Below are 1,153,433 nucleotides of genomic sequence, written 5' to 3'. Positions count from 1 at the left end.
ACAAAATAAACTTTTCATTTTGGATAGCTGTTGAAAATGAATCATAAACTGATAGAATCATAGAATGGTTTGGGTTAGAAGGTACCTTAAAGGTCATCTAGTTCCAACCCCCCTGCCATTGGCAGCGATACTTTCCACTAGACCAGCTAACTCAAGCACCCATCCATTCTGCCCTTGATGGGGCATCTACAACTTCTCTGGGCCATGCCTTCAGTGCCTCACCACTCACAATAAAGTATGTCTTCATAGGAGAGCTGCTCCAGTCCTCTGACCATTTTCGTGGCCCTCCCCTGGACTCATTCCAACTGGTCCATATCCTTCTTATATTGGGGCCTCTAGAGCTGTATGCAGTACTGCAGGTGGGGTGTCCTAAGAGCAGAGTAGAAAGGGAGAAGTCCCAGAAAATTCAGTAACTTATTTCTGAGAATTTCCTTCCATCTGAAGTTATTTGTAGCTAGAAAGTTTAGATTTGCCTAATCAGATAATAGCACCTGGAATCATGGAAACTATTGTATGATGACTGTACTTTTTCATTTTCAAGAGAAATATTCAGTATTAGAGAGACTATGTTAATGAACATACAAATGTATATCATCATCAAGGTCCAACAAGCTCTCTTTTGGATAGATTTTTTTTCAGTGTTGCGTGGGGTTTTTTTTGTTTGATGGTTTTTAAATTTTGTTTTGTTTTCCCATGCTAAATCTGGAAAATTCCTCACATTAATCAGGTTACTCTCACAGCACCTCATTGTTGTGGTTTTGTTTAGTGAGGGGAGGCCTAAGGTGGTAGCTTCTGTAGGAAACTGCTAGAAGTCACTCCCCTTTGTTCAGTGGACTCAGCCAGGCCTAGGGCGGACTCACTGCTGGCCAAGGCCTAGCCGATTGGTAGCAGAATGTTCTGTGATAACACCTCTGTGATAACATATTTAAGAAGGGAAAAACAGAAAAAAAAAAGGAGAAGAGAAGATGTGAAGAAGCTGAGCAGGGGGACAGGCGCAGAGCGGGAGGTGGAGGCCTCATGGGCCTTGCAAGCCTCACCCTCTGGCATCTCGCCAGGCAGCCAACAGGGCCCAAGTTCGCCCAGCCCGGCTGCAAGAAGTGGAGAGGAGATGAGATGGATGATGTGAAGAGATCCTGAGAGGCGTCTGCCAGCCTGTTGTGAAGAACTTTTCTTGTGAGAGGAACGGCTGCAGACACCAAGGTCAGTGAAGAAGGAGGGGGAGGAGTAATGTGGCTGGCTCCTGGCCAAGATTCCCCTGTAGCCTGTGGTGACAACCATGGTGGAGCAGGTTGTCCCCCTACAGCCCATGGAGATCCACGGAGGAGCAGAGATCCACTTGGAGCCCATGAAGGACCCCGTACCAGGGGAGGTGGATGCCTGAAGGCAGCTGTGGCCCGTGGAGGGCCCGCTGGGACAGCCGTTCTGGAGAGACAGCACCCCGTGGAAGAGATGACCCATGCCAGAGCAGTTTCAGGAAGAACTGTGGCATATGGGTGGGACCCCACAACGGAGCAGGGGAGGAATATGAGGAGTTCTTCCCCCGACCATGAAGCAGCAGCGTGAAACAACGTGTGATGAACTGACCGCAACCCCCATTCCCTCTTCCCCCCTTCCTTCAGTGGGGGGAATGTAGTAGAGATAATGTTAAGCTTGGGAAGAGGGAGGGGTGGAGGGAGATTATCTTGTTCTCTGTCTCATTATCCTGCTGTTTGTAGTAATAAATGAATAGTTTTCCCCAAGCCGAGTCTATTTCGCCCGTAACGGTAACTTTAAGGATTTTCTCCCTGTCCTTACCTCAAACCTCGAGCCATTTTTCCTTATATTATCTCTCCCTATTCTCTTGGAGGGTGGGGGAGTGAGAGAGACTGCGTAGTCTGGTCCTGATCGGGGCCGAGCTACGACACTCATATACTTGGATTTTTTAAACTGCATTCTGCACTGTCTTTATTACAGTTACTGATAAACTATATTTGAAGTTACATAAAATAGAAACAGCATCAAAAGAGAAATACTGCCTTTAAATATTACCAGACTACATCATAGAAATATTTGGATAATGTCATAGAGTTTTAGAGGAGTTTCATTTAATTTTTTTTTTTTACATTTTTGAAAGTTATTAAATTGATCTTATATTTTTTATAAAGTAATCTGCACAGTTAAATATTGTGATGGATACAAAGCATCTTTCAAGAAGTGATCTGTAAAACTGTACTGCTACTTTTGTAAGCTGTATTAGAAGACTATTTTTGCAGTCTGCATAGCTTCTCTGCATGTCAAATTATTACAGAGGTGACTGCATAAGATGAAATCGATGATATAATACATTTCATTCTTGCTCTAATAGTGGTACATGGCTAGCTTATGTCAATTCCTCTTTAAGAAGTAAATTGCTAGCTAGAGAGTCTTCTCAACATGTGATGATTAATAAAACTAGATAAGAGTATATATAGTTCAATAACAGTATTCAGTTTATTGCACCATAGATTGCATTCACTGGAGGAAGAAACATATATATTTAACAGATGCCCTGAGGTAGAATTTTTCATCTGAAATCTTGCACGTTTTAAAGTTTCAAGTATAGGAGTATTTACCACTACATAAATTATAATGTATTTATTGTATCCCCATAGCTTTCATGGCTGTTATAGTCCAAGATGAAAGCATGTTTCTGATGTATATGTCATAGTTTTCCTTCCTATTAATCTCCTCAAATATATTTTTTATTGTAAGCAATATTATTCTTACAGTTGTTATTCATGATAGACTCCAGCTTCCATGAGTTTATTTTATGTGCTGCTTATCCTTTCCTTGTTTTGGAAAAAGTTTAGTGCTACTATGTGCAGAGCTTCTAAATCTAAGGTATTGTTTTTCATATCTATCCTTTCATTAGCTGCATGAAAATAAGGAAATTTCTCAAACTAAATCATTAAACCCATTAAATACACCCTTATGGCTAGATTATGTCATTTCCTCTACCAAGAGTTGCTAATTTAAATGCATCTTTCCATTATACTAACATAACTGTACATTAATGAGAAATCTCTGACACACATACCTGATACTGCCACCCTTTTACTCTGAGGAAACAAGAATGAGGCTAAAGCAAGAGGAATTTCTTTCACCAAGCCCTATTCCTTCTCAGCGTGGAGTGCCAAGTGTGGAATCTCCACTCCCCCATAGAGTTTCATCAGGAACAAATAATCCTGAACATATTTTTCCCATTGTGTTTTAGCACAGAACTGTAGCTAGCATCTAAAAGAGGTTCTGTTTATGATTATACTTAAATGAATAACTGAAGAGAAAAAAATAAGGAGGTGAGAGGGTAAGTAAAAAAAAAAAAAAAAAAATCCACAAAACTAACAACCAAACAAAAGGACCAAACACTGAATCTTGAATATTTTTCAATTTAAACATAATGAAGTGCGTGTCTGACTTTAAGAACACGTGGACAGGCAGGCATAGCTTTTTCTTTTGAGGCTGTCTGCAGACCGCCCCATACATTATACATGACAGATTCTCTTTCTTGTCCATTCATCACAGTATGCTGCTGAGAAGGATAGTTGAATGCTTACTTTCAAAAGCATCTTTTTTTTTTCCTTTTCTTTCTATTTCTTTTTTTTTTTTATGGAATACCTCTTCTAGAAACATTTTCTTCTTAGGCCACTTGGCATCTCTTCTGAGGAAGAAAGTACCTTCAGGCAAATGGCACACAAACTCTGAGATGCGCATGTCCTGCAGAGCCCTGTGCTTTGGCTTTGACATTAGCAGACATGGTTTGTATACAAGAAGTCTTAGAGATGTATATGGCCTTGAAGAAAACTTGAGTTCTCAATTCTTGGTGAAGTAAGGAGGGGGTGGTGGTCAATAAAACCACTACCATGGACTTCCAGAGGACAGACTTTGGCCTATTCAAGATGCTGCTTGACAGAGCCCCATGGGAAAAAGTCCTGAAGTGCAAATAGTTCCAGGAAGGCTGGACATTCTTCAAGAAGGAAGTCTTAAAGGCGTAGGAGCAGGCTATCCCCATGTCCCATAAGATGAACTGGCAGGGAAGATTACTGGCCTGGCTAAACAGGGAGTGACCTAGGAAAAAAAAAAAAAAAAAAGGAGAGTTTAACACTTTTGGAAGAAGGGGCAGGCAACTCAAGAAGAGTACAGGGACCTCATTAGGTCATGCAAAGAGAAAATTAGAAAGGCAAAAGCCCAGGTAGAACTCAATCTGGCCACTGCTGTAAGAGATAACAAAAAATGTTTTTACAAATATATTAACAAGAAAAAGAGAACCAAGGAGAATCTCCATCCTTTATTGGATGTGGTGGGGGAACATTATCACCAGGAATGAGGAAAAGACTGAGGTATTTAATGTCTTCTTTGCCTCAGTCTTTTTCAGACCAGTTATCCCCAGGTTATTCAGCCCCCTGAGCTGGAAGACAGGGACAGAGAGCAGAATAAATCCCCCACAATCCAGGAGGAAGCAGCTGATGACCTGCCACACCATCTGGACACTCACAAGTCTATGGAGTCAGATGGGATCCACCCAAGAGTAGTGAGGGAGCGAGCGGAGGAGCTTGCCAAGCCACTCTTTATCATTTATCAGCAGTCCTGGTTAACAGGAGAAGTCCCAGATAACTGGAGGCTTGGCAATGTGACGCTCATCTACAAGAAGGGTTGGAAGGAGGATTTGTGGAACTACAGGCCTGTCAGCCTGAGCTCGGTGACAGAGAAGATTATGGAGCAATTCATCTTCAGTGTGCTCACCAAGCATGTGCAGGACAACCAGGGGATCAGGCCCAGCCAGCATGGGTTCATAAAGGGCAGATCCTGCTTGACCAACCCGATATCCTTCTATGATCAGGTAGGGATGAGGGAGAGACTGTGGATGTTATCTACCTGGACTTTAGTAAAGCCTTTGACACTGTCTCCCACAGCATTCTCCTAAAGAAGATGGTGGCTCATGGCTTAGACAGGTGTAGTCTTCACTGGGTAAAATACTGGCTGGAAGGCTGAGCCCAGAAAGTTATGGTGAATGGAGTTACATCCAGTTGGCGGTCGGTCACAAACAGTGTTCCCTAGGGCTCAGTTTTGGGGCCAGTCTTGTTTGAGATCTTTATCAATGATCTGGATGAGGGGATTGAGTGCTCCCTCAGTAAGTTTGCAGATGACACCAAACTGGGAAGGAATGTCGGTATGCTCGAGGGTAGGAAGGATCTGCAGAGGGATCTGGACAGGTTGGATTGATGGACCGAGGTCAATTGTATGAGGTGCAACAAGGCCAAGGGCCAGGTCTTGCACTTTGGTCACAACAACCTCATGCAACTCTACAGGCTTGGGGAAGAGTGGCTGGAAAGCTGCCTGATGGAAAGGGACCTGTGAGTAGTGGTTGACAGCTGGCTGAACACAAGCCAGCAGTGTGCCCAGGTGGCCAAGAAGGCCAGCAGCATCAGGAACAATGTGGCCATTAGGAGTAGGGAAGTGATCATGCCCGTTGGGGCTGTGCCTCAAGTACTCTGTGCAGTTTTGGGCTTCGAAGTACAAGGACATTGAGTTGCTGGAGCATGTCCAGAGAAGGGCAACAAAGCTGGTAAGGAGTCTGGAGAACAAGTCTTATGAGGAGTGGCTGAGGGAACTGGGATTGTTTAGTCTGTAGAAGAGGAGGCTGAGGGGAGACCTCATTGCTCTCTAAAACTGCCTGAAAGAAGACTGTAGGGATGTGGGTGTTGGTCTCTTTTCCCAAATAACTTGTCATAGGACAAGAGAAAATGGCCTCAAGTTGCAGCAAAGGAGGTCTAGATTAGATACTAGGAAAAACTTCTTTACTGAAAGAGTGGTCAAGCATTGGAACAGGCTGCCCAGGGAAGTGGTGGAGTCACCATCCCTGGAGGTGTTCAAAGAATGTGTAGACATGGCACTTTGGGACATGGTTTAGTAGGCATGATGGTCTTACCATTGATGGTTGGACTTGATGATCTTACAGGTCTTGTCCAGTCATAATGATTCTATGAAAACAAAGCACACTCCCCTCATGCACACCTTCTTTCTTACTTTTCATGAAACAGAAAATGTAAAGTCTTCCTCTCATTCTGTACTTGTTGATAACTTAGCTCAGAAAATCAAGAAGTCAAAAAGTGTAGTAGGGGTGAATGTATCAGGAGTAGGCAGAGGGTGAGCTGGGGTGATGGAGAGTGGTGATGATTTGAAAGGGAGGGAATGGTAGGGAAAAATACAAGCTCTGAGATCATGTTTACTGCTGCTTTTGGAGATCTCTATTGCTAGAAATGAAGAAGTGATGTATAATGAATTTACATAGATTTTGTTATTTTTGTAATCTACATACACATCAGAGTGATTTTTTTAACATACCATCTCTCTCACCACACTCAAAAAATGTTACATGGGACTGAAATTAATATCAGTTTATATGCCCTCTTGCTGGTGCAGCACACCAACTCCGGGTTCATCAGCCAACAGCAAGTAGCCAGTCAAAAGGCACACTGGCATATCACAATAAAACTGTTCAGAATAATGGGACATAAAAGTGCAGGACATGAACAGTCTGAGCCCATCCTTCCACTACTGGTGGATACATTAAGACTTAAGCCAAAGAAAACCTAATTTTTAGTATTTAAAGCAAAATTTTTAAAGGAGACAAAGGTTAGTCTTTGTGGTTGTTGTTATATTTTAGACTGTCTTCTGTCAGCAAAACTTATCCTGCAAAAAAAATTGTAATGACTTGTGACACCAATGTTTTGTATTGTCTGCAAAAAAGCATGTATGAAACACAACTGTCATTGTGCCAAATAATCAATAGCCTGATTTTATTTTTATTAGAGAAGTAAGAAAATTAAGTTTTATTCTGTTATTAGTTAAATAAAATTAGAAGCCCAGAAGGATACTATACCAGTCTTGTTAAGATGCTCTAATAGGAACTTCAGAGATTTCTAAGATGCTTTTTGTTAAATGAGTACATCTTTGAGGTGTATGTCCTGACATCTCAAAATACAACATTGTGCATGTATCACAGTTTATTTTAAAATGTACTGAAACTAAAATAATGCATTTTTTCTTTGTACTGGATCTCACATCAGTACTATGAGTTTGCACTAGTGCTATACATTGTATGTTACTATTAATATATAGATATTTGTAGATGTTGTTTACCCTTCTTAGGGGATCTTTAAGCATGGGATTTGCTGCTTTTTTTTTTTTTTTTGTGAGGGTATAATGCTTAGTACTAGGTCTTTTAAGTTCCACCACACTGCAAATTACAATGTCAACATCTAAGTATAAAAAAAGGTTATTCAAAGTTGCTGCAGAACAACTTTAGTTTCATTGCATCTAAAACTAACTGAAATTGTGCTACTCCAGACTGTTCATCAGTCCCCAAAATGCATTGTCTGGAACTCTCACCAAAAAGTTTTGTATCTATTTTTCCATATTCCCTTTATGTGAACTTTGATCTAAGACATCACAAAAAGACTAGATAAATGTGCCATCTCTGATATGTTATTCCCACTCAGAGAATTAAAGACTTAAACACAGTGACCTCACACCTGGCCACACCAGAATTATGACTATAGGCACAATGTATATGCCTAGATGTGTTGATTAACATCTTGGGTGGAGAAACTGGTTTGTCTGGAGACCAAGGCAGAACTGCTGCAGAACTGACCTAATTGAGTACAGGTAATGTCTGTGGAAATACTCAATAGAAACCACTGCTGCAGACACAGAAATGGTCACACAGGTCAGACATCTTTACAGTCAAGAGGCATGATGCATGTAGTTTCAAGACAATCAATAACGATGGATCATGTATATTCCAGGTGGCCCGAAGAAAACACAGGCCAAGTGGGCGTGGGAATTCAGCAAAACAGATGTTCACAGAGCTGGAGATGATCGCTTCAACAGACTCCTGTCATCGTCCAAGCAGGGACTGACCACTCTGTTCTAAATATTTGATTCCACAGGTGAACATCCCTAACAAAGAATCACAAAAAAATAATTTTTTTAAGCACCACTTCTGTGAGTGTCTAAGCAACACAATCCGAGAAGGCCCAGACCTCTCCAGGGCTAATGGTGCAAGGGGCTTTTTATCTGCTGAAGGTTAACATTTATGCAATACATTGTATATGACTGGCATTATCTATGTAGCATTGTTTAAGAAATTTATCACCGTACGTAAACTTTCTACTCCTTTTTTCTTTTTCTTTATTAAGTTTATCCACAGTTTATTCCAGTATGGTTTTTTTTTTTGGCTTGTACATGATGTTACTGTTTCTAATGCTTTGACCATGTTTAGATGTATTGTTTTACAAAATGGGGTGTACAGTACATATGTTTCTGTATCTGTTGAGTATTCTCCCATTATGTTTTTATGTCCTACTGAAATTGCACCCCTCAATTTTTAAACCATATGAGCTTAAGAATAAACATATTCATTTGAGGACTAAAGGTGCTCCAAGGGTCCAAAGTCTTGTCTGAGCATGAACCTAAATCTGTGTCTTCATAATAATAACCTCGCCTTCTTACAGTCAGAAGATGTGTGGTGTATTCAAAATACTATGCCCCATCCCTGGAAACATTCAAGGCCAGGTTGGATGAGGCTCTGAGCAACCTGATCTAGTCAGGGATGTCCCTGCTCCTTGCAGGGGGGTTGGACTAGATGACTTTTGAAGGTCCCTTCCAACCCTAATCATTCTATGATTGTATGATTCTACTGTCTCTGGTTTTTATTCTAAATATTCTTTTCTCACTGTTGATTGGTTATTAGATTTCTGGGTTGAGTAATCATTCTGTGCATGAGGTAAATGAGATAGATTATGCAGTGAGCAACTATTTTAGTTTAATAAAATCACAAGCATTTGCAGATCCACTCCAGACTTCCTGTATTTATAGCTATCACAATAATAAGGTACAGTTAAAGGTATAGCCCTGAATAATTCAGGCTGCAACTTCCTAGTGGTTTCTGCTTTCCTTTCTTTTTATTTCTTCTCTAAATAATTTCATGACTACTGTATTTTTTCTCATTTTCTCATTATCTCTCTCTCCTCTCCTCTGATTACTATCATTCCTGTTGTTCTAACTCACTGCCTAAGACTATTAAGAAAAAAGAGGGCATATTTTAATATATTTTTCTATTCAGTGTGTTTTTAGGTACTCAATAAAATAATTATCACGCAAAACAAGATACAGATTAATGTATTTTTTGCAGTGTCAAAAACTCATGCTGTATAAGTGTTATTAAGATTTTGACTATCCTTTGTTAGCTATCCTTTCTTAGTTCTAAGTTGAAGAATATTTAATTTATTTCTGTACTATTCCTCTTTAATCTATTCTTTTTTTCTCACAGAGTCATGGTGCTGCACACATACTTGAGAAATTCTGGTGTTAAAAGTAAATAATAATCCCTACTTAACAAGCCTTAGGAATAATAACCCTGTAACATAAATGGCATATGCAAATGTTAATGAAGGGCTATCAAATAGATCATTGAAAGTAACAGCAAGTAACAGCAAGTTTAGCTGGACACAAAATATGCAAAAGAAAAACATCCTTCTGCAGAACAAAAAACCTAAATAAACAGTTCTTTTAAGTATTGTAGAATCTCAGACATTCCATGGAAATCTCACTATCCGTTTATGTTTGATAAAAATCCTTTAAACATCTACATGTGGCATTTTAATTTAGAAAAAGATTAATATTTTGTATTTTAAAAATTGGCAGTGTTACTCAAACTTTATCTTCATCCATATTCTTGTCAATCTTCAGTTACTTAGAGACATTTATGACCTTGAAATAGTGTCTACTTTCTGTTACATATGGTGTACTCTTGCTTTTAGAGCCTGCCCTTGCAGATATTCAGTTTCTCTAGCTCTCTTACAACTTTATCAAGACTTCAGGTCTGAGAAATTGAAACATCCAAACTGGAACTGATAGAATTGCATAGCAATATAAAACGGCCTTCAAAATGTATCAGCACGACTTTTACCATAGGATTATCAATTTATTCTCTACTGGAAATAAAACTAGTGAAGAAAGGAATGTTTCTCAGCAAGTTACTCAAGTTTCCACTGATAACTCTGTTGGAGTAAAATGCTATAAAAATGTCATCATGTATGTTGTGACAAACACGCTTTTTTGATAATTTGACAGAAAACAAGAACAATCTTCATTATAGTTAGAATCCTAGCCCAAACCAGAACTGTATGTGAAAGATGTGTGCAAATGTTTAGTATTATAGTGTAAAAATATTCTCTAAGCAATGACTCTTTCAAATGAGTAAACACATAGCTTTGCTAGATTATTAAATTTATGTGCAAACAAATCAGTATGAGCTTTTTATTGTTTATTTTAGTCATTTGCAAGACTTAAATTATTACCACAGAGACAGAAACATTATAATAGAACGGTATGACTATTCCCATGCATTCCAGATACATCTTCTCCTGTCTTTAATTATCTAATCTGTGCGATGGACAAGTAGAAGACTAACATGGATGAGTAGTCTGTACTTATTTCAAGTAGATTTAATAACAGTCTATAAATACTTGATATGCAAATCACTGACCTTAAATCTTATATTGATGTAATTAACGAGCATAGTTCTACTGCAATTGTGACTGTTTCCAGGGAAATGGTTTGCCAGAAAGATGTCAGACACACACAGCTACCATCCCCCATGACTCTGAACCCATATTCTAGCATTAAAAAAAGTTGTCTGTCATTTGTCCTTACCTTTTTTAGACTTGTTCTTTTCAGTGTCCATAGTTATTAGAACTAACCTATGCTGTGCTTGTAACTGAGGGACAAAATGGGTAAACTCAGTTTTAACTGATCAATACCCAGCTAGTTGAGATAGATTTTTGAGATGTCTAACCTGCTGTTCCATTTTACCTCACTTGCATGTTGAAGCTCTTCTTGCTTCATTTGTCTATGAAAAGGCTTATTAACCTAGTATAGCCAAGGATTTTGTTATAGTAGGAAGCTGCATTATATTTCTAGTGAAACATGCTTCAGATAACACTTTTCTACCTGAAACAACATTAAATTAGATAGATACAAATATGCCAAGAAAAAGAGCATTCTCTGTCTCAGCTCTGAGGCACCAGCTGGTACATTTAACCATTTCAAGTCTATGCAGGGACTGAAGTCAGGCTCTCAAATGCAGTGTAACCACTAACGTCATTTTTCACACTGGCTATATGTGGCAGGTACACTCGTCCTAAGCCAAAAAGCTTCTAGAACCATGTGGCTAGGAAGCTTCCAGAACCATGTGGCTGTTTTAAACTGTAGTCTTCAGCCGATGAGAACTGACGTGACCATATATGACCATAGCTCAGATTCAACTAGAGTATAAATGGAGCTTGCCGGAAGGCAAGCTTAAGTCAGTCCTCCTTGGACTTGTGGGTCTGCAGTCAGGGACTCTCCCCTTAGGTTAGGATGCCACCTAAGGAAACTCCTTGATATGGAGAGCTCTCCCTTGTTACATGAGTGATTGCACATTTTCGACCATGGGAATTCCTGAGTGCAGTATTTATTCCCGAGTGATATTTTTAACCTGTGGATTGTTAAAGATATTGGAGTCTTAAAGTCATTTTGGTTAAAGTAGAGCTAAGTTTGGATTTGTTATCAGTTTGTTACAAACAAATCCCATTTAAGCTTATCACCTTGGTTAATTTAACTTTTGTGAGTTTCCATTACACTATAGACCTTTAATACTCAGACAGAAAAAGTCAAATTAATGAGTATACACCATTTCTCATCCTGGTGGCTGCAAGAATCAAAAAAGTGTAAAGATGCCTCTACCATACACTATTACAAAGTGTAGATGTGCCCTCAAAAGTAATTTCATCAAAGTACCTAAGCAAATGCTTAACTTTATCACTGTAACAAGCCCCACTAATTTGTACAGTGTACTTAATGTTAAAAACCTGCTTAAAAGATAAGTAATGAGTTAATGAATCAGTCCTGTAAAATGTATGAAGAACTAATAGTACTCCCCAAATAATTATAGAAATGTGGCATAATTTTGTCTCTGAAAAGTAAATTTGGAATTGCTTCAGTCTGTGTAGTTTTCATTATTACCATTTTTTTTTTAAGTGAGAGAGTTTGTACCCAAAAGAAAGGCCTATAAATTATAAATACATTAACCATTTGTTGTAGTTCAGCCCCGATCAGGACCAGACTACACAGTGTCTCTCTCACTCCCCCACCCTCTGAGAGAATAGGGAGAGATAATATAAGAAAAAACGGCTCGAGGTTTGAGATAAGGACAGGGAGAAATCCTTAAAGTTACCGTCACGGGCAAAACAGACTCGACTTGGGGAAAACTATTAATTTATTACTACAAACAGCAGGATAATGAGACAGAGAACAAGATAACTTCCCTCCACCCCTCCCTCTTCCCAAGCTTAACATTATCTCTACTACCTTCCCCTCCTGAGCGGCACAGGGGGGAAGAGGGAATGGGGGTTGCAGTCAGTTCATCACTCGTTGTTTCACGCTGCTGCTTCATGGTCGGGGGAAGAACTCCTCATATTCCTCCCCTGCTGCGTTGTGGGGTCCCACCCATACGCCACAGTTCTTCCTGAAACTGCTCCGGCGTGGGTCATCTCTTCCACGGAGTTCAGTCCCTCCAGAACGGCTGTCCCAGCGGGCCCTCCACGGGCCACAGCTGCCTTCAGGCATCCACCTCCCCCGGTACGGGGTTGTTCACGGGCTCCAGGTGGATCTCTGCTCCTCCGTGGACCTCCATGGGCTGCAGGGGGACAACCTGCTCCACCATGGTCGTCACCACAGGCTGCAGGGGAAACTTGGCCAGGAGCCGCATTACTCCTCCCCCTCCTTCTTCACTGACCTTGGCGTCTGCAGCCGTTCCTCACAACAGGCTGGCAGATGTCTCTCAGGATCTTTTTACATCTTATTCACTTCTCATCTCCTCTCCACTTCTTGCAGCCGGGCTGGACCGAGTCTGGCCCAGTCGGCGGCCTGGCGAGAGGCCAGAGGGTGAGGCCTGCAAGGCCCATGAGGCCTGCGCCTCCCCCTCTGCGCCTGTGCCCCCACTCAGCTTCTTCACATCTTCTCTTCTCTTTTTTTTTTCTTCTGTTTTCCCCTTCTTAAATACGTCATCACAGAGGCGTTATCATGGAACATTCTGCCACCAATCAGCTCATCCTTGGCCAGCAGTGGGTCCGCCCTAGGCCCGGCCGAATCCACTGAACAAAGGGGAGCGACTTTTAGCAGTTTCCTACAGAACCTACCACCTTAGGCCCTCCCTCACTAAACAAAACCACAACACCATTATATAATTGAATATAAGCATAGTAATGTAGTATAGAGTGATGTAAATAGCAATAGTATATAAGCATTCTGTAACAACATCATGGTACAGTTAAAGAAAACATATGAATATTTTGCATAAGTTATGATCTGCGTGACCACTAAAGAGGCAAAGAAAGTAATGTATTTGCACACAGGAAGCAGTCAAGCAACAGAATTTAATATAAGGACAGGATAATCAAAATAAGAGATTTCAAACAGGCAAGGCATTCTGTGTACATTCTGCATCCAAATACATAAGACAGAAGACTGGCAAAATAAAAAATGGTGAAAGCAGTATCAGGAGTAGAAAAGACCCCCTCACAGACCATATGTGAAGGGCACAACACTGCAGAAACACCAGGTATAAGCAAGGAAAATCAGCGAAGAGGACAGGCTGACTTCAGTTCTGACTTCTTGAGCTCCCTAGACCAATTTCCCGGGCCTCAGTGACTAACAGTCACCGAAGACTGCAGGTATCAATGATAACTAAAAAGCTTCAGCTGTCCACAGTGACAATATTATTTTGTCAGATTTGGCAAATATTATTATCTCTATTTTACAAATGAGATACAAAAAGATAAGGAAATTAAAGATTTGTTCCTAAAATTACTTATTAGTTAGAAAGATTGTTATTTTTACGAATCTGTGGAACTTGTGCCAGCGAAACAAATATATACTTTCTGAGCTGGCATGCTACAAACAAAATAGTCATTTACTAGCTAATAAATATCTGTAGTAGTCTCTATTGTAGACATTGAATCATAACTTTTAAAGTAAAACACTGCTCTCAGCTGCAGCCATTCAAATCCATAGTGGCTCCAGGTTTGTGATTTTAGTATTTTATAGAAACAGCTTACATCTATTTGCAGACTGGAGAAAAGATTTCAGAATGCACCCTAGAGCTTTATTAAATTTGCTTAGTGGAATATTATTCCAGGGCTCTTTTATTAAACAGCACACATTACAGTGTTTTACGAAAGAACTGAAGCAGTTACCAGAAGTCTTCAATTTTTATTAAAAAAAGCAAAAATACTCAACATTCAAAATTAATGTAGGAAATTATTTTTCTACTGAGATTACTTCCTGAAAACACTTTGGAAACTCGGTATCTAGCTTTGTTTTGTTTTGGTTTTGATTTTTTTTTCATTGATTTCTTGTTTTGGGTTTTTTTGTTTGTTTGTTTGTTTGTTTTTCTGTCTCCTTTCTCATGTATGTTATGATGGATGTTAACCAAGTCTGAATCCTGTTCACTTTCTGCAAGTACCTAAATCAGTTCTAAATGGCTGGAAATATTTTTCTCAGTATTTACTGTAATTACAAGGAAATAAGAGGATATGCTCAGAACCATGTAAATCCAATTTGAATAATACAGATATATAAAACCAAGCACATTTGTCAAGTGTTAGCCTTATGGTCAGTCTTAGAAAGGACTTTAAGGTCTACCTCTTTAAGGAAGAAGATAAAACCTCTTTATGTATGAAGTTCTTTAATGTTTATCCTTCACCACATGGAACTCAGGTCCCACATTGCCTGAGTGTTGTTTTTTATCTAAACTACACTTTGAACAGAAATGACTTCCAAGGAGGACTTTACACTTCCAGAGTTCTTAAAAAAAAAACCCATTACTGGTTCTAAAAGACCCTCTCTGAAATATTTTCCTTGCCAAAGAAGACTTCCCTAGTTATCCATGAAGTAGATAATGCCTCTGCTTTTTAAGATTTATGACCAGCATGCAAAATCCCTAGGCAAATTTTAATTTAATAGTGCTCTTTAGAGGTGTGAGATCTAAAAACCAAAAGTCTTAGACTTCTATTCTGATCCAAATTCATATTGCTGTTTCTCTTGACACTAAGTACTTCTGCTTAGTGAAAGTTATATGATGGGTACAGATACTCAACAGTGTTAGGTTCCTTGTATTAAGTATACCTATTTTCCAAAGACGGAATCCTTTTTATAAAATCTCTACATTATCTTTTCACAAAAAAAAAATCTTAAATGAAAATTAATCTGAGTATCAATACAGTGGATTTAAACAGGATTAAAATTATTTAAACATTGTTTGAAGTTCAGCTGTACTAATTTAAGCTTATATACACTTGAATTATAAAATAACAAAGCTGTCTAAAGGACTCAAAATGCCTTTCCCTTCAGGCATTTTTAGGAACATCAAATGTTATAAAAATTTCTACTTCCAGATATAACGGTGTGAATGGCACAGTCTACAGCTACTTAAATTCTGATTCTCTGCCATTAGTTATGTACCTTAAGTATTTCTTTTTTTCTTCCTCCAAAACAAAATCACGAGTCTGTTCACAGCTAGCAAGAAATTATGGACATTGTTTTATTATTTCTTGAGAATTTCAGTGCTCAAACTTCTGCATTAAGATCAGTTGGTTTTGTTATTGGTAGTGTAAATTGGAAATCATATTCAGCTTCAGGAAATAATTCAATTTTTACTCTCCACAGAAACATTTGGCCTGTAGGCCACTTTGCTTATTCTGGATTTATAAAAATAGCTGCTAGTGGCAAGAAGAGTGATAGTACTTGAGACGTTACTTTTAGCTCATTTCTGTAAAAAAGATTGTACATATAGTGAGACTCACTGTCACTTCCAATCTATTCTTATATTCATCTTCCAGCTGTCATTTCCATGCTTGTTGAGCATCACTGCCACACAATACTTCACTCACAGCCACTGAGGGCCAAATATCCCCTTTCCATACACAATTTCTATTGATTTTGGTGACAGTTGTACTCATGGAAAGATCAGAGGTTAGTTCACTGTCTCTTATGTTCTATAGTGCCATCAAAGAATGTTTATGTTGGTTTTTTTTTTTCATATACTGAAATCCAGTACTATCAAGACAAACAAAGCACTGTATTTCTTCTTTTATTTATGCTTACTGCATTTACCAAAACCTATCACATGCTCTACTACAATTCTTTTTTCTTCAGCTGTCACAAACATCTGAAATACTAAATATTTGAAATATGAAATATGACATTTGAAATATTACATATATAAAGAGAGAAGTACAAAAGTACTGAGTTATTTGTTTGTGTCTTCACATTTGAAAGTATTTTTCCAAGATTCTTATTTTCCTACCTTAAAAAATGTTACTGAATCAAGAGTCATATAAGTTTGGTCACACTCACCTAAAAATGCAATGGTCAAGTTGTTAATGTTGGTAGGAAATTTTTAAAACACTCTGTGTAAAATTAAATCAGAATGAAATAACTGTAAAAAGAAACCTAATTTATTGAATCAAATTCACTGGAAAGATACAATTCATCATAATTCTGTAAACGTAGGAATAATCTTATCCTCTTCATTATGAAACCAGGTAAAATCAGAAGAAAGGAGATTGTGAAAGGCATAGGTAATATGCATTGAAATGTCTATACTCTGATAACTATTCTGTTGAATATAGTGAAACTTATTTTTCTTTTGTTTGGGGAAACTGCTGTTGCACCAGAAAATACCATTTGATATCATCCTCTTTCTCAGTTGGTAAACTGGTAACATGATGTGTAAATTTGTAAAATAATCTAGTATGTACTTGTACAGTAATATACATGTTGTTATAATGGGAAGTACTATAGAAGTATTCTCTAGTATTTATATTCCAGCAGTACAAAGGAAGTGAAGATAAAGATTCTTCCATTTTGTGCAATCCTTAGTATGTTTCAACAATGAATTGCGATACATTTTAGATGGGGAAAAAAAAAGGAAATATAATGTATACAAATTAAACCAACATTCCAACATTGAAGACTTTCTCTTGGGAACTGGCAGCAGATAATAGTAGAGATGTCTCTAAAATATCCTACTCTTTGTCAGAACTAGAATAAGGGAAAGTAATTATGGAGTCCTAGATATCTACTTAACATAACAATCCAATTGTTCTGCTGGAGTCGCTGTAAACTGAAGAGAATAGAAAAGCAGATCCAATATTATTATTGTCTATAAATGTGAAAAAAAAACCCAAAAACAATTCCCTGAAAAATGTTAATAATTTAAGATTAAATTTTTGTTGAAATATATGTAGTTCTGGTTTTGTATTCTTTGGAAAGAATATAAATTAGTGAGTAAGTTTTATATTCTAAACCAACATAAATTTGGAATACAAAATATTGACAAGTGTTTTCCCTACTCTTTTGGGTCATATTTTTCTCACATTTTCGAACTTCCTAAATTAAGGTTCATTAAGCATTTCAAAAAAAGCCCAGAAAAATTAAAAAAGCTTGAATATACAGGCTAATTAACTTAAAGGTTAATTGTCTTAGACCAATAAGGCCACATTTCTGGAACTCTGCATGCTTAGATCTTGGATACCTGTACAGCTGAAAGTCATGTTCAGGCAGCTGTAGAAGCTCATCTCTGTAAAACTACTTTTTTTTTAATTTTTCTTTCTTTCCTTGGGAATAATTTTTATTCATCCCTGTCGAGAAAGATGTTCTAAATAACCTTTTCCTAGCCTTTCTCTTTGGATCTCATTGATTTGCATGCCGGTCTTTTTTCATTATACTGAGATAATATTAGTTGTCCCAGTTTTGTAATTTCAAAATTTATTCACTATAACTTGCAAGAGACAGAACATTCATAAAGTATTTTAAGATTTAGCATGAAGTGAAGCACCATATAGAGGTATTTTTTTCTACATTGACTTTGTACAGATGCTTAGGTATATAAGTTCCTAACTTTGTAAATTCTTTATGCACTCAAAATTAGATAGGATTCATATGAGCTGCTGTACTAATTTTCATTATCTTGCCTGTCTTACACTTCTTATCTATTTCAATTGTTTGGCTGTAAACTCCAAAATAAATGATAATTCTTCAATGACTCTTTTTTTTTTTAAGATTTGATTCTTGCCCTATTTTTTTTTTCATTCATCAAATACAGCATTAAAAACTTCACTGCATGTGAAAGGCTGTGCTTCCCTTGTTCTCAAAGGTAATAGTTTTCCGGACTCGTCAGCTATCCTTTGGACTTTATTTACTTTACTTTCTTGAAATAAATGTTTAGAACAGATAAATTGAAAAAAATTTCAGTTTTTTTTTAATCAAAATTGAACTATTTAATAAATGTCATACACAATCATATATTCTGTATGGAGTGACACAGTGGTCCCTTGATTTTTTTAACTTGCTATAATTGCTAAAGTTGAATAGATCCTTAACTAGAACCCTGACTAAAACCAAAGGTACCTTCTGTTAGGTTGTTTACACAGGCGACTTGAAATATAGACAATATCTAGTAGGAAAAACATACTTCAAATTGTTCATTCCATATCATCTGGCAGGTGACTCTCAACTAGTGTAGAAACACGGTGGTTTAGACCTAGACAAGCATGATATTATTCCATTTAGTTTTATTTCCTCCTTGTGGTTTTGTTTAGTGACGGGGGGCCTAAGGTGGTAGCTTCTGTAGGAAACTGCTAGATGTCGCTCCCCTTTGTTCAGTGGACTCAGCCAGGCCTAGGGCATCTCTGCTGCTGGCAAAGGCCAAGCCAATTGGTAGCAGAATGTCCCGTGATAACGCCTCTGTGATAACCTATTTAAGAAGGGGAAAACAGAAGAAAAAAAAAAAGAGAAGATGTGAAGAAGCTTAGCAGGGACAGAGGAGCAGAGGGGGAGGCATAGGCCTCATGGGTCTTGCAGGCCTCACCCTCTGGCCTCTTGCCAGGTGGCCAACTGGGTCCAACTTGGCCCAGCCCGGCTGCAAGAAATGGAGATGAGATGAGATGGATGATGTGAAGAGATTCCGAGAGGCGTCTGCAAGCCTGTTGTGAAGAACTTTTCTTGTGAGAGAAACAGCTGCAGACACCAAGGTCAGTGAAGAAGGAGGGGGAGGAGTAATGCAGCTCCTGGCCAAGATTCCCCTGCAGCCTGTGGTAACGACCATGGTGGAGCAGGTTGTCCCCCTGCAGCCCATGGAGGTCCACGGAGGAGCAGAGATCCACTTGGAGCCCATGAAGGACCCCACACCGGGGCAGGTGGATGCCTGAAGGCAGCTGTGGCCCATGGAGGGCCCGCTGGGCAGCCGTCTTGGAGAGAGAGCACCCCGTGGAAGAGATGATCCACACCAGAGAAGTTTCACGAAGGACTGTGGCGTATGGGTGGGACCTCACAACAGAGCAGGGGAGGAATGTCGCTGAGGCAACAGCTTCGGAGTCGGCACGATTCGCAGCGGCGCGGCACAGCGCAGCGCAGCCAGGGCATTCCCGAGGCAGGGAAGCTCAGGGGGGAGCAGAGCAAGGCGCCAGGAGCCCGCAGCTCGCGCGAGAGCGGCTGACGAGACGTGGGTGGAGCCAGGGGGCACCGGCGGTCCGGCCCCTCTCCCCGTATAAAGCAGGGCCTAGGGAGCGCCAGCCACCCGGAGCGCGGCGAACAGGACGGGCAAACAGGGCGTGGCACGGCAGTTCGCGTGGCTGTTCGTGCAGGGAGGGCACTGCCCCGGGGCACTTGGTGATTCACGCCTCTCAGGGCGACATGGCCAACACCCGCCTGAGAACAAAGGCTGCACCTCCGGCCGGGAGGTCTGCACCGGCACCCCCTGCGGCGGTCGATGCCTCCGTGCAGACGGAGCAGCCGAGGGGGGAGGCTGCGGTGCAGACCTCGGGCTGCAGGCAGTGCCTGGACCCTACTCCCGGGGCAGGAGCAGGGGGCAGCCCTGACTGCAGAAGGTGTGCCCCGGTGGAGCAGCTCCTGCGGCAGGTGGCTGAGCTGCAGGAGGCGGTCAGGAGGCTGTGGGACATCAGGGAGGCTGAGAGGGAGCTGGATACTTGGTTCCAGGCACAGGTTGCACCGGAACCGCAGCACCCAGTGAACCAATCAGTCCCCCCCCCGCAGTGACACACGACGTAAGCAAGCAGGCACAAGATGCCACTGAATGGAAAGCTGCAAGGGCAAGGCGCAGCAGGAAGAAGAAGCAGCTTCCCCAGAACCCCGAGGTGCCCCTGCAGAACCGCTTTACTGCTCTGCAAACTGAGGAAGTAAGACCCAGCACCTCAGGGGAGGCACGGGAGCCGTGCGAGGTAGCGTGCCAGGCTCATGTAATAACTAGCGCTACCAAGAAAAAGAGACGAGTGGTAGTAGTGGGTGACTCCCTCCTGAGGGGTATGGAGGCACCCATCTGCAGCCCCGATGCGGTCTCTCGGAAGGTATGCTGTGTCCCGGGGGTTCGTATTGGGGATGTCGCCGAGAGACTACCTAGCCTCATATGGCCCACAGACTATTATCCACTGCTGGTGTTTCATGTGGGGGCCAGCAACACAGCTGGCAGCCGTCTAAAAAACATCAAAAGGGATTTCAGGGCTCTGGGTTCAACAGTCTAAGGCTCTGGGGCGCAGGTGGTCTTCTCGTCAATCCTCCTGGTTGAAGGGCAGGGACCTGAAAGGGCCAGATGTATCTGGCAGGTTAACTCTTGGCTCAGGGAGTGGTGCTACAGCCAGGGCTTTGGGTATCTAGATCACGGGGCGTGCTTTGAGAAGCCTGGGCTGCTAGGGGCGGATGGCGTGCACCTAACCAAGAGGGGGAAGAGTGTGCTTGGACAAAGGCTTGCCAGGCTCGTCCGGAGGGCTTTAAACTAGTGTTGCTGGGGGAGGGGGAGCACAGTTCAGCCCACTGCTGTCAGCATGGCGCCAGTGCCAGCACCGAGGGTCCAGAAGCTGAGGAAGGATCACAGATAAGTGCAAATAAACCTAAACTGCGGTGCAATAGCACCCCTGTAGCTCCAGCCAGCAAGTCGGCTTTGTCAGGGGCCCAGCTGAAGTGTCTCTATATAAATGCACGCAGCATGGGGAATAAGCAGGAAGAGCTGGAGATGCTTGCACACAAGCAGGGCTACGACCTCATTGGCATCACGGAGACGTGGTGGGATGACACATACGACTGGAGCGTCAATATGGAAGGGTATAGGCTTTTTAGAAAAGACAGGAAGGGGAGACGAGGAGGGGGTGTCGCTCTGTACGTCAGCAACCGGCTGGAGTGTGTGGAGCTCCGCCTGGGGATGGAGGAGGAGCTGACAGAGAGCTTATGGGTCAAGATTAGCAGATGGGGACGGACAGGGGACGTCACGGTAGGGGTCTGTTACAGGCCGCCTGGCCAGGAGGATAGAGCGGACGAAGTGCTCTATAGGCAGATAGGAGCAGCCTCACGGTCACAGGCCCTGGTCCTCATGGGGGACTTCAACCACCCTGACATCTGTTGGAGAGACAACACGGCAGGGCACAGGCAGTCCAGGAGGTTCCTGGAATGCGTGGATGACAACTTCCTCCTGCAGGCGATAGAGGAGCCGACAAGGAGGGGTGCCATGCTCGACCTTGTGCTCACCAACAGGGAGGGACTGGTGGGGGATGTGAAACTAAAGGACAGCCTTGGCTGCAGCGACCATGACATGGTGGAGTTCAAGATCCACGGGGCAGCAAGGAAAATACATGGCAAGCTCTCTGCCCTAGACTTCAGGAAGGCGGACTTTGGCCTCTTCAGGGACCTGATGGGCCAAGTGCCATGGGAGGCGGCCCTGGAGGGAAGAGGGGCCCAGGAAAGTTGGTCCATATTCAAGGAGCACCTCCTCCAAGCTCAGCAGAGGTGCATCCCGATGAAAAACAAGTCAGGCAAAAAGGCCAGGAGGCCGGCGTGGATGAGCAAGGAGCTCCTGGACCAACTGAAAGTGAAAAAGGAAGCCTATAGAGGGTGGAAGAGGGGACAGGTAGCCTGGGAGGACTACAAAGAGGCTGCGCGAGTGGCCAGGGATAAGGTAAGGAAGGCCAAAGGCCTGGCAGAACTGAATCTGGCCAGGGATATAAAATGTAACAGGAAGAGCTTTTATAGGTACGTAGGGGACAAAAGAAAGTCCAGGGTAAATGTAGGCCCCCTTCAGAAGGGAACTGGTGTCCTGGTGTCGTAGTTCAGCCCTGATCAGGACCAGACTACGCAGTCTGTCTCTCGCTCCCCCCACCCTCCGAGAGAATAGGAGGAGATGATATAAGAAAAACGGCTCGAGGTTTGAGATAAGGATGGGGAGAAATCCTTAAAGTTACCGTCACGGGCAAAACAGACTCGACTTGGGGAAAACTATTCATTTATTTCTAAAATTAGCAGGATAATGAGACAGGGAACAAGATAACCTTCCCCCACCCCTCCCTCTTCCCGGGCTTAACATTATCTCTACTACCTTCCCCTCCCGAGCGGCACGGGGGGGGAAAAGGGAATGGGGGTCGCGGTCAGTTCATCACGCGTTGTTTTACGCCGCTGTATGATCGTCGGGGGAAGAACTCCTCGCATTCCTCCTCTGCTCCAGCATGGGGTCCCTCCCACGGGCCACAGTCCTCCGTGAAACTGCTCCGGCGTGGGTCATCTCTTCCACGGGGTGCAGTCCCTCTAGAACAGCTGTCCCAGCGGGCCCTCCATGGGCCACAGCCTCCTTCAGGCCTCCACCTGCTCTGGCGTGGGGTCCTCCATGGGCTGCAGGTGGATCTCTGCCCCTCCGTGGACCTCCATGGGCTGCAGGGGGACAACCCGCTCCACCATGGTCTTCACCACGAGTTGCAGAGGAATCTTGGCCAGGAGCCATATTACTCCTCCCCCTCCTTCACTGACCTTGGCGTCTGCAGCCGTTCCTCACAACAGGCTGGCAGACACCTCTCAGGATCCTTTTTACATCTTATTCACTTCTCATCTCCTCTCCACTTCTTGCAGCCGGGCCGGGCCGAGTTGGGCCCAGTCGGCTGCCCGGCGGGAGGCCAGAGGGTGAGGCCTGCAAGGCCCATGAGGCTCGCGCCTCCCCCTCTCTGCCCCCCGCTCAGCTGCGTCACATCTTCTCCTCCTCTTTTTCCTGTTTTCCCCTTCTTAAATACGTTATCGCAGAGGCGTTATCACGGGACATTCTGCTACCAATTGGCTCGGCCTTGGCCAGCAGCGGGTCCGCCCTAGGCCCGGCCGAGTCCACTGAACAAAGGGGAGCGACTTCTAGCAGTTTCCTACAGAAGCTACCACCTTAGGCCCCCCCTCACTAACAAAACCAGAACACCTGGTTACCCAGGACATGGAGAAGGCTGAGGTTCTCAATGACTTTTTTGCCTCAGTCTTCACCGACAAGAGTTCCTGTCCCACCGCCCAAGCTGTAGAAGGTGCAAGCAGGGACTGCGAGAATGAAGAACTGCCCATTGTACTCGAAGAGCAGGTTCGGGATCATCTGAGGAACCTGAAGGTGCACAAGTCCATGGTTCCTGATGAGATCTATCCGCGGGTCCTGAGGGAACTGGCGGATGAAGTTGCCAAGCCACTGGCTATCGTATTTGAGAAGTCGTGGCGGTCTGGTGAGGTCCCCGCTGACTGGAAGAGAGGGAACATAACCCCAATTTTTAAAAAAGGGGAATAAGGAGGACCCAGGTAACTACAGGCCGGTCAGCCTCACCTCTGTGCCTGGCAAGGTCATGGAGCAGATTCTCCTGGAAACCATGCTAAGGCACATGGAGAGCAAGGAGGTGGTTGGTGACAGCCAACATGGCTTCACCAAGGGCAGATCGTGCCTGACCAATTTGGTGGCCTTCTATGACGGGGTGACGGCATCAGTGGACAAGGGACGAGCAACTGACATCATCTACCTGGACTTGTGCAAAGCTTTTGACACTGTCCCGCACGACATCCTTCTCTCTAAACTAGAGGGACATGGGTTTGATGGACGGACCACTCGGTGGATAAGGAGTTGGCTGGATGGCCGCACTCAGAGAGTGGTGGTCAGCGGCTCAATGTCCATGTGGAGACCGGTCACGAGTGGCGTCCCTCAGGGGTCCGTGCTGGGCCCGGCCCTGTTCAACATCTTTGTCGGCGACATGGACAGTGGGATAGAGTGCACCCTCAGCAAGTTCGCCGACGACACCAAGTTGTGTGGTGCAATCAACACACTGGAAGGGAGGGATGCCATCCAGAGGGACCTTGACAGGCTGGAGAGGTGGGCCCGTGCCAACCTCATGAAGTTCAACCAGGCCAAGTGCAAGGTCCTGCACCTATGTCATGGCAATCCCAGGCACAAATACAGGCTGGGCAGGGAATGGATTGAGAGCAGCCCTGAGGAGAAGGACTTGGGAGTGCTGGTGGATGAGAAGCTTAACATGAGCAGGCAATGCGCCCTTGCGGCCCAGAAGGCCAACCGCATCCTGGGCTGCATCAAGAGAAGTGTGGCCAGCAGGTCGAGGGAGGTGATTCTCCCCCTCTACTCTGCCCTGGTGAGACCCCACCTGGAGTGCTGTGTCCAGTTCTGGAGCCCCCAGCACAAGAAGGACATGGACCACCTGGAGAAGGTCCAGAGGAGGGCCACGAAGATGATAAAAGGGCTGGAGCACCTCTCTTATGAGAACAGGCTGAGAGAGTTGGGGCTGTTCAGCCTGGAGAAGAGGAGGCTCCGGGGAGACCTTATAGTGGTCTTCCAGTACCTCAAGAGGGCCTATAAGAAAGATCGGGAAAGACTGTTCAGTAGGGCCTGTTGCGACAGGACAAGGGGTAATGGTTTTAAAATAGAGGGAGGTAGATTTAGATTAGATATTAGGAAAAAAAAATTTACAATGCGAGTTGTAGAGCACTGGAACAGGTTGCCCCGAGAGGTAGTGGATGTCTCATCCCTGGAAACATTCAAGGCCAGGCTGGATGAGTCTCTGAGCAACCTGGTCTGGTTGGGGATGTCCCTGCTCCTTGCATGGGGGTTGGATTAGATGACCTTTAAAGGTCACTTCCAACCCTAACCATTTTATGATTCTATGGTTATACACTAAGCAAAGTAATCCTAGTATTAATCTGGATGACCAAAGTCACGATTTTGCAACCAATAACAATTACCTGTGGACTAGTCTCCGAACTCATCATTGTATCCATTTGTCTCTTGATGACAAAGACATTCTTTCTCTCTTTGTTACATCATCTACAAATTTGATTCTTGTTTTGATACGATAATGCATTTTTCTGATCAGAACAAATTTTCTGCTTTCTTTGTGATCGGATGAAGTAGAATTAATCCAGGCCTGAATGTAACAGAAAATAGTAAAAATAAGTCAGAAGAAGGAAACAAGAATTCTATGTGCAAGAATAAGAACTGTTTTGTTTAATTCTTCTTACACAACCACTAAGAAAGGCATGGCACAAATCACAGGCATTTCAAGTTAATCAAGGGAATAATTCTGTTTATTGAAAGCACTTGCACCATATTCTATGCAATAATCAAGTAAAACAAGACCAGATTTAATAATTGCTACCAAACTAATCTCTAGAATTTGTATCCAGCAAGCAATATTGATAAGAAAAATATGTGGATGGAAACTGGAGCTGAATGAGGTATTCACACAGTAACAATTTAACCTTCATTTCCTCCTCCACTAATGTGTTTCAGTTATGATCAAAATTAGGAGAGCTCTATTTTGAAAAAAGAAAATAAGCATATTGTCAACTGTGAGCTGACAAGTATGAGTTATACTGAGAACTCACTTACACTGAATACCTTGCTAAAAAGTGTTAGTCATTTATTTTGTATATTACTGCAGTATGTTCTTTTGGAATAAATGTCTGATTTTAGCAGATACCAGTTTAATAATAGTTCAGTATTAGCTGAATATATTTTAGACTTTATATATAACTTTATATATATTTTTTCTTACTATAAAGTATAAAATATTCATCAGTTGCTTACTGTATAATATATGAGTAATTAAGTTCTTTGTGCAAATCTGTTGCTCACTTTAAGTGAGGTTAAGTTATTAGTGAAATTTAATTAAATATCAATACACTTCAACATTAAAAGCCAACTAGTCATCTGCTTTATTTTACTTACTTTTTAAATTTTGGTTTGTAATCCACTAAAGTAAAATTTAAAACAATTGCATAAGACTATAATAATGTGGAAAATGAATGTACTAGTGGCATTATTAAAGGCTTAATGGCTGACAAGTGTATTGATCAAGAGCATGCTGCATTAATTCAGTGCTGTTTGGCTCTTAGCTACTTTTGAGGGGTACATCAATGAGGACTTTTTATTAACCATCATGACAGTCCAATACTATTCTGACCTTGTAAATTCCATTAATATCTTGAAAGGTTTGCACAATATTTGCATCTCTCAGGAGATGACACCATAAACTGAATCTGATGTATGGTGTGAATTCATGCTGTATTCCTAAGAGACTTGCATATGTAACTTAAAAGATCTCTAAACTCTAGATTCATGGAAAAAAAATACACATCTCCTAAAACTAACAGAATCCACTATTTGAAATGGCAGTTATAGTTATAATCTCTAGTATTTTACAGACGGTGGGAATGTAAATGGTTATCTTATAAAACAATGAAGTAAAACTTAATTTACAATGTTTCTTATGTACATTTAGTTTAATATAGTCAAATTCCCTAGGGAGTCATGCCTTAAATTTGCTCTGCAGAATAAAAGATGTAGAAGATTTTATTCTTTTTCTTTTTCTGTTTTCCAAACAAAACTTATCAATAAATTATGTTTTAAATTGTATTTTTAAAGGAAGGCTTATGCTCAAGTACATGTTATTTGTTTCTCCCTAGAAAACATTTGTCTTATGTTAATCACAAAGGTTTAGATCCAGATTCTCAACTCATTTAAACAGGCTCCCTAACCTGAAATCAACAAAGCCCATGTACAACTAAGACAGCTGTGCTAGTGACAGCAAAGACTATGAGAACAAAAGAGATTTGTATAAAACAGCTGCTGCATAAGCAATGCAAATGGAGGAGATATTATGGTCAATATATAGAGCTATCAAGATTAAATGGGGGAGTGACAGCTCCAGGGGGAGAAGTACATATGAAAGATTGTCTTAAGAAAAGCTTTAAGTGATAACAGATCAACATCTGTGAATGCTGGAATGTATAAAAAACAAGCATCCAGGAATGTACAAGTACAAGGGCACCCATGGAAGGCAGAACACTGTGCTGTTAGTGAGGCAAAAATCTTTAGAAGACACAAAGCTAAAATGGGAGTGAGAGACCAGGAATGTATACAGTTTCTGGGTAGAATGCTGTTTCCCCTTTTCTATTCAGATTCTAATCATTTCCGGTAAAAGAGTATGCATTTGTAAAGTGTCCTGCTCAGTACCATCTCAATTTTGTCAGTGTGCTATTTTATTTCCACTAATTGTACTATTTATTATAGCTCAGTTGGTTCACAACTGACAACATAAAAAAAATCCTCCAGTGATGGACCTACTGAACAGAGTGCCCCATGCTTCCTTTAGTGCCTGTATCAGACATTAATAGAGAAACACTATTACTGAGATGTGCTGACATCATTGATTAGTCTTTTGAATGCACTAGAAAGTAAACAGAAACATTAATTTTAATTTTAAACTCCATTAGAAATTTGAGAGTAAAACAAAACTGGTGCCTGCAGAATACAAGTGGAGCTTTCTTAATGGAGCAGTAACCATTTATTTTGCAGTTTCCAAGGGAAACTTATAGAATAGATAGTAAAAGTATTTTAAAAATGAGAGCACTTTCCCTACAAATTGTCTATGTAATTTAAAGATACTTATTTTTGATTGGCCACAAATTATAGGAGAGAAAAAAAATCCATACTTTAATCAGACACTGTAAGGTATCACTGACAAGTATTATTATGTCACCCTCCAGTGATTTTTATACACAGAAATAATGTTGATAAGGGAAACTTTAAGAACTGTGACCAAACCCCTGTCTCTGTTAAGAACAGTGACAGTTTTGCTATTTAATAAAACAGGACAAGTTTCTACATCTTATGATATTCACCTATGCTGATTGTAGGCCAGCTGTAAAATGTTTGGGTCCAGACCCTTGGCTAGTGTAAATCTCAGCACAACTAAGCTGAGATCAATGAAGTCAAAGGAAGTGGAAGGAAATACAGAATATTCAATACAAATAAAGTAGTGGATGTGCACAGATTCTGCTGTGGCTTGTGTAGCAGGCTTATTTTAAAATTGAATATTTAAGTTCTAAGATTTCTGCAGCTTGTTTGTAGATATTGATAATGCCCAATGTTGATACAATTCTGTTGTTTGCCTCTCAGGTTCTGATAGCGATCTTGCACACTCCACTTTGTTCAAAGAGTTTTGCCAGACATTTATTTTGTCATCTAATATGGTTAAGGCAATAGCCTTCCATCTTACAGTATGTTGTGTTTTTTTTCTCTTATATTGTGTTTAAATCCATGTTAATTGATTAATTTTTTAAGTTGACAAGACAGGTCATGTTTGGAACAAGTTTCTTCTTTATTTCTCATTTTGTCATTTTTGTTTACACTGACTTTAATTCCTCTTTTCGCCTTCTGTTTATTTCTATTAAAAAAAATCACTTTTTTCCCCTTAGTGTTGTAAAAAAAGTATCTGAATTAAAGATATTCACATAGGAACTTTTAGATCTTTACATAATATATATTCCAATCTTGTGTTCCAGTTACTCATGTTTTCAGACACAGGAGGCATTCTGGCTATAGTTCAAAATAATTTATTAATTTCATTAATGTCAGTTGATTAGACAATAAATAACAAAGGAGGTTTCACATCTGTAAAGCAGAAGGTGATGTGGCAATGAGGACAGCAATGAAGTTTTTGGTATAATACATGTCTTTAAGGAGTAGCAGAGTGAAACACTGCCGTTTTGGCAGGGAGTGATATTGTGGACAATTATGATATATCATAAAGATTATCTGTATTGAATTATTTTTCATTTAAAATAGTTTTGTATTTTAGTCTGGTATTTCAGATTTTGGTTCTCCTTTGATGAGCAGAACAGAGAGATCAGAGATTGAGTACTTGAAACAGTAACTGTAATTGTCTTTTTCTGCCATACTTGTCATTCTGGTTGTTGAATGTTTTCTCCTTTTTTTTTTTTCAAAAGGTCATTGACAATAACTAGGAACTATATTGAAAAGAATTTATAGGATGCTGGAATTACGATCTGATAATTGTTATATATGCCAGTTATTGTGGGAGCCATGGAGATGTGAATGTGGATAGCCTTCTGGCCTTATGTGAATGATATGATCTCCTGACTACTAGTCTCATTCTTCTCTCCTTCTTTTTATCCTCCCAATAAGTTTTGTCATATTGAATGTGCTTTGTATATTTTCTCAGGAAGTATGTCCGCTTTGGAGTACTTACTACATTTGGTGTATTTGACAGAGTATGGTAGTATATTTTATCATACTATATTTTATCATACTAGGACTAGAAAGTATGACTTTTGCGGAGGAACTGAGGATACTAGGTTTGTTCAGAAGAGAAAAGGAGACTGAGGAGTGAATACTGATGTCTACAATTTTGTCTAGAGGGGAAGTGGAGAGGGACGTGCTTATCTCTTCTTTCTGATGTCTGATGATAAGACATGAAGGAATGGCTTAAAGTTGTCCCAGGGGATGTTCACACTGGAAATTAAGAAAAAGCTCTTAACTGAGAGGGTAGTCAAGCACTGGAAAAAGCTCTTCAGGGAAGAAGTAATGGTCCCAAGCCTGTCAGTGTTCAAAAAGTGTTTGGACAATGCTCTTAGATATATAGTTTAACTCCCTATGTGGAGTCTGGAGTTAGATTCTATGATCTTCATGGATCCCTTCCAACTCAGGATATTCTATGATTCTATGATAGCTGACCTGAACATCAAGCTTGAACCTGGAAAACTATCACTTCATGAAACTAGGTACTCTAAGAGTACTTTCCCCCACCCCATCTTGAGGTAAATGTTTATGCTGAAGTATCATCTGGCATTTCATGAAGCTGTAGTACAGGATCATGTATCTCTGCTTGACTGATAATGTCAAGGAACACCTCACTCAGATGAAAAATGGTGAATTATTCATTAGGATTCAGAAGAACTCTGATGGTTCAAAACAACTTCAATGACTTAGCAAATGAAAAGCAAACCATTAGAATTCTAGTTACATGCCTGGACCTTAGAGCCACAGGGTACCTATATGCTGTCAGTGAACCTAATGCTTATGGCAACATTTATGGTACTTTCTTAAAAAAATGCAGTTTAGTTTTATTGCTACAACACAGGCAAGATGCAATGCAAAGCATTTATTTTTTTTTTTACTGCAAAGGCCATAATGGGCTAGTGACTACTTATTATACAAAAAAAATTTTTGACCCATATTAATAGCTAAAAGCATGAAAAAGATTGAGGTAGCAGGGAAGAGTTCAAGAAAAAATATGACCGCTCTCAGACACCTTACAAATCTTTGTGTGCTTCATCTGCTACATGCATAGGATTCATGTAATGATTCACAGTTATTTTTAGAGAGTCATTATAAATATGCAAAAGCACTTTCCAATACAGGATTATGCTCATTGTCTTGTCTTCTCTGCTATAAAAATTTCCTCCAGTTATATTTCTGGTACAGTAGCCAGTATTTAATTATTAAAAATAATTAGTGTAACAAACTATGTACTTTAACTGTTGATGCTCAAATTATTTTAAAGTCAAAGTTGATGAAAATTTCTGAATTCACTTGAAGGCAAATAATGACATACACAGTTTTAATTCTTAATAAATACAGTACATTGAATTGTTATAAGGATTTCAAATATTAATGATTGAGATAGAGACAATTCCATCACAGAACCCTCTAGGCTCCCTTTCTTATCTTGCTCCATCACTAGATGTTTGTATTAATTTTCCAATGATTTTTCAATTTTAAGCAAGATGTATTCCAATTACAGTAAAACATTAAAATGCATAAGTATTTATAATAACACATGTGTAATTCCCCAAACAAACATTTAAGAAAAAAAAATATTGTATCTTTTCAACAATTACCAAAATGACATTTTTCTCCTGCAAATGGGTTAGATAACTACTGGTCGGTCATGAGATCCGGCATAGCTACTAGGGTAATAACCTTTGCAAATTAAACAGAGTATTTTCAAAATCATTCTGTGTGCTACACAATTTACATCCATCAGTTAATATCTAGTTAAGAAAAGAAGAATAACTGAGAATATTTTATAGAGTGTAACAAAAGCAGGATATCAGCTACTCTATCCACATTTGGGCATTGGGCAAAGGTTCTTCACTGAGAGGGTGGTTGATCACTGGAACAGGCTCCCCAGGGAAGTGGTCATGGCATCAAGTCTGTCAGAGTTCAAAGAGCATCTGGACAACATTCTTAGCCATATGGTTTAGTTTTAGGTAGTCCTGAGAGGAATAGGGAGTTGGACTTGATGATCCTTATGGGTCCCTTCCAACTTGAGATATTCTATGGTTATAGTACTCTGTGATTTCCAGAATAAAGAAAAATCCAGAGGGCTTTTTCTTTCTATTTCAAAAAATCAGTAATAATGTTTTTTCTTCCATTGTCTTCCAATATTTAAATACTATTACTCTTTCTCCTATCTAACAGTAGCTTTTTGTTAAATTGCTTTTGTTAAAGTTACCTTATTTGTACAGTCAAATGTACAAATGTATCATTTGATGACGTATGATCTCTAAGTCTATATTCTCTGTTTGTGGTAAATCTGATGCCTGAGGTTTTTTAGATTTTTGGGTTAGTTTGGGGGACTTGGGTTTGGGTGAGAGTTTTTTTGGTTGGCTTTTCTTTTTGGTACACAGATGATATAGTTTGTTGATAGCTTGAGTCTCAAGGGGAAAACACTTTTAGCAATGGAATATTTTCTAGAACATGATAATGGTGAACAACTAGCACTTTATCTATGTGGATAAAGGGCATTAGCTCTTTATGCTAGGTTATTAACTCTGTAAATGGAAAAAGAAAGCAGAATTATTTCTTTAAATAAGTGATTAAATGTATAATATTAATATAAAAGATTTAATGGATAGGAAAAAAGAACTAGAGCAATCCCTCAAGAAACTCTTTTTCTCTAAGATGGTAGTAGGAAAGAGTAGTTTCCATTTCACAGAGTATATTTAGAAAATTGAAGCATTTTTCAGCAAGCATTATCTTATAGATCATGTACTGACACAGTTGATTTAAAAGTAGGCGAAGATTAAACTATTTTTACTTGTCAAAGAGCCTGCATATTTCTTATGACTTAAGTCCTATTTCATGAAAACTGAACTAGTCAGAAGGAGAGTCAAGCCCATTGCTGTGCTAGCCTGTGTATGTGATGTGTTGGCAAGTGCTCATGGGAATAATTTGTTAAAACATCAGTGAAGTAGATTAGGGTAACTTCTCACCTCCTTTGGAACTCATGTAGATTCTGTCTGATAATAATTATCATTGTAGGTTGTTGGTTTTTTTTTTAAACTAGAAACCACTTTCTACTTTTAAAACCATGAAACTAGACTCAACTGCTGGTCATAAACAAGATTCAATCTCTTGATATGGAATAATAATTGTGAGCTGATAGAGGCAGTCTGAAAGATCCTTAACTGTGAAGACAAGAAGTTTATTTCTGTTCTGCTGTCAGAAAAGCAGCCAATAGAACAGTGAAGGAAGTTTATAAAGTAAAAGTGATAGACTAGGAAAAAAGCTTTGCTTTAGCTTTTTGACTGGCTATCAGAAAGGCACAATTGCATTTCATGAAGTTAAGGGGAAAGAATGTTTTAGGTAATCAAGATGAGAGACAATGCACAAGATTACTAGTGATGTGGACTCACAGAATATATAACTTTGAACCATTAAGCAAAAAAATCTGTCTAACTTCGAATAGGTTGGATGTGAGAATTTAGAGAAGAGCCTAAGCATGAGCTGATATCCCATTTAAAATTCATGATAATGCTGTGCAAAATGATTAATTAAAAATCAGGCTGATTTTAGCATAAAATTTGGTCCAAGAAATTAAAAAAAAAAAAAAAATCAACAAAGACAAGAAAGTTATGATAAAACATTTTAAAATGAAGCACATGGAAGATAGCAGGTAATTGAATTGAAAAAAAAAAGTAATTCTTTACTTACTGTTGTATTAATTTCTTCATAAAAATTAATTTCTTAATTTCTTTCTTCTTTAGAGAATCTTTTTACTCCAATATTTTTGATATTTTTTGTGGGGATTTTTTTGTTTGCTTGGTTGTTTTTATTTTTTGACAGAAATACAGGAGGGAAATGTCACCAAAGTGAAATGTCTTTGTTACCCTCCTGCTCTAACTCTAGGTATATTGTCTGCACATATAGCACCAGGATAGATCACTAGAATAGTGATTTCAGTGGCAGGTGTGATCTGTAACTGATATAAAAAAGACTTGTAATAGGGACATTTCAGACAGTGCAATTCTTGTAAATAAAAGGAAGACCAGGCACAAGCTGTAGCCTTACACTGTGTCACAGTACATTTTTTTGTTTTGTTTTGTTTTGTTTTTTTTTTTTAAATGAAAAGATTAAAGAACATGAGGCAAAAAAATGATGAAAGGTTCACAGGAAGAATATTTGAGTGAATGAGTGTGCGTAACAGCAAATCTTGAGATATGATACTATAAGTCTATTTTACTTGAGTATATTCTGTCTCTAGCACCCAAGGGATTAAACTGTAGATGCCTTGGTCCTCAAATAAAACAGTAAAGAGATTTTACATGGCACAAGAATATAAAATATTGTATTCCTCATCAGAATTTTTATTCATGTATGTAGATTTTTCTGTGGATTTTTGTTCTGAAGTAAAACATGTACTATTAACTTTTATAAAGGAATAATTTAAAAATATTTAAAATGCATTCTCTGTGGATTACTGCAAACTTGATATTCATTCAAAATGAGGTTTCACTGGGCTGGAAATTATGAAATAATTGAAAAGTCTGGTTAGTTCATTTGATTCAGGTGGGAAGAGATTACATAATCAGTCTCATCTGGCTATCAGAAAGAGTTCACTGATGAAGGATGGAGGTGAGAAACAGACTGACAAACATATTTGGTTTCCCTGAAGAGATCGCAGCTGTGGTATGACAGAACAGAAAGGGCAGGGATTTAAAAGTCTCATGTTTAATTTTTATATCTTGAGCAGTTTTCTCTCTCCATAAATGGCTTCTTCTGATGTTTTAAAGGTTACGTGTGTTAGTGAACAGAACAATGTAGGTGGACACTCTGTGCCCCCTAATCCTATAAAGTCCTCAAAGGGCTCAATTTTTTTGATACAAGTAATCCTACATCTGTGAATTTCATAAAGGAAGTAAAGGTGGGTATTGGTTTGGGGGTTTTGTGGGGTTTTTTTTGTGTTGGATTAACTTTGTTGGGCTGCCAGATGCCCGCCAAGCCGCTCTTTCACTCCCTCTCCTCAGCAGGACGGGGAGAAAATAAGATGAAAAACTTGTGGGTCAAGATAAAGACAGTTTAATGTAAGAAAGCAAAGGCAGCACATGGAAGCAAAACAAACAAAACAAAACAAAAAAACAAAAAAAAAGAAAAAAAAAGAAAATATTTGTTTTCTACTTCCTATCAGCAGGAGATGTTCAACCACTTTCTGGGAAGTAGGGCCTTGGTACACATAGCAGTTTCTTCAGAAGACAAGTACTTGAATAATGAAATCCTCTGTGCCTCTCTTCCCTCCTCCCCTTTCCCTTAGCTTTTGTTATTGACCATGCTGTCACATGGTATGGAATATCCCTTTGTTCAGTTTGAGTCAGCTCACCCAGTTATGTCTTTCTCTACTCTTTTGTCCCCCCACAGCCTACTGGCACGTGCATGTGTGTGTGCACGCCAGCCTAGGTGCTACACAAGCACTGCTCAGCAATTGCTGAAACATTGATGTGTTACAAACACCATTCTAGCTACAAATACAAAGCACAGCACTATATGGGCTGTTATGGGCAAAGTTAACTCCATCCCAGCCAGATCCTATACAACTGAGTATATGTATATTTGTGAATTCATGTTTGATTTGGCAGAGATATCCTACTAAAAGTTAATTTAAAGTACTGAGAGGAATAATAAATATGGAAGGAGGACTAAGCAAACATAGGACTCCTGAATACATTACACTAAATTCAATGATCATGGGATAGCAATAGCAATAGCCTTTCTACAGCAAACATTTCAACCTAAAATATGTTACTGTCTTTATAGTAAAAAAAAAAAAAACAAACATATTTAAAAATCAGTTGTTAACAATGCATATCCTAGAGCAGAGGTATAATTTTTCTCCCAGATTTCAAGAATTGTGTTCTTTTATTGTTAATTCCTAAAATATGTTTAATATTTTTTGGTTTTAATCAGAAGTAAATTATCACACAAGCCTGTCCAGGACTCCAAGCACCCTGACACAATTAATCATACAATCAATGCAATTAAATTCTCAGTAGGTTAAAACAGATTTCACAAGAACGATATTTATAAATCAATCAGATATCAAAACTTTCTGTTGGTTAGGAACAAAACTAGTACCATTCCATAGAGACCCTGTCACATGGATCTATGTTTTAGAATACCTGGAAAATAATTTAATTTGGTCTCTTTTTTTTCTGCATTTATACAGAGATGCCTCTATCATATTATCTCCCTTTCTTCTCTTTAGGTGATTTAGCATCATCTTAAGATACTCCCTGCTATATAAAGTACTTGGGTTTGCCACAAATTTAAGTTACACAATAATATTATCCAATTTAAAAGATAAATAATGATTTGTGATATTGCATTTGACAGACAGAAAAAAAAAAAACTCTCCAAATGAATTCCATATATGTATGCTTTCATTAAAAGAAAAGCTACAAAAAAAAACCAAACTCACCTTCTTCCCATGTAAATGAAGTCTTTTCAATCAGAAGAACCCTCTCCAGGGTTGTTTGTTAATGATTGTCCATGGAAAGAGAATATTTCTTCTAAAGTCTGATGGTTTTCTAAAACTGTGAACACAAAGGAAAATAGAAAGATCACTTTAGTTAATTTCTCCTCTCACTTTTCTGGGGGGAAATAACCATAATCTCTCTTTTGGTTATGTCCATATATCCCAGCATTACTCTGTACATTAAGAGCCTCATTTTGTCTGCATTGTAGGAATATGGGACAAGCAAGTGGTTTCTAAGGAAAGGAAAGGTGAGAAAAAAAAAAAGAATAGTAGAATATTGAAAGATTGCTGTGAAAGAAGCAGCAGAGCTGCAGTGTGCTGCAGACTCCTGAAGAAACACTTTCTAGAGCCCATCCAGAATTATGTAAGGACTCTAGGATAAACAGTTGCATGTTGGTGGAAACTACCTAATTTAGATGAACTGTTTTACCTGAGTCTACAGGTTTTAGTAGTGTTTGCTAGTACCTAAAATTAGCCTGGTCCATTAACAATGAAAGTCAGCAAAAAATAAAAAGAAGCAAGATAGATAGAAAACAGAGAGAGAGGCAAAATAATATTTTGTAAAATATCAATATTAGAAGTAATTGAAAATTGAAAACATGGTAAATATTTACCTGGAAGCTGAAATTCCTATCACTAATTAAGTATAACAAGTTAGACAATGGTATACTTAACTTTTAAATACACACAACAAGTTAGAATCCTTCAGAAAGTCCACTCAGGTTTAAAAAGGGCACAGGGAAAGTGGGACACAAAATATCATATGTTACTGTGACAAAAAGTATACATTCTAACATTTTGTGCCATGTTTTAGAATTTATTTATGTAAAATAAAATTTATAATTTCATACTCTACAGATGTTATTGGTTTATACAAAAAAAAAAACAAACCTTTTTTAAAGTTAGCATATGAGGATCTCCAGAGAATTACATTAGTGTCTTTAAAATAGTTGAATATACCTTTTATGTATTATTACATAAAATTTAGCAAAGTTCATTTCCATGTATGACATTAATATAAACCTATTTATCTATCCGCTAGGAGTTATGCATATGCAAAGTTAGTTTCCATAAAGCTGATAGCTGTTCATACATTAAATCATTATTATCATGCTAGAAAAAATTGAACTGTACCTTATACTAAAATTCTAACACGAACCTGCAGTATGGGCTGTGTGATACACTTCGTAAATGTGGCTTTGCAAATTTTTAGATGACAGCAGTGTATATGCAGCTGTGTATTTATTACGTAGCAAGACAGTCAAACTTGTTCACACAGTGCACATGATTCTGTGTATTGTCAGCTGATTTCTTTTTGCCTGCACTCTTTCTGATTTATCTTTAAACTGAATTTCCATTTAGAATAGCTTTGGAGTCTTTCTTGACTCTTTGACCATCACAGTTTAGCCCCACTCGGGACCAAGTTATGCAGTTGGTCATTCACTCTTCCCATTATCTGAGGGAATAGGGGAGAGATAATGTAACAAAAAGCTCGAGGTTTGAGATAAGCACAGGGAGAGATCATTCAAGTTACTGTTACAGGCAAAACAAATTTGTCTTGGAGAAAAAATTTCCAATTGTTATTAATAAAAAACCAAAGCAGGATAATGAGAGAGAGAATAAAAACAACTTTTCCCCACCTCTCCATCTTCCTGGGCTTGGTTTAACTTCAAATTTTCTCCACCTCCTTCCCTGGCTCGAGCAGCACAGGGAGGATAATCAGGGTTCTCTCATAAAATCATAGAATCATAGCATCTTTGTGGTTGGAAAAAAACCTCCAAGACCATCAAGTCTAACCATCAACCTAACACCACCATGCCTACTAAACCAAGTCCTGGAATGCCACATCTACACGTTCTTTGAATACCTCCAGGGATGGTGACTCCACCACTTCCCTGGGCAGCCTGTTCCAGTGCCTGATCACTTGTTCAGTAAAGAAGTGTTTCTTAATATCCAACCTAAACCTTCTCTTGTGCAACTTGAGGCCATTTCATCTTGTCCTATGACAAGTTATTTGGGAGAAGAGACCAACACCTGCCTCCATACAACCTCCTTTCAGGTAGCTGTAGAGAACAATAAGGTCTCCCTCTCAGCCTCCTTTTTCACACTAAACAATCCCAGTTCCCTCAGCCACTTCTCATGAGACTTCTGCTCCAGATGCCTCACCAGCTTCGTTGCCCTTCTCTGGATGTGCTCCCGCAACTCAATGTCCTTCTTGTACTGAGGGACCCAAAACTGTACACAGTATTCGAGGTGTAGCCTCTCCAGTGCCAAGTACAGGGGGCATAATCACTTCCTGCTGGCCACACTACTCCTGATGCAAGCCAGAATGCCACACTACTGGCTCCTGTTCAGCTGACTGTCAGCCACCACCTCCAGGTCCCTTTCCACTAGGCAGCTTTCCAGTCATTCTTCCCCAAGCCTGTAGTGTTGCATGGGGTTGTTGAGATCCAAGTGCAGGATCTGGCAAGTGGCCTTGCTGAACCTCATACAGTCATCAAAGCCTCCTTCAGTCATTCTTTCAGACACTGAAAACTTATTTTGAGTAGAAGTTCTTAATGACATTTACAGATTAGAATGATTACCTGAAATGATTCAGTCAATTACAAAGAAATTTAAAAAAAAAAGGGTAATCAGCCAATACCTGAGCAAAATTGTGTGTAGTTTAACAGTACCTCCCAATTATACAAATGATTAAGATGACCAAGGATGAAAGGAGGAGAGGCTAGTGATTGGAGAACATCAGCTGAGGTGAGTTCTGAATCCTCAAAGGCTTCTCCTTCTGCCTAAAACTTTTCCTGTGGGTACTGATTTTTATTGTCTTCTTTGAGGCAGTTATTTAACAACTATATGCTATTTCTACTAATCTTTGTCTTTGCCATTTTAACAAATATTTCACATATGTTAGAGTTTGAGGAGCATCTGGATGATGCTGTCAGACATATGATTCAGTTTTAGATAGTCCTGCAAGGAGCAAGGAGTTGAACTCAATGATCCTTATGGATCCCTTCCAAGGCGAGATATTCTGTGATTCTTTGATGTTATTCTATGAAACAATGTATTTATTTTCTTTTTATTTTTTTATTTTAGTGGAAAATACTTGTTTAGGTTTTCCTCATTTCATGGAAAATCCATGTTACATTTTTCTTCTTTTTCCCTGTCTTTTTTTTCCCTTCAGTCTGTATACTCTGCAGCAGATGAAGTTTTCTTCAATTTTTGTGCATTCATCTACTGTCACAAGGCACTATTCTACCACCAAAATGCAGATGCTTTATCCATGCTTTATTTCTCCCACCAGACACTTGTAAAGTGAGGATGATATTTTACTGTAAGGTAAGTCCTTATGTTCATTTTGTAGAGACATTATATTTGCCACCCTCCAGATCCGAAAGGCCAGTCTAAGTAAGATATCACTCACTACAGTTAAGAGAAATAATTTTATCTTTTGGAATTCATGGGCATGTATTATCTGGTCCTGATTATTTGATTTTCATTTTATAAATTTGCTTCCTGACATCTATTCTAGCATTTCACTTTCAGAAGCATTTCGTTTCCACACCTCCTCTAAGTTCCCTGTAAAGTTTTCCAATATGGGAACAACTTCTGTTTATTCCACATTTAACCGAGAAGCAAAGAACACATTAAATTATTATGATTTTGTCTTTTTTAACTGTTCCTTATTTTGCCCTCAATTTCTTAATGCCCCTTGGACTTCCTGGCAGAACACTTCTCATATATTTGAAGGAAGTTCTTATTTTCATGGGTTTTGTGTACAATAATTTGAATATTAGCAGAAGTGAATAGTCTGACACAAGGATGAAAGGGGATAGCTAAGATCAAAATCAGTAATTTATCCTTAAATTGCAAATATCAGTGCTTACCACCTTTTTTTTTTCACTTTTGTAGCTTTAACATCTCTATGGAGGCATTAAGCTGAGTTTTAAGTTTCTGTTCTTTTGTTTTGTTTTGTTTTGTTATTGTTGTTCTAAGAGATTGCCTCACAAAAGCATAAGAGAACATGAAAATAAGGAAAACATAATTCTTACAAGCAAATGGAATTTCTAATACTTTTAAACTGGTTTTCTAAATATTTTTTCTTTCACCAGGAAAATCTGGTTTTGGAATTTTTTTTTCTGCTGACATATTTAGATAATTTTGGTAATAATTTATCTTACTTTTTAATTACTTAAGTACTCTTTGAAAACTTTATTGTGCAGATAACAGACATTTAACTTGACAATAGAAGTTATATTTACATTTATGCTTTTAAATTATATTTATGCTTATTCTTCTGCTGTCTATGTGGATTTTCAATATTCACTTCCAGATTCTGCTGTATTTTTTTAAATTATCAGGTATATAAATATGAGACAATCTTTATTCTGACTGAGCACTTTTCTGAAAATTCACACTCCATAAAGAATGTTGTCACCGAGAATGCCTTGGGGAAACTATTTCTACCTTATTACCCTGCAAATGTTCCTTATCTCTGAGAGGGTGAGTGGGTTACTGTGAAAGGGAGAGGAATTTCTACTTAAAGATTTAATAAATTAAGGGATTTTTTGAAGACTTTCTTACTGCTCAAAATTATTTTAAATTTTGGCAATTTTCATGTTATGAAGGTGACCTCTTTTAACCACATTCCACTGCCAGGGGTTCCCTCAACAACCGGCTTGTTTATTTAAGGGAAGCTTTCTGGGAGCTTTCAGGTCAGGAAAGGCTTATTCTTTGAAGAGCTGGAAATCACTGAAAAAAAATACTCTGTCTGAAGCACTTCAGAATATAGAAGAATTTACTACTGTCATAGAGAACTTGCAAAAAACTATGTGAGACTCTACCTTCATATTTTAAGACAAGTAGCTATTAAAATAAATGTTACTTGAAACTTGCATGTTTGATTTAGATTCTGATCCTCTCACCCTTGGGAAATTAAGATGGTCTGTCTCAACTCTCATTACAAATTACAGTGCCACAAGAGTTTAATTAATTAAACATTAAAAGGGGTTTTTTTTCAATGAGTCTATATTGTGCTTTTTATTAATATTTTATGTGATGGTTATGGATTCGGATGAATGCTCTCTCAAACTATCATCTTATCTTAGTCAAAATGATTGATATTTATCTCCACTGTCCTTTGACTTGATAATACACTCCAAGCATTTACCTACATGTGTCATGTTAATATCTATACTTCTGTATCACAGGTATGTATTTAAAGGACCTTATATTCTCATGTTCTCTTCAGAAACAGATTTACAATAAGCTCAGTATTTAAATATTTGGATTATTATTTTTTCTTCTTTTTTTTTTCTTAACCTTCATATAATTTCCTATCTAAATTGAAATATTCTGAAAATGTTTTGTCCTGTGAAAGTATTTTTTCCTCTATTTTTGGTATCAATGTTATTTTTAAATTATAATTGCTTCATCTTTTTATTTCATTGCTATCCAGGTTCAGATCACTCAGCACTCTAGATTCAAGGACAGTTACAGACTAACTGTTCCCAAGAAGGGTCCTTAATGATGGTATATTTGCTCTTAGAAGTTAATGTGCAATACCTAATGATGATTTTAGAAGACACTAATCTACTAGATCAGAAAAAAATAAAAATCCTAGAAGAGTTTTTGAAATTTTGAATTTTTTTTTTCTTGAATAAATGAAGAACTTTCACAATTTATTTTCGTTGTCTGGAAAAGAGAAGGACAACAGTCAATGCCTATGTTAAGGAGGTAACTACTTTCAATGTATTACTAAGCAGTGAGGTTTGATTTGGCCATCCATTCTCTAGGTAAGCACCACAGTCTAACATCTGTTTCAGAGGATTATGCTCTCATTTTTATCTACAAATTCTATTATCCTTCTACCATGAAAATTGCATGTTTCCATGAAATTCTGCAGTTTTCACCCATATTTTCTTTTTATCTTGTTGAAAAAAAAAATTCTAGATAGCTGCAATTCCATTCAGATAGGTTCTTACATGATATGAAATGGTAAGGCATCTTCTAAGGAACTAGAAAAAGTGAATGAAGTGTTCAGAGAGATTACATGTATATAAATAAATGGACCTGGACCTGGGTATAGGCTTAATGACTGAAATGGAATTGATCATACAGTTCAATTGTTAAGTGTCCCTGGCACACCTTTGTTGCAGGTCAGTCAGCTCAGTCCAGACAATCTGTGCAAAGTATGGATATTAACATTAGCTATGAACATCTTCCAGGAGCCAACCTGGACATGTTTACTCTGCTCTCAGGAGTATAGAGGTACAGATGTGCTATGCCACAGGGGCTTCTTAGGCAAATAGTTGCTGGCCTGTTTTACTTAATAATGTAGATACAACAAAAAGAATACTGTTAAATGCAGTTTTTCTTGCAGTTGGAGTGTCCTCCCAGTGCAACAGTAGATGCGCTAGGAGAAAATGTAGCTATTCTGGGTTCTGTTACAGGTTCTGATTTTAAACTTACCTGGACTACCCAGCAATATTTCAGTGTTTTATCTTCCGAAGACTTCCAGAAGGTAAATAAATAGTTAACTGCATTTTGCAGGTAAGGAATTAAGGAACAATGTTTATAGTTTTGACAACTGAGCAAGTTACTGGAGAATAATAGGTAATCCTATGAAAGTTGTCCCTTAGTTTTGTGAGAGACTGTGTCGAATGTTTGTCTCAACATTGTCGAAGCGTCAAACCATCACCTAAACAATGGTACATCAGTCAAACCATAGGACTGGAGTCTTCCTGTTTTTTCCTGCAAGATGATTCCCTTATCTTGCAAGCCAGTCAAGTCACAGGACTGGAAGCTTCCTGGTTTTTTCCTCCTATTTTCCCACAAACCTGAATGCAGAGCTGATTCTGCAAAATTTAGCCTTACCCCTACGTATGCGCCCAGACCCAGGCCAGAAAAACAGAGGGGCCCAGAGACGGTATTGGGCATGCGTATCACCACCAGGTGAGGGGTGCGGCCAAGCAAACCCGCTCTTGGAATATGTGACGTGGATAAGACAAACGATAAAAGGACAGAAATGACCAACATTGGACGGAACGTTTCCCCCACCGAGTCAACTGGACTGTCGGGATGCCGCAGCTCCGTGGTGGCAGCTATTGCAACTGAAACTCTTTTCTCTCTTTCCTTTCTTTCTCTCCTTTCTCTTGCATTTGCGAACTTCTTGTCGGGTTAATAAAGTTACCTGGCGCTTGACTCCGTTTTGAGTCTTAATTCTGTTCCCGAGAAATACGAGCAAAACCACGCTCTGGTGTGTGTGAGGTTGGTCTAGCCACCCCTAGTCTCCCAGACTCATCTGAGGTCGGCTAGAACGCAAGGGGGCCTTCCTCCCACCCGAAATCGGAGCGTGACAAGTTTCTAGAGTAACTACGCATGTGCATGCTCTTGCTCAGCAGAGTTGAGGTAGTTTACAAGGAGATAGCACATCTTGCACTCTGAGCTTTCTTTCTGCACCCTCCAGCAGCAGGAGTAAGAGGAAAGCAAATAGTCTCCCCAGGTCTTGAACTTCTTAATTGCAATCTGGATGGTAGTTAAGAAACTCAGAACTAGGAAGCAGTAGCAAGCAAGCTTGATGCAGCAAACAAAGTTTCTTCAAATGTCAGCTGTAGCTGAAGAAGCAACAACCAAGTTTAGTGCAGCATCAGAGAAATTACCTATCACTGGATAGTGGTTTCGCTAAGAGCTCTGACCTTGGTTGGAAGATGTTTAAGCAAACTCATGAGGCAGAGATCAAGCCAGGCCTGATGGATGGTGTCTGATGGAGTCCAATTCTTTATTTGTGTTACTTTGTTTTTCTCATAATTATGTGCCAAGATTTTTATTTGGTCTGTACTAGATTTGAATTGTGTGGGTAAATAAGCCAGACTCGTTTCAGGGAAATAATTTCTGTCTCTCTACACTTTTCCAAGCAGGCTTTTCCTCCAGCTGATGCCTCTTACTCTGAGAATCAAAGCCTCCAAACCAGGTTTAGAAGTAAATCTCCACTCCTTGGCTGAAGAAATGCTTGACAGAAGTTTGTGTATTTGCAAGTATTCATTGTTCGTTTTAATTAACAAACACATTTCGGTCTACAATCACCTGAGCTCTGGTGAAGTGACTGTGACAGCTAAACCCACCCTAAGCTAGGAAGCTTCTAGAACCATATGGCGGTTGTAAAGTGGGGTATTCAGCTAATGAGAATTGACGTGACCACACATGAGCACAGATCAGATTCAACAAGGGTATAAAGAGAGCCTGCCAGAGGGTGAGCTTGAGCCAGTCCTTCTCAGAACAGTAGGTCTGTAGTTGGAGACTCTCCTCTTAGGCTGGGACACCATCTGAAGAAATTCCTTGAGGCTGAGAGCCCTCCCTTTGTTACACGAGTGATAATGCATTTTGGATCATAGGAATTCCCAAGTGTAGTACTAATTCTTGAGTAACATTTTGAACCTGTGGATTGTTAATTATATTTGAGTCTTAGAGCAATTTCAGTGAAAGTAGAGCTAACTTTGAATTCGCTATCAGTTTGTTACAAATAAATCCTGTTTGAATTTCTCACCTCCTCTAGTTCAATTTTTGTTTGTTTCCACAACAATTGATTTGGCATGGTCAGTGAGATCCTAAATTAATACTTGTGACAGTGACTCAAAGAACCAAGATCAAATACAATCGGCATCTGTCTAGTATACCTCTGGCTTTTATCACCTTTCTGAACAAGCCACTTCTTTGAGAGTCTTTCTGATCACATCCACTCTTCCATATCTAAAATAAATTACATTTGCATATGAATTTTGTGTGGATTCTGCTTTCAGTACTTCACACATTTATTTATTCCACTGAATTTTTTTCACCTCTGAAAAAAAAGAAATGTTCACATAAAAAAAGTAATTGCTGTTGTAAAGCCTAAATAATACATGTCTTAAGAGTTAATAACCTAAGCAATAACTTAGGGGTTTTTTAACAACTGAAAAATAAACTGCTATTCTATATTATAAACTGTGGAAAAACATTTGCATAAAATCTCTCTCTGGGTCTCGCTATCTCCGCTTTTGTTTGTGCAAGAAAAATATTATAAAATGTCCAGCTTTTCTTCAGAGATTCAAAGTAAGACTACAAGTATTCAAACTAAACTGAATGAATTAACAAATGACTAAAATCTCCAAACAGAAAAATGAATATATGAATTAATATTTTCTTAAAATTAATGGATATAAATTTAATTTTATATCATCATTATCACTATGATGCTACCTTTATATTAGACAGTATAATTGTGCTAATAATATTGTTATGAAATAAAAGAAACAGAGATTGTTTTGTATAGGATAGAAAAGAATAACACTTTAAATATTCTGAAAATATAAATTAAAAAGAATACATGGAACATTATTCTGGTTATTTGGATTTTACCTTTGTCTTATGTCAGTATGGTGATCTTAAATGCCACAAAAATTGTTTTGTTCTTGGGTAAAAGATGAATAGATATTTATAATGGTTCATATGATCCTATGTCTCTAGAAAGATTTTGTCAAATGCCTATTTAAATCTAACTTTTATTTCACATATAGTTTATTAGTTTAAACCTCTCTCTCATGCTTCTGGTGCTTTTCTTATCCTTTTCTGGACATTACTCAAAAATTTGAAAAATATAGCTTTATTTAGTAGTCAGAGAATGAAGAAATATCAATGAGTATAATAGTATTATAATGTTAATCCGTATTATTCTCTCTCTGCTTAGTAGAGTTTAACAGCTTATGTATTTTTGGCAGTCACTGGGTTGTATGATGTGCCTGCAATATTATATACATTTATTTTCCTAGCAAAAATTAGTCACCGCTAATTTTGAGAAAGATAAAGCAGGGTATGTCCTCACTAACTTTAGTATTTGCACGAGTAGTAGGATACTTTATGAGCAGAAAATAAGAAAACCTCCCTTCATTATTTTCATTCTTTCTGCTAACAAAAGAGAGTAAGTTATTCCCTTTAAAAAGGTTAAAAAAAAAAATCCTTAATGCTTTTTTCTTCCTGTTTTGTTATATCAGGCCCATTCATAGGGCTTGTTTCCAATTCCAGAGCATTATAATAGTAATAAGACAAATTTGAGATGAACTAGCCTTATCTGTAATCCTTTTAAAGAACCTGCAATACTTTTGCATGTGATCTTAACCAAGAGTTGATAATGGCTACATGCTTTCATCTAATGCATAGGCTTTCTGATGTTTGCAAATATAAAGGTTGAATACGATGTTCAATCATTGTAATATTTTACACTAAAGCACACATATCATTTGGAGGGAGTACGTTTTACATTTCTTGGAACGAGCTTGGAAATGGCGGGTGGGGGATGGCGCTTTATCTACTAGGCAGCACTGTCATATCCAAAGTAAGGAGGCAAAAGTCAAACTATGCTTCCTGTTTGGAGCTGTAGAGTGACAGGGCCCTGTGAACAGCTAATTACATTATTCTGTTTTTCATTGATATGTAAGACAATAATAAATGACAATACTAACATTGTAAAGTCTTTCAAATTCTCTTTTACACTATGCACTGTGACTTAACAATACCATGCCTGAAACGAATCAGATTAAAATTATTCATAATGCAATATTTTACATATCTGAGTAAAAGCTTTGAATAATTCTTTGTAACTCAGTGTTCAAACTGTCAAATTATTTCTGAGAAGAGTCATTTAATGTCACTTCCTATGACCTTAAAGCAAAGATGTGTTGAGGTATATTTATGCAATTAAGGGTATAAATAGAAAAGGAAATTTGATTATTAAAGACATTTATATTCTTTTGGAAGACTTTTTTTTTTCCTTTACTGCGTAGCAGTTTCCTCTAGCAACAGAAACATTTTTTTTCTTGATCAGTTAAAAAGAAAGACTTAAGAAATACTTTAATCACAATCCAGAATTTAAACTATGTGTAGTCAAAAAGTATTTTGGTGTTCTGCAGAATAGCCATTTCCATAATGTGTATATCCTTATGACAATAAATGCAATGAGATAATGTTAAGCTTTCATTTGCTTTTACAACTGCTTCACAGTTTATCTTTTTTTTTGCTTTACTAGCAAGTATGCTTACAAATAGAACTGTGCCAAACTTTGGACTTAAGTACATCCACAATCAACATAAATTCAATTTAAATTGAAAAAGTTATAACTTTTCTGTATTTGTTCATAGTTATAAATATTGGCTTAGGAATAAAATATATCATCTTTCTAGCAGAAAAGAAGCAAACATTTGAATTATCCAAACCGAAGTAATATTTGCTGAGAAGATATCATTACACAAGTAAAGTGATATTTCTCATGTGGTCTTCAATGCCAGGAGCCTAGACCAACTAATCTAAACTAATCTACACTATCTGTAAAAAAAAAAAAAAAAAAAAAAAAAAAAATTCTTTTTTTCTCTAGATACAATACTTGTTACTGCTTTTGTCTACTGGTTCTAATAAAACGTAAATAAATCCTCTTTATAGTAGTGTTTGTAAAACTGTTCTACTCATTTAAGGAACATAGCCTGGGTTTAACATTCTGATTTTTCCTTAACTATATATAGAGTATATATAAACACATATAGATAAAAATCAATATTTACACTCAAATTAGTATATTTTATGTATTTATTGCTACATATCTGGACTATATACTGATACTAAGTTTGTGCCTTTGGCTAACAGCCAAACTCCCACCCAGCTACTTGCTTATTCCCCCTCTTCAGTGAGATGGGAGAGAAAATAGCAAAAACAGGAAAGAGAAAGCTTGTGATTTGAGATGAAGACAGGAAGTAAAGACAGGAGACAAGTACCAGTTACTGTTGTGAACAAAACAGACTCGACTTTGGGAAATTAACTTCATTTATTGTTGATTAATATAAATGTTTAATTACTGATTTGAGCATCAGGTAACAAAAAACAAGGAAAAGAAAAAGCACTACACACTTGGAGAAAGCACCTTTCTTTCTCCTTTCTCAGGGTCTTCATCACTCCAGGTACCTCTTGTCTCCCCTTTTATATCACTGCAAGTTACACTCAGGCCCTTCATGAGGTGACCAGCATTGCAAGGGGCGTTGTGGTCAGGAAGCAGCAGTTTCTTTCTGCATCTCCATCCTTCTCCCTTCCTCTGCTCCAGTGCACTCCATCACTGAGTTGTTTTTCCTCTTCCTCCTTTCAACACCTTGCTGTTCACTCTGTTGTATCTCACTTTTTTTTTTGCTCCTCCCCACACCCCCATTGTCTCCCTGTGACATTTTCTGTGCTTTCTTGCACATGCATTCCCCAAGGCACCATCATGTGCCCAGCGGTGAGTTCCAGTGCCAGCGCTGGCCTAGTGCCAGCTGGATCCAGCTGTGTCCAGCACGGGGCAGCCCCAGCCTCTCCTCACAGATGCCTCTCTGCAGCCCCTACTGCCAGCACCTGCGCACAGACACCCAGTACTGCTCCAGAAAGAAAAACTTTAATTGCATCTGCACTCAACTGTCCAACAGTTATCACGGATATTTCCCATTCAGGCACATTCCATGACAAAGATTTGCAGCCATTTCTGAATGACATCTCTGTTCATAACTTGTTCATAATCTCTTTTGCCTCCATCTGCTGTGAGAGACCCTTCCACGGGACTTTTGGCTTACTTACATTGCAGTATATTGCAATTAGACTAAACAAACAAAAAAGGTAGACTACACTCAACAACCTTTCCAAACTTTGTGGCCCATGTGCTGGTTCTGATGAAACTATAGGTGAGTCTGAAGTTGAATTAGCTTAAAAACCATAACAATCACTGTGTAATGTGGTGTATTTTTCATTATATTCCTCACTTCTCTGTCTGTTTGTCTTCCACCAGTTCTTATTTGATGCTTATGTTGTGCTTGAAGACTAGATTAAATCAACTATTTTCTGTACTAAACGACAAAACAAAGGCTTTGTGTAGTTGCATCACAATTTAGGTGAGAAGACACATTTTTTCTAAGGGCAGTATTTCAGAACAAGACATACGTGGAAGAGGAAGTGGGTACTTTCTTAGCACATCTTCCACTGAGCTGCCAAGCTCGTGCAGGTTATGAATTAAATAAAAATAACAAAGGTGAAATTCCAAGTTAGGAGTACAGGCTCAGCAGTTAGACTCGTCAAGTAGAAGCAATAGGGATGCCATTGAGAGCAAGTGAATGTGAAGTACCACGTAGTGTTTCCACAGTTCCTTGTCTGATTGCAATCACACCTTAATGACTTCTATCCCTCACTGATGTGCCGTGCTCGCTGATCTATGTATCAGTTCTGGAAACAGCACAATAAATAAATGCTTGGCATGTGTTATTTTTTTCACTTCTTAGTGGATATTGGCACCAGGAATACAAACACAGTTGCATATATTTTCCTGATGAGTGTTCTGTGATACTCCTTCTTGTCCTCGCTGACTTTTATAACCATCAATTCTCCCAGCTGTAGGAGAATTAAGCCTCTTGGGAGAAGCAAACATGTTTTGCTTAGATCTTGGTTTAAAGAAAGGCACATTTATATTACACTGTCCTCTGTCTTACATCCTACCATTTCCCCTTCTCTGGAAAAGAGACTTTTAAGCACTGTCACAGTACTGTAAGATTCATTCTCACAATTCCTTTGACTTGCAGTTTAATGTCTTAACACCTACCTCACACATTGCACTTTGTTAGGACGCGGAGTTGTAGCAGCCTGTGGATCAAATGAAAGCAGAGCAGCAGCAGTGGCAGGTTTTTACAGATGAAAAGTCTTGGGGTTAAACTCAGATGGGATTTAATCAAGAAGAAACTTGTGTGTCCTTAGCAGAATTTAATCTGCTTAGAAGGTCCATCATTTTTACCACAGAAACACTCATTGTACCTACATTCATAGGTAGTCACTGAAGTTATATGTCAGGAAACACCAAAATTCTGCTAAACAGACAAACAAAAGTACAAACAAACTGGAAAGGAACAATTTAAATACTACCATCTGTAGGGAAGTTCAGCCATGCTTTCTCGTGCACACAACAATAAGCCAAAGAATGTTCATATCGTGCTGATCTTTTACTGTGTTTGAGCTAAATTGTCTACTATCCAACAAGATGAAAGCATTGTTCTTATCGGGGTTTTGTCTGTATTTTTTGTTCAGTGATGACACCTACTAAACTTAGTTACAAGAAATTAACAAAAGTAAGAATTACTAAAGGAATGAGTCCCTACTTTGATTCATTTTAGTGAGAGATTTTTCTTGAGTAAGACTTGCATGATGAACTCTGTATGAAAAGTCTTGAAGGCAGGAGTGAGAAGAAAGATTTTTCAGCCATCCAGATTATTAATAAAATATAGAAAGAAAAAAAATAGTTAAAATACAGTGAATTTCATAGTGGCTGTACATTTAGAAAATAAAAGTGTTATTTGAGGGAAAAAAAAAGATAATATTCTGATTTATATTAATGATCTGGTGAGTGTCCCAATACTTTTTGTTTTGTAATTTTAGGAACAAAAAAGAAAATCAAGTTAAATCATGCTCTGTCAGGTTATTAAAACACAACTTTTTCTGTGTTATCAATGCTAATTCTAACTACATTCTGGTCTTTAATTTTCATTAAAATCGAGAGGAAAAAAAAAAGGGTTTTATTATGACCATTCTACCTTAGTTTAGGTTTGTTTAGTTGGTTATTTTTATTAATTTACTTGAAATGTTACATTTTGCTTTTTTTTTGTTTTGGATCTGGGTTATTGTCTCCACTTTTCTGATATTATTTTAGTAAGATTTGAAAGCTTTTGCTTGAATATTTTGTTTCTGTGTCCATTACTAGAGGCAATGGTTTCAAGCTGCGCCAGGGGAGATTCAGGCTGGACATTAGGAAATATTACTTCTCGGAAAGGGTAGTCAGACACTGGAATGCACTGCCCAGGAAGGTGGTGGAGTCACCGACCATGGGGGTGTTCAAGAAATGTTTGGATGTTGTGTTGAGGGATATGATTTAGCTGAGAAGTATTGGTGATGGTTGGACTGGATGATCTTTTAGGTCTTTTCCAATCTTGATAATTCTGTGATTCTGTGATTCTGTGATTTAGGGATACACAGAAAAAGGAAGTAAAGAGTACGTTGCATGCACACATTATTTCAAAGCTAAAATGAAAGAACATTTGGGAACTGTCAGAGTTCAGCCCTGATCGGGACCAGACTACACAGTCTCTCTCTCACTCCCCCCACCCTCCAAGAGAACAGGGAGAGATAATATAAGGAAAACGGCTCGAGGTTTGAGATAACGACAGGGATAAATCCTTAAAGTTACCGTTACGGGCAAAACAGACTCAACTTGGGGAAAACTATTCATTTATTACTACAAACAGCAGGATAATGAGACAGAGAACAAGATAACCTCCCTCCACCCCTCCCTCTTCCCAAATTTAACATTATCTCTACTACCTTGCCCCCCCAAGCGGCACAGAGGGGAAAAGGGAATGGGGGTTGCGGTCAGTTCATCACTCGTTGTTTCACACTGCTGTTTCATGGTCGGGGGAAGAACTCCTCACATTCCTCCCCTGCTCCGTTGTGGGGTCCCACCCATATGCCACAGTCCTTCGTGAAACTTCTCTGGCATGGGTCATCTCTTCCACGGGGTGCAGTCTCTCCGGAATGGCTGTCCCAGCGGGCCCTCCACGGGCCACAGCTGCCTTCAGGCATCCACCTCCCCTGATGTAGGGTGCTTCACAGACTCCAAGTGGATCTCTGCTCCTCCATGGACCTCCATGGGCTGAAGAGGGACAACCTGCTCCACCATGGTCGTCACCACAGGCTACAGGGGAATCCTGGCCAGGAGCCGCATTACTCCTCCCCCTCCTTCTTCACTGACCTTGGTGTCTGCAGCCATTCCTCTCACAAGAAAAGTTCTTCACAACAGGCTGGCAGACGCCTCTCAGGATCTCTTCACATCATCCAGCTCATCTCCTCTCCACTTCTTGCAGCCGGGCTGGGCCAACTTGGGCCCAGTTGGCTGCCTGGCGAGAGGCCAGAGGGTGAGGCCTGCAAGGCCCATGAGGCCTGCGCCTCGCCCTCTGCGCCTCTGCCCCCACTAAGCTTCTTCACATCTTGTCTTCTCTCTTTTTTTCTGTTTTCCCCTTCTTAAATACATTATTGCAGAGGCATTATCACAGAGCATTCTGCTACAAATCGGCTCGGCCTTGGCCAGCAGCAGGTCCGCCCTAGGCCTGGCTGAGTCCACTGAACAAAGGGGAGCAACTTCTAGCAGTTTCCTACAGAAGCTACCACCTTAGGCCCCCTCTCACTAAACAAAACCAGAACAGGAACAATTGTTTTCCAAATAGATAGTTAGTAATTAAAGCTTTTATATTTTTAATTAGAAGTTTTTACAATCTTCTAAATATTTAAAGATATTTCATATAAACTCAACTAAATCGTTTTAGAAACAGAATGTTGGTGATTATATATTTCAGTGTATCAAATCTTGCATATTGCTGGCTTCAGCCAGCCTAGGTGGCTGTTTTTCCAAACTTTTATTCAGTTAATTTTTCTAGAATATTTTCATTTTATTTTACTGGGAAATTAAAATCTATTTCTATAGGTGTTTTAAGAATTACTATAATCTGAGAGGTAGAACAAAATCCTTCTTTTCTGTGTGTCTCACTACATTAGCAATGATCAGAGGGCCGGAACACCTCTCCTATGAGGACAGGCTGAGAGAGTTGGGGCTGTTCAGCCTGGAAAAGAGGAGGCTCTGGGGAGACTTTATAGTGGTCTTCCAGTACCTAAAGGGGGCCTACAGGAAAGACGGGGAAAAACTCTTCAGTAGGGCCCCTTGTGATACGACGAGGAGTAATGATTTTAAAATAGAAGGAAGCAGATTCAGACTTGATATAAAGAAGTATTTTTTTACAATGAGGGTGGTGAAATACTGGAACAGGTTGCCCAGAGAGGTGGTTGATGCCCCATCCCTGGAAACATTCAAGGCCAGGTTGGATGGGGCTCTGAGCAACCTGATCTGATTGGAGATATCCCTGCTCCTTGCAGAGGGGTTGGACCTGAAAACCTTTAAAGGTCCTTTTCAATCCTAACTGTTCTATGGTTATATGATTCTAATAATAGAACTATAGTAAAATAAATCACTGTATCCTTTTATCATCCCAAATTAGTTTAATCTGATCAAAGATTTCTACGGAGAGGGTAGACTCCCTATAATATATTGAGTATTTTAGTAAAATATAATTCAATCTGCCTTGATATGTATAAGTGTATATATGATTTTTATCTCCTAACCCTTTATACCAACAAACTATTCAGTCAAGCATAGTAAATGCACATCAAATTTACTTCTCACTCCAAAATATCTTCACCACTTGCTCAAGAATTTACTTCTGAATGTGCCCCACAGCTCTATCTTTTTATATTACTTCTGTGTCCAGGAAAATTTAAAGACCATGAGACCTGGTAACAGCCTTCCCATAAATAAGAAGCAATTGGAATGAGGAAGACAATTAACTGCTTTTAATTCCATTGGCCCAAACCTAATGGGCTTAATTTGCAAGGAGAGATATTTAAGTTAGATGTAAAAAAAGGTAAGGATCTATCTGTTGGTTAGGGTAATTAAGCTTTGTAATACATTGTCCAGGGAGCTTTTAGAATCCATACCATTGATTTTTTTTAAAAAAATAGGTAGAGCAAAAGTGTTAGGAATAGCTTGGCTACAGCTGACTCTGTCCTTGGGCAGAGAATTTGATTATATGATACCTCAACTTCCTTTCCACATCTATTTTCTGTGTTTTGTAATATTGCAAATACAGAGGTAATCATATCAACTTTTTAATGCAATACTAGAAAACAATTAAGAGGGATCAATGTACAGTAGGACACATAGCAGTATCAGTTACAGTGTCTGGCCTTCAGTTTAGTACATACTGGCATGGATTTCTGAAAAGCCTTTGCCTCCTCATTAGCCTGTTACCACCCTACTGTGTGACAGACCCATATGGCTGTGGGGCTGTGACAGTATCAGTAATGGCAACCAGAGCAAATCAAAGACTTTTTGCTATTTGTTGTAGTTGGAAGGAGTTTTAGAAAAAAAAAAAAATCATAAATTTCTAGCTTTTTTTTTCATATCTTTTGTTAATTGTGCCAACCATGCCATTATTTAGTCTCTCTGAGAAGCAAAGTAGGCTTGCGTTGGGTTTTTTTTTTCAGCCCAAGCAGATACACTGGTTAATCAGAGAAAGTTTCTAATATTGTAGCTTAAATGCTATGAATCTTGGACAGTTTGAGAGTTCATCATTACTTAAGCTAGAATTTCAGCTACTTTCACAAAAATTATGCCTACCTAAAAACTCTCTTTAGTGAGTTATACTACCATGAATCTTCATATTCCACCACATTCCAGATTTCATCAGGGAAATCCGATTTGAGATAGTAAATGTAGTTTCAAAATACTCCAAAATCAACTGAAAAGGGCATTTCAGAAGCAGAAGTGAAACAAACAGCTAGCACATATAACAAAATGAAGTCCATCATAAGATTTTATAGTCATCATGGTAGCCTACATTCACGAAATTACACCAGAGAAGAACTATAAGTATTGCTGACAGTATCTCCAGAAGTAATTTTTCATAGATGCTTACAAGTAATAACCTTAACAATCAAAAAATTTTGTTTATAGTCATCCAAACCTACACCAAAAAAAAAACCCAAGGCGACTACTAAATGTTGTATATTTTTTAACTGTCTGTAATTATTTAGCTATTAAAAAATAGTTATTTCCTGTCTCTGATTTTCAGTGGAATTATTTTTGACTCCAGACTGACAGGTATGCTTCCACATTATTTTAATTATGAAATTTGAGTCTATACATGACTATCACTTCCAGTGGAATAATATCCAATATGCACATTCTTTGAGTTCTTTTAGTAAAAAATCCAAATGCTCAGTCTCAGGGGAAAATTGGACAGAGCCTTGAATATCCAAACTGGCCATAACAAAAATCATAGGATGCTTTTGAAAATGATGCCTACAATATTTCTGGGACTCATTATTTTTCAGGAAAACATACGTCTTTGAGTACATAGTTTTATAGTTTTCTTATAGATAAAAAGCTTTCCTTCACATCACATGGGATAATTTTGCCTTAGAAAACACTATGCTCAAGATGGTACAATACCTCTCTAACAAAACAGTCCAGAAGGATCCTTGTACCTTTCTCCTTCCTCACTGAGGAGTGAGCATCCTCCATATTAATCAGTTATGCATCTTTTTGGAAAAAAACAAAAGAAAACAAAACACAACTTTCCTTCCTTTTTGGAAGGACTATTTTAAAATATACAATGAACTCTACATCTAAACCTACATCTAAATCTACATACCTGTTACCTGTGTACTACTTGCGTAGATTTGATCATATTTTAACTAATCTGGACTATAGTATTACAAAGTTATTCAAATGGGCATTTGTCGTAGTTCAGCCCTGATCGGGACCAGACTATGCAGTACCTCTCTCACTCCCCCCACTCTCCAAGAGAATAGGGAGAGATAATATATGAAAAAAAACGGCTCGAAGTTTGAGATAAGGACAGGGAGAAAATCCTTAAAGTTACCGTTACGGGCAAAACAGACTCAACTTGGGGAAAACTATTCATTTATTACTACAAACAGCAGGATAATGAGACAGAAAACAAGATAACCTCCCTCCACCCCTCCCGCTTCCCAAGCTTAACATTATCTCTACTACCTTCCCCTCCTGAGCGGCACAGAGGGGAGAAAAGGGAATGGGGGTTGCGGTCAGTTCATCACTCGTTGTTTCACACTGCTGTTTCATGGTCGGGGGAAGAACTCCTCACATTCCTCCCCTGCTCCATTGTGGGGTCCCACCCATATGCCACAGTTCTTCCTGAAACTTCTCTGGCGTGGGTCATCTCTTCCACGGGGTGCAGTCTCTCCGGAATGGCTGTCCCAGCGGGCCCTCCACGGGCCACAGCTGCCTTCAGGCATCCACCTCCCCCAGTGTGGGGTCCTTCATGGGCTCCAAGTGGATCTCTGCTCCTCCGTGGACCTCCATGGGCTGCAGGGGAACAACCTGCTCCACCATGGTCGTCACCACAGGCTGCAGGGGAATCTTGGCCAGGAGCCGCATTACTCCTCCCCCTCCTTCTTCACTGACCTTGGTGTCTGCAGCCGTTCCTCTCACAAGAAAAGTTCTTCTCAACAGGCTGGCAGACGCCTCTCAGAATCTCTTCACATCATCCAGCTCATCTCCTCTCTCCTTCTTGCAGCCGGGCTGGGCCGAGTCTGGCCCAGTCGGCTGCCTGTCAAGAGGCCAGAGGGTGAGGCCTGCAAGGCCCATGAGGCCTGCGCCTCCCTCTCTGTGCCTCTGCCCCCGCTCAGCTTCTTCACATCTTGTCTTCTCAGTTTTTTTTTTCTGTTTTCCCCTTCTTAAACACATTATTGCAGAGGCATTATCACAGAGCATTCTGCTACCAATCGGCTCGGCCTTGGCCGGCAGCAGGTCTGCCCTAGGCCTGGCCGAGTATTTTTTTTTCTTTTTCTTTCACTTCTTTATACATTCCTTTGAGGTATGCTTTGATTTCAGACCCCTCTTTTACTATCCCACAGGCAGAAGCAAAATCCTTGTTGTAACCTTGGGAGTATAGTTTGCCCGTATTCCTTAGAAAGGGAGCCTACTGTTGCACGGTTCATTGAACAGTTGTTGCTTCCAGTAATGGCACCATCCCTACTTAATGACTGAGGGTCTCTGTAAGAAAACATTTACATTTTAGATTCTACAGAATTTGCCACACTCACAATGACAAAAAAAAAGCCAACAGCCCTGCCAGTTGAAGTATTTTTCTCTGTACAGTAGTCTATACATAGAATTTTTACATCTGTATCTTGTTGCTATGAAATTTTTTAATTTGTAACAAATGCTTCAATTAATCACCCAATGTTTCAGTCTGTTACTGTTTTGCAATGCTATCATAGTGATTCATTACTGCATTGGTGCTTTTGATACAGCAATCCCCTGGAGGAGCTTCCTGATCTTCTGTCACTCTATTTTTATTTTTGTAAATACAGTAATCAGATCTTAAAAATTTGAAAAGCTAGTCCAATGTTTAGCTTTGTAATTGGTAGCATTTTCACCATGTCCAAGGCATTCTAAGTTGTTATGCTTGAAATATACTAGTTGATTTCTTAGATTCTGGTGCACAGTTCAGCAGCATGCCATCAATGTAAAATTTGTAATTCACTTTAAGGTATACTGATTCATCCTAGAGTGCATCTCTGCTGATATTGCAATCCATGGTGTGAATAACAGAATAGAAAGATAAATTTGACTGAATTAGACAAAAAAAAAAAATCCTGAAAATGCAAGTATTAAACTATTAATGACCTTTTTCACAAGGTAAGACAAGTCATTTTCTTAAATGTTTGAACTCAATGAAATTTAATTCTGATTCATTTATCTGAAGTATGGATGAGATGAAAATAATGTACTGTAAATTATAAATGTTTCCTGTTGCTAAAATAAATACTCTGGTAATTATATTTAAAGAGAGATTTAAATTGTGACAAAGTTTATTTCTCATAAAGATAAATGCATTAATATTTTCAGTTTTACATTTTATCAGGTACATAAAGCATTTCTTAAAACAGCCATGATTTAAAAAAAAAAAAAAAAGGAAAAAAAAAAGGGAAGAGAAAGAAAAAAAAATCACTTAAGAAAGTGATACAGTTTGAGGAAGCAATGAAAACACATGTTAGGATCATAGAATCATAGAATCATAGAATGGTTAGTGTTGGAAGGGACCTTCAAAGGTCATCTAGTCCAACCCCCCTGCAAGGAGCAGGGACATCTCCAACTAGATCAGGTTGCTCAGAGCCTCATCCAACCTGGCCTTGAATGTTTCCAGGGATGGGGCTTCCACCACCTCTCTGGGCAACCTGTTCCAGTGCTCTACAACCCTCATTGTAAATTTTTTTTTCCTAATATCCTATCTAAATCCACCTCCCTCTATTTTAAAACCATTACCCCTCGTCCTGTCACAACAGGCCCTACTAAACAGCCTCTTCTCATCTTTCTTGTAGGACCCCTTGAGGTACTGGAAGACCGCTTCAAGGTCTTCCCGGAGCCTCCTCTTCTCCAGGCTGAGCAGCCCCAAGTCTCTCAGCCTGTCCTCATAGGAAAGGTGCTCCAGCCCTCTGATCATCTTCGTGGCCCTTCTCTGGACCTTCTCCAACTGATCCATGTCCTTCTTATGTTGGGGGCTCCAGAACTGGACACAGTACTCCAGGTGGAGTCTCACCAGGGCAGAGTAGAGGGGGAGAATCACTTCCCTCGACCTGCTGGCCACACTTCTCTTTATGTAGCCCAGGATGCGGTTGGCCTTCTGGGCCGCAGGGGCACATTGCTGGCTCATGTTGAGCTTCTCATCCACCAGAAGATCGAAGTATTAGACATTCAAAATATAGAGTAAATTTGAGTACATCAATAGTAATAAACACAGTATTAAAAGCAAACAAAGTACTTCAGTTATATTTGAGTGCTTCTTTGTTCTTTCAAATAAGTAATTAACCATTACTAGTTAATTCTATAGTTGCGGTTAAATAACTATTTCTATTCTACTAAGCTATTTTTGCTTACTTGGAACTCTTCAGTGTGGAAACTCATAGGTTATCAGAATTGCAGCTGATGTACCTTTACATAAACTTATTGAAATACGAGCTATATTTCTCTATCCTTATAAACCAGCTTTTGGATCCAGATTGACACTGGAGACACTCCTATCCCAGTTTGGTTTCTGTAGTCTAAGCTATACTAAACCTGAGTCAATTATATAGTTTTTATATTATAATTTTATTTTAAGCAAGGAGTTAAAAAAAATAGGCAACATAACCATACTTAGCAACAAAACAGTAGGAAACTTTTTTGTTTGACTTTTCAAATGTTAGTCAGAAGCTGAATTGACCCTTCCATTGCATTTCACTTGATGGAAAGTCTTTAATTCCACCTTGACAGTGGAATATCCTTTTTAAAAATGAGGTTACATCAAACAATAGTTTAAATTATGGAGGACACTGGTTTTATGTTGTATGGAAGAAAAAAAAAAGCTGCATCCATGTTTATGCTTGAAGTATTTTTCCTTAATGGATTAACAATTCCTCAAATTATTTACTCTTTATACATTACGACTTCCATTTCACAGTTCAAAAATTAAGTCTTTTATTAATACATTGCTTTTACTGCCAGCATTGCAGGTTTAAGACTCGCATCCATATAAGAATATTACTGGATTTTGACAAACATGAATTTTAGTTAACCTCTGCAGCTGATCACAAATAATCCTGTATGTTCATATTTTGAATTTTGATGGCATGTATGTACACAAATGGTCTAGCTATCTGATGTGGTCTTCTTGCACAGTGTAGGTGAAATAAGAGACTGCAGAATGAAAATAAATAAGAAATGAAAAGCACCTGGAATTATTTATCATTTCATAGGAATGTGCTATACTGTGACAGTAAATTATTTAACTATGCTTTGCATTTTAATAAATCAGCTCTGTTTTGTAATAATAGCAGCTGTAGTAATAACAGTATTCTTAACAGTAGCAGTTACACTAAAATTCTTAAGAGTGCAGGGCTCAGAATCCAACTGGGCTTGTAGAAATATGCCTCAAGAGTCAAATACACAGAGAATCCATTTTCCAGCATCAAATTTCTTGAGCATATGGTGACTGGAGTGGGGTAATATGTCATATGAAGCAGATTAAACAAGGAGCTAACCATGTGTTATTTGCTGCGGGCATTCTGCCCGTGGGATGTTGATGCGGAGAGAATGCCTCCAGGAGCATCAGACAACTGTGGTCAGGAACAACTATTATTTTACACCTTTAAATGGAAGCAGTGTACACATCCCTTACACAAGCTTCAAAGCATAAAAAGGGCAAACGAGAAGCTATGCACCAGTTAACAACTATTTAAAAACACAACAAATTTCTGTGACAATATGTTTCCTAATTACTCATTTTTAAAGATTACAATAAAATCCAAATTGACTTAGAGGATACTTCAAGCTTAATATTACAGCTCTGTGAGATACTCCAAAATGAACTCATAAAACTCATTCAAACACAGAGCAAGTAGGAAGGTTTGAAGTATGCCAATACTTACTTCACATCAAAAAGTGCAAAATCATGTCTCATTTGGAAGACATCAAAATGCTTCCAGATCTGCTCCACTGCTGACACCTCTCCTCCCATGCCCATCCCTCTACCCCCACACCAGTATGTATGGAGGTTCAAACTACATAAGAATTTATCCTAGTTTAACTTAAGCAGTCCTGGAATTTATCATGTAACTGGCATTAGGTCCCATCATTGTCCTGTGTAGGCAGCCAGAGAGCAGGAATCTCTACGTGTCAGTTCACTAAGTAGCCAGAGTCATAAATCTGGAAACTGACGTCCACGTTTTGGGACTTAAAGCCATTCAAGAAGGCAAGGACCTCAGAGCTGCCAAAGGGAGAAACAGGGATGGAACTGGTTTCTTAGCCCAGCTAAGAAGACCATTTAAAAACTGGAAGTTCTTTTGCTTTGTCAGAATTTCACTGGAATTGGTATTTTTCATAGACTTCTGAAATTCTAACTTATTGTCACTTCTGCCTGAAAACAAGCAAACAAAAAAGATGTGCTGGAAACATCTGACCTCACTTAAAAATATTTCCATCAAAGAGCTCTTAGATAGCAAAATTTAAAGTTGAATTTCTATGCAATAGGTAGTCTAGACTTTTCTACATGGATGAAATGGCATGATTTGAAGATTTTTGATATCATAGAATCATAGAATCATTAGACTTGGAAGGGATTTTCAAAGGTCATCTAGTCCAACCCCCCTGCAAGAAGCAGGGACATCTCCAACTAGAGATATATACATCCCCTGATCTAGTCAGGGATGTCCCTGCTCCTTGCAGGAGGGTTGGACTAGATGACTAGGGACTTTTGAAGGTCCCTTCCAACCCTAACCATTCTATGATTCTATGATTCTAGATCAGGTTGCTCAGAGCCTCATCCAACCTGGCCTTGAATGTTTCCAGGGATGGGGCATCCACCACCTCTCTGGGCAACCTGTTCCAGTGTTCTACCACTGTCATTATTAAAATTTTTTTCTTAATATCTAATCTAAATCTACCTCCCACTAGTTTAAAACCATTACCCCTAGTCCTGTCACAACAGGCCCTACAGAAGTGTTTTTCCCCATTTTTCCTATTGGCCCCCTTTAGATACTGGAAGGCTGCTATATGGTGAAATGCATTCAGGAAGTAATTTTGTAAATCATACAAACTGTCATGTTCTTGCACAATATTATAAGGCTGCTACTGAAGATGTGACTACATGTCATATAGTAAAGAACTTCTTATCTCTGCAGTGGACTGTGTCCTATGTAACAATGCTTAGCATTTACAAAGTATTTTATATATTCTAAGAACTGTACAAACAATATCTAATTAGTCACAAATTTTGAGCAGTTCATTTGTTGCATCTACACAAGCTTGGAACAAGTTCAGATTTGTTTTATTAACACTGAAGAACAGTTATAAAGCACCCCAGAATACTTACCACATGTAAATAATTCTAGTATTGAGAACTGGTTACAAAAAAAAAAAAATGATAAAACAACCCCAGAATGTGTAGACTTTGGCCTTTTTACCCCTCAAGGCTTTTTTGGGGGAAAATTTCAACTCCAAATTTAGTAACTAATACCCAGAACTCAAGTAACTAAGCAGCTTGTCTTAAGAGACACAGCGAGAGAAGAGATTAAGCCCTTACTCTAGTTCAAAATAAGCAGGAAGCTGAATGCCAGTCTCTGGGATGAGGAAGGCATGAGCTTCTATGTAAGCGACTAGCTACTTTAAGACATAAGCACTCTTCTTTTCTATAAATAAAATTATGAAAGCAGTAGCTTTATTATACTATGAAAGAGGGATATTATTGAGATCCTGAGAAGTTATGCAGATGAAGAAAATGGTCAGCCCAATACTATTCAAAACTAATGAAAGAACTTCTGAAGAACATTTTAGTGTATTCCACTTACAGTTGCTTAAGATTGTGTTTCTTTAGCACTCTTCTGCATGAATATAATACTAAAATAATAAAAAATTACATCAGATAATGCTTCTTAGCCAGAGGGTAACAGCATGCATTCCAAATTGATATATGAAGCCCCTGCTGCATCTTATAGAGATCTTTTCACATATCCTTGAAATGCAGCCACTTTAAGTAAAACTCAGCACCTGTTTAACAATGCACAGCAAACCTCACATAATGTTTTACTAGAAGAAAAAGAAATGCAGTGTCCAAATAAAATGCAGGGGGATTTACTGGCACAGTGTAATTACTTGTGTTGGAATTTGTCCAGGACATTGGGGTTAATGCTCCTACTGTTACAGAAAATCCCTCTAGCTATTTAATGGCTTCAAATGGTAGAGGCTGGAGCATGATTTGATGTCTGATATAAAGTAGGTGATGAGAATCTTTGAAAGATCTTTGTCTTTGAGGTCTAACTCAGGTTTGAGGGTAGCATAGCACCTACTGTTCCGTGTAGTTGCCAATGATCTATACTACCAAGAAAAAAGAAATGTCAGGCCTTCAGAGAGCTTTGTGATCTGCTGAAGGCTGTAAGTTTTTTTTCTTGACATTAGGTATACATAATATTGAAAGTATAGGCAATTAAAGGTCACGACTCAAAGAACCACTATCAGCATATGATGTAAAATCATCAGGAAGACTAGGAAGCAAACAAGTCATTCAGGGCTGTATTTCTAATATAGTCACAGTTCCTGCATTATACAGAGCTGAAGTGATAGCTCTGTAAATAGGATCTCTCTACTTAAGATACAGTCCTAGAATCTTATTAGGGAAGAACCACATTATATACTGGAAAGAAGAGCTCATAAGCAACATATGAAAAATATATTAATCTGCAGTGAGAACCTTTCCACTGTCTATGAGAGAATTCACAAGTACACAGGTCGAGACCAAAAAAACCCCTCTCTCTGATGTTTCTACTGTAATGGTTTATATAATCAGAAAAGTAATATATTAAGGTAAATTATTTTGGAGAAATTGATCTGCTTTAAGTATTGAAAATTGATTGTATGTTAATACTGTTCATTTTGTAAAAAGGCAGCTTCCACTGAATGCAGGAACTGACAATACAAAAGCTCACATCCAATACACAGGTATGTTTTGTCAGCTGTTGAACAGAAGTAGTGTTAAGATTTCCATGTGTATGTGTGTGCATGAGAAGTTTTTTCTAGGATTTGAAAGGATTATTCATTGATTTCACAGGGTATGTGACAAAAGATTTTTTAAAAGTACTTTTTCCTCTACTTTACAGTCTATGCAGTTATAAACATATGCAAGTCAGAATGGGAAAGAAAAACCTGGCACATAGACTTTATTTTAAATTATTCTTACCCAGCTCATCATTGCCTCTATCTTAGCTGTTTCAAGGCATTTAATCTAATTGTGTTGTTCCGACGCCTGCTATTTTCAAAGTAAAGAAATAGAAACCCACTCCTTATTTTGCATCAAGGATAAATAGGTTGAACTGTCCTCTCTTTTCTAATGACTAGGGCAAGCATCAGGCAGCTAGTTTAGAAGAGATTAAATGTTCCAAAAATTTGGATGTCATGATCTCATGGCAGCAAATAAGTGTCTATGGAAATTAAAAATTATCCTTGAAAATCTACCTTAAATCCCATTTAATGGTAGTTATACTTCTAAGAAATATGCTTTCAAATTTGTCTTCTAAACTGTATAGAAATGCCTTTAAAATACACTTAAATTATGGCATGACCTCACTTTAAAAATGAAAAACATCAAACTCCTAATTTACTCTCATCCTTTTGAAATTTTTACCTTATGTTCTTTCCTATAGGGTGAACAAGAAGAATAGCTCTAGCACTTCAGCTATTAGGAAGCTGAGTTTTAAACATTATGTATAGATTTATAACCCAAGGCTCTTTTCCTCCTTTGCTTACTGATGGAGAAGATAAGAAACAGAAATCACAAGTCCTTTTTGCAATTTGATGTTGTTTTCCTTCATCTTTTCTTTCATAGGATTAGAATCAATTTTACACAATTGTTGTTCTTCTCTGACAAGCATTGCATTTTATAAAAGTCAATAATTTTGACCAAATTACTTATAATACAATTTCACAGCAGTTCTCAAACTATTATGACTAATAGTTCTAAATGTAAAAGAGCTTTAACACTATCTGTAGCTTTCTGATTTAAGCATTTTTTTAAGTCAAAACTCTGCAGTTAGGCACAAGAACTTCTAATCCACATTCAATAAAAGACTATACTACAGAAAAAGACTTTTCACTATTCCTTGGAAAAGTCAGGAGATGAACTTTTTTTTCCTTGCACTAAAGAATGAAACATAACTGCTTATCAAAATGTCTGGAAAAACTCTCACTACATTCAGTTATGAGGTATGTGGAGAGAAAGGTAGTGTAGTGATTAAAAAATTGAGAATAAGTCGAACAAATGCTGCAGGCATTGTTTACTACAGTTTTATGAAAATGAAGAGAAAGATTCAGTCTCTGGCTTGTATTTTTCTTTCAAAGAAAAGTCATAAAGTGTTATTATATTGAATTGTTCTATTTTAAAGAGTTATTAAAGTTGTTGCTGAGAACTTGTCTATTTACTTTTCACGAATTATATGTAATAATGAGGACTCATTAATTGTGTCAGAGTCAAACTACAAATTCCATTTCTAGTTCTGTCTTTTCCATTTGCAGTTTAAATTGAAAATCTACCACTCTATATTGCAGGAATTAATGCAGGCAAAGTCCTTGAGTTTTAATATTTTCTTATTTCAAGTGAAGTCCTTTTGTAGAAAAAAAACCTGGCACTTGTTTGTTTGCTTTTTTTTCCCTCCAAGTCTGAATGCCAAAAAGTGGCATTTTTCTTTGTCTACCTAACATGTTTGCTTACTGTGTTTTTTATATGGTTCTCTCAATTTGATAACAATATCTTGTTGGAGTGTGTTATACTCAGCCCCTCACAATCCCTTTGGTGAGGTGATGGGCAGCACAGGAGGTTGGAGTCTATGCATAGTGGTATCCTTCTGCTGTTCAGTGCTTCTTACTTATTTTCCTTCTGTGGCAAGTTGACCCTGGCTGAATGCTACGTGCCCACCAAAGCTTCTCTATCACTCCCCTCCTCAGCTGGAGAGGGGGGAGAAAATATAATGAAAGGCTCATGGGTCGAGAAAAGGACAGGAAGATCACTCACCAATTACCATCATGGTTGAAACAGACTCAACTCAGGGAAATTAATTTAATTTATTGCCAATCAAATCAGAGTAGAGTAATGAGAAATAAAAACAAATCACCACTGCCACTGTTGCTGATTGGCTCAGCTTTGGCCATCAGCAGGTCCATCTTTGAGCTGGCTGGCATTGGACACAGGGGAAGCTTCTAGCAGCTTCTCACAGAAGCTACCTTTGTAGCACCCCCTGCTACCAAAATCTTGCCATGCAAATGCAGTACACCTCCACTTCTCCTTGCTTTCTGCTGCTTCTCTGTACTGGTGTGGGTTCCCGTATGGGCTGCAGTCCTGTCAGGGTTGTCCCTGCTCTGGCATGGGTCATTCATAGTCGCAGTCTGTCAGGGACTGTTGCAGCATAGGTCACCCATGACTGCAGTCCCCTCAGAAGCATTTTTCCTCATGTGTTTCTTCTTCCAAGGATGTGTCTCCAGCTGTGTCTCCAACAGTGTTGTTTTCCACGTCTCCTCTGCTTCCTCCTCTATTTCCTCCAAAGCTGTGCCTCTTCACATTTCTTCTCTGGTATCCTCTTTTGTGTGTCTGCCTGTGTCTCCTCTCACATATCTCTTTCTTGTGTCTTCTCACTTCTTTCCTTTTCTGTAACCTTTCAATATGTTCCCACATATCTCCTCGGGTGGGTTCACACCTCCTCTTTGCAGCTTCCACTCTTTCTTAATTATGTCTGAGGAATGGTGCTGTGTGTTCCCCTCACCAGCTGCATAGTGGGGTGCTTTCAACCACTGCCAAGCCAAGAGTTCATGGCCTCTTCCCACACAGGTGTTAATCTGAGGGGCAAGGGCAGAGAGAGCTCCTAGTCTAATTTCTGAGAAGGGCTAACAGGTAGAAAGGTGACAGGAAGGAGCAGTGCTCCCGTCCATTCAAAACTCAGGAAACGGAGGAATACAGAGATGTAAAATGCTGAGATCCAAATACAGCAATATGTGAGAGTCGCACAGGTTGAGCTCTACCAGAGCTGCATGACATCTTCCAGTTATTATTGCTTATGATAAAAACCAGATACAGATAAACAGATAGTACTTGATTTAATTTTTATGAAAGGAAGGGTATGAAAATAGATGCCATTAAGATCATAAATCACATTATGAAGCAGATACACATAAAGAACTTATACACACTGTGTAATGAAATACATTTGTTAAAGCATGAAATACTTATATTTTACAGAGAAACCGCAACACATGTATTTTAAAATGCACACTACAAAACATCTCTTTATAATATAACAGATCCACCAAGTGGACGATTCTCAGATAAAATATACCGTTAGGCTCAAAGCATATTATGTTAAAAATTAATAGATATGTACCACTTTCTGTATTTTTTCATATCAAAACTGGCGATAGTAGAAATTAGGAAATTAATTCAATTTCATTGCTTACACTTAGCCTTCTTACATCTATCATAACTTCACCTTATAGGTCAGCAATACTTATTTGTTATGGCTGCTAGTGCCGAGCTGTTTTTGATCCTGACTTGCTAACAATAGTACACTATTAATTCTTCTGCTACATCTCAGCTACAAGATGCACTCTAGGTTGTGCTGGAAGACAGCTTGCATTTTGGAGGAAAGAAATTCAATAGTTATTTGGAAAATATAAATTAGTAAGGAAGTTGCATAAAATGAAATACTGCAGAGTAACAGCCCTATCATTATTTAACTACTGCAGGGAAAAAATAATTTAATTTAGACTTCCTATATTTATTACATACAAATGTGGCTTGAAACAGAGATTTCGTATATGTTATTTCCTCAACTGTGTCTCAACATTGTCTAGAAGAGTGTTATTTGACCTAAGGCAAAGCCACATCAGAGGTTGTGTTAACAAAAGAAATGGACAATCATGGGCAAGAACTCAACCTCATGCCCCTGTTTGTTAATTAGCATAAATGTATCAACAGACTTTATAGGCAAAAAAAACCTGTTATGATAATCCACTCTGTCATTTTGCTGAGTACTGGCCTTTAGGTAACAAGCAATTAATTCATTATTTATTTTTGCTAGTAGTCTGTTACATATTTCTTACAAAAACACTGAGACCTGCAAAAATGTATCAAGTGAATCTTTATTCTGGTTCTTTCCAGTACCTGCCAGGACTATAAAGCCTTGACTATTGAGTGCTTTATTGTTTTTGCTCTTAAAATGTGTCTGATATCAAGTTTACTTTTTCTCCAGATTCATTTTGCATACCTCGTATCTTGCTATTGCTCAAATATTCTGCACTGAAAAGACCTCTCTCAGATGCATTCTCCTCTTTAGGTATTTTCAGATAGGTTATGATTCTTTCATCGTCCCTCCTAAATGCCCAAGCAGATTGTGGGTGAAATCCAGCTCTAGACTCAGACATTTGCATTTAGCTCTCTATAGCATAGGTATCTACATGTAAAAGTAGGTGGACATTGAAGCTTTCATTACAGTCTATGGAGATCTAATCAACACAGTCAAAGGCTCCTAGCAAAGTCTTCAGGCAGATATGTCTGCTTTAGAATGAGTTAAGTGTCTCTCTGCATGCCATCAATTATATTGATTAAAATCACAGTCCAATTGCACAGTTATAAGTATTCTGTGCCATTTTAGACACCCTAGACCATCTGAGATATCCATGCTGGACTGGTAAATGTGACACAGGACGTGCAGGAGAGACATGACCACCTGGAACGATACCTAGAGGATAAGCATCATAAATGCACCAGACACCTCGGTAATTGAGTCAAGTCTAAGATAGATACCGAATATAAAGGAAACTTAATCATTTAGGCCACTTGTAGATATCAACACTACAGACACCTCAGTGTACATGACTGTATCCAACACAGCCCAACTTGCATGGGCTAAATCCAAACTTCTGTGAAACTATGCCTCAGGTCTTGTATAGTGTTTGCAAATCATCCACAAACTCAAGCAAGTTTTAAAGTCAAAAACTGACTGTGATATTCCAGCAGAGATCTTATTAATGCTGAGTACACATGTAATGTCACCCTTTTTTCCTGCTTAACAATCTTCTATTCACAACTATATAGATGGCTATAGCCCTTTATTATTGATGCATCACATTTTGTGTAGTTGGCCTTTCATAAACTTCTAAATCCTTTTTCAGAATGATGTCTTTTCACTGTCCGTTTTGGCTATATTGAAATTAAAATCAGTTGCAGAAGGTAAACCTGATATATATATTTTTACCGAAGTTTCATTGCACTTTTCTTTGCATACCAAGAAGAAGAATCTTCAATAAACCAAGAATTAAAAATTAGTCTAGTGTTCAGAGTCTAATGGACCTTCTGCTTCCAAGATCTTTACCAACTGGGTTAACCTACATTGGAGATTACTCTAGCACATAACATTTTAGAAGCTCTTAATACTTTTAGAATCTTTCTTCAAAATACATTACCACTAGAGTTTTTTTTCATCAAAAAATGAACCAGCAAGAAAACTAGCAGAACATCAGAGGTTCAAAGGAAGAAGAGACAGAAGTTTTGTCAGATATATTTAAATAAATGTATATATTCTAATAGTAGTTTAATTCCTCCAGAAAAGAATTCTATCATACAAGAGCATACTAACAGATTTTACTCTTTTGACCCTAAGGGTAAACCTCACTGTTTCAGTAGACTTCAATACAAGCACAAGTTATTTATATGAGGAAAAAGACAGTCAATAAAATAAAGCTGTAAAGCATCTTGTAAGAATGGAGGGTAATTTAAAAATCAATGAATTGTTCAGCTTCCAATGAATAGAAATAAAATGTTCTTTTTTCATTGGTGCCTTTGTAGAACTCTCTTATAAACATAACATGCAAAAAACACTTTCAGCAACTTCGTCTGCCTTTTGTTGTAATCATTATATGTCTAAATACTGCAATCAGTCTAGAAGGACCATAAGACTATCAGCCGCCTTGATGTCTGGAGATGTCTTTCCCTACCAAAACATGAAATAAACATTTCAGCTATCATTATTAATCTTTAATCTGGGTTGAGTAAAACCTGATGGCTTCAGTCTTGCTTTTTGTGAGTTAAAAATATTGTAGCAGACAAAAAATAAAGGAAGCCAATGTGTTGCAGCCTACAACCACAGAGCAAATGCATGCTTCTCAGAAATCATTGATGAAAAACATGTCAGTAAGAGTGTGATACTTCTGGTCATTTGCCAGACTTTGAGACCTAAAGTTCCTGAATGTGCCCAAATAATTTTCAATAAAAATTTCAAAGAAAAGACTATATTCCAGTATCATTACATGTTTGAAAAAAGATGATAGAGTACTTCAATCACTGGTTCATTAGATGTTAGCCTTTCATTTCAGAGGTTGTAAATCACCTCTTTTCAGATAGTGCCAGCAAGGTTTTATATATCACATAATCCCATTTAAATTCTGCAGTGAGCAGCTAATTGAGACTTAAGTGATGTGTCATCCCTGTGCAGGCCATCTGCACAGGCTGAATTGCATTCAGAGGAAGCCTATGAGAAACTACAGAGCACTCAGTTGCTGCTTATTGGAAAAATAAGGTAGAAATATTTCTCCATCTCAATTAATGTGTTGAAATTAATTACAGGCAGTTGTAAAATAGTTCAGACTTCTGTATTTCTATATTGATTGATCAAGTTCAGATCAGAACCTGTTTTCACCATCTCCAAAAAAGCTCTCATTCGACTGATTTTGGCTTTATAATTCATGCCACTGAGGAAACCAGTGACTGGACCAGAGTCCTTATCCTCTGTGTTTTGTATGTGTAGAAACAAAAAAAAAAAAAAAAGAAAAAAAAAGAAAAAAGCAATGTTCCTTGCGGTTTTCAAAGCATTACATAAAGAACCTTCATCCTCCTAACCCTTCCCCCTCCCCCACATCTATCTTTGTAAAGCTGCCATAGTCAAACGGATAGTGACAGTGGCAAAGAAGCAAAGAAGGAGAGGAGAAGTTGAATTATAGAGTACTATAAAATTATGGTTACATTAACAGAATTTTCAGGTAATATAGGACCATAGTTGTTTCTAGGCAACAAAATGAATACAATATCTTTTCAAATCCATAGAAGTCTTCCTCTGATATGTATATACTTATTTTTATAATATTTTATTTTGTCCATCTAAAGACATCTAATTTATTTCTTCAGTAAATAAGCATTCAGTCCAGTCTATACTTTGGACAGTAAATTATCTCAGTCTCTTTTTCTTCTTCCACTTCCTATCTATGCTGAAATGCATAAAAAGAGGGAAAATAATAGCCTGTGGGTGGCTTGTCATCTTGACTTGGAATATTAAAGTAAGTGGCTTGCTCTGATTATCACAGTCATTACTACTATGAAAGTATTGCCAGAAACAGAAGGACTAATTGGATATACATTCTATACTTGCATAGAAACTAAGCAATAAAATTAGTTATCATCAAGTGAGAGAAATCTTTTCTAACAGAGGATGTATACGGAAATTTAGCCAATGGCATTGTACTTTTTCCGGTTAGAGATATATATATGTGTGTGTGTTTATAGAAAGGGACAGGCAAAGAACACGGTCAAATAAACAATAACAAAACATGACAATAGTGGAGTTGCACAGACTGATAATAGACTGTGGGTGTGTGAAGAAATGCCTGCAGCACACCCAAGGCATGCATTAATCACATTTACTATACTTTCTGCGTTGTGGGGTTATGATTTTAAAATATGCCTGGAAAAGTAAATCTATTGAGGGTTGAAGTGATTTTAAGCACTTGATTGTAGCAAGCGAGATTCTTGTGGACTCTATTTGCCTTTTTATTACTAGAAATAACTTTTTGCCTTTGCATTTTTTCAGATCATTTGCAGGCTGACTAATTTCAGCAAAACTCCTTTCCCTACTTGAAAGTAGAAGCGATTCTCAAACTGAAAGACAGATGGCCAGATCCTAAGATGAAGGGTAAGAGCTTGTGTACAAAATTCTATGTGTTTGTGATAAAAGTCCCTTGTGCCTATTATCATCTTATCCTTCAAGGTAAAGACATGCATGTACATGGAGCTCAGAAAGGGCTTCTGTTTTAGGATTTACTTTCATTGATGCCTTCAAATATTGTTTTAATGTATTCCTTCCCCTCACAGCAAAAGCGCAAGATGATCAAATATGATCTGAATTCTGGGAGGTTGTATAAGAATAACAAACACTAAATTATTAGCTATATCGGTTAGAGATATTTTGTCTCATACTAGACTAGATACCTATGTGGTAAAAGGAAATGAGAGATGGAGAAGCCATCCCTCCTGTTGAGCATATACACAGTTTACTAGCTCTATCTTAATCTGTTTGTTACTGGACATATTAAACAAATAGATTATTGAACCCTCCTAGTACTTTGCAGATTGTTTCCTTTCAGATAATAATACTTTTTTTTTAAATAAAAAGAAAAATATGAGGATGACAGGTAATGATAAATTCATACTTAACACAACTTTTTTTTTTTTTTCAGCTAAGTATATTGGACCTTTCTTAGCTCCATAAAAGGATTATTTCCTTTGACTTACATGGACAGTGAATCAGATCATGTTAAATAGCAGCTCTCAAAACACTTTTTCCTGGTTCCAGCTAGGAGAGAATTAATTTTCCCTGGAGCCTGGAGAGGAGCTGGAGCTGGTGGCAGGTGTGGCTTGGGGACACAGCTGGGATAGTTTACTAATTAGCCAACAGCTGGGATAGCTTACCTAAATTAGCCAAAAGGCTATTCAATACCATGTGATGTCGTACTCGGTATATAAAGTGGGGACAGTGCTAAGGTGTAGATTTTTGCTACTTGGGAGTAGGCTGGGTGTCAGGATCCACTGTGAGCTATTGTAACACAAACAATGTGCTTATTATATTCTGTTGTTGCTATTGTTTTCCTTCTCTGATTTCTGTTCTTTTGCTGTTTTGTTTAAGTTTTTATCCCAGTCCGTGAGTTTTGCATTTCTTTTTCTGCTGTTTCTCCTCCCCATCCCACTGGTGGGGCAGGGAGAGAGTGGGTGGAGTGAGCAAACCACTGCATGGTATTTAATTGATGAGTGAAGCTAAACCACAAAACACTTCCATCAATAAAATGTGTACACAAATATCGTTCCTTTCATAGTGGAAAGGAATTGCAAACTGTGTGGAGAAAACCTGCAACAAATTTCTCTGCTAAAACAAAGCAACTTTTTTTTTTTTCTGAAAAAATGAAACTTGCCTCTCTTTAATCCAGTTAAATCTAGGAAAATAGTTAGGCTGGAGAACATCATCCATAGAGCAGAATGACAGTCTGATGCATTGAATTTACAATTCTCCTAAGGTATGACAGCAATACTACTTGAGGTATTTAAGGATTGCAGACAAAAATATTTCATTCTCGAGTTTCATTTCTGTTGTTTCTGAAATGAAAGTTCATTCTTCTTTTATGAAATATTTGATCAAAGGCTCAGATTTCCATAAAAAAAATAATTCAGAGGGAACATTTTCCAAAGCCAAAATTGTCTCTGTGGTAAAATGCATGGAAGGACTTTCTGAAGTTTTGAGCTTTTGAGGTTTAACAGTATTTATAGAGAATATTACTTATTATTCCAGACAAACACACGGGGTAAAATGTGAAGGATGGTTCCTGCCATCAGGTAGTATCCACTCAGCTGATGCTTCTAACAAAAATTGAGAGATAAAGCAAATGTAACAAACTAGATATTTATATTAAATCTCTTCACACTGATCAAAACCAGATATGAGAATGATTAGGAACTGCCTCTAGAAAATGTGTACAAGAATCAGGGCATGACCAAGTTGTGTATTTAAGTTTTGTCATAGCTACTTTTGCTTCATCTGTCACTAAAACTATGACAACTTTCCAAGTCTTCTTTAGTTATGTATTTATGTGCACTGCCAAATATTTAAAGCCACAACAAATATAATAATTTAGATATTTTTTTTTCTACTAGAATTTCTAAATACAGTTGAAATCAGGACCCTTTTTTTTCAGGAGCTGTATATGCATATATGAAAACAAGTAGGCAGAAGATGAGAAAGGAAGTAACTTCCACTAGCTAGCAGAGACCTTGAAAAATAATTTTAGTCTTCTGACGGTTATATGGATCTCTCAAATCCATACTATAGTGTGAAGTTCACTTAAATTTCAGATGAATGGACCATCAACCAGATATTTATATGCTCTGAATTTATAGAAATATATTCTAGAGAGAGAAATAAAAGATTTAGCTTATGTTCCTTGCTGGTTTCATAGATGCATTTACTATTAATGTTAATGAGACCAATGTAAACATATAAAGAGACTCTTCATTTATAGGACCTGATATGAAAGGAGAAGAACTGTGAAGCATTGGAAGAGGGGATTGAAGTCAAGTTTAAAAAGATATAAACCTTGTATCATGCCTGCTGCCTTTAAAAATAATAAGACTAAACAGAGGAGAATTAAAACTGCAACATGAAAGAATATCTTATGAATCTGAACTTTCAAAATTACAGACCACAGGTTTTACAAATGCTTTTTTTTTATGGTAGAAATTAAACTATATATATAGAAGCCATACATCAGGAAAAATTTGAAATAATATATTTGGTACTACTGGTTGTGTGAGAAAGCACATATAAAAGTTTTTTATTACTTTATTTTTAGTGTTCTACTACAGATTTGAAGATTAGCTATAAAAAAGAAAACCCTAGGGTCTGGTCTTGTAGTCAACAGTGACCTAATATCTCTTTATAAAGTAAATATCCGTAAGGTGAAATACTCTCTCCTCTGGGTTGAAAGCTAAATTAAAACCTGTAACTATTTTTATCACTTCATGAACTATATCTTTTGGGTTTTGAGCTTTAAATATGCCTGAATTTTCTGACATTTTATTGTATTTCACCATTCTTGGCATGTAGCTTATGACCAGTGGCCAGAGTAATGGTTCCAAGCGGGAAAAATGAAAAAGAGAAAATAAGGTAGAGATATTTGTCCTTCCAAAACAATGGAGAACTGTTCAAGGTTGAATCATTAATGGCAGTCACTCAAGTCCCCTCACAGTTGGAATAGAATCCAGAGGTTTGATCTGAAAAGACAGAATAATCCCCTGGATATCAGGGTCACTCTTTTTAAGTGCTATTTAAAGTGTTCTCTTACGTTGTTGCTCTCACATTTTCAAGTTATTCAAGCATAGATTGCTTGAAATTGTATTGCTGATATAGTACTTGAACAATGGTAACGGTCACATTTCACAATTTATTTTATTTTACATCTTTCTTTCATCCAGAAAATAACAGTATTTGCATTTTTTTCTTTTATTCTCTGTAAAGTCATAAACTAACTAGCTGTAAAGTCATAAATGAACTAGCAGAAAACAAAAAAAAAAGAAAAAAAGGAAAATATAAGAAAAAGGTTTTTTTCTTAATATGAAAGCCTTGACACACAAAATATAACTCTAACCAGAGGACATTCTATTATATGGCTGTTTTTTATATTGTAGAACTAGAGAAAGAACAAAGCAATAAAGAAGCCACTTAGAAAATAACATTTGCTCTTCTAGTGTTTTTTACTGTTTTGAAACGACTGTGGCTGAAGGGATTATCAACTAAATTTGTCCTGAGTGAAGCTGAGCTTAGATGAATGATAACACAGGAATGTAAATCGTAAGTTCGGCCTGAAACCTGCATTGACTCTTTAGTGGACCCCTTGCCTACTAGCGTTGGGTAAGATGAAAAACCATGTCTGAATAAGACTACTAAACTCCAGAGAAGATTTTAAATCTTTTCTCTGTGCTAAAAGTACAGAGAAGTCATCTAGAATAAGCTGTGTTTGTCCATCACCTAGAACAGATAAACATTTATTCTTTCTCAAAAAGAAAGAGGAGCAGTTCCTATGCATAAAATTGCTACATGAGGAGAACATTCTCCTGAATTAATAGGGATTTGAGTACACCATTCTCAAGCCTCTTAAACATTTTGTTAAAGTAAATATTTGAACACAGCCTCTGCCCTTTACAGATAAACAGTCTAGGTACAGCACATTCTGAGGTGCTAGGATGACTACTATGGGAAAGTATGAAAGAGAATGACATTTTGTCTGTTGCTGTCATGCTGTAATATAAAATACTTAAATGATCACTAAGCAATAGAACAAATGATAACGATAATGTTGGTATTTCATACCAAGTAGAAAATGTCAGTAAGAGTTTTTGTCTGAGAGTAGTCCAAATTTCAGTGAAAATTTCAGGAGCAGGAGGAGCTGAAATAACAGTTCCACAACATGGAACTGAATTCTTGGCTGCTGAATGGAAGCAGACATAATTGCCTGCTTAATGCAGAATGCATATTCTAAGCATACTCGTCAGACAAGATCTTCTAGGTAGGATAAGAAGGGGAACTAATTTTATCCAAATCATCATCCAAATTATATTGGATCTTAAGTGTAGTAAGGGCACAAACTAGTGACTGGTGTTTCTGACACAGGTGTTTTTGACCTTCTAACAGGAGAAATGGAAGAGGCATAGAGAACAAAAATCGTAAGTCCTCAGGATTAAATTGGTGGTATCCACACTTTTAGGTATACCTTTTATGCGTACACCTTAAAAACATTCTGAATCTATATTGGAATAACAGCCAGATATGCATCATGTCTCTGTGCAACCTTGTTTCCTAGGAAGGGAGGAAATCATAGTTTGGTTCAAAATATCTCTTCTGGAGAACAAGAGTGCCTGAGATTCATTATCCTGCAATTTAAACCTAGCACATAACATACACAGGAATCTAGGCCTATGTTATTTTTCATTTTCTGTGATTTTATTTGAAAATGTGCACTAGCATCCCACAGAGGAAGATAAACTATCCTGAACTCTTGTAGGTGAAATAAGGGAAGAGTTCATATACAGTCCCTTTCAGTATAATAATAGATTTTTTTTTAAATATTGAAGCACGCCAAACAAAAAATATAAACCTGTGCCACCATTTAGTATAAGAACCTATTTGTTAAAAAGCATCTGCAACTGAAAAAAAAAATCTGACAACCTAGATTCACTATGGGAATACTAATGGTGTTCACTTGTTTTTCCAACATCGTGCAAGGACTTTCAGAAAGTCACATTAGTATCTCTCTAAACATTTTGACATAGCATTCTTGATGCTTTAATATCAAAGACTTAACTGCTTATTATTCAGTAGAAAGAAGCCAAAATTAATAAATTTATCCATGTTTTGGACAATGATTCAAATATTTTACTCCAAGAAATCAAATTTAAAACTTCATTCATGTTTTTATAACAATCTGAAAAAGATTATTAATTAGTAGCTATAGTATTCCACTTCCAAGAAAGCCACAAGACGGCTTCAGGGAAATCATATACTTTGCTTTGATGAAGTGACACGAAGTTTCTTCTATATTAGTAAACTGAGCAATGGCAGATCCTGTTCCCTGGTCCTGAGGTCACACATCCAGACATGATGTGGCCACATCTGTGTTATTAAAACATCTCGCCCTGTAAAACCAGAATCCAGATTGTATACTGGAAAAGATAACTATGACTATGATGTAAGGAGGTAAATTTAGTCAGAACACTTGCTTTAGTGAAAATCTATAAACCTCATAATTTTCTTGATGAGATTTCAGACTCAATTTCTTTAGCTTTTGTTGGTGTAGCCAAGTAGATGTGTGAGCAATAACAACATTAAATCCTACTTTGTGCCATGCTGCATGTCTGGATAAGAATAATTCTATTTTCTTTCATGCTTACCCTAGTCCTATAAACTGAGATTGCAACAAAAAGCACTATGCTTCCATTAGTTTTCCACTCTGTCTCTTTAACCCAGTAGTACATTCCCCATTTTCTTCTACATCCCTGTCACAGCATACTCCTCTTTTTCCTATTCTCCTGCTCCCCGCTTTAGCCAAGATCTCAATCTGCCCTTGTGACAGCTTTTTTTATACTTCATTCTGCCTTGACATTGTCCCATGGATTCAGGGCCAGCGTGCAGTTGAGCGAACTGATCAGGTTCCTGCAGGATCTTCTGGGAATGTAGATCAGAAAATCTGGACCTACTTCTGCGTAAGCCAATATTCACCACCGATCTGCACATCAGTTTTAGCTGTTTGGATGGTGTGACATGGTTAAGAAGACGTGTATTTAGGTAGTTTCTTTCAACTAATAGTTTTTGGAGTTGAGATACTTAGATGAAGGCAATGTCAATAAATAAGTCAGGGAATGGAAAATAAAGGTATAATTTGAATGATAGAAATATGTGTCTTTGTGAAAAAAAAAAAAAAGAAAAAGCCTGTCCAGTGACAAAATACTTTTGTTTTTTTCAGCTCTTTTTTTCTAGGCTATACATAAAAAGGTACAACTGTACTGTAAAATGACTAAATTAATCTCTAGTTGTTAGATCTTCAGATTCATACCAAACAGAGTACAAAAATGCTAATCACTATGCCATATATATAAAATACTATATCTCTATGATATCTATATATCATACAATGTCTGAGTTATAGATGTGACAATATAGAATATGAAAACATGAACCAAGGTGCCTTGAAGTCCTTATTTTATTTATTAGGCGTCATATATATGTATATATAGTGAAGGGCAGAGATGAGGTGAAGTAATATCTATATAGATAAAGAGCTGTCTGCTATAAGCTACTACCAAACATAAATCTATGGCTAGTTCACTAATGGCTGTTCTCACTTTGCTTCCAATAATGTTTCCTTGAAATCTTGCCAGATTTAAGCTCTGGTAAGAGAGAGTTCTGAATTACTTTCTATTGTTCACTATTTAACATTTTTATGTATCTTCAAATGTATGCATTTAACAGTAGAGTGAGAAAATACATGGTCCTTGCCCAAAAGAGACCAGTTCTCACAAAGAAACAATGCACGTAGTTAAAGTGAGAATAGAATTACTTATAGGTCCAGGTTTAGTTGTTTGTTTTGTTTTGGTTTTTTAAATAATGAAATTTAAAGGGAGAGGGGAGTGTGGGACAAGGAATTAATCTGTTGCAAACCACAGGACGGACAACATGGACTGCAATATTGACATGCAGGGAGAATTTTTCAGTTTTTCTTGCCTCTTTGCATTGATGTTCTGTTAAAACTGGGCCCAGAACCAGAAGACTGAGGGTTTTTTTCATTTGATTTAGCAGAGTAGTAACTACAGGATAATTTATTCAGAGGTGTGCGTTATCCAGGATGGAAGATGATTATAGTATATTACCTGATGGTTCGTAAACGATGTTGGACTGGGTATTTCTGTTTTGCTGAAATACATGGTATACCAATAGGAAGTTAGAATGATAGTTTCCATTACTTAGAGTTCTGTGTGCTTGTCAGTGGTAGACCTGAAACATATCACTCATGCAGTGATCTTTGAGAGAACAGTAGTTTCCTTTGATGTATAAACAACCTGTAGAACTCATTGGCACTAGAGCGACTAAAAGACAGATGGTTTGCACACACATACACGTGGTAAAGAAAAGGCACGCTGTGCACATCATAGTCAAACTAGGATCCAGTGCAGGAGATGTCCAAAGGTAGGAGGATACATGGCTGAAAGTTTGGAAACACCAAAAACATCTATATACCAGTTTTATTACAATAAGGAGGCAGCTTAACAGACCTTTTGAAAAAATGGATATGCCTGTGAGAATATTTAGATCTTACATATCTCCCCACTTTAACCACAGGGTGCAAAAATCAACCAAAAGGAATTGATGTATCCTTAGTATATCCATGCATTAGACATAAGAATTACACCTGTAGATTTATAAAGGTTTATTTGTAATAGGTGTACATTTATCAATCTCCAGACCAAATATAAGTAGCATGTATACACACATACACACGTATATTTTAATATCTATGTCAGTGCCTGTAATGTCTATAACAGAATAAATGACCTGAACACTAGAGATAGCACTGGCTGTGAATTTCAGCACTAGAAAACTATTAATTTTAACTGTCTGCTATAATGCACTTTATGCATTTTTCTCTGCTCATGGAACTGAAACACATAAACCAAAATCAACTTAAATTTCTAGAGCAGAACATTTGTCTTATTCATCAACTACTGTTCATCTGCTGCTTCATATCCAAAGCTTGAAGTATCTGAGTTATCTTGCTTATCCTGGGAGTTTGACTATACCTTCATTAGTTTCATACTTTACATTAATCTATAGCTGGTATAACTGTGCTGTAGTACCTGTGAATTCCTTATAACACCTAAATGAGAAAATGATTGGGTTGACCAGAAATTTTTGAATTATAGTAATTCATGAGGTGATAGAGTTGAGAATCAATAGTGAAGTAATTTCCTAAAAGGACATTGTTGGTAGGATCCCCAGACAGCTTGGAATGCTAACTATCTTGGTAAATTGAGCTACCTGTAAGGAAAATTTGCTACAACTCTGATTTAACAAGATATGATTTTGATATTTCACATATATTTTCCTTCAGTTTGTATTCTGGTAGTACATTTTCATATAGTGTTATATAATACTTTAAAGAGAGAATAATTCTGTGATGCAGTGTAATTGATTGCTTATTCTGACCAAGCCAGTTCCACCTTTTCCAATATAAACTCAGCAATAGTCTGGGATTACTACTATCTGTCTCACAATCCCGCTTCATCTAAAATAAACAAGAGTATCTTTCTCAAAGCAGGAGAATTTACATTCCAGCCATGATATCCAACCATAATATCCAGCCACTACAAGAACCAAAATTTTTTAGTGTGCCTTTCATCATATCCTTTCCCACATATTATGTAATATCATACTTCTTGCTGTCCCACTATACCTATGTACAGCACAGCATCTTTAGAGTGGAAAAGTGTAATACATGGCTTAGATTCAGAAAAGTGTTATGGCATTCATTGCTAGTAAATTTTCTGAATACAAAGATCTTAATTTTGTCTAATAGGTACTTCAGATTTCTTCAGGCTTTGTTACTATTTTTAACTGTCTGCTAGACTAAATTTTAGAAAACAGAAGATTAAAAAGGCATAGAGTCAACATGTTTCAAACATACTTGTCATTTCTATTGCCCAATGACCTTCAGCCTACACACTGTTAGGAAAAAAGTGAGTAGTAGCCAATACTATCAGGCCTGGAAGGGTCACCAGCATTGTGATACCAAGATGCTTGATCCACCTGTCTGGCTCAAGCTGGCCAGCCAAGGAAATCACCCTACTTTATTCACACCTTGATCCTCCTGATGGCAGAAGCAGGTTCAACTTGTATGGTCAGAACAATGGGTCTGGCTTATTGTCCTGCCCCAGCTGCAGTAACTAAGCACCCTAGTTGTTTGTCAGTTGCCCTAACACTGAGTCTTTTAAAAGGAAGAATTTTATCAAAATGAAACTATTTCACACTTATCTGAAGAAAACACATATCATTATCGTTATATCTTAAGTCTAATCTGTTGTATTTTAATTTTTAAATCCCTTCCCTGGTGCTTGCCTTCTGGCACTGTTCAAGACTGAAAAAGTCTTTGTTTCACTCAAGACATGGATATGTTTCTTTTTCCTCTAGAATAAAAAAGAAAAATATTATTTTTCAGCTAAGAAATGCATGACGTTATTCAAAAGCCACTGATACAGTGAGTGTTTTGAATAAGAAACAAACAGTGTAAAAAACACAAAGATAATAGAAATTGAAAGGATTTATAAGCAGCTCTGCCCATTCTCATGCATGTCACCACTGGTAGTTCCTCTTCCCTAAGCTTAGTTTCAGCTGCTGAATGACATTTTGAGTTATAGTAACATCTGCATGACCTTTCTTTGGCCCATTTGTGGCCTATGAGGCCTGTGTGCCTCCCAATCTTCTCAGCAGTTTGTCAGTCTCTGCATAAAATCCAGACCTCCACCCTCTCCCTGTGATTCTTTTAGTTCATGTTCTTTTTGCAAAATGTTGTAGCCCTTGGGACTTTCTCTGTCTAAGTATGCCCAGTTGCTTTCCAGAAGGAGTTAGCGCTTGCTGTCTTTTCAGATATGATAAATTCATTCTTAACACTTTTTTATAACACACGCACCCTGAAAATCAGAAGAAACAGAAGAAAAAAAAAAACATACCATAGAAAAATACGTATACTTAAAAAAAAAAAAGATACCATAAGTCACAATGATTCAAAGTAAAAATTAATCTAAAATATTGTCAGCCTCTGTGTGATATGTGTTTTGCACATGATGGACTGAAAGCTTTTAAAAAACACGTGTATACTTTTGATGAAATGTCTCTAAAATGATTTTCTTTAGATTATAACATAGTCTTAATTGCTATTATGAATTGTTTTTCTTCTGTTTTGCTGTCTAGCATCTATTAATATTTTCCCATAATTCAAAAAACTTCAAAATAATTTTCCCTTATGTTTTCCTAAAAGTCACTGTTGGAGCCTTTTCAAGAGTCTTCTTTCTAACTCTAAGATAAAGCTGAATGTATATGCAGTACTTTCCATTCAAATATTGTATTGTCTTTTTAATATTATGTTCTCTAGTGGTACATTCTGAATTGCTCCTTCCAGTGCAGGAGCTGGCTGTCCCATGTGCTGTAAAACGAACTGGTGGGGGAGAGGACTGGCTTGGCTGAACAGGAAGCTTTTGCTAGGACTCAGGGAAAAAAGGAGAGTCTACTGCTCTTGGAAGAAGGGGCAGGCAACTCAAGAAGAGTACAGGGAGCACATAAGGTCATGTAGAGAGAAAATTAGAAAAGAAAAATCCCAGCTAGAACTCAATCTATCCATTGTTGTTAAGGATAACAATAAATGTTTCTACAAATACATCAACAAGAAGAGAGCCAAAGAGAATCTCCACCCTTTATAGGATGCAGGGGGAGACATTATCATCAAGGATGAAGAGAAGGCTGAAGTACTTAATGCCTTCTTTGCCTCAGTCTTTAATAGTAACATCAGTTATGTCCAAGGTGTTCAGCCCCCTGAGCTGGAAGATGGGGACAGAGAATGGAATAAGTCTCCCACAATCCAAGAGGAGGCAGTTGTTGACCTGCTACGACACCTGGACACGAACAAGTCTGTGGGGCCAGATGGGATCCAACCAAGGGTACTGTGGGAGGACCTTGCAAGACCACTCTCCATCATCTACCAGCACTCCTGGTTAACAGGGGAGGTCTCAGATGACTGGAGGCTTACCAGTATGACACCCATCTACAAGAAGGGCCAGAAGGAGGATCCAGGGACCTACAGGCCTGTCAGCCTGACCTCAGTGCTGGGGAAGATTATGGAGCAGTTAATCTTGAGTGTGCTCACCAATCATGTGCTGGACAACCAGGGGATCAGGCCCAGCCAGCATGGTTCATGAAGGGCAGGTCCTGCTTGACCAAACTGTTCTTCTACAGCCAGATGACCCACTCAGTGCACAACGGGAAGGCTGTGGATGTTACCTATGTGGACTTTACCAAAGCCTTTGACATTGTCTCCCACAGCATACTCCTAGAGAAGCTAGCAGCTCATGGCTTGGACAGGTGTACCCTGGGATGGGTTAAAAACAGGCTGGATGGCAAAGCCCAGAGAGTTGTGGTGAATGGAATTAAATCCAGTTGGTGGCCAGTCACAAGGGGTGTACCCCAGGGCTCAGTATTGGGGCCAGTCTTGTTTGAGATCTTTATCAATGATCTGGATGAGGGGATGGAGTGCTCCCTCAGTAAGTTTGCAGATGACACCAAACTGGGTGGGAGTGTCAATCTGCTAAAGGGTAAGAAGGCTCTGCAGAGGGATCTGGACAGGCTGGACCAATGGGCCGAGGAGAACTGTCCGAGGTTCAAAAAGGCCAGTTGCTAGGTCCTGCACTGCAGTCATAACAACACCATGCATCACTACAGGTTTGGGGAAGAGTAACTGCCTGGCAAAAAGGGACTTGGTGGTGCTGGTTGACAGCCGGCTGAACAAGAACCAGCAATGTGCCCAGGTGGCCAAGAAGGCTAACAGCATTCTGGCTTCTGTCAGGAATAGTGTGGCCAGTAGGAGTAGAGAAGTGATCGTGCCCCTGTACTTGGCACTGGTGAGGCCGCATCTTGAGTACTTTGTGCAGTTTTGGGCCCCTCAGTACAAGAAAGATGTTGAGTTGCTGGAGTGCATCCAGTCAAGGGCAATGAAGCTGGTGCAGGGTCTGGAGAACAAGTCTTATGAGGAGTGCCTGAGGGAACTGGGATTATCTAGTCTGAAAAAGAGGAGGCTGAGGGGACACCTCATGGCTCTCTACAACTACCTAAAAGGAGGTTGTAGGGAGGCGGCTGTTAGTCTCTTCTCCCAAATAACTTGTGACAGGACAAGAGGAAATGACCCAGGTTGTGGCAGGGGAGGTTTAGGTTGGATATTAGGAAACACTTCTTTACTGAAAGAGTGATCAGGCACTGGAACAGGCTGCCCAGGGAAGTGGTGGAGTCACCATCCCTGTAGGTGTTCAAAAAACATGTAGACGTGGCACTTCAGGACATAGTTGAGTAGGCATGGTGGTGTTAAGTTAACAGTTGGACTTTATGATCTTGGAGTTCTTTTCCAACCTTAAAGATTCTATGATTCTATGCTATACTACATGGTGTTTTTTAATTGGCTTTCACAAGTATTCTATTTGCCCAAAGAGGAACTGGGGAGAAGTTTTCTAGAACAAGAAATTAAGACTGAAATTGGTAAGCAGTTTGGGCTAAAATATGGGGGAATTTAAAAAAAAAAAAATCATAACATAATTAATTTGAGAAATGTCAACACATATTATTTTGACTATCCAAAAAGAAGTTATTTTCCATTCAATACATTATTCATTTGAAAGTAAATCTAAATTTTTCTGAAGACAGTTTTGAAATGTTTAATTAAATAGGGATCATAGAATTTTAGAATCATAGAATGGTCTGAATTGGAAGGGACCTAGGTCCAACCCTCATGCCTTGAATATGGACCGTTCCGCTAGGCCAGCTCACTCAAAGCCCCATATAACTTGGCCTTAAACGTCTTCAGGGATGGGGCATCCACAACTTCTCCAGGCAACCTGTTCCGGTGCCTCACCACCCTCATTGTAAAGAATTTCCTTAATCTAAATCTATCCTCTGTCAGTTTTAAGCCATTACCACTTGTCCTATCACTACATGCCCTTGTCAAAAGTCCCTCCCCAGTTTTCTTGTAGGCACCGTTTAGGTACTGGAAAGCTGCTATAAGGTCTCCCTGGAGTCTTCTCTTTTCCAGGCTAAATAACCCCAACTCTCTCAGCCTGTCCTCATAGTAGAGGTGCTCCAGCGGTCTGATCATCTTCATGGCCCTTCTCTGGACTCGCTCCAATTTAACCCAGGATTGCCTATATCCACTGCAAATTAATTTACTATTATTTTGTTGGTGGTGGTTTTTTTTTTTTTTTTGGTTGAAAACTACCTTACTCTTTATCCTAAACCTCCTATACTCTTATTCAAAAAAAACCTGAGTCAACCTGAACCATTTTTTAATGAAGTTTTAGTTTGAACATAGATCAATAATAAATATTATTTTCTAGTATTAGTTAAGATCCAAAGAGTGCATATTATAGGGAAGTTAATGAAATTTCCTTAAGCAAGCTACTCCTGGGTTGGTTGTTCGCTCTTTTTTTTTAAGGACAGTAAGTACATCTATTGCTTGGACCTACCATTGAGATAATCATAAATTCCCTTTGATGCTAATGGTGAGGTCTGTTGATGGTATTGTCTTCAGATTTTAAACATCCAACTATCCTAGAGACACAGGCTTAAACTCCAGTAGGACTGAATCATTCTTTAACCTTCAAAGGAAGGTAGATCAATTGCTCTTGTGTGATGTCTTGTTTGGAATTTTGAGACGGCAGACCTTTCTGCTCTGTTTGGAAAGTAAAGTTGCTGTAACCTTATTCTTGAAGGAAAGGAGTTGCTTTTGTGAATACAGTCAACAGAATTCCCACAATTATTTAGTGAGTTGGGACACATAATATGTTTATAAAATACTTGTGATGCAAAACCCCTAATCAAATAGAAAATAGAATTTCTGTGTATTTATATAAACTTCTGAATTAACTAATATCCTGGAGCTCAGATGTACTAACAAAAAATGAGATGTATTTGATATTGGAATCATGGTTTTTTTGTTTTCAGAAAATATTGTTATGACATTTATTCACATGATATCAATCAACAGATCAGCTGAAGGAAATGAAACTCAGAATGATTTGTGAAGTAGAAAAATATTTTATTTAAAAAAATTTTGAACTACGAAAGGCGTATATCAACCTGCATTCTGACAGGTGATACTTTGCTGTTCATGTAGGCTGTGTTCAGAAATACTATTTTTTACCTATAATAGTATTTTAAACTTCATATCACAAAATAAAAATATTTAAAAATCTAAACTAATGGCTGCACATGAAATAAATCCCTGAATTTTAATAGTTTCAGATGTCTACGAATCCATTGAATTTTTTTTCCTCTTTGGATCCTTTTTTTTTTAACAATAATTAATGAACTTAAACTCAAGAAATTAAAAAGTCTTCATTTTTATAATTTGTCATTTTAAAGACAAATGTTTTGCAGAAGCAAAATGTATCTTCTTCAGACTAAAAATTTGAAATACAGTATTAATTTTATAAACTTTACATATTGAATACAAGTTTTAGGAAGATTAGTTACCTGCCTAGAGAGCTTCCAGACAGATTAGGTTTCATTGGTATATATTTTTTGAACTTTAATCTAAATTCTTTGTATCGATTACCTAATTAATACGTTTGAGGCAATGAAAGGATTCTTCTGGTAAAGAAAATTGAAAACATTTGGAATTCATTCCTATTTCTTATCTGCAGGATTGCTGTCTAGTCCCTCAAGCAGACAATCGCCAGTACAATACCATCTGATGTTGTCATTAAATCCTCAGCGTCAGGTTTCCGTAGCAACAGAAGAGCTCTCCCTGCTTCACCGTCTGCACCTGAAATCCAGAACAAAACCAGTTAATCTTATGACATTTTTCTACGATTTTTTGACAGATGTAATCTGAGACCTTCTGTACCTGGAAAGAAGTGGTAAGTAGCAGTTAAAGTTTGTGATTATTAAATTATAGGGCGGTATTTTAGTTGTCGATGTACCTGCACGCCAGATGGTGGCCTGCTGTATTCATCACCAGATTAGAAAGATAAAGTCTGGGCTATATGTAGGTCTACACATGTGCTTATGAGTTTACTTTGTAAAGCATAAGAGGTTACAGGGCTTTTAGCACTTATTATCTTAAATAATAATAATTTGCTATCTTAAGCAAATCTTGAAAATCTTCGTTTCATTTGATTATAAATTTGACAGGATAAACATTTTCCCAAGGTGTTTAAAGTTAGTTTCAATGTTACTGTTTTCTCATAGCTGTCCCTCTTCAGGTTGACAACAGCAAGCAAGAAGCAAGTTACATAGTGTGTACCTGGTTTTAGAGTTACTGTTCACAGAACAGCCTACTGTATTTTACTCAAAATATATGACAATAATTAAAAACTGTGACCAGAACTCCCATATGATTTTCATACACAAAAACTGCAAAATGTTTCTGAATGAGATTTAGAGACTGAATGTTTGTACTTACTAACATATTATAAATAACAGCTTTTCTCTGTTCACTAAAACCAAAGAAACTGTCTTCTGAAAATAACTTTTTTTCATTTCTAAGATGGTCATTTTTTTCTTAAAGTCAGTGGAAAACCCATCCAGCTAGCATGGAGAACTCCCAGGTCAGTGGAGTTTTGAGTTTCATTTTAGTAATTATCCATTCTTTCTCATTATATTTTTATTTTATTATTGCAACTGATAACATGCATGATGTTTTTAAGAAATTTTACTTCGATACAGTATCCATTTTTTAAAATAATGTTGGTACATTTTTAAAAACACCATAAATAAGCCTGAATTACTGTAATTTCTTCATGTACAAAATTTGGCTATGTTAATCATGAAATCTATGATATAGATTGAATAAAGCAGTTGTGACTGTGGCTTTATTAATTAAATTAAGTCAGGAGATTGTGCCTTTATACTTCTGAAGATTTGAAGAAAAAAAGATAACACTTAGATATAATAAACATTTTTGTTTATACATTTCTAAGAATATGCTTTATTATTTTTCAATGAGATAAGACTTCACTAAGATGAAGAGATACCGCAGCAAGTGTCAAGAACTTTCACAGAATCAGTATGTTTGTCTTTTTGTGAGGCATCTTGAGAGATTACTTCTAGATATATTTATTTTGTACTAAAATCATAACATCGTGTGTCATACTAATCTTTATATAACTGTAAAGGTTATTTAAATGATAACTAAATTTCGTGTGTCATTTTAAAGTATTTTGCTAAACAATTCTACTGATTAGTAAGAAGTCTTTAAGTAATTTCATTAAAATACAATGTGCATCTAATTAAGAGTTAAACCTCTTTTCTGAAGTAAGCGGGACAACGATAGTCATTGTCCAGTGGTCTTTTTCATGTTACATCAGTGGTAGCAGGCCTTTGCTAAAGAATGATGTAACATGAGAGAGAGAGAGAGAGGATAATCATGTGAAAGGCATGTAAATGTTTACTGAGAATATGTTATAAAGATAGAATATAATTTTAACATTGCATATTTGAAATGTTTTAAATACAGGAAGACACATAGACCTTCTTTATACATTGTTGTATTTTAAATTCATAACATTGCACAACAAAAATGTCACTTGGTTTTTACATATCTCTGAAGAGGAGTTAAAAGAACCCACCAGAGGAGTTGTGCGTTTGAGGTATCTAGTTAGCACATTTTCCAGGAAAGGGACTAGGAAATCAGCAGACGCCTGACTACATAGCATTATGCTAGCATCAACATTGAACTGATTTGAAGATGAACAGGGAATCCATACTTGTCAGACCTTTGGCACAGATCTCACTTTTGCAATGATATGAAGATATTAATGGGAGAGTAGCAAAAACTCCATGCATCTTGACCACAAAGAGGTCACTACAAATGGCACACAATACCTCAACCTTATAAAGATTCCTATATGTCCTCACAGTGTAGGGCAGCACTCTGGACCCACCAATCTAACCAGAACCAGCTGTGGAACTCAGGCCACACTTTTACTGATTTTCAGCAAGTTTCTTAATCAACCTTTGCTTTTTAAATACATTTTCTTTCTTCAAAATGGAGTTGGTAGTTTTCTACTATCCCAATGATATTTCAATAAAGTGACCAATATTTTGATAATAACATTTTGAGATATTTCGATAATAAAATTACCAGAGCCGTGTAAGTGCCTAGCCAGACCTTGTGTCATTTTACTGTAAACACAAAGCAACAATCTTGTTTAAAAAAGTGTTTCTGCAGAAACAATTTAGTCATGGGAACATAGATGAATATTTAAGGCTAAATGGAGGCACAATTTTTTTGTGTAGTCATTAGTAAGCTACTTAGCCCAGAGAACCAAAAAAGGGAGTTTATCTGCATCTTCGTTTTCCCTGTCTCATTGGTATTCATAATAATGTTAACTATTTAATAATTTTTTCTTTAGACTATAGACAAGTAATTCAGCCAAAAAAAAAAAAATTGTGATTAAGTTTTAAAAAATCATGAACATATTTGCCAAATTTGGGACCAATTTTTTACTTCTTGAATGCACTTATGTTGCAGAAAATAATGTGGATTTCTGCATACAGGTTCATCCATGTTTTCCTCCAGTTCTCACTCTTTATACACATTCCCAAACAGTATCAGTGAGCTTTTACATGAATACAGAAAAAAAAAGGAAATATATAGACTTTAATATCTACCTTGTAAGAAATGTTAAAAATCAGATAATATGATATTCAGCAAACATAAACCTAGAAAATTTGTATTCCCAAAACCATTTAGGAGAGTTTATTTTCTTTCTGGTATCATACATTGTCTTGGTTTCTGAATATTTTTTTTTTCACAAACATTTAGTAGACACAGAGAAGAAGATTTATAAGAAAGTTAGATGTATTTTAGAGTGGACATGCTGACAGAAACTGACTGTGATTGATAGATGCAGCAAGATGATGATGTCCTGTCCATCTGATGCACTTTGTTACTATCTCCCCGTTCTGTCAATGTAGCATCCATTCTCTTGTGCCAGTCAAATTAGTCATATCTGAGCCTCAAATTCCTGAGGCTCATTTAGCTATGGAGAGTTGATAGAGAAAGAAAACTAATGTCATTTGTTCTACCAATCAAAACCATTTCTCTGGAGAAGATGCTTATGATGAAGTAAAATATAAAATAAAATAATTTTCTATACTAAGTTTCAAGCCTTTAGTCCTTTTGTAAAAAAAAAATCAACTTTTAATAAAGTTAACAAGTCAAATGGACACATGATCCATGTCAAATCTACTGAAAAACTGCCCGTGCAAAAGGAATGCTAGATTAGATCATAATCGGTCTCACTCAAAGTGCTGATGACCATGTGTATACTGCTTAGCATGCCTCAGACAAGAGTTGTAGTGAAAGTCACCTTCATGTTAAAATTTATTTAATGTAAATTTCTTACGAAAATGTGAAATGTGTTTAACATTAATAAAGATTTCCAAGATACGTGATGAAGAAGCTGTTATTAGCTATACATATATCTTAAACATTGACTTTCTGGATCATTCCAATTATTGCAGCAATTATAAATCATAATAATTATTTATTAAATCAAAAGTAACAAAAATTCTTTTTTTTCTATAAATTATATTAATTGATGAAGGCTGTAAAATATCTTGGCATACTTTGTTCAAATCCTGCTGTGTCTGTAGGTCCTTTCTGATCCCCTAATATTTTATTACCTTTTCTAATTTTATATGACTCACAGACAGTGTGTTCCTTTGCAAATCTTCCTTTGGAAGATAGTAGCTGTCATTCCTTTATGTATCAACACTGCAAAACTTGGTAAATACGCTATGCAGTGTGAAAGTAGTGGTTAGGTAAAGCTGCTCAAGTAAGTGGTTGCAAGTTAAATGCTCTATGGCCTCTTTTTGTCATTAGATGCTCATAGACTTTGTTCTCTTTTTATCTTCAAGGGCTTACAATTGTTGAACACTGGTTGCTTCACAGATTGAGTAGATGCTTCTTGCATGGCTAACAGCATATAGATAGGTCATTGATGGGATATACGCATTAAAATTTCCTAGGTAAAGGAATGAGTTACACAAAAAGCTTTCCCTTCTTTGGTGGGCGCACAAAGCACTGTACTATAAATAGAAGGAAATATATTAGGTGGGAAATAAAAGTTATGTAGCTCACCCTTCATAGGAAGAGGGAACCTAAGTTGTCTGGAAGATCTTAATGTGACAAAGAAAGGAAGGATATTAGGTTCTTACAGGATAGGTAGTAATTTTGACACTGTGGAGCAGTACATCTTCTTCTATAGTCAAGAGATTAACATGGATTTTCATTTAATTTTCCTCCTTCTTACAAGGTTTAAGTTGCCCTTAACCTGTAATTTATCTAGTTATCATTTTCTCTGCTTGCACTTTGAATCGTTATGTATTTTAAGTAGTCTGGGTTAGCTTCAATGAGATACTGAGAAAAACTTAAATCATGGTATTTAAAGAACTTTACAGGGATGCAGAACATCTAGAAAATACCTGAGCTAATTAGGCAAAAAGGTTGCTTTTCTTCCTAAATGGTAGTTTCATGAAATAGCATCTACCTTGCAACTGTTGAAGTAGAAATTATATATTCAGTTTTCAGATGGGCATAATTTGGGATTTGCCTTGGAGAGAAATAAATGCTTTGTTTCCTTTCATGTCAATGAAGAAAACCAAATAAATGGTCAGTGTGTGATTTCCTTTTCTTAGAATCATAGCATAATTTGGGTTGGAAGGGATCTTTAAAGGTCATCTAGTCCAATCCCCCTGCAAGGAGCAAGGACATCACCAACTAGATCAGGTTGCTCCATTCAAGAGCCCCGTTTCAGCCTGGCCTTGAACATTTCCAGGGATGGGATATCTGCCACCTCCCTGGGCAACCTGTTCCAGTGTTTCACCACTTTATTGTAAAAAAAAAATCATATTACATCTAGTCTAAATCCACTCTTTTTTTTTTTTTAGTTAAAAACCGTTACCCCTTGTCCTATTGCATTTTAATCTCTCCAAATTTATTTCTCCACTTGTTCCACATTTATGTTAAGCTATTGAACCACAAGTCTAATGCTCCTCCAATCCTATTCAACTACATATGTTAATAAGGAATTTAAAATCTTAATTAATACAATGCTTAAATCTCTTAAGTAATTTTATTTTTGCAGACTGTCAATGAAATAAATGTTGATGCTTATACGTTTATGATGTGCAAAAATTTATTGCCATATAATATGGAACAGAAGTGTAAAGATTACATCTATGTTAGTATTATGAAAATATGTCTTTCATTTAGATAATTTTGTTCACATAGTCTTAACTTGGAAAGTGCTTTTGACTATTTTACAATATGTCAAAATAAAGACATGATCATCATATAAATGCAATATTAAAAAAATGAAAAATTTCAAAAGACAATGTTTCTAAAGCAAATACATTTATTAAAAAAAAATCTTTCTTATGCAGAATTTAAAAAGAAGGAGATCAACTTCGTAAATAACAATAAAATAAAGAAAATATATTAGAGGCATGATAAGGCTCCTACATATGCTTCTGGTGAGATCAGTGATGTAATATAATTTATGCTGAACATTTGAAAGGGGGCTGATGAGAATTGCAAAAATCTTTGAGGGATTGTTGAACATAACTGCTTGTGACAGAATTCAAGAACACAACTTTTCAAATAAAAGACTGAAAGGTTGTATTAAAGTATCTTAAAAGGAATGTTTTGTATTACTGAAATATTTTTCAAATAATGTAAGAATAACATAGAAACTGGTATAGAGAAACTAAAGCTAGAAGACAGAAACTGGTAAAAAATAAATGGAAGCAATGGAGTTTCCGTTATGTCCTACTTTTCAATAGTGGAGGAGGGGATGAGGGCACTACAGGGGCAGTTTCTGCGAAAACCTACTAGAAGTTTCCCCTTTGTCTGGTGGACTTGGCTGGTCCTAGGGGAGACCCACCACTGGCAAGGGCCAAGCGAACTGGTGACAAAAATAACACCTCTATGATAATGTATTTAAGAATGGGAAAACAAAAAAAAAAAAGAAAGATGTGAAGAAGCAGAAGCAGCAGCAGAGCACAAGCCTTGTGGGCCTTGTGACCCTCTGGCCTTCAGCCTGGCAGCTGTCTTGGCTCAACTTAGCCCAGCCAAGAGAAGATAAGAGAGGTGATGTGAAGGGAACATGAGAGGCATCTGTCTGAGCCTGATTGTGAAGAATTTCTTGTGAGAGGAATGGCCACGGATGTCAAGTTCAGTGAAGAAGGAGGGGGGATGAATACAGTTTCTCCTGGCAAGATTCCCCTGCAGCCCATGGTGCAGACCATGGTGAAACAGGCTGTCCCCCTGCAGCCCATGGAGGACCCCAGGTTGGAGCAGGCAGATGCCCAAATGAGGCTGTGGCCCATGGAGGGCCTGCCCTGGGGCAGCCAGATCCTGAGGGACTGCACCCCATGGAAAAATGACTCACACTGGAGCAGTTCATAAAGGACTGTGGTCCATGGTAGGACCCCATGATGGAGCAGGGGAGGAATGTGAGGAGTTCTTCCCTCAAGGAGGAAGGAGAGTGGAAAATTACATGCAATGAACTGACTACAACCTCCATTCCCAATTCCCCCACTGTGCCATTCGATTTGGGGAAGGAGGTAGAGATAACTGAAATGAAGTTAATCCTGGGAAGAGGGACGGGTAGGAGGAAGTTGGTTTTGTTCTCTCTCTCATTATCCTAGTTTGGTCTTATTAATAATAATAAATAAACAGTCTTCCCCAAGGCAAGTCTGTTTTGCTTGTGGTAACTTTAAGGATCTCTCCTTGTCTTTATCTCAAACCTCGAGCCTTTTTGTTATACTATCTCATTCCTTTGCAGGGTGGAGAAAGTGAGCAAGAGACTGTGTAGCTTGGTTCTGAGTGGGGCTGAACTATGACACACTACCTAATGTCCACCACAAGACTGGATTTTTTTTTTTACAAAGCATGACTTTGTCAAATCTAGGTACACAGTGAAATGTAAGGACAAATAACATATGGGAGATTGGATAAGAATATCTGTTTTCCAGAAAAAAAAATTCACACATAAACCAAGAATTATTTCTATGGGTGTGGAAAGAAAGAATCAATGTAGCTTTTAATATCTTATGATTTTTTATATATTTGAAGTTTTGTTTTTTTTTTTTAATTTGAGAGTATTATTTTAGCCCACCATGAGTCTCCCAAGTAAGGTCATTTTCAGTGTAAACTGGTAACTATTAGGAGATAAATTAGCAAAATCTGGTTCATACTTTAAAAAGTACTGTACAGGCACAAAAAGGATGATTCATGGGAGAAGTACCACCAATAAATCTTTTCTGAAGTAGAGCTTTGAACACAGACACCCAAATTCTTTCTGATCCTCCTCAATAGCTCATAAGTGGGACACATATGTGGTTACAGTGAATATTTATTTCTCAGGTTGCAACACAACAGATGTTCAAAGGAAATTTGGAAGAGTACTGGGAATGGTCTGCAAAATCCCAGACATTCTCTGCCTTTTTTTTGTCTCTGATAGCATTGGCCAACAAGCTTCTGTCCAACCACCAACTAGCATTGTACAATTGGAGTGGATCTTGATAGCAAAACTATTCATGCAGAGGGCTTAGTATCCACATTATGTATTTCAGGATCTTTGCTTTGGTCAACCCTGGTTTCTGTCTGGGGACTTGAATGTCTGTTAGCAATTTGATTTATTATTACATATCAGGAATGCATGTTCTGGTTTAATTTCATTTGAAAGGAATTCTATTCATGTGCTGTGTGATATGAAGCACCCTAAGTGAGGACAATCAGGATTACTCAGTTAAAAAACACATTCCTGATCCTCCTGTTTAATCTATGTTCCTTTTCTTGTGTGTGTGAAATTTCATTTGCAGAGCTGTAGGGAGACATTCTGGAGCCTATTAGTTGTTCCCCTGCTTCTCCTCTTCCTGAGTCTGTTCACCTCACTGCCATGAACTTGTGACTAGATAACAGCTACAGAGAGCAGAACTCACATATTTGCTCTTATTTAGTGTATCACTCTCATCTTGTATTTGTTGCAGTGTTGTCCATGGGGATAAAGGTTTGGGAGAATGGTAAAGAAAGAGAGAAGTTAAAACTAGGAAGAGCAGATATATTACTATACCTTTGTGATTTCCTTCTTTTAGTGTCTCATTCTTTGCTATTCAGTTGTGTCCTACACACAACATGCTTGGAAAAGGTTATGAATACTTTAGGACAGAGGTGCCTGCACATCTTTGCAAATTTTGAGGGCAATATTTCCTAGAAAAATATTTATTGTAAAAGCAACGTCCCATGTCATTGCATAAGGACATCAGCTTTACCTTCTATAATGCCCTTTATATTTATTAGGCTAATCTCGGTTTATTATTTGTTGTTCATGGAAAGGGGGGTTAAACTCAGTGCAAAGGCAGATTTTCATGGGAGAGACTGCTTTTCTCATTAACTCTTTCTCTGTGGTGAGCAGTGCTACCCTCTGTTCACTTTAGGTAAAAATCTAATTGAACAGTTTCCTGACATTTTGCAAATCACATAGTAGCTCATACATGATGTTATTGATCAGAATTTCTTTTCTGTCCCTGCTGCTTTACAGTACATGTTTGTTATTTTACAGATAAATGATGCATTGCTGACAGAGTAGTAGTTATTTATACTCACATACAAATAAGAAAGACACCTTTAGGACATTGATCATTAAAAAGTCTATGTCCTTATCATTATACAACTACATGCATGAATCACTTTCTGTTAAAATGTGTCCATATTTTCCCCACTTGTCACTTAGGAAATAATTTATTTTCATTCATTGTCAGATTTTGCATCTGTACAAGCTGGATCTATGTAGTAAAAATTAAATGGTGACTTGTAACATAACAGGGAAAAGTATTAGGACATTATGACCTTGTCATAGTCTTGAATTGTTCTCTTGCTCTTAAAATAGATGATATTACTTTTTATCCTAAGAGACAACAGATGGTTCTAGAATTGGACCCTGAAACTCTGAGGTGCTTATCATGCTTCATTTGTACTGAATAGCCTTAAAGCAAAACTATGTTATTCTTTTTCTCTTAAACATTATCTTCCCCTCTATAACCACAAGTGCAACATAACAACATCTCACAGTCTTGAATATGTTGATTTTCAGATTATCTTAGCTTAAGTATTATGAAATATATTTTAAAACCATTAGCTGTAGGTAAAGATAAAGTACCTACATGCTGGTATCACAAAGGTTTTGATGTAGTGGAGAATTAGTCTAGCTTTCCTTAGTCCTGTGGGATGTGCATTCGTCTAAACAAGAAAAAAAGGATTTTCATGTTCAATTTTTGAAGGAATACTTGGATGATCATACAAATAATGGTTTATTTTTTAATGTTGTTCTTCAGTTCTGTATTTCAATTGCTTTATTTCAGACTAATGTCAGGCCGAGTTGTGAATGATCACGGACAAGTTTTGTAAACTTAGCCCATTGGTGCTAATGCATCCTAAATAGTCAGCACAGCAATATCACTGAACAAGTCAACAGTAATGCTCATTGATTAATATTACACAGCCTAAAAGCCCATGATTGCAACATAAACGGTGCTTGATATGCCAATTAATTTCTCTGAATTGCAGAACTTTTATCTTCCAGGTTGACAAAACACTGTGGTACATTATTCACGTAAAGTTAGTCACTGGAATAATTTGATATATTCTTTCTTTTTATTTTTATTTCAAGGAAATATTGTTGTCTATTACCCTAATTGCCAAAACACTTAATTAAAACAAACAAAAATGATTTTCAGGCTTTGAAGCACAGGCTTTATGTGTACTTCGTAACATAGTACAGTTAGCAGCCTTAACAACAAGTGAGAGAAGAGGGTGAAAAACAGTAACATGCCAGAAAAAGCAAAGCTTTTTAAAAAATGAGACTGGCAGGATGGACTAAGCATCCATCCTTTTGATCTATTACACAAATTTTAATCTCAACATGAAAAAATAGGAATTTTGCCAAACATGTCAATTTGGCAAAACTGCTTTTCATCCCTACTCCTCTTCTTGTTTAGCTAAATTAAAAGACTTGATTTCTTGCCTATTTATTAATTTACAGAAATAGCAGCCTTTATCACTTACAACACAATCTCTGCATGATGATTCACTGTGTTGAGGGAAGCAGAGATCTGCTTTCTATTTTTGTGACTGATAATGTCCAAGCAGTCACCTCCCTTATGGCATTTGAAGGGGACAGCAAATGACAATTTCAATATTATTAAGAGAGTGGGTTTAATTTTGTACCATGTCAAATCCTTGCAATAATCTTTATCACAAAAAAAAAAAAGATTCATGCTGTACAGTTTCCTTTTCTCATTACAATCATTATCATAAGACAGAGAATCACTATGTAATTGACCAGAGTTGTTATGCAGTATAAGAGACTACCAAACCACTGCACACTTAACAGCATTTTCTGAAAACTGCCATTAATCCACCCCTTTCTAAGAGCAGAGGTTGTGACTGATTAGCAGACCAAACTGTACACTGTTGAAAGGGTTGAGATAACACTTTTGGCTATTTCCCACAACAACTCCCCAAAGTCACAATGTACAATTGAAAGTGTTATGTGTTCTTAGCTTCCTGCCAAGAACAAATCATTTTAACCAAGTGCTGGCCCACAGCTGGATGGCTGCCTGAAGTAACAAAACATGCCATAGTAAAGTGCCTCACCCATTAAGTCAGACACAGTTTGATATGAGGATTGCACACAAAATTAATCTTATTGAAAACAAAGATACAAACAAGTCCTGTAATCAAGACAGGGCACTGAATTGCGTACTTATCTTTTATTGGATTTTCTTTTGTATATAAAATCTTTTTTACTCTATGGGATATTTATATGATACATTACTGGCAGCATCTCATGTTGATGTGAAAGATGAAAATAATATGTGAGTGGAAATTCATTCCTATACCAGGTGCAACTTCAACAGAGTGAATTAGAGGTGTTAGTACTATGTCCACATCATGACACTTGGGGTAGTATTCATTTTATGTCTCCTTGCTTTTATGAAATTTGCTTTTTGTTGTTGTGTACATCTTTTTATGAGACCGATTAAAAGAGGATATTTGTGCTTCTGGCGCTCTAAGACTGTTAGTATTTGAGCTCAGTGTGTAAACTTTATACTTGGCTCATCAGCAGGGAGGTAATAATTTTGTATGCTTGTACAAACTATATTCTTATACAGAGACTTCTTTAGACACTATATTGTACTAGGGGCTGCAAAAGATGCTGCTTTTCATCATCAGAAGGTCTGTTTTGTTTCTAACACTACTGCAGCTAAAGGTAAAGCAATTGTGAGATTCAGTAATGAAAACCAGGGCAGAGAGCAACTAACAATCTCTGAGATATTATTACCAGTGAAACAGGCTATAATTTGCTTGTCATTTTTACAAACAGTCTTTTCAGTAGTTGTTAAACAGACAGAAAGCATAGTTTTTTCCCTGTGGCAGACTCTGAAACAGTAATCTACGATATCCTCAAGTTAAATTAATTACCCAAATTGTGCTATAGCAAAGATGCATACCTTGCCATTCTTCCTCTTACTATGGAATATTGCTTTAACCTTTCAGGAAGGATATACTGCAGCAGTATTATGTAGACAGATTTTTTGCAGAGGAATTTCTGAAATAAATATATACATATATAGATATAAACTCATAGACAATTCAATAAACTTATAGAGCTACCAAAATGGTCAAGCATATGTGTAGATCACTATCACCTGAGTTTCCTTAGCATTCAGAATGTTTACACTGTTTCAGAATTCCAGATGAACAGAACTCTAATTTTTTTTTTTGCTTCCTTTTAAGCAATCTCTTTATTTTACACCTGTGACCAATTTCCATCACCTTCAGCAAGAGTGACAATGAAAAGTATTTCAAAAAGCAGCAAGTCGTTTTTCCTCTATTCTTGCATTTTTACATGTGCGTTTTTACAAGTGTTTAATCTAAACACACAGCTACTCCTTTCTCTTTCCTGCCTTGTTCCACTGAGGCAAAGCTTATTCAGTCTGATTCAGAGTGAGATACAAAACTAGCAGTTCCTCTCTTCCTTAGAAAAAAAAAAAGTGATCTAAGAAAACATGAATTACCAGAGTACAGGAAAACAATACAAAGAACTCATTACATCAGAGAGGGTTAATCACATGCACACATGCACCAACTAATTCCCTAAATTGTAAAAAGAAATGTCTGATATAGAAATTATTTTGTAATATCTGCTAAGGAAGAAACATTCCTGTGGGAAGTTATTAGTGTACTTTGTAATTCCATTTCAGTGAAACATAGTACCTTGCCTTTCATATTCTATGTAGAACACTATTTCTCTAGTTAGGATTAAGAGAGTTTGTGCTTCTGAATTAATCTAGTTTCTAGTTTTTGGAATCATGTATATATATGATTTGCTCTTTTTGATTTTGGAAGTGTCAGAACTCAGTCTATCTACTGCTAAATGCCTTACATTTAGTTACTTAGCTATTTTTAATTTTCTCTTCCAATCGTATCATCACAGCACTTGTAAGCCTGTATGTTTCCCGGTGAATTCTTTAGCTAGGAGCCATCACGTCTCCTGGCTACAAGCTGAGTGTTAAAATGCACAGTGAATACAGAAGAATGGTACTTTGTCAAGTAGTTGACACAGCAACTTTGTGAAGGACACTACAGGTTAATATAACATCTGTCCTTAGAAAAATTGTTGAACCTACACAAAGAAGTTCAGTCAAAGAATCTGGATGTTCAGCACCAATTTTCAGATGGTTCAGACCACTCAACTTTTGCTTGGTTCAAGTAGTTCTATTTTAACTATGCTGAGATTTGAGTGCTGTGATTCCCTGCTGTCTACACTGGCACAGCTCTCTTCAAAAACTGCCCTAGATACAACTTTCAAGAAACTATATATGTAATTTTACAACACTAACTCTTCATAAGAGCCTGGATCACCTTGAAGACAGTGTCTGATGTCACTGCCTGGAGAGATCGTTTTGTTCATTAGGAGAACTGTATCAGCTAGCTCCTATGAGGCAGCATCCTGACATCATTAAGCAGACAGCTAGCTAGACATGGCACAAAGACTCCATGGGTAGGAAAAGAGAGACAAAAGCCAACTTAGCTAGTATTTCAAGGCTCTTTTTGAATAAAAGTTTGAAATGGGCTTTATATAATCTATGTAGAATTTTAATCTTGCCTGATGCAGTCACTACAATTGAATGTGTAAACTACTTTTCAAGTGAAGATGGAGCAACTTTCCTTTGAAAAATAGATAATTGCTTGGATGATATAAAGCACTGAGCACGAGTGTTGCTTAATACCATTCTGGATCAATATACTTTATCTGCTTTCTTTTACTTTAAAACTTCAAAACTGTAGTAGAGGAAAAAAAAAAAAGAGTAATGATAACTAAGCTTTGAAGATAATGGGTCAGTTCTGAATGTTATTAGGATTCCAGGAGCAAAGGCACACTTAGTGTTGTAGGAAAAGGCATAGGGGACAAAGCAAGACTGTAAGATTAATTCAAAATTGCACTATGTTAATCTTTCAAAGATTTTTTACCCTTATTATACCTTTCAGAAATGAGTAGGTTAATGAGCTAGGTTTTATTTTCATTAAATTCTTTGTCATGAGAACTCTGCAGAATTTTATAGCAAATAAATAATGTGTAATCAGGTTGAGTTCTGTGTTTCTCCTGTTTTCCCATATATTATTTTGATGCAAATGTACCACACTAATAAAAAAATCAGAGTAATACATTGATCTATAACTCACAGAAATGATCACAAAGGAAAAAAAATCAGGCACACGAAAATACATGGACATATAATACAATGAATTATACTATTGTTACCTTTTAAGAATATATCTTGAAAAAAAAATGAATTAATATGTAGTATAGTTAAAATAAGAACGTGACTCTGGAGATTTCTTTTGAGTGATCTTTCTGAATATTAAGGCATATATTTTAAATCGCTCTGTGTTAACACATAAAACTTTAACAAAAATTTTAAACTTTATTTTTAGCAATTTTGTATATTGACTTGTTTCTTCCTAATCCACGCCAAGCAAACCTAGATATTGCAGTAATGAGAAAATATTTCTATGCTTAGTCAGAAAAAAAATGTAAAAATAATTTCATGTAAATAAAATTGGAAAGTTCACAGTGAAAAAGTAATCTTTTAGCTTATTCACAATTCTTCTAAATGTGATAGAAATTCTAGTGTTACTAAAAATGTCAACAATCTGAGTATCTGAAAAGACTTGGAATCCAAAAAATACATTTAATTTCAGTAGAATATTTTTTAAAACTTTCTAAAAAAGGAAAATCAGTTTAATCTGAGCACTTACAGTTTTATACAGGCCAGGTTGGATGGGGCTCTGAGCAACCTGATCTAGTTTGAGATGTCCCTGCGCCTTGCAGGACTAGATGACCTTTAAATATCCCTTCCAATTCTAACTCTTCCATGACTCTGATTCTGCATATTTACGTAATTTTATTACAAACAAAGGAGGTTCTACATTTTCTCTAATCAGGTCGTGCAATGCCAGTTTCTTCAGAGCTCCATGGCTTTACTTTCTATATACCATTTTTAAGGACCATTAATAAATGTGCTGTCAAATTTAGATACCTAGAACTGATCTAAAAGCTTTTTAAAACAATAATTCAAAGTATAGAATGAAAATATTTTTAATGGTAAGGAGATGCCCATCAAAGACATTTAAAATGTGGCTAAAATACTAATCTCTTCACTCAGCACACTATCCTAGAGCTACAATATTGCAATCATAACAGAGTAATGAAAATGGATTTAGTTGATGCCATTTCTCATTTTCATTACCATCATTTTCATGAGAATGGATTAATATTTTGCTATTTTGTATTCTCATGGCAATTTTTTGTCACAAAATGGATTCATGACACGCCATCTTCTGTTCCTGTTAATCGTTGTCAAGATGTCAGGACACCAGATTTTTCATTGAGTTCACAGGAATGTATAAAACTTTTGTATCCCTGCAGACATCAAACTTTTTTTGGTGGTTTGGATAGTCTAACCCTATGTGATGCCTACTGAAACAACACCAGTAAAGAACACAAAGCATAAGAAACATGACAAAACTTTGAGATATTTTTTTTCTTAATGTCATTTGAAGTAAGAACACCAGAAAATACAAAAATACAATACCAATAGAAATTAATTAATAGGTTACAAGTGACACAAGTAACTATTTAAAGTTTTACATATGCATGTAAATGTAGGGATATATAGCCAAAAAAAATTACAGCATACATAAGTGTGTTAAGCACTTAAATTATGACAATAAGTCATAACTTATGAATTGTAACCAAAATTAAAATCCAGTATGTTATCATTGTAGTAAAATATATAGGGTGGAACTTCAAGAAAGACTACTTCAATAAACATATACAATCTGTTCTGCATGTGCATACGTTTATGCATTTATGTGATAAATCACTGTGTAATTCAAATATAATTTTGAACTAGTGCATTTTAATAAGTTTAATTTTGGTTTTACTTTCTCTTCATAAAGTTGTTTTGGTACATATTAGACACCTAGATACGTATTTAGTAATAGTTTTGAACTAAAATAACTGCATACCAACATTACATGATCATTGACACTACATGTCCTACAACCTGAATATATTTTTGCTTTGAAAATTACATGCTGAAAGGAGAAGGAAGATAACATGGTAATTAAACCTTGGCAGTAGAGGTGTGTGAAGCTCTCCTTGTCCACATAAGGATATGTCCTTATTTCTGTATTGAGAAAGACTGAATGTGGTAGTTAACACGAGCCGGCAATACGCCCTTGCGGCCCAGAAGGCCAACTGCATCCTGGGCTGCATCAAGAGAAGCGTGACCAGCAGGTCGAGGGAGGTGATTCTCCACCTCTACTCTGCCCTGGTGAGACCCCACCTGGAGTACTGTGTCCAGTTCTGGAGCCCCCAACATAAGAAGGACATGGACCAGTTGGAGAAGGTCCAGAGGAGGGCCACGAAGATGATCAGAGGGCTGGAGCACCTCTCCTGTGAGGACAGGCTGAGAGAGTTGGGGCTGTTCAGCCTGGAGAAGAGGAGGCTCCGGGGAGACCTTGAAGCGGTCTTCCAGTACCTCAAGGGGTCCTACAGGAAAGATGGGGAGAGACTGTTCAGAAGGGCCTAAATTTTAAAGGAAAGTCCTTATTTTCCAATGAAAGTATCTGTAAGCATTTAGAAAGGACAGTTTATAAGATATCAAAATTCTTACTGTGTAATCCTCTTCTGAATGCCTTTCAAAATTAAGAAGCTCCAAGTTGTTTTCAAAGATGCTCACCAAAAGGTGGCATGTATACTTTAATTTCCCTGACTACATACTTTGGAGAATCTGTTTGACTAGTTCTAGGCTGTTTTGAAGGTATGTCAAGTCTTTTCAGTTTGCAAACCTTCCACAGCAATGTCTGAAATGTTTGTCAGACATTTTCCTACACGTGGCCTTCTGGATGTTGCTTTTCTTTCTGTGTTGAGTCCTGAGTACCATATTATATATTTTCCAAGGAACTAGATAGGTTTCAATTGAATATCACTGTGCATCTGGTTTTTAATACAAGGTTCATATAGAAGTATGGGGTTCCCTTCATCACACAGTATAGATTTCAGCTGTTTATTTTGCATATAAAGAACTTTAAAAGAAGAAATACTTCTTGTATAGTACCAGAGAAGTAGGAAATAAACAGCCTTGGAGCTTTTACCTCACTGATAAATCTTTCTGAGTATAGCCCCTCATATATCTGAGATCTAATTAACAGTGTGCATGCATTTATTCAGGATGTCTGCTTTCACTGGTTTCACACTTAGCGTCAGAAATCTTACCAATTATTAAGCATCTATAGCTGCTTTGGTGCTGGACTGTTTCATGACCAGTACATGAGTGTTTGAATAAGACCGTACTTTGACCAACAGTCTTTCCTTCACATGGTAATAGTTTGTAGACCAACAATTTCAGAATTTGGCTTCAAAACACTACAACTCTTTTTCTCTATCTCTAGGATATGGGGTTGGTATATTTCAGTATATTTTTAAAATAGAGGAATAATTATATTATTTAAAATAGCATCCTGTAAACTCATTGTCCACTTGTAGTCTCTGTTTTCCTTGTTTTAAATTACTTACCTGGAAATTTGTATTCCCTGCCCTTTCAAAATGTGAAAAAAATTCTCTGTTGATCACATCTGTAGTCAATGTCTTCAGGTTCATCTTCCAGCCAAAAATGTTAGATAGAAAACAAGGCTATATTTATAAGAAAAAAAAAAAAAGGAAGAAGAAGTATTAGGATAATATTAAATGTCTTATCTATTATCCCCAGGGCTGATGACTCATCAAGCAGTTTCAATTTAAAAGTCAGATTTGCAAACGAAACAGAAGTTCTTGCTCAAGGGACTGTTGATTAATTAGGCATCAGACATAAAATTCATATAACAGGTTTGGGAGCAAGAACCAGAAATTGAAGCTGCTTTGCTGACTCTGTAGGGCCTCACTTTCACAAGGAAGGAAAGAGAATTTCCCAGCCTCATGGTAGCCATAAGTGCAAAGTAATCTCTAGGAACATATATATTTGAGTGCCCTTAAAAAAAAGGAAGATACTGAACCTTGTTCTTGCACTTCTTGCGTGAATGCTTTAGTAAGGACAATATTACAACCTGAGTAGATAGGAACATCATTCCTGAACATTGCGTGACTCCTGTGAGACAAGGATTTTGAAGTCCATCAGATTCATTTTATGAATGTCCAGGCTTAGTACTGGTATGTCTAGTTTCCATATATTCATTTCCTTGGATTTGGACTTCCATTACTATGTAGTGTATGTTCCAACATTTTTAACTAAAAAATTGATATTCAAAGTTGTCCTGGTTTTGGTAGGGGGGGACTACAGTGGCAGCTTCCGCAAGAAGCTGCTAGACGTCTCCCCGTTGTCTGGTGGACTCGGCTGGCTGTAGGGCGGACACGCCAGTGGCCAGGGTCAAGGCAATTCGTTACAGTGATAGTGCCTCTGTGATAATGTATTTAAGAAGGGGAAAATAAAATAATAGTAAGAAGAAGTGAAGAAGAAGTAGGGGCATAGAGGGGGAGGTGGGAGCATTCTGAGCCTTACGGCCCTCACCTTCTGGCCTCCTGCCAGGCAGCTGTCTGGGCCCGAATTGGCCTGGCCTGGCCGAGAGAAGTGAAGAGAGATGTGAAAAGAACATGAGAGGCATCTGTCTGAACCTAATTGTGAAGAATTTCTTGTGAAAGGAATAGCTGCGGATGCCAAGGTCAGTGAAGAAGGTGAGGTAGGATTAAAGTTACTCCTGCCAGAGATTTCCCTACAGCCCATAGTGCAGACCATCGTGAAGCAGGCTGTTCCCCTGCAGCAGATGGAGATCCACAGAGGAGCAGAAATCCACCTGCATCCTGTGGAGGACCCCACGCCAGGGGAGGTGGATGCCTGAAGAAGGCTGTGGACTATGGAGGGCCTGCGCTAAGGTAGCTGGTTCCTGAGAGCCTGCACCCCATGGAAAAGGACACTACACTGGAGCAGTTCATGAGGGACTGTAGCTCGTGAGAGGGACCACACTTTGGAGAAGTGGAGGAATGTAAGTTCTTCTTCCCCAATGAGGAAGGAGCGATGGAAAATTACATATAATGAACTGACTGCAACGCCCATTCCCTATTCCCCCGCTGTGCCACTCATGGGGGGGAAGGAGGTAGAGATAATTTGAAAGCTGAGGAAGAGGGAAGGAATGGGGGGAAGTTGTTTTGTTCTCTCTCATTATCCTGGTTTGGTCTTATTAATAATAATAAATAAATAGTTTTCCCCAAGTCAAGTCTGTTTTGTTTGTAATGGTAACTTGAATGATCTCTCCCTGTCCTTACTTTAGACCTTGAGCTTTTTGTTATATTTTCTCTCCTCCATTCTCTCAGAGGATGGGGAGAATGAGTGAGAGATTGCGTAGTTTGGTCTTGAGCGGGGCTAAGCTATGACAAAACTAAACAAAGAGTTAGAGACAATGGTATACAGCTTCATTTACTGAACAGAATAAGCTCATCTTGCATTTTGCGTTCTTAAAAGACCTGTGAAACATTTCTATTAAGAGAATTCTGCTGTGAGATTGCAGCACTGCTCATATCACAACAAGCCTCTAAGTATCTCCAAATCCTCACTAGACAAAGGTTACACTGAGACACTTACAGTGTAAAAGGCACTGACGTGCTTATCTTCAAGTTTTTGTCACTTTTTATTATTTCTAAAACTCTCATTGATAAAATGTAATGACCCTGCCCAACTCATTTTTATCTCTGCATGTTCATCCTACCAGTCAGTCACCACCGCACAAAATGAGTAATTGTTTTGTCAGTCACTTTTCTATGACCGTAGTTATGTGTGAGCTAGAAGAAAATCTTCGGTCACTCATTTTAGATAGGAACATCTAAACACAATATAATTTGGCTTATATGTTAATAAAAGTAACCTATTTTTTTCTTGTTAACATTTATTTTTGCATCCATTTCAGAGGGTGCTAGAATTTCCCATAATAGTCAGCTGGATACAGAAAGAAACTAACATACTATACTATGGACAGACATTAATTCTAAAGGAAACACTTTAAATATTATTAGCTTTTAAAGAGAAGCTTGCAAATGTATTAGGAAAACAAATAAGTATAATTTCTGGGCATACATTACTCTTGGTGGTCATACAAAAACCTATGTTATTTCTTAGTCTAAACCTAAAAGCAGAATATAAGTGACACAGAAAATATTATTTTAAGAGTTAAGGAATGTAGCAGGTTGATACAGTTTGCCTATTTAGCATGGCAGCCATTGAAAGCTTCCTTTTCAGTTTTCATTTACACTAGTATCCAACTTGCTACTGATTCCAGAGAAAAGGTTGATCAGCAGTTTTTAGAGAGTAAGAAGTCTGTGTTTATTTCCCTGTAATGTGAAGGTGACTGTTTGCTTTGCAGGCCTTCTCATTTATTACTTTTTCATTCCAGAGGTCCTGATATGTAATCATCTAATCTATCGTACGCTGCCATTTTATCTAGGGTTAGGAAAGACTCTATAGCACTCCTTTTAGGTCAGTAGGCTTTTGCGCCTAGAATTCTACTGGTGGGAGAATCTAAATTCTCATCCACTGTGGTTTCAACTTCCTCTTAATATTTTCATCTTTGACATGATGAAAGAGACTTTATCAACATTTTAGCTCCCAAATGGTGACACTGACAACACATCAGACTTCCAGACAGCTGTTATTAGGGTGGTCTGGATTTAATTCTTTATTCTCAAGTCTGCAAATGAAACTACCTATGTCACATCAGATATCCATGTCTCTGACTAGCAGTGTGCATTGGCTTCTCCCAGCTAGGTAGTAATCCTTAATGATGTTGTTTCTTCTGTGTTTGTCTACATTATAGTATCCACATTCAATATTTTCATATCTGTACCAAAACTAATAATTTAAAGGTAAAATTAAACTTAAAAGATTATATTTAGCCTGTGAAGTTCCATTGTTTTTATTAATACTAGATGAAAGTTTATAAATTCTTTATTTATTCAAGTTACATTTTATAATTACTTATTTTAATTCATAAACAGTTGTTAATATTTATCATAGCATAGCTCCACTGAGATTTTTCTAAAGCAAGCAGTCCTGCTCTGTTTTGTCCATCTTTATATGGGAGCCTTTTTACAATTCTGAATGTTCCTAATGTACTTCTCTTCACTTTAGTCCTGATGACTCCACTTGAGAAATGTTACAAGAGAATTGCCACAGCATTTGAGACTGTATTAAATATTCAAATAGTGGCAAAATAATGATTTCTTTTTTGTTCTTAATTATTTTACTAATGCTTCCTAATTATTCCATTGACCTTGTGGACATCAGTGAACAATAGGCTGCTATTTTCAAAGAACTGTTCGAGATGATTCCACAAACCTTTTTCCCAGGTGGGAATATATAACTTATAGCCCATCTCTCTGTACATAGAGTTAGTATTATTTTGCCTATATAAAATAAATTGAAGCTACTGTCACAGTTTTATCTGACATTTTATTTCACAACAAGTCAGTGAACTTCTGCTCAAGTGCTCAAGATGTTTCTGTTTGGCTAAGAGTAACCCTTCTTCATCTTTTTCGAATACTTTTCATTAAAATATTATGAAGTGGTATTTAAAAAAGGAGTCTTTTCCCCCAAATACTCATTCGTCAATACCGATTCACTTTTCCATCTTCTTAATTTTTTCATGGATAAGATTATTGTACTGGATGCATAGAAAATTACATAGAAGACACTTGTGAGCCCTCTTATTTTCCAAACTAATGAAAATCAGCTAAAGACACTAGACTAACCAAAAGCCATTAACAGAGCAACTTTACAAATAAGACTAGCTCATATTCTTTCCCCAGTAAAGTGTAGTCATAAATCCACGCAGAATTATTGTTCTCAGTAAGGTCAATAGACAACTTCTATTCTCAAATGCTTGATACACACTTTTAGTTTAAAGCAGTATGCTTCAACTATAGATAAATCCAGTATAACATTGTGTAGCCCTTTTACTTTTGAAAATAAAAAGCTTTCTTTTTAACATAGAAACAAATAAATATTTGTATGTATGTTAATAAACAATTTTATCAGATTATATTAGTGATGTTTTATGCAGTATCTCGTTTATTTAATGTAGTAGTATGGTACTTTTGATTATTATTGACTGGTTATTTAAGTGAAAAACTCAGTAATGTTAGGAGATCTCATGTGTTGCACAAAAATGCTGGGAAACAGCTAAAAAACTTGAAAAGCCACTGATTAGAGAAGGTGTTGTCACACAGGCAAATAAAGAGGACACAAGTACTCTAATCACTGTGTATTGTATTAAAACATTGATCTCAATGCTTTAATAGACGTGAGCCAGCAATGTGCGCTTGTAGCCCAGAAAGCCAGCCGCATCCTGGATTGCATGAAATGAAGCATGGCCAGCAGGTTGAGGGAGGTGATTCTCCCCCTCTACTCTCCTCTGGTGAGACCCCACCTGGAGTACCATGTCCAACTCTAGGGCCTCCAACATAGGAAGGACATAGACCTGTTAGAGAGAGTCCAGTGGAGTGGCACAAATAAGATCAGAGGGCTGGAGCACCTCTCCTATGAAGACAGGCTGAGAGAGTTGGGGCTGTTCAGCCTGGAGAAGAGGAGGCTCCAGGGAGCCATTATAGGAACCTTCCACTACCTACAGGGGGCCTACAGGAAAGCCAGAGAGGGACTTTTGACATGGACATGTAGTGATTGGACAAGAGATAATGGCTTTAAACTGAAAGAGGGTAGACTTAGATTAGACATAAGGAGGAAATTCTTTATTATGAAGGTGGCAAGATACTGAAACAGGTTGCCCAGAGAAGCTGTGGATGCCCCATCCCTGGAAGTGTTCAAGGCCAGGTTGGATGGGACTTTGAGTGAGCTTTTCTAGCAGAAGGTGTCTGTGCCCATGGCAGGGGGGTTAGGACTCAATAATCTTTAATGTCTTTTCCAACCAAAACCATTCTATGATACTATGATAAAATTATCTTTCTTCCAGTTAATCTTGTGGCTTTCTTATTCAAAATATTGTATAGGAAATGCAATGTAAAAACTTAATTTACAAGAGTTACATCAGAATAGGGGAGTTTAGGTACAGAATACTTATTTGCACACTAGATATGTTGTCAGGAAGATAGATTTCACTTTGGTGATATATGAGGTTTATTAGCTAACATTTGTAGAGCAGATGGAGATGCTAAGATTTGAGCTACTGAATAACAGTCCATTGTTTTAGATATATTTCCTTTAAGAGTGAACATATTTTTTTCTTATACAAAAGCGATTACAATGGTACATTAGTATATCATTACATTTTGAAAGTAAACAAAAAAATCAAGCAATTAGTAACTCAGGTGACAATGAATGACACACCCATCTGTCAAAGTTGGGTTGATTAAATAAACTCAGAATGTCTACCATGGATTTTAGTACACAGTATCTGTAGATGTTACTCTTCTTTCAACTTTTGCTTCAGAAGTCCTTGTACAGTTGCAGCCTTCTTGATATACTTACTCTCTTGCCTAGCTCTTCCACCTTGACTTCACACCCCAAAATACTAAGGAACAACATAAGCCACATTTCTAAAAGTCTGAGAAATTTCTCCTTTTCTGGAATTTATGAAGAATCCTTAAGCAGAAGAGGTCTGACCTCAGAACCCAATGTAAAAAATTCCTGTCTGCAGCCTGCTCAGATTTCTTCTTTGCCGTGTAATCTGATTCAATGGAAAAAGATTGTGTCAGGTGATGAAGAGAAGTGAGAAAATGTTTCTGCGTTTCAGTCAGGAAGAAAAACCAAAGGTAGCAGAGCTGGAAAGGAAAGGTAATTTGGGTAAATACTGCTATCTACACATATGAGCTGCTTTGAATTACCATAGATTTTGTGACTGATTATAGTGATTAATTTTAGTAGTCAGCATGGATATTTTCGTCATTGTGAGTATCAGAAAAATATATTTTTGAAAATTAGAGTTTTTAGTAATTATTTGTATAAGTAACAACATTTACAAATTCTAAGTATAATTAGTGCACTGAGTTATAGATTGACCTGTGTGTTATGTTTTATTGTAATGATATTCTTCCGCAAAACACGCTATCACATTACTACTTCAAAGAGTTTCCACTGGGAGGTGGGAAAGCAGAAAGGAATGTAGTTAAATGAAATGTGCTTCCTTTTGCTTTCGTTTTTTTTAAATGTCAGGAAAAGGTGGGTTGAAGAAGCATAGGAACATCATTAATCTTGCATGCATTATAAACTGAAAGATGAAAAAAAAATACAAACTCAGATTAAAGACCATATCAGTGTGATTTCTTTGTATCAGAGCTTGCACAGTGAAATTCAAAATTTATTATTTTTGATATTTTGAGGTTGGCAATACAAGTAGTTCTTCACAAAGTATCTCACAGGTGTCATTCAATGGGACAGAAATAGGAAGGATGGAGGGGTACCTTCCCATGTCTTCATTATGAACACCTGCTACAGTGGTACAACAAATGCAATAGGACACTATGATATCTCCTTCCTTATCACTACTGGTTGACATGGACCTGAAAGGCATCTTCCAAATTGTTTTTTGCCTTCTGTATAAATGAGTACTCATAAAGCTGAAAATAGTGGCAGTAAACTTAGGCGTTTCTTCATCTTAATGTGACTTCTTCAAATGATCACTTGGTCATGAGCTCTTTGTGAAAAGGCCTATCTGGTTGGTTTTTTTTTTTAGTTTTGTCTGATACAATGGGACCTTGGTTAATGACTGGAAGCTTCAAGGCACAATTGTGACGGAAACCCCAAGCAATATTTTTCCTGTTAATTGTTACCTTCCTCCATCAGACCGGATCACTGTGAGACCTTGGACAACACAAAAAGCACAATATTGACTCTGTGACTACTGTTGCTTAAGAATTGAGCTAATAGCTTGAAAGACAAAAATAAGTGCTGGTGCCGTGTCCACAGAGTGCCGTAAGAACAGAGACATTTCATGCTTACTTATGCAAGGAGTGGCTGCCTCATTCTGTTTTAACCTGTCTGGAATCAGGTTGATTTGAAAAGGAAGTTCAATGCTTGCTTCTGTTACACTGAGTATGTTCTTCTCTCAAGGACTACAGAGGTGCAGCTGCTCTGAAGATAAATAGCTCTACGGAATAGAACAATTCTATTTATAACTCAGATGGCAGAATTTACTTTTAATATGAGAAAAATTGAGTCTTTAGAAACTACATCTGTTAAATATATTGTATTCATAATGTCTGTTAATTAAAAAGCATTCCATACACATAAAAATAGAAATGGAGAAGAACTCTAATGACTTCTCATTTAGGGTAAAAGACAGATTCATACTGTTTTGTTTTTTTTTTTTCTGTTGCGTATTGGAGTACTATTGTCTGTAGTCATTGGTTTTTTGATGGTTTTTTTTTTTTTCAATTTTTTTCAAACTCCCGGTTTCTTAATATAAAATAATTAGTAATTTCATAATAGAAATACTTAGACTTTCAGATATGTTGCTTGATTGTTAACTGGCATAGTGCAGAAGAAAACTGATGCCAACTCTTCCTGTATTAGAGTTTCCACACATTTTTACTTATATAGTGACTGATTGATACTTTTTTTTAATTACAACGGCTTTTATTTTCACAAAGATGTAACTTCTAAACAGATAAGAATGACTCTGATGCTACATGCAACGGTGTGCCATTTCACTGTAGATAATAATTATTTCAAAATAGATTTTCTCACTTGCTTTGAAATCAACCTTAGCTGTTCGAGCATTCAGTAGCCTCTAATCTTCCACAATGTAAACTTAAATTCCCTGAAGTCTAGAAATAGAAGCATGTTGTGCTAATTAATAGTGTATTGTCACTACTAAAGTCACTGTTGTTTGTGGGATATTAAACTCACAGCTGCCAAATGAGGTTGTTAGGGTTACACATATAACTATTTGATTTGACATATAGGCATATTGAGATCATAATATAAAGAATAATGTGATCTTGTAGTGTAGGTGTCTCTATTAAAAAAATGAAAACATAGCTTCACTGTCCAAGGCAGTGCTTGAAGAAAGTGTTCTATATTATATATATTTCGATAGTTTACCGTGAAAATCTCTGAAATAAACACAAAATGCAGGATATTTCTCCTTTTTTAATCTTCATTACCATCATAATGATTTCCAGAAAACAGTGCAATCATACAAGATGAGAGAATAGAAATTATCATAGTTTCTGATGATCTATAACAGAAGAATTTTACTAATTCTGAAGAAATAAAATGAGAGTTGTTCATGCAATTGTATTTCCAATGGATTTATAGATAAACTACATCATTTTGTTATAAACAATACAGTATACACAAGTATATGTTATATTACTAACACAACACATCCGCTGTTATTTTGAGAACTGAGATTTCAAAGAGCTTTTGCAAAGAAGGTCATAATAATTTTTTTCTTTGTACAAATAATGGTGAAACTTGGAAACTTCATTTTCATAATAATGAAATAATATAATTCTACTTTAAAGTAGATAAACCTACTTGAAAGTAGGCAATAGACAAAATAAATCCAATACCTTCAGCTTGTTAGAAGTGACAGAGAAATAAACAGTCACTTGTGACACACAATCCAGGACTTGTTAGAAAAGTTTAATACATAAAATGGCATTTTCTACTACTTCTGCACTGGTAAACAGATTTGCTGGATATTGCCAGTAGCATTTGCATTTATCTAAAGCACTCAGAAGAAAAGCATCCAAAGCTTTAAATGTTTCAGAAAAAAAAAATCAAATTTCTTGTATTTCTTAAGCAAAGTAGAGAATATTGCATATGAAATTCCCAAACACCTTTAATATCCACATACATCTGTATTATCTGGTATGAATATAGTGTTCATAAGCTTTCAGTATTTGTGTTAAATAACTGAAGATTAATTCATCATTTAATTAGTAATGTAATATGTTAGGATGACCACAAAGAAGTTGGATAATTCAATTATATTTGTAGATTAACAGATATATATATAGTGATATCTTGGGCAAGGAGTGGGGTTTTTTTTTTGTGTTGACTATTTTTTTCCATTTGAGGTGGAGTTTAGTTTAATAGAATTTAATTCCTGTTCTAAAAATAAAAGGTATAGACTAGAAAATAACAATAATTAAGAAGTCTGTGTATTGTGGAGGACTGTGTTTTGCAAAATCAAATCCACTTATTTCAACTTTTCCATATAATCAAACCATACCAATAACTTTGCCTAATCAGTATTAATCATGATTACAGAATTTACTTCAGGTTATTGAAAGTAATTACATAAGTGCATGAATGATTGCACTCATTTTTATTGTAAATGTATTACTCATAAAATATTTAATCCAATAAAACTGTTTGCTAAAAATCAGAGAACATACACTGAAAGCATAGCAACCTGTTAAATATCTGATTAAAGTCTTATTATAAGCAAAGAACTTTTGACATAAGCGAAGTATACTCTGAAATTATACTTGGTTATGTTTGTTTTATTTGCACCTACTAAAGGCATAAACTTTCCAAGTCTCCTATAAATTGGAACTATCCTATGCTAATGTACAATATAAAATAGTATTATCAGAAAAGATAGCATACTATAGAAATTAATGTTCATTTGAGCATAGAATTTTTAATATTTCAATATCTTCAAATAGTGACATTTCTTCCATATTTCAGTTCTTAATATTCTGTTCACAAGCATAAAATTTCTAATGAGGTCTATGGCCTAGTTAAGGTTATCTATACTCATAAACAAGATAAAGTACCTATTCAAACCTTTTTCTTCTGGAAGATGAGACCTTTTTGTGGGTTTTCAGTGTAATTCCTAGCATGAGTTAAAAGAGTTTAAGGTGTGTGTAGAAGAAAAAAACCTGAAAACTATTCATCTCCCCACAAAGAAGTAAAGTCTCATTATCCTTCACTGTTGTTAATAATTTAGTCCTCTTTTGAGAACATTGCTAAGATTCTTAATAACCAAATATATATTACAATCTGGAAAGGAGCTGTTATAGTTTAGACCCACTTGGCACTAAGCCCTAGACAGTGGCTCACTGACCCTCTCCACACTCCAAGGGAATAGAGGGGAGATAATATAACAAAAGGCTTGAGGGTTGAGATACAGACAGGGAGAGATCATTTGCCCGTTATGGGCAAAACAGACTCAACTTGAGGAAAAATAATTCAATTTCTTCATAATAAAACCAAAGTAGGATAACGAGAGAGAAAAAAATTAGATCACAAGAACAAATTCGCCCCACTCCTTTCCTCTTTCTGGGCTTATCTTCATTCCAGACTATCTCCACCTCCTCCCCCCACAAGCAGTACAGGAGGAATAGGGAATGGGGGTTACGGTCAGTTCAACACACATGGTTTTGTGCCACTCCTTGCTCCTTGGAGGAAGAACTCCTCTCATTCTTCCCCTGCTCCAGCATGTGGTCCCTCCCACAGGCTACAGCCCTTCACAAACTGCTCCAGTGCTGGTCCTTTTCCACCAGATGCAGTCCCTCAGGAACAGGCTGCCCCAGCACAGGTCCTCCATGCGTTACAGCCTCCTTTGGGCATCCACTTGCTCCAGCGCGGGGTCCTCCATGGGCTGCAGAGGGACAGCCTGCTTCAGCATGGTCTGCACCATGGTCTGCAAGGAAATTTTGCCAGGAGCAATTTTACCTCTCCCCCTCCTTCTTCACTGGCCTTGGTATCTGCAGCTGTTCCTCTCACAAGAAATTCTTTACAATCAGACTCAGGGAGACACCTCTCAGGTTCTCTTCACATATCCTCACTTCTCTGGCTAGGCCAGGCCGGGTGAGTCCCAGACTGCTGCCCCACATGAGGTCAGAGGGTGAGGCCTGCAAGGCCCACAAGGCTCGCGTCTTCCCCTCTGCCTGTGCTTCGGTTTTATTTTCCCATTCTTAAATATGTTACCACAGTGGTGTTATCATTGTCATCAATTGGTTCAGCCCTGGCCAGCGGTAGGTCCACCCTAGACCCAGCCAAGTCCACTGGACAAAGGAGAAACTTCTAGCAGCTTCTCACAGAAGCTGCCCCTGTTTGCTACACAAACCTTACCCAGGAGCATATAAAGTGCGGAAATTACAATAGAAAACTAATTTTTAGCCTGTCCAAAGGAATGTGTAATTTTAAGCAACTGGTATTTTTCTAATATAAGATATTATTATATTATTTAAAGTGAGTATGAACACTCTTTTCCTCCTTTAACCACTGTGTGTTTGTGGTTTATATACCCTTTTTATTAAAAAAAAAAAGTCATTTACAAAGTAAGACAACTCAGTAATGTCAGATATTCCCAAGGCTGACTATATATAAAATTAACATTAAATACTACTGGAATCACTGAAATGAATAATTTTATATCTTGGTAATTGCCTTGTAAAAGATCTACTTGATAACTAAGAGATTAAATATGCTGAATGACCTAAAGGGCACTATTATTTACTTGCTTGATGTGTATATGACACAAAATATTTTGTAATTCCAAATCAAAAGTATTATTTCCACATATGAAAATTTGAATATTTTGATAACTTTTAATCAAATGCCACTTGAAACTAGCAGGAAAAACAAAGAAAACCCTCCACATGAATGGATTCTTCAAATACTTCTTCTTCAACATGCAGATATTAACTTTCCCAGCTTAAAATTTATACAAGTTCAGAACCTATCTAAAAAGAGAAGGCTATTAAACTTTCAGTTTATACATGTATATACATAGACACATATGTATACATACCACTTTTATGTTGAAACACAGAACTATACCCCAAAAAAAGAAAGTAAGAGATGCAGTCCTTAATGTGTTTGTCTTATATTTTCATTATATAATTATATATAAATTCCTATGTTTGATCAGACCACATACTTGTACAGATGAATATCAGGGCAGACGAATCTTCCTATTCCAACATTACTTGCAAATAGCTATGTTTTCTTCACAACTGTATGGATCAGAGATATAATATTCTTCTTGCCAACAATTTAACTCATGCCCCAAAACATCCAACTACGCATGTTTTCCTTGTAATCATGGGAAAAGATTGAATCTGAAGTCTTCACATCCACATCTTCCTCATCAAAATACGTGGAAGCCTATAAGATGCCTAATAAATATAGGAGGAGTGAAGACTTCACCATTAGTTCCAAGATTTTGAAATACAGGAAAATTTGGAATATGTCATTCCAAGATAGCATGTAAGTGATTTTTTTTTTTCTTTTCTAGCAATATAGCTAGGAAGTAGCTATAATATTTTTATATATTCAATTGGATGTTAACATTCATCAGTTAAACTAAAAAATATTAGTTTCAATTTTAAGAATTGAAGGACACAAGGAAGTGTTCTCATTGCATTGTATGCTAAAAGTAAATAATGAAAGAGAAACACAAGAAAAATGTGCAATGCTTGCTAATGTTAGCAAGCTACAGAATGAAGAAAGTGTGTGGAGATGAAAACAGAGATATCTTAAATTGTATATCTAGAGCTATATTGCAATAAAGAGCAAGTTATATTTTGGAGAATTTTGCTTTCTGGAAGTTAGTACAGTGAGTAGCTCTGTAGTGCTAACTGGATGTTGTTTGTGGTAAGAAAATGATTCTGGCTTTTTCAGCCAAAACATCAAGAAGTAGTTTTTGAGGATTTTTTTTTCCTAGTTAAAATCATTCTGTTTTACTTAAATAAATATGCAGAAACATATAGAGATCAAATAGTCAGCAATGATTTTTATTAGTAATTAACAGTTTTTGTTCTATTAGCATATTAAGCCTTGTGCAAAAAAAAAATAATATTTTGCAGTAAGGTTATGAAATTTTTCAGGAAAAAGAGGCTCTTGGGCTAGACTTTTTCTTATTCTCACAGAACTCTGTTCAGTTTTCGCTGAGTTAGAAAATTGCCATTCCTAGAATAGAATAGAATACTATAGGAGAGAATAGAATATTTCAGTTGGAAGGGATCTACAATGATCATCTAGTCCAACAACCTGGCCACTTCACAGCTAACTGAAAGTTAAAGCATATTATTAAGGCATTGTCCAAATGCCTCTTAAACACTGACAGGCATGACACCTCTCTAGGAAGTCTATTCAAGTGTTTGAACACCCACTCATCAAAGAAATATTTCCTAATGTCCAGTCCAAACTTTCCTGATGCAACTTTGAACCATTGCCATGTGCCCTGTCACAGGATACCAGGGAGAAGAGGTCAGCATCTCCCTCCCCACTTCCTTCCTCAGGAAGCTGCAGAGGGCAATGAGGCAACCCCTCAGCCTCCTTTTCTCTAAGCTATAGAAGCCCAAAGTCCTTAGCCACTCCTCATAGGTCATTCTTTCCAGGCTTTCCACCAGCTTTATTTCCCTCCTCTGTATGCATTTAAGTACCTTCATATCCTTCTTAAACTCTAAGGCCCAGAACTGCACTGAAGGTGAGGCTGCACCAACACTAAACATAGCAGAACAATCACTCATTTAGACCAGCTGGTTATACTGTATTTGATGCACCCCAGGATGCAGTTTGCCCTCTTGGCTGCCAGGGCACAATAATGATTCATATTAAGCCTGCTGTTGACCAGCACCCCCAGATGCCTTTCTGCAGGGCTGCTCTAAAGCCTCTTCTCTCCCAGTTCATACTTGTGCCTCGTGTTACTCCATCCCAGGTGCAGAATCCAGCATTTGGTCTTGTTAAATTTTATCTCATTAATCGTTGCCTAATGTTCAAATCTGTTCAGATCCCTCTGCAAGGCCTCTTGTCCCTCAAAGGAGTCAACAGAACCTCCAAGTTTAATACCATCAGCAAATTTGTCAATGGTGCTTTCAAGTACTACATTTAGATCACTGATAAATATATTGCACAGAACTAGCCCTTGAATTGAACCCTGAGGAACACAGCTGGTGACAGATGTAGTCCCATTCACTATGACCCTTTGAGATCTGCTCTTCAGCCGGTTCTTCATTCCATGTACCTGCTCATCCCACAGCTGGACAGCTTGTTCAGAAGGATGGTGTGATGGACATGATCAAAAGCATTACTAAAATCCAGAAAAACTACATCCACCACCTTCCCTTCATCCACTAGACACATGACTTTATCACAGAAAGATATCAAATTAGTTAAATAGGACTTTCCCTCTGTGAACCCATCTTGACTGTGCCTGTTAATTGGATTGTTCTTTAAATAGCATTCAATAGTACCTAGTATAATCTTCTCTGTAATTTTTTCTGGGAACTGAGGTTAGACTAACAGGTCTGTAGTTTCCTGGGTCTTCCCTCACATCCTTCTTGTAGACTGGAGTAACATTGGCTAGCTTCCAGTCAGCAGGGACCTCCCCAGACTCCTAAAACCTTTGGTAGGTGAGCAAGAGGTGTCTTGCTGTAACACTCGCTAGCTCCTTCAGTACTTTGGGATGAATCCCATTAGGCCCCATGGATTTGTGAACACTCAGCTGATACAATTGCTCTCTTACCATTTCAGTGTCCGGAAATGGAAAGTCACTGTTCCCGCACTTTTGATCAAAATCTACTTAACATCTCAGCTAGGTTTTATGATAGGAACTAGAGGACTTAGAATCATAGAAAATGCCACTTCCACAAAGAGAAAAGTTGAGTGTATTACCTGGGCAATTAAGAACTTTTGTAAAAACAGATGTTGGTCAACAAACTTTCTTTTCAATTCCATACATAACACCACAGGAACATATTCCTTGGTTATTTTCAGTATGTAAGAATTAAAAAGTGACTTAGAAAAAAAAAATTACAACTTCTAGGTCAAATTCCAAATGTAATTTATTTTTTTTTTAAAATTGATGTGTTTGTAAAAGGGAAGAGGTTGCTAGATTTACTCTTATGGGCTATTATAGCAAATGTATAAAATAACATAATCTTTCAGGTTTCTTAAAAAGATTTGCATGAAGAAATGTAATTATACAGCATCAATGTCTAATCTGTCCCTGATGGAAGCACAAGGGAACTATTTTTTTTTTCAGTCTATCTATATTTTAAATAACCTGAATTGCTTCTTTTTTCCAATGTATTTATTTCATGCCTATTAACAGAAGCCAAGTATTTAATGTCTTTTATTGTTGTTCAAAAGTAAACTAGTTGTTTAAAAATGTGATTACTTACCTTATTTATTTATAAATTAGACACTATATCTACAATGAATAAAAAATTAATTCCGTTATGTACCTACAGAATAATTCATTATGCTGATTCTACTAGAAACTGGATATAACATAATTTTGAATAATTCATGATCTTAGTATTTATAGATTTCTCATTATTATATTGACTGACTGTTCAGTGTCCTATAATGAACTCTACATTCTCAAAAGCAACATTATGTTACTTTTCTGACTGGACAGTGAATACTAATTTTTTTTTAGTATACTCACTATTTAGACGAAGATCCGTAGCAACCTGAATATAATTTTGATGCTTTACTTTTCACTGACCATTGCAAAATAAATAATATTTTGTGCCACTAAAAATAAAACAGATACTGTATGTTCTTTTTCGCACACACTAAATTTTTTCAAGTTTTAACTAATATTCTTTTGTATTATTAATAAATAAAACTTTCAAATTTGTTTCTTACTACACATTCAAGTAACAGATTAGTATATAAATCTACACTTTCACAAAAATAATATTCATAGCCTACATGAGTTCTGGCTTTGATTTGTACCCAGATTTCCTAAATAAATTTTTTTTTTTAATGCACAAGATGTGTACCATGGAGGCAATCTCAACAATTTTCCTATTATTTCCTTGATGTGCTGCAGTTAAATACATGTATTGAACATTTCTGTATCATGAAAGTAGAGAGAGCAAAAACTAGACTTTTCTAAGTGCAAAAGCTCTATAGTTTTCCAAAATTCATCCACTAATCTCAGTTTTGTTGGGTTTTCTTTTATTTAAAATCTGTATAGATATTAGCGAAGTTTAAAGAAACCGTTTATTATAAAGAATGAGATTCCTTGAATGTTGTAAGCTGCCAATCACCTACTGCAGAAAAAAAAAAAAAAGACATTCAAGTGGAAAAGAAAGTAATCTTCACGAGCAACGTAACAGATAACACTATTTATAGATAAAAAGTAAAGCTAAAGCTATTTTATTATTCCCTAAATTAAATGCAGTTCATTGCTGTGGTGTCTAAACAAATAACAGCAAGTGTTTTTTGACTGAAAAATCTTTAACTTATGTGCAACATATTTCTTGGTTTTGTGTTAATAGTTAAGGCAAGAACTGTGAGTATCAAGTAGCTTTATCATGTTTACTCTTACTCAAGTGTATTTCCTTTCCTTTTAACTGTTAAAACTAAATCCAGATGATGAAAAACAAGCTAGAGGAAAGCAATTTCTGGTGTAATGATTTCTATATTAACTCCAGTGCTTTTATTGTTGGTATGAAGAGAGATGAATACACATTTTATTTGTAAATCTCACTCAGAGGTTTCATACATAAAATGTACCCAAGTAAGTCTTTAAGTTAGACCGAATTCTTACTGTGTAGTGATTGATTTTGTAAATAAAGGTTTCAAGATAGTTGTAAGTTGTAGCAAGACGTTTAACTAGGTTTGCTTTTGTAATTAAAAAGGCTACACATTCATTCACTTCAAGATTCTTTTAACCACTCCCGAGGTAGTTCAGAAAGGTCTGTGATCTAAGAAATCAATACTGAGTTTAATAGAGACAATACCAGTTGACTGAGGTGCTAGATTCCGTAGAAGTTAGATGACCAAGGCTTTTAGTCACAAGGTTAATTTTTAATCCTGTGTTACCTGTGTCTGTATAATCTAATGCAGTATACAAAGAACTTATAATCATTGGGCACTTCTGATTTACCAGCCAAAATAATTGTGAAGCAATAACTATCTGAAAAAGAGAGAAAGAAAAAGGAACTGAAGTTATAGTCAAAATCTTTGTATTGTATCACTGGTTTTAAGATCATGCCCCATTCTCTGATGTCATAAAATAAAGCTTCAACAATTCCTTTTGCAACCTCACATTCAGCATGGAAATATAACTATAATCACATTAATGTACTTACATAAGAGTAGATAAATTCAAGAGTAACTCTTTCAACTGAAATTCCTCTCAACTTCTGTGCCAAAGCACACTTAAAAACTTCCAGGTTTGTAGGGGAAAATAAAGTGTGGCTTTCTAGTTTTGGTTTACAATCTTTTTGATTCCTCTTTCTTCCGAAAATAAGTAAAATATTAAAAGTTCAAGAAGACCCATTCACTTACAATACTGCCACAAATTAATTGTTATGTAAGAATATTAGGGCGAGGCTTCTGCCTAAGCTAAGAAAATTAGTATATTTCTTCTATAACTGAAAACCAAACAGAGCTTGAAAGGTTGTTAAAAGCTGCCTCAGGTACAGTGGCCAATTTCAGAGGAGAATTACAGTACTGCATAGCCGTGATTCTAATTTTTCCCTCACTGTCAGTAATTCTCTGTAGCACAGTTCATCTTAATTCTGGAGAGGAAAGCTAAGCAAGCCAGGAAATAACACCAGTCCTGAGCCCTTATCTTTTCCTGGGTTGACCACCTGCGCTAAAAACTAGCCTGATAAACAGGGTAAAAATACTTCTAATTACCCAGAAAAACTTAAAAGGACCATTTTCAACTAATTCTGTCACAAAAGTATTTTAGCACCCACAATGAAACATCCTTGGTTTCTGGTATCCTTTTCTTCAGGTTTTACTACAGGAGTAGTGAAGATTTAATTTGTCAGCAGATTCTTCTTTTTTAGAAATTGTTACTTGATTTGATATTGAATATCCAGGGCTCACATAACTTATAGCAATCTAAAATATTAAATACACTTTTAGAATCATAGAATCACAGAATCATTAGGGTTGGAAGGGACCTTCAAAGGTCATCTACTCCAGCCCCCCTGCAAGAAGCAGGGACATTGTTGACTAGATCAGGTCGCTCAGAGACTTATCCAACCTGGCCTTGAATGTTCCAAGGGATGGGGCATCAACCATCTCTCTGGGCAACTGTGATGCATATATATGCAAAGTTAATTAATTAATGTAATAATGGATTAACTTTTGTGTTTATATGTGATCAAGCTGTGGACAATAGATGGTTTACAGCATAATGACTTCTATTTTTTTTCTGTTAGCTTTTCACTTATACAAACTACAGTGTAAACTTTTTCTTCATATCTTCAAAGCTCCTTGGAAAAATTTCCTTAAACATCACTGATGATAAGGCTAAGACTCTAGTCTATTCCTTGTCCTCAAGATACCACTACTGTTCTTTGTTTTGATTTGCTAATGCAGCAAATTTTTTTTCCAGATATCACTATGAGTTCTTCTGATGATACTATGAGTTTGAGTATTTATAAAAAGTCATAAACCCTTACTTTTGTAAGAAATTAAATTACAAAAATTCCCAGAGATACTTTGTGCTGATCAGAAAAGACTGAATGGTATCATCACTACTTCTAAAGAATATATTACTACAGATACCACAAGAATCAGTTTCTATGAGACCTCTAACATAGTTGAACACTATTCCAATGGCTAAACATTGCACAGCTACAAACTGCATTGTTTCCTTCTTCAGAGGAAGAACATTCCCTACTTTTGAGTTGCTGAGCAAGCACAAGACTTTCCCAGGCTGACCATTACAAAGCATCCCATAGTTTCTTTTTTCTCACTTTCTGAAGAAAACATTTATTCTAATCTTCATCTCTAGAAGTTTGTCCCTTATCCCCCACTACATTTTTTTTTTTTTTTGCCATTTATCTCTCAAGGACGATTACTCTGGTCTCCTCCCCAGAACTTGGTTTTCTTCATCTGTTATTTAATAGCACTTTCAGGTCAGGTCCATCTTTACTTACCTCCCAAGAGTCAAGGTTAGGTTTTCTGGATTTTCCTGTATGATTTGACAACCTTTCACACCTGAAATATGTTAGGAAGATTTATTCTTTATACAGATTTAGTTTTAACAGAATGCCATCTCTACAGGAGAAAAACTCTGAAAGACTGAATTCAGTCATGGTAGATAAAAGAATTGACTTTAAGAAAATTTTCTCAGAGCAATTTCCTCCCCCCCTCCGCCCCCCCAAAAAAAAAATAGAGCTCAGAAGTTTCAGGAAAATTTGTATCTAGTGGCTACTTAAAATTTAATGAATAGAAGTGACCATTCACCACAGCTATGCTATAATCTCTGTTTCAGCAAGTTCCACACAGCAAAATAGTTGGAATTAGGAGAATGTTCTGAAGATGCATTGCTATAAGCCTACTCTTTATTTTAATAATCTTTCCTAGACATCTGAATTTGGCCACTGTATATTTTTTATATTTTTACAGTGATTAATAAATGACTGGTGTTTCTGAACATTTTTAAAGGTAGTCGTACATTAAAATTGTTCTTTTTAACTGTATATCAAGCTTGTCTTATTGTTGCTAACTAAGCTCTTTGCTGTCAGTACATTGTCTTTTGTGTTTTTGGAACAAAATGGCGCTTGTTATATAAATAGTTAGATAGTTGTTCGTAATTCCTGTATGTTTAAGTACAGGCATTTTACTTTTTTAATAACTAAAAAATATTCCATATAGACTGAGATTAAAATTAGCAGACCATATAATAAAAGAAAAGAACAGTTCTTTTCTGTGATGCACTGAAAATGCATTCACCAGTCACCAAAACAGCTTTTCAGTTAGAATGGTCATAAAAAAAAAATGAATTCTTGGAGATTTGCCAAAAGGTTTCTTTTGGAAAAAAAAAAAAAAAAAAAAAGAGATAATGGAGATTAGCTGGGAACATTTTATTAGAACAAATAATAAGAATATCTGCAGCAGCAAAGAAATTAAATGTATCTAGCATGATATGGAAACATTAAATACAAGCAGATTTATGTTGTATAGAACTTTATATTCAGCAGTAGCATATTTCTGAATATTATTTTTCAAGGGGTTTTATATTATACGAAGCAAACAAGTAAAATTATTTTTATTTCCCATGTTCTTAACGTTGTGGTAAATATTTCTTTCAATAAGTTTTTGACGTTTTCAAGGCAATGAAATGTGACTTCTGGAGCAGGACTGGCCAACATTTAACACTGATTTCTGATAACTACCTCTTTATCACAGCCTGCTCTTCTACCACTTTTTGAATTAGTATTCTTCATGATTTCTCATTCTCATTGAGATGATGTATGTTCATCAAGCTATTGTATGATGAGTTGCTGGATTGTGTGATGAGACAGGTTGTGGACAGAACGTACAGACTGAAAAACCTACATTTTAAATCTAAATAAAGTATTTGAAAAGTTCTTTAGCTGCATAAAGCTATTATAACATGTACAGATTTTGGGACTTTCCCTTCAGCAAATATCTCTTTTCCTTCAGGTCTGTCTTTCTGTCTCAAAACTTTTCAAACAGTTTACATTTTTCCTTGCCCTATTTCTCTTCACTTAGATTACTGGGGCAAGAGACTTGCTTTATTTTATCTATAATGTATTTATTTTGGACATCATCCTTTTCATACACATTTTAAGAAGCAGAAAGGGAAAGGTCGAATCAGTTCTAATTATGTGGCATCTTCATATCTTTTTTTTAACTTTTTATTTTTCCTATGGCAGTGCCTTTCTCTGAATAGCTTCACTCTTCCATGAGTTACGTTTTCATCTCTTCTCTATGTCCTAAGCAGGGAAAAGCAGATCTATTTTAAGAGATATCCACTTTACACTGGGTTAATGATGCCAGAGGATCTTTGTAGGTTCCTTCTTATCTGTCCTGAGCACCCTACCATTTTCATTATCCTGCAGAAAGCCACATTCCAGATCCCAGGGACTATGGAAGCCTATCTGTGTAAGGACTCTGACATCTGGTTTTGCAACATTGCCTGTACACTGAATGGTCACACTTAATGGAAAAACTTTGCCCTAAGTATTGCTGCTATTCTGACTACAGCAGAAGAGGCTTGCTCTGACTGTATTTCTCACTGGGCACTAAGCCCCATTAAATCAGTGATGATGGTACAGCAGATCTTTTTGTTCCGTGACAGAGAATTTAGCTCAAATCTGGGAATGTTGTTATTTTTAAAAGCCAGAACTTTACAAGAAAAAAAGATGAAGAACTACAGTCTCTTTCTGTGAAGCCTGAGAAAATTGTCTTCCTGGAGTATCTGAGATCACACTTTTCTTCATTCCTACAAATTCTGTTACATTATGTGCTGTATCACTTAAAGACCCTTGCTTCAAAATTGCTTTCCTCTTTTTAGGAGTCTTATGTAACCATACTGGTTTCCAGAAGTCCAGAGACATTGTATTTAAGTGAGTAGTCATAAGAGAAATTTTCTTCAGAGTCTTCCAGTTATGTGTTCTGGCTTCTTATGAGAGATAGAATTTCATGCATCGAGGGTTTAGACTCCTTCTATGAAAGTGTAATTGATGTTGGCAGGGTTGGATGGGGCTTTTTTAGCCATTTGGTCTAGTGGAAGGTGCCCCTGCCCATGGCAAGGGGATTGGAGCTAGATTATCTTTAAGGTCTCTTCCAACCCAAACCATTGTATGATTCTATGTTTTGCTCTTCAGAGATTCTTCTTTCATCGAACTATAAAACCACCGATTATCATGTCCATGCTATACATGGTGTAAATATTTAAGTAAATTAAGTATAAGTAAATATGTACAAACTCTTGGTTAATAAGGCAAAGTTACTTCCCACTAAATTGAAGAATTTCAAGATGCATTTTCAAAATGCACAATATTTTTCTGCCCACCTTCCCCCTTTTAGAGATCTCTCTTATCTACTAAGAGTTCTGAGAGGAGCTGACAAGCAGAGAAAAGCACCGCAACAGCATAAGCACAAGGTAGGGTACTAATGTACTCTGTGAACATTTCTAATACAGATCTCCAGCGTAGGTGCTTGCAAAACATGCTGTAGAATAATGTATAAACAAACAAATCATTTCTAAAAACCACATGACTGGCAAACAGTCATTACTATATCTTGATTGAAAATTAATTAATTATGTTTTACTTTCCCAAACATTTCATGATTTCATGACATTTCAAGGCCAGGTTGGATGAGGCTCTGAGCAACCTGATCTAGTCAGGGATGTCCCTGCTCCTTGCAGGGGGGTTGGACTAGATGACCTTTGAAGGTCCATTCCAACCCTAATGATTCTATGATTCTATGATTTCAAAGCTTCATTAGCCTAACTTAAAAATATATATATACAATATATATATATACACAGTCTTCCATTTGTAGTCTATTTTCTTCTACATCCAGTACCAATAGCCTGTGACCTTTCTCGCTTTCTTCTAGTATCCCTTGGTTCCTCAAAATCCTGTGTGTTTAGACCACTAGCCTTTACTTATTTCTGACTTGCAGTAAATAACTAATAGGAACTCTTGCTTTGAAAAGAAACAAAAACACATTAGCAAAGACTGTTCAGTAGCTTAAGTTCATTTAATGATAAGCTTCTATATCAGGTTGTTTTTTTTTTTTTTGTAGGCCAATATTCTTCTCAGTGCCCAGGAACACAATTTTAGTACAATTCATTACAGTGGGCATATCTCAGCTTGCTGCAGCTGGAAATCTACCCTTAATTGGGCCTTTCTGACTGAAGCATCTAGATGTTGCTTTTAATTTCAGCAATAGCAGCTAGCAGTTCTCTGTTAATCAGAGGTTTCAGGTACTTTGTCTAGCACCTCATTTTAAAAACTAGGGTTATCTTCTGATTGCTTGTTGTTCTGTATTCCTTATATTCTCTTTCCATCTGATCTGATATTTTAAACAAATTATTTGCAGCTCTAGTTACCTAGGGTTATGGTTTAATGTTGTCAGGATGAATTGACAGAAGAAGCAAGCAGACAGTAGAATCCTATGCCTCAGATTCAAAAATGAATGGGTTTATACCTAGGGCTCCAAAACAGACAAAAGTAATTGAGTGCTGGTGGTTTAACAAGCTATTGCCCACCAGCTGAGCTTCTGCAAATGTGCATATGCATTCTATTAGTATGTCCCAGTTAGCTGAAACCCCTGCCACTGGAGTTAGTTCTAGTGAATAGTTAGTTCTGGGAAGTTTATAGGGGAGGTCTCATTATATTGTATTATTAGCAAAACCAATTTTTTGTTTATGAACTAAGCATCCAGAGTCTTAAGCAGTGAATATAGAAACAAAATCCTTAAAAAAAAATAAAAATATTTGGAAATTTATGCTATTTTCTCCCTTTTCTCTGAAATTATTTGCAATTACTTCTGAGTCTATAATTGGGAGCTGACTTGTGAAATGGGACCTAATTCTTATTATCAATGCTGTTAAGGTTGTGTAAAGAGAGCCCAAGTAACTTAGGATAATATGTTGTTCATATATATTCAGGTTTTTCTTCTTAAACTCAGCTCCTACATTTCACTTGTCTTATTTTATTTTCAAAGCATTTTTTACTTCCTAAACCAGAGAACATTTCCATATTGTTGTCAGGACAAGGAAATATAAAAATGGACAAAAATACTAATTGTCTTTTGAAATTTAATATCTGAATTTATCTTGTCTTTAAAAGGACATTTAATATTGGGCACTCTCTATATAAAATTAAACATGGCTTTAAATCTGTGTCAGGTGTTAAACAGAGTAATAGTTCTGTTAGTTCTGTTGGACTACAGTTGTTTAAGGCTTAACTCTGTCATTGAACTGAAATCATCATGACAGGAAATAACTATCCGTTTATTCTTTTAAATTATGCTACAATTTGTTTTAACTATTTTTCTTCCACTAAATAAGCTTTAGTTGCCTTTTAGTAGCAGAACACAGAACAAAGCAGGGCAAGTTCTCTCAAATCAGCGATATTGTCATTTTTTTTCAAACTAACCATGAAGAAAAATCATCAATGAGTGCAATCTAACAGTTTTGGAATCTGAGAGCTTTATGTAGCCTCAGCAGTTATATGATAAACATCTCGGTACTTCTGATATATATGTTAGTATGCACACACCATACAATAGAAAAACTGTCGTAAGACTGTTAGGTCAAGCACTGCAGAGTTAGAAAATTATTGAATTCCAGTTCTTTACAATCTTATTTCTATTGCTTCATGTTCACTCTGTGATAAGTTCTTCAGTAGCATGATCACTTACTATTTTTCTACAGTATAGACATGAACATACTTATAGCACAGAAGGTAACAATTCATTCTTTTGTTTTAATTTTGAGCGTATGTGGATATACAATTTATCATATGCCAATCAAAATCCCACTCTGCACACGAGGAGTAATAACAGTATCATATTTTAACAAGGTAGTCAAATATACCCAATGTTTGTAGTGAGTTAGTTTAAAACAGATGTCACAAAAAACAGTACTGTATGATTTTGAAGTCCTGAGTAAAGAAAATGGGATTAAAGGTAGCATTTTTGGCTATACTCTTCAGAATAGATCACATGAACTTTTGTTCTAAACTGAAAGTTCATCATTGAAACTAAAAAAAAAAATCATAAGAACTGACTGTGCTAGTCAATTATGATTCACTACTATGATATAACTTCACATAAAGGAAAACAATGTGATGATGTAGGAAATGAAGTGTTTCCTACTATCTGGAGGAAATTCAGACAAGGCCTTATATGATTTTATCATGGGGTAAATAAGGTTTCTTCTGTTATCTTATAATTTCTATATTTGAACTATGAATCTAAAAGAAAGATTCAACATTGTGTATTTTGGTGGTCAAGCACCTAGCGACCACCATTTTATGCAGAGAGAAGACTGTACATTTTGTGTTTGAGTTTTTTTTCCTTGTGGCAATATAGCCGCTGACTTTAATTACAGCAGAGCAAGAACAATAATTTCAAAAATTACTAATAAAGTGTATTAGAAAAGAAGCTGGAGACATTCTAGGAAGCAGAAAAACAGTGGTTCTTACCTTTACTTTTTACTACTGTGTTCATTTGATAAATTACTTATGGAAATGAAGATCTGATAAGCAAGAAAATCCAATTACAGAACAGAAACAGTAAGTTCTGAAAAATTGGCTTCATATTATGCAACAACTGTCAGTAGCACCTCACTTCTTGAGGGGCAGCTGTTTTATGTGTGTTTTTCTCTTGTGATCTACCAATGAAAAGCAGTTTTCAGGAAACACCTTGGTTTTTATCAAGAAAGAGTAACAACTGAGATATTTTATTCAGTTTTCTTTAAATGGTGTTTTGCATGCCAGCAGGCATTTAATATTATCTTTTTGTAGCTGGAATGTCAAGGGTTGTAGTTTTATCTACCCATATATGCTATTCAACACTGTTCTCATGAGGAGTTTCATGTGGGAGCAAAAGTACAACTCCATAATGTTTAGAGGCACAGATCACGCTCCAGGAGGTTCAATTGTTTAATATCTGTGCCATATTGCATGATGTTTTCAAAGGAAAGATAAAGACTTTGATGCTTTAAATAATCTGTGAACAAAACAAGATAAAGAATTTGAAACCTCTTATATTCTTATCTAAGAAATGTACCACAAATTTCAAACAGGTTACTATGCAAGAGGAAGAAAGTCATCTTAACACTTGCCAATGTATCCAAAATGAAAATGTTCAGCGTATGACTATATCTAAAATAGGCAAATTGTGAATGTATTTGTTCTTTCCATTATGTTTTAAATTACCACAAATCAGAGATTTGTTTCTACTGAAAATAAGTAGGTGAGCAGTCACTGCCATCCCTTACTTTTCTCTGATATTGTTAACAGACATGAAATGAAACTGAATATTTTTAAATACAAGTATCTAAACAAAACATTTTGACTAGTATATGTAGTGCATAGCATGGCTGTAAAACACACTCTGAAGTATAGAGGACCTCAAGTATCTGTGCAGAGTTCATGTTGGGTGGCTCAGTACACCCATCTTTCACAAACAGCAGAACTCTGGTTGCCCCAGATTCCAAAAACATAGGAAGAGACCACTGTTCCCAATCAAGAGACACAAAAAAAAAATATACAGTTTTAATTAGCATAGCTTGCAGCACTCATAATACAACAGCTTGTCAAGTTTTTTTAGATGACCCAGAAAAAAAATGACTATTCTTTGGAATAAGAAAGACAATAGCAATATAGAATATATACTTTATCATTGCAGTTCCTTTATGAAAAAGTAAGTCAAGCCATTTTTCTCCACAAACTTCCATTTCTTAACCAACAGAATAATCACTGTGGGTTACACTGTGCACCTGGATAAGTAACCTGTAAAAAGAATAAAACCATCAGATTGGTATAATCTACCAAAGCTATGACAGGAGATAGATAATGCTATTTAATTACGTATAAGTTCTTCCTGATAGACATTCTTGTGGTGAGGTACTTATTCTACCAGAATTACAAGCTCATACAATTGTTCATTATCAAAACATAAAAAAATACTGATGGTTTGCTTAACAAAATAGTTTCTCATGAAATGACTGTAATATCCTAGTCTTATGTCTGTTGTTTTCCTGTGAAACATTGGGCAAAAGTGTGATGTGGGAAAAAAGAACTCCATTCCAGACATAAAATGCTTTATATCTTTTTTTTATTATTATTTCAAAGGTAAAATAAATATACTTTCTAACAAGATTTATAAATATTGCTATCATCCAAAAGACAGTGTCTTGAAATATTTCAGTCAGTGCATAAAAAAAAATAATACATTTAAATATTTTCTTTATTCTCAAGGGGAGAATAAGGCAGAGAGATCTTCACACGCAATATAAAGGAAAATATATATACATATTAAATAACAACCTTTACCCTTTTACTCATGAATTTTACTGCATTAAATAAGACACTCTGAGAAAGCTTTTGTTGAGATTTTCAAAGGAGGAAAGAATTAGGCATCCTATGTTTAGTTTATTCAGCAGCTGCAACTTGTTCAACATCATCAAATGTTTCAGCTTTTCTGTTCAGCTGGATATTATTTTCTTATTTTTCCCGGAGTTTTTTATTCATGCTTTGAAAACATTTATAATTTAAAAAAAAACCCAAACAACTCAAATCCCACAAGAATTAACATGTGCATTAGACTTTCTTCAGTACTTTCTTTTGCTCTGGATATTTTCAGAGGTCTCTTATTATGTATTACCTAATAAATATTTACATCCTTACTTTAACACCACAAGTATCTGAGAGCAGGAAATATTTACATTTCTGCTTTTATAGTATATTTCAAAAATATTTGTTAGTCACTTGTATAGCTGGTGCTTATAAAAGGATAACACTAATTTATAGATAAGTTTTTTCTTTTCTAATTCCTTTTTCCAAAAGAAAATAGAACATAGGATTATTGGGGGGAGGGGGGAGAGAGCATATTTGTTTCAGGCAGAGTACAAGCCTTCTTTCATCAAAATCTCATTTACTTCAATGTGACTAAAACTCCAACCATCTGCATATCGTTTCATTGTTATTCATCTATTTTATTTGCTTTTAAAGAGTTGTAGCAAATCATTACAGCTATATATAAATCAATAATAATTACAGCACATTTCCAATATGAATCTACTACTTTCTTTCTGCATCATTACTTCACAACTGTATTACTTTACCTTTACCATGTCTTCCACCGTAAGACATATTTTTGGAATGTAAACTTTAACTTCAGCATAAATTGGGTAGACTACAAATGGTGGTCATCAGACACCAAAGGCAGATTTTTCAGACATGTTTTTTTCTGGTGTGTGAGACTGCATTGCAGCCTCTGACATGAAGAATAACTCATTATTTACAAGCATTATGTTCATGAAATGTGTGAATGAATGGCACAGAATTTCACCACCAAATGGGTACAAGGCAGGAGTTAACTGCCTTAGCCAAATAATGGATTTAATCTCTGTCTAATAATGTTGTTGATATTTGCCCAAGAAAGATCTGCTAGACACACAAATAACTAACAAAACCTCTCTAAATAGTGTAAGCTATTAGTTTTGGTAACACTTTGGCTATAAGTATTTAAAACTTATTTTTTATATTATCTCAGTTTTGGTCATGGAGTTACTAAGAAAGAATGCTGTAGGGAACTGTTTACAGAGACAAAACAGAGTCCCTGGGTTTAAGTTAATATTCACTGCAGTGTTGAGCTCCTGAACCGGATTTGTATGACCATTTTTGTTTGTCTTATGCAGCCCTTATTTTCATCACGGTATAGAGATCTTTCAAGTCTAGCATTTAAAAAACTAAGTGACATCAATACATATAATTTAATTTTAGGTTTGTCTGTTTCACAGTATTTTCCTTCTGAGCATCTTGAAAAGAGATCTTGCAGCAGATATTTCCATTTTCCTGCCACTATTTCCACACGTTACCCTTGAACAAAAGTTTTTACTGAACTTCTCCTGCTTTACAAGGTTGACCTTGATCTGGGTTGAAATAAACGACCTCCTGAGGCTATCCTTCAGCCTAAATTATTCTATGATTCTGTGGAATTGTCAAATAGCTGTTCAACAGGTAGCAGAACATCTCCACAAAGTTCTGAATATTTGATTTATTGTGCTCATTGTACTCAGAAAGTAATGGAACATTAGAGTCTTGACTAGACCAGAACCAAGAAAAATAATATATCAAAGACTTACAACAGTGAAAAATTATTAGCCATGAAAAAAAACAAAAACCAAACAACAACAAAAAAAACCACCCTGAAAACCTACTAACCCATTAAATTATTGTGCTTTTATGATTACCTTTAGCAATGTTAGACCAAAAATTCCCTCCCTGCCTTTTTGCAATGTCCAGACTGTTAATTTCCATTCTGTCCTCAGTTCTTTCTTCCCTCTCACTGCAGGCTCCAGAATCAGAAACCTTTTAAACTCAGTCAGCAAGCTCTCAACAGTGTAATTATTTGATCAAGAGGAATAGGTGACAAACAGCAGTTATTTAAAGGAGCTCTAACTTCTTTGAATCATAGGATAGGTTGGATTGGAAGGGATCTTTAAAGGTCATCTAGCCCAATTCCCCTGCAAGGAACAGGGATATCTTCAACTAGATCAGGTTGCTCAGAGTCTCGTCCAACCTGGCCTTGAATGTTTCCAGGGATCGGGCATCAACCACCTCTCTGGGCAACTTGTTCCAACTTTTTAGAAGGTATTTATGAATCAGGAGCAATAAACACAATTGTTTATCTCCATGCCTCTAATTTCTGGTTTGAATGTAGATGACCTTAGCTCCTAATGCTGTTTCAGACACAAAATTCAAATACCAGCTGACTCAAAACCAAGAACCCTAGGCTTTCTCTCTCTCTCTCTTAACCCTAACTCTAGACCTAGCCCTAACACTTTAAAAAGATCTGAAATCTTGAAAACAGTGGGAATTCTTGTGAAATAAGGATTTATGCTGTGTTAAACTGATTAGTAGAAGTTTATGTATGGAATACATTAAGTCTGGAGTCTTTGGCACAGAATGCTCACTGAGCAACACACATACAAGCCCTATTTGTCCACCTCAGACAAAGAGGAGGAACTGAGCTGATGCATAGGATCTGAAGATCCTTGCGAGAGAGATTCTATCTGAATGCCACATTGGCACCTCTGACTCCAAGCAATCTGTCCATAGGAGGATCTCCCTGGATCCCTGGACTCCCAGATTCAAGCAGGAAGTGGAACTCACAGCTACAAAGAGGAGCCCTCCAGGAGTTCCTGGTCTCCAGGAGCCTGCTAGTGAGCCTTGAAGAGCCAGCATGGGATAGATAATGCTTGTCATTCTTCAGCAGCCCAGTGAGATTCCTAGAAAACAAAAACTTTGAGTAAAAGATCACTCACTCTGTCTGAAATATTTTATGATAATAGTAGGAGAAGCCACTTTTCCATCAGAAAGTTTGGGACTAGTTCTAATCTGTCATTCAGGGTGACTTAGGTATCACTGGCACATGCTGCTTAAGCAGCACTTAGGTAGCATTTCTACAGAACTGACCGTGGTTCTGATCTTACTAAATGGAAATGTAAGCCCATCTGAGTTCAGCTTTAAACTAAGTTGTTTCCCTGTAGCAGTAAAAAAATACCTGCAGTATTGTATAAAACAATGAGGAATCTCTGCTAATCTTTAAATGAGACAATGAAAATATTTAATAGCTTTAGGACTGTTTTGTTGCCTTTTCACTTACATCTGTACATCATTTAGCTCTAAAATGCTGTTTTACACAATTCCAAGAGGATAAAAGATTATCAAGAGCAAATCACTTGCACTATCAAAACTATAACTCTTGAGCCATTCTCTCATTTCCTTGTAGCTCAGTGCTTATGAGGGTAAGTTATGCTCCTTTTCTTTTTCAAAATCTACTGCTTACTGTCTCCTTTGCCAAAAAAAAAAACCCCCATGTTATCTACTAACTAATTCTTGTATATTACCGGAAAAGTTTGAATGTCACTGTTCAAATGTATCCCTAACTACTGATATATTAGCAGTCAGTAACTATTCTTCTGCTGACACAGACTGAAACATTAAGGTCATAATTATTTTTTGTTTTAAGAAACTTTATGCTTTATAACTTACACACAAAATACTTATCAGTCATTGTGTTCCATAGAATAAAGTATCAGAAAAACCTGGAAAATATTGTCCTGTAGTAATTTTTTTAATGAACTTTGATTACTTTGAAATATCATCTCAAGATGTTTGAGGATCAAACAGGATGAAAAAATATCCAAAAACCTGAAAAGTGTGGCAAAATTTATTTCAGAAATGTTAACTCACTAACTAAAGGAGATCAATTACTGACTTAAACAGTATTTTTTTTTTCTTTGCTGATATTTATACTCTTGATGTGTTTGTAAAGAAGTATCATACTCCCCTGTCTTTCTTTTGCTAGATTGCATCTGATACAAACAGAGAATTTCACTGCCTAGCTTCTAGCAAAATAATAGTTCCTTGGCTAATGTAAATATTTATGGCAAGCTCATATATTTCACATCTATAGTAAGCTGCTTCTAACACTGTAATTCTAACTCCTGACAGTATATTAGAAATACTATGCTAGACCAAACAAGATGTTTTTTTTTTTTCTGTTTCCTCACCTAAGATCAGCTCCCTACTCACTTAATCATTGTCATTGCTCTTGTCAGCATCTTTTGTAGTTTGATACTATCAGTCTTGAACAAGAGGAAAAAGAATCGTGTTCAGCACTTCAGAATATAATGAAAGATGATTCCCTATTTTTTTTTTTCTGGAGAAAATTTTAGATAAAGTAGCTTGGAATTTATTTTGCTTCCAGTGATCCACACTGATAGCTCATTATCATTCCATGTTCAGTTTGTATACTCAGGCTTTTCTCCTTTTTAGCTACTTTTAGTGAATAAGCTTGTGAAAAAGTTGTCTAGCTAGGAGGCATCTCCAAAGAAAAATTCATTCCAATGTAAATGTGTAAGACAGAAGGTAGGCATCTTCTTGAGGTGTCTTCCTCACTCCCTCCTATCTTTCCTTCCTTCCCTACTATCTTTCCTTCCTTCTTTCCTTCCTTCCCTCCTATCTTTCTTTCCTTCCTTTGTTCCTTCTTTCCTTCCTTCCTTCCTTCCTTCCTTCCTTCCTTCCTTCTTTCCCTCCCTCCTTCCTTCCCTCCTTCCTTCCTTCCCTCCTTCCTTCCCTCTCTCCTTCCTTCCACTTCTGGAAATCTCTCCAGATGTTCCTAAAATTGTTAAGCCAGAAGTCTGACATAGAGTGATCTAATAAGTAGAATTTGTTCAATCGTATTTCAGAGAAACCATGTTAATTTTTTTTTATCTCTGAGACAGGTTTCCTGTGAGATTTCCACAGGTTACTTGGGTTCTCATTGCTTACTTCCCTCTGCATAAAACAGAGACAACAGTGGTTTTATACATGGGATCTGTGTGAAAGTAGACACAAAGGTTGAGAGTGTTCTTATAATACAAATGGGAGGACAAACAATTATCACCTCTTAATCAAGAGTTTGACAAATAAGTCCCATTCATATTCATGACTTTTCTAGACCTAGTGTTTTCTTCGGCCTCGTCTGAACTCAGTCATTAATGTTTTGCCCATAGAATGCCATCTATTTATCTTTCTCTTGCAATTTTGGAATCCGCTATTTTTAATTCTCTGCCAGTACTTACCTTTCAGTCCATGATGCTGGTGTCTTGACTTTGCAGCTTTCCCCCAAAAATATCCCGATGACATTATTTTTTAAATGGATCTTACAAATGCTCAGAGATTTATTCACTATTTTAATCTATTTGTTTAATTAATTTAATTTATACATTATCAGTAGATCCTCACAACTAAGATTCTAACTTATATTGCTAGCCTCCATTTCTATTTTCTAGTCCACAGTAAACTACTGCTTTTAGAAGACGTGTCAGGTAGATACTTTCTACAGCAGGAATCAGCATGATCAGATTAGGACAAAATGTGAATTGACTTTTTCATACAGTACTGTTAGGAAAGGACCATGCACATACAAAAGAAAAGTAAAACTTTTGTTGCTATTTTTTAAGAGAAATGCCAAATCAATGATGTAATAAGGGAATGGCTAGATGTACAGGACAATGTAGTTCAAGGTTTACATCTCTCTTCCTATGCAAAAAAAACCCCTACCTGAAGCATTTCTGGTTTGTTCTGTTCTACTCCATTTTACCCTATTTGACAGAGAATAGATAGCTTGACTTGTACACACTGTTACTTTCATTATTTCAAATTACATTCTCCAGAACTAATTATTCAAGGACACATATTGTTTTAATGCTATGGACACATAGGGATTAAGACAAGCTCAAGAAATAAAATTTAATTTGTGAACTAATCAGGATCTCCAGTGACAAAAAGGAGTATTTCTGGCACCCCATACTAATCTGTATGTTGGATAGCAGTATCTCATAAGTAACTTACTGTTAGGCGATGTTGTGATGCTTCATGTGGTATTTGCAGTGTTGGCTCTAAGGTATATCTAAAAACTAAAAAGATGAAAGTTCAAGTTTCAAGTTCTTGGAAAATTATTAATGTATCAAATGGATTTGACAATCACAATTAAAATGTAAGCGCTACTACAGATCAGTGTTATATTTTTGAGGTTGCCACTGACTGCACCATCATCTTCACCATTCATCATTAGATTTTTTTTTTTCCATAATATCTCTTGGCAATGACACCAAGAGTACAGTAGGATACACACTGTCATTCATAGATGCAAGTGATTCAGAGCAGGAGGTCATAGTGATGAATAAGGCATCCTTTTTTTTTCAATGACAAATTAAGTTACTAGGTCTCCTTATATAATGTCTATTGTTCCTGAAAAGTTTTTTAAATGATCTTTCCGTTTCTGGAAAAAAAATCTGATTTTCAAGAACTAGAAGTCATACTATATATTCCTTCATGTTTGGGGTATTTTTTTCTTCTTCGTTATGCAGCCTTGGTTATTTAATGCTGTAAAAGTCTCAGTCAATGCTGGAAGAAAACAGAACTGAACTACGACAAACCAATCATCTGATCTGTAACATATCTACATTTCATTTGTTCAGAAATTCAGTTGATATGGTTTTGGATAATTAAGGATATAGTGTCTTATTTAATTGCATTTCAAGCAGTTTGTGCTAGTAATAATTTTTTTTTTTCTGTTGACGTTTTTAGTTAACTGTACACATAGACTAATCAATGTCAGAATACTGAAAAAATACTAGTGACCTAAACAAATATACTTTAAAAATATGAATTATATTATTGAAAAACAGTATACGGCTTTAGTTTTTATATATTTCTTTATCATACCAATAGAAATGTAATACCATTGATTTTAATCTTAGAAAAATATTAAGTCCAGTAATATTTTTAATTGGAATTCTGGAATTATTTGAATTACTGGAATTCTATATTTTTACATAGAAAGTAATACCATCTTGTCAATTCAGTACAAAAAATACTAATATGTCTATATCACTTCAAATGACAGGGTAAAAGTCTGATGTTCTCCAAAATGCTTCTGATTGCAGTTTTCATAAAACCAGTGTTACTGGAAATTTCTTTAGCAATGATATCTTATTTTATGTTCTTGCTTATAATCAAAAGAAACTACTTAATTTCCATAAACTGTGAATACAAATTACATCATTCAAAAAGGTTCAAATAAAATCAAACTTTTGAACTAAAAATTATGTTGTCATATTTGAGTATTATAACTGAATACATAGACTAATATTTTTCTCTAGTTATGCCATATTCAACCATATAATCTGAATATTACTAATGTCCTCTATGCATTTTAGAAAATGAACTAATACATTTTGTTTAAAGGAGCCAATGAGGTAATGTTTATAGAGGATACAAGCTACATTTTACAGTGCAAAGAAAACAATAGTGCATTGGCAGGGATTAGGAGACAGCATTAAAGAAACCTCTATCTGGAGAGCCGCATTCACTTATCTGTCTATACTGTTTTCCAAATGGAAAAAATGGTACATTCTTATTTAGCAAGATGTGGTGAAAGGTTAAAAGTATTATAAAATATTATACATATGTACATAGTTATGGTTATGTAGTCTATACTTATAGTTGTGTACACATATATGGAACTGCAGAATATAGTTGTCTATGACAAAAAAAAAAAACTTTAAATAACATATCTAAAGACACTAAAATATCGAAGACACTAAAATAACATGATAATACAGGCCTGGAAAGTATGGCAGAGAGCCATACACTTTCAAAATAACTTTTACTGACACAAAAATAGCAAGCATTTTATTATTTCTCATATCCCATTCTATGTACATAAGCTTTAATTACTTCGTTCCCTGAGATTCCATTTTAAAATAATTTAAAAGTACTTTCCTTTAAAAGTACTGTGACAATAAAAAGCAATAAAATTCACATAGAACTTGATAGAATTCTGTTGTGTCATATGGTCTTACTGTCACAAGCCTTTTCAAAAGATACTTTAATCACATTTGTTGAAATATTAATTCCTTCCTATGCACCCTATAGCTCAAAGTAACTTGTCTGACAAGTAGTATATAATATTTCAGTGAGACAATATTATATACAATAATACATAAGCATATAAGCATATTTTATACAGCACACTCCCTATTTCATACATTACTACCTTTTTCTCTTTTTGAACTATAAACTCGATACAGTGAAACAAATTTATCCTTTGCATCTTTGAAATGATATTTTAATGTCATCAAATATGAAGAACATTTACCCTTTGTTGTCTAGATATTCAGTTCAGTTAGCTCTCTAAGAAGCATTTTTTTTTAGTGTAAGGAATAGGAAATCAGAACTACTGAGGATATGAGACTTCTGATTGCTTTTAATTCATGCATTCTCCTAGCACCATATGACCATTTTTTCAAGGACCTTCACCCTGACTCAAAGAAGTCAGTCCAAATGTATCACAGTCCCTGAATTATGTCATTTTAAAAACACTCTAATCACTTTTATTTTCAATAAAATGATCAGTCCCTAAATGTTCTAAAAATATAATGTCACAATTTTATGTATTTGTTAGCCTACTCCGTTAAGTTTCATATTCACTTTGACACTAAATTAAAAATTCATAGGATGTTCAAACATCCTTAACTGCAAAAGTCACAAGCATCTTTAGTTTGCTTCCTACAATGTTACTCCTATCCCTTATATTGTCTATAACAAGAAATATAAATGATATCTTTTAAACTAGAAGTATGTACTTTCTATGTAGGCTGAGTGAGGAATAGTCCTGAATAGTTTTAGGCTGATTGTAATGTTTCTTTCCATTAGTATAACATTGTGATGGGTTGACCTTGGCTGGGCTTCAGGTGCCCACCAAAGCCACTCTATCACTCCCTCTCCTCAGCTGGACAGAGAGGAAATATAATGAAAGGCTCATAGGTCGAGACAAGGACAGGGAGAAATGACTCACCAATTACCATCACAGGTAAAACAGACTCGACTTGGAGAAATTAACTTAATTTATTGCCAATCAAATCACAGTAGGGTAATGAGAAATAAAACTGAATCTTAAAACACCTTCCCCCCACTCCTCCCTTCTTCCCAGGCTCAACTTCACTCCTGATTTCTCTACCTCCTCCTCCCAAGCAGCACAGGGCGATGGAGAAGAGGACTTGCAGTGAGTTCATCACACATTGCCTCTGCCACTCCTTCCTCCTCACACTCTTTCCCCACTCCATTGTGAGGTCCCTCCCACAAGAAACAGTCCTTCATGAACATCTCCAGCATGAGTCCCTCCTACGGGCTGCAGTTCTTCATGAGCTGCTCCAGCATGGGTCCTTTCCACGTGTCCATCCAGGGGGTACAGTTCTTCAGAAACAGATTACTCTAGCATGGGTTCCCCACAGGGTCACAATTCTCGCCAGTAAACTTGCTCCAGCATGGGCTTCTCTCTCCATGGGGTCACTGGTCCTGCCAGGAGCCTGCTTCAGTAGAAGCTTCCCACAGGGTCACAGCCTTCTGTAGGTGTATCCATCTGTTTCAGCATGGGGTCCTCCATGGGCTGCAGGTGGATCTGTGCTCCACTGTGGACCTCTGTGGGCTGCAGGGGGAGAGCCTGCGTCACCATGGGCTGCACCATGTGCTGCAGGTGAATCTCTGCTCCAGCACCTGAGACACCTACTCCCCCTTCTTCTTCACTGACCTTAGTGTCCGCAGAGTTGTTTTTCTCACATGTTCTCACTCCTCTCTTCTAGCTGCTGTTGCATAGCAGTTTTTTTCCCTTCTTAAACATGTTATCACAAAGGCTCTACCACCATCACTGATGGGCTTGGCCTTGGCCAGCAGCAGGTCCATCTTGGAGCCAGCTGGCATTGGCTTTATCAGACATAGAGGAAGCTTTTAGGAGCTTCTTACAGAAGCTACCCCTGTAGCCACCCCTGCTACCAAAACCTTGCCATACAAAGTCAATATAAATATTATTTTTCACTTTAATTTTCTACTCTGAGGCCACTCAGTCAGATGACTCAATTTCTATGTATTCAAATTATTTTGTGTATTAAGCTTAGAATGTTGTGGGCTTTTTCCACTAAAATTCACTACGATGGCTACAAGAAATGGAATATACAGCATTTCTAAGGGCGTTCTGCTCCATTCTCACTTAAAATATAAAACCTTCCAAAAATTTGAATGTGCTTAGTTTCATTTCCAAACCAGTGACTTTCGATAAGGGAATAATGATGCTCTAGGGGCCCCTTCCCAAATCCATTTTTGCTGGCCACAGTTGTCTTCTGCAAAAAGAGCTCTCCACTAGTGGGAGAGCAGTACTGTTGCATTAGCCATTACTGTTGCAGTAGGCATTGCTGTTGTAGATCCTGCTCTAAACAATGTTTTATCTGGAAATCTGACCCAGATCCCATTCTTGTTTCCTAGTCCTTTTGACAAAGCTTCCTTTGCTTTATTTAATCCGTAAAGCCACTTGCCTGGCTGTCATGGTTTAACCTCGGTAGGCATCTCAGCCCCACACAGCCACTCACTCAATGTCTTGCAGGGTAATGGGGGAGAGACTTGGAAGGGTAAAAGTGCAAAAATTCATGTGTTGAGATAAAGACAGTTTAATAGATAAAGAAAAAGCTGTGAGTGCAAACAAAGCAAAATAATAAATTCATTCACCACTTCCATGGGAGGCAGGTGTTTAGCACCATCTTCAGGAGAGCAGGGCTTCATCACACGTAACAGTGACTTGGGAAGACAAACACCGTTCCTTCAAATTTCCCCCTCTTCCGCCTTCTTTCCCCAGCTTTCATTGCTGAGTGTGACACCATATGGTGTGGGATATCCCTTTGGTCAGTTGGAGTCAGCTGTCCTGGCTATGTCTGCTCTCAATTTCTTGTGCATTCAAGCCCTGGTGGGACACTGGTGGGACAGCATGAGAAGCACAAAAGGTCTTGATGCTGTGTAAGCACTGCTCAGCAGAAACTAAAATATCCCTGTGTTATCATCATTGTTTTCATTACAAATCCAAAACATAGCACCATTCAAGCTACTATTAAGAAAATTAACTCTATCTGAGCCAAAACCAGTATAAGTGGACAATATACAATTCTAACAACCAAAATGTCTATTATATCTTAAATAAATCTTCACATATTTGGTTATTTTACAGTACCACTTTTTTTTCCCCCCTAATTGTGCATGGTAGATAATTTCTAAAAATTGTTTCATTCACTAAGAGAAATAAGGAGAGGTTGTACTAAGATTTTAAAGACAAATTAAAAATCTTAGCTAACAACTGTCAATTAGATTACGATGATTTAAAAAAGAAGGGAAAGAAGAGTTAAGTTTTGTATGATGAAAGGCTTTAAAATATATTTAAATGAAATTTAAATTCTAAAAAGTTTTAAGAGCTTGTGCTCCTGCAGTAAGATTTTTTCCTAGTACAAAGGATTCTCACATAGTTTGCCAAGGTGGTCACCTATTCTGTTTATCTTAATGCCATTTTATTATTTCAGAAATTTCCACTTGTTTCCTTGAGATAAAAGAGCTAATGTGAACACCAGACTGGAGATGGAGGTTTTCACCATATACCTGACACTTTCCCTTTGAAATAATTTATCATTCTAAATTATAAAGAATTTTAAAAATACAACTAGATGTAGAGAGAAGGTCCTAACTTCACAGAAATAAAAAGGGGCTGCCAGAAGCAGAATGTTGTATTGGACCTGTGACAAGATATTTTTGTTCAGTGATGGTCAAAACTTGCTTTGCTTCTGTGAAACTTCCTCTGCTGTTGCAACCCTATCCAACTTCTTTCCGGTTACATAAAGTCTTCTCTCAGCAACTGGATTCATTAAAGTATTTAAAGTAAGTATTTAAATTACACTATTGATTGGCTTAGGATGGAGACAATTTAGCACAGTACAATTGCTGTTAAATGAGATCTTTTTTTAGTATTGTCTGCAATGCTGTCCTCCATGGACATGTCTTTCCCTTTTTCAGACTTTCCCTATTTGTCTTTGGGTTGATTTTAATTAAAAGAGGCATTGTTGTTTCATCATGGTTTTGGTACTGTGCATAATTTCAATGTTGATGGACAATATTAAAGTCAGAAAAGATTCACCTTGATAATTTTTTTTTTTTTTGCTGAATATATAGAAGTATTTTTAGAGGAAAACAATGAGGGCAATTAGTTCTCATAGAAAAGTGGCAAAATTTCCACTTGCTTTTTGAATCTAATCCAAACCTTTAATGTTGTTGAAATAATGAGAAATCTTTCCCTTTGTGATGAAGACTGTCATCTTTCCTAATGAATGCTTATCAAACTCTATAGGGTCTTAAATTTACAGGAAATGTAAAAACAAACAGTGCGATACAAGACACTATGAAAGATTCTGTTAAAAATGTTTAATAAAGATGACATACTATTCGTTCATTCTGAATATGACAGAGTTTTTATTTTCAAACAAGACTGTGCACAAAGTGACCTAAAAGACCATGGTGAGAACACTCCTTGCATATCAGAAACTGAGGACCAAAGATACTGTCATCATGTTTCCTCTTCTTACACCTCTCTGATATAGCTCCAACAGGAATAAGTTGTATAAGATGTGTAATGCAGGAATCCTAATGGGATAACAATACTGAGAAATACAAATCCAGGAGAAAGCCAATCCAACTTTGTGCTGTTGCATGCATCTTTTCATCTAATGAAAATATCAGCTCCATCCTAAAAATATTGAGTTTTCTCCTACTATGCTGCTAAGGCTGCCCCCTATTGTCTGTTATAAATATTTTTAAAGAAATTTGCTCCAGTATTTTCATGGTGCATGTATACCTTTTTCCCATATTAGCTTTTTCCTGACTAATATTTACCTTCATGCCTTATAAACATCAATCATATCCCCTTCAGACTTATTTTCCTAAGTAGAACAAGCTAACCTCTATTTTGCCACCATAGTTAAATTTTCTGTTTCCTTGATCATAGCTATGAGTTCTATATTAACTTTTCCTGTCTTATTTCTTCATTATTGAGGATATATGCCAGCTGATGTCTCGTTTAATGGCGTTATTACTTATCCATTTCTTCTGCAGATGCTACTTTGCAAAATAAGATATTTTTTTTTATACAGTCACATTGTACAGTTGGCTCATAAACATTCTGTAAGACACTAATCTACCTATGTCGTCTTCCTCTTCTGATATTTCATTTTTAAGAACTCCTGGTTTATAATAGAAATTCATATTAATAAATTCGTAGTTAAGTCCTAAGTTAATTCTACTTTATATCCCATCCAAGACAGAAGTTTAGTCATCAGAGGCAGAAAAGAAAGACAAAAGGAGTGACTCTGCTCATTTAAGATCAGAATAATCTTTCAGAAGTGCTTCTTTCTTTCTGTTAACTCTAGAAAGCATTTATGTGGTCCAAGATCCCATCGATCTTCACATAAGTATCTGAAGTGCCTACTGATTCTAGACTACATCTGCATAGATTTTATATGGAGAAGGCAATTGAATTCATTGTCCCAGAAATAAACTGTTGGCAGGCAGGTCAATAAAACCATTGGAAAAAAAAAAAAAGACATGAATCAGATATATCATATACTCTAGTGTTTTGTATACGTTGTATATTTAAAAGCAAAGACTGCAGAAGATGCCTGTAGAGGAGAGGAGCTGTCTACTGAACAGTGATGGTTTTGGAAAAAAAATGTTGCAGAAGATGATCCCCCCTATAAAAATGCTGCTGTAGTGGAAAAATGCAAAATTGGTAGATTTTCTCATTTTGGAGTCCATGGAACAAACCTCAGAATACTTCTTATTGTCATATCTGCTACTTAAAAAAAAAAAAAAAGAATTATCAAAATGCTAAAAAAGTGAAAACCTACAGAAAATATTTGAGAGGTGGCACAAATTTGTCATAAAAGCCTTAGGTAGCTATTATTTCAGGGAGAGGATTGAAAGATGATAGTATATAATATAAGTTAAGCAAAGATATTTTATAATCCAGAGATCAGTGTACTGTTTTTGTCTGGGATAGAGTTAATAGTAGCTTGAATGGTGCTATGTTTTGGATTTGTGATGAAAACAGTGATGATAACAATAGATGTTTTAGTTTCTGCTGAGCAGTGCTTACACAGCATGAAGGCCATTTGTGCTTCTCATGCTGTCCCACCAGTGAGTAGGCTGAGAGTGCACAAGAAATTGGGAAGGGAGATGCAATTGGGACCCCAACTGACCAAAGGGATATCCCATACTATATGGTGTCATGCTGAGCAATGAAAACTGAGAGAAGGACAAAGAGGGCACATTTGGAGTTTGTCTTCCTGAGTCACCATTAGGTGTGATGGAGCCCTGCTTTCCCGGGGATGGCTAAACAACTGCCTGCCAATGGGAAGTAGTGAAATAATTCCTTATTTTACTTTGCTTGCATGGAAAGCTTTGGTTTTACTTATTAAACGTCAATCCACAAGTTTTTGCACTTTTACCCATCTCAGTCTCTCCCCCATCCCACTGTGAGGAGAGTAAGCGAGTAGCTGCTTGAGGCTTAGCTGCCCACTGAGGTTAAACCGTGACACTATTTTGAAGTTTTGTGTTTCAGTTTGGTGAGTAGTGACATTTATTTGCCATATTAGTGGAATGGTCACAGAATTTTGACATTTTTATCACCTGATAAATATAGTCACATACTTGGTTTATAATACCCCCTATTTATTCAGCAACCTTTGAGTTTTCATAGTATGTCTGAAAATCTGCTGCTAAACATTGAAAATAAAGTCTCCAAGATGGCTACACATGTATTTACCTTTGTTTAGTGACAGCAATACTGCCAACTACGTTTGGGTGCTAGTACAGCCTGAAGCAGAACACTAATACTTCGCAAAAAAATATTTTTGAAATGTAAGATATTTATGATAGCACTGAGGATAAAAGTTCTATAATTAACTTATAGGACAAGATAAAACTTCAAAACATTATTTATGGATAATTTTCCTATTGTTTAGGTTTTGGTTTTGTTTTAAAATATATTTTATTTTTCTCTATTCTCCTTTCATAATTCCAAGCTTTTGAAATATTTTGATATTAAATAATATAGTTTAACTACTGAGACCCCTAGTGGCAAAGAGTGAGCCACCCTCACAGAGTTTGTAAAAAAAAAAGTCTTAATTGCATGAGTAGCTAGAATATAGAAACTGTTTCAGAGAGAAAGAGGATGGAAAGAGGGAATCCAGGAATGCCTTGGTTCCAGCCCATTTTCTGTTCTTGATAAAAATGTTGGAAGTGGAATAATGGTTCACAGAAATCAAACTTAATCCCTTTAAATATAGAAACCAAGGCTGAAAACTGTGAAGATATGGACTGCAAAAATAAAAATAGAGGTCACTAAGCCACAAACCTAAGAAAAATCGAACAAGACACAGTTCATAAGCACAAAAGCCTGAATAAAACCTCCACAATTTGAAGGCACTAACAGTTTTCAGGATTTTGAGTTTCCCAACAAATATTTCAGACAGTAGATTATTCTGTTTTCCCTTACCTTAACTAGGTTTTTCTAAGATATCGGTCCTTTTTTGTTCTCTATTCCTACAATTTGTAACAGTAGCTAAATATAATATTTAGGATAAAGCAAGATTTTCACCTTTGGATTAACAATGAATGTATTGATTTGGCTACATTACTTGAGATATGCTAGAAATATAGTTAGCACAACTATTGGGGGCCTGATATACTGCAGTTTAGTGTGTGTAAATACTAGGAAAATTAACTTGACTTTGTGCATTGACTTACTCTGGCATAAAAAAAAATACTTAATTTGGTTCCTGCTGGGTTTTATTTTGTCTTTTTATTGAGGAGTCTCGCTAACTGATCTGAATGACATTGTTGCTTAACTTCATTGCCATTTTATTTGCCTTAATATTAGCATTAGAATCACTGACAGTGATGACTTGTGTAACTCATTTGTTCTGTCAGTTTCTTCTCTCGGACTCTACTTCACAAGCTGACACCTTTTCTTATCTTCACTTCTGCCCACATTTTAGGTAGACATTAGTAAAAAGCTTTTTATATGAGCCTAAATAAAAAATGTAGAATTGGAACACTTAGGATAGGTTTTTTTTTCATTTCGTACTGGCTGACCTACAAGGAAAGGAGAAATTTTATGAAACTCAGAGGACAAAGCAGTGAGATTTTTGAAGACGAAAATATGAAGTTTCAAGCTTGCATTTCAAGAACTGTTACTGTTGTCTACAGCCTACACACTTAATACAGCACCTTTTGGGAAGAATTTAAGGCTTTGCTGACATAACATACTTGAGTTGCTATACATCCCTTGCAATTCAGTATTACCTGTGCTGAAGTAACAAATCTAATTTCCCTCATTGAAATCGTACAATATGGAATCACCTTACAAAACTTGAGCAAGATTTAAAAAGAGGAGCGCTAAGAGGCTGAACAAGAATCTCTCTTATATCTATCCAACCATATCTGCTTAGCTGAAGGCTCCCATTGTCTTCTACCCTTTATGCCTCTCCTTTTCTCCTGCCTCTAATTCCCTTCTGGCTTTTTAATGCAAGAAATGTAATAGTCTAGCAGCAGCTTTTCAAGACTACGTAAGCTGTTACAAATAAAGGTGAGGAAGGCTACCCTCCTATATATACCTCCTATATAAAGGTGCTCAGCTACCCTCCTAATTTCACCTCCAGGACAATAAAGGAAGTAGGGAAGAAATTGGTGGGTGATGGATAAAAATAATGTCCATTATTTTACAATATGGCATCTATCAAGCTAACAGTGCATAACTGTGTCTGATTGCTGTGGTGCAATGCAATGCTTAAAAAACATATTAAAATGCAAAAAAATATTTTACATTTAAACAATATATAAATGCACATAACATTCTACAGAGTAGAAGATGTAGAGACTTTCAAATAGATGTAGGCAAAGAAGGAAGGAAAGGGGAGAGGAGGAGTCTTTTCCTATTATGAAGATTTTATCTGGCTTTTTCCTTAGCCTTCCTATAGTTAAAGTGTAAGAAATTAATATGCTATAAATATAAGGGGGAAAGTGTTTCAGAAGAAGTCTCATACCTTCAGACTCTTTTTGCCCAACTCTTCTCTGTTGCTTTTATGTTTCTAGCCCAGTCTTTTTTCCTTAGCCAGAGAACATTTCATAGAAACACTTAATACAAGCTGGAAGCATGTCAGAAGCTGGAAGCATGTGAAAATGCAGATATCTATATCAATACAGATTTCCTTCCTTTTGGAGCTATAACTATCACCCAAAGCCTGGTTTGTTTTTACTCATCACTCTTATAGTCTGAATGCATTAAAAAAAAAAAAAAAAAAATCACATTATATCTTCTACCACAAATGATGGTGGAATGACTAACACGTTTTGGGGGGTAACAGCAAGACACTTAAGTGCTCCATCTAAATGCAGAAGGAAAAATTTGTCAGCGTTCTGAGCCTCCACGGTATTACTTAAGTATTGTCATTTTGTGTCTCTGAACAACAGCACAGCCTCTACTACTTACCTATTTTTTTGCACTGTACATTCAAATGCACAATGCATATTTCACAGGAAATAACTTTTGGAGTTTCATAAATAACTCTATTTGCAGTGATATTCTACATGTTTTGCTCCAAGAAGTAGAAAAACCCAGTCTGTTGTGAAAGAGCTTAAGATAAAATAAGATACGACAAGGTAAGATAAGACAAGACAAGACAAGACAAAACAAATACAGTAAAGATGAAAGGCTGAGTCTTTGTAAGGTGGTAGTCATAATCTAATCTTATAACACTGTAATTAAAAAAAAACATTGAAAAATAATAGATCTCAACCAAGAGAAAAAAACAATTTTATTGAAATCAAGTATTCTTAAATAGTAAAATTTTACGTGTTTAAATACAGATTGAGATGAAGGTTACGTTACACCTCTCTTAAACTGCTTCATAGGCAAAGCTGAACATAAAAATGATACTCCCTCTAAAGGTATGAATCACTGTGTACACAGAAGCCATCTAGAAGTTTAATGTCAGCCTTCTTGCTGAAGAAGGTGTTGATGTCAAGTGCAAAATAAGATTCACAGGAGTCTAAATATCGGATCCCAAACTACAGTCAGCAATAAGCAATCATGTCATTTCCCACCTTTCACATAAAACTATATAAAATCTAAAATGTAGCAACTACTTGGTGTTGAAAGGTTAGCTAAGTGTGGGGTAACCTTAGCAGGGCTGCATGTATGAAGGAGAGGCGGTCCGTGGCGATTCACGCACTGGACGTGGATGAGTCCACATCTGCAGGGGGCAGGTGCGTCCATGTACGTGGTGGGCACGGATAAGTCCATGGGCTCAGGGGCAGGTGCATTCCCGTGCGTAGCAGGTGTACGGGTATTTAATCCTGCGTTGCGCAGCATTAAATTGAAGGCTTAGCTTGACGGTATCAGTGTGATGCCCTGCTTTCCCCAGGGCAGGGCTCCAGTGCGTCCTGGGTTGGTTTGCTGGCAAGAGAACCGGCAGCTAAGAACTATAAACATTTGGAGAGCTGACAGTGATGTATTGATTCAAAACAATCAACCACAATCAAAGACGTTATAAAGTATCTCCTTTGTTGTAAATGAATATTTCTGTAATTGCATGTCTCCAATGGAATGAAACAATTAGAAATAAATGTTAAGATACGTATGACCATATTCTGGAATTTAACCTCTCTCATTATTACCTACATAAAGTGTATGCACTGAAATCATATAGTAAAATTTAGGACATAATAATAAAATAATGGTAACTAATAAACTGCTGTATCTTCTACCATGGTAAAAAGATTTAAAATATATTAAAAGGTGTGCAAGGAAGACAGTTGTTATATATGATTCAAGTAAAAAAGATGACAAGACTAAAAGACACCATAAGATAATAAAAGAAAATCTAAGTGACTAAGATCACTGTACAAAAGTTTCTTTTTGATCTAGGAATATTTTTTGTAGGAACAGTAAGTCACAGCATGAATCTAAATGAGATATTGTGCAAAAATTTTAAGGAAAATATAAAAGTTATTTTTTAGGTGGTGAAATTATTCATTTGATTAAATTCTGTTGGACTAAATCAAGAGATTCCTGCGTATGCATCTTTTCTAAAAATACAATGAGGGGAATTATATGGTATAAGACTGTGAGTGACAATTATACTCTGCCTGGAGAAGAGCAGGCTCCGGGAAGACCTTATAGAGGTCTTCCACTGCCTCAAGGGGGCCTACAAGAAAGATGAGGAGAAACTCTTCATTAGAGCCTCTTGTGACAGGACTAGGGGTAATGGTTTCAAAATAGAGGGAGGTAGATTTAGATTATATATTAGGAAAAAAAAAGTTTTTACAATGAGGGTGCTAGAACACTGGAACAGGTTGCCCAGAGAGGTGGCGGATGCCCCATCCCTGGAAACATTCAAGGCCAGGTTGAACGAGGCTCTGAGCAACCTGATGTAGTCGGGGATGTCCCTACTCCTTGCAGGGGGATTGGACTAGATAACCTCTGAAGATCCCTTCCAGCCCTAACCAATGATTCTATGATTCTTTCCCTTCATCATTTTAATAGTGAGCCTTTTCTTGTGTAGACAATCTGTGACAAATAAGAATTGGACTTCCTCTGGAGAACTGTGGGATGGCCACAAGGCTTTAAACTGTGGTGTTACACAAAGTGAAAATGCCAAAAATAACCTAAATGGCTTGTATCTCTCTTGGATTCCAAAGTTTGGCAAAATCAGTTAAAATCATCATAATAAAATGAACTATAAATCTTGGAATAATAAAAAAAAATGGATTCAGGAAATTTAAATATTCTTGATTTTTGCACAACAATTTGATTCCTACTTTTGGGTCTATAAAAGGGACAAAATTCCAACCTGAAGTTGGGACAATGGTAATTCTTAAAGGATATAATGTTTGAAGCAAAATCTTTCACTGTTATTACCTCTCAGCTGTAATGGGACTATTTGCAAAGAGCCCTGGACAGCATTAGTAGTACTACAAAAATTATATGCTCCAGTAAAATCAAGAACAATTCTTGTGCTTATTTTTGGATTGTTTCCTTACCAATAATACATCTGAAATACTTCTATTTGCTTTCCTGATAGTTGCATTGAGTAAGGTTCATTTACATCATAGGATCAAGTATAAAGCAGTATCTTCATGAATAAGATTGGTTTTATCCTAAAAATAGATAAAATATTCTCTATCAAATGCTTCCAGAACTTTGTAAAAGAATAATAATTACAAATTCATTTAACTTCTACACAAGCCTCACTAATCTATTGGACAGTCTACCAGAATCACTCTCTGGAAGGGACAGTTTCCAGTCAGTGGAAACCTCATCAGACTGCCATGACTTCTCAAATATGATGGATGGTGACTTAGCAACTTCATCTGCCAATTCCCTTTGACCCATAAACACATCTCATCAGGTCCCATGGACTTCTGCACCTCCTTAGATGGTCTTGAACCTGATCATATTGTACAGTGGGCAGTTCTTTATTCTGCCAGTCCCTGCTTTTGCCTTCTGCAGCTTGGGCAGCATGGCTGGAGCCCTTGCCTGGGAAGACTGAGGCAAAAATTCGTTGAGTACCTCAGCCTTCACCATGCCCCAGATAAACAGGTCTCTGAAGAGGATCTATAGTTTCCTTAGTCTTTTTATCCCAGGCGTACTTCTAGGAGCTTTTCTTTATGCCCTTGACATCTCATACTAGATTTAATTCTGTCAGGGCTATAGCTTTCCTAACCTGATCCCTGGCTGCATGCACAATTTCTCTGTACTCCTCCCAGGCTACCTGTCCTTGCTGGCACCCTCTGTAGGCATCCTTTTTGTATTTGAGTTTGTTCAGGAGCTTCTTCTTCATCCATGCAGGCCTCCTGGTGTTTTTCTCTGACTTCCTCTTTGTTGGGATGCATCACTCTTGAGCTTGGAGGAGGTGATCCTTGAACATTAACCAGCCTTCTTGGACCCTTCTTCCTTCCAGGGCTTTATCCTATGGTACTCTGCCAAATAGACCCCTGAAGAGGCCACAATCTGCTCTCCTGATGTGCAGGGTAGGGAGCTTGATGTATGCCCTCGTTGCTGCCCTAAGGATCTTGAACTCCACCATTTCATGGTCACTGCGGTCAAGGCTGCCCTTGAGCTCCACATTCCCCACCAGCCCCTCCTTGTTGGTGAGAACAAGGTCCAGCATAGTACCTCTTCTCATTGGCTCCTCTATCACTTGGAGAAGCAAGTTATTATTGATGCATTTCAGGAACCTCCTGGATTTCTTATGGTCTGATGTGCTGTCCTTCCAACACATATTGAGGTGGCTGAAGTTCCCCATGAGGACCAGGGCTTGTGACTGTGAGCCTGCTCCAGTTGTCTATAGAGGACCTCATATGCCTGGTCTTCCTTGTCAGGTGGCCTCTAGTAGATCCCCATTATAATGTCACCTGTCCCTGCACTCCCTTTAATCCTGACCCATAAACTCTTGGTTGGCTCCTCATCTGTCTCTAGGCAGAGCTCCATGCACTCTAGCTGGTTATTGACATAGAGGGCAACACCTACTCTTCATCTTCCCTGCCTGTCCTTCCTAAAGAGTCTGCGTTCTTCCATTCCAACACTTCAGTCACAGGAGCCATCCCACCATGTGTCCATGGTGCCAATAAGATCATAGCCCTGCAGCCCTGTGCATGTCTCTAACTCCTCTTGTTTGTTCCCCATTCTACATGGTTTTGCATAAAGGCATTTAAGTTGGGCCCTCGAGGAAGCTGACTTGCTGGCATTCCTTTGTACTGCTCTTCAGGTGCTCTCCTGCTGACTTGTGATCCTTCTCCAGGCTCTGGGGATTTGTTGCTGGCATTAGCATAAAACTAGTAGGAGTGGGATGGATTGAGATTCCTTTCCCCTGGCAACTTTAGTTTACAGCCCCCTTCACCATCTTGGCAAGCCTAAGACTGAAGATGGTCTTCCTCTTCTCTGATAGATGGGCCCCATCAGTCCTCAGTAGACCAGGTTTCTCGAAGTGAGTCCCATGTTGTAAGCTTCTGAATCTTTAGCTGTGTGTTATCATCCAATTTGGATGAGAGGAAGGCCCCTTTGCTTTCTAATCAACCCCAGACAAGTCTGAGACGCTAGGGGCGGCTATACCAACCTCTCACTGCAGGTTTGATCACAGAGATCAAGACACAAATGAGGTCAGATGTCATACTCTCACCCATTTATTCAACAATGCCTGAAAGGGTAACTAGCAATAGGAAAGATCAGAAAATAGGATGAGGAATTAAGCAAGAGTTCGGGATAGAGAAGAGCAAAAAGTCACCAGCATGGATCCTCGGTGTCCCAGAGGTCTGTGTTCCTGAAATCGACGGTGGGCAATTCTCTCCCCTTCCCCTCCACCCCAGGAAACCGAGGTCTGTCTAGGTGGCCTTTTATAGCCTGCTCCCCCAAGGAAACAACACCTGCACAGAGCTGTCCTGTGCCATTCTTCAGCCTCTGCCTGTTGTCCACAAGGCACTCACATGCTCGTCTACAAGCAAGCTTTGAGACAAAAGTCCCATAATTCTGTCTCTCACACTGTGGCACCAATTCTGTAAGGATTTGTTAATTCCCCAGATTCAACTGGCCCTTTCAAACTCCTTCCCTTTGACTGGGGAGACTGATGAAAAAACTAACTGAACTTCAAAGTCCTTTACTGCCACTCCCAGGGCTCTGTAATCCTTCTTGATACCCCTCAGACTGCTCCTTGCTATATCACTGGTGCCCACATGAAACAGCAGCAGTGGAGAATAGTCACTGGACTGTATGAGGCTTGGTAGTCTCTCAGTGACATCCCTAATATGTGCCCCTGATAAGCAGCATATCTGTCTAGAGTGTGTCAGGTCACCAAATGGGTGCCTCTGTATCTCTCGGAAGAGTCGCCTATTAGTACTACCTGTAGCCTTTTCTTAGTTGTACCAGTTGTTACACAGGGAGCAGGTACAGCTGCCTTACTCAGCTTCAACATCTCTCCTGATGTGACGAGTCTTTCGTCTTCAGTCTGTAGGGCAGTGAAGTGGTGAATTCTCCTTTTTCAGTTAGCCAGAAGGAGTTTTATTATTGCAACTTACTTACTTGGAACTGAGTTTTTCACTATGCTCCTTTGATTTCACTTTGGTCACTCAATACAAACTCTATGAAAATGGATTAACTTTTAGAACCATGGAAGAGGGATACACTTCTTTTTTTTAAAAAAAAAAAAGTTAAAGAAAATATGTTATTTTGTCAGAGTCCAGTTTTTGTAACCACTACACTCCTAGTCTTTAGGCACAGATAAGATGCTAGATTAAGCAGCACAGATTAACAGTGAATACATGAAAATACTACCCACTTCTTTATCCTTATGTACCATGTTGGCTGCAAAAGAAAGAAAAATTATTATGCTAAGTAGGTGGTTAATCACATCCAGAAAGAGATTCAAAGTACAAAGTAGTAATATGTAAATGACATTTGCATCAAAGGTCCGTGAGCTTTGTTTCATCCATCTAAGAAAAAAAAAAGAAAACTCTAAGATGTAGAAGAGTCTCTAGGATCTTTGCAATATATATACTTTTTAACTATTTTAAAATGAAAAATATTTCAACTCATTAGGTTTCTAGTGAGAGTCTTTTTATGTCTTAAAATATGTGTAACCTTAGTGATTTACAGTACAATTGATTCTATTGCTCAAAAAAATCAGACAACATGAAAATAGACACTTCTTTTTGGTCATTTTTGTTTCTGTCACAGTATACATTTCGGAATTAAAGGAGTTCAGATGTGATGCACAGCCTGGAGATGCAGATGTCAGAAGTCCACTGTCAATAAGGAAGCTGAAAGAGGAAAAATTAAGCTCTTGCATATATGTAATAGTTAATGAAAAGTCAAAAGATACTTTATTTGTCATATCGACCGATGTCTGATTTCACTTGATTATTTATACTGCTAATTTGGTAAAATGGTAGAACTTTGGAAGATAATAATGGTCCTGCCTAGCTAATAGTTTCTTCACTGAACCATCCTTTCTAAAATGGTGAATAGATTGGGTTACTTTTAAGTATGCAGGAGGAGTTAAATTGCTCATGTAAGAAGTGTTAGGATTTTTAAATGTGTTGATAAAGTGTCTGAAGCTGGAATCAATTATTTCACAGCACGCATCTAGACACAGTCAAAAACTTATAATACTAATTGCATATTTAAAATATGTTAACCAAAAAAGATACTCTGATACCACTGTAAACTCTGAGGAAAGAAAATAGTTTACTGAAGACACTCTACAGATATTGTTTTGATAAAATAAACATTTAAATAAGCTATACTCACAAAAAAAAAAAAAGTAGTTTCAACCAGCATGCAATAATTATGGTTCCAAGCATTGCATCAACACTTGTGTATTACCAGCAGAACAAATGCAATATATCTAAAAAATTTGTAAGTTTTTTTTAAACAGGACATTTTTCTGACAGTTACCTAAGTGGGCCTTCCCTTTTTCCCAGTCTCACAATTCGTAAAAATAAGATATTCACATATCTTGTATGTGTGTAATATATGGAGGGCCACAAAGATGATAAAAGGGCTGGAGAACCTCTCGTATGAGGACAGGCTGAGAGAGTTGGGGCTGTTCAGCCTGGAGAAGAGAAGGCTCTGGGGAGACCTGATAGAGGTCTTCCAGTACCTCAAGGGGACCTACAAGAAAGATGGGGAGAGGCTGTTTAGTAGGGCCTGTTGCGATAGGACAAGGAGTAATGGTTTTAAAATAGAGGGGGGTAGATTTAGATTGGATATTAGGAAAAATTTTTTCACAATGAGGGTTGTAGAACACTGGAACAGGTTGCCTAGAGAGGTGGTGGATGCCCCATCCCTGGAAACATTCAAGGCCAGGTTGGATGAGGCTCTGAGCAACCTGATCTAGTTGGGGATGTCCCTGCTCCTTGCAGGGGGGTTGGATTAGATGACCTTTGAAGGTCCCTTCCAACACTAACCATTCTATGATTCTATGATTCTATGATTCTATGTTTATATACATACATACATGCATGCAAGGGAGCTAGACAGACAATGCTACACATGCAATTTTTCATTTGCTTTAACTACATGAAAAGGTTTAGAGAAAGTTTTCTCACAAAATTCACATTTATCTTTCCCTTTCCAGCAGACATACAACATTCCTATAAATGACTAAGGGGACTCTTAAGTCAAAAAAAAAAAAAGAAACAACCCAAATAAATGACACTTCCTTCTCATATGTGGGAAGAGAGACTCAAGGGTCTTTCTAGCACAAAGCCTGTGACTGTCTGGCAAGAAACTGAGGAAGAATGAGAAATGAGCAGCAAGGCATCCTTGCATGCCAGTAAGATACATTAACAGTAGGAAAACTTGAAACAAAATGCAACATTAAGGCATATTATTATGAGAAACAATCAAGTGTATGTTTATGTATTGAGAACTCAGGTATGATCTCTTTCTAAGAGCATGGGGATAGCTTCTAAGACAGACGTGCAAAAAAAAAATCCATTAAACTGTAGAATGGAGGTAATACAAGCCAATTGTTGCTGGCTTTTGAGACTGTATTGGAGTTTTTATGGGTTTGGGGTTTTTTTTTTTTGTTTTTCCTTTAAGACTTCAGTGATAAGAAACAAGTTATTTCAGAGAATCTCTTCTTTCTACATATGTATTTTAGTCCATTTGTTCACAGAGAAAAAAATCGTTAATATTTGAAAAAATATAAAAACCTGTCATTTTATTTATTTATTTTTCTACCTCTTCTTTCTATTGTTTCAGTTTGGCAAGATTTTACAGTGTTTTACTTATGTAATTTTTGTAATAATTAGCATTTTGTTAATTCACTATTAATTAATTCTTAATTTCACATTAATTTGTTTAATTCTTGCAAGTGCCCTATGCAGACTTCATGCAACAATTCAATATCACTGTTAATCTCATCACTCTTGACTGCCTGCATTTGTTTACTATTCGCTTTTTATCATATCTGCATTTCAGTCCTCCTTACACAACATGGAATGTATGGATAAACTCAAAACACACACAGAAATACAAAGTTCTAAGTATTTGCACCTCCATGAAACTTCAGACCTTCTAATTTAAATCACAAAACTGTGGTCTTAGTCAACTGTTCCATTTGGTGGAAGTTGGATAGTGGTTTGAATTCTCGATCTTAACAGGAATTTCTGAGTTTACCATGCTGAACAGTATTATAAACCAATCCTTTATATCATATTGCTATACTGAAGCCTCTGATAAATTTTGTTGCTTGTTTGAAGATCATTCATTTTCATATTTCACTTTGTATGTTTCTGACTTGTGCATAGGTTTTTTGGTTTTATTTTTCTGTAATTTTTTTCTGTGACTAAATCATCTGTCACAGAAAGCATCGAGAGTAGAATTACAGACTTTTTTTTTAGGTTTATACAACTATTTGGTTTGGTTTTGTTTACTTTTTTAACTGTTTAACATCTTTGTCGATGACATGAAAAATGGGACAGAGTGTACCTTCAACAAGCTCACTAATGACACCAAGCTGTGTGGTGTGGTTGACACGCTACAGGGAAGGGCTGCCATCTACGGGGACCTTGACAGGCTGGAGAGGTGGGTCCATGCAAACCTCATGAAGTTCAACCAGGCCAAGTGCAAGGTCCTGCACATGGGTCAGGGCAATCCCTAGCACAAATACAGGCTGCATGGAGAGTGGATCGAGAGCAGCCTTGAGGAGAAGGACATGGGAGCGACGGTGGATGAGGAGCTCAACATGAGCCAGCAGTGTGTGCTTGCAGCCCAGAAAGCCAACTGCATCCTAGGCTGCAACAAAAGGAGCGCAGCCAACAGGTTGAGGGAGAGGATTCTACTCCTCTACTCCACTCTCATGAGACCCCACCTGGAGTACTGTGTCCAGTTCTGAAGCCCCCAACATAAGAAGAACATAGATCTTTCAGAGAGAGTTGAGAGGAGGGCCATAAAGATGATTAGAGGGCTGGAGCATCTCTCCTACGAGGACAGGCTGAGAGAGTTGGGGCTATTCAGCCTGGAGAAGAAAAGGCTCGGGGGAGACCTTATAGCAGTCTTCCAGTACCTGAAGGGGGCCTACAAGAAAGACAGGGGGAAACTCTTCAGCAGAGCCTGTTGTGATAGGACGAGGAGTAATGCTTTTAAAATAGAGGGAGGCAGATTCAGATTAGACATCAGGACAATTTTTTTTTTTTTACAATGAGAGTGGTGAAACACTGGAACAGGTTGCCCAGAGAGGTGTTTGATGCCCCATCCCTGGAAACATCCCTGGAAACATACCCAGAAACTGCCAGGTTGGATGAGGCTCTGAGCAACCTGATGTAGTTGAAGATGTCCCTGCTCCCTGCAGGGGTGTTGGACTAGATGATCTTTAAAGGTACCTTCCAACTCAAATGATTCTATGGTTCTGTGATTCTCAACCTAAACCATGCTTCAAAAACATGAATGATAAAATCTTGCTCTTGGTTTATTAGTTATCTAGAAGCACCAATATTTAAAATCGAGCAAATATAACGTGCTTCTTAAATAAAAAATGTTCATAAAAAGCAGCACTTATTTTCTTCCTTTTTCAAAATTGTATTTTAAAGTGAAAGTTTTCAAGTTTTCATCCTACGTCTAATGCCAGAAGCCAAAAAGTGTACAAAATTTAACACTCTTTTGACTCACATCATTGAAATCTTTTGAACAGAGGCTTTCTGAAATCTTCATCCTATGTGGGTGGTTCATTCAGGATCCACTCAGGCAAAATATGTCTGTAATTTTGTTAAGTTTGATGGGGCATCAATGATCTACATCATCCTCAAATCACCCACTGCTGATTTAATTGCTTTGGCAGGATTGTTAAGCCAATTAACATCAAGTCTCTATAGAATTAGTCTTCTAACTCTACTCCATGCAGTTTATTGTTATATGCATGTCAGAATTTATGTTTTACTGTTGACAAAGGAAAAAATTGCAGGATATTTCAAAGATGCAGAAGAATCAATTTTGCATATTTTCTTATTTCGATCTTCTCTTGCTCTAGTTCTATTCTGCTAACTTATCATATAATTTTATTGTGAATTATTTATGCACTTTTAACATTCATTCTATTAGTAAGCATGTTTAGAAAGCCAAGATTAACTGCATATTTTAAGAAAGAGTGGGGGCTATCAAACATCCTACAGAGAGTGTCAAGAGAAAATTACACCCCTAACTATTAATTAGTATTGTTGACAAATGTGGGGGAAAGCCAGCTGAATACTTTCATGTTCACCTAAACTAATGAAAATATTACATACTTTCATCTAAATGCCTTCTTCAGATGTTCGACTAATATTATTTGGATTTTTTTTTGTGAAATTTTGTCTTAAGTTTTTTGGGTGATCTATGCATAAATCAACATGTACTTGACCACATACAGAGTAGAAGCTGCTGTTAGTTTCTGAAGAAACTTTGACTTTTGCCTTTTAAGACATTTTCCTTCCCTGAAAAGTGATTTTAGATGACATAACAAATGCACCAAGAGTTAGAACTACATTGTTATCAAACATTTTGTATTTTTAAAGTCATTTATATTGTTAGGGTCAAAAGCTGTCCCCTAATACTAACATTAAATTCAACAGAATTAATTGGATGGAAAAAGTAAAAAGGCTTTTGTTCCTGATTTTTTCCACATTATTTCTGACCTCACTTCTGGCCACTTGTCACTTTAGTGCAGCATTTACTTCATGCTGCAGCTATGCTTTCTGTCTTTGATAATTCCTTGGAGAAGTGGTAAAGTTCTATAGGCAATATTTTGCATTTGTTTTCAGTAGTTGTTGATGCTTTTCCCTTTTCACATTACATCTCTCTCAACATACTCAGGCAAATAATAGAGATTAATACTCCAAAACATAAGCAAACGAATCCATCCCAGACTGGAACATCCAGTAAAAATGAAACAAAGACCCTTCATGTTCACTACAAAGGAATCATTTTACATCTTCAATATCTTATCCTTGAGATTCCTAGGGTACATAAGATATTGTCTTTTTCTTTCCTACAGTAGCAAAAGCAAAGTATACTCTATAATTGGATAGGTGAGGAAAAACATTTATCTGGATCTTCAATTCATAGAGTATTTGCATAGTACAGGTGAGATCTTCAGCCTTATTGTCTTTCTTCACTGAATATCACTTGCCATCTGCTGGCTGAAGCACCGTTCAAGTACTTTTCAATAAAATTTCATTATTCTTGTTTATCTTCCTAACTCTACTGTAGTTTAATTTGAAAGAAATCAGCATATCTTGCCTTTATCTATTTCTCAATTTTGCCTCTATGTATATCCTGAGTAACCATCAGGAGTCTGACTACTCATGTCAATAATCACGAAAGAGACAAACAACTTTTCACTCATTCCAGATATATCAAGCTTAGTAGTGCTTCACTGTCTTCTGATATGAAGGAAGAAATTGTCATAAATTTAGCAGGCTTTAGACAAACAGTCTGCAGGGAAGAAAAAAAAAAAAAAAGAAAGAAAGCTGAAACGAGAAAATGGGCTGAAATTAAATAATAGCTGTATAAACTGTGGAGGAAAATAGAAGTTTATAATGGTGCAGTGGACACAATTAGTGTAAAAATTTGACTACAGCAAAATAAAAAATTGGAAAGTAAATTCAAACCTTTGTGAAAAAGTAGACATCTGACAAAGAGTATGTAAGGAAATCGAAAATTAAATTGTCATGGAAAAGAAAATATAGATGCGAACCATTAAATAAGGAATGGTAGCCTGTGGTTATTTCATATATTTATGAAATGGTGAGTTCCATGATTGTTCTTTGACTAACCTCTGCCTTACCATAGTATGCAGATACTTTATCATCTATAATGGATTTGTTAACACAGCTCCCATTAAAAGCTGGAGGTCATTTGCCAGAAGAACAGACAAGTGATTCTCTGGTCATCTACAACAGAGCAGGAGACTAAACAGTAATCTCCTTGTCCATGTGCATTTTCCTAAACTACTTCTTACCGAAGTCAGCACGCTAAATTCAGTTGAAATCAAAGTGACTCAAGAGGATGGTAATTAACATAGACTCAGTCCATAAGAGAGTTCCAGTTACATTTTAAAGTGGAACTCAGGAAAGAAAGGCTAGTGAATTAAAAGCCAGGTGAATTGACCAGTGAGAGATACTAAGTCCAAAATACTGGTGAATAAAAAAATTTGTCCAATATAAATATTAGAAAAATAGGTTGCAACACTCTGTAGTTTGTGTACAGGTTGGTAATCTTTGGCATAGGATCATTAACAGCATGTTACTGATGAAAGAATATGCCCAGTAACAGTGTAATCAATCTAATGAAGAGTGCTTGTTCTTCTTAACTGAATCATATAGTTTGAAAAATTGTACGTATTACTTGAAAGTCAAGACTTTGACAAATGATAATAGGACAGGCCCAAATGGTATGCTTAGAAATACAGAATTAAATTCATGCCTTGTAAGAAATAATGATGGAGGAAAGCAGTACATTTAGTAATAAGAATCAATATGACTGCTGCTTCCATTATGGTACATTAAAATCTTCCAAAAATAACAAAAAAAAAAATTTACTTGTTTGAGTGCTTCTTACTTATAGAATCTCAGACAGATACAATCCCTTATTTTCCCAAAGGAATTACAAAGAAGGAATGGAAGCTGAGTAAAGGTTGAAGCCGCAAATGCAATTGATCCTTTCAAATGAAACTGGATTGAGCAGAAACAGTATTTGTTTTTTTTTTTTTTTAAGAGAAATTAAAATGTTTAAAAATCTTTTGTTCTAAAGGATATATTCTACTCAATCTAAGAAATTTTATTTTGCACAAGAAAAACAAAGGAAAATTGAGACTAGATTCAGAAACCTATCAGTGGTCTCTCTGCCGTTCAGTTATATGCATTTAAACACTCATCCAGAAAGTAGGATGCCTATATTTTTAAATTTTATTTTTTGTCTGTGATTTTAAAGTCACCTTGCTTTCCAGGAGTATTTTATACACCTGTGCTGGTTCTGGCTAGGATAGAGTTAATTTTCACCTGAGCTGGGAGAGGAACTGGAGGTGGTGGCACCTGTGGCTGGGGGACACATCTGGGATAGTTTATTAAGTAGCCAACAGCTGGAATACTTTCCCCAAATTGGCCAAAGGGCCTTTCAATATCATATATCATTCTCAGTATATAAGTGAGGAGGGTGATAAGGGGAGGTTCCTGCTACTTTGCAGGCAGCTGAGCATTATGATCCACCATGAGCTATGGTACTGTAGATTGTGTGCTTAAGTATTTTCTGTTGTTGGGGGATGTCTTTGTTTGCTATCCATCTTTGTTTTCTTTTTCTCTGTTGTTCTCTTAAACTTTTTTTTAAATTTCAACCCATGAGTTTTGCCTTTTTTTTTCATTTACCAATTTTCATCCCTGTTCCAGTGGAGGGTGAGGAGGGAGTGAGAAACTGTGGTTTTTTAGCTGTTGAGTAGGGCTAAACCCAGACAACACTTGTTTTAGATTATCTGGGGCGTAAAGTCTGGTGAGTTTAATTGCATATAGAAACTTAAACTTTTACTGGACCAGGTAAAATAGAGAGCCATTCAAACCTCTACCTTATTTTCTAGTTCAGTGGTTATTTAAGAATTACGTGTATAGCAGAACAGTGGCTCAAGGTTGGTACCCTTAACAAACACATGAACACATACACACACACACAAAATAACTCATATAGCTTATAAGCTATATATAAGCTTAGAGGCCAAATAATATTGGGCTACTGAGCTGCACACAGTTCTCAAGCACAGCTCCTGTGCTGGGGTGACATGCAATCAGTAGTGAAGCTTGTTTTGGCAGGGGAGTGTTAGACTGTCTGAGTACTTAGTTGTGGAAAACAGCAAATTAATGGGAGCAACAGAGGCTGGTACAGCTTTGATGCAGCAGGACTGAGCTGTATACCCACTCTGTCTGATGTTGTAGTGTCTGAAAACGATTCTCACTTTTATTTTTTGTAATTTTCCAAGATGTGTCATTTTCAGCTATGTAAAGATTTATACCTAGCTTAAAGAGAAAGGTTAGACAAGTCAGTAACAAAATTATGTTTTCATTTCCTAGAAATTTTTATTGTATAGCACCCTTCAACTATCATGACTGCAGTAATACTAATATTGGTATAGTTTACCTCATGCCTATTTAATGTGACTTTGATGAATGTTGATAATATGGGGAAACAGAGCGACAATATTATTTTACGTTTTATTTTATATATTTTATAATTTTAAAATTATGCATAACTACACTATTATGGGATCTATACCTTGTCAGTCTTTTATTTCACTTTGATTTCTTCTAGACTCTCCTAAGCAAACACTTTCTAGAGTAGTCAATGTAAAATAAGTCTTTCTTTAAAAGTATACCTTCAGGGCTCTCTTCTCAGAATGAGAAAATGAGAGATTTATGATATTGTAACAACAGTAAGATGGCATGCTGAGCTGTTTCTTCGTATATATCTGTGTTTTGACTGAAAGAATGAGGTTATTTCTGTCAACAAGTAGTAGTGATTGACTTCCAATAGCGCTAAAGGTAAATTAAAAACATTTAGTAACCATGAAGATTTTCACGATTATTGTTCGAAGGAAGAGGATTCAGTGATCCCAATTCCTAAGACTATTTTTACACATCTGAACCATTTATTAGCTGAAAGGAAGTACTTCCATTTCACCTCCTTGGAATGACAAAGGGTATCATGGAAGTTTATGCATATCACTAGGAAAGAAATCAGCCTTGTGCAAATTCATTTATCTTGAAATTCTGGAAATGGGAAATCCCCTCAGTTCTTAATAAAATAAATGTGAAAACTCTTTTGAGTCTTACAGATTAAGTGTGCCTTACTCCGGAAGGACTTATTCCAGAAGGACTTGAATGTTTCTATATATCACTGAATCCAGTCCCCTGATAATGTAAGCAACCATATTGTAAATTGATTCACCTTTTTAATAAAATTAGCAAGACATTTTTGACCCACTTACTCTACTGATTTACTACTCCACAACATTGGTAGTCTGAGGATTAGAAATATCTGGTTTTCCTCCTAAATTTTTCTGGTGCATTTATATTAATTTGTTCTTGTGCCAATATTACACTTTAGGTTGGAGGTGTATTTATGAGAAACTACATCTCTATATAGCCTTCATTTCATTACATTAAGTAAATAAATGTGGGTTAGTATTTTTGTCTAAATTAGGCTAATTTAGTGATCACTCCTTTTCTACCTCTGAATAAATCTATTAAAAACAACTCATACTATAAACAACAAAATCCCCATATTACTTGTCTGAAGAATCTAATATAGTTTATTTGAAAAAAAAAACTGTAAAGCAGGCTATTCAGAATGATAATTCAAAATATTGTTCATACACTCTGAAGTTTATTCCTTTCTATTAATTGCATAGGTAGACTTTCTTGTAATGAAGGTATTTCAATTAGGAGGCTAAAATTAGGTCATAGCTATTCTTCCCAATATTCCAGATTAAGCCTCACCTGTGTTTTGCACATTGGTTTATTGCAAGTACATGGCCTGATAGCCCTACAAAACTCAATGATTTTTTTTTCATGTCTCCTTTAGACTGCTAGTTGATGAATTAACGCAGACAGGATTTTGTCCTCCTTTGCCCTTTCCAACTCAGAATCTCCATGCATACAGACTTACTCCTAGCAATCTTATACTTTGTACTATTATACTTTGTTTCCATTTCACAGACTTCAGTTCTTCCTGTTCTGATTCTCTTTATTAGTGATACTTTCCAAGTCCTTGGGTTAGACAAATGTTATTAATACTTCGTTACCTTTTTGTTCTTATTAGTGAATCCCTAGGACAAGAATTTGCTTTTCAGCCTGGTGGTTTTCCTTTGAATACTACTATTTCTCAATCTGCAGTAAAACACCTTACAGCTGCAGCCCTCATTCTCCAACTTCAGAGTAATTCCATGTGGCTCTGCATTACATACTTTGCATCACATCTCTACAGTTTAAGAAAAAATCACCAGTGCATTACAACTCTTCTCAGAAAAGCAACGTTATAGAAATTAGCACTACACTCAGAAGTGGAGTGAGCACTTAACGTTTGAGAATGTTAGAGATGATGTATGTGAATTAGCTCTAAAAATTACTTCTGATATATATGTGCATTTTTATTCTTTGAATTGGGCTACTTTTGTTAACATGAATTGAAATACCATGTCCCATACAGTACTTTCTTTCCTAATCTCAATTTCACATAAATAGAATTAGTTAAATGTAATTCTTGATTAAATATGATATCTTGAAAAATGAGTGCAGTCACAAGGAATTTTTCAGGTTTCACTACAGAATATCTCCCAAATATACAGTAACTAAATTATGCTAGCTACTCTTTTTGCACTTGAGATAGATTATCCATGAGAATGTTCACATAAATGTTACAAGAGAGCCCATTTGTCACTTTTATGACCTGATCCACACTAATCTCACTGTAAGAACAGTTAATCCAGTTACTTGCCTTTTGAAGATTTTAAGATGCAAGAGCTTGTTACTTATTACTTAATTTAGGAGATGATAAAAGTTCTCCTCCATATGACAAAAGCTGCTGCTTTTATATTATTGACTCTGAGGTTATTATATAATTGAAAGAGCTTTAAAAAAACAACCTGCTAATTAGGGAGCAGTGCCAATTTTGCTGAGCTGCATATCGTGTTCAATGTGACAGTCTGTTAACTGGCACAATCTGTGAGTGACAGTTCTTCAGGAAGCGTAGGTTGAATTACTTGTTAAAAAAAAAATAAACCACAGGAAACAAGTTAATGAAGATTTTTACTTTTTAAAGTATTTTTATTTCTTTTTATAATAGTGAAAAGTATTATTATTTTAAGATATACTAAAAATTAGAATAATAACAAATATTGGTTTTAATTTTTATCCCTCGGGGGGGAGGGGGGGGCATTCTCATTTTACCCCATTCCCAACCCCTTCTCTGTTGTCCTATTATCAGAAAAATTATTTTTTTCATAAATGTGATGTTATGAAAATGTGATGTTATTTAGCAAGAGCAGCAAAACTATCTCTGAGAACAGATTTTACATACTCTTTTCCACAGAGACTTTTTTTTATTCAAATGTTAAGTGAACAATATGAATCTCAATGACAAAGGCCACAGGGAAGAAATAAAGTGTTCTAAAGATCTGAAGATCAGGCTTCTAAAGATTTTGAATGTATTTGTTCTACTCTTGCTAAATATATCTCAGATTGATTTTGTAGTGTTCCTAACATCCTCTGTGAGAATATCCTAGATGATAATTTGTGAAATAGTTTTGTAGACATTTTGACATCGCTCGTTAATACATTTGCAATCCTGCACAGACCACAGACTTTACTTTTGAGGTTAAAAGTACTAACTTATTATTATATTAATGTGCAGCCTATAAACATAGGTAATCCCCTTACAGATGTTTTTAGATTAGCAGAACGGGGTACTTTTTTTCCTATTCATGTTAAATATGTGGTGTGTCTTTGACATTTTGATGGTACATATACGTCTCATTTTATTTACTTGTAATTTGTATTGCTTGTATGTTTACATTTCATTCTTGGCTCGAACTGTGATACTGTGATTTAGCTTGGTGAATCTCTTGTCCTGATTTGGGTTTTTTTTTTTAGTGCAAATTCATTATGTTTGGCTTCACCCTCTTCAAGGAGCAGATCAAGCCCACCTAAGTCATGGATGGGAGCTGTCCCTCAAGTATGCCTCGAGTAAATGTGAGATTTTGGAAGAGGATTACACTGTGTAAGTGATCCTATACAGTCCAAAGTAAATTTACTCTGAAATCTTCAGTCTAGTGCAGGACCTACCTCAACAGACTGGACCATGCTTTGAACCTTCTTAGCTGTTAGCAATATCCAGCTGAGATAGTGACTGACTGGGACTGGATTCTGGATGTCATGATGTCCCTTACAACCTTTAAGCATATAGCAAAAAGCTTCTGATTTCTAAGATCAACACATGGGAAAAAGGTGATGCTTTAGATAGTGAAATATTCAGATCTATGAGTGAAATGGATTAAATACAAATCTGAAAAAAAATTTCCTCTTGCTCAATATGACCTTCAAACTTTCATCTAGTCTTGCTTTCCAGAGAGTAACTTCTAGAGGTTTAGAGGCTCTACATGTTAAAACAATGTGTAGTCATGGGTCCCTGTGAAAGCTGCCTTCTTTTCACTAATTTTGAGATATGCTTTGACTTTGTTTCCAGTTGTAAACGTATCCTTATCCTTTCTACTGCAGCTTTTCTCTTTAACTCCATTGTCCTGTTTATAGAAGGTTTTTGAAAACTAAGAACATTCCAATGAGCTCAGTGTCTGGAAGGTTTCCATGCAGGATATGAAGGCCAGGGCCAGATAAGTGGACAGCCTTCTTTCTTGCCTTCAGTCACACTTTCTTTAGCTGAAGATTATACCCATTAATGGTGTATGACGTTGATGAAATAAATAGTTAAGCCACTGTCAACAGCTCCCGGTTAATTCTGATATGAAGTCAGTCAAGTCCAGAATGCAGCGGATGTTAAGTATTTGATTTTGAACTGAGACATTCTAACTGTACTTGTGAACTTAATTAAATGGGAGAAACTTTGCTGTTTGGTTACTGTATGGGCTGTGTATGCACCAAGTATGCACTGTACTCTGCAGTCCAGTTGTCAGGGCATTATCCTTTGAAATGTAAGAGATGGGATTTGTAACCTGGATAGATAAGGTGGAAACTGAAGTTATGCCTTTAACTTCCTCACTCAGTACCTGAAATAGTTTCCTGAGCAACAGGTTATCTTTTCCAAAGGGATTATATGATCTACATGTATAATCTAAAAAAAAAAAAGGGACAAATGATGTGTTTAAAATCATAAAAGAATGGAGTACTGTTAGCTACTGCATTTTACAATTCATAACTGACAGTTAAAATAAACAGATGAAAGTGTTATTTAACAGCTGTGGAATACTTTGCCATAGCATATTCTGGAAGTAGAAAAAGAATGACATGAATGTAATGACAAGCCAATCAGCAACCACTATTGTAGTGAGTAATCAGTACTGAATAGTATGACCAATTCAGTTTACTCACACTTGCTTCATTTCTTCCCCTTGATTCCTAAGTGTGTATCACTGGCTACTGTCAGAGACAGAACAGTGGAAAACACAGCAGCTCCTGGTGGAGCTGAAAAAGCTTTTGTTTATCAGCCCTCATGTGAACATAAGCACATAAGCAGATGCTTAAGTATAGTAGATGGCAGAGTTTCTGATACTGATATTTCCTGGGTATTTTGTATTAATAAGTTAACATCCTTCTCACCTACTTTCTCTTTTTGTCTGTTCTGCATCCCATATCTAGATTTAAATTTGAAATTAATTTCTTACACAGTACAGAAACTTATGTGCTTAGTTATTTAGAATGAAGTTATTAAAATGCAGCGTATAAGGCCTGTAGATGGTATAGAAGAAAATTAAATATTTATGTCTTGTCATTTCTTCAGGAAATGCTCTATCTTTAGTTCAGGCTTATGAATTTCATAACTGAAACTGGGCATTTAAAAGGTGTGTAGTTTCTGAGTGTCTACCTTTCTGCCTTGGTAAAAACAGAATATTCACTTTTTCACAGCTCTTTATATTGACATGAAATTTTTGTGAACCCCAAAACCCACAATTTTATATACATAATGATACACTTCTTTCTGATGTTTTCCTGACATATTTAGTATAGAAAGTCATATTTGAATCTGAGGGGAAAAAAAAAAAAGAAATATTTTTAAAAATATTAATTCATGTCTATCCACATCTGCCTGTCTTTTTTAGGAAGGACTCAAAGACGATAAAATATTTTAATGAATTACGTTATCTATTGAAAACTGTGAAGTACAAAGTTTATCACCGTTGGCTCAGGCTGTTCCTTGGCTGCATGTCTCTTAAAGCTGGGATAACAAAAAGAGCCCTATTTCTGGAGTCTTTCCTAAGTATTAAAATTTGGCCGCTACCAGAGACAAGAAACAAGCTATATAGTACTTTGTTCTAGCCAAGGGCAGCTCATTGCTGTATTCTTAAATGAAAAGAATAATCATATAGCCAATGTGATGTGGTAAAAATGAAATTGTTATTGATGATCCACCAGTGTTTTTCTTTATCACAATTGTCTTGTGATTGGTATCATATTTGTTCACCTTTGCTTATCTCAAGACTTAAATAATCAGATTGGCATTTATAGCATACACTCAAATATTCATCATTATATCCAGTCCACTACCCACATAAAAGCCACAACATCTTGCTGAGAAGATGACAAGAGATATTTAAGATGACATAAACCAAAGCTCTCATTTCCATAACTTCAGCAAGAATCAGTTTATAGTTGAAATGTGAATGTGAAAAGTATGATAGCCATAGCCCAATTATCAGCTATGAGTAAATTTTATTTTGTCAATAGAAAGACTGATAATAGATGCCTTAGAGTAATGATTATAACCCAGTTCATCAACTCTTTCATGTTGTTGTTGTTTAGCCCTGCTTGGGACCAAGTTATGCAGTTTTTCACACTCTCTCCACCCTCTGAGAGAACAGAGGAGAGAAAATAAAACAAAAAGCTCAAGGTTTGAGATAAAGGCAGGGAGAGATCATTGAAGTTGCTGTTACTGGCAAAACAGACTTGACTTGAGGAAAACTATTTATTTATTTATTATTAATAAAACCAAAGCAAGATAATGAGGAAGAGAACAAAAAACAGCTTCCCCCTACTCCGAGTGGCACAAGGTGGGAGAATAGGGAATAAGGGTTATAGTCAGTTCATTGCATATTTTTTTCTGCTGCTCCTTCCTCCCTGGGGGGAAGAACTCCTCACATGCCTCCTCTGCTCCAGCATGGGGTCCCTCCCATGGGCTACAGTCCTTCATTAACTGCTCCAGTTTGGGTCATTTTTCCATGGAGTGCAGGCTCTCAGGAACAGGCTACCCCAGCATGGGCCCTCCATGGGCCACAGCCTCCTTCAGGCATCCACCTGCTCCAGCATGGGGTCCTCTGTGGGTGGCAGGCGGATACCTGGTCCTCCACAGATCTCCGTGGGGTGCACAGGGACAGTTTGCTTCACCATGGTCTGCATCACGGGCTGTAGAGGAATCTCTGCCAGGGATAACACTATTCCTCCTCCTCCTCTTTCTTTGTTGACCTTCGCTGTTCCTCTTTCAAAAAAAAATTCTTCACAATCAAGCTCAGGCAGATGCCTCTCAGGTTCTCTTCACATCTCCTGTTTTCATTTCTCTGAGCTGGGACAGGCTGAGTCAGGCCCAGACAGCCACCCAGTGGGAGGCCAGAGGCTGAGGGCCACAGGGCCCACACAGCTTGCACCTCCTCTCTCTGCCCCTGCTTCTGCTTCTTCACTCCTTTTCTTCTTTTGTTTTATTTTCAGCTTCTTAAATACGTAATCACAGAGGCATTGTAACTGTCACCAATGAGCTTGACCCTGGCCAGCGGCCAGGTCCACCAGACGAAAGGGAAACTTCTAGCAGCTTCTTACAGAGGCTACTACTGTAGGCTCCCCCCCCACCCCAGCTACACAATACCAGCACATATGTACACTGTAGAAAGAGGAGAATAACTTGCAAATTTAGTGGACTTTCCCATCCACTAGTTCCAGTGAGTATGGAGTAGATACATCTTCCTACTATGGCATTGTCTCCTAAACCCCATCAAACCCCAATGCAGAAGGATTCTGTTCATCAAACCCCAATGCAGAAGGAGCCCATTCAACAAACACTGAACTGGGATAACTTCCTGGCACTTGCTTGCTGAATTACTTTTATGAATTAACATAAAGTAGATCAGTAGTTCTGAAAAGTCAAGTTCAGAATCCAGAAAACAGCTGGAGCAGTTTCACAGAAAAAGTTCAAATCAACAGATGTGTTTCATGAAGGCAATTAAATGAAATTAAACTTCAAACATATCATATACCTTAAAGCTGATCTGGGTAAATACAGTTCACTTCTATTGTATGACATTCAGGTCATGGAGTTAATATTTTTTTTTTCTGATTAAAAATATGCATATTTAAACTCTTATTAGTGCAGCCTGAATTTTGAGTTGCCACTGTTTGTAGGGAGATTAATAGTCTTTAAAAAGCACACTGAATGCCATTGTCATTTCAACAACACTGATCAAATGTTGTAGGCTAGGCTTTCCACAGAAATCCAGATAACAATAAGTTCGATTTTTTTTTTTTTTTCTCCTAATACTTGAATGAACAAAAATCCTTGGTGTAAACAGATGTATATTTATTTTACAGTGAAATTATCCATATGGACAAGGGACAGAGGTTATATTTTGCTTTAAATGTGATAATTAAGAGATTAATGTACAGTGTAAAGTTACATAACAATGCTCAGAATTTCGTGGTTTTTTTCAGACTTTGTTGATCACACTTCAGTGAATGTTTTGGTTATATAGAGTGATATGTCTTTCCTTAATCAAATTTCTCCTAGGGAAACTACTGTCCTTGAGCAGCTGCTCTACCTGCCAGACTGAGCAAAGAAAATGTCTATTTTGAAGTCCAGAAGCAGCTGGGTTTGCTTAGAAAGTGCTAAAGAGAATCTCAGTCAGTGCCTAATGAGTTTACATCAGGTTCTGGTCCCTTGTGTCATTATTATTTAATCAATTCCTTTTTCAATCATAGTCTTTGTCAAAAATGAGCACTATTAACACATTAAATTTCAAATATTTCATCTGTTTTAGCTATCTGTGTGGAAAAGGTGTGACAGTAATTTTCACTGCTGGCTTTGGGGATTATTCTGTAAAAGACTTTTGTTTTCATTTTCATCTAGCTACAGAAAAAAAAAAGGATCAGCACACTTCCTCTAAAATGAAAGCCAGGAAGGAAAAAAAAACACCTGCAAAGCAAAACCAATATTGTTACATTCAAAGCAGTAGCAAGGAAAATAATCCTAACATTCAAATGCACACATTTTTAATATTTGTTTTTTTAAAAAAATTAATATAATTTTCAATTTCTTTGTGATAGATATAAATTGACAATTAATGACTTTGAAAAAAAATGAAACATAAATTGTCACTTTTGAAATAGAATTATAGAATTGTAAAATCACTTAGGTTGGAAAAGACCTTTAAGATCATTAAATCCAACCATAAACCTAACACTGCCAAGTCCACCACTATACCATGTCCCTAAGCTCCACATCTATACATCTTTTAAATATCTCCAGGGATGGTGACTGAACCACTTCCCTGGGCAGCCTGGTCCAGTGCTTGATAACCCTTTCAATGAAGAAATTTTTCCTAATATCCAATCTAAACCTCCCCTGGTGCAACTTGAGGCCATTTCTTCCCATCCTATCACTTGTTACTTGGGAAAAGGGACTGACAAACACAGTATAATCAACATCAGTTAACTGATGCTTGTATGTTCCACACACGATATTGAAGTGACAAAATTAGAAATTCTCTATGCTACATAAAACAGGTTTTCTGATCTCCCTCACACACCCCTTCTTCCCAAATCACAGTGAAGCTGAGTTGTATAACCTACCCCTCCTTTTGACTGAAAAGTATTTATATCACAAAGATCACCATGCAACCTATTTTCACTGTCAGTCTCTACTCAAAAGAGGTTCCGAATTTGAGGCTGAAGCTTTTTTTTAGAGGTCAGTAAGACTGCAGAAAGTTCAGTCAGAATATTCTCTTAATCTTTTCCTGCATTTGCTACATACATTAAAAGACTTGGTTCCTGCAAAGACTATTAGTATATTATTTCAGTGAGCACTCAATTGTCTTCCACTTTTAAAAGAAAAATGTTCTACCCTAAAATAGGTATTTATATCTAAGGTAAAAACAGGAGATAGTCAAAATACATGGTTTTCTTTGACATTTGTCATATGTTGGCCCTGGCTAGCAGCCAAGTACCCACACAGCTAATGAGGAGTAAGCCTCCGTGGGATAGAGGAAAAAAAAGAAGGAAAAGGAATAAGGAAACTCATTGGTTGAAATAAAGAAATAAAGACAGAGAAATCACTTATCACTTACTATCACAAACAAAACAGACTTTGTTTGGGGAATTTAACTTAATTTATTGCCAATTAACATAACCTAAACATTTAATTACTGATTGAAATATAGGGAAACAAAGAAGGTGAACATCTAAATGCTTAGGAGAATACTTTTCCTTTGCCTTTCTCAGACTCAACTTCACTCCAGACACCTCTCCTGCCCCCCTCCTGGTGCCCACTCCCCTTGTTATTGCCACAGGTTACATGCAGTTCCTTTGGTGAGGGTTGAGCAGGAGCAGGGTATTAACAGTTTCTGTCTGCTGCTTTCTTCCTTCTCACTCATCTCTTCTGCTCCAGCATAGGTTCTCCATGGGCTGCAATCCCTTCAGGGTGTCCCTGTGCCAGCATAAGCTTGTCCATGGCTCTCAGTCCCTTCAGGGATGTTACCAATTTCTACTGGTAGTAGCTTTTACTACCCTGACTTTGTTCCTTTATTCACTTTGTTCTTCTCCTGTCCCCCTGTTCAATTTTTCCCTCCTTCTCAATGTTTTCTCATCTTTCTTAAACATGTTTTCATTAAGGAGCCACCAAATTGGCAGATGGGATTAGCTGTGTCCTGTGGTGGGCCTGTTGTGGAGGAGACTGGAACAGGCTGTGTCCAGTGTGGGGGCGGCCTTGCAGGCCACCCCTGCAGCCTCCCTCCTCTGCCCCTGCTATGAAAACCTTGCCATTTATGACAAATAGCACTTACACTGATTTATTTATTTATTTATTTATTTCTGTGAGACACTGTCGGAACCTAGTATCTTGTGTGAAAATCATAAATTTTATCTTGACTGGCTGGTTCTTCATCATTGTTTATTTCAGCCAAGTTAGAAAGAGTGATGTGGCTGCTGGGTGTCTATCTTTAGATCAGTCAAATAAAACAAGCAGCTGAGTATAACTTGATTCAGGCATCTCAATGTAAGATACAAGGGTTTTTTTACTGTTCTGTCAGTGACAGAGAGTCAGCTAATAGGAGATAACTAGCCCTCTGCAAATCAGATGCTTAATTTATTTCTGAAGAAAGAAATACAGAGCTTAACAGACTAGAACAGGAAAATAAGATACCTTTTGTTATAAATGGATTCATTACTATATGCCTTTAAACTGTGCACCCTCCAGCAAGGTACTGTAAAAACATGAGGAAGCAGATGCTGCCTCAGGAGGCTTCAGCTGGTGCTCTTGGAAGGGGATCCATGAACCACCTAAAATCTGTTATGTACTATTACCTGATAATGACTTCTTATTCTTACCTTTGGCTAGATTTCAGTACAGGCAAATTAAGATAACAAGATTATACAATATTTAATACATAAGCTATTCTGATGGTGCTGCAGTTGTCAACATGGACAGGAAGTCCAGTCAAATAGTTCTATGAGAAAATGCCTTTTTAAATTAAAATTATATATTAAAAAAAGATAATCACAAAATGATAGTATGTGCCAAGTCTGTACATATGAAGTTTACCTTTCAAATAATTTATAAGATTGTATGAAGGTGTGAAAACGCATTTTCAAGCCTTGGTACTTAGATCCAAACAGTAATCCAAATTTTTTCCAAGCTCGTAAAAATAACTAAAATTTTCATATGATTATTCAAAGCAGAGTCTCCTATTGTAGATTTATTTTCAAATGCATAATAAATATTTAAAGTGTGGCAAATGCTTATCGAACAGCACGCTTTCTTTTAAATTGTTCTTTTTTTTTCCTTATCACGCTTATAAGGAAAATAAAGTTAGTACAGAAAAGTATTAGCAAATCAGATAAACAATATTACTATTAATAAAATAACAGTATTTCCTATTCCATTCCAGTTCAAGTAGGTAAAAGCTGTGAAAAAGAAAAATACACTTACGTTCCCCATACATTTTCCCCAATATTTATCTAATTAGGTAATTTTTCTTAACATTATTATTTATGAAAAACACACATAAAATGTTATAGATCCTGTCAGTTTATTTACTTTTGTTTCATAGCAAAGTTTATTCTTGCTCAGCCATGTGTAAAGATTCCTCATCTTCAGTTTTACGATTTCCACTCTTGGCTGCCTGTTTGTCAGTTTCTCTCAGAATCGCTCCCTGCCTTCACTCACATGGCTCCTTATGCGTTGCATCTGATCCCGTGGCTTGTATGCAAGGCCCCTACTCTGATCATATTTCAGGTCCTCTAAGGATCTATTTCTTTGATTCTGTAAACTTGTAGGCATCCAATCTAGTAAACTTATACTTCTTTATAATCCCATTCTTTCCTTTTTTTTTTTTTTTGGTAATTTTTCCCTTAATTTCTCCTTCTCTGTCTTTAGACACTGACCATCTTACAAGTGCAAAGATGTCTTGCACACTGAGAGTGCAACTATAAGAAATGTTACTGATATGTAATCGAATATGTGTATGAATAGAATATGCAACATTTTGAGGATGCTGCAGCTCCTCACTTTGGAGCAAACTGTGATTAGTTTAGGTAATCTGGCATCCCGTAAAAGTGAGAAATTTAGAAATAGGGGAAGAATAGAAGTATTTTCTAGACAAGATATAACTCAGCTGAAAGCATCCAATGCTAGCCAGGCACTCCAGCTCAGCATAATAGGAAAAGAAAAGAGGATTTGACCAGAAAAGCAGGAAATCAATACCTTTGGATTCTAGATAATATGGGAAAAAAAAGGTACCGCGTCCCTCAAGTTCCTTTAAGCTTCTTTGTATGTTAAGTAAGCCTTGGATAGCATTGCTAGTTGCTATGCTGCTTGGACTAAATGAGCCATTTTCCTTTCCATACACGAACTGAAAGAATTCATCTTTGGCAGAAAATCTCTTCAGCATCTGCATGCAGCTGCCTTGCTCCTTATCTCAATGTTAACCTTGTCAAGTAAACTCTCGAGTACATCTTCAAGTTTTGACTTTGCTTTTGCAGCAGTTTGCCAATTAAACTCTCAGAGGCAGCCATGTAGAAGGTGATGGTAGATAACTGTTATCATTCTTCTGTTATAGGTATTTTCTGATGCCATCTGCATCAGAACCGGTTACCACCTCTCGTTCCCCAAGCTGAGTATAGCTTGCGGAAGTTAAAGCTTGTAACTGTATGGACTAAATTGCAACAAATGATATGCATGCTTTGTAAAGGACTTACTCCAGTGAAGATTTCTCTGTTGTTTTCTGGCTTGGGTTTTGGTTGTGGTGGGTTTTTTTTTTGTTTTTTTTTTGGGGGGCAAGGAGGCGATGGAGTTTTTTTAGAAGGGGGCGGCACAGGGGCAGTGTTGGTATACAGGAAAGCTGCAGAACAATTTGCTTTACAATTATCAGATCTTGCACTCCTATTTTCAACATCAGACTTTCATCAGCTGCATAGTTATAGAAGTCAGGAAGCTTGTGACTGAAGAACAATAAAATGTTTGCTGAGGAGCCTCTTTACTCAGTTTAACTCCATAAACACAGACTACAAATGAACAGAGTTATTTTAGATCTGAATTAACTGTAAGTAATCAAAAGGATATGAGAATGTGTTGAAGTACCCTCAGGTGATTTCAGAATGAAAGTCTTCCCAGTTCATGAAGCATTGTTCTCTTCTAACTAGCATATATACACCTCTCAGCTGCATTATTACAAAGCAAAAATTATTTTAGACAAAAACACTTTCCAAAAGAGTTTTGGAAGTGATGTTGCCAAATAATACGTGAATCATTTGATTTCGGTTTTGGAATACTGTATTCACTTTTGTCAGGTTACTATATTTGTGGATAATGGCCAATTTATAAAAAATGAAACCATTTTAAACTTATGTTATGCAAGTGCAATAGCTTTATCCTTTCCAACTATGTAATACAAAATTTGTAGATAAAGGATAACTGATATGAATGGCTCTATAACGAATATAAAACTGAAATAACTGTGGATCAGGGTGCTGGCTCCTACCAATGGTAGTGTTTTTAACACTTCCCAGTTTTCTTATTTTCTGAAAATCCAAAGAACACCAGGTTTAGTGGATTTTTATTTTTCATCTAGTGATTTCTACTGTACTTGTGCTATGAGACAGATGATGATGTAAACTGACTAAAATTTTGGGTATTGTGTGTTATGGTTTGCCTGGACTGCTACTTTTAACAACGCACTTGGTTGTGCAACTAACATTACATAGATTATGCTTCTGGAGTCCATTGTTTTTATTTTTTAAAAAAGATAATTTCATGCCTAACAGGATTCTGATAAACATATTTTAAATCCTTATTAAAATTTGTGAAACTTTTGAAGAGCCTTACAAACATTTTCACAATTAATCTGGATTGCCTGAGAATTCAGCATTGTTCATAAAATCAAAAACTAGTTTGAAATCTATGTTCCATTAACAGAAATAATTAACCTCCTGCAAAGGTTGCTTTCTTGGATGGGAAACAATGAGATCTGTATTATTTTTTTCAGACTAGAAAATCTAAAACCTACATGTTGGTGGTTTTTTTTTGCTTTTTAAAATTTAAGTAATAGATTTTTGTATGTATAATATAGCAACATATAGTAACACTTCTGATAATTAGTTTAATTGACTCTCCTTTTGCTATGTCTTATTGCAATTGCTTCTGCAAATATGTGTCATTACCTCCCAGCAACTAGGAGATTGTCTCAGGAGAGTTAACACCTTTTTTCAAGTTCATTAACTGTTCTCATGATCATCACCTGAAATGCTTGAATGATCAAATCTCATTTTGCTAAAGCCTATAACTTACCTCTGTAAACTCATCTTTTACAGTGATCTCCTGTATGTATGAGGCATCATTAGCACTCCTTCATACATTAATGGGAAACTGATTTCTACCGTAAAGATTATGCTTTCTACCACGGGAGAAGTTCACTCACTTAAAGGCCAGAATAGACAGTTTTGAAGCAGAGTGTAAATCATCTCTCTCTCTTTCTCTCTCTTTTTCCAGTTATGTGCCCTGGACTTAAGCAATATTGAGATGATGACAGACATACACTGCTGGTACTAGATTTGTAACGAGAGCTCTGACCAGTAAACACATACTCCTAAATACAGCACAGTACAAAATGTATTAGGCTGAGCAAGATTTTTCTTTAAAGATCTATCTTTAAAAAATCTTTAAGATTTTTTCTTCCTATTAATTTTCTATGTATGCAAATTTTAAGTTCATAGCTTTCTCCTCCCTGCACTAAAATCTCCTACATTGCAAATCTCCATGTTTATTCTGAGAAAGTTTCGTTCACATATGGTTCATTTGCTGCTCTCTTTAGCAAAGGCAGGAAAGCCTAGCACATCAGTGATATATTTCAACAGAAAGTTACTAGGCATACAGCAAGTTCCTAACTCTTGGCATTTCATTTTAAGCTCAAGTACAGGAGGGATAGGGATTCTAAATGATAGCAAATGCCTCTAAGTAGCAATTGTGATTGTGTTTATGTAACGTCTGCCCCATACTACAAGGAAATAAATAAGAATTTAAAAATAGGTCATAAGTTTATGTTTTACTATTTCAGTCATAACAGCAATCTGTCAGTCAGAGTATAATATCCTGGGCTGTTCTATACGAGTGATTACTGTGAATTAGCTGAACAGATGTTGAGCCTAACTGCTTTATGAGAAATTATTACTATTTTAAAATGTTTAGTCTGACGGTCAGGTAGCAGCCCATTTTTTCTCTTATACTTGAAAATGTTCCATTGGTTGCCAATTACAATTCTGAAAGTATTTAAGCATTTGTTAGAGAGAAATAGAAATTTCTACTTTTTCCTAGTAACACTGAGGAGTATGTTGCCTGTATTACTTTAAAAACCATGGTTTTTAAAGCAAAAATATAATAGAATTTTAATAATAGGAAAAATCAAAATTGTATACGTTTATCTTGTCAAAAGAACATAACCCAGTTCTATACTTTTATGAACTAAGTTAAATCTTCTGCCTGGTATGACAATGTAGTATTACGTCTGTTCAGTAAGCTTAAATGAAAAGGTTGCAGAGATATTTCAGTGTGTTAAATATTCAGTCTGAAATAATTAGCATCAGTTTAAGATTATTTCCAAATAAAACATATGCCTACATATAATACTACAAAAAAAGATTTATTTTAGAGAAGCTGCGTGGCTTAGCTAAGGTGCTCCATAGATACCAAGATCTATTGTCACATCTTCGCATGATACTTTAAAGAAAAATCATCAAACAATTGAATATAAGAAGAATAGTGTGACTTGTACCTAATTAATTACTTTGTGATTTATAGATATGTGTAGTTTTGCCTATGGAAAACTTACAGTAGGTAGGAGGTTTCAAAACCAAAACCAGTGTTTGAAGGCACCGTACTGGGGCTGCTTTTACGCAATCTTATTTATCTGTTTACTCATACAGATTACAAAAGATGAGCAAGTAAAACTATCGAGTAAAGAAAAAAAAATTACTTTCAAAAATTTGTTATAGCTCCTCACAAGACTTTTCAAAAGTATTTGTTTATTGTTGAAATGGAGGAAAAGAAAAATTTAAAAAAACACACCAGGAAGAGGGAGAATGCAATAACTACTACAGAGGTCAGGGAGATATTTATGATATAGGAGATTTAGAGGATTCAAACTCTATTTGCTGTACTAGCAAACTGAATTATTCCTGAGGATTGTTGGGGGGGTGGGGTGTTGTTTGGGGTTTTATTGGTCATTTCTATATTAAATTACCTTACATCTGTTTCAAAGTAAGGATGGCTCATTTACTTCTGGAACACATGGCTGTTTTCTAATGTACAGAGATAGCATATTGTGCCAAGGCAAAGTACAGTAAACTCTTGCAAAAAGGGAATGGGAAGCCATATGAATTATTTCTATACTCAAATATGCAGAAAGCAAAAAAAAAATGAATAGGAATTTATGTCAGATAATAAAACAATTAGAAAAAAAATTCCAACACAAAAACTTTGGTAAAAATATTAAGTGACACAAAGAAAAATGTAGAAATACCACTCTTCTCAATTAATTCAGCGTCACATTGGTTCTGTGGAAGCAAGATGATTATTAGAAGCCGATGACAAAAGGGAGAATGCACTAGTAAAAAAGAGATGCATGCAGAGTACCAGCAGAAGTATTTCATTATTTGAAATTAACAAAAATAAAATTGTTTGAGGGGTTTTTTTTGTCATTTTATTTAAAGATTAAAGTAAAATATATAAAAAATTCAAAATATTTGAGTTTTTTTCAGATAACTTTCTGTTTTCTCACCTTTTAAAGGGATAAGAGGAGAAAGGGGCAAAGAAATGGAAAAAAAAAACCCAGCTCATTTTAAAATTGAAAATAATAAGAAATGGTAGATTTCTTATTTCTTTTTTTACACTTTTTATAAAAAGTTTCCTTTTTTATGCAAAAAAAAAATTAACACATTATAAAAAATTTTTGAAGAAGATTCTCCTCCAAGTGTCTTAAAATAATCAAAACAACTTATTGTTTGATCAGACTTGCTTATGAATCAGGGGAAGTATGTTACTAACCATAACTTAGAAAAAAAATATTGGGCTTTTGTCTCTAAGAAGTCTACTTACTTCCATTTCATTCTAGAGACTGTCAATTTGCTGCTCTAAGTATTTTACACTGTAATCAACCTATGACAAATAACTTGAGGTGGCTCTGCAGTTAATAATCAGGTGGTTTCTCTTGCCTCTCCTTTCCTGTGTCTATCTGTCTAATTTCAATATAAATTTGAAAGAATTGAATTTAATGTACTTCTACTGCTTAAAGGATTATAATAATTTTCTATTTGAACTACAAGTATGATCATGGAAAAAGGAACTAGTTAAGAGGATTACTTGTGGGACTGGATTTATACTAAGAGGCCAGTATTAGGCCAGAGTTTCAGCCTTAATTCTGACAGGTCTTGGTTTCATGGCTTAGAAGTCAAACCTTCAACAGTTTTAAATTTATCCTTTTGTAATGACATAGTATATCCACAAAAGAAAGTTGAAAGATGTATTCACAAGGCAAGGCCTCGGAACAGAGTAACAGCAAATGTACAACCCCCAGAAAATCCCACTCTCAGAAAGGCTATTACAGCTATAAATGGGAGAAATGAGTAAGATATAGTAAGGAAATTAAAAGAGGCTTTTAACCACTATATGGTGAGAATACAAAATTTGTTTGAAAAGTAACATGTGCCAAATGGAAAAGTATAAAGCAATAAAATTGGAGGTGGGGTGAAGGGGAGAAGGGAAGGACTGAAGTTCTGCAGAAAAATGCATTTCTAATTACTTTCTAGAAAAGTCAGTACATTTCTGACCCTGCTATAAATTTTTTCTCTAACATTTTTCAATTTGCAGACTGAGTCTGTGAAGATACATAGGAGTAGGTATTTTTCTTCTATGTGTGTGTAAGCCAACATGCCAGAATCTTGTTATACAATTAGCTATAGGAATATTATTCATCACAATCAATAAGTAATGATTAATAATGATAATGACACAGAGAAGACACATACTAAGAACAAAATAAAAAAAAAAGTAAGAATGAAAAGACAGCAGTGTACAATAGTTACAAGTGTTTTGCTGTCCTAAATTAAAATCTTAAATTAGTTATTTTCAAGCATTTTAGTGAAATCCATAGCATGCTTTTAATAAGACAGAGCAAAATGAGAAGTCTGCATGTAAATCATATTGAATGATATGATTGAATAGTTCTTCAAGTAAGCCGTCACAGTCCAATACTCTCTGAGCAGATTCTTTTAGATAGTCCAGACGTGGAAGGTGTAATGTTTGATATCAAAATTACTTATTTAAAGACAGTTGATGTTATATGAGATTTTTTATTCAGCAGAGTTATACAAAATATACTGCATAACACAATACAAATGTAAGTTAAACTTAGCAAAATATACCCAAAAATTGCAATATGCTGTTCAATCACCAATATGATCCCTGTTACTCATCTCTATAATATCCTCACTGACACACTGCTGGATGTCCCCAGTCGCCACAAAGGAAAATGTGAGTTGAAACTGGATCAAGCTCCTTGCTCTCTTCAAAATTCTTTTGTCAATTGTCTGATTTACATACTATTAGGTTTAGCCATGTATTCATACCCTCTATGCTGGTCTGTCTGACTCAGGGAGACATTCATACTTCTAAAGAACTCAGGAAGAAACTTTTACATCCACTCAACTGTTGATAGCTTTTTATCTAAAACAAAGCTCTCCCTCTGGCTCCCTTTGTTTTGAGATAAAACCAGCTTCTTTGCAACAGCTGTTGTCAGTCAGACCTTACGTTATTCTTTGACCTTAGTGGGCACATTACCTTTGCCCATCTCCTCTGAGCCTTCTTCCATTGTAGGGATCTTCCGACATGTACCCTCATGTAAAAACATTTCCTATGATTATTATTGTCTGCTTTTTAGATTTCTTTGGGAGGTGTTGCAAATAAAAAAAATAATAATGAAATGTACCATGTACTATTGCAACAGGCCCTCCTGAAGAGTTTCTCCCCATCTTTCCTGAAGGCCCCCTTGAGGTACTGGAAGACAGCTGTAAGATCTCCCCATAGCCTTCTCTTCTCCAGGCTGAACAGCCCCAGCTCTCTCAGCCTGTCCTCACAGGAGAGGTACTCCAGCCCTCTGATCATCTTTGTGACCTTCCTCTGGACTCTCTCCAACAGGTCCATGTCCTTCTTATGTTGTGGGCTCCAAAACTGGATGCAGTACTCCAGGTGAGGTCTCACCAGAGCAGAGTAGAGGGGCAGAATAATAATAAATAAATATTTTTCACCAAGTTGAGTCTGTTTTGCCCATAAAGGTAATTTCAACGATCTCTCCCTGTCCTTATCTCAAACCTTGAACTTTTTCTTATGTTTTCTTTCCCCTGTTCCCTCATAGGGTGGAGAAGTGAGTGAGAGACTGTGTAACTTGGACCCAAGCAGGGCTAAACCAAGACAGTATTCACAACCTGACTGAACACAGTCCTAGGCAACAAGCTGTATGTGATCCTGCTTGATCAGGAGGTTTGGACAAGGTGACCTCCAGAGACTCCTTCCAACCATTCTGTGATTCTGTGAAAGCCAAATACAGAACTTTAAATTCAAATGACACTTCTATATGTAGAACTGGATATTCTATTGCCAACAACCTACAACTGCAGATTGACATTAGTATCACATCCTTGACACTTCAGCCTTGATCTTTGATTCCCTGTCTCTAGTATAAATATTACAGCTGGTGTCTGCCAGAGAAGCCAAGCCCAGGCGTTACAGATCTTGATTTGCAATGAAATAATTTATCTGTTCTAACATTCCAATCTTCTAGATGACCTAAAAGCCAATTAAAATTCAGCTATCATTCCACAAAATAAAATTATCTAAATATTATTAGAAATTATGCCATAATTAGAAATTTAAGTTAAGTTTACTTCAGGATTTTTATATCTGTTTATGTACATGACACAAAACACTAAATTATGCAAAGAATGATCAATAAAAATAATAGGCAACTTCTAGACTGAGACTACTGAAAAGTCCCATTTTACAGATTTTAGAAATGTAGCTGTTTGCATTATTTTTATAATGCAGAAATACAGCTTTATTTTACATGAAATAACTTGTGAAATTAATGCTTTTTCTAGAGAACAGATTACAAACATTGTTCAGATATGCAGATTTTAAGAGCTAGTGATTTTTAATTCTGATAAAGGACCCTAAGAAACAAAACCAATTTGTGACAATTGAATATCACAGATGGAAAAGTAGAGTATTACTGTTGCAAAATGCAAGATCATGAATTAAATAATATATATTTTAAAAAGTAATTGTAAATGTCTCAAACGCATATTGAAATATCCAAGTATAGCTCATGTATTGCAATGTGTTATGGAAGTAAATAGATTAAATGTTTTAAACATACACTGCTTTTTGAATGAGAATGGTTATACATAAAACAAGGTGACAAAATGCTAGAAAACCTACAAGACCTAAAAGTGAAAATAAAACATCATTAGATTTTAAATCTTGATTATATGAGGTGAATTCCCTGATAAGTTAGTCAATATATATGAAATGAATCCCTTTTTCATTTAATATTTGTGGAAAAAAAACCCAAAACATAAAAAAAAATTCCCATGAACAGCCAAATAGGATCTTCTAATATTTAATGGCTGTATTTTTATCCACATATTTACAGAGCTTTATGTAATAAATTGCTATGAATTAAAAATATTGTATAGCTTCTAGAAGGTTGATACAACTTTCTGAAAAGCTTCAGAAGCCATTTTACCAACAGTAAGTTGAATTAATTTTCAGATATTTTTTACATAATAGTAAATATTCTAAATTAAGTTTATGTGAAAGATTGTCTTTAAGTCTTCTTAATTTTGAAGACTTCTTGATGTTAAAAATACTGCTATGACTGATGCTATTTGTAACTCAGGCTAAAAAAAATCTAGAATTTATGTTCAAAAGGTCCTGTGACTTCATTTCAAATGTTGCATAACATTTCTAATGTCAATATAAGAATAATAAAACTTGGAAACTCAGAAGCTTTTTCCTTAGTTCTTAAATGATCAAGTTTCTATGTTTCAATTAAGATTAAACATTTACTTTTAATCACTCTTATCAAGAGGTGTACTACATATCCTCTGGTTTGCTTTTAAAATTTCTTACGTACTTCTCAGCCTGACCAATTAATTTTATAGGTTTCTCTCTAAGATATCTCTGTTGGTATCAATTTTGTTTGCTTGTATTTTACTATGTTTTACATAATATGTTAAAATAAGTGTGGCTGAGCAGCACAGAAGAAGGGTATATATGTTCCCTGTCCTAACTGATGCATGTGGATACCTCTATGGAAAGAGTGAAAGAGCGTGCTTTGCTTGATTGCAGCTCAGTAGGAGCTTCTGAAGAAGCTCTTGCAATGCACATGGTAAGCAAGAACCTCAACAAGCAAAGATTGTCAAGCACGAACACAACCAGGGAGATTGTGAAAAGAACAGGGAGGAGGCTTCAGAGACTACAGGAAAAACAGACAGGTTGTTTTACTTTCCTAGAGAGAATAGTGTCTTTCTTTTCAATCCAGAAGAGCTCTGAAAATTGCTGAACCACAGGAAAGGTATATCATTCAATTACACAATGGGTATTAGTAACGCTATTTAAAAAATCCTTCTTTTCTTGTCTGATCAACTCCAACTTATAAGTATCTTGTTCTAGTAATCCTATAAAATAAAAACCATCTGGCCTCTGAAAAAAAATGAAAAGTGGTGTATCTATTTCAAAGCTGTAGGTGATTTGGCATCAGCAGCCACCAATCAATTTCTAGGTTTAGAAGTTCTGGAAAGATTTAACTTTTATTTTTCTTAATCTTTTTCAGATGTTCTAAGAGTTTGATTTTGTTTTGCTTTGGTTTTGGGTTTTTGTTTGTTTGTCGGTTTGTTCTGTTTTGTTCTGATTTTTTTTTTCCCCCTGAGCTCTGCTGAATTTTACCAAAGCCTACTGGAAAAAATGAAGTGCTCTCAGCAGGAAGCATTGCTCCAGTTTCTGCTTTGCTCTGACAATTAGTCTGCATGGTTCCATCAGAGCTGAAAACTACTCTGGCACACGCACCTTTTTCATAAATGATCAGGAGGAGAATAGCAAGCTCACAGTTTTGTCAGAAATTAATTTTCAGAGATGGTGATGACAGTCTGAGTAAAATATATACACTTTTACCCATTCAAAATCTGCCATTGGAGCAATATTATTTTAAGAAAAGAAAATTGAGGTTCAGATACTAATGTAAATTAATTTTGATGCATCAGTATCCTTTTTCCTCAGCCAGGAAGCATTGCTGCTTTGACTAGTAACACAAGTATAGCTGAATAAAATCACCATTTGAATAAAAGCAGCATGAGATCCAAACCAGATTTTTTCCGGTAATTAAATTCAAGCACAATCTTATCAGAGTTTTATAAAACTTTCTGAACTATAGTGTACTTCTGCAATTGAAACAGGTGACAAGATGCCTGCTTCCTCACATGTAGAGACTTTGCATACTGTTCCAGGAACACTAAGAGATTTATGTCAGCAAAAGATAACTCATTGTGATCATTATTTGTGATGAGAAACTGGAGAATAATGCTGATACACTTCTTTTTTTTTTTTGCTATCCACAGTTTTTTCTACACCATCAAAACAAAAAAATCTGCTTTTGAGGATTATTTGTAGAGTCTTGATTACTTCCTGAGCATCCGTTTCAGCTGAGGTTTTAGGAGAACTGCAAGTTCCTTTATAACATTAGACTTGTTTGCTCTTCATATCATTTTGACATCAAGACTGAAATTCTCTTATGCAATCGCATGATACCTTCTTCAAAATTTAGCTTAAAATTCTGTTCATCTGATCTTGACTAGTGGAAGGGTTGGCTTTAAAAACTGCCTTTTTTTTTTTTTTTTTTTTCTGTGTGTGAAAAAGATTTTCCCTGTGCACCTGCTGCAGTTTAACTCAATAGAACTCAGGTTATTGACAGTGACTTTTAAAGGCTTGGCTGATATTCAGAGCCTTAATAGTGACTTCTAAAGACCTAGGAGGATTTAATCACCTGCCTACTTACTCAGATTTATAAAAAGAAATATGGTGGGAATTGTGAGCTTTCCGATTTTTCGTTTTTATCTCTGAAACGTAGATGTCCCATATTCTTTATTCTGTGAATTCATAAAAGAATTATGATGGAGGCAACTAAAACCACAGAAAATGGTACATGATCATCATAGGCAGCATGACTTACTTTTTTATTATTATTATTTCAAGAATACAGCTAATAAGTTGGATTAAAAAAAAAATCTAAACTAAATTCCCTATAATTAGAAACAAGACCTTCAAGTCAATCTAGATGAGAATGCAGTTGGAGGAGCAGTGGGAAGGTGTTTTAATACTTATTGTCCTTGTAAAGTAATAATTTGCAAAATCCTAACAAAGATAAATCAGTTATTCAATTTCTGTTATTGCCTAGATCTATCATTGTACACTTGGTATCAAATACATTAAATCTTAACATTTTAAGTATTTTGTTAATTCTGTTATTAAACAGAAGCTTCTGTCATGTCTATCAGGAGTTTTCATAAAAGACCTATTAGTAATATACTTTATAAGCATTGTTACGTGTACCGAATATGCATTCCCCATGTGTATGCACTTCCCTCCCTCGGAAGTGGTTGACTTACCATCCCTGGAGGTATTTAAAAGATGTGTAGATGGAATGCTTAGTGACATGGTTTAGTGTTGGACTTTGCAGTGTTAGATTCACGGTTGGACTCTGTGATCTTAAAGGTCTATTCAGCCTAAATGATTCTATGATTCTATTATTCTATTTACACATTGTTTTAAGAATAAGATATCATCACTATGTTAACCTAAATATTTATCTGTGATTACATACTGTATGTGCTGTTAGTGCATGTTTGGCAGCTATGGAATATTTACAATAAAAATGTAGTTTCTGAATCTGAACTCATAATGTCTAGGATTAAGTAAAACACAATACTACTGAACTAATAATTATAATTCAGACCCTTTAATATTGTGAGTCATACAATTTAATTTATTGTCGTTATTCACAGGTACAATTATTTTGCTTTTATATTTCAAAATACTAGTTGTCATGGTTTAACCCCAACGCAATCAAGTACTCAACAGCTGCTCGCTCCTTCTCCCCCTCCCTAGGGGACGGATGAGAGGATAGGGAAGAAAAGAAAACTTGTGGGTTGAGATAAAGACAGTTTACTAGGATAGCACAGGAAAAGACAATTATATATGTATAAAAATAATGATAATAATAATAGGAATAATAAAATATACAAATGAATGATGCATAATTTCTCACCACGTGACAACCTGATGACTGATACAGCCCATCCTGAGCAGCAATCACAGAATGAAAAAAACGAAAACAGTCCTGGAACAATTCCAAACAGTAAGAGAAAAGCAAGACAGCTTACTGACCCTCCTCCACTTATATACTGAACATGATATTTATGGCATAGAATACGCTCTTTGGCTAGTTTGCGTCAACTAGCCATAGCCATCCCAGATTCCTGCACCTGCACGTTAGTGAAACTTTGGAAGCTGATGTGGACAAAGGACAAAGCTGATGTCAAATGACACTATACTGATTTGTTTTTCAGTTCTCCAGTCACCTTGTTCTTTCTTTCTGTCCTCAACTACAATTACAATAGACTACAATAGTCAAATAAACCTTGACTAATATGGTTCCTTAAGAAGTACAAATCAGGGTAATACTTTCTCTAACCATTGAGGCCAGTTCACTGGACATAAATTAGCTTCAGATGGCAAAATGAATTTTCTTTTCAAGATTTATGCTAGTTTTCAGGCAGATTGAACTTAAATTCTTTGTTCTAATTAGAGAACAATTCTGTTGAATACAACACAGTTTGACTCCTTGAATAGTTTCGGAAATGAGTTCTACTGTAGTTCACATTTAGTTCACAGATATGTCTATGTTTTCAAGCAACATGGAGCCATAGAGAGGATTTTTAAAGTGAAGCAGTGAAGCTACCTGATACCACTACCTGAAACCCATTCTATTCCTTGTTTAGGAGATTTACTACAAACTGGCCCTACACATATGCATCACCCATCCATTAGTTGCTGGAGTGCACTAGGTACATTCTTGAAGTGTTCACTTCAGGCTTGTTTCATCTGAAGGTTCACTTGTTCTGAGATTGCTACATTATGTAAACTGAAGTGTGCTAAGAGGGGATGATTTGAAGTTTCTGATCTAATGAAAAAGTTACTGTAAACTCATCTATAAAATACCTGCTATAGGGGCTGGAAAAAATCCCAAAGAAATGGAAACAAGGTGATACTAATGTATTTAAAATTGCTTTGTGGATCTAGGTGTCTAGTGCAGAAGATTAATTTGCTCTGCACTAGAGACTTGGATTTGAACAGTTAAGGTGTAAAAGATATAGAAGTATGAGATTCTTAAGAATACAGCTATACGGTAGTTAACATACAGTTAATCTTCCTTTAGTATGAGTTGTTTCAGTGACTACTTTCTAAATTTAGAAATACGCCACTTCTCCTACTAAAAAAGACAAGAAGTATTGAAAAATCCTATAAACAAGATCAAAAGACAAAACTGTTTGTGAAGTCTCTGTAACTATTTTTTATTTGTAAGAAACTGTATGCTATGTGAAATTGATCTTTTCTAAGTCTAGCAATTTGAATTACTACTAATTACTACTAATCTGTGTTGGGAATATATTAATGAATGTTTTAGACTTTTAAAGACAAGTTACAATCAACTATCCAACTGTATCTAGATTTTTTAGTCAGATTTTAACTATAGATGAAGAATGGAAAACATACTGAAAATATTTATTAATAACAGTAATTTTGTATAACTTTGAAAATGACTTCTTTGCAATCTGTAAAATAAAATGCTAAAAATACACCAAGACTCGGATTTAGTATAAAATTAGTCATTACTGGACCTATATAAATAGTTCTACATAAATAATTTTTCATGGTATAGTAATCTTCTATTCAACTTAAAAATGCTAACATTCAAGGTCTAACTATACTCACGGTATACTGCTCATTATTTCATTATTTCATTATCTTTTTTTTTTAAAGTTTTGTCTATCATTCACAGAGGTCTCAATTCAAATGCAATGAAACTAGTCTAAATATTCCAATCAACTGAGTGTTAGGTACTTCACATGTTTTGTGATTTGTTATATTACAAAATGGGCTGACATCACCATAGGTAATTTAATTATATTAGCAGTACTTTTATCTCAAACTGTTTAATTGTTCAGCCTTTTACAAGAAAAGAGTATCATTTCCCTAATAAAATCCAAATAACTTTTCTAAAAAATAAAATTAGCATATAATATTAAATTATTTTGGATAAACAAATTCTTCTAACACAGAAGAAGGAAAAAAGAACTATTGGCTGACCTTCTCACCTCTCTGATGAGGACTTATGGATTAAACTTTCATATTTGCACTTTTTTATATGTAGTAACAGTAATGAAGTAAAAAAAAAACCTCTCTAAAGTCCATGTCTTTGAGATTTCAAAGCAGTAACACCATTAATGAATTACAATGTATTAACAGTAAGTACAGCAAAAAAAATGTTTTAGAATACTTGAGTATTCAACATGAAAGAAGTAGAAAATCTAGTTGCAAATCTAGTGTGCCTTCCTAAGTATTGTTAAATAAAACAAACTGTTTCTGCATTGAACAATAAAATCAGCAACACAAGTGATATTATCTGGACAGTAGTGGAAATACATTATCACAGGAACTGCAGAGAAGCAGAAACCTCAAGGCAAATCTAGCAGTAAACATGGTGGTCAGTGGCAGAACACAAATATTGGTGGCTTTGGTTCCCAATCTACATATTAATTCTGTATATAATAAATAAGTAAACAAAGCTAAGATTTTCTTTTACATTTAGAATCCTCTTACAGTTTTACATTGCCCATCGTACTTTTCACGAATTCTCCTTGAAAATCATATTTCCATTTTTAAAAAGTTTGCATGTGCTTTACTGGCATGACTAAGTATTTTCAAAGTTTAAACAATAAAAGCAAAGTTAGCATGATGATGAGCAAGAGAAATATGTATTCTGTTTTAACTCAATCTGTTTTCATTTCATTCTTCATATAACAGTAATCAGGGAAGCTGCTTGAAGGAATGCAACTGAAGTAAACACTCAATACACCTTTCAATGAATGTCAACGCTCTTTATCTTCATCACTGATGGTCGCTCTCAGGACCTTGTTCTGTGATTGTGCTATAACTATTAAAGTGCTTGAAGCTTCTACTCCATTGTTCTGGACCTTGTGTTGTCAAGTATAGCACTGTGAAAGGACAAAACACATTTAATTACAGTGCTGCCTTCTCTCTTTTAATGCAGCTGTAATGCAATTAACTAAATATGACTTAAGTAAATTAGTATGTAGATTAAGGAATATTAGAAAGGAATGTTATCACAAGAACACAGAGTGTTCCTTAGCAATTTCCATTGTTAATATTTCTAGCAATGTTTTTTCCCCCAGGCACCATAAGCATCATCAGTGACTACAGCAAACTTGTGAAATTCAGCAGAGTGAAGTCAGTGGCACAAGAGGGAATGCCATTCTCAGTAGCTTTGTGAAACTGTCTTCAGGTTTGACTGAGATATACACTTCTGAATACGTCCTTTTCTTCTCTAGTTTGTATTGTGACCACAGTTTTCACCAAATGTGAACATGATCCACTGTGCCACTGTACCAGTAGCACAGCAGCATGCAGATTCTGGGGCAATACAAGTTCTTTGTTTAACCACTTCTGTAATTCTTTTTCTCAATATTAGAATCACTGAACAGAATTTTATGTTGGCTGGTGTGCTGGTTTTGGCTGAGATAGAGTTAATTTTCTTAATAGTAGCTTTTATGGGGCTATGTTTTGGATTTGTGCTGGAAACAGTGTTGATAACACAGGGATGTTTTTGTTATTGCTGAGCAGTGCTTACACAGAGTCAAGGCCTTTTCTGCTTCTCACACCATCCCACCAGAGACTAGGCTGGGGGTTCTCAAAAGCTGGGAAGAGACACAGCCAGAACAGCTGACCCCAACAGACCAAAAGGATCTCCCATAGCATATGATGCCATACTCAGCAATAAAAAGTAGCAGCAAGAAGAAGGAAGGAGAGACGTTTAGAGTTCAGAGTTACAGTGTTTGTTTTCCCAAGTAACCATATCCTGGAGATGGCTGAACACCTGCCTGATGGTGGGAAGTAGTTAATAAATTCCTTATTTTGCTTTGCTTGTGTAGATGGCTTTTGCTTTACCTATTAAATTGTCTTCATCTCAATCCATGAGATTTTCCCACTTTCACCCTTCTGATTCTGTCTCATATCCCACCAGGGGGGAGGGAGTGAGCAGCTGTGTGGGGCTTAGTTGTCAGCCAGGGTTAAACCATGACAGCTAGCAATAAATTAGAGTCAAGTAAAATTATCTGCTTTGATACTGTTATGCCTACAAAGATATTGTACAGATTGGTGAGTAAAAGGCAAGCCATCAGAAAGCCCTGACAACTTCAGAGCTGGCTGCATCACCACTCCTTCTGTCTGTATGTATAGTGTAAGTATAAAGTAGAAATAGGGATTCTGTATTTTAAGGTGGAGGTAAATTCACTGCCTAGAATATTCAATATTCTAGAAAATCATATTAGCAAATTAATAATTCAGCACCCACTGTACGTTTTGAATGGTATATAGTAAGTAAAGAAAGGATCATTTGCAAAGAATGAAGATTGGCATAAATAATGCATAATTTCCTAAGAATTATTAATTTTGTGATGAAAAAAAATGTAAAGTACAAAAGACAACTTAGTATGTCATCGAAACAGTGCATATTGTAAAACACATAGAGGGTGAAAGTGCAGGCACTATAATTTGTGGCATTTCATGTATTTTGTGTACATACCAAGTAATGCTTAAATTTTATGGTTTTAAATATGCATCAGAAATAAAGCTAGCATGATATCACAGCCCTAGGGAGCAGCAAGCGTGAGCCATCCTGCAAGGGAGGCATGCTGGGAGGGGAGAGTGATAGTGACCTCAGTGATAAGGGACACTGTCCCACAGCACCCATGCGAGTAGCACAGAGCAGGTCTCAGGATGGCACTCAGTCAGTCAACAGTCCAGTGGTTCCCAGGCACATCCACACTGAGGAGACAGGTTCTGAGATGAAGCTAGTAAGTAGCTTCAGGGTTAGGGTTTGGGTTCATATTTGGGTCAGGGTTGAGGTTCATGTAAGCAAGATGTAAGGTAAGATATACACCCGCCTGCAGCATAGCCCAGGTGAGGAATGAAGTTGAGAGCCTGAGCTTAAATGGAACTCCTGAGCCAGATGGGGAACACCCAGCAAGCCCTCCCACAGCACTCTCTCAGCTCTTTTCACAGCAGTTTGATTGAAGGTCGCAGCCCTATCCTACCAGAGCTGACCTCAAGCATAGGCAGGCAGGCAGCAAAGTGTGCGAAAGTTGGCAAGAGGAGGTTCATTCCTGGCCCCAACATGGTGACACGATGTTTTCTGGTTTATTCTTTTATTTGATAGATAGAGAGGTTGTTAGAGTCAGATATCTTCTGTGGGTATTTCTCTAGTCTTGCTTAAAATGTACTATATTTTTGTCATTAGTATTTAAAAACTGTTATTACCAGAAAGAAAGCATAATCTTTAATATACAGTACTGAAATGCAAATAACCTAGGATTCATTTTCACTTTAAAACGACCTCCCTAGGGTTCTGCACAAACCTTTCTGCTTCAGTTCTCCTTCAGTACAAAACAGAGCATTGTGCTGCTTTTCACTCAGCCTTGTCATAGAATCATAGAACGGTTAGGGTTGGAAGGGACCTTCAAAGGTCATCTAGTCCAACCCCCCTGCAAGGAGCAAGTAACTTTAAGAGTTAGATTTTCTTCAGGCATCTTACTGATTGTCCATACTTGCCCCAGTCTTGGACTTTTCTTAGCCTTCATCAATTATATAGATGCATCTGGGGTTACAGATGGGAAGATTTTTTCCTTGCCTAAAGCAGACCTAAAATATAACATTTATCATGATCACTTTCAAATTTCATCTTATGACATCATTTTGTCTTATGACATGGCATCAGCATTTTGCAGATATTTAATTTATTGGCTGATTTTTTAATTCATGTATGTTAAAATTGTAACTCGATTTCATGCACAGCTCTTTACTTTTCACACTCTTCACTATATATTTTTTTCCTCTTGGTTTTGTTCCTAAAATAACAATATTTGCTCTCTCTTTGTATTTCTATTCCATCTTCTCCTCTTTCTTTTTTTACAAACATCTGGTTTAGTAACCCTTCAGAAAATCTCATTATAAAAGAGACCTGTAAAGATAGGTTGCTGAATGTAGAAATTGTAAATATACAGTAATATAGAGCATAGACTTTTACACCTGATAATAGCGACAGACCTAATAGCAGCTATAATGGATATAATAGTTCAACACTGCTACCTTAAACAAAAAATGCTAAATGATCCAAATTACACATTTGATAACACATTATTTAATGCTGTTGTTGAACATCACGAGATTCTGAAGATAATGGAATGGTCTCAAAATAGAAAGGCTATGAGTATTCTGTAACAAGGCTTAAACAGTGCTGGTCACTCTGCTGCACAAAGGTCATTGGGTCAGGTTTGGATGCACAGCAATTTACTAATAAGACATGGCTAAATTGTAAATGTTCTCATCACAGTTAGGTGATGATAGGAGAGACTGAATACCACCCTTTGATATTATCCTATAATTTTCAGCTGCTCACTGAGTCATTTAATATTCTCCAGCTCAAGGTTCCACAAACAGTATCTTTCCTGTCCTGCTTTGGTCTTTCAGCATAGTCCAAAGTATGCAGCAAAATATTTCTGAAGTACATGGGGGAAAAGGAGGACATTTAATGAAATTATGTAATTAAAGTGGTATCATAATCCATGTGCACTTTAGAGGTAAACCAGGTGTATGTAGGTGTAGAAATGTACACATTCATGTCATTCCACATGCTGTGTAAAAATAAAAACACTGAAAATACATTTCAAAATGTAAATGTTATTGTTTATTTTTATTAAATTGTTTCCCTTGTAAGATACAGTTTACTTTTTACAATAATTTTATAATTTGTAAATGTCAGTTTAGAGGCCACTATCTTAAAGTGTAAGATAAATATACTAAGGAAAAAAAAAAAAAGCATTATAGAACTAAAAAGGAGAAAAAACATTATATTTAAGGCAAATTAAACTGTTACTAACTCAAAGTTATTCATGCTATCTAAGGTATTAAACTTCATATTGTGTCTTCATAATTTTCAGTATTACTCCAAGAACAAGCTTCTTAATCTCGTTTTGGTTTTCTTTCTGTCCTGCATCACCCATCTCCATGCAATAAAAGTTGCCAGATATATTGCAGGGCTACAAAAGGGTTTTCTATAAATTAAATAGTCCTGGAGGACTCTGTAGTCTGCTAGCTTTGACTGCAATACAGCAAAAACTTCAAGTGTATGCTTAAGGACCATTGGTTTTCAGATACATACTTTGAAAACTAAGGATTTAATTGTTTTGCTGAGTGTTTGTGAACACAAAGAGTTGAGTGCTTGTATGTTTTCTCCAATGAAGCCATAATTCACATGCCTTCATCTTCAGAACATCTACTTTTATCATAAATTAATGATAAATCATTATCAGGAAAACATCTATGGTTAAAGCTCATTATTAGAGCTTATGTGTTCTGGTTCACTTCTTAGTTTTGCCACAGATATGTTATTTTAACATTATTATCATTAGTTTTTGTCAATAGAGGGAGGGAATATAAAATTATGCTTTCAATCTCTTTCTCTTCCATACACAAGTATAAAGAAATGTACTAAATTAAAATCAAATATTTAGTTAGAGTGGTGCGGTTCTGGTCAATTAATTGGACTTATTCCAGTTTAACATGAGTGTAATTAGATAGAGACCTTGCTTTGTTGTGTATCTTCTATTTTTGTAATGAGGCTTTGATATTCAACTGTATTTGGTGTGAAAACAAATATTTTTCTCTGTTTGAATTCCTAGCCTACCATGGAAAACACAGACAAACCTTAAGAAACAAATGTTCTAAAGACAGCCTCAGTAATGAAGCAGGTGTGAAAGACAACTCCCATTTGCTAGGTGAAACAATGACTACAAAATCAGCAGTTCATGTGTTAGCATGCTTTCTTCAACTATGCATTGTAAATGGGCAGGTAATATGTGAGAGGCAAATGACTGCTGAATGGCGAGTGGAACCAAAACCTAGTGTAATAAAATGGACACCAAGGGAAAACATCTGCTCAGACTTCTACACCGAATGCTGGAATATGAATAAAAGTATTACTGGGGAAATCTCAGAAGAACAAAACCTCAGTATTCCTCAGATATGCCCCTTACAGCTTCAATTAGGTGATAGCCTCTTCATCTCCTCTGAGCCATCCTTTCAGTCCTACGGAATGAATTTGGTAAACGTCTCCAAAGAAGAATTTATTAACTGCCCTAAAGCTGATTTTCTCCAAGAACAGTTGATTTTTGTTTGCCAGGTAAGAGGACTGCACCAAGTTGACCCTAACTGGCTCGGTGTTGGAACTCATTACTTTGCAGAGCTTCATAAGAGAGGCCCACTATTGTGCAACATGGGCTTACGTCTAAATGTAACTGTGAAGCAGCAGTTTTGCCAACAGTCTCCAAACGCACCATTATGCTCTGGCCATGGGAAATGTCTAAGCCATGTCTGGGAAAAAGCATATAATTGCCATTGTTTCTCACAGTATTCTGGAAAATTCTGCCAGAAGTTTGATATGTGCTCTGCTAGGCCTTGCCACAACAATGCCTCCTGCACTGAGAAATCGGAACTTCCTGAAGATTCTTACGAATGCATGTGTCCTCCGGAATTTTCAGGTATTTTTTTTTTCCCCTCTAGCAATACGTGTTACATAAATAATACATTTTCCTTAATGGATAATAAAACAGTGAGAAGATCATTAGCAATGTTTTTGTACAATTTGATTGTCTGATGCCACTACCACACTTGCACTAGGTCTCTTTTACATGCAGTCACTTGTAGGAGACTTAGCAGTCATTTGCTTGCATTCATGTGCTCATTGTGGGAAAAACACTGTAAGTTTTTATCATGCTTCTTTCCCACTTAAGCTCGAGACATAGGTAAGTACTTGTGAACTTACAGAAATAACTGATGTTGTTTGGTTCTTTGTTCAGCAGTTCAAGTTCCTACATCAAATAACATAAATCATTTGGAGTAAGCTGCCAAAAAAAATAATTCTATTAACTGCTGAAAAACCGCAAAGAGTTTTGTTGAACACTTCATTCAATCTGCCACAAAACATCTCTTTTCAATTCAAAGACCTTTTAAATCACATTAGAGAAATTTTTAATTTTTTTTAATTGAAAAGTGAAACATGTAGTTAGAAGAGTACTTACTCTTTTCTTCCAGATTGTTTTGTGCTGTAAAGTTCCTTTCAAAAGAAGTTTGCTAAATATACTGTTATCACTAAATTAAATATTTCACAAATGAAAAGAAAAATCACCTAATTCTATCTAGGAAAGATTGCAGTACTTACTGAAAACTCATTTTAGAAACTGAGTCTCAGTTTGGGACTGACTACCAGAGAACGTAACATTATTAGATACATTCTTACCTAATCATTAGCTCAATTTCATTGAGGAAGAAGAAGGGATGAAGGAAACTATGTGTATATTGTTCCTGCATTCAGACCAAACGAGTTCAGGTCTCCTTTAGAATGTACCAGAAGTATTTATTCACATCACAAAAAGGATTGCTGTAGCCTTTTCTGTACTTGTGGAGCAGAATTCTAGCAATGTTCCTTTGATGGTCTGGCACTTCTGTGCTCTTGTAGTAGCAATGCTATGCTATGAAACACAGCTGATGAGTCAGGAATGAGTGAGGTTCATAGAACACAGAAATGAAGGTTATGTTGCATAAAGTTTGCTGTAATTTATTTTAAATTGCTTTTCAAATTGCATAATAATTTGGTTAATAATGCATTTACAAATAGAAGGTTATGCAGGTATGAATAAGTCAATGTTATGAGAAAAAATATTTTAATAATTATTCTAAGTTTAGTAGAATAGGGGAAAACATTGATGGTATGCAGCATGTTTTCTGTTTCTTTTATTATTTCTGTTAGCTGTGTAAAAAGCTTTGAAAATAATATCAAAAAGTGTCTGGTACTAGTTTAATTCAAATTAAGGGAGAGCTTCACAAGCAATTCTGTTAAAAGCAATCATCATGCTTAATGTTATCAACAAGCAATGCTTAAAATATTCTGTTAGTCTATATGAGGAAGTGTTAGCTAATGCTATAATTTTGTATGGGCACTACTAGTCCAGTAAATGCGCTGTATATAAAGAAGAACTACGAGATTAAACTATCATATATTATGGACGTGGCAACATGAGAGTAAGGGAGGAAAAAAGTGCTTTCCATAATGTAAAGTGTATTAGAAATGTGAAAAGTTATTGAAGCATGAATAATGTCACAGCAACAATTCAAGTGGCAAGCATAATTATAGGGTATTTAGACCCATATGCTGTAATAGCATAAACAATTATAACTGGAATTGTAATTTCCAGAAAGCTGCATATTAAGGAAAATTCAGTCAAATTGGGCTCCACATGAGAACATCTTTTGTTTGCAATGCTATAAGAAACTAAGCTAGATTCATATCAAAAAGAAATAAATACTACAGTACTAACAGCATTTCCGCATTTGAAGCTGTAAGTGAATTTGTAACTTTATGGCAGATGAGGTTGAGCACAGTAGCTCATATTACTGCAGCTGAATATCTTTCTGCCTTGCCTTAGAACTTCAGTAATTTTGGTGAAAACTAGCAGACAACTTCAGCACAAATATCTATCTATCCTCTATCCACCTATGTATTAAATATAATGTTTTATTTTACAAATAAATTTGCCATTTCAGGAAAAAAAATTACTAAATTTCAATGTTCCTATTATCCCTTTTAAATAGGTAAAAATTGTACAGAAATAGTTGGACAGTGCCAGCCACATACATGTTTCAATGGCAACTGCAGCAATACTACTCCAAACACTTTTCTTTGTGAATGTGACAAGGGTTTTACAGGTAAGAAACACCTTTGTTTCCTGTCTTATAATAATGGTCTCCCATGTTACAATAATGGTATGAACTTTTGCTTTATTGAAAGTTATTTTAGATGATTGTTACATCTAACATTTCCTCAGATTTTTTTTTAATATATTTTGTAAAATAAAGAAATCAGACTTCCATGTGACTATTCTAAAATACTCATGTACTAAAGTGAAAGCGTATAAATGATAGAGGCTTTTCATAATTGGATCCCATCCATGAGTACATTTCTTCTATTGGCAGTACGACAAAGGAAGACTCATAATCAGTAACTCGTTGCTTCTCAAATACAGAGTTTGCAAGAATAGGATCAGAAGCTCTTGCTGGATGATTTAGAATGATCATGACACCGGTATTCATAATTTCAGCATTCTCTTAATAGATGTGCTAAAAAAAAATAAGATGGAAATAATTTAAAGAGTGAATAATCTCATGATTTAGCGGTGTGTCTTTATTAAAAAACCACAGCTCTCTGAAGCTAATCGGTTTATTTATGATATATTGGACAAATAAGATGCTTTCCTGAGAAAAGCTTGAATAAGAAAATGTTTCTAAAACCATCCTATTGTAAACACATTTTACTGGAGGTCAGGAGAGCAGCCAAACTTAAAACATTGTTCATTCTTTTACTTTACAGCAGAGATTTACTGTGTTGATATAAGAGAAGTAGCAATACCCAGAAGAACGTTATTTAAGAATGAGCTAAGTATAAAGCTAGTACTTGAATATCCAAGGACAGTAAAACTTCTAAAAATGTCTCTTTCTCGGAAGCATGAGCTATCCCTGACAACCACAGAATACAAATAAACCATTACATTGAAAGTTAAAAGATAAAAAAAAAAAAACATAAAGGAGTAAGAAGGATCCAAGTGCCAATCTTCATTTTCATAGCGAAAGTCTGAACATTCTTGTTGATATTTTAGTTTAGTCTGTGTAGAACTATATTTCTAAAAACAGGATAGACATGCCTAATTCTAAATTCCTAGTAAATCTATTTTATATTACTCCTCTTTTCCTCCCTTTCCTCTACTGTAGAGGGCATCATGGTCAGGATCATTCATGCTTGGGCTTCAGCCACTGGGAAGACCAGAATGTTTATATTTTCCCCTAACCTAGTGTGTATGCACATGTGAGTGAGTAGGAGGCCCAGGATCTAGGCATCAATATCAGATGAGCTGAGGTCCCACACTAGTATTCAAAGGGTCCATCACTGTGTCTGTCCTTTTGAACTAGAGAGTAAGAGGCTGTGTATTTTCACTAGCAAGGTTCAACCCTAATTAGTCAGACAGAAGGACTGGGATTTGGCTGTTCATATGTATGTTTTGTGTGAGTTCTGGTGGTGGTATATGTGGGTTTTGTTAAAGGCAATGCCCTGTCTGTGGGCAGTCTATGTAGTTGGTTGTGTTAGTGTCCTCTGCATACGTGTGTCTCTGGCACACGAGTTAATCTTTGCTACTTGTTGAGTCTGCAAATGGGAAAACACCAGCTGCATCTGTTGGCCTAGGACAAAGGGTCTCCCAGGTCTCTGAGTGCACCAGGCTGGGCTCCAGGAGCTCAGAAGGAGAATTATCAGGCCCCGAAGTCCATGTGAAGATGCACCATTTATACATTCTGTTACAAAGAGGATATATCAGAAACTGAAATTCTCATGGATGTTGTGGTCCTGTTCTGAAGATGCACAAAAAATTTATGTGACTCATTCACAATCTACAGGGAATAACAGTATCTTAACTACTTCCGTAATGGTAATGCTTAGTGTGCTTATCCTAGACAGTGTTTGGTGGATTGAGACCAGCAGTTTTCCATTTGAATACATTTTGTTGGATCTGGAGGGCTTTCTGCTCCTTGGGTGGGAAGATGGGAGGTAAGAGAAGTGATTATAAAGCAATCCTCTGTAGAGCACTTGAGATTATTGGGTTTTTTCATATATTCCTGTAAGAGAGATCTACATTTCCTGCCTTCCCCAGTGGTACAATTAGCCTCTTTACAGGCCATAATGAGTTCCCACCTCACTTGTGGGACAGGAGATACTATAACAATGAGGTGGTTTTGCTTGGAGCCACTTTGCTAGTGCTTCCATCATCCAGGTGCAGTAGTTTAAAACGGTCTGTTCGCTTTAATTAGTGGATTACAGCCAGAGTAGTTTGAAAAAGGTCATAATTGTAAAAGGACTTTGCTATATATATATATGTATATAGAAAAAAGAATTTATTGTTTGTACAATTAATCTTTTAACAGCCTAATAGTTCAATTTGTCTAATACTAATACTCACAGCCCTAATTAATTAATATCCTTATTAATAATATCCTTTAAAATATTCTACAAAAAAAAAAAAAGGCCTTCCTAGTATCTATTTTTTTTACTTTGGTATTATGATCAGCTTTCCAGTACTCCTCTTGGTCCCAAGAGCAATACATTAATTTCCTTCAAGAAGAGGGATCAACATTTGCAGCAAGTCATCATCATTCTGAGGTCTTTGTATGTATGGAGCGTGACATCCATGCTGGAAGTTTCTCCCCTGTCAATCAACAGTCCATCTCAACCTACTTTTTACATGTTCTCCTATCATTATCTGCTTCCTTCTCCCAGGCTGCCAACTGCAGCCTGGCAGTGGTCCCCAGGTGCCCCAACAAAGGGTTATGGTTTGTCAGTGTCGTAGTTCAGCCCCGATCGGGACCAGACTACGCAGTCTCTCTCTCGCTCCCCCCACCCTCCGAGAGAATAAGAGGAGATGATATAAGGAAAATGGCTCAAGGTTTGAGATAAGGACAGGGAGAAAATCCTTAAAGTTACCGTTACGGGCAAAACAGACTTGACTTGGGGAAAACTATTCATTTATTACTAAAAACAGCAGGATAATGAGACAGAGAACAAGATAACCTCCCTCCACCCCTCCCTCTTCCCAAGCTTAACATTACCTCTACTACCTTCCCCTCCTGAGCGGCACAGGGGAGAAGAGGCAATGGGGGTCACGGTCAGTTCATCACGCGTTGTTTTACGCCGCTGTGTCATCATCAGGGGAAGAACTCCTCGCATTCCTCCTCTGCTCCAGCGTGGGGTCCTTCCCACGGGCCACAGTCCTTCGTGAAACTGCTCCGGCGTGGGTCATCTCTTCCACGGGGTGCAGTCCCTCCAAAACAGCTGTCCCAGCGGGCCCTCCACGGGCCACAGCCTCCTTCAGGCCTCCACCTGCTCCGGTGTGGGGTCCTCCATGGGCTGCAGGTGGATCTCTGCCCCTCCGTGGACATCCATGGGCTGCAGGGGGACAACCTGCTCCACCATGGTCTTCACCACGAGTTGCAGAGGAATCTTGGCCAGGAGCCGCGTTATTCCTCCCCCTCCATCTTCACTGACCTTGGCATCTGCAGCCGTTCCTTACAACAGGCAGGCAGATGCCTCTCAGGATCCTTTTTACATCTTGTTCACTTCTCATCTCCTCTCCACTTCTTGCAGTCAGGCTGGGCCGAGTTGGGCCCAGTCGGCTGCCTGGCGAGAGGCCAGAGGGTGAGGCCTGCAAGGCCCATGAGGCTCGCGCCTCCCCCTCTCTGACCCCCACTCAGCTGCTTCACATCTTCTTCTCCCTTTTTTTTTTTTCTGTTTTCCCCTACTTAAATACATTATCGCAGAGGCATTATCACGGGACATTCTGCTACCAATTGGCTTGGCCTTGGCCAGCAGCAGGTCCGCCCTAGGCCCGGCCGAGTCCACTAAACAAAGGGGAGCAACTTCTAGCAGTTTCCTACAGAGGCTACCACCTTAGGCCCCCCCTCACTAACAAAACCAGAACAGTCAGGCAGTGATTGAGGTGGTGATGGGATCACTCCCTCCCCAGAGGGGCCATTTCCAGAGCTGAAGCTGGAGCAAGGGAGGCAGCAATCACTGGGCCCAAGCACAGGGATTAAAACAAACCAGACAAGTCCTGAGCCCTTGCACTGCCAGGTCAGCACAAAGGTCAGCCTGAGATAATCCTCCTACATGGGATTCGTGTTTTAGTGTTTCTCTTTGAAATATTATTTTCTAGTTGTTTTTTTTTTTAAATAAAACACTTCCTTAAAATCAGAGGAACTGATTTAATAGTAGCTTTAAAAAAAAAAAATTACTATCTCAAAATTCATTAAATGCCAAGATCTAACAATACTTAAGTTATATATTAGTGTGCATAGAACACATCAGCCTGTACGAGATACTTTTTATGAAAGTAGATAACCACCATGTTATTTATAATAACTGATGTGACAGTTTGGTTTAGGATAAAGGAAATTCCTTGTGATTTTTGGTCTGGTTGATTGGGTTTTTTTCCTGCAAATGAATAATTTTCTGACATACCCACCTTCAGAGATGTTTTTTTTTTTCCCTACAAGATTATTACTATCATACTCCACAATTAATTTCTAACTGAATAACTTTTTCTGATTACTTCTATTAAATTAAATTAATTTATTTTTAAATAAGTGATTGTTGTTTTTTAGTAGTTGGAGAAGCAATGTAATTATCACTAAATCTTAACTAAATTAAATCACTAAACCAATCACAATACACACTTAAAACAGATGAGTTTGTTGCGAGGTCACAGAACTCCCACTATGTTAAAGTAATACAATTATTTATTCTAACCCATGAGCTCCCTTTATTTCCTTACTACATTAACATCCTGTACAGAAATTAGATGACAGAATATAATAAGGTATTATCAGCCTGCAAATCAGACTAAATCTTTTCCATCTCCTTACAGAGAGAAAGTCTCTTTGCTCTTTGGATACGTGTCCTTCACTAGAGATGTTCACTAGTAATTCTTAAATTACTTTATATTACTGTAATTTCTATTTTTTTTTTAAGAATTCATCAAGGAAAACAAAATACAGCCTGCACATGGCCTTGCAAAAGCAGTGTGTAAAAATGGTTTGTACTTGTAGATGTTATCAGCTAAGATATACCACCAAACACGGAATCAGAAATAATCTGTAAAAGATATTAAAGTGACTGAAACTCTAGTGTATGACTGTCCATAGCAGTGAAATACCAAAATTATTCTATCCTCTTTATAAGTTTTATGGTTTTCTCCAAACTCCTTCTGCTAGCTGAAAAAAACACAAGCTTCTTCCACTTGGTCAGTAGCCTGTTAGTAATTCACTTATTTGAATCACAGAATGCAGTGAATGCAACTAGTTGTCAGAAAAAAACAACTCCTTGTAATATATAGTTGCAACTCTTGTCCTTACACATCTCAAATGGTTTATGTTTGAAACAGGATGATATTTCATCCTCTAATGACATCTGGGAGAAGACACTTGGGTCAGGGGATTGAACTCGAGACCCAGGGCTTCGATGTCAAATGCTCACGTGTGTTCCCTGGTTATATGACACCAGCTGACTTAGTCTTACACAAGTACAGATGCCAATAGTTCATCCTTTGAAAACGGCTGGTGTTGATAGATCCTCAGTGAGCAAAGTGAGCTTGTTCACTCAGATACTATTCAGTCATCATTAACATGCACTTTTAGCAGAATGTCTAGGTCTGTAAACACGTATCATGGTCTTGCATGAAAAATGTTGTCATCAATATCAAGTTTGAACTTGCAAGACTCTGGAGAATCATCTAACCTAGCATTGGTTTGTGTCTCAGCTAGACATCCATAAAGTTAAAATTCTTACATTTAAGTGTTTACATGTAGCGATAAAAGCTAAGTGTCCAAGTTCCTATTGTATTCCATGAATATTAGGTTAACACAAAATGAAGCTAAAAGAGTTAGCCAAGAGAGTTAACCAAGTGCCCAAGTTTGGAGTTAGCTGAAACACTCTTCAAGCTCCACTGACTAGTATTAGCTACTTCACAACTGAAAACAGTGGAAACAAAAAGACTGTATGCGTGCATAGATCTACTTAACCACGTAACCACACTATTACGTAAATCTAGGTGTCCTAATCTGAGAGATGAACTTACTTATAACATTGCTCTACAGGCTAAAAATCTTAATTCCTTAGAGTAATTTTCTCAGAGTAATTGGTCTTAACCTAGATCTTACCCCTAATTATAAGAAGTTCCTATATATTTAACACTCATGTATTTTCTTGTGTCATAGATATCTAAACTTGGTAATACTCCTAAGTGTACTAATGAAAACAAGAACATTTTTGTTATGCTTGCACTCTTCTTAAAGACTGTATTTAAAATAACTAGAATTCTAAAACGAAATAAGCTTTCATTTCCTCCTTTTCCATATTGCAATATGGACATGATTAACATTATTTATTTTAAAAAATCCTCTTCATACATTGCTTTTTCATGGTTTTTGTTCAAGTGTCTACAAACAAGCACTGCAATATTCTGACATTACAACAACTGTGGCTAAAATAGTTCATAGTTGAATTTATAATTTTATAGAACTATAAATATACAATAGTACACTTTTTAAAGATTATAATCTTGGAAATGGAAATGCAATCTTCTAAAAGTATTTTCATTCTAAGAATTCTAATGATAAATTAACCATTTTACTTTATAAGAATGCGCATGCTCTGTGCAGTCAGACAAAATTCTGCTAAAAAATGGTAAAAAGCATTTTTAGGATTATAGGTTAAACTTTCATTTTGAGTTTCTCAGCTCTGTAGGATGTAAATCACATCCCCCAAACCCTTATATGCAGAACTACAAATGATACTTCTTACCAAATTTCCATAACCCACTCTGCCTCAAGGGATATAAAATGGCACTAATGACAGATGAGATATGACTTGCCCTCAAACATAAGTTTTCTTATATTAGCCTACCCTCATTAGAGACATCAGAGTCATGGATATATCAGTTTCAGAGTACAGGTATGAAACAGAAGGCTTGAGTTTATCTGCAGATCCAGCAACTTCCTCCCTCTCTGTCAGCCCTAAGATAACTAGTGATCATGAATAGCTTACAGCTGCTTCTGTCTGCAGCAGGAGTCATTGGGAAATGGATCATTACAGGCATACAAAACTAGGGGAAGAGCAGATTTGTGTCATGCCATGGGTCTAAAAGTTAATTTTTAGAGTGAAGACTAGAAGGAAATTAAGTACAGAGTAACAGATCAGGAAGAAGATGAAAATATATGTTCAGTGCTGACTTACAAGATATGCAGGAAAATATGAAAGATTGGTAAGAGACAGATGTAATGGGTTAGTAATACAGATTAGAAAGAAAACACAGGAGAGTTTGAGCTGTTACAGAGTAGTGAATGAAAGCAGGGCTGGAGAAGAAAAAAAAAAGGAAAAGTAACAAACTTTGGCTTGTTATGAATGATTGGTTTAGGGCTGGCCATAGATTAAAAGTTTATAAAGAATTCAAACAAACTAGTTTAATATCAGAGCCTTAAAGTGTCGATGTAGTATCAAAATATCCATTTCAATAGGTCTGTGAAAAAAAAAATTAGACCACCAAGCACACAACAAACACAGATCTTATTACAGTCAGCATGGCTTCTGTAAAAAGAAATGCTTCCTCACTTGTCTGCTGAAATTCTGTGAGGTCATCATTAAACATATGAGAAAAGGAAAGCTAGTGGACTTAGTACATCAGAATTTTGTTTGTTTGTTTGTTTGTTTGTTTTTTTAAAAAAAGCCTTTAATGGTTCTTAATGTTCTACTCAAACATTTAAAACAAAACATTAAAAAAAACAACCCCAAAAAACCCCCACCAAATAACAGCATAGTTCTATGGAACTTGAGGAAAGAATTAAAGGCCAGTTAAAAAACAGGAAGTAAAGGGCAGGAGTTAATGCTCATTATTTCAGGACAGAGAGAAGTCAGTCATGCATTTCCTGAAGACTAACACTGTGGCTGATTTTATTCAATGATGATCTGGAAAAGGGAATGAACAGTGATATCTCCAAGTCTGCAGATAAAAGTATGCTCTTTCAGGTAGCCATCTATCATGCCGAAAATGAAGGACCTCAGGAGGACTGCACAAAACCAAGCAGAAAAATTTTCTGTTGAGCTTCAGTGCAGATAAGTAAAAGATAGTAATTTTAGGCCAAAATTATTTCAAACAGCTCAAAATTAAGCTGATTTTTTCAGATACAACTCAGGAAAGAAGTCAAAGAATCAAGGTCAACGGCATCCTGGCTTGTATCAGAAATAGTGTGGTCGGCAAGACTAGGGAAGTGATTGTCTCCCTGTAATTGGCACTGGTGAGGTCTCAACTTGAATACTGTGTTCAGTTTTGGGCCCCTTGCTACAGCTCAGTAAGGTACTGGAGTGTGTGCAAAGAAGAGCAGTGAAGCTGGTGAAGGGTCTGGAGCACGTTTCTTACGAGGAGCGACTAAGGGAACTGGAGTTGTTTAGCCTGAAGAAAAGGAAATTGAGGGGAGATTTTATAACTTTCTACAACTGCCTGAAAGGAGGTTGTAGTGAGGTGAGCGTTGGTCTCTTTTCCCAAGTAACAAGCAATAGGACAAGAGGAAATGCCCTCAAGTTGCACCAGGGGAGGTTTAGATTGGATATCAGGAAAAATTTCTTCACTGAAAGGGTTACAAAGGACTTAAACAGGCAGTCCAGGGAAGTAGTTGAGTCACCATGCCTGGACATATTTAAAAGACATGTAGATGAGGCACTTAGGGACATGGTTTAGTGGTGGATTTGGCAGTATTGGGTTAATGGTTGGACTCGATGATCTTAAAGGTCTTTTCCAAGCTAAATGATTCTGTAATTCTATGATTCTATGATATGTTGAGGTTGGAAAAGAGCTCTTGAGATAATTTAGTTCAAACCCCTTCTCAAGCAGAGTCAGCTACAGAAGGTTGCCCAGGACCATGTCCAGTCAAGTTTTGAATATGTCCAGAGGAGGGGAATTCAAAACATCTCTGGGAAAATTGCCCAGTGTTTGGTCACTCTCACAGCAAAAAAAAAAAGTGTTTTCTAGTGTTCAAATGGAATTTCATGTGTGTCAATTTGTACCTATTGCCTCTTGTTCTGTCAGGACAGACTAGAATCATAGAATAGTTTGGGTTGGAAGGGACCTTCAAAGGTAATCTTGTCCAACACGGCTGCAAGGAGCAGAGACTTCTTCAACTAGATCAGGTTGCTCAGAGCCAAATCCAACCTGGCCTTGAATGTTTCCAGGGATGAGGCATCTATCATCTCTTTGTGTAACATGTTGCAATGTTTCTCCACCCTCATTGTAAAAAAAAAAATTTCTTTATTTCCAGCCTGAATCTACCCCTCTCTATTTTAAAACCATTACTTCTAATCCTATCACAACAGATGCTGCTAAAAAGTTTCTCCCTGTCTTTCTTATAAGCCCCCTTCAGGTACTGGAAGACAGCTGTAGGGTCTCCCCAGAGCCTTCTCTTCTCCAGGCTGAACAGCCCCAACTCTCTCAGCGTGTCCTCATAGCAGAGGTGCTCCAGCCCTCTGATCATCTTCGTGGCCCTCCTCTGGACTCGCTTCAACCGGTCTCTGTCCTTCTTATGTTGGGGGCCCCAGAGGTGGATGCAGTACTCCAGGCAGGATCTCACGAGAGCAGAGCAGAAATGGAGAATCACCTCCCTCAACCTGCTGGCCACGTTTCTTTTGATGTAGCCCAGGATGCAGTTGGCTTTCCGGGCTGCCAGCACACATTGCCAGCTCGTGTTGATCTTCTTGTCCACCAAATCCTTCTCCTCATGGCTGCTCTCCATCCATTCTCCGCCCAGCCTGTATTTGTGCTTGGGATTGCCCAGACCCACATGCAGGACCTTGCACTTGGCCTGGTTGGACTTCATGAGGTTTGCATAGGCCTAACACTCCAGCCTGTCAAGGTCCCTCTGGATGGCATCCCTTCCCTCCAATGTATTGATTGCACCACAGAGCTCAAAATTTTAGCTTTCCATGGAAAGAGAAAGTTAAAGTAACAGAACATTGGGATAAGTTAATCATTACAGGGAACAACAAATGAAACAAAGGGAGAAAGTGTGAAGAACAAAGGGAATAATTCCCCCTATATTGAGTAAGATGACTGAATTATAGTCATATTTGCATATCAGCAAGACATCTGGGCTATTTTTCCAGACAGCCGTCAGCTACCATGTTGCCATCCCTGCCCCAAAGTGCAGCTTCAGCTGCAGCTGCTGACTAGAGAAGCCAGGTGCTCCTATTATCAGCAAGAGGCATTATGAGGGAGCAGCCTAAGCTATAAACAGTTCCCAGATAGACAAACAGTGACCATAGTTTTAAAAGTCAAAGTATATGCTTTGAGAATGGACATGGTTTAATATGAGCATAGGATGAGTGCCACATGACGCAGATGTTATAAAAGGTAGCAGCATGTATGGACATGCCATGTAGGAACCCAGTTGTCTTGGTTTTTGAACCATACATCTCTGAGGTAAAATTCAGTACGTATGTTGTGAGTGTTATCAGCTGAAAGAAAGGAGGGAGAGAAAGGAGGAGGGAGGGAAGGAAAGTGAAGGAGGAAGGAAGAGGAAGGAGGGAAGGAAGAATGAAAGAGATGGAGAAAGGGAGGAAGAAGAGATTAGGCAATTTTTCAGAGGCCTCACTATGGCATCAAAGCTGACTACAAGCTAATGATACCAATCTGCTTATCAGAACATTTTGTTGTTGACTTTGTCATGCTGTAGCATGTCAAGATTTGTGTAATGAGGTACCTTTTGCAATCCTCAATACTCCTGGAAAGAAGTTGTGTTCCCAGTCAGACAAGTGGTTGCAGAATCTCAGCACACATAACAAATGGTCATGAATCCAGTATCTTAATTTAATTAATTATGACTTAATAGTATTGTATATCTGGTTAGTTAATTTCCCATCTGTATATTTCACTTTTGAATTACTCTGTAGCACATGCATTCAAGTGTGGAAAAAACGTCTTTTTTAATGAAAAGGATAAAATAGATTTAATGTATCTAATAAAGTCAGGCACATTTACTATTTTGTGCTTTAAATAATCTAAAAATCTCATGCCATTTTTCTTGTGTCTTCTTTTGCATCTTGGCAATGCAGGTATCTTTTTGTTTTTCAACTTAAAAAAATCGGCTATATTGAAAGAGCTATTTCATTTTATATTGATGATGCGCTTTGGACTAAACTACATATTTAAATTATATTTTTCAACAACTGATTGTAAATAGTTTTATTCATCTGATTTAAAAGAGGCACATGTTGATAAAGATTTTACTATATAAAATATTACTATGAGTTCTCAAAGGAAGAAGTAGAAGAATATGATTAATATCTCAATACTATTGATGGCTATACAAATAACTTATCAAAATGGTCCTCTGGAAATCAGATTTTCTTGAAGAAACCTTACATGATGTTTGTATGCTAAATTTAGACTTCGGAAAATAACAGCATCTGTAAAGTGCTAAAATATATAGCAGTATGTAAAAAGTTAAAGCAAAACTGACTGACATTTCAAATGTAGACATAAGACATTAACTTGTGTTATTATTGTTCCTAACCTGACCGGTATAAGTGGCCATGTGTGACAGAAAACATGAAATCAACATTTATAAATATTTTAGAATGAGAAGTGAATAATGGTGCTGCAGGTGATGCAAATACAAATTTTAATATAGACATATGCAATCTCTTATAACTAGAAAAAAATAAAATATAATCTTTAGAAGGAGCTTTCATACTTGAAAAAGAAGGGACTGTAACTTGATACCATCATCATTTTAAAAGATGTAAAATTATCATAGAAAAACAGATGAGGGTGAGATACCAGAAAGTAATCTAGAACCCATCCCTTTCCATCAGACTGATTAGCTATATTTATCATTGTAAGGGTTGTCTGCTGCAAGCTGTTGTCAGTGGGAGGCTGCAGGATGGCTGCTGTGAGGACACGCCGTGGCTGCCCTGTGCCAGACACAGTTGGAACACCTTATAGCAGTCTTCCAGCACTCAAAGGGGACTTTTAAGAAAGATGGGGAGAAACTTTTTAGCAGAGTCTGTTGTGGTAGGACGAGGGGTAATGGTTTTAAAGTAAAAGGAAGCAGATTCAGACTGGATATAAGGAAAAAAATTTTTTACAATTAGGGTGTTGGAACACTGGAACAGGTTGCCCAGAGAGGTGGTACCTATCCCACCCCTGGAAACATTCAAGGCCAGGTTGGACAGGGCTCTGAGCAACCTGATCTACTTGAAGATGTCCCTGCTTCTTGCAGGGAGGTTGGACTAGATGACCTTGGAAGGTCCCTTCCAACCCTAACTCTTCTGTGATTCTATAGTTTGCCCTTAGTGAAGCCATGTTGGCTGTTACCAATCACCCCCTTATTTTCCATGTGCCTGAGCATGGTTTTTCAGTAGAATCTGGTCCATGACCTTGCCAGGCAAAGAGGTGAGACTCACTGGCCTGTAGTTGCCCAGGTCTTCCTTGTTTCCCTTTTTAAAAATGGGGGTTATGATTCCCCTTTTCCAGTCAGTAGGAACCTCACCCAACTGCTGTGACTTCTCAGATATGATGGACAGCGTCTTGGCAACTTCATCCACCAGTTCCCTCAGGACCCGTGTATGCATCTCATCAGGTCCCATAGACTTGTGCGCCTTCACGTTTCTTAGATGGTCCCAAACTTGCTCAATGTGGGTAACCAGACCAATCAAACTGACAATAGAATAATATTTAGATATGTTACAATACATTGTAGGATACTTGAGTGATTAGGTCTGCATACTCAATTCTGAAGCATGGAATCTGCATAATTTGTTCTTTTTCATGTAGTTTTGTGTACACTATAAAGACACTTCCAGTCATGCTATAAGTTATGGACAGTTTCATTAACTTGTAACACGATTTTATATCAGTAATTGGCCATTTGTGTGCATTCCTCCACAGTCTTTAATATGTTGTTGTAGTTCAGGCCCGATCGGGACCAAACTACGCAGTTTCTCTCTCGCTCCCCCCACCCTCCGAGAGAATAGGAGGAGATGATATAAGGAAAAACGGCTCGAGGTTTGAGATAAGGACAGGGAGAAATCCTTAAAGTTACCATCACGGGCAAAACAGATTCAACTTGGGGAAAACTATTCATTTATTTCTAAAAGAAGCAGGAGAATGAGACAGAGAACAAGATAACCTCCCCCCACCCCTCCCTCTTCCCGGGCTTAACAGTATCTCTACTACCTTCTCCCCATCCGAGCGGCACAGGGGGGAGGAGGGAATGGGGGTCACGGTCACGTGTTGTTTCACGCTGCTACTTCATCATCGGGGGAAGAATTCCTTGCATTCCTCCTCTGCTCCAGCGTGGGGTCCCTCCCATGGGCCACAGTCCTTTATGAAACTGCTCTGGCATGGGTCATCTCTTCCACAGGGTGCAGTCCCTCCAGAACAGCTGCCCCAGTGGGCCCTCCATGGGCCACAGCCTCCTTCAGGCCTCCACCTGCTCTGGCATGGGGTCCTCCACAGGCTGCAGGTGGATCTCTGCCCCTCTGTGGCCCTCCATGGGCTGCAGGGGGACAACCTGCTCCACCATGGTTATCACCAGAGGCTGCAGGGGAATCTTGGCCAGGAGCCACATTACTCCTCCCCCTCCATCTTCACTGACCTTGGCATCCCCAGCCGTTCGTCATAGCAGGCTGGCAGACGCCTCTCAGGATCCTTTTTACATCTCATTCACTTCTCATCTCCTCTCCACTTCTTGCAGCCGGGCCAGGCCAAGTTGCTTGTGCCTCCCCCTCTCTGCCCCTGCTCAGCTGCTTCACATCTTCTCCTTTTTTCCTGTTTTCCCCTTCTTAAACACGTTATCACAGAGGCGTTTTCACGGGACATTCTGCTACCAATTCGCTCGGCCTTGGCCAGCAGCGGGTCCGCCCTAGGCCCGGCCGAGTCCACTGAACAAGGGGGAGTGACTTCTAGCAGTTTCTTACAGAAGCTACCACGTTAGGCCCCCCCTGCACTGAACAAAACCAGAACATCTCTCTGTACTTTCAAAGCCTCTGCTTTGAACTCTCAGGGACCTCTGCTGCGGTATTGTGATTATTCACTTTTACATATCTATCTCGTCTGCAATAGCTCACCATGCATAACACTGGTGTTTAAAAGCATATCACTGTATATATACATCACTTTCTGAACTAATTATTAGTAATATCTGACTAACTACTGTAATTTTTGGTACGATTTTGAATGTGATTCTTTTGAGATTGTAGCACAATAATGATATGCAATCAGTGGAGACATACATTTAACTTGATCTGTCTCTCCATTGACAATAAAGATGTCTACAGAAAGCAAACTACCAAGCAATCTCTGTTAAACGTATAAAATATGATGGAGAAATTCTTTGGTTTTTATTTCATAACAAAGAAAAAGAGGATGAGTCAAACTATCAAAAAATGGAGAAATAGAGAATGAGAAAAGATTTGGACATTAATCCTAGTTAATTGTTAATTTTAGTTCCTTCTTACGACTTTTGCTAGATGCAACATGAATGGGAATGTCATCAATAGTATTCACTTATTAAGTAGCCTGTTCTGTAAAATATTTTTTAAGGGAAAGATACATGCTACTTCTATTTACAGCTGCAAAGCATGCGGCTGTAATAATATTTATTTAATAAAATATGAAGTATGAGAAGCAGTAGAAAGCAGCAAGAGCATTTCCACTTCTTTCCATAGGACCAGAAGAGAGCATGTGTTTTCTTTTCCTTATAGCCCTGTATACTGTCGTGGTTAAGCCTGAGTTGGCAACTAAAAAGAACATAGTGGAGGAATGGCAGAAAAAGAAAAAAACAGGAAAAGGAGATTTTTTAGATAGAAAACTGAGTTGAGTGATTGTGAGACATCATGGAAAATATGCTCAAAAGGTGCTATCAGCTAAGAAACATTTTAAATTTAGTAATTAATATTTAAAGAAAAAAATTAACTGAAAACAAAAGAAGATAAAACAATGAAAAATAAGAGGAACGGAAGTGGTTGAAATAAAAACAGAGCCACACTTTGCAAATATACAAGAGTGTGAGGACTACCAGTTATGCATGGGAGCCTAGGGTAGCCAACGAGGCTGATGAATGAGAGGTAGCTCAGATGTGACATTCTTTGTTAACCATAAACCACAGCAAATACCAAGAACAAAAGAGCTCTACCTCAACACAATACTGAGCCTAAAATGGGAGACATGCCAAAGGCTCCATTAGGTCCACAAAATATATCACTATTCATTTTTATGGAAGTGGTTGGATACTGGGGTGATGGATGAATAGACAGATAGGTAGATAATACAACAAACAAAGATTGCTCATGGTTTCACTGTCATTATTCATATTTAGCAATCACAGTTGGATTGGTGAAGACAAAGCATACATTGCAATGTATTGGGTTAATATTGATGAAAACATAGAGATGTAATATTTCTTTTTAGTTCTGCCTGTGCTGCCATTTTACTTACAGAGTTATAAATTGCACTTACTAAGAGAAAAAAGCACAAGGTGATCTGAAAACTTAAGTACAGACAGCATACTAAAGTCTCACAAACTCTGACAAGGCAAATGTTAAAAATAATAGTAATTCTAGAAAGAGGACAAATATGGTATGAAATAATAAAAGTGACACAGTCAATAAAGATACTGCCACTTTGAACAGCAGACTGTTTAAAATTCTCAACATTAAGCAAATCACATTTTTTTTAAAAGAATAGTAGTTTGAAATCAAACCTATGGTTTACTAGAAAAATAAAAGTCAGATGTTACTATTTCACAATACTGTGATAATAATGGCTTATGAGGAGGAAGAAATGGCTTGTGGAATAAGTTATTTCCTCCTCCATACAGAGGAGGGAAAAAGAAAGAGAATAAAGTAGAATGCCATGAAATTTTAAAAATAGAAAATATTGTATATATTTTTCCCCTCATTTATTTATTTATTTTTTACATTTCAGTACCTTACATTAATTCTAGCTGTAATTCTAGTCCTTGTTGTACTAAGTATTGTGCAAACAAAAGTATCTCTTTTCCAAAGACTTCACAACTGAAATAATATGTCAGCCAAATTCAAGGAAACTAGAACTTGTGGCCAAAGCTCTGAAGTCACTCACCAGAACACTATAGGAAACAAGAAGACAGCTCAGGTGGCATACATAAATCCCTGCTTATTTACTGGATAACTGCAACCACAGTGGAATTTTGTGTACATAAATGACTTACATAGTATGTATAGCATTAATGTATCCTAGTACAATATGTAGGACATATCAACAGAAAGTGACTGATTAACCACAATCAGATTTCATGAAAAGGGAAATTTATTAATAACAACTACAATAGGAAAAAAAAATTATGCACAACAATAGAAGTCATAGTATCTCACTGCTTACCTGTTCATGAAAGTTAGTGTCACTTTGCTGACTGTTTTATATCCGCAATGATTTTACTGCAGCTTCTCATAGGTAAATGTATAATCTCCCTCTACTTAATATTGCAAACATCTGGTGAAAAAGATATAGTAATTAAATAACATAATAATCTGTAAACATTCAAAAGCATTTTGGTTTGCAAATCTGTATCAGACAACCATGTAGAAAGAATAGTAAACTTACAAAAACTGTTTCTTAAGGAAGTGAAGTGTGCAAATATGCATGAGAGATGATCAGCAGTGACTTAACAACCCATTAATGACTTGAGTACAGAAGCTAAAACTGTGATAATGAAGTTTGCTAAAAATACCAATTAGGACACTCTGTCAATAAAAAGGAGAATTAGAAAAGCCTTATGGGAAGATTTGGGTGGCCTTGAAGACTGGAGTAATAAAAGAATTGAGTGAAGAAAAAAAAAAATCTGTTAAAACTGTAAACTCTCAATAGATGGAGAAAAAAAAAACTATGTATTTTGACTGATCTCAAAGAAACCCACACAGAGCTACCAATACAGTACCATCACAAAAAAAAAAAAAGGCAATTGTGATCGTGTGAAATTTTACTCAAAGTATTTTTGACTGACATATGGAGGTATTCACACCTTACAAAGTACAGTAATGAAGTAGGAAACTCAGTTGGCATATATTCTGGTAAGTTCCATTTATCCTCATGCAAGAAAAACGAAGTTGTGCAAGTAAAGTGCAAAGGAGTGAAGACAAGACTGTGTGAACTTTTTTTTTGGTAGTCCAGAAAAATGTGATGTGAAAAGAAATAAAATATTTTATTTTCTAAGTGGAGTTTGAAAGACTTCTGTAATTGTGTTACTGTGAATATACTGTAGAATAAAAATCTAGCTTGTGAAACAAACACCCTGACTATTTGTAAAATGATTCACGGAATGGTTTATGTTGAAAGCGAGCTCTGGAGGTCATCAGGTCCAAACTCCCTGCTCAAGCAGAGATACCTAGAGCAAATTTCCCAGGACTATGTTCAGATGGATTTTTAATATCTCCAAGGATGGAGACTCCACTTCTCTGGGCAACTTCTGCCAGTGCTCAGTTACCCTCACAGTGTAAAATTTTTTCCTGACATTTAGGCAGAACCTCCTGTGTTTCAATTTGTGCCCTTTGCCTCTGGTCCTGTCACTAGGTGCACTGGACAACTCTGTGTTCTTTGCATCCTCCCTTCAGATCTTTTTAGACATTGATGAAATCCCTCTGAGCTTTCTCTTCTCTAGGCTCAGCTTCCTCAGTTATTCCTCATAGGAGAGATGCTCCAAACTGTTAATCATTTTAGTGGCCCTTTACTGGACTCTCTCCAGTATGTCCATGTCTCTCTTGTACTGCGGAACTCAGAATTGGACACAGTACTCCAAGGGTGGACTTAGTACCAGTGCTAAGTAAAGAGGGAGGATAACTTCCCTCAGCCTTCTGGCAACACTCCTCTGAATGTAGCCCAGGATAACATTAGCGTTTTTGGCAAAAGTAACATTGCTGATGCATGTTCAGCTTGGCTCACCAGGACCCCAGGATTCTTCTATGAAAACTTTTCCATGTCCAGTGTCATCAAGTCCTCCATCTCATTGAGTAATGGGTCCACATTTTCCCTACTCTTCCTTTTGTTACCTATGTACTTATAGAAGCCCTTCTTGTTGCCTTTGACATCCCTGGCCAGATTCAATTACATTTGGGCCTTGACTTTCCTAACTGTGTCTCTGTGTGGTCAGACAGTGTGTCTGTATTCCTCCCCGGTTAGCTGTCCCTGCTTCCACCCTCAGTATCCTTCTTTTTATGTTTGAATTTTGCCAGGAGCTCATTGTTCATCCATGCAGGTCTCCTGGCATTTTTTCCTGACTTTTGGCTGATTGGGATGGACTACTATTGAATGTGGAAGAAGTGATACTTGAATAGTAACTAGCTTTTCTGGGCCTTTCTTCCCTCCAGGGCTTTATCCAATGTGTCTCTTCCAAGCAGAGCCTTAAAGAGGGCAGAGTCTGCTCTCCTCAAGTCCAGTGTTTTGATCCTGTTTTTTTCCTTCCTCTCTCCTCTCATGATCCTGAACTACATAATTTCATGTATACTGCAGCCAACCCTGCCTTCAGCCTTCAAATCCCCAATGAATTTATCTTTTTTTGTGAGTATGAGGTTCACCAGAGCACCTCTCCTCATTAGCACCTCTATGTCAGGAAGTTGTCATTAATGCACCCCAAGAATCTCTTGGATTGCTTATGCCCTACTATGTTGTTCTTCCAGCAGATATCAGACTGGTTAAAGTTCCCCATAAGGACAAGGTCCTGGGAATGTGAGACTGCTTCTAGCTGTCTGGAGAAGGCACCATCCACTTGTTCTTCATGGTCAGGCAGCCTCTCGCAGACATACACTATAGTCACCTGTACCACTCTACTCTTTCACCCTCACCCATAAGCTCTCACTCAGCTCATCATCCATACCCAAGTAGAGCTCCATGCATTCCAGCTGACCATCGTGTATTCTGTTGACCATCTCTCCCAAAATGTAGCTTGTTCATTGTTATAAAAGTGAATATGATACATAGTGCTTTCAAGAGGGCATGGGACTCCACAATCCAAGAAGTCCTTTTAGTTTATGTATTCCCATGAAGAAACCCTAACCTGTATTTATCAACAGAAGGTTGTTAGTTGCCTGCATTTGTAGCAGCTAAACAACTAGAAAAGAACTACTCATTTTGGCTCAATTTTTTATTTAGTTTAGGACCTCAAATGGAAATTTGTGCCACCAGTAGCATTACATTTTCAGTATAACGTGCTCCTGTTAATACCATGTAATATTATCAATTCAGCTTACTCAGTATCTTTCTCATATGAGTCCTCAATGAATACTAATTGGAAAAAGGAAGTCTGAAAGGGCAGTTAAAGTGATTGGGGAGAAAGAAATACTAGAAGAGAAGACTGGATTATACAACTCAAGAAAACCATAATAGACTGCTGTGGAAGACACAAAGGATTATCTAAAAACTTATTGATGTTGTAGAATAAACTAAAGATTATTTAAGTTTATTAATCTTGATTAAGGAAGCTCGAAATAAATAAAGATCCTTAGTAAAATATAAAAGGAAGAAATGAATAGTAAGAGAAGGGTAGCATGATAATCTAGTTGCTATGGTAACCATAAGAAGTAAAAGGCAATGGTGTCACTGCTGACTTGTACTCAGTAGTAGAATAAATAAGTCAGTATTTCCTGACAGAAGAGAGTCTGTATCATATCCATAGGCTGTAATGAGGTTAGTTATCTTTCTAAAGGCCTTTACATCAAACTACCTGTTGTCTACTGTACACCAAAGAAAATAACATACCAGCAGCACAGACGATAACAAGGTAAATATTTTCTTAACATGAACATGTGTTATTTCACTTGGCTTCATTCCGACAAATTAATCTTGTGGTGGCTTTCTTCACATAGTAGGTCAGACTTACATCCCAACTTTAAGTCGCATCATCAACATCCAGGTGGAAATGATAGTCGTTGTATTTGCTTAGCTACTTTGACTGCAGCATATATATCACCAGGCTATTCCAGAAGAATTAAATATATATATATATATATTTAAAATAAAAATAGGATCAGTCCACAAACACTTTGTTCCACAAAAAATTAGATAGTTTGGTCTACATTTCACCACCATAACGCCTGTATATTTTATTCGTTCTGACTAAAATAAGCCTGTTTCTTCCCTACTCTCCCCCTCCCCCGAGCTCTGCAGTGCCAGGCTTCCATTGAAATATCCTAAATCTCAAAGTGTTTTCTGTGTTTCTTTAGACAGATGCGTTTTCCAGGAATGTCTTTACAGAGCCAATGCTAATTCAATATGGGAAGGTTCAGTTTTGTGGCTTCTTCATGAGAAATTCCTTTCATTTTTGTAGCCATCGTGATTTGTAGCCATAGTAATTTATGGTACTATTTTGTAGACAATTAGTATGATAAATGCCATTGAAATATTTTGTACTCTTCACTGCACTCACTTTGAATGGTGTCTTTTGTCCATGTGGTTTGAATTACTTTTGCTTGAAGGCCTTGGCAATATCAATATAGGTTCTCTGACTCAGCAAATTACAGTTAGCCTTTAGCTTTCCACATTGTGGTGGTATTGCCACCACTCCACTAGAGGTTTATCTTGAGCGTGTCTGTGTAATATTTCATCAGCCTTCTTTCCAGCCATTGGTGTATATATTATCTGGCCAGTGAAAATAGGTTTGAACAATATGTTATCTGACATACAGATGCCTGGAACAGCATATTTGTGCTTAAAGCAGCCTACAGCTGTGCTGATGATCTCAATATTCAAAACTATATTCTGTCACTTTATATCAGCAAAATCATTCATACAGGCTCATATGGAACACACTGAGATGTTTATTCTGATGATTGCAATTTTCTTAACTTCTACATGTTATAGAAAACTGGTTTTGAAAAATGAATAGAGCACGCGTTCATTCAAAATAATTTTTTAGTGTTTTTAATAGAGAGATGAGTTTTTAATGTCCCAAAACAGAACTTGAATTCATCTATATTGTAATCCATGTACATTTTATCAGTTAGATTGTCAACCTAGCTAGATTGTCCCACAGATTTTTCAGTTATTCAGTGGCAATACACAGATCTAACTGACTTTTCAGCATCTTTTGGCTTTTCAGTGTTGTGAAGCTGGATGAGGACCTTGATTTCCTTTATGTTGATATGCAGGCTTAACTGCTTGTTCTTCTGGTCAAAAGACTTGATGATATATGGCATACATCCTAATATTTGCATAATCGTTGTCAAAGAACAGCCTACAATACAGTAATTATATAAATTTTGATTTAGCACAAAATCTCTCTCATGAGAGAGAAAAATACAAATTCCTTTATGCCAACTAAGTACAACTGACAGGTTGTACTACAGAAAAAGCCTATTGCATTGTAACTTTTTCATCACTGAAAGACCCAAGCAGTCCACTCGAAACAAGGACTTGTGCCCTCACCCATTGTGAAATAAAAGAAAATATATTTGAAAACTTGTCTGAATAATGAAACTTTTCCTAAAGCCTTCAGAGAAACTGGTAGCTGATACTAGTGAAGTTTTTTGGTTGACTACAAAACATTTTTATAAATTTCCCTTATTGTACAAATCATATCATTTTGATCAGTGTCATGGTTTAACCCTAGCAGGCAGTCAAGGACCACAGTACTTCTCTCTTATTCCCCACTGATGGCATAAGGGAGAGAATCAGAAAAGTAAAAGTAAGAAAACTCATGGATTGAGCTAAAGACGGTTAAATAAACCATGCTAAGACACATGGAAAATAAGGAGGTATTGGTGACAAATTGTGCCGGACCAATTGGGTGGTCTTCCATGATGGGGTTACAACATCGGTGGACATGAGCAACTGATGTCATCTACCTCGACTTGTGCAAAGCATTTTACACTGTACTGCATGACATCCTTGTCTCTAAACTGGAGAGACATGGATTTGACAGATGGACCATTCGGTGGATAAGGAATTGGCTGGATGGCGGCACTGAGAGAGTGGTGGTCAACAACTCAATGAACAAGTGGAGACCAGTTACCAGTGGTGTTCCTCAGGGGTCAGTATTGGGACTAGACATGTTTAACATCTTTGTTGACATCATGGACAGTGGAATAGAGTGCACCCCCAGCAAGTTTGCCAACAATGCCAAGCTGTGTGGTGCAGCCGACACTCTGGAGGGAAGGGATGCCATCCAGAGGGTCCTGGACAGGCTGGAGAGGTGGGCCTGTGCAAACCTCATGAAGTTCAACCAGGCCAAGTGCAAGGTCCTGCACACAGGTCAGGGTGATCCCAGGCACAAATACAGGCTGGGTGGAGAATGGATGGAGAGCAGACGTGAGGAGAAGGACTTGAGGGTAGTGGTGGACAAGAAGATCCACATGAGCTGGCAATGTGTGCTGGCAGCACAGAAAGCCAACTGCATCCGGGGCTACATCAAAAGAAACATGGCCAGTAGGTTGAGGGAGGTGATTCTCCATTTCTGCTCTGCTCTCATGAGACCCCACCTGGAATACTGCATCCACCTCTGGAGCCCCCAACATAAGAAGGACATAAACTTGTTGGAGCAAGTCCAGAGGAGGGCCACGAAGATGATCAGAGGGCTGGAGCACCTCTGCTATGAGGACAGGTTGAGAGAGTTGAGGCTGTTCAGCCTGGAGAAGAGAAGGCTCTGGGGAGACCTTACAGCTGTCTTCTAGTACCTGAAGGAGACTTTTAAGAAAGATGGGGAGAAACTCTTTAGCAGCATCTGTTGTGATAGGATGAGGGGTAATGGTTTTAAAATAGAGGGAAGTAGATTCAGGCTGGAAATAAAGAAAAATGCTTTTACAATGAGGGTGGTGAAACACTGCAACGTGTTGCCCAGAGAGATGGTAGATGCCTCATCCCTGGAAACATTCAAGTCCAAGTTGGATGGGGCTCTGCACAACCTGATCTAGTTGAAGAAGTCTCTGCTCCTTGCAGCGGTGTTGGACAAGATTACCTTTGAAGGTCCCTTCCAACCCAAACTGTTCTATGATTCTATAAATAGGTGAAGCCAAAGCCACACATGCAAGCATAGTAAATAAAGAATTTATTCACTCCTTCCCACCGACAGGCAGGTGTGCAGCCGTATTCAGGAAAGCACAGGTCCGTCATGCATAATAGTCATGTAATAGTCACTTTGAAGACAAACACCACTCTGAACATGCCCCCTTCCTTTTTCCTCCAGCTTTTTGTTGCTGAGTATGACATCATATGGTATGAGACACTCTTTTCAACAGTTTGGGTCAGCTGTCCCCTCCCACTTTCTTGTGTATACGCAGCCTCCTTGCTGGTGAGACATTGTGAGAAGCAGAAAAGTCCTTGATGCTGTGTAAGCACCACCCAGGAATAACTAAAACATCCCTGTATTATCAGCATTGTTTTCAGCACAGATCCAAAACACAGCATGGTACAAGATACAATAAAGAAAATTAACTCTATCCCAGCCAAAACTAGTACAATCAGAAACTTAATAGATTTGCTAAAAGTTTATTAGCATCAACACTGTTAAACATAGTTCTCCTTATAATATTTTTATCACTGCGAGAATCAATATGGTTATTATCATGCCTGAGAGGTCATGTTTCTCTTTGTAGGGATGCACATTACTTTTTCATGTGAAAAAAAAATATTTTTTTTATATGAACATTGTCAAAAGCATAGTATTTCTGACTCACTAGTGTCTCCTATATTTCTGTATTTTGGTGGGAACACCATCAGTTTCTGTTGAATGGCTCTATTGAAGCTGTTCAGTAGTTTTAAGCATATCTGCATATCTGGTACTACTATTATCTGCTTCTTGATGGATAGCTTAAGTTTCATTTAGCATTTTGTCAGAAATGATAGATGAATGATTTAATGGTGTTGAATTGTTCACTTTGCTCCAGTGATTCAGGATTTCCCTTCCATCAGTTGACAGAATTTGATCATCTCCATTGAAATGTTGTGCAATAGCACCATTGTAGGAACATATATAATTTAAAGCCATTATGGTGTTTGATGTGATACCATTTTGCATTTTGTTGACATTTATACTTTTCTTCATTGGGATTTTAAAACTTTCATTTATTGTAAGTAGCTTTCTTGTTTGCAAGTTTTTACATTTTATTTAAGCTTTCTGCCATATTTACGCTTTAACAGTGTTCTGATTAAATTATTTTATTAAAAAGGACAACACATCTCACATTTGCCCTTGACAATGCAAAGAACCTCCTCTGAGTTAGTGCATGCTGCCTGACTTGCATCCTGACGGACAAGAATCAAAGAAATATAACAAGTTCATCCTATTGTAATCTACTCCATCCCTCTTCTTCAGTACAGGGTCAGCTATACTTGTAAGAAAAAAAAGAAATAAGAAAAAATATTTTATTTTTTTTAGGTTGCCACAAGATAACTACCATATAATTCCTAGTCAGTGTTCCTCTTGTCCTTTTTTTTAGCACTTCCCATCACAAAGGTTTTTTTTTTCTAGGAGGTGCTGGTCTATCATGACCCCAGTAAGAAAAACACTCAGATTCTGTAAAATATTGTGCTAAATTATATTTTAAAATTATGAAGGCTAAAAAAATAAAGAAAGAGAAAATAATATAGATGATCTTATATCGCTGTAGATTCTGGTAACCCTGAATTGCACAGTATTGAACAATCCTCCAAGAAGTGTGCATGCTGACCCTGTCCATGGAAAGGGTTACACGATTTTGGTCATTTGAAATGTTATAGGATTTTCTTAAAAAATAAATCTTGAAATCTTTCTTGTACTTGAAAATTTCTTTCATGTTATCCCTGAGCCTTTTTTTTTTCCTTAAGCTGAGCTCAAGTTCATTCAAATTGTCTTGTAAATCATGCTCATTAAAGTTTTGATCCATCTTATTCTTTAAGCAGGACTTTCCATAATGATTCGTTTTCTTTTTTTCCACTGTTTTTTTTTTTAAACTGAGACAGTAATCTCAGTGAGATAGAAATATATTATGTTTTCTTCAAGTATTTATAGAAAGCAATGTCAAATACACTATTAAATTTAATATAAATAGTGTTATAAGACTTGTTGTCGTTCATAAACCTAGACTGGTTTGACAAGATTTGTAGTTTACAACTCCATCTTGTCTTTTATATGTTTGGTATTGTATGCTATCTTTATTGTCTTCCAGGTGCTTGCAAATAGCTTGATTGTTTGACATTTTCCATTTGATCTTTTAAAAACCTAAACAGCATTAAGAATTACTTTCACTAATTTCTTCTTCTCTGCTGTTCTCAGTAATTGAATCTGAACTCTTTAATGTGTTAAAACTGGTATTTAAATTGCAATCGTCAGGCATCTTGTAACATATAGCACCCCACAGATTGATCATCTGCCAAACAAACTGCATCATACATAGGTAATTCTGACATCTGCTAATTCTAAATTGCCTCACAGTGACATAACCAGCAAATTGCTATGCTTAGACTATGTATGAATCTAGAATTTTTGCTTCTCAGCTTCTTGAAGTACTAATGATGACCACCTGAAACTCAGTAGGATACTATTTTTATTTTTTTTCTCTAAAACTATGCTTATCTAGGTCCTTTCTTTAAAGAGGAAGTCAGGGGTTTGTCATTTCGAGCTACCAACTTCATGGCATTGTAAAAATAATTTTCTGACCTCCTATGTCATTTCATCATAGTGAGTGTATTGCCTTAGTAGTAGCAAAATGACCAGCTGGCTCTTTGTAACACCAACAGCTGGCCTACCAGTTCCTTAGGCAGAGAATTCATTTGTTAATAATCATGTATTTTTCTTTTTCTTCCTCTGGTTTGCCACCCAAGCATCTTCAAAGTCTTCCAGTTGAGATTTCCTGGCAGAGCATTTCAGAGTTCCAACTATGACATCTGCCTATCACTTTTTCTGTTTTTCTACACTGCAGGGGTTAGTATAGTCAAGAATAAAAGGAATAGTGCAATATTGCTTTAGAAAACATCTTCAAATTATATGATCATAACAAGAAAAAATTGCATAATGCCATTTGAGTTTTCCTGTCTGTAGCTGTTGATTATCTACTGATACAGCTAATTGAAAAAAAAGTCGGTGGCAAAGTGCAAATTGTCTGAATATGGTCAGTTTGTATAATTTTCTCATGTTTGATAGTTTAAATTGCAGAAATCTCTACAAATTTGGGTTATTTCAAACCTGTCATATATGGCCATTGCTTAGAACTCCTTTGAACATTGCCACAAAGGGATAACGGCAGTTTCTGAGACTTTAGGACTTCACAAAGTATCACTGTTGCCTTAATTTCTATGCAAAATCCAGCAGGCACCTAGTATCTGTTGGAGTTGGTCCAGAGGAGGGCCACAAAGATGATCAGAGAGGTGGAACAACTCCTGTTCAAGGAAGGGTTGGGAGAGTTGTGGTTGTTCAGCATGGAGAAAAGGAGGCTCCCGGGACATCTTATTGTGGCCTTTCAATACTTTCAACACTGGAACAGGTTGCCCAGAGAGGTGGTAGATGTCCATCTCTGGAAATATTCAAGTTTAAATTCGATGGGGCTCTAAGCAACCTGATCTAACTGAAGATGTTCCTGCTCCTTGCAGGGAGGGTGGACTAGATGACACTTAAAGGTCCCTTCTAAGCTGAACTATTCTATAATTCTATGACCTCAAATTAGAAACTATCCCTAAAGAAAAAAGTAGAGGAGAAAACATTTCAGATGTTACAGAAAATACTTTTATTTATCTAGAAAATATTTCTATTTATACATGTAATTTCTTTTTGCAACAGCAGGAAACACTGATTCACATTTTTATTGCGGTTCTCTGAAAGCATGAATCTCTTTTCTAAATACTGTTATTTAGGCAGTTATTGCATAGATGAGTATTCTTATCTAATTGCAGGATTCTGCACGTTTCATAGGATTGCATCCTACTTTTCTGAAATATTCTGAAATCCATATTCCACAGTAAAAAACTGTCCCCAACACATTTTAATAATTTGTGATTATAAACTCTCATTTGTATCAATCACATTTTTCAGTGTGACCAACATGATTTTACAGATTTATTTCAGTGATCATTTAAAAAAAAAATTGAAAACCTCAAGTCAAACAGCATTCTGTAAGTGAATGCACATTTAGAATTGAAAAAAAAAAATGTTTTGAATGGACTGAATTCCAGTTTCAAGATAAACATGGCTTTATTGGCTGAAAGAACAAACAGCTTAACCTTATATTTAGTTTCGTGCAAAAAAGCTGCCAAACCGCATCTATTTCTGTATCTATTTTTAAATGCATTTTTGTACTTTATGATCGCATAATTTACAAAAAAAAAAAAACAACTTGATTTAATTATATTAATTTACTAATCATTAAATCTTTTTAAAACTTTCCTGAGTACAGTGATCTCGTATGTCTACCAGTAGTATTAGATCAATGTAATTGTATTTCTACATAAAGATATTTTCTGAATATTTGTGTTTTAAACACAAGATGAAATTTTGTGAACCAAACATACAAGTATTCACAACTTTTTGTGAAAGTAATATGGTCTCCTCCACAGTTAGTGGGTATAGATCAGTTTTATTAAAATTAACTATGATTGCCCATAACTGTTGCTTCTCATGATGTGGAGTGAATTCTTTCTGACTGATATGCAATAGTTTCTGTAATCGTGTATAGCTTGTTTAACTTTTGGGAGAATTTAGAGAGGCTCCTAATTCTTGGATCTTCACTGGACGTGCGTACAGTAGCATTAGAGTGTCAAAAAAACCAGATAAGCTGATATCCTTGGGGTATGTTATTTCAATTAGGAGTGAATAAATGTAATTTAGTTCTGTTATCTTAGTTACACCACTGAAGAGAGGCAGAGAGCACATGAAACTGCAGTAGCTCAAGCCTAAATATGACATCTGCATTAAACAAATAAAGAATACTGAAATCATGATGCCTACAGAGTGTGGATGCCTTGATGATTAGATGGCAGCTGTTTAGAGGGTATTTTATCGCACTTTTGGATAGAGAGAGAACTTAATTGCCAAAGTCCTGCCATCAGCACTGAAGCTTTCATGAACTCTAGGCTGCAGCCTTGCTTCCTTTACCTGTCCACAGTTTTCCATGATTAGATTTGTCACTTCTCTGAGTTGCCCATGAAAGATCTGACCACTGTACCTTGAGATGTTCCATTACTGTATGTTGATACAGAATGTAGGCGTACACTCATCATTTGATTTGTCCAAAAGAAATCTATTTCACTGCAGGAATAAAGAGCTTAATAAGTGTTCAGTACAAAAACCTACAGTTTCACAGTTTCTTACTGTTATTATTGGCCTTTAAAACCAGCAGGTACTCTCTACTCAATTAATTTTGTAGAAGATCACTTAGCAGACACCATTTTATCAACACTTGACAACTGAAGAATGCTTTGCTTAGATCAGTAGGGGTTTTTGTTGCTATCGCTCTATAAAAAGAAAACATAATCAGAACTATTGCTGAAACCAATTTTATTCAAAATACAGAAAGCCTTAATATACTGTGTTAAACTGTTGTACAATACAGATGCTTGTGTGGATGCATATTTCACAAGAAATCATACATTAAGTTCATCCTTGTAGAGAAATTATGTGCTATTTGAGGAATAATTCGATGCTATTTGAGGTTTTTAAATGATGGAAATCACTACAAACACAGAGAAGTTTGAAATGTAAAGCAAATTGTATATGTTTGCTGTTGAGACTTACTCATTCTAAATATTTTCCTTTTGTTCAATGGATATCCTTACAGAAGGTACACTTGCAATAGTTTTATTCTGGCAGTGCATTAAGTGGATTGAATAGTCTAGAGTCTGAAAAAAAAAATCTGTGCAAGTTTTATTGATTTAACATACATTGTACACATGCAAGTCTATTCAATACAGTTCAATTCCTATCCTTAAACTATGTTAATGGTGAAAAAATTTACTGCCATTAGTTTTCCTACAATTGAAATTTTCTTATTGTTTTTTTTTTTTTGTGAACTCACTCTAGAGAATCATTTCTTTAGTTTGCTGCTGGCATCTGTTATATTTCTCTTACTTAAGCCCGTAGTGCTTACTGGTCAACCTGTGGTAGTTTGTTGGAATGTAAAGCCAGAGTGTACACAAGGAGTAAGTTGAAATTCCTTTTGACACTAAGCATGGCTACAGGAGCATATCAATCAAGAGAACTGCATTGCTTCTTTGTCTCCTGTTGTTACTATGACTTATTTCTTCCCTCTGGCTTTTCAGCTTTCTCCCAAGTTAATGGGTTCTCAACTCTGAGATACCTGGTATCTTGTCTTGTCATTAATCACTCTGAAGTTAACAGATAGCACACCTTTCAGCACTATCTTGACTTTAACTTTGTCCACACAGTAATGAATCAAGGTCAAGAAAATACAGGATAGTGTCATTAGAAAGCAAAGCCTCTTTTTTTATATATGTATCAGGCAGTCTTTCATTTCAAGAAAAAAAATTTACATTGTTTCCAAAGAATGGCAGCCTGATTCAAGTTTATGTGTTAAAAAAGTGAATTGCACATACAATTGGAGAGACTAGCATTTCCTGTAAGTAAATTTGAATGAAAGCAATTCTATTTATTATTTCTAGAAATGCAAGGTGTTAAAGAAGCACTTTATAATTAAAGAATGTAATATATGCAGGTCTTTTGCCATGCCATTTCAATTTAGAATTTTTGTATTTTGTCCGTTACTATGTGGACAAATTATTGGTCTCTAAATTCATGGCTATACATTTCATTTATGTACAGTAGTTCTGTTCAAGAGCTCCAAATAAAGAAGTTTGAATAGTTTGCAAATTACTTTTAACACATGGTTCTTTTGGAATCCATTCTACACATTGGTGGTCTTCCCTGGAAAATAGGCAGAAAGTTCATTACAGTGCAGAGAATGATTGTTGATTGATTATTTAGCTTACTTTCAGAAAATAATTTTTCTAATTCTAAACAAACCATTAACAGAAGAGATCTTTTATCACTCTTCAGGGAGAGGGAGTTGGATTCTGGGAGTTTTGGTATATTACAAACAATTCAGTTCTTGTTTTAATTTTGACTCTCAGTGATTTATAAATTTAATAAGCCAGTGTTCTGGGAATGCAAATCCCTTCAAAACTTTCCAGCACACTGACCATAATATCACAAAAGCTACTATAGCTTTTGTGCATTGAACCCAGAGCCCACAAACCAAATCATACACTATGGGTTCCCATCAGAAGAGATGTTTCAAAATTTTATCTAACTAGTCCAAAACACTCAGAAATATCACGGTATAGTAAATATTCATAAGTATAAGCCTCCAATCACAATTACATGCCTCTGACAGCGTAAATAGCTTGTAGCACTGTATATACTTAGTTGTTGCACTGTGTCAATAACTATAGCCCTTTTACAGCTTTCCTTAAAGGGATGTCTTAAAAGCAAACTCAGGACACAAATACACACACATATTTCTTAGAGGCATAAGAGATTTAGAGAGATTAAGATAAAATCCTTTTAAAAAACATCTTCCATATGCTAATTAATAGTAATAGTAGTAATAGTAAACATGTATCATGACTCAAGATCAGCAGCACCTTCATAATTTTTGTAGGAATATTCAAAGTATTTAATGATACTGTGTGATAAGACAGTAAATTAAGGAGAATATAAGGCTGCACAATCACAGATCAGGTAGAAGAGAGAGGACTATAAATGAGTCAGAGCTAGACACCAGTAGCATCATTTTAAAATAAAATGAGCAGTATGCAATAATGGCATCCATCCATCAGAGCACTTAAAAAATGTAGGTAACTGAAAAAATCATGGTTGTCAGTCTCAGTTGATATATGATGTCCCTTTAAAAAAAAAGGAAAAGACGAAAGAAGGTTGTTTCTTCCCTAGTGAAAAACAGAGCAGACTTAGGGGAGAAACCTCCACACGACAGTGTAGCAAACAGAAGAAAAAGGCAGAGAGAAAACACACTGCAGCTTATGTAGAAGACTGCTGCAGAGGAGTAAGGATCAGACAGCCAGGAGTCAGTGACGTTGGAAAGAACTTCATCGGGACTAGGATGACTGTGTATTTAGCCAAGAAACCAAGCCCAGAAACAAGAACAAATCTGCAGGGAAACTTTAGAGGAGGAAAAAACTATGTATGAATACCTTTTATTCTAGGTGGCTGGATCACTTTGATTTTCTTTTGTTTAAAAACCTAATTGTTTTAGCTCATACACTAATAAAATCTGGCCTTTTCTTCTTTTAATTAAAAAACCTTTCAGGTGTTATTTAGGAACTCACTGTAAAGAAGATATCCAGCTCAAAGTGGTGGCTGTTTTGATGACCTGTTCCGGTATATTTATATGTCACTGAATAAAACAGAATTTAAATACATGCCTATGTACTTTGTATAAAGTCCATACTTTATAATTTTTGCCTACTTTTTGCATACTTTGATTGCTAGGTCAATTCTAAGGATAAATCTAAAAAATCCCAACTCATTACTATCTCCTTCAGCTTATCTCATAACTTTATCCATCCAGATGACTTTCAATTTCTTTGAGGAAATCTGAAGGAAATCAAGATTTAAACCAAGCAAAAAACAGCTACACCAAAATTGGAACAAAAATGGTAGGAAAACAACAAAGCAAACCAAACCAAATCAAACCAAACAAAACCAAATAAAAGTAAAACTGTAAATTATAGTATTTTAAAAACTCAATTTCCTTGAAGACCTGAGCATGTGATTTGTTCTTGAGGTCAAATTACCCAAAAGAAGGTACTGACACATTCTAAAGTTATTTCAAAACAAAGAAAACTTGGGGAAACTTGAACAATACAACTTCTACTGGAAACAATACTTTATGGAAAGATGAAAAAGGAATATGAGAAGTAAGTTTTCAGTCACATTGGAGAATAGTTCTACATAGTTCTCCAAATGGTTGTTGTGGGTTAATGCCAGTGGGCAACTAAGCCTGCCACAGCAACTCGCTTCATCCTCCTCACCAGCGGGATAGGGGAGAGAATTGGAAGAGTAAAAGTGAGAAAAATAATGGGTTGAGATAAAAGACAGTTTAACAGGGAAAGCAAAAGCCATGCACACAAGCAAAGCAAAACAAGGAATTTATTCAGTACTTCTCATTGGCACGCAGGCATTGCAATTACTTGGGAAGACAAACAATCTAAACCCAAACATCCTCCTACTTCCTCCTTCTTCCCCACAAATCTTCTTATTGAGTATAATTTTATGTGGTATAAGAGATCCCTTTGGTCAGTTGGGGTCAGCTATTCCAGCTGTGTCCCCTCTCAACTTCTCATACACTCTCAGCCTACTTGCTGGCAGGGCGTTGTGAGAAGCAGAAAAAGCCTTGACACTGTGTGAGCACTCCTCAGCAATAGCTAAAATACCGATGTATTATCAACACTGTTTTCAGCACAAACCCAAAACATAGCCTTATATGAGCTACTATGAAGAAAATTAACTCTATCCCAGGCAAAATCAGTACAAAAAAAAAAAAAAAAAAAGAAGCATGATATGTTTATAAGTGAGTGAAAATCAAGAATATGAAGGGAGAACAGAAGACAAAATTTGAAAATATGGCAGAATTAAGGGAAAGGATTAAAAACCCCAACTTTTTGGCTTCTTGAGTTAGGTGGGCTTTGAGGATGAATGAAACTTTACAAAGTGCTTTACTTTTTATCTTGTAAATCAGTGTTCTGAATAAAATGACAGCAGAACATTTTTCCATAGCAAAATGAGTAAAATCAACAAGATACAGATTTGGATAGCAAAGAAATAGATTGATGCATAATCTGAAGTGCTTTCCAAAGTGGGTATCATAAGTCCTTCAGTAAATACATACCAGATTGCGATTTTCTTTGACAGTTAGAGAGTAAACATGCTACTGATTAGCTGGCTGGCAGTACCTTGCACCTGTGAGAGAGTGTAATGCTGTGTAGTGCACTGAATATGTGATTTTTGCTGTTAAGAGTAGAAGCCTTCAGGCTGTGTGCTGACCTAGCAGTGCAGGTGCTCAGTCTCATCTTGGCCTGAGCCGGGTTTTGTGAGTTTGACACTTGTTTGGGGATGCTGTGATTGCTGCCTCCCTTGCTCTACCTACAGTTCTGGGGCTGGCCCCTCAGAAAAGCAGGGGACACTACCCATCCCACATCCTGCAGTTAGTGCCAGACAAACAGTAACCCTTTTTATACATGCAGCTAGTGGGGCTGGGGGCCAAGGCTTCAGTTTGCAGCCCAGGAGAAGGAAGTGGTCTGTGATTAGAAAATACAGTAAAAAAAAAAAAAACCTCAAAAAACACACACCCCAAAAAAACCTAGACTTGAGACAGAGGAAGGAGCCCCTTCCATGAACATCATACTTTCATCAACCTGATGATGACAGCCTGATCTAGTTGAAGATATCCCTGCTTCTTGCAGGGGGTTTGGACTAGATGACCTTTAAAGGTTCCTTCTAACCCAAACTATTCTATGATTCTATAAGATGCCCATAAGACTCATAGCTAAGGCTTGAACATCTACTGCCTTCTTATTGAGAAACACAGAAACTGTAAACCTTGTACACCAGAGAGACACTGGAAGGTTAAACGTAACTCCAGAGAAAAGGAATATTAGTAAATTTTATTCTATAGATATTTTAGGGCTTTTAGGTGTTTCTATATTGAGAGTATGGACTATCAGACACTTAAAAAAACAATTGAACTAACAGTAAATTATTGGATCATATGATGTGTTTCCTTTTGTCTATATTATTTTGTCCATAATAAGTAGCTCTAAGTTTCTACCAAATTCATATCACAGGTAAGCAGAAGCGATTTTTCTCCAGTCAAAATCTCCACCGTATTAACCTGTGTCCCCTATTCCATTTTGTCACTTCCTCTAGTTCTTGATCTAGTTAAATCAATCCTAGCTTTCCCATTTGATATCCCAGTTGATTTCCCATTGATTCCCCATTTCAGCCTCAGCGTAAACACCAGCAGAAAGGTAACATTGTTTTTTAAACAACAAATGAGACAAGACAGTAGACATTTTCTTGCTTTTTGGTTCCATCTTCAAGAACTATGATAGCTCTAGTCATCCAGCATCAGAAACAATTATATTAGTGTGTAACACTTAAATAATTCAATAAATAATTTAACTAATGTTTACAGTTCAGATTTAGTTTCTAAGAATTCATACATTAAAAAATAGCGTAGCAGACTGAATGGAGCTGTCTGGACAGATAACACTGTATACTGAATAAGACCGAAGTGCTCTCACTCTTGAATTAATTAATTGAGATTGCATTTGGTTTTGTTCCCTCTGAAACTCAAGTAGTTTTAAAATCAGTTAAGCAGCTATAAGCAAAGTATTTGTGAAGATATGTCCATTTCCTAGTGCTATCAGTATTTTTCTTTTGTCTTCATTTAATTTTACTTTGTTTAAAGATTTTTCAGACCCTCCTAGTCGAGAATAGGATAATTAGTACATTTTGTTAGTAGACCATCCAAAAATCTTCTTTTCTAGCTAATTTGTGCTAGAACAGAAATACAAATAAGTACACTACTGTGTGTGTATTTTAATAATACTCTACCATACTAGAATATACTACCTTTTTTTCCACTGTGGATTGAGAAGAATAAAGTTAGGAACTGTGACACAAACCTGACACAGATAAAGTTTTGATTTGAATATGCCAGCACTTTATCTTTAATACAGAAGGCCTTTGAATTGCTAAAGCTATGTTTTATAAAAACATAATGAGAACAATTAACTTTTAAAGAGAGACATTATGATAAAGACAAAATAAAAATGCCTTTGTTGTGTCTTTTCCCCTAATTCTGCTATCAATTCCCCCGCTTTTTTGTCAATCCAGTTCTCTGGGTTGAAACAATTTCTACACTTTACTTCCTGGGACCATACGAAAAATGTCTCTTTGCTCTTTACCATAGTGTTTTAGCTCCCTATCTATTTTCTTTCCTTCTTGCAAGTCCTTCGCTTTGGTCTCATGTTGCTCAGCCTGTTGCTCACAGCTCTGCTTGGATTTCTGCAGCTTCAGTTGGACACAAGAGTGATTTCACCCCTTCTCTCCAGCTACTTTCTTCTAATCCATAGTGCAGTAGACAGGAAAAGTTAAAGCAGACAGCATTTGTTTATGCTGTTCAGTCACATGATTTTTTAAGATTTAACATATACTAACTTATACAGTCATTTTATACATAGTAGAAAAAATGATCTAACAAGTACCTAACTTTTTCATTTGGAACTCGCTCCATTAGAAATGCAAACTTCCTAAAAGAATTAAAGTTAAGCTTCTTCCATAATGACATGCCACTATAAGTTTGTGCTCTAGGAAATATTTCCAGACACAAGGTCACAGGATTGATAACACCACTATTCAGTATACTAATCTTTCTCCCCAGGCTAATAATTAATTACCACTGATGGAGAAAGAATGCTAGAATTCATTGCACAGTTTTGTTCAGAGAAAGTATAGGATGTTTAAAATCTCCAAATATTTGTTTTAGTACAAGATATTAACTAAAGTAATGTAAAATAATTTTCCTAGAAGAGACAAATTAGTTTATTATTCACTGATACAATTTGATACAATTTTGATACAATTTACCATTACCATTTCCAAATTACACTTTTAAGATTCTCAGGATTTCTTGCAGTTTTATGTCTGAAATCTAACATCATAGGGTCCTGACTCAAGATCTGATCCTATGGCAGGACCTAATATCAGCCATCTACATGTACAAGGTAGGTTCTTGAGAAGATGGAGTCAGGCTTCCCGCAGTAATGCATGGTGGGAGAATGAGGTACAACAGGCATAAGTTGAGGGGGTCACTGGTCAAACTGGATGTCAGGAAAATCTTTTTCACTATGCAGGCAGTCGATGACTGGAACAGGTTGCCCAGAAAGATTATACAGTCTCCATCCCTGGTGTTTTAGAAGACTAGACTAAATAAAGTCCTGACTAACCTGGTCTGACCTCCTAGTTTATCTTGCTTTGACTAGGTGGTTGGACTATAGACTTCCTTATGTCCCGGCCCTTACACTGTATAGCAGTGGTAAAACAATCTTAAACCAAGTGTGAATAACAGCATTTAGAAACACTTTTCAAATTAGAAATAATCCCAGAAGAAAAACACATGCCAAGTCTATGTCATTAGGAGTAACCTATAGTTTGCATAAAGTAAGAATGTTTTTCCAGTGACGTTTTGAAATTCTTTCATTTTCCCTGGAATTCATTAGACCAGAGGGAGAGAGATATAAGTCTCATTCTGGACTTTGGACACCAGGACAGGACCCTCATCCTTGTCTGTGAAAGGGATACAAATCCTAAGCATATTATGCATTTCATAGTTGCTATGTAAGTTCCCTAACCTCTAGACAACAAAGTCATATTCAGTCACATCTTGTCCTTATTCTCTCTTGCTTAGTAAATATGTAAATACAGAATCTATACTTTTGCCGAATAGAGTTCCAAAAGTAAATACATTGAACACTTGTAGACTTAGTACTGAATACACATAGTAAGGCTTTTACATTTACATGCAGATAAATTAAGGCTTCTTGTAGTTTTGGTGGCTTTATTGAGAAAACATAGCCCATGCATTAAAGTGGAGTATGGTCCTGAAAGTAGGTGAAAATTTAGAGTCTCTGTGCTGCTGGCAGTCTTCTCAAAGTAATTCAAACTTTGTCATTCCATCAAAGATCTGCTGTTTGGTATTTTAATACTTTTCAGAGAGCAGCCCTCACTTGACTCGTCTTCCCACTCTAAGGAGTAGCTCAACTTCAAATTTCTCCTTCTCCATACTTCAGAATGCCTTCAGATCCATACCTACCCAGAGGCAACATTCAAGCAATTTGGTCACTAGATGACTAATGTTTGAGTTCAGATATGAGGCTGTTTTCTGGTAACATAGTGTACCCTTCATTCACTGTGATCTTAGTTCTGGTCTTCCATTGCTTGACTTGAATCAGTAGAAACAAAGCAAATATCTCTAGCATCCACATGCAAGAAGGTAAGAGAAGAGCTTTCTAAAAATATTTAATAAGCATGTTTGAATGAAGAAAATCTCTGTGGCAGGCAATCAATTAAATATTGTATGAATACAGTGGTGATTAGATTTTTCATAATTAATTAAAATACAAAGGACCATAGCAGGACTTACAGACTGTATTATTATCATTTTATTTTTTTCAGGATATGGAAGTCAATGGCTTGGCACAACATGTCTTGAAAGCAGCTGACTACTTATTGATATCTGTCTTGGTTTTGGTTGCAGGGGGCAGGGTGTGGGGCTACACTGGCAGCTTCTGCAAGAAGCTACTAGATGTTTCCCCTTTGGTGGACTTGGCCAGGTACAGAGTGGACCTGCCACTGGCCAGGGCCAAGCCAATTGGTGACAGAATGTTCAGTGATAACACCTCTGTGATAATGTATTTAAGAAGGGAAAAAAAATAATAATAATTTAAAAAAATTTTAAAAAAAAGAAGAAAAAAGTGAAGAAGCAGAAGCCGGGGACAGAGAAGGGAGGTATGAGTCTTGTGGGCCTTGCGGCCCTCACCTCTGGCCTCCTTCCAGGCAGCCGTCTGGGCCTGATTCGGCCCAAACGGAAACAGGATAATGAGAAAGAGAACAGAAAACCAGAGGCCCAGTAAACAAAGCCAACACACCATCATACCATGTGTCCATACCATAGTGAGTGAAATTTAAACACTAGAAAACACGAAAATATGTGCAGTTATATATTACTTTGAATATCTCTTCAAAGATACGATATTCAAAGATGATAACTATACACATTTCAAACTGAGTAAGACTCATTTACTTACTTTAGGGAATTAGCAACAAAGTTAGTTTTACAAACAACATCACTAACTCTGGGAGGGACACCAGGGAAACCAGTGCATAGAATCAATACTACCACTAACTTTTCAGTAAAATAATGTCTATCTTCTTTTAAAGGAAAATCTGCTCTGCATATCATAGACTCATCCATGATATACAGACTATTAAACAGACAAATGTAAATTTATCTTACAAGGAGATAATCACAACCTGTGAATTATGACAAAAAGTCACTATTTCAAAAGCTTTTCAAAGCTTTCAGAAAGCTTTAAGAATTACTCTGTTCATTTTGCTGATAATTTAAATCCTTTGAAAGTGAATTTAAGTCCTAAAACTTCTTATTTGCTGAACTATTCAAACATAATATCAATAAAAGCAAATTTGGATCAAAATAAATGAAGACTACAGATGAAAATAAAAATACTATATAAGAAAAATGAAAATATTACATTAACTACTGTCCATTTTAATTTATTAATTAGTATATGTGTGAATGAAATCCCAAATCTTATAGGTAGGAATATATAATATTTGAAGTTGCTTTTCTTCCAAGATGCAGGACATAATTTCATTGGCATTTTCCCAAACGGTAATCAATCATTTAAAAATATGTTTTACCACCTTGACAGTAAAATTAACAAACTAAAAAAGGTTATTTTTATCAAGTAAGCTTTCCAGCTTGCTGCAAAGTGAATGCTTCTGAAGATAAATCAGTGGTAAAACTATATTCTCTGATTAGACTTAAACCATTAATTTGGCAAACTTTCAGATATTCTTCATTGACTGGCTGCATGTTATTCAACACCAGCTGTCTAGAGTTTGGTATCTAACCTCAAATACTTCTTTAGTTTGCCCTGTTTAGTTAGAAGAAAAACAGATATCTCAGGATCAATTCATTGCATCTGTCCTAGATATCTTTTTTTGAATGGAGTGAACCATCTTCTAGAGGTGGTCAGTTTAAACTGTTGGTTCTAACAGGGCTAGAGTGACCATCTAGATTCTGTATGCATTTTATATCTTACAGAGGATAGACCTCTCAAATGGTGAGAGAAATGCTACTCAGCCCACTCTACTGCCTCTGTGTTACTGTGATCAGCCCATCTATTCCTCAGGGCTCTTTTTACTCTTACATTCTATACCACTCGTGCTCTCTTCCTCCTCCTCAATATACTCAATCACCACTGCTGCCTCGGGGTTCCCCTTATTTAGCACATGTCCCTGGTCTCTGCAGTTACCTAAGGTCGTATTTTCCCAGAATATATTCCTGTAATTTACATCTCTTCCTCAACTCTTACCCTGCTTATTGAATTTCAAGTGGATAAGTCTCTTGAAGATCTCTCTCCCAGGACTTCAGTAGTCACCTCAGTCATGTTTCTATACATTGTTAAATAATTTAGCAGGAATTAGTCTCAGCCAAAATCCTCTTTCACTATGATAGAACGATTTTGTTATTTAGACTTGTGATTTCTGAGGACTATGGGAAAAAAAAAAAGTATATATATCTTGAATAATCTCTAATATCTGTTCCCTCAGAAGGCAGTCTCCTACGACAATGACCCATCTTTTTTAATTTATGGAAGCAGTTTTGACGCAGGAAGTACTCTGATTTAACCTTGGCAATACCTCCAAGCTGTATGAACCATTGTCCTCATTATTGTTCAGTTCCACTTGCAGAGCCTCACACCTAATATGCAAGGGCACCTAGGAAGGTAGGTTAGTCACAGAGGAAACACACCTGCTGTGCTGGGCAAGAGCTTGTTGCCGTTGCCCTCTATCCCTTAAGTCACTCTGTTCAGCCAGATGGAGAAGGATAGGGAATTCTCCATATCATGTGTCCTTGTCTGCCTGTTGGGCCCATCTCAGGGAAGGTAGGGTGCAATTCCGGTAGTCTATCTCTCTCTCACAGTCCCTGATACTCCTCAACCTAATCACCTCCTCCTGGAGCTCTGTCACTAAATGGAGGAACTCCTCTACTTGGGTACACCTCCCACAGATGTGCTCACTACTACTGTCCAATACTGGCATAACAGTAGGGTACACGCTGCAGCCTGACACCAGGGTGGCAGCTTGTTCCCACTGGAGCCCTGCCTGGAAAGCTGCATCAGTTGCAGAGTTTAGAGAGAGCATGACTTTCTGCAAGGTAGATACTATTGCTCCCTGGTTGAGCCAGCACAGTCACAAAGCGCTTCCTGTGTGCATGAAATTCCATGCAAACTGCCACACTCTTGCTTACGTACCACGCCCTGCTTGTCCACCTTGTTTGTGGTGCTCCTGGTCACTAGTGCTCCCTAGAGGCTTATTTTATCTGTTAATAATAATAATAATAATAATAACAATAACAACTACTAACTAAAATTTCCTGAATAGTTTTACAGTTCTTAAATATTTACATTCATTATGTTGTAGTCATGATTGCTGAATATTAGGGTACAGGCATGTTAGAGCCAATTTTTAAAAGTCTCTTAGGGAACTTCCAGTTGCAGGCCAGTTTCTTTATTTGGATCTCATTTGGTATTAGCCTAAAGCTTTTGGTGTCCAAATATCTAAAATCTACTATTGATCTGATGACTTCTACTCTGTAGGAAAGAAAGCTGAGGAATTTGCTAAATCTATTTATTGTATCTACTGATGCATTTTATCAATATCTGTTGATCAGGTTTTATAGGATTTCTTCTGATTTATACCAGATTAGGTGAGACAATACTGAGATAGGTTAGCAAATAAACACAATCATGACTGCCCAAAAACTGGTAGGTGTGTCATTTTGCCTGTTTACATAACTGAACTAAAAATAACCCAAGAAATCAAACCTGTGTCACTTTACCAAAGAGAAGTGTGCCAAGAACGTGGTCAGAATAAATTATTATGTAGAGTAAGCCTGTTAGCACAGAGTTAAGAATCACTGCTTGACTTCTGTATATCACCTTCTAAAGTTGTCATTTATCAGCATATTTTACAGAGTCAGCAATAGAATTTCCATTCTAAAGGTGCCTAGATAATTTTTTGAAAACAGAACTTCGTAGGATATCAAAGTATCTAAACCACCTCAAAAATGACATATAAATATCAATATGGAGTTGCCAACACTACTTCTTACAACATATTTTAACATGTGAAATAATCTAACTATACTAGAAGAGATCTCTAAGTGACATATCTCACATATTTATTTTGAATGTTAAGTTATTTAGATGTTTTTAAAAATGTCACTCAGGCTCTTTATGTGTTCTTTAAAATCTCATCTAGTTTTACAGTCCTAGAAAAGGACAATCATAAATAACTAGGTTGTACATAATTTGGCTAAAATTGTTATTTGTGTTGTAAATATTTACAAAACAGAATATCCCAAAGTGTTTTGAGTGGTTCAGCGTAGTTCTGGCCCATGTACACATAATTTTATGCATCTTGTCAAGAACACTGTGCATTCAATGCCTTCTAAAGGGGTTTTGCTCTTTCTAGTCCTTTGTTAGTTTCCATTTAAAAGAAAAATAGAAAGTCTAGAATAAAATTAATTTATTTGTTTAATTTAATATAATTTAATAAATAGTGGGTTTTCATTTTGTAGTTATAGGGTTTTTAGCTGTGAGGAACAAATATAGAAAAATATATTTATTAATCTGACAGAAACAGTTGAGAAAAAAACCAAACAAATAAAAACCAAGTTTTGATCTACAAGAGCTGTTTTGTCCTTTTGCTTATGTTCTTTTGCTTACTAATATAGAGAATTTTTAATGTTCCTAGAGTCTACTGAAGAAGTAACTTCAGCAATAAATTACCAGGAATCTCAAACTGCTTTAATTTTTAAATAACTTCCATTACTGTCATATCTAAGTTTTCAACTAATCTTTGTGAGTAAGATGGAGTGTTCAGGATCTGGGAAAGTAATTTGTTCAGTTGCGCCATACATGTTACTTGTCAGGGTTGTACTGATCTTGTAAAATTAAACTTTCACATGATTTTGTGAATCTCAAGCAGCAGTACAGAGGTAAATAATGATGGTGACAAATGCAAATACATTTTCTTTTCCACTTTTCACTAATAAGAAGGTGTAGCCAAACTGGCAACTGTCTTTCATTACATTTTTTTTTATCCATGATGCTACTGTTTTTCAAGATAGTTGACAGTGAATTAAAAAAAAAAAAAAAAACCAAAAAAAACCAACATTAGTGTAGGAGCCAAAGTTACACTGTAAGTTAAGGCAAAAGCAGTATTCAGTCATTTAATACAGTCTTGAAAACATACACCAGTATGACTCTGCATGCTGTTGAAGGTGTGGTCTTTCTACATCTTTTTTTTTGTAAACTGCAAATGTTGCTACTAAATTTTTCCACTACAAATATCAAACATCTGAATCATACCTTTACAACCTTTATTTGACCTCATAACAGACCACAAATCATGTTCAAATGGTTAGAACCTAGTATTAAATTAGAAGAGATCTATTTCTAGGTTTCATGCTTTATAATTCATCTTTTACTTATTTTACCTGTGATGCAAGCAGGCTGGCTGTTTGAATAGAGTAAGTAGAGCTGCAATTATCTAGACACAAGTTTATATTGTGCTTGGTTTTTTGTTGTTGTTTTGTTTTGATTTGTTTTTTTTTACCTTTCCCTGCAGTAATCTCTCCATTATCATTTTTTCTTGATCTTAAAGTAATCTGTTTATTAATCACCATATTTTTCCTTTTTTTTTTCCTACTCAGTACATTTACACAAGCCTTTAAAATGTAGATTGCTCCATTTTGGGGTTCTATTGTTCTACATACATTGACATTCCCACTAAATTGTAGTTTCTTCTTTTTTTTCTTTTTTATTACATCACATTTCTCACTTCATGTACTTTTTGGATATAAAAGATCTAAATATTGATGTAGTCTTTTTGGTAATAAAATGTTAAAATAGAATCATAGAATCATAGAATGGTTAGGGTTGGAAAGGACCTTCAAAGGTCATCTAGTCCAACCCCCCTGCAAGGAGCAGGGACATCCCCGACTAGATCAGGTTGCTCAGAGCCTCATCCAGACTGGCCTTGAACGTTTCCAGGGATGGGGCTTCCACCATCTCTCTGTTCCAGTGCTCTACAACCCTAATTGTAAAAGTTTTTTCCTAATATCCAATCCAAATCTACCTCCCTCTATTTTGAAGCCATTACCCCTTGTCCTATCACAACAGGCCCTACTGAACAGCCTCTCCCCATCTTTCTTGTAGGCCCCCTTGAGGTACTGGAAGACCGCTATCAGGTCTCCCCGGAGCCTCCTCTTCTCCAGGCTGAACAGGCCCAACTCTCTCAGCCTGTCCTCATAGGAGAGGTGCTCCAGCCCTTTTATCATCTTCATGGCCCTCCTCTGGACCTGCTCCAATTGGTCAATGTCCTTCTTATGTTGGGGGCTCCAGAACTGGACACAGTACTCCAGGTGGAGTCTCACCAGGGCAGAGTAGAGGGGGAGAATCGCCTCCCTCGACCTGCTGGCCACACTTCTCTTGATGCAACCCAGGATGCGGTTGGCCTTCCAGGCCGCAAGGGCGTATTGCCTGCTCCTGTTGAGCTTCTTGTCCACCAGCACTCCCAAGTCCTTCTCCTCAGGGCTGCTCTCAATCTATTCCCCGCCCAGCCTGTATTTGTGCCTGGGATTGCCACGACCCAGGTGCAGGACTTTGCACAGAATCTCGATCTGATTGTTATCATGATTATATCAAAATATGTACAAACTGTTAATTTTTTTTAACTGCTATTCTACTTATTTTGTTGATCTACATGGAGTCGTTTCTGTTAATATAATGGTTAACTTCCTTGTAATCCTGCATTGGCTGACAAATGGGCAAATATGAACAAAAATGATAATTTTTTTTTTTACTTGGAGTGGTGTCTGAATATAGTTATGTGAAGACAAATTATCTTCTTCGATAAATATATAACAGAAATTTAAAATCTGGATCTTTATCTTACTAAGTTTTCAGTGTGTCCATTCTGGAATAAATTGAGAATCAATTTCTTTTCACAGTTAATAATTTTGATATAATTTCAAAACTAAAAGCTTTTGAAATACCCTGAATTACATATTAGACTGCTTTGGTATCTAATGAAGTATTTTGCCTAGTCTATGCAGGTGCCTATCATGCTTACTCTGGAGAGTATTAGAGAGTACCTCTGCCCCTCTAGGAAATTTCTACCTCCCACCCTTCCTCCATTCCTTCCTCCCTTAAATGAGTGAAATATCAGAAAAATATTATAAGCTTTAATTCTTATTTAAAGAACAAAGATCTAAGAACATTTTACTCTTCTTAAGCATAATGATCCAGTTACCTCCATTTCAGAAAAACATTTGTTCAAAATTTCAGCTAAAAATTGCTGTTCAGAGATTGAAGAGAGAAGACCTAAGTTCCAAACATACCGATGGGATATGAAACAACCTTATTTTAGTGTTTCCTTTGTTTTGAAATAGATATCTAAGCTAAAGAGCTTCCAAAGGGTTGACCTTTGGAAAAGAGGCTAGTTGAGAAAACAACTGAACAACTGAGACCCTAAGGAGAAACAGAAACCCTGAGATCTCCACCACAAAAAAAAACCAAACCAAACCAAAACAAACAAAAAAAAAAAGCAGTAGGATTTCAACACACAGCTAATCATTGCCACTAGGAAGTATTGAAGCTACCACTTGTTACTCCACTAAACAGAAGAGTAGGAAATATAGTTTGCTTGCTTCATAAAGAACAGAAAGATTCAGAACCTTTCAGTTTCCAGCGGGATTTTTGTAGACATCCATAGAAGTCTTAAGTAACACATTGCCCATTGAGAATTTAATAGGCTTACAGTGTTCCTCAAGGCATGTTCCCTTTCCCATATTATTAAGCTCTTCAGGAGGGATGTTGCTTTACAATTCTAGCTGGCCGTAAACACACAGGCAATAAAACAGAAAAAGCTGGATCATATTTCTTCTAAATATAAGTGTATTTTCTTCTTTAAGGATTTTGCACTAACATTTACTAATAAATGCATTTATTTTCTGCAACAGCTCTTGACAATCAGGAAATATACATCCTTGTATTAGTAATATTAGCTAAATATAGATGCCCTTTTGGTCATTTTACCCCTTCCTTTCTCTCTTCTGTGATTTTTTTTTCTGTTCAATTTATTCTTGCTGCTTTACCCAGAACAAACTTTTATAACTTAAATGTTTTCTATCTGTTTCCACACGAAACTTCTCAAATATCTCTAAATAACTTTTTCTGCCCAATGGCTCTACCTTAATTCCCATCCATTCTAGATTAATCAGTTGTTGTCTGTACATTGCAAACCCAGAGAGCTGCATCCTTAGGTTTCTCCCAGCCCAGCATGGTGTGCTCTTGCACAACCTGCCTACCTGCACTTGGGAGACACATTCTGCTATTGAATTTCCTTGAATAGTTTCTGTCATTTGCTCAGAATGGTATGAAGTATTTAATTTTAGTCTCACTAATGAGTTATGTAAAACAGCACTTTCAAATCTCTCACCAATTATTGTGATGTTTTCTTTCCTGTGAACAATGAGAAAGCATTTGATTCTCCACTGAAAAGTGAGCAAATAAAGCCTAGTTTTGCCACCCAATAGAGTTTCTTCTGGTTTGGTTCACAAAGCATTTGCCACTTTGTTGGTGTCTGGTATCCATTTATGAACAGTTATATACTTTATTTTTTTGCAGGTTTATTTTCATATTTTCTACTTCCGCAGTTTGAAATCATGCAGACTTTTGTAATAATAAAGAAAACGCCTATGCACTCAATATATTGACTTGATCTATTTTAGTTTAGGATTTTAATAAAAAGTGTATCTCCCATTCATACCTTTAGAAACTGTACTTAATAATGTTAGGCACAAGGCTAGCTCATGAATGCTAGGAGAGATGTCCTCATCTGTAAGAGGTGGAATACTTCAGAATTCAGAAGTATTGACCCTCTCATAGAAGTATATGAGCCATCAGGAAGATATCTTGCATTTGAGCATAGAAAAAGTCTTGTCACCTGAGGGGCAGCTGGGGAACTAAATTAATAGTAACTGAAGAAACTGTTGCCTTAGAGAAAGGAGTGATTAATAATTGCATTTTTAAAACTAACTTCCCAAAAGATGGATAAGTAATCATATCATTTTACTGTGGTAAAAACCATGGAATATTAGTGAATTTACTGTTAATGGATACACTTGCATTTTCTTCTGTACCTGGTGTGTGGTAAACACCAGCACTGGCTGCAGGGAGAAAGGCAATTTTAAAGCTGGACTTTCTGTGAGTGGGTAGCATTGGTGTTCTTGATAAAAGTCATAGCTGCCAATTTGAACATTATGGCTTTTCTTCCTGCTGCGCCTAGCAGCAATTTGAACACCCCTGTCTGCAACAAACTGAGGCACTAGGCAGTGATTTTAGGCTAAGAGTAATATATTGATCTGTTATAACTAGGGTGATGCCCTGCTCTTGCCCCGGGGAATAACAATCTTCCAGAAGCAGTGACAGCACATGCACACTGTCTTAGCAGTGGCCTGGGAAGCATCGTCTCAGAATCAGCCCAGCTCTCTTTGCTTCGGCTATATTAGAATTTCTGAACACTGTGGTTAGTCAAGATAAGAAGTAAAACTAAAAGTTTACAAGGACTCTTGATGAGTTTTTTCAGCAGTACTGTAATTTTCTCTCTAATAGGCTTTCCTCTGATGGAAGCTAATGTTCTTCTCATTCATTTACTTCCAAAATGTCTATTTTCAAGTGTGCTGATTGGAGCTTTTGTATAAAGCACATCAGTGAGCTTTGATACTGCCTATTTGGTCTAAAATTAAGATTGTAGCCCTTGTAATTTTTTCATGGAGATTTGCACTCACTCTCTTCTGAGACCTAGATTTACAGTGCCTTAAGTAGATTTCATTTTGAGTCAAACTTTATTGAAACTTCATATGCAGAAAAAAAGGTGTCATTCATTGGTTTTGATTACAAATTTATATGAAAATGCAAATACTGTATTCATATTTGAAAGAGTAATGCTTTTAGTGCACCAACATAAATATTGGTATATTTCAGGGTCTAGATATATAAGAAAAGAGCTTGTGAATCAGTGATGCTTTTAAACAGAAAAAAAACCCCATATTCTTTCTATAAAGAGAACTTTTAAAAATACTTTTCAGTTATATATATAAAAGGAAGGGCAGCTGATGAAACTCAAGAAAATAAAAACAAGAAGTTAACTGGATTGGACTATTTATAATGAATTTTTAACTGAGCTATGCAGATATAGTTTCATTTAATTGCAGAAATACTTTCACTTAATCAATAGAAATCAGATGTTCCTCAGATTAAAAGAGCCTCATTTTGAAATTAGTTTTAAAGTGAACAGCAGTGCTGAACATTAATAATGGCATGACATAAGAAGGACACGATGTAAGAGGTGGGTTTCTATAATTTCAGTTGTGAAACTGAGTATATTAAAATATTAACAATATTTTTAACCATTGAATTATCATGCTTCATTCGCAAGCTTTATTCTGTTTACTGCCTTCTGTGTATCTCGGTCCTTGATTGTAGCTCCTAGAAACCACTTGTTTCATTTAAATTGAAAATCTTTCCACCACTAGATAGTTCATTTTTTTATGATAACTTTGAAATATTATTGCTTCATTCTAACTAAAGTACAACTAAGTGAATGTATATGGCTATAACATTTGCAGTTTCATGAAGTAATCTACTGTGCCTTATGCATAACTGCTCTAGAAAATATTCATTTTTCATTAGAGGAATTAAAAAAAAAAACAAAAAAAAATGAAATAATATTGAAGTGTAGTATACTAAGATGATCTTTCACATATTTTAGTCTTTGGAAAAAGAAATGGTTGCATAAATATGAAGGCTAGAAAGACTATTAAATATTGTCGCAGTTTAGCCCCGCTTGGGACCCAGCTACACGATCTCTCACTCACTCACCCCATCCTCCGAGGGAATAGGGAGAGAAAATGTAAGAAAAAAGGCTCGAGGTTTGAGATAATGACAGGGAGAGATCATGGAAGTTACTGTTATGGGCAAAACAGACTCGACTTGGGGAAGACCATTCATTTATTTATTATTAATAAAACCAAAGCAATATAATGAGGAAGAGAACCCTGATCCCTCCTTCTTCCCAGGCTTAACTTCATTTCAATTATCTCTGCCACCTTCCCCTCACTGAGTGGCACAGGGGCAATAGGGAATGGGCGTTACAGTCAGTTCATCACATGTCACTTTAAGCCACTGCTTCGTTGTCGGGGAAAGAACTCCTCACATTCCTCCCCTGGCCTGGTGTGGGGTCTCTCCCACGGGCGACAGTCCTTTGTGAACTACTGCAGCACGGGTTGTTTTTCCATGGGGTGCAATCCCTCAGGAATGGCTGCTCCAGTGCAGCCTCCATGGGCCACAGCCTCCTTCAGGCATCCGCTTGCCCCAGTATGGGGTCCTCCACAGGCTGCACGTGGATCTCTGCTCCTCCATGGACTTCTACAGGCTGCAGGGTGACAGCCTGCCTCACCATGGCCTTCATCATGGGCTGCAGGGGAATCTTGGCCAGGAGCAGCATTACTCCTCCCCCTCCTTCTTCACTGACCTTGATGTCTGCAGCCATTCCTCTCACAATAAATTCTTCACAGCAGGCAGGCAGACGCCTCTCCAGTTCTCTTCACATCTCCCCTCTTCACTTCTTGCGGCTGGGCAGGGCTGAGTTGGGTCCAGACAGCCACTCAGTCAGAGGCCAGAGGGTGAGGGCCGCAAGGCCCACAAGGCTTGCGCCTCCCCCTCTCTGCCCCCAGCTTCTGCTTCTTCACTTTATCTTCTTTTTTTTTTCATTATTTTTCCCCTTCCTTAATATGTTATCACAGAAGCATTACCACTGAACATTTTGTCACCAATTGGCTTGGCCCTAGCCAGCGGTGGGTCTGCCCTACACCCGGTCGAGTCCACCAGACAAAGGGGAAATTTCGGGCAGCTTCTTGCAGAAGTTGCCACTGTAGGCCCCCCCTCGCTAAACAAAACCAACACAAATATAAAAATTATTTGTTGCAATCAGTAACCCCAGATATTTATGTAAATGGCACTTTGTGGTATCGTAACAAGCTGACTGCTGCTTATCAAAGGCCAGGAATGTCCTTTGACTTTTACTAGATTATCATTATAACATGGTAGTGAAACTAGTGAAAGACTAGAAAGGGATGCAGTTAAGTCAAACAAGGAAGAGATGAGGGGTTTTTTTTGTCATTTGTTTGGTGTGTTGAATGGTTTTATTCTCCTCACATAAAAAAAAAAGCACTAGAAAATGCTGGAAATAAGGTACAGTTCCTTAAACTAAAGTTCATTAGCTTTTATATCAGTCTATAGGATAATCTTTACTCACTCCTTCCTCCTGTTTAATCTTCCATATTTTTTTTTATTTTATTGAAGTAAACCAAACAAGAATTCACTCTATTGAAGGACCATGGTGAACTAATCCTACTGATGATGTCTTTAATTTACTGAATTTCCTCTTTAATCAGGATATTCAATCAAGATGATAACTATTTTTTTTCATACTGAATTTTCTTGAATCGGCTGTCTTCCATTAGAACATGGTTTCTGCATTTATTTTCCTGAGAATTTCAACATATATCATAGCTTTGAGTAGCTAATCCTTCATTAGTGAATGCTACAGGGACTTCAGTATTTTCAGTAAATATCTCTTTTTGGGTATCACAAAGGGAAGAAGTACTTCTGTTGAAATCGCTGGCACCAGAAATACACAGCATCTATGTCAAATACTATGTCTATAATATGTTGTTGTTTATATCAAAGTAAAATAGAAGGTTATGCATCGAATCTGTGCAGTTAAAAGACTTTGCTTTGCACTTTTTTTAGTCTAAGTCTCATGTCTCCAGAATTTGTACAAAAATTTTCAATATGCACTTACAAGTTGGACTGATGCGTTGTTCCCAGTTGCATTGTTCATTCCTTAAATATTGTCCTCCTTCAGGGGTTTACATCTTACTTCAGATTATACAGATATATTTTTATCCTTTTCCTTCTTTACCTTTCTTCTAACAACAGTATTCAAGAGGTCAGTAAATGTTAGCATGGCTATGAAGTTAATTATTTATTTAAACATACCTAAATAAGAGGCACTGATGATGACAAAAACATGTAATTTTTTTAATGGCAATTTGGAATGAATTCCAAATTTTTTATTAAGAGGTTTTGTATGTATTTTGAGTCAAAGTAAATATATGTATTTGCAAGTAGAGGACCAGCTGTTCATCTGTTCTGACCAAAGATTGTTATATTGCTTATCTGTATATTAAGGCTTCTATCTTGATATGGTTAAAGTAGTATCTTTCAAAAAGCATTAATGTGAAGACATCAGAAACTGTAGAATACAGTTCTTTGATGATAGCTCAGTACAGAGACCTCACTGGTAAAAATATGTGAGGTATTTCTAACTTTATTTTGTTTTGCTTCTCTCTTCAGTAATTTCTTTTGTTGCACTTTTCCACTTTTTCTCCACCTTTCTCCACACTCCTTTTAGTGCTTGATATTTTCCCCATCCAAGAGCTGTAATCAAGTCATCTTTCAATCTTCTTTAACAAATAGATTGAAAGTGACATTAGGTTTGGGAATGATAAAATAAAAAGCCCAAAACACCAGTTGTCCAGAATTCCTTTTATTGACTTAATTCATGAAACTCCTCAGGCATGGATGTTCAGGTGAAAGAGCACTGTTCTCACTTTTCATATAAGATGCTGAACGCAAGAAATTATAGAGGAATGTCAAAGACATAAGTTGCATCAATGATGAAGGAAACATTCCTGCTCAAGACTGAATTCTTCCTAAAAGATGTTAGGCAGTTGGTAGAGATTTTATTTAATTCATTCTAGATAGACCTATGAAAGATGTGACTTGTGTTTTAGACTACAAGTCTAGTTTCTGCTTCAGTATCTTCATTTAAAATGATCCTCCTTGACCTGGTTAGGTAATTGGCTCCCAATTAACACTAAATGCACTGTTTTTTCCAAATTAACAAATAATAAAAAATATATTCTTTTGCCCTTTGCAAGGAGATGCCAGGGAGAAAAGAAGTTAAATACCTGTTTTGACATCCTTGAACCATGCGTGTTTTCCTTGATATATCTCTTATGCTGTGATTAACAATACTTCCTTATCCACTCTCAGGCTTTTCTCTATTCCTCTTCTAGCTACTTTTAGTCTTCCCTAACAGAAAGTTGCACTATCTCTTTTTTTTTTTTTTTTTTTTTTAAGCAAAGCAACACCCTTTTCCTAGTTTTGCTACAAATGAGCATAGCATTACCAAAAAGGCACCTTTTTCTTCTTGTTTCCCCAACTGGCCTTCATTGTCATTGTTTTGTATTATTTTGTTCATTTAGTCTTTCCCTGTTCTAACAGACCCTTCCAGTGCCATTTTTTTAACAAAAAGCTAAGAATTTATTGGTAATGTTGGCAGAGAAAATGGGGAGGACTGCATGGATTCAAGAGTACAAACCATGGCAGGAGCAACTCATTAATCTATTTGGCTCATGGAATTATGGTTTCTAGCTTTCCTTTTGGTAGAGCTGTTGGACGAACAGGTTTGTTGATTGGCCTTCTGCTGTTTGGTAATATGGGTGGGTTAGGAGCACCCATTCTTGTCAAATGTGCCCAATCAAAGGAAGACAAAAATAGGATAAACATAGATATATAATCCCACCTATGAGTACTGTCATGGTACAATATTGTCCTGAAGTATAACAGGACGGCTAAGTACTAAATTGAATACTAAGAAACAATTGACCAATCGATGTCACTTCTTGTTGCATATATTCTCTTATATATGCACTAATACCAGTCAATGGCCTTGTCCTGAGGAATGACCTTCTTGGCTTTTCCTGTTAGCAAGCCTTAACATCTGCGAGTTACAATATACTTTTACTGTAATTTGGTTACTATGCTGATGAAGGATAGCAAAAAAAAATCATGAAAGTTTATTTGAATGTCCTCTGACACTAAAGAGAAGTGAATAATACATCCTAAAAGATAGATCCAATTCATTTTGCCTTATTAGAACAACCATTTCCAGTGAACAGAGTGCTAAAAAGGAAATTGTGTTTTGACCCTTTTTTTTTTGCTAATGGTATTTTCTTGTATAGTATTTTTTGCATCAGCTGTTCTGGCATGTAATAGAGACAGAGTGTGATATTTGGATCTCCTGGTAAATATTGTTCCATATAGTCACAGTTGCTCTATATAGATAGACTGTGTTGGTAAGGAAATTATTAGAGTCTCACATATGTATCTATTGATTGGTTTAGAATGAATTAGCTATGTTTACCTGACAGTTTACAATTCTGAGTTTCAATACCATTTCAAAGGTATACATCTTTTTGTAAAGTATAATTTATTGTTTTATGAATATCTTTTTTTAATTCAGTTGATTCAAGGGACTAACAAAATGTGGAATCAATACATACTACTACTTCAGAATAGATTTTTTATGAAGGTAATATTATTGCTACAGCAAATTATTGAGAAATGCTTCTGATGTAATCTGTAAGTATGTGTTAGTAAGGTGGTTTAAATCAGAGTGCCAAAGTATAGGATACATAAAAAGTGTATTTGCCACATAATATTTCAGAAGGAAATGGAAGTAAATTCTTAGCTGCTATAATTCTGCTGTATCTTTGGTATTGCACAATTTAAAATAGTTAATTCTCCAAAATAAATAGGCAGCGCATAACTGTTGAGGTATGCAGGCAGATTAGTAAACCCTTACCTAGGGTCACCATAACAGAACATGGAAAACTACTGGACATAACATGAGAAGTTGCTGATCTTACGAAATAACTGAGTGAGTGGCTGGCAAAAGTGACAGATAGCAGCATGAGCAATGACTGGATTCCACAGATGTTTAAGGAGGAATTTTGTGAGAGACAGGAAAATGTCACAGACAATTAATGGGGGGGAACTGAGGACTTTTCATGCATTATTTTCTTGCAAGGCCAACAGAGCCTGAGTAATCACTTATAGTAATCACTGAGTAATTACTTATAGTAATCCCACATAAAACCAAGATTATCTAGGTAACCAGAAATACTGGATTATCTGGTATGAGAAATACTGAATTTGTTTATGGAGGCAACAAAACTGCGGCCAATGGGGACAAACGCTTAGTAAGTGTTGTTTATCTGGGAGCAGAAAAGGGTTAAGAAAGGTAGGGATGAAGATGGACAGAAGTAAAATATGGGAAAATGTAGAGAAAAGGTGATAAAAGGGCTGTCTGAGTCGAAGTAGGCTGTGACTCATCGCACTTGTTCAGCTGAGCCCTATATCTGATCACTGCAGTCTCTTTTCTTCACTATTCTTATGTTACCACCTTGTCTAGTGGGCAGGGAGGGGTTAAGCTGTCCTAGCCAGCAATTAGAATGATACCCAGATCTGAAATGACTCGGAGTCTGAGCCAGCAAGTTGTCAAGAGGACCAGGGTCTGGGTATGGATATCAGACAAAGCTTAAAACCTGTGCTAATATTTGAGGGATTGTGCTGGTTTTGTGTAGCAGGGAGTCTACAGTGGTATCTTCTGTGAGAAGCTGCTAGAAGTTTCCCCTCTGTCCAGTGGACCTGGCCAGGTCTAGGGTGGATCTGCCACTGGCCATGGCCAAGCTCCTTGGTGACAATAATGCCTCTGTGATTACGTATTTAAGAAGGGGAAAAGTGTGAGAGAAATGAAGAGAGGAGATATGAAGAGAATCTGAGAGGCATCTCCCTGATCTTGATTGTGAAGAATTTATTATGAGAGGCACGGCTGCAGATGCCAAGGTCACTGAAGAAGGAGGGGGAGGAGTAAAGTTGTTCCTGGCAAGATTTTCCTGCTGCCTGTGATGAAGACCGTGGTGAGGCAGGCTGTCCCCTTGCAGCCTGTAGAGGTCCACGGAGGAGCAGAGATCCACCTGCAGCCCGTGGAGGACCCTACATCAGGGCAGGTGGATGCCCGAAGGAGGCTGTGGCCCGTGGAGGGCCCGTGCCTGGGCAGCCGGTTCCTGAGGGACTGCACACCATGGAAAAACGACCCACGCTGCAGCAGTTCATGAAGGACTGTAGCCCGTGGGTGGGACCCCACAACGGGGCAGGGGAGGAACGTGAGGAGTTCTTCCCCTAAGGAGGAAGGAGTGGTGGAAAATGACATGTGATGAACTGACCATAACCCCCATTCTCTATTCCTCTACCCTGTGCCGCTTGGGGTGAGGGGAAAGAGGTAGAGATAATAGAAATGGAGATAAGCCTGGGAAGAGGGAGAGGTGGGGGGGAAGTTATTTTTTGTTGTCTTTATCATTATCTTGCTTTGATTTTAAAAATAATAGAGAAATTGTTTTTCCCAAGTTGAGTCTGTTTTGCCTGTAACAGTAACTTGAATGATCTCTCCCTGACATTATGTCAAATCTTGAGATTTTTGTTATATTTTCTCTCCTCCATTCTCTTGGAGGGTGGGGGGAGTGAGTGAAAAACTGCATAGCTCGGTCCCAAACAGGGCTAAACTACAACTGGGATCCATTAATGTGGGTTTATTTGTGCATTTAGGAAGTGGAGGAGTTTGTATGTTTGCTGGTGAACTTCATTACTGATTGGTCAGAGAGGAGGAGAAATTTGAGCCATCATTGCTGTTCAGGCTCACGAGTGCTGTTTGCGTTTATGTGGTGCAAGGAAAGACACTGCTCTCCATGTTGATTCATGTGGTCACTATGTCTGTAGAGTGTGTGTATGTGCATGCACGCATGATTTTATGTGCACCTACTGAGAGTACATTCAGCTTCACTACTGGCTAGATCTATAAACAGGAAAGGGAACAACCTCCCTTAATAACAACGACTGAAAAACAGATGTTCAGTGACTCTTCAGTGTCGCCTGGGACTATGGTTCCAGTTCTCATCCTCTGTTTTCTACAGAGATGAGTTTACTCACTCCCACATATTTCACTCCCACATATTTCTACCATGTATTCACCAAAACAAATAAAATATACAGGAATATTTTAAGTTCTCTGCTTTTTAAATCGTGATAGTTTACAGGTGTCCCAGTCAGTAAATGGTGCTTCACAGTGTAGACAATTTAAGAAAAAACATAATGAATAAAAGCCTCTCAATCCCTTCTAAAATTAAAAAAAAAATAGAATTAATGAAAAATAATAGGGAAATGCAACATAGTGACAAGGTAATGGGTAGCATATCAAGAAGCATCATTCACTCAAATGCTTCCTAATATTTTATGCTTATTTCTTTTAGGTCCATTTTGTGAGGAACCTGGAGATCCGTGTGCATCTCAGCCATGCCTGAATGAAGGCATATGCCAATATAATCAGTCTGGATATGTTTGTGATTGTCCTGCTGGTTTTCTTGGTCATAATTGTGAAATTGATATCAATGAGTGTTCTTCAAGGCCATGTCAGAACAGAGGTACATGTATCGATTTGCCAAATGTAAGTATAAACTTCAGAGATCCCTATTTGAACATAGAATAATAGAATCACAGAATCATAGAATAGTTAGGGTTGGAAGGGACCTTTAAAGGTCATCTAGTCCAACCCCCCTGCAAGGAGCAGGAACATCTCCAACTAGATCAGGTTGCTCAGAGCCTCGTCCAACCTGGCCTTGAACACTTCCAATGATGGAGCAATCCACAACTGGGCAACCTGTTCCACTGTCTCACCACTCTCATGGTAAAAAAATTTCTTCCTTATGCCCAATATAAACTCAACCTCTCCCAGTTTAAAACCTTTACCCCTTGTCCTGTCACTAAACAGCTTCGTAGAAGGTCTTTCTCCAACTTTCCTGTAGGTCCCCTTTATATGTTGAAAGGCTGCAAGGAGATCTCCCCACAGCCTTCACTTCTCCAAACTGAACAATCACAATTCTCTCAGCCTTTCTCTATAGCCATTTTTATGGCATTCTTCTGGACTTGCTCTAACAGGTTCATGTCTTTTTTGTGCTGGGTTCCCAGAGCTGGACACAGTTGTCCAGGTGAAGCCTCATGAGAGCAGAGTAGAGAGGAAGAATCACCTCCCTTGGCCTACTGACCGCACTTCTCTTTATGCAGCCTAGGATACAATTGGCTTTCTGGGCTGCAAGCACACATTCCTGGCTCATGTCCAATTTTTCATACACTGGTATCACCAAGGCCTTCTCTACAGGGCTACTCTTAATCCATTCATCACCCAGTCTGTACTGATGCTGGTGACTACCCTGACTCAGGTGCAGGATGTTGCCGTTGGCCTTGTTGAACTTAATGGGATTCACATGTGTCCACAGCTCAAGTGTGTCAGGGTCCTTCTGGGTGGCATCCCTTCCCTTTAGTGAATGAACTGCACCACTCATCTTGGTGCAGTTCATTCACTAAAAGGAACATCTGCAGACTCATCCACAAACTTGCTGAGGGTGCATTCAATCCCACTATGTTATTAGTAAAGATATTGAACAGTACTAGTCCCAGTAGTTACTGATCTCCAGTTGGACATTGAGCTGTGGATTGTAATTCTTTGGACATGGCCATCCAGCCAATTCCTTATCCATCAAATAGCCCATCCATCAAACCCATATCTCTTCAATCTGGCAACAATGATGTTGTGTGGGATGATGTCAAAGGTGTTATAGAAGTCAAAGTATCACCTAGCTACCTTGGAAGCATCAGTTGCTCTTCCCTTATCTGTCAACATGGTCACTCCATCGTAGAAAACCACCGGATTAGTCAGGCATAACTTTCCCTTTGTGAAACCATGTTGACTGTTTATAATCACCTCCCTGTCATCCATATGCCTTGACATAGTTTCCGTGCAAGTGCCAAAACATTTAATTCTAATGTAACTTTTAAAATTAGATTTGCATGTTTCATGAAGAAACACAGCATTGTCTGAATGTGTAGTGTTTCTAATATATCTATGGTTAAAAACCCAAATTCTACATTTTCAGTTCAGTTGCTTGGAGGAAAGAAAATTTAAGAAACTACTGAGCAACTTGATCTAGTTCAAGATGTCCCTGCTCCTTGTAGGGGGGTTGGACCAAATGACCTTTAAAGGTCCCTTCCAACCCTAACTATTCTATGATTCTGTGATTCTGTTTCATCTTTTTTCTCTCTCTAATAAAATCCGATATAAAACATTATACATTAGTCATCTTTATTATCTAGAGATTGTTTCCTATTGTTGCTTTTCCTGTGGTATCTGTTTTTAATTACTTTTTTCTGTATTTCTTCGTTTTTGGGGTTTTTTTTGTAAAATAGAATAAACTAATGCAAACTCACAAAAGTTTTATAATAGAGTCATATCTGGTAGTATTTCACACTGCCCTGTCGATACTCATTTGTTAGCTTGACTATTGCAAAGAGCAGTGACTACACAGAACCAAAATAGTCAGAGTTCAAAAGCTCAGCTATCGTACACCAGTGATACATACTCAGTCAAAGAAAGAATAAAGAGAGATATCTAAATTGCCAAACAAGTTGATAGATTTCTAAATTATGCAATGTGTCTAAATATTTTGTCTAGTAGATAAACTAGCACATACTATTTTGTATGATCATTTCTGTAGACAAATAGATGCTATAGTTTGTTTTACACAGGTAGAAATCTTTCAGTAGGTGTTAAAATAAAGTTCCCTGATCATGGCTTTAAGACTGATTCTGAAGAAACACATGAACACTTCCAATTTCACTGTAGGAGTAAACCCCTATATATTTGTCCTTTACTTTCTGACATCAAAAGGCCTATCAAAAACATTACTTTATATAGAAAAATAAGGATTAGAGTGTCAGTTCTAATAAAATATTTTGTTTTGTAAAATAACTTACTGCTCTTACTGTGTAAATTACAGACTGCAGTAACTGACAGATGTCTTTCCCCATTATAGAGAAGTATAGTCTCTATGCCTCATACTGAAGGTGAAAAAGGATACAAACCATTTTCTTTCCTACTCTAGTTAGTGAATGCTGTTTGGTATCTGAGGTACCTTGTGTACTGTTACTGTTTGACAGATGCAAACATTATATTGGAACAAATTCAGAAATGAGGGAAAAACATAAATTAATTGTAAAGCTCCTTCTTGATTCACTTATGAAATCACAAAGCCAGCCAAATGTAGAGCTGGTATATTTCCCGCTAGCAAACTCAACTCTGGTATAATCTGTGCTGAAAGGCCTATTCTACTTGTCCTAAATTATGTTTGTAACCTATTTGGGGCTAGGACTGCTTTTTTTTTCTGTCTCTGTAAACTGTTTAATATGATGGGACCCTGTCCTAGTTAGAGTCTCTATAATAATGGAAGTAAACATGAATTTCCGTATTGCCTTGGTTACAATAAATAATTACTCCTGATTTCCTTCTCTTCTATAGGATGTGGCATGTATCTGTCTGCCAATATTCACTGGCAAGTTCTGCGAGAGAATACTGAATCAGTGTGAACTGTTGCCTTGCTTAAATAATGCAACTTGTGTAGCTCAACAGCAGAACTATAACTGCCGGTAAGATTAGAAATTAATTTATTTCAGTACTTTTTTGGATCACTTGGTGATATCGCACTGATGGCAGAAAGAAAAGACATCAGTCACAGAGAACACAGAAAACTATAAACTTCTATTTTAAGAATTTTTTATTTATTTTTAGTGCCCCACTCTGTTAGTCATCTTGAAAATTCTTGAAGTGCTACAAAAAGATTTAAAACATTTAAGGAGTTATAAATTGTTTCATCATTAATTCTGGAAGAAAAGAATACATAAATCCTGACATATTCATGACAAGTGGGACAAATGAACTACAGATGCCACTCCCATTCAGAGTGTATGATGTTTATGCTATGTTTCTGAAAGGATAATACAACTATGCTAGTTTCTAATTCACAGACATGCATTAGTAGGTCTTAGATTGATCTTTCAAGCAGCATATTAAGAAGTTTTTCATTCAGAAAGATCATGCTAAAAATTATCCATTTGAAAATAACAAAAGTGACTTAGTAAGTGTATACTTTAATTCTGCTTTAAATAGCTTTCTACATATTTTCTTACCCCACTAAGGAGTACAGTTTGTACTTTTCATATTTGCTTGGCTTTTATCTGGCTGCCTGAAGTAAGTTCTGCTAAGCATTACTGAAGTGCAGTAAACAACTTTCAAATTTTAGGATATTCATAAAAGCGGAAAATTGAGAGCTGTGGTACACAAAACCCTGAAACCACATTATGAATGAACTTAGAAACTGCAAGTACTTAACAGAAGTATAGAACATAAAGTTACAGTCCAGTGGAAGAGATTCAGTTGAGAAGTCTGGAAATGAAAATATAAGTGGAACTATGTTTACAATTTTCCCAAAGAAGAAAAAAAGACATAAAATTTTATTTACACTTACACCTAAATAAATACATACATACATACACACCCATACAAACACACAGAGTTAGATCGTCCCATATAGATATGTATAACACAGAACAACAGTCTTATCATTTATTTTCCAATAATTTAAACCAAGATGTAAGTTAATAATAATTTACACAGTCAGTCTTTTACACAGTATGTTGGTGCATGAATTAGGATGAAATGATGCCTGAAGCTTACATTTAAAAATATGCATTACATGAACAATTAATATCAAGATGTATATTCCCTTTCTTTAAAAAAAAATCCTAGCCTTGTGTGCAATGCAGATTAAATAATTTACAGTTCCAAAAAGCACTGGTGGAAATGGTCTGTACTATGAACCTCATTGTACGATGGAAATCGGTTAATAAAAATAGCTATGGAAAGGCATGGTGATTTAACAGTCTTTCCATTGATATACTATGTGAGAATAAGACTGATTATTTAGATCTATATAACAGAAAGTAAAAATGGGCAATTAACAACGCATTTATGTTGATTATCAAAAGAATCACTTAAATTATGTGGTACACCTAGATACTGCAGGTTTTAGTTTAGGTACAATCAGATGGTACAATCCTTTTACTACTAATATCAAGAATAAAGATCCTATTAATATAGTGGTGCTCAGATTTTATTTTAATATTTGTGTATTATTCACACATTTGTGGAGAGCTAGTTTAAGAAATGTGATAGTTTATAAGCTTATTATTTTTAACACTAAGAATGCTCTAAAAAAAGGGGAATAACATCCTAAAGAGAGTGCTGCAAATAGAGTAATGAAGAGTGCATCCTTCAACTTCATACAATATCAAGTGCTTGGCTCTGTACGTAGTTTAAGTAAAAACTTTGCATAGTGTTGAATTTATATATCTTTCCCTACTGTCTAAGCTGCACACCAGACTTTCTTGGTGAGGGAAGAAAAGAACAGCAGGTTTTACTAGTTTTAGGATTCAAAATTCTGTTTGCATTAGCTACTTGAATAACAGAGGTCGTAGGAACAGTGGTTTAATAGTTTCTGGTTTTTTAAGTCACAGACTCAGACACCTTCTGGCTCTGAGTTATGTTTTAATTAATTTTACACAGAGGAAATCTACCATTAGCAATGTTACTTTATTCAGGAGGTTTGGAGCTACTCATTCAAAGTTTTAAGTGGAGTGTTTGTTTCATTTTTTGTAATCACTGTCAAATACTGTAGGTTATAACTATGTCTAGTTACTCCACAAAAAAAACCTGCATGTGTTTCATTCACACTACTACCTGATTCACTTTTTCAGCATTTTAACATTATAAATAAAAGTAATGGTGTTTAGCTCACATTCATATGCATATTAAAACAATAGCTGAATTGATCTTTTAATCATTTTTTATATGTTTTGGTTGCCTCTATTTTTGCCTGTTTCTCCTCATGTCCAACCTGCATTCTGCTTATATCCATCACTATCTAAGCTGCTATCTACTTATCCTTTCTTCTTTGAGAAAGTAGTTGTTTTCCATTCTAAACATATAACCAAACAGACTCAATATAATTTTTGTCACTTCAGTTATGATGTATGACTATCTTGTATCCTAATTCCATCCTTTCAGTCTTGATCTCATATACAACTTTGTGCTAGGAATCTAATAGTAGCATTTTTTTCTTAAATGTCAAAATTTAAGGTGAATTCAAATAGGCAGTAAACAAGGATATCCATCACAATAAATTGTGATTGTTTACTTTGTATCTTCTTTTGTTGTCCTTCGTTTTTAGGAAAATAAAAAGTCACAAAAAATATGAAATGGTGTTCTGAGAAAGCTATTCTGTTAGTGTCACCTTTGGAACTTTACTATCAACTTTCTTGCTTTTAATTTAGACTTACCTTCTCTGACACTGGTATGTCTACTGCACAAAAAAAAAAAAAAAAGAACAAAAAGAGGAAAAACGAGCAAATATAAAAATTAGAAGGAGCAATATCTAAAATTCACTTACTAAATTATCTATTCTATGAAACAGTCATAGATTACCTAAATAAATTGAACAAAGAAAGCTAGGAGCTCTTTCACCTCATTTCAGATCATAGGTGAAAACAAACCAGTAAAACAAACATTTTAATTAAGTTGGTCTGATTTGGTTTTAAGTGTTATTTAAATACGGAATTATAACAAAAGATCCAAAATATTTTTTTTATTTTACATTCCCCTTATATATAGAATCACAGAATCATAGAATAGTTAGAGTTGGAAGTGACCTTTAAAGGTCATCTAGTCCAATGCCCCTGCTCTGGGGAGACCTTATAGCAGCCTTCCAATACCTAAAGAGGGCCTACAGGAAAGACAGGGAAAAACTCTTCAGTAGGGCTTGTTGTAATAGGATGAGGGGTAATGTTTTTAAAATAGAGGGAAGTAGATTCAGATTAGCCGTTAGGAAATAAATTTTTACAATGAGGGTTGTAGAACACTGGAACAGGTTGCCCAGAGAGGTGATGAAAGCCCCATCCCTGGAAACATTCAAGGCCAGGCTGAACAGGACTCTGAGCAACCTGATCTAGTTGGAGAAGTCCCTGATCTTTGCAAGGGAAGTTGGACTTTACAACATAAAAAATTCTAGGATTCTGTTATTTAGAAAACACAATTGACTTGGATACTGTCTGTTGAATGCTGTTGCCTGACCATTTGCTGTTGAAAAAATATCCTTTACTTTTATGTGCTACATAACTGTGAAAGGCTTCATGCATTCTGAAACCAGGGATGGCATTATTTTTTAAAATGCGGAAACATAAGCAACATGAGTCCTATCCATTAGAAGGAAGAGCATGGAATAACCAGAAGCAATTCTCTATCATGTTCCGGATTTCCAACTTCTGGGCAGAGTTAGACAAAGTACCCCTCAGAAAAAGCTGAAGAAACTTCCAATCTATTACTTTTAGATTCCTTCACAAAGACAAATTTTCAGCTAACTAGACATTTCCTTTTTCTACTACTTAAATATTTTCTTTCCATGCTACCAGAAAGAGCCTTTAGACTGAGGAACAGGCTAAGCATGTCTGTAAGAAAATACCAAGTTGACAGGCATTATGTATCTATCAAAACACAAAAGAGAGTTTTTGCAGTCTATGTTTAACTTTTTGCAGATTTTGAGCAAGATATAAATATTCAAATATTTTTCTACACTGTTCCATTATTGCTTTTGAATAAGACTTGTTTGCTGTCCATTTGAATCTCATATTTTTTGTGTATATAGGGGATTTTCTTAAACACTGGAGGGCTAGATAAGTAAAGGATTTTCTCCTACTGGTGACAAGCGGTGACCTGAAGCAGAAGAAATGTCAGTGGTTCCTTTCGCCATAGGAGAATTATCCATGGCTCCATTCGCATCACATGGAACTAACAAACTAACGTAAAACAGAATGCTAGTTTTCTCCTTTAGAGTAAATATTGAATTACAATTAAGCAAACACAAAAATAACCATGCATTGTCCTCTCCACAGGTTCCTTACGTTGTTCCTTACATTCTTGAGTATGTCATTATTGACTGTACTTTGTTAATCACTAGTAATGATTTATGCTAACTATTTTAAATCTTATTTATCATCATATTTCTGGTTTTCCTCTCTGATGGTTTAATTGACTTACCCTTTCTAACAGATTTCCAAAACCTCATTTATAACTTCTTATTATATTACCTCATTCAAGATTGTTGGTTTTTTTTTTTGGAAGATTATATGAAATATTGGTATGGAAATGCTTTAATCAATGGAAAAAAAAAATATGGAGAAGCAAATATATCCAGAATCATGCAACTGATTTGAAATTGTTTGAAAACAACTGCGTGAAAACATATTCTGTTTATTTTATATAACATACGAGGTCTGTTTTGTTACCATAAGAACATTATTTAATAGAATTATGGAACATAATTAAATACAATTAACTTTTAAAATGCAAGTCCTCTAAAATACACTGATATATTTGCAGCTGCATGCCAGGATTCACTGGAAAGAACTGTGAGGAAGTAATTGACTACTGCAGGCTGCGCAGTATCAACTGTCTGAATGAAGGATTATGTCTTAATATGATTGGAGGATTCACTGTAAGTAATTTAATACATGTTAAACTAATTCAGTACTCCAAAGTATAAAAGCTTCAGACAAGCAGAACTTGAAAAGCATTCATTACTGTAATAGAGACAAGAGGGACATACATTTATTTGTTTGTTATTTATTCAAATCAATAAGAGAAGAAGCATTCACTTGGGTAATATGGATTTTTTTATTACTTTTCTACTGAGACCATATTTTTAAATATATCAAGTAAGAGAACTGAAGAGTATTTTTATAGTAAAAAGAATATATAATTAATTGTAGTACAGTGCTATTATCCTCACAGATTATACTCACAGCTATGTTGCAGCCTTTAAAAATACATTGCTTGAATTGAGTACATCTGTTGCCATTGTTTTAACCAGAATCAAATTAGTAATTTAAACACAAGCACATTTAAACTTAATACAAACTTAGAATTTTGATGAAACTGCAGTGCAGTGAGGTTGATTCCAATTGACAGTTTGAGGAAACATAATTTTAATTGTTTTAATTCTCAAAATAACTCCTGAAAATTTTGATCAAGATCCATAATGTACCAAGATTCTTCTGGCCATAACTTGTCAAAAGAGAGGAAATCATTTCTCTAGCAGCAGCAACTGAGGAACACAGAAAATCCACAGATTCAGCCAAAAGTCTAGTGATCACCAGACAAGTCCTTACTGATGAAGCAGGTTTGCGGTCAAGCTGGGTAGTTAAGTCAACAGATCAGAATCGGAAAGATACAAAGCTGGATATAGGCATACTAACAAAATAGCTCAGAAAAGATCTAGTGCAATGCCTGAGCTTAAATGCAGCTCATGAGTAAATGAAAGAAAGTGTGGACATTTCAGAGAAGAGTTCTGTTTTCACAGCAGTGTGATCCAAGGTGACAGTGCTGGGTCACATCAGAGCTGACCTTGAACACAGGCAATTAAACTTGTGAAAGAAGGGAAAGAGGTCACCAAGGAAGACTACAGGGAAAGATTATTATAGGATGATCGGGCCAATGAGAGCCTGTTGATACGTTCAGGGTCCTGACATTCTCTGAGTATTCCTTGTGTGTAATTATTCATTCAGTCCAAATATAATGACATCGCCTTTCTTGTAGTCACAAAAGTTAAAAAGGCATTGATATTTTCCCCCCAACAATTTCTACCTGACTCCAATTTTTCACATGTCACTAAGAATTGAATTCATACCACTGTTGAGTGCATTACACTCTCCCAATTACTACATCTTGTCCTTTCCCTTAGTCTCTGATCTTAATTGCCAGGAGCACATGTTTACCTGTTACTCATTCAAATACTTGGACTTCCACAGATGTGTAATCAGATCTATAACAGATCTGTAACAAGAATTTTATTTAAGAGCATGACAAAGTTAGTGAAATAAACGTGTGTAAATGGTAATTTCAGAAATTAATGAATATTGTACTACTGACAGAAATAAATATGTTGTATCTGCTAAATTCTTAATTGTGATGAAAATTATTTTAAAATTTATGTTTTAAGAAGATTTATAATATTACCTATACATATGATTTAACTAGAGCAATGTTAATATCTCCCAGTTAATTTACCTGCATGATAGAAATATTAGATTCAAAAGAGAAACATTGGTTTTTGTTATTTTCAGCTACTTATGTCCACTTATATCAAGCAATTGCAAAAATTACAGTGTAACAATTAGAATACAAAAGTGATATAATAAATCAGTGAGTACAATGTGTACAACATATGCAGACATCAAAGTGAATACTAATCAAACACAAAAAGAAATTAAAATCCAGAAGTTTTAGGAAAGCAAACAAAAATTGGATACCAATTTTTTATGTAGTTAGTAAGCGTGCTAACATTTACTGTTAGACACAATCAAAATAGTTGTATAACAATAAATGTTTTCATAAAATAACCCTCAAAAATACACTGCCATGACCATAATAAGTTGTGATACTTCCTGAACAGACACTTAATTAACCTATAAAATGGACCTAAATGACCTGGCACAACAAATGTTGGATATTTTTTTTGTTTAAACTTTGATGCCTGCAGAAGTGAATTGTATGATGTGGTACCTGATAGATAACTAGTATGGCAGGCCTTTGAGATGGACAAATAAGATTGAGCAGACAAAGGGAGAAAAGTATGAAGAATACTAAAGAGACAGATGCAAATTACTGAAATTTTTGTTGAAAATATACATTATACTGAAACACTGTTGAAGATTATTACACTTTTCATTGACAGTCAGTTTGTGGTGTGGCATCTTTATTTGGAAAATAAGCAGTTGTACCTCAATCATAGGTCAACTTCTCTTTGAATACGAAACTATGGACTTAACCCAGCTGTTGTTTTCTTTTTTACCTCTCTTAGTAGTAACTTTTTTATAACAATTCATTTTTATCCCATAGAAAATATGTATTTTTCAGTATTATCAGAAAATCAAATACTCACGAGTAATCTGGGAATTCCAGCTGAGACAAATTTAGCTATTAGATTATTTTTACAAAAGCAGATTTTGAAGTACAGAAACATTCAATGCATTTGTATAAGTGGCACTAAGCAGTCCATTTTAGAAAAAAATAAACAAAACCAAAACTCCACAACAAAATAATTTTTAACACGTCAAGGTGTTGAATCTTGAAATCTAATTTAAAAATTAACATTTGTTTTGAAATTAATTTCTAGTTTAGTTTCAAAGAGTAGTAAATACTTAGAATTGAAATAATATACTTAATATTATACTAATTCAATATTTTTTCAGTATTGCTGTGAAAGTTATTGGCACAAGTCCTTGATCACTAATTAGTATTAATTATGAGTAATTGTAATATTAATAGTTACTCTGCTTATATTTATTATATTCAGTAATTTACTCTATGTTTATAAAATCATTTCTGCCTCTATTAAGAAATCCCTCTGACTAATGTATGTTAACTTTATGCTAGATAATAATGCTTAGTTATAGGAAGCATTTACTGATGATGCCATTGTGTTATATGAACATGGGAATTGTTACTTTTTTGGAAATGGAACTTCTCTTTGCATTTCATATTCTCATATTTCATATTTTTATATCTCAATTCTCATATCCCATATTTCAGAGTACAGCTGTAGTAGTAACAAATAATTTCCTTTTTTCTTTCCTTTGTTGCCTATCATCCTGGGAACCAAAGTCATGATATGTATATTGAGATAGGACTTATCAATAGAAAAATAGTGTGTAGTTGCATAATTAAATCCAGTTAACATAGCTTGATGAAAATAGATCACATCAGACAAAGAAGATTTAATGAGACAACCTAATAGATAGTGATGGAAAAATATTTTCTGCTGCAATTCACTCATTAAGCAAAATAAATCATTTAATGGAGCAAGTTCAATTCTAAGGAAAAAAGAAAAAAAGCAAACCTAGATCTTGATGACATTTTAATGGGTATAGCCAGCCAGATGTATTGACACAGAAGAGATGTTTTGTTTCCAAATAGTTGCATGTTCTGCTTTTTATAGCATATACACCACACATCCCTGCTCCCATCCAGATGCATCAGAAGATGCCATAGTTTATGTAACTAGATGAGCATGTTATGGCCAACTACCAATATGATTGTAAAAGAGCTAGACTTCTGTCTAAGATAAATTTTGGATTTTTTTTTTCAAAATCAGAAAAAGTACAAACTCATTAAGATATTATTTCTATATTATTGAGCTTATAGGCTTGGAGATCTGTGAAGTAGTTGTTATTCTAATTTTAAAATTTTATGCAGTTTTTTTTTGTAAACTGTATTGAATTAACTAAAAGTTGAGTGAATAGTCAAAAAGGAAAATAATTATAAATTGGGAATTATTGACCCCTGTAGTCATAAATAGAGCACTTGTATACAGGAGCATTTGTAAGTGGTCATACTTATGTGACTCTCAGTGGAGGGTACATCATAAGAGGGTATATAAAACATCTAAATTGTTTTAAAAAGGCTGAAAAACTAGAAAACTCTATTAATAATGAGTTTTATTGAAAAAAAAAAAAACATTTGAAAACTGCGTTCTCAAAAGTACATACAGATTCACAAAATTAAGCCAGTCCATGGGCTATCAATTTTCCCTGGAAGGTGAACAAAGGAATAGTTGTATTTAAAATATTCAACTCTGGGTACCAAAAAGTATTGAAGCCATATTAGCAAGGAAGTGCTTACAGTACTGCGCGTAGTTCTGTGCAGATGCTTCTTCTGTGCACCAGTAATTATACCAGAAGCATTTTCCAAAAATCTTTAGGTAATAAAATATATTGTAATGCAGTATATTAACAGTTTTCCATCAGATCAATGCCAGGTCACATCTGTTCTGTCCTAGTGAATAACTTCACCAGACACTAAATTTCATGAGGATCTACTACTGCGGGATCCAAAACCCAAAGAAGGCTGAAGTCTGGAAAACTTAGTGTGGATTGCTTCTAGTAGTCAATGCAACAGTCTAATTCCACTGATATTAAAAGGTTGGGAAAAGGATTATATTTCCCAGAGTTGCCATGAATAATAAAAACATAAAACCTCCCTACTTTATTTGGGCTCTATAGCAGGTTTATTTTTTTTAGCTACATTTTTTTTTTTAGCTAGTTTCTAAAACATGGAAAAATAAGATTGCAGCTTTGCCTCAGTTTAAGAAGTCTGGATATCATTTGGAGTTTTCATTTTAACAGGTGACAAATACAGTGCTTGAACATTACAGATCTTCCTTTTTTAAAAAAATACTGCTGTGTAAAATTATTTTATTATTGATTTGTCAATTATTTCAAGAACCCTGCTATTGAATTTCTCCTGTTTGAGAGCTGCAATGTTGGAATAACTTTTTAAAATTTGTGTAATCACTGTTAAACTTCTCAAGAAGATATAATATAGCTTGATTTTCTTTAATATCCATCATATATGAAAAAAAAAAATTAATACTATCCTGATTTGGCAACTTTATCCTAAACAATTCCACCTACTCAGCATGAGAAGACAGGGGCCAAAGTTTTAAGTAAAAATTTAAATTAAACCAGGTTTAACATAAACCATACATCTGCATTATTTTGACAATATGATCACCTGCTTCTTTGAAACATTTTTTTTTAATTGACTATTGAGACACATTTCAATAGACATTTCTATTCTTATGGCAACTTTTTTTTTTTCTTAAATGATTTTTATAAATGAAAAACCTGTGTTCTTAATTTGCACTTGATAGCATTTCCTCAGTGCTTTTAGTCTGAGTGTCTGAAAGAATTTATGGCTACAGGTATCTGTTAGCCTTATCTTTACATGATGGCAGGGAAAAGATTAACAATTCCCAAAAGACAGCTGACAGGCAAGAAAAAGCTGTTGTGTCTGTTATGCTAATCATACTGCTACCACATGATAAACACCTGGGCACACATAGTGGTTTGGGTAGAGTTCTCCTAGTGAATTAGAATGGCTCCAGCAAAACCTCTGTCACTAGGAGGCTGGGCACTAAAAGCGGGTAAAGAGGACATACAAACAAGGAATCATCTGGGGATGTAAATCTTTCCTCTAGGTCCCAAGGGGCAATCAGGTATCTAACTATCTCTTCATCCACAGCAAGTGGCTTAGATCAAGGTAAAAAAAAAATCCCCTGTTTTTTTCCTGAATCATTAGTATTAAAGTAAAAAAAAAGAAAAAAAATCAAGGACACTGAAAAAAAATATTACACCAATTTAGTGTAAATTATGAGGATAACAGGATTGTTATTTTGGAAGCCCAGAAAGCAAAGCAGTTTCTAAAACACAATAGTGGGAAATTCAAGGATATGAAGGTTGTCAAGTTTCTAGCATACCAGCTGCCCTTAATATCTAGAGAGAAGAGATTGTATTGTTTTATTTTAACCATTGACTTGCATAAAATTTACAGAATTCACAGGCCGGTTATTATTATCTACAGAAGTGTATTTGGGGGAGAAGTAGGTGCAGCCCTATAGCAGTTGCAAACAGGAGATTCAGAATAGCAACACACTTTTTCTGATTTCTTCCCTGCCATACACTTCTTATGGAAGGGCATGAAGACTGAAAAATGCATTCCACTTTGTGTAAGGGGAAAAAATGCTCATTCATAGCTTTTTTTTTTTTTTTTTTTTTTGGTTAACTTCTCCTTAGTATGTGTAGCAACTATCTTTCCACTTACATGGTCTGCATAGTGTATCCAAATCTATTTTGTCAATACGCCTTTCTCTCATCATCCTGACAAATCACTGATTCGTGCAAGGTTATGTGCTTACAGCTAGCAAAGGAATTGAGCTATGTAGACACAAAAACTGAAGCTAAAAGATGAAGTGAAAGCAATGCCATTTTAAGGTCCATTTCCATTTGCATGGACTACACTTGAGACAAGGACTAAGCAAATTATACGTATAGCCTCAATAGCAGGGCTGTGTTGGCAAGAAAATAAACACTAGAGCAGCATTAAAAAAAAAAGATACAATAATCTGTGTTATCATTTTGGGTTTTTCAATTACACCTGCTGTTGGACATTCAAAGTAAATATTTAAATTTTCTTTGAAAAGCTGTACTGACACTTGAACATAAAATTTTATGTTGGAATCATTGTCAATGGGTATTCTGATGCCTTCCAAAAGAGCAGCAGGAATTGCTGCCAATTTCTGGCTAGTGTTCATACAGTGCAGTGGAAGTATATTGTGCAGTTAAGTGGGAATGAAGCTAAGCAAAAAGAAGTAATCATTTTAACTTCTATAAATAATTTGCAGAATATATGTTCTGTAAACATCCGGTGTTTATGCCTGAGGAACACTGATTAATAGAAATATGTATCAACATGCATGCCTTTCAGAGAATTGACCCCTAGTCATTCAATTTTTGCTTTCTTATATGGACATATATTTAATAGTTTATGTCAAATAGTATGATCCACTGTAACAGGATTAAAAAATTAATATAATAGAAAAGATTGGTATCTAAAATCTTGCCTTGCAGATGGGTCTGTGGCTGTTCAGGTTGTATTATTTTGATCTTTTTCCTCACAACCATATATCAAAGCCATACCTGTTATATTTGGAGTTTTATGGTGAACCTGAGATATTTCAACAACGAAATGTGAACCAAGAGGATATATGGTTGATGAAGTAAAATTGTGAGTACAAATGAATCATCAGTAACACCATGGGTCACACAATTGTAGTTTAAGTTAAAAAAAAAACAGCAAATGTGTCCTGCCCAAAGATTATCGTGTTCTCTGGCAAAGCAGAAGAGGCTTGCATACTAATATAAGGGCATATCTTCACCAAAGGCAATAGGTTCCTTCTTGGGGGAATGAGGGAGGGAGGAGAGAGAAGAGAACCTCTCTTTCTCCTGTGTTTTTTCCCCATGTCAGAAAGCTGATACATGGTATGCACTCAACAGAACTTGCGCAAAAATTACAATCGGGCAGACAAAGCTCCAAATTTTCTCCCTAACGAGATAAGGTTTGCCCTTGTGGGTGCAGGACAAGACCCGTCAGCCAGCTGTCAGGCTGGGAATCAATCTGCTTCTTTCACAAGAACAGTGAGCAGTGCCGAGCCCTGCAGGCCTGCCTACACCCTACAGCCCGAACAACCTTTTTGGAAGCTCTGCTGCCACTGCTCCCCTTTGCCACTTTGTAATTTCTTCCCCGAGGAGCCACTCTCTGTCCTAATGCTCTTTAATAACACTTTATCCCCAGAACTCTGGCTGAATTTTTAACCCAGAAGTAAAGCATCTCTATGCAGAGTTATCAATAATCTCCAGAACTGAACTACATCAGTCACAGTGCTTAGATTTTGCAGCCCTAAGAAGGCCTCAGACTTATTGTTAGAGAAGCCATTTATATTTACTGCATGAGAGGCAAAATAAGTTCTAGATAACATATCCAGAATTAAGAGGAAGTATTGCTAAGAGAAAACATTATCTTGTTTAACAAATGCAGTTCTTGGAAAAAAAAAAAGCCACTAGGGCTCTTTTAAAGCCCTCTGCACTGTATCAATCAACATTTGTTTTCTGAGTATAAAAAAGCCGTAAGAAAACAAATATTTAATATGTTTGGCATACTATATATTAAAGCAGTTGGTTGGAGTGATAAAATTATTATGAATATTTATAACAGCTCTACTAGCAATGCTAGAAGCAATGAAAATTGGCACTGCAAAATCTGCTGCTCTCAGAAGCAATGTTTATACTTATGTATAACATATAAAATAGCTTAGTGTCATTTTCCTTTTTTAAAAAAATCTAAAGTCTCTCCTACTGTTTTCTCCCCATGGAATATCTGAGCAATATAGCCTCATCTCTGTGAAGCCACTTTGCCACCATCACTAATTCTACTGATATCTCTCCTGTATTTGTCCTTCCAACTGACTGTTCAAACAGCAGTAGTTCAAAGTCAGATACCTCCATTAGGGGCTAGTTTGACACAAGATAATTAGTCCATTTTCTTCCACACACTAGCAGTAATTTTACAGAACACTTTACATAAATTTTAAAATGTCCTCTACAGTTTTGCGCTTCTTCAGTATTTAATTTGAACTTTATCAGAACAATCTTTTCCTGCTTTTATTTTTCTGTTGAAATAAACAACGTCAAAGCATCCTAGGTATATTTCGTATGTGCTGTTAATGATCTCTAAGTAGTACAGAAGTTAATGAAGAGTCGAATTCTTCATGTAAAAAACTAAATCATAGAATCATAGAATCACAGAGTCATAGAATCACAGATTCATAGAATCATAGAATGGTTTAGGTTGAAAGGGACCTTAAAAATACCTAGTTTCAACTCCCCTGCCATAGGCAGGGACAATTTCCACTAGAACAGGTCGCTCAAAGCCCCATCCAACCTGGCCTTGAACACTTCCAGGGATGAGGCATCCACAACTTCTCTGGGCAACCTGTTCCAGTGCCTTACCAACTTCACAGTACATAATTTGTTCCTTATATCTAACATAAATCTACTCTATTTCAGTTTAAAGCCATTATCTGTTGTCCTATCACTACATCCCTTTGTCAAAAGTCCCTCTCCAGCCTTCTTGTAGGCTATCTTGCTTTCCAAGAATTAACCTAAATGAAAAATATTTAGTTAAAGCTCTGATCATGTAATATCTTTACATATCTTTATACAACGCGTCTTAATTGATTTACTAGAATAGTATATAATATAAATACACAATAAAACACACCAAAAATAACCAAGAAGAATGTTTTGTTTCATTTCTAAACAAAATTTCTGAGAAGATGACATAGTCTTTCCCACCTGAATAAGGTGTACAATCAAAATACCAAATAGTCATCACAATGATAGGTTGTAACCAGAATTCCCTTGTTTATTTTGACACTTCAGTGACTATATCTAAATTTATTAGGCAGCTGTGCAAAATTAAAAATAAAGTCTTATCTGGAATCTTCTGTTTTGTTAATGTTCTTTTCCAGTGTAGAAACTGGTGCGTCAGGATCACCAAACATTTTTCGTATCTTAACAGAATCACAAAAAGCCTCCACAAAACCGCAAAACCTTTACAAAAAGAATTATCTTTTTAATGAAGCAATGAATCACATGGCAACAGTTATCCCCAAAACAGATATAACAAGTAGAGTGAGAGCAGCATCTGATGTTTCTTTAATGTTGGTTGCATAAACCAACCAAAACAGTTACAGTATTTTGGAATATTTTTCAAATGGAAAAAGTAATTGCATTGATTTTCCAAATAAGATGTCCTGATGACTGAATGTTCTTCAGCCAACAGGAATTAACTGGCATCTGAGAGTAGCTAAGGATCATGATAATAGACATACTCACTGAAAATGAGAAAACTGCAGCTTTGATTATTCACAGTTAGGAGAAATTAAGCAAACAAAGAAGAAAAGCTTATGCAACATGACTTCGTAAGAAATATGAAAAGAAAGTAGTGGTTAAGTGTATCACAATTTCAACTTCTTTTACACTCTTGTGACTCAATGAATCTAAAAGATCAGTTTCTTTTGAGTAAAAATAAAAATAGACCTCTTGGCCCTACTAGTCTAAAAATAATCAGTAATCTAAGAAAGAAATCTGGGCTGAATTTTACTACCATACTACTTTACTTTTATAAGGCCATAGGCTAAATCTTCACTTAAATTAACCACTGGGTTAATATAAGAAGAGGTGAGCTCCCTCCCTGCCAGTCACCATATTTTATGATTTTTTTAACAAAATAGTACTGTGTAAGACGGTTGCACCTTCACACATTTGCACTGTATATGTGAAAGCTGTTTACTCAGCCCTACACTTTGCATAGTAAAGTATGAATTTAATAATATGGAACTGACAACTTTGTGTAATATTAAAATAAGTTCTTTTCCCACATCTCATGAAAAACTTCAAGGAATGGGCAAGCTGGATGAGTTTGAATTATTTTTTAACAAAATCAGTTAAAATCAAGCCTGTGCTCAAGTTTAAACCACTTTTCAAGGATACAGATATTCTCTAAATTTATTTTTTCTTAAAGGAGCAGCCTCTAGCCTTGTACTCAAAAACTTCACTAGGTAGCTTCAAACCTTCCCCTTTCCTCTGAATAAATTATTTCTGTTTATTTTAGTTAACAGATACAGTCAGTATGTGTAACAGAAACCCCATATTATATTTCCTCATTAATAGCTGGCCACTGTGCTTGTCTTGCAGGCTGTGTTAGTCTCACTGCCTGGTTTCTCCCTCACTTTCAGGCCTTTTAAATCCTTTTTGTGTATTCAGTTCTTCTGTTCCTGTGGGCAGCTTCATCCCTTCCAGCCAGTAATTATCTTTGCCATTTCCTCCTATTCATGTGTCCTCTTTCCCACACTTTTTCAACAGAAATGGAAGATGAGTTCTGCCTCCCTCAACTGTTTTATCGTCTGGAAATACAAGCATGATGAATAGTCTCAGTTGAATGTAACAATCTGCATTGTATTCTACTTTTGCTGAGTAATAAAATACAAGACCCAAAGAAATTTCTGCAAGTCCCTGTTTCCTGCAGGGGAGTTGAACTAGATGACCTCTAAAGGTCCCTTCTAACCCAAACCATTACATGATTTTATGTTTCTAAACTTTCACATTACATTTTAATTTTGTGTTTTCTTTATTATTGTTTTTCTTTATTTTGTTTCTTTGTTATATCTAGTGTCTCTGTGCACCTGGATGGACAGGACAATTTTGCCAATTTGCTGAAAACTCATGTTTAATTTACCCAAATAGTTGTTCTAATGGAGCAACTTGCATCGATATAAGCCAACTCAGAGAGCAACCTTTGTTTCAGTGTTTGTGTCCTCATGATTTCACAGGTAAGGCATACACAAATCATGTAGAAGTTCGTAGTTTCATTTCCTTTTAAATACTCAAATATAAGGATAATGAATTTTGAAAAATAAGGAATAGAGAAATGTTTGCATGTTCTTCCCTCTGCTCTCACACCTACAAAAATTTAAGTCAAACTTACAGGTTACTTCTGAAGCTTCCATGTGAAAGTTATAGTAAGAATAGACCTAGAGTAGGCTTCAGTTTAAGACATTAAGTGTGTGTCTACTACGTGTAGAAGTTCTGCATGTGAGCTAGATGTCTGCCTTTTTATTATAGTTCCTGGAGATCTAACTAATGAAAGCAATGGAGTCCAAAGAGTTTGTTAGTTTGTATTAGCCTATATTTGTTCAGATAACTTTAATTACCTTTCTGAGAGCTGAATCTCACCTCCTGTTTTAATTCTCTGGTGGGCCACCAATGACTTATGTCCAGGTTCTGGCTAGGATAGAGTTTATTTCCTCCATAGCTGGGAGAGGAGCTGGAGCTGGTGGCACCTGTGGCTGGGGGACACAGCTGGGATAGTTTACTAATTAGCCAACAGCTGGGATAGCTTACCAAAATTTGCCAAAGGGCCGTTCCATACCATGCGGTGTCATGCTCTGTATATAAAGTGGGGACAGAGCTGAGGGGCAGTAAGCTGGGTGTTAGGATTTACTGTGAGCTATTGTACTATGAATCATGAGATATGGATTTTTGGTTTGTTTGGTGTTTTTTTGTTTGTTTGTTTTTACTCTCTGTTTTCTCTTTCTTTACTGTTCTATTAAACCATTTTTATCCCAACCCATGAATTTTGTCTTCCTTTTTCTTCTAATTCTTCTCCTCATCCTTCTGGGGAGAGGGGAATGAGTGAGTGAGCATGTGGTATTTTAGCTGCTGAGTGGGGCTAAACCATGACAGCAACTTAATTTGGGGTGGGTTTAACTGGTTCACTTTACTTGACTTTAGAAGTCTAAAATAATATGAGACCTAGTAAACAAGTCTTTATGACTCTATGTAGCATTAGTGAATAAGCATTTCCAGAGAGGAATTAAGACCACCTGTGTTAGATTTATGTTAGTGGTAGAAACACTTTCTTCAGGAGTGTTTCTATTTGTATTCACTACAAAAGAAACCTAGAAAAATAACTTAAATTAATCACATTGTTTCTTAACTGGCAAGGAAAACAATGTCTATTTTTTTTCTCCAGCCTTATTCTTTAAATAGAAACTCATTTAAGTTGGATTCTACAGCCACTAATCTTTGGTTAGAGATGACATTGTAAGAGTAACATTAAATGTGATTCACTCCAGTTTTAGGTAATATTAAGGAAAAAGCTATTAGCCCTATGTATATCAATATAAAGATAAGTGCCAAAAAAAAAAATTAACAGAATTTTTAAAATAACCAATTGAGAAATAGAAACTTAATAATTATTACCTCAAGAATGAGAATTAAATTAAATTAATGTAAAGAAATGCTGGCCTTACACAGAGGAAACAGACTTTAAATCTACTGCCATTGAAAAAGAAATCACAGAGAACAGTAACAATCAGTCTCTCTCTTCACTTCCGTATTATCACCTGTATGATTTTCTTTTTTCAATCTGATCTTTGGCTTTTTTTTTTATATGACAACTAAAATTATGGATTTGTTAATAAAAGTAGTGTTTTACTACAGTACTTCAAGGCTTTTGAGATAATATTAAGGTCTCTACTGTACAGCATAATCATGAAACAAAAGTCTGACAGGCTACAGTAAATGGCAATAAATGTATGCAATTAATACAATTTAACCTTCTAAACACTGACTTATGACTGAGTTCAAGTGGAAATAACTTCAGTGTTCAGGGACATCTACCTATAAGGTCAAGATTCTTTTCTTTGTGAGATCGCATTGTAAGAGGTTCTTTATGTTGTAATAGATTTACTTATTTCTTTTTTACTTCTTTCTGTTTTCAAATAATCAGTTACTACTTCAATCTTGTTCCATGGCATTTTTCATTTATACTTGTTTATTGTTTCATTTATGTGTCTGGGAAGGGAAAGAGGGAAGGACAATGCAGTGGCAATTTTGACATGTTTAATTGACTCTGAATTAAATAACATCTGCAACCAGAAAGGCTATTGCAGTTTCACATCTAATTGTTCTTAATTATGTTTATAAATTATAAACACTACAGCTCCAGCCTTTGCATTAACATTTAAATCATATTTAGAGTATCTTATCTTAGGGAAAATAAAGTATGACATAATGTAACATTATCAGCTGTGAAAAGCAGAACTTTGATTTAAAAAGTAGTAAAAACATTTCATTTTTATTTCATACTCTTCAATGAAATCTTGCAGAAGCTTAGCATATACACACAAATGTAATTTTAAACTATACTTCTTATTTCTGTTTGTACCTAAAATACATTTCGTATCATTGACTCAGAAAAATATTAATGTGTTTGGTTTAAATGTTCAAAGGAGAGAACAAAAAGAACATAAAATAGTTATCTTTGTTGAACAGATGCAATGAATTTTGTGCTTTCGATTTCCTTTTACAGTTAGTTCCTTATTTTCCTTTTCCTTTTTCTCTTCTCTGAAAGTGGATAAAAACCTTTGTATCTACAACAGTACATGTAAGTAACATGGCTTATGACATTGAAATGAAACAATCCATGTCAGCAATTTCTCAGGTTTTGCACAGTAGACCAACTGTCCTTGAAGAATCTTCCTCTAATTAATTACTATCTTTCCTTATGTGTAGAGCAATCATATTGGCAAGAATTGATTGGGCATGTTAGATACTTCATGTAGCTGGTAGAAAAGTCATTTAATTAGAATAATCTTACTGATGCTAAAATGAACTGCACCCCAAGCAAACTCACACATCAGAATTTAAAGTGCTACTTGAATTACATACTTTTACCTCATTTTCAAACTTTCCTTTTAGAAGACTCATTAAGATCACTCACAGATTTATCCACAATTTATTTTTTTTCTCTTTCTCATTGTTTTATTGAGTTGAGATAGGTCTGTTAATTTCTGTAAGTATATGATAAATTAATATAAACAGACTTAGATGAAGCTTACAGTATTGAACTATGTAGGTGGTTTGAAACAGTCTTCTGTAGAAATAATCTTTGGTGCCATAATAGCTTATGTCCCAGGGAAGAAGATATGGGATATAAAAGTTCCTATGTCTTTCGCAATCTAGTTAAGACAATGTTTAGACTACTGAACAAAACAATGACATGGCCTAATTTAAACTCTTCTATCTGGTCAAATCCACATTTTAAAATTATTTTGTTCTCCAGAATACAGTAATGTCATGGTTTAACCCCAGTGGGCAGCTAAGCACCACACAGTCAGTCACTTACACCGCTCTGGTGGGACAGGGGAGAAAATCAGAAGGATAAAAGTAAGAAAACTTTAACAGGTAAAGCAAAAGCTGCGCACACAAGTTAAAAAAAAAAAGGAATTAATTGACTACTTCCTATAGGAGGCAGGTGTTCAGCCATCTCCAGAATATTTGGGAAAGGTCTCTATTTCATGATGAAGTACAGTGGAAGTTTTATAAATCTTAAAACTCAAATAGATAAAAAGAACAATAACTTTTCTTTCACAGCTTTTCCCTGTACTAAAGGTGAGCTAATAAAGGAATTTTCATAGCATCCTAGGAGGTCCCTATATCACAGGAGTGTCACTGAAATTGCACAGTGGTATATGTATCAGCAACAAATGCTGTCATTTTAAGTTTTGCTCATTGCCTTTTAGTTGTTTTTACCATTGTCACCTTTGAAAGAGAAATTGTTAGTGCACGCAGATTCCAAACATCAATGACTATGGACTGAAATAATGGAATAAAAGAAGTCACTTGCTAAGTATTACAAGAGGAATTCACTCAGAATACTTATCTTCATTAAATGAAGAAAAAAGGGAACAGCTTGTAGCTTTCAAGGATTTAATTTTCTGTTAAAGAAGAAATTTCAGTGATAACTGAAAGAAAGCAAAAATAACAACCAAAGTAATTCAATCTCTAATACTTTTCAGCAGATTTCTAGAAATGTTTCCTGCTATTTAAAATGTCTTTTAGAATAGGGAGTGGCTGAATAGCATTAGTTAGGAGTGAAAGGCAAATGGTTTTGGCTAGGGCACAGGTCCGTAGAAGGATCTCTCACCTAAGAAGAGAGGAAGCTGAATTACATAAAAGCACAATGTTTCCACTCCATCTGGAGCATTCCACTGTAGTAACTGAGATAAAAGGAGAGAGAAGTCAGCAGGCCAAAAATAAAAAGAACACATTAAACCACACTGGCATAATATTTTATTTGAAGCAGATAAACTCTAGAACGCTAAGAGAGGGCTAATGTCTGAAGTTGTGCCATGCTTGTGGTAACTCCAGGCACAGTGTGACCTACCACAGTTTAACTCAACAATTTTTCTCAGGTCTTATTTCCATGACAAATATTAAGACTACTGAAGTTTTCATGCTAGAAATACTTTTTTTTTTTTCCTTTGGCATGCAGCAATTGCATGAAAGGCCAAAAGACTGTAAAGATTTTCTACCTGGTAGTTCCAAGAGAAGTGTAATATCAGTATTGAAGTTCTGGCTGCTTGTGAAAAGGAACGACATGTTCCAAATGCATGGGGTTATTTATTAATATTTTCATATTTCTTAGTATTTCAGTTTCCAATTTAAGTCATTGTACAGTGAATATATTTGGCCTGTATGAATAAGAAAGTATTTTGAGAGAATTCTTGTCCGTCAAGAATTATATACTACATGGTTAACTTAAAGATGCTGTAGTTTAAGAAGCATATATAGTATCAAGTACAGTTCTCAACTGAAAGAGATGCTTCATAATGTGCCCTTGAACTTGACATATAAAATACTCTAGCTGGCTACATCTGCTCATGAACCTCTGTCAAACTTTTTTTTTTTTTTGAGCTAAGTACAAAAACCCTTGACCTTTTACTTTCTAGGGCTACTAGACCAGCACTCACACCAGAGTGGTGGTCTACATCACTGACTGAATATTTTAAAAGTAGCAAAGTTTTCAGAGACATTGTGAGAGTGTTTCCTGATCACAATATGTCCACATGAATATCTGAGCTCAAAGTCAGGTGCATGCAAAACAAACTACTCTACCACTTTCTTCTGCTTTACACTTCGTATCAGCCTACTACAGCTCTTTTTATTGAGGCACACAACTCCCAAATTTACTCTCTGAGTGTTTCCAAAACTCTGCTAATTTGCTTCAGCTTGTATGTCTCTTCTGGCTTTACATCTATCAATGTCTATTCTTTCCTTGTTTACTCCTTCAGAGTAAAACTTAAAAGGAATTTCAGGTATTTTCCTCATGGATAGTTTCATAAGTGTCCCATAGAGAACACCAGTGCATTAGTCATTCTCATTACCCAACATACAAGTCTGCTGTAAATGACAGGGGAAACTAGGAATTTGCAGCTTTATTTAAGCATTCAGAGAGGCAGATGGAGAGAGAGTGTACATTCAAATAGCTGTATTTCTCCCCCCAAAAATAATCAAATCATCAATAAGAAACAGGAGGGAAGTATGCATTTTATGTGAATTCAATCAAAAGCCTTCAGAACAAGTTGTCTGAAGTGGTTTAGAAAGGTGATGATCTATAATAACCATAGAGACATTTTTGTCTGCTTGTCAGCTGAGCCTATGTTGATTAGGGCAGCTGAATACAATATTTCAGATCTTACTTACTGTCAACAGCACTATAAAATCACCTATCACAACAATGGATTTAAAACATTATAAGGTATGTCGTATAGGTGTAAATATAGTGTGTTTTAAAATAAAAAAATGCATTGGAGACTAGAACAACACTATCATGTAGACCCAGTGACTGTTTTCATTATACAGTTGATCCTTGTAGCTCTGTTTTATTTCTTTAAAAAGTCTCAGTCTTACACCTTTTAGCTCCTGAAGTCTTTCCATATAGTAGAAGCATTCAAGCTGAGATTCAATGTTTCTGAACAAATTATCATGAATGAAACTATGCAGAAAATACGATTAAGAAAAAGTTACTTGTTCTACCATGTTCAATTAAACCAATTCACCACAGTATTCTTACACTAACCTGGACATCGACTTTCCTCTTTAAAGCATGGATAATCATGCTTAACCACATATTGCTTACTTTTTCTCAGACACAATTTGCCACATCGTTAGCTGACATAGTCCACTGTATCTGCATTGAAGCTAGAATTATGCTAACGTGAACTAAATCTTCAAGGCTTTCTTATGCTTTTTCTCAAACTTTGTGTTCAGTAGTTGTTCCATCTGAAAAAGGAAACAAAAACCCATTCTGTTGAAATACGGTATATAATCCTACAATGTGACAGACCTAAGGCACATTTTAATCTGTGTTACTGAAGTCTGTTATTGATGTATATTTCTTCTGTAACTATAAGTAGGCTTCATAGACACTGTAAGACTTATCCACTTTCTTTTTAACCTGTATTACATTGGAAATATACAATCAGCAAGAACGTCTATATTTTGGCCTTCGCTCTGGGACTCTCTTTGAGTACAGTGTTCAGGTTTACTTTTTTTTTCCTGAAATATACTTGCTTCCACTTCTGTGTCCTGAGACATATCTCACTTTTAAAACATGTTCCTTTAAAACTTCTAACTTGTTTAGATTTGTTGTATTACAGCTTTCTCCTCAGTATTTGCCACCAATTTAATATAAACTCTGTATATTATTAAAGTTTTGTTTAATTAACTTTCCAGATCATTAATAACAACATTAAATAACGTTAGAACTAACATCAATCTGTGTGGCACCCCTCAAATTTGGACTGCTACCCACCACTGACACTCATCTTTACTGCAGGTTTATAACTCATCTCATCCTGCTGTCTATCCAGAATTCTTGTATCTAAATAATTAGAGTCAATTTGCCAAGGAATTTTTATAAAACTTAAAAAAACCCGCCACCTTTCTGGAACTCCAAGTGTGACATCTGTGCCTCATATTGCAAAGTACTCTTCTTCTTGGCCAATGCATATCAAGACATAGAGTGCTTTAGGAGGAGAAAGTTTTGTTTTGCAACCAAGGTTGGCAGCTTTGGCCATTATCGTGGTTGTACTAAGGACTATGCATTCTTTAGGCAACCTCAAGCAGTCTTTCATCAGGAGGTATTCCTTACTGAACTGTATGATCTCTGGCACCTTAAGAGCAATGTATACAATTGTGCACAAGGAAGTGTAGACAAATATTTCAGTATAGCTTCAGTACAGTAAAATATTATTTCTAAAAAGAGTAAGCTTTATTTCACCTGGCTTGGTGAAGAAAGTATAACATATAGAGAGAAGTGTATCGAACACAGATTCTTTTTTATGAGAGGAGAATCTGTGAGGATGATACTGAGTTCAGAATTATACTAGAGCACAGAAAGTAAGGGAAGACTGGTAGATAGTATACAAGACTAAAAAGTGTAAGAATGTCTGGCATAGTGTGAAATCAACAGCAAATTTGTTCATCCTCTAGTACAGTTAGTCTATAATCTTTTGACATTCCTCTGAGTGAGGGAGTACCATTATTCTTTTATCTTAGAGGGGGAATTGATATGCAGAGAGATCAAAATCCTAATTAGCTTTGCCTAATTTTAGGTGGCCCCAGCTGCAGACTGAAAATGCCTAATGAAGTCAGGAACTGAACTTACTTGTATCCTAACATTAAAAAAAAAATCTATTCAAAAGATCTTTGACAAATACATCTGTGTGTGATCTATTTCAATTTCAAGAAAGCTAGATGCAAGTTCTAGTTTGATGGGGTTTTAAATGGAAAGTATAGAAGATCTCTCTGAGAACATAGCATGTTTTGATTACATTTTACCCTGACTTTTTATGTCAAGGTCTGCAGTAAGTGCACGGAAATGTGAATATATGTAAATGATCCATCAATATATTTATACTATAAATGAAACAAACAAACAAACCTGCTTCTAACTATTAAAGATATCAGTCTTTCAGATTCCCAAATGAGAGAAAAAAATCTTGACTAAAATAGAAGTTAATCAGTTTGTATAATGAACTTAAGTGGGATGACTGCATACATCATTGAGACAGGGGATGTATTCAATGAGGAATAAGCAATTTTACTTTTGTTCTAGGAATGAAAATCTGAATGTTTGGAGGTTTGACATACAGCTTGTTAAAAGATATTTTTCCTTTTAATATTTCACTTGACCTTTGCTGGAATTAATATTATTCAATCTCCCAAGCATGCTTGACGTTATTCAAGGAAATTTTTAAAAAGAGAGAGAGAGAAAGAGAAAAATGTTTGCATTGACAATGCAATCATCTGCATTTTTAAGATAAATAAAAATAAAAGCCAAGGTAAATTTTTTTTCTTGCTGATCTTAGTTGGATTGTTTCTTTGCTGATGACCTTCACGTAGAGGCTACCAGCCAGCCAGACGTATGAGTACTCTCCTTCTATTTCCATGTTTAGCAAACTAGGTTCACTCAAATTTGAGAGAACAGTAATCTCTCATAGCACTTTATCTTCCTTTGCAAACGCACATTTGTTTATGCCCTTTTTAAAAGATTAACATAATTGTTATGAATACCATTAAGAAATCCTCATTTCAACAATGGAAAAGTAAGCTAGGCAGAGTGCCTTCCTAAATAGATTTATCCTATAGCTGAGTTGAGGTAGCTAAATATGTTCTACTGAATTTCTTATAAAAACTCAAATGTAAGTGGAAAATTATTCTTTTGAGATATTTATAGTTAGACAAAAGAATTATAAAGCAGAGATAATTTTGACAAATGGGAAAATGAGAAAAACTGCAAAACTTTTTTTTTTTTTAACTGGAAATGTGTATAATTTTCCATCACCTGTGACAGTTTTTCTTGGGCTGATATGAAAGCTCATATGAACCACTCGTTACTTTAAAAACCTGAAGTTTTGATGAAGTACTCTACTACATTCTCTGTGCTCATAGCAAGGGTAGAGGAAGAATGATGACATCCAGAGCAGGTATCTGGCTGAAGAAGAGACCCAGCTAGGAGACTTACAGGTTTGAGATAGCTGTTGGTACAGCTGTGAATACACTGCCTTCCTGCAATACCTAATTCTTTGCTCCTATTGTCAATGCTGAAATTAATCCAATAAGCCTCCAGACAGAAATATCAGTGCTTTACTAATTGCACCCTTGCCGTCTGGCTCAGGCAGATGGAGTACCTTCATGTCTCTTGGAGAGTTTCCGTGGGACTGTTAGGGGATCTGTGGGATCCAGAGGGCACAAGAACATGCAAGAATGGTATTATTTATCCAGGCTGGCTAGGATGCTCATTCTGGAAAGTTTTCTTGCTCTGTGAGTGATCATTCTGGATTTCTTCATATTTCACATACAATGATTGACTGTTTCCCTTCAGACAAGGAAGAGTTTAAAAGAGAGTGAAAGGGGATTAAACTAGAGGAAATTTCTCTGTTCCAGGCATGAAAAATGTTTTTCTTATTCTTCTAGTGTCCTGGTTTTTTTTTATGAACAAGATTTTTTAATGAGATGTATGAAGGGCACTTTGACTGGCAACAAACACCCCTCCCCCTCGCCAAGAGAATAAGAGACTATTTGAGAGAGAGATCTACCAAAGACTTTGCCAAAGGCTGAATCTTTAAGGCCAAATTTCCAGCTAAATCCTGGAGGCAGCTAAGAAAAAGGACAGATAATCTATTCGATGGTCAAAAGTCAAATTGTATGTTCCAGAATAATGAGTTCATTTAAAAGCCAGGGTTAATAAAATACTTCTCAAACAAATTTAAAGACATTGTATAAGAAGTAGCTCAGCAGAAAGAGTTTATCCTAAGACAGCAGTTACAGAGCAACTTTCAGGAAGGATTATTCCTTAGAGTCCTTGAATGATTCATTTCTTTCTAAACCAGGAGAAGGTGAAATTTTAACTGCATATTTAACATTTGAGAACATGTGCCCATGTTTATAATAAATGCAACAGTAGATAACAGGGCTAAGTCATAAGCTGACTGTGGCCAGTGAAAGTATTTTTAATCTTTTCAAAAAGCTTTAAATCCGGTTCCATATAAATAAAAATATACTAGATGGTAAAATTTGAGAATAAGAATACTAAGATTATCTTGAAGTGGAAAATGTTTATATTAAGGTTTGGATGCCCTTAGTCTTTGAAGCTGAGACAGTAATTAGTGAACATACATGTTTGGCTTTGGCTGCTCTCAGATACTGGGACATGCGTCTCTATGTTAAAAAGCCTATGTTGCTTTCATAAGAGGAGAAATAGCTTTCTAGAACACTGGTCTACTGTATGTTGTAAATGTGCCTAATATCTTTCATCTAATCAGATTTAGTAAATGATGAGTTCCAATCACACAGTTGTTATCTCCAACCCTAACAAATTCTTGTTTTTCAGGAGCTAATGGAAAGTATACCCTTCAGATCTTAATTAGAAAAATTGTGCTGTTAGAAAATCATTAATATCCCATTTTTCTTAGGTTTACCTTCTATAATCCCTTCCTCTCAGAAGAATAACTCTCCTTCACAGAGATTTGTGAAATGTCATCCTAAAATAGAGATACAAGGAACTTAGGAAGTAAACTAAGTGAGAAATTATCACTAAAACTGCAAATTTTGACAAAAAAATAATTTTCATAGATTATTTTCCAAATATTACTGTAGATAACTATGTACCTTCTGAAGCAAACTGCCATTTCAAATGGTTGTATAATTTATTCATTGTTTTATTTATTAAATAATGGGATAGAGGTAGTGATAGTCAACGAATGAATTAATTCAGCATGATGTATCTTTAGCGATCTAAAAGTTAATAATTTAATCTAAACAGGTTGTCTAGATTCCATCTATAATCAGTAGAGAGTATTCAGTTGTAAGCATCCTCAACCCACCTATAGTAGAAATCTGTCTGCCAATTAGATGAATTTTATGTTCCTATTTTTCCAGTTTAGCTGTAGAGAGAGTCAAGACAACTTTTTTTTTATAATTATATTTTGTTCTAAGAAGACTGAAAAACTAGGTCTATTGATCTTAAATAAATCTTCATTTTAATATTTATGATAACTAGTTTATTAAGACAGATTTTTTTTTTGTGTAGCCTACATATAATAGAATTTTCAAATCAAATGTTAAAATCAAGTCATTTAAACTTCATTGTTCAACTGTCTGAGTTACAGTCAGGCAGACACTTTTGAAACCTACATATGTGAATTGTCAGACTGGTTTTTTATTTCTACTTTTTAAAATTCTTTTCTCATTCACTGAAACTACCTTGAAAAGCAGAAAGATTAATTACTGTACCTAGATTCCTCTAAGAAAACATTTACTGCACAGTTCTACACAACTCCAAATGAAAATGAAGGAATATTCAGAATCAGTGAAAATCTATTTTCCAACTTCTAGTGACTCCATTAAGGATTGCTGTATGTGGATTTATTGTCTTTAAAAATAATTAAATGTAAAGTTCCTCAGAGTGGAATAAATCATTGCTAATTTTTAAGTGCCTGTAACGTAAATGTCTGTACCAGGCTTGTCACTTCATGCTCTTTACGGGTTCTATGGAAAGAAATGAGAATTTTAAAGACTCAAATCGTCTTACCTATTTTGGAAGTAGACTTCAGAATGAAACAAATCGTGCTTCAGAAGTAAAGAGATTTTCGTGGCTTGTAATTGCCATAGCATGGATATAAAGGCTCACGTTTCAGAAGGTGAAACTGCCTGTGCCCTGCTGAAGAATATATTTTTTAATGTTCCTACTAGATTCTTGGTTTAAATGGTCAAAAAAGTAATGTATCTGTGTGTATATTTGTGTGTGCACAAATGGTTTTAAAACCATTACACCTCACTCTATCACAACAGGCCCTGCTAAAATGTTTCTCCTCATCTTCCTTAGAAGCCCCCTTTAGCTACTGGAAGACTGCTGTAAGATCTCCCCAGAGCCTCCTCTTCTCCAGGCTGAACAGCCTCAATTCTCTCAGCCTGTCCTTATAGGAGAGGTGCTCCAGCCCTCTGATCATCTTCGTGGGCCTCCTCTAAACTCGCTCCAACAGGTCCACGTCCTTCTTATATTGGGGACTCCAGAACTGGACACAGTACTCCTGGTGGGGTCTCATGAAGGACTGCAGCCTGTGGGAGGGACTCCAGGATGGAGCAGGGGAGGAATGTGAGGAGTTCTTCCCCCGATGACAAAGCACCAGCATGAAACGACGTGTGATGGACTGACCGTAACCCCCATTCCCTCTTCCCCCTGTGCCACTCGGGGGGGGGGAAAGCTGTTAGAGATAATGTTAAGCCCAGGAAAAGGGAGAGGTGGGGGGAGGTTATCTTGTTCTCTGTCTCATTATCCTGCTTTGTTTTTAGTAATAAATTAATAGTTTTCCCCAAATTGAGTCTGTTTTGCCCGTAACAGTAACTTTAAGGATTTTCTCCCTGTCCTTATCTCAAACCTTGAGCCTTTTTTCTTATATTATCTCCCCCTATTTTTTTGGAGGGTGGTGGGAGTGAGACAGAGACTGTGTAGTCTGGTTCCAATCTGGCTGAACTACAACAAGAGCTGTTTGGATCAGTTAAAAATGAAACATTTTTATTAGACATTCTAACTTTTCTGCACTCTGCAATATGGAAGGCAACTGTGAGTTATAAGGACCTTCAGGACGTTATTTGGTAAAATAAAACTTACTAGTACATATATCTCTAGCTGATTCTGTTATGCTCAAAATCTTATTTATGGACAAGGGAGAAGCACACCTTATATACATGTAAATGTAAAGCAAAAAATGTATTGGTAATGTATCTGAAATGTTAAAAATGTAATCATTATTTGTCCAGATCTAATCACTAGAGAAAATGAATAAACATGCAGTTTAAATTGAGACTCACACAACTTTTAGTTTCTGCCCCTTTTTGTGACATTACACTTTTTCCCTCCTCCTTTGGGTCTTAAGATCAGTGGTTTCATAGTGGTGGTGTTAGGGGCAGTGTTACGTAATCTATAGTCCTTCACTGAGAGGAATATGATGTTCATACTAGTGGTTTCTTCTTCATATCTTTAGGATCCACTTGGGGTCGTTTCTACAGATCTTCTAAAATGCTTTTACACTTTTTGTTCTTTGGGCTGCAGTTCTTTTTATCTTAATTTACTTTTTAGAATGGCTCTAACATCTATTAAATACTATTTCTTTGGTTTTTTTATTACCCTTAAGATCAATTTTTTCCAGTCTACATTCTTTAATTGACCACTGGTGAGTTATTTATAGCCATGACGTCTCAAATGCCAAACCTATGCCCCATCTCTTATCATCCCATGCCTGTGTGCCTCCCATTGCATCCTGTATCTCCCCTTCTTAAGGCCTCTGTTATGGTACCAGCCCTGTATTTCTTTACATTGCATTAGAGTTGTAAATCTCATTCTACATAGCATAACTACTTGCAACTGCTATGTATATAAAATTATGGTTATACCAAACAAAGATAAACAAAAGTGAGGCAAATTAGAATTAAAAAAAAATGCTGTCACAATTAAGCCAAGTAAAACATCACTGCAGGAAAGACTGATGAGCCTCAGTCCTGAGGCCTTGCAAATTCAGTGTGAAGCTTATAGCCTACTCCTAGCAGTGGCAGTATTGTATTGCAGGGCTACACAGCAAATCCCCTCATGTTTCTTTTCAGAATTCATATTGCATTTGCCACGTTTTTTTTCTCCTGGTTCCAAATTAAATTTAAATGATTGCTCACATACTGACAGTAATTCAGCAATGTCATATTTCAGTCCCTTTAGAATTCTTAGGTGAATATCACCTGGATTTGGTTATTTGTTATTGTTAATTTAAATGCACTTGTAAGTTTATAATCAGGTATGCTAGTTTATCTGTTTCCTAGCTGGCTGGTACCAACTCCAAAGCTACGTAGTTGCTTTAGTGTGTCATAGATTCCAAGCTAACAAACACAGATGAGAAGAAAGGTATATTCTTTCATGTTTAGTATGCTAATGTAGATAAATGTTTCATGCCATAGTACACAGAAAGTTGAAGTGAGGATGAGCTGCTTGAGAGGAATATAGAGACATTATATAAGTGTCTATGGATGCAGTTAGAAAAGCTAAAGCTTAGCTGGAAATTAAACTAGCAAATATCAGGGAGGACAAGAATTTTTTCTCTAAGTATATTGGTAGCAAAAGAAAAGACAAGGAAAATAAGGGCCCTCTCCTCATTGGGACAGTGGCTCCAATGCAAAGTAAATTACTTTTTATGCCTCCGTTTTCACAGGTGTGTGCTCAGGTGCCTTCCAGTTCCTTGAGCCTAGTAGCAGAAAACGCCTGGGAATGTAGCCTTAGCCACAGTAGAGGAAGATGCTGTTAGAAACTCACAACTACTTGGACATGTACAGGTCCGTGGGATCAGAAGAGACATACCAAAGGGTGCTGAAGAACCTGGCTGTGTTGATTCTGTTTAGTGTAGGAGGGAGGGCTTTGGTGGCAGCTTTTACAAGAAGCTGCTATAAGTTTCCCCTTTGTCCAATTAGCTCAGCTGTGTGGAGTCTAGGGCAGACTCGCCGCTGACCAGGGCTGAGCCAGTTGGTGATGGAATTCCCTGATAATGCCTCTGTGATCATGTTTTTAAGAAGGGGAAAAATAAAAATAAGTAGTGAAGAAGCAGAAGCAGGGTACGGAGAGAGGGAGGTGCGAGCCTTATGGGCCTTGTGGCCCTCACCTCTGGCCTCCTGCTGGGCAGCTCTCTGGGCCCGACCTGGCCCAGCTTGGTCACTAGAAGTGAAGAGAACTTGAGCTGATTGTGAAGAATGTTTTGTGAGAGGAACAGCTGCAGACCCCAAGGTCAGTGAAGAAGGAGAGGGAGGAGTAATGTTATTCCTGGCAGAGATTCCCCTGCAGCACATGGTGCAGACCATGGTGAAGCAGAATGGTTGAGGTTGGAAAGGGACCTCTGGAAGTCATCTTTTCCAACTTTCTTGCTCAAGCAGGGTCACTTAGAACAGGTTGCCCAGGATCATGTCCAGATGGCTTTTGAATATCCCCAAGGATGGGCACTCCGCCACCTCTCTGGGCAACCCGTTCTAGTGCTTGGTCACCTTTGCAGTAAAAAAATATTTCCTGATGTTCATACATAACCTCAGTATGTGCCTGTTTGTGGTCACACTTTATTTCACTGATTATCTTGGTTAATAATTAGTAATTAAACAATTTAACTTGTAAGAACACATTCTTAGGTAAAAATGCGTAAGTTTCTTTTTAAAAATAAACAGTACAACAGTAAATTCTTTAATCAAATTATTTTCCCTTCCTCTTATTTTCTATAATTTCTTTTTTTTTCCTTTGTTCCCTGTACCTGCTAAACTTATTCCTGATAGAAGAATAACATGCTTAATTGTGCACAAAAATCTTGTTTGAGTTCTCTAAGTATTGCATTTCTCAATTACTCAGCCCTCACTCACTATGAAGTGATAATTAAGCATTAAAAGCTAAGTGGATTACTGTGGAGATCTCTCCTGACATCCATTTAGCACTTAATCAGATCTTAATGCCATAAATTATGCATTTCTCAGCAGTATTCAGATTCTAATAAATTTTATAACAGTTTGGAGTTACCAGGTTTTCTTGGCCTCATTGTGGCAGGAAAAAGTTGTAAAGTTCACTTAAAGGATACAGCCATTATAAGGATTTCAGATTTATAGCAAAATAATTCTTTAAGCCAGATTGATTGTACTAATATTTATTCATAAGGATTTCTCAGACAAGACAATTTCATCCTCATGAATAAATATGAAAAAAATGGATCCAAAATACATACTGAGTTCAGGTTTATTCTCAGCTTTTTTTTCCCCCCAATTTTGCCTTCCAAATCTCATTAAGAAAAAAAAAATTTAAAACCCCCACATTTTCTAGGAGATAGGAACTTCTTCAATACATCCAATTTTGCAATTAAAATATCTATTTATTTTTTTAGAATGTCTTTTTTTCCAACCAATATCAGACAAAATTACATTTGATAACTCTTGTCCTGGCTTTGCTTTCTGAAAGTAGCATGGCATGGCTTTCTGAAAGTATCAGTCATAACAGTGTCTTCCCAGAGATGCAGATACGTACAGTTACCATTAATGTCAATTCAAAGTGAGCAAATGAGAGCCTTGTACATGCAAGGTAACTTTGTCCATAGTTACCCATGTAATATTGCATATTATATTACAATAAAAAACCAGGAAGAAGTAGCTAATTTCCTATTTTATCTATTTTTTAAATTATACAGTAATAATATACTTAGTAAATATTTCTAACTCAGTAAGCTTTATAACTTACAGTAAAATGTACTTTTGGCTGTTGAAAAGTTTGTCACACTGGACAAAATAAATAATAGAAGTCTTTATAGCATGCTGGTCAACTTCTCTGTAAACACATGAGTTTGTACATGTGGTTCAGCACCTCTTGGCCCAAGATAGAGATTTTTGGCCAACAAATCACAACATTAAGGCCTTAATAAGCATATGCTTGTTTACATTTATAGACATCCATTAAAAAGTAAAATTTAGGTCTCATTTTGACAATCCATTCCAGCTTGTTCAAAGATATAGTGTATGTTTCTCTAAGCTTAAATGTTTTATATTAGGAATGGACTAACGTGAATGAAATTTGTGGAAACACTTTGCTGAAACAGAGACATGGTAATTTCAAAATTTTATACTATTAGTTCATATTCTCCTGATTCCTTTGGCTTTAGAGCAAAAGGAGAGCTGAATAAAAAAAAAATAGTTTTACTTTTTTTTTGCCATATGAAGAATTTCAGCTAGGATACTAACTTTTGATACGTTTTACATAATATATTGTCTGATTAAAGAAATGATCCCAATTTCTTTTACATCCCAAACATTTTTCTCCTGTACAACTTTTCTTTTTTTTTTTCTGCTTAAGCCACTGAATACAATAACACTAATAACACACAAGTTGGTGGTAAAAACATCAGTATTCTTATTTTCTTTTCTGAAGCTTTCCTCTTTGAAACTTTTCAAAACTCTTTCACCTTCTAGTTTCCTCAGCAGTAAAGATTGTTTTACTTTTCATTTCTCTATTCTTTATCTTTTCTAAAATTAAAAAAAAAAAAAGAATTCCTGCTGTAGAAATAGGAAACTAAAAATACATTTTTAAAAATATAATGGAACAAAGAACAATAGCATATGAATAACAAGGAAAAAAAAATCTCAAGAACCTTTATACAGAATTCATTATATTGTTTTCAGTACCAAAAAGAATAAGGAGAAAATCATAATGTGTTTTCTTTTTTGTCAAATGTACTGGTTTTCCAAGACTAATAGTAAAGATGATGTTCTTCCTTATTGACTCTTGTCACATTGCCAGAGATATGTTTCTCTTCAGTATATATTTTTTTTAGAACTCTGTAGTTGCAAGTTCAATTATTTCTTCCTACTGAGCTAAAAAAAACCCATTCAGCTAAATGAGCAAGTAATTGTTCAGTGGAATGACATTAAAGGTTATCTCAAAGAAATGTAGACTAGCTTTTTCCTAGCCAAAATTGAGCCCAGAAAAGACATAATGAAATATATACATAATAGAATCAAAAGTCTTGAGTAGAGATCAGGGTTGATTCATGCAGCAGTAAAAATTGAGGTATTACCTCCATTTCAGATAATTATTTCCAGTGAAAATCCTCCCTCTTCAGTTCCATAGCTCTATTTGGATCCCATCTAAATTTCTTTTCAATGCTGAAAGAGTTTGTTCTGACATTTAAAAAAAAAAAAACCCTGAGATTTTTTTAATATAAATGGAGAGATAGGAGTCCAGAGATCGACCAAGGTCTTTAAATTCTAACCAGTACTCCAGAAAGATTAATTAAAGCACTAGTTATTTTACCAGTATTACTAATATGGTTCACAGGGTTTTTTTAAGAACATTATAATCCTTAACCTTTTTAGGTTTGTTTTTTTTTTCAACTCCAGGAGAATTCTGTGAGGTGCAAATTGGTAACTGTGTTTCCAGTTCGTGTGAAAATGGAGGAATATGTGTTGACTATGGAGATCATTTTAAGTGCTCTTGCCCTGTAGGTGAGTCACTGGAAATTTATTGTATTTTCTAAACAGAGCAAAGAAAATGTCATCCAAATATTTAAGTTTAAGAAACAGCAACATAAAACTAGCAATATATCTCAATGTATGCAATTAACATTTTTATGAAGAATCCCACTTTTCACTTTGTTTAGGAAATAAAATGGCAACATTACTGTAGCAGAGTAATGTTAACTGCTAACATCTTGAGCAGACATAATGTCAATATTCTGAATGAACTGTGGTTAAACATTTTCTTTGTGGTGCAGGTTTCGAAGGGGAAAGATGTGAACTGGATATTGACGCCTGCCTATTCTACAATATAAGCTGTGCCCCAGGAACACTGTGTATGGATAAATCTCATGGATTTAATTACACATGTTTATCACCATGTATTGGAAACACAGAGGTAGGATAAAGTGATATATTCCCCCCAGTGTTTTTGGGAAATTAAACAAGTTATTCTAAGAGCAGTAAGCTGATGAAGTCTCATTTCCTATGAGTTTCCTAAACACAGTACTCATTCTAGATATATTATCATCTTAACCTTCCTCTTTCCAGTGTGACACGCACATCCAAAAGTGCATGATGTGACTAGTCTGATAATTGTCTGACAAACCGTGTAATGTTTGAACTCTGCCTTTCTTGCTCTTTCTAGGTTTGCTCATTGATGCCTCCTTCTGTCCCCTACTTGCTGTTGCTGTGACGTGAAACTTGTAGGAACTTATGTCAAAATTTCAATGAAATGTTTGATGTATTTATAAGTACTAGAGAAGGCTGATGGTACATCAAGACACAGAAAAAATGACAAAAGTTTTATTTCCATTAAAAAAAAACCAAAAATAAAGACCATAATCAACCAAACAACAAAAAAAAAAACTAAAGCAAGACTAACTACACTGCAATGAGAGCTGAAAATGCAGTTAGAAAAAAAAAAAATCAAAATTCTCCTTGCAAGTTAGTCTGAAATTCTCACAAAATATAGTAATGGATTTGATTTTTGTACATTCAAATTATTCTAGAATTTTTTGAGTTAGGTATTGACAATGCTTAGACCAAAATAGCATCCATTTTGTACCCAGATGTCTTTAAGAAATATATTTGCTGTATCCTTCTCACTTACCTTTAGTGACCTTTTCAATTAAATTACAGGTTTGGGCAAGTTTCATCCACATCAGGGTGGACTACAGACCCAGGCCCTTGAGTTGCTGAGATTTCCATATAGGATAGAGTAAAATAATGTTGCATTTTTTTATTGTGATAGTTATTTTAAAAGCTATGTACACAATGCTATACAGCCTTTTCAAACAGCTGCTCAAACATGATAACCCGTGTTTCAAAAGCTTAACCAATTCTTTTATTGAAATATATTCATCATAAAAATATACTATGCAGAGCAGCCAATGTGTTTACAAAGAAGCAATCAACATTTATGTCACCTTGAAGTCCATGGGTACACACTCACCAATGAATATGAAATGTATCACTGAAATTCTCACTGACTCAAAGATTTATATTTAAATTGTTCAGCATCTGGTAAATTTTAACATTTTTATGATTTAAAGTGTCATACGGAGTGCAAATTTATTGTACATGGCATAATGCCATAATGATGTAATAATCATTATGGCTAGTTAGGATGGGAAGTGATGGTGTGCCAAGGATGCTGATGGGAGCTACTAAAACATTTTACTGTAATATTTGCTTAAAAGCCCTCAGACATATTTAATCTATTCATACAAACATTTCATAGACCATCATAAATGTCATGTGGGGAAAAAAAATTAATAATATATGTATGTATCTATACACAATCACTGCATGAGACACTTAATTTAGGCATAATGTGAACAATTAGTAGATTTTCTAATGGGAAAGGGAATAGAAACTAAAATAAAGGAGTGATATCTCCGAGTTTTACTTGTTTTCTTAGCCTACAGATCATTAAAGTAATATCATTTGCTTATTGGAAAAAAAATAAATGCCTTATTCAAATAAATGAATATTTGATTTTTTTGAAGTAATAATTTGAAATGAAAGATTTCTATTATTCAGTAAATTACATAATTTAGCATTTAATTCTTCATTTACTCTTTATGACTGGAAAGTAAATATATATTTTTGCATCTTTCGTTTCTTTTCCATTTCCAATGTTATCTTAGTTATGCTGAACTGCTTTACCTCTGTGTATTCAGCACAATGGACTGAAAGTAATGCTACTATTATTAATATTTTCTTAATAAAAGTAAAACCAGTAAATTTAAGTCATTGGGGTCTTTTATCTCTCTATAAATATATAATGATACTGATGTGGTGGGTTTTTTTTTTTCTTTCCCGGCACAGCACTTAAAACACTAAGGTTGTTTTTAATATTATTTTAATTATAATTTATTTTTTAAAAAAAGAAATGTGAACATATTGAAACAGGGGATATGTTCCTCTAAATTTCAAAATCTAATCTTAATTTTGTTACCAAGATAAATTCTGCCTGCCCTGTACCTAGAAATATGAAAGACCTCCAAATAAATCAAAATTTTGGCATCTTTAAATTGATAACTTCCAACAAGACCAAATTTAGCCACTTTGTATTATACTATCTTTTCTTCTCTCATCTACTCAGGAAGACATCCAAAGAAATAAAGAAAACACTGTTGTCTCATTTGAACATAGGATGTATGCTACAAAGCCCAACATTTTTCTTAACAGGAGTTCACAGAGAATTGATAAGAGCAATGGTAATAACAAATACCTGTAGTGCAACATACTAGGTGTAGATCATAGAACCATAGAATCACAGAGCAGCCCAGGTTGGAAGTGACCTCAAAAGACCATCTAGTCCAACCTTTAATGGGAAAGGGAGTCTAGGTGAGATTATCTAGCACCCTGTCCAATCACATCTTGAAAATCTCCAGTGATGTAAACTCCACCACATCCCTGGAGAGATTATTCATTTCAAAAGCCCCCCTGTGACCCAGACAATCATAAATGCATAGGCATCCTAAGATGTGTGATTATTTTTAGTGGCAGTAGCTAAGTTCTATCAAGCAGTTTTATTGCTTCCCTCAAAACATTCGTTTTTCAAAGTTCTGTCAGCAAGCTTACAAAATCATAGGTTCCACTAGCATTTCCTAAGAAAAGATTTGAAATTGTAGCAATAAGTATGGGAACTTGAAGATGTTTGGCCAATGGTTATTGTTTTTTAAAAGGAATCACAGGAGTTAAAAAGTACTTTTAAATTATTTTTTTTAATTCTGTCTTTGATTTAAAAGTGTAAACAGACACATTTAGAGGGTATCAACTTGGTTTATTAAAAATAATTCCCATACAAGTTAGGAACTGAATCATCTCTGGAAAGTCCTCTCAGTGTCTATCTACATCTTTAGGGTACTAAAGATGTGTCCAACTGGATTATTGTGTTCCACTTGCCTAATTTTCTTGGAAGTTGTTTCCTCTTTTTATGAGCCACATGATCCCAAGTTACCCTGTTATATTTGTAGTAAAGATCACAGTTCCAACCTTCTGAATTGAAATATCTCCATTCTGTGGAAGTTTATACAGTTTATTCACTTGTAAAAGTAAGGCAATCACATAAATTTGTGGTGTTTTCAAGTTATGCCTTCTTGGTTTAAGGTAAACTGTTGAACATTCAAATAAGAAAGAAAATACTTACATGCTTTAATAGAAGATTGCTCTGAGGAACTTCACAAAAAAAAAAAAAACTTTGAGGAGGTTGTCTTTGAATCACTAGTTGTTTATCTTTGACATTTACAGAATGTAAAAATAATGCTAAACTCTCAGGAGCCAAAGTAGCAGAATTTAATAAAAGGAAACAGAGTGGAAGTGAGTCTGCCTAAATTAGGAGAACTAAGTCATATTCTGGAGGCCAAGAAACAACAATGCATGTTTAAAGTTTAGAAAACCACGATGTAGAGGTCTTCAGTTTGACTTCCGTAATAGATTAATAAATGGATTTAACCTTAATTTCTTATAAAATCCTTAATAATTCTAACTCAAGATTTTCCAATATTTAATCTGATCAGGAATTCATTTACAGCAGAGACAAAAATCTGTATGATAGAGAACACTACTAACTAGATTTGATGTTAAAAATATCTTCCATAGCTTTAATTTGAATTTAAAGATGCCATAGATTGCACTAACATCTTAAAGGGTGACATCTTTCTTCACAGTATAAAATGTCAGAACAATGTAAGAATATAATGAATATTGTATTGTGGCAATACTGAAATATAACTCATGTCTTGATTGTCTAAGTTTTTTCTAGATGGTTTTATTGAGTGTAAGGTTATTTGGCTTATTTGAGTTCTGAGAAAATGGTAAGCCGCAGGAAAAAGTCTTGCAGAAATGTTTAAATAAAAAAAGTAAAAAGACACAAAAATCCAGAGAACAGTTCCAAAACTACACACATCAGAGATTTATTTGCATTTATGTTAAGCAGTGCTTTTCTTCAAGAATTTACCCTGTTGAAAAAGAATCCCAAGTTAAGTCTAAAATTCAGCACAGTGTAGAAAAAAAAAATCTCTCAATTTTAAGGTCAATTTAAAACTTAATCAAAGACAAATGAATATTAGAGGATTTCTGCCAAGAACTGTTATTATTACAAATCTTAATGACATTATAAAGAGATTCAGACTCAATCAAACTGAAGTACTAGTGCATTAGCTCATCTTCTAGACACCATTTTCTTTAGAAACCAATTGATCAGGAGAGGTCTTAATTGCTTTGAAACAAAAATGTAGTTATCTGTTTTTACACTGGTAAAATTTTCATGGAAATGTAATGGGACTCTAAAAGTAAAATGAAGAAAGGAGTGTTCATTGCAGCCTAGAACTTTCTGTAATTTTTGAATAATAGAGGAAACAATCTCGGAGGTTCCTGGAGCATGTGGAAGATAATTTCCTGACACAGTTGCTAAGTGAGCCTACCAGGGGAGGTGCCTCGCTTGACCTGCTGTTTACAAACAGAGAAGGGCTGGTAGGAGATGTGGTGGTCCAAGGCCATCTTGGGCTTAGTGACCATGAAATGTTACAGTTCTCAATTCTTGGTGAAGGGGCAGGAGGCGGGGGGGGTCAGCAAAATGACTACTGTTAACTTCTGGACAGCAGACTTTGGCCTGTTCAGGACACTGGTTGAGAGAGTCCCTCGGGGGACAAGGGCAAAGAGGTCCAGGAAGGCTGGACATTCCTCAAGAAGGAAATCTTAAATGCACAGGAGCAAGCTGTCCCCCTGACAACTGGCCTGGCCAAACAGGGAGATTTTGCTGGGACTCAGGAAAAAAAAAGTAGAGTTTACCATTTTGGAAGAAGGGCCAGGCAACTCAAGAAGAGTACAGTGATCTCATTAGGTCATGTAGAGAGAAAATTAGAAAGGCAAAAGTCAACTAGAATTCAATCTGGCCACTGTTGTAAGAGAGAACAAAAAAAAATGTTTTTACAAATACATTAACAACATAAAAAGAGCCAAGGAGAATCTCCATCCTTTATTGGATGCAGGACCTGTGTGGAGGCGTGGGGGCAGGTCAGGAATGGCACACATTGCCACCAGGGACGAGGAAAAGGCTGAGGTACTTAATGCCTTCTTTGACTCAGTCTTTAACATCCAGACCAGTTATCCCCAGGATATTCAGCCGTTGAGCTGAAAAACAGGGACAGAGAGTAGAATAAACCCCCCATAATATAGGAGGAAGCAGTTAAAAATCTGCTATGGCACCTGGACATTCACAGGTCTGTGGGGCCAGATATGGTGCACTCAGGAGTACTGAGGAAGCTGGCAGAGGAGCTTTCCAAGCCACTCTCAATAATTTATCAGCACTCCTGGTTAACAGGGGAGGTCCCAGATGACTGGAGGCTTGCCAGTGTGGTGCCAACTACAAGAAGGGCTGGAAGGAGGATTCAGGGAACTACAGGCTTATCAGCCTGATCTCATTACCGGGGAAAAGTATGAGTGCACTCTTCTTGAGTGCACTCAACAGACATGTGGAGAACAACCAGGAGATCAGGACCAGCTAGGATGGGTTCATGAAGGGCAGGTCCTGCTTGACCAAACTGATGTCCTTCTACGACCAGGTGACCCCCCTAGTGGATGAGGGAGAGGGTGTGTATGTTATCCTTGTTGAGTTTACCAAAGCCTTTGACACTGTTTCCCACAGCATTCTCCTGGAGAAACTGGCTGCTCATGGTTTGAGAGGTATACACTTTGCTGGGTAAAAAACTGGCTGGATGGCCGAGCTCAGAGAGTTGTGAAGAAGAGAGTTAAATCCAGTTGGCAGCTGGTTCCCCAGGCCTCAGTACTGGGGATAGTTCTGTTTAATATCTTTATCAATCATCTGGATAAGGGGATTGAGTGCTCCCTCAGTAAGTTTGCAGATGACTCCAGACTGGGTGGGAGTGTCGATCTGCTTGAGTATGAAAAGGCTCTGCAGAGGCACCTGGACAGGTTGGATTGGTGGGCCAAGGTCAGCTGTATGAGGTTCAACAAGGCCAAGTGCCAGGTCCTGCACTTGGATCACAACAACCCCATGCAACGCTACAGGCTTGAGGAAGAGTGGCTGGAAAGCTGGTTGGAGGAAAAGGACCTGAGGGTACTGGTTGACAGCCACCTCTGAACACGAGCCAGCAGTGTGCCCAGGTGGCCAAGAAGGCCAGCAGCATTCTGACTTGTATCAGGAACAGCGTGGCTAGCAGGAGTAGGGAAGCAATTGTGCCCCTGTACTTGGCACTGATGAGGCCATATCTCGAATATTGTGTTCACTTTTGAGCCCATCAGAACAAGGACACTGAGTTGCTGGAGCATGTCCAGAGAAGGGCAATGAAGCCAGTGAAGAGTCCAGAGAAAAAGTCTTCTTGAGAATGGCTGAGGGAACTGGGATTGTTTAGTCTGCAGAAGAAGAGGCTGAGGGAAGACTTCATTGCTCTCTACAACTGAAAGCTGAAAGGAGATTGTAATGAGCTGAGTATTGGTCTCTTCTCTCAAGTAAGTGATAGGATGAGCGGAAATGTCCTCAAGTTGCAGGAGGGTAGGCATAGATTGGATATTAGGAAAAAATTATTTTCTGAAAACGTGGTCAAGCATTGGAACAGGCTGTCTACGGAAGTGGTGGAGTCACCATCCCTGGAGGTGTTCAAAGGACGTGTAGACATGGCACTTTGGGACATGGTTTAGTAGGCGTGGTGGTGTTGGGTTGATGATTGGACTTTATGGTCTTAAAGGTCTTTTCCAACCTGAATAATTCTATGATTCTATGATTTCATGTTTTAGTAAGTAATATTAGTAATTAAATCTAAAAGAAAAAAAGCTGTCCCAGTCCAGGTTTATTGATTTTTAAATATCATCAGGGTAAAAAGAAAGAAGGTTCTGGTCTTCCCAGAGCACAGATGTAATAAATTGAAATAAATTGAAATAAATTACAATAGGTTGTAAATCAGAATAATGATTAAAATAAAAAAAAATCCAATTTTTCCTGATAAACACAAACACAACTATATTATACTTAGATTTTAAACACAGAAACAGTTGTTTTACTCTTACATTGGAAAAATAAAGGGCTAGTTCAATATCATCCCTCCTAAAATAAGTACATTTTAATGTCAGATATAAAAATGACACTCTTAAATTGAATCACAAAGGCCTATTTCCTATCAAACAATTAATTTATGCATTGATTTAATGACATTAAGTATTTTAGGTTCTTGGAGATTTGTCTTTTGTAATATTACAACATAAAAACATTAAATATCCATATTTTCCATATTTGTACTAATGGCTCAATCCATAAATTCTTTGGGGAAAAAATCCAACATGTAGAGAAAAACCTCTTTATGTATATGTACTTCTCTTATTCAGGTATGTGCAAATGGAGGTAGCTGCTTCTATGATGAAGAAAACCAGAGATCTCACTGTGCCTGTGCTCTTGGATGGACAGGACAAAGATGCCTGGAGAATATTAACGACTGTGAGGTAAACCAGTGCCAACATGGAGCCACATGTGAAGATGGAGTGAATAAATACAGGTACTAAAATGATGCTTTCCATACAAGCGTTCATACAGAAGTTTATGCAGTATTAAGATAGCACTGAAAATATTTTTCCTTTCAACAGGAATTACAAAGGGAGTTGCTATTGTAATATTTTTTCTCAGATTTTAAAATGTCATGGATACAAACATTCAATAAGCACGTGTATTCAATAAGATAGACTGTGTAGCCTGAAATGGCACAGAAAGGCTTCACAAATATTACTCTTTGTGGGACAAAAAAAAAGATAAATCAACAACACAAAATCTCAGATAAATAAAACGTCTTTTAGAATCCTGAAGTGCAACATGGAGTAACTTTTCTTATTAAAACTTAAATTAATATTTTCAAGTGAACAGTTGAAATGCTGATTTATTTGTGGCATTTTTTTTTTTAATATTGACAGAACTGTTGAGTATGTGCCTTCCTTAGTGAGCTGTAACATGCTGTAGACATTTGAAAATGAGACTCTATAAAAGCATGTGTGGAAAAAATAAATGCAAAAGGGGTCCTTGAATAAGCAGAGTTCGCTGTTCTTAACAGACTTTAATTATTTATTTATTTCCTGTAAAAGAAATAGAATAACTAAAAACTAATGTCTGTGAATGTATTTTGGATGGCTTTAATTATATGTTTTGTTCTGTACTAGGAAGCACTGTAATTAATACACTTTAGTCTTTCTATCTAAAAAAGGTTGTAAAAGGGGACAAAATCATTAAAATAGAAGTAATTAAAAATTTCTTCTGCTCCTTCTCTGTTTTTATAGGATCTTCTGTAAATAATAACTGAAATCTCCAAATAAGCATACAAATACCTATAAATATATGATTCTAAATATACCAGAGTCAAAAGGATTTTTTGCTACAAAGTCCTAACAAAATATACATCCTTTCTTTTTTGCCAGATTGCAATCAACTCTCACATCAAATCACTGGACTGTATTTTGACCTTTTATTTAACTGATAAATCTAGGATTTTCCTTTCTACATCAAGAAGAGAATTCTGTTAGAAGAACAAAGCCATATTTAACTTATAAAATCCAGTAGTGTGTACTGAGAAAAGAGTAGGTATGAAGACATCTGCTAAAACAAGTCCTTTTGAATTTAGATCAATAATCCAAAATCAGGCTACTGACAGAAAACACTTAATTCTTATTTTTTTCAGTCTTTGAAAGACAAATTAAGGTGACAGATCAGTCTATCTATTAAAGAAAAAAAGAAAACATACCATTGAGATTCCAATCCTAGATGTGTTAACTGATAGTTTTGTTATCAAATAACTTGACCCCACAGAAACACAATTGGTTATTTTTCAAAAAAAAAAAAAAAAAGTGCAGATAATTTACTAGATAATACCTGCTCTGTCGACAGAGGGTTTTTGTTTCTGAATGGCAGTGAAGCATTTTTTAAGAGAACTGAAATATTTATTCCTTAAAGAAATAATGGCATTTCCCAAGAGGTTTTATTGTCAGCAGAGAAACAATTCTCATTTCCCCTTTCCAATACACCATTAAAACCAAAAGAATATGAGAGGATATGCTGAATGTAATGACCGTAGTCACCCAACATTTTGAAACACTCTTGCAATTTACATTTCTATCCTAAAATGAGTATCACTTTTTATAAAGCAGTTATCAAGAGCTGTATTTAATGTAAAGTAGTTTCAGAAAGACGTAAAAAAACTGTCAACAGAATATGGAGAATTAGACTGTAAGTGCCATTAACAACCCTACTGACATCCATTTTTAAAGCTATTAGAATCATTCAAAACATCACGTACCTTTATCTCTTCTGCTTATTAAGTAAGCTTTTTATTTATTTGCTAACAGCCAAAATTCGATGGTTTTTTATTATTTACGGAAAAGTAGTTTAAAACTCCAGATTTTTCTCCTAGTTAAGAACTCTTAAATTCTAAACTAATTGTTAAACTTTGGTCATAATGTATTGTTCCAGTGGTGGCTCGTTATGGAAATACAAAGACCAGAAAAACTTGGAAAGTATCTAGTTTAGCTTCAAGAACATTCCTCTTCTTTCAAGCTCTCACCTTCTGCAAGCTGTCAGCTTTTTCCAGGTTGGAAATAAGCATTCAGCTGTATGTGTTTTTTTCTAACTTTCTATCTCCTTATCATGGCATACTCTGTTTCTACTCCCATTTTAAAATTACTGTTCCAGACAGTAGCATCACATAGGTGTATATTCAATACATGAAGAGAAATTCCTTCGAGTTCAGCATGGGAAATTGCTCTAGATGAAGGAGAGAGACTAGGATTTATTATTTAAAACTATGATATAGTGTAAAGCTCAGTGGGGCCACATAATATAAGCCATATAATTACAATAATATGTCTTAGGAGTCTTACTCTTGGTTTAGTGAGCCTTCTCTTACAACTAAAGTGGCCTCAATCATACTGACACAAAGCCTCTTCATTCAAATTAATTATTGCACTTCCAGCTGAGCCTATAATGTTTGAGATATGATGAGTTAATCAGCACATATTTAAAGTTATAACTTCTCCAAAGAAGCGATAACTTCTCCTCCCACTGGGTTGATGATGTAGCTGTCAATATGACGAATCTGGCAGATACTATGCAATAAACTGATTGCATCCTCATGCCAAATTAATCTCTTGACCTTTGGTCACATATAGCTGAGAGAAAAAACAGAGAAGATGCATTATCTCAGTAAACAGACAGCATTACTACATTAAAAAGTATTTGAACTTTCCTCTCAAAACAACTTCTATCTTTTCTTTGGGTTCTCTGTGGAAGAGGAGAAAGAACAGATTTAACATGGCCCAATAAGGAGCGTTTAATAAATAACTAAAGTGAAAGAACTCTTCAATGTGTTGTTCCTCCTGTTTTAAAATCCAAGGGAGATTTTGTTACTGTTTTCTTCACACTTGTAATTTTTTTCCTTACGAAGATTATATTTTGGACAACCAAGTTCCTAACAGAAATAAGTCCTAATATATGTTTTACTATAGTCCCTTTAGTAAAGAGGAAAAGTAGAGGGAAAAGATAGAATTTAAAATTCAATATAGTTTCTATTACCTCTCCTGTTTCTCCTGTTTCTTCAGTCCAGTCTATTTAAATGAAGTTCCACACTTAACATAGTCCAGCAAGAAGAACTCAGAACTATTAGATTAAAACATTTGAAGTAGTTGTATTGCAGGATTTATTGTTGTTTAAAAGGTCATGATAACTAACACAATTAAAAAAATTATTTTAGTCTATAGATATAGAATCATAGAATCATTTGGAAGGACAACATAAGGAAAAATTTTTTTCCAATGAGGGTGGTGGAACACTGGAACAGGTTGCCCAAAGAGGTAGTGGATGCCCCATCCCTGGAAACATTCAAGGCCAGGTTGGATGGGGCTCTGAGCAACCTGATCTGGTTGGAGATGTCCCTGGTCCTTGCAGGGGGGTTGGACTAGATGGCCTTTGAAGGTCCCTTCCAACCCTAATCATTCTATGATTCTATGATTCTGTGATTAAGTAACAAACTGTGTAAAATGCATGAATCTTTAAAATAACTGCAAAAACAAACAAACAAAAAAAGACCAGACTGAAGATCATAGAATCATAGAATGGTTAGGGTTGGAAGGGCACCTTTAAAGGTCATGTAGTCCAACCCCCCCGCATGAAGCAGGGACATCCCCGACTAGATCAGATTGCTCAGAGCCTCATCCAGCCTGGCCTTGAACGTTTCCAGGGATGGGGCATCCACCACCTCTCTGGGCAACCTGTTCCAGTGCTCTACAAGCCTCATTGTAAAAAATTTTTTCCTAATATCTAATCTAAATCTACCTCCCTCTATTTTAAAACCATTACCCCTTGTCCTATTGCAACAGGCCCTACTGAACAGCCTCTCCCCATCTTTCTTGCAGGCCCCCTTGAGGTACTGGAAGACCTCTATAAGGCCTACCTAATTCACTTTAGTTCAGGTAGTCTGTGGTGACGTTGTGAGAGCTGCCCTGCCTGGACTAACTAGTAATAACTTGCTTACCTGCACACCTGCTCTTCTACACCTTTGGTGATAAAAATTTACATCCTACTGCATATTGATACAAAAATATTGCAGCTATGCCATAACCATCTGCATTAGAGTAACATACTCCTTCTTAGACTAAATTCCATGTCTGACTTATCTACATCTCCATTTAACATTTATTTTACAGGCACATCAAGTTATTGTGCAACATTAACTAGATTTATGTAGTGAAGTAGAAACACACAGTCATCTGCATGATATATGTGGGAGCAAAGCAGTCCACAACAGTGTAACTGTGGTTTGAGTTTGATATTGAATACTAAAATCCACGTTTATAGCAAAAGCATTGAGGTATTTTTTTCCCTCCTAGGATCAGTTACACTAAAAATCTTGCTATGGACAAAAGAGGACATATATGAAGTTAAGAAATTATTATTATTCCCATTAATGGTAATACAAAACTTCTTCATATTTACCTTTTATTTCATGCCATGCTCATCCTTTCAACATTCCTGCAGTTTGTGAGGTTGACATTTGAGTCTTCCTTAAGAAAGCAGTTGGGTAGTGTCATTAGCATCTCCTGGTCTTTGCTGGGAGGTGTGTCCCCACCTCCACAGAGGGGTCATTCCCAGAGGTGAAGCTGAGCAGGGAAGGCAGCAGTCACTGGGCCCCAGAGCAGGGCTTATATCATTGAAACCAAGCTCAGGCTGCAGTGAGGCTGAGCCGCTGCACTGATGTGTCAGTGCACACCCAGGGTGTCCCTCTGATAAGGGCAAAAAATATGTTTCCTGAGCTAGAGACTCACCTACAAATACAAATTCTGGTATCATATATGTCTGTACACAAATTCTTTTTGAATTTATTGTAGAGAAGCATTTTAGCTTTACAGCAAATGAAAACTGCAAATCACTCCATGATTCAAAGCTTTTGATATCATGTTCAGTATTTTAGTGCTGCTGAAGTATTAATGCAAGGTCATATTCATTAAAATCTAATGTGATGATGGTATTTTTCATACTACAAGTGTAAAAGACTTAATTACTTAGAGATCATTGGTCTTGATATTATTTCTAAGACAGACAGGAAAAGTTATTTGAAGTTCAGCTATGTAAGTATTATACCAGCACAGAGTTTAACAAAAATGTGTTCAAGATCCATTTCATAGGCTGACTTAGAGATGGAATGATAACATCTATTAAATATCTAGGATAACTTATAATCTTTTAAAAATGTTAAAGCTACAAATAAATGCAGTCAGGTGCTGATATGTGAAGCTGACAGAACTGCACTTACATTATTATACATTAAATATAAGAAACATGCACAGTGTAATACATATCTGCTTTGCACATAGTATTGTTGAATGTATAATGCATTAATGTAAGTGGTAAGTATTATCAGTTAATGCTATTAAATTAACAAAAAATGCACCAAACTTAAAGACCTGACTAGTTTAGACTTTTACTGCATAAAAAAATGGCCTGATTTTCCTGAAGTATAGACACAATAAAAATTACAGATTTTGAAACAAAGACTATTACTAATATATTAATTTTAATATATTTTGGCCTTCCTTTGTAGAGTTTCTATATATGACGTTATATACTAAAGTTACTTGTAAACATGCCATTAGAATTTTATGTAGATTGTTGTAGATCATGTTTATAAGGAATTTACTTAACTTCTAGATCCTACCACCTTTAAACCCCAGTCTGGATTCTAACAAGTAAATGAATGATTCTTAGATGTTTTAATCCTCAAATAAATCAAATCATAACACATAGTAGGAAATTAAGTTGTTATTAATAGCACTGTAATACTCCTGTTCTCATTAATGTCTGTGTTTGACAAACACTAACAGAATAAAACCTGTTTCTGCACCATTAGTTTGTAGTTTTACACTGTTTTGGGCAACTGCCACAGATTTGGGCTTGACTAGCTGCATAAGTCAGCCACTTTGTTTCACACTACATGATCCAGTTTTAAAGTTATTTTCTAATCTTGTGTACACTGAAGGGAAAAAAAACGACAGCAGCTTCTGTATACTCAAGAAAGTAGTAACCTATCCTTAATAGCTAAACCAAGCAAAATTTTCATGTTGAAGTGACAAGAGAAAACTTCATGATTTTGTTTTATTTTTCCTGAGTAATAATATAAAATGAAGAGTCTAAACAAATGAGAGCTTAATTTATCTGCTGCAGGAGATGAGCTGTATTAAATGGAAAGGCATCCAGTTATGATATGTATTCCACCAGAAAAGAACAAAGGACATTCCATTCTCAGTTGCTTTAGATTTTTACAGACATTGAAGCACTGAAAAATACCATAGTCATAACATCATTGCTGGTAGTATGGAATTAGAAACATAAAACAAACTAGAAGATACTCTATTACATCTGTTTATGTGTAGTTCTGTGGTGTCTGAAGATGAGCCACAAAACTAGTAATAATAAGGAAATGATAGAAAATTGCTCCTCTTTATCCACTCTTTCTTGTTAAGGAGACCTGAATGTTAAATATTCTAGTCAATGTTGATGATAAGAGCCATATTTTCAAATGATTGAATAGTTGCATTTTTGTAATGCACACACTAATCATTACCGCAAAAAAAATATATATATTTTTGTCACTATATAATAGTTAACCAAGGAAATAAAGTGAGTAACTGCATCAGAAAAATCAGTATGACTAAGTGTTTGTTGTTTTCATACGGAAGTTTTACTGTTGGTGGATTCTGAAACTGTGCAGCTAAAGGTAACTAGAAGTGCACTTGCTTTGCATGTTTATGCATAAAGAATTTTTATGTAAATCAACATTTGCACTTAGCTGTAAAGCAACTGTGTGAGATGATTTTTGTGTACTCCATCCTTTAAAAAGTGAGAAAGAATCAGCTGGAGCTCTCAGGAGAAGGGGATGATTTCTCCTTTTCTAACGAATGACAGGTTGGAAGAGAGAATTCAGTAGCTGTACCTACTTGAGTAGATACTGCAGTGCAGTAGTAATGGATCTGTAAAGCAAAAATGATGGTGCTGAAGAACTCAGAACCACACAATAAATGATACGGAGGGCTTACTTCATGCAACCTGTATTTCGGTCCATGGACTAAAAGCCCATTATCCGTTGATACCCATTAGCTGTACTCCAAGGAACACATCTACTGATTTGGTTTCAACTGAAATAAATCAGTTTAACATGCTTTGATACTGTTCTGCAATGTGATAGAAAACATTGTTGTTTGGAACAGTCAGAAAATTAGTCATAAAAGTTTTCTCCTCATCTGAACTAAAATGGTTATACAGATGCACCTTCAAACACCAGGGAGCACAAAGCCAGGCCTCAGGTGTGATGAAAAAATCAAGATCAAGAAGCACAAAGATGACAAAAACCTGGCTAGGAAGCCTGGGCCTTCCTGCAAGGAGCCAGTAGAAATGAAAGCAGCTGATATTTGTTTACATATATATATTAAAAATAATAATTGTCACTCAATAACTTTGTGATTTTGCTGTTTAAACAATTAACCATTTTATTTTCTAACAGTACCTGGCTTTTCCATAGATTAAAGGCCTTTTAATTATAACAAAACATCTAAACCATCTCTAAACTCAGTCCAGTGTAGAGTTCCTTGTAAAAACCAGTAGTATCTTCTTAAGAAGATGTCTTCTTTACTGTAGGTTTCTTTTAGTCACAACACAAAAGACAAAAATCACCTAATTTTCTATGTGCTCTGAAGTTACTCTTGAACTCTTAGAGCTGCACTAATGTCCACAGAATACCTTGGGAGAAAAAAAAAAAAATTAGTTGGATTAAATACTAGGAGTTACTCATTTTGTACACATCCTTTTTCCCTCTTCCTTTTTCTTCAGAAGTGTTTCGTTATTACCATATGTGGAGCTCCCACAGCATTCTGCCCTTCTCAATCTCTAGTTAGTACATAGACAAAGTTCTTGGGTCTTTCAAATTCTCTCTTACCAAGAAGAATTGCAGGCAAAATTAGAGCCTAACTGAACAGACAAAAAAAAAGTATACCAGTAGTGAATATGGTTTTAACTTCCTTAGTCCAAAAGTTATATTGCAAAAAGCTTTTGTGAAGTAACATTCAAAACAGCTACTATCATGCTATCTTTTCTAAGATCCTTTCTGTAGGCAGAATCTTACATGGGGTCTTTTTCATACTGACTTATGATTATCCTCTAATTTCAACATTACAGCTGCAACTGTGTGCCTGGATATGAAGGACCCTTCTGTGAAGTCAAAATTAATGAATGTTCAAGTTCACCTTGCAAAAATGGAGCTACCTGTATGGATTTAGTTGGCCACTTTTCATGTCATTGTGCTGCTGGGTTCAAAGGTAAGTTTTATCTTTTGAAGTGCCTTGTACTACAGGAGTGGTTGTCTGAGTCTATGTAAGTGATGTTTCACAATAATTTTGTGTGTATATATATATATATAAATGTATATATTTGTGTGTTTGTATGACTTACAAGAGTTTCAACTGAATTAGTATGGAAACTCTTAGATTGTGTCTCTTAACTGACCTTCCCTCCACTAAATGTACAATTCTGAGCATGAGCTTTGATGCTCTTGGAAAAAAAAATAAAAATTCAAGTTCCAAACCACAATTTTAATTGTGTTATTTCAATTTCACTGCTATGCAGTCATAGGTGTCATGGATTTAGTCATATATAGGCTGATAACAACAAATGTTTTGGTAAAGAACAGGATAATCTAAGCATGAGGGAGAGTGAGATCGGCAGTATCATCTCTCTGTATGCATGTAATATAAACACCTGTATTTGAGTGAGTTATTCAGACTCCCCTTCTACACAGCAGACACAGGGCATCTGCCTGTCTTAGACATCTGTTCTAGGATGAGATGTGCTGTAGATTTCTGCATTGGGTTAGATGAATCCCACAGAAACTCATAATGTGATTACTTTTTGTCCTAATTTTCTGGTTTATGTGAATACTCTGATACTCAGACTGTGTGTGGGAGGCAGAAAATCATTTTGGGTTCAGCAATACTGAACAGTTGCATTCCTAGCCTTTAGTCTGTATCATCGAGCACAAGCATTAATGCTCTGAGTGTGTCTCTATCTTTATTGACAACCTGTGGTATACTACCACTAACAAAGGTAAAAATAAAGAGTATAGTGTGCACAGTGTCATGTGTACTAACTGATAATTAAAGGTTTTTATCATTAATTTACAACTTATTCTTCCCAGTTGCTGAGGGCTCCTGCTCCAACTCAGGGAGCCTGTGTAGTACCAGATTTGTAAGGCGCAGTTAAACCACTGAAATAACACATGTATTTGAATCTTTCTGGGTCACTGACAAAGTGTTGAGCTATTAAGTAATTATAACTTCAGTGGTAATTTTTCATTATAAATTCTGGCTAGCTGCACTTACTTTTAACATTTCAGCATTAACATTTTTAATTTCAAATATGTTTTTATTCATTTTTATGTATACAGACATTTATGTATATGAAATATATTTACAGATTTTACAGATTTTTTGTCTTCAATTTCAGTTGAGTATATAATTTCTTGGTCATTTGAACATAAATTTAATAAAAGATTATATTTCTTCTTCATGCTCATTAATTAATAAAAGTGTAACAAAACAGAGGATTGTCCTTGAAGTAATAATTCTATGATTATCTGAGCATGCAGTGATAAAGTCAGGAAAGCCAAAGCCTGAATGCAGTTGAATCTGACAAGGGATGTGAAAGGCAATATGAAGGGCTTCTACAAGTACATAGGTGACAAGAGGAAGAGTAGGGTAATTATGGGTCCATTGCTTAATGAGATGGGGGCCCTGATGACACTGGACATGGAAAAGTCTGAGTTAGTGGAAGAGGCTCAGGTCAGGGAATACTTAGGCAAAATAGATATATGCAAGTCCATGAGCCCTGATGGGAAGCACTTACAAATGCCGAGAGAGCTCACAGGTGTCCAGCAAGGTCACTGCTGATAATTTTAATTGATCATGGTGATTTGGAGAAGTGCCCAAGAACTGGAGAAAAGCAAATGTCACTCCTATCTTCAAGACAGGCAAAAAGGAAGACCTGGAGGACTACAGGATGGTTAGCCTCGCCTCGATCACTGGGAAGGTGATGAAACAGCTAGTCCTGGAACAAGAAAATCATCTGGAGTAGTCTGCATGGATTCACCAAGGGTTAATCATGCTTCACCAACTTGATAAACATCTACAATGACTTGACTGGCTTGATAGATGCGGGGAGAGCAGTGTATATTGTCTACCTTGACATCAACAAGGCTTTCAGCATGATGTCCCACAAGATCCTAATGAAAAAGCTGATGAAGCATAGGCCGAATGAGCAGACTGAGATAATTTGAAAACTGGATGAACAGCCTGGCCCAGAGGGTGGTGATCAGTGATACAAAGCCAGACTGAAGGCCAGTAACTAGAGTTGTACCCCAGGGGTCAATAGTGGATCCAGTCCTGTTCAACATCTTCATTAATGATCTGGTTGATGGGGCAAGAGTGTACCCTCAGCAAGTTTGCTGAGGACGTAAAACTGGGAGGAGTGGCTGATACACTAGAAGGCAGTGGCTGATACATTAGAAGGCAGAGGGACTTCAGCAGGCTGGGGAAATGGGCTGCCACTAACCCCATGAAATTCAAGAAGAAGTGCCAAGTCCTGCACTTGGGGAGGAATAACCCCAAGCACCAGTATGCACTGGGGGCTGACCAGCTGGAAAGCAGCTTCACAGAGAAGAACTTGGGGGTCCTGGTGAACATTAGGTTGAACATGAGCCAGTAATGTACCCTTATGGCAAAGATGACTGTTGTCGCATGACAATGAACCGGCCCCCCCTACCGGGATCCCATCCCAGGGAGAGAGAAACAGACACGGAGTGGAGTCAGCTCTCAATTTACTGCTGCGTCACATCTCAATATATGTCTGTACACTCGCTACGCAAGCCCGTACACCCGCTACGCATGCGAAAGCACCCCCCCCTACGCCCATGTACCTATCCGCGCCTAGCACAAGGCGTTGCATCAGCAAGCGCACGAATCGTTGCGGTCCGTTCTTCCTGTGTACGTGCAGCCCCGCTCGTAGCCTTGTTGCTGCCTTGCAGGGCCCCATAGATGACAAATACCTGAGCTGCACTAGGATGCATTTTGCCAGCAGATCAAGGGAGGTGATGCTTCACCTTTACTCAGCACTGGTACTGAGGCCACACCCAGAGCACTCTGTCCAGTTCTGAGCTCCTCAGTACAAGAGAGACACGAACATACTGGAGAGAGTTCAGTGAATGTCTATTAAGATGACCAACAGACTGGAGCATCTCTTGTATGATAAAAGGCTGTGGGAATTGAGACTCTTCAGCCTAGAGAAGAGAAAGCTTGAGAGCAATCTCATCAATGTATATAAATACAGTGGTGCCCAGTGAGAGGACCAGAGGCAACAGGCAAACTGAAACACAGGAGGTGTCATCTGAACATCAGGAAATACTTTTTTATTGTGAGAGTCACTGAATACTGGTACAGGGTGCCCAGAGAAGTTGTGGACTTTCCACCTGTAGCAATATTCAAAACTCAACTGGACGCAGTCCTGGGAAACTGACTTTAGGTGTTCCTGCTTGATGAGAGGGGTTGGACAAGACGACTTGCAGAGGTCACTTCCAACCTCAATCATTTTATGATTCTGTAAACATAAGGACTTGCTTAAATAAATAATATAATCATATATTACTAGAAAATACTCTTTATTTTATTACCCAGTGAGGTATTATATAATAGCATTCCCATAGAAACAAAATCAAAGAACGAAGAAATTTCACAATATTACTCAGTTAGTCTAACTCATTATCACACATACTGAATACACTGAATTCTGATTTTTCAGAGAGTATAAACCAAAAACAATTAATAAAAGGCTCTTTAAGCTTATAAAAATGTTATCACTACCCTAGCAATTCCATTTTCCATACAGTCTCTGAGGGTTTATGGTCCTGGGATATTTTCCAGCACAGTTTGGTCATAACTGCACATTGTGAATCAGTGAAGATTATCTCAGTGTAGTACTGGAAAAAAAAAACAACACATTTATTCTTATCTCATTTCTTTTTTGTCTGTGTTTGTTATTTATCTGTAATTCAACTTTTTAACATATTCAGATGTACTCCATTTTTCTTCATAAATAGTAAATTCACTTTCAGATGAAATATCAAAAGCAATAGTAAATAAATTAAGGAGTAAAACAGAAGGTTTTTTGTTGCTCAAGACTCTAAGACTTTGGGGAACTATTATACTTTGCGTACTAGGATTCATAGATTTGCAAATAAGCCATAAGTTCCCAGTCACCAACTTGGTTTCTCTCCTCCTAATAAATGAATCCCTGGGTGCTCTTTGATATACCATTAGAATCAGTTTTTATTTCAGAAGCAAAATTTTACATAGACAACTCATAGCTGTCTCCTCTGTCTAGATGATTGATCGATCTGATATCTATCAGCATTTCTCAAATGTTTTACATTTTATTACCTAGGGACCCCTTAGATACTGTAATGGGATTCGTCAACATGAAAAGCATGATCCAATTTGGTAAAAAACAAGTTCATAAAAAATACAAGGCTTGGGTATTTGCAGAGTAAAAACAAATACTTTGTAACATCGTGTACCACAGTCTTTCCTTTTGAATTGTAAGCTGTGCTTGTAGTGGAAACTCTATTATAGAGATATTTTGTAGATGTCTGGAGTACTCTCTCTCTACAAGAGAATTCAGCCTATGTCAAACTTGGAAGTTTGCAATATGACCTGTAAAAATGAGTAAAGAATGTTTAAAAAAAAAAAAATTCCATCATTTTGATCATGTGATGACTTTCTATATTGCCCTCTCCTGGCTCAGTTCTTCAAACTGAAGAACTGAGTTCCCTTCCATATCTTTGTGTTAACTCTATATCAAAATATCAGTGCTCAGCATCAAACGATTCCAACTTTCATGATGTCTGGTATTTCCAAAGAAGCACCATAGTGCTTAATTTCTGGTTTAAAATGAGCTCTTGAAAGTATTTGAAAAAGGTTTCTATTCAAACATATCCTTCATTAAAATTCTTGTTTGTTTAGATGCTTACAAAAATGTGAAGACAACTGCTGAGACCTCTAAGTAGATAGAAGATATCACCTCATTGATTTATCTTGAGGGTTTGTATCTATATGATATTGATTGTATAGTTAAGATTTGGAAAACCTTTTTATTTTGAATATATACTGCATCTCACATAGCAAGATACTGATCCATCGTTGCTTTACCTATGTGTAAGTGACAAAAAAAACAGTATTAAGAGCAATATAGGCCTTCCAGTGTTTTTTTTTTCAGTTTCACATGTACATATTCCACACATGCTGCTCTTCAGTTTTCTCTGTTTTTGTCCAAAAGAAGAAAATGACATGTGGGTGCTTTTAATATTATTCTATTACTTTTAATTTCTATGCTTTGCTTTTACTTGTTTACTCCATAAATACATCAGGTGAGCCTACTTAAATGCTTTCTCAGATAGACTTCAAATGTTAAGTGTTCATGCTTTTGGTAAGGTGAAAGGTTTTAAATAGTTTGCACGTTGTTTAAAAAGTTTCACCTTTCTATGATAGAAGTGAACAATATATCCTTGATGCTATTAAGAAAAACAAATCTCAAGGGAAAAAACATGAGATTGTGTGAAAACCAATCCTTTCAACACAGGTAAATTTAGGAGCACTTAACTCCTTGTACAAATAAAGTCTAAAGAGCTGACAGACAGACAAATACATAATGAAGATGATGTGCAGAAAACAGACTCCACAATCTATAGGACTGTAAAGTAGGTATGTTTATTCAACGCTGGGCAGCACGGGGAATCGCTCCTCCAAACGTGTGCAACATGTTAAGCAACAGGTACAGTATTTATGCATCATAGACATGCATATTCATAGAATTCCTGTGGACTTGGTTATATATTAATTAGGTTTCCGAGAAATCATTATGATAAGTTTCCTACCACAACAGGTTATTCCCCGGTCTCTGCGTGCATCTGGTGTCTGTACTCAGGAGTCACAGTCTCTCTGGTGGTTGTTCTCTCCTCCTTATCACTATGTCCAGCTGCATGGATTCAGATCTTTGTCCTGCTTTGTTCTTGCTGCCAGGGTGGTTTCTTGCTGACTTATCTTTGCTGGTTCCCAATTTCCTTGGTTATTACACCCTATCAGTTGGTTCTAAGCTTCTTAAGTTCCCTCATCTTGGTCTCAGCCAGTGTGTCTGTACCCCCTCAGGATGTTCCCATCTAACTTATCTTTGGTCTTGCTAGAGCATTCTGAAAGTATCTCGTTATGTTAAATTTATTACTCTACTGTTCTTTCTCTCAAGGTTAGTAAATCATTGATCACTATTTATCAGCTTGATTCCTTAGTATTAATCTCTTCTTTCAAAGACTGAGACTGTTAAAGAGGGAGCAGCAAGAGCAAGACTGCTCCAAAGGGGAGCCATGAACCGAGATCCAAAGGTAACCCCAGTGCAGGCAGTGCCATCACTAAGCAAGGCACAGTCCTGCAGCACTAAAAAAGGCAGGCAGAGCCAGGGGCTGGTAACAGGATCCCTCACGAGCCAGAGGCATCACAAGCAACTGACCAGGTTCAGGATTCTGGTTCAGGCTCAGCAGGAGCCAGAACCAGAACTGGAGACAATGCTACAGTGTACAAAAAAGTGGTCCATCCAAAGAGAAAAATTACTTACAGTATGGGCTGAGGTCCATTCATGAGACAGAGGCAGGACAGGAAACAGGCACATCTGACTCAGCCAGATCTAGGTGCCTGGAGCTGAGCCAAGCTGAGTTGAAACAGGGCTCATTGAACAATAGGCAGGGTGTGTGGCAAGGTCCCAGGTGGGCCTGCTCAGGGCAATTAGGGCCTATTAGTATTCTCAGGGCTCTGATATCTGCTTATCTTAGCAGGTTCACCTGAAATTATATTAATATTTCTGCTGCACAAAGGAAGGCAATTGGGTTTAGTTGGGTTGTTCACACATTCTCTACATTTGAAATACCTGTTTCCATTTCCATTCATATGTATCCTGTTTTAACAGGGCAAAGCCAGGCTTTGAGCACAGCTCATATCTGCTCCCACATCTCTGCCATCAAACAGGACTGGGCTGGGCTGGGTTGGGTTGGGTTGGGTTGGGTGTGCAGCCTCTGTGGGGGCCCTGGCTGCCTTTTTCTGCTAGGAGAGACTGATGATTCTTGCCACCTTGTGCCAGTGGAGCCTGCCTGTCAGAACTACAATGTAATCCCATGGCGAGAGGTGAGCTAGGCTCTTGGCAGTTTAGAGCTGAAGAGTCACAGACTTTCTCTGATTTAAAACTCTTTCAGAGAAGCTAAACTGCTGAAATGGTTTAAGATAACATCATATAAATCACTTTCAATCTGGAATAAGTGTTCACTGAAAGGTTTATGCCATATGAAAAAAGTAAATAAAAAATGAAATTGTTTTGGATTTTAACTATGCAACTTTTTACACAGAAAAGACCTTGAATAAAAGAAAGAAATTACCAAGTGTGCAGAACAACAAACTTGAGAAAGGTAAATTTCGGTTAAGGCCATGCCTGAACTGTCTTGCTTTTTCATAACTGCATTTTCTCCAAAGTCAGCAGAAATGGTACTTGGGCTGATACCTTTCTTATCTAATACAATAACTCATGTTGCTTAGTAGGCAATAAAATTACATCATTTGTTCTCAGGTATATGACTTGAATGCTTTATATTTATATACCTTTTACAGAATGATGGACAGTAAAGCAGGAATATTGTAAATACAACCTTCAAGTATATTGTTACTGTTTTGGATACCAGTTGAACTGTAAAATATATTCATTTTTTTCCGAAGTACTGCATTAAGATTACATTAATTAGAATTTTAAATCATTTGTTTTTCATCTGATCCAGGAACAGAAAAAAAATCATCTTATGTCTTGAAGTAGTATTTCCTTATGTAAGAAATTTTCATTAAAAAAAAAAATTCTTAGTCATACTTATTTAAATTACAACTGTTCTGTCTACCTTTGCATTGTCAAACTTTATATTCCATTATGCCTATAAAACAACAGTTGGTATAAACATTATGTAAATGAAACTTTGTATTTTTGCATGTGTTTTGTAATTCAGGCAGAGATGTTAATAGTAGCAGTGGCACTTAATAAGAGCTACATATAATGTGTATTACATTGAGAAAATACGCTCTCAAATGAACGCTAGTTTTATTCTAATATCTGAATATTATATTTGAGAATTATATGAAGTTTAACTTATTCTAATACAAAAAATAATTTTGTGGATATTCTGCAAAATCTAAAAATAGTTCAATTAGTTCAGATAAAGTGTGAAGTTAAGCTCTTTAAGTTAGTTAGAAATAAAATATCCAAAGTTTGAACCATTGAAAGATGCAAACTTTCAACTAATGATCTTGCAGGGTTACTCTTACTTTTGAAGTGAAGGAATATTCAACGAGGCTTCATCCATTATATTTATGAACAAGATTATTTCTTTGTTGTCTTTGATCTCCAGTTACATTTACCTGAGAACTTCAGAACAACTCCATTTGCTAAAATAGCATGATTTTTTAAAAACTTATTAAGTTACATCAGTAATGCTGGTAGAGGACTAAATATCTTTGCAACATTTTTTAGCATGCACTTACTTAGTTCCTTAGGCTTTTCTCTAGACTTTTGTGCTCCTGCAGAATAATGTCTCTCTTGTGTATCATCAATATGCTTGTAGAAAATGTTACCGTTAAATATCAGGTTGTGCAATTTTTAAGAGAGACATACTTTCCTAAGCAGCTGTAATTATCTGTTATATATTTTAAGAACACTGCAATGTCATACGAAATGAAACACACTATAGGGTTAATAGAAGTAGAATTGGCTCATAATCAGTTGTAACATATCCTTTGTACTTCAGAGTTTGGTGACACGATCCCTGTAAGTTATTTAGGAGTTCAGACTCTAATCTATGATTTATTAAGTAACTAATTAAATATTACATTTTATTACTAATTACATCTTGATGTGTTGTATTCATGTTAACCTTAAAAGTGTAAACCTAGAAAATATTTATATTAACATACTTTGATATTGAAAGTAATTTGTAGCCAATTAGTGATTTTTATCCGATGTTCAAAGAAGGTTCTCATCATCCATTCCAAATGTGTAGTTGAGATTAGCTGCATACTGAAAAAAAAAGATTTCTCTGTATGTGTCCAGCTTTTTTCATGTCTCGAATACTGAGAAAATATGGTTTCAGAGTAGCTTTGTATATTCTTTGATTCTCTCTGAAATATTTAAAAATATATTTTATATATATTGCCTATATACATATATATATAGTCCATATATTGCCTTTGTACTCTGAGGACATGAATTCTTAAATTTCCTTAGCAACTGCTTGCAAGAAGTTTTGGGACATGCCTTTTGTCAGGTTCAACTAACAATTCAGTGGCGCTCCGTGTTACGGCACATAACCAGAACAGTTAGTTGTCTACAGCACACAAAAAAGTAATTAGATTTTTTTCACTACCTGTGCAGAAATTGCACTAAAACATGAGTCTTTTCTGAGATGCAAAACTGCACTGTTAATTTTAGATTTAAAATAGTATCAGTTTTTCAGAAGGAAAACAAAAGTGATCTTGAAGGAATGGTAAAGCGGATGCATGGAAACTGAAGTCTTAGCTATGCAAGTCTATCAGGAAAAAAAACCAGCAAACTATCCGTATTTAATGTGTTAACAGCATTTTCAACTGAAATATTTCAGGAAGTTTGGTATCTTTTTAAATCATTCTGCAAGGACTGTTAGACAGCACAAGTTGTAAATCAGTTAGTTGCTTTTGCAAATATTTTCATCAGTTATGAGAAAAGTATTCTCAATGCTTGATAACTTAGATGAGGCTGAGAGGAATGTAATTGCTTCATCAACTGAAGTAACTGAACTAATTTAGCTGTAATAACAACCTCACGCATAAAATCAGCACCCTTGCTGTCAGAGCAGGGTTTTTTTTCCCTATTTCCTTGTTCCCCAAAATGAAGAATGGAATTCATACGCATCTAGCCTGGCCACAGGTAAACAAAAGTAAATACCTGAAACCAGATAGTTAAACAAGTAGAACATGTACAGCATTAGTTTGGACATTTGGGATTAATTGTCTAAATTGGAACTAAATCTTTTAATCTATAGAATGTTGCAATATAGAATAATGCATTAAGAAAAACTGTACTCATTGAAGTCTTAAAGTAATGGGGGTTAGTGGCATGATATCAGAAATGAAACTCAGTTTCTGATGCCACTGCTGAGAATTTTGTAGTTATACTTTATAGCAAATATTTTTTTTTCAAAATGAAGATAAAAATAAATTATCTTTTTCTTCATCCTTTCTTGTATTAACAGAATAATTATGCTTCCTGTCAGACTTGAAATGGGAGAATGGCTTTGACTCTTTTCTCACCTTTTCAAAACACAATTAGGTTTTGTCACTACTCCTCAACACAGCTACAGCTCCAACGTTCACCTCATGACCCAAATTCCTCTAGCCTTCATTATTTCATCATCCTCTCAGGACTCTCAGGTGTTGTATCATTTTGTATAGTTCTGTCAAAACATGGCCACAGAATTAACCTTTTGATCAGGTATCATTTTGCTTTTGAATTCCTCAAAGCGTTCACCTTGCCCAGTACATGCTATTTTTTGCCCCTTTTTGGAAACACTCCTCAGTTGACAGCTGCCATCTGTGTCTTTGTTCTTTTTTCTTGTTTCCTACCATCCCATCAGGATTTCCAGCCTGAATGACCAATTTATTGTACTGTTACAAAACTGCTGCAACTTTTTCTGTTTATTGTCCATTTCGTCCCCTCAGGACAATTTTCTTGAGACTGAATAGAGGATATCGTATATTAGATATTGACATTTAGGGAAGTGAATTTCACCCTAGATGCTCAGTTTTAAAGTATAGATCTGTAGTCAGAAGCCTACACGTAGCTGACTCATTTTCCTGCTGAATGCCACACTTAATTTCCTATCCCAAAAAGAAAAGAAAATCAAGAAGATGAATAAGAACAGTTCACAAGGAATTGTAGTTACACCTGTTAGAGCTATGTCTTAAAATTATGGTACTATCCAGTTCAGCAAGATACCTTTCCTGCCTCAGATTCAAGAGGAAAATAGAGCCATCTTCACAAAAAGGCAGTATGAGTTCCACAAATTTTATATATCATGAGTAAATTAGGATTATCTCATTCCATTGTTTCTGTTAGAGTTGTGTTTGCTTTATTTTAACCTTTCATCTATTAGGAGTACGCAGCAACTCAAAGAAGGTGAAAGAATCTCTTTCAGGGAGTTTTTCTTGTACCTGCTGCAGCTTACCTGTGGCTTGCGGCCAGGTTATTTACTTCTAGAGGAAACTTTGCACTACTCTTCACTTGTCTGTGTAGAAGAAGAGAACAGATGCCAATGCCTTTTGATTTATCTTCCTCAAAAGAGACCTGCCATCATCAGGAACTGAGCTGTGTAAATAGATCTGAACTAGAAAATATAAGGAAAGCAAAATATCAAAATTAGATCAGAAAGGTTGCACATAGTGCTGTTACCTTATCAGGATTTCAAATAAAATTTAAAAAATTAAAAGAACTTAGACCAGGATTTATGCTTTGGTCAGCCCTGGCTGTCTGTATTCCCCACTGGTGCCACAGCACATTCTAAGCAGCACTCAGCAGCTGCTGCTAGCAGATAGGTTTTTAGTTTACTGAGTTACCTGAACTCTCCCTGGACTCTGCTTGTGTGTCCCCCTTTTCATCCAGATATCTTGAAGTCTTATGGAAAACGAAGAGCATATTTAGAGGCAGAAAAAAAACCTTAATAGGAGTGACACTGTCATAAGTTTATATCTGGAAGAGGACCTTGGTGCTACTATGGGCTTCTCCAATGAAGGCCTTTTACATCTAGTAGATTCACAAAATACAGGTTTTGAGAGCTGATTCCTGGTTCATACGACTGTATGAGAGGGCACATATGTGTGTTGTGGATAAGAGCCGAAATATTTTGTGTGGTGCAAAGAATTCAGAGGAATTTCAGCATTCCTTCTGGTTTTATCTTCTTCTGTGAGGTTCACAGAAAGCCGAGCATGCTTTGTACACTGCTGACCTGTGATAAGTACTGAACATATGATTTGCCTCATATTCCTGTGACAGAAAATAGCTTTTCCTGTTACAAATCAAAGCAACCCCTATTGTAGATTACAAACCTACATTTCTTCATACTTTCTACCTTTGCTCTCAATTATTTCATTCCCTGTCATCTGTATTTTGCCTCATTAAATATTCTTCAGTGACTTGATCTTATTTGTATTACATGGAGAAAGAGAAATATCCAGTATCACAGGACTGACAACCTTCTGCAGAACATACGCTGAACTCTACTGTTACACATATCTGTCTGTAAGTTAGTGTTGGCCTGATTTTCATATGCAACGACACTTTGCCATTCTTTTCAAAGGAGATAGGGAGTGGAATAAAAGAAAATGATTGACACAACTGAACAAAAATTCCCTGAATATGGTAATTTTGTATAATGGAAAAAAGCTACAGGATTATGCATACCCTCAGTAGGAAAGCTTTCTATTTTCCTGATTGTCATACTTCCAACATTGCCTGTCAAAATTGACTGCCTTGTAACCAATGAAGCAGAAAAATTCATGACACACAAGGTGTCTATCAGTATCATTGTGTACTCAGTAAGTGCACCTTGGCCAGCAGAGTCAGCATTTAGAGTGTAACAACACAATAGTCCTTTTCCATTACAAATATCTCTCTATTATTTGAACAGGCCAGCATATTTATCTTTTTTTTAAATTTAAAATTTCAGGAGAAACATGTTCTGTTCGCATGAATGAGTGTCTAGACAGACCCTGTTGGAGTGGAGGAACCTGTGAAGAGGATATAAATGGCTTCAAATGCACTTGCCCCTTTGGTAAGCATTTATAAGTTTTATAGAGTTGCTAGTTTGGCATAGTATGCAAGTTCTACATTTGTTACTTGGGTGCTATAAAATCTTGTATGTTGAAAGCATTTTGCTTACATTTTGAAAGGTACAGAGCTAGTTATTTAGACTAATATAAAGGAAAATTTTCTCAGTGAGTGTCCATGGCAATTTGTAAATGACTAATTCTTATAAATCATAGATTTTTTTTTATTTGAAAAAGTACTTGTAGTTTGTAAAAAGCCACTGAAGTATGGGAACATACTGGTAAAGAAAGATGACAGAACTGGTGATTTACAATTATCTAGTGTCTTTTTGTATAGATACCTTATAGTAACACATTCCTTTAAAAAAGTGTAGGTTTTAGGCAGCAAAACATGTTGAAATTATGCAAATATCCAAAATCCCAGTCTTTGGAAACCTGTTCTGCTGGCTACATTACTCACACCTAAAAGAATTGAATAGTGGTCTAAAGTGTATATGACCTCAGCTAGGTTGCCAGAGTACGTGCAATTTATGCCATCTGAGGTGCCCTTAAGTGTCCAAGATATTGTATGAGGCTGGCAAACATGGTACAGGATATAAGGGACATCCAGGACAGATCAGGCCAGGCAGCAAATGAACTAAGCACACAGTGTAAAAATCCCCAGCAAAATAAAGGGAGAAATAAATATAATGTTGAAGATTTTGCTTAGCTAACTGTATATATACTGTATAATTTGGCATTTTACATGTTATTGTATGTTGAATAAGAAAACATTAAAAAGTATGGAGTAGAAATTCCTGAACTGAGAAATCCTTTGGCCAAGATCAGTAGGCTTCCTCCATTTTTTTATAAGTATTGTGGCCAAAGAAGACTGAAATAGAGATTTAGCAACTGCTAAGTTAATTTCTAAATATGGATAAGAAATTACTGACAAATTCTAGAAAAGTTGTGGTTTTGACATGTGCATTTATAAGCTCATCATTACTATGGAAAGCAAGGTCACAAAAAAATTATTTTATACAGTCATGGTTCATGGGCTGTAAGTCATGAGCTTACAGACTGGGTGTTTAGAAGAGAAACAGATAGTAAACAGTAAGACCTGGAAATGTCAGAGAACTGAAACACAAGTCTCCAACTATCCCTCTCAGTGGAAATTAATTGATTTTAAGAGGAATTTAATGTACTTAATATCAAAAGATCCTTAAATGCTTCAAGGGTGGTATCCTGTTGGATTGGAAACCAAAGACAACACTGAGTTGTATCTTCAAAGGTAAGATGATGCTTTCATGGTTGTTGTTTCACTGGGACAAATGTAAGCATGTGTTCAAGTGTTTTGCTGAATTGGGGCTGTAGCTAAACATTAATACAAACATAATCTCCCTTGTTCTTCTGAGATGGAGCTTCTGACATTCAATACACTGCTTTGCTATCCTATGTTTAACTCCCATTGCCGTTCGCTAACACTTTTACATGCTGTGGATTTTAGACAGGAGCATCCTGCACCTCCTTTCATCCCTTCCTCCTTCCGAAAGACCTCTTTTTCACACAGCAGGTTGTGTGTCATTGATAGGAAATAAAATTGTTCTGATGTCATTTTAGCAGATTGTTTGTGCCTCTTTCTTTAAAGGAAAATCAGTTACTCTGTAGACAGACCTTGGCCAATTATTTTTTTTAATATCATTCTCTCTGTGTGTGTGCATGTAGGGTTTGAGTGCCTGTAACTATTCATTCCTTTGTGCTGTGCCTCTGAGGTTAATCAAGGGATTCATCTGGAACAATAAGGTTTATGAAATGGACATACATTTACTACAAACTATGAGTTTAATTCTACTCACTCTACTAAAATGTTGTGCATAGCAGTGATTCTTCATAATCATCACTTAAAGGATCAAATAACTCACAGTGAACCAGAGGTTATCTGTAAAATTATCAGTTATTTTTGAAAAGAGTTAAGATTTCCTGGTATTATTAGTTGCAGCTATGTTATTAATACAATGGCAAGCTGAAATAGAGAGAGAGAAAATTGCGTAGAGATGTGCATATCTAACAATGAGCTGAAAAGAGAATTTTAATCTAAATATGACACAGACTCCCTTTGTGCCCTTGGGTATATTAATTAATATCCCAGTTCATATTCTCTAGGTGGAGGTGTAGATAAACAAATGTAACCATCTCACAAAGATATTGCAATGATTAAATAGATAATGTCTGTAAATTGCCTGAAAAAAAAAAGTCTCTATGTTACTGGATATTTTTACTACTAGCTTAGTTCTAAGAGCATCGCTTTAAAAGATAAGACAGCTAACTCTAGCTAATCCTTCAGTGAAAAATGACAATTTATGCCTCCATACTTTCATGGACAACCGGTGTCATACTGGATTTCTGAAAAAAAAAAAAAAATTTTGCTTATAAGAGGACCTGTACTTGCTGGCTTTTAACAAGTAAGTAGCAGTGAATAAATAAATAATAAAATCATTTAATAAATCACATTAATTCAATATTGAAATACAAGGGAGCACAGAGAATTTGGATATGCCCTAATGATCAAGTTCTTGTAAATGAAAATACTTGTATCTGCAACTGTCTGTCTGACTAAACCACTAATAACTTGTTTTTCATTGCCTGTTTTTCCTTGGAATACATTTTTATTCATTAGGTAGGTGGCTGTTACCTTTCCACTTTTCTGCTTTGCCTGCTGCTGTCTGAAGCAGTTTATAGCTGCATCTTATTTTTAGGTGCATCGTGATGTCTTCCCAAATTAGACCTTTCATTATTATCAAATATGCTAGAAATAATGAACATAAGGAGCCTTCCTCTATATTCAGTGATGTTTTATTTCTTTTTTTTAATTAAAATTATTATTTTACAAGGAATTCTAACTCAACTCTACTAGATACAGCTTAAGATACCTCTGCTGGGCAAGAAATATGTCAACAGCACCCCTGCTATCTCAAAAGTGAGCAGCCCTATTTTTTAACTTTGACTATAAAGTTTAAAGGCTATCATAATTAGGAGTTATACACATTAAAATTTAATGAATTTTTTCTTCAAATTATGCCATAACATTATCCCCATTTATTTGGGGATATGAGAGCATGTTATCCTGATGTACAATTTAGAAGGAAAAGAATGAATTTCCTTTTAGTTTTCCCTTCAAAAACTGCCAATGCTAAGCTAAGTTAAATCTGGAAGGTCTCCTGAAGAGTTTTGTATTAGCAGTGGGTGAAGATAGCTTAATGAATGATGTTGGCACAGCTTAATAGTGAAGAGATGCTGCATAAAGACTAAACCTGTTTGTTTTGAAGGAGTGTTTTGTATCTTCTTTTATCTTATACAATTTTTTTTTAATGCAAAGTGGAGGTAATAGTAGGAATTTTTATTATCAAGATATATATATATATAATATGAAAAGCTCATATTATTAAGATACATATATTTTGAAAACCTCATATAGTTACGCATTATATACAGTGTTGTATCTGGAAAGGCATAACTGCCCTAATGAAAATGTGAACATGATGGATGAAAGGGTGGATTCTTCACTATACTATGTGCTGTATGTTTGGTTGGATCTGAAGAAAGCAAGCTAATTAGCCTGATTAATAAGCAAGGTTCATTAACCCAACAAGAAAGCTATGCTAGTAGTTACACTGCTTCTGATCCTGAAGTAAGCTCTTTCAGATATTGTGTCTTATAAAGTACTATGTTTAGGAAGTGCAGAGCTACTAACACATTACAATTGGCTGAAGTTAAAAGAATTACATTGTCAGAGAAGACTTATAGACTAATTAAATTGCTTTTCATTGAGACTTGTGGTCTTCCATTTTTATTTTATTTAAATAAGAGTTTGAAGTGGGTAATGCATGTAGAATGAAGAATAGGACCTCTGCTTTACCAGGGCAATCCTCCGATAGACCAAGCTCCAGTCTGACATGTTTATGTCTGTATAAACTTTTCAAGACAGTTTGTATTTTTAGAAATTGTCATAAATCCAAATGTGAAGACCTCAGTAGGAGGTCCAAAGTTATTGGGTTTTTTTTTCCATCAATACAGACTGTTGGATACAGCCAAAATGTGAATTTTCTTACAATACTGATGTTCTGCAATGTATTAAATATGTTTATACTATACTTCAAAAGACAGAAGTATTTTAATTTAGCATAGCGTCTGCACTTTTCTGTAAGAGCAGAGATATTTTTTTTTTTTTAATTTTGAGAAAGGTCTGTCTAGAAAACTGAAGGGCAGATAGCTGATGAGGAAGCCCTAAAGGACACTATTTGAACTTATTTGAACTTATGTTGTGCTCCAAGATTTGTTAAGATTAAAGTGTCTGGAAAACAATTTTAGCTATCAATGAATCAGCATTTTTAACAGGAAAAAAAAAATGTCAGCAGGATGTTACAAGTCCTTTTGTCCCTCGTGCTTGTTGTCATTTTGATGATTTATATTGCTCATTGAGACACTTTTTTTTCCCTTTAATTTGTTTTATATTAATTTCTCCAGCTTGTTTTCTGAAGATGTGCCACTTGTTACCCTTTCCATTCCTCTCCCAATGATATTTATCACTTCTTTTGTTTGGTAATTATTAATATTTAGAAACTCTTATTTGTTACTTTTCTAGATGAGCTCTGTTAGTTGACCTTTTCAGTTCACATATTACATTCATATAGAATAAATCATTTAAGCATTTCAAATTTGGGGGACTGTTTATATATATTTTCTTCTTCTGTTAGTTCAGTCTAGGTAAAACACTGTCTAGAACGTCATGATAGCCTTTTATGGAGAGAGTGACTAACTCTTTTACTCACCTCTCTTCTTCAATCTTTCAGCTAGATGAGTGTAGGAGTAAAATGGAAGTTTTCAATTTTGTATGTTTCAGTATAGATGAATAAGCCATTAGCCATTGCCTTGCATCTGAAAAGTTCTTAACGTAGCATCTTGTTTTGAGAAAAATAATACAATGAATGAGTTGAGGAAGATTAATTTATTAAAATTAAACAAAGACTAAGCAGCAGCTAAATAAAATTGTAGCAACAGAAAGATTTCTAACCTGGTTGTTTCCATGACAACCTCCCTTCTTGGAGTTTCAAAAACTATTTCTGCACTACTCCAATGCTACTCATCACTTTCATTGTATATTATTGCAGTGGATAGATATTTCTATTTTATCCTTATTAAAAAGCCAGGTGAAATACATGACAGAAGATATTCCTTCTTTTTTTTTTTTTGTGTTATAATAGTATCCATGATGCTTGATTTATATTAGGAACAATTATACAATGTGCTTTTATGTATGTGCTTTTTATTTTACAGTAGCATAGGCATTAATCTGATCCAGAAAGTTCAGTAGGTTTTGTTTGTTTCCTTGTTTAAGTGCAATCATCATTGTTGTGAACAAAATAGGAAATGGTTGGATATATTAAGTATTATTGTCTCTGTTTTGTAGTTGTAGAGGCAACATGAATACAGGTGGGATGAACATTTTGCTAGAGGTACCAGTTTCTTGTCAGAGCTTAAATTTAGAAAACTAAGATTTAGACACTTGAAGGTAAATGAGATGAATGCTAGCTGAATTGTTTTTCTCTGTGACTAGAGACACTGCAGTAAAAGTGGACACTCCTTAACCTTATTCTGATGCCTTTCTTCCATCTCTACAACTGAATTTTGGGGATGCAGTTTTTTTTGGTTCGCACAGATTTCTTCTCTGTTATCCTCATTATACATTTAAGGCTTCAAAAAGGGTCTATCTACCTTAATAAAGCACAATTTTTTGCTTTAATCCACGGACTGGATCTGAAAAGGACAAGTAGAAAATACGTATGTGTAATAACTAAATGTGAATCATCAAAGAAATAATATGAGGGAAGTTATGTGCAGCAGGATAAGGGCAGAATTGCAGTCCCCATATAACAGTGAAAATAAGCCGTAATAAGGCACCATTAAAAAGTTCAATAAAATGAAACCTCACAAAAGCCACCACACAATTTTTTTTTAAGTTGAACATAATTGGCAGTTCTTTTTAAAGAGCAACTTAGGACTGAAATAGTAAAGCTACTGCCTGAAATGTTGAAGTATACTAACAATGTTTGAGGCAAATTGCACACTATCTGCATATGTTATGCATATAGTGTGCCTCCCACAATTGGAAATAAAAATTTAAACTAATTAATAGCATTGTTTTGCTGCAGCCAAATTGTCTAGGCTGCTCAAACACTTTAGGCTGCCCACATTAGGCAGTGTATTTTCCTTTTGTACTTTTTTTTTAATTTTAGAATTTGCAAATTATTTATGAATAATAATTCAACAATAACTATTTATGAATAATAATTGTGGTCTTACTAGGTGTTGACTGGCTAAGCCAAGTCTTCTAAAAGTCTTGGCTTAGGTGCTTCATATTGACCAGACTTTGCCATGGAATGACTGAGCATACACCTGTGCCACAAACATCCCTGTTTTAACGTAAATTCTTTTAAGTGTCTGTGGGGGAAAATAGACTGCATATAAATATACTCAAAAATACATTGAAATTATAAAATTTAAATTACAAGAAGTATATTAAAATATACTGAAATTATGTAGGTTCTTACACATTCACATGTAATATCAGCTGACAAAAATGAAAGTGGATTTGTTTGGTTCTCTGGCCTTTATATTCAGAAGCATTTTTTTTTTCTCTTTTAATTTTCAGTATTGATCTAATACAATCCTTCTTTAGGGGGCTGGGGAGAGAGGAACTCGTACTAGTTCAATGGCTGAGTACGGAAGACCAAATGGGGGTGTCTGTTATGGCAATACTTGAAATAATACGACATCTCTAATGGGCACACACTTCTAAAAAAATTAGCATAGTAGCAAATTAATATACTTCTCTGCTTTTCAGTGACATCCAGTTCAAAATCTGTCATTATTTTTTCTTAGTAGATGTGTTATAATTTATAAGTTATATTTTTTACTATGTCTTTGAGCATTAAAAAAAAAATTAAGCATAGCCTAGCTTAGGCAAATTGGACCTTAAGGAATGCTTCAACATATAGCTTTTTGTTAATTTCAAGCCTGAATTTAATTTCAAGCTTGTTAATTTATAAACCTGCATTTTCATCTTTAAAATTTAGATAAGATTTTGTCTGAATCTTCCTGAATTTAGATCAGATTAAACATAGCATCTCTATTACTTTCTCATCCTTTTCTCACAAGTTTTAATAATGTATCAAATCCAGTGCAACATTATTTCAACTAAATTAACTTTAATTTCAGTCATTGGAAGTATCAGAAATCAACTTTAAATTTCAGGGAATATATAGCAATAGAATTTTTAGATTTGTGAGGTTTTGGAATTTGAAATTAGTCAGTGAATTTAATGGGTTTTTTCATGCATACATGCAAAAAGCATAATTACATAATCTTTACTTCATAAAGAACATAATCACATAGATTTTATTTTATAAAGATTCTGGAAAAACAAAACAAACTCTTTAAATGCTTAAGATATTATTTATTAGTCTCCATTTTCTAATCTTAATTATCTGACAAATCCATAGCAAAGATAGAAAATAAGAAACTTTTTAATAAGTTATAAAGAACAAATTCCAGTATGCATTCTAGCATACAAAACAATCTTGCTTTGGAAGACAACACTTTCAAGAAATAACGAGACTTGACATTTCATGAAGAGCTTTACTAGAATTTAGAGAGAAAAATAGAATAATCTTACATTTCAGGGAGACATAGGCAGTACAAAAGACAGACTATCAGGACATGTAGTAAGTTGAATACACTAGCTATCTTGTTGTCTTTTATAAAGGCAGATGGTTTTCAGGACATCTGAAGGAATATCAGCAAGAAGTGACAACATCGATAATGTTGCTGTCATTTATGAAAGTGCATTGATCAGATAATCACAGTTGCTAGCAGTGCATGTGATGGATCAAATAATTATTTATTCTGCTTAATGAAATCCACATAAATCATTAGTTATACTAAATGTCTTCTAATTATTCATTTTCTGTGGAAGAATTAATGTCTTTCAAATCATCAAAAGACCAGTTATTACCAAGCAAACTTGATTACTCAGTGAAATGCATGTGAGATGCCTCCAGAATAACAATTATAAAAACAGTGGAAGGAATATTATGAGTGAGCTAATTAGGTTTCTTGAGGAAGTACCTTCTGTCATGTTGAATCTGGTATTTAGACTTTTTATTCTTTACATGTCAAATGGCATGTGGTTTAGATTATTTTCATATTAATATGACAATAGTCACAAAGGTCTTACCAGCTTTTCACTTTTATACTCTGAGACACTTGAAACTTATTTAAAAGTCTGTGTTTCTCAAAGTACTGCTCCAAAAGAATAGTCCATAGAAAATCATTATCAGTTCTTTGCGATACATGCTTCCCTCCTCCTTCTTGCCTCCCCAAAATGTCACCAGCCCTATAATATTAGAGGGAAGTCACTTGGTCACAAATGACCAAGTAACACAGTAATGCTCCAAAGTGTTGGGATTTTTTTGTATTGTAGGTAACTGGTTTTACTGTGTTATGTATTTACATGGGAAAAAAATAGAATAATAATGTTCAACAACTGCATGTAGCTACAGTAATGGGGTCTTATTAGGAAGTTTTCAGAAAGCCAAGGTAAAATCTTGACTCTGTTGAAACAATATGGACTTTGTCGGTTGTTTACAGTGAACCATGTATTTTGCAAGGTGAGTATAGCTTTGAAAAAGAGCACACTTTATGAACTGCTAGGTATGGAAGCACTGGAAAAAATACCAGAATGCTAGAATGTTGCCTTGGCTGTTAAGCTGCATTCAGTTTCTCTGTATTTCTTTTTCTTGGGGGGGAAAAAAAAAATTAATAGAAAAAATTGGTTTGGAAAAAAATGCCTTTTAGCCAAATCTAAAACAAAGGAAAATTGCTGTTGCCATGGTGCTTCATTTTCTTTATTTCATAAGCTACAATCTCTGATCATATTTCCATGATAAATCACAGTCTTCATGTTTTGGGAGATACATACTGCATCTCCTCAGTCTCACAACTACATCTTGGAAGCTGAAGCTAAGTGTTCTCAAAAATTTAGGCTTTCTTGACAAAAAAGATTGAAAGTTGAATTTTAGATGCTAGCCCTAAAAAAAATGATAGAAGTAAATGGTAACCATGTATCGTAGAAGGGTGGGTGTTTGTCTGGACAAATGGAACAAAACAATTGAGAAAAGAAATCTGGGAAAAGTGAAGAGATCCTGAGTACCACCTGTGTATTACCTGTGTAATACCACCAGCCCAAAGTGTGGAGCTGACTGAAGTGGTATAGAATTAGCTCTATAGACAGCAGAGAGTGGAATAAGAGAATGGATAGGAGATTGTGCACACATCAGCGGATAGACATGGCACAGCTGAAGCATGCTGACACTGGAAACACATTCATTTCAACTGGAAAAGCTGCTAGACCAACACAATAACTTCCCTCCTCAGGAAAAAAAAAAAAAAAAAGAGAAGAAATATGATACTCTGGCAAAAAATCAGGTGCACAGACTTCTGAAACTATGGAAAATAGCAATTTGTCAAATGCATTGTCTTGGTAGCTACGTATGAGTGTGAGAACTTGGTTACAGTTTATCTCAATCAGTCTAACACATCTAATTGGATTCCCATGTAGTCCTTTTACAGAGATCCTATTTCCTCTTCTCTGCAAGTAGTCTTCTCATTAATTTAAATATTTAAACCTTTTTTTTTAATTGGGAAAACATTGCCATTTAATAACACCTGAAATTCATTATTTAGGACATCTCTAGACACACACAATATGTTGTGTCACATAACTAGCTCTATATATCACCTAAGTTTCTTCCACTCTATTCTCTTAAATATTTTTTCAACTTTTTACGTTAAAAAAAAATTAGAATAATAGTAAAAATTGAGGGCAAAATATAAGACTATTAGTCAGACAATGTTGCTGTACTAGGATTCCTCTACATTAAAGTGAATGTAACAGGCTCACTGGATAAGTACTAGAAGCAGGTCAGAAGTTTCCATGTATTAACAGGAAACATCAACACATTATAACATTTCAAATCAGTTTAATTCTATATCATTTCCAGCTTGCAGATAGAATTGTTGCTATTTCTGTACTCATGTTGCCCTAGAACACGCTCTCTTATTTCCTCAGAAGGCTCTGTCTTTTGTTTTACTTGATAAATATACTGGAGGTCATTTCTTTTGTTTAAATGGTAGACTGAACAGCCTGACTATAAAAACTTTATTGTCATTCAAGTGATTCTTCCTCATATCTGTATCAATTCCATATACTTTATGTTAATAAATATGGCTAATAAACACAACAACATATTTAGAATGTGTTATCATATAACTCATGCATATAACTCATGCATATATCTCTGCAAAAATAAAATATCTGAAAATATAAATATAAATAAAATTAGAAAAACCATTACATTCCCCCAAAATTCTAATTTTTATCTTTTTTTAAATTTTTATATTTTGGTGCTTATCCTTATTAAGACCAGTTTAAAATAAATTTATTTCCATTCTGCTTTATAGTGTCCTGCACATTAACAGATTAACTGAGTTTTTAACTAGCCTTGATGAAAAAGCTAAAATAACCTACTGCTCCAGTATTTCCTTACAATTGGGTGCTACATACATTTTTTGAAAGCCATTTCATGTACTCTTAATGCTGAGGGCATCCATCAAAATGGATTTTATGCTATTACTGAGTTTTTTTCTTTTAGTTGAATTTCAATGATTACTTAATCTCAGTGTATAATTACCAGCCTGTTTAGTAGTCTATCACTCATGAATTATATTAATATTCATAGAATTCAAATACTATTTGAAAATACGGAAAGTAACCTCAAGATTTGGTATTCTTGCATACAGATAGGGACTTTAGGATCAATACTCTGACCCTTAATTATCATGTGAGATACCTTTATTGGAACACGATGAATTATATTTCAACAAAATTAAAAATCTAAGGATATACACATCAGAACAAAGAGTTGAATTCCCATGGAAGATGCAGGCTTGGACATGGAGTGATATAGGAATGTACTAAAATACTGTGCAAACATGGCATGACATTGCTTTAATAACCACTTTACAACTATATGAATCCTCTCTTTGTTTAAAATTTTAAGTTTATAGTAACTGCAATTACAATTAAATTAAGATTAAATTGTGATTATAGTGTTCAGCCATATTTGGAAATAAAAGTTAAAGCCTTGATTTCTGCCTCAAAAATGGCAGTTAATATGACAAGGCAAAAAAACTTCTGTAAAGCCCTAATATAATTGTCAGAAGTATGAGAGAAACTGAGATACAGGATAAGGCTAAAGTATTTCCTCACTGCAGCGGAAGTAGAGAGCTGTAACTTAGAGTTTAAAAAAAAAAAAGGTCATACTATGTGTAGGATTATATGGAGTTCTGAAAGGATCCTTGAGACCACTTCCAACACTTTCATTATATTTGTTGTACACACTGAGAACCAGAGCCTTTTAGCTTGCTGGAAGTACCAGTGCTGTTTGTAGACAGACTGACTAGTGGGATTTTGCATGATTTTGATTTTGCATTCTTATGTGGCAGATTCATTGGCAAAAACCAATATAGATTTACCAAAGATAAATCAGGTTTAACCAATCTGATTGCTTTCAGTGATGAAATAGTGTGCTCATGGGATAAGGGAGAGGTGTGGATGTCATCTACCTCAATTTCAGCAAAGTATTTGACACAGTCTCCCACAACATCCTCATTGACAAACTAGTTAAGATATGGACTGGACAGATAGACAGCAATTGGTGGAAAACAACCTATATCATTGAGCTCAAAGGGTGGTTGATAATGCCTTGAAGTTAAACTGGCACCTGTTCATGAGTGGGTTTGCTCAGGGTTCAATACTAGTCAATATCTTTCTAGATATATAGATGATGGGATTGGAATGGCACCAAAATGAGTGGAGAAGTAGGTAAGTCAGGAGGAAGAGCATCCATATAGAGAAACCTCAACAGGCTGGAAAACTGCACCAACAAGAATCATAAAAATTTCCACAAGGATAAATGTAAAGTTCTGTACTAGAGCAGCACAGTCTTTACCCCTACAAGAAGGTAGGGGTATATTTCTGCCAGGAAGGCCCTGGGGTCATGGTGAATAGCAAGCTGAACTGGAGCCCGTGGTATGTACCCCATTAGCAAGAAAGGCAAACCAAAGACTGCAATGTCTAGCGAACAGGAAGCAGATAAAGGAAGGTGGTTACTCAGTTCTACTTTGCACTTGTTAGGCAACACCTGGAATACTGTGTCCAGCTATGTTCCTTTCAGCTGCAGAGAGACAAAGAAAAGTTGAAGAGTGCTCCACAGAGGGCCCCAGAATTATCAGAGTTGGAAAACTGGACATCTGAACAAAGGCTGAAGGAACTGGATTCGTTCAGCCTGGAGAAGAGAAATCTGAAGAGGATCTAGTCATAGTTTTCCAATACCTAAAAGGTAGTTACAGAGAATCATAGATCATAGATTCATAGAATAGTTACAGTTAGAAGGGATCAATATGCATGACCTAAGTGCGGGACCTAAAAATAATAATTCCATGTTTTTATCACACTATATTTTATTTAAAGTTTACCAGAATTAATCTAAGTTGAAAATATAAGATTTCATCTCATAAGAGTGATAATGAAACTCTCAATCAGCTGTTCAGTTTTATTCTCTGTTTGAAAGAAATCTCTTTGTTTACAGAAGACAAAAGGTAGAAAAGGTAATTTTAGAAGTCAGCTAATGAAATTCAATCTATTAACTAAAACATTCATTTATTTAAAATAACATTCCAAACATTTTGCCTAGCCAAGCACTACAAATATTAGTCAGTAATTTGATACTACAAATAAAGGATGGAAGGGATGGACCAAGCAAAAAGGATAAGCATCATCAATGTGAATAAATAATGTGGTGCATTCTACACCAAGCCTTGTCCTAGGGAGGATCTGGTGGTCTGACTGTACATTTGATAAGAGTATATGAGTATGCACATTTCATACAAGTAATATATTGAATAAATAAGCTAATAGAGTAGCAATATTTTCCATTGCATTAGCTGGGAAATACGTTCCATATAAAAAGAAATGGTTAAGTTACAGAAGGTTTTATCTTTCTTAATCTTCCAGAGAGGCGAGACATTTACCCCCTTTCCCTCTGCCCCAGCCTTCTTTTTCCAAAGCACTAATAAAGGAAGGACCTGAAATAACTTCTCAGTTAAAAAGGCAAAGCAAAGTAGGTGCAATAGTTCTGCTGAAGTAGATTTAAGAAAAGAAGTAATCAAAGGAAAATAAAAGGGAATGCTATAACTGATTTGAAAAAAGAAGCAGGTAAGGTATTTGTTCCATGTACAAGATTGGCTTTTATAGTAGTTTACCAGATAGATTATATCTATTACCACTATTGCAATCCCAGTTGCTCAGCAGAAAGCCATCATGCACTGGCCAGGAATTCTCTGTGCAAGTAACAGTTTGGGTGTAGCCAGATCGGTATGTGCTCCCAGTTCTCTCTACACTGCCTCTCTTATTTCAGCATCTCAGCTTTGACCGTTGCCCCTCTGACCAGGAAAAGGCCTTTTCAGCTCTCGTAGCAAAACAGAAAACCAAAACCAATTAACTTCCTTGTTCATAGATGTGCAATAAACCTACAGCACAGAGGTGGGTTTTTGAGTGTATGTGAGGGGGGTGTTCTGGTTCATGGGGTGGGCTTTGGTTTTGTTTTTTTTTTTAATTGAATCTTGTGCTTCTAAGTTTTTCTTTCCATAGTCTCTGGTCATGAGAGTGTATGCAAAGAAGAATAGAAACCAATGTAGCCAAACCTGTACACTATCACCATATGTATAGGCTGCTGTGGTTATATTAGTGCATATGGCTTTTTTAATCTTGCCAAGACAAATAAAAACTATATGCATAAATCTATCAGTGTTTGGGCTCTTGCTCTTAATTTTATTTATAATTAATTATGCCAGGACAATTCAGAGGTACATCAAAATACTTGAACTGCTTACTGCAAATTTCATTCTCAGGCAACTTGACTGTAAAATAATTTTTTTTGTTTTGAGTTGGAGAAAGATACTTAGATCTTTCAAGTACTACACTGAAGAAAAAGAAGGTAATTAAGTACTTGGCTATGTCAATATTAACTTCAGTGTATTAACTTAAAGGTATTAAAGGTATGCATGAACTGTGTGCTCTTTCACTCAGTCTTTTTACATTATATAAAATAGGAGGGTTTTTTCATATTAAGAGTTTAAAAGTTTTGGGTTTTTTTTTAAATCAGATTCTGGGGAAGTTCTCATGTCAATGAGAACTGTATTAAGCTCTATGGCATCTTTTTTGCCTTGCAGTGTACTGGAAATGAAATTGTTTGTATTCCAGATTCACTCAAGAAAAAACAGGTGTTTTAGCTGCTACTGGAATTCTATGACATGGCAACAATAATATTGCAGACACTTTCAGTAAGATGAGGTGAATTCCACAGTGAAGCTTTCACTCCCGTAATAGCCCAACGAACACCAGACCTTGTAGATAATATTTCAGAAACTGGAACCACAAGCAGAGTCCACAATAGCAATCTTGTCAGTTCCCAATATTAAATTTTTAGCCAGAGATGGTATTAATTTCATTCAGGTTGTGCTATCTTTCTCTGAAATAGTCAAGGGTAAATGACATAGCTGCATAGTAAGCAAGGAAAAAGAGGTACTTTTAATGAATGATTCATTTTGTCGTTTTTAGATACTTATTTTGAATAAAATCAATCACATTCAAAAACTTCCTGAACAGATTCTTCTCAGAAAATGTAGAGGTCTACAAGCAAATAATTTTATCTCCTGGTATCTATCTGAACTCTCTCCTAAGCGTTTGTGTGTGTTTGTGTGTGTGTGTACACTTCACCTTGGACTGCTGTGGGTTCCTAGTGCACTCTGACAGGAATGTAAAGAGAGTGTGCAATTTAGCCAATTAATTCAGAGAGTTACAGGACTGGAGAACAGCTATTCTAAGGCATTTCAAAGGGTGTCCATTGAGCTATAAGTACAATTCCTTCATGAATGCAACTGTAACTTTAGCATCTCTGAGTAGTCAGAGAGGAATAAGAATTTATACACAAGTCTTTCGGTATGACTTTAAACTATCCTGTAAAGGAAAGTTTGACTTGAAAAGGTTGTTTTCACAATGAGAACACACAGGGAGGCTTAAAAACTCCTCTTATACTAGTGGCAGTTATATACAGGATATATTAATATTTTGGATCTACACAGGAAGAAATTGTAGGAATGGAATCTTGCTGACAGCAACATGTAAGTGCCGTGATTTGATTTACTGTATGTTGTTCATCCTTAGCATACAATGGAATTCCAGCAGGATTTGAAATATCTGGTGTTTCTCAAATGATTATAGAGTCTTACTTCTATACTATTAGCAAGCACTTACATTTTTTCTTGCAGATAAACAGGGATTTGCCAAGGCTTACATCTTTTAAATCACTTGTATATAAATACAACCAATCTGAAGTGTAATCAAGGCATTGTCAGAATGGGAAAAGTCGATATTTCTGGAAATAGTTAATTATTCCTTCTATAAGTAATGCTCTGATACGACTTAATACATTGAGAAAATGTAGACTTCCTCCTGTATTTTCTGATTGTACCAATAATTTAGGTTGGAAGGACCTCAAGAGGTCACCTGTCAGCCTCCTTCTAAAAGCATATCTAACTTGAAAGTTATATCAGGTTGCTGAGGGGTTTGTCCAGTCAAAATCTGAAAATCTCCACTGACAGAGATGCCACAGACTCTCTGAGTGACCTGTTCCAGTAACTCGTGGATCAATACAGCATCTGACTCCCTCAGCAGGTTCACAGATGACAACAAATTGGGGGAAACAGCTGATATGCTGGAGGGAAGGGTTGCCAGTCAGTGTGAGCTAACTGAGCTGGAGAAATGAGCCAATGGAGCTTCATGAAGTTCAACAAAGATAAATGGGAAGTTCAACCCCTGGGACAGAACAACCTCCTGTATCAGTGCTGGGACTGATGTGCTGGGGAAAAGGGCTGCAGCAAAGGTCCTGAGTGGGTGTCTTGATGAACAAATTAACATGAGCTAGGACTGCACTCTTGTGATGATAAAGACTAAATACACAGAAGGCTGCTGTGGTGGCTTGACCTCAGCTGGCTGTTAAGTCCCCACACATCTACTGACTCACTCCCCTGCAGGGCTATAGGAGAGATAGTCAGAAGGGCAAAAATGAGAAAAGCTTGCTTGACGCAAGCAAAGCAAAATAAGGAGTTGGTTCACTACATCCTGTCAGCAGGAAGATGTTTAGACACTTCCAGGAAAGCACACATAATGTTTAATTGGGAAGACAAACACCATGACCACAAACGTCATCCCCTTGCCTCTCCTTCTTTTCCCTTTTAATGTTGAGCACAGTGTTATATAGTACGGCATATCCCTTTGGTCAGTTGGGATCAGCTGTCCCAACTGTGTCCCCTCCCAGTTTCCTGTGCCCCCCCAGCCTACTCTCTGCAGAGGCAGAGTGGGAAAAAGAAAATGTCTTGACACGGTGAAGGCATTGCTGAGCAATAGCTAAAACACTGGTGTGTTATCAGCACTGTTTTGGTCAGAAAGTCAAAACAACACCATACTAGATGCTATGAAGAAAATTAAGTCCACCCCAGCCAGACCCAGTACAGCTGTGTTGGTAAGATTGTTGTCAGCTGGCCAGGGGGAAGCTATTGCTGCACTGAGGAGGCCATGTCTGAAGTAATAAGTCTTGTTCTGGGCCTCAGTACAAGAAATATGTTGATAAAGTAAAGCAAATCCAGCAGAATATCACTAAGGCAGTTAGAGAGCTTGAATATGTAACTTGGGAGGAGACGCACAGGGGCTTTGTTTAGTGCAGGGAAGAGAAGTCAAGCAGGGGAGGCTTTAATTCCATTCTAATAGGAGGTAGTGGAGAAGATGGAGTAGACTTTTCTCTGACGTCTACAACAAAAGGGCAGGGAGTGATGGTCAGAAGTCAGAGCAGAGCTTCCACAGAGGTTATGGAATCTCCATAACCTGGAGATTTTCAATATGTAACTGGACACAGTCCTTGAGAAACCTGATCTGCCTTTGAAGGTAGACTAGCTTTAAGCAGGAGGCTGACTCTTCTCATTCCAACCTAAATTGCTCCACAATTCAACACACTGGCTATTTCATCTCCCTGTTGCTCATTAAACCAGTTTGGAAGAAAAGACATTATTTATTTCTCTGTGTGATCCTACACAACATTTTTTTTTTTCTTCTTTACTTTAAAGACTATCTCCTCTGAATTATTTAGAATATGAAAGTAAATATATAAACTCAGAGTCTCTTGTGAAGCTTTCTGAACCCTTTCTGACACTATTTCCATAATGGATCTGCTTCTTACACTTAGTACAAAACTCAGTGGTCTCATGCAGTTTCCCAGATAGAGTTAATAAATAGTTGTTTGCTCTCTGATACAGAATTAATTTACCTGCATTGATACCTCCTCACAGAACATGTTTTTGTTAGTAGTCTTCAGGTGTTACATTTAAAGACAATTTTCTTTTTTTCAAGGGAAAAAAAGGAAGGTTCTTTAAGCTCCCTGAAAGGGAGCTAAGAGAAAAAAAAGAACACTCCTTGTCATTTCATCTGTAAAGTGAAACCTTTGTGTAAGTAAATAAGAGTCATTCAGGTTTGCTGCCTGCTGAAGTAAAGTTCTCGCATGCTGTAATACTTCAGATACATAATGTTTGAACTACAATTTCTGTAAAATTGAACTTCTGTAAAGGTTTGAACCAGCGAGAGGAATTGAAGATGTTTTAATGTGTCTTTTCCTGAGGCATCTTCTAAACGATTACAGATAGTGATAGGATGAAGCCTATTAGACTGCACTTCATAGGATATGAAGCTGTAGTTCAGGGACACTGCAAAAGAGTAATGCAAAATCATTAGGAACTTTAAAAGAGAATATGAGTTTTCTTTCATCTATCAAGAAGCTATTATGCACTATTGCTGTGTTCAAGTATCTTTCCATGGTTTCATTATTAACCTTCGTTTTCAAGAACTTTATAACTCAGCCATTTTAAATCATGTTACAAATGTGCCTTATCTGTCCAAATGCATACAGGCTAATTTTGTTTTAAAAAAAAATCAATATGCTTAGTGTAAATATATTGACATTATTGGCTGAGGGTCAGACAGTAGCAGCAGCCTGACAAGATGTTGCTATTAAAAGATCATGTGCTGAACTGGTGATACTACTTCAACTAAGGTCAAATTTGAACAAAGCTTAGTTAAAATAACAAGTTAGACTCTTCTGTCAGCCAATTCAGTCTGTGAAATAACCAGGAGTTCAAAAAACAACCTAGACAGAAGAGATACGAGAAGAAAAACTTTGGGAAAAATGAAATATCAAGGCCTGAAAATGAAAAGAAAGGTAGCTGTGAGCTCTGCAAGTATCCCAGAGACTGAAGTCAATTATGACTTCACTTAAAATTGTGCCAAGTAATTCAAGCCACTGATTAACTTTAAAACTGGACTACCTATGAGCCTGATCATTGCATATATAGGTCTACTTTTCAGAATAAATGTATTTTTTAAAATCTTACTTGAAACCAGTTTATTTTTGCCTACACACAACATGAAGTGGGGAACTTTTTTCTCAGCCTCCATTTTCTCATTCATTCCTCATCATGAATTAATCACTAACCAATATTCCTTTGAAAACCAGTAATGTAGGGAAGAGATATTTTTAAAAAGGTATAAAATTTTTTGAAATTTTCAGATATATTTTAATTTTTATTTTTTTTAAACTAGAAAAGCAATCACCATTACCAGTAAAATTCACTGTACATTCTCCTTCCGTCTTCATCCATCCAGTATCATCATTCACACTCAGACATAAACAATGACTGTGGAATTAAGTGGTCTTTCAGTTGCTGATTAGTACATTTGACCTCAAGATATTGTTAAAGCTAATTGCATGAATCACTAAATGACAAGCTACTGTGTTGGGAATCCTTTTAACAGTGTTTACGAGAAACCTATCAAAGAAATGTTAGTGTGTATACTTATTTATCAATGTGCTGCATTACCAAAAATTAATTTGAGAGTAACTGATTGTCAAAACCTGCAGATATCTTCTCATTCACATACAATTTTACTGGCTACTCTGTAACCATCTGTCTTAAACATTCTGTAAAAAACTAGTTCCTATGAAGTAAGACAAGTTCCTACGAAGTAATACAGTATCAGGAAGTGCCTTCTGGGTCTGAACTTGGTTTCCTGCTATTGCAGATGAGTTCATTTTATGATTCTTTTCACAAACCAATGAAGTTCCATTCAAAAGTAGTAAAGTTTTTCTTCCATAATTTGTGTAAAGTTATTCTGGAAACTCAGTTACTTTGATGGCTTGCAACCTTATTTCTATTCAATCACAACCCATCTATACAAGTTTATTTCTCTGCCAATATTATTCTTTTCATTAAATATATTTTAAGGAGAAAAGATAAGCATATTTATGCCTTTTTTTTTGTGCTATAAATACATGGTTAGGTCCTTCAATCCCTTTTTTTTTCTCCTGTCGTACTGATATACATGATCTTTTCATATATATGAAAAGTTTCATATATATATATGAGAAAAGGTTTTGTATATCAGTACAACAGGCAGAAAAATCACATGTATTTACTTTTTATGTATAATTTGTGTGGGTCACAAGGCATCATATGAAAAGGAGGATTGTTTGTAAACTGGATATAAATGAAGATATAATAATTCATAGGTAATGAAGGGATAAGATGTGTGCTGATTTAGGCCTCCTAAGCAAAATCCCAGTACGTAACTTTATTTGTAAAAGACCACTATCCTCGTTCCAGCCATAGCTATGCATCCTGACCAAAACCTGTCCAATTGTTCTGCTGATGTACAGACTCAGCCCTGGGCTTGTCAGGTCTCTAGGAGATGACCAGTTTCACCTGTGTTCCTGATTTTCTAGGCAGATTTTATTCATTCTATAATCTAACAACTGTAAGTGAATTGGAGTTACTTTGAATCCTTGTTTAAGCATGAACTATATATATATATATATATTCCTTGCATATGTTTAATATGTTAATCACTTGCTTATGCACTGCATAAATCTAAAGCTTACCAAATTCTTGGAAGCAAATAAGTATCATACTTAATGAACGTTCTGTTTTATTTATTTGCCATCAAACACTCAACTTCAGACTTTTCTGAGATACACAAATTTAAAAAAAAAAACTTGTTAAATGCACCTTATAGCTATTTTTTTTTCTGTAGAGTGCTGCCACTTTTATACTCTATAAATGTGTTATTTTGCATCTGATAAACACTAACTGAGCTGTAGTTCACAGCACTCAAAACATATTTATTGTGCTGTATATCAGAATAACTGCATATTGGGTGCTCCAACATTTTGTTTACAGTTTCCATTGACTTTGCATTTCAGCATGACATTTACTGTTGCCAGGTTTATCAGCACATTCAGAAATGAAAGTTTGGCCTTCTAGTCAGAATAAGAAAGTAGTATCTTGTAATATAAGTTGCACTGAAACATATTCCTATATTCATAAAAATACATTTTATCATCTTTTCCCACCTGTCTGTTTTGATAAATTTCACACAAATTACTATTTTTCACATAATCAGTTTCAAGGAGAATGTAAATATTCAGGAATTCATCTCATTAATATTAATTTGCTGGGGTTTTATTTATATAATAGGGACTCTCTGGTGCATCTATTATCATCTCACATACCTTTTCAACTTTACAGTAATAAATGAGATCCAGGAAACACATGCTTCTTCCATTCATAGAATTTAGAGAATGATAATATATTATCACAAGCAGTCATAATAAGTTTATAACTATATAAGAGAAAACAGTCCACAGAGGAAGGAGTCACAGATATATCCCTCTTTAATTCCTCTTTTTAGTATGTTCAGAACACATACATTAAAAGATTTGTGTATTCAGTTCTATGTCATTATGAATTCTGATATTTGTAATATTTGTTTAATTCTCAACCTTGTGTATATATCCATATATAGTAAAGATTAAGGCTAGACTTTTAAGTAGACTTTTAAGAGACTTTTAAGGGAAGGTGCGGGAGCGGAAGGTCCGGGAACAGAAGGGAAGGGAAGGGAAAAATCTTGTATTTCTCTTACATTCCAAATAAGCAGCAATGTTGAATTTTACTTTTACACACAGTGCTGCCAAACAAAGATTGGGAGCCTGAGGTAGTCAATGACAGTTCAGCAACATTATACAAGTGGATTGTGCAGTCTGGAAAAAAATCTGTACAGAAGAACAAGGCTTAGTGGAAAATGTTCCTCACAGGGAATGCTGTATATCTGTCTATAAGGCCTGTCCATGTTCAGTTACTATTGTAATATTGATATGCACTAGTTCACTAGTAATCTATTTTATTTCACTAAAGTTATTTTAGTAAACATACAGATAGAAGGTTTAGTAAAAATAGGCATAAAACTCCAATATTTATGTTCTGAAGTGAATGAATATACCACTTAAAAGTTCCCTGAACCTTGTTTCTTGCCAAATTCACAAGTATATCAGTCTTGTCAGGATCTGGAATCCACGAGCTACACATTGAGCAAACTATGGATTCATAGAGTTCTCATTCTTAAGACTATTTCTCAAGATGAATGTTGCCTCATACCTTTTACAAGGTGCCTATCACATGGAATTGCACACAAAATAAAATGGTAGGTTTTATTTTCTTTATAGTTTTCTAATATTATAATAATAATCTTTATTAATAGTGTAATGGTCAATATAGTTGCCCAGTTCTCTGCTGCAGCAGGAAAACATTGTGTATGCTTTAATCTCACTGCATACAGTAATTTTTCAGGAACTGGATATTTGTGTTCATACTTATAGTGCCTATTCTGCATACAGGAAAATTAAACTACAGAATATATCTTAGTGCTACACCTGTGGTTTTTTATAGAATGTACCTCCCTTGCCTCATCAAAAGGCATTCACTCCCAAGCACAGAATGGGGCAAGTGGTTCTGCCATCACACAGCCCCTTCAGCCTATACTTTATTCAGTCATATGATACTCAACTGATTTATTGAAATGTACATAAAATTAACCACAGTATGCCAGGTCTTTTCCTAGAAGTAAGTTCTATAAATTCCTTTATACAGTCTTGAGAATCTGGATCAGTATGTCCTAAATGAAGTTACAGTTATGTAAAAATCTTTGCTTTGAAAACTCCGTATAGCAAACTAGGTCAGGATGCATTCATCTTGTAATGGATGCTGAATCCTGTAATAAGAAGTACAATAATTTTGTGAACAGCCTCCATGAACCTATTAGCATTTTTTCACATTCAAATTCCAAACAATTACATAAGCATCTCTCTAGGCTCCCTGTAGAGAACCATTTCAAATCAGGCCTATGAGGGATGTTAGAAGAGAACAATATAAGTACAAAGATACTCTGCTTCTGTGCGTCTGGTGATAAGGAGCCATACTGTATAGTTGACCATTTGCTGGGTATAATTAAGACATAGTTAGGTAGCAGAAACTGAGAATGCAGTACTAGATGAATGATTGCAATTTAACACATTCTGTAGTAGAAAAGTAGCACAGTGCATCAGTTGAAGTAGAAGTAGTACAGAGTGTCTCTGACAGGAATGTGACACATCTAGAAGCAAAGCCTATAAACAAAGGCAAAAAGAATAAAGAAACAACAACTGCTGCCAGTTTTGGAATAGAATATGTCTAGTGATTTATTGAGGGAATCACTGTACTATATATCTCAGCATTTACTGTATAAAACCATAGCTCTGAGTGGTGAAAATATATTCTTTTAATGGAGTTTTTATGTGTTTGTGTACTTGGTATTGGTTGATGCAGAAATTAATAGCAAGAAATAAATTAATAAAAAACATGTTTCAGCAGTGCAGTCTTTATATTGGTAAAAATATTATTGTACAAATAGCCTTCTTATCATTCTATTAAGCAGATATATGTTCCACCAAACATTCTTGTTCCTATCAGAAAGACTAAGCCATAGATTTCTAAGTCAAGCCTAAGCTTAGCATTTCAGTTGCGTTAATGTCCATAGGCATTTATTAATTTGACAGCAGAGTTGGAGATATGCAAAGAAAGGATATAATTTTGATGAATGAGGACTGAAAATCTACATTGAACAAACAAAACTGGCATCTTCCATTGTCATTTAATAAAAAATAGAGCAATAGTACATTTTTCTTCTGTAACACTACTGTTTAGTAGAACAATCATACAGGAAGAAGCATACAAAGTTTTGTTTTCCTACTCAGCTTACGTCTCCCTCCACTGAGAACAATGCCAAGCCTTACTTATTGGACTAGCATATGATTTGGGCAAGACATATAAACCCTTTCTGAGGTAAGCAGACTACTGCACAGTGAGGGTTCAGGGTTTACAGGTGTGAGAAAAAAAATATGCAACAAAGTTTGTGCTCCTCAATAGCCTAACACTGTCATATTCCCACTGAGAGTATGAACTTGACTTCAGCCCTTGTTCCCATGACTGTTTCTGTACTCTACTTGAAACAGGTCTGAGCTAGAACAGGTATAGTCAAAACTCTGTGTGAACTGTCAGCCACAAGGCTGTAGTTTCCATTTTTCTTTCCCAAATATTGCATTTGTTGCTGCTTATTCCCAGAATGAAGCTGGGTACAGGGACCTCAGAATACAAACACCCTGTTGTATAGGACTTGCTACTGCAGCAGTGATGTTTACACATCTTTAGTAGAGAAGAGACGTGACACTAGATCTCCAACTTGCCCCATGAGTGCTCCATTACAGAACTGTATAATGCATACATATAATATATACTTCACTTTAAAAGAGGGGATGACTTCAGTATTTGTCTTGCACATTCTGGTCTGCACATCTCAGTTCAACACAGGTGCCTTTAAATCTGAAGAGAAATCACTTTCCTATTTCCTACTGACTTGTTTTCATAGTTTGCTGCATGATGCTCTGATAGCTACAGGCTTTCTGATTCTCGCTTACAGAGAAAGACAGAGCTTTGAGCAGTAGACATCGTTGTGTCACTCAGACAAGTCAGATATCCAACAACGAAACCCATTAAAACTCAACAATAACATAATTTTGTGGTTGTACCTGTAAAAAGAAAAACAAACTTGAGAAAATGATCATTGAACATTATATTTTGGAGAAAATAGGACACAGATAAACGACATTCAGCCCACATGTGCAGGCTTACTTATGTGGAAGTTTTAATCTGTAGTTATCGAAAGCTCTAATAAATACAATTAATATTGTAATTAATTAACTATGCTTACTGTAAAATACACATATTTATCACCACAAACAAGACGAACATATTTTGAGGAAAATTCTATGATTTTGTGTGTGTGTGTGCATATGTAAAATCGGGCGAGAAGAAGTTATATTGATTTTCTTTAAACCAATGTTGACTTATTTGAATTTTGCCATTTTTACACTATTTGGTCCCAGATTTTACAATAAAGTCTACTAGGAAAATGTATTAACACACAGGAATTGGAAGTCAGACAGAAGAATCTTTTTTTTGCTGTTATATTTCATAAGGCCATAATGAAACTGTGCTGTTTATTTGACCTTTTCAGTTCTGACATCACTAATATGGGATTACAAACATTTCAATCATCTGTAACTCATAAAATTTCTGCCTTTGTTATAAACTAAAACATATGTAAGACAAATGAGGAAAGCGAGAGACAGTCTTACATACACGAATTTATGGGTCTGCCCACTACCATCTCTTCTTCAAACTTTATGTAGTCTTTTTTTTGTAAATGAATTTCATAGCTGTCATTCTGATATATTGATTTGTGCAAAATATACCTCAGGGCTCTGTGGCACTCTTCCTCACCAAAAATAACAACACAGTGGGAGGAAAATATCCCAGCAAATTGACATTAAGGATAGCAAAAACGTGTCAGTAAAATGACAAATTTAGTTTGATTGGGCTTCTCATGCAGTCTCTGTAGGAAATTATGCATCTAATTATATTTCAAAATGGCTTGCATTATACCATGCAGTATTCAATGTAGCTTGAAATGATGTCCTTACCACTGCATCTTAGGTGGATGATTTGCTAGCTGATGTTGCTTAGAGCTAGTGTCTGTGTTTGGTAATTTTTATTTCACACTTCTCTATCTGCAGATATTCATATTGCATGATTTATAATTTCACAGGGAATTTTTTTTTTGAGAAATGGAGCACCTTTCTCCATAAATCTTTAATTTTTCCTATGCATTGAAAAAAGAAATTATTGCACTTATATGGCTGTGTATGCATGAATGGCAGATACAGATATATTTTGCTCTGCTCCTTGACTTGTGAGTACCTCATGCTTATCAGTGTATCAGCAAATACTAACACATCCACTGTTCTGAACCAAATACTTTATAAAAGCAGTGGCATTAGCACTCATGCTCTTTTTCTCACTTTCACTCTATCTGGCTTTGTAATGTATGTCTTCTCAGCTTTCTGTGAGTTTACTGGTACAGAGTTCTCAGATCATTATAGTTCACATATAAGTGCACAGAAAACAATTCAAAATCACTATATGGCATTAAGAACCTCCAAAAATTTATTGATACAGCTATACTGTAACCTGTTTTGAACTTTTTATACCATATACATGTAACGGCTGACCTGTTGGAAGAGGAGGCAATTTATACTGCATGTTAAAACAAGTATGTTTTTATTAACCTCTTACATTGAAGTACACAATGGCAGGTAGCATTTGGAATGCTCATTGTAGGTGCAAACTGGCAAGAGGCTTACCTAGAGGACTTCAAATGTCTTTAGCCAAGAGAAAACCTTTAAGCTCTGGTCTTAAAATTGATCCACCTTGAGTGTTTAGTAAGTGTGCAAAACAACCTTTTGCATTCATTATAATTCCAATCCTTTATTACTTAAAACTTATGACATCACTGGGAGATAGATGTCAAGTATTGTCCATATACGGAAATGGCTTAAGGCTTAAATTCTGTAATAAGCTTAGTGCAAGACTCAGCCAGAATAGGGGCACATGAAACTCAAAATACAGTTCCAAAGCCTTCTGCCTAGAGATTGCATAGCCTGAGAAACAAAGTGAAGATTGCTTTTGTAGCCTTGTGGTTAGATCACACACATCAGAGAGGTCCTCTTTCACAGATTTCCTGCAAAGATGCAAATCTTGTCAAAACTGTTAATGTTCTCTTTAATGAGTTTTTTAACCATTAGACTCAAAAGTCATACATTTTTATCTCTATCTCCACATTTTCTTTGCCCAGTTTATGTACGCTTTCTTCACTGATGGAGAGAAAAAGTGAAGGTTGAATCTTTCGCAAAGATATCTGATGACCTCAAGGCTAGGACACTCTCCTGGTAATAGAAGATGTCAGTGCAAATAATTTCAGGGTCTGAAACTCTCTGAATCAATTTTTTTTTCATATCATTGGTTAGGAATCAAGTCATAAAGCTGTAAAGTAACAGTAACACTCTGCCAGAGAGCAGTGAGGATGACCCCAGCAAAAACAGTGCTCCAGGAGTAGAGGCTGAACATGCCAGGCAGAGCAAGGGGCTGGTAGCAGGGAGCAACTCAGACACAGAGAGCAATGAATGAGGTCCAGGGTTCATCAACAAAGTTCAGCCAGGAGCAAAAGGAAACAGGGCCAGAGGCAAGACTGGAGACAAGGCTACAAAGTGAGTCTGAAGGGTCCATCTACCTTCAGAGTAGGGCTGAAGTCCAGCCAAAAGATAAGGCAGAGACACAGCTGGAGACCGACTCTCCTATAGCATCATTGCAACAGAGACTGGGATTAAATGGGGCTCTTGGGCCCATGGGAAGGGGACAGAGGAAGCTGTAGAGAGGCTGGGCAGTCCCACAAAGGTCTGTTGGCACCCTCCAGGTCCTGACACATACTTGTCAATCTCTTGGGTCTTATCACTTAAAACTGAAAGAAAATAAGTAGAGATATTGATTCTCAGTAAAAGATTCCAGGCTTTACTCTTGAAAAGAAGGGAGATAGATAGATAGCTAGAGATGAAGTGGATTCAAGGCATGGTTATCTGGGGATATTTCTTATCAGCCAGCTTCAGGTGATTCCCCATTCAGCATATGATTTTTGCTGTTTCACAGTACCAGTGTCACCCCAAATCCTGGTATGGGAACTCCAGTATTTCACTTTGGATGTTTAATGTCAAGGTCATCCATTGAACTGTGTGGCAGATGACTTTCCAAAGATCTGTAGTGCTTGGAGGAAAGCATCAACATTTTGAAGATAAACACAAATCGTCACACTGAATCAAGGATAGAATGGAAATAGTCAACAACATCCTGCAGTACCTCTGTTTCACAGTTGTCTTTAATTATAGTACAGAATATGACTTTTAAAAGCTAAAGATTCAAGAATAAAATATGCCAATTTGATTTCAGAAGAAATAGAGTGGTCTTTTAGTTTGGCTTGACTTTTCAGCTTCCAATAAGCCAGTGCAGTCTCCAGATATTAAAAAAAGCTCTTTGCCATTGAGGCATTGAAATTCTACAGTTCAGTAAGAGTTCAGTATCTTGCTAATTTAAATCATGATCATATGTCCCCATGTAACATTTACTCCGTTGTAAAGTATGAAAAGCATTTTTTTTAGTTTCAAATAAATATGGTAAAAAGAAAAAAGTAAAACTAAGATTTCCATTCACTTAAACAAAACAGTATTACTTTAGTTGATAAAGTAAATGTGCAGTGTTAGAGACAGCAGCAAACATTTTACTGAATTCTATATAATTTGAAGTATGAATTTCAAATATTGGAAAGGTTTTGTAAAGTTAAGTATATAAAATGTATTTTTAAAATGGATTCATAGCAACCTACAAAAGTTTAAAAGTTGCTTTTGTGCCAGTATTCAGAGGGGCCAATAGCATCCTGGCTTGTATCAGAAATAGTGTGGCCAGCAGGAGTAGGGGAGTGATTGTCCCCCTGTTCTCAGCACTGGTGAGGCCACACCTCCAATACTGTGTTCAGTTTTGGGCCTCTCACTACAAGAAGGACATTGAGTTGCTGGAGCGTATCCAGAGAAGGGCAATGTAGCTGGTGAAGGGTCTAGAGCACATGTCTTATGAGAAGTGACTTGATGGAAGTGGGGTTGTTTAGTCTGGAGAAAAAAAAGGCTGAGGGGAGACCTTATCGCTCTCTATAACTACATGAAAGGAAGTTGTAGCAAAGTAGGCGTCGATCTCTTCTCACAAGTAACAAGTGATAGGATGAGAGGAAACGGCCTCAAGTTGTGCCAGGGGAAGTTTAGATTGCATATTAGGAAAAATTTATTCACTGAAAGGGTTATCAGGTATTGGAACAGGCTGCCCAGCGATGTGGTTGAGTCACCATCCCTGGCGGTATTTAAAAGATGTGTAGATGTGGAGCTTAGGGACATGGTTTAGTGGTGGACTTGGCAGTGTTAGGTTAACAGTTGGACTTGATGATCTTCAAGGTCTTTTTCAACATAAACAATTCTATGATTCTATGATTCTAATTAGTAAGCTCATCTGATTGCATATGGATTGTGGAAGAATTGAGTTATGAGATAAAACAACAGATCATAAAAGATTTTTAATTACCACTGCCTCAAAAGTAGGAATTTAGATGATTTTTTTTTTATTGTATGCCAAACATAAATTTATTAAATGGATGTGGCATTTAGCTCTGTTTCATGCCTGGTCAGTCAAGAAAAGATAACTAATAAAGAAAAGGCTACGGTCAGATAAAATATCATAGTATTATGTGCAAAAGGACCAAAGTCTGCTTAAGAGGCAAAACTATCAAGTTTTTACAAATGTCAAATGCTCTTTTCAACATAATCTTTTTGCAACACTGCTTTGTCTCTTTTGCTCTCTCTGCTCAGTAGACATTTTATTTTCTTTTTAGTGTGAACCTATTATGTGGTTGTCATTATTCATCTCAGTTATAAGCTACCTCCATAATTAACCTTTTTTTGTTTTGGCAGGATGGTTTATATAGTAAAGAAGTCTTTTTAGTATGAGTAAAGCGTTATTAATAACAGTTCCTGGGATTTTTGCCTATAAGGGTAATTTTTAGTAATAAAACTCTTAATTTTATTAGCTGGCATGACTCACTGCATCTTTACATATTAAGATCTAGATGTTTCAGAACAAGGTCAAATATCCCAGGCTAAAAGTGATAAAATTAGATTTATGATTATGATTATGCCAAACATCAGTAAATCAACCTTTTATAGAAATGAGAGAGGTTCTTCCAAGATTTGTAAAAAACTACATTATCTACCTCTAAACATTTTCATCTCTTGTAGTGTCAAGTCTATATGATAGATTTGGTCTTGCTATATAATTTCCTGGAAAGTACCTTAAGCCTCTAAGCCTCTCTTCAATCATACCAGGGAGCTGAAATTGCATACAATGACCTCTATTATTTTGATTGTTATTAAATTAAATGGAATTTGACTTACCTTCCTTTTGTTCTAATGCAAGGGCTATGTTTTCAGAGGAGTTTAGATCAAGCCATAACTTATTTAAGAAAAGTAAATGTTTCAAGAAAATAAAATTACCGTACATCAAACAATGAAAAAGAAGAATAGGAAATTAAACTACCTTTTATTCTTTATTCTACTCATACCATCATTAACCAAAACCTTATTTCAGTAAAAAACAGATTATCCAAAGTCAACAGCAAGCTAGTCTGAGCTCTTAGAGCTCAGTAGAATTGGATCTCTAAAATGTAATGCAAAGATTCACTAGTTTCAATATACGTGACATTTGTAATTGAAAATAGAGAGTGAATACATCTCATGGCACATGAGGCTGACCTCCCTGTCACAACAGCCTTTTCCTCTTTTCTTTACTGCACTGTCAAAACTCATTTAAAAGAAAGTTGATTTTATAAAATTTGTTGGGTTTCTGTTTGGTTTTTTTTTTTTTTTTTTTACTGTGGATGCAATGTAGATTTCTCCTTATACAGTTTAATAAAGTCGTCCTAGAAAGAATAGCAAGAAGAATAGGAACAAAGAGCATTACAGAAGGACATTGATCTCATCCAGCAGTGATCTCATAACCTGTAGAGGTCGTGGTCAGAGCTGGAGGGCTGGGGTTACCTGTGAGAACACATGACTAGCTAAAAATATATATGAAAGAAACATTCTAAACAATTCAAAGTATTTCTGATAACTATTAGGCATTACAATCCAAAGTATAGAAAGCCGTACATCTAAATTTCCAATACTGCGGGTTTATTTTATGAATTGTAATTTACTTGAGAAGTATTACTTCATTGTTCTGTCAGAAACTAAACAGTAAAGATGTTTAGATCTTTACTGTTTAGTTTCCAGATGACCTTTGAAGGTCCCTTCCAACCCTAACCATTCTATGATTCTAAGATGTAAAATATCTGGTTTATCTTGAATTTGGTGCCTCAGGAGGGGCAGTTTTTCTCCTACTGTTCCTGTTGTTGCATGCACCTTTGGGAAGTTCCCCAATATTTAAAAGCTTCAAGTTAGATTTTAATAGAAAAGATAAAAAATAATCACTTCATCACATTAAAAATCTGCATATTCTAGTTTGAGTCAGAAGAGGGTATGTCTATAATTTCATATGGAGATACACAATAAATTAATGATGAGAGTATAGTCCGCTATCAGTGACACTTTTAAAAATAAAATTGTTAAAAATAAAACCTTTATATATTAGATGCCTGAAAGGAAACTGAAGTTTTACTGTCTATGAAATGGTCCTAGTCTTTACGTGCACAAACCAGGTTTGACCTGTATGTGAGGAAAATTTTAAGAAAAAGAAGCCCAGATTAAAGGGAGAAAGGAAAACAAAATTATTTCATTTAAGTAACCATTTTAAAATTTGACACTTGAAATGCTTTATGTTTTCATAAGACCTTTTAGCTTATTTATGAAGTCTCTGAATCCTAATTTTATATTAATTTCACTACCCTGTATTTCCCTTTGTTACTTGTATTCATTTACTCTTAGTACTTTGGGAAGAAACATCAGCATTAAACCTACACACATATTAAAAGCAGTACTAGAAAAGTACCAGAAACTCAAGATATCCATTTTCTCTTGTAAGAGAAATTTTCTTCAGAATTAATAAGATTTCTTATTTCTTCTCTTCCTATACAGATTATTTGGAAACTAGGTCTTTTTCCCTCTTTTTTTTTTTTTTTTTTTAGGAGGGGGAGAGTGACATTTGTGGAATTATGGTCTAAACACTTGTGGTAACAATAATTCCAATAGAGCAATCTATCCTCTCAGAGGTGAAGTTCTCTTTACCATGAGTACTTTATAAACAGATTAATCTCTAGATTTATGAAAAGGCCATTGTCAAAAGCATGTAAGTAATTAGAAGCCCAGTTCTCATAGTTCTATCCAGGCAAATATATTTGAGAAATTTAACTTTAGGATATATTTTTTTTATGTGTGATCCAATGATCTATTTTTAATTCTTAAAAAGAAACTGTAACTCATGTTACTGTTACAAATGTTGGTCCATCTGCTTGAAAACTTCAAATTTACAACAATGGTAACTTCTTTCACCTTATTTATTCTCTATAATTAAAGGAGACAGGCTAAAACTATGCAGTCATATAAAAACTTACATAATTCCAGTAGCCAATGCTAACGATGGATTTAGCACTGTTAAAGGAAGTTATTGAGACTGTGTCTACATTGCATAGCCATATTGTAATGAAGTTCTCCAGTCTACTGGAAATATGTCTACTAGCCTAGACAAGATAAGTCTTGCCTGTTTAGTATGGACATTCAGTTTCCCTCACCCTGGAGACACTGACAGGATAGCACACCGTCTAATTATTTTAAAAAGTCTGATGGAAAGTTGTAGACAATGCTGGATGTCTAAAATTGATTAAACAGTTTATAGTGCAAGATGGAAAAGTTCAGTATACCAGAAAAATTAATGGAAGGTTGTGTCATAGCTCCCAAGAAAACTTCTATGATGTAGAAAACAGGCGGCAATGGTCTCTTTAGTGATAAAGATATAAGAAAGTCCTCAATGAACCTGTGTATTCCTCAATGAACCTGTGTATTCTCTAGCTCTGTAGCTGTAAATCGGGCTACGTCTTTCTAGATGGACCAAGTGAACTGTAATACCCTTTTGTCTACAGAAAGTCAGACCAGGTTGAATTCCCTTCTGTCTCTAAACTCTACACATAACATACTTTACTCATAATTTTTAGAACTATTGTTCTAAAAAAAAACAATAATCAAACTGTTCTCCTCACATATGTAGTTTTGTATCAGTAATACACAGAAGTTCTTGATGTTGCTAAGTGGACACTAAATGTTTGCCAAATGGAAAATGGCCCAATTAGCAGGAAAATTATTTTCATTCTTCTGCTTCTTTGATTGTTGAGGAAGAAAAAAAAAGGAAAATTAAAATTTTTAAAGGTTCTTAGCTATTTTCCCTGTCAGGTATACCATCTGAGAGCTGTCATTACATTTTATGAAAATCTATGAAGACAATTGACATTTTTATTGTGGAAAAAAAAAAGAGTCTTCACTTTAAAAGTTCTAAGTATACAATTTTTAAGGAAGCTGCTATATGTTTAAAAAGCAGGCAAATGGAAGGTCTAACAAAACGAAATAAGTTAAAAAGAAAAAAAATCTAAGGTTAAGTGTAATGTTTTAAATTATAAGACTTGTTTTCTAACTGATACAGATAGGAAAACCATGAAATGACATGGTTAAGTGTAATAGTCTTCGGTGAGCTATCAAAACTCAGTTAAAATAGAAAGAACACAGTTCTGCAGATATGTGTGAATGAGTTAATATGTCATACGTCTGTGGTTTTCTGTTTGTGTGTGTTTACTTCTACTTTTTACAGTAGCATCTGTTAACTTTGCAAATTAAAGTATAGCATAATTATTGATTGACTTTTAAAAAATTCTGGGATTTATTCTCTCTTTGTAGTGAAAATTTTGATAGGTTATTTATTTAATATTTTGTAGATTGCAAATGTCCATGATGGAGGATTTTTATTAAAAATTGTTATGTAGTTGGGAGTTCAATATCTGAAGTGTAAACTAGTTATAAAAAATCACAGAAAGATTTGATCTGAAATGTCCTTCTGTAGATCATCTTCTCTAACTTATTCTAAAAACAGAGCTATATTCAAATTGTTCAAAAAGTTCTGCAGTAAATTCTTGAAGATCTCTAAAAACAGAACACCTTTAACTTCTCTGGGCAACCTTTCCTCTGTCTTTTCCATCTTAAACAGTCCTTCTAAAGTGCTATTTTAAGCTATTAAATTCAAATTGGTGCTTTAAATGAAGGCCTGTCCTCTTTTTAGAAGAACAGCTTTAATCAATTTTTTATTTGTTTCTGTTCTTCCTTAATGGGCAAAATCGTGGCATTTGCTTTTTAACTGCTGTGGCAATACGGCATAATATTGCTACTGAGCTTCCATGTTTTTTCCTAATTGAATACCTCAGTTTACTCATCTGTAAAATATCTATAATAAAGTACTTTCCTCCCTCACAGGGGTGTTGTAAGGTTTAATGAGATAATAACGTGCAGCACTCAAGATCTTTGGATAATAGATCATGTGTAAGTGCAAAGCATTAATTATTATTATTCCTGTCCCTCAGAGCATACTTTAAATTCAAAATCTATCAGTATGAGGATGTTTAGATTATTTTTTACCAACTTTGGTTTGCTAAGACTTTTGTTCAGCAGTGCACTATGGGTCTTATATATTTCTCACCTAGATTTAATTAGTTTTCTAGAGCTCATACTTCCCAAATCCATGGATTATAATAAATGAGAAAAAAAAAAGTGCCAAAATTTTCATTATATATTTACCACATTCATGTGTACTACTCAATTCAGGAGGTAGGAGAATTTCCATTTAATAAAAATAGAAAAATTGTCTCTTCCTATTTTAAAAGTGTAAGGATTGATTCAGAGAAAGGGTCTGTGAAAACAAGCTTGCTTTTATTAATTTGATGTTCTACTACCATAACAAAAGTACAGAACTAGGTTCCTAAGCTTACATGTAGGCATCTCTAACATTTTCAAAAAAGATGACTGTCTAAGATGATCATTCAGAATTCTAATTATAAAGATAAATTGAATGAAATTTCACCTGTCAATCAGTGGCAGGACACACCTCGTAGCCTAGTAAATATGATATCTGCCCTCAACAGGGGGATGCCCCACCTAAGCGCTAACCCAGAAGTGCAAGGGCTGATCTGGGTGTCACTGGTTTAACTCCGGTGCTGAGGCCTTCTGCCTCCTCTTCTCCAGCTCCAGCTCTGGGACTCTCATGTATACCATGGATTGGCTTGTATACACTCTGAGTGGGCCTAGATCCATGTAAAACAGACTGGCTGCTTCCACAGCACTTGGCTGTATTTTCTTGAACTCCATGTATAGGAGCTATTTTTCAGTTCAATGTGTCTAAAAGGAACAAAAGCTGAATTCTAGCTCAACAAAATATTGTAGTCCAAATGCAGCACAAGAGCTTGAAATCGGAAATATATATTACATACCTTAGAATACAATATGAAGCCATGTGGCAACGTTTGAGAGCACAGTCTTCTGGTACAGTCAGAGAAGACTATGTAGGGTTGAAAGAGTCAAAACTGGTTCAGTCTTATGAGTTTTGCTTCTTCGGAGCAGATTCTGGAATAAACTGCCCCAAGAATCAGTCCTGAGCCTTGATTTGGAGAGACTCTGCTGGAGACAGGCAACAAAGCAAGGACCTGCAGGTACTGAACTCTAGACATCCTCTAAGCCTCCCCTGCTTTCCCAATGACATATCCTAACAATCAGAGGAGCTGCAATGGGAACTTCCTTAGTTGTCACTGGGAAGAAGAGATCAAGGAAAGGGAAAAAAATGAGATTGGTGGAACTATGAATGCTGTTTAACGTCTGTCAGTGACATGGACAGTGGGATTGAATGCATCCTCAGCAAGTTATCCAACACCACCAAGCTGTGTGGTGCAGTCCATACACAGGAGGGAAGGGATGCCATCCAGAGGGACCTAGACAGGCTTGAAAGGTGGGCCCATGCAAAACTCATGAAGTTCAACCAGGCCAAGTGCAAGGTCCTGCACATGGGTCGGGGCAATTCCAAGCTGGCTGGGTGGAGAACGGATTGAGAGCAGCCTTGTGGAGAAGTACTTGGGTGTGCTGGTAGATGAGAAGCTCAACATGAGCCGGCAATGTGAACCTGTAGCCTTGAAAGCCAACTGCATCCTGGCCTGCATCAAAAGAAGCATGACTAGCAGGCTGAGGGAGATGATTCTTCCCCTCTACTTCGCTCTGGTGAGACCCCACCTGGAATGCTGTGTCCAGCTCTGGGATTCCCAGTACAAGAAGGAGATGGACCTGTTGGAGTGATCCAGAGGAGGGCCATGAAGATCAGAGGGCTGAGGCACCTCTCCTATGAGGACAGAGAGATTTGGGGCTGTGCAGCCTGGAGAAGAGAAGGCCCTGTGAAGGCCTTATAGCAGCCTTCTGTACCTAAATGAGGCCTACAGGAAACCCGTAGAGGGACTTTTGACAAAGGCATGTGGTGATAGGACAAGAGGTAATGGCTTTCAACTGCAAGAGGCTAGGTTTAGATTAGACATAAGAAAGAAATTCTTTATTGTGAGGGCGGTGAGGCACTGGAAAAACTTGCCCAGATAAGTTGTGGATGCCCCATCCCTGGAAGTGTTCAAGGCCAGGTTGGATGCATCTTGAGCATCATGGTCTAGTGGAAGGAGTCCGTGCCCATGGGAGGAGGGTTAGAACTAGATGATCTTTGAGGTCCCTTCCAAACCAAACTATGGGTTCTATGATTCTATGACTGTTAATATATATATTAGCGTATTTAATAGATATTTTGGGTCTTGTGCCCTTGTTTCTCATTAAATTATTTTTAAGTGAAAAACAAAGAAGCAAGAGGCATGATAATTAAAAATTCATATTGATAATGACAATGAAGTTCATCAGAATAACTCCTAAAAGTGTGTTAACTTTGAAGGCTGCTAAAAGTAGTTGAGTATGAAGGCGTTGCTGGCTTTTCAGTTTATATTCCTAATGTAGCTGAAGAATGTCAAACTCTTCAAAAGCTTTGTACAATTTACTTCTGAAAGAATACTGGGAGAGATCCAGGAGCATTCTGCAGGGGAAGGAGCTCAGGAAGTGACAGCAGTTTTATGTCAAACTGTTCAGAGTAAGCAGTGACACACATGTCCTGATCTCAAGACATTCATAGATAGGCAGAGCAGCAGGAAGGACACGTTTATTCACCTTGTTTAGACTCAGCTTGTAGGAAATAAATTGTAAAAACAGGGAGAACAGTGTGCCTTAAAGTATACTGTATTTTTTTTTCTAAATTACTTTTTATCTAGGCTTTATCTTTCCACTTCTCTTCATCTTTTTTGTTGTTTTTGTTTTTGTTTTGGTTTGGTTTTTTTTTTGTTTTGTTTTGTTTTGTTTTTCAAATTAGTATAGCCATCCTAACTGAGATATAAATCTGGAAACAAATTTTATTATGAGAAGAATATCAAATGCACTGCTACCCATTAATAAATGAAGTAAGTACCTGAAAGTAAATATCAAAGCATTAAAAAAGGAACACTTTGATGTCAAGCTGTCCTTACTGTTGCTATATATTGTCACTATTAAGAATCATGCTCTTGTGCTTTATTGCTTTCTCTTCCTCTCTTTCTCTCTCTCCCCCTTATCATTGTCAACCAAACTGTTACTTATACTGTATGACATATAGTGCTGTTGTCAAATGCAATCAAAGAATTAGTACTTAAAATAATTCTTTGTATTAAAAATATTATTTATTCCATTAAGAAGGTTGCATGCCTGTTATCAATCCCCAGGATTTCATTTCTGCTGAAGTTGCCTATAAAATATTTTTATATTAAATAATATTGAATGCATTTAATATATGCAAAACTAATTCTAACTCTTAAGGAATATATACCAATATGCAGCAGCGCATAGTATTTATGAGAAGAGCTTTTAGAAGACAGGACTATTCTTATGGGATTTATGTCCACTCTTGCTTTCGTTTTTGTAGTTTTTAAAGGGTTTTTTGTACTTAAACAGTGAAAAGTATTTCCATAATTTTCATTATCTTTCACATCTTCAAAGAAAAGTAAGAGACATTATTTAGAAAATGTTCCTTGTGAAGCAAAGAAAATTACAAGACTATTATATGGACCAAAAACCAAATTATGCAGTATAAGCAGTACCACATTTGGAGACTCGTTCACATGTTCACAGCATGAACAAGTCATGGTAATGAAGGCAGTTAACCATCTTTGTCTTCTTCTCAGAATCCATAGCTTAAATACAATTTTAAAACAAACTTTTGAGCAGTTCTCCTGAACTACCTGTCAACTTTATAATTAGAATATTAGAAATTCACTAGTCATTATAAATTATGTAAAAATCATGAAAATACACATATTTTTGCACATATTGTTGCATATATTTTGTACTAAAATGCTAAATTCCAAGACCTTTACGGTTCTTCTATTTCTGTAAAACTCTACTTAAGTATTTCTGCTTTCTCCCTGTCTCAGCTTCCCTAAATCTGCCTATCCACCAAATAAATCAAGCCTCTCCACCTGCTCGTATTTGTCACTCCAAGCACTTCAAAACAGTCTGATTAATTACACATATTGCTATGCAGGCCAGAATTATGCAGTCCTTCGGTAAGATACTGCCTTTATTTTTATGGATTGTCCAGGGACGAGTATCTTACCAATATTTCATATAGCAGAGTGAGTCAGTCAAATTGGACTCTTATGAACTGAAAAAAAAGCATCACTCTTCCCAAAGCAGGTCTTTATTTAATACCTTCGCCTTACCTACAGATTGAACAAAAAGCTGTGAGGTTAACACTATAGCAAATAAATTGATTTTCCATGTGGATGGAGAAGACTGTTCCCTGTCCTTGCCATACCCTAATGACACAGAACTTTAAAATTTAAAATTATTTTCCACATTTTTTTTATGAGAAAAACTGTAAGTCAGGATGAGCAAGTGGACTGTTTGATTTTATACTTGCATAGCTGGTTTTAGATACCAGGAATGTTTCCTACTGTGTTTTCTTTATTTAGATTCAATGACTCTAAACTGAATTGAATTTGCATGTGCACCCCACAAGTAAAGTAAGTATTCACTGGACTATTAAAATGTCTGTTGGCCTGGAGCTTTCCTCAAGTGGATATGAAGTCCAAATAGCAGCTGGAAAATACACAGGGAAACTAACTTTGAAACAAAGCTAGCTGCTACTTCTTTGAGTTTCTGGTCATGTTTAGAGCAGAGTGTGAAAAGTACACCTGAGAGCAAAATGAAATTGTTCATAGTTTCCGAGTGGCCCTTCTCTCATTTGTTCTCTTGTATATATATTACAAAATCCTCTCTCTGTTCTGAGAGTCTCAGCCTTTTGTACAGAGATTAAGCTGTTTGAGGATGATCTCTGGGCTTTCTGGAATGTTTGCAGCTGTCCTGGCCTTCCATATCTTGGATAAAGCATAAGCACTTTAGATGTGGAATCAATTTTCTAATTAAAACTGCTATAGAAGCATGTAATGAAGGCAATTTCAGTTTAGTGTATTTCAAGAAAATGTAGGACTAAATGTTTCTGACCTGCTCTGAATCAAAGGCAACTTCTATTTCACCTGGAATTTTAGACACTGTAGGCTAGATACTGCTGCTTTTATACACATATGTGTATATTTTCTGCAGCATCGCTTGAGTTTCCTGTGGCATTTGAAAGAGGAAGTTGTTTACTGTAGGTGTAGTAAAGTGTATAAGACATGAGTAAAAATGTAATCACTAATTTTCTTTTTTAAAAAAAAATCCTGTGGGTCTACTTTGTGAACTCTTTTTTCCAACTATGCAATTCACATGCTACAGCTTCTAATATTTCACCAGTAGACCAAACATCAAGGCTATTCAAAGTCAAAGCATAGATTTCTAAAGATATTAATTGATATTAATACTTATTGCTCTGGGGCAAATTAATATTATCCTCTGTCCCTGAAAAGTGACTGTGATTCATCATTGTTTGGTAAGCAGTCAGAGCTTCAGAATCTATACTTGTTTTTCTGTTATGAAGGAACTGCTTTCAGATTAATCTTATAAAAAATAGGAAACCTAATTAAGAAAAATCTACCTTGATTAACTTAATATTATCCTGAGCTAATTTGAAATATATTTATCTGCTTGTATCATTGTATAAGAAAAAATAATTTCATTTGTTTGGGCAGGGGGCACTTTAATGACCTTTCATGTCAGTGATACAATTTCTAAAATTTTCATATTGAATTTGCTTAATTTTTCTGCTTGTAATTCAATTCTTATTTTACTGTAGTTTTAATGTTTGAAAATAACCATACTTAATCAGATCTGTGCTGCTTTATACTCTGTGCTGTCTCTGACAGGATAAACTTCAGGATCAATTCTGACTGGAGAGAGGTTCCAGTAAAGAAAATTTAACTAATAATCTGATCAAGGTTTTAAAAAACGTAGAGACACAAATTATGTTTTTTACATTTCAATTATTAAACTATCAAGATTATCAGTTATCTTTCTTTTAGAATCTTCAACTGAATTTTGAAGTAAAAGGTACTACTTATCAGTAATATAGGTCCTCTCCAAGAAGTTCAATAATATCACTTAAAATGAAAAGGTTAATTTCAAACACAGTTTGCAGCATATGATGGCAAGTGCTTCTCACTGTGTGAGCTTTCAGAATGATGCACCTTGCAAATTGGATTAATTTTTTCTATAACTTTTTCACAGTAAGCAGTTCACAAGGTGAAAAGATTTCACACAAAAAAAAAAAAGGGAGTTGTGGTTATAAAGTAGGGATTAGATAGAAGGTATATGTAGAACTATATCCAAGAAATACTGAACTTTTCCTCTAGCATTTTCTTTTTTTCAATTTAATTCAAAGACATTGGAATACAGTCTTTATAATCAAGTGCTCTCAAGTTATGAGCCTAATTACCATAGTAACTATCTGGAAATTTCCTGGCAAGAGTCTATTTATGAATTCTGTTCTGATTTGTAGAAACCAAACACCTCATAGAAACATCTTGAATTGAAGACTTCTGTCCAATCACTGTGAAATACACCTGGGTTTCTATATACTCTGCTGAGGTGTTTCAAAACCTGTAACTTGAAGTGGACTTTTAGCACTTCCAGGAACCCTAACAAAGACAACAGGGTCTGGTAGCCCTGGATACCCTTGGAAAATCCCATCTGTCATCAGTATCCAGGCTCCTTTGTCTTTGCAGTGGAGTGGATAGCTATATCCTCTAATAATCTTTACTGCCTGGAACAAAAAAGAATATAAATTTCATTTGAAAATATTTACATATTTATTATCTGGTCAACATGGACAATTATTTCCAAAATTATTCTTTTTTAGGCTTTCTATTCCATAGGAGGTTTTAAAATTTCTTCATATTCCAAGATCATCTAAGATATAGTGTGACCTAATTCTCAGCTTATTGGCTCTCAACATGTGAAGTCCATATTAGCACGTTAGAATAGAATAGACTAGAATAGAGCAGACTATTTCAGTTGGAAGGGACCTACAATGACCATCTGGTCCAACTGTCTGACCAGTTCAGAGTTGACCAAGTTAAAGCATGGTATTAAGAGCATTGTCCAAATGCCTTTTACACATTAACAGGCTTGGAGCATCGACTACCTCTCTAGGAATCCTGTTCAAGTGTTTGACTACCCTCTTGGTAAAGAAATGTTTCCTAATATCCAGTCTAAACCTGCCCTGGTGCAGCTTTGAACCATTCCCACGAGTCTTATCACTGGATACCGGGGAGAAGACATCAGCATCTCCCTCTCCACTTCCCTTCCTCAGGAAGCTGTAGAGAACAAGCAAGTCACTCCTCAGCCTCCTTTTCTCCAAACTGTGCAAGTCCAAAGTCCTTAGCCACTCCTCATAGGACATTCCTTCCAACACTTCCACCAGTTTTGCTGCCCTGATCTGGATGCATTCAGGTACCTTCACATGCTTCTTAAATGGTGGCACCCAGAACTGCATATAATACTCCAGGTGAGGCTGCATCAACATTAAATACAGTGGGATGATCACCTCTTGTACATATGGTATAACCAGCTGGTTATACTGTGTTTGATGCACCACAGGATGCAGTTTTCCCCCTTGGCTGCCAGGGCACAATAATGACTCATATTAAGCCTGCTGTCGATCAGCACCCCCGGTTCCCTTTCTGCACAGCTGCTCTCCAGCCACTCCTCTCCCAGTTTATACTTGTGTCCAGCATTACGCCACCCTAGGGGCAGAATCTGGCACTTCAACTTGCTAAATTTTACCCCATTAATCATTGCCCAATGCTCCCATCTGTCTAGGTCTCTCTGCAAAGCCTCTTGTCTCTCAAGAGAGTCAACAGCACCTCCCAGTTTGGTATCGTCAGCAAACCTGCTAATGGTGCCTTCAACTCCTGCATGCAGATCATTGTTAAATATATTGAACAGAACTGGCCCTAGAATTGAACCCTGAGGAACATAGCTGGTGACTGTTCACCTGCCAGATGGAGCCCCATTCATTACAACACTTTGACCTCTGCTCTTCAGCCAGTTCTTCATCCAGCGCACTATGAACCTGCTCATCCCACAGCTGGCCAACTTATCCAGGAGGATGCTACGAGGGACAAGATCAAAAGCCTTACTAAAATCCAGAAAAACTACATCCATTGCCTCCCCTTCCTCCACTAGATCTATGACCTTATCACAGAAAGATATGAAATTAGTTAAACAGGACTTTCCCTTTGTGAACTCATGTTGTCTGTGCCTGATGATTGTTATTTTTTAAATGCCTTTCAACGGTACCCAGATAATCGTCTCCATAACTTTTCCAGGAACTGAGTTTAAACTAACAGGTCTAGTTCCCTGAGTCTTCCCTCACATCCTTTTTGTAGATTGGAATTATATTGACTAGCTTACAGTCAGCAGGGATCTCCCCAGGCTCCCATGACCTTTGGCAGATGATCAAGAGGGGTCCTGTCACAACATTTGCTAGCTCCTTCAGTACTCTGGAATGAATCCCATCAGGCCGCATGGACTTGTGAACTTTCATTTGATGTAACTGCTCCCTTACAATTTCACTGTCCACAAATGGAAAGTCATTATTCCCACACTTCTGGTCCTCTGACTCAGGGGACCAGCAGCCCAAGGTCTATCAGTATTATTAAAGACTGATGCAAAGAACACATTTAATGTCTGCTTTTTCTTCATCCCTATTAGTCAGATGACCATCTTCAGCAAGTATCAGTCTAATGTTTTCTTTAGACTCCTCTCACTATTAACGTACTTCAAAAAGCTCTTCTTGTTGTCTGATATAACACTGGGCAATTTCAACTCTAATTGAGCTTTGGCCTTTCATGTCTTCTCCTTGCATATATGAATCACAGCTCTGTAATCTTCCTGCAAAGCCTGACCTCACTTCCAGAGATCATACAATTTCTTTTTGCTCTTGAGCTCCACAAGGAGTTCCCTGCTCAGTCAAACCTGTTCAGTCAACCCTGTTCAGACTGAGACAGAAGTGGTTGTCAGGAAGTCATCCCGATGACTTCCTCAAGTCCTTGGCTCACTGCTCCCAGCTCATGTCTTCTGAACATTGCTCCCCACCAAATGGTGCCTGGAACTTCAGCTGCTTGTTCAGAACACCTCAGATATGCACAGGCAAATGGTCCCATTTCATTGACTAAGATCCTTATTATTATTTTCTAATAGAGCATAAATAATGTCTATGGCTGCTATTGTATTATGAAACATGTTTTTACAGCTTTCTTAGAGGCCTTGGTTGTATTTAGGAACTCACTGACTTAACATATGAGGGAAAACAAATAAAAATGAGAGAGAAAAAGAATGAGTAGGACTTTGCTAAGTCATGCAATAGCTCAGAAGTAGCATCTGTACAGTACTTAGCCCTGCTCCATGACTTGTCCTAGACTTGTGCGACTGTGCTTTCTGTAGTTCTCTTTCTCACATGAAACTCCAGTTTTGTAATTGTCCTGAACTAGAAATTTGACTAGCTAACCTACAGATTTTAGGGAATTCACCAGAACAAATGGCATCCAGCCTGGGCTTTTCAGTGTTGCTTGATTTTCACAACTATTACTAACTTGGCAAACTTGTGATTGTAACTATTGAAGTTGCCTTCAGTGACAGCTGATGTTTGTTCTCAGCGTGAATGACAAATAGACTTTCTCTGACATATTATTGACAAATTGTTCTTATTTAACTTCTTCCCTTTTTTGCAAGGCTCTTGCAAATTGAGCTTACTCAGATTCCACTAGATAAATTAAAATGGGTTCATGTATATTAATTTAAAAAATAGCCTGCATAACTACAACAGCAGTGGTATACTTAATTTTCAAATTTAGTGAGATGGATTAATTTTAAGCAAGAAAGTGTGTTTTCTCTTCAAGGCATGTGTCCTGTGTTCTGTTCAAAATTTGTTGTATGTGGTTTTGTTGAAATTTTTATGGACAAGAATAAATAATCCTACACATATCAACAAACATAAAATGTATTTACACATTTGTATATAAAAGAACATCTCCAATGTGAGTCTTTCCCATGGGCTGCAGTTCTTCATGAACTGCTGCAGCTTGGATCCCTTCCACAGAACGCAGTCCTTCAGGAAGAGACTGCTCCATAGTGGGTCCCCCATAGGATCACAAGTCATAGAATCACAGAATCATAGATAGTTTGGGTTGGAAAGGACCTTTAAAGGTCATCTAGTCCAGCCTCCCTGCAAGAAGAAGGGACATCTCCAACTAGATCAGGTCACTCAGAGCCCCATCCAACCTGGCCTTGAATGTTTCCAGGGATGGGGCATCCAGCACCTCTCTGGGCAACCTGTTCCAATGTTTCACCTTTCTCATTGTAAAACATGTCTTCCTTGCATCTAGTCTAAATCTACCTCCTTCTAGTTTAAAATAATTACCCCTTGTTCTATCACAACAGACCCTGCTAAAAAGTTTCTCCCTGTCTTTCTTATAAGCCCCCTTTAGGTACTGGAAGACCGCTATAAGGTCTCCCCGGAGCCTTCTCTTCTCCAGGCTGAACAGCCCCAACTCTCTCAGCCTGTCTTTGTAGTCCTCTGGACTTGCTCCAATAGGTCCATGTCCTTCACATGTTGAGGGTTCCAGAGCTAGACGCAGTGCTCCAGGTAGCATCTCACAAAAGTGGAACAGAGGAGGAGAACCACCTCCCTCAACCTGCTGGTCATGCTTCTTTTGATGCAGTCCAGGATGCATCAGGATTCATATTTACATGAAAATGTATTATTGATTGTCCATGTAAATGACAATAAGCTGTAACCAAACCTTTTTCCTGATCAAATATTCAACATATCTGGAACAACAGAGAGATCTTCAGACTTTCTATTTTTCAAACTGTTTTTTTTTTAATGTATTAATTCTTACAAAATGAAAGATAAAGGTTTCTGGTTTTATCAGTCTTGGGCTCATTGCAGCAGAAAAGGTCTGAATGAACTAGTTTTCTTTTTTAAAAAAACTACACAGATAATATTTGTAAGTGATTTAAGATAATTTTATATGGTTTCTATTTACACTGTAAGCTTTCATTTTTAGACCTATCTAGAGGGCAAAAAATAATCATTTTGATTTTTACACTGCACAAGGGCAAGACTAAAATGCTTTTGATTCTAAAGATTAGAGAAATAAACTAGTGAGTACTGAAATATATCTTGTTCAAGGTCAAGTATCTACTAGCAAAAATATTTTCCAAATATGTAGATTTCTTTAGAGACATAGGTTATTGTATTAGATCTGTATCAGTACAGTCTGGGTGATGAATAGATTGAGAGCAGCCTTGCATAGAAGGATTTGAGGATAATGGTGGATAAAAGATCAGACATGAATCAGCAATGTGCAGTTGCAGCCCAGAAATACAATCGTATCCTTGAAGGTGGTGTGTTCTGGTTTTGTTAGTGAGGGGGGGGCCTAAGGTGGTAGCTTCTGTAGGAAACTGCTAGAAGTCGCTCCCCTTTGTTCAGTGGACTCGGCCGGGCCTAGGGCGGACCCGCTGCTGGCCAAGGCCGAGCCAATTGGTAGCAGAATGTCCCGTGATAACGCCTCTGCGATAACATATTTAAGTAGGGGAAAACAGGAAAAAGAGGAGGGAAGATGTGAAGCAGCTGAGCGGGGGGCAGAGAGGGGGAGGCGCGAGCCTCATGGGCCTTGCAGGCCTCACCCTCTGGCCTCCCGCCGGGCAGCCGACTGGGCCCAACTCGGCCCGGCCCGGTTGCAAGAAGTGGAGAGGAGATGAGAAGTGAATAAGATGTAAAAAGGATCCTGAGAGGCGTCTGCCAGCCTGTTGTGAGGAACGGCTGCAGACGCCAAGGTCAGTTCAGAAGGAGGGGGAGGAGTAATATGGCTCCTGGCCAAGATTCCTCTGCAACTCGTGGTGAAGACCATGGTGGAGCGGGTTGTCCCCCTGCAGCCCATGGAGGTCCACGGAGGGGCAGAGATCCACCTGCAGCCCGTGGAGGACCCCACGCCAGAGCAGGTGGAGGCCTGAAGGAGGCTGTGGCCCGTGGAGGGCCCGCTGGGACAGCTGTTCTAGAGGGACTGCACCCCGTGGAAGAGATGACCCACGCCGGAGCAGTTTCACGGAGGACTGTGGCCCGTGGGAGGGACCCCACGCTGGAGCAGAGGAGGAATGCGAGGAGTTCTTCCCCTGACGATGATACAGCGGCGTAAAACAACGCGTGATGAACTGACCGCCACCCCCATTCCCTTTTCCCCCCCCGTGCCGCTCGGGAGGGGAAGGTAGTAGAGATAATGTTAAGCCCGGGAAGAGGGAGGGGTGGGGGGAGGTTATCTTGTTCCCTGTCTCATTCTCCTGCTAATTTTAGAAAATAAATGAATAGTTTTCCCCAAGTCAAGTCTGTTTTGCCTGTAACGGTAACTTTAAGGATTTCTCCCCGTCCTTATCTCAAACCTTGAGCTGTTTTTCTTATATCATCTCCTCCTATTCTCTCGGAGGGTGGGGGGAGCGAGAGACAGACTGCATAGTCTGGTCCTGATCAGGGCTGAACTACGACATGGTGAAACAGTGGAACAGGTTGCCCAGAGAGATGGTAGATGCCCCATCCCTGGGAGCATTCAAGGCCAGGTTGGAAGGGGCTCTGAGCAACTTGGTGAAGATGTCTCTGCTTTTTGCAGAGGGGAGTTTGATTAGATGACCCTTAAAGGTCCCTTCCAACCCTAAGTATTCTACGATTCTATGATCCTAGGGTGCATAACAAGAAGCATGGCATGCAGGTCACAGTAGGTGATTCTCCCCCTGTATTCTCCTCTTGTGGGACCCCACATGGAGTATTGCATCCAGCTTTGGGGTCCCCCACATAAGAAAGACAGAGCCTGTCAAAGCAGGTCCAGAGGAGGGCCATAAATATGATCAGAGGGCTGGAGCACCTCTCTCATGAAGACAGGCTGAGGGAGTTGGGGCTGTTTAGCATGGAGAAGTCTCCAAGGAGACCTTACTGTGGTCTTTCAATACCTAAAGGGAGCTTATAATAAAAATGGTAAAAGACTTTTTACCAAGGCCTGTGGTGATAGGAGCAATGGTTTTAAACTGCAAAAGGGAAAGTTTAGATTAGACATAAAGAAGAAATCTTTCATGATAAGGGTGGTGAGACATTAGAAGAGGTTTCCTGAATAAATTGTGGATGCCCCATCCCTGGAAGTGTTTGTGATCAGGTTGGATGGGGCTTTGAGCAAACTGATATAGTGGAAGGTGTTCCTGCTTGTGGCAGGAGCATTGAACTTACTTAATCTTCTTTAAGGTCCCTTCCAACTCAAACCATTCTATGATTCTGTGGTTCTATGATACTATCAATAGCTAGGTAATTTATTAATCATTTATTACTAACGATTATTAGAATATTGTTTTCTTCCACTCAATTTTTTCTTCTTTTTCTTTCTCTTCTAATGACATTGGAATTTTTAGTGCTTAGGATTTAAACACACAAATTTTCTACTGCATATTATAAAGGTACTGTATCTGTGATACAATCTCTTCTCTCTGTGAATATAGTCCCTGTAAAACTATGTAAAACAATTCAGGACATCACACACACTTTTCAAAGGTAGAAATTACTATAAAAGCTTTTAAGAAACAGATAATCCAGTTCCTTTTGTGCTGAATAACATTTTGCATGCAGAGACCTTGCCAAGGAGTGCACAAGCTTTGTTAGAGGAAAAAGCAAGATTATGCATAACAGTAATTGCTACATATCCTGGTATATGTGGCAGGAAACAAGTTTGCATGATTCTGAATTCAGGATAAAAAGGTAAAGAATGAAGATTAAACCTTATTGAAATTTTTCATTTCTGATAAAGGCCAATTTAAATGTTTCTAAAGAGTATTGATGCAGTTTAAGATATCTGTAACTACAGCTAAACTGAAAGAAATTAATTCAATTATTCTTTTCAAGATAAATTATAGACAGATTTTCAATTTTAAATTTTTGGCATTGCTGCCTTTGATAACTTGTGTCCTTTACAGTTAAAAAAAAAAATTCTTGTCAAAAGTATTGGTAGTAAGCCGTTGAGGCACAAAGCATATATATTAGGAACTGGGTTTACTTACACTTAGCCTAATTATTTCCAGATCAGAAATTTTATCATATGTGTATGATAAAGGATACTTCTCTTTAAGAGGTCATATAGGGCAAAATAATCCTTATTATAAATCTATGTTCATAATATTGAAGTAGATGGCTGGCTACTTTTTATGATGTTAATGGTACTCTAATTCTCACTGAAGCATAACATACATTTCCTTAAATACGTACACAGTATTACTTTGAATATGATTTTGATAGCATGGGAATATCCTGAACTAAATAAGTAACTTTTAAAAGATGGAATCTCTCTCAATGCATTTGCTATTTGTATAACAGAAATTATTTCACCCATACAGAGCAAAGCAGTGCCTGCTTCACATTTCCCCTTCTGTCATGCACCTCTGCATTTCCGTAAAGTTTTGAATGTCATAGGTAGCACAGTTTATGAGAACATTATTTTGTGTTAATTCTTGGAAGCATGGAGGATTTGTTGGCATTAGTGCTATAATTCCTTGCTTAAGAATGGATTAAGTCAAGGGGCTGAGAGTGTAGCTTGATCATGAGTACAGCCCAGTGGGCCATATGTTTCTACTTCATCTGACATTGGTAATGCTGAGCAGTGCTGTACTTCAGTCAGATGTCAGCTGTATCTCTTTTTACCATAAACACCTGTTTATGATCAGAGTACTATGTCCCATATCCTCAATAATTTTAAATATGGGATAAGATCCAATTTGATAAATTGCATACCTAAAGTTAGGTAAACAAATTGTCTTGATATATCCTTTCAAGAAGAAATACCTATTTTCAATGATCATTCTACAAATGTAGGCACTAACTTATAAGAACTGTTTCACTACAGACACTGAAAATTTAACTACAGTCTAGATTTCACTTTGTTTTATAACAGTCTCTTCTCAGTCACTCATGATTTAAATACTTCTTAATTAAGAAATTATTCCAAACAACATTGTGCAAAATTGATGTACTATGTGCTACATTCAGAACCAACAAACGTAATCTCAGCCTTCATTTTACTTTTTCTTATTGAAAAAGATTTTATCTTGTGATGAGATCTTGTGTTACTTCTCCCTGAGAAAGGAAAGCTTTCACAGAGTGTACACTGAGCTGACCTTTGTGTCACCCCAGCATTATTTCTGGTTGTGTGCTCTTTCTTAGCTTTCAATGCAGACTGCAGTGCAATTTGGCAACTCAGAGATTTTTTGAAAAAATGTGCTAATTTGGCTCCTCTTTTTACATATTTACACCTTTATAGACATAAAACTCAAAATATCAATGATCATCAATAAGGCAAAAGGCAAAAATCATAATGCAGATAACAGTACCTAGAACCCATATTTCAAGTAGAAAAAAATTTTCATTGCATTATTTATTTTTTTTTCTGATTAAAACATATTTATAAAATATTACAGATATCAGATATAAAAAAAAAAAGAAAAAATATTTCAGGAATGGTAAAATATATTGCCAGAGCAACTCCGAAAGCAAGTCAAACAACTTAAGCTTAAAGGAGTCTAGAAGATGTGCACATAGCCACACACATGAGAACTATTTAAATGAGAAGAACAAGCTTACCCAGAACAGCAGATTAGCATAAGTCAAGTGGGAGTGATGACAGAAGAAGAGACTAGTTTCTGCCAAATGTTCCTGATGGTATCTTGCTGTCTGTTAATAATCCCTAGAAATTTTTCATCATATATGAATATAAACTATACTTTCTATTTTATTCTATTTTTAATTGTGGGAGGAAGTGATGAAGAAGAAATGCAATACAGAGTTTTATGCCAGAAGGTATCATCAAAAGATCTGTTCCCACTTTCATATTACCGGCTCTTATCTTCCTCCCACCTCTCTATATTAATCACTAAGATTTAACGTATCAGTCCTCTGGCACTGTTATAGGGCACAGCTTATGAAGAAGAAATTTAATGATAAAAATGTTTTAGGCTCCTGCAGTGGTATAAACATGTTAAAAGGAATATATTAATTTGATGTCAGAAAAAAAAATACTAATATAGAAAAGAATTGCCAAAATTTGAGATCCCTGGCAAGCTAGCATAGAGCAAAATTCCTTCTCAAAGATAAATTCAGTGATCAACATGACGACTGGTATGTAAATAGGATATACCTCTTGGGTATAAAATAGAGGATTTGTATATAGAGGATTCTGTTCCATATCCTGTCCAGTCTGTACTGTATCTAGTTTCAGTTAACATAAATTTATTTGGCAGATGTTTTGATCATAGCTAGAGAACAGAAGCGTATGCATAAGCCCTTCGCAGGTGCTCAGCAAATGAGTGGGTTTGGGTGGATGGGTATTTTGATGCCACCCTTCTTTCCACCAGCTTGTGGAGCAATCTGTATCAGATAGGATGGCCAGTACCACTTTCCAAAACAAAGTCCATGGAAAACAATATTATCACAAAAGGTTTCCTGTCTCACTAATCAAAAACTTAAACATTTGAGTAAAGGAGCTATAAAGCATTCAGATATCAAGCTCCTTCAGAAGACAGACCGGAATGGTGTTGGAAGAGCTTGCATCTCACTTTGGTGATTACATGGAGTGAAGATTATGAGGCAGTAAGTTTTAGCCTTAGTTCTGATACTCCATCTTCCTAAAAGCTTCTCTCATTCCCAGTTTCAATTTCCCAAGTATAAAAATTGAGACTGTATGATTTCAAGACAGTGTATGCTAATTGTTAATTCTGACAAATAACAGGGAAGACTTGATCCAGAAACTTCTAGAAGACAATATCTGCCTATTCAAGTCTCTCCCTCAAACAAAAATCCTGAGAATACAAAGGAACTCTCATGCTAGTCAATACTTCTGACAGCTTATTCTGTGTCACTAACTAGTCCTTTATTATTTTTATCATTTCCTGCCCTCAATTTATAATTAATCTGAGTCAACCTGACTGGAGAATATCTGATTCATTGGAATGACTGTCTGTTCTCCAGACAGTCAAATGGTAGGAAAGATATCAAGCTATCTTTAACTATAGCTGAGATTTCATACATTAAGAGTGATGTCTGACGGTGACAGTTTATATGAGAAATGTATATATACAAAGTGCTCAGTGTTACTCTGGATTTCATGTTTTCAATTAGTTTGACATGGCTGTCCCTTACAAATATGGGCCTTATTTTCAGAAAGCTAAGGGTTTTTTGCTTTAATTTTTTAAAAATATTATGAAGTGGATTTCTCTTGCAAGGCTATGTAATGTAACCAAACATGAGTTGCCATACCTTTAACTCATTATCCATGGATTTATGGAAAATTCAGTAAGCTTATGGAGTAACAGTCTGTAAATAAGTATATTCTCTCTTTTGAACATAACCTAACTCTACTGAAATATTTATATAAATGAGGTTTGTCTATCAGAATACGCATCAAGAGAAAGTTGATTCATAGATACTGCTCTCACTAGGGCCATTTTAACTGACTTGACTTATAAAATTTTTCCTTAACATATTGTAACTCAGCAAGAAGAATAATTTCTCTCTAAATAACTCTTTACCTATAAAGAACTGTTTCACTATAAAGAAAAAAGTCTAGGGTTCCATTCTGCCCTTGCTCCTGATTACGTTCAGTCACTCCCTGCTTTGAAGAATATAGCAGAAACAATATCATGTTGGCTCCAAGACATCAGCTGTTCTATTTTGGGTTTATATTCAAGATTTCTGATGCTCAGTTTGTTCAATATTGTTGTGTGTCTTTTTCTGATGATGTAGAGGACATTCTGCCTAGTTCTGTAGACACTATCATTTTGTGCAGTTCTAGCGCACGAACAAATTCTGGAAAAAAAAATTCAAAAATAAATTATATAAATGTGCTCTATTCATTTAATGGTAAACAGAAGACTACAAGGCAGGTGAAAATGAAAATTCCAACTGAATTAGATAAAACTATGTAAGAGATTTAATGTATGCCCTACTGCCTTGATGATATCGTGCTCTGTAGACTTCCCTTCTTTATTACAATAATTTCGCCAAAGTCAAACAATGTGTATGTTAAAAATCCATATTACTTTCCCTTATGTATTCCAACTTCTCAAGCTCGTGGTGGGCTGACATTAATGGTGTCCAGCCCAAATCTCTCTCCTTTCTCCTAGACTTCCAGCAGAGGTTTCCTGCACTGCTTCACTGACTATAAAACATCTTTTGTGCCTCCTTTGAACATTTCCAGGGTCTTTATAGATATTATCCTCCCCAATGCCTGACCCTGCCCATTATATCTCCAATAATCCTTACAAAATCTCTTCTTCTCTTGTCCATAGGGAAGGATACTTGCTGTCTTAATCAGCACTAAATTAAGGTGGTCTGGACTCTGCCCATTATATCGCCTTTGCAGCAAGCTTTTCCCCACTCTGTTCTGTTCATCTCCTGGTATTAAAGAGGAAAGGAGGGGAGAAAGTGTAGATAGCCCTGATTAATTATACTTTTAATCACACATAGATTGTTTCAGCCCAAGCCATCACTTCTGGTGTGGTCTGACCTCAATGATAGGATTGAGAGAGACAGAAAGGTGAGGATTGAATGAAATTTGTGCATAGACTCTCATTTTTTTCATGACTTTTTTCTTTACTTTTCACCTCTACAGAAAAGGGGGAGGAATGTTAGGGTTCTGCCTTGCCTGCCCCCACCTTGATAGCTGTTGGTGATGATACAGTATGCTTTCTAATAGCCCTCTGTTCTTATCAAGAAGGTAGAACCAATTTGTAGCTATTTTCTATATGTAGGAAAAAACAGATCCAGGCTATCTGCAGAGAGATAACCTGTAAACAATGAGAATAATATTTCTCATTCACGATTGTACGTTGACATCTGTAAAATTCCATATAATTTATCCCGGCACAAGTGAGCACAGACCTCTTTTTTCAGCCCATCATGTCTGGAGCCATATCTTCCAATTAGATGCTCACAAGTTAATGTCCATTGCAGCTCTTGAAAAGTCACAGTGCTGCTTGTGTAGGGGAAGTGCATCAGGCAGCAGCACAAACTCATTTCCATCCTGTGACCTAGGTGCGAATTAATGTTGTCAGGGATAGAGGGACATTGGACCACTGTAAATTGCTTAGCCTGCCTAATTAATCTAACTTGCATAATTTGTAATTTGTCACATTAACTTATGCCACAGTACCTACTTAGCACAGTTTTGGCAATGTTGGAATCACCTCTCTTCTTGATTGCAGCAGATTAGTTCCTGTTTACACCAGGATGACCTTTGACAGCACTTTGCCCCAAAGCAGCCATTTGAAATCCGTGATGTTCCACACATATGCTCTTGGGATTTGTTCATGACTGATCTCTATTGTTAAACTCTGTTCTGTTGCACAGCCTACCCAGATGTACAAAGACATTTGACATTATATGGGAGCCCCCAGCCAACTTTAAATTCAAATCATGTCTGTTAATCAAATGTAGAATTTCTTTTTCAAACTGGTGAAAGGCATATAGACTTGTTTTTATAGTTGCCAGTTACAATAAGTGTCAAGATAAAATGCATTCTGGTAATTAGTAGAACACTAAATATTTGATCAAGATGATATGAAAATTTAAATGCAATAAGAATTTTTTAAAAATCAGAAGGTATCCATTTGAAACAAGCACAAGAACATTATTTATCAAAAAGAATACAGATATCCATTGAAATTAAGCAGTGCAGGGTTTTTTTAGAATATTTATGTCTTTCATAGATTGATAATGATGTTTGCTTTGATCGCCTATTAGATAAAGATTTCCAACCCTAAACATTAAAAGTTTGAAAGTTTGGTATCTGATGTGTTAAAGAATTGCAGCAGACAAGTCATTAGTCATATGGTTTACATAATTATCCACACAAATTTTAAAGTGCAGCATATTAGAAACATTTAGTGTATTGTAACTCTGGATTTACTGTTAGATCAACAAAATTCATAAATACTACTTCAGTGCATTTATGATTATATGTATTTTGCTTGAGGCAAATCTGACAGCCTGTGTATCCATACTGCAGTCATCTAGTCTCTCTCCTCGTATAAACAATTAAATGAAGACACATCCTCCTAGCACTCAGTCAAAGAGAGTAGTCATACATTTTTATTTTTTCTGTTTTCTTTCATTTTTATCTCAGCATGCACATACTTTAACTATCAGGTTTATACTCTCACTTGCACCTGATGCAGCCCACTTTTTAGTTAATTTGCTGGGTATTTTTGATTTCCTAATACAAAACTCTTCATGAAATGTTTTTCACCCTTGATTAAGCACATTCAGTGTAGAAATAAAATGAAATGAGGAAAAAAGAATTCCTGGCAAAGTACTTAATTACCTGTTTTTACAGTCATTATACAATGGGGACTTAAACTGACATGAATGTGAACGAGGAATGCAGAACAATGCCCTAAAACACAAAAAGTCGTGATTATTCTGGATACTTATCTGCTACTGGGCTGTCAGGAGGAATTAAGATTAATTTCTATAGTCTTAACATGCTGATACCAGTACAGAGGAGACTGAAATAATTGAACTGTTGTAACTGAAGAAGTTATTGGCTTAAACATAAAATATCAGATGAGATATATCATAATACAAAGACTTACACTGTTGCTATTTTAATTTTTAAGGCAATTATCTTATAAAATTGCTGTCAAAAATAGCATGCTGAAGTGTCATTTTCTTCACATAAATAATATTCTAAAACACACTAGTGAATTTATACCTGTGTAAATGTTCTTGAGTGTATCTTATTCAAATAGAAAGAAAACTACATGCAACAGAAAATATTGACCTTCCCAATAAGTTTTAAGAATGAAGAATAGACTAGTTCTTTCTATTACAAATCCTTTTACTTTGATGTCATTATTAATTTAATTGCTGACTTCCCTATATCTTCTGTATGTAATCTCCACTACATTCTGCCTAATGAGTCATGAGAAGTTATCACAGAAAGTGTCATAAATGTGAGAATGTGTGGAAAACATAAAAAGTCTAGCAGATGCGGTTGGATAAGCCATCTTCTAACATTTAATTACGGAAATATCTGATTGTCTGCCAGATGATTTTATGCACAGTTATAGCTATACTGATTATAACAGGGAGCAATTCGAATTGAAAACAGTCCTTATTATCCAAGGTTTAACAAATAACTCCCAACAAAGTACTGTGTCATCTTCCTGAGCTTTGGCTACGTATTGGACTAGCAGGTTAAATCCTCACTATGGAGGTCTTGGCTTGGGGATGTTAAGATCTGAGTCAAAGACAATTTAAATAAACAGAGAGAATCCTATTGACTTCAATGAGATCAAGCTGTTGGAGAGCAGCCTGGAGGATCCCAAAGCCAGTCAGCTTACCCAGAGCTATCCACTTCTCTCCAGGTTGGAGATGGTGTTTTCCTGCAGAACAAGCTAGTTGACTTTTGCAAGCCAGCTGGTATTGGAATTGCCTGACAATATTTTTTAATTCTTCTTGCATAGAAAATAAAAACAAACATATTAAAAATGTACTGGATTTCTTGTCTGACTTTTTATGCCTCAAGTTATGAAGATTTTTCAGTTACCTAAAACCTCCAGATTGTCAGACCTTAGTGTTTTTTGTCTTTGTTTACAAGATTTGTCCTGGTCATCTCAAATTGCTTAATGCTTAGATATAATATACAGATTAAAATGACTTATCAGCATACTTGGAAAAAGGTATGCTAGCCACAGGTAAAATATGTGGTAGCATAAATACTTTATTTGGGAATGTTCTTGGAATCAGGCTAAGATTAAGATTTCTGCCCTTATAAAACATGCTATCGAAAAGCAATAATCTTAATTTTATAGCTGTTCTGAAGAGTATGAGGAAAAGTGCCCTAAATCCAACACTACTGGGTAAGTAGCTTATGCCAGCTATTGGTGTGTGACTGGAACAAAAGTACAGAGGGCAAATTGCTCTGTAGATATTGTAAATTATCCTGTATGGATAATTATCTCAAACTGTACAGTATTATAGCAAGATAAAATTATAAATCTTTTTTTCTATAAAGAATTTACAGTCTTTAAGTATTTAAAACTTGAAGTTCTTCTCTTTGATATAGCCTGCATCTCCTTCTGTCTATACTCTGATTTTTAACATAATAAAATACAGTTACAAGGAATGCTAAAAGCAAAATTACAAATGGAAAGGGAGTAAACATAGTGACAGATCTTGCAAGAGCAATAGCTATATTCAGAATTTGCAATGTAAAATATGTTCAGAGTAAATATTTCAGTAGAAGCAGTAAGGCTCCATTGTAAAGCAATGCACAGAAAATATAAGCCATAGAAGTCCCTATAAATTTTCAGAAAACCCAATATGCCACTCATTTACAACATAAAAAGTAAAATGAAGAAAGATAATTGTATTGCAGTTAATTGGCATTAAGCAAGGATGTCGATAGAAGAGAAAGCACTGTAAAATAAAGCTGTGAAAGTCCTGGAATTAAGTAAATTACATACAGGTCAATGAACTGAATAAAGCTATCTTCAGTGTTTACTTCCATAATATTTACATTTTTAAGCTTTTTCTTGCTGTACAATTATTTGATACATTTGGTTCAGCTATACTACAGCTGCAGGAGTACATGCTGTAAACACTATGAAAAATCTAGCCCTGTACTCAATACATTCCTTTTTTAATAACACATAGCTGCAGTTCACACATGATGTATGTCCTACCTTTCTTCTTTTCTTCAAGTAAAAAATAAATTGTGGCATGTTATATATCTGAGTGTGTTATCTATTGATAAATGTTGATTTTTGTTGGACACTTTATATCGGCACTTGCATAAAGCTGTGAGCCACAATCCAGCTAGCCCAGAATCCAGCTGCAAATGGCTAGGTATTAAACACTGCCTGTCTGAAAAACTCAGAAATGGAAAGTAATATTTGAACTATTTCTCATTCATCTTCAGGATACAGCAATTGCAAACTGTTTCTGTTTCATCTTTGTTTATGCATCTTGCAGAGACATTGAGCTGTATCATTTTCATCAGTGGTTAATGAGCTGCCTACTGGCTTTTAGATTCCTCTTTTCTCTCTGAAGGCATTGTATGCATTTCTTATTTTCTTTTCTCGTTTGTAAAAATAAGAACTAACACAGTCAGAACTAGGAATGATGTAGGTGAAACCTGGATTGCCTTTTCAAATCTGCTCAAAGTTTGAGAAGTTAATTTTGTTGTTTGTGTTCTGTTTCCTTTTCTATACTTTGTCTGCCTTGTCTGTGTGGGTTCTAAGCTAATAGAACAGCCATAGTTGTCTGGGCCATATGTATGGCATTTAGGCCAATTAATTTAAACACCTGAACAAACTGGAATCTGCAACACATTTAATTAATAATGAAAAAGTAATAAGTGTAAGAGAAAGAAAGGTTAAATATGGACATAACTTAAGAAATCTCTTTTTAGCTGAAGGCCTATTTTGTTTTGATAGAATTTATTTACTGTTAGTTTTAAGTTGATATGAAAACTGCTTAGAAGAATTTAAAAAATACTTCTTCAGTTTTGACAGTTATAAAACAAAACCAGTAGAAATAAAAGAATCATAGTGCAAAATAGAAAAAAGAAAATGGAGAGATGAATGGACTGTAGTCAACCCTTGAGTGATGGTTGCACTTTGAACAGAACTTCACAAAAAGTATTTTAGATAACTATTCTAACACCAAAATATTCAATATTAAGATCTAAAAATTCAGGCAAAAATGAAATGGCTGAACTCCAAAAGTAAGTATAGATAGTTAAGTCCTGTAGTGAGTGACTGGTAGTAGACTCACAAGAGTCACATGTTGACAAGATGAGAGTAATTGCAGCCTAGTGCTGATGTGGTTCATATTTCTGCATTCCAAAGCCATAGATGTTTTAAATACTGGTTTAAAGGAGTAGTGCTGAGTAATTCTCTCATATGATTAATTATGTGGTTATGTAAATTAGTTGTAATAACAGGAATCAAAAATATCAGAACAATTTAATTACTACATTGTGAAGCATATCTTAACTTTAAATGAGTCTGTCTCATAAAACTGCTTCAGCAATTGTTTGGCTTTGTAAAGTATTGAGTGAGTGTTTCTGAAAAAAAAAAAAAGGCAGAGGCATTTGAGGTTGAATCAGATTGGATAAAAACCCAATACTTTAGATTTTCTGGTAATCTCAGAGAGAAGCTTGTTGGATAAATTCCACACACATATGCTGAAGTAATTTACTTATAAGTTGTATAAGCAGGCATGTGCTAAATACTATGGCATTCTAAATTAATACCACTAATAATGTTTATATAAACTCTTTGATCTGTTTTTAGCATACACTTTTGACACAGATCTTTAGAGATCTAGGACCCAGATGGTCTCTTGCCTGTTTTCATCAACGTCAAAAGACAGTAAAATGCTATGATATCTATGTTATAGCTCTGTCTCCCACTTTGAACCAGCATGAAAAACATTAGATCAGGAGAAATGATGAACTGGTTATGGTGATCAAAACTAGGATGGAGTAAGTCTCATATAGTGTGTGTGAGGTTTGCGTAACCAACTCCTGCCCCAAACTGCCCTGCTGCTAGTTCCGTGTCTTGCTTTTATGTATTGTGGTACGCCATGTCTTCCCTTCCACTCTGGGATGCCATGTAGGGATTTCTGGCCCCATTTCTAAGTGGCATACTGTCTCTTTTTGGTAGAAGTCTGCAGCACTGTGCTGCTGCCTAACTGAACCTCAGAGAAGCCCCAGTAGCACTTCCTAGAAGTAGGTGGATGCACCCAAGGGCACCTATCTGTGTACAGGTTTCCAGTCTGTGACCTACCTACTCACCCACTGACAGCCTCTTTGCAGCACACAACCCACAAAGTCTCCCACTTTGGAATATAGTAAGTCAGTTCCCTGCACTCAATCCATGCCTTCTGCAAGCTGATTATTCCCTGGGTTACATTGGGTATACCTGGAGTGGCCTGCTTGGTTTTGAAAAATGACTGTAGAGGAAACAATTGTTTCAAAAGAAAAATAGAGATGCTACTCAGACACATCATTCTTCAACCATGTGATTTGTTTTATAGGCAGGCTGGTGTTCTGTTTTCCAAACTGTAAAAGTTTGAGTGTAAACCCACACTGCAGTTCCTGTTTTGAAAGTTTTATGAGATTTTTTTCATTTTGCTAACTCTTCATTTCTGCATAAAGGTGAATTTAATGCCATGCCAATGGAGTCCAAGTCCAGTAGAGTATTTAATCACCTGAGCAACTCTAATTATGTAAGTGTCTCCACTGAAATCAATACAATTCCTCATATGCTTAAATTGTACCCCTACTTAAGTGCTTTCTTGGATTCAGTCCTAAAATACTGGCATTAGAAAATGTGTTTCTTTCTATTTCAGAGAAATGTAACAATAAAGGGATATTTCTGGAAAACTTTAATATCTCAGATACATGCTCATTTCATAAGGTCAGATTGATTTAATGGATCATATTAATAAAAATTATAAACAATGTAATTTAATATGTCTTTTGATTCTCCTTAAATAATTTGCAAAGCCTGTTTTCATTACAAATGTGAACATGTTTAATTAATATTTTTTCTACATAGTCCTGTATGAATTAAGATTAATTAGAATGGAGTTTTATAGATTTCATTCAGACCTGAACAGAAAGGTACAGTTTACCATTATTGCCATTTTTGTGAGCCCAAGGAAGAATGACTGTTTGGATAAAGGCAGCATTACAAATTTCTGTCTGAGAAGCAAGTATCTAAAAGTAAACAGAATCGGTAACAACGGCAAGCTATTCTGACTACTGGAATGGGCAAAAAAGTATACATGATACAAAGTCTGCTGAGAGAGGTTGTCTTCCACATGCAATATTGTGTATTTTTTTCAGACAAATTAGATTGACTGGGGTTCTTAAGATCGTCTATGCAAGATAAAGTTTTGAAGACCTGAAACTCTCTGAAATTGTTTTAAAAATGGCAAGCCAAGGACTAGGTAGAGGATTGCTGTAATGTTCTCACTGGTACTGTTTTTCCTATTCATATTTAAACTTTCTCATACACTTCATACATCAACATCTTACACACAACATCACATTTTTTTGCAACAGGTGAGATGTTACTGTGATCCATAAGCCCTTTGTAAGTACCTCCAACCTAGAGCTTAATCCCTACATGCAAGTGTGGCCCACTTTCTTAGTTCAACCATTTGATTTTGGAACAGTTTGTCCAAACACTTGACTTACAAAGCCATGTAATTTTTACAACTTGCATGTCTTCATCAATATTTATTACTCTGTCAGCCTTACTTCCAAGTGCAAACTTCACTAATTGTCATTTATATTCTTATTTCTGAACATGTTTAGACTAAGAACAGATCTCTTCCACAACTGACTAAAAAATTCCTGCTCTGCAGAGATTCCAGAATCAAAATTACTTATGACTCAATTAGCTAATTTTAATTTCAGTAAATCTGAGGACCTCTTATTTTGCATAGTATTGATGTGTTATTCAGAATATTTTATGATACTAAGCCAAAAAATATATAGCAATGTAATTTTTTTTTTGTGTCAGCATGCTTTATCTTAACTACACTTATGATCATGCCATAAATGACAATTTTATTTGATATTGCCTATTTTCCTAAAACAGGGATCATTGATGTCAATTGTATTATTATCCTTCAATTAATCTTTAAATTCTATCACAATCTTACTAAAATTGTTTTCTGGAAGTACTGTTAGGCTAATAAATCTAAATCTCTAAGAGCCCTCTTATTTGGACTTCTAATGTAGTAGTAAAATGTGTGCCTCTCCCTTCCAATTTTCTGAAGCTTTTCTGTTAATTCTTTTAATAATCTTGAATGAAAATCCTGTGCCCCCTTAGACTGAAAATGCAGTAAATTGAATACCCATCTTTTAGTGTTATCCATAACACTGATAAAATGGCAAGTATTTCATCATAACTGTAAAAATAGGAATAGTCCCTAAGTTAAAAGAAAAAACTGGACTTGTCTCTTTAGTTTAGCTCCAGAGTATTTTTAACAAATGCTTTATCAATGATAGGGAAATATAAGTTTGTATGTATTAATGAGAATTTTGTAACATATCTATGTAAAACATTTTTCTTTTCAGTATTTTACGAATTTCACTAAGTATTTTACTTATTACTAATTTAAATCTTAATCTTAGTTGTGCTTCTTTGCAATTGCCTTTAACCTAGGTGACATAAAATTGATATATTGGTAAATTCTAAAGTAAGGGCTTTTTAACATGATTTCCTTATATTTGCAGTGTCATAAGTAATACTGTTTTGTTTATGGTTTCAAGTTGTGACACTATATGGAAGAACAACCTTCAGTACTTAGAGTAAGATGCTCAGGTATTCTATGATAAAAATATCTGATGAGAAAGGATTATGTTGAGATTTTAACAGACTGACAACATCTTATCTTATAGCTGCACATATGTTTCTTGAAAGCAAGAAAGGCAATTCACCCTCCACTATGACTTTTTATTAGCTTTTTAATTGTCTTGGACTAGTTCTGTACAAGAAACCATTAAATCATTGTTGAAAAGAAAGGCTGTGCATGGTGGGCGAGAGCATCTGTGTTGTTAATTTACAAGTAAATAAATTGTACCTATTCAAACACTACTTCTAACACCTGTTCAAGAGCAATTTAAGCTAATATTATATTCTTGGTCAGTTACTTTTTAAGCAGTTTTGCTAGAATGTTGCTGGATTACTAAGAAGAACAAAGCAGCAATCCTTCAGTCACAACTTTCCTCAAGTTTGTGGTAGGAATACTCAGAAATGAACATTTAGATTTGATTCCCTATAAATAAATTTTATTTTTGAATGAAAAAAAAACCCCACATCTTTGGAGGAAAAGTTCATTAGAAGTAGTAGGTTCTCATATTTTCTTTTAGTAGGTGCAAGAAGACTTTATAACAAATCTGGTATCACAAGAAAAGGTTATTGAAATTTGTGTGCTATAAGTAGTTTGAAGTACACAGTCTTTGAATAAAAACTTAACATAAATATAAACTTTATGTCTGAATGAATGCTCATGGAAATCAGCACTCTGTAAGGGATTTGTTTTAAGTCCACATACAACAAAGCTGAATTCCTATATCCCATTAGACTAAGGAATTAAGAAGGAACTGTAGCAGATCTTTGTATGTCTCAGAGTGCTTTTCTCACTTTGTGCACCTATCAGACTGACTCTGGGTTTTGAGAAGAACAGTGACAGGAAGTGAAATTTAATATGGACCAAATCCTGTGTGAAAGCTGCAATATATAAATTGCCTGCCTGGGCATCTCCTGTGTTTCCATTTGGATGGGTTCTAGTTCCTGACAGTACCTGAGACTTTATTTGCCTTTTTAATGATTCATTTATTTTCAAATACACCATAGTGAACATTCTCAAAATAAAATTTGTTATCTAATATCTGTATATTAGGTAATATACATTAACTATATCCTGGGTAGCTGATCATTGCTGCTTCTTATGGTCTTAATTTTAAGTTTAATGGTGTGAATTTACCTTATTAAAAATGCTTTAATGAAATCTCAACTATTAGAAAGTTCAGAACCACTCTTTTCCCATTTTCTGTCTTCAAGGAGACAGTTTCCAAAGCATCATAAGCACATAGGTGCCTGATTTCCACTAACTGTTATTTGCAGTTAAACACTTGACTTCCTCTGACAAAGTAGGTGGGGAATAACTCCCACAGGTACTTTTCATTTAGTCTTACTGAAACTAACATCACAGGTCACATATCTAAGTACCTTAATCTATTGCACTCAAGATTTCTTCCCTGTCAGGTTCTTTTATAAATATTAATTTTTTTTTTTTAGCCTTCCTCTGTAGCACAGGCCAGTCACAGATCCTAAGATAATCAGGAAGCTTTATCTAACAAATTCTCTGCTGTTACTGTATCTAAGACTTTAGTCAATCTCTTGATCTTTAAATTCCCTCCTCCCATATAATTGATTTTTTTTTTGGCACAGGTCTTAATTTTATGATGGTGAACTGAAAAAGATTTCTGAAGGAGATGTGAAGAAAATGTTAACTGTTCTGAAATAAGAACTTATTTCATGATCAGCAGCTTCCAGGAGTGAGAAAGTAGGAGATGACTGATTCAATGACTTCAGTAGTTCCTGCCAGCTATATGTTCCTGTCACTTATCCTGCTTCTAAAATTAGCTGATTCCCACAACACTTCCCTGGAGAAATACTGTCTTTCTAAGATCTGCTATCACCTTTGATCTTTTTTAAATTTTTAAATCAAATACTATTAGTGTAATTGCATTAACAACCCGTTAAGCATATGCTCAAAAATTTTTAAGGAACTGATAGGAAGCTATGTTCAATTTGGAAAGGCCAAAATTGGTTACAGTTAGTAGACTTTTTAAAATTTCCATTATGGATTATGTATTTTATGAAGAATTCACCTAGAACGCTAAACCTAAAGTGAAAGCTGTTTGTAGGATGTGTGTGGACAGTAATATGCTGAGTTTCATCTGTCATATTCCAAAGCTATACTAGCAAGTGATTGTTTTTTCCCTGCTACTCAAATGATCTTAGAGCTATTTCTTTTGGTGTGCTTCTTAATTTACCACATCATGCTTTCCCACTAGGTAGTTTCACTAATAACGCATAAGAGATATTGGAAAATCAAATTAATTTTAACTCTTGAAGGAGGTCCTTCCAAAGCCTAAACAAGTCACATTGTTTAGGATACCTCTAGGATGTCATTGTACTTATTTTAAGTACCTGTATGTTGGGGGCAATGAATATCAGAAGCCCTGGGATTGAAAAATAAGGGACTTTCTAAGAGAAGCAAAATTGAGGGCACCTGGTGGTGGGAAGACAATAAGGAACACCTGGTGGTGGTTAGAGGAACTATGGGTATGAAAGCATGGAAACAGTAAGAATATGAGGCTCTCTGCCTAGCTTGCAATAGAATCTGAGATCATGACTGAGACTTTGCTCTAGCAACTGGACTACACTCTACATGACTGGACTACGCTCTAAACAGCTACGCACCGATACCTGTATTTAAGGACAGTACTTGTTCAATATTTTCACCAGCACTATGTTCACTTTTAAAATCAACATTTCTAACTTAATAGCTAAGAGAATACAGAAATTTTGGCTTTTCAAACTCCAGTGCTTTGTGCCATGAAACAACAAACTTGAGATACTCTTTAACTACTCCCATACCTATTGGGGAAACAAACATCCTTGCAGAAAATACCAGAAAATTCTTTTGTTACCTGGCACAAGAGACACGAAACAACGCTGCATAAGTTTTTAATGCTGTGTAAATTTATCTTGAACAGACAGACTTCTGACCATTTTCTTTGTAGTGGTTCAATCAACAAGGAAGTTCAGGCTAGTGTTTCTTTAAAAAAAGAAATAAAATTGGCTAAATATGAATTTTGCGAAGAGGAGAAATTAAATAAAATCTCTAGGAAAATGAAAAGGACAGAGGAGTGAACAAGAAAATTCACAATTTAGAAACAGAATGAAAAATTTTGAATTGGAAGTCGTAGAAAAGGTAGGTCTAGTAATAAATTGAGTAACAATAATGTTGACTAAAAAATACTTCAGGAAAGTGAGGCTTTTATGAAAAAAAAATAGCCTTTGAAGAGCGAGTAAGGAAATACTGCTTCTGTAAAGAAAATCACTGATCATGAAGGGCAAATAATGAAATATTGGGAAATATACACATAAATAGATGTGTTAGTACACCTGAAAGAGAAAGCTTAAATGATTTTGTTAACAGAAGATCTCAAAGTTGGCAAGTTCTAAGAATAATTGGATTGGAGAAAGCAAATGGAAATTTGAGTAACCAAGAACCAGATACTCTATTTTTTTAGATTGTGAGGGCACAGAAATTGATTTCTATTTATGTGGCTTTGTCTGTGTATTTTATCTGTAGAGGGTAAATTTCTGTTGAGGGCTAATTTGCAAAGAAACACCTTGATTTAGCCTAAAGGTAGAATTTTTACACTGAATAGAGAAGAATGCATGAATAACTGAATAATTCTGATAATTTACTTTTATACAAAGTTGTCTCACATAACATGTGAGTCAAAACTTTGTTATTAGGCAGAGTTCTATTCAGAATACAGGTTAAAAAAAAAAAGGCTTGCATTTCAGTTGCTATATATCATTAATTCTTGCTGGAACAACATTGTCATGCAAATTTGAATGATTTTTTTCCCATCATAATTTCACACTGTAATACCAGCATGATAGACTCATAATGGGCTCCCTATAGACACATACAGAAATCATTTTGTCATGGTTATCTCACCTTGTAACAGCATTGAAAGCAGTTGGTCTCCATGGTCTTGCATTAAACTGTCACATCATTGTTAAAATTCTCTGTTTCAGAAAATGATGATGGTACATCTTGAGTGCTGTGAAAAATAATCACTTCATTGCCCATACTCAGTGGTTCTGTAAAACCAGGTTACTCTCTTACTCATGAATGGGAGGGGAAAACATTTTTCAATAGTAAGTGATGACAGAGATTAACCATTTTTTTTTTTGCTTGTTTAGCTGACTCAAAACAATCACACCAACATTTTACCACCCTAGTACTAAATCTTGTGGCAATATTTATGTTTCTAGGTACCTGTACTTTGGCTTGCTTTGATTTAAATACACTCTAAACATGCAGTTTTTCCTTATGGTTATTTAATTTCTTATCCCAAATATAGCTCAACTACTCCCCTCAGAGGACACTTACTTGATTTTTTGAATTTCTGGGTATTCAGTGGCTTTTTCTGTTTGTATCCTGCCCATAGCTTCACACCAGTTCAATGAGATCCTAGATGGATGAGAAATTTGTTATCCTGTTACTGCAAGGGAAGAAATTAGACTGATTTGAATTGTTTGTCTCTAAGGTGAAATCTTTTTTATTTAATAAAAACTCCCATTTTAATCATACACCTAAAAAGTAGTATCTGTTTAGCTGTACCAGCAAGGTACATTAATGAGATGGACTACTCTTGGAGTACTTAGCAGATAAAATATATCTGGTATACCAAGAGCATAGCTAAGAGTGTTCCAGCAGTTGTCACAGCAGGAGAGGGGAATGGGCCAGGAGACACCTTTGCTGAAGCCTATTCAGCAATAGTGTTGAGGCATCATGTGGCATGGACTCCCATCTGAGATGGAGCACAATCCCCAGAACACCAGGAGCCTCAACCCAGGCAGAGCTCCAGGGCAAGATGCTGCCATCCAGGTCTCGATGCTGCCATCCAGGTCTCAATGCTGCCATCCAGGTCTCGATGCTGCCATCCAGGTCTCAATGCTGCCATCCAGGTCTCAGGTGCCAGGCAGTGGCTCCACTGGGGCTGGAGCAGGGGACAGCAGTGGGGGGTTGCCTCCATCCTGCAAGGGATGGAGGCACCTATTTGCTCACACGGTGTCCATGGAGGTGTGAGGTGTACTGCTGTCCAGACACTTGGATCCAGAATGTTGTGAAGAAACTGCTGAGGCTTGACTGGGCCTCAGGACATTGCATCTACAGCTCTTCCACATGGACACAAGCAACGTCAAAGAGACTTTGAGAGTATTAAGAGCAACTATGTGGCTCTGGAGGAGAGCATCTAGGGCATAGGGGTGCCAGTGGTGGTCTCCTTGATCCTGCTGGTGAAGGGGCAAGGCTTGAAGAGGAGCAGATGGAAGTAAGAGAGGTTCTGACTGGATATAAGGAAAAACTTTCCAACATGAGGACAGCCCAGAAGTAGAACAGGCTGTCCAGAGAGGTGGTGCATTCTCCATCCTTGGAGATTTTCAAGACAAGACTGGATAAAGCCCTGAGCAAACTTATCGGATTTCATAGTTGACCCTGATCTGAACAGGCAATTGAACTAGGTGATTGCCTGAAATCCATTCCCTCCTAATTTATTCTATGATTTTCTGATTCCATGATAATAAAGTTAAAGACAGATGATAATTCAATTTTCCTATTTTATTTCAATACAATTAGTTTGGTTTACAAACACTGAAAAATACATCTGAACTATAATCATATTTCTATATGTTCTAAATTTGTAGTACCTAAAATATTTCTGCCATTTATTAATTTATTGGATTTTGAACCATCACAGTATATGCCATCTCTTTTATTTTTTATATCCTCTATTTGGGATGCTGATGATATTTTAGCTTGCCAGTCTTCAGTCTAGTTAGTTGCAGGACTGGATATCAACTGGCATATAACTAGTAGAAGAAATTAAACATAATAAACTACATTTATCTCTGATAAATGCATTTCTGTCACTTCAAAACCACTCAACAAGAATGCTCTTCAACTACCTCCTTAATTCTCTGTAAAACCACAATGAATCATTGAGTTTACTTAAACTGTTAACCACTTTGATTTCTTAAGGATCCAAAAGAGAACAAATGATGAATTCAGTATTAGAGTACTCTCTTGGATAAAATAACTAATATATTATTGTTGTTGGTTTTGGACTTTATCAGCACACGTGTTTAATTAGAACTAATAATACAGCTGGAAATATAATCGTGTTTCTTTGACAACTTGTAAAACTAGTTATTGTGGTTGGCAAAACTCTATTCACAGTAAAAGTAGTAACGATGAATTTGAAAATATATAAATAATGTTTTTGTGATATTATTTTTGAAATCTTGTCATTTATATCACTTCTACTACACTATTTATTTGGGAATTTAGTGAAAGTCCCAATACAAAGGTGATCTTGCTAATGCCAATAACTCTTACAGTGATAGAGACATAAAACACAGAGCACAAGAAATTGGTTCAAAAACCAGATCTGCCCCTACAGTGAAATGTAGTGGAACTTACCTTTTTTAGTACACATCAGTCAATATTGTCACAAGGGTCTGTCTCTGTGGGTCCATCATCACTAATGAGTATGGCTTCCTACTTCTATTCTGAAGTAATACTGAGATTAGAGTGAGAAAAGAATTTCAAGAAGACTTTATTCTTATCATATGCTCAGGAGGACAATAAGAGAAGCACATCCATCAGGGACCTTATTGCCACCTTTCTATATCTAAAGGGAGTTTATAAGAAAGAAGATATTTTTTTTTCTAAGGCCTGTAGTGTCACGACAAGGGGCAGCAGTTTTAAACTGGAAGACAGTAGGTTTAGATCAAACAAAAGGAAGAAATTTTTTATGATGAGGTTGGAAAGACACTGGAACAGGTTACCCAGAGAATTTGTGGATGCTCTGTCATTGGAAGTGTTCAAGGTTAGTTGGGCTTTGAGCAACTCGGTCTAGTGAAAGATGTCTATCCATGATAGGGGGACTGGACTAGATGACCTTTAAGGGTCCTTTCCAACCCAAACCATTCTATGATTCTGTGATTCTTTGATTCTATGATCCAAACATGGGGTAATACACATCAAGGCCAATGATGACAGCAGTAAAAATAGCAAGAAAGTTTGTGACCAGTTTACATTGATAAATAGCTGTATTCTGGATGGTCTGTTTTATCAGTATGGAAATGAACACGTCTCATGTGACACAATCCTCAAAACATTGCAAAGAATACTTCTCTAGCTTTATATAGGTTTTGAGATACAAACTTGCCATTCAGTATATTCCTTGTTCATTGTAAGGAAAGTGACACTCTCTGTCAAGGAAAGTAATGTATTTTTAATCTTTTCAAAATTACATCTTTGGTGCCAGTCAAGTCACTGTCATGGCTGACAATGTAAATGATAGCCCATAGTGGATGTGGCTAATGGGATTTATTTAAGAACAAACCAGATTACAGTCCCTTACCATACTTGGTTATCCCACGCTCTCACCCACTTGCACCCCTTCAGCACGGAATGATCAAGCAGAAAGTCACATTGGTTCATGCTGAGCCACTGCCCAATGTTCTCGGTCTTGGGCATTACTGACCACGGTCCCTGTGCATCCCCTGGCATTTGTTTCCACATATCTTTCTGATTTCCAGGCTCTTCCCACCTTCCAGGATCTTTCCTCCAGCCAAGGTGTTAACCTCCTTCTTTACCAATCCTCTTCTCTACCATACCACTTCTTGCTTTCAAGAGCTCATATTTTCCAGCACGAGATCTCTCTGAAAGCCCAACTCCCTAGTTTTCCTAGTATAAACAGTCTGTGCAGAAGCACAACAAGTGATCAGATGGATGATGTTCTTTCATGTCTCTCCATTAACTGGAAGACTCAAGCTATGCAACATCTATTTGGTTCAAGTGTTATCAAAATTTACAATAAGGCCACATGACGGCTTCAGCTAACAAGTTACAGGCTTTTGCTTGAGATGTTTACCCACACCCACATCCACCATTATCTGCTGTCTGCTAGCATCTACAATTTAAGCTTTTTTTTTTTTTTTATCTGACAGTCACAGTAAGGATTTCTGTTGTCATGAATGGTTATCAAATCATTGTATGTCAATTCAGCCAGCTTCACCGGGAGTCATATTCAGCATCTTTGCCTCTAGAAACTATGGGAAATTAGCAAGCTTTCATTTTTTCTTTATATGATAGAATTTGTGCAAACTTTACCAGCAAGAAGCAAAAATTAACATTCAAGTCCTAGTTCAAATGCTGCATACTCTGAACTATTTATCATTTTGATTTAAGGTGAGTATCCAGACTATTTCTAAACTTATGTTTGAATTTTTCACAGGGTAAAATTTTGTCCTGAATACTTTTCTTATAAAGACAGCTAATTTAAACAGACTTATGAATCTAAGGACTTGTGGAATTATTAAAATTCTGTTGAATTATTTAAAAGAAATTAACAATGCTCCATGTACCCTTGGATATTTATCTGGAAAAAATGCCATGCATGTTGTGCATCTGCTGGGCAATAAACATATAACAGTTATATGCATAAGAATGTTAGTCTCTTGGATAGAAAAGTTCCCATCTGGTTATTAGAGTCCAGATGTGCAATTATTAAATCTAATACCATTTGTCTGTTGTATTTATTTTACAGTGAATTAATCAATAATATTTTTGTTTTATTTCCATTTAAATCTGTTAGAAAAATAAAAGTAGAATGAAATATCACTACAAAGAAATAGAGCAGCCTGAATAAGAAAGGAAGCAGAAATCTAAACAGAACAATACTAGTTCTTTAAATTCTTGTAAATATATTGCCTTTAACACATTTACACCAGGGAAAATTTTGGCTACATAGATTGCTGTATTTTCTTACAAGTGTGTGCACTTCATAAGTTATTCCTTTTATTTGAGCTGTAAATTCTGTTATGCTTTTCATTCAGGCTGTAAATCCTGAAAATCACAAATGCAGGAAGAGGTTCCTTAGGCCTAGAGATATAAATGAAATACCTGTCCCTGTGCTGACTGTGGTAACATTTATGTTCAGCATCTCACTTGGAATAGAGCTCTTTGTCCTGGCATCTGTACCTTTTTAGCAGTGGGAGGTACTCAGGTGCTGTTCATGCATCCTTAGTTTTGATGTGGCTTTATAAATTTGTCTGCAGTAATGACATCCTCTCAAAAAGACAGATACTAATGTTAAAAAGAAAAAAATACTGTTCTTACCAGGAATGGAAGAAATCACTCTGATGCTTTTCATCTTTAAACAAAAATTTCACGGGGCATTTGAAAACCAGAATGGGTTGAAAGACAAGCCTGGAAGATCTCCTGCTGTAGCACAAGTAAAATCAGTAAGCCTCAGCTTGCACAGCTTTTATACAATCATCTTGTCAGGGGGCATGGTTTTCTATTCAGGCTCATGTTATGGTTTGTACAACTAGCATTTCCCACATGCAAGACTGTCTGTATTTTTCTTTGCAAGGGCATATCATACAGGGATTTTTTAAAAATAATTGAATACATGTACTCTCTGCATATGTTTGTTCTTAATTCCTATTGAAATTTGTTCAGCAGTCTTGAACTGGCTGTCAAGAAAACTTTATCTCCTATTCAAATAATTCTAACCCTTGTACTAGACAACTCCAATGTGTCTGTTCTCTCCTTGTTCTGAAGTTTTCTGATAGTTTAGTATCCTACGCCGAGATTACTCAGTGCTTAAAAAATAAAAATATGACATGAAATCCCATGGGAAGCAGGGTGGTTTCCAGACAACAAGACAGCTAAGTTATGGATGTACTCCTTCCCCTTCTAACCCTCTGGAGTTAGTAATGGCTTAACCCTGAACAGCCAGAAATGTAAAACAAATCATCTGGATGCAGATTTAGAAAACTGAAACATCTGGGAGATGAGATTCTTTTCTTTAATGCCTCTAGATTAATCTCCAGCATTCAGTTCATTTGTTTTATATTAGTACTGTAACAGGAAAGTTAAGTATGTTTGTTGGGGACACTCTCAGCTGGAATAATTCATTCTATGGAGGTCAGTAGAATTTTGTAGAAGCAGAATAGTTTGCCCATACTGTATTCCTTGCGCAACTGGGGACTTTATTCTTTCCTTGTTAATACTTGAATGCACCTATTATGTATATATCCACAAACTGTTTTAAAAGTATGATTAAGGTTTCAAAATCTGGAAAAGCCAGAATTAATGTTGCCAGAGTGATTTCCTGGTACCCTCTCTCTTCCTCTCTATGCAAATGTATTATAATCTGAAGCTGCATAATTTCTTTTTGCTTACAGTATGTACAATACATTCAACCGAAGAGTAGATATTCCTACACATATACTCCAGTATTCTTAAGTGTCAATTAAATTCTAGATGGATGTCTTCTGTTTACAGGATTGTTTAAAATTTTAGATTAGGAGACAACATCTACTTTCTCTTTTTCCTGGATTCTAGCAGTTGAGGAGACCTCTTGATTATGAATAATATTTGGTGCAGTGCTAATTCAATCATAAATGTAATATTGAATTTTGGAAGAATATTTTCTTCTGTCACATTCAGGCCACTGATCTATGTCGTTAATACAAAGCTGGCACGTTATTATATGAAAATTGTCATGTAAGCAATTTTATATCCTCTCATTAATACTCAATACTATCATAATTCATTTATGTAGATTTAAGAAGCTCATGAGAGATGATGCATACTTCTGTGAAAAGATCTAATGAATATATAAGTATACAGCCAGTATCAGTAGCAAAGAAATTATATTATTTTAGGTAATTTAATAAGATTGGTGAACAAGAATATAATTCTTTCTTATATTTGGTTCTCAATACAAGAAAGAGAGGGACATGGTAGAATGAGTCCAACAGAAAGCCAGCAAGATGGTAAACAGACTCGTGCAGGTTGTACATGGAGATACTGGCAGAACTGGGTCTGTTCAACCTTAAGAGGAAAAGAGTAAGGGGGATTTTATTGCTGCCTACAAGTACCTACCCAAGGTCGATGACTGGAGAACAGGTAACAGACCTCTCCAACCTCCAAATTCTCATTAGATTTTTTTCTTTCTTTCTTTTTTTTTTTTTCCTTTACCATAAGGATGATTGAAAACTGGTCCAGGTTTCCCAAGGTAGTTGTGGGATCAATATGCTTGGATGTACTCAAAGCTTGACCGAGCCACGTCCTGAGTGAATTGATCTAATTGGATCTGCTTTGAGCACAGGGCTAGACATAGTGATCTCCAGAGGTTCCTTCCAAATGAAGTTACTTAATGATTCTGTGATGTTTGACTTTAAGATTGACAACATGTCAAATTTACATGCCTTTTTGACATGCTTTTTAATTATAGAATCATAGAACAGCCCATGTTGGAAGGGACCTCGAAATATCATTGGTCCAATCTTTTATGGGAAATGGAGCCTACATGAGATTATCTAGCATCCTGTCCAGCCTACATGAGATTATCTAGCATCCAGTCCAGTGATAAGACTCTGCCATGTCCCTGGAGAAGTTGTTCCAGTGAATGTTCTCACTGTAAAAAAAACTTCTTTCTTAGATCTTCTTGAAAAACAGTGCTTTCCTCCAATGAGACCCTTCCTTTATTTTGCCAATATGCATTTGAAGCAGAAAATACCGTGCCATTCCTCCATCTTTGTATTCAACAAATTCTGTGGATTGAATTGTTGTTCTTTTGTTCTCAGAGGAGGATTTTAATAAAATAATGATCTTGCTTTGGAATCAAGACATTAAAAAAATGTGATCTCAACAAGGAGAATTCACACATCATTGCTGGAGGTGTACATAGTTCAGTTTTCAAATGCACCTTATTTTTCAGTGTGTAACCTGTTTACAAGAGATTCATATACAACCTACTTTAGTATCTGGCTTAGTTTGACATTTTAAGAGCTGAGACTTTAAAGACTGTAACATAAAATATTTTTCACTTTTATGCTTTCATCCTTGGAAAATGTCTAGGAGTCTTATCACTTTATAAAACTATTACTTAGATGTAAAGTGTCTGAATTCACACTCCCATGAAGCTGATCCTGGACCACATTTATATTACTGTAATTTTATAGAAACTGATTGAGTTATACAAAAGACAGACATATATTGTTTCCTTTTTACAAGTAGGTGCACTATTAAAAATATAATTTAATAGCAAAGATTTCCTGCCTTTAGTGAGTAAGGATGTGATTTAACAGATTTAAGCATCCAGAGAGTTCTTGTTAAGCAAGATGTCTATGGGGCTCAGGAAGTCTCTCCCATTTCTTTAACATATTAATAATGCAGATTACTTTTTCTGTGGTTGTGGCCTTTCTGCTAAGAATGAGAAGGAATTATTTAGATTTATTTTTTTTAGGTGGAATCATAATTCTCAAATATGAACTATTAGAAACATATTTTCATTCAGTATTTTGTATGGAAACAACTGCATTTTTTAGATTTGACCCACATGTATGGGGGTTTCCTGCATGACATACTGAATATATTTTTTCCTTTTATGATTTATTCTTTAACATTAGTCTCTGAAAAACAAAATAATGCTGAGGCTTTGACATATCAAACATGATTATGGGTCAATTAACTGCATACATCTCTTCACAGAATATCTACAATTCTATAAAAATTACTCTACTTTTAAAGAACTTCAAATATGTAAGAGACTCTCACAAGCAATGTTGCTTTCATAAAATTGCTTCCCAATGAATCTTGTTCCTTTTCTTGACTTATTTTTCTTTTCCACTATCTGAGAAGACCATGGCTAGTACCAGTGGAAACAGTGATCTAACCCTCACCTTGAGGATGAAGTCTAAATGAAGAGTTACAAAGCCCAAGAGCCAAAATTAATTACCTTGATGTAAGAGTGTGTTGGCAAAAAAATTATGAAACTGTATCCTTAGTAAATAATTAAGCTATATTTTGTCAGTTACCAACTCCTTCCTTGCAATAATTGAAGTAAACTAATTCAATATTTTAAAGTAATCTTTCAGATGTATTTTACCCTTGAGTTTTCAGTCTAAAGAAAAGTTGTGTAGCAGCTGCATCACCTGTTATGTGCTCTGACGATAGCTATTTGCCACTCCATGAAGACAATGTCAAAATATTTATGCAGATCATAATTTGTTTACTTACATTTTATGCTAATACAAACCCACTACTTTATGATCAAGCTATGAATTACAGTATCTATATCTGTATATATATTACACTATATATCATATCATATATCATATCATATCATATCACATTATATTAATAATTGGGGTGGAATATTGTAAGTTAAGCCACAAATTACATCAGTACGTTTTTACATAAAGAATTCCCATAAATGTGCTCTCAACTGCACCGAAGTATTTACTTACAAGACACATTACTTTTTTTTTTTTTTATTAGTAGATGCCCCATCCCTGGAAAAGTTCAAGGCCAGGTTGGATGGGGCTCTGAGCAACTTGATCTAGTTGGAAATGTACCCTGCTCCTTGCAGGGAGGGGTTGGACTAGATGACCTTTAAAGGTCCCTTCCAACCCAAACTATTCTGTGATTCTATTATTCTATTTCCCCTCCCACAGTATTTTGTGTACTATCCCATTAGCAATAATTTTATATTCTATGTTAACATTCACATCGATTTCTTTATATATTTTCACATATATGGAACTAGTGAAACTTGTATGGTATCCCAGTTAAAATCATATCAAGCTGGTACAATTTCTAGCATGTAGATATATTTATACTTTAGTAGACTCAATTCTTCTATTTTCTTGTCTAACTTAATTTATTATACTAAAAGTAGGTAATTAAGTGTCAATATATGGATTGTAATGTAGTTAAAAACATCTTAACTCATTCTTGATTTTAAAATAATCATAGAATCATAGAATCATAGAATGGTTAGGGTTGGAAGGGACCTTCAAAGGTCATCTAGTCCAACCCCCCTGCAAGGAGCAGGGACATCCCTGACTAGGTCAGGTTGCTCAGAGCCTCATCCAGCCTGGCCTTGAAGGTTTCCAGAGATGGGGCCTCCACCACCTTTCTGGGCAACCTGTTCCAGTGTTCTATAACTCGCATCGTAAAAAATTTTTTCCTAATTTCCAATCTAAATCTACCCCCCTCTATTTTAAAAACATTACCTCTCGTCCTATCGCAACAGGCCCTACTAAACAGCCTTTCCCCATCTTTCTTGTAGGCCCCCTTGAGGTACTGGAAGGCTGCCATAAGGTCTCCCCAGAGCCTCCTCTTCTGCAGGCTGAACAGCCCCAACTCTCTCAGCCTGTCCTCATAAGAGAGGTGCTCCAGCCCTTTTATCATCTTCATGGCCCTCCTCTGGACCTTCTGCAACTGGTCCATGTCCTTCTTGTGCTGGGGGCTCCAGAACTGGACACAGTACTCCAGGTGGGGTCTCACCAGGGCAGAGTAGAGGGGGAGAATCACCTCCCTCGACCTGCTGGCCACGCTTCTCTTGATGCAGCCCAGGATGCGGTTGGCCTTCTGGGCCGCAAGGGCGCATTGCCTGCTCATGTTAAGCTTCTCATCCACCAGCACTCCCAAGTCCTTCTCCTCAGGGCTGCTCTCAATCCATTCCCCGCCCAGCCTGTATTTGTGCCTGGGATTGCCATGACCCAGGTGTAGGACCTTGCACTTGGCCTGGTTGAACCTCATGAGGTTGGCACGGGCCCACCTCTCCAGCCTGTCAAGGTCCCTCTGGATGGCATCCCTCCCTTTCAGCGTGTCGACAGCACCACACAACTTGGTGTCGTCGGCGAACTTGCTGAGGGTGCACTCTATCCCACTGTCCATGTCACCGACAAAGATGTTGAACAGGGCCGGGCCCAGCACGGACCCCTGAGGGACGCCACTCGTGACCGGTCTCCACATGGACATTGAGCCGTTGACCACCACTCTCTGAGTGCGGCCATCCAGCCAACTCCTTATCCACCGAGTGGTCCGTCCATCAAACCCATGTCTCTCTAGTTTAGAGAGAAGGATGTCGTGCGGGACAGTGTCAAAAGCTTTGCACAAGTCCAGGTAGATGATGTCAGTTGCTCGTCCCTTGTCCACCGATGCTGTCACCCCGTCATAGAAGGCCACCAAATTGGTCAGGCACGATCTGCCCTTGGTGAAGCCATGTTGGCTGTCACCAACCTTGCTCTCCATGTGCCTTAGCATGGTTTCCAGGAGAATCTGCTCCATGACCTTGCCAGGCACAGAGGTGAGGCTGACCAGCCTGTAGTTACCTGGGTCTTCCTTATTCCCCTTTTTAAAAATTGGGGTTATGTTCCCTCTCTTCCAGTCATCGGGGACCTCACCAGACTGCCACAACTTCTCAAATACGATAGCCAGTGGCTTGGCAACTTCATCCCGTTCCCTCAGGACCCGCGGATGGATCTCATCAGGACCCATGGACTTGTGCACCTTCATGTTCCTTAGATGATCCCGAACCTGCTCTTCGAGTACAATGGGCAGTTCTTCATTCTCGCAGTCCCTGCTTGCACCTTCTACAGCTTGGGCGGTGGGACAGGAACCTTTGTAGCGCAGCCTCTTTGTAGTCCTCCCAGGCTACCTGTCCCCTCTTCCACCCTCTATAGGCTTCCTTTCTCACTTTCAGTTGGTCCAGGAGCTCCTTGCTCATCCACGCCGGCCTCCTGGCCTTTTTGCCCGACTTGTTTTTCATCGGGATGCACCTCTGCTTGTAATGCAAATGAAGCTTAGTTTGCCTCATGTTCTTCCAGCGCATTAAGATAAATAACCAATGTTTATGAAAGAGGTGTCATTTGTCAGCTTTCTGATCAGCAAGAAATAAATATAATCAAAGTACATTATATTGAAAATTAATAATCTACTTCAGCAGAAAAAAAAATAAGATAAATACAAATTACATTTCAATTGTTTTCTGTCTGAATTCTCTTAAAGATGTGACAAGAAAGAGACAGAAATAAAAATTTATCGATATGTTTTCCTTTCAAATCTTTCAGAGTGGATAATTCACACTATATACACCAAACAATTCTATTAAATACAGATTTGACTTATGCCTTTAACTTTTCCCCTCCCAGTCCTTAGGTCTGTAATATACCAAAGGTAGCTCTGAACTGCACCAACACAACAAAGTTAATTACATAATTAAAACCTTTAAAAAATGGTCTCTCTATCTGCAGCTCTGTATTTGCCCCTATATTTCCCTTTGCGTACTAGTCCTCCTGTAACAAATATCCTCAGAATGTCAGAAACAGACACTGGATGTTTACATCCCTCCTGAGAAAGGATGTCCCTACCATGACTTGTCACAGGGAGTGTTTGCAATATCCCAATAAGACATGTTGAGGGCTGGGAGCTCTTGAGTCACTATAATTTTCTCAGATTTCAGACTGTCTCCAATAGTAGGACTGTTGCTGATGATAGGATCAAAATGTGTGAGGTTTTTTTTCTGATTCTGAAAGAGCAGCAGTAGTTCCTAAAACATTTTCACACTATTAGCAAAGACTATAGGAATATTAAATATTTATTTCAAAAATTACCTGAGTAATGCACTTCTTGGTAGCTCTGTTAAAAAGTTCTCTACAAATTGGTTGTTTTGGGAGATAATTTCTGTAATAGGGAGTGCTAACAAAGAGGAGAGTAGCATTGAAAATAATTTTTTCCGTTTTTAAGAGAGGTGCTTTTCTCTGTGCTTGTTAATTTTCTCTGCTGAAAGAAAAAAAAAAAAAAAAGTTGTTTGGGCAAGATTACAGATAACTAGGTTTTCAATCTGAATTAGTTTCCGCCTAGTTAGCTAGTTCTCAGTTAGCTTTAGAGAAGTGTCAGAAGCTAGCATTTTCAAAAGGATGGTGCTGCTAGGAGAAAACAATTTTAACTAGTTAAAAAAAAAATGACCTGTAACAGCTACATTAGAATAATAGAATCATTTAGGTTGGAAAAGACCTTTAAGATCATCAACTCTAACCATTAAAAGGCAGATTGGCAGCTATGCCTAACTACCTTTTTTTCCCTAAAGGTCAAAATGCTAAAAAGCTCAGGCAAAAAAAATTTCTCCTGTAGTTTAATACATTCACATGCAAACCAGCTTTTTATTTGTATTTTCTTCTCCTCTATATTTTACATTTTAAATGTATAAAGTATCAGTTCATTTCAGTGGGTTTAGTATTTTGCCCTTTTTTCTATGTTTCTTCAGTGTCATCATCCAAACAAATTAAAATATATAGGTCTTAGTTCACACTACAGAGCCTTTAGAACACTTCTTCATTACACTTCAGATTAAATCTCGCACCTTTAGTTCCTATGTATGAGAATATAAATTTATCTTGTCTACATCTGGCATATTATTGTTGTTTAGCCTGGCTTGGGATCAAGCTACACAGTCTCTCTTTCACTCCCCTGACCTTCCAAGGGAATGGGGAGAGATAACACAACAAAAAGGCTCAAGGTTTGAGATAAAGTCAGGGAGAGATAGTTGAAATTACTGTTACAAGCAAAACAGACTCAACTTGGGGAAAACTATTTATTTATTATTAAAACTAAAGCAGGATAATGAGAAAGAGAACAAAAACAACTTCCCCCCACCCCTCCCTCATCTCAGGCTTAACTTCATTTCAATTATCTCTCGCTCCCCTCCCCAAGTGGCACAGGGGGAACAGGGAATTGGGGTTATGGTCAGTTCACCACTTGTCGCTTTACTTCGCTCCTTCCTCCTCAGGAGAAGAACTCCTCACATTCCTCCCCTGCTCCAGCATGAGATCCCTCAGGCCTGGTCAGGCATAGGACATGGTCAGACACACACTGTTTGCAGGTCAGCAACACTTTTTATACCCTTATCCCTCTATTTTCCTGCAGTTTTTTCCCCTCTGAACATCACATCATCTCCAAATGCTCTTCCCCTGCACCCCACAATGAGCCCCGACCCCTGGGCAGTGACCCATGGGCAGTGACCCCTTGCAGTCTGTGAGATGCCCAGAGTGCTGCCTCTGCTGAGTCCTGGTGCTGCATGTCCTCTGGCCCCTGGGCCGGAGGCTCCACTGGAACTGATGGAGGTGGGGGAGCCGAGGTGGGGGTTGGTGTCCCTCAGTTGGGCATTGGGCTGCCCCCACCTGGCATCGTACTTCTATGCTCCTTCACATGTGCGGAGATGAGTCTCTAATCACATAACATAATCTGTAAAGCAATTTCTTGTGTTCAATAATTTTACCTGAAAGCAAAATTATTTTTTACATTCTGATGTAGTTCTGCAAAATTATTTCCATCTATTTATTCTCGTCTATAAGACAGTCTACTGAGGAAAGCTGTTACTAGCACAGACTTCAGTTATTTACTTTTATGGGCCACATAGAGAATTACTTAAAGAATAGTTAGAGATGGATTAAAGAGAGGTTGTTTAGAGGGAAAAAGCCATTGAACGGGTTATTTAAACATAACAGCTTAGTAAAAAAAAAGATAAATAAGCTAATAAGGAGGCTAACTGTGGTAGACAACTGGAGGAACCAGCTGTGGGGTACAGTAAAGAAAGCAAGAGAGAGTTTACATGAGAGTATTTGTCCTCATTCCTGTTGTCCTTTAACATTGCATCATACTAATCTCCTTACTGCCTTCTTTCCTCAAATTTCCTTGATAATTTGGCATATCTCTGCTGGTCAGCAGTACAGCTGCAGGTCTGAAAGAGCAAGGACTTAGAAGACAGTGGGCAGGGTCAGTGAGATAATTTTCTTATTTCCTCCTAATTTATAGCTCCTCTGTGATGCAAAGGAAATAAGGAAGAAAGTAACACTTGAAAGAAAAGGAGTGCTCAAACTCACTTTTCTCTCCTGCCCCACTATTTTTCTTAACCCTTCCCTGAAAAATTGTTTAGAAAAGTGTTATCACTATTTGCAACTGTTTCCTGCTCTGAAAATAAGGTGCTCAAACTCTCAGACTCTGTGTCTTAGAAGGATGGTGTTTTGTGATGTCCTGGGTGATGATGTTTCTATATTTGTCCCTTGATGTTTGGGCAAAATTGCGTCACTGATACAAGAACAAACAGCCACAGACTCAACTAGTATGGAGTTAACTGTAATACATTTGGGGAAATGGCATTCAAGCCTGTAAGGCAGTGGCCAAGTGTAGATAAATAGGGAAGTGGAAAAAAATATATCTCTCTCTCTACATATTTAAGTTTCAGAGGGATATTTTTTTCCTAAGAATTAATACACTATACTACTAAGAAATCTTCTGACTTAATACAAATGGAATTCTATTTAAAATAATTTTTTAGATATTAGACATATGCTGATGTGAGCAAATTAGCTATTAAAATCCATTTATCACATTCTAATACCCTATTATTTTTATAGGTTCCAAGGATAGCATTTTTAAGACTTTCTAAGAAAGAAAATATTGCCAAACTCTTGAATTTTTTGAACATTGTGTTTGACTCAGAGACACCATGCTGTCTGAAGAAACATAGGGCATGGTTTAGTACACATACACCAGTTTTACAGCAGCATTAGGAACCTGTGCTGAATTTCAGCTGTGTTGCTCTGATTTGCAGTGGAGTAATTGAGGGCAGAATCAATCTTACGGGTTTTTTCAGTGGTTTAATTTTTAGCAATGGGAGTTCTCTTATGATTCTGTAAATCATCGAAGTACCATGATCTATACACAACAAATCTGTCACATCCCATTATATCCAGAAGATAGTGAATTCATAAGTTATTACCCTATACAGTATACTTCTGTTTACTTTAAGTTTGCAGCAATACAAAGATTAACAGACAAATGCAGGGTCATCTAGGAGGCCGCAGGACCATGTGCTACAACCAGTGTTTGTGGAGATGACTATGACTAAGATCCATCCCTCCTTTTCTTTTTTCTCCCAGTATTCTCTAGGGAAATCCATAGTCGTATTAAGATTGCTAATAGAAATAAAGAAGTTTTACTTTTATTTGGCATGCTTTTAAGTTTTCATGCAAGCAAAGTCTTAGAAAAACTTTTGAACAGAGAATATAAAATTGAAAGTGTGTGGAGAAGGAATTTTCACCTTCACAGTTTATGTGATCAGTGCAACTCTGTTATTTATCCAAAATTAAAAATTAAAGAACCACATTTTTACTGTTGCAGTTTGGTCATTTGATTAATGCCTATTAACAGGTGAGGACACAGATCCACGTAATACATAAAGAAGACAATAAAATAAATAAAGGAGTTAAACAGTAAACTAAAACATAAGAGAAGTAAATGAGGACAACTTACGATATGAGAAGAATTATTCTCTTGTCACAAATAATTTTCTCTACCATAATATTTTGAAAAAATACACTTCCATAAATGCAATACTACAAATTCAATCAGCAGGTGAGTTGCACATTCAACTGAGGTGTGCTGAAGATTGTCTGCTTCTGTCAGCTTGGTAATGTTGCTCAAGACAGGCGGGCCTAGTGCAGTCTCCTGATAAATTAGAAACATGAGCAGACTCACTTCAGTTTATATTCTCAGTAGCTTAAAAGTTAAAGTTGGGCTAGTGTGCTGGTTTTGGCTGGGATAGAGTTAATTTTCTTCATAGTAGCTACTATAGGGCTACGTTTTGGATTTGTACTGAAAATAGTGTTGATAATGCAGGGATGTTTGAGTAATTGCTGAGCAGTGCTTACATCGTGTCAAGGCTTCTCACATCACCCTGGCAATGCGTAGGCTGGGAGCAGAAAATAAATTGGGAAGGGAGACAGCTGGGACAGATGACCCGAACTGACCAAAGAGCTATCCCATACCATATGGCATCATTCTCGGCAATAATAGCTGAGGGAATAAGAAAGAAGGGAGGACGTTTGGAGTTACAGTATTTGCTTTCCCAAGTAACTGTTATGGGTGATGGAGCCCTACTCTCAACTCATGGCTGAACACCTGCCTATCGCTGGGAAGCAATAAATGAATTCCTTCTTTTGCTTTGCTTGCACGTGCGGTTTTTGCTTTACCTATTAAAATGTCTTTATCTCAACTCACGAGTTTTTTCTCTTTTAACTTTCCAATTCTCCCCCCACTGTTGGGGACTGAGTGAGTGGCTGTGTGTGTCTTAGTTGCCAGCCAGGGTTAAACCATGACAGCTAGGTCTTCTAGTTTATTGATTTGAATCCATTGGTGAAGCAGAATTTTTGTTCTATTTCTTTCTTTTTTTAATGCTTATCTAGTCCAAGTACACATGGACCTTTTATAAAATTATGAGATTTCAATTTCATGTCTTCAAAATCAACTGCATTTTCAAGCTCTTTTCCCTTCTTCTCCTATAACTTAGGAGCTTCTCTAAGTGAGACATTTTTTCCCCTGTGATTTGTGTGGAGCTCTTGTTAGTCTGAAAAAACTCTTCTTTCTTCTTCTCAGATGTAATATCATGTTGTAGAAAAATGATGTGAGATTTTCAATACCTTTCCTTTTTTTCTTCCATCATTGAACACTTCTAATCAATTGGTATATATATTTTCTTTTAGTTGAGTGACCCTCCCTTTGTTGGACAGAGGACAAAAGATGGCTACTGCTTCTGCAAAAGATGAGAAATTATCAGAATAGTAGTGTTTTCTCATCTTTTCCATACAGAATTGTTCAAAGAAGTCAAATTGTTAAGATTCTTTATTATAAGAAATAAAAGTGATGGTAACTTGACATTTTGGTGGCTAACAACAGCAGTTAACATACTGGAGAATTTTCGTTATTTCTCATGTGTTAAGTGAATGTCTCTTTTCATTACAGCTGTATGTCCCATCCTGCCTCTTTTGCTCTACGACATCAGGAAATTCTTACCTTCCTCTTAGCAGGAAAGAAAGGCAGCAAGAAGTTGTGACAAGAACAATTGTTAGTTAACAATTTGTAATATTTAACTTAAAGAGAATAAGTAGCAAAAGATTTATTTCTCCTCATTTCAAGCATATTGTATGGAAAATAGCTAAGGTTTAGGCCAAACTTCATAGAAAATGCAGAAGGATATGCAAAAGATACTAAACATAAACTTGCTAAAGAAATAATGTCCCACAACAGAGCAGGGGAGGAATGTGAGGAGTTCTTTCCCCAACCATGAAGTAGCGGTGTAAAACAACGCATGATGAACTGACCGCAACCCCCATTCCCTCTTCCCCCCTGTGCTCCTCGGTGGGGGGAAGGTAGTAGAGATATTGTTAAGCTTGGGAAGAGGGAGGGGTGGAGGGAGGTTATCTTGTTCTCTGTCTCATTATCCTGCTGTTTTTAGTAATAAATGAACAGTTTTCCCCAAGTCGAGTCTGTTTTTCCCATGACGGCAACTTTAAGGATTTTCTCCCTGTCCTTATCTCAAACCTCGAACTGTTTTTCTTACATTATCTCCCCTTTTCTCTCGGAGGGTGGGGGGAGTGAGAGAGAGACCGCGTAGTCTGGTCCCAATCGGGACAAGGTCAACATCATAACACAGAGGGACAGCAAGCATGCCTGATTCCAGGTGATAGATCAAAGAGAGAGGCAGAAACAGCATATTGTATTGGTTCCTGGTTCTGCAGGAGATGTCACACACAGGGTTTTGTCTCCATGACCATAGGACACTGTTTGAGGAATGAGACTGCTGGGAAGAGACAGATTTATCTGAAAGAGCTGTTCAGGGATATCTTTGCCAACAGACATATTAGTGAGGAGGGCATTAAAAAGGTGACTAGCACTTTTCATGATGGAACTTTGAGTATTCACGTTACAAGTATGGACACTGGTAGCCAGTGCAGTTTGGCAGTCTATATTTCATAATACCTTTCTGTACATTTTTCATCTTCAAAAAAGACAACTAGGCTGGCAATTTTCATATCGAAACCATGCATGCAGGGTGGTCTCGGTGTGAGAACGCTCATCTACTCTCACCCGAAATGAACTGGACATAGATGTGTATTTGAGTCTGCATGAAGGATTACTGCAATATTTAGCTTGCTACCATGCTATGTTCTTCCTGGGAGCACAGTGCCATCCAGATATTTTGCATCTTAGTTTACTTTTGATCTTGAATATTGATTTAAAGGCAACATGTAAAATATCATATGAGAGAATCAACAGTAAAGGTATGTATGAATAAAGATGACCCATTAATGAGGAAACTTGATTAGTAGTGAAAGCTAAATTAGACAAATTTAGTTCAGGACTTGAATGCTTGTCGTAGTTCAACCCCGATCGGGACCAGACTACACAGTCTCTCTCCCGCTCCCCCCATCCTCCGACTTTTCCCCGAGTCTGTTTTGCCTGTAATGGTAAATTTAAGGATTTCTCCCTGTCCTTATCTCAAACCTTGAGCTGTTTTTCCTATATCATCTCCTTCTATTCTCTCGGAGGGTGGGGGGAGCGAGAGAGAGACTGCGTAGTCTGGTCCCGATCGGACTGAACTATGACAATGCTGTATAATAATTTTACAATACTTCCACTTTTTGGAAAATTTAGTCTGTTATCAAATATTCAAATGGTGGGAAAATAAAGCTCATTGGAACTCTGTTCAAGTGGGGACATCCAAGGTTATTGAGGCCAGTTCCACAATGCAAAAGAATTAAAAAAAAAACAAGCTAGAAGGGACAATGTGGAGTTCCCTGGTTTTACCTTAACAATACTTCAACCTGAACACCACTGCTTGTTTTCCTTTTATTACATCTGCAAGTGGAAACAATGTTTCACTTCAGGAAGAAAGTATTTGGAAAAATAATGTGTTCTTAACCAAAAATCTGCTCCCTGGATGAATCTTTTCTCATTATTGTTTACTAAAGTACTCTTTTCAAAAAGTAAGAATCATATTTCCAAATACAATAGCATGGCTAGCAATGCTGGTAAATCATAACATCTGTGAAATGGACCTCAGGAATTACGGTTTACCTCATATTAATCTGCATGATTTGTACCCTCTACCATTGATATATTAACTACTATGAATTATCTACATTTTTTTGATAGGTAGAATCATGGGAAATATATGATACCAAATAGTCCAGAATAATCCATATAGTGGTGATTGTTTGGGGCTTTCTAAAAAAGTTCAATCTAAGACAAGACTGAAAAGGAGATTCTTTGAAAGTATGTCTGATATCTGACTTCTGTTGTATTCTGTGCAGCTTGTGCTCTGTATCTTATGTGAGAACTCAACCATATATTAGAATTAACAACTTGATCTAGTTGAAGGTGTTCCTGCTCCTTGCAAGGGGGTTGGACTAGATGACTTTTAATGGTCCCTTCCAATTCAAGCTATTCTGTGATTCACAAATAATTTCTGCAAGAAAGAGGGAAAAGAACTCACACATGGATCGTGCTGGGACACTCCATTATTTATCTGCATCTATTCTTATTTTGCTGACACAAATGTCAACTCTATACAGATATTCACAAATACGTCATAGATTGACATTTCATGATGATTCTGAAGGCTTTTGAATGTATTTTCTAAATGAGATAAAGTTGAGGCACTTTAAAGATCATATAATCTGAGAAGGAAATATGTAAAATCATCTGTCTTTCTTAACATACGTAATTGGAGCACTTCCTCCTCTCCTTCTCAGACCTTGGTGCTCACAGGATTGGTTGTCACTCTTTTTTTCTCCCCTTATTCCTCACTCTCCCTGTGCTGTGCTTTACCTTTTCCTAAATATGCCCTGCCATGGGTCGGTTGGAGCTGGCTGGTACCGGCTGTATCCAGCACAAGGCAGCCCCAGCCTCTCCTCACAGAGGCTGCTCTGCTGCCAGGAGCAGGATGCCTCCACCCAGTATAGTGTGTCAAAATATCTGTAAGTAGTGAGAAAATTGAGGTATCCCTTCCTTTTTTAGGTTTCATTAGTCTTTGGATATGTGTTTCAACGATATCTATTTTCCTTCTTTTAGCAACATAGACAGCATCCTCATCTGTTGTAGTTAAGCTGTGCACTTTACACGTGCTGAAGACCTGACTTGTATGGCTTGTGTTTCTTACACCTCAATGTATTTGTACTCTATTTTTTTTACTGCTCCTCTCCACAGCAGAAAGCACCAGACAATGTGTGAGAGATAATTGATGTACTCTCTCTTATATTAACGTAGCAAATTTCAAAAAAGGTATCATAAAAATACTAAAGTGACTCTAATACAAGCAAAACATTTTAAAATCTGTATATTGTTTTCATACTGCTATGAATGTCTTCTTACTTTCTGGAAGTACTTCCTATTGCATTTATTGCTTTATTCCAGCAACAAAGACATATTTGTAATATTGAGTAAGAAATGAGTGAAAATTAATTCTTTGTAAATAAAATATAGAAGCTCTGGCTTTCAGCTTCTGTTCTCAGGGTAATATGTATCAAAACACCTCTTGGTTTTAATCACAGAACAATATTTGGAATAAAAGTTTCATGTTAATAGCATACATAAAGATGAAGAAAATCAAAGCTTATCTTGCTTCCTTTGCAGGTTTTTCAGGCCAATACTGTGAAATAGAAATGAATGAGTGTGATTCAGCTCCCTGCTTGAATGGTGCTGTCTGTCAGAATGATGTCAACAGCTATGATTGTTTTTGCCCTGAAGGTAAGTTGTTCAAAATAATTTATTTTTATTATCTTTGACAACTTTCAAAATAGCCTGCAGTCTGCAAAACATCTTCTTGACAGTCTTCAAAACCATTGTTAAAATTTCCTTTCTCTGAAAGTTATTAATTCTTTTCTGAATTCTCATTTGCATCTTTGTCTACCAAGGCATCCAATGAAAGAAGCATGCTTTTAAAGAATGGAGATAGATACACTTGTAAGTGCTATTTTTTTTCAGATAAAAGCTCTTGATTTTAGCAAAGTCTAAAGGAGTGGAGAAAACACAAATGTGCAGTATGTGAAATCCATGGAAAATGTAATCAATAAACTTACAAAGAAAATATTTTATCCTGATGTACTAACTTGCAGCTTTGCGACTGAGCATAGCAAGAAAATTATAATGGTCATAATAATGACTGTAATGTATCTTCAGTACAAAAATCTATTAAAACTTTCACAGACAAAAATAATGTGATTTTCAACACTTTTCATCTGTTTCTTTAAAAATGCATATTGCTCAGCATTAACAGAAGTGAATGAACAAATTAATGGTTTCAAGAAAAAAGCTGTTAAAGGAAAAACTAAAATGCTTTAAAGCATTTAAAATTACAGTGTCTTTCTGAGATACTTTAACAAATGTGTTTCTTCTGTATATTTGTATGGAGTTTTTTTAATTGGATTTTTAGGTAAAATTAAAGTCAAGGTTCTGATTTATAACCCTGTACTTTGTTTCTGTATTTTAAACTTTATTATACTTGTTTGATTTTAATCAACTACTATATTTGCAAATAGTACTATTTTTTAAGTACGAACTGATGGCAAGTTGATTTCATTGCTTATAATATTTCAGATATTTATATATTAATACCAGCATTCTAGTGGTGATGGTAAGTTCAGAAACTCATCACAGAAGATGAAATTTCTAACAGTAATTCTCATAAGTACAGCTTCCACCATTAGTTAGTTTAAATTAGAAGTCAAAACAGATATTGGAAGTCAGTTGAAAAATAAGCCTGGAAAAGATCATTCTGCTTTTTTGACTTCCTGACCGCCTTATAGAAAAAGAAATCTTGGCCTCCATATTGATAATTCTGTGGCTTACTTGTTACCTGTGAAACATGGGTCTGATTTAACTCCAAATGCAAATGAGAACTGTTACTCTATACATTATTAATGAACTAAGGGTAATTCTAAAGTTTTACGACTTAGGGATCAGTGGAAATTGGTTCCATGGTCAGTTTGAGAAATTACGGGAATATGCCTTGCACTGAGCGTGCTGATAGCTTAGCATTAGTCATGGTCTTCCTGCAGCCATGGCCTGTGACAGCACTAATGACAGTCATTTTGTAGCATGACCATGAATTAGAATACATTTACAAAAGCGTAAAATGTCAGATATTGGAGTGGAGATTCTCCAGCAGTTTCAAGTACAAAAAATCACTGTTGGACTTCTGAGTTTGCTGAAAGTCACTATGACTCAAGAAACAAATACAGGAAAAGTAGAGAAGTAACTATTTGACAGTTGATTTTAAAAACTATAATCAGATGTCCAGATCCCGGCATCACTTATCTTCATCTGCAATGCTCTCAAAATGGCAGAAGGTATATAAATTCTTAAGTCTCTGCTAAACAAGAAGTCCAACTAGATTAGTGAAAATACTGACATCTAAATTTATTCTTTCAATTATTGGCTCCTTTTAAAGTATATTTGATGGTCAGATGTATTTTTCTATTCATGACAGAGAAGAAAAAGCCTTTAGAAAGACCTTTCAATAAGACTTCAAGATAATTTTATTACAAGAATAAATTGAAAACAATCTATTTTTAGAAAAACACACCCAAAGACATGCTTTAGAAAAGAAGGCACAGATACAGCTGAATAATACAGCATTTTGGTTTTTTCCTGACCAAGGATTTGAAGGTCTGAACTGTGAAATCAACTTTGATGAGTGCACTTATGGCTTCTGCAAAAGTAATTCAACTTGTTTAGACCTAGTCGCAGACTACAGTTGTGTTTGTCCTCCAGGATTCACCGGTAAGATTTATCTTAACTCTGAAAAAGACATTAAATAGTTAATTTTTTAATTTCCTTTTCTGAAATTAAAACAAACTCTTTTTAATTGCATTTTGTTCAGTGTTTTAGCATTAGTAAAAATAAATTCAACTCAGTGTTCTGTGCTATTGATAATCTGCTCTAATTTCCCTACTAATATGATAAAACTGATATGATGAAAGCAGTGTGTATGCTGTTTGATTAATTGATGGAAAGCAAAATTGTATTTTGCTTAAAAAAGAATGTGTTCAAAAACCATCTAGTCTATGAAAAATAGGTGAGCAGTGACAGCTATAGCTGGTGCTGTTTGTCTTCAGAAGATTGTATCACAGCCATACTTAATTGAGATGGAAATGAAAATACAATTTTAGCTAGAGGACACTTTGTTCTCTTCAAGAAAGATACCATCAGATCCTTATAATAAATAGCTTGTAAATTGCACAATTATTTGTGTCTAACAGGTTTAAGAAAATAGCTCTCGCATCAGGAGCAGTCTTCGTGGCCTTACTTTCTGCTGGAAGCAGCTAACAGGATCATGGGGAAATCAATAAAACTGTCTCGAAAATATGTCATTTTAACAATTAATATGCTGTGATGTCAGGGACTGGACACACTGACTTGCAGCTGCTGATTTCAGGGAGGCAAATGGAGCAGCATTCGTCATAAGCTGTAACAGGAAGACAAGCAGTGGCAGTCTCAGAAATCATACACAGTTAGTGGGTGTTGTAATAAAAAGCCAAACAGATATGTACAGAGAGCTCAAAATCTGTGGTGACCAATGGAGTGGAAAGAAAAAAAATGAAAGAGATTTATTGTGGAGAAATGAAAGGTTAAAGAAGCAAGTAGAGCAGTGAAGGATGAGGAGGCAAAATTAAGTTAGAAGTTAATAGAGCATTTCAGTTTGATAGTAACACCAATGACATCCAGTTTAGGAGCACTTCATACATATTTTGCCAATGGTTAAAAATAGGCAGATGGAACATAAGGAATGTAAGATGATACACGGAGATTTAGAATCTGTGAAAGTGATACTAGTTGCAGTTCCCACAGATGTCTGTGATTTTTCTTGTTTTATGCCAACATATTCTAATATTATTCAGCATTACAAAACTGAGATGTGCTCTATTTCCTACAAGAACATATTCTCCTTTTCTTCTTTCTTTGATAACTGGCTTTGCTGAGTTTGCATAGTATATGCTTATTTTGTGTCAATTATGAAAATAATGGAGGTGATTACAAATTATTTGTTCATTTAAATAGAAGCATTTTTAATGGAATAATTTTAAAATAAGAAGCTTTAAAAACTTACTGCTATACTGTGGGGATCAAAATGGAAAACATCTCACTTTTCTGTAGTAGATTGAAAACAGTCAGTTTGAACTAAGGAAGGCAGGAGAAGCTGTTCCTTTGAAAGTACAGCTACACTACTTTGGGATATGATGGAGTCCACATTACAGAACCAGAACTATAAACTAATGTATGGATGTCACCAAGGCAGCCTGGAACAGGGAATGTTCTCCTTAGGAGGAATATTTTATCCTAGATTCATACTGATGATATCAGTTTGCCAGTAATGTGCCTGTTCATTCCAAGGCAAAAAGGAGTCAAGATCTGTCAACAGTAAAAGTTACCAGTCAGTTATAGTCAAATTTTAATGGGTACCTTGAAGCCTATGTTGAAGTCATAGAAGTTCACATGACTGCATAATAGGCCGTTATGAAAAGGCTTTATTTTCTCCTCCGTTTCCTATTTGAGAGACTTTTCATCGTGAATGTGCTATTCATCTCACTTCATATCGGCTCTTTTTATGAGACAGGACAGCTCCCACAAGAAAACAAATCAACCAGTCTACTGACTGGAATTGGAAGTGTGGATAAGGATCCTCCTGATTACACTGAATATTTTCATCTATGCTCATGCTATTTGTATAATAAATGCACAGTCAGCCATTGTGGATGTAATTAGGTCTGCTCTCTCCAGGCCTTCCAAGAACTGCTTCAGCCTCCCTAGAAAGAATCTTTGATGCAAAAAGCTGAATATTTGAACTTCTGTCTTCTAAGAAAAGCAAACAGTGGTAAAAGAATTTTCCATGTCCTGTATTCTAGGACTGATGTAAATTGCCCAAAAAGATACTGTCATGACAGTGATACACTCAAAACCTTTTTAGGGTAAAAGGAAACATAGTGTATATATGAGAATTTTTTGTTTATCTAGTTAATATTTAAGCAATGTCAAAATCTGTATCACATAATGAATGTAGAAAAGTATCATTAACAGCACAGTCAAAATTGTTATACTGGAAAACTTATTAATATCTACCCATTTTCTTTGGTGTTATGTTCAACTTTCCAGTGTCCCTCTGGGTCCTACAGATGACAGTCTCAGTCTTCTCAGGAAGAAATGGGGGAGTTTAGGCCTTAGTCACCAGCATCTTTAGCCTTTTCTCAAGAGAAAGATAGTGTTCATGGTAGGGATTTCTTCCTCCTTAGTCAGGGGTACAGTTGGGATACAGTTTCTCATCCAGCCTGTATCCTTCCCCTGCACTACCAGCTGCAGCCTGCCAGTGGCCCCTAGCCCCCCCCCCATCCCCAGGCACACAAAGGGCTATGGCTTGTCAGGCAGTGACAGGCAGGGAATGTCACCCAGTGCAGTGCAGGGCCTCCCCCTGCTGAGGGAAAAATCTTATTTACTGGGCTACAGCAGTAACTGACTATGTGGAGGCACAAGTTAGAAAGTTCATCAACAGATCTGCTAACTCCATGTCAGTGACATCTGAAATTTTTCTGATGAGTGATCAAGGAAGTGAAATTTGAAAAAATCTAGTAAATGTATAGGGCTGGTTTTTTCTTTTCAGTCCTTTCAAACGTATTTTTGTTTTCTTATCATACTGAAGGACATTTCCAAATAAAGTTTAGCTTTAACATCTGAGTGGACAGGGTACAAAAACTGTCTTAGGCCTAGCTGTTTGCTTGTCTTGCCATTTACTAGTGCCATGCCAGGTGGCATCAAGCCAGTTTGGTATCATGTGCCTTGTGCATGAATGCTCTGCTGGAAGGGCAGCATTGGACAGAAGGGAGAGAGCTGCCTGTCCGAATGGCCTTGGCTGTGGTGCTGCACAGGTGGCAGAGCCCTCTTCAGCCTGTGGAGCTTGTTCCTTCCTTGGGAGCAGAGCTGGGAAGAGGCAACACCGTACGGGCAGTAGGGAACAGGTCTGGATGGAGGGAGCAGCTCTCTCCTGCTGAGGAAAGCCAGGAGGACAGGAACAGCCAAAATAGCTGAGAGAGTCCTGAGAGGAGCAGAATCTTCTTGCAGCTTTTGCTCACAAGTGCATTTTATTGTTAAAAGGGTGAGCACCTGAGTGATGGCAGCTTTACAACCTGCTGCATGGAGTTTCTTTTACTCTGAGCTAGCCAGGCAGATAGAGAGAAGCAGCTCCTGGGCCAGCCCAAAGACAGACTTTCTCTTAAATCAAAGCTTGCTCTCAAATGCCCTCTTGTGGGCATCAGCATACACAGGATCACTGAATTATCCCATATTAAAGAGCTACTGGACAAATGGACAGATAGAGGCACTGCCACCTCCTTCCCTCACAGCATTTTGCTTTATTTTGTCAATTAGAGGGGTTTAATGAACATCTAGCAGTTGAGATAGGTAAAGCCAGTCCAGGTCTGTTAACCTGCCAAGCCTCAAAAATTAGAAAAAGACTTGATCAGCACATCCAGACTAGTTAATTCTGGGCATTATCAGAACCTGAAGATGGTGAAGCAGAGAATTTTAATATTAATCAGCAGGACACCTTTAGTACCTTAAGTAGTAAGATACCTTGAATCAAAGAATCAATCAGGTGGGCTGGTATGGAATCCACCAGTGATACAGAAGAAGGAGGTAATTTTAGGAAGTGTTGGTTACTGACGGTTTTCATTATTTGGATGCTTTTCCCTGGTAGTGTAAGTCTGCAAACCAACAATTTTGTAAGTCATTATTTGGGGATAAGAAGGCATGTTTTTTCATCTTGAATAAGTGATGGGATTGTACTTTGTCCATGGTAAACCCTTTACCTATTTTAAATCTTAAAAGAGATTATTAATTAAATGGATTTCAAAACTGTGTACATATGCCTGAGTGTAGAAGTGATCCCTATGCTAGTAAGGTGACATCGGTCACTGGGTAGAAAAACCATGATTCCAAAGTGATTTTTACTTTAACACTTAGCACTGAATTTTGTTGCAATTTATATGCATGAGGTTATTATTCTGACTTCCTCACTTACATCATGGCCCATATGAATTCTTTATGTGTAACACAATCCTTGTTTTAGATTTGTCTGTGTCCCAGTCGTGTTTGTCATTACCATGAGGCAGTATGAATCAACAGTCAAAATCTACCATCAGTCACATCTTGATTTAGTAAGTCTTTAAGCTTTACACAACAGACTAAATAAATTTGCATGGCTTTTAATATGCTTTCTGAAGATCAAATTGATATAATTTCCACTGACATATTTCATACTCTAAGCTCTTGGAATCCTGTACTAGCTATTGTAACTAAAAAAGTGGTCCCTGCAACACCAAACATTTAAAAAAAAATATAGAAGATGTATGGTGTCTTCTAGATCAACTCACTCCATCACAAGGCAAAAGATGACACCTTTTTTTGTGCTTTCAAAAATCTTTTCCTGTGCATTCTTTTTTCTGAGGCTTTATAAGCTTTGTTTTCAGTAAGCCTGCAAAACCTGTTCTATTTTAGGCGGCTTTTGGTTGACTCAGATGTTTTTAGTTAATGTCAGGACCACTGCACAGTTTAAAATAATTGAGTCACTCCATCCACCATTCCACTTTAATCATTGTGTCCTCAACAATTCAAAGGAAAGAACTGGGCTGAGAAATTTATTGCTGCTTACCCGTCTTTAGAGTTAGTCACAGATACTCAGTCTTGCTTGCATCTTATGCATCAGATTACTATACCACATCAATGGCCCTTACAGAAGAAGCCTGAAGGCCAGGTATTCTTTTCTCTGATGTCCCTTAATAACTGAGTTCATATAAACAACATGTTTATATCTGATCTCTAGTCAATGTGCTAAGGTTTTCAAACCAACCCAAATCCTGGAAGCTGAAGACTGAAGAGGGTGGGATGGTTCCCCTGACTCCTGGCCACCAGAGCTCTGACTCATAGCAGGCCCATAGCGGCATGAGGATGAAAGGCTGACTGCCTTTCCCCCTGCTTAGCTGGGACAGCGCCAATGGGCTGCTGGTTTTCAGAAACACTCCAGAAGGTGGGCTGCCAAGGGCAGGCTTCCCACCATTGGGCATGCAAAATTAACATGGTGGAAAAAAACCCCACTATTTATGCATACATGGAAATGTATTCAATATGTATTTTTGTAGTTATTAGAGAATGTTTATCATCATGTCTAATGTGTAAGTGTACCTGCTTCCCCTGAAAGGAATTCAGGTTAGAACACTAAGTGAAAAAAAGATCAGTAGAGTGAAGAAAAGTCTGTTTAAGTTTCATCATGCTGCAAATTACATTACATATTTTTTTTTATAAACTAATACATAAAAACTATTGAATTGCATGAAAGAAAAACAAATCAATTATAGTTCAGTAGCAATGTTTTTCCAGTCATCGAAAAAATAAATAAACTCTCTTTTTTGTTAGTGAGAAATCAAATGCACATTTCTCCAGTAGTCTTCCATCTGCAAATACCAAGCATGATTTGTTTAAATTAGATAGTGAAGAATAACAGTTGGAACTATCTGAAAAAAAGATAAATTAATTCTTCAATCAGAAATTTAATTAGGGATTTACTTTATCATTGCTCTACTGGAGGTGGTATAAGATTATTTTTGTATTTCAGTTTATCTCCTTTATTTTAGATAAAATGGGTTTTTTCAATAGTGATGCCAATTGTCATGCATAATATAATGTATGTAGAACATACATTAATATCTTTCCGGGTGTGACTGTGTATTTAATTAATTTTAGATAAATTGGAATCTAATCAATATAAATAGGCTTGTTTTTCAATAGAAAAAAATATTGTTGCTTGCTGGGAGGCCCTTATCAAATAAAAAATAAAAACCAATCATGTCTAGAAAAGCTTATACAGTGACTACATGCAGAAGACTGGAAAACATGGTTGAAATTCGTAGTCTTCCTGAGTTACTGTGGAAAATTAACCAAATTTAACTCCATACTTTTTCTATAAACTATTTATCTTTTCTCCTTTTCTTTCCATATGTTTTCTATTTATATTCTAAACAGTTAAGGTCATGGATGACATCATACTATGAACAGTAAGTAATATGCCAGCACAGTGAGCATAATTTTTACTTTTTACATCTGAGTGCACTGCAAAAATAAAATACAGATATCAAGAGAGAATTTTCTACTGCATCAAGATTTTTGTTATAACTGCCAAAGTTGACCTGTTAGAATTAAATTTTCTGTTATGATATGAGCTGTCAGTGAATGAACTCTGACATAAGAAAATCTACTTCCAGCCAGTTTCCTTGGTATACATTTTACATCCCTCCCAGATATTCTGTTAATGAACTTGAGAAACGGAAGGGGCATCTTACATAAGAATTATTTTCTCCTGGTTTTGTATAGCAGAGAGTTCCTGTTCTGAAAAAAAAAAAAAAAATCCACCAAATCACTGATGTTTTTCTTTCTTTTCTTTTCTTTTCTTTTCTTTTTTTTTTTTTGGCCACCTTTGTCTTCCTCAGTTCTGTAACTCCCTATAACTACTGGTTTTGCTATATTTGAGGTATTTTACATATAGTAGGCATTTGTTCTCTGTCCATTTTGTTATCCCAAAACCAGTTTTTGCCCAGCTCCTGTGTTTGCTTCACTACCAGTAACTGGCCACACATGAGCTGTTAATAGCCTTGGAGTCTCCAGTGCTGTCCTATAAGCACTCATCTTCAAGGCCACTCCTCTCTCTCCTGCACTTCTTCACACTATAGCCTTACCCTAGGGTCATAATTAGCTCATTCTGTACAGCATAACTCCTTGTTATTCCCATCTATGTCTTATTAACAATAAGCATAATATGATACAATTGTACAAAAATAAGGAAAACTAAAACAATGGAGGCAAGAACCACCTGACCACTAGTCAAGTCCAGAGGCCTCTGGTGTTGGCTTGACACCAAATCTGTGGCCTGATGCTAGCAATGGCAATGTTAGGGCCTACAGAGCTGCAGTGCTTGAAATGGGAACATTGCTCCACAGCTTAACTGACTTCACTTAAAAAACAGATTGACCAGACGCTATTGCCCGCCCATATCTGAGGAGTCTTGAGGCATGAGGGAAAAAGTATTAAATTCAGAGTAATATTTTTAAAGCTGTTTATACAACTTTTAAAAGAAGTTTTTTTCCCTTGGCACTTTTGCAGTCAGGCAAGAAACAGAATTGCATAGATTATTTGCTCTGGTAATAGCAGAGCAGCACCTGACAGCCAGTTTTCCTAGGAAATTCCAGAACCTCCAAGGACAGGACATACACATTTCATATGATGACAATGATGCCACAGAGCCCAGTTGCCTCTTGCTTTCATGGAAATATATCTGGCTTTCAGAGTTGTCTTGATGTTTTCCTAGGAAAAAGCCCATAGATGGCTACAGGATGAGTGCTTTTATTCTGTAAGTCTTCTAACAACCTGTAGATTGCTGGTTGTATGCTCTACGTTAGGTCTGTATACCAGAAGGTTGTTAATGTTGCCCATTAACCACCTTGTACTGAACCTAAGTAATTAGTTTTGATTAAAGCACACAATGAATCCAAAAGCATTCAATCCTGATTTGAAGGCATGAAGAGAAGTCAGAATTTCACTGGCGTTTTTTCTAGTAGTAATCACCATCAGATTTAGAAGTTTGCATTAAATATTTTATTTAAATTTTTATCTTCAACTTCAAGCTATTGCGTCTCATTGCCTTTTCTACCTAAAATGAAAAAGCCTCTTGCTACCCAAGTGTTTTCTCTTTGTAAAGACACTTATAGACTGTAATCAAGTCACTTCTTGTTTTCGTTTGTTCTAAATTAAACAGATGGAGCTCTTTAAGCCTTTGCCGACAGCATGATTTCCTCAGATGTTGAATAAATTCTGTAGCTTTTCCTGCATTCTCCTCACTTAAATATGGAACATTGTAGTCAATGTTTTATGCAGAGGTATTTTACACATAAATCTTCCTTCTTGTTCTTTTAAACACATCTGAGAATTCTTTTGTTCTCACAGCACTGCAATAGGGCTCATACACTGAGATCTTCAGCAATCCTTATCAGAGCTCCTTCGTTGTTTCCTCACACACGGTTCAGCAGCTCTAACCTACATATCTTTTACCTTGCTTGCATCTGGCAGCTGCAAGTGACCAGAAGTGACCTGCAGTACACTGAAGAATGTACTGTTTAACTAGACAAAAGTTATCACAAGATTTCCGTTAGTGCATATGCTTGCTCTCCTGCAGAAGGGAGATACAGGGAAGGAAGTGAGAGTGGAAATACAGTCTGTTTAAAAGTCAGTGTTGAAATAATAGAGTAAGTCCTTTTCACATTCACCTACAGAAAAAGAGGCATAGGGAAGTATGAAACGGCTCATTTGTCTCATTATGATTTTGTCACAAGGAAGACTTGAGGAGTGAATATGGGTTGAATGTACTAAAAGCTGTACTGCTCTCTTTATAAAAGTAGGACTTTCAATCTATCCATCTATATTTTTAACTATGTACATTTATGGTGTGCATGAAGAATGTGTTTGCCTGCTGGTGTTAATATTTTTATCCTCTGCTTCTTGCCTACTGCATGCCTGGACTCACTTCTGTCTTATCTGACTAATACAGAAATGTGTTTTAATGGAGAGACAGAGTGAAGACACAAATTTGGATAGAAGCACTAGGTTCCAAAGTGGGAGCTCTGCTGTCACACACCAAGTGACTGAAGACCTTTACTCTACCACAGAGCAAAGCAAATTTCCAGATAATCCAACTCACTACACAAACCTAAAAGGACCTTCGTCAGTGTAATAAACAGTGTGTGTACCCTGTAAATTACATAATCATGACACTAGAACAAAACACTAAAGGTCATCTATTCCATCCTCATCCTAGGAGAAAATATATACTATACTATGTCATTTCTCTCCTATGTTTGTCTCACCTTAAAGAAGTCCATCAGCATTCCTTATTTCCTCAGGCAATCTTTCCTGTGTGTTATTATACTAACCATTAGAAGGAGTTTCTTCTCATTTAATCTGACTTTCACTGCAGTTTAAATGCATTACTTCTTCCCTATCTGCTATGAACACAGAGAACTAAACACATTTGTAAAACTCTCTTCTTATTTTATGATTGCCACCACATTTCTATTCAAATCTTCCTTATTTAGGCTTTACAGACACCCATTCATTCTGTTTATCCTAAGAAGTCATTCTTGCAAGTTCTTTATCATTCCTGTGATGCTCATCTGCATTGTCTTCATTTGGTCCACATTTTTCTTTAATGCAGCTCACTGCACAGTGCAAAGCACTTCAAATGCAGCTTTACTCCAGCTAGATGAGAATGGAAGGATTACTTTATGTTTCTAACTGGTTATGTTCATGTTTGTATATCCCAGTACACTATTTGATTGAAACAAAATTCTGGGTTTTGTTGCTACTTGTGATTTGCTATATCTTCCACTTGTTCTGATTGGATAACATTTGTTATTTCACAAACTCTTTCTCCAATTTGTCAAAATTTACAAGGACTTCTAATCCTGTTATCCAATGTACCTTTTTGTGTTGCCATCAATAAATTTATTCTGTTGTCCACTATCTAGATGGTTGTTGAAAAAATTGAGTGGAACTAGATGGACAGTAGATCTTATTCCAAATCTGTGCAATTCATTCATCCATTTTGGTAGTAAAACCACTGATAACTAATGTCTGAATATGGCTTTCCAACAATTTTTACTCATATGATAAAATTCTCTTGTAGTTCATATTTAGTATTTCACAAGTGACAGCAGCAGAAATATTAGAGAAATCAAGGAGTATGACATATGCTACTTTTTATTTTTTTAACTACAAGCCTGTCACTCTAGTGTAGAAGGGAAATGGTTTGCTTATATAAGGCTATTTTTTTATAAATTATTTTATATTTATAGGTTCTTACAAGTAATGACTTTAGTTGCTTTTCTTATATTTCCTTCAGGAACTGAAATTACACAAATGGATCTATAATTTCAAAGCTCTGTCATTTACTCCTTTTTAAAGGCTGACTTTATTGAGTCTTCACCTGTCTTCCACAAGTTCACAAAGAAAACTACTGAAGTTTTATCAGCCAGTACCCAAGGGTGAAGTTCATCAGACCAGCCTATCTGAACATCTAACTCATCTGACAATTCTCCAGCCTGCCTCCTCTATTCAACACTGAAGTTTTGCCCTTTAATCATAGGTATCAATTATGGTAACAAACTGCTTGCAGCTGACCTTTTTACTGATGATTGAAGCAAAAGAAGCATTGAACAATTTGTCCTAATTACCATTATGAGTAGACATCCCTCTCCACTGAATGGCAAACCATACCTTTTCTTCAACACTGAAGTACCTACGGCATGATTACTTGTTACCCTGACCATCCATGACAGCTACATCTTATTAAGTGCCTTTGCTGGCCTGATTTCATGCTCACATACATATGCTGTACTTCCTAAGTTATCCAAAGTAACCTGACCTATTTTTTGTTAGTTTGGCATTTTCATCCTTTGAAAACCAGGAGCTGCCAAGCTGGTCTCGTAATACCCAGTGTCGTTCTCTCACAAAAAGATAGCTTATGCTAGTGTACTTAAAGAAAGAAGCAACTTTCTTAATTACCTTTTTTATTTAGTTCAGTCTCTTATCAGGTTTCACATCAGAAATTTTCTGTATTTTTTGCTATTTTTCTGATTTCGTCGTTATTATATTGTTCACTCCCCTGTCCCCTTCCCATGAATCTTGATTGCTCTCGTTTAAGTTCTTCACATTCCTTTCTTCATATTCAGAGACTATTTTTCCCTTTTACTTAGAGTCAAATTCCAGAAAATCTCTGCTTGTAGTTGCCTTTTCCACTATTGCATTAAAACATTGCCAATAGCATATTCAAAATTCTTTGAATTTTTGAATAATTATTCCTTTCCAAAATGGCAGTTAAGTACCCTATCACTCCAAGTCCTGTGTTCTTAGGGATTCTGCTAGTTCTCTTATTTATTTAAAATATAAAAAAACAAATAAACAAACAACCCCAAACCAAACTATAAAAACCTAAGCTTCTATTTAACTGGTTTTACCACATTTGTGATCTGTAGTGCATCATTAAATACAGCAGATTATCTGTAAGTGTGCAATATTTCCCACATACTTTTAAAGTCTTGTCTAGATTCTATCATCATCATTGTCTATGGGCTTCTGCTTCCTTCCCCTTGAAGCCTTTTCTAAATAATTATTTAGACAGTGGGACAGTGGAATTGAGTGCACCCTCAGCAAGCTTGCAGATGACACTAAGCTATGTGATGTGATCAACACGCTGGAGGGATGGGATGCCATCCAGAGGAACCTTGACAGGCTGGAGAGAGAGGTGGGCTCATGCCAACCTCATGAAGTTCAACCAGGTCAAGTACAAGGTCCTGCACGTGCGTCGGGACAATCCTAAGCATAAATACAGGCTGGGCGGAGAATGGATGGAGAGCAGCCCTGAGGAGAAGGACTTGGGAGTGCTGGTGGATAAGAAGCTCAACATGAGCTGGCAATGTGTGCTTGCAGCCCAAAAAGCCAACTTCATCCTGGCTGCATCAAAAGAAGCATAGCCAGCAGGTAAAGGGAGGTGACTCTCCCCCTCAACTCTGCTCTCATGAGACCCCACCTGGAGTACTGTGTCCAGCTCTGGAGCCTCCGACATAAGGACGTGGATGTGGAGCAAGTCCAGAGGAGGGTCACAGAGATGATAAAAGGGCTGGAGCACCTCTCCTATGAGGAAAGACTGAGAGAGTTGGGGCTGTTCAACCTGGAGAAGAGAAGGCTCCAAAAAGATCTTATTGCAGCCTTTCAATACTTAAATAGAGCTTATAAGAAAGATGATGACAAATGCTTTAGCAGGGCCTGATTTGATAGGATGAAGGATGATGGTTTTAAAATAGAGAGAGGTAGATTCAGATTGAATATTAGTAAGAAATTTTTTTCAATGAGGGTGGTGAAACACTAAACAGTTTGCCCAGAGAGGTGGTAGATGCCCCATCCCTGGAAACATTCAAGGCCAGGTTGGACGGGGCTCCGAGCAACCTGATATAGTTGAAGATGTCCCTGCTGCTTGCAGGGGGGTTGGACCAGATGACCTTTACAGTTCCCTTCCAACTCAAACTCAAACTATGATTCTATGACAGTATTTAGAGAAACAGTACAAAGAGAAGTTTGTTTTCCCTTCCTCTGTCTTCTCATCACTTTCTCTCCTGCCCATTCAGCTTGATTTTTTTGTAAATTATATTTTTACCTGTTAGCTCAAAAAACATCATATGGTTAAGGAAGACAAAACCATTGGGTGACACCATCTGGCAGCCATGCATTTATTGCTGGAATGAATCTATAATTATCTGAGCTCTGGTAATTCAAGGCGGAGCCCAGAAACCCAAGCTGATCCTTTAATTCAGTAACTGCTTAGATTGAGATTCCTTAGAGGCATTACAGATCTAATATTTGATTTGAGTGATACAAAGATCCTTCCATCACTTTCTAGGTAGAATACCAACGACCATTCTGCTCGCACACATCAGTGATAGCTACAGTTTTCCCTCTCTGTCACTATAGTACCTTCTGGTATTCATGGGAGCTCTTAATCTCTATGATTGTCCTTTGATTTTGTATAAATTTTGAATCACAAAGATCCCAGTATAATCAGGCTAGAGCTTACTCTAAATTAATGCAATGCACAATAGATATGAAGGACTGTGAATTTTCTTTGGTATGTCCAATAAGTTAATTGTTTTCATAAGCCACCTATTCTGTTGTCTTCTAAATATTCTCCTTTATATGTTTTCTGTATATTCTCCTATATTTTTTTTTCAGATTTGAATTAATTTGAATTACAGCTGAATTAAATCTTTTTAAAAGCAGAAAAATTAAGAAACAGTTGAGTTAATTTGTGGTTTCCTGTTGAGATGTGAGAAACTAAACTATTCATCTAAATATGGAAGCAAACTTGAGAAATATTTTTCTTATTGTTACTGAGGTTATTAAATCTCTAAAATAGTTTTTAAAATGCAGCATATAATCCTAGTAATTTTGGTGTTGAGATGTAATGTTAGAATACACAAAGAATGTATTTACAAATGTAGCTTATACTTATTCCTTTAAAATATTTCCTTTCTTAACTATCAGCTATGATCTATGAATATCTCTAGTTTTAAAGCTGTCAAGATGAAATAAAGTAGTGTTTCCAACCTGGAAAAGTTAAATTATGCAGTTTTCAGTTGAACTGTGAAGTAGCTTTTCTGTTTTCTCAAACCCAGCATGATTTATCGTTTTAATGTTTAATTTTCTTTTCTGTCAGACAAAAACTGTTCCACGAATATTGATGAATGCTCCTTCAAGCTCTGCAAAAATGGAGGCCATTGTCACGATTTGACTGGTGCATTCTACTGTAGCTGTTTGCCAGGTAAGAAGTCAGGTGATATGTAGGTGAGAAATGGTCTGAGACATTCAAGAAAGAAATATAGTTTTTCGTAGGCACATAACTAAGTAGTCATTTATTTTGCTTGAAAAGAGAGAAGAGCTGAGCAGGTATTCTTTAAGCATGCTCTACAATTGCTATGCAGCCAGTGTCCGCAGAATTTGTTTACAATATAACTCGTGTATCAGAAGCCCTGCCTTATAAACTGATGAATGAAGAGTCTTTGAAATAACCAGCATTGTCAGTGGTATTCACCCCAGAATCTTTGAGGAATTCTGAATTTTTAAATCTTTCCAAAGTTATTTTTATTAATTCCATTAATGTAGAATTATTTTATTTCCATCTTTTCTACTAGCAAAAGTTATTTTAAAAAATTTCTTGTGATACATTAAAGAAAAAAATGGGGAGATTTTATAGAGTAGTTGTCACAATGGTTGCTTGCAGTGACAAGAGAAGCTATTAATATCTGAGGTCTTCAATAATATTAGATCAACTTTTCTGTCTTCATATAGCATACATAATTTTTATCAAATATAGAGTATCTTACAGATAGATGAACTTGTATGCTTCAGTGTGGTTTTTTCTCTATAGAGCTAGATTGGTGCTACAGACCAGATTCTATACATTGGTATGTAACATCTTTTACTATAACCAGCTAATTTAAATATGTAATACTTGTACAGTATGACTAATTGTTAATTTTTTTTCCCTGCTTTCTTTATTGTGAGTCAAGTAGCATAATAGATGTAGTGATGCACTTCATTCCTAAGGGAGAAGCAACAATATGCTTTATTGATATAAAATAGTGAATTGACAAAGTTTGATAGTAAGTGGTAAATGCAACAGTAATTTAACAAGATTCAATGGCAAGGTACACAGAATTATTTACTGCATAGAGGACAGAGTAAGACAAAACTATCAGGGAGATCCTCCCATTGAGCCATGAGATTCAGAAAAGATCCCTTTGTTTCTAAGGTCCTTCTCAGAGAGGAGTCTCGGTGCAGCTGGATCCTAGATCCTAGTCTGTCGTCTTGGCCAATGGTTTATATGGTGCACATGTAATCTTTTATGTCTAAAAGATTACATGTGCACAATCAATCCTTTATATTACTGTCGTAGTTCAGCTCTCATCAGGACCAGACTACACAGTCTCTCTCTCACTCCCCCCACCCTCGGAGAGAACAGGGAGAGAAAATACAAGGAAAAACGGCTTGAGGTTTGAGATAAGGACAGGGAGAAATCCTTAAAGTTACCGTCACGGGCAAAACAGACTCGACCTGGGGAAAACTATTCATTTATTACTACAAACTACCTGCTTCACCATGGTTGTCACCACAGGCTGCAGGGGAATCTTGGCCAGCAGCCTGCAAGGCCCATGAGGCCTGCACCTCCCCCTTTGTGCCTCTGCCCCCGCTCAGCTTCTTCACATCTTTTCTTCTCTCTTTTTTTTTTTTTTTTTCTGTTTTCCCCTTCTTAAATACGTTATCGCAGAGGCGTTATCATGGAACATTCTGCTACAAATTGGCTTGGCCTTGGCCAGCAGCAGGTCCGCCCTAGGCCCGGATGAGTCCACTGAACAAAGGGGAGCGACTTCCAGCAGTTTCCTACAGAAGCTACCACCTTAGACACCTTAGGCCCCCCCTCACTAAACAAAACCACAACAATTACTTAGCTAAGATTTCAGAATTTCAGCGCTCTTATTCACTCACCGAATATCTGATGCAATAAGGATTCTCTCAACCTTCAGGAGTAACCTTGAGAGGCATCCCTGCCCCTCAAGATCCTGGTGTGCAGCCCACTGCTGTGTAGGAGACCTCAAGGGGCTTTTGGGCTGCTCTCTATTTATAGAGTAATATAACTGACTCATAGTCATATTTGCACACCGACTGTAGATGTTAGTTTCTTTCAAATTTGGTTTGCATCGGACATTGACTATCACTGTGGCTGGAGGGGTGCATCACCATCCCTTGGCTTTTGTGTTGTTATCTGTCTACCCTGAATCCACTTTGAGTGTGGTGTAGCCATGGTGAGCAGACACATCCATCACAACTGTCACTGACGGTTATCACCTGAGCAGGGTTAAGGGAAAAAGTGGTCAGGTTGGGGCAAGGAGCACACAGTCACAACTAATCATCATCTGATTGGAAAGTAGCAAGTAAAACATGAAACTACGGTACTTTTTCAGTTGCAGTTTTTTCTTACTCTTAGGTCACCTACATTGCATTAGACCTTGTTCCATCATGTCAAGTTAACAATATAGTGGTAAAAGGAACAAGCTTATATTTGGGCAGAAATATTTGCTTATAATGGATAGGCAAAAGAAGCGGTTAAAATTATTATGTCCCTGTAAGAATTACATATATTTTTATGCAAGAGATTTTAAAATGTATACAAGCTATTTAAAGTCTAACATATAAATAGCTTGTAATTTATCGAAGTGTGAAACACAAAAATAGCACTCACGCTAAATCATAGTGTATATGCATAAAAATAACTTGAATGTATAGAAAAATACACATGGGTATTAGTATATATAGAAGTGTGTATATATATGATACATGTGCATACACATACATGTGCATACAACTTCTTTTAATAAATGACAATCTCCCAACAGACTTTCAGGATGTGGAATATCTAAGTTTTGTCTTTTTAATTATTATTATTAATTATTATAGTTAATCTGTTAAGACTGGATTCTTATATGTTAATATAATAGGTTAGTTTTACTTTTTAACTTGCAAAGCCTGTGACTATATTTCACTACTCTTTCCATTGTGGATAAACCAAATGTCACACTTCATTTTGTCAAAGAGTATTTTGCTTTGTGTAATCAGAAACACAAGAATGAGTATGAAAATATCTGCCTGCTTTACAAGACTGAAAAAGTAAGATCATATGCATGAAATGATTTTGAAAATGCTGTAAGAGGTGCACATATGAATTCTCAGACTATATTCATTTTCCATTATATTTCTAAACACTTGTTAGATACAGTCTTTGTGAAGAATTAATGCATCTACAAAATACAGGATGAAAATGAATGATTTAGATGGCATTTAGTCTAGGAAGTTATGAGGTCATGCATGCATGTACTGGATCTGAAAGAAGAAAACAAGAGGGATTATAAATAAAAGAAGACAAATGATAATTATGTATCGTAAGGACTATAAGCACAGAAAATGGAACAGCTAACACAGACATACCAGTTGTCTTAGCAGTTTCCAGGCTTCAACAACGAACTGCAGGAAATACCTTCTAGCAGGCTGCTGCATTGGGTGAGGAACACCTTCTGGAGGGCTTTGCTTGTTAGCTGTTTCCATTTTAGGAAGTGCCTATACACACCATCTTCACTGGATTGTTAGTGAGGGAGAGTCAAGCAACTACTCAGCTGAAGCTTGGGGGGCAGATATGAATCTGGTAGAGAGAAGCACAGTTCCTGAAGAACAGAAAACAAAGGCCTGTCAGGTATTGCGTGATGGTTCTTGAAACTATGCTCAAGACTAACATCTATGCAATGATGGTGGTAATCTGCTATAGGACTGTCTCTGGCATCAGCTGAAGAAAATACTCCAAGTGAAACAAAAGCCTTGATGCAGGCAGTACTCCCAAAGCATGATGTTGTCATGCAGGCTTTGGGCTGCAGACAGTACTTATTTTTGGGGTGGAGGTGATGAGAATGAATGCAGGAGCTCAATAAGGTCTTTCCACATACCGTACAGAAGCAAAAGCCTGAGCCAGATGATGTAAGGAAGGATGGACAGCAATAGATTATGCTTAAAGTGGCTAGAGACTCCCAAGATGGGGGATGCTGGAAAATTATGACTCTGGCAACAGAAGGAATATTCCTTCTTTGCCTGCACACCTGCAATTACTGAAGAGGTACAGAACCCTGAGAATAGGTGAGGACAAAACATGTCTATCAGAGAAGGCACTGAGACAAGTGGAACCTGAACCAACTGCCTGCACCAAGCACAAGTGGTGTGTAATGGATTTCCTTCTACAGGGGGTGGAGGAACCCATCAGTCTACTTGTCTTCATTTCTTGGAGGATTTGCTACTTGTTGGGGGCTTTAATCTCAGATCCTTTGGAAAGACTGCTGATGTTCATCTTGCTCTCACTGCTACCTCTGGAGTTGCTGTAATGGTTTAGCCCTGTTCAGCAGCTAAAATACCACACAGCTGCTTGCTCACTCCTCCCATCCCCACCTTCCAGTGAGATGGGGAGGACAGTTAGGAGAAAAAGAAAGGCAAAACTCATGGGTTAGGATAAAAACAGTTTAACAGAAGAGAAAATGAAGAGACAAAAAAGAAAAAAAAGAGCACAATAGCAGAACATACTAAGCACATGATCCATAGTACAATAGCTCACAGTGGATGCTGATGCCTAACTTGCTTCTGAGTAGCAAAACGCTCCCTGGACACCATATCCACTTTATATACTGAGCATGACATCATATGGTATTGAATATAGCTTTGGCTAATTTGGGTAAGCTAGCCCAGCTGTTGGCTGATTGGTAAACTATCCCAGCTGTGTCCCCTCCCAGCTTCCTGTAAAAAATTAACTCTATCCCAGCTGGAATCAGAACAGTTGCTCACCCAAATCAGAACCAACAGGACTACCAAGGGAGATCTGGAACAAATTGAACAGCACTAGGAAAAGTGAAAAAGGGCTTGGGGGGGGGGGGAGATAGAGGGGTTTCATGCTATGCAAAGGAGAGCCTCAGATATATACTGAGCTTTGCTTTGGAATGAATGATGGGCCAGTCAAGAGTTTATGGGGAAGGATTAGTAGGCAAACCACACAGGTGGTATGGTGGCCATGTGCCACAGACCACCTGATTAAGAAGTAGTAAATTAAAATTAAAATTAAATTAAGCCTTCTTTAAACATCTTTAAGAAGTCTCACCATCACAGGCCGTTATACTCAACGGCCGCAGTATTTGCTGGTAGTTTAATAGGGCTGGGCACAAGCAAAGCAGGAGACACCTGTAGTGTTGAGAAAAAAAATTCTGATACAGGTGATCAGCCATATGATAGGGCATATGTTCTGCTGGACTTGTTGCTCGGAAACAAGGAAGAACTAGCGAGGGATGTAAAGCAGCATTTGCCCCAGTGACTGAGTTGAAAATCTTGTGAGAAGAAATAACCAGCAGAATCACAGCCCTGAATTTAAGGAAAGTTCATTTTGTTTGAGGAATCTGCTTGACTGGATCCCCACCCTTGAACAGTAAAGGAGGCCAGGACAACCTTCTCAAAAACAGTAACAGTCCATTCCAATGTGCAGGAAGCCGAGCAGTTGTGGCAGAAGGATGAAGAAAACATGGGCCTGTTGATGAATGATGTGCGTGTAGTGACAGAGAGTGTGGAAAAGAGAGAGCTTATTAATGGCTTCCCTGCTGCTCTTTAGTGATAAGTTCACCGTCAGGTGACTCCCAGATTGCTTTGCCTAGAGGCAGAATCTGTGGGAGCGAAGCACTATGCATGACAGAAGAAAAAATTAGGAAGGTAAGCAAATTAGGCATACATAAGTGAGATGCATCCACAGGTGCTGAAGGAATAGGCTGGTATAATTGTGAGACTGCTGTCTATTATCTTTGAATAGTCATACTGATTAGGCGAAGTTTCTGATGACTGGAGAAAGGCAAAAACAACCCCATCTTACAGAAGAAGATCCCTCAATCCCTGGGAAGATTATAGAACAAATGCTCCTGGAAGCTGTGTGCAAGAATATGAAGGACAGGAAGGTGAGTGGAAACAGTCATCATGGATTTACTGAGAGTGAATCATGCCTAACCAATCTGGTAACCTATTAGGAAAAAACCAGCTCTGTGGATAAATTGAGAGCAGTTGGTGCAATTGACTTTAGCAAGGCTTTTGACATGACCTCCCTGAGTAATGTTGTTGACAAAATTAGGTATATAGACTGGAGAAGTAGACAGTAAGATAGGCTCAAAATTGGCTGAACCATGATCGTTAAAGGATTTGTGGTAAACGACACAAAGCCTAGTTGGCAATTTGTAACTAATGGCATTCATCATTATTTGATACTGGAATCCATTCTATCTAGTGTTTTTATTAGTGACTTGGACAATGGGTTACATTCTCAGGAAATTCACAGGTAATATAAAACTGAGGTAAATGGTTGATAAACTGAAGGCTAGGATTTTTATTCAGAGGAGAAACAGGCTAACAGGAATCTCACAGAGTTCAACAAACAAAAATGCAAGTCCCACAGATTTGGAAGAATAATCTCATGCACAAGTAGAGCCTGGTGGACAACTGGGTGGAAAGTAGCTTTGCAAAACATAACCCAGACATCCTGGTATTCAACAGGAAGCAGAATATGAACCAGCTATGTGTCCTTGTAGCAAAGAAGCATCCTGGGCTGCATTAGGAAGACTGTAGCTAGCAACTCAGAGGATTATTCTTTTTCTACTTGTGACTTGTGAAACTGCATCTGAAGGACTGTCCTTAAGCTTTGCATTCTCCACTAAAAGGAGGAAATTAACATACTGGGACAAGTCCAGCAAAGGGCCATGAAGATGATGAGAGGCCTGGCAAACCTGCTGTACATAGAGAGGCTGAGGTAATTGGACCTGTTCAGCCTGAAGAAGAGGCTAAGAGAATATTTTATTGGGGTTTACAACTACTTCATGGGAGGATATAGGGGAGACAGAGCAAGACTATTCTCAGGGATGAAAACTGTGGCAGGGCAAGAGAAAATAGGCACAACTTGCAATGCCGGAGAATTCTGATTAGGTATTTGTCGTAGTTCAGCCCCGATCGGGACCAGACTATGCAGTCTCTCTCTCACTCCCCCCACCCTCCGAGAGAATAGGGGGAGATAATATAAGAAAAACAGTTTGAGGTTTGAGATAAGGACAGGGAGAAAATCCTTAAAGTTACCGTTATGGGCAAAACAGACTCGACTTGGGGAAAACTATTCATTTATTACTAAAACCATCAGGATAATGAGACAGGGAACAAGATAACCTCCCTCCACCCCTCCCTCTTCTCAAGCTTAACATTATCTCTACCAGCTTCCCCCCGAGTGGCACAGGGGGGAAGAGGGAATGGGGGTTGCAGTCAGTTCATCACGTGTTGTTTTACGCCGCTGCTTCGTCGTCGGGGAAAGAACTCCTCACATTCCTTCCCTGCTCTGTTGTGGGGTCCCACCCCTACGCCACAGTCCTTCGTGAAACTGCTCCGGCGTGGGTCATCTCTTCCACGGGGTGCAGTCTCTCCAGAACGGCTGCCCCAGCGACCCCTCCGTGGCCCACAGCCACCTTCAGGCATCCACCTCCCCCAGTGTGGAGTCCTTCACGGGCTCCAGGTGGATCTCTGCTCCTCCATGGACCTCCATGGGCTGCAGGGGGACAACCTGCTCCACCATGGTCATCACCAGAGGCTGCAGGGGAATCTTGGCCCGGAGCTGCATTACTCCTCCCCCTCCTTCTTCACTGACCTTGGCATCTGCAGCTGTTTTTCTCACAAGAAAAGTTCTTCACAACAGGCAGGCAGACGCCTCTCAGGATCTCTTCACATCATCCAGCTCAGCTCCTCTCCTCTCCACTTCTTGCAGCCAGGCTGGGCCAAATCGGGCCCAGTCAGCCGCCTGGCAAGAGGCCAGAGGGTGAGGCCTGCAAGGCCCATGAGGCCTGCTCCTCCCCCTCTGCGCCTCTGCCCCCGCTCAGCTTCTTCACATCTTCTCTTCTCTTTTTTTTTCTGTTTTCCCCTTCTTAAATACGTTATTGCAGAGGCGTTATCACGGAACATTCTGCTACCAATCAGCTCAGCCTTGGCCAGCAGCAGATCCGCTCTAGGCCCGTCCAAGTCCACTGAATAAAGGGGAGTGACTTCTAGCAGTTTCCTACAGAAGCTACCACCTTAGGCCCCCCCTCACTAAACAAAACCACAACAGTATTAGAGGAATAAAAAAACAGTATGAAGGTGGTTAACTATTGGAACAAGTCATCTGGAAAGCTTATGGAATCTCCATCCTTGGAGACATATTCAGATCTTGACAGGACAGTTCCCTGAACTACTTGATCTAGCTGGTCTTGCTCTCCTGTAGAGAATTTATTTAGAAGGTTTGTTAGGGGATTAGACAAATTCACAACCAAAAAGGCTGTAAATGGATACAAAAGGATCCTCTGACTTCTTTAATGCACCTGAATGCTTGGAGGTTTGACAGGGAACAGACTTCTGAAAGTGGCTAAGGTAATATGCTCCCCCTAAATAGCCTCTCTTCTTCTGCTCTCAGACAGTTCTACTCTAGATGCACCATTGCACTGACCAGAAGGGGTTTTTCTTAGGTTCTTACAAAACATTCTCATGTTTTTGTCTTTTACAAAACCTTACATCTACTACACAGCTTCTCTCCCATCCCCATTCATGCCTCAGTGATGTATTATTCCTGCTACACCTAACTGAATACATAAATATTTATTTTTTCAGTGGGATTAGTGGATGATTAGCATGGCTGCTAAAGTAGACTGATTTTGAAGCAGAAAAAATCCTGTCAGTTGAGATGCTTGGACTGATGGATTCAATCTAGAATCAATTTTTGTTCAACTTAATACACTGAATCAAAGGAGCAGTACTCCTGATTAAGACTAAACTCACAGACAGAAAAATTATAAATCAAATTCTTCCTTTTTGGGAGGTTTGATGTTATTAAAGTTTACTGTACCATGAAATAAGGCTTTCTTTCAAACCTTTCTGGTAACCCTTATTATGAAGTAGAAGCTTATACATGAAAGCTTTTACTGCAGGAAGAGGCCTCAGGAAAGGTGTTGCATGCTGTGACTCAAAAAATAAAGTGAATCATCAAGATTACAGATGGGAAATATTTAGGAAATCATTCATTCCTTCACGCTGTTATTGCACAATCACTTTTAACATAGAATTTGTAATGATTATTGTTTTGCTTTGATTTCAAAGTCGACTGTTAAGAAAGTCCATCAATTTTTACATGAAACTTGCTCAGCTTACCAAAACGATTAACTGATGCATAGTTTAAAATTCCTATTATCAATTTCTTGCTCCCAGTTAAAATTCATTTATACAATTTGTAATTCATATATCTTTCTACACCTCTAACATCTTAAATTATACTGGGATAGCATTCTTCCTAAATAAGTCCATCTAATCAGCTGTAGAAATGCTGTTCAGCAGTCTACCACTTACAGAAGATGCTTAGACTATTCATATAGCAAAAGACTACAGAAGTGCATGAAGGCAGTTGTTAGTGGACTCAGTATTTCAGGAAAATAGAGATTAATACATTCACATAATGTTAGTTCTTTTGGAAAGTCTTTATACTGAAATTTCTGTGGGTAGTCACAGCCAAAAGATATCAGCGTTGACTCCTTGTCCAGGAGGAGAGCTGAGGCCACTGACAGAGCTGTTGGAGAAGCAGAGGTTTTGCAGATGGCTCCTCAGGACCTACCGCATACCTGACTCTTGCAAAAGCAGCTCCTGAAAGCAACGACTGACAGGGGACATCATTAGGGGTCCTTCCCAGGAGTTCTTCCTTGCATTTATAGCTAATCCATACGCTAGTATTAATTTTTTTTTCTGGTATTTGTGAAATACTAAATGGATTTTTAGTAACTCTAGTAATTCTTCTGTGTTTTTGAGAATCCTGGTATATTTAGATATTTTTCTAATAGCGAGCTTCCTGAGAATATTCAGCCACCTGTTACCATAGAAGGTTCAAGTATTTGTTTAACTTTTTAATGGAAGCCTTTACAAAATTAGTTCAAGACTTCAGTTGTTTGTTACGTTATGTGTAATATTCCAGTCAAAAAACGCTTAGCAAAAAAAGGTGAAAATTCTAAAATTGGCACAAGTTATAAGAGCCCTCTGTAAAAGAAAAAAAATTCAGAAGTATTCTAAAGTATTTTCAAAATAAGGAAGTAGAAAAAATAATATTTGTAGGCCATTCTTTTTTTTTTCACTCTGCAGTATAATGGTTAACCTGTCCTTCCTCTCTCCTCCCCAGTAACATTTACATCACACTATTTAAGCCTGGTACAGGAAAGTGTGCCATTTAGTTTAGCTTTCTAAGATGTATGAAACAACGTATTTGTCTTGGTTTTGGCAGGGATGGAGTTAATTTTTCCTCTCAGTAGCTGGTGTGTTTTGGATTTCGTGTGTGAAGAATGTTGATAAACACCCTGATGATATGAGTTGTTGTGAATGAGACCAAGGACACCGTCCTGCTTTCCACGTCTCACTAATTTGCAGATGCAGGAAGCTGGGAGAAAGACAGACAGAATAATTGATCCAAACTGGCCAAAGAGAGTATTCCATGCCATGAATGTCATGCTCAATATATAAGTGGGGGCAGGCCAGGGTGGGTATCTGCCTTCCTGGCATCCATCTTTGCTCCTCATTTTGCTGGCATTGTTCCCTCTACCTCGCTGGCTCCCTTTTGCTCTTTTGCTTGCCGCTCAGTTTTGTTTCCGTGATCGCTGCTTGGGACGTGCTGTATCGGTCATTGGGACATCGGGTGGTGAGAAAACATATATTGTTCATTTTGTATATTTTAATATCCTTATATTCTGTTCCTATTGTAGTCTTCCCTTGTTATTTTAGTAAACCGTCTTCATCTCAACCCACGAGTTCTCCTTCCTTCCCAATTCTCTCCCCCATCCCCCTGGGGAGGGGGAGGGGGAGCGAGAAACTGTGTGGTAATTCGGGCTAAACCATCACAATATTGAACATATCATTATGTCCTCATGAAACTCATACATTACTATAGGAGGGTAGTTACTAGAGTCTTGTGACTGTATCAGCAAAAACTTCAGACAAAATTAAGTATGCTAATACAACAGAAGAATGCTGACCAGTCCTAACTTCAACCTAAGAGAATGACAGACGGCAGACAATAACAAGGCTAAGCAAAAAAATGCCCAATCTGGGGACCTAGGACAGAATCTAGAAAGCAAATGTGTAATCTGTCCTTTCTGCACAGAACATTACTCATACCATCCAGCAGCCTTGGATCCTGAAAATGTGAAAAAAAAATTGTCTTCAGCAAAGTCTATAGCTGCTGCTTTATGAGTTTGTCATGGTTTTGTTAGTGAGGGGGGGCCTAAGGTGGTAGCTTCTGTAGGAAACTGCTAGAAGTCGTTCCCCTTTGTTCAGGGGACTTGGCCAGGCCTAGGGCGGACCCACTGCTGGCCAAGGCCGAGCCGATTGGTAGCAGAATGTCCCATAATAACGCCTCTGCAATAACACATTTAAGAATGGGAAAACAGGAAAAAAAAAAGAGGAGAGAAGATGTGAAGAAGCTGAGCAGGGGCAGAGGCGCAGAGGGGGAGGCGCAGGCCTCATGGGCCTTGCAGGCCTCACCCTCTGGCCTCTCGCCAGGCAGCCGACTGGGCCCGACTTGGTCTGGCCCAGCTGCAAGAAGTGGAAAGGAGATGAGAAGTGAATAAGATGTAAAAAAGATCCTGAGAGACATCTGCCAGCCTGTTGTGAGGAACGGCTGCAGACATCAAGGTCAGTTCAGAAGTGAGGGGGAGGAGTAATGCGGCTCCTAGCCAAGATTCCCCTGCAGCCTGTGGTGACGACCATGGTGGAGCACGTTGTCCCCCTGCAGCCCGTGGAGGTCCACAGAGGAGCAGAGATCCACTTGGAGCCCGTGAAGGACCCCACACTGGGGGAGGTGGATGCCTGAAGGAGGCTGTGGCCCGTGGAGGGCCCGCTGGGACAGCTGTTCTGAAGGGACTGAACTCCGTGGAAGAGATGACCCACGCCGGAGCAGTTTCACGAAGGACTGTGGCGTAGGGGTGGGACCCCACAACAGAGCAGGGGAGGAATGCGAGGAGTTCTTCCTCCAACTATGAAGCAGCGGCGTGAAACAACATGTGATGAACTGACTGCAACCCCCATTCCCTCTTCCCCCCTGTGCCGCTCAGGGAGGGGAAGGTAGTAGAGATAATGTTAAGCTTGAGAAGAGGGAGGGGTGGAGGGAGGTTATCTTGTTCTCTGTCTCATTATCCTGCTGTTTGTAGTAATAAATGAATAGTTTTCCCCAAGTCGAGTCTGTTTTGCCCGTGATGATAACTTTAAGGATTTCTCCCTGTCCTTATCTCAAACCTCAAGCCATTTTTCCTTATATTTTCTCTCCCTGTTCTCTCAGAAGGTGGGGGGAGTGAGAGAGAGACTGCGTAGTCTGGTCCTGATCAGGGCTGAACTACGACAGGGTTTTAATCACCTACCCATTTTTTTTTTTTTCTAGTTGTCTGTTACTAGAAAAAATCTTGGGTTTTTTTCAGCTTTTTTTTATATCATATTGCATTCTAATCTGATAAGAACTGGAAGATCACATTGGGACCTTATATTATCTTTGAAAACTGCAAAAGATAAACTAGAAAATATATGACAGATGAAAGGGAATGCCTATGTGTTTTCTCTCTGTCCAACGGGGTGCTTATCAGCAAATTCTAAGAAATAGTTCAACCCCAAAATTTTGGTTGTGTATTATCTTCCAAACTTAACACCATGAATGACATGAATAGCAGGCTAATGTGTGTTTATTTTTATTTTCTTATTTATCTTTCCGAATTTGACTTGAAAAAACTTTTACACTCCTGAGGAAATGCATGCCCAACTTTATCTTGTACTTCAGAAACCATTCTCTCTTAAATAAAGTCATAGAACTTACTTTCCATAACAATTTACCTCTAAAATAAAAATATTTAACCGAAGAGCTCTTTATTTAATCTACTGTCAGATCACCCTATGGGGGGCAGCTCATCCTCTTATCTCCTTATTACTGTCACACAAATTCTGAAAGGGAGGCAATGGCTCTTAGATGTGACTGATGGAGGATTGCAACGCTGCCCACTGTTTGTGCTGATTTTACTGAGAGCCTGTATTTCACTGATCTTTTTTTCAAAGATGTTAAGCCGAGTTAAAATGTCTATAATTATCAGAAGTTATAAAATATATATTAATTATTACTATTGTTGTTCATATTATTATTACTTTTGTATAAAAACATAGTTCATCACATATATTAGGTTTCTATTAAAAGTCATAGGTATTTATTTCTAAGAAATATTAAATGTTTGGAAATTATATAAACCTGTCAAATAAATACAAGCTTTGAGAACACATTAAAAAAAAAAAAAAGTAAGTTTTATCCATCAGTCTCCATTACTGGTTTTAAGGTGGTGCTGTTTTGAATAAATTGTGTACTCTGTTGAGGGAATGAAAGAGCTATTTCTCCTCATTAAACCTTAATTCTTCTTCTACTAAAAAATCTTCCTGTTCTTTTTCAGAAAAAAATAGGTTAGCATGATAGACACAATAGAAAGTTTTTGATGGTGATATACATTAAGGTAAGGCCATCAATAATGAATGAGTATTGGATATATAAGATATATTACTAAAAGTAAGTAATAGCAGCAAGTAATTATGAATCAATTCATTTAAAAGGAAGCATCAAAGAAAAATATTAAAGCAGAAAAAAAAGTCAAAATATAAGCCAACCCCTATATATTCTATTAAAGCATGACTATGGCATATATTTTGAAAAAGGACACAAGGTGTAAGAGGTGATTGGTTTTTGTTTGAACTCTAGACAGGCAGAAATATTCCTGTGTGATCTACTTGTAAATTATAGTGAAAGAAAAAAAAAACGCCAAAAAAAAAGAAAGTCCTCTAAGAAATACACTTTTATAAAAGATGCATTCTGAAAATAACTTAAAAAAATTTTTTTCTTTCCTCATTTTGTTCTTTTTTAAGAAGAAATATAGCTCCACTTCTGCTTTCTCACTGGTGGAGCACCATCATTTTAATTTGAGTTATCTTGCCACTGGTGCTCTAAATCAGGTGAGAATCAAGGCATGCTATTTCTTTATTTTCTAACTAAACTAGCAACACTTGAGTGGTAAGATACTTTTTACTTCTAGAATACTAATCTATTCCTGTGAACTATTATGATTTTTTAGGTTGAAAAAATGCCATTGCCCTAGAAGCTGAAGAGAGCTATTACATACTGACCTGTTAGCAGCATTGCTTTTCCCCTGATTCTAGTTGGTTTTGCCTGCTTTGGAAACAAATATCTCAAATATTTATTTTGGTCTTGTTACACAGAATTTGTTTAAAACATGCCGAAGTAGCATTTACAGTCACTTCTTATAGAGGAAGGAGAGGACTATGTCAGTGGTACTTAGCTTTAATTATGTGCTGAACTTTTGCCATTTTTCAGGACCTATAGTTATGTTTCATTAAGTGATATTATATTAGATTGATCTATAAGATGATGCAACAACAACAACAAAAAACCCCAAAAAAAGCAAAACTATTTCTATTAGGCAATTTCTTACTCTCATTTTTCCATTATGCATAAGAGAATTTATAAATGCCATAGTTTTTGCATATAAATTACAAAAAGGGATTATATGGGAAAGAGTCATAAATTACCTATTGGTAATAAGAAACGAGGTTATTATATTATATTCTTACTACACATCACATTCTCAGCATGTCTTGACACCCTCCTGAAAGAAGCAACATACACTGAGCACTTTGCAGTCCTTTTGATGAAATGAAAATTGATAACTCTTATTATTTCATAAGGTTTTTCTTTTTCCTTTCTACTTTTGTGGCTATATCATTCTGCAGTTGTAAAAGAGCAGTAAGTACTATTCTAATGCATCATACGACAAAATGATAAGATAGTCTGACACATTCCAGCAAGCACAGTCAGAATAACAACTTACTCTGTGGCTTCTTGGTGTAAATAATAGAGAATCTGAAGTTACCTGCTGTGGTACAGTAATCAAACTTCTGTTGTAATAGCTGTAAGTCTTCTGATGTATTTGTGTAAGATGTATAGGTTATGCCTCTGTTCTTACTTAATCCTTTTTCTCCAGGTCTAATCCATCTTTTAGTGGAACTGACAAAAATGTTCCTACAGTACTGGAAGATGTATTTGGCCTTTGTGGCCCTTTTCCCTGGTTTGAGGGTTTAGAAAAACATTGCTGAACAATAGTTCTCTTCCATCTTCTCATTAAACTGTATGGCTTGAGGTCCAGCCTGTCTAAAGCAGTAGAAATGGTCATTCAAGTCAGGCTGCTAAGAGAGAAGTGATGCATTCATTAGCCCTCACTGGCAGAAAGAAATTCTAGACAAGGAGAGAATGAAGAGAAAGAAAGTGAGAGAAAGGTCAGAGATGTTACAGAATTTTGAAGATCACTAGCAGTAAAGTTTATGAAGTCATTCCTTTTAAAAGAACTTTCTAGATAATTAACTTCTGTTCTGCTGTTTTGCTCTATATTCCAGAAGACACAAAGTACCTGTTTTGTTTTGGTTTTTTGTTTGTTTTTTTTTTTAAAAAAAAGGGAGAGAAATGTACACCTGATATTTGGGTAATTCTTTAGAAGAGAGAAAGGAAAGTGTCGATCTCCTTCTTAACAAAGAGAGAAAGTTGTTGACATACAATGCCAAGACGTTTTCAACATCCTTTCTGCTTGACCTTAAGGAAAAAAAGTCAACTACATTAAACTGTCTAAAAATAAGCTCTTTGACAGTAAAAAAAATAAAAAAAGAATAATCTATAAAACACTTAGATGAAAATGTATACTTTAAAGTCTGTTTGGACATGACTTCAGCTGTGGTATTTCAAAATGATTCAGAGCAATTTCAGAGCTGTTGGCTTGTGGATAGGTCAAAAAACAGAAAGGTAGGAGAGAGCAGAGGTGAAGTATAGAACTGTCAAGTCTAACTTGAATTCTTGAGAAAAATACTAGAGAAAATGTAAAGATGAACTATTCATAAACATCTGAAACCAACAAAAGATGACAGTCAGTTACTAGGTAACATGGATTTCTCAAGATAAAAATGTGTGAAACCATTGCAATTTCTGTTCTCCGGTGGTAATAAACCTTCAGGATAAGGAAGAAGTAGGCGATATATATCTTGAGTGCATTAACATGCTTATAAGGAAACAAGGGAACACTGTCTCAGTGAAACTACTACTAAACGACATGTAACTCACTGGAAAAAAATAGTAAAGGACTACAGTGATTCAGTGTGGAAAAGAATTTCACTGGGAGTATTTTGGGTCTACTAATGTTCTTCATCAATGTTTTTATCAATGAGCTGTATGACGGAATTGGGAATATTGTGACTGAACTTGCAGATGGCACCAATCTGGGAGTGAGACAGGCAAAAACTCTAGTAATGGTCTGGAAAAGAAAGAAGATTCAGTTGAGTAAGATGCATCTTCTTTGGCAGTCATAAACAAATACATACACATTGGCAGTAATCTGCAAAAACAGGTCCAGAGAATTCAAACTGAATGGGATTCAGTAATGCACTGGTGTTGTGGAAGACAAAATTGCCAAGCTGAGATATTTGGTCAGGATTTCTGCTTGTGCAAGAAGTGATGTGGCTCCTTGACATACGTCAGAGTGTACGAGCAGGTTCCTGCTGATCTGACCTTGCCTTGCTAACTTTGACTTGCCAGCTTCATCTCAGACCTACCTTGTCACTGCAGGTTGTCTTGTCCTCATTGGGCTGTGGCAGATCCTAGTTACCATCATTGGACCTGCTCACCTCTTCTCATTTGGGTACTGTGGGATTGTAATGCTTCTCAGTGAGGTCGTGCCCTGCCTGCCTCACTGTCATATTCCCAATATGAATAATAAAAGTCGATTTAAATTATTAAACTAAACCTAGCTGAACACAGTACTTTAAAAAATGGTGTTAACACCATGTTAACACCTGCCATACGGAGTCACCACGTGATGTGACTGGATTGTGTGTGTTGCCAACCATTACCCATTGTCCTGGTTTTATTTAGTAAGAAGCTGCTAGAAGTTGTTTCCCCTTTGTCCAGTGGACTTGGCCGGGCCTATGGCAGACCCGCTGCTGGCCAAGGCCAAGTAAATTGGTAGTAGAATGTTCCGTGATAACACCTCTGTGATAACGTATTTAAGAACAGGAAAAAACAGGAAGGAAAAAAATAAGAAAATCAAGATATTAAGAAGCTGAAGCGGGGGCAGAGAGGGGGAGGTGCGAGCCTTGTGGGCCCTGTAGGCCTCACCCTCTGGCCTCCTGCTGGGTGGCCGACTGGGGCCAACTTGGCCCAGGCTGGCTGCAAGAAGTGAAGAAGAGAGAAGATGTGAAGAGAATCTGAGAGGCGTCTGCCTTCCTGTTGTGAAGAATTTATTGTGAGAGGAACGGCTACAGATGCCAAGGTCAGTGAAGGAGGGGGAGGAGTAATGCTGCTCCTGGCTGAGATTCCCCTGCAGCCCATGGTGAGGCAGGCTGTTCCCCTGCAGTCCATGGAGGCCCATGGAGGAGCAGAGATCCACCTGCAGACCGTGGAGGACCCCACACTGAGGCAGGCGGATGTCTAAAAGAGGCTGTGGCCGGTGGAGGGCCTGCTGGGGCAGCTGTTCTGGATGAACTGTATCCCATTAAAAAAATGACCCATGATGGAGGAGTTCACAAAGGACCATAGCCCATGGGAGGGACCCCACGCTGGAGCAGGGGAGGAATGCGAGGAGTTCTTCCCCCAAGAAAGAAGGAGCGGTATGAAGCAAGAAGTGATGAACTGACCACAACTCCCATTCCCTCTTCCCCCCTGTGCTGCTTTTGGAGGGGAAAAGAAGGTAGAGATAATGTTGAGCCTGGGAAGAGGGAGGAGTGGGGGGAAGTTACTTTGTTCTCTTTCTCATTATACTGCTTTGGTTTTAGTAATAAATGAATAGTTTTCCCCAAGCTGAGTCTGTTTTGCCTGTAACGGTAACTAAGGATTTCTCCCTGTCCTTATCTCAATCCTTGAGCCTTTTTCTTATATTATCTCTCCCTATTCTCTCAGAGGGTGGGGGGAATGAGAGAGAGGCTGTGTAGTCCGGTCCTGATCGGGATTGAACTACGACACCCGTCTCCTAAAGCCTATTAATATTTATTGCTCTAAAGGATCTATGCCTCTGTATGGAGCTGTAGGTATTCAGATCTTGATTCATTGGTGAATGAAGATTATTATCAAAAAAGCACTGGTGTTCAATAAGTAGTGACCAAACTGTTAGAGAACAGCTTGGTACTGTTTGAGAACTCAGTTTAATCTGACAATTTGTTAATTTGTAAATACGCCAGATAACATCCACTCAGGTACACAGAGTTCATACTAGCCTGTAACTTCAGTCTGATTATACAATGGACTGCATTCATGAAATGGAAATAACAACGTCCTTTAACTCTCTTGTGTAGGAGCAAAACTGAAGCATGCATAGGTAAAAATGAATCTCCAGCGTTGAGCAGCACCAGCAAATATATCAGTGAAGGGAAATTACTGCACCTGTGCCAAGAATTTCTGCCACAGCGTGGAGGTGACTAGGACAAATTGGACAATACATACATATATTTGTTGATACCAAAGTGAGAGATTGAAGTAAGAAGGCAGGGGACTGACTGCTATTTAATATTCCTCTCCAGCCTAAATTGAACTTAAATGTTGTGTACAAGCTTTTGCTGAAAAAAAATACTTGTTCAGTCTTCCTGTCAAAAAATCATAATATAAAATTCAAAATTATTTGTAATGATGACTTTTCAGCTGCCAGTAGAGCTTTCTGAGGAATATCCAATTCAATATTATTTCATCAGAAAATGCTGACATGATGGGACATTAACTGACTTTTGGCCTTGGACATTTATTTTTTTCACTATTATTACTTAGTTGAGAAAACTTCACAAAAGGTTTAAAACTGTTGAAACATTTTATTTCAAAGCCAGATAAAAGAAGATTGTAAATCTGTTTACATTATTTTGCCTTAGCATATTTATTTATTTATTTCATAACAGCATATTCTTACAATGTGTTTCAACTTTCTTTCAGACTTTGTGTACATAAACACAAGTTCTGACTTGTCCCCAAGCTAGACTGGGAAATAAAATGACAACTGAATTTCTCGCAGGAACAGAGTACCATTTTTCAGACTGCAGTCGTTGTTAGATCAGGAAGTCTGCCTGTAAAAAGGAACAGTCTTCAGAGAATGTGAAAGCTTTCTTAAAGTTGCATGTGCATATTTTCTCAATCTCTTTTAATTTTGGAATATGAACTTTTAGAGAGTAATTTTGTTATTCTAATAAAATTGCTGAAGTCTGAATTGTCTTTACTGAGAATTAGCATGTTTTGATCTCTGAGTTCGAGAAACCATATAAGCAAGATGGATACAAAAGAGAAAATTGCATCTTACATGATGTCTTTCATAGTTGTGACTGGTTACTTCAATACCACAATCATATGTATTTACTAGAGCAGATGGTCACAGAAAAACACTTTCCTGTTGTATTATTTGAGGCAACAGCAGGATTTTTTTTCTCTGTCATCCAGTGGTGATAATTTTTCCTTTTTATTACCCTTTCTCTATTTTGTTCAACTATACTGTTATTAGTTGTATATTTTTTAATTTTTAATTTTGTATAATTTTTGCAATAAGTACAATTTTTATATTTGAAATTCTAGAGGACCCAAGCGAAAGTAGGTATTGAATAACAAAACCAATAACAATCACTTTATCTCAAAAACAAATTAATAAAATAGCTTGTATATTAGCACATCCAGTACAAATCATAAATTGGCAATCTGTTAGTATGTAAGAATCGTAATGAGAGTAAAAATATTGTCCAAGTTCTAAATGAATTTATTACATTCTGATATTTACTTCTTTAAGTCTGTTTCAGTTTTTCCCAGTTGTAATTTTAACAGGAACCATATAACTTTTTCCCCAGAAGTAATATTTTATCAATAAGAAAGAATGAATGCACATGAAATCCTGCTGGCCCTGACAATTACCCTTAATGTATGGTTCCAGTTAATAGCTTCAGATGTACCTGCCATCCAGAATATAAGGAGCAATGTAGTGAAATTGCCATAAATCACTGTGTGGCTGGACTATGTCAGAATGGATCACAATGCAAATCTCCCTGGAGAGTTGAAGTGTCACAGTCTGCCTAGTAAAAATCACTTTTGTCATGAGGCATTTCGGTTTGTCAGAAAGAAATGTCTGAAGAATGTAAATGTGGCATTTCTGAAAAAAAAAAAATATATACATATATATATTCTGTTGCTAAATTTCCATTATCTAAATTCTTGAACTAACTTTTGAGTGCCCGTAGCAGAAAAATAAACCAACATTTGCTCATTTATTTTTATAGAAAGTAGTATAATCTTAAGTACTGTTGCTGAAACTGTTTTAATGAGAAACTTCATAAAAACCTAGATGTTTAATATTACAATTGGGCCCTGAAACCACCACCTTTTTATCTTCGACTAAGTATAGTAACTTTGGCTATATTTGTCCATGCTGCAATAGTTTGATAATTAACTCAAAACATATAAATAAAAGCATACATAGGTTAAAATATTTATTTGCAATCTATAACATTATTATGAATATTAATTTTCAGTTTGTCAAACAAAAGAATCATGTTGGCTTTTCTATACTCAGTATCTCCACTTGGATGACAGTCACATAACCACATAAAATAGTTACACATATATCATTGTATAACTGTTACCATTATTGTTTAATATATCCATTTCATGTCTTTATCATAACTTTTTATATTAGTTTTATGTAGTACTTCAGTAAGCAGATGTTAACATCTATTTACAAAGGGAAAAAATTGAGAGATGCTTAATTTTTTAACAGCAGTCAACAGGGAGGAAAACTTCAGCTGTGTGAGAAAGTTGCACAGCTGGTGTTCGGGATGGAATAGAAACATAGCTTGAAGACACCTTTCTACATCTACTGATTTAGAAACCAAAGTGACTGCATGTGTAGGGCAGTTTTAATATGCATTGTCTTGTATTTATGCCTCCAAGGCTTGTTATACAAGCCAGGATTTCTTAAGCACAGCATGTTCCAGCAATTAACCCTGATGGTCAGAAGTTGCTGTCTTACCTCATCTAACCAGCTGTTCAAAAACTAAAAAATCTTCCAGATCAGGAGCTCTTCAGTTGTGCCTTAAGGACATGGTTTACATATCCTTTAATTTGAAGACTATGCTAAACTAGGCCCAAGCAGGACTGGACATTTAAAATTTTATAATGATTTATTACTCTGGATCTGCACTTAATTAAATGCTATAAAAACAGAGTTATGTTTAGTTTTTAAAGATATCACATTATACTGTAGGAACACAGATCTGTTTTAACATCTTTGACCAAAGATTCTTCCTTTTTTCCCTTGTTCAGTAAAATATTGATGAAATCAAGGTCAGATATGGGACAACTCAATGGCACACTAGAATCTGTTATATCAATACCAATGCTACTGAAGCCTAGTATTTATAATTCTTTTTTGTTTTTTTAAATGAAATGTGAAGTTCAGATCTTCAGAGATATTTGGTATCCAAGTGGGTAAGACATCGGAATTAATTATACTTAGCTCACTGAACCAAATCTCTGGTTACGTCTTTAGTGGCTTTTCATGCTGACGTTAAATAATAATAAATTGGTCTAATCTCTTTTGATCTTTGCTGGAACATTATTTTTGCAGGAATCTAAAAATCTTTAGAAACTTTTAAAGTGCTCAGTTAATAGGAGAAGACAAAACTATACTTCTTATATGTTAAGTCACTGATTTTTTAATGACAAAAGTTACGACAAAAATTTCTAAAGTTTCAAACCTGGCTTTTATATTCAGCACCTGGATCCTAGCTCCCTACACAATTATTTTTTTTAATTGCTTTATATCAATGAATTAAAGTATATTTATTGGATTTGAAAACAAATAATATTTTCTTGTTACTATTGTGTATGTTCTAAAATAAAAGTACTGTCATCAATGAACCATGCGATTTTCTTGCTGGATGATGGCTTCAGAAACTGTAATACCATGGCCAATACACCCTACCTTTGAATTTCTTTTTTAAAATTTGTGCATATGTAGCCCTCAGCAGGAAACATGGATGCTCAATGTTTCACTAGATTAGATTTCTTATTAAGTCTAACTTAGCTGGTTAAAAAAAAATCAATACCAATAAGCTGTCAAACTTGTCAGATCTCAGAATACCTGCTTTATAACAGAATGTATTGGGACAATATTCTATTTGGCTTGGAAACATAGGAAGTTTTCTTAGTGTGGTGCACGGAACACCACATTAAAAATGACCAGGCTTTTATCAAAAGTATGCTTACTGATATTTCAGTAAAAATAGGAATATCTGCATGGAACCACTTGAAGAAATTTACATTCTATCAAATACTCGTTGTATCTTGAATGGTTTTTATTATTATTGCAAGTGCTTCTTTATCATACAGTTCTTTTATTCCATTGAGAATTGATTTGTATACGAAACTGACATTTTCAAAGAAACCATAATATTTTAAAATTTTAAGAATTTAAAAATATAAGTAAAGAACACAAAAATACTTAGCAAAATTGGTCTCTCACTTGTTTGTTTTCTCAGACTAAATATGATAATAAAGTTTTCATGTTTTCCATTACTCTGTTTTTCTTCAGGTTTTACTGGTCAGTTTTGTGAAGTAGATGTTGCTGCCTGCCTGTCACAACCGTGTGGAACCTCTAGCATCTGTAAAGACATACTGGGTGGCTATCTTTGTTTCTGTGCACCTGGTTTTATAGGTGGGTTCAAAGGAGTGTTGTTTAATATCTGTTTAAGTCAGTTCTGAACCACAGACGAGAAGATAATTCAAAAGCAGCAATAGATATAGTTAGAATTGTGCTTCTGATTCAAGTAGAAGCAACATCTGTTTCGTGACACGCAAAAGTACTTGGCTGTTTAAGAGTATTCATCTGTAAAAAATACTGACTACAAGGGACTATTTCCACTCCAATAACTCTTACTTTATACTATTTTAGACAGAATGTTGTTTTACACTGCTGTGATTGCAACTTCCAGCCATATACAAGTTGGACTTAATTTATCTGCTTTGTGCTTCCTGTAACAATAAGGTTGCAGTAACAAAGGCCTCAATCGCCAAATGTACATCCAAGATGCTGGGCAGGTTTAACTACTCACGCTTAAATCTACCCTGCAGGTCATTGTCATTAGTACAGAGTCGGACTAGATTACAATTAGTTTGGTTATGTCAGCATACTGTCATGGTAATTCCAGATTATAGTGTGAAAAAAAAAAAAACCAAACTTCCTAGGTACAGATTCAGATCTTTTTGATCACCTGTATGATGAAATAATTAAGTGCAGTAGGAATTTCCTGAGTAGCAGTTCACCACATCCATTTAGATGAAATAATCTGTAATTTAATAGCTGTAGTATTTGTGTCTGTAATATAAAGAAAGGCTGTATTTTGTTTCTATGGTTGGTTCATTTTCTTATTATAAAAATACAAAGTAAAATTGTTTGACATTACTTGTGATAATTCTTAGTGAGGTCTTATTTTATTGAAATGTTTGCTTAAATTCTTATATGTAATAATAGTAGATTAGTATTTTTAGTTTATACTTTTTTCTGTGACCAAATAAAGCCCTCAAAACCCCTCTGAAACAATCAGGAACCTTTTACCTATGTTTTAGGCATAAGTAATAATAAATTTCAGGCCATTATAATCTTTTCGGATAATTCAAATACAAAATGCAAATAAATACTTTCTAAGCTTTGCTCTACATGGAAGGTCAGAAAAAATTCTAAGGCACATCATTCTCAACTAGAAATCAGTATCTATAATTTTTTCCTCCACACATTTAAAAATATATGGCAATATCTAATTTTTTTATTATTAGTTTCAAAAAAATGTTATCAAAATATTTGGCCATAATGGAAACCTTTCCCTGAATTTCCCACAGAGATCTTCATAAAAATACAGTCATTAATATATGAATGAAAAAAAAGTTATAGAGTAATACTGTGATATTTTAATATTTGGTCTTAGAAACCATACTTCAACTTTTGTGATGTTTCAGGAAAACTAAAAACTTTACTACCCTAAAATAAGAAAAGATGCAAATTTCATCTAGAAATGAATCTATAAGATTCCCATCAGATCACTGTTGAACATTATATGTTATATACGCTTCATTTTTGCCTTTAATCAACAATAAATTAATTCCTCAAAGAAAACTTATGGCTCATTGGTAAAAGTTCCCTGTACCTAACCTCAGTTATTTCATTTTGTTGGTGGTGCTTGCACTGGTGACTCACCAGTGGCATGTTCCTAATGAAGTGAATCCTTCACTTGTTTCCAGGTAATAACTGTGAGATTGAGGTGGATGAGTGTCTTAGTGACCCTTGTCACAATGGAGCTACTTGTGTTGATCATCTGAATGCCTTTAGTTGCATCTGTCAGGATGGATTTCAAGGTATTAAAAAAATCTGTAAAACTAAAACATCGTAAATTTACTTTCAGTATTAGTTGCATATATACTTATTTTAGTGTTATCTGAAGTTATAACCATGTAAATTCAGCATAAATGCATCTTGACTAAAGTTATCTACTTTGTTTTCATGACAGCATGGAACTAGGTGTTTTTTACTGGCTGGTGGCTTAGCTGTTGAAAATGGATCAGTGGGGTTCACTGAAATTTTACAAACAGCATATACTGTTTTCTGTAAGCTTTTTTAACTGCTAGCAGATTTAATACAATAGAATCAGAGAAAAAACCTGTGTGGGAAATATTTTCTTCTTGGCATATTTGTACAATTTATATAAAAAATGTAATCACTTTGATAAGTGGATGCATTAATATCTTCAGCTATTCTTTGCTTTCAGCTGAGATTAGGAATTTAAAGTACATCCATTTTCTTTTAGTGCATCATTTTTTAAATGTCATGGATTTTTAATCATTGAAATACAAAGCAATCTGCAATTCAAATGACACAGGGCAAAATATTACATTTCTACTGCTAGTTATATTCAGAACTATCACTTGCATTTCTATTTATTAAAATTATTTGAACTTCCCAAACCTCGCAATTGATGTCATTTTTCATTTATTCTTCAAATGATAAAAAATTAAATTCACTCAAATATTAGCAATGAAGTATTTTTATACTTTAAGTAGCTTTAATAAATGGTGTTCTTGTCTAAATCAGATTTCTTTTTCCATTTTCTGGGAGTACATCTGTTACTTTATCATGAACACAAGGAGTATTTCCTGTCATGTCATTGCAATACATTCTATTATATTCAATGTAATTTTATTTTCTCTTTTTCTATATTCATGTATGTCGTAGTTCAGCCCCAATCAGGACCAGACTATGCAGTCTCTCTCTCACTGCCCCCACCCTCCAAGAAAATAGGGAGAGATAATACAAGGAAAAACGGCTCGAGGTTTGAGATAAGGACAGGGAGAAAATCCTTAAAGTTACCGTCACATGCAAAACAGGCTCAACTTGGGGAAAAGTATTCATTTATTTCTAAAACTAGCAGGAGAATGAGACAGGGAACAAGATAACTTCCCTCCACCCCTCCCTCTTCCCAAGCTTAACATTATCTCTACTACCTTCTCCCCCTGCGAGTGGCACAGGGGGGAAGAGGGAATGGGGGTCGCGGTTAGTTCATCACACATTGTTTTACGCCGCTGCTTCATTGTCAGGGGAAGAAATCCTCACATTCCTCCCCTGCTCTGTTGTGGGGTTCCACCCATACGCCACAGTCCTTCCTGAAACTGCTCCAGCATGGGTCGTCTCTTCCACGGGGTGCAGTCCCTCCATAACAGCTGCCCCAGCGGGCCCTCCATGGCCCACAGCCACCTTCAGGCATCCACCTCCCCCAGTGTGGAGTCCTCCACGGGCTCCAAGTGGATCTCTGCTCCTCCATGGACCTCCATGGGCTGCAAGGGGACAACCTGCTCCACCATGGTCATCACCACAGGCTGCAGGGGAATCTTGGCCAGGAGCCGCATTACTCCTCCCCTTCCTTCTTCACTGACTTGGGCGTCTGCAGCCATTCCTCACAACAGGCTGGCAGACGCCTCTCAGGATCCTTTTTTACATCTTATTAACTTCTCATCTCCTCTCCACTTCTTGCAGCTGGGCTGGGCCGAGTTGGGCCCAGTCAGCTGCCCGGCAGGAGGCCAGAGGCTGATGCCTGCAAGGCCCATGAGGCCCCTGCCTCCCCCCCTCTGCCCCCACTCAGCTCCTTCACATCTTCTCCTCCTTTTTGTTCCAGTTTTCCCCTTCTTAAATATGTTGCTACCACCTTAGGCCCCCCCTCACTAAACAAAACCAGAAAAATGTAATAAGAAAATTTTCTCCTTTAAGCCTTAGAAATCTACTGAATCACTGTACTTTTAATCTTCTGGGAAAATTAGCAAATAGCTTAAACATTAAAAATATCAACATACTGTCATAGGTGCCCAAATTTGAATGTAAAATAGATTCCAGTATGTGAGCTATATTAACTAAAATAAATGGCAGTATTTAAATATATGTGCTATGCAGTAACTTCTCTCCTCTTTGTATGATTGTATATTTATAGGCACAACTTGTGAAGCAAATATAAATGAATGTCACTCTTCTCCATGTCTTCATAATGCATCATGTGCAGACCTTATCGGTAGCTATGAGTGCATCTGTCTACCTGGCTTTACTGGTGAGTTGTATTCATAGTAACCCTTGTTTTCCACAGTGAGGTAGTCCACAAAGCATCCATTAAGATATCATTGACTAATTTGCTTGTGTTTCCTTCTCATTTCTCTTTATCTGCCCTGGTCTAATGTTTCATTTGCATTCCAACAAACTGCAACACTGACTCCATCTGTAAACTAAATAGCACAAGATAAATTAGTCTGCATTTTAAAAGGCTTTCAAAGATTCCACACACAGGGAAGATCAGTTACCACTTATCAACTCAGAATTAAGTTGTTATGTATCTGTGGTGATAAGAATTAAATGGATGCTGACATTAGTATGTGTGGTTCTTAATTTGGCTAATTTATGTCAGTTTCTCCTCACAAGTTGCTTGAGATTCTTGTGGTTCAAATTAATTAGAAATTGGCACATGATTGTCTTACTAAGTGTTCAAATCTTTCGTCTTTTCAAAGGTGCAAGATGTGAAACAGATATAGATGAGTGTGCTTCGTTTCCCTGCATGAATGGAGCCACCTGCATTGACCAGCCTGGTAATTACTTCTGCCAATGTGTGGCTCCCTTTAAAGGTAATGAACACCAAGGGAGAGGGGAAAGCAAATATAATTAACTTTAGAAAGCATTTCTGTCAATTGTCTGATCTCATTTCACTCTTCCTACAGCATTATTAGTCCTTCATTTTCTCCAGTGAAGCTTTTAAAGTGACCAGCCAATTATCCCTTAGGCTGCAAGTAGTGTGAAGTAAACTTTGTTTATACATCTACTAGGAGTGTTTATTTATTAATCAAAATGGATACTTTAAAATCAATTTGTTAACAGAATAAAACTACAAAATGAGAGGCATATGACCATTAAGTTGCCATCACAAAGATCGGTTGCCTTTCTACACATTTTTCTCTCTAATTTGATTGGTCATAGCATTCTCTAAATTATTTTTTCATTCTCAAAAAAAATAGTTATCTTGTAATCCATAAGTTGTGTGTCATTTTTTCTGTTGATGCTTTTAAAGGAAATACACTTACAATGCTAGATTTATTGTGACCTTTTTCATATAAATTGTTGGGGTTTAATTGTTGGGGTCTAAACACTCATTGCAAAAATAATTTAAAATAGCAAATTGTTTGGTGTTCTTGACCAAATCGAGTTCAATAGATAATTTCAGTTAAAGGCGCTTGTTGATTTATAAATTAAATACAAACACATTTTTCCTCCTGCAGTTCAAGATAATGATACATACTTAGGATTCCAGAATAATCATTAAAAGGCAATTTTATTGGTATGTTGAGACAGCAGGGCTTTTCCCCTTTAGGGAAGATGGTTGCATGAAATGAGAAAAGAGTGAGCTCTAATGTTTGTTCTTATTATTTTAGTTACTGGTCAAAATTTAGTTTGTCATTTTTATTAGTTTTAATTTATGCTCTGCTGAATAAAATATAGTATAATAGCAAATAAATGAGTAGTGCAGTATCAGAATTGCCTCTGCTCAGGAAGATGTGAAATAGTTTTCAGTAAATGGTTAGAAATACTGGTCTCTTAAGTACTTGTTGTACAAAGAGCCAGACTTTCAGAACATTTTGGTATTCATTTAGATATTTAAGTAAGTTATTAACATTTCAGAACATTTCTGTAGTCATTCTTCAAGAAGCTAGCAGTGTCTAATACTCTCGATGGAAAAGTTAAACCCTGCTGGTAAGATTCATAAACAGTAACTGAGATCCTCTGAAAACATACTTGGTAACAGGATGTCTAGAATCTATAGGATTCTTGTTGAAATAAAAGATTTTTTGAGATTGTTTATGTCTTTGCAGGTCTACTCAGGAACTTTCAAGATCAAATTCTTATACTGATGTTATCTAGATTTATGATGATATAAATAAAAGCAGAATTAGTTTCCTATGAAAACTCTACCTCAGTCTCACACCATCTGTTTATTTAGTATTAAACTGCTGTAAACATAGTCTTAAACAGATTCACATTAAGCCAACATAACAGGTAGTTAAACTATGTTCTCTAATTGTGTGGAAATTTTCGGGTTGCTGTAATGAATACCTTTGTGTGTACTAATTACAGATTACAGAATTGCTTTAATAAGAAAGTAAATACATGGTATTAATGGTAGAATTTATATAGGAATATCTGGTTTATTTTTTGAATATTTTTAACATTTTTTTTTTTGCTTCTTCCGGTATTCTCAGTGGAAAAGTATAAATGCTATATATGAATGCTGTCATTTACTTGGAAAGCCATCTGTAGTTGCATCTCTATAATACACTGTAATGATTTTATTCTCCCATCACAAAATCTGATTTGAAGTGTATGAACCACTACTAGGAACATATTGGTTGATCAGGATGTGTGCAACAGACCTCTACTATATAGAACGCAGAATTAAGGAATTCAGAGCATGACTTGGGATTTGGACATTCAGGTGCATTCATACAAAAAGTAGCCTGTCAGATTAAGCTAGAAATTTATTATATCTATTGAACCTGTTTGCATACATTTATCTTTCTTCCCAGTCTTCTTGACTATTCTTATTTGTGTATTTTGACAAGGAGACTATGCAAGATTACCACCAGAAAGTTTTGATTTTTCCATTTTCCTTTTTCTTCCCCTTTATTACCTTTTCTTTTTAAAAAGAAAATATAAAAATATTTGATTTTTTTTATTCTTTGCATTTCACTTATTTTGAGAGCAAGTACAGCTACTTCTCATTTTTGTGCTGCAAAATTTTTGATATCCTGAATATATACTTTTATATTTTAATGAAATTTACATTAGTCCTACATGAATATGAAAAAGCCCCAGCAATTTTACTGACATATTTTGTAAACTCATAGTTTTCTTGTGTGTGTTTTTTTTCATAAACCATAGATTTGATTACTTTGAAAAAATGTTTTAACTCATTTCACTGGTTTCCATATAAGCCCCCTTTAGGTACCAGAAGGCCACTATAAGGTGTGCCCAGAGCCTTCTCTTCTCCAGGCTGAACAGCCCCAACTCTCTCAGCCTGTCCTCATAGGAGAGGTGCTCCAGCCCTCTGATCGTCTTTGTGGCACTTCTCTGGACTCACTCCAACAGGTCCATGTCCTTCTTATGTTGGGGGCTCCAGAGCTGGATGCAGTACTCCAGGTGGGGTCTCATGAGAGCAAGAACAGAGGGGGAGAATCACCTCCCTTAAGCTGCTGGCCATTTTCTTTTGATGCAGCCCAGGATGCAGTTGGCTTTCTGTATTGCAAGCACACATTGCTGGCTCATGTTGAGCTTCTCATCCACCAGTACCCCCAGGTCCTTCTCCTCAGGGCTGCTCTCTATCCATTCTCTGCCCAGCCTATATTTGTGCTTGGGATTGCCCAGACCCACGTGCAGGACCTTGTACTTGGCCTGGTTGAACTTCATGAGGTTTGTATGGGCCCACCTCTCCAGCCTGTCAAGGTCCCTCTGGATGGCATCTCATCCCTCCAGCATGTCAATCACACCACACAGCTTGGTGTCATCTGTAAGCTTGCTGATAGTATACTCTATCCCACTGTCTATGTCACCAACAGATATTTTAAACAAGGCTGGTCCCAATAATGACCCCTAAGGAATGCCACTCGTCAGCGGTCTCCATTTGGACATCGACCACAACTGTCCATTGACAGCTACTCTTTGAGTGCGGCCATCCAGTAAATTCCTTATCCATTGAGCAGTCCGTCCATCAAATCCATGCCTCTCCAACTTAGAGAGAAGGATGTTGTGCGGGATAGTGTCAAATGCTTTGCACAAGTCCAGGTAGATGACATCACTTTGTCATCCATTGTCCACCGATGCTGTAACCCTGTCATAGAAGGCCACCAAATTGTTCAGGCACAATTTGCCCTGACCAGTGGTGACAGTGTGGGCTGTCACCAATCACCTCCTTATTCTCCATGTGCCTTAGCATGGTTTCCAAGAGAATCTGCTTCACGATCTTGCCAGGCACAGAGGTGAGACTGACTGGGCTGTAGCTCTCTGGATCCTCCTTCTTTCCCTTTTTAAAAACAAGGATTACGTTTCCCCTTTTCCAGTCAGCAGGAACCTCACCAGATTGTCATGGCTTTTCAAATATGATGGACAGTGGCTTTGTGACTTCATCCACTAGTTCCCTCAGGAACTGCATCTCATCAGGTCCCATGGACTTGTGCACCTTCAGGTTCCTTAGATGGTCTTGAACCTGATCTTCTCCTACAATGGGCAGTTCTTCATTCTGCCAGACCCTACTTTTGCCTTCTGTGACTTAAGCGATGTGGCTAGAGCCCTCGCTGATGAAGACCAAAGTCATTGAGTACCTCAGCCTTCTCCATGTCCTGGGTAACCAGATCTCCCATTTCCTCCTGGAGAGGGCCCACATTTTCCCTGGTCTTCCTTTCATCCCTCCTGTACCTAAAGAAGCTTTTCTTTTAGCACTTGATGTCCCTGTACAGATTTCATTCTGTCAGGGGTTTAGCCTTCCTTACCTAATCCCTTGCCACTTGACAATTTCTCTGTATTCATCCCAGGCTACGTGTCCCTGCTTCCACCCTCTATATGATTCCTTTTTGGTTTTTAGTTGGTCCAGGAGCTCCGTGTTCATCCATGTAGGCCTCCTGGCATTTTTGCCCAGCTTCCTCTTTGTTAGGATGCATTGTTCTTGAGCTTGGAGGAGACGATCCTTGAATATTAACCAGTTTTCTTTAGCCTCTCTTCCCTCCAGGGCTTTATCTTATGGTACTCTGCATAGCAGATCCCTTAAGGGGCCAAAGACTGCTCTCCTGAAGTCCAGGGTAGTGAGCTTGCTGCACGCCCTCCTTGCTGCCCCAAGGATCCTGAACTCCACCATTTCATGGTCACTGCAGCCAAGGCTGCTCTTGAGCTATTATGAGCTTGATTCCATTACAGTATCCTACCTGGGGAGTTATTACAATAACTTTTCTATCATTATAGTCATTCTACAATTGTAGCCTTTCTATAATAGAAGCACAGTTATTACAGGACTGATATTAAATGCTTCAGAAGCAATCAGAGTGTGTGTGAAACATATTGTGAGACACTATCTCATTTAGGAGTCCTAACAGTTTCATGGAAGGCAGGATGAAAGCTCCCATGTTTCTATCAGGAAATACTGTCTAATTCCATTAAAAATTCACACATAATTCAAGAACAGTACTATTAGTTAGTTTTATAATCCCCATTGTTGTATTTTATCTCTATATAAAATATATATTTCTATTTTATCTACATTTATATCCATGCTGTTCCTTCCATATGGAAGCATGTTAAATGAAGACCTGAAAGTATTTCTTTACAGAGTATAATAGGAAGCAGAAATTGATAATGATAATATATTGAAATCAACATGTCCTTTAATTTTCAATGAAAGAGAGGAAGATTCCTCATTCTTTTATGCTAAGGAGTAAAAATATATTTGTCAAAACCTCAAACCTACCATGTTTTTCAGTCCCTTGCTAATCTCCATTAAAATTTAGCAAAGTACTTTTTTTTGCCTTAAGCTATTTATTTTGTTATAAGGCTGAAACATACTCATTATATTCTTCCATCTATGCCAGCAAAATCAGAACTGTCTTTTTAGATTGACAAAGTTTTATTTGCTTTCCTTAAAGTCTTCCTACATCTTACAGCTGGAGAATCACATCAGTTTATAGGTTTCATCAGGCTCTTGCTCAGTTTTATGAAGGGAAGGGGGAGGAATGCCTCCAGTTCATTCAGTTGTTCAAAGACATCTTAGTAGAAAAGGTGCTCAAATGCTCCACTGATAAAATTGGTTGACTGTTTCTTAGTCAAACTGGCCAGCTACAAAGCAGATTATTCTTTCTTACACTTCTGAATTTTTCTAGTATTACATATCTGTTTTCAAGGTACTTCTTCATGCTTCACCACAATTATTAGCTTTCATGCATATTTAAATGTATTGGTGTTTTTAGTGTTTTGTAAGAACCTTGCAGTATATTCAAATATTCCTCTAACAGCCAGGTCTGTAGTAATAAATGCAAGTTTACTGTTCACAGCTTTGAAGTGCCAACATTTTTATCTATCACACAGCCACATCAATGAAGTTAGTCATAACTATTAGACATCAGTCCTTGCTGAGAGTGTGGCAAAGTGGGATTGTTCCTGTATTAGGCATGTTGCTTTTCAGCATTCTTTGCATGCAAAATGAAAATGATCCCACTACAACTTCTAGACCCACTCATTTTTACAGAAATTAAAGTAGGACTTATAAGGATGATTTATTCTTACTTGAAACTGAAAGCTAAGAACAGATCTTGCACTCCCACACCAGAACTGCAATTTTTTCCCATTTTCTACACTGGAAAAAATGAACCAAAATACTTTACCAACACTTCTGTTCTGACCCATGGACTAAGCCATTATTCTGCTATTCCCAAAGAAAGCTCAGGAAGGAAGAAAGTATTAAAATGTAACTTTAAGGTAGATTTGATATGTGATAACCCCATAAGAGTTTACATTAATATTTTATCTTTTTTCTTTAAAAAAAGAAAAAAGCTGATGAGTAACTCGTTTTTATTAAATTGAGCAAAGAAGTTTATCCTTTGATTCAAATTATTACATGAGTCATTTAAAAAATGCACTATATGTGTTTGTTCTAGATTTAAGGTATGACCTTTTTAATCAAATATATGTAATTGTAGAGGAAAATTGTAATTCAGTTCTGAGGAAACATCTACTTATTTGTTGCAGCCTTAATGACATGTGTCTCCAAATGTGTTCCATTTAAGATTAAAGCAAAAATGGTAATTGGCCATTAAACACGTTGCAAAAGAAAGTAAACTAGTGAGAAAGGCAACTCAGCAGGAAAAAAAATGCTTAAGCCTGTTGAAAAGCAAGAGTAATAATGGAGTTTTCAGCACAAGACACTCCATTATGGGAACAGCTAATTACAAAACAGATAATAAGTAAGAAATGTAAGTGCTCATGAAGGCAAAAAAAAAAACCTAGAGTAGAGATAATGGAGCAATTACTTTTTCAGTGCTCACAGGCCAAATCTGAGTCTTTCCTGTGCCAAGCCCCATGCAAAAAGGCAGTTTTGCAAAACCTGTAGCTCTTTCTAGCATATCTGTGTTAGACCATAAAATAATATCTCCTGTTAACATAAGTTTACATCTGGTTTTGCTACCCTCTTGACACTGAACAGCCAAATAAAGTTTTATTTAGGGGAAAAATGGTGCATAGAGCTGTGAAGGGCGCTTTGCATCTACATAGGAGTTTTTTGTGGGTAGGGGAGCAGAGTGGCCACGTTTGTGGTATATTACCTAGAAATCATGCATTGCCTCTAAGCAATAAAGAAGGTTGGTCTAAAAGTCTATGCAATGCCTAAATGGGAATCAGTAAGAACTGGGACTTGCTGTTGGCTCATATAGGAGGTCACTGCAGAACTTCTTTGGAATTTTTTTTTCTGGTATTTATACTGATTTTTATACCTTTTCTAAAAATTGTCATCTAGATATATAAATTCAGATGTTTCTGCTTCCAAAATGAAACAATTTAGAGAGCAAGTCTTTTGCCTAGCTATTTCTAGTGTCAATTCAGACACTCTTGGGTACATTAAATATCCACTAGGGTCTGGCAGATATGACAAGATCTGTAGGAGACCCATGGCCTTCCAGAACTGCACTGAGAACCCAAAGGCATCTCTAAAAGCCCTGGTTGCTTAACTCTGTCCATACAAATTCAGTGAGGTATATGTTGTAGTTAAAGCTCTGCTTTCAGTTTCCACCTTGGGACATATCTTGATCCATAATAAAAATTTTCTAAACCTTTACAGCCGTGAGTACTCTGGGAATACTGTATGTGTAAACCTAGTCATCTACAGCAGATAAGGGATTTTCATTTCATTAGTCATTCTGTAAGAATGGTGCACGAGAACCTTGCTTACAGGGAGGAGATTTAAGTTATGAAGATGGTACAAGGTATATTCATTGCAAATGAGAATCTGTATGTCTCTGTCCCCTAATTTTCCAGGAAGTATGTACATAGCATAATTTTTCAAAGACTTAAAACATGGATATGTTTTCCCTGGCTGCCCTCCATATTATGAGGGCATTGCTGTTACTCAAAGAAAAGTTTATCAAATTACGGGTGGGTTTGTGGCTGGTAAAACAAATGTTTGCAGCTTTATTTTTCTACATGTGTAAGTTCATCTGCCAATACACAAATAAAAGTAATTCCTGATATCAGCTGCTATAAAAAATGTCTGGCCAATCTGTAAAATTTTGAGAAAATGAAACCAGGATCTTAAAACACAGGAGGATTTGGCCACCTGAACTAAAGGTGTCCATTACCATATCTGAAAATGACACTGACAGGTCCTAGACCATAAGGAAAAACTGAGCTGATACCAGCTTTCTGTAACTTTTCCACATATAAGAGTAATTTCAGTCAAATTCCAATGTAGTAAACAAAGATAATATAAAAAAAAATGAAAAGAAAATAATTCCTATATACTTCAGTAGGAAATAAATTTGTCATAATTGTTTCCTTAGTAGCAGTTGTCTTTTATTTTCTGAGAAAGAGTGAAGCATGCTTTTATGTTGAAATGTGAAATGCACAAATGTGGATATAGACGTAATTTCACTGTTTAGTAGTTATAAGCTTGTATATTTTAGAACAAAAAAAATGCACCTGAATAATATATTCAATTTCTGGTTTTGTCTATTTTTACAGAAATTTATACAGGTATGGAGCAATAATATATGCATCTCTGTGTAAAGTTTGTGATGTGGGTCTGTCTCATGCTTTGTTCCAGCATTATTGCATGGCATGCATTATCATATACAATTAAGGAAATGGTTTTTACTTGAAAAGTGCTAAGTATTGCTTTTCAAATATCCTTCCTTTAAAAACCAAGCAAAAAAAAAAAACTTATTGATTTTCAATTAGTATGGATTTCACAGAAAATCTCTTTTCACAGATATTAGATATAGAATCACAAATAAATTTCTTTCATGAAAATACAATTTGCATTTCAAGTAAAAGAATGGGTTTGCTATAAATTTGAACTGAAAGAAAAGACTTGCTCTATTTTTAGAGCAATACTTTGCTTAATTTCAAGTAATATCAATACATGCATGCTTCTGTGGGTATTTTTTTTCTTTCTACTTCTGTTTTTTTACTTGCATTTTAATCACTTCAGTTGTGGAGGCATTTTGTTTTCCTATGCCACAAAATACATCAAGTTAGACATCCAGTTTATAAAATAATGTCAATCTTAGAGGTACATTTGAACTTTTCGAAGTTATAAAAAATGACAATTTTGAACTTTTAAGAGGTGGTTTCATATGTAACATTAAGATGTTTAATCATTAGAGTTGAAGAGACCTCAAATTTTAGCCATCTAACTTATTGCTCATTAGCATTCCTTGGATTTTTTGATAAGTTTATGAAAGCTGTTGAGGGTGGGAGCCATTGAGCTGTATAAAGTTGGTGAAAACCAAAACACAGATTTCTCTGAATGATCAAATATTTTTTTAAAAATTAAAATTATTGTATCCACTAGTTTCAAAAGAACATATTTGGGAAGAACAGAAAGCTGCATATAGATTTGGGGCAGGGATTTGGGGGTTTTCTTGGGGGGGTTATATAGCCTTATAGTGCCTTTGTACACTGGATTATCTCCCATAACTAAACATATTTTTACTTTTATTAAACGGCACTCAATTTACTTACTTTACCTTGGAAAACAGTGGTGATTCACTTCAATGTTAGACGTGTCTTTTAGCTCTGTTCTTAAAAGGTGAGTTACAGAAAGACTGAAACTTACTGCTGTTGCAGTGATGTTATGATAATAAAGGAAAAAAAAAAACCTAAAAACATTGAAAACATCTAAGAAGACATTTATTATGGAAGATTCACATCAGTCATTGGCTTTTACTTCATATGTGAAATTAGTTTAGTATTATTTTGAAAAAATTGTCTCTACACTCTGAACTTAATCAGTAAACTAAACAATGTAAATTTACATAAAAATATTCCTGAGTTAACAAGAACTTCTGAAAATTTTCATGTATTCATGGAAGCCATAGAGAATCAATCTGTTGCAGATTTTCTCTCTGTTCTTTCCTTACTGACATCCTTTAAGCTGGTGTAATTTTCTCATTTCATTGAAGCAAAATGCTATTAACTTCATTCATATGATACACATTCTGTTTCATCAAATTTATAACAATGATGAAGACACTCTAAGCAAGTGTACTGATAACCAATGATATGAGTGTCGTAAGGTTACTGGAGCTAGATCCCAATAAAATAAAATAAATAAAAAATCTTTCAGTTAGTCAGTGTCTAAAGATCAGATCAGCATTACAGTTTCTGCTGGAGACTGTGACACTCACTTCATAACTTCACGGCGCAATTACTTCCTCTGATCCCAGTCTGGTGCCTAAGGGTTTGTTCTTCTTCTCTTGTCCAAACCCTGACATGGACCACTTGGCAATGATGGCACTTCATCTGTCCTGAGAACCTTCTGTCCTCATAAGTGCGTATTTAACACCAGACTACTTGGTATTAGTTAGGAAATTGCCATCCAAATGGCACACTTGTTGTTCTGCTACTAGCCATAGACAGTTTATTTTCACTATATTGTCATAATCATGCTAGCAATTTGCAATCAGATATATTTTTTCATTGATTCAGTCCATACTTTTACAGCAAAATGCTGACTTTGAAAGCTGTTGTCAGATTTAATTCCTTAAAATGTTAGTAGCAAATGTTTTTTTATTAAATTATTTTCCAAAAAGAACAACAACATTGACGAGATGTCATTTCTGATTATAAGCTAATTCTGTAGCACACATCAAAATGTTTCATATACAGATTTATGCTGAGCAAATAAAACAAATATCAATTGTTTCACATAAAGAAATGAAAACTTATCTTGGGTAATTTATTTCCTATGTCATTTTTATAAATCATGCTTTTTGAGTTTTAATAATAGCATTAACAGAATAGTCTTTTTCAGAAAAAAAAATCTATTTTCATTTATGACATTTAGAAATTCTACTGTAGAAGTATTATAAGTAAACAGAGTAGAAAAGAGAACTGGTCAATATGGTAGGATTAAATTTCTGAATATGCTTCTCATTCTTAAACAAACAAGAAGAGGATTTTCCAAATAAATTATTCATTATTTGATACATATTGTGTGCTAATAGAGAAGTATAGTATATGTTACGAGTATATGCTTCTATATAGAGAGAGACAATTATAATATTTAATCCAATATATTGTGCCATTGAAAAGAAAATTGTCCTTCAACTGACTGTGTAATTTAATCATTTGTGCATATTCTTTTGAGGTTTGTTGAGGTTTATTCTAACATGGAGGCCTTCAACTATCTAGTAAAGACAATCTATTCTTGTTATCAATAAAATATAGCCAAGAATTAAACAAGCAACAAGGTTAAACTTGTCTAATAGAAATAAGCACGGTTGGAAAGATGTGCTGAACTTAATTCATTAACGAACTTTTGTGTTTGATTCTTTCACATTTGATCTGTTTAGCATACTTTCTTTCTCTTTTTTGCCAGCTAACTGTGTTTAGTGTACATAGTGAAGATTACTCTATGATGGCCAATTTAAAAATCCTGTCAGTGGGAGAAGATAGATAGTTTATAATTGTTTCCCTGACACAGGATTCCTTTCTGTCAACAATCACAGACTTACTATTTCAGAAATTTACCAGATCAAGTGAGAACTTTCCTATATCTAGTAAAAAATAAATGTATTAAAATTAATCAGCTACAGTTAAACATTTAGTATTTATATATTTGCACAAAAATTCTCTAAAAAATATTTTACAAGAAAGAGAAAATGCAGAAGATATAAATTCTGTATTCTGACCAATCTACTTTAATAAAGAAATCTTTCACCTATACCTGTTTGTTGCTTGAATTATCCAAATAGCTTTAATCATACATTTACAGCTTTGTTAAAAAATGCTGATATGAGAGCAACAGCAGTAGTGCATTTGTTGTACTAACAGCATTGCCTATTACTATCCAACCTTAATCTTTGTGTGGATATTCATTTTTCAAAAAAAATTCTACTTTAAATCAGCAAACTTTATTTTCTTGTTTTCTTGCTACCTATATTGATTAGCATTACTAATCAATTATTTAATAATGAATTTTTTTTCTGAATTATGTTAAAATAATATGAACAGTTGTGATCCTCTAAGTTAGGGAATGGTCTTTTAAATTATTAATTCTCAACACTGACAATTAAAAATTAATTGATCCAGGGAAAGGGATTGAGTAGGTGGGAGATAGTCTTATTTTTTTATTGTCTTTTTGTTTTCCCAGTCTTCCAGTTTGAATATAGATGAAATCTTTGCCATTTCTGCCACTAGCAGAAAAAAAGTTTCCATGCAGTGATATGCAGGAAAGCTGGGGGGAGGAAAAAGAGTTTGAATTTCTAATTAAAGAGTGGTGAAGTTTGCTTGAAAGAAGGCACTGAAAAAAACTGTTTATACTACTAACATTTCATATTATACTACATGTTTTGACCTCATTTGGTAAATAGCATTGTTAACCCATCCATCAACTTTAAGACCATATTTTAATTCACCATTCTTTGTAAATGTCAGGATAATGTAAATATTTTTTTGCTTTGTGCTGTTTCACTTTACTATAGCTAGAACAAAAGCAGTAATTAATGTTTCTCCTAATTCCTTCAAGAGGGGGAAAAAAAAATCTTTTTTTTTCTCATGGAGCAATTTTGGTGTAATTTCAAATCAGTACAAACTTCACTGGAATTCATACCCTTCTGGAGTGCTACCTTGAGCAAGAATCTGAAGAAGTACAAACCCATGCTCCTGCTTACAGAACAGCATGGGAGGAAGCTGCACAAGCTCCTTACCAGCCAGACATGCATCCTGGTTGAGTTGCCATGCTGCCAGGAGAAGGAGATGAGGAGGAATAATAGGCTACACAGCATTAGTGATGATAAAATGGAAGATGCAGAAGTTTTTCGTGGAGACCTTGAACAGACAAAAGCCTGATAGCCACAGGAGCAAGACTGGAAGAGGAGGGAAAGATAGATAGAGGATACACTCAGGCACAGGGGGACAGAGACTCTACAACAGTGGAGATTGGAAGGTTACTTCTGACAATTTAAAGGAGACTTTATTTTAACCTAGAGAGGTTCACTTATGGAATAAGTACTGGGCCATGACAACAGGTGAGGAAGAGTCATTTTTCATCAGGAGAGGCGTGTAAGCTGTCTGAGTCTGATGCATACACCCTCACCAGCACCACTAAAATGAAGCAATGGTTGACAGTAAACACTCCCTTCTCTGAGGGAAACTGGCACCCACTGTCAAACAGATCTGATCTCTGAGAAGGTTTATTTGCATGTCAGAGGACCAGATTCAGGATGAGGGAAAGAGACTGACAACGCTTGTCTGATGCCCAGATTACTACCTTTTGCCGCTTGTCCATGCAGGCGCCAATGATACTGCCAACAGGGACCCCAGGTATATAAAAAGTGACTAGCGGACTCTAGCAGCAAGGGCAAAGGCTGAGGTGGGGCAGCTAGAGTTTTCCACAGCACTGCTGGTAGGAACGGAAACATCCAGAGAGTTATTAGGTGATTAGTGGCATGGGCAAGACTTTTATTACCATAGGGCCCTCTTTGAGCAATGGGGTCAACGGAATCAATCTAAAAAAAGAGGGAAAAGTATCTTTGCTGACAGGATTGCTAACTCTGTGAACAGCATTTTAAACTACCTTCATCAGGGAATGCAGAGAAAAACCTGAAAGGAAGTGGAGGTACATAGAGCTGGAAATAATTCCCTGTGGGAAAGCATGATCAGGAAAGCCATCACACTTCCCTGGAGTGTAGCTGGGGACCCATCTCAAGTGCCTGCACACATTGTACACAGCATGAGAAAGAAAGAAGGAGTGAGAAGTCTACATGCTTTCTCAGAAGTACAGCCTCCTGTCAGGGGAAGAACACACACAGTGTAGACGCGCTTCAGCTGGGCTATTGATCCTGCCAACATTTTGGGGGGAGAAGCCCTAAATCCTATGTGACCATTCTCAGGTGCTTCTGTGGTTCCTAACACATCAATAACCCTTGTGTCTTTGCTGCCGCATAGATCTCCATCCCCTGCCTACACTGAGACAGTAGACCAAAGGATCTCGCTAGCACACTGTTCTTCAAACATTGATGTGCCACCCTCAGGCTTATCTCTAGTGAGTCTGATTTTATCCCTTTCCCCCTTCAAATCTACTTTAAAGCTCTTCCAATGAGCCCTGCCAACTCCGATCCAAAGATCCTTTTCCCTCTTTGAGACAGGCATACCCCATCTGTTACCAGCAGGCCTGGTGTCATGTAGACTGACCTGTGATCAAAAAACCCAAAATTCTGCTGGTGAGACCAGGCTTGGAGCCAGGTATTGATCTGCTGGCTCTTCCTGTTTCTTCCCTCATCATTTGCTGCAACTGGAAGGATACAGTAGAACACTACTTGTGCTTGTTGTTGGGACTGGGACCAGAGAAAAGTTGCCCAGTTACTCTTGGGTCAATGATACAATTTTCTGCACACAGTGTAGAAAGAAAAGGCAGAAGAAACATAGAATGTTATTGAATCAGCAAAGCAAAAATGTTTGAAATAAAAATCATACATAGAATCCAGCGATCTGGGAGTATATAGGGTTTTAAAAATTAAAAAAAAAGTTAATACTTTTCTGAAATATATAGTTAACTCATGAAACATTGCCACAAGATACTGAGATTGAAAACCTAATATTCATTAGCATTCATATGACATAACTGTGCACAGTCCTATTTATACAGGACAAATATTTGCAGATAATATAAACCTGTGGCCTTCAGGACATATGTCCTCACTGTTTCTTATTACCTCTTTATTTTTCAAGTGTTCATCAAAACTCTGTTATGCTCTCATCCAGAAAGTGGTGGTATCTGGTGCTGGAGAATACTATAGGAGGAGGAAACTGATGCACTGTGGCATGATTTTTGCTTTATGTACCAGAAATATCTACCCCAACAAACACTTGGCATGGAAAAGGATGGGCAAATCTGTTTAAAGGTTCCTCCATCAACACAGATGAAAAACAAGTACTGCATTACTGGATCATCTGACAGTTCCACTTACAATTGTGAGCCATGTGTTAAGCTTATTTGTGTGGATGTGAACTCCACTTCAGGAATCAGCAGGGTTGTCATCCATGTCAAGCTGTTGTAATATAAAGATGAAAACTTCAGGGCAAAATCTCAATGCGCCATATGGCAGCTTTTGCTATGTAATTTCATAAATTCCGTATCTGAGACTGTTGGCTGCCTATGGCAGGATAGCCTTGCACTGGAGAGATCACTGGTGACATGAAGACAGGGAACAACTTATGTCATTCTTTTTCTCCTCTCTCAGCATGATTACTGAGGTCAGAGAGTTGTTGGGTTTTTTTAACCTCAATTCTGTTCGTACTTGTTGCTTTTGCTATTAGAAGCCTTAAGAATTCAGCCCTTGGATGACTGTGTCTTACAGCTCACCTAAAATCAGCCCTTGGATGACTGTGTCTTACAGCTCACCTAAAATCTTGCCGACATTTTGAACAACTGTTACCGTAAAACAAAAGAAGGCAGCTAATGTGGAATAGGCCAAAAAAAAATTAATTCTGTATTAGGCAAAGCAAAGGGGGAGATACATGGGTTCAGCTGCCTGCAGCCAATATTAAGCGTATAATAACTGTGCGCCTGACCATCCTCTTTCACAGCAGAGTCCGAATCATTTCACTGACAATATATCTCAGTAAATATAAAAGTGCATTTCCCAAATTAAATAACATTCCGTCTCATGGACACCTTATTATTGAAGTTATCCATGGAGTGTTTTTAATCCTTTCACCATATCCTGCAAATTTAAGGAATTTTAAGCTTTCAAACAAATCACAGAATGGCACTACGTGGCACTTAGCTTAATCTCAACCACAATCCTGTATTTAATGTCTTCTTGTTCTGAAATCATAATAAAATATCCAATATATTCCTCCACAATAAGCTAATCACTTAACTGATTCAGTTTTCCCAAAATTATATTTAAAAAACCTGTATGAATTGCCAGTTCTGTTAGTTAGCAACTGATCTACAAACTTAAAGCTGCCGTATACTATAGGTGTGACCTATAACACTGGTTGATTCTTTGTCAGGAATTCTTGTCTGGTATTTTAAGCCTGAAAAGAAATTTTAAATCCTCAGTACTATTATCCATCTGACAAACACAGCTTACCTTGTGTACTGGGTGCAGGTGCTCAGTGCAGGCAGCGGGGGCTGCAGGGCGGCCTCTGCAAGGAGAGGATGGGGCTGTCCTGTGCCGGACACAGCCGGTTCCAGCCAGCTCCAACCAACCCAGCGCAGGGCATGGCTGAGCCCCGCAGCCAAAATGGTGGTGCCTCTGGGAAAACGTGTAAGAAAGCGCAAAAAGCTGCACAGAAAGTGAGGAGTGAGGAAAAAGTGTGAGAAACAGCCCTGTGAGCACTGAGGTGAGAGTAGGAGGTGCTCCAGGCACCAGAGCAGGAATTCCACTGCAGGTTTTGGGGAAGACCATGGTGGAGCAGGCTCCTGGCAGGAACTGTGGGCCATGGCAGGTTCACGCTGGAGCAGTGGAAAAGCGTGAGGAGGAAGGAGAGGCAGAGGGGAACTATTATGGACTGACCACAACCCTCATTCCCCATCCCTCTGTGCTGCTCAGGGATGGGAGGAGGTAAAGGTGTCTGGAGTGAAGTTCAGCCTGGGAAGAAGAGGGAGATGGACGAAGGTGGTTTTAGTTTTGTGTTTGTTTCCCACCATCCTGTTCTGTTTTTAATTGGGAATGAATTTGATGAGTTTTCGTCGAGTCTGTTTTGTCCATGAGAGTCATTGGTAAGTGATGTCCCTATCTTTATCTTGATCCACAAGCTTTTCTATCCTAATTTCTCCATCCACTCTGTTGAGAGGGAGTTGAGAGAGTGGGTGGGTAGGCATCCAGCAGCCAGCCAAAGCCAACCCACCACAGCATAACTGTATAGATTTGATTTTCCACATGACTACTTGTGTGCTTTTATGTTGTAGTGTCACATTGCCCATCACTGGGTTAAGGTCACATACAGCCTACGGAAGAGGTTGTTGGGGCAGGGAGAAGCTGCTCCAGAAAGGAATGGCTGGGTGGGCAAGCAGAGCTACGGCAATGGCACTGGGGAAGTGGGCAGAGGGTCTGGAGTACCACAAACCCTGGGAAACTGCCAGAAGGCATAGCATAGACACAGCCCAGCCTCAGCAATCACAGAAAGGCAGGTGGGCTTCAAAGAGGCTCAGAAGGGCTTGTTCACAGTTTGTTGCAGCCCTGAAAGCCACTGAGGTCTGTCTGAAACTAAACCTAAAGGAACAGACTTGCCTTCAGCAATACTGAGGGAAAAGAGAGGCAGCTTTACAAACCCAAACCATTTGATCTCTGTTCTGTCTGCCCTCATCATTTTGAGTTTCGCTACTGGAAAACATGAATCAACATGCTTATGTTCTAACAAACTAAGAGTCACTTTAAAGCGTCTTTTAATCCTTTTTGAACTATTTATTGCAAATTAAATATTTAGATGAGGGCATCTGCAACCCAAGATCATCATCACACAGTTCCTTCATTAGCCCAGATGAATGTACATAATTTGTTATACACTAGAGTCTTTGTCAGGAAAGAGTAGAAAGGGACTGTGTGAGATGTTGTATTGTAGGGAATTTTTATGAACAATGGAAGTAGTTACTCATTATTAAATAAATACATATTTTCAGTAAAATATTTTCTATGTAGTCATGAATTGCAAGCAAAACAATTATACAAGGTTACCTGCATTTCGTTCATGTTCAGGATTATGGCTTAATGTATAAACAGCTCATACGGTAGCTGTGACAGTAGGATATCAGGAAGAAATATCAGGGAGTGTCAAAACAAAATTCATTAATTACTTTGAAATACACTTTTTGAGCTATTTTAGAGAAAAAGGGTAAACCAAAAAACTATAAAATATATTGAGATAGCTATCATAATTTTAAAATAGAATGTCATTATATGAACAAAACATAAAATTGTCTTTTTTGTTTGTAATTCTACAAAGCAAATAAATGTTTCTGCATGGTAATATACATATATGTACCTCTGAGACCCTCCAACTCAATTTCAACCAGGGATATAAAGAAAATACAGCTCATAATAGGCAGCAGCTGCAGGGATATATTCATTAGTTAAACACTGACAGCTTTGCCATTTTTCTTTTCAGGTTTGAACTGTGAGTTGAGACCTTGTGAGGCCAGCAATCCCTGTGAGAATGGAGCTGTGTGCATAGAAGAAATGAATTTGGATATTTTTCCCCTTGGATTTCAGTGCCAGTGTGTGAAGGGCTTTGCAGGTCCACGTTGTGAGATCAATGTCAATGAGTGCATTTCTAACCCTTGCCTCCACGGATACTGCTATGACAGTGAGTTCAGCCTGGTTACTCACTTTAATGTTGAGTAGTCTTTCTGTTGAAGCGTCTGCAGCTATTGAGCTACTCTGGGGAGAACAGTGAATAATTTACTGAAACTTAGCTTGTCTGAAGCTCCACTGCCAGTACCAGGAGGACTATTTTTGCCAAAATGCCTCAACTCCTGACACTGGAGTTTGTGTGTTTAGGGGTCAGAATTGCAGGTAATGAAAAATTTTAATGAGATTTGTGATATCTCCTTTGATACTTAAATTAGCCAAACACATCTTACATTGTGCATTTGATGAGAGAATATTCAGGTGCTGAAAAAGAGCTCATGGCGCAGTTAGGCAGTATATGTCGTAATTCTAATGAGTCCAAAAGCTTCATTAAGTATCAAACTGATGGAAAATCTAGTGTTTGTTTGTTATTGAGCACCTTCTATTATATAACCGTGTAGCTTACACTTTCACTGATAGATACGCTTAAAGGTTTTAGAAGCAACTTGATGATTAATTACTGTGCTGTATTCTCTATATTGTGTCTGGATTGGCAAGCTAAGTTTAATAGCACCCATTATGTGTGGAGTGCTTACTGGAAAGTTGTTACCACCTATCAGACACTTTCTAACTTGGTGAAAAAATAAAAAAAAAAAAAAAAAGAGGGAATATTCAGAGAATCTTATAATGCTGGCTGGAAAGAGGAATGATGTCTGGGGGTCATGTAATCAAACCCATGTGAAGCAGGACTATTAACAGTGCTAGAACAGGATAGTCAGGAATTTTTCTAGCTGAGTTTTGAAAGCCTCTGAGGGTGGACAGAAATCCCACAAACTCTTTGGGACAGCCTGTTCCACTGATGTGTTGTGTTCTCCCCGTCCCGATCCTAAACTGAAACTTTTGGCCGTTGCCCTTTATTATATCATCCAATATTACTAAGAAGAATTCAGTTCTGTCATTTATGCACCTGCCCTTGAAATTATTGTTAGAAAGCCTTCTAACTATTAACCATTTCCTGAAGGGATTAATACAAAGCAAGCCCAGCTGACTCAACTTTTCCTCATAGGTCCCACAGTTTAAGCACTGAGCAACCGTGTTTGTTTTCTGCTACATCTCTCTCCTGTTTCCCCACATACTGTTTAAAATGAGAATGACTACCTGAGAATTGTCCTGAAATTAAAATTTTTTTTTTACAAATTTACAGAAGATCTAATCAACTTTACTGGTTTCAGATGAGATCTTAAAGAACTGACCTCAAATTACTAAATATATCATTGCCTAAAACTCTCCTAGTTAAAAACAAAACAAAACATAACAGTTTCAATAAGCTTTAAGAAATCTGTCTTTCCATACATGGGAATAAGGTGAGTAGCTTCATATTTTATCTAGTAAAGACTATTTCCTAACAAGTTTGCAGATGTTTTCTATGTACTCCACATTGGTTCAGAGATATTTTTGACATGGAATTTAGATGAGCTGCTGTAAAGTTCTTCATGCTCACAAAGTGCCAAATCTTTTGGCGACAGCTTGTCTTTGTGATGCCTCTGGACCTGAGTTGTAATATGTGGACGTTTCAGTTCCTCTGCACTATGTGCACTGGCTGCAGAAAGCTGGAATCCTGACAAAGTTAGGAAGCTCTTAGCAGATGAATAAGGCTCCTCCTCTGAAGGTTTTAAAGTACTTAATGAATACAATAGCACCTACATGTACAATGGAAGAATAGAATCCATGATAAATCTCAGTGATAATGAAGAATCCAGGGAATTCTCTGAGATTAGAATAAGTGCACGCCTGCAAGAAGTGCAATTATTGCTGTCAGGAGCTCCTTATATGGACATAGCACTGTAGAGATTCCTCTTCATTTGAATCATTAATGATGAAAAAGGGAGAGGATTCTTATCATTAGATTAAAATGAAGCATGGAAATACATCATAGGTTGAACTGCCAAATTTTAACTCAAGCAAGTTTTCCTTTCATATACTGGTATAATATGAAGCATTCCTTACCAAAAAAAAACCCAAAACAAAACCAAAAACAAAAAAGTGTTTAACTACCCCATCTCATTTAGGCACAATATCAAAGATAAAATCTTATGTACTCTGTATACAGTTTTGTGATGGAAAATTACTCATTAGATTATAAGATGCCATCACTTTTTCAGAAGCTAGTAATGGGTCATTGATTTATAATTCTTATGTCAGAATATTTGAATTGTTTAAGTAAAATGCAGTACATGAATCTGCTTTCATATTAAAAAAGGTATTTTGAGATATTACATTTCATTTATTTCAATTTTTTTACTTTTTAGGTAAAGCCAGTCCAAATCTTTTTCAGATGGTAGTCATAACTATAACTTATTTAATTTTACTACAGTCAATCGTTATTCTGAAATACTCTTAGTACTAAAATACTATCTCTGTTACAGTTGTCGATGGCTTCTATTGTTTATGCAACCCAGGATATGCAGGACTGAAATGTGACCAGGACATTGATGACTGCATAATGAACGCTTGTGAACATAATTCTACATGTGTTGATCTACATCTGGTTAGTAGAGAGTACTTTTTAATTAAAATTACTGCTAAGTTTTCTTCCTGAAATCTAAAGCAATACTATTGCGAGTTGCAAACCTCCACTTAATCCATATACCTTTCAAGAGTTTTATAATCGTGCTTTCCAGTCACTGTTTTTTTTTATTTGTAATGATATAGGCAGTGGGAAAGAGGAAAGTTTTTATTGTTTAAAAGCAGTTATTGAGTCAATAGGATTATTTGGAGAATTCAAAAGGAGTGGAATATTTTCAAATAGGTGTGTGTATGGCCTCATTATAAGTGACAGGAATACTCATTTACACCGATGACATCAGCTTCAAAGGTGCTTAAAAAGTATCTTACCCCCCCCCCCACCTCCAAATTGATTTACTTTAAGTACTTCAGCATTTATTTTCAAAATTCTTCAGCTATATTTGTTCCTGAAACATGAAAAGTGTTAAAAATAGCTTCTTCTCAGAAAAAAAAATAAATGCATTCTATCAACTCCCCTTCGTGGTAGAAAAGAAGACAGACATTCACATTGTGTAAGCCTTGGCACCAGAGGTGGCCCATGTTTTGTGTCACTCCCTCCAGGAATCTGTCAGGAACGAATTTGTTTTCAATGTGTTCAATAGGGACACTATATAGTATGAATATTGTCCTTAAGAAACATTCAGACTGCCAGAGAATTTGGGGTGGTTAAAAAAAAAATGGAAGGTCAATGTTTTGTTTTCTTCTTCTAGTTTCTTCTAGCATATTTGTGAGAATATTAAACTAATAAAATGTTAAAGCAAGGTGTAGAATTCAGATTAATATTAAGATGCCTAAATATAAGTGTCCATATATGATATGAGCTAAGCATCTAAGCACCCATGAAAGATGCTAGAATCTTTGCTGATGCAATCAGCACAACCTAGAGAGTGATTCAGCTGCCCAACTTGTAGGTGTCCACTTTGGGTGAGCAACCCTGTAGGTACCGCTGACTGTACAGCTAGGCTGCATTAGTGCTCAAGCAGACACCCATGTTTAGGTGTCTGCATTTCCAACTGAATCCCTTCCCAGAAGCATGTAGGGGGTGTGTGTGTGAGTTTTGAGGTGTTGGTTGGTTGTTTTTTTGTTGTTTTGCCTTTTTTTTTTTTTTTTTTTTTTTTTTTTTTTTTTTTAGTGCATATATAAAGAAACTGCACTTCTTTCTGACAACTTCTGGTGGTAACCTGCAGCTATCACTGTTTCCTAAACTTGAACAGAAGTTCCAGACTTTCAGACAATTTTATCAACTCCTCTACTCTAATTTATGGAGATTATTCTTTTCAAGTTAGAACATTTAATGTATTGCATAAATATTTTGTAACTATGCTTCAGGAACTAGTAAACACCTTGGACAGAATTAAATGCTTGATATGGAGACTATAGAGCTTGTGACACTTTTTTTCTTGTCTTTCGATGCTATTGCAAATGCGTATTTTTTTTTTCTTACCAGTAGACTGCAATTAATATTTCAGGCTCTCATACTGGATGTATACTGCCATTTTAAAATCAGGATAGAGAGCATTCCAGAAATAAATTTTATGTTCACAAGGCATGTACTGCTCTATTCTCTATGAGATTGTTTGTATATGTAGATATTCCAGGGAGTATTCCTAACCACAGCTGATGGTTTAACTGAGACTGATAGAATGGAATTGTATATGCAGAAGTTTAAACAACATCCTTCACAAAGAGTAAGATATCAGAAATGGACAAAATTATGGGTTCTTTATAAAATAAACATATCATTCTACCAAGAATGTCTGCTAAGCTTCACTGAATAAGTTGTAGTATTGATCCAGGGGGACTTTTTAATTTGGGCAAAATTAAACCTGACAAGGAATGGTAGCTCACTGCAATTTTTAACTTTGTTTTAGATTTTTCTTCACATGCCTTTCATGCTTTCATTTTCTTGATTAATTTGTGTTTATCTTTGCCCTACAGTACCTATACGTTTCTCATCTTTGTCACAGACCTATGCCATTTTGTATTAAATGAACTGTGACACAGCAAATCAGTGAGACCCATGCAGACTCACTGTTTCAGCCCAACATAACAAAAAAAAAAATTAAAAATCTAACCTATGGGGATTCAGTTATTAACTACAGAAAATAAATACTGTAGAAACTTAATAGAAAAATGTCATTTTAGACCTTGGATTTGATTTTCAGACCTCAATGGCTTTCTCAACATAGTTCAACTATGTTGTTAACATTACAGTAAATGTTCATACTAAAATGTTCATTTTGATGTTAGTTAATGCACAGATAAAAAATCTTCAGTATTTCTTTCATTAGAAGACTGTTCTTCGGCATTTTTGACAGTAACATAATTTTGTGCTCAAAAAAAAGGAAAACGAATATAGAATGGGAATTGAAAAGTTAGTATCAGCATATTTTTAAGATAAGTAGAGAATTGCTAGTAGTTTTATTTATAATGCATTGCTATCCAATATTTATACTTTCTCCTTCTCTATTGTTCGCTATAGTATATTTACTTAAACTAGAATTTCTGATATAAGTTTCTGAAATAACTTTAATGTGGATATCTTTTAAGTTGAATCCAGAAAGGGACATAAAAGACTCATTCACTAACTGACTGCATTATTCAGTTTATATGTGACTATATTATTCCACGTCCAATGTCCCCCTTATTGTATTCATTATCAGAGTACTGAATTTCTTCCACATCAAATGCTGCCATTTCATACCCCAAGATTCCTCAGTGATGAATTCAAAGAGGATTAATGAACTATCATATAGTCCTACAAATGGAAGAAGACCCATTCCCTTTTCTTTTTCAGCCAGAAAAGCTGTAAAAGAACAGATACTGAAATAACAATCCCCTAAAGAATGAATTCTTAACATGTAAAGGGTCTTCACCTCCTCTAAAAGGCAATAAACTGGGGAAATGGAACAGCTAGGGCATAATCAAGGAAGCCTTAAAAACAGATGGAGATCTCAGGAGTTTCATAATTTCTCCATCAAATTCAATTTTCTTCCAAAGATATATTACAGTAGCCTTATTATACAAGTCAAGGACCAAAGATCTTAATGTGAGAAAGAATTCCAATACACACTCTAACTGCAACATATACTTCACAGACAGCCTTTACCTTTTCTCTCCAGGCAGTAGGTGGCATTAAACAATTGGATCACGGAATGAGATCAGGATAGGTGAAGTACACAGTTGCATGACACAACAACATCAGCTGAAGTAGACTACAATTTTTTACCACACCTGAGAATTCCAGCCACTCAAGAGCTACTACATATGAGCACAAGCCACTCATATTAGTGAGTCAAATCAGTCATATTAGACTCTCTAATGGCTTAGGAATAATTAATTGGCTCCCCCTATGCTAATAAATTTCCTTTCTGCAGTTCAACAGCTCAAATACTTTTGATACATTTTTTCTAGGTCAAAGTGAGACAATTAGCATTGCCAGAATGACACTTGCAATACGTATTCTTCTTTTTTTGGTATTGGTAATGTAGTGTAATATAGAGCCTTAAAACTAGATAACCATGCTATCTTAACAATGCATCTGCAAAAATAGGCACAAAAAATGACACCAGTGTGATGGATTGACCTCAGCTGTAGCTAAGCACCACACAGCCACTCACTCACTCTATCCTCTCCATGGGATAGGGGAGAGAATAGGAAGAGTAAAAGTGAGAAAACTTGTGGGTTTAGATAGTTTAGTAAGCAAAGGAAAGTGGAAGAAGAAAGAAAGAAGAAAAAAAAACAAGTGATGCAAAGCCAATCACTCACTGCCTTCCACATGTACACCAATGCACAGCCAGTTTTCAAGCAGTGGCTTGAAAACCTTTCCAAAATCCACCTCCCCTCTCTTGTTATTACCGAACAAGATGTTACACAGCATGGAATATCTCTTTGGTCAGTCTGGGTCATCTGTCCTTGTTGTGTCCCCTCCTAGCTTCTTGTGCACCCCCAGTGTACTCAGTGAGGGGGCAGAGTGACAAAAAGAAAAGGTCTTGATGCTGTATAAACACTGTTCAGCAATGGCTAAAATGTTGGTGTCTTATCAACATTGTTTTGATCACAAATCCAAAACATAGCACCATATGGGCTGCTATGAAGAAAATTAACTCCATTACAGTCAGACCTACTTCAGAACAGAATTGTACAAAAGGAGATTGGTTAAGCCTGACAGCAGGAAATTACAAAAGCTGGGTTTATGATGGAGCTCTTGATGTTTTAAAAGCTCTGGTTTGTAAAATCTGTCTGTAGAATATGTAAGGTGTCATATTGGCCAGTCCCATCAGGGATGTGGTCCACTTCATTCTGATACAACCAAAGCTTCTAAATGACTCTAACATGTACCACTACACCGTAAAGGATTAGTCTTTCTTTCTGAGTGGCACATTCAGAATTTTAAGGTTTCTCTATGATAAAGATTCTCAATACCATAAAATTCCCACCTATAAAGTATTCCCAGTGCCAATGTAAGACACATAGTGAGCAGCAGCAAGGATAAAAACACAGAAGTGTTTTGCTTAACTAACTGTAGAGAGACACAGGAACACAGCAAATGTATTCTGAAGATTCCAACAGTGGAGTGCTCTAAGACTGTATGCCAAAATGTAAGGGCAAGTGGTTACAACTGAGGACTCAAAAACCACTATGTCAGAGTTGCTCAGATAAGATTTGAGACATCTATTTTTTATTCAGTTCCCAAATATATTAATATATTGAGATGGCTGGGCATTACTGATAGATCAAAATAATAGAATGAGAGAAGTATGAGAATGTAGTGACCGTAGTGTTGTCACTGCAAAAGAAAGAGGTGCAGTCCTCTAGCTATTTTGGTGTACTTATTACATAGTAAATTAAAAAATACAAACTATAGGTAAAGTTATAGTTGTATAATAGTGCAATTATTGCAATCCTATATCGTCCTTATGGTTAACCTTCTATCACTTCTTGATTCAAAATACAATTATTTCCCTTTCAATAAAATGTTATGGAAATGAGCTCTCCAGTACAATAACAGAAGATACTGTCGATTTAGACCTAAAGAAGCAATGATTACTTGTTTGGTTTTTGTTTTTAAAGTAGCAGAAAAAAAGTACACATAACAAGGTGAAATTCAGCAGTCCAGGTCTTTTAGGAACTTACATTTTGGGTTGTAGGGAAGGCTTATGTGAAGGATGGAGAGAGAGTACTGTAATTATTTTTTTTTAACAGAAAAAATATTCATAGTTGACAGAAAGGAAGTCTATTCTGCAGATCATATTTCAAGAGAGTAACCAACAAGCAGGTTAGCTCATTACACAAATTGTGAAAGGGGAATTAATTGGAAGGAAATCTGGCATTGAGAACTGAGGTATAAAGTAGTAGTTAGCTGTCAACAATTCCTGTTACCCAAAAAGAAATTTGTCATGTCTTTGGACTAACCTAAGATAATTTCCTAAATTTGTCATCCACCCTTAGTTTCCATTTAAAAAGAATCTCCTATACTTTCTGCTAAATAGGAAGAAGAAAAAGAATACTCTCCAAAAGTTATCACTTCTATTAGAACATCCAGAGATGCTCCAGGTATGATGAAGTAACCGAGCTTCAGGAGGCTCTACCTCTTAGCTAATGATAGCAGGTAATCTGACACTTGAAATGAGAATAAAGACTAGGTAGGCCTGCATCAATGAAAACTTTCAAGATTTCTGTGAGAATGGAAATTCTCTAAGGTCTCAATAAAGCAAACAAGCTCTGCAACTGAAATTGGTCTGAAGCAGTACCTCCTGACTAAAGGTCAGACCACATACCATGAATGGCATACAGTATATAACAAGAAATAAGTTCTTAACAGTTCTAAGGTCACATAAATTCAAGTTGAGTTGTATATGACTTAAACTTATGCATTGACTTCACTGAGAAAATCCATGTGCTGAAATCGTGAATGTGCTGTTGATAAATCAGTTTCAGATTACCAATTACACATAACAGAAGAGAGTTACACAGCAGCTGGATTTCACTTAAGAAACTACCAACCGCAGCAGTAGTTCTGCAAAGTACTACTGCTAATACAACTCACTGTACTGCCCTGAGGACTTGGCTTGCCATCCCTGATACATTTCAACTTCCCCCTGTATTTAGTTTAAAAAATGAGCAGTCCTTCATAGTCCTTCAATAAAAGTTTTTTGAAGATCTAGTGACATGACCCTCCTCTGCCTTGTACTTCAGAGCTAGTGGATATAGCAGTACACAGACTGAAACTTTATAGGGTGTACTCCTTTATGCTCTAATAAGTCCAGTTGAGAGTCAAAGACATTGGAATGCACAAAATTAACTATTGATTTACTGACTTAGGATAATCTCCTTACTATCGATCTGTGGAATTATACATTACTTGAATAAAGTGATTATGAAGTCTTATGCCTTACTCATCTAATTGAAAGTTGAAGTCAGCAAACAAGCATCAAATTTCAATTTATTTATTTTATTAATTACTTTAAATTTAAATGCTTGAATTTTATTTTTTGAAAGAAATTGCAGACATATATGAAAATTCTTAGCTTTAACCAACGTCAGTAAATACCATAGAAGTGAAAGCCTTCTATTGTCTTTTTCATTTGAATTTGAAATACTTTACAGAACTGAATAAAACTGTTATAAAGTGGAGGAAAGGGAGATTAAGAGGAAGTTAAAGATGGGCTTTCCAGTGAAACTTGTGAACAGATGGCAAATCAATGTGATAAAGATCCAGGAAGGTGGTCCCAGATGGTGTGCTCTAAGTTCTGCCAGTAGCAAGGAGGCTGGACAGAGAATATCAGCGACAGCAGGGAAAGAAGCACAGAACTGGCTGGAAAAATGTGGCCTGTTTGTGGAAAGCATAAAGCTAAATTTTATTTTTGCATGATACAGAGACTAACATTTTGCTTGAGGTGGGATATGAAATGTTTGTACGTTTGAAAGCTTTAAAAGATGGGAAGTGGTATTCTAAAGACTTGGGACTACAGAGAATTCACTGAGTCCTAAGGAAGAGAATTCTACACCAGAGGATTTAGCTGCAGAGAAGTGGATACAGTAAATTGTCTGTATTTAGTAGATGTATAGAGCAGAAGGTCGTGGAAGGGTATGGGTCCACAAGGAAATTACTCTAAAATAAGTTATGTTGAATGGTGAAATTTATATGTCATCAATCAGTCTTTGAAAATTAGCCACATATATAGGTTTACCATATAGCACACAAGAATTAAGATTAAATTTATTTTTCATAAAAGAATGACAAACTAATAAATTTACTGTGGGATAAGTCTGAACATCAGGACAATTACTGCAAAGGAGCTCTCAGACTGTAATTTCACACCCCAATTTTTATTGCAATAAGTCACTGTCTCTAAAGTCAAGCCAGATGATTTGGAGTAGGAATTTTTAAGCCTTATCTACACCTTTGATGACATTTGTTATCAAAGAAGCTAAGTATCTTGCAAATACTTACTTTTCAATTTAAAACACAGCTCCTATTGGCTTCAGTTCCAGGTGTTGCATATCCAGCAGTTCTGAAAATCACACCTTAAGCTAAAAATTCAGAAAGAAAATGAAGAATTCATTTCTGCCTATAAAAAGATACTTGCTAGGCTAAACGAACTTAAACTAAAGTATGATTTATTTCAGTTTCCTTAGGGAACAACATTCAACTGAAAACATAAAACTAACTCTCTTTTTCTAGTTTTCTTTATTCTAAGTACAAATGAACAGAAACAAACATATCTCCCTTTACTACACCTCTAGAGCAGACCAGTTTCTTCATCCTCTCTTACGCACTGAATGAAGTGATAGAAAATTATTTAATCTGTGTAGGTAACGACTCTTTCATTGTATTTAGGTGGATAGGGGCTAAGTCTAATGAATCATTAAAAAAAAACTTAATTGACTTTATATGATTTTGCAACTCCTGCATTTTAATTTTAGCATACATTTTTTATATAAAATAAGCTTAATGGATCCAAATCATTACATGGATGGGTTTTGGTAAGGAAACCGTTTTCTGTCATATAGTAGGTGTGTTTAACTGTTGAATGTGAGCAGATGCTACATATATTTGCACTAGTTTCTGAAAAGCACTTGGCCTTGGCCTTGCTTTTCTTCCACTGTAGCAGAAAAATTGTTGTTGACTTAAGAGCTCCACCAGCCAAGTATATTCCCATTTCAGGGTCAGCTTTTTTGTGTAGTGGTAGACACTTGATGTATATTACCGCTTGCCAAGCAAAGCTTTTGCCTTCTTTATGAAAAAAAAAAAAATCCAGAATATTATCCATAGATTATCTTAGAATCAGCAGGGAGCTTGCTATTTGGGCACCCTGAAAGCAGCTGACTGTTCTCTTTCAGAAGCTTTAGAACCCTATTAGATTTATAAATACCTTGGTGCCCTTCGGCTACCTGTCTGATGATGTTTGATCATCGTCTTTAGTTGACTTTTTCAGAAATCATATCCAGGATTTAGATGCAGTGTCCATTTTCAGTAGAATACTGGTTCAAGACAGAAACTTTTATACTGAAAATTTTATATTCTAAATCAAAAAACTGAAGTGGTAGTAAGTGGGAAAATATCAAAATTACTATACAGCATGGTATTTTTCCAGTGCCAAAGATTTGGCTTAGATTGGCAATGCAAGTGCAGCTCTGTTTACAGAGTGAGTTAAAAGAGACAGATGCTCGTGTTTCAGTAGTTATAAGAGAATAAAAATTGAAACAAAATGTTCTTAATAAATGACCTTTAAGTTGTATAAAAGTATTTACTTTGGAGTGTATATTTGAGGGAAAAAAATATTTATAAGCATAGGGCTGGACTGTCATGTTTGCAAGCACCTGCTTCTAGGAATGCTCCCACTGAGTTCAGAAGGTTTCCATAGGAAATAAGAACCAATATTATCTCTCAGATCCTGAGAATACCCAAGCCTTTGTGTTGCTACACTGGACAGTTATGCTATAAAGACAAATTCCCCCTGAAGCTGCACTCAAAGATCCTTTTATGCTGCTTTGAATTCACACAGCCTTGCAAGCTTTACTGTATTTTCACTCTGAAAAGAAATTCTACATGGGTGAAACAAAATAATTTTCTCCATGTAGTGGGAGGAATTTTCTTTTTTTGTTTCAAGAATACTGAATAGTTTTGTACCTGATTCAAACTGTTTGCATTTCTAGAGAAAGTCTGAATGTTGCTTCTACTCCATCAATTACAGGTTAGACTATGGTGTCTCTTCCATAACAAAATAAATTCTGAAGCAATACAGAACACCCTGCTCTTCCTGTTAGTATAATACAATGTGAAATATTTCATAAAATATGTAGAACTGATAACTTATCTACTTATGTTTGTTATCCACAGATTAGTAGGTCATTTGCTGATTTTATTAGCTGCTAACCTCTATTTAGAACTACTTTGAGGCTTGAAAAAAACTACTTGGCACTTGGCATGAAAAATAGCCCAGAGAAAGAATGGTTATGCCATTTTTTTTTTTAGTTACTTGCAAGTTCTGTGGTCTGTCCTTCTTTAGATTTTAAAATTCTGTTCCAGGGATTCTGATTGAAAAGCTGTGAGTGAAAATCCAAGCTTCTGGCATTCATAGAATCAGAGCAGCATGGAATAGTTTGGGTTGGAAGGGACCTTTAAAGGTCATCTAGTCCATTCTTTCATGTTGACTAAGTGGTTGCAAAGGCATACAAGAATGGGCACTAACAGATAGTGCTGTACATAAGACTTGACATGAGACTTTTTTATGGCTGGGTACATATATAGAGAGTAGCATTTGTATGGAAAGCATACCTGGAAGAACCATATTTACTGGAGGATGCTAGCATTCTTTTTCTTCACAAATGATATTTTTAACATTGTTTAAAAGCTCTTAGTAAAAAAAAAAGAAGTTCTAAGGAATTTCACTAGAAGACCTTTCTCAATTCCATTATACTGTTCTAATCTCACTTGTGAGGATAGATTTCAATATCAAGAAAAATCATACTTTCTTAACATACATATTGAGTTTAAATAATTTGAAGCATTGTTTACCACCAATAATAAACATTGACTTATAGCTATTATTATGTTGCCAATTCATCTAATTTTAGTAAGTCCTTACTAAGCTGTTGTCATGTGCAGATTTCACTGTATCACTGTTTACTGATATTTCTAAACAGTCATATGGAATGATTGCCTTTTCTCAATGCTGAAAATCTTCCCTCTGCTTGCATATGAAATTCCGATACACCGTATGCCAGTCAAAATCTGTGATAAACTTTGTTGCCTTGACTGCCTCTGTCTTTTCCCTTGATCAAGACACTGTTTTACTGCACAGCACTTATATATGAAGGGTATTGCCAGACCATGTAACAAACAGATGTTTTTACCAGATTAGGTAAGATCTTTTTCCAAGAAATAAAATAAAATATAAAATAAAATAAATTAAATGCCTATACATTTAACCTGATTCAACAGTGGAGAAAGCAATAACCTATTTGTTAAGAAATATACTTTATAGAATCCAATTACCCAGAATTTTCACAATCTGTCTGTGCGGACTTAAATTAATATATATAAACTGGGAAGACCTTGTGGTGTTCAGTGTTGACAGCCAAGTACGTTAGATTCTGTCATTGTTACATAGTCCTATAGTTTCACTCAGACTGTCCACACAGCACTGGCTCTCTTTTGTTACAAAAAGCTATGTCACCAGCTGGAAGTGTATTTCTCACAGTTTCAGGGTCTGTAAGTTTTCCTTAACTGATTAAAAGTATCTGAAGTTGATCATGCGCCACACAGGCTGTAAAAGTTTTCATATTTTGGGAGAAGGGCTAGAGGCATGGGATAACTTACAGGTTTTATGAGAGGTTACTTTCACATGTAGTCAGCTAACTGATTATTTTAATATTGCAAAGTCTATCCTGTGATAAAAACATGTCAAGGTGCCTAGCATGTTGATTGATGGACATGAGGAAGAGGGTTTTCTGTCATATCAAAATAAAATATTCTGGAATAGTTCTCAAAGTAATACCTTCCATATGCACACCAATCACTGTCTAAGTCACACAACTGAATCTCACCTTTTAGCATAGAAAATTACTTTAAATAGAAAGCATAGAAATTCCTTTAATTAAACATAAAATTTCAAAAGTCTCAGGCTAGGGATAATGTTTCTTCCAGAAAAGGTCTGATCACAAGAGAGATTCTGGAAATAAAACTATTCCGATTAGCTTAATAAGCTTCTGAAATGGCTTTTTTAACACTGTGCAAACTGTTTAATAGTTTTCTGCTTTAGCTCGGTAATTTAGAACAAATGCAAATCCAGCTTGTTTGCCTCATTAGGAGAAGCTCTTGCTCACAGTTCTGAATTTCATTCATAAGTGGTGGATTAGCCTTAGTTAATTTGAAACCAACTCAGTTTGCTTATACCAAATTGCTGTGTGGACAAATGTTTGCCCTGTCCACTTTTCTTATTCTACTTTCTGTGCTTTAGTCTTAATCAAAACATTTTTCTTTAAAACAAATGATTTCTAATTGTTTCCATTTTAAAAGTTAAGAGTAAAAATGAACAAGAAAAAAAGTCCAAATCCTTTAAAGTGTCTTGTAGAGTATGTTTACATCAGCATTTTAGTTTGTGTTACAAGAACACTTCTGAAGCAAATCTCCCAGCTGTACTCACCTACTGTATGCAAATTGCTTTATGGAGAAGACTTGGATGATGCAAGCAGGATTTCCCTCGGATGAAACTAAACCAGAAAACATTTTCCACATTTGCATATAATGGGCTCCCATCACTGATTTTCAGTCTGTGGGTTTAGATAGAAACTATTTTTAAGTAAAACTCTCAGAACCCCGGTAGTGTATATGTTGAGTTCTCAGTGCCAACAGCTTTCAGAGATTTGTTGCTATTGCTGATTGCTGGTGTAGACATTGCCATGGTTATTTTAAGTTTCACGAAAATGTAGCACAATTCAGACAGTCTGGTTACATTATATTACCTTGTATTTGCTTTTAAATATATACAATATATATAGATCGTATGCCATGGAGGTTTTAGGAGCCAGATACATATCTATGGTGAGTTGACCTCAGCTGGACACCAGGTGCCCACCAAGCTGCTCTATCACTTCCTTCCTCAGTAGGATAGGGAGAGGAGAAAATAATATGGAAAAAAACCTCAAGGGTCAAGATAAAGGCAGTTTAATAAAGCAAAAGCAAAAACCACATGCAGAAGCAAAGAAAACCAAAAGATTTATTCTCTACTGCTGTGGTGGTTTAGCCCCAGTCCCCACACAGTTTCTCACTCACCCTCTCTCCCCAAAGAGATCGGGGAGAGAATTAGGATGAAAGGAAAACTCGTGGGTTGAGATGAAGACAGTTTACTAGAATAGCAAAGGAATATTACAGTAATAACAGAATATAAGGATACTAAAATGTACAAAATGAACAATGCACAATTTCTCACCACCCGATGTTCCAATGACCAACACAGCCTGTCCTGAGCAGCCATCATGAAAATGAAATCGAGCAGCAAGCAAAGGAGTGAGAGGGCGCCAGCAAGGTAGGGAGAGCAATGCCCCCTACCCCCAGTGGCCCCTTGGCCACCCCCCACTTATATACTGAGCCTGATGTTTATGTTATGGAATACTGTCTTTGGCCAGTTTGGGTCAACTGTTCTGTCTGTACCCCGCCCAGCTTCCTGCACCTGCACATTAGTGAGACCTGAAAAGCTGGACAGTGTCCTTGGTCTCTTTAGCAACAACTCTTATCATCAGGGTGTTTTATCAACGTTCTTCACATACGAAATCCAAACCACATTGGCTACTGAGAGGGAAATTAACTCCATCCCTGCCGAAATCAGGACACAACTTCCCATCAGTAGGCACTATCCAGTCACTCCCTGGGAAGTAGGGCTTCAGTATGCGTAACTCTGGAAGACAAGGTCGTAATAACGAATGCCTACCCTCCTTCTCCTTTCTCTTAGCTTTTATTGCTGAGCAGATGTCATATGGTATGGAATATCCCTTTGGTCAGTTTGGGTCAGCTATCCTGGTTATGTCCCCTCCCAACATCTTGTCCACCCCTCAATCTACTGGTGAGAGGGGAATGTTGGAGAGACAGCCTTAATGCTATGTGAGCGCTGCTTGGCAGTAGCTGAAACATTGGTGTGTTATCAACACCTTTCTAGCAATGAATTCCAAGCACAGCACGATGAGGGCTGCTATAGGAAAAATTAACTTCATCTCAGCCAGACACAATGCAATATATATATATATGCCAATATACTTATTTTGCCACTGATGTTGCTACAAAGTAAATTATGTCAGCCAGTTTGGCAATAGTTTTACTCCATACATGCACAGCATGTACCCTCAAATGTTCACAATTATGCTTAGGGTTCAGCCATGCAATTGCAGAAAACCTACGTAAGTCTGAAATTTACCAATGAAGTCCATTTCTGCTAAAATCTTTTTCTGAAAACAGTAGTGATGATTTCTTGCATAGTAATACAGAAAGTTACTTCTATCTTACATCACTGAATTTATTTCACTCAGCTAGACTGAGCAAAAAGATTCCATGCACTCTCAAGACTGCAACGCATTTCCTTTGATTCCCTAAATAATATTTTTCTAATGTATTATATTCTCTGATGATTCCATATTCTATAGCAAGCAATGAGTGGAAAAAGAAAGGCAATAAACACACATGGACTTCTACTACATTTCAATAAACAAGAGCAAATAACAGAAACATCAGATAGAAGCTGTAAAATATTATTTTTGCTGCACTGCAGTATCATATATGCAAAATTATCAACATGTAATACAGAAAAAAAATGGAATTCCTTTTAAAATTAACTAATAGGGACAATAACCAAATCTTGCCAGGCAGATTTTACATTTTGGCAGATATAGTTCCAAAAAAGTAAATAAGATGTCTCTTTAAATATTTTTAAATTAGCCCATATCTTGCAGTACTATTTATTTATTTATTTATTATAATTTTTCCATTAGTCTATTTTTCTTATGACAATGGAAAAGAGGGAGTTGAAGAACACCCCTGACAATTTAGCAGGTCCTGAACTACATTTGGCACTGAGTTACTTGTCATAAGATCCAGTTGTCCTGATTTCTAGATCTTATCTATCCTCTTTCAGAGAGAACTTTTAAAACCAAACTATATTAAAGATATACTCTGATTGTATATACCCTGTTTTATTTGGTTAACACAAAAACTGCAAATATGCTGAGATATTTCTGAGAAAAAAAAAAGTAATTTTCAAGATTAATTTGTAATAGCTTGTTCTTTTACAAAAGAATTAACTCTGATAACACTAGGAAAACATTACATTAATTCAGTGAGTAATCATACAATTGACTTCTGTAGAACTATTAGGGAATTGTGAAAATAAAAGATTACATCAGATTTGGGTTCGACTGAAATCAAAACACTTGACCAAAATTTCTTTTCAAAATAATTGTGATAGCTTCTTATTATTTCCTCATTACTTTCCCTTACCACTTCAAGTTCTGTCCTCATACTTATATTCGACTGCCATTTAGTGGTCCAGTGTAAGGGCTATTTGCAGCCCTATGGACTCACACAAGTCAGAACATGGAGTTAGCCAGGAGATTTCTGAAGTATTTATTATGTACACATTTCCTTCTTTGAGGCATGCTACTGAGCCTTTAAAAATAATTAGTAATAGGTATCTGCATCACCTTCTGGATCCATTATAAAAAGCAAAGCTTTTTTAGAGTTCTCTACTAACGTTTTGAATAATTTCTGAATCTGTTTATACTAAGGCAAAGAGTTGATACATTACATAAATGCCTTCTTATGTTTGTTTCAGTAAAGCTTCAACACCAGCCAGAAATTCCCTGAACACCGCAATAAACTGTGTTTCCTCCCAGATTAATTCTGTTCCAGTCAGTCATCATATCCCTCGTATTTCAGTCTAGTGCTCTTTTCCAGGTTCATTTGCATCAAAGTATGTTCCTATTTATAGGCAAGATAGATTACTTGAAACAAAAACTTTGCCATCTTAATGCAGACTCATTGACTTCTTTTAAAATAGTAAATTGAACAATGTCAGTGCTTGTTCCCCACCTTTAAGATCAAATGGCCTGGGACATCTTGCTGTTTAAGCATTTTTAGCAACCAAAACAGGATGGCTGTGTTCTGGTCAATAATGAATGTGCATACAAATAGCTAATAATTGATTCCTGGTTCCATTTCTCCCACTTTGTCCTTAGAAGCTCTCAGCACAAGAGGATAGCATACTTCTTCATTTCTGAGAAGCACTGAAAGTCATTCTGAGACATAAAGTTATAAAAAAACTATATAACTTTCTGCACTTGCAATTTTTGTCACAATCACGAATGGTATTTTACATCAAAAGTAACATGTCTGAATAGCTCAGTTGTTAAGCTACTACTATTCAGTCAAATAATACTGTAAAACATTTACTATTGTATGTAAAAGTACTATTTTAATGTCAGGATATTAAAAGTTAAAAATTAGCACCAAGTAGACAGTTTTTAAAACTTTGTTATAAATGATTATGGTTTTAATCTATTTTCACTCTTACAGCAGGATTAAGTTTACCAACAGTACAATTCACTAATCCAATATGCTTAGCAGTTGGATAAAGAGCTTGGGCCTGCAATTGATCCCAGAAGTTTGTAAAACAAACAGGTTCACTCAATTTCGTCAAACACAAAAAAAAAATCACTTGTTTGTTTCACAATCTAATTTTGCTTGCTTTTCTTGTTACTCACAGGAGATATTAAGTTGCATGTTTGTGCTTTAAAGACATTTACATTTTAAGAATTCTTTCTGTATAGTTTACACTTGGGTTCTTTCATCCATAGTCTATGACTTGACTTCTAATTTTGCCAGTTACTTATTACTTACAGCATCTGTGTATCATGAACCTGCTCCTTGTCTTTTGAGATAAGCACTACCTCACTGAAATAACTACAGTAATTTTTTAACGCAAAAGCAAATACAAAATTTTATTCACCTCACTAGTGTGCAATACATAACACTCTTTTGCTCTTATGATTTCTTGTAATCATCTGCTGAGTTAACATCCTGCAAAGATGAGATTTCACCAATATAGAAAGAAACCCCATAGGAATAATTCAGACACCTCTATTCCGTCAACAATCATAGAATCATAGGATCACAGAATAGTCTGGGTTGGAAGGGACCTTCAAAGCTCTAGTCCAACCCCCCTGCAAGGAGCAGGGACATCTTCAACTAGATCAGGTTGCTCAGATCCCCATCCCACCTGGTCTTGAATGTTTCCAGGAATGGGACATCTACCACCTCTCTGGGCAACCTGTTCCAGTGTTTCGCCATCCTCATAATAAAAAAATTATTCCTTATATCTGGTCTAAACCCACCCTCTTTTAGTTGAAAAATATTATCTCTTGTCCTGTCACAACAGGCCCTGCTAAAAAAGTTTGTCCTCGTCTTTCTTGCAGGCTCCCTTTAAGTACTGAAAGGCTGCTATAAGGCCTTCATGGAGCCTTCTCTTCTCCAGGATGAACAGCCTCAACTCTTAGCCTTTCTTCATGGGAGAGGTGCTCCAGCCTTCTGACCATTTTTTTGTGGCCCTCCTCTGGACACACTCCAAAAAGTCTGTGTCCTTCTTATGTTGGGGGCTCCAGAACTGGACACAGTACTCTAGGTGGGGTCTTACCACAGCAGAGCAGAGAGGCAGAACCACCTCCCTCGACCTGCTGACTACACTTCTGTTGATGCAGCCCATGATATGGTTGGCTTTCTGAGCTGCAAGTACACACTGCCGGCTCATATCCAACTTTTCATCCACCAGTACCCTCATGTCTTTCTTGACAGGGCTGCTCTCAATACCTTCATCTCCCAACTTGTCTTGATATTGGGGGCTGCCCTGACCCAAGTGAAGGACCTTGCACTTGGCCTTGTTGAACTTCATGAGGATCGCATGGGCCCACTTCTTGAGTTTGTCTAGGGCCCTCTAGATGGCATCCTGTCCCTCAAGCATGTCAACTGCACCACTCAGCTTGGTGTTATCTGTAAACTTGCTGAGGGTGCACTCTATCCCACTGTCTATGTCACTGATGAAGATACTAAACAGTACTGATCCTAGTATGGACCCCTGAGGTACACTACTTGTCAGTAGTTTCCATCAGGACATTGAACCATTGACCACTACCCTCTGGATGTGACCATCCAACCAATTCCTCATCCACCGAATGGTTCACTCATCAAATCCATACCTCTCCAATTTAGGGAGGAGGATGTTGTGAGGGCCCATGTCAAAGGCCTTACAGAAGTCCAGGTAGAAAACATTCGTAGTTCTTCCTTTATCCACTGATGTAGTCACTCCATCAGAGAAGGCCAGCAAGTTGGTGAGATAGGACTTGCTCTTTGTGAAGCCATGTTGGCTGTCTTGTCACCTTGCTGTCCTCCATGTGCCTTTACATAGCTACTAGGAGGATCTATTCCATGATCTTCCCAGGCATAGAGGTGAGGCTAGCAGATCGGTAGTTCCCAGGGTCCTCCTTTCTACCCTTTTTAAAAATGTGGGCAATGTTTGTCTTTTTCCAGTCACCAGGGACTTCATCTCACTGCCACGACTTTTCAAATATCATGGAGAGTGGCATCGCAACTACATCAGACAATTCTCTCAGGACTCTAGGATGCATCTCAACAGATCCCATAGACTTATGTGTTCAGGTGCCTCAGGTGGTCACAAACCTCATCTTCTCTTACAGTGGGAGCAACTTCACTCCCGCAGTCCCCATCTTTCAGTCTGTCCACGTGAGAGGTGTGGGAGGAGAGACTGGCAGTGAAGACTGAGGCAAAAATGCTGTTGAGTACCTCAGTCTTCTCCTGATCTGTTGTTACCAGACTGCCAGTCTTGCTCTTTGCGGGGGTATGCTTTCTTTAACCTTCATTTTCTGGCTGGCATACCTGTAGAAGCCCGTAAATAAGATAACTTAAGCAAATCTGGAAAAATTATTTGATGTCTGCTGCGAAGTCTCTCTTCCTTACTTAAACAGAAATTATTCTGTAAATGGGCCTTCCTAAATTTAGTTATATAAGTACTTTACTGAAAGTTTGTAGTAGTCACTGTGGGATTGACTCACATAAGGAGGTGACTTTTCATATAAAACAGTAAGTGTTAATCAGAGTACAGACTTCAGAAATGGAATCTAAGAAAGGAAAAATTCTGTCTTTTTTCACTCATGTTTCATAGCGTACCTGAACTACGAGTGTTGCTACATTAGCAAGTAACGCAGACCAAGAGAAGCAGAATGAAACAACTGGAGCTGAGGCCCGCCTGCAAACAATATACATGTTTTGGGGCAAGGATGTGCTATTTTGGACTAGTTCTAGCATAGTGAGCATAGTCATGTGGACTAAATACTCATTACTGGTTGGACAGCATTAGGCATGTTCTTGAAGCACATCTTCAGGGTCAGATTCTTTCAAAAGTAATGTGGTTTGTCTGCACTGAGGCCACTGTGTGATGTGAGACAAAGCACAGTTAAGTGAGGAGAATTAAAGAATTCATGTCAAAAGCATAGTCCTGATCTAAACTAAACCACCAACGAGTCTGAACCTTATGGACTTTAAGAAATATATGAACACATGGTTCTTTTTAAGTTACTTGGGCCAGTAGATACATAAAAGACAAGTCTTCTGAAACAGCAGTTTATGATCTCAGTATGGACAACAGCTTGGAAATATCTGGCTTTAAGTCTGCCCCTCATTAGTCAGCTGAGATACTCAAATTATGTGTAAGTGTACTGATTGCCTATAAATGTTATCCGTATGTTTGTCTGGTTTTGTGCCCCCTAGAAAATCAGTGGTCCATTTAACAGAGCCAGACAAAATGTGCCAAATGTGAAATAACTTAACTCTTACTGGTCCGTAACAGTGCATCTCATACCAGTTCATATGTGGCAAACATAAATGAAACTCAGCATTCACACTTCAAAAAAAAATTCTAATTATTGTCCCAAGCCCTAAAATACATTTGAGAAAGAAGACTAAATTTAGACTGTTCTTACTGACAATCTGCCTATTAGAAGAGGTATATTATGGAACTGAATTGAACATGAAGGAACCAGCTACTTGTTAGCACTGCACTGGCAGATACCAAAGAAAGTGTATTTTCTGTTAAAGGTGAATGACTTGATGCTTTAGGTGCCTTCACTGTGTGACAAGCTTGACTTGTATCTCAGTGTCACATGTGTCTCAATGTAGTTCAGTTAGTGACATGAAATAGTAGCTTAGTAAGGAAGTATTTCTAGTTCCTTGATTCTGAGTACTAAAGACATTTTGTTTCTTAATATATCTGTTTCTCGATGCATGGGATACTAAGTAGTGTTCAAGAACCTTGCTATTCCAGTTTCACTCAAATGCAATCACTGAAATATAGAAATAATGAAGAAAAAAAAATACTATTGATGGAGGATTGCATAAGTTTTCAACTGGTCTGGATTCTTGTAGTTTATGAGTGTATATATATATATATATATATACACACTACAATAGTATATACATATATACTACAGTACCTTAATTTCAGCACAATTGTAGGAGACATTGCTAAAATGAATAACTCTGATGCCAACCGATAATATATACTTCCATTGTCTCATGTTCTTGCTATGTTATGTCTGAATTGTCCTTTGATACACTTATCTGCACTTTACAGCCTTTGTAGTACAATCGTAGGCTCTGCAAAATTGTTAGCAATTTCTCATGTAAAATTACCTTTGTCCTAGAATACATATCATGTAAGAAATTGACAGTTTCAAATATTTCAAATATTACTCTTTTTGTATGTGTGTGTGTTTTTTTTAGTAGAAACAACTGTGCATTTTGTACTGCATAGCAAAACACAATATTCTTTTTGCTTTACTCTCTTGCCACTTGCTGGTTAGCCGTCCATCTGGGATGACTGTCAATAAAGGAGTGCTAGAGGAGTCAAAGCCTGGAAAGCATCTGCAGGGAAAAGTCCCGGTGCTATAGAGAACAATAATGTACATTCTGCATGTGTGTACACAGGGAAAAGACAAAAAAGGCACGTTTTCATTTTCCCCCCCAAAAAAGTTATTTTATTACCTAAGTAGCATTCCCAGCCTTCTCTGGCTGTGCGCATATGCTTTTTAGTCCTGTTTTAATAGTTGTTTCACGCTTGAGGAATGAACAATAATTGAGATGCTGTTTTTTACATGCCTTAAATATGTCAGTTTCATTAATAAGGGTAATTATGAACAGTAGGCTAAATGCACCTTCTCATAGTCTATGATTGTGTAAAAACTCAATTCCTCTTTCTCCTCACCCTCCATTATGCACAACTGTAGCTTCCAAGTTCTCAGCTTTATATTACTTCTGTTGGTTTTGGCTGTATTCCCAAATGATTTACAATTCCTACCTTCCAGACTGTCAAGCTTTCTCCACTAAATCTTTGTCCATTAAAAAATCCACACTATTTCTATTACTATCTGTATGCATTTCATTAAGGGAACTAAATAATACTTGCAAGTTTGTTCTATGGAATATCAATATGTAGATGACTGAGAGGAAGGAAAGCAACTGTGTGAAAGAAACAAGCTTTTTAGTGTGATCTTCTAGCAATAAAAAAAACATCCGTTTGTCAGAAAAGACAAGCTTTCACCACTATGAAAAACATATCAAGAAGTGAATTAAGACAACTACCAATTTAGCAGGAATTTCTGGAGTCTCCATTCCAGGCTGTTCTACATGATACAAGTGGCAGATGTAGAAAACTAATATGGGTTTAGAAAAAAAAAAATTACAAATAAATGCATATCAGGAAAAAAGAGTCAGAAATGTATTTTTAAACTGGGTAATTAACTTAAAAGAATTGTTTGATATACTAGTTTTGATCCAGTTCAAGTGTACTGAATCTCATGTATGCTAACCTAAAAAAACCCAGACTTCTGCAAAGTTCTAGGCTTTCCTCCTCTGTCTTTATGCAATATATCTCCTCCTTACAACAGCTGTCTAAATCTTCTCTTATTTTTTTAATCACTCTGATTATTTCACTGTTACTGTCAGTTATACAGTTTTTTCATCTTCCATATGATATACTAGATTCGCAAACCCAAAATTTCCTTCTGTTTTTGAACTGGCAGATAAGCAGAACACACATCAAACATAGTCAAGGTTTATTTAGCAAGAGTATATCAGAGTATCTTTGTTGTATTTTTCTGTCTCTAACCTGTAGGTGAGAGACAAATGCACTGCAGACTTAATTTCTGTGAAAACATCATTCTCAAGAAATATAAAAGTCACAGCAATGCTTACATGCTTACATATAAATGAGAAATTGTATATTGGGAACATGTCCTGGCCATGCTTAGTCCTGAAATGTGCCTCCAAAGTATTTCAAAGCGCTCTACATTTCCCAGGCAGGAAGCATTCTAGGGACCAGATAATTCTAATGATTTAATGGTGGAAATTATCAAGTTTCTGTTCTGGGACACAGTCCCACCAGCAGAGACATAGTTGTTACTTCAGACTAGTTGAAAGTTACTAGTTGGGCAACAATGTGAAAAAACAAAATACATCTTTGTCCCACTGCATTGCTCTTGTTTAAAATTTCAAAGCCAATAGAAGGACGGAAGAAAAAAGAAGCTTTTTTTAGGAAGATGTCAAAAGAATTAACTGTAATTATCAGTGAGATTGAAGCTACAGGAATGTTTTAAATATAGTAACTAGCAATTGTTATATTTCAATGCTTAGAGATACTCTCTCCCTCTTCTAGGATCACTGCATTAAAACAGCAAAGAAAGTCTTGTCATCCTAACTCATTATGTGATTGTCTTATCTGTAGCAGCAAAACCACACGTGTATGCAGAGGTGAATTTAGCAGGCAAATTATGAGCTTCTCCCCTCCCCCAAAAATCTGAAGTCTATTCCTGTGAGATAACTCAATCAGCTGCATCTCTTCCACCCTTGTCTACACTGCCCTTGGGTTACCAAATTTTATTTGCCATTTTACTACTAGAAACTTAGGTTTTCTCTGACTGTATCATGGGTTGAGGGAAGAAAGACAAGAAGAGGAAGCAGTTAGTCTAGTTTGCTCTTTTTTTTTTAATTTTTGTTATTTCACGCTGGTTTTGGTTGGAATAATGTCATCCATCTCCTTTTTCATCCTGTTCCTGGAAATTTTCACACTTCTTGACCCTGCTTCTAGACTTGATTCTTGTTTTGGTCATGTACTCCTAATGCATAGCACTGCTTTATCCTTACCTATAGATTCTTTAAAATTAAGTTCTCTGCTGTCCTGTATAATGCCTGAATTTATTCATGTGAATCTAAGTCCCTTCTATTTGGCTTTTAAGATATTTAGATGGGAAATGAGCTTCTTTCTTCCCTCTTCTAAATGTATCTGTGCTTTTCATGGGGAAAGGAGTACACAGAAGGAAGCTTGACATATTTCTGGAAAAATTAAACGTGAGCACAAAGTCATTGTCTTTTACAAAGACTCTGTGTGTCTATGTGCATGTGTACAGTTAGTTTTTATTATTCTGTAAATCCTTACTAACAGAATTGTCATTCTGAAAAATTTAATTTTTTTAATTTGTAAAACTTAGGGTTTTTTTTTAATTTTAGATAAAGATCTCAGTCTGCTTCTCATCTTCATTTTTAAATGAAGAGAATATTTGTTATGAATTAAGTGTTTGTATTCTAAATAAGCATCATCCTGTTTGTCTTATAAAATTGAGACCTCTTTCCTCATCTATTATTGAGTACAATGGCAGCAACCAATCCAGAAGAGTGCTTATGCTAGCTTTTTCCATACATATTGTTAAACAAATATTCTTTATTCTTGTTCACAGTATGCATGTTTAATGAAATACCAAAAGAGCAAGATGCTCTGGTGCACTTCATTATCTCATGATTCCTCAATGTACAGAATGCTACAGAGCTCTGCTTTGTTTTCTTCTGCTGTATTATCTTTCAGAAGATTATACATACATTATACAAATGAAAACAAGAGCAGGAAAAATTCTTGAAACCATTTTTATTTTTAAACTAACTTTCAACATTCAGAATTTTTAAGCAGTGATATTTTTTATCTCTTCACACACTCCTCAGAAACAAAAATTTAATTGGGGAAAAAAATATTATATTAGTATTTTAAACAATTCTGCAACTATCCAATTAATTTTTGAAACATCTGGTTCAAAGAAGCTGGTCCATTTTTTTTCTACTAATTTTCAGTCTTTAATTTACATGCCTCTATCCCTTACCTTTAGCTCTTGGTAGAAAATTTTGCAACAGTAATTCATTCATCTTATGACTACAACAGCCTGTCCCTACCTTCTTTAGGCCTATGCTTGCATGTGAGATGTCACTAATGAGAAAGGAAGTCACAGCCTTTCCATCCTGGAGTAAATTGACTCCACTTTGACGGCAAGTGAAATCCAAGAAAAAATTATTACACCTGTCTTTTACAGTGCCCCAGATGTATGTTTCCCTTAGGAGAGAGCTCAGCCTCAAGTCTGGGTTAGTAGTATACAATAATTGGTCCTTAATATACTAAGTTTCTGTCTTAGTAACAGAAGGATCTAGTATGAGACTCAACTTACTAAGTTTTCATGTTACTGTTTTCAATTTACTAAGTTTTCTTAGCCAGAGGGCTAAGAGCTTTGGGCCTTTTAAGACATGCTTGTACACTGATACTATGCTTTTAAAAAGAAAATACTGAAGTTTTTTGTTAAGTAAAAAGAAAGAAAATAAGGTCAACTATGCCCAGTGTAATAGTAATTTAATATCAACAGTTAAATTAAATCATACACTGTTTCATCAACTTGCAGATTTACTTTGCTCTGGGCATATAACCAAAATAAAATATCCAAACATAGAGTTTAGCGAGATATATGAAGTAAAAAGTACCTGAAATATTATTTTTTTTAGATGACAGATAAGTGTCTGCTCTGTTTTATCTCAATATACTTAATAAAATATTTTAAGAAAAACTATACTGTACATGCAAAACTTCTATCCCTGCCCCATTCTTCCTCTGGTTTAAAACATTATTTTGAAACTAATAGTTACAAATGACTGGAACGAGTTTCAGCAGGCAATGCATGACAAAGTTTTGTAGAAGGAGGACCCTCACTTTGGTTATTGGGCTTTGGAAATGATGAAGCAGAAAATTTTGGGGAATACCTGAAAAACAAGTAATTTGTGAGAATAATATTTAATGGTAATATATTATTTGGATAACTGCTATTTCAGACTGAGATAACTAATTTTCTGTTTTCTCTTTGTTTAACCAAATGGAGTTGTTGTATATGCATGTGTGTGCATATTTTTCACATATTAGCATCTTAGAATTATTTCACATAGCGTTGCTGTACCTCAGGAACAAAAAAGATGATACTGTAGGTGAAAAAGGGAGAGTAGGGATCTTGCATGTGTGTCTTGACAAACCATGGGCCAAAATTTATGTGCATGAGACAGGTGATGGAAAATATAGAAATGTGATCTCCGAAGTCCACACCTTTGTCCAGTTCCTGACAGAGCCTGGGTGGAATTCCATGAGTAGAAGAAAAGGACGCATCTTTGTGGTGGAGAGAGAAGGAGGGAGAATAAAGAAAAAGAAAGAGAGAGTCAGTGGCCTAATGCTGACACAACTGCAATTACACAGATAGGAAAATAAGGAATATAATTTATCACATTTGTAGAAGATGATATGCTGCTGAAATCCAAAGAATGAAGAAAAGCCATAACCATGCACCAGCAGCATAAATGGTAATGGATTTCATAAATATGGGTGGTGGGTACGGTGCTTGCAGTACCATTAAAAGGCACGGAACCTCCTGAAGTCCTATAGGCAAGCACTCTCAATATTCAAAAATAGAACTTCATTATAGTCATAAAAGGCAAACTCCAGGAAGGCCCACAACATGCAAATTACAAAAGATTGCCCTTAATAAGATCAAGCTCTCCCAGGGAGTGGAAATGAGACAGAAAAAGTTATAGCTAAGATTAAATATTTTTACAGCCTTACAATATTAGAATGAAAGTCTTTAAATTTGTTGCTATCAAACAGAGAGAAAAGCCCTTTCTTTCTCTTATATGAAATATGAGCTAACAGGTAAAGTTGTTAACCTCTACCATACCAAATATAGATAGAACCATAAAATTTGAAGTCGTAATTTCTTAAAGCATAACTTCCCTAAGCTCACAGTGTAGTCTAATTACAGCACAAATTATTGAGAGTTTTATCACTTAATCCTAAATACTTTAAAAAATTTTAACTACGTGTTAGTAAAACAGAAAGAAAGGAAGATAGCTTTTAACATTTGAATGTAAAGTATTAAGTTAGGATTTTATTGTAAGAATACACCTACTCCCTTTTCTCTTATTTGTAGAAATTTTTCATAAAGGAAATTCCTTCTTAATAGTCCTTTAATATGCTAATAAATCTAGAATTAACTTGCATATTTCAGGAAAAAAGAGAAACAGTTTAATAAAGTCTGGAGCTGCTGCTGCTGCTGTTAAAATCATGTTCTGATTTTCAAGACAAACACATTCAAAAGAAGAGAGGAAAAACCTGAGACTGGAAAAAAGTTTCAAAAGATGGTGGGGGTTGGACATGATGCTGTTGCTCAGTTTATCTAGTCTGTCTGCAATTTTACAGTTCCTTTTTGTCTCTCTCTCTTACTTCTAGTAAACTGCATCTTTAAAATGGTGACAATCCTTAGCTAATGAAAATGTATGTCAGTATTAACTCTTTTTGTCCTGTTCTACAGCTTCTTTATTCATATTTTAGTTGACATATGATTTTAAGAACCCTCAGAAGTAATCTTTCATTGATTTTTCAATTAAATAATTTGGTTTTCAAAAGAATACTTTTATTTGACTTTTTGTGACTTATTTATAAATCATGTTATGTAACAAGTGAATTAAGACTGTTGGACACAATTTGTGCCTTTCCCAGAAAGTATTGATTCCTGTAATAAGCCACCCTGAGACCGTAAGTATTAGTTACAGAAATCCTCTTGCAGTCAGAAAGTGCTAAGAGTTTTTTACTTGTGAATGCAGCCATCACTAGGTGACTGCTAAACAGACTTTTCCAAGTTCTTAGTGTATGAACCAACTTCAAGTGTGCATTAGCAGACAGCCACATACTCTTCATTTTGGTAATACAAGACTGTGAGTGAAGAAACAGTGAAAAGAGCACATCTGCATCACTGTGGTATTTTTTGTCCTGGGATAGATTATGGAAAATTGTGCTGCATTTAGTGACTCAGAATCTGAGGACACTGGAGTTCCCATTTTGGGAAATATAACGTGTCTGGCTCCAGGGACCCACCAGCCTTCCAGGAGCTGCGGCACTGGGCTTGGAATGACAAAACTCTCAGCAATAAAGATGCTGAACTTTCTCCCAAAGGTGTGCACAGTGCTACCTGGACACTAGTAACTATCTAGCTGCATAAGCAAAGTACATGGGGCATTTTCCACCAGATTTTAAACTTCCATGTGTGTTGATCTAATGAAAAAAGCAAAGAATTATAACACAGCTCTGAAAAGCAGCACAGTCAAGCTCCAAAAGTCACAAGTTCAGCTCCAGGTGAATGCAGATCCATCTTCTCATTCTTCCAAATACCTGACTTCCAATGAACACCTTGTTTATCTCTGTGTTGGCACAGCGATATGATTTCCTACTGATTTATGCTCTGAGCTTTTGCATCTTCATTTGCATGCTCATAGCCTAACACTAGCACCACCTATTTTATTTTAAAATACACGCTGTAAACCACTGAACGTCAGTTGGGGCCTGCTACCAGACACCAGCCTGAGCTTCTAATGACAGGAGCACTATTCACTCACAGACTTTGAGCCACACGATGCTGTTTTGAGACTTAAACTGATGGTGTGAGAACTAACTCAGACTGGGGAGATGGGACAGCCTGTGAGAGAAGCCAGGTGGGCCTGGGTAGCAGTTCCTTATACAACGTCCCTGTGTTGGAGGTGGAGGAAGGCAAGGCTGTGTGGAAGGAAGCAGGGTGAGTTGAGCCACCACTCCCAGCTGCGCAGCCCACTCCACTCCCCGCCGCCATTAGAGCCCTCAGGCACTTCAACCGCCTCCACGGAGCCTCTGCTGGCTTTCTCCCTCAGTGACCACAGCGCCTGTCAGTCATAGGATTAGAGTGAGAATATCCTATTCTGATTGGCTCAAATTCCCATGGCACCTGGTGATTGGCTGCTGCTGTGGGTGTGTCTCTCTGGAAGGTTCTCTGCAGGGTGGCAAGTGCTGCTGTGAGCAAGGTAGTCGTGCAGGTGTTAAGCTGTGCTTACCCTGTGCCAGGCTGCTACACCAAATAAGCAAATTTTCTTGGTCCTTTAGAAGGAAACAAGCGAGTGAATCTTTCCAGTGACAGCAAACAGCTGTTCTGGATTAGTGTAGGTACTGAAATGTAGAGTCACTAGGTGACCAGGCAGCCAGCATGCTTTTGGTTGCAGAGACAATGGGATGTACTTAATGTCATAAGAATCTGAAGTAAATGAAGAAGGTTAGGGTTAATTGATACTGATCAGGTCTCATTTTGTCACAAAAGCCTGGGTTTCTGTTTGTTTGGGGTTTTTTTTTCTAATGTTTTCCTTTTGATTTTTGTCTTTATGTTTTTAGGTCTTTTTCACTCCTTCCTCCTCAGCTTCCCCTATTCTGGTAATTTGTTCTTCATAGGCTCCTCGTTTCTTTATTAAACCAAGTTCCTTTGTTTAGTCCGGAGGCTCTGTCAGTAACTTTGTGTCTATCACTGCAGCTGATACTTACAACTTTTAATTTGGAGACTGACATCACTTTCTTTTGTAGCTTATGTGTGATTTTGAAACCCTCTCACTGTAGTCTATAGTAGTATTGGATAAAATTGAATAAAATGTCTTCAAGTACACATGTTAATACCGGATTACATTTAATATCATGTATTTCATTATTACAGAGTCACCTTTTCTTCCTTGATCCTTATCTGTTAGCTGTCCAGCTGCTTGTTTTTATGCCAGCCATGCTTACAGCAGGGCACAAGTGCCTGGGTTTGGCACTTTCAAAAACTCACCTCTTTATATTAGGTATGATAGAAGCAGCATATTAATCTGTAATGGGATTTATTATACTGAAGTGGTCTATAAATTTAAAGTAGGGATGAGTGAAAGTTCAGAAGAGGAAACTTGGCATCAAATAGTTCTGTGAATGTCTGGGTGCTTCCGAGGATATTTGGGTTGAAGTATTTTCAGAATAACTGCTTTCTTTAACTTTCCCTTGCCTTTCAGCCTGGGGTGGGCAGAAATGACACTGTGTGGTATATGAAATGTACTAATACAATAATGGTCATATGGTAAGATTTAAATTTGAGTCAGCTATTGTGTTAAGGTACGAGATAGCTTTGTTTCATGGACAACAGTGGTTGTTCTGCTCTTTCTTACTTTATTTAAAAAGCTCCCAGCAGCAACGTCAGATTTGAAATTCAGGAGTAGGATGTTATTTGTGTCTGTCAGTACCTAGACTATTCCTTTGGAATATCACAGTTATCACTGTGTGATATCACCCCTTAGCTCTCTGGTTATCTGAGATCTAGGGGAAAACTGAAAGCTGTGGACAAGCTTTCAGGGAGTCAAGCTCCTGTCAGTACTTCTGCTTAACAGGAATGTGTTTATGACCTTTCACTATTCATTGAACAATTGAGCTAAATGTCAAACCAGATACACTGATCAAAGGCTGATACTCAAATGTCTGTCACTAGCTGGACTAGTGATTTGGTTTATTTTGCACAAACAACTTAAGGCTGTTGTTTTTCATTATTTTTCCTGTGCTGTTCAGTAGTTGTCACATTGAAGGTGATTTCTTTGACATGTTTCCTAGTAAGCTCTCTAAGAGAGGAAGGAAAGAAGAGTATAAATAGAATAAATGGCAGAGTTCAAGACATAGAGACAAAAAAATAATCTGTCACCAGTTAGTAATAATGTAAGAGATCTCAAACTGATTTTGGTTTGTTGTCATGAAATTACTTCTGGTCTGGTCAGATTAGACCCATAGTTAGAATTACATTTCTGAAAACAGGAAAAAAAAAATGCAAAGAAAAACTTTTTTTTTTTCCCCTCAGAAATCTTTCAAGTTTCCTGAGAAGATTCTTTCTCAATTTCCAGCAATAATTTTAAACATTTTTTTACTGTCACAGTTGTTTATTTTAATGATTGCTCTTAGATACTTCTTATGGTCTTCTGATGGTTGGATTTCTTGTACTGTCTCCTACACTAAAATAACTAGAAATATGTAAGAGCACAGAGGCATCAATGTGTTATTGAGTATTTTTCTTTTTTCTGCAAACCTAATGCTTACAAAATGTTTAATGTTGGCCACTTTCAAATAGAAAACCTGTGTCAAACTGAGTAAAAGTCATGTTGCATGTTTGTATGCCTCAGCATGTTATGGATGAATCTCCAGACCAAAAAATAACCCAAGCAAGATTTCTGTTGGACTATGAGAGCTGTCATATCTGAGCACTGATGGAAATAATTGATTAAATTCTAAAAGCACAGGTCAGCATCTGTTTGCAATGGGAACATGAAATATAAAATAATTTGAAGAGAAGTCTGTTGCTAGCATTAGTCATGATTTAATTTTGCACACATTAAATGCATTTAGTATACCCAGATACAGAAATATTACAATGTAAGGCAAAACTCATTATAGCTCACCAAACTTTGCCTGTACTAACTGTTTTAAATATGCTTCATCTTGCTTATTTAACTAATTAATTATTTAAAAGGTTGGAGAGAGAAGCAAATTTAAAATATTCTTTGTCTCTTCTGTAAGCCTTGCTTAAATTTTAAATAAAACAAATTCTGTTTTATCCTTGGTGTCAGGTAATATATAATTTATAATAACTTAGGTTGCAAAAGAATATAAGTAGGTTTGGAAGGACAAATAAATATACTGGTCAGCATTTTTAACATGTCAAACTATTTAGGGAAGGATATATGAATAAAAATAGAGAGTAGATAAGCTTTTGAAAATTCATACTGCTATCTTAATTTCTGTAGATAGTACTTAAGTTATTTATCCTACTATTTGACATTTTTCAGTACTTAGCACAAACATCACACAGGCTTTGTAACTTACATAGCAATAGTAAAAGAGAAGAAATCTTTTTTTTTTAATGAAGTAATACATGACAGTGAATGATTTTAATAATAAGATTCAGTAACTGCTTTTGGTGATGTTTAAATAGTGGTTTTGTCAGAACCCTTCAGTTTTTGTAGCAATATTTAGAAATTAGACTTTTAATTGTAATTTTTCTACACTTCTGAATCCATATTTCATACTTTTTGTTCACCTTAGTCTTTCATGTCGCTTATTGCAATTGTTCATCCAATTAATATCAGTATTAATAATCATATTGCAAGCCTCATGGCACTTAGCCCAAAAAGTGTTCCTTAGCTGTGAGTTAGGCAATCTGACTCTATCTGTGACAGAGTTATTAACTAACATTAGAGCAAGCCATGTATGTCTTTCACACTGGGAAAAACAGGGCCAATTGCAGATTTTCTTCATGCCTCAGAAGTCAGTTTTCTTTCATTTGTGAAGCAACACTATTAATACATTTGCTGTTCTTACATCCTGTGAAGAACAGATAAATAATTAATTACCAGAGGACTGAAAGGTGGTGTAGTTACTGGGACTTCACTCTGTGTAGATCTTGGTTTAGCTTGGTTTTCTTTAGTAAATGTTAAAGTAAGGGTTAAACCAACTGAAAGATGAACAAGTGTCCTGTTTTTCTTGTTGTTTTTTTTTTTAATAAGCTTGCTTATTTAGGATATAAATGCAAACAGACTTGCATAATGAAAACAATGTCATAATGAAAAATGGCGGTAATGATTTTTTTTTTAGTGAATATGTATGGTTATGTAAATAGTTAAATCGATAATAACTCAAAAGTGAAGCCTTAAAGTAGCAACTCTGAAAAGACCCTTAAATTAACAAAAAAGGCTGCATAAATAATGTTAGGAACTCAATATGGTTTATAGCAATTGTAAACATGATTTCACAGATGCTTACTTTTTTATGTTCACATTTATTTCACAAGGTTAAATGAGCTGCTGTTAGCACTAACAAAATCAAGTTTCATGAAGGATTTCTGTAGGAAAAAGCCCTGCTTTGAACAGAATGGAATTTTGTGATGAAGAGTTTTCTGTAGAGGCAGAAAGACCATATTTTTTCAGGAGGAAAAAAAAAAAATCTCAAAGGCAAACCTGACATTTTTTTTGCTGGAGTACATCTCCCATTATGTGCTAATGATAATCGGTCTTATGATGTGATATCCTGTTTGGCCTTAATGGAAATGGAGTTGTACCGGAAGAAATATGGTCTGGCAGGAGAACTTGGAACACATGGAACAAAGGGAGATTTGTACAATTCCATTTTTGTGCTTCTGTTTCCAGGCAAGGTATTTTTTGTCCTTTCTGTTTTCCAAAAAATTAATAACGGTAACACCCCTCAAAAATGCTGCAACTCCATAGTATCTTTAAAAATGAAATTACTTCCATTCAAATTTTGCTCTAGACAAGGAAAAAGTGCTTGGACTATGTAACGATATGATAAAAATTCTGCTCAACATACACGTGCAAAGAACAGGCTTGAAGATTTACCATGTTCATAATTCAGATCCTTGTTGTGTGTGATGAACCTTTTTCATTGTTGTGTCTATTTGCCAGATGTTCAGCTGCCATTTTCCAGTAAAGTAACATTGACTAAGACTTAAGAAAATGATTAATTCTTCATTTACAGTGTTGGAGAAGGGAAAATATGCAAATGTTCTTAAGTAACACTTTCTTACCACACATGGAGTTAATTGGATAAAGACATGCTACTGTGCATACATTATTCTGGCTATGTATGCAGGAGATTTTAAAAATTGCAGGTTTTGACTCTGTGCATAGCTAGTAAACCTCACTCTTACAAATACTGTGCTATATATTGTATGAGGAAAAGCTATGTGCAAGGAATAACTTCCATTATTTGTGCATTTATTGTGTTCTTCAGAGGCCAAGCAAAAGATTTGGAGGAGCTCAAAAGTTCTGTCTACAATGGATAGTAATACATAATTACAGTAAATGAGGGGGGAGAAACACATAAATAGATGTCAAATCCTATTCCTCCAGTCTCTTGTTTGATTCACTGTGTACTTCCCAGTACGCAGCTTCCTGTCATTTTATGTTGTTTGGTGTACATTATGACTGATAGTCTCACCTCTCTAAGCCTTTCCTCATCTGAGAGATGTGCCAGTCTCTTATTAATATTAGTGGCCCTTCTCTTGACTCTCTCCAGTAGCTCCTTATCTCTCTGGTGCTTGGGAGCCTAGAACTAGCACAGCACTCCAGGTGTGGCCTCTGCAGTGCTGAGTAGAGGAGAAGGATCCCTTCCTCTGACCTGCTGGCAGCACTCCTCCTCATGGAGCCTGGCATACCATTAGCCCTCTTTGCTGCAAGGATGCATTGCTGGCTCGTGTTCAACTTGGTGTCCACCAGGACCCCCAAGGTCCTTTTCTGGAAAGCCTTTTGTCTATCAATACCTTTTCTATCTACCTATACTTATATATAATTTATTGTAACACGGCACCTTCAGTTATTGTAGATCTACACAGAGAAGAAATAATATGTAAGATTTCTTACATATCCTGCATGTATGCATGATAGATATGTATGTGAGTAACGTTTTGTGCTTGCTGTGACAATCCTCATGTAATGAGAAATCTGCAAAGCACAGAATTTCAGTAGCTGATGGATGGATGTTTCTAGTGAGACCAGAAAAAAATACTGCTGCTTTTTAAACAAAACTGTTGGCAGCCTCCTTTCACTTCTAATTTTGTAATCCATTTCTGGAAGAGTTTTTTGGAAATAAGTCATTATCTCACATTCCTGGTTTATGTGAAAACCTAACCTGACAATAAAACAGTTTTTAAGTGATGTCTGATAGTTACTTCTGGTGTGGCTATGATGTAATAGAAAACATTAACATGTGGGCTAGTAATGTAATTTGTCTCAATATATTTTCCAATTTCTTTCCTTGACACAATTCCCAGAAAATTATTTTCTCTTTCCAAGTTTGTCTCTCAGTATTTCATTTAAAAAATACAAAATATTTTAACAATAAGTTTTTGTCTCCTCCATTAATCTTTGATTTACTGTAACTGCAAATATTTCCCACTTCTTGAACTCATGCTGCCAATTTGCTTTTCTCTTCATGGAGGATATCTTGCAGTTCTTGAACCTTAGTTCAGGATGACATAGCAGTAACAGTAAACTATCAATTAAGTTGGGTTTTTTATTTGTTTGTTTGGGTGGGTTTTTTTTTTTGTTATTTAACAGATGGAGTCCACAGGTTGCAAGTTGTATATAGTTGCATGGAATAGCCTTGCTTATATAAAACACAGAGGACAAAATGGTACTTTCTTTCTTTTACTAGAATATGTAGCTAACTCTCAGTATATATTGAGCTCATCTTGAGTGTTCAACCTGCTGTCATCCAATTATTTTTCTGTTGTCTTTTTTTTCTTTCTAAATAAGTTATTGAGAGTTCAAAATGCTCTACCTTAACTCAAAAAGATACCCTTCAATTTTGATTTTCTAGGTTTCTGGGTTCAGGAAATCCATGTTACAGAAATCATGGGTGTGTCCCAAGGAAGCATAGCATCTGTGTTAGTCAACATAAGCACAAAACAACTAGAATGCAGTTGGGAAAACTACGAATCACAAATATGCTGTGTACAAATTGGTTGACACAAAAGTTGATCTGACCAACTACAGTAGAACATACCTGTTAATAACTTTAAGTACTCAGTGGAGCTGTTCCACGCTATGTGACACCTCAGGACAATCACACTGAGCTTGACTTTAAACCATTAACTTCCTTTCTTTTTTTATTTTGTTGTCTTTGTTCTAGTAAAATACTGTAAGATTTAATTTGGCAGGAGAGGGTATGAGTATCATCTTAGAAAGATCTGGGACAATTGCCCAATACTCGTTTCCCTCAGAGTTCTGATGCTTGAGTTATTACATTTTAAACTGTATTAGGAAATTAAATAATTTCTCTTTACTGTTAATGTAAAAAGTTCATAGCTCATATCTCTTTGAGACACAAATTGTCTCTGTTTCAAAATTGCAGATTCAGTAACAAAGCAGCTAAAATGCAGTAATATGATTTGCAGACTGTGAACACCTGTAGATGTCACAGTGCTGGTGCATTGCACTTTTGATCATCATGCTATAGTAGTTTATTTACACACTCAGCTTTTAAAAAAATTCCTAAACCTCTTTTGCTGTTTGTTAATGGCTTCCAATTTACATGGATTTTAATAGACTTGAAAATCTACCCTGAAGGCTGTTGCAATGTTTAGCAAGTAATGAAATAATTCACATTAGTCATGCTTACCATTAAAATGTTTCCTAACTTTTCGTAGAAAGAAGCCTTGTTAGAAGTAAGCATGTTAGAAAAGAAGCAATTAAAAGTTCTGCTGAATGGAAGTGCTTGCGTTGCTGCCCCTCTCTAATTAATAATGAATTCGGCAGATGGTCACCTTTCTCTTTTTATTTTTTTCCTTTTTTTTTCTTTTTTGTTGAACATAGGCAGGAAAAAGATGCTTTATGCTTTTTCACTTCTGTGAGACTATGTCAAACAACCCTGTTGTATGCAGATACTGGATAATTTAGAAGCTGGAAATAATGCTGGAGTGTGATTACAATTTGGTGTAATAGCTTTGCAGAGTAATGAAAATGTCCCATATTATATGTCATTTTCAGGTGCATATATACACTGCTGAAGTTTTATCCAATTTAATCAATCAGAAATTTAGCATTCACACCACCTGATCATTAGTATATTTAATACTGTCACCATAGAGCTAGAAGACTTGTGTTTGTGCTGTCTGGATTACTACCTAATACACCCCATATTATGTCTAATACACTGTATAGGAGACAGTATTTCTCATATCATGAGTTGTCTAGTACTGCTTAATTAAGATCCTGATGCACAATTTTGTAATAAAGGTGTTAAACAAGTTGGATAGGTATATAATCCTGAGAATGTCTGCAATAAATTATTTTATATTGAGTTCTGTTTGGACTGCATACTTAACAGTAAAACTCAGATGATTGTAAAAACCTGTGTTTTTGGCATGTCGGAGTAATATTTAAACAAAGTAGTTTTATAGAAGAGATAATGTCTTCTATTAGAAAAACTGGGAAGAGGGAGGAAGAGGTAGTAAAGGACTTGAGGTTCACAAGTTGATTATACAAAAAGGTAGTAGAAAGTAGTGTTGCGTACCTACCTCATATCCTCTTTTTTTTTTGTCATATTAGTAGGTGAATCTATTGATATATTCATAAAATCTTCAAGTTTTGAAATGGTGAAGCACCTGTTAGAAGACATAAAATACACAACAGTCAGTAACAATACCTATTGTAATTGTATTAAAAACAGACTATTTATTTTACCTAATATATTACAGAGATACCAATGTGTTTGCTTGCCTGGATGGGAAGGAACATTTTGTGAATACGAATCAAATGAATGTAACTCAGAGCCTTGTAAAAACAATGGCACCTGCACGGATCTTTTCAACAGCTATCGGTAAGCATTACATCTTCTCACGATATGCTTATGGTCCAGGAATGACAGACTTATGCATACAGTTATTATTTTATTTCTCATCTCGGGGAATGGAATGTTATTACACAAGGTCAAGTAAACAGCTTGAGTCATGGATACATTGCTTCACTGCACATTCATTTGAAGTCAGCAGACGTAATTGATTGTAGATGGACAATTTAAAAAATGCATCAATTCAAAACACCTAGCATGTAATCTAATCTGGAACTGTATTTTGTCAAAGAAAGTATAGGATCTCTGCCTGTCGTATATGCCCTGTAAGTGCAGGAAATGCTTTCAGAGTAAAAGTAGTGGGAGTGGACATAGTTGTACAATCTTAGATGAAGATATTATATCATTGCTGCCACCTTGTGTCTTAAAGTAACAACAAAGTAGTAATTTAACTAAAATTTACAGACACACTTTGGGAAAGAATGAGGATTTGACAGTAACTGTATTATTTTTAACTCAAACCTCCATCTTTACTTCATGCATGCGTCTATGATTTAAAAATTATTTTGGTTTAGTATTATCAGGATAAGGACTCTGTAAACTGTCTAGCAATCAGTTTCTGTTATTTGTAGCCAGGGTTTTACCTATATTGTAATACCAAACTAGAACAATCCTTCTGGATCTGAATGTAAGCTCTTAATAGATACTGATACAGCTGCATAAGGAACACGGTGTAATGACTATACACAGTTTAATTGTTGTGCAGTGATTGTATTGCTGGTAACATACCAATAATCAGAGAGAAAACCTACCACAGCTGAAAACAGACAAATGATTCCCCAAATAGCCAAATATAAATTTAACTAATTAAATTATATGATACTATACTATACCAGAATTTTTTGCATTAGTTTATCTTCAGAATTTAATGGAAATATTTTATGTTATCCTACAACTGCATTTTCATATAGTATTAGATTTGCTATTTTTGTAAATTTTTTTCAGTCCAATAACAGAAAAAGAAGAGTCTACTGAGGTTGAGAAAATCTGTTAAGATATTTTTAATTTATTCTTTTCACTTTTTAAAGTCTGTTGGGGCATAAAATAATTTGTTAAAGATTATTTAATTCTTATATTTATTATTTTTGTGAAGTTTGTAGTTCTTTATAGTCTACTAATGAAAAATAGTTTTATAACTGCATACTGTTTATGTCTGATTGGCTGTTACATAATGGCAATTTAATTTCTTACATGATAGAATGAATTGTATGGGCAAATGTACAGTTTCACCATCCCCAAGGACAATTCTAGGTGCATGAATATTCTGCAACCATGTATCCTTACCTGTCCTTAGATTTCATCTATTTTTTTCACCTGCTGGAAGCATTATATATATTGTAGAAGGTAACGTGGTATCTCCTGGTTTTATTTGTAGCCAGCTACATATGAGCAAATCCAAGGACTCCCTATTGTTTAATGCTCAAAAAGTACTTTTTCTGGATTTGACAAATACTGAACTGTTAGACAGGAAATGTTTACAGGAGAATTGGTTTGAACTGTTAAGCACCACACATATTTTTCCTCAGAGCTGTTTGTCATAGTTGACAGAATAGGAAAATTAAGCATATCATTGAATCATCATATACAAGGGACACGATAAGCCAAACAAAAACAACTTCTTCAGAGATACCTGTAGTTGAAACTGGGAGCCTAAGACTTGGCAACCACAAGGACAATGAGTCTACACCAATGTTTTTGTTGTATAATCTGAAGCAACTTCATTTCAATCATTAGAGTTGTCCTAGTTTATACTCAACAAATGTTAAAAGTCATTCTGCTTTTTTTTTTCCACACTTACTTAATATCAAAAAAGTATTGGTTTGTATTACAGTTTTTAAAACTTTTCTCTGAAAAAAACTACAGCAACAAGACAAAGTGTTCATCTCATGGTAGCTAAGCCGTGGCAGTGACTAGTATCTGATCCTGAAGACATCCAGCTGTATCTTTAAAATTAAACATAGTCTTTAAACAGAATAACTGGATTCTAACTGCCTAATAGAAAAGATCATTGACATTCTTGAGCTGTGCGTAGGCACTGTTTTGGACAAGCATGTGTTGGTCTGGGCTAAAGTCAGGCCAGCAACTGCTTTGAGAATGCAACAGTGATAGCCAATGCAGTTTTCTCGCCTATGTCCATATTCTGGCACTGTTTATTTTCCTGGTGTAAGTTTAGCTTCTGGCAACGATATTCAGAATTTTCTGAATTTCTTTGAAGCTGACCACAGCATTGCTGATACTTGTTATGACTTTTAACTTAAATTATTGTAAAGGATAGATTAACTAGCTTTCTTTTATGCCTTTGATAATAATAATTATTTTGTTTGCTCTTAAGTATTTGCAAATCCATCTGAAAACATGAGTTCTTGAACAACTAGGTAATTTATTGTTCAACAGCATGAAAAAGATATTTTTATATAGAAAAAAAAAGCAGAAGAGAATATAGTACAAAAGGAAATAGTTTTGTACCAAATATAAAATCTGTAATGTTGAGAATAATAATACAAACCATAATTAATAACTAAAAATTCTTTTTAAAGATCATTTATTTATTTGACTCTATTCATTTTTGAACTTTGATATGAAAACTTGCTGCCAAAATTGAAGGATCAACGAGTGTGCCAGAACTGAATGCTTTTCTTTATAGATTCCATCATATGAAAATAAATCATATGCTGACAGGGAGGAAAAAAAAAAACCCCAAACTTTCTCAGTTGCATATTTTTATTTTTAAAATCAGAATACAAAATTTAGAACAATAAAGATACTGAATCAATAGTTAAGCTTGAATTGTTAAATGTGAATTGTTTGTTACATAATCGCTGTTTCATTTTAGTTAATTTTTGTTCATCTGATAAACTAAGAAACTTCTTTTTCTCCCTTCTAACTTTTCAGTTTGGCACCTGACACAGCAGAGAAATGAATTTAGAGTAGTTTCATGCATATATTTTCCCTCTGAATCTCTCTCTAATTCTCGTGATAGCACAATCTCTCAAATTGTATCTCTGAACATTTATAGACAGATGCACCTATTAGCAGCTGAATTCCCTATTTCTCCTCTATCCTATTATATCACCTCTCCTGATACTTTTGAGGTTTTGCCTAATGACATCAAACTCTAATTAGAGCCCTTGTGTCTCCTTTGCTGTTACCAACTTACAGGGAAACTTTAAGTGAAAATCTCTTCAACTCTTCTTGAAAAATAATAGGCAAAGTAGTTTTATGGATGAATTGGTGTTTCTAATGATGTAGAATAGTTTGGAACTTTGGTGTAATCGTGATAACATTAAAACTTGAAGAATCAACCAAGTATCTTTCCAAAGTACTCAGCTCTTTCTGTATATCCATGTTGAATCCCATAGGTTCGTGCTATTTGCCACTTTGTCAGTATTCATAGTTGAAGTTGTTACAAAGAATCAAGATTGTAAGTGTATTGTTGCTACTTTTTTTTTTATAACATACCAATGGCCTTCTCTATGCTAAACAGGAACTTAGACTTCAGTATATTTTCTGTATTTTTTATAACAGTTTTAATATTTCCTTCAGTACAGTAAAGTTATCCTTTGTCAGCAGTTGAATCCATCCACTAAGATACCATTTTATAATCTCTCTGTAAACTGAAGTCGAGTTCTATTTTTATATTGGCAGTTTATCCTTTTCCCTCTTTGTTACTTTTTAACATTTTCCTTTTTTAAAAAAAAAAAAAAACTTTAAAAAATACAGAATAGTCATCCTTACATTATCTTGGTTCACTGGTTGGGACTCATGCTGGCTCTTTTAGTCAGTGTAACAGTGCCAGTTCTTAGCACTAGAGCTCTATCCAGAATCTCAACTCCCTATGACTTTAGTATAAATTCCTTTCATTGTAACTTCTTTAAAGATAAATTTGTTGCAAATTAATATACAGATACATGTATCTGTTCAAAAATTAGGGATCTCTGTGATGGGAATATTTAGAAATACTGACAAACTATGCAAGTTCCAAACTTCAAAATTACTCTTTACTGGATTGCTGATATTCACTAATGTTACACATTGCCAAAGGTTAATTTTTAGTCATTGTTAGTCATTATAATTGCATGTACAACACCATTAGTCCTTACCATTAGTAACTTTACAAACGAATAGTATTTTTATTTATAAGTTTATTCATATTTGTATATTTATTTATCATTTATATAATCATGAAGTACTATGGAACTGATGATGTTTAGTTAACACTGCTGGCTGTGACTGATGATGGTTCTTAGTTGCTGAGTTTAAGGTAGTCAGTCCCTGGAGTTCTTCATAAGGGAAGCAGGAACCACAGTGGCCTATCTTCTTTTTTCCTTATCTTTCCTCACTTACCATCAATATTTTATGCTTCCTGCTTTCTCTCCAAAAGAAAAATGTGATCTTATCTGCACTTAGCATCTTCCTTTTGGAATCAGGATCTGTTCTTGTTTCACTTGTTTTTGCAAAGACAGACATATTCCATGCCTGCTCATTCTTATCTTTTAGATTTCACTTCTGGCACATGTTTTCTTAGACTCTGTTTATGCAGCTATATCACAGGTCTCCATGTGCCCCTTCAAAGGTATGGATATTATTTATATATTTAAGCCTAGTTGTGTTACAAAATGCTGTGAGTGATGTTACAGTATGAAATGCTTATTCCTTTTCTCCAGTTATGCTATTTTAGTGTGCTTATGTCTGGAACAAATATTAGGTACAGTTTCTTTACCTGCTTCTAAGCACACTTTTTTGAGTGCAGTGGCCCTCCTCTTTGGCTATATATGGTACAGATGTGAGTTTTGTCTAACATTATGACTAGCTCACAGCTGAGTACCCAGTAAAAAATTCTAGATAGTTTTGTAATGTTATTTGTATGCCTCTATTTCTAGGAGCTAGCTTTTTCCTTTTCAGAGGTGGCTCTGGCACTGAAACACCACTTTCACACTAAGTTCTGCAAAGACAAAAGTTGGTAAATGCCAATTTTGTCTTTAAATATGAGGCTTAAGTTCCTTAAGCACTTGTGAGAAATTACTGATTAAGTGCAAAAATCTTGTCTGTATTTCAATGGGCTTCATTTAAATCCTTTTGTTGTTTATCCTGTCCTATAAGACGTCCTAGTTTTCCTACCTCCCTTTACACTCCAGTTGAAGTAATGAGTTGCTGTCCTGGTTTCGGCAGGGATAGAGTTAATTTTCCTCTCAGTAGCCGATGTGGTTTGGATTTCATATGTGAAGAATGTTGATAAACACACTGATGTTATGAGTTGTTGCTAATGAGACCAAGGACACTGTCTGGCTTTCCAGGTCTCGCTAATGTGCAGGTGAAGGAAGCTGGTAGGGATATAGCCAGTACAGTTGACCCAGACTGGCCAAAGAGAGTATCCCATGCCATAAATGTCATGCTCAGTATATACATGGGAGTTGGCCGGGCTGGGCACCTCTCTGTCCCTCTTGCTCCTTTGCTTGCTGCTCGGTTTTGTTTCCGTGGTTGCTGCTCGGGACAGGCTGTATCGGTCATTGGGACACTGGATGGTGAGAAATTATGCATTGTTCATTTTGTATGTTTTAATATCCCTATATTTTGTTATTATTGTAATTTTCCTTTGCTATTCTAGTGAACTGTCTTAATCTTAACCCATGAGTTTTCCTTTGTTCCCAATTCTCTTCCCCATCCTACTGGGGAGGTGGAGGGAGAGCGAGAAAACTGTGTAATGACTGGAGCTAAAGCACAACAGTTGTGTTTGTAGTGGAGGGTTTTTTGACTAATTGCAGAACTCATCTCAAACTCTGCTATTCTTCCTTAGCAATGCTTCTTCAATTAGGAACCATGCCATGATCACCTTTCTTCATCTTTACGTAGATGATAGTTTATGCCAGCTGACAATTCGGGTAACCATACTGTCAAGCAGAGTTAGACTTACTCTGTCTCCTTCCTGTTACTTTCTCAGTCCATTCCCAAATACAACATCTCACCCTGTAGCTCCCTTCTTCACCACATGTTCTTTTCAGAATAAAAAAAAAAAAAATTCATTAGCATAACTGTCATCTACCTATGCTGAATTCTTAAAAAAGGACTAGCCTTCTGTCATTAGAATGTATTCAGTGTTATGCGTGCCATGAACTTTAATTATAGTACTGTAACAGAATAGCAGCATACTATTTTGCTCTTTTTCTTTCTTTCCCTTTCTGGAGAGGATTTATTTGGAAGAGCAAAGTTAAAATCAACCTCTGTATTTTGTGAGAACTATGCAAGAATTGTTCTGTGCAAAGTGATTCCTAAATTAGGGATAGGTGAATATCTGAAAGATCCAAAGTAAAAGCATGACTATTTTATGCAGTATATTTTTAATATATACTTAATTTCTCAATGAATTTATTTAAAACTATCATGGAATTCAAAAGTAAATTGTGATATGATTATAATTTGAATACAGTCTGCCTTCTGTTTTTGCTGGCACTCCTTTAAACTACTGCTATACTCTTTCTTACTTTTTCTCCCCCAGAAGCAGTAAACAGCTTTTCCCACAGATGGGGATCAGCTTGGCATTTAGTGGTCCCAGATGCCAAACTCTGGAACATTGTTTTGCAAGTAGCATCTGGCTTCTTAGCTGGCATTTCTTCAGGGTTCTTTGGCCAGCTCTTCCTCTCTTGCTGCAGAGATGTTTCCCAAAACATTTATCTGCTGCTCTTCTGACTTACCTTTCATTCTGACTTGTAGGGTTTTGGTTTTTTTTATCCTAGTACCAAGTTACATATACACCTCTTACTCAAAACCGTTTTCAAAAGATTTATATGGACAGTTAGGAGATCTACAAATGAATTAGTTAATGAAATTTGTGAAAGCACAAACAAGTGTTTCCTCCAAAGACAGCAAGTGTTCTGTAGTTTCATGTCTGGTGATACTGCTAACAACTGGAAATGTGTAGTGTGCTGCTTGTTACACTGCAGTGTGTGAAATCAGCTTTAGGGTGTTCATTGCCTTAGGCAAACAACAAAATACTGCTGTGCTATCTCAGTAGTACCTACTAAAAAGTCACGGACATTTTGCACCGCTTAGGGCATATTTTGGCCATTATTCAACAGTTTTCTGAAAGAACAGTGGTGTTTTTATTCAAAATCCAGATGAAACATGAAATTCTAAACAACACACAGTAAGTACCTGGAAAATACCTCCTCTCCCCAAAGCAACTCAACACTTTTCCTTCCTGAGCAGTAGAATTGCTCCTTCTGGGTATATTTAATCATTAGGTGATGTGTTTCAAATAGATATTTTATAATACATTTCTGTTACAGACACTCAGAGAGACATGAAATGATCATTTGATGAAGTCACAGGTTAAATGGAAGGAGTACAAAACAGTTTCTAAAATACTGAGGTACTGGAGGCAGAGCTTTGAGATGTATGAAATGTGATTAAAGTTATCCAAATTCATCATAGCTGTAGGACAGTTTAAATACTTTCAATGTAAATAATATACAAATACCTGAGCACAGCTAAGAGATGAAGCAGTTTGCACAGCAGTTTCTGGGCTGTGTCTTGAGATATGCTAGGTTTTCTGGGAACTACTTCTAGGATCATCAGTGGACTGCTATGAACACTTTGAGGAGCTTTAGGGTGCCTGCTGCTCCTGGGAAGAGGTAGATGCAGGAGACTGTGACTGCTAGCAAGCTGTAGTAGCTTCCCACAAGCTTGTGGTCAACTTTCCTTGATCGATGGGGACTTTCAGCTTTTTGTTTCCAGCTGACAGTCAAGCATTCTTTCAGTAAATGCTAAAGTGAGTGTATGTAACTACCAAGCCTAGAGCACAGCCAACAGAGGCAGTAGTGTAGAAGGAGGCCAGAAACTCTGCTGAGGACACTGTGTACTTTGGTAGTGAGGTGCTACAGAGCACTATCCTCGACCATCCACAGGACCTCACCGTGTTAGGGGACGTCACTGTTTTAGAGACCTCAAACCAGACTGAGCTCCTCAGGGGGAATGTAGTTCTGCAGGCCTGGGGCTGCAGACGTGTCTGGGGCCTCTTGATGAGGCTGGGACCAGAGGATACAGTGTCCTTGCCTGCAGGAGGTACTTGTGCACTGGAGGAGGATCTTTGCTGTCAAGGAAATGAGTTGCAGGAGGCAGTCAGCAGACTGCGCAGTTTTAGAGCTGATGAGAAGAATCATTATCCAAGACCCTACAGATACAGGAACCTCAACTCCTAACCATAGTGAAGGAGGACAAGGCAGAGTCTGTGCTTAGGAGGTCTGGAAATGGAGACTCCAGTGATGATGAAGTCCGGTGGCTTGTGATATTGGCAGCAGGATAAGGATTCCTGTCCTGTGTGCAGCTCTGCAACTACAGAGTATGTTCAGTGACCTGGTAGCAGAGGAGGGACCGGAAGCTGTGTCCAGGAAAGCATTCAAATCAGCTGAACCTGAGCCTTGAGGCAGGAGTGGGAGGAAAGGGTGAGTGATTGTACTGGGAGACTCCCTCCTGTAGGATCCTATTAGGATGTATCATGAGTTCTGAGGAACTGGGCTGATGCCGTTGCAAGGCCACTCTGGATTATCTTTAAAAGGTCTTGGTGGCTAGGAGAGGTTCCTGAGGATTGGAAGAAAGACAGAAAATGAAAATATGCCAGAGAACGAGATGGAAAAAGGCAGAAAAAGGAAGGCCAGAAATGGAAAGTGTCACCACTGTTTTCAAGAAAGGCAAGAAGTAGGATCTGGAAAACTGTGGACCAGTCAGCCTCACCCCAATCCCTGGGAAGACGATGAAGCAAATAATCCTTGAAACATTTCCACACATATGATGGAGAAGATAGAGAGCATGGATTTACAAAAGGGAAAGCATGCCTGACAATAGCATTCAATTAAATGACTGGCTTCACAGGTAATGGGAGAGCTGTGGATGTTGTTTACCTTGACTTTAGCAAGACTTTAGACACTATGTACCACAACAACCTTATGAACAAAACTGGCTTAACTGCCAGGCACAAAGACCAGCTGGTGATCATTCAGTGGGAGTGTACCCATAGGTCAGTAAGGAAGGCCAGCACCATCCTGGGTTGCATTAGGAAGAACATCAACAGCAGGTCGAGGGAGGTGATCCTTCCTCTGTGGTCAGTACTTGTAACATACAACTGGAGTGCTTTGTCTTCTTCTGGGCTCCCCAGTATGAGACACATAGATAAACTAGAGAGAGTTCAGCAGAAGGCCACTAAGGTGGTCCAGGGACTGGAACATCTCTGTATGAGGAAACACAGAAAGAGCTGGGACTGTTTAGCCTCAAGAAGGGATGGCTTAGCAGGGTCAATGAGTATAATATGATGTGCGTAGTGTGTAGGGAGAGGGCACAGGCAAAGAAAACAGAGCCAGACTCTTCTCTGCACAAACTGAAATACAGGAAAGTCAGTTTAAAGATAAGAATTTATTTTTTTTTTTTTTTTTTTTTTTTTACTGTTAGGGTGATTGAACACTAAGTACCCTTTCTCTTTGCAGGAAGAGCCTTAGGGTAAATTCTTAGAGCACACTGATGTACCTCTTGTCTTTCCTCAAACCTAAGCCCCTTGACTTCAAGGTCACTGCTGAAGAGAAAATGCACAGAAAAGTGGACACACGGAATTGGAAGGACACTAGGAGTAAGGACCAAAGGAGAAAGCCATGAGTCATCTGCAAGGACCAGTTTTAAAACTGTACAAGCACACACTGAGCAGACTGAAGTGTGTATGAACAGGTGAATTCAGTACTCTGGTGCATGTAAAAGACACAGAAATGATTGCATCTAAGGATGAAGAAAGATCAAAAGTAGTAGTAGCAAAATAGTTTTGCGGAGCTGGAAGAATTGACTCTGCAGGAGTTTGCCAAAACTGGCTTAGGAAACCATATGGAATTCCTTTTTTTTTTTTAAAAAAAGGAACTATTCAACAGATTAATTCAGAATTTTCTTAGAGGCATGGAGGTGAAGGAAGCAGAGGTTTGAAGAAATAGTTTGGACCATCTCAGAATGGTCAATGTTGTTCAAGTTTGAAGATAAGATTGTGGTACGTTAGAAGGCAGGTGTATGAGCTAAAGTACTGAATGAAAGAGGGGATAAAGCTTAAGGAGAAGTGCAAGAGTGGTAGAAACCTGGGTGTTCTGATGAGATTTGGTCTAAAAACTAAAAACGATAGAACAAAAAAAAAAGATATCTGTTCCCTTCAGTGCAAATGACAACAGGTGGCATTGTTTATTTGAATTATTTTTTAATTATTTATTTTACCATAACCTATTTATGGTTACCTTAAAGTGAGTACTTAATACTTGGCATTTTTCTACCTGACATATCTTTGGTGGAAGTCATCCCCTCATCATCTTATATAGCAATGGTATTAAAATTGGAATTCAGTGGCTTGTCTTCTGTAGCTACAGTTCTCGGCAATAACAAAAATGCTGCCACCATTGTGTATTCTTTGCAAGGGGAGGGGTGAGAATTAGAACTAGAATGGATAGAAATAAGATAGGCAGTGAACAGAAGAATGACTGAAAAGGTTTTCAAGACAGAGTTGACTACCTCATTATTTCTAACTCAAATCTGTTATAATTCTTCTGTTGCAGATGATTCATGAGAAACTCAATTTTGCTTCATCCTTTGCCCTTCATTTAACAGTTCCCTAAAAGTACATTCACTTTTTATTTTTTTTATTTGGGAAACCTTGGTAAAATAGGAAATTTAAACAAACAAGCAACCAAACAATGATGCTGACACTTTAAAAATGACTCATTAGAAATGAATGGGAAAACCATCTGTCATTGTTAGCTATAGACTAGATGTTTCATGCGTCAGCGGTGTCTAATACATGCACAAAGGAGCAAAATTTAGAAAGGGCTATGGACATTGCTGTTGACATTCTATCCTGTTGAACCATGGAGAATAGGTAATAAACAGTTCCACATAAAAGGACAGGCTGTAAATCACCATTTTCTTTACTGTAAAATCTGTATTTTTTCCTTTGATTTGAAACGCCATTAATAAAACCTACATATTCCACTTTTTATAACATTGGTTTCATAGGTATTGTTCCTTTTACCTACTTTCTTTAAGCAATTCTAAAGTAGTTAAGAGTCAAATTTTTTGTAAATGAATTATGTTAATTTTAATGCCAAGGTGTTACTTATGTTTATTTTGTACTGAAATAACTTTCCAGACAGAAAAAAGCAAGGGTTCATCTTCAATTATGAGGCATTTTCTTTCGCAGTAGAGAAAGATTGTTTTAGAGAATAGTAGTCACCATTTCCTTGCTAATAACAATATATAAGACTCTTTTACAAACAGAATTTTCTCTGTGTTAAGAGGTAAGAGGGAGAAAATGAAGCCCAACTAAGTATATAGTTGTAGTGTAGGTGAATACATTTTAGGTCTGTCAAGCAGTTCAGTAGTGAAATACTGTTGAACCCAGAGAGTATTGATTTCCATCAGTGTGCTCAGATGAGTAGATTATATTACTTGTTAGGTCACTGAGGTGATGCAGGTAACATATGTGAGAAAGAATTCTGCAAGAATATTAATAGAGTAAAATCTAGCATATGTGAAACTGATGGTATGTGGCCTATAGCTAATGGATGTGAAAAGAAAGAGTTCTGTTTTGTGATAAAATAAATTAAGACTTTTCTTTTTAAAAAATATTTTTTTTAAGATTGTGCTGGCAACTACAAAATTTGTTTCAAAGCGGAGTATAGTTGTGTGTTTAGAAAATACATGTTTGAAAAAGTAAGAATTATTTGGCTAAAGCAGTTACATCTTTGAAATGGCTGCTGATATATGATAGTACAATATGAAATATGTGTACCTACACTAGAACCATTTCACATGGTTAGTACATAAGTAAACTGTACACAATACATACAATACATAATTAGGAACATCGTCTTCTGCATCACTAGTTTCTATGGGTAATCGAATTTTAGTTAATAGTCTTTTTGGGTTTGCTGGGATTTAAACTGTTATGTTCTGTTAGATCAATAGTATTATAGGAAAGTTTATTTAGACTGCAATTACAGATAGTACACTGTTAGAGGTCTTCTAGAAAGCAATGCTCGCTCTTCAGCAGTAGCAAACAGACTAATGCAGAATCTGTAATTATCATATTTGCTTCCACCAGGATGCCAGTTTGGATGTGTGAAAAAAAGAATCTATCACAGTTAAAACAGGAAGTCTTTATCTTTGAGGGTCACCGGTAGAGAAAAAGGAGCACAAATATAAAAGTCACACCTGTCTAAGAGCATCCATAAGTATTGTTATGTATGTCTCTTAGGCTTGTTCATTCCCTGTCTAGAAGGGGCAGTCATACAATTTTAATATGTTTGCTCTATTGAAGTAACTCAGTGAGACAGCCATAGTAGAAAGTTGGATTGTTTATGTTATAATAGGTATCAAAGGTCGATAAAGATAAAACTGACTGTTGGAGACCAATTGAAAATAATTTTTGTTTGCTTTTAAAGCTTTATATCAGAACAATAATATTTTTAAGGACAAAGCTATTTTTGAAATGCTGGTTGCCAGGACATGACAAGTAGAATTTTGTTTTCTGACAGAATCTGTAGTAGGGAAGTATCTACCTCATCTCATGACTCCAGTATTTGAGCAGCATATGTGTATACATATACATAAATAGACATTTTTAACATTGAGAAATACAGTCAGAGTTGAACTTAAAAATGCTTACTTGTGCTCTTTCCTGTTGTTTATACACTTGGAAGTTGTGCCATGCCTTTATAAAATATTTTATGGGTTTACTTTGATAGTTCTTCTTAGGCAAAATTAAGCAAGCCCTCTGTTAGGTGATCTTTGGTAAATTTAGTTGTGGCAAGATGGAATGTTACTGCTTCAGTTACTTGTTGGATGTTACAATTCTCATACATGATTAGATGAATGGTAAGATACTATAATTTGGCAAATTCACTTAAATTATTAATGAAGGTCAGTTTGTGCAAAACCATTTTGCTTTTCTTTCTCTTACTCTTAATAACAAATGTGAGAACAGAGGCATCCTTACTTCCTAATCTTTTTCTAAAATATTTTCTAGTATTGATGATGACAAACTCTGTAGCCTTTCCAAATGTTTTATTTCATATAAGCTTCTTTGAAAATCTGAGTTTATAATGTTGAACTTAGCATTGTGAGAGTTGTTCACATGCTAAATGATTCACCAGATAAACTTTGATGTATAATTGACTACTGCTGAGTGTTGAAAATGCTTGAATAGTGCTCTTAAAAAGTACCAAAACGTTGGTGCTATATGGTTAATAGATGACCTGATGTATTCTTCTGTACTAAATACCACGGCTGTCCTTGGTTGTCGGTTCTTTACAGGCAGCTAATTGGTTCTAGGCATAAAGTATTCAATCTGTTCTGTATTTGTAATGAAAAAAAAAAAAATCATTTAACATGGAATATTAATCCATTTGTTCAAAGATACAGTATTATATACCATTGCTTCCATTCCTGGATTTGATAATGTTTTGATGCCATACTGAGCCAAAGACATACAGTTTCTTCTGTGTTATACCTCCTTGGAGCTTGAGTAGACCCAAAGTAAAAATCAAGTGACAATCCTGAGAGTACCTTAAAAAATAGGAAAAGGACATCGGGGGGCGGGGGGGGGTGGAATCTGATAGAGACATCTTGCTTAAATGACAAAAGTGTTTTCAGAGTTCAGAAGCAAACAGAAACATGAAGGAGATAAATGTTTCTTTGTCACATCCGTTCAAATTGTTCAAATCATTATGCAGAGGTCATTTGCATAGACTTCTGAATTGGTGTGCATTACATTCAGTTATTTTTCCTGTTATGTTTTCTAAATGTCTCAATAATATATCTTCAGGGTTAGATTCATATTGCTTGGTCTTCGTAAGATTTCAGAGTTGCAGCATGTTATCTACTACTTCGTATTGCTGTGCTAATTATTGCTAATAAAAATTAGCAATTGTAATTACATTTACTTGGTCTTCTCTTGTTGCCTGTGGTGAAAAGAGCAGATCAGGAAAAGACCTCCTTTACTCTTCTAGAGCAAAAGTACCCTCCGTTGTTAGCACTCTATCTGAAGAGTTCATTTTTCTTTTCTGTAATCAGTGCCATCTCTGTATCCTAGGTGAAGTGCTTTGAGGTTAATTGACAGAACTACTGTTGCATTGCCAAACTTGCCAAATTTAACGAATGTCTCTGCTGCAGGGGCTGTTACCTGTTTGCAAGTGATAGCTTTTATTTTTTCAGTGCAGCATTCTTCTTCCTTTCAGATTTCTCAGGTCAAAGAGGACTTGTCTCAAAATCAATGTACTAAAACACAGTAAGAGTTACCTGTAAGTCTCAGAAAATATCAGAGCAATGCTAAACTGAAAAAAAGACATTGAGCTGATTTCCATATCAAGTAGGCCCTTTACACTGAAATCTGGTAGAGACAAAGAGATTTCCAGGGGGAAATAGTGCTGAAGGTACCAGTTTCCGTGGGTGCAGCAATAAACCCAGTACTACCAGATTTGTCGTCAAAGACTGGCATTAAATTAAGATGGAGGAGCACAAGCAAACAAGCAACTAGGGAGATGGAAGCCTTCTGTTCAGAAATCCTTCAAAGATGGAGAGTATTCGAGATAGCTGATATATTCAACATCTGAGCTGTAACAGATTAACTTTATGTAACATCAGCTTCTTGGATGCAGCACGACAACTGATTCAGCCTGATTATTGAAAGAATGAAATAATGCTTTTTTTTTTTTTTTTCTCTACCGAGGCAAATCAGTACCATCCAAGATACTGGAGGTAGATTCTTTACTTACTGTTCACTGTGGCATTGGTTTACTGATGCTGTGTTTTCACAAATTAAGGTATTTTACTCTGGCAGACTCAATCTTTGGAAAAATGTTCCCTGTTAAAAAGGATGCAAGTTATGTATTTTCCCCCAGACTGCTGGATGGAGTCTGGAATTACCTTGTTGCTGTTGTACTAATTCTTGTTGTTTCAGTATGGGATGAAGAATGCATGGGCAAAGAATGCAGGTCTTGATAGTGACAACAGATGGTAAGATAAAAGGAATGTATGTCCTTTTCTTTTTACATTTTGTCATGAACAGAAGGAAGTCCAAAGCAGATTTACTTATAGATGACATGACTCAAAAGAGCAGTTTTACATGCTAGAATGCATAGGCACCCTGTATGGAGATATGCAGTAATTCAAGAAATTAGCACTGCTGCTTGGAAAATTGTTTTACACATTGAACACAAATTTAAACAGATCTTTCTTTCTCTTGTGTGTGTGTTGTGTGCTGACTTGCTAGGCTGCATTCCAGAATTTTAACATGACTATAATACCCTTCTGGTACAACTTGGAGAATTTAGGAGAAGGAAATTCCTGGGGTTTTTTAATGGAGGATTCAGTATTTTTAAATTTTCTTGTAATTTGTTTTAAGAATCTTGAACATGGTAAGTAGTTTTTCCTAACAGCCTAGGTAATAGCAAAATCTGTAAAGCAAAAGTAAAAAAAAAATTCCCAAAATATGAAAGACTTATTTTTGTAATTTTTAATGAATTCGTGCTGCATCTAAAATAGGAGTTTCAGGACGCAAGATTGATGGGAAGACACTTTTAAACTGTTTTAACTGTTTTCTATGGTCATTGTCTATGAACAAGACTGTTGATACCAAGTCATACTCTATTTTCTGGTTCCAAGCCATATGACCTGAGTGACAGTAATAATGCTTAGTTCTACTTGTTTTGTTGTCTTCCTTAATTAATAGTGTTCAAAGTATTCAGTGTTTGTGCTTTTTTAAGCATAAACATTCCTTCTAATGAGACTGCACTCCAGTGACAGTTTTGCCTGTGATTTTTAATTATTTTAATGTTTCCCAGCTGAAACAGGAAACAATTTAATTCCATCTAGCGTTGTAAATAGGAGGATTTGCCACAAAATCCTTCTAGAGATAAATATGCAAATAGTTTGTTTAATATGGGAAGGAACTGGATGTACCTCATCTGTGGTCCAGTAGTCTGAGAGCTATATCCAGTCTAACGTAAGATGTATCTTACATTTTAATTTAGGAAAATGGAAAACAAAAAAAAGCTACATTAAAAAATTGGGAGTTGAAAGTTGAAATACCCTTTGTAGGACATAGAATTCTGTTTCCTAAGACAGAAATGCATGCATTGCAGCTGAACTGGAGCTTAAAGTAAAAGCCGAAATATAGCTTGCTGTCTCAATGAGCTGAATGTTACCATATGACTTTGTGAACTCCTTGCTTCAAATAGAGGATTACAGAAGAAATATCTGGAAAAGAAGCAAATACAATTTTGTCTATTTGTTCCTCTAAAACATTTTTTTTGTTGTGTCATGTCCCTGAATATACAGAACATTAGGAATAAATTTTAGGTAAGGTATTTTTACCAAAACAAAGAGTATGAGGAGGGGATTATGAGAGCAAAAGTATACAGAATAGAGAAAATATATCCTAGAAATGAGAAAAAAAAAGGCAGGGATAAAAAAGGCTGAACCAATTAAACTAGTAAGGACTGAAAACTACCTAAGCCCTCTGAAGGTTTTTCTGTATGCTTCAAACACGCAAAAGGCACACTTATACACTATTACAGTAGCAGAAACGTAATCTTTTTATCTCACTTTGCAGCAATGTACCTCCCAAATCCTTTTTCTCTAGTTTGGGGTCAATATCCACTTCTATTTCCAGCTTTAAGAAAAAGCTGAAGGGGTTCAGCGTATTGTATTTGCAGATTTCTTTTATTTTGTGTATTGTACTTCATGTTTTCTCTGTAAAAGGGTTGATGCTTCTGATTTCTAATTCAGAAATCTAAAAGCAGCAAAAGATGTATCAATCTGTCTTCAGAATGAGAAAATACAAATAGTTTTTATAACGTGCATCAGGAATATATTTATTGTTATTGTTGTAATTATTTAAATTACATAAGCTCTACCAGATCCACATATCAAAAAACTCTTAAAACCATTTCTTCTTCAATTCTATGAGAAATTTATGTGAAACTGCTCACTGTTGGATTTTACTTTTTAGTAAAGGAATATAGCTGCCTCTGAAATATCAAGGATTCATAGCATATCAGATTGAAGAAAATAGCATAGTTTAAAAAAAAAAAAAGACAACACATAGAATTGAATTTTCTGAAGTACCTGAATTATTTAGACTATTATACAGAATTTTCAAATTTGAGGACACCAGTTTGGTCCAGGTAGTTCTTTATGTATCTCACAGAGAACTGTAAGTTCATCAGCCTACCTGGACTGTTTCCTCTATAGCCAAGGAAGATAAGTAGACTGAGAAATTCCTTCCAAAAGTCATTGAGCTCATCTGAGATCTGGACTTCTAAGTAGCTTACTTCTCTCCACTGACAAAACAGCATTTTCAAAGTGGCTTAACTCATAATGTACAAACTTTCAGTGGTTAGAATTTCATGAGTGAAAGACAAGTGTCTAGCTGGTGTTCTCTGCAATGTTTCTGAAGCCCAGATCTCAGCTGCCTAGGTGAAACGGAGCTTACTCCAGGGTAAGTTTTAGTCCATGTTGTGACTAGATTTTTTAAAGTAAATCTTCCAGATGTCCCCAGTTACCACATTTTGGTTGGTTTGCAATGTGGAATGGTCCTATACGTACAAATCAAAATCTTTTTGAATTAAACTAAATTAGAGGGTACAATTAGAATGTAACCTGTGTAGTACAAATACTGCTGGATATTCAGTTCATAACACAAGACTAGAACTAGTCTGAAGTACACCAGGCAAAACGTACATAGTGTTTATTTTAGATCTGCACTAACTCTTTTGCTTCACACATCATCTCCATTCATGCTGTACTGTAGAGGCATAGTGTTTGGCTCCTTTCTTTCTTCTTTGTCATCCCGGCATGGACTGTCATGTCCAGGATGCGCAGTGCTTCTGCTGCGAAACCAGTGAGACTCAGGCACCCATCTTATTTTAAAATGAGAATAAGGTGGTGTTTTGCAACAGGAGGTGCTGTTTCACTCTGACCCCAATAGGAAAGGCACTCAGACTGTATATACAGTATCAGCAGAATGCCGTATATTGGAGCTAACACTAGAAAGAAGAATGTAGTATATAATCTAATATCCCTTCAGGGAACCCTGAGTTGTGCAGCATCACATGGGCCTACCATCAGGGTCAGCATGCCATGCAGAGCCTGTCTAAGGAAAGGTTACCCCGTTCTGGTTATTTGAGCTCTTACAGGATTTTCTTACATGAAAACAACTCAATTCATCATTTCTGCTGTCAAATAGAAAGGATATTCACCTGAGAACTTGTTGCTGCAGTCTTGGATAAAGGACACACAGCTGGTGCAGTCACATTTACTGAGCCTCCTCTGTTAAAATTGGCAAGCAGAGTTTATCCAGTGGCCAAAGGATGCACACAATGCAACACAGACCACAAGGCCAAGCTCTACATGCTGCATAGCACGGCACAGTACATGACTACTCAGATTAACTGTTATATGGATCACTAACTCCTTGATACGCAATGGTATTCCAGTCTGGATCACTACAGATGCCTTTGCAATGGTATGCTACGTGTCCTGCAGAAGTTCTTGATACTTTCGTTCGTTACTGGAACATGAATTGCTGAAAAGTGAGACTTGGATTAGTAATTGACTGCTTAAAAAACTTCCAGTGCTCAACAATATTCACATTGTTACTGAACTAAGGGACAAACACTGACCATATATTGTTCCCTTTAGATATTAGCAATGGCTGTTGGGATCAAACTTCTGTTTATAGTCATTCAGTGCTTTCACTTTGTTGTTAATGAATAGACAATACAGAAAGCGTCAATTATGTAAATAGCAATATATTCAAATTAAGTAATAGATTGTTTTACAGGTAGTAGTGTTAACTTAAGAAACGTGTTAACTTGCATAGCATTTGACAATCTTCATGCAGCATATGAACAGAGGAGAAGAGTGAAAGTTGTTTCAGCCAGTTTAACCAAGTATCTTAAGACATGCTCAGTGTAGATTTTACTGTAACATTCTTTACAGATTAATTTTATTTCTGAGGTGTGATTGCAGGAATGACCGTTACATTTACAGTTCATGCACTGTATTATTAGTCATCGTACTACTACCTGTATTTTGCACTCCATGATGCAGACTTCTCAGACACTTAGAATAATTAGGCATGCAATAAAGAGATGGAATCATAGAACAGTTTGGGTTAGAAGGGACCTTTAAAGGTCATCTAGTCCAACCCCCCTGCAAGGAGCAGGGACATCTCCAACCAGATCAGGTTGCTCAGAGCCCCATCCAACCTGTCCTTGAATGGTTCCAGGGATGGGGCATCTACCACCTCTCTGGGTAACCTGTTCCAGTGTGCCGCCACCCTCATTGTAAAACATGTTTTCCTTATACCTAGTTTATATCTGCCCCTTTCTATTTTAAAACCATTACCCCTTGTCCTATCACAACAGACTCTGCTAAAAAGTTTCTCCTGGTCTTTCCTATAAGCCCCCTTGAGGTACTGCAAGACCCCTGTAACGTCTCCCCAGAGCCTTTCTTCTCCAGGCTAAACAGCCCCGACTCTCAGTGTTTCTTCACAGGAAGGATACTCCAGCCCTCTGATCATTTTCATGGCCCTCCTCTGGACTCACTCAAAGAGGTCCACATCCTTCTTGTGTTGGGAGCTCTGAAGCTGGATGCAGTACTGCAGGTGGGGTCTCAAAAGAACAGAGTAAAGAAGGATTATCACCTCCCTCAACCTGCTGGCCATGCTCCTGTTGATGCAGCCCAGGATGCAGTTGGCTTTCTGGGCCTGCAAGCACACATTGCCTGCTCATGTTGAGCTTCTTGTCCACTAGCACCCTTAAGTCCTTCTCCTCAGGGCTGCTCTCAATCCATTCTCTGCCCAGCCTGTATTTGTGCTTGGGGTTGCCCCGACCCATGTGCAGAATCTTGCACTTGGCCTTGTCGAACTTCATGAGATTGGCACGGGCACACTTCTCCAGCCTGTCAAGGTCCCTCTGGATGGCAGCCCTCCCCTCCAGTGTTTTGATTGCACCACACAGCTTGGTGTGGTGGACAAACTTGCTGAGGGTGCACTCTGTCCCACTGTCCATGTTGCCAACAAAGATGTTAAAGAGCTCTTGTCCCAATACTGACCCCTGAGGAATACCACTGGTCACCGATCTTCACTTGGACATTGAGCTGTTAACTGCAACTCTCTGAGTGTGGCCATCCAGCCAATTCCTTATCCACCGAGTGATCTGTCCATCAAATCCATGTCTCGCCAGCTTAGAGTAAGGATGTCATATGGGACAGTGTCAAGTGCTGTGTACAAGTCCAGGTAGATGATATCAGTTGCTCTTCTCATATCCACCACCAGTGTAACACTGTCATAGAAGGCTACCAGATTTGTCAGGCATGATTTGCCCTTTGTGAAGCTGTATTGACTTGTCACCAGTCACCTCCTTATTTTCCATGTGCCTTTAGGAAGATCTGCTCCATGATCTTGCCAGGTGCAGAGGTGAGACTTTGGGATACTGCAGTACTTTCACAGTGCCCAGCACTCCTTACAACAATCAGGTGGACCTTGGGGATTGGTTGTACACTGGCACTGAACTGTATGATTTAGTTCAGGAGCTTGAAGTAGAAAGCACTAGTGTGGAAAAGATCTTCGTGTTATTCACATTAACCAAAAGTTTTCTGGCACCTCAGAAAAGGGCAATGAGGGAGCAAGTTTATAACACAGCATTTTATTTCAGGAGTTAATTGGTCCTGCCTTCTTAAATACAGCAATAAAAGAAATAGGAATTTTAGTCTCTGCCATTATTATTTTTTATGATTTTACCTCAGTCGTTTAAAAATTCTACCCCATTGCTACTATTCATAAAAAATACTATATATGTCCCATGTTAGGACTGTGTAAAAAAAGAGCAGAACAAAAACTAATACTACTTTTGCAATGTGGAACAGATTAAGCAACTAGTTTCGTCCTTCTAAAGCCTGTCAGGGTGCCTCTGGATGGCATCTCTTCCTTCAAGTGTATCAACTGCATCACTCAGCTTGGTGTCATCTGCAAACTTGCTGAGGGTACACTCAATCCCACTGTCTATGTCAATGATGAAGATACTGAACAGTATCAGTCCCAGTACGGACCACTGATGGACACCCCTTGTTACTGATGTCCATGTGGACATTTAGCCATTGGCTATAAGTCTCTGGACACAGCCATCCATCCAGTTCCTTATCCATCTAGCTGTCCATCCATCAAACCCATATCTCTCAAATTTAGCAGCAAGAATGTTGTGCAGGACTGTATCAAAGTCTTACGCATGTCAAGGTAGATGACCCTTGTCCACTGGTGCAGTCAGTAGAGGGCCACTGGGTTAGTCAAGCATAATTTGCCCTTGGTGAAGCCATGCTGGCTGTTTCTAATCACCTGCCTGTCTTCCATATGTTTTGACATAGCTTGCAGGAGGATCTGCTCCATGATCTTCTCACGCACAGAGGTGAGGCTCACTGGGTAGTAGTTCCCAGAGTCCTCTCTTTTACTCTTTAAAAATGGGCATGACATTTTCCTTTTTCTGGTCACTGGGCACTTTGCCTCACTGCCACGAGTCTTCAGCTGTGATGGAGAGTGGCTTGGAAATTAGCCAATTCCCTCAGGACCCTGGAACGCATCTCATTGAGTCCCATGGACTTACATATGCTCAAGTTTCTCAGATGGTCTCAAACCTGACCTTCTAGAATTGGAGGGACTTCATTCCCCCAGTCCCTGCCGTGAGGTTCAGAGGCTTTAGAGATGTGGGAAGAGAGATTAATGTCAAAAACTGAGGCAAAAAATAATTGCTATTCGGTACCTCGTACCTCAGCCTTCTCTGTGTCAGTTGTTACTAGTTCTCGTGTCTTATTTATTGCAGGGATATATTTTCTTTAATCTTCCTTTTCTGGCATACTTTTTCTTTACATACCCTGTCCTTATCTCAAATCTCGAGCCATTTTTTCTTACATTATCTCTCCCTATTCTTTCGGAGGGTGGGGGGGAGTGAGAGAGAGACTGTGTAGTCTGGTCCCGATCGGGGCTGGACTACGACAGAGCTTTTATTCTTTAAAATATAATTTCAACAGCCTGTCAGATTATTTTCAACATAAAGTAACATTTTTGGCTTTTATTCCCCCCCCCAAGGTTTTTATCACAACTATTTGTAAATTATAGAACAGAAAGAGTGGGATATGACTATTTTTTATATTTCTGATGGGCTATCTTCTCGTTGCTGTTCCTAAAAGTTACAAAAACATGTAATTAAGGTGTGAAAGCATAAGATGCCGTTTGCTTAATTATGTAATGTAAGTCAAATGCTTTCATAGTTAATCTGGAAATATATGATATGCCTTATTTAGAGATTGGCTGTTTTAATTTTTGTAGTTTTGCAGTTTTTTCATAAATGCCAAAATTCTGATAAGAAAGGCCTTGTAAAAACTTCAACTTCAGAATTCACAACTATGTGTGAATAAAGATAGCAGTTTTGTTTGTTCTCAAGAGAAAATGTAAAAGATGTTTTCCATTTAATTATCTTTCTGGAGCTCAGCGCATTTCCTGTATTGTTTCTTTTAATTTTATGAGTTTAGTGATGATAACATTGTTGCAGATGCCTAAAGTAAGATTTATATTTATTTAGATTTGTATAAGCTTTAGACTAAATATGCGTATTTTAGACTTACGCAGTCTAAAACTTTCATGCTCACAGAGATTTTTATTAATATATTTAACTAATATGATAATTTTTATATATCTTTCATTTTTAGATTGCTTTTATAAAATTTGACATTATTTAAACACCAAATATTGGCAAATAAATTCAAAAAAGTTTATGTAATATCTAAATGATTTATGAATAAACACAAAGTTGCATACAGAACATCTGCCGTATTTACATTTTTTTTCTTTAGAAGGTATATGAAAACTTTAACCGTATTTTGCTAGGAGTATTAGAACATTTTATGTGAGTTTACTAAGTTGGTAAAAGAACAGAAAGAAGTCATTGCATGCAGACATGCAATGATTGTCTTACCTTTTTGTCATCTCATAAAAACATGTTTGGTTTTTTTTCTTTTTTGCTGGAAGATCCTAGAAATGATCTTGATTTTTCTAATGTAGTTCTTGCAGAACTCTTTCAAAAGAGAGAAGCAGCAACATGTTGTGTTGAGTAAAACAATAATTTGACAGAGTTAAATGAATTTGAGGGAATTTAATGAAGTTTAACAGTGGGTTACCAAAGTTCAGTAAGTTTAGTGGGAAGATTCACCTTATTAATTACTACATGGAAGAAACATGCAAGGGAAAATTGAGTTAGAATCAATTTCGAATGATTGACACAGACCAGAGACACAAAAGGGTGAGGAAGACCCTTCTGTTGAGTCATGAGGTTCATAGTGGACCCTCTTGCTTTCTAAACTCCTTATGGAGCCTAGGTGTGGCTAGGTCCAATCTTAGTCTCAGACTTAGGCAGTGGTTTATGTCTAATATAATTATCTATACAAAGTTTATAATAATTAATATTGAGTAGTTACATGGATTAGTAATCTTTCATTAGTATTAAGTCAGCATGCCATCAGTCACTTACCAAAGATCTGTCGTAGATAAAGGTCTCTGCCTTAAGAAGCAACCTTGAGAGGTGTCCAACTCAATGGGAGATCACTGTTTTGCACCCACGCTGCCTAACAGGGAGAGGTCAAAGAAGGCTTACTTAGGTTGTCATATTTAAAGTGGTTGTCTTGTAGTCAAATTAAGTGTGATGGAAAGGTATGTATGGAGTTCCTTGTACCCACAACTTTCTTCGTTCCTTGATAAATGAATCTTGAAAAACCCACAAGCTATTCATGCGTTAATCGTATGATTGATGTTCCAAGCTCATATACCTTGATGCTCACTGTGTCACTCGGCTTCTTTGTGGGTTTTCAGAGAACAGGTTGAAACTAGAGGAGTTCTTGGCTCGGCTACAGCTCTGGCCTTCACCTCCTCCGGAAGCTGCACCAAATCACCACAGTCTGGTCAAGGGGTTGAGCATATCCTTCATGGTAGTGAATGAAAAGGTCATTTTGGAAAAGACAGTTTGTTTGGGTTTTTACGTTTTGATAATATAATTTACAAGAATATCAGCTGTAGAAGCTTAATTGATAGTCCACATAGAAAAAACTGTGCTCTGTATTCTGTACTTTTAATACTCCTACCACCTGTTTACTGTGTTTACATAACAGTTCTCATTGAGACAAAATGTAAGAGTACAATAAGATTACGTTAATGTCTCCTTTGCATTGATATTGACTTTCACATCTCAGTTGGTAGCTGGCATGAAGACAGCATAAGATTGACTAGTTGTGTCGTGTAGGTAATTGCTGTGTTTCAGTGATCTCCATCCGTCATAACATTCCCTGTGGCCATACAGAATAGTTTTGATAACTCAAAGGCAGTTATGAAACCCACTGGGGAAAAGAAGGGAATTGAAAATGCTTTGTTTGCTCCTCTGTACCTCAGTTACACATGTAACACTTGGACTAGGTAAGAATTGAACCCATTCTTCTAATATGAAGTGAATGCCTCTCCATTTAGTGAGCTTTCCAAGCTAGAAATGAAGCATATAGACAAGGTACTACATACCACTTTGTAGTAGTTCCTTGGTAGTAATTTATTCAGAACTTCATAAATAAAGTCAAGAAAAAAATGAGCAGCTGTAAAACAATTAACATCTAAAATACTGTTTCTGATCTATTGGGACAGAGTGTTCTACTATGTCCGGTATCAGTGATTTGGAGGTACTTAATTTGCAACAGAGGCTTTTAGTTTTATAGATTGACTACTTAGGAGAAAATTAAACATAGTACTGAGTAGTGGGTGCACTGTTATTCAGTGGGTATTGCCTCCAGATACCAGATTGATGCTACCATGTAAAGCAAAAGCAGATATGTTTGTTGTACATAAACACAGAGTAACAAAACATATTTATTTGTAACTACATTTACAAAAATGTGATTTGGGTGCTGTATCTGGTAAATGAGTTCTGAAATGTGATTTTTTGTCATAGTAACTTTATGAATGCCTGAATGCCTTTTGATAGTTGCAACTATTTTTCTTCCCATGAAGAACATACAGTAACCTGAGTTTTTAATCCTTATTGCAAAAATACTCAGGACTTTAAAAAGATAAAGTTCCTTAGTAATATTCATTTCATTTAGTGTGTCATGGAAATTATACCCCAGAAACCCATCGCATAAAATATTAAGAATTCCAAAGAAAACACTGTTTTTGTTTTAAAGGGGCCAAGTTTGTCTTTTGTGTTGGCGAGCAATACCTGTGCCATATAGTTAGAACTGCTGAATTGATTCTCCATTGAATGACCTATTTGTTATGTAAGAACAATTCTTTTTATCAACTCAGAACTATACAGCTGTATTTGAATGGGTGTAATGCTTGAAATCAGTATAAATCAAAACAGATAAGAGCTGGATAGTTATCTTTCGTGTTGCCTGTTGCCCTGCAAAATAGTGGCAAATGCATGTTGAATTTAGTTCTATTTTAGGTGAAAGTTACAAGAGTGTATGCCTTTTGAGGCACATAGAGCCTTCTGTTATTGCAGCTAATGAGGAAATTTTCTCTACAAACTTGGAAATAATTAGCTAATTGTTGTCTTTGAATTTTCAGAACCTTATAATCATATTCATTTTGTAAATAAAACATATTTATCTAATTCATGAAGACAGATTCTTTACAGTCAGATGTAATGCAGATTTTGGTCCAGGTATTGTATTCTCTGTTGTCGATAACAGGTCTTCACAAGAACATACAAAAAAAGAGGCAGAACATAATGAGAAGAGGATTATTCTATCATTTATAGTGCCTTTGACCTCCTGCCTTCTTTCTTAAAAGTGTACTGAATGCTACCTGATGCATTTCATCCCAAACACTGAAGTATCTACTTAGTAGTTTCACACATATGAAAAGATATGTTTCTAATCTGAAAGCCTGAAGAAACTTACATTCCCCATTTGATGATTTGTGGTGGTGTTTCAGCTTAAAGAAGATCCACAGATTATTCTCTCAGCATTAACTAAATCAGGTGGTTCTCCAAGTGGATAAAGCCTGTGATTTAGAATAAGTCATTTTGCTTTTGTCCAAATAAATTGTGGGAGAAGAATCTGAATTACTTACTTTTATTCATAGTGCAAGCTGATAGAGTTGGCAGGAAAAAAAGCTATGCACAGAGAAAGAATCTTGATTTTTTTTTTTAATAGTTGGAACTGATGGTACTAAGTTGTTGATTTTTATTTTCCCACCACATCAACTTTTTTTTTTTTTTTTTTTTCTCCAGATGCACATGTACAGCAGGGTGGACAGGGCCAGACTGCAGTGAAGATATAAATGAATGTGATTCTGAACCATGCTTGAATGGAGCCACCTGTTATGAATCTGTGAAGCAGGGACAGTTTGTGTGCATTTGTCCTCCATTTTATACTGGTGACTTCTGCCATCAGCGCTTCAGTCCATGTGAGCTGCCTTACAATCCATGCCTGAACAATTCAACCTGCTTGGCACAAGCCGACGGAAAGCCAATGTGTATTTGCAAAACAGGTAAGAACTGGTATAGTTAATCTTTTGTCTGTTGTGCTGCAGAAAAGTTGCAAATATGTGTTGAATTTAATGCTATCTTCAGTGAAAGTAACAATGTACATCTTTCAGAGCACATAAAACCTTTATGAATTACAGCAGGTCTATCAGTTATGTTAAAAAACTGGTAAGATAGCTGTCAGTTTGCCTACTATTAATTCCTTATATTATAGTACTTATTAAATCTGTGGCTGTTTAGATTCCAGCACCCAGAATTACTATTTCTGAGTCAATTGTTACAACATAGACATAAACATGCATCTGGCCAGCAGGGCTGACAGACTAAATTGAGATAACAGACAGGCAGAAATAGACAAAATGTATGCAAATTGTTAAATGTGCAAAAGTTGGAGCAAGTTGGAAATGGTTCCTCTTCCCACTGAGCTATCAGGAAGGCCTGGCACATCAAGGGAGTAATCTTCCCCTGCCTAGTGGATAGAGCTGATCGCTCTTCGTATGCACAACAAGCAAAATCACAACAGGTGCTGACAGCTTTCCTGGGCTGTGGCTTAAAAGACATGATCTTTCCCTCGATGTACAAGAACTGCTAAGGTGAAACAAAGCACTAGTTTAACTGTGCAGAACATCACTATGCCATTCTGTACAGGAATTGAAGAATACATTAACTAATTAAAACTGTAGTGAAAATTTAAATAGGGAGAGTACAATTACTGAGTTTGAAATTTAGGCAGGATTTTGAAGTTTTTACTTTTATACCTCTAAATGGTGGGGTTCTAGGGATGTTGTAAGGACCAAGGATGGCAAATATATTAATTGCAGTGTAACACTACAGTAGTATTACTCATTGTTCACTGAGCTGCAAAGATACAGAGATAATATGTAGAAGTCAGCAGTATTTAGAGCTTGAGTTTTTTACTATTAAGGTAAAGGTTACCACAATTTACTGAGTTTAAAAAAAGTCACTGAGGAGGTATTCAAGTTGCTAATTGAAGCAGCTTTTTGAAAAGCTGCTTTTTAAAAACAACTTTTAGGACAATGTATTGATTCTGAAACCTTTCTCAGAAATTATCTGTAGAGGTACATGTAGTTCAAATCTTTTCTTAACATTCCTCAGAAAAGTCTTCTTTTCAAAATATTTTTGTGCATAATTTCTCAAGAATTCAAACACCTTGCAGTTATGATTCTCAAGGAATTTTGATGGAATCTTCAAGAATTCTTGAAGCTTGCAGCTAGGAACCTTCAGGGAACTTGCAGGGGAATTATGTGAATCAGTAACATGCATTGCTAACAAATCTTGGAAAGTGGAAAATATTTCAGTTTCGAAAAGGGGTAAAAGGCATAATTCATGAAATGTGTTAATCATTCATGCTAAGAAGAATGCAACCATTTATTCAGGACTCATCAAAAAAGGAGAGACCATAAAATACAGAAATTTAATAGAAACACTTTTATGGAAATCTGTTCCTGCAGTTGTCTCCTATTTTTGTCTGCCTGCCTTTCTCTCCCAATAAACCTGTCATGATTACAGATCTGTTCACAAAGGGCAATCACACTGCCATAGCCAGATTACTCCACAGTACCTGACTTAGCACCAAATGGCATGTTGATTGAAGAATTTACCAGTAGTTAACAATCCAGTCATTATAAAGTATGAAACTGGTTTAGCAAGAGTCACAAAATGTAGCTGTGCTTACCAAATTCTAAAGATTATCTTTAGAAAACCATATCTGAGATGGGTACAATAGGGCCACAAATCATGCTATTGACTGTGGTACTTGCTTAGAAGAAAATGAGAATATCCGCTGCCTACAGGGAGCTCAGATTGAGGTGCCGTACTAGGGCAGAGAAGACAAATGCTGACAGAGTGTGAAATGGGCACAATCAAACTTGGTGTAAGATGTTAGCCTGGGATAGAATTATTACAGCAAATTGGTAGGGGTAACGATTAGTGGTAGTATAAAGCAAAGCTACACATCTTTGTTCTTATTACAGTTGTCTGTTTTTGCTTTAAAGATTTTTAAAATTCTATAAATAATAAAAATGTAAAACTTCCTTTTGAGGTGTCTGCCCTAGCTGTAGAGGTTTGCTTCCTGCAAGGAGTTAGGTTATAATATTCGTGACACAAAATTGGCCTCTCATATTGTAGATTATGGAACAGCGTTAGACCACGAGTTCAAGTTCAGTTGTCCACACAAGCAGATTAGACAGTTTAAAAAACTGTGATCTCTACAATTGTATGTTGGTATTTCTATGGTTACAAGAATGTTGTGTGGTAGGCAGTTATTGCAAAAGTTTAGGAATCACTGCAGTAGACCAAGTTTCACAGGAAGCGTACATAAAGCACCTCCTCTTACATACTTTGCCAGTAATCAACAAGCAATGATTTGATCAAGGCAATTTGTAGGGGATGGCTTTTTGAGCTGTTACGGGTATACCCAGCATTGAATCCTACCATTAGTTTCTCCTGAAATGCTACATCTCAAATGCGGATGAAACAGAGGTGGAAAGGACAACTTACGGCAAATAGTAGAATGTTTTATTGCTTAATTTATCAGCATGTTCTGTTCTTAAAGAATTCCATTCTCAGAATTCATCTTAATAATAGAAATGAAAATGTAGTGTGACAGAAGAAGAGGGTAGGAGACATGAGAAAAACTATAGAATGTGAATAATGTTGAAACATTTGTAGCTGAGCCTGGGCCACTGTTTATAAATTCCCCAGAAGGTCTACATGCAAAAGATCCAAAGAGTGATTCAATTGCATACATAAGTGAACTGAAGGCTAAATAAACTAGAGGATGAACATTAGACCATGCTATTCTAGATAATGCCAACCATAAAAGCAACCGAAAGGGAAGACAGGACGGTTTAGTAAAAATAGTGCAGGCTTCTGAGAACAGTTTTGTTCCAAGAAAGAACAAATTACTGAAAAAGATATATTCAAAATGAAGGAAAACTATGAGAGGGCATGCAACTACAGAGCACAAGATCAGCTCTCTGGCTGGGACTGTTGAACAACAACAGGCCTAATTAGTGTTGAAATGAGACACAAAAGGTAACAGTTATCAGGGAGAAATGTGAAATCTCGGGGGGGAAAAAAGCACGTAAATATTACAGAGAATTAAAAAGGCACAACATTATTTGCCAACAGAAACCGTGGACCAGAAAACATCTAGTGTTTTCTGATAAAAGACTTTGTTAACAGTGATTTATTCTTTTGAGAGATTTATTAGTAGATATATCTAGGAGCTAAAGCAAGGCAAGGTTAGTAGGAACAGCAGATAGAGTTGTAGAGTTGTTGCTCACAAAGACAGGAAGGGACGGACAAGGTTGTTGAGTTCAGAGGGTTTTTTGAATTCCTACTTATAATAGAAGGTAGAAATCAATCTCTTTCTTTAAAATTCCTTAGTCCAAGTAATATCCTCAGCTCAGGATGCTTATGTAGTCTCCTTATTACAACAGAAGCAATATTCTGCTTACCTTTAGCTTATGATGGGAAAATTCTCAAGAAATGTATGTAAATACATTATATATTCCATCTATAGAGAGTGTTCATAGCAAAGCTTTAGCTGCCCTGTTCAAAAATACGAGTTATTTGGTCAGCATTTGTGTTAGATCTGTAGCATTTTAATGAGTTAGGAAACTCAGAAGGGAAACAAAATCAATGAAATAATGTATTTGTTATTGAAACAAATACACCAGAAAGTCTGGATTAATTTAACCAGATGTAAATATTCACAATATTACACTGAGGGCATATATGTACAGGTGTATATTAAGGATGACCCCTGTGCTCCATTTACAGACAATTAAGAGAAAAAGGCAGTTTTCTGAGGTAATTCATTTCACCCAAAAGCAGACATGCAGAAGTCAAACGGCTGATGCTGTAGAAATATTTATGTCATTCTGCTGACTACATAGGCAACTTAGGAAAATTTGTTCTGATTGTAGATGGGCTGAATTCCTTACCAATTGACTATTGCCTGGATTGTTATTTCTGTAGAGATTTTTTTTAATCTACGTAGTTCTGGGATGCATACTATTTTAGAGAGGAGTAAAACAAATGTTACATTATAGGACATATGTAGTCAAAAGCTTTGTCATCGTATTTGTGCTTATAGTATCTTTAGAGATATAAAGCTAGAAGCTGAGAAGTTGAAAAACTGGTTTATGCAAGAGAAATTGCATGGGTTGTAAAGTTACATCTACCAGTTTTAGGGTGTAGGGAAATTATGTGTCTTGTTCTAGGGAAAGGTGTCAATAAGATCTAAGGAGACTACTGTGTCATCTCTAAGGAGAAACAATAGCTACACTTTGTACTGGGATTAGCCATCCTATTTTTTCATTATCTTCCGAGTACTCTTTCCAAAAGAAAGACTTTATGGTTACTTTCTTCATGCTTCAAGGTGATTTCTGAAGTCTTTGTTTTAAACAGTTCTTTCCAGGACTTTCTCACCCCTTTTATCAGACTGCTGTCAATAACTCTTTCCTGTGACACCTTATTTTTTAATACTCTTTATCCTAGCATGCTAGTGATTATTTTTGTTTGTTCCATAGCATCTTACAGCTAGAAATTTGAACTGAGGCAAAATATTTTTCAGCTCATGTCTCAAATAAGACTGAGTGAAAATTATCATGATGCACAAAATTTATAATATCAAGCAGAACTAATAAGCAGATGCTAAAGAACAGAAGTTACATAAAGTGGAGGTTGCCATTGTCGGATTTCTGAGACCTTCAGTGCCAGGTTTTTTTCCAGACACCTATATACATAATTCACAAAGGGAAATAGCCTTTTTACCGTGTCTAACATTTCACACACCTTTGATTTTGGTATGTATACCTACCTATGTTATACTTAGTAACCTAAATATCTATACTAATGATTATGGGCTATTGTGGTATCTCTGCTGCTGGAAGCATTGGTTTGTAAATGGTTCACAGTAAGGAGACAAACATAATCCATGACACTGTGCCGATGGGTAAAACAGTAGAGACTTATGGGGAAAGAATCCTGTTAGTCCTCTGTGTTTCCTGCAGAGGTAAATTCTGTATTATTTCTCTGTAATAGACCATAATGACCATAATGATAACAGCGGATGTGTAGCTTCTATAGTCTGTATATTCCTACACTTCGCAGCTCACAGAAGTCTTGTAGACAGAGTTGAGACATGCAGTAGCTGTTTCGCATGTGTCAGAGAAAAAGAAGGAACAATAGGATCTGCCCCATCTTAAAAAACAGCATTCAATGCTTCATCCATTGGCGGCAGAACTACCACAGGATGTTGGAATTTCTGTAAATTAAAATAAATGTATCATTCTGCCTGCACGTGAACTGCAAGCAAATTTGAGCATACTGTCATACTCACTAGTGCTAATGTTAAGTATGATAAAAGTAGGGCTTGAGGTTAGATGAGCTGCTTTTGTGACCTTCTCCATAGAACATAGGTGTTTTTAGACCTCATATTATTAAAGTCACTTTCATACTGTCTGAACTGTTAGAAATATACAGAAATAAAAGTAAATTGTCTAACACAAAAAATTGCAATGATTTTCAATTGTTTTTAATCTCCATTAATTTCTGAAAGTCTTGGAATTGCTCTCTGTTGCTATGAACTGTTGACGTTGCGGAGATACATTTTGCTTCCTCAAAAAGCTCTATACCTTTTCCCTAACATGACAAATAAATGTTTTAAATTAAGTACTGTCTACTATGATTTAAAAGAAAACAGTGGATAAGCAGTAATACCAGTGAGATTTTGTTTACATATTCAGCTTCTCTAATATAGTGGGAAAAATACTGTAAAAGATGTTTGACAAATAAAAAACATTTGTTTGTTTGTCAGCCTTTATAATGACATTTGTCTAGGCTTTATATTGGCCACCTAGAAAAAGAATAAGCCACTTGTGTCTTGAATTCAATACTGGAAATTTTGAGCATGTATCTGATGGAATTCTTTATTCATGAGTAACAGTGTGTGCCATTTGCTCTTCCACATTGATTAAATGCATCTTTGCATTTAGAAGTTCCGAATTTTTTGAGCTGAGTTCAGAAAACTCAGTTTTTCCACATAAAAAGCACTAATGTAAAAAAATGGCAATTTTAATCTGTCACTCATGTTTGACATGTGGAAAAGCTACATTGTAGAATATATGGCTGGAGAGCTACATCAAATCACTTACATGTGCTGTTGATTTACAGCTTGATTCTTAAGTTTGACTGATTAGCAGTAGCTAATCAGGCAACAAGTACTTGCATTTGAACGTGTGTATTACTTTCCTACACGTACTACTAAATATTGCTACAGTAACAATACATTACAGCACTGTGCATATTTTCAGGCTTTCCAGTAGTGTACCATTTTACAAAATAGTTTGCTTAAAATAAAAATGAGTGTGTTTTGTAATTCAAACAAATTAATTGTATTCACAATATAAACTACAAATTGTTTTGTTGGCTGCATTAAGTGAATGCTTTTTTACATAATGCAAATTTCTTTGCAACTGAAAAATATCTGTTTCAGTAGTATATCTGACGTGTTAAACATATTAAATCAGTTTCGTCTCATTGTCTTTTTTTCTTTCCTCTTGCAACACATGGCATAATTTGGAAATATGTGTACATTACTGTAAAAATTGCATCTATACATTCATTGTAGTTTAAGTATCCCAGAAGATCACAGCTATGTGTGGCAGCAGATATAACTTATACAATGTAACCTAATGTATTACATTATCCTTTAAATTGTCCTTAACTATCATGTAAAATACAAGAATCACTTAAGTCGATACACGTTAGACGCATGAGGTATCTCCTAGTACTATGTAAATAAACTGCTAAGGTAATTCTTTCCTTAAAGCATAGATTGCTTATTTCATAATGTAGTAGACAGCCAGTAGAATTTTGTGATGAAAATGATATTTTTCTCCATTTGTAGGAATAATAGATATGGTAGCCTGCCTGCTGTATGTTTACTTACGTCTTTTCAAAGTAGCTGTATTTTGCTATGGGCTGGAAAAATGTGTAATATGCAATCAAAAATGTGTCTGAATGATACTTTATTTATTCTCTTCAGTACTATTTACTTCAAAAAGACTATGAAACGTCCATAACCAAGTGGGGACGACAGGTAGAAGCAGAATGATTAATGCCCTTCATTTTCCTTTTTATATATTTTAATCTGACGACTGTGGTTTGGTTGTTTTTTTTTAAAGATACTAGCTCAAATGTTATATAGTATCACAAAAGGATAAGAAGCTATTCTATATAAGTTCTATTAGTATTTTTTAAAGTTTTACTTTGTGTTAGCTTCGCACTCTTTTCTGATTACCTTATAAAACTAAAATCTGTCTGTATATCTTTGAGGTATTTATAATATTAAACAGGTTTACTTTTTCTTTCATGTACTTTTTCTTTCTTTCAGTGAAGTCTCATTTCCCCTCCCCGTTGAGATAGCCTTCTACTCTGTAACAAAATTTAGGTTCAGAAATGTCAAACATTACAAACAGATTAGAAGTCAGAGATTAGGAAGTTGGCTACAAATGGCCTTGTGGTCCTGGTCTCTTATATTCAGTATGCTCTCCAATTTCTTAATCAAACTGGAGTTAGAGAAACATGTTACCATCTTTTCTGGTCTTATTCAGTGGCACTTGGGTGGCATGTATTAAAAGAACAACTCCTGATCATTTTGTGTGTGTGTGTCAGTGACTACTGCCACATTTGATGTAACCAGGTCTAGTACTGAACATTGAACTAGCATACCACAGCCCAAGTTATAGTCCTTTTACCTTTCTTTTTTTTTTTGTAATCAAGCTTCAGGGAAATATAGATGAAGGCTCAAGTTGCAGTATTAAGATACAGAATACACATGCAACAGATAAAGTATTTGGATAATTTGCTCTGGTTCTGGCACATTTGCAAATAAACCGTTCAGAATATAACAAGGTTGCCTATGCTGAGGGAACTACTTCAAAGCAGTACACTGGGACAGAGAATTAATGTCCCCTACTATGGCAATTCTTCTACAAAGTTTTTGTGAAGCATCATACAAATAGGAAATAAGTGAGGGTATCATTTCATTCTCAAAATATTTCTGGAAAAAAAAAGAATAACATAATGAAAGTATAAGCGGTTATAATTGAAGGGTTAGTTTGAGATACATTCCAGGGTTTATTTTCCAATTTTGTGGCAGACACTGCTGTGAAACCTTCAGCAAATATTCAGGACTTGTTTTAGTCAGGTCTAGCCAGGAAAGTTGTTGAACAGAAAAAAATCCTGACAAGAAGAAAATACCAAATGCTTTATGTGGGCTGATCATACATTGAGTGCCAGCAGAGATTTCTCTCTACAGCTTTCCCTACAACTCTGACCAAGCCACTTAATTTTTCCAGTAATGATTTTCTCTAGATAAAAGTAAGCTGTAGTATCCTTACTGTGATCTTTCATAATTTCACCACTTTCATGAAGTACTTTGAAACCCACAAGTACCTAATATAACACTAAAAGTCATTACTATCCTTGTTTCAGTATTTAAATTAATAGAGAATTCAGTAAAGCCTTCATCATATTTATAATAATATACACTGAATTTCAATGGCTATTTTTGTAGTTGTTTTAATTTAATTTTTTTTTATCTAAATGATGTTCAAAAGCACTTCAATGAACATCATAAACACTGCTTAGTCTGCTATCAGGGATCATGTGTATTATAGTCGCTACAGTGAAAATTTTTGTTCATTGTAATGGTTTAATTACTACTTCAGTTGAAACGTACATATTCAATTTGTGCAAAATTGAACTAAGTAGCTATAGTTTATCCACTGTATATAATTTTAACACAGCTATGTATTTAGCATAACATTTATTTATGTGACCGTTGTAAGGTATAGCATGCTGCAAAACTAGGAGAGGCTCTGAGCAGCCTGATCTAGTCGGGGATGTCCCTGCTCCTTGCAGGGGGATTGGACTAGATGACTTTTGAAGATCCCTTCCAACTCTAACCATTCTATGATTCTATGATTCTATTATATCACTGAAAAATTTCTTATTTATCTTTAGCAAATGTCTGGGATATTTACACAGGTAAATGAAATGTATTGTGTAAGTAATGTACTCCGCACATAAGACCTTGATCACATTTTTTCGTCATTTAAATATTAAAAGTAGTCACATGGTTTTTCTCATCTGCTGACTGCCTTGAATAAATGTGGTCTCTCTGACTTCCATTATTTTCTGTAATATATTACTTATTGAATTAGCTTTTAGTTTCTGATATTGTCCCACTCTCTTCAAGAAAGCCTTTTCAGTCCTTTAAAATGGGTTGCATTTCCCCAGTATGGAGCCAAGTGCTCCATCCAAATCTGTTCTCTCAAGTTCATTAAAGTATGTTAAGACTTCTTATACTCTCCAGAAATGAACTCTTTGAAGCTAAGGAACAAAAATAATTGGAGGAAGTTCTTTTAGGATTGCATCCACTTGTTGCCCCTGATCTTAGAGTCAGAGAGCAGTGAGAGCTGGCTGATCCAGAAGCAAAGGTAAGCCAGGAGTCTTAACAAGGCTGCCAGGGCAGGGACCTCACTGTCAAGGATCCTGTCTGACAGTATCTGAATGAGGCAAGCAGGGCTAATGATAGTGTCCAGGATCAGCATAACATGCCAGGTCACCAGTCAAGGCTACAGAGAATGGGCAGGTCCAGGGTCAAGCCAGTCTGGCCAGGGAGCTAGTCTGAAGGCCAAAGTCAGCAACCAGATAAAAGGGTATGTGGCTAGGCATATGCGTGGCTGCAACACAGGTCAATCAGACACCAAGTGCAAAGAGCCTCTGCTTAGATGCTCCCAAGAGAAGGGATAGTCACCACTGATCCTTCTCTTAGCTCTTTCTTGAACAACTTCAAGGGCAGCTGAGGTTTCTAAGGCCTGCCAGTTGCATTGTCTAAATCGGTCCTGAGCTCAGACAGCCAAACCTCTCAGAGTATTGGTGACCCTTATATTCACATTACGTAGTAGAATTCACTCATTCACTCAATATAATCTGTGTTTCAGGATTTGAAGGCACTTACTGTGAGGTTAACAGTGATGAGTGCATCTCTGATCCATGCCAGAATGAAGGTCTCTGTGTGGATGGGGTTAACCATTACAGGTGAGGAAAACTGTTTGAAAGACGGATACTCAGTATAGTACATGGATGTTTATAATCTAGCTATTCTTTTGGTACTTTGCCTGTATTGTATTTGCTGTCCTTCAGTGATGTAATCTGTCTTTTTTTTTGTGATATGTTTGACACTGTTACATTAAACTCTTAATCTTTTTCTGGTAAAAAAGACGTACATGTACACCATACATGTGGACCCAAGAATCTATTGTAGGGCTAATTAAAATCTTAAAAATCTAGTAAAAATATAGCCAACAGTTGTTATTAGTCCATTTACAGTAATACTAATGGGATGAGTTGAAATTAATAGAAAACATTTTCATGAACAATGTAGTTATGATTGTTATATAAGAAATCTTGCCATTATCTAGCTGTTCTCTCTCTTGTTAAGCATGAGAGGCAGCAGTGAGTTGTCTCCAGGGCAGGTGTCAAAACAAGTGAAAACCAGCTCAGGCCAAGGCAAGTTCAGAGCCCTTGCACAGTGAGGTCAGCACAGAGCCTGTGGGCTTCAACTTACAGTGTCAAAATTCTTATTTCCCGGGCTGCAGTGACTGTACTTGTGAAGCTTATTAAAGTACAGTATATTGTAATGATCAGAAAAAAAAAATATAATTTTAGAACTACCTAATTTGTACCCCTCAAAATCTGCTCCATTTTTCTGGAATCTTTTTATATTAAACTAAAAAGTAATATAGTGACGTCCTTTTCGCTAGGTGCTCATGCCAACATGGCTTTACTGGGACGCTATGTGAAGTGGAGATTAATGAATGCTTATCAAGACCCTGCAAAAACAATGGAACTTGCCTGGATCTCGTAAACAGGTTAGTTACTACTACATGAAAAGGAATTTCTTGATTTACTTATATATAAAATCTGCTTGCTGCTGTGAGGTTTGAATAGGACCTTCAACATATGACAAGGATTTTGTGTACGATGAGGTAGGCAAATGATACTGACACAGCTGTTTGTTTCTTGTATGGCCTGAGAGGAAAATAGAAGAGAAACTGTCTTCAGCACAACTTCTTTTCCTCTTCACATTTTTTTTTTGTTTTTAAAATTTAGAATAAGAGTGAAATAGAGGAAAAATGATATTCAGTTAGATTTCCACATCTCTTTTCAGCTCCCAACAATGACTTTTTTTAATGCAAATATTTACTAAAAGTTAAGTGTAAGCAAGAGAAAAACTTGTATCTTGTGTTTGTTCTGCAACACTCTACAAGAGCTTTGTGTCAAAAGAGCATTAGCCCTTAAGTCATTCCTTATACCTTCAGATAAAACTATTGTGCACAATTTTTCTACTAACTTAAAAAAGACTGAATCACTCTACTTGCTGCAGAAACATGAAAGTAAGAAAAGTTTCTTTAATTATTTTCATGTGATTGATAATTAGGGACACCAGCTTGACATCAGGTCATACATATAGCTTCAGAATATTGGAATAGGTCAAATTGTTTGCTTCTGTTGACTTACCCGATTTGCCCTTTTCTGAAGATTCATCTGTAGTTGTGCGCCTGGATACTATGGGTCTCTGTGTGAGATGGATGTAAATGAGTGTGAAACTTTGCCTTGCTTGCATGGAGGAAGCTGCATCAACAGGCTTGGAGGCTATCGGTGTTTCTGTCCCCCTGGATTCACAGGTATGGTGCACTCTCTACCACAGAGGAGAAGGATGTTTCACAGGTTTTACATGTTTTTAGTTTTATATCAATAGCCTCAACTAAATCAAGGAAGAGTACATAGGATCATCTCCTTATTGGAGGATGAATCAATATTAATACAAAGAGACCTTTAATCAAATTCTTGCGAAGTAGCTCAAGATGTTATTTATATTGAAGTTTGATTTATGTTTTCTTTGGTCACTCATACATTCAGCTGAAACACATTAAGAGAGATTGTATAGTGCAAAGAAAATCAATGCAGCCAAGAAAAAAAGTATTACTATAGATAAAGAGCAAATTTTACAGATATTATAAAATACTACCTTGTCATTTGAATTTGCACAGAATCATCGTAACAGTTTGACTTTGCTGACACTGTTGCCTTTAGTGTTAATCTTTACATTTTTACAGAACTAATGACAAAACACTTAATAGGTAGAGATGTAGTAAAATTTCTCTAAAATGATGTTGACTTTTATTTGAATTCTTTGCATGCTGCAAAACAAGTAGTTCATACTTAATATTTTGATACATACAGCTTAAGCAACCTGAAAACACATGGCGTCATGTGACTCCATTTGCAGAAATGTTTTTAGCTCTCTGCCTCAGGCTGTATCTTTTCTGCATTTCTTCTGTAGAAAACGTTTTTTCCTACCCATTCCAGCCTGTGATGAATACAGCATAATTAATAAGATTAGAAAGGACATAATTCACAACCACTGAACTGAGAAGAATGTAATTCTCCACGGAGCAAACAACAAGTACAGTACTGGGAATATCTGTATAGCTGTATACCCTTCTTCAATTCACCACAAACTTTAGTCCATGTATCACTTGTGCGGTGTTCTTCTCAATTATCCTTGCAATTTCAGCAAAAATTGGAAAAAAAAATATCATTCTTTTGCCTAAAACTTTTAACACTTCCCAATTCCCCCAGTATTTTCCTTAGAAGGGCTGTGTTCTGAATAGTACATCTTGGGTATCACAGAAACTTTGGTTCATTAGGTAGTGGTACTATAGATTTATAATTTTGACTAATAAATGTTAAAACAGTTGTCTTCACCTTTATGTATATGTTTCTGTAAGAATTCCCAGTTGCACTCATGAAAGATAAGACAACTGTATCTGAAGGGCTTATTAGGCTTTTAATTTGAAAAGAAACAAGCAATCTGCAGGTGTGCTTTCCTTTTATGATTCTTCATTATTTACTAAGCAGTTTGACTTGAGTTTTTTACCCTAACACTTTTAACCAACAAGGATAGGATTTTGTCTTTTGTTGGGGTTTTTTTGTGAGGTTTTTTTTTAATCAGCTGTAGTAGTTGTTTACTTTTACAAGTAGTTACTTAATGGTACAAATTTTTAAAATGTATTTACAAGAAAAGTCGTTTACTACTTAGTGTTAGTAACAATGGTGATGTGATATCCAGGTGTGTATCAAACACTGAAACATTGCTCAAAAATTAGTGATAGACTGCCCATCACTTAATTGTAATCATTGATTTCCCCCTCCACCATTAAGTGACACTGTCTGGATATCCCCTATGCAGTGTACCGATTAGATTAAGTCTAAAGGAATAATTCATCCAATACGAAGCATTTGGGACAGCAGTTGAACTAAGGCTTTAAAATGAAGTTGCAGTGTTAACAGGCCCATAAGTGAGTGAAAGTAATTTGATTTCAAAGCAAGATCTTTTCAGAGCAAGACATTGCTGTTCTGGATTATGAAGCAAAAAGAGAGTGTGTAAAGTGTATGTCTCTCTGGCAAACACACAGAATTGTGAAGTAGTTCTCTGACAGTTTGAGGTTTTAGAAACTTTTTCTAGCAATAACAATTCAGCTATTGCTAATAGCTGATTTTTCAGATTTTATTTAACTTTTTTCTTTTGTTTTATGTTACCTACATGACCAAGCTTTGGAATTATAAATAGTGAAAGAAAATACTTTGAAACTTCAAAATATCTTATTTAAGGTACTGAATTTATAACAGTATAACAAAAGTAATTTATTTAACTCTTTGAAAGATAGGTGTATTTCCACTTCCATCTTCAGTAATTACATAAATTTAGAAACAGCAGGTTTTTTTTTTTTGTCAAGGACATGGGGCCTTTAAAGATACATAACAGCATGTGTTGATTTACATGATGGTTTGAATTTCAAAACTGTTTTATGCACTGTAACAATTGTCTATAATTGTGTTACAGATTTATAAATTTGAATGGAACTGGAAACAAATGCAGTAGATTAAATGGGTTAGGTCAAATTATGTTACTGTATTTCAATTTATTTATAAAAACTTATTTTAAAAGTACTAACTTTCATCAGAAATTTTGGTTGTTTTTTTCTGGTCATTGTAATTTAGTGTGTTGGAGAAGGCAGTCTTTAGACACTGATCTCTGCTCTGTAAGCTCTAAAATTTTGCAGCTAATCTATCTCTTAAAATTTTAAATTTTTGACAAATTTATCTTATTTTGGATTTATTTTACTTTGTTCATAATTTTATTTAATTTTAAATAGATGTTTAACAAAAATACATTACAAATAATCTATTAACTGTTAAAATACAACTTTTTCTCAACACTGCTTAGATAAAATCTACTGTTTTACAGCTCAGGTAGACTCTTACAGAAAGTGATCACAGTTCAGATGACAAATGCACAGATATATCCTTTATGTCAAGATGTAATTGGCAGCAACAATGGTCTTCTTAAACCCTAGATATCATTAATAAACCCTGGTTAAAGTCCTCACCACAGATATTTCAGAAAATAAAACTAAGTGATCTGAGCATTCAAGAAGCTATTTTTTCTCTGGCCCAAAGTAAGGAATAAAATTACTTAATAAAACATTGCTATATTAGAAAGAGAAGAAAAGTAAAAAAAAGGACAAAAGGATAATACCATATAATCAACTAATCCATTTCAAAACTACATAGTTCCTTTCCTCAATGGGTTTGTTTTTTTTTTTTTTTTTTTTTTGCAAAATACCTTCTAGAGATGACTGCATCCCCTCTTCTGCCTTAGCCTTCTGCATATGTTTAGTTGTCCTCAGTCACACTGTGTTTGCAAGGCCACATCAATGCTGCAGATGACCCAGTGACATGAACTTTCCATCCCCAGCTTAATATCTCTTGGTTTTGCAATTGCTCTGGCTGGCCAGTGTTGCTTGGTAAAACAATCCCACTCAGTTCCACTATGTACTTTTGATGACACAAGATCTGATTATTCCAGGTCTATCAACTGCTACTGTTGTTACTGCTTATTGTTTGTACACTGCTGGTGCCTGAGTGTTAGATGTAACAACATAAAACTGAAAGATGCCTCCTGAGTCACTGAATCTAAAACCTATTTTGTCTAAACGGTCAGCCATTAGTTGGCTGGAGTGATGAATCATAATGGTTATAACATGAATGTTGAATTTGTAATGCAAATATTGTAAAGAAACAAGCGACTCTAAACATTATGCATTGTAATGTACCAAATATGAAACTTAATGTACATAGAGGATAGATATTTTGAGTAAAAAACCATCATGCTTACGTAGTCATCTTTTAGCACTAAGATACCCTTTAAGATATGTCTTAGTCAAGGACCATTTTTCACTGTGTTATTCCAGAATCCTTTGATTTCATAAATGTTATTATAAGTATGGGAAATTTGCTCATAATCTCAGGAAACTGAAGGAGAATCAAAGGCTGTGTCAGATTTAATTTTGGTTGGTAGTTTACTAAACCCTTATTAGAGAATCTGAAGATACAGTGCAAACAAGTACTGTTTTGTACTCTTACAAGTGTTTTGTGGAATTATAAATTAAATGGAACAATCAACAACTTAAAATTAAAAACAAAATAGGAAATATAATCAACACTATAGCTATGACTTCATTTTCATAAATCAATGTGATATCACATTCTGAATGTCCACTGGTACACAATTATGTACAGAATAAAACAAGAAAAAATACATATATATATATATTTAACTGAATGATACATTTAAAAACTTAATTAAAACACTAATATTACTTTCTCATCAGCTGTGCAATATAACATCTTAAAAGGAATAAGAAATTAAGCATAATGTGTTTTGGTCATGTACCCTGAAGGTAATTTTCATGATGGAGGTGTTAATCACTTCTTCTTTACAAATCTTACCATCTGAACAACCTTACGTCAAAGTGTAATCCAGATGATGCAGACATGCCTCAAGTGAAATACTTTTCATGCTAATGAAAAATTTCTTTTATATTAAAGTATAAACTGTAAGTGTCTGGGTCACCAAGTCTGCTGTAAAAGGGGTTTAATAAGAATACAAGTTTTTTGACTGTAGAATTTTGTTTGATAATTCCTAATTGCTTAATTTGAAAGCATTCTAGGTTTACCAAGTCATTACTGCCTTCATTGACAGACTGTGTAATTCTTAAGTCTTTATTTTCTGATTTTCTTTGACGTTAACTAAATAATTCTAAGATCTCTTGCAAAGACTAAAGGTTTTTTTTCCTAAAATGTGTTGGGTTGATCTTGGCCAGCTGCCAGATGTGCACCCAGCCAATCTCTCAGTCCCCCTCATCAACAGGACAGTAGAGGAAAATAAAGATAAAAAAAACTTGTGGGTCAAGATAAAGACAAGGAGATCACTTACCACTTATACGACAGGCAAAACAGATTTGACGTGGGGAAAATTAATATATTTTATTGCCAATTAAATTAGATTTTTTGATTATAAGAAACAAAGACAAAATAAAGCAACACTCTCCCCCCTTGCCCCTCAGCCCCTTCGCTAGCTCAGCTTCTTTCCCAGCTTCTCTATCTCCCTGTCCTGAGCAGCAAAGGGAGATGTGGAATGGGAGGTTGTAGTCAATCCATAATAGGTCTTCTCTGCTACTCCCTCCTCCTCAGTTTTCTCCTGCTCCTGTGCAGGTCTTCTCCCCAGACTGTAGTCCTTCAAGATATACCTGCTTCAGCACGGGCTCTCCACAGACCACAGTTCCTTCAGGAAATGATCACCTGCTCTGGCACGAGGTCATTCATGAGCTACAGTGTGGATATCTGCTTGCGTCGGGAGTGCTTTCCACAGGCTATCAGTGAATACCTGCCCCACCATGGTCTCCTCCATGGGCTGCAGGGAAATTTCTGCTCTGGCACTTGGAGCACCTGCTCTCCCTCCTACTCTGACCTTGGTGCTCACAGAATTGTTTCTCACTTCCTTCCTCCTCACTCTGCCTGTGCAGTGTTTTACGCTTTCTTAAATCCTTTTCCACAGAGGCACCACCATCTTGGCTGAGGGGCTCAGCTGTATCTTACAGTGAGTCCATCTGAGCCAACTGGAACTGTGTCCGGCATGAGGCAGCCCCTGCTCCCTTCTCACAGAAGCTGCTTTGCAGCTCCCCTCTAGCCCCATCCCCACCAGCACCTTGACACTTCCATCCAATACTCAAGATTTCAGTGGCTACAATAGGATGCATATTAAACTGAGGTATATAAATTCAAAATTCTGATTCAGACTGACAATTATAGGACATTTGATCCAAAAGATCCCTAAAAATAACTAAGTTACGTGAAATCATTTTTTGCTGTGAAGATTCAGTCATAGTTTCTGCAGAGCAGTAATTATTCCTTAATTCTAAATATCTATTCTTTTACTCTCAAATCTACCCTTACAGTCTTATCTTCTGTGTGAGATCATTACAAACTGAGATTTGGAAGTGACTAAGGGTGCACTTAAGTTGTACATTAAACCAAGTCAAAAGCTTCTCTTAAATAACTCATCTTGTATTTTATCTTTAATGCCAACTCTGAGCCCCAGCCTTCCTTATCCTAGACCTCAGGACCTGTTGTTCATCTTGTCTGTACAACAATGAAAACTCTGCTCTGCTTTTTATACAGTAGGTTGACCGAACAAAAAAGTCCCGCAAGATCTAATCAATGAAAAGGGAGAGAAGTTTTCTTTATCTTTTTGACCTTTTCAGAGACTTCTGCAGCTTTGTACTGCCAGCCGACTGACAGTGATTGCGTCTGCACTCCTCAAACCTCTATCTATATTCCTTGCTATTGATATCCAGAGGAAGAACAACTACACTACTAACTGAAGTGACTATTTATTTAGAATCAGAGGGGAGGAATCTCATGGGATGGTCCTTGAGATGCAGCTTATGTATCAAGAGAGGCCAAAACTGACTGGCATGCCAAGAACAAATTTAACATGAATAGTGCAGAATTGCATTTTTGTACTAAAAGTGAAGGTAGTAGTGTCTGTCTTTTAGTTTAATGATTAGAACTTTCACATAAGTTTTGGGAATTTTAAGTTCAGTGAACACATCATCACAAAGGGGCAAATGTCCATGTGCAATGTACTTTGTGCATTTTACGGAGAAGTGCTATGTCCATGCTATAAGTTAGGCTGATTTTTAAGAAAAGGAGGGGGCACTTTTGCTGTACTTGCTGAGCTTCAACACTTTTCAGCAAAGATTTCCTGGGCCAGAAAAAACAGAAAACAGTAAGGTGTAACCTCATTGAGTATTTGGCTTGAAGTGCTAAGTCTAGACTGCTATTCCCTCTCCTGAGAGCCAAGGTCAGGACATAAACATTCTTTTCCTCTCAGTGTGACTTACTAACTAGAGCCTTAAGACATACTTTAACCAATTAAATCTTAGTCTGGTAGCATCTTTGTTCGAACTGCTGCTCATCCTTGTTCAAGGAAGGGAGTGGTCAAGAAAGCATGGCAGATGGCCAGCAAGAATGAATAGGAAACACCTGACTGACCTCAGATGCAGAAAAGAAGCATATGTTTGGTGGAAGAAACAGGAATGAGCTCCTTAGAAAGAATATGAAGCCAGTGCCTAGGAATGCAGAGTTGAAATTAGGAAAGGAAATCTCAGCTAGGGCAGAGAAGAGAGCAGTATGTACAAAGCCACAAGAAGGCCTTCTATATGTACATTGGTAGCTAAAGGAAGGCAAATTAAAAAAGTGGATTGGTGAGGAGGCATTGAGGGTACTCCTCTTCTGACAAGCCTCCTGGTATAGTATGATCCATTAACCACAACACTCTTAGCCCAGAAAGCCAGGCAGCTTTTTAACCATCCAGTTGTCCACCCTTCCAGACTCTAATATCCTATGATTCTATGATTTTATGACATCCATTGCTGTCTCCTCTTCCGTAAACCTAGTAATTTAATCATAAAAGGCAATCAGATTGTTCAGACATGATTTTCCCTTGATAAACCGGTAGAATTATAAAATAGTTTGGGTTGGAAGGGACCTTTAAAGGTCATCTAGTCCAACCCCCTGCAAGGAGCAGGGACATCATGACTGGGAGAGAGGGAACATAACCCCCATTTTTAAAAAGGGGAACATAACTCCCATTTTTAAAAAGGGGAACAAGGAGGACCCGGGCAACTACAAGCCGGTCAGCCTCACCTCTGTGCCTGGAAAGGTCATGGAGCAGATTCTCCTGGAAGCCATTCTAAGGCACATGGAGAGCAAGGAGGTGGTTGGTGACAGCCAACATGGCTTCACCAAGGGCAGATTGTGCCTGACCAATTTGGTGGCCTTCTATGACGGGGTGACAGCATCGGTGGACAAGGGATGAGCAACGGATATCATCTACCTGGACTTGTGCAAAGCTTTTGACACTGTCCTGCATGACATCCTTCTCTCTAAACTAGAGAGGCATGGGCTTGATGGACGGACCACTCGGTGGATAAGGAGTTGGCTGGATGGCCGTACTCAGAGAGTGGTGGTCAACGGCTCAATGTCCATGTGGAGACCGGTCACAAGTGGCGTCCCTCAGGGGTCCGTGTTCAACATCTTTGTTGGTGACGTGAACAGTGGGATAGAGTGCACCCTCAGCAAGTTCACCAACGACACCGAGTTGTGTGGTGCCGTTGACACGCTGGAAGGGAGGGATGCCATCCAGAGGGACCTTGACAGGCTGGAGAGGTGGGCCCGTGCCAACCTCATGAAGTTCAACCAGGCCAAGTGCAAGGTCCTGCACCTGGGTCATGACAATCCCAGGCACAAATACAGGCTGGGCAGAGAATGGATTGAGAGCAGCCCTGAGGAGAAGGACTTGGGAGTGCTGGTGGATGAGAAGCTTAACATGAGCAGGCAATGCGCCCTTGCGGCCCAGAAGGCCAACCGCATCCTGGGCTGCATTAAGAGGAGCATGGCCAGCAGGTCGAGGGAGGTGATTCTCCCCCTCTACTCTGCCCTGGTGAGACCCCACCTGGAGTACTGTGTCCAGTTCTGGAGCCCCCAACACAAGAAGGACATGGACCATTTGGAGAAGGTCCAGAATAGGGCCACAAAGATGATAAGAGGGCTGGAGCACCTCTCCTATGAGGACAGGCTGAGAGAGTTGGGGCTGTTCAGCCTGGAGAAGAGAAGGCTCCAAGGAGACCTTATGGCAGCCTTCCAGTACCTCAAGGGGGCCTACAAGAAAGATGGGGAGAGGCTGTTCAGTAGGGCCTGTTGCGATAGGACAAGGGATAATGGTTTTAAAATAGAGGGAGGTAGATTTAGATTGGATATTAGGAAAAATTTTTTTACAATGAGGGTTGTAGAACACTGGAACAGGTTGCCCAGAGAGGTGGTGGAAGCCCCATCCCTGGAAACATTCAAGGCCAGGTTGGATGAGGCTCTGAGCAACCTGATGTAGTTGAAGAAGTCTCTACTCCTTGCAGGGGAATTGGACTAGATGACCTCTGAAGGTCCCTTCCAACTCTAACCATTCTATGATTCTATGATCTTCATGTAGATCAGGTTGCTCAGAGCCCCATCCAACCTGGCTTTGAATGGGGTATCCACCACCTCTCTGGGCAACCTGTTCCAGTGTTCTACCACCCTCATTGTGGTGGTAGAACAAAAAATTTTTTTTTCCTTATATCTATTCCCTCTTTTAGTTTAAAACCATCACCCCTTGTCCTATCACAATAGGCCTTGCTAAAAATTTTGGTTCCTGTATTTCAGATATAGCTGGAGATAAAAGACTCTGTGACACCAAGCATTCCCTTAAGAAATTATTGCCTTGAAGGGTGATGTACAGGATTGCACAGTATTTGGACAGAAATAAAGGAAAACTACTGTAAATGTTCTTGATGATCTCTAAGGAGTGGGAGAACTGAGGATGAGAAGAGCAACTTTATTTAAGGAAACATTATTTCAGGATTCATGCTGGTAATCCAAAAGCTCCACAAAAAAAAAAAAAAGAAATTTTAGATTTAGAAAATGTGGAGCAAGCTACATTACATGGATAACGATGTTTACAGCTGATGCTAGTCATAGGTTTAATTTCCTCTAGTTGTAGTCCTCTAAAAACTAGGCAAGTAGTCCAGATTACTAGTTTTATTTCCTTGTGCAGTCATTGCCACCACTAGGACATTCAAGGTAAGTGGTGTCCATGACATGATATAGGTCATTCTTTGAAGCCACTTCACTCTTGATCCATTTTAAAGGAAGTTTAGACATCTATCTTAACCTAACTGCTTAATCTTACAATAGTTAAAAAAGATGAGGCATGTTACACTCTGACTTCCCTAACACAATATTATCTGAATTCTGCTCTCTTCACTGGCACATAGGAGCTGAGGAATGGGCAGATACATTCTACCCACTGTAATTTCCACAAAATTGTGTACTTGTAGAAAACAAATTTTACAAGTTTTTAATCTTGCATAAGCGTACTCTGTCCAGAATATTGAAAATCGTTACTTTTTCAATTGTCCAAGAGGAGGTATGCAGGCCGTTACATATGTATGACTAGTTCTAATTCGGCACTTTGATCAGAATTTTAGTAAATTCATTACTCTTTTTTTTTTCCTAAATCAACCAAACAAATGTGTGGGTGTTTCAATGGAAGTAACCTATTAATTTTGTTTTCTTTTAATAGCTGTTGGATATTTGATTGGTATTCTATCACATTTTACTGACATGCTTTCTTTTATTATGACTATTAACTATATTAAGTCATGTCTAGTTTAGGTCTTCAGGTTACAGAAAAGGAAAATCTTTTTATATAATGTACATTTTGAATATTTCTCCACAGTTTGGTAATTCTGAATTTTTTAAAAGAAATACTGTAACAATTCCCATTTTTAAAACTCTCCAAGGTTATAGTTGTAATTTATTTTTTAAATAGGAATGAAAGGAAGATAGAAAGTGTTTTTTCCCAATACATCTTATCCTTTGAATGTAATTTTTGTAATAATCTATTGACACATTAAATCTATACTCTGAGTCTCCTTTTCCCACAATCAAGTAATGGATTTTTCACTGCATTACCATCACATTCATTGACCTGTTCAGGCAAAAATTTATGTCATGGCTTTGAGGTAGTAGATCAATGTAGCATAAATAAGAGTAGGTCAGGAATGTAGGACAGAATCTATTTAATTACAAGATGTTAATAATCTAAAGGAACTATAATTTTTCCTTTATCAGTAGATTAGGTAATAGTGGAAGCACATGTGAATATGGAATAATTATCAGTGAATACTTTAACCCTTAATCTGTCTTTCAGAATCAATATATCAGTATGTGTCAACCTCTTCAAATGAAAGACTGTAGCCATTGTGATATCTCAGCGAAGCTTCTAATGGGTTGATTATAGTCAAGTCAAATTTCATTAGGTGATTTTGGAATAGATCACTGGTGTATTGCTGAACTAATACTTAAATATTTTACTAGAAATGAACTATTTTGAATAGGTAATGTAATTTGATTTTGGGTTTGTTTCCTTTAGTGGATGTATTACACTTGTGCGGAGGATAAACAGCAGCAGTGAAAGGTAGCAGTAGGATGAATGACATTGGATTATTTAGAAAGCAAGCTATCTTTAAAAATTAAGAAAAATTGAACAGAGCTGTTCTAGCATTTACTTTCTTCAGGATCAGAAATATCTGCCTTAAAAATTCATAAAACACTAAAACTGTTTTTATTAGTATTGTTTTCACTTATATCTCATAAAAAAAAATTACTACATTTGAACTCAGAACCTTTAATGCTTAAAATACAGACTTGCACCTCCTAATTAACATGCATGGTTAACTAGGAAAGTGAGTTTTTAAAAGCAAGTCATATTGTTTTAATAGGAGTGCATAATACAAAAACCAGCAGCAGTCTGTATACTTTAATACCATCCATTTCATTAATATGTCCTCTCACTAATTTGGTAAGTTTACATTAGTAAGATTCCTTAGGAGAAAAGACTTTTTTGTTTGCATGGAAAGCTAATACCATTTTTAATCACTGGCATTGGAAAGATAGGAATGAAAGCATGATTGAGTGAAAATACAGCTGGTTATGAGAACACAGATTGGAATTACTCATTTATCAAAAACCTCATAATCTTGGGACTGTCACATTTTAAAAATCATAGTCTTTGCTAAATAGACCAAGAAAATAAAAAGATCTACAAAATTATTAATTGACCTTGTTTTTTGTAATGGTGTAGAATAGAAATACAGTGTTACAGAGATGTCCTCATCATTCAGATACAAGAAAAATAACTTTTACAGTTGCAAGTAAAGTGAACTCAAAGTATTTTCTTGTGTAGTACTACCTTCCTGCCAATGCTTTTGAAGCATTCCTTGGTAAAAGCAGATTAAGGATTTTCTTTCCTAATGCTGACTTTCAAGAACTGAGTCTTTGATAGTTGGATTCTATAACAGAACAGATGAACTTGGCTTCTGTGTTCCTGAATTTAGATTTTGGCAATATGTTCACAAAATACCTATTTCTGAAAGTTTTAAGTTCTAACATGTAGTGGTATCAAATAAGACACCAGTGATCCAGAGAGTGTGACACAAAACGAGAGTGTCCAAGGAATGATCAGAGCTGTTTGCTGAATGGGGGATAACCAGGTTTCAGAACTGCTTTCTAATGCGTACCAATATGTAGCTTAGCATAGTGCAAGTACCACTGAACCAAGAGCTGGTCAAATAAAGAATCACACAGCAGCCACTCTCAGCTCATTTTTCTGGGGGTACCTACCAAATCCAGTCTTCTGTCGTGTACTTTCCACTGGAGCATGACATCAGTGCTCTAGAGCTGCTGGAGTTGAGGCCACAGACTTCAAAATAGAATTTGGGATGATGTTTTATCCTCTGACTCAGTTAGTTAGGAGACTGAGAGTGTATTGTGAAAAAGGCTGTTTCCTTAAGTGTATACCATGTTTTTACATACCTAGCATTCATATTAATGTGACTATTACAGTGTTGATCTTCACTAGGTAAAAACATTCCCCATGATCGTGACGTAACTCTGTTTGTAGCATGTTAATAGATTTATTGCAAATGCCTGATTTTTGTCTTTGGCTGTTTATTCACATGTGGACTAGAGAAATGTTAGGGTATCTCTGCTTCTTCCTTGCTATGAATTCGTTCCTTTAAAAAGCTGCCAGTAGTTGGGTGCATAGCAATGATAAAAGGCTATAGGAACTTCTCCTTTATGTACTCTTCACATTTGTGTATAAAATAGCTGGTTTTCAGTTGAGACTGCGATACTTAAGAAAATACCTTATTACAGAAAAGCAATAAATGCTGAACTGATGTAACTTCTGGCTTCTGGACACTTTTCTGCTCCAGAGGAGAACTTTTTGTCTTGAGCATTCTTTTTTTTTCTTCTTCACACCTCACCTGGCCCACACACCTGAAAAATCAGGAGAATGTTCTTATACCCTAGTGTACTTTTTTGGCTGGGATAGAGGAAAATTTCTTCATAGTAGCTTGTATGGTGCTACGTTTTGGATTTGTGCTGAAAACAGTGTTGATAACACATCAGTGTTTTAGCTATTGCTGAGCATGCTTGCAAAGGGTCAAGGCCTTTGCTGCTTCTCACACCACCCCACCAGCGAGTAGGCTGGGGTGCACAAAAAGCTGTGAGAGGACACAGCTGGGACAGCTGACCCCAACTGACTAAAGGGACATCCTGTACCTTATGGCATCATGCTCAGCAATAAAAGCTGTGGGAAGAAGAAGCAAGGGGAGGATGTTCCCAGTGATGATGTTACTTCCCAAGTAACTGCTACCTATAATGGAGCCCTGCTTTGCTGGAGATGGTCCAACACTTGCATGCCAATGGGACGTAGTGAATGAATTCTTTGTTTTACTTTGCTTGTGTGCACAGCTTTTGCTTTACCTATTAAACTGTTTTTATCTCAACCCACAAGTTTTCTCACTTTACCTTTTTGCTTCTCTCCCTCATCCCACTAGAGGGATGAGCAAGTGGCTCTGTGGGGCTTAGCTGCCTACCAGGCCTACAAAGAGACCTACATATGTATTGGCTATCAATTAATGTTCTGTAAAGTACTTTGAGATGTGAGATGGAAGATGTGTGGCACCAATTTGTAGGAAAATTACAAGTAGAAAAGTGTGCCATGATATCTCTCATCATGAACATCTTCAAAAATATTTCAAAGAATTTTACATCTTGCATAATTTATCGAAAGCCTCTGTGTTTTAATTTCATTTTGAGAAAACAAGTATTACAGTTAGCTCACCACCAAGAAATATATAATTTTAATTCTGTATTCCTCTTATAGGAAACCTGTGTGCTATTCATCTTTCTAATAACTGTGTAAAAAAATTCCTCTTGAAATTTCAGTTTCTCCATTTAACTGTTTTGCTTGCAAGTTGACAACAGAGTCTTCTTGCCTTGCCACAATTACAGGTGATATCATTATTATATATTGCAGTATAACCTTTCTTTTCGGCATTTGCAACTGTAGGTAACTCCAGTGGGATATACTTTATTGATTAATAGAATGAACTGTATAAACAATGTATATAAATAAAAGCAATTTATCTGGAATTATTAATAAATAAACTGTAGATTTGCGTTTAGGATCTAAAGCTTTTTTGTATCTTCTGGTTTTGACACAGGTGATAGATGTGAAGTAAATATAGATGAATGTATGTCTGCTCCTTGCCTCAACAATGGAAGTTGCATTGATGACATAAGTTCCTATAAGTGTCACTGTAGGAGAGGTTTCATTGGAACAAACTGCGAGATAAATGTTAATGAATGCTTGCCAGATCCTTGTCTTCATGGAAGGTAGCTATTTTTCTTTAACTAATATAATCTCCAATATATTTAAGATTTAATGATATGGGAAGGTTGATAAATATAGTTTTAATTATGTTCTTAAATAAAGTAAGAGTACAAGCACACTTAAAGATGACAGATGTTGCCTGCTTAAGCTAATGTAATATACTGTTACATTATCTCAGTTTGTCTTTCATTTTTGTTCATTGGCATAAACTAGTTTTCTGTACATGTGGATTAATTAGAGTTTAATATACTTAAAAGTGAATCTTTAGCTATTACATGCCAACAGGTTGAAATGGGAAGACATCTTTTAGTACGACAATCAGTATCCTTATAAAACGCTTCAGTACCCGTAATATACACACTTAAAACCCATTATTAAAACTAATTAAATGTGCCGTAGATTTCAGTAGGCTACATCAGACCACTATGTTGAAATGTATGGAACGATACTACTAGTGCTGAATCTAGAATTATGTAGCATCGTCTGAATAACACTATTTTGTATTTCAGGTGTATAGATCTCATTGACGGATACCAATGCTCTTGTCAACCAGGATGGACCAGCTCAAGATGTGAGATAAATATTAATGTATGTCTTCAAATTTTGTTTTAATTATAGGGGAAAGAGTAATATGCCACTTGAAGCTCGTTTTTGTTTAAGTAACTTCTGAATGGGTCAGTTTATTGAAAATACAGGACACAAATTCAGTTGTTTCAAATACATTCTGAAAAGCTCATTATTTGGTACTTACATGAAACTGCATTAAAAAAGACTACTGAGAAAATGTCTAAAGAACTTTAAAAGTGAAGTGTGAATGATAAATCTGGAAAGCCACAGCAAGCTAAGCAAATGTAGCCTGAAAATAATTTACCCCTCAGTTCAACACGGATGATATAACTACCTCATTTGCATTGTGAGCCTCTTCTGCTGTAGCTTAACTGTATATTTGAATAGTAAACCTCAAAGCGCAATGTTCCACACTGAAAGTAGACATGACTTGTGTTTAAAATTTCAAAATCCAGGTAGAATTCTATTATACAAAATTGTGGCATATAAAATACGCTGCCCACTTCCTCCTCTTAAGTTCAAGAATATTTTTCCATTATCCTGGGGAATGGCAGTGGATAAGAAGGCATCTGTATATGTGAGTCTGGGCCACAAAGATTCCCATGATCAGCAAACCAACTTGTAGGAGGTGACTATATCTGGCATTACAGTGAAAAAGCCCTTACAATGTTGGCCACACTTTGGGGAAAGTGTTGAATTGGTTTAGACTTTCCCAGGCTTTGTGCCAAACAGTTTAATCAGATCTTGGGATATGATCCTTTTAAATGTGTTTGGTCTCGTGAGAAAGTCTGGCATGAGATCTGCCTTTTGGGCTTTCTGGGTTCTAATATTGTGCATCTGAATTGTCAAAAACACATTCTAAAATGTTATCCAAACTTCTTTTTAACTTACATATGTGTGTAGAGACCTTTAATGATTTTTTATATATAGCTAAAAGTACTAGATGACTAAAAGTACCTCATAATACATAAGGGAAGTATGATCTGTAAGTTTTCTGTTGAAAATGCATGACAGTCTCACACAAGGAGTAAATCTAGCTGGAATATTATCTTCCACCTTCCTTTATAGAAAGAAAAAGTCAGAAAATAAGTAATTCAGCTCAACAGAGTGTACCTCATGATATGAGATTGCAAATCTGTATGATTATCAGCTGTTGCCAATGCTAATACAGAATACCCTTGGGTAATATTTTCTCTAGCAACATCCATGATTTACACTTTCCTCCATTTTAAGAGAATAAGAGATTAAATGGCCTGTAGACAACTGCATAAAATCATATTCAAAAGATAACCACATTTCATACTGAGGTGTTTGAAAATGCATTGCTTAGAAATTCGTAGAAAGAAACAATATACGTTTGACAGATAAGTCTGTCAGAATGATGGCTTCATTTTTTTTGATATCCATTTTATTTGCATGCAGTGTGATTCCTAGATTAAACTATGCTGCAGGTGTCATATTTTAAAGGCCCTAACACTGCATTCATCCTACTCAGACATATATCATGCCTATGCAAGTTTCACAGTGATCAACAAGGCTCTCTGACTGTGTAGAGGTGTGCATATCTGGATAATCCTAGTAGGCTCATGTTTCATAATTGCTTTGCTCTACATTAACATCAGCCAGTTCCCTTGTTTAAAAAAATAATCAGGAATTAAGCTAGGTAAATACAGTTCAATATTTTCTTTAGTTGAAAATACATTTATTTGTATTAAGGTTTACGCAGCTGCATTAAGTGTAGGTGCCAAGGTTTTGCTTGAGGGCTGCAGGGTGGCCTCTGTGAGAAGAGACCAGGGGCTGCCGGGTGTTGGATACAGCCCATTCTAATCAGCTCCAGTGGACCTACCCCAAGACACAGCTCAGCCTCTTGCACAAGATGGTGGCACCTCTGTGGAAATATATTTAAGAAAGGGTAAAAAATGCTGCCCAGCAGAGAGAGGAGTGAGGAAAAAAAGTCTGAGAAACAATATAGCAGAAACCAAAGTCAGTGAAGAAAGGACAAGAGGAGGTGCTCTAGGTGGTGGAGCAAAAATTCCCTTGCAAGCCCTGGAGAGAACCATGGTGGAGCCAGTATTTCCCTGTAGTCCGTGGAGAGGACCATGCCAGAGCAGATATCTGCGCTGCAGCCCGTGGAGTGCAGCATGCAGATTTGCCCTGAAGAAATTGCAGCCCATGTAGTGCCGACAGAGGAGTAGGCTCCAGGCAGGACCTGCAGCCCATGGAGAGTAGCCCATGCAGGAGTAGTCTTATGCTGCAGAAAGGACTGCAGCCTGTGGAGGGGACCCATGCTGGAGCAGAGGAAAAGTGTCAGGAGGAAGGACCAGCAGAGAGAAGCGGTTACAAAGTGATCCCATCCCCCCTGCGCTGCTCAGGGACAAAAAAGGAAGTTAGAAGAGTTGGGAATGGAGGAGTGAAGTTGAGCCTGGGAAGAAGTGGGAAGGGAGTGGTTTTAGGTTTTGTCTTTGTTTCCCACTGTCCAGAAATCTATTTCTGATTGACAATAACTGAAGTTAATTTCCCCCAATTCGAGTCTGTTTTGCCTGTGACAGTAAATGGTAAGTGATTTCTTTGTCCTTATGAACCCATGAGCTTTATCATCTTGTTTTCTTACCTTGTGCTGTTGAGGATGGAGAGTGAGAGAGTGGCTGGGTGTCCATTGAACAGCCAGGCAAAGTCAGCAACTAAGCTGATGCAGATAACCAAGGTAAAAAGAAAATATTTTTGTGTATATATATATATAGAATCATAGGATCATTATAGTTGGAAAAGACCTTTAAGATCATCAAGTCCAATCATCAACCCAGCACCGCCATGCCTACTAAACCATGTCCCGAAGTGACATCTGATATATTTCCCTAGATATACTGGGATTTTTTTTTTAATTTTTCATCTTGGATTTTTTCATCCTCTGCATGTGTTGCAATATAGTTTGCAAGAAAATATACTTCAAGACTTTATCAGGTTGTCTAATACTTTTAGGAAAAAAAAATAAGTACTTCATATATTTATAGGTACAGCCTGTAAATTTTGCATATTTAGTATGGAATGTGGATATTGGAACTTCCCTATGTGCTACAGTCTTCATTGCTTTTTCATATATGGATTTAATTGAGAAAGAGTAAGAGAAAAAATACATACACTATATGATTTAGTTGCAATACACATTATTTCCTTTGATATTTGCATATTTTTGAAATGGTAAGATGAATGTATATAACTGAAAATTGATTTTTTCTCTCTAATATAGGTAAACATAGATTGCTAATATGGTCAGTAGTAGTAATTATGCTTAGTAACAGACATTATTTCATACTTATTTTGGCTTTTTTTTCTATGACTAATGAGGAGTCATTGGCTTCTTCCGTGCTCAGCTAAGGCTGTCTCATGCTGTCAAAAAGAGAGCAAAAAACATTTAGAGTTTCAATATGATTTCACAGGAGGATATTCAGCTTGTGATACTTCTGCTTGTATCTGATAGAAAACTCTGATCAAACTGCATCCTAGAATTATTTTGTTTTGCTGATCTTTTCTCTCTGTTTTCATAAAAGACAGAAATAAGGGGGAAATTAGGAAAACCAGCTAGTTTTCTACACAAAGGCACCACAGCTGATGCACATGTGGAGTCAGAGAACAATATTCTACTAGTCCAAGAAAATAAGCAATTATTCACCAGAATTTACCAGATTGCACAAAAGATATGAAAGTTGACAGCCATATAATTGTCTGTGATTTGATTCGGAAGAACAGTAGGATTCAACTTGCCTAACTTGAGGTGTCTTTGTGAAAGCTAGTTGTCTATGCACCTGTTATAGTAAATGAAAATGTGGTGGATATTTAGTGAAATCTGCAGAGCTGTTCAGCTGATTTTGAAATGGACATCTGCGTTTCATTAGTGAGTCTAGACTCCACTGACTGTGATGACTGGGTCTTAACGGGCTATAATAGGTAAGCCAGAGAGTAGAATCCCCTTCCCAGAATTCTCTCTGTATATGTGTAGCATATATGTGTATGGCAAACATCGGTGAATGTACAAAGAGCCTCAGATGAGCTGGGTGCTCTTGTTTATGCCTTTGTGGAACTTCTTCACACTCTTGAATATTTTTACCTATTGCTAACTAGTTTAAAGAGAGGTGAATAAGGTAAGTAGTTTCTTGAAAGAAGCTAAAATGATGTGAACTTCCAAAATATAATGTAGTTTATGGTCAAGATCCACATAGGTAAATCTAAGAGTGGGAGGAGAGGGAGACAGACACTTTATTCTGAAAAGCATAACATCTGTGATTACCCACCCACGGGACAATTTCAGTGTGTGTAACACTTTAGAGACCTGCTGACCCTGAGGTAGTAAGTTTATTTTAAGTAAAAGTAACTGAATTGGAGATTCTGTTAAATGGAGAAGTAATAGAAAAAGGGAGAATGGAAACTGGAGAAGTAGAGAAATGGATGAGACCTACAAGAATATGGCAGAGGAGTTTCCCCTCCAAAGTTGTAAGCTCTCTGAGGACATTTCATTGATAGACATATTTCTGATCTCTTACATAAGAAAAGCCTATCAACTGAATTCACAGTGTGCTTTTGCATCAAGGATGCTTCAGCAACAGAGAACGTCTTAAAAAGCAGGACTATTCAGTCATTAGGCACATAGGTACTTAGATTTATGATGTCAAGGAAGGCTTGGATACAAAGTAACCTGCTCTGCATCTGGAGAGATAGTGGGTCTCTCAGTATCTCTAGAAACATTACTTCAGTGTACTGGAATGGAGCCGCTAATTGTGACCCATGTGGATAACCAGTAATGAAGGAAAGTGTAGGAGGGATGTTCTTGAGGTTACAAATTCAGGCTGGGCAGGAAACTGAATGTCTAGGACATGCATATAGTTTTCTTTGAAAGACTGCTAATTCCACATGACACCTGAGAAGCAGACAGAGATTCAGCCCCAGTACACAAGTAATATGCTGGTATAGCCAAAAGCAATTCAAATGCATTTGAAAATAGAAAACCTTTTGAAATTGGAGAAACTTGTACAAGAATGGATTGCACCTTTATAATCATAGAAGCAGACTATTGAATGAAAATTAAAATGGTTGTGGGAGAATATTTAAACAAGATGACTGGGAAATGCTGACAAGTATAGAAGAACACTATTTAAGACTGACAGAACTTAAAACCTGAACATGACTAATGGCCAGTGTGCCTCTGAAAAGACCAGTGTCTGTCTCAAGAAGTGTTAATGACCAAGATGATGTCTATTAGTGACTATGGGGAGTCAATAGTGTTTTGGGATTAATAATTAAATAATATGGTGATTAATAATTAAATAATATCAATAATTTAAAAATATGGTGATGTAATAGTATTTTTTTTAAAAAAGAAAGAGTAATAAGTTCACTAGTTAGAAAAATACACTTGATTTATAGTTGTGTTAAGCACAAAGTAGAAATAGGTATCTGGAGCATTCATCTCAATTCTTAATGTGAATCTCAGACTTTTGCATGGTTTATCCCAAAGTAAAAGTGCACTTCAAACTCCTGTGTGAATGGAAAAGTCCATAATTTAGCAAACCACACAGTTTAAATTAAGTGCCATTTTAAGTTCAGCAAAGGAAATCTGAGCCTTTGATCTCTTAGTGGCAGTCATAATTACATCAGATGCTTGCACTGATGATAAATTAGATTATTATTATTATTAAATAAACTATGATACAGTATATATGAAAAGGACTGCAGTGCATATATATAATTTCCCACTAGTGCACTGAGCCATGGCTGTTTCCATAACTATGAAATCATATTGAAACATTAAATTGAACATTTCCTGTGAACTAACACTGTAAATTTAGACTTTTTTTTTTAAATATAGATTCAGGATGCATTAAAAACCATATGCATACTGTGTTTTGTACATACAAAACCTTGCTTTAACACATGGATTAGTTTCTAAACCATTGATTTACAGTATTAATTTCCTTTTTGCCTACTTTGTTCTAATCCAAACCCTTAACCACCTGGGTCTTGTTTATGACAAAAACTACCACTTTTGACCTGGGAATGATTTTACCCTCAGTCCAGTTAAGTGACTGGAAACATGACTCCTGAAAGAATCTTTCTTTTGTGGTGCAGTATCTATCTTTGAATTCCTTTCTTATCTCTTTCTTTTCAACTCCATCAAATTCAAATTTTAAAGATATCTTTGGTGCTACCTTCTACAAGTCAGTGACTTGCACCTGGAATCCAGTTTTCTCACAAATATCAGGATGCTTGCATCTGCTCCCTGAAATGATGTTTAAGGCTACTACCCTTTTCTGCTTCAAGTCTTCCCTTACAGTTAATCACTTCATAGTTTTCTACAAAGAAATCAAACAGCAAATGGTTCTTGACGCTTTACAACATATGTATTCACAGGAAATTAGACTGCATAATGCACCACATACATACGAGTATGTCAAAAGATAGATTTGTAATTACCTTATGTGTATTTACGGTAGACTTCTTTCCCCTCAAAGTGGATTTCCATTAGTTATTTATGTTCAGAATTAGTCTGCTTTATAATTACCTTTTTGATACAAAGCAAAACTTCACTTGAATAAAAATATGTCTATCATCACATTGTTTTTTGCCTTGATTCTCTGTTATAGAAATGTGTTTTGAAGTGTTGTTAGAAATATTTTTTTTTATTTTTAATCAGAGTTTCCAATGAGGACTAATGAAAAATAGCCCCTTCTGTAAGAAAAACATCCAAACTTCTAAAATGCACTTCTAGATTTTGTTTTAAGAAATAGTATAAAACTGACGCATTATTTGGAAAAATAGTAGATTTTCACTATTTTTATTAATTTACTGAAATGTGTCTCCTTATAATTATTTCAAGCTATGGATTGTGACTTAGGAAATAATATAATGTAATATGTAGGAAGTTGGGATAGGCAGATTAACCTCACTTTCAAGGAAATATGTCAGTATAGACCCACAAATTTAGATAACAGAGCAGTATGCCTTGAGCAAGGTGCTGTACCTTTCTAGGTCAGTGGCTAGAGTCAACATTTCAGGACAACTCCCTGCCAGCAGAACCAGTGGCCTGTGTCGTGCCAGGTGGGCTCTTTTAAGGGACAGTCATCCCCTTCCTACTACAAACAAGATTCAGTACACCTGACTTTCAGAGAACAAGAAATAATCATAGAATCATAGAATAGTTTAGATTGGAAGGGGCCTTTAAAGGTCATCTAGTCCAACCCCTCTGCAAGGAGTAGGGACATCTTCAAATAGATCAGGTTGCTCAGAGCCCTGTCCAACCCAACCTTGAATGTTTTCAGGGTGGGACATCTACCACCTCTCTGGGCAACCTGTGCCAGTGTGTCACCACCCTCATTGTAAAAAATTTCTTCATTAAATGTAGTCTAAATCTACCTCCCTCTAGTTTAAAACCATTACCCTTTGTCCTGTCACAACAGGCCCGGCTAAAGAGTTTCTACTTGTCTTTCGTATAAGCCCCCTTTAGGTACTGGAAGACTGCTGTAAGGTCTCCCCAGAGCCTTTCTTCTCCAGGCTAAACAGCCCCAACTCTTTCAGCCTTTCTTCACAGGAGGGGTATTCCAGCCCTCTTATCATCTTCATGCCCCTCCTCTGGACTTGCTCCAACAAGTCTATGTCTTATGTTGGGGGCTCCAGAGCTGGATGCAGTACTCCAAGTAGGGTCCCACCAGAGCAGAACAGAGGGGCAGAATCACCTCCCTCAACCTGCTAGCCACGCTTCTTTTGATGCAGCCCAGGATGCGGTTGGCTTTCTGGGTTGCGAGCACCCATTGCTGGCTCATGTTGAGCTTCTCGTCCACCAGTACCCCCAAGTCCTTCTCCTTAGGGCTGCTCTCAATCCATTTTCCGCCCAGCCTGTACTTGTGCCTGGGATTGCCCCGACCCTTGTGCAGGACTTTGAACTCAGAAACCTCACCGGACTGCCACAGCTTCTCATATATGATGGACAGTGGCTTGATTACTTCATCCACTAGTTCCCTCAGGACTGCTCTTCTTATACAGTGGGCAGTTCTTCATTCTCCCAGTCCCTCTCTTTCCCTTCTGCTCTTGGGCAGTGTGGCTAGAGCACTTGCTTGTGAAGACTGAGGCAAAAAAGTCATTGAGTACCTCAGCCTTCTCCATGTCCTGGGTAACCAGATCTTGTGTTTACTCCTGGAGAGAGCCCACATTTTCCCTGGTCTTCCTTTTATCCCTGATGTACTTATAAGAGCTTTTCTTGTTGCCCTTGATGTCCCTGGCCAGATCTAATTCTGTTAGGGCTTTAGCTTTTCTAACCTGATGTCTGGCTGCTGGGACAATCTCTCTGTATTCCTCCCAGGCTACCTGTCCTTGCTTCCACACTCTATAGGCTTCCTTTTTACTTTTTAGTTGGTCCAGGAGCTCCTTGTTCATACATGCAGGCCGCCTGGCGTTTTTGCCCAACTTCATCTTTGTTGGGATGCATCATTCCTGAGTCTGAAGTAGATGATCCTTGAATATTGACCAGCTTTCTTGGGCCCCTCTTCCCTCCAGGGCTTTATCCCATGATACTGTACCAAGCAGATCCCTGAAAAGGCTAAAGTTTGCTCTCCTGAAGTCCAGGGTAGAGAGCTTGCTGTGCGCCTCCCTTGCTGCCCTAAGGATCTCATACTCCACCATCTCATGGTCACTCTGTTGTCCCAAATCTGGGTTCAGTTACCCAGTGTGCAGTATGCCAATCTTACATACAGAGCAGAGGTATTTATTTGTTTCATTTCTGCGCAGAGATGGGTGCTAAGGGGTAAATCCAAAAAGCTGGCACATCCAGTTACAATATGTTGTGGTTTTGTTTAGTGAGGGGGGGCCTAAGGTGGGAGCTTCTGTAGGAAACTGCTGGAAGTCGCTCCCCTTTGTTCAGTGGACTCGGCCGGGCCTAGGGCAGACCTGTTGCTGGCCAAGGCCGACGCGATTGGTAGCAGAATGTTCTGTGATAACGCCTCTGCGATAACGTATTTAAGAAGGGGAAAACAGAAAAAAAAAGAGAGAAGAGAAGATGTGAAGAAGCTGAGGGGGGGCAGAGGCACAGAGGGGGAGGCGCAGGCCTCATGGGCCTTGCAGGCCTCACCCTCTGGCCTCTTGCCAGGCGGCCGACTGGACCCGACTTAGCCCCGCCTGGCTGCAAGAAGTGGAGAGGATATGAGCTGGATGATGTGAAGAGATTCTGAGAGGCGTCTGCCAGCCTGCTGTGAAGAACTTTTCTTGTGAGAGGAACAGCTGCAGATGCCAAGGTCAGTGAAGAAGGAGGGGGAGGAGTAATGCGGCTCCTGGCCAAGATTCCTCTGTAGCCTGTGGTGACGACCATGGTGGAGCAGGTTGTCCCCCTGCAGCGCATTGAGGTCCATGGAGGGGCAGAGATTCACCTGCAGCCCATGGAGGACCCCACATCGGGGGAGGTGGATGCCTGAAGGTGGCTGTGGCCCGTGGATGGCCCGCTGGGGCAGCCGTTCTGGAGAGACTGCACCCCATGGAAGAGATGATCCATGCCGGAGCAGTTTGACAAAGGACTGTGGCATATGGGTGGGACCCCACAACAGAGCAGGGGAGGAATGCGAGGAGTTCTTCCCCTGACTGTGAAGCAGCGGCGTAAAACAATGCGTGATGAACTGACCGCAACCCCTATTCCCTCTTCCCCCCTGTGCCGCTCGGGAGGGGAAGGTAGTAGAGATAATGTTAAGCTTGGGAAGAGGGAGGTGTGGGGGGAGGTTATCTTGTTCTCTGTCTCATTATCCTGCTGTTTGTAGTAATAAATGAGTATTTTTCCCCAAGTCGAGTCTGTTTTGCCTGTAACGGTAACTTTAAGGATTTTCTCCCTGTCCTTATCTCAAACCTCGAGCTGTTTTTCCTTATATTATCTCTCCCTATTCTCTTGGAGGGTGGGGGGAGTGAGAGAGACTGCGTAGTCTGGTCCCGATTGGCCAATTGCATGTTTATACAATTCAGAATAACAGTTCTGCCTTTTGGTCACACCTGCTTAACTACAATTGGTTAGTTCCTTTCCTATGTTAGTTTAAAGATACAATACTTCTTAAATTTACTACGCATCCTTGGTGAGTAGGGATCTTTATCTGAAGAGGGGGCGATTTTAGCACTAGAGGTGTGTTTTTCATATTATAAGAGAGTTCACTTTGAGGGCACTAATTAGTAGAATTTTTTGACTATTCACAACCTTTATTAATGTTATACCCCTACAAGTATATGCATCGCATTGGTTTAATGAATGTTTTCATGCTCTATATCCTTCCTTATCTGTTTGGCCTTCTTCAGCAGGCCTGCTCTCCTTGAGCCTGTCTTGATGTTTCTTTGTTCTGGCAGATTTATGGCATCATCCTGCTGTTTCAGGGCCATATCTGCCGTGTTACTCTTTGCTTGTCTTGGTTCTCCCTTTCCCATGCAGATCCTTACTTATTTCATGCTCCTTTGACAATCATCCGGCTTTCAGTACCTTCTGGGGCAAGATGTTTGTTTTTTTATCAGTCTCTCACTTTCTCTTCAAGAGTGTAATTGTTAGCAGGGTATGCATTGTTTATGCAAAGTAACTTGGCTTACTCAAGTCAGATTCTGTTTCACAAAATACTCATTGTCTTTGCCTAATGGAAAATTTCATTAAAATTGTTGGTGAGAACAAGGTCCAGCTTAGCACCTCTCCTCATTGGCTCCTCTGTCACTTGAAGAAGGAAGTTATCATCAATGCATTCCAGGAACCTCCTGGATTGCTTATGTCCTGGATTGCTTGTGCCCTGCTGTGTTATCCTTCCAACAGATACCGGTGTGTTTGAAGTCCCCCGTGAGGACCAGGGCTTGTGACCATAAGGCTGCTCCTGTCTGTCTATAGAGGGCCTCATCCACTTGGTCTTCCTGGTCAGGTGGCCTGTAGCAGACCCCCACTATAATGTTGCCTGTCCGTGCCTTCCCTTTAATCCTGACCCATAAGCTCGCTCTCTCAGCTCCTCATCCATCCCCAGGCAGAGCTCCATGGTCGTTGATATAGATGGTGACCTCCTCCTCGTCTCTCTTGTCTGTCCTTCCTAAAGAGCCTGTATCCCTCCCTTCCAACACTGCAGTCACAGAAGCCCTCCCACCATGTCTCTGTGATGCCAGTAAGGTCATAGCCTTGCGGATATGCTCACATCTTGTTTGTTCCCCATGCTACGTGCGTTCACAGAGAGGCATTTCACTTGGGCCTCCGAAGAAGCTGACTTGCTGGTTGGAGCGGCTGGAATTCCTTTGTGGTGCACTTGAGGTTCTCTCCTGCTGAACTGTGATCCTTCCCCAGGTTCTGGACACTTGTTGCTGGCACTAGCATCAAACTGATGGTAGTGGGATGGATTGAGGTTCCCCTCCCCCAGCAATGTTAGTTTAAAGACCTTTTCACCAGCTTAGCAAGCCTGTGGCCGAAGATGTTCTTCCCTTTCTCTTAATAATAAATTATTGCACTCTGGTAAATGTAATGGCTCTTGTTTTGCATGGTTTGAATTAAGGATTCTTAACAAAATTTAGCCTTAAAAGAGTGGTATAACTAGAAATCTTAATATGCTTTAAGTTTTCTGCCCCAACTTTTAAATTGTCTTGCTATGATAAGAAAATAAATGAGAATGTATATGTACTGTAACAATAATTTAGTAAAAATAAAGCCAGAAAATCGCCATTCTATTCTCCTGTCAGAAATCTGTATATTCCTTTCATTCACAGCCCAATGGAAACTAACAGTTACCTTTAACTTATATTTGCCTAAAGCATGTGTTTTAGAGATACATCCAATCTTTATTTAAAAACATAAGGAGGTTGAAGATCAACTGCTTCTGACAGTTTTAGAGTGACTGACTCTTAGTAGTAAAGTTGGGCATTATCTCTAGCTGGATATATCTGGATTTGGAAATCCAAGTAGTCGTTTTCATACTGACTTTCTCTGGGAGTTACAATACTCCTTAATATATAATACTTCTTGTGACAGTAACTGGGCAGTACCATTATCTCTCTCTCTCTCTCTCTCTCAATTTTCTTGGTGATAAACTAAACCTTAGAACACTCATAGGGCCATCAGGAGTTCTGGAACTTCTTATAGCACAAAACTCACACTGATTATTGCTTTTAATAGCTAGAAACAGACTTGTACCCTATGAATTTGTCTAACAATGTTTGAGCCATATCTATTATTTATGTTTTCAGCAGTGTCATGTGAAAAAGAGATATATGATGTAATAATTTTTTTGAAGAAAAAAAAATCTATCCTAAAAATGCTGTAAAGTTTTATTTTCCTTAGACTTAGCTTACTGTAAGGCAGTTTATCTAGTACCTAAATCATTTTATATTGTCATTTTTTCAACATCCTTTATAATAAACAGATTCTAGAACTTGGCACAGTTTCATTTTCCCTAGCCATAAAAAGAGGAATAATTACCTGTCTAAGTGTAAGTCACAGTTCCTTCTCTGAAGACTTAAGGATAGCATTAGCAATTTTTTCCATAGCATTGCAGTGGGAGTTCATGTTGATAGCTTGTCCGTTATAACTTTCAAAGCTTTTCCAAGGTCATTACCTATTAACAACACATAAACTCCAAGTATTCCTTGTTAGATGAAAATGGGAAAAGCAGATGCTTCACAGAAAAAAAAAAAACAGAAAATAAAAAATCTTAGTGGAAGGGAGCCCTCCTGCTTTACTCTAAGGAGATCAAATAAAAGAAAACTCAAAGCTATTTGGATGAGAATAAAGTATGTCCAATTGGCAAAGTGAAAAGTTGATAAAAACTCTATACAAATAATTAAAAATGTATTATTTTCTTAAATAATTCATTTGTTTATAAGGGAGCTTACTGAAGCTGGCAGTGTTCTAAATAATGAGCTGGGAAAAGGATTATTTTTTTATGCTGTAAAGTGTGAGCACTGGGCATCATTTACAGATGTGATGATGTTTGAGGAGTGAGCAGAGGACCCCAACTGAAGTTCATAAGAGGCACTTATTTTCTTATTTTTTGGTGACAGTGGAAGGAGCAAACCCCTTTAGAGCAGGAAGAACCTGACAAAATGAGGCCTGTACAGCAGCTCTTCTAGCCTTCTGGTTTCCTTGGAAATGGATGGCTGCAGCCCTGATTTGACTGAAGTTGCCTGTGAAGGGAACAGACTAGAAAACAGAAAGGGAAAAGATAGAGGGTGATGATGACCACAGCAAAGGCTAGGCAATACAGCTCAGTTTGGACAGGTTACTTGCTCTGATATGACAGAAAATAAAGTTTTGCAGCCTATGAAGATACAGATGTAGGGAGTTAACTTTGGTTGGCTGCCAGATGCTTACCCAGCTGCTCTTGCACTCCCACTCCTCATCAGAACGGGAGAGAAAATACGAAGAAAAGCTTGTGGGTCAAGATAAGCACAGGGAGATTGGTCATAGTCACCAGTTACCGTCACAGGCAAAACTGATTCAACTTGTGGAAGATTAATTTAATTTACCGTCAATTAAAAACTAAACAACTTTCCTCCCAACTTGACTGAAAATGTGCTGCTGCGTGGGCTGCTCTCCATGAGCTGCAGCTTCCTTAGGGGCACATCCACCTGCTGCAGTGTGGTGTTCACATGTGTGGCAGTGTGGATATCTGCTCCACTGGCTGGAGAGGGTCAACCCACTTCACCATAGGCTTCTCCAGAGGCTTCAGGGGAATGGTTGGTGGAGATTGCCTGGAGCACCATCTCCTCCTCCTTCTTCTCTGGTGTTTGTGTCTGTAGGGCTGATTTTCCACACTTTTTCCTCACTACTCGCCTTGACAGTTTGCTGCACAATTTTTTTTACTCTTTTTTAAATAAGCTCTCTTGTAGGCACAACCATCTTGGCTGTTGGGCTCAGTTGTGCCCTGCGGAGGGTCCATTGGAGCCGACTGGAACCAGCAGCCCCAGCCTCTCCTTACAGAGGCTGCCCTGCAGCCCCTCCTGCCCTTAACCAAAACCTTGCCACGTAAAGAACAGGATTTTAACAGTATTGCACCAGAGAGATACCTGAATTATCTCTATTTCTGTTCTTAAAGGAAGCAATCTGCAAAGCAAGAGTACAGTAGGCCTGTGAGGCCAGGCTGATTGTAAATTTCGAGAAGCTTACACACAGAGCCCGTACACTGCTGCAGCAACAGGAAGCCCGATGCCTCCTCTTAACGCTCTGAGTAAGCCAGAGGCCCCAGTCAAAGGACAAGATTTTCTGTGTTCTCAGAGGAGACTAAAGATGAAAAAGTGTTGTTTGAAAGAAATAAAGAAATCTGAGAGAAGAATAATAAAGAGTACTTGCTGTTTCTAGAAAGTCCTGAGGGATCAAACAAAAAAGTCAGAGGCAAAAGCTGTCCCCACTGTTACTGCCCCTAAGTCTTTCAGTGGTATGACTGCTTGGTGGTATCTGGAGATCTCAGCACTTTCTCTGCTTTCTAAATGGAATATTTTTGCTGAGAACTCCAGCAAGGAACTGAAAGCAATTTTGTGGGTTTGGTGTTTTGTTCTTTGTGTGGGTTTTTTGTTTCATTTTTTTAATCATTCATTGCTAGCAAATTGTCGGTAGAAGTTACACAAAGTAATAATAGGAATAACTGTTGTAATGTAATTAACTACTTGTTCTTTTAGATCACAAATTATAAAGTCCCACCTATGAGATCCTTTTATGCTGCCAGTGCATTAAATCACCGTACAAATACCCTGTCTGTCAAAAGGAAATACTGATTTCTGCCTACTTTGTTGAATGCACTGGTGTCTGCTGTGGTATTTAGAATCTTAAGGCGATGTGTCATGGTTACCTTCTTCTTCCTGTTACTGCACAAAGCTATTTAAAACAGAGGTAGTGCCACACTAACAAAGGACAAATTTATGCAAACAGTTGCTCCTGCTTCCACAAGCATTAGTAGTTCAAGTTAAAATAAATATATTCAGAAAATAGCTTTCAAAAAAGCTTTATGAAAAGGGCTTGTGAAGAAGTTAACTATGCATTCTTACTGCTTAATTAGACATTCCTTTTCAGCCTGTCCTGTTCTTACTTTTTAATGTATCTAGCTAGATTTAAAAACTTTCAGTCAGACTTCTGTGAAATCAGACTTCAGTGTCAACGCAAACTTAAGAATCTCCCATGTCCCATGATCAGAGTGTACATTCTCTTCTGTAACATAATCTACAGAGTTTTACTTGCTGTAAAGGTGCCAACTTTAGGAATAGTGTGAGTCTAGAATTGTATAGTGATGGTAACAGAACTTCCTCTGCTTTTGCTCACAACACTGTATATACCTCCTTGAGACTGAGGAGATGAGAGGAGAGGAAAGATAAAAATGAAACAAAGAAACTGGCTTCATGATCAGTGAGGTGTTGCAAAACAGGTTTCTTTTCTGCTACTGACAAACATTTTATTCTAATGGCAAAAAAAATGCAGTGATCCATATTTATCTGCAGATGAACAGCATTCAGTCTATTAGCTTGAGTTATTTATCACCAGTTAAACTCTGTATTTATTCTCTGTATCTGCCAAGCAAATACTGTACATTTCTAAGGGACCAAACCTTCCTTTGACAGGATCTGATCACTTCTAGGCAACAAAAGGTTAAAGGATATCTTATTAGGTTGAGAACTGGGCATCTGAGGTGCCCAAGAAGGTCTTTTTCCCCTGCTGTACTGGAGAAGAGAGTGAATATTTCTAAGACTGTGGGTCCCTGGAACTGTTGCTTTGATTTGTGAACTGTCTGGTTAGGAGTCAGTTAAGATTCAATCTCCCATTACAAAAAGGAAGACAAAACTGAAATAGCATTGGTAGTTAGGTGAGCTTGTCTTCAGGGAATCAGGGTAGTTGGGAATTTTCTGTAGAACCAGCTATTCCCTAATGTGAAGCTGTAAAGTCAGACTCTGCTGGGATCTAACACAGGGAGGACTTGGTCACAGCTATGCTGCAACTTCAGTTTGCCATCTAACATCTTTGTTCTTTTAGACTACTAATTACAACATTTGGTGGTACTGTGGTAGCTCACCTACTGTGGGATAAAGTTATTTGTGGCTTTTTTAGCATAGTTGTGTATCTGTTCCCTGAAACAATTTTCTTGCCTGAGTTAAGTACAGTGCAGGCTAACACTTCTGTGATAGCAAGTGTACTCTGGGGTTTTTTTTTGCATCTAATGATGGACTTTTAACTGCAAAAGTGATAGGTGTTATTTTCCTACAAACTGTCTGGTTTTTATGTTACTGTAAAAAATAATTATTGTGAGTAGTTTTGTAAAATTTTACAAGAACAGTATATTCCATAGAAGAAAATTAGAAGGTTTTACATTAAGTTTGCAACTTGATATGACTGTGATGGTGTACTGAGCCAAAGCTGTGAACATTTGTCTGAGCTTTGGACTTATCCAATTAGGTACAAATTGGATCCATTAATTGTTAGAATTTAAATTTATTCTACTAATAAGCAAAGCTGTAAAAACAGAAGTAGTAGAGATGGATAGAAGTGAACTAATTAAGAAGACTAGATAAGAGAAGTTACTGGGATAGAAAAAAAAGCCAGAAAGCTGGAACCGTGAATTGAGATATTTTTAGTAAACAGAACAAAGATGACTTGTGTTTGCCAACAACAAATGTAATTAATATAGCAACAGACTAGTTCTGGAAGCTAGACACAGGATTTTTGGCAGTCTGTAGAACTATCCTCATCTTCCTGTGGGATGTGTAATTCAATTTGTTTATGTAATGCTCAATAATAAATCGTCCTATATAAACGCAGCTGGAGAGCTTATAGGAAAACAAGTTGTTTTCTCACAATTCCCCATGGGTATCTGAATTTACATCCCGTCAAAGCAACTGTAGTACCTGCAGAAAATCTGAGTGCCCTTGGATATCCTTAAAGAATTAAACCTTCTAAAGTTACAGGGGTGTGAGAATAAATTTAAAATAATGGATTTAGCTAGACTGGGTGGCAGCAGCAAAATAAAACTCTTCTGGGATATAGGCAAAATCTAGGTTTCTGGGCTCAAAGGCAAAATCACATTCTTTGCACTGGCAATTGCGCTTACTAAACTCTCCTGTAATTCTGGAGAAACATTAATTTGCTGCTCCTTTGCATGGTTTGAATATGATGGCTTTCACATTAGCTTTATGAGAGGGAGTTGTTATTATGTGAACATAGAAACATTTCTACATGTTTCTAGTTGCAATATTGTTGCAACTAGAAATATCTATTGCAATATCTAGTTGCAATATCTATTGCAATATCTAGTTGCAATACACATCAATTGATAATAAGAAAGCATTTGTCCGGAAATACTGATGAAAGGCTTGTGTGTATTGGTTAATATAAGTAATTTTTTGCTCTGTCCAGAGCTCTGTTACTAATGTGGCTTTTTCCACTGCAGTAGACCCCACTATAAAAACTTAGAAGGAATAATTGTATAAACTATGGCTTGAAAACATGCTTTGAAATTTTAATAAAGGAATCATGAGTGGGAGCATATACTTATGACTGTAAGACTGTTTATATAAAAATATATTTGCATTTTTCCAATATTAATTAGTAGGATCAAGCATAGTTTCAAGAGTGAGTGTAAGCTGTAATCAAAGGATGTCTATATAAACAAAAATTGCCCCAAATTAGAGACTTTTGTTTGCTGGACAATAAAAAAAAGTCCAACACTTTTTGTAATACACAGATTCAGTCTCTTGCACTTGCTGCTGAAATGAATGAATAAATAATATGTTTTATAGCTGTCTAGTAAATATATTATTATTTATTTCCTCAGGAATGTGAATCTGCTCCCTGCATTAATGGAGGTTCTTGTCAAGACGCAGTCAATGCATTTGTTTGTACTTGCCTGAGTGGGTACACTGGCAGGTTTTGTGAAGTTGATGTTGATGTTTGCAGTGAGCCTACACTGAACTCAGTTCTCTGTTACAATGGAGGTGTATGTGTTGATGGACCTGGAAGAACTTTTCATTGCAGGTTAGTATGAATACTGTTGTATAACTACTACAGTTACTATACATTGCTTTGCGAAGATTTCAGGGTATTGTTGCTACTGTGTGTGGTATATGAACTCAATTGGATTTGCTGCTTAATCTAGTGCTCAAAAATACTGTTATCTTAAACCAGTCACTGTTTAATGTCAGGCACTTTTATCTCAAAACTTATCTTCTAGTGCTTTTCAGAATTATATGTAGGAACTTCTAACATAAACAGACTCTAAAAAAATTAAAATCATGTTTATGGATATGTAGGTACTCCTGTGTTTTGTACACAAAGAGAAAATTAATTTACAATCAAATTTAGATGACAGGCAGTTTATAAAGTATGTGTGCACAAATATATATCCAAAGAAATGTACTATGATTTATCATCGTAATTCTCTGCCTTTTTAAGGCTTCTGACTGAATACATGTAATCTTACAGCTTATGTACTTGTAATATAGTGAAACTCCTTTAAAATTAAGCTACTTTATAGATTGTATACATTATTCTCGATGACATGTAATAAATATATCAAGTCACATTTATTATCTAAGCCCCTATTCAATTGCTGTATTTGTAGAAATATTAAATACTGAGAACATATTTTATGAACATACTTAAGAATGGAGCATAAATATCTTCCCCTATACAGTCATCTGTTCAATATCTGGATTGTGATTATTGGCCAAAATTGAAGCTTAAGAGTGAAAAATTTGTTTTAGAAAACCCACCTGCTAATATTAAGGCAAGAATGATCATTCTTAGTTGTGTGTAACAATTTGACAGCTTTATAATGTACTATAAGAAATTAAACTGATTTCATTTCTTATGAAATGAAAAAGATTGAGAAACAAAGGTATTACTGCCAGTCTGAACAAAGCTGATGTACAGAATGGAGAACAGGACTGATACGGAGGATGGGGAAGCAGAATAATTGAAGAATAAGGAGGGGGGGAATAGCTCCTACCCTAGCAAAATACCGTAAACATCTGAATGAATAAGGAATCTTAATGCCTCTTACACACTCACTGTGGAACAAGCAGGAGGAAAAACAAAACTCCAGTATCATTTAGAGTCTCCTTGTTTTTTGGAGATCTGTTTTGGGATGTTTGTATTATTGTGACTAGTAAAACTGGAAATAGCAAGTAACAAAAAGTGTTCAGTAATGAGTAAGTGTCAGACTGCCTTAATTGTAGGCATCACTGCCAGCTTCAGCTTTTCTTGAATTATGTGGGAATCAATTACATTAACAACTCTACAGGCTTCTTCCTGAAATGAATGTGAAAAACACCCTTTGGGATAGCTCTTGAATTGTGTATTATCTGAAATATCTTTTTTCTTCAGACCCTTGGTTTAAAATTAAAACAACTCATTGGAAATGAGAGAGGTGCTGGGAGTTGTAATTCAGTTCTGTCTTGGGCAGACTGCCACTGAATCAGGGCTTCAGGAAACAGATTACCATGTGAAAGGATGCCCATCTACCTTCCTTTGTATTTTAGTCTTCTTAATTAAAGGAACTGCTGCCACAGCAACAAACATTATACAAATTAGCAAATTAATAATAAAGCTATCATTGGGCTCAGAGGGGCTTTCGGAAGAGAGTTAAACTCAACCTAAGTACAATTGATATAATGAGTAAGTAATAGGAATTGTGAAGTCTTTTCATTGTATTTTCCAGGTTTTTTGAGGAATAGAAACTATTCCACATAAAATATTCACATTTTTTTCATTGTATTTAATCCACAGTTGGTTCATCCTCACTTTTCTATCTTTTGGTCCTAGACCATTCCATATGTTTGGCTTGGCATTTTAAGAAGTAAAAATAATAATAATAATTTTAAAAATTCCTTCCTTCCCAGTTATGCCTACATTGACCCTTTTCCAAATGGACATTTCAGGTACTTCCTGCTGACTAGTTTCAGAAGTCATACTATTTTAAGAAGGTTTATCCATGCAGTGTTTTCAGTCTGCCCAGGTGAAAACAATGACAACAATCTTATGACAGGCCTTGCCTTGGATTAAGTTTTTGAATGTTATAGATTCATTGTACTTTGTCAGCACATTATAGCACACCTGGTTTTTGTAATGTTTTTGTTAGGGAAAACAAAGGTATTTTTAAATGTCATTCTGTCTTTCATCATCTACTCTGAATACACTTTTTTTTCAGAATTTAAATGTATTCATTGGTATAAGATAACTTTGTTGGTTTTAGAAATGTGCAGGGTCACAAGTAAGTCTAATCCTATCCTTTGATTCATAAAGGGAGACTGGTGATTTTTAAATCTACCTTTTGGATTATGTTTGACTACATTATTTGGTTCAGAACTGAAGCTTTGTTTTGGCAGCACCTTTCAGAGATTAGTTTATATTCACCAGACAATTCTATGCGCTTGATTTTTGTATTCCAAGGGCAGGTAAGAGTCAATATTTGATCAACAGAATATCTGATCAACAGAATGTTGAAGTTTTTCTTCCAGTTCATGAGATTTTAGTAACAAAGTATTATAAAATAGGGATATGTTGTTCTACATTTCCTCCAAATAAAGTGCAATTATATTTAAATGTTTATTATGATATCTACAACTCATTCTTATTTGTGACTAGGAACTGATTGTAATGAATGCAATAGTAAGTAATGAAAGGCTGGATACTGCTGTTTATAATCCCACATGTACATGAGAAAAGGTTGAAGGACCTTTGACTCATATTTAACCAAGCGTTCACTAGCATTTGTAAAATAATATAACCTAATAATTACTTGAATACAAAGTTAAAGAGGCAAATAATGTTGTGAAAAGTAGTCATAGTAGTATATTGTATAGATCAGCTAGTATCGTTGGAACATCTTATCGAAATCTTTAAAATATACAACTTTTGGACATCTTGAAGTGGTAGAAATTATGCTGAAAAAATGTGAAATCTGTATCATTTAGCCTGACTTCTGACTCTCGTAAGTATAAGAGATTAGGATTATGATGGAGTTTATCATATTGAGTTGAATTCAAGTATCAATGAAAACATATCCATAAAACCTATAAGCAATCTAAGTTTTTTCTTCCTTGAGATTCTTCACATGCCATTTGACGCTCAGAGAAGCCTTTTGTTTTCTTCTTGAAATAGATCTTCCCTTTTCTTTCTCTCAGTAAAATTGAATTGCTCTTGAAAATATTTGCATTACATTCTTTTATATATTTTATTTATTTAATACTTTTCTCACCATAGTAGGAGCACATGTAGAACATGTCATTAAAAACCAAAGCTATCCTACAATCTTATTCTTATGTTGCTTAGGTAAAAATAAAATAAGATCAGTACATTAATATTCTTGTATTCTACTGATAAGGAAGCAAAGTTTAGATTTTAAAATAACTTGTTTTCAGTTCCCTTCTATTTTAATTTGCTTGATCCATGTGAGCAAGGTGTTCCCCTGGAGCATCAAGCCTCATAACTAGCTAGAGCCTCTGCAGGGATCCAGGAAAGGCATTAAAGCAATTCAAGACTGGAGATGCTGTATGAGCATAAAACTGGAGTTTGAAAAGCCTATTACTCTGTTCCTCTGGCATACAGACTGCACATAAGATAGATGATAAGGTAGAATGATTTGTCTTAGAGCATGTATAAGGTAAACAATATATTACTAGTATGAAGCAGCTAGTTGTGAGGGGAGCCTAGGGGTGCAGTCTTGTAGGGCAACCTAGGCAACTGTATCCAAAACACTGCTATTTAATTCTGTCATGGTTTGCAAAAGCAGTTGATCTGTATGATTTTGAAGAATTAAAGTTGTTTGAGGTTTGGTAACTAACAGCCATATATTTAAATTGAAAGCTATTGCAGATGACAAATAAAACAAAATATAATTCCCTTCTGAAGAAAGATGACTTAATGTGAGTGCAGCCACTTTTTGTATTAATTTGGCTTTGCATGTGTCCATCAGAAATTGTCCTTAGCAAATTGTAATACTCCAGTGTGAATTTGATAAATGCATCCATTGCTGTGATGATGGAGTCCGCCTTGAAAGAGTAAGATGGAAATTTCGCCAACATCAATGATAGAAAACACTGTGAATGCTTCTGACTATTACTGCCAAGATTATATATTGCATGATCATTTTCCCTATGAGTTCCTAGTCAACTAGATGACAAAACAAAACATGATGCCACTATATATAAGAAACTGTCTTTTAAACAGAAATGTAATTTCTCAGTACTGTACATTCAGTCCTTCATCCCAAAGGAAACAGAACTATTCTTTGAAGCTGTTCATATCAACTATGCCTCCAGGCAATAATCAAAAGGTTCTCTTGTGCTTCAAACGGCTTAACATGTGGAGCATTTCTACAGCTGTGTAGCCCCATCAACCCAAAGAGTGACTTAATGGTAAAGTATTCGTTTTGAGAATCGCTCAGGTCTTATGGGCTATGTGACAGAAAAGGCATGCTTCTGTTGGAAAATTGTTAACTAAAAAGCTTCATTTCATTTAGCTGTGATATACAGCTTGCAAGGTCTGACCAAAGTTGCAGAGTACACGTTACACAGAGCTACACATCTAAGTTTCTCAGAGCACTGAGATAAATGTAAGAGGAAAGTCATTGTATCATATAGAAGGATTCACTCCAATTCACTGGAACATCAGAATCTCTTAAAACAGGCAAGTCTTTCTCATGTGTTGTGAATGAATATGTACCCATTACTCTCTTTCTCTGTCTCAGAGACATATGCCCCTCCATTTATATGTAGATAACGAGATGAGTTCTACATGACTTGCTAATTTCATAATTGAAAATAGTTCTTTACATTTAGTAATGCCTAAATATTTTACGGTTTGCATTGTCTGTATGTATTAGGTTTCATGAAAATACAAGAATAGATGTACTGGTTCAAGCCAAGAACCATCTAAGCCTGTATGCTATTTACACCAGTAGCCATAAGTGGATTGCCAGGAAAGAAAATGAAAGGTGTATACATATGTCTTCCCGTGCTCTCCATGCTCCTTCAAACAGAGGTTTTCCTGAGTGTGTTGTGATTTGTTCAGCAGAAGTGAGTCTCTAAGTACTTACACAGTCTTCCCTTGAACCTATATAAATTTCTCCTCTGACGAGGGGACTTTGACTAGGCTATGTCCAGAGATCCCAGCTGGCATCAGGGGTCCTATGACAGTACCATTCAGCAAGCAAACTCACAAGTCTAGCCTGTTGCATTAAAAAATGCCTCTCTTTGAATTTTAAGCGAGCTTTATCTCATATCCCCTAATTCTAGTGTGGAAAAGGAGAATGAAAAGCTGATTCCAAGCCATCTTTTCCTTGCTCTTGTGGGCCACGGCCATATTACCCCAAGCTCCTTAATTTCCAGGCTAAAGTTTTCTGACTTTCACAGTCCTTCCTCCTTCAGAAGCCATCTCAAACTTCTGGTCATCCTTGGTGCCTTTTTCCAAGGCTTTTAAATTTCTGTTTAGTTGTGTTCTGCTCTGTAAATCACAGAGCAGGGCCACTCTGTGGTTTATACAGTGATGTAATGTTTTTTTTCTCCTTCTCTGTTCCTCCCATAATAACAACAACTAGCATTTAATTGATGCTGGGAGGAGAGGGAACACAATTGTTTCAGTTTTATTCTTAAGTTGGCTGATCAGCGAACTGTAGTTTCCATGGAGAATGGTTATATAAAGTTGGCATAGTAACATGTTCCTACACCAGTCCATGTATAATTAATTTATCTATAAATATGCATATAAATACATATATGTGGGAGTTTTCATTACATTGCACTTCTTTATTTAATGAAAATCCCATTCTTACTGTCAGAGCAATAAGAATAGGTAATTATGTTAGTGATAATTTCTATTTCATTTATTCCATTTTATAATGAGAAATGCTTGTGTCTCTATGTGAAATATACTAAAAGTAATACTATCAAAAGAAACAGTATAATAAAAATGCATGTCATGTCCTGTATTTTTCTTACTTTCTGGATATATAGTAAAATTCTTTACTTAAACATGTGACAAGCTTATAAGGAAAAAAGTACAAATACATCCTAGTCTTTATTTGCTACATGCTAATTTAAAATAAACAAATTTAATAAACTGCATATACTAACTGATACTCTTATCATATCACTACACTTTCAACTAAAAACAGAACTATAATCATAAAAATGTTAATATGTAACTTTAGAAAAGTAATTCTCCAAGTGAATTATAGTTCCAAATTATTTTAGAAATATTTTTTAGAAATCTTATTGAGAAGAAGCTTTGGTGCTCGTTGCTTGCATACTTTCTAATAAGTTTTGATTAACATATACCTTGTTACTCCCTTGCTTATTTGGATTGGATCAAATTCATATGTTGTTCTTTTTTAATGATATTGCATTAAAGGTAAAGAAATACATCATAGCTCTAAAGAGGCAACACATCCACTTTAGAGAGATTTGCCCTATACTAGCAAATTTAACAGCAGGTCAAGATCACAGGATTTGGAATGAGTATTTGAAACAAACATGTAATCTGTCTAAAGATGTTAAACGTGTGCAATATGCCTGATGAAATAGCTGTGTCACTGGAGTAGATATTTATATAGATATACAAACATTATATCAGACCATTTTAAATACCTACAGAGCCAGTTTGCCAAGTAAATAGCAAAACAGAAACAGGAAAAACTGAAAATGATAAGAAGCTGTAGAAGTTGAGCAGGAAGACAAGTGAGGCATTAAGAAACATATCCCAAACATAGCTACCATTTTTTTTAATAGATGCATTTTCTGTCTTGTCGCATTTTACTGGTGATACTTACAATGGTAGTACTGCATCTAATTAAAATTACTCACTCTCCTTATCAATTCGAAGTTCTGAAATTCAACAGTAAAGTGCAATCTGCTAGAGAATTAGGATTGTCTACAAAAATGCAGACAACAGTGTCTAAAAAGGAGTAGGAAAAAAACACACCCAAAAGCAAAACACAAATCTAGAACAAATCATCCAGCTGCCCAGTCTTGGAATAAAACTGTTCTAAAGCTTATATCTGAATGGCAATTGCAAAATGTTATATTCCATTTTTTTAAGCAAATCTTTTAAAAATTCATTGCCTGAAAAGACACAGGTGGCTCTACCCTACGTATATATTGGGTTTGTGTTTGGTTTTTGGTTTTGTTTATTTTTCTAGCTAAGTTGTTTTCTGACTTCATGAAATAGCAGCTAAACAAAAATAGCTACTGGGAATCACATTCACGTCCCCATTATACAAGATGCAGTAACTGAACAGTTGGGAATGTGCCTGTAACAGAACATTTCATTTTTTTCTAGCCGCACACAGAGAATATTTAATTCAACATTACCCAAAACACGCATGCCCAAATAAAATTTAACACCTGGAACAAGATTTAATTTTTTACAGTGCATTAAGATGCAATGTGCTGCTTATTTATTCAGAATTCCATATGGAATACTAAAGTATATTGCACAAGTGATTCAGACACACATCACTTGTGATTTCTTTGCTGTTGCTGTCTTCAAAACATTGTGATATTTACGGTGTTCTTTTTTCTTTTTCTTTCTAAAATATATATTCTGAGTGCATATACACAAATGGCACACATATTGGTAACAGTGACTTTGCCTTTTTATAGAGATTGTTGACAAAACCAGCAATAGATCTATAATAAAAGTTATAATATCATTTTAAAAAGATATCTCTATTAGGTTGTATTAATTTACAAGTCATATAATGTGATAGTTGAAATATTTAATATGTTATTGTTTAAAATAATTTCCTTATGGTTTTGCAGTGTTCCAACCTACTGTCATTTTGCAAATGTAAGAAATGTTACTGCCTTGTATCTTGAATGACAGTTTGCAAGTTAAAAAAAGGGCTATGCTTCATATGAAAACTGCTAGCTCAGACAAGAAGACAGTTTTACTAGAATCCTTGAGGATATTTTTTGAATAATTAAATGAATGTGCTCAAGTTTTTACAATACAAAATACAAGAAGTATAAAAAAGCAAGGGAAAATATTATTTCTTATTTTAAAGCAACTATAGAAGTATTAGTGTTTCAACTTGTCTCTATAGGAAAGGCTTTTTCTAAACTGCATTCGCTTGTCCGTAAACTTTGGTCTCATAAAGAATTTGGAGGACAGTATCTTTTAACTCATTGTATGAAACAAGAGAATTTCCATAGATTGGAAATTCTCACGTGATATGAGAGAGGATGTTAAGTGTTAAATATTTAACATTTATCATTTAGGCATATAACATGGATTCAATATTTAGTTTTTAAACAATACTCAGGTAATACTAAAGTTTGTAAATTTCTGTTGTAATTTTGATCCATGTTTGTTTCCAGTTCAGATTCACATTTTCCCCCAAGCCAACTGGTTCTATGTGATTCTTTCAGAAGTTCCGATTAGTTTGACTTTGTACCTTCCGAGCAATATACTGAATAACCAAGGGGAAAAAAAAAAAAACAAAAAACCCAACAATCAAGAAGATGGAGGAGCCTCTTCAATATGCTTTTTGAAGGCTTACAAACACTGATCAATCATATTATTGTGAAAGGTATCAAAGAGTGAATTTCAGCCAAGATGAGCATTACTGAATACCGAGCACTTCTCAGAAAGCATTTAACATCTCCATGATGAGATCCATTCTGCACTCATAATACTCCCAGTTTTCTCATACATTACCTTACCATTTACTACCTATACATTTCATTAACTTAGATTCTTCACTCACTGAATTTTCTAGACGCAGCCATTAGAAGTTATTAAACATAGACCACACTGAACCTTACACTCATTCAGACACACCATTATCTGAAAGTGAAAGCACAGTAATCAGTAGGGCTATGGAAGGTACAATATACCACTCTGTTTAAAATGTAGCAGGATCAGTCTTTCAAGACTTATATGGTAAATGCAAATCAAAGTTTGCAACTAATTAAAACTTGTAAAAATAGTAAGAAAATGCTACAGGAAATACATCTCGCAGCCATGGTCTGTGTTTGGAAGCTAGGACAAATAAAGAGAAGTGTATCAGGATGGTGCTAGAATGCCATCATAAATTAAATACAATTTAGTCCCATTTTCTTTCCCCACACACAAGGAAGCATCCTTAATGCCGTGGTGAACCAGTCATTTCCTAGGTGTGGACTGCATCCTTTCACCTCCTTGGCCCAGGAATACTAGCTGATACTTTGTCAAAGCTTCCACTCCCTTCCGCCTGGCCCTTCCTCACTCATCTCTGTGGGGGTTAGAATAGCAGTTGGGAGATGAATACTGCTCCCTCTCCCAGAATCTGAGTGTACAGATGTTCAGGGAAGAGGGGAAAGCAGCTCCATCCAACCTCCTGTCGTAGTTCAGCCACGATCAGGACCAGACTAGGCAATCTCTCTCTCTCCCTCCACCCTCCAAGAGAAGAGGGGGAGATGATATAAGGAAAAGAGCTCGAGGTTTGAGATAAGGACAGGGAGAAACTCCTTAAAGTTACTGTTACGGGGAAAACAGACTTGACTTGGGGAAAACTATTCATTTATTACTACAAACAGCAGGATAATGAGACAGAACAAGATAACCTCCCTCCACCCCTCCCTCTTCCCAAGCTCAACAGTATCTCTACGACCTTCCCCCCGCCGAGCGGCACAGGGGGGAAGAGGGAATAGGGGTTGCGGTCAGTTCATCATGCGTTGTTTTACGCCGCTGCTCCATAGCTGGGGGAAGAACTCCTCGCATTCCTCCCCTGCTCCATCGTGGGGTCCCTCCCACGGGCCACAGTCCTTCGTGAAACTGCTCCGGCGTGGGTCATCTCTTCCACACGGTGCAGTCCCTCCAGAATGGCTGCCCCAGTGGGCCCTCCATGGGCCACAGCCTCCTTCAGGCATCCACCTGCTCTGGTGTGGGGTCCTCCATGGGCTGCAGGTGAATCTCTGCCCCTCCGTGGACCTCCATGGGCTGCAGGGGGACAACCTGCTCCACCATGGTCGTCACCACAGGCTGCATGGGAATCTTGGCCAGGAGCCGCATTACTCCTCCCCCTCCTTCTGAACTGACCTTGGCGTCTGCAGCCGTTCCTCTCACAAGAAAAGTTCTTCACAACAGGCTGGCAGACGCCTCTCAGAATCTCTTCACATCATCCATCTCATCTCCTCTCCACTTCTTGCAGCCAGGCCGGGCTGAGTTGGGCCCGGTCAGCCGCCTGGTGAGAGGCCAGAGGGTGAGGCCTGCAAGGCCCATGAGGCCTGCGCCTCCCCCTCTGCGCCTCTGCCCCCACTCAGCTTCTTCACATCTTCTCTTCTCCTTTTTTTTTTTTCTGTTTTCCCCTTCTTAAATACCTTATCGCAGAGGTGTTATCACAGAACATTCTGTTACCAATTGGCTTGGCCTGGCCAGCAGTGGGTCCGCCCTAGGCCCGGCCGAGTCCACTGAACAAAGGGGAGCAACTTCTAGCAGTTTCCTACAGAAGCTGCCACCTTAGCCCACCCTCTCACTAAACAAAACAACAACACCTCCATAGCCCTCAGCAAGAAAACAGAGAACCTGAATTGTTGAGATCAACAGATAGAACATTCTGGGCAGACTTTTCAACATTTACTTCATGGTCTTAATATCTCTGAATGATAAAACATATTCTAGTTCATCCTCGCCATTCTCCCTCTGTTTATCAGAAATTAACATTAAGTAGTGTGTAGTGTTTACTTTGATTTTGAAATTTTAATAAAATATTGCAAGAAGCAAAGGTAAATTTCATAACGTTCTAATTTTAGCTTCATTTGCAATACAGCATAGAAAGTTCACTAATGTTTCAATCATCTCTTTAGATTTTTATTGTAGCCACATAGGAGCTGACATCATTGTGCTCTTTAAAGCAACAGCCAACTGTACCTGAACTTTTGTACAGATAATGTAGAAGAGTGGACTCTGTCTGTGTATATATTCATATGTATATGTGGTACAGTCAACACAGAAACCAACATCTCCGTTTAAACTGACACTTTTTGTTATTAGAGATTATACTGACCTTCTTTCTTTCTAGTCTTATTTGAAGTTGCTTTCACAATTGAGCAAGAACAAAACTCTGCTGTCTTTTCTTGTCTTATGAAATATCACTGTATTATGCCTGAATTTCAAGACCAGTGAGACTGCAGCAGTTTTGCAAGGACAATCGTATCAATAAAGCCCTCTCCTGAAGAGATACTTACTTGCAAAATAAACTCTTCACCATAATTAAACTGTCTTATTGAATAACAAAAAACATAGCAGTACCAGGAATCTTTTTCTTGTGTAAATCACATCTACCCAGAACTTTTTGTCCCCCTTGTTGTGCTGGATGGAAATGTGATTTTTTTTTTCCCCCTGCTGATTGCATCTGTGTTAGTAAAACATCTAAAGTTCAGCCTCGGCCATTTTGACTTTCTCCTCAGGAAAAAAGTTGGCGGTCTGACAAAATAATAACTGAACACGAACATTTTTAAGAGCTAAGCTCACACTACTGCCAAAGCAACACCTGCAGCAGCAGCATATGCTGCACTGGGAGTGCTTGGGAGTTGCCAGAGCAGTTTTACTAGCTAGGGGAAGGAGATACCTGTCTCCAGCCATCTGCAGGATGGCACAGGCCATGCAAGAGTTTCTTCAAAATTGAGAAAAGTGTGACTACAAGAAGCCTGCAACAGTCACTTGGGTGTCATCTGAGCAGTGTGCCTCAGTGTCGAAATAAACTTTGTCTAAGTGCCAGCTGTTGTGCCTAAAATACACCTAAATGTGCTGAAATATATGCAGATAATATGGAAGACTTGAGATTCATGTCATACAGTTGCATGCAGTGTATATCGGTGTGTATCTTTTCCGCTGTTGAACTGAATTCTCAGAAAACATACACAAACTATGTTAAATGGCAGTTGTATAGGTTACAAAGTCAAGCGGTTAAAGTATAGAAGACACCTAATCTGTCACTATGCAAATAATATATGCACAAGAATGCAGTCTTTCTGTAGCCACATAATATTTTTAATAGTGCTTCATTAAAAAATGAAGTACTATGAGTAAATACTTTGGATATACAAGGACAGATGAGACTACTCAAGAAACTGTAAATATAAATTTTCTAACAATTGAATTTGTATACAAATAGATTAGCCTTTCTTTTGCTGGGTCACTACATGTTAACTTTTTCATTGAAAATTTATCTTGCAAATGTTGTTTTCTGGATGAAAAATTTAGCTTTTTTTTTTTTTTTTTTTTTTTAAGTAGTCTCACTTCCTTTAAGAAGATACAGCTTCTCCCTTGGCATGTTTCATCTACCATTTTCATGTATATTACAGATGATTTCATACAACCAGCATTCTCTATGGGATTCATAGACATGGCAGACGTGTGAATGACAGTCTGAAGTACAAATTCTGTGATTGTGTTAGGCATGCAGTTGGCAGGATTTCAACAGATGGAATGAAATAGCATAAGGAAATAGCTGATTTTAACTACAGAAGGTGGTGCAAAGCACAAGTCCTGCTGTGTGATTAGCCCTTTACATTTATTCATTCACATTTAAGTCGTTTCCTTCTGTGTGAAGTAGCCAGCAGTGCAGGAAGAATGTTCCCACAAGAATACATACTTCTTGTTGTCACTATGGCATTTTCTGTGACAAGGATTATTACTGGCAACACTATGAAACAATTTTTTGAAGGAAATTGAAAGAGTAAAAGAAATATCCAAATATGTAAATATTGCTAAAAATGTAGTACTATTGATTTCCACATTTTCTCCAAAGTATACAGTCAATTTTATTAAAAATTCATGTGAGAGTATTTCCATTAGCTATGTGAACTCATCTAGAGATTTTGTCCAGCTGCATTTTATCTTTTTGCAAGTTATTTCCACTTTTAAAGATTCTGCAGTTCAAATTGTATTGTTATCCCTGTCTTTTTGATACCACTGTCCAGCACTGCTTTCAGGACTCAGCAACACTGTAAACTGCCCTCCCCTTCAGTTTACATTGTGATCAACCACAAAATAAATACTGCATATATTCAGCAGTCACAGTGGAAGATGAAAGAGCATCATCAAATGCATAACGGAATATTTTGGCTCTTTGTTGTTGTTTCCTTTTTGAGCAGCTGATCTTTTCACTAGGAACTCTTTGGAGGACCATTCAGTTGTGTCAATTTCTCAGGCCAAATAATCATCACAGTGTTTTGTTCAAATGTGTAATCGATTTGTAATCGATCTCTTAGCAGAAAAGTGAACCACAGTTTTGAGCACAGATCAGTCATAACAAGTATCTGATTCTTCTCACCTCCTCTATTGATGCTAATCCATATCTTGAGCAAAACTCTGCTGTCTTTTCTTGTCTTATGCAATATCACTGTATTATCTTCTTGTTTGAGAATTATTTAAATGGATTGTTCCTTGGCCAAAGGTTTACTTCTGATTGATAAAAACATTAGTTTTTCTCTCCAAATTAACAGGTATGTAGCAAAATTCAAAGAATAAGAGCAAAAAAAAAATATTTGGAGGCAACTGTGGAGTTGAGATCACTGCACTTCAATAAAATTTACTGTATTAATAAATAACTGTTTATTGTGGGAGCAGAAAAAGATTCATTAGCTATGTGTGTTCTTGATTGGGTTGAAAGTTATGTGATAGGTAGGTACATTATTATTATTGCTACTTAACTTTATCTGGTTGTTGAAGCAAGTTTTCTTCTTTGTTTTCTGATAATTCATTTCATAGTCATACAGGGTAGGTTTTGAAAGAAGCACTTGGTGTCAGCAATTCTATTTATAGCCCCCCAAATGAAACAGATTTGTACTGAGGTTTCTTCCCAACTCTTTGGAGTATTAGATGTAACAACAGAAAAACAATATATTTGTTAGAAAAGAGAAACAGGAAGGAATGTTTTCTTCAGTTTCTAAAAATATATGTGTCTGTGTTAATAAGCGTCTTTGTAAAATTAAATAGTACACCTTTCTCTTATTTATAAAGTGCCCTGAGATACAATATCGCCTGTCGTAGTTCAGCCACAATCAGGACCAGACTACGCAGTCTCTCCCTCACGCCCCCCACCCTCCGAGAGAAGAGGGAGAGATAATATAAGAAAAACGGCTTGAGGTTTGAGATAAGGACAGGGAGAAAATCTTTAAAGTTACCATTTTGGGCAAAACAGACTTGACTTGGGGAAAACCATTTATTACTAAAACTAGCAGGAGAATGAGACAGAGAACAAGATAACCTCCCTCCACCCCTCCCTCTTCCCAAGCTCAACAGTATCTCTACGACCTTCCCCCCGCCGAGCGGCACAGGGGGGAAGAGGGAATAGGGGTTGCGGTCAGTTCATCATGCGTTGTTTTACGCCGCTGCTCCATAGCTGGGGGAAGAACTCCTCGCATTCCTCCCCTGCTCCATCGTGGGGTCCCTCCCACGGGCCACAGTCCTTCGTGAAACTGCTCCGGTGTGGGTCATCTCTTCCACACGGTGCAGTCCCTCCAGGTCCCAGTGGGCCCTCCACAGGCCACAGCCTCCTTCAGGCCTCCACCTGCTCTGGTGTGGAGTCCTTCACGGGCTGCAGGTGGATCTCTGCCCCTCCGTGGACCTCCATGGGCTGCAGGGGGACAACCTGCTCCACCATGGTCGTCACCACAGGCTGCATGGGAATCTTGGCCAGGAGCCGCATTACTCCTCCCCCTCCTTCTTCACTGACCTTGGCATCTGCAGCTGTTCCTTTCACAAGAAAAGTTTTTCACAACAGTCTGGCAGATGCCTCTCAGGATCTCTTCACATCATCCATCTCATCTCTCCACTCCTTGCAGCCGGGCCGGGACGAGTCAGGCCCAGTCGGTCGCCTGGCAAGAGGCCAGAGGGTGAGGCCTGCAAGGCCCACAAAGCCTGCACCTCCCCCTCTGCGCCTCTGCCCCTGCTTAGCTTCTTCACATCTTCTCTTCCCTTTTTTTTTTTCTCTTTTCCCCTTCTTAAATACGTTATCACAGAGGCATTATCACGGGACATTCTGCTACCAATTGGCTCAGCCTTGGCCAGCAGTGAGTCTGCCCTAGGCCCAGTCGAGTCCACTGAACAAAGGGGAGCAACTTCTAGCAGTTTCCTACAGAAGCTACCACCTTAGGCCCCCCTCACTAAACAAAACCACAGCATTGTCCTAAACCAAGGTGGGGTATATTTTGATGTAAAGTAAGAGAGCGCTAGTTCTCATGTTTTGCTGACTGAGCAGGAACAGCTGCTACTCAGCAGTAGTTAAAACTTTGATGTGTTAGCAACATTGTTTCCGTCACAAATCCAAAATGTAGCACCGTAACAGCTACTCGGAAGAAAATTATCCAAGCCAAAACCCGTATAGTGACTCTGTATACAACCTCGGGTAAAGTTTTAAACCGTGGTAGTCATAAAAGGCTACGATGTGTACAGCCATTGTTACTGCACTTCTGACTTGTCAGAGCTTTAATTCCTAGCCCTGAAAAGTCAGATGTCATCTGGGACTAGGTAATAACACTTTGTTCAGCTGACATGAACAAAATTTCAAGCCACTAATCATAAGGGTAGAACATAAGAAGCCAAGCTTGTTGGGAGTAGTTGCCTGAAATTAGGTTACTTGAAGAAATTAATTAAAATTATGGAGGTCCACCAAGCTTCTACATGCAGTCAAATGGAAGTGGCAGGCTCTTGATTTAAATTGTCTTTTTGTTCTGTCTTTATATTACCTGTCTCACAAGACTAACCTCTAGGCACTTAGGCACTTAAAGTGTAGTGTAGGTAGTGTAGTGTATTAAATTTATAATTCTACATCATATACTGTAGTATCATCCATTCATCTCTTGTTTCTCAAGATATCTGATCAAAACTATTAGTCTTTGCGAAAAAATGTATGGGTCACCTCTGCCTCATTCTTATGTGACAGCTGGAATAGAAGTGTAAAGATAACATAATGAATGTTTCAGTTATTACTTTACAATATAAAAATTTTTGCTTTTGTTATTTTTAGCATCTTTATAAACATTTTGACAATTCAAGTAATTAATTAGGAAGAAAACTGACTGTGCTTATAGGCAGGAATAAGGAAGCAGATTGTGATTGTACTAGCACAAGGTACTTTTAAGATCATGATATAGACTAAAATTTGTAGTAATGTGCTATTTTCTTTCTACCATTTTGGCAGCTTTCTTGGGTAAAAAGGTGTCTATACATGCATGAATCAGTGGTCATTAATAATTACACAGTGTGTTACAGGACTTGGATAGGTGTGTTAAGCTTTGAAAGACCTGAATACTAGAGACTAAATAACTTACTAAATTTGTGTATGTTATCTAGCGACCTACTGTACACAAAGAAATCTAGCATTGCATACGCATTTCTTGAAAACTTGACTTGAATATTTTGCAAAGGGAAGAGATAGATACACCATCTCTACCTTTGTGTCAGGCTTGATAGAGCAACACTTCATAGTGCTCAGCTTATAAGTAACTTAAACGTAACTACAAGTTTACTGCCTAACAATGGCCATTAGTTTGTAATCATAAAATGGTCAAGTGAGCAGTAATTCTTAGAGCACCGTTGTTGCATATCCTTTTGATACATGAAATGCCTTTAGTAGGACTCATATATTTTTATGGAGAGTAAATGAGTGTTGTATCCCTATGTCTGATCCTAATGGAAATTTGCAGTCTCAAATGTCAACATAAATCTTTCTGAGAGCTGTGCACAGCATTCAGAAACTCAGCAACAGCTGTTTCTGTCTTCTTCTGAGAAGGTTACACATTTTGTTTCCTCTGTATTGTTGTACTACTGTTGCCAGCAGTTATTTATTATTTTTAATACATGTATATACCCACATAATTAAAAAAAAAAGTTTTAAAAGCTTCATTTAACTTCTCTGATCCATTTTGACCTCTTTTGTTAGGATAAAAGCCAAATCCGCTGATGTTATAATTTTTCATCATGCATATCCATGGCAGATGTTCATAACAAGATACCTGTAGAAATCTACCAACAAAACTATATAGATACTGGCAGAAATACTAAGACAATGTTAGTTATTATTGCCAGTTTCTCTTGAGTCTCAGTGATTAGTCTGAAAAGAATTCTGTTAAACAGAGTTCAGTTAATCTTACTAAACAGTAGTACAAATTTATACTGTTAGGAAGTATGTCACTGATTTTTTTTTTCTTTAATCAGCTAGTGGAAGAAGAATGGAATGCAGATAAGGATAAATTTAGTTACAGGAAAATAATTAAATTTGAACTATATAATAAATTTGGGAATATACAGATTGGTAAAGGTCAAAACAAAGCAAAAAGCAAAAAAAAAAAAAGCTTTCATTTTTCTCATAAGATGTGTTTAAAAAGAAATAATGGATGTATTTAACAAAAACACCAGTGTACAGGTGAGACTTGCAGTTACCAAGACTGCTAGTATGTCCCATGTTATGCAGTTTTCAGTTGATGATCACATTGCAAAGTTTTGGGATTAATATTGTCATGCTAAGTTACCTATTTGAGGCTAAATTCAGCCAAAAGTCAAAACAAAATTTTTATACACATATTTTTTTTTTATTTAAAAAGCTCACTTGTTAACATATATTTTGAAGCAATAAACTTTGAAATTCGGCATTGGAGAAAGATTACCTCTTTCTGGATTTACCTGAGTTCAGTTTTTAAACCCTATATAACTATAGTTGAGTGATAAGCCTCAAACTTGATTTAGCCTGTGTTGTAGTTTAGCCCTGCTCAGGATCAAGCTACGCATCCTTTCACTCACTGTAGCCCCCACCCCACTACACAAGACCAGCATAGCATATTAACTGAAATCTTTTAAATTTCATATTCATTGTGAATGTTATACTCAAGTTTATCTGAAGAGATACTTTGTGGATCATTAAGTATGTTCCTTCTAAACCAACTTTATCCTAGCTCAAGGTGAGGCTTGTCGCTACTGTTGCAGGCAGTGGTGGGGTCAAACACTTGCAAATACTTACAAGACCAACACTTGCAAGGCCAAGTACAGGATCCTGCACATGGGTCAGGGCAATCCCAAGCACAAAGACAGGCTGGACAGGGAATGAATTGAGAGCAGCCCTGAGGAGAAAGACCTGGGGGTGCTGGTTGATGAGAAGCTCAATATGAGCCAGCAATGTGAACTTGCAATCCAGAAAACCAACCGCATCCTGGGCTGCATCAAGAGGAGCGTGGCCAGCAGGCTGAGGGAGGTGATTCTGCCCCTCTGTTCTGCTCTTGTGAGACCCCACCCCTGGAGTACTGTGTCCAGCTTTGGAGCCCCCAACATAAGAAAGATGTGGACCTGTTCGAGCAAATCCAGAGGAGGGCACGAAGATGATCAGAGGGCTGGAGCACCTCTCCTGTGAGGACAGGTTGAGAGAGTTGGGGCTGTTCAGCCTGGAGAAGAGAAGGCTCCAGGGAGACCTTATAGCAGCCTTCTAGTACCTAAAGGGAGCCTACAAGAAGGGTAGAGAGGGATTTTTGACAAAGGCAGGTAGTGATAGGACAAGGAGTAATGGCCTTTAACTGCAAGAGACTAGGTTTATATTAGAAATAAGGAAGAAATTCTTTATTGTAAGGGTAATGAGGCACTGGAACAGTTTGCCCAGAGAAGTTGCGGCTACCCCATCCCTGGAAGTTTTGAAGGTCAGGTTGAATGGGGCTTTTAGTGATTTGGTCTAGTGGAAGGTGTCCCTGCCCATGGCAGGGCAGTTGCAACTAAATGGTCTTTAAGGTCCCTTCCAACCCAAACCAGTCTATGATTCTATGAAATAAGAGTAAGTTCCTTTTTTTTTTTTGAAGTTCAAATTTGTATGTATACGTTAAAAATATGGTAGAAATGAATAGTCAGGAATAAGAAGATAGAAGCCAAGAAAGATGCAAGGTATGTCAATACATTATTTTCTAAGCACCAATGAAGCACCAGAATTTTGTGCATCTTGTTATCCCCATAAGAGAAAAAAGAAAACAAATTAGCACTGTTAAAGACAGCTAGACTAGGAAAGGAGATGTTGATTCTTCATATGCCTTTCCCTGAAAACTCCACAGACTAGGAATGAGGTTCTGGTTTGTGAAAGGGCATCCAGATGAGGATGGTAGAATTTCTTTTTGAAATCTTGGTGAATATTTGGCATATTTACTTGTGATTTTTGCTCTTTAAAAGTAAGTATAGTCCTGAATATTTCAGCTATCGTCTAGATCCAATTTATATCAACCAAATTTTTGTCTGTTCAAGATTATGTATATCTTCCTGTCCTGGACATATAGTATACAACTTTGACACTTTCTTGCTATCTGAAAACATAATTTATAATTTCAGTCTATTTGATATTTTGAGGGAAGAGATATCTTTGGAGGAAATACTCTGATTAAAAATCTTGAGTGACTCAATATATGTTGTAAATTAAAAGAACAGTACTAGAAGCAGAGAATATTGTAAGCATGTTTTTTATTTACTTGTGGGTAAATTAGAACCTTTGACATTTGAAATATAAGACAAACTCTAAAGATTATTTTTTAAAACTAAGTTATTCATCAAAATACTTACAATGTGCACATATACCCCTTTACAGCTAGTATGGACCTATTTAGAAATCTAGTATTATTTTTTCAAACCAAAAGCTGCTGTACTGTATGACTACTAGTAGCAGATAAATATATCTTCTTTTTTTTCCCCTTTAAGCTCTCCAGGTGCTTGTATTCACCTCCATTCTTTTATTGCCTTGAAATGTGAAACGTTAAAGATGCACCAGCAAATGTGCGCTCAGTTATCTTTCCCTTGCTGTGCTGCCAGGATTCTGATTTGCAAATTATCAGATACACCTTTCTCGTCAAAATGTCTTTTACTTTATTATGTACTGCGCAACCATCTGTCACACTGACAGTATTAATATGTGCTGTTTCTATTAGATAGTCTCTATTGTTTAAAGTGAGTGATTTTTCTGCTTAAACTAAATTTTTGTATCAGGACTGGAGTGCTCCGGAGTGTGGAGATGTGTGCTTTTTTGTTCTATTATATTTTTCTTCTTGTTGCTCATTGTTTACAACTTGCATGACAAACATTTCAGCTTCAATCTAAACCAGTGCTCTACTTTTACCTGGGGAACATACAATATAAAAACTGGAGTTTAATGAACATTTTAATGAAGCAGGCCGGTCTATAGCAAAGCTCAGTGAAGAATTTGGTTTCCCCATGCTGTAATACTCTGTAACTTGAGCTATGGCCATATAAATGGTACATATTGTCTCACGTACTACACCTTAATCCTGCTTCTATACAAGTCAGTGTCTACTTTCCTATTCACTTAGCAGGGCATAGTCAAGCCTCACATTGTAAATGTGGCTATAAGAAGTTTCCTTTTTGACAGTCTAATCTTTAGATATAAATGTATTTATGTATAGTCCCTTCCAACCCAAACTATTCTGTGATTCTAAGTTTGTAATAAGACAATCTTTACAATCAAGATCAGTTTACATATAGAAATAAATAAATGGTTTACTGCTACCCTGTCCTTTCAGTAAGTATAGTTCTTACCTGATGGTTTGGTTTTTTTTTCTTTCCTACAAACAGAAGTCAGATTATTTTAAGTGTAATATTAAAATCCCTTATTTTACCTTTATGAAATGGATAGCTCTTAACTACTACATCTTTTGGAGATACCTCATTTTTGAAGCTTAATTATTTTTAAATGTTTTTCAGTCTTTCCGTAACATTTCAGAGATTGATTCTCTCCCTAGGTATCTAATAGCTATTCTCAACTTGTTATTTATTCAGATCATTGTCTGAAATTATTCTCTGATTAGATTAAGGCCAGATTTTAGTTCTAGTGGCAGATGCAAGAGTGATTCTCTCAGATTACTACTTGTGGAGCAGATCTTGCATTAAGTCTCATGAAAACTGTTTTAACTTACGATATTTCCCTAAAACACCTGCAAGTTTCATCAGACAGCTAGCAATCTATGTGGATATCAATGCCATTTTTTTAATATCAATAGTTTTGTTACAGACAATCTCTATTTTCCTTCTTTACCATAACTGAAACAAAAAGAACCAAATGGAAAGACAAAATCAAAGAAAGGAAAAATTCTACAAGATACCATGGGCATAAAGGCCACAAGAGATAGATCTTTTTCGGTATAAATCTTTTGACTTCATAAAAAACAGTGGAAGTATGACACTTTTTAAACTTCTGATAGTCTGTCCCATGATCATTTTTGTTTCTGGTGATGTCTGCAATATGCTACCAGTGCTGTACCTGGAAGGAATACACTTTAAGCACATGCTGTCTTTTACAAAATCCTGGTCTTATTGGGTGGCTGTTTCTAGAAGCTTTAAAATATTTTTCTAGAGTTTCTTGTGTGCATATAAAATAAGCATCTTGTATAGATTTTTAAAATATCTTAAATTACTTATTAAAAAAGATCATTGGGTTATTGCCCTCACTAGAACCACTGCATGCTTATTGGTACAGGCTAAACAGTTGAATGATAACCTCTACATTTTCATTCTTTTTATGTTCAGTTTATAGAGAAGTTTACTGAACCAACTGTTGTATCTTCTGGTTTTTAATCTTTATTTGCCAGCTTCTAATCTATGGTTGAATGGATAACTCAGTTTTCATTAAAGAAACCAATTTCAACAACTTTTTGGCACTATCATAGATTTCAAGTGAAGCTTTGTACTCCATACTGTTAATCTTGGTTTAATCAGTTTCAGCTTCAGAGCTTAACCTGCTATTCAGCCTTTCATATCTGCATGACAAACATGAATCACATCAGTGCTCTGTTGGTTTGAATCTCTTTTTCTCGTATACTATCTAAGAAAAAAGTCTTTAAAAATTGTAAATTACTAACTGGATTTGGGGATTGCATGAATTCACACTGATTAAGACTCTTGAGTAATAGCATTTCACAACCTGGAGCCTTCAAGGTGTAGAATTCATCTTCTTATAGTGCATTTACCTCCCTGGGTTAAATTTGAAATTGTAGCAGTTGCATTTATCTGTAACTTGGTTTTCATTAGCTACACTGAATTTGGTATTGTCATCGTTAAATCGTAGATGAGGATTCTGTTTTTCACCTTACAGAACACCATTTTCTTCTCTATAGTGGTTTCACAGAATTACAGAATGACAAAGTGGTTGAGGTTAGATGGGACCTCTGCTCAAGCAGTGTCACCTAGATCTAGTTGCCAGAACCATGTCCAGATGAGTTTGGAATATCTCCATGGATGGAGTCTCCACAGCTTCTCTGGGCATCCTGTGCCAGTGTTCAATAACCCTCATAGTGAAAAAGTGTTTCCTGATGTTCAGACAGACCGGCCTGTGTACAGCTTGTGCCCATTACCTCTGGTTCTGTCACTGGGGACCACTGAAAAGAGCCTGGCTCTGTCCTCTATGCAGCCTCCCTTTAGGTATTTATAGACATTGGTTAAGATTTTCTCTGGGCCTTCTCTTCTCCAGGCTGAACAGCCTCACCTCTCAGTTTTTCCTCATAAGGAGAGGTGATCTAGTGGAAAATAAGGATGTGATTTGTGACAGCCAACTTGGCTTCACTAAGGGCAAATTATGCCTGACCAGTTTGGTGGCCTTCTATGATGAGGTTACAGCATTGGTAACCTCAAGGAAGAGCAACTGATGGTATCTGCCTGGACTCGTGCAGAGCATTTGACACTGTCCCACACAACATCCTTCTCTCTAAACTAGAGAGACATGGATTTGACGGGTGGACCAATCAGTGGATAAGGAATTGGCTGGATGGTTACACTCAAAGACTTGCAGTTGCACTCAAGAGTTGCTCAATGACCAAGTAGTATTCCTCAAGGGTCCGTACTGGGACCAGCCCTGATTAACATCTTTGTTGGTGACATGGACAGTGGGATAGAATGAACCCTCAGCACATTTGCCGATGACACCAAGCTGTGTGGTCCTGTCAACACGCTGGAGGGAAGGGATGCCTTCCAGAGGGACCTTGACAGGCTGGAGACGTGGGCCTATGCAAACCTCGTGAAGTTCAACAAGTGCAAAGTCCTGCATATGGGCCTGGGCAATCCCAAGCACAAATACAGGCTGGACAGAGAATGGATTGAGATCAGCCCTGAGGATAAAGACTTGGGAGTTCTGGTGGACAAGCTCAACATGACCCAGCAATGTGTGCTTGCAGCCCAGAAAGCCAACCGCACCCTGGGCTGCATCAAAAGTGTGGCCAGCAGGTCGAGGGAGGTGACTCTCCCCCTCTACTCTGCCCTGGTGAGACCCCACCTGCAGTACTGCATCCAGCTCTGAAGTCCCGAACTTAAGAAGGACATGGACCTGTTGGACCGAGTCCAGAGGAGAGCCACAAAGATGATAAGAGGGCTGAAGCACCTCTCCTGTGAGCACAAGCTGAGAGAGTTGGGGCTGTTCAGCCTGGAGAAGAGAAGGGGAGATCTTGTAGCAGTCTTCCAGTACCTCAAGGGGCTTGATACTGAACAACGAGGAGATACTTTTTAGCAGGGCCTGTTGTGATATGACAATGGGTAATGGTTTTAAAATAGAAGGAGGTAGATTCATACTGGATAAAAGTTGTTGTTTTTTTTTACAATGAGAGTGGTGAACCACTGGAACAGGTTGCCCAAAGAGGTGATGGATGCCCCATCCCTGGAAACATTCAAGGCCAGGTTGGATGAGGCTCTGAGCGACCTGATCTAGTTGAGGATGTCCCTGCTCCTTGCAGGGGGGTTGGACTAGATGACCTTTAAAGGTCCCTTCCAACCCAAACTATTCTATGATTCTAGATTTCTTAGGGTGACTTCACATCCCTTTCCCAGGGACAGCTCAAAGCAACAATAAAACATACAGTTTTGACTTCAAGAGAAAAAAACACTTATGTAGTGGTTTCCCCATTATATACACAATTCCTCTTCTAAAATAGCCAAGTACCTGACTCTCCAAATCTCTAATATTAATCTCATGTATAGCAAATCATTCTCTAATGAAGTTACAGCTAAAAGAACCTAGAGAACCCTTGTTTTCAGGAGATCATTTTTCAGTGTAATAAAATTACTACAATTTCATGAGCTAGCTTATACATTGAACTGTTCTGGACTAGTTAGCAGGGTGTTCTATTTGCCTGTTCAGTAACCAGAGCAGTCTTTAAAAATATGATAGGAAAAAAGAAAACCAATTACCAATATGCAGACTAATAGTACAAATTTTTCTTTCTTTCTTAGGTTCTTTCAAATTTGTTATGCTAATACATTGTGCATGTGTGTGTGTAGAAGCACAAGTGTCTCTGTGTATACATATTGTTTATGGGCACAAAATCAGATTAGCTGATATCGTCTTTCCTTTGTTATATGTACTGGAATGAATTCATAAAGATTTATATCTTAATACTATATGAAAGAAGTCCAATATGGAAATAATGCAGTGTATTTTCAGTTGAGCCATATAAACAAAAATAGCTTAGTTATAAATTGCTTGAAGATAAAGAAATAAAAATTGTCAGGAGACATATCTTATCCCAAAAGCTAATAACTTAGAAGTGCTGTGATGAGAAATTACAGTAAGTTTGAAATATGTATGAAATACCAGAGTTTTATGGAGAATTATTAACTGATATGAACAGCCACTTTGGCGCTATTTTTCATTTTTGCCACCATGCCAGATCATACTACCGGGATTATGTTTTTTTTTTCATTATGTTATGGAATAGAAAGAATTAAAACCTATTTGATTCAAGCAGAAAGCTGATATCTGCTTTTGCTAATAATACATTGTATAGGTTGTTTTTTTTTTCCTAAGTAATTATTTCAAAGAGATATGATTGATTTGAATATTTAGAGGGAGGTTTAGGGTTAGGGCTGAGCAAAAGAGAACACCTAGAGGTGCTGTTGTAGTGAGGCTGGAACTGGGCAGCCAAAGACAAGCTAGGGCAGCAGAGATCTGTGTTAAGAGGAACACTCAGGAGTGGGCCAGAGGGGGTGGTCTTAGTCCCAACTGGAAATGGAAATTAGGGTTAGGGTTGAGCGAAAGAGAAAGCCTAGAAGTGCCATTAGGGTGAGGCTGGAATTTGTCAGAGGGTTGTCAGAGGGTGGGAGAGGGAAATGAGGGAAAGTGTATGTAATTTCTATTTTCTATCATGCCTATCTTCTAGAAAAGCAAGGAGGAGCTGAGGAACTCAGGTCGGTCAGCCTCAACTGAATCTCTGGAAAGATGATTTAGCAACTAGTCCTTGAAATTATTTTTAGGCACATGAAAGACATGAAAGTCATTCAGAAGTAATCAGCATGGATTCACTAGGGGGAAGTCATGCTTGAGCGACTCGATAAACTTCTGTGATGGAATGACTGACTTGGTAGATCAGGGGAGAGATATTCAAAAGCCATCTGGACATGGTCCTGGGCAAGCTGCTGCAGGTGACCCAGCTTGAGCAGGGAGTTTGAGACAGATGACCTACAGAGGTCCCTTCCAAACTCAGCCATTCTATGATTCTGTTTTTCTGTGGTTTACAATAAATGCACTTTATTTTTTTTTTAAATATAGGAAGAATTTGAAATACATATGATAGCTAATGATTTTGTTCTTTTTTTAAAAAAAAAACATATGAATTAACATGGTTTTGTACCTTCTTCACATAATCTTTAAAGACGGGGATTCAGTATTTCTTAGAAGTCTTACAATTTACACTGATCATTTTAAAAAATCTTGTTCTAAAAATGGATTGTGAAAACTTTGAAGTGTTATGTTTAAAGTCAGTGTAGGTTTGTTGGGTTTTTTTCACTTCAAACTCATATGCATGTAAATGGGTTAGAATTCAATTCTATACAGAAAAATGCTGTATAATTGCAGAAACGTTTTTCTCAAGCATGTATCGAGCTTTGAGATTTTGCAGTACAGAAGAACCATTGAATAAACTATTATTATTTGAATGCCATAGGGATGTACATAAAGGGATATCAATACAATGTGCTTCTTGAAGAAATCTTCCAGATGTATAAATGTATACAGCAGAGTATGCTGAAAATAAAACATGAAATTACAGAATTTAAAAATATGAAGTTCTAAACAGGAGAAAAGCGAGAGTGGTCATCACAAATGGGTGTTAGCTGTTAACTTGAAATACTTTGGAGAAGATATTAGAGAAAAAAAGTAACTTGTTTTTAATACTACATATAATAAAAATGTGACTGGATGAAGAGGGTAACAGGTTATATATTTACATTTAGTTTGTCTTCCTGTAGACTCTGGGCTCCAGAAAATAAAGCATGTCTTCTAAAACCAGTAAATAAATATAAAAACACTTAAATTTGAGTGTCTGTTGAGGTTAGGCCTCATAAAATCTATCTGACAGGATACAATATATTGCATTAGAAAACACATTTTTTAGAGACCCGTCAAAGTAGTACAGATTTATTTTAACATTAATTTAACTCTTTTTATTTTTATTTGTATTTTTGTGCAAAAGATCCCATCCCGGATTGTGAGCTACCTGGCTGCTATCTGTCTCTTTCTGTCAAGATTTTCTGCAGTGTTTTAGAATCATAGAATGGTTAGGGTTGGAAGGGACCTTCAAAGGTCATCTAGTCCAACCCCCCTGCAAGGAGCAGGGACATCCCTGACTAGGTCAGGTTGCTCAGAGCCTCATCCAGCCTGGCCTTGAACGTTTCCAGAGATGGGGCCTCCACCACCTTTCTGGACAACCTGTTCCAGTGTTCTATAACTCGCATTGTAAAAAAAATTTTCCTAATCTAAATCTACCCCCCTCCATTTTAAAACCATTACCTCTCATCCTATCGCAACAGGCCCTACTAAACAGCCTATCCCCATCTTTCTTGTAGGCCCCCTTGAGGTACTGGAAGACCGCTATCAGGTCTCCCCGGAGCGTCCTCTTCTGCAGGCTGAACAGCCCCAACTCTCTCAGCCTGTCCTCATAAGAGAGGTGCTCCAGCCCTCTGATCATCTTCGTGGCCCTCCTCTGGACCCTCTGCAACTGGTCCATGTCCTTCTTGTGTTGGGGGCTCCAGAACTGGACACAGTACTCCAGGTGGGGTCTCACCAGGGCAGAGTAGAGGGGGAGAATCACCTCCCTCGACCTGCTGGCCACGCTTCTCCTGATGCAGCCCAGGATGCGGTTGGCCTTCTGGGCCGCAAGGGCGCATTGCCTGCTCATGTTAAGCTTCTCATCCACCAGCACTCCCAAGTCCTTCCTCCTTATTACTGCTAAATCCTATTACTCATTTTGACAAACCAGAGGGACTATACACAAACCAAACAGTGGCTTAAAAGTATAAAAAAAAAAAAAATAGATGCAAAATTATTGTGATTTTGGGTGGAAATTGAGAAAACTTCATTTTCAGGCTATGACCAAAAAAAATATCTATGTCGACTTGTTATGGTTATTTTTACTCTTCCAGAATTTTGATTTTAGTTCTCTGAGAGTAGACTAGTCATCAACACAGACTTAGAGCTGTGTGTTACAGGGTTACAAGTACATTTTATGTCAAAATCAGTGAGGTGGCATATAAGAACTGCTGTTACCCTCATCAAAGATCTAATTGTTTGAGGAAAACCTCATAGGATGATTCTTTGGATATAGACCTGCTTTGCAAAAGTAGAGTGGCAAAGAGTAGATACAGGCAGCCTTAAGACTGAGTCTTTAAAGTGTTATTTGGTGGTTCAAATGCAAGTTCATCTGTGAAGACTTACACTTCAGTCTGTGGTCAGACAGTTTCTCAGGTCACGCACTAAAAGACAAACAGTGCTACAGTGCAGCCCGGGATCTGGGAAGCAGTTGAGCATAAGGGCCACAATGCTTTCTTTGCTACTTTTCTTTGCTACTTATTCTCCCTTGACATCCCTGTCAAATTACAAAAGAAACAAAGACTTCCATTATTTTGCCCAATCATTAAATATAACTTATGATTCAGCAGTTTTAGGGCCATGCTGTTTTCACAGTCTCGTTATTTACTAATCAATGCAGAGAAACAGTTCTTAATTATATCAGCAAATATTTGTACTAATTTTGACTTTTCCAGACTAAAATATTATTGGAGGTTTTTGTTTATTCGTTTGTTTGTTTGTTTGTTTTAAGAACCTGAATTCCATACTGCTTTCCCTTGGACAATACGGATATGTATTTAAGGGTCAATTTTCTCAGAAATTATTTAAATCTTTAGCCATACTTCTTCAACAGCACATTCATCTACAAGCAGCATCTTTGGTTTAAGATAAATAACATCTGATGGAAGATGCTAGGCAACTATGCAGAGAAACCTACTGTCTTTTGCAGTCTTGCACAAGGAAATGCCAAGTTTGTTGCCAAATCCTAGAGACACAATGCATCACCTGAAATTCACCTGTTCTACTATGTAGAAATTACTGCTTGCCAGCTGAGATTTTCACTGATAGAAAAAGTAAAGCAACAACAAAAAACACCCAAAACAATTCTTCACACTAAAATAGCAAGGTTCTTAAATGTTCTGTTCAGTCAATTCCAAATCCACTTTCTTTCTCACATTTTGGTCTTTAAATTAGAAAGGAGACTAACAAAGAGGATTACAGCATTGATTAAAACATCTGCATACAGAAACACAGTTACAGCAGGATGAATAATTTAAAAATCAGACATCAGAAGTTTCTTGTTGGCCAGGGAGACAACTCATTCTTTTATAGATGAGTTACCTTATACAGAGTCCTGCTGCGAACAAGAAGAAAGGGATAATGAATAAAAGAAGCAGAAGTTACAGAAAAAAATAATTCAGATTAATGTAAAATTAGAAAAAAATATATAGATATCAAAGAAATAAAAGAATTTAGAGCATATATTAAGGCAGAGAAGTGAGAAGCAAAACAAAGTTACTGGCAGGGCAGCATGATAACCTTGTCTTGATTAGGAGCTGAGTAACTGACTGCAATGAATGCAGGGTGAACAAGAACTGAGCACAATGAGCCTTAGTACAAACAGTGGATCAACAAGTGACAGGAAAACAATACCTGAAGATGCTGGAAAGGTGTGGTGTGATGATAATGTGGGCTGATTTGATTGGCAGCCTGTGCCACTATCTGGTTGTAAAATACCACTGTAATAAGGACTTGGGGGAAAAAGTTACAGAGACATCCAACACTGCATATAAGCAAAGGACTGGGGTGCTACTGAGCCACCTCTGAGAGCCCAAGAGAGACACTGTGTCAGGGGCAGGCTTACACTCAACAGCACACACATGCACAAACTGTTGCAGTTGACTGCAACCTGCTGCAATTGCCAGTCCAGTGAGCTGGCGCAGTGCAGCCTGAGGAAAATTTTACCCAACCAGCCTCAGTGTTGAACTGCTAATTGCAATTGTGTAAGTGAAGGGGAAAAAAAAAAAAGTGTCAAGATAAATACAATTTAATATGTGAAGGTAAGAGAGAAAAAAAGTGATGCAAAGGTGCCCTGATTCTGGCTAGGATAGAGTTCATTTTCCCCTGAGCTGCAATAAGAGCTGGAGCTGGTGGCACCTGTGGCTGGGGGACACAACTAGGATAGTTTGCCTCAATTAGCTAAAGGGCTATTCAATATCATGTGGCATCATGCTCAATATATAGAGTGGGGACACTGCTAAGGGACAGGTTTTGTTATTTGAGAGGGACCCGGGTATCAGGATCCACTGTGAGCTATTGTATGGTAAATTACATGTTTAAGCATAGTCTGTTATTTTTGTTTTCCATCTCTGTTTTCTCCTCCTCTGCTGTTCTGTTAAACCGTTTTTATCCCAGCCCACTAACTTAGTCCCTGCTCCTTTCAGGGATGTCCCTGCTCCTTGCAGGGGGGTTGGACTAGATGACCTTTGAAGGTCCCTTCCAACCCTAACCATTCTATGATTCTATGATTCTATGATTTCATTTGATGTGAATTCTGGCCCAAATACCTTTCTTTTTTAAAAAAAAAAAATTAGTACCCCTCCCACTGATATCAATGGATGCATGGCTTTTAAAATATCTGAATAAGTAGTTAAACATACCTATGAGGCTAAGAACAAATTTTAAAGGTGGCTATGTTATCAGTTCATATATCAATGAAAATGTTGGTTACATCTAGTAGGAAGAGGAGATTTAAGGATCATGCTCGTTATCAAAGATGTATCAGTACAGCTAACTCACTGATGCTTGTTTCAAACAAACTAATGAGCACTTCAGCGCCATAGAAAATCAGACATTAAAATTAATCAGGAATTATATGATCTTAGAATAGCAAATGACATAACACTACCAGTTATGTATCTTTAAATCTTTGTCACTACCATGTTAATCAGGCTTGTAATATTATAATGAAATTCTACCAATCCTAAGGTAACACAGACTTGGAATAGTTCCGCCAAAGTCCAGAATTACTTGTCAGTACTCAAGATTAATGGAAATAGTTGAGGTTTCTTTATTAATAGCACTTTGCTTCCCACTGCATCTATATACATTAAATGTAACAATCACTTTAATCAAGAAAATAAAACTCCATAACATATTAACTGAGTTTTAAAATGGAGGCAGTGTTTATAATAGAACTAAGGATATTACTTCTCTTCCTTATAATGAAAACACTAACAACAAAAGACCATCCAAAAATTGCATGAAGAGTGAAATGAAACTCACAAAATAAAGGACCACTTCCTTTTTTGGAGACTTTAATACAAAACCAGTATAATCTTCATCAATAACTAATTAGCTAGACATAATATTCTAGTATATATATATGTGAATATTACTGGTCTTCTATATTTGTGAAAAGCAGAAAGAACAAATAATTTGCTTCAGGTCATTGCTCTACAGATGGAGTGTGATCAGTAGTCATCAGAGAAGCCTTTTATTTTTGCCCCACTATAATACTAACTCCAGAATAACTTTGCCATACAATAATGCTTTATAATAGATGTCACTTTCATTTTGTGAATTAACTGAAAAATGAAAATACAATTCTTCTCCTTAAAGACAATGAAAGGTCACTTTTGTAGTTTTATTAAGCTGCATGCATTAAGATCACAGTCAAAACTTTTTGAGCATGGGAAATGTTAATATTCACTAGAAAAATAAGAATGTTGGGAAATTACTTAATACTTCTCAAAATCTATTTCAATCACTGACAGCTTCCATCTCTGTTAATTTTTAACAGAGCTGCATAAAATAATCAATGTTGAAATGAGCAGTTTATCTATGTCTCCTAATGCAAGATAGTATCTAGTTCTCCTTAAATGGTGTTATTTTTACTATTCTGCCTGAAATTTCTTATATAAGACTAATATTAGAAATGAGAATGCAGATGAGGAGTTATTTTATATTATATACACATGTATTTCCACACCTGGTCCACATCAGTATTCATAGTGATCAATATTATGTGACTTCTTGTGCATCTCAGTAGTATTCCATAAGTCTCTGTTTCCAAATTGTTTAATGGGTACAACAGTTTTAAGCAGAGTCCTACTTCTACCGAACTACAGCCTATAATGTTGTTAAATGTGAGTGAATTTCAATTACAGATTAGTTCAGGATCACAACATCTCATTCCATTACTGATGTACTATATTTGAATCCAGACCCCTAGAGATCAAACGCAGGTGCTAGGAACCTATAAAGTCATCTATCCATTTAAAGTATTTCTCATGGTGTACTGAGCACAGCCTTCCCCCTTCACCCCTTGTATCTTATTTAAAGCCCTGATCTTTGTTAACACTGCTGCATTAACTTAGAGCGCCACCTCCACAAACTTCTTTTTTAAAAACCTATTGTAATTCCCATGGCGTTTCTTAGGCAGGTAGGCTGCTCTGGAGAAAAAAAAAAAAACCTTTTTGTGCTCTGATAGACAAATCAGTAATAACAGAAATCTGGCATAGCACCCCAGCAATAAAATTCTACCTCTTGGCAAAGACCAGCCATTTTGGTGTGAAACAAAAGTTAGTTCATCCTTTATTTATGTTAATGTTAGGTTTAACACTGAAAGTGGCAACATATTGCTAGAGGTGATGCATTTTTTTTGTGTGCAATGCAGACAGCTGGGGCAATTCACTTCCAGAATAAAGCATATATATTTAAATTTCCACATATATCTATATTTAGGTGTACACATATAGCCAGCTGTCTGTGCTACTACTGTAGTCAGTGAAAACCAGCCAGTACAGTCATAGCAGCCTGAAAAGCAATTTAACCCTCCCTAGAGACCTGGAGCTTAACTGAAGCGTCTGTTTCAGGCTCTGTTGCTTAGACATTGCTATCAATGCCATTGCAAATGACCTAGAGTACCCAAAACTTTTGCAACAGACTAGCAGATAGGACACAGTATCTATGGCAGATCTATGGCAGATCTGGTGGCAGTCTGAGTTTGCAGTCCCTAAAACAATGGGGTACTGAATCGTACCCCTAAGGCCAGTCAGCTATGTCTAAGCTGACTCGGTGTCTTATTGTACTGGCTAGGTCTTTATCTAATATTATGGGATCTTAGGAAGGGCATACACTAATGTTTTAGTTTCTGTAGAGTGGACTTTTGAAATATGTTTCAATTGCCTGATTTACTATGCTTTAATTCATATAATGGAGTGGTCTCAGATTACACAACAGATTTATTTTGGATGAAACTAAGCCAGAAGATGTACTCCAAAATCACATCTAATGGTCTCCAAATGCAAATGAGTTTGCTCACAGAACTAGACCATAACTATTTTGAAGTTAAAAAAAAAAAAGTCATTAAATGTATATAGTATAGCTGCCAAACTCTAAGAAACAAATTATTGATCTTCAGATCCTCTCCTATCAGACCACATGTCTTGTAAATCTAGACTGAGCCCTGGTACAAGCATATTTGCTTGTTGACATCTAGATTTCGATCGTAGCATTGTATATTGGTATCAAGTATACACTAACTATTGGATTAAGAACCCTTCGATTTGTAAAGGCAGTGGGGACATCTTAGAGATAACAATTTTATAGTATCTGATTTGTGCAAAATTTGTACAATAGCTTTAAGAGTTATAGACTCTGTATGTTATCATCGATGCCTGAGGAATGCCATTCATCACTGGTCTCCACTTGGACATCGAGCCGTTGACTACCACTCTCTGAGCATGGCCATCTGTGATTCTCTGTTTCTTTACCGAGCATATGGCTAAACCACTATAGCAATGTAGAGAGAGGTCAGATCCTCATCACTGCTTTCCAGTAGACCTTCCCCATGGCAATTATCTATTCTTTGTTTTCTCAGTGCATAGTGAATCATCTCATCAGTTAGAGCTAGGCAGGTGTAATGCAGGTCTCATTTATTTCAAGTAAGTTTCACTCTCTCACTCCACATACAGGATTTTTTTCTGTATTTATCAAATTAAGAACTTTTATAGCATGACCAAAACCTTATTCCCTTTTGCAAAGAAGCATATTTCAGTGTTTTGCCAGTAATCCAAGGATAAATTCAGACTGCCTCATCAAGATGTTGTAGCATCTCAAAAGTAATTTGGATGATTCACAACATTTAGGGAAAGAGACATGGAAAATTAAGCCATTCTGTTGGAGAGTAGGAACAACAAATCCAAACTTCTTAAGTTCATAAAGATTAGAATGTGAATCTTTCTGAGCATAGACAAAAGTATTAACTGTTCAATTTTATAAAAGGTCGTACTTGAATTCTTCTCTTGCATCATTGTATTTTTGTGTATTTTTCCGTATCTCTGCATATTTTGCTGAATTCTGTGCTCTCTGACTGCATGGGTATGGTCCAATTTTAATTTCCTCCAAAGGCAAGGGGACCAGGAGAGCTCTCTGCAATAGTCACTGTGGGCACTCATCATCTTCAGGTATGACAGTGCCAGCTAAAAATACTGTCTGTATGGCTCATTACTGCTCAGCAGTGGTGTCTTTAACTCTCTGTGCCCCACAGGATCCATATCAGCTACTGGAAATAACTGTGAGTAGTGGAAAAGATTAAGTAAAACTGCCCTAATTCAAGTCAGATGCAGTCAACTGTGTTAGTTCAGACTAGCTTGATTCACAATTTAAGCCAGTCTGACTTACTTTGTTTGGAACAGGCTAAAGAAGACTTGTGTTAAATGTCTGTAAGAAGAGCTGCAGTCTGTATGTTACCCTCCAGTAACAGGTGGTAACAAAAACCTATTATATTGTACTGGATGTCTCCTCTTGTCTTTAGCTGTCTACATCCATTATATTGGCAATAATTTCAATCTTCTGCCTTTGACTGAAAAGGTACCAGAAAGATTTATTATTTGCCTTAAATTCAATAGCTGATAAAGGAATTTACTACAGACAAAACACAATTCATTTAATTATATGAATAACAAAAATATTAAGTTGATATGAATATAAGAAGAAAAAAAGAATTAATGTATAAATTACAGTCTCATCACATGCTAATTTTACAAATTAATGTTTCAAATCACTTTTACCAACATTGAAGTTCTCTGGGTAGTACAAAATTTGATCTTGGTCTTGATATGATACACTTTTGAAATTACACTTTCTTCCTTGAGTAACTGTATTTCATGTTTGGATCACAGATCTACTTTCTTTTGTTTTTCTTATATGTATGTTCACTGGTTTTTTTAGGTCCAAATAATAATTTTTTCCCTCCTCCCGCCTTCCCTTTTAACAAAAGCTACCTGGAAACAGCTTCCCTGCCAAAGAACTACTTGTAACTGGGAAATTCTTATTTTGCCAGTGTCACTTATTAACAAAATTTAATATGATGCTGGAAAGATAAAAAATACTAGGTGAATTACTGTATGAAACCATACCTTCTTCGTCATTTTTTAAACCTTAGGACTCTCTTTACTATTCTCTAGCTTGTCATACAATCACAGGTCTTGCAAAGTATAACACTGGAATAATAATTTCTGATAAATACAAGGTACATATTGCCTGTTGTAGTTCAGCCACGATGGGGACCAGACTACGCAGTCTCTCTCTCACTCCCCCCACTCTCCAAGAGAATAGGGAGAGATAATATAAGCAAAACAGCTCGAGGTTTGAGATAAGGACAGGGAGAAAATCCTTAAAGTTACCGTTACAGGCAAAACAGACTCGACTTGGGGAAAACTATTCATATATTACTAAAACTAGCAGGATAATGAGACAGAGAACAAGATAACCTCCCTCCACCCCTCCCTCTTCCCAAGCTTAACATTATCTCTACCACCTTCCTCTGCCCCTTGAGCAGCACAGGGGGGAAGAGGAAATGGGGGTTGCGGTCAGTTCATCACACGTAGTTTTACGCCGCTGCTTCACGGTTGGGGGAAGAACTCCTCACATTCCTCCCCTGCTCTGTTGTGGGGTCCCACCCATACACCACAGTCCTTTGTCAAACTGCTCTGGCGTGGATCATCTCTTCCATGGAGTGCAGTCTCTCCACAACAGCTGCTCCAGTGGGCCCTCCATGGGCCACAGCTGCCTTCAGGCATCCACCTCCCCTGGTGTGGGGTCCTTCACAGGCTCCAAGTGGATCTCTGCTCCTCCATGGGCTGCAGGGGGACAACCTGCTCCACCATGGTCGCCACCACAGGCTGCAGGGGAATCTTGGCCAGGAGCCGCGTTACTCCTCCCCCTCCTTCTTCGCTGACCTTGGTGTCTGCAGCCATTCCTCTCACAAGAAAAGTTCTTCACAACAGGCTGGCAGACACCTCTCAGAATCTCTTCACATCATCCAGCTCATCTCCTTTCCACTTCTTGCAGCCAGGCCGGGCCGAGTCTGGCGAGAGGCCAGAAGGTGAGGCCTGCAAGGCCCATGAGACCTGCGCCTCCCCCTCTGCGCCTCTGCCCCCCGCTCAGCTTCTTCACATCTTTTTTTTTTTTTTTTTTTGCTTTTCTCCTTCTTAAATACATTATTACAGAGGCGTTATCACAGAACATTCTGCTATCAATCTGCTCGGCCTTGGCCAGCAACAGGTCTGCCCTAGGCCTGGCCGAGTCAACTGAACAAAGGGGAGCGACTTCTAGCAGTTTCCTACAGAAGCTACGACCTTAGGCCCCCCCTCACTAAACAATACCACAACAATATGTTGTAATCTTCCATCTAAAAAGACTACAGAGTGTTTATGTTTTATACCAGACAGTGCCTAGTAGAAAACTTGAGAGCCACATGAAGCACTTTGTTTTGCCAGAGCAAGCACCTGCTGGATTATGAAATTATGTGTAATACCCTGGCCATTTGCCAGGACTTTTATTTATATAGATTTGCACCACTGTGCCTTCTAGCAAATCTCTAAGCACACTTGAAATCAATGGCCTAAAACCAAAAGGATTCAGTCAGCCCTAATCAGATTTTGAAACATCTGCAGCTTTATAATTGACAACTGCTAGATTTAACACAGCTGCCTATGGAAAATGTTTGGGGTTTTTTTTTGTTTTGTTTTTTGTTTTTGTTTGTTTGTTTGTTTGTTTGTTTTTCACAAAACCACAGCAGTATCTCTTCTTTGTTTATGCCAAGGTCCTTGAGATTGATATCTTAGCTGATTTACATCTCAGCCACATTCTACGTGGCCTTCTTAGATAACTGCTGCCTGATTTTTCTGCTAGTTCTTAATTCAGAATCAAATGAAGATCCAGTATTCAATTTACAGCAAAGCATCTGGTCACAGCAATAATACATGTGCTTAAACATGCACATGCACTTTTTAAGTTGAAAACATCTGCAGGCACAAATCATGTGCCTGCCCTAGAAATGGGTTTAATGAATTTACAAGATCTAATGTCTGGACATGTCCAAGTACTAAATTTTTTGAGGTGCTTTCTAGGCCTTTTCTGGAGTATATGCGTAGAACGTAAACTTATATTTCTTTCAAAATTCAGCACTAGGAACAGAAAATAAGCTCTTTCAAATGCACTTCTTTTGACACATAATGCTAAAATTGTAAGACATCTGCAAACGTTAGTATTTGTAATAACAAATCTGTTTTCTTGTATAGAGGCAGTGGAAACACACACACTGGTCTCTACATGGATACAGGTGTATATATGTATTTCAAAAGGAAAAAGAGTTAATAATGTGTACAAATACATGTAGTCTCTGCATATGTTTGGTTTTGTTTGGTTGGTTTTTTTTTTTGAAGTGATTACTTTTGAAGGATTGCATCACATTCTTGTTTTAGAATTTTTACCCAAAGAAGGTTATATACCTGCAGGAGCTTATCCTAGCACAAAAATATATGTATGTGTAGGTGTGCATGCATATTTATAAGATTTTTTTTATATACTCAAAAAGAGAAAAAGAACACTGAGAAGTATAAAACTCCCACTTTTTTTCCTCCATGTCAGGTCATCCAGTTTTCATCTTTAACAGAACAACATCGATTACTGACTAGAATCCTGTTGTAGCAAGAAAAGGATTTTTCCCCATATTATATGTACTTTAATTTTTGTTGACTGTTGTTCTGGATGTAGTAATACAGAACTATACCTGTATTTAGAAGACTGAATTTTGTGTCTTCCTTAACTGAGACATTGCAAGGCTTGGAAGAGTCAAAGATATAAACCAGTGATTGCAAAGATACTAAACTACTTTCAACACTGTTCTTGATGAACAGATATACAGATACAAGCAGGAGCTGGGGCAGTTACAGGTATTTCGTCTTGAGGAGTAGGAGAGTGCAAATTTTCACAGAGGTCAACCAAATAAGACTGAACAAATGTGGAAAACTTGAAGTGTGATGAATAGGGCCTCAACAAAAGAGGAGGCACTGTGTGCAGGCAGGATACCCATTGAACAATTCTCTATAAGATATATGAACTGCCCTGTGTTCAAAGGGCATACCTTCCAAGGAAGCTTTTTTTTTTGCTCATATTTTCTACTGTGAACATATATGGATCATTTCCTGCTGTCACTGAAAGCAGACTTTAAATATTAACTGAGGTTCATAAGCCTTTCTGCAACTTTTATAAAACATTACTGCACAGCACTAGTCAAAAATGCCATCTGTGAAATGTTTTTTAAGACAGGCAGCCTGAAAAAAACAATAGATGGTTTATATTTTTCCTGTTAATTAGTATGAGAAAAGTAGTTGTAAACATCTCAAATTATTACACAGCTTAATAATGCTGTTCTGAATTAGTGGAGTGTTAATTGTGCTATTATGTACACACATGCACGAATAAAATCAAAGTTTGAAAAAAAGCAGAAGTCAATTTATACAGCTGCATCTTCTCTTGTAATGTTGATTAATTATTTGCTTTACTGCTGAATGCGCTATAAGGTATTAATATAAGTGTAATAGTAAACATCATAACCAACATCAGGATTAATGAGTTGCAGATTATTATTTCTGATTGTTCTGTATTTATGTCAGATAGAATTAGCAAGTTACTATAGATTAATTTAAAAAGTTTAAGCTAGACGGTATTACATTATGCAGAATAGCATGCTAAACTTAGATAGCTCTAATTTGGCAAGTTGTTTATGTTACTTTTGAAATGGCTACCATATAGAATGCTTCAGGAACCATATAGAATGCTTCATCCGAACTGGCGGAAAAAGTTGCCAAGCCACTGGCCATCATAGTTGAGAAATTGTGGCGGTCTGGTGAGGTCCCCGATGACTGGAAGAGAGGGAACATAACCCCCGTTTTTAAAAAGGGGAATAAGGAAGACCCGGGTAACTACAGGCTGGTCAGCCTCACCTCTGTGCCTGGCAAGATCATGGAGCAGATTCTCCTGGAAACCATGCTAAGGCACATGGAGAGCAAGGAGGTGGTTGGTGACAGCCAGCATGGCTTCACCAAGGGCAGATCATACCTGACCAATATGGTGGCCTTCTATGATGGGGTGACAGCATCGGTGGACAAGGGATGAGCAACGGATATCATCTACCTGGACTTCTGCAAAGCTTTTGACACTGTCCCGCACGACATCCTTCTCTCTAAACTAGAGAGACATGGGTTTGATGGATGGACCACTCGGTGGATAAGGAGTTGGCTGGATGGCTGCACTGAGAAAGTGGTGGTTAACAGCTTGATGTCCAAGTGGAGACCGGTCACAAGTGGCATCTCTCAGGGGTCCGTGTTGGGCCTGGCCCTGTTCAACATCTTTGTCGGCGACATGGACAGTGGGATAGAGTGCACCTTCAGCAAGTTTGCCGATGACACCAAGTTGTGTGGTGCCGTTGACACGCTGGAAAGGAGGGATGCCATCCAGAGGGACCTTGACAGGCTGGAGAGGTGGGCCCATGCCAACCTCATGAAGTTCAACCAGGCCAAGTGCAAGGTCCTGCACCTGGGTCATGGCAATACCAGGCACAAATACAGGCTGGGCGGGGAATGGATTGAGAGCAGCCCTGAGGAGAAGGACTTGGGAGTGCTGGTGGATGAGAAGCTTAACATGAGCAGGCAATGCGCCCTTGCGGCCCAGAAGGCCAACCACATCCTGGGCTGCATCAGGAGAAGCGTGGCCAGCAGGTCGAGGGAGGTGATTCTCCCCCTCTACTCTGCCCTGGTGAGACCCCACCTGGAGTACTGTGTCCAGTTCTGGAGCCCCCAACATAAGAAGAACATGGACCAGTTGGAAAGGGTCCAGAGGAGGGCCGCAAAGATGATAAAAGGGCTGGAGCACCTTTCCTATGAGGACACGCTTAGAGAGTTGGGGCTGTTCAGCCTGGAGAAGAGGAGGCTCCGGGGAGACCTTATAGCAGTCTTCCAATACCGCAAGGGGGCCTACAAGAAAGATGGGGAGAGGCTGTTCAGTAGGGCCTGTTGCGATAGGACGAGGGGTAATGGTTTTAAAATAGAGGGAGGTAGATTTAGATTGGATATTAGGAAAAAATTTTTTACAATGTGAGTTGTAGAACACTGGAACAGGTTGTCCAGAGAGGTGGTGGAAGCCCCATCCCTGGAAACGTTCAAGGCCAGGTTGGATGAGGCTCTGAGCAATCTGATCTAGCCAGGGATGTCTCTGCTCCTTGCAGGGGGGTTGGACTAGATGACCTTTGAAGGTCCCTTCCAACTCTAACCATTCTATGATTCTATGATTCTATGATTCTAATTTTTATTGGGATAAAACCTCAGCTCTTTCTCACAGATGCTTTGGATGACCTTGAGTATCTCACTTCTCTTTGACTGTATTCCCAACCCTCTGGCTTCGTCTGTTTATATTGCTAGCACTTTCTCTTATTTTGTGTACAGACTCACAGACGTTAATCTGGCTATTTTGATGTTACATTCATACAAATTATAATAACAGGAGCAACTTCTAAGTCTATAGGAAAAAAGCAACGTTTCAATAGTGGTTTCTTTGCCAGAGGAAAATCAGCTGGAAATAAATTGTTTGTTAAGACTCTTAAATAAATGTACCCTTTCCAGAATATAAGAGGGTCAAGGAGACTTAATGTGCATAAAGCTGAACTCGTATTTTTGTATGGCTTGGTAGATTGTAACTGAAATTATTCTCTCCTGTGAAAGTCACTGTGACTGAGTTCTGGAATCCCTGCAGTATTTAATTTCTCTGTGAGAGTTGCAGGGCAGCAGCAGCAAGGTAGTTTGAGTCAGTCATCTTCTTTTTAAGGCTTTAGTTCACATTCAGCCAAAGAAGTTAAATTAATGTGGGTTTTTTTTGTTGTCAGTAAGAGGCACAAAGAGAAATATATTACTTATAACTTCTATCTAGTGAGCAGTTATTGACTTCAAAAGAATGAGCACATCAGGCTTAGAGAGCCACTTAGTTCAGTTGTGCAAGGTCCCAGCATCCTAAATTGGCTGGAGTGAGAGGAACAGTGGTGTAAGGGAAGCATAAAAATTGTAGGGTTTGGAGCAATTTGGTCCTGTCTGTACGTGCTCAGCACAATGTCAGAGTCAGTAAGAGCAACAAAATGTCACAGAGTGTCTTTGACCTCTTTTACACTGCTGCAAAATGTATTGTAAAACTGTAGAGGGATTGGGGAGACTGAAGTTTTGTGTGAGGTTTACACAGCAAAAAAATGATTTGAGAGTGGAGCTGGGCACTCATGATTTTTAGTGATTTGGCTTGCTGACAAAATCCACGAGGAGGAAAAAAGGGGCTAAGGTCATCTTCTGACAAAGCCTCTCCCAAGAGGGGTTACCTCTGTGTTAATCTCTGTTTCTCTAGTTAAATAAGAGGGGACGCATCTGCAGGGAGCCTCATTCCCTCCTGCATGGCAAGGAGCTGCCCCGGTGGTTGTGCCATCAGTAGGCCGGCCAGCCCACCTGTCAGAAAATGTCATCCTCCTGTCCCCTGCAGAGGTCTCAGTGAGGGCAGTGACCTAGCTCAACCTCCGTACAGAGTGACAAAAAAGCAGGATGGTCCTGGTCACCGTCTGGGATGGCCTGAGGTGTCCTCTGGGGATGTGCCCCAGTGTGGCCTCACAACACCCAAGCCCCGTCTCCAGTGCTGCCATGAGAAGGCATTCATTCCTTCACCAGCCCTTAGATGTTGTCGTAGTTCAGCCCCGATCAGGACCAGACTACGCAGTCTCTCTCTCACTCCCCCCACCCTCCAAAAGAATAGGGAGAGATAACGTAAGAAAAACGGCTCGAGGTTTGAGATAAGGACAGGGAGAAATCCTTAAAGTTACCGTTACGGGAAAAACAGACTCGACTTGGGGAAAACTATTCATTTATTACTACAAACAGCAGGATAATGAGACAGAGAACAAGATAACCTCCCTCCACCTCTCCCTCTTCCCAAGCTTCACATTATCTCTACTACCTTCCCTGCCCAGAGCGGCACAGTGGGGAAGAGGGAATGGGGGTTGCAGTCAGTTCATCACACGTTGTTTTACGCCGCTGCTTCATGGTCAGGGGAAGAACTCCTCACATTCCTCCTCTGCTCTGTCGTGGGGTCCCACCCATACACCAGAGTCCTTCATGAAACTGTTCCGGCATGGGTCATCTCTTCCACGGGGTGCAGTCTCTCCAGAACGGCTGTCCCAGCGGGCCCTCCACGGGCCACAGCCGCCTTCAGGCATCCACTTCCCCCGGTGTGGGGTCCTTCACGGGCTCCAAGTGGATCTCTGCTCCTCTGTGGACCTCCATGGGCTGCAGGGGGACAACCTGCTCCACCATGGTCGTCACCACAGGCTGCAGGGGAATCTTGGCCAGGAGCCGCATTACTCCTCCCCCTCCTTCTGAACTGACCTTGGCGTCTGCAGCCGTTCCTCACAACAGGCTGGCAGATGTCTCTCAGGATCCTTTTTACATCTTATTCACTTCTCATCTCCTCTCCACTTCTTGCAGCCGGGCTGGACTGAGTCGGGCCCAGTCTGCCACCTGGCGAGACGCCAGAGGGTGAGGCCTGCAAGGCCCATGAGGCCTGCGCCCCCCCCTCTACGCCTCTGCCCCTGCTCAGCTTCTTCACATGGTCTCTTCTATCTTTTTTTTTCTGTTTTCCCCTTCTTAAATACGTTATCGCAGAGGTGTTATCACGGAACATTCTGCTACCAATCGGCTCGGCCTTGGCCAGCAGTGGGTCCGCCCTAGGCCCAGCCGAGTCAACTGAACAAAGGGGAGCGACTTCTAGCAGTTTCCTACAGAAGCTACCACCTTAGGCCCCCCCTCACTAAACAAAACCATGACAGTTGTGCAAACACGTGGCATGAACTGCCTGGATGGTGCATCCAGGCATAGGAGAATGGCAGATGGTGAATTGTTTTCAACAAGTTTTTGTAGGGATTTTCTCTTGTTTTCTGCAGGTTTTTTAGGGGCAGGTCCCATTCTTTGGCAGTTTGTAGATACTTTACTTGGGAAGGGTATGTTGTGAAGAGCTTTTTCCTTGCTTTTCCTTTTGCAGTCTCACTCCCAAAAATTGTTGGTGGGGGTTATTTATGTTTATTTTAATTTTTGTCTGCTATCTGTGCTTTTTGTTTTCAGAGGGGAGTTTTGGGTTTAGGTTTTTTGTTTGTTTGTTTGTTTTCTGTTTCATTCAGTGGCCGTTCCTCTCGCTGGCAGCTGTTTGTGCAGTGTTATATCTTGTTCTGGTTTAGCTTTGCCCTGGACCCAGGCCGCGTCTTTCAGCACCTTCTGGTCGCTTCTGGGGGCTTCCGCAGCTAACAGCTTCTGCAAGCTGCTCCCTCATTGGTGGGATCTTGCTTGTTAGCTGTTTCCTGATAGGTCTGTTGGTGATGTGAGGGCTTTCCTTTTTTTTTTTAATCCTCCATCTTGCCCCTTCGTTCCCTCCCAACCAGATTTTATGATATGGATAACACAGGTCAAATTTTCTACTCTTAGAATAAGATAATCTTCATTACAAGGCCATGGCAAGTTTAAAGTACGTTTTCCTGAACATTAGCGGGGAAGTCTCAATTATCTCCGTGTTTATTTTTCTCCCTCCTGTGAACTCGGGGTGTGTCTGCAGAGTGGCTGGCTCTCCTGAGCTGCCATGTTGTGAAGCACTGCAGGTGAGGGACGTGCCTCATGTGATGACGATCTGAAGAAGTTACAAAAGAAACTAAAGCAGTGGCTTTCAAAGTGTGAGGTAACTTTCTTAATGGATATTTGTGATAGCTCTGTGAATGTTAGGAGAGAATGAATAAAAGTAGAGGAAATCAGGTAAATCAAGCCTTCAGGTGTAAATGCTGATTGTTGTTCCTGAGTACTTAATTGTGAGATCTTAACTTTCAGTATCACTTTCTGTGGAGAAGGTCTTATGTAGCTTAATGAGCAAGTTTTATACCACATCAAATAAAGTTAGGGGTAGCCCTGCATTTCCTGTTGTGGTTTGAGCTGTGGGATGCAATGGAAATGAGTGAAGGCATGAGAGCTGTCCTGTGGTGTGATGAGTGGGATTCAGTTGTCTGGACAGGATTGCAAGTAGTGTTATAATGTGCAAAGGGGAATACAAACCATGGTGGAACCATGAACTAGTCTTATCAGCCCAGTGCTCCAGTGTACCTAATTGATATGGAAAAACACGTTAACAAATGCAGTTTAAGTTCTTAATTATTTTTTTTCAATACCTGTCCTTTTTTTGGTATTATGCTCACATTTCCAATGTCCTTCCATTTCCTAAAGGCTGACACTTCAAGTCTTCCTTATGTGAAATGTGGAGTAGGCTGTGATGAGCCGTTAGCATTCTCATTTCGTCTCTGTGAGGGGCATGAGGCTGATGGTGGGGGCTTCTTCCTCATTTGTTTTCAGGTCCACGTGGGTTTCTTTCATGTCTTTTCATATCACACCATGCTTCCTTCTCCTGGGCTGACAGCTGCAGCCCCCTACCCATAAAGGGCTATGGTTTGTATGGCAGTGGCGTGAGGTGTGTGTGTGACATCTTCTCCAGAGGGACCATCCCCGGAGCTGAAGCAGGAGCAGGTGAGGCAGTAGTCTTTGAGATCGACATAGATGCTATAACAAAGCAAATCCAGTTCAGGCCAGACAAGCTCAGACAAATCCTGAGACCCTGCAGTGGTCTCAGAATTTGTCCGAGTCTGTGTCCTTCTCCTCTTAATAGCACAAATCTCATTTACTGGAGTACAATAGGTGTTCAGTGCAATTGTAATTTCCCTTCTGAATCTGAGACAGACAGGGTAGTAAATACTATATGGGACCTCTGGGAAAGCTGAGCACTTCTGGAAAAGTAGTGGGAAGCCTGGTGGAATACATTAGATTGCCTAAATTGCCACTTAATATCTCTATGTAGGTGACTGAATCCAAGCCATAACACTATGGCTAGCAAGCAAGGGCTAGGGAACAAAAATAAGCAGAAGTCACTACACCCTGCTGATTGCAAGCAGGAAGCCTTTAGTCAGGAAGGAAGTTCTAAACAGAGCTTAACAAGAAGAGTGCACCAAATTGAGTAGATAATGGAGGTGTTCAAGGTTGGAGAAGCAGTTTTAGGCAGATAAGGATTTGACCAGAACCTTCAACATATTCCTAAAAGATGGGAGAGTAGTTGCATTGTAATATGACTGTTTTGAATGGACAAGAGAGGATTAATGTCGAAGGTGCAGAAAAATAATGAGTTAAGATGGATAATACATTATTTCTACTACTAAATTTTACAAATACAGTTTATGACTGAGCAGTACCTAACACTGTCTTTATGCCAATGCTCATCATGTCCATTTTGGGGTAGGGGGGGAGTGGAAAAGGGGAGAATAATTTACTCCTTAGCTTAAATCAGGAACTGATGATGATCTGTTGGCAGCAGCATTGGTAGCTTAGCACAGATAATCAGTATTATTTGTAAGATACCAGACAATGTAAGGAGGGCATAAGCTTTTCCTTCTCATATGCAATAGGTATGCTTGCCCTGAAGGGGAAAATCTTGTGCTAAGGAAAGAGAAAGATTTGAAGTCAGAGGAAAAAAAATTACATTTTACATTCAGTCTCACTTAGAAAGTGCGAGTACTGATTTCTGTAAATGTTCTTGTTTATCTTTAATATCTGTTTTAATTTTCTGCTTTAACCAAAGGCAAAGGTATGTATTAGTAACAAAGTCTAGAGGTTTTTTTGTTAGTATGCAGGATGTTGCAATTACACAGAATAAGAAGAAAATAAAATAATGTTGTTGTTAGTGTGAAGAGCTCTTTTTTAAAGTGCGTTCTTGTTTCATCCCCATGGACACCTATACAATCTTTCCAAGAAGCTGGCTTGTCATACTGTTCTACATCATTCTTCCAGAGTCATCTTGAATAAAGGAATAAATACATGTTAAAAATAGCAAAGTAAGTACTGTGTTTGCACTCAAATGTTTCTTCACAACTTCTCTCCTCTTTTTCCCCACTACTTTATTTTATTGTGTCAAAACTGTTTTGAGCTCTCCAAGAGTTATTATAGCTTTGTCCAGACTCTCAAAGAGTTGCTCTGACTTCTTGCGTGGGAATGCTGGTTTTAAGTGTTTTAACTACATTGTTGGCAGTCAAGTATGTCCCTTGATAAATAAAATGACCTGACAGTGTTTTTCTGTACTGCTATTAAATGGAGTTATATGCTCTCCTAAAATGTCTGCTGTACAGTATTGCTGTCGATGCTAGTAATCTGGACAGACTACAATATTGTCTGATCATGCTTCTGGGGAATCTAAGGTAACAGTTTTGATTTTAAATGAGTTGTTCCTACCTATTAGAGACATTTTTTATATGTCACAGTTTCTCATGCTGTGGTAGCTCACCAGCCTTCTTCCCTGACCACCACCATGGGAGAACTTTTAGTGTATATCTCTTCAACCAAAGAAACAATAGCAGTCACTAGTCATGAGCAAGTGGGATTTTTTCCAGATGACACTATTGCTCCCCTTTCAAAAGTCAACCTGTGTTCGGAAGGGGTTGTTTTTCGTCAGAGTGTTTCCAAATTTCATAGTGCTTAGTACTAGAAGTACTCAGCAGACCCTTGAGGTGGAGAGTGCACTAGAGGTATGAGAAAAAGATGTACGGGAAAAGATCAAACTAAATTTTAAGTTTGGTTGTCTCTCTCAGTATGTTGCATTAAAATTTTGGTATCCAGACTGCATAAGAGTCATGCTTCATATGCAAAACCAAGAATTCACTGTAGGTCTAATTGAAAATTTAACAGTCTTGCCAAAGAAGTGTTGTAAGTCCAGTTACAAAAGTACTAAGACTTACCGTGCAAGTTACCTATTGTTGTAGTTCAGTCACAGTGATAATAGCTTAATAGTTAAAATGGACAAACAAACCTTCCACTTTCAATGGTTTCATTCAGAGGGAAAGGGTTATGATGAGTTGCCGTCCTGAATCCTTTGTCAAGGGAGTGTGGTGGGGGCTTCTTCCTTCTCATACTTGAGGGGCTCATACTAGAGGATGCTTTTAAGCATTTTCTATCATGTTCTACATTTTCCTTCTGCATTTTCTTCTACATTTTCTTTCTGTGTTACATATGCATTTGTTACATAAGGTCTGGTTTATTTATGTTGGAAGCTTGTCTTTTGTTACTCTTAAAGCCAGTTTCACCCAGCTCCAAATGTATCTTTTCAGTGATCAGTAGTTAGTCAGTGATTTGTGTATAGCCTTGATCTGCCATCCCGTGTTTATATTTTTCAAAACCTCTACTGTTATCCAGTGTTTGTATTCCACAATACCACATAGTTTATTCTGTGCACAATAAATTGTGTCATTAGAATAGTACTGGTTATCACTATCCTATCTGCTACTCACAGAGCTGTATCAGAATTGTTATAACGAGAGACATAACACCACACAATTGTACAAAGATAAGCAAAATGCAAACAAATTTGCTAACAGCCGGCTAGAGCTAAAAAAGCTAAAACAAAGCTCCAGGCAAATGTAAGACAAGTCCAGACAAATTATGCCTGATAAGCCCCAGTCCAGTGACCTTGCAGCGTTAGAAGAAACCCTGTGGTTTCTCCTTCAGTTATACTGTATCTACTGAGCTAAAGGACAACCAAAGTGAGACACAGGGGGACAAACTCTATTGATACTGTTTGTAAAACCGAGAATATATTGTCAAATGGGACTTATTACAGTTCACTGGGTTTTGAACCATTCAAAGTCAAAATAAGACTAACACTGAGAATCATCTCAGACAGCCACTGTGAAATGATCCCTGGGGATTTTAACAATAAGCTGAAGTGGGTAAGAGAGGTTGGTATTGGCAGTAAATAGCAGCCTGCTAATGAGGTGCTCACAATTCTGTATAACTGTATTATCAGAGTTGGGAAGTACAGAGGTCTTAAATAGTACTTCAAAACTAAACTAAAGTAGTGCAGAATATTTTATATCAGAAATGTTATCTCTCCGGGTAAGATCTCTTATCTCCTCTATGCTTGTTTTATAAGCTAATATACACAAAGGAGTTTAAGTCAAGCACTTAATGTAAAGTAGCATGAAATAATACCAGTGATCTCTCACATTAGATCCTGTAGTTGTTCACAAAAGAAAAGTAAAGGAACAGCATAACAAAAAATAGAAAAAGCAAACAAAAAAAAACCCCACCACACAACTGAGCAACTCGGCTGTAGTACAAATCAAGTACCAACCTTTACTGGTGCTGACAAAGATCAGTTACAAGGTGAATTTGTGAGCAGTCAATGGAAGTAAGTTAACCTGCAGTCAGAGAGTAAGTTAACCTTGCAGACAGAGACTGAGAAAGCAACAGTCTTCTGGCAAGTTTTTGTGGCCGTGAGAAGGGACACCAACTCCCCAGAGCTCTCTCACTTCATACTTCAAATTGAGAAGTAAGAGTAAGGGAATTCTCCCATTTTAAAAAACAGAAATAAGGAAGATCCGGGAAACTACAGGCAGCTCTCCTAGGAAGACAGGCTGAGAGAGCTGGGGCTGTTCAGCCTGGAGAAGAGAAGGCTCTAGGGAGACCTTATAGCAGTCTTCTCGTACTTAAAGTGGGCTTATAATGAACAACAAGGAGAAACTCTTTAGCAGGACCTGTTGTGATATGACAAGGGGTAATGGTTTTCAAATAGAAGGAGGTAGATTTAGACTAGATAGAAGAAAAAAGTTTTTCCAATGGTGGTGGTAGAACATTGGAACAGGTTGCCCAGAGACGTGGTAGATGCCCCATCCCTGGAAACATTCAAGGCTAGTTTGGATGAGTGTCTGAGCAACCTGATCTAGTTGAAGATGTCCATGCTTCTTGCAGGGAGGTTGGGCTAGATGACCTTTAAAGGTCACTTCTAACCCAAAGTATTCTGTGATTCTATGAGTACAACCATGTCCAACTTCCAAAAATGCAAATACACTCCCTCTAGTCAACCAGCCATGCTGATTATCCCAGGCATCCACAAAAACATAACAGCATTCACATACAAATGATCAGTATGGATTGCCTGATCTTGTTCTTTCTCTCTGACTGGTGGTCTTGATTTTCACTACTGAAACTTTCATACAACCTCTCCATCCTTATTCTCAAATAAATCCGTATTCATGGATCCCTCAAGTATTAGTATGGACCTAAAGTGCAATATCCATACCCACACCACAGGCCCCTTACCCAGTTGCAAGCTCAGACCTAGGGTCTTTCTAGATGTTGGTCTTCTTGCTGCCTAGTCCAGCTTTAAGTTAATTTGCTGCTGGTATCCACACACACAATAGAGTAAGGGACACACAGAAAATAGTTAATAATGGAATTTAGTAAGAGGATAGCACAGACTATGGAGATTTGGTGGTGGGACTGCCCAGGGAAGCATACTAAGCTTGTTTACACATGACTACTACTTTCTATTGCTGTTCCCATCACACACATGATAATGTTATTTCGTTTTTTGCTAGTTAGAAGAGTCTGGTTGAACCTCCCCACTGTTGTGCTCGACAATGTCACAGCGGTTAGTGACCTGAAAGGTCTTGTGTTTGTTACCTATCGCTCCTTAAGGTTTGCATCATTCTATTGCCTTTATTGCTTTTCCTATGCTTTCTGCTTTTTCTTTATGATGAAAAGCTGTTAAATAGATATCCTTACAAACTACATATCCTTACACGACGTCCTTAAGGAAGTGTGTGACTAATCCAAGTTTAAGAAGTGGTTTGGATTTAGGTTAGAGATGTGCTGTGTCTCAGAAATCCTCCTAAGTCTAGAGCAACATCTTTGGTAGCTGAAATATAAGAAAAAAGTAAACTTCAAAGACTACATTTCTTTTCAGTCAGTATTTTATAATCCATTATATATTCCTATAGATTTCTCCCTCAAGTTGGCTTTCAGCTTGGAACAATGAGTGCTTTGCATGTTCTTTAGGAAATTGAAATCCCCGACTGCAGTCACTTGTCCATAGTCTGTAATTTTTCAAAATAAAATACTTATCATAAACAATATTTGATTCTTGCTATTTATAAACAGGAAATAATTAAAATTGCAGAGATAGGCAGAGTAATTAATAACTTTAGAGAGCAAAAAAAGTAAATAAGTTTTTAGTTAACTGGCTTTATAAATACAAAATCTCACTATAGATATAAAACTTCTAGTAATATAACCCTGATAATGAAATTCATCTCACTTAAATCTACTTTGCAAAAATTAGGCATCTGTGTAAACAAGTTGCATGGGTCCTGCTAATACTGAATGAAGCAACAGACACTCCCAAACTATGAATTGTCACTTCCTGAAATAAGAAGTTCAATTGCTTTCTGGAGATTGCAAAGTAAGATAGATATCTAAAGTGGTAGGAATTGCTTTCTGGAAGCACCAGCCTTCAGAGATCTTAGATCATTGGGAGTGGAGGGCAGTACAAATAAAAATTGATTTACTTCATTTTCTGTCTTGGCTCTAATAGGCTGGAGACCATTTTGGCTATATTTGTCATAATTTGGTGGCTATTCCTGCACAAAGAGATCACGACGACATTAAGCAGTTATGCCTTTAAGTGAATCTATATAAAATCTATTAATTCAAAAGCTGGGTGGTGGCTTTTCATCAGTCCTGCAAGGACACACGCACACACTCATGACAGCTCCTCCTTTAATTCTGCCCACACTTCTGATGTTTGAAGAAATGCATCTAGTTTCCAGTTGGGTAGACCAATAAAATAAAGAAAGGAGTGTGTTGACTCTAATATACTTTCATCAAGGCTTAGCCATTCTGGTTATTTTGCTATATTCATTCCAGCCTGATCGTCCACAGATTAACCTTTTTTATAACACTGTCACACCCCACCAACTGTGATTTAGCAAGTACGTAATTTATCACTTAATAAGAATGTCCATGTTATCCACAGTGGGAGATTTTACTGGCAGTAAAATCTACTTTTTCTCCTAGGGAAAATAAAGACTGTATCCAAGTGAACTGAGGAAGTTTAAGGTCTCTTATAATAAGAATGACCTTAGAAAGAACAGAACTTTTTATTAGCAAATCTTTAGTATATGTTGTGGTGGTTCTGAGACGTTCTATCAGAATAAAGACCCTTATTGGCCAGATATTTTTATAAGTAAAAAGGCAGACAATGTCTTGAGTAGTTTTGTGTGTTCTGAGTAGTAAAAAAGTGCCAGCTTTGCTCTTACATTGTTATAGTCAGGAATAAAGCTCAAAATATGGTCCTTACTGCCCTACCATTGCATTGTCTTTTTTTTTTTTTCTCTAGAGGTGATAGTTTATCTTTTTTTTTTTTTAAACTCTTTTTCAAGCACAGAAAAAAGCTGAAAAGTTGTAGAGCTTCCAGCTCCAATCTTGTCTAAACTACCCGAATCTGATTTGGGCTGTTATATGCAACATTCCTCCTCAGGGAAGAAGGATGCCTTGCACTAGAGTATTTAGCATAGTATGCTGACAGGTTACTTTTTTAAGAGGACTAAGAATAAACTGCTTCTCTTTCCTTCATTCCTTAGAAAGTGTCAATGTATCCGTTCATTCTTCCTTACATTTACCCTCGTGAATCTAAATCTCAGGCAATAATACGTAGTAGAGATGGGGCCAAAAACCAGTGATAAATGTCTGATGACTTTAAACTAGTCAGATTTCTGTAAGCCTATCGTAAGTTCTGACTATTAGTTAAAATCTGAGGCTGTTAAAATGAACATATGGATAAGGTCACAAACTTATGGTTCATAGTTGCTGTTCTAACATCAGTCTCCAAAAGAATGGCACTATTCATTACCCTTTTCAAATTCATTTTGCCTTTGCAAAGCTACGTTCTGTAGAAACTGATGGTGAATACAGAGAATCATAGAATCTTTAAGGTTAGAGAGGAGCTCCAAGATCATCAAGTCCAACTGTCAACCTAACACCACCATATCTATTAAACCATATCCTGAAGTGGCACATCTACTCGTTCTTTGAATGCCTCCACGGATGGTGACTCCACCACTTCCTTGGGCAGCCTGTTCCAGTGCCTGATCACTCTCAGTAAGTAAATGTTTCCTAATATCCAATCTAAACCTCCCTTGCCACAACTTGGGGCCATTTCCAGTCATCCTATCACTAGTTAACTTGGGAGAAGAGACCGGTATCTGCCTCCCTACAGCCTGCTTTCAGGTAGTTGTAGAGAGTGATGAGGTCTACCCTCAGCCCCCTCTTCTCCAGACTAAACAATCCCACTTCCCTCAACTGCTTCTCATAAGACTTGTGTTCCAGACCCCTCACCAGCTTTGTTGTCCTTTTCTGGACGCGCTCCAGCAACTCAAAGTCCTTCTTGTAGTGAGGGGCCCAAAACTGAACATAGTATCGGAGATGTGACCTCACCAGTGCTGAGTACAGGGGCACAATCACTTTCCTACTCCTTACTATAGTGAAGTTCCTGACTATAAGTATAAGAACATTTAGAAGATCTGAACCTAGATCTCTTAGACTATGTATGTGACTCCTCTTTTCGAGTTAATTTTTCTCTAATAAAATTTGTTCTTACAGCTCTAAAATATTTTAATAATTGAATGACTTCTCCCATAAACTAAGGAAGAAAGAAAGCAGGAAAAAAAAGATGACTCTTGTTACTTCTAGGAGGGACTCTGACACTAACATGATAGGAATGTAACTGTAGACTAATAAATGGAAGAAAGCCCTCTAAAATCAAATATACACTCAAGTGTGCTATTACTATTTTTTTTCTTTTTGATTCACAGTCATTATTCTTTAAAACAGAACTAACATTTCCTGACAACCATGGAGAGCTATAATTTATTTTTACTTTATTCTAAGCAAAATTTTACTTCAGAGGTAAATAAACTTGCTTCATTCTTGACAGTTCCTCCAAGGAGAATTCAGAAGAGGGAAGGAAATGAAAAAAAGTAACATGATATGCCAGACCTGTAGCTTGGGGAAAGCTGCATTGTCAGTGTTCTGAAATTAACAATCACAGTATCACCCTTGGGAAGAGTTTTAGAGAAAATAATCTGAGAAAAGCTCTCTTGGGAGACTTCTGTAAGTTCCCTACTGGCTGCTTTCTCAATTTCTCTCTGTAGAAACATGTTTCAAAGCACATCAGGAGAAGCAATTTTCTGTAGTATTAGTGATAAGGCAGCTGGCTCATATTACTTTAAACTCAGAGTCATTGAGCTTATGAAGACAATCAGTTTAACCCACCAGTGAAACCACAGTAACAACAAAGATCTATGCTGATCCAACCTAGGATCCCAGAAATCACTAAGAGTTCACGCACACATGCACACAAAAGTCAGTGGCTCTTTCCCCCCTGTCAAATTTTCAGAATCTAAAAGTAATATTTTTTTTTTGTTTGGTTTGGTTTTGTATACCATACACACTGTTTACGTCATCTGCTGTATCATCACCAGCATCTACAATTCTCAGATCAGATGAATGGCCAGACAGCAGATAATTCGCTTTGATGCATTACTTGCATTTTTCAGTTTTTCATACAGAATTACTGCATCTGAGATTAATGTGATAAAAGTTCAAAATCTGTAGCTTTGAAACATGCGTGGGATAGTTTCCAGCAACGTGAGCTCATTATTTGACTTGTCCCACATTCACATTTTTAGTGTTACTTGAAGGCCCTAATAGAGATCACTATGAAAGTTTTTTGAAATGCATGATGGCAAGCTTAGAATAGTGATATATCTGGATTAAAGGTGTCTCAGCTGAAGTTGTTTGCCTGTACAAGTTAATTCTAAAGCAATAAGGTGCTTGGTCATTGTTAGATAACTATAAAAGCTTCCTCTCTGAATATTGTATCAGTGGCATCCTCATAACTATGAATCTCACCTTCAGAAAATAAGTATATGGAAAGTTTCAGTAACTTGTTAAGTGAAACAAGAATGCTAGAAAAGATTCTACTGACAGTAGTTTTTTATTTGAATCAAGTTAATGTTATAGTCATGGATGGTCAAAGGATGTAAGAGAAGCAAGGATTATAGAGTGAGATAACTAAACTAGTATCAGTTGATTTAGGATACAAACTTTCTTTGCAAATTCTGCCTTTTTCAGATGGGCTGTGATGTTGTGTTAGTGGGCAGGAGTATGCAGATCTAATGGTTCATACAAATTTTCTTGACCATTTCTTTTAACATCAACTATGGCATTGTGAGAAATAGAAAGAAAAAAAATACACACCAAAAACATTGTCACCAGACAATGCTATTTTGCATTGGCTCATCAATTATCTTTTTAAATTTTTTTTTCTGTACAGAGTATGCTTAGAGTACAGATCAGTTCATGAAGAAATGTGTGTAATATTACTGTTTTTCTGAGATTTTTCTGAGTTCCTTAGCAAGGTTCTGGCAAGCTCTGAAGAGGCCTGGTCTCTGTCTTAATTACTGTAAACAGAATTAATTGTTGAGGTAGGGAAATCAATTGAGTATTTCAGTAGTTATGTAGAAATCTCTAGAAATCTCAAAGAAACGCATAGCTTTGTGGTGGGTTGATCTTGTCTGACTGCCAGATGCCCAGTCAACCACTCCCTCTTCTCAACAGGATGGGGGAAGAAAAGAAGATGGAAAAACTCCATGGTCTAAATAAACACAGGGAGATCACTGGCAAACAGATTTGTCTTGGGGAAAATTAAATTTATTACCAATTAAAAATAATAGGATGGTGAGAAATAAAAACAAAAACTAAAACACCTCCCCCCCTCCCCTTTTTCCCAGGCGTAACTTTACCTCTTTGTTTCCTGACCCCTCTAGCTCCTTCACCCTCCTCCCTCCTCCGAGTTGTGCAGGGGAGGTTGCAGGGAATGGGAGGCTTGTGGTCATTCCTTGTTTGACCTGATGGCATTACATTCTGTCTACATTCATTTGTCAGGCAGCAATTTTTGACATGTGTATGAAGGCAATACAGATAATATATAGGTAGATGTGTAAAATAAAAAAAAAACCAACCAAACAAACAAAACAAACAAACAAAAAAAAAGCAAACACAGAGAAATTAGAATATTGTTTGAAAGTAAAGTTTGAAAGAGATAAAAAGGTCTGGATATTAAAAACTTTATGAACATCACACTGTAACTTAGAAATGAAGTAGGTTTCATTTTTCAAAGTAATGTTGCTGGAGTCTGGATTTTGGCTTCCTCCATTTCTCATTTCTTGAGAAGTAATAATTTCAGTTGAATAAAGTAATGTTTGTCTTTTTTATTTTATCTATGAATAATCCTATTTAAAAGGGCAAAAATGATGCATTGGCTTCCAGTAAATTGGAACTTATGATCCAAAAGGTTGGCTGTTAGAAAATGAAGTATGATAATGACTACAAATTTATTTAGCACCACAGGTAATTTTCCAAATAAATTTTTAAAGCTTTAAGAAATCATCTTGTAATGATATGTATATTTAAAATGAATCAGTGCTTTTCCTCTTTTCTTCTTTGAAATTAAAAAGGTTCTGCAGAAGTTTGTTTTGTTAATACTGCTCAGGAAGGTGTTGCCTCAGTAGTGCTGAGGTAAGGGCCATGTATTTCAAATTTCACAGGTAAGGGTCATGTATTTCATGGGAAACATCTCTAATAATCCTGCAGGTTGTTGAATTATCAAGTTTTCCTTGCCCTTCCTTTTTTCCTTTCAAGGAGGCATATGAGCAATCGATTAAATGAATGATAAGGTCCATATTTGATCGATTTTTCACTTTTTTAATCACATTTGAAGTTGAGAATTATAGTTGAGATAACAGAGGTCTGATTCCAGTGGAAGTTAAAAAGGAAAAAGTTGCCTCACAAATGTCAGAGCACCTTGTGGTCCAAGATGATTAAAACTAAACTGTTTGCTATATGAATCCCAAGGTACTGCTATATCTCAGCTTCCGTGACATTTAGCCAGTGACTTTTCATAGCTTGTTAATAATGTATAGCAATCCCAGTGTAAATTTGCAGTGACAGAGCTGGCCTGTTACAGTAGAGCAGTTAACTAGATTTATTTTAGACAGAAAATGCACACTTGAAAAAGAAAAAAAATCATGAGTAATGCCGAAAGAGATCGCACATTTAGAAGACTGTTTTACTGAAGACAGTTGCTCAGGTGAGGTGCTTTTCACATTGATCTATTATTCTGTCCAAAGTCCCAATTACCTAACCAAGAGATATTAACACAACATTACCCTACTCATCAAGGGTAACACTCATGAAGAAAAATTGGTGTCCCAAACAAATTTCACAGCGTGGATTGGTCCATAAAGTTCACAGAATTTACCAGGATGAATGAGTCACATCGTCAGGTAAAGGTTACACGTAAATGCTCTCTTATAAGTACAATTGGTGTTAGTCATTGCTCCCAGATATACCTAATAAACTTCTGTGTTGTAGAAATCATGTTTTTTCTGAACCTTATATCTCACAGATACACAAATTATTCATGAGCTGTAAAAGGTTACAAGGCAGATGAAGAAAGAGAGGGAGAGAGGAGAAGAAGGGTACAGATGAAAAATAGAGTCAAAGAACAATGAGTTACAAAACAGACTCAAGGAGTGATGAGCTACAGCAGGATATGAATTACAGTTGTAAGGAAAAATTTGGCTGACATTTGGGTTCTTGTAGATTTTCTCTGAAGCTGAAAGTTTACTCACATAGAATAAATTTTACTCTGACTGCAGCTATAATTGTCACAGATAAAAATCCTTCATTTAATTATCTTAATAAATCATTAGTCAATCACTTTGGAATTGTTTTAAATTTAGTGTTTGGTGTAGCAGAAATGTATGCGTGCCAGTAGCCCTTAGAATGCAGAATTCGCATGAAGTAAAGCTTTGACGAAAGCTATCACTGCTGCTTTTTTACAGGAGTTTTACGTAGGACATCTTGGACTGTTATTGAAAACTTAATCTAGGAGTTGAAGTCTCTTACTGATTTGCTCACTATTTATATGGAAATATGTTGGCAAAAAAATACAGATATTGTGGCAACCCAAAAATTGTTAATGCTTGAATAACTTCTCTTCTGCATAAAACACTTGAACAAGTCTGCAAAGTTCCCTTACCCATTCTCTGATGAGTCTTTTCGATACTGATATAAATACAGAATTTCTAATTTGTGTAGAGACAGTTGTATATGGAGGACAGGCTGAGAGAGTTGGAACTCTTCAGCCTGGAGAAGAGGAGGCTCTGGGGAGACCTTATGGCGGTCTTCCAGTACCTCAAGGGGGCCTGCAAAAAAGATGGGGAGAGGCTGTTCAGTAGGGCCTGTTGTGATAGGACTAGAGGTAATGGTTTTAAAATAGAAGGAGGTAGATTTAGATTAGATATTAGGAATTTTTTTTTACAATGAGGTTTCTAGAACACTGGAACAGGTGCTGGATGCCCCATCCCTGGAAGCGTTCAAGGCCAGGTCGGATTGGGCTCTGAGCAACCTGATCTAGTTGGGGATGTCCCTGCTCCTTGCAGGGGGGTTGGACTAGATGACCTTTGAAGGTCCCTTCCAACCCTAACCATTCTATGATCCTATGATTCTATATTTTTTATTTGTTTAAATAACTGCAAGGTTTTTTTTCTTAAAAAAAAACTTATATACTTATTATGTAACAAACTAATAAAATAACTTTACTTCTTATTTAGCATAATTTTCAGGAATAGAGCAATTGTGGAGATGTTTCTGTTTTTCTACAGTTAGTGTTTTGATCAATAATCATTTCTACAAGAGACTATAGACAGTTGAGTTTGTGCCAAAGTGTGAGGAACTCAGGAAATAAGCAGATATTCAGACAGATCTTTCCCCAGCTGTGCTCTGATTCATTAATAGATTCCTCTGCTGCTTTTTTAGAGTTAATCTCAAAAAAAAAAAAAAAAGATTGTTGTTTTGATGTGGAAACACTGATGTTCTTAGGTTCAATCTGACAAACTGGACTAATTAAAACATAACCACTTCATTCTTCCAGTGTAAGTTCTGTGAATTCATTACCGGAAATGTGTGTTTCTACCTTATTATTGATTTATAAGGGATAACATGCAATTTAACACATAATTTAAGGTATCCATATATTTTTTAGTTTTGTAATCTTCCCTGCTGTATTTGCTATTTTAATTATTTTATTTGATATAATGAAAAGCAGGGGTACAGACCTAGGATCAGTCTCATATGTAGAGCAGGTGCTACATTAGATTGTTAAATGTTATACATAAAGTAAGGATGTTTCTTATTACTAACAATTAGCCCAGTTCTGATCCACTTTATAGCCAGTCCTGGTGTAGGATGTCTACAACACTGTGAGACAGAGCTACTTAAATCAGGTAGATGGCATTTTATCTGACCTTTGATTGATAAAATATCAGTAACATTACAATTTCATGTAGTTCTGTAAATCTGTCAATATTATAGTATTAAATCCTGAAATTGTGGTTTGAGATTACTAAATCAGTTAATGTTTCTTAGGGCCTGATTCATCTTTCCTAAATAGGTCAGCCAAGAGCGTATAGACAACACCCTATTAACTCTGCTGTCTTTCTGTATCTATACAACTTTCTTAGGTTAAAAGGTCAATTCTTCATTATATTAATGGGCAGCCCCTTAGACAGCTAAGCCCTCACCCTGAATGAGTCATTTTTCTTTTAGCCTGAACTGCGTAGCTAGGCCAGCTTCAAGCTTGCAAATTGCTTTTTTACTGGGTCCATTACAGGCCCATTCTCCAGCCTCTTTCCTGCCTGTTCCCTGATTCCGTATAATGCGTCACTCACTCGGTTGAAATGTCCTAGCTGCTTTTTGCAAAAAGACCTTCAGTGCGTAACTGTTCCCTCTACTGTTACTGAATCAAAGTACCACAAGCCCTGTGAGGCAAAACCAAAGAGCAACAAAACCAAAGAGCAACTGCTGTCAACCTGTAGTGAATCATAATGAAAATCATAGTGAAAATTATCTTAATAAAGCTATCATGCTCAATCTGACAAAATAGATCTTCCCAGCATAACCCTGCTATTCAGGACCCAGGCAGCAGAGATTTCTTATTGCTTTCCAGTGACTGAATATTCCCAGGTATCTGCAACCACTTGTGAGATCAAGTGCAAGTGAAAGGTACAAATCTTTGATTCTTTTTGCCAACTAGCTCTATGAGCAAAACAATCTTCAATGTTATCAAGGTATAACATGGCGATTGCTGTTATCTAAGCACTTTGGGGGATGGTGAGAATGCAATGATCATGTTACGGAATCATCTAGTGATAATTAGTGGACCCCTCAAACTGAGCATCTCACTGGAAGCCAAATTTGAAAACTTCACTGTGATAGAGGCATGGCTGCTTTAGAAGAATAGAGCTGGAAATATCTTCGCTTTATCAGTCTCAACACCCTCCAGAGATACAGGGTACAGGCAGGGAAGAGGAAGCTTAAGGTGGACTGGCACTAGTTACTGGAAAGACTGAAGACTGACACTGAGGATGAGGAAATTGGTCTTCTACAAGCGTAGACAGTGTTTGTTGCAGAGCTGTTGCTTTTTAGATTTTTGTATGAAAGGGGCGTAAAAACAGTCATGGCCCTGATGCAACATCATTAGGGCACTACCTCTTCCTGCCTCTGGATGGGCAGTGTCATGGCAACTTCATCACTCAAAGGGCAAGGCCTGACCCTTCTGTTCTTTCTGCTTCTTAATAGCTTTTTCCTTTTATCCCAAAAATATGATTTTAAAATCCATGTTTTACTTTTAAATATTTGCTTCCCTTTTGTGTTTCTTGAGTGACTCCTTTGTGTTCTAAGACCACTCGTGTTTGAATCTTTGTTCAGTCTGTATTTCCCCACCCTAAGTGTTCCCAGCCTCTTGTTCTATTAGTATTCTTGCTGTCTCTCAAATGTCCCATTGTATCTCTCTCAATACTTACATTCAGTAAAATAATTCTTGATGAGCAAACTAATCTCTTACTCATTATCTATCTCTTCTGTGTTCATATCACCCAATAGCCCAAAGGGCAAGCATAAAGAGGAAACATCTTTAAAACGACCAATGGGCTTTGCTCCTCATTTAGGAATTTCAGTTTAGAAAGGCCTAAGATGTTATCGTTACACTTCAGGATCGTTTTGACTCACAGGTTTCCTAGATGGCTTGGAATTAATTTGCATATAAGACACTGGAACAGGTTGCCCAGAGAGGTGGTGGAAGCCCCATCCCTGGAAACGTTCAAGGCCAGGTCGGATTGGGCTCTGAGCAACCTGATCTAGTTGGAAATGTCCCTGCTCCTTGCAGGGGGGTTGGACTAGATGAGCTTTGAAGGTCCCTTCCAAACATAGCCATTCTGTGATTCTAGGATAGATCTTACCAGATGGGTGATGAAACCGGCCACTGATTCTAAACCTGTGTCTATATTTAAGAGGCAGTCTAGACACTTAGAGGCACATAGGCCTCTTCCTTTCACTTCTGTTTTTCTACGTAATACAAGTGCCATTGAAACATTGTTTGTCGTAACCAAGGAAAATGCCCATTATCTTCCTACAGGACCTTGAAGGTCATCTTAATAAACTCCTGCATTCATTGTAGAAGATAAAGTTTCCATTCCATCTGAGATTAATAGAGAGTGAGGAAAGACTGCAAAATTGAAAGTTTGCAAGTATCATGACATCACAGTTTGCAGTTTGCAGTTAATGTCATGTGCAGGTTGAAAACTCGCTCCTACAGATATACAGATTTAATGATGACTAGTTGTCCCTGTTTTTCTGGAAAAAGGAAATGAGCTGTCATTTTCTACACCACACTAATCCTCAGCTAAGCATTTGGCTGAGACTTATTCCCATCTCTGTTCTTTACTGCAGTGTGAAAGTACTAAAGTTACATTCTTCTGTTTCAAATCCATCCAGTTCAATGGAATCTTTTCAGTCTTTTGTTCAGCTGTTGCTTTGGCATATGCCCATATTAAGGTGATTACTCCTGATAATGATTGATATAAAGACACAACAGAAAAGGGACTATAGTTGCACATTATCTCAGCATTTTATATGAGAGAAAAAAAAAAAGCTGTAGACAATGATAGAAAAGAGAAGGGTCTTTACTGTCATCCTTGTAAACTGGTCATAATTAAATTGTGAATGCATTATTCTTACAGAAAATGAGCAGTATTTTTTGCCACTTTTCAGTACTGAACTATTGATCTTCTGTTGATACTTTTGTAAGTTTTAAAGCTCAGTCTTTACAATGTGTTAGCTTTCTGTATCAGATAAGCTCTAAGAGTTATTTGCTGCTAAACCTAGATATGCATTTACTTAGAAAGGTTTTGTTTTTTTTTTTAATTAAATGGTAATAAATGTACAAGATTTGCAGTGGTCATACCTTGATACGAAAAGTATCTAAAAGCCCCTGTTTTTGATTTGCAAAATGGTTATAACTCAAGCATCACGTGCAAATGTGTTCCAAAGTATTTGAGTTAGATTTAATTCCATGTATAGCACAAGAACTGTTTTCCATATCTACTTGAAAAATAGTAGTGTATTTATCAGTTTGTACATTTTCCAAGCCGGATGCCATCATTGTCATCTGTGGTTAATATAGACTTCGGAAAATCTGATCTGCTGTCAGTGTCTTGGTAGATTCCAAATTCCGATTACCCAGAGAGTATTCCATATAAAATTAAACAAATATGTTTTAACAGTCAAGACAGAAATAAATCAAAACATAATTACCAATATGTAGTGTAATGATCCTTCAGGAACTGTGACACATACCTGTTCCATGGTCCATTCTCCTTCTCTTTTGCTTCAGGATCTGGAAAGCTAAGGTAGACACTGTAGATGTTTCGTTCTAATGATGTGTTTTGTATTCACACAATGTAGCATCTTGAGGAGTAGGTGACATGACTATTCTAATTTACTCAAAGGTGATTTGTTAATATACTCATCTTCCTCTAAGTGTGGCATAAAGTTTTATGCTCTTCATTAGAGCCAAGACAACATACAAGATGTGCGGCACCGGTTGCTAACAGAAGTTACACTTCCTCATATGAAATATATCCATGTACAACACATCTCAAAAGTGTACATGTTGGAGATACCATTGTGTGGCTCTGTTTTGCAGAACATATCTGAGTATATCTTGAAAGCTGTGTGTATGAATGCAAGGATGTGTCTCAATAATGAGATTAGTAAGATTTCTGAGCTTCATTAAAGGTCCTGTGAGTCTGTTTGGGTCAGTTGTATCATTATATGTTGAAATCATACAGAAATATTTTGGTATTAATAATAACATAGAATTTACAACCGAGAAATGCAGGAGAGTTTTTTTCAAGATGGCTAATATTTGATAACTGGAATTGTAATGAAAGCTTGGTCCCTGAAGGTTAGCTTTTGTGCTGCATTTACATTTAATAGTCAACAAGCAGCTTTCCAAATATACACTGCAGTTACCTAGCTAAATAAACTATTTTAGTATACAAACAGTCTCCCAAGAGTACATTAAGAAAAGTTTGTGCTCACCTTGCTGGAACCACTAAAGTATAATTAAGACTGTTAGGTTTGATTCTGATCCAGATGTGAAATTTGTGGATGGGTTTTGCTGTCATAAATTCCCTAAAAGATCACTATGGATTATGGTGTGAAACTTGGAAGAATTCCGGTAAAATATTCCTTAAAACAGAAAGGATTATATGACATTATGTCTTGTTAATGCACATACTTTATACAAATTGTTTCTACACAAAGTATATTTTATAGGATCATTATGCACAGTGTAACACTTTGGAATGTTCTTCAGGTGTCTTGCTGGATTTTCTGGACAGTTTTGCGAAATAGAAGTGAATGAGTGTAATTCATCACCTTGTCTGCATGGCTCAACCTGTGAAGATCATATCAATGGATACACTTGTAAATGTCAACAAGGTAACTGACATCTGACAGAATCTTAAACAATGACAGTTTTGAATTATCAGTGTTACTACTGAGAAAATTGGTAATTATATCAAGCTCTTTATTTGCATATAACCTATAAGGTACTAAAAGATTAACTGTCTCTTTGACAAGCTTTTACAATGAAATCTGAAGAGAATTAGTCTAATAAGCATGTTAGAAAGACTTAAAACTAAAACCAGCTCATGAAGTGAGTCTGAAGAATTATGTAGAGCTAGGTTTATGCTGTATGATCTTTACTGATGTAATTTACTGACCAAGCAGTCAAGTAGAAACTGTACAGTGACTAAATAATTTAACTAGCTACAGAATAAGATTGACTGAAAAGACATTATGAGCATTTTAACTTACATTACTTATTATTGTTGTTGTTGTTATTGTCACATATACCCATGCTTGAGTCTGCTGGCTGGGATGAAAAGAAATTTTCTGAACAATTAGAAACAGAATGAAAACAAGCACTTTCTAAAAGAAGTGTGAGTTGTTTTCTTATGCTGGCATAGACAACTTAAACAAGTCTTGTGACTTAGGAAATCATAAAGGGTTTAGTATTTATACAAAAGCAAAGGTCATAATCTGCATTGTCTTGTAATCCAAATTTAATCTGTTCAGGACAATTCACTGTCTCCTATCATGTCTATTAACAAAGACCCTTTTGTCAACATAAGTAGGGTATAAATAACTGCCTTGAAGCATGCTAGTTCATAATTCAGTTACTTTTAATTTAAGAATTATACTGGTACCTACCTCCTGAAACGTTATTTTTTTCTGTTTGTCTATTGTTTCCTGTTGTATTGATCTCCACTCCTGTATACTTTGTTTGATGGTACTGATCCAAGATTTCTTAGTGATTATTTTAGAGATTATTTAGATATATTTTGGAAGTTCTATTTACCCATGATATCTTCATACATCTGATATCCTTATTCTCTTCTACTGAGGTATGGTCACCTTGTGGGTTTCAATTTGCAAGCAATAAGATCTTTATAAACTCTCCTGAAGTCAAGTGACCGTATATGTATTACACAAAACTTCTGCAGTCTTTCTAGTAATCTGTTTATATAATTTTATACAGATTTATATCTGTGCTTGTTCTTCATTAAAAAGAAAACACATAATGAGTTTAATATTAATAAAATCAGATTTTATTTTACATGGGTTTTTTTTTCATTCTGAAGTGTCCCCAGTGCAGTTTACAAAACTATATTTACAAAACAGATTTTTTTTTAAAAAGTAAGATACTGAAGCGAGAATGTTGTGTGCGCACGTGCACCTAATGAGTCAATATGGACAGTTTATTCATTTGTTAAATCAGTACTGAGGAATGATACTGTAATACGTAAGACTTACATGGAATTATCTTTGGCTTACTGGAGCCTAATTAATTTTAGGACTAATTTACTCACAGATTAATATTTTCATAGCAACTTTTCTTTATGTCTAAGAGATACTCAGTAATCCAGAAAGACACTACACTCCTGATGTATGAGCCACTGAGCAAAAAATTTCTGGACTTTGCCATACAAAGGGTCAGAATTCATGGTTGTAAAGGTCCCTTCTGATCTTAAAAGTTTGAGTTGTGACCTAACTTCAGTACTATATATCTTTTTTCCTCTCAGCACAGTTACACAATGGAAATTCTATATGGATAAAACTGTATGTCCCCTCACTCTACCTGGTACTGCATATAGCCATATACCACTTCACTAGTACAAATGCCTTAAAAACTTTAAAAAGGTTTTTTTTTTTTTTTATCATTACGGTGCCTCACACAGAATACATTATTGAATTCAACATTTTTTTCTCCTTATTTTTAAAGCTAGTAATACTTTAAATATGTTTGAATATAGTCATTTAAAAATTGTTTGCCAGCCAAAGACTGTAACTGCTGTCTCCATGTAACTGTGCATGGAACTACTTAGTATCATTAGAAGAAGCTTTTTTGGGGCCTTAGAACTCATTCCTGCTGCTGTTAACATGTTTTAAACACCTTCCAATCCAAGTGTAAGCTGCCTTTCTTTTACATTTATTTTAATAATAGCATTCTTTAATAGGGGTGCAAGATCTCTACGTTATTTCTCCACTAGGGAAAAAACAATGAAGGACCTACACACATTTGGTATATGCATAATGGTTATATATCTTGGGGTTTTTTTCAGTTAATGGGGTATTTTCAAATATTATTTGAGTCTCTGAAACAGCTGAAGAGATAAAAAGGTTACAACTCAGAAAAGGAATTAATTTGGAGAGGCAGGGGAATCTTTGGGAGGAATAACTTTTTGGAAAGCTGCACTACTGAAGAAAGGAATTAGAAGATAAAGGAAAAATATCTTCCAGAGACAGAAAGTAGAAATGGTTGGAGCAAATCTGCTCTTGTTGCAGACTACTCCTATTCACATATGATAGGTCTTGGATTTCTTTTCTAACCTTCACCTATGGTTGAGATGGGATTGAGTATTTTTTCAGTCTGTAAAGGCAAGAAAGAACTTTCCACAAGGCAGAAGGTATGAGATATCCAGCAACAGATCCACAGTTGTAATTTAATGAAATGGAAAAGGGATAGTGGCAAGACAGAAGTGGAAACAAGGCAGATGATTGCAGCTTTCCAAAAACCTTCAGAGAACAAAATGAAGCATGTGGTGACAGCATGTGATACCAGGAAGGGGAATTGATTTAGCTCTGACAAATCCACTCTGTAATGGATCATGAATTTTGTCAGCTATTGTCCCAGTTCAAGGCCCCATACTCTTAGTATAATAGATGCATGTTCAGGATCTGTGGCTGCAGCTGCAGGGTGTTCAGGTGCTGAAGCAGCACAGAGAGACGTAAACTGTATTCTAACAGCATCTCATACAGCTCAAAAGCAACAGCAACAGCCATTGGAACTAACAACAGCCTCACAGCTGAAGTCCTTAGCTGAGGCAGGCTGCACTTCTACGAGGGCAGCTAAGGCAGGACTGGAATGTAACTGTTCATTTGATGCATGCTCTGAGGCAAATGCAGGACAGGGGCAACTAGATTTGTATCAGCTGAGGACTGCTGGAGTTTTTTGGGGGTCTGTGGGAGTTCATTTGGTTGTTTGTTTAGAAATGGGAAAATTTAGTTGGAGAAATAACAAAGCTGTAATGGGTGGTGGGAGTATCATGGCAGAAGGCTGGCATTCTTCAATAACCAACCATATTTACAAAACTTGGGGTTTGTATTTACCAAGCAAAGGAGCTGCTTCCAGTTCAGCTTAGCCACTGACAGGCAAGTTCAAGACAGGCTCAAATTACATGATTGTCCTGGTTCTGGTTAGGATAGAGTTAATTTTCACCTGAGCTGGGAGAGGAACTGGAGCTGTTGGCCCCTGTGGCTGGGGGACACAGCTGGAATAATTTACTAATGAGCCAACAGCTGGGATAATTTACCCAAATTAGCCAAAGGGCCATTCCACACCATGTGACATCATGCTCAGTTTATCAGTGAGGAGGGTGCTGAGGGAAGGCTCCTGTTACTCGGGCGGAAGTTGGGCATTAGGATCTACTCTGAGCTATTGTATTGCAAATTGCATGCTTAGTTATCTTCTGTTGCTTTTTTTTTTTTTTTGTTTTCCATCTCTGTTTTCTTTTCTTCTGTTGTTCTTTTAAACTGTTTTTATCCCAACCCACAAGTTTTGCCTTCTTTTCTTTACTAATTTTCCTGCCCTGCAGATGGCAGTAAGGCAGAAGTGAGCAACTGTGTGGTGTTCAGATCAGTTTTTGACCTCCAATTTACTGGTGTACTTAGAAAGCAGATTTTTGTAAGAAATGCCTATTAATAAAAAGACCAGTAATCTGAGTACCGAAGTGTAATAAGATAAAAGCAGATGGCATTCTGATGGTATTCAAACCATTGCTAAGGAGTCGTCCTCCTCCTTGATCTGGTACAGTTACCTGTCTCGGAGTTCATCTTTTAAACTTTTTCCCTTCATTTTATTTTCTGTAACTGTGACTACTTTCATCTATTTAAACCTCCAGTTTTCTTTTCCTAGTGTGGCAATAATGCACAAATTTAATGAACAGGACAAAAAGACCAAAAATTAAGATAGGCAATTATATACTCTTTTAGTTTAAGTTTTGGAAGAAATATGGTTTTGGTTGCACTATGCAGCTCTGGAATGATATAAGAGGTTTCAGGAAGTGTTTTACCCTTACCAGTTGTTAGGCACAAGATGGATAACAATACAGATAGTTCTGCAGGTGAAGGGCAACATGTCAAGTCAGTTAATTCAGTAATGAAGGAATATATTCTGCTTTTACTCGTTTGCATACTTATGTCTCTACAGAAATAGAAATCATCAAATACTAACTTCCCTAATAGATGATGGAGTAAAGTCTATATAGTTTGGATTGTGTTTGTTTATTACTAAGATATTTCTTTTTCTACTTTGAGAAACCACAGCCCAAAATAGTTTATACCCATCCTATACTATACAATTAGATGTGAAGATTTATTATAGATACCCATAGCTTTTTTTTGACACTCAGTAAATTGATTTAGATTGTAATGGGTCTTGATTTTGAGTTTGGTGGGGCTTTTTTTTTTTTCTTTTCCTGACAGGATGGGAAGGTCTCCATTGTGAGTTGGATGTTGATGAGTGCATATCCAACCCCTGCATCCATGGCATCTGTGTCCAGAATGATCCCAGCTTTGGTTATTCATGTTTTTGCAAGCCAGGATTTGTGGTAAGATGCTGATGTTCTTTCTTCTTCTTCCCTTGACTTGACTATTTGTTGTTGCACAGAAAATACTATGTTATTCCTTTCCTTTTTTTACCTCACTCAGATAAAACCTGGCCTTTCTGAAAAATACAATGTTTTAGTAACTGTTCTTTATTTTGCTTGTTTTACTAACAAGAGTGATATTTTTCTAGAGAAATAGTTACTAAAATCCACAAAAAGTGGAAAAGTGAGCTAAATATTTTTAAATTCTATTTAATGTTTTTATTTCATATATGAATTAATATTTATATATACAAAGATAACTCATATTTGAAACTATGCATACAGACAGATATTTTGAAAACAAGTTCCCTGAAACTAAATCAAACAATTCCTCTGAATGCTTGACCCTGTGGGCTTTGGTTCTATGTTTTATTCTCTCTATTTAACATACCGAAATAATCCTTTGAGGGTGGCTAAATGCCAGTGTTGTATTTATCTAAGGTTGTAGTTTCCATGCTGCCACTATCTTTTTTTTTGTGCCAGTTCTTTCTGTAGCTGAAGACATGCAGTTGATACCTACAATTTGAGTTTGTGCTTCACCTCATAACACTTCAAGTTTAATTTAATAGTCTGGAGTCAGTAACAAGCAGAGAAAATAAGAATAATATATATAAGAATATATGTGCTTTACTTCAGTAATTCTTATCGCTACAACTCCAAGCTTGAAAACATTATTTGAATCCCTTTTTAAAATAAATTATGACAGTGATGCTTATTTTAATATCTATGCACCATTTATTTGGTGCATTTAAATCTGTAAAATAAAAGGAATAGATTATTGTAAGTAAGATTTAGATTTACCTTCATAGATTCTGTGCAACCAAATCAAGAAAGAAATTAGTAACTTTTCAGACTTTAGCCAGCTTTAGGGCTCCTTTCTAGAGCATCTACAGTCAATGAGGGAAAAACTAACAAAGCAATAAAAATGGAAGAAAAGTTTTCCTAAAAAGTGAAAAGACCTTCTGTCTTCAGTTCTTCTCAGGCACCATATTAATCTCTGTTCATGTCCATTCTCTCAAGAGAATCCCCTTTACAGCTGGAGATACTAGTGCATATCAGGGAACACAAGTGTCAAGTGGGCTGCTCCACAAGGGAAGGTAGACCAGGAGGCAAGGATAGCAGCAAGGCAGGCAGAGGCAATGACCTTACAGGCAAGGGGAGGAGTCCCACAGTACCCAAACAAGGATAGCAAAGCAAAACAAGTGGTTGCAGTAACAATCCAAAAAGTTCTTCCAAAAGTCCAGGTACTGTCAGGCAAGTCCATGATCACAAGGCATATAGATCTAAGGTTAAGCCAGGAAGTCAAGGCAGCAAGGCAAGGTTGGGATCAACAAAGTACTAGGCTTACTGTGGAAGGCTTATCTTTATTGTAAGCTCAGTCAAAGACTAAGGGCAAGGGCATGAGCTTAAATGCAGCTTCTAAATGTAGGTATGAAGGCCCCAGGTGAGACTTCTCATGCATCTTTCTCACAGCTTAGCTCTTTTCATGGCAGGCTCATCTGAGGTTGTACAGCTGCACTGTATCAGAGCTGACCTTGAACACAGGTTGCTAAACATCTGAGTGTGAAATAAGAGGTTGCAGAGATGGATTGCAGAAAATTGAGGCTGATCAGGGCCTTGACAACAATAATATGTTCAAGTCTAAAATACCAGAAGACTGTTGTTAATGCTTTTATCACAGGACATTTCTAAGTCCTTCCACATGCACTCCCCTAAACACTCAGAGTGGAAGTTGCAATTCTAATCAGACTTCATCATACCAGGTGCTCCGTCATTAGTAGTAAGTGAGGAAAGGGCTGTCTTCTTTGTGTAGTATAAATGTGGCACCAGATAGTGTAAGCCTGTTTAGGTTAGCTTTTATAAGTAACTGAAACTTCCTTATTTTCAGGAATTTTGCATCCACTTCCAGAATAAGAAGTTGAGTTCCCTGAGTCTGCATATTGGTCACAATCCAAAATGTGGAGAAAGGATTCTGTGTAAACTCATTAACCTCAATATAACCATCAATCTTTACTAGATTCAGAGGACTCGTTATATCTGAAGCCAGCAGTGGGAAGGCATCCCTGAGTTCATTTTTCTCTGACTAGGACTCACTCCTGGTGTTGATTTAAATGAGAAAAAGTAGAGGTACCCGTACATTTTACATTTAGAGACTACTAGCTCTACCAGCTTCTCTGTTGTTCCTCACCTATTTGCTTATAGTGCAAAACCATCATTCTGGGACCAGTAGGTTCCTTATTTATGTAAGATATCCCTATAGTATTCCACACAGGATTGTGTGGAGGCAGGGATTTTATCTAAATAAAGTAATCTTTTTCTCAAATTCTTCTGGGGAATAATAGAGAGAGGATAAAGGCCAGTTTGAGTGTGGCATTGGCTTCATATTTCACCCAGGTCAGTCCTCTGCATAATAGTGTACAAATACTAATGTGACTCACTTCTACAAGTATTTTATCTTCTGTGAGGAAAACAGAGGGGAAATGATGAAAATTATAGAACACTCATTGGAGTGGATTATTTGATTCTGTGAGCTGTCTCAAGTTCTCTCCTTTACACAGCAGCGAGTGCTAGAGTGAACTCTTGAGAGTACAACACAAAGGCATTTTTAGTGTTGTATTTTACAGATAGTTTAAAGCCATTGTATTTGAGAAGTCGTGGCGGTCTGGTGAGGTTCCCAATGACTGGAAGAGAGGGAACATAACCCCCATTTTTAAAAAGGGTAGCAAGGAAGACCTGGGCAACTAAAGGCTGGTCAGCCTCACTTCTGTGCCTGGCAAGTTCATGGAGCACATTCTCCTGGAAACCGTGTGTACCCGGTTCATAGGATTCCTATGAACAAAGTTCACCCAGCATATGATATTTAAAAGCACAACAGTATTTATTGCTCCATTATAGCTTTGTATAAGCAGTTACAGTCCCTAGCATGAGCAGTTACTAGCATATTGTTTTCCCTTTGTGAGAGTCTTACCTGACTAAGCCAAAGACACTGCCAAGCAGGAGGATGAAGATCAGCAGGGTCAGAGCAGAGAAGGGAGGTAGGCGCAGCACCTTCAGGGCGTCCCCTGTTGTTCGCAGAGTATGTTCTGGGTCCTTTCTCTCTCCGCTCCGAACCGCCTCTGTTTATACCCTCAGCAGATTCAGTGGAAGAGTACTGACCAGGAGTTGATGCACACGTGGCCAGCGCATGCAGCAAGGCCTGCCAAGTACGTGCCTTGCTGGCTAACAGTCGTTCCTGACTAGCATCAACATACTACTGAATAACAACCCTCCTAGTTCCCCTCTCCAAGATAACAGCCCTCATAGCTCCCCTCTCCAAGGTCGTGTTCTCACAGCTGTGTGCAGCTTGTAATTTCCCACAGTGGCCCTACAGGGACCATCACTGAAATTCCTCACACACTGTGCTAACGCACATGGAGAGCAAGGAGGTGGAGCCAGCATGGCTTCACCAAGGGCAGATTGTGCCTGACTAATTTGGTGGCCTTCTATGATGGGGTGACGGCATCGGTGGACAAGGGACGAGCAACGGATATCATCTACCTGGACTTGTGCAAAGCTTTTGACGTTGTCCCACATGACATCCTTCTCTCTAAACTAGAGAGACATGGATTTGATGGACAGACCACTCAGTGGATAGGGAGTTGGCTGGATGGCCGCACTCAGAGAGTGGTGGTCAACAGCTCAATGTCCAAGTGGAGACCGGTCACGAGTGGCGTCCCTCAGGGGTCCGTGTTGGGCCCGGCCCTGTTCAACATCTTTGTTGGCGACATGGACAGTGGGATAGAGTGCACCCTCAGCAAGTTCGCCAATGACACCAAGTTGTGTGGTGCCGTCGACACGCTGGAAGGGAGGGATGTCATCCAGAGGGACCTTGACAGGCTGGAGAGGTGGGCCCGTGCCAACCTCATGAAGTTCAACCAGGCCAAATGCAAGGTCCTCCACCTGGGTCATGGCAATCCCAGGCACAAATACAGGCTGGGTGGCGAATGGATTGAGAGCAGCCCTGAGGAGAAGGACTTGGGAGTGCTGGTGGATGAGAAGCTCAACATGAGCCGGCAATGTGCTCTTGCGGCCCAGAAGCCAACTGCATCCTCGGCTGCATCAAGAGAAGCGTGGCCAGCAGGTTAAGGAAGGTGATTCTCCCCCTCTACTCTGCCCTGGTGAGACCCCACCTGGAGTACTGTGTCCAGTTCTGGAGCCCCCAACATAAGAAGGACATGGACCATTTGGAAAGGGTCCAGAGGAGGGCCATGAAGATGATAAAAGGGCTGGAGCACCTCTCTTATGAGGACAGGCTGAGAGAGTTGGGGCTGTTCAGCCTGGAGAAGAGGAGGCTCCGGGGAGACCTTATAGCAGTCTTCCAGTACCTCAAGGGGGCCTACAAGAAAGATGGGGAGAGGCTGTTCAGTAGGGCCTGTTGCAATAGGACAAGGAGTAATGGTTTTAAAATAGAGGGAGGTAGATTTGGATTGGATATTAGGAAAAGTTTTTTTTACAATGAGGGTTGTAGAACACTGGAAGAGGTTGCCCAGAGAGGTGGTGGAGGCCCCATCCCTGGAAATGTTCAAGGCCAGGTTGGATGAGGCTCTGAGCAACCTGATGTAGTTGGGGATGTCCCTGCTCCTTGCAGGGGGGTTGGACTAGATGACCTTTGAAGGTACCTTCCAACCCTAACCATTCTATGATTTTGTGTTTTGAATGGATCATGGAATAATTTATATATACCCATATTCATTTCAGTCAAGATATTAATTTGTTTCAGCAAGTAGTTTAGTAAGGTACTTTAAAGAAGATGCTGGGTAGCCCAATAGTTGAGGTTGGAAGGAATCTCAGCAGTTTACGTAGTCCAATAGTCCAACTTCCTTCTCAAAGCAGGATCATCTACAACAGGTTGCCTGCAACCACATCCAATTGGATTTTGAATATCTGTAAGAAAAGACTCCGCAACTTCTCTGGGCAACCTGTTTCAGTGCGCAGTCACTGGCACAATGAAAAAGTGTTTACTTACATTCAGAAAAATTTTTCCTATATGGCTTTGGCCCATTGCCCCTTCTTCTGTCAATGGCTACCACTGGGAATAGTCTAGCTCTGTCTTCCTTATAGCCTCCCATCAGGTATTAAAAAACACTGGTGGGAACTCAAACCCTGAGCATCCAAGGGTGCATCAGTTGAATTCCCAGAGAAATAAGCATGCAAGGATCTGAAGCTACAGTGTATGTTAAGTAAATCCTCTGTATGTAATGCTATCTGAAGTATGGCTCATAAAGTATGGATCATAACATTTCTCATAAATTTTGAGGAGAAAAGCATAGCCAGTGGTATAGGGAATAAATGCTTACTTTTAAAATTGAAACATCTATAGACACCTACATTTAAATACAAATCTGCAGTGTCTGCCTGCATGAGAACTGTTAAAGCATTTAGAGACAATTTGAATGCTATCAAATTTATCTAATACTGTTTAATGTACCCTTCATGCACAGTGGAGGTTATCCAGAGCTGCTTTGCTTCACCATTACATGTAGTAGTAATAAAAATGTACTAATTTGTCACAGGAGAAGTCAGCATGAAATGTAAGTTTTATAGGATTAAGAAAGATTATTGGACAGAGATCTTATTCAAAGTGATCATTTGTGCCATGTGTGGAATTAGAAGAGAGCAAGGAGGATTTTTATCATTGTATGGAAATTTGACATATAAATTGTCTTGCTGTTCCTTTGTGCTTTGGAATATTGATAGTGAGTGATTTTGTAAGATGCCATGAATTTACCAGATAGCTCATCTGCTTGCCAAAACAAATCAAGAACTTGATTGAAACAAGCATAGATGTATCTAAATCACTCCAAAAACCTCAATTTACCCTCTTCTGTTTTAAACACTGAGTGAATTGAACTGTTTGTAAGAAAACTAATTTGTTTTTCGCTTTCATCTCCTATTGTTTCCTAATATAATTAATGGATTTAGAGTTGATAGAGATCTTTAAAAATGTAAATTGCTTCCAGTTCTGTGTAAGTAGCTAGCCATGTAAACAAGAGATACTATTTTAGCGTCTTGTCTGAGTGAAAGTGTGCAATGAGCACATGCTTATTGAGCACTATAGAACTTACTTGGATTTTCTTACATGTGCCCCAGTTGCAGGAGAAGCTTCAGTCAGAAATAATATCATGATGATGTGTTGTCAGAGATGCATGTCTTTCAGAGATGACACTGTACATATTTTAAGTGGCTATCCAGATATGTAGGAACCTGCTAAGTTAGCTGTATCTCCTCACACAGCCCATTAGTTCATTACATCAGAAGTGAAAATAAAATGAACCCAGACCTGGCTTCAGTAGATATTTATTTCATACTTCAAGAATGCATTTAATTCGCATAATTATTGCTGTAAAATAAATGCATTTATTTCTTGCTTTTTTTTTACAGACCACTCAATATGAAAATGTTAAGTATTTGACTAGGAGATATTTCAGGCTTCCAAAGAATTGTTAGTCTTGATAAAAAATAAAAAGTGAGTGCCAGGTCCAGTTTGAAACTGCCACTATGTTTTTCTTTTTTAAGAGTAATCAGTGAACTTAATGTATTAACATGGTGCTCTGTGAAGATTTGGTGATAATAGGCGACAAATACTGAGCTTCAGTTTACAGAAAGAAAGAGCATTAACTTGACATAGGTTTTTAGACAACCAAGCCTACTGTACAAAATTTTCTGTATAACTATATGCTAATTGAAGATGATAATTTTAACCACCTTTTATTACTGATACCAATACTGTCTTTGACGTTGCAATTACAAATCTGTGGGGAAATTATTGATAATTTGTAATACTAAGAGTCAAAATATAGTTTAGTGAAAATTTTAAATATACAACTGTACTATTAAATTAATTAAGCAATATTTTCCACATGATTAGATTTGCTTTCAAAAGTGTGGACAGCTTAAAATAAGCAAACAACATTTTAGAATCAAAAGAGAGCAATAATTGGAATTGACATGACTATGAAATGCGCAAATTGCCTTCAAATATGGCTTTTAAAAATTTCTTTCAGGGACGAAGCTGTGAGCTTAATTACAATGATTGCCTTATACAGTCCTGCTCCACTGGGTATCTCTGTGTTGATGGAATAAACAATATCACCTGTTTACCTGCTATCCCCCAAAGCAAGAAAACTGTCACTGAAGTGTCTGAAATGTTTCCTGCTGAGATTTTAGACAATGACCTTCCATCAGCCCTGGCTGTGTCTATGGAACATCGATCTAAACATGCTTCTCATGATTTTCATACAGGGGAAGTGTCCCAAGGTAAGTAGAAGAAGATTCTGAATAATGCATATATCAAGCTTCTTTCATTGTTAGTGCTTTTAAAATGGTAAGAATACTCAAAATGTGTTAATTTTCTTCTTAAGAATGTTGGCTTCTACTTCCTATACTACCTTCTATTCTTTTGCTTTAATCCATCATCCTTTCTTAATTGCATTTATATGTAACTGGAAAATTACTCTTTTCTCTCCAAATAAATTTTCCCAGCATCTTTCCCAGCATCCAGTAAGGAAAACTTCACTTTCTTTTAGCTTGGTTTTCAGTTTGCTTTGTTAGTATGAGGCATATGAAATTGCTGAACATAGAGTGTACAATCTCTGACCACAATGCCAGTCTTCCCTTCTTCCTTGGCTAGTCAGCAGCAGAAAGATAACTTGCCTTACTCCATGGGGACTTTGGTTTTCTTTTCCTAGTTCACATATTTTTGAAGTTCTTCCTTTTCTGTGCATCTAGATTTTTTTTTTTTCACTCAGACTATCTGTAACAAGCCTCTCAACATCTCTGCCATTCTCACTGTTTATATTGATGGTTTTTGGGAAGCAAAAAAAAAAAGCCTAAATATTTGAAGAAAAGTCATCACTGAGAAGTATGTTTTATTTTGAAGATTGTTCCTTCATTGTGGCCTGTTCACTTTACTAAATCTGGTATTATACAGATACTATGTGTATAAGGCATCCTCTTTACAGTTAGTTTCAGAGTTTTTTGCTTATATACTCTTTCAAAGTAACTGTGTAAGAAATAAGCAAGGAGTCTTGATTTTTTTTTTTGATTTGGGTAAATGAGTTTTACTGAACATTTGATTCCTGTTCAGACTAGTCTTTTGGGGTTATGAATAAGCTTTTCTTGCATTCTTAACAGGTAATATTCCTTCTTGATGTAAGTAACGATACTGAATGAAATGCAGTTAGTGAAAGTAGTTACAGCTGTATATTTTCCCAAATATCGTGTCAGCTAGTTTGCTGATATTCTCAATGGATAACATTTATAATTCATTCATTTTGTATTGATTTACAGTAGTGGTTTGATTTAGAAAATTTAATACTTCTGTTCTGAGCAGTGCCACTTGTTCTGATGCTGACCCTCATACAGAATATGGATAATGGGAAGGTTAGCATTTACTCAGCTCTCGGTCACTAAAACCGCTTGTACACTTTTATTAAGAATATGATTTGCAGAGTTGTATTTGTCTTCTATGTAATACTTTGGTAAGACTGAATGAGGTTTTGGTGGTCATGTAATTTGCTGCAGACTCAGTCCAGGGCCAAAGTTGTTATTTTTTTTTTTCTCTTATGTGAGGTTTGTTTGGGTTTTTTTTTTTGTTTGTTTGTTTTTTCTACATTTTTATCCTTAAAGGTCTGGAAAAGGCAAATCTTTTCAGCTATGGGGATACTTCTGACTACTAATTTGACTAAACTGAGCTATGGACTAGGAGGACTAATTGCCACTGGAGAGTCTTTAACAGTAGTCAGGATAGCAACCTCAACAGATGTTCTCTCTTCACACTTTCTTAGTTCTGCTGTTCGGGTCTCAGTAAAAATAGTCTAATATCACACCTGTACCATATGTTGCTACTGATACTTCCATAGATTTAAGGTCAGTACCTCTTTCCTAGCATAATTATGATAGAATGTTGTTCATTGCCAATTCCTTAATAACACTTTCTATTTTCTCAACACAAGCTTCATCATTAGAGCAGCACCAGACTGTTGCTGTATCTGCCACAGACATGAGTTCAGTAATTAGTAACATACCAGAGCTGAAATAGAATTAAACAGTGAGTCATTACTGTCCCGTAGATTAGTTTACAACTGATTCTACATGTGCAGCTTCAGTTCTCTCTAGGTCTTGAAGAGTTGTCAGGTGTATTTTCAGCATCAGAGGAGCAGTGGAGATAATTATGTCCTTCAATAATTTCTCATTCACCTACTAAGATACATCTAAATCCAGGTATCTTTCCTTAGTTTGTTAGTTCACTCACAAAGCTCAAATGCGAACATCTCTTGCTAGTGAATATCTGGCTGTTACTGCTTCATCCATCAGCCAGAGACTCAAAACATCAAATCAGTCTGCTGATTCTTTGAGTTAAGCCAAATATGTGCAACATGTTCTACGACTGGAATAAAACTGATGAATTCTCAGATCAAATTCTGCATAGCAAACAGCCCCCATTTTATGAGATGTTTTGGATGAACTCAGTGATATTAACCAGCTGGTGCACACTACTGCTATTACTTCTGGGTATTTATTTTCTTCATCTAGCAAAATAACATCATCAGTAGAGTTCACAGGACTGTCATCCTTGCATCCCACTACAGGAAATACACACACATCTCTGATAGAACAGTCTGTTCTGCCTTTTCCTTCACAAGAATCAGATACTCATTTTCCATATTTTGATTCATATTGTTTGACTATTTTTCTTTCAAAGACCATCTCTTTATAATCATAATTTTCATCACTTACATCCTTTAAAGAGAAAAATACAGACTTGACAAAATGATTTACTACTATTGACCAGCTGAGAGGAGAGGAAATTCAACAATTACTGGAGACAAAACTGCATGATCCAGTTATGGTGATCTATCATTCATTAAGTCAGGGTACTTTCTTAGACATCCACCTGAGTAGTGTATCTCAAGAACTACTTTTAACCTACATAGTAAATAGTAATTCTGATTTCATAACACATCTATTAGTAAATGCAGATGAGACTTAAAATGTTTTTGAAAACAATCTGGTCAAATGTTCTTGATTTATATCTGCTGCCTACATAAACTTCACGTATAGACTTAATGACGGATACCCTGAAATGTTGTAATTTTTTTAATCTTCTAGTAATCTTGGTTTTATCTGTGCAAGCCTCATCTGTAGAAACATAAATTTGTAAAATGTTAGTGACTAAGCATTTATCTTTACCTGTTACCCTACTTTAGGTTCTTCCTTACAAGAACATTAGCAGTATTGTACTGAAACATGGGATGAGCAGGCACTACTACTGTGATGATAAAGGAGCTCCTCATGAATTTAAATACTGTCATACCTAGATGTCACAGTATATCTGCAGTGGATTCAGTTGCTGGCCTCTATCAGCTGATGTTGCCTGTTTCTCATTTCTATTCAGACAACTTTTTGAGGTGATGGGGTATTTTTATACGAAGATAAAAGTGTCTGTCAAGGTTGCCACGTGTTTGAAAGAGATTTATATTAATCAGGCAGCAGCCTGTTTATTGGTTACAGCACTTGCCACTACCTGACACAGATAGTCATTCTTCATATTCTGACACAGAGGCTGCTGGGTCAATATAGAAGCAGGCTAGAGGCTGCTATAATGCTGGTAGGCAGTCAGCAACTGAAAGTTTCACTTCACTATAGTAAAATTTTCAGAATTTCCAGTGTAGCTTTCATCATACTTATATATAAATTCAGGAGGTATCTCTGTGGTTACAGTATATGGGTATGGTTAGTAACATTTTTGAATGTAAAATAAGCATAGAGAAAAATGATCTTATCTATTGAAATAGTAATCTTTATATATAATTAGCTTGCCACTTATCTCAAAACAAGACAGATGATGGTTACATTTTTTTTTAAAAACAATACTTTTGTAAGAATATTACAACGCTTCCAGAAATAAAGTCAGGAAACTAAACACACAAACATCTATGAATTCTAGAATTAAATAGTAATTTTTACACTGTACTTTTACAGAAATAGTTTATACAGAATGAATACCTGTCAAGCCAAGGAGAGATTTTTAACTTTTATTGCTTTTCATTCTTTGCTTGAGGATTTGTGTAGGAAATAATGGTTTCGTTTCATTGATTTAAATCACGTAGAAAAATTAAAAAGGATTCTAGACTATGAAAGGTATGTATAAAGGTGCCAAAAGACAAATAATTTTCTTTGTATAGAATAAGTTGTTTCCCTGTGAATGCTTGTCCATGTAAATTTCATTCTCAGTATGCATATGTAAGTACAGAGATCAAATTCTTTCTGCCAGAAGTACCTCCTGATACTGTGGCTGCACTCATGAGGTCATGTTGTCTTAGCATACTGCTGTGGATCCCCAAATGATGAAGATATGACTCAACATGGAAATAAATCTCAAGCTCCACATCTAATGGATAATTACTGGCTTTAAAAAGTTCTCATTACTAGTCTCAGGTTTTAACAGAATCTATTAATATCTTTTTTCTTTTTTTTTTTTCTCTGATTCTTTGATACCTTCAGTGTGAAATATATTTCCATGGGTTATGCCATATACTTTCTAAGTGTTTCTTTCAGTGCCTGTAACTTGCTTGGCACCAAGTGAATGCTTTGGGGTCTGTATTAATCCTATTTATTGGCTTATGCAATTTCAAGACACCTAAAAGTCATCAAGATCATAGGAATTTATACTACAGTTTAGTTGATGACCATCTGCTTCCTCTTTGAAAGAGGGAGGCCCAAATATACCAAAAATAATAGAGTTGAAACATATTTCCTTTCACTTTTCCTGTGAAAGCATAAGAGATTTATCTCCTAGACCTTCCTCTTAAAGAGCCTACCTGAGAAAGCAGGAAAGGGCATTAGGTCACTCCTTGAGTGGAACGTTGCTTGGGAGTTAAAAGAAGCAGGTATTGTTGCCGTGACTCTAGCATCCATATGTTCAAAATACATGAACACACAAGTTATGAGGTACGCAGGGACTTAAAAGGCAATATCTTTTAATGTCTTTTCCATAACTGGATCTTTTTTTTGTAGACGAAGAACAGTGCATCCCCAAAAGTAATAGTTGCTGTTGTGTTGGTGCATAAGTAAATCTATGCCTTGTTCAATGGAAGAAATAGAACTATTATAAAGCCAAATGAGAAATGCTTTTGGATGAATAAGATCATTAATACACCATATTAAGTATCCATAGTAGAAGAAATGTGTCAAACTTTTAAACGTGCTGTACATGTCTGTACTTACTAGTATTACTTCATATTACTAAAACTTTGAAAAAAGACTGATGATCCACTGTCTAGGATTTGCGCTGTAGGGAAGATGGGTACTACATACTTCTCATATGTTTCAGTATTGTTATTCCCATCTGACAATTAGTTCATACATTATAGCAAGTTCTAAGAGTTTAAAATAGCTCTCTTGTAGTGGACCTTGCTATGAGAGATGGAATATGTTTAGCAGAAAAGTAGATTTTTTTGGTCCAGTCTCCAGGTATGCATTTCAACTGCCATACCATTGCTTATGGCAAATATTTTGTAAATAAATCTGTTCTGAGAAAAATACATGTTTATAGAAAAGCTTTTATGGGACCAGAAGGAATGCTCCAAGTTCTTAATCAGATAAAAATGTCTGTTAGCACACTGCAAGATTTTGTATGCATGCTTAATATCCCTGTCCATAATATGACCATGCTCATGTTGATATGAATATTCCCTTCATCAAAGTTATAATAGTAGAAGAGCTTCCATCTGAGTTTTGAAAGGTCTTCAACATGAAGACAGTGAAAGAAACTTCATTTAGAGGTAGTTTCCAGAGGTGTCCGGAGATCTATGAAGACATAGTGATATGTTCACTTGGTGCCTATGATTTAGATTATGGAGCTGAAATGTATTCTACTACCAGCTTGAAAAATAAGCCCATTTTTAAAAATACAGGGTTATTTGGAAAGCATTGGTCTGCACATTTACAGAGCATTTCTGTAGTAATGGCTTCTGTACAGGCTATCCAGCAGCAAAAGTAAGATAAGGGAAAATGCAGCCTGCTGCTGATCAAGGCAGGGAACCCGATGACAAAGGATAGAAAAGGCCAGGGTACTGGGTGCCTCCTTTGGCTAGTTCTTTACAGGTAAGACTGGCCTTTGGGAATCCCTGAGACTAGTGAGAAGTTCAGGAGCAAGGGAGACTGACTCTTGAAGAGGATCAGGTTAGGGAACATTTAATAAAAATGGTCATACATAGGTCTGTTGAACCTGATATGGTGATGCTCCCACAAACATTGAGGGAGCTGGCTGAAGTAATCTCAAGGCAACTCCTGACAATCTTTGAAAGGTCATAGTGATCAGGAGAGGTTTCTGGTGACTGGAAGAAAGTATATGTGTCTGCTGTCTTCAGAAGGGTCAAGAAGGAGGATCCAGAGGACTACAGACCAGTCAGCCTCACCTTGATTCCTGGGCACCTGGTGAAGTAACAGCACAGGAAGGAGGAACAAGAGAGTGATTAGGGATAGTTGATACGGAGCTATGAAGGGGAAATCATGCTTCACGAACCCAGTAGCCCTCTGTGAGATGTAGGGCTTGGTGGATGGGGAGAGAACAGTGGATGTTGTCTATCTCAACCTTAGTAAGGCTTTCAATGCTTTCTGCCATAATGTCCCCTCAGACAAGCTGGCAGTGTATGGACTAGACGAGTGGACAGTGAGACTGAAAGCTGGCTGAACTACCAAGCTCAAAGGGCTGCGTTCAGCCAAACAGCATCCTGGGTTGCATTAGGGGAAGTTTTGAGACCAGGCCAAGGGAGGATTCCATGCACTGGTGAGACCATGTCTGGAGTCCTGTGTCCATTTCTGGCCTCAGTACAAGACAGAGATAGACTTACTCGAGTGAGTCCAGGGAAGAACCATGAAGATGATTAAGGGGTTCTAACATCTCACATATGAGAAGAGTCTGAGGGAATTGGGATTTCTTATCCTTAAGAACGTGCTACGAAGTTCCTCATATGTGGTGTTATTTTGTTTAAATCTTGGTCTACCAAATTTCAGATTTTGATTTCTCTTGCTTGCATTCAGTTGTTATTAATAAAAGACTTCTAGGAGAAAGGAAAATTTAGAGCTTTCATTGTTTTTACACACTATTTTCCATAATAATGTAATGCTTTTCCATCTTTCTCCTTAATCAAGTTCTATTCAATTATATGAAACAGTGTGTGCTAAGGTTTCTGAAAAATGCTGAAATTACATGACACTTTTGCCTTCTAATTCTGTTTTATCATATTGATTTGTATCTGTTACATTCACTAGAGCTGCCATCACTCTCATGATTACTTTAAACTTTGTCTTTTATCAGTTCTGCCAGACATATCATTATTATTCAGCCCATTTTAGTTTCCCTGTTCTCAATAGCTGTAATCATATGCTGATTTTAAACACATCTTGTTCTGTGTGCTATATCAAGGAAGGAAATACTTTTAACATAGTTAAGATGCTAGCTATGTAGGTTAGCATGGAATTTCATGCAAAGTGAATGCACTGAACCCTGATCCACAATTTGCACTGTAGCTGTAACTGCTAAAAGCTTGAACTTGGTAACTTTCCAGACCTTCTTCACAAGCAGTCATTGTCCCTAGTGATCTGATGAAGAACACAGAAGTGTTAATGCAAGTCTGGCTTGCTTCTGGGTTTACTTAGGTGTAAACTGCTGCGCTGCAAGCAAAAGCATTTTGATAATCTGTAACTTTGAGGTGCATTTTTTTACTCTAATTACATTGTACACAGACTTCTAGGCAAGCAAGATATCTAGGAAAATCTGTGGGAATTCTGTGTACATTAAAGTCATAGCAAGGAAAAAGGTAAACGAAATAAAATTAACTTTTTTAAAGAAAATGTCACTTGTTAATTTCTAAGTTTCTATATAGGAATGAAAATGAGTATGTGAATATACTGACATGTATACTTCTACATATGTAAATTAATATATAGTGTATACACATACCCTATTGTCTATTGTCGTAGTTCAGCCCTGATCAGGACCAGACTACGCAGTCTGTCTCTCGCTCCCCCCACCCTCCGAGAGAATAGGAGGAGATGATATAAGAAAAACGGCTCAAGGTTTGAGATAAGGACGGGGAGAAATCCTTAAAGTTACCGTCACGGGCAAAACAGACTCGACTTGGGGAAAACTGTTCATTTATTTCTAAAATTAGCAGGAGAATGAGACAGGGAACAAGATAACCTCCCCCCACCCCTCCCTCTTCCCGGGCTTAACATTATCTCTACTACCTTCCCCTCCCGAGCGGCACGGGGGGGGGAAAAGGGAATGGGGGTCGCAGTCAGTTCATCACGCGTTGTTTTACGCCGCTGTATCATTGTCAGGGGAAGAACTCCTCGCATTCCTCCTCTGCTCCAGTGTGGGGTCCCTCCCACGGGCCACAGTCCTTCGTGAAACTGCTCCGGCGTGGGTCATCTCTTCCACGGGGTGCAGTCCCTCTAGAACAGCTGTCCCAGCGGGCCCTCCACGGGGCACAGCCTCCTTTAGGCCTCCACCTGCTCCGGCGTGGGGTCCTCCACGGGCTGCAGGTAGATCTCTGCCCCTCCGTGGACCTCCATGGGCTGCAGGGGGACAACCTGCTCCACCATGGTCTTCACCACAGGCTGCAGGGGAATCTTGGCTAGGAGCCATATTACTCCTCCCCCTCCTTCTTCACTGACCTTGGTGTCTGCAGCCGTTCCTCACAACAGGCTGGCAGACGCCTCTCAGGATCCTTTTTACATCTTATTCACTTCTCATCTCCTCTCCACTTCTTGCAGCCGGGCCGGGCCGGGCTGAGTTGGGCCCAGTCGGCTGCCCGGCGGGAGGCCAGAGGGTGAGGCCTGCAAGGCCCATGAGGCTCGCGCCTCCCCCTCTCTGCTCCCCCCACTCAGCTGCTTCACATCTTTTCCCCCTCTTTTTCCTGTTTTCCCCTACTTAAATACGTTATCGCAGAGGCGTTATCACGGAACATTCTGCTACCAATTGGCTCGGCCTTGGCCAGCAGTGGGTCTGCCCTAGGCCCGGCCGAGTCCATTGAACAAAGGGGAGCGACTTCTAGCAGTTTCCTACAGAAGCTACCACCTTAGGCCCCCCCTCATTAACAAAACCAGAACATCTATGAAGTTTATAAAATACACTCACCAACACACTGAGAAACGTCCACACACATACACATCCCATATTCCTGATACAGACAGATATGTTCCATATTGCCAATATGAACATTTCTTAGTTCAGTTACATTGAAAAAATATTTTGTCTGTTTTGAAAATACTGACTTTTAACTTTGTTTAATCAAATATTTAGTTCTCAGGTCAATAATCCTTAGTATTCATCTCACTAAAATGCTGTATCTGTGTAGTAAACCATATTTTTTTGTTCTTTAAACGTTGTGTAGATACCTTAAAAAAAAAAATCTATCAACATTTGTTAACGTTATGCTTTCAAATCTGTCATCTAGTGTGTCGTAACAAGGCAGACTGATGAGGAAATTTGAGAAAATCAATACGTGGCTTACTTTTGATCAAATTTTTATGTGAATCTCTTTTGGTGTAAGTAAAACAGTGATAGTGGAGGAAAAATGATATCTCAGGTGTACTTTTTTTACACTGAAGTCCGGAGGAGAAATTTCAAAAAGAAGAGAAGGAATAAATTTTACTCATCTGCAAAACATACCACATTCTAATATATAAAAAGTCCACAATATTATAGCATCCATGGCTCATTTATAAGAAAATGGGATTGATGAAGTGTGAAATCCTGGTTTATATGTCATAATGTACAAAAAGTTTAAACAAGTAAATGAATGACAAATCACAGACCATAAGGTTAAATCTACCCTTATGTATGTATGTACGTAACATCCAGTAAGCCTGTTAGTGTTATAACATATATAATATTAAAAATATTTATACTGAATCTGAAGAGCATAGAAGTGATGTTGATCAGGTGATGTGACATTTCAGCCTTCACAGAAAGTGAGATTAAAGAAAGTCTGCTACTTTAATAATTTAATGTTCCTGACTAAGTAGAAATCCTTCACATTTTCATTTATTTTATTATACACTCTTAGTCAAATGAATCTAAGATCAATTAAGCTTAAATAGGTCACCTCATTTTCATTTCAGAAATATTTTACCTTGATTTTTTCACTTTGTATTTTCTGTGTTATTAGCAGACATAAAAGACATTAAAATATAAAACTCAAAAAATGTAATAGAATCCTAATGACTTCAGGTAATATTTTTGCTAACCATTCTAAAAATTACCACAAGAAACTAATTCATAGTATTCTGTAATATTTGATAGTAGGGTATACTGACTAGCTTCTTTCCATAAAAAAATAAGAAGCAAACTTTTCAAGGAGATTGCATACAAGGACATATTTATAGTGAAAATTTTACTGATGATTGTGATTCACAGCAATAAGAAATACTTTGTACAAATTACAACATGAACTCTTTAGTGATTACTGTATAGTTCCCAAACATGTAGTAGTTTTAGCTTTTAAAAAATCATATTGTTAATTTAGATAGGATATTGTTGTCCTTGCAAAAAAGGTTATAATTATTGGTGCCAGATTCTTACCTGTGATAGGCTAAATTTCCCTTTTGAGTTAACAACTATGTTCTTCCAACCATTAAAAGTGTTCTAGTAATATTTAAACATTTTCTATGCTTTCTATTGTCCAGCTGCACAGAGGTTCATTTTGCCTGATATTTCCAGGATTATGTTAGTTTATAGCAGAAAGAATCATGATATCAGGAATAAAACTTTGGTGTGCATGCCAATGATAGCAGATTTTGTGTGTGAGGGGTATAGAAGCCATCTTGAGATCAGTATCTATGACAGTCAGGAGCTGCTGTTGTTTGGAGCTTCAAAACCAATGGGATCTATGAGCAGCATGTGTTCCTGGGACTGACAGTTCACCAATTGCATCTTCTGTCTTTGAAAGATGGTACTCCAAGGAACTTTTTATAGGTATAGTTAACTTTGATATGATAAAAAAAAAAAAAAAAAGGATAAATAGAACAGGTATTTCTGGGTTAGAGAAGCTATTGTTTTCCCAGTAACTCAAAAGTGTTCTCTGCTTTTGTTAAGTAATATGAGCGTTCTGTGTTAAGGTTGTGTATATGTTAGTTTAATTTGTAGATTTTTGGACCAGCAGAACTACATAGTATTCATACTAACATACATCAGCATAGCGAAGATTACGTTTCTGGTATCTTAAAATGTTATTTGTGCTGTAGTTTCTGAGGAGCATTTACATTTTAAAGCAGTTAGTGTAATTACTGGATTTACTTATGCTTTACTCTTAAACCCTATGTTAGATATATTCAAAATAAATAATTGTGATCAAATTCTGTAGTTTAAAATAACAAAGGTTTTAGAGTCACAAGAACTCTCTATTAAGACTTTCTCTTGTTACTTATTTGAAAAACGTACTATTTGGTATAATATGGGGTGCATCCCAAATGCACAAATTGCTCTTCAAATAGACTGTTATGTACCCAGGAGTTAAGTAATCATTAGGGATGATTTGGCAAGAAAGTGTAAGCATTGTCCCTTCAACTGTTCTGTCAGCTTAGTGGAGGAAGTAAAGAGGTTCTTGTGTTATTCCATTGAGCTAGTAACTTCTCACCACCAGTGATAAGTTCTGATAATAGTCACTGGGATCTGGACCAAAGAGAGGGGTGCAACAGGAGGGATGAACTATCAGATTCTAGTGCAAAGTCTCTAGTCCTGTAGTTGATAAACATTGTTCAAACAAAGGCATCTGCGTTTAAATTCTATTGCACAATGAATACGAAGTATAACAGCTACCGCCCGTGTAGCTAGAGGAAAAAAAACATTAAGGGTAGAAGATATTATTTTCCTTGCAAATAATAACTGTAATATTTGAGTGACTCTGAACAAACTTAACCTGTATTTAAGTTTAAATAATATAAATTCTCAGACTTTATCCTCCTAAGAAAATATGATCAATATTTAAGGGAAAATAATTCTTTCATTATTTGGTGCATCTCAGAAATGCTTTCCCTTTGATTATGGTTTCTGCTTACATGGACATTGTGGTAAGACAGAGGAACAGTTGGCTAAACATTATCTGTAAGTCTTAGTTTTGTTCTCAAATCAGTCATCTGTACAGATGTAAAAAGGGTAGTGTGCTTTTGAAAGTAAAAGAAGAAAAAAAGACTTCTAAAATGCTGTGATATGTCTTTGCAAGTGAAGGAAGTTGTAGGATAGGGAGGGTGAAAAAGAAATAATGAGGTAGAAGTGTGGATAAGCAAAAGTAGGTGCACGGTGAGGTAACAGTGTATAAGAATCAAGCAGAGAAATTGATCAAGAACATGAGAGCCTTCAGGATGAAATGTGTAGGAACAAGACCTGGAATGATGCAACAGGTTATTGGTCCTGAAGAAAACTCGAGTGCCTGAGCTCTTCCCAGATTCCCTTCAGTTTCTGTCATTGTATTAATTCTAAAAATCTCTGTATTTACCGTGAGGCAAACAAGAGGCAATATGTTCTTACAAGTAAAGCAGTGGTCCTCCTATTATGTGTCACGTAGGCTCACTATTTTACCCTTTCAATACCTCTAATTTTAACAGGCTTGTAATTGTGAGCAAGAGTGGATAATGCACCTCAGACCTTTGACCATGGCCATTGTCTTGTTTCAAGTAGTCAGTAAATCTTTGTGTGCAGTTATGGGAAACATAAAATGACTTCATAAGCCTATCCTATTTTTTCCTTTGATGTCACATGGGTCACTTTGTCATAAAGACTGAACTGATTACTCAATACTCTTGAGAACTGTGCCTGCTTAACAGTAAGCTGCCCTGTCGCTTGACTTAGCCTGGCCAGCAGTTTGTCATACATAGCTGTTCTTTTTTCTTCTTCTTGAAAATAAAGATGCAACACATTTTTCCCTATTAGTAAGTACACAGTGTGTAGCTGGAGCAAATTCTGTCATGTGTTTTGTCTTCTTAGCTCTGCTTCAGTAGTTAGAGGTGCCTTAAATACCTTTATATACCCCATTCCTAGCACTGCCAGTGTATGCTTAACTGAGCAGGTGATGATGAATGCCTGTTATCTACAAAAGGAAAAACGGGATAGCTGACGAGGTGTTGGAACTATGCCTTTTCTGCATACCTGAATAGGCTAAGAATGTATCAGAGGAAAAATTTTTTACCCTTCTCATTGTCTGGAAATAGCTGCCCCCCAACTAAAAGTTTTAACCTGCAGCTTTTGGGCACTGTGTTTTATCCTCGCGGGGGAGGGGAGGAAGCACATTAGCCATGAGTGGCATAGTTTATTTTAGAGGTTTAGAGGCTCTGTTTTTCTTCCAAGCTGGGCAAGTGCAAGGATGTTAACCCTTACTTACATCATGATTTGCATTGTAGCAAACTGTCATATATTCCAAATACCAAAGAAACTCTGCAAGATAAAGTATCAAAAGCATTTAATCCGATGACAGTTCAGTCATTCTGTGTATCACAAACATTTTTTTTTACTAGTAACTCTAAAAGAATAATTTGAGAATAACTACTTAAAACTATTCAGTGTTTAGAATTTATTCAGTGTCACAATAAATGAGTCAGGAAAGTTTGCAGGGGGGAAAAAAACATACTGAAGATATTTGTTTTAGAAACATAGAATCATAGAATCATAGAATGGTTAGGGTTGGAAGGGACCTTTGAAGGACCTTTCACCTTCTAGTCCAACCCCCCTGCAAGGAGCAGGGACATCCCCCACTAGATCAGGTTGCTCAGAGCCTCATCCAGCCTGGCCTTTCCAGGGATGGGACCTCCACCACCTTTCTGGGCAACCTGTTCCAGTGTTCTATAACTCTCATCGTAAAAATTTTTTTCCTAATTTCTAATCTAAATCTACCCCCCTCTATTTTAAAATCATTACCCCTCGTCCTGTTGCAACAGGCCCTACTAAACAGCCTTTCCCCATCTTTCTTGTAGGCCCCCTTGAGGTACTGGAAGACATGAGTTAAAAGTCTATCCTGTCTTTCATGATAGAAGTAGGAATGAAAGAATCATAATGTTTTTCCTTACACAAAACAGCAGTTTTCTTCCAACTTAGTGCTTTTACCATTGGTATCGGTGTGTCTTTAAATGCTTGAGTATCTCTGTGTTCTTTTTGGACCAAGTATTCTCTGTTTCTCCTGATTGCCTAGTTTTCAGTCTGAATATTAAAATATTGATTTTTTTTTTTAATTCTAATTTGGAGAATTCACCAAGTATTGGCAAATCTCCTGGTATATAACATTTCCCCTTAATTGTTGGAGTCTACTGGATGTTCCTAAAAGAATACCAATATTCTTGTCACAGTATTATTCCATCATCTTAATGATCTCTTAGAACTATTAAGCAAAAGGGAGTGTTAAACCTGGACACTGCAAGAGCACATTTAACAGTGTATTTGTTTATAATAAGAATATTTATTTCATTGAAATAACTGGGATAAAACAATATCTTAAAGGAAAATTTAAAACAATGATTATCTAAATAGTCTTCCGTGGATCTGGTTTTAAATATCACATCTTTAAAACTGCAGGACATGGAGCAGTATAAAGAGTCTTCCTATTTCCTTTTTTCTTCTTTTTGTGCACAGATACCATCACTTACATCCTTGCTTTTCTGTAATCTCTTTAGAGATAGTTTCCTTGGTAACCTTAGGTTTTTATGCATACAGCTACTCAATATTTACATAAGGATGGAGATACTGGAAAAAAAAAAGTTTAAAGATCATTGTATTTCGAGATAGAATTATGAAGTATGAGATATCTTTGCCTCCAATAGTGTGCATATATCGTATCTATTTCTGGAAAGGATAGAATTTTATTCAATGAAGACTTTTAATGATTGATTTTGAATATATCTATCTTTGTAAATATTAGTAAAAATATTAGTAAATATTAGTAAATATTAGTAAAATATTAGTAAATATTAGTAAAAATAGCAGGGGTTTTTTTGTTGGTGAGAGGAATTTAATTGCTTTTCTACTTTATAAAAGCACTCAAAGGGAAGTGGAATTTGAAACAAGAGGCAACTAGAATTACTGGTAATAAGGAAGGAAATCTAGTCACTGACCCTTTTTTGATCTCTGACCCTTTCAAAGTTCTGAGAACAAAATTTTAGCAAAGCCTGGAGGATGAAATCTGCTTCCAGTTCTACTGAGCTTTGTAGTGAAGATGAAGTGCAGGCTAGACTGTATCATCTCTCCTATAAGGGGTCTGAGGATTAGCGTCCCATGAGCAGGAGGGAGAATTCTCGCTAGCACGTTTAATGGAAAGACTGGCCAGAGGGCAGAGTCCCCACTAACCCCAGCTGTGGCAAGGGAAGGGAAGAACCTGGATTTGGAATACTTGATAATACTTACCCATTAGGTTTCTGCCATGGCCTTCTTTCAAAAAACATATTGTGGATTTGGCAGGATGGATTCGCTAATGGTGTAGAGAGACCGTTTTTCCCATGGATATCTTATTTTTTTTCTTATAGGTTACTTTAAAGGTTTCAAACTGTCTAGGAAGTATGTCTCACCTAACAGAGAGCTCTGGGGAAAGAGGAAGTATCGGATACTTTAGATATAGATCACAAACTGACAAGAATGGATTGTGGCTAAATAGAAGCCCTTTAGTTTATCAGTTTGACTCTCTCTTGACTTGAGTTACTTTGGAATGATGTATGCTCTCTTGATTGCTAAAGGTGCTATGCCACGTGCATTTTGATCTTACAAATAAAAAGAAACACTAAAGTTTTATGTTGTAAGAGTAAATTGTTCTTAAAGGCAAATAACTGCAATGAAGAAATAGATCTCGATGAATGAATGTATCCAGTTCATCTTATGCAGACTTCTCAAGGTTATCTGGGTGAACGAATGGATTGCTGTGTTAAAAAACATAAAAACATTTTAAATTTTTTGCACTCTCATATTTGAATGAATATAGAAGCCTAATCATTGACCTAGTTAGAAATCTTTTCTGAATTTAGATACATAATAAAAGATTCATAAGAGTTCAGTGATGAAACCTCAGTGTAGACTTATTTTTTACACCTCAATATGGAAAATGAGATCTTGATCTTAAAGAATTCTTAAGAATTAACCTCAACATGATTGGTTATATCTACATTTTATTAGAGGCATAAGAACTATCCTGTCAAACTTTTTTTTTTTTCCTATTGAACAGAGAAAAAAGCCCTCTATGATATTGGACAATTTGCTAAATGGTTTTTATTTGGAAGGGCATGTTTCAAACTTCATATTATGTAATTCTTCAGTAATTCCTCTGAAAGTTAACCTCAGAAGCAGGGTTTTTTGGTTTTTCTGGAGTTTGTGGCTTCTGCAAACCGTTTTTATATAAGTAGAGTGTATTTCAGAACTTTGTAGAAAACTCATTATTTTCAACACTGAAAGTCAGTCTGTCTGAAACTATACACCTCTTCTCTGTTAGACGTTCCCACAGTTGTATCTGACTAGCCCGTATGTCTCTGTGTGAGTCCTCACAATATTTGGAAGAGGAAGAATCAGTACTAGTTTAGCCATCCTTACTGCAGCCTTTAACTGTGACCATACAACATCTGGTAAACAGACTTTATATGCTGACTTTATTTCTGTGAATGTGGTTATAGCAGAGATTCTTTTAGACCATAAGAAGTCTATTTTTACTAAATAGATTGTAATATTTTGGAATTCTTTACAAAATTCAAAATCTTAAGTTTGAAATTAAAAAAAGAGAAGTTAAGAACTTTATTATTAGGATTAGAAGTGGGCTGCACTTACTACCTGCATTTTGTCATTAGTTTATATTGAAAAGGTGTAGAGGGAAGAAGTGAAGGGTTTTCATTTTTGCCCTTGTGGCATGCTTTGAAGTGGATATAACTATTATTGTACCTACTTTTAAGTTAATTCTTCTATCTAAAGTATATGAATCTTTTTTTTCCTTCTTGTCATCATTTGCCTTTTTTCTTCCTCCTTTTTTCTTAACCTCAAATGTACAAAGAAAATAGAGTACCTGTCAGCAATACCGTGGTGCTGAGTTATAATCCTGACCACCTTTAAAATAGTGAACTATTAATTCCTGTAGGTTTTATTTAAGACTACTGGAGAGCCATCATGTTGAAAGATGGTTTCCTGTTGAAAACTGAAAAATAGAGCCAAGTTCTGTAACACTGACTCATCCAAAATTCTTCAGTTATGAGACCTCTTTTCACTGTAACCTCACTGGATTTTTTTTTTTTCTTCACATTGGATAGACTGTCTCAGGATTGAGTAGAGAACTATTAAACATTTTTATTTATTTTCTCTTCACTTAAAGGCAGAAGCTTCAGGAATTGTGTAAAATAATATATCATGACAAGGACTTGGCAAGACTTCAGAATTTACACTCCATTGTGGTCAGTAGTCCAGGTAACCAACCTCAGTAGCTCACATAAATAAGAATGTAAGAATGGATGGTTAAAAATAAATCCTTCAAGTTTTTGTTTGTTTGTTTTAATGCCTACAAAGTTAAGTCCATTATGAATCAGTGGTAGAAATTATTCACATTAACAGCGTGCTATATTTATTAAAATTGCCAACCTGTTGTTCAGGTTGGCAACCACCTTAATCCTTCAACCATAGTATACATTGAGTTGTACCTGTGTTGCAAAGAAATGGAGCTCCTGAGTACAAAAAAATTGTCATTATGTCACCTGTTGCTGCTATTGAATTTACTTGAGAAAACATATCTTGAAGAAATAGGAAAGGAAAATTAGAATTTATTTTGGCCACTGGCCTTCATCAGGCAAAGGAAGATATAGATGCACTGAGTTCATGTGATGTAACAGAACTCTTTGGAGCTCTGTCTTTTAATAGAACATGCTTCCAACTTTTTCAATTTCCACATTATCTTACGGTAAATATACACTTATTCATTTATGTATTCTGTATGGCTTGAATCTTTGGTTTAGTTACATTCTGGTAGCCTCGTTGCATATGATCAGTTTGCAACATATCTAGATTATTAATCTTACTAACAGTCGTCTTCTGGAAGAATAAAGTCGTGCATTTTCCATCACAGTTTTTATGGAATACAGGGACTCAAAAGCATGTGTGGTCTGTCTTGGAGTTTTTCACATCTTTCTCCTTCCTCTTTCTCTATCTTGGTGGCAAAGAGTAAATGACCAACAGTGTCACAAACTGTAATTCTAATAAAATTAGTTTGGGATTTGAGAAAAAAAAAAAAAGTGTCTTTGAATAGCTTTCTTGAAATCAAGAAAAGAGGAGACCATGAAAGGGGAAAACAGCTTAAGAACTTAGCCTGTATTGCCATCCAATAGGACATAAACGCTTTGTAGAGACTCTGACTTAACAGCGTAATTGAAAAAGGTGGTGATGAGTACCACTTCTTAAATTGTTTTTTCAAGTTTTGTATATAAACTTCTCCTCTTCTTACAAATCAGGAGATAGAATAGAGAACAGTCAAGATCAGCTCTCATAAACTTGTAAAAGCATCCTAAGCTTAACATTAAAAGAAGTACCCGGTAATATAAGATTCAGTGTGTTTTACTTTAGCTGCTCCTACAGCACAGTGTAAGAAAGATAATCAGATTGTTTGTTTCAGTTATTCTCCCATGAACTAGTATGGCTGCTCAGAGATTGGCATTGCTGGCACAGAAACTGTATGCATTGGATTTTATTTTGGAATGAAACACACTCTATTCTGTATCTGTTTTGTCATCTTTGGGGTTATTTTTGTCTGCTTGCTCCAGCCTACATTCCCAAATAACTGCTGGGGTCACAGGAGATGTCTTTGAGTCCAGGGGACAGAAATGGCTGTGGTCTCCCTTCTAGTTTGACACGATGCCCACTCTGTCTTTCTCTTCAAATGCATGTTAACATATGTGACAGTACCACAGTGAAGCACTCGAACAAATAAATTGTTTGGACATCTTGGGACTGACTAGAGTTACCGAGTTTTCATGAAGTGGAATGCTGCTATTTTCCATCGTTTGAAAACCATTTCTGAAAAAGAGAGATCTTTTTATCCTTGCAGTTTTTATAATTGCAGGTAGAGCATATTCAGTATTTCTCCTGTGTTTTTGAGATCTTTCTTTTTTTTTTGGTTCTTAAACCAGTGAGTGGCTTATTCATGTTGCATGTATAAAACTGTGAAATGGATGTTGGAAGCATATACCAGGTATGTGTAGGTGAGACCATGCAGTGCCTGTTCTTCCCTTTGCATGTTTTTGTAAGTTAAAAAAGCTAGCACCCCCTTTCTGTATCAAAGCTGTAGTAAGACTAACTGCTTTTACATTAAAATGCATTTTCTAATAGAAATAAAAATCAAATATTTTCAACTATCTGAAAAAATTGGGATTATAATGTACATTTCTAAATCAATGTCAGCAACTGCTAGCTTCAAACTATTCCATCAACACTAATAATAAAGTCAGTAAAGGCACGTGCCTACATACCGTGATCTGCTCTTTACCAACTGTAAGTAGTCTTTCAGTAAAGTCTCTTTTTAAAATTAATATTTCTTTATAACAAGTTGACTTCACTAAAATATTTACTGATGTAGAGCTGAAGGTAAATGATACAAGTGTGTGTGCAAGTGTGGCTTCCATTTAATAGATTATTAAAACATTTCTGTAAGGTACAGGAACAAAAATCAGGACTTATTCTAATTGTTACAATTGTTTACAATATACTTTTAAACTTACCAGATCCCATCTGGTAAATAAATAATACTCTGAGAGTGACTTTTCTTTCCTGGAAGTCTTTGTTCTAGTAATCATAAAAAGTTGATTGATGCTGCCACCTAAGGCTGCTGTTATGCTAATTAATTTGGGGTATATCTAAATATTATATTAGGTCTCCTATTTTGGTTTTCTATGCCTACTTTACTCTGGAAGATATCCATAACACAAGATATAAGCAATGTTCAGATGTGCTCATAAAGCTGACAATAAGATATGACTTCCGTTTCATTAGCAGAATTCTCATCTGAAAGGCAGGGGATCTCTTTTTACTCCTAAGTGTATGGATAGAACTAATTAAAAACATTATATATATACACACACATATGTTTGTGTGTTAATACATTTCACACAATTATGTGTATAGTCCAACTGGCATTTACTAATGGGTATAATGCTTCCTGTCGTGAACTTGATTTTACCATAATGTGATTTGCAGAATCTAAGCCTCAGATAGCTGAATGTGTTTTATTATACCAGTTTTAAAACCTTTGTAGGCTCTGTGAATTTATCTGCTTAAAATGTAATAACTTTTTTTTACATATATCATATTTCAGTCTCACAAACATACTTTTTTCCCCAAAACTTTAGAGTGGGTAATTAAAAGTTGCTTTCAGCAAAAGTAATTTTTTTTAAGTCAGCAAAAAAAACCCCTCAAACCTGTTAAAGCTTCAGTGGAATGCAGTTAGATGAGGATATTTTGAATTACTTTTACTGAAGCAACTTTTTTTGCTATTTAAAAGTAATTACTAAGTTATTGCTATAGTAACTGCTGCAAGTGTCATGCCCCGTTTGCAGGGGAAGTGTGGGTCCTACAAATGATACAGATGTTCTTGGACTTAATTTGAAAAAGCTGTTAAAACACCCATTTCCCTGAACTTCTGCATTATAAACAGTGCTATGTATATTTTGGAGCTAGTAAAGCTTAATCCACTATGTTTATAATGGATGGTTAATCATTGCTTTTTGCTAATTTCAAAGGAAAACATTTAAATACCAACACTTACTGCAGTAAAATAACTTTAGTTATACTAATAAAGCATTAGCTTGATGAGATTGTGAAATACCCACTCAGAATCATTATAAAATTTCTGAATGCCTTCTTTCCAACTCTTTGTTTTTAGTTAATGCCCTACTTTAAAAACTGCTTCAGTTCTGTAGCAGTACAGGCTGCTGCTGTATGCAGCTTTCACTTACAAAATACTTAAAATACCTTTATTAAGCAAGCCTGATACAAACTTGATTAGGTTACTCCTGGTAGCCATTTCATTCAGATTTGTGTTAGGGGAAAAAAAAGGTACGAGTGAGAAGAGCGGCAATAACAGTTCTTCAAGTACCGGAGTATTTGCCTAATGCGTAGTGTAATCTCTTGAAATCTAATTTGCTGGACGTAATACAGCATTGGCCTATGAAATGTAAGCAACTGCTTACTCAAGTGCATTGCGTCCATGGAAATGAAGCAAATAAATGATTCATCCTTCTAAGCAGTGGCAGGTAATTTTATTTACTTCATAGGTCAACATGCTTTTCTTTCCCAAGAGATGACAGACGATGAGGTGAGATATGATTTTGTAATTGGAAGTCTCAACAGGCTCAAGGGAACAACAATGCAGTGTTTCAAGGGAAAAAAATATTCTAATGCAGCCTGCTACTGTATTCTTGATTCCTTTACATTCAGATCATAACTGTGTACTTCAATGTTAAAAAGACATAAATAAGTTAAATTACTAACTGAACTTTGAAATAACATTTTCCATTTAGGAAAATATATTAACTTTATATTTGCAACCATTCTAGCATAAGTGTTATGTAAATGCTATTTTTAAGTTCAGATTTTGCATGTAATTATACTTCTGCTCTGAGTGTAAAGGATGTTGATTTCTACTAGTATAACATTGGGCAGGCTGCATATGGTTCTGCTCATCAACCCATAAAGTTGGTGGGTAGATCAGCAGTTCCCACTGCCTTAATTTTGCAGTAATACCTTTAAAGGGCTTGAAAGTGGCAGATTGTTAAACTCTTCATGAGAACTCAACTTTTTTCTTTTTCCTCCTTCAGATCCTAATTACAATTTCCTAAACTGAGAAAGTAAAATTTTAAAATGTGGTGGGAGAAACCAAGGAGTTACATTAAGTGACTTTTCGGAATAAACTTCCTTTGAATAGTGTGGGACTTTCCCTGTCCCTTTTGCTTTCTGTTTCTTGAGATTTTTCCTGAAAATAGCTTAACAGACTTTAGGCTGGCAGCTAAAGCACACTTTTAAATTTAAAAATAAAACCAAAGGAAAAAAAACTCAACCCACTGATTAATTTAAGTACCATTGTAACTTTCTGAGGAAGGGTAGGAATGTTTTTATCTGATTAGTACAATCACATTGGCTTTTATTTTATTTAAGAATATTTTTTTTTCCAGTGGAAGTATCATTTCAGTTACGCTTCAAAAGCATAACCTGAGTCTATGATTAAATAGAACTTCTGATCTTACAGATCACTACAATAACCTTAATGTCACACTACCATGTGTTCTAAAATTTACTGTCACTAACATGAGGGATACAATTGATCAGATAGGAGTTTTTGACTTGTTAACTTTTGGTCTTCTAAGACTTCAATTTTAAAGACTCAAGACACTAAAAAAGCATGTGCATAGGTGTAGGCCTATCAAGAAAATACTTATTGTTAGCATGTTAATCTCTGTTCTTTGCCAGACAATACATTAGATTTCAAATGTAACAATAGTTTAAAAGAATATTGTAACCTGGGCATGGGAAGGAGTTGTTTGTGAAGTAGGGATGAATTTTTAACATTACTCTTTGAGACAAATCTCAGTAGATAGATTCTTATCAAATATACACACATCTTTTGTCTAGCTAGTTCAAGATTTGCCTTTGCTTTCCACTGAATAGGGATTACCTGTCAGCGAGCAACATTTATTGACATTGTCATCATCTTTCTTGATACAATACTATGAAATTCAGCTTTTCCCACTTAAATCAATACAAGATACTTGCAGATATTAGTGATAGAGTTTTCTTTAGGTTCTTTTGAACTTACCTCGCAGATAAAGGTAGTCTAGTTCTGTGATTTCTTTGTTTACTTGGTGCTCTCATCTTTTCGTGTCCCGAACTTTAAATCCACTCTTCTGTGTATATTCACAGCAGTGCCAGAAAGTTGAGCTCTTTCCTGTCAAAGTATGAAACAAAAGGAGAAGAGAAATTGTCCCTGAAAATGTGATTATATGCTGATTATAAAAATAGGCTACATAACCAAAATATAATTCATTCTGAACTGTTTTCTTTTTGAGTTTGTTTATCCTGATGAGAAGCATCTGTAACTGTTCTGTTCATACGCAAGAGCCCATCCCTCACTGCTGAGCTAATTTATCTTCCTTCATGTTCCAGAACTTAAATTTTAACAGAAAAAGAACAAACAGTAACAGTGTATAGATTTTCTTAAGTGCTGAAGCCCCTGGCAATGACCTAAGCACAAATGCGTGGTTTAAAAATACAATCTTAGAAATAGACTAGAAAATTCTATTTAACAATAGAGAAAAACTCTTGCCTTAGTTCCTGAGCTCTTACTGAATTTGAAAATGCTTGGAAATAAGTGTGTACAATATCTGACTTGGAAAGTGCAAAGCTAGCCAGGGCTTCTGCAAAGGTAATTACAGTTCCTTGATAGTTACAGTATACTTTCATATACTTTCTGTTTTCTAATATAGAAAAAAAATGGTTTAAGAAACAGTAAGCATAATATAAGGTGTATTTGTTGACTATTCTAAGCAAAGCAATTGAATATGAAATTAAAACAAAACAAACACACACACCTTCCAAGTATTTTCAAAGCAAGGAAGTTAATGAGAGATTGCTTTTTACTGCCAGGATTCGTAACTTATTTGTCATGTTATCTAAAACTTTCATCTTCTCAACGTGATCAAAGCCTGGTCTCCAAACTACTGAACTCTACCTGGAGTTTTAGTGTTTATAAAGCATACCAACCATGGTGCCTCACAGCATTGATTTAATCTCCTGTCATTTTATATTTAGCAGATATCAAGTACAACAGACTGTTGAGATAGAAATTCACACCTAAAAAGAATACAAGCGTTTACCATTTCCTATTCAGTGCAACATGTTCGAAAACACCAAGGAAAGAAGAAGACTAGAATATAATCAGCTACAACTGACCTGGCCCTGTTTTTTAACTCATTCACATTTGCATTTAAAATCTGGTGATAATTTGTGGAAGCCCTGGAAACTGAGGTGGGAACCAGTAATCTGCCTTCTGGATGTTTTAATCACAGTGCTAGAAAGTTGAGTGCTTTCCTCTCTGAGTATTTAGTGCTGTTTTCTACAGATCTAAAGCATCGGTGATAAAGATTATCTATCATTGCAGAGTGCTTAGAAACAACTTAGAAAAAGGGATAGAGGAAACTGGTATGGCTAAATTTAGTCCAAATGAAGAAAATTAAAGATGATAAATACTGAAACGCCGGCAGGCTAAACATAAAAACATCAGGCAGGTCAAAAACGCTTTGAAGAACAACTAGCAAAATGTGTCTAATCTAATGACACATTTTTCTTCTCTTTTTCAAGGGCAGGATGTCAATGAGCAGATCCATAAGTTGGTAGATAAAAGTGAAAAAAGGAGTAATGGAGAAGCCAGGGCCATTACAGAGAATCCAAACTAAGTCTTTACATCTTTGTGCTCTTTATTCTGTCTTTACTTACAAGAAACTGAGGAAGTCTTTAAGCTGGATCCCTTCTTTGAGTGTGAGTCTTCAAAAGATCCTTTTGGAAAACAAACTACATCAATGATTGTGGAAAAAACTGAGAAAATTAACTTAAGAATTTTTCTGTGTGTTCAATGCGAAGTCAGTTTTAAGCAAGACATTACTGTGGTGCCAGAAAAGGTTTTAGGACAGCTCCAGGAAACTAGAAGGTATGAGACTGATAAGACTGATGTCTGCTGTGTCAGGTAAGGTAATAGAAATAATATTTAAGAATAGAATTGGTGAATATGCAGCTAAATATGACCTAGTTAAGAACAGTTAACACATCTGGTTTTGTTTTTTTTTTTTTTTAAGAGAAATTGTGTACAAAAACCTATTGGAAGGCTTGGAAGAGTTAGCTATCATGTGGATAAGGGAATGATGGAAGTTTCCTAAATTTCCAAAAGGCTGCTGCTGAGTCTCATGAAACAGACTTTTAAGGAAACTGAGCAGCTAAAAAGTAGGAAACAGTAAATCAGTAAATGTTTGTTGCCACTGGATATCAGCAGTGAAATTCTAAAAACTGGTGAGTTTTTTGATGCCCTGGAAATGGAATAGTCAGTGCAATGAAAAACAGGTCACTGAAGAAATCAAGTTAATTGAAGAACTTCAGAAGAAAGCCTTATGATGTTGTGGGAATCTATTGTGAAACAGCATAATAAAATTCAGCATATGTCTGAAATGATACACAGGCATGGAAGGAAGATTTAAAAGTCTTGGCGCAGTTTACAGTGACAGACTAAGGAGCAGTATTTGGGGTTCATGCCCAGTATTTGTATGAAAGTGTCAGCTCAGTTCTGAGTAATCATAAAAAATTCCTGAATGGAGAGTTAGGATTTATTAAGAACATAAATAGGGAATTTTATAGCATCATAGATAAAGCATAGGTGTGCGTATTTTACTGTGTGCGGTTTTAGTCTTCCTATCTCTTTAAAAAGAGATAGAACAGAATTGGGAATGATCAGAGAATAACACTAACATTATTAGTGTGAAAGCCATCAAAGCTACATCTGAACTGAAGAATAATAGGACACTAGCAGAGAGACTTCTGTGTTTGATCTGCTCTTGCTTTTCTACAATCATTCATTTTAAATACTTCTGGAGAATGGAGACTTCTGATATGAAACAATAAGGCTGTTGTCATGTTTCCTATCATAGAATTTGGAATTCCATCCTCATTCTGGCAGAATTCTTGACTGGTTGTCATAAATCAACGTTAAACAAAAAAGCAAGAACAAGTTACTTTTGGCTCATCTGTCTTAGTGCAATTCAATAGTTGATTTATTTTACTTTGAAATGTCAACATAGTCTGGCGCTTTTCCTGTAACATATTTTTTTTTTATAGTTTTCCTTCAACTTTAAATAAGACTTTGAAACTGTTGCTCTTTATTTCCAATACTTAGTCACTTTCTTTAAGAACCTTCTCCATCCCTCCTCTACTTTTTTTTTTTTATGTGTAGTACAAAGAAGCTGTAAAATCAGTTGAATTGTATTCCTAGAGATGACTTCTGAAATTAGAATTTTCGCAGGGAAGAGCATATGGCTTCTTTGTCTCACATGTTGATTTTTGCTCTCTTACAGTCCCTGGAGTAGAAGTTTCCATGCTAAAGGTATAATGTGCTGCAAGAACTTGAAACAAGTTCCGGGAGACTTGCTCTTAACCAACATAACCATAAAGAAACTGAAAAGTGTGTTATGAAACCTGGGACTTATTTTAACTTTTTTTTTTTTTTAAATTTTGATCTTGCTAGAGAAACAGCTTAAAATTTTGGCTTCCTTGTGGCAGCAATAGTGTCATAATTGTCCCAAGTCTTGACAGGGGTTGAAATACAGTTAATGTCAAAAAATCTTGCATTGTCTGTCCTTGCACAAGATTCTATAGAATAGATTTGTCTAGTGAAAGAGGGATACACAGAGTTAACTAATGGGCTAATGAAGAAATTGTACCACATGGAAATATTCAGTGCAAGTTTGGTCAGTTACAGTCACAAATTAAATGCACCAATTAAGCTTTTAAAAAAATGAATAAATAAATAAGCAATAAGATATAATTATCAGTGTCAGGCTGGAAAGCTGCAGTAGCTACACTGGTTTAATTATTTGTTCTGAAATTGTACTTGACAGTTGAGGTGAGTAAAACTTGTTACATAAATAATTATGAGCATTTTGAACTCCTTCAGGCTAGTTAGAGAACTATAGACGAAAAGGTCTTATTCAACCAAACATGAATTCATTCTTCAAGGTTTGGGGATTTCTACCAAAATAACTTTGGAAAATAAGGAGCAAACATACCTCTTAAAAGGTGAAGTTTCTATTAATTTATTCATTCTAGTATTGAGAGAGGAGGCTTCTTTTGTCACGTGTTTTGCTTTTAACATCACCTAAAATAATGTGCAGTTCCTTAGGCTACAATACTTTGGCAGATTGGAAGTGTATGCCTACATTCATAGTTAGGAATGTGACTGATAGAGTCCTGTGTTCTCCCACTCTTCCAGGATTTTTGTGTGTATTTTGTATTGAAAAGCTACTGACTTCCAGTTTGCCCTTTGTGTTTATTTCATAATCTGTTTCTGCTTGTCACCAAACTGTAATGCCAAGCTCTTTAATCTTTCCTTGTAAGGTTTTAAACTGCTTTACTCTTTGAAATATTTTGTGTTTTCTTACTTGATGACAGAGTCCATTAATTGCATATTCTGAGTTACAACGGTTTCACATCTTTCATAGGATGAGTAGGAAGTATCTTTATAATCTAATCGTGGGCAGGTAGAAGACACAGATTTCAGTACTTTTAGGTTGTGAATGGCCTAAAATTTGGAGATTCTAATTAGCTGAAAGTGTGGGCAATTGAAGCCAAGACATCTGCAGAGTAATGACTCTGTTTCACCCTCCAAAAAGTTATGAATGTGAAGGTGCTCAGAATGCAAATAGTTCTAGGCCCACACAGTAGCAGAACACGATTACTGAATCTCAGGTTGAGGAAGAGGCATCAGTAGTTTGCCATATTGGCTTTGTGTATGCTGGGGAAAAGCGTAGTAAACCCTAATCATCTGGTTCATCACTATGCCATATTTCTTGAGGCACCATTAAAGTTTGTTCTCTATCAGAAAGGTACAGATTAACCTGAATTTGTCTTAAATTCAATGTTACATTGAAATAACACTTTAAGTAAAAATAGGTTATTTTGCTCAACACAGAAATGTTGGTTTACGCTTAGAAAGCACAGGACTTTTATAGGCATTGAATACCAGCTATGTAGACTTAAATTTGAAGAAGAAAACCTCCTTTTATTGCTAGGGATCATTGAGGGCTTCTTAAGAACCTCTGTGTTGGTATGCAATACAGTTTTGTTTTGTATTTGTCCTATCTTTAATGTTTCATGAATGCTTGGATTCTTGAATGTTTTTCCGAATAAGGGAATATTTTGTTTGTCTTTATTCATGGGAAAAAAATATTTACAGGTAAACTAGAACTGTGTGGGAAAGCTAACAGTATCTTAGCAGAGAGGCTGTTCAGTAGGGCCTGTTGTGATAGGATGAGGGGTAATGGTTTTAAAATAGAGGGAGGTAGATTTAGAATGGATATTAGGAAAAAAATTTTTTACACTGAGGGTTGTAGAGCACTGGAACAGGTTGCCCAGAGAGGTGGTGGAAGCCCCATCCCTGGAAACGTTCAAGGCCAGGCTGGATGAGGCTCTGAGCAACCTGATCTAGTCAGGGATGTCTCTGCTCCTTGCAGGGGGGTTGGACTAGATGACCTTTGAAGGTCCCTTCCATCTCTAACCATTCTATGATTCTATGAAGATGCCTTCAAAACCCTAAGAAAGCCTTCAGCAATGGCTCTTGTGCTGATCTAGAAAGCATTGTTTTAACATTGAACCTGCTACTTATGAAAACCTACTTCACAGAAAACTCGAGAACTTACTTCAAAGTTTTGTGATCTTTTTCTGCTGTGTCATCATGCAGCCTTTACAAGCTTCAGCAGGGAGCAGTAGAGTGGAAAATCCAGAGAGAGAAACTGTGTTTAAACAGCAATCTAGATAGAGAAGAGAATAAGAAAGCAGGATCGTAGAACAAAGTGAAGAAACAAGAGCTGGCTTTATGGTGAAAGGCAATGGAGGGAATGAAAGATGGAGAATAGATAGATGAGGGATGGAATGGGGACAGGGAAGCCGGGGCTTGTTGTGGAGTGCTGAGTTGAGAATACTCCTGAGTTGCAGTGATCATGGGAAATGGCAGGAGAGCAAAGACCCATTTGAACAGGAAGCAGGAAAGACAAGGTAGGTGATCCAAATGGGACCTTTTGGACAGCATGGCTCTTGTGATGTATTTTGCTTTTTTGTTTCATATAACTGTGTGGTTTTTTATTCTTTGTGATCATGGCCAGATTAACTTTTACTTAATAAAACCTGTGCTAAATGCCTGGACTTGTATGGACTTGTACATTTATGGAATAATATTATTTGTGAGGTTGTACAATCTATTTATAGCCCCTTTTAGTCCCTTTCTCTGAATTGTCTTCAAAAATGTAATGTCTGCTGGAGTCTACTGATAGCTTGGAACAACGAGTCTGGTCTTTTCTGCAAATATAAACAGAGTGCTTACTCCATGACATTTTCTGGGGAGAATCTATTAACATGCCTATCATTCAGCCAGGAGGGGGAGCAAGTACTGTTCTGCTGGTATTAATTAGAGGGTGAGCAAGGGGCTGAAAATTGGGACAGAGTAGGAAAGAAGGTGGGCAGTGCTTTTTTTTTTTTTTTTTTTCCCACCCCTAGACTGAGGAAAAGATACTTCCATCGCCCCATGAGGCAAAATCGTAGCACAGCAAACCTAGAGATACTGTTGCTTTAACACTGGTGTAGGACTTGGTTGTCTTTTTATGTGAAGTAGAATTATGGCTGGAGAAATGAAGGGCAGACTATTTGAAAGCATAGTATAATGCTTGGTCTTACGATATCAGAGTCTCTCTAGAACGAAGTTTTATAATTATGTAAGGACTATGAATTTTAATATCCTCTCAAGCTTATGTAGTTTAAAACTTAGAGGCTATATTTGACAGCAAAAATCTCTGTGTAGTCTCTATTCCGTCCATTGGACAAAATCTTACTGTCACCACTAAAGCACAGCTATCTCCCTGTTCTCTGCATTTCTCAGATACCTCTCATTCTCTGTTAGTTACAAACTCCTTACTTGCAGTAGCTCTTGCTCTATTAATCCCAGTGGGGTAGGTTTGCTTTTGAAGAAGAACCATTCTTCTCCTTCCTCAGCCTGCAGTGTTTCTGCTCATCAGTACTGCAGTAGCCAGGCAAAAGCAGATAGGTGTTTCCTCTTTGCTGCTAAGAGTCAGCCTTCTAAAGGTAAACTGTGAACAAACAAAAAACATAAAGCCTCTGTCATCACTAACTTATTCTCTGCATTTCAAAGAGCCTGTCCTTGAGCACAGTAAACTTTGGTTAAACTCTTGGAGGTGGAGAGGGAAGGGAGACAAAGTGAGTCGAGGAAATAGGATAAATGTTCACTGACTTAAATGAAAAGAACTATTAATGTAAGAAGCCACTGAGAAAAATATTTCAAAATACAGGACCTAGAACTTAAAGTACTCTGGGGATGTTACAGAGTGAATAGTATGAGAAATTAGATAGTGTTTTGACTTACAAGAAGATATGAGTTGAACCAATATATTTTCTCAAGAGGATGTCTTCAATGGTATGTATTCCTGAAGTCAGAGAGAATTAGTGAGTGCTTTCTATCAGCTTGCAAACTTGTTAATTAGATCTAGTGAGTGTGTGGGTTTGGGGGGCAGATAGTGTGGGGCTAAAGTGACAAGGAAGGAGAAGGTCATCTGGGCTTCTTAGACTCCCCTTTGTCACTGATTTATTCTGTTTCTATCCCTTCTTTCTCTCTTTTTTTTTTTAAACTGAATCTCTTTGTCTTCTGCGACAACTATTTGATCAAAAGTCAATCAATTTATTCACAGTATGATATGTCTTAAAATCCCATCATGTCTGCTACTGATGAAATGATGCCCCTGTTGCAAATAAACAAGTGATCCTCCTTCAGGACTCAACTGAATTGGCTTTCACTTTGAAGTACATTTTAGCACCAGGACATGAGTGAATGCCATCCTTTTCTCTGTGTGATAATGCTTCGAAATGTAACTGTTTGTAGAATGCCAAATCAAAAATATTCTCCCCTGAGATTAAAATGTTATTGTCAACAATTTGGGGGGCGGGGCGGGAAGCTCTGCCACATATTGAGATTGTTTTAAGAGGCACAGCAGTTAATTTCAGAGCTATGAAATATTGATTTCTATCCTCTAACCTTGAGATTCAGCAAAAAGTACGTTCATATTTTCCTTTGTTAATATCCATTGACTCTATGGAAAGTCAGTGAATGTAATATTAGAATTTGTATAAATAATTTATAGTAATTTGTATAAATAGTAATTTGTATAAATATTTGTATAGTAATTTGTATAAATAGTCAGATTCTGTTTGTACTAGTATATGGGAGTATAAAGGAAAAACTTTCATTTGTGGAAACATCCAGACAATCAAAAAATCCACTCATATGCATTTTGATGAAAAAAAGTGTGGTGACTGCACCTGAGTAAAGCTGTTAATAATTCAATTAATTTTAAATAATGTTTTGAAAATGCTACTTGTGAAATGTTCAATTTGAATAGAGACAACAGGATTGCTTGAAAGTGGTCAGCAAACCAAGCACCAATACCTATCACGCTGACCAATGATATGGTTTTATTTATTTTGGTTTGCATTTCAGTTGTTAACATATTTCCAAGGAGATTTAGTGACTGATTTTTTTTAAATCACTGGCTGAAATATGGTATTTGAATGAGAAAGCATTAAGAAGGTATCAGTCTTAGTTGACAATAAATTACATTGTTTGACAAGCATAGTAAAATTTGTAAAAAAAATAACATGAAGTTGCAAGGGCTTTTTTGTTGTTTGTGACTTTTTAACTGAACCTAATTTGCAGTCAGCATCTACTTTTTAATAGAAAAAGAACACAAACTTTAATATATACTGACTTCATTTTTACCTATTTTTTTTTACAAGGGAAGAAGGAAACAAGCTTCCCTTCTTCTAGCTGTAATATATTTTCTGAACCCTGTTGTTTGTTGGTTGCTTAAAGCAGAAATTGCAATTGCAAACAGGAGTGTTCTTTCTCCCCTTTCACAATAGTAGAATGAATTAGAAAAGGAGTGCTAAATCAAATCTAGTTCTTACTGTTCTTTTAATTTATATGAGGCAATATTCATCACTCTAGTAGACATCTGTCTTTATAATGTAAACAGATATCAAATAATATATGATAATTTATGATGTGGTGTGAAAAGTATTTTCAAACGTAAGTAAACTTCCTAGTATGCCTGCGTAAGATGCTTTATAGATTCAAACTTCTTAAAACTGAACCATTCTGTATTTTAGTAATTGCTTAGATTTTTTTTAAATGTGTTTTTACTTCTTTCCAATAGTATTACTAAAGGAATAGAAGTTTAAATGTATTTAGGAGAATTTTTCAAACTTAAAAAAAAAAATTACTTCATGTAAGACACGTAGCAACTCTGTGTTGTAGTTCAGCTCTGATTGGGACCAGACTACACAGTCTCTCTCTCACTCCCCCCACCCTCTGAGAGAATAGGGGGAGATAATATAAGAAAAACGGCTCAAGGTTTGAGATAAGGACAGGGAGAAAATGCTTAAAGTTACTGTTGCGGGCAAAACAGACTCAACTTGGGGAAAACTATTCATTTATTACTAAAAACAGCAGGATGAGACAGAGAACAAGATAACCTCCCCTCACCCTTTCCTCTTCCCGAGCTTAACATTATCTCCACTACCTTCCCCCCTGAGCGGCACAGCAGGGAAGAGGGAATAGGGGTTGTGGTCAGTTCATTACGTGTTGTTTCATGCTGCTGCTTCATGGTCAGGGGAAGAACTCCTCACATTCCTCCCCTGCTCCGTTGTGGGGTCCCACTCATACGTCACAGTCCTTTGTGAAACTGCTCCGGAGTGGGTCATCTCTTCCACGGAGTGCAGTCCCTCCAGAACAGCTGCCCCAACGGGCCCTCCATGGGCTGCAGCCTCCTTCAGGCCTCCACCTGCCCCAGCGTGGGGTCCTCCATGGGCTGCAGGTGGATCTCTGCTCCTCCATGGACCTCCATGGATTGCAGGGGGAGAACCTGCTCCACCACAGTCATCACCACAGGCTGCAGGGGAATCCTGGCCAGGAGCCGCATTATTCCTCCCCCTCCTTCTTCACTGACCTTGGCATCTGCAGCCATTCCTCTCACAAGAAAAATTCTTCACAACAGGCTGGCAGACGCCTCTCAGAATCTTTTTACATCTCATTCACATCTCATTTCCTCTCCACTTCTTGCAGCCAGGCTGAGCTGAGTTGGGCCCAGCTGGCCGCCCGGCAGAAGGCCAGAGGGTGAGGCCTGCAAGGCCCACAAGGCTTGCACCTTCCCCTCTGCCCCAGCTCAGCTGCTTCACATCTTTTCTCTTCTCTTTTTGTTTTTCTGTTCACCCCTTCTTAAATATGTTGTCGCAGAGGCGTTATTGTGGAATATTCTGCTTCCGATTGGCTCGGCCTTGGCCAGCAGCGGGTCCGCCCTAGGCCTGGCCGAGTCCACTGAACAAAGGGGAGCAATTTCTAGCAGTTTCCTACAGAAGCTACTGCTTTAGGCCCCCCCTCACTCAAAAAAACCCACAACACCCTGTTAATCCAAGTGATAGATTTCTGTTCACCATTCTTTTTCACAGAGTACATCCTACCATATTTTTTAAAAATGTATTTTAAAGCCTAATATATTGGAGAATAGCTATGCAGTCCTTAGGCACAGAAAGAGGTAAGGTGAACAGGGAAGTCTGAGGGATTTACATCTTTGATTCCTTCTGGAAAGTTAAACATGGTTCCATGCAGGCAGTGGACATACTGTCACATACTGTCCTGAATATTCCATATTTCCATGTTACACTCAGCTAGCTTAAGTTTACTACAATAGAGTATTCTTAGAGAAAGGTGTGTCCTTTGATGCTGAGCAGCATTTGAAACACTGCAATTGCAGTAGCTCAGTCAACATTATTCTGGTTGCAAAGATACATGATAGAAACTGAAATCATGTACACAGTTTTAAAAAATTTCTTATGCCACTCTCCTGTGGCAGAGACGAGACTGCTATTCTGACTTTAAGTATAGAATATTTATTCAGGACTTAACCAGTCAACTAATGAGGCACTTGTCTCAGAGGCTAAGTTGTCCAAGCATCTGTGGGATATGATGCACAAGACTGACATAAACTATATTAAAACAGGCTGCTAAGCTCTGCTGTTTTTTTAAGTGAGGTGAGAGTATTACATGCAGCCAGAGTGGAAAACATGGCTTTAGCACCTGTGGTTACAGCTCAAAAGCCACAATAATTAACTGTAATAAAGAGTGGAACCAGTCCGTCTGCATCATATTTGTGTTCTGGGATCAAGTTCTTACATAACCAGGAATGTTTCATAAATGAGTTTTCTGGAAATCCTTATTCTTTGAAAAAGGGATAAAGTTGTGGGAAATAAACTCATAACCATACAAATCATTTGAAATTAAGACTTCAGGATGAGGGAGTTTTGCTAAAAGTGGTGTGAAATTATAGAGGAAACCAGGGTTGTGTAAATGAGGCTGCCTGTGTCTCACAGAGAGGTAGCTAGAGTAGTCGGGAGGGAGTTGGAATACAAAGTTGTGGGGAAGACAAAACCAGCACAATCTTAGGCAGAAGTAGTGCTGTCTAAGGACTCAATGTACTGGTGTGTGTGAAGTAGGAACAGGTGGATTAAACTATTGTTAGAGGCTGTAACAGGAAATATGGGGGACTGGCTGACTGAGAAGCAGCTCTGTTGAGAAGAACCCACGGAGCCTCCAAAATGACCATGAGGTAGCAGTGTGCACAGGCGTTGTGCTGGTACATTTCCGTTGTTCTTGTGCTGTCACTCTCATGGCCATGCTCTTGCAAATCCTGATGGTGTTGTTATGGTGGATTCTAGTGGGAAGGAAATGCCAGTGCATGCAAGCCACCTCTTCTTTTCCCCTTTCCTTACCTATTGGTTGTATCATTTGGTTTACATTGAGGAACCCAATGAAATGCATGTGCAAAGCTTAACCAGTTCGCATGCAGCACCTGTCTGTGACCAAAGCATGTTCCAGTCAATGTAGCATGATAAGCGTGAACAATCTATAGGGAGCTGGAGCAGGTCCTGATGAAAACTGCATGGCTGTTGTGGTAAAGCTTATGCATCAGGGAGGATGCCCAGAGAAGGATGCTCATCTGGACATGTGCTAAGTTTACAGACTTGCAGGTAAAATTTTTCAGCCAGTACCTAATCTACTATGTCCATCACTGTACAGATTCCAAGTACTTCTGCAGTGTTTATTTCCCTCATCCTTTGGAACTGTGGCTTCTCAGTGCAGTGGTGGTTATATGACAGTATTGCTTTAGCTTGCAGAGTACACAGGTACTATTTCAAGAAAAGTACTGGAGTACAAGTGCAGTATTGTTTTCAAAGATAGACGAGTGACTGCAAGTTGTTAATTTCACAACTGAAGAAAAATGGTTGATTTGTTAATTTTGTTTTCTGCTGTACCATTGTTCAAAGGCATTTAAGAAACTTTATGCTTCAAGGTAGCAGTTGCAAGTGCATTTTTCAAATTAAAAGTATATACTTTTTTTTTTTAATGGGCTTAGGGCAGTTAATTAAGCATAAAGCACTGCTGAATCACTTTGATTCAGCACTGAACTTAATGTTTGTTTTTCATGTTCCCAAAGACAATTTTTAATATTTACCATAACAAATCTTAGGAAAGCAGAACAATACAGGTTGACTTAAAAAATTAAAAATTGTGGAAATAATAAGAAACTAGTACATTTGCAACTAGTTTGCCTTGATCAGACAAGATAAATTTAAGATAACACCTCTTTTTTTTTCCTGTTGGAAAAATGGTGAATGCCTCATTAACCTTTCTCCTGTCACCCATAGCTTTCTAGACCTTTCTCATACTATTCTTCCATCCTTGCTACTCTATTTAATAAGAAGGCAATCATCCTTCTTTGTTACTTTTGCAGTTCTACACTGACTGTCCGTGAGATGGGGAACAAGACAACTCAGTTGTCCTCAGTATGAGGACATCACTGGTACACGAGCCTAATGAGATATTTTCTGTTTCCTTGTCTTTACATTCTTAGTGTCTAACATCACTTCATGCTTAACTATGTTGACTTCCATTTACCATTTTATTGGTCTTTAAGTTAATATTGCAAAACTCTTCTACATTATTTCCAGCTCACTTGATGTGACAAGCATCAGCTCAGAAGCGTTGGCCATCATGACCTGCTAGAACTGAGGGAATGTAGCTCTGTGGTTCAAGGGCGTTATTTCAGCTTTTATCTGGAAAGTTAGAGTCAGAATGGACATTCAATCTTAAAAACTGAAGTGGAAGTGCATGCTTATTCTTTTGTCAGAGTGACTTCTACTGTATAAATTATTATTCACTGTTCGAGCAAGTTTAGCAACTGTTTTATGCTGGGTATCTCACTGTTTATGATCAAATTTTTCCCTAACCATTGTTCCTATTATAAATCTAGATAAACTGTATGCATACACAAAAGGATTTTATTTATTCTTGCCTCCAGAAGGATAAGATATAATTAATGGAGATTGACATCATGCAGTTTATCAGCCACTCTTTGTAAAGATCAGGCTCTTCTCAGCCTAGACTTCTGACCCTTTGCTCTCATGATCAGACTCTTACTTTCAGTCACTCTTAATCATTGCCAGATCTTCAATATAAGTAGGAGAGACATAAGATTTTTTACGTTGAGCAAAACAATGTCCCAGGAAGACTCGGATTTAGAATCATAGAATGGTTAGGGTTGGAAGGGACTTTCAAAGGTCATCTAGTCCAACCCCCCTGCAAGGAGCAGGGACATCCCCGACTAGATCAGATAATTTAAATCTAAGCTCTCAGAATACAAAGGCAGGCAGTGTCATTATTGGTGCAAGTATTTCTATTTACAGTTGTAATTAAAAGGAGTATTTATAGAGGATAACAAATTGCAAGTAGGACAACTGACTTCTTGCTCTGAAAAATAAACTAGAAAAGATGTTCGTGCCTCCTTCCCCCATCTTCCCACCCCCAAAGGAAAGTTCCAAAAGAAAAGACCAGAACTCAAGTGAGACTTTGTGAAGCTGAGGAAAGGAAGGGTAGCACTTCTAGCTTCTTTGAAAAAGAGAGAAATACAGCTAGTGTTGAACAATGTCTAGCCACTAGAAGATAGTAGGAGCACACTAAATCACACCTCAGTTGCGTTTTTTTGAGTATGTCCTCCAGTCATGAATCAGTTTGATAATCCTTAAAACTGTTTCAAGGTAGACTCTTTCAGATTGGCCCACTTCTCAGTACTGCTGTTTTTCAGATTGATAAAAAGCCTATAGTAGATTTCTTTTTGTACCAAGGACTCAACAACACTGAGCACTGCTGCAGTGCCTGGCTAGTCCTTACCACGCTGCAGAAAAGTAACGATTCCTCTTCCTCCGCTCTCTTGGATACAGTCAGGCTTGTGTTCACAGCTTAGCACGCACCACTAAGATTTGGTTCATCACTAATGTTGGCTACTCTCATTCTGGGTGAGAACTTAAAGCTTCTTAAGTAATTGCCCATTCACAAAGATGGAAATTGCTCTGATAAATACTGAGCAAATATATGCAAAGTAGTTAGCAGCTACAATACTGCTGGCACTGCCCTTGTTAAAAAGAAAAGCAAAATTCTTGCCAACTACATTAAGAAAGACCCTGACCCCTTTCTTCAGGAAGAGATCTGGCAGGTAGAGTCCACCTTCAGCAGCAGTAAATCAAAAGCATCTGTATATTCTGGTCATCCTAACCAATTATCTCGTGAAGTTTTTATAACAGATTTTAGTGCCTGACCTCACATGAGCTTTGTAGGATGAATCTAAGTGTAAATATGGACCTTTGAATGTTCAAGGACTAGATCCAGTAAAGCATTTAATAGTGGTAAAGTGGCACCACTCACTGTATAAACACCTTAGAATATCAGTCTGTTTAACATGCAAGAAGGACACAGGGCAAAAATTTCATAAGAATGATGAGAGCGAGCCAGGAGACAATAATGATTTGAGAGAAATTGAAAGAAAAGAAGAAATGTCTGACATATCATTAGAAGAGGGAAAGGGAAGGTAAAGTTTGATCAATAGGAATGTTTTAAAAAGATGTGTCAGTAAAAGAGATGAGCAGTCAAACAAGTAAAAAGTAAAGATAGAGCTCTAAGCAAGGTACATAACTTTTATGAGTTTTGTGATGCTTGGCTTATAGACAGTTTTATACCCTTTTGTGACAGTAAAATGTGTTTCCTTCTTTGTTTTAGGAGAGGAAAGTGCTCTCAGAATGTGGTGGTTATTAATAAATGTGTTGACCATTACTTTTTAGACTTTCTAATGCACACTGTAGCTTAAAAAAAAACCAACCAAAACATCCTCTAAAACTCTCTCTAATAGCTTCTGTTATGTGGAAATTCTGAAAATATAGTGACTGGTAACTGGTACCTGCCAAAGGCTTTCTGTTTTAATTATATGATCCTGTTAGCTGTTTATATGAGGAATAGCAGCATGTTCCAAATACAGGCTTTGCCATTAGTAATTGCTACATTCTACTGGCCTCTGAATGGCTGTAGCTTCCCCAATTTACCTGAAATGCAAAATCATTTCAGGTAGCCACAAAAAGCTCTATCAACCTTTTCATCAACAATTTTTGCTTAGCTGTTGTATCAGACATATTCTTGGAGTGGGGTATAGGTAATGGAACAAAATTGGATCTACAGAAGCTACATCTAAAGCACCAAGAGAAACTGGTGTTTCTGATTTGAATCTGCAGTAAGGGCAGATAAAGCATGCTACAAAGTAGCTGGTGATATGAACAAAAAAGTTATAAATATAGTTTGGAACCAGAAGGTGCTCATTTTAAGGGAGGTGGCTGGCAAACTGAGATTTCTTCAAATAGATACTCCTAGTAAAACCCCCGTCAGTACAGCGGTATGCAGCTAGCTGCTTCAGTGGGCTCACAGGGCCTTATAGTTCTCTTGTGGTTTATTATGCCATTTGGAACAATGTTAAGTGGGGAGTAAGCAAATAGTTCTTCAGTATCTGATCTCAGTGGGTTATACTAAGGGTTTTATAACCAGCACCTTTTCTGTCAGTTGCTACATTCTACTTTGAATTAATGTTACCAAGAACTATTTTTCTTTTCAGATTAAAACATTAATATTTTAATCTATTAAAAATCATAGAATCATAGAATCATAAAATGGTTAGGGTTGGAAGGGACCTTCAAAGGTCGTCTAGTCCAACCCCCCTGCAAGGAGCAGGGACATCCCTGACTAGATCAGGTTGCTCAGAGCCTCATCCAGCCTGGCCTTGAACGTTTCCAGGGATGGGGCTTCCACCACCTCTCTGGGCAACCTGTTCCAGTGTTCTACAACTCACATTGTAAAAAATTTTTTCCTAATATCCAATCTAAATCTACCCCCCACTATTTTAAAACCATTACTCCTTGTCCTATTGCAACAGGCCCTACTGAACAGCCTCTCCCCATCTTTCTTGTAGGCCCCCTTGAGGTACTGGAAGACCGCTATAAGGTCTCCCGGAGCTTCCTCTTCTCCAGGCTGAACAGCCCTAACTCTCTCAGCCTGTCTTCATAGGAGAGGTGCTCCAGCCCTTTTATCATCTTTGTGGCCCTCCTCTGGACCTTCTCCAGCTGGTCCATGTCCTTCCTGTGTTGGGGGCTCCAGAACTGGACACAGTAGTCCAGGTAGGGTCTCACCAGGGCAGAGTAGAGGGGCAGAATCACCTCCCTCGACCTGCTGGCCACGCTTCTCTTGATGCAGCCCAGGATGCGGTTGGCCTTCTGGGCCACAAGGGCGCATTGTCAGCTCATGTTGAGCTTCTCGTCCACCAGCACGCCCAAGTCCTTCTCAGGGCTGCTCTCAATCCATTCCCCGCCCAGCCTGTATTTGTGCCTGGGATTGCCATGACCCAGGTGCAGGACCTTGCACTTGGCCTGGTTGAACTTCATGAGGTTGGCACGGGCCCACCTCTCCAGCCTGTCAAGGTCCCTCTGGATGGTATCCCTCCCTTCCAGCATGTCGACGGCACCACACAACTTGGTGTCATCGGTGAACTTGCTGAGGGTGCACTCTATCCCACTGTCCATGTCGCCGACAAAGATGTTGAACAGGGCCAGGCCCAACACGGACCCCTGAGGGACACCCCTCATGACCGGTCTCCACATGGACATTGAGCCGTTGACCACCACTCTCTGAGTGCGGCCATCCAGCCAACTCCTTATCCACCGAGTGGTCCATCCATCAAACCCATGTCTCTCTAGTTTAGAGAGAAGGATGTCATGCGGGACAATGTCAAAAGCTTTGCACAAGTCCAGGTAGATGATGTCTGTTGCTTGTCCCTTGTCCACCGACAAAAATACCTGGGTTAAGGGTAACAATGCTGAAATTTTTAAAAAAATGAATCTAAATGGCTTTCTAGTGTTCAGTCTTGGACCACTGCTTCGTGGTTAGGCAACATGAGACAGGAGATTAACTTTGCGCTGATCCTCCTCAATGCCAACAGTGATTCTTCAGCTAGTCAACTTGGGGCATTCATAAAGCATTTATCTGCAAAAAGCCTTCATGTTCTGTGCCTGGAACTGGCAGGGTAAACATTAAGCAGTACTACGTCAAATGGTTAGTTGATTACATCTTTTTGTGAATATGGTCCTTTGAGAGAACCCAGAAGGTTGATAAAGGCAATCTAAGCTACAAAATAAATTTTAAAGATTACTTTTGTAAAATGCTGAGAAACTTGTAAGACTATATGAAACTTGAATCTTGATGCATAACAAATTTATCCATAGACGTAAAGTCTTGAGTAGAACAAATGACTGGCACTGAATCCTCTTCAGTCATCGGCAACTACCTGTGTTGGGAACAGAATTGGAGAAAATCTCTAGAGTAAGACTAACTGTATGAACTCCCAGAGGTCTGTATCTATATGATTCTGCAAAAAAAAATTCCACTGAAATCAGTACATCCTGATGAAATAGAAAATTGTGCTGGTTTGGATCCTTCTGTTCTGGCAAAAGAGAAATACTCAATTCTCTGTAAAACAGAATGGCTGCCTCTGTGTCTCTTACTGAAGAGTTCACTCCTGGCCTTATTAAAATGGCAGTAAAAATTCAGTTTTAGGTTTGATATTTCATGATACTGAGGTTGTATTACCTTGTATTGCTTGCTCTTGCTCTGACTTTAATGTGCTGTCATTTGAGTCACTAGCACTGAATCTGGAGGGATTTAATAGTCTACAGCTATGGACATGGTATTGTGATCTCCATATTCTAACTCTAACACCTCTAACTTGTATTTGAGTGATTTGAAGTTTCATTACAAGATACACTGAAACCAAGGCAGTGTCCCAGATCTGGTAGGATCATGTAAAACTAAGATTATGCAGAAACAGATGGTTGTCTCAACCTGGCATGCATTTCTGAATATTGACATCTTTGGTTTCATGTGTTATCTTTGAGATTCATACACACACATGCAATTTTTTTTCTCAGAAGATGATTGAGAAGCTTATTTTGAAAAAAAAAAAAAATACATAGTGTATTTTCAGAAGGGAGAAAACAGGCAGGCTGAAATGAGACATGTATTAAGTAAGTGTGAAGCCAAAATCCTAACCAAAACTCTTACAAAAAAAGGAAAAGAGAGGAAAAGATATAAACTTATCCCTTGCTGAAACTCGTAGTAATGTTACTGCATAAATACAAAAGAAAAAAGCTTTCATAAAACAGAATAAGTCACACTGGAAGACTGGCATAAGATGGAAGAAAGGTCTCTGCATGTGTTGGAAATCTTTACTTATCCCGTCTCTCACTTGAATCTTAAGAGAATGTAAGCGTAGTTAGAGATAAACATATAGAAACATCTAAGGAAGCTGTTCATACTTAATCTGGCTGCATTTTTTAAACCCTCTGTTCCATTTTCTCTGTAAATCGTGTCTATCAGTAATCCTTACTTGCCTGCTATCTTCGTCTTGCATGCAAGTTTACTTAACTACAGAGAAATCCTTAAAAGTAAGGTTTCAGCATTCTACAACAATTGCTCTTCACCATCAAGGTGCATACCTACAAGGCTGTGTTTTACTAGTTTGAGAGCTTGTATTGTAGGGGTCAATCTTCCAGTGATCAAAGATAACCAAAATTGCTCATTGACAGCAGGAAAGGCTGTAGATGCAATGCCTGATCCTCAAAACTTTAAAAGGATTATATGAAAACCAGAGTTTCATTATTGCTGTCTCTTGACTTGAGAGAAGTTTGGTGCTCGTTGTAGGCCTTTGTGTTACTGTTGCAACTGAGTTATAAGCAGTGAGATAAAGAGGTTATGTTCAATATTTATTGAACAATAAAAATGTTACTGAAAAAAATAATGGGAAAGATCCAGGTTTGTCTTACATCTATTAGCCTTTCTACAGTCATGCTAGAGATCAGAATTCTTTGATGGAGTTTCAGTGTCACTCAGTGATGTGTCATCTGGTTTCAAGTTCCTAGCTATAGCTGGTTCTAGCCAGAGGAGGTTAAGCAGATCTCACGGACAGCCCACAAAGGTGGCTAAGGCAGTTCAGAAGCCATACCAACCCATAACTCAACCAGTTCTGTGCTTGAGCTCAGGTCAGGTGGCCTGCTCATCCACCCACAAACTGTGTATCTGTCCTTCAATGGCAAAGTTGTTTGTATGTTGTCTGCATATTGTTTCCATATAATCTCAATTTCTGAATCTCAATCTAAGTGTTGTTGTTTTTTTTTTTTTTTCCAAATGTTTCTGTGTAATAGCAAATAACATTTTCCAAATAGATGCAGAAATCTTCAATTCTTTCAGGGATTTTTAGACAAGCATTTTAAAATGCATCCCCTATGGTACATACTGTAAAAGCTATTTCACTTTATAAGGGAAAGTGGAAAGTGAAATGCTAAACTCTAATTTCTTCAGAAAAGTAGAAAGTTGAAAAGTACCAGAGCTGTCAAGATTTGTGAATCCTTTATGGTATTTCTGTGTAAGAAAGACATCAAATAATTGCCAATGAAATCTGAGCATAAATTATGTACATTCAGTATATGAGAAATCAGGAAGATCTATAAAAATTGTAACTTTGAAGTTCTTTATCATTAGTAATTTATCAAATAGCCATTTTACAGCATGCTAATTAATTTTCTATACTCTGAATACATTTATATTTCCTTTTGAAATCCAGCCTATTGTTACTAAATCATTGCTACTTATTCAAACCTCTTCAGGTTCTTAGTGCTCTTAGAAGTTCTTCTAGTTTGCTAAAAGTATTGTTTTCTACAACTCTCATTAAAATCTTAAGTCACCTGATAAGTAGTTAAAGCGTGGGGTTTTTTGTTTTTATTATATAGTTAATTTGCTTGCTGTAGTTTTGACTTTTATGTTTTTATTTTGGAGAGATCAATAAAGTCTATCAAGCATAAGAATGTTGTTAGTCAGAACATCCTGCTCTTCTTCTGGTCTGTGTGAAGAATCCTTCCCTTCAGACTGCTGAGGGAAGGTACTGTGTCCTCAGGTACTTATTTGTGGTTTCGAGCTTGACTGGCGATACCAGTAGGATAGCCAGGACAGAATTTTAATAACACCTTTCTCCTTAAAGGTAAAGGAAAAAAGTTGTTTCCTTTTTTTTTTTTTTAAATACACTATTTCACCCATATTTTTGGATTTAGGGCATATCAAGAGGTAGATATTTTATAATTCATAGCATGTGCATCCAAATGGAGGCTGAGCTTGTTGTCAAGAGTTGTCAAGTGTCAACTTCATGTTGTTTGTCTTCATGGAGAATTAATAATGATCATTCTGAATCCCAAAGAGTCAATGAGAAAAACTTGCCCCAGTGTAATGAGGGATCAAGTCTGAACTCTGAGGCACTTCAGAAAGACAGGAGAATTTTACTTCCTTTGAAGAATCGTTCTTGTACTCTAATGTGTTGAGAAGCCTTTTAGAAAGGCATTGTCTTTTACCTATGGTGCTTCTAGTCAGAGGTTGTCTTTACACAATTTATGACGAAGTAGCTCTCAAAAGTATGAAAATGCTTGCAGTTACCTAAATAGTCTTCAGTTTTACATTCTCATGTTTTCTTCTTTTCAGTTCTTTGTTGGGTGGAATCTATTTTACGAAGTTGATTTTTTTTTTTTCTTCTATTTGTTGAGTTTGTAGTAAGTCATTAATGCATTGACATAGATCTGAAGTGTACATGGAGTAATTTTTAGGTCAGGAAAAAAATTCTACACTGTACTGGAAGAAGATTAACTGAAATGGAATAATTATTTAATATTTCACATTTTATGGAGGGGATATATTTATGCTCGAGATCTGTCTTGTGGTTATTTTGTTTGGCCTGGAAGTTTGAGCATACTCAGCAACTTTATGCATGTATTAGAATGATTTGATATATATATAACATTAGTTTCTTAGCTTGGATAGAATAAACAAATTTGGACTGAGAAACAGTCATTTGACTAGACTGTATAGCTTTAATTCGACAAACAAAATGGTAAGTTAATATGATAGTTGAAATAATCTTTGGACATTGTATGGAACTGGGAAGATTTTTAGAATACTACCGTCAAGTCCCTAAAAACAGCCATGGTAAGCAGGAAAAATTGGAGAAAAAAAAATAATCCATATGTTAATAGTAATTTATCTTTTACAATTCTTGATGTTTTCATTCTCATTGATTGAGAACGTCTTAACAAAAAACCCTGCTGAGACAGAGATAGCAAAACCGATATACTGATTGCTTTTTCAATGAACTTAGATATAGCAGAAAGTTTTCTTCACGAATGTGTAGCAGTTTCTGCCAGAGAATTTCAAGATAGAGAACAAATGCTGCTGAATTACGACTTGCCCTAGACAGTTTGTCTTTGACACTCTTTACTATTGTGTTATTAGTCTTTTCAACTAACTTCCTTCTTGTTCCAGACATACAATCTTAGTTTTCTTTCCTTGTTTTCTTGTTTTCTTATTTTTTTTCTCCTGTTACTAATCTTATTTTCTTTTGATGTTAATGAGGAGAAATCTTTTCTATAGTTCTAGGACAGCAGTCTTTAATTTTCACACATCTCACTTCTCCTAACTTAGGAGTTTTTTGGTTTTCTACAAATTCTTTCTTCCTTCGTGTTCAGCTTCATCCACAGGTAAATGAAATCATAACATGATGTTCAGAATTTCCCTGCTTTTGATAGTTCAGTCCTCTTTTTCTAGACTAGGCTTCTTTTTTCATCACACTGCTGTTATCATTAAAATATACTGATGATTGAAAAACATCATATATTCTAACCCCATGTGTGAATATCTTCCTGTACAATACAGCTCTTGTTTGGAAGACTGTCTAGTCTACTACTGATGAGTAACAATATATTTGAGTAATCTTTGAACAGGACTCAGGGCAAAGGATAAACAACAGAGGGAAAATAAAAAGCCCTTATTTTCACTCACTATGTAGTTCAGTCCTGAAATGACTATATTAAAAAAAAAAAAGTCATAGAACTTACTTTTATGTTTACTTGTTTATATGCTCCTACATACTTTACTGGCATATTTTTACTGAATTTTCCTCTGATATTTTATAATCAACAAGAATCTAAATCTGGATTAGATTACATATTCTTTTGTATATAGTCATAGAACTCAGTTTTATATGCAGTGTCCATTATCAAACTGATTTCTCTTCGAATTACACCCTTAGATGCTACCATACTAAAGAAAATAGAATTGCAAAGGTGTAATTTAAAGTCTGTTTTGGGAATAATCAGCTTCCATAGAAATAACCCAAGGGAACACTTGACTTGCAGAAACTTTATTTCTAGTGATTTTGATCTTTTTGTTGATTAGGTATCGAGTTGACTTTCAGAACCTGACATCCTTCTTTCCACCGAGGAAATAATTTCCTTATGAACTTTTGAACAATCATGCACCACCAGGCACAGAATTTACAAGATAATTGTAAAGCAACGTTAATGCAATAACAGGTACAGTTTGCATAAGGCTTCAGGCAGGAGTAAAACAATATTGTATACTGTCATAAGAAAGACAAAACTGAATGTAGCCAGCATTTTTCACATTCTGCAAAGCTTCTTTTTTTTGGTGGCAAAAACATTTAAAAACACAAAATGAAGTAGATATGAGTGAACTCGGTGTATTGCTTCTCCATCTGCTCCTACTGGTATCCTAGCAAGACAAGGATACTTGCTCGCCTCAGAATTTTCAAGAGGCAATTTTGTAAATAAGTGACAAAATGATACATTCTTCGTAATGATAATGTTTTGAGCAGATGTGTCATTTCACAAATAATAATGTGTTATGGATTTTGGAAAAATCTCGAACTTTACTCTTCTGGAGTCTTCATTTCTTCTTATGTTACACCATCCATTATAATGGGCCAACCTGATCTTTCAGCCAAATGTTTAATGCAGTGCCATACTACTTAATTCCATTTACACATCTCAGCTGACCACAGACTGCTGTTAGAGAACTTTGTATATGTGGTAGAAAATTTCCATGAAGTTCTCAATAGCTTTTAAGATTTCGTCTCCACGTTCTGTGTACAGCTGAGCGTGTTTTGAGGATGAGCACAGAACTGGGATAGATTGATGTTTTGAGGATGAACACAGGACTGGGATAGATGCAACCAACATCCCATTACTCCAGCCACTCTTGTTGATGACTGAGGCCAGAGTTGCTCTAAGGGCCTGAACTTGCAGCTGAGGTGGCAGGTATTGCAACGCTCTTTTGAGTTTAATGTTGCCAATGGACTGAGAAACCCAAAGGAGAAGTTTGGCTTTTTCTGCTAGCTGCTTCCTGGAGCTGCTTCACAATTTAGAAGGGATGTATGCTATGGTGTCTCATGTTTCTTGCTTCTCAGTGAGACCTAGATATTTTTTCATGCACAGTATAGCAAATAGTTCACTAAACCAAAAGTCAGGGCTTGCTTCCTGTGTGACCTTGGGTAGCATACTTCTCAGCCCTCTATGGCCATGTGGCTTTAGTGGATTGTCCCCTGAAAAGTGCTACAAAGTCAAACTGCTGCTTTCACTGTCTCAATACAGTATTACTGTAATAAGAGTCTAATGCAAATACGGCAAATAATTAACTGTTTGAAATAAAGAAGAAAATAATTGGAATTAATTATTTTTATTTATTTAATTTAAATAGAAAGCATGTGTTATAACTAGACATTTCTTGTTAAATAGAAACTTCATGTATGTGTTCATTGCCTGGTGCAATGGGAAATAGCAAGTCATGAGGAGACTTAGCTGAAATTTCTTGAACTGATATTTTTTTCTTGATCTGACAAACTTTTTTACATCAATGTAAAACAGTTTATCATCATCATCAAAACTCAAAACTAACAAAAACAAAGTCAGTGAATGATTTAATTTTACCAGAATTTCCCACTTGGCTACTTTATCTTAAGTTTAAAAAAAAAAAAAAGTTTAAAAAAATCTTACATGTAACAGTTTTCTCAAATTATTTTGCAAGTTCCCATCAGCTGTTAGTATGATTTTCTCATTTGTGTCTGTATAATGAGTACAGTTGCATCACTTTGTACACAACTGTGTCTAGGCAGTTCAGTAAATTCCTGCTGTGATAAAAAAAAAAAAAGCAGCCTGTTTGGATTCTCACCAGGAGGTCACATCGATGGCAAGTGATTATGCTGTGTCAAGAAGTGTTCAACCTAGAGCAGGTACCAAATTACAGTGCTGTAGCTCTCTCTGTTTGTTACACAGGCAGCTGTCCTGTGACATCAATCCTAGACCGACTGCAATGCAACATCCTTCATTACGCTGCATCTAATGTAGCACAGTCTCAGCTTTAATATTCCCACCAGCGTAATGGCTACACAGAGTTTAATTCTTGATAACTTTCCCTGAATGTGAACAAGAGACAAATGCCTGGTGAGCAGCTGTATATCATTTAGTCATCTCCCTGCGGAAAGCAGTCATTTGAGCGAGATTTAAAATTAGAGAAGTCACAGACTTGGGCACTTACAGTTTCCCCTTTGCCCATAATGGAGAAGAATAATGAGTTTCAGTACAAATTGTAAGGGCTAAAAATATTGCTTTGTGCAATGAAAATTGTACTGTTATATATCACCTCCCCCTTCCCCTGACACTTTCAATCAGCTTGTCAGCTTTCACTGGTAGATAATTTGATGAAAGCTTTGCACTGAGTAAGGCTTTTTGCTCAGTTGTGTACAGCAAAAATACTGCTTGTGTCAGGACCAATTAATAACGCTGAGCATGTTTTCATACATGTGAACAGCTGCTATAAATCTTTGTTCCATGAAACATCAGGATCCATAAGAAGAATGTTAGCAATAGGTACTAATGGAATACTTTGTGGATGGACTAAAGATGTTACAGTAGCCAGCTGATAAATTTGATGACAGCTGACAAATTTCTGGAATGTTAGGATGCCTGTAGGTTCCTGACAACGTATTTTAAAGCTTCATTTCTTGTGCTTACCTTTAACTGCCCTTAAAGGCTGTAAAGCTGTATATGGGTGTTAGCCCATGCTAGTATTTCTCTCTCCTTCTAGCCTTCCAGAAAGGGGAATGGGGGAGAGACTGGCACTTAAGACATTTCATACTTAGAAGCTTTATCTATTATCTATGTTCTTCCCCCCCTCCCCCACCCCGAGACTATAAATGCCTAGGATTTTCATGACACTTACAATCTAAGTACAATCTAAATCCCTTATTAAAAGGCAAGGGAAAAAATATCTGAGAGGAGAGTATGAAATGGATAGCAATATTCCCTTATAATAATAGCATTTCAATTGCAAAATAGTTGTTTATGAGGCATTTATTATTAGACACCCACAGGATCTTCCTATCTTTTGCACACTGGAAATCATATGCCAAGAGCTGGGGAATGCAAATGCAGCTACCAAGTCCACTGCAACTACAGGATCTGAGGATCTGAAAATTAAAGTAATAGGAGAAGTTACTGTGTGAGACATTTAACTATTTAAAAAAAAATATATCGTTTTAGCTGCTTCCCTTCTCTCCAACCCTCTTTTATTTTAGTATTGGCTCATAAGTTATAGAAAGCTCCTTTTTTTCCAATATTAAATGATTTAATACTTCTAATCAACTGTTTTCTTTCAAGGATTTACCAAATATACCTTTATCCCTCAAAACTGTAACCTGCACTTTATATTTGCCAGGGAAAAATCCCTCCTGTGAACATATTCTCTTGATTTTTAATTTTGTGATATCAATAACACATCAGACCTACCTTAGGAATGGTTAGTTTATAGTTCAGTGCTATAACTTTGATTCTCTCTTTAGCTGTACTCTATATGGAGAACAAATTTAAAAGACTGATACAATAAAGTTTGTATGTTGGTCAATTCTGTTTTCCAGCTGTTTAGTATGGGTACAGGTTGTAAGACACTACTAATTCTCATGATCCCTGAACTGTAATCAACAGATTCATTAGTAAGACCTAGTACAATTCCACTCTGTTTTTAATTTTTTTCATAACTCCTAATTACTGTGCATTACTTCACTGATAGGCTTGCCTTTAAGTACTATTTATGGATTAGCTGCGTATTTTTCATATTTACACTCAATCCTGGCCAAAAAAAAAACCATCCTACTAACACATATATTTCTGTTTTTGCTGATTTTTCATGCATATTCAATATTTAAATTGGGAAAATGACAGTCATGCTATTTTTTATAATTCTTTAAATGCACAACCTTTCTAAAAACTACAAAGGAAAAATGTTGGGGGTTTGATTTTTTGCTTGTATTTTTAATTAAAAAAAAGAATTAAATCTTTCAACAATTGATAATTTTTCCCTAGAGGTTTTAACATCCCACAGAGAAATTACATTTCCATAAAGAGATTTTTTTTTATAAGGTAAAACTAAAAATACAGTGTGTTCAACAAGTATTGCACAGGTAATAAATATCAATTCATGTTGTTTGACAGTGCACTCAGGTTTTTTTATTTACATCATTCGAAAAAATTCTGGTTTGAGTCTCAAGGGTTGCATTGGTGGCTAGGGTAAGGGCATGATTGAATTCACTCTTAGGTGTGTCATGTTTCTTAGGGAAAAGTGGAGTAGATGAGTGGACCCACATACAAATTATGATATCTGAGGACTGTCAAGCAAAATCCTAAAATGTACAAGGCAATAATTCAGATGCCCTACTAAGATTCTCAGAAAAAAAGCATATCAATCATTTTTCAGTGAAAGCATCAATTTTTTCCATCTTGTTTCTGTTTTCAGTCCCTACTTCTGATGTGCTGACTTCATAAAAGTTATTTCAGCATGTCTTCATTTCCCGATCTCTTCAATGGGCGATTAATATATTAGGTCTTGCCAGCTAAGAGCTTTGAGATCTGGTAGTAGAAACATACAATACAATAACTTATTATTGCATTCTCTTTATCAAAGGAAAGTGGCTTGAAAAAGAAGCACTATCTACAAAAATCCTTTTTTTTTTTTTCACTGCAGATAGTAAGTCTGTGTGTGGCTTTCTGGGGTGCAGATGCACATTGCTGGCTCCTGTTGAGCTTCTCATCCACCAGGACACCCAAGTCCTTCTCCTCTGGGCTGCTGTCGATCCATTCTCCACCCAGCCTATATTTGTTCTTGGGATTGCCCCGATTTGTGTGCAGGACCTTGCACTTGACCTTGTTGTACTTCATTAAGCCCATTAGGCCCCCTTCATTAGGCCGCTTCATAGGCCCACCTCTCCAGCCTGTCAAGGTCCCTCTGAATGGCATCTCTTCCCTTCAGTGTGATGACTGCACCACACAGCTTGGTGTCATTGGTGAACTTACTGAGGGTGCACTCTATCCGACTGGCCATATTACCGACAAAAATGTTAAACAGCTCTGGTCCGAATACTGACCCCTGAGAAACACCACTCGTCACGAGTCCCCACTTGGACATCAAGCTGTTGACCACAACTCTTTGAGTGCGGCCATCCAGCTAATTCCTTATCTACTGAGCGGTCCATCCATCAAATCCGTGTCTTTCCATCTGAGAGACAAGGATGTTGTGTGGGACAGTGTCAGGACATGATATCAGTTGCTCATCCCTTGTCCACCAATACTGTAAAAGGCTGTTTAAAATCTTTAAAATTATCTTTGTAGTTGCCTTGACAAAAGCATGTAATATATAAATATAAATATGTAATAGAAACAAATATGATTTGTTAGGTTTTCTGACCACAGTTAAAAAGGAAATGGTATCTTTATTGCAGTTTTTTCATATCTTTGACATAAATCCCACTCTGATTTCTCTGATACTTGTTTGATTTTTTTCCTGTGCTTTCTTTAAACCATTAGTGGGTTACAATAATTGCTTATTGGTCAGGCAGGATAGATTCTCCCACTAGTTAGTCTTTGTCACATTAGGAAAGCAGAAGAAACAAATAATCTGACCCTGTGCCATGAAAAAGATGTGAAATGTGGAATGCTGAGGTGAATATCTGTTCACTTTATCTTGACTGTCATGAAAGGCCTGAGTCTTTCAAGAAACAGACTTGCCTAAATCCTTGTATGTGTGTGTAAAACACATGTTTTGAGGGATAAAAAGCTTTTTTGATGTTACAGTGATCATGGGGACTTCTGTAACGATACAGCATTCCCTCTGAATGACACACTACTGTTTTCAGAGTAATTTCAGTTAAAAATTAGATCAAAAATGTAGACTGAAACTAAGTTTAACTCCTCCTTAGGGTTCACTGAACTTAAGATGTAAAATATAACTCCTCTCATCCGGTTGCTGCCATAATTTCTTCACTCAAGGGAACAGTCATGGGATTCCTGGGTGTCTAGAATGTCTTCTGCCTCCTGTAACCACAATGAGCAGCTATCGTACCAAAAAAAAATCCTAAACTAGTGTAGTTTAGGTAAGAGCAAAAACTTTTAGTAGGGAAACATAAGAATAAATTTTCTGTAGGAAAATTTTGCAAATTCAAACTCAGAAAAAACAGAACCATTTTTCAAGACTTATAAGGCCCTGAACTTGGAGAAGATCTCACCAGGGAAAGTCCAGAGAAGTCCAGGGCCTGGATAAATTAGTTGCTGTGGATTCAAGGCTGATCTTTGGGATTTTTACAGTATGTTGTGATTGTGACACAGTTGTGTAAGGAGTGGGGCTAGACTGAGCAGATCTGTGATATACAAGTTTCTGTAAACCACAGAAAGATGAGGATGCAAGAATTCCAGCATGTAGCTGAGGGAATGCATTTATATAGATACAAACAGTGAATGTTTAATTAGAAGATAAAAGTTGTTAAGAGAAGAGAGTTAGACTAGAAGTAGAGATACTGTAATGGAGTGATTAATAAAAGACAAATTATAACCGTGATCTCTGTAGAAACTTCTTCTGTTGTTGTTTAGGTATTTGGGGTTTTGTTTGCTTGGTTGTGTTGCTTTTTTCAAACAAACAAACAAACAAACAAAAAAACCAAAAAACTTTGAAAGAGGATACACTGTAGAAGGAGGCAAATTTTCTCCTTTTTCCAAACCCCTTTTTTTGGCTTCTTTAGCACTTTCTATAAAAATGTAAGGTTGATGGAGGGCAGGAAAGTGGACAAAGACAACTGCTATTCTGCTGCTTGCTTTAGATTCCAGCTCCAGTTGTCAAAAGTGTGAACCTTTGAAGATACAACTCAATTAAATGAAATGACACAGTGACTTTTTTTTTTTCTGTCACCTATGCAGTTTCTTAAGTGAGTTCAGCATTTTACAGACACGTGGAAATATGGTCCCTTTCCCACAGAACTGGTAGTATATGTGTCGGAGCACACGAGATCAGTAAAATTAGGACAGGAAAAGGAAAGTGAGCGTTCCAAGAAGGATGGGTATAGTTTTGTTGGTTCCTTACCCTGTATCCTGGTCATAACAATAACCTGACACTTATTGATATAGCTTTAAGGCATGCTGTCATCAAGAAAAAGGTACTACTCAACTGGACCGTCACACTAAAATAAAGTGAATTTTTTTTCCCCTCTTATGGATATGGATATCATTCTGCATAGAAGTACTTTGGGTTCAACCAAAGATTACATTCATATCAATGGCAGAATTGGATTTCCTGCTCTTCCTTTATTCCAGAAACTATGTTCCTCATAATCCATGGTGATGATAATGACCATGTTTAAAGTATTGTTTATCTTACATAGGAAAATAATATTTGTCTAATAAAAATCAAATTTCTGTACACAAGAGGATCCTTTTGCAATATATTCTCTTTTCAGGGCATTGACATTGTGGGAGATAACAGCTGATATTTTATTCCTTCGCTCAACTGCAAGTTATGTTTCATTTTTCTAGTTCTTTCGATACACGTAGATGAGTGACTATCAAAACACTAGCATTCAGCATGTAAACAATGATGGATAAAGCCAAGCTGCTGCTATTACAATTATAAATAACTCAATCTATGTTTCTTCTAAGCACTTCAATTTACTGACAAAAATGATTACTGAAACAAATCATGGTTTAAGCAGTGGAAGATCACTTAAATGTCATTTTATCCCCAGAGGTAGGGCTTGGGTAGGGGAATATTAGACATTACAGTTGTGACCTCTACACCTTCATGGCACCTGACAGGTGTGTAGACTACACAAGCAGCGGTGCTTTATTGTTGTTTTCGACTCTGTATCCTAATGCAGAGCTAAGTTTGCTGTCACACCCTATTTAAAAAAACCTTCCAGTTCACTTCCTGAAGCCATACAATCTATAACACTAATATTAAGTAATTATTTTAGGGGCCTTGTCCCTGCATGCTTTCCACAGGACTAGCCAATGTAGTGAAGGAAGATTTGCATTCTGAACCAGAAAAATACAGTCCAGGAAACAATGATGGCAAAAATGAGAGGGACAGTGCAAGCCTATGGGATGTGGACTGCCTTGTAATTATCAGTCGGGGTTTTTTTCCTGCTATGCGTTCTTTGAGTATCCCTTTTTTACAGATGGGCAAATAATGGTGTCTCTGTCTCTCTAAGGGAGTCCTATTTAAGCTTACTTAATGTTGAGAGCAGAATGCAGAATTCCTCAATATTGTCAGCTTTAGGAGATTAATTTTTCTTCTGTGCCTGCATTTAGCTTGGGTTGTAGTTTCATCTCTCTGATGTTGTTTTGCACAGTCTTCCATGAAATTACATTTATATACCCCAGGATATTGATCACATAATTACTGAGGCTGACAGTTGTTCACCAAGACAGAACAAGTTTGTGCCATCAAATGAAAGAAAGAGAAAATTCTGTGAACTCCTGCTGCTCCACGTGATCCAGGCAGAAATTGTGAGAGTTTGCTGAATGTTGGTTTTTTATACCATTCCTGTCTAATTCTGAGACATTCAATTAGGTTCACAAAGCTCCATATTCTTTTACCTGAAAAGGCAAGAGTTTCTCTTAAACTTAATGGAGCTTAGTTTTTTTAGTTCTATATAAGTTCTATTTAGTTCTGTGTTTTTGTGCAAATGGTAGTCATCTAATAATTGACGGCTATCGTAGCCAAACAACTCAAGTATAGATCGATTTGATATATTTATTACTGAATGCTATCAGAGCTCTAGTAAGACCAGATATTGAGACTATGACATCTTAGAACACTATGAGGTTCTTTGATGTAAATTGAAATTTCTGAACACATTCTGCGTTAAACTGTATGAAAATAGGATGGACCTGGAAGTGAATGCTGTCACTGCCAGACACTGAGGGGGGAATATTGATAGCCTTCAATGTCAGTTATTACAAATGCTGAATTTTAATGTTCTATCATCTCTGACATGAACTAAATACAGAAACTAAACAAAAACTTCAAAGTAAAATTCAGCTTTGCTGAATTATGTCTGTATCTCAATAACCTTTCTGATTAGAAAGGTTCAGAAACGGGAGGCAAGCAATGGAAACTTTGGAATCTTTACTGCTCTGAATGTCAGGTTGAATTTGAACATCCCAGAAATTAAATATCTTCTCTTTATTTTCCCTTACCCAGACCTGAGTGTTCGTACAAGACTCCTGCAAGATTTATAATTTTAGCTGACAAGTCATAAGCACAGACAATGATTCAGTGCCCTGTGTAGCCGCAAAGCATCACTGACATTCTTCAGAATGAGCATGAACTTGCTGCTACAGTCATCATCCTGCATTGTGCAGAGATAATCCATTTGCACTGCAATTGTAGAGCTCCTCTATTGAGATTTAGTCTGTTTTCCATATCAGTATGAAAAGATATTTTAATTCTGATTTAGTCAGAGAATACCTAGGAAGGGTGACAGCTCTTGAATGCAATTTTCATAGATCACTCTCCGCTGAGATGCTTGTGGTTCTCATTTCTGTATTCTAGATAATCCATTTATGGGGTAGTTTTACATATATCATCAGAGATCACATTTGGCACTGTCAACATTTAATTAAGGGACATTCCAAATAGAAAACAATTTTTTTTTCTAAAGGATTTTCATGTTTGGATGTAATTATATTTAAGGTTTAAACAAAGTGGATTCTCAAATTTTGCTTAGGATATTTGGGAATAGAAGGACTCAGACTGAGATTCGGTTTGATTTTGAAAAGTAAATGTAAGTGTTGCTAACTGTTTCAAGTGACTGAGATGTGGTTAGTACAGTCAGTGAATCTTAGAGAGCTGAACTGGAGTTCAGTTCAGTTGACTAAAGAGATGTTAAGTGAAACACCAGATTATTCTATGCATACTAGAAGCCCTAGATTATCCTATGGATGCTGAAGGGCTAGAAGATATGATTCAAGTATCCTTACCAGGGAGGGTATCCTACGGAATCTAAAATGGTACCAAACTCATGTGTTCAGGCAGCTAAGTGTCTGCGCTACAAAGCTCCACTGATTATGGTGGGGATGTCACATGTGTTTATATATGTATCAAAACACTTCCATTTAGGCATTTGCATCTTGAACTGAATCCCATCCCTAATACATTTTTTGTCTCTTGTGAAAAAGCTCTCTAAGCTTGTGAAATCTCTGTCAAAATTCTTTTTGTAGGGAAGTCAAAGGTGTGACTATAGCTTGTGTAGGTGTAGAGGAGCAGGCTTTAAAATGGCTTGCTGTGGTGCAGATACTAGAGTAGCTTTGCCAGCACAGAGTTCAGCACTGCGAAACTATATTGGCCACTGCTCTGCTGACATTTACACTGCTAGTATAACTTTTTTTGGTAACCATGGAGGTCCACTGTACTAGGTGCAAGCAACAACTTCTTCATGCTACAGTTGTCATAGTTCTGAAACCGTGTTATGAATCCATTGGTGGACCATCTCAGGCACCACACCTTGAATTTAGTTGGATGAGCAGTTGAGTAACTTGAGAAATGTGAAGTGACGCTTGATTGTCATAAGGCACACTCTTTATTGCGCAGTGTGGAAGAAGTAATACTAGTCAAGTAGAGTGGAAAGTAGGCCAACACGTACTCAGTGAAGACAGGCAGCTCACACTCAGTTATAACTGCAATTTCTTTTAAGGTGTTAGAGTTAGAATGGATCCCAAGCATGCCCTTCTCACATCAGCTGATGACTGTAAATCATAACTGTGCAGATAGGATTATAAGCTCTTTTTTTCTGTTGTATCTTCTCACAAGAAAATATAAGGAGACAGAGGTCATCTCAAGGCCCCAGTGGACACTGCCTTTTAAAAGATTATTTTATGACATTCCCAATCAGTGCAAGACCCAAAAATGGAATTTCCACCAATGCAGTGCCTTGAAGAACCATGGCAACTATAGGACAAGCAGCAGCTCTTACAGAACTGTGAATAGATATCTGATACTCTCATCAGCTAAGTTAACAAAGAATTATTAGTTTCATGCTGTCTACACTTTAAAAAATCATATGCGGGGAACTATTGTCTTTTAAAAATACATATATTTTTTGTGAATTCTAGTGTGAATTTTGGAGGCAGTGGGTAGAAGTAAAACTACAAGTGTGCTTTTAGTTACTGAGTTATGCAATTTACATCTGTAATTGTATTAAACTTGCTATAGATGTGAAAGGAGACTTTTCAATCACATTTGTCACATAAGATAGAGCTTACACCACTCAGACTACTAGCAATGAGTAAAAAGGGGTCACAGCCTTGTAAGCCTTGTAAGCCTCTCCTCATCCAGTCGATCTGCTCTTGCTGTTTTGGCCAGATGCAGCCTCCCTGAATCCAAAGTCAGCCAGTGTCCTTTGGAACAATTCTTCACTTTTTTTTCTGTACACTTCTACTTCGTTTGGATGTTTTCTGAGCATATAATTTTGGTTGTTTCCATTTGTTTAAATGTGCTTTATTCATTTTTCCCTGCATCTCTCAGCTCAGCTAAAGAGAACAGAATTATTTAGTTTACAAAAAAATTGAACACCAAAAGTTACCTCTGTGTTTGCATGAGTTAGAAACACTAGAGAGTCACCATTGTAAAATCAAAGCTAGAGAAGTCCAGCCTTACTAATAATTCTGTGCCTTTTTTGTGCTTTAACTCAAAATACCAAAAGAAAGGTATTATGAAAACTGTGAAGAGGTGGAGCACTACCTGGTTAAGTACATGTTTATTAAATCTGTTAACAACTTTGTGAAGTATATGAAAGGCTCTAGATGGAAAATTCTTCCCTAGTAATGGGACAGGTGTTGACTGAATTAACGAATTGTTTCTGTGAGCAGTGGGCAATACTGTGGCTGGGCTTGTTTTGAGGAAGTATGAGGTATATTTATTGATGGAAGGTTTACTGGCATTAATAAATAAGATTTCACATCCAGATTTTTCTTTCCTTGTTTTTTTCTTTGTCTTTTTCTTCTTCTTCTTCCATGAACTGTAATATTTTAACTAATACATTATTTAAATATGATGTTTTCAAGTGACAGCATGCTGTTATATATTTTGTTTTGTTTTCTGCTAAGTCCTCCAGTGTAATTTTCATTAACACTTGGTGCAACCCATGAAGTGACAGAATTATTAGCTAATGCTTGTCACCTTCTTAAGCTCAAATATTATATTGGACTTAATACATGTGTAAAAAACTTCTGAACAGTGATTCACACCATTAAATTGCCATAAAAGGTTTGCCTGCTCATCTCCTTTTGAAGCAGAAAGGGTTCACTGGTATAATAGATTTTCTATGATCTACAGTGACAGGTTTATAGGTTTTAAGCATCAAAAGGCTTTTTTCTAGTTCTGCATTACAGGTACAATCACTTTAAGACCACTAAAAACAGTTAAATTTCTGAAGCTCTCATATGTGAAGCAGTATTACAGCTCAGTGATATTACATTAAATGAGGAACCAAAGGTAGAGTGAACTCCAGGGAGATAATAAAAACTAAGTGTATTATTTGGAATTAGTACATACAAACTATTTCTGACTCTCCCTTTGCAGTCCTATCAATAGTTGCGTTCTCGTAAACAGCCATAAGGAATTTCTATGAAATCATAATCTGTATGGGCCCATTAATGGAAAACACTTTATTCTTATTCTTTGAGGTAAGACTATTAAATAGAAAAGGCTCAGTTGCAGCATATCCACCAGTATCCTATTCAAGCACTAATGAAATGTGGGACATCTGGGTATATGTCAGAATAACTAGAAACACTTAGAGTCTTCACTTACTTTTTTATTACTTGCTTTAGTTTCATACTATTCTTCACAGACAGTTAAATCAAATAGAATTACTTTAGATTTACTCATCCACTGTAGTCAGATGGAAGAAAAAGATAATAAAACACTCTTGTTTATTCTGCAGTGTTTTACATTTTTGTGTCTAGTTTTGATCCCTTTGAAGCATATTTAGTCTTGTAAATTCTTTAGTTTTCCCTCAGTGCCTAAGAGAAAAAAAAAATGTGTTATTTAAACTCTTGTCCTTTATCATTAGATAGCCTGTCCACAGGATGGGAACATTGACCTGCTGAGGAAATTCTTTTAAAGAAAGTCTGTATAGCTGTAGGTTGTAAATGAATTCTCCTGTTTTCATGATTATGGTGCCGTATTCTCACTCCTTTTTAAAGACCTTTCTTGACATCAGCAGTAATCTGATGTTTAGCTTTAGACAGTAAACAGATGTTTCGCCTTTAAGCCTTAGACAGTAGCGTAAAGTTGAAAATTGAAAGGGAACTCTGTGAGAGGACGGATGCATTTATGTAAGTAAAAGTCTTCTATAACCAAAGGAAAAATAAAGTTAGGATTTACCTAGAGGTATCGGAGTGCCGTAGTACCTTTATCATTCTTATTGGCTCTGAATAATTAGCTCTTTTCTTTGATAAAACAGGAGGAAATCTTTATGATAGACAATGGCTCTCAGTAGGCTACACCTGGTTGTAGAAATGAACCTCAACCATAAAAAAAGAAAAGTTTGTACCACAATTCCTTTTTTCCCCCTTGTATGTTGAGCTTCCATTGCACTTATAATATGAACTCAGTCCAGGGAGAGTTAAGTTCTCTTTAGAGGAAATCCCTCCGTGTGTTCAGTGAAGTTGATACATTTGATGTAAGCACTGTTGCATCATATGTAATGAAGCAGATAGCAGAGACGAGGTTAATCTATAATGGAAAGATCTACTGCCATTTCAGGACAGAGGATATTTTACCAGTGCATTAAGATGAACTTTTTCATCTGGAACATAGGAGGCAATGGAGCATCTGTGTAGAAAGCAGTTATTCCAAGTTTGGTTTGTTTGTTTGTTTTTTTTTTTCTGAAAGCAATTTTTTTTCCTGCTCCGAAACTCTGACACAGTTCACCTTAGATAAAGGCTGTATCTATGCTGATGGTGGAGTGCCAGGTCAGGAAAAAGGCTCAGGTCAGATTCCTTGACTCAGCTGTTTAGAAGCATGCTCCTGTTCTTGAAGAAAAGCTCTAGATGTTGTCTAAGCAGCCTAGATTTACACTGTCTACAAATCCCATTAACTTTTGCAGCAGGCAACCTTGGGGCCGTCTCATACCAGGGAGGTCAGGAGCTACAAAAATGTGTGCCATATAGGCCAGGCGCAAAGTATTCCAACCATTCATACTGCATGTCGGTTTATGTCTTGATTTGAGCTTAATAGTGACACAGGTCTTGTTTATAGTTCCCTGCAGATCTCCAAGTCTGGACCTAGTCATGGCCTTTGGTCCTCACAGCACGGAAACCAAGGAGGTTTGGACTTGGGCATATTCTACATACAGATGCCTGAAATGTGCTGTCAAAGCAAGCACAACCCTTTACACTGGCATTAAGAGATGCTATTCTGAAAGTGTCCCCAGCACCCAGCAGCAGTGGCTCAACATTAGTCACTTCTTGAACAACTAAATATAGATTCTTCAAGAAACCTTCAAAGTCCTATTGGAAACCAGACAAAGGATCTGCTCAGCAGATTCAACTGATGGCTACTAGTTTGCCAATAAAGACTGAGATGAAGAAATGAAGTGAATATAATGCCATCAGCAATCTAAACAGAGAAATTCAAACTCTTAGTCACAAGAACATGCACAGATAGTGCACAATGGGCACACCAACCTGCCAGCTCCCTCTTGTTATAGGCAAATCTCTGTAGATCACCATAGATATTTATTATTCTCCAAAAATCTGGTCCTAGTTGCCCAGCAACTGCAGCAGCTTTGTTACATGTGTTCAATACAAACTACTACTGTATTTTTTTCTTGCCTTAAAATTAATTGTGAGAACATTCATCATCTTAAATTTAGTTGTTCTTTATTATGGTTTTCTTCAGCAGTACAGATTATCTGTACTGAACAAGCTATGTGAATTCTTACCAAAATATTCCAGAGGCAAAATTTGCCAAAAAAAAAGTCCTAAGAGGAACAGCAGTCATAAGTGACAGAAGGCTTGTATAAGAAAGTTTAATTTTGTAAAAGTATTATATATGAAACTTGTAAGACACCATCTTTCTATCAGGAACTAAGTAATAGATGAGGATAGAGAAAAATTCTATTAAATTAATTTTATATGTATCCTTCCCCTTTATAGGATGTAAAATGTAGACTCAACACTAAATGGTTATAGAAGGCTGCGATTTTTTATAGTGTAAAAATGGATCTGTTAATTTACACAAACTAATGAGAGATGGATTAATCAGACTGTGTTTTGATTTCGATTAGGTTTCTATTAGGAATCACATCTGAGATGAAAACACAGCTAGAGTTCAGGACTCGTCACGCTGAAATCTCTGGGCTGATCTTGTGAGAGATTTGGCCGAGCTGAAAGGCATTTTGCAACACTAAACCCAGTACTGTTGAAATATGTAGTGGTTTCTTGAGTTTTCTGCTAGCTTGGAATTAATCTTAAAATAGTAGTTTTTCCTTACTAATCTATAGATGAATCTGAACATATACTGAGATCTGTTCCTGTGGAGACTGGAATACTTAAAAAATAGATGTGGCTTTTGTTTTACTTTGAATCCAAGTTGTGTAGTAGAAATCCTAAGAAACCTGTCTTTGCAATAAGAGCTGGGACCAGTTCTTATTACAGCATTTGTAGTAGTTAAAAATAGAAAATAATTTTCTTTCTGACATTAATGTGTCTTAAAACTTCATGATTAATCAGCGCATGTGGAAACAGAAGACTTGATACTGCACCAAACATAGTAGTAACCAAATACAATGGTAACTAAAGATACATCTGCTATGGGTTTTGTGACCTTTTTGGTTGCCTTGGCTTTACTAGCAATTTAAAAATTTATGTATTTAATAGAGTGCAATTTCTAGACACACTCCATTCAATTCTGGTGACTGAAAAGTAAACAGTCTCTAAAGGCTTTGAGAAAATGATTGTGTTAATTTCCTAAAATTCTAAGGACTTGCTCAACAAAGGAGAGGCTGCAAGGAACTTTCCTGTAATAGATTATTTTTCATGGAATATGAGATGTCTTCCCTTTTATTCTGATTCAGTAACATCAGAGACTTCTGTATGGAATCACAAATGGAGAAAGTTTTACCAGATACTGTTACTTTCTTTAGCACCAGAAACAGCTCAGTGATCGGTAAAATTCTGATGTGATAGCCCTTTCTCCATCCTGTCAGTACAGCAGAAAAAACATAATTTTACCTAAGCAAAATACAAGTACTCAATTTAGTGTTTGAGTTGAATTCTTAATAAACAGCAATAAAGAAGGGAGGGGGGTGGATCTGTGCAATAATATCAGTAGGAATGCATTGAGTGAATATATGAAAGAACCTGGCTATTGCATTCTTTAATTCAGTGTCCACAAAAGCAGTAGTACAAATTACTTCTCTGTTTTATCTATAAAACCATAGTGTTTAATTTTTAAGTTCATTGAATTTGTAGTCATCTCACATTCCTTGAATTTGAAGCTCCCTTCTCTGAGAGATGAGGAGGTTTCAGGGAAATGTGAGGCAAGGTAAAAATTTCATTTGATTAATTGAACTTATCTTCTGCACACAAGGGAGTAGATGCTTCTCAGAACCTTGCAAGTATAATGTTGTTTTTACCAACTAGCAATTTTAGTGCCAGTGTTGCCCCATCTTGCTCCTTTTCTTTTTCTTCCCTGTTTTCAAGGACATACAAGGTAATTTTTAATCACATCAGAAAAGTCAGCTTGGCGGACTTAATTTACAATAAATACTGTTTGTCTTACACTTGATCGTTAATAGTCCATAGTTTGTCCATAGCAAGGCTTCAGACACTAAAGATAGACTTCATCATGCCTAACCTTGGAGATTTATGGTGATATCCATATGGGAACTAGCTAACTAGTGCAGCCCAGTAAGTACCATGTCTGCCCTTAGCAGGGGGATGCCCTGGCTGGGCGCTGACCTCACAGTGCAGGGTCTTAGCCTCGCCGTGGCCTGAGCTGGGTGTCACTGGTTTAACCAGTCACTGCTGCCTCCTCTGCTCCAGCTTCAGCTCTGGGGGTGGCCCAGCTGGGGGGGGTGACACACACACCACTGACTGGCACTGCCCAGGGGCTGGGGGCCACTGCCAAGCTGCAGCTGGCAGCCCACAAGAAGGAAACGGGCTGTGATTGAGAAATGTATAAAAAGAACCAAAGCAGAGCCCAGAGAAAGAAATGTGACACCTTTTCTGATGAAGACCTGAGGATACTGACAGCTCACTGTGACCCCCCTTAGAACCTCCCACCTCCCTCTGTCTTGAGGAGGACTGAAGATGCCATCTCAGGACCCAGTAGGACACAGGAAGGATGAGCATAACAGCTAAGAAAAGGAATAGATACTAGGAAGACTTTATTGTATAACAATTTTAACTACATTAATTAACGAGGCATTCCTGTATTATTTAGATACTATGTGTTATGAGACCCTTGAAACACTGATTTCTTGGTACCGTATAAATAGTGTTTTCTCTTTTGCCTGTGGCAGGATTTGGAGTCTGGTACTAGACAGAAAAATAGATGGGTAGGGTGTGATTAATCTCAAGGAATGCATCTAAAATTATTCAGATAAATCATGTAATATAAGTTCCTCTCTCTCCATCCACCATAAAGCAAATCTGAATCATTTTGTGTCTCCCTGCTCTCATCTAAGTGCCTTCATCTGAGGCTGTGAAATCTATACTTTCCTCCTTACTTATGTTTTTCATGAATTTTGCCACTCTGAGGGACAAAATGCCCTCTGGGCTAGCTTTCTATCTAGTAGTTAGGACATTTGCTAATACATAGAAGATACAGATATTGAGTCCTAGACAGAGGGAAAAATGAACCTGGGTCTCCCGTTGGCTGAAACGGTATAATAATTGCTTTGTAGCATAAAAGATGAACAGTGGCATTACCGTCACCTCTGTGGCACTGCTGTAAAGGAAAATAATGACCCCTGTTTAGTTCTTTGAAAGTGCAATTGTACATGTCAACACACAGCAGAAAATTCTGGCCTTCAGCTTCCAGGCAGATGGATCTGCATGCAATCCTTAATCAGACAACTGGCAGCTGAGGAGGGGTCAGGGTCCCAGCCCCTGTCTTCCCTGGTTTCTATTATCTAGCATTAGATAGGTGGTTTCTTCCTATATAGGTTCTGGATTATTATTTGAAAAATCTTAATTTCTCAACTACTGATCCCATTTTAGAGATGCAGAAAGCCACTGTATAGGAATTTGGTCATGATTACTGTAGTGGAGATTGTGCTCAATCAGTGATTCCCTGAATACTGAATTATGTAAAAGACCAAAAAGCAGACTATTCATTATTTAGCAAACTGATTTTTTAGATAGCTATTTTTACATTGGTTTTGATTATTTCAAGCCCAGTATCTCTGACTGTACATTTTTCAGACTAAATAAGAGGTTTAACCCATTAAAGCTGTATTATCTTTTTTGCTTCTTTTTTAGATGTAATGCAACTGATACACAACACGATGTTTGCATAACCTTTCCTGCACTTCATTTCCAAATGTATCTCCTCTTTTCTCTTCTTACAAATGTTTTCTCAGCCCATGTAAAAAAAAATGGTACATTCTTTTAACTACATACAATTTCTTAGTGTTAAAAGATAACCTAAATTCTATTCTTCTCTGTATCTGTAGTACAGCTGAAGTCGTAACAGTCAAAATCCTGTTGCAATATGCAAGTCCTCTGAGGTTTCCATCCAGGTGACAGCCTTCTTCATTAGACTACTGTTGTGGTCTTGTTTGGTGAGTGGGGGCATAAGGTGGTAGCTTCTGTAGGAAACTGCTAGAAGTCGCTCCCCTTTGTTCAGTGGACTCGGCCAGGCCTAGGGCGGACCTGCTGCTGGTCAAGGCCAAGCCGATTGGTAGCAGAATGTTCCATGGTAACACCTCTGTGATAACGTATTTAAGAAGGGGAAAACAGAAAAAAATAAAAAAAAAGAAGAGAGAAGATGTGAAGCAGCTGAGCAGGGGCAGAGGCACAGAGAGGGAGGTGCAGGCCTCATGGGCCTTGCAGGCCTCACCCTCTTGCCTCTTGCCAGGCGGCCAACTGGACCTGACTTGTCCCGGCCCGGCTGCAAGAAGTGGAGAGGAGATGAGAAGTGAATAAGATGAAAAAAGGATCCTGAGAGGCGTCTCTCAGCCTGTTGTGAGGAACGGCTGCAGACACCAAGGTCAGTGAAGAAGGAAGGGGAGGAGTAATGCGGCTCCTGGCCAAGATTCCCATGCAGCCTGTGGTGATGACCATGGTAGAGCAGGTTGTCCCCCTGCAGCCCATGGAGGTCCACGGAGGAGCAGAGATCCACTTGGAGCCGATGAAGGACCCCACATCAGGGGAGGTGGATGCCTGAAGGAGGCTGTGGCCCATGGAGGGCCCGCTGGGGCAGCTGTTCTGGAGAGACTGCACCCCCTGGAAGAGATGGTGACCCACACCAGAGCAGTTTCACGAAGGACTGTGGCGTACGGGTGGGACCCCACAACAGAGCAGGGGAGGAATGTGAGGAGTTCTTCCCCTGACCATTAAGCAGCGGCATAAAACAACGTGTGATGAACTGACTGCAACCCCTATTCCCTCTTCCCCCCTGTGCCGCTCGGGAGGGGAAGGTAGTAGAGATAATGTTAAGCTTGGGAAGAGGAAGGGGTGGAGGGAGGTTATCTTGTTCTCTGTCTCATTATCCTGCTATTTGTAGTAATATATGAATAGTTTTCCCCAAGTTGAGTCTGTTTTGCCTGTAATGGTAACTTTAAGGATTTCTCCCTGTCCTTATCTCAAACCTCGAGCCGTTCTTCCTTATATTATCTCTCCCTATTCTCTCGGTGGGTGGGGGGAGTGAGAGAGAGACTGTGTAGTCTGGTTCTGATCGGGGCTGAACTACGACACTGTTTCAGTGTGTTTTACATTCACTTCTGCAGAATGGCATTGTTAAGACATTAATAAGATCCATAACACTCCTAAAGGAAGATGAGAGCCATAGGTTAAACCTTTTCAGGCAGAGGGGTTTTGTAATACAGATACCATTTCCTTGTTTGTAATGTCTGTGTATGTGTGAATTGTTGTCATGTATTGAATACGCCTACTGTCCATATAAGAGAAGAAAATGCTGCTCATTCCTTCAGAGGGCTTAGCACTGTGCTCCTTGTGGGGGGAGAAGCCTGCTTTGTACTTTAAATAAGGTCCTTAGAACTTACAGCTGCGCACAAAGCTCAATCTCATTAGACCTTTACAACACTTAGGTTTTAAACATCAGGCCTTTTTTGGTTCTGTCCTTAGCAAGTTGATAACTCTTGTACCTAAGGAGAAGGAAAAGCTTCATACTAAAGCTGATGAGAACATAAGCCATGGAATTTTCTTATTCTTGAGAATGTAGTTATTAATACTAACAATTAGTAATGTTGGGATTTTACTTTTATATAAAACCTTGAATTGGAACATTTGAAAGATGTGATGAATTTCTGATGTTTTGGATCAATTAGCATAAAATCATTTAAATGTGTTCAACTGAAAAATAATAATTTTGGGTTGGACTGTAAAAGACACTGGCTAAATCTTCAATCTTCAATGTCCTTAATTGTGGGATAGTTTTTTTAGTATTTCCCCAACATTTATGTGTAATACTAGATAGAAAGAAATTCACTTGTGGCTGTTGAGCATAGACATTTTATGCTAGCCTGAAATTTTACTTAACCAAATTGACTATAAATTTCCCATTGTGTGAAGAGAAAGAAGCATATGACCTTTGACAAACCAGTTAAAGAAGACACACTGAATGGCATCAACAACAGTTATAATGAGTGTTTTCAATATTTCTGTAATGCTGGAAAGACACTTCTAAGTAATAAAAGTATTGTGTTCTGCCATACTATAGATTACATTTTAAATCTCTATGCACTGAGCTAACATCAGTTTTCAGGACAAAGCCTTTGTGTTCCAGACTCTCTCTGGTTTTCATTAATGACCGTTTCCCCCAGAGCATGCACAGCACGTGCATTATGAAATGCACTACAACTTTTGATACTTTTGACATATTCACAATTGAAAACAAAAAAATCTTAAATCCTATAGTGTTTCTTTATAAAGCAAGTGATTTTCTTAGGAATGTTTTTGGTGAAAACCTTATTTATCAAACAAATATTATAGCAGGCAGCTATTCTTTGGGTTTATGTTTTTTATATCTGAAAATACATGTTACAAATTTCTTGCATTTCATGCCTAACATTTCTAATAAGACAAACAAGGATTTTGGAGAAAATTTTAAATGAGATTGCGTAAATGAAACATCATTGTACCCAAGATTATAATGAATATATTTTTCAAATTTTATTTGGTGTAAATAAGGGGGTTTTGCCATCCTTACCTATATCTGTTGACAATTCCTGCATTCCTGTCTAAGTTTCTCAAGAAATAAAATGTAATGTGCTCTAGCTCCCAAATAGTAATCTATTTTTGCAGATTTTTTAATCTTTGTTTTACTCAAAACAGAATCCAGTGCTTGTCAATAATTCCTCAGTGACTGCTCTTGTGTGGTATTTAAGCATAAGTCAGTATTTGTAGTTCGATTTTCCTGAGTAATCTTTACTTGGAGTCATTTGTGACAACATTGTTTTTCTTAAATTGTATTTTATATAGGACAGGTAAACACTAGGCTTACTAGCGGTGAATTTTAGATTTCTGTGAGAGTTAACAAGTACATTTAGATGGATATGCTTGGCATATTGCCAGATCGGGCGGAAAATTGAGCAACAGAACAAGAGCAACTGAGAATTCTGCATGGGGTTGGCTGTGAAATGAGACTTATTTCCAGCTCCTGTACAAATTGTACCTCAGTCCTTCCTCACATGCTTCAAATACTTCTGTCTTGATTGTTTACATTTTCTGGAGATTGGAAATAACAGAGGCAGGTAAGATGGTATTTTACATTTTCCTGTTTACAAAGCTTTTTATTGGGAGACAAATAACAGACTGATTTTAAGTATTAGTGGTGTGCACAAGATGTAGAAAATACAGCAGATTTACTCCTACTTAATATAATTTCAGCAATTTAAACAATCATAGTCAGAAAATTATGTAAAGACTACTAAAGAATAAGTATAAAGTTGAAACAGTGACTCTTCAGTAACCAACTTACTGATATCTAATTTTCATCTTAAAAGGGGCTAGGCATATTAGGAAACACATGCCCTGAAATCATAGACATGTGGTCCATTCAAAGTCATGACAGTAAGGGGCTCTTTCTGAAGCACAGAACACTTGTAGTGGCCCTGGTACTTGGATGCACAGAGATTTGTAAAGCCAAACAAAAACTCCTGCTTTCTGCTTCAGAAAAAAAAAAAAAGGAAGACGATGTAAAGGAGCTGAGCGGGGGCAGAGCAGCTGAGCGGGGGCAGAGAGAGGGAGGCGTGAGCCTTGTGGGCCTTGCAGGCCTCACCCTCTGGCCTCCCGCCGGGCAGTCGACTGGGAGCAACTCGGCCCGGCCTGGCTGCAAGAAGTGGAGAGGAGATGAGAAGTGAATAAGATGTAAAAAGGATCCTGAGAGGTGTTTGCCAGCCTGTTGTGAGCAATAGCTGCAGATGCCAAGGTCAGTTCAGAAGAAGGGGGAGGAGTAATGCAGCTCCTGGCCAAGATTCCCCTGCAGCCTCTGGTGATAACCATGGTGGAGCAGGTTGTCCCCCTGCAGCCCATGGAGGTCCACGGAGGGGCAGAGATTCACCTGCAGCCCGTGGAGGAGCCCACGCCGGAGCAGGTGGAGGCCTGAAGGAGGCTGTGACCCATGGAGGGCCCGCTGGGACAGCTGTTCTGGAGGGACTGCACTCCGTGGAAGAGACGACCCACACCGGAGCAGTTTCACGAAGGACTGTGGCTCGTGGGAGGGACCCCACGAAGGAACAGGGGAGGAATGTGAGGAGTTCTTCCCCTGACCATGAAGCAGCGGCATGAAACTACGCATGATGAACTGACCGCAACCCCCATTCCCTCTTCCCCCCTGCGCCTCTTGGGGTGGGGGGAAGCCATCTACCAGCGCTCCTGGTTATCTGGGGAGGTCCCGGAGAATTGGAGGCTTGCCGATGTGACTCCCATCTACAAGAAGGGCCGTAAGGAGGATCTGGGGAACTTACAGGCCTGTCAGCCTGACCTCAGTACCTAGGAAAGTTACGGAGCAAATCACCTTGGGTGAGATCACTCGGCATATGTGTGGCATCCAGGGGATCAGGCCCAGCCAGCATGGGTTCACGAAAGGCAGGTCGTGCTTGACCAACCTCATTTCCTTTTACGACTGGGTGACCAGACTGGTGGATGAGGGAAAGGCTGTTGATGTGGTCTACCTGGACTTCAGCAAAGCCTTTGACACGGTCTGTCACAGTATTCTCCTAGGGAAACTGGCTGCCCGTGGACTGGGTAGGTATACCCTTCTTTGGATAAAGAACTGGCTAGGGAGCCGTGCCCAATGGGTAGTAGTTAATGGAGTCAAGTCCAGCTGGCAGCCTGTTACAAGTGGTGTCCCCCTTGGGCCCATCTTGTTCAATATCTTTATTGATGACCTAGAGGAGGGGATTGAGTGTACCCTCAGTAAGTTTGCAGATGACACAAAATTGGGTGGTGGTATTGATCTGCCTGAGGGTAGGGAGGCCCTTCAGAGGGATCTGGATAGGCTGGATCGCTGGGCTGAGCTGAATGGGATGAGGTTCAACAAGGCCAAGTGTCGGGTCCTGCACTTTGGCCACAATAACCCCATGCAGCACTATAGGCTCGGAGCTGAGTGGCTGGAGGACTGTGAAGAGGAAAGGGACCTGGGAGTGTTGGTTGATGCTCAGCTGAACATGAGCCATCAGTGTGCCCAGGTGGCCAAGAGGGCCAACGGCATCCTGGCCTGCATTAGAAATAGTGTGGCCAGCAGGAGCAGGGAGGTAATCATCCCCCTGTATTCGGCGCTGGTGAGGCCGCACCTTGAGTATTGTGTACAGTTTTGGGCCCCTCACTACAAGAAAGACATTGAAGCCCTGGAACGTGTCCAGAGAAGGGCAACAAAGCTGGTGAGGGGTCTGGAGCACAAGTCTTATGAGGAGTGGCTGAGAGAGTTGGGATTGTTTAGTCTGGAGAAGAGGAGGCTCAGGGGAGATCTCATTGCACTCTATAGCTTCCTGAAGGCAGGTTGTGATGAGCAGGGGTTTGGCCTCCTTTCCCAGGCAACAGGCAGGACCCGAGGAAATGGCCACAAGTTGTACCAGAGGAGGTTTAGATTGGACGTGAGGAAAAAAACTTTTTCTCCCAAAGAGTGGTCAGGCACTGGAATGGCCTGCCCAGGGAGGTGGCGGAGTCACCGTCCCTGGCAGTGTTCAAGAGGCGGCTTGATGAGAAGCTACAAGATATGGTTTAGTAGCTGTGGCAGCAATGGTAGTGGGAAGACGGTTGGACTAGATGATCTTATAGGTTCCATCCAACCATGTGAATCTATGATTCTATGATTCTATAATGTTAAGCTCAGGAAGAGGGAGGGGTGGGGGAGGTTATCTTGTTCCCTGTCTCATTCTCCTGCTAGTTTTAGAAATAAAAGAATAGTTTTCCCCAAGTGGAGTCTGTTTTGCTTGTGACGGTAACTTTAAGGATTTCTCCCCGTCCTTATCTCAAACCTCAACCCGTTTTTCTTTATATCATCTCCCCCTATTCTCTTGGAGGGTGAGGGGAGTGAGAGAGAGACTGCGTAGTCTGGTCCCAATCGGGGCTGAACTATGACAGTAACAAAGACTATTTTTTTTATATCGACTGAAAAGAAATGTTATTCCCTGCAAAACAAGAATTGAGATTTCTTTGTCTACCCCTTAGAGATAAAAAATATCAAGCATAGAAACAGTTTTTACTCTTCTTCTTCCTAATTCTGTCTTGATATAACTGTAGCACTTAAAGGATTAGGGAGGTGGTAAGTAATTCCAGACCAAGTGGAATTAATTATAAAATTTAGTACGATATTTTCTATTCTGGGCATCATTTTATGACCATTCTGGATTAAATCTGAGTAAGGCATCTGGAGGCATCCATTTGAACAATAGTACCAGGCAGATTTTTTTTGAGAACTTCAGATCCCTTTGCAGAGAAAATCCTTTTAAATACTAAGCCTCTCATTTATCTCCTAGAATTTCTAGAGCTGACTTTGATTTCCTCTTAGTTGTGGAAGAGTCAACACTTTGCCATCAATGCAAGAAGAGCTTTTGCTGGTTTATGTTTGCAACGTGAAAACCAAATCTGCACCTACTTGCCTCACCTTATTTCAGTCCAAACATAAGCATAAAGCTGGCAAGGACATCTGCATACTAAGTTAATTCTCCTGCTGTTGCAGATTGCCAGATAGTATAATCACTTTTGCATAAGCTTCCACCTCAGCTCTGATCACAGTTTCAGAAATGCCATCCATATTCCTCTTTAAACTGAAGCTCTTAACACTTACCTTCTTCTTAGCTTGCATTAGTGACTTTGCTCCCATTACTTCTTATTCCTAGTTTCTCCTCTCTGCTATCTTTCTTTTACTACCTAGGATCCTTTCCTGTCTTTTCCTCGTTGTTTCTTGCTTATCTGAATCACAACATATTCCTAGTTTCTCAACTGGCATACATCTGTGTGGGAGACTGTTATCTTCTACCACCATATTCTTTACTCTGTACATCACTTTGGATTTATTCTAAATTTGATCAATGTTTGTAGCTTTTGTTGTTATCATCTTCATTTTTGAGATCTATTGGAAGAACTTCATATATAAATACATGCCTTTTTAATATAGTCTAATATGATACATTTTGAATGATTTCTTCAAAAGCAAAAATTCTTGTTCTTGCCACCTTAAGTGTTTGTGTCATCTTGATAGCAGACATTTTTACCTATTTTATTTCATTTTTTTGCCTTCACAAATCCAGGTATTTATTTATTTTGCAGCCCTAGTTGCTACCTAGCTAGTATTTTTAAGCCATTTATTTTTCAGCCATGTCCCCTCAGTTAGGTTTGCAGTTAGTTTTTTGTTTAACTCTATATCATGATCAAAGTCAGTAAACTTTCCACAAATCCTTGTTTAGAAAGCCTCTATCCCCGACCACAGTGTAGCTTCTTCAGAGCCCAGTCTGCATTTAAACCAAAGACACTGCAGTCAAGCACAATATGAACACATGTATTTACTCTGAAGCAACAAGAAGTTTCTCATTTTTCATTACCACAGACAAATTCCGTACACATAGTTATTTTGGAAGATGTCCTGTGTCTGCACACTTTAATCTTATCTTCATGATTCATGCAAAATCTTTGCTACAGAAAATTTGTGTGAAGGCTTCCTTTTGCACTGTAAGTTCTTCTACACAGGGGAAATTATTCTACAGTGCTTACACTAGAACTTCAAATGTAAATTTAAATTTTTCAGCATAGAAATTACTTCAAATATATATTTTGAAATAAATTATGTAAGCAGCACTGTCATTCTGAATCTTCCCATCCTTTGAGTTGCCAGTTCCCATATGGTTATCAAATAAGAATTTTGCATTTGTATGTTGCAAATTACTGGATCATATACAAAACAGGAGAGAAAACAGCTGGGACTATATATTGTAATATATATTTCTCTATATATATAATTTATGAACCATCTATTTTAGGTTTTGAGTTTTCGCTTTCTCTAATAGGTTATGTGTCATAAATGATACGTACTAAATTTCCTGATCCTGTTTTGAATCAGAATTTCATTCGTATGACCTTCAGACCATTCGCTGAGTTTTATGTGATGTGATGTTGGTCTCCTGTCTTATTAATGATTCATTCCTTATTTATATTCTTAAATATTCATGGCAGCATTTGTTTCCATAGTACTCGTTCACATTAGCAGACTGTGACTCAGAAAGTGAAACAGAAAATGGGATGTTGTATGCATCTATCTTATGCCTTCTTTATTGGCCGTCATTGAGGAAGTTAATACTGTGAATGATAAGTGTCTTTAACATTCACTGAGTGGTTTTTTGTTGATGTTTTGCGTGTGTGTAGGTTTTCATTAGAAATGAAGAGTTAAGTGGCAATAAAATGCATACTAACACACAAGACAACCTGCAGGCTTCTGCTACTTGATGTAAGATGAAGTAGAAGTAAGGCTCACCATGTTCTTAATTGAGTGTTTTAGTATTTCTTTCATGAGGCAGCCGTGTATTTGCACTGCAAAGTACTTTGAGGGAAAGGAAAGCAGAGAGATACAGACTGAACATAGGTAAGACGTTAGTTGAAAGAGTCACATCTTCACCAGAATTGGTGAATGAAGTGTTATTTCAGAGCACCATGACTTCATTGTTAGGATCTGTAGCATCAGTCCTATTTGTAAAAGACAGCTTCATAGGGCACTACTATGAATGCTATCCATATCTGAAGGTGCAGCTTCAGTTGGGACTGTTTTCTGGTTCCATATGTTCAAGATAAAGACAGGTTCTGCAGCTGACATACCTGCCCAGTTACAGGTTTGGCACCACTCTGAGTGCTGGCATATTTGACCAAACCAAAACATACTAAAGGTACAGGCATGGATTTGGCCAATTTAACTGCAATTCATTGGGCAAATACAGGCTTATGTGAAGATGCAACTGCAGTAAATACAACATGTTTACTCTATAAATACAGAACAGGTAAAACTTAGCTGTTGATTTAGTGAGGTGTGTGTTGTTAAGAGGTAAAAGTAATCACTGTAAATTATGAGGAAAACGTATAGTTACTGTGCAAGGCCTTACAATGCCATCTTGCCTCAGTATTTCATCAGTGACTGTGCAGAGGTGGTTTTCAGGATGAGCATAGTTTTAATCGTAGGAGTCCATGAGAATTTCTCCAGTAACCTTCAACATGAGGAAGCACACTCCTGAGAATACTATTCAGCAAATAACCTCAGTACCACTTCTCCCACAGCAGCATAGTGCTAAGCAAATTCAAGCCGAATTGCTAAATAAAAAATGTTTTATCTGTGAAGATATGGATCTGGAACAAGAACAAATTATTCACAGAGAGTTCTATTATCCTTCTGCTACACCAGATACTGTATATGTGTCCTCAACTAAATGCACAGAATGCACAGTACTCCTGTAAGTGCCAATTTCAAGCAACACCCATAGTCATGTAGTCCATGCTCCTTCTTCATGGCGAGTTTTTGACTGCATGAGAAGAAACAAAATATCATTAAACAAATTTTAAAAATCCATCCCCTCTACCAGTGGACTTGGACAGATAATAATATTGTTTTCTTCTGGATTTAACTATGATTTTTTTTTCTAATTAGAAAATAATCTTGCTTAAGTGATTGATTTGGTGTTAGGGAGTAGGAGGGGAAGGATGATTATTGACCTATTTTTTTCTTGTATTTTAGACTTAAAACTTAGTGCTTTCAGTGTGCAGTTCTTGCAATGCATTGCAAGATTTTTATTATCATGCTATTCCCATCTGTATTGTTTATTCTGAATAATGGGGAGATACCTGCTTTCTGGAGTAACCTATAATACTGTCAAGGACATTTTAAAGCCATATTATGTACACTTCACGCTGTGACCACTGATATTGGTTGCAACCTTTTAAACAGTTGATAAGTTGTTAAAATTAGTTCTTTTTTGTTTATTCAAAGTCTAGTTGTAAGAGACTGGAAGTTGGTTTAGAAGTAGAAGTGAAAAAGCTTGGTTTCTTACGGATACATCTCCTTCTCTCCCAGTGGTGGCTCTAATGCTTTCTAGCAGTGGGGGTTATCAATATGCAAGCGGCAGCACTGGGCTTGGTGCTGGCTGTGTGCCACCTGCCAGCTCTTCGTGGAAAGGGCAGCAGAAGGGAAAGATTTTAGTGAGACTTGTGAAGTTCTGCTGAGAGCAGGCCAAATTATCCCTAAGGTATGAGCTGCTCCCAATTTCTGTGGTAATAATACTTGATCTTCTCTGTGTCCCTTATGGTACATTTAAAAAGGAAAGAAACAACACAGGCTTTAGCTGAAACAGAATCACACATAGCTGAGTTTTTTCCCAATTATGTATATATATATATATTTTTTTTTTTTTTAATACCTTCAGTGAGAGAATCTCTTCTCTTCACCTGCTGATTGTAGTAAAACCTAACACCTCTCTCCATTATCTGTATGTTGCTGAGCTAGCCCGTATGTTGAAGAATCTCTTGTGTGACTGGCAGACAGTAGTTATACAAGTCTCAGGTCATATTGCTAGGCTAATATTGTAATTAATAGATCTAGTGATGCAGTGTATTTGATGTTAAAATCCACACTTGAGCATGAAAACAGAATCCCATTTTAGGAACTATTTATACTTTAGTGATAATAATAAAACAATTTCCTGCACTAATTATATTCCAGGTGCCTCGTATAATTTAAATGGGTTACTGCTAGAAGTCTCTGCCCCCGTTTTCCCTGAGTTCAAGAAGGGGCCAAGACTTACCATCTTCTTAGTCTTTGCAGTCAATGTATGTGTGAATCACATATCGACTAATTTATTTATTGGTTTATGTGTACTTTTAAGAAAAAAAATTAGACAATATCAGCTATTCCACTCCAATATATAAGCATATAACGTTCATTGCTCTTGCTGCAGATGTGAACTTTTCTAGAAAATTAATTGTGAGAGTTTGTAGACAGAAAAATACTTTTTTTCAAAGAATGAGTGAACAGAATACCAAATTAAACCAAAAATGCTTGAAACTTCCAAGACTGACATGCTCTTCTTCATCTGCAGACATTTTAAGTGGTTTTAGTATTAGAACCCAACAGAATAAATGTCTCAGAGTTTTTATTATATTCTTATTCTTATAAACCTTGAACTTGGTTAAGCTGCATTACATATGTTGAATGTTTCTCAATATCAGCAATTTTTCCATTATGTAGCGCACTTGTACTTTCTGGTTGAATTATTGGTGGAACTCATTTAGCAGTGATGGTAGCAGGAAAAGCATTTTATATGACCCTCTCAGTGGTAAATGCAATGATGAGAAAATTATAAGGATTTTCAAGTCCATTGGGCCAGTTGACATGTCTTGTATAGCAATCTTCTGTAGTCTTGCTTTTAGAGAAGACGTTTCTGTCAGTCTAATTTAAACAGAGATGGAACATATCGAAAGATGCTTTGGCACAGTGCCCCAGCAAGAATTTGCTAATCCCAGGAAGAGGTATTATAGTGTGCCCTGATAGACATCTGAGTGCAAAACAGGCAGAGGGAATTTGATATCTGAAAGTAAGTAGGTAAAACTGGCAATTAAAGCATTGCTCATAGGCAAGTAACAAAGGTAGAAAAAGGTCACGTTGCATGAGCATGGTGTTCAGATTCAGTAAGTATAAGGAAGACGAGAAGGGAAAACCAGAGATTTTAGATTAACTGCTAATAAATATGGAGCTTTAAGGTATTGAAATACACATATATACTACATAAATAAGTAGTAAATAAATATTTCTGGAAATTTAGTGTAGTTATAATTGTTCTGGCAAGGTAGATCATAGCCACAGCTGACCTGCACTAGGTGATTCTGGAGACATGCTGAATTGAAAGTGCTGACCTGAGCATCTCTAAATGGCCTTCAATTTATCTGTCACGATGCAGGCATTAATGAAAATTGGAATGGAAATCAACAGAAATTGGAAGCTTCCTTTTAGGTGTTATAATTGAGTATCTGTCATCCTGAAATAATTCCAAAGTAATTTGGGAATTCTCTGCATCCATGAATAAAGATACAGGTGTTAGAGCTTGCCAAACTGTTAAATCTGTTTTCCATTTAGTTTGAAATGGACTCGTTTAAGTTATACTTTTGAAAGATTGTTGGAGCACAAGTGTTTTACTGGCACATACCATATGCCAGTGTGAGGCACAGTCTACACAGCTTAGCACGGTCCAGCATTCCAATCCTTCCTTTCCATGGGGAGCTCTTCAGAACCTCTTTTTTTTTTTTTTTGGCCCATATGACCCATAGAAAAGGGACAAAAAAAGGAGCTATTTTCTGGTGTTCAGTGAGGTTTTTTTAAGTAAAAAATTTAGAATAGTTTAAAAGAAACTCTTTTCCTACTTCCTAAGAGATTTTTAAAAGTGTGTGGTTTATCTGTTTTATGAATATAGAAATTTGATATGCGTTACCTGTATATATCTCAATATCTTGAAAATGGAAATTATTACTGTGACTATCATTTACTATTATCCTTTGATATAAACAAGTTTCATACCCGTTTTTCTCATAGTATCCGAATACTGTAAAAAATAAACAAAGACTTTATTTACACTTTTCAAAAATGGATTTTACTTCCACTTCCCATAAAGTAAGTCTATATTACAGGATGTTGCTATACTTGTATGATGAAATTGCCGAATTTCAATCTCTGAATTTCAATCTCTGTGGTAGGCTTGGCTTCTTTATACCTTTCTGCTTTCTAAATATCTGTGCTGTTTGTGCATATATTTCTTTTTTGAAAAATAACCTGAAAAAATTATTGTGTGAGAAAATCTTGTATGTAAATATATTTTGTTGTTGTTGTTTCCAGCTGTATTTTATAGCTCTTTAACAGAATGGAGAGGAGAACTGAAAATTAACAGAAAAAGCAGGCAATTGTCCTCTTTATGGGGTGAGCAGGGAGAGTAAATGCAGATCTTACTACCAACAGCATTGCAGACTGACTTTTGAACAGGAAGGAGTTAAGAATCAAAACATGGATCAGGAGGCGTGACTGATGCATGTGTGAGGAAAGGAAAGATGTACAATAATTGCAGGAAAAGAGGAGGAGCTTCCTCGTTTTTAGGGTCTGAATTTCTATCCCTTTCAGGCAGTTGAATTCTGTGTACATGTTTGTGGGTGTGTGGATGTGTATGTTTAGGCTACAAGTGTAGACATTGTGAATTATAGGAGCTCTAAAACAGCCTTGTTTTTCTTCCAGAAGAATTTTGCAATCTACTCAAATCTGTAGCTCAGTGTAAGCATGACAAAGGAACAGTAAAGAAGGTTTACTCATAGGTGTTGTTTTTTGCTGCTTGAAAGCTGCCTGTGGCCTGCACTGGCAACATTTCTGGATGTTAATCACATTTTATTGTTGTCTGGCACGCCACATTAGAGAACATTTCAACTTCAAGAGAAAAACATAACTATAATTCTCTGCTAGTCATGCAGCATAGACTTCTTTCACAGCGTAAAACATAGGCTCACTAACTGTGGGTGTGTTATGTGGAGCCCAAGGTGAGGCATATCACAGTGAAGTAGCATTGTATCTGGAAAAAGAAATAATGTTGGAAGATTATTGTTCTGCTCTGTCTGGAAGGTGCTTCAGCTGAAAAGACTAAATAAAACCTATGGAAGAACATGAGACTCATTTGAAAATAATCTAAAACCTTTCAAATATTGATAACAAATACGAAGTAGGTTACTGCATTTAAGGGAATAAAGAATAAAACTTATGGATTATTTTGCTGTGGCTGTCTTCCAGGACTCACTAGAAGGATTGACCTTGTTTTAGAATGCAAGAGAGCTATTGACATGACTTATTAAATGTGAAATCTCAAAGAAATGCAGTTCTTGGAGACAAAACATAGAAATGTAGAGAAAATGAAAGCTGAGGTACTTTCAGCATATTGAGAGTAAAGAAAAGCACTGCTACGTGCATAGGCCCCCTGAGGCAGGAGGCTGTAAAAGAGGTAAAAAAAAAAAAAAAGACATCATATGACTAGTATTATCCATTCACCCTGCTTTTGTATTCTGTCAGAGTGCACATAACTGAGGCATAATTCTTTACAGTTAATTCTGCATGCATATTTGTACTGTGGTAAGTTACCTGTTTCAATTTAAGGTCATTGTCTCTTATCCTCCTGTCATTCCTGTCTGCAGAGAGCCTGGCTGTCTCCTCAGTAACCTCCTTGTAAGGACTGAAAGGCTCCTGCTAGGTTCCACTCAAACTTTCCCTGAAGGCTTCTAATCTTCAGCGTGAACATCATGCTGGACCCTTGCTTTGTCATGACAATTGTTTTTCCTCACATGAAGCTTTTTTTTTTGGCATGTGGGAACCTTCAATGGTGATTAAAATGCATTCAAATCACATATATTAATGCTGTACATACCTATTGGTAGTATAGAGGAGGTATGTACCTGGAAAAAGTTAATTCTCACTATCAACTGTGATGTAGGTACAAACACAGATGTACAGTAAAAATGGTGAATGAAATAAGTGCAAACAGCAATTTACTGTTTGAAATCGTTTATTGGTATTAAGTGTAAAGGCTTTATACACTGTAGTTTTGACAAAAATATTTAACTATAATTGACAGTAATTAGAGTAATTGTTTGAAAATCTTCTCCAGGGTGCAGAACAGTAATATTTTACTGAAGACATAAATTCCAGCTAGAAATGGAACTCCCACTAAGCAGCTTTACCACTAAGAAAGACTAGTTATAAAAATTTCCCTTCTTTTATTCAATAGTCACACACCTGCTCCTCTCTCACTTCTCTTCAGGTCGTGCTAACTGTCCCCTAGCACACCTAGTCTAACATCCTCTTCATTAGATTAACAAGGGGAAAAAAAACTTGCCCGACTTCATTAGATGTGTCAGCAAAACAGCCAGGTGCTACCTTGCTGGGTGAGTTGGCTACTGTTCAGGATTTTCCCCGTCGCTGATGGGACTGAGGGCCCCTATGTCTTCCTCCCTCACACCCAGACCTCTGCAGTCACTCTTGATGCTTCTGGCTACCCCAGCAGTGTTGCTGGTGCCCACTTGGAAAAAGAGGAAGGCTTAACGTATGTGGGCTGGGCAAGCCTGGTGGGTCCTTGTGCAAAATCCTGGATTCTGGCCCTGCCAGGCAGCAAGCCTCCAGAGACATATGGTCAGACTGGCAGGTTGACACCTCTGTACCCTGCAGAAGGGAGTCTCCAGTAATAATATCACTCACTTTTACCCTCTTCTGCAGACAGAAGGGGTGTGCTCAGCTGGCTCTGAGGGGTCTCCTGAAGCATCATGGTTGCCCTCAGTGGTGCCCTCGGCAGTTGCAGGACAATCAGGAACTGTCCTCCTGCTGCCAGTAGTCACAAGTTTCCAGCCTCCCCGCTGCCCACGTCCCATCCCGACATCGCCCAGCCACCACTTGTGGGTGGATGCCCAGCGCGGTGGGCCAAACACACGCCCTGGCTGAGGAAGCCATGGCACTGTTAGTGGTGGAAGCTATCAGGCTGTCCCAGGAGAAGCATTGCTTCTCACATGCTGTTTGCGTAAGCCTGGGCTGCAGCTAGCTGTTGGAAGTGGGCTGTTGGGCTGGAAGGGTCTGTAGCCAGCCACATGAAACAGTCCTTGCTCTGGCCTTTTCATTTCACTTTTCTAAAACTTTTTGTCACTTGGCATTCCCCAGTTTTAAAAAAACCATAACTTTCTTATGACCATAGTTATATAGTGTTGTAAGAGATCTGTCCCTTCTTTATAAAAAAAAGAAATAAAGTTTTGAAATAGCAAATTGATCGTTGATATTTTTCAGGAGAATCCTTTCTGCAGGCAATGATGTCTTCTCTTTGAGTGCTGTAAGGTATTTATAATTAAAGGAATAGTAAATGATGTAAAAGATGTGTCAATGAAAGAGGAAAAAAATGATAGCTTGAACAGGAGTGTCTTATCTTAAAGTGTGAAATAACAAAAAAGGAGAGCAGTAGAAAAAAGGAAAACATTTCTTAGAATCCTCTCTGTGCCTGAATCCCTACAAACTGCAGACTATGCATTAGACAGAAATATCCAGAGACAGAAGCTACATTGTCCACAGGAGCGTGTGCTCTTGAGCATATTAAAAGTTTTTGTTATCTCTGCCTGCCTTCAAAAAATAATACTTACTCATCTAGCTCTCAAGAAGTTTTAAATTTGAAGGCCTCTGTTCTGAAGCTGATGTAGCTGAAGCTCATTGGAACAGAGAAAAACCAGTAGATACCAGCAACAGTTAATGAATCTAGCCAATCGACTGGGCTGCAGACTTGCCTACATATGTGCATACCACTACAGATAGGTCTCAAACCTTTTAACATTCTGACATTAATGCGAATTCATGCTAACAGAAAAACGTGGAGAGCTGTTGTGTACACAGGGGAAAGAGCTACAACTGAAAGGATCTTATAGGTCAAAGGACTTTCCTGTTTCTTGGAAAAGCAAGTGTTAGACATTTAGAATGAAAGATGAAATACATCTTCAATTTTTTTTTTTTTTTCTAAAGGTTTGAGTGGCGAGTACTCTGCTTTAGGACAAACAGCAATGTAGGAAGCCAGCTCTAGAGGTCAAGACAGAAAAAAGCTGCATGCAACTATAGTAGAACGATTATAAGCAAAGCTTATGTTCTATAAAAAGAGATTGCATACTGTGAGAATCTTTACTGGTAAAATCACAGCAGTGCTTTTTGTTAATAGCTATTGCGGGAAGGTATGCAGCCATTCGTGATTCAAGTAGTGCATTTTTATGGATTTCACAACAACCTGGAGCCTGCTAAATATTCTTCAGTGCCTTCTCTCATTAACTCTTTCCATACTTATGGACATAGAGCAATTGCAGCAATTTTACTGCAGTTTATTCCTTTAAAAAGCTTTCTGGTGAGCAGCATGAATATATTTCCCATGAGAAGCTAAACTGGCCTCAAATCCATGGAATAATGAAGTGTATCGTCTTGCAAGGCAGCATCATTTGTGGCCATAGGAAGATAAAAAGACATAGATGCCAGCAAAAATAAAGAATTTGTCTGCAGTGCTCTGTGTACTGAGTATAATTATAGATAGAAAGCTAAAGGTAGATGGCACTGGCTTTTGCTTGTTTGGTCTTTCTTGAAACTTCGTAGATAATCCAGTCTGGCCTCATTTATCAGAGTTATTATAGTGTCAGGAATCATGAGTAAACTGCATTGCTCCCCCACTCATCTTTTTTTTTCTCCTCACAACTACAGATTTTACTCTCTTGTAGTGAGATCTAGGGGCTTAGATGCTTTGTGTTAGCAAAACACAAAAGAACTGACATAATTTTCACCTGTTTGCACACGTCTACTTAGTTATATGCTGAACAATGGGAAAAAAAACCCACCTCCAAAAAGCTGAGAAAGTACCGAAGGAATTAGGACTGCAGGACAGAGATGTTCCTTGAAACTTTGCTGTCTTTAAGCCAAGCTGATCTCCTAAGAGGAGTCGAGAAAAAGAGGTGGTTAGATACCAGTATCTCAGGACTGTGGGGATAACTGAATGGTTCCATGGGAGAAGCAAAACCATGTACAGGGGGAGTTGAAGGTAGACAGAATGAGGGAAAGATTTAGTGCTCAGTGGTGAGCTTAGGAAGGAAAACAAACAAGGGGTGGGGATTAGAGGTAGTCCTCTAAGGCCATGTCTGCCCATTCTTAGAGAAATTGTCCTGTCTATAAAATACAAGTTTTCTCTGCAGTTTTGTATATTTATATTCAATTTTGTGTATTTTTTTACTTGAGTTTTCTGAAATTTGCAGGCTTATATTTCAGAACAGAATTTTTAAAGATTAAAAACATTTAAAATCATAAAGTAATCTTTTTCACATCACTGGTCATTGATTGGTATCGCTTGAATTATTTTTTGTGTGTGTTACTATGTGTTGTATGTGTTCATATACTACTTATTTGTTGTTTCTCTTTTCACCTCTTTTGGAGAATATTTTAAGAAGAGCTTTCTTCAGGATTTGATTGGTCTCTTTAACTTTGTAAATAGTTTTCTGAAAAGGCATGAAATGACAAAATTCGTACGCTTACAGTGATATACAGGCGAGCAGCATTAATATTTTGTAATTTGTCTCAGTATCACTGATGTTCAGAATTTAAGCATATGTAATAATTTTTTTCCTTTAGAGCTGGTGTAAGAAAAGATTAAAATTTTGCCTATTTTGGAAAATAGAAACATGATTTGTTTCAAAGATACTCAGAATCACTGCATAGATAATTCAGTGAAGTCTAAGACAAGAAAAAATGGAATTATTCACTTGTCATCTGTTGTGCATTGTATCTAGGTTCATATTTTTGCACTGACTTTTTTAACGAGTGAGTTGTTAGTATTACTTCAAATTTTTTAAATTCTCATAAAGTTGATAAAGAAAATAACTGTATGCTAACAAAGGAAGAGAAGGAGGAAGAGAAGGGAGAGAAAGAGACAGAAAAAAATAGGAAAAAAAAGAAAGATAAGAAAATATAGAAAAAAATTAAGAAAATGAAAGGAAGAAAGGAAGAAAAGAAAGGGAGGGAGGGAAGGAAGGAAGGAAGGAAACAGGAGAACAAAAAGGAAAGGAGAGGAGAGGGGAAAAAAATTAAAAGAAGTCTCTTTTAAATCTTTACTCCTCTGTCATCTGATGGACTTGCAAATATATTTTCCTTTTAAATAAGAGCTGCATCTGCACTTGCCAGGTATGGCATAGGGTGCTAGAGGTTAAGAGAGGTCTAGATAAGTGAAACAGACACACTAGATGTAGTCAGAAGGGAAAATTAATTTCTGCAGACTTCAGACTCCTTCCTTCTTGTATCAAAAACAATGTGAATGCCTAACTTCAAAAAAACTGTTCTAGACTTATGAGGAACCAAAGCTTATCTACATAGTCTTCTCTTTTGGGCATTGATCCTAGTTGTCTGCTTAATATAATTTGATCTAAATCTTTATGTCTGGTTTTATAATTTTTCAGTGTTAGTCTTTGACAGAGGAGAACTAACATAAATTTTCAGATTCATCTCTATCTCCCTGACAGATGTAAAAGAGTATTCTCTATCTTTGTGACCATTAGCAGAATAAAAAAGCAGTGGATGAAGAAGAAAAATATCTTTGTGTCCTTATATTATCTCTTTTTAAATTCTATTTACAGATTTTAGTTATGCTCATTATCATGGTGATTCTTACCTGGAATTTCAAGGCTTGCATTTGAACATGCAAAACTTCATCCACTTGGAATTTAAGACCTATAATCCTCATGGACTCCTCCTGTATATTGAACAGAGCTCAGAAGCAATAGGACGTTTTTTAATTCAACTTTTCATGAAACATGGCATCTTACAGGTAAGGCATCAAAATCTCCCACTGAAGGAGAAGTAAGTAAAAGTTAGGATCTGTAAAAATTTTAATATTTTTTTTTCTATTTCCTGCTGTAGAAGGTAGTGGATAGAGCTACAGAGACTTTTAAGATTCTTCTGTATTTCATGGAAAATAGTTGTCAAACTTGCTGTTTGTTAGGACACATTCATGGGTAATATGATTAATATGTCTCACAAGAGGTGATGCCTGAAGAAAATTGAATAGTGATTATAATTATTATAAATTTTTCTAAATTATTATAAATTATTTAAAAAGTAGACATTAAAAGACAAAAATAAATATCATAGATCTTGTCCTTACAACTCATATGAATTAAGGTATTCTAGTTTATCTATGAAGCCTAAAAGTACTGAACGTTCTCATGTGCAAGTTCATTAAAATTGTAAGAACAGCAATGGAATTGAGTGAAATGTCATAGGAAAATCTACTGTGTAAGGGAACATGTTACCATGTGGCTCTAAGTAGAAGCTTTTTACTTGATCTCTCATGTTAATTCATGATTTCACAGGATTCCAGAAAACATTTGCTTGGCTTTCATAAACAAACTAAATAAGAATACATTTGCTTGTAAACTTTAAAGGAGTAAAGTGTATATCCCAGTATATCTTTACTTTTGACAAATTGTTCCTTGTTTTCTGAGAAACAGATAAAGCTTGAGCTTTATGAAGAGATAAGCAGATACTAAAGAGGCTATAAAAAGATATTAAAGGATAAATTACCTTTCTTATAATGGATCTTCCATTTTCCTGATAAAGATTTCCAGAAGTTTGGCTGTAATTATATTCTTCAGCAAGGATTATGAAATGACTTCATGTTTAAAGAGCATGATCATACTAAAATATATATATAAATTAAAGATAAACAGAAAAATAAGAAAATAACATTTTACTTTATTTTGTTATGTTATGATTTATTGTCTTTTATTATATTATGACTATCCAGAACAAGTGAGATTAGTCAAGGGCAGGAAGTTATCCAAGGTTTAGAAAATGTTGACAGCTTCAAGTCTATCTTATTTGTATTCATGGTAAAGTAATGATGCAGAAAAATATTTTTCTAACATATCATAACCACCATAAAATATGAAAGTACTTTAATTGACGAAAATCTATTCATCTATCCCAGTGTGCCATGCTAAAACTAATTGAATTCACTTAATCATTCACAAAGCTGGTCAATTAAATGTAGATTTAAAACCCAATGAGCAAATGGTTCTAAGCTCACAATCAAGCTACAATTACAAGTAGACAAACCATGAAATCAAGTGCTTGTTCACATTAGTATAGGAAATTAAATGGTGTTCCAAAATTCTCAAGCTTGCATGCTACATTACGTGTTCGGAAGTGTAAGGAGGCCATTAAATGGTAAGTAAAATTCACCCGTGGCCAATGTTAATTTCAACTGGGTTGCAGATGGTCAACTTCTTTGCAAATCAGGCCTATAATATCTGATTGTACAATACACAAAGATTAAAGCATTTTCATGCAGACCAGGAAGCGTGTATGCTTGCTTGTATATTTCTGGTACAACAGATTTCCTGATCCATACCTTTAATGAAACATTAGTTTTGCTTGATACACATGGCATCCTTCAGGTTTTTATGAAACCATTTGTTATTCTAATCTTGTAAGTGTATAATTATTAGAAATTATGTAATAAAAGCATTTTTCCCACTCTGTAGTACCAGTTTTTTTGTGATGAAGCAGCAGAAGTCAAAAACATCAGTACTACTGCTAGAGTGGATGATGGACAGTGGTATAAAGTGCAAATTAGGTAAGTTTTATATTTTACTGTTGTCTGTGTTTATATTTTTCAAACATAGCTAATGAAGTACCTTTGCAGGACAAATACAAATGGACCTCAGCTTCTATGGGAAGCTGCAGTTGTTATTGTATCCATTGTATTATGCCTTGCCACCTCAGATATGGTAGTGAGTAGTCATTGAGAAGGACAACAGTTTATTGCTGGATTTCAGCTATTATCAGTGTCATCTTTTTTTCCAACGTGGTAAACCAGGCGCAAGCTGCAGACCACATGGTAGACAATGCAAACTAATGTAAGGAGCAAAAGCCAGTAATTCACTGCAGTTGTGCGTATCATCCAGAAAGGGAATAACATAGAAACAAAGCATGCTGATGGAAGCTAAAAGCAAGTGTAGTCACCTCTCTCACCAAAAAAAAAAGAATAAAGACATCTTTATGACACTGATAAAAGCAGGATTCTCTAAAATCTTGAGTTCTGTTTATTTCTTTATTTGTCACTCCCTCTCAATCTCAAAATAGAGAAAGTAGAATTGGAATTTTTTTTTAAGAGAAGAGATATAAAGATGATAAAGGCATTAAGCAGCTTCTATATGAAGAGTGACTAATAGTCAAGGACTCTGTAAGTCCATTAAAGACAACTGAGGGAGAATACCAAAGAAGTCTAAAAAATCCTAAGTGACACAGAGGAAGTGGATGAGGAGTGGAGACATAAAATTTGTAGTCTCTTAGCTAGTTTAATCCATTAGAATTCTATTGTTATTCCTTTGTTGTTAATTTTAAGAAAGATTTAAGATTTTGAAGATAAGTATAATGCCTGAACCCTCAGTACTGCAGGAGACTTTAAGAAAAACATCCTTTCCTCTGGTGCCAGAGCATTAGGACTGCCATGTTATTGACATTATTCAGAGATGCATTAAGTACCATGATGTGAGTGCACCTATTTTATGCATTTTTCCCCAACTCCATTTAGCAGAAAATAACTTGAATCTATAAATCAGCCTATGTCAATAGCTGGAGAGAAAAACAGCCTGATTTCTGTTTCTGCTGTTCTTCTGGAGCCTAAAAAAAAAAAAGAATGAAAAAAGAGTTATCTCCTTTCATTTGCAAATAATGCTGATTATTTCAGGACAGCTCAGGTAAGATGGGCCACACTGATTTTTGCTGTTGAAAGGGAAGGAATGCATAACATTTATGGAATCCAGGCTAACTAGTGAGCAATTATTAATTAATCACTCTACTCACTTTAGAAGAATGGAAATTATTTTGGACATTCTTTTAAGAGTTAAAATGTTAATGGCACTGATGTCAGTAGGATTTAGTTGGAACGTGCTTCTTATTTTCATCTAGTGAATCTTCACATGTGCTTGAGTTAATTGAGAAAATGTATATGCTGTATGGAAAAGTGTAATAACCACTGCTTTACATAGTTGGTTCTTTATTAACAATTAAATATGTATTGCTGACAATTAGATTTAATGGAGTCACTCTTGAAATATGTATATTACTGGTTTTATGAAGTTAATATTTAATTTAATCAACAGTAGTATAGTGTGGCATAGTAAAACTTAAAATAACTTTGGTGAAAAATTGCCACAGCTGTCAGCAGCTGTCTAGAGCTTTGCAAACATTGTTTAATCTTCACAGAACTGAGTTAAGTAAATTATGTTTTGAACAATGAAATCTGGGAAGTTGGTGAAGTCAGGATGTGAATGTAGGAGATACTGAATACTATAAAATAGTGGATATGCACAGTGTGGGATTTTCTTTGTTCTGAAGATGTTAAGTATTATGAACAGACATCGTGGGTAATAAAAAATATGGTTTTGTACTAGTTTGTTGAAAGAGACTGCTTATTCTCATTATTTAAAGTATTTATAATTGTTTGGAGCCCTTTTGATGTGGCCCTGTGATGGAAAGATTTTTGTCCTTCAAATTCACTAAAAGGAATGTGTTTCAGCTACTGAAGATAAGCAATCTCCAAAGAATATTTTGCCTCTACAATAGCATATTAAATGAAAGACATAGACTTTAAAGTAGTGAGTGTTGTATAATACAAGTTGAAATACAGTGAAAATTAGATAGCGATAATATCTTGTTTTTCTGCTTACAGAGGAACATTTTACTGCTTCCTTTATCCCACAGAAATCATTCCTGGTGTGAATGATATAAATGTCACACCTTTTAATGTTTGCAAATAAACGTGCATATTACTGTCAGACGTTACACTATATCCAGTTCTCACAGTTCACCAGAATATTCATGCTAAAAGTAAAATATCAGCACTGCTGAAATACATTTGTCATTATAATGGAATATTGTGGCTACAACAACTTAACAATTTAATAAAATTGGATATTCTAAGAGGACTGATTTTACATCAAGATCTTGGATAGCTTGATAATTTTGAATAGAATATAACCTTTTGCACCAGATTAGTCTTTATTTATGGCGTTGGCTGCTAAAACCAACATGTTGACAAGGTTTGCTTCAGAGCAGTGCCTGAGAGTTTTGTTTTATATGTAAGCTGGTACAGTTGTTTACTAAGTCTAGCTATTAATGAAAATCATTGCAGCTGTTTCACTCATGTATCTGATTGTATGGTTTTAGCTTTCTTTAAGAATGTTACCAGGGAAGTGACAGAGCTATAGTAAAAACTGGGAACAGGCAATATCCCACAGGGATTAGATTTCTACAAGGTATTATGAAGGGAAGGAAATGTTAGACTTAAGCAGTGGGAAGCTTAGTTGTTTGGTTTTGTTGTGAAGATAGAGTTACCTTACAAGGCAGGGGATACTCTACCACAATCTTCTCATTCCAGCTCTTATAAAACTTCCTTAATTAACTGCTTTAAGATCCATCTTCTTCAACTGTTGTCATCAAACCAAGCTGATAAATTAACATGTATTGCAGAAACAAGACAAACTGCAGCAGTGGTATTAGAAATTGTTCCTTTTCTTGGTCCACTATGCTCAATTTCAACAAGTATTTCAGTACTGGTAATAATAGTGTCTTAATTTCCTTGATTAAATACAAATTATTTTTTTTTGCTTTTAATTTCAGAATATAATTGTAAATTTCTTTAGCAAATCTATTACCTTATATATTGATTATGCAGTAGATGCCATCAATAAAATTTCTTTCTTTAAAATAAATCTGTCCACTTAGAACTTTTTAAATTGACTGTGACTATTAAGATTAGAAAACTGGTGTAGCTGCTCCATCAGTCTAGAAACCAACTGCAAAATGTGGCAATTGCTTTTTTAAAAAGTGCATTATTCTTCTCCTTTAACTCATAATGTTTGTAACTTGAGGTTTGGACTAGTTAACTATAGGACATTTGGTGATTGATTGTCTTCATTTTGAGATGTAGATGTTTTCTGATTCCTCCAGTCAGAAAAAGATCTTTCTAATCATCCCATAATGCAACATATGCTTACTCTGGAGCTTGTATGTTGCTTGGTTTTGATGGCTTTTTATGAAGACCTGAGATAATCCATATGGTGCAAAATATGCTGTATTTATTATACTTCAGAGTATGCTACAAAGCTCATATTTTCCCTAGGGCTTTCAGGCAGGTAAGATAAGCAGATGACAGATAAAGTGGTTTTTTTTATTTCCCTTTTATTGTAATTTCCTATTTTTATTTTATCACAAGGATGCCAAATATTTGCCTTGATTTTTAACATAACAAGATACAGATTAAGAGGTCATCCATCTGTTGTTTCATGTACTGTGTAAATGCCATATACTCTGCTGTATGAAAACATGCTTAATGGGCCACCTCCTCAAAAACAGTTTAAGCCACAAGATATTAATAGCAATGGCTGCTGCTTAATTAGAGTAGGAGTGTATTCACTATTTATATAGTCCCATAAGAAGTGTATTCTTGGTATAAGATGGCTTCATGCTATTTTCATTTTCTGGGCCTCTCCCAAGGAAGCTATCAATGGACTTGCATCAGCTGCAATTCATTTGTTGAAGTACATGGAGGTACCTAGGGTTAAGCCTGATTTATATTTATTACCAATACAAATGATTTAGGAATTTGTTGGACCTCTAAACTGGCCACTGGTAGGGTCTTCACAAACATGCTTTCCTCGCTATGGCTGTGTTGGTCTTTCATACAGTCCCTCTGAAAGTGCCTAGTGCAAAGGAAAACTAAGAGTGTATGAAATACAACACAAGCGCTGACTTACCTCATAATTTCTAGTTTTTCTATAGTCTGAAACTTTTCCCAGCTCAATAGTCTCACTTGGAAGAAGTCTACTTCATTAAATTGATTCCAATTTATTTATCATTTATTAACACTGGTAATAAAATCACATTTCTTGTTTCCTAAATTCCACTGTATCTTGATTCCTAATTAGGTCATATCTGCTACTTACTGTCCAGTATCCATTGCAGAGAGGATAAGTCAACAAAAACAAACTGCTTTGAGAATATAGTTTATCTGTAGAGGCATTTTTATTTAAAACAGAATCAAAACTATTAAAACTTTTGAAATAATGATAGTAATGTGAAAACTTGAATTTCTAATGTGGAAAATAGAATCATAGAATCATAGAATCATAGAATGGTTAGGGTTGGAAGGGACCTTCAAAGGTCATCTAGTCCAACCCCCCTGCAAGGAGCAGGGACATCCCTGACTAGATCAGGTTGCTCAGAGCCTCATCCAGCCTGGCCTTGAACGTTTCCAGAGATGGGGCCTCCACCACCTTTCTGGACAACCTGTTCCAGTGTTCTATAACTCGCATTGTAAAAAATTTTTTCCTAATTTCTGATCTAAATCTACCTCCCTCTATTTTAAAACCATTACCCCTCGTCCTATCGCAACAGGCCCTACTAAACAGCCTTTCCCCATCTTTCTTGTAGGTCCCCTTGAGGTACTGGAAGACCACTATCAGGTCTCCCCGGAGCCTCCTCTTCTCCAGGCTGAACAGCCCCAACTCTCTCAGCCTGTCCTCATAAGAGAGGTGCTCCAGCCCTTTTATCATCTTTGTGGCCCTCCTCTGGACCTTCTCCAAATGGTCCATGTCCTTCTTGTGCTGGGGGCTCCAGAACTGGACACAGTACTCCAGGTGGGATCTCACCAGGGCAGAGTAGAGGGGGAGAATCACCTCCCTCGACCTGCTGGCCACGCTTCTCTTGATGCAGCCCAGGATGCGGTTGGCCTTCTGGGCCGCAAGGGCGCATTGCCTGCTCATGTTGAGCTTCTCGTCCACCAGCACTCCCAAGTCCTTCTCCTCAGGGCTGCTCTCAATCCATTCCCCGCCCAGCCTGTATTTGTGCCTGGGATTGCCACAACCCAGGTGCAGGACCTAGCACTTGGCCTAGTTGAACTTCATGAGGTTGGCATGGGCCCACCTCTCCAGCCTGTCAAGGTCCCTCTGGATGGCATCCCTCCCTTCCAGCGTGTCGACGGCACCACACAACTTGGTGTCATTGGTGAACTTGCTGGGGGTGCACTCTATCCCACTGTCCATGTCGCCGACAAAGATGTTGAAAAGGGCCAGGCCCAGCACAGACCCCTGAGGGATGCCACTCGTGACCGGTCTCCACATGGACATTGAGCCGTTGACCACCACTCTCTGAGTGCGGCCATCCAGCCAACTCCTTATCCACCGAGTGGTCCGTCCATCAAACCCATGTCTCTCTAGTTTAGAGAGAAGGATGTCGTGCGGGACAATGTCAAAAGCTTTGCACAAGTCCAGGTAGATGATGTCAGTTGCTCGTCCCTTGTCCACCGATGCCGTCACCCCGTCATAGAAGGCCACCAAATTGGTCAGGCACGATCTGCCCTTGGTGAAGCCATGTTGGCTTGAGTTGATCATGAAGTATCAAGAGAATTGGAAGGATTCTCTTTTTTTTTTGTTTGGTTTGAGTTTTTGGACAGATATAAAGAAATTTGACCAAAATATTTATGGTTACTGTCACACAGATGAACAGGAAGAAGCGAAGAATATCCCCCAAAAGTGTATTCTGGAATACGTCTGAAAGGAAAAGGATACTGACTTTGCAACAATAAAGAGTGGCTATTGGCACAAGTCGCTCAATAGGTGGAAACCTAACTTTTGGTTCTGAAGGTTTCTGTTACACAGTGACACTATTACTACCCACTAGCAGAGCACGACAGTGCCACAGAAATGGCAATGCTGGATTGAAGCAAAGGAATCAAAGCAGATTCTGATTTATGAATGATGAGATTAAAACCAAGTATGAATAAAAAAATCACCAAATAGAGGAAAAATTTAGAAAACTTTCTAGTCAGACTATCTTTAGTGTATTTTCCAGTTCATTCTTCTAACCTGCACAGTACGTTTAGAGATAATTAATTTGATTTTAATCCTTTTACAAATAAGTAGAAGGGGAGCTGGACTAATAACATTCCCTCCTGTGACTAATTTTATTCATTACTTTATCTCATAAAAACTTGATAATTTGAATGTAGCTTAATGTATCTTTCTATTTGGAGGTCAAGTGTTCAAAATAAATGGTCATGCTTCTTAAGAATAGATGTCCCAACAAGAATGGTTTTCATATTATACTATTTTTTTTTTTTGTCCAAGAACCTAATTTTCCCTTTGTAATGACTTAGAGCACTATGGAAATAATGACTTGTAGAGAAGTAGCAATGTAAATACAAATACAGCATCTCACTAATCAGAACAGTTAAACAATAGTAAACTTAGATAAGCAAACTGGGCTAAACGTAAGTTGAATACTGAGAATGCATTGATCATACCTGCTGCTGAAAAAATATTAAGGAAAGTGAATAGGCAAACAATGAAATTATACTTACCCAGTTTGCTTTGTGAGTAAGCACTGATTTCTGTTGCTGAAGATTATTTTGGCATACAAAGACCAGAAATTAGTTTCATGTACAGTATATCAATGCATTCATCTTCTATTAATCCTAGGTATTTTCAAAGTACCAGTTAGATTATTTTTTTTTCTGAAAAGAGAACATCTCAAACTTAAGTAGTAGAACTACTTTATGAAAAATATTATCTATTATTTCGAAGTGTCATTATTGTGAAAAAAAACCATACTGTATTTTTATTTCTAGGTTCACAAACTGTTTATTTTCCTTCCTTGCAGTTACCTTTCTTTTTCTGTCTTCAGTAGAAAAAGCAAAGAAACATCATGCCCTCTCTTACTGCTGCGTATCACTAAATTCCATATCTTTTCAAGACACTGTCTCAACAATTTATGTCTTTGCCAGAGGCTTTGCCTCAGGACATGTCGTTAGCTCATTCTGTGTCTAAGATTATTTAAATCCTGTTCTATCCCATGTGATCTACACAGTAACTCTTAACTCCATTATTCACGTTATTAATTTCCCAAATTGTTTTAATTTTATTCTCAGAATAGCCCAAATCAATAATTTTTAAAATAAAGTAGTTACAACATTGGCTGACATATTTTATACATTTGAAATATTTTTTTCTTATAAAAAGTAATAGAACATAGCAATATTCTATTTCTGAATGTTTTTTGTTATTTAGAAAGCAGACCTAATATACAATATACAATAAACAAAATCTAGTAGTTCATTTTATACACCTAAACGTGCTAAGCCCTTTAACTTCCTAAACAAAGTCATTTTAATTTCTCATGTTTTCACATGATGTCAATAATTTTACACTATATATACATATTATTTTAGAGTAACTGCGCCAGCCATCACAAAGGGAGCTTGAGGAAAAGAAACAGTGTAGGATTTAGAGAATATTTTACATAACTTTTTTTCCCCTCTATGGATGAGCATGTTGCATCATTTGAACACTACAGAATAAGATACCATAGGTTACCAATTTTGTCTAAGGTAAAATTTCTAAAACTTCTTGGGTTTAGAGGTTCAGACCAGAATGGACCACTCATCTGACCACCAAGAGATTACTAGGCTGACCTCCTCTATGTCATAAATGACCAGTATTTTTTTTCAGAAACCACAGACCTCAGTTAAATCAAACCTGTCCATTTCTTAAATATTTTCCGAAGATACATTCCACTGTGATCACCTCTTCCTAAACCCACAGTATTGGTGAGGAGTTTATATATTGGAATGATTGCAGCTGTCTAACCTTAGCCAGTAGTACTTCAGTGAAAAGCTGAAAATAAAAGCTGATTAAAGATTTCTTTCTGACCCTGCTAACCCTATGTCTCAGGTATGTGACCCTGACTATATGAACAAGCAGTGGCAGGCATCTGAGACATGTAATTCACTCTCACCTCAAAGATTTTTTTACCTGCTAGATATCCTTTCACCGTAAAACTCAACCTCTGCTATTTGAGAGATGTCCCAGAGAACTGAGAAACAAAAATAATTAGCCAGTTCTGTACTGTGAGAAAAATGCTGTTAGGCACTGCACATTGCATCCAGAAGCCTGAAGGCATATTTTTTAGGAAAATCATTTTACTGAGGCAGATACAAGGCATCATGTGTATCTGAAAGGTGATGCAAGCCATCATTTTGTCGGTGAAGAAGGAGGGATGCGCAGAGAGCAGGACAAGCAGTATAGCTGTCTTATTTTTTCAGACAGAGCTGTATGAATACTGTACACTGTATCTCCTACTTAGTAAGAAGAAAGCCATCTTTCTGCTTTATCCCACATGATTCCTTTTCAGACAGAGTCATCTGGAGGCAGGGAGATTGCTCCTCTTCTGAAAGCAAATAAGCTTTGTCTCCCTGAAGGACAAGATGGAGCTTGCAGAGTCTGCGGCAACAGCGCAGACTGGGAAAATCCTGAAAAAGAAAGCACAGTCTGCCTGCTGTAGGAAGCAAGCACTAAGGTGAGCCTTGAAAGCTCATGGAAGGAAGGAGACTTCATTTGGGACCAAGAGTATATAGTAAAGAATTTATTCAAGTTAGAGAATAAATTTGCTTTCAAGCCTTTCATTTAATCTATTAAACTTATTCCTTTATGTATAAAGTTACCTTTTAAAAATCTGGTTATCTTCTGCTCTAAACAAAGTCTGTCATTAAAGAGGGGACTCCTTTTATGTCTTATTGGAGAACTACCAACCTCATGATGTTCAGCCAGGCCAAGTGCAAGGTCCTGCACCTGGGTCGTGGCCATCCCAGGCACAAATACAGGCTGAGCGGAGCATGGATTGAGACCAACCCCGAGGAGAAGGACTTGAGAGTGCTGGTGGATGAGAAGCACAACATGAGCTGACAATGCACCCTTGTGGCCCAGAAGGCCAACCGCATCCTGGGCTGCATCAAGAGAAGCGTAGCCAGCAGGTCGAGGGAGGTGATTCTCCCCCTCTACTCTGCCCTGGTGAGACCCCACCTGGAGTACTGTGTCCAGTTCTGGAGCTCCCAACATAAGAAGGACATGGACCATTTGGAGAAGGTCCAGAGGAGGGCCACAAAGATGATAAAAGGGCTGGAGCACCTCTCCTATGAGGACAGGTTGAGAGAGTTGGGGCTGTTCAGCCTGGAGAAGAGGAGGCTCCAGGGAGACCTGATAGCGGTCTTCCAGTACCTCAAGGGGACCTACAAGAAAGATGGGGAGAGGCTGTTCAGTAGGGTCTGTTGCGATAGGACAAGGAGTAATGGTTTTAAGATAGAGGGAGGTAGATTTAGATTGGATATTAGGAAAAAATTTTTTACAATGCGAGTTATAGAACACTGGAACAGGTTGCACAGAGAGGTGGTGGATGCCCCATCCCTGAAAACATTCAAGGCCAGGTTGGATGAGGCTCTGAATAACCTGATCTAGTGGGGGATGTCCCTGCTCCTTGCAGGGGGGTTGGACTAGATGACCTTTGAAGAAGGTCCCTTCCAACCCTAACCATTCTATGATTCTATGATTCTATAATTTTAACAGAAGGGGGACAATGCGGAGTCCCTTTAAAGGGAGGCTTTTGGCCTCAGGTAGACTGGGAGGGGTTTTTTTCTATGTTTAGGCTGCTTTGTTCTCCCTCTCTTCTTTTTTTTTTTTTTGTCTGGCTAGTGGCTCAGGTGGCCAGAGCTTATTCAGAGAACTGATCCCGTTAAAAACATATACTTTTTTTGTGTATTTTCAGCTGAATGATTTCCTTAATGCAAATTACTGTGCAAAGAAGGGAGGAGGAACATATGAATGCACATGGAAAAAAGGCTGGAACTTATCCTTTTGTCTAAATTGCTAGTCAAACCACACCTATAGATGCATAAGAAGTGCCAGTGAGATGATCCAGGCTCCACCATATCTACAGTACATGCTCACTTTCATATTTACTCCATTGACTTTCAGAATCTCTCCAGAATGTTAGCATAAAGTATGTGTTCTTAGAATGAGCAATTTACCTTTCTTTCAGAAACAAGCTTTTTTCTCTTTTTTTCAGAAAAAAAAAAAATCATACTTTTACACTGCTGATGTGACATGAGCACACTCATTTTGAACATTGGATAGTAAAGATCTCAAGTTCTGCATTACCAGGCATGTCAGAATACCCTTTGCTGTTCTGAAGTCTCTACAACAAGTGCTTTATTCATTCAACAAGAACTAAGATTCAACAGAGAAAGAAGGAATAGTGGAAACAGACAAAACTTAGAAATGATGACAGAGAAAGCTGACATCAGTATTTCGAGATCGTTTCCAGAAATTGAGAATAATGAAAGTAGACTTTCTTATTGCATATCTGTCTCAGTATACAAAAAAAAAACCTGCACTGATCAAATCTAATAAAAGATTAATTGCATTTGTTTGTAGCTAAATAGTATTATTTTATCTTGCTTCAATGCAATGTAAAAAAAAATGAAAAACCATCAGGAAATCAAAGCTCAATATATGTGCATGTTTTTTATATTCCACCAAGGTGACTGTTTTTCATAAACTTAATATGAGTCGACAGAGAATAAACAAGTGCCTTTTTCTAACAATTTAATTGAATGCAATGGATTTAATTTTACTAAATTGATCATAATAACGGTTAATAGTAACTTAATATCACCAATTAGTTTGATACAAACTGTTGTTTTACAGCCTCTTTAAGATAAAAGCTTAATTAGGTAGTCATTCCACATCTTGGGTACAAATCACATTTTATGTCTTTTCAGAATTCTGCCATCAAAGGAGATGTTCAGAAGTTAAAATTTAGAATCATCAAAGAGACCAATCTGTAATGTATAGTGATCTATTATTGCTCACATTATTTAACCAAATAAATACTAAAAATGTTTCTGTCATTGCTACTTTCTTTTACTTTGGATCTCAAAAGAGCTCATTAGTCTCACTTCTAAGAATGAAATTGTTCTGCTTTAACTTCTGAAACAACTTATCACAGGGACAGAAACATAAAAAGAGTAGAGTAAGACTCTAATAACAGACAACATTCCTAAAACTTTGTTCTGTATTATTTTCTGGGGAACATCAAAGGATGGGTCAAATACTCTGTGGCTACCTTAGCCCCATGTCATAAATGTAGAAACTGTATTAAGGAGAACACAGGCAGTGTAGAGAGACCAGAAATAATATTGGCCTGTAGAGTTCATGTCAGTATGAGTTCTCACCGCGTAACTATCTTCTTATTCTACGTAGTCTTTCAGTTGCACTTGAAATAAAGTGTCAGCATTGCAAGTCTAGATCCAGCTCTCAACTTGCCACTGTCTGAATTCTTGAATATCGTACTCTCATTGAGCCAAGCTGTTGACTAAACAACATTTTATTTTCATGTACATCAACTTGAAATAAGTGCATATTGTTTTCTAAGTTTAATTTCTGTAAATAGCATTTAAAGTTATTACAATGTGAGCAGCAGGAAACTTGAAGCTCTCCCAGCTGCCAAGACAGAAATGGCCAGAGGCATAGATTATTGTTTTTTCTCTAGCTAAATATATAGCAGTAAATAAATTGAAATCGGAAGACTGTTCTCTGGACCTGAGGCCAACTGGCAGGTCCCAGATCATGTCTATAAAAATACTTACTGCAAAATAAGTTGGCAGCATTTAAACTAGGAATTATTCCTGAATTGCACTGAGCAGTGAACTTTTCCAGATTCAGAACTGGAGGTGGTAGCTAGTCTGGGTGGCAGCCTGTAACAGGAACTGTGATAACTTCATGAAAATATGGATTATTATGTGTCAGGACCTGAACTCATGTTGTGGACCTTTTTAGTCTAGTAATGTAAGTGTAACCTCAGTGAAAAGAATAAAGGGATAGCATATTTTTTTATTATAGAATATGAAACAAAGATTATTTTTGCCTTCTGTATTCTCAGAGCAATTTACATGATGCCTTGTCATTAGCAGCTTTGCTCTTATTTATTTAGTTAAATTACTCTTTAAAATCAGAGTAAGAAATCAGCTCCAGGTCCAGGAAATATGAGTCTGCTGTCAGAAGGAATGAGAAGAAATATGTTGTTGACTCATTAGTTTGTCTGCAACATGAAAGTGTGTGCTACCTGGTGTCTCAGTAGGGCAGTCAGCACCAACAGGTGTGAGCAGTCTAAAATGATGCATCTTACTGCAGAGTGAAAATCAAATGACTCTGAGAGTAACTGGTATATTTTCTGTCTAAGTAAGTCTACTGCAGGTAATATGAGGTTCTGCCTTGTTCTCTAGATGTTATTACTGTGATGCTGGGGTTTTTTTGCTACATAGATCTCCCACATAAAAAAGTGTTACAGGATTGTAGAATTGTAGGATAATTTAGGCTGCAAGGGACCTCAGGAGGTTTCTAGTCCAACCTGCTGCTCGAAGCAGGGCCAGCTAAGGGGTTGCTTTTTGGGTTTTGAAAAGCTCCTAGGGTGAAACCTGCACAACCTCTCTGAGCAGAGAGGTCCAGATGTTCTGATCTTAAAGTTGTCTCAAGCACCCTTGCAAAGCCTGGGTCTGGTTTTTTTTTGTTGCAATTTTGCAAAAATAAACATTCTACTGCAAGAAGCAGTTTGAGTATGAAACTAGAAAGTGCAATCTACTAGATACTGAGAGAAAATAGAGGGAAACATAAGTTGATTTTGATTTTTTTAGGCTAAGAAATCTGTAAAATAAAAATTAAACACAGGGAAAATGAAATATGTTTCTCATCTTTAATCAATCAATTGCCTTCAATAATATCAGGGAACTTAGGGATTGTTTTTTAGAATACGTGACAATAAAACTCTTTAATTCATATAGTTCACAACTCATATTTGATATAGCTGTTTGCAAACCTACTGCTGTTTTTGTTTAACAGACTGAAAGCTAACATTATATCCTAAGTAGTTCAAGGGTAATTAGTGAATTATTTATTGTTGTTTAGCATGATGATGTTCAAAGTGATATTGCTAGAGATGAGTGCAAGTTTCAATGTTGTTTCTAGAACAAGAGATTTCCCTTTCTTATCAGAAAAAAAACATATTAAAGAGGGTTTATTCCCAGCAAGGCTGCACAGCATGGCAGACACTTGATCTGGACATCCTCTTCCATCATTTGTGTGTTACCTGTTTACTGTTTTAGGACAATCTCAAATGTATAATTTAATCATAACTAATAAATGTCAGCAAGTAAGGACATTATGTAAAAGGATTTGGATTTCATGCAGACATTATCATGTTTAGGTTCTGTTATCCCAACAGTTATCAAATTATTATCTGACCTTTCTATCCTGCCAACCTGCGAGGCATTGGGCAATGGATTTAATACCATTTAGACAGAACTCATCTTCAGGTTATAATTAATAGGCCAGTATTTAATCATTACATTTATGTGAGTACAAATGAGGAATCTATGAACTGTTACTGCTGGGTTGGACTGAGGCACAATTACTCGTAGCTTACCCAGCAAAAGTGCTTGAGAGTTGCTGTATGCATTTCCACATTTGTAATTACGCAAAAAGCTCTGTCTTCTTGCTTGACCTTTAAAGCACCCAGTGTGCTGATTGTAGAAAAAGCATTTTAAAAGCCTAATGGAAATTTCATAGAGTGCATATATGACCTGGTGATTGTATCATCAGCAAATGCTAAACAATAATGGTTTAAGGTTGTTATTCTAATTTGGCCAGATCCTGCTAGATTCAATCAAGCACAATCAAAGGTGCATGGCTGACATTCAAACAAGCTTAGGGTGAAGGCAATTCATGCTATTGGATTGCGTTAACTTGTTTTCTCCCATAAAGTACTGGGAATTAATTTCAAAACATTTTTATATATGCACACAAAAATACCTCTGCATATCCATCATGTAAGATATTAAGGACAAGCTAACAAATATGTCTAAAGCTAACATGAAAAGAACTACATTTATAAATAGAGTGCTTGTGTAATAGAAGTATATAGATGGTCATGTAACCCATTACAGCATTAGCATCTCAAAATGCATAGAAGAAATAGTAATTTAAAAATAATAATTAAAAAAAAAGTCATTTGGGCAGCTTCCCTTAATTTAGCACATCTGTTAATTAGTATTAAAAAATAAAAAATGCCTGTCAGTTCCCCTCCTGATTTGCTTCCACTCCAATCTTAAGAATTATGTTGCATTAAAACAAGTCTGATGTAAAATATTTCAGAAATACTGCTATCCTATTAATGTTTCATTCATAAGTGTTATATCCTTTTATAAGAAAGAGAAGAAATTGTAGGTATTTAAAAATCAATCGTTTTTTCCTTAGAACTTTCACCAAAGCTTTCTGCTGTAGAAGGAATATATCCAAGATGTCACACTGAGTTCAAGCCTTAGGAAAAACTGCTTGATTATTGCAAACAGAGCTACTGAGATTACATGTGTGAGTTACACACATTATCAGCAAACTTCCTTTGTAAGCAAATAAGGAAAATGGTGTGCTGCAGAATGTTGTGTATGTGCTTAGACATACAATCATTACATAATATCTTCAAAACGTGGTAGGAAAACATTCCTTTCTTTGATTGCAGTACTGGGTACAATTTTCTGCTTTTTCTCATTCATGTTAGCTATTAATAAGGAAGTTTCAAAAAAAACTTTGTAAAAATTAAGGGAAAACAAAAAAAATCCCCCGAACTGATCCCTTAAGAGGTTTTTTCTTTTTAGTCCACAGAATAAAAACGCTAATTTATTTATCTTCTTTAATGTTGATTTTAACAACAAAACTTCGTGTTCTTCATCTGAAGTTATTTAACGTAGGACGGACAGGCAATTTTGCTCACAAAAACATCTCTAGTCCTATCTGTTAAAAGGCTTTTCTGAAGGCATCACAAAACCAGAATTATACAGAAAACAAAAACAGAGAACTTTTTGCAAATATTTCTGATGTTAAGTCTCCATCCTCTCAATTAAAAAATTATAGAAGACCTTATCAAATAGTATGTGAGAAATCCTTTATGCATCATTATCTGACGGAAGACAGTGAAGAACACTTTCCATGCTCTTTTTGTAACTGGTAAGTTTCAGAAGATAATTTTGCATTGTCAAAGATAAACTGAATTCATGCTTCACCTGTAGCAGCCTATGATAGGTCTGTCAGGGTGGGTCGGTCCGTTGTCGCACGGCGACAACACCCTATCTAAATTACAGGCTGTTACTTTTACAATTTTGTTTGCTATATGCTATTTTCACATAGATTTTTTGTGGCACCTGTATTACAAAGGTGCTTGAGTATTTTTAAACAAACGACTGATTGAACTCTGATTTGTTTCATGTACAGAGAGAAGGATAGGCTGAAATAAATTCCTGTGTGAGATTCTTGTTTAGTTCTGATGTTTCTTCACTGTTTTTTCTTTCATGAGGACAGAGTGCTTGCTGCCAGTTTGTTATCGGAATGTAAATGAGCTTTGCATCAATAAAAAAAAATTGAGGAAAACCAAATTGTTTACTTTTCACCTTCTTTATTTTTAAAAATGTATGTATGCTCTTAAGAGCGCCACTTAAGAAAGTATGTGGTCAGGTGGAGGGAAGAGGGAATGTATGTATTAATTTCAGGGCCTAATGTTACTGCCTTCAGGTTTAGGAATAACGCTTTTGAAGGTAAGTATTACAGATTATACTAGGTCTGCACTCTCTAAAATGCAGTTCATTTTAAATTGTTTTTCTGGATTGTCTTTTTTTGTTACGAAACAGAGGAATATTTAAAATATTTTAAGTAAATGGATGGGGTTTTTTCAAATTACAAAACCTTCTTGTTTAAAATTGTCTGACTTTTTAATTCAGTCATTATTATGTGTTTTGGCTTTTTTAGCAATTGCACTGCTTAGATTTATAGTATGGTTTCATTTAAAAGTTCAAACCCCAAAGACATGTCAACGTACAGTTTGTTAAAAAGCTTCTTTTATGTTTATAGTCTTTAATATAAAAACAGCTATTTACTTGATTTTCTTTCCTCATTGGTTTAGTAACAGCCTAATTAATTTGTCAGATAGACAGTAATATAAATTATATACGGTAGTAAAATGTGCCTATTTCTAATTTCTGCAGGCAAGGCATGGTACCATGTGAAGCAGAAATGTCAGTCCTGGGGATATCTGCAAAGACAAGTATGCCTAGCAATTTCTGGTCCAGTTCATATCAGCTTGAAACAGGATCCATATTTTTTGGTGGCTTGCCTCATCATTATGCAATAAACCAGGTATTTTTTTATTATTTATTTTTATTTAAGATATTTGTTATTTTGAGAGTGGCATATTGAACAGGATATAACTGAAGAGATTTAAACTATGCAAAAAAAAAAAATACTTAAAGCTTTTCTAGGCATCTAAAGGATGAATATGGTCCCTTACAGAGTTTTGTTGGTGCCTGGGACTTTGGAAAGTAAAGTAAACAGAAACAGCATTCTGGCCTGAAGTTATTATCGGCATTCCTGTTTGTCTTGACTAGACAGAGTTAAGAAGCAAATATGATCAAATTTAGAGGAGGTACCTGTTACCTCAGGTGCTACTTCTGCTAAGATGTGAAAGGTGTAACTGCATGAGGTTCCATAACCAAAGAGGCTCTGTGCTTGCATTCTGTGTTGGCAAAGACATGTATGCATAAAAATGGACCAAGAGAGAGATAACCTGTGGAACTGCATTAATGAATGGGAGTTATGGTGCAGGAACTTGAATTTGTGGGGCCATGTACACAGCTAGGGGAAGGGCATATGCAGGGGTGAGAATTAATATGCAATAGGGCTTGCACAGAGTTAGGGAAGAAGGTGAAAGTGGTAAGAGGAGTACACATAGTGTCATGCAGAGCATTGGAGAGAAGTGGATAATTACTGAGTTGGTATGAAGGAATTTGGGGTAGAGTAGTCTCAATAACAGATGCACAACACTTAAGTGGTTTCTAATAAAAATATTAATTTTCAAAGCTACATGAGTATAAATAGTTATTTCTGTTCTAGTCTGTGACACTAACACTCTTCACAGTCACACCGATCAAAGTCCCAGCCACTGTAATTCATTTGAGTCTGGCACTGTACACCCCCGGGGATGCTCACTCCAGCTCTGGCAGCATGTCCCCTCTGCAGACCAGTTCCCAGCTGGCTCAACCAGCCTGTCAGGTTTCTGAGTACAGAGTCCTGCTCTGCACCCAAGGGGCTATTTTCATAACTATGTATAAATTTGAAAATTAAATTGTTTGCGTAAGGTGCCAGTGGTCTTGCTAGTCACATAGCCCCAAGTCAATCTCTGGCTTTCTGTTTATCTAAAGCTAACCAGTGTTGCTACCTGGCTTATTTCACTCCCTAGTCTCATGTCCCAAGTGTGTTACCAGAATGTAAAGTTGTTCAGCATTACATAACAAAGATTATCTGTAAGTCTCTATTTGTTTTCTATACATAATGGAATAAGCAAAACTTTTAGTGCTCGGTTGGTGTAGTCCAGGTCTCATTTATCTGTACAGGGATCTTTGGATAGGTGTCACCCCAGAAGTGTAACAAAGTTGATCTAGTTTGTTTGTTTGTTTGTTTTCCCAGTGCATAGCAGAATCAATAGTCAGAGCTGGACATATGTAGTCCAGATTTCATTTTTTAAGCCATACTTTTGGGTAAACTTCACCCTGTGACAATTGTTTTAACATTTTTATTTCTGTTCTGTTCTTCAGTAAGTGAAGGTCATCTTATAATGAGGCAAATACAGTAATTTCAAGCAAAATGTTGTTTTGATGCTGCTACTGTAATGCAGCATTTCTAGATTGCTTTCACCTTATAATAAATTGTACAGTAATTGATGAAGTGACAATACTGTTGTGAGTAGATGCATTTAGGGTTGCAAAATACTTAGCCAAAAGTATACTTCTAAATACCACATACTGGCATTACAAAAAAAACCCCCATCAAATTGTAGTTATGTAACTTTTCCCTTAATTCAAATGTTCATACTCTAACTATTAATTTGGAATATTGTATCCTCTTAGTTACATATAAAATTTTATTTACTGTAGAAATGTGTCTTCAAGAAATGTTCTATACTAATAAGAAACAAGAAAACAGTATTTTCAATATTTAATGACCTGTGTTCTACAAGCTAAGTGAAATATTTCTGGGGATCCCCCAAAGAATTTATAGTGAAAACTTTGAGAAGTTCAATCCACAGAGTGTATTTAGGAGCAGGTAAAGAAACAATTTGTTTGAGGGTTGTACATAACAATGTGTATGTGACAAGGAAGTTTGAGATAGTAAATAGCTCTTCACTTGCCTATATATGTGTTAGATTGTCATATCAAGATGAGCTTACATTCTTTAAGGATTTTGCAGTTCAATAGATTATTCTATTCTTAATGCAGGATTAATAGCTGAAATGTTATCCTCCATGCTTGTTATTTAGATGTGGGACATGTGCTAGTGCTCAAGCTGGTGATGCTTAATGTCTGTTAGTACTTGTAAAGCATATGTTCACATAACTTCCCCAAAAGGTAAAAATATGTCCTTGACTCTCAGCTGCCTCTCTAGTTTTCCTTGAAACTTTTTTGCAGGTCATTGCTTTCTGTTTGAGATTACCTCAGCCTTTTATTTCACTTGATCTTCTTTGCTCCATTGTGATTTTTGTGTTCATTTTGATCTTAGTGTTTCATTTAGCTTAATTTTTTTTTTTTTTTTGTATCTTTGGACAAGTTTAATTTTCCTTGGCTTCTCTAGTCTGTTGGCTATAAGCCACATACAGTCTATAAAGGCTGTACTTTTCCTTTTTGTCAGGGAATGGAGAACCATCTGTCCAAGTTCTCTTTATGTGGGCTTTTCAATGCCAACAGTAGGAAACCACTCCAGGAAGTTTCTTTCTCATCAGCTTTGACCCAGGCAGTCAGGCTTCTATTGTAAAACCTTCATCATCTACAAAACAGAAAAGGTGTGTTTCTGACCTTCATCCTGCAGTTCACTTCAAGGGAGATTTCTGCTCCAGCTGAGACTCAACTTTTTCTGGCAAATGTACTGATCACTCTTGGAGTCAAGTCTGATAATGACCCTTGTGACATCTGCAGTATCTGCCTAATAATACATTGTCTTGTTTTAGATGAGCTCCTTCTCTCCCTGGAGTAGTTCACTCTGCTGTTGGCTCTCCTACCTTCCAATATTGTGGAAGTTGTAGAGACCAGTGACTTCAGACCCTAGACTGCTTCAGTTTCTGTCTAACAGGAACTTCTATATGCCAGTGACAGAAATTGTTGACACAGGAGTTCTGTGTTAGTGGACTCGGCTCATGGTACACTATTAATTTCCAGGCTAGATTCTTCTTCCTTTCTTTATGAGTGAAGTTTGATATGATCTGTGAAGTCCTCAGGGTGAAATACTGAATCCTCTGAGGATTTCCTATACTGCAGTTTTCTAATCAGCTCTCATACGTCCATGCATTTTTTCCACATATTTATTTTTTGTCTCTATATTGTTTGGTATTGCTTGCAGTCAGAGTGCCCTCAACATGTTCTCTGCCTTTTAGTCTCAAAAAGTTGAAGCTTTCTTCTCCAAAAATGAGAGGGGAATTACCTCCCTATCTTTACTGCTTTTCCTTTTGTTCTTTAATGATATTTTGTATAGGGGTACTATAAGGGGTAGCCTTACTCTGTCTTTAAGGGAGCAAATTGTTTCAGTCTTCCTTAAAGATTGATTAGGAAACCGTAGGGTCTTTCAGGAATTATTAAGAGAAGTTACTGTTTCTCTGTATGTGCTTATTAAGGTATTTTGAGTCTGTTTGAACCTGATTGTCATTCTGCCTATTATACACCATTTTGGATAGAAATATCAATAAACAAAGTCATAATAGTTCTAGACTGGAAGGTCTGATAAGCACCAATTATGTATGATTCCACCACCCAGGGTAATAAGAGACTTAGCACACTATCAGCAGAAGTTTGAATTTCCTTCGTAGTCATCCTTTACTGATTTCCCTGGTTGGTGCCACAGCTTGAGAACGCACTTCAGGAGAACAGATTACAGCCTTACCCTCAAGGCAGTGATATATTTAAAAGAACATCTGTGACATCTTGGGAAGCAATGCCATAATACCCAATAGATTTCTTCATTAATCAGAAGTTCTCAGACCTCCTACATCTCTGTGCCTAGTGGCAGTGGTTGGTGGAGAGAAACACTACCAACAGTAGAGCAAGATAAAGTTATGGACTATTTAAGTAAACCAGACATATAAAGTAACATGGGTCCAGATGGGATGCATACAAGCATGTGCTACTGTCTGTGGTCACAAGACCACTCTCTATCGCGTCTGAAAGACTAGAGCAATCAGAGGAGGTCTCTGATGACAGGAAAAAGACAAATGTCATATCATGGTCATCTTCAAAAAGACCAAGGAAGATCTGGGTGAAAGAAACAGATGAAGGACAAGCAGGTCCATGGGAACAACCAGCATGGATATGCCAAGGGGAAACTCTGCTTGACTAGTATGATTACCTTCCATGTTGAGATGACTGGCTCTGTGAACAGAGGGAGGGCAGTGGCAATTCCTTACTTTTTCCCCAGACTCCACTTCATTTCCAACTCCATCTCCTCCCCCAAAGAAGCACAGGGGGATGAGGAGTGAGGGTTGTGGTCAGTTCATAACAGCTCATCTCTGCCTCTCCTTCCTTGTACACATCTACAGTTCTCTGATGTTACAAGCCCATAGATCAAGGACAGAAGAAGTATCTGCCTGGATATAAATTAGAGGGTAAGGATCTGCAGACATGGGTAGTAAACCAGGTAACAGATATATGCACTGAAACACTTTGGATGAATTCATCCACGTTCAAGCACTGCAAACTGTTTCAGTGCAAACATACAGCAGGAAATTGTTTTTATGACTCTCCGAGTACTGTCCTTTGCAAAGGTTAGGGGATTCATCTAACAGTGTAGGAAGGCAAACCTGAACAGTCAGGAGGAAAGCTAAACTATAAATAGCTGGCTGGCAGACATGTCGTCCTACTGCCTACACACAGCAAAACAACTCCTTTCAGTTCTGTGATAGCTTTGTTTATTACTTATTTTTAAATAATTTCCTGTTTCTTCATTAAAGAATGCGACGGGCATACTTCAGACTTGTCACATCTAAGAAACAGGTAAACAGCAAAATCAGTTAAACAGTTTAAAAGTGTCACCTTTTTAGAACATTGGATTTTAAAGCTGTTTATGATAGCTGTTTTCTGAGACATAAAAATCAACAACAGGGGACTAGGAACGAAACTACATACAGAAAAAAAATGTATTTTAAATCAGAAATTGAAAAAAAAAGTAATATATTATTTCTGAAATCTCCAGACATGCTTCAGAATAATTAATGTCATGCTAGCTTTAGTATCATTAATTGTTTACAATAGCTTGTTCCTCTGCAGAGAAGATAAGATTGGTACACTGAAATGGAAATTAAAGATTGTTTACAAATACCTACAGCAAGAGCTGATTACATCAATAGTGTTATTTCTGCTGCTAGAATTGCTCCAATAGTTTGTATTTCTAGACTTAATAGTATTTTAATATTGAGAATGTGAAATGTCATTATATCTTCATATTCCTTTTCAACATAAAGAGTTTTCTGTAATTAAACTTTACATGTATTCAAACAGGGAGTTTTCAGAAAGAAATGAAGGTTCTGTACCAGAAGAATGATCTTCTAAATAAAGTAAAGATAAAAGATTAAGCGGAAAGTACGCATATATATATGTGGGCCTTGGTATCCACAAGAAAGAGATAATTGAGTGATATAGAATCATAGAATCATAGAATGGTTATGGTTGGAAGGGACCTTCAAAGGTCATCTAGTCCAACCCCCCTGCAAGAAGCAGGGACATCCCTGACTAGATCAGGTTGCTCAGAGCCTCATCCAGCCTGGCCTTGAACGTTTCCAGAGATGGGGCCTCCACCACCTTTCTGGACAACCTGTTCCAGTGTTCTATAACTCGCATTGTAAAAAATTTTTTCCTAATTTCTAATCTAAATCTACCTCCCTCTATTTTAAAACCATTACCTCTCATCCTATCACAACAGGCCCTACTAAACAGCCTTTCCCCATCTTTCTTGTAGGCTCCCTTGAGGTACTGGAAGGCCGCTATCAGGTCTCCCCGGAGCCTCCTCTTCTCCAGGCTGAACAGCCCCAACTCTCTCAGCCTGTCCTCATAAGAGAGGTGCTCCAGCCCTTTTATCATCTTCGTGGCCCTCCTCTGGACCTTCTCCAAATGGTCCATGTCCTTCTTGTGTTAGGGGCTCCAGAACTGGACACAGTAGTCCAGGTGGGGTCTCACCAGGGCAGAGTAGAGGGGCAGAATCACCTCCCTCGACCTGCTGGCCACGCTTCTCTTGATGCAGCCCAGGATGCGGTTGGCCTTCTGGGCCGCAAGGGCGCATTGCCTGCTCATGTTGAGCTTCTCGTCCACCAGCACTCCCAAGTCCTTCTCCTCAGGGCTGCTCTCAATCCATTCCCCGCCCAGCCTGTATTTGTGCCTAGGATTGCCCTGACCCAGGTGCAGGACCTCGCAGGACCTTGGTCAGGATTGTAGTATGTTAGTGTTTTAACTAAGATGAGATGGAAATCATTATGTATCTTAAGTCTCCCAGTTAGACTACTAGCCCATACCTGGGTGAACCTTTTTGTGGGGACACATATTTTAAATACATACGTATAAAATACGCTGTGCATATATGAGAAAACATGTAGTTTTCTTATGAAAAAGAGAGAGTGTGATATCACAATCGTATGATGGTATGAAACTGCCCATTTAGTCTCAGAATATTCTCAGATATTATCCTATGCAAATAAAAATGTTTGAGATGTTTTATTAAAGAATTGCAAAATCATACAAAACTACATTCTATTGCAATTACTCATCCACTGAATTCAGTTGCATTCAGTGAAGAAACAGACAATGTAAAACAGGTGTTAGAAAGTACAGAATCATTCCCTTCATTTGGAATGATTTGAAAGCAGTTTGCTGTACGTTACAGCTGCTGTGCTTCCATAGACCAAAGCAACAGTAATCCCTCTGTAACTGTCTAGTTAGACATAGTTTATGATCTGTTTCCCTTGCCAGAGCACTGCAAAACAGTGGGAGAATTTTGTACAATCTGTGCACACTGTTCAGGTTTGATTATCTGCATTCACCTATCTGATAAAGCAGCAGAATGGGGCTCTGACAGTAACTTCCACATAATAATTTATGACAACATTATATTTATGTTATGCTTTAACATCCTGCTTCAGTAGTCATTGGATGTGAAAAAAAATTGCAGTGGTCTTGTCTTGACTCAGTTAATGCCCCCTGGGCTGCAGTGTTCAACCTGAAAAGATCCCTGGATAAGCCAACAAAGGACAGGACAGTCAACCTTTCATAGAATTACAAGGCATACTAGACCGCTACATGGCTGTTATGCGTTTACTGCAGTAGTACAAGCAAGAGCTTGATAAGGTTTCAGTAGTTTGAAACCTTAGAGGGACTACTTCTTGAACCTCCACAAATTTCCTTTTGGTCCAAAGCACATCTGAAATTTTCATACTTGATTATTAATTATGATTCATAAATCAATAATTAAGAATTATTTGTAAAATCATTTTATTTTGACAGAATTTTGACATATTGATTGACAGTTGAATTGTCAGATCTCTTCATAGAGTCCTCTAAGTTTAAAAAAGACTGCTTCCATTTTCTTAATTTTTTTCTTAATCTATACAATGAGACCTGTAGATTGATTATAGTTTTTTTTCATTAGATCATAAATCTGCCTGGCAATTATTCAAAAGAGATTTCATATTTGATATAATTTAAAGCATCATCTGGTCCATGAGTTTAAGCTGTAGCTCAGAATAGAACTAAGTGGGAGGTAGTTGCCAGGCATTAGTCTTCACTCAAGATATAGTGGAATGCAGGTGCTTAGCTTGCAGTAGCTATGCATTTGAGTTTGAGGTCCTGCAGTAATATAGAAAATGAAAGTGAACAGTGCTAACTCTTTTATTCAATATCATAAAATCATAGAACGGTTGGGGTTGGAAGGGACCTTCAAAGGTCATCTAGTCCAACCCCCCTGCAAGGAGCAGGAACATCCCCAACTAGATCAGGTTATTCAGAGCCTCATCCAGCCTGGCTTTGAACATGTCCAGGGATGGGGCATCCACCACCTCTCTGCGCAACCTGTTCCAGTGTTCTACAACCCTCAGTGTAAAAAACTTTTTTCCTAATACCTAATCTAAATCTACCTCCCTCTATTTTAAAACCGTTACTTGTTTGGAGAATTGATTATTGATTTATCGACTTGAAACAAGTTCGAATTCTAGCTGAAGGTCAATATTAGTACTGTGCCGTCTTTAAAGCTCAAAAAAAAAATCCCAACTCATACAGACTGCAAAAGTTTTTGATTCTGATAGTTATATTAAAATCTAAATTTAGACTATATTAATCAAAATGTGCAATAAATCTTCCTGGTATGTCTAATAAATTACCAATGTATATTATAGAAAATGGATAATGGAAAACATAGAAGTGCGAAGACCCTTCAGTTCTTTTTATTTGGTTAATAGTACTATTTCTTGCACACTTCTCGATACCTCTGTTGAAAGTTCATACTAATTTGGGTGATTTTGCTAGTTACAGATTGCACTATGTTTTTTTTTAGGAAGATACTTGAGAGAAGTTTTTTTGACATTTATACCAGCCTTCTTCTTTATTATGCACATGTATATTAGAAGCAGACATCTTTTTTCTGCCTTTTCTCCAGCTATATTCTGTAATATAATTTTTAAATATTTTTTTAAACTTCATTACAGTTGTTTCAGAGAAGTTAGGATTTCTTATGTGTATATATGTATATATGCATGTATTTAGTACTATATTGTGTAAATAGTAATACTAGTAATGCAAACACCAATATTATATTAATTAAATATTGATAGTAATAGTCATATACTTTTAATACATCATATTAATGTTATTTTATTTTTAACATTTTCTGTAAGTTCTGCCAAAACCATAACAAAATAATTTCAAGCAAGAAAGCAAAATCCTTCACTGTGTTAAGTACACAGACCAGAAAGTGTTGCTGGTGAGACATCAAGATCTTTTCTCAGTGATCATCTCTTGCATCAAATTAAAGGAGACCCTTAATGTTATACATCAGGTGATACATTTTCACATGGCTATGCTTCACAGAAATGCATAAACCTCATTAATATCAACAACTCTACGTGAAAAAAATGTATTTGCATTCCACAGATATAATGTGTCAGGAGTCTACAGTATAAACTGATGACTGTAAGCACGATTAAAAATGTAATTCAGTCTCATTAGATAATGCTAGAATGCCGAGTTCATTATACTTATTACAGAGCTACAGATCACCTGAACCAGTGATATTATAGTTACACTATATTCTTGCAGGAAAGGAGCCAATGAAGTTTAAGAAGATCACAGGTCCAGGCCATCTGTGCAGCAGGCCTTGGCTAGGAGCAGCCCCTCTGAATCACATTAAAAACAATGGATTTGTACTCCAAAACTCTGAGCAGAATCAGGATGCTGAGCCAAATAGATTATTCCTGTTTCTTATTTGTATGAGAGTTTTGATATGCATGGTTTTAACCAAGTTCTCTAGGAGCAATTTTCTGCAGTTAGAAATAACCAAACGTCTGTGTTTGTGCATGGGGAAATCAAACGGCTGAAGCTTCTGAGTCTGAAATTAAAGCAGTGTGGGGAGAAAAGGAAAAGAAAAAAACACAGCAGTCTCCTGCTAATCCTGAATGATGATGATTGCCACTATCTCACTGCAATCCCCTCAGAATTTGACTTTATGGAAATATTTTTCTCAGAAGTATTTTGTTTCATACTTACAGTGCCTGAACTCAGATTTGTGTGTTCTAAATGTTTGAAGCTAACCAGATAGCATCCTCAGTAAATTAAAAGACTGATTCAAAGGCATCACTGAAACTTTATCTTGTTCTTTTGAGATCATTTTTTAAGAAACCATATGGGGGAAGGGGATGTAAACAAAATCTGTATTTGTATTTGTAGAATTTAGTAAGAGATTTGAGTTCAGATTTCTGTTTATTATGGAAGAAACATTTTTTGGTTTTGAATACTATTTCCTATAGAGGGAAATAAAGCTTCAGGAAATAAAAGATAAATTAAAAGGAAAATAGTACCATATCATTCAATTTCTAAGGCAACTGGTAGGCACACTCGGATGAATTGACATGCCACTTTGAAAATACATGTCTATTTGAAAGAAAGTACATGTGTATTCCTCTGTGACACCAGAAAGTTTTTCTGTTGCAGTACCTCTAGAGGATCTGCTCAAGCTTTCTCTTCTCTTAGTTTGGTTCTCTCCTCACTGTACTGAGCTGAAATACTCTTCTACTTGGTACTTCTTGCTCTGGAGTTGTCTTTGCCTTTTGGATTTTAGGAATTCAGCCTTGACTTCCTTTCAGCTTTGTGCCAGCTGTGGATTTGTACCCCATTCCCTGAGACACATTATGGTTTTTTTGTACTGACACCAATGATTCAAGTCTTACCTGGTAAGACAGGTCCATTGTGGGTATTCACTTTTTCCTCTATTAGGGAAACAGTGGTCCAGTGCAGAATGAGGCAGAGGAGCTGGTTACAAATGGCATAGAGAAGGTCGAGGTCCTTGATGCCTTCTTTGCTTTGGTCTTTACTCATAAAACCAGCCTTCAAGAATCCCCGGCCCCTAAGAGCAGAGGGAAAGTCTGGAGCAGGGAATGCTTACCATTGGTGGAGAAGGATCAGGTTAGGGAGCATTTAAACTGGTCATACAGAAGTCCATGAGACCTGACAGGTTGCACCCATGAGTGCTGAGGAGGGGTCTCATGTCATCATGAGGTCACTGTTAATTATCTTTTAATGCAATTAGGAGAGGTTCCTGAAGACTGGAGGAGAACAAATATCACTATCTTCAAAAAGGGCAAGAAGGAAGGCTGGGAGGCTATAGGTTGGACAGCCTCACCTCAGTCCTCAGTCCTTGGGAAGGTGATGCAGAAAATCCTTCTGAAATGCATTTCCAAACACATGGAAGACAAGAAAGTCACTGGGAGCTGTCAGCACAGATTTACAAAGGGGAAATCATAGTTGACCAGTCTTATAGCCTTCTGCAGTTAAGTGACTAGCTTGGTGGACAAGGGAAAGCAGTGGATGTTGTTTACCTTGACTTCAGTAAAGTCTTTGATACTGTCTCCCATGATATCATCATACACAAATTAACAAAGTACAGGTATAGATAAGTCCACAGTCAGGTGGATTAAAAACTGTCGGAATGACCAGGCCTGCAGTGTTGTGATCAGTAGTCCAAAGACTAGTTGGAGGCGAGTAACTAGCGGTATACCCCAGGATTTAATAGTGGGTCCATTGCTGTTCATCATCTTCATTAGTGACCTGGATGATGGAATGGAGTGCACCCTCAGCAAGTTCTCAGATGATACAAAACTGGGAGGAGTGGCTAATTCTCCAGAGGGTAGTGGTGCCATCCAGAGAGTCCTCAACGGACTGGAGAATCTCATGAAGTTCTACAAGAGGAACTGCAAAGTCTTACACCTGAGGAGGAATAAACCCATGCACGAGTACATGGTAGGGCCAACTGGCTGTAGAACAGCTTGGCAAAGAAGGACCTTGAAGTTCTGGTGGACAACAAGCTAACCATGAGCCAGTAGTGCACCCTCATAGCAAAGGAAGGTCAAGAGTATCCTGCAGCTGCATTAAGATCATTTCCAGCAAGTCAAGGAAGGGGATTCATCCTCTCTACTCAGTATTGGTGAGGTCGCATCTGAATGCGACCAGTTCTGGATCTCCCCACTGAAAGAAAGATATGGACTTACTGGAATGTCTCCAGTGCAGGGCCACAAAGAAGATTCAGGGACTGGAACATTTCTCATATGAGGAAAGGCTGAAAGAGCTGGATCTGTTCTTTTGATTTTGTGATCTCTTCCTGTCTCATCGCTCCAGGCCCTTTGCTTGTCAGCCCTCACTGGACGTTGCTCATCAGTCCCTCACAGGGCTGCTGGTAACCCTGTTCCTCCACTGCCATTCCTAGTTTAAAGACCTCCAGAGGTCCCTTCAAACCTAAGCAGTTCTGTGATTCATATCCTCTCTAAACACCAAAGAGAGTGCTGATACAGATACTGGAGGACAATGCCAAAGCACATATCCAAACCCTGGTTTTTGCACCTCTTCTTGGTAATTCACTCTATTGAGTCTTTTGCTCTGGAGCCACAAAGTGGAACTTCCATTCAGGGTAACTTCTGTGCATTGTCATAGTATGGCAATGTGTCTAGTGAGGAAACAGATACACTTGTCTCCTCACTGGCATGCATGCCTTGAGATGTGTTGTTCTTGGGCTTTGGAGGTTTTCAGGTTCAGCCTGCCACCTTCTGCTAATCCAGTGTGCTATTTGATCCTGGAAACTTCTATCTGTCATTAAAAGAGTTAAGGCAGACACAGTGTAATGGAAATTTTCTTCTGTATTAGCCCATGCAGGATTATTTTCTATCTGTGAGGCCTTGCTGGAGCCTGCCCAGGCGATTTGGCAACTCTTACCCTCTTGCTGTCATCTGTAAAAAGAATGAACCCCCAGGAATACTGAGTGCATATATGTATTCTGCTGTCCTTTTCCTTCCATAGCTTCCTCAGAGGAATATAGAGTCACATGTCTCACAAGAATGAGGGATGGTAAGAGACTGACTGGTAGAAGAAAAGGCTTATTCTCCTGTATCCCTCAGATTTCACTAGTGAACTGTTTAGGCTTTGTTCCCCAGTAAGATCTCATCAATAAAATATCTGAAACTGCTGAATCTGTCTTGAATGGTACCTTTGAGGACTTTTCAGCCACTGCCACTAATTATTCCATAGTGTTGTAAACTATTTGTGATCTGTCGGGTACCTCCTCCTGTTGGTACCCTTTGCACTTTTATTTTTGCACAGGGCTCCCAAAGGAAATGGAGGATCTACAGTAGAGAACTGATTTAAGTCCTTCACTCCTTTAAAGCTGTGTCGTTCTGTATTGAGGTGCATTCTCTGTTGATGTACTCCTCAAGGTCAACCCCAACAGTCATTTAACCAGCCTCACAGATGGCAGCTCTTTATCCATCATGGATTTTCTGTATTATTCCCACCAGCTCATTCCTGCGTATCAGCAGCCTTAAGTATGTGCCAAAAGATGCGACACTATTTTTTTCCTTTTTACCTTTTACTGCATGCAGTGACAATATCATCTATCATTTTCTTATATTCAGTACTTGACCTTAGGTACAAGTGGTCATTTGATTAACCTCAACATCCTGCTACCTTCTAAGCCTCTGTCAATTTTTGGGAATGCAGTGGGTTAACACTGGCTAAGTGCCAGATGCCCACTCACCCACTCCCCCTGCTTGACTTGAGAGGGGAAGAAAATAAGATTTAAAAGCTTGTGGGCTGTGATAAAGACAGGGAGATCACTTGCCAGTTAACATCATGGCCAAAATGGAATTCAATTCAGGAAAATTAATTTAATTTATTGCCAATTAAAACAGATGTGACTTTTGAGAAACAAAGACAAAATTAAAACAAAACCTTCTCCCCAAACACACACTGCTTCTTCCCAGGATCAGCTTAATACCCAGCTCCTTCCACCCCAACCCCAAGTGGTGCAAGGGGAAAGAAGGGTTGTGGTCAGTCCATAACAGCTCCTCTCTGCCCCTCCTACTGCTTCTTCCTCCTCAGACTTTTCCCCTGCTCCTGCCTGGGTCCTCTCCACAGGCCACAGTTCTCTCAGGAAACATCCACCTGCTCTGGCATGAGCCTCTCCATGCAGGGGAATATCTGCTCTGGCACCATGGAACAGCTATGTTCACACTTCTGTTTCTCACTCTCCCTTTTTTTCTCCATGTCTCCTCTGCCTTTGTGGTATTTACCTAGAGGCACCACCAGTTTGGCTGCAAGGCTCAGCTGTGCCCTGTAGTGGGTCTGCTGGAGCCAACTGGAACCAGTTGTCCCTGGCACTGAGCAACCCCAGCCTCTCCTCACACAGGTCATCTCTGCAGCCTCCTCGCTGCCAAAGCCTTGACACTTTCCCCCTATACAAAGAGACACTAATTTTGTCATAAGAAACATGCTGTTTTGGTGATATGCAAAGATATAATTTGATGATGTGCAAATATATAATTCTGTTTCTGTGGAGATTATTTCCTTATTTTTAAGAACATTTTGAAGAGATTACACTATTTTGAACTTCCATGCAAGTTGCTTCTGTGAATTTGCAAGTTCAATTCCAGATGATCATTTCTCTTTGAACATATTGGCAAGGCTGCAAGATTGCTTTTTGTCTTTCAACTGTGAGGGTATTTATTTTCTCATAGCTGCCAGGCTGACCTGCTGTTAAGATCTTCAGTTTGTGGTTGATGTTGCCACTTTAGTAGTCCACAGCTCTCATATTCCAACAGGATCCTGGCAATAGCTACAGCCCACTTTTGTTGGCAAGACATCTCTTTGACACCTTATCTTGATGTGTGGGCTGATGTGGGAATTGTCCTGGGAGAAGATTTTCAGTGTCTGTGTGATGCTTTTGTTCTTTGACAACCATGCTTCTCCTAGTAACAATAACCATTTGTCTCTCCTTCCTATTCAGTGTGCAAAATTCAGGGCAATTCAGCCCTTTTTGTCCAATAGCTTTCCATGTTCCCAAATTGTCTGACTTACCTGGAAATGTGGCAGTGTGTATGTGCATAACACCTTCTCAGGTACCTTGTCAGGTACTTTACTTTTGTTTGTCTATTGTTGATGGTCCAGTCTGGAAGCTGCTTTTAAAAAAGTGGTTGTTATCTTGAAAGTGGCAGTACACAGCATTATGGGATGGAGAGCACATCCAAGCAGTCTGCTACACAGGATCTGTGGTGTTTGATGGAGCTATGCCTTCACACTGACATCTTGGAAATCAATGCAATTCATAATATATATACCTTTGAGAATTGTACATATAGGTTTGCCACAACATGTTATGCAAACAACAAAAAGAAATAATTTCTTTTTTTTCCTGGAAGCAATGGAGCTTAACAGATGGCATAATCTGTGAAGATGACATTTCAGTAATTCCTCTGTGTGACTCTGAGATACTTTCTGGAAAATTTCAGCAGGTCTGGTTGATGATAAGCGAGAAGTAAGGCTTGAGTAGTTAGCAGATAACTTTCATGAGCCCTTAGAGGATGTGTTTGGTATCAGTCCCTTCCAGCAAAGCTTAAAGCTTAAAGAAACTACAATGAAGTGACTTAATGGAGCAGTGCTCTTCAGTGCTTGCATCCCAGACATCTGTCATCTAATCACTTTGAGTTCCTTCCAGACACTGACTGAACATTATACTGTTTTCAAGCAGCCTCCTGAAGCTTGGGAGGGCAGGTTGTAATCATTCATTGTGTTAAGTGTGCTCTGGGATCTTCTGTAAGAAGCTTGATGGCAGACTATCCACTTGGGCTGAAAATGTATACGGGCACACTTTCCTCAAAAAAGAAAAAATAAAAGATTTCACAAAGATAATTCACATGCAGTCCGCAACTACATTTGTATGGCTCCTCACTCTGGCTTACCCTTCCCTTTCAGTCCCTTTTTCAAGGCAGAATTGTATTTAAAAGTTTTGAATGATGGCCACTACACTCTCCCTATAACAGTTAAAATAAAGAGTTGATCTCCTTTAGCTATCAGTTTACTCATCTGTTAACTTGGTTTTGATAACAGTAAATGTCTTGGCATAAGCTGTAGCAATCTAACCACAAAACTCAAGCTACATGAGAAAAAGCATGTTGTGCAAACTTCTTATCACATTTTAATAGACAAAACCAATTTCATCTATTCCTATTTTATGTGCAATTTTTCTCCAAGCTTTTTCAACAGCAGAGAGGTTTATGCCACAACCATAAAGTTTTGGGCGTATACCTCAATCCTATTAAAATGTAAATCCATGAATCTTCAGGAAAAAAGAAGACAATTTGCTGCTAAATCCCACAAAATCCCATTGAAAATTACTTTTACTGATTAAACGTGCGTGTTTTGGATGGCAAGCAGAGCAAACTGTTGCCATTTCTGATAAATATAAACTTAGTAACTAAAAGCATGCATGTGGCTAGAAAATATATAAAGGTAGTTTATTTATTATTCTATAACCATATAGTGTTACCTGAATTTATAATTAAAAAAAAAATCTTTGCTCCCACAGCTGTGTTTTTACAGTATGCTGGGACATGAATTTTTGGGCTTTATTTCTCACCTCTGACACCATTATCTCTGAAGTAAATCTCATATGACTTCGCATTTCTCTAACATCTTTAGTGGCAGTTGTTTGTATTTCCATGCACTAACTCACGGTAAGCATTACATCAGCTACTCTCGCCATGTGTCTGAGAAATTCTGGATTTGTATTGATTCCTTATACTGAGTCTGGCTGGGATGGAGCTAATTTTCTTCATAGCAGCCCGTATGATGCTGTGTTTTAGACTGGTGACCAAAGCAGTGTTGCTAACACAGAGATGGTTTGGCTGTTGCTGAACAGTGCTTACAAAGCATCAGGGCCTTCTTTGTTTCCTGCTCTTACTCCTCAGTGAGTTGGCTGAGGGTGGGCAAGAGTCTGGAAGGGAATACAGCTGGGGTAGCTGATCCCAACTGACCAAAGGAATATCCTATGCCATATAACATTATGCTCAACAATAAAGCATGTATCATTCTTTCCTCTTTCTTTTTGTGTATATGGTTGTATGTGTTCATTATTCTCAGTACCATCTTCCAGCTGGTGATTGCCAGATATTTCTGCCACTTTAATTAAGGAAATTTCACACCTCCCATCTTGGACGTTTTCAGCTCTTTAACTGATTCCTTTAGTTTTGTGCTTTTTCCTTCCAAAAGAGGAAATTTTAATTGAAGATGTAGTTTTGTTTATCTAGACTCTGTTTTGATTATGGTGATTCCTGTTTGCTCCTTCCAGAGTTAATCTGGGTGACTAGTGTTTCTATAGTGTCCTTGCAATATACCAAACTAAAATACAAGGTATCATAAAGTATCTTTTTTAGAGTGAGTGTGTATTTGATATAAAAAAAAAAAATCAAATGTTTTGCTGAGGAATAGAGACTCTATCAAAATCAAAAGCGTTTGGTCTCCTGTTGTGTGTGTTAAGTTAGTCTCATAGTTGTGTGATTTTCCCTAGAACCTGCTTCTCTAAAAATGTTAGCAATCCCTCTCCGCATTCAGTCTCAGTACCAGTATCTTCCATTCTCATTGATCTTCTGCGTACAAGTTTCCATTATTTCAGTAACAATAGATTGACTTTGTGTATCTTGGCAGCTTTGACATTTCACTATGTTGTTTCATTTCTTTTCCCAACTGGAAGCAATGTAGTAGAGGTAGTTTTTATAGAAAACTATCGTTAATGGAGACCATTCCTGATTCCTGGCAAATAGGCCCTTCAGTGCTACTTGCTTAATTTGTTGTTTGGCTTTACTCTAAACTAAGTATCTAAATGTACCTATTGGGCATGCAGCGAATAGCTGAGCCTGAAAAATACTCGAATAACACATTTGCCAAGCCAGCAGGAAATGCACTCTGCTCTAAAGGTAGAAGCCAACTGAACTTTTGTAGTGTAAAGAAAGAGTCAGTATTAAAAGAGGAACATGGTGATCACATTGTTTGTAAATTTGTGATTTTTTGTGTGCATCATAAAAACAAGAAAGAAATTAAGGAATTGGCAACTGTTATACATTAAACCATTGGAAATGCAACTCTTATTTTGTGCTTGTTCATCTAAATGAAGTGAGATTTGGAAATGAAAGAATAGAGGAGGAATAATTTAATAAAATGAAATTTTGGGGAACATTAGCATAAAATCATTAATTTCCTATTTTATTAGTATTAGCACTATGCTTTTAAAGGCAAAAAGGAGTAAAGACAAGAAACTGTATCAGTGCCTGTCACTCTCTTCTGTGGTTTAAACCTCCTTCTTATTTACTTACCTAGCTTTGACCTATTTAACTGTGTTGGTGTTTACTAAATTCTGAGAATTACATATACAGATACTGAAAGCTGCTTTCTCTGTGTGTAATAGTAAAAAGAAAAAACATTCTTTGATTGTGTCACTGTCGCATTACACAGATTCTCATTCCAAGTTACAGAATGCTGTTTTAGAGACTATTGTTCGTAGCACAGGCAGAATAGAGACGAAAAAATTAAAGCCAAATACATTTATAGGATGCATTTCAAAATTAACAAGAGTTAATTATAAGATGAAATGTTCATGTAAACCTGAAATGGCAGGAATATCCTGGCTTTTCACATGAGCCTATATTGTTTGCCATTTGTAATCTCATGGGGAACTCAATACCTGAAAAACAAGGCTATTGATTTTACGTTGTAATCAGTTTGTGAAAATAGTGAATACTATTCAGCCATGCTGCAAACCTGCTGTTTGTCTTCTGGTCGTTTTCTTGCAAAGAGCAGAATACTTTTGAACCCTTTAAAGGGGTTGGAGGAGAGGGATTTGAATGAATGGGATGTATTTAGTTAAAAGAGATCTCTGGTTAACAGCATAAATGGGTGCATGAATGCAAATCTGTGTGTATATGTGCACGTGCATATGCATGTATTTTTATATGAAAGTTTATTCCTTTTGGCTTCTGAAATTCTAATAAGTGAATTACATGTGAAAAGTCTTCTACTAACACAGCAAAAATTCAATATTTCATCTTGAGAAGAATAGAACATTGAAGCTTAAAGCAATGCTAGAGAGGGAGAGGAGGCAACTCAGTTCCAGGATCTGACTGGTGCAAGGAAGTAAGGAAGCAGTTTAGAATCTGCCATGCATTTTTATTTATTTTAATAGTTGTTTTCACTTTTTTTTTTTTAAAGTGAAGAACTTACTTCATACTACCAGCTTCTAGAATATTGTTTGATTTCTTCTCTAGATCATCTGGTGTATAATGTCGGTTCATGTGACTATGACCTTTTGTCTAGTCTGGATTTCCTGAGGACTAGTTATTCCAAATAAAATTTGTAAATGCTGCAGACAAGGGCTCTTAAGAGCATGGAACTTAGGGCAAGTATGAGACTCTCAGACACACTAGAGGTGTCTTTTTACAAGTATATTAATAGTATAGGAGTCAAGGTAACTCTGAAAAAATGAACCCCTTCTGAATACCATATAGCTCAGTTTACATTCACTAAGGAAAAGCCTATTTTGTTGGAACATTTTAGCTTTTATAGCCATTTTTTCCTTCTGAAGACCTCCAGATGTTCCAGATAAGTACAGTCATTTTCCCTGAAATATAGGTATTTCCTCCTTATGCCAGAGCTAGCCTGATAATATGAGGCTAATATGAGTATTAATTCCTTTTATATGCAGATGTCTTTGTTTTAGATAAGATGTTATGTCTTCTAGTTCAAACAGATGTACAACTACTTGCTTCAACCCCTCCCTTTTTTGTAACTCAACATTTATGATTCAGTAAGAAGTGTTTCACACTGAATCTTATTTTAGATATCATAGAATATCTAGAGTTGACACCAACCTGTGAGGATTATCAAATCCATCAGAACATAAACACATATACTTGATATAAACATCTCTTGGGTTAAACATTTGTAGGTCGGAGGTATTGACTGGACAAGAACGAGAACTGCAGAAGTTGACTGGCTTGGACTGAAAATGAGTTCATGGTGACAGACTCCAAACATCTTTCCTCTAGTGTGCTGTAACACTGTATTGTATTAGCATAGCACAGTGTTCAGTCTGTTTAACTTCAGCATCACTCTGAAAAGGTGAAGTGCAGGGAGATGAGTTGATTTCCACAGTTAGTTGATAAACTCTGTATTAGATAAGAAACATAAGTCTGTTTTCCAACTTTCACTCTACGGTTCTAGTCATCCGAGGCCAATGTATTTTCCAGCTTGTTTATGGACAACATATTATACCACATTAACAAGAGAGAATTAAAAAAGATAAATTACAGTAGTTGAACTTACTAAGAATTGCAGTAGCAGGCATAGTAAGTAAATAATTCATTATGCTTATAAGCATAAACACTGAAATTCTTTACAAAAAGGCCAGATATCGCTAACCATAAAACTTAGGGAGGCCCTTCCTTACTTCGGAGTCTTCATATCACTTCTGAAATGCAACATTGCACTTGCTTAACTGCAAGGCAAGACCAAGTTTAAAAGATAAGAATCTTGGCTAAGGATGAACTTTCATAAAAATGGTAAGGGAATTTCTCAGTACCCTTGAATCTTGCAGACTTAGTGATTTTAATTAATCCTTTGTGGCTTAATGAACCATTCTCAGCCAGAACAAACTGGCAGAATCGTGAGAAATTGACAGTGAAACATTTACACTCAAGTTTTATGCTGACAGTTAGTTTAGATGAGGAAATGATGCAAGAGGAATATGAATGTGTCATATGGTGAGCTGGCTCCATCAGTCTGAACCAGGCAGATGACGAGTCTGGTTCCTACTGTAAAGCCCAGCAATCCAGGAGGTGTTTTGCCAATACTGGTCCACTCACAGATCCAATGTGAGAGGATAGTCTAAGTTCCTTGCCTTGCAGCACAGGAGATTGGAAGCACTGCTGACTTGTTGATTTCCCGTAGTGGGAGAACTACCAGGGTAGCAAGTTTTGCAACCCCTGATTTGATTTGTTAGAACAAATGAGAAATGAGGAGCAGAAATGGAAACGTGTAGCACTCAAGACAGTTTGGTTATCTTTTTCCCCTCTTCTGTCTATTTTATTATGCTTTAACATTCTTGTTTCATGAAAGTCTTGTGATAGGCTTCAATATCCATGACAGATATGATAAATGCAGATTCAGGATAATAGCAATAAATTATTTAAAAATTTCAGTAGAAGCAACTACATGAAAAAAAATAATATTGATTTAACTTACTTCTTAGCTCCTCTTTAGTTGTGTAACTATAACTGAATTAAAATGATTTTTTGGATGTCTGGCTCAGAATCACAATTTCAGTGTAAAATTACCTATTATATTAACATAGCAACTAAATGAATCTTTGATATTATGCATAGGTTTATACAGTGTTTCATTTCATGACCAGTACTTGTCAGGATGTAGGAGAGATTTCAGTTCCTTTGTGTGTCACCCACTTTATTTTATATATGGTGGTATGTAGGCAATTTTAGCAGTATACCTTCCCATTTTTCCTTCCCATTTCTGTATTGGTACAGAAGCTGAAACAATATTCCTTCTCCCATATTTTAAGTGTTTTCTTTTATCCCTTTTGTTTTCAGAACCAATATCACTCTTCATTTTCCTACCCATTTTGAAAGATCATTAAACTCTAATAAAAATTGGTTTATACTACATTATCTAAAAATAAAAATGCTTGTGGATTGAAATTAGAATTGAGTAGGACATGTATTTTTAAAAGTAAATATTAGAAAGTACAGTAACAGACAGCACAGATATATCAACTGTCCCTACCACCACTGTCTACTTCAGCAGCACTTCTCAAAGGAAGGTGCATTTCTCTCTGGTTAGTAGCTATGCAAATCATCCAGAGTAACATTGTCCATGTTGCTTGAACTACTGGAGTTAAAATGCGCCAGGTTTAATGTTTAATTCGTGTTTAAAAAGTTCAAATCAGCAAGAACAAAAGTGTTAACGTATTTTGGTCAAGGTGATTTCTTAGTGACTAATGTTGCTTTTTAACAAATGCTCGAAAATTTGGTGAATTGAAGAGACTGGAAAAAATATATATCCTACCTATGGCATGTTGCCTTGAATGCAGGCAAGCTTCAGTGCTCACTAAGTGGCGTACAAAGGCAGCATAAAGTCCTGTTGGATTAAGCATGTTCTGTTTGCCTTGGCGCTAGTTTGGTAGTCTGTATAGTTTTATTTTGTGCTGTATTTAAATCAATATCTTACCCAGGAACATAACACGGGTTGTAAAATGTCATTTCTTAAAGAACAAATTCTTTTTTTATGGGAAAAGAAACACCACCGCTGCCACCACACCCCCAAGGAATTTAGGCTTTTTTGAAAATGAGATTATTTTTGTTTTTCTGATGTTGTCTGATATTGAAGTTCCGTTACAGTAGATTTTGAACAGGTTAAACCTAGGATTGTTAGTTGGATTTGTTGCTGTTTGGCCAGTCTGAAGAGAACACAGAGTTGACAGCAGAAGTTGCTTAATTTCAGAATTCATTATGACCATTTTGTGTAATTCTAATCACTAGCAAGAACCAGAACTGTAGTAGAGAAATGGTTATCTCAAGGTTGATATTTTTCTTGGAGTTATTTATTGATTTCCAAACTGTTCATCATGTTGTTAGTAAACACAGATAAAAATGTTATTAGAGCGTTCAAAAATGTGTACCTGGGTCATTTTGTTTATGTTTAAAATATTGCAGTTTGCAAAGTTTCACAGTCTTTTGCAGAGAATTCTACAAATCAAACTCCAAAATCAGACATATTTCTCAGGAATCACAAAGATGTGAAATATTACTGAAGAGTGTATCTTGGTAATAGCTATAGTTAGAATTTTCAAGACACACAAAATGTATCTTGAATGGAGACAAATGAAGACAGATTGTGCTGTGCTTTGTTTTCTTTTGACTTAATTATAATTTTTTAATAAATGTTCTGATTGTAAGCCAAAATTGTGTTATATTATTTATGAATCTGTAGTGAAATGATAGCATGCAAGCTCATTTCACTAGGAACTCAATTCTAGGTTAATTCTGTCTAACAGCAGCTTTAATTTCAGCTACTCAGTAAGGGATGTTAATAAATGGTTTGGCATATATGTGTGAACTTCTCCTGCCAGGTAAGTATCTGTATTCATTTTTGTCAAGTATAAAGGGCATTTAAAGAGCATGGTTACTACATGTCAAACATATCTGCATAGCTTCTGAATAGTGAAATGTATTAAATTAGATTTCTGGTGTTGCTATGACCCTGACATTTTCAGGATATTTAAGAATTACAGTTTGTCTGCATATTAATGTATTTTTGTAAATGGAAGGAAATTTAACTACAGTCTACATTTTAATACTCTGCTAATCACAAACAAGTATCTATTCTCAAAAATAGTAGATTAAAAGCTGTTTACTTTTGATTATTTGTATCAATAGCCCTTATTCCTAAATATGTCTAGGAAGACATTATGTTTTGGTATAGATAGCATAGCACTCCAAAGGCAAGTAATTGTTTGTCCAAGGTGTTCATGGTGTAGTTATGATTACAAAACAAATAAGTATTTTAATACTACTTTAGACAAATGCATTACATTCAAAATACACACATATCAATGTAGGAGAGATTATTAAGAGCCCAATCACTGTGTTGTTTTGAGGAGAAGGAAACCACGTTGTTAAAATATTCACTGATAATAGTGCTTAGGGGAATACACAGATAATTATTTTTGGGGGTTTTTTTTCCCCCAAAACAAGCCATTAATTTGCTGTTCAGTGTGCAAAATGGACCATGGGTTGCTGTAGTGAATTTTCCCTATACCGACGTGCCATTCAGAGTCTTGAATAAACTTAACTAGGCACAGTAGCTGTCATAAATGTTAAAACTATATTGTATCTGACCTTTATATTTATTGGTTCCTTTTGTTTGTTTGTTTTTACAGTCCCAAGAATGAAGGCTTTTGTTGCAAAACATACATGGTGTGACTGGAATAATCATAATTGAGCTTTAATGAAACTTCATAAGAGAGTAAGGGAGAGAAGAAGCAGACCTCTAACAAGTTGATCTATGCAGCCAATATTAAAATACTGTTCAATTTTTCTTTTTTTTTAGGCAATGTTATGGGTGCCATGTCATTGCTAACTCAGAATTGTGTAACTATTTATGTCTGTGTTCATACTAAATTTGCAACAGATCCTGCGTCCTGTTAATTTGAAAATGGATTTATTTACTATTTGTAACAGGCAGGGAAAAAAAGCATAACAAGCATCTCTTACAAAAAGTAAACTGTGAAACTCCGTAAGACAATACATTTTCAAAGATTACCTGGTATAATTTGTCATGATAATGGCAGCAAAAGTAGACTGCTGAGTATAACACTTGGCAGCCTGTCACACTTACTCCCTTGCCAAAGTGACTGGCAAAGGAGGAGGAGAGACTTCCATTCTTCTCTTGTCTGTAGTCTGTATCCATAGTCTATGTCAGCCCTCATGGCACATCAAATAATCTTCTTGTCTTAATATCCGAAGTATGACTTTGAGGAGAGGAGTGTTCACATCCAGTCCTTGAATGAGGGGTTTGTTTCTTTCTAAGCTCCAGGAAGCCTCAGTGCAATCCTCTAAAACGTGTACACTACACAGAGAGCTGACCTTCCCCGTTTCCAGCACCTGAACTATACTGACTTCAAGTGCCACCTTAAACGGTTCCATAACTTTCCACATTGACGCACTGTAGCAATGTATCTGTTTTAAAATCTTAACTGACCTTAAACCTTTGCTGCTAAAGAAATAAACAGTGAATTGTCAGTGAACTCCTTCGAGCCCTCCCATGGGTTGGTTCATTTTGGTGTTTGTTTACCACAAGGCATAGTGTGTTCTCTTTGTCTGTTGGGCTGGCCAGGCCTAGGGTGGACCTGCTGCTGGCCAGGGCCGAGCCAATTGGTAGCAGAATGTTCACTGTTAACACCTCTGTGATAACGTATTTAAGAAGGGGAAAAACAAACAAACAGAAAAAAAAAGAAGTGAAGATGTGAAGAAGCTGAAGCAGAGACAGAGAGGGGGAGGTGTGAGACTTGTGGGCTTTGTGGCCCTGACCCTTTGGCCTCCCACCAGGTGGCCATCTGGGCCCAACTCGGCCCAGCCCAGCTGCAAGAAGTGGAGAGGAGATGTTAAGAGAACCTGAGAGGTGTTTGCCTGCCAGTTGTGAAGAATTTTTTGTGAGAGGAATAGCTGCAGACTGAATATTTTTTTTAACATCAAAGTCACTGAACTTTTTAAAAAGCAAGACTAGAGGAAAGGGCCCTCCCTGCAAAGACAGAGGAGGGAGGTGGGAGATGTCATCTACTTTACCCAGCACATTAGAAATCTACTAAATGGTTGCCATGTTCTAATTCAGTATTTTGTGTTCTAGTAAAACCTAGTTCTAAAATCTTTCAGTCTTTCAAAATATCTTTTTCCATTAAAGACAAGGGCAGGTGGTTTTAGCTCAAGGCTCTGGACAGAGCAAGAAGCTGTCACAATATGAAATGTGGTTTACTGGCTGGTGAGAAAGAAGGCAAATATATGGGCTAAAGGCCATAATTCTTTTAATGGCCTTTAATGATAAGAAAAGTGACAAGGAAGACTAATTTGGAAAAATACCTTCCCATTAGTTTGACCAATTTTTGACCCCATTTAGACTTACACCATCCACATCCTATGGCAGAGTTCCGCAGCTTGATTTTGAGTTGAATAAAAAGTACACTCTTTAGCTTGCCTTCATCTTCACACTGATTTATGTAATTTCATGTACTTTTGATCCTGTAATGTGAGAAGCTGTGAAAACTCTTTACTTGTCTGCGTACTATTCTGTTCTAACTTTCCTTGATGGTGGATTTTCCTGAACAAAGATTCCTAATATATATAGTTACTTTCTGTTCATAAACTTTCATATGTGTCTTCATCCTTACATACCTCATTTTTTTTGCATATTGTGAAATTTTTGCATATAGTTAAATTGTCTTCTCAGGATTTTGTTTTTGCCATCCAGAGTAATGTAGGAAACATTGAGCCACTTTTGAATATGCTGAAGAGCACAGACCCTTGATACAGATGGCTGAAAAAATTTCTAGGGGCTCTTCATATTGAGAAAGCTCACTATTTATTCCCAAATTTTTTGTTTCTATTTTAACTATTTTTAACTATTCTCTTCATTTATTGAAGGCCTTCCTTATTATCCTAGGGTGACAGAGTTACTTTAGAATCTTTTAGTATTAGAAACATGTTAAAAGTCTTTTGGAAATCAAAGGGTATGTGCCAAGGCAGCCTTTTTCATATATTCAGTGTTCCCCCTGTGAGTTAACGATTTCCCTTTTCAGAAATCATCTCAGCTATTCCCCAGCAAATTATGTTAATCTATGTATCTGTTAATTCTGTTCTTTAATGTATTTCTTAGTGGTTTTTCTGGAATGGAACTGGGACTTACTGATCCATAGTTTGAGATGCGCCCTTGCATTTCCTAGTCTTGTCCTCCTTTCCCAAATCATAAAAAGCAAAACAACTCAAACCCAAAACAAACAAACAAAATCCCCCAAAACCCACATCTGCCATTCTTGTGGTTTGGATGCCATTTTAAGTGAGTTCCTTTAGGACTTGGGGCAAACGCTATTTGGTCTTTGTTTTGTTTTTTTTTTTTTTGCTACTGTTCACTTTGTTAATTTATTTTAAAACATTTTCCAGTAATAATTCCATTTGAGACAGATCTCTGATGCATCACTGCTAAAAGGGGGTTCTGGCATGGGAACCTCCCAGAGCTCCTCTACATTAAATTTTGATTTGGAAAGTTCATTTACATTTCCTGCTAGAGCCTTATCTCTTTGAACACTTCTTTTATACTTTGATGATCTATTGGCCCTACAGCCTTTCTGGCAGGCTTACTGCTCCTGTTGGGTTTTAAAAAGCATTTAATGCTCGCCATTACGCTTTTAGCAAATTGTTCCTCAAGATCTTTTTATTTTTCTTTACCTGGCCTGCTTTATAGGGTTGTTGCTGCCAGCATTAATATAACTTCGTATTTTCCTTCATTTGGACATGACTTCAACTTCTAAAGGATGTCTTTTAGCCATTATAACCGTTTTGTACCTTGCTATTTAAATATTTCAGTTTCTGAGAGGCTCTGAAGTATTTTTTCCCCCATGTCCCCCCTACGACACCCTACTAGTTTATTTACATTTTATGTGAACCTCCGATAGCTTGTTTAAAGTATTTATCTGCATGTGCTTCACCCTTTGGGATATTCCTTTGAATTTCCTTTTAGAAAGTCCCTTCATTTTTATGTAGTGCTCCTGTATGAAATGATGACCGCAATGACTTTCTTTTTTTTTTTTTTTTGTTTCTGCAAAACAGTGTCTAAACCTGTGTCTAAACCTGCAGGTATCTAAATGTGACTTCATGGTCAGTGTTAGGAACGAGTCCCCTGCAGTGTTAAGGACCAAGCCAAGTTACTTCTCCTCCTGTGGGCTTATGACTAGCAGTCATTTGGGTGCCTCAGGTCATACCCTCCTCCACTGTTACTGTGTTTTCTTCCTGATTATTCTCCCAAGGCCCCATTCAAATGTGCCAATGACTTTCATCTTCACGGACAGTCCTAGAAGTACTTTTTTTCCTATTTTGGCATGAAATTTATTATATAAACTATGGAATCTTACCTGTTATGGGGCCCCAAGGACAGATACACATGATCTGGCATGACCAGGAACTTAGCCCAGTCCAGTAGTGTAGTCCATAAAGACTCAGCTGCAACATTTTCAGTAGTTTCTTTATGTAACACCTGTCAACGTACTATGTCAGTGCTATTTGTTTAGATGGTGAGATATGCATAAGAATTTATTGTTCTGTGTTTTTCAGTGTCCCTACAGTGATTCCCATTTTTACTAGGTCCTTAGGCATCTTTGAAACATGATTAATGGTACCCTCTTTTGAGCAGGGAAGTAGTAAACTTAAAAGTAGACTTTTCAAAGCTTATCTTGCTGTAATTTCATTTTGCATTTAAATTTTTTTTTGTAGAATTTAATTAGAGAAGAAATGAAGATCAGGAGTGTTCTTCAGGAGCAGAGTTAAAGAATGTCACAAATCTTTTACAGAAACTTAATTATTTTTAAAACTGATCACAGTGACAACAAGCAAAAGAACTGTGCATTTTCTCCTTTGTAGGTACCTGGACCTGTCTACAATTTCACTGGCTGTATACAAGTCATAGAAATCAATAATGTGGGACCTTTCAACTCCTCTAATGCTATGGGAAGAAATAATGTCGACAATTGCAGGTAAACTAGCCTCTGTACCTTTTCAAATCAGAAGAAACTGTGTTGATTTTGCTTTCTTCCTTTAATAGGGTGACTATTTTAGATAATTTCAATAATGGTTACAGAGAAAAAAATATTATATAGATATATATTGTGCTTTCTTTTATGCTTCTAAAGCCTTTTCTTTATGTAAGATGCTTTTTGCAGAGTAGTTCAATTAAGCTTCATAGCTTACTTAGAGTAAATTTTCACCTACTGGATGCTGAAACATAGTGTACTAAGCAAGATAATCTGCAACAAAATACAGGAGTGGGAAGCAGGGTGATGTGCTGGTTGTGTTTCCACTCATGGTTTTGGGATTTCCATTAATCTTGTAACAAGTACTGGTAACTCACTTATATATGAGATTGTGAAAAATGCTGGGAAGTATTGCTTCTGAATATATAAAAAACCCCACTGGATTTCACTTTTACATATTCATACTGCTGTTGGTCATGCATTGGTTGAAATAAAAGCCTATACAGAAACAATGGTGTAGATTAGGATTCTGTTCTGGCATATAAAATGTCTGAACATGGAAAAGTGGAAAACAAAAGAAAATAGAGGTGAATTACATTTGTAGATCATTAAGTCTTTCAGAACAGAGTCTGATTTTAGTCATAGGACATATGTCCTGTATCCCTGGAGAATTTCACATAAGCCTTTTTACATATTACTTCAAATTTTTTTTCCAAAAATTTACAGAATAGCATAATTAATGTTCCTTTATTTAAACAGTATGTTAGAAAGCTAGTGGTGACTGACTAGATCATTAAAGATCCGTGAGAACTGGACTCTGCACTCATTTCTACTACTAGCCTCTTAATGAACTTATACACATCACACTCAAAGTTACGAAAGAACTGTAAACATCAAACCCGCTGTTTCATCAGCCAGCTGCCTCAAGTCCTAGGCATCAAAGCTTTTGCCAGGAAAGCTTACTCTGAACATAAAGTTCAGTTTGTTATACCTGCAAAGAAAGAAGTGATGGCTCCCCTCTTGCCTCTCTGCACAGTGTTTTCCTAGCTGGGACTGTGGTCTCCTCCAAAATGGGAGCACATACTCATCTGTGGAACTATGCCTCTGTGCAGAACAGAAGTTCGTGGAGATCAAAGTGCATGAACAAGCTACTTCATGCCTTTAATTCAGGTTTTAACTATTGAGTATTCTATATAACCATACATTTAAGAGCCAATAGCCTTCAAGAACCAAAAGACCAATGAGGTCTGCTTTGACCACTCTGTGTATGTAACATATAGAGGGATATAGACAGGAAGGAGAAGGCTTATAAGCAAATTTGGCTTTGTCCCTTTTTAAACTTCTTTAATATAGAATATTGTATTATCAGTTATATTATAATCTGTAGAATTATATGCTGAGATTTATTGTATTTTGTATTGATTCTGATACTTCCCTTTAGAGTTAGTGAATTAGCACAGAAATATGGCTGATACAGTATAATATAGATAGTAAAGATTGCTTTATTTGAATCAGAACTGAGTGATTATAGTCTTGGGCTGTTTCTTGCAAATACTTGCTGTGTACATGTAACTAATTAGGTGAGTTAAATGACATGATAGTTTGTCTAGATGAACCTTGAAAATAGTCTTACACATAAAAGGATGCTGGAAGGATCTGTCCTGGACAACATGTTCCATTTCGCTCCCTGCTTGTGCCAGAGCACTGCAGATGAGCCTGACAGTGTCCAGTCCCATGCAGTCCACACAGAGCTGGCTCCATCCCGATCCACATCACTGCTATTCCTGTCTGTGAAAAGCTAGGAAACAGAATTGAAATCAGTCTGAATTTCCCTTGGTGCCACGGTTGTCCTATAGGAGTGGACTGCAGAGAAGCCTGGCTAGCATCCTCTTTACTCATTCCCTGCCCAGTGATACATTAATTTCATATCTTCCCACACATGGCAGCTTGTGTCATCCTTTGCTCTTTACTTTAGATGTAACTCAAATGCATCCTGACTATCATAAATCCTTACATATAAATTCTTCCCAGAAAGCATCTAGGAAGCCCAGCTGCCATTCTCTTTCCACAAGAGAAGCCTCTTCAGGAAGAGACATTTGTTTTGAGAAGGAAGGAGAAAGTGCTTGAAGAAAGTTGCTTAAATAGGGCAATAATGGATTATGTGTGTTACAAATATGAGTAGCTGGTGAATGCTAGAAAGCCTGGTATACTTGCACTGTATTTTCAGCATTCATGTGATTCTTTTGGTGTAAAAGTGCTACGGTTGGAGCTGCCTGGCAGTAGCAGAGTGCTCTACAATATGGCAAGCAAAAAAGTCTAGCTTCTTCCTGTAAGAACATCCCTTTATTTATCATCCACTGGCACCAAGTATTTCTGTTCTTGCTCTTATAAACTTTATTTAATTGACCTTTTACCTGTCATCACCTGTTTTTAGATTTTAATCCTTCTGAATGCCCCTACATTTGCATATTTAGCTATATTCTAGTCTCATTCATTTAGCCTGCCAGGGTTTTTACTTCTGGGTGCCCCAGCAGCATGGATTACTTCATTATTGTCGTGTAGAAGGTCAGCCAAAGAGACATGCAGAAACTTCTTAAAGTTTATGGGCTTGTGAGTAAATTTTAAGCTTATGCATTTTTAATAGGGTTTGAAATGTACTCAAATTTGTTTTGCCATTTTTTTTAACAGGATCTATTTGAATTCTAAAATACTAAAAGGATGAGCTAATATGTGCAAGGAATACAGAGAGCTTTCAAAAACGAATTTTAGATACAGTTCATTAACCTTTTCAAAACTATTGGCACCACTACTTCAGGAGAAGTCAGTACCTTTCACATATTCTGTGTTGCTTATCTCAGAGATAAATGCAATTTAAGTTACTGTTTAAAAATTTTTGAGAATTAAGAAATGTGAAAAATGAAGGCATAACGTTAATCTCACTGGCATATGTATCTGGTTATCTGCTGTCTAAAATGCCCTAAATATATAGGGCAAGAATGCTGTTTGTTCCTTTGCCATTCATATTTTGTAATGCAAATACTATACACTGCAAAGGAGGAAGAATTATTTTAACTTCATACAACTAAATGGGAGATGCAGGCAACATGGAAATTGCCTTTCATGTAATTTTGGAAGCAAGTGCAAAATTCTGCTTAAATTCAAGAGAATGATTGATAAAGGCAGCACTGGGCAATTAGATAAGATCAAAGACCTTAAAACTTGGAAGATCCTTAAAACTTACAATAATCCTGATCATTCTGAAAGATGCAGGATTTCTGTGCATGCTCAGAAGTACTGAGGTTTCAAGTATGAGGCTTTAACTCAGTTAATCTGTCAGGTCATGGCTCAGATCCTTCTGCTAATCACATGCATCACTGTTTAAGCCTGGAGTTCATAGATACGCTAGAACACGTGATACCACGGGGAAGAGAGAACAGCTAGGAGAGATGTATTGCACTGAGGGTTCATCAGAGCTTCCTGCCATAAGATGTGACTAAAGTGAAATAGGAAATGGCAGAATAATGGTGTGGGCAGGAGAATGAATTGAAGCTTGACTCTCTCAGAGCATATTTGCAGTCATAAAAGTCCTCTAAGCTATGCAGCTTTTGCTTTCAGGAAAGGTTATGATAGAATCATATTAATTAGTAAATGTCAGCCTCCAATAGGGAGTTTTCTAGAATTACACTAGACTATATACTTATCTAAATCTTGTCAAAGTTTATGTTAAGATTCTTTTTAAACTACTGTCTCAGAGCAATAAATTTATAGGCAATTTTAAAAGAGATTATATAATGGCCAACAGTAGTCGAAGATACAATTGGAAATAACAGACCTTTGATGAGATCTATTAAGAAATGAAATCTTTTTTATTTTTTCCTTCTTCTGAAGCAAGTAAGATACTTGTGAAGTGTTAGTGCAATATAAAGCTTCTGTAAGTGTTTCAGAAAATGTTACTGGAATAAATTTGCAGGAAAAACTACTATCACTTCCAGGTAGACTTCAGATGACAGATATAAATGAAGCTTTGAGTTCCAGTATTAAAAACTGGTGTTTACTGCAGCTCACTTCTGTTTTAGTGTCTGGGAGCTAGAACTGCTTTATATTTCTGTAAGAGTTTACTGCAGGTAGTAAATTCAAAGGTTCTGAACACATGCACGTGCACATACACATATAGAAAATATACATATGCACATATACATATAGATAACTATGTGCATATGCATATTTAGATATCTACATCTATCCAAGCCGTAATTTGTTCTTTTAAAAAAAAAAAAAATCCTTACTGGGAAACAGAAAAATACTGTTTGCAGTTTTCTTAAGAGGAGTCTTGCTGATGAATGCAAATCTACAAAGCTGATTTGCACTCACAGACAGGAGCTACTAAGATGAGTACTTCATTACTGTCCAGTGGACGGATTTTTGGTTGATTTTTTACAATATTTTATTTTGCTTTTGATTTATCTTAAGATGTTTTTTCCAGACTGAAACTAAGCTTCATTTCAGCAAAGACTCTGCTTGCTATTTGCATTTAGGAAAGAGGCTCTTGAATGTGCATTACCCAAGTTCTATTCCGTAAAGAGGACTGATGTGTTTCCTAATGCATAGCAATTTTCTCAGGCAACTTGAAGTACAATATTTTGGAGATCTCTACATGTTTTCAGTAATCCCTCAGTTCCACTTTCCCCTCACTTATTCACTTTCCAACAAGCTCTAAGTCCTCTTCCTTATGTGTGAATATTCCCTTTTCCATTCTGTAGTTTTCTGTGGTATTTTTACAAACATCCCAGCAGACCTCTAACAGCTCCTGCGCAGTTTCTCAGCGTGTCTCTTCCTCTGTGGAACTTCCTGCTCTTTAAAAATATTATATAACATCACAATTCAGAGCATGTGACACAAGGTGTCTGAGGTGTTTGATTTCTGTCTTTGGAGTGAACTGCATACTCTGAAAAGGTGAAAGTTGGGTCTGCTAGTTTCAGCTGGTTGTGGAAGTCAGATACCATTCCACACCTGGAAAAGGAAAAGTGCTTATGGTGGTGCATACTGTTTGTTAGAGTTCATCATAAGAGCCCATCAAAGACTCAGGTAAGATTAAAGAGTTTCTTCATATGAATCCACCTGAGTTGAAAAACTTAAATTAGGCCAGATGTTCAAGCTGGCTTAAACCTAAAGGAGAAATCACAGAGTTCTGAACTTAAGCTCTTCCGTCTACTTCCATCTTAGTTTATGAGTAAATACAAGAACCTATGAGGAGCATTGAGCTTAAATGTAAAAGAGAGATTATTCAAACTTTATATTCTTACATCTCAGCATAGGTAGTTATGTTCATATTTTTTCATTAACAGTTTGGAGTTATGTGATTGATTCTGAAACAGAAAAAAAATATCTAGTGCTCCTCAACACTAGAAGAAAATGATTAGGTGAACAATACTGACACTACTTAGTTTTATTTATTTAACAAGTTTTCTGTTTTCTGTGATTAACACAGAGATTGGACCAAATATTTCTGAAATACAGAACTGAAGATAAAGCTTCAGAAAGATCATTCATTTGTATTCACCACGCATATGATGCTTGATATTATGTTAATAACAATTCTGTGCCATTTTAACATAGAGAGTGATAACAAGCATTTGTTCAACTTTATGCATTTATTCTGTAACTTATTTCTCTCTCATCTATTGCTTTTGCTAGCTGAAAACCTTTTCTGTCTGCTTCTAATTGCCCCTTCCTCCTCTTCCAGTGCCTGAGTTGCTTTGGATACTTTCATCCTCTTTGCTTGATTTGCCCTTCTTGATTTCCTTCATTTTTTACAATATTTGTTTTCAATGTTTTCTTCTCCTTTGTGAGTTTTCTTTTTCTTTGCTGTCCTGTGCAATTTCCTTTCTGCTCTGTGTGTGTACATGAATTCCAGGTATTTTTCTACTACCTTTTCTTCCTCCTTTGGCATTCCTGTTCAGATGATGACTTTTAAATTATATAGACTTCTGTGTTGAAAAATAAAAAAAAAATAAAAGAAAGATGTGACAGATCTAATCTACTTTTATAAATCCTAAAAATCACTGTAAATTGTTATGGAAGCCTTTAGCTCAATCTTTTGAAGTATTCTGTGGAAATTGTTTGTGATGGATATTAGAGAAATCTATGTGTCAAATATATGCTGGTGAGATAATGTGTGTTTGTAAATATTACATTTCTCTCCCTATTTCTGTAAAACACTGACTCTAATCAGCATACCACAAAACTAACACTGATCTTTCTTGGGATGATTGTCTATTTCTAAACTATTAATAATAATTTTTGGTGATGTTTATCTTGACCTTACTTACCCTTCTGTAACTTTAGGCATATGCATTATACCAACGGAGGATTGTTTCTTAATTCTATCAATAGAACTGAGTTACAGTCAGTGTCTGTTAGTGTGTCTGTAATGAACAATTGCAATGAGATCTTGATTTCTGCTGCAATTGCCAGGCATCTGCAAGGAAGCTAATAAGACTGAAAGGATATCATGCTTTTTTTTTTCTTCTGTTTTTATCACGGAGCCATTTGCAAATATATCTGTCAATGTATACATGCCAATACAGAAGTCTGAGGCAGTGTATTAGTGTAAATAAATAATATATCAATTAAATATTTTTGAAAACATTGACACGGTTGCACAGAAAGGAAATTCTGTTATGAATAAAAGTCATAGGTTTTTTAATGAAATTGTGTTTCTACTAGTGTTCATGTGTACTTCATTATTTTATAATAGATTTGTTTCATGTGCTAAAGAAAAGGTTCCAATGCTGGAGAAATGCTATTTTGTAGTCATGTCACACCTTTGTATCTATTTTAGTTCAGTTATATCGTATTGACTATCTCCAGTTTCTGATGATTCTTACTCTATATGATTACTAAATTTATTAATGGAATCTATAAAGCTTCTTTCACCCCAAATACTTAACCATTGTATATAAACTGATCTCTTTATGTGCTAAGCTTTAATTAGAACACTCATAGTATAGAACTGAATTTGTTACATAAGTACTTTAGGAAGGAGAAATATATGCTAAAGACTTCTATTCCAACAAAAAAAAATCTATATCTGCTTTGGCCTCTTTACATCGAGTGGTAGACTCAAAGCCCACAAACAATTGTGATTAGTGTATAAAGTCACTGTATCCATCCGCAGCACATTCTTAAAACGTGGAAATGAGAGAGATTGCCTATCAGGTGCCTGTTCAGTAGATCATCACAAGTTCTTACATAGGAGATGAGAGTTAAGGATGTGACAGAGCTTAGCAGACCAGCATGGAGCGGTTCAGCAGTTCTGGGAGGCATTACAGTCTAAAGTACAACACAGTGAATTCTCTGTACTTGGAGCTTCTTCAGTGTCGATAGTGGTTAGAATTAGAAGGCTGCCAAGATATCTTAAAAGCCTTTTTACAGTCTTTCCGCCTTCCTTACCTGTGGATTATATGGTAATCTGATGGGTGGAGAGATGTAAGATTTCAGCTGTATATTTTTAGCTACACCAAATGAGGAGGACCCCTTTTTTTGCTTTACATCAAAGATCATAGTTCCAGAAACCCTACAAATTGCCACAACATTTAGGGTTACTTTGGGTTAAAGACACTGTTCATTCCTTTCTGCAAAACTGCTTTGAATATTTATACTTCCCTAGAAATTCTGTAACCTGAATAAGAACTGTGCTTGAACATGGTTAGCTTTTGAAATGTAAAACCATGAAAAAAAAAATTGTATCAAGTAAATACATTTTTTAGATTTATGAGAAAGACTCATTTTCTTATGAAGGAATGTAACTTTTTTTCATTTCAAATTTCAGCGCAGCTTCTCCTAAAACCAAAATAATATTATAAACATGAAAATAGAAGGGGTTTGAGAGAATTAAAAAAAAAAAAAAGAATTGAGCTGAGAACATCCCAGACTTCCTACAAAACTGGAGCAGATTCACAAAAAAAAAAAAACCTAAATTTAAAGCCATTTTTCAAAGTTCTTAAAACTTTACTATATATACTTTTTCACAGCATAATAATATCATGTGTCATAGCTGTTGCAATACTCAAACTTTACCTTAATGCTTAAGAAAAATTATCTTAGTGGCACAAGACATCAAATGGTATGGTTCAGTAGCTTCCTGAAATAATCACTTGGGCTTCTAGCCAGACAGAAATGTGAATAATAAAACCCTCTTCTTCTGCTCTCCTAGAACAGAAAAAAATAACCTAAACTTTTTTTCTACCTGTCTAAAACTTGCAGATGGGTGCATGGATGGTTTGACAGAATTCTACTTTAAGATTATTTCCCTATATATCTAGTTTTAAATTTATCATGAGCAGTGGTTCAGAAAAGCCAAGTATGTAACAGGAGGAATTGTCTAAAAACAATCAAATAGTAAAGAAATTATCTTGCATGCTTTCTTTATTGGACTGCAGTCACACCTATCTTTAGTGTTAGCATTTGATGTCATTCCAGTTAGAGAAATCTAGAAATAGAGAAAAAATGTTTTGTTCTATGCTTGCCAATAATTAAACTTTGGAGCAGAGTTCCATGACTTCCAAGTTACATGCAGAGAGCACCTCATAATGGAGATGTAGTTGCTCTTTTTATTATACCAGACTGTACTGTGAAGACAGGCGTATTAGGTAGAGTAAGTAAGAATGAGAGTCATACTGAAAGAAATAATTTGCCTACTGGAAGCTTGAATCACTATAATACTTTCTCTTTGACATTTGTCATCATTGAGATTCACTTTTCAATTTGATACAGAAGTAATAAGAAATCATAAGAGTTGCCTTCAACTGCTAACACCCAGAATGTCAAGAGAAAAGTTTGGAAATTCAATTTTATTCTGTGTAGCAGCTCTCTGCTGGCATCAATTCTGTGTCCTTCCTTTGTCAGTGAATAGACCACAGGACTTCATGACTTATAAAGTATATGTGGCTTTGTAAAAATCTCATTTAAAAAAGCTAAAAGTGAAACAATCAACAACATCACATAACCTTGTATGTTTTTATAGAAAATAAAATCCATCACAAATAATATTCCACTTTTTGAAAAATATTTTGAACATTTTTTATAATTAAAAAGATGATTTGAGCTTCTCTTTGGCAGAGCACTTTTAATAACAACTGTCCATTTCAGATCTAAAAATTATTAAAGAATCTAAATTTTAAAACTAGATTTTTTTTTTACAGTCTCTTATATTATTGATATCTGAAAGATGTCCATTGTAGTGATATGTATTGTGAAGCTATAGACCAAAATTTGATATATTAATAAGCAATTAACTTAATGAAAGTTATTTACAATAAAATAAAATTCCTCTAAAATTGCTCAAGCATTGCAGATTTAATTATCACAAGAAAAGGAAAGCCTGAAAAGAGAAATGTATAGGAAGTTTTTGAAATAATTTTTGTACAAAACTTCATATTTGAAGTTATTCTTTAAACAGGCCAAACCCCAAAGGAAGAACCATGTCCTGAAGAGTTATTTTTAGTTGATATAGACAAGCAAATCAATGTATTTTTTCTTTGGGAGAAAAATGATAAATGTGATTTCTATGTGTCTGATTAATAAAATAAGAAGACAATTTCATTTCTATGTACACTCTTGATTGTGATTTTGATTGTTCTGTATTTCATTGTGTACTGGTGTGCACTGGAGCAGTACCTAAAAAGTACAAAGGATTAAAGGTATAATTTTAAAAAATCATCAAATAAATTGGTGATATTTTTTAAAGGTATGCAGAAAGATATTTTAGGAATTGTTTCTTTGGGTTTTTTTTCTAAAATATGACCGAAGTGACTAGTGTATACGAAGATAGCATGTATGCTTAATGAGGAGAAGCACTGGACATGGAGGAGGTTTCTTAAGTTCAGCAGAGACCAACATGTTCGAACCAATGGCTGAAAGTTGTATTCAGAACATCTGAATTGGTAATAAACCAAAAAAGCTATAACAGTAATGATTATTATAATTGGTACAAAATAGCAATTGAAGTGGTAGCTTCTTCATGTGCTGCTGTGTTAAAATGCGACTGCATGTCTTTCTAGAAAGGATTCTCTGGACAACCATAACTAATTAGGCTTAGTACAGTTGTAACTGTAGGAAATATGAAGATCTGAAATAAACAGAAGAGATTAAATTCTGATGTAAGCTGCATTAAAAAAAAATGAAAGGAATTATGTACATAAAGGAATAAAAATAAATAAGTAGTACTGAATGTAAAATAGATTATGCAGTCATGATTACATGTCTGTCATATGTTGCTGAGTGATAAATTGTCTTACATTCTTACTATCAGGAAATCTCTACATCTTAGATGCCATCATTCTTAGGTCCTAAAATAGATGATATTGAATAAACTGATAAAATATATAATATAAATATTTCTTACTGTAATACATTCTTAATTAAATAGGTCTGTGAATCAGATAGTCTCTGTATTGGCTGATTAATACATAAACAAGTTATTATCAACATCCAATAAATGGCCTTCTCTGGGGAGCTGCTAAGCAAAATTTTATTTTCTACAGGGAATGGGGATTGTTTGTTTAAGGCTGTATTAAAGTAATGCAATACTAGAAAGATATATCATCCTTCAAGGGACCTTGGTTATAAAGTTAAGAAAACAGTCTTATTCCTACAACTACTTGATTGCAGCAGAAAACCAAATGTATTTACCAGTAAAAGAAACATTAATTCCCCTCCAAAATTCATATAAATATTTTACAATTACCTTACTTCTCAAAACCTAAATTGATTATAAATAGTTTATGTGTTTTTTCTGTATCTGTAACCTGCAAAACTGTTTAATCATATCCTGTCTCACTCTTGCTCTGCAGTACTGTAGATATACAGTGCATCAGTGCCCCCTGCAGCCTTGAAACATTTTTGAAATACACTATTGATCTTTTTCTGAACTATTCAGAAAAAAAAAAAAAAAAGCTTTTAATCCTGTTGTATCATTTCCTTTTTTCTCCTTCCTTCTTTAAAAGGACCTCATTATTTTTTACTAAAAAGATATATTTCTACCTCCTGAGCCCTGCTAAGCGCTTTGCAAATGGCAAAGCACAGTCTACTTGCCATGGTGGGCTTTATTTTCATCATTTAAATCAAAAGGCTAGATATTTTGAATTGGGTTCAGGAAGTGTTCAAGATAACAAAAAACTGTTAGGATCAATAGATGCAAAATATCAGCTTATTTAAATGTTACCCTGGAACAGGCTGACCATCTGATAATTTTAATATAAGCTGCTTCTAGTTTAACGTGTCCTTTGCCTCCCTATGATTTTGCCATGTCACGGCCTTTGGGCTGGTGAGAAGATGGAGAGGGTATGAGTACTCCATTTTTAGCATTTTTCTGTTAAGTAATTCAGGTTGAGAAAAGGCAGCTTCTTAATTATCCCTAGTCCTAACCAAAACTGAATAGTTTAGTGAGCGCAGCGGCATGTTGTTGTTCTGCTGCATTTGATCTTGATTCCTGTGCAGACAGTTTTGAGCGCTGTTCCACAAGTTGAAAGGAAAGACTGAAATCTGCTGACAAGGCATCTGGAGTTTCCAATCCTTATTTCTTGTTTGTGAACTGTTATGCTTTTCTTCCAGTTTTCTCACTAATAATAATAAATCTCAGTCTCAGTAATGCTGCCTGTTACTATCTCTCCATGTTTTAATATTTTGCTAAACCAAAGTCACATTCTCTTGCCAATGTTAAAGTCCTATCAGTCTCTTCATTGCAAACTTAAATTGCTTAAAGGTTTGGAAAGGTCACTTCACATTGTAACAGGGTAAAGTAAGCTCTGTCCTTTGCTGTAAAAGGTATGCAATTCATAAGGAATGTTTTTGACAAATGCTTTTAATACCTAAAAATGGTTTGGGATATTTTTCAGTTACATAATGAAAACATGCATGACTAAGTGTGACATTGTGAATTGAAGTAGGAATTTGTCCTCACTCGTCAGAGTTAACTTGTTCAATTCCATCTGTAGCCAATGGAGAAAGGTGTTCACCTATTTTACAATGCAGTGAACGGGAGATGCTTCTTTCTGCATACAGATTGTCTGCAGGGAGAACCAATGTAATCAGCTCAGGCAATTTTCCAAACTCTTAGGCAGATAATGTTTGACAAAGTGAATTCTGTCCTAAGAGTTTTATTGGCAGATGAAATTTCTTCAAATATTTAGGAGGGAAAAGGCTATTTTAGATGGCATTTTGATGTCCTGGAGAATTTGAAATTGAAAAGAATTGAACATGAGGTCATAAGTGTTGGACACGTTCATTACTTTGTTATTGATTGTTCTTGTTGCTGCTGTCATTGTCATTGTTACACGATTTGTTCACTCTCAAGTAAAGTGAGAGTGCTCACTCCAAAAACACATTGTGGCCAAAATTCAAATGGTTTTCCAGTTGCATGAAAGAAAAATATTCCATACTCCAGCATTTGACAACTGTCCTTTAGGAAAATCCCATTAATAAGAACATAACTTTGTTTAGTGTACCCTTATAGTCATTTCATGCTAATATGAGAAAGAAGGAAAAGGTATATACGCTAGGGCGCTCTAAAATATGATACTGATTTAGGGGAAAAAAAAATTGTAAGCAATAGCAGGTAGCAGATAGCTGCAAACACACACATATGCATGCATATATCCAAAATGAAACTTTTAAATTCTCAAACGGAAACCTCCTACTTGATAGCTGCAATCAAGACGGGGTGGTTGTAAATTTTGATAATGTTTAGACCAAACAAAATTAGTACATCCTGAAACTTCCAATTAATAAAGAGACATAAGATCAAATCATTGTTTAGGAGGCTGATCTCACATTGTGCTTCTGCACAGAGAGACTATGTCTCTCCGTGAAAAATGGGTCCTGGGATTCTGGAGGCAAAAGTGAGTGCTGAAAAAATAAGAGCTCCTGAAAAGAAGATGTGGTCTTGGACAAAAAGAAGGAGGACAGAAAAAAGGACATAAACATCATGGCTGGAGGAAAGATCCTGAAAGTGGAGGAAGGTACTGAAGATGAGAAAGATGAATACCAGGGGATGTACAGGGGCCATGGCTGGTAATAGTCAAGGCCAGTTGCTATGAACAGTGGTGTGAATCAGTGTGACTTTCCATCTGAGTTTCTGAGACTAGTAGCAACCTCACTGGAAGGAAATTGGAGACCTAGTGAACACAGTGGGGCATGGGGTGGAGTGAAGGCTTGCGGGAGTGTGTGAGACAACCAAGCAGGGTAAGAGCTCTAATCTTTTTGGTTCTTAAGTAAACGCAGTACTCAGATCCACTGAGTTGTGTACTCTCTCATCTGTGTCACATGCTTTATTGACTATAAAGTAATTTTTTCCTCAGAGAAAAACTGTACATAAAAGTCTATTATTTTAGTTCCTTATCTTTTACCTCATAAAATAGTATTTAGGAAGATTGCAGTAGTATATTTTTCACTCTGTTAATATCACGGCAGTTTTTTGACCTGTCATATTTACAGCGTTCTTCCTTATGCATTCAATAAGAATGCAGTAATATTTTAATTAAGTGCCAGATTACTGATGAATAAATGATGTTTGTGTTTATGCATGCCAGCCATTCTCCAGCATTAAGATATAATTAGAAATTAGGTCTAGAAGAAAGACTAGATAATACATGACAGTACTCTGCATTTTTAACTCCTTCTGTACTAATAATTTCTGCATGTCTCTCTCATCTTGGTTGCAGGCCAACTCTCATGGTAATTTCAATAGTATGTGATACAGAATGCCTTTTTTATTCCCATCTCTCTCCAGTCACACAGTCTTTGAATAGCAAAATGCTTTCTCTCTAGCAATCTTAATCAATATTTACAAAGCAATGTAGGCCTCCCCTACTTCTATTATGCATGCAAGGACTGCTTTTTTTTCAGCACATAAGGAAACAAATGCAAAAAGATATTAAGGACTCTGTCTATGAAAATTATTTAGCTGCCTAAACTATTCTTATGTGAGGCACCTAAAAACAAAGTATGTATTCTCAAAACTATATCTTATCTGTAATGTAATCAGGGTGCACTGAAGTTCCAGCCTGCCACAGCGTGTGTTTCCATGCATTTCTGGAATCATCTTGATTCTTTTGAGAGTCCCCCTCACTCCTTTTAGAGTCTGAGAATGCCTCATGAGTGTATGTCACAGAGGGCAAGATCTGCTAGGCATGCCCAGAAGAAATTGAGATGAGACTGTACAAGACGTATCCAATGGTGGTACATACCAGCTTTACATTTTTTATCTTTCAGATCAATGGTAAAAGCACTGTTCTGGTTTATCAAATAGTTGACTTCAGTTGTGTCGTCAGCTTGATTGAATTATAAACTTGTCAGCTTGATTGAATTATAAACTTGTTAGTCTGCTACCAAAAGTGCTGTAAGAACTCCCTAGATCAGACCCTTGGTCTATTCTGTCCTGTGTGGAACACGCATTCATTGGTTGAGTCGAGAAAGAAAAAGTATTTGCATATGGTTCTCCATCCCTTGGGTCAGAATATTCATCTAAGTACAGACTTGGATTTTTCCACTGTATCAATTGCTTTTTTTAATATACCTCTTGAAGCATTTCATTTGTTTCTTGGCGAGGCAGGGCTCTAGTCATCTGGAGAATCTTCACTGTGGGCAAAGACCAAAAGTTTGGCTACTACAGTCCCAAGAATTACAATGCAAAATTCTTGCCTGAGATGAATTATTACTTAAGAAATCAATTGCATATTCAGAATCTAGAAGTTATTTTCATCACAGACACATTGTGAAATAATATGCCACAGGTAGATCTTCCATTTTGGAGTCTAAATTATGGATGCCATCACAGAGGTAGAATAATGTGTTTAGGCCTTGAAGCTAGATAGAAGCTTTGGTAAACAGTAGTGACTCCATTCTGGAATTGTGATTTTTTAGATAGCTCTCACAGCATCTCTGTTACAGGAACTCAATTTACCCAGTATAATTTACTCAGGCATTTTGGACTAGGACAGAATGCTTATACTCCAGTCTTGCAGAGGCTTTTCAGAAAGACATGCTAAAAAAAACCCAAAACAATACAAAACAAAAAAAAAGAATTTCTGATCTCTTGAGATAAAGGAGGGAATGAAAACATGTTTCCCATTCAAAATCACTAGTGTCAAGAAACAAATGTAGTTGCATAAATCAACAAAAAGATGCAATACCTGGGCATTTCAAGTGCTGTTTTTCTGAACAGCAGCTAAGATGAAACTGGGAAGAGATTTTCAGACTGTGACTATTGACTAAATGTAAAACAGAAAGCTGAAGTTCAGATAGATTCAAGATTTGCTTGAAGTTCAGAAGATTTGCACATTGGTCCACTCGGTGCTCAGTCGTTTTGATTGCTCTCCTTTTTTTTTTAATTTAATGTTTGGATGATAGAAAGGTGAGGGGCTTAAAAGAGAGGATGGGGAAGGCTGTGAAACAGCAAAACCAACCCAAAGTAGAGATCAGTGTAAAGAATTGAGAGGTGCAATGCTCACTTACTTCTGCAAGCAAGCCAAGTGAAAAGAGAACTAGATTTGGTACAGAAATTAAGTTCTAGCAAAATTATGATTTATCATGTCCTGAACTTAGGGACTAAAAGGGATTTTTTCAAATACCATCTAAGGAAGGCTTATCTAAGGAAGACTCACTTCAATATCTTGTTTAGGAAGGCTTTTGCTACTACACTTTCAATGTAAAGTATTGTTGCTGCAAATTCTGTGTCACATTAACATATTTATATGTTACAAAGTCTATGGAATCTGCATGCTTTAAAGCAAACAGAACAGGAATATGCCTGTTAGTACATGTATTTCCTTTTCCTCTTTCCTCTTTCACCTCTCTTTCTATATCAGACATTTCTTCCCATATCTGGCATTGCTATGCATCCTGGAGTTTGTGATTTTTTTCTTTGGATTTGTAAACCAAGCTTTCATAAATTTCATTATATCTGTTAATTGCATTTTCACATCCTCGGCTGCATTGTGTATCAAATATATTATTTGCATTGCTAAGAGTTTGCACTGTTAAATGAGATGCTGTGTGTGCAAAAGCAGTTGCAAATGATGTTATATCAACTGCGAATTTTTAAATGGAAGTCTGCAACTACAGTATCACTGAGTTTTGCTAACAAATGTTGTGCCTAGTAGGAGGGAGAAGTTAGGCTTACAGCCTGGAACAAACATTGCAGATTGCATTTTTTTAAAGAGATGTGCCTGATCATAACTCATCTCAGTTAGGAAAACAGACACCTGATTCTTCCAAATCAAACAAAAACTGGGATTGGTGAGGAAATAAGATTCAGTTATAAACTGCTGAGCAAAAATAATCCCTCTCTGGTAATCTCTTCAGTTGTTTTCTCAATTACTGTGTTGAGTGATGTAAGTGATTTCTCCAGTAGGGTAAGTGCACAGATATACTGTTCTGTGGATTCATTGAAATCAGTGAAATGCCATTTAAAGTATTCTTCTTGACATGGTTGTGAACAGTGAAATAAACAGCCTGTAAAAGGCTTTGTTCATTCTCGCCAAATTACATGCAAGATACTAGGTTTTTATTCCTGTTCAAACCAACATTTCCATGAAGTGTAGTCATTTTCAGTTTCATAAGGTTTTGACATTATATTCTACCATGCATGCTGATGCCCTTGAAAACCCTTTTTTTTTTGCTCCAAAATGTAAAACATTTGCTTGAAATAATATTATGGCACAACCTAAGACACAGGTCTTGTACACACTTCTCCACCAAAAAAAAAAATTGCAAAAGCAGTTGCTTCCCAACACAAATTACTTTATTGACAAGCTAAAAATACAAACTTCCTTATCGCAGTCATATCAGATAAGACTAAATCCATTACTTCAGTAATAAAATGTTAAATATGTAAGTACCAGAAGATATAGGCAGTGGAGATGTTATCATATCATGGGGACTCCCATGCCATTGCATGTCTCATCAACCTGCTTCAGGAAAAATGTCAGAGTGCTTCTGCAGACATGGCTGCCATCAGCCTGATAATTAATTACTTTGGGGACAAGTCTGCTCTCTCTGCAGGTCTCAGTTTGAAGTCCATTATAGAAATAGATCACCCTTATGAAAAAAAAAAAAAAAAGTTTTTTTCCTGTATTTAGGAGGAATTTCTTGTATTTCAGTTTGTGTCTGTTGCTCCATGTCCTTTCACTGGCCACCAGCAAGAAGAGTCTGGCTCCATCTTTTCCCCTCCCCTCCACCTGAGGTATTTATATAAATTGACAGGATCCCCCTGAGTTTTCTATTCTCCAGGCTGAATATTCCCAGCTCTTTCGACTCTAGTTGCTGGCCCCGGTGCAGGGGTTAAACCAATGACGGCCAGCTCAGAGTCCCTGGGGTGGCTGAGCCCCTGCACTGCCCAGTCAGGACACAGCTGAGGCTTTCCAGAAATTCTGTTAACTTTTTAATCCACAATGCTTCTAACTTCACAAACTAATAGTTTCAGGCTCTTTTTGAAAGAGAAGGAGAGCACAGGGGAGCAGGAAGCACAATTGGTTAAGCTATGTGCGTTTTTGGTTTAACAACGTAATATTGAGTACAAAGCCTAAGCACTATATCCCTGCCATTTAGTTCACAGAATCATAGAATCATAGAATGGTTTGGGTTGGAAGGAGCCTTTAAAGATCATCTAGTCCAGCCCCCCTACAAAGAACAGGGACATCTCCAACTAGATCAGGTTGCTCAGAGCCCCATCCAACCTGGGCTTGAATGTTTCCAGGGATGAGGCATCAACCACCTGTCTGGGCAACCTGTTCTAGTGTTCTGCCATCCTCATTATAAGAAATTATTTCCTTATAGTGAGTCTGAATCTGCTTCTTTCTATTTTAAAACCATTACTCCTCATCCTATCACAACAGGCCCGGCTAAAGAGTTTCTCCTCGTCTTTCCTGTAGGCCCCCTTTCGGTATTGGAAGGCTGCTATAAGGTCTCCCCACAGCCTTCTCTTCTCCAAACTGAACAGCCCCAAATCTCTCAGACAGTTGATCATACATCTCCTTGAGTGTCAAAGAGTGTAATATAAAATAAACAAGACTTCAAATTGCACTAACATCTGTATTTAGACAGGCATTTCAGATGCACTCAGCTATGCAGCACAAGGTTACAGGCCTCTAAAACTCAGCCGTTTGAGCTCATTTTAAGATTAAAAACAATGTGTTGATGCTTGCACAAGTTAGAAAATCTTTGTCTGCATTATTGACCTGAGAGACAGTGACAGGCTGGGAAACTGAAAAGAAAAAAAAAACCTATAAAATTGTGGCCTTGTTCTGTAGTATCAGTGAATCAAGTTTTGCCTGATTTATTGTTGTTACCCTTTGTCAAAACTTCTAACACCTCAATTACTAAATTACTTGAAACGCTTCCCTGCTCTTTATTCAAATAGATGTTTTAGTTAAACTGTGTTGAGTTGAGGTCATTGCTTATTCACAGCAGCAGCTCTAATGGCTTGTGAGTGCAGCTGCAGACGTTTGCCCACTCACCAGCCCAGGCAAACTCCTCTCTGCTTTTGCAGGAAGGCAGCAAGCCGCAGGGTGCCTGGAAGTGGTGCTGCCATGTAGGCCATCAGGCACCATCTACAAGCAGAACACCCAGAAGAACACTGCAAAGACTGGCACCCTGCAAAGGTCTAGCAAATGAACCAGGGAGAAATCAACCTGCCAAGGAGCATTTTTTCCTTCTTCGTGGATTAGAATGTCAACCAAAAAATGAAGTGAGGCTGCATTACTTGTGCTCATAAAATTTAATTTGAAGCACAATCCTGTCATTGTATTTTAAAGAAAAACAGTAGCTTCCTGCCAGAAAGGGGATGTGAAACTTCCACGGCTGGAAATTAGTGCTTCCAGTGGACACAAGAATGCACGATTTACCAGTTAGGCAGATAGCCCTCTCGTTCAGTATTTTACCCCTAATGGTAGCTGTGATGAGATTCAGAGGAATAAATTTTGCAATGGTCATCTGTAGGATTATCTGTCATTAGAGGAATGGTCTTTGTAATAGCTACTAGTGACAGCTTAGTTCATGCCTTGATTCTTTTCTAAGTTTTGTTTCATTTTTGTTGTTTGGTTGGTTTTTTTTTTTTCAGAAGGAACAGAAACATCAGTCCCAAATCCCAGTAATAGCTCCCAATACATTTATCCTGTAAATGTCTGATTCTTTTTGTCAGCCTACTATTAGTTCAGAGTTGCTCAAACATTTAGTTTATGTTCTGGGAGAACATTAAGATCTTAATATTTTTTTTAATTGGTGATTAGAATCTCAGCAGTAGATGACTAAGCATTTTTCATTTGCTGTGCCAGCCTGGTAGAATATAATACACACGTCAGGGCACTCTTAATGCTGCTCTGAATGGAATAGCCCATATGAAGATCATGTTAGTTACTTCCCTTAGGAGAAAAAGATGGTTATAAACCCAGCAATTTCTTCATTGTAATTCTGTTCATATAAATGGAAATGTTGTTATTCTATCCATGTAATTAGAAATAAACAGGAAGTCACTTATTTTCTTAAAATTCCAAGCCTCTTATCAGCAAGTCCTCAGCCTCCAAAATCTTTTAGGGATTTGTTTTCAGCCTTCTTGTTGTCTGCCATAATTTTGGATGCTTTCCTCTCATATAAAGTGGATGGCTTTTAACTGCCTTGAAATCCATGTATCCTCATTTCTAACTACCATAGTGTGTGTGTTTTGGCTCTCTTATGTTTTGGACACAGTCTGCATCCTTGCTTCAGCATGCCCTTTTAACACTTCCCTTACCGTTACTGCTCTGCAGATCTCCTCTTTGCTGTCATCTAAGCCCTGTGTCCCATTTGCTCTTTCCCAGGTTCCACTCCTTTGTCAGTGACTATGCCTTTCTCTGGGTCCCCTTAGATATTTACTGTGTCCTGAATTATTTTGTCCTTCCTCTAGCCAGCTTCTTTTCCATCTAATTGTCTCTCAGCATGTATAATTTTCTTTGTACAGATGCTGTATTGATAATTCAGAGTACTGATTTTTCAACAGTGAGCTTTACACACAACACAGTTATTTGGGACATGTTATATTGTTTTCTTTCAGAATATTATGAAGTTTTTTAGTTCTTTCTAAAATTTGGATTCCAAAAAGTAAACTGTTAAAATTAGTTTTCAGGTTGCCATGAATAAATGGGTTATGTAAAAAATTTGGAAGCTAGATTTAAGAAGAGAGATGCCTGGAGTGGTGAATGAAAAGTCACACTGAAAGTGTCTCATCATGCCCCTATCTCCCCATCTATCTTGCTTCTGCAGACACACTCTATTTTCATGATGCATCACCCCTTTCAAATGCTTGTTTTTAAGACATACTCCAACCTCTACAATATGGTGAAACAGAAGTTTTAGCTGATGCAAGAGCAGGTGACAAGGAGAGAGGGGAGGATGCAGCAGGGGCCAATATATGACTTTTTAAATTTTATTTTTTGTAAAGCAGATTTATACCATCATTTTCACCAAAATAAGTATGAATTTGGCTGTTGATATTTAACACGTTGCCAAAAAAAAATGTTGACTTTCACTGTGTGTGATGCCTGTAAACCATTGTGTGAATTATTTAATTTCTATGCTCTGTTTTGGCCAAAATGTTAGTGACATTTCAGTTCAATATAGTCTCACTTTCTCTAATGTCATTTCTTTTACACAACATTTAGAAATAAGAGCGATATTCAGAAAGTTTAAAATCACCAGTGAAGTAAAAATAGTAAGGTATTTTATGAGATTACTGTTGCCAAATTTCAGAATTAGAAGTTGCTTGCTGGAAAAAAAAAAAAGTAGAAACTCTTGAACTTAAAATGAAGGAAGAATGTCTGTCTCATGCAAAATTTAGTGAAAACTGTGTTTTGAATTGTGCAAGCTTATTAAATAGTCATGAATCTCCTTGTGACTTTTGATTCTTTTTGCTTTATAGCAAATAATGCACATAAGTTGTTCTGATTGGTAAATAGGTAGCCTTAAATTTGTATGGTTTTAGTGAGTCACAAGTTTGGCTCTCTGGATAAAACAAAAAGCAATAATAAACAGAGTTGATAATTAGGATAAACAGGTGGTATTGTGAACTAATGTCCGGCAACTTTGAAATAGGAAATAATTAAAAAGAAGGCAACTGATTAACATATCAGTCTAATAGTTAATGTGAAAGCTCAAACATTGAGAAGAGAGTGATAATGTAATTTTAAACAATAAAATTTATGGGGAAAAATGAAAATAAAACCATCTCCCTTTTCATCTCCTCTCTCCCCCAGTTATTTCTATGAATTAAAAGATACTCTTTCTATACTACAGCAGTTTTCCTTCTGTACTTGTATGGAAGTCGTGTCTCCTAGAACAGCCTTACAAGATTTGGTAACTTCCGGCAATAAAATATTTAACAATACAAGCCTATATTTATTTATCACTCCATTGTTGAAATCCACCAAAAAGGAACTATGAGAGCATGTACAAACTGTGCCACACGCATGGACGTTATTTCTTGCTCCCTCAGAGGGAAAAACACCTTCATTATTTTTTTGCTAGATTTCAGGATGAGGATTTGAATTTGGAATTACTAATGTACTCATGTTTTCTTAAATATAATCTGAATTTCTAAACAAAAAACCCTACTGTAAATGAAGCTGAAGTGTAATGACAAAATTAGGTCTCATGATTTTTTTTTGTTTTGCTATGTTGTTTCTCTCCTTTCAGATTTCCTGTATCCACACATCCGCCAACAGCATTCCCTACGGTTTCTTCTGATGTGCCTGAGTTGCCTGAGCCTGTTGTGACCTCTCAGATTTCCCCCAAATTGCCATCTGTATGCCAGGAAGGACTGTGCCATAATGGAGGGACTTGTCATCCTCTCTCTCTGTCTACTGGGGCCACCTCGTTTCAGTGTGACTGCCCACTACACTTCACTGGTCGGTTCTGTGAAAAAGGTAGTAGTGGTTCGTTCTTCCTCTATTAGTTGTGAAATGCAAGTCTTATGCTTCTTTGGAGCAGGAAAATGGGAAGAGGTAATGATCATCATGTTCCTCTGGTTTAAATCCCAGTTAATGTTGGTAAATCAGGAATAGATTCATTGAGGTATTTAGAATAATACTTATTTGCAGCACAAAACGGGTCATATCAGTCAGGCACACTGGTAAGAGTTGCAAGCTTGAATTAATGAAAAAAAACTGTGTTATTTGTGCAGTTTGTTGTGCCCAGTGTTAATGTATGTCATGCAATATAGTATTTCTGGGACAGAAGAAAGTTAACTTAGGAAAATAAGGAGAAGTTTTCCTCAAAATATTATGTGTTTTCCACTTCTACAGCTTGTTCTTTTTTTTGCTACTGTGCCTTGTCCTTTGTTGAAAAAGGCTTTTTTTTACTCTGTAGCTCATTTATACTTCTATCATGCTACTGTTGTTCATAAAACACAGATTAGTCAATGAACATAATTTAATTAGAATTTGAATAAAAACAATTATTTGACCAATTTTTGTTTCTTTGTAAAAAAAAAACCTAAGGCTATAAGACAAACTGATCAATGACTGTTAGAGTTTCTGGATTTTTAATTGTTGTCCTCCCGTTGAAGAAGAGTGAGCAGCACAAATAACATGTCATGAACTGACCACAACGCCCATTCCCCGTCCCCTTGAGCCACTGGGTGGGAGGAGGTAGGGAATTCAGGAGTAAACTTGAGCCTGGGAAGAAGGGAGGGGTGAGGGGAAGGTGTTTTTGAGTTTTCATTTTGTTTCTCATTATCATAGTCTGATTTGATTGGTGATAAATTAAAATAATTTCCCCAGGTCAAGTCTGTTTTGCCTATGATGTTAATTGTTGAGTGACCTCTCCCTGTCCGTATCTTGACCCATGAGCCTTTCATTATATTTTCTCTCCCCTGTCCAGCTGAGGAGGGGGAATGATAGAATGGCTTTGGTGGGCACCTGGGTTCCAGCGAGGGTCAACTCACCACACTGGTGTATGGAAAAGGACAAAAAAAATAGTGTAGATTATGGTTGTATACCTGTAACATCCTCCTAATGAACTTTCTGGTATGAAATACAGACAACTAGAGTTACAAATGCCCTTGCCAGACTGCACATATATCTGAGCTAATACCACCTCATATAACTGGCTGAAAGTAAGTCATTACACTCACTATATGTGAAAGCAGTCAATGACTATGTGCTATAAAAAAGTTGTTGTGTGTTGGTTAGATATCAGAAAATATTTTACCTTTCATCCTTTCTCAAGTTTCTAATAAATCATATTTTTTCAAACTGTCAGTGTTAAAATTGAATTATGTGAATATCTTCTATGCATTTGGTATCTGAGCATACTGTTTGCACTTGCTCTCAATACATGGCAGCTGTGCAAACTGCAATAAAATAGTTGAACCAAAAGAGTGTATTTCCTTCAAAGATAACAGATTTAGTTACTATTCAGTGTGTGTTTTAGTGAAGTATTTGCAATATTTAAATGAAGTGTTTTATTTATTTAGATATGTTTTATGTGCCAGAATTCCCTTTTATGTTCCAAAGAATGCCTCTGGCATCCTTTGTATCAGCATCATCTGCGGTATTTTGGACGGGAGCAGGTTTTGGCTTCTCCCAAGGGAAATGTCAGGAGTAAGCAATGTTTAATTAAAGCAGGAGTTTGACAGACATCCTGTGGCAATAGACCATATCGATGTATATGCACAACCACTCTGTTGGCACCTGGTCTGGACTCCACTGGTGCCTTCTACCACTGTCTGATTGCTGCCATTTGCTGATCTAGTCTTACCTTCCAGTTGATCTGTCAGTCTCCAGGAGTCTTGTACAGTTTGGGAGTTTTAATGAAAAGTGACATAATCTATGTTTGAATGTTATTATCTGAACTGAGTACTTACCTCCCTGTGCCACAGACTTTGGTACCTTCCAGTCCGTTGACTGAAACAGCTGGTTTTGAGTTGCTCATTCAAAACTACATCATCCTAAGCTATTTTCTCCTTTGAAGCTTAACCAGCACAGGCCTGCTAAGTTCATAAAATCGGATGAGTTAACTGTCTTCCAACTACATTTCTAAGAGAATTTCACATATTTATCTTAACTTTGTAAAAGAAGTGGTTCCTTTCTCTCTCTTTTTGTGACTTTGTTTCAAAAATCATGTATCAAAATATGATTAAATTATGACTACGTGAAGAGCAAATTAAAAGCAGAGGACTATTACAATAAGTCGCAGTTGTAACAAATCTCTGATGATTAGGACGTTAAACACACTGGTAACTATTCCATTCAGTAAAATCAGAATACAAACTTTAAAAAAAACCCTGAAACAAGTAGCTCCTTTTGAGAATGTAACCTCAGCTGTATAATCATACCATTCTTTTAATGGTTGAATGTCTAGCTTCCATGAGATATCTTTTCTTTTTTTCTAAAATTGGAAGAGATGCCATTTGAGTTGCTGTACCTTGGAGGCATGCTCGATAATGGGATTTTAACAGTGAGCTATTTTTCTGCATAGGATGTCTTTTAATAGTTCTAGCTCTGGAAGAAGAAAATTTCTTCTCTTTTATCCCTTTGTGTGGACAAGAGGAATTAAAGAGTTCCACTTTTCACAGAGCTCTGCTTTTACCCTCTACAACCCCACTGTCAATAGAGGGAACAGCTTCCCGCTTTGTGCCTAGTTTTTCTGGGTCAGCCAGAGCTGCGGTATGTGACGGGCTCATTGGCAGCTCACTGGGGCAGCTAAAACCCAGGGCATGTGCTGTCACATTGCATGTTTATACAGATCAGGATCAGATTTGATGTATCCTGTATTTAGTGGCTGAAAAGTAACTGAAGCATAATGTGATTTTATTTAATCCTAAAGTTTTAACAAGATGGATAATTTCTTGTAATGAGACCAGAAATTGCCCAACTGGACTATCATTATAAACTTTTGATATTTAGGGACCAGTTCTTCAAGAAGTCTGGAGAGAACTTGTAATTACAGGACATAAGGGCATCTGTAATCATTTTATGTTTATTTACTATAAATTATCATGTATGCAAACGAGAAACTTTGTTCCAGTCAAGGAAATTGTCTCTTGGCTCCTTGAAGATAGCTGTGATCTTTTTAAATCTTACTGTAGCATATACTGTAGCATTTCAGTAATATCTACTTATTAATCATCTTGGTGATCTGTCTTGTACCTACCATTAAATAAATTTCAGCAAGAAAATATATCATACCCTCAAGTGGCATAGTAACAGTCAACACGGCATGCCACAGGGTCTTATGTATAAACCCTCGTAGGCATCTTAGCTTCATTAGAATGTGTGCATTTGCCTATTTCATATCTGGGTTAAGATACACCACTTAGTTTCTTAGTAACAACTGTGTATTTCTGACAGCATATAAAACCATCTTCTGGAGTGAAAGCAAGTGAATGTCATTATCTCAGTTATGTGATTCAACTTGATAGTGTGTTATTATATGCAATACTGCATTTTCCTATTTGATTGCTCCTTAACTAATAAACTCCAGCAGCTTGTTCTGCTCTGAAAAGAAATATGTTCAAGTCATAAGTGTCATTATGGATACATAGGGCTATGCCAGTTTATTTATATACATAGTGTATTAACTCTAAACAATCAGATGCCCCTGAAATATGAAATGTCCTTAGATGACAATTTTGAAAAGTGGAAATGTATATCCATTTTTCTAAAGAAACAGAAAATTACAGATACCAACGAGTGTATTTGGTGAAGTCAAACTGAAGATATCTACACTGACAAAGTATATATATGTATAGATATATGCCAAAGTATACAAAGTGAGGATTTAGTCTAAAGCATATATGGTGCAACCATTTGAGGCCTCAGTTCCATTTAATACTGCTTTCAGTATTTTCCTTTTTTTTTTAAAATAGAATTTACCAGAGTTATCTGAAAATAAGAAGTTGCTACAAGCTTTATTTTTAAAACTCTTACTTTGAATGTAGCATACATTTGCTGCCAGTGTAAATTTAATCTTTATTACTGAGCAGTGAGTGCTAGGTCGTACAATAGAAAGAGAGGATTGTGTAGCTAGGGAATACAGTGAAGGGGAGATAGTGTACTCTGAGCTACCTTTTGTTCTTTTTCCTTTCTGGGTAAATAAGCTTTTTGACTTGAATATCAAATGTTTCATTCTTTCCTCCATGAAAAAATTATTTATTAGCTAAGCTGTTGTATCTGATTTATTGTGAAATCCCTGCACATGAGGGGAAAAAATCGTAATGCTTCTGCTTCAGCATGAAGGCAGATGGTTGTCTATTACTGTAAAGTTCACAGTGATAGGTTTGGAATATCACTGTCTTGCATGTGCAAAGAAAGTATGTCCCTGACTGTTAATTATAAGATTAACATTTTGAAAGTCTCCAAAATTTTTAGTATTCTGTAAAAGTTTTATAAATTGTTCAATAAAAAGAATATTTAAATGCCATATGTTAAAAACAGGAAATCTGTTTAATTTGATATGTTGCCTGTGTATATGCTGTACATTACTTAAAGGTCAATTCCTTTGACAAAGCTGCAAAACCAGGAGTAAAATGGGATGCTGTTACGGGCATTTATCTTGCTAATTTTCACTTGAGCTGGGAGAGGAACTGGTGCTGGTGGCACCTGGCGGGTGGGGGACACAACTGGGATAGGTTACTAATTAGCAAACAGCTGGGATAGTTTACCCAGATTGGCCAAAGGGCCATTCCACACCATGTGACATCATGCTCAGTATATCAGTGAGGAGAGTGCTAAGGGGCAGGTTTTGCTATGTGGGAGGAAGCCAGGTGTCAAGATCCACTATGAGCTATTGTATAGTAAATTATATACTTAAGTATATTTTGGTTTTGTTTTCTTTTCCTGTGTTGTCCTGTTAAGCTGTTTTTATACCAACTGATAAGTTTTGCTTTTTTTTTTTTCTCCTGATTCTCCTCTCCATCCTACTGTGGGGGTGATAAGGGGCAGAGCGAGTGAGCAAGTGACGTCATGGTGTTTTAGCTGCTGAGTGGGGCTAAACCACGACTGTTACTTTGAAAGATTACTATGAAAGCAGTTATTGGTGATAGAAACATTTTAAGTAATTGTTAATATGGTAGTACTTTCTCCATTTTGTATTCACGTTCATTCACCTCCAGTTATGAGCCATTTAAAATAACTGAGTAATGGTTTTAAGTATTGTTTAAATAATTAGTTTTTTCATTTGGATGTTACTAAAAATGACATAGCTGTAGCATTTTGTTATAAAGGCTTGTGTGAATAAGCAGTTTTTAAGAACTTATCCTTTTATTTCGGGTGAAAACAATTCATAAAAGCAGTACAAATGTCTTTGTTTCCTTGTGTAGATCACACCTGTTAAATTTTAGCATTTCTAGTATTAGGCATCTGAATCACTATTTCTTTAATGTGGATGAAAGTTTTCATGTCATAGTAATCTTTAGGAGAACTGAAGCAATTTGATACTAAACACTATTTTGGACAAGAACGTGTAACAGAAAATGAAATAATGTCAAGTTCAGAATTTGTAAGGAACAAGCTTTCTTCCCTTTATTTTCTAATTGAAAATGTCGGTGTCAAAATTGATTGTTTCTAAAGTTTGTAACCTGTTTAGCTGCTAATCTCCCAGCTCCTTGGAGTCATTTTTCATTCAAAGATAACCATTTCCGCATAGGTGACAAATACTTGGGTTTTTTCCTCCCTTCTCCATTTATGGCATTTTCTGGGAACAGCTTCTTTCAGTAACACCTGAATTGCTGCCATTTGTTCTGTTGGTGCTAATTTGCTGATAATCAAGTCAGCTGTGGAAATGTTATGGGGCTCCCCAGGCAGTATGGCAATGCTTATTTTCTGAGCTTGACTCATTTGCTTTCTTCTGCAGGAAACACCATGTAATAAAGCAGGTGAGGTATTAAATAATGTCTTTGAGCTTTATTATGTAGCCTATAAGAAAGAGACGTAGAAGACTGGGTTTGCTTTTATAGCACAGAATAAACAGTAGTTAGTTAGTCCTTTTACTGATAAAATCACCTGTATTACTGAGTTAGGATAACAGTATATTGTGCTACCTTGACATTTTTATTTTAAGAATGCTGCAATTAAAAACAGAGAGGCTGTTTCATTCCTGGATACAAAGGTGTGCGATGGCTGATCTGCTCCCAGACCTCTCTCAGGATTTTCAGCTAGCTGAGAGAGTAAGGCAAACATCAGGATTCTCCAGTAACCTTACTAAAGGGTCCTTTTCAGGGATATGGCAACTGGCAGACCCTTTCGTGTCACCTCCCAAAGCGAGTGGTCATTTTGGGAGGACATTGACTACTTATATGATGTGGTTACAGAGGAAATGGCTTTGCTGGAAAAATTGGTTGTGTGGACAATCACTGTCTAGGGAGTTTCTTGGCCTAAGAATAAAATTCTGATTTAAGCATGAAACCCCACGTTATTTCTAATTAAGAGTGCCTGACATGTATCTCTTCATGTATCTTCTTAGAACACTGGTGCTTGTGTTTACATAAAATCTCAAATTGTTGTTTTTTAAAGGGGAGGAAAATTTACAACATAAATGTTAGGAAGTCACTGGTTTGAGGCTCCTCAACACAGCAAACTTCTTTGAAGCAGTCAGCTTCTCTTACAGAATATAAAAAGCCAATTTTTCTTCCCACCATTGTTGTTTCTTTATGTTTTTGTAATAATAGTTTGTGTGATAAAATATGCAAGTAATAATATAGGAAAATTATTTTAGCTACCCAAGAAATTTCAGAGTTTGAAAGGTGAATTTCTTGGGTAGCTCTATATACTTATATGCTACATGCGTGTAGGTCAGTTCTGTGCTGAATATGTGGGAGGTTTGAAAGCTTGGGAGCATGTAGAGTCCCTGTGTTTCAGTGGAATTAGTGAAAATACTGAATGCATCTTCAAACAAAGCACAGTTGAGATATTGCCCAAACAGAGATCCAAATTATTGTTGGATTGCTACTTTCTGTTAGATTTATATTTAAGTCAGGAAATTGCACGAATTAAAAATTTTCCTATGTAAATTGTGTTGCTTTGTATCAAGAATTTTCTGTAGTCAATTCTTTAGCCCTATAAAAGACAAAACAAAACCATTGTATTATAAATAAATAATTCCAAACTCTTGCATATTGAATACAACGGAGAATATGCAAGTATGGAAAATAAACCCAAGAAAATAAAGGCAAGCATCCTATTAGCCTCTACCAATTATAATGGAAAACTATAGGTTCATCTGACCTCCAAAAATGTTTTCCAACACATGGTATTAATCCTAATAATATCTGATGGAAATAATCATAGCTGTAGTTACATTTCTTTTTATTCATATGAGCAATCTGTTTCAGCAACTAGTGAACTTCAGCAATATAAAGAGCATAAATCAACCAAAAATTTCCATGGGTGAAATATGTGCAATGTGGTGAAGTACAGCATTTAAAGTTTCTTTTGGAGTTTAACAGCAGAAGCCTAGTCCCTGTTGGATACCTGTCTATTCACATATGTTTTTCTCATGTAACAGGGAGTAAGTGACCGGTGGAAGGGGAGGTTGTGGTAGTTGCAAAATAGAAATAGAAAAGGTTTATCACTTCAGGTTTGTCTGAGGCTTAAATTGTAGAGTTATTATTTTAATAGAAAATTTAATAGAAAACTCCATAAGATGGGAGTATTCTTACTAAATACGTGTGTATTTCATTAAATGTCTTGTTAAGTGTGTAGTAAAATCAGTATGTAACCCTCTCTGTTCCTGGAGATTCTTATATAGGAGTTCTCTAGGAATTCCTATTAATTCTGCTCTTGATATAGAAGTATTTTAAATCACTCATAAAAATATTAATGCATAGAAAACATGCAGAAAATCAAGGATTTTCATGCATAAAAAAAATTGAATAAGAAGGCACATTTCATTCATTGCTCTTTGAAATCCAGCAGACTGCATAAATCTCTACCTTTAAAGATGATTCCAGACAGACTGAGAACAGGAAATAAGATGAAATTCAGTTCTAGATGATTAGTATCAGTCTCTCACATTTTTTTTTATATTTCTGGAGACCAGCCTGGGTGTAGTTGAGAATAAAGGTAAGAAAGCCAGCCCAGATTTAAAGTCTGAGTATTTCCATGAATAATCCAGATGCTGATGCTTGAGAATCTGAAGTTTTTTCAGAGACACTGTGGAGGCAAAAGACTTAAAAGGAACGGTAACAGTAAATTTTGCCCAAACAGAACACTGTGATCCAAAATATTGTCGCAAAATGCATTTTGGTGCAAGGGTCACCTTTGCTTTTTTTGTTTGTAAAACAAAACAAAGAGCTAGTTTCACAGGGATTTAAGTAGATTAACAAGGAGATTGAGGAAAGGAGCAAAGAACAGGATAAAGAAACTACTACTGTGTCACTTAAAGGCAGGCAGGACAGATTTCTGAGGTTGTGCAATAGGCCAACTCAACACTGAAAATATTATTGAACTACTAGTCTAGAAAAGCAAAATAAATTGGAAATGAGGAGTTATAAAGGAAAGTTTTCACTGGCACTATACTTAATCCAGCTGAAAGTATCTTACAAGAATAAAGAAATAAAATCTTGGACACAGAGAACGCTAATAAAACCTCAGAACTATTTGAGGAAGGAAATAAATATTTTATATGTGACATTTGCCACAAACACTTTCAGCTTGTGGTGTTATCTTATCTCAGTGCAGAGGTAGTCTGCTGCTCTATTATTGTTAAAATGAGGTTTCAGCAGGGACCTTACCAACCCCTACGTTTGTCTGCGTTTTCTCTTGCCTCTGAAAATACATCACACGTTTTCTATGTTTCCAGAACAGAGAGGTTCTGCATTCTTTCTTCTGGCTCCAGTAGTGGTACACTGAAATCTTGCTGAGTTGTTTCAGAAGCAGTAGATTAGTACTGTACTATTGTATTGCAGTTTCTTATTTTTCATGTAAACAACCTGCCAAAAGTGTATAGGACTCTAACTCTATGAATAGTGGTGAAGCTTACTTGTAATAATCAATAAGGCTTAGTCCCTGTGGATGTCATTAGGATTTTTATAAGTTTTGGTAATGTCTTCATTTATCTATGCCATGATTTTTTGTTCCTAACACAGCTAATTTTATCGTCTGCTTTAAAATATGCGCGCCTTGAAAAAAAAGCATCTTCTCCCTAAACATTTGATTCATGAGTCTTTAAGAGACAATATAATCAGACAATGTCTGTCTACAGCAAAAAGGGTGAGGGAGAAAAATGCTAAAGGCATCTGTGGAAAACCAGTGTCTAGTAAACCTGACCAGCACTGTTTCTTCTTCACTTTCTTAACATTATATTACAGACCATGCAATATTGATATTATGTCCTTATTTCTTTTCTGACTTTATTCCCTCAAATAATAATAAACTTGTTACATGCTATTATCTCTTTTTTTTTTTCTGTTACCCTTTTTCATTTTTTTTAATTCTGTCTCTTTTCTGGATAGCTGACAGTCCTTTGGCTTCCCAAACCCTCCCAGTGCAGTGTGAACAAAACAGAAAAAGACTGACTCTGCATCTCTCTTTTTATGAGCCACAATATAAAGATAGGGACATTTTTAACATCTTGTATTTGACAATTTATTGTTACTTACATGCATGATAGTCTGGCAAAAAGAAGGGAAACCTGGTCTGAGGGTTTTCAGTCCTTGCTCTGATGGAAGGTGATGTCCTCTGCCTGGTTACTGCCCACTGTTACAAACTTGTATTACTCTTTTTCATAGTCCAGTTATGTGGAAAACATTTCTGATTTCCAGTCCAAACCAGTTTATTCTACAGTTAACTTTACAGATGCAGCAAAGCATACACGAGTATGTTGTGTATCAGCTAACAATACTGCTCTGACAGGCAGTCTGAGCTGCATAGCAGTTGCTCAGCTTGCTTACTTAGAACAGCGCTTATTTGAACTAATTGCTCATTTCACAGGAGTCAGCAGAAGATGCATTCTGTAGTAAAGGTGTTCACGGTAATTGAGTTTAAAGGTGGCTGTGGTGGCTCTTGTGGTGGGAAGGTCAGGTCAGTAAAATTGTTGGTACCACATCCCATTTAATAGAGAATGTGTGTGAGAGAAGAAGTTAAAGTAAGGTCCCTTGCTGATGTGTTTTTACTAAATGCTTAGTGGAGGAAATACTTCTACATAAAGTACTCCTTTGGTTTTCCCATTGCTTTTATGGGCTATCTGCACACAGGGTACTTTGTAGTTAAATAAATTTTTGATGACAAGAACTTTGAAAATGAGATGATACTTGCTAAACAAAATCTGAATTCAATTACCTCTTGGTAGAAATCTGATTGTGAAATAGACTTTTTTTTTTCCTTAAAACAGCATTAATTTTTCCCTGTTATTATCACTGAATAAAGGCTGAGCGATGAAGTTTCTTCCTTTTTGGGGAAAAAAAAAAAGCTTTGTTTTTTTTTTTTGTGGCTTCCGTTTGTTTTCTATGCTATAATTCTTTTTTTTTTTTTTTTTCCCCAGCAGAAAAGGGAAAATGTTGTAGCAGACTTAAGGCAGCATAACTACTAAATAGTACTTAGAAGAATAATGAGGAAAGCAAAAACTGGGAAAAGGTTAACCTTCAAATATCTTTATAATATTTGTAAATAATAATATTGGGGGTTATTTTTACTCATAATGGTTTTGGTCAACAGCATATGTAGAATAAAACCAGTAAGTTTTACATTTTGTACTTCACTACGTATTGTTGTGAGGTCCTTATTTGCTTCTGTTGTACTTTAGCCCCACTTGGGACCAAGCTACACAGTCTCTCTCTCATTCCCCCCACCCTCTGAGGGAAAAGGGAGAGATAATATAAGAAAAAAGGCTCAAGGTTTCAGATAAGGACAGGCAGAGATCCTTAAAGTTACCATTACGAGCAAAACAGACTTGACTTGGGGAAAACTATACATTTATTTCTGAAAACGAAGCAGGATAACGAGAAAGAAAACAAGATAACCTCCCCCCACCCCTCCCTCTTCCCAAGCTTAACATTATCTCTACTACCTTCCCCCTAGCCCCGAGTGGCACAGGTGGGGAAGAGGGAATGGGGGTTATGTTCAGTTCATCACTTGTTGCTTTACACTGTTCCTTCCTCCCTGGGGAAAGAACTCCTCACATTCCTCTCCTGCTCCAGAGTGGGATCCCTCCCACGGGCTACAGTCCTTTGCAAAACTGCTCCTGCAGTCCCTCCAGAACAGCTGCCCCAGTGCGAGCCCTCCATGGGCCACAACTTCTAGCAGCTTCATACAGAAGCTGCCACTGTAGCCCCCCATCACTAGACAAAACCATCACATCTTCCTTTTCTAATCCTGGGATGTCTGATCATTCAGATCAGCTGCTTTCAAAAGGCAATATAATATCATAGAGTATGAGCCTCAATTTAGTTAGCAGCCATCACGACCTTCAAAATTAATAGAAAGCGGTGAAGGTGAAATGGAAAATTTCATGAAAATTTGGGGTTCAAATTTTGTTAACATATTGGTCGTCTAAAGAGACAATGTTAGGAAATGGTTGAATTAAAAAGCTGAATAACTCCACTGCTATCAGTCAGATTATTTGAGAAAGTATGTATTTGTGTTACAACTTGACATTAGTAATTACTGTGCTTTACTTGTCCTATCTTTGACCATAAAACCTATGTCTGTACTTCGTATTTTTCTGCTGGTTCCATAAGCTTCTCTCTCAAAATCTGCAGTAGCTTGCTGCTTATTTTTACTGCCTTTGTGACTACTGGACCATCACATATATGATACAGCACAGAACAGAATCCACCACCTAGCTTAGCTTGGCACTCTGCACATGTCATGTCAGATCTACAAGAAGAATAAAGGAAAGGGAGAAAGGATTTAGGGAGGAAGAATAATACATATATTCTGAGATGGTCTGAATCACTCTAGCGAGACCACAGAAATGGTTTTCTTTGGCTGTACATAGTGGATTATAAAGCTGAATTAAAGGTAGCAAATCAAAAACCTTCACCAAGGAGGAGCATAAAGAGAGATTAGTTTCCAGAGAGTTTGACTTGAAAGAGAGATGTTTTGGAGAAAGATGATGTCATGTAGCTTTGCAGAATTAGTTTCCTGGAGCCAACTCTTCAGTTGTTTCATTGTAACAGTAGAAGAGGTATTTGCACAGACAATGTTCAGTTTAAGGGAAGGAATAACAAAGCCGAATGTACTGAAAGAAAAGTAAAATAGACTGCCACAAATCAAAGAATGTGACTGTTTCTCACTCAACACAGAATGTATTTGAGGAAAGAAAGAACAATCAGATAAGGAAGTGAAAAAAGCATCCTCACTTCTACCCCCAGGTAAACTTACAATAATTTAGTAGAGCACAACCTTTCCTGAGAGTAGCTTAGGGAGAGTGCTTCAGGACACTAGAGGCAACTCCATGCATGCTCTGCAAGAAACTGATTTTTCAGTTACTGGTGTATTTTTTCTATTATAGTCTGACAAGTTCAGTGCTTGATAGAGGAACTGTTACTATTAAACAGCATAGGAGACTAGAAATCAAACTTTACTGTATTCTTGAATTAGACTCAGACTCACTGTATGACCTTGGACTTCTGTTCTATCCCTGCAAGTCTTGTTCTTGTGGCACATTCTTCTGTAGTCTTTGTGGAATTATCATAATTTGATACTGCTTGCCAACTGATAATTCTCTTCCATTCTTTATCTAGGTGTTTTTTTAAGATTTCCATGGCTGCCTCAGGAAGGTCCTTATTTACATCCTTTTCTAATCATGGGATATCTGATAATTCAGATCAGCTGCCTTTGAAAGCTAATACAGTACCATAAAGAGCATAGGGCTCGATGAAATAGCAGCTACTCTAGTCTGTCAGATTTCACACATTGAATACTGAAATATGTCTGACAGTAGTCATGTCCCACAAACATAAGTTCCAAAACCATTGTTTTTCTGCCAAGGATCAGCAGATCACCCAGAAAAGTCATGTTTTCATAACTAGCTACAGGACAGTCAGCACAGATAAACTCATCCTCATGAGAATGCTTGGAGCAGAAATCTTAGATTGTGGATGCAGGTGTTTTAAATCCACTGTCCAGTAGTTTAAGACCAACTGCAGATACTCCATATGTTTTGAAGGATCCTATTCATTATGTTTTCACAGAACACAAACCTTTAGTTATGTTTCCGTGAAACAGGCATATGTATATAAGTGATTGTTTTCCTCCTTTCTTCTCCCGGAAGAAAATTTCTTTACTCAAGGGAAAGCTTAACTTTACTTGGATTTGAAAACTCGATACAGTAATCTACAAAAAGAATCTTGAGGATTCATTTGCATTGAACAATTTTTAAATATATATTTTTGTATATCGGTAATATCAATGTACATCAAGTACCCATAATTCATTTTTGGTAACAAATCGTGTTTGTTTTTGAAAAAAAATATGCCTAGTAGGCTAGTAATTACATAAAGGAAACTTCCATCAGTTTTAATAGAATCAGTTGCATACATAATATCTTGGTGCACCTTTTGTTAGTGATTGGCTGATAGGAGAGGAAACATCTTATAAATTGGATACTCAGTATCTATTCAACATGTTGAAAAATCTATGGCAGCTTTGATATGTGTTTTCTCTTATTTAGAATCATAGAATCATAGAATAGTTAGAGTTGGAAGGGACCTTCAACGGTCATCTAGTCCAACCCCCCTGCAAGAAGCAGGGACATCCCTGACTAGATCAGGTTGCTCAGAGCCCCATCCAGCCTGGCCTTGAACGATTCCAGGGATGGGGCATCCACCACCTCTCTGGGCAACCTGTTCCAGTGCTCTACAACTCTCATTGTAAAAAATTTTTTTCTCATATCTAATCTAAACCTACCTCCTTCTAATTTAAACCCATTACCCCTTGTTCTATCACAACAGGCCCTACTGAACAGCTTCTCCCCATCTTTCCTGTAGGCCCCCTTGAGGTATTGGAAGACCGCTATCAGGTCTCCCTGGAGCCTCCTCTTCTCCAGGCTGAACAGCCCCAGTCTGGTTTGGTACAGATTTGAGAATCTTACAACAGGAAGAAAATCCAGACCCCATAATATAAACACTTCTTGCCTTGCTGTTTCATGATATGATAACTTTTGATATCCTGGATTGTGCTCCCATTATTGGTCTTTTGAATTATATCTTGACCAGATACTATGTGATTGCTCCACTCTATGCATGTCTGCATGATCAGGGACAGATGGTCATGTTTTAACTTTGAGAAATCAATGATCTTGAAGCAGTGTGAAGAAATCATAAATAATGAGATTTTATTAACATGGGAATTCACACATTTGGGAAAATTACTACCATCTGTGTGTTAGTGTAGGATCATGCCTTTTAGACCAGATCTGATTCATGTTCTGCCAATTTTGTATAGAAATTGAATTAGTAAGTATTTTCCGGCACAAGATCATGCAGACAGGCCTCTGTATGTCCATCCAACTCCTGTCCCTCAGATACCAGAAAGAAATTGACAACATTTTCATATATGGCTATATGTCAGAGGATTCTGATTATGATAGAAAATAGATAAATATGGTAATCTTATTATATGCCATATTCCCCATCTACAAGAAGAGGGTTTGTCTGGAAGCTGACCACCCTACACCTGTAGACTTCTGAGCTGTAATAGTGCTTTCCTTGTCTTCTGTCTTTACAAGCAATTTCCATCTACACTGCTGAAAGTAATAATGGAAATACTTTTTAATGCAAAATCTTAATGATCAGGACTGTTTTCTAATTTTTGTCCTTTGTAGGCTGTAAGAGCTGGTAACAGCGCTCACATCTTCAGTGTTTTGTGTGTTCTAGTCTTTTGTCTTCAATACCTGAAATCATCCAGATCTTTGCCAATACTTTCTGCAGGTGTCTCAAAAAGGAATGAAAGGCAAAGCTGTCTGAATTCAGTCTGTTAAGATAATTTTCATCTGAATGAAAGCTTGCTATTGAGTAGTCTATCACTTAAAAGTCACTTAGCCAGCACTCCCTGGTTTCACTGGAGTGTATGTGCAATTTGAATATTGATACAACAGCTGCAGGCATCTTTATAATTTCGTGAAAGCTGCTGTCATTAGATCTTCAAGAGGTTGAGACAATACTTTATTTGTGCTCTTAGCACAGAGTATGAGTTCTCATGGTGCCTTTTGCAGGAGAAAAAATTTCAAGTAAATCTTCAACACAAAATACAGTGCATTTGTATAATCAGTGGAATATACGTGTAGGCAACATTTTGAAGTACCTCTTGTGGGGCGATCAAGTTCTCATTTTCTGTTGCATACTCCAGAAATTATGGAAAGTTATCTAATATATAATTGAAGTTATGCAAGTATTTTAACAGTAATTTATAAACTCTGTGTTGGCTCATGTACGTCAGTCCTAGATGAAGTACTGTACAAATAGAAACATATGCATTACATAATGAAGTAATTTATACTACATTTTATAGGAGACTGTTCAGTATTATGCATACAAATTAAACACTTGATGAAGAATTTGCTTATATTAAATATGCAACTTAAGGAAGATGTGTAACTGAAATAGCAGTGAGAAGTCCCTGGTATTCTGTTATTTACTTGGAGAGAGCTTCAGAGAAGTTTAATAGCATGGAGTTAGCAAAGCCATGAAAACTTCTGCCCATGAAAACAAAAGTATTTAACTAAAGTTTAATGAGAAAAGTACTAATAATTATCCCCAAACTAAGGTAAATTGGAACAGGAAACTTTTTGCTTTGGTTCTATTGATTATGGCCTGCTAGAATGCTGCATTATCAACCAACTATGCATTGCTTATAAATGCATTATTGTTCTGGAACAGATCACTCATTGTTAAAATTGGCAATTTAATCCCTAAAGGCAGACAGGGTGCAGAGCCTAGATGTGTGTGGTCACTCAGTAACATCCCTCTTGTACTTCTACTTCTTTCCAGATAATTTTGTTACAGACTATAAAGTATCCTATTGATTGAGCTCTGAAAGTTGTAAATGTGATTTATGAGCTATATTTGATTAAAAGTGTGGCTGCTCTGGGAGACACAGATGTTTCTTCCCCCTTGGTCTAATGCTGTGTAAATCACTTAAATCCATTGCCTGAGAGAGTACACCCTTATAAAAGACCAGTAAAAATGGAAAGTTGTGTTGGAAAACCAGGTGGGAGAGCTTTATTTTAACCAGAATGCTAGGCAAAAAAAAAGATGCATGGGCATAGAAGAACTAAAACACTGCAAACATTATTCACTGCTAGATAAAGTAATACAGTTTTTTCCAGCAATTTTGTAACTACAGCAGTTTGAAGATAGCAAAGTACAGCTTGACAGCAGGTTAAGTAGCTAAGCTGTCAGTCCTGGCATTGTCTTTTGAATTATACTTTTATTTGATGTACAGTACTATGTATCCAGTTTTTCCTCAACAGGAAGGAAGCTTTATCTTCTAAAAAAACATGCAGAAAATGCATTTTCTCAGCTTTCTAGAAGCAAATATTTGGCTTTCAAATTGTTTACATATAAGAGATATTTGCAGACTTTGGATTTGTGTTGCTTGCAAGTTAGAATCAAGTGAATATAGAGCGAAGATATGTCATACGTGTTGGTGTCCTTAATACTAATTAAGATGAGGCATTTTGTGAGAGCCCATACATGATTTATCTCTTGTGGCTGCTATCCAGTGAGGCTATACTGTGTAATTTTAAAAGAAAAATGTATTTCTCTTTATCATCAGCCTATAAAATTGGCTAGGAGACTGTTCTTGCTCTGCCATTGCAGTACATTGCAATGTACTGCAACTTTTTTCCTTTATTAATCATATTCCTAATGAGACTCATTTAGTAAGAAGAATATTTCATGTCTTTGTATTTCAGCATGTGAAGGATTCAGGAAATTAATATTTAACAGGAATTGAAAAAGCATGTTTGAAAACTGATTGGGTAACTTTTCCCAAGTATGGATCAACTTTTAATTTTAACGTTTTTAACGTAACACTGATATTAGTTACATCCTTCTTGGACACAAGATGTAAATAGCTGTATTGAAGTACCAAAAAGACAGTAACAGAAACCATGTGATAAAATTTTAAAGCATATGACAAATTACTTACTGATCTTTAGGCATACATTCCTGTACATTCTCCCCTTCAAACTGTGCAAAAAGTGTTTCCTTCTTTTGGATCAACACAACATGAAAACATGTAGCCTGAACTGCTGGATTGACAACATTTAGTCAAGCACTAGTGCTAAGTTGCCAGACAATACTTTCTTACTTTGCTTAGATCTATGAACTTTCTAATATGACAAAAATGTATATTAAAAAGATTGTGTGACTCTTGGGCATTTTTTTTTTTTCTTCTGAAAGTTCTGCATGCAAAAGACTTGTAAATTGTTATATTGAGCCTTTTGGACAAAGGAGTTTAGAAAATAGCAATAATATTTAAAACCACTTCTAATTAATTAATCTAGAAAATGTGTGATTCCTCAAGTTATACCGATGTTGCAGTCACAGTTAGTTAACATCTACTGCTGGTAAGCTAGATGTGGTACATTAAACCCAAGCTGTGATAAAAAACTTCCACGGATATTTAAGACTGTATTTGTGATACTAAGCTAAAAGTGAGTCTTCACACAAGCAAACAGAAGCTTGTAAGCCTTGCCACCCCAATAAAAAAAATTACTTAACTGAAGCTGTAGAGTGGCCTTCAATTTGCTTTATGGTTAATTAGCTCAATTTTGGTACCTCACTGCTTACTAGCGGAGTTTGTCTCACTTAACTCTACTGACTATAAATGTCTGTATCTGAGCTAGGCATCCTAGATTACTTCAGTTAGTGAAGAGAAGCAGACATTTCTTGGGCATCCATTATCTGACCCATTAAAACAGTTCAGAGGAATCAGGCATTCAATGTGCCTATTTCTCCTCACTGACTAGCGACAGAGCCTGCTGAATAACTCATACTGGGTCAGGTGAACATGAGCTTAGAATGACAGCTAGCACCAACAGTTAAGCCAGGAATTCAAATCAATTGTGGGGGAGGGGTTTTGCAGTTGTAGGCACTAGTTGTTTTTTTTCATTTATTTTCATGCTAATTAGTGATGCATGTTATGTTAGCTCTTATTACCAGGTTTCAAGAGAAGAGAGACTTTTTACAACAACAAGGGCTTGAATCTTGCAATGTTTTCTGCTCCTCCAATATTAGAAAAATAAACTCACTGAGTGATAGTTTACATAGATTTTACTCCTATTGCTCACACACCAGCAAAAGTTAGATTTTAATTTATTAAAAATGTACATTGTGGGGTTTTTTTCTATCATACCTCAACATAGCTACATAGGTACTTTTTCTGCTATAGTAAGCTCCAAGTCAGCTGTAGTCAATTATATGCCTGTCAGGTCACTGTCTTACCTGCTAATAAGAATATTCAGTGATTGATCTCCTGGATTATGCCCTTCTTATTTCACTGCAGCACCAAAACTGCAGTGTCATTTGCTCTGGAGCCTCTGTAAACTCTTAGTGGTTCTGACTTTGCTTCACACAGCACTGTGCAGAGCCAGTTTTCTGAACAGATAGTGTCCATCAGAAATGGGACAGTGATTAAGACAAGTTCTTTCCTTCTCTCCCTCATTCTCCACTTCTGTATGCGGTGCAACTCCAGGAAATGATAAAGTTTTAAAATCCTTAAAACTGAGGAGTTTTAGAAGTAACTGTCCTAGTATCCTCTTACATGCTTGCTTGCCTTCTTGGATACTCTTGTCATTGCTGGCCACTAGTAAGGATCAGCCACTGGTAGCATCAGCTGTATTGCCTAAAGACATACAAGAGAAATAAAAGGAAGTATTTTTTTTTAATAAGAGTATTAAGACACTAAATTAATTCAGGAAATATGAAGGTGTCCAGTCTTAAATCACCATGAGCCTATTTTTCATGGGCATTATAACTCAAAAAAGTGGGAGTAAAGATATTTATCTCTATATACTTTATTTTCAAATCTGAAAACACAGGAACTGTAAATGAACTTAACTGTAACAGTGCAGGAAGTTGAATACTATTTCAGGAGATGTTAGACTTTGACTTTTAAGATCTAGACCAGAGTCTTCAGTGCTGGAAATCTCTCTTCTGTTGAACAATCTGAGGGAAGAAAACTGTGAGACAACTGTAGAATATTATAGAAAGAATGGGAGATTAGTTCAACTCAAAATTTAAAAAAACAGACTGAAACTCTGAAAATATTGAAATAAATTCTAAATTGTTATTCCTTAAACTGAATTGATTTGACAATAGGTTATATTACATACAGCATATGTCTATGCAATCCTTTAAAGATGGAGTCAAGCTTGTGTCATGTGTGCTTGGAGACAGCTGAGTATTAATCTGGTTTTGCCCCAAAGCAGAAAATCTGTGTTGGTGCCGTGCTGTCATGAACTTCATTGAAAGCACACTTTGCAATGAGCTCAATTTTGTTAAAATTTAGTACAGTAAGTATAGGATAAACAGTCACTTCATAATTGTCAGTAAGTCCTTTTCTAGTGGCCTTTCCTTGGGAACACTATCAACAATCAGTGTTTAAATCAGGATATAAAAGTGTCCGAGACTGAACTGACAATGTGGAGACTAAATACACTCTGACATTGAAGCATTTTTAGCGCAGATATGTATGACAGGCCTCTCTGCTCGCAGCAGGGGAGATGGGACAGCTTGGGAGAGATGCCAGGCAGATGAAGGTAAAGGCTCCTCACACAATGTCCCTGTGCCTTGGTGGCAGCGGTGGTGGTTGTGGTCAGCCGATACAGCAGGGAAAGAGGCCGTGTGGGTCAGGACAGTGCTCCTAACCGTGCAGGCCGGGCAGGCCCAGAGGCTGTAGAGCCCCTCTCTGCTCCAGCTGTCTTACGCCAGTCTCTACTGCTTCTCTCCCTGTCAGTCACAGGAGCAGAGAGGGAATACCCAATTCTGATTGGCTCAAGTTCCTATGGTGCCTGATGATTGGCTGCCACTGTACAGGCACTCCCCTCTTGTTCATCTGGTAAATTCTCCACACCCAGGTAAGTGCTGCCATTAGCAGTTTGTGACAGGGGCGTCGCCTAGGTATCGACAAGGTTTAACCAGCCTCATGTTCAACTCAACAGATCCTACCCAGTGGGATGGGGGAGAGAATTGGGAAGAAAGGAAAACTTGTGGGTTAAGATGAAGATAATTTACTAGTAAACAGAGTTAAACTCAAAGCCTGAAGCCAGGAACTGAATTTCGATTACTGTCTGGACAGTGCATTGTGTTTGAACCTGTTGAGCCATTGCTGAAGGTGCAGGTTTCCTGACTGCCTTAAAGTACATCACTGTTCTTCATGAGTGTAAATGCTTAAATAGGAACACTGCTTTTCCCCTATAAATGAAGGTAATTCTTAAGATGATTATTAGACAATTGGCTATTGTTTTATGGTACTGAAATAGTAAACTCATATGTGTTAATTGCTGTATTTACTTATATTTTGTTTAGCTAGGATGTGCATATAATTCATATTGACATTATTTGAATTCTTTTAACACTAATAATAATAAACCAGGAAATTTGATAATGAGCCCTCATTTAGTTGAGGCTGCAACATCACCCTAAGGCAATAACAACAGCATTTCCAATATTACTTTAATTTAACACTGAATTCTGAATAGAAGGAGAGATACAGGAAAAAAAAATATATATTTTTTTCCTCAGATGCTCTATAAAGATATGAGACTTACAGAGGCATTAAAAGGCAAGAAGGTTGTGAGTATCCCTGAGGGCTATCTAAGGACAGCTCATATGCTTCTGATTGTTTGTTTAAACATTGAATTTTTCAATTTATGGCAAAAAAAAAAATCAGTGCAATCTACAAGTCCCTTATAACCACTTTATATAACTAGATTCTTCAGTGTCACCTAACTTGCTTTTCCCAGTTGCTCTGCCCTTTCTTTTGTTGACACTCTAACTCAGGCTGCCAAATGCAGTGGGCTTAGTTTATTCCCATGGTGATGCAGCTGCTACTGCATTTTCATTTCTGGGAAATTCTGACTAGTTGTGAGTGCCAATCTTCACATGGTAGTAAAGCCCAAACAAAACAGAAGTCTTTCAACACCTGTGGACCACTGTTCTCTTTCCAGTGGTTGTGCCATTTTTCCCTCCATGGGCATGTTGTGATTTAGACCTAGTCACAACACAGTTGCTCACTCTCCCTTTTCCTCCCCAGCGGGATGGGTAGAGAATTGGGAAGAAAGGAAAATTTGTGGGTTAAGATGAAGACAATTTACTAGAATAGCAAATGAAAACAATAACAGAATATAGGGGTACTGAAATATACAAAATGAACAATGCACAATTTCTTACCATTTGATGTCTCAGTGACTGATACAGCCTGTCCTGAGCCATGATCACAGAAATGAAACCAAGGAGCGAGATGCCTACTTATATACTGAGCATGACGTTTATGGCATGGAATACTCTCTTTGGCCAGCTTGGGTCAGCTGTTCTGGCTGTATCCTTCCCAGCTGCCTGCATCTGCGCATTAGCGAGGCCTGCGAAGCCGGACAGTGTACTTGGTCTCTTTAGCAACACCTCATAACATCACTGTGTTTATCAACATTTTTTACATACCAGATCCCATACTAAATCCAAAACACAGTGGCTACTGAGAGGAAAATTAGCTCTATCCCAACCAAAGCCAGGATATAGACTCTCATGTCTTCTCTTGGTTTTTTTGACAGACAGTAGAGGTTTTGCTAGGTTTTTTCACTTTCGTGCTCAAAGCATGCTGCCTTCATACGCAGTCAGCAGCAGTTGCCATGTAATCGTGTTTCTTCTGAAAGGTAAGAATAAAGATTAAATAGCTTGTGAGAGACTGCTTATTGAGGCCACCCATACTTCATATACTTTAGAACAGTCTTTTTAAGGTGAAGTTAACTTAGTGGACCTAAGCCTTGGTTCAGTAATCTTGCATCCTGCCTTACTGGAGGTGCAGTGCATGATTTCCTCAAGACAAGATGCATGCTGCAGAAGTACTGCAGAGGTTTGAACATAATAGAAGCAATTCTAGCAGACCTAGATACCTGCAAAGTGAAAAAACAATCTGTCATTTGCTCCGCAATAACATCAATTACTAACAATATCTCAGATTCCAAATATCCTAAACTATTTGCTTAAGCAGCTGTGCCTGTCACTGGGTTTGATAACAGTAATATCTAGCTTCTGCCTCAGCCATCATCTCTTGCAGGGCTTTTTCAGTATTTTGTCAGCAAATGACAGCCTTTCCAAAGGATTTAAGTAAAATTTTCTATTAAGTGGATGTAGTATCCTGAATTTATATTTGCATTTTGCTTTATCAGACCTCATGATCCCACATTTCAAACTTACAGCTTTTTGTATCTCATTACTAGTGGCAACACCTCTGTGAAAGAAATGGCTAACAGACAGTGATAATTGAATGTCCTGCCATATTTCATAAAGTTTCTGTGAAATTGCATCTTACACCTATGTCAGTTAGCTGTGTGTCACTTTATAAATGAACCTGTCCCCTTGCCAGCATTTCCAAATGTCTTTCAGGTGAGGAGAATACAGGTTATAATACTGTGTGTTTGCGGAGAATTTTCACTCTATCTAGACAGGTACATTTTAGAAAATGTCCTGGACAGTTGCCAATATATAGTTGACGAAAAAAATACAGATCTGTCACTAATGAAGGCATCTCCAGTGAAATATCTGGATGTATCAGATTACATCATCTTGCTTCTGACAAAAATGCAACTTGTTGTTTTAGGACTCAGGCCCATTAAATGAACATTTGGTATAGGCAATTATTGAGCTTGGATACTTTTGACAATGTGATGCAGTCATCTTTTTTAATGTCCTCTCCCCAAATGCATTCCTGTTCCGTTGTTTTGGTAATGCAAAACTTGGTACACTTTTCCTTTAGTCACTGTCTAGGTATTTTTTTTTTTGTCAGAGTTTCTATTAAAAAACCTTACTGCAGTAGATCATCACTAGAATATGTATATACAGCCACTCAAGGAGGAAGCAATCTCCCAGTAAAAAATGAACTTTGAAATATGTTGTAGCTATATTTTGTGATGTGCCTTCTGTTCTCACTACTTGTGAAAACTTTGCAGAGAAGGAACTGCCCCAACTGCTATTAGGAAGTAGAAAAGTATCTGGACTAAATTCTTTGAATCTCTCTTGAACAAGAGAAATACTATTAGGTGCAGTACATCTCAAAACCCACTGTCTGTCATAAGGCACTTCCGTGTTTGTCATCACTTGAATATATTTCATATATAAATTGCCAGATTACTTTCATTATTTGTGTTTTGCCTATGACATCCTAATGAACCACTCATAAACTGATAAAAGTAACTCTGTATGAAGTATCCATTAAATAAGTCCTTTAAATGAGTGACAGAATCAGTTGCTATCTTTGTGTATTACTTATACTACTTCCACTTGTTTTCCGTGTTCTGTATCATCAGTTCTGCCTGACAATGTAATTTTTATTTATTTGGGGGGATAGAGTCTATTTTGTATATTACAATGATGAATGCTTCAGAAAAGTAGAATTCCTGTCAGCACAAAGTCTGACGCTTGCATACTTAGGTGCTAGGTTCCATTTTAGGGAATCTAGAGACAGTAATGATGCAATAATATATACCCTTGTCATAGTTCAGGCCTGATCAGGACCAGACTACGCAGTCTCTCTCTCACTCCCCCCACCCACCGAGAGAATAGGGAGAGATAATATAAGGAAAAACGGCTCGAGGTTTGAGATAAGGACAGGGAGAAATCCTTAAAGTTACCGTCACGGGCAAAACAGACTCGACTTGGGGAAAACTATTCATTTATTATTACAAACAGCAGGATAATGAGACAGAGAACAAGATAACCTCCCTCCACCCCTCCCTCTTCCCAAGCTTAACATTATCTCTACTACCTTCCCCCCCTGAGCGGCACAGGGGGGAAGAGGGAATGGGGGTTGCAGTCAGTTCATCATACGCTGTTTCATGCTGCTGCTTCATGGTGGGGGGAAGAACTCCTGACATTCTTCCCCTGCTCCATCGTGGGGTGCCTCCCACGGGCCACAGTCCTTCGTGGAACTGCTCCGGCATGGGTCATCTCTTCCACGGGTGCAGTCCCTCCAGAACAGCTGTCCCAGCAGGCCCTCCACGGGCCACAGCTGCCTTCAGGCATCCACCTCCCCTGATGTGGGGTCCTTCACAGGCTCCAAGTGGATCTCTGCTCCTCCATGGACCTCCATGGGCTGCAGGGGGACAACCTGCTCCACCATGGTCGTCACCACAGGCTGCAGGGGAATCTTGGCCAGGAGCCGCATTACTTCTCCCCCTCCTTCTTCACTGACCTTGGCGTCTGCAGCCGTTCCTCACAACAGGCTGGTAGATATCTCTCAGGATCTTTTTTACATCTTATTCACTTCTCATCTCCTCTCCACTTCTTGCAGCTGGGCTGGACTGAGTCGGGCCCAGTCGGCTGCCTGGCGAGAGGCCAGAGGGTGAGGCCTGCAAGGCCCATGAGGCCTGCGCCTCCCCCTCTGTGCCTCTGCCCCCGCTCAGCTTCTTCACATCTTCTCTTCTCTCTTTTTTTTTTTCCCTTTCTTAAATACGTTATTGCAGCGGTGTTATCACGGGACATTCTGCTACCAATCGGCTTGGCCTTGGCCAGCAGCGGGTCTGCCCTAGGCCCGGCCGAGTCCACTGAACAAAGGGGAGTGACTTCTAGCAGTTTCCTACAGAAGCTACCACCTTAGGCCCCCTCTCACTAACAAAACCACGACAACCCTTCTTCAGAAACAAATGCAGGTCTTGTTCTGTTGATGGGAATGAAGGTCTTATTTGTAACTAGTTGATTTTGCTGACACAATGCAGCTTAATGCAACTGTCATGTAGATTGACCCAAACATCTTGGTCAAAAAAGCAGAAAAAATTAGAGAAAAATCTGTTAGGCTTGTTGTGGCAAAGTCCTAAATGTGCCTTCATTAATCATTAGCGATGTCTACCTGCAAGCGAAGGAGCTAATTCCAGTCCTAACAGTTCCTTCACTGTTAATTGTACACCTACAGTACTTAGTGATTTTTCTCTAAAAATTGAGAGGTTTTTTTTTTAAAGAAACATCTTTATGAAACAGAACATTCCTTAAAGGTTATTTATCCTTTGCAATAGCAGGCTTTGTTTTAGAACTGAAGAGTCTCATGCAACAAAACTGTAAAATCCTTGCTGCTTTTCTCCAAATAAGCAGAGTGCTTAGAACAGGTGTATTGTCAGTACTTGCATCCTCCCTGAATTACTGACAGTAACATTTAGAGCATTTATCTCTAGGAAATGACAGATCTGCCTCCAGGCTAACTGATGGGTTTAAAATTATTCATAATAGAACTTGCTACGACGTGATTCTGACATTGAATCAGAGTAGGGATAGCACCACCAAGTCTTTTTATGTAGATTGTTGAAAGCTCAGTCTCTCAGTGATCTTCTCACCTTCACTGAAAGGCCCCAGTGCCACATTTTACACAGTTAATTGGTGCACAGAAGCAGCTTCAGATGAAGCAGCTCCTCATGCTGTGAATGTGTGATAACCAGTGCTTTACCTCCCTGCAGCATGAATATGTGATGTTGTCCAGGCTGCCTCCCAGCTGCCTCATATACAGCATGGAACTATCCACTGTCTGTGCATCCCTTAACAGTTCTCACCCAAGTGATGAATGTTAGACTCTATGATCTCTAGACATCCCTTCCAACCCAAACCATTCTATCTTTTTAAGTGTGGATGATGGGCATTTTTTCTGAGGTATGAAGGCCAATTGAGTTTAGCCAGACTTAGTCTATGAATGTTAATTTTCCTCTTTTCCTTTTAATCTATATAGTTAAATTCTGGCATTCTAGTAACATCTTTTGGACATGAGTCAGACTTCACATGGTCAAAAGTTCAGTTTGTTTCGTTTAACAAAGTGCTGAGCTCCATATCAGCCATTCCACAACTATGACAAAAAATTTCTCACACAAGGTGATGTTGCTAAAAATTCTCTATGAAACACAAAATCCTGAACAAAAAGTGTTGCTATTTGCTCCTGTTATTTTATGCAACAGTACCATTATGCAGCAATGTACCATTTTGATTATCTGCAATATAACCAATGCACCCTTCTTGTCATACTTAAGTTATTTATTTTTATACGAAAAATTCTGAACAGGATCATGCAAAAATACTGTACGCAGGAGAAAGGTATAACTCAATGTTCTGGTTTTGTTAGTGAGGGGGGGCCTAAGGTGGTAGCTTCTGTAGGAAAATGCTAGAAGTTGCTCCTTTTTGTTTAGTGGACTCGGCCGGGCCTAGGGCGGACCTGCTGCTGGCCAAGGCCGAGCCGATTGGTAGCAGAATGTCCTGTGATAAGGCCTCTGCAATAACATATTTAAGAAGGGGAAAACAGGAAAAGAAGGGAAGAGAAGAGATGTGAAGCAGCTGAGCGGGGGGCAGAGAGGGGGAGGCGCGAGCCTCATGGGCCTTGCAGGCCTCGCCCTCTGGCCTCCCACCGGGCAGCCGACTGGGCCCAACTCGGCCCAGCCCAGCTGCAAGAAGTGGAAAGGAGATGAGAAGTGAATAAGATGTAAAAAGGATCCTGAGAGGCGTCTGCCAGCCTGTTGTGAGGAACGGCTGCAGATGCCAAGGTCAGTGAAGAAGGAGGGGGAGGAGTAATGCGGCTCCTGGCCAAGATTCCTCTGCAACTCGTGGTGAAGACCATGGTGGAGTGGGTTGTGCCCCTGCAGACCATGGAGGTCCACGGAGGGGCAGAGATCCACCTGCAGCCCGTGGAGGACCCCACGCCGGAGCAGGTGGAGGCCTGAAGGAGGCTGTGGCCCGTGGAGGGCCCGCTGGGACAGCTGTTCTAGAGGGACTGCACCCCGTGGAAGAGATGACCCACGCCAGAGTAGTTTCACAAAGGACTGTGGCCCGTGGGAGGGACCCCACATTGGAGCAGAGGAGGAATGTGAGGAGTTCTTCCCCCGACAACGAAGTAGTGGCATAAAACAACGCGTGATGAACTGACTGCAACCCCCATTCCCTTTCCTCCCCCCCCCCACCCCGTGCCGCTCGGGAGGGGAGGTAGTATAGATAATGTTAAGCCTGGGAAGAGGGAGGGGTGGGGGAGGTTATCTTGTTCTCTGTCTCATTATCCTGCTAATTTTAGAAATAAATGAATAGTTTTCCCCAAGTCAAGTCTGTTTTGCCCGTAACGGTAACTTTAAGGATTTCTCACCGACCTTATCTCAAACCTCGAGCCGTTTTCCTTATATCATCTCCTCCTATTCTCTCGGAGGGTGGGGGGAGCGAGAGAGAGACTGCGTAGTCTGGTCCTGATCGGGGCTGAACTACGACACTCAAACACCCAAATTTAGCAATGATGATCATTGTATTGTGCTAATATAAAATATAATCTAATGCAGAATGCGTGAGTTGAATAAGAGTAGGAAAAAAATACCACAGAAGCTTCTGCTGAATGTGTGTTGGGAGTTTATTATTCCTATTTTGGGCTAATTAATTTAGCAAGGGTGTTCTGGTCATTTAGAAAAGTATTTTCTACATACCTGTCCCATTTCATGATTTATGTAAGAGCTAACAAAATTTTAAAACTGAAGTGTTCTGTTTCCTAAAAAGCTGAGTGCTTATTTAGCTTTCAGAAGCACAAAGTTGAATGTATGAAGTAAAATGCTTATTTTTAGGGATTTTTCAGAGGCTTGGTAAAGTGTGAGTTTACAGTCTAATTTTTCACCTAATTTAGGATATTATTGTAATCCATTGTGATAAAAATTAATTCCGTAATGCTCTCATTTGTAAGATGATTTAAGCTAACATGTTTTACTGTGCGCTGAACTGTAGTGAAAGGATTCACGATTCACATGATTAGAATATCTTATCTGAGGGCATGGTAATGAGGAACTGAAGAACAGTAACATTTTAAGCTACTACATCTAATTCATAAATGAACATGAGTATAGTCTCAGCATTTCCACTATTTCCAAAATTGTATGTCATTTACTAAAAGATTTTCCTGCTTTCATTTTCAAATTAGCAAGTTCTTCTTGCTCTTTCATATGCCCTCTGATGTTCTTTTTTCAAATAAGTTAGTTAAACTTCAGTTCTTTCATTAAATGAGAGTATTTATGAGAAGACAAAAAAAATCCAGCTAATCGAGTCATGAATTAAATTTACTCTTACGGATAGATAAGATAGATGAGGGGTAGATGTGTCTGTATGAATATGAGGCTTTTGAAGAGGAATTTCTCCCATGACACCAGAATGCATGCTATGTGAAGAAATAATTCAGAACTTGGGGCTTTTTGAGCTCTTCCTGTAAGTTTATACTAGTAGAAACTAGTTTCTTAACAGAAAATATTTCTCTTATTCCTTTTGACATCAGAAATGGTAGTTTGTTTTATGCCACCTGGAGTACTGTGTCCAGTTCTGGAGTCCCCAACGTAAGGAGGACATGGACCAGTTGGAGAAGGTCCAGAGGAGGGCCATGAAGATGATAAGAGGGCTGGAACACCTTTCCTATGAGAACAGGCTGAGAGAGTTGGGGCTGTTCATCCTGGAGAAGAGGAGGCTCCAGGGAGACCTGATAGCGGTCTTCCAGTACCTCAAGGGGGCCTACAAGAAAGATGGGGAGAGGCTGTTCAGTAGGGCCTGTTGTGATAGGACAAGGGATAATGGTTTTAAAATAGAGGGGGGTAGATTTAGATTAGAAATTAGGAAAAAAATTTTTACAATGTGAGTTGTAGAACACTGGAACAGGTTCCCCAGAGAGGTGGTGGAGGCCCCAGGTTCAAGGCCAGGCTGGATGAGGCTCTGAGCATCCTGATCTAGTTGGAGATGTCCCTGCTTCTTGCAGGGGGGTTGGACTAGATAACCTTTGAAGGTCCCTTCCAACTCTAACCATTCTATGATTCTATGATTTTTGTCATGCCTATATACTCTTTAGTCATCAAGACTTTTTTTGTTTTTTAATAGTAGAATCAGTTGCTTTCTCTCATTATTCTCAGCAAATGTGCTGAAACCTATAATAGGTTTTCTTTGTTTTCGGATTCTGAAGATAAATATGAAGTTCTTTAGAGCAAAAAGAAAAATCGGTTCTGGTACTAATTTATTGGGGTGTAATGCAGAACTTCCAGCAGAATGTCCAAAGAATTTCCATGGAATTCATATTTTGCCACAGCTTTTAGATATTTTGACTTTTTTAAGGCACTATGTGTTGTGAGGGGAAAGAAAACCTTGGCCTGGCTTAAATCATTGCAAATTCTTCTGCTTATATTCTTCCCATAGTGTAATTAAGCAGTGAGACTTTTCTGTAGGATACTGTGTATACTAAGTTACATGGGTTCAAAAAGCAACATATATAAATTCGTTAGACCATTGAAAGATATTAAATGCAAAGATAAAATCTTTGGCTCATAAAATCCATGAGTTGCAAATTGTTGGAGGATGGAAGAGTATTTTTCAGAAGCATCACTATGTACTTGCTATGTTCCTATCCTCTTCTGTGGCATCCTCTCTTAGTCCCTATCATAAATGGAATCTTGGGCTTGGCTGTGGTTGGACTACCTGTTTGTATGACACCAGGGTTTTACTTGTATAACAGCTAGGCTCAATGTAGTTTAATTTGTGTTACAGCTTGGATATTTCTAGCAGCAAAAGTGAATGAGATGGTTGTGAGGGTCTCTTTGTGTGTGTATCTGCCCTAGAGGCAAATACTAGTTGGAGGTGTCAGCACTTGAGAATGGACTCACCACCTCGACATTTCTGACCCCAGATCTCTCATATCTGAAGATACAGTATCTCAGATCCCTTGTTCATATTTCCCTGTTTGGAAATCTATGATGTTTCTCTTGGTAGATCTTTAATCCATGACCTACACCAGCTGCTACTCTGGTCCCTTCGCAGCCCCCCTAGGAAAACAGAAGGATTGCAGCTCTAATTGAAGAGAACAAGCTATTAATTTGGGGGTTTTTTTTGATCCACCACGACTTTGATTTTTGTCTCCTTGATACATAAACGTCATCAAAGAAGAATCAACATGTTTTGACTCCCGGTATCTCCTTACGCAAATGTGTGACTCTAATGAAAGACCAAGCAGTACATTTTTACAGCAATAGTATCAGTGCAGTAGCCACACTTTCTGTTCCATGGCAGAACTGTATGCCATAGTAGCAGATATATTCATTTACTGCCAAAGAATAAACAAGGAGGTTACACAGTTCTTAATGAAAATTATATTTTCCCATAGACTCAGGAACAAATATGTCAGCTTCTAATACTTAAGTGTTTGGGGAAGGTATTGTAATGTAATTTTCATTGGTTCATGTAATTTTCTCTCTCTTGTTCTTCTACATAGAAAAATTTTTATACAAGTATAACAAAGCGAACTCAGTAACTGAGCAGACTGCTACTGTGCTCTTACCAATGCCAGCATGATTTACAAATAAGTTTTATGTTTGGATATAACTTAAAAAATGTTTTACTGTTGAAATAATGTTGGTTTTTTTTTTCACAGAACTTGTTCCTTAAAATCCATGTGTATTTTCTTTCAAAACAGTTGCTGCTCAGGTACGAAGGAACAAACATTATACAATGAGGTTTTAAACAACTATTTCTTATCCACCTACTGTGCATAAAAGAAGAAAATAAACAAGTTTTCATTCTGTTGGCCCAAGATACAAAAAGACATTAAGTATAGTTTTTTGATAATTTATATTGTTAACAGCAGCTGCTCACACTTTGTGGTAGCAGTCACTATCATACTTAGCTTTACAGACTCTTTATTTTGGCTTTTTACTACTGTATCTGACATCAATAAGCCATGTAGAAAAACAAACCAAATGGCAAATTTCAATTTTTATGGGAATGCATTAAAATAGATGTGTATTTAAATCAGTCTAAACAAGACTGCTCAATCTCTGACTCTGTAGACATTAGATAATAAAGGTAAGGAGCACTTTTCAAGATGACAGATGTTAGTTATTTTTTGTCTTACCATTCAAGTTATGAACTGGAAGTGGCATACTAATGACATGGCTTTTTCTCTTATTTGTTTCTTAATTTGTGCAAAGTTATTTAACTTAAGGAAAGTGTGTAGGAGTCTTTTTTTCAAATAAGTTTTTCTCCTTTTCTTGTTTTAAAAATCTAGAAGTAACAGCTGACAATCCAAAACTAATTGAAGTGATTTAGTAAATAGATTAAATCTGTCTTGGATCATTTACCTGCAGTTCATCCATTGTGATACTTTTTAGTAGGTTTGTTACCAAATGAATGTAGTAAAAACTCAGAAAAGCAATTACATTTTCCAATCTGAAATCCGTTAGCACTAAGGCTCTTAGGAAGAAAATATCTGAGGTGTGACTCAGGGTAAAAAAACTGTTCTAAAAGGAAAAATCAGACAGGACTAAATTGCAGAATGTACCTTTTCAAATAATTAGATACCACAAACTAAAAGGACAGGTATTCCTTATCTTGAGACGTGTTCTTGTGAACATACTTTGGTTTTTGTCTCCATTTCAGTGTGTTTTGAGATTGTACTTCTTTCAAAAGAATAATCAGTGCTGCTCCTGCTCTAAACTGCATCTGAGCTGTACTGAATGATGGTTCATTTCAGCCTTGGTTTTTTTCCTCCCATGTTAATTTTTCATCTATGATTTGAAAAAGAAGTAATTTCATAGATTACTCTTTATAGCCAAGCAGATATTAGTGAGTCAGATGGGGAACATGTGTTTAAAAGTAGCAGTAAATATGATTTCAGGATTGGTTTGTTCACTACTTTCCTGTTTTTTTTTATCATGTACTAGAGAACCATAATATCATGTGGTGTTAGTGGTAGAGCTGTGACTTTGCTGTATGGTTGTTTTACAATTACAGTTGCTCATGAGACTGGGAAAAATTTATAGAAAATTAATACTGTAGTAGTGCAAGTACTTGCCACTGATTTTAAATAAAATTTCCCATCTTAGAGTACCACATAATACTAAAAAGGAATTGTTAGTAACTGTGTTTTGTTATGTAAGAGCAGATCTTGGGAGAGGCTCCACTCTACGCAGTTCAGGACCACAGTCTCTGGAGGCAAAGAATTAAGTGTTACTTGAGCCGTGTTTGTAAACCAAAAATTGGATGTAGTCAATTCATGGTGCAACCTCTACTTACTCTTCTTGGGTTGCACTGGTGATGCAGTTAAAATGGTGTGCTTTATTTTGTTTTTGCAATGACCCTTAGAGATACAGGATGTCCTCTATTTCTCTTCTTCTGTCCCCTGCATTGCATTTGGCCAAGCCTGTCATTCTGAAATCACATTTGAGAGTTTGCTGGAAGAAAAGAACAGCTGTTATACAAACAGGCCTGTCAAAAAAAAGGAGTGATACCTCCTTTTTTGTAATCTAGCAATTATTGTTCTGAAGTCTGTTGTTTCAGACATCTCAGATCTTTTTTAGACATTCTTGCAGTTACCAATCTTACTATGTTTATTTTGAAAGTTCTGTGTTTAGTCTTAGGACTCCAGGTGGATGTACACTTTGCAGCTATTATTTCCAGTAGCCAAGGCTGAGCAAGGATCTTCACCTGCTATTCAGAGCTGTTAATAGTTGGTTTCAAGAAATGGCAGCAAAACTGCATTACAGTGTTTTTTAGATGACCTGGAAGTATTTTTTTTTCTGGAATAGTGTTGTGGTTTAACCCCAGTAGGCAGCTCAGCCCCACGCAGCCACTCAGTCACTCCCTACCAGTGAGATGGGGAAGGGAATGAGAAGGGTAAAAGTGCAAAACACTGTTTTAATTACAAGTCCGAAACCTAGCACCATATAGCTCTTGTGAAAAAAAAATTACTCTCTTCCAGCCAAAACTAGTACAGTCATGCCATTGAAGTTTACTCTGGAACATCAGAGGCATGAGACTGAAAGAATAACATTATAAACAGTAACAACAACAAAAATACTGAACTTCATGAAGTAGCTCTTCCAATTCTGATTAACATGGCAAGACTGACACATTGAACAATTAATGCAATTCTAGATTATTGGTTAATTTTAGCTATATAAAAGCAAATTTAAGCTTTTTGTATTTTAATAGCATTCTCAAATAGGTTAGGTAATAGGATTAAGTTAGTGCAAAATGTTTGATAGTCTATTGTTTAATAAGTATCAGCCATACATTAGTGATAAATGGAACAAAGAAGAAAATAGCAATCCCTGAAAGTTGGGTTAATTTGCTATCAGTACATCAAATTGTAGGTTTTTTTTGCTCAATGCTAGTAATATTATGTTACAAAGTTAGATTCAGAAGTATTTGAGTTTTGAACCTGTTCTGCAAATTACCTGCTGTTGCAGCTTAAATATCAGTTGTTTTGATTTAAAAAAAAATGCTGCCCAGCTCTGTTGGATATAGTAAGTGCTTTGTGAGCAACTCTAGGGTCAAAAATAGAAATACACCAGCTGAAAAGCTGGAAGTGTCTTTCCCTTATTGAGGGCAGCAGACTTTCTAGCTCCAATAGTTTGGGATCTCTGAAATCACGTAATCCTGATTATCATCTTTCCTCATGCATTCCTGTCTGCCTTAATACAGTGTAGATTTTAACAACGGCTCACTGAAATAATCTTAAAGCTAAATGTAAAATCGATATCAGGTGTGAGGTAATGTATTCATCTCTAAATTTCGGAGTTGGTGAGAATACGTTTTCTTAAATCATTATGGATGGAGAGAAGATATGCTTACTTTTTTTAAAAACAAAGTGTTACTTAATTTTTTTCTTATTCTGATACTGAATCAAATTGAAGCTTTAATAGTTTCACAAAATGTAATTAAAAGTTAGTGTTTCTCTCTGTGTTCATCTTTCCAGTCTGAGAAATCGCTTGTATCTTAGCGCACTGCATTAAATCTTAGTGATTTCCCAGCTTCATGTGTAACAGTGAAGTAATAATACAATGGAATATATAGGTGAATTTATTTTTGCTTCAAAGAAATAAATATCTAACGTAATAAAGGGGTTTCTTTACAGAGTTGTATATGATTTTATTAAAAAGTGGAAAAACAGCGTAACTCACAGCAACATCAGCTTCATTTGAAAATTACCTGTCAGAGTTTGCTGGGAGAAAAGAACAGCTGATATACAAACATTAAACCTCTAATTGACATGTAATAAATTGCATACAATTATTATTTGTGACTTGCCAAGGAAGATGTATGAATTGGTAGACATGCAAACGTCAAGCACAATATAAAGTTACTTGTCCTGACACTTTGTGTTCTTATGTGCCACAGTATTTTGTTTGTACAAAGCATTGATCCAGATCAGAAAGGGAGAGACAAGAATGTTCTTACCGAGTCCAGGCTCTGTAGTTTTCAACAGCTTCAAGCAGACAATTGCTTCACTCACCTGTAACCAGAAATTAATTCTCAGAGTCCTTGAATTGATGTGAATTCTTGATACGCTGTCCCTGATACAGATCTGTTCTTCTGAACTACAGTTCCATAGGGTGAAGTGAAGAGTAAGTTAATACAATGTGATTTGTACTTCTGACATAGCCATTTAGCTGTGATCTATGCAGTTCACTCAAGTGAAACAATTTTATTCTCTGGATTTCTTGTTGTTGTGGTGGGTTTTTTTGTGGTTTTTTTTTTTTTTTTTCTATTCGGATTTGAGAGACTGATTCCATCTGCCTTTTACAGTCATGAGTGAAAAATATTTCTCTTCTTCCTCTGGATCACATCTACAAAACAGTTCTGGACTCAAAACTCCTTGCAGTGATTATAATGTCATTTTTCTCATGTTATTTTCTACATTTTAATGTCGTCTTTGAAGATGTCCCAGAGGATACAAATGTATATATATCCCATGGATATCCTTAAGAAGCTGCTATTCAGAAAAATTTCCAAATGAAATAATTAATAACTAGGAGTTGCTAAAACATTTCTGTCTAAATATGGAAATTAAACAAATATATTGTATGCAAGTTTATATGGTTCCATTCTGCCTTTAACACTAGAATTTACTGGACAGTCTTATGCCTATATTTCATATATAAAATTTTGGCCTGAAAATTTCCCTTTTAAGACGAGTGTGAAGAAAAGGTAAACTATTTCAGATATCTTCTCCTGGATGTTGGAAGCAGCATATAAAAAACACGTAGTGTCACAAAGTAATAAATAATCCAGAATAACATAAATGACTATAAGTAAAAAAAGTTAGTGTTTGCATAGTGTGTTTCATTAACTTTGCTTAGAAAATGAGTTCTGCAGCCGTGAAAAGAATCAGGGGTTTGATTTTTTTTTTTCTTTTAAATTGAAATGTTAAAAAGAAAAGGTGATGGTTACTGGGACATAGTGGCAATAATCTCAAAATACTATAAACTGTCATGGCTTTTCCAAACTTGAGTCAATCACGAGACCCACTACTCTATAATCTGGAAACCCCTGGATGATCTGACAGGTATCCTGAAGTGTAGGATTTCCTTCCCCAGAGCTGGAGACCAGAGTATTTGATCATTTCTAGATCCTAAGTAAGGAAATGGAAGATCTGACATAGTTGACAGCACAGACTCCTAATGCTTCCAGTTCTGTGTTGGGTTCCTGGGGAAACTGAGATGGACAGCCAGTTGGAGGTCACTTTTTAGGACAGATATTGAAAGATGAAAGCCTAAGAAGTCTGTCTCAAGACATACCATATCTTTGCAAAGTCATGTTTCAGTTGTAATTATTGCTTTTTTTGGTTTTTTTTTTCGGTAGTCCTGTCCTAACTGGGAGCACTGCTCCTTCAGGTGGTGTAAATTTGTACTTAAGTGTCTCTGACCTCAAACATGCTTCTGTTCTATGAGTTTAGCTGTGATCTTTACATATAGGAAAGTGTGATTATTATTCTGTGCTTTTTTTTCTCAGACCCTCCGCAGACATTTGCACTAACATGAGAGGAATATTTTGTCAATGCAGTGGAAAGGGAGATCTATATTTCAAGTGTATCAATTTCACACATACCCTCTCTGTTTACTTTGGCCTGACTTCCAAAATATGTATAACTTCCTAAATTGTATAAAAGACGTGTTTCCTTCCCGTCTTTTTCATTGCTCACTTGAAGGGAAGACTGTCTTAATTTTACGTTGCATTGAAGTCTTAAGTGGAGCAGTTCAGATTCATTGTCTGTGCCACAGAGTTCAGTATCAGCCTTCCAGTGCTGATTTTTTTTTGTAATTACTACTCAGCTATTAAACAGATCTTATAATGGAAAACTACTAGAATTACCTTTCCCCCCCCCCCCTAAGAACAAGATGAAAGTCATCCCACTTCATGAGAAAAGCATTGACATCAATGAAAGAAATACACAATTTTAAAATCTATGACAGGTAATTATTTGAGAAGATACCACAAGATTAATTTCCTAGCTCAACAATTACAAAAAATAAATTATTAAAATTTGCTAAAATTAAATTTCCTTCTTTTTTAGATAGACTGATGTCACTAATGGGACGTATCCTGCATGCGATAAGTAATTTTTTTTTTTAAATTTACTGGTTTTTTTCCATTACACTTGCTTAGGCTTTTGTCCCTCGAAACACAATAGTAATAAAAATAAGGAACAAAGTTTTTAAACAGTTCAGCAACACCATGCAGGAGACCTGGATGTGGTTTCTAAGGCAGAGCATTTTGTCTTTTCTCTGCATCCTCTAGGCATAGTACTTAAAAGGTGTGCAGTACTGTGAGCACTGAAAAAAACTGATACAATCTTCAGATAAGTTCTACTTGCTTGACTGTAGGAGCACCAAATCTTGAGGTAAAAAGAAGAGCTGTTTCCTTATAGATGTAAAAGTGAGTGGGAATCAACCTAGTTTGGAAAACATTTAAATGAAACTGTTATATATATAATTTATATTTCACTGTTTGTTGATGCTCTAAAACAGCTTTGGATCTTTTGCTTTGCTTTGTATGGTGCAGTCTCCAAGGAGATGGGTAGATGGAATAGGTGTTCATAGTGTGAGAACAGACTGGAGCTTGGTAGTTTAAAAATTGAGTCCCTTTTACTTCCACTGTACTTTAGTCTTCAGAACAAACCAGCTCCCAGTAGCACAAGTGCAGTTACATTCTAAACTGAGGAAAAAAAAAAACATACTAAAACATTAATATTTTAAGGGCTTGTTTTGCTGGTTCACTGAGAAACTCTAACATTTACATGTGTTATGCTTTTATTGCCACATAACTTTCATAGAATCATAGAATGGTTAGGGTTGGAAGGGACCTTCCAAGGTCATCTAGTCCAACCCCCCTGCAAGGAGCACGGACATCCCCGACTAGATCAGGTTACTCAGAGCCTCATCCAATCTGGCCTTGAACGTTTCCAGGGATGGGGCATCTACCACATCTCTGGGCAACCTGTTCCAGTGTTCTACCACCCTCAGTTGAAAAAAATTTTTCCTCATATCTAATCTAAATCTACCTACCTCTATTTCAAAACCATTACCCCTCTCCTATTGCAACAGGCCCTGCTGAAGAGTTTCTCCCTGTCTTTTCTGTAGGCCCCCTTGAGGTACTGGAAGACCACTATAAGGTCTCCCCGGAGCCTCCTCTTCTCCAGGCTGAACAGCCCCAACTCTCTCAGCCTGTCCTCATAGGAAAGGTGCTCCAGCACTCTTATCATCTTCATGGCTCTCGTCTGGACCCTCTCCAACTGGTCCATGTCCTTCTTGTGTTGGCGGCTCCAGAACTGGATGCAGTACTCTAGGTGGCGTCTCGCTAGGGCAGAGTAGAGGGGGAGAATCACCTCCCTCGACTTGCTGGCCACGCTTCTCTTGATGCAGCCCAGGATGCGGTTGGCCTTCTGGGCCACAAGGGTGCATTGCTGGCTCATGTTGAGCTTCTCATCCACCAGCACTCCCAAGTCCTTCTCCTCAGGGCTGGTTTTGATCCATTCTCTACCCATCCTGTATTTGTGCCTGGGATTGCCATGACCCAGGTGCAGGACCTTGCACTTGGCCTGGTTGAACTTCATGAGGTTGGCACGGGCCCACCTCTCCAGCCTGTCAAGGTCCCTCTGGATGACATCCCTCCCTTCCAGCGTGTCGACGGCACCACACAGCTTGGTGTCATCGGCGAACTTGCTGAAGGTGCACTCTAGCCCACTGTCCATGTCGCCGACAAAGATGTTGAACAGGGCCGGGCCCAACACGGACCCCTGAGGGACACCACTCGTGACTGATATCCACTTGGACATTGAGCCGTTGACCGCCACTCTCTGAGTGCAGCCATCCAGCAAACTCCTTATCCATGAAGTGGTCCGTCCATCAAACCCATGTCTCTCTAGTTTAGAGGGAAGGATATCATGTGGGACAATGTCAAATGCTTTGCACAAGTCCAGGTAGGTGATGTCCATTGCTTGTCCCTTGTCCACTGATGCTGTCAGCCTGTCATAGAAGGCCACCAAATTGGTCAGGCACGATCTGCCCTTGGTGAAGCCATGTTGGCTGTCACCAACCACCTCCTTGCTCTCCATGTTCCTTAGCATGGTTTCCAGGAGAATCTGCTCCATGACATTGCCAGGTACAGAGGTGAGGCTGACCAGCCTGTAGTTACCCAGGTCCTCCTTATTCCCCTTTTTAAAAACTGGGGTTATGTTCCCTCTCTTCCAGTCATCGGGAACCTCACCAGACCACCACGGCTTTTCAAATACAGTGGCCAGTGGCTTGGCGGGTTTATCCGCCAGTTCCCTGAGGACCTGCGGATGGATCTCATCAGGTCGCATGGACTTGTGCACCTTTGGGTTCCTCAGATGTTCCCGAACCTGCTCTTCCACTACAGTGGGCGGTTCTTCATCCTCCCAGTCCCTGTGACTTCCACAGCTTGGGTGGCGAGACAAGAGACCTTGTCGGTGAAGACTGAGGCAGAAAAGTCTTTGAGCACCACAAAGGTGCACTAACTGTGCCCCACCCCCACCAAAAAAACCCCACCCATAAACAAACAAAAAAAAACCAAACCAAAAGTGTTTTTTAACAAGGAAATTTAACCAGTTTTCTGGGGAAACACTAAATGCATTGACCATGATTTATTGTGTATCAAAATAGAGAAGCATAAAGACCAGAATGAGAACATATTCCTGAAAACATGATTTAGAGATCTTGCAAAGTCCTGCGAAGCAGACAAATTAATTTCAAAACAATAATCTAAAAAGATCAAATCAATATTTTCTGCATTAAAAACACTGATAGAAGGATGTCAATTGATCATTGGTGGATTAACCAGTTGACACTCTACTGAATTAATTTATCCATTTTATGCAGTATTTGTTAAAAGATGAGGAGATCATTCATAAATAGCTGGAATGAACTTCAGTAGTGCATTGCCAAAACTTTAGCAGCAAGATATTGCATCCAGCTCTGGAGCCCCCAATGTAAGAAGGACATGGACCTTGGAGCGAATCCAGAGGAGGGCCACAAAGATGGTCAGAAGGCTGGAGCACCTCTCTTATGAGGACAGGCTGAGAGAATTGGGGCTGTTCAGCCTGAGAAAGAGAAGGCTCTGGGGAGACCTTATAGTGGTCTTCCAGTACCTCAAGGGGGCCTACAGAAAAGACAGGGAGAAACTCTTCAGCAGGGCCTGTTGCAATAGGAGAGGGGTAATGGTTTTGAAATAGAGGTAGGTAGATTTAGATTAGATATTAGGAAAATTTTTTTTTACACTGAGGGTGGTAGAACACTGGAACAGGTTGCCCAGAGAGGTGGTGGAGGCCCCATCCCTGGAAACGTTCAAGGGCAGACTGGATGAGGCTCTGAATAACCTGATCTAGTTGGGGATGTCCGTGCTCCTTGCAGGGGGGTTGGACTAGATGACCTTTGAAGGTCCCTTCCAGCCCTAACCATTCTATGGTTCTAAGATAAAGAAATTTCTTGGTTTCGTAGGAAGATAGTAGTAGAACTTCTGAACTACTATTTTCTTTTTTCTTCCCACATTTATGCAGGAGGAACTTAATTTTACAGGGAAGGTACTGACAGCCAGAAAATGAGAAATTTCAGGAAATACCTTTGCACCCTGAACCTATGAACACAGGCTCAGATTAGAATTCAGATTAGATTTACAAAATTCTGTAAAGTATACATCTGTATGTCTAAATAATAATAGGAAAAGCTAATCAAAATCTTATCAAAATCTCCTAGGAAAGTAATAAAAATTTGGTGCATACATAATGTAGCGATACATAAACTCTGTTATTTATATGAGCACATTAAATTTGTGTGCTTAAAACTACAACTTGCATTTCACATATAATATTGATCATCTGTTATCTGATGCCAATCATATGATAAATTAGTCTACAGTGTTATCGAGATGGAAGATTCCTCTTCAACTGCCTAAATGTGACACACACTGAGAAAGTCTGAATATTTTTCCAAATTAAAAATTTATAGTCAATTACTCATCGAGTATTTCTCTGTTCCTTTGGGATAGGAATGTTAGTTTATGTGTTCAAGCACCATTGCAGAGAATAAAATTAAACATAACTGGCAGAAATAAAATTAAAGTGACTGAAAATACATTGGTATTTCATAAAGGAAAAAGATGACAGAATTTTGATAATCATAAGAACTACAAATATACAAATAAAATATGTGCACATTTAGCTTAGATGCACTGTAAAACAACAGAAAATTTAAGCTATTGGATCACATTCATTTCTGTAACCAGACAGTTCTCATTACAATAAGTAATATATGATCTCTAGTACATAAACATGTTATGAAAAGTCTGTGTTTCCAAATGTATTCTGACAGCTGCCTTTTTCCCCTTGAAAAACCACTCCTTTTACCAGTTCATTAGACTTGAATCAAAAATGTGAAAGCTAATGTTCAAGTAGACGTTCTGTGATACTTTACAGAACAAATATATTAATAAGTGAACTTCAAAAGATTTTTAGAAGTCCTTGCTTCATTAAAATTTGCCATAATATGTGTTATGGTGACCTTAAAAGCAACGAGCTTTTCAACGTCAAATATAGTAGTTCATTATGATAACTCCAGTGTAAATTATGGTTTGATATTCAAAGTCTAACTCAGATTTTTTTTTTTTACTGTGATTAGGAGAGGTTCAAAAATAGAAATGAATACATAAAGGACCTTCATTTCCCTCCTTCATTGGACTTTTTAAAAAATAGATAAAACTTTGTTTTTTTTTTTTCAGGAAGATCATATTTCTTGACAAATTATGTTGAGCTTGAAGAAAATACTAGACAATAACTTCCCAATTTCCTCTATGTCAAATTCAGGAAAAGAGTTAAGCACTTACATGTAATTTTGAATGCACATGGTAAAATACATCTGATTAGGTACTAGTGTCAATTAGAAACATTTTTTTCACTTCAAAACCCAATACATTTAGGAGCAGAGTAATAAATTTTGGAGACGAAACTAATCAAACAGAAAAGAATAAATGACTGAGTTGTTTTCAAAATTAGAAAAATCACATAGCAAGATGCTAATTTTCTTTGTGGATTTGGACTAAGAACAACTAGATTGTTTGTGATTTTTTTTCAACACCCAACTCTGACTATTTTTTGTAACTTCTTCTGAGGTACTGCTGTCATACCCATTTTCACAAAATCTTGAACTGAATATGAATGCATAATTTTCCTTTTTCCTTTCTCATGTCAATCTGTTCCACTTACACATCTGGCCTTACTTCACATGTCTATGTAATATCCATAAAAAATAACATAATTTAATAATTATACAGCATCTCTCAGCTGGACAGTTGAGTAAGCTTCATGGCTATTTGTTGAATAAGCTTCATATTGGTCTATGAGACAGGTAATTTTCTTCCTTTTACAGATACAGAGGAGTTGACCGGAAATACTAAATTCTTATCTGCTGTAAACTCATGAAGTTATAACTTTGCTGATATACAGCAACTGAGGGTCTAGGCAAAAAAAAAAAAAAAAAAGTGATTCTTCCCTCCTGAAATGTGAGGTCAAAAAAAAAAAAAAAAATGAGGGCTACAAAATAGGAATATGAAAATAATTTATTCCTGTGGATCCCTGTTCCCCAAGGCACATGAACATCAAACTGCTTTACTGTGATTTCGTTCTTTCAGACATGCAGCTAAATCTTGAACTTCTCAATTATTTAAGGAAAGATAAAGCTATCAATTTTTTTTCCCCTGAAATAAAACTAATAACATATTTACGTTGGGTTGATCTACTTATTACAGTGCAGTGGCCAAAAGAGGAGGATAACTTGATCTCTGTGCACCAGTTAATGACAGTTGCTATATGTTTCAGACAACTATGGAATCGTTAATCTCCTTGATGTTAAATGGTGTACATATTTCTATCTTCTGTTATGCAGTCTTAGCAGTGACATGGAAAACAGAACAAGTAGCATTAAAATTACCAGCTGGATCAGGCCTGTACGGGTCATTTAGCTCAATATCCTGTCTCTGAGCAAAACCAGTCACAAATGCTTTTAAAAGGATATAAAAAACAGGACAGCTGTGATTTTTCTATGAGTACATTATTTCAGCTTCCGCCAATTAGTGAGATTAGGATTTCCTGAGCTACGATTCCATTATACATGCTGGTCTGGTGGATTGGTTTTCTTGTATTTTTCTTATTTTTTTCTTTTTTTTTTAATATTTTTGACCCACATAATAGCTTGGTGGCAGTAAATTACCCAAAACAAATACATATTTGTGCCTGGCAAGGTCATGGAGCAGATTCTCCTGGAAACCATGCTAAGGAACATGGAGAGCAGGGAGGTGGTTGGTGACAGCCAACATGGCTTCACCAAGGGCAGATCGTGCCTGACCAGTTTGGTGGCCTTCTGTGACAGGCTGACAGCATCAGTGGACAAGGGACAAGCAATGGACATCACCTACCTGGACTTGTGCAAAGCCTTTGACGCTGTCCCACATGACATCCTTCTTTCTAAACTAGAGAGACATGGGTTTGATGGACGGACCACTTCATGGATAAGGAGTTTGCTGGATGGCCGCACTCACAGAGTGGTGCTCAGCGGCTCAATGTCCAAGCGGAGACCGATCACAAGTGGCATCCCTCAGGGGTCCGTGTTGGGCCCGGCCCTGTTCAACATCTTTGTCAGCGACATGGCCAGTGGGATAGAGTGCACCTTCAGCAAGTTCGCCGACAACACCAAGTTATGTGGTGCTGTCGACACGCTGGAAGGGAGGGATGCCATCCAGAGGGACCTTGACAGGCTGGAGAGGTGGGCCCGTGCCAACCTCATGAAGTTCAACCAGGCCAAGTGCAAGGTCCTGCACCTGGGTCATGGCAATCCCAGGCACAAATACAGGCTGGGCGGGGAATGGATTGAGAGCAGCCCTGAGGAGAAGGACTTGGGAGTGCTGGTGGATGAGCTTAACATGAGCAGGCAATGCGCCCTTGCGGCCCAGAAGGCCAACCACATCCTGGGCTGCATCAAGAGGAGCGTGGCCAGCAGGTCGAGGGAGGTGATTCTCCCCCTCTACTCTGCCCTGGTGAGACTCCACCTAAAGTACTGCATCCAGTTCTGGAGCCCCCAACACAAGAAGGACATGGACCAGCTGGAGAAGGTCCAGAGGAGGGCCACAAAGATGATAAAAGGGCTGGAGCACCTCTCTTATGAGGACAGGCTGAGAGAGTTGGGGCTGTTCAGCCTGGAGAAGAGGAGGCTCTGGGGTGACCTGATAGCAGTCTTCCAGTACCTCAAGGGGGCCTACAAGAAAGATGGGGAAAGGCTGTTCAGTAGGGCCTGTTGCAATAGGACTAGGGGTAATGGTTTTAAAATAGAGGGAGGTAGATTTAGATTAGAAATTAGGAAAAAATTTTTTACAATGAGAGTTACAGAACACTGAAACAGGTTCCCCAGAGAGGTGGTGGAGGCCCCATCCCTGGAAACGTTCAAGGGCAGACTGGATGAGGCTCTGAGCAACCTGATCTAGTCAGGGATGTCCCTGCTCCTTGCAGGGGGGTTGGACTAGATGACCTTTGAAGGTCCCTTCCAACCCTAACCATTCTATGATTCTATGATTCTATGATTCTATGATTCTATATTTCCTGAAGTTATTAATAATTTCCTTTTGTTTTTGAAGCCTATGATGTGACAGTATCAAGTGTCTTTCATTTTTGTGCAACAAGACATGGAGTGGTCATTTCTTATTCACATTTTTCTCTGCATATTTTATCCATGTTGAATAGGTCTGATCTGTTTTTCACTCTGGAAGCCGTACCAACCCTTTGATCATCCCTGCTTCTGTTCTATGTTTCTTTGTACCTTTGCAGAGACATGTTACTGGGCTACTTGGAAAATTCAGAATAGACTGTAAATGGCATCACCTGCTTTCTTTTCACAGAATTTTTTAAACTCTTTTCATCTAATACTACTCTACTTGTTTTCTTCAATTAAAATGAAATTATGTCATGCTTTTAAGGATTGCTTGTTTCACGTATTGCCTCTCAGTGCTTCCTCCAAGTCTTTACATTTAAATATACTGTCTTTCTACCATTTGAAGCCTGTAGCAATCTGCAAAACAGGAGATTAATTTAGTGATCTGAATTTGGATCTCCCAGTTGACAGGAGAGAGTGTTATCGACAAGGCACAAGACTGCCCTGATAAAGAAAAACTTGTGCGTTTTATTCCATAAGGAATTTTTGTTCCATAATGTAGGAGTTCAGTTACAGCAAGCAGAAGGCTTTTGTGCATTGAAACAAATGAATGGAAACAGCAAGGGTGATATTTATTGTTTCATACTTTATTGTCTGAAAATAGCTGAACTCACCTAATAAATTATTTTGTAGATTTCTAAAGTTACAGTCGTAGACGAAATTGTTACTGTATTTCTGTACTATTGTATATACAGTGTCTTTAATGCTTTGTGAAATACATAAGTCAGATTTTGTATATACCAGACATAATCCCTATGAATTTTCTGAATCACATTTATTTCACTTTGATTTTCTTCCCACCATGAACATGAGATAAAAGAATGCATTACTTTCAGGTAGTTAGATTTGGTTCCCTGGGATGTTCTGTGAGCATGAGATGGATAAATCAAGTCACGTATTCATTAGTCCCTTGACATTGCTGCTAAACTGACTTTTTGCCTGCTGGGAACACCTTTGTTCTTTGTAAAATTGAAAAGTTTTGCTGCACTGATCAGCGAAGTTTTTATCATCTGTGCTTCTACTATATTTTTGAGTGATGGAAAAGAAGAACAAGCACAGAATCTGTCCGTAAGTTGCAGATCTCTATCATGGGATGTTTACCACTGTAATTGAAAATTAAAAATAACAAATTCAGAATTTAAGCCATGAGTAACTATTGTGACATCCTGTTCAGTTCATATCTGTAATATTTCAACTCTGAACTACTGTATTAACTTTTTTTTTGCCTAAAGAAAATCCTCCAGCAGGCTGTTTGGCTTTGATGCACAGACATCAAGAGTGAAAATTGTTCATCTAATTTGAGGTACTGCTGCTGTACATGTCTACAGCTAAACTAGTGACCCTCAAGCCCTTTTATAGCACGTAGAGAGAAATAGATGGGTTTAGGTCGTGATTCATCTGGTCTTTTTGGAAGTTTATTGTAAGATGAGGGGAATCACATCCTAGGATTATCCATTTCTCTGCATTATTAGAGGACCAAGGATTTTCAATGCAGTTATCTACCCTGTAGATTGTAGACGACTTTGTCAGATGTTTGGTTGGAGATCTCTGACCAGAAGATGAATGCATTACTTCCCTTTCCAGGGTTTTGTGGTAGGTTTTTTTCTGATACTCATTCTTACTATCAAAAGTGTTACTCATTTCTCATTTGAATTTATTTAGTGATGACTGCTGCAGTTGATGAGTCTTACTGTCTTCAAGATTAAAAAGTCTATTTTTACTAGAATTCAACAGAATTTAATAGAATTCAGTACTAAGCCAGACTTGTCACAAAAAGCAAACAATGCAAATGGAAAATGAAAGATAGGAGTGGAAACAGACTGATTCCAATTTACTAGCAGTGGAAAACTGTATTCATCCTCTTACTGTTGTTTATTTTCTAACTAAGACAAAGTCAAATAGGATCATGATAGAAACTTGTTAATGTTTTCTCAACATTTTCTTGTTATACTATGTGTTATTATGAAAATTGTAGTCTATAATATCCCAGATAACCTATTTATTTCAGTAAAAAATTTGAGTCTTCAGTTAAAGAGTTAAAGTATTCTTAGCAATATGTGCTGTTCAGGGAATCCAAAACCCAACTCTAGTCTGTTATGAATTTTTGCAAGTATTGTATCTTGAATTACTTTTAGTCTACTTTCTTGCCGTTAAAATATTAGAAAATGTTACTTTCTTCCATTATAATTGAGACACGTAGAAGTGTTATGTTACTTATAGTTGATTGTGCCTAGTACTTATGAAGTCTTTTTAATATATTATTTTTAATCACTATATTAATTTATTCCTGTTCATTGGTGTATTCAAGTGCCTAAAGATGAAGCTTATATGCAGCTAGGACCTGAGTTGAATCAATTTGGTTTTTAGACACCTATATATTCTAAAAAACGCGGTTTGGGGACTAAAATTCGTTAAGCTATTTTGCTTATTAGAACAGGGACATACTCTGTGTCTAAAAGCTTCAGGGAGTTGTGGCGTATTATTTTTCTCACTATCCTCTAGTAGTATAGTGTCACATTCATCACTGTTTATTTATAGTAACAGCTAATATCTCAAAAAGTTACATTCTGCTCAAAGACCTTGAACATTAGTCAAAGAATCATAATGCCATTCCTTATAGAGATTCTCCATACTCAGAGCTGCTGTACTGGTGACACCATTACATTCCTTCTCCTTCTTCTGGGGGACATGGTTGGTAAGTCCCTACTGCCCTTCAGTTTTTCCCCTAGTGGAGTGATCTCCAAACTATTTTGATCACATACCTCATTGGTAAAAATTTTTTGAGGACACCCCATCAATGTATGTATATGTGTTTATTTATAAATTACACACGTGTACTGCTGCAGTTCTAGTATTTTTCTTCCTGCACCTCAGTAAATTGTCTTGTGTATGCCCTGGGGTGCACGCACTCCACTTTGGAGACCACTGCCCTAGTGTAATAGTCCCTTGGGGTCATGGACAGAGCTGACAATGTTGCATAGTGACCCCAAGAGAGAAAAAAGCAACGATTTCTTCTGTCAGCCTGTCCTGTGGAATAAATGAAGCACAAAATGACTTATTGCCAGCAACCATCTGAAAATATGAAGATCTGTAAATGTTACTAGAAATCAACATGAAATACTCTCATGTTGTGGTACAAGCACATTGTAGCTGGCATTGACAGTATTTCTGCTATTAGCTGATTGTAGTTCAGTGTATGCCCTCTTTGGCTCTGATTCATGGAACCTACCAGTGTGCAGCCATGCTCAGAGCTGCATGGGACTTTAATTCATGCTAATTCAGAGCTTAGGAGAATGAAGGAAGTAAAAAAAAAGAGATTCCAGACAGGCAGCTTTGCCCATACTATTCTACCTGTGTATTTTATCACAAACCTAGATTTAGGCTCTTCGAACACAGACTCAATCAAGGAGCAACAACTGATTTCTCAGAACCATGTTTCTGTTCTGAGTTTTTTTCACAGTGTATGGGTGTTTGTTTTAAGGCCACTATTTTGTTAATTTTTAGACAGAGCTTACAGTAACCATCTTTGTGTAGTATGCATGCATGCTAAACATAATTTAAGATGTCTTTTCACTGTCTGCCATTGCTAATTACATGTATAAATTGGAAGCATTAATATGCTTGAGATGCTTGATTTCCTATGGCCCACAGAATGCCACCTTTTTTCAGAATCCGATGTCAGAGAATTTTATATTACTACTTAACATAGCCTTATGGAATGGATCTGTAGTTATCTATATACTGAAGCAGCAACTTGACAAGTTCTTCACTTAGAATGATAGTGTTTCTTTTTTTGTATGGATTTCTCACAGTTTTGATAACAATATTCCACTATCAGAGATCTCTTAATACTCATATCTTTACAAAATCTCTCAAAGGTTATTACTAAGTTCTGCCAAAAATACTGTGAATGTCATTAGGTTGATTTTGATAAGCTTTAGGAAGAGTAATGCTATGTGTGAGGCTGCAGTTTGCTGCAAAAAAAAAAAAATTGTTTCCATTGCATCAAACTATTCCCTGTTATCAAACGGCTGCTATTTGTGAATTAATTTCAACTGCTGGTCTACAGTTAGCTTTATATTTGAATTCTGTTAAGGATAAAACATGTGATGTGAAAAATGACTTGAAAGTGTTTTTTTTTTATTTGTTACTTTTGCCAAATCCAGCAATACTGAAAATTAATTGCTTGTTTCTTGACAGCTATCGAGGGTACTGAAAATGTGTTTCCACTATATGCAAGATAAGACAAGAATACTTAGACTTAGTGGGTATCGCTACAGGTACCCTTGGGATGCTGGGGTTCCTACATGCTTTTCACTGTAGGTTTCTGAAGGCACTGCATTTGAAGAATTAGAATTAATATTGTCTGCACAGAGCCTCTCTGTGGAAGATCATAGAATCACCAAATCACTGAGGTTGAAAGTGACCTCTTGAGATCATCTAGTCCAACCACCTGCTCAAGCAAAACAGGGTCACCTACAGCAGGTGTCTCACAACCATGTCCAGTTGGGTTTTGATTATCTCCAAGGATCAAGACTTGACAAATGTCTCTGTGCAACCTGTGCCAGTGTTTGACCACTCTTATAGTGAAAAAGCATTTTCAGGTGTTCAGGTGAAATTTTCTGGTTTTTTTTTTTTTTTTATTTGTGCCTGTTACCTGTCAGAGGGCACTACTACGAAGTTTGGCTCCCAATCAGGTATTTATGACATTAGAAATGTCGATCTAAGACTGTTCTTCTTCAGCCTGAGGAGTCCTGGCTCTGTCAGGCTTTCCTCGTATGAAAGAGACTCCAGTTTCCTAATCATACTTGTGGCCCTACAGTGGACTAGCTAGATCTGCCAGAACTGTTTCCCCTTAAAGTATGAATTTAATTAGAGAAATGGCATTCTCCTAATTATGTAGATCTGCTTCTGATTTGCAATGCCTTTGACCTTTACCTCACCCTGCAAGGGAATTTTTTCATCTCATAGTTTTTTCACTTTGTCCAACAATCCTGATTTTTCCAGACCTACAATTTAGAAACATAACTACTTCTTGCTTTCCATCCTGCCTTTCTTTTGCTGTCACATTGTGGGTGTTTTTTGGTTGGTTGGTTGTTTTTTTTTAAATTAAAGCCCTTCAAGACATGCTTGTTTAACCAGGGGTTTCATTTTGTTCTTTCTTCTTAAGTTCAATAAAAATGGCAGAGAAAAAACCACGGGCAGATTTCACAAACAAACAGAAAGATAATAATAAAAATTTTAGAAAAAAAAAAAAAGAAAAACTTACTAGTCATGCCTATATGTAATAATCAGTCACAAATCCATTGTATACTTTTAGTTTATTAAATAAAACATTTATTTACAAACATATAACCTGAGCTCAGAGTGCTTTTCTTGTTTGTTCCTTATTCATATCCCTGGTGATTAATTTGGACAGTCTTCAGGGAACATTGCTTAACTAGGATACTTAAGGCATCAGGAAGACATTCTGCCTAACCTCAATTGGTTTTACTCTATTTTTTCCTGGGTAGTATTATTCAGAGCTACAGGGGAAAAAAATGCCCAAAAAATATAATGACAAAGGCAATTAGTGCAATAAATGTTGCAAATGCTAAGCCTTCATAGTTAAAAATTTCCTCTTGTGTTAGTTTATTTTCAAGACAGGAGTATTGTAGTGGAAAAATGTATATACTGACCAATAGTATCCCATAATAATTTCAAACCTGGAACATTTGAGTATCCTCAGAATGAAGAAAACCCGTGTTTCTTATAGAATCATAGAATCATAGAATGGTTAGGGTTGGAAGGGACCTTCAAAGGTCATCTAGTCCAACCCCCCTGCAAGGAGCAGGGATATCCCCTACTAGATTAGGTTGCTCAGAGCCTCATCCAGCCTGGCCTTGAACGTTTCCAGGGATATCTCCAGCTATGAATCAGAAGTACTTTACAGGGATGTCGTAAGACAGAAGTTCTGCACAGGCACGTCTGCAAAGATGAAAATTTGTGACAGTCTTTTGAACTTCATTGCATCTTCTATCAGTAGTCCTTATAATAGTCTTTTGACTTCTGGTAATATGCAGATAGTAGAACACTTTCATTTCTGCATATTTAACTTGAATGTTTGAAATTAAATAAATGTATATGCGTGCTTTGCAGATAATATCGTTGATTACACTATTCACAGATATTCAGAATTTATATTTTAAAAGTGCTCTGATGATTATATTTTATTTTATTACTTAGTTTTGTAATAAATTAATATAATTAGCTTTTGGTTATTCGTTTCAGACACAGCACTGTTTTTTCCATCCTTCACTGGAAATTCTTATTTGGAACTACCTTCTCCAACATCTGTATCTGAGACTAGGGCTGCATCTGGGCAGGAAACAAGCAATCCGACGACTCTGTACTTGACAGTGAAAACAACTGCTCTAAATGGCACAATTCTTTACAGTGAGTACCAATGATACTTGAAGCTAAGTATAAGTTTTAGCTCCTTCAGGTCCTTATTAACTTCAGTGTACATCAGCTGGCATTTCCCATTCACCAGCAAAATGAGTCATTAAAATGCAGCAGAAGCCTTTTGGTATTCTAATGCATGATATGTTTTAAAATTTGAACCATCATTCTTTTTGTTGCTCTGGGAAGTTCTTTAATTTATGGCTTATTGAGCAAAACATAACTTACCGCTGAAAATGCTGCTTCCTGACAAGAAAGAACATAGGAAGCATATGACTCTAGTAGTAAGTGTTAACAGCTCTAATATACAAATGTTGAAGAAATTTTGAACAATTTATTACAGAAAAACATCTTCTCCATAGTTGGGTTGAGACTCACTTTTTATTATAATTGTGAACTTTGTTCCAAATATTTTTTTTGGTGTGCAGAAGTGTCTTAAATTCTGCAAATTTGCAATATTTCAGAATATTTACTGTGATTTCACACTTCAGAGGATTCTTTTGTAGTCCATGGGGAGTATACTTGCAGACTTAGATGTATGCTTGTTAATACTACTTAGAATGTTAGTTCTTGTCTGCATATTTCATTCCTCAGTATATGGCATGAACTTCTGACACAGTATGCTTTTCACTAGTCAGCAAGAAAAGTAGGCTTCTCTGCCAGCTGAATATTTCTTTATATATTTTGGCTTGTAATTTCTATTCAAATGGAAAACCTGGAAAGTGAGGTGATTAGTTCCTCCTGAACCCAGGAGGAACTAGAAAAATATGTTTGTGCAATTTATGTGATAGTTTTACTCCACAAAGACAAAAGCATTTGGAGCATTCTCTGTTCACTGTGAGTAGCTTTCTAGAGTTTGTATAGATAAAGAAATCTTGTTGATTTAATACAAATTATTTTGATTAACTTTTGTTATTTTTATATTAATCTGGAAGTAATATGTGTGTATTCACCTGCACTGTGTAAATATTTATAAGCCAAGGTTAAAAGTAGTGTAAGCTTCACAGCATTATTTAAATTATACCTTTTATTGTTATCTGTATAACAGTTTATTTAGATGTAAAACACTGTAGCCCCAAATTTGACATTGATATTTACTGCTTTTCAAAATGCTATTTCAAATCCTTGTATGTTATATCCAGGCTATTACTACAGCTGCCTAAGCTACATGGCTGCAGAATTTGGTAAGAATCATGGATAAGTGGTGATGTGGCAGTTCTTTATTTTGAAGTGTTTTATACCTGTTATTAATTTCAATTTCAAGAGGAGTTATTTGTCCTTCAAGAAGAATTCAAGGAAGGTCATTGGCAGTACTTTGAATGTATTCATCATTTAATGATTTTGTTTGCCTCATCACTGCAAAATAATTGGCTTCCAGCCAAAGTTAAAGTTTGCTATCTACCCATAAGCCCTAATGAGTAAGTATGTCTGGTTAAAAAATTAAAAAAAAAAAAAATCCAACATGGAAGTTTCTCTGCTATTTTCAGGAAGAAGTGGTGTTTTCTGGAAACCTGGATAAGTGTACTGTACTCCAGCAACCAGAGCCAAATTTGCTTCTGTCACAGTTTGTGGGAAAAGATTTTGATCTGAAAGTAGTCAATTTGTGAAGCTGGGGAGGGACAGTGGTTGGAATAGCTTTGAAACAGAATTTGCAGAGCTGGATGCTGTGTGCTTAGTTTACAACTCAACTATTTTGCATATAGTGAATTTGCTGATCTTTGCAAACATCCAATGTGTGAAATTTGTAACTGAAAATCAAATTCCAACTCTTTCATTATCTATGCTTTCCCATAATTACAAAAATCCAGTTACGCAAGGTAGAGTTAAAACCGAAGCTTTGATTAGTAGCAAGTGTTGCATACTTTTGTTCACAATCATAATTTAAAATGAAAGTGCATTGAAAAGCATATTAAACTTGATTTTTTTAATGTATTTTTTTAGGATAGATCTATGCCTTTTCTTTTTAGTTTTGTGCGATTGTCAGGTGAGAGCTAGCCTGTACTTGGGATTTATGGGCTCCTTAGGGTAGCGTTAAGAATCAGAAATGAGTGTTATTTTGAGCTTTCACACTGATATAAATCTATGTGGGCTGTAGAATTTCTGCTTTGCTGCTTGTAAGTTTTCAAATTGTTTTGAGAAGTCTAAAAATTGTCACATTATATATGTGTATATATATGTTCTGACCAGCTGATACAATAAGGCAGGTAATCTGCACATGCTTCATACATCTCTTAAGTGTGGTTGAGTACTTTTGGATAGACAGTGCTTGGAGATTTAAGTATCTTAGGCAACACAGGGCAAAGCATGCAGACTGCCTCAGGATTACATACTGAGAGTTTAGGTGCAGCTGAAATGAGGCAGTGAAAGGAAGAGAGGGTGTGAATGCTTTCTTTGTGTACTGAGGGAGAATACCACAGTGGGCATAATTCATAGTTGCATTATACTCCTTAATTTCATTCTCTGTATCCCAGTGAATCTGCTTCTACCATTATTTTTACCCCCCAAAAGGTACTGTTTTAAGAAAAATGTAGTTCCCTTATGCCTCATTCAGTTATATGGATACAAATGCTGGATAATTCTCGGGATGTTTTGATGTTACTTTGTGTTTAATCAGTGCAAAATAAACCCCACCAAATTAGGTGGAGGGACTGCCAATTTAAAATATTTAAAATCATACCAATATATTCAAGATGCTACTGTCTCTACCTAAACTCTGTAGTCTTTCTCAGATTATGTCCTTATAATTGAAACAGTTGTTGCTTTTGAATATAAGAGAAAATATTAATGTTCCTAAATTGCATTTAGTCAGAGAAATGTTACTTTCATATGCACAAGTACACTGAATCTTTCAGTACCAGAAGTAGAAACCAATTATTTTTTTCTCCTACTGAACATGAAATTTAAAAGCTAGTAGTCCATCGTAAAACTTAATCAATCACACATTGCAGAACATCTCAAAAGGAATACTGACAATCAGGAAAAAAAACATTTTTAAACTGCTAACCAAAGTGATTCTGTGGCTTTTCAGTCTTCTACCTCTGCAGGAGTAGCAGGTGTTTATTTGGGGCAAATGTCTTTTATTTTTAAAGTAAATAAAAATACTATCAGGAAGAGTATATCTTACAGCATTTTGTTGCACAAGGATATGTTTCATAAATCCGAGCTAGTACCACTAGCTAACTAGTTTAATATTTAAAGCATTCATTGTGTTTTTAAAGGGAAAAGTAACACATAAGATACATTTCATAATTTATATCTTTGTCAATACAATGAAAGCTTCAAGGATATTCTAAGAAAGTGCCGGTTGGAGGCCTTCAGTTCCTGCTTACCACATTCCCACAAGTCCTCCCACAGATTTCAAGGGAAACAGCTCTTTTGAGTAAGAGTATTTTTTAAAATTACAGTGGTTTTGATGTTACAATTTCTTTTGCTTTGTGCACCACAGAATTTTAAGTATTCTAATAGAAAATACTTTGAAGCTGTGTCAGAAGGGTTTGCACAAAATGGTCCCACAATAGTTACTCTAGAAGGGTGTTTTCTATATGCCAGTCTTTATACAGTTTCAAAGCATGTAAATTTTGTTTAGCTTATGTAAACTTTTTCCCTAGCCTTTTTTCAATTTATTGTTCTTTACTTCCATTCTAAACTTCTCCAGTAACATATGTTACTGTAAAAAATTTGTTTATGACTCTGTATAGAAATATAATTTCGTATCAATGGTGGATGAAATAATTTTCACAAGTTTTCATCAGGTGGTAAAAATGTTTTTTTTCTCCTTTTATTAGAAATTATCTAAATAGGAGATGTACAGTGGAAGGAGAAACAAGAAAGCAGGCTTCTAGCATGCCCTTATCTCTTGGCTTCTAGTGAGTGCAAGGATTAATATTTTGATCTTAAGATTTTGTGATGGATGCTTTAAAATCAAGTTTTCAAACATAATGTTCCATTTTGCTAGAACTTACACCTAAGAAACTGTTGATGTTCCCAGCAATATTTCAATTCCAATAGTTAAGCTAAAAATTGAAAGGTACATTTTAATAATATACAGAAATTATATGTGAAAATTTGTCCTTCATGAGTTCATATGCTTCCTCTGTTCCACCATGTCTGTCTGTCTTTTGTCTTCCCTTCTAACGATTTCAAAAGAGAAGCTGCTGTTGTCAGCTGTGCTCCTTTTAATAGTAGTACAGCTCCTGCTTCTGCTGCTGCTTTTTTGAAGCTGTGCTACTGTCAGACAGCTGAGAAATGAACTGTCAGCAGAAAGTGCACTCACTAGGTACAAGAATTACAGAATTCTAAAGAAGGGTTAATGTTCCTGATGTTTTCATATTCTGTTAATACACTGATGTTAGCAGTAGCTCCCACAATTTAGGTAGCATTAAGTTTTACACATTCATAAAGTAAATATCCTCTGTCTTTGTCAAAAGTATTTTAAAAGTCAGAATAAAATCAGTGATCTGTTTGTTTCAGCTGTTTTTTACTAGAAAATAATTACACATTTTGATATTTAAAAATTAGTCCACTTTCAGGTCATTCATTTTACACCTGATTTTACTAGGTGGTGATGAGGTTAAATCTGTTTCTGTGCCAGATAATTGGAGAACATTTAATTACAGTGAGAAGTCTCAGACAAAATATACAAATGGATTTGAATTATAAAGTAAGCATAAGAAGAATACTTAAGTCAGAATCTTTAGGGAAGACGTAAAAGGATTAAAAATTGGATCTATCTTTACCTAGTACACCAGCCAGTGAGGACCAAAAATGGAGATCTGTGCCTTCTCCACTTGTTCACATTCATGTGTCTTAAAATAAAGAGAAGTGAACGCTTAAAAGTACACATATGGGCTAACTGATACTCAGAATATGAGAATCGATAACTGTGCGGGGCATGTCACTTTACTAAATTACACAGTATTGTTCTTGAAAAGCATTTTCCTATTTAATATCTTTATTAGTAAGGATTTTATCAATAGTTGTTTGAAAGTAACAAATACTAAGAACTAACTGTTGTTTGTAGAGGCTGACAAAAAATAGATTGTTAAAACATAGGGAAAGAGGTAGGATATAACTAATTCATAGAAAATTGCCATATATGTCAGAGACAAAGAAACTAATCCAAGAAGAAATTATTTGCATGCCATTTTAAATAGATTATAAACCATCATTTGTTTTAGTGCAAAGACAATTGTACCTACCTTCTTAATAATGTTTTCCCTAATTATTTTCAGTATGTATTTAAGAAGCATACAAATGGTAACACTCAATGGACCAAAATGTCTAGACTTTTTGCAGCCTTATCTTTAAATTATTGGCAGAATGTGAGGAGGTTTCTGTTTAAAGATGTCAGGAGAAAAAGTTTGAAAATATACACAATTATTGTGTTTGTGCCAATAAAGATTAGCCATCATTTGAGAAATATTTTTGTTGAATACAGTATACATTCTTACAATTTTTAATTCTATTCCTTATTGTTTTTACTTGTTTGTATGATTTAAATTCATCAACATGTCAAAACAAATTGTAATAGTTAGCCATAAAGCAAAATAATTTGCAAGTGGTCATAAAAAACCTGATACAGTTATAAAGTTTTACTTCATTATTTTTGCTTGTAACGGAGTCAGAGTAATGGTGTTCACAATCCCTTCAAGGAGAGATTGTTTAACTTCTACTACATATTGTATTCTGTAACTGGACAGCTGGATTTCAGATATCACAGCCCATGTTTATAGCATTCCTTAAGGACATCACCATCTTTATCATAAGTTACGCTCATAAATTATATTCCTGTGCTCTCAGAAGCTCTGTTCCCCAGATCTACCCATATTCTACTTACCTTCCTAAAACTAAAGATGAGCATTCCAGACAATTCATAGTTTTTTTGTCTGTTATTTCAACTGACGTTTTCAAGCAGAGCATTTCACAGTATCTTTCCTCTGTGTCAAAATGTGGGTTTTGCTTAATAAAGCTTCATCCCATAGTTTAATGGGAATTTAAGTCTATCTTCTCAATATTGGCAACCATTTGAGCCCAGTGGCCACTTGCTTGCCGTCATACGAGATCTGGTTTCTTCGAACTGATCCCCTCACGTAATCTCTATTAAGGTTAAGATAAGTTACCCCTAGTAACCAAAAAGGTTTTTTACTCAGGTTGTTTCTGGTCCCTATCTGTTCGCAGAGCCTGTCTGTTTTGCTTAAGACTCAGGCTCTTCCTATGGCAACTTCCCGCCATATACACTATGTAGCTTATACTCTTCTACATTGTCAGAACAAAATTCTTGACAGGGACACTCTGTCTTCTCATGTTCACTGTAGACAGATTTAAAGGACTGTCCTTTCAAAGGATCTTCTACTATACCTCATAGATAATATGAAGAGTGCTGTTAGTTACCTGTAAGAGTGACTTATAAGCACTCCCTAGATGAAAGTGGAAGCCGTAACACTTGATGAGGTTTCAAGGAGTAATGCTACTTTTGGGGGAGCTGTCTCAAATTTTTTACTTTACTAGTAATAACAAGGACCTTCTTCCAAGTTTTTACTAGTGGACAATGTGAATGGACAGAGTCACTGGGAGAAGAGAAATAAGCTATTCACCTGTAACTTGACTTCCTCAAGACATGCTGTCAGTATATACTTCCACAACCCCTCCCCACTTCATTCTCTCTGAATTCAATGCAACTTACCGATTTAGTTGTTGATAGAAATTGGAAATGCCTGGAACAGAAAGTGCAGGGAGGGGAGAAGGAAGGAAGCAAATGGTGCAAGATGTGCATACATCAGTTAGTGTTAAAAAGCAGTGACTTTTTTACCAATGATAGTTTGATAAATGTCTTTCAAAATGTATAACACTATTGTAGAAGGAAATCTTAAAAGCCAAAGGCATAAAATCCAGTCGAATTCAAGTAGCTTTGGAGTGAATTAGTTATTCAGAATATAAAATATGTTTAAGCGTAAAAGATTTTCAGTATGTCATCAGAATTTGTAACAGACTGAAGAAACCCTCTGTAGACTAGAAAGCAGCTCTCAAGGAAGGAGTGAACTATACAAAAACAAATGATCGGGAAGTTGCAAGCATCTGTTGCCTCTCTCTATCTGCTGAAGTATATTATCTTTTTCTTTTGTCCTCGAAATTAAAGTTGGTCACTTTCTCTTTACAAATTAGTAAGTTTTCCAGCAAGGAGCTGTTCCAAGTACACTCACATTCTTTATACCTTTCTGAATAAAAAATACTCAGGGATGTACTAAGCTGTGGCCACGTCCAGCAACTCCAGGCCTGGAACTCCCTCCTGCCCAGCTGCTGGAAGCCAGCCCAGAGACTCAGGAGTCTCTGTCCCATGCTGATGGGCATGGCTGCTGCTTTCCCATTTGCAGGTTAAACCATGCGAAGCATCTATCTCAGAGACACAGGCATGTGCACACATGCAAACACCCACAGAACATGAGACATCTGGCTACATAGGCTGCCACAGGCAAGGCACTGCCTTCAACAGCACTTGCCTAGAGGACTCACTAAAACGTGACTGTAGAAAGGCTCTCAAGGTTCCAGGTTTCCAAATGTTATGATTCTGGATGTTAAGAAGAACACAGTAATCCTATGCTCAAATGCTACTGTACAAGCATGTGCAGTAAATTCGATTTCATGAGCTAGCTATTAAGTCTATTAATATAGTGCAAAAAACAGATTAACATTTTAAGAGTTTGTCTTAACGAGAGATAAAAATCCTAAACAGGAACTGTGTTTTACCTTTTGAGAGAAGTAAATACAGTTAAATTCAATGGACAAATTTATTTTAAAAAAATCCATCCAAAATAGTTTGCAATTGTAGACATTGGTTCTTTTTTTAGTAGACAAACCATGTGCCATCCATCATTTAAATAAACATTTTGCTGTCGTATTTACAATATACCGTTTAGTGTAAATGAACAAAGATTGAAAGATTTTTTTAAAAAATATCTTTTTATTCATAGTTTGAACTGTGCAAGTGATACAGTATGTCTGATATTTTGTAGAAAACAATTAGCCTTGTCAAGTCAGAAATACATCATTAATTGGGAAAGGTGAATTGCTCATAATCTTTACAGAGATTATAAGAAAGAGGATATCTTCTGTTACAATTTTTGTTTTCTACAATATGGTTAAAAACAGAATGAAATAGTAAATAATGATATTATAGAGGGTTTGTGATTTGTTTGGGTTTTTTTTTATTGTCACCTTTATCACATTAATGATACTGCTGGACATGTAGAAGAGTTCACTTTTAATTAACGTAAAGATCTCCATTGGGTTTATGGAACTACAGTGATATAAAAGTAAAGTCTTTCTTTTGGTTATTTTCTTTTACTTTGACCTGATATCAGCTGTTAATACATTTTTATTCTCACATTCACTCAAGCAGAGTCCTGTATATAGATAAAAGACTCCTCGGTGTCACATAGGCATTATGACTGGCGATGGCATTCCAGTAGCATGGAATATTTTTGAAAGGTCTTGGACTTTCAGAAATGTGACTGTCTCCATTTTTGTTTTCAAAGCTAGTGAAAGGAATTTTGGAGAACAGTTTCTTCACTTGTATCTTGTGGAGGGAAGACCAACAGTTCGGTTCAGCTGTGGAAACTCTCAGAACATTCTGACTGTATCTGTCAATGAATCCATTAGCAAAGGTATACTCATCCCTATCACGATAAGGTAAGAACTTACCACTGTGTTACACTAAAGAATTTTAGTCATATATATTGAGTAATAAAGCGTGACTTCACTTTTTCTTGGACAGTAAAAAGACAAGTCATTCTGGAAAGCAAAATTTTATGCATATTTGGAAATCTTTTTCATAAGGTAGTGTCTTTGGTTGAAAATAGATTTTTGTTCACACAGAGTAGCTCAGTTCTTTAGAGAACTTATGATTTGTTCAAATTCCAGACATTTTTACAGATACAGATGAAGTCCGTTTGAGAACTGAAATAATTTTAAAATAATGTTGGAGTTTACAAATGGTAGCTCATAATTTATGCTTATTAATTTACACATTGAATAAATTAGATTTGTAATCAGAATTCTACTGCTAAATATAGGACTGATTTATTGTTTACTTTTAAGTTGAAAAATTTAAAATGGGCATGCTAACAATATCTCACAATGCAGTAAGCTGTCATATCTACATATGCAGCTGTACCATCAGCAGTATACAGTGGTGGCTGACCAGTACTATCATTATTCATCTAGTACACACAATAGTTCACAAAGTGGTTAACTTGTAATTTTGGAAAGTGTATTGATATCATGCATGGTAATGTATCAACTCTTTTCCACTCATGGAATTTCATATGTGCATGTTAGGAAAAAGGTAAGAATGAAATAAGATAGATGTTGTGTTATATATATGTTATTAATGTGAAGTATTTAACTTTTACTTTTAAAATATTTTAGAAATAATTCTGATGCCCATATAAAATTTCAAGTTACTATGATTAAGATTTTCTTTTATTTATTACATAGTTTAAGTATCAGAGCTAATTGCTGTATTTGAGCTCTAAGCATTTGTGATGTGAGGGAACTTATTGCGCATATACCTTAAAGGTAATTTTAGCTATGTTCGCATCAGAGGTCTCAAAATTACCTTCTTACTACCAAAAAAAAAGGAAAATAAAAGCATAATCTGAGGATTTCTGTATTTGGCTTCTGAACTATTTCTGTCTGATGTAAATGTTATGAAGTTCTAAAATGCTGCTTATGCCAGGAGGTTTGATGATCTCAGTTATATAGAGTAGATTGGTACGGGGAGAAGAGACTGTTTAGGCTTTTTTTTGTTAGATTTTATGTTCACTCCACAAGCTTTACTATATTATTTTAGAAAGACACTTGTTAGAATGTAAATATAAAATCTCTTTTCAATTTATAGAAGCATGAAAGAATATATCATTTAAGAAACTGTTTCATTTCCGTCTTAATATTCTTCTCAGCTAAAGGTCTATACATTACTCTTATGCTCCATTTAAAACAGCTTTTTTTTTTTCTTTAATTCTATATTAGTGTTAATACCTACTATTAATGAAGTGAAGCCACATAGCATACAATCAAATCTAATTACTCGTTAGCTGACAGTGACCTAAACTATGTTAGGATTTTTGTCAAATTGTAAATTTATATAAAATTTACAAAGAAAATTCTATCCCTTAGTCTCCCTATGAGTCAGCAGATAAAGAATTGTTTTCTCTTAGAAGATACTTGATAGAAGTATACAGCTCAATACTAACAAAAGTTTGTTTTCTAATTTCAGAGACTACTCTTGTGTGAGACATTGGTCAGCTAAATGTCTGCACTGTATTAGCTGTGGTAGCACTGTCTCTGCTTCATAAGATTAAGACGTTAAAATGCTGTAGAGATTTCAAAGCCTAATAATATCTTAGCAACAAATGCAGCTAAATGGCATTGAAAAGATTGATTCTTATTGGAGTTCAAGTTCAAACTGAAAAAAAATAAATTTATTTCCCTCTCTTTACCTTAAAATTAACACCTGTGTATGGCTTAATTTTCCTTGTTGTTATACTTAAAAACTGTCAGTTCAATTTATACATTATCTTTGTTTACTGGAGTTTATACTGCTAACTTTAAAACAGTGGCATATTGCATAACTTGCAAGGTGTGGTTGTAGACCGTGACTGCTGGGGATTTACATGCATGAGAGTTTATGGGCTTGGCCTTCAAAATGACTAGTGATTATTCTTGTGAGTCCTTCTACAATGTAGAGAGAGCAGTATATCCTTCACCAAGCAGCAATAAAATTGCAGTCCTTCAGCAATCATCCTTAACCTCTGCCAAAGAAAAAAAGCAAACTTGACAAGGCATTTATGGCCACCCAGGATCTTGTATCATAGGCTATAAAATATGAATCCATGACAAAGCTGTTGATTTATGTTCTCTTAGTGGCTGTTGAAGATAGATAAATCTGTGTGTTTTACCTGCAACATTAATGAGATTTTTCCACAGTAATGCCTGAAAAGATAGAAAGACTTGAATAAATAACTATTTTTGTTACTGTTTGAAAACACTCTAATTGGGAGACAATATTTCTGTTAAATTTGACTTTGAATAAGGCAATAAAATAATATTTGACAGATATTCCAGTTCTGGATGCAACTATGGCTCCAGTGGATAAACAGCATAATTAACATGACCAATAATGTCTATAGAAGCATATTTTCATCATCTTAAACTTCTTTCTAAATCCACAATATACTGGAAGCTAAGATATCCCCAAAGTTTAGAGCTATTACTTTATCTTAACTGTATGATCAGTTTCCTTAGATATGGCCATTTCTTTCAGACTTGATGAAGATTAAATGAGTTTTAAATGTTTGATCATTGTCTTTATGTTCTTTGTAAAAAAAAAAACAGCTTTATAGAAAAAAACAATAAAACTTTGCATACTTTTTTTTGCCTTGCTTCAAGAAGCTAGAGACCTGTTTCAGTCTAGTTTTATTCATTGTTTGCATTTCTTCTAATTTTAGAATTATTTGATTGCTGGTTTTCAAAATGTACATTTTGGGGGTTTAACATTTTATGATTTTATAATTGACATTGTATTGATCTTTTTCATTTAAAGCTTTGAGCACATACTTGAGATGTAGTTTGGATTGCTTTTATAGATTTGTTCTTTAAAATTATTCAAAGAGCATTAGTTCAAACACACTTCATTCCATGTGTGGGTTCTGAAGTACATTTGCTGTACATTTAGTGGTTAAAGTGATGTGACTGTCACTGGTGCCAGATGGTGTTTCTTCAATTCAATGACTGAGGGAAAGTAACTTTAACAAACAAGACACTGAGATAATCAAGTCACCATTACTTTGTTTTTTCTAGATAGTGGGATGGATTTTAGCTTTTAGAGTAGGAATACTGATTTTTTTAAAGACATCTTACACGTTTCTTCTCTAAATGATAATTTATTAAATTATATTTCCTTGAAAAGTTTAGATTATCTGTTCTAGACAGTGATGGGGGACACCAGATTCTTTTCTGTTTGGAAGACTCTAGGCAAGCATTAATTAAAATATTGCGTCTGTTAGGATAGTGTCACTGTTTTCCATCTTATTTACCTGCAGAATTGTCAGAATTTTGCTCTATAGTTCAAGGAATATAGTCCCCATTCCTACAGAGCATTATTGTTGTATTATGTACATGAATGTGTCTTGCAAGTGAATTTATTGAATGTAGTTGTTTTCTGTCACACTTTAATAGTGATATGGATGTAAGCTTTTACTTATGGATAAGATGGGCACCTTTAGCTGTCCATAAAAGCATTTATTTCTTAAACAAATTATTCTGTTAATGTTGTTTGGCCAACTCTAGCCTACACTATGCAGTTGTACAGAAGCTGCTGAAGTTGATTATTTCATGCTTCAAAAGTAGGTGACGCATTCTGAACTGTTGAAGTCCTAAACATGTTTTTGTTCCACATGGAAACTTTGACAAGACTTAATGTACTGAGTGCAGACTACATTATTGTATTTTCAGTGTCCTTGTTTTTACCTACATTTCTGTTTCCTCCTTTTCCATGGAACAGAGTTGTTTGAACTGATCTTACAAACTTTTTTATTGCATGAACATTCTGCAAATGTATTTCTAAAAACAATATGTAAATCACCATCCATACAGTTGTTGACTCATTTTGAGTCCTGAGATTTACCTATTTCATTCCATCATTCCAGAGATATGTATGTTTTCATATTAGTGCATACTTTTAAGTAAGCATTTTATTAATATTTATACGTGCTGTGTGCTCTGCATAGTATGGAAGTGTTACTGAAAATTACATTAAAGCAGTAAAACAAAAAAAATTATTAGTTTTCTGATATTTTGCTGTTGTTTCCAACATTACCATTTACCTAGGAATACAGGAATTTTTTGTTTGACTAATTGGAAACATCTGAGCAGTTGTTTGTAACTGTCACTGGCTTTGTATCTGAACAGGTATATAGCATAGCCTATATTCGTGATGTGTGGAAAAAATTTTGCTGTCTTCTAATACTCTTAAGCTTCATACTTTCAATACTGAGTCCCAACATAAGCAATTATGTGATGAATGAGAAATGGAAAGGTGTTTTGGTAGATTACTTGAGCCAACTTAGTACAATATCACCATTATGTTATCACATTTCCCCTTGTCGAAATTATTTGAAGATTAACAGTGAAAGAAGTCAGGGAAACAGCTAAGAATTGTTATTCTATAATATGAATTTATAAATTGAAGAAGAAAGCACGTTTAGATGTGCTTTTGAAATGGAATGTCTTACTGAGAATTTTAATTTTGAATTTTAAGTCAGCTTATACATGAATCATACCCATGTGGATGTTATATTGCATAAAACTGAAAGTGCTGTAGAACATTAACTAGATTTAATACATTTTGAATTGGAATCACTTTTGGAAGGACTATATATACAGCTATAGGTATTTATATTTACTGCATTTTCAATAGAAATTGCAAATCATGATAACTCAGCATAAGTTTTAGCAAAACAAAACCTAAGAATGGCTTTCATAGAGGTGATTTTCCACTGAACCTATCTGCAGATGATTTATCAGGCCTTGTAGAAATAGTAGTGGACTCCATTCAGTTTGTTATGTATATCTATTTCCTAAAATCATCACCACATTTGCCACTATAATGTAGGAAGATTTGTGCAATGTTTGCTCATATATTGTTTGTTTTCTGAAAACCTTAATCCTAGTTCCATCAATCCAGCTGCTAGTTTTACATAGGTAAATCACTACATCTGTTATTCAGTCTCAAAAATAGTCCCATAATACATGCACTACATCAAACTAATTCACATAAATTCTTGTATATGCAATTAAAATTGACCATTTGATGAAACATTAGAGTCAACCAGTTAAATTATTCTGTGTGACCTGCTAGCAGAAGTAACTCAAATAAGAGAATAGATTCTCATAAAGAGTATAGAAAAGATTACTTTTGGTTTCATGTCAATTTTAGATTTTGTTTTTGAACAGAACACAGTGTGTTTAGAAACATATGTTACTTTCTGAAGCAATTTTTTGCTTTCATTCAGCAACAGTATTCCATATTTCATCAGTAATCTGTCAAAGTCAACAAACCAACTGCTATAGCTATTGAAGCTCATTAGCTACAGACTTGAAGAGCAGATGTTTGAATTCCTATACCCTTCATGTTCTGGCTTAGACTAGATCTTCTTAAATTAACTGTCCTTACAGGAATACGCCAAGAACACAGAAACACAGAATCACAGGATTGTTTAGGTTGAGATCATCCTGTCCCATACTCCTGCTCTAGCAGGGTCACATGTCCAGTCAGGTTTTGAGTATCTGAAAGAGGCTTCAGTCCTTTAGTCATCTTTGTGGCCTTTTGCTGAACTTGCTCCTGCCTGAAGCCCAGAACTAGATACATCATTCCCAATGTGGTCTTACCAGTGCAGAAGAGAGGAGGGGAAATTACCTCCTTTGACCTGAAGGACAGTCTTGCCAGTAAAGACTGAGGTAAAGGCAGCACTGAGTATCTTAGCCTTTTCCAGGTCCTTTGTCAGCGTATCGCCTTCCCCATTCAACAGTGAACCCATATATTCCTAAGTCTTCCTTTTGTTGCTGATGTTGCCCTGTGTGTCACTTGCCATAATCAAGTACAGGCCAGCCTTGACTTTCCTAACCTTATCCCTGCAAGATCAGACAGCAACTCTATACTCCACACCTGCTTGTGTTTCCATGACTTATGCACTTCCTTTTTACATCTGAATTCAATTAGTAGCTCCTTGTTCACCCTTGCAGGCCTGCTAGCTGCATTTGCTTGATTTCCTAGTTGTTGGGATGGACCTTTCCTGAGCTTGTAGGAGATATTTTAATATCAACCAGGTCTCCTGGGCCACTCTTCTCTCCAGGGCCATATCTTATGGGTTTCTTCCAAGAAGATCCCTGAAGAGACCAAAGTCTGTTCTCTGACATCCAAGGTTGTGCTCCTTTTTACTTTGCTGTCTTAGGATCCTGGATTCTACCATCTCATGGTTACTGCAGCCAAGGCTACTTCTGACTGTCATACCTCTAACCAGTTCTTCCTTGTTTGTAAGTATCAAGCCTGGCAGAGCACCTGCACTTATTGGCTCCTTGGTCGCCTGTGCCATGAAATCGTCAATGCGCTCTAAAAGTCTCCCAGCTTGAGCTCTGCTGTATTGTCTCTCCAGCAGATACCTGGGTGGTTAACAACTCTAATTCTAGTCCAAAAATTCTACCAAAAACTTTTGCATCTCTGTCCTATTTGAGTCATGACCAGATTGATTGCTTCATTCTATTATGAAAGAACTGTAGATCCCATTGGATTTGTTGATTTTTGTCTCCTCGACATGGGCAAAACCTAGTAGAATACACATTCTGAGTAGTATTTTCATGGTAAATGCTTGCAAACTACTGTCCTATTAGTTACATATAGTGCATAGAGACTTAAGGATCCTCTTCTTTCACCTTTTTTTTTTTTTAATGCAGTTAGTCTCAACATAGATAATTCACTGAGCTTTTTACGGCAGGTCTGTTAATGGGAGAGTAGAAGTGCTGTGTGCTTTGACTATGTTTTTTGTTTTCTTTTCCCTTGAATAATGTAATTTTTAAGAACGCAATTATTATTTTATTTAGATTTTTATACTTTCTAGCTGGATAGATTTATTCTCAATTGAAATTGGATTTCCATCATTAACTAATTTGGGGTGATTTATTCCAAAGTTTCTTACCACAGACCGGCTCATAGTATATGGAGTCTCAATACTTTCATCTTCTCATTCATAGTATGTCATTCTACTTTTATCTCGGATAAAAGAGCTATATCACTATAGAAATGGTATCTGATGTGTTATCTTATTTGCAAGTTTGGGAGCTGCAGTAAATGTCATTTGAGTACCTACAAGGATGTGTAATCTAGAAACTAAAACAACTGATGGAAAACAATACATCACTTTTATTTATAGAAGTTTAATCACTTCTATTGCTAGATTTAAGTTTTCTAAAGTCTTTCACATACATTCATATAGATATATTTTTTTTACATGTGAACTGTAGCAACAGTTCAGTAATACTGAGTAGCATAGTATAGCACTGTCTGCTGCCCTTTGTGAAGTGGCATGCATCCAGATGGACCTCTTCTCACAGTTGTGATCAGCACCTTCCATCATGAACTGGACTCTGATGAGTCACAGATGGAATACTGTGATCTACTTGAAACTACAGAGACGACGTAAGAAAGACGAAGTATATTTACCATATTTCAAAGACAAAGATATTGAAAAAATATGAGACTGTTGGTTACTTATGTTATTTAAGAAACATTCTAATGACTTCATGTAACCTTACCTGCTTTCAAGTTAGGTATCTAGTCTAAGTGAGTTTGTCTGTATAGCTATGTGGATTTATGGCAAAAATTAAAAATTCATGCAATACTTAGACTAATATTGTTCACTAGGCCTTTTTAACATTCAGCTAAAAGTTGGCAGCTTATCATTAGGATACCTACCTGCATTGAAATACAGAGGTCAGTGTTTAAACAATGAACATTCTGAAAAGATTAAAAAAATGGGCTTGACAAAAAAAAAATTTGTTCTTTCTCACAATCTTTTTTCCCCATTGATAACCCCTTATTTCTGTTGCAATTACTTCAACTTCAAATCTACTTGAAAATTCAAGGTTCTGGTGTTGATAAAATGAATACATTTTGTGAATGTCTTTAGTACCATGAAATATAATAATGCAAACAGTGACAGAGTTATTTGAATTTTAAACAAATTTCTCTTTCTTAAGTCCTGTTAGTATGGCACAGCTTCCAATCTGCTGTTCAACACACAATTTGAAAAATTAGATTTTGCTGGTAATTTTATGTAATCAAATTTTATGTCAAATCTGGCATTCTGTTAAATTAAATTCTGTCTGGGGGCAAACACTGACTTTTAACTCAAAAAGGTGCTCTGAACTTGAGCTTGAAATTGACGTAGTAAATTCTTGTCTGCCCTTCAGTCTCCTGAAAAAAAAGAGGGCATAATTTACCCTCTATTCCTCAAGGTATCATCAACCAGCATTTAAACTTTTACTTGATAGAATAAGAGATGCTACAGATTACTATATTCCCTATAAGAAGCAATGATAGCTCTTATTTTTACCTATATTATTATTGGTTTTAAGAGTCATAGAATCTATGAATATATATTATTATCTCTTTTATTCATGCTTATATTCATAAGCATGTTCAACTTAGCTTAAAGCAAAATCAAGTAACACAAAAATCACAGTAACTTTGGCAGTAGTTTATTTTGGATTGCATTTATCTTTGTAGGATGAACTCATCCTAAAAGAAGAGAAGAATGGTAAGTCTGACTCAGTTAGAGACTGTTAGTGTAACAACATTATTTGAAAATCAGCACAAGAAATACCAATCTGTGGTTTTGTTTGCACAAGTATAGTGTCCTAGGAATAGATTTATTTATCGTGTACATACATACATGCATATTATATATGAAGAAACACTGTTGTGAGCTCCTTTATTCAATCCTGTGACAACTGGTAACCTTTGACTTCAATAAAGTTGTTCCACTTTCCAGACATTTATATCAAAAAGAGATATTTTGTTTCTCATTTTGCAATGTTATTTTGCTGCCCTGCAGACATTACTGTCATAACTGTGTAAAATAATTAATCATTCATGACAAAGACTTGAAGATTTAATTTTTCACTGATGTACAGAAATTCAAAGTGTTTTATGATGGTGAGCAAAAAAAAAAAAAAGAAATACTTCTGAAGCCACTTCTGTCTTGTCAGTGATAGTTTTGACATGAGTCATGCTTTATATTTTGTATACTGACTCTCCCAATGAGAGTGCCTGTATAGCTGAGCAGTAGAATGGAAGTTAGGGGTTTTTTTTAATCTTTCCAGTGGTTAAGGTGCATTCCTGACCAATAATTTTGTTGCATTTCTGCCATTCTCCCTCTCTAAAGTAGAGACCATACTTGAAAATAATAATGAAGGTTGATACTTTCGGTTTCAACCACTATTTTTTTATGTTCTTTTTTGCTAAAATAAATCAAACATTTCAGTAGTACCCCTCACACTCTGAATTTCATTCTTGTCAGTTATTAATTGTAAAGAAATATCAAGTGGTTCAAGATAGTATATTTTCTTTGTATTTTTCCTACTAGAATTTAAATGGTAAAAGGAATAGGACTAATGAGAGATGCTTACAAATTTTGTCATATCAATATTCACATGTCTAAACAAGATCGGATGCTTGATGAGCATGGCTATCTCTAATGTATGTTCAGTATTTCTTTGTTACGCATATTCCAAATGCAAGTAGATCAGTGGATAGATTTGTAGGTTTTTTGTGCTATAACCTTCACAGAGCATGACTAAAGTATTGTGTAATTCAGAACATTCTAACACCTTCTTGTTTAGCAGCTTCTCTTATAACGAAAAATATGTAAATAATAGCTAGTGCAATTTTTAGAATCAAGAATAACTGAAAAATCTCTTAATCATAGAATCATAGAATGGTTAGAGTTGGAAGGGACCTTCAAAGGACATCTAGTCCAACCCCCCTGCAAGGAGCCAGAGACATCTCCAACTAGATCAGGTTGCTCAGAGCCTCATCCAGCCTGGCCTTGAACATTTCCAGGGATGGGGCTTCCACCACCTCTCTGGGCAACCTGTTCCAGTGTTCTACAACTTGCATTGTAAAAAATTTTTTCCTAATTTCCAATCTACATTTACCTCCCTCTATTTTAAAACCATTACTCCTTGTCCTGTCACAAGAGGCCCTACTAAACAGCCTCTCCCCATCTTTCTTGTAGGCCCCCTTGAGGTACTGGAAGGGTTCTAGGAGTAATAAACAGATAAAGGAAACAGTTTCAATAAACTGTTTATAATTGCAATATTTATTAACCACTTTCTTAGTGACTGATGTTGCTAATAGCAGTTATTACTTTATGTGATTTTACTGAAGCTCTATGACACAATTCATAGGGGCTGTTCAGCCTGGAGAAGAGGAGGTTCCGGGGAGACCTTATAGTGGTCTTCGAGTACCTCAAGGGAGCCGACAAGAAAGATGGGGAGAGACTGTTCAGTAGGGCCTGTTGTGACAGGATGAGGGGTAATGGTTTTGAAATAGAGGGAGGTAGATTTAAATTAGATATTAGGAAAAAAAATTCACAATGAGGGTGGTAGAACACTGGAACAGGTTGCCCAGAGAGATGGTGGATGGCCCATCCCTGGAAACGTTCAAGGCCAGGCTGGATGAGGCTCTGAGCAACCTGATCTAGTTGGAGATGTCCCTGCTCCTTGCAGAGGGGTTGAACTAGATGACCTTTGAAGGTCCCTTCCAGCCCTGACTGTTCTATGATTCTAATCCACTGGAGCTGTGGATTCACTAGAATTAAGGTACACGTTACAAAACATAATGAATGCACATTTCATTCCTTTTTATTTTTGTATTTGGATTTGTGTTAGAATTTTTAAATTCCAGGTTTCAAAGAATCTTTTTTTTTTCTGCAAGGAAAATAGTAAGATTGAAGTTCCAATAGTCTGTATAGCCCAATCGCTGTTTTCTGGAAACATCTGCTTTGAAAATTATATGATTTACCTTTCAGCAATGTTACAGTTAAAGCATTTTTAAGTGTTCTTTTTATTATATCATGGAAATCCTAAACTGCATTTAACCTAAATTTGCAGACTTTTGCTAAGCTCTTTAGAACTCTTCCTTCAAGTATTAAAGGACACACTGCTTTAACGGTGCATACTGATCCTTTCAAGTGTGCCATAGTCCTTTTTTTTTTTTGCTCTGTGTTGCATAAAACATTGTATTCCAAGTACTGTTGACATGATTGCTTACTCACTGCCGTTTCTCTAGATAGTTTCTGCTCCATGATCTCATGTGCTTCACTTTTTTTTGTCTTCTTGTGGCTATGTAAGACTATGTAAAACAGATAGTAAAGATTTCATAACACTTGACTGTTCCCTCTATTCCAGGGAAAAAGGATGCAGAATCCTTCTGGTCTGCTTGGAAGGAAGAACAATTCCTTCACTTACATGATGTACAAAGGGATTTCAGTACTACTGAAGAGACACTAGGTATTCTACATGAAACAATGCAAATATCTGTGACTTTAAGGAAACAGGAGTCACTGGATTACAAAGGGAATAATAAATTATTAAAATTCAACATTATGTAGTATATTGAAAAATATTTTTTCAATATTTTGATTGTTTCAACAATATTTATTTCTAAAGTATATAGAATTCTGTAAAATTCATTAGTTCATTATCTGGTCATTCAGTGCTTCACAGAGAGGACTTTTCAGACAACTCTTTGGTTTCTGTTAGCTCGTGGAGCTATAGCGCTGGAGTATATTGCCAAATAGCTTATCAAGGTGCCATGTTGTCTTCTTCCTAAGAAGTGAGATGATAGTAAATATTTACACTGTTGAGTATTTTTAAGTTCTGAAGAGTTAAACAAAAGAAAAACAAACGTGAAGTCAAAACAATTTTTCAAAAAATTCTCTTTCTCAAGCCTGTTGTTGCTTAAGTGGAAGATCGATACAGAAATAAAATTGGTTCAGTGTGCTTGTAACAGTTTGCATTCTCTACAGGTTTGCTTTAGCTGAAAGCATTACGAAGTGCTATTTGCTCTGTGGATATTGAAAATCAGTAAAAATTAAAAAACAGGTAGGTAGCTAGCCTTTGTATGAGTGTCCAAAAAAGGGTTTGTGGAGGAAAGTGGAACAAAAATCTATCTCCTAACAAGCCAGTTTGTCCGTCTTTGATCCACCTCATGAGTCCCAGTAATTGTAGAGGAATCAGAGGGCAGGTCTCCTCAAACAACGAAACAGGCAGAGAAGTTGCACAGTCCAGACTGCTGCAGGGTTAGCTGGATTTTCTCCTCTGTTCTGGGAAGGGCGGAGCAGTTCCTAGTCTGGGTGATCAGCTATCTCAGCAGCAGAGTTTCTATGTGGAATTAAAGAGTTTAGTAAATCCTAACTTGTTACTTCGTTTGTACAGCTCTAAATTGGGAGTAGTACATACATATGTCAGAATTATGTTCAAAAGTTTAAATGTTCTGAGGGCAAGTTAAGTATTTAAACAGATTTTTTTTTAAATGTAGCATTGATCTACATCTACATGATCTGTATTTTGTAGTATGTTCAGTCCAGCTCTGTGACCCAAAATCATCACTGGACCTCCGGTTTGCTAACTTGGGATCTCTGTTTCATATAGGTCATTGGAAATCCTTTTTTTTTTTTTTTTCTTTGTGGGGGATGAGGGAAGGAGGAAACAGTGATGGTTATTCAGTGGTTTATCACTATTATTTTATTTTAATTGCTCTAAGCTTATTTTTTCCTAACTTCTTGCTTTCTAAATAAACTTCAGACAAATATTTATTATAAGGTTTGCACATATGCAGAGAAGGAACAAAACAGGATGTCAGACAACTGATTGTTTCAAGAATAGCTACTTTAGGTCTAGTTTTACATATTGCTAGTAAGAAAATTTGTTTCTGCAAATTGAATCGCTTGATTAAAGAGAGTATTGAGTAAAAGTTACACATACATTTGTTAAATAGTCTTCCTTAATAGGCAGGTTAGACATATGAGCAGCATCTTTCTGAAAGAAACTCATTTAAGGAGCACACAGAAGGAAGGTGTTTCTCTCCCTTTGCCTGAATTACATCAATTATGTGATAAAATTGTATTCTGGAATGTTGTTAATTCATTTCGGAAAAGCTTTTTTTATTCATCTCTCCGCCACCTTGACTGTCCTTATTATCCTTTGCTTGTTCTTTGAAGCACACATTGACTTGGATTTTTTTAGACTATAAACAGTCCATGAAACTTTCTTCTCTGCTTGCTCACTGTTGTATGCTGCTTGCCTTTTGTCTCACTCTCTTTTAGCTATGTTGATCTATTTTCTGTGTACTGATGCTGCTGTTACATCTGTGATCACCTGTATTACAAGGTATTTCAAGAGATAGTACCTGTTTTAACCCAGATTGTGAACAGGTTCTCTGGCTCTGTGGAAACCTTATGCTTTGCTATGAAATGATGAAAGGTTATATATAAGGCCAAATCTGCATTTGAGTTGACGCTCCAAGTGAATTGTATTAAACAGACATGTAATGTGGAGGTTTTAAGTACATTAAAATAAAATTCTTCTCTAGGCCGTTGACTGCTTTTTCTGGAGGCTTTGCTCAACTGCAGTATCATATGTTTGCTGTACATTCCCCATTTGACTTGTATAGCTTATATAGCACCAATTCACATCCATGCCTTGGGATATGCGTCCCTGTGGTTTTTCTTCTGCAGCTCCTATGTGGTTTGCAGTGCTGGTCAACATTTTGCATTGATGGTAGATATGACTTCCAATTGAACTGATGGGTTTTAGTGAGAACACCAGGAACTAGGGATCTATACATTGTCACAGAAATTGTTTAATACACTCTACAGTTCCCATTGTCTTGTCAGAGCTGCCAGCACCTAGGGAACCAGTAGTAATGAAAGATGTGAATGTGAAGCTGTAGCGTAGCATTCTGTGTTGTTACTACTCAGCAGCTGTTCAAAACACTGTCACAAAATACAGTTTCTCTTGCATTTTAATACAGTTTATGTAAATCTAGTCGGTGCTTTGGCCCCTAGGTTTTTGTTCCTAGCACTGTCAGAAACAATCTTTTGCAACCTCTTTTGTTCACCCATCTGGAAAATAAGAGGATTATACTTGCTAGCCTTCTAGGGGAGGGTGTAAGTTTTGCTCAATGGCAATTGTTATGAAAAATACAAGTCTAAACACCAGTCTGTGGCTGACATAAGACAAGGCATGATCTGACCATTTCTTTCCTTGGCTGAAGTAGATGAAAAGTATTCTTCCTGAACTAGCCAAAGAGGAAGATGTTTATTGTTGAGTTCCTCCTTCACCTTTAACGAAAGAGAAACATGTATTGCTTTGTTTTAGTGAATGTATTTAGACCAAATGTATACCCCTGTAATCTTCCTGTAGAGTCTCTTTTACCTGAGTTTTCTAACTGTATTTCATGTAGGCATGTAGGCACTGAATCTGGCACTTCTATCCTACCACTTTGTAAATTGTGTATCTTGAGTTCTCAGGTAGAGCAGCATGTACCCAAGCATGTGTCCTTTCAATATGTAAGATAAAGCAGGCTCACAGTGACGTGAGTGGAGTTTGCTGGTTGCAGACAATAATGTCACCAGCAGCCTAAGCCAAATGTATACATATGTTTTTCAATTTTAGAACTCAGTATGGTGATGCACTAAGATTCTCCCAACCAATGATGCAGTATTGCTGATCTTGCTAAATACCCAGTTCCATTCCTGCTCCAAGGGCCGGAAATGCTTTCTAAAGCCTATGTTATTTCATCTGTTTTCTCTTAACCTCTTTAAGCCTCAAATTTAAGCCAGAAAGTTTTTGGTTTAGTTTTCCAAAACACAGAGTACATTTTTAATAGTAGGTAAATTCTTATTTAATAATAGAGAAAAGTGATAGGCATCACTATTTGCTTTGTCTCTAACTAAAATTGCAAGAAGTGTCAATGCTAAAACGTAATCCTATGGTATTGAAGAGTTCGCACATTCTAACACATACAACATTCATTCATATTGAATGGCAAATGGCAGTATATTTTTGCATATACTAGATTTCAGCATGAAGTATTTTGAGCCTATATAGTATCTGTGGCATTTTATTTTCTTGTAAGTTTTACACTGACCAGCATCTTACAATTTTTAGAATTAATGTATCCCTTATTAAAGTTGTCTTTTCTCGGGAAGGTATTGTCAGTCTTACTGGGCAGGCAATTGAAGAGAAGGCTGATTAACTTAGTCTGATTAGCTGTGAACTGCTGCATAAATTCTGCTGACCTGACTAAAAAATAATCTTGGGGGGGATTTGGTAATTTGGGGTTTAGCTGGGTCACTCACTGAACAGCTGTATCGAGATGCTATTGGGCACTGTCCTTTTTGGCAGCAGCACAGTCTCAGAGTGACTAAAATTGTGCCTTATTAACAGTAGGTTAATAAGGCACATGTTAATAAACATTTTACCCCTCAAGCCAGTATGGTAGTCAGACCCAAAAAGAGACCTAGAATTTGGAATGTCCTCTCTTGTTATTTATAACAGATTCTGTTAACTCTGACTTTAGTGAGTTAACATATAGAAGACAAACCTTATTCAGACAGTGAGTCCGATGCTGTCCAAATTAGGTCACTACATACCACTGCTTTGTGATTTAAAGAGATTTGCCCATATAATTTTAGTTAGAGCTGATCATGTTTTCTGACGGATTTGCAGCAAGGTTCTGGGGGGTTTTTAGGTAGCTTTTATCTTCTTGTTCATGTGTTCATGTAGTCCTAAATCAGCGATTAAATGCAGAACACATTTTTGCTCTCGCTTGGACTACTCAGAATACTTTCTATGGTGTTTTCTTTTTTTTTTTTTTTTTTTTGGAAAGTACTTAAAATCTACTTTAAGAAGACAGAGAAAGGATAAGATGTCATTTTTCTCAGTTATGAGCAGGAAGACTGTTAAGTACGCCGAAGGTTGCACACTGAATACAGAAGACCAAAGGGCCAAAACATTTACAGCTACATTAAGTAGGAAATGAGGCAGTACAGAATTGTTTGGTTTAAATTCAAACTGAGCTGCAAGAGGCTGATATATCTCATCTCACCTTACACAAGTTCTTGAACTAAACATGAACTAACATTTTGCCACCTGCAACTCTAAAGGCACAGTGCTGCACTTCAGATGATGAAATAAACTAAATTGCCTGATAACTGGGAAAATTGTAGGTACATTTTCTATACTTTTAAAATCTCATTGCCTACCTTTAAAAAATGGAAAGACAAAAATTCAGAGATTCTATTCATCCAAACTGCATATTCAAACATTTGAGATCTTTTAGATGTCAGTAGCTGAGGGTATCCCTGCTCATTTTAATCCCAGATAATATGAGGATAGTTCTCTATGGGCTCCAGACTACTTGTCCTATTAAACTAGTGTGCTTTAAAGCATTATAATGGATGGAGGACAAGTAGATTACAAAATGCTGAGCTGATCAAAGATGAGTAGTAAAAACTTTGCCTAATAAGCTTCTTACTCTATCCTTTGCAATTTTTCCTCTGAAAATAAGCATGGTGTCTGTTTATGTCAGTATAGTGTTGGTTTCTGATTCAAGCCAAATAAGGGCTGTTTCTTCCCTGCCTGTCTGACTTGTTACATCAACATTCAGCAGTGACAATAGAAGACGAATGCCAAACTTCCTTTGCTCCCCCAATATTTTGTGCATGAGAAAAGAACGATAAAAGGAAGACAGTGAAAAGAAAATAAAGCTAATTAATCATGCAGTAGATTTTCTGTAATATTCCCCACACCACTTATTCTGCTTATCTAATAGTATGCAGCATGTATTACAGTTGAATCATCATCAGCATGCACCCAGCTGTTCATATGCCAGGCACAGGTGTTTGGGTTTATTTTTTTCCTCCCTGGCCAGACAGTAGCCTATTTTTGTTATTATTTTTGTAATTTGAAAGCCAATCCAATAGCTGTTTACTGAAAGCAACAGTAGGATTAGCTGATCTGATCCTATTCGCCGTATCTTCCTGCCCACTCTCTTCCGCTGGCTCGCAAATGAGATGCAGATGCATAATACGGGAAGTTTTTCAGATTCATCATTAAGCAAAGCACTTAATATTGATGGAAGACAGATAAATATTTAACTGCTGCAATTTAATCAATACAGTGGGTATGTTCTTTAAAAGCAAGTTGGATTTAGATTGATTCTTCTTAATTTCTAGTAACTTAATATAGGAACGATTACTTTGTGAATATAACCATGACAATCACAGAACTTGCACTCATTATTTCACATATTTGGCATTCCTGGGACATGATCTTGGGCAAGTCTTTTCATCTTTCTTTGCTTCAGCTCCTTCCCTGTGATACAAGATTTGCAGAGATCTTGTTATTATAAAATTCATTAATAATTACAAAGTGCTGAGATGCATAGCTGAAGACTAAAAGAATCTAAACAAATAGCTTATGTCTGATGGGTAAAGGTGTTTCCTAAAACACGCTGCTATTCAGTTAAAACATTTGAAAGCAGATTGACTTTGATTTAACCTGCTGGTGACCTTTCTGTCCTTTCAACAAGGCTTTCATCATTGTCTCACGAAATACTGTCATATCCAGATCAACTAAGTGGGTGTAAAATTTGTTGTTCAGCAGTGCATAGTCTAGCTGGCAGTCAGTTACTGGTAGTGTCCCTTAGTGCTCAATACTGTAACCGAAAGAAAAAATAAAGTAGTGCATTTTGTCCTTCAGAGGAAAATAATCTTCCAGTACAGCCTCCTAGGAATTGCTTCATGGGCATGTCAGAAGTATACTTCTGTGAATGCTCTTCTGACTAGGTTAGAAATGTTTTTAGTGTACTACATTCTTTGAAGTTATCCTCCTTTTTCCTTTCCAATTTATATTTGAAGGTCAACTTTATTCTCAAAACCTTGCAAATATATTATGTGTAGGCTGGGTTATATTGATATATTTAGTTTTACCATTTTTTAATACACTTGATTTTTTCTTGCTATTTTGGTGTTTAGAGCTGGAGAGAGCGACCTGAAATGAAAGAGAACTTTTTTTTTTTGCAGTCTAGAGCAAGACTTGTTTTTTTAAAACCCATTTAATGAAACTCAACTACTAATCATCATTTAATCCTCTGAGTAAAATGATATCCACAATGTGATCATGTTACCATCCATTTTTCTGTAGGGCCCAGTATTCTTTTATCTTTTGCAGTAAAAAAAAAAAACATAAAATAATCTTTTGAGAAAGAATGCAGTAATGGGACTGGCTAGAATCATGAATACAAACATACAGAAAGCAGCATTGAAACGTAAAAAACAGTGTATACTTTGGCTTTATGGTGGGCCATATTAAAAGAATGCCTACTTTTAGGCCTTTGTTAGGACACTTAGGTGTTAGAGTGCCTAAACATTGTCTGTCCTTCAGGCTCATTCGAACTACATCAGGGAGTTGTTTGTTTTTTTCTGTTGGCTACAGAGGCAGCCAGGTACCTCTGTGACAATCTGTCACTCACATGTTGAGTTGCAGCATACAGTATCATTTGGGAGGGAACAGGACAGTGTATCGGACCGTCCTGACTCACACCAACACATTATGGGGTACCCTTCTTTTTAGGATACTGAGCATTAACTCCTCCAACACCGAAAAATTGTTTAATAAAACCAGAGATAAACTAGAAGCTGCTTGACTTCAGGCTAGTGATGTAGGATGTTTATATTATGTTTCCACTGCACTTTGTGTGTATCATTGAGTGACCTTTAATGACTTAAAAGTATGTAAGAAGTTCTTGGGCCAAGTGAGTCCCCTTAGCAGGCGCTAAATGTGAGGGGTGGTCAGAAGCCCCTTCCTCAGATGACCTCTGTGTGACCGTGGCCATATTTGTCAAGTCATTAACAGAGGCCTGTGGAGCTGCACATCCCCCATGTGGCCTCCACCTCCTGTGTTACCAGACTCCTAGGGATCCTATGCAGACTGCACCCTGCGCCACAGCCACAACAATGCTTGAGGCATTAACTCTTTCAGTCCCTAACAGCCTGGTCTGACCTACTGCTGAATCACTCCCTAGCTGCACCTATTCTTGGCCATGTACCTCACCAATTCAGGTCCCAACCTCAATTCCGACGCACAGGCTGATGTCCTGGCTTGGACTCAGCATAGGCCTGTGTTCAACATCAGGAGGTGCTGTTTCAATATGATCCCAGTAAGAAAGACACTCAGAATGTGTAAAGTATCATTTAAAATGGTATTTATTAGGGCTAACACTATAAAGAAGAAGAGGATAGTACATGCATCTTACACTCTTTCAGATGCTGGTAAACCCAGATTGTGCAGCATCAAATGGGTCTCTGATCAGAACGCAACACTTGGTGCAGATCACCTCTGTGTAAAGGTTACCCCATTTTGATCATTTGAGCTATTATCGGATTTTCTTACAAGGAAAGAACTCTCTCCATCATTTCTAGAGCTGCTGTGCTCCTGGTTGGGGTGGCAGGACAGGCCCTGGCTGGCCAGACCCTGCCGTGCCATGCCAGGGAGCCCCTGTGGTTCCTGACACATCAGCTGGCTCATACTGTGTCCTGACTGGTCAAGTTCAGAATATAACACTTCATCTACCTTGTCCTAGGTCCAGCAATGTGATGAAGGCTCCAGTACTTCCTCCTGTGAGGCAGTACAAGTTAAACCTATTGGTGGTGGCTCCTTTAGGGTCTTCAGAGCATCTTTTCTCCCAACAAAGTTTGTGTAGTACCATGCTGGGTTTACATAAGCAATCTTCTACTCTGAGCGTTATATGGTCAGTCAGTCATGTATTAATTTCAGTTATTTCCTCTGGTCATCCCTTTTATTTCCTGTTGCTAGTTTCTTCCTTCTGGTTACTTTCAGTACCAGTCTCCAGGCAAAATTGTTTACTTCTTCATGTTACATTTGTGTCACTACTATAGCTAATCTCCAGGCAAACATGGTTGACTTCACCCATAGATCATGCTTAGTGACCCTCTTCCTTACAACTAATAGGTAGAAACACTTCTGCATAGCATTTGTCTCTGGCAAGTTTGTGGTAACCAAGGGGCGCCATCCAGTCTCTCTCAGACAGTGCAATGCAAAAAAAAAAATATCCAGCTGCTATGAATAATTCTGTTTAGTTTGATGAACTGAATGCTGACTGATGATGGTGAGTGTCATCTGAATAAAAAGATTTACTATTAGCTTTAGTTGTTTTGGAATTAACTGTTAAATGATCAAACCAATGGTTTCAGCAGGTACTGGACCTGTCTTCTATGTGTGTATTTTTCTCCCTGTGATATTGTCTCTTATGAGCTGTTTTCCTATATAGATGCTGGAGTACTCAGGCTTTCAAAATGCTTCTTACATTTCAGTACATAAAGGTAAAGTTTTTACTATGCCTTCTTATGACAACGTCATGATTTTACCCCAGCTTGCAACTAAGCACCACACAGCTGCTCGCTCACTGTCCCCTGGTGAGATTGAGGAGAGACTCAGAAGGGTAAAAGTGAGAAAACGTGTGGGTTGAGATAAAGACAGTTTAATAGGTAAAGCAAAAGCCTAAATGCAAGCAGCTGCATATGCAGGAACTGATTCATTACTTCCCATCAGCAGTCAGGTGTTCAGCCATCTCCAGGAAAGCAGGGCTTCATTGCACATAATGGTTACTTGGAAAGATGAAAGACCATTACTGCAAACATCTCCCCCTTGTTCCTTCTTCTGCCAGCTTTACATGCTGAACACAATATCATATGGTATGGAACATCCCTTTGGTCAGTTGGATTCAGCTTCCCCAGCTGTGTCTCCTCTTTGTTGCGCACCCCCAGCCTACTCGCTGGTGGGGTGGTGTGAGAAGCAGAAAAGGCCTTGATTCTCTATAAGCACTGCTCAGCAGTAACTAAAACATCCCTGTATTATCAACACTGTTTCCAGCACAAATTCAAAACATAGCCCCATATTAGCTGCGCTGAAGAAAATTAACTCTATCCCAGCCTAAACAGCGGAGACAAGTATGTTATTTTATGTGTTTGTGACCTCAGTCATTTGTTTTGTAGCTCCCCAAAACTTCACAGGTTTTTTTTTTACCAAAAAGACAGGCAGTCCAAACATTTTCATGTTCTTAATTTTTCACTGAAAGTGTGATTTACTACTAAATAGATACATTTCAGGCTAAGATCAAATCAAATGGGATTTATTCCTGCTGTGGGAACAAATCTTAATGAATTCACACTTCCAGGTGGGAACTTCGTGATTTCACGTTATTTAATAGGATAGTTAAATAGTCTCTGATTTAATTTGTGCATATAACCTGCACTGTTGCAAATCAGAGACAGCTTAATCGGAAATGAATTTTTGTCAGTTAGAAATGTTTGCTCTAATAAATTGAAACTTTATTCAGTGCTTGAATTTTTACCTAAAGTATCTACATGGTTAATAGCACTGAGCATCCCTTTTTGAAATAAAATCATTAATCTCAATTTTTTTTCTTGTAGTGAAATATTTTCTAATATTTCCCAATTCAATACATGTGTATTTGCATTCATAATATTTAAATTAAAGAGTGGATATCAAAATGAAGAAATAAAGCACCTCATCTGTAAGGAAAATCAGATTGTGCATATGCAGCAACAGTCATTGTGGTGTTTGTTTACACTTCCATAATTTCCTTAATGATTTACATTCATAAAATATAATCTTGTTAAAAGGTTGCTGTCTTACAGAAGATTTTGTCTACTCCTGAAGAAATGTAGCACGTTTCACATCATACAAGATTAACTTTTCCATAAACATGTCATACCTTCTGTTTCTAAAATCTGATGAAAGTAATCTATATTGTTTAAAAAACAAAAAAAAACTTCATAAAGACTTGCCTGTGAACACACATTTACTCATACAAGCTAAATATATTATGTTTACCTTGTTTAGTTTTGGTTTGGGTTTTTTGTTTGTTTTTTTTTCAGTTAATATTCATGAATCTTGTGTGGTATTTATTTTGCAAATAATAGACTTCAGATCAAATATACATCACTAATCAAAATAACTGAAAAACATAGGTGAGACATTTGTAATACATTATAAAATTTACATCTGGCTACTTCAGTAGTCTCTCTTGAAGTACATCCGAATGACTTTCTAATCTATGTTTTCTGGTTTTATATTCAAATAGGGAATAAGTATTATGATCCTATACTTTTATGTATGTTTAAGAGTAGCTTTAAAGCATATTGCAGCTAAAATGTGTATAAACATATCACTACAAAGCAGTCTCATTTTTCTTTTTTTTTTTTAATATCTGTTTATATCTTAGCTAAATGTTGTTAGCTGTTCATGTTGAACGCTATGATTTAGACAGCTTCAAGTACAAAGTACATATGAAAATAATTCAGGAATCTTAATTTCTTTGGCATAGCAGTACTAAAGCTCATACTTTTTTGATATTAGGGAAAAAAATATGTGTTATATGTGTTATGACAAGCAGACTGCAACAAAATAGCTGATGACTGGTGTAAATAACGGTGAGTGGATACCTTTAATCAGTTTAGATGACAACAGTAAACTTCTGTGCAGTTCTGTGTGTATGTATGTATTCTGAAAGCACAGATCTGCTCCGTTCTACTCCTCAGTCAAGAAACCATTTTTTAAAAATGCAATTAACTGATTACATTGCCTGTCAGTTGGGCTTCACAAATCGATAAATCTTAAGTCTGGTAAGTGGGCATGTCATTCAAGATTTCTGCCATGTATTATTGACTTCAGGTGAGTTGCTCATGCTTTGTGAAAGTAGATTTGTAATATGCCCAGCACTTTTAGTAGTGCTGCTACGTGTCATTTGTCCAAAATCAGAGTTATTCTTACATGTGTTGAGGAGGACCTGAAGGGATTATGATGACAAGCACTTACCTTTTTTTCTTACTGATGGTGTCAAAATGAGAGACAAAATGTTGGTGAGAGTTGGAGGCACAGAGATGACTCTCTTAACTGGCTTACTAAGAAAGATCAACTACTCAATCCCGGTTTCATTTGGGCTACAAATGGTGTATTACTCTTCTGTGGTACACTCTGCAGGTCTGCTTGGCCCTTTGTTAATGACAGCCTAAGAAGTAATGCTTACCACAAATAAAATCTTAGTGGTCATTCTTGTCATACATGGAAAGTTATTCTTTAGCAGTAGCATATGTTTGTACCTTCAATGAGACTAAAATAACAATTAGACAAATTAAGCAGTACATTGGAGAGCTCAATATCCTATTTTAAGATGTTGTCCTGGCCTCCATATGCCCTGACTCACATTCTTTTACCATATTTTCGGTTGATCTTAATGGAATTCAACTGAATTAGACATTCTTAGACCTTTATAGAAGAGCTGAGTAGAGAATATAGATGCTTCAGCAGTATTTCCTGAATTATAAGAGAGATTAGGTGTTTGCCTATTCCTTTTTTCCAACTAAGATGCTTCTTAGAATGTGAAGAAGCAAATTACTTGAATGTTATTGCAGAGCCCAAGAACAATTTGTAGGCATATTGTTATTAAAACCATGTTGTTGGCAAACGTTGGTTGTTGTCAGAAATGTATGTATGTATGTATTTTCTTTAAACTTTTTTCTCACAGCCATTTCAAATGAGACCGTTGCTTCTATACCTACATACACTGAATTCTTATTTTTCTTTATTTTCACCAATACTTTCGTATGCATGAGATTCAGTTACCTAGTAGGTAGATACATGGTTTAACAAAGAGTTTTAAGACGTGATATCACAATCTGCAATGCAACAATTTAGATGGTATCCAAATAGTTTTTGAAATTTGAGGTTTTACCACATGCTCTGTTTCATATTTTGCCAGACTTAAAACAATGTTAATTTGTTCACTGGGAGATAATACTGAATGTTTCTTATATAGAGTTATATTCTGCTTCTACTGATATCAATGTTTTTTAAATGGAAACATGATCTAACACAGTTTTTCTGTGTGTTCAAAATCACTGTAATTACAAGTGATTTTGTACATAAAGAGAATGATACAGCTAATGATGGACAGATAGTCATGTTACATTTGCGAATAAAAGATCTCTGACTTGATGAAGTCTTGTACTTTTGTAGAGTATTCTTCTTGTAAGGGTAGTGTTCAACTGCTCCATGCAATCAAAGTAAGGTCTTAATTTATTCATTGTTTAGCAGAAGTCTCCTAACTCATCCTTCATCAATATAACGTCACATTGTTGTGTTGGATTAATATTCTGACTTTTTTAAAAATAACAAAATCACCTAATTTAGTTCCCCTAGAGGAAAGCATGTGACTTTTGAGATAATAGATCAGTGTTAGGGAGCTTGTTTGCCATTTTGTTTGCTGAAATGGTCTCGTCTGGACTTAAGGGAAGAACAGGTCAAAACCTGTTATGTAATGACTCATTATGTAATGACTGCAAGCATTTTCCCTAAGGATCATTCATCTCCGGAGCTCCAAAGAGTAGAAGAGTAGGAGTCTTTCTCTTTGGTATAATGTAGACTCACAGAAAAGTTAAAAGTAACCATAATGAAAATTCAAACAGCCTTGTTCAGGTGCAGCAAATACCCAGTTGGTAAATGAACCTGAGACAATGCTGTCAGAAACAGGAGAAAGCAACCATATTTGGTTTTGAAGGTGGATTACTGGGTTTAAAACCACTTTTTTTTTTTTTACCAGCAGTAAAAACTAGTGGCTCCTTGAACTCATCTAAGAGAAAAAAGCGCGCAAAAATACAAAGAAGCCTATTGTGATCCGACAGAGGATAGTCAGTACATAAGCAAAAGCACAGTACATATTCTCCATTCTTCTAAGTAAGAACACGTCCCAAAACTCAGAGCATAACATTTTCTTAGGCGTTAGTGCCTGCTGTCACGACCAATTTTGTGACAATCTGTCCTTCCAATACTGTCATGATCATGCATAATGATAACAATCATAATGATGATTATAACTATTAAATTTTGTTGTAGCTTCAAAACTCCGCATATGTGTTAATGCTAATTCTTCCAGTATCTTTGTGTTATTCTCACTTTTGCTTGTGTGAAATGGAGATGTCACAGTCTATCAGTCAGTTGTCACAGTGCACTGATGTATTGTGTTTACACCAGTGTAGTCCCTGTGAAGTCAGTGGAATTGCAAAGATATGATTAAGAGCCGAATTTATACTTTCCTTAAAGGAGCCAGTCTGAGAACATATATCTTTAAAGTCATCATTCATAAAATACATATGTGGAAGAGAAGTCATTCTGTTGAAGTACATGATCTTTCAGTGCGTGCTGCCTCTAGTATGCTTGGTGATATATGGAATAGAGAGAGTCCCATTAACCAATTTACTAAAGGTTCGTATACTTGACTGTTGAACTGGGTAGAGCTGGACAAAGTGAAGCATAAAGCAAGCTAAGTAGAACCTAACATAAACAGTATCTGTTTCACCTAAAAAAGGCTAGTAATATGCTTATACACAAATGTGAATTTCTGGGGATTTTTTTTTTAGATTCTATATAATGTGTGAAAAACTGTATGCCATCATTAAGTAAAGAAATTGCATCTTCTATGCAAGGTAGACAATATTAGACAAGGTAAAATGCATTTGTTCTCCTTATGCTATCCAATTCTACTAGGATCTTCACAGCAAAAGAAAAAATTCAACTTGAAGGGGAACACAAACGTTTTCCTTTCTTCCCTTTTATTCAGCACTCTCTAGAAAGATGTTTTTTCTTAAGTAAGCAATATTAGGTTTGTGTATAATAGAATCTAATGCTATGTAAATTCAGAGACACTGATGATTGCAGTCACTTCTTTTAGTCTTGTTGTTTTTCTGTTATGAGACCTGTGCACTCTTACTTTACTCTGTAATTGGCTCAATTATCTGAAAGACGAAGTGTCATGTTAATTTTAACATCACTTTTTACCAAATCTGAGACAAATTTTTCAGTGTTAATATTCCTTCACTGAATCATATGTAATTCTTCTGACAGAAATATTAGCATTGTGGAATTGTAGGGCTGCAAGACATTGTGACTGTGTGCTTCCCATCCCCCCAACCTGACCACTTTTTACATAACCCTGCTCAAGTGGTAACCATCAGTGGCAGTTGCCATGGATGTGTCTGGTCTTAATGGCTGTATCTGGCTCAAAGTGGATTCTGAGACACATAACAACACAATAGCTAAGGGACGGTGATGCAGCAACCTAACCACAGTGCTGGTCAGTGTCAAACTCAAGTCAAATTTGGAAGAAACTAACATCTACAGTTGCTATGCAAGTATGGCTGTAACTCAATTATCTTACTCTATAAATAGTGAGCAGCCCAAGAGCCCTTTTTGCTCTCCTGCACAGAGCAAGCTGCACACCAAGATCTCTGCTTGAGTAGAGACACCTCTTAAGGTTACTTCTCGAGGTTGAGAGAATTGTTATCATGTCAGATACTTGGTGAGTGAATTGAGAATAAGAGTGCTGAAATTCTGAAATCTTATCTAAGTGATATAAAGGATAAATTGGGCACATATAATCCTTTATATATAAACCATTGGTCAAGCCTGGGACAAAGATTGGATCCACCCGCACCTAGACTTCCTTCTGAGAAGTTTAGAAAGCAAGGGTGTCCTTTCTGAATCTTGTGACTCAATGGGAGGGTCTCCCTGACAGTTTTGTCTGACCCTGTCTTCTGTGCAGTAAATAAATGAGTCTGCCTTGCCATTGGATCTTGTTAAACCACTGTCGCATTTACCATTTACTATCAAACTTTGTCAACTCACAATTTTATATCAATAAAATGTAGTGTTGCTTCTCTCTTATAAGTGAAGTGCATCACTCCATCTGCAAAAGCCATCTTAGGTGATCACCTAGTCTACACCACTGCCTTAGTAGGGCACACTTACACCATGTTTGTCGTATCTGTAAATTAAATGGCTTATGCCATTTCTGACAAATGCTTGTCTAACTTGTCCTTCAAAACCTCCAGTGAGAGAGCCTGCACAAACCTGTGCAATCTACCTCAGTATCCATGCTATTAGAGATATTTTTTTATAATGTCTGACATGGAGACAAAGGAAAGATTACTTATTCGTTGTCTGTGGTAGTCTTCTGCATGCTTGGAGATTATAATGTGCACCTAATTTGGCTTGTCTTTTTTTTTGATCTTTTAATTTTGCCTAAGTGATATATGGTATTATCAACATCAGATATCCACTGCAAGAATGCCAACAACTAAAGGATATATCCTAGATTTGATGAAACCTGGATTTAAACTTACCTTTCAGGTCACTTTTCCAGATCTCCAGTGGTTCTTGAAGCACTTTTCTAGTCTTAAGTCTCTTGGCTCATGTATCCTTCAATGCAGTGCACCTTTTGAAGGCTATTAGCATGCCTTATGTAGCAGTAACAATAGAAATTACACAATACAGATACCAAATGTGATGATGATAATAAGGGAAGAGAAGATCAGAGATTAGTGAAAATAAATTGAGCAAAACTCCTGCTGATTAATAAAGTGTGTCATTAAGAAATATGACAACATTCATGATCTTTGCCTTGGAAGAAAGTAGAAAAATTATTTATGTGTGCACTGTCTCTGTACCTATCTATACATCCCATTATTGTGCTTACCTTTTCTGCAACAGGATGACATTGTTGACTTATTTTCAGCTTGTCTCTTGAGGATCTTTACTGTGGAACTGTTATCAGCTGTATAACTGTTTGCAAGTCCTAGGAGCTTTCAAAATCCACTGTGAAGTATGTTTTGCTTATAATTATTATGCCATATTAAGCACTGTGTTCATTATGTTAATAATAGGTTAATTATTACTAGATTATGTGCAGGGACATGACAACAAGCGTAGGAAAACACTCCCCTAAAAGCTAACTGGAGAAAGCTAATATTTTGCATCAAGCCCATTTCTAATGAATCTTTATTGTGTTATTTTATCTCTAAATCAAAGAAAATGTCATGAGAATGGAAGAGTAGAATAAATAAACATTTTTAAAATACCTTTCAATATAAAAAAGAAAGATTTTGTCCAACAAAATAATTACAAAAAGTCAGTGTCAGACTGACTGATCTTTTCATACTGAAACTAGGTAGTGTGGAAGCACACCTGGTAAACAGGTTTGAAATTTAGCATGTTTGCTTTGATAGAATTTAAAATGTATTCTCACAGCATGTTAATAATAAAAAGCCAAGAAGTATTATTCTCTTATGGATACTTCATTTCTTATAGCTTGATATATGTATGACTGGAGAAGGGTCAGCAACTTTAATATGAGAGCCACGTAAGGATGCTGTTATTCTTCCTGGATTAATCAGAACTCAGGAAGAGCTGGCCATATTTTTCTCTTGTGTTAATGCGACTCAGTTGACATGTGTTACACTTTGTTAGAATCTGGCCTATTCTCAGAAGACCTGGCAAGTACTGTGATGGCAGTTTCAGTCAGAATTTTGACAAATGGCATTCTCCAAATATAAAGCAAGTTATGCTAGTTGGAAGTCTACTAAGAAACAAAAGACAAATAGTACACTTTTAATATCAAACTCTGTATTATCTTTATTTACAAGTGTATGAAATATCTGTAAGAAAGATTCAAAATGGTAACCAGTTTTATTAATGTGGTCAGATTTTTGTTAAGAAAAATATGACTTCCTGGAATATACACAATCACACAGGGAAGAGCTATAAGGTTTTTATCTTCCTTGTTGCTTTTCTCATTCAGACATGTAAATTTGAAGATTTTTTAGAAGACCTATATGGAAAAATGGAGTAAAGGAGGTATTTAGTACAGAAATTATGATATTACTGTGCAAATCACTCTGTATTACATAGGAGTTCTAGTGTAAATATCATACATACAGTTCAGTTCAAACTTCCTCATACATTTTGAAGTGTTGACTGAAATATTTGTTATTTCCCACAGATAAATCCAGAAGTCTGACAGAAAATCAGTTGTGTTCTGTGGATAAAACAACCCTGTCAATAAATATATAATCCAATGTAAATAAGAAACATTTACTTTAAAAGGAAATTGATGTTGAAAGTGGTGTCTAAGACTGGTATTTCCATAAAACTGTGTGTCTCTGTTCAAGCAACAGCTAGAGAGTTCCTTTTTATGTTTCCTTGTTTGCAACCAAAATGAAGAAAGAGAAAATGGAGTGTTTGGAAGACTTTCAAAGTCAAAGTATAATGTAATTGGATTGATGCTCTAAAAACTCAGTTTTCAGGTTTTTTTAGCCGGTCCTTTTTGCAACTCTTTTCATGAAAACAATAAGTAGTATTTTGCAACAGTGTAATATGGAGCACTTGGGAACAAACTGAGCTGAAGACAGAGCGCTATGCATAATAGTAGGAAAAAACTTGAGTATAGTTTGAAATATTTTTCTTTTTCTGAATAGCCAGCAACAGGACCTCTAATATCCTTTTGAATCAAGAATTGGTGTGGTACTGCAGGACTTACTATGCCATACAAATACACCAAGGCATAGAGATAGATGAGCAATATCATTTGTATGCTAGCTATAGTACCCTTATTATTGGATACAAATATATTAAAGCAACTACTTATATTTATAAGGCAAACTAGACCCCCGAAATATTCATATGTATTACTATTTCCACTCTTATGTATGCTAATTGACTGTCTTTAAAGGCTCACTCTGTCAAATTTTGTTCACTTTTGTGTATTTTTCTAAGTTCTTATTTTCCTACCTCTTCTAGTAAAACTGATCAAGGAATAAGGGAGGAATTTAAGTACAAATACTAGAATCTTTTTTTTGGCATCCTTAGGAGGAACAGCTTTCGATGTGTGGATATAAGGAAGGTATCAGGAATAATGGGGAATGTCATGTTTGGTGTAATGCTGCCAAAGACTGTTAACTGTTTTTCTTCACATAGTGATGAGCAGCTCTTGAATCTTACACAAATACCAGACACTCTAAGGCCCAATTGAAAAAAAAAACATTGAAAATAAACCATCAACAAAATTGTCGGATTTTCTGCCCCATCAGAAGAGCCTTTAACAGCTAGGCTTTCTTTTCTTCTCCAGATTCACATCTTTCACAACTGTAGAAGCATAGAATCATAGAATATTTCCACTTGAAGAGACCCATAAGGATCATCGAGTCCAACTCCCTGCCTCTCACAGGACTACCTAACACTAACCATATGGCTAGGAGCGTCATCCAGACACTTCTTGAACTCTGACAAACTTGGTGCCATGACTACTTCCCCCATGACTACTGAGGACCCTGTCCCAGTGACCCACCTCTCTCTCAGTGAAGAACCTTTTCCTGACATCCAGTCTGAACTTCCCCAAATGCAGCTTCATTCCATTTCCTCGCATCCTATGACTGATCACCAAAGAGAGGAGATCAGCACCTCCCCCTCCGCTACCCTCTTAAGGGAGTTGTAAACTGCAGTGAGGTCACCCCTCAGCCTTTTCTTCTGCAGCTGAACAAGCCAAGTGTCCTCAGCTGCTCCTTGTAAGTCTGGCCCTCAAGACCTTTCACCGTCTTGGTCACTCTCCTCTGGACACACTCCAATAGTCTGGTGTCCTTATCTTGAGGTCCCCAAAACTACACACAGTACTCAAAGTGCAGCATAGAGTGGGACAATCACCTTCCTTGACCGACTAGCTATGCTGTGCTTGATGCATCCCAGGACATGATTGGCCCTTTTGACTGCCATGTCACACTGTTGACTCATATTCAACTTGCCGTCAACCCAAACCCCCAGATCTCTTTCCATAGTGTTGCTCTCCAGCCTCTCATCGATCAGGTTGTACGTATAACCAACATTGTCCCATTCCAAGTGGAGGATGCAGCACTTGCTCTGGTTAAATTTCATACAGTTGGTGATTGCCCAGCTCTCTGGTCTATCCAAATCTTTCTGTAAGGCCTTGAATGAGTGTCTCCTTGTTTAGTATCATCGACAAACTTAATGTACATTTGATTCCTACATCCAGATAATTTATAATATTGAAGAGAACTGGCCCTAAGATTGAGTCCTGGGGTACCCCACTGGTGACTGGCAGCCAGCCTGATATAATCCCATTTACTAAATTACACCATTACTATAACTCTTTGAGCCTGACCTGTCAGCCAATTGCTCACCCAATGTAATATGGACTTGTCTAGCTGTGTGCTGCGCATTTTATCCAGGAGAGACAGTATCAAAACTTTGCTAAAATCCAAAACCACTACACCTACTGGCTTCCCTTGGTCAACTAGATGGGTAACCTTGACGTAAAAGGAAATTAAGTTGGTTAAGCAGGACTTTCCCTTTGGGAATTGTGCTGTCTATGACTAATGACTGCATTGTCTCTCAGGTGTTTTTCAGTAACTCCCACGGTAACCTTCTCCATAATTTTAACAGGTGCTGAAATGAGACTACCAGGTCTGTAATTACCAGGGTCTTCCTTCTTTCCCTTCTTGAAAACTGAGACAATATTTGCCAGCTTCCAGTCAATTGGGACCTCTCCAGACTCCCAAGACTATTGAAAAATGATGAAGAGAGGTCCCACGGTGACATCAACCAGCTCTTTCAGTACCCTGAGATTAATCCCATCAGGCCCTTACATGCATCTAGCTGGAGCTACACATCTCAAACAAATTCAGAGTAATCTGGGAGTTTATTGTCCCTTATTGCATTCCAAAATTTCACACACTTCTTTTTTTTTTTTTAAATAAAAGGACATCAAGGGATTATTGCAATGCACTGTTAGGGGTCAAAGTTATTTGTGATTTTTCATCTTCCGTGCTTTTGTCTACCCCCTTCCCTTGTCTTTCTTTCTCTCTCCCCCTCTCCCCTACTAGTACGGCAACTTTTACAGGTCAATCAACTTTTTTTACTGAACTTTTACAGTTCAGTCAGCTCATAGCAACTAGAAAACTTGAAATTTGGTGTTCCATGGCTGGAAATTACAACACGTGTTTCATTGATTTCAAATAAAATGTCAGACATAAAATGAAGCATTCATTTTTAAAGTTGTAACTTCTTAGTGTTGTAATTTAAAGTGGTAAGAAATATGAAAATTTGACCTTGTTGAAATAGAACAGGGTAAAGAGACATGTGAATATTTCCATGGAAGCAGTGTGTTGAAGTTAGTTTGAGGAAGAGAAGGTATGTTTTTAATAATGAAATTTTAAATTTTTTTTTTTTTAAGGAAAAACAAATAGTGCAAGAATTTTGGAAAGAAGTATAATGAGATTAATGAAACTGTAAAACACGGTACGGATTTTCACAGTTTGAATTGAATGTGCTCAGTCAAAAGTAAAATCACTATTCTTGAAAAATCTCCTATATTGCTTGACAGCTGGTTAGACGTTCCCTTGACAACTGCTCTGGTTAATCAAGGGTGTAAATGAAGCCACTGTTTCCGTATTTTGCAGGAGTCTTTTAGATTGTGTCTTTAATATCAACACTTTTCCAGTAAGGAGGATTTTTTCCTATTATATGCTGTTAAGATGGGCTAGTGTTTGTCAGCCTGTAGGAAGAAAAATGGCATATAGCTCTAAATTATATCCTCCAATTGTGGCATTAGCAAATGGACAGTAGTATAAGTACTTTTTAGTCGTTTTTCAGAAGACCAGAAACCCTGATCTGTGTGAGATCAGAAAAAATCTTACCGTAATCATTTAGCTGGGGTAAGAACAGAGGCGAGTTCTCTTTATAATGTCGGGGGCTGGGGGGAGGGGAGTTTATACCTGATGATCTGACATTTAATTTTCTTATGCCTCTCTCTAATCTGTTAGAAATATGGCTGCATCTTCAGCTCTAAATGGAAAACATGCTTGCTATAAACTAAATTTCCTTAAGTATGTTTACACAACCATGAATGCCCCATGTTTACATGATTACGTTAGGTGATTTTAATGCATGAATGCAGTTGTAAGTCTTTCAGAAGTTCCAGTCTCCGAACCTAAACTCATCTATATTTTCAAATACGTAATCTGTTTAAAATATTTCACTGTGTTACCTTTAAGATAAACTGGAAACTGAAGCAATCGTGCTGTCAATTAGGGCTTAAGTCAGTCTTTCCAATGATTAGTGGAGACATTAGTATGAATTTTGAGTTCATGCTTTCTACTGTGCTCCTTTAGTGCCACCTGGTGACCAGCTTGAAAGAAAAAAAAAAAAAAAAAAAGATCTGATTGCATTTCTCACTTGGAGATGTAGCTGTGGTAATTTAAGCTAAAACATTTGCTTGAGCAAGATTATACCAGGTAACATTTGATTTAGAAGTGCCTCAATCTTAGGTCGTTTAAGAGGATTTCTTTCAATAGCATTTCCAGGCCTAAATTAAGCTAATAGTTAATATCCACAGTTGTGCCACAGGTATGAACGTGTTAGGCAAATATTGCACTTTGTTAGAAATCCAGTGTTCATGCACATAATTAATCAAGGTGTAGCTAGTAATGGCATTAATCACTGTATATAACTTCTCTTTTGCATCTGTTGAGGTCCATGAGTCTTTTGTAAAGAAAAAGCCCCTGCAGTAAATCCTTTGTTAATTCTTGTTTTAACAAGCTTATATAAAATCCGTAGCAGCTATGAAAAAAAAATCATTCTCAGCCAAGCACAGAAAAGAAAGCTGAACAACTTCGTATTTCAGATCTGTGGAAACAAATATTCGACTACATCAGGCCTGTACCTTAGCATCTACAGGAACAAGTTGGGCTCCACATGGCTCCAGATCTATTTAGATTATTGTGCATAACATTCCCATATGTCCTCCCCATACACCCATTTCCCATACCTACTGCCCACACACCCAGTTCTCTGCTGCTCTGTGAATACTTTCTATATCATTGTGAGTGTGATGTGCATGAATCACAATTTTGGTGCCTGACAAAATAATCCTGCAATAGGAATCATATTGCGTTCTCTCCTGTCACTGTCTCTGGAGGGAAAAATACACTGGCTTTGAATGCAACTGAAATATGCCACTGAGATGTGAGGCAGATGGACTGAAATGCCTTCAGCATCTAAACGAGTGAAAAAGCACAACTGAACTAAAAATACATCAAAATTTAAAGATGTCAGTGATTAGCCACTTTCATCTCAGGTGTTCTTAATGTGAGGTCAGTGTCTCATAATAAGAGGTTAATTAGAAAAATAAAGAAAAATGTCAAGAGAATAAGTCATCAGTTCAATTTTCTCTTTTCTAATGTGAATAATAGATTTCAATCTTCTATGAGATGTGTGCAATAATACAACTGCATTTATCCAGTTTCAAGATCAAGGCAGATTTAATCTTAGATTGTAAGAAAAATATTATCAAGTTATGGAGCTACATGAAGTGGTATTTTAGTTCAGGTAATTTCTGATGCAGAATATTTCAACTGCATTATGTTTTCTGTCATTGTTTTTAAAAACTAGTATAATTATGTCTTGCATATGTCTATGTTGTAGCACTATGTGGTTTAAAATGCTATAGTAAAGACAGAGACAGCATTTCTGTTTTAATTGCCATTTTTTATTATTTTCATAATTTCCTCAGAAAACTGTCATTTGGACTGTAATTTTCCATGCTCTGTCTCTTTCTAAAAGCTATTCTAAGCATATTTGAGTAATCTAGCAAATTCAAACAGTCCTAATTTTGTGGTAATGTAAGCATGAAAAATATTCATTTTGTTCACATTTCCAATGACAGTTTTTCCTTTCTATAACGTAAGACAGAGAGAAATTTCAAGGATTACTTGCTTGGAAATCATTGCAGAGGAAGGAGCAAATGCTGAAGAAAGTAGTGGTAGCATTCCTAATGTGCACGCCAGAATAGAGAGCAGTAGGTTGCTGCTTATAGCCTCTTTTTTTTTTTTTCTCACAACTCAGTCACTAATCTACTGGCTGGCATCAAGCAAATCAGGTCTTTTCTTTGAGATTTCATTCTCATATCTTAAAAAAAAATAGCTTTATATCCTTTATGAAGCTGGGACCTAATGATCAAAATCACTATGTAATAGCTGCTGTTTATAGATACAGGGGTGTGTGTGTGTCTGTTTTAATCTTATTTTTTGTTTTGTTCTAACACAATTCTTTAAAGGTAGAATAGATCACCAGTTATGCCTGCGTAGGGATCATTCTGTTGTTATCTGTATGAATTTAAGATACTTGAGCTTGTCTACATAAAGATACCGTAGTAAAGACCTTGTCAGCATCAAGTAATCTTTAAGGCTTATTTTAATTGCACCTATTTTTAATCTTCCTTTTTTTTTCCCAGCAAAGAATCAAAACAAGAGAAATTATGTATACAAAACAGTGATAATGTATGAATACCAGAAATTTGCAATGAAAATTTACAATACTGAATTTGGCTTGGATGACTAATTGCTTGACTGTTATCAACCTCATATAGACAAAACATTTTTTTTATTTTACTTTAAATCAACATTCTTTTTTATTAACTTGGCTACATCCCTTAAACTTTTGTTCTTTGTGGGCTGGACTATAATAATATGTGACACAAGGGGTTAAACCTTGAATTGATTTAGAAACAACAGCAGGTGTGGACTTCAAAAACCTTCCTGAAAAGCAAGGACAAGGCAGGGGCAGAGGGCAGGCTTTACCATAAGTCTGTTAGGTCTGTACTACAATATCCACTCAGATTAGAAAGCGACAAGATAAGGTTATGAGTTGGTTTTCCTGAAGAGAATCCTAAATAAGCTGATTTTCTTTTACCTGAGAAAGTTATCTTTATACACTGTAATTTACCTGGACAATTCCCAGCAGCTGAAATATGAGTAGGAATAATAAATAAAATTCAAAGTACATTTTATATAGCAAGAATTGGTTGGAAATCACAGTAGATGGAAGTACTTTCTCAAAAAAAATTGTCCATGTTCCAAGTATCTAAAAAGAAGATCACAAAATTATCTGTCAATATTCCCATTATTTATTAAGGAGGAACTTCTCTTTACTTAATTCACATTTTATGGTGAAATCATGAAAATTAGCTGATCTCCAGATCAGCAGACACTGCTTCTCGCTCCCTGCATTCAAAATCAAAATGTTATGCTCACTTTAATCTGCATAAAGAAGGAACTTAACTTAAAATATACTTAAAAACAACATGATTTTTTTAACCTGAAATAAAAAAGAATAGTCTAGGGATCTGGATCACATTTCAGAAGGTGATAACAGAAGATGCCATTCAAATATCTCAGTCTTTTAATAAAATTTTAAAACATTGTTGTTCCTGATTCAAAAATAGGAAAAGTGTTTTATACTTGCAAAGGTGAAATAATTTAGCACATTTCAACCCCATGAAGTAGAGCACAGTGAAAAGTCAATGAGTTAGTATTGACTGAATTAGCTCTGGAACCAGAAGCGATATTACCATTGGAAAGATAGGTTTTATTAATATGAGTGCATCACCTGCTCATATAGATATACTGCTGTGAGACTTCTGGGTTTTTGCTACTCACTCAGAAATCACTACACTGCAGTGAATGTTATAAATATTCATTAGGGGCCTAATACTATATCCATTTATGTCAATAGAATGTTCCCAGTAACTTCAGAGGTGAAAACTGAGATGCTAAATTTCGTACTGAATCTACAGACAGGAGGATAAAATAGTAAGACTGTAGACACAGGAGTAGAAAAGTAAAGCCTAAAGGCATAACATGGGATAAATCGTACCATGGCGGCTATACACAACCAACTAGGCTGTGGTAAGTGAAAAGGTAGGCTTTTGAGAGCATGGTAGGTGTTAATGTGGTTCACCCAGGAGAAAATTTGTCCTTGGCAGTGCTGAAGTCATTTCTAAGATTCGTAATGTATGGTTTTAGTGTTCAGGACCTAATAGGCTTTAAAATATGTTAACTCTTTCGTATGTGTGTGGCCTAACATAAACGTTCATCTATCCCAAGACAAAGTAGTTTATGAGACTTCTGTAATAGTCCTTTAGCATTTGTTCAGCTAAAGACATGGAAAATTTGGCAGTTCGTGTAAATGTATAATTTTTTTTCCGAATTAGTGAAATCTGATTGTGTAACATTTGTGAAATATTACACAAAAATGTAACATTGTTCTTGTTAAAGCCTTACTCCAGAAACCTAATTATATGGATGTGACTGAGCAGAGTTTCACGTGCAGAGTGCGTGTAGTCAGTAAACCTTTATATGCTTCCCAAAAGGAAGCCCATCACATCCTCTTTTAAAGTATGAGATAACTGCAAAGAAGGCAAAAAGGAACTGGAAAGCACTTCTACAGAAATAACAGAGCACAGTTTTAAAGAGTCTGTTGACTACTATTCTCATATTCTGCCATTGCTGTGATAAAGTTTATGCAAATTTCCTTTCTAAATACAAAATCGATATATTTTAAAAGCATCTTGTAGGATCGAATTTTTATTGTTAATAAAATTAATAGCATTTCGTCAGATCTCATCATAGAAAGAACTGGAAGAATTTTCAGTATTTTATTGAATGTTCACCAGTATTTACTTTACAAATTCCCTTAACCTTATATTCTTCTTTATCTCTGAAGCTCAGTACCAGAGTTTACATTAACAGCATGCTTCTCAAGTAACGATAACTGTATCACAGTGTAATCTTGCCGCTCAGAGGTATGCAGCCTTTCATTTCTCATTCCATTTCTGTTTCCCCTTTAGGGCAGGAAAAGGAAATGTCCTCCTAGGGAGTTCAGCATCATTCAGCATTGATGTTACTTGTCCAACAATCCTCTGTACTAGGGAGACCATATGTCAGCCACAGTTAGCACTTAAAATTTATCAATACCCACTTACACATGTAATATCTCTTTCTTCTTTGTCTCTGTACACATTTTAAACACTATAGTCAAGAACAGTAGGAAAGCAAAAAGAAGGAGGATATTAGTAGAAGAAACTTACATCTTTTGTTTCCTAAGTAGTCCGAGTTGCCATGAAACTGGAATTATTAGTGTCCAAAGATTGTCATCCTTTATGGAGGCAGAAGCATCTTTTTCACCTTACGTTTGCTGTGTGAGGTTTGAATATTCTGCTGTCAACAGTATAAACAGTAATGAGATCTTCTGTTTTCTTCCAGGTATATGTTGCCTGTGAGCAGTCCTGAAGGTTACTGTATGATTGAAATGGCTGCAGATGGAAATCCTCCTGTACAACACAGACTTTCTCTCTCACATCAAGCCTCTCAGGTGAGCCTGCAAAATACCAAAAATAGCTATTTGCCTTGAACATTTCATCAGTATATGCACTTTAGTTATTCTCAAAGGAGAACAGGCATTCTGACTTTTTCCAAAGGAGGGAATGTAATTCCTCCTCAGATATCATTACCTGTATTTAATTTATATTTAGTATGTTTTTTTCACATCAAGCATCCATAGTATTTCCATTAATTTCTTCATCTTACCTGACTTTGAAACTTCTGTTTCAACTGTCTGAAGTCCATGATACTGCAAGAGGAAAAATAATATGTTAGCAATGTCGTTTAACTAGACCCTGGTGTTATTAGAAAAAAAAATAATCAGATATTGTTAAGCAGTATTTCTGGTTACTTTTTATTTGCAAGCCACACTGTCTAATGTAGGGCAGGTATGAATCATCAGTGACTTAACCTGATGTCAGCATTGTTGCTAGGACTTCAGTTCTGAATAGTATTGTAAAAATGACTGTCTCTATTTTGAAAGTGGTATCAGAATACTCATTCTAAATGGGCAATAGGCCAACTTTCACAAATCTTGAGTTTTTCTGTTATTCTTTGTCTCCATGTTAGCACCTCTCTGTTATGCATTCTCTCATCACAAGAATATTTCTGTGTGATACATTTAAAATGGCTTTAGATGTGAGAATTTGAGCTGTGATTGACAGCTCCCTTCATGATGATTAGACTTTATGATCTTGGAGGACTTTTCCAGCCTTAAAGATTCTATGATTCATAAATTTGTTCACTGGAAGACAGGACAGTTAGCTGTAGAGATGCTAATCTTGATGTGTATCTCATGGAATGCACTGACAGTTAGTAATAGAACTTTTTCCTTATTTCTTCCCTGAGTCAGTATCTAGGTGTTTGTTCAGTCTAAAGTAAAGAATTGTGTTAGATACTGCTGTTAGCCCAATCAGTTGTCTCTTCATGGCTTCCAGATGATTGACCTGATGTTCTGCTGAAGAAGGTTCCTTTGTTTCTCCCTTTATGTTATGAACCTGAAATGTAAAGCTAACACTATTGGCAGCTTCTGTGTAGAGAATCTGGGGAAAATACTTACCCATCAGTAGCTAATTATATAAAGAAGCCAGCAATACCTTATTCATAGAAAATCTTAAAAGTGGCCACCTTTGATGTCATGCACTGAGATCATGCATCAGAATATTTCTGCCCCTAATCAGGAAATGTCTTTGGTTCCTAAGAAAGTCCACAGGTCTTCTCTGTTTCTTCTTGTGGAGATCCACAGTTATGTTTCGGTTAGTGGGTTTTTGAAGTGAATGTTCTGGTTATCTTCACTTACCACGTTTTGGTTCGTGTTGTAGAGCAATCCTGGAGTGTGACAGCTGAATTCTTTTAGGGTAAAACAGTACAAAAGATACTGTCTATGTGTGAACTTAATATGCTGTAACCACTAATGGGTATTTCATGGCACCAAACTTAATTCAGAATAACCCCTTGCATGGTTTATATAATGAATGTCGTATCCTTGTAACTAACTATTACAGATCTGCTCCTCATCTCCGAGAGGCCCTATTTCATTTGTATAATACACAAGCAAAGACAGAAAAAAAAAATTTCTTACCTCTAGGAGGATGAATTAATTTCTTCCCATTACTGGCCAAGCTAATCCTCCTTACCACTCCAGCTCCAAGTAAAGAAGGACATTTTCAAATTAGTATTTGAAAAGTTAAGCATGAGTATTACAGAAGTTAACATAATATAATGTTATTTAAGCCTGTTATGTTATTAACAAGACTTACAGTAATTCCTCCTGTGTGCTTCCTTAAAATATATTCTGGTTAAGTCTGTTAAATTCAGAACAGGACCTTTACAGGAAGAAATGTGTATTATGGTGTACTAGCATGAGTTTGAGCATCTAACATATGATAAAATCCACTGATGCGAGAAACTGAGTAGCTGTTCTGTGGTACACTAGATCTGCCCCCAAGGTCAGTGCTTTTGTAAAATAAGACAAATAATAAAGAGATTGTGTTGCAAGTGTTAAAAACACTTTTCTTAATCATAGACACTTTATATTCCAGTCCAGTGCTTTGCTTAATTCTTGTAACAGGTTCACAAGCAGAGAGAAAATGTCTGTCTGCAAACACTACTTACAAATCTTGTCTGTAACTGTGCTGGTTTATAGCTTTGTTTGAAAGGGGATAAAGTCGAGTGATATGAAAGGAATTTGACAAGTGCTGAGCTTATGTCTTTGAATTTCTTCCAGATGAAAAATCTGATTTAATTTTATCCATGCTCTAAAAGAAGTGGGTTTTTTTGTCTTTCCCTTCTAAATGAAAGACATTGTAAGTAGAGGAATATCTGGAGAAATTAATGTTCATTGTATCTCCAAATTTCACTTGAAATTATCGGCAACATTGCTCCATGGCTGATAAAAGCAATACAGGAAATAGCAAAACAAAATCATACAGATGTGTGAATTCTAGATAAATCAATGTGATGTTTTCCTCCTGTTCCTAGTTCTTTACAGTTGATGTCTGAATATGATAGTGAAGGGCTCCTTCACTATCAATTGTCTCCTCACATAAATTATCTCTTTGTTTTACACATGCTATGATATATTTTTTATTCCTACTATACTTGAATTGACTAGGTTTCACCCACTTTCTGGATTGATGGTCTTGTATAAATAAGTGCATCACAGTGTGACACACTTATGAAAAAAAAAAACAAACATTTTTTTCAATTCTTAGTGGCTGGTATTTAGCAAAGGAACTTAGGAATGGTGAAACCCCATGTCAGAACTCCAGAATGTCAGGCGTCATCTTGGGGAGTAGAATTCACAGTGCTAAATGAGTCATAGGTCCTTTATATATGATGGTCAAGGGTTTGACTCCTAGGTCAGGTAGCACAAGAAATACCATACTGACCACTAATACAGTTTGGTCACTCCCAGTATGATATAGTTGTGAGTGTTTCTTTGGCACCTTTGTACGGATGTTCTAGGCATTTGTGGCTCAATAATTTAGTACCCAAAACTTTCTCTTTTCCTCTGAGCTTCAGTATAGCTGTCTATTTTCTGTCATTTGTTAAAAAAAAAAAAGTAAAATTTATTTCTTATTCCCCTTATCTTGGGATCCTGTAGTTCCTAGATCCATGAACGTAAAACTCATAGTATAGAATGAGGGAAGCCATGAGAAAACATTACCATATTAATTGTGGTTAAGGCTGGGAATTCCAGTTTGTGTTTCATGGGATGTATGTTGTCTTACACATTTGAAGATATCCAAACACATTAAACTACTGTTTTTGTATGATTTTTTTTTTTTAAGAAAAGAGACCCACATTTTTAAAACTATCATAGTTTTTTACCAGCTTCAAGTAATGGCTACTTCCTTTATCTCTAATTATTATTCATTCATTGCTTACACTAACATCACAAATCACATTATTTTCTGATGATTCTTGTCTTGTTTCTGCAGATCACCTTTGGATCAATCTTCCTTGGAAATGTTCCTGTTCATGAAGAGGTTCATCGATGTGCTGGGCAGATACATGGCTATAAAGGATGCATTAGGGATTTTCAGATTAACAACAAGGAGTTGTTCATCATAGATGATGCTCTTGGAGGAAGGAATGTTGAGAACTGCAATGTTCCAATATGTGATTACCATCCCTGTCGCAATGGTGGGACTTGCACTAGGTAAGAGTTACCTCTTTAATAATTTTATCATCTATTTACACTCTGTTGCTGGTAGGTTCATCCTTAATGAGAAATTATTATAATTTTCTGTGTAATGAATTAATCACCAGGTTTTTGTCCTGATACTATTAAATAGAAAATGTGACTTCTTCATACCTAACCAGAAAGATTTTATACCTTATTTGCTTACATGAAAAGAGATATAAAATATATTTACATTGCTACACTGCTTACATATTGGGTTACTGTCAGAATTACTTTTCGATCAACTAGATCAGTTCCCCTACAAGGCTCAGTGATGAAATCAGAACCTTTGTATATATAGTTTGGACAGAAACACATAAGATCTTATTCTTCTGTGTAACAACTCTGTGTCTTACTAGGCCTTGTACCTTCACACATCCTCATTGTGTGCTCCTGGGTACACAGCATAGGCCTTTGTCATCATACTATGAAAACACTAAAACGTCAGCCAGCACCTTCAGCATGTGTAAAGAAGTATTGTCAAAGAACCATGCATCATGCTGAAAGAAGAAATGAAGTCCAAAAGAGTAATGGGCTAAAAGCATGGAGGGTGATGGTTCAGTTGAATGGTGGTTCGAATAGAGCACAGTAACTTTTTAAGCCATAGTAACTTGATTATTGTCTAAGGCACTTAGCATTTAGGAACCACTTTTGTGTTTAAAATTGATTGAACTTGTGAGTAGCTGCCATGTCGACTTTAAAAGTTGTACTTCAGCTTCAAGGCAAATGCTGAACAGCTTTTAAAGCTCTGGACTGTTTTGTGTTTCTTAGGTTGAGGAGATCTTGAACCAAAGTTTTGAGCTGCTTCTCTGCCTCTCTCCATTGATATGAGCACACAAAGAATACCAAACAGGTTTTTGATCTCTTAAGTCTTGTTTGACTAGAACACAAATGAGAGCAAGGCAGCTTTATGAAAACTTACACAATTTGCCTACCAGACTGGTGAAACTGACTGTGTACTTAGGAGCAATGAGTCTATTTTTCTTCTTTTTCCTTGCTATATCTCTGTCATTCTACTGATTGGCCTGTCGTCTAGTATTATGGAATACTGTTTCGTTTAAAGCTTGAGTCTTGAATAATTCATGACCATTGGATTTGTTTCCTGGCTTTCTGCTTTCCAACTGCTAGCCTCAGCCCTTTTCAGTAACACTTTTGTTCTGAAATGGGTCACTACCCTTCTGTCCAGAGGAGTCATGGAAGACTGTGCAAGTGCAAATCAGGGATAAGCAGCTCTACAGAAGCATGATTTTCATGATCTTCTACAGCAGACAACTGATTTTCAGGGATCATCTCCTCGAAGCCCAAGAATGACCTATTCCAATGAGCAGGAAATCAAATGGCAGAAAGCCTGCATAGATGAACAAGATGCTTCTGACAAAATTCAAACATCAAAATGAAGCATACAAGAGGTAGAAGCATGGCCAGCTGACCTAGAACGAATATAGATAAAATGTCCAAATATGCAGATATGGAGTTAGGAAAGCCAAAGTCCATCTGGAGATTAATCTGGCAGGGGACATGCAGGGCAAAACCAAATGCTTCTACAACTAGATCAGCAGCAAAAGGAAGACTTGGGAAAATGTGGGCTTGCTGCTAAATGGGGTCGGTGTTCTGATGACAGAGGATTCAGAGAAGACTGAAATACTCAGTGCCTTCTTTGCCTCAATCTCAGAATCATAGAATAGTTAGGGTTGGAAGGGGCCTTTAAAAATCATCTAGTCCAACCTCCCTGCAAGAAGCAGGGACATCTTCAATCAGCTCAGGATGCTCAGAGCCCCATCCAACCTGGCCTTGAATGTTCCCATGGATGGGGCTTCCACCACCTCTCTGGGCAACCTGGTCCATGTTCTACCATCCTCATTGTAAAAATTTTTTTCCTAATATATACTCTGAATCTACCTCCCTCTATTTTAAAACCATTATCCGTCACCCTATTGCAACAGGCCTTATAGGACTGGCCTTCAGGAATCCTATTCGCCTCAGAGCTGTGGGAGAAAGTCTAGAGCAAGGAAGACTTCCTGTTGGCAGAGGAGGATCAGATTAGGGAACATTTAAACCAACTGGACATGTAAGTCCATGGAACCTTATGGTACTCACACATAAGTGCCAAGGGAGCTATCTGATGTCAGAGCAAGGTCGATCCTGGTAATCTCTTAAAGATCAGGTGATTGGGAGAGGTTCCTGAGGACTAGAAGACTACCTTCAGGAAGAGCAAGAAGGAGGATCTGAGGCACTACAGGATATTTAGCCTCACCTTGATCTATGTGAAGTTGATGGAGCAAATTGTCGTGGGAACTGTTTCCGAACGCACGAAGGACAAGGAAGTGGTTGGGAGTGGTCACCGTGGATTTACCAAGTGGAAATTGTGCTTAACCAACCTGATAGCCTTCCACAGTGAGATGACTGGCTTGGTGGATGAGGGGAGAGCACTGAATGTTGTTTACTCAACTTTAGTAAGGCTTCAGCACTGCCTCCCATAACATCTTTAGTGATAAACGGTTAAGTACTGGCTACGTAAGTGCCCAGTGAGGTGAAATGAAAACTGACTCAAGGGCAGGCTCAAAAAGCAAAAAGGATCAGCAACACAAATTCCAGCTGGAAGCCAATCACTACCCCAGGTTTCAATACTGGATCCAATACCGTTTATCTTCCTTAATAATGTATAAGATGGGACAGGGTGCACTCCAGATACAAGAGTTAAATACAAGCAAGGAAGAGTGATTGGTGCACCAGATGGGTCTGCTGCCATCCAGAGGGACCTCCATAGGCTGGAGAAATGAGCCAATAGGAATCTCATATTCTTCAAAAAAGGGAAATGCAAAGTCTTGCATCTGGCGTGGAATAACCCCAGGCACCAGTATAGGCTGGGGACTGACTGGCTGGAGGGCAATTTTGCAGAAAAAGACTTGCCAGTTCTGGTGAACAACTAGTTAGCAATGACTCAGCAACATGCCCTAGTGAGAAAGAAAGCCAAAAGCATCCTGGGCTTCATTAGAAAGAGAGAGTGGGTCAAGGGAGGTCATTCTTTCCCTTTCTCCTCACCTGGTTGGCTGTTTTTCATATTTATGTAGATACATTCTTCAGTCAGTTCACAAACTGTCCATATTCAATAAGCTTCACCTTGCTAGCATGTTTCACATCCAAGTTCTGCAGCTCAGATTTCATACTGTTCACTTGCCAGAATAGGATTTGCTGTTTCAGAGGCGGATCATTCCTCTTAGCTGTCAAGACTGCCAACAAAAACTAGCACAACATGTTATCTCTCAGGATTTGGGGGTCTCACTTGGTTAGGTTACTAGGTCTTTAGAGGAACAGTTTCTGCTCCCCAAAGTCCCGAAGAATCATTTTGTCCACAGCGTATGCAACGTTCTCAGCACATTCTTCATCACTGTGGAACATGTAATCAACCAAATTGTTTCTGCTTTGCTGAGAAGTATGATACATCTAAAAGATTCACTTCTTGATAAGTCATCTACCTGTCTGTACCAATTTCTTTGCAGAGGATGTAAACAGGGTGGCAAGTTGGGATGTAAATATGCCTATGCTGGCAGCCGTTTTTGAGAAGTACGGGCAGGCATTTTACACAGACTCACCCTGACAGAATGCTAGAGTTAGAAACTCCTTTGGAAAAGGCTTCAGTTTGCTGTGTACCAGTTCCATTTTCCACAGGTTTGAGCAGATTGAGGGGGTGTGGGAGAACAATGACTTGCATACCTTCTGATCAGCCCCAGAACCTCTTTCATCTGGACTTACACACTCCACAAAGATTGTTCCTCTGAATCTGTTATCTTAAGGCCTAAGTCCAGTGCTTCAGTGAGTGAAGCATCTCCCAAAAGTAATGGTGAGAGATTCTGTGCTGTAGACTCTTCCTGTACTTCTTTCTAGCCAGTGTCTGCTAATACTAAGAATCTATTTAGTAAATGTGCATACTGTAACAAACAAAGCAAATGGACTGATTTTAAGTGTGTTTGGCTAGTTGTCACCTTCTTCCTTCAGTGCTTTGGTTACAAACATCCTTTGGTACCTTTTGTAGCTGAAATATATAAGCTCTGCCTTTGCTCCACTTTAATTTATTAGTTGCTTTATCCTAGCAACTATTTGATTATTACTTGGTCATCAACCTGTAGCGGTTCACATCATGTCATGTGTGAAGCAGGAGAATTGAAAAGCCACAGCAGAATGTTTTGTGTATAGTTTATGGGGAATACTTTCCAGACCTCAGGTCCTAGTGTTCAAGTGGTGCATGTGAACTATACAACTGCGTTGTCTTCAGATAATGACTTTATATTCATGAGAATGCAGCCAGTGAGAGTCATAAATAATCTATAGTGTTAAAAATATTCCCATCTACATCAGTAATTGTCTATTTGTATATTTATTACTGAAAAAAATAATAATTGTATGTAAAAAAAAATTCTGATGAAACAAGCAACACTTTGATGATTCATATAAAACTATTATGGACTTGTTTAAGATTTTGACAGTTGTTTCATTTACACTCTTTAGTGGTAAGAAAAAGATTTTTCATTGCATGTTATTCTTCAGGTGCTTGGCAACTAGTTAGAGCTTTTGCTTCTGAAAAGCCATGAAGTATTACATAGCAAATATCTCAGCTATGTTCTATAATGAACACTGGAGCTTGTCAACACATACTCTTGAGCATAGATAGAGGTGTTTCATAAGAAACATTTTTACAGTTATTCTTGAAAGAAAGTTACTTGCCTTTTCTCATCATCAGAGTACAAAAATACTGAAGTAGTGTTCATGCTATTAATTACAATAATTATGCAAAATAAGTTTATTTGACAGAGAAAATATTGTCTTTGTATTTTTGATAGTTTTTAGATACAAAATTTCAGGATGCAGCAGAGGCCAGCAGCACCCTGTGGTCTGGTTATGAGTTGCATCAGGTGCTCCCAAGAGGTCCATCAGGGCAAGGCCTGGCAGCCAAGTGCCATGGGGTAGCCCTAGTCCCCAACATCAGGCACACCCCTGGGGATGGCAACAGGCTGAGGCCAGGCTCGGACATCAGTCCACTGCTGGGGGATCGAGATCAAGCCCACTGAGGGGAACCAGGGTCAGACACAGCCCTGAGAAGGCCAGGTAGGGGCGTGGTGATAGGGGCAGGCTGCACAATCACCATTTTGCTGTGAAACTACTGAATGTGTCATATTGTGGAATTGGAAATCTCTAATTATCTTCATTCTTTTCAAATTAAGATCCACTCCACTTTCATTTTTATAGAAGTGTTATCTATAGAAGTGTTATCTATTTATATTTTGACAAAAAAAAAATCTGTGTATAGGACAAAAGCCATTCTGTTGCAAGAGTATTAAAACATATGCTGTGTCAGATGAGTGGTTCAGTACAAATCTAAATTTCTAATTCTTTACATAGCCATTTGTCCCAGGTTTCACTGATGCGTAGGTGCAAGAAGCTGGGAGGTGTATTGTCAGTACAGTTGACCCAGACTGGCCAAAGAGAGAATTGCATGCCATAAATGTCATGCTCAGTATATAAGCGAGGGTTGGCCAGTGGGGAATGCTCTCCTTTGTTTGCTGCTTGGCATTGCTTTTTGGTTTCATTTCTGTGATTACTGCTCAGGGCAGGCTGTACCGGTCATCAGGTCATTGGGTGGTGAGAGATTGTGCGTTGTTCGTTTTTTGTATTTTAGTATCCCTACATTTTGTTACTATTATAATCTTCCTTCGCTACCCTAGAAAACTGTGTTCATCTCAACCCACGAGTTTTCCTTTCTTCCCAATTCTCTCCCCCGTCCCCTGAGGCGGGTGAGGGTGAACGAGCGACTGTGTGGTATTTGGTTGATGACTGGAATTAAACCAAGACACCATTATGTTATTAGTTTTTAAAAACAAAGTACTATTTCCTGTGGAAATGCCCTGTTGCTTTTAGAAGCACTTTTGCAAGTTCACTAGCTCTTTTACTGCACTTTAAATGTATGCTAATGTAGAATTCCAGAGATTGGAATTCCATTTCAGAGAAAAAAAATTACAACTATTCAGTAAACTTAGAGTTTGAGTGTCGTACAGTTCTATGAATAATCCTGTGAATGCAAAGCTTATTGCATTTGAAAGTATGTGTTTGAAAAGTGTATGGAAAGATTAATCTAGGAGACTCTTAATATTCTGTGTGGCCCTCTGATCATATGAGCCAGATGTTGCAAACCAAGCTTAGACTTAATTAAGATGACACATCTGTGCGTGGGAAATAAACTCATAAAATTACTTCACAATGATCTGACAATTACGTCAGCCGCTACACTAGTAGTAGCTGATTAATAAATTTGTTTTAAATTGTACAAAGACTCAAGAAAATGTAAACATAGGCAAGCTTAGCTTTTATAGTGCAGAGTACAATCTCAAAGTTAATTGCTCCCACAAATAATCATGTTCCCAGTGTCTCAAACTATTCTTACAGTGATTATTCTTACTGTTGTTGTTCCCCATGTCTTGGTGCAGCAGATGGGTGCATTAATGTTAATCAATTAACCAAGACTGAAAAATCAAACTCAATTAGCAATAAATTTCAGTAGAGAGACACTTATCTTCAGATATCAGCCACCACGAATGCTGTAACTGCCAAAAATACACAAGGAATGTAATTTTTCATTTTTCATCCCCTGATAATGTAAGAAATACCTTCCTAGATATGTAGGTCTCATTTAGACGTTACCTTTTCAGCTATAAGTAAGAAAAGCCATATTTTAAATCGTGTTTCAGAAACTGTCTGTTTTCTGCATTCTGAGGCATCATGTAATTCTTAAGGCTTAAAGAACTGGTCGCCAAATGAAAAATTTGACCCAAACTGTTTCAGAAAGTTCATCTGTTAAGCTTTTTAATGCCTTTTTTTTTTTTTTTAGTTATAAAGTGAGTTCCAGGTTAGCTTTCTTGTAAGTTAAAGGAAATTTTATAGTTGAACTTGGTTAAGTGATAGAGTTGCATGTGTTGCAGATACTGAGGAGACCAGATGAAGTGACTTAACAAATTTTATGGTCCTTTTTTAGTATATATTCTGAATGTTAATTAAAATAAATAGTAGGAAAAGTCATTATGAATATGACTGATTTTAGGAAAAAGAAGGAGCTCAAACTGAACACTTTGGAGATACTAAAATGTTTTAAACTTTTTTTACTTCTCATTTTCCGTTTCAAAGGGCAGTCATGGTGAACCTTTCCCAGATCATGTGCCAGAAATACTTTTTGTGCTTCCTTGTGTCCATAAGCCAAAAATACATGTTATATCAGGTTATGGCTGAAGGTATTCATCTAAGGATTAGCTTTTCTGCCTTCATTAATGCTTTTCTCACATTTCTAGCACAGAGTTGCTGTTTGCTTCCGGCTCGCAAGATCTGATTTGTGTGTTTGTTGAACTACAGACAAAATTGTTGCACAAGAATAAGTAAGTGCCCATTTTTAAACCAAGGAGCACTGAAGCACCTCCCAAAACTGCTAATAGCATTGCAGGCCAAATTTTTTTAATTGCTCATGGATTTCCTATCACTGCTTTAGATGATGGTGTTTCTGGATAAGAAAGAACCACCTAGTCAGAAATAGCTGAACTGATCATATATCAAAGATCTTTTTATAAAACTGTTTTATAGACTAAGAGACTCAGGCAAACATATTACAGGGAAAATGTGACCTCTCTCCAGAAGGAAAAGTGACAGGAGATGCCCAAAGGACGTTTCCTTAGATTAAAAAAAAAAAAAAAAAAAAAAGCTGCATTGCAAGGTTTCTGGTCAGCGGTAAGAGACTTTGGGGAATGCTGATCAGGGTTGTTCTTCTTCCTGTTCAAGAGAATTTATTTTCTGGGTCATTTGCTTTTAGCTGGGCCTTAATTTCCCCCTCCTCTCCAGTGTGAGGAATGTCATAAAAAATTGTATAAAACACACACAGGCCCACTCACTTGCACACAAACAGTATGAAAGTCATTGCTGTATTACTAGTTTTTTATTATTTCAGATTGCAGATTCCATTCCAAGTTCCGATCTCCTGCTAGTCCAGGAGAGCACCTGCAGAGCAGCACAGAGGGATTCCAGCCTCTGCAGTCAGCAAGCTGGCTTTTGAGGGTCCAATTTAAATGCCTCTGTGCAAGCCCATGGAGCATGGGGAATACACAAGAGGAATTAGAGATGTGCACACATCTGCAGGGCTATGATCTTATCGGCATCACAGAGACATGGTAGGATGGCTCCTATGGCTGGAATGTTGGAATGGAGGAATACAGGCTCTTTAGGAAGGACAGGCAGGGGAGATGAGGAGGGAGTGTTGCCCTCTATGTCAACTACCAGCTGGAGTGCATGGAGTTCTGCCTGGGGATGGATGAGGAGCTGACCAAGAGCTTATGGGTCAGGATTAAAGGGAGGGCAGGGACAGGCGACATTATAGTGAGGGTCTGCTACAGGCCACTTCACCAGGAAGACTGAGCAGATGAGGCCTTCTATAGATAGATAGGAGCAGCCTCATGGTCATAAGCCCTGGTCATCAAGAGGGACTTCAGCCACCCTGATATCTGTTGGAGGGACAACACAGCAGGGCATAAAAAATCCAGGAGGTTCCTGGAATGTGTGGATTATAACTTCCTTCTCCATGTGATAGAGGAGCCAATGAGGAGAGGTGCTATGCTGGACTTTGTTCTCACTAACAAGGAGGGGCTGGTGGGGAATGTAGAACACAAGCGCTGCCTTCTCTTGGCGTCAGAAACACATTACAATTTAATGTACCTTATTTCTTAGGCATTATGTTCCTCAGATTATAGTTCTGTGGAGAAGAGATTTGACAAAGAAATGAAAGCTATGTTCCATTAAGTTGGCACTGTTAAGAGCTGATATTTTAGATTTTAGACAAAACATCTGTCAACTCCTAGGAAATTGTGCAATAACAATGTATGAGGAAATTATTAAAATGTGGTAGACTCTTCACAATTTGTTTCCTTCAGAATGACATTTTATCATAGAAGAGAAGTATTGTTGAAATAACTAATTCTGGCAGTTGAAAAATAATACAAGCAAACAAATTAGAAAAAGTGATGATCACAGAGTAAATCTTTCTCTGTTTTTGATTTAAACAGTACAGTAGTGGTTCCATTAAAAATGTCTGTGGAAAAATCAATTTTTTATGTTATCAGATCCGCATATTTAGTATTCAATTAGTGTGAAAAGTAACCCACTGAAAATAGAGTATGCAGGAAAATCAAGAATCCAAATATAAATAGGACTTTAAATTCCTGACTATTTAGATAATGTGCAAGCGGTGAACAAAATTTGTTAAATGTGATGTTTATACGTCATCTCAATTCAATTGTACCTAAATCAGAGAAGCTGCCATGGCTAAAATTTTTCTGTGGTATTGAAATATCAGTAAATGTAATTTTAATACTAGTCATCTTAGAATGTTTTGACTCAATTCCCAGAAATACTGTGTAACATCATTTTCAAAAATGATAGCACAGTCAAATCAGCATTTCTGATAGCTTTGATTCCAGAAGGAGTATACTTTTTGGAGTAGCTTTAAAACACAACATATCAGCAAAATGAATTGAATTATATATTTTTCCAAGGACAGTGAGATGTTTTACATGTATATAGAAATACTCAAAACACTGTTCATACATATTTAACCAACTGGAGAAGTAGTGCATGGATTCTTATAAGAATTTCACTGTGCTATAAATCCTGACAAATAGTATAGCTACTGCTGTTCATTATACGTTGTATTGTATGTGGTGTGTGTATGAAAAAATGATAAATGTGCCATATTCTTTGTACTAACGGTTTTCCAAAATTCCACAGAGATAATCCTTTCAGTGAAATGTGTAAGTTTTCTGTAAGGGCCCATTATATGCTCTAGCTGTTTACTACAAGATACCACAATAAAATTACAAGATTGGTACTCCAGAAGATGAATAATGCACTATCTGTAATATATGTTAGAACAGTTATTCCTTTGCTGCTAACTTAACATGTACACCTGCCTACTAGTGATAGATTTCTACACTTCAAGCTATGAAAATTGCATAAAGGAGAAAAAAAAAAAAACGAAATTTCAGTCCTGACTACCGTGACTGACTGGAGGTTAAATGGGGGAGAACATCACTGTTCTGAATCCCTGTTCTGGAGAGGTTGCCACTGAAAGGAAGAGTGAAGTTTATCTGACATCACAGAGCAGAACGGATTTTGGTTATAGTTTAGAGAAACCTTCTTCACCTTTGGTATCTTGTTGAATTCAAGAACATGTGTCGTGATTTATTCCCAGGCAGTAACTAAGCACCACACAGCCACTCGCTCACTCCCCCACCCCAGCAGGATGGGGGAAAGAGAATTGGAAGTGTAAAAGTGAGAAAACTCATGGGTTGAAATATGAACAGCTTCATAATAAAAAAAAAAAAATAAATTGTGATGAAAAGGAAAATAACAAAGAGAGAGAAATAAAACCCAAGAAAGACAAGTGATGCAAATGCAAACAATTGCTTATCACCCACTAGCCAATGCTCAGCCAGTCTCCGAGCAGGAGCACCCTGACCAACCTTCCCCCCAGTTCTCTGCTTTACTGCTGAGCACAATGTCATATGGTGTGGAATATCCCTTTGGTCAGTTAGGGTCAGCTGTCCTGGCTGTGTAACCTGCCAGCTTCTTGAGCACACCCAGCCTACTCGCTGGTGGGGTGGGGGGAGAAGCAGAAAAGGCCTTGACTCTGTGTAAGCACTGCTCAGCAGTAACTAAAACATCCCTGTATTATCAACACTGTTTCCAACACAAATCCAAAGCATAGCCCCATACTAGCTACTATGAAGGGAATTAACTTTACCTCAGCCAAAACAGCACAACATGCTTAATATTCAAATGGAATTTTGGAAGTCTGGATATGAGGTATCATCTCGATACAGAAGGTTACCGTGTCACCAAATTGGTTTTTGTTACTTTATTTCTTTCTCAATAACAGCATTTATTTAAGTTTGCTTTTTAGAAGGACAGGAAACTGGATTTTTTTTCTACCATTAACTTTTGGGTTTTGGATTTAGTAAAACCAGCCAACTTTGTTATGTGAACAGCTAAAAAGAAGGAGTGGTACCCGTGTAGGCCTGTGAATTTCATGCTGTGTGTGCATGTATATTTTGTATTCGGATTAGAATTATTTTAGCTAGCCAAATCTAGCTAAAAGGTAGCATTTAGGGAGGAGAAAAGTCAGAATTAGAGGAGACATTCTACCTCTACCCAGAGTATTCTCAGGTGTTCAGCTGACTATTCAATGGCAAAGGTAACCTCACTAGTTCCTCATTTTTTTTCTCACTGCCCATTGTCATGGGTCAATACATGTGGTGCTTACACAGTCTCCCCCACAACCAACTCCAGTTATTTCAGATTAAATATCATCTTGCATGTTGTAAAGGACGGAATGTTGGTTTGTTTTTTTTTTTTGCTAGGGAAGACCTATTGAAGTCGTATATTATTCTTAAATGAAGGGGAGCATAGAAGATCAATGTTATTCATAAAGAATACAAAGACTTAAGAATTATCTGGTGTCCTGCTAGAGAATTAGTGCATTCCTCTTCAAAAATGACTGTCTTTAACAAAACCATGTATGAAACAGCTGCTCTTGAATACTAATTCTCTGTAACCTGTGAAATCTTCAGAGATATGAAGATAAAAGGACCCTAGAACCATAAAAATCCATTTTGTTCTTCACCAACACCTTTCTTGGTTTACCTGAAATCATAATAGAAGAGGTCAGCACAAGGCCTTATGTGGCTCCTTTGGCATCTTCCATAATCTATGGAGCCTTCTAGCATTGCTATAGACTAGTTGTGGAACAGTAAAAATCATTTCACATTAGCACCTTGAAAGCTGATGCCATTATTTTCAGTAATAGTTATCTGTTGTCTATCTTGTTTATCTATTACTCAGTATTAATACGGTTCAGTTACCTATCTAGAATACTTTGTTGCTAGATAAAAAGTCCCGCATACCTTTAAAAGGCTTAATATTTAACTTAGGGACAGTCTCCTCTTTTTAACAGTTGTGTTACCAGACTTATTAGTCATACTCAGTTAAATTATGCTCTTCGTGTGCTTGTAAGAGTACAGCTGGTACTGCTGCTTCTTTGCTTCAAAATCTGATAGTGCTTAGGAGTTATGAGTTTGAGGATCAAGCGAGTCAAGGCATGATTTGTATTACTCCACAAGGTATGAGGGTTCAGGAAAACGTGCTATGTTCTCTTGTATTCAGGTCACCCTCTCAGTATGCCCATCAATTTAGCCTTATTACATGCTTTGGAAAATTCTTCTGGCTTGGAGGTCAGCATGTGCACTAGATTTCTTCTGACATTGCTTCCATAAGGACTTTTAGAGACAGCTAAGAAAACATTTCATTACTCTGAAGAGAAGCTGCATAGAAGACTGCAGAAGAAGCTGCATAATCGTGGCGGTCTAGTAAGGTTCCCCGATGACTGGAAGAGAGGGAACATAACCCCAATTTTTAAAAAGGGGAATAAGGAAGACTCAGGTAACTACAGGCCAGTCAGCCTCACCTCTGTGCCTGGCAAGGTCATGGAAACCATGCTAAGGCACATGGAGAGCAAGGAGGTGGTTGGTGACAGCCAACATGGCTTCACCAATGGCAGATCGTGCCTGACCAATTTGGTGGCCTTCTATGATGGGGTGACAGCATCGGTGGACAAGGGACAAGCAACGGATATCATCTACCTGGACTTGTGCAAAGCTTTTGACACCGCCCCGCACGACATCCTTCTCTCTAAACTAGAGAGGCATGGGTTTGATGGATGGACCACTCGGTGGATAAGGAGTTGGCTGGATGGCCGCACTCAGAGAGTGGTGGTCAACGGCTCAATGTCCATGTGGAGACCAGTCACGAGTGGCGTCCCTCAGGGGTCCGAGCTGGGCCCGGCCCTGTTCAACATCTTTGTCGGCGACATGGACAGTGGGATAGAGTGCACCCTCAGCAAGTTCGCCGATGACACCAAGTTGTGTGGTGCTGTTGACACGCTGGAAGGGAGGGATGCCATCCAGAGGGACCTTGACCGGCTGGAGAGGTGGGCCCATGCCAACCTAATGAAGTTCCACCAGGCCAAGTGCAAGGTCCTGCACCTGGGTCATGGCAATCCCAGGCACAAATACAGGCTGGGCAGAGAATGCATTGAGAGCAGCCCTGAGGAGAAGGACTTGGGAGTGCTGGTGGATGAGAAGCTCAACATGAGCAGGCAATGCGCCCTTGCGGCCCAGAAGGCCAACCGCATCCTGGGCTGCATCAAGAGAAGCGTGGCCAGCAGGTCGAGGGAGGTGATTCTCCCCCTCTACTCTGCCCTCATGAGACCCCACCTGGAGTACTGTGTCCAGATCTGGAGCCCCCAACACAAGAAGGACATGGACCAGTTGGAGCAGGTCCAGAGGAGGGCCATGAAGATGATCAGAGGGCTGGAGCACCTTTCCTATGAGGACAGGCTGAGAGAGTTGGGGCTCTTCAGCCTGGAGAAGAGAAGGCTCCAGGGAGACCTGATAGCGGTCTTCCAGTACCTCAAGGGGGCCTACAAGAAAGATGGGGAGAGGCTGTTTAGTAGGGCCTGTTGCAATAGGACAAGGAGTAATGGTTTTAAAATAGTGGCGGGTAGATTTAGATCGGAAATTAGGAAAAAAATTTTTACAACGCGAGTTGTAGAACACTGGAACAGGTTGCCCAGTAAGGTGGTAGAAGCCCCATCCCTGGAAACATTCAAGGGCAGACTGGATGAGGCTCTGAGCAACCTGATCTAGTTGGAGATGTCCCTGCTCCTTGCAGGGGGGTTGGACTAGATGACCTTTGAAGGTCCCTTCCAACCCTAACCATTCTATGATTCTATAAGACTGACGGTGTTGGTTCTTCTTATCATCTTCTCATGTGGTTATGATATTTGAAGTGGGCCATATGAAACAGTCATATGAGTTTTTGGACATCTACTGCTTTCTGTACCTGGACCACTTCAATATATATTAACATATAAAGTAATTTAACAGATACTTTACTTTGATGTTTACATAAAAGAATACAGAAGTCCTAGCAGTTTTTAACACTCATGTCTGAATAGGTTGTCATAGAAAAGAGATCAAGTTCTGAAAAAGTCTGGTGGGAGGGAGCACCTCAGGAATCCCCCAAGGTGAAATGTCCCAGACAGAAAACAGTTAGTCAGCATTGAGAGAATTGTTTTAAACAGTTACTGAAACTGCCAGTTATAAGGGCTCCTCTGTGCAGCACTGTTTTTTACAGTAGAAATCACTCTCTCTTTTGCCCTGTGTTTTTTCTGAAGATTACAGTGCGGTATGTAAGCCTTCAGTTCCAGAAGGCCTGATCATGACATCTCTTTTCTGTTTCCAGTCTTTGAAGCTGCTAATAGGATGTGAAGTTTCATATCTTAGTTACCATGTCATCGTTTTTGCTGCAGTCATCAGGAATTAGTGGAGTGTGAGTTAAAGATCTGTGTGGAAACACAGATATAAACATGTGTATGTATATGCACTCGAAGAATTTAATTATATGGTGGCTATAGTTGTGCTGTATGTATTGTTCCTTTGTTCACAATTGTCTTCTCTTCATTGGACTATGGAGTTTTATAATATACTGTCAGTGAGGGTGCTAAGGGCAATTGGGTTTATTTTGTATCTATCCCCAGTTATAAAAATGAGGACACCAAGAAAACAGATTAATGTAAATGAACAGCATTTTTTCAAGATGTACAATTGTTATCCTATAAATAACAGTTTTTTCTATTTTTCTTAATGACAGTCTTAGCCCTGCAACTACACACAGCTTTAATTTAATTTATTTTCTTCAGAATTATTCAGAGCAGGGATCAGGAAAAGCCAAAGAAAAGTCACTGTAAAGTACACAGAAGTATGCTTCTGTGATTCTATGCTGGAAAACAGTATGGCATCAAAGACAGAGATGTTCAACCTAAAAAAATTCTTAACAACAAGGAGTTTTGAATTATAAACAGTTTACATTTTGAGCACAAATCTTCCTGTAAAACATGAAGACTGCTACTATCTGTAGACTGAAGAATATTCAGGAATTACTCTTTTTTTTTTTTTTGGTAGTAGCATATAATATGACAGTACAGCATCATTATATTTCAGTTGTCAGGCTCACCCAATTATTCATCAACTATTCAATTCTGTAAAACATTTTCAAAAACGGTGCAATATATTTCTGGGATGGAAACCAAGCACAGTAGTTCATTAACACAGATTTAAGCTCTTTCGTAGCTACCTTCAGGGATTAATTATGGACTTCACACCTTACCAAAATATTCAGAGATTGATTTAAATCCCCAAATTCAAGCTAAGCCTGTTTTCATGATATTATCATTTTATATAATCCAGGTTTATTTTCTTAGCATTCACTGGTGTTCATGATATTATTACATGGATCAGAGTAACTGATGTAATGAGAGAATAAACTATTTTTAAAAGTCCAGGGTAAATTGGACTGAAAACCATTCCGAGTTAAGAACCATTAACAAATAAATAGTGTATTGTAAAAGTGGCTAGATTTTTAACATTTTTTTTAGCTTTCCCCCAAGCAGATTTCATAGAGAAGGTAAGGTGAAAGTTTGCCAAAGGGTTGTAATCTCTCTTTCTCCTCCCCTGGCCATACGGTGGTCCATAAGGTACTTCTGCTCCAAATTATGTAATACACTTATAGCTGATAGTTTGATTAAATTTCTTTTCCCTCGGTTCACACCTGATACAAACCTATTATTCTTTTATCCAAAAGACAGTATTGTAAAAAATCTTCCTGGTGGCTAATACCAAACCTCCCAGCTTGGAGACTACACAGAAACAGTTACAATCCCTTTCCTTTTCCTGATGCTTTCTGATTCTGTCAGTACAGTTCTTACACCCTTGCCTCCCCGAGGGTGAAATTTGCCTACTTAAGATTCACTTAAACCTTAGAAGCAGAGTTGAAGTGGGACACAGGCTTTGCACTGCCCCTTAGAAAACAGCTCCTTGATTTGTAATCATTGCAGGGACAATGGAGCAAGAATGCAATGTATAAATGTGTATCTGGTTTCACAGTAAGTTAAATGTTTTAAAAACTGATGCAGTCTTTGAGTATCCTTACTGTTTTCCCTGCTTTGAAAAACAGTGAGGTAGACATACTGTATTTGTTTCACTCTTTACAGATACCTGTGTAGTAGTTAGGCATTGAAATTCTTTGCATGGACAAACATAAGATGTTTTTAACATTGAAATCTAACTTTAGTATGCTTAAACTGCAATGAAAAAGACAAAACAATCAGGAGTTTATTTTATTTGCTTTACAAGTGTTGAGGCTCAGCATCCAGATTTATAATGCGATAGTTATGTCAGCTCAAGATTCAAGGCTAAATTATAAGGTCGGTTTTCAGCTTCAGCAAATGCTCTCTAGGTCCTGCTGTGTTTCAATTAATAGCAAAGACAAGTGGATTCCATCTGTAGGAGAGCATGTTTTGCATATGAACTACTGCAAGGCAAGAGCCAATACTGAGATGGAGCAGGATTCAATATCAGGACACTCTTTTTATTTATGGACAGTTGCCTGTTTGTTTTCAAACAGGTCTTTAAGGCTGGGTTGATGATTTAGGAGCAGATGTGGGGTTATAATACTTTAAAATGAGAGGATGCTTGTCCTGTACTTTGATGGTAAAATGCTGTGATTTAATGTGAACAAGACAGCATTCATGGGTATGAACAAATCTTGCTAGGTGCAGAGTGTGTACAAAATGGTGATTGAAATGAACATTTTTTTTTCTGCCTAGAACTAATGGAGTTAAAACCTCACATTTGATCCATTTTTTAATGGATATTTGTGTAGTAGCAAAAACAGTTGTACATTATTATATAAGTGTATGCATAGGTAAATAGATACGTATGAATACATAATGATTTTGTTTCCGAAAATGCTTTTGTCCATATTTTGGGGTGGATTTTTTTCAGTATGAATTGGGCAGTTCCTAACTCCTGGGTGGTTAAATTTGCAACCATTTTCTGTACACTTGTCTTGATAATATGCATTTTTAGTAACTTTGTCAATATACAAGTATTTCTCAAGTCCTTGATACAGATCACATAAGTATTCCATCATCTTACACTAAGCAGCTGGATACATATATGATTAACTTTCCTTAGACAAGAACACAGCAACCTGAGCCACAAAATCAAAAGAAATACGCAGAGCATCCTGAGTTCACCCACCACAGATTACCTCAATTTACAAAAAAAAAAAAAACAACTAAATTGGAGACAAAATAAGAAAGGCTGTTTTCATGACAAATTTCAGCCTTTTTCTCTGAAGCCACTTGATTATACACTGTCCAAGAGTCCATGTACACAAAACAGCCCTTTTCTCAAAAAAAAAAAAACAAAACCCAGACTGAGGCAAAGAAAAATACTTGATTTGTACAATTTATTTTAAAAATACAGATTGTAATTTAAGTAAATGAGTGCTTCAAAAACTCCTTTGCCAGGAAAACCCTGAGATCCTTGGCTGGGAAAAATCCTTATTATCTGTATTTTGTTCTGCTACATCTGAGCAAAACACTGTTCAGTGTGTCTGGGCTCGTTTTAATCTCCCACCAGGTTCTGAAACAGAAGAGCTGTGGGTTACTGCCACCTACAGCTGGAATGCCACCCACTCCCAGCTAGAGAAATGGACCTGCACTAAAGCCCCTCTGGTCAAAATGGTGTAGATCTTCGAGGTGAGCTTTGCAGGGCTGATGGTAATTGGGTTTTGCCAGCTTTTTATGACATTTAAATAAAACTAGGGCTACAGAGAAAGTAAATCTCCCAGTAGCATATTCAAGCAATTTTCTCCTCATAAAAGCACCTTCCTACTGGCAGTAGCTTGGCAGAAATGTTGCAGAGTTTAAATTTTATAGAGAGGAGAAAAACCTCAGCTTCTGACAATCCCTGTGTCAGCTAACACTCTGAGATTTACCAGAAAGAAAAAAAAGAAAATAAAATTGTACTCTGCTGGGGCCTATTTAGTCATTGTGGTTTTGTGTATTGCAACTATTTTAAGAAGCTTAGAATGTTCTTTGTCTCGTATAACCTCAGTCCCTCCTCCCCACTGCATTTTTATCTCTTTAGTTAAAAAAAAAAAAAAGGCAAAAAAAACCCCCATGCTCTAAATTAAGACCTCGGGAGAACAGGAATAATAATGCCCAGCAGTGCTGTGCCGTTTTCTGCGACTGCTCCCACCTTTTTTGTTCTGTGCTTTATGGTGGTATCTTTTTCAATAAGGAAAATTCAGGGTTGCTTACTTCTAATAATTGTTCTGTGCTGCTTAACCTAGTAAATATTGGCATGAGAAATTCTGCATGCATGGGAAGGAGGGGAAATTGTTGTTGTTTGTTTCCATTCAAGTGTATCCTCTTTTTTCACTACTACTGTGGTACCTGAGGGTTTTTTCCTATGCTCTTCCTGATTTAATTTCCCTTTCTATGCTGCACTGAAGAAGAGTGCTCTATATGGAATGATCAAGGTACTCCCGAAAGGATTTCTTATGTAAGTAGTTCCAGTGAGATTTAGTGAATGATGTATTTTAGTACAAGTGCTGTGTTTGTGAAGGTATCCTTGCGCAGTGAAATGTGTAAGCACTAGGCAAGAGCCTGCTGGTACTGCTGCCTTGTTTTAATTTGCAGTACAGAAAACGTATTTTTTCATCCTGCATTTATAATATAGGAATTAAGCTTGAGACTTTTTTCTTCATTTTTGAAAGCCGAGTGAGCATAAGAAAAAAACACAGGAACACATTATGCTGTTAAAGTCAACATTCCAGCCATCCGTCAGAACTGCCTTTTGTTTGAGCTAACTTATGCCTCTAACCAGCATTTCTTCAAAACACCTACCTTTCTTCAAACAGGAATTATGCACTGACATCTGAGTCGTAGAGGCAGAAGTACATATTTTTTCAGGCAGCGTCTCCAATTATCTTTCTTGCCAGCAGATGTTAGGGGCATATTCCTTTCTGCCCAAATGCTGTAATCATTTATAATTAGTAATTGTACAATTCTGTGTTTACATGTAAAGGAGTTTCATCCTCTGACGCAGGATTTGGAGCTAACACTGCCAGCATAAAAAGAAAGAAAATAGAGCATGGTTCTCATTTTACATCTGAGATTACACCATTTTAGAGTGGTGAGATTCTCTTGCCTTATGTGGAGTTACTCTGATTTATTTCAGTGAAGTGAAAATCTAATCAAGCCCACAGCTGGATACATTCAACAACTTTTTGTTCACTGAGGATAACTCTGGATTGTATCGATCTGCATTATAGAACTGAACAGAAAACAACAGGAGGGAAATCTGAGAAACAGTGTCTCATTTAGAACCTAATAAAAGTTCTTAAGGTGCTTGTTTCATTGCCATACTCAGCTGGATCATCCTTAGAAATCAATGAAGGACTTGCAGTAAGAAGCATGCGTAAAATGTCTTGAACTTATCAAGTGGTTTCTATGGATAGAAGGGAAAGACTAGGGACAGAGGGGATACCACCAAAACCACTGCGGTCCTGTGATTAAAAATTTGTCCAATTTTGCCTTCATTATTCTTTTCAGAGATGTGCATCCAGCTAGAAGGAGAGAGATAGGGCAGTATAATGAGAGATGGAAAACAGCAATAAAGGGTTGTTTGAGTCATTTCAGACTGCTGGATGAATGGCTCTGTAGGAGAGAAATTGCTATAGTGTCACTGGCTTGCTGCTACCAGCGTGTGTCACTATGGATGTCAGTGTAAAGTGAAACTGGGGAAAAGAGAAATTCACTTGCCTCTCACTTCTGAGGCAAATAAAAGGGCAAAACCTGTTCTGCCTCTAGAGATAGCAGTCATAGATAAGTGTATGTGTTGCTGAGAAGTCTGAGAACTCATCCTTTGGAAAAAAAAAAAAAAAAATTCAGCTTGAGATGACATTGCAACCCTTACTATAGAGTGAGTAAGTGATCCACACAGTCCTGATTAATAACAGCAGGGATAGACTGTAAGCTCTGAACTAATATCAAGTCAATTCTGTCACATTTGTCTTTCAATATTTTAGGCATTAATATTTATTTAATGTTGCTGAAATACAATTACTTGATGTGTTCCTTAGAGCCCACTGTTAGCTGAATGCATACTACCTCATGATTAAGCTGTACAGCGTTTTGTACCCCAGCTTAAAAATGGCTTCTGAATAAGTGCAGTGCAAATAGAGAGAGCAATTGCCAATAAACACTTTCAGATCTCCCTCTTTCAGAATGAGCATTTAGAGGAGTCTGACCATAACCTGGTCAGACCATAGAGATATAAAGACCGTAACCTGGTCTGTTTCCTCAACACTGATTTAATAGAAAAGGATGATTAAATCAACATAGTGTCCCAGAACCACATCAATATGAACAAGAATCCAACATCTCAAGGATATGCTACAGCCAGAAGAATTACTTGATTCAGTTATTTGTAATGATAGTGTGCCAATAGTCCTGACTATTTCATAAGCTATTAACATTTTCCCTCCTCATTATCATCTTGCTTTCTAAAAAGAGTTAATTATTACAAAGCTGTCAGCTATTACAGAAATCTTTAGCTCAGAAAGATGATGTAATGAAATCACATAGAATTCCTGAAGTGTTATTACACTCTCCTAGAACAATTTTGCAATTAATGCATTGAACTGTAAGAAGTTATTTCTCTTCCCACTCTGCTTTCTTTGGTAAAGAAACATATATTAACAAATGAATTGGTTTGGTTTGGCTTGGTTTTACACTAAGGAGGAGGCAGTGAGGGGTTTTTTTCTCTGTGAACGTATTACCCTTTCCTACAAGCAGTCACCATAGCTACTGGTAAACAGCATTATGTTTGCCTCATTTTTTCTGTTTTGACTATAATTCTTTTTCAAGAAAAAAAGGAAAGTGGGTCGATTTTTTTCAAAAATCAGAAAAGAGAACAGAAATCTTAAGTAATAACCAATTAGTTCTGTCTGAAAAGTGGGAGTCTAATTCAGGGCTCTCCTTTATTCTACAGAGAGCATGACTGTGAACCTTTGCATCTGGTTTTAGCCAACTGAATGCTTCAAAGATTTTGTCCCATTAAGTGCTTTCATCTGTGTTTAATACATCTGGAAACAAATCTGCCACAGTGCAATATGGATAATTATTTGGATGTCCACACTTGCAATTTTTTTCTGTCTACATCTATTTTCTTAATTTAGACAAACTTTAGGTTCTCTCAGACAGTAATTCAGATTGTTTGCTTTCAAGCACTTACTAGCTCCAAGAGGTGTGTAAAATTATCTGGTACTTTCATTTTGACTTACAGAGGTTCCTAAATACATAAGCACATTCTGTGCATGTTCAGAATTACATACTACAAGAAGCTAGATGCAGCCTATGCTGGCAGTTATTTTCCTGTCTTAAAGCTTTTACAGATATTTGTCACAGGGAAAACCTGCTTAATTAATGTGGTTTAAATCAGGATTGAAGTAATTTATCGATTTATTAATAATCTTTAATTATTGATTTATTAATGACGTGTAAATAAGTGAACTAAACATTCAGGATCATTATCAGCAATGCCACAGATAAATCACAGTGTTTGACATTGCAGAATGTTAATAAACATCTATACATTTCTAAGCAACTTTCTGTAACTGATCTACACAGTTACAGACACACAGGGTGTGCACACCCAGCCCCTCACAGGCAGTGTGGATTTTGCAAACAGTGAAAAGTGCCCCACAGTCAGACCTTCCTGTGCAGGTGTGGGTTCTCCAGCTGAGCGTCCACCCCTGCTGCTGCTGGCACCCCAGTAAGGCACTGGTTGTGGGCAGAAGCCCCACACAGCCCCACCTGCACCCTGAAGACAGGTCATCCCATGCCACACCCACACTGTGTGGGTCCCTGGCTGGGTGCAGGCCGCTCCTGTGCCCCACAGGGGGCTGCTAGATTTCATCCAGGCAGGGCTGGGAATACCAGAAGGCAATGCCTGCCAGTGCCCAACCAGAGGTGCTGCTCCTGAAGCCACCTTTCCCAGCACCTTTTACAAATTTCTGTACTTCTACACTGCATTTCAAGCTGACTCCTTTGTTTCAAAAGTCTCTTTGTAATTCCTTGGTTATTGCTTCATCTGGCTGATGGTGTCATGGAGTTCCTCCTTAGCATCGCAGCTTTGGGATGAACACTCAGGTGGCTTTGAGTGTCCCATCACACACACTGTTACACACTCATGTCACTATGTTATCAGCTGTTGAGGACATTTTGCTCAAGATGGGCCAGGTAGGCACACTCCCACCCAATATTATTGTACAGTTTAGCAATTTTTAGGATACCAACAAGTAAATTATCTACTAAGGTTCAGATATTTAAATGTTTATTTTACATTGTGGGAGCATCACCCTTTTTTTATTCCTGAGAAATAATTATAACACCTATGTACAATGCTACCCTCAGTCTCTGCTTTTTTCCTAAAGAATATTTTCCTTTGAGAACCTCTGTTCCAGACATATTTCTATTTTACCATTTTTCTATTATTTCTATTACATCAGATTTTACGGTCTGCTTATGCTGTTTGTTTTTTTCCCTGTAATGCCTAAATTCTTCACATTTCAGTACTAAAATATCTAGGGGCTATTATTTTCCCCACTGCCAATATCCACTCTTCTAGCTCAAATGCAATAATTTTGCTAACTAAATTATTGTTCATGTTAATAATTATATTTTCTTATTATTATTTGTCCTCTTATTGCTGGTATTAGTTTATGTATCTTTGCTTACTTACTTTTGCTTTCTTTACATGCAAATAGGATATAAACACTCTTTCTCTTGTTTTTTTTTTATTAGTTTTGACTTTTCTAGATGCAGTCCAAAAATCCATTGTTCCAGATACTCAGGTGGAGTCACCTGAGAAAATTCTTTCTGCAGGTATTTCCCAATAACCGCACATCCCCAAACCTGTGCTGGAACTGCTCGATTCTGATGACTACATCACACTTTTAACTTGCTTCTCTTGAAGCTAGAAGGTTTTAATTGCATTTCATAGCTGTTCTCTGCAGTTAGAGCTAAATGGACTGTTTTGACTATTGTGATACCTATAGCCAAATTCACTGTTGATAGGACAGCATTCACTTCAGTACCTGCTCATGTTAGCAATGAATTGGCTCACACTTCCTAAATATCTGTGGAAACAATCAGTACAAATGCAGAATGTATAATTTGGTTTCTTGTAAGGCCAAGGAGAGGAAGCGTCCTATAAGTGTTCTCTTGCATTCCAGTTGGATCAAGGCTATCTTCTGTGAAATCTTCAGGGGTGATTACTGAAAGTCTTGGTTTTAATGGTCTGGCATAGCACATTAATAAAATATACAGAATCCTTTCTCAGCAGGAATTTACTGATGTTAACCAAAACGTGACAAATTTCAAGTGTTCTTTGACTTTATAATTCTGGCAGAGACATGAAACAGCTCATCTAATGTATTTTATGTAACATAAGTCATAGTTTATCCAAATGGAAATGATAACAATATTGAGTGTCATATTATGAAAGATATTTGAAGCTATCAAGATGTCAACTTTTTAGTCTGTAGCTGTACCTTTATTTAATTTGCTATATTTACCAGAACTGAGTAGCAACTAATGTATTAAATCACACACACACACACACACACACACAATCATACACTTTTCTTAGGTGTTTTACTTAATCACCGTAATTTGTATTTTAAACTTTTGCAATAGTTTTTTAAATCTCTGATTTAAAAAAAATTGTAAAAACTAAAAACTAAAATTTAAATTTTAAAGTCAGTACAGAACTAGTTAGCATTACTAGCCTATGTATTATATCAAATCCTGAATTACAGATAACAGTTATTTTCCTAAACCTTCAGATGAGCGACTGGGATGGTATTTACCATACCAATATAGGCCCCCAGCAAGTCAGATGTCTGATCTAAGTTGTGTGTTTGCTTCCTCTCTAGTCAGTTCAGACTTTCAGGCACTTTTGGCAGAACATACCACCTTTCTTAGGCATATGTCTTAGTACTTCATAAATCCTTTTCCAGAAATACTTTTCTGCCTATTTGACTGTCACGGATATGTGGATAATTAGCTTGGTCTAGCTGTCTAACTTTCAGACCACTCAAGTTACAAGAGAGTATTTCCACCCTTTTTGACGATGTAGTGAATCACTGTCTTAGAAGTTAGTCTGCACCATACAAAACATTTTACTCAAAGCATCTTGATGACATTTGATTCAGCTTTGAAGAGACATCTTGCTGATTGGGGAATTATTGAAAAACAACAATAGAAAAGAATTGCACTTTAAAATCAGTGGAGGAACTGCAAGAATCGTTTATAGTGCATAAGAATGAGTATGTACAGTGTTGAGTTTGATACACAAGTCTGATCACCAGAGTCCGTTACTTAAAAATAACTTTGAAGGAGATTTTCAGAAGATAATTCTATAATATTACGTATAGCATACACAGTGCAATAAGTTATAGAAAAGGTTTATAGGGGTTTATAGAATATTTCAGTTGGAAGACACTTGCAACAATCATCTAGTCCAACTGCATAACAAGAAGGACCAGAGGAATATACCCTGAGATATCAAATAAAGTATATATAGCAACTGAAAGAAAGCAGAAGATTATAATTTAACATTTATAACCCAAACTGTAGGCAAATGCACTTGTATGAATATTATTTGGTTATTTAAGTAGCCTGTTGTCTTTGTTTTCCAAATTAGATACACCTATAGAGTCCAAGAAGAAAGGTGTCACATAAACTTGCCCTTGTCCAGTATAAATTTACAGTTCTAGATGAACTCGTTCAGTGCTCTGACAGATGATGCTGGCAGTGCCTGTTCAAGCTGTCTTCTCCACTTCTTTGTAAGATGAAGGAATGTATGCCTGCATCTCATCACCTAGTTTGGCGTTTTAGTGTAAGCCAGGTGGATTTGTATTAAGGTACTGAGCTGTGAAGAGGAGCAGCTGAACCATGGTTACACATTCTGTCCTACACATTGTCCTGTGGTCGTGTTGCCTCCAACAGGGGATGGTAGTGAGCACTGAGGGATTGAGACTCTTAGCCAATTTGACTGCTTATGAGGTATGTGAAAGTCAGAGATTAGAGAATCCTTTATATAGGACAGTAACTTACTTCCTCCTCTTTTTTTTTTTTTTGTTAGGTTTGGCTGGGATTTTTGCTAGTTTGTTTGGTTAAGATCACAAATTATTAATTGGTGGAACCCAGACTTTATTCCCTTTATATCCTGAATAACTGAGGTTCTTTATCATATTTGTAAGTCCATTGAAACCATGATTTAATGGCAAGTGGATCACTGTGACTGTCTAGCTTGAGATACTCCATAACATAGACAACAGAGTTTCATTGCAATCTGTTGATAACGCCTGTTATTTTTGCTTTAGCTGCAGCATATCCCTTAAAATACGTTCAGTCCTCCTAACTGTTCTAACATAATTTGTGCTTTCTGCCACTTTAACAGCAAAAAAAAAATATTTACTGGTAATATTTGCAGTCCATGGGACTCATTAATATACCTCTTTATTTCTTGAGATGGAGCAGTGCTGCTCTTCACTCAAGGCAGGTGGTGTAGTCAAGGGTTTAGCCTTATGATGATACATCGCATCTAATCCTTCTTTCAGACTTTCTTCAGTAAATACAATTCAACATTGTATTTGAAAGCTGAAGTTTTGTTCTCCACTAAAAAAAGATTGCATCTACCTTGTTGAATTTCCTGACAACCATTTTTAGTGATTTTCCACAGAGAATGTGAATAAGGGTGTCGTATGGATGTAGTCAGGTGTTGTTTCGTGTAATGCAAAATATGGAGAGTACCTGATTGGAAATTAAATACTGTTCTAATCTACATGTCGTGACTTTGATGTCACATTGTGGTGGGTTGACCCTGGTTGGATGCCAGATACCCACCAAAGCCAGTCTATCACTCCCCTCCTCAACTGGGGAGGGAAGAGAAAATGTAACAAAAGGCTCGTGGGTTGAGATGAGGACAGGGAGAGATCTTGCAGCAATTACCATCACAGGCAGAACAGACTCAGTTTGGGAAAAAAAATAAAATTATTAACAGTCAAATCAGAGTCGGAGAACAAGAAATAAAACAAAATCTTAAAATATCTTCCCCTTACCCCGCTCTTCTTCCTAGGCTTAACTTTACTCCTGATTTTCTCTATCTGCTTCCCCTGAGCAGTGCAGGGGGACAGGGAATGGGGGTTGCCATCAGTACATCACACGTTGTCTACCACTCCTTCCTCCTAGAGGGGAGGACTCCTCACACTCTTCCCCTGCTCCAGTGTGGGGTCTCCCCATGGGAGACAGTCCTCCACAAACTTTTCCAAAGTCCTTCCCATGGGTTGCAGTTCTTCAAAACTGCTCCAGTGTGGATCCTTTTCACAGGGTGCAGTCCTTCAGGAACAGACTGCTCCAGTGTGGGTCCCCCAGAAGGTCACAAGTTCTGCCAGCAAACCTGCTCCAGTGTGGGTTCCTCTCCCCATGGGTCCACAGGTCCTGCCAGGACCCTGCTCCAGCATGGGCCTCCACAGGGTCACAACCTCCTTCAGGCAACCACCTGCGCCGGCTGAGGTACTCCACGAGCTGCAGGTGGATCTCTGCTCCACTGTGGGCTGCAGGGGGACAGCCTGCTTCACCATGGGCTGCACCACAGACTGCAGGGGAATCTTGCCAGGAGAAACTTTACTCGTCCCCCCCTTCTTCACTGACCTTGTTGTCTGTGGAGTTCTCTCACATATGCTCACTCCTCTCTCCAGCTGCAGTTACCTTCCCCCTGCCCCTGCTTCTTAAATACATTATCACAGAGGTGCTACTACCATTGCTGATGAACTCAGCCTTCGCCAGCAGCTCTGTTGGACATAAGGGAAGCTTCTGGCAGCTTCTCAAAGAAGCCACCCCTGTAGCTCGCCCACTGCCAGAACCTTGCCACACAAACACAATACACACAGTCAGACTTTCAGTACAGTTAAAATTATGTCTGAAGGCCAAAAGAGTATTCAATTTCCAATTCAGTTTATTTGCTTATGTATAAAAACTAAATACATGTATTTTTATTTCTCTGTATATTAATAAAAATATCTGGGCATACAGTTCTATTTATGGAGTTCTAATTAAGTAGTACTTCGTACATACGTGTCTAATAAAAGCTTAGAAAGATTTGGTGAAGAGATGTCAAATAAGATGGGATCTTAGTGTGTTTAGTGAGTTTATTATCAGGAATATATATATATATAAAGGGTTTGAAAATACTGGGTATTGTTTAGGTTTTAGATTCATATACCATTAAAATTAACTTAGGTTCAGTTAAGGTTTGATTAGTAAATACTGTAATACTTAATCTCTCCATTAATTGTATTTTATGATTTATTGGTGATATTTTCAAAATAAACTTTTGGAGTACACTAATAAGAAGTTAATATGTCACAGATTAAACATCCAAGGAAGATTACAGAACTCAGTTTTTTCTTGGAGGCTCAAAAAAACCCATGTATGACAAATCTATAAACAAGAAATTCTTCTTTGCTACATATTTGAAGAACATTTCTCATTTTGTACTGAAGAACAAGTGTCAGAGCTGCACTAACAGTTTGATAGTTACTGATTCTTTCTTTTCTGGCTCAGAAATTAAAATTAATGAGTGTTCCAGCTCATAAGTATAGCAGAGCATTGGATTTCATAGGTCAATGTGTAACTGGAGAGGATAATTTTTTCTTAATTATTATGAAGTCCCTTCTTTCGCTGTCTTTTTGTATTTTAAAATATTATGAAGAATTCCTGTTCTTTTCCTTGAAAGTGCTAGACTGTCATGCTGAATTGCTAATGGTAAAAGTTGGGCAAATTTGTGACCTAACAAAGTACTCAAAATTACATTTTCTTACTATGTTGCAGAGTGATTCTTCCATCTTCATTGCTAAGCCTTACTCTTTCATTAAGTAAGACCTGAGTTTACATTCATGGATTTTGCATTTTGCACTTAAATTTTTAGACTTGATAATCATGACACTTCTTCATAACTGGACACTTCTATATAACTGCTTATAAGCTGGAAGAATTTATTGTTGCGTTCTTGACCATCACTTAATATTTGTACCTTAATGGAACAGATTTAGTTTATGAAATCAATGAAAGTGGGAGCAATTTGTTTTTTAAATTTTCATTAGTACATGCTGATATTCTGTTAGTGGTTTGTTCCCTTTCTTCATCATCAAAACCTAAGCTAATTATCACACAGCATTTCTGACTTGTTTTCAGGTGGTTTTGGTCCAAGGACACATGCATAGTGCCTCTCCAAGGCGCATAAATATGTTGGCATATTTCAGAAAATCGTTTCCTGAATCTAGACTCTTAACTGCATGCAAATGGAACTGTAGAGCCTGGAAACACTATTCTTAAATCTCACTTGATATTCTTGGAAGCTATAGATACAACAGATACAAGGCTAAGTAATTGCTGCCATTGTTGTGAAACATAAGTAGTAATTTTTTTTTTTTTTACATACTCATCAAGGATTCATGGCACTGCATCTAGTATGCAACTATAAATATGTAGAACAAGGTCAAACTTAAGCTTGTGACCCAAAGAGAAGAATAATAAAATAAAAATGAAGTTGAACATTCAAGTTTTAACTGACATGTCTGAGTTTATAGAAAGAAGTGCTATACCCTATCTGTAGAAACAGCAGTATGGTGAGAATAGTCATTTCTTGGCAGTTGCATCTATGCAGTAAATGTCTTCCTGAGCTCCTCGTGGAGAATATTTTTCCTTAAAGAAGCCCAGAGGGAAAGACATATCATATAGCAGAAACGTGTCAAGGAGGGGGCTGCAGTGCTGGAAGAAGAGCAATGTTACAGAAATAGTATTTTTTCAAGCATAATGTAAAATTTAAAAGGCTGAAAGTGTCTTTAAAAACTTAGAATCTAATTAGTGAGAGGTAAGATGGACATGGTTTGTTGTCATATCCACTTTCATAAAAATAATTGGAACAAAGTTTTACAAGCTGCAACATTTAAAAGAGTGTAGTGCTAACATATGAAGGTCTGAATCAGCCTCTCTGAGGCTGATGGGAGAAGATGCTGAAATATGACAAGACAGCATAATAGATAAGAAACAAAGGTTAGAGACAAATTATGATTAATTAGTGCAAAATACAGACTGAAATTCTTGGGAAACTGAGAGAAGATTTTGTTTCCTTCATAATTTAGAAACAGTCTGGATATATTTCCTAACACTGGAGAAGGCATTAATAGTGGGAAATACCCACACCATTCACTCTTACCTTGTCTTTACCACTTTCAGTGAGAAAGGTTTCAAAATTTATAATTGATAAATGAAAAGTTGCGAGGAAAGAAGCCGCCGATAAATATTTCTCGCCAGTCAAGGTCAGTAGTCAGTTCAAGCTAAATATTTCTAAGCTGGTCAGTCTGTGAAGTCACTGGGTCAAGTAAAGGCAAAGTGTTCCATTATCTTGGCTGAAATTAGCCAAAGATTAACCTGAGCTTGCAAACGTAACTGGTTTATTATGTAAATGCAAATTTATCAGTCCCTGCATGCTGTAATTGCATTCTTAAAACTATTTTTTCTTTATAGCAACTTACTTGAAGTAACTGTGGAAGTACTAACAGACCATAGGAAAAAAAGGATTTTTAGTAGAAATACTGATGCAGTTTTCTGAATCAACTGGCTACTACAAAAATTTCAATGTTATTAATTCACTGTCTTCCAGAGCCCCAGTGGAGTGTGTCATAGGAGAGAAGCAGGAACAGAGTCTGAGGTGGTCTGGAGAGGGTTGTATAGCACAGCCTTTTTATTCTTCTTGAAAGACCCGGAGCTTGTGGAAAAAAAATCACATCGTTAGGGGCACAATGGAGACTTTTGGCACTTGACCTTGCATTCTGTTAATTACGGAAGAGAAATGTCAATTTGGAGGGAGTATTTGATGGTGAGGAGAAGAAACTAATAATGGCTATTCCGCCTGGGAAGTCCTAACTAGGAGTTATAATTCTTGACAGTCCTTGGTGGAGAAAAGTGACATTTTTTAGCACTGGCTAGTTTCTCTAAAAAGCATAAGTCTTTTGGCAAGTTGAGAATCAACTAATAACAGAAAGTTAGTGCTTGACTCTCGGCCCTGCAGAGTGAAGTTTTCTTACACTCTGCTGATCACCACGTATTTTTCTTTAGATTTCATTGGCTTTATTATCAGAGTAGGGCTCAGCCTGGTACAGAGAAAATCAGATTAGAAACAGTTCACTTCATCTGACTCAGTTTTCATTAAAATCCTTTAAATAATACATTAGTACACATTACTTCTGACATACCCAAGGTGTGACACTGATCCTGTTCTGACCTGCTCAATTTATCTGCACACTTGGTAATTCCAAGTTGTGCATTCACTTTAGTTCGATGTAAATTGGACTTCTGCTGCAACAATCATAAAAGTTCTTAATGCTTTCTTCAGTTTGTATAAAGCCTGCATGCTACTAGTGTTGCTCTAAATGGTTCCTGCCTCAAGGATTATTATAAAATCATTCCTAATAGCTTCCTTTCAATTTATTTTATAAGTTAGAAAAATGAATTTTCTTCAATGCAGATTTATATACTTACCTTCTGAGGAAGCTTCTGAAATATGAGCAAAAATTTGACAAAGCATTTTAAAGCTGCATGTATAAATGTGTTTACCCAAGCAGACTGTGTTTTGCAGTACATAAGAAGGACATAGACTTGCTGGAATGAGCCCAGAGGAAGGCCATGAAGATGATCAAAGGGCTGGAGCACCTCTCCTATGAGGACAGGCTGAGAGAGTTGGGGCTGTTCAGCCTGGAGAAGACAAGGCTCCAGGGAGGCCTAAAGGGGGCCTACAGGAAAGATGGGGAGAAAGTTTTTAGCAGGGCCTCTTGTGATAGGGCAAGGGGTAATAGGGGTAATAGTTTTAAAAAACAGGGAGGTAGATTCAGACTGGATATAAGGAAAAGATTTTTAAAATTAGGATGGTGAACCACTGGAACAGGTTGCCTGGAAAAGTGGTAGGTGTCCTATCCCTGGAAACATTCAAGGCCTGATGAGGCTCTCAGCAACCTGATCTAGTTGGAGATGTCCCTGCTCCTTGCAGGGGGGTTTGACTAGGTGACCTTTAAAGGTCCCTTCCAACCCAAACTATTCTATGATTCTGTGAATACTGTATTAGTAAAGGATCTCAACAAGGTGCACCTGACCCAAAAGGGGAAGCAGAGGAACAAATAAATAGTTGTCTTTCAGAAAGAAAGGTCATAGAACAGTATGAGAGGTGCAGATACTCTGTAGGTCTATTGTATTTTGCAGTGAAACTCTGAGAACTGTTAAGCTATGTGATGCTGGTTTGGTGCTCATAAAGGAAGCCTCTGCAGAAAACTCAAGTGGCGGAAAAATGTGATTGTTGATTCAGCAAAGGACACTCATCCCTTTAAATCAGTTCTGGTTAAATGTCTTAATCTGATGTTAAGGAGCACAGCAGTTCTTTTTCAGATGAGACCTTAGGCATGAGTCTTACTTTCAATTGCTAAAAGTTTTCTGGTACTTGAAAAATACACATGGCAGATTTATGCAGGTGTAACCTGCTGGCTGGCAAACAAGATGGATTCTTGCAGTTCTGGAAGCATACTCAAATAAATGAACGTTTCCTGCCCAGATGTTCAGTTCTCATTAAGCCACTATTGTCTCCCTTCCTAAAGAAGGCTACACTTAAGTGGTACAGAAAGGAATACTTTAAGTCTATTTTTCAATTTGATATATTAACTTCAGAAATTCTGGTTTCGTGTTCCGTAGTTTAAGCCATGACGATCTTCACACATTAGTAAGGCATTCAGTCACTTCATTATATGGAATACAGTCAGAATGCAATTTATCACCAAAGTTATATTCCTACTTTGAAAGATTTTTGGTAAATTAAACACATTAATTAAAATAATTTTAAAATGGATCCTTTGACAATTGTTACTTGTTGTGTTGGAACATTTTTTCCAACTACAACAAAAACACTTAGCTAGGTAAAACTTGTAGAAATCTTCTATCTTGACTGTATTTTAACAGTTATTTCTCTTTAAAGGTGGTAGTAAATCCTTTTTTTATTATTTTTTCTAACTGGGATTATATTCCTTTTAGCAGCAGCTGAAGAAAATATTCTTTTGCAAAGTCCACAAAGAATTTTTTTACTATCATCTGCTGTGTTTATTGATTCTGAATCCATGGCAGCCTTTGGCAGAAATGGTAATGTTCATCTCTCCAGAGGATAGCATGGCTTTGTCCAAATAGACATAACAACCATTTCAAAACAGGAAAATTTCCCATGGAACGCTACAATTCCATTTTCAGCCTTCATTTAAAAACTAGATTTTCAGAATGAAAAATTAAGCAATCCTGCTTTGAATTGCACAAAATTAATGAAAATTAATCTTATCTAAAAGCCACTTAGAAATATGTGTGTTTGTGTGTGTACTTGTTTCAGTAGAAATATCCTTTCAACTACTTGGATTCAGTGAAAATTGCATCAGCAAGAAATTTTTAGGGAAATGGAGAAGAGCAAGCACTGTACATGGTGAAAAGTATAGAAAGTCAGCACAAGAATAGACAACATAGATCTATATCCACATGCATGGAAGCAGGGGTGCCAGAAATGATCTGATTCCTTTCAGATCAAGACAATTATTGTAGAAAAGTTTTATCAGCCTTTCTGAAAACAAAAATGAATAACCACAGTATTAAGGGTAGGAATATTTTGATGAAAACTGCTTTTGACTACAATAAAAAAAATAAACATTGGATATGAAACAATATGCTCATTATTACCATGGGAGTTTCCAATTGATGTTCTTTCATAGAAAAGATTATGTTTAAGATTATCAATGATTAGTTATCAATTTACTTACACACTTGGACTGAAATTTCTTTCTTACACTGTTGTTACTTTCTGCTACAATACTCACTAGGTTCTGTACAGTCTATAGTTTGAGATTTCAGCTGATGGCCAGAAAAGCACATTTTTGAAACAGTTGTTGTGTTCTTATACATGATGAATTTGCCAAATAGTATGAGTGTGCAACAAAGTTCTATCATGCCAGATCCTGACTTATTCAGTACATTATTTAATATCTGTTACAGTATATACTAAGGCAACTGAAATTCAAGAAGTCACTCTTGAGATCTTTAAGATCAGGTCTTGTGGTCTGTTTTCCTTTTCCCTATTCCTCCATTCCTAGACAAAGCAATCCTTGTGGGAGATGGATATGCAGGACAGCATGTTGGGACGTAAAGCTTGAGCTATTGAAAATGGTTCATTGTCTGTATTACGATGACAGAACAGAAGCTAGGAAGAGATGAAAAGTATAAAAAGTACTATAAATAGCAAGTGCTCTGCTTTATGTATTTTTGCATTTGTATTGCTTGCCTCTTATCTTTTGATATATTTGCAGGTTCCCTGCTTCTTTTAGTAGTGCGACATTTATCAGGTATTCCTTCTTGTGAGATCATAAGAATTACATTAATATTTTCTTAGTCGTAACTTTTTGTATCTCTTGTATAGGCAAGCAATCAGTTACGTGTACGTAATTAACTTTAATGGATCTGTGGTAGGTACTGTATGACAGCTTCCAAGCATTTTTCAGAGTATAATGTCATTACAGCTTTCCTCTGTGTTACACCTAATATTCTGGCAGCCATTTTAGATAAGATTTAAGTGATACAGCTTTACATAGCTTTTTTTTTTTTTCAGGGAAGAGATCCACTTTTAATCACACTATACTGGTCAATCCATAAATCTTCTGGGAATCTTCTACATGACTGCAGTTTGAAATCCTAATTATAGAAAATAAAATATATTGAATAGGAGACAATAGTACGAATAATTTGGAAAACAGACTTATTTTGGAATGTATTCTCAGCATTTTCTTATATTTAAGTGTGGCGTATCGTTTTAACTAAGATATTTGACTCAAAGTATTAAGAACATGGCATAGTCATTTGGGCATTTGTTAGCACCATTGGGTTTAGTTCTGACTTTCTTTGCGCTGAGCCACGTGCTAACTCTGTGATTCGTTCTCCATGAAGGACCATTGTGAACATCTCAGCTTTGTGACAGAATAATAAATAGTGCAATGGACAACTTGCTTAGACATTGCAATATTTAGTGGAAAATGCCTAAGCAAAATAAGACTAGAATTTCTTTACTTTCACCTTCGTTCCCTGTTGATAATGCAGAGTTTTCTGTACTAAATCTTGGTGTGTACTTGAGGTTATGGATTTGTTAGCTTACTTTTTGCTGCCACCTAGTGCATTTTATGGGACATAGCAGAGTTAAATTTGAAATTTTTACAAAAGACTCCCTGTCATTAAAAGTGATTGGATTTGTATTTATCATATAAAAGGGAGAAAAAAATACACTGTATTTTTCTAATAGTAAAGGCTTTCTCCCTTTCTTTTGACTCTGCATCTGTATTCAGCATCATCTGTCTCATCTAAAGAAATTTTTTTTTACAGCCATTCAATTCATCTTTGATTTGTGCAAACTTTTAAGTGTTAGGTATACATTTATTAATACTGTTCTAATTTTCCCATTTCCTGCATTATATGAAATATTATAATTTGGACCATTCGATAAACTTAAAATGCTGGAAAAATGGAACATTCTGAAATTACAAGCATTCAGTTCAATAGCTGGGTGTTACAGTTTCCTAAAAAAGTACATCTTCCTTGGCATTTGTTTACAAGGCACGGTGAGTCTGAAAATTTTATTATAAATGCAAGCTAGCCAACTGACAAGTAAGCATTTTCAGCATTGAAAATGCTCAAAATCCAGTGAACATCCTTCACTGTCTGTTTGGACTGCTCTAATGTTATTTCAGCTGTGTAAGCAACTTCCATTTGACTGACTGCTGTAATTATTAATGCTAAAATCTACCTTGAAATGAAAGTGATTGTTTGTCAGGTTGCCAGTGCCTGTATTTCTTGGTTTTTCCTTATAGCTATCTTGATAAGGGGTGAAAAGAGCAATAAAATGTATTCTGAAGTTGTTATAATTTTCTTTGTACTATGTTATTAGCTAAACATATGCTGATACACGTTGCCCAGGGAGGTTGTGGAGTCTCCATCCTTGGGGATGTTCAAAAGCCGTCAGGACACGGTCCTGGGCAACTGGCTGTAAGTGACCCTATTTGAACAGGGTGTTTGGACCAGGTGACTTCTGGAGATCCTTTCTAACCTCAACCATTCTCTGATTCTGTGATCTTTGAATAAGAAATTCTGCTTCTAGCACAGTATTATTTCCTCTATTTTTTAAGGAATCTGAATCTGACAGCAGTTTTTGTTTGCCACAAATGTAATTGTTAAGTGGATTGTTCCAGTTTAGTAGCAGCCTAATAATTTTAAACATTCAGTAATGGCTGGTACTTCCATTAAAGGATTTCGTAAAAGTGTCTTTTTCATATTTTAAATAATACAGGCTATCATACTGGATGTAAGCTTAATGTAGCTTAGTCACAAATGCCCATGGATATACCAGAAAAGGAACAAGTGAAGGGCAGAGGAAAATAGGATGAAGAGAATTGTTTTTGTCTTGTTTACTTGATATTGCTAAGCAACAGGATTGTACTGCTTTAGGGTCCCCTCATGACAGAAATGTGTTGTACACTTAAGACAATGCCTGCCTACTTCAGGAGAAAAAGAGGCAAGGGTATTCCTTTCTGGTAAACTATGTGAGCACTGACTTCTGTAATATCTTTATGGTGACTCAAAAGCAGACTCCTAGACTGGCAGATAAAGTCTTTCATTTCTGTGAACATAGATTTTTACATCTAAGAGTGTCTGAAGGACAACAAAATTATATATAAGATTGGCATGACCCCTGAGTCTCTCCCTTGATTTTATAAGGTCTGAAATAGCATTCAGCAAGACAAACATGGTGGTTCCTTCAGCTTTTTCTGAATGTGTGCAAATGAAGCAAAGAAAATGGAGAAGCAGGGCTAAAAGGAACTTGTTTATTCTTTAACTGCTTCTTATAATGTATCATAGATTGGTAGGAAAAATACAACAGTAGTGTGCTGTAAAATTGTACTTCTTTGCATTGAGATCAGTGAAGGAGGGTGAAGTAGCACAGTGTTGAAGAGAACATCTGAGACACTAAGAAGAAAAAAAGGGCCATTTACAATACAAAAGTGGCATAATTTTAACATCTCATGCATTATTAAATAGCCTGTAATTTTTGGGTTACATTATGTCTCTGCTATTTTAAGAAATGTGTAAAAATGCTGAGCACTATTATTTCAGTAAAGCTTTTATGTAACTGTATAAAATCATAGTATATTACTGCAAATGTACAGAGCCTTATTGCAGCAGAGTACATTAAGATAATACTAAATCAAGGGCATCATAATATATGTAATAAATTCTGTGTAGTAGTTTTGATTTATCATATTAGTATAAGAGCATTATTTTATCCTGATGACTACAGAGTTTACATTACAGACAGTTGCCAGAATCATAAACATTGCAAATTGTCATAAAGCAATTCTAAAACCTGACTGATGAAAGCTCTCGATTGTGCTGCCTGGTACTTAAGCCTGCTGCTGTGGATACCAAAGCTAGAAGCAACCAGTTACACTCTGATAACAAATTGCAAATACACAAAACATTCGTAACATGTTGGGCAGATTTTCATTTGCTAAAATGGTTCATTCCCCAATTGTACTTACGATGAAATTACCAGATTCTTGTGCAACTTTTCAAGCATTTAAGTGTAGTGAAATAATTTTGGTCTAGTGCTGTAAGTGTTGTTCTCAGGCTTTTGGTACTTGGAGAACCCCTAGCATATACAAAAAGTGCTCAGCAGTAAGAACTGTATTAAGGAATATGTGAGTGAAGTTTGTCATTCCTGCTTGCAGATAGATTTGAGGAGTGCAGCAGAAGGGAGATAGGAGCTCCCTCATCTTTCCAGCCTACAGAGAAAGGAGCACAGGAACTATAAAAACTACCAAGCTGTTGACATCTTCTGGCTGTTTATATCGTTGTCATCTCCATAGTATTTGAGCAACTGCATTAACAGGTCCGTTACCATGGTGTTCAAATATTATATTGCCAGATCTGACTCTTTCTGTGTATTAAACACCTGACTCAGTCCTCAACGGCTTCACAAGGCACTGCCTGAGTGATCATTAACGTATAATGTTAATGCACTTTTATTGTGGCATCACTTCAGATTGCGGGGGAGGAGGGTGGGGCGCGCTGTTTTGAATACAGAAAAGAAGAAAAAAAACCTGAAGCATAAAAGAATAATGTTTAACAATGTTAAAAGGCTATTACATGGAGGATTTCCTATTATGGCTCGTACCATCTCACAGTTTTCTCAAAAGGAATTAAATGCATATGGTACCAATAGTCTTCAAGTAAACTCAACAGGGAACCTGGAGTAAAGTAAATAGAAGTCCAACATTTCTGCAAGCCACTACAATGATTTTAGTTGACTTTACAATCTTTCAGATCTATTCTAATTTCGATTTTGAGAGTCTGAAAACAGACTTGTTAAGTTAATTGCTTCCCGCAGAATTTTTACTTTGAATTTCCCCAGCTATGGCTTTTGAAAGATGAACTCCAGTATTCTTTCAGCAGGTGAGCTTTTTTCTTCCACTTACCGAGTGTCAATCTTTATTTGCAAGTTATTTTTATAGAGCTTTTGCTATCATCTGCAATCAGCATATATGGCATTTTCAAACAGCTAGTCATTTTTTTTTTTTAAATGACTGACAGTTACTCAAAAAAGCAGTGGAAGGGAAACTTTTCCTGTAGTGTTACATTCAGTATATTGTCATGCATAGTCTTAGGTTTATCTGCTTGGGTTTGTGTGTCTGCTTGTGATAGTAATACGTGTCTACTAGTTATCGTCACTTTTGTCCCTTCTGGTCTGCATTAGGTATCAGCAGTTGCTTGGAGTTAGAAGTCTCAGACTACTGGGGGTTTCTTTTGGTTGTTTGTAAGTAGAATTACGTTGTTCTATATAAGCATATTTTAAAAAAAAATGCGTTCAGAATAACTTAAGGTCCTACTGTCTTAGGAAAAAAAAAAATGTTTCTTCTAAAACAACAGTTAAAGGTTGTGGAACATAAGTAGACACATCAAAGCTAGACAGCTTGTGTATGAACTTCAGTGAAGGGAATACAGTTTTACATAAAAGTTTTCTGGGAGTGTATTGAGGGCTCTGGTAGGCTTGTAGTGTCCTGAAGCACTTATTACACCAGAGATGTTTGGCTAGTTTGGCTAATTTGGCTAGCACTAAAGCTATTTTCAGCATGCTAATGCAAGGGAAGTTACACACTCGTTTGCACTTAAATATCTTTAGTAAGTTTACTTTATGAAACTTTAGGCATGCTATGAATGAGGGCCACAAAGATGATCAGAGGGCTGGGCCACCTCTCTTATGAAGACAGGCTGAGAGAGTTGGGGCTGTTCAGCCTGGAGAAGAGGAGGCTCCAGGGAAACCTTATAGCAGCCTTCCAGTACCTCAAGGGGGCCTACAATAAAGATGGGGAGAGGCTGTTCAGTAGGGCCTGTTGTGAAAGGACAAGGGATAATGGTTTTAAAATAGAGGGAGGTAGATTCAGAGGACGTATTAGGAAAAAAATTTTTACAGTGAGGATGGTGGAACACTGGAACAGGTTGCCCAGAGAAGTGGTGGATGTCCTATCCCTGGAAACATTCAAGGCCAGGTTGGACAGGGCTCTAAGCAATGTGATCTAGTTGGAGATGTCCCTGCTTCTTGCAGGGGGTTTGAACTAGGTGACCTTTAAAGGTCCCTTCAAACCCTAACCATTCTCTGGTTCTATATTATTGGTTTTGCTTCTGAAACCTTGTATTTATGAGCCTGACTTCAAATACAAATACAAAAATAATCATAGTAATTTCCTTAATTCAGAATAAAATGGGTAATTTTGCATTTAGCGATTTTCGGCTTTTCTTGCCAAACAAAAATCCTTCAGTACGGAAAGACAATGAAATAGTGTGTCTCTCCAGTTAGTACACTAACACTCTGAAACTAAGGCCAAGGATTAAATATTGCTAAATGGAAATAGAGATATTTGTTCATTCCATTGAGTCACTAGTGTTGGATGAGTCTATGAGCAGACAGCATAAGCTGTTGTAACAGAATTTGTTTTAAATATGTGTTAAGGACTTACCTGGATCATAGTTTCACAGTGCTCATGTTGATCTTCTTATCCCACCCAGAAAAACAAAATTATACTAGTTGTGCAGATGAAGAACCTTAGCATGGAAAAAAACCTTGTCTTCGCTTAGGTGAAAATTTATTAAGATTTAAAGTTGAATCTTGCCTCTAACTTGAATCTCTTTACTACTGAAAATTCAAGTATGGTGGTCTTAACTCAAGTTGGTTGCACTAGCAGAGCACTCTCATCAGGCTGCTTCGTAGGTGGTATGTCATAGTGAAGCTATTGCTGTCATAAGTATGCTCTTCAGTGAAAATATATAAGGGATTTGCCCAAGATCTGAAAATCTGTGGAAAAGCAAGGAGTTTTCCCGTATCACAGTTCTTACTACATTTTAGTCCTACCATATCTTCTACATAAATACAGCAGGACTCATTAGAAACTGAACAGTAATGAACTTTGTACTATCGGAAGTATTTATTCAAAATGCAGATGACTGTTTGGCAGTCATCTTGGTTTTGATGGTTTTGATTCTTTGCTTTCTAGAGATTTGCAGGTTTTAAAATGTAATTTTCAATAGCAACTGCTTTTCCTGACAAATGAGACGTATCGCAGTTGTCAGAGCAGGAGACACTTGTACCTTCAGGACATTCATAACACTGAATGTATTGCTACTGACACTTGGAGACTAGACAGCAGAAAGTCTGCTTTAGGTTTTATCAATTTTGTCTGCTTTAGCAGCTCTGTTAGCTGATTTCTAGAAAAAAAAAATTGACGTGATAGATGAAAATGGAAATTTATAAAATTCCATGTGAATGTCATGTTTTCTTATCACCATTTTCAACCTTAACTCATAATAATGTTTTCCTTTATCTTCCAGAAATGGCCAATGGCCCTTTAAAATTAGGACGTGTTTGTATCCTTATCATCTCTGGACAACAGCTCTTTGAGACAAATTGCTTTAATTTGCCTTGAATAGAAACACATTTAGAAACAGACTTAATATTATTTTACTTCAGAGCATCTTTCAGCTTTCTAAAACAGGCATTTTAATGGTTTAAAGCCAGCAGGCTGTGGCATAATAAGCAAGACGTCATTTTCACTGCTTTCACTATATAGAATATGGGCTTTTCCTAACTTTCTTTAATTCATTGTTTTTAACTGGATATGCATTTTAATGATTGTGGAATCGCTCTTAAACATCAGCCAAAATACAAATATAAAAGGTGACCTGAAATTAAAAGGGTAAGTTGCAGCTGCAATGTAGCAGACACATTTTTTAACCAGGCATAAGCATGAGGCTGGTGCATTGATATTGTTTACCTATTTTCCCTTATATTCTAGAATTTGAAATATTAAAAAAAAAAAGGTTTATTCCACTTAGGACAAAGAATTAGGGCATGTGATTCACTAGATAGAGAGATTTTGCTGTCTTTCCCAAAGGTTATGGTAGATAAGCCATCCTTACAATAATCCCTGCTGCAAGTTGGTTCTTGACATTGCTCAAGGTCCACTATAACATTTTGCTCATATTACCTTATCCTTTACTTCTAAAGGCTAATCCATAGTCATCCAAGACAACTGTGAAGAATTGTATGAGAGTTCTCATAATACTGAGTGACTGTGCTCACTAGCAATGAAGAAAGCAAAGAGTAAATCCTTAGGAAGGAAGGGGAAAAAATATTGTGATGCACAAATATGAATTGATAGAGCTCCATTACCCCACATTATTTTTGGCATTTTATTCTGTCTCTCAAAAAGGAGAGTGATGACGTTAAAGGGAAAAAGGTGAGAAGGATGATCAAAGAAATGGAATGTCTCCATTCAACAGATCAGCTTGAGATTTCCTAGTGTGGACATGGGTTTAGAAAAGGGATGAGACAAGTTTATGGAGAAAAAATACCTATTAAGAACTGTGAAACACATCTGATTCAAGACGTCCTTTGCTGTAGGTCACAAGAAGATGAATGTCACTTAATGTTGCATTGTAACTATCCTGTTTTGTGAGATGACAGGTTTTTCCATTGTCAGAGATAGGATAATGGCACACATGCACATTGGTCTGACCTGGAGTTCAGGATAGGAGTGTTCTTACATGCCTATCTTCTTAAATAATTGCACCAGGTATAGCATTTCTTTATGTTTCTCCCTGCAAATCACTGAATTTGCTGGTTGACTTGCTTAAAAATCTTGAGATGATACTGACTTGCTTTTGGATGCTTTTGGACACACCTACCATCCAGCATAGATCAGTAAGTCCAGAACTTTGCCTGACCATCTTTTACCAATAGTGGAAGCAATTTTCTAATTCTGAATGCTTTGAAGTACTCTTACAAATAATATGTGAAGCAACACTGCCTCCTTCTCAAAGCTAGTATCTCGAAGTATCACAAGATGCCCCACAGAATCAAGTCCCTGGTGTGCTTTGGTCCATCCTCTTGGGTCTCACTCCCCAGTATTTCTTTGTACAAAGAATGCTGACAATTATTCTGAGAAGATCATCAATGTTAAGCAAAGGTAAGAGTTGCTGAACAGCTTGATAATGGTACATGTTCACTATCTTAGATGATCCCCTTGATAGCAGGCAGCCTGCCTGCCCTGCAGTCCTTTTTGTTCCTGGGTTTCAAGGACTACACTAGGCCAAACCAAAAAGTCTCCACATACTTCAGTGTGCTGCTCAGCCCCCCTTTGTGTCAACTCCAAGGACGTATTTGTAACTCTGTGGCCATGCTACTGGGATTTGTACTGACTCCAGGGGAATGGATTTTCTCTATTTTCCATCACAGAACCCAGGCAAGGAGTCTGCTGTGGTCTGTGGGCCAGCAGGAACAGAGTCAAAAATGAGGTATGAAAGCATTTAAGGATATGCGGGATTTCTGCTCTCTGTTTCTTGATTAAATGTGTTGCAGCATGGTTGTCACACAAACCCTGACCTTCTAGTGAGCTCACTCTGACAAATGTTTGTTGTTATCAAAATGGGGAAGAATTGCAGGAAGTTAATGTCCCTTGCAAAGTCCAGATTTTCCAATCTTTGGGCCACGTCATTCGTCCTTGAATAGCACACCAAATGCAAACTCCTCCAGAGTGACTGCATTGCCGTTCCTGCTACAGTAGCTCCCAGGGCAATTTGGAATTTGTCAGTTACCAAATGGGGTGGGTTGACCCCAGCCAGCAGCCAAGCTCCCACGCAGTCTCTTGCTTATTTGCTTCCAGCAGTATGGGGGGCAATTGGAAGGGCAAAAGCAAGAAAACTGGTGGGTTGAAATAAAGACATTTTAATAAGTGGAGGAAAACAAAGGAAAAAAACCCAAGTTTAAAAACCCAGACAGCCCCCCTACAACAGCTACTTTGGAAATATAACCTCCCAGTTTTCATTGCTGAGCACAATCTCATATGGTGTGGGACATCCCTTTGGCCATTCAGGTCAGCTGTCCCAAATGTGTCCCCTCCTAACTTCCTGCCCAGTCCAGCCTACTCACAGAATAAGAAACAAAGAAAATCTTGATGCTGTCCAAGCACTGTTCAGCAATAGCTAAAACATTGATGAGTTAACACTCCTTTGGTCACAAATCCAAAATACAGCACCATATGGGCTGCTATGAAGAAAATGAACTCTTTCTGAGTCAGACTCAGTAAAGCTAGTGGGAATAAACGTGAAGAGCCTGATTCTCTGATCTGTTGCAACAGTATTGAACTGTGAAATATTCTGTAGATTACATTTCAGTAATAGATCAATGTATAAAATCATAAATAATGTCTACATCCAGCTGCCTTGTGTCTTGTTTAGGATTTGGAGGGCGAATGTCCTCACTATTTGTCCCTTCAGCAGCAATTGGCTTCTTTGGTGGGAGTGAGAGACTATGAATAAATGAAGTACAAACTCTGACCTGACATCTAATGCATGAGGAACCTAGCTAGTCTCTAGCAAATTCTAGTTCCCAGCAAAAACCTCATGCGTTTCAAATCTTGCATAAAAAAAGAAAATTAAAATAATGTATTTTTTCTAATATCTGTCACAAGGTGGACCATCTCATCAGTGTGAAATGTTTGCAGTATTAGGTGTCATGGTGATAATAATAAAATAATAGTAAAAGTTGGCTTTAAAAAATATCCACATTTTTAACTGAAAGCATTTTCTGTGGGGGAAAAAAAAAAAAAAAAAAAGATCTTTTATTTTGCTGGTGAATGTGATGGAGTATAGTGTTTAGGCTTTTCACATTTCATCTTTTTTCTTTCATAATATTTCAAATTCTTAATTTTGGAAACATTACCAGAGTAGCAAAAGAAAAAAAATGGCATGTGTCTCAGCTACCTTGTACTGTTTCAAGTGAGGAGGCATAGCCTGGTGTGACTGTGTCCTGGTCACAAGGCAGATCTTAGAAACAAAAAGTTTCCATGTCAAGAATGCAAAGAATGTAAGCTAAAAGGGTCTATGACTTTGTCCACCTGGAGGAAGAAAGGCTTCTGATTTTCTCCCATGAGTTACTAAGACACATCAAAAATGAGACAGATAGATCACCAGTTCTTTGTCATACCTCAGAAAAGAGAGTGTCTAATATTGCCTCATCCACCACAAGCCTTTTGCTGGGAGATCACTAGTTTTCATTCATAGGTCAGAGCACAACTGTGAATCCTGTGAGCTGCTGTGAACATTGCGCTAATTTCTTCGGGGACAGTGGGAAGGAATTTTTTTTTCTTGTCATCAGATTGGCTACAATAAAATGTGTTTGGAGGCCTTCTCACAGAGTCTCTGATGTGCATTTGGAAAAACTCTGCTGTTGCAACATGACAGGTGGTAGGAACATGCTGCAGGCTGTGTTCTTCAGAGGGTTGCGTTCCCTGGCAGGTGGGAGCGCATAGTGACTACAGAGCAATGTATTCATTGAAATGATGATGAATGGGGGATGAAGCTTTTTAATAGCTTGGGTAGTAGGAGGATGATGCCTTTTCTCCAGGATACTTAACCTTCATAAAATAGGACATAATACTATTTCAGGCACTGCCTGCAACTGTTTAAGAATAAGAGTGGGCAAATTACTGGCCGTCCCCTGACAGGTGGTGACATATGAGGAAGGAGTGATTAATGTACAGTTTGTGATCCTGTATGATTTATTCTGGGGATTCTTAGATGAATTCGTAGTTCTAGTGTTCCTTCATCTTATTGTATCACATCAGCAGTACAGCTTAGCTATGTATACAAAAAGATATTTCATAAATAACAAATAAAGTGCTAAAGGGGCTCCACAAAAGCTGTTTTTCTTGTCTTTCCTAAGATTTGAGATTTATGGATTCCTGTGTAAAATAGATTAGCTTGCATGTTTGTGCCATAACTGCACCACTGTGGAGATAAAGGTGACCTTTAGATAAAATGGACAAATATAGCAAAATCTTCATTACAGTTGTATATATTATAACTTTTTTAAAGCCGTGTCAATCACTTTTTATATTGTCTCCTTATAACTTTTATTTGTACAGCTTCAAATATTCTTTGTTTACTAAGTCACTCTACAATATCTACTTTTTTTCTACTTTTAGCATTTATTGCAGGTACTCTAGCTGTGCATGAATTAGTCTTTAACAGTAAAAGTATAATTAATGCTATATGTTAGTATTGTTCTGTATAGGACTGTTTTTAGCCATAAAAAAAAAATTAACGTTCCTTAAAACATCAGAAGCTACCTGGTATTCTCTCTGCACAAGTGATGCTACCGTAGCTACCATCTGTGGAGTTGAACAATTACAGCAGTGGAAAAGCTAGCCATAGAAACACCCTAGCAATGGATCACTCCATTCTTCCCATACTGCAATTTCCAGTCTAGTGTAAATCCAGTTGCTGGAAGACAGGAAACACGTAAACACTGGTTTAGATTATACTAGAAGACATAGAACTGTATTACACAGAGAAAATACGTGTAAGGGTAAGCCATACAAGTTACAGAAATTTCTACCAGAAAACATTTTGTACACTGCAAAATCTTGGGGAACTTGAGTCAGCTTCTTACAACTGCAACACAAACTGCTGTTACTCTGCTTTCTTTACAGTCACGATGCAGATTCAATGCCAGTGAAGATATTTCGTGCTCAGTTACATTAACAGCAACCTCTGCCAGAGATTGTCTTCCCACAAATACCACTGTGACATGAATTTTATTGCTGTTTGACAAATGAAATGATTATGAATATTAACATATTTTAAAACAGTTTGGTTACTCATCTCTTTGACACCTTTAAAAAGAAATTCTACTGTAGGTACAAAAGGAAAGCGGGATTTTAAAGGAATTTGCTCATCATATAGTAGAACATGTTAATTAACTCTGTTGATTTCACATTTTTAATAGTTCAGTAGATAAATGGTTAATAAATGTTTATAATCAACTATATTTTATCAGTTACAATTTAAGATCTGTTAAAGCACTTGTCTCATAGATGATACAATGCCAAACTGATCTAAAAATTTATGTCATTGATTATGATATTCCATGTTTATATACACTACATATAAAATGTTCTAAGTGAATGTTAACAAAGTCAGGATTTCACAAATGAAATTTAAAAAATTAAAATGAAAGCAAATGGAAATCTATACCTATTTTGATGACAATATATTGTTTCCTACTTTTCAGCTTTTGAATGCTCCTCAATTTAGTACAGAGGTTATATTCAGCTGAGACTAAAATTCAAACATAGCTGTGTGTCAGTAGCATTCCCGTCTTCTTGCACCCTTTTCTTCAATATTCAACACACAAAAAAAAAATGTATTACCTATTCTACATACAAATCTAGATTTGTTTATTTTGATTTTGGAGGCATTTGATTTGTGTCACATCCTGATCTGTCATACAATAGTATATTTTTGAGTATTCACTTTTCAGGATTATATGACCTTGAGTAAAGCAAGAACTCTTTTTTTCTTTCTTTCTTTTTTGCAATGATGAGAAGTACGTGCATCAAAGAATTCAGCTGTTTTACCAGCTTCTATAGTTGCTAAGTGGTTTCATGGAGATCTTTGTCTGCATTAAAGCGTCTGCCACTGTGCTGAATACTATGATCCTCATGAAATCCATCATCTGGTTCAGGCACAAGCTAAACATTCACACCATGGTCTGACTTCAACACATTAAAAGCTACTATGTTCTAAATTCAGTCACAGGTAGGAGTTTCAAGAGAAACATATTCTTTGATGTGAAAGCTATTTAGTTGTGCAGGGACCTCGACTCCAGGGAACTGTCTTCCAGTCCTGAATCTCTTAAAAAGGCTTTACAAAGCACATCAGAAAATGGAATTAGTTAACAGAGAAATTGTTCTCCTTTGACAAAGAATTATATAATTAATTTGGCTAGCACAGATGGCATTTGTATTTTTAATTTTTACACCTGTGAAATAAAAAGTCTGTGTAATCTCAGATTCTGTCAAGTTCCCATGATTCTAGGGTAATTTATGGTAGAGGTCTCAAATAACTTTTGGACTTCAGGAGCTGTTCTTAATCTCTTAAGTACACAAGTCTTTCAGAATCTTTCTGGGAGCATTTTTCACCTCCTCTTCAGAAGTAAAGAACTTTGCAGCCAGCAATGCAAGAGTGAAGGAGTCTGTTGCTCTGGAAATAATCAGTAGGGGACCTGATCCTACCTTTGATCAGGTGTGTAACAGAAATAGAGACAGCTGAGGTTCTAGTCAGTGCTCTGGGGTTACTTTTTCCTTTTGTTAATAAATTTCTAACATTAAAGCATAAGCAGTCCAGAAGAAGAGAATGAGATTCCAGTTTGGCTTTCTTCCCTCTGAGCACCCCAATTTCTGTTTCTAATTATGCCTATTTGTGTAACAGTGTGTGAAAAGCTGTAACTTTTCAAGAGCACCACAGATTTCAGTAGAACTGTCCTGATTTGGTCAACAGAATCTAGAAGCCTGGGAAAGTATAATAGCTGGTATCTATCTTTCTTCCCCAATCTATCGACTGAGTTGTTGGAATAGTTAATTGTGCTTACCAGCTCTACTGTGCATTTCACTTGAGTATTGATATCAAAGGAAGACATTTCTGCATTAGCATTGCAGCCAATATGGATCTGGTAACTATGTTTTTTATAAGTTGACTGAAGGAAGTAAACAGGTAGGGTTAAAATCTATTCTTTCCTCTGACTGTATTAGTCCTCTGTCTTATTTTTTCCATGCTCTTATTTTTTTAAGGTACTCTCACTTCTATTATGTGGTAACTCCAAAACAAACGTGTGACCACAAGGCATCACAGTTCATTCTGTGCTTGTTTCTATGGATACAGTGAGGGCATGGTTATAAAGCAAAATAAAGAGATATGAGGTTGTAGGAAAGGCACAACTAAGGCAGGTTTCATGAAGACAGAATGAGTGGTAATATTAGTACATGCTAGCAAACTGAATAAAAGCTCTGCTTTTTTGAAGGATTAGCAGTGAGCATGAAGCGTCTAGATTAAAGCCAAGTCCAGTATGTCTAATTCTACTTCCATGATCTCATTCTGCTCTGTTAGACATAGCCTCAAAATTTATGGCAAAAATAGCGATAGACCTTTCAAATCACCATCCTTGCTACCAAATCAATGGAGTAGAAGTCCTTCTGTCAGAAGAGTACAGCATATGTTGGGGACTGAAGCACCACTCATCCCACCCAGCATGAAACAGCCGTATCTGTAAAATATTCAGACATTAGAATGAGACAGTGTAATACCAGATTGTTATTAGCAATTGTTCTGATACTTTTATTTCACATGGATAGATGTATATCATACTGATGCACATTGAAAAAATAAAAACATTCAGAAGACATCAAGAAGCTTATTTACATTCAAATGTTAATATTGTCACAGACACCATCTTGCTAAACTTCAGTTATAGACACCTTATGTCAAGAAAATAATGTAAAAATATATGTCTGTTTTTTCCACTAAACTACTCTAAATACTGCTGTGTCTAAATGTAAATGATTAGATATGTATTTCTAGTCTAACTTTGGGTTACTTTAGCCATTCATTTGTAAGTTTAAGTGTCTTGTTTAAAAGAAAAGCTTATCTCCATTCCCCTCAAGTTTGCTTGGGAAGCCTGTAGGGTCAGACTGACAGAATAACTTCCTGTTTATTCTTCTGCGGAAATGTAAGAAATGGATCAGCATCATGACATCAAGGAAGAGGAATTGACTCATTTCTCTGAAGGAAGTCTGGAAGCAAATAATAGTACTGCTAATGATGCTGTGATGCAATGGTTTTCCCCTAACATAAATTCTCCTGTAATTTACTTACTTTTTCAAGATAGTTATTTCCCTTTTGCTGCAAAGAGGTCAGACTACTTGGCTTATCTGACCTCTTGAGTGCACGCTAAAGACTAATCTCATAGCATTTTAAGTGAAGTCTATTTGATAAAATGGTACACAAATGGCCTTTTGGAACTATTATAAAGGTCAGCTGCAAAACTGACTTTTTCTGTTCCATTCTGTGTTGGTTTAGCCCAGTGTGTCACCCAACTATGCTAATTCCCCACAGTGGAACAACTCAAACAGTTACAGTTTCTTCACATTTGAAAAATGCCATTGCTCAGTTTTACAGCATTTGATTTCAGTTTTTAGGGCACTTTATATCCTTCATAAGTCATAGCCATCATCCAGGAATGTGTGAAATTCAGAGCTGAGGCAGCAATCAAAGAAAAAGGTCAACCTACAAGACAGAACAACTCAACCTATTGATAAAGACTATACTGTAAAAAAAAATGAAAGCATACAGTGATTCCTAACTTTTTACTTCAGTCAGTATTGTCAGTAGTTCTAGTACTCAGCACTTCTCTTGCACTTCTCATGTTCAAATAGTTGTGCAAGCTTAAGAAATTCATCTTTGTAAAATGTTTGTGCAGTCTCCTATATGTTGTCTTTAATTTGCTGTAGGAGAAGAATGTGCTAGACAGGTGAAGGTCTGGTCTTCCAATTGCACTTATGTTCCTAACTTTTTGTTTTCAGTTTTTGGGACCTACCTTTGATGTCATTTGAAGAAATAGCTTAGTCAAAATTAATTGTAGCTATTCAGATAGAGCCATGGGCAAAAGGAATCTATGAAGTTTTCCTTAACCTGTTAAAGTTCAGTTGACATCTAAACAGAAAGCCTGTGCTGCAGTGATTTCTTACTGCTTCTGACAGCTGGTGGCACCGCAAAGAAAGGTTGCCCAGGAAGACAGTGCTGTGGCTTTCTTTTCCTTTCTTATTCCTGACAGTAGTGGAAGATGAACTGCAGTCAGGAAGTAAGTGAATCTCAAAGAAGTGGTAAGAAAGAGATGGACAGAAGATAGACACCCAGAAATTTTAAGACACCACACAACTTGATGTCATCGGCAAACTGGCTGAGAGTGCACTCTATCCCACTGTCTGTGTTGCCGACAAAGATGTTGAACAGGGCCGGGCCCAACACGGACCCCTGAGGGACGCCACTTGTCACAGGTCTCCACTTGGACACTGAGCTCTCTGAGTGCGGCCATCCAGCCAACTCCTTATCCACTGAGTGGTCCGTCCATCAAACCCAGGTCTCTCCAGTTTTGAGACAAGGATGTCATGCGGGACAGTGTCAAAAGCCTTGCACAAGTCCAGGTAGATGATATCCGTTGCTCATCCCTTGTCCAATGATGCTGTAACCCCATCATAGAAGGCCACCAAACTGGTCAGGCATGATCTGCCCTTGGTGAAGCCATGTTGGCTGTCACCAACCACCTCCTTGCTCTCCATGTGCCTTAGCATGGTTTCCAGGAGAATCTGCTCCATGACCTTGCCAGGCACAGAGGTGAGGCTGACCGCCCTGTAGTTGCCTGGGTCTTGCTTGTTACCCTCTTTAAAAATGGGAGTTATTTTACCCCTCTTCCAGTCATCAGGGACCTCACCACACCGCCACCCTTCAGAAGGGATAGGCGAGGAAGGAGAGGCAGTGGGGTAGCCCTGTATGTTAGGGAGTGTTTTGAGTGTCTTGACTGGACCCCTCACTACAAGAAAGACATTGAGGTGCTGGAGTGCATCCAAAGAAGGACAACAAAGCTGATGAAGGGTCTAGAGCACAAGTCTTATGAGGAGTAGCTGCGGGAACTGGAATTGTTTAGTCTGGAGAAAAGGAGGCTCAGGGGAGACTGTATCGCTCTCTACAACTACCTGAAAGGAGCTTGTAGCGAGGTGGGTCTTGGTCTCTTCTGTCAAGTAACAAGTGATAGTATGAGAGGAAATGGCCTCAAATTTCTCAATATCCAAACTAAACTGGGGGCGGGGCGGCGGGGGGGGGGAGTGTTTGTTTGGATATTAGGAAAAAATTCTTCATTGAAAGGGTTATAAAGCATTGGAACAGGCTACCCCCGGAAGTGTTGAGTCACCATCCCTGGAGGTATTTAAAAGACGTGTATATGTGGATGTGTGTGGACATGGTTTAGTGGTGGACTAACAGCGCTAGGTTAATGGCTGGATGATCTCAATGGTCTCAATGGTCTTTTCCAACCTTAATGATTCCATGATTCTGTGATTCCTCATGATCAGAATAGCTAACTACAGTTGCTCTGTGAGGTGACTTTGAAATCTTGAAAATTACTAGGTTACATAGTTCTGCAACCTATAAATTCAACTAACATTGAAGTAATGAATGTTTTTGTGCTAAAAATTATTTTAAAATTCTAACAGAAATTAGTAATAGTATAAAATGCATCTTCAATGAAAACAGCGCAACATGCAAGATGCTGCACACCAACGTTCAGTGTTACTGCTTTGGATATGGTGCTCACAAGACCTGCTGCAAGTAGTATTTATATTGAAGCAAAGGCTCTTTAAGGGTCTAGGGACTGCTGGGAGCAATTCAAAACTTTCTGTCATAAGGAATTACGAGAGATTTTCAAAAGACAAACAGGAGTTAGGCAGCATGTGATTTCAGTGAGAGGTGGAGATCTGCCTTCTGCCTTATGCTGTTTAAAACGTTTATGTGCTCTCCTGGCCACGTTCCATAAAGTGTTGATTTTTTATTAACAATATTATAGCCTTTCAACATTTAAAAAAAATCATTTTTATAAATACATTTTAGCAGATGATTACTATTTTTCCTATACTGCATAGAGAAAGAGAAAATGTAGATTTAACTGAAAAGACTAGGAGACTGGGGAAAGGAGCAGTGTGAGAGCTAATTACAGCCCTTGTGATGGACTCAGCCTGACACACCATTATTTCTCTTCCTAGGTGTGGCCAGGAAATGGATTGTTGCCCACATAAATTGCTCTCACCAACCATTGCGTGCTGTACTTTTTCCTGAGAGATCTTTAACTATCCACCATTAAGCGTTATGTGTCCAGAAGTGCTTGATACCACAATTGTGTATTCTCCCGTGTAATACAAGAATTGTCATTTTACAGGACAGGACTTTCTATGCATCATATTAGTTAATCGATGTGTATTCTTCACGTGACGGGGAATCACCTGTATATTCACCATTTGAATGGAAAATGGAGGTTAAAAGAGGCTTTCTAAAAGACTCCAGAAGAGTCTTCATGATCCTGAAAAGTTAGATAGTACTGTGTTAGGTATTTGAATGAGTACATTTTAAAATAAATTTTAACAATCCTAAATTCCTTAAAATAATGATGACTTTGATGGTCTGAAATAGATATTCTGCCAATACACAAGAGCTTTTTCCCCTTCATCATTTCCATAAACCAAATTCTGTCCTTCCCAAGTCACAACTATCTGAAACACAAGTCCAGTGAACTTTCTAAGGTTTAGATATTGTTTCAGGAGTGGATTCTTTTTCAATGAAACTCATACATAAGCTTAATGTTAAGATTGAGCATGTTCATTGTTGTCTGACTGGGATGGATTACACTTCTATTTAAATTTAAATTTCTTAGTTGGCTCCTATAGATTAGTTTTCTGTTTGAGCTGAAACATTTTGTATGCAATGGTCTCTTTGTTGTACGTTGGCAGCAGGCAAGCAAGGTGCTGGAACCTTTTTGTCACTCCTGTTCTCCTTTTTGAGGTGGAATTGGAACCTTCCCACTCCAATACTTTTAAGCTAGATCAAATCATTTGGAAGTATCGTTCAAATGTGAGCTCCTAGTTAGTCTGTGCTAGAACCAGCATAGCTCTGAGTATAAGCCTACCTCAAAGAAAATTTAAAGAAAAAAATTTTTTCCATGAGTGCACCCAACCAATCTGGGAATATTTTCCCTAGGAGTTTTCAGAACGAATTTAGTTCACAAGTTATTTAGATTTGGTTTAAAGAGAGCCTGTCAGTGGTTGTTTATATAAAGAGAAGCAGTTTAGAAGGTACTTTCAGTGAAAGGAAATGAAATTTAAAGTGAATCACCAGAGCTTGCAGAATAATTCCTGATAGAGGGAAAAAAAGATTCAAAACAGTAAAGCTAACAAAAGCAGTCATATCTAGAGAAGATACCATAATTGAGGAAACCTGGCTGAAAGTACTAAAGCAGCAGGGAAGCTGAATTTATTTTTTGTAGCTGTATAACAGAAGGAAAGATTGGCAGATATATTGTATACTAGAAAAATGCCTGCTGTGCACAAGGAAGAAACCCCTCTTTTATATATTGTCTTTTGATATTTTTTAAGATTATTGATGAGATAAGGTTATCCTTCCAGCTGCAATGAGTTTCTGTGGATTTGGCTATTACACAAAGCTTTCAAAGAAAGATCCCAATCACCTTTACAGTATCTTGGTGTTCTCTAGAAAGATACTTAGCGAGTCTTTGCATGAAACTTAATTTAACTTAAACTGATAATGTATGATAGTGCTATCAGTTTCCAGTAATATAAAACAAAATGGCACTGGGAATAAATAATAGTAACAACTTTAAAAGAAACTTAATTACATCTGCTATTTATCAATTGAAGCTGGGGAAGCTGTTCCTTCCAACTGCCATAGCTTTATCACAGATAATATAGTGAGAGCACTAAAAGAACTTGTGTCGTTAAATATCAAACCCACTGTGACATGTAGCTTTGACATTCTCAGCTTAGCATTGTTATGATTAAAGGGCGATGATTGTGCTTCCTTTCAGGGAAGTACTCTCAGATATGTCTACACAAATGACATTTACAGTGCTTTCAGTGGGAATCACAGAGCTCAGCATTTCCACTTTAGAGATTGAAAAAGCACAGGCACATAAAAAATTACACTAAGCTTTGGAGAACCACAGCACTGTGTTGTACTAGAGTACAAATGATATCCATGAGACATTATACAGAGGGATTATAATTTTTCTTTTAAAAACAGAATTAGTTTAAAAGTCAAAAAGAGTGGATAAATATAGCTGTGACTATTATTACTATTTTACAAGCCAGTCTCCTCTTCATTGTGCAATATTTAAAAAAAAAAAAAAGTTGTCAAAACCTGTATTGGCATCCCAGAGGTGTCAACCTTATACAAAACTTTGATTTCATTAAATCAGGTCACTGAGGTAGTACTGATTCAAGGAGAACAATTTGTATTATTGAATTACCGGTATCGTGTCGTACCAATGCTTCTTGATTATTTTCTCTCCAATCTAATGTCTAGAACAGAGATCAAAGGAATATTTTAACATGGGAAATGGTAACAAAAGGTGTGTCCCTTACCATTTCAGAGAAGGATTATAGGAATGTCAGATAACAGTTCATCTTCCCTTCACTTTTTTCTTCATACATCGTAAGGCTGGTGACATGACATGATGGTGCTCTAGGAGTATTGTTCTTATCTCTTCCACTCCTCTTCTACACGATTTCTATCTCTTCTCACATCTTCTCTCACTGTTTTTGACATTCTTCCTTCATATTATTCCGGATGATTAGTTTTTTTTACTCTATCTATTTCTGGAGTTTGTCAGTACTCCAGTTTAAAATCTGGCTTTTTTTTTTTTATATTTAATATACACCACAGCTGCCTGATTTTCTTCTGATAGCTTCTAAATCTACTTCCATATTAGCGGATACTGTGCTTCAATAGGAGTAGATTTACAGGGCAGATTGATTACTTCTGAGGACCCAACATCCTCATCATTCATGTTTCAGGGGGCTTTAATCACACTAGTCTGACCACATGGACTGAATGCCCATTAGCAGCTGGAGTACCTGAGGTGTGAGACAATCTTCTGGCGCAGGTTCATCTGCCAAAAAAATGAGTTCACGTACTCTTGAGACCATTCCACAACGTGAACCAAGGCATTTCAATTAGGGACAAAAAGGAAGTTTGCTTCAAAACCATGCTCTGGATCTGAACTCAAAAACTAGCATAGACACATAATACATTTCAACAAAACACTCCAAATTTGTTTTTAATTTTACAGCCTCAAAATTCTGATACTTTCCTTGTTTCTTTCACACATTATTCACTTTCTTCAGCTCGTGTACATAATTATCCAATGACCTTTTTTTTTTCTTGGAGCCATTCACAGGTGTACAACATAGGCACAAGATATTACCGTTCTGATTTGCTGTCCTCTTTCATTTGCTTCTTGCATTTATATAGGATAGCAGGATATAATGAAATTCTGAAATCTGCTTGGGAGGAGACAAGTCCCTGGTTGTTCAAGCATTTATGTGCAGCTGGGACTAGTTTGGCAGAGTATAGGTGACCTTGTCTCCTCTTCTTAACCAGGTACAGTGACAGACTGCTTTGAGAGACAATAATAAGTCATTTGGGACTTCATATTTCAGTATACTAATTCATGTGAATTGGCTGTGATTTTTTTTTCTGTGTGGTTAATTGTTATATTTTCAAGGCTTGTATTATTTTGTAGAACATTTTAAAAACTGTTTTCTTTGCCTCATTGGGAATCACTCTTCTTTGCTATTAGGATGTTATGGGATCAATAGTGAAATGTTAAAACATTGTTCATTTTGATAAACTCCTCACAATTTGTTATGAGACCTGTTATTTTTCATCTTCTCCAAAACAGCAAAAGTAAGACTATAAAAAGAAATGGCCAATGTTGACATATACAGCTCAATAGAAGAATGTATGAAAATTGTTTTTTTAAAGGTGAAGACTAAAGTCTGTGTATTTTGGCAGTCAGCAGCAATGATCTGTCTTCTCTTCTGTAAACAAACAGAAATGCATAGAGATCATCACCATCAATTGTACATTTCTGGAAAGAATTCAGTTTATTGTTGCTTTTTTAATTAGCTGAAATGTGTAATGCTGATATTAAAATGGTTGAAAGCAAGCTTCTCAATGCTGCACAAATGAAAGCAATCCGGTATCTCATTTACATTCCTCTCCTGGTGTCTGCAGCATATCTATAAATAGAATAGGCTACACACAAAAATTTATTATTGCAGCTGATAGCAATTTTCTTCTGCAAAGGTGTCTGGAGCCCTTATTCATGAGCTCCATTCTGGTAGACTCTCCAGCTGAGATCCTCGCTTCCCAGAACTGCGGGTGGTCAGTTTAGAAACACACTAATCAACTGCTATCCACAGAGACTGTCACAAGACTTACTTATTTCCCCCTTTAAAAAATACAGGAGTTCTCTCAGCTCCAGATTGCTTTCTCTAATCTGATTGCATGGATATTATAAGCAGTGAACAGATTTTTAGAAATCACATATATTTGACATTTTATCACTAAATATCCTAATGATTATGCTATCATCTGGAAAAACATAATGGCTGTGGTTTGATACAGCTGGCATCATCTTCTGCAGTCACACGTGGGCACATGTGCACATGTGACCTTATCAAGTATAAGACAGACATGTTTCTCTTCAACAGCCAGGATGTGTAGTAATCACATGAACTGACCTATCTAACTGTCATCTAGTTTCAGTCATAAAACAATGGGGAAATCATATAAGACCTTTAATGAAATAATAATTATAATAAGTGATAGATGGGAATGTCTTACACTCCTGCTTTCCCTATTTGATTTTTATTTTCCTACCATATCTGCCATTGTGCTATCTTTCTATACTAAAAAAAAATAATTCATACAAACGGAATGTTCATGTTTCTAAATGTTTGGTTTTGTCACCCCTCAAGACTGACTACAACTTATTTTTTTCTCTCTCCTGTTCTAATATTCTTTCTATGACTGAGAACATAATATATATGAAAGTAGGGATACTAGCTGTTTATTCTGGTTTGATTCCAATATAGTCACTACTGTAAGTATTCATATTTCAGTTTTCGTTTACATCCTACTGTGTTGTCACAAGCTGTATGTAATACCTGAAAGTACAAATTATGTTTCCATTTGCAAAGAAAACTAGTAGTTTTACATTTTTGTTTTCTCCTTTCCTCTTTTCAAATGTAATAGAAGAGCTGTTTTTCTGTAGCAGTTATTTCAGCTGTGTTTTGAAAGCAGCATCACAAATAACTAGTGAGATATTAGAAAAGTCACATATCTTACTATGAAAGGAAAGATAAATTAATATGCAAAATTAAACCCAAAAGAACCTGTCAACTCAAGTCACCCATAAAGAATTCTGGCATCTTTAAAGCCAGGTACACAAGAAAAAAAAAAAGTTAAGAGAGTAAATATTACAACCATAAGTCAAGTGTCACTGATTTTCTGTGAGTGTAAAACGCATCCTGTTTTTCAAAGTGCATTTTGGTACTTACACATATTTTTTTTTTGTTTTAATTTAAATTTGTCAGTGATGCAGAAAATTGGTTTTGTGAATGCCCTAAACTCTACTCTGGAAAACTCTGCCAGTTTGCAATTTGTGATGAAAACCCATGTGGAAATGGTGCTACATGTTTTCCAAAGTCCAAGCAAGATGCTGTTTGCCTTTGTCCATACGGAAGATCTGGCATCCTCTGCAGTGATGGTAAGAACCATATTCTTCATGCATTGGTCATGTTTTCTATCATTCATAGAAGTTTTGGTAAGAAACAAGTAAAATGTTTTGAAGGCAAAACACTGAAAGTGACCACCTCCCCATCTACAAACACAGCCCAAAATCCAGTCACAAGTAAAGAATGTCTGAGCTGAGCACCCTCCCCGCGTGTTGTTTCGTAAAAGTATCAGCCAAAGAAAGTGTCGTAGTTCAGCCCCAATCAGGACCAGACTATGCAGTCTCTCTCTCACTCCCCCCACCCTCTGAGAGAATAGGAGGAGATGATATAAGAAAAACGGCTCAAGGTTTGAGATAAGGTCAGTGAGAAATCCTTAAAGTTACCGTCACGGGCAAAACAGACTCGACTTGGGGAAAACTATTCATTTATTTCTAAAATTAGCAGGAGAATGAGACAGGGAACAAGATAACCTCCCCCCACCCCTCCCTCTTCCCGGGCTTAACATTATCTCTACCAACTTCCCCTCCCGAGCGGCACGGGGGCGGGGGGGAAAGGGAATGGGGGTCGCGGTCAGTTCATCACGCGTTGTTTTACGCTGCTGTATCATCGTCGGGGGAAGAACTCCTCACATTCCTCCTCTGCTCCAGCGTGGGGTCCCTCCCACGGGGCACAGTCCTTCGTGAAACTGCTCTGGCGTGGGTCATCTCTTCCACGGGGTGCAGTCCCTCTAGAACAGCTGTCCCAGTGGGCCCTCCACAAGCCACAGCCTCCTTCAGGCCTCCACCTGCTCCGGCATGGGGTCCTCCACGGGCTGCAGGTGGATCTCTGCCCCTCCGTGGACCTCCATGGGCTGCAGGGGGACAACCTGCTCCACCATGGTCTTCACCATGAGTTGCAGAGGAACCTTGGCCAGGAGCAGTGTTACTCCTCCCCCTCCTTCTTCACTGACCTTGGCGTCTGCAGCCGTTCCTCACAACAGGCTGGCAGACGCCTCTCAGGATCCTTTTTACATCTTATTCACTTCTCATCTCCTTTCCACTTCTTGCAGCCAGGCTGGGCCGAGTTGGGCCCAGTCGGCTGCCCGGCGGGAGGCCAGAGGGTGAGGCCTGCAAGGCCCATGAGGCTTGCGCCTCCCCCTCTCTGCCCCCCACTCAGCTGCTTCACATCTTCTCTCTTTTTTTCTTTTTTTTTTTCCTGTTTTCCCCTACTTAAATATGTTATCGCAGAGGCCTTATCACAGGACATTCTGCTACCAATTGGCTCAGCCTTGGCCAGCAGTGGGTCCACCCTAGGCCTGGCCGAGTCCACTGAACAAAGGGGAGCGACTTCTAGCAGTTTCCTACAGAAGCTACCACCGTAGGCCCCCCCTCACTAACAAAACCAGAACAGAAAGGAAGACAGAGACATCAAAGAAGCTGAGAGTAGACAAACTGGGAAATACCTGGAAGTGTCTGTTGTTTTAGTAATTTACCCAGAGAAAAGCTGAGACATAGATTTGACTGAGAGATCCTTTGGAGAAATTAATTTCTTCTCTAATTTGATTTTTCCTCTACTTAGGGAAGCATTATTTTGTATATTTTGTAAATAAAAGGAGGGTATAAACAATACTTTCTAGATGGTAAAAATACCACCAGATGCTAACATTTAATTAATTTCTCAGGTGAAAAAGAGGAACAAATTAAAATTTACCAAGTGCTTTGCTATGAAACAGGAGACAGAATGAAGATAAATTAATAAGTAAATAGGTCATTTTGACTAATATTATCAAATGAAGGGCTTTTATTCCTCAAGCATTAACTGTAGCAATTGTTCTAGGTCAGAAATTCCTGTGTGTGAACATCTAAGGTATTCTTTTCCCCTAACACTCAATGTAGCAAGAAGTCAAGATTGAAAAATTTGCATATAGAAAATAATAACTGGTTCTGAGGTGATTCAACAGTGCATATTAAGTGCCTTTTAAAATAAATATTAAGTAATGTTCAGGTCTGATCAAAGTCTACATTGTCTTTTTCTTAATATCATATACATCTAATTGTCATTTAAAATTTTAATTTCTGAAATTTTCAGTAGATGAACATTTATTTTTTATCCTTGTTTTCATCTAATCCTGATAATTGATAGCCAGTAACAAATATGTAGGCAAGTGTATGAAACATGCATCATATTTTCTTGGTAATCTTTCTTAACTTGCAGTAGCACAAGACATTGGGGCTTCATGTGCTGGGGTTGGTATCTGGGTTAGCCCTTGATAGATTTCTTTTCTTCCATGTACTTCTCTAATTGGTCTTTGAGCCCTTGTAAACTTGATATACAACATCCTGTGGCATAGAGCTCCAGAGTTTAAGTATATACTTTGCACAGAAGTATTTCCATTTATTTGCTTACATGCACCAGTTGCTAATGACACTAATGCCTCACGCTTCTGTGTTGGAATGGATGTTTCAGAGTTGTTTCATGTTTTAGGAATGTTTCCCTCTTCACCTGCTCCATGCCTCTCCTGATTTTTTAATATCCTGGTTATAACCCTCTCAAAACTATTTCTCAATAGTCCAAGTTGAATGATTTTTGGGACACGAGCCATGCTGTATCTTTAGTCATCAGGCTGCCTTTCTTTGCTCCTTCTCAGTTCCACTGCATCCTCTTTAAAATGAGGGTACTGAGCTGACTGCAATATTCAAGGTGTGATAATGCCACTGCATTATACAGTGGTGTTTGACATTTTTCTGTACTCTCTGTCCTTTTCTTAACTATTTCTTACATTCTATTTCCTTTTATGAGTACACTGACATTTTTATGAAACTGCTTATTAAAATTCCTAACACCTCTTTCTTTGAACGTTGATGGTGAGTTCAGAGCCCGCCATTCTGCATCTAAGGCTAGGACTGTTTCTGTAACCTACCTCAATTTACATCTGTCAACACAGAGTACCATCTAAAGTTTTTTCTCTGTAGTCGTTCAATGAGGCTTTTCTGCAGTTCTTTGTTGTTAGCTGTCTCTAAATTGACAGTCTTATTAAAAATTGAGAGAGTCAAAATTGAGAGAAAGTACATAAATTTGTTAGTTTGATTAGACTACGGAGCTAAAGGCTTTGAAAGCACAGAAAGAATGAAGTTTTATTGAGTGAAAGGGAAAAACTGTCTGGATCATAACTGTAAGCAAGCATAATGGGGAAGAACACCCAGCTTCATAGGACAGAGTATAAATCTAGGGTCAATAAGCCCACAATATAAAAATTATTGAAGTATTTAAAATTATTTTATTGAATTGTGTCTTAAGAGTTTCAAGAGAAATAAACTGAGCACAGACAAAAGTCTGCTTAAACTGGACTTTGCATTGAATTTTAAAATGAGATGCAAAAGGCCTTTTTATCACATACATTAAAACTGAACAAAGAGGGGAGAAACAGAGTCACAATGCAGGGAAGGCTGGGTGCAGGCTTAGGGATAGCCCTAGCACTATCAAACCCATACACTTGATGCAGTATTTGAAGATAATGATAGATTACCTAATTACAATGTAAATTGTATTAGAAACAGAAGACAAATTTAATTGTTTACTAAAAGAAAATGAGTGGCCTAGATAATAAATTTATTAAAAATAAATGGTCCATAAAATTTAAAGTCTAGACACACACACTTTTAACAAATCATCTCCCGTTTAAGATATACAATAATATTGTCTCTAGTATTAATATCAGTAACAAAGTGCGTGCTACTTTGTGTCTGAAACACTGAAAAAAATCTTGTTTCTCCTAAATGCTTATCAAATAATTGTTGGTCTTCATCAAAAAGAAATGTGTAAGATGTTACAGTGATTATTTGATAAAATGAATATAGCAAATGTACCAAATAGAACTGCAGATTTCGTGCCAGCATTGCTGCTCCTACCAATAGGAGGTACCAATTCACAAAAGACAAAGTAAGGAAAAATACAGATGTGGACAGAGCCACAAATAAGCCCACTGCTACTGGTCTTGCCCATATCAAAGCTCCAGTTGCCAGCTGTTAAGAGCTGGAAGTCACACTAATCACACCATCAATCTCTACAAATATGTAAAAAGAAGTGATAGTAGAACTATTGTCACTATTTAATGGGAAAAAAAAAAAAAAAAACAAAACACAAACCAAAATGCTTGGTATGACAAGTTTAAAATATGTAATTTTATGGGGAATGCACAAGATTCTAGAAGTACAGGGCTACCATAAATATGAGAAATGAGGCAAAATTTTAAGGACAGACGGTAAATTCTGTTGAACTAATCTATATAAATATGGAAAACCAGACAAGCTCCAGGGACTAACAAGGACTTTTCTTCCATTTCTGAAGCAGATGGAGCATACTGCAATCTAAGCAGGCTGGGAACAATTGCTCTGAGTTTGTCTTAGTTATGTTATGCTTGTTTCAGACATCAAGAAAAGCTTCCTAAAAGCACGTCCATTTTTCCAAATATATGTAATAAAATGCATTATCTCTCACTACACATCTTTCCTTGCTTTTATCACTAGATGACCATGGTATTATTACTACCAGTTAACGATTATATATCGAAATCTCTCTCAAGAAGCTATATAGTTAAAGTATAATGGGCCAATGGGAACAGGGGATGATAATATAAGTTAGAAGAGAAGATAGGTTGCACTGATCAGGTGAAGGACAAAGCCAGACAAGCCTGCTGACCTGCAAACTATTTACATGTGATTGGCCCTCTTTGTCCCTGTATCCCACTCTTTTTCCACACTTATTCCACCCCAAATGACTTAATTCTCTCCTCTCCACCTTTGGTTCCTCCCTTAAACATCCCATAAATCCTGTGCTATTCCAAAATGGTCTTCACCTGCATCCCATAATGTGTCCCATACCCCATGGCCATTACACCCCTCTGTCCAAAAGGTGCTCCAGCCAAACACTAGGGCTGAGAGTCTCCTGGGACAGTCCTGAAAGAGACCCAGACAGAGTGTCCCTTTATCTGAATCCTTAATTTGAGTTCCTGCCTGCCTTTGTGCTCTGTGCTCCTCTGGGCTTGTGGAGACGGACTTGTGCTTGGCTGATGGCTTCTGGGATAGGCCTGGGATTAACTGGGGCAGGGTATTAATTGAGTTCCTCCACTTACCATTGTCCCTCTGTGCTACTTTGTGGGTGTGCAGGTGAGCATTTATCGTGTAACCAAACACTGTTGATTTGAGGAGTTGAATGCCCCCATGACTTTTAACTCAGGAGGGTGGAGTTGCCTGAAACAAGAATTTAGTCACTACTAAAATAGAAAACAGGAAATATTTAGCAATGCACAGCATCAATATGCAACAATTTGGACCAGAGACTATGTCTATATGGGCATCTTGTCTCAATCTCCCACGTGAGTTGGGTATTTTAAGCTGTACAAAGAGGGATCGATAACATTTAAACTGAGTCCAGTTATTGAGCTCTGGGTTTTTAGTGGTTTTGTATGAAAGCAGCCAACATTCAAGCCCTAGTCTGATAAAGTTCCTTTCACATGTAATTTAGTAAAAAGTTGCTTGTGTTGTTTTTCTTGCAGATTGTAAATCTCTTCCAGTATTTATGATCACTCTGATAAATGAAAGTGTTCACAAATAGCACCATTTCAGATCAAATGAATGCACGCTCTCTAACAATGCTATGAGCATTTTTTTTTCTGTAAAATGCTTTTTAGAATACTTACTACATATTTGATTTTTCTACTTTTAAAAGTTGGTCAGGAAGACATATCAGCAACTCATTCTAGATGCAGGCGAGGATTAGGTTAGCACTAGAACTGCCTGTCATTCAGAGAGATTTGTCATTTCATAGCATCTAAGACTTAAGTGAAAATCTGTGGTGCTTGCTCAATCCAAAGAGAAAGCTTGAGCTCAGACAGTTAGAGACATGTCCATATCACCACACTTCAAATAGTTTTAATGAGCCCAAACTAATAAAAATACGATTGTTATATCTCACCAAAATAAGCTGTGTTTAGGACACTGTTCTTGTACCTCAAAAATAAACCAAACACTAAACCCCCATTGCAACTATCTCTGTAATCAGCTTTTATTTCTTTTTTCTATTTTTTTTTTTAGGACTTTCATCTAAGTACAGACTAGGGGCATTCCCTTGTCAGTACAGGAACTGATATGGTCTGTAAAATGTAAGGCCAGGAATTTTGATATCTAAGATGCAGACACTTTAAAGAGGAAATATCAGGATATCATTGTACTACAGAGTTGTGATGACCTCATAAATGTGAGTGAAGCAGAAATGGTTCATTCACCAGGAACGGACATTAACAACTGGACTTCTAAACACTTGATGTTGTTGTTAATTATATGTTACACAAGAAACTAGGCCCTTCTGGGTAGCTGTTCAGAATAATATGAAGCATTTTGTTAAGCCAGGAATCAAGAGCAAGCACTTTGTAAGCACAAAGGTAAATTTAAAAGAAGGCTTTCAAAGGAATGGCCATTGCTAAGAGAAGTAATTGTGTCATTCAGTGGTTTAGACCAAGCTTCAGTGTTTATCTTATTTCACTATATTTTTCACATATGTACATATGGAACAATATGAAATGGAGTCCTAACTGTGACATTGTATTTAATAAACACACACCAAAAAGAATCATCCACAGCATGCATTCACAGCAATCTGTAAGTATATTCTTTGAAACACTTCTGAGAAACATTTATGGTCATGCTTCACAGTCCAAAGGATTCCAGCAGGTTTTATGTAGGATGTATTCCCCCCATGTATAAAATTCATTTCAAAGTGCTGAAGTGGGAATAGTCACTTGCTCGAAGCTCTTTAGAGTGAAAATCAGTCTGCAAGCAAATTGCTTCTGTGCAGTTATGTCTGGCACACAATGTCACCTTCAGAGTTGTTTGGGTCTGCAGACTATATCGTGCAGTTCAGTGACAGCAGATGCCCAAAGGGCATTTCCTCAGATAAAAAAAAAACTGCATTGTAAGGTTTCTGGTCAGCGGTAAGAGACTTTGGGGAATGCTGATCAGGGTTGCTCTTCTTCCTATTAAAAAAAAAATATTTTCTCGGTCATTTGCTATTACCTGGGCCTTAATTTCCCCCTCCCCTCCAGTGTGAGGAATCTCATAAAAATTGTACAAAACACACACAGGCACACTCACTTGCACACAAATAATATGAAAGTCACTGCTGTATTGCTAGTTTTTTATTATTTCAGATCTCAGCTTCTGTCCTGGTTTTGGCAGGGATGGAGTTAATTTTTCCTCTCAGTAGCTGGTGTATTTTGGATTTCGTGTATGAAGAATGTTGATAAACACCCTGATGATATGAGTTGTTGTGAATGAGACCAAGGACACCGTCCTGCTTTCCAAGTCTCGCTAATTTGCAGATGCAGGAAGCTGGGAGAAAGACAGACAGAATAATTGACCCAAACTGGCCAAAGAGAGTATTCCATGCCATAAATGTCATGCTCAGTATATAAGTGGGGGCAGGCCAGGGCAGGTGTCTGCCTTCCTGACATCCATCCTTTTCCCTCGTTTTGCTGGCATTGTTCCCTCTACCTTGCTGGCTCCCTTTGCTTGCCGGTTGGTTTTGTTTCCGTGATCGCTGCTCGGGACGGGCTGTTTTGGTCATTGGGACATCAGGTGGTGAGAAAACATACATTGTTCACTTTGTATATTTTAATATCCTTATATTCTGTTATTATTGTAGTTTTCCTGTGTTATTTTACTACATTGTCTTCATGTCAACCCACGAGTTCTCCTTCCTTCCCAATTCTCTCCCCCATCCCACTGGGGAGGGGGAGGGTGAGCGAGAAACTGTGTGGTAATTCAAGCTAAACCATCACAGCTTCCAAGTCAGAAGTACAAGTTACTAGTCTGTTCCTAGTCCAGGCGAACACCTGACGAGCAGCACAGAGGGATTCCAGCCTCTCCAGTCAGCAAGTCAGCTTTTAAGGGTCCAACTTAAATGCCTCTGTGCAAACCCACGTAGCATGGGGAATACACAAGAGGCATTAGAAATGTGCACATACCTGCAGGGCTATGACTTTATTGATATCATGGAGACATGGTAGGATGGCTCCTATGGCTGAACTGTTGGAATGGAGGAATACAGGCTCTTTAGGAAGGACAGGCAGGGGAGATGAGGAGGGAGTGTTGCCCTCTATGTCAACTACCAGCTGGAGTGCATGGAGCTCTGCCTGGGGATGGAAGAGGAGCTGACCAAGAGGTTATGGGTCAGGATTAAAGGGAGGGCAGGGACAGGCAACATTATAGTGAGGGTCTGCTACAGGCCGCTTCACCAGGAAGACTGAGCAGATGAGGCCTTCTATAGACAGACAGGAGCAGCCTCATGATCACAAGCCCTGGTCATCATGGGGGACTTCAGCCACCCCAATGTCTGTTGGAGGGCACAAGCAATCCAGGAGGTTCCTGGAATCTGTGGAATGTAACTTCCTTCTCCAAGTGACAGAGGAGCCAACAAGGAGAGGTGCTATGTTGGACCTTGTTCTCACCAGCAAGGAGAGGCTGGTGGGAAATGTGGAGCTCAAGGACACCCTTGGCTGCAGGGACTGTGAGATGGTGGAGTTCAAGATTCTTAGGCCAGTGAGGAGGGCGCACAGCAAGCTCACTACCCTGGATTTCAGGAGAGCAGACTTTGGCCTCTTCAGGGATCTGCTTGGCAGAGTACCATGGGATAAAGCCCTGGAGGGAAGAGGGGCCCAGGAAAGCTAGTTAATATTCGAGGATCACCTCCTCCGAGCTCAGGAGTGATGTATCCCAACAAAGAGGAGGTTGGGCAAAAACATCAGACGATCTGCATGGAGGAACAAGGAGCTCCTGTACCAACTCAAACACATAAGGGAAGCCTACAGAGGGTGGAAACAAGGGCAGGTAGTGTGGGAGAAATACAGAGAAATTGTACAAGCAGCCAGGGATGAGGTTAAGAAAGCCGAAGCCCTGATAAAATTGAATCTGGCCAGGGACATCACGGGCAATAAGAAAAGCTTTTATAGGTACACTGGGGATAAAAGCAAGATGATGGAAAATCTGAGCTATCTCTGGAAGGAAACAGAAGACCTGGTTACCCAAGACATAGAGAAGGCTGAGCTACTTGATGATCTTTTTGCCTCAGTCTTCACAGGTAAGTGCTCTAGCCACACTGCCCAAAAGCAGAAGGGAAAGACAAGGACTGAGAGAATAATGAACTGCCCGCTGTAGGAGAAAATCGTGTTTGAGACATTCCAAGGAGGTGCACAAGTCTATGGGACCTGATGAGATGTGTTTGCGTGTCCTGAGGGAACTGGCAGAGGAAGTTGCTAAGCCACTATCCATCATATTTGAGAAGTTGTGCCAGTCCGGAGGGATGCCCACTGAATGGAAAATGAGAAACATAACGCCCATTCTTAAAAAGGGAAAAAAAGAAGACCTGAGGAACTACAGGCCAGTCACCTCTATGTCTGGCAAGATCATGGAGCAGATCCTCCTGGAAACTATGCTAAGGCACATGGAAAATAAGGAGCTGATTGGTGACAGCCAACATGGCTTCACTAAGGCCCAATTGGGCCTGACAAATTCGGTGGTCTTCTACAGTGCTGTTACAGCATTGGTAGATAAAGGGAAGAGCAACTGATATCGTCTACCTGGACTTGTGCAAAGCATTTGACACTGTCCCACACACATCCTTGTCTCTAAACTGGAGAGACATGGATTTGACAGATGGACCGCTTGATGGGTAAGGAAATGGCTGGATGGTCACACTCAGAGCAACCTCGTCTAGTGGAAGATGTCCCTGCTCCTTGCAGGGGGGTTGGACTAGATGACCTTTAAAGGTCCCTTCCAACCCAAACCATTCTATGATTCTGTGATTACAGAAATAAGCTAAGCTAATAGGGCTCATATGACCCATGACTACTGATACCACAAGACAAGCAAAAAGAATACCTAAGTATTTACTGAGGATGGGGATGAGAAGGCATACACCTGAATTACCCATTGCGTGGATCACTAACTCCTCATACAATAATCTTCCAGACGTGAAGAGTCTTCTACTGCAGCCTTGAACTCTCAGCTGGCACTGCACCACCCTGCAGCTCCAGCATCCCTTTTCTTTTCCTCCTGGCACTTTCCAAAGTTTTCATTGAAGAAAATCAGTTAAAGAAAATAACTTTAATACAGAGCTATGAAAACATGTCTACTAAATGCCACCTTAGCTCCCTCATCTTGCCTCTCCTTCCCAAATTATGCTACGTATATTACATGTCCGTACAGCAGGCCTTCCACCTCATTTCCATGATTCGTCCCTGGGTAGCTCCCTGTCCTCTCCATCTTGCTGTGTCTTTCCAGGCACAAAGGATAGGGGAGTTGCAGCAGCAAGTTCTTCTCCCTTCACCAGTCAGCCTGCAATCCCTGATCTAATACTTTCTAATATACTGCAATGCACAGAGAGAGGTTCCTACCAGAACCTTGTGCAAGAGGTCTGCATGCAAATCTGCATTTAAAAATGGTGATTGTAAATATATAGGAATTTATAGAAATGCACTTGTAGTTTTCTTAAAATAGCTTTGCTAAGCGAGCTGCTTCTATCAGGAGCAGACATCTAACCTTCTTGCTGCTTCATTAGAAATATGACGAGTAAAAGAAGCTGCTTTTAAAATAATTTTTCTAAACTCAGCTAAGAAAACATTTTGCACTCAGTTCATTAGTATTTCTGTCCTTAAGAGCAAGTTTTGGTTTATTAAGAGCTATACTGCAAACCAATAAAGAAACAGTGGGTGCAGAATTTTGTGATGACAAAGGGTGTTTTTCTGAAGAATTTTGTACAGCTTGAAAGACTGGAAAATACAATATTTGGTAGTAATTTCCATTCCTTTTTCAATATTGCCTTTGCAAATACATGAGCTGGTATTTGGGAGAACTGAATAATACTCATCCTACAGTGTATACAGCTGCTGATCCTGGAGCCAGACACTGAGTTGATAACTATTCACAGTTAGTCAGTGATAATATAAAAAATTGTATTATCTGATTGTAATTCTGTAGCCTGAAGTCTTCATCTCTTTCTGTCCCATTCATCTGTCTTGTTTTTTGCCATGTTTTGTAAAGCTGTGGTTCAAGATGTATTGTCAGCGAACACCTGAAAGGAATATTAATTTTATCTCATAACAGAAAATTCAGAGATAATGAAACCATTATTCTCTTTCTTCTTTGTTGCTTTATTCTCCCCTCTTTGTTAAGATTTTTTTCAAACTATAGTTGCTTATTTTTTACCTCCCACTTTTATGCTTACCTCTGATAAGATGTACAATGTTAGGGAAATAGGTACCCAACCATATTAATATATTTATATAATAGGATAATTTGTCATTATTTTTTTGTGAGGCAATGGAACATATCATACCTTATTACTTGTTCAGTACTGGGAATGCACAAGAGAACGATGATGAATGGCATAGGACTGACAGAGAGACACAGGACAAGATCAAGGACAAAAAGTTGATAAAAGGCTTTAGTACTCTGTCAGAGCAGTGTGTGTTTTAGCCACAGAGTTAATGTGGAGTGTGTTTTTGCACGGTTCATTAACAGAGCCATTGGGACACTTCCGTGTTCTTTACCACTTCAGATTGTACATTGCAAGAGCAAGTGTGGAAATCAGCTTGGATGGTTCAAGCTAGATATTGGTTTAGCTAGAAAAAAAAGTTTTTGACTCAGGATTAATTAACATTTCTAAATACATTTTCCTCTCCAGAGACCAGCGTAACGAGAACTATTTACAAACATTTACTGCATGTAGCTGCCTGCTAAGGATAGGGGCAGTTAATTAGATACTGCATCTGACTTTTGCTAGGTGTGAGAAACTGTTTCAAGACTATGGAGAAAACTGTGAAGAAGTAAACTCAAAATAAGGTATAATGGTTTTCATAAAATGTGCCTGTGGGGCTCCTGTTGCCATATATAATATTTCTCCATTTGGTGACCACATGCCTTATGTAGATAGAGCTCCGTATGTTGGTCATACACCCTTGCCGGTAGCATCGAAGCACCTTGCACACACAGGGGAGGACAAGCACAGAGGGGAGCAGGGGTGGGGTGTGACCGCTAGTTAGCAAGTGCAGGTAGTGCAGTGCTTCCATGAGTCAGCAATAAAAAAGGACAGTCCAACTGGGGAATTTGAAATTCCCCAAACCCATCAGTGGGTCTGAGTTGCTCATGTGGAGAAGAAGACACGCCCTGCTTCCTCCCAGCCTCCCTGATAACCACTGTTAAGTAAATCTTTGTGTGCCCAGATATTTTTAGCCCTCCATTAGTGATTTACTGGATTTATTATTGTTTTGACTTGGGTAGTTGTACTACTGAATTTTATTCATTACTGTGCTGTTATTCTGAGATAAATTGTTTATCCCAAAAGCTGTTGGCTGGTGGTGTCTGTTACCACATCTGGAACCTATTGCATGGCAGGAGTATCTTAAGCCCCTACAATGCTGGGTATGTTGTTGAATGTACCTTGTGGCCCCATCAAAATGTACAGTTAGAACTGGATGAAAAGACCATAAAGAGCTGAGAGCAGATGCTCAGGTAGTCAAAGATGGACATTATTTTTCAAGACTGCTTCTCAGGTGTTTTGAAAGGGGCTCAGACATCCATGGGTGAGAAATTAAAAGGTCAATTTGCAAAGAATGTTTAGTGACTGTGCTCTAACCTGAAGTTCAGAGATCTGTACTCAATTCTTCAATCCACACCAGACTTTGTGTGCAACTTTGTGCAAATAATTTAGTTTCTGAGTGCCATATAGTTCCCATTGCTTAAAGTTAGAAAAAAAAATGTTTCCTTTATTTCACAGAGAATGAGTTCAAAATTTCTAAATCATTTAGCTTCTATGTCAATGAAGACCAGAGACAAAGAACATGCAGAATAGGAAGGAGTTTAGGATGTAGAGAAGATGGGCTTCATCCCACCTAACTAACTTCAGAGGTCTATAATACTTAATTCTGACTTACAACCCAATGCTACTTTTGTAATTGGTGGAATGAAATAAGCATTTTAGAATACTGTTCATGTGACCTGTATAAGGTAGGTGTTTTATATGAAAGGCACTGCATCGTAAACGTGCTTAATTTTTCCACTGACATAACCTACAGCCTTAGGTAGTCAGTTGTTATGTAGACATCTATACCACAGATGCCTTCATTTGGTCAGATGACTGCCACCCCTTTTGTATATGTGGAGACTGCTTCTAATGAGTGGGAGGCTTAGGACCTACATATGCCTCTTTCCTATAGTAAATAAATTTAAATACAATAAAAATAAATAAGCAATACTGTGAAATGAAAAAGTGTAACCATTATTAAACACCAATGTGAAATAAAATGTTATTATATTGCAATATAGCAAAAAATTATTACATACCAGATTTTTTGTGAGAGTGCAGAAGGTGTGATTATGTGTAAGCTTTCCCCATATGGAGATCTTGAAAGCAGAGTGTAATTCTTGCTCTGCTAAACTGTAGGTAAAATTGCAGTGTAGGTAAAGGAGGTAAAGGTCCAAAACAATATTTATCGTGTTTTGGGTTGAAGATAGAGCTCCCATCTTCTTGTCTTCAAATAGGTGTTCATTCAGGGTGCACCCATGTTAAGGATCATGAATGTAGGCCATTCATCCAGGGTACTCTCATAAATAGCTGTCCTGCCTTCAGGGACTCTTAACTAACATGTCACATTGATGTTCTCTGATACATCTTCCTCAGGACTTTGCACAATATTCTTCAAGACATGTCACTTCTGTCTAAAATGTTTTGAACTTGGACTATCACTGAGGTGACTCCAAACTAGTATCTCTAAGAAGCATTTCAAGCCTGCTCAACAGTGTCAAGATTTTGACATCTGACAGTTGACCAAATATAGCATACACAACATACACAACCTGTTTGCAGACTCTGAGTACTGCTGTCTCTATTTACTGGTATTAACATTTTTAATAAAACTGCGTATCTTTCTATACCATTCTCTGTTAATTTATTGCTATAAAATTTCATCATCAATCTAGCCTGGTCATTTTTCTCTCAAGCCTGTTTTCTTAGACTTTATCCTAAAAGCTGGAAGAAACAATAGGCAAAACCACAATCTAAGACAGAATGGCCAACCTTTCCAGTACTGTGGGGAGCCCAGGCCATATGTAGTATCACAGGCCATATATAAATGGTAATACTAGTCTCCAGAGTCAAATGATAGCAACTTCTTACAACAGTAAACTTGCTAAACTAATTTTGGATAATCTATTTAATTTACAAAGGTCAGTTCATACTTCTGCCTTCTTAAAAGACTAGCCACATGCCCTTCATTTTAAGTAAAGATATTTAAAGATAAATGTTTTTTTTAAATAACCCTTAATAGGAGCAGTTCTGTTGTCAACAAAGTTTTGTCGTGACTTCAACAAAACCTGTACCCAGTAAATCTATCACTCGGTTACACAAGAAACTGCACAGAGAAAAGCTGAGTCTTGTCTCAGTAGCCCCAAATTTGCTGCACCCCAGCTCATGGGCCAAAACTGTTCTTGCTTAAATGAGATATGGTTTTAGTTGAAAGTATAAATTGAGCTCTTTGAGCCTTTTCTTCTAGGGTGTTGTCAAAACTGCAGTGAAATTGACACTGGTACGCAGTTATAATCTAAGAATATGGATATACAACAATTTCCTGTATGTTGTGCACCTGGTCAGTGGGAGTAGCATCCTCCTACCATCCAGGTCCCACTGTTGTAGATCACTTTGCAGGACATTCCTTTGTCAATATTCAAATCCATCTTTATAGGGAATGCTGAAAGGAGCAAGTAGGAAGGCAATAAAATTACTCCCCAGTTAGAAAGCTCCAAGAAAACAGCTGAGAAAATGGCACACTTTGTCCTGGATATAAAGTGTTTTACCCTTCTGGGAATAACTTGTCAGGAATAGACTCTTCAGTGATCTCTGTCAGCAAACCAAATTACCTGGCTCTGTGGACGTGCATGCTAGAATTTGCCTCTCCCGTTATAAAGGCAAGCAGAAAAAGACAATAAACACAAAAGCCTCCTTTACTTTAAAATTTTATTGTGTCTTAAATATTTTGTGCTTTATTGAATATATAGAAATAAAGAAACAAAGGAAAAAATGAAATAAAGGAAGAATGCTTCATATTAAAGGAACTGCCTGTCTGTCATAGCTTCCTGAGAGGGAAAAAATGTAGAATTTGAGCGTCTGTCAGTCACATTCAGGTAATCTGAGGGAATACTCATGAACTGCAGCCAATACCAAATTTAAGTATGGGAGACCTGTCTTTTTCCTCACATGACTTACAAAGGTCTGAGACCTGAGGTTATGTTCAGTCAAACTAGGTTGAGAACAAGCTTATTGCCAATTTTCTTCTAATTACAACAAAACCACTGTTTCATATGGAAATTTCCTGGCTCCCATCTAAGATCACAGAACAAGGCATAATGTACCACATGCGTGAAGTGGTGCTTAATAAACAGGACAGTACACTCTGTATTGTCTGTGCTGGAAAAGGTTTGTCAGAGCCGACGTCTGCACCCTTTGTCAGACGCAGCTACTAAGGCAGTGTCTGCCACTTCAGTGCCAATATGGCGGGTTTCCGAGGTCGCAAATTTAGAAACAGATGCGACAAACCAGAGATGGCGGTATAGTTTCTACAATTATGTGTGATTGCTTCTTCTACACTCTAAGTGTTTAGGACCAGAAACTTAAAGGTACTTAGGCTAACATAGATTTACTTGAGAAAGCTTATAAATTCTTTACTAGCACTTCCCAGCCTGGTTTGTACATGGTGCAGCTACGTATTCCTTTCTCACCCAATTCCTCCTACTGCCTTCATTGGTAAAGCTGGATCCAGTCACCTTTGGTGCACAGGTGGGTTGGAGATAATTGCTTGAATCTTTTAAATCTAGCCCCGTACCCAGTTTGTCAGGATTAAGCTTTACTCAGCTATTTTTCCTCTCTATCCTATTTTTCACTAAACCATATTATCAATACAAGCGTTGTGTTATCTCTGCTCTGAGCATCGACTACAAGAATTGACTACCTCAGCCTGGCTACTCAGCTCCAACAAGCAGCCCTTGGGGCCGTGTGAGTGCTTAGTACCAATGCTCTATTGACTGCTTCTAGCAGAGCTATGTGTATAGACTTGATTTTATTTGCTTTCTATTTGCTTTTTTAATCCCATAGATTTTCTCAGTATAGATTATTAATTTCTGTGTAACAAAACCGGAGGGCATTAGAATGAATTATAGCCTTCACAGCTTTGGAGGAAGCAGGAGTATATTTTAGAAAAAGCTACGTGCTTTGCTTGGGCAGTACCCAACATAAAGGAATTTTCGTTAAATTGAATCTACATGACAGTGAAAAAAGGTTAAATACTTTGTCAGTACTATAAATTATACATTTTTGGATACTCAATTCCTGACTATTCAGACAGTCCAAATGATGGAGCAAATAATGTGAATATAATTCATGTAAGTCCTATTCACTGTGCTGCAAATTCATCTTTTTATGATGTCTCTTTTGATTATTATACCTGCGAAGAATTATTATTCCTTAACCTCTTCAGTATATCCTTGTACACACTTTCACTCAGATGTGTGTCAGAGATGGTATTTCTTTTAACAGGATTATTTCTTTGTATGTTTTCTTTTGTCTATCTGAGTTTCGAGTAAATATTGCAGTGTACTTCTCTTTGTAACAATGCTATCAAGAATCCAGGAGATGGCAGTAGCTGCCAATAATTCAGTTGTGTAAGAAGCCTGTTTACAAAAGCTGGAAAATAGAATACACTCAGAAAAAAAAAGCAAAACTATATTTGCATGTGTGTAAAATATTGCAACATATTAAATTATCAGTATTATTTATTTGTTTTTAAGTTCTAAAGCAACCTCTTCAATAGAAGTTGCAAGTACTTATATTAAAGAATTTGCCCTAACACTGAATTTCTTTTTTTTAATCTAGCTGTTAATATTAGTCAACCCAGTTTCAGTGGCACAGATGTCTTTGGGTATACCTCATTCCTAGCTTATTCTACAATCCTAAATATCACCTTCTACTATGAATTCCGCTTGAAATTTCAGTTGGCAAACTACCACTCAGCTTTACAAGACAACTTGATTTTTTTCACTGGACAGAAGGGCCAAGGTAAGCTTTATTTTTATTACCTATCCTTAGAGGCTTTCAAATGTTCATTAAACAAGTAGGATAAAAATATACACAGCTTTTTCTTAATTCTTTTTGGCATATAATTTCATTAGGAGGAAAATAATCTCTTCAATACTTGGTTGTTTTGTATACACACAGTAAACAATCAGATTGTATAAATGTTTCTTTTCATTAAAGAGAAGTATAACTGCTTCCAGTAATTAAAGCCAATAGTTAATCTGGCGCTTGAGGTAGCATATTTCTGAACAAAATAAATGGAAACCAGAAGAGTAAGGTTTTCTTTTCAGTTGTAAACATAAATTTCATTATTGATTACATTTATTTCATTGGCATAGATGCTGCCTCAGGTCTTCTTCCAGGGATACTTTATTGTAAAATCAGTCCATCCATCCAACATGCCACAGCCACCCTGCCATTTTTTCTTCCTGTGTCCTCAAATGACCTGCTACAGGAGCAGCCTTGAGTCGCTGCTCGTCACAGTGGCTGCACTTCCATGGCCCACAGGACTCTTAACACTGAAATCTAACTCTGTAGCAGCCGGAATTGGACTCTGTGTTATTTATGTGAAATATGAGACCCTAGCCCCTGAGATAACTCAATGCGAGTTAACCCAAGCTAGTTATGAATAAGTTGTGCTACAACCTATATAGCAAAGTATTCAACTTGACCTGATTAACACAGCTAAGAAGCAGGTTGTACGAATCTACTTACAACATTTGCACTAAGATTGTAGCAATACTTTAGGTATCTCTTTACAGCACCCGCTGTGGCAGGCTGATATGGCCTCAGCATTGAAACAGGGTGAAATAGTAATACTGCTTGTGTTCTGTCCATCTTAGCATTACTGTCCACACAGGTTCCATAATATTGATGAAAGTTGAGAAAAATGTAATGAAATGTTAATGCAGACTTAAAGTAATCAGGGTAGAAACTACGTTATACTTAATACATTACAGGAACCATATTATTTATTTTTACCTTAATTGTTTCTGTAATTGGAGCATGAGGTAACCTTTGGATTTGGAGCTGTCCTACGGGATTGTTGAAGCCTAGGAGAGAGGCTCGGTGATGTGTCTTTAGGCCTAAACCAATCACAGTAGGAGAGTGATTTAGGTACACAGATATAAGTCTCTACTGCCACAGTAGATGAGTTTGGCAGATACGGCCCATATCGGCCAAGTTCCACCTTACGGATAACCTACGCTTATGCTGAACAGCATCAGAAAATTAATACTTCAGAAAGGTGAAAGGGGATAAATTATTATTGGCAGTTTGAAGATACTGAAGTCCCAAACTGCATTATTAAAAATGAATTTGGGGCATGCCTAACGCAAATAAGTGTTAAACCAATGTGAATGTATTCAAACTCAAAACTTTGCTCTGCCTCTGTCTGTGTGTGAACCAGACTTTGCTGAGTTTTTTTCCAAACTTCAGCAAAATATGGCCAGGCCTGGCTGATCCTGCTGACTGAACTATATTCAACACTACTTTAACTGCATCCAGGTCTAACACCACTCATGGCACATTTTACTCCTGCGACAGTTGCCATTCACTCTCAGGCAGCTTTTCTTTTCACTTGCTATCACAGCTCACTCCCAGGTAGTTTTTTCTTTCACTTACTAATTATTTATTGTTGTGGGTGGAGGAAATACTGTCTTTCTTTTTCAGCTAGCCAAGTAGAAATGGTGCATGGGGTTGACATTATCTAAACCATTTCCATCTAGTCATTCAGAAAGCAGCTTTCAGAAGCCAGTGTCCCCATCATTAATTTTTTATAACAATAATACATAGGTCTTTTGTCATACAAACACAAATGAATCATTAGAACATTCTTTTCAATAACAAGAATGAACCACCACATTCAGACATGTTTCTGCAATCTTGGGAACTAAATTTCAAACTGTCAGTACAGAAATTGTAGGAAATGTAACCAAATAAAAATTATACCAATCTGCCCACTGTCTTTACTCAGGACAGAAAAAATACAAATATGAAATGTAGAGCAACAATGGTGCAAAATAATCTGATTTTTTTTTCAGTTACGATTATCAAAAGAGAATTTTTTAAAAATTGATTGAAAATAAAACAGATATATCGCACTAAGCCTGCCTGCAGGGTGTACCTTGTAATGTCAAGTCTTGCAAAGGTATTTAACTGAAATGAGTAAAAACAATTCTTACCAGTGTCATTTTTATTAACCAGAGTACTAACATTCTAGTCTTATTATGCAGTTGTCAGACGGAAACCTGGCTTTTTATTGTGTTGCATATCAGTTTTTCCATGAACACTGCCATACAGTAATAATGCTTTTCTGCAGCCCCATGTCAAATGATGGGTGGATAGCTGAGCACCAGCTGTCGGCAAGGCTGAGAAAAAAGATGAGGCACTTGTAGCAGTTTTGTGTGTTTAAATGGTTCAGGAGACTGAGTAACCCCTGTTTTAATTACCACAAAGCAATTTTTTCTTACCAAGTGTACTTTGCTTATTTTACCAAGATGCTGCTGTTCTAACAATTTGCTTTTACCAAGTAGAAAGCAATAATTCTCTCACTATGAGGAGCATGAGGTTTTTCACAGCCTGTACTGTTGCTGTAAGGAAGTATTTTTAATATTCCATTTACATTTTCTCCTTTCTCCATTTCATCCCATTTCTCATAATTAGCATTCTCTTGCAGTACCCTATCTGATGCCCATCCACTGTCATCTCTGCCTAAACCACGGACATTGATCATAGCTAACCTCTTGTGAGGTGCTATCAAATGCTGTCTAACGCAGAGATGTATAATATCATCTTCCTCTTACTCCTACAAAGCTTATAAATCAAAAGTCACCCTTATTCTAATATCTCACTTAAAACTAAATCTCTCACAGTCGTCAGACTAACAGTACTCTCAATTTCCCCTCATCATAGTGGACATGTACTCTTTTTTAAGTCTTGGGGCTATGACTGGCCCTTGGCTTGGGTTGGAATATTTCAAAAACATCTCCTGTTCCCTCAGGCCAGGAGAAAAGTTACCACTGTCTATATGTGTACTCGATGCAGGTGCTCAGTGCTGGCAGCGGGGGCTGAAAGGAGAAAACCTATATTACTCGCTTGACTAGAAAAAAAATTATTTTCAGGAAATAGAAAAACAGTGAGCAGAAGGGTCTTAAAAATTAAAAGCACTAAGACACTGATGGTTTCAAAAAGTACACATGTGAAAAGAGGAAACTGCTGCTGAGTGTGCTGTTCACAACTCAAGCATGAGATTAGTTATACATAGCAAACATTTACTCTCAGTGTAAATTATTTTTAAAGGATGTTTCCTGTGGTCCTGTGCTGCAAGATACTTAAAACTGCTATGTATGAAAATGTCCTTTTTCAACAGCTGCAGGGTTAAAATACAAATCAGTAAAAAATAGTTTAAAACAGATAATTCCAAGTTTCATTTGCTACCCTCTTGCAATAAAAAGGTACTGTGCTTGTTCCACCCCCCAAAAAAAAAACCCTTTCTTTTGAAGGATTTCTGCTGGTGGTAGCGTATGTAGTCCTAAATGTAAAGAAATAATTTACTTCATATTTTCAAATAAATTAGTTCTAAACTTAAAGTTTAAGAAGACTTCAGAGAATTAAAGCTGTTCTAACCAGAGAAGCTTCGGTAACAAATAACTTTAGAGCTCCTAACAGATACAAAAGCAGAAAAAGTGGGAAATTTTTCCTCTCTGAAATCCATCTATTAGTATATACTCTACAAAATAACCACTGCTGGTTTTCATAGCTAAGATATTTAAGTCACTTAACTTATAATCTTGAAAGCGTAAAATGTTAAAACGTTTGAGGTCTTATTCTATTTGCAGTTATATTAGTGTCAATAAAATTATACTATTGTAAGGTTAATGCATAAGTAGAAATCAGCCCTTACTGAATCCCTAAATAAGTGGATCAGAAATCACAAAAAGAATGTGAATTTAAGAAGGCCTTGTTTCTTTGAAGCCTACTTGAGAGTCTGTTTTCCTTTCTGTTCTTGGTACAGGCAAGGAGTAAGACAAAAGAATCAAAAGCAACAAAACGGTTAAAAGCTGTTTATGCAGACTATTAATTAACATTATCTTCACCATGAGGTTGATTTTGTAGAATGCTGACACAGTTGTATTTATTTTATGCACTTCATTTCCAAGAAAGCATTTTAAAAATTCAGAAAATATTTTAATAACCCTTTGTCTTTAATGTGCCTCCCCTAGTTTTGCAGGCCATATCACCTAAGTACATTGTGTACACTGCTGAAAATAGAAACTTTGGTAATGATTTTAAAATAATTGTTATTTTCAGTTTGGAAGTCCTTCACTGGTAATGTGTCAGTGTAACTGAAGGCAATGGGGTTTCATTCAGTTGTGAACAAATCATTGTAATAAAAATGAACAGTGTTTGTGCTCTATTCAACTGAATGTAACTGCACATTTTCTACAGGGGCTGTGTATTCAATTCTTTGGAATGTAGCATCAAAATAGTAACTCTATAGAAAAATCAAAATTCTACATAGAAAAAGCAGAGAGCTGTTCCCCCCAATTCCCACATTGCTAATGGAGCATGTTCATTTACAGCATATGAGATAAGGGAAATATGGCAGTTTCAGCTGTGAAACAGCAATAGGCAGAGCTTCAGGAGGAGGATGAGATACATGTATCATTGCTTCTTCTGGGGAAAAACCCACTTTATCTTTTGTAAATGAAGCAAGCTCCCCATGCACATGGGGCAGGAGCATCAAGACATACATTTGAAATGAGGGCCACCGTATGACACTGCAAGAACAAATAGGAAGAGACCTTCCCTAAAACAAATACAAAATGAGATAGCCTTATTAAACAGAAGAAAATATCAAGTAAGTTTACAGGCATGAAACTGAACACTGAATTGCCTGAATTCATGGGAGAGTTGTAAAAAGAAATTGTTGGCTTTGAATTTCAATTCAGGACATCCTAATCCAAGACTGAGAACATTCTTACCTTTTACCAATGTTTATATCCCAGTTCTTTTACCATACTAAGAATATGTGCAAAAGACAGGCTGAGGTTTGTAAAAAGAAACAAGTTGTCCTTGTTTTCTCTAAGAATCCTGTTTTCTCTAACTAATGGTGGTTCCAATCTTGCCTACTTGAGAAGAGGGATTGAAATATCTTCAAAGATGCCAGTGTAAAAATTCATTTACTTGGGTGACCAGGAATGGGTCCAGGAATTTAATACTTATTCATAGGCTTTATGTCAGACTTAAAATCTTTCAAATGAGATTTTATTGCATAGTACCTGAAAAGCACAGACTACACTTACAGCATGCAGTCCTAAATGTAAAGAAATTAAATTATTTACTGCAAATTTTCAAATTAATAAGTTCTAAGGTGAAAGTTTAAGACTTCAGAGAATGAAAGCATATAGCTGTTCTGAGCAGAGAAACTTCAGAGCCACTCTAATCAGGGGCAGCTGCAATAAAGTCTCCAGGCACTCTTGGGTTAAGGGCAGCTGATTGATCTTGACAGAAGCTCCTAGAGCTTCCTCTGACTCGTATCCCTGTTGCTCCCCTTACCTCAAAACAGCAGGTGCCCTCAAGTTTTGAGGCTGTTGAAGTACCTACCATGAAAGCTGAAAGCATACTGGAATAGAATTAAGTCATGAGCTATTCTCACATGCACTTGGAATTTCAATTTTCCTTTTTTTTAATATTTTGGAGCAAGTTGAGAATTTATTCATGTTGCAGGGGGAGGGAACAGCAATGACTGCTAAATCCATCCAGCTTAACAGATTTTGTGGATGTCACTAACCTACTCTAGTGTGAAAAGGACTTCCTTCAAAAAGCCTGTAAATATGTACAAAATCTCTGCAGTTTCTATTTTAAATTTGCAAGAATACTTTAAATAGTATGACAAGTTAAACAGAGAATATTAAAAATAAACTTAAAACCTTCCTCACTGAAATTTTCCTAAACTGATATATTTTCAGTAGATTTGGAGAATATCTTATGCATCAGTATTCACTAAATCCTGGAATAAGTAGTTATTCTATTTTTGTCTTTTCAGGACTGAATGGAGATGATTTCTTGGTGTTAGGCCTCCATAATGGCAGAGTAGTATATAGATATAATCTAGGTTCTGGCACAGCAACAATCGTTAGTAAACCACTTGATCTGACACTCAATATTCATGTTATCCATCTTGGCAGATATCTCCAAAAAGGCTGGCTGAAGGTAAGAAATTATTTCCTTTAGAAGGATAACTGTTAAATGAAAGTGTTCTTTTTTTTCATGCTTTATATGGAAAGTTTAAAAATTACTTTTGTGTCTCCCCGTTAAGTTTGGAGAACTGTCTTTATTAGTAGTTCCCAAATAAGGTAAATTCCTTTGTTGTAACAAATATAAATGTTTCATTGAAAGGTGGATGATCAGAAGAATAAAACTGCCACTTCTCCTGGGAGACTGGTTGGACTCAATGTCTTCAGTCAGTTTTATTTAGGAGGCTATCGCGAGTATACTCCAGAACTCCTACCAGAGGGATCCAGATTTAAGAACGGCTTTCAAGGTAAAGATCATACTGTTTTCAATTCCTTTTATAACATGTATCAGATTGTTTCAGTTGCCTGTGAAACAAAGGTCTAAAATCACTGTCTTATGAGGAAACAAACTAGAATCTCCTTGGCTGAGATTCCTGTGACTTTTTCATTATTTCAGTACGATAACTAGGAAACATGATGCAAAGACAGGCTTTGCTAAATATTTTTAATACTTTCTGTTTCTGATAAAAATGGGAGTTTGCCATGATGTAATTTCTTCCTATCTGTCCCTATTCTACAGCATCACTCCTTTTGGACTTCTCTGTGGTAAAGTACCGTTGTCACTGGCAGTGCTGGTTTGGATAATAGTTTTCGTGCTGAAAGATTCTTTCTGATAGGACATCATGAAATCTGATTTTTTTTTTCCTGACATGATGATCCAGATCTCTAGATCATCTCTATTCCTGTTAGGAATATTTCAGCTATTTATCTAACAGATAATAATTCCTACCTCAAAATTGATATCTGAAGCTCTGTAGAAATCTTAATTCAGCTCCTAACATATCAGCAATGAAGCAAAGGTTTTATTCATAACACTTCTTTATTTGCATTCCTTACTTCCACAGAAATAATGTGCTCAATATTTGTGAGGTAAACTTCAATTTATTTCAAGCACTGGAAAGCCTTTCAAATGAAAACAAAACATTTTGCCATAGCAGAGCAAAGTTTGGGTTCTCAATTATAAAATTGGGGACACATTATGAAAGACAAGCATAGCAATAAAACTCACTTTCATACACTACTACACTCCATTTCCACTAAGACTACATAACTGCCTATTTTCTAGCCATCGCCTTACTTTTTCTTCTTACACAGAAACTTCCTCAAAATCAATTTCTTATCCTGTGATCAACTTTTCACTCAGAAAGTCATATCAATTAACGTTTCATCTGTCTCTGTCTTTTCAGGGTGTATGGATTGAATAGTTACACTTGTCATAGCTTCTTAACAGCTTGCAAATTGGCATGTCATAAAACATAATGTCTATGCAAGTATTACAATAGTGTCAGTATTTGTGAAGTACTTCTGGCTTTTTTTATAGACATATTAATGTTAGGGGTGACTAACAGGAATCTCTGGTGCTTCACTACAAACCTTTTGACAGTTTTACAGTTTCCTCATGTTGCAACTGTATTATGATGACCAAATTTCTACAAATGCAGGATGAATATTCTTAAAAAAAAAATTCAAAATTCACATTCTGTTAGTTACCACACTACTTACTGATTTTTATTACTGTTTAAGAAGAAGTCTCTATCTCAAATTTTTGTCAAATGTGTAGCACATAAACAGTTCTTTCTTTGTCCCTGTCATTCACAGTATTAAGTCTACTATATTTGCTAATTTATTCCATGCTCCAGTTCCCAGCAGCAGCTTGTCTCTGTTCTCCAGAGCATATTGACTTTCAAGGAAGCTACGCTTCCCTATGACCAATTTTCTATGACATTTTCTTATGCAGACAGCATCTAATTTGTTCTTCTAGCTCAGATATCTCCCCAGTTTCATCTCTTAGGATCCTCAGGACCAGAAACAAACCTCCGTAGCCCTTCTTCAGGGTAGGAACTGCAATACCACTAACAAAAAGAAAATTTTGAACCATTTTACTTCAATCAGTCTGCAGCTATGGGGAGCCCACAGAAAAGCTCTGGAAGTGACAGTCAAGATAAATTTATCTAGCACGTAGTTGATTAAACCACTCAGACTTTTGAAAGCTGCTGTTGACTGCTTTTAAAGACGTGATTTATTAAAACCATTTGGCTTCTAATACCAGAGTGTACCTCTCCTTTTGTAGGCAATCACTATTGGATCAAGAAATACTGAGATCAGCCTGCTACTGCAGACTAACTGTCCTCAGTGTCGGTGTGCAGTCACCTAGGATTTGTACCCCGTACAGCTACTGTTCCAGCCCATTTCCTCCTTTACCTGCATGCCTTTAGCAGTTGTTGTTCAAGTAATTTCCATGGGGGAGAAGGAAACTGAAAATTAATGTCTTTAATAAACTGTAATTTAATAATCAAAAGATTGGGAATTTTAAGTGAAGGAAATGTGGGGATTAGCACCTACAGTTTCTTTTGATAGGCTGAAGAATGTTTGATGGTACTGGAGCATTAGAAAACTTCCTTCAGCCTCTGTGAGAAGCTGAAGAAACCAGTAAAGTTACAGCTCAGATGAAGCAGCCAGGTCCATGTGGAGTTCGAGGTGATTCGAACTTTGAGCTTCATCTGAATTTGTAGCTTCTTGTGGGCTTACAGGAGCCTTTTGTAAATGGGAACGTGGTGGGGTAGTTTACTTAAGTGTCCAGCTTTTCTTCATTGCCTTACAACAGTGTAATTAAGGGACCTTTGGGAGTTGTCTGAGGTGTGTAGCAGAGCATACTGCTGCTGCTCTAAAAAGTCAGTGTGGTTTTTAGGTAGCTGCAAGTCTTGTGGCCAAAGAGACTCAGCCTCCTCATTATGGACAATTTCAAATGGAGTATAATATTGACTGCTTCGTGTTCAGGTCTGACTCACCTACACAAAATGAGATAGATAATTATTTGGAAAAAGCCAGGAGTTACAGTTGAATTTTGAGACCTCACATCTCTGAGATAGGCAGAGAGAAATCTGGTGTCAGGGAGAAAGAGAGAAAGTTTTGATACTTGGTGATCCGTGCTACCATGATGGCAGGATGCAGTCTCTAGCCATAGAAGCAATTAATGGAGAGCCAGGGCTTGCATCTAGAAATGAGGGAGGAGCAAATGATTGTTCCTGTGGTCCTGTTCGTAAATAGGATAAAGTATGGCTATAGAAGAAATCTGTTGTTTGACAGCAAATAGTATTAAATGGAGGAGTAAAAAGCAAATGAAGCACTTACCATAGAGCTGAACTGTTGAGGAACCTATTGCACACTGAAAGAACCGTGTCTTCATATAAATGATTTTGCAAAGAAGTAAATAAAATTCCAGCCACTGCAGTCACTTTTTAAAATAAAGTAAACCCAGAACTCAGCTGAGTTCCAAATACATACAAATATAGCCTTGTGGTAAAAGTTTTTGTTCATAGTAAGCTAGAATACATTGCAAGCCTTCCAGGGCAAAGACTACTTTTCTTTATGTTCCTGCATCACAGATGTTACAGAAGGAAAGTGACTTCTGAAGCAGTTTTTAATCAGTGTTGCCTCTTGCATCACAGTTTGGTATGATTCATACAGTCCCTCTGGGTGTTTGTGTCACAACTCAGAACAGCTCTGGGTAGTCATTGTAGGGGCTGTATTCTCTTTTAGACAAACACCCATTACTCACAAGCAGTCAAGAAAAACAGGGAAAAAGCAAAGGACTTTAGGACAGGTAGGATTTTAGAACTGTGTAAATTCAGTACTGCATTCAGATAGACCACAGTTTATCTATCTATCTATTTCTGTCAGTTCTCTTGTTGCATGTTTAGTACATCTGCTTGAAAACACCTGCTTCGTGTATTTTTCAGTCAAATTAGTACCAAGTGCTTGCAGGCAGGTAAGGGAGACTAATGAGATTTAAAAAAAAAATCTTTGCATGATAAGGACATATTGGAAAAAAAAATAAAGCTGAGTAATGAAGTCGTATTTTTTTATTATAATCTGAATTTTCCTTGGTGGCTTTTTAGTGGTTTGTGATCTCTGGCTGGGATGAACGCTATAAATTAAATTGAGAGTTAAAAAAATAGTCATTGACTATTTTATAGTGTGGTCAAAGGAGTCGCTAGACAGAATCCTCTGTGAGTGCACTGTCTTGTATCTGATTTCAGCTTACTTGCATCAAACTCTGATCTTCAGGATCAAACCAAGTTTAACTCACAAATTCAGAAACTTCTTTTGAATTCCTCTTGCAGTCTTGGCTGTGTCAGAAGACCTCTCCACTATTCAGAATAGTTGGCAGTCTCTCATTAAAAGAGGCCCAGAACTGGCAGAGCAAAGGGAGTTCAGGTCAGAAAGAAGGCACAGCCCTCTGCAGAAGGTGGTATCGTGCTTGCTACAATAGACTCAAATTGCTGCTCCGAGTCCGTCGTCTGCATCTCACCGACTAAGAATTAGAAGAAATAAGAAAATTAAATTAAAAACTCAGTTGAACTCATACAGTTGGGCCAAAAACTTCTTGTATCCACTATATGCTTTGTTTACAAGTGCTCGAGAACTGTTTCTAACCTAGATGTTCTGCTGGTACAGTTAAACTAGTCATCAACACAAACGTCAGTTTGTTTTCCATGACAACCTTACTAGTTCTGGAGTACTCATTGTGCTTTCCATTGTTTACACAGAGCTCTGGGCTGCTTTTTCTTAGCACTCCAGCAAGACTCAGGAGAACAGAACATGCTTTATCTGCTACTGATAAACCAATGAAGCGTTAGTTAGGATTTACCAAGCATATGATGGCCTAAAACCAACACTGTTAAAAACAAAGAAGCAATAATATGAAGCCTGCAAATAATCATCAAACTAGGTTATTTTTAAATTCCTAGTATGAGTTTTTGAATTACCAGTTATGTTGCAGTATAGAGAACTATAAACTGTGTCTAATATGGAAAAAGCTTGCCTAAGAAAGCTACTTTTACTAACATTGTTGTAACTGTAGTTAAAATAGTTATCTTGCTATAAATATTACTTACATTTTGTTCAAAACAAATTATGTGATTGTAAAAATTATTGGGCAGCCATTGTCTCTTTCAGGTGCAAGTCTTTTTCTCATGCAAAAACTCATATGAAGCAATTTTTTTTAAAAAGCAATGTGATGATTACTTGCAATCTCCATATCATATCCTTTCCATGCTTTTAATATTAAGCAGAGAGCCTCTGGTATGCACTGCTGAATACCTACTATTCTCATGATTTCAAGCACTGTGGGAATTTACAATATCTCAGCTAAATTCTATAAATCAGGTTTAGAAAGGCATGAGCATTTCCAAATACATTACTGTACTAGTTAGAATAAAGTGGTTTAAAACTTTGTTTCTAGTTTAAAATTAGATATATTTATTTATAGATCTAGATGACATTGTGCTTAAGGCTACCTTTAAATATGACTTTAAGTCACATGGATGTTCAGGTATATTTTGAAGAGTTACTTAGGGTTTGATCTAAAAAGATATCATATATGGCATAATCTTCAGCTTTGCCATACATAAATGAGTACGTGGATCTGGAAATGTGACTAAGAAACACTGATTAATTAAGTTAGACCTGTAGGGCTAACCATCCTGTTCCATCACTAGGAAAAGCAAAGACTCTCCCAAGAGGCAATCCCCAGAAAGCCCACGGACTTAGCATGAGCTGCCAGAGAACATCTGTCCTTCACTCTGAAGTTTTGGCTCCTCTTTGCACTTGGGATACCAATGTATTAGCAAATTAAAAGAATGTTAGGGCATAGATCCAGGCACTGACACTCAAGCATCTCTAAAAATATTCTTACAATAGTCCAAGTAATAGGCCCCGAAAGTGTTTACCTTACTAGTACACATTGAAATTTTGAGTTATTTTCTGAGATTAAGGGCCTACAGGTGCAGCATATACCTACTTTAAAATGTGATCATGTGCAGCGTGATCCGTATGTACTGGGGGTTGAAGCATTCACTTAAGAAGGGGAGTATCTGGGTCTTTCCCTGAAGGGGTCCTTTTTAGCCTAAGGAAATTCAAGTCTACATTCCCTGCCTGCATTAAATTAGTCAGTGTTTTCTGGATTCTTACATATTTTACATTAAACAGACTTCTTAGTCTCTATTCTCCTTTTTTTCTGGGCTTTTTTTTTTTTTGACCACTTTTATTTGATATTGATGCATTCCTGTAAGAGCATGTGTGTGTAAACACAAAATTGCACTTAGTTACTCCTTAGTCACTGACTTCATATTATGTTTATTCCTTGAGAAATTACCTCTGTTGTTTTACCTATCATTAAATGAAGGAACTTACGATCATCCACTCATATGTCTGAACTGAAAGTAGCCAGCGTACCTTTAGCTCCTGTAGATGATATGATTGCCCATCCACTGAAGACATTCTGGTGGAGTCCATTCATTGAGACTTGACACTGTCCAGTTGTTTGGTTTGTTTTGACTTCTTGTATCTGCTTTAAATTTCATTTATTTATTCTTTCTACTTTTGAGGTTGCATTTTTGATGTTCAATTTCGCACCAGCATGAATCAAGAGTTTAAATCACCAGGGACTCCAGAAGGTCACCCCAATTCTGGTCGTAGTGTTGGACAATGTCAGGATTCCCCATGCAGTTTAATAAAATGCAGAAATGGTGGGAAGTGCATAGAAGGTGGCTCTACTGTTTTGTAAGTATACTTTTTTTTTTAGACTACAGCATAGATTGATCTCTACACTAATAACTATAGTAATTTAGTGTCTTGATAACAGAAGTCTCTAGGAGCCTGTCATCTTATTAGAAAGAAACAAAACTGCAGAAGGGTTCGTTCAGTTACACAGAGAATTTTAATCTTACATTAATAAAATCAAAACTAAAATATTAAAATTATGTTGGAACAATTCCTGGGGAACTTTTGAAAGAAATTCCATGGACAGGTTCTGCTCGCTGAAGTCACCAGCATCCAGACTTACTGCAAAATGCATGGGAAGAACTAGATATTCAGGAAAGATTTTTTTTTTTTTTAAACTAAGTGAGCAGCCTAGCTAGCAGAAAACAAATAGTGAAGAGGAGAGCTTGACTGTCTTGATGTCTGAACATGGCTCATGAGGCAAAAAGAGGTGACTTCTGTTTCCTAGAAATTAGTATTTTCATCTAAGAACCCCTTTCTGGAGTAAACCACTGACTGCCCAACATCAAAAAGTTCTGAACTAGTTTAAATCCTTAGGACCTCCCTTACCCAGCACCTGTGCATCCTTCTCTCCTGCTCAGTCTCTCACTAATACACAGAGTTCTCTGTGCCTCCAGTTCTGATTTCTGTGGGTACTTCCCTGACTCTCAATTGCACCTTCCCTGGTCACTCTTCGTGCCATTCTCAAGTGTTCATTCGCTGCTGCCTTTCCAGATCTGCTGGCTGGTCTGGTCATGTAAGACCTTAATCTATTTCAAACAAAACAAGGATCTCATGTTAATACTGTTTGAACTACGTCAGTTCATTATATCAGCTGTTCACCTGCCTGATCTATGGGATAATAAGTGGTGGCAGGGACAGCTGGCCCAGAAGACAAGTCTATGGTCTTTCATGCCTTATCAGTAAGTGTAGATGGATCTTAGTGTCCAGACTGTAAGGCATATAAGAAGGAAATACATTTGCAGTACCAAATTGCTGTTGCGTGTCAACACTTCCATTGTTATAAATCTTGTTTTCAAACACTTTGGAACTCAGCTGTAAAACCTTTGCTGAGGAGCGCTTTTGATTTTAAAAGTATCTGCCAAGATTTATTATACTTGCCTCCCCTCATGTTTTTCCGCATGTGTTCATTTATTTACACATATTTGCATAGTATTTTTAAAAAGAGAAAAGTGCTGATTTAAAACATCTGAAAACACTGACTGAAAACACTGTAGGCAGCAAGACAGATAAGAAGAAAAAGACAGGCTTTGCACTGTGGAGCCTCTGTGTATGATTCTTCTTCAAAACAACAAAGATTTGTCCTTCTGTGTGCTACAAAGAAAAGAGTTTGCATATCTGTCAAGCTAAAAACAATCTACTAGCTCTGTGTTGGAGAGAGGATTATACAGTAATTAGTTTTGCTGCCCCTGAGACAAATCTTCATCTGTAAGAAAACTTACTAGCTTTAGAAAGTAAGTAAAAAACTTACTTTTTAAAGCTAGTAGGACTGTACTAAAATTTGGAAAATTCACCCCTGAGATGCCGCATGCAGTTTCCTCCCCATTCCCCTTATGAGTGTATTTATATTTTCTTAATAACAGTAATGAAGGAAACATTTTTGGGACTGCTTTCCAATTGTTGTGCTACAGTATGTCCCAACTACTGCACTTTGCATTATTCTTCCAGAATAGTTAACTCTTTGCCATTCAGAGTGTTTGAACTTTCTGAGGAACAAGAAAGGAGAATGGCACTCTTTTCACTTATCAGCATATTAGAGGAGATACAAAACCACAACTGCAAGGAAAAAAAAAGTATCAGAAATGTGGGCAGAAGCATGCCACTCCCACCTACCCACCTACACCACCCAGCACCTTTGCTTCAGCAAAGTACCCAGCAGTGCTAAGTCATCTTCATGTCTATAAGGGACACAGAGCCACCAGCAGCAAGGTCCAGAGAACATTTGCAAAGCAGGTGGCAGGCTGGAGTGCCAGCTGGTGACATAGCTACATTGGAAGCTTGAATTTATAAGCAAAGTTCTTTTTCATCATTATAGTTTCATAATTTCTATTCCAGATTTGTTTAAGGAGTTTTATAACCTTGCAGGGGTGTAGAGGAGGGGTGTAATTTATTTTTCCTGAGCTTTCTTTGTTTGTTGATATTAATTTGTAGTGCCCTACTACTGAATTTTATTCCTCTCCTCATATTTCAAAACAGCTAGGTCTTCACAGACTATGCTTGTATGCATGCATGTACCAATAATGGCTACCTTTTCCTCTCACAGAAAAAAAGTGAAATATTGCCAAAGAGGTGTGGATGTAGCATGCATATAGTTTTCGTTAATGTACAGCAGATGTCAATACTATCTCACATTTTCTCAGAGGGAATTTATTTCTGTTTTCAAATCATCTGTGTTCCTTTGAAGAGCACAGTCCTTGAGGGAACTGGATTTGTGTTCAAATATTTTTTTCTCCTGAAATGAGATCTCTCCAGAGGTTTTTGCTGCTGTTTTGAGCTATTTTTATGTCTTGTTTTCACCACCCTGCCAGAAAGTGTGCATTACCATTAAGCTGTAGAACAGTTGCTATAGGGATAATGCTTCGATTTAAATAGAAGCAGAAATATACAGCATTAAACTTTACATTCTGGCCAGCAACAGAGCACAGCTACTATGTTTTAACAAAGTAGATAGGAAATATTTTAATAATAAAATGAAGAATTTTATGTTCAAGGGAATATCCTCTATTATTTTATTTATAGCATAGAATCATACACAATAGAAAATTACATATAACAAGATTGTCTGTGATGTGTTATGGCTACTGCTTGTTTCTGAAATAAAAGAAAAAGTATGTCTTGTGTGCACTTTGAACAGAACATCAGACATAATGAGCAGGATTCATTTTGCTAAATGAAAGCATGTAGTGTCACTTCACATACCCCTTTTGGCCTTCAGCTGCCTCTTCAGAAGAGCTTAGGACTCACGTAAGTCTTCTGTCACACCTGCACGTGGATTTCTCAGTACTCTATAGCTTTCAAATAGCAGTAGGCATTTCGGTTTAGGAAATGAAGTCGTATCCCATATGGTAGAGAGCTGCTTCATAAAATGAGGTGCTGTAGTTTCATTAGTAGGTTAGATTCCAATAGAACCAATTTTCACTGCAAGGATGGAACCAAACTTTAATACAAGGACATACTTTTATAGTTTATATGGAAAACTCTGTTTAGTTGTTGTGGTTTAGATCAATAAAAGTTTCTACTTTTGGGGGTGGCTTTGCTATCTAAAAATTGTCATCCAATTTGGCTTTTTTAATAGGACAATTTTGCAGCGTTCCATTGTTCTTTGTTTAAATATAGTTCACAGAATCATAGAATAGTTAAGGTTGGAAGGGACCTTTAAAAGTCCAACCCCCTGGCAAGGAGCAGGGACATCTCCAACTAGATCAGGTTGCTCAGAGCGTCATCCAACCTGACCCTGAATGTTTCCAGGGGTGGGGCATCCACTACCTCTCAGGGCAACCTGTTCCAGTGTTCTACAACCCTCAGCATAAAATTTTTTTTTCCTGATGTCTAATTTAAATCTACCTCCCTCTATTTTAAAACCATTACCCCTCATGCTATTACAACAGGCCCTACTGAAGAATTTTTCCCTGTCTTTCCTGTAGGCCCCCTTTAGGTATTGGAAGGCTGCTATAAGGTCTCCCCAGAGTCTCCTCTTCTCCAGGTTGAACAGTCCCAACTCTCTCAGCCTGTCCTCATAGGAGAGATGCTCCAGCCCTCTGATCATCTTTGTGGCCGTTCTCTGGACTTGCTCCAACAGAATCAACTGAATGTAGCACCTTATCATTACAGTCATGCATGTATTGATTTGTGGGATGGATAGTGTTCCGGTTCCCCTAACTGTTTCAGCTGGATCACTATTGATTAGCATATGAGCTCAAGCACCCACTCGAGGATCCCATTGCCTAACCTTGAGCATGCAGTGGTCTCTGTCAGTATCTTGTCTCCCTGGTCTCAAGTTGCCTCTCTCACATACCTCTAGGAAGGCAACTGGAGGCCATTTGGGCACCTAATGTAACATAAAATTAGATATCTTGGTCTCAGAATGCATCTTACCTCTTATATCTAAAAATAATTCAAGGAGCGTCTAGATGACCCTCTCAGTCATATGATTTAGTTTTATGTAGTCCTGCAAGGAGCAGGGAGTTGGACGCCATGATCTTTATGGGTCACTTCCAACTTGAGATATGCTGTGATTCTAAATGGGTCTTTAAATCCCAGAGAATCAAGGCACTGGTGATGTTGCAAGCTATTGGGTTCTTCTGATCTGGAATAAAAAGCAAGCAACCACAACCAAGAAAATACAGAGAAAACTAGACCAGCATGGCAGGCCACATGATGGAAAAGATTCGAAATGCTGCCCCTTCCCTTATCTCTCTAAAGATTAGGAAATTTTGGAACTGAACTTCTCAACCCCTGTCCAGCTTGCTTAGGAGTGTTCAGTAGAAGAGGTTGCATTTGCTTATAGACCTTTGCCACTGTATGCCATAGCAAACATGTTCAGCTCTGTGCAAATAATTTTCAATTCATTTAGAAACCTAACTTTTATTAGGTTCTAAAAGACAAAATTGAAGAGAAACTTAGATACATGCAGATACAAGCAAGGGAAAGGGGAAGAACCTTTGTGTCTGCTGCCCAGCAGCAGTAGCTTTAGCTCCAAACACCCTGCTTCACAGCACAAGAAAGGGACATTTCTGCTTGCCACTCAGGGAGTTAAATGACTTCCCCTTCTCAGTAGTTTTCATGCATCAAAGCATAACGTTTATAGCTGAGACAGAAAGTATTCTGGTGCTGACTTTGATGAATTGAGATGCTTTTGCTTTTGCAAGGCCGGTCCTCTTTTCCCTTCATTCCAAATAGCTGTTTATCACTCTGAAGGGCTTGTTGGCCATGCTTTGTTTACATGTTGCTGTCTGATCTGAAGGTTTGGTGAAACAGCAGACTTTCACAGACTCTTCATTATGTTTTGCCCAGAAACAGTGGACTGATTAACGGAGAAAGTGTAGCTCAGTGAATTTGAAGAAAAATTCAAGATTTTGCACATATACAAAAAGACAGGGGCTAAGAACCAGTCAAAAATATGAGGTTTCATTCTTAGTCTTGAGAAATAAAATTTCAGGGAAAAAACAATAAATGCTTTTATTCAGGGGAACAATTTTTTTTAATCATAAAATGTCACTAAATTCTAAAATACAAATAGGTCTAACATATTTCATTTTAACTATTTAATATTGTAATGCTAAGATTCAAAATAAAATATTTCCTATTAAGTATGGGGGTTTTTTACAATGAAATAAACATTTCAAAAAGTTAAATGAGAAACTTTCTTCCTACTCTTTTCTTTTAACTGTTTTGAATCAGATGACTAAATATAGGTATCCAAACTTGAAAATCTTGATTACATTGGTATCGACATGTTGATTTCTTTTGGTAATAATGTTGCATTCTTTTCTTTCACTCACTTATCCACTGTAGCTGTGAATGTCCTGCTGGATGGAAAGGTGCATTTTGCACAGAAACAGTGTCAGTATGTGAACCAGAGCATGATCCTCCACATCTATGTAAACAAGGCGGTACCTGTGTGCCGCTACCTAACGGCTACACGTGTCACTGTCCTCTTGGAACAACCGGCACCTATTGTGAACAAGGTATGTCAGATGGATTGTACGCTGTGCATACAGTTATGCAATAATGCTCAGGTGGAAAAACACTGTATTTTGTAATATGTCAACTAAATGTGACATAGAGACACAAAGTGTAAAATAGATTTTATTTAAGAAAGTAGTGCTCCTTTCAGTTAGAAAAATCAAGTAATTTAAAACTATGAATTGTTAGATACTGTTTTCTGACTGCTTATTTTTAACACAATTTGTTCCTTCAGTTTTTTCAAATCATTCAGCCAAATTCACGGTCAGCTCAGCATTGTCAGATACTGGGGGGACATGAAGCATTGCAGAGCAGTGTTATAGTGCTTAGTTGAATTTCCAAGCTCACTACAATTAAGTATGTTGAGAAATACACTTAAGAGCTCAGTAGTATACTTTTGAGTACACTTCAGAAGTAGGAAGCATCTGGAACCTTATCCAGTTTCTACTGACACTAAGGGAGAGGTTCCTGTTGACTTCAGCAGCTACTAGGTAAGGATGCACTGAGAATGATGATAAAAGATGCAAACATCTCTGTAAAAATTTTTCCGTGTCTTTTTTCCCTGGCTTTCTTCCAACTTGTCACCCTCAAAATATGTCCTCAATTTACTGGTTTTGCTTTTCTTACCATCACGTATAGGAAGTCTTTATCTGTCTCTTTTCTTCTCTAAGAGACTGCACAAATGAATATTGAACAATGTGGATACACAGGGGCTACCAGTTCAGGGTCTTTTCTGAAGTGAGTATCTGAAATGGCTCTGTGTGCAAGGGATGTAGTACAGTCCGCACTCTCTATTCCGCATCTCTTAGATTCAAGTTAATGTTGTAGAAGCTTATGTTTTTCCTTCAAGAAGCTCTCTACATCTTTTTGAGAACTCCAGTTCCCTTTTCAAACTGCCTGCCAAGGTCCGGCCTCCCTTTTGTACCTACAGACCAAGTTTCAATACAGAACTGACAAGCTGAACTGCATTTGACCTGATTTGCAGTCCAGATGGATAGTTTTAAAATCCCGTTACAGAAAGCACTTGCAATTGGTAGGCTCAAATCAAAGAGAATATAGCTTCTGGAAAGTCATTGTTAAATTCTTTATTCCATGTAAGAATGTGCTTGCTCTATTGCCTCTATTGCAACATCTTTTCAGGGCTCTTTATGTGAACTTTTCAACTTTGAATTCGCATTTCAAGTGAGATTTTCAAAAGTAATGCCATCTGGATTCAGGACACTGAACAACAGGACATGTGCTGTATGTAAAGCAGGAAATTAATCAGCTAAACACTCCTGTATTATGGTTTCAGAATAGATTTCTATCTTCCTGTGATAGCCACTATTACCACTACAAATAGCTTGTACTTGAGCAACAGAAAATTGTATTTCTTGTAGATTGTCTTCCTTTTAGTAATTCCTCCACCTGGTTAACACATTAGAGGGTTCCTTTCTGTTTTATTTAAAAGTTTTCTTTTTACAAATAGGGACTATGGGTCCTGACCAAACTCTTTGCCCTGCATTTCACCTTAACTCTGGCAGAATAATGAATTATCATGAGATTTATCAAAGTGCAGTTTGCACTTTTAGAGGATGGCAAATTGCTAAAAAAACAGCTGCTTATCAAGATTGAATAGCTCATCTCTAGATTGATGGTGGTTATTGGAGCCAAAAGAAAAAGAGACAGAGAGCAATGAACAGCTCAAGGGACCAGGAGAGAACAAAGGGAAATTAAATGATGGAGACTAATGAATGTGCAAGGAAGAAGGAAAAAAGTGTGAGAAAAAGACAGAAGAGATTTATGAGGCAAAAAAGCAGAGGAGAATAACAAAGAGTAAGAACAAATAGGGCTTTGCTAAATAATAACAACTGGTAAATACAGTACAATGGTATGGATTGGACAAGAACAAGTCAGGTGAAGGGAATAAGTGAGACGGTAGGAGTAGAATCACAATAATACGGAAGAGCACTCTGACCACAAATGTTAATGGTACTTAAACAGAAACTGACAATAATCAAGCACTAACTTGCCTAGCAAACACTAAAAATGTTTGTGGTTCTTTTTGAACTGTGTGCATGCAAGATAAAAGCATATGTGCAGACGAGGACGTAACTGTTCTTAAAGAGTAACGTGATCTGTCCTGCTTAGAGCAGCAGCTCAAACCACCAAAGATGCAATGACTGTCAGCACAGCAATGCAGTACATTATGGTTAAGCTTTAGAAGTTGGAGCTGCACTAGCAAGTGTTCAATAGTTGGAAAACTAAGTTAGAACAAAAGTAAACCCACGCAGAGCAAGATCAGTTAAAAAACATAGTTTTAATATGGCCTGAAATTCACAGTGCTTACTTGGTCTACTTTCATGATGGTCTTTGCCAAAATGTAAATACTGAGCAGTATTCTCAGGAGGTTGCAGTAAGATGTGTATTGAATCATATATTTTACAGGAAATCAGAATAAATCAACCCACTTGATGAGGAGAGGGTAGCAGCTTAAATTATCCTGCATTTCCTATAGGCTGTACATTATCAATGAATATTCAGCAGGTAGTACACACATATTTTTTTAGTCTGACACTGTAAGAGCAAATATTTGATTTCATTTCATTGCATATTTCAACCTGCCAACGCAAGTGCCAGGACTTGCACTTCTAGGAGAAAGTTCAAGAGGTTTAGCAGGTAGGCAGCACGCTGATGACTAAAGTGCAGTAGGAAGATGCTTATGAAATTTAAGACCTACTTTGACAAGGCAAGCATCCATAAGAAGCACTAGGAAGAGAGGAGGGGGTTGGAAATAAGATCTGATTGGGTCCAAGGAACAAAGCCTTCTCAGGCAAGGCAGAGTAATATATTAATTCTAGAATAATTTAAAGCTCCACTTCTTGGATGTACAGTGTTGTCCGAACCCATTAACACTTGTAAGACAGGATGATTCTTCAAGTATTAGGTTTCTAAAGGTAACACTGATGTAAACCAACAAAAAAAAAAAAATCATTTATACTGCCAGAAATAAAAGTGGTTGTAATGAAATGGGAAGGAAATGGAAAATTTATACAGGAGTCTTTTTTACTTGGTTTTAACATTGCCCTCTGGACTCAGACCACTTCTAAGACTGTCCATGACACATGAAACAACAGATAATTCTGTTCCACTGGTTTGAAAAGGTCACAAATGTAACAGTAACACAGGAAAACCAACCCACATCCTGGAGTACATAAATGGCAACCAAACATTGCCAAGATCTGGTATAGTGTTAATTCACTCCCTTAACCACAAGGATTAGGAATATGGGGAAGTAGTTTATCTAGGTTTTTTTTAAGTAGTTACATTTTCTGGGACACCAAAATATGATGTTAACAAAATCTTTCGTTCATTTGAATTAAAGTTTGCAACTAAAGTACCAGACAACTCTAAGTTGTCTTCTGATTAAGAAGTGAAGCTTCAGCCCAGAGCAGCATGTAATTTAGTCTAGTTATGTCATTAACACACAATGTTCAAAACCAACAAGAAGTTCCAGCTCCCAGCACTTTGTCTGGGAGAATCTACTGCATGGCTTTGAACACCAAATTCCAGCTTATTCTGTTTGGCTCAGTGAGTTCCTTTGTAATTAGATATCTCAAAGAGTTCCTGAAGTGGGAGAAATCTCTAAGGACCTGGCTGTTTCAGCTGTCCTGCAAGTATAGAGTAGACCTGTTAGCTTCAATGTGATTACTACTGTGACAAAAAGTTACCAAGATCAAGTGTCAAGGATGATTCTGCCTAGGGAAGCAGCAACAGTCTAAAACCCTTTTGCTGCAGATAGTTTGATTTATAGGACGTCATTATTGTATATGTGTACACAGTATCTTTTTCATAACTAGTAGTTATTAAGATATATTAACATTAAAAATGCAGGCATATTATCTGTAATGACTGCCTGCAAATATTCCAATCTCTACTAAGTTGTATGTCAGCAGTTTATTCCTCTTAAAAGAACAGTGCCCCTCTGTGAAGCCAGTAATCCTGCCTTTAGCAGTGGCCAACAATTAAGATTTAGAGAAAAATTTTACCTAGCAATTATATATAACATTTCCCTGAAATAGTCTTCTATCATCCAAACATTTGTGGCATTTTTTTTTCTTGTCATTTTTTTAATGAATTAAATCAAGTCTCTCATCTTGACATAAACAGTATTACTTAAGATCATGGAGAACTTGAGCAGAAATAAATTTGGAGTCAATGAACTTCCTCTGACATTCTGTTAAGTACTGAGATTTATTTCTACGAAAGCTAGAATTCCTCTAGGTACTAAGCATGTAACATTTATATCCTAGATAATTTACTCAATTTTGCAGAGGAATGAAGACCTATAATTTCAGATTAGTTAACTGTGAGACTTCACAGACCAGATAATAGTCTCATTTAAGGGGACAGCACTGTAATGTTTGAAAGATTCCATAGATGGCAGTATTGGAGAAGAATTGCCGGTGGCTAAAATAAGCACGATTTTCATCACCGTATTTCCATAAAATTTAAATTATTCAGCAGTTCTCTTCTTTAGCAGGATTAGTTTGTGCCAGATACTTTCATAAAATCTATTAAATCATTTTTCTTGACTTCAAGGCATCATAATGGAATGTTGCTGCCCTTTTCACAAAGAAAAAAGCTAATGAATATATTTCTTCAACTGTAGTTGAAGTTTGCTTGTTCACCCGTGTTTCTCATGAGAGGGCGTGCAGGGAGAGCACCTCTTTGAAGGAGAGGCATTCCACTGGCCAACTGGAAAACTTGAAGTACATGTAACCCAGCAACTAGGCATCGTTCTGTGACCATCTGCACAAGTCAAAGGCACTCATCCTACCTGACCCTCAAGGCAGAATGGTGGGCACTCATCTGAGAGCAAAGGCTGGAGCTCCAGCTGGGGGGTATGCACCGTCTACCCCAGCAATGGCCGATGCCTCCATGAAGACGAAGCTGCTGAAGGGAGAGGTTGTGGTGCAGACCTCAGACTGCAGAAAGTGCCTGGACCTTTCTCCTGGGACAGCTTGTTGTTTTGTGTCACAGTGACTATTGTGTTCTCTTAGTCATTTAAACAACACTGGTTCCCTCAAGCCTTCTGTTTCCACTATTATTTTTTGAAACCTTGTGGCAACATGAGAAAATCTTTAAATACTAGATATAGCACTCAAGTCCAATAAGGTTAAAAGGTGCTATTACAAAGTTTTACCTAAAAATCAATCTAAACTTTCAGATTTATCAGTAACTGTCCAGTAAACTTAATATTCATGATAGGCACAAGAAAACATGCATTTGTAGTATTTCTCTGTATCATTTTAAATGTCAAGTAGAATAAAGTCAGTTGCCAACTTAAATATATGCCAGGGATTAGGCATAAATAAACTCAAGTAGAAGTCATGCATGACAAAATGAAGGCATTAATATGCAGTACAACAGTAATGCCCTCCATACCACGTCAGCCATCAGCAACGTGATGTCCCAATAAAAATTCAGTCATGCACTTATCATTCCCTCCAGTTACCCAGTTGAATAAGAACAAGATACAGCCAGCTAACTAACACTTAGCAGGATGGCTCTGGAATTATTTTCAGATTTCTTGTATGACCATGAATGTTTTGCTGAAAATATGCTAGTCACCTTACTTTGTGAAGATGTTCAAAGTTAGAAACTGCGTCAAAGGTAGGAAGTGGTTTTAAAGGCAAGGCACCTAGATTTAAGTATCTACATATGAGTTTGATACAGAAGTTCCCATTATGGTCAATGAACGTCTAGTCAATAGAGTCAGTGAAGCTATTAAGGTGATAAGCTTTTCTAAATGTAGTTACTTAGTGCTGTTTGAGATGCCCTGGCATTCAAACTTGTATCCAAACGGATCCAGAGAGGTTTCATAGATACGGTACAGGATCTGTTGGACATCTGTGCCTTCCTGGAATGGCACAGGAAGGTTAGGCAATAGAGGTTGTGAAAAAGTAACAGTAGGCACCTACATTTAGGAAATTGAATGGAGCCTTGGAGGAGGCTATTTCAGGATAAAGTGAACCTCTTTCTAGATCTGTTGACTGTGTTGCATAGCAGTGCTGTTCAGTTGTCTGATGTCCTGGTTCTGGCTAGGATAGAGTTAATTTTCACCTGAGCTGGGAGAGGAACTGGAGCTGGTGGCCCCTGTGGCTGGGGAACACAGCTGGGATAGTTTACCGAAATTGGCCAAAGGGCTATTCCATCCCAAGTGACATCATGCTCAGTACATCAGTGAGGAGGGTGCTGAGGGGAGCTACTCAGGAGGAAGCTGGGTTTCAGGATCCTCCATGAGCTATTGTACAGTAAATTGTGTGCTTTTCTGTTATTGGGTTTTGTTTGTTTGTTTTGCATCTCTGTTTTCTTTTCTTTTATTGTTCCCTTAAACTTTTTTTTTTTCATCTCAGCGCACAAGTTTTGCCTTCTTTTCTTAACCAGTTCTCCTTCCTGCCCCACTGGAGGGTGAGGGGAGTGAGTGAGAGAGAGACTGTGTAGCCTGGTCCTGAGCAAGGCTAAACTACAACATCTGAAAATAGGCCCTGGTTGCCTGCTGCCATAGATCCCTCACAGCTTCCAGCTGCCTGTTGGTGCATAGTTGTTTAGAGCATAGTTCAGTCACATAGAGCAAAGTCTCAGACCCTACCACAAGCTAGACAGAGAGCCCACTATTCCTCCTGTTTCCATGCTTTTATACCCACAGTTCCTCTAACCACCACCAGGTGCCCCTTATCTTTTTCCACCACCAGGTGTCCTCGATTTTCCTTCTCTTAGAAAGTCCCTTATTTTTCAACCCCAGGGCTTCTGATATTCGTTGCCCCCAGCACTGCCAACTGCAGCAGGTCCTGTGTTTGCTGTTGTACCAGCCAGGCCCATGCAGATGGCCTGGATATGCTAAAGCATCTCAGTGGCAAGTGACAAACATGTTTAAGCAACTGAATCCTCTCTTACGTCACGGTTGATCATATTGGGTATTTTCACGCTTATAAATAATATGTGTAGACAGCTAAATGTAATTTTGTTAATGCCAAAATTAATCCCTCCAATGTTATAGTAATCTAGTTCCCTGTCGTAATTCCTCTTGTAAACGCTACACAGAGTACCAGCTTTCTTATAGTCCAGTCCTCCTCAAAGCACACTTGCACTGTTGTCAGACTAAATCCAGTCCAAGATACAAGTGAAGATCCCAGTTTGAAACGAGATTGAGAAAATTTCGGATACTTAATTTTTTACCAATTGCTTTATCAGGCTGCACTGAGATACTCACAGTCCCACTTAATGGTCTAGTCTTTAGACAACTGAAGGCTTCCAGCACAGAAATGGTCTCAGTGAGGGAATCTCAGACTGGGTGTTTCTTCTTGCAGGTTTCATGTTGAAAGCATCTTCAGAGCATTTCAGTACCTAGAATAAGCTTACTACCAAAGCCAGGTGTGGATTAAACAATTGTAGATTTTGTTTGTTTTGTTTTCCTAATTGCCTTTCACTATCATGATGCAAATACTTGAACTCATATCTGTTATATCCTCAAAGGCTGTAAGAACCACTGAGCAATTGGATATGAAAGTTTTGGGGTTTTTTCCTTTATCGTCTAATGTCCTCCAGGAAATCTTTGTTTATTAAAATATTCATTGGACAGAAGAAATAAAAATTGTCCGTATGATGGCTATAACATCCATATCCTCAGATGCAGGAAAATCTGGTTCAAATTTCTGGTCCAATTGATTTCCTAGTACTGAGGTTTCATAGCTGCTCCAGATACCATTTGCTGGCTCACATGACTCATACTTAGGCACTCATCTCTTAATATGTGTTGTACTGAGAGACTGAGGTCTACTGTTTTGACTTGGGCTAGTAATAGCTATTTTAGGCTTTGGAAAGCCAGAAATCTCTTTAGGGACTTAGCCATATGCTCCTAGATGTTACTTCTTAGCTAATTAGGTTTCTAATTAACTAACAGTAGAGATTACAACTCTACTGCAACACAATCAAACAGAACTGTAGACTTCACTTAGAAAATTGCAATTTTTTTGTTCCGGTATTGCTCAGAATAATTATTGCCTCAGTCTCTCTTCTTCAGGGACAGCAAGGATTACAAATGGCTGCAGGTCTGGCAAAATTACAGCTTTCATGAATACATTGTTCTAACCATTGTATTCAAATTGGGTTAATAATCAATACTTTTATTAACATGTTCTACTTGTTACTGCAATAAAAATGGAACTTGAACTATACTTTTTGTTGCTATACATGAATTAGTTTATAAGTTATGAAAAGTTATCTCTTCAAAGATTAACTAAAAAGTGATAATTCAACAGAAAAGTACATTTCCATGCTGCTGGGTAGGCCATCCCTGCTTCTACAGCCTCTGTGCTTCCGTCTTGGAGTTTGAGCTCATTTTTTTCGTGTTGACTGTTTTACTTTTTCAATGCAAGTTTTATAGACATGCTGAACAGCAAGATGGACTTGAAGAATGTAATGCCGTCAAAATGTGGACTGGGGTGTGTACAAGCACTTCTGCTTCAATGGTGGGAATTGAGCTGCAGGAATAACCTAGAAAGCTTTGTTCATAACAATAGTTGAATAGGATGTGTGAGAATTACAGGGCTGATCAAATGAGGCTAGCAGGAGGAACCTGGAAGGTATTAACGTGTAGTAGAGGGAAAGAAAAGCACACTTTGGTAATAGTATTTGCAGGAACTTTGTATTCCCGTAGCTCTAACTGGTCTAAAGGGATTTAGAGTTTCTCTTGGTATCATTTAGAAATGTATAGCTTCATCAGATCCTAATACTCAGCTTAGAAAAGTGAGTCATTAATCAGATATTGAACAGAAATGTTTGCTTAAAATGCCTGTTTTGCTTACAACACACCACACAGTGCTGAGCGCCCTAGTGAGTAATGTAGTAGTCATACTGCACAAGTCCTACAAATTTAGCTTATAGGATTGGCAAAGGCATCCATTCACCTCATTTGTTTTGGCAAAGAGTTTCTCTGGAGTAAGCATATGTAAACCAGGAGCTGTCTTGTGTAAGTTTAGCCGAGCTTCTTATCTTATTATCTTTTCTCTTTTTACTATCTTCTTATCTTAGATGGGAAAAAAAGAAGTTTGCCAAGAAAACAACAGCAACGTACCTCAGCATTTGATATAACATGTTAGTTTTGCATATGCCTGCCATAAAAACAAATTGAAAAGCTTAAATTGTCTTATTCTCCACCTTAAAAGTTTGTCTGTCTATAGATGTAATTTTGAAAAAAAATGAAATTTTATGCGGATCGTGTCTGTGCACTGCAGTGGAGTTAAAGTGTTCTTTTCTGAGATATGGGTGCACATTTCCATGTACCTGTCAAGTCGGATTTTCTCCGTGCATACAATCAGTACTTACAGGATCTACAAATAATTTACAAGCAAATTAGAAGTAATTCTAGTACTTCCTGTAGTTAGTCCTACTGCATTGTGGCAAAATAAGTTGTTTTCTGATATTTGTTAAGATATATTTCTTGAGGATAAAACTCTTATTTTTTAGCAAAATGGGAATTAAATATTTGCATCATGGAAGTTTCAGAATGAAGTATATTAAAGAGAGTATCTTGTTTGGTATCTATAAATCAGGATAATGCCTCCTTTCTAAAGCATTGTTACATCTGCTGCTGAAGATGTGGGTGTTATTTTTTTAATACTCTGTTTGTAATGTAAAGCCATGGATTTAGTTCATTCTCTGAGTGATACTATAAGATCACCTTTTTTCATCCTTGTTCTCTCTCTCTGCTCCAAGGCTTTTTATCATAGCAATCTTCCTTTTGTATACCATCCAACGATAAGCAAGGTAGCATTTCGGTCCCGCTGCAGCTGAACATTTTGCTTTCACACCAGTCATTGTCCATGCTTCCTTCATAAGCAGTAAAGAATTATCTACGTTGACAGAATGAAACTGAATCTGGCACAAAGACTTTCAGATGCCTCATTGTACACTTCACCTGGTGTGACCTTTTAAGCAGCAGCATGGTTTAATATAAGATTGACTGCTGTGGCACAGTTCCTCCATATGTAAGTCTCGCTGTGCAAAAATTTGCTAAGAGAAGACTGACTTCCAAATGATGCATAAAGCAAAAATGTCTATGTATGAAATGAATTCTTATTTCTGATTGATTTTTAAATATGAAGACCTCAGTATAGGGATTATATCTTTAAATACTAATGGAGAACATTGTCTCTTACGTACTGAAAAAAAATACAAGCACCTAAAAATCCATATGAAAACTAAGCATTATTTTGTCTTTCGCACCTGATATTGTTTGTAAGTTTTATTGATATAAATTACATCACCTAATCTGTCTAGCAAGTTTTATTACTATTTATCTTCCAGGGTAATTGCTACTTTTAAAATTGTTTTTTTTTCTGTCAGCTTTTAAGTATAGATGCCAGGAACTTCACATTTCTGACATTGTGTAATGTATTACTACAGACACTGCCTAGGCTTGATATCATAACATCTATTATGATGCTTAGGATGGGAGTGATTTTTAATGTAATGTTTCTGCATGAGAATATATACATAGGTTAAATAACAGCTCATCAAAAGCCTGATTCTGATCATTCAAGCATTTCATAAATCTATGATAATTGATATTCCAAAGATTAAAACTTACTTTTAGACTTACTAAGAATTTTTGAGGTTAAATCCATGCACCTTTCTCAGAGGTATGAACTGTAATCTAGTGGGGAAACGAATAAAAAGACCAGCTGCATTGTTACTACCCATTCAAGAGGCATCCTCGAGTCATTATGCTGGTAACAGGTGAGAGATCTGTATGATGATGCATCTGTCTGCTTGACATGGTTCAGCAGGAACACCTTGAATCCTATTCTGAGAGACCTCGTGTGACAAATAGACAAATTACAGTGTCTTGCAGCATGCTGACTGTATAACCTTCTAATAACTAAGGCCCATCTGTGATAGGCAATAAATACAAGGTGCAAGTGGATGGCAAGTGGGTTCACGGGCAGATGCTATGCAGAAAACTTGAGTGTGGAAAGATAGCATAAGGTTTCCTAGGAATGCACTACGAGGACATCTTGAAGGTATATTTGACTGAAAGAAAGTTACTCTAAAACTATGAAATTGGGAGCACCAAAATGAAGGACTTGGCCTCTTAAAAGAGAAACAGCATAACTCAGCAGAAAAACTGAAAAGTGAGCGGGGCAGCACTTGCAGTTCAGGCATTTGGTAGTGCTGTTAAATAAGTAGTAAAAAGGGTTTGTCACACGCAGGTCTAAATGTACCCTGCACATCTAGATAGCTTGACTTATTCCAGTGAATGCACAAATACAGCAAACTAACAACCACATGATAATGAATTAGCTAATAACTAACATAATCATATCTCAAATATGTAATATTGTTGTAGTGGGAAAAATCTGAAACAGTTTCACGTTACATAAAGAGCATAGAAAAGTATAATCTTTTATCATTTGGCTGAAGGCAGTTTAACCAGCCTGATTTTTTAGGGTATAGGAACAATCAACACTGAGAGAAGTGGTACAACACAATGAACAAGTTGTGTATAGCTCAAAAGTGTACATTGTATCTTCACTGTAATGGTGTGAAAGTGCTCCATTTCAGTACAAGACAGGACAGTTTGAATTATCAAGCATCTCAGTATGATTGTCCTAAAACCAAATTTCAACAGCAATTAATGAACATGTTCCACTTAAAATATATATTCTTATGACACATTTCATTAAAAATCCTCCTCTGAAGTTGTCATCTGTATGGTGAAAAAAGAAATGTTTATTCTGACTCCTGCAAAAGTATTTTACACTTGAATTTATAAACAATGTAAAACTTACATTTATTTGAAAATGAACACTAACAAGATCACATTTATTTTGCATTACAACTATGGGCTTGATTGTTAATGAAAATAAGGCATGCAGAAGACAAAATGACATTGATTTGCTATTATCTAAATTTTATTCTGTATCTAGGTTATTTTTTGTCTTTGGAACGGGAAGAATTGGAAGGATTATGTACAGCATTTATGAACTAAACGAAATAACTGTAGACAACTGGTGCCATAATATTGCAGTCCTTTCAAAGTACCTTTCAGAAGACATTTCCTTTTATATTTTTCAGTTATGTCCATTAGTGATCCATCTTTCAGAAGTAATGAATCATCATGGATGTCATTTGCACCCTTTTATATTCGGCATAAGACCCACATCAAACTAGAGTTTCAGCCTCTCTCTCCAGACGGTATCCTGTTTTACACTGCACAGCGTTTGGCGACTCAGTCAGGTAAGGATATTCCAATTTGCTGGAATCATACATCCAAGTACTTTTTTTGAAAAAGAAAGGCAGTACATTGGAGTGAATCAGGCATTCAGTTTCTGTAACTCATTGTTCATGGTGACTGGGTTTTGAACTGTGAATAATCAAGTTCATAAGAAAAAACATGCATAACAAAATTCTGGATTAGTCCAAAGCCAGCAAGGATTTAATGAAGTGGTTCAGGAAACCATTCTCCCCTGAAAAGTAGCTGTAGCCAGCTTTCCAACAGACGTTTACTGATACTGCTCCCACAGTTTCAGTGCAACCACACTTGGATTCACAGTCTGGGGCTTTGGCTCAGTGTTTCTAAATGACCAAAAATAAAACAATATAAAACTCGATCAAACAAGTTAAGTGAGAGTGAACAGACTGTGAGAGGGCTAACGAGGTTCATCCGGAGTTTAACTTTTTATTATATAATGCTGAAAAGCTTGCTGGTGCAGCATGCAAAACATACAAGTTCTGCATTTGCCAGATATGCAGAGGTAAAAACAAATTTAAATAAAATATTTCTACTATTTATAAAAGTATTTTAAATTTTACTGAGTTAACATTCCTAAAACTTCATGGCAAGAAAACATAATTTGCCATTCAGTGTAAATATATTTTTAATTTAGTCTTTAAGGAGTTAATTTCTTGTAATTACTTTATTAACATATTTCATCTTTATATTGCATTTATGTGGTGGTTTCTTGCATATTTTTAAACAGATCATTACATATCATTCATAACATGATCTTAGAGCAAGTTTTCCACTTGCATTTAATAGTGCATTATGCAAAAATGGGCCTTTGCGTGACAAAAAAAAAGCACTTAACTATTTATCATGTATCTTTACATTCCTTTGGTTAAAGTCTTAAGCTTTGAGATATTTCAATAAACATACTCAGCCACACATGCATATAAACACACATATGCCAAATTTATCATCTTCTTATTCTGTTTTAAAATAAAACAGATGTTTTAACATGTTACTAGTCGGTAGAACTGATCATACATCATATACTGCTGGCACTTCATGTTTGCTGTGTTCTAATTATAACCACCTACAGAGAAGAAGTTTCAAAGAAAAATATATGGAACATCTGTAATACAAACACAATTATCTGCAAAGAACTCTGTCTTCTACAGTGACTCTTTTATAATTCTTACAGGCCAAATTCAGAAATTCTCAGTGAATAATTCTCTCCTGTGTAAACAAAAACATTATATGGGCCATTGTTGTAGTTCAGCCTCGATCGGGACCAGACTATGCAGTCTCTCTCTCACTCCACTTACCATCTGGAAGAGTAGGGGGGAGATAATATAAAAAAAACGGCTCGAAGTTTGAGATAAGGATGGGGAGAAATCCTTAAAGTTACTGTCACGGGCAAAACAGACTCGACTTGGGGAAAAATACTCATTTATTTCTAAAACTAGCAGGAGAATGAGACAGGGAATAAGAAGATAACCTCCCCCCACCCCTCCCTCTTCCCGGGCTTAACATTGTCTCTACTACCTTCCCCACCCTGAGCGGCACAGGGGGGAAGAGGGAATGGGGGTCACGGTCAGTTCATCACGCCTTGTTTCACGCCGCTACTTCATTGTCGGGGGAAGAACTCCTCACATTCCTCCCCCTGCTGCTTCGTAGAGTCCCTCCCACGGGCCACAGTCCTTTGTGAAACTGCTCTGGCCTGCGTCATCTCTTCCACGGGGTGCAGTCCCTCCAGAATGGCTGCCCCAGCGGGCCCTCCACAAGCCACAGCCTCCTTCAGGCCTCCACCTGCTCCAGCGTGGGGTCCTCCATGGGCTGCAGGTGAATCTCTGCCCCTCCATGGACCTCCATGGGCTGCAGGGGGACAACCTGCTCCACCATGGTCGTCACCACAGGCTGCAGGGGAATCTTGGCCAGGAGCCGCATTACTCCTCCCCCTCCTTCTCCACTGACCTTGGTGTCTGCAGCCATTCCTCACAACAGGCTGGCAGACGCCTCTCAGGATCCTTTTTACATCTTATTCACTTCTCATCTCCTCTCCTCTTCTTGCAGCCGGGCTGGGCCCATTCGGGCCCAGTCAGCTGCCTGGCGGGAGCCCACAAGGCTCATGCCTCCCCCTCTCTGCCCCCACTCAGCTCCTTCACATCTTCTCCCTTTTTTTTTTTTTTTTTTTTTTCTGTTTTCCCCTTCTTAAATACGTTATTGCAGAGGCGTTATCGCAGAACATTCTGCTACCAATTGGCTCGGCCTTGGCCAGCAGCGGGTCCACCCTAGGCCCGGCTGAGTCCACTGAACAAAGGGGAGCGACTTCTACCAGTTTCCTACAGAAGCTACCACCTTAGGCCCCCCCCCCCACTAACAAAACCAGACCAGCCATGAAAAATGGAAGAGAAAAAATTATCTCTCTCAAAAGAATAGTCATAGAATCATAGAATCATAGAATGGTTAGGGTTGGAAGGGACCTTCAAAGGTCATCTAGTCCAACCCCTCTGCAAGGAGCAGGGACATCCCTGACTAGATCAGATTACTCAGAGCCTCATCCAGCCTGGCCTTGAACATTTCCAGGGATGGGGCCTCCACCACCTTTCTGGTCAACCTGTTCCAGTGTTCTGTAACTCGCATAGTAAAAAATTTTTTCCTAATTTCTAATCTAAATCTGCCCCCCTCTATTTTAAAACCATTACCTCTCGTCCTATTGCAACAGGCCCTACTAAACAGCCTTTCCCCATCTTTCTTGTAGGCCCCCTTGAGGTACTGGAAGACCGCTATCAGGTCTCCCCGGAGCCTCCTCTTCTGCAGGCTGAACAGCCCCAACTCTCTCAGCCTGTCCTCATAAGAGAGGTCCTCCAGCCCTTTTATTATCTTCGTGGCCCTCCTCTGGACCCTCTCCAACTGGTCCATGTCCTTCTTGTGCTGGGGGCTCCAGAGCTGGACACAGTACTCCAGGTGGGGTCTCACCAAGGGCAGAGCAGAGGGGGAGAATCACCTCCCTCGACCTGCTGGTCACGCTTCTCTTGATGCAGCCCAGGATGTGGTTGGCCTTCTGGGCCGCAAGGGCACATTGCCTGCTCATGTTGAGCTTCTCGTCCACCAGCACTCCCAAGTCCTTCTCCTCAGGGCTGCTCTCAATCCATTCCCCGCCCAGCCTGTATTTGTGCCTGGGATTGCCATGACCCAGGTGCAGGACCTTGCACTTGGCCTGGTTGAACTTCATGAGGTTGGCACGGGCCCACCTCTCCAGCCTGTCAAGGTCCCTCTGGATGGCATCCCTCCCTTCCAGCGTGTCAACAGCACCACACAACTTGGTGTTGTCGGCGAACTTGCTGAGGGTGCACTCTATCCCACTGTCCATGTCGCCAACAAAGATGTTGAACAGGGCCGGGCCCAGCACGGACCCCTGAGGGATGCCACTCGTGACCGGTCTCCACATGGACATTGAGCCGTTGACCACCACTCTCTGAGTGCGGCCATCCAGCCAACTCCTTATCCACCGAGTGGTCCATCCATCAAACCCATGTCTCTCTAGTTTAGAGAGAAGGATGTCATGCGGGACAGTGTCAAAAGCTTTGCACAAGTCCAGGTAGATGATGTCAGTTGCTCGTCCCTTGTCCACCGATGCCGTCACCCCATCATAGAAGGCCACCAAATTGGTCAGGCACGATCTGCCCTTGGTGAAGCCATGTTGGCTGTCACCAACCACCTCCTTGCTCTCCATGTGCCTTAGCCAGAGGTCATGGAAGCAGCTAGCATATAAAGAAATTAAATATCTCTTTGGAAGCTTCGAAGAGAGTGCTAAGTCTATTTAACTTGGGCCAGGAGTGCTTTAGAATGAGCATCCCTTCATTCTATTACCATTCATTAATGTTTAGCTTTTGCAGGAAGGAATACTTTCTTTAAATCATTTTCTAGAATCATATCAGTTTCATTTCAAAATTAAAAAAAAAAACATTTTCTGTAGAGTAATTTAATTTCTTTTAATTTATTTACAAATTTCCTACTTCCATTTTCACTGTCCTGAAGTTTTGAAAGACTTAGGAAGAGCTAATTTTCTGGCTCTTTATATTTGCCTTCATATAATCCTGTCAAATCCAGATGGAATTAGACTGAAGTATTCTTAGCAGCCAGCAGATGTGAAAGAGCTTTCTGTTGGGGATTAGTTTAGAAAGCACTTTATATAAAGCCTTTTCTTCTACGTAGTTACATAAGATTTAATAAATTGATTGTTGCAATCACAAGATTTCTTCTAAAATTCCTTTTTAGTAGGAATAATTAGAACTGATTTTTTCCTCACTAGGCAATGCTGTCTTTTAAAAAAGAAATGAGCTCTGACTATGCAGCTAATTTAGCAATGATACTGAGTTGTAGCATCTCACAGTGGCACAGTTATACATTGTCTTGGCTCGTCACCCATGTAAACACTACACTGGGACTTTCCCTTCAGAGGGATGCCCCTGTCAAATAATCCTCCCGTCACCAAAAAAAAAAATCTTTAGTAGCTAAAGAAATGAACATGAGACTTCCTTTGAAAGTTTCCTGTGAAACATTTCCTTCTTGCTTTGTTCTTTTCAAAGAACATTACATGCATTTCTAGAAAGGGTGGGTAGGTGGCTAGGCTCCTTACTTGAAAGCTGATGTGCTGGTTCCAGCCTCCACTCCTCTAACAGTGTGATTGCTTCAGTAAACACATCTAAATACCTGGTAAATTGGCATGAAATGGAAAACATCCTATGAATCTTTATCTGTTAGCAGAATTTTCTCTAATTATCAGTCAATCATCAGTTTATGCTTTATCAGCTGTTTCTGAATGTATATAATTACTTTTAGTCTGGTAATATTGATCTCTGCAGGCCCAAAGAAAATAATTTCCAAAGTTTGGCAAAATGTATGTGACTAGCTATATTAATAACAAGCTGTGTATAAATATTTTAGTTTGAAAACATGCAGATAGAATGACAAGGGGACTTTTTCCCCCCATCTTTGATTATTTGTTTTATGCCAATGGGATAAAAATGTGGGAGATGGAAACAGTTGCATGCACTGCTTCTGAGCAGGTCCCTGCAAATAATACAGCATTCTTGTGGAGTTCAGCAGAGTGTCGGGAGAAAGCCAGCCCACTTCACATTTTCTCAAGTGCAGTGTATCCTATTTGTACCAATGAAAGTGTGAGAGCCTCATTGAATAAACAGCCTTTGATTCAGATAGGGTTTGCTGGAGGTCTGTCATCAACTACTTGAACAATGTATAATTTAGTCAATATTTACATAGCAGCCAGTCTATATACTTGAAGGCCTTGGCACTCTGGGTAGAAGGCAGTAAGGAGCATTACTTTTTCGTTGAGTCATAGCATTACTGAAGCTTTACATTTGTTTATGAAGGTGGAATATGCTGTAGATTGTTTACTGTATTCCAGAGTTCAGGCCAGGGTGACGGAAAGGTTGGCTCCCTGATGAGATGAGAAAGAACAATTATGCTGGGTGACTAAGAAGGAAGTCAGGTTAATAAACAGAACGGAGTGACTCATGCTAAATTTAATACTCAACATTTGCAACACCAGTGCTCTGTCTCTCTTTAACAGGATTATGTTACCTACCTGATCTGAAAAACCTCAAAACTTTAACTCCTGTTATTTAAGAGATTTCAGTTTGAAAACCTAAAGCATGAAAATAAGAGGTAGCTAGTACAGGTGCATGATGTCTGCATTATTTTCTAAGACATTGTTTATGGTGAAAACTGAGTCATGGAATTGAACTAAAATCTTATGGAAATATTCCAATTTCTAGAACACCCACAAAGGAGGAGTGTTGTTTTCCCAATCACAGAATTGTTTAGGCTGGAAGGGACCTTCAAAGGTCATCTAGTCCAACCCCCCTGCAAGAAGCAGGAACATCTCCAACTAGAACAGGTTGCTCAGAGCCCCATCCAACTTGACCTTGAATGTTTCCAGCGATGGGCATCAACCACCTCTCTGGGAAACCTGTTCCAGTGCCTCACCACCCTCATTGTCAAAATTTTTTTCCTGATGTGTAATTTGAATGTACCTCCCTCCATTTTGAAACCATGACCCCTCATCCTATCGCAACAGGCCCTGCTGAAGAGTTTCTCCCTGTCTTTTTTATAGGCCTCCCTTTAGGTACTGGAAGACTGCTGTAATCAGAAACAAACTGACTATCCATCCACTTTTAGAACAGAAACTTAGAGTGGTTAAGTCTTCTCTCTTGGCAGCCATGTTTCCTTAGCCGACAGGGACATCATTTCTGCTTTGTTGCTAGTTTGGGGATCATTTGTATGGACTAAATTAGCAGCATAGGAAGCAGAACTGTCAACTGTCTATGTGACAGAACAGACATCCCCATGTTGCATATGAAGTGTTGTTGATACTCCTTTGCCACTGGCAACCAAACCAAAACAGACTGGCAAATTGAGGTTGCTCAAGGGAGGTGGCTCCTTCTAGCTGCTGAAATATGCCAGGGTGACAGTGGTGACTAAAGGAAGCAGAAAAACTTTCTTCATCAAGGAGAGCAGCATTTTTGAAAAGTGAGGCTGAATGGGCTAACCTACAAATAGATAACCGCCCACTCCTAGATGCACGAGCATCACTCTGTCTGCAGGGCTGTTCCGGATCCTAGCTATGCCTTTCTACTCTGGGATGGTGGTCCAACTGGAAGCTGGAATCTACCTATTGCCACAGTGGTTTTTTGTTTTTTTTTTTTTTCCACATGGTTTGAGATATTTACAGGCTTGGCTTGATAACTGTTCTCAGTCTTGTATTAGCTGTGAGATGCAGCTCCATACATGGAGTAGAATCATTTTGTAATAATCCATGAAAGCATATCCACGGGTGGTTCCCATAAGGAACTATTAGAGGCACTGGCTATGGTCATTACAACAGCTACAACAACTGCTGTAACCTGTCAGCTGACTGGTACCTAACTGTGTGCATGCACTCAGACCATGACAAAGATAGTCAAGGTTAACAAACCGCTAAGACAAGGAAGGCAACAAAAGATAGAGATTAAGATTAAACTGAGAACAACAAACTTCAAGCATGCTGATGGCTAGCTATTAGCAGCAGAGGCTGCAGAAGAGTGGGAATAAGGCTTGTATCTTTTCTGTTCTTCATTCCCTTGTTCTACCCATTTATAGCCCTCCCTCTTCTGCTTTGCTTTCTCTCCTTGGCCTTATTCTGGCTCCTGGAAATGCTCAGGAAACCAGCTGTGAAGGACAGCTACTGGTCAGTTAGGTTCCCTCTCATGTGGAGACCACAGTGCATCACCTTTCTTGGCAACAGAGTACAGCAATTCATCTGGAGGCTGACATGGCTATTTCAGTCCCTACTAGACAAGAAAAGTTCTGCTCCTGGAAGAAGCAGAAAGGGTCACAGTGTTATAGGACATGATTTGGGTCTATAGAAAATCATACAGGATAGGAGGGTGAAAGGCAAACTGTGAAATAATGAAAAAAGGAAGAATGAAAGCAATATGAACTGAGTTCAGCAAGGAAGGAAAGAGGCAATAATACTGTTGGAAACACAGGCACTTTATTATGGTGGCTTAGAGTGAAGATGAGCACATACCGAAACCAATCTATGGTAAGAGGTTTCATTAATTGGGAATGCTTCCTGTGAATGCTACTGCTTAAGAGAATATAAGGTTTAAATGTTCACTCTGTCACTGAGACAGTGCCAATGCTCAATAAAGTTTCTGAAAAAGAAGGTGGAAAAATGCTACTCGATACCACAAGGATAGAAACTGACATTCTGGTCTTGAGCTAGAAGACGGAAAGGTGAGGTAAAAGCAACAGAAGGCATAGGCTGAGACCAGCAAACATACATCCAGAGATGCCGTCTCAGGGCTCCAAAATGGCTGAAGGAACCAAGACTATGTATGTTCTGTAACCAGGAAACCACTGCCTAGAGGTCCTGAGACACCTACCCTGCAGAAGCTGCTGAAGCACTGCGCTCATCAAAGCCTCTGTCCCTGGCATAGCATAGAGGCTTCTGCTTAGTAACGAGTCTTTGTAAAGGAATCTAGGCCTTCAGTAGTCCAGGAACTACTCAGTGAGGTTCAAGTCAACAGGGAGCCTTTAGAGAGACTTGAATCTCTGTATTGCTGGGGACATGACAGTGGCATCAAAAAGGTCAACACCACTGACAGCATCCGCTGCTTCCAAAGTTACTTAAAAGGATGTTCTGGAAGCTCCTTTGGCCTAAAAAACTAGTGGGAAATCCTTACTGACAATTTGCAGTGAAGCATAGGAATAAATTCAGGTACTCTTAACAGGTAATAAAGGCTTTGCCTTATACACATCACACGGAGCACAAGAGCAGACTTTGAGTCACTGTGGTGAAGAGACCTTGAAAGAGACATGTTAAAAATACCATACAGGATACCCTCCCTGCCCATCTGTCAGCCTAAGATCCTAGCATTCCTGGCATGTGTTTCCAACTGTACAGGTTTGACACATTACAATGTAGATGAGTTTCCCCGTGATAACATAAAAACGTGGTGACCTGATGAAGCATGATCACCTCTCAAGACGGGGATATATAGGCACACCTGCATGGCTAGATAAAGTCTGAACATGAAAGGACATTGTCACCATTTGGGAGAATTTAAAACTTAACTGTGTGACTGTAACCAACTTGCTTATAGACTTACTTACTTATTCTGAGTAGTAGCAAGCTGAAAATTTTTGTGATGGATTCAGAATTCATCGTAAGAAGTCATATAAGCAGGTACCATCACAGATAATCCCACAGGAGTAGTCAGATGTACTTACAGGAGACTTTTCATTAACTCACAGTTTTAGGAACTGACTGCTCAGGACATAGAGTTGACTTGGCTTCTGGGAATGCTGACATCTGACATGGGAGCAGGTGAGACTTGTGCATGTAACGAAAACCTGAAGATTAAAGTGATGAAGAAGAATTGGTAGCTGTTTTGAAGTGCTGGATTCTGCTATGGAATAGAGACAATCCAGCCTGAGGTGGAGCAACTTTGACCTTCAGTCATTTGGTGAAAACCCTGTTTGCAAGTGAAAGCGCTATTTTAAGTCCAGAACAGTTCCTTCCTTAAGGCAACACCTGCTACCTGTCTTCCCCTGAGAAGAAAAGGGAACAATCTTTTAGCATTTCAGGTATAAAACCCGACCCTTTTATTCTTATTTTACTGAAACAGGGAAGATGACAGGGGCAGGAAGGTGCATGAGAACAGACTGAACATTTTGTTCAACACCCAGGGTCTTGAGAAGTTGCAGTGTCAAACCACAGCTAAGCTACAACAGCCTATTTCCAAAGAAAATTCAACCTTATTGAGACAGACTGCTTTACAGTTCCTTGCACACCATCCAACAGGTTGAGCAAAGGCTTGCATGCACAACAAAATAATGACTGTGAGTGCCTACCTCAGGAGTCTCTCTGCTTATTTTGTGACACTGCTGATGGGGATGAATGGTCCGCATTAGATGAGATGCTAATCTGAAAAGCTGGAAGCAAAGTTGTGTGTCCTGTGTGTCCTAGAAAGCAGGGATCAGCTATAATGCCTAGTCCTGGGAAAACTGAGGATGTCATCTCCTTTGCACGTAACAAAAGCTAACTTCCTCAGAAAGGTCTTAGGCGCAAGTTAGGGTCATATGGGACAGGTTTGAGTAAGCCTCAAACTCAAACAGTGGAAACTACTTGCTTCATTGTCTCCCATACTGAGACTGTTGAGAGGAGAAATTCAGTAGTAAGGATGTCGTTTCTTTAAAATAATGATGCAATTCCTATGATAGCATAGGCCCGCATAGGCTTCAGCTGTGCAACTTGTCCCTCAGAGATAAGGCAGATTGGGGTCCCTTGTTGAAAATGTGACCGGTTGCTAAAGTGAAGAGGACAGAGACAAGTCCATAACTTGCCTTCAGTTTGAGAGGAAATTTCATGGATACTGAGCACACAGCACCTTATGGAGTCCTAAAATTTTTTCAGCCAGTTGTCCCTGAGTAGTAACTATGGCATGATAAACTTCATGGAGAAATACTGAGCTGAATCCTGGGATCAACAGCCACATCATAAATTATCTCAACACTCTGCTGTCCTTGCCAAAGACTAAAATGGCAAGCCATCTGTGAAAAGAAAGGATCTAACCAAGCGAGTAAGAACTGCGTTGAGAGCCTCAGGGAGAGCTGAGATTGGGAAGTTTAGGTTTTTTTGTTCACAACTAGCAGAAAATAAAGTTACCCCAATTTGAAGAGAGGCCTCAAATCTGTGCTAAAACAAAATCCAGAGTATTCAGCCATAACCTCTCTTTACACCACAGATAGATGCAGTAACACAGATTTGCTCTTGTGATAAGACTAAATAAGACTCCAAAACTGACTGCAAGTACATTAGCAACAGACATTGTTAGGCTTGAGTCAGAAGCACTATGACTAGCTGCTGAAACTGTGTCCATGTTTTCCAGGAATCACTGCAGCACTATTCCCTAATGTCATCTCAGACAGAGCATTATCAACGTGCAAAGCTACCAAAAAACTTCCCTGCAGGCCAGGATGTCTTGGAGAAGTTCCAGCTTCTCCAACTCTTCATACAAGACAGATGAGCAAGCAGCCTTGGTCAGAAGTTTTCCTTCTTCCTAGACAGCAAAGAATGCGTGCTCATGACCTCATGCAAGTCTGCATGTCTGCTAGGAGAGGGGATTGAAGGCTGCCAAAGAGGGCCGGTCAAACTTTTTCTGATGCTCCTTTCTTACCCTAGGATTGAGGTACTGGTAAAAGAAATAGATAAGTAGGCTATGTACATTGCTCCAAAAATAAGCGAGATGAGTGCATTTAAACTATGCACTGAAAAATTAAGCAAGGTAAAAGCCACATCACTGAGCAAGAGAAAGCACAAGTGAAGAGAATTGTATTCATTTTCTGAAAAAAATTAGAAACAAACAAGGTACTAAAAAAGAATACTAAACACAGGTAAGTAAAAGAGATCATCACAACTGGAACTAGCTACAAGGAAGTGCTCTGCCATCGCTGGACTGGAGTCGAAAGAAGGAAGAGCTGCCTTCTCGTTCTTCCCACGGATGTCTGGGGCAGGGGAGGTGAGGCACAAAGCATGTGCTCTGCACCCACTAATACAACTGAAACACCTCCACCCTGCCTGAATGGGAACCTGAACAACTGCTGAAAAGAGAGGTATAACTTTAGTAATTCACGAGCCTCCAGTAAATTAAGCCATTCATTTTTAACTCCACTGAAGGCAATGTAATTCCAGGATTAGATGTACTCAAAAACTAAGCCCCCAAGAAAGCAAACTTCATCATTCTACTAAGAGGTCCACCTGCTGAATCTTTAAGGAAATTTTACTGTCCAAATTTAAAAGTATTTCTTCATTAGTAAAATACTACATGAAACTTAAGTTTTACTGGTAACTATTAGGAGAGAAATTTTACATTCAAATTTAATAAACATATTTATTGATTTAACTTATAAACTTACTTTAAAAAAAACCCACCCTATGCCTACTAGTTCCAAAAGCAATATAAAAAGGAGTTAAGTTGCAAAGGTAAACATTAAAAAGTTTGAAAACTTGACTTTCATTTGCAGACCCTTCTGCTGTGCTCTTCTGCCTCCCTGTCACCTTCCCCTGTTAGACTCCCTCTCTGCCCTTACAGAGCTTCCTTCCAGGTCCCATTTCCTAACCTTTTCCAGCTTTTCTTCTTCATGCTTCTAAGTATAGTTCAGTGTTACTCTCTCTCCATTTACATTGCCTGTAAGGCCAGAAACACTGTAGTATAAGAAAAGATAACTCAATCCTAATGCTTCCTGTCATGGAGGCCTCCAGAACAATTCAATAAAAAGCTTATCTCTTGCTGCAGCTGTCAGATTACTAAACCCAAAACATTCCCGTTGCAAAAAGCAGCTTCAGGGAAAGCAGAGTATGTTTGATGGGGACAAACCTTTAGTGCATTAAACTGACAAATCCATCAAGCCTTTACTCAGCATATGGAAATTAAGTGTAGTCTTGCATTTATAACTTGGCCAAAACTTGATTCTTTTTTGTGGGAACACCAACTCACATTCGCTTGATGCCAAAGTGATCCTGTTTCCTCCTGCCTCAGAGTTATCTAGCGCCTGGAGCTTTTCACAAGGTTGGGCTTTTTACTTTGAAGCAAACACAAGCTCGGTATCCAATAATGAAAAAAGAAAAAAAAAGCCACAAGAAGCTCAACAGGGAACATTTCCTTTTGTGTGATTTAGATGTGATGATGATACACAGCTACTGAAAATAAGTTGCTGAACTGGGGAAGCGCAGGCATGAATCCTTCAGGATTATGAATATGCTGCTCTTCAGTGTGCTGTCTCTAAAAAGAAAAAACTATTTTATACTTTTTTTTTTTTACAGGTGACTTTCTATGTCTATCATTAGTAAATGGATTTATACAGTTACGCTACAATCTTGGAGACAAGACAGTCATCCTACAGACCTTTCAGAAGGTCCGTGCAGATGGAAATACATGGCATTCACTCAAAGCAGGAAGAGTTGGCAATGAAGCCTACCTGGACCTGGATGGTATCAACATTACTCAAAACGCTAGTCCTGGAATGAACATGCTAGATGCACACACAGATTTTTTTGTTGGAGGGGTGTCCTCCTTAAACCTTGTCAATTCTATGGCAGTAGAAAATGAACCCACAGGTTTCACCGGTTGTATACGAGAAACTGTTATAAACAACAGGGAACTGAAGCTTACCGTAACTGACCCCAAAGGTGGAGCCAATGTTGGTGACTGTGATGGAACAGTTTGTGGGTACACAGTGTGCAAAAATAATGGAACATGTCAAGTTGAAAACGCAGGCTTTTCTTGTTCTTGCCCACGAGAGTGGATAGGGAGCACATGTGAACAATCTATTCACTGTTCACAAAACAAGTGTGGGTCTCAAGCTCTCTGTATTCCTCAACCTACTTCATTTTCATATATCTGTGTATGCACACTAGGCTGGTCAGGCAAGTACTGCGATAGCAAAATCAAATTTTTCATAGCAAAGTTTGTTGGCAACTCTTACATCAAATACACAGATCCTTATTATGGAAAAAGAGACCTCCAGCATAGCCACATTTCTTTAAATTTTACTACCAATCAAACTGAAGGCTTAATAGTATGGATGGGAAAAGGTGAAGATGAAGATAATGATTTCCTTGCCATTGGTCTTGCCAATGGAACATTAAAAGTTGTGATTAATCTTGGAGAAAGAATCTCTGTTCCTCTAATTCACAGCAAACACTCCACCTGTTGTGATGAAAGATGGCATTTTGTTACTGTAGTTCAAAACCAAACTTGTATTAAGGTGTATCTTGATGAGGAGCTAATTCTTTTTGAAGATATTGATCCACACAGAAAATACACTGCTTTAAACTACGGTGGCATTTGTTATTTTGGTGGGTTTGAAATTGGCAGGAAAGTCAATATAGTCACTACAGGGCTTTTTCAGAAGGAATTCATTGGTAGAATTAAAGACGTTGTGCTCTTCCAAGATTCTAAGAAGATTCAGCTAATGAAAGCAGAAGGGTATAATGTTTACGATGGAAATTACAGAAATTAATTGAAAAACTGGTTAAGATTCTCTGCAAATAATGAATTTCCTTCTCCTGTTTCTTGTGTTAGCTGGCAGTGTAAGACTCAGAAAGCACTTAATAAAATTGTCCCTAATTCCTTTTCCTTTTTTTTTAGTGTAGAGTATTAATAGCATATATAAATTGTGATCAGATGTTCTACTCAGAAATTTCCTTACACATACTTTTTAGTATTTACTTTCAAATAATGAGAAGGTCTGCAGATTTTTTCTTTATTCTGCTGGAAGCAGGTTTGTAGACAAATAGGTAGTAATTAGTTTATAAAGCCAGCTGTCACTCGATGATTAGTTGCTTGTTGCTTTATGAGAACAGACAACTTACCTGTTTCTCCAAAACTCTTAAAGTTTACTAGAATGCAGAGTTTATCTTTTACAATGTTGTAATATTAAGATCAAGTATAAAAACTGAAAATGGGGGAGGGAGGAGGAAAAAAGCATGTTTATTTAATGAGAATTTTTTTAAAACATAACATCTGTAATTACTTGTTAAGTCCACAAAGGCCATGAAGTTGTTCTCCCTCCCTTCTGAATCTCTATACATCGCATATGAATTTATGTAAAAGAGTAGAACTTAAGCCTGTCTTCACAATAAAATCTTACACTTCAAAATTATTTTAAGAGCAGAAAAGGTATTTCACTATTTGACTACATGAAGACTTTGTTTTAACCATTCATGACTGGAATCCAGGAACATGGCAGTCTGCCTACAAATAACTTCTATTCCTAACAGCTTAAAAGCTCCAAAGTCGAAGAACTGCTTTGCTTTAGCTATACCTTTCTTGCTTATATGCCCCTACATGAGATTTTGAAATTTTACTAAACAAAGGTTTTGGCTCCATTAAATTGAATTTCCATGACTATACTTGTCATGAATTTATGATGTCAAAAGTAAATAGACTACTTCATAAATAAATGCAAAAACTCTTATTCCTTCTGAGAAAGCTCAGTTATACTCTATGCTTTAGTGAGCAATAAGAACAAAATAGTTTAATGTGCTTAAAAAATTATTTATGATGGTATCTACATTTCTCATTTGACTGCCGGCTTACTGTATATGTAAACTTAAATTAAAATAATAGTGATTGAATCTTATATTTTCCTTTTTTACTTTACTGTTGCTCAAAAGCACATAATAAACCATCACTATATCTTGCATGGAATGTCTCCAAATACAAGTGTCCAGTGGGTACCTATCAGAAACAAGTAACTATTTCCAATGGGGGTATTTCTGTCTTTCCACAAAGCAGACAAGGACAAGAGATAATAAGCACAGTAAAACCAGTGACACTCACTACTTTCCACATAACCATAATTAGTAGGTAGCGACTAATGCACTGTCAAGTCAGTTACAGATGACTTGAAGATAACTTGGCAGTGGGGGGAACTACCCCAAGCTGTTTTAATAAGGATCTTGCAAACATCTTTGTGAGGTTCTTTCTATCTTCAGCTGCTCTGAACTCTCAAGCAATCAGCCTGATGCAAAGAACTTCTTCCTCTCCTCCCAACAGGCAGCTCATGAAGCCCACTTGGCATTTGAGCTGGCCCCAGATTCTTCTCCCCTTCGAGTTTCTCTGAAGAGGACCTTTTATGGCCATGTGATGCTGGGGAAGGGAGCATATTGAGGGTTTATCCTGTTCTCTCTGGGGCTCCTGGTGTACTGCCAGTGCCGCCTCAGTGCACACTACTTTTTGTGGTCTGAGCAGCAATTCAGTGTAAAACAAGTAGCAAATAATCAGAGCACTTCCAGCTAACATGAGCAATAGGAGAGTGACTGAAAGCAATGGAGAAGACAACATCCTTTATTCCTGCAGTAGTGGGATTTATTCCCGTTACACTAACTCAAGAGTCTAGGATTAAATCCTGGAAACTGTCACTGCTTGTTAATTCAAAGTCTTAACAAAACTCTCCCTCAAGAGCCATTTTTTCTGTGGCTCTCTTTGGGTTCTACAGACAAGAGGCAGGTAGTAAAGCACTCTGCAAACTTGGAACATGTTTACATATTCTTTCCAAACAAATTATTTCTGGTAGTCCTGGCAGAAAGCATTCCTGTCCCTTCCGTACAGACAGTTGCAACTTTGATTGTTCCCAGTTTATGTTTAGAGCACAAATGGATGTGAATGCAAGAGATGGATCGCCAGTGGACCAGGAGTAGACTACTTCTGAATTGGCCAAAAGAAAACCTTCACAAGCAGAGCTTGCTTTTTCCCCGCCCCCTCCCTGTTTTGCATCAGTGGATAGCAGTCATAACAAAATATCAATTTACTAGAAGTCTCAATGGTACGAACACCCTTCTGCCCTTCTTCCCCCTCTGTGCCCCCCAAACTCAAAATGACCAAGCCATGAAGTGTGCAACAAATGTGGCATTCTGTAACTCAGCCTGCTATATTCATATTTAGCCTGCAGTTTCACACCTATGAAATCAAACACACACAGTATGTGAGAAAGTTTTATCATTTTAGAATCAAAATATCCCTTAAAATATTTACATTTTACAGTAAAAAGGATAGCAAAACACAAAGTAATGTACAAGCTTAGATATTCAATTTTTGAAGCATGGAAAATGGTGGGAGAAATGAATTTACTACTACAAATCATATTTTCAAGAATTTAGGTTAGAAATGCTTTCTTATTAAAACAAGTGCAGTTTAAAAGCAATAACATTCGAGCAGCTCAGCCTTCCAATTTCTGGTCACAAACTGCTTCAGATGCTTAGGAAATACTTGAAAAACTAATGAAATAGACTTGAATTATTTTATTGTACTACTGAATAATTTAAAAAAAAAAAACTCTTCACACCACTGAGCATATTATATTTTGTTGTAATGTGTGTAATTTTGAGGCTTTGCTACAGTCTTTAAAAACAGTGCAATTTAAAAATAAGGTTATTGTATGAAATCCACTTTTAAAATTATCAGAGCATCTTAAAACAGAAGAGAGCACAAATTACCAAAGGCAGTAACTATATTGCAGACTTGACTAAAGCCAACTTCATCAGCTAAGAAAGTTTCTAAGCCTTTATTGCATATTAATAAAAGAAACCTTTAAAATTTTGAATATACAGCAATGTAAAATTTTTAAAAATATTAAACTCCTACTTCTAGCGATAGTTGGTATAATGAAAAAAAGGATGAGTATTGGTACATTGACTGGTACCAAAACACAGACTTATTTCTGCAAAACACCAACACTGAATAAAAAAGATGGCACAATCCTAGCAGGCTTTTTTTTTTTATACAAAGTTTTACGACATTACTCTAACAGTTTATTTACACAGGATTTTAAAAGACTGCCTGCATCTTTTTACCTTTTGCTTTTAGTTTTGTCACTGTGGTCCCTATGTCTCTCTCTGTTCTTTTCACTTTCTCGTTCTCTATGTTTCTCTTTGTTTTTCTCCCTCTCCTTATCTTTTTCTTGAGCCTGTTCTTCACTTTTAGGCTTCTCTGTCTTTTTTTCTGGATTTCTAGTCTCTCTGGAGTTTTTTGCATCAGCAGCCTTATCACTGTGTGGAGATCGCAATCTTTCTTTGTCTCTCTGTCCTTCCTCTCTACTCTTCCTCTCTCTGTCCTTTTCCTGGTTTCTGTCTCTGCGTCTATTTCTTTCAGAATCTTGCTCCCAGTATTTTTCGTTATTCCACTCTTTTTCATGTCTATCTTTCTTTTGGTGATGTGATTCACTGTAAAATCTTTGTCTATGTTGATCATTTTTTCCTCTACTGAACCCTCTCTCCAAATGCTGTTCTTGTCTGCCCCAAGGGTCGCTGTGGCGTCTTTCTGGTCTCCTACTGTCTTTATTCTGAAAAAAATTTTCTGGCCCCAAAAATCTTGACTGTTTGTGAGCCACCGGTATCCCTTGTGCAATGGGTCCGGCATAGTGCGGTGGCTGACCTGATAAATGAGCTACTGGTGGCCATGGCATCATTGGATTTTGAGGAAAGCCAAAGCCTGGAGGAGGAAGAAGTGGAGGTGGTAAATGAGGAGGAAATCCAAACATAGGGTTGTTTTGTGGAGGGAAGTTATGAGGTGCAGGAGCCTGAAACTGAAATCCAGGTGGATTAGATTTAGGATGCTGAAAATTCTGCTGTGGAGGTCTAACAGATGAGAAGCTGCCACTTGTAATAGGGCTTGGGACTTTGGAAGTAAATTCAGAACGAGAAGAGTTTTCAGTTTCAAAATGAGATGAAGTTGCTGCTGGTCCTCTTCTAAATGAGTTCACTGTTTCAATGTTTTGCATCAATGTATCTTCCTGTGGACGTCTGGTATCTTCTGCTTGTGATGCGCTTGTGTTATCTGCTTTTCCTGCAGCTGAACCATACTGTGTCTCATTTGTTTGCACATCACTTTGATACAGGTTTAAGCCCACTTCCCCAGAAGCCTGTTTATTCTCTGGTTCCATCTCATTTCCTGAGGCATTCTGTCGGTCTTCATTTCTGCTAACGTCTCCTTCCTTGTTTTCCGAAGTATTAGTCTGCTGGCTTCGTCCAGCTGCCTGTCGTGGGTCTCTTTTAAGATTAATAAATGGCGGTGACTTAGAAGTATTAGCAGTGGTACCTTCAGCAGAGCCTATATTAGTGCTGTTCTCATTGGGTTTTTTCCCTGCATTTGATGAGGAGGAAGAAGAAAAGTTGGAATTTGTGGTCCTTCTAACTTCCTGTGCAACATTATCCTTGTCGGGTAACTGCCGCTTTGGGTCATTTTCTTTACTTTCTTCAGTTTCTTTATTCTGTGACTGAGCAGATAAATTTGCTAAAAATGCTTCTGTGGAGACATCTGGAGGTTTTCCCTTAAGACTCAGCCCTATCAAAGATCCAGCACTTCTTGCAGAACTTGAGGTCCCTACAACTGCTGCATCCACAGTTCCAGCAGCATTAGTAGATTCCTGTGGATCATCCAAACCAGTCTTTGCTTCACTAACTTCAGTAGTCACCTCGGCAACATCCATGTTTTCTTCTTTTGAGGTTGCTTGTTCATTTAACAATGGTATGTCTTCACTGGGACTCACTTCTGACTTGCCTTGTTCATATACCTGCCCTGTTGTACCCAACAGGCTTTGGAGAATATCATCCACTGGCAACGGTTTATTTGCTAGCTCCAGAGTAGAAGGCTGATTTTCCCATCCAACCAGGACTCCAGGAAGAAATCTGAGAGGCTTTGGTGGTTCATGTTTGGTACTTTCTACCAATGGCTCAATAACTGCTGGAACATCTTCTATACTAGATTGCTGAGGCTTATTTCTCTGCTTGTGTAGCACAGTTGTGAAGGAATTAAAAAAATCATTTTCCTCTTCTTCTTCTAGTGCCAACTCATGATGAGAGACTTCAGGTTTGTTAGGCTTGCTTTTCTTCTCTGGTGGCAAGTTACTCAAGGTACTTTCAGAAGCTTCATCCACAAAACTACTAGTAACACTGGCAACAGCAGTAATCTGCCTCTTCATTCTCTGGCGAATTATCAACCCCAGTAATAAATTCGGTCGATGTAGTTCAATCCCTGTACAAAATTGTAACAGCAATTTATCATCTCCTTATGTTTTGGTTAAGCCAACCATTTCAACAAAAATAACCCCCGTACTCTTATAATATATTACAGAAAGCATTCATTTTATGACATTTGAAGTTTCCATCATTAAACACAACAAAATATACTTAAAATAATCAAAGAATCTATTTTCAACACAGAAATTATGACTTCAAATGCTGCAAATTAAAATTGTTCTAAGTGCTATATCACCCACCATAATGTCCAAATATAGAATACAAGACAGTTACTTAGGACATCTAGTCACATAAGAAAAAGCACAGAAGTTAAACATAACATCAGTCTAACAGCTAGAGTCTGGTAACAGTGGCAGCAAAGTACAAGAGGGAAAAAAAAAAGTAAACTGCACTCTTGCAACCACAAAGTCTCCTAATCAATTTGTGTTAGACATACTTCTTCAAAGATTTAGCAAAAGTAACTTTACAAAATGCTTCCATCATTCCAGGAAGGCACTGTGTTTCAAGGTACACTATTAGCTATCTCTTCACTATGTATTTTGTTCTGTGTAATTTAGATTCTTGCAAAAAAAAAAAAAAAAAAAAAAAAAAAAAAAATTATGAGTTGTAGTTCATCCTCTCTTCGTTTTGGCCCTGCCTACCTCAAAAGAAGAAATCATCCACCAATTTTAATAACCAAAATAACTTGATATAAAGCCACCGGGGTTAGAGGAAGAATGTAGTACACAGGAAACAAAGTTGCACATGGTAACTTTTTCAACAATAAAGTATCAGAATAATCTTACAATGGGAAATCAATGTCTCTTCGAGGAAGCTAATATAGTACTATGGAAAACTCATGACATGTTTGAACAGAATGACTTAGCATTTTAAAATTTAATTTTCTCTTATATTTCTGTTGTAAACTTCTTTAAGTAACGTTATGATAATAAAGTTCCAAACTCCAAGCTGTACTTACCAGGCCCATCAAAAGGCACAAGATGATGCGGGACTTTGTCTGAGGAACCTAAAGGGATGAGGTACAAATCTTTCACTTGCTTCATGTTGTTGGCCGCTACACCATAACGCTTCCTACTGCTGAAATAGGCAAACAACAATGCATAGGATATCTGATCCTCTTCAGTTACTGGGGTAAAGCGAACTACACAGATCTCCTGTTCACAAAAAGAGAGAAAAAGATGATCAGATACATTTTTCTATGACTGCTCTTTTATTTAAAAACACAATATATAGTAGGAGAAAAAGCCTCCCCAAGAAGGCAGAGAACAGCAGCAGAGACAGAAAGAGCAGAAACAGGGCCAAAAATAATTAAGGAAAACTGGGAAAACAAATAAAAAGCATTAAGCATTAAAATAAAAATTACAATGCCTGACAAAAAAAGTCAACATTTTATCAGCCAGCTAAATAACAAATTTTAGGAAGGCCAGCTTCCAAGTAATTATTCCCCTCTCCACCCTTAACATTACCCGAAAGTTTTATTTTGAAGTCTATTGTGTCCAAGATATCCATTAATACCAGGGGAAGATCAGTATTCACCATCCCAGAATTATGACCAAAGCCCAGCTCAGGTGTCAATGCTGAGGCTGATGCTGTTTATTAACGACCTGGAAGATGGGACAAGAGATCCCCTGCAAAACTGAGATGACACCTAATTAGGGGCAGTGGTTGACATGCTGAAGAGTGTGAGCTGCCATTCAGAGGGACCTCAGGCTGAAAAAACTGCTGACCTTCAGGAAGGTCAGCCCAAGGCAAATGTAAAATCCTGCACCTTGAGATGGAGTAACCTCATGCAGCAGGATAGGCTGAAGGACTGACTGGCTGGAAAGCAGCTTGCCATAAAAGGAGGTGGGGGAAGGCCAACTGCATGCTGGGTGTCAGAACCAGAGCAGCCAGCAGGCCAAGGCAAATTATTATTCCTTTCTATGGAGCACTTGTGAGAATGCATCTGGAGAACACTATCTAGTTTCGGGCTCCTCAACACAAGGACAACCTCCACTCAGTGGGACAAGTCCAGCAGAGGGCCACTGAGCTGGTTTTCTACACTGTAACAGTACTGAAACTTAAGAGTAACACTTGAGATGTGTGAAGTGGTGTCCAAACATTCATGATGAGCTACTGCCTCAATGGAATAGAAGTATTCTCAAACAGCAAATGACAAGGTTAGATAGTAAGAAAATAAATGCCATCAGCTGCCATCCATTCCACATAACCGTCAGTTATCCTTGAAGTGTCATTATTTCACAAACATTCCAGTAAAAAAAAAAAAAACAAACAAAAAAAAAACCCACAAACATCTGTAAGGTGAATATGATGTATGTTAAACAGCAAGCCTTCAATACGTAAAATTCTTACCTTGGTCCCTGAAGCTTTGATTTTTTCTACATACTCCCAGACAGTGTGAGGAGATATCCTGCCACCTACTTGAATACTATCAGGTAAATCCTATGAGAAAGCACAACAGATATCTGAATCCAATGTAAAAACTGTGGTCTTTCCTACAGTTTCTATTTCATATATTCAAAACATACTTAATTTTTACAGTTCTTAAATTATAATTTTAAAATATCAGTAGAAGTTACAACAGTAGAAACAAATTAATTTACATTTAAATTTTGGATATTTAAATTAGGATTTTCAGTGCAAAGTTAATGATCTGTACTAAGTTAGTTATCATTCAGTACTGTTAATCTATACCTTCTCCAAAATAATTTATTTCAGTAACCATCCTGGTTCCAGCTAGAATAAAGTTAATTTTCACCTGAGCTGGGAGAGGAACTGGAGCTGGTGGCATCTGTGGCTGGGGGACACAGCTGGGATAGTTTACCCAAATTGGCCAAAGGGCCATTCCATCCCATGTGACATCATGCTCAGTGTATCAGTGAGGAGGGTGCTAAGGGGAGGTTCCTGCTGCTTGGGAAGAAACTGGGCTTCAGGGTCCACTGTGAGCTATTGTACTGTAAATTACGTGCTTCAGTATTTTCTATTATTGGGGATTTTTTTGTTGTTTTCCATCTCTCTGTTCTTTTCCTCTGCTGTTTTCAAACTGTTTTTATCTCAACCCAGGAGTTTTACCTTCTTTTCTTTCCCAATTCTCTTATAATGGAAGGTTTGGATCAGAATTGCCACTAGATATGCAAAAAAATAAACCCTGTTCCACAGGTTTCTGTTGTAGAAGATGAGAAGACTTCTCAACCTGTCAACAGAAACCACCAGCAGATACTTCTCTTCCAAAAACTGGTATCAATTTGTTTAATACTTTGAATTCAAAAATAAGCTACAATTTTCTCACCTCTAATTCAGAAATGGATGCCACCGAGGCAATTATTTCAGTAGCATATTTTGTCCTATCTTTTCCTGCTACCTTATAGTACATGAGATGATCCACAATAAAAAAAACAAACAGTTCAACTTTTATAAAACCATACATCTCTGGAAATACTGCTGCTCATCCTCAAGAAACATCTTACAGTGAGATGAGAGCAAGACATCTTATAATATGCCAAAGAACTTGAATCCTGGTGAACCATGGGTCCATGTAAGACAATTGAAAAACACTTCACTTACAAATACATACCATAACCCCTGTACTTACTCAGGACAAGGATCATGCTTCAATGCCTTTCATCATTATACTATTATTAGCCTACAAGGTAAACAAGTCACTAAAGTTAATAAATGAATATTTAATTCTTTGCAGTAAATATAAATACCTCTGTTAAATACTCAAAGGAGCCAGAAACTGGGTAAGCCTTAATAACAAACTTTGCCACTGAAGGCATATTGATAAAACCCTTCCAGATGAAATTCAGGCGTGCCAGAAACAGACTTTCACATTCCACAGTACCAGGTGTTTCTGACCTAAAAAACAAGAAACAAAAACCCACTTTGTTTAGAACATGATATATCATGCAAGATCCTGTAAATCATTATCTATCTTTATATAAGAAATTGTGTCATTAAGAATTTTCTTTTCCAGTTAAGCATACTTGAGGATCAATGAAAAGAGACAATCATGTTTTTCACCTTCTAGTGGAGTAAATATGTTACATGAAGGACTGTCAGATAAGCAGCACATTAGTTCATTACTGTATCTTTGAAGAATGGAGAAGTTACTTAGTCCAAGAGTTATTAAATGCTACTGAAGAGGACACACAAACATATATAGGTGCTGCAGACCCAGTAAGATCCTCCCCTGCCATAGGGCAGGCAGGAGAAGACAACATACTGCCTGCTGGCCTCTCTTCACCCTGCTTTCCTAGCTCCTATGTGTTGTTGCAACACTGTCTGCCCAGCACCTGAATACCTGTGTCCCCCTTCCTTTCCCTTGCCCCACAAGCTGGCTCCTCATCTCTTCTCACCCATACATCACTTCCATGACCTCTGTGAGCACCTCTTCCCAATTCCAATATTATCACTTGTACAAACCAGCATTTTTCTCCCCTTCAAAAAAAGCAAGCCTCAGTTTTGTCAATAAAGTAGTTGCAAGGAATAAACTGAAAGTCTTAAAACATTTCACAGGAGAGTGTTTCCCAGCCTAGGGGTTTCATCATGGAAAAAGTTACAGCCACATTTCAACATTTCCCACATGTTGTTATCAAAATATTCTAGGCATGCTATTAGCAGTTTTAAGCTAGCTGCCCAGTAGTAACAGATGTTGTGCTGGTACAGCAACACAGAAACCTATGTTTCTTTCTGTCTACACAACAAATTACTTCTTCAAATCTTCAGCAAACTATTCAAAGTCCACTGTCCTCAGAAAAGGATCACACTGTCCTGATAAAGGCAGAATTTCAGCACAAACTCTGGTCAATTCTAAATAACTGGGAGTTGATGTTTTTCTAGAAACCCCTCCCTTAAACTAGAAAAAAAATAACAAACAAACAAACAAAAAAAAAAAACCAGCCTCATAAATTGCAATTCTCTCTTTAGTGGGCAACAGAGTAGAGTGTGGAAAGAAATTAAGAGAGTTGACAGCAAATACGGCAAAATATCAAACAAGCTGCTGTTAACTGTCATTTCTAGAAAAGTGTTGCTTTGAGATTTGAAACTACCCTGATTTATCAGTGTAAATGCTCTGTTTAGAGCAATCTCAAACTTCCTAGCTTTATATATACACATACACAAACACAACTGCAGCACTGTACATATTATGCTCCTTAACAGCAAAATACAGTATGAAATCTATATTCCGGCTTTTTTAAGATGAACTCAGCTGCCTTTTTAGGTCTTCATGCACTAGAAAACACAAGGTAGTTTATTTCTCCCCAAAAGAAAATGTAGTAACTACAAGTCTGTAATCTCAACAATACACGCAGTGTTAGTTATATAAATACACAGCATCATTACCTCAGGAAGATAATCCCATTCCTAAGAAGATGGGCACAACTTCAAGTACACAAATGGATTAATGAAATGCCATTAAAAAAATTAACATTAGTCATAAGAGCTTAACAAAATTAACAACTACTTTCATTTTAAAGCACTGTTTCTAGAATTTATATTACTTTGGGAGAGGCGTGAATGATGATTTTGATGAGTCCTGCTTATCATCTTCCAGTAAATCTGAAGCTAAAATACTTGATGTCGAAGAAAGTGCATCTGCAATGCTCTCAGCTTCATTGTCTGACTGCTTCCGTGCAACTCCAACAGACACTTTTACTTTTTTCGCAGAAAGATCATCAGTAGGTGGTGCCATTCGGCCTGCAGAGAACGAATTGCAATGTTTTTTATTTTTCACTAAATAAACAAAAGAGGACCTCTGAAGATATGGAAGATACACCAAAAATACTACATATTGCCATTGAAGTGGGATAGGATAAAGAAATTATACATTTTATACATATTTATACAATGTATAAATTTATTAATTTATTTTAGTTTATTATTTATTGTAATTTTATATATTGTATATATTTATACAGTATTATATATAAATATTGCCACTGTAATGGAATAGGATAAATAAATGAGGAACCAACAATAGCAGTACATCCATTAAAAGGATTTATTTCTCTGCAGTCTTTTTTTTTTTTTTTTTAAGCAGAAGCCAACTTTATGCCAATAGCCAAATAGTGTCTCTTTTGTAAATTAGGAAGTAAAATACTTCTATGCCTCTGTCAGCAAACTAGGGGGAAAAACCCCCTAATTATTAACATTCTTGAGGTATACTGAAATTTATGACCGAAAAGCATTATACAAGCATGATATATTTATTTTGACATGCTATTCAAAATCACCTATGCAGATTTTGCAGTTAAGATCAAAGAGATGATTTTTATGTTGACTTGTGGTGTCTGGAGATGCAGATTCATTTAGTTCTTTATCTTTTTCAGCTTCCTCTGACTTCTCTAACAACTTCGTATTAGGTTCCTAAGAAAAGTCAAACACATTTCAATTAGTCTTTTTTTCCCCCCTCTGTCAATATTGCTATTCATATTGCTTAAATATTTCATGGTACTTTCTTCCCTTCAAGACACAAAACTCTCCCTTCAGCTGTATAGCCTAAAAGGTTACCACAAAATCTACAAATGCATTAAAAGAATGAATTGGTTTAGAGTATTTTCTACTATTGCCAAAATACATCATACAGTCACAGACACAACTTGGTGCGAAGAGGAGGGAATACCCACAAAAAACACCCAAAACCCATGAGGCCCAGGAGTGAAAATCAGTAAGGACTTAAGGAAAAATAAACTTAAACCAGACCTAACATATAATTACAGATCTAAACAACCAAATCATATACAAACCACTTTACAACCATATTATCTATGAACCAAATACACTGTGTTGCCGTGTCTTCTTTTCTACCTGAATTTCCATTACTTCCTCTTGTTCTTTCATTGGTGTTTCACTTTCAATTTCTATCTCTCCTTTGTGAGTAATTTTTGTGATAGGTCGTCTTTCAACTTCCCTCTGTTCTTTCTCGATCATTTCAATTGTCTGTGAAAACATGAGGTTATGTATATTTACTTCCACAACTATAACAACAGAAAATAGGATTGCAATTAGGAAACCCTCTGGGAAAAAAGGAAACATTCTTATTTTGCAAGTGTCAAGCAGCAGGTGTAGCTTCATCTACAGTGCAGTCAGTACTGATCAGACAGGTATTTTAAACAAGTTATAAAGCAAGACCTTCACCACCTGCATTTAAAGACAGGCAATTCTGATTTCCAAGAGCTAAAGAAAAAAATGCACTAACTCTTTTCCCATAATAATAAGGACAGTGTAGCACATAAATACATACAGATTTGTATCATTTTTCCTGAGCTTGTTTTTGAGTACATAAGCCTAATGCTCCACCTCAATAAAAACATTTAAATGTATTCTTAGAGTAAGCGATATGCTAATTCTGATCAGCACTGCTGCTTTGCTCCGTCTCAAAAATAAAACATAAACCATTATTTCTAAATTGCTTCTTTAAGCACATCTCTACTTGTTAAATCACAAACAGTTTGTGTTGGCTGTCCTCAATATTTCAAGTCTGGTTTCATAAGGAAACAAGGATTCTACGATTGCTTTAACACTCTGCCAAATGACTACAGTTACTTTTGAACACACAGGGGAAACTTCAGAAAAAAAAATCAGTAAGTAGCAGTCTCAAAGTTTTGCTTAAATAGGAAAATAAAGGATTGTGTCAAATGACACATTGATATTTATTTTATACGTTGTATTCCATTTCAACTTCTAGAAATTTTAAAGTATTTCTCTGAAATATTTAGGACCCTTCAGTAATTTTTAAGCAGCATATGCTTTTGTTTTGAAGTTGCAGCAGTGGAATACTGTTTTATATGGTCTGTTTTCAGTATTTTATTGATGTTTCTAAAAATAAATGTAAGATATAATACAAAAGATAGGCTTTAGATAGCTACACGATAAACTTGTCATGCCTTTCTAGGCCCTCAAAACAACTTTGAGATAGTAGAATAATTCAACAGCTGGTTTTGCATAGAAACTAGCAAAAAGTCGTCATAATTCATGAACAGATCTAGTCACAATATGCAAAGGAAATTAAAAAATAGGAATAATTAATGTAGCAAGGCAAACTGCAGTCTCTAAAACAGCATTCCACTGTACTCAATCAGTTATCACTGAACATTCTTTCATTTTGAGCCCAGAGAATACAAGAGGATGAATTTCCATCTATTCTATGTTACAGTACCTACTCATTAATTTTTTATCAAAAGTTATCTGATATAACCCACAATTCCTAGTAACATAAAACCCAAAAGCAAAATGCATACCAGTTAACACTACCCAAATTTAGTGCCTTTCAGTTCTATCACATGGCATATAAATACCAAAGATTCTGCCAACACAAACCCAGATGTTGTAAACTTGAAAATTTGATGCTATAAACTAAACATTTCTAAGGAGCTGTAGTTAGCTATCATTGGAATAACTAACCAATAAACATGGTAATATCTAAGAAAAAGGCATCTTCTATAAAAATAATACAGCTCCTTACATTCTTGATTCTCCTTCTAAACTAGCTATATAGTGTGACTTTCTGTTTCAAGAAAGGTAATGCTCTAACTAACCTAATAAACTTCCTTCACTTTGTTGGGGTATTGTGGGTTTGTTTTTTTGTTGTTTTGCTTTTTTTTTTTTTTCCTTTAGACTCCTTTTCAGACTGGCAGATCAAGTTTTCAGCTTCAGGTTTACTTCCTGATGGGTGAACTGTTATGCTCCATCACTACGTAAGTTAAAAACACCACCAGTTCAGTTTGGTTTGTCCAAAGAGATCTCTCTTTCTAAGAAACTGGTGTCTATAAAGCTCCAGCTAGATAGAGCTTTAAAATCTTGTTGGATATAAGGACAAAGAAGCCTTCACTCTTGAGACAGAAGAAAGAAAGAACAAGCAGCAACAAAGCTGCATGGCAAAGGAAAATGCATGGTTTCCCCCTTTCAGGAATTTACTATACTTCTTTCACTTCAGTCCCAACAACCCTTCTGGGTTTTGAATACTAAATAAATTACAAAGATCCTGTTGATCAGAGTCGGTCAGAGATGGTTTGTGCAACATGGATTCTGTTCTTTCTACATACACTTAACGTGAAAACAGAATTTAAATATGCTTAGGCAGTCAATTAAACAACATAAGTTGACAAATCTCACATGTCTGTTTTCCCTCTGTCTCCAAGCAGCCAGTTCTTTGGAAGCCAGTTCTTCTGGGCTCATTTTTATTAAATGGTCTGGAGTAACCTCTCCTTTCAGTACTTTCTTAAATAATATCTAGAAGAAAGAAGAAAAGTTAGCTATTGCTATCAAAACAAAACCAGCTTGTAGCAGGAAATAAAGCAGAGAAGCAAAATACAACATACTCTGTACAGCTATATGGATCATGTGGTTTTGTCATTATCTCCCACTGTAGCAAGCGGTACTAGATTTTATAACATTAACAGTTTCATTACACAGCTCCATTTATTCTACACAACAGGATGTATCTACATATACCCTTAAGGATCAGATGTATAACTAACTGTTGTTCTAGCAGAGAAAGTGAGTTTATTTCCATTGCAAGAGCAAATTGGATTTTTTTTTTTTTTTTTTAAGGTACAAATCTGTATTACATGAAGCTGGTATTAAGAGGATGTCTATGCTTCTTGACTGGCTGATGTGAACTCCTAGGGTAAAAAAAAACCCACATAGCATAGAAGCCAGTGACAGAAGTCAGCCTGTTCATATAATTTACAGTTGGCTAATTAAAATATTAAGATACTATAGACAAAGCAATTTGATCAGAATAACTAATAAAAGGACAAAAGATGGAAGTTGAGGAGGTATGATGTTCAGTAATGGGTTCACAGAAAGCAGAAAAGAGTGAAGATCAAGCTTGAGAAATCAGGGTATGAAAAATGCACAGTGAGACAAGCTACTAGAGAGAAACAAAAGTTAAGTAAGCAGGAAAGAGGTATGAGAGGGGGCAGAGACACTCAAACAACAGATCAGTGGTAAAGACAAACACTTAAACTAGGCAAGTTATAACCACCGCACCTTGAAATCTCACTACAAAAAGTACACTGGGAGCAAGGAGCTGAAGAATTAATGGTGGGGAACAAGGGAAAAAGAACACAGAGAACACTGAATGCGCAAGAGGACAAACATCAAAGAGATGAGGAAACCTACAGAAAAGATAACTAACAGGAATAAATTGTGAAAGGATTAATGATGTATCTACATACAAGACTGTTCCTTTAACCTACAGTAAATAAAGGATTTATCTGAAGCACAACAGGCAAATATTACATACATTATTTTTAGGATCTTTTAGATTGAACATTAAACTTCTGTATTTGTTCTTATACTTTGAGTCAGTGTCCCGAAAAAAAGAAAATAGCTCTCTTTCAATCCTTGTGGCAACTTTTGCTGCTCTCTCCTCAGGAATCTTTAAACTGGAGTCTGTCAATCTGTGAGAGAATACAAGGACAAAAATTACCAAATGCTTCCAAATAATTATTTTTTTTTCTCTGCCTTCCAAAAGAAATTAATTACAAACACAAACGAATAATTCCACTTAATAATATATCTTTACCTTTTCATCAGAATTTCCTTAAGAGACTGCTTGACACTTTGTCTTATCTGATCAGCAGAAGGTTTGGAAGGTGGCACAGCTGGCAGGTGTGTTGCACTAATGGATCCTTTCTCACTTTTCTTTTTCTTGATTTCTTGAATACCTAGCAAAACACAGAGTTAAAAACTGTAAGCTACTCAAGCCACTGCTATAAACTTTTACTATTGCTTGATGTCACAAAGTTTTATTTTTAAACTGCTAAGAATTAACCTTCAAGGAGAAGGAACAGACACACAGGGTGGTTGTGTTGTTTTGTTGTTTTGTTTTTTTTTTTTTAATTTGGTTTGAATTTTGTATGACATAGATTAACCCTGAAAAAATTTCCTTAGCAGAAACAAACAGGACTTTTCCCTTTGACTTAGTATTTTCTTCTAGACTTAACTAAGATGACCAGTGCTTATTAGCTTGATCTTAAGTAGGACTTTTGACTCTCCATTTTTGTAAAAGTATAGATTATTTTTTTCAATGAGTAAACTGAGAAATAATATTCTGGGAAATACTTATCATAAGCATATTAAATTTTACTTTAAAATAGTGGTTTTCATTAAACTTAGCATTTCTGTATCTGTTAGTCATCACAATTATTTCAATTATAATAATCTCAGCTTCTGATTCAGGTAACAAACACTCTTAAACAAGGCCATTACAAGGTTTGTGTCATAAATAATATAAATGGAAATATCTAATCAAATTAAAATTGTTAAAGCAAAAAATCCAAATTTCTTCAAACTTTAATTTTCAGAGTGTCAATTTGTCTCACAACATGATCAGAAGGCAGCCGCCTTCTTTTTATGAAAGCAACGGGAAGTAAACAGTATTAATTTATTCACTTTCTACTCTGAAAAAAAAACCAAAACAACAAATTGAAGACTGATAAAGACCTAACTTGAGTATCTGATGGTAAAAAGAAGTATTTCTTTACTATTACTTTTACCTATTGAGTGCAACTCAAAATTCATTAATACCAGAAGCCAACTAACTACATTTTCAAGTAGCTAGAAAAAGACTATTTTCTGTTGGGCAGACTGTGTGGTTGGATCACCATCTCTGTCATGAATGTGACTATGATGCCAACCAAAATTAGTGATTTCCCCTTCCTCACCAGCAAGGTGGTATAGACCTGAGACAGCTGTTTGTGACCTGAAGTATTCATATGCGAAGCTTGTTAAGCAAAGCAGCTCTAATAATGTTTTTATTTGCTCAATATTTTTTTTTCCTCATCTCCTCCTCAGAAAGAAGATTAAGAACTGGAGTGAAACCTTTCAAAAATGTAGTCTAAGGCAGTCAGGGGAAATGGAAAACCTCCACATTTCAGCAAAATTTTGGCAAAGCTTCAACCATCTGAAAACACAGTTCTGTCACAGGGAAGCAATGGACAAGATTAGCAATAAACAATGCCACCTTAAGTGTAAGTCAAAGCAGTTAAAAGCTTAAGACAAATATGCTGCTCAATAATTTTATGCTAATTGTCTTACATGAGACTGCCAAGCCTGCCCTCTGTTAAAAATAATTTTTAAGATAAACTGCTATTCTGAAATCATAATTGTAAAAATCTTCTTGTCATCTCCTAGTTCAATGAATATATTTTAGAACAATTCAATTATTTCATGGATGCCAAAGACTCATTTAACTCCATGTAATTTGCAGTTTAAAAGGATGTCAATTATTTTGTGAATCAGAATTTCAAAGTTGAACAACAAGGTATCTGAAATCTAAAAGATACCATTCAGTATAAAATACTTACATTTAGATTTACATTTAACCCTGAACTTTTCAACTGTTTTCTTCCCCTAAAAAGAGTTTCTAGAATGCATCAGCACTTCAGCACTGGCAAAAGACCAGAAGAGCTTTTTTTTTTTTTTACAAGAACTTAAAGCTTGGCATTTAGAAGTTAAAGAGACAGTTCTCAGACAAAATCTCACTACCTTTGCTGCTGAGATTTCAGTCTCAAATGATAACAATTTCATATTACCATGATCTTAGAAGAATAACTTCTTGGAAGGGAACTGGGGAGGGGATGGACGTTGCTGGGCAAAGAAATATGTCCCTTCAACCTTTCAAATAAAATTTAAATGAAAATCTGATGACTCAGTGCACCATAAATTGTTCCCCTTTGAAATGAGCTGATACAGTTGTTTGTCAATTTATGCAAAAGAAGTAAAAGGAAGTAAAAGTATAATTTATATAGCAATTAAAACACTTTTATGTACATGAAGTATTTAATAGCATTTTATGGAAGAGCATTTCAAACTTTTCCGCAATGTAAAATAAAGTTTAAAATAGAGATTTCTTTGTTTACTTTTTCTCTTATTCTTGATTATGTGAGCATCCTCTACACTCAAACAGGAAACATTCACACATCTACACAGGAAACATTTACTTGCTAAATAAAACTTAAAAAGAAATGAGAAATAAAGATCATAAACATCATGGGAACAAAGAGCTCTTCATATCACCATCACTTGCGCTATGAAATGTGGTTTGAAAAACTGATACTATAAAGAAACTCATCATCCTTTGCTGTACATATATGTGAATTATAGCGCAGAGCACTTCACCAAACCTCACTACCTGATTTCGTGGATCTTTCAACCACGCTAAGGGATTCTTTACTTATTTTTTCATTTTTATCTTCAGGGGACCGCCGAGGAATTACAGTAGTCTGCGATCCTTTTCGAGCAGGAACATGTTGCCCTTTTTTAGCATCTGAGTCTCTAGACTCAGACAAGTTCTTCCCATCACCAGATTCCTGAAATAAACATTTACACATTAGCATGCCACTGAATGCTACAAGGAACCACTACATAATTAGCACATTTCTCTCCCCTCTTTTTTTTTTTTGTTTTTAAGTATACTGTATAATGAATTCCCTGGATTGTATGCAGCATCATATAATATTTTCTAAAACGTTACTGAACAATATCCCAAATTACTGCCAAGTATTGCTTAACAATCTCTTTGAAATATTGGCCAAAGACACATTAGAGGAAGTTTGCAATTAAGTTCTATGTTGAAAATCATTACGTTTTCAGCTATTTTGAAAGGTCAGGGATATCAATGAACATCCCTTACCAGTTTTAGGCACGTATCCACAGGAAGTCACTCATGATTAGAAAGCACATGTAAACCAAAATTAAACAGAATAGCTTACATGTCAGAATCATGATACTATTATTCATAAATAAGACAAAGAGAATTATTGATGATTAAGTTTTGATTAATATGATCCTACATACTAAAAGATCCTAAAGAATTGTAATAAAAACCTCTCACTGCTCTTGCAAATTATCTTTTGGTCAGTAAAATGAGACACAAAGCAAGCAGAAAGGCACTAATTAAAGCGTTAGGTATTTCCTTCTACATACAATCCGAAGTTAAAACAATCAAAACTAAAATACTGGTTTCATATTGGTTTACAGATATTTAAAAGATCTGCTGTTTGTATCATTCAACAAATTTGCAGATGTCCTGTAAAAGTGTTTAGACATTAAAATAAAAATGCCCAGAGTTCTTCACCGTTTCTGTGTACACCTATACGTATAGGTGTACATACATACACACGTATGACGTGCACATAACCCTGCAATATCATATCGGAAGAGCCAAGCCAGATAGAAAATGAAGTAACTCTGGAAATAATAATGGAGAAGTTTTAAATTAAATTGACAAAAATGGTTGAAACATTGTATTTTAAATGGCAGAGCGTTAGAAGGAAACTCCTCCTACTCCCAATAATTAATAGAACTTTAAGTATTAAATAAGACTTACGCGTCTGAAGATTTTTACTTTGTGCTTCCCAGTGTCCTCTGTTTGCTTTGTTTTTTCAGTTGTTACATTTAGATTACAAGTAGGTGTTTGCTTCGACATCCCTGGTTTTTCACACTCAATTGCTTTTTCTTCTTTATGGATTTCAAGTTTCACTTGAGTATCTGTTACACTTTGATCCAAACACTGCATTTTTTTGTCTTCTTCAGCACAGCATTTCACACACACGTATTCTTTATCTTCTTCACCCATCTGCTGCGCTTGAGAAAGACTCAGTCCAACGCAATCACCATGAAACCAATCATCACATCTACCACAGCCTACCATAAATCTGAAAACAAAAGAAGACATAAGTCAGTGTATGGATTATGAAACAAAATACAGCAACTTCAGCAGAATGTACCATACTTGTTTTGATTTGTGCATCTCAACAATTCCTTCTTACCTGGGAAGTGATTTTCTTTGTAGCTTTACATCCATCTCCAGCCTTACGACATGGTATGATGTTCCTGAGAAACAGGTTTTTTGCCTTTTGCAGTAGTCCAAGAGAATATCATAACCTCACTATGGTTTTTTTAACCTGCCCCAAATCCTACTAAGAGGATTTTTTCAGACTACTATTAAAAAAAATTGATAGGGAAAAAACCCAAACCAAAAATCCACAACTCTCAAAACCAGTAAACCTTTGTTGCGAAAGATTTGAAAATTAAGTTCTCTTCTAAGAGCATATTATCCTTGCTTCCCTTCAAATATCATCATCATCATCGCAGCAAAAATGTATGAACTGCAATCTTCCATAGCAGTAAGAGATGTCTGAGAGTTTTAACAAATACAATCAGCACAGAAACATCAAGATAATGTAAATGAGTTGGCATTTTATGTCACATTCATTCTACCATTATTACTGAATTACTTCCAGGAAGTTGACTCTTTATTAGTGAATACCGGGACAGGAGTTTGGCTCCCAACTACATCTGGCCAGCTCACAGTGACTGATGAGTTAGTTTTAAATAAGGTACATGCCACTTTTATGTTACTCAGGTATTTTATTCAGAGCTAGTAGTTATTCAAAGAATGTTTCAAACACTAAAATGAGTATCGTTTAAAGGACACTTTCCATTTCAGTCACTTTAACTGTCTCATTATTTTGAAAGTAAAGGGAACTTTAGGTACAGACAGTATTTTCCAAGTGTTGTAAAGTTCACTTGGTCTAAAATAAAACCTAATTTCTGACTATTTTGCAGGAGCATTTTGAAAACTTCATGAGGTATCACTAGTACCTAATTCCACTCAAAGGTAAGATTTTCAGTGGAACTATTTTAGAAAGAAGTAGAATTTCAAACTTAGGATAATCACCTCAATAAATCTATATCAGGAGACTTTATTGGTAGCATTTATATTTTACAATCCTTTGTTATAATAATGAATCTAGCAACATTACTGAAGATCTGTTTTCAAATTATGTAGGAAGATCTCTTGTATTATCCACTTATGTTCTCTTCTCCCTTTTATATCTTTGTTTTATGCTTACATAAAATATATTAAATAAATGTACTATGATATAGTCCAGAATAAGAAAATCCAGAAAGACTGCAAGTGTATTTTGAGAAGTGTGAATGCTTTGTTAATACTGAAAAATTTACTGAACTGGTAGTTTTTAAATTCCACAGAAGACAGCCTTGATTTTAAAAGTAATTCACTTAGATGCTGGTTGTTTCGGCAATATATTCAACAAGCTAAATACACTGACCTGCAACCCCTGTTTCTTTTATCTAATATCCTATAAATCTCCTTTCTATGATGATTCTAAGGAAAATTATTCCTAACGTATTTATGTTCCTAGTAAGGCTAAGATCTGCTGTCTGCTGACTTATTTACTTTGCAAAAATCTATAAGTAGTACAGAACATGCTTAGGAGGAACGCTCATTCACCAGAACCATGGATGAACACCCCAGATGGTTTGATGCAGGTACTATATTCAAGAAACTACAGGTATTTCAAGAGATGCAATATCTATTTCAGCAGATGTTTGAAACACAAGAGAAGGAAAGAAGATAATAGTGTGGCTTTATGTTCTGTCCTTGCTTACCCCAAATAAATCAGGATTAAGTTCTGCTGAAGAAGTAAATAGCATTTTGAGGCAAGCAACTGTGAGCAGCTTTAAAACTCCAGGAGTTTGAGAAAAAAAAAAAAAAAAGTAATTTTGAGTTTCACTAGCCTATGACAGTTTGCTAGATTTAAAGAAACTAGTTTCTAACCAGTTTGTGAAGAAAACTGTTTTCTCTTTTTTGATTTTTTTTTTTCTGAGCTGCAAGTACATTTTTTTTTTGTATTAGACATGACTAGCAAACAGTATCTGCCCATCTATTTAATACTTTCATTAGGAAGGAAGAGGTTCCTTCACATTTTGCCAGTAACTCAATCTTTTCAGATCCATGTTCCAGGAAAGCGAAGATACAAGAAAGATAAAAGCAGGGGACAACTGCTTCTGATGGTCTTACCAGAGTAATACCATAACACTGAAAAACAAAACAGGAAAATGAGAGAAGCGATGGGACTTTAACACAAAGATGATTGCTCCTTTCTGAGAGCTCAGAGCCAAACACATGATGGCAAGGAACACAGTGTGAGTGCCTACTTCACAAGGATCCACAAGAGAATGCTTTACATAGGATACATCTCACACCACATGAAAAAAATTAGTAAAGCTTTGGGAATACCAAAACTCATTACAAAAATTCCAAACATGATTTTCTACAGAGATGAAATAAGATCAAAGCATACAGTCAAGTTCTTCTTGCTTAAAGGGTATGTTAGTGTACTAATGAATGAATGCCTTTTGGTTAAAAATAGAAGGAAATCGAGAATACACTGTCTTGAATTCACAACTAGTACTTGAATTTTTATTAAAAATGTATGTATTTTTTCTTTGTTTGGAAACTCAGGCATTAGAGACTACTTCAAATGAGCAAGGCAACCTTCAAGTAACCAAACCTACATTTTAAATATTTAGAAAACACACTAAATTTGAAAAAGAAAAAAAAAAAAAAAAAAAGAAAAAAAAAGGCAGAGATGAACTCCAGAGACTAAAATACACAAGATGCTGCACATCTTCAACTTTAAATTGACAGCACATGGAATTTTTCAGCTTAGCTCTCACATAGTAAGTGGGCAACAGGGACAGTGTATGATGAGTAAAGCACAAGAAAAGCATCCAGTCTTACATCTTTATTTTCAGGTCTATTAAAAAAGTAAAAAACCTAAAATGAAGTCAGCTCAGAAACAGATCATTCTTCCCTAAGAATATACACCATGACGGACAGAAGTTATTCAAGACATCTTAAGCGAACTACTCAAGATGGAATATCCTTTTGGCTTCATTCCAGTCTTCACACTAAGGTTTCAATTGTACTACATTTAAACACACACAGTAAAACTTCAGAATTCAGGATTCAGAAACTAAGACTACAAAGAGAATCTGGAAATGTCCATGAAGCCTGTACTATAAAACAGAATGTAGTGCTTACAATTGTCTTGCTTCAACCTGGTCATACAACATCGTAATAAAAATAATGGTGCTGCCTGCCTAAAGAATTAACTATTTCTACTAGTATTTTCAAACTAGTCAATTGCAAACTGATTTCTGAAGCTGGGAGGGAACATACTGATTTTGATACCAGTAATGTAAATAGTCCTTTTTACCACAAGGCCACTTTTACATCTTTATCTGTTTCACTCAAAAGTGTTTGCACACAAAACACAATTATGATTTGTAACAGCAGTTATAATTGGGTAATGGGCAATGCTCAAAGACTAAAAAGAGGAGCCAAGGAAAACTGAAGCCTGGCTTGAAGGATCAAGGATGTCCTCTTGCACAGCTGAGTTGTGACTGAAGAGGTTCTGATATCTTGGACTATTAAAACACCAAAGTTTCTGACTGTAGATTGCTTCAAGTTTGAAGTGCAGGAGTTTTACCCATGTTGTAAGGCTGGATTGGAAGATGTAAAGCTGAAAGAGAAAGAAAAATGTGTTTTAAAATAGTAAATCATGCCACATTCAATAACAGAATTGCTTTCACTGGACTTAAATATAAAAACAAAATTTTGTTTAAGAAAAATCTAAAAAGAACTGACAGGTGACAGCAGATAGTACTATATTTCATTGGGACCTTTGCATAGACTATGTTATTGTTTCATTCTTTTTGAAGAATCAAATCTTTTTGGTAGTCCACACCAACATGAAAAGATGCACCTTAAAATCAGAAAGTAATAGATGATACATAAAAAGAGAGAGACAACAATTCATAGAATCACAGAATGGTTAGGGTTGGAAGGGACCTTCAAAGGCCATCTAGTCCAACCCCCCTGCAAGGAGCAGCGACATCCCCAACTAGATCAGGTTGCTTAACACAAAGCTTCCACAATCTGTCTTCAGATTGGGAGATCTTCCTTGGTGTGTTATTTGCAGTAAATTAAATTCATCTGTTATTAAAAACTCAGGCTTGGATGATGTCTTTTCGAAACATACAGGCCATGTTTTAAAATTAGTTTACATATATTCAACTGACATAACCAAAGCAAGTTTCCAGAGAAATCCATTACTGTGAAATAAGTGGGCAGAACTTTGATATAACCAAAGCAAGTTTCCAGAGAAATCCATTACTGTGAAACAAGTGGGCAGAAACCATCTTGTTCATAAACCAATTGTTTGCTGTAAAGCTATACTTATGAGTAAAATAAAAGACAAAAAATTGGGAGCTCTCAGAATAGTTCAGTGTGGGCTAGTAATCAGCATTTTAAGATTAATTGATAATGTGAGATGCATTGCAAGAGAAAATAATTTAATTCAGAAATAATTGCCTCTCTTTAGTCATCTGTGGTACCTAGCATAGGGAAAACACTGCAACAAGATTCAAGTCTTAACAGAAAAGCAAGACTTGAACTATTCAAAATGACACTCTAACTCTGAACTCATCCAAGAGGAGTAAAACCACTGCTCGTGCACTTTTTACAGACTTAAGTATTGAATGCATGTCCCAAGTCTGCATTTTCTGTCCCTTAATGGTACTGTTCACCAGTCTTCTATAAAATCTGTTGTAAATTTGTATTAACATTACAGTTGTGTCTCAGCTGCATTGATGCTACAGTCCAGTCAATCTCAAAGCAGAGACACTGCACAGAGGCAACTTTTTCCTTCAGCTAATAAAGATGTTACTAGTACAGAATATATTCACAGCAGCTTTAGCAGTGCCTATGTTTCACATCAGTGGAGTAGCACAGGCTCATGTTAAAGTGAAACAAGTGTTTGTCAAAAAAAAAAAAGTGTACTACCTTGTCAGAGCAGATATATAAGAGCAGTTTCTCTTGTTTGCTTTTTGTACAAGTCTAACACAGTGACATGATTTTTCGGGTTTTGATCTTCTAGAAACAAGATCAATCTGTCTTCAAAGAAACACTTATCAGATCAGAATTTGCAGCATAGGAAGAAGACACTGTACATTTATTTCCTAAGTATTAAATTTCAATAATCCATTTTTTATGTAACTTTCTTTTTTCCTTAAAGGTATAATTTTCTTTGGTTTTCATGTTACATGAACATCTCCAAAAAGGAAGCAAGCAAGAAGACAGGCAACCCTATGCTCGTTGAACTACAGGTGAATGTACGAAACATGCCCAACAACAGGAAAACCAAAATTACTGAACTTCCCAAAACAAAACAAACAAACAAAAAAATACATCTCCTAACATTAACGACAAATATGTAAAAAAAACAAAACAAAACTAAAACAACCAAAACCCCCCCAAACTTCCAGAACATTAGGGAAGCTCAATTATCAGTGGATTCTACCCACATGTTGCATCTGACACAATCAGGACCGTACATTCTATAAACTGCATATTTTATAAAACCATGTATTTTAGATAACTCATGCTATCCATTTGCCCGATTCCCTAATGCTACTGATATTAAAATACTGCAGCATAATAATATAATCCATATAAAAATCTACTAATAAAATGATACAGCTGTAGATATAAAAACATAGTGGAGTCCTTCCATTCATTAATTATACATTACAATAATTTGTAATATTTTGTTTATACTGTTGTTCAGTTTTTCTACAGCTGTGAGTGGACATGGAAGATAGCTTTTAATGTTGCAGGGCTTTTCACAGTGCAAGAAAGCAGTGACAGAGGCAGAAAACTTAAAAGCATGATCCACAACTATAAATTGATGATATCTTGCATAATCTGCAGTAAAACATACTTATACTATTCAGTGAATATGTACTAGAACTAAGGCATCATAATTATTCTAATTACTATTTCTTGTGAAGAATGTTGTCACAACAATGATTCATCTGCTGTATATGCATCCATCCTTAAAAACAATATGCACATGTAACTTCAGGGTGGTTACAAGTTCAGAGCCTTAATCTCCTTCCTCCATTCTCTTTTGTATTGGCAGTGCAAATTGTATGATCAACTGGTTACAAAACAGCTTAGTGAAGTATTAGCACTATTTTAAATAAACAAAAGTCCTGATAATCCTCTTTAGTATAGGAAAAAACAGTTTTCGGATTTTAAACTTAATCCATCAGCCAAAGTTATTTTCTTTATTACAGTTATGCAGAAAATTTTTAGTGACTACATGTATGCAAGAGATAAGAGATCAGGAATACTGTATCTTTGCTAAACCAACTCCTGCCCTTTCCAATTAATTGCCTTTTACAGTATTACCATTTTTTCCTCTATATTAAAGCAGAGTTGAAATGTGGGGAAAAAGATGACCCTTAGTAAAACTCTGCTCCTGCATCACTTAATTTTTCTGTAAGCTCTGAAAAGGCCAGGTGGTGTCTGACCACACAAACTGCATGATCAAATTGCAAGCAACAACAAAACAAAAACAAACAGAAAAAAAAAAAATCACAAAACAACAACAAAAGAGAACACCCAAACTCCCACAGCCTATTAAGAAAAATTTACTAGAATTGTAGAAATCAAAAGAGGAAGTCACCAGGAACTAATTAAAGCTACGGACTTCCATCATGATATAATGCTTTCTAGAAAATTTACTTAAAACAAGAATACCTCAATTTATGTACTACGAATTATTAATCAGAAAGTGGTGGGACTTCTTCCACTACAGAAGATACAGTGAAGATAAGAGAGACAACCTGCAAAATGCCACTTAGGTTTTTGTCTGTAGAAGAAAGGAACAAGTTCAGCCCTCCAGCCTGCAGAGAACTTGAACATCTACAGTGAAAACTGGAGGCATTTCTAGTATGACCCTTGACATCACAAGGATGCATATGATGCATACAAGAAATCTTAAATTAGCAGATTTCTTAGTGCCTGCAGAGACACTGTCTTTAAAGATCTTCAATCTGTCTTCAGGAAAAATAACTACTGTTTCTGACAAAGTTTAAAATTTTCAACATCACTTGGACTCATTAAGAAACTGAAGTAGTAACTTCAGCCTGTAACATTTTTCTATGTGATATGCATATCCATACACATACACGTTTCATCTATAGATAAGATGAATGAAATATTATGTTTACAATTTATGTTATTAGTTGATGAGAAAACATCTAACAGCAATATGGGAACACAATGGCAAAGTCAAACAAGTTGAAAGCAACACTGTAAGTAACTACAGTAGTTCAAACTTTTCACTGAAAAAAGAAAACCTAAAAATTATGTACTAAAAATCATGAAGTACAAAAAGTTACATGGTAATTACCTGACTCGCCCAGAAACATATTTAGTTTTGACATGAAAGAACAATTTTTTTTTTGTTACATTGCAAAGGTAAATCTCTGAATGCGAATCAACACAATACATCAACGAATAAACTTAAATAGTTAGTCCTAAAGCCAAACATTGACCACTCACTCTCTGGGTGATGAAGACAAAAAATATAAACTGGAACTAACATGGCTGGTTTGTAAGTATCAAGACAAGCGGAAAACAGAGTATGAACAGTCACTGTTCAAAGCTCACGTGCCAAAGCATGACAGTCTATTAATAGAAAAAAACAGGCAAGCCTCTTGTAAAGCAAGACACATTATACCTTGTTAACTTTTTTGATCAAGCAAGTCAGACATTTGTAAAAAGAGGGTCCTCCTTTCCCAGACAAATCGGTTGTATTTGCAGTGCAAAGTAAGCATGCTTTGACTTTAAATGTGGTCAGCAAACTATTTTGTGTCTTCCTAAAGATACAAATTGACTCAATTGGTCAGATGCTCATTCTGAAATAAAGCAACATACAAGTACCATCCTTCTTCTGCTGTTCCTCTAGCAGGCACAGTAAGATTACTCTGGGGCTGTTAAAAGCCTACGTAAGCATCCCCCTTTGGGGATTCTGTACACAAACAAGGCTGATGAAACGATCTCCACATGTTATCTTCGACCTGAATAAATATTCCAAGCTTAGTATTAGATTAACAAGTTAATGGCTTCACATTTATCGTAAGAACTACGACTAGTGACTTTTTTTCTGACTATTTTGCAGCCTGAATTCTAAATGTGTTTCATTAACATGACACACTGCAAAGCTTGTCTGCAGATTATTTCCCAACTCGAGGCTGCAACTTCAGTTCAACTTCTACAATTTGTACTGTAGCACTGATAAAAATTTCCAAAGTTTAAATAACCATAGAGCAGGATATAAACACAAATATTGTTTCAAATCTTAGTTCTGTCTTTGACATTTCTTGAACTTACGTCATTTGACAATATTTGTGTCTCATACTTTCTCCTTTTCTCCTATACAATGAACAGAGGGAAAAAATGAAACAGGCTGGCCAGCTCAATTATTACAAAAGGGAAACAAAAATTCCTTGAAAAGCAATCCACAAAGTGAAAAAAAAACAAAAAACCTTTTAACTATAGTCAATTTCGATAGTGTTTATGTTTTTCCAAGTGATAAAAGTGAAATTTATCATGTTGCACACTTTTTTCTCCACTGTACTGAAAACTTTTTCTTGTTATTACACCAATAATTAAATTAGTACAAAAATGCCAAGGCACTCAAAATACAAGTTTTGCTTCCTCTTGTATCTTAATTACACCATGTGAATCTGAAAGGTTTAAGAGTTCTTATTTGCAGCATACAATTACAAAATAAAAGTAAATTGAACAAATTAAAACTTCATTTTTTAGAATAGTGAAAATAAAAAGTGCTGCATTGAGTCGTCTTAATCACCGGGCTCAATACTGCAAGCTTCCTAACCCCACTAGTATGTCTCAGTCACATTTTATATACAAAAATTAAGTGTTTATGTACTAAATATCCTTCTGTATTCTGATCTTTTCCTGCTGAAACTGCTGGTTGTGTCAACAGTTTTGTGACACAGGCATATTTAAAAAAAAAAACCCACAAAAAAAACCCACAAAACCACTCACACTTAATAAGATTGATTGACATTATGACACTGAGGATACACATAATCAACTGTGGCAACTCATGGGCTTTCTCAGTCTGATCTCAGCTGTACATTACAGTATTCTCCTAGCAGCAGTAAGAGCTGGCAATGCAAAACTGATTTGTTCCATTTAATCTTATATCAATACATAGTACATCTTCTATAGCATTACTTTGACTTTATAAACTAAAATAAGCAGATTTAGTTCTGCCTCACTGCTGTATCTTCCTAGTATTGGTTAGATCCATTGAGTATTAAAAATCAAGAATTTCTGAACTCTAATACGACATTCAGAACAAGAAAACCCATAGAAAGTTTAAAATGTTAGCAACAATATAAAGCAAACAGGAAGAGTTCAACTAAAAGCTGAATTTTTAACACATATCAAGCAGTTTATATGCCAAATCTTCATGTTTTGCTTTAAAAATATCCACAGAAGCATTTTTGTATCATGAAGCAGCCTTTCTGAATTTAAACAATTCACTGAAATACAGGCTATCCATGAACCATTGTGGTAATACATGAGATGATACAAAACTAAGGAAATGCAAACTGCATTAAATGAAACACTATTATAAAGGCACAATGGTAAAGAAACAGTCCTAGAAATAAAAGGACTTTAAAAAAATTATAATAATCAAAAACACGAGGAATTAAGTTTAAGTGCCCCTTCAATCAAGTAATTCTCACCAAGTAGGCAGAGCAAACTTAGCATGAATTCTTTTAGTAGGCCACATTGACGCAGTTACTATAGTGGCACAGTAAATTAATTTTATGTATTTGTTTTTCAAATACGATATAATCAGTCAATAAAACTTACAAGGGCTCTTCTTAAGATACAGATGAACCTCAGGCATCAATGGTAATTGTTCCATATTTCACTCTAATATATGGGGTTCTAAAGCACACTCACTGAAAATTACTACTAAAAGTTTCTCTCATGTAAGCGAAGGACTAATCAGATAGGTCTTCAATCTGAAATGAATTTTTTTTAAAAAAAGGCTAGCAGGTAAAACCAACTATGAAAAAATACTTGACTATTAAATATAGACAGTATGAAGTGATAATAAAGAAATCCTTATTCTCTAATTGATAGTTCATTAGCAGAATCCCATGGTCCTTTTCACTTCACTTACAGTGTAGAAGAATAACTTTTGTTGCAGAGGGACATTATCATCTTCAGATGCAACTTGATCATTAGTTTTAAAGGCAATTTCACATATGCCCATATGGAAGTTTTACAGGTGTTTTTTGATATTATCTCCGCCCTCCCCCCTTGACCCCAAACTACTTCAATACTCCTGTTACATGAAAGCCTCACAGTAACAATTATATAAATTGAAAAAAACCTCTGAATCTCTAGGTATTAGAATCACACTTCTACCAGATAAAAATCACATAAAAAAAAAAAATCTGATTTTTTTGGTTGATGGTGATCCTTCAACTTCTGAGGTCTCTGGAAAGAAGACAATTACAATCTGGAACACAAACACCTTAGTCTTATTTCTTTTCTATGAAAAAACAGTCGAGTTTACAGTGCATATTTTAACAGCATAGCAGAATTACACATTCCTCAAAAAATGTATTCATATAATAAAACATTTCTACTAAAAATTTTTTGCCAAACTAGTTTCTAATGCTCTATTTAAAATAAAAAAAAAAAAAGTGTATGAGTGCAAAGGAAACTAATTGACAGTTTAACAGACAGGCTTCCATTAAAAAGCTATGCTTTTTTGTTTTGGCACGGGCAGTACCAAACATTTGGTAAGACAGGAAAAAAAAAAAAATTATCTTCTGAGACCAATAATAAATTCCTCAGACACAAAGCCACACACACCTGTTGCCATGTGGCTTTTTGCAAAAGCCACACTGCTTGCTGGGCACCCAAACATATTTGCCTTCACTAGCAGAGGTATGTTCCAAGCCTTCTCGTTTAACAGTTGAAATGTTATCTGGAATGAACAAGGGAGGTTCATCAACTGAAAGACTTTTGCTACTTCTTCTTTGGCGAGGTTGGAGATTCTTATCAATTCTTTTTGATTTGTTTTTTTCTTTATCATCCTCCTTCAGATGTTCTACTACAGGAGGATCTTTTGTCTCTGCCTCTTCCTTTGTGGAGCTATTTGTTTTTAGCACAGTTGCAAGCTGGTGTTTCTGACCCTGGGCTTGTTTCTGACCAAGATTTGAAACATGCCCAGACAATGGGTGCACAGAGTGGTGGCTATCTTTAGAATAGCTTTGATGAGTAGGTGATTTCTCACTTGCTCTTTGAATTGCTGACTTCTGTACCTGCCCAGAAGCCTGGACTCGGGTTATTTTCTTCAGCATTGTACTGGTCTGCTTTTTTACTGTCACCCCTGGAATGCAGCTCTTTGTTTTCAAACCCAGATCAGACTGTTTCTTCCTAATTTTAACTGGGTTATTTGGATGCTGTTGACTCTCTTGCTCATCTGCATTCCGCTTCAGACTTGTTGAAGATGGATTGTGAAGACCAGCTCTTGTTCTTGAACGCGTTATTTCTTGTTGCACTGTACCCGATTTCTGTCGAGTACCTGGAGTCATATTTTGCTTATTCTGTATTACAGATTTACTGTGTCGAGGCTTAATGTTCTTCTCACATTTTGATGAAATGCTAATTTGTTTATCATCACCTTGAATTTTTGATGCCTCAAGGCCTTCTACTTTAATACTGCTGATCTGCTGCTGTACATTTTGGCTTGTTTGGTCAAGAACAGTGCTTTCTAAAATGCTATTTCTTGCGTCAGCAGAAGTAAACTCTTCATTTTTCAAGTCTTTATTATCAAATTCTGTACTGTCCAATGGTTTCTCTGATGTAGTTACAGTTTTCTCTACTGCCTTGTCATCACCTACAGGTTCTGTTACACATTCCTTTACTGATAATTTATTTCCCTCAGGAAGTTCCACATTGTGGGAACCCAAACTACCATCAACACCCTCTTCTACAGAGCTGGACAAAGTTGAAATGGTCTCACAAATTTTGTCTGGATTCAACCAAACACTAGATGGATCATTAGCTTTTCCACTTTGATCATGCTCTTCTGATTTCTTCTCAGATTCTTCTGTTCTATTTTCAGTCTTTTCTTCTGAAGAAGTTTCAGAGTCCAGTGAATCAATTACATTACTTCCTTCATTTTTAACTGCAGTAATTTCAGTATCTGTAGATACTGAACAAACTGACTCAGCATTCCCAGATGCAGTCTTTGTTGCAACCTCTGTTATTGCCTTTGTTTCTCCAGAAGGAGAACAGGCTCCTGCTAAACTAGCACAACTTAACTCTTGGGATGTTTCCTCAACTTCTGCCTGCTGAAGAGTTTCAGACTTTATTTCATTCACCTCTTCAGGTCCAGGAAGACATTTTGTACTATTTTGGGATGCTGTTACTGCTGCTGCTGTTCCTTCTGTCTGTCCTGATCGTCTTGTACTACGCCTAACTTCCTTAGGCTGTTCTGTTTTCAAGGGTGCAGCAACATCTGTCTCTTTAGCTGGACTTCTCTCTTGTTTCTGTCCGGTTTTCGGAGCAGATCCACTTTTTACAGATGATTTCTTGGTAGTAACAAGAGGTGCAACATTTGAACGCTTAGCCAGTGTGCTCTGTCGCAAACTCCGTACTGATTCTAGGAAGGAAAAAAGAAAGTCTTAGCTATACTGCTTCCTCCTCTTCACAAACACAAGATTTACCTAAACCAGAACTGATGTAGCCTACTGGACATAAAGAGAACTTAAAACTTAGTCGTTTACTCAACATAAAAAAAAAAAAAAAAAAAACAAAACACCCCAACAAAAGTAAACACACACACACAAAAAAAAACCAAACAAAAAAAAACACAAAAAAAAAACCCAAAAAAAAAGCCCAGCACACCACAATCACCACAATCAAAGGAACCCCAGCAGTCTATTTTTAATAGTTATCAATAATTCGCATTTCAATCTTACACTGTCACAATTTGGATGTAAAAAAATCTCATCATTCCAATGGCTATGAAAGTTCTGAATAGTATATATAAAACAGCAGTTATGATAAAAAGACAATCAAAAGCCACTCTACTTCTCTACCACTCAGCTTTTTCTAACTCAAGTAAAAGTTGCACAATTAAGTTACAATGTGATTAGAAGTACAGCTGTGAAGTTTATGAAGCTTTTAGAGAACACAGTATATGAATGTGAGATCCAGTCACATTCTCACTTGACATCTCTTACATTTTCTAAACAAGAAACCATTCTAGCGCCTTTTTAAAAAATGTATTTACCAGCTTTGTACCACCGGCTCTTATTTACACTCTGACTTCTCTACTAAGTAACTTTATCTTTTTGACTCAGTCTACTATAGTGGGAAAAAGCAGAGCTGCCTATAACTCCACTAGTTCAACAACTTAGGAAACCCCTAACCATAATCAGTTAGCTACCACACAGAATTTAAATATTTGATTTACAAAATTATTAAGACTTTATTACTATGATTACTATAATCTAATTTAAAACAAAGAAAATGCACTACTAAAAATCAATAGAATTGAAATTATAATTGGAAATAAAGAGCCATGTTAACCTAATATTCCAAAGCTGTTTGCAAATAGAACATGCTTTTATTGGTCAAGAACCACAGTGCTAATCTGATGCAAGTAAAAGGATCAAAATCTCAAAACCGATATTGAGGACTACAGGCCATAAAGAAGACATCAAATACTTATCAAAGAGGAATTCAAATTGAGTAAGAGTTGGATGCCAACTTCTAGCTCCAGTTTATAAAAAAAGTGAAGAGTTTGTACTTGAATTCACACAATCAAACAGTAAAGCTTTATTTTAAGTTAATAAATGTTGAGGAGGTGGGATTATGAAAATTCAATTGACTTCAAATGTGCAAAACCACGTAATCTATTGAATGATCACCTTGTGCCATTAACCGTGGTGATTTTCTTGGTGAAGTGACTGATGTTTCTTCACCACGGCTCCTCAAATTCCTGTTAGGTAGAACAAGCTCATCTTCATCAATGGTGTCGTTACCACTCTCTTTAACTCCTTCTTCATCCATAATATCATCAAGACCAATAACTGGAAAAAACAAAACAAACAAGAAAGAGCCTAAAACTTCAAACTATCAAAAAATCTTGCAGCTGCAATACTGAGCAAGACAGGGGAAGAGACAGGGGAAAAATAAATAAATTAGCCATCTAAAAACAAACAAAAGGGAGGGAAAATGAAGAAAGGTAAGACAGAAAATTCCCATGTGAGGCAGTTTCAGTATAGAAGAAGCTATCACCCAAAGCTTAAAATTTCTGTAGATAGTCCTTATAGCTTTTTGGTGGACTCACATTTTTATTGTTTTATTGCCACAGGAAGATTCCCAGTCTTAGAGGATCAGCTGTCCCTCACTGTCCCTTCCCACCTAAGAAAAAGTGAAGAAAGGTAAACAGCAGAAAGAGCTGATCCAGAAGTGCAAAGAGTTTAAAATCACAGTTTTCTCATAGGATACAATTTTAAAACTTTAAGCCCCACCCACATCACATATCTGCATCTGCAGCCCCTTTTTGGAAGAGCACTAGTGCAGCACGCACTAGCCTCCCAGGAGAGTCAGAGAACATTGCCCTTGTCGAATTCCTATCCTCCACTAACCTGAGAAGGATCCCAGAGGTTGCTCCTGAAAAAAGGTTTCCTAAGAGGCAGTCAGGCCACTGTACCAGCCATTCTCCTCACTTTCTCTAAGTTTGGTTCTGCAATGGTAGCCCCTCCTATCCCAAGATCCTATGCGTGATTAATGAATCCTGGTCCCTGTGGGATGCGAAATTTGTGAGATCAAGCCAAACACCCAAGTGATTTCACAAAACACATAGGAGGGTCTGACAAATACAACACAGACTCCAAACAACCAAGTATGCCTATTTTTCACTATTCAGGCACCTACCTGGAAGCATTTTTAAGACAAACTAACTCACATAACAGAAATAAGAGATCTAAAAATTTCTAACAATTGCTTACTTAAAACTGATTTAAATTAATAAATTTATCTTAGAAATTAAAATAAGCAAGCAGTTAATAGAAATTAAAAATGGTTAGAATTTTTACACTGTCTCAGAAAATCTGTCAATTCCTTCTCCTTTCGAAGTCTCAAGTTAGTATAGCTTAAAAAAACCTAATAATGCTCTTGTGAAGGCACTACAATAATGAGCATACTTTTAAAAAACAAAAATTAGAACTTCTAAAACATTGCTAAAGCCAAACAGTGATGAATAGTCAAGTCTATCAAGACTGTAACTCAATCTATAATCACCTGTCATGAAGCATAAAAAAAAAAAAAACCCCAAACAAACAAACAAAATAAAAAACAAACACCACCACCAACCACCAAGCAACCCAGTCTGATAATTTTAAAGTTCAAATATTTGAAAGATTTTAAACAGCCTCTTAAGGAAGGCTGACCTTGGCACCGGGTAATCGGCACTCTAGACCTCTCTAATTAGATGGTCATCAGGAACTTTGCTAGGAGTTTCTTGAGCTCACAATTTATCATTACTCATTTTATTTTAACCATAATTTTTTGTTACTGCATTGTATATCTAAGTTGACAGGAAAAGTGTATTTCCGGAAGCTACTGGCAGCTTTTACCTTCGAATCCACAGAGCCACCTTTACGCCTGTGTGTGTGTACATATATACACAGATACCACACACAAGCTGCAGCGGACTGATAATGTTAGTCTTACTCCGCTCATCCAAATGTTCCTTAATCACTTGCTTGCTATAAGCTACATACTGGGAAAAAGGACGCCTCAGCAAAAAGATTACATTTTAACTGCCCCATTAGACTTAATTTTCCCCTGAATATCTAATATTGGCCATTGTCCAAGAAGGAAAACTGAATCAGATGGACCCTCACCCTAAACTCTGGCCATACATTCTCATATATGTTCTCAAAGAGTATGTCCTCTCAACAGCTCTGCACTTTAGTATTAGCATTCTCATTACACAACATTCCTATACAACGTGGAACTAGTATTCAGGAATAGACTGTGACAAAAGAGACTCCTTTCAGATCCTCTTCTGTTTCTTCAGTGTAGAAGTGAACTACTAAGCTACTGAAGACAACATGATAAATAAAAACTACCCAGACAACTCCTGAAAAAGCTCTGGAGCAGATTCCAGGGCTGCCATTAGAGCCTTGGGTATTACAACGTTCTTGCTCAAGTTATTGACTTTACACACTCTCCTTTATTAATAGCAAAAGGGATACATTCAGTCTACTATTGACAGACAGTTTGAAGTATTAGAATTAAAGTATATTCATACTTACAAGACTCTGTGCTGTAGCTTTAATTTTACAGAGGAATTTGAAGCACAGAATCTTGCTAATTTCAAACCACCTGAGCTATAACTCAGCTAGTACAGCCCCATGAGGCCCCCGGATGAGGAGCATTCGACACAGACCCTGCTGGGAAGAGAAAAAGTGACAGAGAATAGTAATAGATACAGAGGAGACCAGGAAATTATATTATGAAAGGGAAGTGGAGGCAGAGAAACAGCACCAGGAAAAGTAAACCAACAAAAGCAAAACCAGACAGAACTAAAGAGACATAGATGATCTTTGTAATAAATACCTAAAGATTATATCAATAATAAATACTGAAATTAAGCTAGAAGGATAGAAGAAAGGAAAATATAAAGAAAAAACATATCTGAACGGAAAAGTTGTACACCAGTGTACAACTGAACAAGCTGCAAATAAGGAAAATATTAATCACGTTCAACATATTCATACTGGAAGAGGCACCACTGGCCTTTAACTTAATATTTTGAGTTTTTAAATACTCTATTTAAATTTTCAAATTATTGTGCTGTGCTACTGACTCATTTTTATATATGTTATACAATATAAGAGTAACATACAGCAAAAATAGTTTACTTGCAAATTTATAGTAAAATTTTTCATGCATGAAAACAAAAGCATGACTATTTTTTAATTCTTTAGCAATGTAAAATTGAGGAAAACAAGCCTTACTTGCTGGGGGAAGAGAGGAAGAGATGAAAACATCCCTAAAAACATCATAAAAGTCTCTAAAATTTATAAAACTTTGTTTTTATTAAGATACGACTTCCCTTGATTATCTTCAGCCAAAATTAGGCAGAAATATTCATTTTTTGACATATTGGTCAAGGTAAATCTCAAGTGCAGATATAAATTTCTTTTCTGTAGATGTTAGCCCTGATCTTCTTTTGCTTAGCTAACCACACGGAACAGAACTCCACTGTTGTTACTGCTTTGCATTGTTGTAAATGCTATGTCCACCTGAATCACTCTAACAGCAGAACGGAGCAAGTCCATGGCATATTCCATATTTTAATCCTACAAGCATCATAAATTATACGGGAATAGTTGAACATTTTTAAATTTCCACTATGTTATATTCGGATGACAAAATAAAAACCTAATGTTACATTTTAATGAACAGAACAGTAACAGTCTAAAGCAGTAACTAACATGTGTCTAGGTAAGCCTCACGAAGAGCTAATGAACTCTAGTAAAGCAACGAAACCTATATATTGATACTGAATCACTAAGTCTCAAGACTGTAAATGAAGACTGTATATTTTATACAAACACCTTTTTACTATTGACATTTGCAATGCATATGTTCAAGAAACAGAATTAAAAATGCTCAGTTAGGAAAAAATATACATTTTCAAGAGAAATTAGGTTATTGATGATACACCCTACATAAGAAAATACCAAATTCCAACTGTTTTACGAAAGTTCGCCTGTAAGCCTGTAACCTGTTTAACTGAGAATCTGCCTGCGAGTACCTTGTACTGACTGCCCAGTGCAAGAAATTAATCACAGTAAGTACCATGTGAAATACTAACTAATCATTTACTCCCATTCTCCATTATTCTCTAAATTGTAAAGAGGGATTTTTCCTGCCTGTAGAATAAAAACATATGAAAATCCATTAGGATTAATAATCTTAACACAGCATTTATTTTGACAGAGGACTAAATCTTCATTTTAAAAAAATATGGAGTTACATCACAAGGCTATTGATCTATGGTTCTTTAGCCATGGGAGCCTGTTATTTTGGAAATAAAGAGTAGTAAAGCACAAATTCCAACAAGAAAGTAAATATACAGTATTAAATTTAAATTAAATTATTTTATTAAGAAGAGAGTTTTTAGATGAGGTTTAACTGCCTGGCAAATCCTATTTCAGATACAGCCCCTCTCCATCCATAAAACTGACTCAAAGAAATAAATAACTAAAGTCTTCAGAAGGACCTAAAATGGGGAAAACTGGTAGTTTGTACAGAAAAGCATGCAAAATAAACATTCTCCAGGTTTTTTATATAGTACCAATACAGTAAATTTAAATTTTATACAAGAAAGTTACTACCTTGGTCACAAGACACTGTGCAACTGTTCACATGGACAGCTTGAAGGAAGGAAGGCATAAAGAGGTAAGAAGACTGAGAGAAACAATTACAGACCCAATTTTGGGTTGCAACCTAAAGGCTACATTCAAAATTACTTCATATGCAGGAGGAGAAAATATGTGGCTTCAGAGAAAAGAGCTTGAAATGGCTAACACAGTCGAACAGGACACTAGCTAAAGAAAGAAGTATTTGTAGTCAGAAAAACTGGTTTGGCTCCAAAGATTCAGCAGGTGATCACGATTTTAGCAGAGGTAATGCTGCTTTCAACAGCACTCATGCAAACACAGGCTAAAACTAGAAAGAATAGACTGCACTTGGGGGAAACACATTCCCAGTAGCAATCCAGAGGGACAGGGAAAAAAGGGCAATTAAAAAGATACACTCTTATAGGGTCAGTTTTCCTCACCATTTATGATAAAAACCTGATTTGATAAACATATCCATAAACTTAAATGGTTAAAATTTTTATTTTATTATGAAATCTAGAAATGTATCCAGATTATATGCAATTCAAATTCCATTCCCTCTATTACATATAAAATAAACCAAACTGCTCCACTACATGATATCCTGAAAAGCTACAGAATTCACGATAGCTGAGAAATACCAATTTCGTACGAACGCTGGTTATTTAGCTCACTGTAGCATGTGACCAGTCTGACCTGCAATGCTCACAAGCTTGTAAAATTAGTGGATAAGCTTCCAGCATGACTTCCAGCAAGAAATAACAGAACAAAACAGAAAACCTATCACTAGGGTGACAAGTGATGTCCCTCCAGTGTCTGTAGTGGGATTGGTACTAACATTATAATCAGTGACACAGGCAGTGGGATCGAGTGCACCCTTAGCATGTTCACCAGTGACACCAAGCTGAGTGGTGCAGTTGACACATCTGAGGGATGGGATGTCATCCAGAGGGAACTGGAGAAGCTCAAAAAGTAGTCTCATGCAAACCTCATGCGGATCTGTAAGACCAAGTGCAAGGTTCCTGCACATGGGTCGGGGCACCCTCTGGTATCAATACAGGCCAGGGGATGAAGGGATTGAGTGCAGTGCTGCTGAGAAAGACTTGAGGGTACTGGTGGATGAAAAGCTGGATATGAGCCATCAATGTGCGCTTGCAGTCCAGAAGGCCAACTGCATCCTGGACTGCATCAAAAGAAGCACGGCCAGCAGGCTGAGGGAGGTGATTCTGCCCCTTTACTCCACTCTCATGAGACATCACCTGGAGTAGTGCACCCAGCTCTGGAGCCCCCAACATAAGAAGGACATGGACCAGTTGGAGAGGAGGGCCACGAAGATGATCAGAGGGCTGGAGCACCTCTCCTATGAGGACAGGCTAAGAGGGCTACGATTGTTCAGCTTGGAGAAGAGATGGCTCCAGGGAGACCTTATAGTGGCCCTTCAGTACTTCAAGGGGGCTTATAAGAAAGACAGGGACAAACATTTTAGTAGGGCCTGTAGCAACAGGACAACAGGTAATGGTTGTAAACTAAAAGATTTAGACTAGATACAAGGAAGAAGTTTTTTACAATGGGAGTGGAACAGGCTGCCCAAAGAGGTGGTGGATGCCCCATCCCCAGAGACCTTCAAGGTCAGGCTGGATGGCACTCTGAGCAACCTGATCTAGTTGGAGATGTCGCTGCTCCTTGCAGTGGGGTTGGACTAGATGACCTTTAAAGGTCCCTTCCAAACCAAACCATTCAGTGATTCTATGATCTAAAAAGTTAAAAAAGGTGTTGCTCTCAAGAATTATGTCATATCCAAAACTTTACAGTTTCCAGTTCTGATCAGTGAATTACTCAGGAAAGGGGTGGAGGGGAAGAAAAAAAAGCAACCTCAAAACCACACATCCCACACACCCACACCACTCAAGCATTAAAGATACCCAAAAGTTGTTCTATATAAATCTACCCTCCTCTGTCAGTCATTCAGTTCTTGGAAGATCAGCCACTTGACCACACCAATGAACAGAAACACAGACACATCTAAAACATTATATGGGACACTTCTGATTGTTTCAAGAACTCAGGTTTCATTTAATTCTCAAAAGCCTAGTTTTGTCAAATTCTGTCCTTGAACTTGCAAAGAGAGTAGTTGTATCAATGTCCACTATTGACACTACGTCTTTCTGCTTTCTAGGACAGTAAATGACATCCATTACTGCTAAGCTCCTATAAGCTGCAGTGAATAATAAAACCTGTGAATAGCTTGTACTTTGATTCACTGAAATAACAGAAAACATCCTAACTGTGCTATAAGAGCAGCAATCTGCTCAGTTTAAGCCCACAAACCAGCAACCCAACTACACCTTTATAGTTTAGCACTCACTCCATAAACACATCCTAAAAGCATTTTGGCACAACAAAACATGTAACTGTTTCATCAAAGCTAAACAAGACAACCCTATTGTCTTACACAGTGGCAATTACAGAGCAAGCTCACCAAGCAGACAAAGTAGACCATGTCATCTAACTGAAGAAACCATTCAGATCTAGCATAAACTGGATTCAGGCCAAGACAAGAACATGAGACTGCTTTACTGGTACTGATCTAGTTCTTCCCATCAATAAACAGACAACAGGCATCCATTCTCATGCTTCTCGCTATTTGTCACACACCAGTACAGCTGACTATGAGATGGTCAGTATAAGAAGGACGTGGACCTGTTGGAGTAGGTCTACAGGAGGGCCACAAAAAATGATCAGAGGGCTGGAATATCTCTTCTATGAAGAAAGGCTGAGAGAGCTCGGGTTGTTCAGCTTGGAGAAGAGATGGCTCCAGAGACACCTTATTGTAGCCTTTTAGTACTTAAAAGGGGCTTACAAGAAAGACGGAGACAAACTTTTTAGCAGGGCCTGTTGTGACAGGACAAGGAGTAATAGTTTTAAATAAAAAGAGAGTAGATTCAGATTAGATATTATGACAAATTTTTTTACAATGAGAGTGGCAGAACACTGGAACAGGTTGCCCAGAGAGGTGGTGGATGCCCCATCCCTGGAAACATTCCAGGCCTGGTTGGATGAGCCTCTGAGCAACCTGATCTAGTTGGAGATGTCCCTTGTCCTTGCAGGGGGGTTGGACTAGATGACTTTTAAAGGTCCCTTTCAACCCAGACCATTCTATAATTCTGTGCTACCATCCTCCCCACGAGAAACATTTATAATCCAACTCTTGCATTTTCTGGGTAGATGCCTCTAATATGCAGTGATTTGAAATCAAACTTCAACTCACAAGTCTATGTGTTTCTGTCTTATAGACAGTACTGAACTGTTTAAAGGACATACAACCAATTGCTACCAGAATAGTCACATACAGTCAGATAACTGGTAACTCACCATGAAAAGAGCTTAGTATTAACAAAAAGCTTAGTTCACGGTGAATGACATGCAATACAAAGTTGAAAGCTGAGCAAGACAGATGTAATGTTGATGAATAATAACTTTGGATTAGGCCTATAAATACGTTCAACGAAAACTAATGTCAGTGCAACAGTAAGAAAAAGAGCAGAAAACAAATCCATACTCAAAACCAACTTAAGAGGAAGACAAAAGGGATTCTTAGGAAAAAAATCTGATCTCTGAAGTAAAGCAGAGAAAAACAATCCTGAGAAATTTGCCATGTGGGTAAGCAGACCTGAAATAAGTCTTTCTTAAAGCTTCTGCCACTTACAGGTACACATGTTCACAAAATAAATTTCATATTTAGAACACGGTACAAGTTCTGTGGGTTGAAGGTATATGATGATAGTATCTCATTTTGTGCATAGGTTTACAAATACTCATGAACTCTGCTCAAATCAGGCTTTCATAGAAGTATCAGTGAGCCATGTCTTCTGCTCCTCCATTTTATCTATGACACCAAGCACCATTTTAGCCAAATACCTCCTCATTCTACCCACTTTTACCTTCAACTCCTCAGCTTGCTCACAGCAATCAAATAAGCTGTAGCATGAAATTTTCACCACTTCAAAAACTGGACAGAACAGAGTACGTTTCAGTTATTCATGGAGCAGCAAACATGATCTATTCGTCCTTTGCTGGCCCTCTGAACTAATTTCTATTAGTATTTTACTCCTTTTTTTTTTTTTAAGCTGTTACACTGTCTAGGCAAAATAGTGTTTGAAGGCCTAAAATAAATTGAGGTAAATAAATTTGTGCCTCTGGAAAAAAATTAACTCTTCAGGAATGAAATCAAGAATTTAAGAAACACCACCATCTACCATTTCAGTATTGCCTAGGTCTTGCCCTGCTTAATGTAAATAGATAACAAATGTAACCAAACCTAGTAAAACCCCACTGAAAATACAGTTTTCTAAATACACTTCTAACCCTAGTGAAAAAGGTTAAGAAAAGAGCCAACAACGAATCATTCTGTTAGCATACTGCTCAATGTATTACAGAATAAATTCATAGCGTGATCCTACAAAGAGGAGGGAAAAAAAATAACTATAAGGATCATAATACAGCAAATTATCATTCTGTATGACACACCAATGGTGTTGTAGCTCTAAAGATATAAGGCAAGTTTTGTGCAGAGAGTTATGCTTTTTTCAGCATAAACCAAATCAGTTTTCATTCCCTTAGTCTGCAGAAAATCTGAAACTGTAACCTCCAAGTAAATGAGTTAGCTCTGTTATTTTAATGGACAGTAATCTTAAAAATCAACAGTGATTATTTAAGTATCAATAGTATTAATCATTGCACTGCTAATGCGCTCCTTGAGTCGGAGAAAAATGTGTCTAAAAGCCCCCAAAAGTCTCCTGGTAACTTCCAAAATATCTGTCTGTACCCTGAGTTAATTCAAAAATTTTAAATGCAGTATAGGCTTACTGGAGAATGCACAGGATGCACTGTAAAACAAGTATCTGCATCACTATTTTACTGTAAGGAAATAAAAAATTTAGAGAGGAAGAATTTGTTTCGGTTGTGTACATTCTACAGTCTTATGCACATTAAGAGTGACATAATTTTTTTTTTGGTGTGTTACAGACAAAAAGTGTAAGGATACAGACCATGGCAAGAATAAACAAAAATAGTAAGGATGGCCTCAAATAATGTTCTAGTAAACTAGTAAAAAGACCAAATATCTTGTTTTGACTTTGTATTTCACTTTTCCATTGCCTCAGTCAAAATCAGCTTTGATTTTCAGTTTTCCATAATGTAATACCACTTAATTCAGTGAACATGTGAATTTAGTCTCTTAGTAGAAATAAAATACATATTGTATCAGGAAATTATAGATTTTCAGAAACAATTCATAAAAGTTAATAGAAAAAAAAAATCAAATGTTGATATAATCAGTCATCTGCAGTAATCTAAAACACTTTTCAGTAATGAATATAATTTCTTTTAACTTCCAGTCAAATAAAAAAATTATTAAACAGAGTATATTTTTGTCTCTTACACCAAATTCAGTATAATTTTTCAACTATTCATCAATATAACTAATTTAGGAACTGGGTAATCCTTTTTTCTTTTTATCTTCCAAAACTACTCCACAAATCCTAAAATTATTTTTATTTAAAGCTTTTCTCTCCATTGGTTCCAGATCAGGTGCTTCCAAACAGTAAAACAGAATTGTATTATCAGTCCAGGGTTTTGTTTGAAGCCGACCACAGCAAAACACCCAGAATCCAGTATCAGCCCAGTATCCGAAGGCCTAGCACTAACCGAATAACCCTCAGGTCAGAACAGTAATTTGTGCAACTCTCATGCTGCTACTGCTAATCCAGAATCACTACATTTATTTGAAGACAACTAGCAACTTCACTGATCAGGAACAATACTTGCACTAAACAAATCACGACTTTAATTGGGAATAATTTACACGTACTGAAGACAAAGCCTAAATTACTTCTGTTCCAGATTAGGAACCTTCCTCTATTGTCACATGATGAAGTTAAAAGGAACTGCACATGGTTTACATGCCAGGCATGTAAGCAGCACAACAAAAAGGGCAGGAAGGAGACAGAAATCCCAAATCGTTATTTCTACATTACAAAAAAGGGTTGGTACTAGAGTATAACTGTTTTTCAAATTGTAATCTTAAAAAATTGTAACATTTACCTGTTGAACAAGGCATCTGGAAATTGGGATCATTGCTATCCAAAACAGGCAAACAGAACTGGGCACTTGCAGATCCTAGCATAGGATCCTTATCGCTGAGCATGTTCTTCAGCGAATCCTCTAAGACATTTTGACTTGTACTAAAATCCTCACAGACTTCATTCTCCGGGTTGGATCCTAGAAATAGGGCATCATCTAAGTGTTCAGTAGGAATTAAATGGTTAAATGTATCAACTATATCCATGAAGACTCCTGTGTGTCTTTCAGCCCTATAGAAAGACAAGAAAAATACCATAAGAAAATAAGCTACAAATTATAAAACACCTAAGAAACCAGCAAATTGTTTTGGCTGTTGTGTTTTATAAAGAATGCTTAAGGTATTTTAGAATTGTGACAAAAGAAAAAATCTGCTTATGACTTAGTATGGCCCACTGCATATGTAAAAATCAATTCTCTAACTGATCATTTTTAAAAGAGATCTCATGCTAAGTTAATATAACTTCTGCTATCAGCATCAAAGTGCTGCCACTTCTACAAAGTGTGTATAACAAGGGTTAACTAAAACATTTCCTTTCTAAAATTTGTTTAAACCTTGATCAGTCCAAGGGGGTAGGACACCAGAGGGACGGGGCAATAAAAAACAAGAAAACCTGGTTAGCAGCACTGAGATATCCATCTTCTTTTACATTTAAATGTAAAAATGTGAAGTCAGCTTACACTAACATCAGTGGAGCTGATAAAGCTCAGGAGCCTGCCTTACTAGGCTCAAAAATGAGAAGGACTATATTTCCGTTCATAAAGGAACTACCAAATACTCCATAGCAAGGAACTATTTTTAAGCAGCAAGCCCTTATCTCTATTATTTTTCACCTATCATTACGTCTAATAAAATTACAGAAATTGTATACGAAAATCTAACCTCAATCAAGTATATCAGAATTCTGAGGTGGCTTCAGAAGGGCCAGGAGCCTTTTAGGAATTTCAATTTTGAAGTAGTTTAGGTAAAACTTAAGGAATCATAATCAAAGATGGCACTTACACTTTACAAGAAGGGATTCCCTATCTAGATCACTTCTTTGTGATACAGCAGAAACGCAACTATTGTAGCAGAGATTCAACTAATAAGAATGTATAACTACACAACAGAATGGAAAAAAAAAAAAGACAGCAAAATGTTTCTTCAGAAGTTTAGCACAAGAATACAACTAAAAGTGAAGAGAGATAATTATAATAAATATGGTCACGGAGGCAAGGAAAATGGAGTAGTGCGTGGCTTAATTTGGCATACAGGAAAGTCTGGGAGACCAGTTTTGACACACACAAAGCTGTTCAAGCTTTTGGAAACAGAAGAGAAAAAAAAAAAAAAAAAAAAAGACATATATTCTCTCTCCCGGTCCTTCCTTCATCAACCTCCTCCCACACACTAGACAGAAATATTTTGAATGACTGCATTAAGTAAAGGAAAAGTGAGATTTAGAGTTTGTAGTGCTTGAATTACTTTCTAGATCCCTAATCCAGCAACCTGACACTAAATAAATCCAGTACCTACTCATGCTTACTAGAGCAGTAAGTATGCTTCCTTATGCACATTAATGGGAAAAATTCTAACCATACACATGTAAGAGCTCTGCTACAATTTCAACCCTATTTAACAATTTATTTAATTTCACTAATTTACAAAAATTACAAGTGAGCATGAAAAACATTTCTTTCTTTTTTTTTTTTAAATGACAGTCTTTCTTCCTTCTACCATAGGGCAACTCATAAGAAAATGATAGCCAGATACGGTACTAAATCTTTGCACAGCATGGTGTTTTTACAGAATCTACACACTAACCATGGTCAAACGCACAATGTCCTACTGACCAAACAGCCAGCAAGAAGGAAGGTCAGGCCAAATCAGGTGCATTTAGTAAGCAGGTAACAGTCTTACAGCAGCAAGTATTTGAAAGCTCTACACCAAAAAATGGACTATTTTTATCAAGCAATGCAGTGTACTTACATATACAACGCCAACTACCACCTATAGCAGTTCACACTCATTTCACAGTTGTCAAAATAATTTCCAAATTTGGCAACAAATAAAGCAGCAAACCACAAGAGCAAGTGCTATGCTGCACTGTATGATCTGTTTTTATTATACCATGTAGTTACAACAATCTGATTCCATACAGGATAAACTACAACAGCTGCAGCAGTACAAGGAAAGAAAATAATTATAAATGCCCCAATCCAGTATTTTAAAACACCTTCCTGTAAGGACAGGTTTTTTTTCATATTAGCAGCATGACATGCTAGAGGGAAGGGATGCCATCCACAGAGATCTTGACAGGCTGGAGAGGTGGGCCCGTGCAAACCTAATGAAGTTCAACCAGGCCAAGTGCAAGGTCCTGCACATGGGTCATGGCAATCCCAGGCACAAATACCGGCTGGGCAGAGAATGGATTGAGAGCAGCCCTGAGGAGAAGGATTTGGGGGTACTGCTGGATGAGAAGCTCAACATATGCAGGCAATGTGCGCTTGTCGCCCAGAAAGCCAGCCACATCCTGGGCTGCGTCAAAAGAATCATGGGCAGCAGGTCGAGGGAGGTGATCCTCCCCCTCTACTCTGCTCTCATGAGACCCCACCTGGAGTACTGCATCCAGCTCTGGAGCCCCCAACATAAGAAGGGCATGCATCTGTTGGAACAAGTCCAGAGGAGGGCCACAAAGACAACAAGAGGGCTGGAGCACATCTCCTACAAAGACAGGATGAGAGAGTTGGGGCTGTTCAGCCTGGAGAAGAGAAGGCTCCAGGGAGATCTTATTATGGCCTTCCAGTACCTGAAGGAGGCCTACAGGAAAGATGGGGAGAGACTGTTCAGTAGGGCCTGTTGTGATACGACAAGGGGTAATGGTATTAAAATAGAGGGAGGTAGACTCAGATTAGACACTAGGAAAAAAAAATTTTACAATGAGGGTAGTTGAAAACAGGTTGCCCAGAGAGATGGTGGATGCTCCATGCCTGGAAATGTTCAAGGCCTAGTTGGAAGAGTCTCTGAGCAACCTGATCTAGTCGGGGATGTCCCTGCTCCTTGCAGGGGAGTTGGACTAGATGGCCTTTCAAGGTCCCTTCCAGCCCAAACCATTCTATGATCACACTAGCACAAGACTAACAGACACCGGATAAAATTATGGTGAACCCTGACACTAACAATTGCCAATAACACTGCAGTAGAACAGCCATGAATTACTGCAATAAACCTTTTGTACTCAGTATTAAAACATAAAAGAGTGGCAGGGGCTTTGAACACATTTACAACAATATATCTCAAGGTTTTTTCTGGACAGGAGAACATTTATATAATTGTTACTCAAACATGGCTGTTACCAGAGCAGCACTGATCACTCCATTAAGAGAAGAGTTAAACAGCAAAGCTCAAGCAGTACCTTAGCCCTTGCTACACAAATTAACCTCTATCTTCAGCAATGGGATGAAAAAAAGAATACCTACAGTTTTGCAAGACTACTATGCAGCCATTCAGAATACCAAAAAGCACCTCAAAATGACTGTCAAAGCAACTATACATGCAACGGCCACAGCCACCTTCAATGGCACCTAACCAGCTATTAGAGAAAATTACAGCGGGATTTTATCGAAAGCTTTATTTCTGGAGCATGAATCTATGTTCAAGTATAATTTCTTAAAAATTTTGCATCAAAAAGTCATTGTAAGGATACAGAGTGGTTTTGCATAAAAATCCTACCATCACAAAAATCTAAGATTAAATTATTTATGTTCTACATTTTTTAAAACAGTTAGAGAAGTTATATCATTAAAGTACATGGAATCAGAACTTTGCTCTACCTAGTTCAAGAAAATACTGTTCAATTCTTTCCACAACTTATACAGGACCAAGTTTAGAAAAGTATTTCTAGCATTGTTACATCGCTAGATTAACTATCACATGAAGTGTAGAATATGTGGGGACTGACAATGAAATACACACTTCCTGCTAGACAGCTGATTGCTAGGAACAGCTGCTACAAAAAAAAAATTCTTCCCTTAAACAATGCCTAAAGCATATGAATTTTGAATGGCTTATTTTGCATTTGAAACACTTTGAACACTAGGAAAAATAGCCAGAGGTATAGGTAAAACACAGTTTTGTTTTTCATGGCCACTTATTTCCAAAGATAACTCCGACTGCTCAGAGGAGGAATACATTGTTCCCCTGGAAAACAGCTGTGTCCTCCACTTGAACCCTAAAGGCCAGTGGCTTGGTATCACTCACAGCAAAACTCCACATACCAAGTGCACTCCCACTGCACCATAATTCAGAGGTGTTTTCCCACTAGGTAGTTAATTAGAAGCAACAGAATATGAAAAGTCTCATCTATGGGGAAACCACTGAGAAGAGGAGCATTCATTAATGAGGTAAAAGAGCAAATGACAGAGGAGGAAGCCCCAGTTAGGTTCAGTCTGGACAGTCGTGAAATTTCTCCCATCCACTGGCTTCTGAAGCATCCAGGGCATGTACTGAGACTGCTACAGCACAAAGCACAGGAAGATACAGGAGTGTGGCTGCAATGAGATCTGACCATTAAGAAAAGCTAAAGGTGTAGAGTATTCTCCTCAATTCCTTAAATAAAGTACATTTCTCTTACACTTTTGAGACTGATTTGTTTCAATCAGCTCCCCGCTGTAACAATAGGTACTCATAGAAGTAACCCACCGAATAAAATCTGTCATTATTAAGTAATCCATTACTAAAAACAACCCTGTTAAAGATAACAAGTGTGACAGTTAAACACAAATTACAGAATTTCTCCCACATTATGTTTAGCATAAAACCTCTTCATGCTCTCAACACAGTTTTCTTTTTCACTGAGTCTTTCAGCTTATAAAACTAATTTCTTCAGTTGTTGAATTGGTTTAATTAGTTTAAGTTAGGTATGTCAGAATATTGACCTAAATCCCAACAAATACTGATATGAATTAAACATGCTGTAGGACCTGATATGGCAGATTTTTCTCTTATCCCCATTTACTACTTTTTCATTACATTTCTGTCAGCTCTAAATGACTTTAAAATATTAAGAGATAAATAGCCAGAACAATCACTTGCTAAGAAAAGAAACTGAGATCTCAAACTGGCATAGTCATTCAAACTAATCTTAGAGGGGAAGGGAGACTAACATCTGAACAAGAGGTACTGTACATCTTCAAGATTTCTCATTGTTTAGTTTGCTTGTAAAAAAAAAAATACTTCAGTTTCAGTTATATTATTTTCTTATCAGAACAGGGCAAAACAGTTTAGCACAGATATCCAACTGCACCAGTACATCTCTACCATCTTATCTAAAATCCACTTCAGGTAGAGGTGATGACAAATTGTAATATACCACTAGAAATTCTGAGTGTTTCTTAGCTGACGTACAGGCCAAGCATACTCTGTCTTTGACTGCATTCTAAATTGTCTCCCTTAAACACCACGTATGTGCATGCATTTAATTTTCCAACTACATATTTGGATTTTTATTACATATATTTGTCTTGATACATAAAGGAAAATAATAAAGCATGTTTTATTCAGTTTTAATAGTGTACCTACACCATTTATTTTAGTAAGCAGAAGTCAGATTTCATATTTTTAAGTAACATTCACTGCCATTACTTTCTCTCCTCCCCTCTCTGCCTAAGGGGTGACTTCCATATTAGCTTATATTTTAAATTTTAGAATATAAAATAGAAGTTCCTGTATTTTTAACAACTGGGAATTAAAAAAAAAAAATTGTTTATGAAAATCTTCAGAAGCCGGACTTTGGAAAAAAATAAAATATTTCTACAAAGAAATTCAACAAGAAAAGTTTACTAAATTGGGAGCAAGGCAGCGGGGGAAATCTGAAGGAACTTAACCAAAGGAAGAAAAAGCTCACATTGCTTATTTTGGACACTAAAAATCCTAGATGTTGAAGATCCTATGTACTTTACTGACCTACCTGAATCAGCAAGTCTGAAGCTGCTGAAGATCACATAGTAACATTACAATTCCTTCCATTTCAATTACGTACCTTTCTGAATAGTGTCTCTTGCTTGCAATTCACTGAATTTGGCTACTGTTCTTAAATCTAGTTATTGACTGGACTGCAACACTCAAAATGTAAGACTTTGTTGTCCTGTAAACATCTTTCCTCAGCTTAAGCATGTCAAAGGACTGAGAGCAACAACTAGTCATAACAGTGACAGACTCCATTAAGAAAAACCATATTATGTTTATTTTTTCAAGTACCAGTAATAAACACTCATCAGAAAAGCATACAAAAGGAACAGAGCTATTTGGATGAATAGCACCTTACATGTCAAACGGGAAAAGCTGACTCAGCACTGACACAGAGGAATCAAATAATAAGTAACAATAACTGACAAGAACTTTTCAGCAAAAGAGGGAAATTGCACCTTAATTGACACGAAATTAGGTAACAACACAGCCAGTAAAAAAAAAAAAAAAAAAAAAAAAAAAAAAAAAAAAGTCCCTTGCCTGAGTCTTTTGGTAATTACTGTACCTAAAAAGAGCATTCAAGGCATCAAACGCCTATCTTTGTTCCCCAGAGCTGTGATGTCAGACCACCCCATGTGCTCACTGATACCTGGACACTTCAAACTCACCTACCAATCCATGTTGCTTCGAAGTGCTGATGCTAAGCACAGGCAAGTTTTACTATCATCCTTCCCTTTTCTTTATACAAAACGTTAAAGTTTAAGGTCACAAGCACCTAACTGAAAATTAATGCTAAGCTGCCATGTGACCATGACTTCAGCACTAGAAGCTGCATTCATTCTTACAGCATTTATGGATACTACAGCACCAAAAGCCACAATCGAGACTCAGGTCCTCTGTACTAACAGATTTTGGCCAACAGAGCTCACAGTCTAAATGCATCACGGGATAAAAAAGGAAATCAATACCAGACAGTGCATCCTGGTAAGAAACCCTCAACTTCGCAACTCTCATGCCAATGCACTTTCTACACTGATTCACACTGGCTCAAATGCCATCATCCAGTGCAGTCTTCAAGAATCAAATTAACTGATTTATGAGTATATGAGTTGCAACATAGCCACATAAATGTGTTCAGAACTGTTAAAGAAAATTTCCATGCACTTTTTCAAAAAGGGGATACAATACTTGGATGGAATATGGTTTGCTGAGCCCTTGATAACAGTAAAATTTGATCTCTTTCACCCACCTCCCGTGAAACAGGACACTGTCAAAGACCTGCTTAACAACAGAAACATCAGTATTGCTGTAAAGGAGGCCCAGGTACACTGACAAAGCTGTACATCAGAAACATCAACCTGTAAGTATTCATATGCCACCTGCTCCCTCATGTAAATCCCTTATTTATTATTTTAATTCCTCAATTAAAGATCTAGCTTTTAGTGCCACCAAAACCAAAGCCCTGCCACACATCAAAGAACACGAACTGTAAATTTGAGCATTTAATTCACTCTTAACCAGCTCTTCTGTACTATTTATGTGTTCCACTCACCCTAAAGTCTTGAGATACCAATTGACCCAAATCTTATCACCCTGCTACTGAAATCTCAATAGTCTGAAATACCAAATAATAATCACATCCCAAAAATCTATCTATAAGCCGAAGGTATATGCTGTTCCCCTCCCTTACTACTTGCTATCACAATATTTGAAAGAAGGCTAGACAGCTCAAGATATTTTCTTTATTAAACATTCACTATCCAGAAGTATTACACTCACCAGACAGAACTGTACCTCATTTTAGTGAACACAAACGTAAATTTCAAATTAAGGATTTAACAATAAGACAAAAAAAATGCAGAAAAACTATAGAAAACCCTTTTCTTAATCATTCAAGATCAAACTACTATATTACAGAAAACCAACTTAACAGTTCTCTTCAGAAAAGAGCAACCTCTCCTCAAAAATAATACATTCTCCACCCTCACTTTACAACTAGAATAGGCAAAAAGTGCTGCACTAGAAGTTGTGCTCTGTGACAAAATGCCTTGACGTTGTGAAATCTTTCAAATCTATTTTATAGACTGTTTTCCTTTGCTGGACTGTCTCATCAACGAATATTCTTGAACTACACCAAAAAAGTTAAGGATAATCAAGGACTATAAATTATTTTACTCATTTCTCCATCACTGCATATACCCTTGGAATTTTTAAGCTCACTACCAAGACACATTTCCCTGAAAAGAAAAGACAAAGATTCTTTCTCCATCACTACAGCTATGTTCTTCAACTATTTTCCACCCTCAAGTTTCTCAAGAATTGTTTCAAGTATTTTCAGCTTGAACATAGTATAAGTGTTAAGCTGTGTAACAGTTACACTGATTATTTGTCAGTCACACCAAACAAAATTATTTCATTTATAACACCTTTTGAATTTGTCAGTGTCTCTCTTACAATGATTCATTTGGAAACACACATTAGAATTTGGGTTTGGTTTGGTTTTTTTTTTTCAGAAATATTTAGAAGCTTAGCGACTAAGCCTCATGAAGTTTTCCACAGAAACATACCATCATCCATCACGCAGCTATATTGACACTACTCAAGCAGATTTCACAAGCTGTCTGTATTTTTCACTTTTTGCTGCTATGTAACAAACACTCATATCCTAATTTAGTGGACTTGGTCATTGCTACTTCATACTATTACCTTTCAAAAACATTCCCTTCCCATAAAAAAAGAGTTTCTGACATAATATGCCAGAACAATATCATAAACCAACGAAAGTTTATTACTTCCTACAAAAAAAATTATCTCTTCCTTAGTATTTTTATGGCTTGGATTTAAGAATATTTAAGTTGAGTAGGGAAAACTAATTTTCTTAAAATACAAACTTCCATTAAAATAACAGACAAGAACTATTTCAGATAGCATACATCAGCTCAGCTCTTTGCACAATATTAGTAGTATCTACACCATGAGGCAGAGCTAAGCCTTCTAAAAAGAGGTCACAGAAGTATGGCAGATAATAATTACCAACTTTTTTAGAGCTTTTGCTTTTTCAGAAACGCCACTGTGTTGAATTACTTCATTTAACTATACTGAGTTGGATCTAGCCCACATGGTTTGTAGTTATGTGCCTTTTCAGCTGCTTGAAATTCATGAAGGTTTGCAAATGTAAAACACACATAAAAACCAAACAAGTAAGTAAAAAGCAATGACAGCTGAAAACATTTAGATTTTCAGAACTCCATTTTTATATGTATAATCTTTAAAGCTAACTACAGAAACTAAAAGCAGAAGCTACTTGGTAAAGGAAAAAGAAAGCTGAGTAGCAGTTTCATTGTGGACCACACACTAAGTGTAAGGACCACTCAAAGTTAAATTATTCCAAGAAATAGAAAATCCAAATTTTCAAGATCTCCCTTACAGCGTGTCCTGAACTTTAACAGATCAATTTATTAAGCAAAATAAATCACGAATTAGTGGTGTTAAAGAGATGCCATATGTTTACCATCCTTACATTTAATCCTACAACATTTCCACTGTTTAGCGATGCTAGCATCCCTTTTTATAAAAGCAAACATATAGAAGTTATATAACGGATTAACAGCCACATAAAAGACAACACCACTACTACAATTTGTATGGTAAACCCATTGTCATCCCATTCCCTTCCACACTTTTATGCTTCATTCTACAGACTACTACTAGTAACTCAAGGTACACTGCACAGAGAGACTGCTCTTTGAAACTCTCACCTCATGGCTATAAAAAGTCTCCATTGGGCAGACGATCTAGAAACCTCACTCACAATCCCATGAACGATAACTCTTGTAAAGCTTTATAGATATTAATTACTTGCATTCCAGTAGCAAGCAAGAAGCACGGACACATTGTCTCAGAAAGAGCATCTCATCCAAGAATAGAATCTGGCAGTACGACCAGGTAACTGAATCCCCTGGGTACTGCCAATGACCACATTTTCTGCCACGCTTTCAACAGTGGGTACTATACAGAAGAGTTAAACACAGAAATTGTTGATGATGCTAAGTTTGAGAGATGGGAGGAGGAGCCCGGAACAGGTCAGACCAATAGCAGGAAGAACAGCAGGGTCTAACTTGGTGTTTGTTCCTCAGGTTTGTATGGGGCAAGAAGGCATCAGCGACTCAAGATGTGGGAAGGGACAAGCCCTGCCAACAAGGGACAAGACCTAGTCAACGCGGGGCGGTGCTGAAAAGCGAGCAGCAGCACGGATGCAGGCAGGGAGCCTGCGGCAGGGTCCCGTACGAAGGCCGAGGCAGGCGGGGACGGGAGAGGCCGCCGCAGGCAGCGAGGTCGGGTCCTGATGGCGGCAGGGCGAGGAGCCCGGGACCCGGCCGGTTCGGGGCCCGCAGGGCGCAGCCGCCGCAAGGTCAGCGCCAGCGCCGCGGGGCCGCGCCCGGGCGGAGCGCGGCAGCCGGGGCTCGGCCGAGGGGCACCCCCCGGGCCCGCCGCCAGAACGCGGGCCGCCTCTCCACAAGGACCGGCGGTGTCGGTGCCGGTGCCGCCTGCGTGCCCAACCCGTCCCGGCGGCGCCGCGGCGGAAGCAGGCCGCGTCCCACCCCCGCCGACCCGCCGCACTGGGCCCCGCCGCCAGGCCAGGCCAAGCCAGGCCGCGGCCCCGCCGCGGTAGGCCCAGCCCTGCCTGGCCCAGCCGCCCGCCGCGCCCCGGCGAAGGCTGGGCGAGGTCGCGCAACGCGGCGGGCCCCTCCACCCTCCCCCTTCCGCCTTTACCTGCCGCGGCCCGGCGGCGGTCACTCACCCTGCTCCGCCGCCCAGCGCTGCCCCGGAGCCGCGGAGGAAGGAGTCGGCAGCCGCACCGAAGGAAGAGAGAGCGACCACGCACAGCCCCGCGGCCTGTGGGAGCGGGGGTGCGTGTAGGCTCCCCCCCAACCCCGGCCCAGGTGGTCCCGGTCCGGCCTGGCTCGGCTCGGCTGGCGGTGCCGGCCGCGTGCCCGCTGCCCCGTAGGCGCGCCCCCGCGGCGTCAGGCGAGCGGCGCCGCGCCGGGCCCGGCCGCTCACGTGACGGCGCTCTTTACGGGGGACGGGGGGGGGGGAGCGGGCAGGCCACTGCGCAGGCGCCGGGACGGGTTGGGCTTGGGGCGGCCGGGAGCGAGGCGCCGGTGACGCGAAGCAACGGGCTGGGCCGGGCCGGGCCGGGCCGCAGAGGGGTGTCCGTTGTGTCCTGTGCCGCCTGTGGCCTCTTCCCGGCGAGACCCGCCGCCCCGTGACACAGCTGCGCTTACAGCTCCCTGCCGCGCCAGGCCCCACGAAGGCCCTGCCGCCGGACCCGGCCTCTGTGGCTCACCCGGAGGGGTCCGGGACACCCTCGCCGGGTCTGGGGGGAGTGGGTCGAAGCGCTTGGGTGGCGGCCCCGCGCCGCAGGGCCGTGCGCCTGACAGGCCTCGCCCTACGGGTCGGTGGAGGGTGGCTGGGAGGGACGGCGGGCTTTCCCCTTCACCCCGGGGGCCGGGGCTGCGAGCGGCTTGCCTGATGCCGCTTCGAGGGGGGCCTGTCAAATTCTGTGGCCTTCATCTGCAAACAGCAGCTGCCAGCCTCCTCGGCACAGGCCGTGTGACACAGCCTGCTGTTTGTCCGTTCCTGGTGTGCACCGGCAGCCTTGGGCAGAGCCTTCAACTCTCGATGTGCCAGGTTCTCAGTTACTACAGGCTGAACTGGAACAGTCTCCAGAGCCTGTCAGTCCGAGGGAGATATGTGTTGCCTCTTGGCATGTGCATTTTCTCCTTGGCCACCTCTTTTTCTAGTAACAATTTTTCCACGTGCGTTGTAGGTACCAGTGGCTCACATTCACACAAATCCCCACCGAAGGGCCTTTTATGATGTGGGTTTATCAGGTCAGCAGAATCTGAAGTAATTTAGCATCTCCATAATGTCATCTAAGAAAATACTCTTTCTAGTTGGTGTTACAGCGTTAAGTGCAACATATGTTATTCTTCTTTCAGCCAGATGGCTAGTATTGAATGCAGTACTGGGGTTTTATTGCATATACCAAGTTTCAAATTAAATACACCCCCAAAAGAGAAACAGATTTTGAACATTTTTTCTAACGCTTAAATTGTCGTGTGAATGACCATAGAGTAACACTGCCTTTATGTATTCCTCATACTCTGTAATGAAATGCAAACATTTTGTGATGTCAGAAAAAAAAAGAATTAACAAAAAGGTGAGGAGGTTAAATTGTTTTTCCTTTTGTTTCTTTTTTTTTCAATTCTGTTTTGAGTCTTTTTGAGATGCATGTTCTCTAGGGCCTTCTATGGTGCCATAAAGGCTGAAATACATTAAATATTTCTCTTTGTGCCATCACAGTAAGAAAAGAAGCTTTAAATTGAAGGCATCGTGACATGGTGACATTTTCAGCCACTGCACAGGGTAGTTGCAACAAGACTGTACCTTTGAAGCAGAACACAGTTTTTAACCCACTGAAACTTTTTTTCTCTCTGTCCTTCTTAAGTCACCTTTATGCAAATCACCACAACTTTTTTCTCCAATTTTCTTCCTGTGCTTTCCCAGTTTCAGAAACTCTCTTTCCTCTCCAACACAAGCATCTTTAAAAAAATACTACCTTCTTATGATGGCACAGAACTGAGCTACTGGGCTGACTGCACTAATTTCTTCAAAGGCTTTTTAGGCACAATCTTTCAACAAGGCGCTAAGCCTGTGATATATTGTCAAGATTCTACTAAGAAATGAAATTACTGTCTAACATGAAATTCAGTTAAACACATTTGCATCCCACCGCATTGCACAAATTTTCCGGCATTCAGCCATTTTGATCTCATTACTTTTGACACAAGCACCAGACAAAGCGCTGCTAGTAATCTGATCATTGTTCATTGCCCTATTCAGTTCTTTTTTTTACACTTTCAAAGTCATGTAATTCCAGTGACCCGTCTCAATTTAATAGATTTTGCATACTTCTCTTTTGCCACGACCCACGCTGTGGCAATCCCTTTATAGTTACATTGCTTGTCATATAGGTAGTGAACTTGCCCACCTGTAGCACCTATGTTGTGGTTTAATTTAACATTAAAAAAAAAAAAAAAAAACAAACCCACACCACAATGGATGATTTAATAGGTGTTACAGAGATCTTTGTGCACAATGACAGATCAACTATACACAATTACAACTGCACCATCTGCTATCTTTCCTAGCAGTGTTTTTGTCATGTCATCCCTTTGCACATGAGCTGCTTGGTGATAGTCCAGATCTTGCAAGTTGTTTCTATGGGAAAGCAACTATTTGTTTTCAGCAAACAGTCTCCTGGTGCCCTGAACACAAGAGAAAGCAGCAGCAGCAGAAGGCAGTTTCTTTGCTTATAGTTCCAAGCCTCTTTCAGCCACAACTCTTTCCAAGAGGTTCCTGAATGGTTTTCCTTACAGCCCTCCCCTGCCCTTCCATTGTGTTCTTCTAAACACTGTTTTTGAAAATGTGCTGTACACAGTCTGGTATCATACTGGTCTTAAAACATGTCTTGCTTTTGAGTGCTAGTTACTAGTTCTCCAGTTGTCAAAATGTAGAAAGGAGTTAGATTGCTCCATACACTTAACTGGGTAAAGAAGTTATCGAGTATGGTAGCAGACGAACAGGTTTTCTCCCATGCCTGCAGAGTAGTATTTGCCACTGTCAAAAGCTGAGTTATGTTACAGCAGTAGTCCAATAACTGTTCAAACAAAGTCTCTCGGGAACATCTTATTTTGGATGGGTAAGTCTGTTTGAATTTTCTCAAGGTACTCGATTTAAGTGATTTTAAAACCCAAGTGTTGTATTTGTTTTGTAAATTATGTAACTTCTTAAAATGTCATACAAAGCAGAATTAGACCTCTGAAAGAAATTAAAAGATATATACTACACCAGCAGTATCTGCTGAATTTACAACACTGAACAAGCTTGTTTTTTTCCTACTGTATGTTTTCTGAAAAGTCATAAATATTACATTTGATCCTCTTAATAATTAGCCAACTGCCTTTCATACCACATTTACCATGACATTTCCCAAGGTGAACAGCAGACTGCCTGTTCACAATGTCCAGGACTTCCCAATATCAGTAGTTCAGGAAGCTCCTTATTTAGCTCAGTTGAAGCCTGCTGGATGAAAATTATTGTAAACTAGTAACCTTAGCAAAATTTAAAACTGTTAGTTCTTCAGATCATTTTTTTTCTTGTTGTAGTAAGAGTTCTTTGACTTTTTCAAATGCAGAACAGCCAATCACCTAAAATTTTCTAGTCCTATAGTGAAAATGCACATCTTTTTATTAAGAATATCTGATTTTGACACTATTTTTACTTTCATTGCCCATCTTTTCTTGCTTTATTTAGTACAGGAACTGTAACATATTCCACTTTACCCACTTTCCACCAAGTTTAAGATAAGATTGTTCTCTTGGGAAGAAACTCTTCAGCAGGGCCTGTTCTGATAGGACAAGGGATGATGGTTTTAAAATAGAGGGAGGTAGATTCAGACTGGACATCAGGAAAAAAATTTTTACGCTGAGGGTGGTGGAACACTGGAACAGGTTGCCCAGAGAAGTGGTAGATGCCCCATCCCTGGAAACATTCAAGGCCAGCTTGGATGGGGCTCTGAGCAACCTGATCTAGTTGGGGATGTCCCTGCTCCCTGCAGGGGGGTTTGAGTAGATGACCTTTAAAGGTCCCTTCCAACCCTATCCATTCTATGATTCTGTGAATCTTTCCACACCTAAAGACTCGTTAGCAGCTGCCAATCATTGGATCAAAGAGCAGCTGCATGTCATACTCTAGAAAGCAGCAGCAAACCATGCAGTTCCACAGGTGAAAGGGACTGTGGCTTTTAAAATCAACAATATTTCCCTGGATATTGGAAGTTTCTGAAGACAGAGGATCTTTAGCCATTGATTATATGACTAAAGGTAGATGTTAGTAGAGACACGAAACATACAGCAGCTACAAGCTATTTATTAAGAATTATCCAATGGAATACACAGATTCAAGATTTTGAAAAGACATTTTATCCCAGAAATCAAGATGAAGTTGCAATTATTTGCAGAGATTTGTGTAAGCCAGGCAAAAAAAAAAAAAAAACCTTAAATTAAGTTTTGGAGCGCTAGAGGAAAACAAACTACAACAGCTAGCACAAAACAGACCTTTGAGACTTATCTCCCAAACTAGTTTGGCCAGTTGCCTGTGGAACTCCTGCGAGAGTTTCTAGTGCTCTGAACTCTTGAGATCTCACTCCAGTACTGTTTACCTTAATTTTTGTGTTCTGTGGAGACCATCATATGGCAGTAATTGATAGTAAAAAAAAAAATTGGAATAAATGCTAATTTTATCATTTATCATGGCTTTTTTTTTCCTGTGTATTTGCAAGGTGAGATCTGAGAGAGCATCAATTATTATTCTAAGAAAATGTTATTCATATAAGTAATTTTCTATATATATTCCTGTAGCTTTATTTGTATATATTCTGGTGTGTACATATGTCTTGCATTAAAAAAACTATACAAATTTTCTCTAAGGCTGGATTCCAAATTGTGAGATTTCCTTTCTGCTTTTCTAGTAAGATTGACCATTGTGTCTCCTTTGCATGCATGTTCTCCATTCATCTCTACACTCTATGCCTGTTCAACAACCAGTTGTCGTGTTTTTCCTGCCAACAGGTGTGATATTGCAATATTGCATCAGGTAGCAGGTGCATGGGCATGGTGCTAAAAATACAGTCTGGCAATATGCCTTTTTGCTGAGATTGCTGAATTGTGGAGCTGTTCTGCTGAGTATCAGAGCACAGAACCAAGAGACCTTAAGGTGACCACTGTACAGAAATAAGCGAATTGTTTCTTAATCACATGAATATAAATAAAGAAAATGTAAATAAAGACTAAGGAAGAATGCAATAAAATAGGTTCCCTTATGAATGAAGAACATATGATACATTGCTCTGGAAAACAAAAATCAAATAAAAGACCTTAAACGATTCAAAGTTTTGATCTGATATTGCTAAAAGTCCTCCAGGCTGTTGGAGAAGGAATCTTATTAAGCACACATGCTTTATTTTGAATTCATCTGTCTTGGATAAATCTAACAAGGACTATGCATGCCATTCTGATCTTCCTCAGTCAGCACAGTTCTTGATCATGTTGCAGGTGTTATGTAATACTATTAACTAATTATAGCTATATATTTTAATATATTATATATAGGCTTACATATTATGTATTATGTATTTATTATTACATACACATATACATATACATATACAAAATGTGCAGTCCAAATAAATTGTTGAGAAATTCCATTCAACCTCTCTCTAGCCTTACATTATTATCTGTTACTCTCTCCTGCTTTGTCTACCGTAAAAATGTTATACTAAGTCTTCTTAGAACAATTTCTCATGACCTCTGGAAAATCCATTCTGCATTTTATTCCGCCTATGTCTTTCCCCTTGGAATTTGTTATTGTTACCATAGGCCCAAAGCTGCCCTACTCATTTTTTCCCCTTTCTTATGTAGAGATACTGCACTTGCTAATCTCCAGCTATACAGTACTATGATTGCAGTCTGAATGAGCGGGAACCTACATAGCTGTGCATCACAAATATTGTATGATGTGGGAGTGCTCACATGGATGCTGACTGTGCACCACTCAGCTCTGCTGTAAATCTATTCCTAGCTTCAGTGTCCTATCAACACAGACAGGCCTCTCTTCCCAGCGCTCCTCAGGGAGAGGGGTTGGGTACGCAGGGAGACAACTGCAGTTGCATGGTTCAGTCCCAGCCTTAGCTACAATAGACACAAAAAACTGTGCCCCTGGGTGCCTGCCTCTGACTTTGTCATAGTACACAAATAGACTAGAATAGCATAGAATAGAATAGAATAGAACAGAACAGAACAGACTACTTAAATTGGAAGGAACCTACAATGATCATCTAGTCCAACTCCCTGATGAATTCAGGGCTGACCAAGTTAAAGCATGGTATTAAGGGCATTGTCCAAATGCCTCTTAAATACTGACAGGCTTGGGGCATTGACCACCTCTCCAGGAAGCCTGTTCCACTGTTTGGCCACCCTCTTGGTAAAGAAATGCTTCCTGATGTCCTGTCTAAACCTCCCCTGGCACAGCTTTGAACCATTCCCATGCATCCTATCACTGGATACGAGGGAGCAGAGATCAGCACCTCTTGCCTCTGAACTTGAAATGTGAAGAGTCAGTTCTTCACAAATTTGGAGGCTGACATTTTCCAGTCTCCTCAAGTAGAAAATATAAAGCTTTTTGGAATTTCTTCTGTGTGAATTATTCTCATTCTACATCCTTATTTCCATAAACTTTATAGCCTTTGTCTTCTTGTTCAACACTGAGGCACAATAGAGAGAGATGGAGTTCAGGAGCAATTGAGCCAGCTGAACCAGATGGGATTCATGCAAGGGTACTGTTCAAGCTGGCTGAAGTCGTTGTGAGACTGCTGTCATATTTGAAGGGTCATGGTGATTGAGGAGCTTTCTGATTACTGGAGGAAGGAAAACTTCATGCATACCTTCAAGAAAGGCAAGAAAGAAGATCCAGGGAAACACAGACCCATCAGTGAAGCCTGAGAATGGGGGATGTAAAAAAGGTCAAGTCAGGTTTGTGATTAAACACAAATGTGGGGAAGTTTGCAGGCCTTCCATCAGAAGAATAGCCTCCCTAACAACACAAAGTGATTGGATATTATAAAATTGCTGGACTGATTAGATTAAAATGGGAAACAGCCACCAAATATCTGTCTAGAAAAAAAAAGCCCACCCATTAGCCAAATTAATCCTAACTGGATAAAGAGCTGGTCTCTACACTCCATGGGGGGATACTTGAGGCAGTGCCCAAGAGCATCAAGGCTATGTAGCTCCTGCCAGGTACCTATCCTCCATAGCATCCTACAAGGAACTGCCTGTTAGGAGGAAGGGGGAAGTAAGAATCCTGTCATACAAATGGTGGAGAGGAGAGTAGGATAGCCCATCCCTGGGATAGGGCGGGGTGTGTTACTGTGGCAAACCTTGCATATCAAGCTTAAAGGGATGATTGTACTTGCAGTACAAGGGAACGTCTTGATGGTTTTGCAGATCTGCTGTGTCTCCATTGCCTTTATGTGCTTTTATTGGGATTAATTGAAAGTTGTTGTAGAGTTGAATTGAAATGGTGAAAGTAAGTTCAGGATTTGCATGCCCTACCGTGTGATGCACAGATTTACTGGAGAAAGGAAGAAGGTAAACCAAGTAGTGTGTAGCCTCCTATTAGTACCAGCCAATGAAGTGTGTGACAATGCTGCAGCAGCACTGTCCCGTTCAGATTGGTATCATAGCTATGGTCCTGTGGATTGGAAAGAAGAGTTTATCGTCTTCAATTATTTTTCCTCCAAAGCCCAAATGTAATTCAAGTTCCATCTTCTTCAGAACAAGCATCTGTGAAAGTCACTGACAAAGTATTGTTATGTGCAAATTTATATGAAGAATAAGGATCTGCTACTGCTGTTACTCCACCAAGGAAGTGAAATTAAGACTCCAGCTCACTAGAAAACACTCTTTCCACATACTTATTTAGGTTTTGTTACACTGACACTGGTTATATGTGGTGTTGAGACTGAATGTCTTCTACTATTTGTGTATTTCTATGTTGAACATTCTCATGTATCTAAACACTGTGGTATCTGGTTTTCTTCAGCTATGCTTTGAAAGAGTTCACATTTGAATCAGAAATTGAAGCAGGCAACTTGACCTTCTGGCACCATCCTTACCGTTTCTTGTCAGACAACTATTTAACCACTGTTATCTCACAAAGATGTTTTCCACCGATAAGTAACCTGTGTTGTTTTTGAGATAATTAATTATAAATGCATTGAGGACAGAGTGCATTAGAACAATGTCTATCAAAATCAACAGCATCCATGCAGGCGATCATCAAGAGGAAAATAATGCCTAATGAGGCTTGTTGTGGTTACCTAAATCTGTATCAATAAATATAAAATCAGACTATAATTGTCAATATTTATTATACATTAAGAGCAGAGGATGTTGAGAGAAATACCTAGTGCTTTACTTGATTCTTTGAACTATTGCACTAAGACAAGTTAGGTGAGATTTATTTCATCTATCTGTAGATATCAACACTGCAAACTGAATTTGCTGTCCCGTGCTCCCTTTACAGACAATGCTCCCACCTTTAGAGGGCTCTTAATCAAACCTATTTTAGCTCTCTCTTAGCACATGGTTAGTTGCCTGAGAAGTGCAAAATCCCCTCTACTCACATGTAAAAGTCCATATTTGTTTAGATTAGTCTCTCAGCTATTTTTAAAAACCCACCAAATTTCAGCCTGATTTTAAGATTTGAATTCAACTTGTGAATTGTAACCATTCTTTTTATTATAGTGGTGATAACCTCAGTAGAGGTTACATAAATATGTTCAAAAAGACAATGTTGTTTCAAATATATTAGTATGATTTTTCCATTTGACAACCTCCCCCACACTTATAGAAAATACTTGCTTAATGACACCAAAATCCCAACAAATCTATTAAAATCTATGGATTTTTATGCATGGAGAACTGAAGACCAGGGAGATTAAGTATTAACTAGTTTTGAGTACTCAGTCTGAAATGCTTCAGGACTGTTCAGAAATATGTAGTACCACATAATTTAATATATAAGTACAATTTTCACAGACTTCACTTGAAACTGACTGCTCAGCACTTCTTAGAATCAGATGCAAGGGAATCATTTAAATTACACCTGATTTTGGATATCCAGTTATAGAGTATCTTATTTGCCTCTCTTTACTGAGCATTATTTAGGAACTACATGACAGAACAATATAGAGAATCAATCAGTTTTCTGCTGCAATAATTGCAAGATCACGCTCTCCCTCTACTTCTATGTCCTATAAATATTTAACTTCTGCTACACGCTAAGGAATTCTATAAATACTACCACCATTTACAAACCAGACTCACCCAAGCCATTAGGTCTACAGCACAAAACCTAGTCTAGTAGACAAGAATGTGCTATCATGTAATTAAGTACCGCCACAACGTAACTCTTTCAAAAAGGACAAAGCAGTTACATAGACATTCTAAGCATCTAAAATCAGATGTAACAGTGGATCCTGCCTTCCACGCAAGGTGGTAGCCTTAAGTGAAGGTACAGGAATTCCATGCAAGCTTTTCCTTTTCATTTGTAAATTCATATAATTTAAGTACAACTTTATTTAACTTGCTTTAGGTACTTCCATCTGCTATCATCGCATTTTGAGTGTGGTCAGGTCAACATTTTAGTCCCTAAAACCTACCAGAGTTGTTAGACAAAAAAGGAAGAGATATTTTCTGTTCCTTGAGGATTCATATCTAAATGCAGAAACAGTTCAGAAGTTAACTTGATCTTTGCTTTAAACACACATTCATTATGTAGAAGTTTTTCCTCTTTAGAAGATTCAGTTTACTGAAGGTTCAAAGGACCAAGCTCCCGTCGCTATAAACACAGCCTGCCAACCTGCGTAAATCACAGCAACACAGCAAAATCTGATGTAGGTACAGAAATTTCACTAATGAATTTACAGAAGTAAAAAACTCAAGACATTTTACTGGTAGTTGTTTTATAGATTCCTCCCAGTTCCATGAATGACCAAATTAATACTTTTAACTTTGTTTGGATACTAATCTGTGTTAAACGACTACCTTAAAGAAAGGTGTAGTGAGATGGGTGTTGGGCTCAACAAGTAATCAAGTAATAGGACAAGAGGAAATGGCCTCAGGTCACACCTGGGGAGATTTAGATCAGATTATTAGGAAAAATTTATTTACCGAAATGGTTGTCAAACATTGGACCAGGCTGCCCAGGGAAGTACCTGTGCCACCATCCCTAGCGGTATTTAAGAAATGTGTAGATGGGGAGTTTAGGGACATGGTTTAGAGGTGGACTCGGCAGCATTACATTAACAGCTGGACGCAATGATCTTAAAAGTCCTTTCCAACCTAAATAATTCTATCATTTATATGAACTCGCTGAACTACTGAGTTATAGCATTTTTCTAGGTTTTGTCTTTGTAGTTGTTCCTAAAGCCTAGTCTATCTTGACAATAGAAACACTGATTACTTTGGACTTGATTCCAAAATAAAAGGCCTTATTTCCTCAGGCAAATGAAGCTGTATTCCTTTAACCCAAATACCTTTTAAACCAAGTTTAACTTCCAAAGGAAAGCTGTACTAGTTAAGAGTTTATTTTACTACTTTACAGACTAAGCTAAATTATATTCAGTTTCAGGCATTTTAAAAATCATACAGAATTTCAAAGTGCTGAGACGATACCTTTCCAAAAGCAATCCTTCAGAAGTCTCATTGAAGCTTATGTTGTACATAGCATCCGACTTCAGCATTTAGAAAGGCAAGATATATTTAACCATAGCTTGATTTTAAGCAAACATGGGCCTGAGCTTATGTTCATCAGTAAGAACAACACCTCAGCTGGCTACTAACAGCGTCTTCAAACTTCTCAGGAAGTTTGGTCACCACTTCCTGGAAACTGAAATTTGCATAGGTCTCAGCTTTTGGGCACATCTCTTGTTTGGCCATAGCTTCAATCTTGACAATGAAGCATTGTATCATACGATCTTGTAATAAAATTCTAATGCTACTGATACAAGTGTTCTCCAAGCTTTACAGGTACATATTCTCTTCTGCATTTACTGCAAAGACAGTTTCCAGAACACTAAACTAGTACCCTATTTTAGTACTAGGGAAGGAAAGTCAAAATAAGCTACATACATAAAGAAATACTGTACTTTCTGCTGTTAGTTTTTGTCCACATTTATTTATGAGTAAAACAAACAGCAAACACTACAAAGGGGACACTGAGGCCTAGATTTAAAAAAGAAAACAGGTGCCTGGATAGATTCTGAATTTAGGCACCTCAAGACTGCTGACAAAGTACACAAAAATAAGTGAAAGTCATGAGCATTTCAGCAAACTTCGTAAGTGCATTTCAGTATTTATTTAGATGTTTAAGCTCTCGCACTAGATTTTACAAGCTGGTGAACACTGGCAAAATTATTTCTCCCACAGAACTATAACCACACATTCCCAAGACAGTATAAATATATGGTTGAACTAACATTAATACACATCACCATTTTATCAATTACATAATAAAACAAATTATCAAGTATCCAAATATTAAGTTACGCAGCTTGAAAGGCATACAAAATATTACGGAGGTCTGCCCAAGTCACAGCAGAAACTCAAGGAGGAAAAACAAAAGAAAAAAATAAATCACACTTTCAACAAAGCAATAGTTGGTAAACAACTTTCAATAGGTACAGTAAAAGAAACTACAGTTTTTTTCAGAAATTTTCTGATTAAGAATTTTTAGCTACAATAACAAAGCATTTCTACGTTTTAAAAAAATATTTACTGAAGTAAAGGGCATATTCTATACTTCCTGCACAAGACAAAGGCAACATTTTACTAGAAATATTAAATAGCCCCTCCCAACCTTTTCAGGCCCTCTGTTAAGTTGCACATGAAGTGCCAACATTAATTTTACTGTAAGGCTTTTTGTCTGGAGACATTAAAGACTTGTGTGCTTCTGTACAATTTAAAAGACTTTCTACATGAGTAACCAGAGAGTAATGATTTGTAAAATGGAGAGGTTCAGATAACAGAAAAGTACAGATGCTGGGGTAAAAAGTTGCTGTAATTCATAGTATTAAAAAGACAAACTGTGCAAATCCTGGTAATTCTAGTGCGATTGTGGGAGACAAAACATACAGTGAGCAGGCAAGACTATCTTAGAGGCCATATTCTTCAATATTGAAATGACTGTAGAAAAAAAAGATAGTAAGGTCCAGATAAGCTGGTAGTTCTCACGTCATCAGAACTATACTCATTTATAAGGAAAAACATTTAGCCGATATGCTGTGTATTTTGGCACCTAATCTCTCTACAGATTGATTTATTTTAGTACTCCAATTTTCAGTAGTTGAAACTAGGTGGGTAAGACTCAATGGCATGATTAAAGGATATTTGAACTGGTAATTAATGGAGAAGGAGACAGCTCAGAAACAGGGTACAGCAAAAACATTTACTGGGTCTCCAAACAGATCGATATTTATCTAAACATACAAGTTGCATTTCTACTAAGCCATTAGCCTATTAAATACTCCTAAGGAAGCTTCCTTTACTACTAAAAAATATCAGACTCATGTCTTCAGCATGCAGTCTGCTTAATTCTAGTTTCCATTCTTTAATTCCAAAGAAGTACTATAGGCTGTTGAGCTTTACTGAATACAACAATTATTTCGGTGACCATTGGAGTCTTTAAAACGCAGACGCATCTTGGGGCGGTATTTCTCCAAGTACAGAAGTTGCTTGCTGTTAAAAGCTCCACGCCGCTTCCTAGATGGAGAAAAAAAATATTTTAAACAGAACATTAATCAATCTACTGCCCAGTGAAATAACATCACCAACCAGAGAAAAATATTTTTAGGTCACTTAAAAAAACCTACCATTAAGTCAAGACTAACCAAAATAAGGGTAATTAAAAGTTAAGTGCCAGGAAAGAGGGTGGTAGCTTCCTTTCACAAATACTTTATTGGACCACTTACTCAAAGGAGTACATAGCATTTTAGACACTGTCTTAGTCTCTGATATACAAGCCAAAGATCTTAAGAAGAAACTTCAAAAGAAAGCTATAGAGCAGATGTGATAGTCTTCTTTCTTAAGAAACCTGAAGTTATTCAGTCTCTTAAAATAATTAAGAATAGTACAATATTAAGAAAGTACATAAACATTTTAACTCCTCATAATAAGAACATGAACAGAAACTGAGCTTTCTTAATTTTCTCAAATCAGAAGTGTGTGAAAGAAGGGCATAATTTTGTTGAATGTTTGGAACATGTATCCGGGTTTCCTGTTCCTCACTTTATATACATCAGTCTGTTAAGATGTACAAGATGAATTTAATTTTTTAAAGGCTTAGCAATTACACAAGAAGTATTTTGGCACTGTTTATATCAGCTGCACTTTTTAAAAAATATATTTGAAACCCGCAAAGTTAAGGTATTGACACAAAAATTGTTCTCGTCCAACTGACATAATTATAAAGAAAATCCAAGGAAATATTTTACTTCAGTAGACTACCAGAAAAAGACTATGAGGAACTGTTAATTACACTTTGATTTAATACAGAAGAAAGGATCCACAAATGTGAATGAGTGTTAGCTCTAGCTACCAGACAAAACCTAAATTTCAAAGGTATTTTGCCTCTCATAGACACAAATAATAAAGACAACTCTGCAAATCTAATTGAAAGTTAGGGGGTTTGGGTTTCATTTTTTTTTTTTTTTAAACTTCCTCAAGTAATTATTTACTGATTCTGGTTTCCACAGAAACAGAAAATATCCATTCCACATGCCAAGTCCTACAACACTGACTGTATGCAGTATGTGTGTTAAGTAGTACGTATGTACTAAATATCTTACCAAAAAAAAAAAAAAAAGAGTAAAAGACAAGAACAGCATTCAAAGTTTCCTTTAGTACCCAAAGATATATCAATGTGTCAAATCTTGGAAACAGCTAGATATTAGCTTCATACTTACTGTCTTATAAACTGCACTGCATCTTCATACTTCATTCCACATTCTATCAGTGCAAGAGCAACTAAGACTGGAGCTCTGGTAAAAAAAAAAATAAATCAGTTTAGCATTTGTCAATGCATACGTCGAAGAAAGTTTACTTTCCCAGTTCTCTTTTCTGTTCTCTATCTGATGTTTCTTCTCTGGGGAAGCAAAAAAAGACAGGCAGAAATAATTTCTACATAAACTGAGTCATCATACCATCTGTTTTCAAGCTACTCTTCCTCATTAAGAAAGGGGTTTAAATTAACTCTGGTCAAGCTTAGCTTTGTTCATTTGACTTTAGGTACGGGAGAGGACAGCAGGAATAAAATGCAAGTAATCTTTACATTTTGTTTCAAAGCAAATTGTTTGTGGCAAAGAGTTGCATATGGGCTTCTATTCCCACAAACAAGCATCCTTAAAAGTAGTCAGGAGCCTGAAGTAGAAATCAGAAGAGGGTCAGGTCCAATAAGAAATGACAAGTCCTAGAACTACCATCATAAGTTTCAGGAACAGACACAATCCACAGGCTGCTGCCCACCCCGCTAGGATTTCCTTGTTTGCCACAGTATTCTTCATCTGACAGAATACAGTTTTCAGTTAGGAAAGCTTGACACAAATAAAATACGTTAGCAATTTATGTCTCAAAAAACAAAACCCCAGAACAAAACCCCATGCCACACACTAGCAACAGACTTGGGTATCTAGTAGCAAGCTTAGGTGGGTTTCTATGTTCAGGGATTTAAAAAACCTTACACGATAAAAAGCTAGGATCTTCTTTTCAACTAGTTAACTGACCAATTTTGAGGAAAAAGCCAAGAGGTATTATTGTAGGCAGCTGAAGAGGACTTGTTTCAGTAGTATTCACCACTACAGTCAACTTTGTTATGCATGAAGCCATAATGCAAACAGTGAATAAGCTAGGCTTACAGACAGCAAGACTAGAAACCTCAGTTTTATACTAGAAATGCCAAAACACGTGGCTAGAATACGACAACTGCTTTTTTAACATATCTAGCTCCCAGGCAGCAAAACCATTATGTTCTCACAACTGTTGGAATTGTATTCAAGACAGTGGCAGCAACCAGAGGGAACAGAGGGACTAAGAGTAGAATATTTAGCATAAATGTATATTATATTAAAATGTTCTGTTTAAAATATTTTTTTCTCTATCTAGGAAGCAGCGTGGAGCTTTTAACAGCAATAAGACATATAGCAAAAATTTAGATGCTCAATGTTAGAAATAAGAGCTTTGGGACTTTGGAGAACACTTTTCATCCCCTAATGGGGATGAAAGTTGATCTTGATGTACCAGAGCACCCTATTTGTTTGTGTCTAATGGTTACAATACCCTTAGCACAAGGAGACTGGCAATACTGCTGAAATAGGAATGAAGAAACTTACAGATGAGTCACTAAACCCCAAATCTATTAGGAAAAAAAAAGGAAGCCTTAGCAAGACAAAAAAATATCAATAGAACACTCAACAATACGCTTGGTACAATAATATATTTGTTTACTTCATTCAGTAGTTTCTGTGCAAGAGCTGTGATAATAGCATAATCTGTTGACTAAAAGGCATTTATGTCTAATATACACATACAACAGTTTCCTGGCATCTGAACCACTTTTAAGTGTGAGGTCGTTCCAATACTACATATGTGACTATTTTACATTTGCCTCAAACTTTTGCGCTAAATCTTAGCAAGTCTTACCAGGGATGGCAATTCAACAGACATTTAAAAAACTTTACCCACCTTCCAAGACCAGCAACACAGTGTACAGCAATACAACAACCAGGTTCTTCACGAAATTTAACTTTAAGGAGGTTTAGCCAATCATCAACAATCTGGTTGGATGGTGGAGCACCATCATCAAAAGGCCAATCCTAGAATATAGCATGACATACACAAATACATAAAGATAGACCTCTTCATGCTTGTATGCTGTGTGGATACAAAAAAAAAGTATGTGAAACAATGGACAAAAGAGTTGACAGCTAAGGGAACAACTTAAGCTTATGGTTTTCTAATAGTATAACCATAGCAATATTAGGAATATATTCCTTTCAATCTACTTTTATTGAGCAAATTATTTTGCTCAAAACTGGATTGTTTTCCTGACAAGAGAGGATGTCCATACAGCTTTTGCCTCCATCAGCTGCTAGAATACACTTGTAGAGCTAATAAGGTGGTGTCATTTTTTTTTTTTTTTTTTTGAAGTGGGTGGAGGGAAGGGCATGGGTTGGTTTTAAACTCTGCTTCTACACTACTTACCAAAACCTGAATGCCTTCTTTCTCCACCGGAGCAGTGTCATAAGTAGCTTCACACACTCTTACCGCTGTGGTAACACCATATTTCTTAAGTTCCTAGGGAACGAAAAAAACCAAAACAAAACACTTGCTTTAAGAGTAAACTGACTTCACTTACCATTTAATTTTCTCAACAAGTTAGCTTATTAACTCATTACAAACGTTTCAGTAAGTAAACTCACACAAATGCTTGCCACTCTGTGAAGAACACAAAAAGCTGACACAACTGAAAACTTGTGTGCACTAATGCCAGATACCTTTGAGCTCTTCTGCAAACATTTCTGAAGATGACGTTTTGTTATGTTGCATCAGACTTTTTCCTTTTAAAATAAAATCCAGATAAACACTGATGAAGTAAGTAGTCCATGTCCAAAATAATTCCTTTTAAAGGAACGGGAAGTTCCCAGTTTGCAAAGCTACATAGTTCACTAGAAGCATTTGGAGTGAGGTTTAGATCCTCCCCTTTTCTCCCCTCTACTTGAAACAGGTTTGGAATATCTCTTACTAATTAGAATTATGAGCACAGAACAATAACTTATTCTAGTTCCTGAGTTATTGTACGTAGAGGATAGCACAATGGAAAATTAAATTTTGTTATTAACCTCTGTTAAAAAAAAAAAGCACTCATTCTTCATTCTCCCTCCAACAATCCATCATTCACGCTAACTTTCACAGTAATGACTGAAGCATAGCCTAAACATACTTTATCTAGCTGTGAGAGTATAAAGGCAAGCAAATGTTATCTCACTATGCTTGTAAATTATCCCACACGGAATGCACAACAGAGGTGTAATTACACCTAAAATCTTGCTAATGAGGGATTGCATTACAAACTCAGACCTTACCAGGAGGTAACTTTGCAGGAACCTATTGTTAGCATATATGCACACACTTTTAACTGTGCATTTTATAGCTCCAACATGCTAGACGCAAGTTTTAGATGACAAATTCAGATAGCAGCAGTATATGCCAAGCCAGCTGGTTTTAGTCAGTAAACAATTTCAGCAAGTACCAAAACACTTAAAGTAGGTTCAGCAGCTCTGGATGCAGAGCAACTCTACCACCACGAATTTCACTCAAGTAGAGGCTATGACACTCAGAGGATTCTCTTAAGCTACACTAGAACCATGATCTGTTAATACTGAAGGGAGATAAGTAGCGAAAGGACATTGCAATTTTGTTATTCGTTCCTAGGGTTCTGATTCAGTGTACAGTGCGTTGCTGTCTTTTTAATAATCACTATGCAATAAGCACAAGGAAACGTTACACCACTTTAGATGAATTTAAATGTGAGTTCCTACCACTAGCAAATCTTTGTATTGTTCTACACATAACTCTGCCAGATAATTCCTGTTTTCAGACCTAAACAATGTACTAGACAGTATAATTATTTCTTTGCTTCACTTTCAGAAGTATGTTTTTCTGAAGGCCAAAGAATATTTGAATAGATTTGTCTGTAGGTCTTCGAACCATGGTATCAGTATTTGAAAAACCTCAACATACAAACAGCCTCAGTACCTCTTCATATGGCTGCCACCTGTTATCAGCTAGTAAAGAAGGAAATTGTTAAAGCATGCTGTTCAGGCATTTAAAAAAAAAAAATGCACACACACATTGGTAAGAATTCTGTCTTGACCTTACCTCTATGAATTTGTTTAAGGTTGCATTGGTTGGATTGTGTGTGATTAAGAATCTCATGTTCTTGTAGGTGATTTCCACAGGAGCTGGGCGGTTCATTCGGGCCATATTGATTTAGTTAAACATGCAACAAGATTATGAAAGGATTAAAAAAATTCTAACACAGAAGTGATGTAGAGAAGCTGAAGTCTACTTCACTATACTCCACGTGAAATTCTCAGTGCTTAGAAGTATGAAGTTGAGAGCAATGGGAAATGAAATGAACCTCCTAACAAGAAGCAGCAATTCTTCAATCCAGTAATACTGAGGCAAAAGAAAGGCAGTGCACTGAGGTTTACCCCATCCAGGTCTGAATTCTGTTGTTAAATGCTCTGCCAATTTAAATTCAATACTTCTTATCCTGGTCAACCACTCTTAGGGGGGCTTCTTGGTGGAGTAGTAATGAATTTCTACAGTTCACTTGTCCGCATAGAGATCGTGCTGTGCCTGGCAGTAGTCTCCACTGCCCTTCAGAAACTCCATAAATGTGTGACCAAGAACACCACAGAACTGCTGTAAAGAGAGGGGAACAAAGAAAAAAAAAAAAAAACAAAACAGCATAATGAGCACAAGTGAAGCAAGGTTATTCTGAAGACATCAAGCATTATAAAATGAAAAAATACAAGCAGTTAAGCAGTTTCACAAGGTTTATTTCTAGGTTTGCATAAGAATCCTGTTACCTTTTTCGGCAAGGATTACTTGAAAATAAATACATTTACTTAATTCAAAGTTTCCATATAGGGTTGTTTCAACACCAAAATCTGAAATGCATTAAAATACCAATTCAGATGTGCTAAACATAGCAGCAAGAGACCGAGTTTTAAGAACTCCAGTATTTATATAAAGCATAGCTTTTCCACGATACCCAAACAACTGTATTTTCCATTCTGAACTGAGAGACATCACAACACCTACTGACATTACACTGACCTTATGTAGTCCCATGAAGGCAAGGATGAGATTCCCTGAATACTCAAGCTGAGCACAAGACAATTTCTAGTGTTTAAACAAAACTACCAGTCTCTACAAAGATGTAGAATCACTTGCCTTAGAGGCTAAAGACTTACTTTGCATGTGAGCATCATTAATTCACGCACAGAACAGCCGGGGGAAAAAAAAAAAAAAATTAAAAATCGAAATCTACCTGTCTCAAGTAGGAGGTCTTGAAAGCAAACACAAAGTCTTTGTGGTCTGACAAAACAAAGGCAGCTTTTGAACATATTTTGAGACTTTCAAAGTACACAGATTTCTAACTAAGGAACATTCTGCATACTAAAAGCTGAAGACACATGGCAACCTTCATCTGCCTTTAGCTGCTTTTCTACACCATGACTTTATTAATATACCAAGATAGTGGTAATAGTCCAGCTAAAAACATACACAGGAAAGCTTATTGAACAGGCTATTCCTGCCACGGTGTGCTCTCTTGCTATGGTTAAGTTTACACGTAAAAATCACTGCCAGATGCACAACCAGGAAGTAGATAGCTGTGAGTTGCTCTGTGTATTCATTTGCAGATGTTGCTATCTACTGAAATGAACAAAGGATATAGGCTTTTATGCACTGTGGAACCTTAAAGCAGAGGAGCTAGTTTTATGCCCAGCCACAGTTACAGTGCTGCTGATAATATCTGCCCAGGGAACAGAAAGGAAGAAGAGAGAAGTTTTGTTTCCTAAAAGATAAGTATATTTAGTGGTCATATGGTTCAGCTTGTACCTAAATACTAGAGAGAAACATCACTGATCCTACAACTATTTAGCAGAAAAAAAAAAAAATTACTTATGTTGGCCCGTCAACTCCAAACACTGGAAGGAATCCATATATTTCAATACCCAAACAAAACATTGCCCAAGTCACTTTGGAAATGGATTTGTTGAGCATGCAGTGTTACAGAATTGCTATCACAGACTTACTTTCTTAAAAATGGGATTTTTTTTTTTTTGTTTTGTGCCAGCTGGGACACAGTAATATCTGTTCTTTGCCTTCATAAATCTAGTTTTAGCAAACAGAAGATACAACTTAATTGTAGCAATGTTTAAATTTTTTTTAAGCTACAAGCCAGCTCTGTGCATCCATCCACATATATAATCAGGGTAAGCATACATAAAAAAATGAGAAGAGACAGTAGTTCAGTGCTCCACACTCAAACCTTTCCATTCAAAGGACCATGACAGAACTAGTCTGGGCTGAAAAGCTTCCCAGCCATGAGAAAGCAAATTCAAAACATCAGGTCCAACAACTGTAAAGTAAGTCCCAATAACAAACAGTGTCTTAATATGCTTTTCCAAAGGGCAGGAAGAAAAAGTAAAAATAACTGTCATCTCAGATTTGGAGTCAGACCAAGACTCCACTGCAGGCACTAAACCATACACTATAAGACAGTGAGTCTATCTAATGACAATTGGTATTAAGCAGAAGTCATGACAGATCAATAATTGTTGGGTTTTTTTTAAGAGGTGTCTTAGCAATAAAGGAGTTCTTAAAGTGAGATACAATTTAGGAATGGCAACGTCGTAGACATGGCTTTACTCCATTCCCAAGTCCAGAGAAGGGGAAGTTCAGTAATGGAGTAGTAGTAATAGAGAAGATAAAAATCGTTAGGAGTTTGGACTGTAGGAGATGGGTAGAGCTGCATCATACAATGTTACAAAGGACCTGGAGAAAAAGCAGGCCAAACACCTCCAGGCATCCTTTTCATGTTTTCAAACAGCTTCTTGGCAATACGTTCTAAAGATGCACCTTAGTCACAGGCACGGCTTGCAAAAAATAAATCTGCTAACCAATATGAGAAAGAAGTTAGCAGAAAGAAACTAACAGGACAATCTCTCATTCACTTTGCTGCCACTCCAGAGATACTACCACCACCATTTCTGTAAAGACTGTAGGATTAAGTTTGACACTTACTTGCAAAAAAATGACTTCAGTTTTTATTTGTTGTAAATTGAGTGACAGTGAGAACTCTAAATAGAACAGGCATGAAAAACGAGTAAGAAGAATCCTGTGAAGGCAAAGGCCAACAGAGTAACAGGAACCAGCAGAATTCAGACTCGGAAGAACTCCAAGAACCATCATCTGATACATTAACCATGTCCTAGCAGAGGAAGGTAGGTGTGCATTAAAAAGACTCCTAGGACCAGACCTAGGGAACACCTAAAACAGCAACTGAAAAAAAAGAACTGAAGATAGCTTAAAGTGACTTTCAATTAGTTTAAGAAGCAGAACAGCAAAAAGGGACACGACTGCTTTAAGCAGATACAACTGCACAAGGTCTTGTGCACAAGGTCTTTCGCATGCACTGGCAGATCTCATGTTTATCTCTTCTTAAGACTGCTAAGAGGAACCACAGCCGGTCCTTTCCCTGGTAGAGGATGAGGGAGTGGAGGCTGGCAGAAACAGAAAAGCATGCAAGTGAGGTTAAGGAGATGGAATGAGATCACTAGGGTAAGGAAAAGACCTTTCAATCTGGGGGGAAAAGAATGTAGAGTAACTGGAAACAGTTAACATGACCCCATATTGGGGCAGGTAAGAAGTACTTAGGATTCATCCAGCCTGGCAGGCAGGCTGCCCTTAGTATCCAGCTAGGAGTACTCAATAGGATACCAGACAAACTCATTGTGGAGGTAAGGAGGAAGGCAGGCAGCAAAGCATTAGTTAATTAATAAATTACACTTTTTAAAATGCAGATTGTTAATCACACCCAGAAACTGGGTGCACAGTTCAAATTCCTACACAAAGCTGAAGCAAGTACATTACGCAATGTTAAGTTTGACTTCTATGTGTAATTAATCCCTACAAATGAATTCATTTCATTAATACTGACTTAACAGCTAGCAATTAGACACATCAGCACCTTAATAATTCACACAACTAAGGACCTAACCAAGCACATATTTGAGTTTCACCATTTGCCTTGGCAACTGCTGCTGCCACATTACAAAGGAGCAAAGCTCAGGTTTTCCTTTGATGTGAATGCCATCAATTCTCACTGTTTCTAGCCAGAAAGCTCCACATGCAGACCAACTCCTTAAGGCACCAACACACTGTACTATCTTCAGACAGCTTTGCCAATCAAGTTTAGCTTTGCTCCCAGAGCCAAACAAAAATTAAGGACAAGTAATAAATTATCATGCTGTTTGTGTTATGGCATTAAGCCAGAGTGCAAGGCCTCATTCATCTTTGGCAAAAAGACCTGCAAGGTGAGAAATCAGCTATAGTTTCAGCCATTAAAATCACCTTGGGCTTAGGGGGAACTCAAACAAGGTCAAGAACTTTCAAGAGGTTTGGAAATACAGCCTTAAGATTACTCTATTGTCTCAGATAGTTACCTAGTTTGTAGGTAAGCTATCAAAAAAGTCAAGATAGTGTATGAAAACGTAAGGCTGCATAAGTGAAACTCAAATGCATAGTATTGCATGTAGAAGTTTCTTTAACAGAATGACACCAGCTCATCATTTGTACCATCAAGTTGGGTACTCCAGTATATTCTTTTCAATTTTCATGTGAGTTTTCCTTGATGAAAGTTAACACTGAAGGGTTCTGAAAACAAAAGCATCAGTTTCTACTAGTAACAGAAAGCCAAACAACATTTAGACTGTTAAGATTCATCAAAATAAACTTGGAAAACAAAATCAAGGTTATTATGTCAGGACTACCTATTAAGAGAAGGTATCCTGTTCAATATGGGATAAAGTTATGTTAATTATGATTGCACCATCCGCTATCATTTATTTATGCTAGAAGTCATAGAATTGTTTTTTTCAACCAAGAGGAAGATATCTTGAAAATAAAAGTTTTAATTCATGCCTTTCTTTGGGACAGGAAGCAAAAGTATACCTCCTCATTAACAAGCAGATTCTCATGTATGTTAATTCTAGGTTTGAAACAATGACTTATGTCTGGCAAAAACTGCTTACGAGAGTAATCTATTAGATTGTTACTCATATGTGGAAAGCAGAGAGGTGTAAGGTTATCCCATGCTATTGACATTCTTGTTCACAAGTTGGTAACATCTTGAGAAGCAAACAAAAGCGCTTGTTTACAGTTACATGACACTTCACTCTACCTTAAGAAGATGTGCAAGACTGTTCACAGTTGCTCAGTCCACCTGCTTGTAGACCAGAAACATTTATACTCAGAACTGGGATCACATTCTGGGGAGTCAAGGCCTGCCACACACTCACCCACTGAAACCACAGAATCAAAACTAGAAAGCTAAAATAAACTACATTTCATTACAATTTAAGAACACCTGCAAGTAAGTTCAGTAACACAAAGGCACTGAAGGACAGAGGGACCTCTTACTATTCAAGGCCTAAGGAGCAACTGCTAACACAGGCAAGAAGGAGCAGGAGGGTAAGGGGTACAAACCGTGGAGCCATTACGCAAGACAGAGGCACACCTTTGTTAAGTATTGTTGACAACGTTCACCTCCTATCTACTGGGCACATGAATGCCTGTATTATGATAGCCAGAGTGATAACACTACCCATTTTGGACCAGAGAAAGTGAACCATGGCCTAATAAAATACACCCATACATAACAGCTGGGAGATGCCAAAGGTTTATCATAAATTTGTTACAACAGGGCTCTCTGAAGGAAGGATGTTTCTTGTGGTTTAAGTATGCAGTTTAGGGGAAGAAAAAATTATCTCAAAACTTCCTGTATAACAAGTCAATGCAACTTCCAGAAGTGATGAAACCGAGGCTGTGTGACTGTCTTCATAGTTCTTCTGCTTGGACTATGAAAAAAAACCATGCAAAACAGCCTTGGGGAAACAAAGACATCACAGAAATCATTCCATCCCCTTGTCTAATGCATCCTTTTTTTTAGCTTCTGAAAACAAGGAGTCTCAAAATGACTTAACACTGTCACTTCAATAGCAAGCTACATAAATCCTGTCATCCTACTGAAAAATTATTCCATTGTGTTTTAAGCACTAACATTAGAAATTTAGCATATACATGCAGAGGCAGTTATTGCTGTATTTTATTGAGTCTAATAAAGGTATCAGTGACCAATAAGAAGTCGTGCCTGTGAGGAAAGCTGTAAGAAGTTATGGACTTACTTTTAACAAAGGTAGCTCTTGTATTGATCGGATAGAGGCAGTTTTAGTTTTTTAAATATAAGGTAACAATCTGATACTAGTTCAGAATTCAGTAATACCCTGATCTGGGTGTTCTGGTTAATCTTTAAGAGAAGAAATGATCACTTACAGTCAGCCTACACACTGGAACAGATCCAGCATTCTTACGTGGCACGTATTCTGTCAGAACAGGAAGGTTTCACAAGATAGAAGTTATTAGATAAGGCTGAATTCTATTTATTTACTGCCTTACCGACACATTTAGTTTCATTAAGATGACTACATTCTTCTCCCTTGGCTACTGCTACATCTGTCACTCATTTTTCTTTCTCACTTTCACATTTCCTCCCATGGCTGTGCAACTTCCGTATTGTCTTTTCAACGTTTCCCACCCAAAATGATTGTATTCCTACAGGACAATTTCAAAACCCTTTGCTGTTCCATCAATGGAGTACTAAGAGCTGACATTTAAGTATCTTCTTTGGGTTTTTTGATTTGACGGTTTTATGAGATTACAAGGAGACAGGAATCATGCTTCTGAGTCACTGCTTTGGAAAGACTCCGCAGATGCATGTAGACATATTGGAAAGTTGTCTCCAGCAGCAGTTACCCCAGAATCACAGGACCCTCATGCAACAGAGACTGTGCATTTGTCAGCTCATACTGTTTGCAACATGTGTAGCTGGCTACAAGGCAGCAATCAAGACCCGGGCATAACTGCCACTAATCTTGCTTCTATTACATTCAGTAGTTAACTTGATTTCAATAATATTGTCTTTCTTGCTTCCCTGCTTTTGGAGAGTGCACTACCACCAGCAAGCCTTGCATTGTTTGTGCTTAAATACACACTGTACTCTGTGGTTGGAGAAGTTCATAATCTCAATGTCTGTGCTACCTAATGGAGTACAAAAAAAAAAAAACAAAAAAAAACTAAACCCAAAAAACCAAGCATAGGAGGAAAGCGAAAACTTCTCATGCTGAACTGTGATCCACCTCCAGAAGGAAATGCCTTCCTTGAAAAGCCAGATGGCAAGGTCTTAAAAGCAGGTTCGGTCAAACTTAAGGTATTTGACTGCATTCGTGAGTTTCTGAGGGTCAATGGGGTACTCTTGCAGAAACATCCACCTCAGCGTGTACTTAATGACTCCTCTGCGGACCTTTCCGCCCGCTGAGCAGCCATCTAACAGCCCAGCCCGACGGAGGTCGGCTGCATCCGTGAGTTCAGGCATACCCCACCTCTGCTGCACAAAGCTCATTTCAGAAAGGATTCACGTCCTCGCTCGTCGGATTCCGACTCCCCGCCCGAGCACGCCGGAAACAAAGACACCGCCCCAGCTGCCTTCGCCCTGGCCCCGGCGGCGGCGGCGGCCCCGCACACGGGGCCACGGCGAGGGTGGACGACAGCAGGCCCCGCCAGCGCCGGGTCCCGGCTGCGCTCGCCGCCCTCAGCCCCCGCGCTCCCCACTACACTAATTGGCCTGCAGGCGGCCACGGACAAGCCCCGGCTTGCCCGGAAAGCCGCGGGCTCCGGTCGCTCTCAGCGCCGCGTGAGCCGCGGGGCGCCTGGTCCGCCCGTCTCTCCCCGGCGAGGGGACGCTGCCCCGGCCGTGACACCGCCCCGCGGGCCAGCCCGGGCCGGGCCGTCGCCCCAGCTGCAGCGGTCACGAGTTCGCATCACGCTTCGATCAGGCTCCCGACGCGGAGCCATCTTGTCGCCCGGAGCCGCCGCCCGGCTCCGGCCTCCCCCCCGGCAGGGGGCTCCCGGCCCCCATCGCCTCCGCGCCGCCGGCCTGACACGGCCCAGGGGTACGGGAGTCCCGACTGCAGGGGCGCTGCCCTTCCCGGCGGGCACCTGCCCCGGCCCGACCGACGCCGCCAGCCAGACACCGGCGGGGGGAGGCCGGGCCGGCGGGCGGGGCCGGCTGCGGCCAGGCTCACAAAGCGGCTTTGTGCCCCGGCTGGGCCGCTCGGGAGCCGCAGAGAGGTCGCCCCCTCCTCCTCTCCCGGCAGAGGGGGGAAGAGGGGCAGCGGCAGGCGGGGGCAGGAGGAGAAGAACGCCGGGGGCGGGAGGAAGGCCGAGCCACGCAGCGCCGCAGCCGGGCTGGCTCGGCTCTCCTGCGGCCCGCCAGAGAGGAGCCGCAGCCCGGCGCGGCGAGAAACCGCCGGAGCCGGCGTGGCCCGGGCGACAGAACAAAGAGACAACATGGAGGAGACAGAAGGGTGGGTGGGGGGGAAAGGGAGGTGCGGAGGCGCGGGAGCCAGGCACAGGCGGGCAGCCGGCGAGGGGCACGCCTGGCAGGGCTAGAGGTTGGGGGGGGGGGGGGGGGGGGAAGGGGGGAAAGGCGAGGCGGGTCAGGGCGGCGGACGCGGGCAGGCGACACTCACAGGAATATGGTTACTCATTGAAGACTGTAGCCTGATCATACAGCCGGGGTGCGGGCGCCACCGCCGGGGGCAGGAGGAGCAGAACCAGGAGCAGGAGGCGGAGGCGCTGGAGGCCGCGGAGCTGCCGGAGGGGGTTCGGCGGCGGAGCGGGGATGGACCATACAGCTGCGGCAGCGGGCGGCTCTGCAGGCTGGCGCGGAGCGGACGCGGCTGCACCAGGAGGGACACTCGGCGCCGCCTCCCTCACAAGCGCCCCGGGGCCCGCCCCTCGCTCACGCGCGTCGGCGACGAGCGTCGCGCCCGCCCAATGAGAGGCGCCACTAGCGCGTCCGGGGCGGGAGCCAGGCCGCTGGAGGGGCGTGGCGGCGGGAGGGAGGCGAGAGGCGGAGGCAGCCGGCGAGAACCGGTTACTGAATGGAGCGGGTGGCGGCGGGGCCGGGTAGGGGCGCGGCGCGGCGGGGGCAGAGCGGGACGCGCGGGGATCGCCTCCAAGGGGCCGGGCCGGGGCCACTCTACGCGGGAGCCCCGCCCGCCGCCGGCTTCTGCCGGCGTCTTCGCCGGGAAGTGAAGCGTTGCCCCGGGGCGGCGAGTTCGGGACTCTTCGCCGCGGCCCGCCGGTTGCGACCGGCCTCTCCCCGGGGGGTGGAGGGGGGGTGAGGCGGCAGAGCTGTTCGCTGTGAGGGCAGTGGGAGGCGGGGTGGCGTATGGCGGCCCTCTGGCATCGGAAGCGGGGAGTGGAACGCTGGCGGCTTTGCGTTTGAATCCCTACAGCCCCTTCCCTCTCGGGCTGCAAAACATCTTCTGCGAGTTTGGTGCTAATTGGAAACTCTTAGCGCGTTTTGTCCGCAGATTATTCTGTCCTTTTAAGTCGAGATAAAATCATGATTTCTGGTTTTGCAGATGCGAGATCAGCCTAGTAGGCCAGAAGTGGTGTGGGAGACAATATGGACCCTCTCATCCCTGTGGTCTGGCTCCTAGGAATCGCTGTCTCCCCAGACACCGGCGATCCTGACGGGCAGACGTCTGGTGGGTGAAATCCGGTGGTGGGGAACACCTGTGGTACCGCTACCGTGCGTCACTGGGGGGGCAGGGGAGTCAGTCCCCAGCTGGACACCATCAACCTGGAAAACACCTTAATGTGGGTCAGCGCTTGCTTCATGAAATAACAAGCTATTTTTAGCTTCACTTAGTCTGATACTGTTCTAGTTATTTTTAACTACTTAAGCCTTTCTTCTGCATATTGCGTTTCTGTTACTATACAGATTATAAGAGTATGCAGAACTTGTTTTCGATCTAAAAAATAAACAACTCAGTTCTGCAGCTCAGCAGTTTGTATTGGCCTGTACAAAGGCATGTCTGATTTATGTTTTTGCCCAGATTTTCTATTTTTGTATAATGTCCAGAAACTGTAGTTTGTACAGAGGAGGTTTTCGTTGTAACTGACATGTGAGAGATGTGCTATTCAGAACATGTCTGTGTTACCTTTCACTCTGCCTGACTTTAGGTGTGCATAAGCTAATTTCTGACCAGGAGCTGTCAGACCTAGCTGTCTCTGCTAGGGTAATATACTCAGCTTTTCTGGGCTATAAACACATCTGGGCTGTATGTATTTACATTTGCATTTTGTATTTACTGACTGACTCAGGGCACGCACCTAGTGAACTTGCAGTTGTTTCCACTTCTGCATGTAAAACTTATTGAAAATGTGCTCAGAATCCTACAGGAAATAAGAAGATGATCCCAAGGTTAATGGCTGCTTGGTATATTATTTATTTGTTGGTGGTTACAATGTTAGGAAGGTTTTGGGGAAAAAGAGAAAAAATCAACACAGCTTCTCTCTCTCATCAATAAATCTTGAGAAATTTGCTGTGGATAGAGTTCTGAGACAGATTAAACAGCTCTTTACCTGTTTTAATCCATGCTGTTGTTTTATTTTTTTTTTCCCCTCAAACAATGCAAGCGTTTGTTTACTATTTCATTGCACATTAACCTGATCAGGATTTTAGAATCAAATTACTTCCTGCTGCAACATCCTGTCAGTACTATAGCACAGTAGTTTACACTGCAAATGAAAGTTACTGACAGTTTCTTTGAAATAAGAAAGGATTTAGCTCAGAAAGCTTTTAGTATAAACACACATAGGTTGGTGGTTTTATTTTTAAATTTAAGAAAGAATGCTGGTGTCACTTTAACTATTTAATATTCATTTTTATTAGGATTCTCCCTAGCTGGATCCCTGTCTGCAGTCCCTGTGCTTTACTGTCTGAAATGACAGATATTTGGAGTGTTAAAAGTAGTCTACAATAAAGTAGTCTACTATTTCATATAACATAGGACAGAGTCAAAGATATTTATAGGAGAGATAGACAAGTGGATAGTTACAAGATGCCAGCTAGTTGAACTTATGAAACAGTGAGCTGAGGGGGGAGAAAGTAACCGAAAGAAGCAAGATTCCTGAAGAACTTTAAAGATAAGAAAAAGGAAATGCTTGTAAAGAGAAGTCTGTGGGGTGAATTCAGAAGAGACTGATGTTATCGGTTTGAGAAGCAAAGATGTGATCACCATTGTGGTGGTATTAGAAAGACTGATACAACTTTTATTATAAGAGGCTCTAATAGGGCAAAGTTTGAATTTATTTTTGAAGCAGTGTGAGTCAGAAATAAAATTTGGGCATAGCTTGAATGTCCAGCGCTTACCTGGTTGACTATTACCAATATTTTTTGAAAGTTTTAATAGGAAGTTGTGCATTAAACCAGTCAATTTAAAGAATACCAAATTTTCAAAAATCAAAATGTCAAGCTGTACCTTAATGATTAATTTCCTTTTTTTTTCCTAAAAAGTACTGTTTTATAATCTGATAATTTGATGTTAACTTTATTCCCTGAAGTACAATAGTAAAAAAAAAATGTCTCTATGCAGTTTCTTTATGTAAAGTTGTATATACTTTATACGCTTTGTTAGCCATTTTTGTCAAGAAAGGGAATCCTAATTACATTAGGAAGCGATTTTTTACTTCTGATCATCTTTGTCAACCTTCCTGTAGTTACAAAAAATCCATTATATTAATTTTTAACCGGAGGGATTAGAACAGGAAGTAGTCGTCAACATGCAGTCACACAGTGTCTGAGCATCACTTTGAAGTGGTTCCTATTAATTTCTTGCTTGAGAATGCTGCTACTGTGGGATTTATGAAAGTTAAACATTAAAGTATTACTCTTATGTTTGAAATATGTATCTTTATGTATCAACTAATATAAATATTACTCAAAGAGTTAAATAAAAATACTGATTCTTAATGTGCTTGTCTTTTGCAGACACTTAACTTCCTTAGTCCCTCTAGACAGAAGTCAGTGGCCCCTGACATTTATGTGGGTGTTCTGTATCATAACATGACAGCAAAAAAACCCCCGAACAATTGCATACTGGAAAGAAATAGCAGAATCTGAAGTTGTTTAAGTATCAGTTGGATGTAGTTTCACTATGTTTATGTGAACTAATCCTATTTTAAATTTGAATGGAATCGGGAATTTTGTATAGATAGTGATGTAATGTCCGTTACTAGTCTATCTATATGGAATTAATTTACACACTTAAGGGTTTGCTGGTTAGATCTTTGATTTGCTGATATTAAGCTTTTTGTGGTGAAATTTCTGAAGGCTGTATTTATGCCCATGTCACGCCAGTGTTTAAAAAGGTGAAGTGAGTTGACTATGACCGGGTTAGACTGTCATCTAATAGAAAATTCATACATGAGTTTAAGCTGATTAAAACAAAAAAGAATTAAAGGGTAAAAATATAATTAATGCAAATCAATGTAGTTCTAGGGAAAGTAGCTGTTGTAAAGAAAGCTGACTTAATGCTTTGATAAGATTACAAGATTGGCATAAAAGTAACTGCATAGCTGTAACACGAAATGTTCATGTTTTCAAACAGTTTTATCAAAGGAGTATAATCAAAGATCACTGAAAAAACCCAAGTGTGACTGATGCAAAGGCTGATGAAAAGCAAGTAACAATGAGGTCGAGGTAGTTATGCAGAGTAATCTAGATGTTTAGTAACTTGTGTTCACTTGGAAGTGTATTGTAGTACAGGCATATGCAAAGTCATACAGCTAGAACCAGGAACATGAGCAAGATTTCTAAGTTTTTAAGAATGCTTCTGTTACTCTAAAAAGAGTCTAGGGATTATAATGGACAAGTAAGTCATTTTGAACTCCCAGGGCAGTGCTGTAAAAATGATCCTTATGTGATCCTTAGATACATAACATGAAATTGTGAGAAGGAGTAGAGAGATTTTTATTTTTAAGTAGCATCAATACTAACTATTGAAATATTGTGTGCAGTTCTGTTGACCACAGACAGACCTCTCAAGTTACCTTATTTTCTGATATCAAAAAACTGCCAGTGTGTCTGGAGCCTGTTGTGGCATTTTCCATGTGCCTTATTACCTACTCCTTCCTTTACACTTACCACTCCTACTCTTAGACCTTTTTCTCTTCCCTCTTCAGATTAGCTTCAGCACTGTGTTGTCTCTCAGATTCTGTGATCTTCTGGTTTTCTGGTGAACAAGGTAATGGACTAGAAGAGACTGCAAGACAGTGTCAACTGTTTCTGTAAAATTTATGTTTGAGATGTGAGAGATGCACGGCCATGTCTTAGAAGAGAAAGTGATGTCTTGATGAGAATACAAAATTGCAAAAAATATTCAAAGGCTGGAAACAGTGAGACATGCAAAGGACTCTCCCTATTTAACTCAAAAAGTCGATTCAGTGGTGTCTCACAAGGAGGAAATATAGGCTGTTAAACAATTCTTAATTTGAAAAGTATGGTGGAATGGATGATAAAAGTCTGACAAATTCACATGCTCTGACAAATGTAAGTTACTGGGTTCAGTACAGGAGTCGCTGGCTGAAATTTCGTGCACTGTGATGCAAAGGAGATCATAAACTGCAAAATACAGATTTTCACATCTTGAGGTAAGAATTTAATGGGAAAATAAGGCTTTTAATAGAAGGTCCTTTATTTGAGGTTTTTTTTAGCTAGTTCAAACTCCTCATGGTATTTATATCACAATGGAGATGTATAGTTTCTTAAATTTTGTCTCACCTGAAAATTCTGCTTTTAATATTTCTAGAGTTCATTAATACTTAGAGTACTTTACAATACTTTAACTGAGCGCTTCTTTATATTTTTCCACTGATTATAATTTCTTTGTATATATTAAATTTTTCTGAATTACTAGGTTTCTTGCTCTTGTCAATTTTTACTATGTCAACTTTGTTTCTGTGGCTAGGTCTCATTTATTCCCCCCTCTAGCATATTTTCCTCTTTATTGTTTGATGGATGTCTTAATTCAAAATCTATTTTCAAACTGCATCCTTTTGTCCAGTTCTTTAAAAAGTCTCATGATCTAGTCAGGGATGTCCCTGCTCCTTGCGGGGGGGTTGGACTAGATGACCTTTGAAGGTCCCTTCCAACCCTAACCATTCTGTGATTCTATGATTTCTCTCCTGTGTCCAAGTTCTGCTCGATAGCGCAGTCAGGAAGCCTGTTCTGTTTCCATGGCTGGGGCCCGCGTGGTCACAGCATATGTTTGAGCCCTCTGCTGCTGACATACAGCGCCTGAGGAACACCGTTCGAGCAGAAGACTGATGGAGCAGACCTGTGCTCTGTGCTAGAGGAGAGAGTCTTTCTGCTATGGAAATTTCTGTGCTGATGTGCTGGAGATACATTTGATGTGTTTGTGGGTTTGAGTGGAATTAAGTGGTTGAAGAGTAATACAGAATAAAGCTTATTGTAGGAAATTTACGTGTGTTACTCTGGCACGTTATCAATACTGAAAGACTTTACAGTAGATTCTTCGTATTTGTTTGGTTTCTTTGGCCATGCACATTTATAAAAAGTACTCTGAATTAATTATGATGATTTAGCACAGACCTTTTCACCCATTAATGTAAATGGGCACTTATAGACAAGGTGTTGTAGTTTAGCCTCAGTCGGGGCCAAACTACGCAGTCTCTCTCACTCCCCCCACCTTGCAGTGGGACAGAAGGGAGAATTGGTAAACAAAAGGCAGCAAAAACAGTGGGTTGAGATGAAACAAAAAATAAATTTAAGAGAGATAACAGAAGAAAACAAAACAGTGATGGAAAACAAATACAGTACAATGGCTCACAACAAATCTCAATCCCCAGTTTCTTCCCACATAGCAGCTTCTGCAACTCGTCTTGTAGGACTCGACACAGCAACTTCTTCACATCTTCACTTTCCTTCTTTTTTTTTTTCAGCAAAGCAAATGGCTACTCCAGTCAGTTTGTAAATGTATTTCAGTATGTGCAGCACCATCAGGATAATACTACTTGAAGCAAATTAATATTTTCATTTATATCCTTATCTATCATACTCATGAACATTTTTTTTTTTTTTTAAAAAAAAGGTTCCTACCTATAATTTTCTCATTCCCCCACTGCCTTGCTCAAATCCATTAATTCTCTAGAAACTAAACCGGCATGCATTCTTTATCACAACATGCATTCTTTATTACAATTATGTAATATCTTAACTACTTTCATGTACTGCTTTTTCTATGTGCCATACATTCTTTATTTTTAAGGATTTTCTTTTACCTGTGTTTGACAACCCTTCTGCTTTTTCTCTGCTGGCATTATAGGAACTGATGAAAAGTAACAATATTGTTTTCTTCATCTTATTTGCCACAAGGCTACATTTTCTTTCTTTTATTCCTGTGATCTCAGTCCTCTATCTTGTGCATCAGGTTTCAAGTATTGCAGTTTTCAACCTCACAAGCAGAGGTAAAAATGTATTACTTTATTTATCCCTTCTGAATGGTCAGGAACTTGGCTTTATATTTAGCCTTAGGGATCAGTTGGTTTTCCTCTCCTATATGCATTATATTTCTTCTATACTGTCTTTATCAAGTTCACCTGCCCTGAGCTGTCCATTGCTGCCTATGTATTTGTACGTTTTCCTTATGTTGTCTCTTCTGCCATGTTATTATATGGCAACAATTGTGTCAAATGTTGTCTTCAAAGTAACTGTCATTGCCTTCAGAGAGTGAATTACGATCATAGATTCATAGAATCATCGAACAGTCACGGTTGGAAGGGACCTTTAAAGGTCATCTAGTCCAATCCCACTGCAAGAAGCAGGGACATCTTCAACTATATCAGGTTGCTCAGAGTCCCATCCAACAATAAATGTCATTAATCTGGTGTTGGCACTATAGAAGATATAATATAAAACAGGAAACAAAATGGTAAATACAGAAAACCCTAATCAGAAGACTGACTTATAACACAGCAAATTTATGAATTAGTATTCACACAATTTCAGACATTTAGCTCAAGATAAATCAGAATAATTTCCCTTAAAGTGCTGTTCTGGTTTTGTTAGTGAGGGGGGGCCTAAGGTGGCAGCTTCTGTAGGAAACTGCTAGAAGTTGCTCCCCTTTGTTTAGTGGACTCGGCCGGGCCTAGGGCAGATCCGCTGCTGGCCAAGGACAAGCCAATTGGTAGCAGAATGTCCTGTGATAAGGCCTCTGCGATAACGTATTTAAGAAGGGGAAAACAGAAAGAGGGAGGAGAAGATGTGAAGCAGCTGAGTGGGGGTCAGAGAGGGGGAGGTGTGAGCCTTATGGGCCTTGCAGGCCTCACCCTCTGGCCTCCTGCTGGGCAGCAGGCTGGGCCTAACTCGGCCAGACCTGGCTGCAAGAAGAGGAGAGGAGATGAGCAGTTGAAGTGAATAAGATGTAAAAAGGATCCTGAGAGGTGTCTGCCAGCCTGTTGTGAGGAATGGCTGCAGATGCCAAGGTCAGTGAAGAAGGAGGGGGAGGAGTAATGCGGCTCCTGGCCAAGATTCCCCTGCAGCCTGTGGTGAAGACCATGGTGGAGCAGGTTGTCCCCCTGCAACCCATGGAGGTCCATGGAGGGGCAGAGATCCACCTGCAGCCCGTGGAGGATCCCACGCTGGAGCAGGTGGAGGCCTGAAGGAGGCTGTGGCCCATGGAGGGCTCGCTGGGGCAGCTGTCCTGGAGGGACTGCACCCTATGGAAGAGATGACCCACGCCAGAGCAGTTTCACAAAGGACTGTGGCCCATGGGAGGGACCCCACGTTGGAGCAGAGGAGGAATGTGAGGAGTTCTTCCCCCGACGATGACAGCGGCATAAAACAACGTGTGATGAACTGACCGCGACCCCCATTCCTTTTTCCCCCCCACCCTGTGCCGCTCGGGAGGGGAGGTAGTAGAAATAATGTTAAGCCCGGGAAGAGGGAGGGGTGGGGGGAGGTTATCTTGTTCCCTGTCTCATTCTCCTGCTAATTTTAGAAATAAATGAATAGTTTTCCCCAAGTCGAGTCTGTTTTGCCTGTGACGGTAACTTTAAGGATTTCTCCCCATCCTTATCTCAAACCTTGAGCAGTTTTTCTTATATCATCTCCCCCTATTCTCTCGGAGGGTGGGGGGAGCGAGAGAGAGACTGCGTAGTCTGGTCCCGATCGGGGCAGAACTACGACAAGTGCAAAACCAGACACCTAACTTTGGGCTGCACGTCACTTAGAAACCTACTGTAGTAGGATACATCCCACTTAAGTTTTGCCATCATGAGTTAGGTGTCAAATGTGAGGTAGTGATCTAGGCTTCCTAGATCAGATGAATTCAGAGAGAGAGACAGAAGCCCTTCTAGAGGGTAATTAATCCTGTTCTGAAATATTTAAGATGGGATAAATTGCTTTTCATCAGTATTTCTCTTGGCTGTAGAGAAAGAATTAGAGTAAGCACCTGTATTTCAAACTGGCCACATGAGGTAACATGAATCTTGTCCCCGTGGGCAACTTAAGGTGGATGGTTATATAAACTCCCCATAGTGAATCACAGAATGGACCTTTGGAGGTCATCTTGCTCAAGCAGGACCACCTGGATTCAATTATCCAGATCCATGTCTAGATGACTTTTAAATATCTCCAAAGCTCGGGACTGAATGACCTCTCTTGGCAACCTGTGCCAGTGCTCGGTCACCCTCACAGTAAAAAAGTGTTTCCTGATGATCAGACAGAGCCTCCTGTGTTTTCAGTTTTTGCCCATTGCCTCTGGTCCTGTCACTGGGCATCACTGAAAAGAGCCTGGCTCCATTCTCTTTACACCCTCCCTTCAGGTATTTATACACATTGATGAGATCCCCCTGAACCTTTTCTTCTCCAGGCTGAACAGTGCTAGTTTGCTCAGCCTGTCCTCATATGAGAGATGCCCCAGTCCCTAAACTGTTGTTCAGCTCCTTATCCATCCCCAGGCAGAGCTCCACGCGCTGCAGCTGCTCTCACACATAGAGGGCAATTCCCCCTCCTTGTCTCCCTAGCCTGTCCTTCCGAAGGAGCCAGTCTCCCTCCATTCCATATGCCTTCTTAGTGTTCAAATGCCTAATTTTTTAAATTGTTGAAATTATAGGATTGACAAGAAATGTAAGAACATTCAACAGCACACAGCTTCTCATATTAAATTCTGGTATTTCCACATCTGTCTAATTATAGTTCTGTTTGTAGTACTCCTTAGCTTTGTGTAGTATTTATTCATGCTGAAGTGTACACATTCAGTGAGTCAAACTGTGTGTAATGTTTTAAGTTAGTGGCCATAAATGTTAACAAGATTTTTCCTTTTTAACTGTAGTAGTAATGTCTCAAGCAAAAATAAATCTAAAAGTAAAAGGAAAATTCTAAAATGTAAAATGTAATACCCTGAATGCATCTAATGCTTACTGTCCTATAGCATTTAATACAGCGATATGCAAAAGATAACCATACTGAAGTGAAGCTGCTTCTTTGCATTACAAGTCTCCTCAACAACTTGTGATAGTAAGAAAATAAACCACTTTTTTGTTCTCTTGAAATTGTAGAATTTATGTAAGTTTGGGTGTCATGCCAAGAGTAATACTCCAAGTCTTGCCAATCTAGAGTGACATGGACTCTTCTTACCAATGTCTTTAGTGTATCACTCATCTGAAAAAATTACCCCATCAATATCTAAAACCATGCTAGGTGTCTGGCTTAGTTCTGAGTTAGAGGAAAGCTTATCCTCTGAGTCATCGATATCAGTTCCCATACTCTCCCTGATGTTATACTTTGAGTTGTGCTACATACAAAACAGACCTTAATCCACTTAGCTTGTGAAAACTGATAGAACTGCAGCACTGTCAAATATGACTATTGATAAATACACTCAATTGGTTGATACAATGCATCTACTGTTCTATAGGACATGATTTTCTATCTTTCCTCTGCAAGATATCAATACCTTCTCTTAACTCATCCTCTTGAAGTTAAACAGTGATACTGTATTTAAGAGTATGGAGTTAAAATGACAGGTAGAATACTTGCAAGCCCTAAGAACATGTGTCCGTATTTCAAATTATGTAGCTGAATCTAAATTTCTTCTATTTCAAATGAATTGTAATCTTTAAGCTTGTGGGAGAAATTGCTAAGATTAAAATCACTCTGATCTCTTCTGAAGGACAGATCAGAGAAAAACAGAACCAGCTAAGAACCTGAGGAAGTCACCCAGCCTGTTTTCCTGTCCTGAAGAGTTATGGATCAGTGCAGTCCTGACAGATGCTTTTCTAATTTGTCCTGACTGTGCTCTAATATATATTTGGGATACTACAACCTTTTAGACATCTGTTTTAGTTCTTTGTTATCCTTACCTTGAAAACATTTAGAAATCATAAGGAACAGAAACCATCATAATTTGATTTTTACAGCATTAAAAGGTGCATTTGACCTGAAATGATTTATGCACTTTTAAGAAAAACAAAATAAATGAAGAGCCTCACATGTTTTCCAAATACAACTGTGTCATTGTATTGGCCTAATACTGCAGGAGCAGGGCACTTATTAAAGAGTACAGCACCTTAAATTTAATCCTCTCTTCCATCTTCTGGGATTTGAGTCTGCACCTCTCAGAAGACACCCTTAATCCTCAGACTCTACTGCATCTCTAGTATATAGTGAGCCACTAGGGCATCTCGATCTCTTGTTACTCTTCCACTCTCTAACAAGATGTAAAAACCTTTGCTGGAACACATGTGCCATAGCTATTATTAGTTAAATGTCCACCTTCCTCTTCTTTTGGTCTTTGACTCATTGATTATTTATGCTTTATATCCATAGTGGAACAGTATCATTGGTGGTCCAGGATGGTCCAGGACAGACTGGTGATTAAAGAATTTTAGGGTAAGTCTGTTTGTTTCTGGATAACAATTTAAACAGAAGTCTCAAACATTGCAGGATAGTGTATTAATAACTAATAATTTATTTCTTATTGCTGGATTTAAAAGAGCAAGAAGGTATAGTGTATTTCAAACATATTTTAAGAAATTCAGCATAATAGAAGACTGAGCACTAAAAGACTGGCAATGAGATTAATGTCAGTTTAGAAGGGACAAATCCCTAGACTGTAGGTTTAATGAAGCTCCATGCTGTGAATACCTGACCTGAGCTATGGACATGACTTTAGTTAGTGTGACACAAAAGGAAGAATTTGTATTCTGGTTACAGCCTTGTGGTGAGGGCATTCAGCCAAATGGAATCCTTGTCTTCTACTGCTTATCTAGGTAGCTCAGTCTTTAAACATTCATTTAAAAATACGTTTTCAACTATACATGATGTTGAAATAAAGGATTTCAGGTATGATTTTGAACAAAGAGTTTACATTTGTCATGCCTTTTAAGATGAAATACAGACTTTGGGAAGCACCATTTTCCACACGTTTTGATGCCTGTAATAAATGATGTTTGTTGGTTAGCAGTGTCTGAGATGTCCCTGTAATTTGTGAGGGAAGTTCAATAATCCAAAATAACTTTTATTTAAGTTAATAGATTTCTGTTCACTGGACAAAATGTATACTAACGTCTGATTTTTGTATTAAGGCTTTTATAAATTTGAAATATAGTTTTACAAAAGTTTAAGTATTAGCAGTTAAATTAAGGTTTTTTAATGACTCTTTGTCAAAGTTCTTCTGAACTAAACAGCATAAGGAAGACTTTACTAATGTCCTCCTTACTGCTGGTAGTAGTTAGTCATCTAGTTAAAAACAGAGGCTTGCTGCATAGGTGCAAGTTAAAGCGAATATTGCTTTAACTTATATGGGCTAAAACTGATATTTTAAAATATATTCCCAAATATAGTTAAATATTTTAAATATTATTATTCCCCCCCCCCATTTACATTTTATTTTAAACTTACTACATTTTTTTTTTGAGAGATCTATTTTCATTTGCATTTACTGTTTTGAGGTCTGGGATGCCTGCTTCAGCTCTGTGTTCTTCTGTGTATTTTGTGCCAGCTAATAATGGGGTTATTTATGAAAGTAAGCCAGACATGGTAAGTAGGAACAAAAAAAAAAAAGGAAATCCAGTAGCAATAATTTCCTTGCAGTCTTATATATGGATGACATGGCCCCCCCAAAACCAAATCTTTTCATTTTCAGTTTTCTCCTTCAGAAGGAGGACAATGGAAGGAATCTAATACTTCACAGCGCTTCAGACACATCTTTGGTCATTTTATAGAGCAACTAATGGACTGTCTGCCTAAATAATTTCTGAACTTATATATATGTTTCTTCTGAAGTTAAGCAAACCCAGTTCCTTCAGTCTTTTGCTTCAGAATACATATTCATAGAATCATAGAATAGTTAGAGTTGGAAGGGACCTTCAAAGGTCATCTAGTCCAACCCCCCTGCAAGGAGCAGGAACATCCCTGACTAGATCAGGTTGCTCAGAGCCTCATCCAGCCTGGCCTTGAACGATTCCAGGGATGGGGCCTCCACCACCTCTCTGGGCAACCTGTTCCAGTGCTCTACAACTCTCATTGTAAAAAATTTTTTTCTAATATCTAATCTAAACCTACCTCCTTCTAATTTAAACCCATTACCCCTTGTTCTATCACAACAGGCCCTACTGAACAGCTTCTCCCCATCTTTCCTGTAGGCCCCCTTGAGGTATTGGAAGACCACTATCAGGTCTCCCCGGAGCCTCCTCTTCTCCAGGCTGAACAGCCCCAACTCTCTCAGCCTGTCTTCATAGGAGAGGTGCTCCAGCCCTCTGATCATCTTTGTGGCCCTCCTCTGGACCCTTAACTATGAACTATTGATTTTAAATTTTCTTTTAATAATTAGTTAAATTGGTGTCCCAAGTGCTTTTGCACCCATCTTGCTTTATTTTCATCAAGATATTTTTTTTTTGATTGCTTGAAATAAAATGTCATGAAAGTATCTAAAAACTTTTTGCAAGTTAATACATATGATCTTTTCTACTTCTCTTTCATCCAGAAGATGTATTGCCTGGTTTAAAAGGAGATTAAATTGGTTTAATGCAGGGGATTCCCTACAGATCTCTTAGGCTATGCCTTAAAGACCTTCAAATTGTTTGGTAGTTTATTGCAGTGTTTATCTGAGAATTGCAGTTGACTGACTAGTTCATAAGTTCCTAAATCCCTATCTGCCTCCTTTCAAAATGTGTTATAATTCTTTCCGGAACCTTATTTGCTGCCTACAGATAGCGTGTCAATTAGAAAATTCTCTAGAAAATAGGAAGCATGGGTTTGAGGTTGAAGACAAATTTTAAACCCAAGGCAATCCTTTCCTTAGCTGTGTGTTAACCTCAAGGCAGTTACATAGAAATCATTCCGTTGCAGTCTAGAAGGAAAGGAATAAATCTGGATCCAGCCTACTCTTAAGCAAGAATTCATGACTGTGGATCATGAGTGGACAGGAATGCCTTACTGTTGTCTGGCATTCCGTGCAACATTTCTGTAGAGGGTAGATTTCAGACATGTCACTATCCTTGGGATTTTTTATTGTCTGGGCAGCAGGGTATCAAATTTTTGTGTTGTCATTCTAAGTCACTTACATACTGCCATGTGCTATATATGTCATATGGATGCCAAATCCTCAGTTTTGAAACCTGTTCCTCGGACCGTGTGTTTAAATATTTTTATTTGGTCTCTTTTCAGATCTTCTTTGAATAGAGGATGCAGTGTAATTTTAGGCTAAGAGTTTCCAGCTGAAAATACCAGGGGCAGGGTGGGCGCAGGAGCAAACTGTATTGGAAAGACAGGTGCTGTTCATTCTTAGGAGCAGACCTGGTAGACGCTATGTTGAGCTTTCTGACGGAAGATCTGTCTGACTATAGGCTTACTGGATTTTGCTGCCTTTTTGCAAGGTTAATAGCATCTCCCCCAAAAAAAAGTCAAAAAGGAAAGAAGTACATGTGTAGGGCAATTCCCTTTCAAGGGGAAACTTATCTTTTTAAAAGCTCCCAAAACTCCCAATATGCTGTTTGGTAGAAGTCTAACATTCTTCTGTTGATATTTTTAAGATCATTGCTTGTTCTTGGCCATCAAAATGTTCTTGGCCAGACAAAGTCTAATTTGATAGCACCTTTCTTTAGGCAGGCTGGATCAGATGGGCTATGGGCCAATGGCTGTAGCTGGCATGTCCTCTTTGCACTACTCTGCCACTGAGTGCATGGGGTACCTCCTGATTGCCATAGTGATGTTATGTGCTCCTTTGTCCTCCTCCCACCAAGCTTTCTCTTCCTGTGTCAGTGGCAGCCAGAAATGTTGCCTGAAAAAATATGAAGTGGTAGTACAGAAAAAAAATAAGGAAAATTATTTTTAATCTCAACTATTCTTTTGGTCAACCTACCATTACAGCACTCCACCTTAATATTGTTTTATGAATCATTTCCACAAAATCCCGAAGAAGAGAAAAATAGTTCATTTCTAAAGCACACAGGGCACTCAAGTGCTTTGACTCTGGTCGTTACAGCAGTACAAACAATAATTAGACCCCAGCAAAAAGGTCTGGTTCCTTCCATCTTGTTTGCAACCTATTTTTGCACAAAGCACCACAGATATTTCTAAACTGCAAGTGGGAGCTGAGAATAGGAAAAGCTTTGTGTTCATATAATGACAGTATCAGGAGAGCAATACTTTAGCTAAATTGGGATGGCCTCTATAAAGCCCTATTTTTGTGATTGTAATACTACTAGTATTTTAGGGACTGAAGTCTCCCAGACACGGGCCGAGCTTCATGTGATTTATCTCTTCTTACATATAAAAATAAACAAAGTTATATTAAAAAAACATTTTTTTTTCAGTAAAGCAAAGCTGAACAAAACTTTTTGGTCTTTAATTTTAGCTATATGCAATTAGTCAATAGGACAGGCTGCTCACTACAAGCAGTTTACTAGAGAAGTCCAAAAGATTGTTGTTAAAATACTGAGTTATTTTGAGGAGAGAGTAGGGATGTGTGCCGGATAGATGCACTAAGGGAAAAAACCTGTCTACCAAAGACCTTGCGATGGTAGAAATGCACTACAATTCTAGCAGGTCTGCATGTGCCTGCAAATGAGCATCTCGGATGTTATTTTTCTGTTTCTCCTTTCTTTTGTTCAAGGTAAAAAGACGACACTGCACAAAGGAGTGAGGAACTCAAATTTCCAATATTACTTACTCTTTGCAAGGGAGATATCATTCCAAAACTTTCTAGAAGAAAATTATTCTCCAGCTTCTTTGCCACTAAGACCTGTGGTGTTTGGTTTGGAGCAATTTGGCCTGGAATTATTAGCTGGCAAATGCTCGCTTCTAAGAAGGAAAAAAAAAAAAAAGATAAAAGCTTTCTTCGCTCACTTAGAATCATAGATTCAAAAAATTATTTGGCTTGGAACGGACCTGGACCTTTAAAGGTCATCTAGTCCAACCCGCCTGCAAGGAGCACGGACATCTCCAACTAGATCAGGTTGCTCAGACCCCTGTCCAACCTGGCCTTGAATGTTTCCAGGGATGGGGCATCAACCACATCTCTGGGCAACCTGTTCCAGTGTTTCACCACCCTCATTGTAAAAAATATATCCAGTCTGAATCTGCCTCCCTCTATTGAAAAACCATTACCCCTCATCCTATCACAATAGGCGCTGCTAAAGAGTTTCTCCTCGTCTTTCTTTTAAGCTCCCTTGAGGTACTGGAAGGCTGCTATAAGGTCTCCCTGGAGCCTCCTCTTCTCCAGGCTGAACAGCCCCGAGTCTCTCAGCCTGTCCTCACAGGAGAGGTGCTCCAGCCCTCTGATCATCTTTGTGGCCCTCCTCTGGACCTTCTCCAGCTGGTCCGTGTCCTTCTTATATTGGGGGCTTCAGAACTGGACACAGTACTCCAGGTGGGGTCTCACGAGAGTGGAGTAGAGGGGCAGAATCACCTCCCTCAACGTACTGGCCACGCTTCTTTTGATGCAGCCCAGGATGCGGTTGGCCTTCTGAGCTGCGTGCACACGTTACCAGCTCATGTTGAGCTTCTTGTCCACCAGTATCCCCAAGTCCTTCTTGGGGCTGCTCTTAATCTGTTCTCTGCCCAGTCTTTATTTGTGCCTGGGGTTGCTGCAACCCATGTGCAGGACCTTGCACTTGGCCTGGTTGAACTTCATGAGGTTGGCACGGGCCCACCTCTCCAGCCTGTCAAGGTCCCTCTGGATGGCATCCCTTCCCTCTAGCTTGTTGACTACACCACACAGCTTAGTTTTGTCAGCTAACTTGCTGAGGGTGCACTCTATCCCACTGTTCATGTCACCAATAAAGATGTAACCAGGGCTGATCCCAATACTGACCCTTGAGGAATGCCACTTGTCACTTGTCTCCATCTGGAGATTGAGCTGTTGACCACAACTCATTGAGTGCAGCCATCCAGCCAATTCCTTATCCACTGAGTGATCCATCCTTCACATTCATGTCTCTCTAGTTTAGAGACAAGGATATTATGCGCAACAGTGTCAAAAGCTTTGCACAAGTCCAGGTAGATGACGTCAGTTAGTTGTCCCTTGCCACCAATGCTGTAACCCTGTCATAGAAGGCCACCAAATTGGTCAGACATGATTTGCCCTTAGTGAAGCCATGTTGGTTGTCACCTCCTTATATTCCATGTACCTTAGCATGGTTTCCAAGAGGATCTGCTCCTTGATCTTACCAGGCACAAAGGTGAAACTGACTGGCCTGGGGTTCTCTGGCTTTTCCTTGTTGTTTCCCCTTTTAAAAATGGGGGTTATGTTTCCTGTGAGATATGTTCACCTGATTCGTGTTAATGTGAAGCAATACTAGGGTTGCATGGTGAAGTGTGACACTCTTTGTATATGGAATCTTTAATTATCCTGTTTGTTCTTATATAGCCACAGGCTTAGGGGAAACAGGAAGGTATGTACATAGTTCTATAAGTTTTGTTTAAAGTTATAAACGTATTTGGCAAGTTTATTTAAGTTATTAAAAATGTGTTTGGCAGGATTCACTCCTGCCTTAGTAGTTTGACATAATTAAGGATTTTACCTGCTTAACAGCGCTGTTTGCATAAGAAGGACACTTGACAATGGAGCGAACGAGAGGCCAGAAAGGCAGGCTGGGGGCTGATGGCCATGGGCACGTAAACAACCCCAAATATGGGACCAGCCGCTTCTGTACTTTTAGCCAATTAACACCTGTATAGAAGCTAGTGATACGCTCTTGGCCAATCAGCACCTGCCGCGAACGGTGTGAGTAACCAATGGAATGTAGATTGTGAGCTCCCAAAAAAGGAGACAGGCACAATGGGGGGACCGGGAGAGAGGTTATAAATACTGTAACTGTAAACAAACGGGTGTGCATCTTGGTGGAGCGAGGACTCCCGGCGCACTCAGAGCTGTTTGCTTGTTTCTATTCAATAAATTGGAAACTATAATTGGAATCTTGTTTTGGGACTCAACTAATTTGTAACATTTCCCCTTTTCCAGTTGACGGGAACTTCACCAGGCTGCCACAACTTCTCAAATGTAATGGACAGTGGCTTGGCAACTTCATCTGCCTCTTCTCTCAGGACCGGCAGATGCATCTCATCAGTTCTCATCGACTTGTGCACCTTCAGGTTCCTCAGGTGGTCTCAAACCTGCTCTTCTCCTACAGTGGGCGGTTCTTCATTCTCCCAGTCCCTCCTTTTGCCCTGCAACTTGGACGATGTGCACTTTGGGTGCATTGGGATAAAATGCTGTAGAAATACTAGCTAGAAGCAAATTGACTTAGTGTCAATTTGAGCTCCTACCAAACTGCTAGATTCCTTTACTGGAACACAAACCTGCAAGCAAGGGCACCACTTGCTTTTGTCAAATAGAGGTTACAGAACTGTATGTTAAAAGATATACGTTTTTAGATTTTCTAAAGAAAAAGTCTTTTAAATCAGTCAAAACTCTTCTTCAAATTCATCAAGATACTTGCCTCTTATTTGAACGTAGCAACAAAATAACAGTAGGATACATTTGATTCCCTTTTTAGAACTATGGAAAAGAAGTTTGCAGTTTTGATGTACAACCTTCTGGAACTGGAATTAAAAGCAATGCAGTACTGTTCTGTTCATGAGTAAAATACCTTTTAAACCTATTGTTCATATTCATTCAACACAGATGTCTTTGGAGGCAATGGGGAATGAGTCAGCACCAGAGTTGTTATTTTTTTTAACACTTCCAGGGTATGACTAGGAAAATATACTCAAGAAAATTATAGCTTCTCAATTTCTGCAAAAGCTTATTTAAGAATAATGGGACTTAGACAGCACTTTACAAATGTAAAACAAGTACAGACAACTCCTCGTTAATAATTGCCAGTTCCCTTTTGTCATTGTCTAGTGATATGGAGATCTGAGATGAGAAAGGCAAAGGGAGATATTCAATTCAGCTGTCCAGCTTGTTAAAAGAAATAATAGAATAGAAAAGTAGAACAATGACACAAAGTTAAAGAAAAAGTAGGTAAACTTCCTTTTTGATAAACATGAGAATCAGGTAAACTTGTACTTTCATATAATTACAAACCAAAACCAATCATGTTGCTATCTGATAATTGCAAGTAAATTATACACATTTACAAATACTGATATTCACAACTGGTTTTACTGCAGTTGTCCTAAAAGGAACAGCTTTCTATGCATGTAAAAATGCGTTGTTGAAACTAACCTTCCTCTTTCTTCTTTGGTAAAGGGAAATCTGGTATATTATTTAATATCCAGAAGCTATGAGTAGAGAAAGTGTTCTAACAGCTCAGCAATTTCTTCATGTATTTATGCTGTTTACGTGCTTAAATGCTAATGTAGGTCAGCGATCTGTAGCAAACACCTCTTAAACCTTTGTTAGTGGCTGGCAAAAACTAGAATCCAAATATACCTGTGCTTTGAACCCAGTGTTCATAATCAAATTCAAGTCTCCCTACTGGCCTTTAGGGGCACTGAAGCGAAGTACTGACAGCTTGTGAACTTGTTGCCCAAGTTAGCTTAAAGTTAGCTTTCACACCCCGGTGCTTGTATATATGTTGTATTTCTCTTCCTCGCTGCCATCTAAGGTCTACATGCCTCTGGATAAGGCTGAGGGAGAATAATTTGTATGCTGAGGGAAAAGCAAATACTGACATATTTTAAGGCGAGCATAATTTTAATAAATTGATGATTAAATGAAGGAGTAGACTATACATGCTAGATCCCTGAATTAATTTTGAAGAATCAAATGAGACTTTGTGCAGATAATCCATTGAAGATTTTCTTTTGAGGTCAGAGCTTACTGAGGCAGCACCTTAGAACTGGAGTCAGTAAGATATAAATAGACGACTATAGAAAAAGAGCAGAATGGGGCAGGACTCTCTTAGGAAATCTCTTTCTGGAGCTTGTGGTTTAGAAGCACATCCTACAAGCAGACATTGCCCCATGAGCTGAGTTTGTCCAGTGCTCTTTACAATCATTCTCACTTACATGCTTTGGTGTTAGTTGTGTACTATGTTTAAGTACCTTCACAGTAATCAAAGTCATAAGATTTGTGTGTTGTTACACAAGCTCTTGCTTTTTTTTTGTGTGTTGTTGCTGTCTTCTAATCTGATTGGCTAATCATTAATGTATGATAGAAAAATTAGTGCTGCTCTGCTCAATGATCATACCTCAGATTTTCAAAGGGTTGAAAAGGAGTCTGTCCTGTCAATTTTTTAAATTGTCTTTGAATATCCTTGCTTTTATGACTGAATCACTGATTTTAAGAAGTCAAATCCTTAGCAAGTCTAAACCTTATAGTAATTTCTTGTTTGTCGTGGACTTGTTCCATATCTTTTGATAATTTATTATTTTTTATCATCTGATTTGAAAGTGGCAGGGTTTGAGGATAATTTTGATAGGGAACAACTTACATAGATAACGGGATTTGTATACAAACTCAAGTAGTCTTTCACATAAACAAAAACCCATGATGAAATATACAGTGTTCTTAGTAAAGATTTAGCAAAGGTATGAGAACTTTTTTCCATTTTTCAAATCCAAGTTACTCTTTGTGAGGAGAAAATGGTGTCAGTGCTTCAAAAGTCTTAGTCTGAACTGTCCACTTTCATATATACAAAAAGAATAAATAAATATGAATGCATACACACACACACAGCTGGTACCTGTTCCTTTAGTCCCATTCAGTTTGAGTAATCTGAGTGACATTCGTAATCAATTTATAACGAATTTTATATTTTCATTGTGTAAATCAGGAGAAGTTAAGAAAGCGTGTTGCAAAGCTTACCCAAATTTCATTCTCACTGTCTTTTGAAGACTGCAGAGATGACACAGAGGTTCTCTAAAACTTGGGTTTAGAGCTTGACTTTTCAGAATTCTTTATGCCATCCTGTCTATTTAGCTTTTACTGGTATTTTACAAAAGAGATGGCAGATGTTTGGAGTTGCAAACTTTATTACAATTACTTGAAGGAATCACAGTCATCATCTGATTCAGATATTGAATAGAAATATGTACAGGAGGAACAGTTTTTGGATAACATAGTGACAAAACCAAACAATTTAGATCTCTGGAGGAAGATTTGGAAAAGTCTAGGTAGATTAGAAATGAGATCAAGTTAGGCCTGCAATGGTGGTATTTACGGTGAATTTATAAAGAATAATGCTGACCACATAGTCCTGCTGTCTTTCAGTATATTTTAAAAGCTCCTGTAATTTTTGTATTTTGACACTTCTGATGAAGGATTTAGAAGGAGACAAGAAAGAATACTTTTGTTACAATGCTTGAAATGGCAGATGTAAACTCACTTCTAACTGTAATGCAAATTGGTCTCTATGTATTTTTTAGGAAAATTTTAAGCATATTGCCATTATTGATATAACATGGGAACAACAACACAATGCACAGTTAATTGAATTTTAACTTTCATTAAGTTTCAACTGTAATGTTCAAAACCTGTTCTTTTATGTGATGTGTATGGAACAGTGATGTTGTATTTGGTCCCTGTCATGGATGGAGTGATGCACTTCACTCATAAGAGAAAATCAACAATATATTTATTGATATAAAGTAGTGAGTTGACAAAGTTTTATAGTAAATGGTAAATGCGACAGTAATTTAACAAGATTTGATGGCAAGGCAAACTGGATTATTTACTGCATAGAGGACAGCATCAGACTAAGCTGTCAGGGAGACCTTCCCCTTGGATCATGAGATTCAGAAAGGACTCCCTTGCTTTCTAAGCTCCTTCTCAGAGAGGAGTCTAGGTGCGGCTGGATCCAATCCTAGTCCAAGGCTTGAGAAATGGTTTATATCTAAATGATTATATGTGCACAATCAGTCCTTTAAATCACTTCACTAAGATTTCAAAGTTTCAATGCTTTTATTCTCAATTCACTTACTAAGCATCTGAAGCAATAAGGATTCTCTCAACCTTGATGAGTAACCTTGAGAGGCATCCCTACTCGAGGGGAGATCTTGCTTGCAGTCCCCTGCCATGTAGGAGAGCTCAAATGGCTCTTGGGCTGTTCACTATTTATGGAGCAAGATAATTGACTAATAGTCATATTTGCATACCAACTGTAGAAGTTGGTTTCTTTCAAATTTGGCTTGAGTCAGACATCAGCTAGCACTGTGGTTAGGAGAGTGTGCATCACCATCCCTTGGTGATTGTGTCAGATGCAGCCATCAGGACCAGACACATCTGTCACTGATGGTTGTCACTTGAGCAGGGTTACAGAAGAGTGCTCAGGTGGAGGGGGGGAGCACACTGTCACAGTCCCTAGCAGCTTGCTATGTCTAATTAATATCTACACATGTATTTGAATGCTATTCTAACACACGTAATTTGTAGAACCTTCATTATGGATAAACTTGCAGCCGTGCACAAATGAAAAAAACCATAACATTTTAATCTTGTAAAAGCTCCTGACTCTTCAGCTCAGGTAAAACATCTTCAATCTATGTCTTGCTCATACTGCAGTGCTTAGAATGGTGGTCATGATTTCATGTTTTTTCTACATGGGATTCTGTTTCTGACTGGGATTTTGGGATGCTTCTAACATAGGTATTGTATTCGGTACACTCAATTATCCTAATCTCAGGATTCATAAGAAAGTTTATGTTCTCTTTACATTTGTGATTTTTAAACTTAGTAAAATATGGATGGTATTCCAGACTTAACTTTGATGTATTACACAAAAGATTTTAGTTATTCTTTTGTATTATTTTCTCTTGCATACTTTTAGTTTGTCTCTAGTTTATCACTAAGATAAAAGACTTTTACCTTGTAAAATTGATTTACTACAGTGAATTTCTTCTGCTGCTATTTTAATCTTTGTTGATCTGGATTTATAGTGACCTCTCTTAGGGAAATTGTTTTGTGTAACCTGTCTTTGTTTTTTTTTTCCTTAGGATTTAAATGATTGCTGCAGCTAGCTTCCTGAGGTTTTTTTTTTTTTTTTTGTTTAGTTTTCATTTTCAGGATTATTTCTGTTTTACATTAGTTGGGTTGCTGTTCTCTTGGTGACCTACTTGGCTGTCACAATGCCCAGACTCAGTCTTTTTGGCTATACGCTTTTTTAAAAGGCTGTTTCTAGAAATCTGCCTGCTTGAACAGCATACAAATAAAACAAGAATTCAAGTCTTCTTTCTGATGATATGCAAAATTTGCCACAGCATCTGTTTCTATTGGTGTTTTTCCACATTGGCTTTAACCATGGTATTGGAGTGAATGTATAGGCATGTTGTCTTTTCTATCACCTCTAAGATATCGGACACTACAATTGCCACTTTAATGAAATTCTAGTTAAAATGTCAAGCTGTCACTTTCCTTGGACAATATTTATGTAAATATGGCACTTCCTTACTAAGGAAATCTATTCCTTTATTAATTGACAGCCACACCTGCAAAAGTAAGCCAGCGGCAAAACAAAGTAGAAAATACATTCCTGCTATCCCTCTTCACGTCTCTATATTTAACATCAAGGATATATTTATATGCCTGTTTTTAGCTGGCAAAAGTTAAAAATTCTATTAAGTGTGTTGACACGTAGCACAGACTGAAATTTCCAACCTTCTTCAAAGTCAAGTGATGCTAAAACAAATTGGCCAGTAAAAGTGTCCCTTAGAGGTGAAAAAGGACAAGAAATGGTAAATTATTACGTATTCTGCTGTTCATTTATCTGATTTCATAGCCTGTAGGCAAAACTCTGGGATTGAATCCTTTCTCTATCAGTGTATTGGTAATTTATTTTTCATGATGGTCAGCAGCTGAAAGACTGAATGTTTATAAACAGAGCTCTGTGCTCAGGTAACACAACCACGCAGCAGTGAGCATGTTGGAAAGTAAGGAGGGAGAGCCTCTCTGAAGTGAATCTTCAGCTCTCACGGGAGTCACAAACATGCAAGGCAGGGCATACGGTGAGAAAACAGATTACAAAAGCAAGCTGCAGTCATTAGTGATTAACAACAATTATAAGAAGAAACAATCATGACAGTCATAAACAAATCCTCTGTTCAGAGGCTGTAGAGTTTGCTATTAACTACAGACTTAAAGTGCTGCTGCAGCAAAATTCACTGTCTTAAAGACTACGGACGTGTGCAGAGACATTAAAATGTGAGTAAGGTTGAGAAACCAAGCACTAAAAAGTTTGTAAGTGCCAGAATGAAAAATGGCTCTGCAATCTTAATTTGGCATCCAAGTACCTATGTATGGTGATACAGAAGCACGTATTAAAAATATTGCCTAATTCGTTACAGCTGGCAGTGCACACTATTTAAATTCTTCTCTGAATCATTACCTTTCTCACAGATTTCTCAATGAAATGTATTGCTTGCATCTGAAATCACCACAAAAAATAATTAATTTATTTTCCCAATGCCCATGTGAAATAATGGAATATTTTATCCCTATTTGATTTGGGAAGCTGAAATATGGAGAGGTTAAGGTCAAAGGGATCCATTAATTTCATGTGTCTAACTGAGAAGACTGAGGCCTCATTTTTCAGATAAGGTAGTATTTTTAGCAATTCGTATGTCTAGAGCAGAGGTCCCTCTGACAACCGTTACAGTCTGAGTGCTTAATACTTAAAAAATCAGAGTATGTGGCTGCAGTTTTCACTTCTTGTACCAGAACCTCTCTGAGGCAGAGCAGGTGGAGACAACCGGGAGAGAGAAAAATTTTCAAAACTCTGTGTATGAGCTCAGTCATTCACTGTATGGAGCTGGTGCAGGAACAGCCTACTTAATGCCACAAGCCTTGTAAAGCTTTAATGTGTTCAGTGAGTACAGAATTTCTCAGCATTTTGACTGTTATCTCTCACCCATAGGTCTATGGATATGTGTGAGTGGCACTTTAAGGCTTTATAATGTGGCTGTTTAAGATGGTGTTTCGCAGGGACTGCGAGAGGTCCATCCTTGAAATGTCCATTTCTTGCTCAAATTCAAAACTGTGGCAAAAAGTATGGAGGAGGGGAAGACAGGGGGAGAGTGAGATGGGGATAAAATATTGCCAAGAAAAGATCTCAGACTTTTTTTTTTAATATGTAGAAAACAATCTGGGTTTCCTTATTCTTTTCTCACAAATTACCAAAGTATTGTTGCTAGTGTTTTCTAAAAGTTTCCAGGCTCAGCCAGATTTCTAGTATGGAAAATGTCAGCTTAAACAATTATTGTTGAGCAATTTTAAAATAATGGATCCAGCTTCTTCTACTGGAAAGTATTGACTATGGTTATCTCAGCCACCTACCCTTACAGTAATTCTAAGGGCCTTGTTCTGCTCTTAATTACACCAATACAAGTCCAAAATAATATAATTTTTGTAAAAGAAATAAAATCAGTGCAAAAGTGATATCAAATAATCAAAATAATGTCAAATAAATAATTATTTTAAGTAATTTCTGTGGTAAAGAATCACGTACTGCCTAATATAAATGTAGTGAATACTGGACAGCTAAAAATGAGGAAATATGGCTTTTTTTTTTTCCTCATTAAGTATTTAGCAAGTATTTCTAGGTCCAGTTGCTTTTCCAGAAACATTCTGGCAGTTTTTCTAGGAGAAAGCCTAGTTTGTTTTCCAACTTACCTTCAGTTATCTGTATCTTGACAATCAGAAATGCCAGATAAGCAATTTAATTTACATCAGATCTTTTTTATTTTCCAAAACCAGATCAATCCCTCAGCTAAAGCACATGGAAAAGTGCGTGTATATATTTTAGAATGAAATACACTGATGTTTGTAAAAGAATAATCCCATGTCAAAGGGCAAGAGATCTCTCGCAATTTTATTGTGTAAATCGGGAGTTATTTCAGTGCCATATAAGAAAATACATGACTTAAAAACTGGGGCAAATGTGAGGAGTGAACTAATTTAATGAATTTATATGGAATTAAAACTGTTAGGACAGTTTCTATTCTATTTTCAACTGTAAATCAGATAAGAAGATAATACTTAAGTGTATGTCAATAAAGAGAAATACAGAACAGTCATGAGTTTGAACTCAAAAAAAAGCACAAATTATGATAAATTAAACATATTTTTCCTGGTTTTTTTTTCCTTTTGCACACTAAAGTAAGAAGTTAAATATCTGTGAGTGTTTTGTCTCTATAGGCAAATTCCATCGTCCAGAAAATCTATTTTGATGAGGAATTGTAGTCAAGACTGACCTTTGCCTTGCTTCTGCTGTAGCAAGCACAACAGTGTCTTAGCAAGACTAGAATGTCTCTTATCCTGTCTATGTTGCCTTTATTTTCTTACAAATCTGGAAATTAAAAAATATCAGATGGCATGTTGAACTTTGTATGTATCTGGAGATAAGTAAAATCTTTCATGCACATACATTACAGTGAGTTTTCATCATAGCAGCAGCTGTCTTCCTTTGAATTGTGATGTCTTAGTTTCTCACAGAAAAATCCAGTCTCTTTTCTTCGCTAATAACTTTATTAGTCTGATTCAAGTCTCATGCAAACATTTGTTTATTTCAAAATTGTGTTACTTCAATATTAGAAAAAGTGCACAGAAAATACATGACATTTCTGTGAAATTAGTCATTTCAGGAAGTGATAAAATATTAGGCATATTGTGAAATGCTTGGCATTATAGACATTATAGGCATTACTGGCTTCTGTCAAAGCTTCTATGAACTCTAAAGAGAATTGTATGGAGGTGGCTTCTTTTTCTGAAGGAATGTACAAGGATAAGAGACCTTAGCTTCCCTTCTGCCTCACTCATATTCTTCTGAAAACAGTTAATTTTTTGAAATAACATAGTCACTTAAAGAAATAATATTGGTATAATATTGAGAAGTGATACATGTTACTGTATAGCTTTAAAAATAAATATGTAAAACTGTACAATTATATAAATAAATTTTATAGAAAACAGATTAATCTTCTTTTGAAGGTATCGATCCCAAGTAATCAGGAATTATGTACTACAGATAATGCCTATCTACTACTTATAATCATTTATTGAAGTTGTTGAAAATGTTACTTCTTTTGCCAAATGTGAGTTTTACAATATGGCCGTAACATTTGTTTAAATAGCTGAAATAGTTCCTCACACTTGTACATGCTATTCACATATAAATTACTGCTACATATTTTGAAGAAAATAATAACCTTAGTTTCAAGGAAGCATTATCTGAATAGAAATCCGGAAAAATTTTCACAGGAAAACTGTCTTTACTCCCACTGTTTTCAAGAGGTTCTTGACAGACTCTAGTTGAAGACCTTTTATTTCCTTGTTTTTAAAACAATTTTAATCTTCATAATGACTTTCTAAAATAATAATTAAAAATATTTTTGTAATGTTAATTTTTCACCACACATGTGAATGGAAGAAAACAAAATGCTTTAGAACCTTTTTTTTTCTTCAAGAAAGAAACATGAATACTTAAATGACTTTTATAACACATTTCAAATAGATTATTTGTTTGTAGCTACTGTAGAAAAATATTTGCAAATGTTAAAATCATTTTGAAGTGTACTTTAGGTATTAGATCTAGATGATGTATATTCTCCCTGCTAGCCATTAATTCAATCTCTGGGAATGACCCAAGCATGTTGTCTTTTGATAAATTCTTTACCTCTGCCATCAGACCTTTTATCCTTATGTTTAATGGTTAGAAATGTGTTGCAGAAGACTTAATACAAAGTGACCATATATCTTGAGCTGGCTTCAAGTGTCCCTGAATGCAGGCACAGCCTGTCAAAAAGGAAAAAAAAAAGCAAAATTTTCTTTAATCTTCTTTCTGAAGCTGGTGAACTGGATGAAGCAAATAACTGGGTTAAAATAGTAATCTTTTTTTTCCCTTTGGTTTATTTTTAACTTGGATCAGCTTCTCAATCTGGTTCATCCATGGCCACACAAATACATGAACCAACAGAACAATGGCGGCAGCACATAAACAGAAGTGAATAGCCGGGATGGAGAGAAATTAGTTGTTTAAATTCAAATTATTGTGGGAAGAAATGGTTGTGAAACTATTTTTAAATGAGTGACGTATGTAATCCAGGAGGTGCTTCTCTTATCCTATTGAGTAGGGAATGAGACCTTGACCTGAGTGGTCAGCCTGGTTAGGCTTAGAAAGCTTTCTGGGTATAGTTGTAGAAGTAAACTGGAAGAATATCTCCATCCATGCTAAAGTTTCTTTCAGTATAGATATATCTCAAACAAATTCTGTTTGTCTAATATATAGGCAAAGCTGTTAGTGCTCTTCTATTTCTGGCTTCAGTGAGGTTTTCTTTACTTACCTATATTTTGGGAGGTTTTAATGTTATTTCTACAGAACAATATTGTCAGTGTTCATCTTCCTAACTTGATCCAGTATTAAGTGAAACCAGTGCGTATTTCTACTGACTTCAGTCAATGTTGGATTGGGTTCCTGAGGAATGGTCCTTAAAAGAGGAGAAACATTAATAAGTGAATTAGTTCTTATGTTCTATTTCTACCAGCTGTAACATCATTTAACCTGATGTTCTCTTTCTAGCAATGTGAGTATCTTCGCAAAGAGAGTGATAAAAGACACAAAAATAAATTGCATTTTAAATTAAGTTTTTATTTGTGAACATAAATATAAATAATTTTCAAAAAGATGCAAGCCACAAGATAATCCAGTCTATCAGGGAATCCAACCCACTTGACTGGCAGCAGTATGGGTAAGAAGTGTAATTGCCCCAGATTATGAAACTTAATTAATACAAAATAACAAGATCACTTGGAACCAGCTGGTCAGTGGGTATTTTATGCAAATTTTAATCAACTACCCTTTATATTAGATATTCTGTTTTTAAAAATCTAACCAACATGAGAATATCAAGTTAAGATTATGCAGCAACAGAAAACCTCCTAGAAAGTGTGATTAATTTGGAGTTCCTCCAGATGTAGAAAGAAAATTGCCTTACCTTTGACAGCATGGCTGTCTGAACTCTGGTTTTGCTCTTCATGCTACATTTAGTAAAACAGAAAGAGGGGCAGTCGTGGAGAGAAGAGTGAGACCTAACCGCTTCCCACCAGACACTCTGGCAACATTAAATTATGCACCTCTCAGTGAGATCATGCTTAGTCATAGTGGCCATGTCCTTCCTTTTCCTGGTTCATCCCAACAATACGGGCCATAGCAAAAATATATCCTACTTGAATAGTTTAAATGTATTAATTAATTAATTCTATTGTCAATCTCATAAATCAAGGTTTCTTCTTCAATGCAGTTTTAAGGGCACAAAAGGAGAAACTGTGCCTTTTGAAACTTACTCTTCATTGAAGTAAATATGCATTTTGAATACAAGATATCTAAATTAACCTGTGAAGAATGATGATCACAAAATACCTCTGTTTTCCATTGCATTTATTTCTATCAATTTTAGCCAATTTCCTTTAGAAGTGGCAAAACAAGGCTCATGTTACTAGTGTGTTGCCTGCACTGTTGTAAGAGAAGAGTGGCAGCATTCATGTTAGTACTCTACATAATTGCAAGAGGTACTTCACTGAAATGGAAAGACATTGAAATATCCAGGTTTGCTATGACTGGAATATTTCTTGGATGTGTACCTTTTCATGAAGTTTCAGCAGAATTTAGTATTATGATAGATCTCTGGCAGGATTCTCTGATTACTTCTACCTGTCACAAATTGAGTTCTTGAAATTTAGAGTTGTTTCAGTAGAATTCCATTTGTGAAAAAAAAAAAAACTCACTTGTTTTTCTTTTCACTCTGCATGAAAATGAAAGTAATCTCGAAAGCTATTGGCAAATGGAATTGTTTTCTATATAATTTTAGTAAATTACTTTCTTTCCAGTAGAGTTACTAAGTGTGGTAGCTACTGCAGTTCATCTTTACTAACCGAGGCATGGCTGAGAAATCCACCTCTGGTATGCTCCCTGAGAAGTAGTTTAATAACCAGTATGTGTCAAATGTCAGCTCTGCTGTTCCTCCTGGGATTCCTCCATCAAGAGAATACATATTCTGTCTGGGCTATGTTGACATTTTCTAAAGCCATCCTCCAACTTGTTTGCCCAAGACCCACAGAAGATTCAGAAAAACAATAAAGTAATTTCTTCAAACTACTACATAAGTAGTTTTAAATATACAATGCTTTCATCATCATAAGTCAGTGAAAGGCGAAAATGCCATTTCAGGCAACTGTTCCACAAAAATCTATCTTAGTGCCCAGAAAAAGGAGTACTGTTGTTGTGTGTCAATCATGAATGAGGCAAAGCTTGGTGGGGAAGAGATACTTTCTTCCCTAGGTTTCAAAACTCAGTGGTATTCTGGTTCCTTTCTGAATTACACATTGTTGATTGGTCATCCTCCTTTAAATAACTTTCTGTGTGTAGTTATTCTAAACATGCTGGCAAGGACTTTAAAATAGAAAATATAACATTTAGAAAATGTAGTTATTTCCACACAACTTATAATTGCCTGTCTCCAAATATACTTTGGGAATTTATTTCAAGGATCATATGTTCATGATGGATGCTTTTTCATAGTAAATTAAGTGCCTTTCAAATATGCTATGGTTTAAGAGATGTCATGAGTTTAATTAGATGGCTTTATTTATGACTCAAATATACTCTCTCTATCATGGTGAGACACTGGAAACACTGGGACTGTATCCACAACTCTCCAGGAAAACTTCTACTGAAAATAGATGAAATTTACCCTCAGCAACTGGAAAACTGGTGCAAACTGAGTAAAATATTGACATCTTCTTGATGCTCATAACTTAATATTCTTTTCAAAAAAGAAAGAATGTACTGACATATGATCTGCACAGAAGAAAAAGCCTTAAAGACATTCATTTATGGGTAGAATTAATAACCACTCTATTTTTTTAGTAAATGTAGGAATTAATTCTAAACCGGTTGCTTTCTGGAAAGTAAAAGTTCAGTAATTTGGGGGCTTTATGTGTTTCTTGGACTGATTTCCAATTTATATTTCTAGTCTTGTTTTTGAAATAATATATATCCATACACAAGCACACATCTGCCCATCCTTCCACACATATGTATGTTTGTACAGTGTACCTATAACTACATTTTCTGATACATATTCTGAAGTACATTACATTGTTTTCTGAACTACATAAACTAAGACAGTGAAATATTGTATCATTCTTTGTCATCAGTTTCTAAATATGTATGACTGTATTCAACTAAAAAAGTCCTTCCTTGTGCCACCAGAGAGCTTTACTTCTTAAATATAAATAAAAACAGCTAGGAAATACTTAATTTGATCTTTGTCTTACCGAAGAAAAAAAAAAACAGAGCTAAGAGATAAGGTTGGGAAGATGTCATTGGGGAAAGAGGACAGGAAAGGGAAAGGAAGATAAATGAGATATTTTAGTCTTATAAGGTGTCAAGTAATAAGAAAAAAAAACCCATCTGGGTGGATTACAAGAAGAAAAAGTGAGAGGAGGTTGGAATCGTCCATCCTGAACTCATTCTGTCAGTCAGAGATAGGAAATACTGCCTTCAAATATCTGAAGTTAATGGAGTTGATCCATTAACTTGTCAATCACAAGAGGATTTCAGTGCACTGATTCCAAAGCCTGATTTACACCTGTTGGAGTAAGTGATTACACTGTAGGAGTTACTGAGTGAGGATTAGGAGGATAGAAGGCTTGCTTGGGAATACAATTTCTGAAGGAGGTTAAATGAGATTAAAAAAATGGAATGAGCAAAATGGAAAAGAGAAACTAAAGAGAGGGAAAGAAGAGGAAAAACAAAGAGAATCTTGCTATAACATCTTTTGATTATTTTCATAGACTTTCATTTTTGTTATTTTCCTGGGACAAATTTTTATCCCAACAGATCAATTGATGCCCATGTGTAACAAATGCTTGATGCTCTAATGCCTCCTTAGATAATGAAAACTGATTGTGATACCTGGGAGTCTGGCTCTATGAGCAGCTACTATGAGTGAATATTTCATGGCATGACTTGCTTGACGTACCTTACTCCTGACTTGGAGCATTATAGTGAGCAACAGACGAACATTTTCAAGCTTGAATGCTCACTTAAGTCCTAAAGCTAGAATTAAACCTGAAATAAATAACCAAGGTCAGCCTGTGTTGGTGGAGCCAACACTTCTGAGCAGCTTCTTTCAGACAAGATGCTTCTTTCACTGTGTGCATGTCTTCTGAGGATTTATACTTGAAAATGTTGGCTTCGTTCCTTGGAATATTTCTGTGCCATCTGTAAGTATTCCACTCCACTATTTTGCATTGTCCATCTGTTTAGACTAAGCATTTTCTCATAGATCCTGAACATTGTTATCCTAGAAAGCTACATGAAGGACTATTTATCTGTTGGTCTCAGAGCCTAGCAATGTTTAAGGAATTTATTTCCCCACAGTCCCTGAAAAGTAGGAAGATAACAATTCTTTCCATTATCTGAGGCAGAGATCTAATACCAAAAGATGCTTAATGCACAAGTCTTTCACTCAGGTAGTGCCAACTTCCTCAGCCTCGCAGACACAGAATCCTGTAACTCGTGTACTGTGTGAATTTCTGCCATTGAGGTGCTTCTGCCACCTTACACTGGATGTCACTGCATTGCTTCTGGTAGGACTACAAAGCAGGCATCTTCCCAGCTATCTTCTCTTAATGGACCAGTTCAGAGGATGCTTTCATACCATTTCTGATGAACCACAAGGACTTTTGTAGTTTATGTAGTAGTGAATATACACATTCCCTCCAAAAAAACCCAATAGTTGGGGGCAGTCATGTGGGAAGAAAAAAAGTATATTCAGATTTTTGTTTGAACATGTCAGGATCTGGAGCAGTATTCTGCTTTTATGTGAGAACGCTTCAATCAACAGAATATAGGGGAGAGAAAAAGCACACTGAAATAATTTAATTTTTACAACATAATAATTCACTGGTACAGAGGGGAAAGACAACGGTATTTTAAAGCTGTGATATCAGTAAGTCAGGCTTAGATTTCTGTTTTAATTTGTTTTATGTTTTGCAACAACTTTTAAAAGTAACACTTTCAGCTGTAATATTGGGCAAAATGGAAAAAGCCACTAAAATCAATTTATATAAGTGCGGATAAAATCTACAATTTTTTAACAAATCACATCTTTCAAAAATCATAGTAGACCGGTATTAAACATTAACAGGTACTGATGTATCAAAACAGAGAAAGAATCACTTCTGCCTTTAGGCTAATGACAGCCTATCCTGAGGATAATTTACACAGTGACTTCTGGCATTTTTGTCAGAGATAAATGACAACAGGATATCCCCTATCTGTTACCACAAGCAAAAAAGAAAAGAGTTTTGTGTTCTGCTGCTTATCTTACATTTTCCATAGATGTTTTTTTTACCTCATAAGTCTCTTGACAGGCATGAAAAATTAGTGATGGGACTTTAAAATTTGTCTATGCAGTATACTACGGCTAGGATAAATGTGGGCTAGCGGAAGGCTATCCATATCCCTGCCAGAGCTCATTTCCCTTGCACTTAGACATATGCCTTTTGGATGTAAATCAAAAGGAACAAAACATTACTAAAACATGCAGGAGTATCCAAGACTACAGTGCTATAATCAGCAAAGAAGGCATGTTCCACTCTGTCAGAGGTGTGTGGGTGGAAGGATGCTAAGCCCTCTGTAAAACTCTACCGGTTCCAGCTCCAGTTAAGGGGATGGAGAAGAGATGCCTGTCTGGGAGTTGTTCCCATGGTACTGCTCCTCCTGCACTACCTGTGCAGCATTCTTGCCTTGGCTTTGCACCGTAACCACTGTCAGGGAGCAAAGCAGATGTTTCTTCCTGGAGCTCTATAAAGTCACCCAAATTGGGGCAAACATAAACATAATAAAAATGAAGTTTCAAAGGTTGTTTATGTAGAAAGGATAATCAGGATTTCATTCAAAAATTAACACCTTAGTGATGTTTAGATAAAATAGATTGCAAAAGCAACATTGTGACATCTACAATACTTGTTAAAATTTGTTTTCATGCTCAATTATATGAGATTCTGGACTATACGGTGAACACTACACACAAACCAAAACAGAAACCTAAGTTAAAGAGACTGCACAGGTCTCAACAGTGAGCAAAGAACTGCTAATAAAACCCTAAAGTCTTGATTTCTACTTGTACTCTAGCAGCTGTACAATCATAGTGAGCTTACAAGCCAGAATAGCATGAAAAAAAAGGGTATATTTAATCTCATGTTTTGGAAATGGGGAGTATTTTAGTCAACACTAAACCTATTGGCAGCCAAATGAGATGGAAATTTATCTTTAGATATGAATGTTGCTATGTGACTAAACAAGAGATTTCAGTTATCATTGTTGTAAGGACTTCCAAGAACAAGAGTTTACTCTCACTGCAAAAAGGAAAATGCAATCAGATCTGTTACAATAGAAATACCTGAACATTTTTCCATGGCATGTTATCTGTAAATAATGGAAAATTTATGGGAACTAAACAGTAAATAATTGCTCCAGATATACTGAATTTCTTGCAATGTAGTCTGTTCATTTTTAAACTTTCATTAACCCAGAGTACGGTACCCTGTTACGCTAAGCATAGATACCACCAAACAACAGGAGCAGTTATGAATATGATAATTTTTAACTGTGTGAAATAGTTCTACTACAAAAAAATAAACTTTTATTCAAGTAATATATAATTTAAGCATGAGTTAACAATATTTAATACTATTTTTGAACAAAGTGAGAAAAATTACAAATTGGTCACAGTAAAAATGTTGTTAATCATGGAAAACAGTGACATTCATAAAATCTCTTCCAGAAATTTGATTCAAGGCACATACAAAGAAAGACCAATGGCATCTAAAGCAAGACATATGTATGACAGTGATACTTGGCTAGACATTAAGAACCTTAAATTTAGGTTTTTATATAGACACATACAGACATGCCTACAACCCCATTATAGTAAATGAAAATCTAATCAACACAGATGCAGTCTGAAGAGCAGTTCAGTTCACCTTAAAGCAGACATTAAGGCTATAACCCTACCAGCAAATAAGACAGTTCCACAGCTTAGACACCTATAACACTTAAATTTAGGTGTCTTAATCTCATACTTAGTGCATTAATACATCAAAAACCTTCACCTGGCGGCTCTAAGTGCTTCATTTCAGCAAGTCATCCTGACTGTTTCCTTGGTGCTCAGAGTTTTTATTTCTGTGCTGTCCCAGTTTAAAGCAGCTCAGTGCTTGGCTTCCACCTTTGCCATAGTGGGATCTAAAAACTATTAAAAACTGATATTAAGACTTCAGAGAGATCCAGTCTGAAAACCTTGCTCCAGTTATGCCTAACTCCACATGAACACTTGAGATCCTTCAAATTCTATCAGAGCTCTAGCTCTGCTTTCTAAAACATAGCTAATAGAAGAGATAATAATGATGATTCTCTTGTCAAGAAATAATTTAGTCAGCACGGTGACTCTATAGCCTCATGGTCAAGACACAGAAGGAACAAATTTCTTAAAGACGTTCTTTGCTCAAGTGATTGTACATTTTATTTTAACTGGTCTCTCTTTGGGGACCATTTACAAGCAGTTCAATAAGAACAATCCTTTTCTCCTCAGCTTTGTGAGGAGAAACTTATGTAAAAAACTTCAATGTGAGAACTTAAAGAGAATTATTTTAAACAAAACTTATTTCAGTCAGCCTTTGGTTTTCACTCACTCATTCCCACATACTCCCTAACACAGAGATGTGTATGTCCATGTGTTCTGGCAAGGATCATCTGTGTGTCATGTGGATGAAAAAGAATATTGATTGTTTATCCCTCACTATGTCTTTTGGCTTCCTCTTTACTGGTGATAACAAATGGGGTTTTGGATACTGTTTAGAAATAAAAAAATATTTTAGGGTGATTCTTCTGTTTCAGAATTTAATTTCACTTTCCATGAATCTTAGACAATATGTTGCCCTTTGTATTTGTTTCCTCATTTGAGATATCTTTAAGGTAACAATCTAGAACACTAATGATACATACAATATGGTGTATCTTTATTGCTATCCTCCTGTTATCATAGAATCATCATAGAATGGTTTGCGTTGGAAGGGACCTTTAAGAGTAATCTAGTTCCAACACCTTGGCCCTGGAGAGGGACACCTTCCACTAGATCAGGTCGCACAAAGCCCCATCTAACCTGACCTTGAGCACTTCCAGGGATGGGGCATCAACAACTTCTCTGGGCAACCTGTTCCAGTGCCTCACCAGCCTCACAGTAAAGAATTTCTTCCTTGTATCTAATCTAAGTCTACCCTCTTTCAGTTTAAAACCTTTACCCCTTGTCCTATCACTCCATGTCCTTGTAAAAAACCCCTCTCCAGCTTTCTTGTAGACCCTCTTTAAGTATTGGAAGGCTGCTATAAAGTCTCCCCGGAGCCTTCTCTTCTCCAGACTGAGCAGCCCCAATTCTCCCAGCCTATACACATAGGAGAGGTGGTCCAGCCCTCTGGTCATCTTTGTGGCCTCCTCTGGATCTGCTCCAACAGGTCCATGCCTTTCCTGTGCTGAGGGCTCCAGAACTGGACACAGTACTCCAGGTGGGGTCTCATGAGAGCAGAGTAGAGAGGCAGAATCACCTCCCTCAACCTGCTGGCCACGCTTCTTTTGATGCAGCCCAGGATGCGATTGACTTTCTGGGCTGCAAGAGCACATTGCTGGCTCGTGTTGAGCTTCTCATCCACCAGTACCTCCAAGTGCTTCTTGTAGTGGTTTTGCACACAAACTTTTTTGCATGTAATTCAGCCCATACCAGTCTTAGCATTTCTGTTACAACTCCCTGCTGTTGGAGTAATCATGAAGATAAAGAAAATTAAGCTTTCTTTCACTTCACAGATACAGCCAAACAATTTTAGTTGCCAAATAAGTTGAAATTATTAACTTATCTGTCTCTTACCACCAGCTTAGCCTCACTCAGCTATAAGGGACTTCAGGATAGCATTTACAGATAGTAGAAAGAATCTAGTAAATAGAAATCTGAAAAATTATAGTAAATGCACTTCTTATTAGGTAAGTAAGTGTCTTTCTGACTTCTTCTTTCTACTGGGATTTAGGCTGTTGGAATTCTATGTCTCTATATTCAATATCACCCAAGTCCTTTTTTTATTTAGTGCTATTGATTTTGATAAGAAATTTTGTTCAGTGTCTCAAATCCTCAAATCTGGCAAAAACCAATGTACTGAATTTTATTATAATGAATCATAAACAAAAGAGGCAGAAAGACTGTACTGTGTCTTGAAGATTTGTAAATTTAATGTTTTAATTCCAACCTAAGTACTAAAGCATTTTTTTTTTCATGGAGACCAAGGCATATCCATCACTGAAAGCTTTTAAGGACAGAATAGACAAACTTTGTCAAGTGTGACAAAACTGATCCTGCACTGCAGCAGAGAGAAAGACTAAATGACCTTCTGAAATCCTTTACAGGCCTATTTCCTATTGTTTTCTGAGTATCGTGTGTAAGTCACAATTATAGGATGCTGCAGTTTCCAAAGTATCAGGGGATTACCATATATATATATATATAAGTATGTGTATGTGTATAGGTTTATTTATTTCAACAGTTTTTTAGTCAGTGAAAATGCTCTCAAGTTGATATTTTAAAAGAGATTTAAAAGCAAAAGCTCTTTCTCACATTATATTTTTCAACCAGCAATAGAAATGAATCTAGAGTGCTCTTTTAAAACAAGACAGTCTTTATTTCATATCTGGTGGAATTTTAAAATTAATTTGCAGGTTTGAGAACATAGGGTTTATTTGATTTTGGAAGGAGTGATGAAGCTTAATAATAAAAGAATCTGTGCAGAGCCAGATTATCTGGTAGAGATCAGGACCAATTCAACATGTACTTGCATGGTCACTGCTTGCATTGGAAAGATCAGATATTATGCTTCTGTGTCAGTTTTTCTTGTGTATTTTATATGATCTTTTGGGTTGCCTTGTGTCTAACCTTCTCTTTACTTTCCACAAATCTGCTTTTCCCAGCACTTTTCTATCTGCTTTTTGCTTCAGAGCTCAGCTGCTGCCCCAGGAGGCAGCTGCACTGGAAGCTGACTCTGCCAGATGCAGCCAGATAGATGATGCTTCTCTCTAACTTCCCACCTGGGCAGGAGTGAGAGCATAAACACCATGCTGGAAGGACTTTTGCAGGTGATGGCGTTTCTGTTTCAAGCATGAGTACTGATGTGTGCCCAGCCACTGAATCACTGCTGAACTCAGTGGGACACTTACAGCGCGGAAATTGTGCAGCCCAGACTGACTGGCTGGCTGGGACCTGCTAACTTCATCACTGTTTTTGTTGGTCCCATCCTCATTCCACTCAGTTTCTGATTTTCTAAAGAGAAAAATGGATGTTAGCAGATAGTTGTGCTGTAAGGACTGTGAACAGATGCAGAAGTTTCAAATGGGGACAATGACATTGCTGTGCATCACATGCTAAGAAGAATGAGTGGCTGTTAGCATACTTCACTGAAGCCTGGGTTAGGTTGTGGAGAACTGGTTTCATTTCCTGCCATGCTCTGCTTTGAGCTCAGAAGTGTCTTTTTCCTTGATATTCTGGAATACCTAAGACAATGGTCAATCCTAGCACAGCAAGGGGGCAATCGGTCTGTTTCAGGCAAGGATATGAAAATGCCTATTTGGTCAAGTCAAGAGAAGACTGGATGCATATATCTAGTAATATTTCTTCATACTGCAAGGAAAGACAAGCACCCAGGCAAGAAATACTATTATCAGTGGGTCAGTGGAAAAGCAAAGTTTTGCAAAGTGGGCATGCCATGAGATGATTTGCAATGTGTTTGTGTCTGCTGGATATGCTTCTGTAAAGAGGGAATTTTTGTTCCTTTCCTGGAGAGTGATTCATTCTGTTTGGGGAGAAAAACTTCCAGAGGTGATAGGATAGGTCAAGTTGAAGAGAATGAAGAGTTGTAGTAAAGAGCTTGGTGGCTGCATGTGAAGGAAAGACTGTATTCAGTCTGTGAAATCAGTCATTCAGTGGCTGTAATGTGACAGGGACATTGATATATGGGGTACATGAGGGCTTTGCACAGACAGGCCACAGCTCCAGAGATGAAATGGAGCCTAGGGTAGGATTCTGGGCTGCCCTTCATAGCTATAAGTTAATAACTATATATCTAGAAGCAGAATGAGTGTGAGTCCAATCTGTAAGATGTCCCTGTTTGCAGAACACCCAGAGCCTGGTTGTGTGTCCTTAAAATGCAAAACAGTTAAAAGTCAAAGCATATACATTCAGATACACATACATACTCACAGAAGAGGACCAACACCTCTCTACTGCTCACCTGGGCTAGCTGTAGAGCCCACTCTGGACACTGAAGCTCATTTTTTTTTTGTTTCTGCTGTAGCAAATAAGCTTACACATTAGGAGATTCTGGTGCACTCTTCAGAAAAGACATTAACAGACACAAAAATGAGGTCTTAATCCCCGCAAAGGATGAAGCCATCTTCTCATAATTTGGAAGATCTGATAGGTATTCCTGCAGACCCGTAAAATGTTCTTCCTTTCTTGAGATCGCTCAGATGTCCATGGTGGTCTTTCAGAGAAGGAGTGAGGCAAACAGCTGAAGTCATAACAACTTCAAACATTCATTTAATCCTCCTCTGTACTCAGGGCATCAGACTTCAGAGCACTGGATGACTATTCTGAATATGGTTTTAATATCTCACAGGGGACGTAGGTAAAAGACGTCAGCAGAAGTATGTACTTTAATTGGACCAGCCCTATGTCTCAGAGTCTTTGCTGTTTGGTGATACTATCAGGGAAACTGTTGTGGTTTGGCTGATCCATTTGTGCTTAGGCAAAGAACTTGTTTAGAAGAATGTTGTTCTGGATGAGATATCAACACCTGAAAGACATCAACATGCAGCTATATCTTTTACCAGCTACTCAGAATGTGTGGTTACATTTAACAAAATGCATTTATTAGCAGTTAATCAAAATGTTCAGCGAAAACCTGCCTTGGCAGTGAGGTGTTTTACGTCTCATAAGTTCTAACAAGATGTGTTGCCAACAGATTGTGATTGCTAACATCTCAGTGCTAATAACCTAGCAAGAAAAAAAAAAAATGGGAGGAATGGTGGTTGCGTTACCCTTTTGCTTAGGAGTTGGGAAAGAAATGTGGTTGCAAAGGGTTTGAATAAGCAAGTATCACATGGCAAAGACAATAAAGCGTAGCAAAAGAACAAGCAGAAGCACTTCCACGGTATTTAAAGGATTAAACAGTTTATTTGTGTGCCTCTGAGGGTATAGAAGACACAGCAGGATTGAAATAGAGACTGACAAACCAGCTCATTTCAGAACAAAGGGGAAGGTTCAAGGCAGGAGCATGATAGAAAGTGATGTATACATACTCTAAGACAGAGAATGAGAAATAGGATATAAACAAATTATTTCCAATTTCATAGCTGAATCAGCCTCCCAAAAACTTGCAGAACAGAACCAATCCCTTCCTTTTGCAGATGGTTTTTGTTCTAAGTCACAAGTAAAACCAAAATCAGAAAAATAAGTTAATTCAGCAAATATGATTAAAATGTTTGTGGGCATGCTGGTTTTGCCACTTAGTGCTAGGTTAGCAGTTATCTCACAAGAGGGAAGAAATGGACAGCTGGAGTTAAAATCTCTTACAAGATTCCAGATATTTTTTTTCCATTTATATGCAGTGTTGTTAGGTGGCATTTGAGTGAATCTACACCTCAGCAGTCCATCAATGTGTACACTCTACAAATGATGAACTTAGCTGTGAAAGAGCAAATTAAAACATTATTTTCTCACATTTATTTGTTTGCTTTTGTAGTGAGAAAGCTGTAATTTAAAAAGAATCGATTTATGGTCTGTCTGATTGTGTAGCAGGCGTATTTAATTTAAATATCATTAAGTTAGAATTTACCCAGCTGAACTGGTAAATACAGTAATTTACAGACAATTAGCTGCTTGCTGCTGTTTTTCAGATGCTGATCACCGTGAAACATATCCCCAGTGCCACGTCTGTGCAAGCAATTCCTGCATCCTCCCGCTGCTGCCTAGTCATCTGGACTTCAGATTTCATAGACTCATTTCGGCAGTCAGTAAAGATTTTACATTGTGGGTAAATTTACAACTATCTGGTGCCTGACTTGCAATGACATTATATGGTAGCCTGACTAAAGCAAACAGAGAGCATGTAGTCACGTCTCAGACCATCTAGAATTTTGCAGCTATCAAGAGATTGTCTACTCCCAACACATCTAGCAACTAAAACATATTAAACTATTAGAAAACAGGCTTGTTTTTTTTTTTTCTGTTCTCATTGAGCCTCATGGTCATGGATTTGTCAGTGTTGTAACCATTTGAACCTGAACTACCTCTTTCCTTGGCAGGGATCTAAAATCTGTTGCTTGTCTGTACCTGGTTTATCATCTGTGCTATCTGAACCACCAGTGATTATTCCTACAGAACATGATATGCCTCAGAGTCACATGTCCAGTGATCTGCCTGGCTTCCAAGCAGCATTATGTAATAGCACTGATGAAAAACAGGGATATTCCATGAAATAATGACTACAGTGTTTAAATTCCTCATAGTAGTCAAGGAGGAAGTACACTCATATACAAAACATGCAGAGAAATTAAAAAGAGCTACACAACTTAAAAAAAAGAGGAGGAAATGGTTTATTATCAGAATGAAACCCAAGGATTATTGTCTTTTCTGAAGTAATTATTAGTTTTCAATGGTATCTAAATCCTCCACTACATTCAGAGGGCATCCTATAAACTAAAGCATTAGTAAGAAAGATGTGAAAGGATTTCTGCTTCTGTTTTTTTTACTTTTCCTGCCTACCTCATCACTTTATCCTGGCTATTTAACAATAGTACAGCACCTCCCTATCCATTAGGAAAACACATTAAAAGAATAGGCAAAACTCCAGTTCAGCCTCATCTCTGTAAGTAACGAAGTCCACTAACATGCGCTCCATTGATACTTCCTACATGAACACCTGTCACGTCACTTGCTATTGTCTAGACTGAAGGGCTTCCATGGACTCTGACAGGAGAAATGGTCTCTAAAATTTTCATTCCCTAGACTACTTAAAATTAGACAAATGGCCCTGTCCTGAAAACTAGTAGGTGCTGGGAATAAGCCTGGATAGTACAGATAATTTTCAGAAAATTACTCTCCAATTACTTTACTGAGAGTTTACCACTAAACCACATCATAAATGCCACATCCACACATCTTTTAAATACCTCTAGGGATGATGACTCAACCACTTCCCTGGGCAGCCTGGTCCAATACTTTATAACCCTTTTGGTGAAGAAGAGGGCTGCAGTATATTTAACCAAGGTCCTTTTGATTTGGAATTTTAATTGTGAATATGGCTTTAGGAAGCAATCATTCATCTCTGGGAATCAGACTGACCCCATCAATTCTATCACATAAGAGTAAAATAGCCATCAGATGACAAGAGCTTCTAGACATTGCCAGAGTTGGGACAGCACCAAACCAGTAATTTCATCACTAGCTTGCCACCACTATGTAACCACTGATAAAAAAATCCAGCCGTAACTTTTGTTTTAAAATATACTCACTTTAGAATAGGAGTGAAGTTCATACTTCCAATGAAAAAAAGGTCGAATTATTGTGTCAAAGTATAGGAACAACTTTGTTAGCTCAGGATAAACATCTGTCTGGCTCACTGATCTGTTATTTCTGACAATGGCTACTAGTAGATACTTTGGGAAAGACAAGAAAACAGGACAAGAACAGAATGATTTTTCCCATCATTATACCCATATAACTTCCAGCAATCTGAGAGTCAGGGACTTCCAGAATGGAAGTCTTCCATGAATTCTTCCATTAATTTTGTCTAATTGCTTTCTGAGCCCACTTATACCTTTGGCATCCACAACATCCTATGGCAATAAGTGCTAAAATATAATTATGTGTCACATGAAAGATACTTCCTTTTATTTGTTCTAAACCAAATGCCTGGTAATTTAATTTTGTTCCACCTTGTCTTTGTGTTATGGGAAACAGTGAATAGTTATTCCCTATTCACCCTTTCTATGCCTTTCACAGTTTCTACACACGTCTCTCAGATTTCCCCATATCTATTTGTTTTCCATACTGAAGAATCTTAGTTTATATGATCTCTCCCCATGTGGAAACATTACAAATCCTCAATTATCCTTCCTTTGAGGTAGAATCAGAGGGCCTTATTTCCATTTGATTCTTTACTGTTTTCATGCTAGTTCTTGCTGTTCTATTTTCTGATTTGATCACTTCTGAACATTGAAAAGATGTTTCCAGAGACCTTTCCATAAGATCAACTTCCAGAATTACCTCCTCATGGTCATTTGAAAACTAGTATTATGTTTGTAAACTTATGATTTGTGGTGATAGGTATGAATTTGCATTCATGAAGGATGAATTTTATTTGCCACTCTATCATGCAGTTATTCACAGAATCATAGAATAGTTTGGGTTGGAAGGGACCTTTAAAAGTCATCTAGTCCAACCCCTCTGCAAGGAGCAGCGACATCTCCAACTGAATGAGATTGCTCAGAGCCCTGTCCAACCTGGCCTTGAATGTTTCCAGGGATGGGGTATCCACCACCTCTCTGGGCAACCTGTTCCAATGTTCCACCACCCTCGGTGTAAAAAATTTTTTCCTGATGTCCAGTCTGAATCTACCTCCCTCTGTTTTAAAACCATTACCCCTGATCCTATTGCAACAGGCCCTGCTGAAGAGTTTCTCCCCATCTTTCCTATAAGCCCCCTTTAGGCACTGGAAGACCGCTATAAGGTCTTCCCAGAGCCTTCTCTTCTCCACGCTGGACAGTGCCAACTCTCTCAGCCTGTCCCCATAGGAGAGGTGCTCCAGCTGCCTGATCATCTTTGCAGCCCTCCTCTGGACTCCCTCCGACAAGTCTGTGTCATACTGTGTATTCTGTATATTCTGTATCATAAGACCATTCTGCAACTTTTCCTTGTCAGTTCCAGTGCTGACTCTTGTAATTAATTTTGTATTATTGGAGATTTTTTCCCTCATTATTTACCTCTAAACCAAGTCATTCAAAAATATTTCAAATATCATATGTGTAAACATAGATACCTGAGGGACTCTGCTGGTACCTTCCTTCCTTGTGAAAAATCTACCATTTATTCCTAATCTTTATTTATTTTTCTTTGACCAGTTACCAATCCATGAGAGGACTTTCCTCCTTCCTCCTTTGACACTCAACTCTTTCAAAAGAGCTTTTGTCAAAGAATTTTTTTTCAAAAACTTATTGAAAATCTAAATTCATTGAGGAGTTTCAAAACTAGTTCCTTAAGGTAATTATTGCTCATGATAGATAATAGGATAGAAATAATTCATAGCTCTCGATCAGGGGTTAGGATTCAGTCATGCTTATGCTGCTGAAAAGTCCGGACTTGACACATGTCAGTGTCTAATCCAACATGAAGAAAAGCTCATAGAAGTGGCAGGAAACTGTTTTTTGAGTCTCTCCAGGCAGTGTTTTCAGTTGACCACCTTTCTGTTTTTCCAATGGAGGACAGTGGGCTAAGCTATACTCCAAACTCCATGTTGGTGATTGACAAGGGAGACTGAAAGCTGGAAACTACTTTTTAAAATCCAGATTCAGGTAGCTAGTGTGTAGAGATCAATAGGAAGTACCAATTTAGAGGACTTGGATATCACTGTAACCAGAGAGAAAAGTCAGCATGCATTTCACTGCAAATATTCACTAGCATGTCTTAATTGGGAAGATAGAAGTAGTTTCCTAAGATTTAATAGCTTCATGGAAAGGTACCCTATAAAATGGCCCGGCAAACTGACAGGAAGCTAGGCTGGAATGAGATTTTGATTAATCTCTTCCCATTTCTTTGAACAACAAGAATACGGTTTCTGTTTTTTATAGTCTTGGCTAAGGTGTTGTGTTTCCCCAACAGAGGCATTTTTTCTTCTGTAGTCCTTTTTTGGCCTCTTTTTTCTCCTTAACCATATAGGATAGACATACTAGTGTACAGTCATAACTGATCCATTTGGGATGATGGGATAACAGAGAAGCAGAGATGTTAAGAAATATAAATGTATATAGCCTTAACTGCAGGAAACAGGAACCAAGTGTATCTCAGCTTCACTATCTGAAACTTAACAAATCAAGAAATACCTAAATTTAATCAAAGAGGCAGATGTAATCTTGCCAAACTTTCTAGTATTTTTATTTGTGATTTTACTGGCTGATAGCCATTCTTAATTGGAAATAAGACAGAATTTTATGTCTGAGCAATAGACAAAATCTTCTATGACCCATCTTTAGAGTAATTGTGGAGATCTAATTTTCTTTGTCTGAGAAAAGAAGTCCAAATATTGTGTGTGGTGTCTGTCAAATATCAGCTGGTTATGAGTAGAAATTTTTATGCTTGGATGAAAAGCGTCAAACTCAGGGAAGGTTTAGATGGGGAGTTGGAATTGGAGATTGCTTCATAAGAGATGGCATCTTAGAAGAACAAAGCAGTTTTAAATATCTATAACTGGCATGTTCTTAAAGATGTAGTCTGCTAAAATATACATTAAAAAAAATGAGGATTTCAAGGGGCTGAAATTCTATGAGATTTACAGAAGAAAATACATCTGAATAGAAATATGTAATAAAGCTGTGGTGCTTTTTAATCTACTGTCCAACATAAAAGAAACATAAACAAATCTAGGTATTTGTTCTTCATTAACTTTATTGAACCTCTGGAGCCTCATTACAGTTGTGTTTTGCCTCTTGGACTTCAGTTATGCACCAAAACTTGAACATATTTGTTATACACATATGATTCAAAGTCTTGTTATGCAAGACAGAAATTCATTACAGGAATAGAGCAGAATTGTTGACTTCAAGTCAACACTGAATTTTGAGATTAGAATAATAAAATAAAAATTCATGAGGCACAGTCATTAGTTTTTTCCACAGATAAAACTTGCTGACAGAGTAGCATCCTTGTTAAATAAGCTCTCTGACAAATGTAGTCTGTTTCTGCTACCAGAGTAATCCTAATTTATCCAAACATATTTAATGTTCAGATATTTCACAAATAATGGCAACAAATATTTTCTAAGCTAAGGTGCTTTCTTTGATGTCTAGTATTTTTCTAGTGATTTTGTTTGGAAACCAGAAAATTACCATTTGGATTTCCTACCAGTTTGCTATTCAACTAGTATTTGGGGCAAGTCCCAATTCTACTCATTCAGTATTCTGTAAACAGTATGCACAGAATCTTCTTTTTCATGTCAGTATAGATGAGTGTGTAGAGGCTACAGTGACGAGGTATTGTTTCAGCTGCCTGGCTGGAAGACAGACATACTTTTGAAGAGTATAGTGAAAGGGGAAGACTAAATTGTATGAGTTCAGTAAAACTTTAATTGAATCAGAATTCACACCAAAATTTATTAAACTTTCAGAATTCACAGCCTTTTGATTAATCCATCTGTAGTCCTTTGTATGTATGTGAAGAGCGATACAGACTCATGAAAAACCTAAAGAGTCTGTGTTGGTAAACACTGCAGGCTCTTCCTGAAGTAAGTGTAAAGAAAGAAGAGGGAAAAAAGAAAGTAAGAGGATAAAGAAACAGTATGAAGTAACATAATTAGCTGAAAGATTTGTGCTATCTCAGATGCAGATTCCTGACCTTGCATGCAAAATTCCACATTTAGAAAACCAGCTGAGCATATCAGAAGCAATTATTGTATCTTGCAGCTACTCCTTGTAATATTATTTGCACGAGGATTATAAGGAAGGGTTATTTCTTTTTGAAAATCTAGATCAAGGTATAATAACTCAGTTTCATTTCTTGACTTTCAGCACAGTTTCTGAAAGCATTAGTTGATATAAAAGAACTCAGCCACGATATGTTCTTCCCTTGAGACAACCCATGTTCATTTAAGAGAAGCTTAAGTGCCCAGCCATGCACCACGAAGTCTTGTTTGCCTCTTATTTAACACAGGCTGCCAGGCTGCCTTGCACAGCCTTCGGAGAGGCAGAAAATAGGTGTGTATACTGCATTCAGAAGCAAAACAGAAAAAAAAAGTGCTTGAGTCAAACTAAGGAACAATTTTGGAGACCTGTAAGTATTCATATATATTTTTCCCTCAGAAAAGCATACAGAATTCCCAAATTTTATACAGAGGAATGTTTTCTAACCTAATTACATGTCCAAGCAACTCAGTAGCTCACTGTCTGCAGTAATCTGAATCTAAAACTGAGTAACTTTTGTCCTTGTTCTGGTCACTGGTATTTTTGGAGGATACAAGCTGACTTTAGGGATTCCTAGTTTCCTTAATGTTATCTATCCTTCATGATTGTGTTGGCCTGGACTCTAGAGCTACTCTTTCAATCTGCTTATATTTACTTGTGGGACAAATGTTCAGTCCTGAGGTTTAAACTGTACTTGATCTTCCTCCTGCCAGAAGCAACTATAATAAAGCCTAAGGTATTAAGGGTCCAAAAGCCTTGCATTTGATTGGGATTTTCCTCCTTCTGTGAGGAGCAATGCAGTAAGCTCCCTGTTGTTCAGTCAGGTACAGCTGCTATGGATACATCAGACCCACTTAGCATGTGGATGATGTGTGGGAATAAGGTTGACACATGTAGGAAGTAGAGGTCCCAACAAAAATAGTCAGAATTACTTTATTTCAGATTTCACGGCACATATTGTTAATAGTATTATAGAATCATAGAATCATAGAATGGTTAGAGTTGGAAGGGACCTTCAAAGGACATCTAGTCCAAACCCCCTGCAAGAAGCAGGGACATCCCCGACTAGATCAGGTTGCTCATAGCCTCATCCAGCCTGGCCTTGAACGTTTCCAGGGATGGGGCCTCCACCACGTCTCTAGGCAACCTGTTCCAGTGTTCTACAACTCGCATTGTAAAAATTTTTTTCCTAATATCCAATCTAAATCTACCTCCCTCTATCTTAAAACCATTACCCCTCATCCTACCACAACAGGCCCTACTGAACAGCCTCTCCCCATCTTTCTTGTAGGCCCCCTTGAGGTACTGGAAGACTGCTATAAGGTCTCCCTGGAGCCTCCTCTTCTCCAGGCTGAACAGCCCCAACTCTCTCAGCCTGTCCTCATAACAACTTACAAGTTGTTATAGGGCTGATGCTGTTTAGACTATGTCTAAAAGGTGTGCAAATCCCAGAAAAGGGTAATATCTACCTATTCTGTTGCAGCCTGCTTTCAGCCAAGTGTGGCTTGTGGTATAAGCAACAAGTCATTTTGCTCATGCCCTTTGTGGAAATAAAGTGTTTGGAGAAGGAAAGCAAACCATTTCACTGGGCTTTGAAGGCAGAACACATGAGAGATCTTGACCCTGTAGAGTAGCAATTAAGGTGTGCACTGGGAGGACAGCGACCTGGATTTTGAAATGTTTCTGTGATGAATCATAGAATCTTTAAGGTTGGAAAAAAACCTCCAAGATCATCAAGTCCAACTGTCAACCTAGTGTGCCTACTAAACCTTGTCCTGAAGTGCCACATGCACATGTTCTTTGAACACCTCCAGGGATGGTGACTCCACCACTTCCTTGGGCAGCCTGTTCCAGTGCCTGATCACTCTTTCAGTAAAGAAGTGTTTCCTAATGTCCAACCTAAACCTCCCCTGCTTGTGGTCTTTTCTTCTCTTCCTATCACTAGTTACTTGTTGATATTACAGCATCCGAGGTAAAATATGTAAAACACCTCTGGATAGGGATCAGTACTTAGAACTCTGTTTACCCTCTTGTTCACCCAAAGGAATGTTTTTGTCTGCCTCATCATATCCCCTTTTGCATTTGTACTGTGTGGCCAAATGACTTTTATGTTCTTCTGTGTACAATGACAGTTTGAGCAAAACTGATGTTAAGTACCATTTTTATCCAGTTAGTCCCTTGTCTGGTGCTTAAGTTACAATCCGAAATTATTTGGGCTTAAATTTCCTCAAGTAGTAGAGAGTGCTGAGGTTGCACATCCACCTTGCTGAAGGAGATGTGACATCGGACGTAAAATTTAAAGGGCAGCTCCATGTCTTTAGCCTTCATTTGTGTTTTAAATATGGTCCTCACTGCCAAATGCTTCAAAATGTGGCTTTGAACACAAACCCTCCACAGATAAGTCTGAGTTTTGGATCTCTGGGGATAGGTGAACTTCACTGTGCTGAACTTAACTGCAAGTTTAAGAAAGGCACTAAATCTCCAAAAGAGAGACCAATCCCATCTTTTTTTGAAGTGATTCTCTTTGGTTGACTTTATAAAACTTCATTTTAACATGT

General features: G+C 37.2%; 4 protein-coding genes across 17 annotated transcripts; 1 reads left to right on the top strand and 3 right to left on the bottom strand.

Moving 5' to 3' along the window:
• Nucleotides 1-195,672: 195,672 nt before the first annotated feature.
• EYS (EGF-like photoreceptor maintenance factor) lies at nucleotides 195,673-1,023,098 on the top strand. The gene is made up of 48 exons (XM_086745378.1): nucleotides 195,673-196,441; nucleotides 198,552-198,665; nucleotides 253,669-253,862; nucleotides 256,767-256,894; nucleotides 261,738-261,852; nucleotides 272,985-273,144; nucleotides 291,119-291,223; nucleotides 291,493-291,632; nucleotides 299,087-299,253; nucleotides 307,458-307,597; nucleotides 320,155-320,259; nucleotides 406,700-406,813; nucleotides 408,725-408,847; nucleotides 422,424-422,528; nucleotides 445,048-445,170; nucleotides 446,751-446,864; nucleotides 448,985-449,098; nucleotides 449,550-449,663; nucleotides 467,398-467,595; nucleotides 470,006-470,127; nucleotides 505,677-505,798; nucleotides 532,162-532,421; nucleotides 542,460-542,556; nucleotides 543,282-543,389; nucleotides 544,060-544,205; nucleotides 558,099-558,270; nucleotides 558,778-558,856; nucleotides 576,613-576,812; nucleotides 639,187-639,311; nucleotides 643,920-644,044; nucleotides 651,127-651,379; nucleotides 734,493-734,683; nucleotides 736,401-736,492; nucleotides 752,840-752,990; nucleotides 780,652-780,764; nucleotides 802,485-802,714; nucleotides 853,233-853,397; nucleotides 861,935-862,088; nucleotides 900,071-900,179; nucleotides 903,631-903,851; nucleotides 960,723-960,895; nucleotides 977,817-977,999; nucleotides 984,067-984,233; nucleotides 984,420-984,564; nucleotides 990,706-990,880; nucleotides 996,395-996,567; nucleotides 1,008,686-1,008,847; nucleotides 1,021,228-1,023,098. The coding sequence occupies exons 1-48, from the start codon at nucleotides 195,688-195,690 to the stop codon at nucleotides 1,022,424-1,022,426; spliced, it is 8,739 nt and encodes a 2,912-aa protein (XP_086601504.1). The 5' UTR covers nucleotides 195,673-195,687; the 3' UTR covers nucleotides 1,022,427-1,023,098.
• A 1,575-nt stretch (nucleotides 1,023,099-1,024,673) lies between these two features.
• Nucleotides 1,024,674-1,078,215, bottom strand: PHF3 (PHD finger protein 3). 14 transcript variants are annotated; one of them, XM_086745383.1, is made up of 17 exons: nucleotides 1,077,999-1,078,134; nucleotides 1,057,345-1,057,500; nucleotides 1,057,044-1,057,117; nucleotides 1,056,622-1,056,783; nucleotides 1,053,551-1,055,348; nucleotides 1,042,286-1,042,613; nucleotides 1,041,089-1,041,266; nucleotides 1,038,479-1,038,620; nucleotides 1,038,197-1,038,353; nucleotides 1,037,062-1,037,178; nucleotides 1,034,755-1,034,886; nucleotides 1,034,181-1,034,313; nucleotides 1,033,449-1,033,644; nucleotides 1,031,655-1,031,802; nucleotides 1,030,297-1,030,386; nucleotides 1,028,903-1,029,098; nucleotides 1,024,890-1,027,939 (listed from the first exon to the last, which is right to left on the bottom strand). In XM_086745383.1, exons 4-17 carry the CDS (start codon nucleotides 1,056,761-1,056,763, stop codon nucleotides 1,025,757-1,025,759), a joined length of 5,940 nt encoding a protein of 1,979 aa, XP_086601509.1. In that variant the 5' UTR covers nucleotides 1,056,764-1,056,783; nucleotides 1,057,044-1,057,117; nucleotides 1,057,345-1,057,500; nucleotides 1,077,999-1,078,134; the 3' UTR covers nucleotides 1,024,890-1,025,756. The 14 variants fall into 14 exon arrangements, with proteins under 14 accessions (XP_086601505.1, XP_086601506.1, XP_086601509.1 ...); XM_086745384.1 differs by having other exon boundaries at nucleotides 1,077,971-1,078,072; XM_086745382.1 differs by lacking the exon at nucleotides 1,077,999-1,078,134 and adding an exon at nucleotides 1,067,218-1,067,344.
• An 11,007-nt stretch (nucleotides 1,078,216-1,089,222) lies between these two features.
• Nucleotides 1,089,223-1,095,953, bottom strand: PTP4A1 (protein tyrosine phosphatase 4A1). Its single transcript, XM_010125336.2, has 5 exons — nucleotides 1,095,817-1,095,953; nucleotides 1,094,140-1,094,232; nucleotides 1,093,621-1,093,751; nucleotides 1,091,847-1,091,921; nucleotides 1,089,223-1,090,644 (listed from the first exon to the last, which is right to left on the bottom strand). Exons 1-5 carry the CDS (start codon nucleotides 1,095,919-1,095,921, stop codon nucleotides 1,090,527-1,090,529), a joined length of 522 nt encoding a protein of 173 aa, XP_010123638.1. The 5' UTR covers nucleotides 1,095,922-1,095,953; the 3' UTR covers nucleotides 1,089,223-1,090,526.
• A 271-nt stretch (nucleotides 1,095,954-1,096,224) lies between these two features.
• On the bottom strand, nucleotides 1,096,225-1,104,580 carry LOC147601213 (uncharacterized). Its single transcript, XM_086744275.1, has 2 exons — nucleotides 1,104,321-1,104,580; nucleotides 1,096,225-1,096,365 (listed from the first exon to the last, which is right to left on the bottom strand). Exons 1-2 carry the CDS (start codon nucleotides 1,104,357-1,104,359, stop codon nucleotides 1,096,270-1,096,272), a joined length of 135 nt encoding a protein of 44 aa, XP_086600401.1. The 5' UTR covers nucleotides 1,104,360-1,104,580; the 3' UTR covers nucleotides 1,096,225-1,096,269.
• Nucleotides 1,104,581-1,153,433: the final 48,853 nt, after the last annotated feature.

This window comes from Chlamydotis macqueenii, chromosome 3, assembly GCF_036417535.1.
Source record: "Chlamydotis macqueenii isolate bChlMac1 chromosome 3, bChlMac1.mat, whole genome shotgun sequence".
Lineage (NCBI taxonomy): Eukaryota > Metazoa > Chordata > Aves > Otidiformes > Otididae > Chlamydotis > Chlamydotis macqueenii.
Note: the sequence above shows the minus strand (reverse complement) of the source record. Positions and strands in the feature narration are given on the sequence as shown.

Excerpts from the sequence above, each read along its gene's own strand:
- EYS (XM_086745378.1), top strand. The coding sequence starts at position 195,688 with ATGACTACAAAATCAGCAGTTCATGTGTTAGCATGCTTTCTTCAACTA. Across the intron at positions 542,557-543,281 it reads GATGGGGTTAACCATTACAG|GTGCTCATGCCAACATGGCT; the intron begins GTGAGGAAAACT and ends CCTTTTCGCTAG. Across the intron at positions 900,180-903,630 it reads TCTCACATCAAGCCTCTCAG|ATCACCTTTGGATCAATCTT; the intron begins GTGAGCCTGCAA and ends TTGTTTCTGCAG.
- PHF3 (XM_086745379.1), bottom strand. The coding sequence starts at position 1,067,461 with ATGGATATAGTTGATACATTTAACCATTTAATTCCTACTGAACACTTA. Across the intron at positions 1,030,387-1,031,654 it reads CCTTTGAGTATTTAACAGAG|GATTTACCTGATAGTATTCA; the intron begins GTATTTATATTT and ends GCTTTCTCATAG. Across the intron at positions 1,027,940-1,028,902 it reads TGTGCCTTTTGATGGGCCTG|GGATTGAACTACATCGACCG; the intron begins GTAAGTACAGCT and ends AATTTTGTACAG.
- PTP4A1 (XM_010125336.2), bottom strand. The coding sequence starts at position 1,095,921 with ATGGCCCGAATGAACCGCCCAGCTCCTGTGGAAATCACCTACAAGAAC. Across the intron at positions 1,094,233-1,095,816 it reads CCTTAAACAAATTCATAGAG|GAACTTAAGAAATATGGTGT; the intron begins GTAAGGTCAAGA and ends TTCGTTCCCTAG. Across the intron at positions 1,093,752-1,094,139 it reads AAGAAGGCATTCAGGTTTTG|GATTGGCCTTTTGATGATGG; the intron begins GTAAGTAGTGTA and ends GCTATATTCTAG.
- LOC147601213 (XM_086744275.1), bottom strand. The coding sequence starts at position 1,104,359 with ATGATCAGGCTACAGTCTTCAATGAGTAACCATATTCCT. Across the intron at positions 1,096,366-1,104,320 it reads CAATGAGTAACCATATTCCT|CAGTTCTGTGGTGTTCTTGG; the intron begins GTGAGTGTCGCC and ends CTCTCTTTACAG.